Source organism: Schistocerca gregaria, chromosome 3, assembly GCF_023897955.1.
Source record: "Schistocerca gregaria isolate iqSchGreg1 chromosome 3, iqSchGreg1.2, whole genome shotgun sequence".
In the NCBI taxonomy this organism is placed as follows: Eukaryota; Metazoa; Arthropoda; class Insecta; order Orthoptera; family Acrididae; genus Schistocerca; species Schistocerca gregaria.
Genome location: NC_064922.1, coordinates 411,018,397 through 412,047,626, shown reverse-complemented (window position 1 = coordinate 412,047,626; position 1,029,230 = coordinate 411,018,397). Strand labels below are relative to the sequence as shown.

Genomic DNA, 1,029,230 nt, shown 5'->3' with positions numbered 1-1,029,230 from the left:
ATTGTGTGTCAGTTTAAGCACAGTAGTGTACAATTGTTCTAAGGGGACGTTTCAACAGTATGGTTTGAGAGTAAATGGAGAAAGACGAAGGTAATGAGAAGTAGTAGAAATGAGAACAGCGAGAAACTTAACATCAGGACTGATGGTCATGAAGTCAATGAAGTTAAGGAATTCTGCTACCTAGGCAGTAAAATAACCAATGACGGACGGAGCAAGGAGGACATCAAAAGCAGACTCGCTATGGCAAAAAAGGCATTACTGGCCAAGAGAAGTCTACTAATATCAAGTACCGGCCTTAATTTGAGGAAGAAATTTCTGAGGATGTACGTCTGGAGTACAGCATTGTATGGTAGTGAAACATGGACTGTGGGAATACCGGAACAGAAGAGAATCGAAGAATTTGAGATGTGGTGCTATAGACGAATGTTGAAAATTAGGTGGACTGATAAGGTAAGGAATGAGGAGGTTCTACACAGAATCGGAGAGGAAAGGAATATGTGGAAAACACTGATAAGGAGAAGGGACAGGATGATAGGACATCTGCTAAGACATGAGGGAATGACTTCCATGGTACTAGAGGGAGCTGTAGAGGGCAAAAACTGTAGAGGAAGACAGAGATTGGAATACGTCAAGCAAATAATTGAGGAGGTAGGTTGCAAGTGCTAGTCTGAGATGAAGAGGTTAGCACAGGAAAGGAATTCGTGGCGGGCCGCATCAAACCATCAATTTTAAAATCGATTTATGTGGAAACTACATCGTGTTCCCGCTCAAACACAGCATGTAGGATAATGTGCAACACAAAGCTGTACAGTTTGTTTCATAATCTGAATCATTTCGATTCTATGAGAAATACAAGTGGCTTTTGAGAGCCATTTTCAAAATGTTACCGAGATGTATCGTCAGGGCCTCAACTCTAAACTGCAATAAACCACGAAAAATAGCATTCGAATTTATTTTTCTCTTAAAAGCAAATCATGTAATGCACGACAAAGGGCAAAAAAAATCATTTTTTTCTCAACTTATTTAGCGCGATTTGTTTGTACTAATTTCATAAGGTTTATACTGATGAGCTCTTCTACACCCTTAGTTTTGTTTGTCATTAAGAAAATTACCTAACTTTTCAACTGCGCCCTTACTACATTGAGGATTTATATCTATTTTTGCAAATTCGTGAAACTTTTTGAAATTGGCGAAAAGACTGCGTATGAATGCACCATGAATGCTATGTGTCATATGAGGCCGGAAAAGTACACACAACTTACAAAATGCTCCTGCAACTGCTATAGAATAAACCAGGCATGGATATAACGATACCTAGTTCAATAGAAATGTTCTCCTTATGCCATCTATGTCAGTCTTGAAATAATAATTTCTGAAAATGCGTAAGTGTGTGAAATCTTATGGGACTTAACTGCTAAGGTGATCAGTCGCTAAGCTTACACACTACTTAACCTAAATTATCCTAAGGATAAACACAGACACCCATGCCCGAGGGAGGACTCGAACTTCTGCTGGGACCAGCCGCACAGTTCATGACTGCAGTCCCTGAGGCCGATCGGCTAATCCCGAGGGGTGATAATTTTTGACATGTTGACATGTATTCAACGTCTTACACTTACTGAAATCGGCTATCTCCTGGTTCCCAATGTAATTTCCGAAATCTTAAATGCTGACCGGCACGCTACTATTTTTTTTTTTCATCAAAGCACATGGAGTCAGCTGAGGTTGGCTAGGTCTATTTTTCTCCATCCGCACAATTACAAGGATTTTTAATAGAGATGTTTGACTCTCCTTTTTCTTGTAATATTGCCTCTCTTACATTCCGAATTTAATTCGTTTGTGAGGTACAAAAAATTTTCGAATGTCGTCGTTCACAACACTTTTACACCTCACATAGCACAAAATCCTAAGCAAATGGTATCCATGCACCACTGCCCACTTCCGGCGTCACTGCTGACTGTGGAAAACCGAAAGATAACTTAATTCATTGCCAACGACACTCACAAGCTGCACCCATCAATTGAGTTTCGTGACAGTGCATTACAGAGACGTTCATGCTCAAATGTGATGCTTATTTGCAGTAGTCATTATGAAATTGATTAAATGAATGCTGTTGTACAATAGTTACTCGTTGAGTGCCACCCACTTTTACATCGCATAGATGGGCAATACTTCCGGTGGCAACGACTTCCTATTTCTACCGGCAAGTACCCATACAAGGCTACACAGTACAAATGAACACTCCTACAGCAAATGAAAAGAAACATAACACAATATGCTACTACAAATTAGTGTCTGATTTCTGAGGGTACAAGAACTGATCAACAATATCTGGAGATCACTATCTAATGCGGAACTGACCACTAGATGTCACGATGGGCGGACCACCAATAAAAAAGCAGGGAGGGAGTATTGTGTTCAGTGTTACCAGATCAACTTTTTAAGAGCTAGCTCTGGCTCATTTTTAATACCACTTAGCTGGCAAATGAGAGATTAACTCAGTCCGGAAGTATGGCTTTTTTCATAATCATTTGGCTTCTTTTCTACCTTTTTGTTATTTTAACTACAAGTTAAAGGAAACAAAAGACAAATTCGGAGTAGGTATTAAAATCCATGGAGAAGAAATAAAAACTTCGAGGTTCGCCGATGACATTGGAAGCGCAGTTGAACGGAATGGACAGTGTCTTGAAAGGAGGATATAATATGAACATAAACAAAAGTAAAACGAGGATAATGGAATTTAGTAAAAATTAAGTCGGGTGATGCTGAGGGAATTAGATTAGGAAATGAGACATTTAAAGTGGTAAAGGAGTTTTGCTATTTGGGGAGCTAAATAACTGATGATGGTCGATGTAGAGAAGATATAAAATGAAGACTGGCAATGGCAAGGAAAGCGTTTCTGAAGAAGAGAAATTTGTTAACATCGAGTATGGATTTAAGTGTCAGGAAGTCGTTTATGAAAGTATTTGTATGGAGTGTAGCCATGTATGGAAGTGCAACCTGGACGATAAATAGTTTGGACAAGAAGAGAATAGAAGCTTTTGAAATGTGGTGCTACAGAAGGATGCTGAAGATTAGATGGGTAGATCACATAACTAATGATGTAGTATTGAATAGAATTGGGATGAAGAGGAGTTTGTGGGACAACTTGACAAAAAGAAGGGATCGGTTGGTAGGACATGTTCTGAGACATCGAGGGATCACCAATTTAGTATTGGAGGGCAGCGTGGATGGTATAAAATCGTAGAGGGAGACCAAGAGATGAATACACTAAGCAGATTCAGAAGGATGTAGGCTGAAGTAGGTACTGGGAGATGAAGAAGCTTGCACAGGATAGAGTAGCATGGAGAGCTGCATCAAACCAGTCTCAGGACTGAAGACCACAACAACAACAACAACAACAACTACAAGTATGCATTAAAATCCATGTTGATTGAAGGAAAATTATTTTTAAGATTTTAAATCACATTTTAATATTCCATGAAAATGTACTATTAGATTGAATTTAAAAGCACAACAAAGCAGACTAAAACTGTGTTGCGTACGTGTGTCCTGACGAGACTGGAACACAAGCCAAGACCAAAAAACTATGAAATATAAATAGTTGAGATTGTTACCGTTAACGTTACGGAATAGCTGACACCACCGAATTATCGTGGTTTTACAACAATGAAGAAATTGTTACAAGCAAAGCAGACTTTGATTTATGCAGGATAAATCAGAAGCCATAAGCTTCACAGTTGCAACAAATGATGTGCCAGCGACTAAATCGACGAGAGGAACAGCGAACTGCTATTCAGTGTAAGAAATAATGTAATATTTTTATTGTGAGAAAAAGAAAGATGTGAAGAAACTGACTTATGAAGTTTATTTAAATGCAGTTTTGCGTCAAAATATCGAGATGTTAATTATGGGCTGACTGTGGCGTACCAATTATTTCTTTAGAGAGGGGTGGAGGGGGGGGGGAAGCAAACCCATTTACTGTGATTCTTCAGTTTCTCCCGGCGTATTTCTTGCCCGAACAATTCACGGGTGTACTGCCGGTCCATAGTGTCCACCGTGCACAATATTTCGGCCATCAGACATGTCGCCGTCGTCAGGTGCGCTGACGAACTGAGCTCCTAAGGTGGCCGGCCGTCTTAAATCCCCACCCTTCTCTCCGAGGTCGTGCTGATCAGGTTGTGCCAAAGGTCACGCATCACATCGCTTCTGCAGCAGCTAAGAGAATTATGAAGCGTGCTAGCCTCGCCTTGGTTCGTGAGAGGCTACACTTTACCAGACGGAGCCTTGGGTGCAATTCTCAGGAACTGCTTAAACTACATCTACAACTAGCCAATCATTTTAATTCCGGGACTTGGGACTGGGTTGATGGTGTTACCTGGGTAACCGCCGATTCTGCGGCTAAGAAGACCTCGGGACATTAGATATCTAAATTCTTTCGTCTCTCTGACAAACCATCGCTGGAGGCTCCACGAAAGACGGTCATCAATCTCACGGACATTGAGCTGACTGGGGATGCAGTTTCTGTTCTGGAGAAGGGACTTAATTTTGCTCCCAAAACTAGGTTCACGTCGGTACAGACATTGTCAGTGCAGTTGAACAGGTTGCTGCGCGGCTACCACCTGAAGCAGCTGAACAAGTACGCTGGGGAACCTGCCGTGCTCTGACGAGAACTAAACCGATCAAGTCGAATATTACCAGCAGGGAGAGGGCAGCCATTCGAGACGTGAGACAGAGCCCTTCGAGATTGTTGTCTTACCGGCTGACAAAGGCAATGCTACGCTTGTTCTTTCCCATAAGGACTACACTTGAGAACATGCAGAGCCTGCTAAGTGACGAATTTTACAGGAAGATCAACGCTGACCCCACAAAGAAGATGGAGAACAAGACTAGAGCTCTTCCCAATGACGCAGATCTAGCAAAGGGTCGCCAAGAAATTGACACCTCAAGGACCTGTACCGTCAAGACTTTATGGACTCCCTTAAGTCCAGAAAGAGGGGGTGCCGTTACGCCCAATTGTCAGCAACGTTAGGGCACCTACACATTTGCTTGCCAAATACCTGGCAGAATTACTAATGGACCGCAGAGACAACGCCTCGCGAAGAGAGGGGGTTTAAGGCTGCCTCCCAGTCTCAGGAGATCAGTTCGTAAGCGCACCTGATGATGCGACATGTCTGATGGCTGAAATATTGTGCCCGTTGGACATTATGGACCGGCAGTACACCCATGGACTGTTCGAGCAAACCTATTTACTGATTTCGTCCTGCAGCAGAACCGTACATACCGATAGTGTGGGAAGGTGTGTCATCCCTACGTTGTTCTACAGGGAGAAACAATCATTAATACTAGTATGAAGCCAATTTTGTAGGTCATGCTCTTGAAAACAATTTCATTGCTTTCATTTTTAAGGAGACATCATTTATCTGGGAAGACATTGGTCCTACTTTATTTTGAGAGCATTTACGAAAAGGAGTTTATATTTACTGTTCACTGCAATATCAATCGGCTAAAAAGAAACCTTTTGTTATTATTTTAAACACTGCACATCACGTCTTAACGAAAAGAAGAGAAACATAATTTGTTTGAAAAAGAGGAAAGCATTTATATTTTTTATTTAGATTAAATAATTTTACGTACAATTTCCAAATGTTGTTTTCCTTTCGACAGTTCGGTAGCAAATTCTTTCATGACATCCATAAGGCTATTTTCTCCAGCCCTGTCTTGATGAACATGAGGAGGAGTAAACGGGTGAGCCTCGACTGAGTCATTGTTGTTCTGAGGCAAGTTTTAAATCATCTCAAGGCGCAGAATGACCTCTCAGAGGATGCTGACTATACTGGTACTGTCAGAATTGGAATGATGAGGCGAATAAGTTCCCGAAACGGTTCTTTAACCCAACTAGGTTCAGCAATACGCTTTTTCCTGTAGAGGATACATTACATGATTATATATCAGTTGTAATGGTTCGCAGTATTTCGTGCTGTGCATGAAACCTGTGCAGATTAAGGGGCGTATGCACGTCCTGTGCCTACAGTGTTAAATCTGCAGAACCTTTGAGAGACAGATATCTGAAGTTCTTAGGAAGTATAGTTTCACTTATTTTCTGATTGCTGAACCAGGATCAGAATATACAGACAAATAGTGATGATTTTTCAAAAATTATGTTCAGATGTTCATTCTCTAAGTAAAAACCGTTACAAGTAGAGATGTTCTGGTGGTACAGCATCTGCAGTACACTATGGGGTAACATAGTGTAAAATAAGACATATGTATCTGTAGTAGTTCCTGAGATAATGGGTCAAATATTTTGAAAAATGTCTTTTCCGGGAAATCAAGTTTAAACATTTTATGTGATATCGACTCACATGTGGAGCCATGCCAGCTCCTAGAAACAGCCAGGCCCATAATCAGAATTATCGGGATCGTGTACTTGATCATGCTGCAAAACTAAAAGCTTCCTTCTTTTCCTGACTCTTGCTTCTTTAGTCATTTCCTCTGCTGTACGCTGCACTTTCATGATCCTGAGTCGATCCATTCGCTGGAAGGCTTGCAGTGTGTTGGCTCCTCGAGTGATTCCAAGTTGCTCTAGTACCCTAATTCTTCCCTTATTGCCATCATTAAACGTTGTCACAGCATCAAAAACACCCAAGCATAGAGTTTTCATGCCTACAAAGACACTTTCTGGTATGCGGATCCGAATGACATTATTGAAAGACTCATTCGGGTTTTGCGTTCGACCATGGAGATATTTGGAAAGAAGACCACAATGAGCTAACTCTCTATATATTTGCTTAATTATCTGCACCACTGCAGATGGTATGCTGTTTTCGTGCCTAAATTGTTCCTCTTTAACCGCTGCCGGAGCTTGGCGGTAGTTGCACCATGAATCAGCACCACGTGGGCAAAGTGGATGATTTGTGGAAGAATGTTGCCCACACTGCTCTTTTCATTCCTTGTAGGTCGTGTGTGTTGTTCCTTATTGCCATTGCATAATACTGCTGGAGTTCATCAATGTTTTTGTCTGTAAGTCTTTCTTTACCGTTTAGAGTCTTTCCATGTGATAACTTCTCTTTTCCTTTTGTCTGCTTCAATTTTAGAAGGCGTGTTTCCACCCGTTTTTGAATGTGGCCCACACATTCAATCGTCAAAATATGCTTTTCGCCATAATGTTGGCTTTCCACGACTGATTTGAAGGCCTTCGAATCACCATACCCCAAGCACCCCTTGAAGTATACACCTCTTTCCTGCTATGAGCGTCTGAACAACTGCACCAGCCTCCATACTTCCACTAGTTCACTTATTATTCTTGGCAAAATTAGTTTTATGACTTTCACTTGTTTCACTGTCAACTGATTTACACTGACGACAGTATTTTGTTGGCACTTAGAAGTCTAAAATTTTACCTGTGTCTACACTAGTGACAGTTGTAACTGCATTTTTAGATGTGTGGCCTCTCTTCTGCCATGTACCATCAACTGCCACAAATAAGTTCGTCGTGTTATTTAATTCTGCTGATACTTTAGCAGTGGCTTTCATAGAAGCAACAGCAACAGATGTGACACATTCACCAATTACTTCTGTGTACTTACTTGATCTGTTTGGTGGGCATGACAAGTTCAGCGTCACACATAATACTTGGGCTGCAGTCACTCCTTTACCTAGGCACCTCATTCCACAGAAGAATTTAACATTGCTCTCAAACAAGTTATCCATGCACTTTTGAGAAGTCCACAATGACGTAGAGAGCCTGAAAACTTTGCACTGAACAACAAGTCCCTGCAGACGTATCCTAAAAATGCTAATTTGCCCACCACAAACCGTACATGATACAGCTTCTTGTAAAGAAATGTCCTAACACACTGATATCTAATAAAACATAACGTGAACTGTTTACGTGATCTCCTTTGTCAGTAAATAAATCCTCATGGTTTCCAAGTTTCCTCCTCGAAGCACTAGTAGACGTGTCCTTTTCGTGTGCCTATGATCAGCACTGGATTCACAACCAGTCGTATACTGATTTCCGTTAAAACGTCGCTTCTTAAAAGAACTTTTTTTGTCGCGTTGAAAAGCGGTAGAAGAACGTTTAATAATACACCAAACCACTATGTTTACAGTTCAACGCCTATAAAACACTCTACCCACAAAGTGAATCCACAAGTTGCATGTGCAAGACTGCCATTTCTGCTTACACAGTACATCTGACTTCTTAACATGAATTCAAGGAACAAATAGCTGAAAACAACAGCCTTGTAGACTGAATAGTTCCAGAGATAGCAAGTCAATGCTGAAAGACCGGAGTTTTTTTTACACTTGCACTATTAACTTTGAAATGATAAAAAGTACACTTCCAATTGGAATTAATAGGCATATGACGCATCAAATTATTCAGGAGAGATCAAATATTATTAAGAGATAATAATCAGGAAATGTCACTTTTTGACCAATTTCACCTTACGTACTCCCCTTAAAGCCTATTATTACATGTACTCTAAGCATTCTTTCAAACGTCGTGTAGAAGGACAACGTGTTTGGGAAGACGTAATAAATATCTTTTCAAGATGGGATACTCGCTTTAGATCCCCTTGGTTGAACCTTCGATCAGAAGGAGATCAAGAATTTCAAACGAATCTTTCCTGAATTTTTGTTCTTGAGACAATTCTTTGGGAATAATCTTTAGATTTCTCTAACAGTATATCAAATGCTTCCGTAGCTCTAAGATTTGCAAGCGCTACTTTCAGAACCTCTACAGATGTTTAGATCCGTCTGCATTAAAATTTGTTTTCTATAGGGATCTGAACAGTACCTCACAGAGTCAAAACGCTTCAGCTGCTACTATAATATAAAAAAATAGTTTCAAATTTTTCGAGCTCCGTCGAATAGACCTGCAGCACTGACCTTCTTTCGTCTCTATCTGCGTTCGGTACATTCAATATTTCGGTCACTGTTTTCTGGATTCGCTCATAGTTTCCCATTAATCGTGTCAAAGATTTTACTCTTACGGCCTATCGGGTGGGACACACTGGAATCAGTTGTTGAGCTTTTGGGTTTGGATTCGTCTCATCGACACCAGTGGTAGCATAACATCTGCATACACGTTTTCCCTTTTTGCGGATTCTATAATTATATTTGCGACGTCTTTCACAGTTACCAGTACATCGCACATTGGATCACAGCTTCTTGAAACTTCCTGTGGCGCCAGATCCAAACAATGATCGTTGCAGCGGGTGTAACAACTCTGTGGCTGGTTTTGAAGAAGGATTTCCTTCACGTCTTTGTTCCGCTCAGATATATTAGCTGCACCTTGTAAACAGTGGGCGCATAGAAACTCAGTTTCTAGTGACAGTCTTAGAAGGATGTCTTTAATGGTAGTTGCCAGCGTTTGCGTCTTGGATATAAACCCAGAAAAAGTTATTTTATTTCGAGTGTCTCAGGGTCAACACAACGTACACTAAGAGAGAACTACTACTGGCCAGCAACGTCCGTCGTTGAATCTACCATAATTCCGTAAGACGGGGAATTTTTTATTTGGTGCACAATTTCTCGCTCGATCATGTGAGCCATAATTTCCAGTACTTCGTTTTATATTGCTGGAGCCAGCCAAGTGTCACGGCGTTTCAGCCATATCTTCAGTTCTGGCACATCATTCCGAAAAGTGTCACAAGGTTGTTAGAGACCGTTTCATGACCTCTCAATGGGTTTCCTGTTCGACCCTGGAACCTGAGAGAACTGATACTGCTAGTAAATCAGTTCTAGCTTTCTCCTGAAGGGCCAGCAGATGTTGCGCGACTTGAGTAATCACAGATGTGCTGTTTTCATGTTGCTGAATAATTGCGAGAGACTCTCGGTGAAAAAGACTCTTCTCGTGTATCTTGAAATTTTCCGTAGCTTTTTCAGTTACAGAAAGCTTCTTTAAGAAAAGCCGTCTCTTTCTGTGGTCTTTATCACTAAGTGGATGGACCGAGTGAAGTCATAGCAGGAAACACTGCCACTCTTTTCTTCGTAATGTAGCCACGGATAAACCACAAACCATTCCTATTTACAAGAGCTTCCATTCCTTCGAGGTAACTTATGCTTCTGTGATGGGTTGAAAGTTTGTTTCAAAAACATGTGTCTGCACGCATTGACAGTCATATGCCACAACTTTTAATGTCCATCACCTCTACCTGAAATTGTTACCGATAAAAACGTGCAACATGATGTACCTACCATACATCACACTAACATAAAAATAGTTTTCAGAAAGCAAAGTATGTTAATGGTGAGCACATAATAGCACAAGCGTAGAAAGAAACACTCATAGCTGACCACAAAATAATTAGCTTGCTAGTATCAATACTTGCGTTTTTCTTGTAAGTATCTTCGACTAGCATTACTGCTATCAGATTGAGATTGGTCACTGTCATGGGTAACGCTAATAGAAACGATCTGAGATTTTTTAAGTAACGAAAAGATAGCCACTTTACTGCCAAGCACGAATGTTCGGCCACAATATATCAATTTTTTAATGAAATCTCATGAGAAATCACAGCGAAAAGAAAAACCCCAAGCAAATCCAAAAACGCATTTTCTTAATTTTTGTGTGCAAATAGGAAAATGTTTTCCGAACAAACTAATTTCAGAAAGGGGTGTAGCGTTGCCTCACTTATATAAAACACTGATCCATATGACTTGAAATTCGGTTTCCGCTTCTGTTCTTTCTGTTGCAGGACGAGAAAGTGTTTTCCATAAACAATCCGCCAACAATAATACCGTGTCTAAAACGAATTGCGATTGTCAGTCTAGATAATAAATCAGTGCGTACTAGACTTAAGGATAAAACTATCTATAAGGCCTTAGTAAACCGAGGGCTGTTTTTAATATGAAAGACATTATCTAAGCAATAATTGCCACGACTGATTAAGTGCATTGCTTAACTACTATCGCATTGTTGACTATGTGAAATGTGGCTCCTAAACAAAGCAACGTGTGTGAAATCATTAATGTATTATGTATTCCTATGAGAAATAAATGGAGGATATTTGTAACTAGTCAAATTAATTAAAATGTAGAACTATGAATGTAGAACTATGAACTTCATAACAACTTGCTATATAGTAATGCTTCGGAACATATGTCTCACTTTTCTGATCCTCCAATAGCAGTGGACTTCCTCTTGCCGTGGAATAAAAGTATGATTTAAGTATACAGTCATGATGCCTAATTTCAGGATAAGCTGCAATGGGTTATAGGGGGATTATCTTGCAATACTACACCTAGGTCAAACACATGCGTCCAAATACTGGTTTTCTTGCAACTTGCAAGAATTATTCCATCTTAGTTCCCGATACGTTGTTATATTACGTAGTTGCTCCTTTCTGAGTGTAACTTATATTGTTATATAGTGCTGTCGACATCTTTGTTGATTGAACGTCTACTTACTTCGTTGTAGCGGTAAGGAATGCTTAGTCACCGACCATTGTTCATTTCCGGAACATTTCGCTTTTTCTGCTTGAATCCATGGCGCTCACAATCAAGTGAGTTCTGAGTATTCCAGTGTAGATCCAGGCACTGTTCTGTCGCTTTGGCATTGAGATTTGGTGCCCCCTTTAACTCAAGAGCATTCCCTCTGTGTTGGAAATAACTAACGCCTTTTCACAAATACTTTCGGGTACGCCATAGCTCCCCCCTTCCCATAAAAGTCTCACTGAGAAGTGTGGGAATATAATTACATTTACGTTTTGCAGTGAACTACTGAGGACAGTCAATAATGAGCTACGAGATTTATGACAAATAAATGACGCAAAATAATTACATACCTTTCACCAGAAAGGCTCACTCATATCACCTCGAATTGCAGATTAAATGTGTCTTTTGTCTCTCTATAGAAAACTGGAGAAAAATCACTAGCTATACTGTACTTGTTTCACGTTCGTCATTAGGGTAGCAATGCATAGCTATGCAACTACGACATGGAGGCACGGCGGTCGTGAAGGGAGGGAAAAGGAGAAAGTGTTACAATACTGCCTCTCCTCACATTTAGCTCATCACGTTGTTTGTATTTTCTTAAATATTGTATTTCTCTTAGAGTGCGGCCAACATTGGGTATCGACGAGCCAGGTTAGGCGTACAGACTGCTGTTTGGGCATTGTTGGCCGGTGTTCGTCATTTTCTATAGGCTCGCACGTGGCTTGCGCCTGCGTGACCGCGAGACTAAATTGAACAAAAAAAGTTTTACACCACCTGCAGATCTGCAAACGTGTATGGACTTGAACTGATTGGGAATCGGACAAGAAGTAATGGGAGGATAATAGTTAACAACATAAAGAGGCAGCAAAAACAGTATTTTACAGTCAAGGTTTCTGACTTAAGTCTGGCGCTCCTCCCCCAAATTCGGTGCACTGGCCACTCTGTAGCTCGACTGTACGACATAGCCTGCCTGATCACCCTCAACTACTGTTAGAAAGTGCTATGCAGAATTTGTTGCATATGCATAAATGCATACAGAGGCTGTCCTCCATTTGGAGTCATTGTCTGAAAAACATGGGACGAAGGGAGAGGGTAGAATATATTAGGTGTTGTGCCGCAAGACGACGAAGCATGGAGTTGACTAATGTCTGAGGTAGTGTTGGAAGGAATTGACACAATGAATCCTGCAGGATGGAGATCTCTTCGGAACGGCATGTTGCAAGGGGTCCCAGATATGCTCAAAAACATTCATGTCCTGCTGAAATTGCTCAAAATGGCTCTGAGCACTATGGGACTTAACATCTGATGTCATCAGTCCCCTAGAACTTAGAACTACTTAAACCTAACTGACCTAAGGACATCACACACATCCATGCCCGAGGCAGGATTCGAACCTGCGACCGTAGCGGTCACGCGGTTCCAGACTGAAGCGCCTAGAACCGCTCGGTCATAGCGGCCGGCACCAGAGGTCCGCAATCAGCCCTGTCGACTATGCTGCAAATGGTCAGCTCTGCTTTCATCTCGCAAGCAAGACTGGCAGCCTTTACCACTTCTGTTAGCCGCTCGAAACCAAAGAGAATCTCTTCTGATCCAAAGTGACGCACATCATTGATACCGACGTGAGCAACCACCTGCAGTTGGCTGCATACTGTGCTCTTCATGGCATCCAGGAGGACCCTTTCCACATCTGGAATGACTCCATCCAGTATGCACACGGGGTGCACATTGGTTTCTTTCCCTTCCGGCGACTGAAATTGCTCAAATCCGTCGGAATGGACAATGAACATGAATGGATGCAGGTGACCAGACAGGATACTTATGTATGTGTCACCTGTCAGTATCGTATCTAGACGTATCAGGGGTCACTCTCAACTGCACCCGCCCCACACCATTACAGAGTATGCACCAACTTGAACAGTCCCTTGGCGACATTCAGGGTCCATGGATCGTGAGGTTGTCCCTATGCCCGTACACGTCCATCTGCTCCATACAACTGAAACTGGACTCGACCGACCAGGCAACATGTTTCCAGTCATCAACAATCCATTGTCTGTGTTGACAGGCCCATTCGAGGCGAAAAGGTTTCTGTCGTGCAGTCATCAAGGGTACACGAGTGGACTTTCGGCTCCGAAAGCCCATATCGACGATGCTTCGTTGAATGGTTCGTACGCCGACACTTGTTGATGGCCCAGCATTGAAATCTGCAGAAATTTGCTGAAGGGTTGCACTTTTGTCACGCTGAACGATCCTCTTCTGTCGTCGTTGGTCCCGTTCTTGCAGGATATTTTTTCGGACGCATTGATGTCAGAGATTTGATGTTTTGCCGGATTCATGATATTCACGGTACACTCGTGAAATTATCGTACCGGAAAATCCCCACTTCATCGCGACCTCGGAAATGCTGTGTCCCATTGTTCGCGCGCCGACTATAACACCAAACTGCCTTCAGTCTTGATAACGTGCCAAAGTAGCAGCAGTAACCGATCTAACAATTGCGCCAGACACTTGTCTTACATAGGCGTTGCCGACCCTAGCGCCGTATTCTGTCTGTTTACATATCTCTGTATTTGAATACGGTTGCCTATACCAGTTTCTATGGGGCTTTAGTGTAATACGCTTCAGTCAAAAGCAAAAATCCTTGCCAACAAAAATACTGGTTCCATATTTCTTGACGTCAGCGTAATTTACTCACTGGCTCTGTCTATAGATCAAATAAAACACCAAGCAATGTGGGGGGGGGGCGACTTCCCCTCTTGACCCCCCCCCCCCCCCCCCCCCGTACCTGTTGATACGCCGTTGTGGGCTGATATTTGATATTTTATATGCACATCGTAGAAACAATGAATTCCAAGCACAAGCGCATCGAGAAATCAATTCTCTAACGAAGTGCACGAGATACGTCTCTAAACTTTTAGTCTTTTGTACTTTCCGGAAGCTTTACATATTCGAATATTTATACATTTTCTAAATGAAAAGTCGTACACAAATTTAAGATATGAAGCAAAATTCTGTGGAACAATTATTTCTTTAAGCTTTTTTAAACTGAATTGCATACCCAATATGAGTCAAAGCTGAGTAAATTATTTGTCAAGAACTTGGTTCTATTTTAATCCCATTAAAAGAATATCAGCATTGAGTCCATTTTGGCTTGTTTGCCCCCCACCCCCTCCCCGTTAAATACCTTACACGGTATAATTATTGCAAATCCAAAACTGCACAACAATACGCCTTGCTTTATTCCAGCTTTTTTTGTTGACGTATTTAGCTTATTTCGTTTTGTAGAATTGGAAACACTGATTGTGTTGTGCGTTGCCACTTGCCAGCAGCGAAGCAGAAACAGCACAACTGGTTGATCAGGAGAGCTCGATGACTTCGATCGCAGACTAGTCATTCGATGTCTCCTGAGTGACAAAATCTATCAGGGATACATCAACCCTAATTAAGATGCCCAGGTCGACTGTTGTTGATGTGATTGTGAAGTGGAAACCCAAAATCAAGACCTGGCAGACCTCATGTACTGAAGGACATGGACCGTCGATCGTTGTGGAGGGTGTTTGTAAAACGTCGCACGAAATTAGGGTGAAGAGTTCCAGAGTGATACTAGCAGACCAATTAGCACAATGACTGTACTTGGGGAGTCAAAAAAAGAATGTGGTATGTGGTACATTGGTCGAGCACCTCCTCATGAGCGACATTCAATACTTAGCGACGCTTTAGGCGGTGTAAAGAGCGACGCCACGGGACAGCAGAGTGATTTGGAATGATGACCCACGCTATACCGTATGGCAATCCGATGGAATGGTTTGGGTTTGTCAAATGACTGGAGCATGGTACCTGCCATTATGTGAAATGCCAACAGCGCAGTTCGGAGCTGGTCGTGTTACGGCATGGCAATGTTTCCCTAGATTAGGGGGCGTTCCCGTTATTGCGCTTATAAAAAAGCTAAACGCAGAAGGATATGAACACATTTTACAACATTGTGTGCTGCGTACAGTTGGGGAACAGTTGGGAGATGATGATTGTTTGTGTCACCATGACGATGTAGCCTGTCATAATGCAACATCTGTGAGGCAATTGTTTGTGGACAATAACATTCCTGAAATGGACTGGCCTGCCCAGAGTTCCGAGCTGAACCCAATGGAACACGTTTGGAGTGAGTCAGAACGTCGACTTCTTTCCAGACTCCAGCATCCAACTTTTACTGCTTTCGGCTTTCGAGGAAAAATGGGGTTCACTAACCTTCAAACACCCTTTGAAGGTGTCCCCAGCAATGTTTAAGCCGTCAGACAGACGAAGGGTGCACGCACCCCATATTAATTTCCACTGATAAGCTGAGGGGCCAAGGAAACTGGCACTCGTGCCTAATATTGCGTAGGGTCCCCGCGAGCACGCAGGAGTGGCGCAACACGAAGTGGCATACACTCGACTAATGTCTGACACCATGAATCCTGCAGTGCTTTCAATAAATCCATAAGAATGCGAGAGGGTAGAGATCTCTTTGGAACATCACGTTGCAAGGCATCTCTGCTATGCTCAATAATGTTCATGTCTGGGGAGTTTGGTGGGCAGCGGAAATGTTTAAGCTCAGAACAGCGTTCCCGGAGCCACTCTGTAGCAATTTTGGATGTGTGAGGTGTCACATTGTCCTTCTGGAATTGTACGTCGGAATGCACAATTGACATGAAGGGATGCCGCTGATCAGAAAGGATACTTACGCACGTGTCACCTGTCAGAGTCGTATCTGTCTGTATCAGGGGTCCCATATCACTCCAACTGCACATGTCCCACACCATTACAGTGTCTCCACCAACTTGAACAGTCCCCTGCTGACATGCAGGATCCATGGATTCATGTGGTTGTCTCCATACCAGTACACGCCCATCCGCTCGATACAGTTTCAAACGTGACTCGCCCGACCAGGCAACATGCTTCCAGTCATGAACAGTCCAATGACGGTGTTAACGGGCCCAGGCGAGGTGTAAAGCTTTGTGTTGTGCAGTCATCAAGGTTACACGAGTGAGCCTTCGGCTCCGAAAGTCCATGTTTCGTTAAATGGTTGGTACACTGACACTTGTTTATGGCCCAGGATTGTAATCTGCAGCAATTTGCGGAAGGGTTGCACTTCTGTCACGCTGAACGATTCCCTTCAATCGTCGTTGGTCCCGTTCTTTCGAGATCTTTTTCCGGCCGCGGCGATGTCAGAGATTTGATCTTTTACCGGATTACTGATATTCACGGAACACTCGTGAAATGGGCGTAAGCGGAAATCCCCTCTTCATCGCTACCTCGGAGATGCTGTGTCCCATCGCCGACCGCAGTGCCGTATTCTACCTGTTTACATATATCCGTATTTGAATACGGATTTCAGTTTATTCACTGCAGATGTCCCAATACTTTTGATCAGACAGTGTATAAGCTCCTGTCGAACGTGTATTGTGATGCAACTTCTTTGTTGCACGGACTGCCATTTGAGGTACACGAGGACGTGCACGCCTTGTGCCTACTGACGCGAGAACGTGGGCATCACGTTTTCGTTCTCTGGAAGGCAACATTTCCGAGACACAACTCTCACCATACATATTCTTCTTAATGTCTGTCAGCAGCTTCATTACCACCTCTTATAGCTTATTAGTAACGCCCAGTTAACACGCCCGGGTAGCCGTGCGGTCTAACACACGGCTTTCCGTGCGGGAAGGAGCGCCTGGTCGCCGGCACGAATCCGCCCGGAGTACTTGTGTCGAGCTCCGGAGAGCCGGCCAGTCTGTGGATGGTTCTTAGGTGGTTTTCAATCTGCCTCAGTGTATGTGGGCTGGTTCCCCTTATTCCGCCTCATCTACGCTATGTCGGCGATTGCTGCGCAAACAAGTTCTCCACGTGCGCGTACACCACCATTACTCTACCACGCAAACATAGGGGTTACACTCGTCTGGTGTGAGATGTTCCCTTGGGGGTCCACCGGGGTCCGAACCGCACAATAACCTTGAAACAGTGATTCGGTGTGGGGCGGCGGAGGGATGAAGTGGACTGCGGTAGCCGTCGTGGGATTGTGGCTACAGCGGGGACGGAGCCTCTCCGTCGTTTCTAGTCCCCCGGTTACCATACAATACAATGCCCAGTTTGTCGTCATGTAATCTTTCTTTCCTTATGAGCTACGCATTGTTCACAAAACTAACATGCCAAACATTCTGCCCATAGAAATGTAAAATTCATTTTGCATATTTCGTTATGTAGGCACTGTACATGATAATTCGAGAACGACATCATTTTTAAGATTTTAATTCATTTTTTACATGTTGCTCTTAACGTCCACTTACGATACAATTCATTATTTTAATTCTTTAGGTGAGAAAAACACACATTTTCTTGTAACAACGGAACAAAAATACCTTTAGAAATCCAAAAGAACGGGTTTCCCAAGCTGTGTTCTGCGGAACACTGTAGTTTCGTAGGAAGTGTGTATGTGCTCCTAGAAAAACGATTAACAACATGGCGTTTTCTTCAAAAATTTGACGATAGTAGACAGTTTTTTAAAATTTTATTGTGATTGTGTTATTGTTGAAGTTACTGAAGACATAAAGCCCGCAGACTTACATATTTCTGTTATTAGTTATGATATAAAACTGAAGCAATCGCTGAATAAAAGAAACTTTTCTCATTTTTAAAATTTTTATTAAGCTCCAGATAAACAACATGTACCATTGAAGTACCAGAGAAAAAGTTTGGCAACCTCTGTTCTAGGATTCGCAACAATGTTGCTCAAGAATTTAATCGTAAACGTTGAAAATAAATACGTGGTTCAGCTGCTGACGGTCACTGTCACATCAGTGATTGTTGTTAACGTGTACCAGGTGTGTCCATCGAAACAAAAATATCGCTATTTTGTATCAGTATTGTACCAATATGTCGATATGGTAGTTTCGTCCTTGAAACTAAAGGAAAATACCGGATTACTACTCATGTCAGCTTTTTTCAGCAAATGTTGATAGATTTTGTAATTACAAGCATGTACCTTTAGAGAACCTGTACATGCTGACTGTTAATATACTGAAAGTTGCTAAAACAACAATTTTCGTACATCTTCAAAAACCGAGATTTCGTGAAGAAAGATTTTGTGATATTAAATTAGTTATCCTATTTGTTATTTGAGTTATTTGAGTCCCAACCTCCTGCAAATGTTTTCATTACTGTAGTTCATTTTGTAGCTCTTTAAATATGTTTTACATCCTTTTTACGTCAGTTCATCGATATGTTCTGGCTATTCTAGTGACAATTTTGTAGGTATTTTAGATAATAAAAATCTATTTAACATCCGGGTCAGAAGCAGTTGCTCCAGCAGTACTCCCGAAGTCAAGAGGAAAATTTTTAAGAATTTCAAAGTCTTGAGTGTCAATGTGATAACATAATTTCTCAACGAATCAAACGCTGAGCAGGTACCGACCAGTAACCAAGACAAGAGGTCATCATTCGACTGTTGCGCAGTGGACCAGTTCAAATGTGTGTGAAATCCTAAAGCACCAAACTGATTAGGACATCGGTCCCTAGACTGACACACTGCTTAAACCAACTTATGCTAAGAACAACAAACACACACACACACACATGCCCGAGGGAGGACTCGAACCTCCGGCGAGAGGGAGCGCGCAGTCCGCGACATGACGCCCTGAACGGCGCGGTCACTTCGAGCGGCGGACCTGTACAATTCTTAATGATAATTAGAAAATAACAGAGCCCAACACCGCAATTTTTCCGTGGTGGGACAGGCTTGGGATGATTGAATAAAGCCATTAAAGACCAATGATCTGTAATCAAACAGAACTTCTCACTGTACAATTATTGGCTGAACTTGGTAATACCGTACATAACGTCGAGAGCCTCTTTTTCAAGTTGACTGCCATTGCACTGCACTTTGTTACGAGTTTTTGACCGAAAACCAATACGTCAATCAGACGAACCAACTCTATGACAGAGCAAACTCCAAGAGCATAAAAAAATGCGACTTGCGTTGCTTCTGCATAATCTTTCATTCATTGTATCAATATCCGTTTGTATTGTGATAAATTGCGAAATTTCGAACATTCGCGAGTGCCGCGATGAACTAGTACTGCAACCGTCAATTGTAGGCTTAAACTTGTTCGTGTAAGTTTAAAATTTTTGAGAACAGTAGGCCTATCCTCGTTCAAAATAATCGTACTCTTGCTTCCCTGTATAATTACGTGAGAAATGGGTTATTTTTAGGAATTTTTGTACGCTTACAAACTATATTTCCCGGATTCGCCGGTATGACTGTTTTGGGTACATAACCGACTTCGTAGTAAATCAGCGTTTGTGGTTCACAGTTACTGCCAAAGGGTAGATTACTCATGAATTTCATTGTAAATCCACGCAAATAAACGTGCAGTTTTGAGAATTTTCGGAAGCTATCACTCTCCTTTGCATAATCTAAGGGAAATCTGCAGCAAATGGGCGTCAGTGATTAGGTACTTCCGCAGCTATTCCAACTAACTTGTTGTGTTACAGCTAGTTTTTATTTAAATTGTAGTATATATTATATACATTTATCGTAAATTAACTCTGTTTTCGAGTTTGCTAACAACAATAACTAACCTCAATAATTTTGGGAAACTAGTAATATTTCCACAGCTATTTCTGTTGCCTTAATAGAAATCTGGTTTTATGTATTTGCTTTAATTCACATAGGGAATTAGCAGCTTTGTAGCTCGAAAGTTTAAAAGATAATCAGCACGCTTCATTTAAAGTTCTCTGTTCACTGTCGTGTAATACATTGCACCAGCTAAAATGCAGCTCCACTGAGGATCTGTTCACGAACGCAGAATGAGTTAGTTGACATTCGTAAGCCTGCCGTCAGACGACTGGCAGCTGCTGCGAGCTGGGAGAGTATGTGTGGGGCGGGACGTCAGCATAACCCTGGGACAATGAAATTCCTACCAAAATTCGAAATTCCCGCCAAAATTCAAAATTCCCGCCAATATGGAGGGTGGGGGAGGGGAGGGTAAAGAGAGGATTGGGAGTCACGTGCAGGCTGAGAAAAATACATGACGTCATTCGGGGGTAGGGTGGGCGTGGTCGGGTATAGGGGTAGTCGTGGTAGGGGGAAGTGATTAATTGATCAGTTTAATTAATTTGCATATCAATTTGATATCAAAAGTGCCCTGTTGATGCCACTACCCTATTACTTGAGTGTCCATACGTTCCAACACTGCCGGCCTGCTCGCCGGAGATTGGACAGGTTTGCGCGTCTCTTTCACCAATGATGACAAATGCCTCGCCCAACGACTCACCGTGCTTTTATTCCTTGCTGGGTCCCCGTAGACATTCCGCAAGCGCCTATGAATATCTGGTTTTCCGCCAAAAGAACTCAATGCCAGTTCTCTGCCTGAAACGTACCTCCGGTACAGACGGCATTTTGAAGGCTCCGATAGTGCCGTCATCTATCGGAACTTCATGAAACTATAGGGGCAGAAGCGGGAATATTCCACGGTGTCCCACAATAAATTCCTTATTTTTTCAACCGAAGGCCGAGGAACAATGTGTTACATTACTTATTGAACGCCCGTCGTACGACCATCCGACAGTCTTCGTTATTTTTCTGCTTATTTTTTGGTTACAGATGAAAGAATTTGTACATCCCTCATCTTTACTTTCAGTAACATCTCTTTCAACCAGGCTAGCCTGAGTTGAGATATTTACTACAGTCCCCTTAAGAAACTGTAATTGTTCGTAACATACATAAGGTCCTTTACGCATAGTACCTGATCCAGTTTGTTTAAGAATTTCTTGCTGGCGTGGAAGTGGACAATGATTGGCCATGGAAGATGTTGTGGACAGACGAAGCCCACTTCCATCTGACAGGGTATGTCAGTACACAGAATTGTCGAATATGGGTAACGGAAAATCCACATGCAAATCAACCAGTACCACTTCATCCTGAAAAGGTCACTGTGTGGTGCGGGTTTACGTCATCATTTATCGTAGGGCCATATTTTTTCGAAGAGACAGGTGCTTCCGGTCCTGTTACTTGTACCGTCACTGGTAAAAGCTAGGACTATCTTTTGCGCAACCACGGCATTCCAGGTCTCCAATGGCGTGGATGGGATCATTTTTAGGCAAGATGTCGCATCTACGCACCATTGCAGATCCAGTAAAGCAGCTGCTGAAGCTCCATTTCGGAAATACTAGAATTATCAGCCACTATTTCTCTACAGCCTGGTCGTCCCAATCACCTGATTTTAATCCGTGTGACTTCTGGCAGTGGGGCTCTCTGAAAGATGTTGTGTTGTGTTCCGATTGCAAACTTAGCTGCATTGAAGGCACGCATTGCACAACACATTCTGAACGTGACCCCGGAAACACTTAGATCAGTTGTGGAACATGCTGTTTCTCGATTTCTACTTGTTGTAGGAAACGGTGGACTGCATATTTAACATGTTTTGCGCCAGTCACACGGGTGTTAATAAACCGATTTGATTTTGATTGATGCTTTTTATGAGGTTGTAAGTTGTATTATTGTAACAGAGCTATGAAACCGTCCGATTGTCGCACCACTTACTCACACACTCATTGTCAGAACAGTGTAGTAGTTAATGTTTTGTCAGACAAACTGCAATAGCTTTTCTCATATTAGTGGTATTATTGCTGCAGTACTGTGAAACGCAATGCCGAAAAGTGCCTGCAAGTTCAGTGACTGTTATTCCAAGGAATGGAATTTAATTAAGAAAGGTCGTTTTGATTACGAAGCAGAGTGTTCCGTATGTAACTGTTTTATTAGTATAAGTCATGGTGGACGTTCCGACATAGTTGATCACATCAGGTCAAAGAAACACATTAACAGATACGGGGCACCGAGCTGCAGTAAAACTCTACAAAATTATTTTGTGAATCATCAGTCAAGTGAAGAGACGAAAGTTCGAGCAGCCGAGCTTACACTAGCCTACCACACGGTAAAACATCGCCAAACTTATAGATCTAGTGATTGTACTAATAAGCTCAACAGCATTATGTTTGATGATTCTTCCATTGCAAAAAAAAAGTTTAGTTCAGCAAGAACTAAAGTGTCAGCCTTAGTGAAAGGGCCGGCCGCGGTGGCCGTGCGGTTCTGGCGCTGCAGTCCGGAACCACGGGGCTGCTACGGTCGCAGGTTCGAATCCTGCGGCGGGCATGGGTGTGTGTGATGTCCTTAGGTTAGTTACGTTTAAGTAGTTCTAAGTTCTAGGGGACTTACGACCTAAGATGTTGAGTCCCATAGTACTCAGGGCCATTAGAACCTTAGTGAAAGGAGTTATTGCTCCCCAGAGTGTAAAGGAAAGCCTTGAATACATCAAAAAGTCATCTTTCTGCGGGATTCCACTTATGCCAGTAATCATAAGGCCACTAAAATATTTCCGTTTGTTGTTCAGTTTTTCGATATTAATCAGGGAATTCAGACCAAACTTTTGAAGGTGAGTTCCCTACCTAATGAAACATCTGACGAACTTTCAAGATTTTGTATGAATACTATCGAAATATTTGACCTTGAGAAAATTAAATGTGTGGCATTTTGTGGCGACAACACCAACACAAACTCTGGTGGTTTAAAAAGACAAGGCAAATGCAACGTATTTACCAAATTAAAGGCAACATTGCATGAAAACATTGAAGGCACAGAGTGCCCTGCACATGTTTTACACAATAGCGTGTAGGCATCTGCTGACAGTTTCAGCTGTGATGTTGAAACTATGGTCATGAAGGTATACTCACACTTTTACATATATACTGTTAGAACAGAGAGGCTTAAGGAGTTCTGTGATTATATAGGAACTGAATATATGAATGTAATGTGTCACTTGAGAACTCGCTGGTTATCACTGTTTCCAGCAGTTGAAAGAGTAATCCGCCTGTTTGAACTGTTAAAACATTTTTTCCTAAATGAAGACAAAGCCCCAAAAATATTGGTTCAGTTTTTCAGTAACCCCTTAAGTGAAGCCTACTTACGGTTCATTCACAGTCAGCTTAGCACTTTGCAGCATGGGATAAAGGAAATTGAGGGAAGCACGAAAAGTGTAATAGAGGTAAATGATGTTTTGGAAAATACTCTGGAAACTGTTACTAAAAGGAGAGAACAGCAGTTCATTTCTTTTAATGTTAAATCTGTCCTTAAAAGACCAGAAGTACCAGAAGCAGCGGAAAGGAGTTTTAGAGAAGAAGTTAACAAGTTTTATGACACTTGTGTAGAATATCTCAGCAAGTGGAGCGCCTCATATTTACCCTCATCGCCGGTGTTTGATTGGATGTTACTGAAGAGAGTGCAAAAAGGGAAAGTGTTGAAGAGACAGTTTCTTATTTGAAGAGTAAAGAGATTGAAATCGATGATTCCATTCTCTTTGATCAGCTCGGCATACTGACAAATTTTGTTGAAGAAAGTCTTCACAAGTGGTATGATGAAAAAAAAACCACCATTGGAATGTCATGAGAAGTGGGTGAGTTTTTTTAAAAGCTGTGGCTGTCTTCAGCATTACTCTGAGTTGGTAATAAATGCAAGGTATTTATTTGCAAATCCCAGCCCATAATACCAATCTGCAAAGAATATTTTCGTTCGTGAATATCCAGTGGGCTGATAAAAGAAACAGAATGGAGGTGGACTCTCTTGAAGCAAGCCTGCAGATCCTGTACAACTACAAAATGGATGTGCCAAATTTTATCACTGTGTCTCAAAGAACAAAGACATGATAAAGAAGGCTGGAGGCAGTGAAGAATACCCTTTTCTCGAAGGACAGTCAATTCCATCTTCAAGTGCTCAGTAATACTAAAGGTCATGTTAATATTAATTGATTAAAAGTTGAATGGCTGTAAAATTTTGTAAAATCGTAACACATTTCTTTATTACTGTATACGTTTATTAAATGTCATTAATTATACAGATAACCTAGATTATATCAATCTTTTGTATCGTCTTATTAGTTATAATAATCGGGATAAGAAAATGTATCAAAAAACATTAATATTTAAAATTAAGAAACCTGGGTACATGTGGAATGAGGTGTCCATTGGCACCCTGCTGAATGTGTCCTGGTTTTCACCGAAAATAATTTGGGTACCCTATGTTAGGGCCTTTTCGCACGGGAGGATGTGCATCTGGATGCAGTGATCCGCTTTCGGCCGCCGATCCCGTTTGTGGAGCCAGTCTTGGGCTCTCAAAGCCCAAACCCCGTTCACTGCAGATGTCAGGTGGTATCCAAAAAGAATTGCTGTCTGTTAGCGTGTTGTTTCTAGAGCCAGTTAGTAACAAAATGTTTGCTGTAGAGGAAGCAGTTGTTGTTACTGTAATTATTATTAAGAAACGCAAAGTACAGAAAAGAAGCTACCGGTGCCACTCAATAACTAGTACTCGACTAAGCTTAGGAGCTTTTCATTGCCTAAAAATTGGGTTCTTTTGAAACTCCGCCTTATGCAAACACAATTAGTTTATTTATTTTTTAATATTTACATATACATGTTTCGACACCTATGCGTCATTTTCTGTGGGTCAATTTTTTTTATTTCTTAAAATTACATCATTAAATGAACAGCATTATTGCACCCCAGTTTTTTGTGTTCTTTTTCGTCGTTTTTTGCAAAAAATGACGAAAAAGAGCACAAAAAGGCGCACCCCTTAAAAGAGATTGAGCCCCTTCACGCCCCCACCGGGATGATGGCCAACACAAAAAGTCTACTGCCATATCTGCAAAAGGTTTAGTTTTCACTAGAGTGAGGTCTCGCAGGATGTGGGTACTGCGATGTTTTGCGTACGTCTGGTTAAGGTTAACCATTAACACGCGCTCATCTGGAGATAGATTGGCTCGAAAGTTGAATGAAGGGTAGTGGTTTGAAGGGCAAAGAGGGAGGGAGGGAGGGGGGGAAGGGAGTGCCAAGGCAAGAGCCAAGGTAAAGAAAAAAACCTCTGCGATAGTTGGGTCGGGTTGTAATAGAAGTAGAGTTTTCTTGCTGCCTGCGACAGGTCATGCAAGGGTAGGCTTTGTTAACAGTGGGTATTATGCAGGTCGATACCTTTGACGTGCGGTGCTCTTAACCGGCGGCTGCCACTGGGAGGAGGTGTTGATCTCTCGGCCAGCGTCATCATGCCTGTAACAGTTAGGTTCATCATCGTTTTGCTGTAGCCTTTGGTCGGCTTTAATAGCAGCTGGCATATCCAGCCAACGTTACTGATATGGAGGGGCTTGCCGACGTTTGTCACTTGCCGGTGTTTGTTAGCTTGCCGTAGATGGTTGTGCCCTAGCTAGTAGAGTCTTTGGCCACTTATGTTTCCACCTATGATTGTGATCATAGTTTCCCAGTGTAATGATTATTTATTTTATTTAATCGTGTCCAAGCGATAGACAACTCACATATTACATATATACACAAATACAAATACAATACACATATGTATAAATAAAACAAACCCAAAATGGCCAACCGGAGTGGCCAAGCGGTTAAAGGCGCTACAGTCTGGAACCGCGCGACCGCTACGGTCGCAGGTTCGAATCCTGCCTCGGGCATGGATGTGTGTGATGTCCTTAGGTTAGTTAGGTTTAAGTAGTTCTAAGTTCTAGGGGATTTATGACCTTAGAAGTTAAGTCCCATAGAAGTCCCATAGTGCTCAGAGCCAAACCAAAAATGGGGAGTCACATTACAGTATAAAGACAAACATAGTATATAACGTCCCTCCAAAATTCAGTGCATTTAACTGCCATTGCCGTAGTGTTTGCCAGATCTTCTTTCCTGCACGCGTCCCCCATGTTGCTGCATTCCAGGAGGTGGTCCATTGTTTGGTTCTGTCCGAAGTCTCACGTGTCCGTCCCGTCTCGGTATCCCCATTTAAACATGTTGACGTTGCATCTGCCCACCCCAGTTCGTAGGCGGTTGAGGTTTCTCCATAATGGCCATTTTAGTTCATTTCCAGAGCCCAATTACTCGTTGGGTGAGATTAGAGGTGCCTGATCTCCCGTAGGCAGTGCTGCTTGCCATTTTGACAGTCTGGCCTTTTGTTTTGAGGTTTCGAGCGGTTGAACTGAGGCGAGGAAGCTCCGTCTTGATTTTAGACGTGTGTGTGGAGGGTTTTGTCCGAAGAGAGGATGGCGCTGGTAGGGCAGCTGCTTGAGGCGCTCTGCTTCGATTGCTATAGCTCGTCTGATGTTCGGTGGAGCTATGCCACTAAGCAAATAACGGATGAAAGGATCGTTCGAATGACTCGAGTTCCTGTATAGTCGTGTGGCGTGTTTTTTGGATACTTCCTTGAGGGTTTCGAGGCGGTATTTATTCTGAAGATCCACGGTGCGTGTGTAGCGTGGAGCGTTGCTAATGATTCGTAGCACTTTGTTCTGTATGATCTGCAGACGGCACAGGCGTGTAGGAGCTGCGTATCCTCAGACGGGAGCTGCGTGCGTCATCAGAGGTCTAATCAGTGTAATGAATATGGACTTCGACACCCTTCCATTCAGTGTACTTTCTCTGTTGACAAAATACCGCTGTATAATAATGCACGAAGAATCTCCACATTTGGTACCGGGATTGCGTAGACAAGAGCTTTCAAATGCCCCCATAAATGAAAGTCAAGAGGGTTGAGGTCAGGAGAGCGTGGAGGCCATGGAATTGGTCTGCCTCTACCAATCCATGGGTCACCGAATCTGTTGTTGAGAAGCGTACGAACACTTCGACTGAAATGTGCAGGAGCTCCATCACCCATGAACCACATGTTGTGTCGTACTTGTAAGGGCACATGTTCTAGCAGCACAGTTAGAGTATCCCGTATGAAATCATGATAACGTGCTCCATTGAGCGTAGGTGGACGAAAATTAAATGAGCTCTAACATGGAAATTAAGCGTTTCCGGACACATGTCCACATAACATATTTTCTTTCTTTGTGTGTGAGGAATGTTTACTGGAAGTTTGGCAGTACCTTTTTGTAACACCCTGTATAAACTAAAGGTCATAAGTCCATAAAACATGATTTTTGAGATATTCAAAGAAAACTGTTTTATGCTTCAATTGTAGAAGATATGAAGTTCTTGGAATTTTATACTCTGGTCTACCTGGAAACCATTAAATCTCCATCTTCAAATCATCAATTTTTATTTTCATATTTTTCAAATTAAATTTTTTGACTTTGTCTCATGACCTTTTTGAACCAAATTAAGATAAATGGTAGTAAAACTAGAATTTTGAGAAAATTTATTAATTAACATAATCGTCATTACAGATAAGCATAGTTGCAACATTTCTGTAGGTTTCATACATTTTCATCTTCTTCAGCTGTTGCAGGCCAAGTGAATAAATCAATATAAATGTTTTTGTGCTCCTCTGGAATGTACTGTTCCAGGTTTTGACGTCGTTTATCTTAACGTTGTTTATAGGACATTTCCTTCCATGTGCCAAGGCGGTTGGGAGTCTGATATTTGCTAGGTCAGTCCATCAGTGAATGATCGGGCTACTAATAACTTTGGGTTGTGGCTGTCCTACTCATACATATTTTACTGTGAAACACTTAAGTTGACTTTCATTGAATAGTCTTTTCCTATTGTTTCTAAACACTGGGAACTGCGTTTAAAAAGATCTGGACACCAGTCTTTAGAGTTTTTAACAACGTTGTTATCCTCAAGGCAGTTGACAATGAATGCGTTATTTTTATTGGCAGATTGAAGAATAAGTTCAATATATTCTTTCACAGTATAAACTCTATCAGTAAATCGTAACTTTCTTCTTATACCCCCAAACATCCTATCACAAAGGCAGGAAAGAGTGCCCCAGATAGGAAAGTAAAGAATTTTGTTCAAGTATCCCAGGCCCTATTAACGCCACTAGGAATCGGACTGCTGTATTGTTACGGTTTTGTCCAGGGCAACCATCAGAGAAAATGTGCATCTCCTTAATATTTTTACCAAAGTAATGTTCTTCGAAGAAAGCAAGCAAGAAACTACAAATCTCATTCTCCCTTTTTGGCTATTCCTTCATGGAATAAAAAAAATATGAGGGGTCGTAAATACAAAAAGTAAAGACCCAGAGCTGACATAGATAAAACATTTCCTGCACTGGAATGCAGGAATGTGGTACGTTCTACATAAAATCCGTACATATGCCTTCGACATCGTCGTTTTGCTTGCACTTTTCGAGTCCAGCTTTTCACTTTTCATAAAACTTTTTGGACCTTCGAGTATACCATTTCCTCAGAAACAATCAGTCGTTTAGCTGAAACCTGTAATTATAATTTTGGTGGAAAAACTTTAAATAAAATCCACATTTTACATCCAAATCAGGGAAGGCCTTCAAATACTTAATATCTCTGTTTGCATAGTGAGTAACTTTTACCTTGAACGATTCAATGTGTTCCCTTATTTTATCAATAACATTATCTTGTATAGCTCTGATTCTGCTTCCCATGCTCTTACCCCTGTTATCTACAGGAGATTTTCCTAAAACCGGCAGGCCTCCTAATCGTCGTATCCTCCTGTCACTCTTCAGGCCATGAATACTAATAAGTGCAGTTTTACGTATCAGTATTCTCTTTCCCTGAACTTGAACATGATATTTGAAGTTCTTCTCCCTACTTTTTAGATTATCCTTCCTTGGGCGTCTGCGGGTAATTTCCGTAACTTCCATAAGACCTTGCATATATCCATCTTGTGCATCCTTGCTCCAGAATTCCTTGAACATTTCCAGGATCTGGGCTATGTCGATATCATCAATAGCATCAAAACAGCGAAGCTTACAGCTGCAGTAGAAGAGAGCAATGCTTAGAATAAACAAGGGAAACAGAGGCGTCATGTTTTACTATATATATAAAAAACATGTATTCAACATTTAGTTTTTAAATTCATACTTACTTGCAATTTTTCCCCGCTGCAGTTGCAGGAATGTTTTGTTCTTTGTAGTTAATGTACGCTTCTCCTCGTAATCTATCCTTCGTTATTATGATGTGTTAGTATTTATCATATTGCCGTATGCCTTTCCTCTTGTTATGGCTATTACCTTCTTCGTTTGAGTCCATGCTCTCTTTCTGATTAAATTGCCACTACTAATGAAAGATTAGACAACAACCACACAAGATTTGTATCACAATGTGGTGCCAACAATATATCATGAAATCGGTACTGATAAAATATGATTGTTGCTCATGTAGGGGCATAAACCGTAGGCTAGTTCCAGTGATTTAAAACATGTATCATAAAACTATTGAGAAGATGTAGTATGAAAACGTCACGAGTCCTGGACGCATGACATTTTCGTACCAACTAAATATTATGGAAACGATTTTCTTGGCTTTAAAGGCAGAAACTCATCACGTTCTGAACAGATGCATGCGTTTACAGATGGAGATTGCAAAAATACTGAAATCTGAATTTGTGAAAAATTGGACTCATGACCTTTTCATAATAACTGATTCAATTGTGTTTTCATAAGGCGGATTTGTAAAACAATCCAATTTTTAAATCGCAAACATGGAATAACATCAAGAGGAGCTTCAAACCTTAGCAAAATGAGTATTCTCTTTGCTTACACGACTCACGGGGCACTGCGAACAGACCCTGAGAAATTTTTCAGTTTCTATTTATGTCATTAACTTCACTGGATGAACTGCGTTCAATACTGAAACCATTTTTCGGTTGGTGAATATCAAAATGGGGAAGCATATAACAGTCGAAGCGAGGGTGGCTATGACTCTAAGGTGGGTGCAAAAGAAACTTATTTGTTGCAAAAACATGGAACATTTTACAATGAAATGAATACCTTTAGCTGCATACAGGCGTTGATATAAGTCAATGGGGACAGTTAAAAACGTATGCCCTGACTGGGACTCGAACCCGGGATCTCCTGCTTACATGGCAGACGCTCTATCCATCTTTCTTTCTTTTTTTTGCCTTTTGATCGTTGTTGATCATTATGTTTGGTCGTTGCGGACGTCACATGACATCCGATCAAGTTCGTTGTTGATCCTTTCACTCAGTATTTTTTTTTTTATTACAGAGACCAACCAGCTCTCTCACCGGACACGCTGAGCTACCGTGCCTGCTCCATCTGAGCCACCGAAGACACAGAGGATAGTGCGACTGCAAGGACTTATCTCTGGCACGCCTCCCGTGAGACCCACATTCGCAACTTATTGTCCCGCACTATACTCATAGTGCCCCTGCCCATCATTACTCGCAGCTTTACTGCCGATTCCCGTAAGAGTTCGGCCACCGTTTGTGTATCCGCACAGAATAAGATAGCCAAATGGCCGGCGAGCCTTAACCATATATATATGAAGATGGTCTCTGTTCTTTCGGACATGTCAAATTGTAAGGCAACGGAAGTACTGAATGTATTAACGAAGAAAGAAGTTTTTTCAAAGGGTCAGAACTGACGAATTATGAGACAGATTTTCGATTCTGGATTCTGGAGTGGGCTAAGAGTAACGTTGCGTGTAAGCGCTATTTACCATGACTGACGATGGATGGTTGGGAGAGGGGTAGGGGGAGAGGGAGCTTGGCGATTAATCGTGGGAAACTGCTGGGGTGGGTTAAAAGCAGCTGGACGAACATCACCAACTATTTGAATTATTTCACATTTTGCCTCAATCTTGCTGTGTTCTGGAATGGCTGCTAAGTGTTTCAGCAAAGATAGTAAAGTTTATCTTCATCAAATGATGCTGTCCTGCACTCTTCTCTATTTACGATTCTCTTGTTTAACACGTTACACAATTTTTCTTTGTCTGATTCTGGACCTTGCTCTGTAAATCGTCTTGTTTTTGAACCGATCTGTTCTGTGTCACTAATAATAACTTGCAATTCATCGCCATCCCCTTCTGTTCCATCGTTTCTAATCGTGTCATCTTCTTCACATAAGTTAAGAGTATGTTCTGGGAAGGATCGTGCATGTGACAGCAATAAAACGGGAAGGAATTTGAATGCGTCATTTATACAGAATAAGATAATACACCAGTAACGTATATTTTGCTTATAATTGCTTCTCTAGATCTTTTAACATCCCTCACGTTTGATAAAGTCACCTTTCCACACCTTTTTATACACCGGAGAGCCAAAGAAACTGGTACACCTGCCTAATATCGTGAGAACGCAGAAGTGCGGCAACACGACATGACATGGACTCGACAAAGTCTGTAGTAGTGCTGGACCGAATTGGCACCACGAATCCTGTAGGGCCGTCCATAAATACGTAAGATTACGAGGCGGTGGAGACCTCTTATGAACAGCACTTTGCAAGGCATCCCAGATTTGTTCAGTAATGTTCATGTCTGGGGAGTTTCGTGGCTAGCGGAAGTTTTTAAACTCAGAAGAGTGTTCGTGGAGGCAATCTGTAGGAATACTGGACGTCACATTGTCCTGCTGGAATTGCTCAAGTCCCTCGGAATGCACAATGGACATGAATGGTTGCAAGTGATCTGACTGGGTGCTTACGGACGTGTCACCTGTCAGAGTCGTATGTAAGCGTATCAGAGGTCCAGCTGCACACGTCCCACACCATTACAGAGCCTCCACCAGCTTGAACAGTGCCCTGCTGATATGCAGGGTCCACGGATTCATGATGTTGTCTCCATACCCGTACACGTCTACCCGCTCGATAAAATTTGAAACGAGACTCGTCCGACCAGGCAACATGTTTACAGTCGTCAACAGTCCAGCGTCGGTGTTGACGGTCCCAGGCGAGGCGTAAAGCTTTGGGTTGTGGAAAAATGGTGCAAATGGCTCTGAGCACTATGGGACTTAACGTCTGAGGTCATCAGTCCCCTAAAACTTAGAACTATTTAAACCTAACTAGCCTAAGGATATCACACACATCCATGCGCGAGGTAGGATTCGAACCTGCGACCGTAGTGGTCGCGCGGTTCCAGACTGCAGCCCCTAGAACCGCTCGGCTACACCGGCCGGATTTTGTGCCATGGAGTCATCAATGGTACACGAGTGGGCCTTCGGCTCCGAAAGCCCATATCGATGATTTTTCGTTGATTAGTTCGAACGCTGACACCTGTTGATGGCCCAGCATTGGAATCTGCAGCAATTTGCGGAAGAGTTGCACTCCTGTGAGGTTGAATTATTCTGTTCAGTTGTCGTTGGTCCCGTTCTTGCATGATCTTTTCCTGGCCGCAGCGATGTGGAGATTTGATATTTTACCGAATTCCTAATATTCACAGTACACTCGTGAAATGATCGCACGCGAAAATTCCCTCTTCATCGCTATCTCTGAGATGCGTGTCCCATCGCTCGTGGTCCGACTATAACACCACGTCCAAATTCACTTAGATCTTGATAACCTGCCATTGTAGCAGCATTAACCGATCTAACAACTGCGCCAGACACTTGTTGTCTTATGTAAGCGTTGGCGATCGCAGCTCCGTATTCAGCCTATGTCCATACCTCGCATGACTAAACCAGTTTCTTTTTCTGTTGAGTATATTACGCGCTAAAAACATGATAGCTGTCATTAATATATTTGTGGCAGCCGTGCCGAAAAAATGCGTTAACGGACCAGAGCCGCTCATGGCCGGTCCAAGTTAGCTGCGCCAGATATCCGTCGGCGTGCGTTCCTGCCGATAGGCAAAATTGTGGCAAAGTGTGGCGTTCACGGACGCGGGTCAGTAATAAAGCAGCGGAGTGCGAACTGACCCTCCGTACAGTACAGACGCTTATTTCGACAGTCTGTAACCCCAATCCGCGGGCCACGTTGGAAGCTTAACGCTTACCGAAGTTTGTTAGGCGCTCTCCGCTCGTTTCCGCCTTTGCTTCGTCGCGTCCGCGAAATCCACTAGGCTACGCGATGGCGAGAAAAAGTTTCGTTACGTTCCGGACTCGCGTTCATTTGTCTGCGTCGTTCACGCGATGGGGCGACGTGTTCGTCACCGAGGATTGTACACTCTCCGTGATCGGTGTTTGGGTGCAGCCGTTATGCAAAGACAGTTATCGTGATCGCCGGTTAATGGACATCATCATTTCGTCTCCATCGACGCGCAAGTCGCCGAAGTGGCGTCAAATCGAGAGACTTGCACCAGGTGAGCGGTCTACCGGTCGGGAGGCCCTCGTCACACGCCATCATCATCAATGGACACTGTGATCTGATTTCATTTTTGTCACTTATTCATATACTCATTTAGCAGAATAAATACATTTTCTGCAATTTCCGTTGCCACACCGTCACGATAGCCTATATCCTGAACAAAGTGGGTAGGTGCTGTTGTAAAGTCGGCTCACTGCACGACTGACATGTAAGCGGCGATATCCACACTTTCCCGCTTCATATTTATGCAAAACTATTATTCTTACCCTAAAGCTCTGAGTAAAGCGACTAGCAAGCGATTCACTTGACAAACTACATGGCCGCTCATTGAGCTGAAATCGAAGCTGTGAGACTCTCGTGTGAAAGGGCACACTAGGTCCAACGTAACGCGAATCACTTCAGCCCTCTGCAGCTGAATGCGCGGCCTCCCTTGTGGAATGGCCCTTAATTTACGCGAGCGATGTTAGAAGCGTCTGCCGTCAGATATAGCGGGAAATCCAGAAACCTTGCCCACAATTAATTTTATGTGACCAACGACTCAACTACGCCGGACGACGCGTTTTCTAGCCCCGAGTTCACACTCACGTCCTAACCTAACCACAACCTCGTAATGTGCAGTGTATCCGAGAAAACAGCTGTCAACAACCTGAGCTAGAACTAGTAATCACGCTTGCTTTTACTCACGGCAATTGCTGTTTCACCGCTAGAAGAAAAATGTAACTTTTCCGTTTTGTCGGTTACCAGAAACTAACCACAGACTGGCTATAGGTCGATATAAACCGATGAGCAATCCTTGTTCGTACTTTGCTATAGGTTATACGCGGCGCTGGCAGACTCCAAACGAAAATAGAATGATAGGAAGAAAGAAAAAAAACATAAAATAAAGAAATCAATCCATTATGAAAATGGTTCGACAAAAGATTAAAAATAAAAATTACGTTCAAACGAACTGATTGAAAATAATAATAGAGTCTGTGTGATAAAGAGTTTACAAATAAAAAAAAATTACCAGACTAGATTCAAGCCCACGACGTTCTGCATGTTTGTAACTGATCCATTACGCTACGGCACCAGTATCAGTTAATGCCTTCTACCAATTCCCATACAAAATCAGTTGTAACGATATGAAGCTTATGTACTGTGCTTGCAATAATTATTCTAATCCTATCCTCAAGATCCCAATGTGAGCAATATGTACTGGATTGTAGTACATTCCTAATGTCATCATTTAAAGCCGATTCTTCTCAGTGACACTCTGACCTGTGACCATTCGTGCTGCCCTTCTCTGTATACGTTCAATATCCTCTGTTAGTCCTGTTCGGTACTTGTCTCACACGTCTGAGCAATACTGTAGAATCGGTCGCACTAGTGATTTGTAAGCAACCTCCTTTGTAGACTGATTGTACTTCCTCGGTATTCTACCAATAAACCGCTTTACCCACGACCGAACCTATGTGATCATTCCATTTCATGTCCCTACAAAGTGTTACCACACACTGTAGTGACATATTGACATTATAGTCATAGGATCCAGTAGTGTTTGGCTAAATCTGTGTACGAAAGGTGCGTATTTCGTTTTGTGTGTCTTGTTTTTTGGGTGGTAATCATGTCTGATGAACCGCGACATAAAAGAGCCAAACACAGGACTCGGGAGCTAAACATATCTGGTACAAAGTCCAAACAAGTTAATGGAAGTAAACTGAGTGTTTGTTGTGGTAGTTTGGCAATGGTGAACAGTTCGGGCATGACGTTGCTCACTCTGTTTGGGGAAAGACAGCCCCAACGAGTGAAGTGTCAACTGTGGAGTAATTTTAATCAGACTGTAAGGCGTTGCAGCGCTATATGGTGAGTAGCAACCTATCCTTTTCATAATATTAAAGTTCTTCCTATGTCGATTAATAATATTGTCAATAACACTGTGGCCTGGAACGTTGGACGATGTGATGTGATAATTGTTCTAGTTTCTTGGAAGCAAAAAGAAAAAAAAAGCGGGTGAAAAATTGGTTCAAGGAGCGTCAAAGATCAGTCACGAGAACCTGTTGAGAAAATTAAGCTTGACCAAAAAAAACAATGTCGTAACTTTTTGTATATTGGTGATGTAAAATTTGATACATTACTGGAAACAGTTGTTCCCACACATAGGCATCTCCATATACAGGCATTTGCCCCCTCCAACGTCTTGGTATCTGGAGTACGGAGTGTTTATCCATTACAAAATTATTGTACACCTCTAGAAGTGATTTCGCTAAATCTCTCGTTTTGCCAAATATAGCACTATGTAGCTGTTCGCAGTGAGACAATGCTGTATAATTGTTGGTTGTTTTTAAAAGTCAAAGTAATGTATGTATAATAAATACTGAGTGGGTCACTGTCAATTCTCTGTGTTATGAGTCATTTGCGTCACACACACACACACACACACACACACACACACACACACACACACACTGTCTATATACAGAGTGATGAAAAAGTCAGTATAAATTTGAAAACTTAATAAAACACGGAATAGTGTAGATAGAGAGGTAAAAATTGACACACATGCTTGGAATGACATGGGGTTTTATTAGAACAAAAAAAAGGAACAAAGTTCACAAAATGTCCGACAGATGACTCTGGACAGCAAAACGTCAGCGACTGCACATGAGAGTTGTGTATAAAAGGAGCTGTAATGAGAGAGAGAATTCTTGACCAGTTCACCGCTTGGTGCAACCAATGGTTGCTCAAGGTCAATCCCTCCAAAACCCAGGTGATCATTGTACGCAAAACCACCTTTTCCTTCCGCCTCCTCGATTTATATCTAACCATCTATGGCCGCCCTATAGCCGTCACCCCCACCCTTAAGTACCTTGGCGTCACCCTCGACCGTCACCTCTCCTGGACCCCCCATCTCCGAACAATCGAAGACAAGGCACGCTCCCGACTCCGTCTCCTCAAGCTCCTTTACGGCCGTACGTGGGGTCTGGACCCCTCCACCGTACTCCACACCTATAAATCCCTCATCCGCCGTATCCTTTGTTACGCCCATCCGGCTTGGTTCTCCGCTCCTCATTACCTTTTATAAATCCTTTCAGGTCCTTGAACGCCATGCTCTCCGCCTCGCCTATCGCATCCGTCTCCCCTCCCCCATGCGGATCCTGTACGACCTCATTCCGTTCCCCCTTCTCGTCCTTTTCCTTGAAAGGATATGGATCCTGTACACCTCCTGTAAACTCGATCCTCCTCACCCGCTTGTCTCACCCATCCCCTCCCACCCCCGCCCACTGCCGCGCCTGTATTCCCACGTCCCACCAGTCTCATTCTCTCCACCCTTCTTACCCTCTCCCAAGGTGACTTCCCCCAGCTCCCCCTCCCTGATCATGTCCTCCTCCCCTCCATCTACCCCTCCTATCAACTTTGATCCTCCCTTCCCCCTTCCTGTGTCTTTTCCTTTAGGCACCCTCCCTCCCTTCTCTCTTCTTTTCCCCCACCACCCCTTCTTCCACCCCTCTTCCCCCGGGCTTCCCCTCCCCCTCCCTCCCTTCCTCCCTCCCCCCTATCTCCCCTGCCCAAGGCATCTCTGCTCTCTCCTCTCCCTCCCACCCTCCCTCCTCCTCTCTTGGCAGGTCCCCGGACTCGTACACGATCAGTGGACATTCGCGCCAGAGATCATTGCCATCAGTGTCTCATGTGTGTGCCTTCGTTTTGTGTTTACTGTACTTTCGCCGTCACGCCACCACTGTTCACCTGTACCGTCGCAGTCGTTTGTGTTTTGAGCGCCGTGTCAACGGGTTTTCGTGTTTTTTCTCGTCCAGCGTCAACGGCTTCATGTTTATTGTTTTTCGTGTCTACAGTTTTTGCCCGCCATTTTTATTGTATTATCTGTACCATCTTTATGTCATATTTCTTGTACCACTAGCGGCTGCAGAGCAGCGTAATATGCTGCTGCGACAGTTCAGGAAGAAATGGAGACTGTAGCGGGTTCGTCTATGCACGGGGAAGTCGGCGCTCGTGCAGTCGCACGTCGCACCGGCATTTCATACAATACTGTTTGGTTGGCACTGAGGCGTACCCTCCGATGCTATCCGTACAAAATACATCAGCATAATTAACTGTTACCTGGGGATTTAGTGAAGCCGAGGGCATCTGCGGTGTGGGCGTTTCAAAAGATGGCGGAAGATGACGGTTGGTTGAATAACGTGTTGCGGACCGACGAAGCTCATTTCACGCTACGAGGGTCTACAACTGCAAAATTTGGGCTACCTAAAATCCTATAACTGTCGTGGAAACTCCATTGCACGTCGAGAAAGTCACGGTATGGGTTGGATTTTCCACATCTTCCGTTCTCGGGCCTTTTTTCTTCGAGGAAATGCGTGATTCTGGTTTTGTAACTGCTACCGTGACGGGTGAGAGGTACGCCGATATGTTACAGAATAGCATCATCCCCAGCCTGGCTGATAAACACCTGCTGGAACGTACGATGTTTATGCACGATGGCGCTCCACCCCATATTGCTAGACGCGTGAAAGATCTCTTGCGCGCGTCGTTTGGTGATGATCGTGTGCTCAGCCGCCACTTTCGTCATGCTTGGCCTCCCAGGACCGCAGACCTCAGTCCGTGCGATTATTGGCTTTGGGGTTACCTGAAGTCGCAAGTGTATCGTGATCGACCGACAGCTCTAGGGATGCTGAAAGACAACATCGACTCCAATGCCCCACCATAACTCCGGACACGCTTTACAGTGCTGTTCACAACATTATTCCTCGACTAAAGCTATTGTTGAGGAATGATAGTAGACATATTGAGCATTTCCTGTAAAGAACATCATCTTTGCTTTGTATTACTTTGTCATGCTAATTATTGCTATTCTGATCAGATGAAGCACCATCTGTCGGACATTGTTTGAACTTTTGAATTTTTTTAATTCTAATAAAACCCCATGTCATTCCAAGCATGTGTGTCAATTTGTACCTCTCTATCTACATTATTCCGTGATTTATTCAGTTTTCAAATTTATACTGATTTTCTGATCACCCGGTACTATATATGTATCCATAATCTTTGTTTAATTAATTTTTTAAAGTTCATCCTCCGTGGCCGTTCCTTGTATTTTCTGAGCAACAAATAGTACGATTCATTCTTAACATTGCTGTCTTTGGACTCATTTGCCCTAATGTCCCACAATGCTAGTAACTTATACATTTCGATGCACTCTAATGATAACGTTTTGAACTTATTTTGAACACAACAACAATGAATAACGAACACATAGTTACCCAAAGTTTGTAGCATGCGAGAGACTGGCGAGGGTTTTGTCGATACTGCCCACAGACGACGCAATGTTACTAAACAATGGAATATATTTGAAAACTTTTTGATGTGCTCAGTATTAGTGTGCAACCTCTCAGTCTCACCCCTACACATTAAATATTGTTGCACATTCAGAAATACTGCGGAATAATGTTGACCGTGTAGTATGACGGAGACGGTCAGTCAACAAAATACTCTTCTGCTGGCATCCTCAAGACATAGAAACGACGATTCGTCTGAATTGATGGCATTATCCAGTTATTGCTACCAGTTTGTACACTGTACTAACTTATCTCCCGCTGCTCCGCTCGCTTAGATTTTACGGTCTCCACAGATTTTTTTGTTTTTCTTTAATAGAATTTTTATATTGTTCGGAAATTGCAATACCTTCTAAACTTTCCACGATTATTAAGGCCATAGAAACATGATCTTTTCTAAACGCACTATTAGCCAAAACGCGATTCTGATAGCTGGAGTCCAATGTTTTTGTTAATCATGCTATCTGCGTTCCTGCGGTGATTTTTCCATAAAGCTTTCATCTCTTAAGACACATTTCTTTATATGTAACAGAAAAGTGGGATGCCAATTTTCATAGATTTAGCTTCAAAAATTTAACATAACGAAATATTTTTTGAAATATTTTCATATTCTCTTTCATTCCCTTAGGAGGTTGAATTTCCAAAAACACTGAAATCGAATATTTTTATGCTTAAGCGATTAACCCACTGCCAACAACCTCTGTAAGTTTCGAGTTTATATCCTTAGAGGTTTGGGCTGGGCGATAATGTGTCAGTGAGGCAGTGAGTAAGCCTGGAAGTCAGTCGCGACTTTGGCTTTTGTATACTACACTGGGAAAGTAGACTTCCTCGACGACTATCGCTGATGAAAGATTTCACCAATTTGTGTACTGGTGAAACCAGTGTCGTCACTCAGACCCATTCTCCATTGTAGTGATGGTTTTGAAAAAGTTATTCTACGATGAATGTTTGCCATCGCAGGATAGTTTTAAGTAGTAGGTTACAGATCATCGTAGATGTGTGTTCATCTCAGATGTTCCCTGGGATTCTGTTTTCTTATGATTTCCGCCTACAAGTACATTCAAAGCTTTTCTGTCTCTACCAATCAACTTTGGGCCCCTTCACACGAGCCGACTGAGAAGCGCTTCTCTGCAGCGCATCGAGCCTTCACAAGGCGCTACTGGAAAGAGAAGTGACTCCTTTGTATTCGAGCGGCGGCGCTTTGATCTGCCCCGCCGCCGTGTTTCTGTTCCGTCATGGAGTCTGATGAGCAGTGTGCCTCTCTTTCGCTTCTCTTAAATAATATCAGAAAGAGATAATTTAAAAGTGAATCCTGGATGCCTCCATTTCACTAAAGAAGAATAGTTAAACGTTTACTAAAAAGTCTGCCAATTTATCCAAATGCGTGGTTGCTGCAAATGGTAAAACGTATACGTGTCTTCAATCCAGCTGACTGCGGGTCGCTTTTTTACAGCTACTGGTACTGTTGTTGCTAGCTATGCGTGATTCCCACAACAGATTCACGTTCATTGACATTGGTGCATAAGGAAGATAGATTCAAGAATATTCAAGAATTCATTGCTTTATAAGAAGTTAACGGAGGATGACACTAAATTCTCTCAAAAGCAGGCAGTGGTATGAAGACTTCTTTCATTTCCTTATGTAATCGTTGGCGATGAAGATTTCGGGCCGGCCAGAGTGGCCGTGCGGTTCTAGGCGCTACAGTCTAGAACTGCGTGAGCGCTACGGTCGCAGGTTCGAATCCTGCCTCGGGCATGGATGTGTGTGATGTTCTTAGGTTAGTTAGGCTTAAGTAGTTCTAAGTTCTATGGGACTGATGAACTCAAATGTTGTAACCTCCCCACAAAATATAAAATAATAAGAATATGAATAATACTCTCATTTAGCATAACTACCCAACAGTGAAAATATAATACAATGTGACAAACCTATAACCTTTCAATAATTGACAGTCAAGTTAACCTGGTAAATTTTGGACGTCAGCAATGCTGCGTCATGGCCCTGATACATCATTCTGAATAAGCTGAAAAATCTTACCTTAATTAGGTCGCCGGGTAACGCGTATATATCTGCTCCTATAAGATATTTTTGCTGGCGCAGCTAAGTGTAATGCTGGCCGATAGATTTGTCTTATATAAAAGGGAAGAACTGATTTTTCTTTTCAATAATCGGGATGGCCAAGGATTGGAGAAATTATTGAATTGTTTAAATTGGGATTAATGTCAAAAGTTACTTTTTGTGAGAAAGATTATTATTAACAGATTTTTTTAAACATTTACATGGGACCTGATTAACAATACTACATATGCGCGAGGCTGCTTTTACCTTATCCTACCATGCTCAGGCTCTGCCATCGCTGCACACGACCGGCCCAGCCAACACGATACACCAGACACGACTGCTCGCTAGCAACAACTAACTCCTACTGCTACACAGTATCTACTGCAGTCAATACTACTCTTTGGTCTCAGATTCTCTTCTAGCTTACATATCGCAGGCAGCGCGTGAGCAATACATCGAAATTACATCAGCTCGAGTACGCTAGCAACAAATTCTTTAATTATGGACCTCTTACATAACCCTCCACTGGGGGGCAAAAATTTAGTAGCGATGGTGAGTCAATTGGACTTGCCATGAGCAACAAATTTGTCTATAATCTATTTAGTTTACTAAGGCTACAATCACAGAGTATATACATCATTGATAAGTGGAGAACATATTAAGAAATTAGACAAAGTGCACATGCACTGAGTACAAAACATATTCAGAAATGACAAAGTATATACGCAATGAGTACAAAATATATTAACAAAAGAGTGCACACGTATTGAGTACAAAACATCATTTTGCAAGAATTTAAATGCACTGTATAAGCCTTTACTATTTTACAGTAACTAGGAAAGGAATAGGAAGGATTGCATCATGGTTGTAGCACAGTAGGTTGCACGTAGCTGCACTGAAAGTCCATATCTTTCTACAGAAGCACAACACCAAGTGAGACAATCTGAAGTTCTCTTCCCTGAAGTATTTATTAGTGTAGCCAAGACACTGAAATGTTGTATTAATATTCAATGTTATTATTTTGGTAGCACATTAGGTACACCAAACAGTAGGACCATAATAACATCTCCATCGTTCAAAGTGGTGGACAGCTTGATATGTCAACATCATATTCTTGTAGAATCCATACTCTTACAGCAACGTAGAATTAGTGCAGAAACCAATATAGTGCTCCATGATCATGAGGATGGACAGGATAAATGGATATTGCAGTAATTAGGTCAGAAGGTGAAGGACACATTAAGTCTTATGCTAGTCATCATAGAATTACACTAGTGTATTAACCGATATGAACAATATTGAGTATTACGAAACACTATTCATAACTCATCTGACTGAATCAGTGGCATTCATTGGCCAGTTACAAAGTATTCATATAGTGTTACAAAACATTATTCAGTGTTATTCACAAGTCATCATTTAAAACAGGAGCTATTAGGTTACTGATATTCATTGGCTAGTTACAAAACATTATTCAGTGTTATTCACAAGTCATCGTTTAAAACAGGAGCTATTGAGTTACTGACATTCATTGGCTAGTTACAAAGTATTCATATAGTGTTACAAAACATTGTTCAGTGTTATTCACAAGTCAATCAGTGGCATTCATTGGCCAGTTACAAAGTATTCATATAGTGTTACAAAACATTATTCAGTGTTATTCACAAGTCATCATTTAAAACAGGAGTTATTGAGTGTAGCATCAAGTTAGTGGTGTTCATATACGATATCATGTAAGTGACATAAGACATATTTAAAATGTAAGACATTGGAACTATTACTCAAGGTCGGTAGTCCAATAATACATAGACATAATGGAATCAATACACAGAAAATTTGCATTATCTTTAGGACTAAAAATATATCTTAACCTGGTAGAATTATGTAGTTGTATACTGGTAATAGTTGGGACTCATAATATTTTTTTTAAGCAATGCATTGTACTGGGATCGATAATTAATTGCTGGGGCATGAAAATATTTGCTTTTGACTTATTGCTGGAAATAAGGATTATTAACGTCATTCGTCATGAGTCAGCTGTAGCAAGGTTATGAAACAAGTACAGTATATGTGATCACATTCATAAATGATAGACACAACTGGGTAAAAAAATGCAAGTACTAGAACAGGTTTAATAACTAACAGCTTATAGCATATTAATATCCTGAAAAGCTTCTCCTGGAAAAATTACAAAATGGGTTATTGACCTGAAAGAAAAAATGTGTATGATTCTGAAAAGTAGTGAACTTCGAATTAACAGGTAATGAAACGTGTACTTAATATGTATGTACTCTAGCTGTCTTTCCCAAAACATTCAGTCATTATACTGTGCGACATAAGGCATACTGTCAAAAGGAACTGCAACAAATACTTAAATAACTATATAGCATTTCTTAACTAACAGTAAATATTATCATCATCTGCAAAGAAAAACTTCATTATTCATGTTATCATAACTTCATCACTATAACCACCTGCAAAGAAAAACTTCATTATTCATATTACCATATTCTTTGTATAACTATTCATCATCATTTATTATCATCTGCAAAAAATAGTGTTTCATTATGCATATTCACATTACCATTTACTTCATACAACTATTCATTACCATTCATTACTTCATATAGTATAGAGTTTCTTACTTCTAGCATATTTCATCACTAAAATTAACATCTGTAGTTCTGTCTGGCAGTCTGCATCAATCGCCTTGTATTCTGAAAGATAAATAATTAGTAAAGACTGCTATCATACGATGTGTACAGTATAATCTGGTTAATGCTTGTTAATTCTGATCCATTTACTCTTCATGACAAGATATTGCATTTTCTTTACTTCATTCTGATCGTAAAATTTCCATTTCATAATAAACCACTGTGGTTGTTTGATTCATTTCTTTTACACGGTATTGCTTTCTGAAAAATGATGAATATGGATTAATATCTTGCATTTAATTCATGTACCCATTAAATAAAAACTTGTTTCTAGTAATATAATTAAGCATACAGCATAGCATGACAGAAAACATATTAGGTCAAAAACATAGACAATTTTCAAGTGCAAAAAATGTATACACAGTATCATAATGTAGTGCCAAAATCTAGAATAGGCAAAATATCATGACAGAAAACGTATTAGGTTAAAAACATAGACAGTTTTCAAGTGCAAAAAATGTACACACAGTATCATAATGTAGTAGCAAAAAATGTAAAATAGTCAAGATGTTGAGATATCATAAGGAAAAATGTCAAAGTCAACTGTTGTTTGTTACATCTTAAAGATTTCATAGTGCATACAGACAAAAATTCTACTTTCGACAGGAAAACAATCATACATACATAAAATCGAACATTTGCACGGTCTGATATATAACGACAAGAAAAGCGACCTGCTAACCTTACCTTGCTGGGCACTTGCCAGGAAAAAATATGATAATCATCAGTAAATAGTCACATAAATATAATGGCGTGAGTGGTCATACAAATATCAGGAAATGGCGATACAGTGTGATAGATCGTTAAGTATGTTCATTAAATAAAGGGTTTAATATTGGAAATATGGTGATTGCCTTTGCTTTTTCTGGCTCTCAATGTTTCAACATGTACCACATTGGAATGAGGAATGCTGCGAATTCTCTATGGACCTGCGTATAGAAGTTCAAATTTACTGCATCTACTCTTTCCTCTGTTGGATAAATAGTGTGTGCGTACTAATATCTTCTGTCCAATGTGAAAGTTACGGCGTGTACAAACCTGTTTTTGCTGTCTTCTCCGTCGCCCTGCGGCACGTTTGATGTTGTTGAGCGCAATCTCAATTACACTCCTGGAAATTGAAATAAGAACACCGTGAATTCATTGTCCCAGGAAGGGGAAACTTTATTGACACATTCCTGGGGTCAGATACATCACATGATCACACTGACAGAACCACAGGCACATAGACACAGGCAACAGAGCATGCACAATGTCGGCACTAGTACAGTGTATATCCACCTTTCGCAGCAATGCAGGCTGCTATTCTCCCATGGAGACGATCGTAGAGATGCTGGATGTAGTCCTGTGGAACGGCTTGCCATGCCATTTCCACCTGGCGCCTCAGTTGGACCAGCGTTCGTGCTGGACGTGCAGACCGCGTGAGACGACGCTTCATCCAGTCACAAACATGCTCAATGGGGGACAGATCCGGAGAGCTTACTGGCCAGGGTAGTTGACTTACACCTTCTAGAGCACGTTGGGTGGCACGGGATACATGCGGACGTGCATTGTCCTGTTGGAACAGCAAGTTCCCTTGCCGGTCTAGGAATGGTAGAACGATGGGTTCGATGACGGTTTGGATGTACCGTGCACTATTCAGTGTCCCCTCGACGATCACCAGAGATGTACGGCCAGTGTAGGAGATCGCTCCCCACACCATGATGCCGGGTGTTGGCCCTGTGTGCCTAGGTCGTATGCAGTCCTGATTGTGGCGCTCACCTGCACGGCGCCAAACACGCATACGACCATCATTGGCACCAAGGCAGAAGCGACTCTCATCGCTGAAGACGACACGTCTCCATTCGTCCCTCCATTCACGCCTGTCGCGACACCACTGGAGGCGGGCTGCACGATGTTGGGGCGTGAGCGGAAGACGGCCTAACGGTGTACGGGACCGTAGCCTAGCTTCATGGAGACGGTTGCGAATGGTCCTCGCCGATACCCCAGGAGCAACAGTGTCCCTAATTTGCTGGGAAGTGGCGGTGCGGTCCCCTACGGCACTGCGTAGGATCCTACGGTCTTGGCGTGCATCCGTGAGTCGCTGCTGTCCGGTCCCAGGTCGACGGGCACGTGCACCTTCCGCCGACCACTGGCGACAACATCGATGTACTGTGGAGACCTCACGCCCCACGTGTTGAGCAATTCGGCGGTACGCCCACCCGGCCTTCCGCATGCCCACTATACGCCCTCGCTCAAAGTCCGTCAACTGCTCATACGGTTCAAGTCCACGCTGTCGCGGCATGCTACCAGTGTTAAAGACTGCGATGGAGCTCCGTATGCCACGGCAAACTGGCTGACACTGACGGCGGCGGTGCACAAATGCTGCGCAGCTAGCGCCATTCGACGGCCAACACCGCGGTTCCTGGTGTGTCCGCTGTGCCGTGCGTGTGATCATTGCTTGTACAGCCCTCTCGCAGTGTCCGGAGCAAGTATGGTGGATCTGACACACCGGTGTCAATGTGTTCTTTTTTCCATTTCCAGGAGTGTATTTCATGGTGACGTAGTCGGCGAGATGTAGGAATGGATACTAATTCTTTGATTTTGCTAGGTGGTTCAACATTTTTCAATATAACAGTCGGAGATAGCATAGTAGATTCATTTGGTATGGAGTTAATTACATCCTGGAATGAGAGTATGTGTGTATCCCAATCAATATGTCTTTTATGGCAGTACATTCTACACAGTTTACCAATTTCTTTCATCAGTCGTTCACAAGAGTTCGAAGAAACGTGATACTTTGATATATAGATCGGAGAAATGTTTCTAGCTCGTAACATACGTGTCCATATTGCAGATCGAAATTGTAGTCCATTGTCGGAAATTACTTTCAATACATGCCCTACATGAAATAAAAAATGTTTTACAAATGCATTCGAAATAGATTTAGCAGTAGCTTTGCACAACGGAGTGAAGGTAACAAATTTCGAAGTGAGTTCAACAGCGACAAAGATGGAGCAAAAACCTCTATTAGTTCTGGGAATCGGACCAAAAATGTCTACAGCGGCCATGTGTCTCAATTTAACAGGTACAATGGGATGTAACGGAGGAATATGTGAAGTCGTGTCTGATTTAGCTTTCTGGCAGATTTTACATGACGCTAAAACTCGTCGAATACGTTTCTCCATGTTGGCAAAATAACAGTTCTGTCTCAGTATAAGAAAACATTTTCTGGCTCCATAATGTGCGTAACTTAAATGAGTATACCAAATTAATTTGTTAACAAGCTCGTCAGGAATACATAATAACCAGTTGTTGCCGTCAGGGTGAGAGCGGCGGAACAGAATGTTCTTGCGTACAGTATAATGGTTTCTAATGGTAACGTTATTCTTATCTTGCCAAAGGTGTTTAATTTCTTTCCATACGATGTCTTTACTCTGCTCTTGTGCTATGTCTCGTAATGACGATGAAATGAAGTTTTCAAATGCGACTTGTTGAATATACATGACGCTAGAATTTGCTTGGCAGAAGTTGGTTGCGATGTCTTGCTGATTGTTGCAGAGAGAACGGGATAGTGCGTCTGCTACATTATTTTGGGTACCGGGAATGTGAACAATTGTTAAATTAAATTCCTGTAAATACAGTTTCCATCTGCTTATTCTGTCATGTGTAAATTTAGCGGAAAGTAAAAACTGGATAGTTCTGTGGTCTGTGTAAACGGTAGTATGTCTTCCATAAAGAAAATGCCTAAATCGGGTAAATGCCCATACAACACATAGTGTTTCAAGTTCTGTAACAGAATAATTGAGTTCAGCAGGTGACAGAACGTGACTTGCAAAAGCGATGTTTTTAATTACTGTATTAACGTCTTCTTCAATTTCCTGAAAAATGTGTACGCCTTAAGCTGTGTTAGAACTGTCGGTTACAATGGAAAAATTTCTAGTGAGATCTGGGTGTTATTAAAGTGCTGCATTCAACAAAGCTTGTTTTAGATTGACAAATTCAGACTGCTCTTGGCTATCCCAGGACCAAATAGTGTTTTTACCCGTCAGTTGGCATAATCTAGGGGTGTCTAAAGCAGAGTAATGAATACATTTACGGAAAAAGTTAATTAAACATAGAAAGCTGCATAATTGTTTCTTCGTCGTTGGAACAGTGATGTCACGTAAGGCTTGAAGTTTCTCCGGGTCAGGCGCAATGCCTTCTGCTGAAATTACATGTCCAAGAAATTTTATGGAAGTTCTGCCAAAGTGCGATTTGTTAAGATTAACTGTGAGTCCTTGTGCACGAAAAGTTTGCAACAGTTGTTCCAGAATCAAATTGTGTTCAGACCAGTTAGCTTCTGCAATAAGAATGTCGTCTACATACGTTGTGATTCTGTCTTTAAGTTCTGTCGGAAGTTTACTATTCAAACCGCGAATAAAAGCTGCTGAAGAAATTGTTAAACCGAACGGTAATTTGTAAAATTGATAACAGTCACCAAAACAGAGAAATGCCGTGTACTTTCTGCAGTTCGGATGGAGCTGAATTTGCCAAAATCCCGATCTCAAATCTAATGTGGAATAAATAGCAGTGCCATGAAATTTCTGTAGAAGTTCTTCTAGTGTTTGTGGGCGATCTGTTTCATTAATAATAATGTCATTGATGTGACGCGAATCAAGTACGAGACGAAGTGAGCCATCCTTTTTCGTAACAACATAGAGCGGGTTTATGTACGGACTAACTGCTGGTTCAATAATACCTTGGTCAAGCATAGCTTGCAATTCTTTCTTAACCTGTTCTCTGTGAATATACGGTATGGGATAATGTTTGGCTTTAAACGTGTCGTGCTGTTTAACTTGAAATTCATACATGAAACCGGGCATAGTACCAGGGACATTGCCAAAAACTGGAGCTTGCTGTAAAAGAATTTTGCGTAGTTGCGTACGTTCGTCGTCTGTATTTGCGCTGCTCTGTTTAACTTTATCAGAAATCATTTGCATAACGTCATAGTCGGCTTCGTCTGGTATATTATAGTTGTGTACGAACGTATCTGTGAACAATGTGGAATGACAGTCTATGTTACGTGATGCAGAAATGACCTCTGTCTGATTGTTTGTTCTTCTGCAGATAAAGAGTGCTGAAAATCTAATGCCAGTTGTACATTTTCATCCTTTAACATTAAATAGGAATTTAGAAAGTCAATAATTGCGTCGTGTTGTACCAAAAAATTCGTACCTAAAATAACGTCTGTTGTCAATAAGGGGACAATCCAAAAATTTGAGTGGAACGTATGACCTGCAATACAAAATGATAAGTGTGTCTGTAATTTTACATCTACTCCTTTACCAGATACTGCTCCTTTTACTTTAGTTTTGCCTAATGGTAACGTATGATAAGTATTCTCTTTGTTACATTCGTTGAAAGTTTCCTCATTTATACCTGACATAGGTGATCCAGAGTCGATTACTGCTGAAAATGTGGATGATCCAATCTTTACTTCAATGACAGGGTGGGAAATGCTTTTTTTTGAATAACTGATTTTTCCTGCAAAAGAGTGTCTCGGATGTCGTCAGAAGTAATAACATTTTCGTGAACAAGAGTCTGTGTATCAAAAGTATTGCTTACATCGCTGGAAGGATCAATTTGTGCTCCATCTAGTCAAATTCTGTCTGACGTGCCGTTATTTGCGGGAGGATGCTGTGGTATTTCGACTATTTGTACTGTTCTGTTATTTCTCCCTGACGTATTACGTTCGGGATGATATCTACTGTCTGGTTCATTCATGATAATCTGTTGTTGCCGATGATTCTGCTGCTGGTAAGACCGATTGTTACGCTGAAAACTGTGCTCATTGCTTTTACGTCTGTCATAATAATCGTTGCTATACGGCGCATTGCGATATGAGTTGAAATGGTGTGTTCTCTGTACGTAGTGATTTTCTTGTTGCTGTGCGTTACTATTTGGTGGAGCCGACGGTATACGTGTAGGTGGCGAAACATTAAAGCTTGGTTGACCTTGCAGACTACATTGTTGGTTAGGTATGCTAACCGACTGCTTTTGATGCTGTTGTTGTGGGGAAAACCTCTATTGTTACCAAAATGTGTTTCCTGTTGCTGATAATTATGACGATACTGATGATTAAAATTTTACCACTTATTAGAATTATGCTGGTAGTTTTGCCATTTCGGAAGTGTCTAATGAAAACTGTCACTTTGTAAAAACTTGTCATATCGGGTTTTCTTTATTTATTCTTAATCCTAGATAGATCGATAGTTGAAGAGCTGTTTTGATAGATATAAAGGATAGTAAAAGAGAAGGCAGCAGTGCAGAAAACTAAAGAGGAAACAGCACTACTACGGCTCGGGGCCCTGTGCACGGTACGGCACATATTCATCGAAGTGTAATGAATCCCCTGAGGTCGCTTACGCTCTGCAAATAAATTTTAGTTTCTGTATTACAGGCAATGTCGGTGAAAATTCAAAAGCAAATTGTTGTATCCAGTCCAATTCTAGTTTCTGCATTACAGGCCAAGCTGATGAAAATACAAAAGCCAATTGTCGTATCCAGTCCAAAGGATGTATTTGTGTTCTGTCATTTTTAAATACCTTAGATTTTTTACGGATAAAAATTGCTTATAATCAACGTTATCGTCTCTGAGTGTGTGAACTGGTTCAGGATTGTATGATAATCCGTTTGTCTGCGGCTGCCCGGAATCAAAGTCACGTACTTTCTGTAAATTACCTAAATTGTACTGGCTGTGTGAGTGTGAGAAATGTTCGGAAAGTGGCGCATGCTGTGATGTGTTAAAGGCTGAAATATTTTTCATCTCTGTCAATTCATGCTGTAAAGATGACAATTTTCTACGTAATGTATTATTGGACGAACCTATCTCACAAATCGTCTGCTGCAAATTTTGGAATTCGGATGTTTGATTAAACGAAACTGGTGACGTATCGTCCGATTTGGTGTCATTGTTATTTTCTATAGCGTCATTACGACTGGCCAATTCATCAAATTTTTCAGTCAATGCTTTAACCTGATCATCATTTTTAGTGTCACAAGCATTAATTTGTTTTTGTATTTTACGGGTAGTTTTGTTCAATTTCTTAACGTCTGCTTTAATGGCATCGGGATCCTGTACTAATTGTAATTGTTCAAGTCTGTTGGTCACTGTCTGAAAGTCTACTGTGTGTGTGTCTGTTTTTGTTTTAAGATCGGAAATTTCATCATGCAATTCGGTGTTAAATGTTTAATAGTATTGATTTCGTCTGATACTGTAGCAATGTTATTGTCTACGTATGTTTTTACTTTCGTAAATAATTTACGCGTATCTTCCTGTCTCTGTGCAGTAATTGTTTCCATGACTTGTTTCTTTACTTTGTTCTGTTCCTGTATGAATTTACGGTAACGCGTTTCACTGTTTTGTAGGTGGTGATTAAAACGTTCGTCAATTAGGCTGTTTTGTTGTTCAAATTTCTTGTCGACTTTCGCGTCCAGCGTGTGTGAAAGTTCTGCTGACATTAATTTAAACTCGTCGCGTAACTGTGTTGCGTTATCAGAACATTGTTTAGCGACTGCACTAATTTCATCTCTAAGTAATTTAGTTGTGGCTGCATGTGTATTACTTAATTATTGTGCCACATATCTAATTTCTTCACTACTATTCCTAGCAGAAGCCTTAATTTCCTCACGTAATTGTTTTTTGGTTTCATTACACTGCTCGGCAACGGCTGTAATCCGTTCAGTAAGCTGTTCAGTAGAGGTGTCAAGTTTTTCATTAATCTGTTTAAAGTTCTCGTCGTGTTTTTCATTCGACTGTTTCAAACTTTCATTAAGTTGTTTGATATTGTCGTCTTGTTCTTTCTTCGACTGTTTGGAATTGTTGTCTAGTTTTTCATTAAGTTGTAGCAATAATGCCATAACTCGATCCATGCCAAAATTAGCTGCTGTATTCTGTGTGCTGTGTGATGGTGTATCTGCATATGTCACGTTTTGTATAACCATTTGGTCATTGTCTGATTCACAAAAAGGTTTGCTAACTGGACGTGCTGTGTTGGTCACTACAGCGGAATCAAATAAATCTGACGTGCTTTGTGTATATTGGTCACCTTCGTTAGAAACAATTATCTGTTCACTACGTAAATTTTGAAAATCAGGTGTTTCAAACTGGACAGCGTTCGTTGTAACGGAACGTGCCGCGTCATCAATTGTCGTTAAATTAACAGAGGACAATTGAATTTGTTTGCTCATCATTAGCATCAAAATCATTACTAGTGATCGGCACACACTGATTATCTGTAATTAGAGGATTATCACTATTACACTGAGTGTCGCTAGTACAATCGGTCAAATTATTCGAGTCAGCTTTTTCACTCCTTGCACATCGCGATGCACTGTTAGCAGTTTTGCGAGGCATTTTCACAACTCAAAGTTAAGCACAAAATCAAACAAGACAAAGCAAAAATGGAACAAGTACAGTTACAACAAAGAACAATAAATTGCCGATGATCTGTGAAAGAAAAAGTGACAAATTAGTAAATGCGTTGCGCCAGATGCAAACTACTTTTAATATTAAGTAAATAAGAGCAGATATATAGCTGACCACTTCTCAGAAATTCACAAAAATTCGATCCTGGCCGGTTGTCGCCAAGTGTAACCTCCCCACAAAATATGAAATAATAAGAATATGAATAATACTCTCATTTAGCGTAACTACCCAACAGTGAAAATATAATACAATGTGACAAACCTATAACCTTTCAATAATTGACAGTCAAGTTAACCTGTTAAATTTTGGACGTCAGCAATGCTGCGTCGTGGCCCTGATACATCATTCTGAATAAGCTGAAAAATCTTACCTTAATTAGGTCGCCGGATAACGCGTATATATCTGCTCCTATAAGATATTTTTCCTGGCGCAGCTAAGTGCAATGCTGGCCGATAGATTTGTCTTATATAAAAGGGAAGAACTGATTTTTCTTTTCAATAATCGGAATGGCCAAGGATTGGAGAAATTATTGAATTGTTTAAATTGAGATTAATGTCAAAAGTTACTTTTTATGAGAAAGATTATTATTAACAGATTTTTTTAAACATTTACATGGGACCTGATTAACAATACTACATATGCGCGAGGCTGCTTTTACCTTATCCTACAACGCTCAGGCTCTGCCATCGCTGCACACGACCGGCCCAGCCAACACGATACACCAGACACGACTGCTCGCTAGCAACAACTAACTCTTACTGCTACACAGTTTCTACTGCAGTCAATACTACTCTTTGGTCTCAGATTCTCTTCTAGCTTACATATCGCAGGCAGCGCGTGAGCAATACATCGAAATTACATCAGCTCGAGTACGCTAGCAACAAATTCTTTAATTATGGACCTCTTACAATGTTAAGTCCCATAGTGCTCAGAGCTATTTGAACCATTTGAAGGTTTCGGCAGGACATCGTTCTTACTGCGTCCTAATAGAGGCAATTTTTTATCAGTTAAAACAGAGGTTTCAACAACCCTCTCTGTAGGGATAGAAGCTGTATTGACTGTAGAGTCCGCGCAGGGTACGGTGGCCAATGGGCAGCGATCAGTTTTCGTCAGAAATGCTGGGCTCATTTTTTGTTAGCTTTCGGCCGGTTGGTGAAGACTGAATCGAGGAGTACGCCTCACATTTCTCAAACGATTTTACAGAAATTATTCAGTAAAAAAATTCATTTTTGCGTTACGTATAACTTTGTGTCAGCTTCATGATGACATACTCATCATTTCGTTAATGGTCGTATTTATTGTGATGTTGTTGTGGTCTTCAGTACTGAGACTGGTTTGATGCAGCCCTCCATGCTACTCTATCCTGTGCAAGCTTCTTCATCTCCCAGTACCTACTGCAGCTTACATCCTTCTGAATTTGCTTAGTGTATCGATCTCTTGGCCTCCCTCTACGATTTTTACCCTCCACGCTGCCCTCCAGTACTAAATTGGTGATCCCTTGATGCTTCAGAACATGTCCTACAAACCGGTCCCTTCTTCTAGTCAAGTTGTGCCACAAACTCCTCTTCTCCCCAATTCTATTCAATACCTCCTTATTAGTTATGTGATCTGCCCATCTAATCTTCAGAATTCTTCTGTAGCACCACATTTCGAAAGCTTCTATTCTCTTCTTGTCTAAAATATTTGTCGTCCATGTTTCACTTCCATACATGGCTACACTCCATACAAATACTTCCAGAAACAACTTACTGACATTTAAATCTATACTCGATGTTAACAATTTTCTCTTCTTCCAAAACGCTTTCCTTGCCATTGCCAGTCTACATTTTATATCCTCTCTACTTCGACCATCATCAGTTATTTAGCTCCCCAAATAGTAAAACTCCATCACTACTTTAAGTGTCTCATTTCCTAATCTAATTCCCTCAGCATCACCCGACTTAATTCGACTACATTCCATTATCCTCGTTTTACTGTTGTTGATGTTCATCTTAAACCCTCCTTTCAAGACTCTGTCGATTCCGTTCAACTGCCCTTCCAAGTCCTTTGCTGTCTCTGACAGAATTACAATGTCATCGGCGAACCTCAAAGTTTTTATTTCTTCTCCGTGGATTTTAATACCTGCTCCGAACTTTTCTTTTGTTTCCTTTACTGCTTGCTCAATATACAGGTTGAATAGCATCTGGGAGAGGCTTCAAACCTGTCTCATTCCCTTCCCATCCACTGCTTCCCTTTCATGTCCCTCGACTCTTGTAACTGTCATCTGCTTTCTGCACAAATTGTAAACAGCCTTTCGCTCCCTGTGTTTTACCCCTGCCACCTTCAGAATTTGAAAGAGAGTATTCCAGTCAAGATTATCAAAAGCTTTCTCTAAGTCTACAAATGCTAGAAACGTAGGTTTGCCTTTCCTTAATCTTTCTTCTAAGATAAGTCGTAGGGTCAGTGTTGCCTCACGTGTTCCAGCGTTTCTACGGAACCCAAACTGATCTTCCCCGAGGTCGGCTTCTACCAGTTTTTCCATTCGTCTGTAAAGAATTCGTGTTAGTATATTGCAGCAGTTACTTATTAAACTGATAGTTCGGCAATTTTCACATTTGTCAACACCTGCTTTCCTTGGGATTGGAATTATTGTATTCTGTCTGAGGGTATTTCACGCGTCTCATACATCTTGCTCACCAGATGGTAGAGTTTTGTTAGGACTGGCTCTCCCAAGGCTGTCAGTAGTTCTAATGGAATGTTGTCTACTGCCGGGGCCTTGTTTCGACTTAGGTCTTTCAGTGGTCTGTCACACTCTTTACCCAGTATCATATCTCCCATTTCATCTTCATCTACATTCTCTTCCATTTCCATAATATTGTCCTCGAGAACATCGCCCTTGTGTAGACCCTATATATACTCCTTCCACCTTTCTGCTTTCCCTTCTTTTCTTAGAATTGGGTTTCCGTCTGAGCTCTTGATATTCATGCAAGTGGTTCTCTTTTCTCCAAATGTCTCTTTAATTTTCCTGTAGGCAGTATCTATCTTACCCTCGTGAAATAAGCCTCTACATCCTTACATTTGTCCTCTAGCCATCGCTGCTTAGCCATTTTGCACTTCCTGTTGATCTCATTTTTGAGATGTTTGTATTCCTTTTTGCCTGTTTCATTTACTGCATTTTTATATTTTCTCCTTTCATCAATTAAATTCATTATTTCGTCTGTTAAACAAGGATTTCCACTAGCCCTCGTCTTTTTACCTACTTGATCCTCTGCTGCCTTCACTATTTCATCCCTCAGAGCTACCCATTCTTCTTCTACTATTTCTTTCCCCCATTCCAGTCAATTCTTCCCTTATGCTCTCCCTGAAACTCTGTACAACCTCTGGTTCTTCCAGTTTATCCAGGTCGCATCTCCTTAAAATCCCAACTTTTTGCAGTTTGTTCAGTTTTAATCTACAGGTCATAACCAATAGATTGTGGTCAGAGTCCACTTCTGCTCCTGGAAATGTCTTACAATTTAAAACCTGGTTCCTAAATCTCTGTCTTACCACTATATAATCTATCTGAAACCTTCTAGTATCTCCAGGGTTCTTCCGTGTATACAACCTTCTTTCATGATTCTTGAACCAAGTGTTAGCCATGATTAAGTTGTGCTCTGTGCAAAATTCTACCAGGCGGCTTCCTCTTTCATTTCTTAGCCCGAATCCATATTCACCTACTACGTTTCCTTCTCTCCCTTTTCCTACTGTCGAATTCCAGTCACCCATGACTATAAAACTTTCGTCTCCCTTCACTACCTGAATAATTTCTTTTACATCATCATACATTTCATCAATTTCTTCATCATCTGCAGAGCTAATTGGCATATAAACTTGTACTTCTGTAGTAGGCGTGGGCTTCGTGTCTATTTTGGCCACAATAATGCGTTCACTATGCTATTTGTTGTAGCTTACCCGCATTCTTATTTTTTTATTCATTATTAAACCTACTCCTGCATTACCCCTATTTGATTTTGTATTTATAACCCTGTATTCACCTGACCAAAAGTCTTGTTCCTCCTGCCACCGAACTTCACTAATTCCCACTATATCTAACTTTAACGTATCCATTTCCCTTTTTAAATTTTCTAACCTGCCTGACCGATTAAGAGATCTGACATTCCACGCTGCGATCCGTAGAACGTCAGTTTTCTTTCTCCTGATAACGATGTCCTCTTGAGTAGTGCCCGCCCGGAGATCCGAATGGGGGACAATTTTACCTCCGGAATATTTTACCCAAGAGGACGCCATCATCATTAACCAGACAGTAAAGCTGCATGCCCTCGGGAAAAATTACGGCTGTAGTTTCCCATTGCTTTCAACCGTTCGCAGTACCAGCACAGCAAGGCCGTTTTGGTTAGTGTTACAGAGCCAGATCAGTCAATCATCCAGTGTTGCCCCTGCAACTACTGAAAAGGCTGCTGCCCCTCTTCAGGAACCACACGTTTGTCTGGCCTCTCAACAGATACCCCTTCGTTGTGGTTGTACCTACGGTACGGCTATTTGTATCGTTGAAGCACGCAGCCTGCCCACCAACGGCAAGGTCCACGGTTCATTTATTGTGATATTTACATTTAAATAAGACCATGCGAAATTCGAATAAGTTTGCAGTGAAAAATAGGTGTCTTTATGTTTTTGAATTTGGTGCTTAGATAATATGATCCTGCATATGAAATTTAGCTAATATACTGACTTTTTCTTTAGACTTATAGAGGTCTCTAGGTGTCACCAATCTCGAGAAGGTTGGTCTTATGTAGCACAGTCATTTGCGATCGTACGCGCCAGCTATAAAGCCAGAGTGAAGTATCCACCCGTGTTATAGCACTTAACGTCAGACTTTATTGATGGAAGAATGTAATTAAGACGTGGGACTTACGGAAAGCAGGGAAGGTGTGGACGGGGCCTAACTAGTTACCGTTGGTTGCACAGACAACACATACGCATTCTTTTTAAAAAGCAAACTCTCAAAATCATTTTTAAAAGATTTTACTACACTGGTGGCTGAAATCCTTATTAGAAGAATTGCAAGTTATTGTCGACTGATGGCCACAAGCAATGTTACACACAATCAACGGCTGAAGACCTGATTAAGAAGGTTCAAAATTATTCGTCGGCTGAAGGCCAGAAGCAATTTCAAAAATACACAACGGCTGAAGGTCTGAATTACCAATAAGGTGGACATTTACGCTTTAAAAATACTAAAACCCTTCCTAATAATTTCTAACAAGCTATAGTGACGGCGGAAGACCTCACTAAAACAGGATTAAAAATTATTTGTCGGCTGAAGACCACAAGCAATGTTACAAACCATTAATGGCTGAAGGCCTGATCAAGAAAGGATTCAAAATTATCGGGGGTTGAAGCCCACAAGTAGTTTTCAGAATACTCAATGGCTGAAGGCTTGAATTACAGGTAAGGAAGGCTGTTGCATGTTCAAATACTAAAACCTTTTTGAAGCAATCTTAACGAACTGTAACAGGCTATAGTGACGACTGCAGATCTTATTACGAGAAAATTGAAAATAATTTGTCGGCTGAAGGCCACAAGCAGTGTTACAAACAACAAGCAGTGTTACAAACAATTAACGACTGAAGGCCGGAATTACAAGTGGGTAAGGCAATGTTAAAACATTAGGGTAAATTTTAAACAATTATGGCAACCTGTCCAAATAAGACGGAGTGATCCATAGACAGTGCTCCCTGGATCGAACTGAGGAAAGTGACTACAGCTGTGTGAACGGTGAGACAGGCAGCCAAGAGTTGTACTCATGTAACAGGATGGCAACTCACACTAGGGGTAGCTTAAGCGCCGACCGACCGACTAACCAATCCGCCAAACGTCCGATCACCGTTACAACGATGGAATATTTTTAGGCAAGGGCGAAGAGACGGACAGCACCACGTCTTCAGAAACACACCCCAGGCCGAAGGAAACACTAGAACCAAGGTAGACCTCCCAAAAACACATGCACAGTACAATTCAAGAGGCTGTCGAACTACACGCCGTGTCGGACAGCGTCAACACGATTAGGAAAGGTACACTGCTGGAAAAGTACACTAACCTCCAAGGCAGGTAACTGGTGCGTTAGCGGCCACAAGGCAGAAAATACGGCTGGTTGCACTTCACTAATAAGAATAATACTAAATGCAAACTAACATCAAGAAGTAGAAGGTGGCTAACACTTCTGCCAACCTGACAGACCCCACTTTTTGCGGCTGGTCTCACTGACCCTGGGAGCAGCAACACGCAAACGACAGCGAGATCTCAAACAGTGGAGGTTTCAGCACTGGACACGGCTCACTCAACTTCAAATGTCCTGGGTTCGGTCATCGGCTACAGCCCCTCAGTCTGACGCTGCCTGCACGCCGCCAGCAGTCCCGGCCTGCCCTCACGCTGCAGACCTCCTCGCTGCTGCGTCCGAAGTCGAACAGCCTGACACACACGACGACCCGGAATATCAGTCATGGCACCAAATATAGTACCACAGTACTGGCTATCGATAACCGCTACTGCTGCCACTCGCGGACAAACAATACTAGCAACTCAATGGCACCATTAACACAAGAAGGAATCGAGACGCCACTACCGCTATTACACAACGTCAAGTTATGAACTGAAAGAACCCGAGCCGCACGTGGCTCAGTAATTTTTAAGGGCCATCGATATCTAGTGAAAGAAGAAATGCTGCGAGTTTTGGAACAACATAAATGAAGAGATTACACTTTTATTTTTGTAACGGAGACGTGCGTTTAGATAAACTATTGCTCTTGTTTGTAGTAGTTCTTCACTTAATAAACATGTGTTTCTAAATGCTCTCACAGTTGCATCTGCACGACATGTTAGTGAGGTGGCATTGTTTAAACTACGCCATGTTTTGGCAAAATAAGCAAATTTTTAGATGGCAACAAGAGAAACGCGCGCTTCACTCAAAAATCGCCACTCATAATGCGTCTCTGAAAGTTGCAAATCGTTAACAGGCCGGGAGAAAATAAATCGTTGTTTTTGTTTCATTTTCAGCAGAAGTGCTTTTACACTACTGGCCATTAAAATTGCTACACCACGAAGATGACGTGCTACAGAAGCGAAACTGAACCGACAGGAAGAAGATGCTGTGATATGCAAATTATTAGCTTTTCAGAGCATTCACACAAGGTTGGCGCCGGTGGCGACGCCTACAACGTGCTGACATGAGGAAAGTTTCCAACCGATTTCTCGTACACAAACTGCAGTTAACCGGCGTTGCCTGGTGAAACGTTGTTGTGATGCCTCGTGTAAGGAGGAGAAATGCGTACCATCACGTTACCGACTTTGATAAAGGTCGGATTGTAACCTATCGCGATTGCGGTTTATCGTATCGCGACAGTGCTGCTCGCGTTATTCGAGATCCAATGACTGTTAGCAAAATGTGGAATCGGTGGATTCAGGAGGGTAAGACGAAACGCCGTGCTGGATCGTATCACTAGCAGTCGAGATGACAGGCATCTTATCCGCTTGGCTGTAACGGATCGTGCAGCCACGTCTCGATCCCTGAGTCAGCAGATGGGGACGTTTGCAAGGCAACAACCATCTGCACGAACAGTTCGACAACGTTTGCAGCAGCATGGACTATCAGCTCGGAGACCATGGCAGAGGTTACCCTCGACGCTGCATCACAGACAGGAGCGCCTGCGATGGTGTACTCGCCGACGAACCTGGGTGCACAAATCGCAAAATGTTATTTTTTCGGATGAATTCAGGTTCTATTTACAGCATCATGATGGTCGCATCCGTGTTTGGCGACATCGCGGTGAACGCACATTGGAAGCGTGTATTCATCACCATACTGGCGTATCACCCGGCGTGATGGTATGGGGTGTCATCGGTTACACGTCTCTGTCACCTCTTGTTCGCATTGACGGCCCTTTGAACACTGGACGTTACATTTCAAATGTGTTACGACCCGTGACTCTACCCTTCATTCGATCCCTGCGAAACCCTACATATCAGCAGGGTAATGCACGACCGCATGTCGCAGGTCCTGTACGGGCCATTCTGGATACAGAAAATGTTCGACTGCTGCCCTGGCCAGCACATTCTCCAGATCTCTCACCAATTGAAAACGTCTGGTCAATGGTGGCTGAGCAACTGGCTCGTCACAATATGCCAGTCACTACTCTTGATGAACTATGGTATCATATTGAAGCTGGATGGGCAGCTGTACCTGTACACACCATCCACGCTCTGACTCAATACCCAGGCGTATCAAGGCCGTTATTAGGGCCAGAGGTGGTTGTTCTGGGTACTGATTTCGCAGGATCTATGCACTGAAATTGCGTGAAAATTTAATCACATGCTAGTTCTAGTATAGTATATCTGTCCAATGAATACCCGTTTATCATCTGCATTTCTTCTAGGTGTAGCAATTTTGGTGGCCAGTAGTATAGATACTAACCAAAACAGAGGTGACAGAAGATCTTTTTGAATACCCATCATGCAAATGTGGGCATCGAGGGGCTCCACTTAATACACAGTTACAAACAATGCTAGCGTAGTCGTCAGCTTAGAACGACACCTCCCCTCCAGCGCTCGATATTTCCCCTGCAGACCCTGTCCACAATCCCCACCACTACCGCTCTCCTTAAGCATACCCTGCCGACTGCGCATCTAACGGCCACGTTGTTCTATGCGCACTTTTCTTTTGTCATTCTTGCTACCAAGTGGAGAATTTTTGATAGACGTCTGAACGCATTTCCAGTACTTGCTGAAGATGTTATAGAAGCAAGCTGTGTGTTACACAGTTTTGTACGTGATCGAGATGGGTACACAATTATTAGTCCAGAGGCAATTTGCAAAAAATATGTCACCTTGCTCAAAATATAATTTTTTCAAGAACATTTTGTATGCTTAATAGCTTAATAAAAATTAAAATGTGGAATATCAAAGTTGTTAATTATTTTGTTCTTATGACACTAATTGTCATCTTATTTGCAGCCCTTTTGCTTCCAAGGTCCGGTGAAAACCTGGAAATGCCTTCCTTCCTTGCTTTAATCTTCTCCAGGTCATTTGAATAGTCTCCAGACTCCACGTTACATATCGATGGATGCATTTCAACTTACGTGAAATCCTCTGTATTCACTTTCATCTCTATCCAACAGTATGACCCACACGACTGTGTTACCAAATAACGGCCATCAGCAACCCACCACGTCATGAGCCGACACTTAAACATGCTGCGTCATCCTCTTCTTCGCCGGTTAGCAGCGCCACAGAGCATGTGAAGGACGCTACTTCCGATCTCTGTGCTTAGGAGATGATTTTTCTACTGTTTGATCTAGGCTGCTATTACGGCTGACACAGCACTTACGCTCACACATATGTGGGTAGCAGCTCTCGTTAAAGCCGCGACCACGCCGCGCAAAACCAAGGAAAGACGTTCGTTCGGCGCTGCGCGCCGCGTCCAATGTGGACACAAAAACCGCCTCGCCCTTCGCTACAGCGGACAAGTTCCGCGCAGTGGCGGTACATCAAAGGAAATGGTTCAGTTCTTTCTTGTTTTCCATTTTTGTTGACACGCGCCTGCACACGCTAGAACACGAATACTCTTCTCCATCGCAGCGGCGCGGTGCGTCCGTTGTGGACACGGCAAGATGGTGACAAAGAATCACACCTCTTTAGAAAACTGAGAGATAAGCGATGATACAGCTTGAACACCGAAACATATTTTTCATGCGACCAGCTAGGTGGCATGCATCAATACTAGAGGCGGGTGTATTCGACAGTTTTTTTTAGCACAATTATTACACAGAAATTCATATTATTACATCCCACTTTTGTAGGTAAGTGTTATTAACCGTAGGGTCAAGGTCAATCAGTCACTAATTATATTTAGAGTCTGAAGAGCTACACTCCTCGACCCTCGCCCTTTCTTGCGCCTTTTTTTCTTTTCTTATTGGCATTTGAAGCAGGAACGAAGCACGATTAGGACGTAACATACTGCCAACGATGAGGTCCTTGGAAATTGAGCTCTCAGGAAGCATTCCGGCATTCACCAGAAGTGTTTTTCAGTGAGCGCTGAAAACTAACGTCTCCATGGCCAGATGGGGTTTTGAACTAGCATCCTCCGGAATTCGAGTCCACGATCGTTTGCCACCGTGCCCCCTTGCTTTATACGCTGGCATTCGAAGAGATCTCATACAGCCAGCTTTGTTCTGTTGATAACACATGGTAGAACGACTATTTAATCATTTAACAGCTTGTTATTAGTTTTACACCACCCATCTGAAAAGTTTCTAGACATATTTTATTAGCTACGTCAGGGCAGTAACTATAATGGCAGCTTGAACTAACAACTGTAAATAACATTTGTGCATTTGACCTACCAGTTATGAGCAGCGTTAACTGAAGGACACGCGTGCGTACTGCGTCAACGTTGTTGTGTCACAAATTGCACTGGAGCACATCTCCAAATCAGCTATTCAACACATTCTCCAGCATGTTTTCAATAAGAGAAAAGTGTGAGCAAAGTTTGTCACCCACATCTCGACTCCCAAACGAAAACAGCGACGCGTGGACACCTGTCACGACTTGACTGAAATGCTAAACGGGAACAATTCTTTTACGGAAAAAATCATAGCATAATGGGAACAATTCTTTTACGGAAAAAATCATCACGGGTGATGAGACTTGGTGTCATCGAGACGGACCTTCCACAAAGTGCAGTAATTCACATGTAGGGCCAATGCTTGGGTGACATAACAGACATTCAAGAGAAAGTGACGCGTGAATTGTACTACACCCCACTGAAGGACTTTTCTGACAGAATGAGATGTTCACTCTACTGCGGAATGTGCGCTGATATGAATCTTCCTGGCAGATTAAAACTGTGTGCCGTACCGAGATTCGAACTCGGGACCTTGGCCTTTCGCGGGCAAGTGCTCTACTGACTGAGCTACCCAAGCACGATTCCCCCCCCCCCCCCCCCCCCCCCGTCACACCATCAAATCCGCAAGTACCTTGTCTCCTACCTTCCAAACCTTCTTCTGCGAAACTTCCAGAACTACCACTCCTGAAAGAAAGGATATTGCGCGGACATGGCTTAGCCACAGGCTGGGGGAAGTTTCCAGAATGAGATTTTTACTCTGCAGAGGAGAGTGCAAGGTTCGCAGAAGACCTTCAGTGAAGTTTGGAAGGTAGGAGACGAGGTAATGGCAGATTTGAAACTGTCTGGACGGGGCGCCAGTTGCGCTTGGGTAGCTCAGTCGGTGCCGGCAACCCTCGGAGGGTTGGCCACCCTCTGTAACTCTGTAACAAAAAAAAAAAAAAAAAAAAAAAAAAACACCTGAGTTATGGATCAACGACGAAGTGAAACGGGTGTCTTGCGGCGTCCGCCCCGTGCTGATGCAACGAACAAAATGAGATATTAAAAAGGTCGTTAGAGCACTTGCCCGGGAGAGGCATGGTCCTGAGTTCGAGTCTCGGTGCAGCACACAGTGTTTTAATCGGCCAGGAAGTTTCATATTAGCGCACACTCCGCAGCAGAGTGAAAATCTCATTCTTGAAACATCCCCCAGGTTGTGGCTAAGCCATGTCTCTTGAATATCTTTTCTTCCAGGAGTGTTAGTTCTGCAAGGTTCGCAGAAGAGCTTCTGTGAAGTTTGGAAGGTAGGAGATGAGGTACTGGCAGATCTGAAGCTGTGAGGAGGGTAGCTCAGTCGGTAGAGCACTTGCCCGCGAAAGGCAAAGGTCCCGAGTTCGAGTTTCGGTCCGTCACACAGTTTTAATCTGCCAGAAAGTTTCACTTTTCTGACAGTTTCGCGTGGTTGTATGAACGTTATGAGCGTTATAGTCAAGTGAGGGGAAACTATTTAGCACACCTGAAGCATAAAAATAGACATTTTAAGTTTTATCTCCTCTTTATTAATTTAGTTTCGGAACTTTATAGACTGATGGGGGACGCACAACACTGTTCGCTTCACTATTGAAGCCGGATTTCGAAGTTGACCAGAAATATGTATGACAGCGTTATCTTCTCCGATAAGAAGTACGTTACTGAAACAGATGCCAATCAATGTGAGCAAAGAAGATTTGATCGGAATGCTCCTCTTCGTAATATCATTAACCGTGGATGATGTAAGACCGATGCGGTACAGAAGTTCCATGAAGCAGTAGTGATTGAAGGTCAGAGTTGCAACGATCGTTCTGAAGCTCTCTGAAGTTCGGCAGTTGTCAGAAAGCCTTGCTTAGGGGGTCGCGGTCACAGGAGAAAGCAATTGCAGCATTGCTGGCAACGTATGTTTCATGACGATCGTCTCCTATGGTATAACTGTCTCACGGAAGTGGCAAGGTCTTGTGAAAGCACCTTGCAAATTCGCTCACGTTCAGATCTGGTACTTCATAATAATGAATACGAATTTAAATTAAACCTATTGAAGAGATCAAATACACAAACACTTGCAGCAGTGAGAAACAGCACGATATCTATCGATCTCTTACCACTTCTGCGGAATGGAACTAGGGTTGCGTGAGTCACTAAGTATTGTACAGATAGTATTTACCTTTTAGAGGTTTGTAGGCAGAGGCGAAGGACTGCGGCAAAGAATATAATTACATCTCTGTCCGCAGAGCAATGCTTCCTCTTTTCACATTGCTCCTGGTTTCTCGATCACTATAGTATCAATAGAAAGAAAGTTGAATACGTTGCCTTTGAAATCGCTGACATACTTTTATTGTGGTTCTGAGGTTCGCCGGAATATTTTTACTTGGAATGGAGTTGCTTATTCAAAAACGTTGTAAAACACTGTGGTAGACTGACAAAGAACACTATATAGGAATTGGAACGGGAAGCACTCCGCTACCACCTTATTCACCTTTCCTGTTACGTGTATCTGTTGCGTTTATTAAACTTTTTTAAAAACGCTAAGAGCTTACACACCAACCAAATAGATGCTGCACACATGCAGCACGACAGTACAACTTATCATACGCCCAGAACGTCTCGACCTCCAAAACAGTAGGAGTGGCATGAATACTATCGTCTTGTGTGTAGGACATTGGGACCAGAAGACACTGAAATATTACTGTTTCTGGTTTGATCCTCTCTGCATGTTATGAGCATTGAAGCCCCATTTATTCATGTTGTCCTTGGATCTTTCCACTCTGGATCGTAAGGCTGCTGTTATCCATCTGTGTAGTCGAGGCGTTCTCTCTTTCAGCAGCATCGCCTTCTCCGGAGGCATGGTAAGCTTGTTAGACGGTTGCAGGAAGCTCTTCTTGGACCACAGCTGCTGAAGAGGAGGAGTATGTATCTACGCGTTGTTCTGTTCCACTTCAAACCTCACCTTATCAGCAGCCACTTCTCTCTCCAGACGGCGGCGCTTTTGCAGCTACACTACCGGTCAAAAGTTTTCGATCAACTCTCTATCATCTGGTGAGCAAGATGTATGAGACAGGCGAAATACCCTCAGAGTTCAAGAAGAATATAATAATTCCAATCCCAAAGAAAGTAGGTGTTGACAGATGTGAAAATTACCGAACTATCACTTTAATAAGTCACAGCTGCAAAATACTAACGCGAATTCTTTACAGACGAATGGAAAAAGTGTTAGAAGCCGACCTTGGGGGAGATCAGTTTGGATTCCGCAGAAATGTTGGAACACGTGAGGCAATACTGACCCTGCGAGCTATCTTAGAAGAAAGATTAAGGAAAGGCAAACCTACGTTTCTAGCATTTGTAGACTTAGAGAAAGCTTTTGACTATGTTAACTCTCTTTCAAATTCTGAAGGTGGCAGGGGTAAAATACAAGGAGCGAAAATCTATTTACAGTTTGTACAGAAACCAGATGGCAGTTATGAGTCGAGGGGCATGAAAGGGAAGCAGCGGTTGGGAAGGGAGTGAGACAGGGTTATAGCCTCTCCCCGATGTTATTCAATCTGCACATTGAGCAAGCAGTAAAGGAAACAAAAGAAAAATTCGGAGTAGGTATTAAAATCCATGGAGAAGAAATAAAAACTTTAAGGTTCACCGATGACATTGTAATTTTGTCAGAGACAGCAAAGGACTTGGAAGAGCAGCTGAACGGAATGGATAGGGTCTTGAAAGGAAGATATACGATGAACATCAACAAAAGCAAAACGAGGATAATGGAATGTAGTCGAATTAAGTCGGGTGATGCTGAGGGAATTAGATTAGGAAATGAGACACTTAAAGTAGTAAAGGAGTTTTGCTATTTAGGGAGTAAAATAACTGATGGTGGTCGAAGTAGAGAGGATATAAAATGTAGACTGGCAATGAGAGGAAAGAGTCTCTGAAGAAGAGAAATTTGTTAACATCGAGTATAGATTTAAGTGTCAGGAAGTCGTTTCTGAAAGTATTTGAATGGAGTGTAGCCATGTATGGAAGTGAAACATGGACGATAAATAGTTTGAACAAGAAGAGAATAGAATTTCGAAATGTGGTGCTATAGAAGAATGCTGAAGAGTAGATGGGTAGATTACATAACTAATGAGGAGGTATTGAACAGAATTGGGAAGAAGAGGAGTTTGTGGCACAACTTGACAAAAAGAAGGGACCGGTTGGTAGGACATGTTCTGAGACATCAGGGGATCACAAATTTAGCATTGGAGGGCAGCGTGGAGGGTAAAAATCGTAGAGGGAGACCAAGAGATGAATACACTAAGCAGATTCAGAAGGATGTAGGATGCAGTAAGTAATGGAAAATGAAGCAGCTTGCACAGGGTAGAGTAGCATGGAGAGCTGCATCAAACCAGTCTCAGGACTGAACACCACCACAACAACAAAAACAACAATCACAACATTGTGTTTGTGCTTAAAACAGGGATTTCATTTTAAATATTCTATCATATCTCCATTCTGATAATAAAACAAGCATTAACTTTTAAAGACTAAGAGCGCCTGTTATGTGTTTGACTGGTTGTTCGCCTAGAGTGCGCTGACGACTATCCACAACACCGAAGCGCCTTTACCTAAGACGGTTCCATTCGAGTAGGCTTCACCCCTTCTGCTATCTATGTAGAAATCAGTTCCCATTAGTTTACAGTACATTATGTGCAGGGGCGGGTCGACAGTACATGCTGTATTTATAATTTAACAGTTAATACAAAAACAGAGAGAGTATAATAGGGAAACTCATTTAGCAGTCATTGATTTTATTAAGGCATTCGATAAAGGTGATAGAGAGAAACTGTGGAAAATTATGAGAAAAGAGGACACCCACAACATCCAATAAACGTTTTAAAGTGTTTGAGCACACACACAACTGTAATTCTAGATATAAATGGTACTCTAACATGCTCTATAACCACAAATGAGTTAGACAAGACTGCAGCATTTCACCCACACTTTGTAACATTTATTTACACTATGCAATCCGGAAATAGTAGGAGAATTTTAACGCGGGAATTAAGATTAACCGAAATTAGCGCTTGAATGCATTTTATATGCAGACAATGGACCACTGATGGCGAAAAATAAGGATGACCTACAAAGGCGGCTACATTTTTTAGGGAAGATTTGTGAAGAGTACCATTTGACGATTTCAGAAAGAAAGACAAAATCAGGGGCTTTTAGAACAAAATATCTTGCAAGGACAAAAATGTGATTAACAATAGAATAATAGAACAGATCAAACATTTTAACTATTTTGGTTGCGACGTCACATATGAATATCATTCAGACGCAATCCGTGGAATTCGAAAATATACGTCTGACAATAATCAGATTTCAAAAAAAAGAGGAAAGAAACAAGATTCAAATTTTATACGACAATGGCGGTTCTGATACTTATTTATAGAAGTGAGTCGTTGATTCAACATAAACGCCAAGAAAATAGCGTACAAGCAACAGAGATGAGAGCCCTAAGAGAAGTAAAGGGCTGGACAAGAGCTGACAGATTTCGAAATTCGGATATTAGGCAAGAACTGAATATATTTAATCTCCTCAATAAAATACAAGAAAATAGGAGAAACCGGGCCGAACGCCTCGAAAGAATGAGTGGAGAAAGATTACCTTTTCGGATAACAAGACTTAAGCCAATGGGGAAGAAGTCAAGGAAGATCGAAGAAGCAATGGGTATCGTAACGGGCAAAACAAAAAAGGCTTAATGCTTGAAGTGAAGAAGAAGAAGATGATGATGATTATGATGGTGATGATGATGATGATGATGATGTGCGCATCTAGCAGAGTGTTAGTTTATCTTATCAGGTTCATTCCACGTTACCTCCTAACGGGCCGCAACCGGGATGTAATTGTAACTCTGGATCGCTACTCTTGTAAGACAATAGCAACAAAAGTTGGCGCAGCCCGATCTACAGTGGTGTATGCAGGAGGTTCAAGCATATTGGTGGCAAAGCAAGTGTTTCGCTATGTGGGAGACACCGAACAACATCATACAGGGATGAACAGGTCATGCGTGTGTAAACGTTAGAGGACTGGTGTGCACCTGAAATTCGCGAGGAAGAAAATAGTATGCCCCAACACAATAATGCAACGGCGTCTTCGTGAACAAGGTTTAAAGGGTTGCGTAGCAGCCAAAAATCGTTTATTACTCGAAGAAAATAAGGAGAATTGATTGCAGTGGACATAGAAACATAAAAACTGGAGCGTACAGCAATGGTCCAAGATGTTATTCACGGAAGAATCTAAATGTGAAGTTTATGGAAGCCACTGTCGAATGTTTATGGAGAATGTATGAAGAGGCAGTGTGTGACGCCATCGGTGAAGCATGGTGAAGTGTTGGTCACGATGTGGGGATGTTTTGCGGGTGGTAAAGTCGGTGTTAGTGATAATTAATAGAATATTAAAGCAGGAAGGGGATCAAAGGATATCGATCGAATATGCAGTTCTATCTGGTAAGAGACATTAGTCGTGGGTTTGTTCTGAAGCAGGACAATGACCCCAAACATACTTATAAATTACGCAGAGGATATATGTCGGTAGAGAAGAAAAAATGTGGGAACGGAAGAATATGATTTGCCAAAGTCAGTCGCCTGATGTTAATCCGATTGAATTCTTATGGGATGAACGTGACAAAGAAGTCAAAAACTGAGGTCATCTAATGCTGAAGATCCTTGGAATAATTTGCAGACATGTTAGACTGCAATGTTTGCAAAAACACTACAAAATCGTATCTCTAGAATGCCAAGAGTCTGAGCAGCTATTTTGAGGGCAAAGGTTGGATACTTTATAGAGGATAAAATCTTGACTTTATTATATTTTACTTAATGACAGAGAGATAAAAAAATTAATTTGTTGGTCTATTTAGATCGTACGATGTGTTTGTAAATTGAAATAAAGTATATAGATTTTTTCATGGCTGACTGAAAAGTTTTGACCGGTAGTATACGTAATAAAATTTATGTGTCGGAGAAGTCATGAGGCAACTTGTAATGAGATACATGTTTCATTGAGCGCTGAGTCTATATGGTTGGTATACGATGAGGCATATTTCACAGCAGAAAAACACTGTACCATCCGCAACGCACGAATTATTGGAAGATGTGAGTCCCATTTTGACCTTGCTGGTTTGTGAATCAGACTTTTTGCTGTGGAGATCTTCATTTTGTTGTTCTTGCAATAGATGAATGTGAAAGTTCTGCCAAGCGCTTCTCACAGGTATTTTGCTGCGTAAGAAAAGTATAATCAGGTTCCTGACCACACTATATGTAGCTCCTCTATTCCACAGATGAGACGCTCAGAATTGTATCTCAGAAGGGCCTGGCTGTAGCTAACTCAATTTATAGCACTTCCACAGATGAAAGGCACAGAATTGTATCTCAGAAGGGCCTGGCTGTAGCTACCTCAGTTTATAGCACCCTGGCAGGCTTCTGAGAACAGTAACGCACTAATAGAGAAAATTCTTCTTCTACTGCGTTTTTTGGTTCCACAATACTCTGGCTGAAGCTCTGTCTTTTCGTAGAAATATCGGTTGCTGTGATTCTACAATGACTGATAAGGATTCTTAGCAAACGCGTGTAATACCTAGTTACGATGAATGCCGCAACGTGTCTTTATGCAACAGATGCTCATTGTTTATGGTTGTTGGATGATGTTAGCAGTTCTTGTACGTCGTAGGCAGCGGGGTGATTGCTTTTCCCTGTACAAATAACTCTGCAGAGTAAGCACTGACCGGATCCAATAACACGGGAAACGATTTTTCAGCTTGATGGAAAGCATATTAGAAAACTGTAGCATAGCTGTCAACTTCACTGTTACAACTATTGTATCCGATGGAAGCATACAGCCCCCTTACGTTTGGCAATAGGATCCCGGTAAGCAATTCCGCATTCTTCGTCACTGAGTGACCCTCCTCCATTTGCAGAACAGTCTAATAGGAGAGCGTGTTTAAAAGTAATGCCTCCGAAGTTTTTATTCTGTTGTCAACATCCGGTGAAGTATTACAGGTGATGAATATTACTCGGAAGATTTCCCCGATTCGCTAACGCATGTTGCAACTTTCTGCCGCAAGAAGGCTCAGAATTGTAGCATGTAATATGGCGATGTCTAAAGTAACTATATCGGTGCGCGAGAAACTGAAAGCACCAATTTGAAGAGTTTATCAGCACACGGAGCACCCTTTCCTTCAGCATGGCAGTGCCAGGCCGCACATGAGCACTGCAGGTGCAACAATTCGATTATGTGGGGTCCCTGTCATTGATTATCTTCCTTACAGTCCCAGACGTGGCCCCAACGGATTTTCATCTGTTCCCAAAACAAAAGAACACCTTCGAGTCAAACATTCTGCAGTGACGCTGTCAACAAACTGGTCTCTTGTTGGGAGAAATGTGTTCGTCGCCAGAGTGAGTTATGTTGAGAAACAAATACCTAGCCATGAAGAAGACAGATGCAGAATGTTAATAAAGTTTGTTTTATTTAAAAAGCTCTTAACAGTTTTCACATAAAAATTCGGAATCACTACTTTTCAGCATGGCCTCGTAGGATAATGCGAGTGCCCCTGACCATAAAAACGAGGCTTGGTGAAGTTTCCATTTGAAAGACGGTGCTTCAGTAGCTAGCATTAAATCAGTCTAGTCTCTGGTAAGATCTGATTCTGGTGACAAAGTTGCAAACCGTGTCACTAATGATGGAGGGGTGGGGAAGGGGTGTGGTGTTGGAGGGGGCAGAGGAGAGAGCGCTACCTCGTTCCTACTTGCCACATAATACTCAGTAAATAATAAAAGGCTCCGCTCACCGGCTCAAATTCATGTTGCCTAGAAACTGATGTTATGTCGTGTAGTTTGCCACATCGCAGTGCTCGTTCTATATCTAAATGTACTTGGATAATGTGGATACTCTGAAAATCACACCTAAGTGTCTGACAGAGCGTTTATTGAACCACCTTCACAATGATTCTCTATTATTTGAATCTCGAAAAGGAAGCAGAAAAAAGGAACATCTGCATCTTTCCGTGCGATCTCTGATGTCCCTTATTTTATTGCTATGATCGTTTCTTTCTATACAAGTCGGTGTCAACAAACCGTTTTCGTATTCAGAGGAGAAAGTAGGTGATTTAAATTTCGTGAGAAGATTCCACCGAAACGAAAAACGCCTTTGTTTTAATGACGTCCACCCCAAATCCTGTATCATGTCAGTAACACTCTCTCCCGTATTTCGCGATAATACAGTATGTGCTGGTGTTCTTTGTAATTTATCGATGTACTACGTTAATCCTATATGGTAAGGACCTCACACCGCACAGCAGTACTCCAAAAGAGGACGGACACGGGTAGTGTAAGCGGTCTCTTTAGTAGATCTCATGCATCTTCCAAGTGTTCACCGGCCGAGGTGGCCGAGCGGTTCTAGGCGCTACAGTCTGGAACCGCGCGACCGCTACGGTCGCAGGTTCGAATCCTGCCTCGGGCATGGGTGTGTGTGATGTCCTTAGGTTAGTTAGGTTTAAGTAGTTCTAAGTTCTAGGGGACTGATGACCTCAGAAGTTAAGTCCCATAGTGCTCAGAGCCATTTGAACCATTTTTCTAAGTGTTCTGCCAATAAAACGCAATCTTTGGTTCGCCTACCTCACAATATTTTCTGTGTGTTTTTTCCGATTTAAATTGTTCATAATTGTGATTCCTAGGTATTTAGTTGAATTTTCTTCCTTCAGTTTTGACTGATTTATCGTGTAACCGAAGTTTAAAGTATTCCTTTCAGCACTTATGTGAATCACATCACACTTTTCATTATTTAAAGTGAATTGCCAACTTTCGCACCATACAGATATCTTTTCTAAATCATTCTTCAATTTGTTTTGATCTTCTGATAACTTTACTTAACGATAAGGGAGAGCAGCATCTGTAAACAAACTGAGATGGCTGCTCGATAAGTTCATGCTTCTCAAAGTCTGTGCAGGTAGTTAGGCAAAAAAAATCATAGTTCAAACAGCTGCTTCTCTTAATTACCATCATGACTGTATCCTAGAACTGCTCTCAGCAGAAATACCACAAGCAGCATGTGCCAGGTCCTCTCTAAAACAGAGCTAATTGGACAACAGTTGCAATACAGGAACTGAAGTGGCCCCAAGACTATTTTGCGATACTAACCGTCGAATTGAATTAGTCACGTAATGATAATGGATACTATAACCTCGCTTCTCGTTGCACAGTTTGGATTGCATTCCTATACAACTCCGTTTGTCACATCTCTGGTTCCCTTCGACGGAAATTATGTTTTTAATCTCTGCTGTCCCCCTGTCGGAGATTCGAGTCCACCCTCGGGCATGGGTGTGTGTGTTGTCCTTAGAGTAAGTTAGTTTAAGTTAGATTAAGTAGTGTGTTAGCTTAGGGGCCGATGAACTTAGTAGTTTGGTCCCATAAGACCTTACCACAAATTTTTCCAGTCTCTGCTGTGTACGAGAAGCAAAATAGTGTCTCTTCTGTTTCGGAGGAAAATATAATATATAGCCGATTTATTAGCATTTTTTCTCTTTATGATAACTACGTATTTTTTATTCATGTTGTTTACCATGGTCCTCACTATAGGTGTACCGGTAGTGTTCATATATATGCGTAGCTACGTATTGCAGCGTCCATTTGAGGTATGTAGCTGAAGAGTGTTTTTTGATTCCAGCTTCGACTTCTTTGTGATTAATTTCATTTTAGTTCGCGATATGAATCGTACTCCCCACTACAGCTGTAGGACATTTTTAAAGATACTCGATTACTGGTTTTTACGGCGAATGGTTCAAGCTCTTCCCGTGCGATAACCGTTTCGATTTACTTCAGATACATATAAATAATCGTATGTGTGTATTGCAGCATTCACTTGAGTATTATCGCTAAAGCAATTTTTTTCTTCGATTTGTTTACGATACATGTTTTAATGTAGTTCATATTGTGTATCAAGGTCTCCACTACAGCTGTGGAGCGTTCTTCATTATACAAGAGCGGTTTTATTTTCGATAAATAATTAAAGTTTTCTGTTGATGAAAATCTCGGTTTACTGGTGATAAATACATATATGCAAAACTACATATCGCAGTCTCCTCTTAAATTATTTAGCCGAAGTGTATTTTCCTGTACTGGCTACGATTTATATGTGATAAATATTTTAGTGCACATACTGCATCGTGATTTCCTTTGCAGCTATAGAACTTTTTACGATACACAGCTCAATTTCTTTCTAGTTTTTATAGCCTTAGTAAATTTTTGTAGTTAAAACTGTCTGTGATTCTTATGTTTCAAAATATCGCCAATGATATGACTTTATAGTCCACGTCTTGTTTACAGCTTTGTCGCATTTTGTTACATTGCTGATCAAACTCCACGCCTTAATAACACAATTTCCTCTTTATTAGAGAAAGTAATCCCGTCAAAATTACCATAAATATTCTGATTTAGATATTCCGGCATTCTACGATTAATAGTAATATTTTTAAATGCTAATAATAATTCTGCTAAATGAAATACAGTTATTATATTGTACTCATATCGGAAAATTTCCACAGTATGTGGTGCATAGGTGCGATGCGTTCACAATGCGTAAGGGCTAGGAACTTCCGTTGAAGACAACTGACATGTGCAAGTAACAACTTTGACATGTCTACGAATCTCTAGCAGTGCCCTCTGTTATGATTCAAAGATGTTACTGTATTGTGATGTTATAACTGCAATTCAGCCATTGTTTTGAGGTAAAAAAAAGGGTCCACTAATTTCTCGAGTAAGGTACTCGCCAAAGACCTATCTTCCTTAACTTGCACCTACTTTAATAAGAATTCGTGCTCATATATCGACTGCAGTCATATATGAAGCAGACGTTCGTTGGTAACACGGCGTTTGTCGGCATGGCTACCATGACGACGCAAACCCCGAGTGTTTTGAATGGGAACTTCTTAACACAGCGTAATATTGAATGAGAGCTAGAACCCAAGCGTCAGGTCATTATGAAAATGAGCTTGCACTTCTCAATGCTTCCAGACGATAGTTAGCCACTACAGTGTTTAAGCTGTAAGTCATTCAGTATACTCGTAATGAAAACTCGCTTCCTTGTATCACTTTCAATGGCATCAACAACTGCATGCAAGGCCAACAACTACTTCCCATTAATTCCAATACGACAACTGAAACCGCATTTTCATCTAAAAAACTTGTTCAATCATAACAGCAAATATGTACATACTAGTAAAGTGCCTGTAGACGGTGTGCGTGAAATGGTGCACTCAGCATACAGTATTCCGACGTTAAAGAAACGATGTCGTCATCATGTCAGTTGTTTGACATCCACTGCTGGCTTAGGACACATCTGAACCACCTACGCCTGATGGCACCGCACTGCTTTAAAAAAAAAATACTGCAAGTGTACAAATACAACAAAACCAAATGGAACAACAATAGGAAGTTTGAAATTATTCCTCAAAATCAATTAAAATGAAACACCATAATGAGCACATCGAAAACCATATAGTTCCAATTAACAATGAAATGACAGAACTAATTGATGAGTTCCTATATTTCGAGTTGCTGAAGACAACAACTAGATGCACAGAAGAAGAAATAAAGCGAGAGTACAAATTGTCTGAACTGCTTATGCTAAATTAAACAGGACTTTCAAAACCAAGCTACTGATATTTTTGAAGCAGAAAGTTTTCAGTAAGTGTGTGTTGGATTAGCCTAGCGGTATAAAGCGCTGCAGTCATGTACTGTGCGGCTGGTCCCGGCGGAAGTTCGAGTCCTCCCTCGGGCATGGGTGTGTGTGTGTTTGTCCTCTAGGATAATTTAGGTTAAGTAGTGTGTAAGCTTAGGGACTGATGACCTTAGCAGTTAAGTCCCATAAGATTTCACACATATTTGAACATGTTTGTGTTACCAAACTGTCTTAGTCAGTGAGACATGGTCTTTAAAGCGAAAACCATACAAAAAGTGAGGGTTGCTCAACGTATGATGGAGATGTGCATGTTGGGAATCATTAGGAGAGACCGGAAAACTTACAAATCAATCAGGGACAAACTGAAATAGCGTATGTAATCCATGCATATTGCAAAAATGGATGTATGGATGGCTTTATGTACGTACTTATGTAGGTACCACATCTCTTCCTAAACCACTGGACCGATTTCAGCCAAACTTGGTACACATAACCCTTACTGTCAGGCAACAGGCTGTGTGTGTGTGTGGGGGGGGGGGGGGGGGGACCACCTACCTATCATAGTTCAGGATATATGACGTGATACAAAGTGAGATGCGTGAAAAACTGCCACAACATGTATGATGTTTAAATTTATTATTTATTTACTAACTATTCGCAACATATTTCGCATACAATATCCATACATTATGTGGAATACTTTATACTGCTGCGATCTTTTTACTAATATTTTATTAGCACAATGCATATGGGCAGCATGCTGACGACCGAAATTATCCTGTGATTTTCTCAGTAACGCTTGAGAAGTACGCGCTACTACTCACACGTTTTGTTGTCCTCATGGAGCACAACGAGTGTGCGAAGTTTGCAGTAAATCCGCGTTCCAATCGTCGTGGCCTCCCCATGTTAGAGTATAGTGAATTTCATGGTAGCAACTTGGTCTTCTGGAGGTGACGATTACAACTTTTTGAGTGCCCGTTGTACAGAATGGAGAATAAGTAAAAACTGGCACTTCTGTACGTGGTAAGAGGTAACGAGTGCCCGGGCCATAGACACGGGTTCCCAAGTAGATGCCGTGTTTCTTGACTTCCGCAAGGCGTTCGATACAGTTCCCCAGAGTCGTTTAATGAACAAAGTAAGAGCATATGGACTATCAGACCAATTGCGCGATTGGATTGAAGAGTTTCTAGCTAACAGAACGCAGCATGTCATTCTCAATGGAGAGAAGTCTTCCGAAGTAAGAGTGTTTCAGGTGTTCCGCAGGGGAGTGTCGTGGGACCATTGCTATTCACAATATACATAAATGACCTTCTGGATAACATCAGAAGTTCACTGAGGCTTTTTGCAGATGATGCTGTGATATATCGAGATGTTGTAACAATGGTAAATTGTACTGAAATGCAGGAGGATCTGCAGCGAATTGACGCATGGTGCAGGGAATGGCAATTGAATCTCAATGTAGACAAGTGTAATGTGCTGCGAATACGTAGAAAGAAAGATCCCTTATCATTTAGCTACAATATAGCAGGTCAGCAACTGGAAGCAGTTAATTCCATAAATTATCCGGGAGTACGATTTAGGAGTGAATTAAAATGGAATGATCATATAAAGTTGATCGTCGGTAAAGCACATGCCAGGCTGAGATTCATTGGAAGAATCCTAAGGAAATGTAATCCGAAAACAAAGGAAGTAGGTTACAGTAGGCTTGTTCGCCCATTGCTCGAATACTGCTCAGCAGTGTGGGATCCGTAAAAGGTAGGGTTGATAGAAGAGATAGAGAAGATCCAACGGAGAGCAGCGCGCTTCGTTACAGGATCATTTAGTAATCGCGAAAGCGTTACGGAGATGATAGATAAACTCCAGGGGAAGACTCTGCAGGGGAGACGGTCAGTAGCTCGGTATGGGCTTTTGTTGAAGTTTCGAGAACATACCTTCACCGAAGAGTCAAGCAGTAGGCCTATATTGCTCCCTCCTACGTATATCTCGCGAAGAGACCATGAGGATAAAATCAGAGAGATTAGAGCCCACACAGAGGCATACCGACAATCCTTCATTCCACGAAGAATACGAGACTGGAATAGAAGGGAGAACCGATAGAGGTACTCAAGGTACAGACAGACTCTTGTTATGATCCTGAAGAACAGAGGACTTGATGGAACTACACAAGAACTCATAAAAGAAATTCTGACAGACACAAAAACAAGGGTGAGATTCAGAGGAGCACTGTCAGAAGAATTTGAGATCAAGACTGGTGTTAAACAGGGAGATGGATTGTCACGATTGTTGATCAATATAGCACTGGACGAAGTGATCAGGCAGTGGAGAGCAATAAACAAAGAATTGGGAATACCAAAAACCCATGTGAGGGACAAAAAGGACAACAGGGCTCAAGTGGACTGCCTAGCTTTTGCAGATGACATAGAAATAGTAAGTGAGACGGAAGAAGACGCAAGGACAGAACTCGACCACTTAAGTAAGGTAGCCAGAAAGGTGGGACTGAGGATCGCCTATAACAAGACAAAGACATTAAACACCACTGCAGACTGGGAAACACAGGAAGGCAGTGTGCAAATAGTGGACAAATTTAATTCCTGCGAGAATTTATAACAGGAAGGAACAGGAGTAAGGAGGGAATAACAGAGAGGATAAAGAAGATGAGGTCAGCCTTCTGCATGACGAGAGAGGTATACAATAAAAAGAATATATCCACAGAGGCAAAGATAAGCCACTACAAGGCAACAGTGAGGAATGCAGTATTATTATATGCTGCTGAGACGATGACACTAGGAAGAAATGGGGCAGAGCAACTAGAGAAAGAAGAGAGGAAAATACTGAGAAAAATACTAGGTCCCAAAAGAGGTGGAGAGAGGTGGATTCGAAGACCTAGGGAAGAATTGTACCGGAACATGAGAACAATATCCAAGGAAATCAGACTCAAAAGGGCCAGGTTTGCTGGGCATGTAGTTCGGATGAGTATGGACAGAATGACGAAGAGAGTGTGGGAAACAACAGGGAGGACGAGGGGAAAGACAGGAACCAAGTGGATTGTTGAACTTTGGAAGGACTTGTTGGAATTGGGGATAAAGGTGGAAGGAAAGGAAAATTGGAGGAACGAATACAGAGTGTTACAAAAAGGTACGGCCAAACTTTCAGGAAACATTCCTCACACAAAAAGAAGGAAAATATGTTATGTAGACATGTGTCCGGAAACGCTTACTTTCCATGTTAGAGCTCATTTTATTACTTCTCTTCAAATCACATTAATCATGGAATGGAAACACACAGCAACACAACGTACCAGCGTGACTTCAAACACTGTTACAGGAAATGTTCAAAATGTCCTCCGTTAGCGAGGATACATGCATCCACCCTCCGTCGCATGGAATCCCTGATGTGCTGACGCAGCCCTGGTGAATGGCGTATTGTATCACTGCCGTCCACAATACGAGCACGAAGAGTCTCTACATTTGGTACCGGGGTTGCGTAGCAAGTGCTTTCAAATGTCCCCATAAATGAAACTCAAGAGGGTTGAGGTCAGGAGAGCGTGGAGGCCATGGAATTGGTCCGCCTCTACCAACCCATCGGTCACCGAATCTGTTGTACGAACACTTCGACTGAAATGTGCAGGAGCTCCATCGTGCATGAACCACATGTTGTGTCGTACTTGTAAAGGCACATGTTCTAACAGCACAGGTAGAGTATCCCGTATGAAATCGTGATAACGTTCTCCATTGAGCGTCGGTGGGCGAAACTATAATGAGCTCTAACATGGAAATTAAGCGTTTCCGGAAAAATGTCCACATAACATCTGTTCTTTATTTGTGTGTGAGGAATGTCTCGTAAAAGTAGATCAATGTCGATGTAGAGTGTGTCTGCGGCTCCGGACAGGGCAGACCGAGGTCCCGGCTGCGACACTCGGGAGCCGTCATTCAGCAGGGCGCACTGCACAGTGGTCGGTGGGAGCGGCGCTGTAAACAGTGAGTGGGGGCGGCCCGCTATTCCTGGCGTGTCGGAGTGGAGTGGAGCCGCAGCAGCCGAAGGCGGCCGGCCCGGCGCCGCTGCGGCCCCCGCGTGCAGTGCCGCGGCAGCGCCCGCCGTCTGCTGCACGCCGCGGTTCGCTTCGCCTCGCCTCCGACGCCACAGATCCCGGCTGGCGCGCCGTCCGCGCCGCCAACTCTCCTACCACAGGCGGCAGCGTGCTCGGCTGCTAGACTCGCTCTCCGCGCCCGTCCACAGGTGGGTAGCGCGCTCGCCACGCCGAACCGAGTCGCACCGTCGCAGCCACCCCCTCGCCCGTCTCGACGTGCGGTACACGCGGTTCACACGTGCAACTTACCCAGCTTTCTAAAGTGGCATAGTGAGATACAGTTCACACAGGACGCCACAAATTCTGCGTAGCTGCACAGCTTTCAGTATGGTGTTAATTGAAATTTTTGTGTTACGAGTGGAGGCCAAAATGCACGCGTTTTAGCTCACGCAGGCTGGCGTGAGGAGGGAACTATACTGACGTGAGGCCTGGAACATGACAAGGAATGAGAATTCAGAAAGCGGACGTAGTTAGTTTGATACTCAACTTAAATCCATTACATCTACATCTACATGACTACTCTGCAATTCACATTTAAGTGCTTGGCAGAGGTTTAATCCACCCACTATCATACTATCTCTCTACCATTCCACTCCCGAACAGCGAGCGGGAAAAACGAACACCTAAACCTTTCTGTTCGAGCTCTGATTTCTCTTATTTTATTTTGCTGATCATTCCTACCTATGTAGGTTGGGCTCAACAAAATATTTTCGCATTCGGAAGAGAAAGTTGGTGACTGAAATTTCGTAAATAGATCTCGCCGCGACGAAAAACGTCTTTGCTTTAATGACTTCCATCCCAACTTGCGTATCAGACCTGCCACACTCTCTCCCCTATTACGTGATAACACAAAACCCTTTCGATGTCCTCCGTCAATCCCACACCGCGCAGCAATATTCTAACAGAGGACGAACGGTGTAGTGTAAGCTGTCTCTTTAGTGGACTTGTTGCATCTTCTAAGTGTCCTGCCAATGAAACGCAACCTTTGGCTCGCCTTCCTCACAATATTATCTATGTGGTCTTTCCAACTGAAGTTGTTCGTAATTTTAACACCCAGGTACTTAGTTGAATTGACAGCCTTGAGAATTGTACTATTTATCGAGTAATCGAATTCCAACGGATTTCTTTTGGAACTCATGTGGATCACCTCACACTTTTCGTTATTTAGCGTCAATTGTCACTTCCCACACCATACAGCAATCTTTTCTAAAACGCTTTGCAACTGATACTGGTCTTCGGATGACCTTACTAGACGGTAAATTACAGCATCATCTGCGAACGTCACTCTTGACGCTACATGATTCACCATATTATCTGTTCAGAATACATTCTTGAAGTAATTGTAGTAACTGAATATGGCGCCATGCTAGGTCGTAGCAAACGACGTAGCTGAAGGCTATACTAAACTGTCGTCTCTTCATATGACAGCGTATGTAGACATTGAACCATCGCTAGCAAAGTCGGCTGCTCAACTGGGGCGAGTGCTAGCAACACCGAATCAAAGGAAATCCTCGGGGCTTGTTCGTGACGTCACGTCAGCTAGGCACGGTGTAAGTAGGCTGTTTAGGTTTTTTATATTGGTGACGCCAAGACTAACCCGTGGTCTAGGGGTAGAGTCTTTGATTCATAATCAAAACGTCTTCGATCCCCGCCACTGCCTAAATTTTGATAAATAATCAGCATTGGCGGCCGAAGACTTCCGGCATAAGAAGTCAGCCTCATTCTGCCAACGGCCTTGTCAAAGACGGCTGAGGAGCGGATAGAGGTTCAGGGCACTCTCTAGTCCTAGGGATGAGAAATTGCCCCTAAAGGCGGAAGAATCAGCAATGATCAACGACATGAGGATGCAGAAGACAATGGAAACCACTGCATTAAAGACACGTAACGTGTATCCACAGGACATGTGGCCTGTAGTTGAAGTGTCATGATGATCTCTCCATTGGCAAAAGATTCCGGAATAGTCCCCCATTCGGATCTCCGGGAGGGGACTGCCAAGGGGGAGGTTACCATGAGAAAAAGATTGAATAATCAACGAAAGGATAATGTTTTACGAGTCGGGGCGTGGAATGTCAGAAGCTTGAACGTGGTAGGGAAACTAGAAAATCTGAAAAGGGAAATGCATATGCTCAATCTAGATATAGTAGGGGTCAGTGAAGTGAAGTGGAAGGAAGACAAGGATTCCTGGTCAGATGAGTATCGTGTAATATCAACAGCAGCAGAAAATGGTATAACAGGTGTGGGATTCGTTATGAATAGGAAGGTAGGGCAGAGGGTCTGTTACTGTGAACAGTTCAGTGACCGGGTTGTTCTAATCAGAATCGACAGCAGACCAACACCAACAACGATAGTTCAGGTATACATGCCAACGTCGCAAGCCGAAGATGAACGGATAGAGAAAGTGTATGAGGATATTGAAAGGGTAATGCAGTATGTAAATGGGGACGAAAATCTAATAGTCATGGCCGACTGGAATGCAGTCGTAGGGGAAGGAGTAGAAGAAAAGGTTACAGGAGAATATGGGCTTGGGTCAAGGAATGAAAGAGGAGAAAGACTAATTGAGTTATGTAACAAGTTTCAGCTAGTAATAGCGAATACCCTGTTCAAGAATCACAAGAGGAGGTATAATTGGAAAAGGCCGGGAGATACGGGAAGATTTCAGTTAGATTACATCATGGTCAGACAGAGATTCCGAAATCAGATACTGGATTGTAAGGCGTACCTAGGAGCAGACATAGACTCAGATCACAATATAGTAGTGATGAAGAGTAGGCTGAAGTTCAAGACGTTAGTCAGGAAGAATCAATACGCTAAGAAGTGGGATACGGAAGTTAAAAGGAATGACGAGATACGTTTGAAGTTCTCTAACGCTATAGATACAGCAATAAGGAATAGCGCAGTAGGCAACACAGTTGAAGAGGAATGGACGTCACAGAAGTTGGGCCATCACAGAAGTTGGGAAGGAAAACATAGGTACAAAGAAGGTAGCTGCGAAGAAACCATGGGTAACAGAAGAAATACTTCAGTTGGTTGATGAAAGGAGGAAGTACAAACATGTTCCGGGAAAATCAGGAATACAGAAATACAAGTCGCTGAGGAATGAAATAAATAGGAAGTGCAGGGAAGCTAAGACGAAATGGCTCCAGGAAAAATGTGAAGACATCGAAAAAGATATGATTGTCGGAAGGACAGACTCAGCATACAGGAAAGTCAAAACAACCTTTGGTGACATTAAAAGCAACGGTGGTAACATTAAGAGTGCAACGGGAATTCCACTGTTAAATGCAGAGGAGAGAGCAGATAGGTGGAAAGAATACATTGAAAGCCTCTATGAGGGTGAAGATTTGTCTGATGTGATAGAAGAAGAAACAGGAGTCGATTTAGGAGAGATGGGGGATCCAGTATTAGAATCGGAATTTAAAAGAGCTTTGGAGGACTTACGGTCAAATAAGGCAGAAGGGATAGATAACATTCCATCAGAATTTCTAAAATCATTAGGGGAAGTGGCAACAAAACGACTATTCACGTTGGTGTGTAGAATATATGAGTCTGGCGACATACCATCTGACTTTCGGAAAAGCATCATCCACCCAATTCCGAAGACGGCAAGAGCTGACAAGTGCGAGAATTATCGCACAAGCAGCGTAACAGCTCATGCATCGAAGCTGCTTACAAGAATAATATACAGAAGAATGGGTAAGAAAATTGAGAATGCGGTAGGTGACGATCAGTTTGGCTTTAGGAAAAATAAAGGCACGAGAGAGGCAATTCTGACGTTACGGCTAATAATAGAAGCAAGGCTAAAGAAAAATCAAGACACGTTCATAGGATTTGTCGACCTGGAAAAAGCGTTCGACAATATAAAATGGTGCAAGCTGTTCAAGATTCTGAAAAAAGTAGGGGTAAGCTATAGAGAGAGACGGGTCATATGCAATATGTACAACAACCAAGAGGGAATAATAAGAGTGGACGATCAAGAACGAAGTGCTCGTATTAAGAAGGGAGTAAGACAAGGCTGTAGCCTTTCGCCCCTACTCTTCAATCTGTACATCGAGGAAGCAATGATGGAAATAAAAGAAAGGTTCAGGAGTGGAATTAAAATACAAGGTGAAAGGATATCAATGATACGATTCGCTGATGACATTGCTATCCTGAGTGAAAGTGAAGAACAATTAAATGATCTGCTGAACGGAATGAACAGTCTAATGAGTACACAGTATGGTTTGAGAGTAAATCGGATAAAGACGAAGGTAATGAGAAGTAGTAGAAATGAGAACAGCGAGAAACTTAACATCAGGATTGATGGTCACGAAGTCAATGAAGTTAATGAATTCTGCTACCTAGGCAGTAAAATAACCAATGACGGACGGAGCGAGGAGGACATCAAAAGCAGACTCGCTATGGCAAAAAAGGCATTTCTGGCCAAGAGAAGTCTACTAATATCAAATACCGGCCTTAATTTGAGGAAGAAATTTCTGAGGATGTACGTCTGGAGTACAGCATTGTATGGTAGTGAAACATGGACTGTGGGAATACCGGAAGAGAAGAGAATCGAAGCATTTGAGATGTGGTGCTATAGACGAATGTTGAAAATTAGGTGGACTGATAAGGTAAGGAATGAGGAGGTTCTACACAGAACCGGAGAGGAAACGAATATGTGGAAAACACTGATAAGGAGAAGGGACAGGATGATAGGACATCTGCTAAGACATGAGGAATGACTTCCATGGTACTTGAGGGAGCTGTAGAGGGCAAAAACTGTAGAGGAAGGCAGAGACTGGAATACGTCAAGCAAACAATTGAGGACGTAGGTTGCAAGTGCAAAAAAAGAAACAAAAAAAACCGCCACGTAGCGCTCTGAAAATCACTGGCTGTGCTGTGCGCAGTCTGTGGCTAGTTTGCATTGTTGTCTGCCATTGTAGTGTTGGGCAGTTGGCTGTTAACAGCGAGTAGCGTTGCGCAGTTGGTGAGCCGCCAGCAGTGGTGGATGTGGGGAGAGAGATGGCGGAGTTTTGAAATCTGTAAGACTGGATGTCATGAACTGCTATATACATTATGACTTTTGATCACTATTGAGGTAAATACATTGTTTGTTCTCTATCAAAATCTTTCATTTGCTAACTATGCCTATCAGTAGTTATTACCTTCCGTAGTTTGAATCTTTTAGTTAGCTGGCAGTAGTGGCGCTCGCTGTATTGCAGTAGTTCGAGTAACGAAGATTTTTGTGAGGTAAGTGATTTGTGAAACGTATAGGTTAATGTTAGTCAGGGCCATTCTCTTGTAGGGATTACTGAAAGTCATATTGCGTTGCGCTAAAAAAATATTGTGTGTCAGTTTAAGCACAGTCTTGCATAATTTTTCTAAGGGGACGTTTCAACGACGAACGCCAGGTCTGTTGCAGGCATACTCATAATGGTGGTGTCTCCCTCTCTGGCACAGGAAAATGTGAAACTATTGGCGGTAGTTGACCATCACACATTGTTCTAAGAGATTTCTGCAGTCAATTAATTTTGCAATTCATTACACTTCTTAACAAATAGTGTACTCCTAAACTTAAATTTCCACCTGTTTTAGGGACTGACATACAAAAACAAGTTCATGCTGCAGTAGCAACAGAATTCGTGCTTCTTTACCTTATTTGTAAATCTGAGGAAGTTACGTTTGTACTGGGTTGCTTTTACAAGAAACTGTGAACATATTGGTGTTCTTCTTTAGGTATCTTGGATGACTATGGTGTGAGGTACACTGAATGTTAATGAAATATCTTTCGATTGTACACGTTTGGGGATGGGGTGGGGGACAGAAGAAGAGGCAAAAGAGAGATACTTGTTTTATTAAATAATTTTTTTTATCTTATAAGGTATCTCCTTTCAGTTGCAAGAGGGGAATATATATCTTTCCTAATGTGCATGTTTAATAAAGTTTAAGCTCAGCAGTACTTTCGATGTATGAAGCTATTTTGTTTCCTGTTTACAATTCCTTTCGTTGAAAATGACTGTAATCTAATGACTGGCAACAGTTGGACATTTACACGTGTAAATTAGTTGACGTTTCCAGTGACGATGTCAAACGAAAACAAATGAATAAATAAAAGAAACGAGTGCATTGTAAGGGGGTTGGAATAGGTTTCGACAACAAAATGGTCAAGTAATTATAGTTACTTCAATGTAAAATTTCCGAAGCTTACAATGGGGCAAAGCATCTTCTCATATTGATCTACGTTTGTTTCGACAGGATTCAGTAATACAGACCTATGATCTTCATTTGCAGCTTTACGATACTAAGAAAATCTTTCATCTAAATAAAACTGCAGAATCCAAAGCAATACCAAACATTTTGTCCAAAAATAAGAGATTTATAGTGATAAGCACGCCCAGGCGTTTCTGCCTGCAACAGACCTGGCGTTCGCTGTGCCTAGCTGACGTGACGTCACCAACAAGCGCCGAGGCCTTCCTCTGAGTCGGTGTTGGTGCTAGGGAGTCTTTCTAGACTAGACCCGCCGTGTGGCGGCGCTCGGTATGCGATCACTGATAGTGGCGACTCGCGGGTCCGACGTACACTAACGGACCGCGGCCGATTTAAAGGCTACCACCTAGCAAGTGTGGTGTCTGGCGGTGGCACCACAGAAATCACACGCCCAGGAATGAATGTTATAGTGCAATTATGGCTTAGAACGGTGAAAGGAGTTAAATACGAGGCGTGTTTTTTTAAGTAAGCACCGTTTTGAAATTAAAAAAAATACGTGCTAATATATCTCAATAATTTTATTATTACATGAAAGCCAGTACCTTAATCTACTTTTCTACGTAATTTCCGTCAATATTGAGGCACTTGTCATAACGCTGTACCATATTTCGAATACCCTTCTCATAGAAGTCTGCCGCCTGACTTGTTAACCACTGTATCACCACTGTTTTGACTTCGTCATCATCTTGAGCACGCTGACCGCCCAGGTGTTTCTTTAAGTGCAGGAACAGATAGTAGTCACTGGGCGCAAGATCGGGGTTGTATGGAGGATGATCTAAGAGTTTCTCATCGAAAAGATACGGTGAGATCTTTGGTATGATTCGCCACATGCGGACAGGCATTGTCCTGCAGCAAAACGATGCCCTTGCTCAACTTCCATGGACTGTTGCTTTGATTCTGGTGTGACGTAGGCCTCCCATGTTTCATCGCCCGTAACAATTTGGCTTAAGAAATCATCTCCGTCGTTGTGGTATCGTTCAAGGGAAGTCAATGCACTGTCGAAAAGTTTGGTTTTGTGCACATCCGTCAACATTTTCGGTACCCAACGTACGCACAATTTTCGGCAATTCAAGTGCTCGGTCACAATGCCATACACAACACTACGAGAAACATTAGGAAAGTCACCCCGCAAGGAGGAAATCGTAAAGCGTCTGTTTTCTCTCACCTTATGGTCCACTTTCTGCACAAAACTTTCGTTAACGACCGAAGACGCCCACTCCGTTGTTCATCATGTACATTTAAGCGGCCATCTTTAAATGCTCTTACCCGCTTTCTTACCATTCCATCACTCACAATGTTTTCTCCGTAAACTGCGCAGATCTGAAGATGAATATCACCGCTTTTAGGCCTTTAGCCCTAAGAAATATTATAACAGCCCGTACTTCACAGTCGGCGGGACTCACGATTATCGGAGGCATCTTAAACACTCAGTACAGAACGTAAACAAGGAAGAATCAGACTATAGTGGCGTCAGTGCGTTGATTAAGGTACTTACTTAAAAAACACGCCTCGTACAAGAAAGCCGAAAACCAAATGTTCGATCACATAACAAATATCGCACACGGATAAATGAGGAGCCACCAACACATTTATAAAATAAATCACACTCAGAGACGAAAATACTATCCGCAATGACAAAGTAATCAACAGCTGGCATGTAAATATGATCTACAGACATGTCACTCCTCCGTGATTTTAGAATCTTGTATTCGGTGATATAGGCATTTCGGATAATCAATTTTTTGTTTAACAACTGCCACATCAGATTCGGGAGCTATTTCCTGCATATAATGACAATTTATACAATGCTTCGTCTGACAAAACACAATGTTTATATGACTCTCTTTTTAGTTACAGCCAGCTGGAGTGACCGAGTGGTTCTAGGCGTTACAGTCTGGAATCGCGAGACCACTACGGTCGCAGGTTCGAATCCTGCCTCGGGCATGGATGTGTGTGATGTCCTTAGGTTAGTTAGGCTTAAGTAGTTCTAAGTTCTAAGGGACTGATGACCTCAGAAGTTGAATCCCGTAGTGTTCAGAGCCATTTGGACCATTTATTTTCTTTGGTTACTAATATTAAATTTATGTATTCATCCAAAAATGTTTTAAGATTGTGGGATACATCATTGGTTTGCAGACATTGCACACGCGTTCACACACACACACACACACACACACACACACACACACACACACACACACACACACACACACAAACACACACACCCGGCCTGAGTGGCCGAGCGGTTCTAGGCGCTTCAGTCTGGAACCGCGCGACCGCTACGGTCGGTCGCAGGTACGAATCCTGCCTCGGGTATGGATGTGTGTGATGTCCTTAGGTTAGTTAGGTTTAAGTAGTTCTAAGTTCTAGGGGGCTGATGACCTCAGATGTTAAGTCCCATAGTGCTCAGAGCCATTTGAACCATTTTTGAACCTGCCTCAAAACAACCCAACTCTTTTTCCAATAAAACAATACACACTGAAAATCGAATGCATTACAGTCTCAATTACTCCACGATAACTGCGACAGATTTTTCGTGTTTCGAAATACTGCCACCAGGGAGCAGCGGTGAAAGGTAAGTGGCGCAACAAAGTACATCCAAGTTGAACTTTTTGTAGCATGATAAAAGTTGCGTCTCGTAAGTCGTGCCACTAAAAACTGGAAGTTCACACATGCAGCTCCATTGCACACACACACACACACACACACACACACACACACACACACACACAGCTACAGAAAATAAAAGCTTGTTGTCTTCTAGTCCCAGAAGCTGCGGAAGTCTACCTTCTGACCACTGTTTTGACTTTTTTCAGTAATAAAACAAAGCACATTGAAATCGAATGGAGTTCAGCAGCAATTACTTCACGATGACTGTGACAGAATGCTCTTGTTTCTAAAAATTTCCACCAGGAAGCAGTGGTGAAAGGAAAGTGGCGCAACGAACTGCAACCAAATTGAACTTTTTGTGGCGTGACGTAAGTTGCATCTCTTTAGTTGTGCAACTAAACACTCAGAGTTCACACATACAACTGTAGTTCGCCACTAGCTGGGGCGACACTTTTGTTGCGTGTGTGAACGCAGCTTTAGACCGGCTTTACGCGGGACCAGTTTACTGCGCTGCTCGGTCGTTCGGAAGCAGCTGACGTTAGTGGCGGTGCTACCGAACGCTAGTGACGCTCCAAACGCGCGTTAGTGGCGCTGCAAAGACACGTTAACAGAGCTGCCAGCTTTGCTCACCTTGTGTAAAATACTGAGCGACCGGTGGAGGATGCTTCATTAAAAGTTCAACACATTTGGCAGAAATGAGAATCTCAATACTTTCAGCATTTCGCGGCCCTGTCAGCAACTGTATAAATATTAAATTCAAAATTAACAGCCTCAGTTGCGGAGTTACCTAGATTTACCTAGGTTTCAATTGGGATAACCCAACCTTCTTCAGAATTACACTTACTAATGTTTGTTCATAATGGACATTGTCAAACTAAAAATACAAATACACCAAGTATCGTCATATTTTAAAAACTTAACTGAAGCTGCCTCAGCCCCACTTCCCGACCGCGATGCGGCAGCCACGAGTGTTGTACTGGAGTTCCAGTTGATGTATTCTGTCACTCGTATTTGGTAAGTATTCCACACCGCGCAGCTGTATTCGAAAAGACGACCGACAAGCGTAGTGTAGGCAGTCTCCTTAGTAGACCTGTTACATTTTCTAAGTGTCCTGCAAATAAAAAGGGGTCTTTGGTTATCCTTCCCCACAACATTTTCTATGTGCTGCTTCCAAAGTTGTTCGTAATTGGAATTCCTTGCATTTAGTTGAATTTACGGCTTTAGATTTGACTGATTTATCCTCAAGTGTAACGGATTTCTTCTAGGGCTCATGTGGATGATCTCACACTTTTTGTTGTTTAGGGTCAATTACCAATTTTCACACCATACAGATTTATTTTCTAAATCGTTTTGCAATTTGTTTTGATCCACTGATGACTTTTCTAGTCGATGAACGACAGCGTTATCAGCAAACAACCCAAGAGGGCTGCTCAGATTGTCTCCCAAATCGTTTATATAGATAAGGAACAGTAAAGGACCTGCAACCCTACCTTGGGGAACGCTAGAAATAACTTCTGTTTTACTCGATGACTTTCCGTAAATCACCACGAATTGTGACCTGTCTGACAAAAATCACGAATCCAGTCACATAACTGAGACAATATTCCACAAGCACGCAATTTCACTACAAACCGCTTGTGTGATACAGTGTCAAAAGTTCACCGGAAATCAAGAAATAAGCAGTTAATTTGAGATCCCTTGTCGATAGCAATCAACGCTTCATGCGAGTAAGGAGATAGTTGTGTTTCACAAGAATGATGTTTTCTTGTTTTCTAAATCCGTTTTGATTGTGTGTCAATAGACCATTTTCCTCGAGGTAATTCATAACGTTCGAACACAATATATGTTCCAAAACCCTGCTGCTTATCGACGTTAATGATGATGAAGTCTCATACTCCGTGACGGAGCGTAGGGGAACGAAGCGGGAGACCCGCACCGCCGCACTAGGCAAGGTCCTAGTGGAGGTGTGGAGTTGGTTTGCCTTCCTCCGACCGTAACGGGGATGAATACTGATGATGAGGACGACACAACAACACCCAGTCATCTCGAGGCAGGAAAAATCCCTGACCTTGCCGGGAATCGAACCCGGGACCCCGTGCTCGGGAAGCGAGAACGCTACCGCGAGACCACGAGCAGCGGATGACGTTAATGATGCGGGCCTGTAATTTAGTGGCTTAGACCTACTAGTTTTCTTGAATACTGGTGTGACCTGTGCAACTTTTCAGTCAACTTTATATTTAGTACTGCAGTATACTTTTCTTTAATGTCCTCAACTGCGTCGTAACAGTGTCATTTCATTGCCAACTTCAATTTGGGGAACACCAGAAGTTGGGTGGGGCTAAGTCCGATGATTACTGTGGGTGATCCAGGACTGTGATCCCTTAGCTGTCCAAAAACTTGCACACTAACTTCGCTTTTTGCCGTAGAGGAGTGACCAGGAACCTGCCTATCGGTATTCTGGCCGAACTCGACAAATTCTCGTCCACAGACGATAGAGGACTCAAAAAACTTGATGTTGCCTTCCTACTCCACCTTCATTTTGCGAAACGTGTCAGGTGCATACTATTACATTCACGCTGCAGCTGTGCTAAAACTTTAAGACCTTTTACACAGATGTTTTAGAAACTTCAAGGAACGTAACACAGCAACTTGCCACGAGATAGCGTTGCAGTTTCGAATTTCACATAAGGCGTCCTAGCGGAACTGGGACACGTTGTGTACAATCGTCGTGCTTCAGATACCATATGACAGGACACTTTTCAAACCAAGACTCGAACTCGGGACCTTTGCCTTTCGCGGGCAAGTTCTCTACCTCCTAAGGTATCTAAACACGACTCACGCTTTACTTCTGCCAGCACCTCGTCTCCTACCTTCCAAACTTTACAGAAGCTCTCCTGCGAACCTTGCATAACTAGCACTCCTGAAAAAAAGTATATTGCGGAGACATGGCTTAGCCACAGCCTGGGGGGTGTTTCTGGAATGAGATTTTCAAAGTTTGGAAGGTAGGAGACGAGGTACTAGCAGAAGTAAAGCTGTGAGGATGGGACGTGAGTCGTGCTTGGGTAGCTCATTTGGTAGAGCACTTGCCCGCGAAAGGCAAAGGTCCAGAGTTCGAGTCTCGGTCCGGCACACAGTTTTAATCTGCCAGGAAGTTTCATAGCAGCGCACACTCCGCTGCAGAGTGAAAATCTCCTTCCGGGGACTTTTCAAATGGTTCAAATGGCTATAAGCACTATAGGACTTAACATCTGATGTCATGTCTAGACTTAGAACTACTTAAACCTAACTAACCTAAAGAAATCACACACATCCATGCCCGAGGCAGGATTCGAACCTGCGACCGCAGGAGCAGCGCGGTCGCGGACTGAAGTGCTTAGAACCGCTCGGCCACATTGGCCGGCCGGACACTTTTCAGTGTCAGTGGGACAATTTCTGGTTTGAAGTTTCCTACGTGTGTTCCCGTATCCAACGCTATTGCCTAAGACAGTGGAAACCAACCTCTAGTGCTTCGCCGCAGCTACCTGGGCTAGGGACGCAGAGGACCACGATTCGTGCGTTAGCAGCGTTTCGCTCGCTCGTTTGACATAATGGTACGGCTGTGGCACAGTCACGAGTGGAGCCTTTTTTTTTGTGTTCTCCACTCGCGTCGAAGCTGACAACCGAAACGGCCAGCAGCGCCACCGTTCTCTGGCTATGGTTGCGTGTGGAACCGCTCCGATACCTGCAGCATTAACTATCGTCACAGTTGCCAAGAATCGCTACTAGATGGCTACGTCTGAAGGGCTCCTTATTACTTTCTTTCTTTGTTAACTGACTCCCTGTTTTTGGCGGTCCCTGAACTCTATTGTGTGATATAGTGACTATTGAGGCTAGACAGCCAAATGGTATTGAGCAAACGTCATGTCAAACCTCTGAGGTGCAAACATGCCGGATATGGACTTGGCGCTCGGGCAGGCTTTGCGCTTGCGGAAAGAAAAGAAATACAGATGGATGAAGGAATGGTATAACAGTGGAAGACTGACACATGAAACTTGAAAACTTACGGTAAGTGAATTGCCGATAGGCACACCAAACGACTACTGGAACTTTCTAACGATGGCCACTCTGTCATTTGATGTGTTCTTGCAAATGGTTACACCCATAATTAAGACAAAAGGACACTCATATGAGAGACGTTATTTTTGCAGCTTAGCGCTTGTCGGCTAACTTAGGTTATTCCGATACAGGAAATACATTTGGAGATCTACAATTTGAAAGTGTAATATCGCGACAGTCAGAAAGAATAGTCGTGATGGAAATGGGCACAGGTAATGTGAAAAGCTTGAGATATTACTAAATGGTAAGATATGGATACGTACTTAAAGCTGAAGTTTTGATAACATTTGAATTAGAATGGACTTCTAGCCATTGCTAAAAATCATGTAAACCTAATTTCCTATTATCCGATTGCGGATTATGCCGCGTGCCGATTATCAGTGAACCGTCCGGAGATTTTTCAAAAAAGAGATACGTGCCATGTGAGGACGAGCATTGTCCTGCTAAAAAATGCCTTGACAGGTATGGAGGATATCTGCGATGTATCGCTGTGCCATCAGTTTCCTCAACCATTACCTCTGAAGTCATGGATCCGCACAACATGAGGCCAGGAGTAATAAATGAGGATGCAGGATATCCGCGATGTATCGTTGTGCCATCGAAGTTTCCTCAACCATTACCTCTGAAGTCATGGCTCCCCAGAACATGACACCAGTAGTAATACATGAGGTTGCAGGATAACTGCGATGTATCGTTGTGCCCTCGGAGTTTCGTCAACCATTACCTCTCAAGTCATGGCTCCCCGCAACATGACGCTAGGAGTAATACATGAGGATGCAGGATATCTGTAATGTATCGTTGCGCCATCGGAGTTTCCTCAACCACTACCTCTGAAGTCATGGGTCCTCACAACATGACGCCAGAGGTAATACATGAGGACACAGGATATCTGCGATGTATCATTGTGCCATCAGTTTCCTTAACCATTACCTCTGAAGTCATGGATCCCTACAACATGACGCCAGGAGTAATACATGAGGACGCGGGATATTCACGATTTATCATTGTGCCATCCGTTTCCTCAACCATTACCTCTGAAGTCATGGATTCCCAAACATGACCCGGGAGTAATACATGAGGACGCAGGATATCCACAACGTATCGTTGTGCTATCAGAGTTTCCTCAACCATTACCTCTGAAGTCATGGAGCCCCTCAACATGACGCAAGGAGTAATACATGAGGACGCAGGATATCCGCGATGTATCGTTGTGCCATCAGATTTTCCTCACCCATTACCTCTCAAGTCATGGATCCCCACAACATGACGCCAGGAGTAATACATGAGGATGCAGGATATCCGCGATGTATCGTTGTGCCATCAGTTTCCTCAACCATTACCTCTGAAGTCATGTATCCCCATTCATGACGCCAGGACTAACAATACTGCGTCCCTCCCAAACCATGCAAGAATGGAACTTCTTCCCAGGTCGCCACCATACTCGCTGACGAGGGCAGCTGGGTAGCGCAATACAGCGATTCGTCACTGAACGCCGTTCATCAGCAGTCGACGCTTCCTAGTTGCAGCATCGCTCGGAACGCAACAGTTCGTGTTGTGGCGTTAACGGCAACCTACGCACTGGAGTTCGATTGTACTTCCCTAGTCCGGCTGCTGCTGGTCTCTAACCAACGCTGGGGCTGACCTAGCCTGCAGAAGGGTGTCCATTACTTGTTCTCGAATGGAAGGTGCAAATGTGAGAGCGTTACGACGTGCAACAATACGTCGGTCCTGCCATGTGGCGGCCGGACGTGGTAGGATGGAAGTATGCTTGCCCTCACGTTCCCATGCAGGCCAGCATCGAGCCACTGTCACAGGCGAATGCCCCAAATATCTGGATACTGCACAATTCATCCAGCCGGCCAAACGCAGAACCACAACGAGGCCCATTTCAAACTACCCTAGGCGCTGATAACACTTTCTCACACGGTTACGCGGCATCTCTGTGTCCTTCACATTGATCGATACACATCTGACGCTGTTCACTCCTCTTACATACCCTACCAGGCCTGCTAACGACACTAAACACAAACAACACTAATGCTCTTCCGTGGCCGTTCTACCTGTGACAGAGACAAGCAGCTCATTTACATGCCTGCCGATGTGTGTACATGTACGAAGTAAAATTGAAATCCGACCACATTTTCCAGGTGCTTCACTTTTTGTCAGGCACTATGTACAATGAAGAGCCAAAGATACTGATCACCTGCTTAATATTGTGTCGGGCACCCGCGAGCCTGCGTAATGAAGTGCCGCAACACGACATGGCTTGGACTCGACTAATGTCTGAAGTACTCAGGGAGGGAATTGACACAATGAATCCTGCAGGGCTGTCCATAACCCATAAGCGTACGAGGGGGTGGAGATCTCTTCTGAATGGCAGGTTGAAGGGCATCCCCCACATGCTCAATAATGTTCATGTCTGGGGAATTCGGTGGCCAGTGGAAGTGTTTAAATTCAAAAGAGTGTTCCTGAAGCCACTCTGTAGCAACTCTGGACGTGTGTGGTGTCGTAGTGTTCTGGTGGAATTGCGCAAGTGCGTCGCAATGCACAATGGACATGAGTGGATGCAGGTGATCAGAAACATGCTTACGTACGTGTCGCCTGTCAGAGTCGTATCTAGACGTATCAGGGGGTCCCATATCGTTCCAGCTGCACACGTCCCACACCATTACAGAGCTTCCACCAGACTGAACAGTCCCCTTCTGAGATGCAGGGTCCATGGAAAGAGAGGTTGTCGGCGTATCCGTACACGTCCATCTGCCTGATACAACTGAAACGAGTCTCGTCCGACCAGGCAACATGGTTCCAGTATTCAACAGACCAGTGTCGGTACTGACGGGCGTAAAGCCTTGTGTCGTGCGATCATCAAGGGTACACGAGTGGGCCTTCGGCTCTGAAAGCCCATATCGATGATGCTTCGTTGAGTGGCCCGCACGCTGACACTTGTTGATGGTCCACTATTGAAATCTGCTGCAGTCTTCGGAAGGGTTGCATTTCTGTCACGTTGAACGATTCTCTTCGGTCGTCGTTGGTCCCGTTCTTCTGGATTTATTTCCGGCCCCAGCGATGTCGGAGATTTAATGTTTTACCTGATTCCTGATAATCATAGTACGCTCCAGAAATGGTCGTACGGGAAAATCCCCACTTCATCGCTACCTCGGACATCTGATGTCCCATCGCACGTGCACCGACTATAACACCACGTTCAAACTCACTTAAATCTTGATGACCTGCCATTGTAGCAGCAGTAACCGATCTAACAACTGCAGCAGACAATTGTTGTCTTATATAGGCCGGAACCGCGTGACTGCTAAGGTCGCAGGTACGACTCCTGCCTCGGGCATGGATGTGTGTGATGTCCTTAGGTTAGTTAGGTTTAAGTAGTTCTAAGTTCTAGGGGACTGCTGACCACAGATGTTAAGTCCCATAGTACTCAGAGCCATTTTTTTCTTATATAGGCGTTGCCGACCGCAGCGCCGTCTTCTGCCTGTTTACATCTCTCTGTATTTGAATATGCATGCCTTTACCAGTTTCGTTGGCGGTTCAGTGTACATAGACATACGATATACAGTGCTGGATAAAGTTTTCTTCAGTATTGTGTAGTATTTTGTCCGATTAGTCGTGTGCGTAGAGTTTTGTGTCAACATACACACTTCCGAGAGTTCGATTTTGGATGTATGTGTAAAATTTTATATTATGATTAAGGCCTGCCCAACAATTCTGTAGCATATATTGATCCTTAAGCGATACGTATCCTACATCAGGTTCCTTAAAATAACAACTGGTCAGACATGTCATAAATATTCATGAAATATTATAATCAATTAAAAAGTAACTATAAGGGTCAGTGAAATGAAAACGATGTAGATGCAAACAAGTAACTAAACTACTGATTATTTCAAAGAAAACGCCATATCTGTTAACACATTTGTCCCATAGTTAGAAAAGACGATAAATGACTCCACGGAAAAATGTTTTTTACCCAGGCGCGCACCTCTTCATCCGAAGCAAATCGGCGACTACTAATATCGTTCTTCTGGATGCTAAAAATATGGAAATCGCATGGGGAGAGATCGGAAGAGTGTTGCCAACTTAGTTGATTTTCCACTAAAACTGGTGGTTTCAACTGTCCTTTTAGTGGCGAAATATTGCTTCTAGTGGCTGGTGGATTTTATAATAGTTTAGTAGAATTCAGTTTCAGTTACTGAAAATGCGATCTCTCACACTAAGCTATTTATATGATTCGAAATACGTTATTTCCACTTTATTTGATTTCAGGAGCATTTAAGTTTTACTGCAAAGATAACACTGATGCATTAGAATGTGACGTCAAACGAATGAACGAAAAGGAGCTACACAAAACCATCAACGAAGGACAGAAACCGTTAAAAATAGTTCAAACGTGTCAGAGAAGGTGGTTATCAATATAATCCGCTGCATCAAGACTATGCACGCAATGGTCAAAGCTAAAAACACATTTTTCCGTACCTAAAGTGCGCAAAAGTTTTGGCTCTGAGCACTATGGGACTTAACAGCTATGGTCATCAGTCCCCTAGAACTTAGAGCTACTTAAACCTAACTAACCTAAGGACATCACACACATCCATGCCCGAGGAAGGATTCGAACCTGCGACCGTAGCAGTCGGACGGTTCCCGACTGCGCGCCTAGAACCGCGAGACCACCGTGACCGGCGCGCTAAAGTTTTCACATGGCAGAGTTATTGCACGCTTTGTATGCGAACGAGATTAATTGTGCATACATTTCATTTTTATATTCGATATCAAATGACATAAGCAGTCAATGAAATGTTCGAGTTGAAAGATGCAGGTCACACCAAACTCTTTGATGAGTTGATCAACCTGTTAGAAATGGTTGTCAGCAAAGTTACGTTACGTGCAAATAAAGTTAAAATTTTTACTCAAAATATTTGTGATTTTTTCGATCGAAAATGTTATCTCGGATTCCGCTTTGAAAAGCAGTTGCTTGATATGAGGTAGAAAGGATCACCATTGGAAGACGAAGAAATGTCGAGTAATCAGTGCATAACATTTATAGTAAATCTGACTGAAGAAATAAAGAAAAGGTTAGCAGAAAAGAAAATCTAAGTCATATAATGGCTCAGTTCAGTAAAAGTGTAGAGTGGATGACCAGTGGCAACAAATTCGTTTGTTGACCTGGAACGAGACCGAAGACATAAAAAATTTTTGGAACGAAGTACTGCATTTCAAAGTAGCTCACGGGGAATCCGCATTTGCGATTACTCTCCTAATACTGCCTCATTCCAATGCCAATGTTGAGAGACTATTTAACAGTATGAATGTAATAAAAAACAAGAATAGGAATAGAATGAAGTTAAATCTTTGAATGATTCCTCTGAAGAAGACGAATTCATTTAAGTAATTAGCCGTTGTTATAGAAATTTTTGTATGTGTCTGACCCTGACTTGCTACTTTATTTACTTTATGTTCATTTAATAATTATGAATAGTTTGTTACTTAATAATAAAGGAAAGTAATTACTAATATACTTATTGTTTTCTTTCACAATAATTAAAAAAATTGTGGAAATTTTAGCGATTATGAGAGTAGGGGAATTTTTGTTAGTGGTTTTCTGGTGGTTTCTGGACTTGAAACTAGTAGAGAGCTTACTTTGACTGTCGGCTACAGTGATCGGGACTCTATGGAGGATATGCCAGGGCTTTACAACGAAACTTCGGCGACGTAGTCGAAACAACCTTGGCAACATGTAGGCCGACTCTTGAGATAACATCGCCAGTCTTGTCGAGGTGTTAACCTTGCGGAATGTTCGGCCCTTTTTTGAAGGATTACCGTCGCGAATTTCTGTCGCCAGGCCTCGGAGGTTGCTGCAACGTCTCATGTCGTAAAGAGCGGGAGACATTATGTTTGGTTAGTGTCTAAAAATGGGTGTCAGGGCGCCTTCTTTCCAATGAACGAAGCGGGGATTTGCTCGCATTGGTCTTTGCTCGGCAATTTTTCGAGAGTGGGAGTCTTCACCAAACTGCAAACATCTTAATTTAACTTGCAAAATTCAGCGGTTGGCTAGCGGATAAATAAACTTGAAGAATTTCATGTTACTGCCTGAGCTGCCGATAAAATTCTTTATTTAGACAACCAGTTTTGTTCGACTGACCATCATCAGTTTGCTGAATACCATTTAAAATAATACGTAAGTGCCACTACAGGCTGAAACTGTCAAGAATCTGTTATCTCGGGTAAATGTTAGCGACGACACATACGGAATAAATATCACGTACTTACGTAAAAGTGTTCACAGCAACATTTTAGGCCTAACACGATGCTGCGAAAACTTTCAAGTGATTACGTGATATTTTATTATGTGTGTGTTACTATTTACTGCCAATAAGCAGATTCGCGATAGTTTAAAACTGTGTGCCAGACCGAGACTCGAACCTGGGACCTTTGCCTTTTGTGGGCAAGTGCTCTACCACTCCGCTGCAGAGTGAAAATCTCATTCTGGAAACACCCCCGACACTGTGGCTAAGCCATGTGTCCGCAATATCCTTTCTTTCAGGAGTGCTAGTTCTGCAAGAAAGTTTGGAAGGTAGGAGACGAGGTACTGGCGGAACTGAAGCTGTGAGGAGGGGGCGTGAGTAGTGCTTGGGTAGCTCTGTTGGTAGAGCACTTTCCCGCGAAAGGCAAAGCTCCCGAGTTCGAGTCTCAGTCCAGCACACAGTTTTAATCTGCCAGGAAGTTTCATATCAGCGCGCACTCCGCTGCAGAATGAAAATCTCATTCTAGATTCGTGACAGTTTAAACCTGTGGTGTTACGTATTATTTTATTTGGTATACGGAAACCTGATGATGGTCAGTTGATGAAAATTGATTGCGTAAATAAAGATTTTATCTGCTGCCCAAGGCGGTAACACGACATTTTCAAATATTTGCAAACTATGGGGAACCACCTCCTGAAAATACACTCCTGGAAATGGAAAAAAGAACACATTGACACCGGTGTGTCAGACCCACCATACTTGCTCCGGACACTGCGAGATGGCTGTACAAGCAATGATCACACGCACGGCACAGCGGACACACCAGGAACCGCGGTGTTGGCCGTCGAATGGCGCTAGCTGCACAGCATTTGTGCACCGCAGCCGTCAGTGTCAGCCAGTTTGCCGCGGCATACGGAGCTCCATCGCAGTCTTTAACACTGGTAGCATGCCGCGACAGCGTGGACGTGAACCGTATGTGCAGTTGACGGACTTTGAGCGAGGGCGTATAGTGGGCATGCGGGAGGCCGGGTGGACGTACCGCCGAATTGCTCAACACGTGGGGCGTGAGGTCTCCACAGTACATCGATGTTGTCGCCAGTGGTCGGCGGAAGGTGCACGTGCCCGTCGACCTGGGACCGGACCGCAGCGACGCACGGATGCACGCCAAGACCGTAGGATCCTACGCAGTGCCGTAGGGGACCGCACCGCCACTTCCCAGCAAATTAGGGACACTGTTGCTTCTGGGGTATCGGCGAGGACCATTCGCAACCGTCTCCATGAAGCTGGGCTTCGGTCCCGCACACCGTTAGGCCGTCTTCCGCTCACGCCCCAACATCGTGCAGCCCGCCTCCAGTGGTTTCGCGACAGGCGTGAATGGAGGGACGAATGGAGACGTGTCATCTTCAGCGATGAGAGTCGCTTCTGCCTTGGTGCCAATGATGGTCGTATGCGTGTTTGGCGCCGTGCAGGTGAGCGCCACAATCAGGACTGCATACGACCGAGGCACACAGGGCCAACACCCGGCATCATGATGTGGGGAGCGATCTCCTACACTGGCCGTACACCTCTGGTGATCGTCGAGGGGACACTGAATAGTGCACGGTACATCCAAACCGTCATCGAACCCATCGTTGTACCATTCCTAGACCGGCAAGGGAACTTGCTGTTCCAACAGGACAATGCACGTCCGCATGTATCCCGTGCCACGCAACGTGCCCTAGAAGGTGTAAGTCAACTACCCTGGCCAGCAAGATCTCCGGATCTGTCCCCCATTGAGCATGTTTGGGACTGGATGAAGCGTCGTCTCACGCGGTCTGCACGTCCAGCACGAACGCTGGTCCAACTGAGGCGCCAGGCGGAAATGGCATGGCAAGCCGTTCCACAGGACTACATCCAGCATCTCTACGATCGTCTCCATGGGGGAATAGCAGCCTGCATTGCTACGGAAGGTGGATATACGCTGTACTAGTGCCGACATTGTGCATGCTCTGTTGCCTGTGTCTATGTGCCTGTGGTTCTGTCAGTGTGATCATGTGATGTATCTGACCCCAGGAATGTGTCAATAAAGTTTCTCCTTCCTGGGACAATGAATTCACGGTGTTCTTATTTCAATTTCCAGGAGTGTATATTGGTAAAGAAACGTTTTGGAGGAGAAAGGGTATGGTTTGTTAAGCAACAGCCCGTCGGGAGCTCTTGTAAGAACTTTGCAGATTGGGAAATAGTTTTTGGCGGCTTCTCCATGTCGAGCTCTGAGGAACGCCATTCTTATTTATTAGAGCTTGGTCAGGCTCTCCTCAGAGATTGCTCGACTGGCCGTTCTGGCAGCACTGCTATTGTGAGCCACTTCGACTGCAGATGACTTCAAATTGGAAGAAAATTTTTATAGTCAGGATCGCGTTCAAAATTGTTTTTATTGGCCACTTTCGACAGATCTTTAAAAACCCTTTTGGCTGTACGTCATATAGCATCATGCTTCCAGTACTCATGCCACGTTAACATTCCAGTGGAGAGCCTATTGCACATTACACACATTCTCCACTAAAATGTTAACATGGTATGAGTAACGAACACACAATGCAACATGACGTACAACCAAAAAAGTTTTTAAAGTTATGCAGATGACAGTCTTACCTACAGAAACCGGTCAATAAGAAGCAGTTTTGAACGCGATGCTGGCGACAAAATTTTAATCATAAAAAACATCAATCGACTTTGACTTCGTCCTCTGCAGGCTGCAGTGTCGCTTCTTGTACCACACCATCAGTGTAAGCTCCACTGTCAGAACCGGCCTCTGTGGCCGAGCGGCTCTAGGCGTTTCAGTCTGAAACCGCGCTGCTGCTACTGTCGCAGGTTCGAATCCTGCCTCGGACATGGATGTGTGTGATGTTCTTAGGTTAGATAGATTTGAGTAGTTCTAAGTATAGGGGACTGGTGACCTCAGATGTTAAGTCCCATAGTGGTTAGAGCCATTTGAACCATTTCCCCTGCCAGTGTGAACGCGGGCTGGTACTGTTGTCTCAGTGTTGGGCGTGTTTTTCTTAATTTGAGGAGATCTTGTTTCGAATTACGTTATGTACGATGGCTCGCTCATGACTCAATTAGTTGGGTTCCTGCAGTGTTGCAATCACCAAGCCCGATTCGGAATCGTGTGTTTGATTCCGGTGGAGCGCGGGTTTGTTACCTGATGCTTACTCCTTCCATTTTCCAAGGACTTTGGTGCTCAGTGCTGCCTTATGTTAACTGAATGTATTGTACGGTTTGGAGAAGTTATTCTTTCGTTCATGAACAATGTTTTTTGTTTCCTCTTTCATTTTGTAGTTATAAATGTCAGTCAAGGTGGACCCATCCTTGAATTCAGTTGTTAGATGAACCCCACAATCCATTAATTTTTATTAATTTTGGCAAGAACTACACCCACGACTCATTTGTCAGGGCACGGGTGCATCTGAAGATGGGAATGAAATCTGTGAAATCAATGGTGTAATAAAAAAGTTACATAACCATACTCTAGCTTCTAGCCAGAGGCTATTTCAGTTAAGGTTAGCTAATCATATACGGTTGCGTTCGCACCATCCACTTCGATAGATAATCAGGAAGTCCGAGCACCTTTGTGTGAAAATTTCACTGGACAATGGACTCTTTCATGCTAGCATTGATCCATTGATCACAACTAACAATTAAAATTTTATCTGTTTCTATAATACAAGAACTGTTGCAAACGAAATAAAACATTTGTGCTGACTGAAAGCATAGTAGTCTTATGTTTGTGCTATGACAACCGTTGCAAGAAAAATAAACATGAATACTTATTGGACAGCTGAGCTTATCCTACTTGCCAATTCTAACATCAACTACAAGCAAAATATACATTTATGTTTACTGTCATGATACAATGATCTTCAGTTTCCTCTGCTAGCGCTGACAACGAAGTATTTGGCATTTCCTGGTCAGTCACGAAATTCATTTCTTCAAAGTACCACATGGTGCTTTCATATACCTCTTCCAGCCCATTTCCTGGCGTTTTGTCATAACGTTTTCATTTCTTTGCGGAAATTCGTTCGAAGCGAGTTTAATTTCTCTCGGTCTCGTCAGGAAGAGACTTGTATTGCGAAAAACCCCCCTTACACGGCGCGAAATATTACACAGTATGTTGAACGAGCATGTATATCTTTAGTTGCCTTCAATACACTGCGCAAACCGTCAATGACGACCGCAGACAGTGTTACTGCGCAACACTGGACGTGTGAGGAGACGTTTAATTATCATGTTTGGTTGCTCTAATAACGAGTGTAAATAGGTGATTACAATTAACGTGCGCTTCTAATTTCTTAAGGGTATATTTTCGTTTCGACGTTTTTTTTTTTGAAAGGGTGCGAAACCACAACATAATGACATTTGTGCTATTTAGTGAATTAAAATATTCGTATCACTTAAATAAGAACAGCCGATACTTAAACGAACACGAAATACGTTAGTTTACAGAAGCTTAACTACAACTGGCGACTGATTTTTTAACGTAAAATGTAGAGAAAGCAATATTAACAATTGATAATAATGTATGAAGCGGTATCAGAATTAGCTGAGTTGGGGGCGGACAATACGATCCAGAGCGACAGAATAGTCAGTTATCACCCACAGATACTGGGAACTGTGTAACATCTGAAATCTATGTGGTATCAACTGTAATTAGATGCTGCGATTTTGATTTTCTGTATTAGTATCAGTTTTTGGCTTTCTGTTTTGATATCGGGCTTTTCGGTTGAGTTACATTGGTTAATTGGCGAGATTTTTGTGTATCTGTATTGGTATTGCTTTTGTACCTTATATACTGGTTTCGGTTTATGGATTCTTTGTATTGGTAGTAGTTTTTCGCATTCCGTGTTGGTTGTTCCAAGGCCAAAGCTGTAGTCTTCCCTAAAAGAAGAATCCAAGCAGTCTTGTCAGTAAAACAACGTAAGACTGAAGAAGTATCCTCCTCAAATTAGTTGGATATTGTGATGAATGAGCAGTGTGACTGCAAGAAAGAGATCAGATCTAGAATAGAACAGGCTAGGAGAAAATTTATTTGCGTGAAAAACTTTTTTATAGGGTTTTACAAGATCTCAGTATGCAACTGTGAATGTGAATGATTCGTTGCTACGTGTCCTCCATTTCTCGCCGTGAATGCGATGATCCCGGCGGAGGTTCAAGTCCTCCCTCGAGCATGGGTGTGTGTGTTTGTCCTTAGGATAATTTTGGTGAAGTAGTGTGTAAGGGACTGATGACCTTAGCAGTTAAGTCCCATAAGATTTCACACACATTTGAACATATTTTTGTGAATGCGAAAGGAGGACCATTGATCAGTATCTAGAGAAAAGAATTGAGGCTTTTGAACTGTATCTGTATCACCATCTTCTATGCACCCCTTGGGTGCTGAAAATTACAAACGGGAAAATCCTTAATGGGATCAAAGAGCTAAAAGAACTATTGTTCGCTATAAAACAAAGGAAGACTCAATATCTAAGACATATTATAGGAGATGAAAGACGGTATTTATTATAATTTATCATTGAAAGTAAAATACAAAGGAAAAGGCCTGTTGCAAGACGAAGTAAATCGTGGCTGCAGGACGTCGGACATGGTACAACTGCGTCCGCACTGCAACGTCACGCCCAGAGCGGGCTGGCTACGTGGACCGCCAACCTCGGTGCCTGAAGAAGATAGGTCCAGTCGAGCTTTAAGATCAAGTGAAGTTTTGATGCCATCTGTTGGTCAGCGCAACTTTTAACTTTTGCGCTTTTCGCGTCTTTGATGTCATCCCTTGGACTGCGTTTTTTTAGTTGTTGTGCTTTGTAGATTTCAGATTTTTGTGATTTAGTGCTTGTTATTTAAGATTTTAGTTTATCCCTGCCCAAAACCCCAAATTTCACGTGTTAGTTCCTCTAGATAAAATATTTATTCCTACGAATTTGAACGATTCTATAGTTGATGTTTATATTTTTGCGCATAGGGACCAGGGACGAATGATTCTTATGTCACGGTCGCCATTTTGAAATCATGTTTTCGTCGTATTTCGGGTCCTGTTATGACGTCATAGGCCAAAGTCGACGTATGTTATCGAAGGCTCTACTTTATCTCTGTACTCTAAACTGTACAAAAAATGGCTATAAGCACTATGGGACTTAATATCTGATGTCATAAGTCCCCTAGACTTAGAACTACATAAACCTAATAAACGTAAAACTGACGCTCGCCGCGTTGTTTTAATATATTCTTTTCACCTAAATAAAAAAATGGGTTTTGACATTATGGGATTTAACTTCTGAGGTCATCAGTCCCCTAGAACTTAGAACTACTTAAACCTAACTAACCTAAGGACATCACCCACACCCAGACCCGAGGCAGGATTCGAACCTGCGACCGTAGCAGCAGCGCGGTTCCCGACTGAAGCGCCTAGAACCGCTTGGCCACGGCGGCCGGCCTCTCAACTGTATTTAGGTGAGGCCGAGCGGCTCTAGGCGATACAGTCTGGAACCGCGCGACAACTACGGAAAGCTACGGAACAGAGTGAAACAATGCATTCGCAATGCCAAAATCAGGCACGCTCGCTCCCTTGTATGCAGCGATCTGACACCCACGACTCTTTCGAAGAATCTCCGTAGCTTGGGGGTCGGAAAGGCAAAATCGGAAACTACTTTTCATGTGTCAGCTAACGAATTAAATGAATTCTTCTCTGCACCTCTGAATACCAGCACGGCTGATAATTACCGTCCACAAGAATCCCCAAACAGGATAACTAACAACGATACGTTCCATCTAAAACATGTAACAACAAATACGGCAAGAAAAACAATAATGAGAATCTCTTCTGATGCAATAGGCAACGACAGTATCGGTATAACCATGATTAAGAATGTTGCCGATACCGTAGTACCTGTCTTAACTGACATATTTAATTTTTCCCTCGTGAACGGAATATACCCCACTGCATGGAAAAGAAGCATAATTTGACCCATCCCTAAGATCGAAAACCCGCAACTGCCTACTGATTACCGATCAATTAGCATACTGCCTGCTGTTTCCAAAGCACTTGAATATATTGTTCATGACCAAATCACTGAACACTTGCATGAATTCAGTCTATAAGACAAATTTCAATCCGGTTTCCGTAAACATTACAGCACAAACACTGCTCTAATTAAAGTAACTGATGACCTGAAATATGCCATCGACAATCGAAAGGCAACAATATTGACGCCTTTTGGACTTCAGCAAAGCTTTTGACACTGTTACTCTGATAGTGCAATGAGATGGTTTGAAAGCTACTTAAAAGACAGACAGCAATGTGTTGTCTGCGTAAATGAAAAGTCTTTCTGGAAACATGTTTCTTCGGGAGTGCCACAAGGATCAGTCTTAGGACCACTTTTCTTTTCTTTATATCTCAACGATATTTCGTCTGTTTTGTCCTCCTGTAAATACCATTTCTATGCCGACGACCTCCAGCTGTACCTAAGCGTCAGACCTGAAGATGTAAACACTGCAATCGATCTGATGAATGATGATCTCTCTTCAGTAGTGACATGGGCGAAAAACCTGGGGCTTAAATTAAATGCAAAAAAGAAGCAAGTAATCTTAGTAGCCCATCAGAAATTAATAAGTTCAGATTTCCTCGAACGGCTACCTCCTATTCTGCTCGACGGTACTCCAATACCACATCAGAAAACAGTAAAGAACTTGGGTGTAACTTTGGACGAGCATCTCAACTGGGCGGAGAATACAGTCGCAGTGTGCCGAAAGACGTCTGCTTGTCTCTATGCTCTCAAAAAGTTTCGGAACATATTTCCACACGACTTGAAACGCCAGCTCGTGCAAGCACTCGTTCTACCGAACCTCCACTATTGTGATGTGATTCAACAAGGCATGGGTAGTGAGAACAAAAGACGGCTAGAGCTAACCATGAATGCCTGAGTGCGTTACACCTGCAACATTCGCCGATATGATAATGTTAGTGCTTCATACTCCGAGCTAGGGTGGCTGCGGCCGGACAAACTGCGTGACAACCACACTCTATGTCTACTTCACCGGCTCCTCGTCGCGCAAGCACCCCAGTACCTTGCTTCAGAGATTAAAAACCTGTCAAGCCATCATATCGAAACACGAGATCACTATTATCTGGTATCCTAACTGTGCCCACTCACAAAACAAAAACTTTTGCAAACTCCTTCTCAGTTGCCGCTGTCCGCCTCTGGAACAAACTGCCCCTTACCTTGAGGAAAATTCAATCTCCTGTTGCTTTTAAGAAGAAGTTGAAGCATTTCCTACTATCATCCTCATAAAGTTCTCCACAAAATTAATGTACAAGGCCAATCCTCTCATTTGTCAAATAGCAAAGCTAGCGTCTCCTATCTTGCTCCTGAGATGCCTTCTTCTTCATCTATCTCTATTAGCCACGCAATCTTCTTTTCCTTTATATTTCCTTAATTATGTTTGATCATGTCTCTCTATTCTTCTCCTCCCTTCACCATGAGTCTCCCTCATACTCCCTGCTGCCAGCACTCCTATCTAAAATCTTTCTCTTCAATAATGTATTTTTCCAGGTGTACCTTTCTAATTGTTTGTTTCACTTTTTGTATTAGATGTAGTTTAACATACCTACTGAAACAAATGAATGTAAAATAAGTAGAATGCCTGGTTAGATGTAAGAGAGGGCCTGATGGCCCTAATCTTGCCAGGTTAAATAAATAAATAAATAAAAACTACGGTCGCAGGTTCGAATCCTGCCTCGGGTCTGGATGTGGGTGATGTCCTTAGGTTAGTTAGGTTTACGTAGTTCTAAGTTCTAGGAGACTGATGTCCTCAGAAGTTAAGTCCCATAATGCTCAGAGCCATTTTTTTGTATTTAGGTGATAAGAATATATTAAAACAACGCGGCGATCGTCAGTTTTACGTGTCACCTGAACCCTTCATTCCATATACACTGTCTCAGTCATAAATAAACGAAACAGAAATACAGCTGAGTGGGGGGCACACGCTTGGTAAACAGATGAATCTTGGAGATCATAGCGTTGTTTGTCGTAGGTTCTTCACACTCCAGTTTCATCGCTCACGGTCTCGTTATTTATTTCTGTTTTGCAGCTATCTTCCATCAGTGCTCACTTTCTGTCTGATCCATGATGGAGACGTTGCCAGCACTTGTTCCTGGAAAGCTATTTCGCGCGCAGCGCATCAACGGCACGGGTACGGGGGCTCTGCTGTGGCAGAATGCGGAGGCCTGCTCCGCAGCGAGCAGACACCGTCATTAGGCGGGCCGGCCCATGGGAAATAAACAGCGGCACAAGAGCCCTTGGTGCGGTCGTGATCTGCCGCGTAAAACTGCAGCCCGCCGACGTGCCAGGCACGCGCAGCGCGCACTGCAAGCTCTGGCTTGGCGGGCGCCGACAGCAACAGAGCTCAGTCGTGGCCTAGCAACCGCTGTAAACTGTTACGTGTCTCGCGCAACACTAGTCTTAATACTGGAGTAAATCAAATAAAAATGGGGTTTCACTTTTAAAATTTCGTTTATTGAAAAACAAAAGGCAGTTTCAATTTATTTTTCCACTTAGTTTCCCGCTTTAGAAATACATTTTTCCAACGAGAAGGAAGGTTTCTTATCGCATGATCGCAGAATGAAAATGGTTGCGTCAGGAGGCAGTTGCGCACGAATTACTCCATGCCCTTGTCACCTTCAAATCGGTGCCCTGCTAGAGCTTCTTTAAGCTGCCCATACAAATGGAAATATCAACTGGAGCTCCAAAACCACTAACCAGTAATGCAGTTGCCCGTATTACGAAAACTTGGTGCTGTAGCCATAAAACTTGGACCATGGAGCAATGAAAAAAATTAATTTGGTTGGGTGAGTCATGTTTCACACTGTTTCCAACTTCTCACCGGGTTTACATCCCAATAGTGAAACATGGCGTTGGTTCGGTGACAATTTGGGCGTTCATATCGCGTTATTCCATGGGCCCCATGGCTACTCTGCAAGAGCGCCTTACTGCCAAGGATTATGCAAGTACTTAAGCTGGTCAGGTCCACCTCGTGGTATCGTCTTTGTTCGTCAATAGTGATGCTGTGTTTCAGGCCAACAGGGCGCCTGTTCACATATCTCGCATCGCGTGTGACTGGTTTTGTGAGCACGAGGATGAATTGTCGCATCTTTTCTGACCACCACAATCACCAGAGATCAATATTATTGTGCCTTTGGAGGGATGGGTGCGTGATCGCTATTTACCTCTATTATCGTTGTATATGAAGATAGCAACTGTTCTCAAAAGAGCAGCTACCATTGATGACCGTGCAGCTTCTGTAGAATAAATGATAATTAATTGAAACTCTCAGCTGCCGACAAGTGTTGTTGAGATACCTCGATGGGGACAGCTGAAAATGTGTACCCCGACCGAGACTCGAACCCGGGATCTCCTGCTTACATGCCAGACGCTCTATCCATCTGAGCCACCGAGGACGCAGGTGAAGAGCGCAACTGCATGGATTATCCCTTGCACGCTTCCCGCGAGACCCTCATTCCCAACTGTCCACAATCTACATACGTCATGTTCTTAATAGATATTTGCCCATCCACTCATTACTCGCGTACACTAAGGCGACTATTCCCTTAAGAGTTCGGGCAACCTGTGCGCATTCGCACAGACGAAGGTCAATGGCTGGGTAGCCTATAACTGTGTATATGAAGATAGTCGGCAGCTGAGGGTTTCAATTAATTATCATATACTCTAGAGAAGCAGCACGATCATCAGTGGCATCTGTTCTTTCGAGAACAGTTACTATCTTCATATACCAGGTGATCAAAAAGTCAGTATAAATTTGAAAACTTATTAAACCACGGAATAATGTAGACAGAGAGGTAAAAATTGACATACATGCTTGGAATGACAAGGGTTTTTTATTAGAACAAAAAAAAAAAAAACAAAGACGCGTGAAAGATATCTTGCGCGCGTCGTTTGGTGATAGCCGTGTGCTCAGCCGCCACTTTTGTCATGCTTGGCCTCTCAGGACCCCAGACCTCAGTCCGTGCGATTATTGGCTTTGGCGTTATCTAAAGTCGCAAGTGTAGCGTGATCGAGCGACATCTCTAGGGATGCTGAAAGACAACATCCGACGCCAATGCCTCACCATAACTCTGGACAGGCTTTACAGTGCTGTTCACAACATTATTCCTCGACTACAGCTATTGTTGTGGAATGATGGTGGACATATTGAGCATTTCCTGTAAAGAACATCATCTTTGCTATGTCTTGCTTTGTTATGCTAATTATTGCTATTCTAATCAGATGAAGCGCCATCTGTCGGACATTTTTTGAACTTTTTTATTTTTTTGATTCTAATAAAACCCCATGTCATTCCAAGCATGTGTGTCAATTTGTACCTCTCTATCTACAATATTCCGTGATTTATTCAGTTTTCAAATTTGTACTGCATGTCTTGCTTTGTTATGCTAATTATTGCTATTCTAATCAGATGAAGCGCCATCTGTCGGACATTTTTTGAACTTTTTTATTTTTTTGATTCTAATAAAACCCCATGTCATTCCAAGCATGTGTGTCAATTTGTACCTCTCTATCTACAATATTCCGTGATTTATTCAGTTTTCAAATTTGTACTGACTTTTTGATCACCCAGAATATAGTTAAAGGCTACCCAGCCACTGACCTTCGTCTGTGCGAATGCGCACAGGTTGCCCGAACTCTTACGGGAATTTGTCGCCTTAGTGTGCGAGAGTAATGAGTGGATGGGCAAATATCTATTAAGTACATGACGTATGTAGATTGTTGACAGTTGGGAATGTGGGTTCCACTGGAAGCGTGCAAAGGATAAGTCCCTGCAGTAGCGCTATTCATCTGTGTCCTCGGTGGCTCAGATAGAGCGTCTGCCATGTAAGCAGGAGATCCCTGGTTCGCGTCCCAGTCGGGGCATACATTTTAAGCTGTCCGCATCGAGGTATATCAGCAACACCTGTCAGCAGCTGAGGGTTTCAATTAATTATCTATCATCGTTCCCTGAAGCTGCCACTCTTTTCCAGAAAAAATGGTATAAGGTTCTCTTGAAAAGCATACAGGAACTATATTTATCAGTTTAGAGACGACTGGAAGCTGTTTCGAATGCGAACGGTTTTCCTACACCATATTAGGCATGGCAGTGTGTTGTGTTTTTGATGTTTCTACACTTTAGTCCATCCCCTGTGCGAAGATCGCAGTCTGAAAAAGAACTGCTGACTGCTGCCGATGAGCACAGAAGGTCGAAGTCTTCGATCTATGCAGAATGATTACGCTCTTTGTATACGTTTCTGTCTACATCTCATAAATTTGGTAGTAGATGTATCAGATTTATAGAATTCATAGTCCTCCCCCGCACCAGAATATGACAGTAAAGTAGTCAAACAAACCTTTGATTCTTATTTCAAACTTTTCTTAATGATTTTCTTGTGTCCTTCACCAAAACTTGAAATTCTCGTACCAAGAAAAATATGGATGAGAAGAACATTATGAAAGGTACTGTATATCAGACATCCGTATGAATCACCAGTGATCAAGAATCTGAGTGTATCTGATGTAGAATCTCTCATCTTGGTATTGCTCTTATTAAGTCTCGAAGCAATTGCTTTTATGAAATATTCAAAATCGTCTTTAGACGTCACAGTGAAATTGTCCAGGATCACTTCACAAGTTAAAGTTTCGGAAGCAGTTCGCTTACTTAACAAAGAAGACGTTCACAAGGCCTCATTTATCTTTTTCTTGCTAACTTTTTCGCTTCTAGAATGTAAGAGTAGGAAAATCACACTTAAGTCGACTAGTTCGCTTCCGTCCATTTCACAGTAATACTGCGGCCCATGTAAACACTTGTAAAATGTAATCTGGAGCTGGTTATATGGTGCCCGAGCGGTTCTAGGCGCTTCAGTCCGGAACCGCGCGACTGCTACGGTCGCAGGTCCGAATCCTGCCTCGGGCATGGATGTGTGTGATGTCGTTAGGTTAGTTAGGTTTAAGTATTTCTAAGTTCTAGAGGACTGATGACCTCAGATGTTAAGTCCCACAGTGCTCAGAGCATTTGACCAATTTTTCTGGTTATAAGGCTAAAATATACTGACAAGCCACATTAATGTGAGAACCTGTTGGAAATCTGAATAACCACCTTTTGCAGTATGGATCTGCAGGAAGTGAGTCAATGAGATTCTGGAAGGTACCAGGTGGGATGTGCTGACTCCAGTGTCATGAGTAGTGGGACAAAGTTCGTACCACCCCACATTGCATTGTTTCCAAATTTATTCAAAATGGCGGATCCAAGATTTGGGCGATAGATGTGGCAACATCGCACTGACGTCATGGAAGGAAGTTCAAATTTTGGTGGGAAACTAGGTCAATTGCGCTATCTCCACTAACCTAAGTCGTCCAACCGCTACCACTTCCTTGGAATTGGCGGGAAACGGACTCAGCCTGTGCTGGGTTGCTGGATAGGACTTCCGATTTATGAAGCCAGTACGGCTTTTAACATGGATATTTGTATGCACCTGTAGAACCAAGACCGATTGTGGTAGTAATATGGTCATTGCGATCGTGTTTTTTAACATCTGGCGGTTTGTAAGACGATTACACCTCTCTTTCTAAGACACAGTGGTACCAATAACAAGAAAAACTTACGAGATATGTCTACCCATCGCTGATTTTCGGTCAGTATTACTCTGTATAGTCACAATCAGTTACTGGCAGAGTATTATACTTAGTAATAGGGGATGTATGGTGTCACCGCCAGACACCACACGTGCTAGGTGGTAGCCTTTAAATCGGCCGCAGTCCGATAGTATACGTCGGACCCGCGTGTCGCCACTATCAGTGATTGCAGACCGAGCGCCGCCACACGGCAGGTCTAGAGAGACTTCCTAGCACTCGCCCCAGTCGTACAGCCGACTTTGCTAGCGATGGTTCACTGACAAATTACGCTCTCATTTGCCAAGACGATAGTTAGCATAGCCTTCAGCTACGTTATTTGCTACGACCTAGCAAGGCGCCAGTATCCGTACTATTGATATTGTGAATCACTTGCCATAAAGAGCGACGTTCTCCATTAATGGATTAAAGTTAAGTATTCTATCAGCTACGACCGTTTTTCTCAATTCTAATTCCCTTGTCATGTTCCAGACCTCACGCCAGCCTGCGTGAGCTAAAACGCGTGCATTTAGGCCTCCTTTAACCATACGGTTGGCTCTCCTGCCAACCACAACAGGATGTATGATATATTCGCCTTGAAATCAAGTTTATAAAGTATGTGTGTATGTTCTAACATGTGCAAAGGGAATGACTATGTCCAGTCATAAAGAAAATATGCATTTGATGTGGAAAGTATATCAAGTCCTAAGAATGGTACAGGTATTTCTATTTCTGCAGGATGTATTTCCAATATTATGCTCATTTTCGAATGTTGTGCAGTTGAGACTGCAATCATAATATTTAATCGTAAGTACAGTGATAAAGTATATATGTTGCCAGTTTCCTAGAATGACTTTGTCAGCGCCGGAGGCCAGTGGCGGGGAATGAGTCACGTTCCCGGCTAACGGTAGAAACTGTGTGAATGAAGAGGTCTGTTGTGTGCAGGAATGTAGCTGACTTAATCGTGTTATCCTCTGGATGGCCGAATAGCGAACTAATACTTAGTATGTGTTGGATAACTTTCGTGATCATGTGGAAATTTGAGAAGATTCAATATGGATGTGTGTTTGCACTGGACCATTATTCTCTCCCGTGTAAACTGTCTGGTTGACTGCTTCTGTACTTTTCCCGTCTTTATTTAGGTGAGAGGACATCGAATGTGGTGTGTGCATCTAGTAGGTGAAAGACAGGAGGAAGACACGTTTGCTGGTTCTCTAGACATGAGCAACACGTTAGTTGACTTCGTAAATTATAAGGGTGATTTGCAGCCCGTTACAAAATCGACATCCGTATTTGTGAGTGAAAATATCAGTTTCCTTTTTTTCGAGTTCTCACATAAAAGTCTCCCCAGAAGGGATAAGGTCATTGTAACTCAGTGGTTTACAGCACACTCCACCTCACTAAAGATTCGGGTTTCCAGAGAAATAATTTCCAGACTATATCTTCGGAATTATATTGTGTGGGCGAAACTACTGCTATACAGGCAATATTGCTATGTGCTTAATATCGAGAATCATCGCATAAATGGTATAATATTCTGGCAATATTTACCCATTTGCGAAAATACATGTGTTCTTGTAATCCCAGAGTCTGGAGAGGGGTATAGTAAGCAAGCAAGCATGTAAGCAGCTCAGGGTCAGAAACAGTAACGCCTTTGTGCCAAGGGGAAAGGAGCCCGACTTCGTACAACAGTTCTGAGACTGACTTTGGCCCGCTGTGTGCACTATGGTCATGCATTGGGAGCAGACGACTTGCGAGTGTCGGCTGCAGTGGATGACCGCCCGACCTCACAGGAGATACCTAGTGCTGTGAGGAGTATACCTATGGTGCATGTGCTTATGCTGTCTGTCTTCGCGGTGTATGTGCGAGTGTCTGGCGGTCGATAGCTATACGAATGATGCAAAAGGGGCGATTTTGTATGGCACGGGATACGAATTGTATGTTTACTACATCGACACAGTATACAGTGATATACATTTGTTGGAATTTAAATAGTGGCAACTATTTATTCACAACTGATACAAAAGAGTTACATGTTTGCTCCTGTTACTGTCACCAGCGTTGTGTACAACCCATTGCCAGTGATGTGGAAGGCATAGTATACCGTTATCAGAGCCCTGTTCTGTTGATCGTGCAAATGGAGTGGTCTACTGCCTGTCAATTCTCTGGAACAGTTCTGAAACCAAAATCACAAGGACTTAAGTCCAGAGAGTATGGTGGATGGTACAGTACTTCCCAGTCCCATCGACCGAACAGAGCAGCCACAGCTTGTGCTGTATGCACCCACGCATTGTTGTGCAAAAGATGGGTGGTTTGTGCAAAAAGTGTCGCTGCTTCTTTCGCTAAACTGGTCGTTTTTGGAGCATCACCTGCCACCAGCTTTCCAGTAGAAGCGGCGACACATTCTGCGCATTCCACCCATCATTTTACACGACAATTGCGGGCGCATACAGCTAAAATTGTGGCTGCTCTGATCGGTCGTTGGGACTGGGAAGTAGTGTACCATCCACCATACTGTCTGGACTTAAGTCCTTGTGACTTTGATTTGATTCCAAAGATGAAGGAACCACTTCAGGGCCTTCGCTTCAGAACTGTTCCAGAGATTCGACAGGCAGTAGACCGCTGCATTCGCACCATCAACAGAACAGGCTCTGCTAACGGCATACTATGACCTCCGCATCGCTGGCAATGGGTTCTGCACAACGCTGGTTACTGCTTTGAAGGACAGAAACAGGTGCAAACATTTAACTCTTTTCTAACAGTTGTGAATAAATAGTTGCCACTATTTAAGTTCCAACCCTCGTATTGCCGGACTGAAGATCAGTTTCACATTCTAATATTCTAGCTTTCGTTCTCAGAGCCAGAGCAGTGTAATTGAGCAAGAGTCTTTCTTTGTTTGACGATATGTAGGCCACTTTTGCAGGGTTTAACGGTCAGTTTAATATGGCGATCTGTACAAAACAGTTTTGCCGCTGACAGTCTCGTTTGCAGAAAGAAAAACGCTGACAATGCTTCCACACTGGTGGCACCAGTAATTTGGCAGGTAAATTCAGTAAGAGCCAATCACAATGCTCCATTCATTCAAAAGACATCCTTTGTGCCAGGAAATAGGAGCCTCTACATAGCGGTGAGAACGTTTATGTTTCAGGTACATTTGTTGTAAGCAGGACTTAATGATTGCCACGTTAGGACCATCAGGAGGAATACATTCGGCATTATTCTGTGCTATTTTTGTAAACAGGTTCTGTCAGGACAAGAATATCCATACAGACAAGCTGGATGTCATGAAAGCTTCTACGAAAGCTACTGTTAACTATTTCTGTGACACTTTACAATTTCCGAGAAGAAGACTTGGCTCTTATTTACATAGCCATGTGATGTCAGTACAACATTGAAAACCTTTTAGATGTGCCTACGATGGTGAGTCACTCTGTGAACATTTTGTGGCGATGTGTCAGGCACGCTGGGCAAGAAAACACATGTACATCTAGACGCTGCTTGCATGTTCCATTAAGATCGCTAGGAGCAATGCACTCTGTACTATTCTGGGAAGCATTGGAACAGATTTCTATAGTGCAAGCTGTGATGTCAGTATGATATTAAGGATCTTTGAGCTGGATCTCCAAGGGTGAGCTGCTACGCAAACATCTCTCTCAGCTCAGGATGAGCAGGTACAGCTCAGCCATGTTGGTTACGTGAACACATGCGCATGTGGAGGGTGTCTTGGATCTTATTTACTTGAACATGTGATGTTAGTATTGCACTCAAAGAATTCTAACTGTATACCCGAAAATAAAGACGTCTTTCACTGTCTGGCTGTAGGCAGCAGCAGCCTGAGAACAGTGGCTCATGCCCGTGTGTTCGTCTCTCTGGCAGTGTCAGCGCATATGCGCATTGAAACCTGTGTTTGAGACAGTTTGCTGATATGTCACGGTTGACGATAGTTCGGAAGCAGTTTTTTAAGTGCAATAGTGTTTGTGCATTGCATTATTTTCGGCTGTTTAAGCGTTGTGAGTGAGTTGGCAGAGCATTGTACAGCATTTTTTCGGTAATTTACTAGTAGTTTGCAGGTCTGTATGTTGTGTTCTGCATTATCTGGACAATATAGAATTAGTGAGTGTGTCTGCAGAGCGTTTTACATGCATTATTTTTGACAATTTACGAGTTGTTTTTGTGTGTCTGCACATTAGTGTACTGCATTATTTCGGTGATATACGAGTAGCTGTGTACTGCGTTATTTCGTTGATTTAAGCGTAGTTTGCAGGTCTGTAGGCTGTGTATTGGAACACCAAGGATGTCATAGCGAGTGTTTTGTATCAGTGTAATAAATAAAGTACGTATAACCCGTCCCTAAATAAATTGTTCTGAAAACATAAAGTACACTCCTTCCTTTTCGGCAGCCTAGCGCAGGCTCAGTCATTTTCCCGCCATTTCCCCCCCCCCAGACCGCCATAGGATGAAAGCGCCCTCTGGTGGCAGTACTGTGTGCTAGGTCATTTGAACTCTGGACCTCATGGTGAACACACTGGATGGACCTACTGCCTGAAACTGTTTAAATGAACACTGCATGCAAAATAAAGACTTACGTCCATCCTGTCCAGCAGTCCAACACAGGTTGAGTCCATTTCCTGCCAATTCCATGGAAGAGGTAGCGGTCGGACGACTTAGGTTAGTGGAGGCAGCCCAAGTGACCTATTTTCTCGCCATTCTCTTTGGTTAGTGGGGGTAGACCAAGTGACCTATTTTCCCGCTAAAATTTGAACTTCCCACCATGACGTTATTGTGATGTTGGCATTTCTATCGCCGCTATCTTGGAATCGCCATCTTGAATAAATTTGTCAACTATGCAATGTGGGGTTGTATGAACTTTGTTCCAATACTGCCGTGGGCAGCTGTGCTGGATTTCTCAGTTGAGAATTCATGGCACGAATATCCCGATCGAGGTGGTCCCACAGATCTGTGACTGGTTTAAATCTGGGGATTATGGTGGGCAGGCGAGAACGGAAAATTCATGTTGGCACTCTTTGAACCACACGCGTATACTGCAAGGTGTGTGACATGTTGGATTGTCCTTCTGGTAGATGCCATCATGCCGAGAAAAAACAATCGGCTCGCAGGTGTGGGCATGGTGCCCAAGAACAGATGTCTACTTGCACTGATTAATTGTGGCTTGCAGGATGACGACATCAAAATGGTTCAAATGGCTCTAAGCACTATGGGACTTAAGATCTGAGATCATCAGTCCCCTGCACTTAGAACTACTTAAACGTAACTAACCTGCCCGAGGCAGGATTCGAACCTGCGACCGTAGCAGCAGTGCGGTTCCAGACTGAAGCGCCTAGAACCGCTCGGCCACCGTGGCCGGCTGATGAAGACATCACCCAGAGAATTCCCCCTAGGATAATGCTGCCTCCTTGTTTGCAGGGTGTTTGCTTTTACAAGTTTCGTGACATATGCGTCAACGACGATGTCTCCGATGGAGCATAGAACGTGATGCAGGTGAAAAGGCCACCTGTCGCCACTGACTGGAAGTCCACTTCCGGTCCTGACGTCCAAATTCCAGTCTTCGTCGCTGATGGAAAGGTCAGCATGGGTGCATCAACCAGACATTTGCTGCAGAGGCCCATTCACAGCCATGTTTGCTGAACAATCGATAAGGAGACACTGTTGGTATCCCCTTGAATCATATAGGTGATGAGTTGCGAACAGTTCATCGTCTGTTCGCCAGTATATATCTCCGCAAACGCCATTTACGCCTGTCATCTGTGCCCAATGGTGCACCACTGTTTCCTTGGCGCCGGTTTCGGATAGCGACAGTTTGCCTTCCGCGGTTTACTCTAACCACGGTGGCACGTGAACGGTTTAAAAACTTAGCCGCTTTGAAAATGCTTTCACCCTTGCACGAAAAATAATGATTGTGCCCTTTTAGACGTCAGATAAATAGCTCTGTTTCAGCGTTACAATTGTAGTGTTTCCCACGTCTCCACTACACGCTTTATGTGTTGTGCTGCCGCCTGCCGTCTGTGAGTAGTTATTGGACCTTGACGTCGAACGTACTCGGTGATCACATTAACGTGGCTGGACTGTTTATGATTATTGTGAGTTAGTTCATAAGTTTTGTAATTCGTTGTATATTAAATGGTATATATATGAGTCTGCCCACCCAAGAGGAGCTCTCAAAACACCATTGGACTGTTCTAGCTCATCCGCGCTACAGCCCGGATATAACACCTTCCGACTTCCATGTGTTTGGCCTAATGAAGGATACACTCTGCGGTAGGCAGTACGTGTGTGATGCGATAGTTATTGATGCAGCAGGACGTTGGATTCAGCTCCAATGTCGATTAGTAGAGTAGTACAATACGGGGAACACCCTCCCCCCCTCTCCTCACGCACTAAGGTGGCCTAAGGCTCTGTCATGTTGAACGGAGGTTATGTCACAAAATATGGCGTATTGGGAATAAAATCAACCTGCTTTCATAACAAAAATCTGTTACACTACTTATTGAACGCCTCGTAACACCCTTGGCGCTCGGCAGGCTGCTGAGACTCTCTCTCTCTCTCTCTCTCTCTCTCTCTCTCTCTCTCTCTATATATATATATATATATATATATATATATATATATATATATTGGAAATTGAAATAAATTGTCCCAGGAAGGGGAAACTTTATTGACACATTCCTGGGGTCAGATACATCACATGATCACACTGACAGAACCACAGGCACATAGACACAGGCAACAGAGCATGCACAATGTCGGCACTAGTACAGTGTATATCCACCTTTCGCAGCAATGCAGGCTGCTATTCTCCCATGGAGACGATCGTAGATATGCTGGATGTAGTCCTGTGGAACGGCTTGCCATGCCATTTCCACCTGGCGCCTCAGTTGGACCAGCGTTCGTGCTGGACGTGCAGACCGCGTGAGACGACGCTTCATCCAGTCCCAAACATGCTCAATGGGGGACAGATCCGGAGATCTTGCTGGCCAGGGTAGTTGACTTACACCTTCTAGGGCACGTTGGGTGGCACGGGATACATGCGGACGTGCATTGTCCTGTTGGAACAGCAAGTTCCCTTGCCGGTCTAGGAATGGTACAACGATGGGTTCGATGACGGTTTGGATGTACCGTGCACTATTCAGTGTCCCCTCGACGATCACCAGAGGTGTACGGCCAGTGTAGGAGATCGCTCCCCACATCATGATGCCGGGTGTTGGCCCTGTGTGCCTCGGTCGTATGCAGTCCTGATTGTGGCGCTCACCTGCACGGCGCCAAACACGCATACGACCATCATTGGCACCAAGGCAGAAGCGACTCTCATCGCTGAAGATGACACGTCTCCATTCGTCCCTCCATTCACGCCTGTCGCGAAACCACTGGAGGCGGGCTGCACGATGTTGGGGCGTGAGCGGAAGACGGCCTAACGGTGTGCGGGACCGTAGCCCAGCTTCATGGAGACGGTTGCGAATGGTCCTCGCCGATACCCCAGGAGCAACAGTGACCCTAATTTGCTGGGAAGTGGCGGTGCGGTCCCCTACGGCACTGCGTAGGATTCTACGGTCTTGGCGTGCATCCGTGCGTCGCTGCAGTCCGGTCCCAGGTCGACGGGCAAGTGCACCTTCCGCCGACCACTGGCGACAACATCGATGTACTGTGGAGACCTCACGCCCCACGTGTTGAGCAATTCGGCGGTACGCCCACCCGGCCTCCCGCATGCCCACTATACGCCCTCGCTCAAAGTCCGTCAACTGCACATACGGTTCATGTCCACGCTGTCGCGGCATGCTACCAGTGTTAAAGACTGCGATGGAGCTCCGTATGCCACGGCAAACTGGCTGACACTGACGGCGGCGGTGCACAAATGCTGCGCAGCTAGCGCCATTCGACAGCCAACACCGCGGTTCCTGGTGTGTCCGCTGTGCCGTGCGTGTGATCATTGCTTGTTGTACAGCCCTCTCGCAGTGTCCGGAGCAAGTATGGTGGGTCTGACACACCGGTGTCAATGTGTTCTTTTTTCCATTTCCAGGAATATATATATATATATATATATATATATATATATATATATATATATATATATATATATATAACGAGGCGTTCAGTAAGTAATGCAGCAGATTTTTGTTATGAAAGCAGGTTGATTTTATTCCCAATACGCCATATTTTTCGACATAACCTCCGTTCAACGTGACAGAGCCTTAGCCCACCTTAGTGTGTGGGGAAGGGGGGGGGGGGTAGCCCGGCATTTTACTACTCTACTAATCTACATTGGAGCCGGATCCAACGTCTTGCTGCATCAATAACTGTCGCAACACACACGTACTGCCTACCGCAGAGTGTATCCTTCATTAGGCCAAACACATGGAAGTCGAAAGGTGTTAGATCAGGGCTGTAGCGTGGATGAGCAAGAACAATCCAACGGAGTTTTGTGAGCTCCTCTCGGGTGGGCAGACTCGTGTGATGCCTTGTGTTGTCATGGGAAGGTGAAGTTCGTTTCCATTTTTGTCTCGACAGACTCTCTGAAGTCATTTCTTCAGTTTCCTGAGGGTGGCGCAGAACACTTCAGAGTTGATCGTTGCATCATGAGGGAGGAGATCAAACAGAATAACGTCCTCCAAGCACCAGAAGGCCGTCGCCATGACTTTAACGGCTGAGGGTGTGGCTTTGAATTACACTGCAGGAATTACAGCTGTGTGCGACCGGCCTGCTCGCGGGTGATCTGACATGTTTGTGAGATCTTGCTGCAAAGATGACGACTCACCGTGCTTTTGTTCACTGCCAGGTTCCCATAGTGAATCTGCAAACGGCTATGCATGTCTGCGATGCTCTAGTATTTCGACAAAAAAAAAACCTCAATTGACCGCTCTCTGCTTTTAACGCACCTACATTACAGACGCTATTTGGAAGGATACGCATGCCACCAACGGGAACTTCATGAAAATACAGTAGCTGATGTGGGAATACTCCAGGATACCCCACAACAAATTCTTCAATTTTCGAAACAAAACTGGCCGAAAAAAATGCGGTGGCTTATTTACATCGCGCAGCAACTGGCCGCCTAACAGCATCCTCACGGCAGTTGAATATAATGAAACAATTGTTAAAGTAATGTTAGCACGCTTCGTTTGCTCATTGTAGTGGCTCCGAAATGTGGCCCTGTACATTTTAGTGGGTGGGCAGAGTAGAGAATGGTTATATGACGGCGAGTCTTCATCATTCGAGACGTTCTCGGGCTCGATGGTACGAGGTTGGGTAAGTGAACGTTAATGTTTCACTCCAAGTGAACATGGTGGTTCAGCCATTGGCATTAGCGTTTTTCGGAATCAGTTCAAGTTCCATGGGATATTTTATGAGTTGGTGATCAATTACGATAAATTATCGAACATAATTTGGGATCTTGTTCAGTTCTGGGCCGTAAAAGGCTGTTATATCCCGTAAGGATTGGCTGTGATTTTTCGGATCTATTGTTGGTCGAGGATAGTTGGGGTGTATGTTATTCGGAAACATTAGTGGCTGAGATTTTGTATCAGTTAGTGGTTCTAGTGGTCCTGTACAGAACGCTTTTGTGAAGAAGAGTTGTTTCTGGTTATGCTCGTCGGTTGTATGGTTTAATATTGAGTTCATGGATCAACTCAAGTGCGGATATTCTTTTGCAGGCACTAGATGATTATTTGCTTAACTCACAATTTAGAGTAGAGCAGTAGTAGCCCTTAAGCTGACAAGATAAACAAACGATTTGTCCGTTTATTGTGTACATGATGGAACCATTGCTTTGAATCACGTTCAGTGTTATTTCGCACCGAAGGTTAATCTGTGGCGAGTCACCAGTTGTTCTGCAACACATTTGAGAAAAGTGCTAGCTTGGACGCCAACCCTTGAAGAGGAAGAGCTTTTGTTGTCTCCGTTAAAGATATGGCCAAAGCGGCAGTGGCAATAGTTTTGTTGTTGTCGGACGGATCTCTGTTAGCATCATGTGCACAATGGCTCTCCTACACAGTGGCGTACCACTGTATTCACATGCGATAATTAAAAAGAGAATGGTTGTTTAAAAGGTAAATTTAGTATCTGAACCTGCCATTTTTTGCCCATGTTGATATAGTCCCAATATTTTCTATCAGTTAAAAAGTAAAAATGATTGTAAGTAAATTTTCAGAAGCATTGTTAAGGAGAAATTATTGGAACAAAAGACAATATTATTCTACTTAAAGAGTGGCTTTCGTAAGAAACTAATTTCAGTGATAACTTTTAAGACAAATAACGTTATCTTGCGTAGTGGTAGAGAAATAGTAATCAAAACAGAAACTTATCATTAGGATTGGGTGGAACATATCCTATTAAAAGAGAAGTATAGAAAAATTGTTCTACTTATAAGTGGAGGAAAAAAAGAAATATATATTTATCTGTTATGATACGCGCTCTGAATCAAATGCGAATGCTACATCATTTAATTTATGATACGTAGATCTTTCTCGAAGAATGATGAAGATCAGATATCACATAACTAATGAGGAGGTATTGAACAGAAGTGGGAAGAAGAGAAATTTGTGGCACAACTTGACTACAAAAAGGGATCAGTTGGTAGGACATATTCTGAGGCATCAAAGGATCACCAATTTAGTATTGGAGGGCAGCGTGGAGGGTAAAAATCGTAGAGGGAGACAAAGGGGTGAACACACTAAGCATTTTCAGAAGGATATAGACTGCAGTAGGTACTGGGAGATGATGAAGCTTGCACAGGATAGAGTAGCATGGAGAGCTGCATAAAACCTGTCTCTGGACTGAAGACCACAACAATAACAACAACAACAGATCTTTCTACTGTGATGAAAATTTCGCAGAACAAAAGACATAAATACCTGTAATCAGAGATAAGTAAGCAGATTTATATGACATTAATTTTGTACTGGGAGATTATAAGTGGTTTTGACAGTTTTGTTATCAGTTTATAAGAGGTATCTTTGGCGGAAAAGAAGGGGAGTTAATTTGCTGGGGTAAAGTCAGTGATACGCCGTTTACGAGAAAACGTAGATCTAAAGGCTAATGCGCGACACTTTGGAAAATCCATTATCCTTAAGTTATTCAATTCTATACGTGGAATTGGTATTTGGTTGGTTTTAGCGTACAAATGAAAAGTAAAACTATCGATATTAGGTAAAACCGTACAAATAAACTATAAGAGAGCACTCAAGTTTCTGGCGTAGCAAGGGCGTGGTAGTTAGGCTTAAGGTGATATTACAAGACGTTATTAACGATACGGAAACAGCTAGTCTGCATAGACGAGCGTAAATTTATTGAGAAAGTCGTAGACGCATCAATTCTAATTTTGAAGTTTGTGTTTATATGGTGCACTGCCGTTAAGTGGAGTTGCAGATAAAATATGTCACAGGATTATATACAATGAAGAGCCAAATAAATTGGTACACCTGCTTAATATCGTGTAGGGCCCCCACGAAAACGCAGAAGTGACGCAACACGACGTGGCGTGGACTCGACTAATATCTGAAGTAGTGTTGGAGGGAACTGACACCATGATTCCTGCAGGGCTGTCCGTAGATCCGTAAGAGTACGGGAGAGTGGAGATCTCGACTGAACAGCACGTTGCAAGGCATCAATACCTCCTCATTAGTTATGTGATCTACCCATCTGATCTTCATCATTCTTCGAGAAAGATCTACGTATTATGTTCATGTCTCGGGAGTTCGGTGGACAGCGGAAGTGTTTAAACTCAGAAGAGTGTTTCTGGAGCCACTCTGTAGTAATTATGGACGTGTCGGGTGTTGCACTGTCCTGCTAGAATTGTCCAAGTCTGTCGGAATGAACAATGGATGTGAATGTATGCTGATGATCACACAGGATGCTTACGTACGAGTCCCCTGTCAAATTCGTACTAGACGTATCCGGGGTCCCATATCACTCCACCTGCACACGCCCCACATCATTACAGAGCCTCCAACAGCTTGAACAGTCCTTGCTGATATGCAGGATCCATGGATTCATGAGGCTGTCTCCATACCCGTAAACGTCCATCCCTTCAATATAATTTGAAACGAGACTCGTCTAACCAGGCAACGTGGTTCCACTCATCAACAGTCCAGTGTCACTGCTGAGGGGCCAGGCAATGCGTAAAGCTTTGTGTCGTGCGGTCATCGAGGGTACACTAGTGGGCCTTCGGCTCCAAAAGCCCAAATCGATGACGTTTCGTTGAATAGTTCGCAAGTTGACACTTGTTGATCGCCCAGCATTGAAATCTGCAGCAATTTGGGGAAGGGCTGCAGCCCTGTCACGTTGGACGGTTCTCTTCAGTCGTAGTAGGTCCCGTTCTTGCAGGATGTTTATTCGGCGGCAGAAATGTCGGAAATTTGCTGTTTTACCGGATTCCTGATATTCACGGTATATTCGTTAAATGGTCGAACAGGAAATCCCCACTTCGGAGATGCTGTGTCCCATCGCTCATGCGCCGACTATAACAGCATGTTCAAACTCATTCACATCTTGATAACCTGCCATTGCAGCAGCAGTAACCGATCTAACAAGTGCGGCAGATACTTGTTGCTTTATATAGGTGTTGCCGATTACAACGACGTATTCTGCATGTTTACATATCTCTGAATTTGATTACGCATGCCTTTACCACTTCCTTGGCACTACAATGTACCGGGTGCTCAAAAAGTCAGTATAAATTTGAAACCTGAATAAATCACGGAATAATGTAGATAGAGAGGTACAAATTGACACACTTGCATGAAATGAGATGGGGTTTTATTAGATTCAAAAAAATAAAGTTCAAAAAGTGTCCGACAGTCGGCGCTTCATCTGATTAGAATAGTAATAGTTAGCATAACAAAGCAAGACAAAGCAAAGATGATGTTCTTTACAGTAAATGCTCAATATGTCCACTATCATTCCTCAACAGTAGCTGTAGTCGAGGTATAATGTTGTGAACAGCACTGTAAAGCAAGTCCGGAGTTATGGTGAGGCATTGGCGTCGGATGTTGTCTTTCAGCGTCCCTAGAGACGTCGGTCGATCACGATACACTTGCGACTTCAGGTAACCCCCAAGCCAATAATCTCACGGACTGAGGTCTGGGGACCTGTGAGGCCAAACATGACGAAAGTGGCGGCTGAGCACACGATCATCACCAAAGTTTTCAAATTTATACTGACTTTTTGATCACCCAGTATATAAACCGTGCATCTATCCCCAACGTAGTAATTACAGCTTAGTAGGAATAAGTAAAACAGTAAAACTTACTAGCAGTCTCATAAGAAACAACGTAATGGAATCTTTCATTGATTTTTCAGTGGCCAGATATCGTAGAAAACTAGATTGATGGCGCCTGTTGTCATTAAGTTCTGTGTTGAGAAGAAGGGGATAGTTGTTGCTTTAGTGGTGGTGCTTGTACTGCCAAAACCCTCCTTCGTCCCTGTGCAAAGTCCAACTGCAGGATGGCTGATTCGTATTTGCAGATAAAATACTGGACTGAGCCAGTGCGCAGCATCCTTTTGTCAGAGATTATTCGGTGACTGAGCGTTACTGTAGTACCGACTTCGCTGCAGTAAATTAAAAATCAACAATGCACTGGATAACAGATTTTCAGTTATTTCCAGACATTTGGCATATTTGCGTTTTAGGTTAATATCTAACACTGTTTCCACCCCGTCGCAGAAATCCACTTCCTTTTTTCCCCTTTACAACGCTTACATTATGGAGTCGCTGTAAGTCGTGGAAACGCTCCACTCGTCCGCAACCTGTTGAAGAGAACATGCGTAGGAAGTGCGATACTGTGCGGCAGCAGAGACACTCTCCGCCTCGACCTCTGTGGCACTTTTCCAGAGAAGGATGGATTTATGGACCAGGCGTGAGAATAAATCACTTCACTTTATGGCGCTCCGTTCTGTTTGGTTCGTAATCTATTATCTTCAGTCTCCCATCTAATTTTAATCTGAGTGCACCTGAGAAACCTCCTTCTTGTCCGTCGTGTCGGAGCTTCCGTAGCGTTTCATGATCATGAATCTCCACTAGCGGCAGCGGCCAGAGTCCAGCAACTATTTGAGAGATGCTGTGCGTGAGACAAATCACTCGAAGCACTGCTTTCTGAACTTCCTTCAAAACGTGGATAATGCCTATGTACTGCTACGCATAACGTGAGCGCACTAAAGTCGTGGGATAGCGATATGAACTTATACAGATGGCGGCAGTATCGTTGTAAACAAGATATTACAGGGCAGTGCATTGGCGAAGTTATTATTGGTACTCGGGTGATTCATGTGGAAAGGTTTCAGACGTGAGTATGGTCGCACGAAGGGAATTAACAGACTCTGGACCCGGAACGGTAATTGGAACTAGACGCACGGGATACTCCGTTTCGGAAATCATTAGGGAATGCAATAATTCGACATCCACAGTGTCAAGAGTTTGCCGATATTACCAATTTCAACCATTACTTCTTACTACCTCTTACTACATCCACCATACGGTGCGTCGCGGAGGGTATCTCGTACCACAACTAGCATCTTCTCTGCCTGTTTCACTCCCAAACAGAACGAGGGAAAAATGACTGCCTGTATGGCTCTGTACTAGCCCTAATCTCTCTTATCTTATCTTTGTGATCTTTTCGCGAAATGTAAGTTGGCGGCAGTAAAATTGTACTGCAGTCATCCTCAAATGCTATTTCTCTAAATTTCCTCAGTAGCGATTCACGAAAAGAACGCCTCCTTTGCTCTAGAGACTCCTACCCGAATTCCTGAAACATTTCCGTAACACTCGCGGGATGATCAAACCTACCAGTAACAAATCTAGCAGCCCGCCTCTGAATTGCTTGTATGTCCTCCCTCAATCCGACCTGATAGGGACCCCAAACGCTCGAGCTGTACTCAAGAATAGGTCGTATTAGTGTTTTATAAGCGATCTCCTTTACAGATGAACCACATCTTCCCAAAATTCTACCAATGAACTGAAGACGACTATCCGCCTTCCCCACAACTGCCATTACATGCTTGTCCCACTTCATATCGTTCTGCAATGTTGCGCCCAAATATTTAATCGTCGTGACTGTGTCAAGCGCTACACTACTAATGGAGTATTCAAACATTACAGCATTCTTTTTCCTATTCATCTGCATTAATTTACATTTATCTATATTTAGAGTTAGCTGCCATTCTTTACACCAATCACAAATCCTATCCAAGTCATCTTGTATCCTTCTACAGTCACTGAACGACGACACCTTCCCGTACACCTCAGCATCATCAGCAAACAGCCGCACATTGCTATTCACCCTATCCAAAAGATCATTTATGTAGATAGAAAACAACAGCGGACCTGCCACACTTCCCTGGGGCACTCCAGATGATACCCTCACCTCCGATGAACACTCACCATCGAGGACAACGTACTGGATTCTATTACTTAAGAAGTCTTCGAGCCACTCACATACTTGGGAACCAATCCCATATGCTCGTACCTTAGTTAGGAGTCTGCAGTGGGGCACCGAGTCAAACACTTTCCGGAAGTCAAGGAATATGGCATCCGTTTGATACCCTTCATCCATGGTTCGCAAGATATCATGTGAAAAAAGGACGAGTTGCGTTTCGCTGGAGCGATGCTTTCTAAAGCCGTGCTGATGCATGGACAGCAACTCCTTTGTCCCAAGGAAATTCATTATATTCGAACTGAGAATATGTTCGAGAATCTTACTATGGACGACACGACTTCACCACCTTCACTTAATGACCGAGAGCAGTGGCGTTTGCGTAGAGTTGTCAGCTCTAACAGACAAGCAACATTGCGTGAAATAGCCGCAGAAATCAATGTGGGGCTTACGACGAACGTATCCGTTAGGACAATGAGCCAAAATCTGGCATTAATGGGCTATGGCAACAGACGAGCTTCGCCAGTGCCTGTGTTAACAGCACGACGCCGCCTGCAGCGCTCTCCTGGGCTCGTGACCATGTCGTTTCTACCCTAGGCGATCGGAAAATCGTGGCCTGTGAGATAAGTACATATTTCAGTTAGTAAGAGCTGATGGCAGCTTTCGTGTGTGGCATAGACCCAAAGAAACCATGCACCCAAAACATCAAAAGGCACTGTGCAAGATGGTGATAGTTCCGCAATGGTGTATACCGTCACATGAAGCAACAAGTTTACTGTAACCAGTCACTGTTTATTTTTTTCCACGACACGTTTCAAAGATTTAAACCCCCATCATCAGGTGAATTTACATTTGTTAGTATGACATATGTGTGTATTGTGTTACGATTTTTGGTGAAACTTATGGTACTATCTATAGCGCTCCTTACTATTATCTATTGCAAGCGCCCCAGTGTTTCGTTTTAAATTTTATAGTATTGTCATAGCCATTAAAAAAATCACAAGGACAAATTTTTAGGGCTATCTGCATGGGGTCAGGAATCTGTATGGAGCTAGGTGAAATTATTTTATTCTTTTTAGTCCCTTTCAAAAGTGTGTTCTATTAAAACGTTTATTATTTACATACTTCTCTTCTATTCTTTAGTCTTTTATGCGTGAAACTTTTCAAGCGATTTGAAAGGTTGTGATAAGGTTAGAACAAAAGCACGTGGTAAATGTCACGTTTATTTCAGTATCACCTGAATCACACAATACTTTGCTTCCTACTTCAAAAATGGTTCAAATGGCTTTGAGTTCAAATGGCTCTAAGCACTATGGGACTTAACACTATGGTCATCAGTCCCCTAGAACTTAGAACTACTTAAACCTAACTAACCTAAGAACATCACACACATCCACGCCCGAGGCAGGATTTGAACCTGCGACCGTAGCAGTCGCGCGGTTCCAGACTGTAACGCCTAGAACCGATCGGCCACTGCAGCCGGCTTGCTTCCTACTTCGTGTACCTTGCGAAAAGACCGAGGAGGTAAAAATGAGAGAAAATCGAACTTACATAGAGGCTTACCAGCAATCGTTCTATGCGCGAAACATTTACAACTGGAGCCAGAATAGGAGGAAATGGAAGTGATACAAAAAGTACCCTCCACCACACACCAGACAAGAAAGTGAGGTAATATTGCATTGTCATCCAGTTCTGATATATGTTGAAAATTTCAGTTCTCTAGCTCATCGAGAAGTCAGTTTGAAATCAATTGCAAAATACGGACCGAACTGAAAGACAAAAAAACTAAGTACCATGCAGCACACAACAGAGAGGGAAGCGAGTTAACATTGCGTTATCATCCAGTTATGAGCCGTGTTGAAAGTTTCAAGTCTTCAGCTCATCAGAAAGCTAGTTTATCATCAATTGCAAAATTTGTACACTCAGACAGAGAGAGAGAGAAACAAAGTACACCCTGCCACACACACACACACACCAGACAAGGAAGCGAGATGTTATTGTGCTGTTATACAGTTACATGTCGAAAGTTTCAGGTCTCTAGGTCATCAAGAAGTCAGTTTGAAATCAACTGCGTAATCTGTACCGAACAGACAAACAGACATGAAAGCGATCTAATAAAAAAATGTTAAAAACGGCAGCATATAACACGTCTCACGCAGTGTATACACATGCTGTGTTACTACAATCTAGCGGTAGCGTTTTTATAAAAGACAACACAGAAGCAAAGCAGAGGCATTAGTCACATGCGGATGCTGTTATTGTAGTAGCATTGTATTCAAAGACTGCTTTGATACAGATCTCCACGCTACTGTCCCGTGAGTCTTTTCATATCTGCGTAACTACTGCACCTTACAGCAGTTTGAATCTGTTTACTGTTTTCAAGCCTTGGTCTCCTTCTGAATTTGTTACCACCCACTCTTCCTTCAATTACCCAAATAACTACTCCTTGATGCAGAGCTTGATATGTTCATGAACCTGTTTCTTCGTGTAGTCACGTTTTGCCGTAAAACTATTTCCTCCCCAGTTTCGTTCATGTCTCTTCATTAGTGCCAGCCGTTGTGGTCGAGCGGTTCTAGGCGCTTCAGTCCGGAACCACGAGGCTGCTACGGTCGCAGCTTCGAATCCTGCCTCAGGCATGGATGTGTGTGATGTCGTTAGGTCAGTTATGTTTACGTAGCCCTAAGTCTACGGGAATGATGACCTCAGATGTTAAGTCCCATAGCGCTTAGAGCCATTTTAACCATTTTTGAATCTTCATTAGTCAATCCACTCATCTAATCTTCAGCATTTTTCTGTAGCAGTACGCCTACCACCGTAGCTGAGTGAAAAAAAGAAAGTGATCAGTGCGCCCGAATGCTATGCGAGGGGCCCGGGATCAATTCCCGGCCGGGTCGCAAATTTTCCCCGCTTAGGGACTTGTTGTGTTGTCTTCATCATCTTATCACCCTCATCGACATGCAAGACACCTGAGTGACGTCAACTAAAAAGACTTGCACCAGGCGACATGTCTACCAGACAGGAGGCCCTGGCGACACGCAAATTTAAATTTTATCTGTAGCACCACGGGATAGCTTATATCCTCTTCTTGTCTGTGCTGTTCATTGTCAGCATTTCATTTGCATATAAGGCTGCAGTCCAAGCTAATATTATCAGAAAATATTTTTCTGGCATTTAAGCTTATATATGATGTTAGTACAAATGGCTCTGAGCACTGTGGGACTTAACTTCTGAGGTCATCAGTCCCCTAGAACTTTGAACTACTTAAACTTAACTAACCCAAGGACATCACACACACCCATGCCCGAGGCAGGATTCGAACCTGCGACCGTAGCGGTCAAGCGGTTCCAGACTGTAGTGCCTAGAACCGCTCGGTCACCCCGTCCGGCATGTTAGTACACTGAAGCGCCAAAGAAACTGGTATAGGCATGCGTATTAAAATACAGAGTCATGTAAACAGGCAGAATACGGCGCTGTGGTCTGCAACGCCCATATAAAACAACAAGTGTCTGGTGTAGTTGTTAGATCGGTTACTGCTGCTACAAGGTTATAAAGTTTTAAGGGAGTTTGAACGTGGTCTTATAGTCGACATAATAACGTTGTCATTGGCTTGCCTTCCCCTAAATTGTGTTTCCAAGTAGGTCTTTACTTCCAATTAGTGGTTGCTCAATGGACAGGTGGAATAACATGGGAGAAAGTCTTCACTCTGTCTTACGAACTTCACAGCTACCGTCTTCCTTTCATGTTCTTTGATTCTTAGAATGGAGAGTTCCCTTTCTATATGACTTGTACAGAATATTTTCTCCCCAGCATTTTTTGTTAGTAGCTCCAGAGGGATACTGGAAGAATGTTATCTCTGGCTACACTAGACCGAGCGAGGTGGCGCAGTGGTTAGCACACTGGACTCGTATTCGGGAGGACGACGGTTCAATCCCGTCTCCAGCCATCCTGATTTAGGTTTTCCGTGATTTCCCTAAATCGTTTCAGGCAAATGCCTGGATGGTTCCTTTGAAAAGGAATGAAAGCATGAGCTCCGTCTGTAATGACCTCGTTGTCGACGGGACGTTAAACACTATCCACCACCACATAGCTACACTATCTGTTTGAAAGAATCTGGCCACCCCTACGTTATGCGAAACTGATCACAAGACAGAACGGGGTGGACCAGCCAATATAAAAGGAGGCCGGAAGTATTGTATCGTCAGCAGAGAAGTAGTAAAAGCAGAATGGGTCGGCTCAGAATGCTCAGCGACTTCAGACATGGACTAGCAGTTGGATGTCACCTGAGTAACGAATCCGTTAGATACATTTCCACCCCTCTAAAGCTGTCAGAGTCGACTGTTGTGATAGTGACGTGAAAAGTAACGACCACGGCTAAATCAAGACCTGGCAGCCTCATGTGTCCACCACTGGCGGGCACAAGTCAACAGCCCACGTATAGGGAACAAACAAAACTTTCTTTAACACAATTTCTACAAAAATATTCTCCTCAATGAAACAAAAGAAAGGGCGGTTTTCCAGTAAGTGGAACAAAATAGATGCTATTACTTAAGCAAGTGAAACAAAATAAATTATGCTTCGTAAATAACGGAGACACTAAGGTTCCAGAATCACCAAGTAAATACGAGTAAATAAGTTCTGTGGTAACTGAAAAAGTTACACACTGTTAAGTGAACGCAGTATTGTAGTCTTAAGAGACTTAAAAAATAGAGAAGTATTTTTCTGCAGTCAGCACTCTTTAATGAGAAGAATCTTGAAGTCTTAACAACTTTTAGTTAAAACAGAGTGTGTCAGCCGGCCGTTGTGACCAAGCGGTTCTAGACGCTTCATTCCGGAACCGCGCCACTGATAAGCTCGCAGTTTCGAATCCTGCCTCGGGCGTGGATGTGTGTGATGTCCATAGGTTAGTTAGGTTTAAGTAGTTCTAAGTTCTAGGGGACTGATGACCTCAGATGTTAAGGCCCATAGTGCTCAGAGCCATTTTTGAAGAGTGTGTCACTTCAGGTTTAAAACGAAAGTCCAGATCTAATCTTCAGTCAAGAAGAATAAACACTTAACAACTCTTACGGTGTGCTTCGCTGAAGAAGTATTGAGAGGCAACAGTAATGAAAAATATAAGTCCGACAAGGACAGAAACCTTCAGTCTTACACTGTCTTGTCAGCTAGAACAACAGGAGTACAACTACACCAAGTCTCACTGAGCATTTTGCTAATCACTCAGAGTGCCAATTGAGGAATTTGTATACTGTCCAGAAATCGATGGCCCAGCCTTTGGTGTGGTGCAGCGAAGATTTTCATTATATTCTGTGATGGAACTGCTGTCCACATCTCACGCACTAGCCTAAAAAGCCACCTCGTGGATGGATAATTGTGGGCCTTTTTTCGGCACGTGACATGGCCCATGTATAGAGAAATGAGATTTGTCAACTACCACTATCGTCGCTGTGTGATGACCTGGCCGCAGTGCTGTTGACGCCCTCTCCTGGTCTCGCCACACAGTTCCGGGGTTGCGAAGTTCTGTGTCGTCTGCACTGTAGGGGCTGAGCAACTTGCACGATGAATAAGGAATGTGTGATGCCGTTGGCGCCTGACTTCTAGTACGCCATGGCACAGACCTCGTGTATTGATGGACAAGAACCGTCGAGCACTCCAGAGGCTGAAACTTCCTGGCAGATTAAACCTGTGTGCCGGACCGAGACTCGAACTCGGGACCTTTGCCTTTCGCGGGAAGTGCTCTACCATCTGAGCTACCCAAGCACGACTCACGCCCCGTCAGCACAGCTTTACTTCTGCCAGTACCTCGTCTCCTACCTTCCAAACTTTACAGGAGCTCTACTGCTATCCTTGCAGAACTAGCACTCCTGAAAGAGTGGATATTGCGGAGACATGACTTAGCCACAGCCTGGGGGATATTTCCAGAATGAGATTTTCACTCTGAAGCGGAGTGTGCGCTGATATGCTATACTGCAGAGGGCGGTTGTAAAAAATCTGCTCAGGAAAAGCAGTGACTCGTGATATTCAAAGTACTAGCAGCAATCCAGCTAGCACAGTGACTGCGTGTTACAAGTTAAAAAGAATGGGATATGGTGGTTGGTCAACTACTCATATGGTTCATATTTCTGTAGTTTTAAGCCACGTTTGAGGTGGTGTGAAGAGCGACGTCAGTGGACAGTGTGTGGCGGTTTTTGTGTATCATCAACATGGATAACTGCAATGAATATGGATGGTATTCTGTGTTTGGATTCACTTTTTTTATGAATATGGATGGTATTCTGTGTTTGGATTTACTTTTTTTTTGCTGTTGCGTTGATTTGATTTTGTAAATGACACTGACAATATTATACACTTGTATAATTCATTATTCTTACTACAACTTCTCCCGGATAAATTTTTGTCTTCGATGGATTTAATTATTCTTAGCAAATTGATCATGAAAAGGAACCACAGAATACCACCCGCACACAACACTGACGTATGCTATCAAAAATATTTTTCTCCGTGATTGGTGCGTAGTTTAATTTTGGCCACATGCATCAGCAATGAAATCCTGTTCAACAATAAATACCATCAGCACTGTTCATAGAAAATGCAGTCTGATTAGAATAATTTTTTCTTTTATAAATAGAGTTCAGTACCTCATGTGCACATTCATTTCTTACACATCGGAATATTGTTTGCAGTTTCAAGCAATTTAAATTTGCCGCTGTGATAAAAAGTTAAGATGGCGGCCAACAAAAGATATAAGTTTCAACGCATTTGGCTCTATTTATTTTTACAAGCAAATGAACATAAAAGTAGAATAATTTTACATTAAATGTTTTCATTCAACAGATCTCAAATCGATTCGTATCTTGCTTCGGCGACGTACATCAGAAGAAGACGACAAAAGGGTACAAAACAAAAGAAAAGAATGACATACATTAACAAAGAATGTGAAACAAATATTGTCTCTTTTTTACGTAATTATCATCTTTTTAAGAAATAATTACATAATTGAATGAATATTATCCATTCGTTCATATATGTGGATGACTGCAATCCAATGATCTGGAATGATGAATCACATCATATACTGTGGCAATCCGATGCAAGAGTTTGAGACTGGCGAAAGGCTGGAGAACATTACCTGCCACAATGTATGATGCCAATAGTGAAGTGCGGAGGAATTGGTGTTACAGTATGGTGGTGTTTGGGTATAGTCCCCTTATTGCGCTTAAGGAAACGGTGAATGCGGAGGGATATGAATACATTTTACAGCACTGTGAAGTGTGTACAGTAGAGGAACAGTTTTGAGACGGTGATTGTATTGGCATGACAGTGCACCCAGTCATAAAGCAGCATCTGTGAGGCAATGCTTTGCGGACGGTAACGTTTCTGAAATGCTCTGGCTAGTCCAGAGTCCTGCTTTGAACACAACAGGACATCTTTGGCATGAGTGAGAACGTCTGTTTTCGTCCAGACCCTAGCGTCCAATAACGATACTCTGGTTTCAGCTCTTGAGGAAGAATGGGCTGCCATTCCTCGATAACATTCAGCGTCCACAGCAGAGCTCATGCCATCATAAACAAGAAGGATGGTCACTCCTCATATTAATGTCCACTTTGAGGGATGAAGTAGTGAAGGTAGCTGAGGATCAAGTATGTAAAAAGACGAGGGCTAGTAGAAATCCTTAGGTAACAGAAGAAATATTGAATTTAATTGATGAAATGAGAAAATATAAAAATACAGTAAATGAAGCAGGCAAAAAGGAGTACAAACGTCTCAAAAATGATATCGACAGGAAGTGCAAAATGGCTAAGCAGAGATGGCTAGAGGACAAATGTAAGGATGTAGAGGATTATCTCACTACGGCCAAGATAGATACTGCCTATAGGAAAATTAAAGAGACCTTTGGAAATAAGAGAACCACTTGTATGAATATCAAGAGCTCAGATGGAAACCCAGTTCTAAGCAAAGAAGGGAAAGCAGAAAGATGGAAGAAGTATATAGAGGGTCTATACAAGGGCGATGTACTTGAGGACAATATTATGGGAATGGAAGAGGATGTAGATGAGGATGAAATGGGAGATACGATACTGCGTGAAGAGTTTGACAGAGCACTGAAAGACCTGAGTCGAAACAAGACCCTTAGAGTAGACAACATTCCATTAGAACTACTGACAGCCTTGGGAAAGCCAGTCCTGACAAAACTCTACCAGCTGGTGAGCAAGATGTATCAGACGCGTGAAATACCCTCAGACTTCAAGAAGAATACAAGAATTCCAATCCCAAGGAAAGCTTGTGTTGACAAATGTGAAAATTGCCGAACTATCAGTTTAATAAGTAACTGCTGCAATATACTAACGCGAATTCCTTACAGACGAATGGAAAAAACTAGTAGAAGCCGACCTCGGGGAAGATCAGTTTGGATTCCGAAGAAATGTTGGAACACGTGAGGCAATACTGACCCTAAGACTTATCTTAGAAGAAAGATTAAGGAAAGACAAACCTACGTTTCTTGCATTTGTAGACTTAGAGAAAGCTTTTGACAATGTTGAGTGGAATAGAGAAAGCTTTTGATAATGTTGAGTGGAATACTCTCTTTCAAATTCTAAAGGTGGCAAGGGTAAAATACAGGGAGCGAAAAGCTATTTACAATTTGTACAGAAACCAGATGGCAGTTATAAGAGTCGAGGGGCACGAAAGGGAAGCAGTGGTTGGGAAGGGAGTGAGACAGGGTTGTAGCCTATCGCCGATTTTATTCAATCTGTATGTTGAGCAAGCAATAAAGGAAACAAAAGAAAAATTCGGAGTAGGTATTAAAATCCATGGAGAAGAAATAAAAACTTTGAGGTTCGCCGATGACATTGTAATTCTGTCAGAGACAACAAAGGAATTGTAACGGAATTGAATAGAATTGGGGAGAAGAGGAGTTTGTGGCCCAACTTGACAAAAAGAAGGGACCGGTTGGTAGGACATGTTTTGAGGCATCAAGGGATCACAAATTTAGCACTGGAGGACAGCGTGGAGGGTAAAAATCGTAGAGGGAGACCAAGAGATGAATACACTAAGCAGATTCAGAAGGATGTAGGTTGCAGTAGGTACTGGGAGATGAAGAAGCTTGCACAGGATAGAGTAGCATGGAGAGCTGCATCAAACCAGTCTCAGGACTAAAGACGACAACAACAACAACAACAGGTGCTCGGATACTTTTGGTGAGATAGTGTATACGACATACGTGGCGGCCCCCGACGCCGTGCTGGAGAGGCTGCAGCTGTACTGTGCGTTCGCCGGCAGCGCAGCGCATTCCAGCGTGTCGGCTACCGCCCCAGCCGTAAAACAGGCCGGAGACGCAGCGGCGCGGCACGGCTAGGGACCGGGCCGCCCAGAATAGCGGCCCTGGCCCTGCGTTCCGCCGCGGGCTTTGTCACTCCTCTGCTCCGCTGTCGTATCCTCTGCACTACGCTACACACCATCACACTGCCCCGCGATCCGGCCGCGCCACATGCTCACGGCTTGGCCCGATCTCGTCGCTCCCACGGCGCTGGCTATAAATTAAGCAGCCCGGACAGCAGTACCATTAAGTTAGAACAAGTGCTCTTCCAGGAGGGTAGCAGAGGTTCTCTACTTCGTCATCGTCTAACGCCGACTGATAGCTCACCATTCCATTGCGAGAGTTCCGGAACCTGTACAGAAAATTGGTATAGAGATCAACATAAACATCATTTCCGCCCTTTTTATTGCTCATGAAAACCACACAATGCATGTAGTACCAACATAAAGCGAGACATTCAGAGGTGGTGGTCCAGATTGCTGTACACAGCAGTACTTCTGATATCCAGTAGCACGTACTCTTGCATTGATGCATGCCTGTATTCGTCGTGGCCTACTATCCACTAGTTCATCAAAGCACTGTTGATCCAGATTGTCCCACTCCTCAATAGCGATTCGGCGTAGATCCCTCACAGTGGTTGGAGGATCAAGTCGTCCGTAAACAGCCCTGTTCAATCTATCCCAGGCGTGTTCGATAGGGTTCATGTCCGAAGAACATGCTAGCCACTCTACTCGAACATGTCGTTATCCTGAAGGAAGTCATTTGCAAGATGTGCACGAGGGGGGCGTGAATTATCGTCCATGAAGACGAATGCCTTGCCAATATGCTGCCGATATGATTGCACTATCGTTCGGAGGATAGCATCCACGTATCGTACAGCCGTTACAGAGCCTTCCATGACCGCCAGCGGCGTACGTCGGCTCCACATAATGCCACCCCAAAATAGCAGGGAACCTCGACTTTGCAGGCCGCGGTGGCCGAGTGGTTCTAGGCGCTTCAGTTCGGAACCGCGCGACTGCTACGGTCGCAGGTTCGAATCTTGCCTCGGGAATGGATGTGTGTGATGTCTTTAGGTTAGTTAGGTTTAAGTGGTTCTAAGTTATAGGGGATTGATGATCTCAGATGTTAAGTCCCATAGTGCTCAGAGCCATTTGAACCATTTTTTGAACCTCCACTTTGCTGCACTCCATGGACAGTGTTTCTAAGGCTTTTAGCCTGACCAGGTTGCATGTCGAAGGCATATGCGACACTCATCGGTGAAGAGAACGTGATGCCAATCTTGAGCGGTCCATTAGGCATGTTGCTGGGCCCATCTGTACCGTGCTGCACGGATGTCGAGAGTGAATTTGCGCATCATGCAGCCTATTGCGCACAATTTGAGTCGTAACACGAAGTCCTGTGGCTGCACAAAAAAACATTATTCAACATGGTGGCGTTGCTGTCAAGGTTCCTCCGAGCCATAATGCGTAGGTAGCGGTCATCCACTGCAGTAGTAGCCCGTGGGCGACCTGAGCGAGGCATGTCATCGACAGTTCCTGTCTCTCTGTATCTCCTCCATGTCCGAACAACATAGCTTTGGTTCACACCGAGACGCCTGGGCACTTCCCTCCTTGAGACCCCTTCCTGGTACAAAGTAACAATGCGGACGCGATCGAACCGCGGCATTGACCGTCTAGTCATGGTTGAACTACAAACAACACGAGCCGTGTACCTCGTTCCTGGTGGAATGACTGGAACCGATCGGCTGTCGGACCCCCTCCGCCTAATTGGCGCTGCTCATGCGTGGTTGTTTACGTCTTTGGGCGGGTTTAGTGACATCTCTTAACAGTCAAAGGAACTGTCTCTGTGATGCAATATCTACAGTCAACGTTTGTCTTCAGGAGTTGTGGGAATCTGGGTGATGCAAAAGTTTTTTTGATGTGTGTATGATATGGTACCAGACAACTTAATAAGTACCGCAACTCATGTTGTCATGCTTTTAGTCTGCATACGGGTTTGATGCACCGCTCTATACTAGTCTATCCTGCACAGGCCTCTTCATCGCCGAAAACTGATGCAGCTTACATCCATTTGACCCAGCTTCTGTGATCTTCACTTAGTCTCCGCCTACAATTATACTCTATACACTTCCTTAGCTTGCCAAACTGACGTTTCCTCGATGCATCAGGGTGTGTTCTATTAACCTGTGTCTTTTTTTAGTCAAGCTTTACCACAAACTTCTTTTTTCTCCAGTTAGATTCAGTACGTCTTCATTAGTTATCGATGTATCCATCTAATCTTCAGTATTATCCTGTAGCACCACTTTTCAAAATATTCTGTTCTTCCTTCTGTCAACTGTTGATCGTATTCGTTTCAGATCCGCACAAGGCTACACTCCGGGCAAATATCTTCAGAAAATACTTCCTAATATTTAAATTTATACTAGGTATTAACAAATTCCTCTACTTCAAAATGCTTACCTCCCTGTAGTCACTCTGCATTTTACAATGTCCAGCCACATTAATGTAGCCACCAGTCAAAAGGCTGAAAAAAACCATTTTGCGGACCGCTGCGGGACGTGCAGGAAGAAAGGCAGTGATGTTCTGGAAGCCAGTGACAGGGCTGTGGAGCCATGCTGACTTCAGTGCTGTCGACAGCTGCACTAGGTTTCTCGGTTCAGAAGCCATTCGAGCAAGATGATCCCATAGATTCACGGTTGAGTTTAAATCTAGGGTGTTTGGTGGCCTGAGGAGTATGGTAAACTCAGTCTTCGATCCACGCATGTAAACTGCGAGCTGTGTGAAACGTTGCATTGTGCTGCCAGTAAATGCCATCGTGCCGAGGAAAAACCAAACACATGTGGGTGGACACGGTCCCCAAAGATAGATGTATACTTGTGTTGATCCAATGTGCCTTCCGAAGAGACGAGATCACCCAGGAAATGCCCTCTGGTCTGGACCCTACTGACAATTGTTGCAAGGTGTTTGCTTTCAGAAGGTTCATGCTGTACACGCCAACGGTCATCTGTGTGTTGGAGCATAAGACGTGATTCATCTGAAAAGGCCACCCATCGCCACTCGTGAGCAGCAGTCAGCATGGGTGTGCGAACCACACACCTGCTGCGGAGGCCCTTACGCACCAACGTCCACTGAACAGTCGTGGAGGAGACTCTGTTGGTAGCCCTTGGTTATCTGGGTAGTCAGTTGCTCAACAGCTGCACGTCTGTTCACCTATGCACAGCCCAGCAACCTTGTTCACCCCTGTCATCTATAGTCCATGGTGCACCACGGCTGCGTCGACACTGATTTTCGATATCGTTATGTTTCAATGCCGGTGTACGTTAACCATGCGAACGGTTTACACTTAGTCGTTTTCGAAATGTCTCCACCCTTGGCCCCAATGCCATGTCATGCAATGGTCCACCAGTTATGCGAATCGTGGCAGTAAAGTGGTGTGTATGTGCCAGTCGGTTGTGTGGGATCAGCGCAGTAAGATACGTCGACGTAGAGACGTGACACAATGGCAGGAAGGAAACACTGTGTTCAGACATGGTGATGACCACAACACTATCTACGTTGCCCAGTCTGTTAGTGTATCAAAGCAGACTGTAGACAATGTCTGCAAGAAATAGTATACCGCTCCAAACGACGTAACACGGTGTACGAACAGTGGTCGTAAAAAGATCTTAACCAACCGGGACGGGAGACGAATTTCACGTGTAGTCAATGACAATCGGTTTGAAGCCGACAGGAATTGCTGCTGTCAATGAGAGCAGGAACTGCATGCCATGAAGATTTGGAATCGGGTGCCTTGAAAAAAGCCATTGCTCACAGTATCACATAAAGCTGCACGTCTTGACTTGGGCAAGCTCCACAGTACCTGATTGGAGGCGTCCAATGCGGTCCGCCGGGTTGTGATTTTACCTCTTTTCAAACGATGTAAGGCCTCGAGTGCACAACGGTTCGTTGGGACGCTTAACTGGCAGTGTGTGGACGGTGTAGACTGAGGCTGAAGGTGGATCCGTGAAGCTTTGGAGTTGTTCTTCGCACCACAAACTGGACTCACTCATTCAGCTCACTGTGAACATTAACCAGTATTGATCTGATGGAGTTGCAATTTCCTGGAAACATGCTGATTATTAACTTTGTCTTCAATAAAGATAGAAGCTGACGTAGTGAGTTAAAATTTATGCCAAGGCTGGGATGATTTAAGAAGGGGAAAATCACAATGGGCTGAGGTATGAATTGAAGTTTGTGTTAGGGAGGGCACTGGACTAGAGTGGTCCACACATCTGTGTTAGCGACAGTGCCAGGATGATGCAGAGGTTAGAACATCTGCCTAATTCATTACTTCAGCTTCTAACCTTATTGAAGATTAGCCAGTATGTTACTTCAACATTCTCGGTGACCAAGTGCGTTGTGTCTTCTGCATTCTCATGATGTCTCAAGACAACAGCTGCGTTGACAGGGCTGCACAAATACGTTCTAGTATTGAGAAACCGCTAGACACCACATCACAACTCCACTGGCGATATGAACCACCTGATCTTAATTCAAGAGAAACTGCCTGGATGTATTTGCAACAGCTGTGAAACGTAACAGTCATCATATCCGGGCCAAATGAACCACCCGACTTTAATCCAAGAGATACTGCCTGGGTGTGTTTGCAACAGCTGTGAGACGTGACAGTCATCATATCCGCACTTTCGTAGTTTACAGGTTCTAATCATCAACTAGACGCTTCGGCTGGATATGGCATATATGAAGAAACCTGAGGAGTCTCTTCCTCGCTAGACATGGTAGAGAGAGTGTGACATGGTATTAGCGTGATTACTCCTGAGAGTGACCAATTTTGTGCCTGGTGCGCTTATTATTAAAATATAAGAGTGGAAGACCTACAACGAAGTGCACGAAAAAAAAATGGTGTAAGACATGAATGTAGTCTTTCTTCCCAACTTTTCAATGTACAGTGTGTTACAAAAAGGTACGGCCAAACTTTCAGGAAACAGTCCTCACACACAAAGAAAGAAAATATGTGTTGTGGACATGTGTCCGGAAACGCTTACTTTCCATGTTAGAGCTCATTTTATTACTTCTCTTCAAATCACATTAATCATGGAATGCAAACACACAGCAACAGAACGTACCAGCGTAACTTCAAACACATTGTTACAGGAAATGTTCAAAATGTCCTCCGTTAGCGAGGATACATGCATCCACCGTCTGTCGCATGGAATCCCTGATGCGCTGATGCAGCCCTGGAGAATGGCGTATTGTATCAATGCCGTCCACAATACGAGCACGAAGAGTCTCTACATTTGGTACCGGGATTGCGTAGACAAGAGCTTTCAAATTTCCCCATAAATGAAAGCCAAGAGGGTTGAGGTCAGGAGAGCGTGGAGGCCATGGAATTGGTCCGCCTCTACCAATCCATGGGTCACCGAATCTGTTGTTGAGAAGCTTACGAACACTTCGACTAAAATGTGCAGGAGTTCCATCGTGCATGAACCACATGTTGTGTCGTACTTATAAAGGCTCATGTTCTAGCAGCACAGGTAGAGTATCCGGTATGAAATCATGGCGGTGAATCGAGGAAGTACAGTACATACTGACGAAACTATAATGAGCTCTAACATGGAAATTAAGCGTTTCCGGACACATGTCCACATAACATCTTTTCTTTATTTGTGTGTGAGGAATGTTTCTTGAAAGTTTGGCCGTACCTTTTTTTGTAACAACCTGTATACGTCGAGGAGGCGACGAAGGTAATAAATTAAAGGTTCAAGAAATGGATTAAAATTCGAGCTGAAAGGCTATTAGTGATAAGATTCGCTGATGATGTTGTTATTCATTATTGAAAGCGAAGAACAATTACAGGGTGAGTTGAATGGAACGAACAGTCTAATGAGTACAGATTTTGGATTGAGAGTAAATCGAAGACAGACGAAAGTAACGAGAAGTAGCAAAATGGGAAGAGCAAGAAACTTAAAATCACAAATGTTGATTTCAAAATAGATACAGTTAGGCAATTCTGCTACTTAGAAAACAAAATAACCCGGGATGGATGGAGCAAGGAGGACATAAAAAGTAGATTAGCACTGGAAGAAAGGGCTTACTGGCCAAGAGGGTACTACTATAATCAGATATAGCTCTTAATATGAGGAAAAAATTTCCGAGCCTCTACGTTTGGTCTACAGCGTTGTATGGTAGTGAAACATGGAATGTGGGAAAATCGGAACTGAAGAGACTAGAAACATCTGAGATGTGGTGCTACAGAAAGATGTTAAAAATTGGGTGGTTGTTACGGTAAGAAATGAAGAGGTTTCCGCCAAAGAAATGAGTATATGGAAAACACTGACAAGAAGAAGAGGCAGTATGATACGACATTTGTAAAGCCATCAGGGAATAACTTCCTTGATACTCCAGGGAGCTGTAGAGCGTAAAAACTGTAGAGAAAAGAGATTGGGGTGCACGCAGAAAATAACTGAGGGCATAGATTGCAACTGCTGTCTGAGATGAAAGGTTGGCAAAGGAGAGGAGTTCGTGGATTTGTGGCGGGACGCATCAAACCAGCCAGAAGACTGATAAAAAAAAGGTGGGAAGGAGAGAGAGGGAGAGAGACAGAAGAGTAGAAGAAGGAAATGGAAAGAATGATGATGTTCACACAAACCGCTCTGGAAGTGTTTCTACTTGCACGGGGCAGTCTCTGAGCTTCCGCTGGAGCCATCACCAGTCTCCATGAACCATGCCTTCGAGCTGGCGGGATAGCGGAAAGGTTTGCCGCCAGCCAGCTGCAGCTGGTTTACCTTCGAGACGGCTCGGACAGTTCCTCCCGGCGCTCGCCAACCCAAACTCCGCCTGTTCCAAGACGTCATTAGGCGGCAGCGCGCCCGATGCGTGACGTAACTGGAGTGTACTCACGCTAGCGGCTGCGACGTCAGGCACAGCACGCGTGGCAGGTCGCCAACAGGTGGAGTGGCCTTTGGATTCCTGAAGCTGTGCAGTATGGAGAGGTAACGACTCAAGACTGGATTTTAATGTGCAGCACCTGTCCAACAAAATAGCTATTTTCATGGACACATATCAGTATATGCATTCTGGGACTTGAAATTAAGCAAAATAAACACAGTTTGATGCATCTTTTTGTGGGATTGTTACATTTTGCACCTTTTCTCTTCTATTCCATCCTTAACCACCTTTACCCCCATTTTTATCTGTTTTTTTAGTAAATTAGACGGGAAATTTGTTCGCTTCTTGAACAAGATTTTAAGATTTTGTTTAATCAGAAGTCGACAACGGTCAATAAATTTTAAAATATAATTTATGGAAAGCACCAGTAATTATTCATTTCCCCAGCAACAATAGCCAACCTCAGCAGCAATAATCAACCTCAGTAACAATGTTCAACCTGCACCTGTGAATTCAAATAAAATTCAAACAATGATACTGCAGCAGTTGAAACTCAATTCAGTAAGTGCTGGCATGAATTTAACGGTTACTATCTATCGACTATGTAATTGTCTTGTTGGCCGTGTTAGTGGTTTACAAGAATGAATTTATCACAACAAAATCATGCCGAAGGTTAAGAAAGAGAAGTTATGCCCATTTTCAGAAGAATTCATCACTCAGTTTATCGAAACTGACGGCATAACTCTGCGATGTGTAATCTGCAATGACAAGCATAAAAGAAACAGAATAATTGAGCACATCCAGAACAACAATCATTTAAAGAACATTGAACTTCGAAAGTCGAAACCTTAGCAAACGTACTCTGATGCATGGCTTCGCTTCAGGATCTGAAAAGCAGCGGTCACTGAATGAGTTTAGAGCGGATCTAGCCATGGTATTAATCCAGTTTGGAATTCCAGTCCACATAGTAAACAATCGTGCATTCGGATCATTTTTTGAGAAGTACGTGCAAAGATCAGTACTGGATGAGAGCGCTCTGAGAAAAAGTTACATACAGACTATTTATGACAATGCTTTGGAGAAAAAAAAAGACCGGCAAACATGAAGTGGGATTCGTTTTACATGCAACTACTGATGAGCTGCAAAGATATATTTTGAATGTGGTGGTTCGTCCATTACTTGGTGAACGGGTAAAACCAATGATTTTTTTAAAATACACGAACTCGAGAAGACGACAATGAAATCAACGATAATGAAATCATTCAACGATTCATGTATGAACTTGGGGCCAGACGGCATACAATACGAATAAATCAGGCGTATGGAGACTGATCAAGCAACCTACATGCTTTATGCTGCTCTGAAGAAGATTCTGGTAAAGGCTCCCAGTCGTCAAGTTTTTGTATCAAGAAATGACAGGGGTACTTGGATGAGTCGCGCAGTTTTCTTTTAACTTTGATAAACTCACTGGACGTAACATCTATCAAGCAGGCTAAAAAATTAGTCATTATCAAAGACCTAATAATGGAACTTTTTGTAGCGTACGACTACAAGTATTTCCCTGAGATGGTTCAGATTTTGGAAGATGAAAGTGTGGAGAAGGATGAACACTGGAAGAAGCTGATGAGTGTTAGGGACATCCTTGACGGATTTACTAAAGACAGATTTCAATTAAGTATCATAACAATTCAGATAGAGAAACCTTTGCAACTCTGACCAAACTTCCTTTTGCGTGCTGACAAGATATACTCCAATGGTTTCAGTAGATGTCGAGCGGAATTTCTGCATGTGTAAATAAGGAGCTATTGAGCTCAAAGTGTCAGCGACCTAGTATCAAAAACATGTAAATGATGTGTGTAATTCAGTATAACAGAACGCAGTAAATGGGACAAAGGAAGTTAATGTAACTGATTTAAACCCTAAACCAAGTGAATTAATTTCATCAGCACATCTTTTACACCTTTTTGTCTGTCTTTTCAGAACCTCCCCCCCCCCCCCCCCCAACTGTTCTGAGCATAATTTTCACCTTAAAATCCTTCCAGTAGTAATGACACTACTTGTAAAGCGTAGCGATAGCTATTCGAGAAGATTACAAAGATTTAGTAAGCAAAGTCTTACGTTGCGAATGTCAAGAACACTAAAATATTTTGGTCTACCTACGTTCTGTCCAAAGACCAAACTTGCACTTCTAGTTGCTCGTTGCTCACGATGAAATCGTAAGGGAGGCTAAAATATGGCCAAAATATTAAATTCTGTTCTCTGAAATTACTTCACGGAAGATCACAATGCTGCTCCGACTTTCGATTGTTGTACAGGTGAAGAAATGACATGAAATGAAGTCAACTCATGTCGGTCGGTAGAAGAAAGGACATCGGATTTGACGGGTTGCCCGTTAAGATTCTATGCCGTCCGTCTAAAAAGTCTGATTTTATTCCTGGCGTATAAGCGGCGTCAACGCAGTAATTACGATGGCAACTTGAACTAGCAACTGTAAACAAGTGTCGGCCGCTGTGGCCGAGCGGTTCTAGGCGATTCAGTCCGGAACCGCGCTGCTGTTTCGGTCCCAGGTTCGAATTCTGCCTCGGGCATGGATGTGTGTGATGTCCTTAGGTTAGTTAGGTTTAAATAGTTCTACGTTTAGGGGACTGATGACCTCAGATGTTACGTCCCATAGTGTTTAGAGCCATTTGAATCATTTTTGTAAACCAGTCAGTTGTGAGCAGGCACTGTTAAAATAGTGAACGTTAGGCCGTAGAATGTCCTGGTATTGTGTTACAAATCGCAATGGAGAATTACCTTTTAATAATGAGGCCAAGTCATATTCTATCGTTTCACATGGATGTACGAATTTCTGTGCGTTGTACTCAAGTAGGGGGAGACAATGTAGAACACATGAAGTGTTGAAAGCACCGGCTTTACTTCACCCTACTTTTTATTAATCCAGTCTCGAAACATATTGGATTGACGGGCTATATGTAGACTATTGGACCTTAAAATTGCTACACCACGAAGATGATGTGCTACACACGCGAAATTTAACCGACAGGAAGAAGATGCTGTGATATGCAAAATATTAGCTTTTCAGAGCATTCACACAAGGTTGGCGCCGGTGGCGACACCTACAACGTGCTGACATGAGGAAAGTTTCCAACCGATTTCTCATACACATACAACAATTAACCGGCGTTGCCTGGTGAAACGTTGTGGCGATGCCTCGTGTAAGGAGGAAAAAAGGGTACCATCACGTTTCCGACTTTGATAAAGGTCGGATTGTAGCCTATGGCGATTGCGGTTTATCGTATCGCGACACTGCTGCTCGCGTTGGTCGAGATCCAATGACTGTTAGCAGAATATGGAATCAGTGGGTTCAGGAGGGTAATACGGAACGCCGTGCTGGATCCCAACGGCCTTGTATCACTAGCAATCGAGATGACAGTCATCTTATCCACATGGCTGTAACGGATCGTACAGCCACGTCTCGATCCCTGAGTCATAGATGGGGACATTTGCAAGACAACAACCATCTGTACGAACAGTTCGACAACGTTTGCAGCAGTATGGGCTATCAGCTCGGAGACCATGACTGCGGTTACCCTTGACGCTGCATCACAGACAGGAGCGCCTACTATGGTGTACTCAACGACGAACCTGGGTGCACGAATGCCAAAACGTTATTTTTTCGGATGAATCCAGGTTCTGTTTACAGCATCATGATGGTCGCATCCGTGTTTGGCGACATCGCGGTGAACGCACATTGGAAGCGTGTATTCGTCGTCGCCATACTGGCGTATCACCCGGCGTGATGGATGAGGTGCCATTGGTTACACGTCTCGGTCACCTCTTGTTCGCAGTGACGGCACTTTGAACAGTGAACGTTACATTTCAGATGTGTTACGATCCGTGGCTCTGCCCTTCGTTCGATCCCTGCGGAACCCTACATTCCAGCAGGATAATGCACGACCGCATGTTGCAGGTTCTGTACAGGCCTTTCTGGATACAGAAAATGTTCGACTGCTGCCCTGGCCAACACATTCTGCAGATCTCTCACCAATTGAAAACGTCTGATCAATGGTGGGCGAGCAACTGGCTGGTCACAATATGCCAGTCACTACTCTTGATGAACTGTGGTATCGTGTTGAAGCTGCATGGGCAGCTGTACCTGTACACGCCATCCAAGCTCTGTTTGACTCAATGCCCAGGCGGATCAAGGACGTTATTACGAGCAGAGGTGGTTGTTCTGGGTTCTGATTGCTCAGGCTCTATGCACCCAAATTGCGTGAAAATGTTATCATATGTGAGTTCTAGTATAATATATTTGTCCAATGAATATCCATTTATCATCTGCATTCCTGCTTCGTGTAGCAATTTTAATGGCCAGGAGTGTATATAGTCGTTTCACCTTAAATCATTATGGACAGGCAGACGTAAATACTTGACTGTTGTGACTGTTTCCAGCGGCTCATTGCCAATCATATTTTAATGGTGTAGGGTCTTTTAGTGTACATACATCACAACTATTTTGGAAATTTGTGGTAAAGTCTTAGGGGACCAAACTGCTGATGTCATCGGTCCCTAAGCTTAAGATGTGTGATCAAGCGGCTGCCCCAGTGCACCGAGACAAGGCATACCGTGCTGCTTGTTAGATATCTTCGGGAACTTATTGGGGGACAGCAATCGCTCTGCTGTGTTTCCATATATGGTTGACCTTGTGATGTACGAGGGGCGTTTCTTTTTTTGTTTTTGTTTTTCTAGAACGCTAGTTTTATTCAGGATTGCAATACAACATATTAGTCCCCTCTCATTTGATTTTTCAACACAGTTTCCGTTCACTGCTACGACCTTACTCACCCTTACTCGGAGGACCTGTATGTCAGCATTGTACCACTAAATTACGGGCTCACATCGTTAACGTCGATATGCAGCAGGATTTTAGAACATATATTGAGTTCAAACATAATGAATTACCTCGAAGAAAACTGTGTATTGACACACAATCAACATGCGTTTAGAAAACATCGTTCCTCTGAAACACAACGATCTCTTTATTAACATGAAGTGTTGAGTGCTATTAACAAGGGATTTCTGATCGATTCCTTAATTCTGGATTTCCGGAAGGCTTTTGACACTGTACCACACAAGCCGCTTGTAGTGAAATCGCGTGCTTGTGGAATATCGTATCAGTTATGTGACTGGATTTGTGATTTCCTGTCAGAGAGGTCACAGTTCGTAGTAATTGACGGAAAGTCATAAAGTAAAACAGAAGTGATTTCTGACGTTCCCCAAGGAAGTGTTATAGTCCCTTTGCTGTTCCTTATCTATATAAACGATGTGGGAGAGAATCTGAGCAGCCGTCTTACGTTATTTGCAGATGACGCTGTCGTTTATCGGCTGATAAAGTCAACAAATTGCGAAACGATTTAGAAAAGATATCTGAATGGTGCGAAAATTGGCAGTTGATACAAAATAACGAAAAGTGTGAAGTCATCCACATGAGTGCTAAAAGGAATTCGTTGAAATGCGGTTGCACGATAAGCCAGTCTAATCTAAAAGCCGTAAATTCAACTAATTACCTAGGTATTACAATTATGATCAACTCAAATTGGAAGGAACACATAGAAAATGTTGTGGGGAAGGCTAACCAAAGACTGCGTTTTATTGGCAGGACACTTAGAAAATGTAACAGATATACTCAGGAGACTGCCTACACTACGGTTGTCCGTCCACTTTCAGAATACTGCTGCGCGGTGTGGGATCCTTACCAGAGAGGACTGTAGCATAACATCGAAAAAGTTCAAAGAAGGGCAGCACGTTTTGTATTATCGCGAAATATGGGAGAGAGTGTTACAGAAATGATACAGGACTTGGGCTGGACATCATTAAAAGAAAGGCGTTTTTCGTTGCGACTGAACCTTCTCACGGAATTCCAATCACCAACTTTCTCCTCAGAATGCGAAAATATTTTGTTGACAGCGACCTACATAGTGAGAAACGATCACCACGATAAAATAAGGGAAATCAGAGCTCGTACAGAAAGATACAGGTGTTCGGTCTTTCCGCACGCTATACGAGATTGGAATAATACAGAACTGTGAAGGTAGTTCGATGAACCCTCTGCTAGGCACTTAAACGTGATTTGCAGAGTATCCATGTACATGTAGATGTAGATTTCCATTAAATTGATTTCCTTGCTTTTCAAGATCCTCTTCAAATGAGACAGGCAGAAGTTTCACTGTAACATTCACAACGTGTTATAGGGTACTGAAAGTCTCTTCTTGCGGCAGTGTGGGTGGTATTTGTGTTAACATCCACCTGGCAGCTTCCATTTTCGTTGCCTATCGGCCATTGAATTAAGCACTAACTGGAAATATTTATAAAAACGTTCTATGTATATATGTATGTACGTACGTTCAATATATCCTTCTAAACCGATGGATCGATCTCAACCAAAATTGGTCTCATGTAACTTATTACCTGTAAAGAACCACTATGGGGGTAAGATCCACGTACCTCGCATAGTACAGGGGCAAAAGTTGGGGTACATAGAAGCGTAACTCAGGAACGTCTAGAGCAGTTTGTATACGTGATCATCATTTCCGTAAAACTACTGTAGGGATAATGTAACCCTACCACACATAGAGTTGGAGGGAGGAGGTCAACAGCATTGATGTATAAAAATATTAGATTTTAGTATCGAATACGTAGTTTCCGGGATCGTTAGGCTCATTGGTGGCAGTCCCGATGACGTTTCACTCCTAGAGAGGTGAGGGGCGGGGGGGGGGGGGGGGGGTAGGGAGCGCAAAGACAGTCACATATCAGCATACTGTATATCTGTATCGCCTGAAGCAATTTCTGCCAAATTTAAGCTTGACTTACGTAGGGAGGAACGATCACCACGATAAAGTAAAGGAATTCAGAACTCGTACGGAAAGATATAGGTGTTCGTTCTTTCCGTGAGCTATACGAGATTGGAATAATAGAGAGTTGTGAAGTTGGTTCCATGTAGAAGTAGCTGTAGACCGTACTGGTCGACGTAGGAGCCAACGTATTTCTGCATGCATAGCCTCGCCACTGCTGCCCGCGGAGCGCACCCGTACAGATGGTCCTTCGTTGCTCTTTATTGTAGTCTGAAGGCGGCCAGGAGTACCCCATCTGGTCGACGAGTGTCAGCTCCACCCTCCGCGACATCTAGTTGAGCAGCGTGTTGCTCGACTGCGATCCGTTATTCACCTACGGTGAATGTGTCCACACGTTCTAACATTGCAGGAGTCACAGCCGTATGCAACCGGTCTGCAAGCGGTTGATGTATCGGTTTGGTCAGTGGTTTTGCGATGTTGACAGACACCTCGCCCAATGACTCACTGTGCTTTTGTTCACTGCCAGGTCTCCGTAGATATTCTGCAAGCGCCTACTGACATCTACGATGCTGTGTTTTGCCGCCTAAAGAAATCCAATGACAACTCTCTGCTTGGAGTGCACTTCCGTTGCAGACGCCATTTTGAAGGCTACGTATAGCGCCACCATCAATCGGAACATCGTAAAACTACAGGAGCTGAAGGAGGAATATTCCAAGACGTCTCGCAATTTTTCAATCGAAACTGGCCCAGAAAAAAATGTGTTGCATTACTTATTGAACTTCTTCGTAATTGCATGGCTAGCTGTCGATTGATCTATATATCGATCTGTAGTGTTTTGATTGCAGGAGGTCCATTGTCAGGCTCGACTGGGGCATGCGTTCTTCCTACTTGCAGCTGTTGTCCACATTAGTCTTTTATGAAGATGTGAAATGAGCGATTAGTATAATAAACTTTCTAGTTTACTTATCTTTTCTCGTAGAGTTGGCTCCAGTTCTTGCCTAGGTATGTGATTCTTGAAACTGAAATTCTCACATTTTAGGTCCACAGGGTATAACTGGTCTAAATAAATTTGAAGATAGTTGTTGCAGAATTTTTGTTGTTTGTCACATTTTAGTATATCATACAGTCTTTTGGTATTTTCACATTAACAAAGCCGAAATTACATTGTTCGCACAGAATACAAAAATACGTCCGATCACAAAAGAGGCATGCTTACTACTGTCTCACTCTGCGGAAATAACAATATTGCAAAGGGTTTACAAGTTTTCTTGACAAATGAATATCTATTAGTTTCGTTTATTATTTCATAAATGAATCCAGAAATAAACATAGTAAACAGTACTAGAATGCATAATTAATAATAGAAATTTTAAGTGTGCCAAATAATTCGTAATTTCAAATACTTCTAAAAAATAATTTTAACTGTACAACAGAGCTAATACTTATAGATTAAAACATCCAAAATAAAGTAACTAATTTTCATAAATTTTAGCTTGAAATATAAGATACTGTGTTTGAAATTATATGAAAGTTTTCAGAAAAGCAGCTGAGATAATATTGTTCTGTCCAAAATTCGAAAAATAATACTGGCATCTACAACTACCGTTGAGGAAAAGTAATGTTAGAGGAGGATGTCCCGATACAGGTAGCACTAACTTTAAGTACTTTGAAGGTTTCACAGGAATTTGACAGTTCATTTGCACAAATATCAATTGTGTTTAAAGAAGACTACTGACACACAAAATATGTCACATTGAGAAATCCAGGTCTGCACAAAATTCGATACGTGTTCTCTTGGGTGACGTAAACTGGAACCAATAAATGTAAATATTCATTATTTACGAGTGATGACACTTAAATGAAGTGTACCACAACAGGTGCTGCGTATACTGTTTATGGACTATGATGTGTGTGTGAAATCTTATGGACTTAACTGGTCATCACTCCCTACTTAACCTAAATTATCCTAAGGACAAACACACACACCCATGCCCGAGGGAGGACTCGAACCTCCGCCAGCGCCAGCCGCACATGAACTATGACGAATAAACAGGAATGCGGTGTGAACGGTACCTCGCTTGCGTTGCCGTAGGATGTTCTCTTCCTCCTGCAATCTTCTCTACAGCTACAGAGTAACTCTATGGACGACATTCATTTCCTGGTCCACATGGCAATGGCTAAGACCAGCACCGCCAGAGGTGGTGCACTGCTAAAACACTGGATTGTACGACAGGACTGCGGTCCAAATCTATATTTAGAATTACCGTCGCCGGGGTAAATCACGTAAGACAAACGCTAGGATGGGTCCCATGAAAAAAGCACATGGTCGATTCCTCCACCCCTACCTTTCCCGTCGTCGACGGCGGGACGTTAAGTCCCAGTCTTCCCTCCTCTTGCGAGCGAGCTCTCATCTGCCAAGCCAGCCGGGGTGGCCGAGCGGTTCAAGGCGCTACAGTCTGGAACCGCGCGACTGCTACGGTCGCAGGTTCGAATCCTGCCTCGGACATGGATGTGTGTGATGTCCTTAGGTTAGTTAGGTTTAAGTAGTTCTAAGTTCTAGGAGACTGATGACCTCAGAAGTTAAGTCCCATAGTGCTCAGAGCCATTTTTTCATCTGCCAATATGCCGTCTGTGGCGCTTGGTTTAAGATAGGGCCATCAGTGTCGAGTGGTCATGCCGGAATTGATTAATAAAATGCTGTAGAAGGAATTCTCATTATTTCTAGAGTTAAGTGCTCAGTTACATTTTTGTTTTGTGCAGTTTGATCTGTCTAACAAAACCGAGAATAACTCATTACTGCTCACTTAGTTCTTAGTACATCTACAGTGCATCTACATGGATACTCTGAAAATCACATTTAAGTGCCTGGCAAAGGGTTCATCGAACCACCTTCACAATAATTCTCAATTATTCCAACCTCGTACAGCGCGCGTAAGAAAACGAACACCTGTATCTTTCCGTGCGAGCCCTGTTTTCCCTTATTTTATTATGATGATCGTTTCTCCGTACGTAGGTCGGCATTAACAAAATATTATCGTATTCGGAGGAGAAAATTGGTTATGGTAACCTCGCGAGAAGATTCTCACGCAACGAAAAACGCCTATGTTTTAATGATGCCCACCCTAAATCCTATATCATTTCAGTGACAATCTGTCCCCTATTTCGCGTTAATACTAAATGTGCTGCCTTCTTTGAACTTTGTTGAAGTACTCCGGCAATGCTGTCTGGTAAGGACCCCACACCGCGGAGCATTATTCTAAAGAGGATGGACAAGTGTAGCTTAGGCAGTCTCTTTAGTAGATCTATTACATTTTCGAAGTATCCTGCCAATAAAACGCAGTCTTTGGTTAGCCTTTCTCACAACATTTTCTGTGTGTTCCTTAATTTTAAGTTGTTCCTAATTTGTAGTTCCTAGATATTCAGTTGAATTTACGGCCATTATATTTGACTGATTTATCGTGTAACCGAAATTTAACGGATTCCTTTTAGTACTCATGTGAATGACCTCACACTTTTCGTGTAAAGGATAGAGATTCATAGTTTGACAGAGACGGTGACACGTAATTTGATCGAAACGGAGGAATGTAACTCTGGCTGCTGCTGGTGGCCATTAGCTTCACTTTGTTTTGGTGCAAAATGCGTGATTTCGATTGATTTTTGATGTAATCGGAGAAGACAGACACGAGATACTTACCTAGATAACAAAATTTAGTGACGAACCTAAAATCAGAAGCTCTGTCGTGACGCTTTACCCCATGACGTCAAGGGAGTTTTATTGCGACGCTACGTTAAAATTGGGTTTCATTGCAGTAAATCAAAAGCCGCTGACACACTAAAAGCAAACGTATTCGCGTATCTAGCCGGGGCGCGGTATGACTCATCGGTAGTAGCGCCTGCTCAACCGACTGCCGCAACGTGTGACACTGTAGAGTGTAGACGGACTTTGTCGTCCTTCCCTTCCTTAAATAAGAGGTTGTTTGCAAGTGAAAAAAAAACAACCAGAAAAACAGCAAAAAAAACTTGTAGATATTATTCTGAAAGCTATCTAACAAGGAAACATTCCCAAGTGTCAAGAAACTACGCTGAAGCGCCAAAGAAACTGGTATAGACATGAGTATTCGAATACAGAGATATGTAAATAGGCAGAATTCGGCGCTGGGGTCGGCAATGCCTGTATAAGACAATAAGTATCTGGCGCAGTTGTTAGATCGGTTACTGCTGCTACAATGGCAGGTTATCAACATTCAATTCAGTCTGAAAGTGGTGCTATAGTCGACGCACGAACGATGGGACATTGCATCTCCGAGGTAGCGATGAAGTGGGTGTTTTCCTGTACGAGCATTTCACGACCGTGAATAGCAGGAATCCGGTAAAACAGGAAATTTCCGACAACGCTGCGGTCGGAAAAAGGTCTTGCAATGACGACTGAAGAGAATCGTTCAACGTGGCAGAAGTGCAAACCTTATACAGATTGCTGTAGATTTCAATGCTGGGCCATAAACAAGTGTCAGCGTGCGAACCATTCAATGAAACATCATCGATATGGGCTTTTGGAGCCTATGGCCCACTCGTGTACCCTTGATGACTGCACGACATGAAGTTTTACGCCTCGCCTAGGCCCCGACATTGGACTGTTGATGACTAGGAACATGTTGCTTGGTCAGACGAGTGTCGTTTCAAATTGTACCGAGCGGTGGACATGTACGAGTATGGAGACAACCTCATGAATCCATGGACGCTGCGTGTTAGCAGGGGACTGTTCAAGCTTGTGGAGGCTGTATAATGATATGGTGCGTGTGCAGTTGGATTGATAAAGGAACCCATGATATGTGTAGATACCACTCTGACGGTTGACACTTACGTACGCATCCTGTCGATAACCTGGACCCAGTCATCTCCATTGTGCGTTCCGACGGACTTGGGCAATTTCAGAAGGACAATACGACACCCTTGGGGTGTGCGGCTGGTCCCGGCGGAGGTTCGAGACGTCCCTCGGGCATGGGTATGTGTGTTTGTCCTTAGGATAATTTAGATTAAGTAGTGATTAAGCTTAGGGGCTGATGACCTTAGCAGTTAAGTCCCGTCAGATTTCACAAACATTTGAACATTTTTGAATGCGACACCCTACACGTTCAGAGTTTCTACAGAGTGGCTTCAGGAACACTCTTCTGAGTTTAAAGATTTCCGTTGGCCACCAAACTCCCAAGACATGATCATTATTCAACTTATCTGGCATGCCTTGCAACGTGCTGTTCCGAAAAGATCTCAACCTCTTCGTACTCTTACGCGTTCATGGACAGCCCTGCAGGATTTATTGTGTCAATTCCATCCAGCACTACTTCACACCTTAGTCGACTCCATGCCATATGGTGTTGCAATATTTCTGCGTGCTGACGGGGGGCCTACACGATATTACCAGTTTCTTTGCGTTTTCAGTGTATCTTGATTAAACTTGGCGGGTGCGTAGAGAGAGCAAAATAGGACAATATTTATTCTTCTGTTTCTGCCTGATTCGCTTTTAAGAGGTGAAGTGCACCCAGAAAATTAAATTGAAATCTTACGTTAAGAAAATGGTTCAAATGGCTATGATCACTATGCGACTTAACTTCTGAGGTCATCAGTCGCCTAGAACGTGGAACTAATTAAACCTAACTAACCTAGGGACACCACACACATCCATGCCCGAGGCAGGATTCGAACCTGCGACCGTAGCGGTCGCTCGGTTACAGACTGTAGCGCCTAGAGCCGCCGGCCACTCCGGAACGTCTCAACCAGACGAGTGTAATACCAAATGTTTGTGGTAGAGTAATGATGATGTACGTGTACGTGGAGACAGTGTTTGCGCAGATATCGCCGACATAGTGTAACTGAAGCGGAATAAGGGGAACCAGCCTGCCTTCGCCGAGGTAGATGGAAAACAGCCTTAAAAACCATCCACGGGCTGGCCGGCACACCGGACATTGACACTAATCCGCCGGGCGGATTCGTGCTGCGAACGGCACGCCTTCCCGCTCGGGAAGCAGCGCGTTAGACTGCGCGGCTAGCCAGACGAGCCATTATTTATTATACTTACAGTTGTTTTATGTTTTAAACTGTTATTTTAAATTTACGTTCATGGATTTTTTTGGTTTTTAGTTTACCATTCCACGTATATGTATTTTGTTAATTGAAAATAATAAGGAACTCGTTATTATGGCAGAAAATAGTTATAATAATGATAATCTGTAAGTAAGTACTTAAGACATAAGATTATTTTTACACCACGCCCATAAAATGAACGAAATTTCTTCATGTAATATACAACGACGGAGAAACTACACTACTGGCCATTAAAATTGCTACACCAAAACGAAATGTAAATGATAAACGGGTATTCATTGGACAAGTATATTATACTAGAAGTCACATGTGATTACAATTTCACGCAATTTGGGTGCATAGGTCCTGATAAATCCACGTCTGGCCATAATAACGGCCTTGATACGCCTGGGCGTTGAGTCGAACAGAGCTTGGATGGCGTCTACAGGTACAACTGCCCATGTAGCTTCAACACGATACCACAGTTCATGAAGAGTAGTGACTGGCGTATTGTGACGAGCCAGTTGCTCGGCCACCATTGACCAGACGTTTTCAAATGCTGAGAGATTTCGAGAATGTGCTGGGCAGGGCAACAGTCGAACATTTTCTGTATCCAGAAAGGCCCGTACAGGACCTGCAACATGCGGTAGTGCATTATCCTGCTGAAATGTAGGGTTTCGCAGGGATCGAATGAAGGGTAGAGCCACGGATTTAACACACCTGACATGTAATGTCCACTGTTCAAAGTGCCGTCAATGCGAATAAGTGGTGACCGAGACGTGTAACCAATGGCACCCCATACCATCATGCCGGTTGATACGCCAGTATGGCGATGACGGATACATGCTTCCAATGTGAGTTCATCGCGATGATGCCAAACACGGATGCGACCATCATGATGCTGTAAACAGAATCTGGATTCATCCGAAAAAATGACGTTTTGCCATTCGTGCACCCAGGTTCGTCGTTGAGTACACGATTGCAGGCGCTCCTGTCTGTGATGCAGATCAAGGGTAACCGCGCCCATGGTCTCCGAGCTGATAGTCCATGCTGCTGCAAACGTCGTCGAACTGTCCGTGCAGATGGTTGTTGTCATGAAAACGTCCCCATCTGTTGAGTCAGGGATCGAGACATGGCTGTACGATCCGTTATAGCCATGCGGACAAGATGCCTGTCATCTCGACTGCTAGTGACACGATGCCTTTGCGATCCAGCACGGCGTTCCGTATTACTCTACTCAGCCCACCGATTCCATATTCTGGTAACAGTCATAGGATCTCTACCAACGCGAGCAGCAATGTCGCGATACGATAAACCGCAACCGCGGTAGGCTACAATCCGACCTTTATCAAAGTCGGAAACGTGATGGTACGCATTTCTCCTTGTTACACGAGGCATCACAACAGCGTTTCACCAGGCAACGCCGGTCAACTGCTTTTTGTGTATGAGAAATCGGTTGGAAACTTTCCTCATGTCAGCACGTTGTAGGTGTCGCCACCGGCGCCAACCTTGTGTGAATGCTCTGAAAAGCTAATATTTTGCATATCGCAGCATCTTCTTCCTGTCGGTTAAATTTCGCGTGTGTAGGACGTCGTCTTCGTGGTGTTGCAATTTTAATGGCCCGTAGTGTAGTATAAAGCAATATTCAGCAGGATTACGAATTGTCACAGGGGACTGTCTAAATATGCTAATTTGTATGAAGTATGTTTCAGTACGCTGGTAAGCATCGGCGAAGACAACTGATTATGAAGTAGTGACTGCAGACTGAGTCTATCGTTTCCCAGGTGGAGACTGACATCATAAAATTCAGTAGAATGAGATCTGCAAGTCTTCTCAAAATGTTCTTTTGACACACAAAGCTGTATACGTTCTACGGTTGTACCTGTGTCAACGATCGCTTTCGAATCATCAGATGAAAAAGTTCCCTGTCCTCGGATACGATGCTCTAAAAGATTCTTTCACACCGACCATGCAACAATCTAAAAATAATACAGGTACTTCTCCCACAATGGGAAAGGAAACACCTTTCAAATATCTTTCGACCTGTCCAGACGTTTGTTTATCATATTTCGTTGCTGTCACAAGAACATTTGGAGCTTCAAAAAGAGATTCTCGAATTCTCGGGCCAGACTCACCATTTGTGTGGCCATGGTCAATGTGAAAAAAACCGTTTTGGGCGTCGTACACGAGGATAAGAAACATCTAATTTTAATGTCTCGTTTTCTAATCTACTTCCTTCAGAATTACCCGATTTAATTCGACAACATTTCATTATCCTTGTTTTGCCTTTGTTGATGTTCATCTTATAACTTCCTTTGAGGTCACTATCCATTCCATTTAGTTGATTTTCTGTGAACTTTGCTGTCTTTTGAGAGAATTACATTGTCATCAGCAAACCTCAAAATCTTTATTACTTCTCCTTGATCTTTAAACCTATTTCGAAATCATACATTGGCTTGCTGCTAAAACCTTTCAGTGTCTCTAGATTCTCCCATCTTGTTAAATGATTCCGAAAAAATTAAATTATGCTCTGTGCAAAATTCTACCAGATGATTTCAACCGTTTCTCACAGTCCGTGTGTCCGTACTATTGTTCCTTCTCTTCCATTTCTTACTATCGGATTCTAGTGCCTCATCGCATAGTCACAATTAAATTTTCTTTTCTTTCAACTCTCTGAAAATATGCTTATATTTTACCACACATTCTTTTGATATCTTCATTACGTGCGGAGCTACACTATGTGATCAAAAGTATCCGGACACCTGGCTGAAAATGACTTACACGTTAGTGGCGCCAGCCATCGGTAATGCTGGATTTCAATATGGTGTTGGCCCACCCTTAGCTTTGATGGCAGCTTCCACTCTCGCAAGCATACGTTCAATCAGGTGCTGGAAGGTTTCTTGGGGAATGGCAACCCATTCTTTACGGACTGCTGCACTGAGGAGAGATATTGATATCGGTCGGTGAGGCCTGGCACGATGTCGACGTTCCAAAACATCCCAAAGTGTTCTATATGTTTCAGGTCAGGGCTATGTGCAGGACAATCCATTACAAGGATGTTACTGTCGTGTAAGTACTCCGCCACAGGCTGTGCATTATTAACAGGTGCTCGATCATGTTGAAAGATGCAATCGGCATTCCTGAATTCAACAGTGGGAAGCAAGAAGGTGCTTAAAACATCAATGTAGACCTGTGCTGTGATAGTGCCATGCAAAACAACAAGGGGTGCAAGCCCACTCCATGAAAAACACGACCGCACTATAACACCACCTCCTCCGAATTTTACTGTTGGCACTACACACGCTGGCAGATAGCGTTCACCAGGCATTCGCCATACCCACACCCTGCCATCGGATCGCCACATTGTGTACCGTGATTTGTCACTCCACACAACGTTTTTCCACTGTTCAATAGTCCAGTGTTTAAGTTCCTTACACCAAGCGAGACGTTGTTTGGCATTTGCCGGCGTGATGTGTGGCTTATGAGCAGCCGCTCGACCATTAAATCCAGTTTTTCTGACCTCCCGCCCAACTGTCATAGTAGCTGTAGCTGATCCTGATGCAGTTCGGAATTCCTGTGTGATGGTCTGGATAGATGTCTGCCTATTGCATATTACGACCCTCTTCAAGTGTCGGTGGTCTCTGTCACTCAACAGACGAGGTCGGCCTGTGCGCTTTTGTGCTGTACGTATCTCTTCACGTTTCCACTTCACTATCACATCGGAAACAGTGGAACGTGGAAATCTTGCCTACAGGCATATGACGCAAGTGACACCCATTCACCTGACCACGTTCAAAGTCCGTGAGTTCCGCGGAGCACCATTCTGCTCTCTCACGATGTCTGATGATTGTTGAACTAGATGATATGGAGTATCTGGCAGTAGGTGGCAGGACAATGCACCTAACATGAAAAATGTATGTTTTTGGGGGTGTTCGGATACTTTTGATAACATAGTGTTGCCAGATTATAAATTGGTACTAATGCAGTAGGTGTTGGCTTTATATCTTTTGATTTTGTTTCCATTATGCTGTTCATAGTAGCTTACCCAAATTCTTAATTTCTTATTTGTTATTCGACCTACTCCTGCCTTCCTCTCTTTTATTTTGTATTTGTAACTCTCTACTCAACTAACTTGAAGTCCTATGCTCCTGCCATTGCACTTTAGTAACTCTGATTATTTCTAATTTCAAACTATCTTTCCGTTTTTTGACGTCTAGAACGCCAGTTTGTTTCCTAGCGATGCCAATATACTTCTGAAATGTCATCGTCCCATGATCCGAAATGGGAACTAGTTTACCTTCGGAATATTTAGTAATTAAAGGAAATCAACCATCTTTATACGAAATGGACGGCGGCTTATTTTACTGGTAATAATATTCCATTCACATTGAACGGGGCGTACAGTCTCAAGGTCCAGTTATTAAGATAATATGCACAAACGAAGCGGCTAATAAGCTAAACTCACAGTTTTTAATCCTTTTCTGGAGTTTTAAAGTTTGCTGCTTTGCATCTGATTCAACACATCAAAAGGCACAACTCCATTTGAGCAACAGATAGAGTTGTAAAGTCTATGGCGAACCTTTTTATGATTTACGATTCCCTATTTCCCTTTTTTTTTAAACTGTTACTACAACGAAAATGATGAAGGGTACGTTTATGTTGGACTTGTGATAAATTGGAGTTGTGATAAACGTAAAGAGCGTCGAAGAGTGCAGCGAGCAAATCAAAACATGGCTCTTAGCGTTTGTGAGGCGTTCATGACAGAGCTTTTATGGCAGGTTGGAGCCGGGTGACAGCAGCGCATTAATTGTGATCTTTAAATGGAAGGCAATGTAGTCTTAAATTTATGGAGTTTCTATTTTTTTTCCCAATGGCAGTTGCCAGTAAACTGAAAGATTTGTATTAACAAAACTTTGCTCTTGATAACCACACTGCGTAACCATAAATACCCAACAAATTAAAAAGAATCATTTGTTTCCCTGTATTCCATTTTTCCCCGACATTTGGCTACTGGTGAATCTTTTATCAACACTACTTTTCTTTGCGTGTTGGAGTTGGAGCTGTTGCGGAAACCTTAACAGAAGCAGTCATCGGGAAGAGTCTGTAAAGTGGGATTTGCATACCTTCATAATGTCATGAAAATAGTGGAAGAGTACTACAGCTCATGGGTTTTGTCGTTGCTTAGGAAGAGTAGACGAAAAACGCATCGAATTATTTGCCCGGCTAATTATGGACCTATAGTGAAAAACTGCAGACATAATGTACCATTGTGTTACAAGGACTAGATGATTCTAATTTTAAGAGCATGAATATTAATGTAGTTAACAGAAGGTGTCCGTTAGATGCTGACCAGTACTCCAATATTAAGTTAATTCTATCATGAAGAGCTGTTGAATTCGCCTTATACAGGGTCATTATAACTAAACTTAAACTTTCAAACCGCTGTATAAGTAACAGCACTGGTCGGAATGACTTCAAATTGCAACAGAATATAATCGGAGAAGGGGGAAAACGTGTGGCAGAAGATAAATAAATAGTTACAAAATGTAGCAATTGATGACGCTGTAAGCATCATAATTTAACAGTGGTCGATTACAAATGACGAATGAATCATACAACAATGCCTCACGTGTACGTTTAACGTTAAACAAACTGTACTACACAGTATGAATGAGTGTACAGGCGTGATACTGTTAGTTACGTAAGCCCATCCACCACGGCAAGCTCATATCACATCCTATGAGAAAAATCGCTTTTTAATTGTCCTCAGGTCAAAACCGCATAAAGAGCATCAATCACATCGATTTTTAATTGTCCTGAGGCTAAAGCCGTATAAAAAGCATCAGTCAAAATCAAATCAGATTATTAATTTACGGGTGAAGAAGTACTCCGTCCGCAGGCCACAAGTGGCCCATAGGGACCATCCGACCGCCGTGTCATCCTCATTGAGGATGAGGATAGGAGGGTCAGCACACCGCTCTCCCGGTCGTTGTGATGGTTTTCTGTCACTGGAGCCGCAACTATTCGGTCGAGTAGCTCCTCAATTGGCGTCACGAGGCTGAGTGCATCCCGACAAATGGCGACAGCGAATGGAGGCCTGTATGGTCACCCATCCAAGTGCCGGTCACACCCGACAGCGCTTAACTTCAGTGATCTCACGGGAACTGATGTATCCACTGTGGCAAGGCCGTTGCCGAATTTCCGGGTGACTGGCGCAAAACATGTTCAATATGCCCTCCACCGTTTTCTGCAGCAAGTTGAAATCGAGGAATAGCATGTTCCACAACTGATCAAAGTGTTTCCGCGGTCACGTTCAGAATGTGATACGCAATGCGTTCCTTCAGTGCAGGTAAGTTTTCAATCGGAACACTGAACACCACATCTTTCAGAGAGCCCCACAGCCAGAAGTCGCACGGATTGAAATCAGGTGATCGGGACGACCAGGCTGTAGGGAAATGGTGACTGATAATTCTAGTATTTCCGAAATGGAGCTTCAGCAGCTGCTTTACTGGATTTGCAATGGTGCGGAGATGCGACATCTTGCCTAAAAATGATCCCATCCACACATCCACGCTGTTGGAGAGCTGGAATGACGTGGTTGCGCAAAAGATACTTATAATGTTTACCAGTGACGGTACAGGTAACAGGACCGGAAGTACCTGTGTCTTTGAAAAAATATGGCCCTATGATAAATGATGCCGTAAACCCGCACCACACAGTGATCTTTTCAGGATGATTTGTGTGTGGATTTTCCGTTACCCATATTCGACACTTCTGTGTATTGACATACCTTGTCATATGGAAGTGGGCTTCGTCTGTTCACAAAATCTTCCACGCCAATCATTGTCCACTTCCACGAGAGCAAGAAATTCTAAAGCAAAGGTCTCTCTTGCTGGCGCCGGCCGGGGTGGCCGAGCGGTTCTAGGCGCTACCGTCTGGAAACACGCGACCGCTACGGTCGCAGGTTCGAATCCTGCCTCGGGCATGGATGTGTGTGATGTCCTTAGGCTAATTAGGTCTAACTAGTTCTAAGTTTTAGGGGACTGATGACCTCAGAAGTTAAGTCCCGTAGTGCTCAGAGCCATTTGAACCATTTTTTTCTCTTACTGGCAGGTCAACAGGAAGCAACTCGTGCACATGGGTAATTCTGAATGGATAGCAAAGAATGATGTTTCGTAAGATTTTACGCACCGTGCTCAAACGTATATCCATTCTTCGGGCAATTCTCCGTGCACTACACGTTTGCACACCGGCACTCGTCGTTTCCTGCATTGCTGTGGCTACTGCTTCCACTGACGTCGAATCAATTCGTTTTCTCCCCAGGTTGCACACCAAAAGAACCCGTCTTTTCGAATTTTCAAATCATTTTCTCCAGACCCATGGGAGTCATCGGACCAACGCCATTTCTCAAATCCAAGCTGTGTACCCGGCGTGTTTATGCCAGCTTCAATGGGTCGTGCGCATGACAGGTGTTTTCATTTACGTATTGTTACACATTCAGCGCCATTTATTGATCAATTTTCACACTATTTTTTTCTTCTGCCATACGTTTTCTCCCTTCTCCGATAATATTTCGTTGCAATTTGACGTCATTCTGACCAGTGGTGTTATTTCTACAGCGTTTTGAAAGTTTAACTGTAATTGTAATCAGCCTGCATACAGGGAGGTCAGAAACAGTCTGAAATGCTTGTAAGATTGCCGCAGGGTAGGGTGTGCTGAGAAATAACTGTTAAGAAAAAAAATTGATACATTGCACCGTTTCCGAGTTAATTAGCATTGAAGTCTGTCGATCAGGCCGTTGCACTCACAAAATCAAGCGGCCCACCAGATACGAGTAGTGTCGGCTGTTCTTGTAGCGATAAGGATAGCGCACGAGACTGCTCAGCCCTTGGCTCGGGTTCTGTTGTTTCTACTTTCCCACGTACAATATTCGTATCGCTTTTTCGTTCGGGTATAGCAATCCAAACGAAGGACACGTTTGGTGACATCGTCTCCGGCAGGCCGCTTGAGCTTCCATGCGCAGCGGCCCAATCGACTAGCCTCAGTGCTAATTAACTCGGAAACGGAGCAACGTATCGACTTTTTTTCTTAACAGTTCTCAGTACATCCTACCGTGTAAGAATCTTGCAAATGTTTGAGACTGTTTCTGACCACGTTGTATAATGTATTCTAAATGGAGAATACTAGACGCATAGGTTCAAAATGCTATAGATTTGCCCAACAATATTGTTGACTGCACTTGCTTACATAAAGTGAGAACGATTTCACAATCAAAAATTGTGTCATCTTAAGTAACTTTATGCGGAAAACCAAAGTCATAGGGCGCACAATTTCTGATCTTTTCAAAAAAACTTATCTTTGTCAGACTCCAGAGTTAGTTATTACACTCATCAATGGTGGTCTAGCGGTTCTAGGCGCTCAGTCCGGAACCGCGCGACTGCTACGGTTGCAGGTTCGAATCCTGCCTCGGGCATGGATGTGTGTAATGTCCTTAGGTTAGTTAGGTTTAAGTAGTTCTAAGTTCTAGGGGACTTATGACCGCAGCAGTTGAGTCCCATAGTGCTCAGAGCCATTTGAACCATTTTTTGACACTCATCAATGCTACCACTGAGTTATAACCGCTTGTATATTGCTAAACGGCTAAAACGGTCACCTGATCCCTGTTGCAGGTTGCCTATCTAACGGGTTCCAGAAGCAACACAAATTTGATTTTCAACATTTTACATAGTTATTATCCTAATTTAAAAATTTAAATTTCTGCCACAATCCTCTCATTTAAGAGGTATCTTGCGTGCAAGGTGTAATACAAAAAGAGAAGTATTAAAGTTAGAAACTGTGTATACGAGATCTTTGGGCAGTGTACTCATGATGCACAAATTACTCAAACTGTATTCATCCAGTATTTGATTACGAGGGCACTTACAGACTCCCAACGAACTCTACTCATGATTTCAAACCCTCTCTAATTTTTTTCTCGCTGACACCATCCACAAAAAAATGAATGGAATAAACATTATCGCTTACTATATTTTCGCTGTTGATTTAACAAAACTTCAGCATTAGGCGTGACTTTCAATTTATTACTTCTGTAATACTAACTCTATTCGTAACACGTTTATGGACAGTGTCCACATATACTACTTAATGTACCTACAAAATAATGTCATTATAGCACACATAATCCAGGAGGTATCGCGTCATAAAAATTAAGATGCATGAAAACGTACTTTTCCTAAAATGGAGAGCAAATAAAAGTACAAAACGACAATAATTAGGGTTTTACATGTTCAATCATATAGGTTTTATAGCCGCGCGGGATTAGCCGAGCGGTCTTGTGCGCTGCAGTCATGGACTGTGCGGCGGGTCCCGGCGGAGGTTCGAGTCCTCCCTCGAGCATGTGTGTGTGTGTGTGTGTGTGTGTGTGTGTGTGTGTGTGTGTGTGTGTGTGTGTGTGTTTGTCCTTAGGATAATTTAGGTTAAGTAGTGTGTAAGCTTAGGGACTAATGACCTTGCCACTTAAGTCCCATAAGATTTCACACACATTTGAACATTTGAATATAAGTTTTATACGCTTAAGCAGAAACATTCGACGTGTTACCGGCTCCACGCGAGAGTATCTTTGTGTGTCTGTACAGTCCTGTGTGTGAATGTGTATAGTTTTGCGAGAAAAAAAGAAAGAGCTGGTGCTCCAGAGCTAGCTGAATGCTGTTTTCTGTTACGTGTTTCTGTGGTCTACGCATCTGTCCGCTATAGGCGAGTGGTTGCCTTTTCCTTATTTTATGTAGTGCTCCACCCAGGAATTTCAAACAATAACGAACATATTAACTGGCTTGCAAAGTAGTCAGGGGCGTTTGATTCTTTAAAAAATCGCCGTTGGGGAGATGGCTGGTCACTGCAAAATAAAATTTGTTTCGAGTTTAACTGATGATTCCTAATTATGATGATTATTGTCTGTCTGGCCCAGCAGTGAAGATATGGCCAACAACACAGCGATAAAACTTTCGACATCCATCCTTGATGACACCGAACGAATCTGAAGCAGGCATAAACGACGCTCTGATCGCTGTTCACACCCAAACCTCCAGATGTCAGTCATATCAATACCAAAAGTCGTATATCGGTAGAGTATCAATCAAAATACCAGGAGAACTGGCGTAAACAGTAAGTTATAAGTACCATATGACCTACTACTGAGCACAGGAAAAACTGTAACTCTGAGCGTCTCTCGTTAGGAGCTCCCGTGAGGGAAACCAGTAGAGCGTTAGTTCGTAGTAACAAGAATCCCGGTTCGAGCAATGGTTATGGCAGTTTTTGTATTGCTGGACATATGAAACGGTGATGCGGGACAACATGTTCCTGACATGTAAAGGGACAGGGGATGCAGCCATGTACTGGTCAATTATTATTGTTATTGTTACTGATATTATTACTACTATTAATATTTCTGCACCGGTGATGCGCTTGTTTCTTTGTTCTTGTGTTCCTGTCGTTTGCATTTATTCTGTGAAACTATAAATGTTCTCCATAAGTTTGCTACTTTCAAATGAACGAAGCGAAAGCAGATTGTCGACAGAACATTGCTATAAACTGTTAACAGTACTTTTACCTGTCAGGAACATGTCCCGTATCACAGTTCCATACGTACTACAGGACAAGAACAGTTAGCACGAGGGCTCGAAACTGGCACCCGTTGTACGACAAACTAACGCCGTACCAACTTCTCCACGGGCGCTCTACGCGACAGATGCTCACAGATATGATTTTCTTGTGCTCCGCAGGTCAGGTGTTACGTATTACTTACTGCTTACGCACGTACTCCCGGACGACAGCAAACAGCACAAACTATGTCGGAGTTCTGGTTGATACTCTGTGCTTAAAAATGTTCGATATGACTGACATCTGGAGATTTGGTGTTATTTTCTAAAAGTGGCTCAGAGCATTGCTCCAGTATAAACACTACTATGCTACTCTAATATCACCGCTTTCGGTCGTTTCTCACAAGTCCATCACAAGCGTACTCCTTGGTCGTGTGTGCATACGACTTCAAATAAAATCACACAGTAAATGGCAAAGAGTACCACGATATTACACTCAAAACACTCAACAGTAAAGATAAAAAAATTGTATATAGAGACTGAAGATACACTATGTGATCAAAAGTATCCGGACACCTGGCTGAAAATGACTTACAAGTTCGTGGCGCCCTCCATCGGTAATGCTGGAATTCAATGTGGTGTTGGCGAACCATTAGCCTTGATGACAGCTTCCATTCTCGTAGGCATACGTTCGATCAGCTGCTGGAAGGTTTCTTGGGGAATGGCAACCCAGTCTTCACGGAGTGCTGTACTGAGGAGAGAAAGCGGGCGTTCTAAAACATCCCAAAGGTGTTCAGTAGGATTCAGGCCAGGACTCTGTGTAGGCCAGGCCATTAAAGGGATGTTACTGTCGTGTAAACACTCCGCCACAAGCCGTGCATTATGAACAGGTGCTCGATTGTGTTGAAAGATGCAATCGCTATCCTCGAACTTCTTCTCAACAGTGGGAAGCAAGAATGTGCTTAAACATCAATGTAGATCTGTGCTGTGATAATTCCAAGCAAAACAACAAGGGATGTAATCCTTCTCCATGAAAAACATGAACGCACCAGAACACCACCGCCTCCGAATTGTACTGTTGGCAATACACACTCTGCCAGATGACGTTTACCGGGCATTCGCCATACCCACACCCTGCTATAGGATCGTCACATTCTGTACCATGATTCGTACTCCACACAACGTTTTCCACTGTTCAGTTGTCCAGTGTTTACGCCCCTTACACCCAGCGAGACGTCTTTTGGCATTCACCGGTGTGATGTGTGGCTTATGAGCAGCCGCTCGTCTATCAAATCCAAGTTTTCTCACCTCCCGCCTAACTGTCATAGTACTTGCAGCGGATCCTGATGCAGTTTGGAATTCCTGTGTGATGGTCTGGATATATGTCTGCCTATTACACATCACGACCCTCTTCAACTGTCGGCTGTACGCTTTCGTGCTGTGCGTATCCCTTCACGTTTCCACTTGACTATCACACCGGAAACTGTGGACCTAGGGAGGTTTAGGAGTGTGGAAGTCTCTCGTGCAGACGTGTGACACAAGTGACATCCAGTCACCTGACTACGCTCGAAGTCCGTGAGTTCCGGGGACGCCCCATTCTGCTCTCTCACGTTGTCTAATGACTACTAAGCTCGCTGATATGATGTATATGGCAGTAGGTGGCAGCATAATGCACCGAATATGAAAAAAAGTTTGTTTTTGAGGATGTCCGGATACTTTTGATCACATAGTGTAGTAGAGTAAAATTGAAACTGTAGAACTACATTTTCTTTCCATCCAACCACAGTTAAACAACAGTGGAAAATTGTGGGACAATTAGTTTCTATAAATTAAGTGTTTTTCTTTTAAGCATACCTTCACCTATACAGTCAAGATGTATTAAGGGAGGATTTGGATGCAGTATACTCTCGAGTTCCACCACAGCATTTCCCTTCCTCCGGCTGCTTTGTCTACTTTGCTTCTGAATCTCTTCTTGTATGTTTCTTATACTGGGTGATCAAAAAGTCAGTATAAATTTGAAAACTTAATAAACCATTGAATAATGTAGACATAGAGGTAAAAATTGACACACATGCTTGGAATGACATGGGATCTTATTACAACGGAAAAAAAACCAAGTTCAAAAAATGTCCGACAGATGGCGCTGGACAGCAAAACGTTATTGACAGCTCATTACAACCGTGTATAAGAGGAGCTGTAATGAGAGGGAGAATCAGATGCGCCAGCACTCGCAGCATATTGACGTTACCTGAAAAGGCGCTTTTAGTGTAGCTGTATTATCAGAATGGGAAATGTGTTAGTTCAGCGTTACGATCCTATCGCCATAGAAAGGGGATTCGAACGGGTAAAGGTCCGTTGACAAATGCAGCTGTGGCGAGAATGAGTTCGAAGTTCGAAGCCACTGGTTGTTTAGACGATAGACCCCGTAGTGGCCGACCGATCACAAGACGTAATGCTGCTGAGACAGTTCAGGAAGAAATGGAGACTGTAGCGGGTTCGTCTATGCACGGGGGGAAGTCAGCGCTCGTGCAGTCGCACGTCGCACTGGCATTCCATACAATACTGTTTGGTTGGCACTGAGGCGTACCCTCCGATGCTATCCGTACAAAATCCATCGCCATCGTGAACTGTTACCTGGCGATTTAGTGAAGCGGAGGGCGTTTGCGCTGTGGGCGTTTCAAAAGATGGCGGAAGATGACGGTTGGTTGAATAACGTGTTACGGACCGACGAAGCTCATTTCACGCTACGAGGGTCTGTCAACGCCCACAACTGCAAAATTTGGGCTACCGAAAATCCTATAACTGTCGTGGAAACTCCATTGCAGGTCAAGAAAGTCACGGTATGGGTTGGATTTTCCACATCTTCCATTCTCGGGCCTTTTTTCTTCGAGGAAATGTGTGATTCTGGTTTTGTAACTGCTACCGTGACGGGTGAGAGGTACGCCGATATGTTACAGAATAGCATCATCCCCAGCCTGGCTGATAAACACCTGCTGGAACGTACGATGTTTATGCACGATGGCGCTCCACCCCATATTGCTAGACGCGTGAAAGATCTCTTGCGCGCGTCGTTTGGTGATGATCGTGTGCTCAGCCGCCACTTTCGTCATGCTTGGCCTCCCAGGTCCCCAGACCTCAGTCCGTGCGATTATTGGCTTTGGGGTTACCTGAAGTCGCAAGTGTATCGTGATCGACCGACATCCCTGGGATGCTGAAAGACAACATCCGACTCCAATGCCTCACCATAACTCCGGACAGGCTTTACAGTGCTGTTCACAACATTATTCCTCGACTACAGCTATTGTTGAGGAATGATGGTGGACATATTGACCATTTCCTGTAAAGAGCATCATATTTGCTTTGTCTTACTTTGTTATGCTAATTATTGCTATTCTGATCAGATGAAGCGCCATCTGTCGGACATTTTTTGAACTTTTGTATTTTTTTGGTTCTAATAAAACCCCATGTCATTCCAAGCATGTGTATCAATTTGTACCTCTCTATCTACATTATTCCGTGAATTATACAGTTTTCAAATTTATGCTGACTTTTTGATCACCCGGATGTTGCCTGACATAGCACTGTCACCTTAGGAAGTTACTGTTACGAAAATCTATAAAGAAAATATAGCGACGTATTTGCGAATTGCGACTGTTCGTAACACGGACTCCACGTGGCACTAATCAGACATCTCACCACCATTATTATTTTGTGTGATCTGTTTCTGTTTGAGGAATGGAAGTTCTTGAGTAAGCCAACGCTAACGAGGAGCAAACAGGGAGTGAAAGCTTGTTTCTGCGCCATCCGAAACGCCCCAGCTGCCGCCAGTAATCGCTGCTCGAGTTTACCACTGCGGCAGCCTTTCGAACCACGGACTACGTGCGCAGTGGCCGAGAATTCCTCTTTGAGCGGGCAGCAAATGAGTTACGACGAGCGATCCTGTCCGCGCAAATACACAACCCGAGCGCCGCGCTGACAGGAACATCGCATACCTAGACAGCGAGCCTCGCTCCCAGACGCGCAGCGCTTGACCTAGTTGCCGGCCTCACCCGATTCTACTTCGCTTCTGCTTCCACTCACATGGCTGCACGTAAGGGTCTCCTGTGACCTAATGTTCCGTGTCCCATCACACAGCATTTAGTTGTTGTTGTGGTCTTCAGTCCTCAGACTGGTTTGATGCAGCTCTCCGTGCTACCCTATCCTGTGCAAGTTTCTTCATCTCCCAGTACCTACTGCAACCTACATGCTTCTGAATCTGCTTAGTGTATTCATCTCTTGGTCTCCCTCTACGATTTTTACCCTCCACGTTGCCCTCCAATGGTAAATTTGTGATCCCTTGATGCCTCAGAACATGTCCTACCAACCGGTCCCTTCTTCTCGTCAAGGTTGTGCCACAAACTCCTCTTCTCCCCAATTCTATTCAATACCTCATCATTAGTATTGTGATCTACCCATCTAATCTTCAGCATTCTTCTGTAGCACCACATTTCGAAAGCTTCTATTCTGCTCCTGTCCGAACTATTTTTCGTCCATGTTTCACTTCCATACATGGCTACACTCCATACAAATACTCTCAGAAACGACTTCCTGACACTTAAATGTATACTCGATGTTAACAAATTTCTCTTCTTCAGAAACGCTTTCCTTGCCATTGCCAGTCTACATTTTACATCTTCTCTGCTTGGACCATCATCAGTTATTTTGCTCCCCAAATAGCAAAAGTCCTTTACTACTTTAAGTGTCTCATTTCCTAATCTAATTCCCTCAGCATCACCCGACTTAATGCGACTACATTCCATTATCTTCGTTTTGCTTTTGTTGATGTTCATCATATATCCTCCATTCAAAAATGGTTCAAATGGCTCAGAGCACTATGCGACTTAACATCTGTGGTCATCAGTCGCCTAGAACTTAGAACTAATTAAACCTAACTAACCTAAGGACATCACACACATCCATGCCCGAGGCAGGATTCGAACCTGCGACCGTAGCAGTCTCGCGGTTTCGGACTGAGCGCCTAGAACCGCGAGACCACCGCGGCCGGCTATCCTCCATTCAAGACTGTGTCCATTCCTTTCAACTGCTTTTCCAAGTCCTTTGCTGTCTCTGACAAAGTTTTTATTTCTTTTCCATGGATTTTAATACCTATTCCGAATTTTTCTTTTGTTTCCTTTACTGCTTGCTCAACATACAGATTGAATAACATTGGGGGGAGGCTATAACCCTGTCTCACTCCCTTCCCAACCACTGCTTCCCTTTCATGTCCCTCGACTCTAATAACTGCCATCTGGTTTCTGTACAAATTGTAAATAGCCTTTCGCTCCCTGTATTTTACCCTTGCCACCTTTAGAATTTGAAAGAGAGTATTCCAGTCAACATTGTGAAAAGCTTTCTCTAAGTCTACAAATGCAAGAAACGTAGGCTTGCCTTTCCTTAATCTTTCTTCTAATATAAGTCGTAAGGTCAGTATTGCCTCACGTGTTCCCATATTTCTACGGAATCCAAACTGATCTGCCCCGATGTCGGCTTCTACCAGTTTTTCCATTCGTCTGTACATAGTACCAAATGCGAAATATTTACAACTACACTGATCAGCTAAAACATTATGATCGTTCGCTAAGTAGTGAGCTGGTCCACCTCTGGAACATAAAATAGCAGCTACTCCGAGTGGCACTGATTCAGCAAGTTCTTGGAATGTAGTATAGTAGATACCGGCTGGTTATAATTAAACTTTCCCCATTTAACACGTTATAACACAGAAACGAATTACTGTGCGAGTAACAACACTGATAGCATTAATGTCCAGGGTGTGCTATCGATAGCTACGATCCCACAACGTAGGTCCGCTCTGCTAGGTTGGCACTACGAGAGACACCGACGACAGCGCCCTCTAGCCGGTGCTGTCGAGGTCTACTAGCTCCGCGACTGCTTCAGCCCGTTTCATCAGGTGCAGACAGCCAGGACACTTCGCTTCAGCTTCGCACCACCTTGCAAGTTATGTAATATTGTAAGTAGGTTGTTTAGGTTTTTTTTATTGGTAATGCCACCGCCACATAGCGCTCTGTATAAAAATCACTGGCTGTGCCGTGTGCAGTCTGTGGCTGGTTTGCATTGTTGTCTGCCATTGTAGTGGGCAGCGGCAGCTGGGTGCTAACAGCGCGTAGCGTTGCGCAGTTGGAGGTGAGCCGCCAGCAGTGGTGGACGTGGGGAGAGAGATATGCGGAGTTTTGAAATTTGTAAGAATTGGTGTCATGAACTGATATATATATTATGACTATAAAGGTAAATACATTGTTTGTTCTCTATTAAAATCTTTCATTTGCTAACTGTGCCTATCAGTAGTTAGTGACTTCCGTAGTTTGAATCTTTTAGTTAGCTGGCAGTAGTGGCGCTCGCTGTATTGCAGTAGTTCGAGTAACGAAGATTTTTGTGAGGTAAGTGATTTGTGTAACATATAGGTTAATGTTAATCAGGGCCATTCTCTTGTAGGGATTTTTGGAAGTCAGATTGCGTTGCGCTAAAAATATTGTGTGTCAGTTTAAGCACATTCGTGTATAATTGTTCAAAGAGGACGTTTCACATAGACCAGTCGTGTATAAATTGTTCAAAGGGGACGTTTCAATATGTTTGCATATGTTATCCGCTAGTAAAGGTGCCTTAACTGTATTTGCAGCACCGAGAGGTTAGTACCTTTTCCTGTTCCTGTTCCTTACCCACGCGCCGCCTCCCAGGCGGGATACAAAACTGGGTGTGGGGTGCATGGTTTCCATGCGTCTCACTGCCGCCGTCCAGTTCCAACTATGGCCAACGGGTGCCGTGATCAGTCATCGTGATTCACAGCCCCACACACTTGACCAATCGCAGTCTATTTGTTGACGTATCAACATGAGCTATGCTGTAGCTGCTCTTCGAGAGTATTGCCGGCTGAAAGGATTACGGAAGAGTTCTCTTTCTTCACCTTTTGTATGGAGTATGATGAAGAAGTTACAATCAACTGGAGAACTGGGCGTCGCTCTGGGGAAAGGCCGACGTTGCACCACAAGTGGTTTATGAAATCGCTGTTGCTATGGCAGAGAACGTTGCGAGCAATTCGCAATCGTCAGGCAGTGCGAGTGCTGTGTCACGACAGTTGAACATCCCGTGGTCGACTGTACGGAAGATGCTTCGAACCATTCTCAAATGGTATTTGTACAAGATCCATATCGGTACAGCAGCTTGCACCAGAGGACACACAACGACGTGTTGACTTTGTTCTCCACTTTCTCGCAAGGACTGAAGTTGACGAGGACTGGCCCTGGACTATCCTATGGACAGACGAAGCTCATTTGTCTCTGACAGGTGAGGTAAACACAGCATTGCCGAGTGTGGGGATCTTCACCTCCAGTCACTGTGCATGAAGTTCCTCTGTATGGTGAACGTGTCACCGTATGGTGTGGCTTCAAGGCTACGTTCAGCATTAACCCATTCATTTTTGAACAGGTTGGCGCTTATGGACCAAGGACATGCAGTGTGAATGGCCAGCGTTACTGCGATATGCTTCGCCACCATCTCATACCCGCCCTACAGGAGAGGAACGCATTGAACTCAACAGTTTTCATGGAAGATAGGGCCCCACCGCACATCGCTCGTCACAATTTCCCACCATTGTATACTTCGGATAGGATTTAAAATGTGTGAAGTGTGGCAACACATTTGGAAACGATCGAATTATCAGCTGATCGTTTCCAAATGCTTGGCCGGCGCGATCACCTAATCTCACTCCCTGTGGTTTCTGGTTGTGGGGCTACCTGAATGGACAGGGTTTACCAAGGGAATATTCACACATGCGCTGATCTGAAGCACAGCATATCAAGAGACGTAGCCAGCATGTCTACAGACATGCTTTGTATATAACGGTATTACGTGCCGTGGCGGCACATTAAAAGTGTTTCAACTGAGTTGATTCTGCGTTTTTCTCTTCCTCATGTCTGTGGCACTAATGCTACCATTTTGATCCTCATACTGTAATTAGTTTCCGTGTTATAACGCGTTAAATAGGGAAAGTTTAATTATAACCACCCGATGTTTCAGGAGATGGTACTGTACTGTAATCTGAATAAAACGTTCCATATAATATGCGTCCAATTTTTAGTGTTTACAGACACAGAATCTTATAATGTAATCCTAAAGAATACTCACAGAGGACGTTGAGAAATGTCACATGGTTAAGTTCAAAATTGATTTTTGTAAAGCCCGCCTCGGACTTTTACCTACTTCCAGCTGTCTTTGGAACACCACGTGAATAGTGTAGCTATACTGGTACTGGTGCAGAATGCGTTGTTGCAAGATTTCCGATTATGTCATCGATGACACCATTGTGCAACATTGCCAGTATTTCGTTTCTCCCCTCCCCTCATCCTTATGATGTAATACGTCAAATGCATCATGTACAGGGTGAATCAGAAAGAAAGACCGGATTTCAGTATTTATTACAGACAAACTATGAGAGATAGAAACATATCGGGCATGTTACTGGATAGAGGAAGGTTCAAAGTTTCATGTCCATACAGACACTGTACCATACACTCAACTTTAGCACCATTCATTGCTCCAGAAACATCGAATTGGTAGCCCATTTCATTCCACACATGAATCAACAGCCATAGACTGTCTTTTACGTACCCACACAGGAAAATTGCAAGATATGAGGTCTGGTGACACGGGAGGCCGAAAACAATGAGCAAGGTCTTGTTGTTCATCTCTTCCAATCTAACGTTGTCAGATACTGTTGTTCAGATCACGCCACATCTCAACGTGAATGTGAGGTGGAGTGTCATCATGCATAAAATAAAATCACTGGAATCTTTGTGAAGTTGAGAAAAAACCAGTTTTGCTGCATGTCCAGCTGCGGAACTCCTGTCACAGTTTCCTCCACAAAAAAGAAAAGCCCATAAACTTTGCGAATAGAAACGGCACAGAACAAATTCAGTTTCAATGAGTCTCTTTCTTATTTGACGACAACCCCAGGATTCGTCTGAAAAGATTAGTTGTTCAGAATAGGCGTCCTTTTCAATATCCCGCAGAACTGAAATGCAAAATTCGTACCTTCTGTTATGGTCGCCAGGAAGCAACTGCTGCAGTAGCAGTAACTTGTAAGGCTTTATGTGCATGTGTGGTTTCGAAACAAGTCACACCATTGTTTGAGGAAGATGGAAGTTCAAGCTTGCCCACCTTGAGGACTTCCTAGGGCCCCATGTGAACTTAACTCGGTTATGCTCGACATTTTTATCAGACAGTGGAGCTAACGAGTTCTCTGTCCTTTTGAATACACAACCAACCCCCAAGAATTTTGTATATCAGTCATAAAAGTCTGCTTGTGCAGAGGAGGCTTCTTGCTGAATCATTGCCGGAATGCACGTTGCGCTTGAACAATGGATTGACTTCATGAAATTTCCAGCAAACAAAATGATCTTTCTTGTGGTGTAATCCCATTTTACTGCAAACAAACAACATCGCAGAGGTGTCAAAACTTTGGACCTCCCTGTATTCAGTGACATGCGCAATGTGTTTCTGTCTTTTATAATCTGTCAGTTACAAACAACTGAAATCTGTTTTACCTTTATGAAGACTTGTGGTGTATTGCGCTTTTATGGCGTCCTTGTGTAGCACTATGGACATGGTTGTGTAATTAGGCCCAATCTTTGTGATTAATTACGTAATTAGGATCAATGTTTGCGTCAGTTTCCCGACCAAAATAAATAAAGTACACAAATCTAACCTTCCTCTCCCGCATCTGGACAGTTTCCATGTATTGGAGGTGCGCTTGGGCTTTCCATCCGGGAACACCAGGGTTCGAGTCCCAGAAAGGGCACCGTCATTTTTTTAATTCCCCGTCGATTGGAAGAGCCTGTGCTGCTTTAATTGTGTTAGGGGGTACACTTGGGCTTCCCGCCCAGAAGGACCAGTGTTCCAGTCCCGGAAAGGATATCGCCAATTTTAATTTCCGTCAGTTGCTGGGTGGGATGTCAGCACAGCCCTGGTACCAAGAAATACCTACGAAAATTCGAAATTGCCATCAAAATTCGAAATTTCTACCAAAATTCGAAATTCCCGCCAAAATTCGAAATTCCAGCCAATAGTGTAGGTTGGGGGGGACGGGGGTTGGGGTAGGGGGGAGGTGGAGGATGGGGTGTGGCACACATGCAAATGAGAAAACACGTGATATCATGTGGGGGTGGGGATGGGTGCGGTCAGGGGGGGGGGGGAGGGAGTGGGCGGGGGCGTGGGCGGTTAATTTATCAATTTAATTAATTTGCATATAAATTTGAGATCAAAATTGTAGTCGTAACCCCACTACCCTACTACTATCCCCAACTGCACCAGACAATATGTATCGTCGAATCACCAGTGCATGCTATACTGTATCATGCACTGTACTTACATTGGTTCATCGTGCTTTCGAACGGTGGCTGCGAATGTGCCATTCAGTCCATGGTCAACACATGCTTAAGTAAAGGATAAAGTTATTTTTTCGGAAGACGATATCTGTGTTACGTGATTTCGGTGGTTACCAAATCATTGTTACTGAATTGTTGAATTCAATTACCTGTCTACGAAATTGCATTCCAGTGCCAAATAAGTCAACAATGTGTCTTGCACGTAGCTGGTAACACTATCATTACGCCCTTAAGTTCATCACGAAACGACGTTTCGTGAAAAATAATATTTATTTTGCGGTGTAAGGGTGGTCACCAAAGTATTTTTAATAAAGTGTTGAGTTCAACGAACGTATCCCGTGGGATATAATTTAGTGCAGTGTAGGCAGAGACAGTTGTCCAATAACATGTATTTTACCTCAAGAAGCATACAGTCACGTACAGGAAAAGGGAGGACAAATCATCCTTCTAACATTTAAATATTTAATTCAATAGCTGCAGTTTTGCAGCGTATAAGACCTCTCTATTCCCGAAGAAAGAACTGTTGATTCCTGTGTTTCAGCTCACGTAAATCTCGGACCATACACATATGTGATATAATTTTGCTTAGCCCTTTGTGATACGCTAGATTCTAGCCTATGTCGTACTTCCACATACAACATTCGTAGGTGAACCTGTATCTAGGTCGTAAGTTGGTTCAAGGGGAAATAAAGCTTTATTCTCGTAGCAGCGGCTTACCTTATGATATGCAACTACTCAGTTTAGTCCGAGACGCCTGCTTTGCAGTGTTTGCACCGCAAACGCCATTTCCGCCCACCGTGTTCTCACATTCTAGGACATTTCTCGCATTTTTTACGACAGGTGTCAACGTCAACATTAACAAACGTTATCTACTGTAATTATATTCTCAAAAGTTATCGAATGCATTTATAAAACGTATACGGTTCAATTTAAAAAAAAAAGACCTGCTTACTTAAGTATCTCAGTTGATACCAGCGCTAAAAGTATTAACGAAACTAAAACCTATGTGCCCTTCGACGCTCTAACATTTGCCGAAAACAGTGTTTCGATGTGTGTAACCGTTCACGAAATAAAAGGGGTGTTACGACTTACGTGACTCACTCTGTGTGTGAGCACTGTGATAAGCAAGCCATACTATTGCAAATGAACACACACACATAAACACATGCATCCACTCTCATCACTCAAGTGAATAGTTTGCTTAAAGGAAGGTTCTAAGCTTGTCAGCACAAATGACCTGGTAATCGTCATTACATGACAGGCTGATTTGCAGCTGTGGTGCAGTATGCACCACATGTTTTCTTGACTGAATATTCACCTGGTGCACCATGTGTGCAGGATGGGATGGAGAGCTGCCGACACCACCACGCAAGCACTTAAAGTAACTGTCAACCTCGAGAGTCATTGAGACTGTGTGCGCACACCTGTAGCTTGTGTCTCTGTATAATATGTGTACATTTTTGAGCAGAGACCTACAAACTCCACAATCTGCAACCCATTGCCCTTATATTGCATGAAGCTGATAAACTTATTGTTAGCCGGCTCCAGTTTGTAATGACTGTCGGCTGTGTGTACAAATATATCGAATACATCAGGGTGACATCTTATTACTTCATGTGGATCGCAACCCCTAATTCAACAGATTAAGCTGCCCACGTCCATATAAAGTAACTCTGGGTTAGCGGAACGTGTTTTGCAAACTCATAATAAAACTGGTACATATGGAGTCTAAATAGGTGTAATGTACACATACATACTAAACAGGTTCTCTTAACTCTATCGAAACTTTCGCCATTTCCGGAACGACGAATTCTTTACTTAAGATTGTGACATGTTTAATTTTTTTCCTGGAAATATACCCTGTCAAGTCGTAACGTCGCCCCAACGGGTGATCAAGTCAGTTTCGCGGCAGTCTCCAACATTGTTCATAGTTTTGCGCAAAACTGCATTATTAATTAATTTATAAATATCTTTCCCAAGACCACACATTGCAGAGGTCCTCTTATCGATATTTACTTATTTAACTTGGTCTGATTACATGAGTCTAGAGTTTCAAATATACAGTACATTTTTACATCATAGTTACCTAAGAAATAACCATTTTAATCTGACAGCTAGTACTAAAATCATCTAAGTGTCCTGAACTGTTGGCTGGAGAAAATTTTACTGGCAGTACTATTGCTACTGGATCTGTTCCCACTAAAAGTTATAATAATAATAATAATAATAATAATAATAATACCAATAATGTTGTTGTGGTCTTCAGTCCAGAGCCTGGTTTGATGCAGCTCTCCATGCTACTCTATCCTGTGCAAGCTTCTTCATCTCCCAGTACCTACTGCAACCTACATCCTTCTGAATCTGCTTAGTGCATTCATCTCTTGGTCTCCCTCTACGATTTGTACCCTCCACGCTGCCCTCCCATACTAAATTGGTGATCCCTTGGTGCCTCAGAATATGCCCTACCAACCGGTCCCTTCTTCTAGTCAAGTTGTGCCACAAATTTCTCTTCTCTCAATACCTCCTTATTAGTTATGTGATCTACTCATCTAATCTTCAGTATTCTTCTGTAGCACCACATTTCGAAAGCTTCTATTCTCTTCTTTTGAAAACTATTTATCGTACATACATGGCTCCAGTCCATACAAATACTTTCAGAAATGACTTCCTGACACGTATATCTATACTCGATGTTAACAAATTTCTCTTCTTCAGAAACGCTTTTCTTGACATTGCCAGTCTACATTTTATATCCTCTCTACTGCAACCATCATCAGTTATTTTGCTCACCAAATAGCAAAACTCCTTTACTACTTTAAGTGTCTCATTTCCTAATCTGATTCCCGCAGCATCACCCGATTTAATTCAACTACATTCCTTTATCCTCGTCCTGCTTTTGTTGATGTTCATCTTATATCTTCCTTTCAAGACACTGTCCATTCTGTTCAACTGCTCTTCCAGGTCCTTTGCTGTCTCTGACAGAATTACAATGTCATCGGCGAACCTCAGAGTTTTTATTTCTTCTCCATGTGTTTTAATTTCAACCCCTTATCAATAATAATAGTGGCAAATATAAGAAGAATCATAGATTTACAAAATAGATGTTTTCTGATATAGCGAGTTTTGCGGAGGGACGGAGGAGAGTATTGAAGGATAATGTTCATTGATAAGACAGTAGAGAAGACAGGGGACACGGAAATCACTGCAGAAGCCAGGATAGCTGTACGTATGATGGTGAAAGGCAATCAAAGAATCGAACTCACAGATACGACGAACACAAGCATTTATAACCAGTTCCAGGCATCGTGAGCTTTCCTGAGAAAGGCCTTGCAGGATAACATCGCTGCAATCGATAACTGGAAGTGTAAGTGTTCGCACAAGTTTCTTTTCCAGGTCAAGAGGGAAGAGCTTTTTATATTTTTGTAAAACATGAAGAGATGCTGATGCCTTGCACACTGCAGTTACGTGCTTAGTCAAATTTAGATTTTCATCTATTATTACTCCTTAACTCTTGCTGAAGGAGAGATGTTGATATTTGTCCCATTTAAGGTCAAAGATGCTAGGGACTCCCGATACTTCGAGCCTATAATGACCAATCAGTACCGCTGTATGGGCTGACCTTCAACCCTACTTCCTGTACCTATTTTGATAGTGCACGCAGGTCGGTATTTAGATTATCGATAGCTGTCTGAGATTTATTTGTTTTTCACTTAGATACAACTGGAGTCATCAGCGTGCATGTGGTATTTTCAGTGGAACAAAACTGATGACACATATTCTACATACAATGAAAAGAGTATAGGACGTAAAACTGGAGCCTGGGGGACGCCTTGTATTACCTGCCTTCAGTGTGACTTTATGGTGCCAGACATGACGCACTGCTGGCGAGATGTCAAGTGTGAGCGAAACTATTGCGATGCACTTGGCGAGAAATTTTGGCTACTAAGTTTGACAAGTAAAATGACGAAGTCGACATTGTCAAAGGCTTTTCTGAAGGGTAGGAAGCTCATGATAGTCTCCTTTTGTGCATCCATGGCAAGCTACAGGTTATCTGTTACTTTCATTACGGCAGATGTTGCGCTGCGAACACAGAAACCTGATTGGTATTTGTCTAGTAGATTGTTTGTAGTTAGGTGCTTCGTTAACCGGTCATGCATTATATATTCTAAGGACTTGGACAGTGCAGAAATAATATAAATAAGTCGGTAATCAGAAGGTATTGTGGCAACGTCCTCTTTAGTTAGTGGTTTTAACTAGTCCCTGTTTCCGCGTCTCAGGGGCAACACTTGTGACTATGTAGTGTTTGAAGATATCAGTGGACACTAGTGGATCAACAATAAGCTTCAGCTTTGAATGTGATGCCAAAGTGTCCAATAGATGCTGATCTGATACGCATGATGGCCTTTTTGACGGTATTGCAAAGTAAAATGCTTTAGACAGAGTTTTTCGTCACTACAGTCGTTTTTCCCAATGAAGTAATCAATGAGTGAATTTCGTTTGTGGTTGTAGGTACGTGAAGTATTGCTTCAATTTATTGTTTGGGACAGTGGGAAAAACTACAGCCTGTATCAAGACCACGTAGACAGCTGGTCTATTTCTGTTGTCAGTTAGTGTATGAGTATGCCTTAGTTTTTTAATTTCTCGCAGCCTCTGCTTGTAAGTACTAAGGCGTGGCCCATACTTCGTACTCCGATGCGATTCATGAGCTGTTTAAGTTCTTCGCCGGCCGCTGTGGCGGAGTGGTTCTATGCGCTTAAGTCCGGAACCGGGCTGCTGCTACGGTCGCAGGTTCGAATCCTGCCTCGGGCATGGCTGTGTGTGATGTCCTTAGGTTAGTTAGGTTTAAGTAGTTCTAAGTCTAGGGGACTGATGACCTCAGATGTTAAGTCCGAAAGTGCTTAGAGCCATTAAGTTCTTCCTTCTTACTTTTCCGATCTTTAAGGGCGCGTATTTGTCATACAGTTGAGTAAGTTCTTAGTAAAGCTGTGAAGTTTTTCGTTTATGTACGAGACTGGAACAGACGACGTCCCACAAACTATTTCTTGCGCCTCCGTTGCAAGTTCAAGTGAATTAATGCGTTAGAAGTCACGGCATACCGTCAGTTGCAGTTTCTCTCTGAGACATTCTAGCTAGAATGTCATAAAAATTATGTCTTCAGTTTATCCGAACTTGTGGGAATACTTGGTTTGGCTCAGTGAAATGAAAATGGTGTATTGTCTAGGACTTCAAAAGAGAATGTTCAAACATGCTAAACTGGACAAATATACAGCATCACAAACAATAAAAAAAAAGAAATGTAGCACCCAGAAGACATGGTACGATGAAAACTAAGGAATTGTAGAACTTTTGCAAATGTGTCCGTAATATCATAATAAGATTGTCGACTATCAGTCATAAGCTACGACCCAAAGCATAATTGAATTATTTTTGGCAAAACGCAATGCTGATTTCCTCTATAGAAGACACTCAGCAGAGACCCTACATCCAGCAGCCGCCCGGTGGCTTGACGAATAGTATGGCCAAGTCACATGTTCGAATCCTGGAAGGGTCATATTATTAAAAGGTTTTACACGAAATAGGAAAATAGTATTAGCAGGAACGGGTTGTAGCAACTGTCTCGACTGTGGGATGTATTGTATATACTGTAGCTTCACATCATTCTTAGTCTGAGAAATGGACAACAGAGGATAAATGCATTTACTTTGCGAACAAACAATTAACTTATTTTTGGAAAGAATTGCTAGTAGTGAAGATATCGCCATACGCCCACAGTAAAACGAGGTGTAGAATGATGAGGTTATAAGAAAAAATATAAAGCATGTAAAACATCTAGGTGACACAAATGTAAGGGCTGTGATGTTGGTGAGTGTAAACTAACGTTAACGTCTGAGGCAGACTTACTTCGCCTTTATGTAAGATGATGAAACTCCAAAGTTTTAGCAACAAGGATCCTAGCTGGACAGTATGAAGATAAAAAAAACATTGTTTCCAATAACATAAGAAGTATGTGGTCACATTAACTAGGAAATATCTTTTTGAATGTGACGCGTGTGAACAGCGATTGCAAATGTAAGCGCATGTAAACAGCTAGGAAAACACAATAGTTTCTGATTGGTGTGCCGAAGTTTTGTAGTTGTAATATGGTTCTCAAATGAGAGGACTGTCATGTCGCTTTACAGATAAGTTAAAATGTTATTTCGGATTAGATTCGAACCAGTGATCTATGGACATCATATTATAGAATTCGACGATCTACCGCTGTAACAACTGAGCAACGAATAATTGAGATGTGGTTTGGTAAAGCGACAGTTTTCACTAGGAGTTTAATTTCGTTGAATGATGCTATCCTTCGTTGTAACAGTGGGATAGCGTATATCGGAGGTAAGTTAACATTAACTTCACAGTGCAATACACTTTTCATTCAGTTAGTATACTTGTGCGTCGACGTGATGGTAATTTGCTGATACAGTGCAGCCACATTTTACGCATCTTCTCATTCCGGGGACACTCAAAAGCAACTTTTCAGGAGTTTTTATAGATGCATTTGTAGTGCGTTACTACACTCCATTTGTAACCTAGTTTCCGAAACCAGGTCATCACTGTAAATCAGCACTATAACAGAAGGAGCAGCGAGCTAGCCAATGACGTCACCACATGACTCGAATGGAGGGTTTTACCGGGCTTTCAAATAATTTTAATTTCGTTTCCGTTTTTATAAAAGGCATATGACCGGGTTCCTAGGAGGAAGTTATTGTCTGTTCTACGATATTATGGAATAGGAGGCAAACTTTTGCAAGCATTTAAAGGTCTTTACATAGATAGTCAGGCAGCAGTTAGAGTTGACGGTAAATTGAGTTCATAGTTCAGAGTAGTTTCAGTTGCAACCTGTCTCCACTGTTATTCATATTATTTATGGATCATACGTTGAAAACAATAGACTGGCTGGGTGAGATTAAGATATGTGAACACAAAATAAGCAGTCTCGCATATGCGGATAACTTAGTTGTGATGGTAGATTCGATTGAAAGTTTGCAAGGTAATATTTCAGAGCTAGATCAGAAATGTAAGGACTATGGTATGAAGATTAGCATCTCCAAAACGAAAGTAATGTCCGTGGGAAAGAGATATAAATGGATTGAGTGCCAAATAGGAGGAACAAAGCTAGAACAGGTGGACGATTTCAAGTATTTAGGATGCATATTCTCACAGGATCGCAACATAGTGAAAGAACTGGAAGAGAGGTGTAGCAAAGCTAATGCAGTGAGCGCTCAGCTACGATCTACTCTCTTCTGCAAGAAGGAAGTCAGTACCAAGACTATGTTATCTGTACACCGTTCAATCTTTCGACCAACTTTGTTGTATGGAAGCGAAAGCTGGGTGGATTCAGGTTACCTTACGACAAGGTTGAGGTTACGGATATGAAAGTAGCTAGGATGATTGCAGGTACTAGTAGATGGGAGCAATGGCAGGAGGGTGTCCACAATGAGGAAATCAAAGAAAACTGGGAATGAACTCTATAGATGTAGCAGTCAGGGCGAACAGGCTTAGATGGTGGGGTCATGTTACACGAATGGGAGAAGCAAGGTTACCCAAGACACTCATGGGTTCAGCAGTAGAGAGTAGGAGAAGTCGGGGTAGACCTAGGAGAAGGTACCTGGATTCGGTTAAGAATGATTTTGAAGTAATAGGTTTAACATCAGAAGAGGCACCGATGTTAGCACTGAATAGGGGATCATGGAAGAATTTTATAAGGGAGACTATGCTCCAGACTGAACGCTGAAAGGCATAATCAGTCTTAAATGATGATGATGATGAGTTTATAAAAGAATACTGAAATTCAAAAGGAAAAAAAAGATTGTAGGAGCATAAAATCACATAATTAATCATTTAAGACTTTTCTAGAAAGCTGTCAAATACTCATTCGTGTTTATTGTTGTTACCAGTCATGGTAAGACATATAAGTGACGTGAACAGCCTAAGAAGTTGAGTGATCATTGAGAAGGAAACAGAATGCAGTATACTCGTGTGAGGTAGAGTTATCAGCACTTGACAAAGTTTGAAAGGGGTCTCACTGTATGTTTCCATGTGGCCGGCTGGTCGGATCGCGCAGTGTCCAGATTTGTGAGGCATTCGGACGTGACAGTGGATCCAGGTGCGAATGCAGGGAAACGTGAGGGCAAGCATACTCGTCTTCATAGTTCCGGTCCACCACAACGGAGGATAGCTGTGTTGTGCACCAAGCACATCGTTACTCCTTCGCACAAGTGTCTGTCGTCCAGGGAAAAAGCAGTGTACTCCTTACAACACTCTGTGTCAGACTGCACCATTGGTTGGACGATGATGATGGTGATGATGATGATGATGATGATGATGATGATGATGATGATGTTTCAGATTGTGGGGCGCTCAACTGCGCGGTTATCAGCGCCCGTACAAATTCCCAACCTCCACACAGTCCAATTTGGCGACTTTCATGAATAATGATGAAACGATGATGACAACACAAACACCCAACCGTCTCGAGGCAGGAGAAGACCCTGACCCCACCGGGAATCGGACCCGGGACCCCGTGGCCGGAAAACGAGAACGCGATCGCGAGACCACGCGCTCCGAACTACCATTGGTTGGAGACCAGCAACGGCTGGACTAGAGGATTACCATCGCATCCGTAGACTGCCGTTAACGCCAAACCGAAACGACTGCGTATGGAGTAGCGCCGTGACTGTAGATCAATGGTGTCGCAGTCTCCACCGATGACTCTTGGTTCTGCACTACCGCGGGTGGCCGTCATCGGCGAGTGTGGCGGTGATTAGGAGAGGGGTTCCATTCTTGCAGTGTTTTGGAGAGGTACAGCGATGTTTCTCCTGGTGTCGCCGTGTCGGGACCCATCAGGTATGAGCTCTAGTCACGGCTGTTAGTGACTGAACGAACTGTGACAGCGCAACGGTACATATCAGACATCCTGTGTCATCAAATGTAACCTCTCATGCGACAGTATCGTGATGTCATTTTTCAACAGGACACAGTGCTCGTCCAGACAGAGCACGTGTGTGTATGAACTGTCTACGTGATGTTGAGGTACTCCCGTGTGAGGTACTCCCGTGTGCAGCAAGATCCATAGACCTGTCCCCGACACAAGTGTGGGACCAGCTCTGACTTCACTTCCATTCCAGAGCCGAAATCCACGATAGCAAAGGCCAGCCACAACAGCTGTGGGTCTGCTTGCCTCAGGAAAGAGTACAACGGCCTTGTGGCACCCTTCCCGCCGGAATCAACGCTCGCATTAATTTCAGTGGGGTCGCAGCGCCATACTATCAAGAGGGCTCATAATTCCAAGCTCTTCATAAATCTCAGTTTTGCAATCACTGAAATATCGTCAAATACCCTCTCAAACTGTGACGTTGAATTTCATTTCCTCTTTCCTTTCTGCGTACTTCACAATTTTTGTGAAGCATTGTACACCAGGAAAATGTTTGTGAATAGTAATGGAACAATAAGGGTGCAACTCGTAAAGGGAGTCCATAATGGTCTAAACATTACGATTCCAAATTTGCGCAGACTTTGAAGCAATAGACAGTGGAGTTTAAGTACAGAACTTTGTAAAGTTTATGTCTAAAGTAAGGTGTTATGTCTGACTGCGTATCTGATTACGTGTATCTGTATATTTACCTGACCCTGTTTTAAACAATTTGTCTACGAGCAAGAAAGCAAAACTAATTAAAACCTGTGCGTGATAATGACAAATTAGAGGTAAGTACATTCAGATGTACTCGATCTTACTACGGCCTTGAAAATCTGAATTAGTATAAACGTGATCCCTGTGCGAAAATCCAGAAACTCGGTGAAATAAATTTTTTGCCTTGTGTTGGTGTCGCCTTGGACAACGCGTTGTTCTGCTCTCAGCACTACTTAACTAACTACAGTTACAAAAACCAAAATGTGAGATATTTGACTGAGACACATTTAGAATTTGCTTAAATAAAAACGGCTTGGAATTGGGAGACGGATCATGAACAATAAAAAACTTGGCGTTACATTCAAATTCGTTCTAAGGAAAAAGCGCATAAATACATCAGTATTGATTGCCTTATTTTTGATCGATGTAACAATATGTAAAAAGTTCTACATATTTGTAGCATTTTCTTAATTAATTTTACTTCCGATCTTACACTACTGGTTATTAAAATTGCTACAGCACGAAGATGACTTGCTACAGACGCGAAATTTAACCGACGGGAAGCAGATGCTGTGATATGAAAATGATTAGCTTTTCAGAACATTCACACAAGGTTGGCGCCGGTGGCGACACCTACAACGAGCTGACATGAGGAGAGTTTCCAACCGATTTCTCATACACAAACAGCAGTTGACCGGCGTTGCCTGGTGAAACTTTGTTGTGATGCCTCGTGTAAGGAGGAGAATCGCGTTTCCGACTTTGATAAAGGTTGGATTGTAGCCTATCGCGATTGCGGTTTATCGTATCACGACACTGCTGCTCGCGTTGGTCGAGATCCAATGACTGTTAGCAGAATATGGAATCTGTGGGTTCAGGAGCGTAATACGGAACGCCGTACTGGATCTCAACGGCCACGTATCAATGGCAGTCGGGATGACAGGCATCTTATCCGCATAGCTGTAACGGATCGTGCAGCCACGTCTGGATCCCTGAGTCAACAGATGGGGACGTTTTCAAGACAACAACCATCTGCACGGACAGTTCGACAATGTTTGCAGCAGCTTGGGCTATCAGCTCGATGGCCATGGCTGTTACCCTTGACGCTGCATCACAGACAGGAGCGCCTGCGATGGTATACTCAACGACGAATCGGGGTGCACGAATGGCAAAACGTCCTTTATTCGGATGAATCCAGGTTCTGTTTACAGCATCACGATGGTCGCATCCATGTTTGGCGACATCGCGGTGAACGCACATTGGAAGCGTGTATTCGTTATCACCATACTGGCGTATCACCCGGCGTGATGGTATGGTTACACGTCTCGATCACCTCTTGTTCGCATTGATGGCACTTTTAACAGTGGACGTTACATTTCAGATGCGTTACGACCCGTGGCTCTACCCTCCATTCGATCCCTGCGAAACCCTACATTTCAGCAGGATAATGCACGACCGCATGTTGCAGGTCCTGTACGGGCCTTTCTGGATACAGAAAATTTTCGACTGCTGCCCTGGCCAGCACATTCTCCAGACATCTCGCCAATTGAAAACGTCTAGTCAATGGTAACTGAGCAACTGGCTTGTCACAATACGCCAGTCACTACTCTTGATGAACTGTGGTATCGTGTTGAGGCTGCATGGGCAGCTGTACCTGTACACGCCATCCAAGCTCTGTTTGAGTCAAAGCCCAGGGGTCTCAAGGCTGTTATTATGGCCAGAGGTGGTTGTTATGGGTACTGATTTCTCAGGATCTATGCGCCCAAATTGCTTGAAAATGTAATCACATGTCAGTTTTAGTATAATATATTTGTCCAATGAATACCCGTTTATCATCTGCATTTCTTCTTGGTGTAGCAATTTTAATGGCCAGTAGCGTATTTCTTCCATAAATTATTAATGCAAAACACTGAAATTATTGCAATAATTATTTGATACTAAGCGACTGCCCATTCCGGAGCATCGCAACAGACACTGCCAGGCTCTGGCGCGCTGCTTCTGTCGCTCCTGTGCAACAACTGCCTACTACTGCGCGATGTAACAGAAGTTCTTTGTCACACATACTCTGCCTCAGCTATAGCTGCTCAAAGCGTTCTCTTATACGTACATCTTTGTACCCGATGTATCGCTGATGCTCTTGGATAATATGTTAAAATCTACAATTGTCATTATATGTACCTGTTTCAACTTTCAACCAGTCTAGGTGTCACGAGTGACTCTTGATTGTACCACACACGATTGTCTATCATAATGTAAGGATGCATATGCTGGAGATCCCTACCTGCAGTGAACGGCGAGGGGTAGGAAAGGAACAATTATAGTAAACAAATATCCATTATCTAACATCCCTCTCAGTAAAAACGTTTGTAAATAAATTTTCATAGGATCTTGGTGTGTTTGTAAATGTATGTTTTTGTGGATGAGTAAAAAAGTTTTGTTAATCCTCTACTTTTTAACGAATAGAACTCCCACAAGCTGGATTGCAAGAGCTATGTAATATCGCGACACATGACTATGAAACGAGCACGAGCGATTTAGGTGGGTTTATCCGTCGAGCATAATGCCTATAAAATATTTAGAGGAGACCTTTATCTAGCAGTGGAAGTCAGATGACTAAGTATGGTGATGAATGATGATCTGCTTGTACATTTTCTGTGCAGTCTTTTCAACCTCGTTCAACATGGGAAAGCAGAGTGGCAAGTTTCAGTACTTTAAATCGGTACTTTTTCTTAGATTGTTTGTGTTTTGAAAAAGTTCAAAGGGACTTGACGAAGGAAAGAATGTGGGGTTGGACTGAAACTTCTCTTCAAGGGATGAGTTCTGACACTGCGCTGTTACACAGCTTCGTTTCCCAGGCTTAATTAGCTGTCATGGTGTCCAGACTGTTGGGAAATAATGAGCGCTGAGTCCGAGGTCCTCATTAAGCGGAGATTCGCGGTGAGCACGTGTCTTGGAGACGGGATTCAGCCACCTCTTGCAGAGTTTGTAAACATCTCTTACAATGATTCATTAGCTTTATTACACTTAATTTAAGAGTTAAAACTTTCCGAAAGGCAACCCTTTTGCATTAATGACGCCTTACGTTCACGTTAAAAAGAAACGGATGAACGGCGCCTCTTCTCTACAGTTTCACAGCGAGGTACTACGTAATCACGTTACAAGGCGTGTTGCTAATAATAACCAACCTAAGAAGTGCTCTTTGACTGCATGGTAACGAGAAGCAGAAGGTTAGTCTCAAACAGCGGAGTACGCCTTACTTAACATTGTCGTGGGGAACGATATAGTTGCCTCACCAACCGAACTTTCAGTGACAGTACTGAAGTCACTGAGGACTATGGTTTGATTAGTCACATTGTACATGAAATGTATTCGAATACGAACAACCATCAGTTGTGTAAGGAAATGACGACAGCAAAAATTTGTGGCCGATCAGGACTCGAAACAAGATTTTCTCTTTACGCAAGGTGTCGCCTTAACCACTTTGGCTATCCGTGAGAGACTCACGGCCAGATCCAAACTTCCATATGTTGTCGTTTCTGCGCCACAACCTGTGCTCGTACAGACATTATGTAATTCCCGTACAGCGGACGACGTCTTAATAGAAAGACGCAGCCTGGTATCGGCGGATAAATACGATACATACATTTCTGAAGGAACACTGCATAGTTGTTCTTAAAAACACAAGCGCTGCAGAATCGTAATCACATTGTAATAGATGTCGACTGGAAAACGTTAGTTACCATAAGACTAAACATTATGTACGCAATAAATGTGTGAAAGCGCCCTTGGAGTCTTTTTGAAACGATGTAATAGGGCTATCAGATATAGTAGGGAGCAATTTCAGGAGACCGAAACAAATATGAGAAATGGAGTGGTTGCATAACGCAATGTCATTCGCTACAGTTATCGACGACGAGGAGTAAACGTTCATGACCTTGTCACAAAGACTCTCCCCTTTCCTCCTCCGTAAGTACTGTTGAACACCGATTACTTGTTCGGAGGGGCTTCTCGGAACGATATACGAATATGGAGTGTGTATCTGTGTCCGTGTCTCTGTGTTCTGCAGATGAATCAACAACATAGCGTGTTGGTGTTGACCGATCCCCCTGCCAGCACACGCACTCGTCGAATAACACTGATGAGATCACATAGTTAAATTTCCCCGTCCTACGCACGCATTCCCATCAACAGTTCCACATATCCATACCCGACGAGACTTCGCTGTTTAGGGCTACCCCCTGAGAACATCGGTGCACTTTACGCACCGACCTCTTTTGCAGCGTCAATTGAAATGGCTTCCGTACTAAAGTTCGCATCATGTTGGGAGGCGACCCAGTTTTCAGCAGTTCTGCGCATCCCCCTCCACTAGCCACTGGAAACCCATAATATTCATTCTCTTTCCGAGCGGCTAGCAGCGAGTTACAGCTAGACACCGTGAATCTCGCTCCTACAAGCTGCATTGTTCCCGTACTTCGCGACAACCGAATTATTCATTCAACTGTCAGTTGTTTTGTATTTTTTTCCCCCTGTAGCAATATAGGTGATAATGTGGATCTGTAAATGTTTAAGCACGATTTAAAAAAAAAAGGGCAGGTGACGGCTTCACAAGCAATCGAGGGTGATTATTTACCGCATTTATAACTTTTTCAAACGTGAATTTGGAAGCAGGTCTCCTACTGTTGACATCTGAAGGCACAAGAACGGACACCAGAACCCTTTAGTGTCGGCAAGAGAACTGTAAAGAGAATTGTAAACGGAAATGTCAGAGCTGTAGGAACATTAGAAAAAGTTGGTCTCGTGTCGCCTGGAAAGCATCGAAATCGGGAGGAACCCGTAATACAAATGGATAGTTTTAACAATGATGTTTTAAAACGCTCCACGTGAATGATGTATGCCAGACATCACAAAAACGTGTTTACAGTTATGCAGGAGACAATTAGCTTCAATGGTAAGCGTTTCGTCAAAAAAATTCAAATGTGTGTGAAATCTTATGGGACTTAACTGCTAAGGCCATCAGTGCCTAAGCTTACACACTACTTAACCTAAATTATCCTAAGGACAAACACACACATCCATGCCCGAGGGAGGACTCGAACCTCCGCCAATCACTACTCTTGATGACTTGTGGTATCGTGTTGAAGCTGCATGGGCTGCTGTACCTGTACCCGCCATCCAAGCTCTGTTTGACTCAATGTCAGGATCTATGCACCGAAATTGCGTGAAAATGTAATTACATGTCAGTTCTAGTATAATATATTTGTCCAATGAATACCCGTTTATTATCTGCATTTGTTCTTGGCAAAGCAAATTTTAGTGGCCAGTAGTGTATGTAACTTACTGCAGGTGGCAAGATTATTAGATGCGAAAAGGCGGCTCATATTTAGACACACATCGCCGCTTGGTCTTTGTCGTAGGCACTTCCACAATAAAATTTGTCGTGTGAATGAAGGTGAAAGAGTTATTGCCTAATGGCACGCGCTTGTAGCACGCCACCTGTGAGTGAGGCTGATATTACTGCAACATCAAACAGCGGCAGCTGCCAAGAAAGTCTCCCGCTGCGCAATCTTCCTCGGTATGAGCCCGAAGTCCGGGCAGAGACAGCGACGCCTGAAGCACGTCCGCAGCTAGTGCGTCACTAAGACGCTTCAGAGCTGAACGACACGTTCCATGTGCTGAAAGACACGGCATCGCGCGCAGAAAATTAGTAAGTTGCGGGATTGCTGAACACCACAGGTTCTACATCTAGATATATAATCTGCAACCAATGTCAAGTGCATGGCATAGTGTACTTTCCACTGTATCATGTATACTCTCTCATCAAAGAAATCAGGCCATCTGTTAGTGGACAAGGAGCGTGACCACCCTACGGCTTTATGACAGCTTGAACTCTGCTGCGGACGATTTCTATGAGGTGTGTGAATGTGCATGGTGGAATTCTCCCTCAAGAACCGGAAACAGAGAAGGGAGTGCTGTTGGGCGCTGAGGTCTGGAAGGAAGTCCGCGTTCTAACGTATCCTTAAGATGTTCCACTGGTTTTATGTCAGAACTGCCGGCATGGCAGGTCAGTCCAATTAAGGAATGTCAGTGTCCACAAACCACTGCCTCACAGGTGTTGCTTTGTGACAGGGTTCATTATCATGCTGACATTATGATTGTCCCCATATAACAGTTCCTGTACTATACACAGTAAACATTATGTGAAATATGTTAATGTGCAACCAAACTTCGTACTTTTTTAAAAAAAAAGAACAATAGGGGAGCTACATCCTAATCATAAAAAATACCTCCTTACCGTAAGACAACCTCCCCTGTATTTCACTCTTGGATTTTCACATGGTGGCAGACTGTAGCGTTCTTCAGGAGTTGGATTGCCAGGGAGTGTAGAGTAATTCGTCATTCCAAATCACTCGTGTCGAGTCATCCACTGAATAGTGGCGTCGCTCTTTTACGACCTCATGCGTCGCTTAGTATTAACTACAGAAATGTATGGCTTATAAGAAGCTGCTCGACCATTGCACCCCATTGCTTTTAACTACCTACGTGCAGCCATTGTGCCAGCTGGACTGCTAGTAGTAATTTGGAATTCGATTGGTTCCTTCCATGGAATTTATGCGACATGTTTAAGTCACCATCTGCAGTGCTTGTTCAAATGTGTGTGAATTCCTAACGGACAAAACTGCTGAGGTTATCGGTCCCTAGACCGGTCACTCCAGGCGCGGGGCTGCTCACCACACAACGCGAAGTTTTCTAAGTCCTTTCACTTGCTGGCTGCCTAAACAGCGGCCGTCCGCCGCCGCGTCTCCAGCCGACCTGTCCCCTTTGGTGTCTGCAGCTGAACTGCCCGTTTTCGTGTCTCCACCAGAAGAGTCCTCTGCCCGTGCCCGGCCGCTTTTCCCGCGCGCCGAATATCCTCGCTCATCTGACTAGGGCAGTTCCCTTTCCTAAGGCCATCCATCTGATTGGCTACAGCTTATTTTACATATTTAAATAATCAAAGCTTGACCACTTCCACGTACGAAATAAAGTAACAATAATATCCGTTACATAATTAACGTTAAATTCTTTTACATAAAACCAATACAATTTCCATCTTAACTTTGAATGTCACGGCGAATTGCCTTGCACCAATGTGCTTCCTGATAAATAAATACTGAACAAAGGCGACTATTATGCACTAAACCTTACAACAAATATTCTATTACCTAATGATTCAATAAGGTGTCATGCTGCCATCGTTCAAAGTGTTTTGTGTGGATGAAATGATGATCTGATGCTTAACTGAAAATACTCATAATTTAAATTTACTATATCTTTTAAACAAATATAGTCAGAGTTGATATTTACAACGTTTGTCATTTTAATGATGAGCTCCTATATGAAATGTTGATCGTTAAGATTGACCAAAGCGTTCAGATTTCAGATGTTCGTTACAAAACTTGTTAATTTCACTTGAACAACAAATCCTAAACTATTATAGATATGATCAATATTCAAGTTTTATTCTGATCACCATGAAAATTTATGGAGTATGGCAGATTAAAATTACTGTGTCTTGATTCCCTGCACTACTACAGAATTAAATAGTTGTCATCAGTTGGGTGTACGTATTAAGGTTTCTTCTCGCGTGTGGTGCGCAGGAAGAATATTTGCTTAAATGCATCTGTACGTATTACAGTTAGTCTAATGGTGTCTCCGCGATCCCTACAGGGGCCGTACGTAAAGGGTTGTAGTGTATTCCTCACTTATTACTGATTTCAAAGTTCATAAGTAGTCTTTGTCGGAATGGCTGACATCTGTCTTCTAGCTTCTACAAGTTCAGGTATTTCAACTTTTCCGTAACGCTTTCCCGTTAGTCGAATCTGTGAGCGTACGTGGTGCCATTCTCCGTGTATGTTTATTACCGCTTGTTAGTCTTCTTTGCTAAATGTCCTTAAAAAAACTGTCCGAACAGGCCGTGAAGACCGAAAGGTACTGTGAATTAACGAGCACTGTGCTCTCATTTAAATGTATCGCCGAAAGAGTCAGCCTTCAGGAATTGTGAAACGAACCCTGTCGTCCAGGACTGTGTGCCACAAAGGGCGCAGATTCACTACGAGATGGGGAAACTCATGGGCGTCAATTGTGTATTGAGGCCTAAGCGCTGTAGTGTGCGAGTGAGACAGACGAGAACCTTCATCACAGGGAAACTCAGTAGAAGGCATTTGTGACCAAGGAGACGCAGCAGTGTTAAATATGGCGGACCTAAGATTCTGCAGTAGTGCAGAGAATCAAGCCATAGTAATTTTAATCTACCATCCTCCTTAAATTTTCATTGTGATCCCAATAAAACTTGAATATTGATCAGGTCTATAAGAGTTTAGGATTTACTGTTAAAGTGAAATTAACAAGTTTTGTAACAAAGACTTGAATGCTAAAATCTGGACGCTTTGGTCGATTTTAACGATCGACATTTCGTATAGAAGCGTGTCATTAAATTGACAAACGTTGTAAATATCAACTCTGTAACTTTATTTTTTTTTAAGTGTAGTAAATTTAAAATATTTGTATTTTGACTTAAGCATCAGATCATCATTTCCTTAACACAAAGCGCGTTGAACGATGATAGCATGACACCTTATTGAATCATAAGGAACAGAATATTTGTTGTAAAGTTTAGTGCATAACAGTTACTTTTTTATTTATCAGAAACATTCAAAGTTATGAAGGAAATCATATCGGTTTTATGTAAAAGAATTTAAAGTTTATTATGTAATGGATATTATTGTTACTTTATTTCGAACTTGAAAGTGATCAGGCTTTGATTGTTTAAATAAGTTAAAATTTAAAATAATGTAGAATAAGCTGTAGCCAATCAGATGGACGGCTTCAGGAGAGGGAACTGCCCTAGTCAGTTGAGCGAGGATATTCGGCGCGCGGGAAACGTGGCCGGGGACGGGCAGAGGGACAGTTCGGATAGAGACACCAAAGGGGACAAATCGCATTGAGACGCGGAAGCAGTCGGTCGCTCTTTAGGCAGCCAGGAATAGGAAGTGAAACGACTTAGACAATTTAGCGTTGTGTGGTATCGCGGGACTTGGTCTCTGAGCGGTGAGCAGCCGCGCGCCTGCTGTGAACACAAACTTTTCGCGTAGTTAACGAGGTATCTCGCGATGACATTGTGAATAATCGAACTGTGTCAAATGGACATGTGCTCGAGTGTATCAGTAACTCTAAATACGACCACCTTCGCTATTAGTTTGCTTTCTGAATAAACATTATTCAAATGAAATCGCAACTGTGTGGCCTACGTCATTTATGGGTCGTTAATTTAGTTCCAGATTTTATTATTACTGTCATGATGTGTTATATTAACTTTGCAATTCGCAAACTTGCCATCAGCCAAACAAGTTAACCAAAGGGTCACAAGTGTCTAAATTATGGCGTGTAACGTGACACATGCAGTTCAGCCGCTAGACGAGTCTGAGCCAAGCTATTTCGATGAAGGGGAACCGCGTGTGGGCCCAAACATCTTTGGGATGTTAGCTCGCAGTACCGGCCAACCACCGTGTTATGCTCAGCCCATAGGCGTCACTGTGTGCTGATGTGCACCACGCCGATCTCTCGGCCGTCGTCAGCTTTGATGGCTACTGCCGATGCTTCCTCAATCAAGTAGCCTCAAGAGCCGGTTGCAGTCGGCTTGCCAACAACGCTGGGCGAACCCGATCATCCATATAAGTGTCAGCCAAGCCCAACAGCGCTTCATTTCACTGATCTAATGGATATCTTCACCACTACGGCAAGGCCGTTGACAAATGTCGTACGAACTTGAGCACTATATTAGGATACACCGCACGACTGTTTTGTAGGCTCATTGTGTGTTCCCAGTGTGCCAACAGTGAACTGAAGTCCATCACCTGCTTTGCGTACGACGAAGACTATGTTATCATTCCAATTTGGATCGATGCACATTGTTACGCCCAGGTATTTGTATCGGTTGACTGATTTCTATCGTCACTCACTGATACTGATTTCACAGGATACGAAATTTTGGATTTTCTTAAGCGCAAAATTTGACATTTCTGAATGTGAGCAAGATGACAATCTTTGCGAGCTTTGAAATGTTTTCTACATCTGGGTGCAGAGTGTACACATTTTTAGACAGTTATTTGATTACAGATAAATAAAATTCTTGGTTACAGCTGATATTGTCGCTCAGGTCATCATTTTCCAACAAATTTTTCTGGATCACACCTGAAGTTAATTTTGCGTCTATTGATGACTCTCCATCCAATTTTCCGTTCTGCATTCTCTCTGTCAAGAAGTTCTCAATCTGGTAATTTATTACCCCATATGCTTGTGCTTTTGTTAAGCGTTGGTTTGATCCTGAGTTAAATGCTTTTCAGAAGTCAAGAAATGCTGAGTCTGTCTCCTTTTATCTGCGGATATGTGCTCAACAATCAAACATGGATACGCACACACATTGCATACCGGATAGTAGAGGCGTTGGAGTGATGAGCTGCCGTTACAAATATTCCTGAAGATGAAGAAAATTGCAGTAGAATGCACTATATTGAGACACGTCAATAAAGTATGGCAGTAAGTATTTAATTTACGAGAGAGTTTGTAAGAGTCCAAACCAACATGGCTTACTTCTTCTTTTTCTCTGGAAGCGAATTCTTGGGACTGATTGTATTCAGCTGAACAAGTCAACCATTCATGGAAGATATGCTGAACCTTTTTGTAACGTAACCGTATTTTCGGGAAACTTCGATTGCTCCTCGCATTTTGTTAGTTGAAAAGCAATTGAATATTGTGTATAAGTAAATGAATTGTTAAACTGATCTCAAACTTAGACTCAAATATCTCTAGAAGTCTGGTAAGAAGAAGCACCAGTAAGGAAAGAAAATTGTTTGGAAGAATATTATACCTGTTGGCATATCATGGGAAGTCATGTGGTACTTTTGGTAAGAAAAAACACCAGAAAATAATGGAAATTGTTTGTAAGAATGTTATACCTATCTGTAAACCGTGTGTAGTGACGTGGTGCAAGCAGTAAAAAGTGTACCGTGCGATGTAGGCTGTTGAACAGAGGCAAGGGACGCCAAAGTAGCGACGCAACAAAAAGGAGAACCACTTAGGTTGTCGAGAGGACGTAAGACCGAATGACGGCGAATGATATTAGAGTCTTGTAGAAATATTGATATAATTAACCGTTTTAGACAGAATGCTGAATGCATAAGATCGATGTGACTATCGAAGTAGAAAATTATCAAGCGAGTTTTCATCAGTAAAGTGATGTATACAGTGAAATAATATGGTGGAATCAATGGTAATGTTGCATGATAACAGTTGGTGTAGAGCAACATACAAGAAACGATAAATTATAACTCAGAAGGAATAATTCTAGATATGTTTTTTTTTCATTTCACTGTTGACGAACGAATTAACGGAAACAAAAAATCGACACACTGAAGCGGAGCTCACCATCATCTTGAGGGAACGCAGAGCACATTATACACATGTATAGCAGAACACTTCTTCAAACTAGAAGATACATCAGAACACCGTTTCAAGACAGAGATGGAAATGAGCTTTAGGCGTCATTGGCCGGGAGGCCCCTTACGTGGCAGGTCCGGCCGCCTTGGTGCACGTCTTATTACATTCGACGCCACATTGGGCGACCTGCGCGCCGCATGAGATGATGAAGACAACACAACACCCAGTCCCTGAGTGGTGAAAATTCCCGACCCAGCCGGGAATCGAACCCGAGTCCCTTAGTACGGCAATCCGTCACGCTGACGATTTTTGGCTCTCATTTTGTTCTATATTGTTCGCTGAATTTGTTCGGGGCGGACGTCCGAGGACACCCATTTAGGTTCTCCATTGATCTGTTCACTCAGTTTTTTGTTACAGAGGGTAGCTAACCCACTGACCGAACACGCTGAGCTACCGTGCCGGCGACCATTCAGCTATCAGGGTAGACAAGACAAAGATTAGGGAATTTTAGTGAGATTAAAGTTTGCATTTCGTAGATTCTCTCACTAACATGCAATCAAATTACATCATATTAACAGATGTAACAATCCTTTGCGCAAAAATCATTTAAAAATTAACACTTGAAAGTTCATAAAACAGTAGAAACACAAGGACAATCACGCTATGCTTGGCTAACTATACAAGGATTTTTACAGACAAAATAGAAACGACACGTTGTACTTGGCTTTCTGTGCCAGGATAGAACTCATTACACTTTCTTCAGACGTTGTTTCGTCACTGCTTACTTCTACTTCGGAGCAGCCTTTGACGATCTGAAGAGCTCACTTACAGAATGTGATCAAAGGTATCCGGACAGCTGGCTGAATATGACTTACAAGTTCGTGGCACCCTTCATCGGTAATGCTGGAATTCAATATGGTGTTGGCCCACCCTTAGCCTGATGACAGCTTCCGCTCTCACAGGCAGACGTTAAATCCGTTGCTGCAAGGTTTCTTGGGGAATGGCTGCGCATTCTTTACGGAGTGCTGCACTGAGGAGAGGTACTGATGTCGGTCGACCAGGCCTGGTACTAAGCTAGCGTTCCAAAACAGCCCAAAAGTGTTCTATAGGATTCAGGTCAGGACTCTGCGCAGGCCAGTCCATTACAGGGATGTTATTGTCGCGTAACCATTCCGCCACAGACCGTACATTTTGAACAGGTGCTCCATCGTGTTGAAAGATGCTATCGCCATCCCCGAATTGCTCTTCAATAGTGGGAAGCAAGAAGGTGCTTAAAACATCAATGTAGGCCTATGCTGTGATAATGCCACGCAAAACAACAAGGGGTGCAAGCCCCCTCCATGAAAAACACGACCACACCATAACACCACGGCCTGCGAATTTTACTGTTGGCACTGCACACGTTGACAGATGAGTTCACCGGGCATTCGCCATACTCACACGCTGCCATCGGATCGCCACATTCTGTATAGTGATTCGCCACTCCATACAACGTTTTTCCACTCTTTAACCGCCCAATGTTTATGCTCCTTATACCAAGCGAGGCGTCGTTTGGCATTTACCGGCGTGATGTGTGGCTTATGATCAGCCGCTCGACCATGAAATCCAAGTTTTCTCAGCTCCCACCTAACTGTCATAGTACTTGCAGTGGATCCTGATGCAGTCCAAACTGTGTGATGGTCTGGATTGGTCTGCCTATTACACATTACGAGCCTCTTCTATTGTCGGCCATCTCTGTCAGTCAACAGACGAGGTGGGCCTGTACACTTTTGTGCTGTACGTGTCCCTTCATGTTTCCACTTCACTATCACATTGGAAACAGTCGACATAGGGAAGTTTAGGAGTGTGGAAATCTCGCGTGAAGACGTATGACACAAGTGACACCCAATCACTTGACCACGTTCGAAGTCCGTGAGTTTCGCAGAGCTTCTGCTCTCTGACGATAATCACTATCGAGGGTAGCTGATATGGAGTATCTGGCAGGAGGTGCCAGAACAATGCATCTAATAGGAAAAACGTAAGACAATGGCTCTTAGCACTATGGGACTTAGAACTACTTAAACCTAACTAACCTAAGGACATCACACACATCTATGCCCGAGGCAGAATTCGAACCTGCGACCGTAGCAACAGCGCGGTACCGGACTAAAGCGTCTAGAACCGCTCATTCACAGCAGCCGGCAATACTTTTGATCACATAGTCTATGAGCACGACCCAAACGCCGAGAAAGATGAATTGACAGACGAAACACGAGGTTTGCATTACAATGGAGAAGCCACCGAGCAGATGGGTCTCTTCAGAAATGTTTTGCCAGATATTTGAACCAGTTTACGAAAGACAGTTACGTGATGGGCTTCAGCAGTCGCGTTCGCGATCGTTTCGTAGGAGGAAATCACAGTAATGACCTCTGCAGTATGGATGACAGAGAAACGAGTGTTTCACGGATTGTGCTCAAATATTTGTTTTCAGTCACATTCCTGGGTGTTGTGTGGGAAGAGTTTCTGTCGATACGCCTTTGCATAAGCCATAATTTCTATTACTTGTCGTTATCAGTCATAAAGCGAGTTGTATGACTTAAGACTATGTTTTTAACTAATTTTGGAAACAGCCATAATGAAAAATTTCAAATTATGCCGTTACATGATGCATGTGGTCTTTGTACGTTCTTCTGCATTAAGCGATCATGTAGAATCAACTCGCAGCTCTTTATTTTTTTTTTAAAGTTTTTTCATCTTTTGCGTTCATTCAACCGTTTAACGGTTGCTTACTGTAAAGGGTGTTCACAGATGAGATTTGTTAGTAGAAGTCCCAATGCGGGAGAATCGTAAGCAAGTATAGGAAGACTCTTAGAGAATTGATACTTGATGCAGGCTGTGGTAGTTGGCTCTCAAGGCAAATGCAACGTATTATGCATAAATAGGAATAAAGACTGACTATTGTCTGGTACAGGGTGACAATTATTGAAATATATGAAAAAATCGTAAATTCGTTACATATTGCGGCGTGCACATGCTTAATTCAACATGCAGACGTCACTGCAGATATTCGGATGTAGGTTATGACATGTTCGACGTGCCTGCCATCATTGGCGATGATGTGGCGCAGACGAATAGCGAAATTCTGCATGACCCGCTGAAGTGTCGCAACATCGATGCTGTCGATGACCTCTTGAACTGCTGTTTTGAGCTCAGGGTTATTGGTGTGCACGTTATATTTAATACAGCCCCGCAAAAAGTAGTCCCACGTGTTCAGATCCGGGGAATATGGCGGCCAATGAAGACCCTTGCCAGAGGCCTTTGAGTACGTCAGAGCCAGAATGCGGTCCCCAAAGTGCTCCTCCAAGACATCTAACACTCTTGCTTCGATGAAATCGAGCTCCTTCTTGAATGAACCCATCGTGCCGAAATCAGGGTCACTTTGGATAATAGGGATGAAAGCATCTTCCAAACCGTTCGGTAGACACTGTACCATCAAGGAATATCGCACCAATTATTGCTCGACTGGACATTGTACGCCATTCAGTCACCCATTGAGGGTGAAGAGACTTGTCGATCACGAAATACGGATTCTCAGACCCCCAAATGAGCCAATTTTGCTTACTGACGAGCCGATCCAAATAAAAGTGGGCTTCGTCGCTAAACCAAACCATACTAATTCTCATCACGCCCCACAGCCAACGATACATTGTGAACGTCTTTGCACGAACCGTTCTGAAGTTAATGACGATTTTATTTCATGTAGTTCAATAATTGTCACCCTGGAACACGTTTGACAGTCAATCATTGGAAACAGTTGCGATCGTAAAATATGTGGGAGTAGCCATATGGAGTGACTTTAAGATGGTGCAACCGCGTATAAAGCGACTGCCGAAAAGTCACGAGAAGGGTTGTCCCACATGAAGATGGTGGAATGTTGCGGCTAGGTATTGCCTGTGACACGACTGTCAGCAGCTCGTGGCCTTGTGGTAGGCGTTGCTCACTCCCGATCACGGGGCCCCTGGTTCGATTCCTGGATGGGCGAGGGACTCTTTTACAGGTCGGTGCTCTGTCTGAGCGTTGTCACCAACATCGACGCGTACGTCGCCGAAATGGAATCATATAAAAGAAAGATTAGCAGCAGACGGTCGATAATCCCAGGATTTTTTATGACACGAGTGTAGAGACTATGTCTGAGTGGTCTGTTAGATGCACGTCTCTTGAAAGCATGGCAATAAGTTGCAAGTTAACCGAACTGGAATGAGGAATCATAGTCGGTGCATGATGCATGAGCCAGGTATTTAAAATTAGATAATCTTGTGAACTGTGTAGTTGAGTACGCAAACCGGAGTGTCCATATGGAGCTACATATCAGATTCTGATATGTTGTTCCAAATGAATAGGACGGTTTGCCTATGCAAGGACGTACATATGAAGAGCATCAACTTTGATCGAGTACCACAAAAATAAAGGTGCAGTGAGACGGTAGAAATAACAATAAATTATAAATATCAAAACAACTGCTGTATCTCGCATGACGAATAACTAGGTATTATACAAGAACTCGAATGACGGTCGCCAAGCCGGTCGGGGTGGCCGAGCGGCTCTAGGCGCTACAGTTTGGAACCGCGCGACCGCTATGGTCTCAGGTTCGAATCCTGCCTTGGACATGGATGTGTGTGATGTCCTTAGGTTAGTTAAGTTTAAGTAGTTCTAAGTTCTAGGGACCTTAGAAGTTAAGTCCCATAGTACTCAGAGCCATTTGAACCATTTGACCGTCGCCAACAGTGTCTATAGTGTATACTCATTGTTACAGATACAAAGATTCCACGTACGTAAACCGCCGCACAGTGTTACCTTTGTATACGAGAGGGTGCTGAAAAGTAGTGCCTCGGAATTTTTATGCGAAAACTAGTAAAACATTTTGGATAACAGAAATTTTATTAACATTCTACATCTTTATTTCTCAACATAGTCACCCTGGCGATGAACACAATGCTTCTAATGAGAGACTCGTTTGGTGATTCCGTCACAGCAGTATGTTTGACATTGTTGACGGAGCTACTACCTCATCTCTGCTTGCACCACTTTACCACTACCAAACTGAAGTCCTTGTAGGAGTTCTGTAAGTTTTGGGAGCGGATGAAAATCGGATGGGGCCAAGTTGGGACTGTATGGACGATGACCGATAACAGCGAAGGAAAGGCCTAGGATTGTTGCAGATGCCTCAGCGCTCGAGTGTGACATGGCATTGTCAAGTTGTAGGAGAGGGTGCTCCATGTGTGGACGAATTTTTAAGAATTCCAAACTCTCTTACATATGCTGTTTCTCACCCAGCGACATAGGTTACAAACCGCCATGTTACACGTGACACAGCGTAGTCCTCAGCGGCAGAGAGCTGCAAATATGTAGACATCAAGAATAAATATGTAGAATGTTAATAACGCTTGTTTTATTTAAATACCTTCACGAGAACTATCGTAAAAATTTTGGAGGCATTACGTTTCAGGATATCCTCGTACTTGAATAATATTGATGACCCACGACTGTGAAGCCCTAGAGGGAATTACTTGAGACGACCAAAGTCTCGGGATGGCGATACGCACATGGGGCTATTATCGAGTACACAACGTATAAAAGGATAGAGCATCGGCGGAGCTGTCATTTGTACTCAGGACATTCACATGAAAAGGTTTCGGTTGTGATTATGGCCGCATGACGGGAATTGACAGACTCTGAACGCAGAACGGTAGTTGCAGTTAGATACAGGGGACATTCCATTTCGGAAATCGTTAGGAAATTCAATATCCCGAGATCCAGAGTGTCAAGAGTGTGCCATGAATACCAAATTTCTGGCATTACTTCTCGCTATGGACAACGCAGTGGTCGGCAGCCATCACTTAACGACGGAGAGTAGCAGTTTTAGCGTAGAGTTGTCACTGCTAACAGACATTTACATCTACATCTACATCTATACTCCACAAGCCGCGCAACGGTGTGTGGCGAAGGGTACATTACGTGCCATTGTCATTACCTCCCTTTCCTGTTCGCGGGAAGAACGACTGCCGGAAAGCCTCCGTGAGCGCTCGAATCTCTCTAATTTTACATTCGTGATCTCCTCTAAAGGTATAAATAGGGGGAAGCAATATATTCGATGCCTCATCCAGAAACGCACCCTCTCGAAACCTAGCGAGGAAGCTACACCACGATGCAGAGCGCCTCTCTTGCAGAGTCTGCCGCTAGAGTTTGCTAAACATTTCCGTAACGCTATCACGCTTACCAAATAACCTTGTGACGAAACGCACTGCTCTTATTTGGATCTTCTCTATCTCCTCTGTCAACCCGATCTGGTACGGATCCCACACTGATGAGCAATACTCAAGTATAGATCGAACGAGTATTTTGTAAGCCACCTCCTTTGTTGATGGACTACATTTCTCTCCCAATGAATCTCAACTTGACACTCGCCTTACGAACAATTAATTTTATATGATCATTCCACTTCAAATCGTTCCGCACGCATACTCTCAGATATTTTACAGAAGTTACTGCTACCAGTGTTTGTTCCGCTATCATATAATCATACAATAAAGGATCCTTCTTTCTATGTATTCACATTACATTACATTTGTCTATGTTAAGGATCAGTTGCCACTCCCTGCACCAAGTGTCTATCCGCTGCAGATCTTCCTGCATTTCGCTACAATTTTTTAATGCTGCAACTTCTCTGTATACTACAGCATCATCCGCGAATAGCCGCGTGGAACTTCAGGCACTATCTACTAGGTCATTTATATATATAGTGAAAAGCAATCGTCCCATAACACTCCCCTGTGGCAAGCCAGAGGTTACTTAAACGTTTGTAGACGTCTCTCCATTGAGAACAACATGCTGTATTCCGTTTGCTAAAAACTCTTCAATCCAGCCACACAGTTGGTCTGATATGCCGTAGGCTCTTACTTTGTTTATCAGGTGACAGTGCGGAACTGTATCGAACGCCTTCTGGAAGTCAAGTAAAATGGCATCTACCTGGGAGCCTGTATCTAATATTTTCTGGGTCTCATGAACAAATAAAGCGAGTTGGGTCTCACACGATCGCTATTTACGGAATCCATGTTGATTCCTACAGAGTAGATTCTGGGTTTCCAGGAATGACATGATACGCGAGCAAAAACATGTTCTAAAATTCTACAACAGAACAATGTCAGAGATATAGGCCTATAGTTTCGCGCATCTGCTCGACGACCCTTCTTGAAAACTGTAACTACCTGTGCTCTTTTTCAATCATTTGGAACCTTCCGTTCCTCTGGAGACTTGCGGTACAGGGCTGTTAGAAGGGGGGGGGGGGGGGGGGCAAGTTCTTTCGCGTACTCTGTGTAGAATCGAATTGGTATCCCGTCAGGTCCAGTGGACCTTCCTCTGTTGAGTGATTTCAGTTGCTTTTCTATTCCTTGGACACTTATTTCGATACCAGCCATTTTTTCGTTCGTGCGAGGATTTAGAGAAGGAACTGCAGTGCGGTCTTCCTCTGTGAAACAGCTTTCGAAAAAGGTGTTTAGTATTTCAGCTTTACGTGTGTCATCCTCTGTTTCAATGCCATTATCATCCCGGAGTATCTGGATATGCTGTTTCGATCCACTTTCTGATTTAACGTAAGCAACACTGCTTGATATAACAGCAGAAATCAATGTGGGACGTACAACGAACGTATTTGTTAGGTCGGTGCAGCGAAATTTGGCGTTAATGGGCTGTGTCAGCAGAGGGCCGAGTGCCTTTGCTAACTGCACTACATCGCTTGCCGCGCCTCTCCTGGGTTCGTGACCATTTCAGTTGGACGCTAGAAGGCTGGAAGACCGTGGTCTGCTCAGATGAGTTCCGATTTGAGCCAGTGAGAGCTGATGGTGGGGTTAGAGCGTGGTGCATACCCCACGAAGCCATCGACCCAAGCTGTCAACAAGGCATCATGGAAGCTGGTGGTGGATTGTGTGTACATGGAATGGACTGGGACCTCCGGTCCAACTGAACCAATCATTGACTGGAAATGGTTATGTTTGGCTACTCGGAGGCCATTTGCAGTCATTCAGGGACTTCATGATTCCAAACAACGATGGAATTTTTGTGGATGACAATGCGCCATGTCACCGGGCCATTTCTTCCGATTGGTTCGAAGAACAGTCAGGACAATTCGAACTAATGATTTGATCTCCCAGATCGCCCGACATGAATCCCATCGAACACTTGTGGGACGTAATCGAGAGGTTAGTTCGTGCACAGAATCTTGGTCCGGCAATATTTCAGAAATTGTGGACTGCTCTAGAGGAAGCATGACTGATACGAGGTGCATTCAAGTTCTAAGGCCTCCGATTTTTTTTCTCCGGACTGGAAAGAGATAGAAACATGCGCATTGTTTTAAAATGAAGCCGCGTTCATTGTCAATACGTCCCGGAGATGGCAGCACCGTACGGCAGATGGAATTTTACCGCTAGCGGCGAGAATGAGAACTGTTTTAAATACTTAAAATGGTGACGTTTTCCTTACTTGAACAGCGTGCAATCATTCGTTTTCTGAATTTGCGTGGTGTGAAACCAATTGAAATTCATCGACAGTTGAAGGAGACATGTGGTAATGGAGTTATGGATGTGTCGAAAGTGCGTTCGTGGGTGCGACAGTTTAATGGAGGCAGAACATCGTGTGACAACAAACCGAAACAACCTCGGGCTCGCACAAGCCGGTCTGACGACATGATCGAGAAAGTGGAGAGAATTGTTTTGGGGGATCGCCGAATGACTGTTGAACAGATCGCCTCCAGAGTTGGCATTTCTGTTGGTTCTGTGCACACAATCCTGCATGAAGACCTGAAAATGCGAAAAGTGTCATCCAGGTGGGTGCCACGAATGCTGACGGACGACGACACGGCTGCTCGTGTGGCATGTTGCCAAGCAATGTTGACGCGCAACAACAGCATGAATGGGACTTCCTTTTCGTCGTTTGTGACAATGGATGAGACGTGGATGCCATTTTTCAATCCAGAAACAAAGCACCAGTCAGCTCAATGGAAGCACACAGATTCACCGCCAGCAAAAAAATTTCGGGTAACCGCCAGTGCTGAAAAAATGATGGTGTCCATGTTCTGGGACAGCGAGGGCGTAATCCTTACCCATTGCATTCCAAAGGGCACTACGGTAACAGGTGCATCCTACGAAAATGTTTTGAAGGACAAATTCCTTCCTGCACTGCAACAAAAACGTCCGGGAAGGGCTGCGCGTGTGCTGTTTCACCAAGACAACGCACCCGCACATCGAGCTAACGTTACGCAACAGTTTCTTCGTGATAACAACTTTGAAGTGATTCCTCATGCTCCCTACTCACCTGACCTGGCTCCTAGTGACTTTTGGCTTTTTCCAACAATGAAAGACACTCTCTGTGGCCGCACATTCACCAGCCGTGCTGCTATTGCCTCAGCGATTTTCCAGTGGTCAAAACAGACTCCTAAAGAAGCCTTCGCCGCTGCCCTGGTATCATGGCGTCAGCGTTGTGAAAAATGTGTACGTCTGCAGGGTGATTACGTCGAGAAGTAACGCCAGTTTCATCGATTTCGGGTGGGTAGTTAATTAGAAAAAAAATCGGAGGCCTTAGAACTTGAATGCACCTCGCATTTCGGCAGGGGTCTTCCAACGACTCGTTGAGTCCACGCCACGTCGAGTTGCAGCACTACGCCGGGCAAAAGGAGGTCCGACACGACATTAGGAGGTGTCCCGTGGCTTTTTTCATCTCACTGTATATCGATGATTTGTCACCACTCCTGCCGAGATTGGTGAAACGAAAAGGAATGATTCCATCGGTTGCAGACGTACTTTATCTCTTTCAAACCTTCGTGCTATTTTACAGGTAAATTAGGGCTCACCTCCAAAGCTGCCTGTCTCCTTGACAGCTCAACAGCGGAGCTCACAACCGAAAAGAGGTATTTCAGCTGTGGCGTGTTTGATTTCTTTAGGGACAGGGGAAGCGCTTCAGACTAGTAACAGAGATGCTACAAAAGAATCAAAATCAGTAGACTGTTCCTAGAGACGGGGGAAAGCAAGTCAGCCTTCAGAATGTCGGACAAACCTTGGTTCCATAATTCTGGGATACTTCTGGCACAAGCAAGCTGTTCAGGCAAGAAGAAGACATGAATTACGCAAGAATATAATGGCGAAAGTTCCTTTCAGCGTATGGGAACATTACTCGATGTATCATGATAGAAGCAACCAGAAGGAAATACTCTACTGGCCATTAAAATTGCTACACCAAGAATAAATGCACCTGATAAGCGGATATTCATTGGACATATATATTATACTAGAACTGGTATGTGATTACGTTTTTTAGGCGCTTCAGTCTGGAACCGCGGGACTGCTACGGTCGCAGGTTTGAATTGTGCCTCGGGCATGGATGTGTGTGATGTCCTTAGGTTAGTTAGGTTTAAGGGGACCGATGACCTCCGATGTTAAGTCCCACAGTGCTCAGAGCCATTTGATTACACATTCACGCAATTTGGGTGCATAGATCCTGAAAAATCAGTACCCAGAACAACCACTTCTGGCCGTAATAAGGGCCTTGATACTCCTGGGCATTGAGTCAAACAGAGCTTGGATGGCGTGTACAGGTACAGCTGCCCATGTAGCTTTAACACGATACCACAGTTCATCAAGAGTAGTGACTGGCGTATTGTGGCGAGCCAGTTGCTCATCCACCATTGACCAGACGTTTTCAAATGCTGAGAGATTTCGAGAATGTGCTGGGCAGGGCAACAGTCGAACATTTTCTGTATCCAGAAAGGCCCGTACAGGACCTGTAACATGCGGTAGTGCATTATCCTGCTGAAATGTAGGGTTTCGCAGGGATCGAATGAAGGGTAGAGCCACGGATCTAACACACCTGAAATGTAATGTCCACTGTTCAAAGTGCCGTCAATGCGAACAATAGGTGACCGAGACGTGTAACCAATGGCACCCCATACCATCTTGCCGGTTGATACGCCAGTATGGCGATGACGAATACATGCTTCCAATGTGCGTTCACCGCGATGTCGCCAAACACGGATGCGACCATCATGATGCTGTAAACAGAATCTGGACTCATCCGAAAAAAATGATTTTTTGCCATTCGTGCACCCAGGTTCGTCGTTGAGTACACCGCCGCAGGCTCTCCTGTCTGTGATGCAGGATCAAGGGTAACCGCAGCCATGGTCTCCGAGTTGATAGCCCATGCTGCTGCAAACGTCGACGAACTGTTCGTGCAGATGGTTGCTGCCTTGCAAACGTCGCCATGTGTTGACTCAGGGATCGAGATGTGGCTGCACGATCCGTTACAGCCATGCAGATAAGATGCCTGTCATCTCGACTGCTAGTGATACGAGGCCGTTGGGATCCAGCACGGCGTTCCGTATTACGCTCCTGAACCCACCGATTCCATATTCTGCTAACAGTCATTGGATTTCGACCAACGCGAGCAGCAATGTCGCAATACGATTAACCGCAATCGCGATAGGCGTCGCCACCGGCGCCAACCTTGTGTGAATGCTCTGAAAAGCTAATCATTTGCATATCACAGCATCTTTTTCCTGTCCTGTTAAATTTCGCGTCTGTAACACGTCATCTTTTTGGTGTAGCATTTTTAATGGCCAGTAGTGTAGACAAGCATTTAATGCACCATAGGCGCAATAGAGATGAGAAACGGGGATGCCGTCGCGTGAGCGAAATTGCTTACCACAGATGTACTGACGACTAGTCGGCGGACGATTTGTAGAACCGGATGCGAGTGCATGTTGTTATCGCAATTCGCGACCACAGAGTGTATCTTCTTAAGATGTGGCCGGACTCCTATCGTGAGTTTACTATGAACATCTGGCTTCAAAGTAACGACGTGAACGTGTTGCAACTAACAAGTAACATAGCGGCTCACACCCACGCTGCTCTTCCCGATGTACAGAAATCAAGTGACCACGACCAGATGCTACTTCGGAGTGGGCTCAGAAGAGCAGGCCCTCCGTTTTACTATCTCTGCAGTGGCTCACTAGAGTGGTTACTCTGGAAAAAAGTAGCTCCACACTGCCGACATGACCAGGGAGACCTGTAAGACACTCCTGTGACATTTCAGGTGGTGTGGCGGGCCAGATCCTTAGCGTTAATGTTGGACATTCTGCACTGGCGCCAGGCCTAGCGAAAAATTACGGCTCTTTCCAAGGACGCGCGTCTGCAAAGCGAGTTAGAACGCAACGGCTCATGTGCTCCTTTTCAATAGACAGGGTAGCGTAGACGCACGTTTTTGTTTAGTGGTATGAGGGAGTGTCAGAAACAACATACTAAAAATCATGACGGATGCTCTGTGATCATGGGGGTTTGGGGCCTTAAAGGTCACTTTTTCGTGTATTTATTGAATAACTCGAAAACAAGTACAAAATTGAACTACTTTAATTTTTCTACACCAAAAGTCCTTGATTTTTTCCTCTATAACTAAGAGTTTCCACTTTGAAAGGAATTGGAAAAATCACAGATTATGAAAAATAGTGTTTTCTTGGTATAAAAGTTCTTGTTAAACGAAGTGGGTCAAGAAAACATATAAAGTGTGTACTATATCTGAGTAGAGTCGTATTAAGGGATAAATTTGTTCTGGTCGTGCAACAGCGTGAGGGAAGGCAGCCCGTCAGATTGTGATCATCTAGTTCCCTCCTTCAGTATACAGACATGCCTTTGGGGGAGGGGAGGAATATTTTCCACAAAGTGCGTTAACACTACACACAGATACGATTTATTCATAATGCTAACATAAGAACTGGATATGGACAGATTCTACGTAAATCTGTGCACACTGTTCAATACTATTGACGAAATGTGTGGACATGCAGGTTTAAAAAAGTCAACGTGCCGAAATATTGAAGGGGTAACTATTTGCATAGAAGTCGTGGATTTATCGATCTACTTATGCACATTCACAGAGACTCGAAATACGAGGGTCATTCTTTAATTAAGGGGGTAGGACGTCAAACGGGCCAACTTGGAGCAGGAGAGGCACCAGAGAACATTTCATTTTCTACTGTCTATAGTTTTACAAACAAATTCATATAACTTTGTTAGCATGACCAGGAAGGATTCAGGATTCATACTCATAGCAGTGGAAGTGCAAAAACATAGCAAAATAATTTTTTTTTTGATATGAAATTTCATCATTTTTTTCACTTACTGTTGGCTGCATTTGTTGCTATAGGTACATTTTTCTTCACAAGTAAGACAGATTCTTTGATGAATTTCGCACAGCATACAAACCATACTTACAAGTATATGACACTCTAGAATTTTCCAAATCTATTAAAACTGTGGTAAAAATTGAGATAATTAACTACAAAATTTGATTTTTTTTCTGATCATAAAGTTTAAAACGTAACAGCTCATTCATTTTTTCATAAATTAAATAGATTCTAGAGTTTCAGACGCCTGTAAGTATGTTTTGTATGCTGTGCAAAATTTATCGAACAATCTCTCTTACTTATGAAGAAAGGTGTACCTATAGCAACAAATGCAGCCAATAGTAAGTGAAAAAATGATGAAATTTCACATGTAAAAAAATAATTTGTTTTGTTTTTGAACTTCCGCTGCTACGAGTGTGAATCCTGAATCCTTCCTGCTCATGCTGACAAAATTTTATGAATTCACATATAAAAGTATAGACAGTGGAAATTAAAATGTCCTGTGGTGCCTCTCCTGCTCCAGGTCGGCCCGTTTGACGTCCTACCCTCCTTAAAGAGACAAATTGGCTTGGAGAAAAAACCGTTTGTTTTACAAAACAATACTTTTTCTGCTTTGCAACATAATTCCCTTGAACATTTATGTACTTGTTCCAACGGGCTACAAGCGTTTCTATTCCGGCTCAAAGAACTCTTTATCTTGATGTTTGAACCAATTTCCCAGAAACTTTTTCACGTCCTCGTCGTCCTGGAACCTCTTCCCATGTAATGCCTCCTTCAGTGCGCCAAACAAATGGAAATTACTGGGTGCTGAATCAGGACTGTAAGAGGGATGAAGCACCACTTCCTAGCCCATTTTGTTGATTGTTTCACGGGTTAGTTGAGCAATATGAGGACGTGCGTTGTCTTGCTGGGGAATCACACCTCTCCTCTGAGATCCACGACGTCTCTCTCTCACGGCTGGCTTCACCTTGTTTAACAGCAAATCCGAGTAATATTGCGTGTTCATTGTACGCTGCTCTTCGAGATTAATTAAAAAAACTGGACTCCAGCATCCCAAAACACCGTCAACATGATTTTTCCTGATGATGCTTGGGTTCGGATTCTTTCCTTGATATGTGAGTTGGTGTGCTTCCACACCATGCTTTGTCTTTTTGATTCTGGCTCATAACAGTGAATCCAAATTTCATCACAAGTTAAACTTTTGTTGAGGAAGTGCTCACCTTCTCCTCCATAAAGTTACTTTAGCTCTGTGCACACTCTCAACCTCGTTTCCCTGTGTAGCCGCGTCAATTCCTTGGGGACCCATCTTGCACATGTCTTGCGGTACTTCAGCTTGTTACAGATAATGTTATGAACTGTACCAGTACTAACTTGAACCTTATCAACTATCATTTCCACAGTCACATGGCGGTCGGCACGAATAATGTCATCAATTCGACTTTCAAGTGAGGGAGTTGAAACTGCAATTTGTCGCCAGAGCGGTGTTCGTCAGTCACTGAGTCCGACCATTTTTGAACAGCTATGCTCACTTATAAAAATTTAAACGATTCATACGACCTTCACCATAAACTTTAGACATTCTACAGTATATATTCACTGGTTTCTCGCCGCCAAGTAAAAAAACGAGTAACGGAACGTTATTCAACTGATGTGGGCCTTTCAAGCGGAGTCGCCATCTTGAAATGTATTTTTGAGATTATAAACAAAACATCAGCTGATCAGGGATCAGCCCAGTGGTGCAAACTTAAAGTCGTGAAAGTATCAAACTTGTCCTAGTGACAGTTTTTTCCCCATACCAATTTCTCTCTTTAATTATTGAATGACTCAGGTAATTACTAGTAAATTCACAGAACGATATAATTTTCACCCTGTTGTATGGTTAAAAAAGTACTTCATTTGACACTAGTAGTAGCATCATTTTAAAGCACACATATGCAGAAATGTGGTAGGCTGTAAAGCATTTGTGTGTGCGTGGTTCCTGGCTCGTTGATGGCCAGTTGTGCTATACGATGTACTTGTTTGAATATTTGGAGGCGCTGGTGTCCACCAAGTGTCATTTGCCAATAAACATTATATATATCGCAGGTGGAGGGAGACTTAGTCTGTGTCTGTAGTTGAGAGAAGAATGCATACTCACAACCATTTATGTAGTACTAACAGTAGTTTTATTCATCTGTAATCCCTTTTATAAGAGTATTGGAGATGATGTTGTAATAAAATTTAAGATCAATAGAAATAAAAAAAATTCATGTATACAGACATCTAAAAGGCCTACTTTGACAAGGATGGGACAAATATTCGGCCGTGGCCTTATAGCAGGAACCATCGCAGCATTCCCTGAAGTAATTTATGGAAACTACGGAAAATATAAATCAGATTGGAGCTACCATACAAGGCGAGACTGTTTAAAACAGTGCTATCTCATTAGGTTTATCCTTAGTGTAGAATATTGTTTTACAAAGAAGTAGTTCTATATAGCAAAAGGCTAGTGCTTTACTGTTCATTCATTTCTCACTTCGTCATTGAACACACTTCACATCCTGTACGCAAGTCTCTTCATTACGGAACAGTACACACGCTATCAGCAGGACCATAGGTTACCCATACGTCTAACCGAGGACGCCTGCATCTACGGCAGGCTCTTGAATAAGAGCGGAGGTGGCGTCCTGTTTTGTAATAGCAGTTTCCGATGAGTCTCGCCTCATTTACCTCTACAGTGATATCCAATTACGCCTGAGACTACGGATGTGCACGCCAGGTTTCGGAGACCCTATCCAGCATTGTTCCGAACGAATGTCGAACTTGATAACCTGTGGTGTCAACGTTGATAATTCGCTGCTGACTCAAATTAAATGTATTCACTTCAGCGACCGATTCATCAACGGTCGCTGGAGTCTTGTCAACGCATTAGTGGAGCAGTTTTCTAGTATAGTTTAACCATCACAGCTTCTTCAATGCACAGGGTGTAAAATGTAAAAGTGCAGATACTTTTATATATGGTATCTTAACATGTATACAGACAGGTATGCCACAGGTACTAACCAACATAAAAACATACACTACAGGCAATTAAAATTGCTACACCAGGAAGAAATGCAGATGATAAACAGGTATTCATTGGACAAATACGTTATACTAGAACTGACATGCGATTACATTTTCACGCAATTTGGGTGCATATATCCTGAGAAATCAGTACCCAGAACAACCACCTCTGGCCTTAATAACGGCCTTGATACGCCTGGGTATTGGGTCAAACAGAGCTTGGGTGGCGTGTGTAGGTACAGCTGCCCATGCGGCTTCAACACGATACCACAGTTCATCAAGAGTAGTGACTGGCGTATTGTGACGAGCCGGTTGCTCGGCCGCCATTGACCAGACGTTTTCATTGCTGAGAGATTTCGAGAATGTGCTGGGCAGGGCAACAGTCGAACATTTTCTGTATCCAGAAAGGCCCGTACAGGACCTGCAACATGCGGTCGTGCATTATCCTGCTGAAATGTAGGGTTTCGCAAGGATCGAATGAAGGGTAGAGCCGCTGGTCGTAACACATCTGAAGTGTAACGTCCACTGTTCAAAGTGCCGTCAATTCTAACGAATACACGCTTCCAATGTGCGTTCACCGCGATGTCGCCAAACACGGGTGTGACCATCATGATACTGTAAACATAACCAGGATTCATCCGAAAAAATGACGTTTTGCCATTCGTGCACGCAGGTTCGTCGTTGAGTACACCATTGCAGGCGCTTCCGTCTGTGATGCAGCGTTAAGAGTAACCGCAGCCATGGTCTCCGAGTTGATAGTCCATGCTGCTGCAAACGTCGTCGAACTGTTCGTGCAGGTGGTTGTTGTCTTGCAAATGTCCCCATCTGATGACTCAGGGATCGAGACGTTGCTCCACGATCCATTACAGCAATGCGGATAAGATGCCTGTCATCTCGACTGCTAGTGATACGAGGCCGTTGGGATTCAGCACGGCTTTCCGTATTACCCTCCTGAACCCACCGATTCAATATTCTGCTAACAGTCATTGGATCTCGCCCCAGCGCGAGCAGCAATGTCGCGATACGATAAACCGCAATCGCGATAGGCTACAACCCGACCAATATCAAAGTCGGAAACATGATGGTACGCATTTCTCCTCCTTACACGAGGCATCACAACGTTTTACCAGGCAACGACGGTCAAGTGCTGTTTGTGTATGAGAAATCGGTTGGAAACTTTCCTCAAGCCAGCACGTTGTAGGTGCCGCCACCGGCGCCAACCTTGTGTGACTGCTCTGAAAAGCTGATCATTTGCATATCACAGCATCTTCTTCCTATCGGTTAAATTTCGCGTCTGTAGCACGTCATCTTCGTGGTGTAGCAATTTTAATGGCCAGTAGTGTACTGTTCCTAATACAGTTTAATTATTAGCACGCAAAACTACGTAAATACTGATGTAATGTCGTTCAGTACACGATCCTCAGACACAACTAGAAATGTGTCATACATCCTGTATGGTAGGTGTGACCTGTCTGTTTTAATGTGTCATCGTCGCCCAGCCCAAAACGTTAGAGACAGAAACTTGAAAATTGGAGAGGATGTGATCTTATACAGTAGGCATCACTTAAGAATGGGTTTTTCAAATTCCACCCCAAGGAGGCGACATAGTGAATTAAAGGTTTCTTGAAAATATGTCACTATTAAGGATAAAACTACGAAAGTTGATATTTGGTTTCTCGGTCATAAATTTAAAAAACTTGTTTCAGCGTTTTTGGAAATTTGATCCCTAAGGGGGTGAAATAGTAGGTGAAATCTTTTGAAAATAAATCATAATTAAGGAGCTACTGAAGCTTCTTTAAAGCTACATCTCTGAAAATTGGTGTCTGACTGCTCGATCCGAAATATAAAATACATTTTTCAATGTTTGTGGATATTAAATCCCAAATGGACGGAAAGAGGGGATGAAAAGTTTTATGAAGCTAAATCTATGACACTTTGCCTTTCGCTTCTGGGTCAGAAACACACACACACACACACACACAAAAAACGCGTGTTTAGTATTTTTAGGAAATTCTTCCCATAAGGAAGTGAAATAGGGGATGAAAATTATTATTTAAATGTTTGGTTATTCTGGAACCTTTTAAAGCTAAATATTCTCGGTGAGAAATATGTGTTGGAAGATGAAAGCTTCTATGAAAACATCTCTTCAATCACTCAAAGGGCAGGATTAACAAAAATCTCCTACTCCAGCTACCAGAATCTTTCTATGGATCTGTCATGTTTCTATAGCCTCAATTAGCTTGAAAAGTTCAGAAGGTGTTGCAATTTGTGACCTAAATCAAAGAAACCTATTGTGACAATGACAAACTGGCTTTGTCAGAAAGGCGTGCAAAAAAAACGGATTTTTTAATACGTACATTAATTTTTCAGCAGGCTTGATACACTGACGGAAAAAAATCTTAACACCAAGAAGAAGTTGTGCGACATAAAAGAAAGTTGGTAAGCATGCTTCTATGTCTGAAAGACGATGTCTGCTCAAATTTCGCACCAGTCGCGTAAGAGTGACGATAGTAGCACCATTGAGGATGCAGATCAGCTTTTGTTTTAAGTATACACTGTAATGGTCGCGGCCGTTAGGTGCCTTTGAGACTGGAGTGGTGAGTTGATACTACTCAACAATGTCTTATCAAGAAAGTTCAAAAGTGTGTGAAATCTTATGGGACTTAACTGCTAAGGTCATCAGTCCCTAAGCTTACACACTACTTAACTCAAATTATCCTAAGGACAAACACACACACACCCATCCCCGAGGGAGGACTCGAACCTCCGCCGGGACCAGCCGCACAGTCCATGACTGCAGCGCCTAAGACCGCTCGGCTAATCCCGCGCGGCTCGTATCAAGCCCTCACTGTGCAATAGGGCTACGAGAATCTGGATATCCCTTCTGCAATATTGCAGAAAGACTTGGCAGGAATGTGGCCTCTATACATGACTGCAGGCAGCATCAGTCAGGAGAATGTACGGTTGCAAGACGACCGGACTCCGGACGGCCGCGTCGCACCACCGAGAGGGAAGACTATCGTGTTCGGCGTACGGCTGCGGCGCACATTACTGCATCTGCAGCAGCGATTTGAGCAGCAGTTGGCACCACAGTGACACAACGAACTGTTGCAAACCGGTTACTTCCAGGACAGCTCCGAGCCAGACGCCCTGTACCGTGCATTCCACTCGCCCGTAACCACCGCCAGTTGCCATCTGAGTGGTGTCAAGCGATAGCTCATAGGAGGGCAGGCTGGAGGTCTGTTGCGTTTTCTGATGAAAGCTGTCTGTGTCTCGGTGCCACTGATGGCCATTTGTTGGTTACAAGGAAGGCAGTTGAGCTCCTGCAAACAATCTGTCTGCATTCTAGGCTCACTGGACCTACACCTGGAGTTATGGTCTGGGATGCGATTTCGTATGAGAGCAGGAGCACTCTCGTGGCTATCCCACGCACCTACTCTGCAAATCTGTACCTCAATCTGTTGTGCTGGCACTCATGAACAGCATTCCAGGGGGCGTTTTTCGATAGGATAACGCTCACTCACATTCAAACAGCGTTAAACGTCCCTGCATTGACTAACCAGTTGCAATAAACATGGAACTCCCTTCCACAGACTGACATCAGGCACCTGTACAACACAATGCATGCACGTTTACGTGCCTGCGAACACTTACGTTTGTTACCCAGAGAAATCGTATTCCCAAAATTTGTTTAGTCCACATTAATTATGTTACGGTGTTGCTACGTTTTCTCCGTTAGTGCATATGTTTATAAAATTAATTTTGTTGTAACTACTATCCAAAGGCGAGTGAAGGAACGGGCTCTAAACTACTCGTATGTAATATCCATATTATTATAAAGAGTGGTAAGTGCGAGAAGTATCACACAGTCAGCTTAACAGCTCATCAAAGTTTCTGACAAGAATTGTATACATGGTAACGGAAAAGAAAACAAGATATGAAGACTGTTAAATTAAAACTTCACACCACAAATTTAATGAGGATGTATATATATATATATATATATATATATATATATATATATATATATATATATATATCAATCCTGCAGGGCTATCCATAAATCTGTAAGAGTACGAGGGGGTGGAGATATCTTCTGAACAGCACGTTGCAAGGTATCCCAGATATGCTCAATAATGTTCATGTCTGGGGACTTTGGTGTCCATCAGAAGTGTTTAAACTCTGGAGAGTGTTCCTGAAGCCACTCTGTAGCAATTCTGGTCGTGTGGGGTGTGGCATTGTCCTGCTGGAATTGTCCAAGTCCGTCGGAATGCGCATGGACATGAATGGAAGCAGGTGACCAGACAAAATGCTTACGTACGTGTCACCTGTCGTTGTACACTCCTGGAAATGGAAAAAAGAACACATTAACACCGGTGTGTCAGACCCACCATACTTGCTCCGGACACTGCGAGAGGGCTGTACAAGCAATGATTACACGCACGGCACAGCGGACACACCAGGAACTGCGGTGTTGGCCGTCGAATGGCGCAAGCTGCGCAGCATTTGTGCACCGCCGCCGTCAGTGTCAGCCAGTTTGCCGTGGCATACGGAGCTCCACCGCAGTCTTTAAAACTGGTAGCATGCCGCGACAGCGTGGACGTGAACCGTATGTGCAGCTGACGGACTTTGAGCGAGGGCGTATAGTGGGCATGCGGGAGGCCGGGTGGACGTACCGCCGAATTGCTCAACACGTGGGGCGTGAGGTCTCCACAGTACATCGATGTTGTCGCCAGTGGTCGGCGGAAGGTGCACGTGCCCGTCGACCTGGGACCGGACCGCAGCGACGCACGGATGCACGCCAAGACCGTAGGATCCTACGCAGTGCCGTAAGGGACCGCACCGCCACTTCCCAGCAAATTAGGGACACTGTTGCTCCTGGGGTATCGGCGAGGACCATTCGCAACCGTCTCCATGAAGCTGGGCTACGGTCCCGCACACCGTTAGGCCGTCTTCCGCTCACGCCCCAACATCGTGCAGCCCGCCTCCAGTGGTGTCGCGACAGGCGTGAATGGAGGGACGAACGGAGACGTGTCGTCTTCAGCGATGAGAGTCGCTTCTGCCTTGGTGCCAATGATGGTCGTATGCGTGTATGGCGCCGTGCAGGTGAACGCCACAATCAGGACTGCATACGATCGAGGCACACAGGGCCAACACCCGGCGTCATGGTGTGGGGAGCGATCTCCTACACTGGCCGTACACCTCTGGTGATCGTCGAGGGGACACTGAATAGTGCACGGTACATCCAAACCGTCATCGAACCCATCGTTCTACCATTCCTAGACCGGAAAGGGAACTTGCTGTTCCAACAGGACAATGCACGTCCGCATGTATCCCGTGCCACCCAACGTGCTCTAGAAGGTGTAAGTCAACTACCCTGGCCAGCAAGATCTCCGGATCTGTCCCCCATTGAGCATGTTTGGGACTGGATGAAGCGTCGTCTCACGCGGTCTGCACGTCCAGCACGAACGCTGGTCCAACTGAGGCGCCAGGTGGAAATGGCATGGCAAGCCGTTCCACAGAACTACATTCAGCATCTCTACGATCGTCTCCATGGGAGAATAGCAGCCTGCATTGCTGCGAAAGGTGGATATACACAGTACTAGTGCCGACATTGTGCATGCTCTGTTTCCTGTGTCTATGTGCCTGTGGTTCTGTCAGTGTGATCATGTGATGTATCTGACCCCAGGAATGTGTCAATAAAGTTTCCCCTTCCAGGGACAATGAATTCACGGTGTTCTTATTTCAATTTCCAGGAGTCTATGTAGACGTATCACGGGTCCCGTATCACTCCAACTGTACACGCCCCATACCATTACAGAGCTTCCACAAGTTTGAACAGTATCCTGCTGACATGCAGAGTCCATAGATTCATGAACTGTCTCCACACCCATACACGTCCATCCGCTCGGTGGAATTGGAAACGAGACTCGTCCGACCAGGTAACATGTATCCAGTCATCGACAGTCCAATGTCAGTGTTGACGGGCCTGAGCGGGGCGTAAAGCTTTGTGTCGTGCAGTCATCAAGGGTACACGAGTGGGCCTTCGGCTCTGAAAGCCCATATCGATGATGTTTCGTTGAATGGTTCGCATGCTGCCACATGTTGATGACCCAGCATTGAAATCTACAGCAATTTGTGGAAGGGTTGCACTTCTGTCACGTTGAATGATTCAGTCGTCGTTAGTCCCGTTCTCCGGCCACAGCGATACCGGAGATTTGATGTTTTGCCGGTTTCGCGGTATTCGCGGTATACATGTGAAATGGTCGTACGGGAAAGTCCCTACTTCATCGTTACCTCGGAGATGCTGTGTTCTGTGGCTCATGCGCCGACTGTAACACCACGTTCAGACGAACATAAATTTTGATAACCTGCCGGTGTAGCAGCAGTAATAGATCTAACAACTGCGCCAAACACCTGTTGTCTTATATATAGGCGTTGCCGACCACAGCCCAGTATTCTGCCTGTTTACACATATCTATATTTGAATACGCGTGCCTTTACCAGTTCCTTTGGCGCTTCAGTATATATATATATATATATATATATATATATATATATATATATATATATATATATATATATATATATATATATGTGTGTGTGTGTGTGTATATATATTTGTACTTAATTGTAAAACTGTAACAATAATAACGGCAAAAAGAGGGGATTGCATACAAAAGAATTGTCATAGATAGATGCTTAAAATATCATTTGTCATAAATTGTTCGAGATGAGCACCGTCGACTGCAAACACACTTGCAGTCGTTGGTGTAATGATTACTGGACGGGCTGATATCATTCCAAACGCTGCAACAGTGGATGTTTGAAATCTTCTTGGGTCGCCGAAACTTGTGTACAGACTCCATCTTTGAGCTTACCACAACAAAAAAGTCCAGTGCCGTCAAATCAGGCGAACGAGCAGGCCAAATGACAAAGCCTGCATACTTTATCCTGCCGCCATAAAAGAGCTGGGTGAGCACTTTGGTAGCCATAAGCTAGAACTAAGCCGGGCAACCATCGAGCCGACACCACGCATACACATGGATGTACTTCTAGTTGTACTTCCTCTAGGGGAGCCGGCATCACTTTTTTAGAAGTTGTGATATTTTTTACCTGTTAAGATTTCTTCAGTGAAGCTAGGACCAATCACGTATTCTCCCATAATCCCACACTAACTGTTCACACTCTTCCGTCTCTGATGTTCATCAGCGCGGAAAAAAATGGCTCTGGGCACTACGGTACTTAACATCTGAGGTCATCAGACCCCTACAACTACTTACACCTAACTAGCCTAAGGACGTCACACAGTTCCATGCACGAGGCAGAATTCGAACCTGCGACAGTAGCGGTCGCGCGGTTCCAGACTGTAGCGCCTAAAACCGCTCGGCCACCTCGGCCGGCATCAGCGCGGATTCTGAGCTTTCCGTGATTTGTGAAAGTAGATTCATCGATAAAGAGAATGCTATGAAGAAAAAATCCTATTGTCCTGATATTGCACATTGTGCGACAAAACTCCGTGCGCTGTCTGTAATCCCTCTGGTTAGTCTGCTGGTGAAGTGACATGTGACGAGGGCAGAAGCTGTTTCCCGCAAAACTAGAACCACGCCGGGCTTACTTATTCCAGAGGCACCCGAAATTTCTCTGGCGGTAACATGTGGATTATGAGCAGCAGCTCCCAGATCTATTTCGTTCGCCCTGCTATTTGTAGGCTCACTCCTTCCCATGTGCGAAGTGTTCCAGTACCGTTCCAACAACAATTTTTCACGCTTTCGTTGAATAGCCAACCTCGTCGGATGCTGTCTGTCGGAATACCTTTGTGCATATAATTCGCCAGTTGCTTTTGCATTTTTCTTAAAGAAGTAACACATTTGGTTTCTCTAGGTCTGAAAAAGACATTAATTTTTTGGAACTAATACCCGAAAGAACAGACACCATTTGATCCTGCAGCCATTCTCAATCAAGACACAAAGGAATTACAACATGTAGCTGCTAGTGGGCATTGATTTACACCGATGTGGGATGCTGAAAATTTGTGCCGGACTGATATTCGAACCAGTGTCTCCTGCTTAATAGGCTGTGGTCGAAGCATCTGCCTGGTAAGTAGGAAACCCTGGTTCGAATCCTGCTCCGACACAAATTTTCAGAATCCCAACAAGCCGTTGTGTTCACTTCTGAGGCAATCTGACCAACAACTGTTGTAGTTGATCCTTGATATCCTCTTTTCGGCACTGGGATGAAGTTTACGTCGGAGCTGTTCCCACACATACTGCATCCATATTTGGGACTGTTCTAGAGACCTTGCAGAACACTGGATTTCATAGATACACATCTCCTGGAAATTGGAAATTTATTTGTATGGGATCAAACTGCTGAGGTCATCTGTCCGTAGGCTTACACACTACTTAACCTAAATTAAACTAAATGATGCTAAGGACAACATACACACTCATGCCCGATGGAGAACTCGAACGGGGGGAGCCACGTGAACCTTGACAAGGCGCCCAAGACCGCACAGCTACTCTGCGCGCCATACAAGTGTCCTGTTGGAGAAAAATGGCACCATGACACTGTCGCATGAGAGGTAACAAATGAGGATGTCTGTAATATACCGTTATTCAATCACTTTTCTAGCGTGATGGAGTCATGCTCGATGGCTGACCGCAGCATGACGTCAGGAATAACACTGTTGTGCCTGCCCGAAACATTGAAGGAATGGGACCTCCTCCCAGGCCGCCGGCATACTCGCTAATGTTGGTCATCCTTAGGAGTTCAGAATCGCAGTTCGACGCTGAACGCAGTGCGATGCCATTCATCAGCAGCCCATGCTTCCTGGTTCAAAATGGTTCAGGTGGCTCTGAGCACTATGGGACTTAACATCTGAGGTCATCAGTCCCCTAGACTTAGAACTACTTAACCCTAACTAACCTAAGGACATCACACACATCCTTGCCTGAAGCAGGATACTAACCTGCAACTGTAGCAGCAGCGCGGTCCTGGTCTGAAGCGCCTAGAACCGCTCGGCTTCAACGACTGGCTATGCTTCCTGGTCATGACACCAATACAAACACAGTCATTTGCCCTATGCTGCTTACGGCAGTTTACGCATGGGATGGTAATTCCTTAGTCTGGCTGCGGCTAGTGTCCGACCAGTTGCGAGGGAGGACACAGAAGGTTGCAGGGAGCCCATTGCTTGTTTTCAGATGGCTGGTGCAGATGTGAGGGGATTACGGTGTGTACTTGGTGTAGAGTACGGCGATCCTGTCTTGTTGTGGTCAAACGCGATCATCCAGAACATTGACGGTGAGTATGCCTGCCTATGCCTGCCCTCACGTTCCCGTGCAGTCCATCAGTGGGCCAGTGGCACATCCGAATGCTTCACAAATGTATATACTGCACGATGCGACCAGCTGCCCAAATGGAGGCCCACACTGAGCCCTCTTTCAAACTCTGCCAGATACTGTCGTTCCTGGCTGGATGAGGAGAGGGTATTATGATAGGCAGGCGGCCGGTTTCCTCTCACTACAACACAAAATGCACATGTGGTTAAAATACACTTTATTTACAGGAAACAATTGAATACTTAATTTCAGTGATGTCCAATCTTAAGTTCTGTGATTAATAGCAATCAAATAACATGTACTAATCCTTGAAGCTTGTTCGTGTACACATCACAAATATGTATACAGTGACTTAACATTCGGTCACAGCTACCTAAAGTGCGAGGCTACGATTACCACTGTGAAAGACTAGAGCACAGTGCGATGTATTCAGGTGCAATGCGAACTGTGTCCCAATGTGATATACTGAGGTACTGAGATTGAGGCGGCACATGTCTGCAGCTCATACTCTAATGGCTATCGCTGCTGCATCTCGATCACAGGGTCTTGGTTTCGTATCCCGGCTGGGTTGCGGTTTTTCTCTGCCCGCAGACTGGGTGTTTATGTTGTCCTCATTATTTCATCATCATCATTCATAACAGCGGCTAGATTGGATTGTATCAAAATTGGACTGTGTAAAAATTGGGACTTTGTGCAGGTGCTGATGACCGCGCAGTTTAGCGCCCCACAAACCAAAAATCATCAGCATCACGCCAGCACATGCAAAAAGATCACATAACATCTGATGCTATTCACGCCTCTTATGTACCATACCAGGCCTGGTAGCCACACGGGTTAGCCGCGTTCTCTGGTTCGCGCGGCTAAGGTTCGAATCCTCCCTCGGGCATGGGTGTGTCTCTTTTCCTTAGCATAAGTTAGTTTAAGTAAGATTAAGTAGTGTGTTAGCCTAGGGACCGATGCCCTCAACAGTTTGGTCCCATCAGAACTCACCACAAATTTCCAATTTCCAGACGTGGTTACAACACTAAACACGAAAACCACTAATGCACCCTTCTGGCCATTCTACCTGCCACATGTAATAGCAGCTCTGATCATTTTCATACCTGCTGACGGTGTGTCCGTCTACGAAACAACACTGACATCTATGTCTTCTGAGTGCCTCATTTTTATTTCAGGCACTATATACCACAGTGTGCTAAAAAGTAATGCTTTCCAACATTTTATGTGAAAACACTTAAAGACGTTGTTAACATTCTACACCTTTATTCTTCATGCCTACATATACCTAGTCAACCTGCTGACGAACACATTTCTCCCAAAGAGAGACTGGTCTGTTAATACCGTTACTGCAGAATGTTTGTCTTTTTTGACAGAGCCACAACCTCACTTCTGCTTGCACCACTTCATCACTACCAAAGTAAAATCCTCGAAGATATTCTTTAAGTTTTGGAAATGGATGAAGATCGGCCGGGGCCAAGTCAGTACTGTATGAATGATGATCAATGACAGTGAACCCAAGTCATTGGACTGTTACAGATGTCGCAGTGTTCTTGCGTGGTCTGGCATTGTTATTTGGAGAGCGTGCTCCATGTGTGGACGAACTCGTCCAATTCGAAGCCCAATTACAGCACGCTGTTTCTCAAGCACTGACATAGTTAGGTTGCACATCGCCATCTTATACGTAAAATTCGGAGCCCTCATGCGGAAGAAGACTGAAAAAAGATCGAAATGAAGAATAAAGTGTAAAATGTTAATAATGTTAGTTTTATTTGAATAGCATAAAAAATTAGGATGCGCTACTTTTTAGCACAGCCTCGTACAAGGGGCAGTCAAATGAAAACGAGACGCACGGAAGAGAAGTAAATAAATCGTTTATTATTTCAACAATAACTGCCATAGCTGTTAATATATTTAAGTCACTTTGAGACAAAGCAGTAAACGCCTTCAACGTTTGTGGTTGCCTAGAGAAAGATAATTCTACTCTGACTTGCATCTCCTCAACTGAAGCAAACTGACGGCCACAAATGTCTTTCTTCGTGAATCCAGAAATACAGAAAGCGCATGGAATGGAGGGAGATACTGAAAGGATCCCTGTTTGGGGGCTATATAAATGTTTGGGGATGAAGCAAAATTTACTAGAGTTCTAATAACATCTATTTTTCAGAATTAAAAAAAAACAGACATAAATTACTCTAAAAAAGATATTGATTGAATATCGTAAACAACTAACAGGTTGTTTAAGACAACAATGGAAAAGGATTCGGGGTGGTAGAAATGAGTCAGGTATTCTGGCCCTAAAAATGTGGATAACGCAGTCAGCATTGATCGGACGCTGAGCAGGTTTTGATTGTTCAAATCTACACCTAAGTTTCTCTATATAGGTGCAGCCGAGAGCAAGTGGCGATTGAGATCTGTACAGTCTGACAAGGCCGGAACGGCTGTACATTACCCTGTTTGCTTTGTGCGGCGATCTAACCTGCAGCTGGCGAGATGGGTGCGGCGGAGGTGAGACATTAGGCGGCACCCGTGAATCGATCGTGGCCACGAAATAGATGCAAAAATCTCACGGCCTAGCGATCAGACCGATGGATCGCAATTTAATCTCCATCAGAGCTCTGAAATCATGGTAGATTTCAGTGTGTGACACACCCGTTCGCTGGTCGAACCAAAGACCAATTTGGCTTACTTACACGACAGAGCACACAAGCATACCAAACGCCAAGACTAGTAAACCAAAAACGAATAAATGTGCCCTTGGCAAATGAGTAGTCAGAGACATTTGAAATCACACTGTCGATACAGTAAGAACATCACCACAGACTTTCCAGTCTAACTACTCGCAAGTGATTTCAGTCCCAGGACAGGCCCCAAGCACCAACTACAAATGTCAGAGCTTCAACCAGAAGTCCCCTATCAGACCAAAGTCCAGCACCTGAGTGCTTTGCACCTCTCCATAAAAAAACCCATTGTCCCACAAAGTGCACGAATGACACCGCCTTCACGCTGTCTTGAGGCAATCACAGAGCTCCAGAGGCGCTAAATCTCTCCTCCCACACGACAACACAAACTCTTGTCAAACCAGGGCAAGAGTTAAGAAACCTGCTTCTCTGGAAAAAAAGGAAACCGCCGATTACTGGCGTTGTTAAATTTTCACGGAGGGTGATGATTATTTTCTCCAATGTCGTGTTGCTTCTCATGGCAACAATTGAACAGATGCAGTCTTAAAGATCTTTATCTAAATCGGCAGCCCCTTGGAGCTTGTTAGTCCTAGCCATGAGGTGTAATAAAGATTCTATCTCTAAACGTTTCTCAGAAGCTGGAGTTTCTTCTACAACTGAGGCGGAACTGGGTCACAGGAGTATTTGCAGTATCGGCAAACACGAAAACTTGTGAATTTTTATTGCCCGTGGCTCTGCACACAGTGCCCGGTTTATGACTCCACTGTGTAGATGTGTTCCTTCAGTCCGTTGCCCCCAGCCAGGCTTCAGATGGCTCCAATGCAGCTATTGTGGCATTGTTCTGCTGCAGACTTGTCTCGACCAGGGGCTGCTCTGTCTGCTCTGTCTGCCCTGTATGGCTGTGGACCTATCCGCCATGATTTACTGAGGGATGGGCTCGCCACCAATTGCTTTCAACTCCCAACATGCTGCTTCTACAAGCTAAGAACCATAAAAGTACCTCATGCTTTTAGCGCCCTACATGGTTCCAACAACGTTTACTCAGGCCATTAACTTTCTAGTCTCACTCAAGGTGCATCAGGTTGTAACAGAATCTTTAATAATTTTCTGTATACGAAAAATAGGTGAGAGAATAACTTGTCCTCTCTCAGTACATAGGGGCTTTTCAGCAAAGCTTCAGCTGTCTCTATTCTCCCCCTCCTCGCCTCTCCCCCATGTGATTTTCATATTTTTGAAGCCCTGAAGAAAGACATTCATAGCCGCTGATTTCCTTTGAACAAAGGGGTGGACGACTGGGAACAATCACGTTTCCATAAGCAATCGCAAACGTTTCTCCAGGAAGGCACTGACCATCTTATCTCACTGTGGGATGAATGTATCAACAGTTATGGCGATTAATTTCAAAATAGTTATCAGTTTACTTTTTTTTCTATCTGTGTCGTTTCATTTGACTGCCCTTTACTTACACTGCCAGAAAAAAATTAATGCACCCTTTTAGTGGTTTCCTATTCACTCAAGATTTATTGTTGCAACATTTCATGTGGAGTACATGAAATGATTACATTTGCAGATCAATAGCACAATCGGTCCTGAGGTACCAGTTATCGACCCATGCAGAAACACCCATATTTATACATGGTGTGGCCTCCATGGGAGGCAGTGTAGACGCTGTCTCTGGCATCCAGTCGATCGTACTTTTGACAATGCTGTCGTGGGTTACGTTATGCCACACCTGCTCGACCATTCGCATAGTTCTGTAAGAGTTTTTGGTTGACGAGTCACTTCTAATCCGATCGTATCCCACTTGTTCTCGACAGGAGACAAGTCTGGAGATGATGCTGGCCAGGGAAGTTACTGCACGTCTTCCACCGCACGTTGAGTTTGACAGGCAGTGTGTGAGCGAGCATTATTCTATTGGAACAACACATCACCTTCCTTTTACAATAACGGCAAACGAACGGGTCTAACAACATTCTGCACATACCGAGCGCTAGTTAGTATCGCCTACAGAGACTCCAAAGGTGTACGAGACACCCTAGACCATAAGGCCTGGGGCGGGGCGAGTGTCCATTGGACGAGTGCACTCTATGAGGCAGCGCTTACCAGCTCTACGTCGTACACGCGAACGATCATCATCTGCAAGCATGCAGAATATGTTTCCATCGTTGAAGACAACAGTGCGGCTTTCCATCTTCCAAGTGATTCTCTGACGGCACCAATCGAGCCATGCACGTCGATCCTTTGGCATGAGGGGAAGAAGGCGGGCTAGAGGTGTGTATGCCCGTCGTACCACTCTAATAACCGGCTCGTGTTGACACATCTGGGCTCACAATCCTCTTATCTGTCATGTGGTGACTGTACAATCTACCACTGCTGCACTTACAATACGACGATCCTTGGTGGCGTCTCTGCTGCGTGGACGTCCAGAACGTCGTCCACGTGTGCGAGATTGTTCACGCGACCACTGACACCAGTATCATTACCCAACTCACGCAGCAGGTCCAGGTGGCAATTCTCCGAAAGGATCATCTCGTCACTCGGAAGACCACAATGTGACCCCTTTCAAACTCACTTAGTTGGCTGTATTAAGCAGGAGTGCATCTCTGTGGCATGGGTACCTGCTGCTTTCACATGTCTGTACCACAGTGAACTTTCCGGCTGCAAGCATTCCCTATTAATGGGTAGACACAGACGGTGTTCTGGTAGTTGTGCCACTGCGCTATCTGCAAGCGGATGACGTTGTAACCATCATCAGTACTTATAGAGTATAGCAATCAGTCGTCCTTTTTTAGATTTTATTTCGCAAATCCAGATTTCGGACAGTGGCTAGCCATTTTTGTGTGTGAAATCTTTGGGAATTAACTGCTAAGGTCATCAGTCCCTAAGCTTACATACTACTTAACCTAAATTATCCTGGCTCTCTCAAATGGCTCTGAGCACTATGGGACTTAACATCTATGGTCATCAGTCCCCTAGAACTTAGAACTACTTAAACCTAACTAACCTAAGGACATCACACGCATCCATGCCCGAGGCAGGATTCGAACCTGCGACCGTAGCAGTCGCGCGGTCCCGGACTGCACGCCTAGAACCACGAGATCACCGCGGCCGGCTAAATTATCCTGAGGGGATACACACACCCATGCCCGAGGGAGGACTCGAACCTCCGTCGGGACCAGCCGCACAGTCCATGACTGCATCGCCTTAGACCGCTCGGAGCTAGCCATTCTTAATGCACTATGCATGTAAGTCCCTGTTGTTCGGGCACCAGTACATCCGCATGTGCCACTATCGGATCAAAATCGACGTCGTCTTTCCAGATCTACTAAATTTTTTTCAAAAAATGGCTCTGAGGACTTTGCGACTTAACTTCTGAGGTCATCAGTTGCCTAGAACTTAGAACTAATTAAACCTAACTAACTTAAGGACATCACACACATCCATGCCCGAGGCAGGATTCGAACCTGCGACCGTAGCGGTCTCGCGGTTCCAAACTGTAGCGCCTAGAACCGTATGGCCACTCCGGCCGGCCTAATTTTTTTTCTTTTTCCTGCTGTGTATACCTGTGCGTGTCAAAAAAAGACGGTGCTAGTTTTATCGGTGTTATTTATCGCCCACGGCTTTGACACACTTCCGGCGCGCGTGCTGTGTAGGGAGGTGACTCAGCTGTCGCAGTGGGCAGTGCAAGTAGGGAGCGGATAGGCGAGCAGCCGCGCCTCGCACCTCGGGACGGACGCCTGAGCTGGCAGCTGGCAGCGGGCCGCGGCATCCCCCCCTCAAATGTCGGCCCGGCCAGCCGTCGCACTGCTCATCGGTGCTCCTGTCTGAATGCACGGCTCGCCAGGGGGCCCTCCGCCGCCACCCTGCAGCTTCCCGATGCCAGCTCCAGAAACGGACCGGCTGCCGACTCTCTTACAACGCTGCGCGCACTGTTAAAGTCCTGTGTTGTCTCTCCTAGGAAACGACAATGACATGCGGCACCTTGAAATTTACCAAGGAAGTCTTCTATTGTTTATGGAGATCAACGAACAAACAAAAAATTTGCCACCTCTAGAGAAATCATTACAAGCATCATTTAATACCGGGACTGGGGTATAATAATTAGCTGCTGAGAACATCCAGAACAGAAGAAATCAGCGTGGATGCCGGTGCTCCTCCGGATGAACTAGCAGCTGTTGGATGTGTGCAGGCTGTCTCCTATCAGTCATGTGCGCATACACTAAGCAGCAGATTTGTATACAAGGATTCTTAACATTGAGCAGCCCTGTCAACAACTGTGATAAAGAACATGTAACACGTCAGCCTCAGTTGCAAATAGAAACCAGTCTCTACCCCCCCCCCCCCCCCCAAAAAAAAAAGAAAATAATTTGGCCTTCTTCAGAAGCCAGTGACACAAAACTATTGCAAGCTAAAGTTCAGCCATGTCAGGTATACAACTGTAGCACCGTAGTACCCAGTCATAAATCTACATTACTTGGGCTGAAGAGAAACAGCAGGCCCTACTGCGCGGACGAGGTCGGTAGGCTGCGAGGGCTGCGCCGGGACTAAACGCGGCGAACAGCTGTCTACCGAGCATCACTGATGGCCAAGCGCATGCGCGCGTGGAAATATAGATACATAACAGTAGCTACCTTTACATTAGGAATTGGATTAATATAACCATTAAAACCTTTAATGGCGTAATATGTAAAAGAACTTCCTTCTGAGGAGAACGATACCCCTATCGGAGCCCGTAAGAAAGACTAGCTATTATTTGACAAATTTATTTCTCAGTTTTCAATACATTGCTCAAACTTTATCTGGTTAATTAATAAACGTATGTGTGGCTATTTACAGGAATGATCTTTAATATCGTGGAGAGTGCATCAATATGACTAAGCATTAATAAAGGAAACAGTTCATAAAAACTTAAAAGTAGCTGAATTTGAATTAACATAGCATTAGTAGCAGTAATGAAGACAGCATTAACAAAAATTGCGTAGGGTGCTTTAGAAACTGGGTAAGCCTGCCAGAACATACAAGTAGTAATTTAACATAATGTAACACGTTAATCGTGGTACTAACAACTATAAAGCTAAGTGTTAGGTTTCCGAGGACCTTTTTACAAATTTGGCGTATAACGCCATAAATCCAATGGAACAATGTACATGCATGTATATTGTGTCAAATTTCATATTCTTAGGAAAACATAATGGTTTGAGAATCGACATTGTCTAAACACTGATTAATGAGAGAACAGAACTTAACCCTCAGTATCAGTAAGACTGGGCGTGCAACGCCACAGTCCTCAATTATGTAAAAAAATTGTGACTTACATTAGAACAAATTTGCATTTAGGCATTTAAACATGAGTTTCTGCTTACGAATAACATTTAATGTCAGTGTGATTGGGGGCGTAACACCACAGTTACAACAAAAAGTCAAGGTTACATTTGCAAACTTGAATATACATTTCTGCCTATGAACAGATGAAGAATATTGTCTGATTAGGATTACTTAAAGGCTAATGGCATGGTGAATGGGTATGTATCCCACAGTCATATTCCAGATTGGATACAAGTATCCAGACTGGCTACAAGTGACAGATAATTATAATCTGACTAGTCGCATAAAAGAAATCGTCATCTTCGTGGTGTAGTAATTTTAATGGCCAGTAGTGTACAAAAGTACTTTTCTGTCTGAGACAACACTTTAATCCCATTTGACGATGCTGACTGCTTTAGCTGAGTTCCCGAACTGGAGGAGAGCGCTTCTATCTGGCTGTATATTTACCTCCGTGCGAGCGCGCTCCTGCGCTGAGGGAGAGGGTATATCTTTAGGTGCGCCTCCCATTGGTCGTTGTGGACTGCAATGAGACGTCGTTGATGTCTGTGGTATCGATAAGCGTTCCGTACTGTAATGTGGCGCCGCGATTTCTGCACGATACCGCACCAAAGAAGAACAAAATCGGCGATCTGTGGGTGGCGGCGGTGCGACTAGCGCGCTGCGTTGCGTGTGTGGCTGTGCTGCAGGTGTGTGGCCGTGCTGCAGGTGTGTGGCCGTGCTGCAGGTGGGGCCGCCATGGGCGACCGGCGCATGTCGACGTGGGACCAGCTGGCCGTGGAGGCGGCGCTGCTGCACATGGCCGGCCACGACTCCAGGACCAGCCGCCGCAGCAGGCGCCCCTCCGCGGTGCGTATCCACACCACTCCTATGCCTGCTCGCCGCTGCGCCTCTAGACTTGCCATTATGCGCTGCTGAGGTGCATAGATTAACAGTGATGGGAAGGAGAACTCGGAACGTGGTACTGGCGTGCAGCCTACTGATATTGACGAAATCCGCAGAGCGTAACATATCCGTGCAATGGGTAGATCACCTTACGTCTGACGACTCCACTCCTCAAGGCTTGTGAAGCCTCATTTCTTTTAAAAACGCGGGCAACGGAGTGGGAATGACAAACAACAATTGTAAAGAGTGGCTCTTCCCTGTTCTTGTGGCCATGGTGGTCTAGCAGGCAGACCACTATCTTTTGTCTCTGGAGCTCCTAGGCTAAATCCGGGAAGGGATGGGGTTCTTTCTTCGATTCATTTCCTCCAGGAAGGCCCCAGATCCGCTCAGCCTTCTGTCCCTTGAGTACCGGCTGTCTCTCTTGGGGGCTAAAAGGGGACCAGGGCGATGGCCCACCACTCTGCCTTCCTAGTGCCCCAATCTGCCTGCAGTCAGGCACTACAGACTTTACTTTACCTTACGCTCTCTGTTCCCTTTCGCTTTCTAGGCAGCTGAGGTGGTCTCTGTTGTTAGCTCTTTAACACAGAATAATAGCAACTGCAGTCCGTCCGCCGACTTGCCAAGTGTCACCACTCGTACTCATACGACTGCACTAGGCCAGAGATACAATTAGTGATTAATAATCCGTCCGTCCTACGTATTTGGGACACTTTCTCAATGGCCAAACCATGAATGAATTCATTTCGTAGCTAGTAATTTTATTTAGAGATTTCTGACATTTTAGTTGCAGATTAACCCTGTAAATGAAACTTCTAAGAGAAAGGAGACTGAAACAAACACATTTCTCCTACATCAGTTGCGGTCATTCGGAGGAAAGTAGATAACTTGCTGAAAATGGTGGCAGCCACAAGGAAGTGTCTTCTTCCTCAGCCGGCCGCGGTGGTCTCGCGGTTCTAGGCGCGCAGTCCGGGACCGTGCGACTGCTACGGTCGCAGGTTCGAATCCTGCCTCGGGCATGGATGTGTGTGATGTCCTTAGGTTAGTTAGATTTAAGTAGTTCTAAGTTCTAGGGGACTGATGACCACAGCAGTTGAGTTCCATAGTGCTCAGAGCCATTTGAACCATCTTCTTCCTCATGGAAGCGTAGGGATACAGTGGGACGCTGCGGAAGCCCATGGTCAGTTGCTTATGGAACAATAGGTGGTTTTTGACCACTGATTCTCCTTGTGGTTGCTAAGAGCCCTATAGCTTAGGGCAGCGTCTCCAAGGACATAAAAGTCCATAACGCAGCCGCAAAAACATTGTCATTCGCTAGCATGCAAACAGATCGTCTGACGTGAGACAGCGCCGACGTGAACCTATCTTGCTCTTGGTACGTGCCTCCTTGCAGCTAGTCACTGTTTGCCTGCCTATTACTTTGAGCCTAACGTCTCACTGTCATTCACACTCAGACGTCACTGCTTTTACTAGGCGTGCACGAGCACATCGCATCTCGGCCCAGTATTAACTGCGTCAGCCACGCCGTAATAAACCACTGCAACTGCCCCTTTTTTCACCTCGATTATTATATCATATGGCCGTTGACTTAAATAATCACTTAAAGTACATCTAATACTTAAATGAAGGTAGTCATTATCAGAGATGACTGGATGAGGAAGTAGCTAACTCACGTCACATTCATACTCTGTGTAACTGTCGAGGATTAAATCTGTGGCACATTTGCATATCTGTATTCTATAAATTTAAATGTAGCAGGTTTTGAAATAAAGCCTGTTGTCGTGTTCGCTGACGTCGTCAGTTTTCATTTAACAATTCACATGATGTGATCGCTCCACTGGTTTAATTTTTGTCAATTTCTATTGTCCAGCATAATATTCATAATTATCACTTTTAAACTTCTTAATACTTGCTGCTGACCACTGTGGCCGAGTGGTTCTAGGCGCTTCAGTCCGGAACAGCGCTGCTGCCACGGTCGCAGGTTCGAATTCTGTCTCAGAATGTGTGTGATGTCCTTAGGTTAGTTAGTTTTAAGTAATTCTATGTATAGGAGACTGATAACCTCAGATGTTATGTCCCATAGTGCTTAGAGCCATTTGAACCAATACTTGCTGTATAATCATGCTTAAGGTTGTAATGCGTTATGTAGCAGCTGGGAAGGTGTTATATTACAGTTTTGATTAACTGTTTGATGAACAATTCTTATAACCTGATAGGGTAACTTCATGGTAAATTGAAAGGATTACAATCAGATCAGTCATTTAATTACGATCCTGAGGAACGTCAGAATGATTTTCCTGATTTCTGAATATTTATCATTCCACATTCAATTATTTAAGAAATTACCTAAGATGGTGGACAAATGACTTCAAAATCTTTGTCCTCTTCGACACGTCAGGGCATTTCTGAAAGATCTGACTTGGAGGCACGTCCAGGTGGTTTTTACTGAAACAAAGTTGCCCAAGGCCCCCCTAACAAATGCGGCCCTCCTGCCGCTTGGGCAATTTTATTAAAAAGTTTTATTTATTTTAATTTTTTTCTGCGTCCACCCGTTTCTAAAACCAGACCCACTCCCGCTGTCCATGTAGAAACAAACAAAGCGTACCATCGCTTGTGACTCGGCACTTCCATTGGCACTGGCAGAGGGGATGACATCACTCTTCCAGAGCCAAATAATCAAAGGCTGAATCTGATCTAACTCTCCCTCCCTTTGCTCATTTGGATCATCTCTCACGGTACTGATCACCTACGTCCTCCAGATGTGATTTCATGTCACCACAGTATCAGACACTAGCCTGTCGTGTTCCGATATAGTAGCAATAGCTATAACCGATTATCGAGATTATATCGGAGTGGTTTCCTGTTTACCACGCGCCCCGCCACGCCAGAAATTGCACGTGAGGGTGCACACCAGGCTGCGGCCTCCACTCTACCGATGAAATCTTCGTGAGGCTATACTGCCGCCGGTTACTAGCCCCCTTTCTCTCGTAACACTGTCTAGACAGTTTTCATACAATGAGGATTCCGTTCCCTAGTCGCTAGTCGTTTGCTTTTCCGACGCTTCTTTAACTTGCTCATCTACGCTATGTGGTCAAAATATCCGGACACCTGGCTGAAAATGACTTACAAGTTCGTGGCGCCCTCCATTGGTAATGCTGGAATTCAATATGGTGTTGGCCCACCCTTAGCCTTGATGATAGCTTCCACTCACGTAGGCATACGTTCAATCAGGTGCTGGAAGGTTTCTTGCGGAATGACAGTCTATTCTTCACGGTGTGCTGCACTGAGGAGAGGTATCAACGTCGGTCGGTGAGGCTTGGCACGAAGTCGGCGTTCCAAAACATACCAAAGGTGTTCTATAGGATTCAGGTGAGGACTCTGTGCAGGCCAGTCCATTACAGGGATGTTATTGTCGTGTAACCACTCCGGCGCAGGCCGTGCAGTATGAACAGGTGCTCGATCGTGTTGAAAGATGCAATCGCCATTCCAGACTTGCTCTTCAACAGTGGGAAGCAAGAAGGTGCTTAAAACATCAATGTAGCCAGCCCTGTCCTGTGATAGTGCCACGAAAAACAACAAGGTGCGCAAACCCCCTCCATGAAAAACACGACCACACCATAACACCACCGACTCCGAATTTTACTGTTGGCACTATACACGCTGGCAGATGACGTTAACCGTGCATTCGTCATAACCACACCCTTCCATCGGAGCGCCACGTTGTGTACCGTGATTAGTCACTCCACACAACGTTTTTCCACTGCTCAATCGTCCAAATTTTATGCTCCTTACACCAAGCGAAGCGTCGTTTGGCATTTACCGGCGTGATGTGTGGCTTATGAGCAGCCACTCGACCATGAAATCCAAGTTTTCTCACCTCCCGCCTAACTGTCAATGTTCTTGCAGTGAATTCTGATGCAGTTTGTAATTCCTGTGTGATGGTCTGGATAGATGTCTGCCTATTAAACATTACGACTCTTTTCAACTGTCGGCAGTCTCTGTTAGTCAACAGACGAGGTCGGCCTGTATGTTTTGTGCTGTTCGTGTCCCTTCACGTTTCCACTTCACTATCACATTGGAAACAGTGGACTTAGGGATGTTTGGGAATGTGGAAATCTCACGAACAGACGTATGACACAAGTGGCACCCAATCACCTGACCATGTTCGAAGACCTTGTGTTCCGCGGAGCGTCCCATTATGCTCTCACGATGTCTAATGAGTACTGAGGTCGCTGATATGGACTATCTGACAGTAGGTGGCAGCACAATGCACCCAATATGAAAAACGTATTTTTTGGGGGTGTCCGGATACTTTTGATCACATAGTGTATGTAATTACCATAAAATATACCTCCAATTCAGTAATAATGTGTACTGGAATACAGTAGTATAACTATTAAAGATGGTTCTTATTTCCTAAATTCCCGCTGTAGTTTCAATTAGCGGTAGTAACTGACTGAGCTGTGGTTTCTATCCCTTGTATCCTAGGCAGTTATAAAACAACGTATTCTATAACCAAACTCGTCATCTGATTTTCGAGATGTGATTCCCCCTATTCCTCCTCCCCTGCCCAGATCCAAGTTCCTCCCATTTGTTGTAATTGTATCGTTTCGTATGCTCGGTTCAGCGGAAGTAAATAATTAATTAGACGCCAACTGCTTGGTCCCCTGCTATTTTGGGTACGAATTCTAGGTTACCATTGTATCAATTTCCACACTGACTGATAAGATTAATCTGATAACCCTCTTTCTTCCTGGCATTAAGATAGTGAAATATCCATTCTGATGTCCCTGCTTCATCAAGGTGCCGCCGATATCAGTGTTACTGGGGCGCTAGTCCCAACTAAACATCGCCGGCCGCAGTGACCGAGCGGTTCTAGGCGCTTCAGTCTGGAACCGCGCGACCGCTATGGTCGCAGTTTCGAATCCTGCCTCGGGCATGGATGTGCGTGATGTCCTTAGGTTAGTTAGGTTTAAGTAGTTCTAAGTTCTAGGGGACTGATGACCTCAGAAGTTAAGTCCCATAGTGCTCAGAGCCATTTGAACCGTTTGAACCCAACTGCACATTACACGGGCATTCTAAAAACATAACTACTGAAATGGTAATAGTACAAATACTCCAGAGACATAATTTAGTGAAGAACACAGACAATCGTTGCAAATATGGTGTACAAAAAATGGCTCTGAGCACTATGGGTCTTTACTTCTGAGGTCATCAGTCCCTAGCACTTAGAACTACTTAATCCTAACTAACCAAAGGACACCACACACACCCATGCCTGATGCAGGATTCGAACCTGCGACCGTAGTGGTCGCGCGGTTCCAGACTGTAGCGCCTAGAACCGCTCGGCCACTCCGGCTGGCAATGGTGTACAATGAAAGTCCATAAAAGTCCTGTCCACGACTAAATCCAGTTTCACAATGTATTCTCTACCCTGTTTTAAACGCCACTTTGGTCTCATGCTTGGTGCGGCTGGCGTTGTCGCAGTCGTCTGTGGTTCGACTCGAAGACTGCGCAGGAATACATCTCGGCGAACTCTCGACTTTTGGCTCCAGAACTGTATTTGGTAAGTGCCCTTCAGAACTGACGGTCAGCTAAGTCGCAGAATGATACAATGGTTCCACATTATTGTTAGCTGGTGCAGAGTGATACCATGTGTCCGTACTATCAGCTGCTACCTCGGAGCGATACCAGATTTTTGTACGATTGGCTGCACGTGACAAATGACGTTCAACGTAGTCCCTGGCAGTTGGCAAACTCGGTGCAGGCCAGCAGAATACTGTCGTCCTAAAGGCGTCGATGAGTTACTACAGCCAGTCGCCTTTTGCTTTAGTCTGCAATTTTTATTTTCCATTACTGTTTGCGAGTCGCCAAGTGGTCCATCATCAGATAGTACATATTTATCGCATGTGTTCAGCATTGTGGGGGTCGTGTAGCGGTAGAAAATGTGTGGACGAAACATATAAGCACTGAATGTGGTGAGAATTATTCACAATATGGGATCGATGTAGTTGCATTACTTAATGTCATTAGCATCTGTTAGTTTGTTTTCGGTGTACATGTTGTTCTAAAAAACATATGGCATGTTTCACAGTGACGTTAATTTCACAGCACTTCACAACTTCAGCCAGAGGCAACAACTTCCATGTGCTTTACAAAATGTAAATAAACCAAAGAGCATGATAAAAGTTGTGTTCTAAGAGTTTGTGTAGGAACTGGGAGTTTTTTGTTGAATGTTTGGATTGCACATTGTCGACAGTGACTCTGTATGTATTTAATCCTACATACATTATTGCAAAAACAACATGTAATTGGACTACACTCTGGACTTGTGATATTTACAAAATCTGTTAAACAATCATTTTGGAAGATATTTCAACTACAGGTTTAGTGCTGAAATGACGTTTGACATTTATCTTTGTATTCAATAAAAATTGATCGTTCCTCATGAAATAAACATAAGAGTTTAGCAAGGTTTTTTGATCTCTCTCTCTCTCTCTCTCTCTGTCTCTCTCTCTCTCTCTCTCTCTCTCTCTCTCTCTCTCTCTCTCTCTCTCTCTCTCTCTCTCTCTGTGTCTGTGTGTGTGTGTGTGTGTGTGTGTGTGTGTGAGTAGGTGTGCCAATGTGGGAAGGTGTGAATTTATTTTTGTCAGCTAGTAGGCCAGCTAAGCTACTGCCCTCTTGCTAAACCATAATCCTCAATATAGATTTTGTTACTGAAGGGAAACTTATTGTGAGGTAGCACCTATAACAATAAAAAAGCCTACATCACATTAAATGAGCAAACTGACTTAACAAACAACCCATTTTTTCAAAATTTCAAAGAATATTTGAATTTGAAAAATTAAAGAACCCAGGACAAAAGAAAACTCACACCTTTCCACATTGGCAAACCTGTTCATTTCTTTCTCTATTCTTCTAGTGTGTGTGCGCACACACACACACATACACACACACACACACACACACACACACACACACACGAAGAAAACCTTCATACAGAGTTCCAATGTTTATTTCATAGGTAATGATCAATCTTCATTAAATATAAAGATGAATGTCAAACATAATTTCAGCACTAACACTGTGGTTGAGATATCATACAAAATCATTGTTTAATAGATTTTGTAAATAACACAAGTCAGGTTTGTAGTGCAAATACATGTTTTTTGCAATAATTTATGTAGTATAAATACATACATAGTCACTGTCGCCAATGCACAGTCCAAGCGTTGAACAAAAAACTCTCTGTTCCTACACAGACTCTCAGAACATAGCTTTGATCATGCTCTTTGGTTCATTTACATTTTGTAAAGAACATGGAAGTTGTTGCCTGTGGCTAAATTTGTGAAGTGCGGTGAAATTAATGTGACTGTGAAACATACCTTATGTTTTCCAAAACAATGTGTACAGCGAGAACAAAGGAACAGATACTAATAACTGTAAGTAATGCAACTAACTCGATCCCTTAATGTGAATAACTCTCGTTTCATTCAGTGCTTATATTTTGGAGCCATACATTTGCCACAGCTACACGAGCCCCACAATCCTGAACACATGCGATAAATATGTACCAACTGACGATGAACCGCTAGGCGATACGAATCCGGCAATGGAAAATAAAAACTGAATAATAAAACAAAGGCTACTGGTTGCAGTAATTTGTTGACTACTGGTTGCAGTAATTTGTCGAAACCTTTATTCATCACAGTCGCTGTGATCCACATTTGAAACGGATAAAAGTTTTACTGTCGTCCTAGTGACGCCTGGTGCATATGCAGCCCTGTTTATTATTTCCGGATGGCAGGTAGACTATGCAATAGGGGCTATGACTTGGGTCACAAGATACAGCAGCCCTCCCTACCCCCCACCCCTCCGCCAACAAACCAAGGAAGAGAGGAGCAGCTTCTTCTACAGCTACTGCTAAGGGCGGACGAGGCCCACTGCATGTAGACCGCCATGCTTACCCAGTTGAATTATGGTAAGACGTCAGTATCAAATCTCTTTCGTCTGCCATATGTCTGCCTCTTTCGTTTTTATTGGGACTCGTTAAAACGATTGACTGAAGTTCCTCAGCAGTGGCATACATTGATGCGTACTGCGTATGATGAAATACAAAGGTGAGGTTCATGATTACAATGTTGTGAAAAAGCACTGCATAAAAAGGAATAAGTTACTTAGCTTTTCTTTTCAGGGTAGTCCTCTCGAAGTTTCTTTTAACTGGCTGCACAGTGTCTAAATGGTTATTTCCTACTTAATGTGGAAAAATACAGGTTTGTTTAAACAATGCATTAAGGTTAGAAATCTTACTTTGTGGAGCTTTTTTAATCTTCGTTACTTATTGCCTCAGAATAACACAACACATCAGAGAAAAAAAGACTTGCAAACTACGCCGCATAAACGACTGCTTTCCCACACTTGGGCGGTCAACAGCCCTCTCAATTTAAGAACACAACTTCTACTAGAACACAACGCTATTAATATGTAGCAAACAGTTATACAAAGATGACCTGCGATGCAAAGCTCGCAGGACGAAGAAATTACAATGTGTCGATCACAGAATGTCCCAGGAGTAATCATCAATATTCAGGGATGTGACAGGAACGATCATTCGAAGCAAAGAAGTCTAGTAAAGATGGGCATAAAATGCATACCTTAAGAGCCACAAGCACTTGTTCAGTAGAAGAGATGTGTTTCACGGTTGCCAAGCTGAACAAGTGCTTATAGCTCTTAAGACATGCACTTTAGACCCCATGTTTACCGGCCATTTTTCCGGTTTTTGATCCACACTACCACCCCTCAGACTATGGAAAGCAAAGATATAGCACTAGAAGAGATTTGTTTCACAGTATCGAAGATGAGGAATTGCTCATAGCAGGTATGAATTTAGAGTCCATGTTTACTAGGCTTATTTGCTTCGAATAATCATTCCTGTTTTAATATTGACCATTCGTCCTGGGATGCCCTATATACATCCAAAGAAAGTCGTATGTGATTCGTGCAGTTCATATTTACTTTAGAAAGATTTTCGAAAATGGCTCTGAGCGCTATGGGACTTAACATCTATGGGCATCAGTCCCCTAGAACTTAGAACTACTTAAACGTAACTAACCTAAGGACATCACACAACACCCAGCCATCACGAGGCAGAGAAAATCCCTGACCCCGCCGAGAATCGAACCCGGGAACCCGGGCGTGGGAAGCGAGAACGCTACCGCACGACCACGAGATGCGGGCTAAGATTTTCGAAAAGTCGTCCAAGAAAGCTACGGGAATAACAACAATAATAATTTAAGAAAATATTATCAACATTTGAATAAATATGTTTATCACAACTTTTCAGTGTTATTCATTTTTAGTTTGACATAACTACTTGTTGCACGTTTTTATTATTGAGCATAAGTAAAACAGTTCTTTATTTTTAGTTTAATTATAAATGGAAAAGCAAAGCTTTGCGATCCTTATCATAGTCACTGGGTTGGTTATCGAGAAATAAATTAAAGAAAAAAAACACGTGTCGCTCACCAGTTTCATTACTGGCACTGGGAGACTGCTACAGCTCTGTGGTTCGCTGTTCCCCTTCCAAGGTAGAAGCGAGTCTTCTCCTGAGACTGATAATGGCTTGTAGTTTCTTAAATGAGGAAAGGCACCACACTGTGGCTGGATCTGGCCCATTTGTTGATGAGGCATATCCGCTCTGCACTCAGTATTTCCCAATCTGCAAATCAGAGTCGCAGGATACCATTCTTTCTTCCCTTGATGCACCTATCAATATGATATTTTGCATCAACGTCAAAATATTGCTTCCTGCTATGAAACGAAATGGCACCCTTGATCATTGGAGCGCAGTTCGAAGCGAGACTAATCACTGAAGACAATTATACTCCAGTCAATGAGATTCCAGGCCGTAGATGTGTCTGGAGACGACCGAGACAATGGTGGGATACCAAACTGTCGTTGGTCATTCAGCCCAACAACCAGGAGTTATAGTCAGGGGTGGCATTTCAGTTCATTGCAGGGTATCTTTGGTGGTCATCCGCGGTACTTTTACAACACAGCGGTACATCGACGATGTTCTACGCGCCGTTTTGTTGACCTTCATGGAAAGGTACTTTGGACATACGTCTCATCAAGATAATGCCCGCCCACACATGGCGAGAGTTTCTGCTGCTTGTCTTCGAGCTTCGTCAAACCCTACCCTGTCCAGGAAGATCGCCGAATCTTTCCTCAATTGAGAACGTTTGGAACATTATGAGCAGAGCCCTACAACTAGCTATCTAACTCGCCAGTTGCACAGAATTCGGCACGTTATTCCTCAGAACGGCACCCAACAACTCTGTCAATCAGTGCCAAGTCGAATAACAGCTTGCATAAGGGCTAGAGGTGGACCACCATGTTACTGCCTTGCTTAATTTGTGAAGCTATTTCCCTTAAATAAGTGATTCAGTTTTTCTGAATTTCTAGTCATTTATTTGTCTGTACACGTATATCTCATCTGTTACTGTTGTTCAGATAACTGCCTCGTGGTGGATATTTCTTTTGTTTTTTTCTTGTTTTGTCTTAGGGTGTACTAGGAGTGAAAGACTGCATCCCATTCTTACAACCTTTCTAAACCGAGCACTTTGTTTTAGGTTTCCCAGTATTATGTTCCCACGCGATTGTTGTGGGCCTATATGTTGTACTGTATATTGGGTGCTTGATCTATTACGCTCACTGTGAGATACTTTTCGCATTTTCTGCTCTTGCTATTTTCAGAATAGTGTGGATGCTACTTTTCCGAAAGACTGATGGTACATCATTAGTCTCATAGATTCTACAAACCAACTTGAAGTCGGCCGCTGTGGCTAATCGGTTCTAGGCGCTTCAGTTTGGAACCGCGCTGCTGCTACGGTCGCAGGTCCGAATCCTGCTTCGGACATGGATGTGTGTGATGTCCTTAGATTAGTTAGGTTTAAGTAGTTCTAAGTCTAGCGGATTGATGAAGAGCCATTTGAACTATTTCTGAACCAACTTGAATAGCCGTTTGGTTGCCACTTTCCACAATGACTTTAGAAATTCCATTGGAATGTTATCTATCCATTATGACCTCAAGTCGTCCATATCTACTCCAATTTCTTGTTCTGTCACGCCGTCCTCCCCCACATAGAGGCCTTCAATGTACTCTTTCCACCTATCTGCTCTGTCTTCTTCGTTTAACTGTGGAATTACCATTGCACTCTTAACGCTACCGCTACCGCCCTTGCTTTTAATTTCAACGAAGATTATTGTGAGTTTTCTATGTTCTGAGTATGTTCTTCTGATAATCATTTCTGTTTCGATTTCTTCACATGTTTCCTGCAGCCTTGGCTGCCTGACACACGCTGTCTATTTCATTCCTAAGCGATTTACATTGTTGTATTCCTGTCTTTCCCTGAACATTTTTGTACTCCCTTTTTTCATCTTTTACGCAACGTATCTTCGCAGTTTATCTCTCCAAGTTCTGTGATTGCCCTTTTTAGAGATGTGCACCCCTCATCAACTGAACTACCTATTCTGGTGTCCCTTATCGCAGTATCCACATCCTTGGCGAACTATAAACACGTCTCGTCAATCCTCCGTATTTCAATATCCTACTTCCTTCCACACTGATTCTTTTGGACGATTTCCTTAAACTCAACCCACTCTCCATCATTTCTAAATTGTGATCTGAGTCTACACCTTCAGCTGGGTACGCCTTACAATCTCATATCGGAGTCTCTGTCTGACAATGATGCAATCCAGCGGGAACCTTCCCGTGGCTCTGCGTCTTTTCGAAGCATACCTCCCCCACCGAGTGAGGTGGTGCATTGGTTAGCACTCTGGACTCGCAGTTGGGAAGATCAGGCCACCGTCTGGCCAAGTTCGGTGATTCCCCTATGTCGCTGCTGCCAAATGCCGGGATGGAACCTTTGAAAGGGCATGGCCGATTTCCTTCCCCATTCTTGACACAATACGATCTCGTGCTCCCTCTCTAGTGACCTCGAAGTCGAAGGAACGTTAAACCAAATCTTCCTTCCATTAGTATACCTCCTTGCCTTTGAATTTGGAATTGAGTATTTGTTATTACCTCCCGAACTTTATTGCAGAACTCAGTTAGTCCTTCTCCTCTTTCATTCCTGCTGCCAAACCCATATTCTCCTGTAACCTATTTTTTCCATTGCTTCGCCTACATGCGCATTGTAATCCTCCTTGATCGATACATTTTCATCTCCCTTTACATACTGAATTACCCGTTCTGCTTCCTCATATACCTTCTCTATCTATCTGCCGCTTGCGACGCTGGCATGGCTTCGTACGCCGGAAGTCTTCGGCTGACATTGCTCATCAGATTTATTCAAAATGTAAGCAGTGATTGGATTCGAAACCGAGACGCAAGATGTTTTGACGCTATCCCTCTTTTTTTCTTGCTGCGCAGGGTAGCCGAGCGGTGTGAGGCGTCTTGTCACGGCCCTCGCGGCTTCCCCCGTCGGAGGGTTGAGTCCTCCCTCGGGCATGTGTGTGTGTGTGTGTGTGTGTGTGTGTGTGTTTCGTCCTTATCGCAAGTTAGTTTAAGTAAGATTAAGACCGTACCACAATTTTTTCCCTTCTTTCTTCATGTTATTCGTTGTTGTTCGCGGCATTTGATGTATGCAGACGTCATTTCACGCCCCTTTAAGCAGAATGCTTCATTCAGTTTTTTTACGCTGAAGTCAAAGAAGCCGGTACACCTGCCTAATATCGTGTAGATCCCCGCGAGCTCGCAGAAATGCCGCAACACGACGTGGTGTGGCTTCGACTAATGTCTGGAGTAGTGCTGGAGGGAACCGACACCATGAATCCTGCAGGGCTGTCCATAAATCCGTAGGAGTACGAGGGGATTGAGATCTCTTCCGAACAGCAGGTTGCAAGGCATCCCACATATGCTCAATAACGTTCATGTCTGGGGAGTTTGGTGGCCAGCGGAAGCTTTTAAACCTAGACGAGTGTTCCTGGAGCGACTCTGTAGCAATTCTGGACGTGTGGGGTGCCGCATTTTCCTGCTGGAATCACCCGGGTCAGTCAGAATACACAACGGACATGAATGGATTCAGGTGGACAGGGTTGATTACGCAAGTGTCATCTGTCAGAATCGTGTCTAGAAGTATCAGGGATCCCATATCACTGTTGCTGCATACGCTCCACATAATTACCGAGCCTCCATCAGCTTCAAGACATGCCCATCCGCTCGATATAATTTCAAACGAGACTCGTCCGACCAGGCAACATGTTTCCAGTCATCAACAGTCCAATGTCAGAGTTGACGGGCCCAGGCGAGGCGTAAGGCTGTGTGTCGTGCAGTCATCAAGGTTTCACGAGTGGGCCTTTGGCTCCTAAAGCCCATATAACGATGATGGCCTAGTTTTGAAATCAGCAGCAGTTTGCGGAACGATTACACTTCTGTCACGGTGAACGATTCTCTTCAGTCGTCGTTGGTCCCGTTCTTGTATGATCTTTTTCCGGCCTCAGCGATGTCGAAGATCTGATCTTTTACTGGATTCCTGATATTCACGGTACACTCGTGAAATGGTCGTACGGGAATATCCCCACTTCATCGCTACCTCGGAGATGCTGCGTCCCCCTCTCGTACGCCGACTGTATCAAAAATGGCTCTGAGCACTATGGGACTTAACATCTATGGTCATCAGTCCCCTAGAACTTAGAACTACTTAACCCTAAATAACCTAAGGACATCACACAACACCCAGCCATCACGAGGCAGAGAAAATCCCTGACCCCGCCGGAAATCGAACCCGAGAAGCCGACTGTATCACCACGTTCAAACTCACTTAAATCTTGACAATCTGCCATTGTAGCAGCAGTAACCCATCTAACAACTGCGCCAGGCCTTATTGTCTTCTACACATGTTGCCGACCGCAGCGCGACATTCTGCCTCTTTACTTATCTCTGTTTTTGAATACGCATGCCTTAGTTTCTTTGGCGCTTCAGGGTATTACAGAAGGTAGCCAGCCCTTTGACCGAACGCGCTGAGCTGTTGTGTTGTCTACTGATGCCATATTACTGCTGATGATGCATAGCAGTTACGAATGGGATGAGAGTTTAATCTAATATCCGTTTCGTGTTGAACATCACAAAGTTTGACAAATATCGAACTTATGCTTGACGGCCTAACGCTTTTTATTTCCCTAAGTGTACGAATCAACAACGCGCCCCGTCAGTCAAACGTTTCCAAATAAGTGAGAAGCTTAGAAACGTGTACCAGCAAGTGAACGGAAGTGTGTGAGACGCGAGGCGCTGTTACAGGCGGCGCAGTAGATATGAGGCTCTCTTCTGACGGAGAGGAAACACGTGGCAGCATGTCGCCGCAAGGAGCTCTCTGACGTTGGAGAACAGTAGCTCACTCAGCAGATGCCGGGTTCCCTGCTCTAGCGCGCACTGTTTGGTAAACACCGCGACCTGAGGCCGCTGATTGGCGCGTCACAACCTCCTCTGCCAAAATAACCTCCGCTAACGTGACGGACGAACACGTTGATCGTGCTACGCGACGTATTCACACTGATTGCTCGCAGAATTATTATTATTTATCCAGAACGATCTAGTTAGGTTTCGCTACTGATTTTCTCTTACAGGATGGGATCAACATCACTGCAGAGTCGTAACTCTTACTATACAATGAATGTCCGTTTTGGCTCCAATGTCGGGCGATGTCAAACTATATTCGTTCTTCTTTTAGCCTTGTGTGCAATAGCAGACTGTTGTACCGTCCTTCCCATCAGACAGCGCAAGCTATCTTTATTACTAGCCGACTATCCCGTAACTCGGAAAACAATGCCAATTGCAGTTTGCCTATCTGACGGTTTCCAGAGACAGAAACTGATTTTAAATATTTCGTCTAATTAATGAGCGAATTTAAAGATTTAAAATGCCGTCACAATATGCTCATTAAGACTCATATTCTTAAGTTAATAGGCTATCGCAATGAGACAGTGTGTTTATCTCCGGGCAGCATTACTGACTTTAGCCGGCCAGAGTGGCCGAGCGGTTCTAGGCGCTTCAGTCTGGAGCCGCGCGACCGCTACTGTCGCAGGTTCGAAACTTGCCTCGGACATGGATGTGTGTGACGTCCGTAGCTTAGTTAGGTTTAAGTATTTCTAAGTTCTAGAGGGACTGATGACCTCAGAAGTTAAGTCCCATAGTGCTCAGAGCCATTTCAACCATTATTGACTTTATTTATTCAATATTTGGGAATGAGAGAACTTAGTGACTAACAAAAAACTACGCACAATCTCAAAGCTTTAAATCCCCAACAAAACAATGAAAGGAAAATAAGTTTATGCCTTACTACATTTTTTCAGTTCCAGCCCTAAAATAACCGGATCGAGCATGACGTTTCAGATTGTTACTTCTTCACTAATATGCCTATTCGGTACACATTTTCTGAGGCAGTATTCACGTATATCACTGAATGTACCTGCAAAATTATATCGTTGTATGAAACATAGTTTAGGCAATACGACGACACACACATTTAGTTACGTGAAAAGCTGGCTTCTGTTTAAACTGGAGCGCAGTAAAACATCAACATCGGGCATTAAGTTTCAGTTTACTATTTCTTTATTACTAATTACATTTGCAACACACCTTGCACGGTCTATCTCCTAAAACTCGTCACCCTCATTTTGTATGGTGCTTCGGCAGATATTCGTAATTTCGTTTTTTCAGTTGGCAGATGGAATCAGCCCAAGCAAACATTGCTCATCTCAAGTTTCATGCGACGCATAATGGCAACGCAAGCCGTCAGTTTGTTTCCAGTTACAAAGAAAATGAATTTCAAACCGGGGTATTAAGCGCTCAATCGATAGAACTGTGAGACATGGATAACTCTTGCTAAACATGAACCCCGACTGAACTGCTTCCATCTCCGTTGTCTCCGGAGGATTTTCAGACCTCTTGGAAAGATAGAATACCCAACACCGAAGTATTACGGCTCGCAAACACAACCAGCATCCATGCACTCCTGAGCCACCGACGTCTAAGGTGGCTAGGGCATGCCAGGGGCACGGATCCTGAGCGAATACCGAAGAAAGTGCTACACGGAAAACTTCTGGAGGGTGTGACGCCAGTAGCAAGACCGTACCTTCGCTTCAAGGGCGCCTGCAAGAGAGATCTGACCAAGGCCAGCATCAATCCAAGTCAGTGGGAAAATACAACTGGTGACCGTGTCAAGTGGCGATAAGCTGTGCGCAAAGGGGTTAAACATGCAGAAAACGAACGCATGCAAGAATGCATCAGGAAGAGAGCAAGACGGAAGGAGAGAGCGGCCTCTGGTGAAGTCCTTCACATTTCAAGTGCCCAAACTGCAGTAGAGACTGCCACTCTTGACTGGGACTTTTCAGCCATAGCAGATGTTGCAGAGTCTGAAACAACTGTGCTACACCATCATCCTTCTAGGATGGACGGATGCTGGTGAATGAGATCTGTAAACGCCTTTAATAATGTTATCTGGAAAGAAATGTTCAACGTGCTAAAGAAGGCAGGTCTAAAATACGAAGACACCGGGTGTTGCTCAACTTCTAAACTACTGGCCATTAAAATTGCTACACCAAGAAGAAATGCGGATGATAAACGGATATTCAGTGGACAAATATACACTCCTGGAAATGGAAAAAAGAACACATTGACACCGGTGTGTCAGACCCACCATACTTGCTCCGGAAACTGCGAGAGGGCTGTACAAGCAATGATCACACGCACGGCACAGCGGACACACCAGGAACCGCGGTGTTGGCCGTCGAATGGCGCTAGCTGCGCAGCATTTGTGCACCGCCGCCGTCAGTGAAAGCCAGTTTGCCGTGGCATACGGAGCTCCATCGCAGTCCTTAACACTGGTAGCATGCCGCGACAGCGTGGACGTGAACCGTATGTGCAGTTGACGGACTTTGAGCGAGGGCGTATAGTGGGCATGCGGGAGGCCGGGTGGACGTACCGCCGAATTGCTCAACACGTGGGGCGTGAGGTCTCCACAGTACATCGATGTTGTCGCCAGTGGTCGGCGGAAGGTACACGTGCCCGTCGACCTGGGACCAGACCACAGCGACGCACGGATGCACGCCAAGACCGTAGGATCCTACGCAGTGCCGTAGGGGACCACACCGTCACTTCCCAGCAAATTAGGGACACTGTTGCTCCTGGGGTATCGGCGAGGACCATTCGCAACTGTCTCCATGAAGCTGGGCTACGGTCCCGCACACCGTTAGGCCGTCTTCCGCTCACGCCCCAACATCGTGAAGCCCGCCTCCAGTGGTGTCGCGACAGGCGTGAATGGAGGGACGAATGGAGACGTGTCGTCTTCAGCGATGAGAGTCGCTTCTGCCTTGGTGCCAATGATGGTCGTATGCGTGTTTGGCGCCGTGCAGGTGAGCGCCACAATCAGGACTGCATACGACCGAGGCACACAGGGCCAACACCCGGCATCATGGTGTGGGGAGCGATCTCCTACACTGGCCGTACACCTCTGGTGATCGTCGAGGGGACACTGAATAGTGCACGGTACATCCAAACCGTCATCGAACCCATCGTTCTACCATTCCTAGACCGTCAAGGGAACTTGCTGTTCCAACAGGACAATGCACGTCCTCATGTATTCCGTGCCACCCAACGTGCTCTAGAAGGTGTAAGTCAACTACCCTGGCCAGCAAGATCTCCGGATCTGTCCCCCATTGAGCATGTTTGGGACTGGATGAAGCGTCATCTCACGCGGTCTGCACGAACGCTGGTCCAACTGAGGCGCCAGGTGGAAATGGCATGGCAAGCCGTTCCACAGGACTACATCCAGCATCTCTACGATCGTGTCCATGGGAGAACAGCAGCCTGCATTGCTGCTAAAGGAGGATATACACTGTACTAGTGCCGACATTGTGCATGCTCTGTTGCCTGTGTCTATGTGCCTTTGGTTCTGTCAGTGTGATCATGTGATGTATCTGACCCCAGGAATGTGTCAATAAAGTTTCCCCTTCCTGGGACAATGAATTCACGGTGTTCTTATTTCAATTTCCAGGAGTGTATTATACTAAAACTGATATGTGATTACATTTCCATGCAGTTTGGGTGCATAGATCCTGAGAAATCAGTACCCAGAACAACCATCTCTGGCCGTAATAATGGCCTTGGTACGCCTGGGCATTGAGTCAAACAGATCTTACATGTCGTGTACAGGTACAGCTGCCCATGCAGCTTCAACACGATACCACAGTACATCAAGAGTAGTGACTAGCGTATTGTGACGAGCCAGTTGCTCGGCCCCCATTGACCAGACGTTTTCAATTGGTGAGAGATCTAGAGAATGTGCTGGCCAGGGCAGCAGTCGAACATTTTCTGTATTCAGAAAGGCCCATACAGGACCTGCAACATGCGGTCGTACTTTATCCTGCTGAAATGTAGGGTTTCGCAGGGATCGAATGAAGGGTAGAGCCACGGGTAGTAACACATATGAAATGTAACACCACTGTTCAAAGTGCCGTCAATGCGAACAAGAGGTGACCGAGACGTGTAACCAATGGCACCCCATACCATCACTCCGGGTGATAGGCCAGTATGGCGATGACGAATACACGCTTCCAATGTGCGTTCACCGCGATGTCGCCAAACACGGATGCGACCATAATGATGCTGTAAACAGAACCTGGATTCATCCGAAAAAATGACGTTTTGCCATTCGTGCACCCAGGTTCGCCGTGGAGTACACCATCGTAGGCGCTCCTGTCTGTGATGCAGCGTCAAGGGTAACCGCAGCCATGGTCTCCGAGCTGATAGCCCATGCTGCTACAAACGTCGTCTAACTGTTCGTGCAGATGGTTGTTGCCTTGCAAACGTCGCCATGTGTTGACTCAGGGACCGAGACGTGGCTGCACGATCCGTTACAGCCATGCGGATAAGATCCTGAACCCACCGATTCCATATTCTGCTAACAGTCATTGTATCTCGACCAACTCGAGCAGCAATGTCGCGATACGATAAACCGCAATCGCCATAGGCTACAATCCGACCTTTATCAAAGTCGGAAACGTAATGGTACGCATTCCTCCCCCTTACACGATGCATCACAACAACGTTTCACCAGGCAATACCGGCGAAATGCTGTTAGTGTATGATAAATCGGTTGGAAACTTCCCTCATGTCAGCACGTTGTAGGTGTCGCCACCGGCGCCAACGTTGTGTGAATGCTTTGAAGAGCTAATGTTTCACATATCACAGCATCTTCTTCCTGTCGGTTAAATTTCGCGTCTGTAGCACGTCATTTTCGTGGTGTAGCAATTTTAATGGCCAGTAGTGTATAAGAACGAAGTGACTCTCATTAAGAATTTCCTTAAGGAACAAGAAGTAAAAATTTGAAAATACTTGAGAAAAAGATGTATTCTCTCTCCATTTATATTCGATCCAAGAAGCTGTCTACCACGTTCGCGAATCAGCTCAGGTAGGTATCAAAATTATTGGGCGGACGACAGACATGTTGTTTTACGCAGATGATATTGCTGCGGTCTCGGAAACTAAAGAAGTTCTTGAGAAGGTCCACAGTACGATGGAAAGGATTTTCTGTAATTAGTATGGTATGAAAATAAACAAGAGAACGACTGAAGTGATGGTGTGCAGTGTCTGGATAATAGGAAAACAGGAGAGGAGACGGGAAGAAGCCATGGAGATTTTGAGCTATAGAAGGATGATGAAGGTCAGCTGTAGAAGCTTAGTGTGAATGAAGGGGTGCTGAGAAGAGTACAGAAAACCAGATCTCTCTCGAGGCACATCTAAACAAGAAGAGACGAAGTCGTAGGACGCAATGTAAGACATGATAAAACCATTGGAGCAATGACAGAAAAAGCTGTTGAGAGAAGGATTCGCCGGGGATGTCGCACATGCAGCAGAAGTCGGAAATGAAAAGGAGGGAATGAAATGATCCCCCTTCCGCGGTAGTTCGGCCGCAGAGGTGCGAGTCTTATTGAAGGTGACGCCACGTTGGGCGACGTACGTGTCGGTGATGATGATTAGATGATGAGGACAGCACAGCACCCAGCCCAGCAGCGCAGAAAATCTTCAATCCAGCCGGGAATCGAACCGGCCCCTCTGCATGGAATGAAAAGGAAACCAGACAGAAGAGTGGAATGGCGTACTGCTAGAAACAAACCTCAGGGGTGAACACTAAAGAAGAACAAGAACAAGAAGGGCGAGAGAGATACAATATTTTTGTGTTTTGTGAAATATTTAGATTTACATTTTTGAACATTTAAGTTGAGTTGTCAGTCTCTGTACCACTTTGAAATTCCCTCAACATCTGGACATTTCTGTAAAGCTTTTCATATTATACTTCATTGTAGATAATTGTATCATTTTCGAAACAAAATTTGAGATTCCTATTTACGTTGTTTTCTAGATCACTACTGTACAATAGGAACAGTAAGGGTCCTAACACAGTGGCCTGTGACACTCCTGATGTTACTTCTTTATCTCCTAATTACTCTGCATCCAGAATTAAAACGCTGCGTCCACCCTGCCAAGAAATTCGTCAGTCCAGCTACACATTTCATTTGATATCCCATAGGACTGTATTTTCGTTGGTAAGTATTAGTGTGACATTTCGTTGAAAACTTTCTAAAACTTCAGAAATACTGCTTACACATGTTTTTCTTCATCCGTGGCATTCACTATGTCTTTTGAGAAGAACGCTGGTTAAATGATGCATAACTAGTGTTTCCGGAACCCATGACGGTTGACACGAAGGAGATTATTTTGTTCTAGTTGCATTATTTTGTTTGATCTCGGATTATGTTATATGAATCTACGACAGATAGATTTTAATGGTCGTTCTTTTGGAGCCATTTGTGCTACCCTTTGCGCTTGTGACCAGTGCTTTCTTCTATCTACTGTATACAGCGTTCTGTTCGAGGGTCGTACAGTATGTTGTTGTCGCGGTATATCGTCGTTAGGACAGGGGATAACTCAGCTGCACGTCATGTACAGTATTTGACAGGAATTCCATCAGGGCCTGGGGTATTTTTCACTTTTAGTACCAACGCACTCAGATTTCTAAGAGCGTTGGATTTAACTGTAGATTACTCACAAAGAAATTAGAGGCCTATATAAGGCTGTGTCTTTGCAGCTTCTGTCCACATTTTAATGAACTGCAGATGGCAAAAGCAGCCCATCAGAGACACAGTAACAACTGCCGTGTCATATTATTATGGCCACATGCTAGTATCCTGAGTTACCTATGTGTTCAGCTGGAAAAGTCGGCCAAATGTGTCATTAAGGACCGGATACATTTTCATTTGTACCTGAAGTCTTGCTGTCTGAAGCATTTTCCGCAACTAGAGGAGGGGTACACACAGCGGTTGAGGTGACTCTACAAATATACGACTCATTAACAATGAGAGAAATGGGATATATTTTGAAATGCTGGTTGTTTTAATGCAGCTATTTACGTACTCTTGTAACCGAGTCAAAAAACCATTTTTTTATGATGGCTTTCATCTTCCCTGGGAAAGGCTATCTTCATGCTTTAGTGATGAGATATGGACGACTGATAGGTGATCAAAGGTGAAGTTTGTTTCCCAAGATCGTCGAGTTATCGATGGTTATGCCGACATATTACATAGCTGGAAAATTACCCATCTGTACATATACAGTTTTGTTGCATGTCATTCATGACTGCATTTACTTCAGTTACTTAGTGGCAGTGACATCTATTTTCAGCCTTATGGAAAGATGATTGTATTTTAAATACCTTTAGTGAGGATAACACAATAAAGTAGGGCTTTGGCAGAAACTGAAAGAATTTCCTCTCACAGGACATGGAATCTGCACGGTACGGCACACATAGTTACTTACCCACCGATCCACGCACACACACATTTTATATATGTATATGAAGCGTATGTGTGTCTGTCTGTGGATATATATTATAGGGTGTCCCAGTGATGTCAAAAATCCTTTAAGTTGTTAAGCGGCGTCATATTCCCCTCTTCAAACTTCAACAAACTTCGACTTTTCGACACATCTTTTGGGATCTTCTTCATTAGTTTCTGGTATCCCCAGGTGGATGAACTGACTGAGTGCATGTTGCTGAGGTACTTCATTGTCCATCAAGATCTCCAGTTCTTTCCCCTAGAGAACATTTGTTGGACTACGCCCTACTCCAACACTATCCCTGAATCAATATCGATGATATTCGGTGCCAGTTATTAGCTCAAGATAGGAGGGTCACTCCAAAAGAAATGCACACAATTTTTTTAAAACCCATCTTTTATTCTACATGTTTGAAAGTTTTACAGTGTGTAGATACATCCTTTAGGAACAATATTTTTATTTCTCCACATAATTTTCATCTCTCTCAACTGCATTACGCCATCTTGGAACCAGCGCCTATATACCTGCACGGTAAAATTTTGGACCAACTTGTTGGAGCCACTGTTCGGCAGCGTGCATCATCTTCAAACCTTGTTCCACTAAGAGAGTCTTTCAGATTTCCAAAGAGATGATAGTCACATGGAGCCAGGTCAAGACTGTAAGGCGGGTGTTTCAGTGTGGTCCATCCGAGTTTTGTGATCGCTTCCATGGTTTTTTGACTGACATGTGGTCGTGCATTGTCGTGCAACAGCAAAACATCCTGCTTTTAGCGATATGGTCGAACACGACTCAGTCGAGCTTGAAGCTTCTTCAGTGTCGTTACATATGCATCAGAATTTATGGTGGTTCCACTTGGCAACCCCCTCCCCCCCCCCCCCCCCCCATGAACCATGGAACTTGCCGTTGGTGGGGAGGCTTGCGTGCCTCAGCAATACAGATAGCTGTACCGTAGGTGCAACCACAACGGAGGGGTATCTGTTGAGAGGCCAGACAAAGGTGTGGTTCCTGAAGAGGGGCAGCAGCCTTTTCAGTAGTTGCAGGGGCAACAGTCTGGATGATTGACTGATCTGGCCTTGTAACAATAACCAAAACGACCTTGCGGTGCTGGTAATGCGAACGGCTGAAAGCAAGGGGAAACTACAGCCGTAATTTTTCCCGAGGGCATTCAGCTTTACTGTATGATTAAATTATGATGGCATCCTCTTGGGTAAAATATTCCGGAGGTAAAATAGTCCCCCATTCGGATCTCCGGGCGGGGACTACTCAAGAGGATGTCGTTATCAGGAGAAAGGAAACTGGCGTTATACGGATCGGAGCGTGGAATGTCAGATCACTTAATCGGGCAGGTAGGTTAGAAAATTTAAAAAGGGAAATGGATAGGTTAAAGATAGATATAGTGGGAATCAGTGAAGTTCGTTGGCAGGAGGAACAAGACTTCTGGTCAGGTGAATACAGGGTTATAAACACAAAATCAAATAGGGGTAATGCAGGAGTAGGTTTAATAATGAGTAGAAAAATAGGAATGCTGGTAAGCTACTACAAACAGCATAGTGAACGCATTATTGTGGCCAATATAGATACGAAGCTCACACCTACTACAGTAGTACAAGTTTATATGCCAAGTAGCTCTGCAGATTACGAAGAAATTGAAGAAATCTATGATGCAATAAAAGAAATTATTCAGATAGTGAAGGGTGATGATAATTTAATAGTCATGGGTGACTGGAATTCGGTAGTAGGAAAAGGCAGAGAAGGAAACGTAGTAGGTGAATATGGATTGGGGAAAAGAAATGAAAGAGGAAGCCGCCTGGTAGAATTTTGCACAGAGCACAAGTTAATCATAGCTAACACTTGGCTCAGGAATCATAAAAGAAGGCTGTATACATGGAAGAAGCCTGGAGATTCTGACAGGTTTCAGATAGATTATATAATGGTAAGACAGAGATTTAGGAACCAGGTTTTAAATTGTAAGACATTTCCAGGGGCAGATGTGGACTTTGACCACAATCTATTGGTTATGACCTGTAGATTAAAACTGAAGAAACTGCAAAAAGGTGGGAATTTAAGGAGATGGGACCTGGATAAACTGAAAGAACCAGAGGTTGTACAGAGTTTCAGGGAGAGCATAACGGAACAATGACAGGAATGGGGGAGAGAAATACAGTAGAAGAAGAATGGGTAGCTATTCTGCAAACACTTCCTTCTCCTACCCCAACGTAGCGTGACAACTCGTTCATTGTGATGCGTCTGTTAGCAGTCATCAGTTCGTTAACTCTCTGCACATTGTCTGGAGTGTACTCAGTACGAGGCCTGCCGCTGCGAGGACAACACTCAATATTGCCGTGCCCGCTTTCGTCACGTAACCTGCTTGCCCACCGACTAACTGTACTGCGATCGACAGCAGCATCTCAATACAGCTTTTTCAAGCTCTTGTGGATGTTTCCGACCGTCCCGTTTTCACAGCACAGGAATTCTATGACAGCACGTTGCTTCTGACGAACGTCAAGTGTAGCAGCTGTCTCGAAGACTCACGGGAAAAGGTGGAACAAAGTTTGAAAACAAGCGGGAAGGATGCATCTACACACTGTAAAACTTTCACACATGCAGAATGAAAACTGTATTTTTACAAAAATAGTGGGCATTGCTTTTGGAGTGACCTTCGTACTTAAGCTTTTTTCAGTAGGTTTGATCTTTCAATTTATTTCTGTTTTGTGTTACTTAAATGAAGAAGAAGCTTTTCAAGTATTTAATCTTAAAAAAAGCGTCCCCTGTACTAAATGGAGAGAGTATCTTACTCTCTTTTCGTATCAGCTAGCAGCTGTGTGTTTATCATCTTATCGGTTGCACTCTCCATAGAAGCCGGTGGTTTTCCAGTCTATAGCCATATTGCACCACGTGTATAACCTTCTTCCCAACTTAATCCCAAGTAGTTCATTTCTGGTGCTATAAATGCTACAATGGCTAAAGGAAAAACAATATTAGGATTTAACGATAATGTTGGTTCAGATAGACACGTCATATTCTGCCAACCATATGGGAAAGCGATAGAAGCTGAACGACGATCTCAAGTTACACACCTAGAAGGCAAGGAACATACTGCTGCAGTTTCGTGCCTGATCAAAAAACATCCTCTAAGTAGTGATGCAGTTCCAAGTACCTCTGTAGTACCTAATACATCTTCAACTTATTCTGAGAACGTGTGTAGAGCGTTTGATTCAGTAAGTGTAAGGAAATTTTCTCTCTAAAGATTCAAATCTTGACACTCCTGAAGAATCAACGTTAAGAAAAAATTTACCAACAAAATCTACAACAAATTCGTTCCGTGTGTAGGAAGTTGGATATGTTATTGTTGATGTATTAAAAAACGATGAAGTTGTTTCGAAGAAGTTTTCTGCTAACAAGGCAAGAAATGATCACTAGGAACCATGTGAGGGTTGCAACATTATATAACGAAGCAATGCAAATTTTGTGGATAGATGGTGTGAAGTGTCACAATGTTTTACTGTTAACAACAGGTGCTGCAACATATATGAAGATGGCAGCAGCTGGTCTTGTTAGTTATCTAAAAATGATCCATGTTACATGCAATGCGCATTGTTTGCACAGGCTAAATGAAGAAATTTAGAGCAGTATATCACAATGAGGATAAACTGATTTCTAATGGGAAAGTGGGTACTTTTAAGTCAGCGAGAACAAATCGCGTATTCAAGACAAAAAATCACTACGTCCCAATTGCCACCCACCCCAGTAATAATGTCGTGGGGAACTCGGCCTGCTGCAGTCGAGTATTACGCCGGAAACTTCGATTGTTTTGTCTCAGTAGTTAAGTTAGATGATGCAGCTTCAATTGGGAAACTTCAGGAGATGTTAAGCGACAGTGTTAAAAAATGATTTGGCGTAAGAGGACCATTCCATTAGTCATGGAAACTATGGTATATCGTGCGACCATGTGCCGTCACCATAATCGCAATAAATTCATTCGAAAGCCCACGGTAAACAGTAGCGAAGTCAGCCGACAGATTGCGACCGCATGCGAGGATGGCTCGATACCAGCGGTTGAAACATACAGTGTAAAGGTTGGCCGTGCTACAAGATGGATCATCCCCCACCAAGCCTGCTCACCAGACTTCAGTCCATTCGATTTCGACTCCATTCCACATGAAACCATTTCGTTGGAGGCGCTTTGCAAACAGGACGGATGTCCTCACGGCATTTCGGCGATAAGTGGCACGCGTTGATGGCGTTGCTGACGGCATTAATTGCCATCCCCATCGTTGGCAATGGTGCGTGTATGCACTGGGGGACTATTTTGAAGCACATTAGTTGATTTTGATTCATTTTTGTTCCATTTGTAATTGTGTGCAATAAATTTACGCAGCGTATCAACGCGTGTGTTTCATTTCTGCCTTTGCCATGATCTCCTGTACTGTAACCCTGTTTTATGTTGGCATTCATGTATATACACTGCTGTACCGGTTCAATGCACATCGTGGAATTCTCATGTTGCCGCATTAGAATTCCAGATGGCAACATACACCGTAGTTGTCTTGACTTATGGAATGACCCTCGTATATAATTGTTAAATTGTGTTTCCTTAGCAGCAGAATTGACAAACATGAAAAGATAGGAATCCTTCTGTCAGAAACAGTTCAGCACATTCCTGACGTCGAAAGAAAAGTTAACAGTCCCCGTGGATCTATAGAACAAATATTAGAAAATAAATTAAGACATGTGTTTGAGAACAATGGTAAATTTCAACTATGTGCAAAATATAAGTGTCAGATTTGCCATCAAGAAGAGACTATCGATGTGCATTTCAACGACGTGTCCTGCTATCAGTTTGCCAGACTGGCATCTCGTGACACGGAGCGCTCCTCATCTCAGTGGAAGACAATGTGTCGGCGTAATCGTCAGCCATCTGTTATGGACCACTTGAGGATGAATGTCATTGTGTGTTGTAATTCTTCAGCAATTAGTGGGGCATTGAATAAACTGCTTTCGTTAATACTACTTAGTATTCATATTCACATAAATAAAATGAATTACAGCTAAATATTTTTACTTTTTTGTCAGACATTTTGCGTATTTTCAATAAATAATTTTCTGATCTATAGCACCTTAAAATCCGAGCACTAGATGTTATACACGGTAGCATTTGCTTACGTGAAGATTTTACAACAATAAACATTCAGCAAATTTGAAGCGGCATTCATCTGTCAAGAGCACAATCCTCCATTCATTCCAGGCCAAATATCAGTTTTGCTGGCTGCGTAACTCTGGAGCTCGTCATTACACATGCACGAGTTGGTCACAGACTGCCGGACATCTTAGCCAAAGGAGACTGGCTGCTCCGGATTATAACGTAACACATCATGTTACGAACTCACCCAAGAACGTCATGGGCAGTGACGAGCGCGTGGGTGGCCGAGCAAGATTGAAAACAAAATTTTAAACATGGCTGAAACAGCAACTGTTGAAAATCTTCACGGTAAATAACAGCCAAACAGTTGCAGGATAAATTGTTTTTATGTATCTCCAGTGCAGGATGTGAGTTTAGTGTATTTTACTTCTGATGAAGGTATATTTAGATATACCGAAACCGTGATCAAAAATTTTAATAAATCTTTACCCTACAACTATTTGGCTGTTATCATTTACCGTGTTGGAAACGAAGATGAATCGAAAGTAATCAATGAATTTGAAATCGGGTGACAGGTTCCGGACTTTTTGACGAGAAACAAACCGCTGCTCTATTGATAAACAACATATGAATTTTATCTCGAAGATCTAAAGATTCAACCACGAATTAAAGCATCTAAATCATTACAGAAACGAAAGAAACCTTGTAATAATAATACATGGCGTATAGAGGAATCGAAATCTGTAAAGGGATCTCGGCTAGCGTCATGTTGAGAGGAGTTAATAAACTGTTCAAAAATGGCAGCGCCCGTTAAAAAGATTCAGCTTTAAACGGAGCGTCTTCTTGGACTTGAGGCGCTTGCGAACACGGAACATCCCGCCGTCGCAGCGGCCGAGGCTGCGCCAGGTTAGGAAACTTCCGAGGCAAAGAGGAAGTGGCTGGTCTATGGCCCAACAAACGACAGCTAGCCGCTTAATCACCCAGCAAGTTGGCACCGGAATTACTGTTTTCAGCCGTACACAAACTAGAGTGAAGTGTGGACCAGCAGACAAAAGCCGTGAACATCGCTGCTCCATCCCATTCCGGAACGTCTTCTAGGAAGGTCCACCAACTGCTCTCTCGCCAGCGACAGCCTATTGTCCACATGTACGTCCCGCCATACGACGGTAAAACTTAACGATTCGTGATTTCGGGTACAGTCTAATAACGATGCTCGCACTCGATCGCCGTTTCTTTCGTTTGGCGATCGCGAGTATTTCCGCAGTACTACGGGAGAGCAGCAGCGCTACCCATGCGGGTAAGGTTCACCGAATTCTGTCCCCCCCCCCCTCTCCCCCTCCATACCCTTGCTTTTGTTGTCGAAACCTACTGTCTCCGAAAGGTTCTCGGTTACATTTGTGTAGCTATAGGTGAAAGCTATTTCTATATGTCCTGCTGCGAATATGTCTATGTCAGTGGAGGCTGCCCTTGGTTAAGATTATGTAGTTCTGTGCTAATTCCAGAATATATCTCTCTGTGATAGCTCTATATCTTTTTTTGTGTTACGTTTTCTACCATCTTCTCCCAATATCCATTCAAATCAATCGGTCCCTGCTCGTAGAGTGTAGTCCGTGCCTTCCCATGGCGTGGTAGTGGGTAGAATAATAAACCGCGATGGCCTATCAGTATTTATCTCGCCCACTAACTGGGGCAAGCTCTTTTCATTCAGACCGCCTGGGATACGAAAAATGCGATAGTCAGTTTAGGGGTGGAAGCGCAGTATGTCTAGTTTAACTCCTGAGGAAGGTGTAAAGTATGTGGACGGTTGCCTTGCAGATATCCATTTCTTCGTCGTGCAGTTTAGGTCAGCATCAGTGCGGAAAGATGGCACCGAGATTGTCGAGGATGCTGGGTGTAACAGTAACTCACAGACGAAAAGATTAGCTCTAGGTATGAAAAGGCAGAATATAGAATCAAACCAGTCGAACGATGAGTTAAAGCAAGGTGAATGCCACGTACGAGTGATATTGCGCCAGACTACACACTTATATCCACTGCTGGCGTTCCTGACCGCAAAGAGATAAAAGGCACTCTGGAGCAGCTGGGTTGAGAGGGTCTAACAGCTTTAACAGAAAAAAAAGTCACACGGTACGCTGTCTGATAGACGCACCCAGTAATCCAAAGGCGCACTGGAATCTTTAGGTTCATTCGCTTTCGGTTTAATGTTCCACGTGCAACAGGGGAACTATAAAGGACTATGCTGTATGTTACGCAGAAGATGTTTAGCTTCTTTCGCAAAAAAAACTATTCCTCTCTACACTCGGACAGAAAACACAAAATTCTGTAAACCACCATGTTACCAGCCAACATTATTCATTAATACTAGGTTCATCTCCAGAAACAACGTTTTTGGTATAGTGACGTAAGCGATACAGTAACGACGAATCCTTGTGGAACTCTGATAATCGAAATACAAACTCAAGTTTGTAAGTAGGAAAATTCTAGAACTAAACACAATAAAGCAATAAAGACTGTAGAAATTCGTACAGGTCTTCGGCATTACAGAGTTAGTTTTTGTACAGTGTCTGATAGTAAGTTTAAGTTCCGACCTGCAGTTTTAGTATTTGTGCTAAAATGAGAGGGGACAGAGAGAAGTATCTGGCAGAATTATTTACAATTATAGTGTGTGATCCATGTCATATTTTAATGGATGGCATATCGAGCATTACGAACACTTTCCGTCCCCTCTTCGCCGGCCGGAGTGGCCGAGCGGTTCTAGGCGCAACGGTGTGGAACCGTGCGACCGCTACGGTCCCAGGTTCGAATCCTGCCTCGGGCATGGATGTGTGTGATGGCCTTAGGTTGGTTAGGTTTAAGTAGTTCTAGGGGGCTGATGACCTTAGAAGTTAACTCCCATAGTGCTCAGAGCCATTTGAACCATTTGAACCCTCTCTTCTTCCGTTATGGCAGTTGCATTCTTGAAATTATAACGCACTTTATAAAAAAATCGACGCACTACGAAGGAGCTATCCGAATGGGAAGTAAATCGGAAGATGTGATGTATATGTACAGTGAAATAAATGATTACAATTTTACATAAATTGGAGGATCTGTTCAAGTGAAAGTTCTCCACAAACTGTGAAAGTCAATAACGCGATGGTTCACTACTGACCCTTATGCAAGCTGTTATTCCGATTGGGATTGATTGATATAGTTGTTGGATGCTCCTCTGAGGGATATCGTGCCAAATACTGTCCAATTGCCCCCCTTAAATCGTCAAAACCCCGAACGGGTTGGAGGGCCCTGTCCATAATGTTCGCCGGCCGCTGCGGCCGACCGGTTCTAGGCGCTTCAGTCCGGGTCGCGCTGCTGCTACGGACGCAGGTTCGAATCTTGCCTCGGGCATGGATGTGTGTGATGTCTTTAGGTTAGTTAGGCTTAAGTAGTTCTAAGTCTGGGCGACTGATGACCTCAGATATTAAGTCCCATAGTGCTTAGAGCCATTAGAACCAATTGAACCATAATGCTCCAAACGTTGTCGATTGGAGAGAGGTCCTGGCGACCTAGCTGGCCAAGGTAGCGTTTGGCAATCACGAATACAGGCTTCAGAAACTCCCTCCATGTGCGGACAGACATTATCTTGCTGAACTGTAGGCCAAGGATCGCTTGCCATATTGGGCAATATCGTCGACGTCCCACTTTGATATAAGGCTACTGCGGATGACAACCAAAGGGGTCCTGCTATGAAAAGAAACGGCAGCCCAGATCATCGCTCCTGGTTGTCAGGCTGTATGCCGGGCGACAGTCAGGTTGGTATACCACCGTTGTCTGGGGCATCTAGAGACATCTGGTGCCTCTTTGACTGGTATAAAATTGTCTTCAGTGATGAGTCCCACTACGAACTGAGCTCCGATGGTCAGCATGGACATGCTTGGAGCCTCAGACAGTGGTGGGATACCAAACTGTTTGTCGCTCACCATAAGGCGTCACAGCCTGAAGTGATGGCCTGGGGTGCCATTTCTTTTCATAGCAGAACACCTTCGATTGTCATCCGTGGCAACGTTACATCACAGCAGTACGTCGACGATATTCTAAGCCCCGTTTTGTTGCCCTTCGTGTCAAGCCATCCTGAACTTATCTTTCAGCAAGACAATGCCCATTCGCGAAAGGCGAAACTTTCTACTGCTTGTTTTCGTATCTGTCAAACCCTACCTTGACCAGCTACGTCCCTGGCTCTCTCCCCAATTGACAATGTTTGGAGCATTACGGACAGGACCGTCCAGTTGGACAGAATTAGGGACCATATCTCTCATGAGGACATTCAACAACTCTGTCAATCAATGCCAAGCCGAATAACTGCTTGCATAAGGGTCAGAGATGGTCCAACGCGATACTGACTTGCTCAATTTATGAACCCCTGCCTTTTGAATAAATCATCCATTTTTCTGAAACTGTAATCTTTTTTTGTCAGTACATGTACATCATATCTACCGATTTTCGTCCTATTCATGTAATTCTCTCATAGTCGGCTTTTTCTTAGTGTATCTGTCTGCGCTATGTAAATTATAGTCTGCGACCTACGTTACATTTTAGTGGATGGTATATCGAGTGTTACGATCATTTCCCCCCTTATCTTCCTACATGTAACTTTCATTCATGGAATTACAGTCCTAAACATTCCCATGATGCTCAACGATTCTCTTGTATCTTCTTTCCTCATGCTGCTTAAACGCACGTGTGATGTAACACTCAGGTCAACGTTTAATCTTCTCTTTTAATGCTGTCTCGTAATAGTTCCTGATGTATGCACAGTGCTCCTGTTTTTAATTGACGAATTACGAGGGCTATCCGGAAAGAAATCCCCGATCGGTCGCTAAAAGGAAACTACAGTAAGAATCTGATGAAGCTTTGAGCAGATGTGTTGGGAAGTATCTCTAGTATGCCCTTCGATTGCGCCCGTCGCTCTTTTCAATTCTGAGCGCACGGCGCACAGCGAGCACACCTATAAAATAATGTCTCCTGCCAAGTGTGAGGGCCTGGTGAGAGATTTCGCCTGATGTCACGCAGACCCCATGACGTAAATGTCATGTCATGCATTTCCTTTTTCACTACCATTCTCGGTAGTGCTCTGCAGGGGCAACGAAGATGCTCCTGCAACGTTTTCTATGGGAAGTGTTTGATCACACACCATACACCCAGTAACTGCTTCCTCCTAAGTTTCATCTCTGCTCATATGAACTGCTGGCTATGAAGATAACATTTAGGCGCAGACAACGAGCTCTAAACTAGCTTAGAGATTGTCAGACGGCGGCCATCAATGCTGACGGTATTGGAAGCTTGGTACAGTCTAAGTCGGAGCGGCTACTAAATAGAGAAGTAGCTGAAAGGTGTAGCTTTCTATTGAAAATAAAACATTTTTGATTTTCGGATCTTACTTTTCGAACAGCCCTTGCACATTTGTTTAGAATACTTACGTTGCCTCTGTCCGTCACCATCCTCTAACAGAACGCTTTTTATGTGGCTGATCCACCTCAATGTACAGCTCCGTAGGAACATTACGGTAAAAATGTATATTAATGACTTTCTGGACAGTATTAGCTGCAGTCGCACACTCTCACAAATGATGTGTTTAACTATGAGGAATTTTATCCATTAGATATTGTTATATTTTGTCAGATCTGTAAATCTGCGTTATCTTTATTTCGCACTGTTTTTTGTTTTTTTGTTTTTTTAGGTTTCTGTGCCTAAATCGGTAAAAACGGAACCGTCATAGGATTCCTTCGTTGTCCGCCCACCTGTGTGTCTGTCCGATTGTTAAGACCCCTTTTTTCCCTGAAACTGTTAACGTATTAAGTTGAAATTTAAGTTACTTACTAAGGTCTGCGGTTTCATGGTGGTGTAAAAAATTGAAGCTTGTAAATCAATGCAGTCAAAAGTTACCGCCATTTATATTACATATTTCGATACTCGCAAACTCGCTCATCAAAACTGTAGGGTACTTCCCGTTGGCCTAGAATCGTGAAATTTGGCAAGATGCGTGGTTGCACTGTGAAAGTAAAGGAAAAATTAGAAAATTGTGAATTACTACTTATATCACACGAAAAAAAATTGTCGTTTGTTATCTGCCTGTCCATCCGTCTGTTACGATCCATTTTTTTCTGGACCGGGTGGACGCATCAAGTTGAAATTTATGTCATCCAATTAAGTCTATGGTCCATCGCTCTGTACAAAATTAGAGTTTCAAAAGCAATGGAATCAAAAGACACGGCTATTTATGCCACCTGATTTGATACTTGCAAACTCAGTCATCAAAAGCTATCTGCATCTACTATTACATGGTAACTCTACAATTCAGTGCCTGGCAGACGGTTCTTGGTACTTCACGTTCACCAGAATCATGAAGCTTGGCAAGAAGCAAGGTTTCAAAGTACAAGTAATTGAAAAACTCCGAAAGTTGTTAGCGTATAATTATATTACACGACAAAAAATTTCTTTCTTCATTTGTTAGACTTAAAGCATTCTCGAAAGTTTTGAAATTGTCGAAATCCTCGATTCCCTGAATGTATAAACTGTCTATATATGGTAATTAAGTTCGTCTGGCACCCTTTGTGCGGGAGTCCTGCTCGCATCTGGCCAATATCTTTTTGTAGCTGTACAACATTGTTAGCCAAATTTTAGTCTTTGGTTAAACTAAAATCCAGATCACAAAAACATTTCTTTTGGCTTATGTTGAAGTCATCGTCAGATTTTTTGGGCGCCCTCTAGCTGGCGGATCCTCGGTTTTTCACGTTATACCGTGGAGTCACCAGCACCGGCCACAGAGGCCCAAAAATCTGCAGATGGCTTCAACATAAGCCAAAATCGCTCACAATAAACAAATGTTACTGCTACCACGAATGCTGTTCAAAAATGGCTCTGAGCACTATGCGACTTAACTTCTGAGGTCATCAGTCGCCTGGAACTTAGAACCAATTAAACCTAACTAACCTAAGGACATCACACACATCCATGCCCGAGGCAGGACTCGAACCTGCGACCGTAGCGGTCGCTCGGCTCCAAACTGTAGCGCACAGAACCGCACGACCACTGCGGCCGCCCACGATTGCTGTTTTAACCAATCTATAACACTATGTCGTTGCACTCAATGGACAAAGTTGTATAAATTTATGAAATTTTGTCTTGTTTCAGTTTTGCCTGACCTTCCCATACATTATGGTTGCTCTTATTTATTCCCTAATTCATGTCCTCAATGTTTCTTATATTTATTTGCAGCTTCATTAGTGTTAAGCGAAGAAAAGTAAAGTGTGGTAGTAGTTAGTTAACAATTACGTAATTTTTCCTGTTGGAATCAGGCTACCGAAAGTTTTTATGGGTCTTTCAATACGGTAAAATATGCTTTACCTTGAGTTTCACACATTCCTGATTTGATACGAGTTTCACTAGTGCTTTAGAATCCGTGAAATGTGATTTGTCTTTAAACAGCTACGATTTTTCAACCAGTTACGTGAATTCTATTTAGTTACTGAAAAGTTGTCATTTGTCCGTTAGGGGTACACTTTTATTTAGTTTTTAAACCATTACTACATGTAACAAAGTTTTATTTAAATAACTTTACGTATCTTCTCCCTTTGTGTCAAGCGTTCGGAATTCGCAATTCCACTTGCTGTGGCAATTCTCTGGAAATCTCGTAATTTTATAGATAAAAGTTATCTGCCTACTTCAGACGCCATTTCAAGATTCTTTCCACACTTTAAAGAAGGCAAACAAGTGCGAAAGTGTCTGACATCGACCCTTCCTCGATGGACTTAGAACTGTTCTGAAGGTCTCGTTGCCTCTCGGTTCTGAAGCAGAAAGGAGCACCCACTTACGTGCCGGGACCTTACCTTCAGTTGTAGATCGCTCATACGGTTTTCATGTTTGCTTTATAATCTGCTCCTATAAAAATAAGGACTGTCTAGGACTGATCGCATTGCATACAAACAAACCGCGACTTGACTCAAAGATGCGGAATGTCAGTCTTGGTTTGTCGATTACATTTTGAAATATCGTTCCAGATCTCATTTTTCATACTGACAAGTAATATACGTATTTCGGATGAAATGGGTGATGCGATTACACGTATAGTTTTTTGTAGTTTAGAACTCGAACGGGACTCATGTTTCCCATGACAGTGTTTAAAGAGTAAATTCTGCATTTTAAGGATAAAATGTAAACCTACAAATTGTGAAAGGAGATTCGATATGACTATTCGGCGCACGATGCTTCGCTGTCAGCAGAAATATTTACTATACTTTTCCGTATCATGCACCTAAGAGGTGTACGTGAAACAGGCGTAAGAGAATAATTTATGAACCTGTAAACATTGTACAGGAAGCAGAGGTGAAACGTACAAGAAACGTTAACAGAGAATCACTGATATATAGGGCAGGCGTCAAATATAAAACTAACTTGAGTATTGGAATATATCTGACATTAACGACGTAAGAGGATGCCACTTTCCCCTTAGAATGGCCCTAGCACGTCGTTCAGCTGTTTGTGGTATTCATTATTCATCATTTAGAGCAATATTTTGAATATGTCCCATAACAATACTTGTTACGGCGCTGTGAAGTATAAGGAATAATGACTGTTGACGATGATGAGGGAAGGTTGGTTAGGGTTTAACGTCCCGTCGACGACAGATCATTAGAGATGGAGGGCGAGGTCGGATTGAGGGAGGAAGGGCAAGAAAATTTGTCGTAGGCTTTCAAAGAAACCATCCCGGCATCCTCGTTAAACAATTTACCATAATCGTGGGAAACTTAAATTTGAATGATACACTCCTGGAAATTGAAATAAGAATTCATTGTCCCAGGAAGGGGAAACTTTATTGACATTCCTGGGGTCAGATACACCACATGATCACACTGACAGAACCACAGGCACATAGACACAGGCAACAGAGCATGCACAATGTCGGCACTAGTACAGTGTATATCCACCTTTCGGAGCAATGCAGGCTGCTATTCTCCCATGGAGACGATCGTAGAGATGCTGGATGTAGTCCCGTGGAACGGCTTGCCATGCCATTTCCACCTGGCGCCTCAGTTAGACCAGCGTTCGTGCTGGACGTGCAGACCGCGTGAGACGACGCTTCATCCAATCCCAAACATGCTCAATGGGGGACAGATCCGGAGATCTTGCTGGCCAGGGTAGTTGACTTACACCTTCTAGAGCACGTTGGGTGGCACGGGATACATGCGGACGTGCATTGTCCTGTTGGAACAGCAAGTTCCCTTGCCGGTCTAGAAATGGTAGAACGATGGGTTCGATGACGGTTTGGATGTACCGTGCACTATTCAGTGTCCCCTCGACCAGAGGTGTACGGCCAGTGTAGGAGATCGCTCCCCACACCATGATGTTGGGTGTTGGCCCTGTGTGCCTCGGTCGTATGCAGTCCTGATTGTGGTGCTCACCTGCACGGCGCCAAACACGCATACAACTATCATTGGCACCAAGGCAGAAGCGACTCTCATCGCTGAAGACGACACGTCTCCATTCGTCCCTCCATTCACGCCTGTCGCGACACCACTGGAGGCGGGCTGCACGATGTTGGGGCGTGAGCGGAAGACGGCCTAACGGTGTGCGGGACCGTAGCCCAGCTTCATGGAGACGGCTGCAAATGGTCCTCGCCGATACCCCAGGAGCAACAGTGTCCCTAATTTGGTGGGAAGTGGGGGTGCGGTCCCCTACGGCACTGCGTAGGATCCTACGGTCTTGGCGTGCATCCGTGCGTCGCTGCGGTCCGGTCCCAGGTCGACGGGCACGTGCACCTTCCGCCGACCACTGGCGACAACATCGATGTACTGTGGAGACCTCACGCCCCACGTGTTGAGCAATTCGGCGGTACGTCCACCCGGCCTCCCGCATGCCCACTATACGCCGTCGCTCAAAGTCCGTCAACTGCACATACGGTTCACGTCCACGCTGTCGCGGCATGCCACCAGTGTTAAAGACTGCGATGGAGCTCCGTATGCCACGGCAAACTGGCTGACACTGACGGCGGCGGTGCACAAATGCTGCGCAGCTAGCGCCATTCGACGGCCAACACCGCGGTTCCTGGTGTGTCCGCTGTGCCGTGCGTGTGATCATTGCTTTTACAGCCCTCTCGCAGTGTCCGGAGCAAGTATGGTGGGTCTGACAGACCGGTGTCAATGTGTTCTTTTTTCCATTTCCAGGAGTGTAGATTGAACCGCCTCGATCTGTCTGTAAAGACGAAACTGATTTGTTTCAAATCCAGTAGTTGTATTTCACCTACGCATCTGCGCAAAATTTTTCTTCAGGAGCTCTACGTGGGTTGTGTAAATATTGACCACGCATTATTCAGCAATGTCCTACAGGCAACAGCATTTTTATAAAAAAAAAACGTTATCACATCTATGACAGAAACGAATATCATGTTTCAGGTGCAAATTGGCGCCTAGCACATCAAATTCCACGACCCTGGTTATCTAAACAATTACGATGTATGCAGTGCACAGCGTAAATTTAGTGTGAGGTGACCGGGAGAAGAACGAAATATATCATTTTCTTTCAAGTATAGTGTAACGGGATCTGACAGAACAACTGTCGGTTTTCATTTAAAAGTTATCGACTGGGATTCCTCTGGAAGAAACGTAAGTAAAATCACTATTGCTAATTCAAGTTTTAGTTTTAAATTCGTCGTTTTCAGTGGTTCGTCGTTTGTCTCAGGCAGTGGTTTCCAACCTGGGAGTAATTACCCCGTGAGACAAAAAAAGAATTTTTTTGAGGGGTAGAAGTAGAAAGTCTGATTTCGTTTTGGTCACGAAATAAATTATTTTTAAAATATCACTATTTCAAAATACTGCAATACTGTTTAAATAAGTTACCAACAATACATTTATTTTTCAAATGCTAGCAGTAATTTGCGATACAATGTAGTGGAGGTTATAGCTTGCGAAACGAAAGCATGAGCAACATCTTCCTCATATTTGCTAGTCGCTACACTCATATTTTGTACTTTGTACACGCTTATATGATAGTAAATGTGAGACATATATGTAACAAATACCTAAATGTCTCTTGAAAATGCCCTCTCGGAGTTGTAGGTAATTCTTCCAATAAATCAGGAATTGAACCATTGCTTTCATTCCAACACATAAACAAACAAATTAACACCACAACACAACACTAACAACATAATAGATACTATAATGATGCATACGTTATTATTATTATTATCAGTTGGTTAACCTTTTACTTTAACAACACAGCGTTGAGAATGGTTGTGATGTGGGGTGTGTGTGGGGGGGGGCACGGTTAAATGAGGGTGAGGGGGAGGGACGGAGTCCCAGGAATCAATGCCGAGTACCACTCCTGTTCCTTATTTACATAAATGACACACCATCTAGTAGCACAGGTGATTCTAAAATGCTTCTGTTTGCTAGAAGCACTAACTTGGTAGTGAGGGATGTTGTGTGCAACGTTGGCACTGTTTCAAATAGCGTAGTTCAAGTCGTAAGTTCATGGCTTGTAGAAAATAAACTAACGCTGAATCACAGTAAGAGTCCATTTTCTCAGTTTCAAACATACAGTTCAACAAAACCCGACATTTTAATTTCACAGAAGGGGCATATGATTAGTAAAACTGAACAGTTAAAGCTTGTAGGTGTTCAGGTAGGTGGGAAACTGTCGCGGAAAGCTCACGTTCAGTATCTCGTTCGAAGATTTAATGCTCCCATTTTTAGTAATCGATTCGACACGAAAAGTAGTCTATTTTAATCATTTGGATTTGCAGCTCCTTGTGTTTTTCGTGTCTGCGGTTAAAATTGTTGCATGTAAGGTCCGCCAGTTGTGCAAAAAACGGTGACCTTACATCCAATAATTATAGTCTACTTTGCTTACTTTGATTCCAAATATCTCACGAAATAAGCATCAAACGAAAAAACTACAAAGAACGAAACTCGTCTAGCTTGAAGGGGGAAACCAGATGGCGCTATGGTTGGCCCGCTAGATCGCGCTGCCATAGGTCAAACGGATATCAACTGCGTTATTTAAAGTAGGAATTAGCAGCTTTCACTCAGTTAATACTAGGCAGAAATCCAATCTGCATTTGAATCGCACTTCCTTGACTCTTGTGCAGAAAGGCTGCATCCATTTTCAGTATGCTACCTCAAGAATTCAAAAGTCTTTGCAGTAATCCACGCGCTTTCAAATTGACACTGAAGAGTTTCCTCATGGCTCACTCGTTGCAGTCTGTTGAAGAGTCCCTTGAAAAATTAAGCAGATTCCTTTGTTATACTATTGATTTCGATTACATAAACTTATGGGTTATCTTTTTGGGCTCACAAACATTTTATTTTATCTGATATAACTTTTAAGTTGTAATTTCATGTACTGACACGTTGCATGACCTTAGACATTTGCTCCTCAGCTTGGTCCAGCGGGACTAGACGTGTAAAATAAAAAATAAATAAAATTAAATACCGACAGTGGTCAGACACAAAGCATTGGCAGCATGATGTCTTCCAAGTTCTGTCTGTTCAGAGGTAAGGAGTCGGGCAATCAACTGATTTAGTCTCAGAAGGTCTAAGTATAGTACACACATTTTAATTTGGTTGATTTTAAAATGTGGGTGTAGGGTGTTAGTGAAGCAAGCGTCGCTAAGAAGAGTATCGGTGCAGAGGAAACACATTTTGTATTAAGTGTCTAGCCTCTATGCGGATTGTTACCTTCCTTTTCTGATAAGGACTTGTAGGTAGCACTCATGATGCACTAAGAATTACTTCATCATCCTATAAAAAAGATTTTTGGAAGTAAGCAATACCAACCGTCTTATTGACTCACTAACTCGTGGTTAAATAAAACGCCTGCGAAAATTAAATATTTATCTTTCGTCGTTTTAAAAATAAAAGTGTTCAAGGAAAAATCTTTTTCATTCCAAGGTTTAGTTAGGCAAATACGTTTCTGGTAGCGATGTGTTGGGTGGTACAAGGGGTAGGGGGTAGAGGATATCTAGCTGATATCTAATTACGCTCAGGGGTAATGGTCTCAGAAAGGTTAGGAACCATTGGGCTAAGGTGAGAGATTAGTTGAGTAATCTAAACGATGATAATATTAAAATAATAATGAAAAAATTAGTATTGTTTGAATTTCTGTCACTCTATGGTCATGTTATAGTAGTATTCAATTGCTCCTGCACGAATTTAGCAATGAGTGCATGAATGATTCATCAACCTGTGAATTTTGTTGGCGTGTGCCATCATTTTCATAACGCTCATTCACGTTTATTGTATAGCTAGTGGTTGTCTTAACACTGGTTACGTTTCCCGCTCACTTAAAAGACATTGGTGAATTTTCTGGAATCACTCAATATTAAAAAAAATTACGAAAGAACGAGGCAGAATTCACTGAGTCTCGTGACGAATATTGTGTAGTAATTGGTTAAATAACAACGCGTTGTCGTTGACATTACTTGTTTCGTCCGAATTAATACTACCTTCCATTTCGTCTTCTACAGCACTAATCACTTCGTATCTCCGCACCTCATAGGTATAACGTCCTCAGTATTGTATGCTATAGGCAAAGCTCCATTTCGTGTAATCCTTAAAAGAAGTTACATTTTCATTTCCCTTCTACGATGCATATCACTAATCATTTATCATCTAATTTTTGACAGTCTTACCGTTTCATGTTTTTCGTCTTTTACTGGCTAGGTTTCACTTCGATACAGTGCTGTGCTTCAGAAATCATGTATCAGAATGTACAGAAACTCTAGATCAAGTTTTGACTCAAAACATTTCTTTTATTGACGAATAATTTCTTGGACTGTTATAATGTGGTGCTTGTGCATTTCTTGTTTTGCCCAACTTGTTACTAATTACTTGAACTGCTCCACTGTTCTTGTTTTGCAACACAACGTCTTATCCTGTCGGTTTGTGCATGCTACTTGCCAATTCTCTAACATCTCGTTGTGTTTAGGCAATATTATACATAAACTGTAACACTACTATTCGCTTCCTTAGGATTTTATAATATTTTTTATTTTATACATATTTGATTCTTTCTTAAGCATAAAATGTACATGTCACGAGCAATAAATTCCAGTGTTTTATTAAATCACTTCCAAGTGTTTGGAGTTGGTATTCCTCTCTTGGTTTCTGCAGCTCTTTTTAAATTTCTTGTCACAATTCTATTTTGCAACTTTTATTTTTATAATTCCAAACATGTTCTTGCAACTGATATAGTTTACGTCTTTTTTGTGTGACCATAAATTGTATAGAATATGTTGCGTTGCTTCCATATTATCGTTTCCATTACAAAGCCCCATCCACGTTGGCTCACTGGCGTAGCAAAGAGAACAGTTGTTTGGGCGAGGAGCAGCGAAATTTTTTCTTTCTTGCAGAGATAATTAGCATCAGCTGTAACTGAATTTACAGCTAATCGGATAGGCTGTAATGGGAAAGGCAATATTGCATTCAAAATAAAGTTATAGAGCCATAGTTAAACTCTATAAAGAACAACATATATCTACTAATACCAAGTACAATTACTCAGAAAGCCTACAGTCTGGCATGAAAACAACAGAAAATTTGTCCACAAGATGACCATGATTAAAGTAAAATATGAATAAAAGGTGCGACAACATAACTTCCTGATTTTGAAACGTCATAAAACCAGTTTTATGACAGGTTTTTTTTTAGTAATGTAGGTACGTATCCAAAACTTATTTTTTACACAGCTTTGAAAATCATATCAATTTGCCGACCACCTCCCTTCCCTTCCAGCCATTGTGCATACAATGAATAAACTGATTTCTGGTGTTTCTCATGACTCTTACCAGCATCGTAGCGGGTATGTTGGCAATTTCTACTCGGCTGTTGGCCTTCAGTTCTTAGAGGGTCCTTGGACGGTTGATACAAACGCAGGATTTCAAAAAATCTCCACAAAAAACATAGCAAGCGGTCAAGACGCGGGAGCAGGCCGGCCACTCCAAAGCGTCCCTTATTGAGATGAGGCGCCACGGGAAGTGTTTCCTCAGAACGACCATTGATGCCGTTATAGTGAGATCCGTTACTCCGTCCTGTTGGAATCAAATGCTCCGTAAGTCCAATTCACCAAGTAGTGAAAAAAAATTCACCAACATATTCACATACCGATCTAAATTCACTGTGGCTGTGGCCCTATGTTATTCAAGAAATCAAGGACCAACACTTCCACTGAAACTTCAGATGACTGCAGAGGCCTTTGACGCAATTCTCGGGGACTGATGTCGGCCCAGTAGCTCACGCTCTGAGTGTTGACGCAACCAGTCAAGTGAAAATGGGCTTTATCACTGAAAAAAAAAAGCAACTGCTTACTCAGGAACGTTTACGACAAGTGCCTCACATGCGTTCCTCCGAGAATTGAAGCTGCGTTCGGAGTGGCCAGCCCGCTCCCTCCGATATTGCCTCTGGCGATGTTCTTTTATTAGATTTTTCGAAATTTTGCGTTTATGTCAATTGTGCAAGGACCCTAGAAGAGCCGAAGGCCAGCACCCGGGCAGAAATTGTCAACGTGCCGGCTGCTTTGCGTATAAGGATCATGGGAATCGCCAGAAACCGATTTAGTCGGTGTATGGGCAACGGGAGGGGGCATTTGCTGGATATGATTTTCAAAACTGTGTAAAACAAAACCTTATATATATACTTACATTATTAAAAATGTCATAAAATGGGTTTTACTGCATTTTGAAATCAGGAAGTTATATTGTCACACTCTCTATAAGTAACAGCTTGCTTAATACTCTTCAGCTTTACCAATGAGAAGAGCAAAATCTAGGCGATGATCAAAAGGTAGGCCGTCACACACTGGAAGAATACGTGGAACTTGCAATGAAATGAGAGCAAGCGACAAATTTAACCAAATTTGAAATGACAGAGGTGAGAAACGCGTTGGAAAGGTTATCTCGTCGTACAACGAACGCAGCACGCGACTTACGCAGTCACCGGGCAGCAGTTGCTTATAGAGAGTGTGGAAACATAACTTCCTGATTTCAAAATGCAGTAAAACCCATTTTATGTCCGGTGAAGATGTGAACACATGAGTACGTGTGGGCCTTGCTGGCCTCTTAAATAAGGCCGCGTCGAATCCTGGCGAAACACCAGAGAGGAACGATGCGACTTTTTACCATCGCCGATTAACTGCCAACCAGAAAAAATTGGTTTCTAGGCCCGCAGTCACTCTGCAGAAATAGTAAAGCACGCTCAATTTGTTGCTCTGTGACTCTCCCACTGGCCAAAAGTTTTATTGGCTGTTTTATCCTTACACAGACGAGAAGACAGTTTACAAAGAGAGTTCATTGTAATGTTCGTCCGACGTCTTAAGAAAAATTACTAATTTCCGTGTATAGAGTGATACCTCAAACGCAGTTGTACTGTAAAGTAGGGAAGAACTCTATGATTTCAGTGGCAGACATCTCGCTTCACTACGCAGCGGCCAGAAAACAAATCGAAAGACATACAAAGTATTAAAGTTATCTGTAACTTACGTACCATACTTTGCTTCTCATGATAGTGTCTCTCCGAAACTACCATTTTCGCCCTTGATAACAGTGTGTCCAAAGTACACTTCTTCACCGGTTTTATGGCCATTGAAATGGTTGCTTTCATGCCACTCATTTAATTTCCGAGACAATATTTTTAAAAGGATACATCTAGGATCCACTTCAACAGCGGTGGAACAAAAATACTTTAATTACCACATCTTATTAATTATTATGATTCTGATTTTCTTTTAAATTTGCCTTGTAAATTATTTGTAGACTCTTCTATCACGTAAAAGATCAAAGTTACAGGCCTGAAGTGAATGTTAATTGTCGGCATGTTTGGTGACGTATGACCGTTTAAGTAAATTAATATTTTTTGAAAAAAGATTGTCGGAATTCGTATTAAAATTAGAGGCTCTACTTTCAGTAATAAAATCGCTAACGATAGAGCGCTGACGTCGGTCTGGCGTTGCCACACCAAACGAACCGCCTCTAACTGTTAAAACGGATCAAAAAATATTTTCATGAGTCAATTAAAGCAAATGGAATGATAGGTTAATTAGTTTGCTGAAATAAGGCAGTTTTGAAGTAAACATATTATTACTATTCATAACAATCATACATAGCGGTGAACTTATATTTGTATCATTCAGCGCACAAAAAGGGAAGAAGGAATAAATAAAACAATCTAACGACGTTTGTTTGTGCAGACAGTTATTACTTGAAAAGAAAGTTGTCATAAATTGCTATATTTTGCATACTTTCCTTTATTGCTACTGAGTAAAAGAAGTAGCTTCACATCACTTTCAATAAAAGGACATCACATTATGAATACTTTGAATAATAATCACTATACGGTAGCTTATAAATAGGAATTTATTTAATACTCGTGGTACGGTTCGTAGGTATAAAGGTCTGGCGGGGAGGGAGATTTGATGAAAGATACGTTATTCTGTCCATCATTTCTTTCTTTTTCTTTTCACTCTCTTATATATTGTTTCAGTAAATTACTTAGTAATGTAAAACATAAAACTAATGTCTCTGTCTTTCTCCCTCTAGTGTCCACTTGTTTACTTTGGCAGTGATAGAATAAGGTTCTTGCTCATGACTTCTCCCTCTGACATCTAGAACACCAGAGTCTCTAACGCTGAGTGTCATATTGATTTCAGTAAAGGCGAAGGCATTTCACCAACACCAGTTACATTATTTTAGTTTAAATGTTTTTCTGTCAACCTCCTTCCGCATCGGCCTTTCTCTCCTTGCTTAACACTAATGCAGAGTTCTTCCCTTCCGAACCGGCGTTAGATGCACTCTTTCTGTCTATGTATAGTATCTTCTCTACTTAACGATGGTCCTCCACTGACACATCCTGCATTACCAGTATTACATCTCTGCGTCCAGACATTTCTTGTTTCTTCCTCTGTGTTGTGGCTGCGTTTCCTAAAACACTCTTAAAGTTAAAGTTTTATAACGCTAGTCTCAGAACTACTTTTGTTTTGGTTCTTTGAGATGTTTTGACGTCTTTTCCAAATAATCGACAATCCTGAATGCTCTTCTCACGCTTCACATCCTTGAATTTTGTTCTTTTGCTGGGAATTAACAGTTGTTTTTATTTTTCTCTTCGCTTTGTTTGTAGTGAACCGTTCGCCCTTAATTATTTCCTTTGATATTATACACTGAAGTTCTTTCACTGAGTTATTCTTATTATATAAGGGGCAATCAAAAAGCTTCCACCTGGGGGCGTTTCTGCAACATATATGCAACGTTGCGCGATTCCTAACCCGTGTACAACCACTGACATGTACGCTAGGGATTAGTGTGGCATTCGTGTCTTTCCGACATGCATGCAGCAAATGCGGAAACGTGAACTACGGCGACGTTACTACAAAATGCATCCATATAGGACCAATGTGCTGTTATTCTTTTCTTGGCTGCCGAAAGACAAACGCATACATCAGAGAATGAAGAATGTATGTGGAAAGATGATCTTGAAGAATCGACGATTGCTGTCGGGCGAGGATATGTAGCAGGCAGTTACAGACTTCTTCACGCAGCAGGAGACAACGTTGAACCAAACGGATATCTTCAGCCTGGTACGTCGGTGGGATTATTGCCACAATCCTCACGACGATTTTGTCTGATTGGCAGACCGATTCAGGACTGTAAGCCCTCCGAACGGAAAATTTTTGGTCGGTCCTTGTAAGTTTTTTTCAGAACATGGAGAATAATTTGTTATAAAAAGTGAAATTTTGTTTGAAAGTGAAGAGAAATAATTCTTTCTTTCGTCTCGTGTTTAGCATCCAGGCAATATATTATTAAAATAACTCTTTTACACTGTGTCCGTTATTTATTAAATAAATCTTGTGTGTGTGTGTGTGTGTGTGTGTTGTGTGAAAATAACGTAATCCTTCTGTCTAAGGGCGCTGTGGGCGTCACCGCTGATCGCCATAAAACACTAACCACGTCACATCACCCTCTCTGTAATATTTCCAACAATTTTTATGGAGTCTAAGCACTTATTCTCCTAAGCAAATCTACCGACAAAACGACACACAAGAATTTCGCTTTTCAGTTGCCGCCTCTGCAGTATAAAGAAAACATACGTTTCAAGCCAAAGTTTCAAGTATTTCCCATTCCAGGATTACGAAAAATATTTCCAATGCAACTTGCTTTTCAGAGTTACAAAAATGGTTCAAATGGCTCTGAGCACTATGGGATTAACTTCTGAGGTCATCAGTCCCCTAGAACTTAGAACTACTTAAACCTAACTAACCTAAGGACATCACACACATCCATGCCCGAGGCAGGATTCGAGCCTGCGACCGTGGCGATCGCGCGGTTCCAAAATGTAGCGCCTAGAACCGCTCTGCCACACTGGCCAGCTTGAGTTGCAAATCCTATTACTACTCATTATTCGCTAAACGATTGCCATATAGCAACAGCAAAGTATAACATATGAAGTAAAGAAAATTGTAAAATAACTTTGAAAATTTCTCGGGTATTCTGCCGGGTGCCGTCGTCCAACAGGCTCGATATTTTGGCAAGCCGACTTCTTGCCATCTTCAGGCGTTCCTGGACTTTGATTGATCTCTAGTGGATGCCACCTTTATGCAATCTTTAACCCTCCTATCCCCCCCCCCCCCCTCCCACAGCCTCCGTCTTGGCACTTCCGTGCGGTAAAATATTTGCCATACTGGAATGAAATGTACGCTCGGTGACCACTTTGCCTATGTGGACAACTGAGGAGTCACTAAAGAAACGTAACTCCAAAAACATTTTTTCGCTCCTACATTTTTATTCGTTACTCAAATAGTGTAGTGCCTACAGTTTATATGTGGCGATTCAGACTAAAGTCACAGTTTCTTCGACGTGACTCGAGAGTGGCTGCTAGTCTAGTAGGGTTACCTTGAGTGACGTTCTACCTGCTGCAGATACACAGTTATACCAGTGAGGCATCCGACGCTACCGTCCAAAGGCTGCCGAGTTATTACACGTCCACTAACGCAGAACTGGTGTTCACTTCTTCTTAGCGCCACTTGAGTGGAACACTTGACGGCTCACCGCTCTCGTTTATGGTTCCTTTGAAACTGATCTTTCCAATTACGTAACCGCATTTGAAGTACGAGGTATGAGCAGCGGCAGCGGCAAACTTTGCACTGATTGTGGTTTCACTGAGCGGCTTAAGTGCTCACACTCCACGATGTTGGGAAACTGAGGCCGTACTCTGTCTCAGATGTCCTACAAGTCGATATGACGCTGCACTACTCTTCCTTCCTAACGCTTGTGCAAGCAGCGCGTTACCATTCTGGCAGAATCTACGGTCCAGATGCAAAAATACAGGGTGACAATTATTGAACGATATGAAATTAAATCGTCATAACTTCTGAACGGTTTGCGTTAGGGCGTTGAAACTGAACGGTTGGCCGCGTTGCATGATGGGAACTATTATGAGCATGCACATTTGGTTCAGCGACAAAGCCTACTTTCATTTGCATGAATTCATTAATAAGCAAAACATGCGCATTTGGGGGACTGAGAATCCGCATTTCGCGATCGAGAAGTTGCTTCATCCTCAACGGGTGACTGTATGGTGTGCAATGTCCAGTCACGGAATAATCGGTGCGATATTCCATAGGCCTCGACTGGCCACCATAGTTTCCAGATCTGAACAGACGCGACTCCTTTTAGTAGGCCATATTAAAGACAGTGCGTACAACAATAACCCCAAAACCTTTGCGGAGCTGAAAACAGCCATTCACGAGATCATCGACAGCATCCATGTTCCGATACTAGCGAGTTATGCAGAATTTCGCTATCCTTCTGCGCCACATCATCTCCGATAACGGCAGGCACATCGAACATGTTGTAACATAAATCCGAATATCTGTAGCGACGTTTACATGTTGAATATAGCGTGTGCAAGCTGTAGTTTGTTACTGTTTCTGTTTTTTCATATAGTTCAATAATTGTCACCTTGCACCAGACAATAGTCAATTTTTATTCCTGTTTATGCATAATACGTTCCATTTGCCTTGAGAGCCAACTACCACAGCCTGCATCAAGTATCAATTCTCTACGAGTCTTCCTGTGCTTGCATACGATTCTCCCCCATTGAGACTTCCCTACTAACAAATCTCATCTGTGAGCACCCTTTACAGTGAGCAACCGTTAAACGGTTTTTCGTCTTTTGAGATTAAAAAATTTAAAAAAAGGAGCTGCTCGATAATCCTACATGATTGCTTAATGTAGAAGAACTTATAAAGACCGCATGCATCATGGAATGGCGTTTTTTTCATATAGTTCAACAACTGTCACCCTGTAGAAAGCCGTGTGTAGCTTCTGGGTGACAAAACTATACACAACAGGTAAACAGTTGTATCCTGAAATACGAGACAGCAAAAGATTATAGTTCTGTCTACTGAAACCCATTTGGGAATAGAGCATCAGCAAAATTGATGTAATTGGGATGAAAAGTAATTTAATTTTTAATGTCAACCGACGTTTTACTGTATTACAATCTTAGAAACATCTCTTTACATAGGAATAAGAAACTGCTTTGAAAAAAAGAAAGAGTGACTCACAATGAAGTGAAGGTGAGTAAGAAACGGTATGAAACTTATCGAACTCAAAGAGGATGTGATGCTATTGTGGTAATTACAGAAACGAGTCAAATTCATAAAGAACTTGGCAGTATTAGTCCGCTTAACAGTATGACGTTGCAGCCCAACTGGCCGGGTTGGTTGGTTGATTCGGGTAAGGGGACCAAACAGCGAGGTCATAGGTACCGTCGGATTAGGGAATGATGGCGCCGGAAGTCGGCCTTTCGTGGGAACCGCCCCGCCATTTACACGCAGCTATTCAGGGAAATCACGGAAAACCTAAATCAGGATGGCCGAACTCGGGTTTGAACCGTCGCCCTCCCGAATGCGAGTCCAGAGTGCTAACTTCTGCGCCACCTTGCTCTGTCCCTGGCCTGCACTTATTCACTGATTCGGTTGGGAAAGCCGTCATAATGCAGCTGTATCCCCTCCTGAGGCAAGGTGGACTGTTGTAACAGATTCTTGATATCCAGGATACTTGCACTGGGAAGGAGATTACGCCCGAGCTGGTCGCACACATGCTCAATCGGGGGTAGCTCTGGGGAACTTGCTTGTCATGGGAGTACCTCAACATCAAGCAGCCAGTTCATAAAGACAAGTGCCATATGTGGACGACCATTGTCCTGTCTAAAAATGGCATCACGATACTTTCTTATGACAGTTAACCCACGAATGTCCAGTGTTCCCTCAGTCCTTACTGGTTTTGACCTGAAGTCATACTCGATGGCTCCACATACTATGACGCCAGTGTAACACTGCTATTCCTCGTCAAAACGTTGGAAGAAGGAGACCTTTCTCACGGTCGTCGCCATACGCGCTGATAATGGTCATCCGACGTAGTGCAGAACCGCAATTCATGGCTGTCAGAATGCGTCGTCATTCATCAACAGTCCATGTTTCTCGGTCAGGGTACCAATACTTTGTGTTATGGTATTACAGGGAGCCTACGCATTGGGCTGTAAATACCCAAGTCCGGCTGCTGGCGTTCTCCGACCAACGGTGCGGGATGACACAGGATATTGTAGGGAGCCCATTACTTTCTCTCGGATGGCAGACGTGTAAGGACTACAGTTTGCTTAGCGTACAATACAGCGATTCTCCCTAGTGGTGCTCAGGCGAGGCCGACGAGAATATTGACGATCTCTGCCCTCACGTTCCCATGCAATCTACCATCGTGTCACGGTCTCTTTAGAATGCTCATCAAATCTGGAGATAGGACGATTCGACCAGCCGGCCAAATGGAGGAAAACAATGAACTCTGTCAGGCGCTGATAGCGCTGTCTCACTCGAGTGCACATCACCTCCATGTCCTTCGCAGTGATCGCTCAACGTCTGATGCTGTTTACGCTCCTTACGTACCGAGCCAGGACCGGTAACGACCCTAAATACGAGCAACACTAATGCATTCTGTTAGTCGCTTTACCTGCCATAGATGGTTCAAGTGACTCTAAGCACTCTGGAACTTATCATCTGAGGTCATCAGTCCCCTAGACTTAGAACTACTTGCCAGCCGGAGTGGCCATGCCTTTCTAGGCGCAACAGTCTGGAACCGAGCGACCGCTACGATCGCAGGTTCGAATCCTGCCTCGGGCATGGATGTGTGTGATGTCCTTAGGTTAGTTAAGTTTAATTAGTTCTAAGTTCTAGGCGACTGATGACCTCAGAACTAAAGTCGCATAGTGCTCAGAGCCATTTTTTTTAGAGCTACTTAAACGTAACTAACCTAAGGACATCACACACAACCGTGTCCTAGGCAGGATTCGAACCTGCGACCGTAGCATCCGCGTGGTTCCGGACTGAAGCGCCTAAAACCGATCGGCCACAGCGGCCGGCCCTGCCATAGAGAGTTCCAGCTCTAATATGCGGGCTATTCTGAAATTAAGGTCCGATCGGTCGCAAAATGAAAACCAATGTCAAAATAAAAAACAAATCTTTAACATAATGCAGCGCGTCAGGAACCGTGAAATGTAAAGAAAATAAACAATTTTTTCAGCCTTCAGTTGCAAGGTAAAAAAAAATTACCTTGCAACTGAAAACTGAAAATAAAAAAAACTTTATTAAAAGACATCATAGTTGCCGTTGACTGTATGGAATATTTATTATTACGATTGCAATATTTTTGATATTTAACAACATTTTACGACGTAATAAGTGTCCTACTCGTCCGATCTTGAGGGACTCTCGCATTCAAAAGGCTGCATTTTGACGACGACTTTTACTCATGTCAGATAGTCTTATATTCTGACAGAATGTAGCTTTTGCAGTGTTACTTGAAAATGGCAATAAGGCCGAAATTGAAATCGTAATAATAAGTATTTCATACAGTCAACGGCGACTATGATGTCTTTTAAAAATATTATATGACTGTAAACCCCAAACATGAGAAGTTAATCAAAATAAAAACGTTTTATTTGGAACAGTTAGCTACACCTTCCAGCTACTTCTCTGCATAATCGCCGCTCCGATTTAGACATTTGTCGTAGCGTTGTGCCAACCTTTCAATACCCTCGGCATAGAAGGCCGCCGCCTGTGCTTTCTGCCAATCTCTATGCTGGTCTACAGTTCGTTGTCTGTGCTAAAACGTTGTCTTCGTTGCCAGCGGTTCATGTGAGCAGAGTTGAAACTCAGTAGGAGACAATTACTGGGTGTATGGCGCGTGATCAAACACTTAGCATCGAAAACGCTGCAGGAGCCTCTTCGTTTACTCTACAGTGCTGCCGAGAGCTGTCATGAAGAAGGAAACGCTTGGCAGTTACGATATGGGGGTTGCATGACATCAGGCGAAATCTTTCAACAGGCCCTCATATTTGGCGGAGACACTGTTTTATAGGCATCTTTACGTGTTCACTGTGTGATCAGAACTGAAAAGAGCGACATTACGCGATCTACGGCCGTAATAAGGACACTATCCATCACAACTGCCCATTACATCTGTGCAATGGTTTATCGGATTTTTCACTGTGGTTTCCATTTCACACTCGATCGGACCTTACTTTCCAAATAACCCTCGTAATTTACGTACCTGTCGATGGTGTATACGAGTACAAAGTTGCACTGACATGCGGCAGTATCTACTCGGTGCTTCACCTTTTTGGTCAGGCAGTGTACTTATGTTGTCTAATACTTCCTTTATCTTGGGAACTCATGCAGTACATTACGACAGGTGCTATTTTACAAAATGTGACACTTGTCAGGTGGAAATGAACTCTTGTCGCGAACTGTTAGGGACTGAATACATGTGTGGATAGGAACTCTGCAACTCGTAAAAGGTCGAGGAAGGGTCCACTAATCCATATACTTGAATTCCGACAGTTGCTCCTAGGTAGAAGACTGCGTTCTCCGGCAAGCAGATGAGTCCAGGAACGTCACGTCTGACGGAAAACTTTGAGAATCCTCATACTCTGACAGAAATGGTTCAAATGGTTCAAATGGCTGCAAGCACCTTGGGACTTAACATCGCAGGTCATCAGTCCCCTAGAACTTAGAACTACTTAAACCTAACTAAACCTAAGGACATCACACACATCCATGCCCGAGGCAGGATTCGAACCTGCGACCGAAGCAGCAGCGCGGTTCCGGACTGATGCGCCTAGAACCGCTCGGCCACAGAGGTAGGCACTCTGATAGAACATCTTGTTTATTTTGAAAGTCAATAAAGTTTTAAAAATGAAGAAAAAATTTGTTTCATCCCTTGCTTACTTCAATTTTAAATCGTAACTGGTAAACAGAAACTGGAGTAAACATTTTAAAAAGATAGTTAATATTATCAAAATATCGGAAAAACGCCCTCATATTACCAATTGCTTAAGGAGCTGTTATTCACTTTCCACGGAACAGCAGTGTTCCGCCGAACACGGTTTGGGAAACGCTGCCCTAGGGCCAGGTAGCTTGTAGCTGTCGGCAGTGGAAGGCATAGTAGTGTTGAATCTAATAAGCTACTACGACTTTATAAAAACCACATATTCAGGCATTACAGGGAAGTGAAATCTGCTCGTGAACAGGGTCGCAGACGCTCGAACAGGAAGAATTATAAGGCCATCATTTTTACAATAGAAAGTGATCGCGTTCTAGCATATCGGTAATAAGTGCAACACAAAAGAAAGAAAACGGACTGTTGAAAAGGGAAGTGGCTTCATCACTGTTTCTCTCTAACTTACTTCAAACTGTGAAGCAGTAGGAGACGTCTTTTGTTACTCAATGAGCACCATACCAGAAGATCCATTACTCGCACAGTCCGCTGATTATGTAAAACAAATTTATATGTATGAGGGAAAAAAAACATCTTTCTGACCTTGTATTTGAGCAGGCGGAGGATTCCATATAAACTTAATTATGTATGTATATAGGCATTTCATCCATCCGGGGAATGTAGGATCCGCACAATTTTTTCCTGTTATCTACAGTGTTACTGGAAATTCGTCGGTCGTAGAAATTCCAAGACTTTCGAGAAAGTTTTCATTTCAGGTCTGAAATCGGTTAACGAACGACAAAAGAACAATTTTTTCGTGTGATATGATTGTTGTTGTTGTTGTCTTCAGTCCAAAGGCTGGTCTGATGCAGCTCTTCATACTACTCTATCCTGTGCAAGCTTCTTCATCTCCGAATAACTACTGCTACCTACATCCCTCTGAATCTGCTTACTGTACTCATCTTTTGGTCTCCCTCTATGATTTTCACCCTCCCACATTTCACTCCAGTACAAAATTGGTTATCCTTCGATGCCTCACAATATGTCATACCAACCGATCCCTTCTTTTAGCCGGGTTGTACCACAAATTTCTCTTCTCCTCAATTCTATTCAGTACATCATTAGTTACATGATCTACCATCTAATCTTCAGCATTATTCTGTAGCATCACATTTCTAAAGCTTCTGTTCTCTTTTTGTCTAAACTGTTTATTGTCCATGTTTCACGATATAACTACAAATTTAAAAATTTCGTTTACTTGTTTTGCGAAACCTTGCTTCTTGCCAAATTTCATGATTGAAGGTCAACAGGAACGACCCTACAGTTTTCGATCAGTGAGTTTGCGAGTATCAAAATACGTGACATAAGTGCCTGTACCTTTGATTGGATTGACTTAAAAGCTTCAAGGGACCGTAGATATTAGTATGTGACACAGATGTCAACATGATCGTCTACCCGTTCTTGAAGAAAAGGGTTTTTAACAGTAGGACAGACAGGTGGACAACAAAGTGATCGTATAATGGTTCCGTTTTTACTGATTGGGGTGTGGAACCCTAAAAACTATCTATTTGGTTTTAAGAACTTTGCTCACATGAAATGCTGTGCAGTACCCAAGATTATTTTTCATTAAATACTTTTTAATTAAAAACGTAACTGAACTGCTGTTCCTTATGAGAATTTTTATTTAACTGGTAAGACAATTTTTATGTTAAGAATAAAAGTTAAAAAATAATTAGTTAGACCATCGATTAAAGTTAAAAAAGTGAAATAACATTTAATACTGTACAACCAGATGAAACAAGAACGAATGGATAGTTTCGGTGATGTATATAATTCTGAATATTCATGTCCAATGCAAACCGCTAGTGAAATATATGTGTTTAATGATCAAAATTCCGGTTTTACTTAAACGTTTATACAATCTAGGCTTCCACGACCGATAATTGCGTCCTTGTTGATCTTCGTTTTATTGTCATTACGCCGCCGTGAGAAGCATATTTCTGTGCATGACGCTGGAAGCATCATAAAAGGCTAAAAAGACTTTAAAAAAATAAACAAGCTGAACGGACCGAAGTGTTTAAGTTCTCCTCGTACCGACACGTACTACGCAGTTTGTAGAGGAGACGAGTTAGAGCTGTTTGTTTTATTTAGTGCTAAAGTCCACAACTTGTCTCATTTCAATCCTTATTTTCTGTTAAAATCCTTTTTGCAGTTATAATTAGTGTAATTTGATTTTGCAAATCAGCCATGCACACTGTTCTAACATTCTACGTGGTGTCTGTTTGTTCTGTATCGTGTCTCCCTACCATTTTCCGCAACGACGCTCTGAGCCTGTGTTTTTTTAGGGAATTGACTAATTTGAACCTGGCACCTGTTGCTGGTAAGGAGACGTCAGACCACACATGACATGTAGAATTCAGAAGAGTTCAGTGAGACTAGCGATGATATAACCAAATACTTAATTATTTCAGCGTCAGCTCCACTGCACTCCCTGTAAAAGAATCTTAATACTAACTAAATTTAGTGGAAGGGGTTCAGGGCTTTCCTATTTTTAGTTAGCTGGTAAAATAACGTCGAAAAAGCAGTTAAGTTTATCATTGGAAATTTTATTCTACTCACAAAACATTTTTTATAAATTGCACTATTGATAAAAGGAAATGTTTTAATACAGGATGGTAAAGACCAACTGTGTTCAACAAAAATATGAACGAATATTCCCTGAATGGGTTTCCAAGTTCTACAATGGATCGAAGGATGACCTATGCCATATCACATCTATAATCTAGGTTTAAATTAAGTTTCACAAGAGAGAAAACTATCAAAATGGTCTACAGTGACCCTCAATTATCTTTAATTACTTGCCTAACTTGTCGTAAAGTACAGTGGCTGATGTGGCTTCTCAGTAACTATATAACAGAAAAATCATTGCGTTTCAGATTTTTACTTCAAGTGGCAAATGTGAACACCATGAGCTTTAATTGACGATCAACACTAGTATTACGCAAAAAGGGGTTGTAACAGATGAGACTTCTGCAGTTCTGAGTGAAGCTTTATGCGCTGTTATGCGGCATCGCGTGAGTCCATTACCTTGTCGGCGGGCAGCACAGCTCCGCTCACCTCGCCGTCTCAGAACCAATTCTCTCCTAACTTCTCCTTACTACAATTTACAGAAGTTGGTTTAAAAAAAACTATCTGGCTGTGTTTTCATCTGACAAATCAGTGTCTCAATGTTAACCTTAAGCTCCGCCTACAAAAATTCTGTCTATCCAATGAGAAACGTTATACTTTTTTTCGTGATGGGGCAATGTTTTTAAAGTTTGCAACGTAACAGAGACGCGAAAAAGTCTCACGCTAAAACTTGCAGTTGGTATGGTTCTTTTAGCGTTATCGTAAGATATATTCTGTTCTTCTGGAGGGCTCTATCTTTTAACATGGGCCGGGGGGGTTGTCCTGACGTAACAGAGACGCGAAAAAGTCTCACGCTAAAAACTTGCGGGTGGTGTGGTCCTAGCGATTAGCTGGAGACGTGGGTGTCCGTCCCTTATCGTAGGGCCTTCTCGCTTAACACGGTTCTGCTCTCGGCTTCTGCTCTCGTTTTTCACCTCGGAACTGCATCTGTCTCACGGTGGGAAGATATGACATGCATTTAGGCATTCTTGTTTTAGTCTGTGGTATTCCATTTGCTCACGTGTTACTCGTATTACTTTGGTTAATTTAATGTCACGATTTATTCGGAGCTATGTGACATACTACTGGATTTGCTTATCATGTCAGGGTTTTCATGGAAGGTGTTGGATTTGCCTGACACCTTACACTGTTTAGCAAAGTTTGTCTCAAGCGCTTTGTGTTGGTATGCCCAGGAGATGACTGTAATCACTTAGATTAGATTAGATTTACTTTCATTCCAATTGATCCGTAGTGAGGAGGTCCTCCAGGATGTAGAACACGTGAGAAAAACAACAATACATGACAAATATTTACAACACAAACAAATAAGCCAATGTACATTTCCACAGGTCCCAAGTGGCATGGTCGTCATTTTTTAATGAACGCTATATGAAAGAATCATTTTTCAAATACTAATGCATTGAATTTTAAATAAAAACGTTTTTTATTTATTTAATGGGTAAAAACGTGTAATACAACTACTAAATACTTATTTACAATGAACACATTACTGCACTGAACTGTTGCAGAAGTTAGATTACACTTACACACACACACACACACTGAGAAATTCATCAATGGAGTGTTATACTGAATTTCATTGGTTGTCAAGCTTTTTATGGCTGCTGGCAAGTTATTGAAAATGTGTGTTCCTGACTAATGCACAACTTTTTATACAAGACTAAGTGACTTTAAAGTCTTGTGAAGATTATTCTTATTTCTAGTATTGGTTCTATGGATTGAGCTGTTGGTTTGAAAACGTGACATATTTTAATGACAAATTTCATTAAGGAATAAATAAATTGGGAAGCAGTAGTTAGTATCCCTAGTTCCCTAAACAGGCTTCTACAAGATGTTCTTGAGTTCACACCACATATAACTCTTACTACATGTTTTTGTGCCTGGAAAACTTTAGCTTGGCTTGATGATTTGCCCCAAAAAATAATCTCATATGACATTATGAAGTGAAAGTAAGCATAGTATGCCAGCTTTTTCATTTTTATATCCCCTATGTCTGACACAATTCGCATTGCAAATAGAGATTTGTTAAGAAGCTTCAGCAGTTCTGTGGTGTGCTCCTCCAAGTTGAATTTGTAATCAAGCTGTAATCCCAAGAATTTAACACTGTCCACTTCTTCCATTTGATTGTCATCGTATGTTAGGCATATACTAGTGGGACACCCTTTACAACTTCTGAACTGCATATAGTGTGTTTTTTCAAAGTTTAGTGACAATTCAACCATTGGCTAGGAACCAATGATTAATGTCCACAAATATTTTATTAGCTGACCTTTCTAAGACTAAACTTGATTTGCTATTTATTGAAATGTTTGTATCATAAGCAAACAAAACGAACTTGGCTTCTGTTAATGTTACTGATGAATGGTTATTGATATACACAAGAAAAAGTAAGGGCCCTATAATGGAACCTTGTGGGACCCCACATGTAATTAGTTCCTAGTTGGATGATGCCTGATAGCTTGATACATGTCTCTTTCCTAATAACACCCTTTGTTTCCTGCCAGAGATATAAGATTTGAACCATTTTGCAGCATTTCCTGTTACACTATAATATTCCAATTTACTTAAAAGGATATTGTGAATTACACAGTCAAATGCCTTTGACAGATCACAAAATATACCAGTTGCTTACAATTTTTTGACTAATGAATTAAGCACATTTTCACTGTAAGTGTAGATAGCTTTCTCAATATCAGAACCCTTTAGAAATCCGAACTGCCACTTTGACAGTATGTTATTTGAGAGAAGATGGTTATAAAGCCGCCTGTACGTTACGTTTTCTAAATTTTTTGAGAATGCTTTCAAAAGTAAAATTGGACAGAAATTTGATGCTATTTCTTTATCTCCCGTCTTAAACAGTGGCTTAACTTAAGCATATTTCAACCATTCAGGAAATATTCCACTGATAAATGACTGGTTACACAGGTAGTTTAATACGTTACTTAACTCTGAATCACATTTTTTAATTAACTTCTTTGATATTTCATCATACCCACTAGATGTTTTTGATCGTATGGACATTGTTCGACAAGTCGAGTGTGTCACCGTGGTATCTTGAAACAACGATTACCATGCGCATTTGGTACGGACTTAAATATTTTTATAAGATTTCTGACGAGTGTAGAACAAATTTCAAACACTAAGCTGTATTTTTATCAGGAAACTTATTTACCTTTTCAATCATAGGTGTCGCCCAACAGGTCGGAACTATCGGAGTGTCTTGCGTGCGACTTTGCCTCCCTCGCTGGCAGAAGTGCCACTGATGATTCGAAGGGTTATGTGTCTGCTACATGATGGTGCTCCAGCCCACTTCGCCGTCAACGTCCAGGCGCTTCTCAGTCGTGTCTTCCCTGGTAGATGGATCGGACCTGGGGGTCCAGTTGCACGGCCTGCTCGTTCACCGGACCTCAACCCGTGCGATTTCTGGTTGTGAGGCCATCTCAAAAGTAGTGTGTATTCTGGACCCATTCCAGATGTGGAGATACCAGAGCAGCGTATTCATGCTGCCGTTGACACTGTTCGGATGCAGCCTGGCCGATGCGAACGTGCGAGACGTCGTGTACACGCATACGTCGAGGCACAAGGAAACCATTTTCAACACAAACTGTAACTATGGCTGCATGGTACAGGGCGTATTAGACCGCAGTCTCTGTAACAAGTATGATTGAATAAATGGTCTCTAGCACGGAAATCATGGATTTCCGTACATAAGTTCATTAGACTTTTATTGTTCGTATCCTCTCCTCGATCAACCTTTAGAGTTTGTACACGGTGGGAAAAATCACTCTGTATGTCAGGCATTTAATCTCTCGACTGCATGTGGAAACCATTGACACGCAGTAAGAGCCGAAGAGGTACTCAGTTTCCCCAGGACCACATCTTTATGACGTATCGTGAGGGGGCTTCACTGCGGCCGGAACACCATGCCATGGGAGTTCTCACAAAACGTCACCATCTTGCTGGTGGTCTGCCGTAACTTCTACGTCAGTTCCAGCTTCCAAACCAACAAACTAGCTTCCGCTATGTGGGTACCTCGGTTTCTGCCGCAGCAGTTCCATTCTTCTTCCATTTCTTCTTTTTGCTGCTACACTGTAGTGTATCACCTCGTATAAAGGCAAACCTTTGTGCGCTTCCTGTGGCTATTGCGTACTTCGAAAACGGTTTCCAGTATCTGAGGAACGAAGCTTTTTCCTTCGTCTAATTGGGTGGTGGTCTGCGGTGACTACCCATTTCAAGGGCTAGTGTTTTCTCCAGGACGGCCGTGTTTTCTAACACCTATTATAAATTTTTAAAAGCCCTAGCATGAACAGCTCTTTACTGAAGAGTGCTACAGAGTCTCAAAAGTAACGACTCATTTTCATTTAGCATATGTTTAACACTGGAAATACGTATATCTGTGCTACAACGGCACATAGTAGTCATCAGAGATAATTAAAGGTTAACGTGGCACCCTAAATGTCAACACGAAAAGACCAGCTTTGCACTCAGCCCGAACACATTCCATAGTTGATCAGGTGTGACGCTGTTAACGACCTCCACAATCCGATCTCGAAGCTGACTTAGAATACATATTTTAACACTGTACACATAACATTTTGTATAGCCCCAAGTGAAGAAGTGAAATGGGGACAAGTTCTGGTGGTCCACTGTCCATCACAGAGCGATGTGACGCAATGATTGGAACACTGGATTCGCATTCGATACGACAGCGGTTCAAACCCGGCCATCCTGATATAGATTTTCCGTGATTTCCCTAAATCGATTGAGGCAAATGACGGGATGCTCTCTTTAAGAAGGATACGGCCGATTTCCTTACTTATCCTTCCCGTGTGCGAATTTCTATTCTGACGCTAATGACCTCATCGTCAACGGAACGTTACATCCTAATATTCCATATTTTTTTCTGAAAGCGCTTTTCTTAAGCAGTCATATGCAGCTGCAAGTACATACTTTCAAATTAGTGCCTTTCCTAAGCAGTCATAGGCAGCTGCAAGTAAATACACTACTGGCCATTAAAATTGCTGCACCAAAAAGATGACGTGCTACAGAAGCGAAATTTAACCGTCAGGAAGAAGATGCTGTGATATGCAAATGATTAATTTTTCAGAGCATTCACACAAGGTTGGCGTCGGTGGCGACACCTACAACGTGCTGACATGAAGAAAGTTTCCAACCGATTTCTCTTACACAAACAGCAGTTGACCGGCGTTGGTCGAGATCCAATGACTGTTAGCAGAATATGGAACGCCGCGCTGGATCCCAACGTCCTCGTATCACTAGCAGTCGAGATGGCAGGCATCTTATCCGCATGGCTGTAACGGATCGTCCAGCCACGTCTCGATCCCTGAGTCAACAGATGGGGACATTTGCAAGACAGCAACCATCTGCACGAATAGTTCGACGTTTGCAGCAGCATGGACTATCAGCTCGGAGACCATGGCTGCGGTTACCCTTGATACTGCATCACAGACAGGAGCGCCTGCGATGGTGTACTCAACGACGAACCTGGGTGCACAAATGGCTAAACGTCTTTTTTTTTCGGATGAATCCACGTTCTGTTTACAGCATCATGATGGTCGCATCCGTGTTTGGCGACATCGCACATTGGAAGCGTGTATTCGTCATCGCCGTACTGGCGTATCACGCAGCGTGATGGTATGTGGTGCCATTGGTTACATGTCTCGGTCACCTCTTGTTCGCATTGACGGCACTTTGAACAGTGGACGTTACATTTCAGATGCGTTACGACCCGTATTTTAGGAAAACATTTAAATAATATTTTATGTTCTGAAGAAGACGTTATTAGTAACGTTGAAACCTAGGTAAACGATAAAGTTAACCTGCAACTGTAGGCTGTATATTCTTATGTCAGCAATATCAGTTGCTGTCGCTGCATAAAAATGTTAAAAATTACTTTGAATTTAGCACCATTCCGAAGAAGTCATATGCAGCTGCAAGTACATACTTTCAAACGAGCACCATTCCGAAGAGGTTATATGCAGCTGTAACGTACGTACTTTCAGACTGAAAGGCATGAGGTGCAGTATTAATTATTTCTAGCAGTTTATATTGAATCCGAGAAGAATAAGATTATGTTTTTTTTAAAGACGTATTGCTAGTTTTGTTCATTACATTTCTTATTCTTGCTATATGTTTAGCCAGAGCGCAAGGAACGTCAGTGCGTATCTCTTTAAGCGTACAAATCGTTTCTTATCTGCCAGCCCACGACGTTGAATTTGGTATACTCAGCGTTAAAGGGTAAGTACTCACGGAATAAGTTGGGCATTGCCCCAGTCGTCTCATCCTCGTTACGCCTTTGCTATTATTTGTTAGATAATTTCCTAAACTTTGTTGTAATTATTTTCGGCATATCCTCAACACACGTCGCGACATGATGCAGTTCTCAACAGTACAGAGATCTCTGTAGCGCCCAGCACCGTTGCTTAGCATCAGTCTGAGATGAGGCGACTGGTGAGCAACATGAGTAGCTTTTTCTCGAGTCAGCATAATTTTAAGAAACCAGTGAGTGAAGTGCAGGAACAGTGTGCAACAACGGTAGCAGCTAGAAGGTAAGCCATTAACGAACATCTGAGTTCCGCCAATCCGAGACGCACAAAACACAGCCAGTAAGCTAATTGCATCTTTCTGCGAACGCATAACATAAAATCTCGCTGGCATTTATAGTTAAAGAGTTTGGACATCTTCGACGCAGCAGTTGTAATCAGTGTAATTTGATTTTGCAAATCAGCCATCTACACTGTTTATCAAAGTTTGTCTGAGGCAGTTTGTGCTGGTAGGCCCCGGAGATGACTGTAATCGCTCGTATAGACATTATTCGACAAGTCGAGTGTGTCACCGTGATATCTTGAAACACGGTTACCATGCGCATTTGATTCTTATTTATATATTTTTATAATACTTCTGACGATTGTAGACAAATTTCAGACACTAAGCTGTATTTTTGTCAGGAAACTTATTTACCTTTATAAACAGAAAGAAATACCATTTAAAAATTTAGATCAAGTGTACGATCCGATTCCAGCCATCGGCTTTGAACCATGACGCATTATGTGACGTTACGGCGTGTTATTAAACGTTCTCCGCAGTTGTCTTAGTTACTAATGCAATTTATGACATTTGTAAACAATTCTGTGCATTCCAAATATGTCGTGATGTATGATGGTGCAGTTTGAGTGGAACTTAAAGAGCAAAGCTTATATTGTTGATAGAGAAACGAGTAGCGATTACACTTTTATTTTTTCTTCGCACAAATATTTGAATGTTTCGTTCTGTATTTGGCACGGTTTTCGGGGGTAACATTAGGCACAGGTTAAACTGTTCCGAATGAAACGATTAGTGATTATAATTATCAAGTTGTTTCTTACAGTTAATTTTCATTTTATAAAGTGGCAAGTTTGTTTAGGGTGAGATCAGGAAGGAATATTAAGTGCATAGCTGAAACGGTGGTGAGTGAAACGAATAGCTTGTTCCTATAATTTTGGCTTTTACAAATATTTGACTGTTTTTATTTTGGGTATGTGACGTCGTGGAGACGCTGCATATATGAAATAGACTGTTTTTATAGGGGTCGTTTTGTTATTGCCTTTGGCCCACTCTTGTGGTGGATGGTTGTATTTAGAAAGGGTTCAGTTGAATGGAATCGAGTCTTTGTTGTTCATTGGTTCTTTATTGTATTTGGTTTCTGAATATTAATTTTCGTTTGTAGTGCGATCCTAGCTTTTTTTATATTTTCTTCCTTTTCCTGGCGGAATTTATGTGTGTTATTTTAAGATACGCCGTCGTTTTGTGAGAGTGTGTGTGGTATCCCTGTTTTTAGTCATATAGGTCAGGCGAAATAGTCAGTTGCAGTTGTGTGCTTCTGGATTTTTTGTCTTTATCTTAGGTTTATTTTAGAGGAATTAGTCTGTGTCTCGATTACGGGGCAGATTTTTGGGTGGGTCTCTGAGCTGCATAGATTTAGCGTACGCTGCGATCCCACTTGTGTATTCTGTTATATTTTCTTTCTCTTTATTCTGGAGGGATTTTTGCGTGCTATTTTTCGATTATGTCATTGTTTTGTGATGGTGTGTGGTATCGGTACCTCCGTTTCATCTTCACAAGTCAAACTAAATATTCAATTCCAATTCTGGGTTTCTTGCATTTTTTGTTCGTTATTATGGAGGAATTCGCGTGCTTCATTTTTCCGTAATGTGGTTGGTGTGTGTGTGTGTGTGTGTGTGTGTGTGTGTGTGTGTGTGTGTGTGTGTATGTGTGTTTGTGGGAAGGGGTGGCGGGTGATTTGTTATTGTTGTCTTCGTTTGAGCTATATAGGTCCAGCGTACACTGCTATTCCACTTGTGTGTATGTTTTCAACATTTTTCTTGCATTTATTATGGAGGAATTTCTCTCTGCGTTATTTTTCGATTATGTCGTTGTTTCGTTGGTGTGTATTTGTTATCGTTATTTTCATTTGAGCTGTGTACATCAAGCGAAAAATTCAGTTCTAATTGTGCGATTTTTCATTTTTTTCGTTATTTTGGAGAAATCCGTTTGTGTCATTTTTCGATTAACTTATTTTGGTGGGAGTTGTCTGATATCGCTATCTTTGTTTGACCTATATAGGTGAATCGAATTATTCTATTCCAGTTTTGTGTTCTCTGTATTTTTTCGTCCGGTTTCTTCTAGAGGAATTCGCGTGCGTGATATTTTGATTTTTTGTTGGTTTTGAATGATCTTTTTTGTTAGTTTGTTCCCACCCAAAACCTCTCCATACTCGCGGCTGTCCCGTTAATTTCATTTTATTAGCTGACTGAAATATTCCGTGTGTTTTTTATGCTTTCGACCGTAATGGTGCATCTTGTGGTCGCCATCTTGAAGAATATAATCACCTTGTTATTAAATCTGCTATTGTTCCGTGTAAACTATGCTCTTTTCTCGAAATGTGACGTCATGTGTCAAAGTAGACTGGTGGAATGGGATCATGCTCTATACCCGAAATTTTTGTTTCGGCTTACGTATAATTAAATGAGGTGGACCAGCTTTCGTTTTTGTGCAAGTTCAATTGGTACACTCAAGCACAGTGCAGTGCAGCCACATTTTCTTGGCTTCTCCCCCTAGTAGTGAACAGGAATTCGAATCCAAGCTGTTAATATGTTGATTCTTCTCGCTGCCATTTTTGGCGATCAAATTATACTCTGCGCAATAGGCTTAACGCTAAAGTCACCACTGATGAATGCCGTGTCTCATTTTGGCGATAAGTAGTTTGTAGCTGTGAGTACCATTTGTACATGATCTCCTGCGCAGTTGTGTACCCCCTGATCTGGCATAACATGTATTAATCATTCACTCTGCCAATCTTATGTCTTAATACTGTGTGCGAAGAGCATCTTCGATGAAAGAATCGATAATTTAAACCATTTAAAATTCAATTACATGTAACATTTTCGTGATGTGTAACACCATGTGTTTCATACGCTCTCGTTTGCGTATACAGAGATGCACTGAACACATTGTCGGCTGTTAGTTAATTTTGAATTAATGATTAATGAATAACTTCTTTATGTTAGAATGCTTTCCAAAACCAACTTAGATATTTTAATATAGGGAAAATGTTTACATAACTGATCAGTTTAACTGACTTTTTCGTTTTTTATTTTCATTTTAATTTTTCCTTTTTTTTAGTTTCTTTTTTTCTGCTCCAGAGGCTACCAAACCTTGTGGCCCCGGGGCAATACTACGGTTGCTCAGCCTAGTTACACCCTTGGCGTCCCTTGCGTTTTGAAAAACGACAAATGCGTGCGAAGAGAGTTAATTCGCGTTGTCACTCTTTGTTTGAATGGGATTACTCTACAACTTACATTATTCTGAGTAACTTGAGAATAGTACAAACAGAACGAGCTAAATAATGTGGGCTTTGGTGTTGTGTCAAAAACTGGCGAGAAAACCAAAATAGCCAAGAAGTGTGCATTTAAAACAAAATTGTGCGAAGTCCCATCGTTGGTTATGAATTGTGTTTCGTACGAGGCGCAAATGTTGTCGGTATTTTAAAATCCTCCTCTGAATAAAGGTATGTATGTATGTTAACCGCGGACCTAGAAACGGCAGAGAGGCTCCGCCCCCGCTGCAGCCGCAGTGGTCCACAACCCCACGACGACTACCGCAGTCCACTTCACCCCTCCGACGCCCCAGGGTTATTGTGCGCTTCGGCCCCAGGTGGTTCCCCCCCCCCCCTCCTTCCCCCCCAGGGAACGTCTCACACCAGAGACGAGTGTAACCCCTATGTTTGCGTGATGTACGCGTACGTAGAGAACTTGTTTGTGCAGCAATCGCCTACTTAGTGTAGCTGCGGCGGAATGAGGGGAACCAGCCCGCATTCGCCGAGGCAGACGGAAAACCGCCTGAAAACCATCCACAGACTGGCCGGCTCACCAGACCTCGGCACAAGTCCGCCGGGCGGATTCGTGCCGGGGACCAGGCGCTCCTTCCCACTCCGGAAAGCCGTGCATTAGACCGCCTGGCTAGCCGGGCGGGCTGAATAAAGGTACTTGCACTGAAGCTAGTTATATAATTTTTTGCCTTTAAATACACTCAATGATAAAAAAAGGGACCATGTACCCGAAGGAACTATCCGACTGGTAAAGAAATCGGTAGATGTGATGAACAATTACAGACAAACATATGATAAAAAATTTAGAAAAAATTGGATCATTTGTTCAAGAGAAAGAGCTTGACAGATTGACCAAGTCAGTGACGCGCTGGTCCATCTCTGGCCCTTATGTAAACAGTTATCCGGCTTGGCATTGATTGGTAGGGCTGTTGGATGTCCTCCTGAGGGATATCGTAACACATTGTGTCCAATTGGTCCGTTAGATCGTCAAAATCCCTAGCTTGTTGGACGGTCCTGCCCACAATGCCAAAAATATTCTCAACTTGGGCTGGCCAAGGAAGTGTTTGACGAGCACGAAAACAAGCAGTAGAAACTCTCGCCGTATGCTGGCAGGCATTATCTTGCTGAAATGTAATCCAAAGATGGTTTCCCATTAAGGACAACAAAATGGGGTGTAGAATATCGTCGACGTACTGCTGTACTATAAGGGTGCAGCGGACTACAACCAAAGGACTTCTTGATGCAATAATTTACCAACAACTGTATGTATTGTAGAAATTTATTTTATTTTATGAACTTCGATGTACTACCAGTTTCGGCATTACATTTATGCCATCATCAGGCCCCACTCGTCATAGTCGTAAAATCGCCATACACGGAAGGAGCCATATAACTGGAGCCGTGAATCAATCGTCCTGCAACAGACTCTGTATCGTCTGGCCACCAAGAGCTGTTGCAGGACGATTGATTCACGGATCCAGTTATATGGCTCCTAACGTGTATAGCGATTTTACGACTATGACGAGTGGGGCCTGAAGATGCCATCAATGTAATGCCGAAACTGGTAGCACATAGAAGTTCATAAAATAAAATTTATTTCTACGATACATACGGCTATTGGTAAATTATTGCAACGGGAAGTTCATGCCAGCCGTCGTCCCACGATCCGTAATGGATCAACGAAGATGCAACCAAAGGTGTCCTGCTATGAAGAGAAATGGCACCCCAGATCATCACTCATGGTTGGCGGGCTGTATGGCGGGCGGCAGTGAGGTTGGTGTGCCACCACTGTCCGAGGCCTCTTCAGATCCTCTTCGTCGGTCATTGCGGCTCAATTGGAAGCGGAACTCGTCACTGAAGACAATTCCAGGCCGAAGAAGTGTCTGGAGACGCCCCGGACAGCGGTGGAATATCGACTTGACTGTCGCTTGCCATACGGCTCGACAGCCAGGAGTAAAGGTCTGGGGTGCCCTTTCTTTACATAGCAGGACCCCTTTGGCTGTCATCTGTAGCAACCTTACAGCACAACGCTATGTCGACGATGTTTTATTCCCCGCTTTGTTGCACTTAAAGCCATCCTGGGCAAGTTAATGCTCACCCACACAGGACGAGAGTTTGTTCTGCGTGTTCGTGCTTTCCGAACCCTTCCTTGGCCAACAAGGTCGCCGGGTCTCTCCCCAGTTGAGAACGTTTGGAGCACTACGAGCATCTCGGGATTTTGACGATCTAGCTCGCCAATTGGACAGAATTTGACACGATGTTCCTCACGACATTCAACAGCACTATCAATCAGTGCCAAAACGAATAACTACTTGTATAAGGGCCAGAGGTGGGTCAACGCTTTAGTGACTTGCTCAATTTGAGAAGTTCAGTCTCTTGAATGAAATGGTAATCATTTGTCTGGTTGCACATCCATTTTTATCAATTTTACAGTGAAAACTTCATAGTACGCCTGAGCTTACCATCCCTGCACTCCTTGTGAGGTGCCCCTTACGTGAGGAAGACATTTTTACCAGTTTTAATAAATTATTGTCTCTTATTGATGTATTCACGATAATTAGGAAGTGCTGTAGTCCGTAACCGGCCATGAGTCGGAGAGCATTTCCCAAGCTGGCTGGCTAGGTGACGAAGCGACCATACAGTATGTCGCGCGTAGTGGGGTGGGGCTCGGCGCTGGACCGTAGCAACAAGCGTCAGCCTGGGAAATATACACGACAGGAAGTACCGCCATCTTGAAGCCAAAGTCACCGATTTTGTTTATTTATATTTAATAATTAAAGTCATTAATGACAACATGAATACTAGGAGGAGCCACTGGCTGTTTAAAACTATTTATCATAATTTTGCCTCGTTAAAAGTCACACCCGTCCATTAACAAATGCATATCTTAGTAAGTACGAACTTGATCGGAAATCCACGAACTGTGACGAAACTAGTAAGAGATACGGACTGCGCGCCAAAGTCGGCAGTCTTCGTTAAGAGCTCTTCCTGTCTTGTTCGATGGTAGCCATGCTCTCGGTTACGAGTAGTTTGTGACAGGAGTGTTTCACTATTGATCTAATAGGAGTAAAAGTGATATTGCAGCATTCTGAATGTTAATTTCGAGTAAATAGATACCCCAAAGTTGATCGACAGCAATTTCAGGTAATTAGCTTCCACCGACAGAGACATCCAATGCGCCAATGAAGAATCTGCACGGGCCGACATTTACGAGAGCTGCACCGCGCACAGGTAGGAGGAAACCCGGCGACACGACCCACCAAAGCGGATCAAGGAAGCTCCGACTTGCACTCGCAGATTGCGGGTGGAAATGCTGACCAGTGATACCGTACGTCACATATACCGCCTTCTACGGACTCGCGGCTAAGCTGAGTAATACCAGCATCAGTTTAGAAGCGAGGGACCATGCATCCTTCAGTATGGCATACTGGTGCGTTGCGGAGATTGATCCAGAGAAATAGTTAAGGCTGCCGCTAGTTGCGGAGTTCGGGTACTGCCGGTCAGTGCAGCTTTCGAAAAGTTGCGAAATTCGGTGTTCAGCTGGTGAAAGTTGCGGAAGTCGTGTGAGCTGCGATATGTCGTGAGCAATGCCAGACTGAAAGACGAACTTGGGTCTCCTGCTTTTCGCGAACAGTCTGCTTAACCATCAGGCTGTCTTGCCACGCCTTCGGGATTCTGTTGATCGAGATAACTGTGTACGGAGTGAATGACATATTCATTACATTGAAATTCAATATTTTTGAGCATTACTTCAGTGATATCATTTCATATCACTGCAGATTTATTGATTTCGTCCCCATTACCTCCAAACAAGCAAAATCCGTCACATGTTGCCTGCTGAGTGTTATGATCTGAGAAACCAACAGTGTGCGATGGTTCTTTAACGAGTAGTAGTTCCCGGAAGACTAAAGCCAAACTCATGTACTGGTATGTCTTAAAGGCTATGGCACCTAATAGAATTGTTATCAGTCTACGTCAACGTATACATTGTGACCAGACAGTCTGAAAGCTTGTGACGCAGGGTAGGTATTCTGAGAAATGATTGCTAAGAATAAAATTCGATGCGTTGCACCGTTTCTAAATTCATTAACATTAAAGTTACGCGTAGAAATTCAAGCAGCCCGTCAGAGACGATGAAGCCAAACGTGTCCTTCGTTTTGTTTCCTATAATCGAACAAGAGAGCGATACGAAAATTGGACATGGAACTGTAGAAAGGACCTAACCGGAGCCAAAGGCTGAGGACTCTCGTGCGCTGTCATCTATGCTGTGAGAACAAATGACATGATTTGCATCTGGCGGGGCGCTTGATTTTGCGTTGCGAAACGCTGTGATTAGCTAACTTCAATGCTAATTATTGTAATTCGGAAACGGCGCAACGTATCGAATTTTTTTGTTAACAATTATTTCTCAGCGCAGCCTACCCTGCAACACCCTTACAGGCATCCCAGTCTTTTTCTGACCACTCTGTATATCGCGCAAACCTTGATACGGTGCATGGCGGTGGGTTCCTTGTATCATTGCTGGTCATTCCCGTTCCCATTCCACCCGCAAATGAAGCGAGGGAAGAACGATCGTGCGTACGAGCTCTGATTTCTCTTATCCTGTCTTCGTGGTGGTCGTTACGCGAGATGCATTTTTGTGGCAGCAGGACCGTTCTACAGGCTGTCGCAAATGTTGGCTCCCTAAACTTTCTCAATAGGGTTTCATGAGAAGAACTTCTCTCCATGGATTTCCCTTTGAGCCCACGGAGCTTTCGAGTAATATTCGCTTGTTATCAAACCTACCGGTGACAAATTTAGCAGCACATCTCTGAATTGTTTTGATGTCTTCCTTAAATCCTCGAGCAGTGCTAGAATGAGGCATACAAGTTATTTGTGCGTGCATCTCCGTGACAGATGAGTTGCACCTTCCTAAATTCTTCCAGTAATAGAAGTCGCCTTCCCTGTAACTGACATTATGTGCTCGTTCTACTTCATGTCGCTTTAACCATGCGACGTGACGCGGTGGTTAGCACACTGGCCTCGCTTTCGTAAGGACAATGGCTCAAACCTCCGTCCGTCCATCCAGATTTGTGTTTTCTGTGATTTCCCTTAAATCGCTTAATGGAAATGCCGGTATGGTTCCTTTGAAAGGCCACGGCGGATTTCCTTATTCGTCCTTTCCTAATCCGAGCTTGTGCTCCATCTCTAATGAAATCATTGTCGACGGGACGGCAAACACTAAGTTCTTCCTCATGTCGCTTTACAACGTTATGCCTAGACATTTAATCGACAAGTCTTCGTCAAGCAGCCCACCACTAATATTTCGTGTGAATATTACAGAACTATTTTTCCTGCTCGTCTGTACTGATGTTAATTTCTTTCAAATTTAGAGCAAGGTGTCATTCATCACACCAAATATAAATTCTGCTCAAGTTATCATGTATCTTCCTGCAGTCACTTAACGCTCATACGTTTCTCTACACTACAGGATCATGAGAAAACACTGTCATCGTGGGTATTAAGCTATCCTACAGCCTTTGCAGATAATAATAATTAAGAAGGAGACCCCTTCATGCAAAAGCATAATTCTTTGTTAGTTTTTACGCTAACATATTTCACTACATTTATGCTATCTTTCGTAGTTTTTTCTTTGTTAGAATTTGTGTATCCTAAGTCGAACCATTCCTACCACAGGTCTGTACTACACTGCTTGACAACTGTTAAGAAGCGTAGAGTTTCTTGGACACGAATAATCGCATCCAATGATGGACGACATGAAACACAATGGAGTCCTAGATTTATAACGAAAGATGGTACGAATTTCACCACGCGGGAAATCAGTATAGCAAACATTATCAGCTTTCATGTTTGACGTAGGTCAGATTCTCAGCCCTTCTCGGGCTCTAACGCACATTTTGCACCATTTATTCATACTGGCTACCAAACTATCGTGGACATTGTCCGACTCCTATCTCAGGCCGGTCGCGGTTGCCCAGCCGTTATAGGCGCTTCAGTCTGGAACCGCGCGACTGCTACGGTCGCAGGTTCGAATCCTGCCTCGGGCATGGATGTGTGTGATGCCCTTAGGTTAGTTAGGTTTAATTAGTTTTACGTTCTGGGGACTGATGACCTCAGATGTTAAGTCCCATAGTGCTCAGAGCCATTTGAACCATTTTCCTATCTCAGAGTTGTTTTCAACTCCTGCATGGTACGGGGAAGGGGTGTTCGTTAGGAAACACATCTGCCAAGAGCATCTTGGGCATATTCCACGGACTTTAGGTCCGGGGAGCACGTAGGCCATTGCGTACGTTCAATACCTTCACTTTCCAGTGAGTTATATGCCTCAGCGGTTCTATGTTGTCTGGGACTGTCGTCCATAAACAGAAAGTAGGGACCTACCACACCCTTAAACAGACGGACATGATCCAGAGCAATCTCCCTGCTACGTCACTGTGCTGTAACGGAACCTTGCGCAAAGATCTGCAGCGGTGTTGGACCATTCTGCGTAGTACGTCCTCCCTCATAACGCCTAGGCCATACCGACGACGTTCATGAAATTCTTTAGTGTGTAACATGTTCCCCTCTCTCTCCACAGTAACTGGTGGCCAGTATCACTTGCCACACTGAATCGGAATTCGTCGGAGAACATGACTCTGGACCATTGTATCTGACCCCAATAACATACTCCCAAGATCCACCAACTCTTTGACGACGATGGCAAGCTTAAAGTGGGATGTCGTATGGTATTATATTTTGAGGTAACTCGTCCCATTCTAGAACGATATTTTTTACTCAGAAACGGGCGGTTCGGCCAATAAGTGGTATAAGTTCACGAACCTCTTGTCGACCCCTGTTCACTAGTCTGGGTAATTTTCCATTGATTTCTCAATATATATATATATATATATATATATATATATATATATATATATATATATATATATATATATATATATATATATATATTGCTTACTGTCATTTCTTGTTAACAGTATTAGCTTATTCCCAAGAATTTGCAGCTTTCACTCAGTTAATACTCGGCAGAAATCAAGCGTGCATTTGGATCGGACTTCCTTAACTTTTGTGCAGTATACTGCTGCATCCATTTTCAATAAACTACCACAAGAACTCAAAAATCTCAGCAGTAATCCACTCGCTTTGAAATCTAAACTGAAGAGTTTTCTCATGTGTCACTCCTTCTATTCTGTGGAGAGGTTCCTTGAAAAATTAAGCTGATTCTTGTTGTATTGTTGATTGCGTTTACTTAAACTTATGGCTTGACTTTTTTGGGTCCATAAACATTTTATTTTTATCTGTTATTATTTTTATTTTCATGTGCTAACACGTTCCATGACCTTGGAGATTTGCTCCTCAGTTTGGTCCTACGGAACTTGACGTGTAAGTAAATAAATAAAGCTTTCGATCACACAAATCAGCCTGATTCAATCGCCGCGAAATGGTTCCGTCAGAGACACGTGTATTGGTAGTGGCTGCAAGGACTGCAGCGATTGCCTAAGAGTGAGATGGCTGTTCGTTTTCGCCAGTAGGGTTACGCGTCGATCCTCTTGCGGTGTGATGGCCAGTCTATGCTTTCGCATATGATTTTCTCCTTCAGCCGAATTTCTTAATGGCGACTTGACATTTTTGCACAGACATTACTGTGTTTACAGTTGCGGCATGATGACCTGCTCTGAGGCGTGCATCTGATCATTCGCAGTCGCTGAAATGATGTCTTGCAGACATGTTGCCGTACCACATGGAATATCGGACTAATCAGTTCCACAACAACCTTCGCCACACACCGTATTACCTGAACTGTTGGAAGGATACAGACCCTTTGTGCACAGACGCCGCTGCAGTTAGTACGTCCAGCACTGTACATTTCCGTTTACTATCATTCGTCGGGTGTTCCGCAGCAGTTGTCGGTTGTTCTGTAGCAATCGACAGTTGTTCCTTAGCAACAGTCAGTTGTTTCATACCAGTTGTCAAGCAGTGTAAATGCAGTATCCGTTGTCATTGTCGTGAACTTACTTTGAACCATGATAGATGAGTTGTTAGGTGTTTATAGTTATATTTTTGGTGAAGTTTTCTCGAACTCATTCGCGGTTCACCCTGTTACGAATTTCTGGCTTGCTTAACTGCTGATATGACATCTTCGTTCTTGCTACCTTAAAAAGAACGGTCCAATGACAATGTTTCTGAATAGGTCGTAATAAATACACTACTGGCCATTAAAATTGCTACACAAAGAAGAAATGCCGATGATAAACGGGTATTCATTGGACAAATACGTTGTACTATAACTGAAATGTGATTACATTTTCATGCAATTTGGGTGCATAGATCCTGAGAAATCAGTACCCAGAACAACCACCTCTCGCCGTAATAACGGCCTTGATACGCCGGGGCATTGAGTCAAACAGAGCTTGGATGGCGTGTGCAGGTACAGCTGCCCATGCAGCTTCAATGCGATACCACAGTTCATCAAGAGTAATGACTGGCGTACTGTGCCGAGCCAGTTGCTCGGCCACCATTGACCAGACGTTTTCAATTAGTGAGACATCTGGAGAATGTGCTGGCCAGGGCAGGCATTTTCTGTATCCAGATAGGCCCGTACAGGACTTGCAACATGCGGTCGTGCATTATCCTGCTGAAATGTAGGGTTTCACAGGGATCGAATGAAAGGCAGAGCGACGGGTCGTAACACATCTGAAATGTAACGTCCACTGTTCAAAGTACCGTCAATGCGAACAAGAGGTGACCGAGACGTGTAACCTATGGCACCCCATACCATCATGCCGGGTGATACGCCAGTATGGCGATCATGAATACACGCTTCCAATGTGCGTTCACCGCGATGTCGCCAAACACGGATGCGACCATCATATGCTGTAAACACAACCAGGATTCATCCGAAAAAATGACGTTTTGCCATTCGTGCAGATGGTTGTTGTCTTGCAAACGTCCGCATCTGTTGACTCATGGATCGAGACGTGGTTGCATGATCCGTTACGGCCATGCGGATAAGATACCTGTCATCTCGACTTCTAGTGATACGAGGCCGTTGGGATCCAGCACGGCGTTCCGTATTGCCCTCCTGAACCCACCGATTCCATATTCTGCTAACAGTCATTATATCTCGACCAACGCGAGTAGCAATGTCGCGATACGATAAACCGCAATCGCGATAGGCTACAATCCGACCTTTATCAAAGACGGAAACGTGATGGTACGCATTTCCCCTCCTTACACGAGGCATCACAACAACGTTTCACCATGGAACGCCGGTCAACTGCTGTTTGTGTATGAGAAATCGGTTGGAAACTTTCCTCATGTCAGCTCGTTGTAGGTGTCGCCACTGGCACCAACCTTGTGTGAATGCTCTGAAAAGCTAATCATTTTCATGTCACAGCATCTTCTTCGTGTCAGTTAAATTTCGCGTCTGTAGTACGTCATCTTCGTGGTGTAGCAACTTTAATGGCCAGTAGTGTAACTGCTTAATGCTGGATTTAGTCGGCGAAATAATCTCCAGAGTGTTTAACAGCGTTTTACACCACTTCCGACAATCTCCATCCAAATAATAATTCGTTCTTTTTACCATTGCAATGTAACATCAGTAAGTTCGATGGAAATATACTCGAGATTGGTTTTTAAAACGTCAAATGGGATCTAACGATAGATATTTATTATTTCTTCTTCAGAGGCAAGATGCCGTAGTGATATGTGTAAACAGCTACAGGATACGGCAGCGGCTAACTGTTTCTCCGAGGGAAGATGTTTACCGTTTGGAGCAATGCTCCAGACTGCTTATTACCTTAAGATATTTCTGCTGCCTCACAACTTGCTTGCCTTCGTTTTCTTGGAAGTGTAACAACTACCGGAAATTGAGCAGGGAATCGGCTGTAGTTCTTATTGATGTCTCTTATTTGCTCACTCACCGTTTATGATTTGTAAACAGGCGCAGATAAGCGTAAACACCAGGGTCTTTGCAGACACGATCTGCTTAGCCAGTTATTAATGAACAAGGCAGACGAAGCACAGAAGCAACACTCCAGAGCTATTTCTGACGGCGCAGGAGTATTTCTAAAAACATGAACACAACATTTTGATGGACGAACCAGACACTTCGGAAGCAATGTGGAGCAGGTAAAGTCATCGATTGCTATCAAATGTTTCGGGGAAGTTTTTCAAATTGCATTGGAAGTACCACATTCGATGGAGATGAAAATACGATCGTGGTAAATTCCGAAATGAAGTAACTAAACATTTTAAATGTTGAGCAACAGAGAGATGAAAAGAATTAAATGGACGGTTAACGTACGAAATGAAGAGAAACTAGAAGCAATAGCAGCGGAAGGAAGTCTGCAGAAAGCCCTTGTTAGAATAAGTTTCCATTTAGAGAATGATTTAATAAAAACATTTGAAAATAATTAATTTTCCAATGAAAGCAACGGTAGAGGTATATAAATGTTGATGGGAGAGTTATGAGAGCTTATAGCCATAGATGTACCATAGGGGGACTGTTCTACTTCGCCGGCCGGGGTGGCCGAATGGTTCTAGGTGCTACAGTCTGGAACCGCACGACCGCTACGGTCGCAGGTTCGAATCCTGCCTTGGGCATGAATGTGTGTGATGTCCTTAGGTTAGTTAGGTTTAAGTAGTTCTCAGTTCTAGGGGACTGATGACCTCAGAATTTAAGTCCCATACTACTCAGAGCCATTTGAAACATTTTTTGGTACTGCTTCCAGAGAGCGTTTGTCTGTCTGTAGTTTTCTAGAAACTGTTCCTCTAAGCGCCGAGTTTTTAGGTCTGTACACGTTCCAAGTAACTGTCGAGGTTTTCGCATCCCAGATACAGTGACACACTAAGAGTTAGTAGTCATTCAGTTTTGAAAAGTGAGGTGAATCGCTACTTTTAGATTTTAGTTCTGGGAACTTGTGTTACCGAATTAACACTGCGTATTTTTTTTAATTTACTGCAAATAATGAAATAATCTGTACATTTAACGCAAGTTCAAGCGAGACATTGCAACTAAATGTAAGACAGCATGTCAAGCATAGCCTACATTTGTTCCATTCTGGGAGGCGTGTGCTTTCAACCGCATTTTCTACCGACATATCGATCTACTACTCCAAAAACTGTTTTATCGAGTATTTAAGTTTGCAAACCATGGGTATTGCTATAAGCTGATTTGGATACCTCGTTGACTCTTAGAGTACGGGATGCAAAATATTACGTCCTCAAACTTGGAAGTTTGATGAACCACACGAGAACTAACTGCTTTAGGTCATAAATTATGTGTCGATCACTGGTTTTCTTCTGGGTATCTACACATAAAGTTGGGAGAAGAGACTAAAATAATAAGTCTAGGTAATACACTTCGAGTATTTTTCATTGCTGACGCATTGTTAAAGTAGTAATGACTCAGTATTTCGAAACTCAGTAGTAATGCATAAAATAATAATTGTGGTAAGAGACAGTCGGTGTAATGGCTTGGTACGGTGATGAGAAGCGATGTAAAGCCTGCGGCCAGAGCACAGTCACTTTCTGTCCATGTGGCTCCGAATCGCACATTTCGCAGTAGTCTATACTTTTCCGCACGATAATGATAGCTATATGGAAATTATATATTGTTATTTTAAATGAAATAAATTTTATTGTGAACAGGGGGGGGGGGGGAGCCTTCGTGTCTGTAACAGTTTGTTTTCTGCAGTGCCCTTCATCTTTGCATTTTGGTCGTTGATGCGGGTTCCTCTTTGCAGCGGTTCTGCATGTAGAAACCATTGACACGCAGTACGAGCCGACGAGGTTACTCAGTTTCCCTAGGACCACATCTTTATGGCGTATCGTGAGGGCGCTTCACTTCGTCCAGAAACACCATGCTATGGGAGTCCTCACGAAACGTCGCCATCTTGCTGGTGGTCTGCCGTGAGTTCTACGTCAGTTCCAAACAGCTTCCAAACCAACAAACTAGCTTCCGCTAGGTGGGTACCTCGGTTTCTGCCGCAGCAGTTCCATTCTTCTTCCATTTCTTCTTTTTGCTGCTACACTGTAGTGTATCACCTCGTATGAAGGCAAACCTTTGTGCGCTTCCTGCGGCTATTGCGTACTTTGGAACCAGTTTCCAGTATTTGGGGAACGGAGCTTTTTTCTATCTGGGGAGAATAGGCCATTCGTTACGTAATTCGTCTAGTTTGGTGGTGGTCTGGACTGACTACCGATTTTAAGGGCTAACCTTCTGAATCTGCTTATTGTATTCATCTCTTGGTCTCCCTCTACGATGTTTACCCTCCACGCTGCCCTCCAATACTAAACTGGTGATCCCTTGATGCCTCAGACTATGCCCCACCAATCGATTTCTTCTTCTAGTCAAGTTGTGCCACAAATTTCTCTTCTCTCCAATTCTATTCAATACCTCCTCATTAGTTATGTGACCTACCCATCTAATCTTCAGCATTCTTCTGTAGCATCACATTTCGAAAGCTTCTATTCTATTACTGTCCAAACTATTTATCGTCCACGTTTCACTTCCATACATGGCTACACTCCATACAAATACTTTCAGAAACGACTTCCTCACTATTAAATCTATACTCGATATTAACAAATTTCTCTTCTTCAGAAACGCTTTCCTTGCCATTGCCAGTCTACATTTTATATCCTCTCTACTTCGACCATTGTCAGTTATTTTGCTCCCCAAATAGAAAAACTCATTTACTACTTCAAGCCACTTATATCCCCCTTTCAAGACACTGTCCATTCTGTTCAACTGCGTTTCCAGGTCCTTTGCTGTCTCTGACAGAATTACAATGTCATCGGTGAACCTCAAAGTTTTTATTTCTTCTCCATGGATTTTAATACCTAATCCGAGTTTTTCTTTTGTTTCCTTCACTGCTTGCTCAATATACAGATTGAATAACATCGGGGAGAGGCTACAACCCTGTCTCACTCCCTTCCCAACCACTGCTTTCCTTTCATGTCCCTCTACTCTTATAACTGCCATCTGGTTACTGTACAAATTGTAAATAGCCTTTCGATCCCTGTATTTTACCCCTGCCACCTTCAGAATTTGAAAGACAGTATTCCAGTCAACATTGTCAAAAGCTTTCTCTAAGTCTACAAATGCTAGAAACGTAGGTTTGCCTTTCCTTAATCTTTCTTCTAAGGTAAGTCGTAAGGTCAGTATTGCCTCACGCGTTCCAAAATTTCTACGGAATCCAAACTGATCTTCCCCGAGGTTGGCTTCTAACAGTTTTTCCATTCGTCTGTAAAGAATTCGCGTTAGTAGTTTGCAGCCGTGACTTATTAAACTGATAGTTCGGTAATTTTCACATCTGTCAACACCTGCTTTCTTCTTTCTTGATGTCTGAGGGAATTTCGCCTGTCTCATATCTCTTCCTCACCGGATGGTAGAGTTTTGTCAGGACTGGCTCTCCCAAGGCTGTCATTAGTTCTAATGGAATGTTGCGTACTCCCTGGGCCTTGTTTCGGCTTAGGTCTTTCAGTGCTCTCTCAAACTCTGCACGCAGTATCATATCTCCCATTTCATCTTCATCTACATCCTCTTCCATTTCCATAATATTGTCCTCAAGAACATCACCCCTGTATTGACCCTCTATGTACTCCTTCCACCTTTCTGCTTTCCCTTCATTGCTTAGAACTGGGTTTCCATTTGAGCTCTTGATATTCATACAAGTGGTTCTCTTTTCTCCAAAGGTCTCATTAATTTTCCTGTAGGCAGTATCTATCTTACCCGTAGTGAGATAAGCCTCTATATCCTTACATTTGTCCTCTAGCTATCCCTGCTTAGCCATTTTGCACTTCCTGTCGATCTCATTTTTGAGACCTTTGTATCCCTTTTTTCCTGCTTCACTTACTAAATTTTTGTATTTTCTCCTTTCATCGATTAAATTCAGTATATCTTCTGTTACCCAAGGATTTCTACTAGCCCTCGTATTTTGCCTACTTGATCCTCTGCTGCCTTCACTACTTCATCCCTCAGAGCTACCCATTCTTCTTCTACTGTATTTCTTTCCCCCATTCCTGTCAATTGTTCCCTTATGCTCTCGCTGAAACTCTGTACAACCTCTGGTTCTTTCAGTTCATCCAGGTCCCATCTCTTTAAATTCCCACCTTTTTGCTGTTTCTTCAGTTTTAATCTACAGTTCATAAGATTGTGGTCAGAGTCCACATCTGCTCCTGGAAATGTCTTACAATTTAAAACCTGGTTCCTAAATCTCTGTCTTACCATTATATAATCTATCTGAGACCTTCCAGTATCTCCAGGCTTCTTCGACGTATACAACCTTCTTTTATAATTCTTGAACCAAGTGTTAGCTATGATTAAGTTATGCTCTGTGCAAAATTCTACCTGGCGGCTTCCTCTTTCATTCCTTAATCCCATTCCATATTCTCCTACTACGTTTCCTTCTCTTCCTTTTCCTGCTTTCGAGTTCCAGTCACCCATCTTCGAAACTACGATACGTAAAAAATATTCCTCACATAAATATTAAAATGTAATGAACGTTCTTGGATGTTGTATAATTATCCTTTGTAATAATTTGAAGTCTGCCGCTCGTGGTCTCGCGGTGCTGCTCTCGCTTCCCGAGTACAGGGTCATGCGTTCAATTTCCGACGGGGTCAGGGTTTTTCACTTGCTCCGAGATGACTGGGTGTTGTGTCGTCATCATCAGCATTCATCACCATTCATGTCGGAGGAAGGCAACGGCAAACCACCTCCATTAGAGCCTTGTCTAGTACGGAGGTGGGGGTCTCCCGCATCGATCCTCTACTCTCCGTCAAGAATCAAGGGACTTCATTTCTATTTTCCAATAATTTGAAATTCTGCAAAATATCCCACCACCATTAATTAATTTTGAAAAATGAAAACTTTTGTCACAACATAAATTAAAGAAACTTCCAAGCCACATACATATGTAATAAAGCTATTCTCTGGAATAGCACATTTTGGAAAATAAGTTGTACATAGTGTACGGTCGGAATATCTTCAACATACCTAGTTAAAATATCTAAACGTAATATTCTAATTATTTATTTCATTTATTTTCTTTGTGTTTTAAACTGTTTTTAACGTTATACATTTTTTTTAGTTTACTGTTTCACATACATGTGTTTTGTTGATCAAAAATAGTAGCTCGTTATTATGATACAAAGTCATTACAGTAACGATAATCTGCAAGGAATCGCTTAACACATATAGTTTTTTTACATCATGCAAGTAAAAATGAACGAAGTTTCTTCACATAATACACAAGACGGAGAAGACAATATAAAACAAAATTCAGCAGTACTTCAAAGCGTTGCTGATTATCGTATAATATCCTGGTTTGCAACAGGCGTATTTTAATACAATGGTAAGCTTTCGAGAAGAAAATTGATTATGTACTATTGGCTGCAAATTGATTATATTGGTTTTCTAGTGGAGGTTAATAGCATAATCATTCAATAGAACTAGATCCGAAAGTCTTTCAAAAACTTCCTCCAATATCGGAAGCCGTAAGCGTTCTACGAATTTACCGGTGCCGTCGAGCCCTTCGGCATCACCACGTGACGAACTTCCTTATACTCAGCTACAGTTCTTTCATACTGGTCACCTCAAGAATCTAACAATAATACAGATTTTTCTCCCTGACTGGAAAAAAACTTTGAAACTTCTTTCGACGTGGTCAGACGTTTCTTTACCAGATTTAGACATTGCCACGAGTATATTTGGGGCATCAGAAAGAGGTACTCGAATTCTCGGTTCAAACTCACCATTAGTTTCTTTTAAAACTATCGAAAGGCACGTGGTCAGTATGAAGAAACAGTATTGATCGTCGTACTCGAGGACAAGGAAATTTTTCAACTAGTGATCTCAGAGGGCTGAAAGGTACGGGTACAGCCACGGGATGTATGTGGCTTTCTATGTTGGAAGGACTTTCTGAGAAAATTTTCCAATATAATTCTGTTGAATGATTATCCTGTCAGTCTCCACTTGAGATACAATATAATCAAGTTGCTGTCAGTAGTATACATTCAATTCTGTTTGCCAAGGCTTACAGATGCACTGAAATATACCGGGCACATATCATGATATTTAGAGGATCACCAGCGACAGATTCAAATCCTGCTGAATTTTGCTCTCCGTTGTGCGTTAAACGTAAAATAACAGTTTAAAACATATAACAAATATAAGGAAAATAAATAATTAGATTAATAATGAATGTTTAGATATTTAAACAGGTTTGTTAAAAAAAAACTCCGAGAAAACCTTGTGTATAGCTTATTTCCGAAAATTGGTATTTAAGAAAGCAGCTTTATTACACATGAATGTATGTGGCCGGGATGTTTCTTTGAACGTAACGTGCCAAATTACGTTTTGCGTTGTGTTTTACCCCTTAATAGTGAAATTGGGCGCAAACAAAAATACGTATTGCATTACTTTGACCTCCCTACACACTCTCGAAATTTCATCAAGATCGATTATTTACTCTTGGTAAATGTTTCCTTGTAAGTGCGACGGGTGAAATGAGTGATTCATGACTTACAATTATTTCAAGCAAATATTTTTTTTTTATTTGGTTACATTAGCCTTCGTTTTCTCTAAAGTAACGGATTTATTGATTCTGTATGAAATGCTTAAACATTACCTGTCACTACTGACTCTGTTACACTACCATACCATATGATCTGTGATTTATTCATAGCTGCACTCGCATGTATTGTTCGGTCTTTGGTTTATTTATTTTTTTCAGATAAGGGGAGTATGGCCGATGATTCGTGTATCGATATAATACGAAAAAACTTTGTGCCAGAATAAGATTTTTACTTTGCAGCGGAGTGTGCGCTGATACGAAACTTCCTGGCAGATTAAAACTGTGAGCCCGACCGAGACTCGAACTCGGGACCTTTGTCTTTCGCGGGCAAGTGTTCTACCATCTTTTTTTGGGTTATTGGCGCAGAGCTGTCTGTCAGAGTTTTTATTATCCATCTTTTTTTTTTCTCTTGTGCATGAAAATAAAAGTCGACGTTCTTCATAAAATAACACAATATCCTTTGAAAATGGAAAACATAAAAGGTAGCTATATTTCCGCAAACGTCTTCTATTTTTATTCTTTTTATTTTTTTGTTAACATAAAGGAGTATACAGTCTCACCATCTGCAGCAAATTCTTTTTTTTTCTTTTTTTGTTTTTGTTTTGGGGGAGCTCAGGAGAAAGAAAAACAAATAGGCTGCAGATAGAGAGCTATGTGTGAAAGGGATAAACATGTATAAGGAGAAAAAAACTTAGAAGAGGAGGACAAAAGAGAAGTGAAATAAAATAGGAATACTTTCCGCGCCATGCTCCACTTTGGCGCGCCATCAGAACAAAATGCATTCTATCATTGACCTTTGAAGGGGAACGTGGGATCGTCCAGTCTTGGCTGGCACTGTTCGTAGAGATTCCAGCTTTGAGGCGGGTTGGTGAAAATACTCTGTAAATAGTTCGCGAAAGTGGCCCGATAGTGTCGATGTCGGCGAAGGGTGTGGTGATGTACTTGGAGGCGTGTCTAAAAGTCCGCCGGATCGAAGATGTCGTCCCAGAGAAGAGGTAGTTGACAGCCATGCCACTGATCCATGTGATGGCGTGCCACTTAGCCGATGGAAAGTAGGTCGAGTCGGGATGTATCAGCATGGTAGGAGAAACGTGATATGGTGGTACTCGGAGGTAGAAAGCCACAATCTTCTGTGCGAGGGTCCAGACAGCTGCTGCTGGCCCACACTCAAAACGATGTAAATCTGTATCTTAGACATTGCATTTGAGGCACAGGGGTGAGTCCACCAGTGCGATACGATGCAGTTCTGTCTTGTAGTATACTTGCCGTTGACGAGAAGGTACCACATAGAAGTGGTGTCAGTGGTGTGATATGGTTGGTGGATCGTTTTCCAAACTGTAAGCCATGAAATCTGTGGGTGACGTGTTTCGACGGGGTTACGTGGTGGAGACTTTCGGAGAAGGTGGTAGATGTCGCGGGTGGTCGTCTTCCTGGTCCTGGGGTGCTCGGTGCATATGTAGCTGTACTCCAAAAAGAAACGGCCGATATGTGACATCGGAGGTGGGATGTGCGCCAAAGACATCGGTGGGCGTCTCGAAACAGGTGCGAGCTCGGTGGTCAACATTCCAGTAAAACTAGCATTTTGGCTTTTCCATAACCGGAGCATAGTATTGGTGTAAAGTGCCGTAGTGCTGGCTCTCACATTAACCAGGTCGAGGCCACCATCCCGCTTCGGTAAGGTGAGAGCTTCATACTGGACTTTGAATATGTGTCCAGAACAAATGAAATAGCCGAAAGCCGCCTGTAAACTGGCCGCCATTATCGCAGTGATGGGCAGAATCTGCGCTATATGGGGTATCCGGGCTGCCAGATGGGTATTGACGAAGGTGACTCTCTGGCACATATTCAGCGGGCGTAGAATGTGATTTTGTATGTTATCCCGGATGCGTTGCAGCAGCGCCCGATAATTGATCGCCGAGGTGCGGCGAATGTCTCGCGTGAACACCAACCCGAGACAGCGAAGAGTGTCCACCAGTTGAAATGGGACAACGCTGTCTGCGGGAAGGCCGAGGCCGATCTTCATGGCGCATGATTTTGCCACGTCCATAGCGCTCCCTGCCCCTTCACTGTAACGGGTAATCCACTGCATCGCAGCTTGTACGTAGGCCGCTGAACGTACGACGAGGGCCAATTCGTCCGCGTAAGCTCGGCAGCGGAACATATGATCCCGGAGTGGAATACCTGTCAAACGTCGCCGTAATCCGCAAATGAGTGGTTCCATCGCAATGGCACAAAGCACCGTCGACAAGGGGCAACCCTGCCGTACTGAGCGTTCAATCTGTATAGGTTCTGTAAGTCTGCCGTTGACGAGAAGTCTGGACGTTGCTCCACGAAAGAGCCGCATAACCACTTGCGTGAACGTCGGGGGAATTGCCATTCGGTTCATCACTGCGTTCAGGAATGCATGATTGACGCGGTCAAACGCTTGTTTGAAGTCGATGGAGATTAAAGCGCCTGGCAGTCTCGAGTGTGTTGCCACAGCGATCACATGTCGATGTTCACTGAGGGCTGTCTGTATATTACGATCGCCGCCTAAAGATGTTTGTTCGTGGGAAACAATGTCTCGTAAGACATGTTTGAGTCGCATTGCCAGAAGGCGTGTGAAAATCTTGAAGTCAGAATTGAGTAACGTGATCGGCCGATAACTGTCGAGTCGTGTTCCTCCTGCGGGTTTCGGGACTGGTACAAGTAAGCCTTCCATGAACATTGGTGGCGGGTTCACCGCGCCGGACAGAAGTTCCCAGTACATGTCCCTCCATCGTGACATCATCAAATCTTGGAAGGTTCTGTAAAATTCGAGAGGTAAACCATCCGGGCCGGGAGATCGATTCAGAGACCCTTTAGCCACAGCGCCTTGGACGTCGTCGTTGGTCACTTCAGAAGTCAGGAGGGTTGCAGCTGCTGCGTTTAGAGTACCAAGTGTCTCCTGGGCAACCTCAGCAATGGCCTCTGCACCGGCAGGTACCTCTTGATATAAAAGTCTATAGTGGTTGTGAATGCATCCGCAATGGTAGCTTGCGAAGTCAGCCGGCGTCCATCAGGTAAGTCTAAAGTTGTCATTAAAGCCTGTCGGCGTCGACGAACATTTGGAATAATATGATGCATAGAAGGTTTTTCACCGTTAATCCTATCTTGGCTGCGTGCTCGTACAATAGCTCCCTCTAGACGGCATCTGGTCAAGGTTAAAATCTTTGCCTTAATGCGTTGAGCTTCTTTTAGACGATCCGGGGATGGAGGTTGATCCATGAGTCCACGTAGAGCGCTATAGTATAAATCAGCTGTATGGTGATTCCACCTGGCTTTGGCTCTGCCATAGTGTGTCAATGTGCGTCGGATTGCCGGTTTGGCGCACAGCAACCACCACTGCAGTGTGGTCTCGTAACGCGTAATTCGTTGAACACAGGTGTGCCACGTGTCGGTGACCTGTTGTCGACATTCAGGGTCCCGCAGTAGTGCTACATTGAGTTTCCAAGGTCCTGCACTGCACCATATAGATTGTCGACGTAGGTTCATGGTACAGATGTAGATGTACGGCCAACGTTCCGCGTCGAGGAGAACTGATTTTTGAGCGTTAGAGATGTATATTCTGTCAAGTCGGCTGGCGGAGTGGCTCGTAACGTGTGTATACCCCGGGCGGTCGCCGTGTACCACTCGCCAAGTGTCGAGGAGTCGAAGGCGGCGGACGAGGAAGCGAAGTTCCGGACATGTGGTGAAATGGGGGTATTGGTCTGTGCGCTCGAGAACACAGTTGAAATCTCCACCTACGATGAGATGATCGTATCGGCCGAGGAATAAAGGTGTGATATCTTCTGCGTAGAACTGGGAGCGAACCCTCCGTTTATCAGTGCCCGATGGGGCGTAGAGATTAATGATTTTGAGTCCGTCAACTGTTATGGCCACCCCTCGCGCTGTTGGGAGGTATGCGACATCGGAAACTGCAATCCCTTCTCGGAGGAGGATGGCTGCGCCTGTGTGTTCCATAGCTGCAGGGGCGGCGTACGTCTCATATCCACAACACCCAGCCCAAGTTGCTGTCCTCAGTTCTTGTAACAGGGCGATGTCGATGTCCGCTGCTCTTAGCGTGTCACGGAGCAGTTGAAGTTTAGCGTGGGAGCCGATATTATTAGTATTGATAGTAGCTATTCGGTACGCCTGATGGGAGATTCGTGCTGCCGATAGAGTCGTAGCTGGTGAAGATTGTTGTAGTGGATGCTGGAAGTCCATAGAAGTCGCAGGAGTCGCCGTAGAAACTTCCCCCATTTTAGTGTTGGTCTAACGTAGGAACAGATCTCATTTCCGCATCAGATGGAGGTGGGAAATCCGTGTCATCCGCCCATGAAAAATGTCCGACAGGTTTGACATCGGCGAGATGTGGCAGCGCCGGCCGAGTCAGCTCAGTTGCGTCGGTGACAAGAGGCGTGCTATGTTCCATGGCTTCAGGACGCGGGGCTTGCGCACGCTCTCTGTTGGACGGTTCACCGTCTTGTGGATGACGCGTCTCCGTGGCAGAGGAGAAAGTGTTATCGTGTTCTCCGTCAGAGTGATGTGCCATCTCTTCGTCCTGCGGAGGGGACTCAATGGTCGATTCTGATGTCTTGGGGCGTTTTTTTCGTCGTTTGGGCGACTTCTGCTTTCGGCAATGAGTTTCGGTGTCTGAGGAAGGAAGAGATTCACGTCGTTCAGGTACAAAAGCCGCGGGTGCTATGATGCGGTCGTCATTCTCCAGAACACTCTCACTGGCATCCTTGTGATCTTCTAGCGTGGGTGTGTCCGGCTGTTGGACATGTTCACGGGCGGCATCGTCGGTGTCAAGGTGCTGGGACGCCTCCGGGTGTATCGGACCAGAGAGACGCTCATGAACGGCGTCTTGTGTGGGCTGGACGTGCAGCGTCGCCGCATAAGTGACTGGAAGGGTGGTCGTGGTTCTGTCGGTGTTCGTATCGTCGGGCCTTAGTTGTGTGATGCGGCGTTGCTGGCATTCATTACGGACGTGGCCTTCTTTGCCACAACCGGAACATGTTCGAGGTTGTCCGTTGTAAATGACCACCACACGGCAGCCGCCGATAGAAATGTACGATGGAACGTGCCGTTTGAGATCGATTCGGACTTGTCTCACACCATTAAGCACCGGATACGTCGTAAACTGTGCCCATGTCTCGGCTACGTGGCTCTGGACTTTTCCGAACGGGCTTAGCGCCGCGATGACTTCATCTTCATTCACCTCGAAAGGCAGTTCGAATACACGGATCGTCCGAAGGCCAAGTCCTGCATTGTCGACATCCACAGACCCGACGTTTCCGTCAGAGTGCCGAAATTTTAGTCCATGTCGGGTCCTTTGAATAATCTCATTGCAGGCAGCGTCGGAAGTCATCTTAACATAAACGACGCTGCTAATGATCGATAGGTGTATGCCGATGAGTTCGTCACGGGGGATCTTCACGTCTTCTCGTAGGAAGCGTTCGACGGCCAGTGCTTTGGGTCGTGCGTATTCATTTAAGAAGGTGAACTTACGAGTGTTCTTCCTGTAAGAGTTGGCCATTAGAGCGTGTTCGACTGAGAAGCGCTGTGACGACGATGTAAACAAAACACTCGGCGCGCGCTGCGGAGTGGACGGCCGAGCGCGGTGCGCACTGCTGCCCTGCCATCTGCCAGCAAGTTTCATATCAGCGCACACTCCGCTGCAGAGTGAAAATCCCCCAGGCTGTGGCTAAGCCATGTCTCCGCAGTATCCTTTCTTTCAGGAGTGCTACTTCTGCAAGGTTCGCAGGACAGCTTCTGTAAAGTTTGGAAGGTACGAGACGAGATACTGGCAGAAGTAAAGCTGTGAGTACCGGGCGTGAGTCGTGCTTCGGTAACTCAGATGGTAGAGCACTTTCCCGCGAAAGGCAAAGGTCCCGAGTTCGAGTCTCGGTCGGACTCACAGTTTTAATCTGCCAGGAAGTTTCTTAACAACTTTGCGGTTTTTTTGTAGTGAATATCAGTAAAGCGCTGTTTTAATGACAAAGTAGACATTTTGGTTCTTGACTGATGACCTGCCACGTTTACCATCTGTGGCGCGGATCTAGAGGTCAGTTTTTTTGTGTGTGTGGGGGGGGGGGGGGGGAGGATAAGGGAGTTTCGTAGTTTTTTATGTCCACCTCCTCCCGCCCACTGCCCATTCAAAAATAACTAGACTTCACGGTCACTTTTAATGTCCACGGATGATTGTTGTTGTTGTGGTCTTCAGTACTGAGACTCGTTTGATGCAGCTCTCCATGCTACTCTATCCTGTGCAGGCATCTTCATTTCCCAGTATCTTCTGCAACCTACATCGTTCTGAACTTGCTTAGTGTACCTCCAATACTAAACTGGTGATCCCTTGATGCCTCACAACATGTCCTACCAACCGATTCCTTCTTCTAGTCAAGCTGAGCCAATTCTAAGGAGTCTTACTATTTGGGGAGCAAAGTAACTGATTATGGTCGAAGTAGAGAGGATATAAAATGTAGACTAGCAATGGCAAGGAAAGCGTTTCTGAAGAAGAGAAATTTGTTAACATCGAGTATAGATTTAAGTGTCAGGAAGTCGTTTCTGAAAGTATTTGTATGGAAGGTAGCGATAAATAGTTGGGACAAGAAGAGAATAGAAGCTTTCGAAATTTGGTGCTACAGAATAATGCTGAAGATTATATGGGTAGGTCACATAACTAATGAGGAGGTATTGAATACTATTGGGGAGAGAGCCGGAAATCAATAATGTTGTTTGGGAGGGAGGTCAAGACCCTTATAACATCCCCTTCAACACCACCCCAACCTCTCCTTAGATGCGCAACTGTACCACCTTCAGCTGATGATCTGCACTTACTGTGTTAGCTTCGTGAGCGGATCTTGAATGGTATTTTTTTCGCACGAGATGACAGAATCAACGGCGAGGAAGCCTGTGGCTGCCAGGCAGTTGTACCAATCAGCACACAAAAGCGCGCCACTGAGCCACTGTGTGCTACGTCTGTCGCAGCCTTGGCAGCGCCCGACCTACGTGACCGGGCAGTTGTGTCAGCACTTCCGGTGAGACGTTGAGCACCCACAGCAAGTAAATTCGACAGCAGCGAAGTGCTCCACGAGTTCTAGGGATTGCTGCCAGATGTTCGTGATTCGATGTTTCGGATGACTGACAGCTATTTTCAAGTGACTTCAGCGATTGGAGGTTACTATAGTTGGAGTCACGAACGATGTTGATCGAATTCAGGCTTGTTCTGCGCACCCACAACACGTATTCTCCGACAACAATGAGCGTCCAGTAGTGTTCTGAACGCTCTGCTCTGAATGCCGTAGCTAATGTGAGCATTAAAAGTGATCGTAACTAATTGTTTAGTAAATTTTTATTCCATTTGTGGCGAATTGTCATCACTATGGTGGTAGTTAAGTGATACAATCCGCATAAGCAATGGAGAGACATATTCGCAGGACACAGGCTTTCTTCAAGCGGTAACGCGCGCATGCGCGTACCATAACTGTCGCTTGCAATTGTCAACAATGCAATCCTCGCCCGTGCCTAGACATGCGCGGAACGCCATCGTTCCTGGATCGGACTTTAAGCCTAGTAGGCATCGCTAGATTTACAGCAAAAATCTACGCGGTGGTGCATGCGCTTAGGTTTTTGCTGCATGACTGCCCTCTTTCTAAATTTGGTACCCTCTGACGAATTTTACGTCATCTGAGGTGAGGCGTGGGGCTGAAGGGCTAAAATTCGACAGAAAAATAGATAAAACTAAGAGTCACTAGACGAGGAGTTCAGTAAATAATGCAACACATTTTTTTCTCGGCTAATTTCGGTTGAAAAATGAGGAATTTGTGGTAGGACATCGTGGAATACTCCCGCATCAGTACCTATAGCTTATCTGCCCTCGGTAGCTGAGTGGTCAGAAGGCTGCGTGGTCTCTGTAATAAAAAAACTGAGTCAAAGAATCAACGATCAACTTGAACGGATGTCTTGTGACGTCCGCTCAGACCGAACATAACGAATAATATGGACCAAAATGAATATAAAAGAAAGTGGTCAGCGCAACAGAATGTCAATCCTAAGGGCCCGGGTTCGATTCCCGGCTGGGTCGGAGATTTTCTCTACTCAGGGACTGGGTGTTATGTTGTCTTAATCATCATCATTTCTTCCCAATCGCCGCGCAAGTCGTCAAACTTGTGTCAAATCGAAAGACTTGCACCTGGCCAACGTTCTACCCGACGCGAGGCCCTAGTCACACGACGTTTACATTTACCTATGGTTTCATGAAGTTCTGTTACGGGTACGTGCCATATGTAGTCTTCAAAATGGCGTCTGTAATGGAAGTGCGTACCAAGCAGAGAGATATCACTGTTTTTTTTTTTTGTCGGAATACCAGATCGTCTGAAATATTCATAGCGCTTTGAGAGTGTCTACGGAGACACCTGGCAGTGAAGAAAAGCACGGCGACTCGTTGGGCGAGGAGTCTGGCGTCATCGCAACACGGTGTTGCAAATCTGACCGATCTCCCGCGTCATGGTTGGCCTCACACAGGTGTGACTCCTGCAACGTTGGAAAATGAAGTAACGATTTCAACGTGTTCGTCGCCACAAAAATGCAAACGAACGTCCCCTTCTCCATGTCAGCACTGGGCCTCATATGAGTCTGCACACCCGAGAGTAGCTCACAGATCTTCACTAGTCTTTCCTTCCTCATTCACATCGGATCTCGTATCTTACGACTTCCATCTGTTTGGCCCAATTAAGGATGCTCTCTGTGGGAAGCAGTACGTGGATTATGGGAACGTTATTGATGCAGCAAGACGTTGGGTGCGATGTCGACCAATAGAGTGGTCCAAGCCGGCATGTAAACCCTCCCAGTGAGGTAGCGTATGGCCGTCGCATTGAACGGGGATTATGTTGAAAAGTAGGAATTTGTAGCGAAGAAAGTCGGGAATAATATGGTGCATTGAAATCCTGAAGAAGAAAAGGGTGTTGTTTTAACCTATGGCACGCCCCTGTATAGACAAAGCATTTCATCCATAAAAACGTGTACTTCTGTTGCTAACTGTTTTTATAATTGGCACTTTCAATGACACGAAACAATTTCGTACAAAGTCTAAAGATTTTCTCATTCTTGCACTTAACTCGACTTTCCGATTCACTAATATTTGTTTAATGTAATCACTTCTTCAAGAGACAGCTATGTTGAAAAATTTTGACGTTTCTGACTATGATGTAGCAACAGTTGTAGAATTGGTTTCTTTTGAGTCGGGGAATAGTTTTATTGTTTTTTGCCGCTCAGTTATCAGTCCCGTGTAGTAGCTCTTCTTTAGCTGCAGATACGGTGCCTCCTCAAACACGTTACATAGTGTAGGTACTGCAGCACATATTAGTCTACTTTTTTTTACACGTTCATAACCTGGCTCATTTAAAAGTGTGGTGAACATAACTTCAAGTTATTGCGTAAATGTACGAATCTTTCAGCTAATGATCACATCTTCTATCTATTCTCTGCCCTTAAAAAGAAAAGTTATTCTTCAGTAAATGGCTATAAATTACAAAAAAGAAATCGTAACTAAACAGTCCTGTAATGTTCTGTTTCGCACCTCTTGTGTTACTTAGAAACTTATAGAATAAGAAATTCAATGCCTTCTTCTTGTTATTACTACAATATACTGCGCTAAGCACGCTCTCTTTTGTACAAACTAGGTTACAAATTGAAACAAACAATGCTATTATTACTCATCGGATATGATATAGCAAAAGTGTAGCTTGCTGTCCACTTTATGAGATGCTGTCGCTGTGTATAACAAAAATGAGCACTGTAGAAGAAGAATCAGCACAAAGAAACAAAGCTTCTGATGAAAACGAATGGCGACAGTAACGTTACTGAAATGTTAATTAAATCATGACCCTACGCTGTCGACAGGCGGTGATATACATCAACGGGGACAGTTGAAAATGTGTGCCCCGACCGAGACTCGAATCCAGGTTTTCCTGCTTACATGGCAGACGCTCTATCCATCTTTTTTTGTTGACCTCATTTTGTTCTGTATTGTTCGTTGACTTTGTTCGGGGCGGACGTCCGATGACACCCAGTCAGGTTCTTCGTTGATCTGTTCACTCAGTTTTTTATTGCGGAGTGTAACTAACCCTCTGACCGATCACGCTGAGCTTGCCATCTGAGCCACCGAGGGCACAGATGATAGTGCGACTGCAGGGATTCATCCCTTGCACGCTCCCCGTGAGACCCACGTTCCCAACTTTAGTCCACACACTGCATTCGTAGTGCTCCTGCCCATTACACTCATTACTCGCGGCAGACAATCTTACCGAGACCCGTAAGAGTTCGGGCAATACGTGTGCATCCGCACAGAAGAAGAAGGTCAATGGCCGGTTAGCCTTAACTGTAATACCATCTTCATATAGTAACGTTACTGGCCGTAACGGAAGTCCGCAGAGCAATACCCTTTATGGCAACGGAGAACGAAACAAAGAGAACGACCAATCTCGTTCTCTAGTTTGTTGTAGTTGTGGTAGATATATTATAAACACTTCATTATTAGGATGCGGGTGTAGATGGGGTTCAGCCGGTTGTGTGACCCTCAACCACTGAAGTAAGTCATGGCAATGGTGTGTAAATGTCAGTCGGTTCTATGGAATAGCGCAGTAAGATAGGTCAACGTTAAGACATAATGCAATGGGAGGCAGGAGGTGTCACGTGTTGGCCTGCCCATGAACACACCCCGAATCAAGCTGCCGGCCGCGATGGCCGAGTGGTTCTAGGCACTCAGTCCGGAACCGCGCGACTGCTACGGTCGCAGGTTCGAATCCTGCCTCGGGCATGGATGTATGTGATGTCCTTAGGTTAGCTAGGTTTAAGTAGTTCTAAATTCTAGAGGACTGATAAGCACAGATGTTACGTCCCATAGTGCTCAGAGCCATTTGAACCATTTTTCGAATCAAGCTGCCCTATTTTTTGATCTACACAAAATATCCAACGTGTCTACAAGGAATGGGGTACCATAGGCTCCATGTAACACACCATAGGCTCCATGTAACACGTCCTAAGAACAGTGGTCGTAAGAAGATTCTAACAGCCGCAGAATGGAGACGAGTGTCACACCGTGTCAGTGACAATCGAATTCAAACACAGTAGGAGTTATTAACTTCAATTAATATGAAAATCAAGTTCCGCATACAAGATGTTGTTACAAGCATTGTGTGTATGTATCGACGTTGCACGTATTAATCTAGTTCATCTAACTTTTTGTTCTCGATTGTCCTATCCTTTGGTTCTTCTCGACTCGTGCACATATGTACTTCTGTTGCTGTTAACAAAAGCTATACGACATGTTTAAATTCCAACCAAATACCGTAAGAAGTCCAATATGAATTAACAACACATACACAGAAGTGATAGCGGTATGCACATATGCCGGCCGGAGTGGCCGAGAGGCTCTAGGCGCTACAGTCTGGAACCCCGAGACCGCTGCGGTCGCAGGTTCGAATCCTGTCTCGGACATGGATGTGTGTGATGTCCTTAGGTTAGTTAGGTTTAAGTAGTTCTAAGTTCTAGGGGACTGATGACCTCCGAAGTTGAGCCCCATAGTGCTCAGAGTCATTTGATATGCACATATGCAGACAGCGGCGGTGCCACGTTACACAAGGTATAAAAGGAGAGTGCACTGGCGGAGCTGTAATTTGTACTCAAGTTTCCGACGTGGACTGCACGACGGGCATTATCAGAACTTGAACGTGGCGTTCGAGATGGAGCAAGTCGCATGGGACATTCCATTTCTGAAATTTCTGGGGAATTCAGTGTTCCGAGATTTACAGTCTCAGGAGTGTGGCGAAAATACCAAGCTTCAGGCTTTACTTCTCACCACAGGCATCGCAGTGGCTGGCGGTCTTCACTTAACGATTGAGACCAGCAGCGTTTGTGTAGAGTTGTCAGTGTTAACAGACAAGCAACGCTGAGTGAAATAAACGCAGAAATCAAAGTGGGATATACGACGAACATATCCGATAGGACAGTGTTACGAAATCTGGCGTTAATGAGCTATAGCAGCAGACGACATGCCCTGCATCGAGTCTCCTGGGCTCGATACCATATCGGCTGGACCCTAGAAAAATTGAAAAACCGTGGCCTGGCCAGATGAGTCCCGATTTCAGTTGGTAAGAACTGATGTTAGGGTTCGGGTGTGGTGCAGGCCAGTCGAAGACATGGACCCAAGTTGTCAACGAGGCACTATGGAACCTGATGGTGGCTCCATAACTGTGTGGGCTGTGTTTACATGGAATAGACTGGGTCCTCCGGTCCAACTGAACCGATCATTGACTGAGGGACTGCATGTTCCCAAACAACGATGGAATTTTTAATGACAATGCTCCATGTTACTGGGCCACATTTGTTCGCGATTGACTTGAAGAGCGTTCTGGGCAGTTCAAGCGAATGATTTGGCCACTGAGATCGCCCGACAAGGATCCCATCGAACATTTGCGGGACATAATGGAAAGTCAGTTCTCTCACAAAATTTTGCACCATCAACACTTTCGCAGTTATGGGCGGCTATAGAGGCAGTATGGCTCAATATTTCTGCAGGGGACTTCAAACAATTTGTTGAGTACGTGACACGTCGAGTTGCTGCATTACGCTGGGCAGGAGGAGGTCCTACACGTTATTAGGAAGTAACCCATGACTTACATTATCTGAGCGTATATATAATGTTAGGAATTCCGCGTATCTTGAAAGCAGGCTGGCGAGCCCTAGAACTTCTATTTTCGCTTCAGAGAAGTTATTTCATCTCGTGAAGTTGCAGCGATGGCCGTCTCATGTTGAAGGCTAGCGTCGTCCCTTGACGAGACTCTTCACATGCAAATAAAAATAACTACGCCACACAATATCTGTGCTTTTACCTAAGACAGCTTGTTTTCTAGTTTTTCATTCGGGAGTATAATTCGGCGAGAAGAAGACATATGAATGCACATCGCTCCTTTGAAGAGGTATGGACCGTCACAACACCTTGAATGTATACATCTCTCAGTAGACTTAGATTCTTAAGATATTAGCTGTTCGGTCTGTGGTTACTACCAAGGCCACACCTGAGCTTTTTGAATAACAGAATTTATTGTCATCGACAAATCTTCCGGAGATAGGTGGGTCTTTCTACCTAGGCGTCAACCATTGAACAGCTTAGCGACCTTAAACCACAATCACTATCTTCAAAATCTTTCTGCGTCATGTCTGTAGAACTGTCCATTGTGTTCTTTAAATTAGCGTTAATGTTTCAGAGATGCATAAAGATAGTAAAGCCTCAGGAGTATGTACTAGCATGTTGGGCAAATTCTTTGAATCGACTACAGTACTACTAGCCAGTTTAACTTTTACAATATCTGATCGAAGTATCTTCCAAACCTACTGAGTGGGCTTTGGAAGATGTCACGTCTAGATCAAGACCTTCTGTGGCGTCGGATACCAGTTGGGAAGTCGAAAAGTCTAGAAATGCGCTTGTAAACTGCCATTGCTCAGAAAAAGCTGCCAGCCTGCCGTCGTAGTTATCGTTAGGTAGGAAGAGTGACGTCACACTGCTATCGGCTGTGAGGCCACTCCATGATTATCTTATTAATAAAACGCAAACACTTTAGGATTTCAGGGACTCGGTGTAAGTACTTACCAGGTCAACCCCAAGATATTTTAACAGTTCTCAGAAGTAACGCTGTTCTGCGTCTTTATTAACCTCGTATAGCAAATTTGTGCAGCATTTCCTTTTAGATCTTTCATAACTTCACCAGAGTTGCATAAATCCAGAAATGAAGACTTGGAGCGGATTTAATTTTTTTAAATTTAAGTAATTTTGTTATTCTTTCTTTGTAATATACTTTCTGGCATTGTGTTACATTAATTAACTGATACGTGAATTTATTTCATATTATCAAATAGATATTTACTTTCTAAAATGCTGTGAATTTCCGCTTCTTTTCCAACCATACCATAATTAAAGTATTTTTGAAAGGACCCCTTTAACGCAAATGTTAAGTTTGCTACCTAAGATGAAAATTTGTAGCTATCGTCTTAGAAGCTGAAGGAAAGGAGCCCGGTAGACGGTTTATATTTTGTTGCTTCAGCCAGCATTGTGTTGCGTTTTTCTATAGTTCCTACTAATGCTACGCTCCATAAATCTTATTGTGACAAGCGGGCAACAGTTTCTTGTAAGAATAGGAGAAAACGTAACCATTTGTGCCGTAGTCACAGCCTCAAAAATTCTAATGGAATAGTTTGTTTCAGGACGCTTCGGAGTTCCCTTGGTTGGCGTATTCAGATACATCACACACTGGTTGACAATTGCTAAGGAACAACTGACTCTCCCTAAGGAACAACTGCCAATTGCTGCGGAACAACCGTCAATTGCTACGAAACATCCGACCTGTGATAGTAAAAGGAAGTGTAGAGAATGAGACATGGTAGCTGCAACGAAGCCTGCGCACGAATGCTCCGTATGTTTTCGACAGTTCACAGAGCACGGTGTGGGACGATGGTTGTTGTGGAACCGACTAGTGCGACAATCCATGTGGTACGGCAGCATGTCTACAAGACCTCATTTAAGTGCTTACGATTGTGATTGAGCAGTTGGACAGCTCAGGCCCGGTCAGAGTGTCACTACTGTAGCCACAGTAATGGTGTGTCCAAAAGTATCATCTCGCGATTACAAAAGGCCGCTGAAGGTGTAAACGCTATGTGAAAGCATTCCAATGATCGTAGACGCTCACCGTTAGAGTATCGACGCGTAGCCCTAGTGCCGAATAGGAACAGATATCTCACTCACAGGCAGGTCGCTGCAGGCCTTGCAACGGTTACCAGTGTACGTGTCTTTGCCAGAACCATTTCGCGGCAATTAAATCGGGATGGTTTGTATGTTCAAAAGCCTGTTAAATACATCCAACTTCAACCATGCCGTCGTCAAGAAAGAGTTCATTGGCGTCGGGAGCATGTTGATGTTCTCCGACGAATCCCGTTTCACTATGGCGAGTGATTCTGGCCACCAGTTAGTGTGAAGCGACGAGGTAACACATTACACAACACATAATGTTCGCGAACATCGTCGGTATGGCTGAGGGGTTATGGCGTGGGCAGGCATTATGCACAATGGCCGAACACCGCTGCATATACAGGCTGGCGCACGAAATGTGTTACCATTTTGTTTTTTAATATAAACTTTATTGTCAGTACAATCTGAAAGGAACATATACTACAATGAAAGGCCGTCCATGGAGATTTGTTCTAACTCAGCACATGCTCAATATGTCCACCATTTCGTTTCCTAACTTCCTTCAAACGAACACTGATGTTAGTGGTTACCCTACGGCACATGTCTTCCGTAATTTCACTGCAAGCTTGAAGAATAAGTCTTCTGAGATCCATTAAATCACTTGGACGTTTCTGGAAAAATTTTTCCTTTAGGTACCCCAAAGCAAAAAGTCACATGGATTGAGGTCTGGACTATTGGTGGGCCAATTTTGCCTGTCATTGAAGCGACCTGGTAACCTGAGTAAAATGATCCGCATGTCAACACAGTGATTGCAGTATGCGGCCTTGCTCCATCTTGAATGAACACTCGTGTTGAAGGGCAAGGCAGTAGCAAGAAGCTGTGGAATGAAGCTGTTGCGAAGCATATTCAAATAACGCTCGCTGTTCAGTTTCTTCAAATAAAAAGGGTCCAATAAGTCCGTGACTGGAAATTGCTACCCACGCTGTAATCCTCGGAGCATAATGTTGTTGTTCATGAAGCACTTGTGAGTTTTCAATGTTGTTAATCACACCCTCTAAATGAAAATGCGCTTCGTCTGAAAACCAAACGTTGAGAGTTTCTTCCCTGTCCTCCGCCCACTGAGCAAACAGTAGTCTCTGCTGCTTGTGTTCTTCAGTGAGCTTCTGTGCACAATTCATCTTGTATGGGTACATATCGAGGTCACTTTTAAGAATGCGTTGAACGGAGCGTCTGAATATTCCCAGTTGCACTGCTGCCTTTCTACACGATTTCCCGGCACTTTGTACAGCAAATCGTACCGCTTCAATATTCTCCGGCGAACAAACAGGCTTAGGCCGAGGTCGCTTCGCTTCCAATATCGTTCCTTCCTGTACAAATTTATCGTACAACCTGTGGATGGTCTTCTTGCAAGGGACCCATCGTGTGTCTGTTGTGGAAAACACCTATGAGTCACAATTGGCTTCTCGTTTCATGAAAAAGTAACACAACTGTCGATCGTTGCTGTGTCGTCAGCCTTCCATTGTCAGCCATTGCTGCTTACTAGTCTCCTAGCGGCAGTATCGTGAATTACACGTCATTTCGTAACTCATTTGTTTTCCCAAGCTCTGCTGGTACTGCTGCAGAGATCCCAGCGGGATATCTAATGTGCGTCGTAAATTGTGAAAGAAACAATTGGTAACACATTTCGTGCGCCACCCTGTATTTGCACGTGGTACCGTTACAGCGGTGTTTCAGGGAGATTATTCTGGATCATGTTCTTCTGTTTAGGGGTGTGGTAAGTTGCGACTTTCTTTCTATGGATGACAATGCTCGCCGATACAGGACCGCTGGGATGTCGGATACTTGGTTAGTGACGATATTGAACGGGCTGCGTACTCCACGGACCTAAAACCTGTAGAGCACGCCTGGTTGTTCTTGGCAGACCTGTTTCTCAACAAACACAGCCTCCCCGAAACATACAAGAACTGAAAACCGCTTTGGTGTGACAAAATCCCCTAAGGACTCCTTGACAGTTTGGTAAGCAGCAAGAATGACAGGTGCAAAATGGATATTAGTGCCTGAAGACAACATATTACTTATATGTGTGTATGTGTATTGAACCAGGGACCTAGAAACGATGGAGGGTCTTCGTCCCTGCCGTAGCCCACAACAGACTACAGCAGTCCTCTCACCCCACCGCCTCCCCACACCGTACTCAGGGTTATTGTGCTATTCGGCCCCCAGTGGACCCCACCGCGAACGCCTTATACCAGACAAGTATAACCCCAAATGTTTGCGTGGTAGAGTAATTATGGTGTACGCGTACTTGAAGACAGTGTTTGCGCAGCAATCGCCGACATAGTGTAACTGAGGGGGAATAAGGGGAAACAGCCCGCATTCGCCGAGGCAGATGGAAAACCGCCTCGAAAACCATCCACAGACTGGTCGGCACACAGGACCTCGACACTAATCCGCCGGGCGGATTCATGCCAGGGACCGGCACGCCTTCCAGCTCGGGAAGCAGCGCGTTAGAACGTGTGGCTAGCCGGGTGGGCACATATTACATACTGAGAATCCGGTATAGCCCTTTCCTTTGGGAGTCTGACCTGTGTCAAATATGAACGTTATTTTGTCTCTTATCCTGCTTTCCCATGTGTGAAATCTCTACTATTTTTCGTTATAAATATAGCACTCCACCTCTATTACTTACGTACAGTGTTTCATGTTGTCCATCATTGCCTTTGATTATTCCTGTCCAACCGTTACTCTGTCCGTTGTCAGTTGTCAAGGAGTATAGTTTCAAATTCGATTCCACTTCATACTATCTCATAGGAGTCGATTAAACTGCGAGGCAAAGATTTTGCAAGAGTATGCCAAATGACAAGTTATATACTCGTATTGCTTGGAGCGTTGTGACCCCTGTTAACGTACGTGGCTTGACCATTCCATAAACCTATCAACGTTACTTCTCCGCCACTTGAGATTGTTTTCTTGAGTGATACTGCATTTCTTATCTCCATAACACTGTTGCTGCGCACAACATACAGGTACTCGAATTATTCCCTTCCTGACCTTCACAAGTCCTCACGCCAGTTTCTAATTTAATTCCACCTCACAGTGCTTGCCGCGGCTTACTGTTGCGTAGCGTTGTTCAGTTACGTCCAAATAGCGTGTGACAGGAGACTGGTTACACTAGACACTAGTTTTGTGCATCATTTCTACAAGTCTACAAGTGAATTACTTTTGTAATATAGTTCTTAGCAGAAGCAGAAGCTGAACGAAACCAAAATGGACGTAAGGAGACTAATGCGAGATTTTACGAGAAAAAATAACAAGCCTCGTTTTACATCTACTGAATTATCACTACCTGTTTTGGTTAATAACTATCATGTCAATCTAAATGTTGATAGATTATTTACGTATCATGTGATGTCATATCAGTATGAAATATTGTTAATACAACGCTATTAGTACCGCTGAGCATCAGGAGAAGAAACAAGTACACGTAACTCGTACGAGTAAACGCTGCTCACCGTGTCTGTTCAGGAAAACCAGAGCCAATCGACAAACTCGCCCAATTTGATTGGGATTTTCTTGACTTCCAAGCGCTACAGTTCCACACCGTCGTTTAGTGAAGAAATGCGAGTATACTGAGAACCTAACAGGATTTGTAACTTATTTGAGGTCTTCCTAGCATATAGACTTGTACACATTTTTCTTATCAGGGCGAAATCGACAGATGCAAAGGTAATTTCGGTAACATCCAGAGGAGGTGTCATAGGACGATTACTTTTTATAATATGTTTGTGTCCATAACTAAGGCTCCATTTTCCAAACGCTGTAATAAGAGAATCACTACTCAGAATGACATCAAAGATGAACAGGATATTATTGACGCTGGGTAAAACGTCACGGAGAAAAAGAAAAACTACAAATATTTGACAAATAGATGGCGCTGTAAGCGTCGGAATATTCACATCAATACAAGCGCGGACGCGGATGTCCCTCAGTTTGCTTCCGAGAAGCCCATTATGACTGTATTCACGAAGGATCGCGTGCTGCTAGCAAAGCCATTTTAAAGGACGGTAAATGTGAGCTAGTAGCGCAGCATAAGTTCCGAGAGGTCAGGGATTTGAAAACAGGCATTGTCCCAATGTCTGCTAAGCGTCTGGAGGAAATGATTACACTATTCGAAAAGACAGGTTCTTTTTAAGTGAAGTATGTCCGAGGGAGAAAAGCATTTGATCCGACGTCTATCGAGGGTGTGGCCAGAGCACTGCAGGACGTTCGAGTGGTGGTGTGCAAACATGCAGTGCACGAGGGATTACCCGGAAGTTGAACATGCTTGCGAGCACGATGCATAAAATCCTACGAAACCCACTGCAGTGCTATCCTTACAAAATCACCAGTGTTCACCTGTCACTTCCTGCAGACCTGCTAGTAAGATTTCTTGCTCGCGTGGAAGTAGACAGCGAAAGACCATGAAACGTTCTGTGGACAGATGGAGCCCATTTATATCTCAAAGGGCACGTCAATACGCGGAACTGTAGAATATGGGCAACGGAAAATCAAACGGGACCACTTCATTCTGCAAGGGCGACTGTGTGCTGCGGGTTGACGGCATCATCTACCGTAGGCGCGTGTTTTTTCGACGACCTGAGTGCTGCAGGTCCTGTTACCTTTGCCGCTAGTAAACGCTGTAGGAGTGTTTTGCGCACCAACACCGTTCCAACCCTTCAACAGCATGGATGTGCGGGTAAGACCATTTCCCTACAGCCTGGCCGACCACATCATCTGATCTTACTCCGTGTGACTTATGGCTGTGCGGTTATCTGAAAGACGCTGTGTTAAGTGTTCGTATCACGAATGTAGCTGAATTGCAGGTACGCATTGATCAAGATATCCTGAAAGTGACCCCCCCAGACACTCTGATCTGTTGTGGGTCTTACTGTTACTCGATTTCAACTTGTAGCAGAAAATCGTGGACAGCGAACTGAACGTGTCTTGCACCAGTCTCACGACAGTTACAAATCGATGTTGTTTTTCTTTTTACGCGTTTTCCCCCCAGGACAGTTAAAAACCGATTTCATTTTGCTTTTTATGCAATGTATGCCCCCAGGACAGTTAAAAACCTATTTTTCTCATCCGATGTGGTCTTTGTGTATGGGCTTACCTGTCTAACAGTGCCACAAGTGTTGACTCCCAAACTAGTGCAGTCATGCACATTGAACGGTACGGTCAATTCAGACCATAGCCGTCGTATTACGATTCGTCACTTGTAGCCTACCCCTTTTACGTTAAGACCCTTTCAGTGCCATCAATTGGTAAAATTTTTGTTAGTTCTTTCTTTTTTATTGAAAGACGTTTTCCCTGCCTTAATAACATGCTGTTCAAATTTGACGTCATTTGGAACAGTGGTTCTCTTTCTACAGCGTTCTGAAAGTGAAACTTTCGTTAAGGACACCCCGTAGATAAATGAGATAGTACATAACGTCAGTATATCCATTCGACTGCCCACAGAGGATGCTGGGCCCTACAGGAAAGCTGTGACGTCAGAAGAATGCAGCGAAATGCAAGAAGACTTACGGAGGATACAAGATGCGCATGGGGACCATCATTCAACGGTAAATAAGAATAAATGTGAGTGTTGCCCGTAAATGACGGAGAGGAGGGTAACTTGTATCGTATCCCAGAAAATTGTAAATGAGACTAGAGATTTCCCGACTCAGGACTGAGAATCCCCAATTTAGAGCATCTCCAGTCCAGAGGGAAGGAAGGAAGATTAGAGGTTAACGTTCCGTCGACAACGAGACCATTAGAGACGGAGCACAAGCTCGTATTGGGGAGGGAAATCGTCCACGTTCTTTCATGGCATTTGCCTTGGGCGATTTCGAGAAATCATAGAAGACATAGATTTGGATGACCGAATGGGGATTTCAACCGTCACCTTTAAAACGCGAGTCCAGATGCTAACCACTCGTTCGGCTCCAGTACCGAAATTTGTCTTACAGTCAAGGGAAACGTCCTGAAAATCTCGATCGGAACCTAAGCACTGCTTTACTGAGAAGTTAAAGTACGTAGGCCAGATGTGTTCGTGTCTTTCAGTATGTCCGCAAGAGTGCAGTGGATGATTTATTCGGCAGATGTTGGAGTGTACATGACACAGACCACAGATAACCGCCGTCGTCATTGCAATACATGATTATCGTGTAATATGACACACGTGTATCAAGGCAGTGGAGGAGGCCTTCTAGGATTTCCTCCTAGGAAAATCCTAGAGGGATCGGGAGAGGTGGTGCAGTGGTGAAGGCATACTAGTCTCATGGTTACGAATCGTCCCACAGTTGCTACACGCATCATCTCTAGTAAAGTCTGTAAATAGTGAATGTGTAAAGCTTAAATGCAATGCTCGCGATAAACGTACACAACTAAGATGCGCGGGACTGCAGATGTTTCTACATCGTTGATTTCCCGGTGTAGCCCAAACACAGTATGTCAACTGTTACGTACGGTATTGCGTAACTAAACTTATTATCCGCATGTGTCTAATAATACGCCTAAGTTTTTCATATACACTCCTGGAAATGGAAAAAAGAACACATTGACACCGCTGTGTCAGACCCACCACACTTGCTCCGGACACTGCGAGAGGGCTGTACAAGCAATGATCACACGCACGGCACAGCGGACACACCAGGAACCGCGGTGTTGGCCGTCGAATGGCGCTGGCTGCGCAGCATTTGTGCACCGCCGCCGTCAGTGTCAGCCAGTTTGCTGTAGCATACGGAGCTCCATCGCAGTCTTTAACACTGGTAGCATGCCGCGACAGCGTGGACGTGAAACGTATGTGCAGTTGACGGACTTTGAGCGAGGGCGTATAGTGGGCATGCGGGAGGCCGGGTGGACGTACCGCGGAATTGCTCAACACGTGGGGCGTGAGGTCTCCACAGTACATCGATGTTGTCGCCAGTGGTCGGCGGAAGGTGCACGTGCCCGTCGACCTGGGACCGGACCGCAGCGAAGCACGGATGCACGCCAAGACCGTAGGATCCTACGCACCGCCACTTCCCAGCAAATTAGGGACACTGTTGCTCCTGGGGTATCGGCGAGGACCATTCGCAACCGTCTCCATGAAGCTGGGCTACGGTCCCGCACACCGTTAGGCCGTCTTCCGCTCACGCCCCAACATCGTGCAGCCCGCCTCCAGTGGTGTCGCGACAGGCGTGAATGGAGGGACGAATGGAGACGTGTCGTCTTCAGCGATGAGGTCGCTTCTGCCTTGGTGCCAATGATGGTCGTATGCGTGTTTGGCGCCGTGAAGATGAGCGCCACAATCAGGACTGCATACGACCGAGGCACACAGGGCCAACACCCGGCATCATGGTGTGGGGAGCGATCTCCTACACTGGCCGTACACCTCTGGTCGAGGGGACACTGAATAGTGCACGGTACATCCAAACCGTCATCGAACCCATCGTTCTAACATTCCTAGACCGGCAAGGGAACTTGCTGTTCCAACAGGACAATGCACGTCCGCATGTATCCCGTGCCACGCAACGTGCTCTAGAAGGTGTAAGTCAACTACCCTGGCCAGAAAGATCTCCGGATCTGTCCCCCATTGAACATGTTTGGGACTGGATGAAGCGTCGTCTCACGCGGTCTGCACGTCCAGCACGAACGCTGGTCCAACTGAGGCGCCAGGTGGAAATGGCATGGCAAGCCGTTCCACAGGACTACATCCAGCATCTCTACGATCGTCTCCATGGGAGAATAACAGCCTGCATTGCTGCGAAAGGTGGATATACACTGTACTAGTGCCGACATTGTGCATGCTCTGTTGCCTGTGTCTATGTGCCTGTGGTTCTGTCAGTGTGATCATGTGATGTATCTGACCCCAGGAATGTGTCAATAAAGTTTCCCCTTCCTGGGACAATGAATACACGGTTTTCTTATTTCAATTTCCAGGAGTGTATTTATATTTCTACATTTGTTTATTTATAATGACTTGATTGTAAATAGGTACCGCTAGAAAATGGGATCTGCTCAAAACTAGTAGCGGAAAAATAAAACAACACATGCGAGAATGAATTGCACCTCTCTGCAGAAACAAATCTACAACAAACGAAGCTGTGGAACAGCATACTTGAAAATTCGTATTTGATTACGCTACGTCACTGAACCACATAAATGGGTTCGAGTGTGACAGTGCCACTTGTATGAAGGCTATCGTTCATGAGGCGATTTACAAGACAGGAATGGGGGTAGTGAACTCAACAAATGTGAATTCAAAGCAAAGGTTGTGGTTAGAGATTTGTGTGTGGCGTAGTGTGAAGTCTACACTGATATTGCGTTTAAGACGAACGGGAGAGACATCCTGCTCCACGCTAGTGCCTGAGGGCCGCTTGCCAAACCAGAGGTCTGTCGAAAGTGTTGCGTATCCGGCTGGCAGTTAGGGAGTGGTAGATATAGGGTGACTGTTATTGAATTATATGAAGTAAAGTCGTCATAACTTCTGAGCAGCTTGCGTTAAGACGTTCAAACGGCACGGTTGGCCGCGGGGCATGATAGGACTTACACTCCTGGAAATGGAAAAAAGAACACATTGACACCGGTGTGTCAGACCCACCATACTTGCTCCGGACACTGCGAGAGGGCTGTACAAGCAATGATCACACGCACGGCACAGCGGACACACCAGGAACCGCGGTGTTGGCCGTCGAATGGCGCTAGCTGCGCAGCATTTGTGCACCGCCGCCGTCAGTGTCAGCCAGTTTGCCGTGGCATACGGAGCTCCATCGCAGTCTTTAACACTGGTAGCATGCCGCGACAGCGTGGACGAGAACCGTATGTGCAGTTGACGGACTTTGAGCGAGGGCGTATAGTGGGGATGCGGGAGGCCGGGTGGACGTACCGCCGAATTGCTCAACACGTGGGGCGTGAGGTCTCCACAGTACATCGATGTTGTTGCCAGTGGTCGGCGGAAGGTGCACGTGCCCGTCGACCTGGGACCGGACCGCAGCGACGCACGGATGCACGCCAAGACCGTAGGATCCTACGCAGTGCCGTAGGGGTCCGCACCGCCACTTCCCAGCAAATTAGGGACACTGTTGCTCCTGGGGTATCGGCGAGAACCATTCGCAACCGTCTCCATGAAGCTGCGCTACGGTCCCGCACACCGTTAGGCCGCCTTCCGCTCACGCCCCAACATCGTGTAGCCCGCCTCCAGTGGTGTCGCGACAGGCGTGAATGGAGGGACGAATGGAGACGTGTCATCTTCAGGGATGAGAGTCGCTTCTGCCTTGGTGCCAATGATGGTCGTATGCGTGTTTGGCGCCGTGCAGGTGAGCGCCAGAATCAGGACTGCATACGACCGAGGCACACAGGGCCAACACCCGGCATCATGGTGTGGGGAGCGATCTCCTACACTGGCCGTACACCTGTGGTGATCGTCGAGGGGACACTGAATAGTGCACGGTACATCCAAACCGTCATCGAACCCATCGTTCTACCATTCCTAGACCGACAAGGGAACTTGCTGTTCCAACAGGACAATGCACGTCCGCATGTATCCCGTGCCACCCGTACGTGCTCTAGAAGGTGTAAGTCAACTACCCTGGCCAGCAAGATCTCCGGATCTGTCCCCCATTGAGCATGTTTGGGACTGGATGAAGCGTCGTCTCACGCGGTCTGCACGTCCAGCACGAACGCTGGTCCAACTGAGGCGCCAGGTGGAAATGGCATGGCAAGCCGTTCCACAGGACTACATCCAGCATCTCTACGATCGTCTCCATGGGAGAATAGCAGCCTGCATTGCTCCGAAAGGTGGATATACCCTGTACTAGTGCCGACATTGTGCATGCTCTGTTGCTTGTGTCCATGTGCCTGTGGGTCTGTCAGTGTGATCATGTGATGTATCTGACCCCAGGAATGTGTCAATAAAGTTTTCCCTTCCTGGGACAATGAATTCACGGTGTTCTTATTTCAATTTCCAGGAGTGTAGTATGCGTTGTATGGTTTGGTTTCGTGACGAAGTCCACTTTCATGTGGATGGGTTCGTCAATGAGCAAAACTGGCGCATCCGGGAGGCTGAGTATCCCGACTTCGTGATCGAGAAGTCTCTTTACCCTCAATGGGTGACTGTGCAATGTCCAGTCACCGAATAATCGTTGCGATATGCCTTGATGGCACGGTGACTACCAAAAGGCACGTGAATGTTTAGGAAGATGATTTTATCCCCATTATCCAAAGTGACCATGATTTCGACAAGATGTGGTTGACGCAAGACGGAGCTCGACCCCACTGAAGCAGGAGAGTGTTTGCTGTCTTGGAGAAGCGCTTTGGGGACCGCATTCTGGCTCTGGTGTATCCAGAGGTCACTGGCATGGTCCTCGAATGGTCACCATATTCTCCGGATCTGAACATTCAGCAATAACCCCAAAACCATTGCTGAGCTAAAACAGCCATTCAGGTGATCATTGACAGCTTCGATGTCCCTTCACTTCAGCGGCTCATGCAGAATTTCGCTATTCGTCTGCACCAATGATAGCAGGCATATCGGATGTGTCATAACCTAAATCCGAATATCTGCAGCGACGTTTACATGTTGAATAAAGAGTGTGGACACCGTAGTTTGCAACTAATTTACGTCTTTTTTCATGTAGTTCAATATCGTCACCGCGTAGTTATCGCTGTACAGAGGCATTTCTAAAGTGCCCTCCAAAGGTGCGCAGGTAGCACCTGTGGTGTCGCTGAACTGGGAGTTTTAGACACACCCTTTGCCGTTATACTCACGTGGGTTTCGAGGTCGCATCCCTCTGTGCACACACAACAGGAGATCACAAAAAAGGAAGCCTGAAGACGCATAAACACATTTTTCTGCTTTGGTTAACGTCCAGATTTCGTCGAATGGTTTAGAACCATCTCTAGTGGTATACCAGGGCAAAAATTGCGGTCACGCTACACTCCAAAGGTATGAGATCGCATTCAATCGGGCTGCAGCCCATGATGTTCGTAGTAAAGGGCTGAATTGTCCGAGGATTGTCAGCAGTGTCCTATTGCTCGCTGCAACTCAAACTTCCGTTTTCGACCCCGAAGTGCGTGGGAATCGACACCGCAAGTGAATGGGTGGTTTCATTGATTCCCTTTATGGCACCTCCTAGGGCCATTTCGAGTCGATGAGTCGATTCTAAGATGCGGTGTGTCTGACATGTTTTCCTCGGCCATTCATATGGAACCAGCGTGTGTTCAGCGCTGACCGTCGCGCTTCTGACCTCCATCGCAGAGGCGTCGTGTGAAGAGGCGACATGTAAGAGCATGTGTGATCACCTCCCGTCGTGAGACACGTCCACGGTGGAATTGGGCACAGTTGTGAAATATGCTGCCAATGTGACATCATAATCCACCTTAGACCTCAGACGAACTTCTGAGCTCTGGTCTTTTTTTCGCATGTGTCGACACATTTCTGTTTGGAGAGTACCTAAGCCCGAGGGTGAAGTCCCAGGTCACCATACTTTTGCACCATTACAGAGAAAGGTTGTAGGCAGCTTTGAGTCAAATTTGAATCTTCTGTACCGCAACTGCAGACAATTACAGGGTTCCAAAAGCGAGATCCTATAATTGTGTTGCACAGTGTATATTCTTGAATTTATAGACAGATATTGCGAAACAATATATTACAAATTGTGAATTTCTTGGTCCATGTGTAGGAACCGTTAAGCAGAATTGTTAAAATAGGTAGGGAAAAGACGGGGGGCAGTCCCTCCGTAGTACCTAGGCAGAAGAGTAAGAAAGGAAAATGGGGAACGCGCTTGTCAGGAGTGTGCACCCACCAAGTACCTTCGAGGAGTCACAGAGCAACCGACAAGCTGCAGGTACCTCTTAGTAGAGCGAGATGTCATAGCTGTGGAATGGGACTCACGAAATCATCCTTTTCCTGAAAGAAGGAAAACGCAACGTATGTTCCGTGACATACAGTAAGTACACAGAAGAGGCGTGTGTAAGTCGTTTAGGTCTTGCATATACGTGCGAGATATGACGATCCAACACTTCCATTCATCGCCTCCAGCCAAGGTACTGATTTAGTACAGTGGAGTATGGGCCTGTCTTAAAATGCTTTTCTAGGTCTACATCTGCATGGTTACTCTGAAAATAACATTTAAGTGCCTGGCAGAGGTTTCATCGAACCATCTTCACAATCCTCTATTTTTCCAGTCTCGTATAGCTCGCGGAAAGAACGAACAACTATGTCTTTCCGTACGAGCTCTGATTTCCCTTTTATTATCGTGGTGATCGTTTCTCCATATGTAGGTCGGTGTCAACAAAATATTTTCACATTCGGAGGAGAAAGTTGGTGATTGGAATTTCGTGAGAAGATTCCGTCGCAGCGAAAAACGCCTTTCTTTTAATGATGTCCAGCCAAAATCCTGTATCATTTCTGTGACACTCTCTCTCATATTTCGTGATAATACAAAACGTTCTGCCTGTCTTTTCGATGTACTCCGTCAGTCATATCTGGTAAGGATCCCACACCGCGCAGCAGCATTCTAAAAGAGGACGGACAACCGTAGTGTAGGCAGTCTCCTTAGTCGATCTGTTACTTTTTCCAAGTGTCCTACGAATAAAACTCAGTCTTTGGTTAGCCTTCCCCACAACATTTTCTATGTTTTCCTTCCAATGTGAGTTGTTCGTAATTGTAATACCTGTGTATTTAGTTGAATTTACGGCTTTTAGATTAGACTGATTTATCGTGTAACCGAAGTTTAACGAATTCCTTTAACCACTCATGTGGATGACCTCACACTTTTCGTTATTTAGGGTCAACTGCCAATTTTCTCACCATTCCGATATCTTTTCTAAATCGTTTTGCAATTTGTTTTGGTCTTCTGATGACTTTATTAGTCGATTAACAACAGCGTCATCTGCAAACAACCTAAGTTGGCTGCTCAGATTGTCTCCCAAACCATTTATGTAGGTAAGAAACAGCAAAGGGCCTATAACAGTACCTGGGGGAACACCAGAAATCACTTCTGTTTTACTCGATAGCTTTCCGTCAATACTACGAACTGTGACCTCTCTGACAGGAAATCACAAATGCAGTCACATAACTGAGACGATATTCCATAAGCACGAAATTTCATTACAAGCCGCTTGTGTGGCACAGTGTCAACATCATTCCGGAAATCCAGGAATATGGAATCGATCTGAAATCCCTTGTCAACAGCAGTCAACACTTCATGTGAATGAAGAAAAATGGTTCACATGGCTCTGAGCATCTATGGTCATCAGTTCCCCTAGAACGTAGAACTACTTAAACCTAGCTAACCTAAGGACATCACACAACAACCAGTCATCACGAGGCAGAGAAAATCCCTGACCCTGCCGGGAATCGAACTCGGGCGTGGGAAGCGAGAACGCTACCGCACGACCACGAGCTGCGGACTATGAATGAAGAGCTAGTTGTGTTTCACAGGAACGATGTTAATGGTTTGTGAATAGTGAATCGTCTAGTGCATAGTAGGTGGGATAGTTTTTTCCCCAAATCCCTTAATTTTTTACTTAGTTCTTCATATTTGCTTAGCTGCAGAATGTACAGGATATTTCAAAGTTTTGGCATCAACCGTCTAGGTGTGATTTATCACGTAATGGTGGACAACTTTTGTTAGAGACAAAATATTCGCTGACGCTTCCCGGCGACGCGAGATATCTCTCTCTGTTGTTTATGCCCCTAAGACGAGACACTCTGCGACGTGCGTATGCCGTGTGTGTTGCCCCTAGTCAGTCATCTAGTCCACTTGAAAGGGGCCGGGGAAAATGACAGTTCCTGATTCGCTTCCAAAATATCTTTCTTCGCTTACAGACATTCACTCTTAAGGTTTTCTTCTTGAAATTCATTCTATTTACTGGAGCAGTTCTATTTACTGGAGCAGGTAGTATGCAGAGGCCTCGCACCTGGGTAGCAGATCACGGTAATTCCATTAAACTCATCGTCACGGGGCGTCCTAAGGCTCCTTCGCTCAGGAGCCCCAGCAAAGATAGTGTGTCTAATGGAAGTTGTTCCTCATTACGTGATCTGTAATCCCTAGACGTTTGATGTGAAAACTTTGAAACACATTGGATATAAAGACTTATAGATCTGGGTTACATTGGGAGCAAAGCATATGATCTAAATATCTAATTTGCCTCCTGATGATGGAACAACCCTTGTGAAACGCATCGTAAAAAATTTAAAGTTTAGTTTTTTCTTTATATTTACGCGGTCACAGAAACAGCCTACCAAATACACTGAAGGGCCAAAGAAAATGGTACACCTGCCCAATATCGTCTAGGGCCTCCTTGAGCACGCAGAAGTGCCGCAAAACGACGTGGCATGGACTCGACTAATGTCTGAAGTAGTGCTGGAGGGAATTGATACCATGCATCCTGCAGGGCTATCCATAAATCCGTAACAGGACGAGGGTGTGGAGGTCTCTAGTGAACAGCACATTGCAAGGCATCCCAGATACGCTCAATAATGTTCATGTCTTGGGAGCTTGGTGGCCAGCGAAAGTGTTTAAACTCAGAAAAGTGTTCCTGGAGACACTCTGTAGCAATACTGAACGTGTGGGGTTTCGCATTGTCCTGCTGGAATTGCACAAGTCCGTCGGAACCACAATGGACATGAATGGATGCAGGTGATCAGACAGAATGCTTACCTTCGTGTTACCTCTCAGAATCGTATCTAGACGTATCAGGAGTCCCATATCACTCCAACTGCACATTAACCACAACATTACAGAGCCTCCGCCGGTCTGAACAGACCCCTACTGACATGGAGGGTCCGTGGATTCATGAGGTTGTCTCCATACCCGTACACGTCCATCCATTCGATACATATTGAAACGAGACTCGTCACATCAGGCAACATGTTTCCAGCCATCAACAGTCCAGTGTCGGTGTTGACGGGCCCAGGCGAGGCGTAAAGCTTTGTATCGTGCTGTCATCAAGGGTGTGATACGAGTACGCCTTCGGCTCCGAAAGGTCCAACGATGACGTTTCGTTGAATTGCTCGCACGCTGACACTTATTGATCGCCCAGAATTGAAATCTGCAACAATATGCGGAAGGGTTGCACTCCTGTCACGTTGAACGATTCTCTTCAGTCGTCGTTGGTCCCGTTCTTGCAGGATCTTTCTCCGGCCTCAGCGACGCCGGAGATTTGATGTTTTACCGGTTATCGGATATTCACGGTGCTCTCGTGGATCAGTCGTACGGGAAAATCCGCACTTCACCTCCACCTCGGAGATGCTGTGTCCCAACGCTAGTGCGTCGGGCTATAACACCATGTTCAAACTCACTTGAATCCTGATAAGCTGCCATTGTAGCAGCAGTAACTGATCTAACAACTGCGTCAGGCACTTCTTTTTTTAAGCACTTTTTCTACCCGAAACTCTGTCCTCTCCATAGCCTCTCCGCAGATGGTCCAACGAACTTTTTTTTAAGAAAAAAGAGAAAAAAGAAAAAAGAAGTGTAATATGGGTGCATTTAGGTCGGCACTACAACAACCCAGCCGGCCAGTCTGCCTTTCTGTTTGTCCACTCACTGCTTCACGCTACCGTGACGTTTAGCATAAAAAATTGGATACTCATTCCGCACCATTGTTTAGGTTTTCTTGTTTATGTTGATGTTTACGCTCCTTTCAGAAGAGCTCATCAGTGCTCGTCATATAACTTCCTCATGGCCGGGAGCCAACCCACCGGTAAGCCGGAGTCGTAGCTTGGATTAAAAATATTGATACGTTTCGTCATCTCTACAGTTTTTCATACCTCTCTGTATAACACACGAGCCTGTCCAGCAAGACCACGAACATTTTTTAAATCACCCATATGAACAAGAAAACTGTAAAGAAGAAAATAAATAGTCGAAGAAATGTAGAGAGCCACATACACAAGCAGACAGTTCGCCTCTTTCTCAAGCAAACACAGCGCTTCTGCCTGCCATTTAAGATGCTGGGTGACATCGTAAGTGTAACATTTTTTGAGTGGTAATTCAGAGTCCTGCCGCTCTATCGACTGAATCTAGTGTACCATAGCCAAATGAAAGAATCAAGAATCAACACCTTCAGCAAGTGTTACTCATATCGCGCCGAAACAGTGCCCAAGTGTCTTCGACTTCAAACCACTGTCGAAAACAAATCATTTTCGGAAAAACTAAAAATCACTGTATGCAAAGTGCAAGTGTCTTTACAAGCTCACATATGAATGAGACATTGATTGTAACAATGCACACATTTTCGGACAAGAACGTATAAAGTAACAGAGGAAAGACTCCGAAGAAAATAGAATGTGGTGTTCTGCACGTGATGTGACTTTCGTTGACACTCCGATAGCGTGTTGCAAATGTCACACGTAGAAGCGTGAGAATTGACCGAACACTGGAGTAGGAAAATTTGTTTGTGATGTTTGAGAATGGAACTCTCTCATATTTAGTAATATTAATTTTCAGCAGAATAATCCTTTCACTATATACTATTAAAGGAGAGTATAGAACAACGTTTCATTAGTCAAAATTGTCTAACACTTTCTAAGAATAGGACTGTATTCCCCAGTACTGCGACAAGAGGACGCTGTTGTTTTATTTTGTAAAACTGGAAATGTAGTGGTGAGTATATCAAAACAATTCTATAACTAGGTGGAATAAAAAAATCTTTTCTATTAATACACTCAAAGAAAATACAACTATTTCAAAAGTGAGTTAGATAAAAATAGTTAACAGTAACATCGTCAGCTTGCTCCGGTTTCACTACATATTTGAGGCCCATCACACATTACTATGAATCGACATAGTAACTGCTCTTTCTACCATTCGTTATGGCTGTCTCGAAATATCAAGAAAGATACGTAGTCCATAGGATGGTATATGTAAGCATAATTTTCTTGATGTCTCATGACAGGATAACAGCGTATGTGTTAATGACCAATCTTTGTAGGTCTTCAGTTAAGTACGGCGAACTATACATGATAAATTATGATTACTGTATGATGTATTGTATGATGCTACCAATGGTCGGTATATAAATGATTCCTAATAACGATAATAACAACATATCTGGGAAGGGAAGAAATATACGAACATGATTGCTAGTGATAGTAAAAACATATCCCAGAAAAAAGGTGCTTACTGCCCAATGCTAATTGTACATTTTGACAGACAGAACGCTCCCCATTACTCGTATACGTGAATTACGATTTTCGCAATCCCTGTATATGAGAGACGGATGATGGCCCTAGTAGAATCACTATTCATACAGTAGAATAGGTTATCTGTCTGCGGAAGTAATAGCAAAAGGAGGTTCAGTCACTGCACTGTTTATTTTACGGTAATATCTATCCACTTGTGAAAACCAACACATAGGAAAACTTACATTCAAAAACTATCAACACGCACTGGAAGCATTAAACTATACAAGTCACGATTAATGTACACATTTCTGGCCCGCATGGTACTCGAGAACATGACAATTGTTACCTCCAAAGATTGCGCCCGTGAACATATTATCATCGGTGTAGCAGAAATAATCACGTTACCCTTGTGCTACTACGACTTGCAGAGGATTTAATACATGCACTAGGCATGGCAATGAGCAGAAACATCGAAGGACAAGAGTCACTGTAACAATAATCCATTCAAGAATCGTGAGAAAATGAAATAACTAAATAAGAAATCATGAAAAACGGTGCTAAGAAAAACCAAACATTACCAAGACGTTCCTAGAAATCAAACGGTGCCTGATGGACTAGATATTCTCCAGTCGTAGCTAAAGTCAAACACCTGAGCTGGGCCAGGAGACGAGTCTGTAGGACGGCAGGGTCAGATTCAAAGTGACGAAAAACTTTGATTCTCAAGGTTCCTGGCGTCTTCGTGGGAAAATCACGGTTAAACTACAATCGTCCGATCAAAAGCTGGAGATCTGTTGTAAGCCTCTGAGGTTAGTAGACAGATGCAACAATTAATTCCCTTCCCTATGAGGGAATTCGAAGTGGCCGACACACTAGGCGCAGCCCAGTCGCTGCTGGCCTATGTTCAAACAATTCCAAAACTTTAACCGATAACTCGCCCACGCAAACACGAAGAATCATGTCTTAGAGTGTCAGCTGCCAGACTTGCCCTCGTTACCGCCAACCAGGACGAAACACAGAATTGTCCTCAGTCACATCTCACCAGACAGAATTTGAAAATATAACTAACAAGTCTGTTTTTTTAAAAATAACCAAAGAAACAGCTGCGGGGCGGGAAAGGTGCCGATGCTGTGAGGGAAGGTGTGATCATCTCCAGGCCATTTGAGTCGTTGGTTACATGGCGGAATTCCTGTTACTTGAGTGAAAATCCAAATTGCTCCTACCTCGATATATTAAGAGGTGCATCAAACAACTCGCCGAGCGAGGTGGCGTAGTGATTAGCATACTGGCCTCGCATTCGGGAGGACGACGGTTCAAAACCCGCATCCGGCCATCCTGATTTACGTTTTCATTGACTTCCGTAAATCGTTTCAGGCACATGCTAGGATGGTTCCTTTAAAAGGACACGACCGATTTCCTTCCCTATCCTTCCGTAAGCCGATAAGACCGATGACCTCGCTGTTTGTTCCCCTCTCCCAAGTCAACCAACCAACCCACACAGAAAAGTATGAATCAGGGTACTACCTCCTTGTTAGATCATAATTATTTCTGCTACAACTAATATATTTTTGTTCTTTCATTGAAACAGTTAGCGGAGAGACGGGTGCAGTGATTGATCTACATGAAGCGAATCAGCCAAAAATTCATGTTTCAATTATACACAAAGACTTTACAATTTATTCAGGTTTAGTTACGTATTTCTAATTAACTTACAGTTCGTAATTCATCTGAGATACTACATTCTCGGAACATCACTTTATAGACTACTGATGTTCGTTATCTTTCTTACCTCTTTCTTCTGTACACGGGGACCCAGTGGTTGTAATTTTGGGGAGCTCCCTTAAGAAGAAGTGTTCAAATCTCTATACTTTAATCTTTCTTTGGTTTATTCTCAATCTGTATTCTGTGCTGCCCAAGTATATCAGATGCATAGCACATTCCAGTCTCGGATCTGGACGAGAGGGGCAGGGGGGAGCAGCAGTTTTTTGCTGATGCCTCCTAATAATATTAAGAATGTAATATTAAAATGTTTTAACATAATAACATCAGTTAAAGACATGGGCGGAAAAACGGGCTACCACACAGTATTTAGAAATGGAGAAAAATGGAGTTGTGTTAAAGGGGCTGGAAAAAATATATGAAAATATTTAGTTCTTACTTTTTTAACGGAAATCCATACACTAAGGACACGATATTGTTTCTGATCTGTCATGTTCTTTACATTGGAAAGTAATATGAAAAACAGTAATTAATAAAGAGGAACAATAATATGTGAAGGTTTGTTTTGTACATTATCATACATCCACAACCACAAATTACCATCAGTTATAGTGAAAAGACACGCAAAAGGGAAAATTGGTGAAAACACATCTCGTATGGCTCAAGCATATCGAGCCAATGACCACTATCATAGTCTAATGTCGCAAAAAAAGGCTTCCGTCGATGAAAGCAATGACCATAACGGAATTACAAGTTTCTGGATATCCTGAGCCCGTTTCCAGATTTTAATAGGCAGTACTAGCCTGTTCGACACGGAAGTTCAGTTTTTTTCTAGTTTTTTCTTTTTCTGGCCGTATTTTTCACATGGAATCTGCATCTTAAAGTGATAAATAGCTTGACAGGTGATACTAGGTGGTTTTGCAATGCCAATATTGATAAACTGATTAATTAATTTACAACACATGCCAACTCTAAGAAGTACATTGTTGCTGTCTTTGCACTTATCTTAAAAAAGACTGTACATTTTGTTATTGTTTCGATATGCACACAGATACGCCATGTGGGGATTCTTTTTCATGGAGTAGTGAATTGACTGCATAGGAGAACTACTTATTCGTACATGATCCGATGCAAATAACTGGTCCTCCTTGCTGCATTTATTTGGGTGATTGTTACGTCTCCCCGCTTATCCATGTTAAATAAAATATTTAGTTTTTAATGTCACGTTACACATAAATCTATCGTTGTCAATGTACGTATAGTGTTTTGTTGCCTAATGAAAGATAGAAACTAACTTCATGCGTTTCAGATGTTTTCGTTTGTTGAATGACATGGGATAGGCGTCCGTTGCTTATACCGAAGATTGCTAAACACACTTTGATACAAACATGAACGTCTACTTCACCTGCAGTAACCTTACAGATGTTGGTTTTCTGCCGACTACTCCTGTCTGGATCATCAGTTACCTCCTCTTGACAGGATTCACAATCACACATCTAAATATATAAGAATTTTGAAGATCATCGTAACTTAGTTTTCGGAAATCACGAAACAACTGCTCCCGTGTACCTGCAGGTACAATATCGAAGCATTTTCTTGCATAGACTCAATCTGAACCTTGCGATTTTGCCTTTTCCATTACACCCTTATAATCACTATCCTCTTTACCACTGTTCGCTTCTCCTTCTCAACTTCGATGGGTCTTTTCTGTGGATTACGCTTCCTCTTTCGATAATTTCCACTGATTTTTCACACTTTCATTAAAGTTTCTCATTTCTACATCCGCCATGTTCACTACCGCAATTTGTATTCTGTACTGAATGGGCCAACTGAACACTTCAAACACTCTAAACTAGGTTCATAAAATTATTAATATTACACATTACACAAGCATTATATTTCCTGTTTATACTTTTATTAATTACAATACCTCAGCCCTCAGATGTTTTCAAATTACAGTTAATATTTGTTGTCTGATTATCATATGGCACAGTATTGGCTATCCAGCTACTCAGTGTTCAGCTTCTTTCCACTGGGGGGAAGGTGGAGTGTAGCGGAAGGTTAGCCCGTGTTTGACGTTACAGAAACCATATCTAACGAAACGTAAGACATTTTCTGCGTTGTATTACACCCTAATGTTATATTTAGGGGTGCGATGAATGTCAATTCTGATAGTTCCTGTACCCAGCAACAGATGGCAGAACTTGCATCTACGTTTTTACATTTAAGCGTTAGCCCTTTTGTCCACGCGTGTCTTCAGTTATTGATTTACATAAGTAATTATGTTCACGCATCGCTTCATTATAACATCTAGGAAGCAGCAGTTGAATGAAATATAGCAGTTGCCCGAAACTTTATGAAGAAGATGAGCGATTCAATTAATTTAAAAACTGTAATAGTGATAGACACTCATAAATTTTACGTCCAAATTTACACAATAATAAATCGAAGTGTGTACTCATTATCAGCGTTTCACTTAGCACTGTGGTTAAGCGAGCGTCTACATGAAGAGTCATCCTGTTTGTTTTTTGTTTGTTTATTTACGTTTACTGGAGACTATTTCGCTTTCTGCCCTGTGTTACTCAACTTTCTATGGTTTGCCGATTCTACCTGTAGACCTACGAAGCGTGTCGGATATGTTGTTGGCAGCAGGTACGTCCAGCCTAGGAACGTTCGTCTTTAACCAGCTAGTATGTTACTGCTCAGGTCATAAGTTCGTCCAAGTGCGTAGTGTCTAAAACAAGCACCTGAAGACTTTCCAATGTTGCATGTAGCTCGCCATGTGTAATACTCCTTGCCACTCACGAGACTCTTATTTTTCGTGTTACATTATCCTCCGAAAGTTCTCTGTGAAATTTGGAAACTGATCAGAAAAATACAAGGTAAGTCAAATGGACTTTACAACTATGGAATAATACAGAAATTTTTTGAGTTAATTTAGAAAATTGGTAGACGTGTCATTTTGTAGCAAACATCCTCGAAGTTTGGTTCACGTAGTGCATCAGTACCCCATTCCGCCACCAGGAGCGCCACCGTGGTCCACAGTTAAATTGGGTACTTTCACTGTGCGAAGCGTGCTCGTTGAAGAGTTGGTTTCATGAAACGAGATCTGCAACATCTGTTCCACGTAAATTTTGCATCGAACACTCTAAATAACCTTCAAGCAGGCCTGAAATTACTTTTGGCACAAGAGCTTTGTTGAGATGGGTTGTTCACTGTGACATGTTAGATCACCAGGTCGCCTACATGTTGATAATATGTCGAACAGGTTAGGGAGAACTTTTCCATCAATCCACAAAAATCAATGTGACGTGCACTGCGCAAGACTGGTATTCCAAAAAAGACTGTTTGGCGAATACTGCGTAGGCGGTAACACTGGAAACCATGAAGATTCGCAATGGCACAGTACATCAGTGATACAGACAAGGTTGTTCGTGGGAAATTCTGCGCGGAAATGTTGCGTTGGATAGAGGACGATAGAGGACATTCTTGAACACTATAATCTTCAGCGATGGGTCAATATTTCATATCAGCGGCGTGGTTAACACCCACAACTGCACAGTATGGGGCAGCGAAAATCCACATGCAGCACTAGAACACGCTCGTGACAGCGCGATAGTTAATGTGCTTTGCGCCCTTAGCAAATTGAAAGTGTACGTCCCCACCTTCTTCATGGAGAAAACTGTCACTGGTATTGTGTATCTGGATATGATCGAAAACTTTCTAACTCCACAGATCGATGAAGACGACCGAGATGGGGTGATTTAGTGCCAACAACATGGTGCATCCCTCATTTGCTCGCGTTATCTTGAGGTTCCCTCGATAATCGTTTGCCAGTTCGGTGGATCGGCCGTGAAGGGCCAATCTCATGGCCACTTCGCTCCCCAGACATGACACAAATGTATTTTTTTCTCTGAGGTTTCTTTAAGGCCCGCGTGTGTCTTCCTCTTCAAAAATTGGTTCAAATGGCTCTGAGTACTATGGGACTTAACTTCTGAGGTCATCAGTCCCCTAGAATTTAGAAGTACTTAAACCTAAGTAACCTAAGGACATCACACAGATCCATGCCCGAGGCAGGATTCGAACCTGCGACCGTAGCGGTTGCGCGGTTCCAGACTGTAGCGCCTAGATCCGGCTGTTCCTCTTCAACCAAACAATTTAGCAGACCTGAAAAATCGAATCTGCGCTGCACACGTTACTCCCGATTTGCTGCAATGAGTGCGGGAAGAAACTTGTTACCGATGCATGTCTGCCCACATCACAAATGGTAGTCACATCGAATCAAAATGACATTTGACAGTTTTGTGTGAAACTCGATACTGTCTGCTACAAAACGACACACCTACCTATTCTGTAACTTATGTCAATAAATTTCTGTAGCATTCCAAAGACATAAATTCCTTTTTGACGCACGCTGTATAGGCCCTTCTTCTGAAACGTGTATTTTTGGGGGGAGTGTGTGGGACGTTTGGGGGTGGGGAATCTGCGCCTGGCGGTTGACAAACAGGACCATGCCTGCTTCAGACTGGGTAGCAAGAACTTGAAGGATTCACATCTTTCTCGATGTTCAAGTAACCACAAGTGCTGCAGTGTGGCTGACTGTCGCACTTGAATTGGAGTACCGCCAGGAGTGACCTGTGCAGGGCGGCAGAGCATCGTCAAAGCCAGTGGATGCGGCTGGCGCCATGGAGGCTCCAGTCCGTGGCGCCCGCTGCTAAAAATACGGCCGGCGGCGCCTCACATCAAGGCCCCCAAATACCGGCCGGTCAAGTGGCTCTCGAGGGCCTCCTGGTGCCAGCCACCCCACCATCGTACGCAGGCATGCGGGATTCTCTGCGTGCGTACATTACAAGCAGCCTACTTCTGCAAGCTTTGCGGGCGGATCTTTCGTTCTTAAACCAAGAGACAATCCATCGGTACACGCTTACGTACGATTTATTCACTCAGGAACTTCTATTCACTCGTCGGTCCAAGTTTCTTGTGTGACGAAGTACGTTCAGAAGTTGAACCGCTGATACACTACTGGCCATTAAAATTGCTACACCAAGAAGAAATGCAGATGATAAACGGGTACTCATTAGACAAATATAATGCACTAGAACTGACATGTGATTACATTTTCGCGCAATTTGAGTGCATGCCTTGATACGCCTGGGCATTGAGTCAAACAGAGCTTGGATGGCGTCTACAGGTACAGCTGTCCATGCAGCTTCAACACGATACCACAGTTCATCAAGAGTAGTGACTGGCGTATTGTGACGAGCCAGTTGCTCGGCCACCATTGACCAGACGATTTCAATTGGTGAGAGATCTGGAGAATGTGCTGGCCAGGGCAGCAGTCGAACATTTTCTGTATCCAGAAAGGCCCGTACAGGACCTGCAACATGCGGTAGTGCATTATCCTGCTGAAATGTAGGGTTTCGCAGGGATCGAATGAAGGGTAGAGGTACGGGTCGTAACACATCTGAAATGTAACGCCCACTGTTCAAAGTGCCGTCATTGCGAACAAGAGGTGACCGAGACGTGTAACCAATGGCACCCCATACCATCACGCCGGGTGATACGCCAGTATGGCGATGGCGAATACACGCTTCCAATGTGCGTTCTCCGCGATGCCGCCAAACACGGATGCGACCATCATGATGCTGTAAACAGAACCTGGATTCATCCGAAAAAATGACGTTTTGCCATTCGTGCACCCTGGGTAGTCGTTGAGTACACCATCGCAGGTGCTCCTGTCTGTGATGCAGCGTCAAGGATAACCGCAGCCATGGTCTCCGAGCTGATAGTCCATGCTGCTGCAAACGTTGTTGTCTTGCAAACGTCCCCATCTGTTGACTCAGAAATCGAGACGTGGCTGCACGATCCGTTACAGCCATGCGGATAAGATGCCTGTCATCTTGACTGCTAGTGATACGAGGCCGTTGGGATCCAGCACGGAGTTCCGTATTAGGCTCCTTAACCCAGCGAATCCATATTCTGCTTTCACTCATTGCATCTCGAATAACGCGAACAGCAATGTTGCGATATGATAAACCGCAATCGTGATAGGCTACAATCCGGCCTTTATCAAAGTCGGAAACGTGTGTACGCATTTCTTCTCCTTACACGAGGCATCACAACAACGCCGGTAACTACTGTGTGTGTATGAGAAATCGGTTGGAACCTTTCCTCAAATCGGCACGTTGTAGGTGTCGCCACCGGCGCAAACCTTGTATGAATGTTCTGAAATGCTAATCATCTGCATATCACAGCATCTTCTTCCTGTCTGTTAAATTTTGCGTCTGTAGCACGTCATCTCTGTGGTGTAGCAACTTTAGTGGCCAGTAGTGTACCTATGAGACCAATTATACTTGAGGAATGGTTCAGTTCACAATGGCTAGATCATGTCTGTACGTGCTTGTCCCGCAGTATCTGTTTTGCCTTTCGCTTCATCGTACCAGTATAGGCGCATGCTAATTATTGTTGCGAGTTGCCTATGTCTACAGTCATAAATCGGTGTAGCGTGGAAACTCGCGTTGAAAGGAATCCAAAAAGCGTATAATGTCGAGTGTCTAGTGAATGTGAGGGCTATGGCAGCATCGAGAAGCAAATGGAACACACGGCGCAAAGCGATTACGTAGCTGGCCCGTTATGCATATCACTGCACATTAATACACTGAAGAACCAAAGAAACTGGCACACTTGCCTAATATCGTGCAGGACCCCCGCGAGGGCGCAGAAGTGCCGCAACACGATATGGCATGGACTCTACTAATGTCTGAAGTAGTGCTGGAGGGAATTGACACCACGAATCCTGTGGGCTGTCTATAAATCCGTAAGAGTACGAGGCGGAGGAGATCTTTTTTTGAACAACACGTTGCAAGGCATCCCAGATATGTTCAAAGTTGTTCATGTCAGGAGAGTTTGGTGGCCAGCGGAAGTGTTTAAACTCAGGAGAGTGTTTCTGAAGCCACCCTGTAGCAACTCCTGTTGGAATTGCCCCCGTCCGTCGAAATGGGCAATGCACATGAATGGATGAGGCTTATCAGACTTACGTTCGTGCTACCTGCCAGATTCGTATCTAGACGTATCAGGGGTCCCGTATCACTCCAACTGCACAAGCCCCACGCCACTGTAAAGCCGCCACCAGCTTGAACAGTCTTCTTCGTTGATCCATTATCGATCGTGGGACGACGGCTGGCGTGATCTTCTTGATGCAATAATTTACCAACAGCCGCATGTATTGTAGAAATTTATTTTATTTATATTATTGCACATAGAGTTAATAAAATAAAATAAATTTCTACAATACACACGGCTGTTGGTAAATTATTGCATCAAGAAGCTTGAACAGTCTCCTGCTGACCTGCGGTGTCCAAGGATTCATCAAGTTGTCTCCATACTCATACCCGTCCATCCGCTCGACATAATTTGAAACGAGACTCGTCCGGCCAGGCAACGTGTTTCTTGTCGTCAACAGTCCAATGTCGGTGTTGACAGGCACAGGCGAGGCGTAAAAAATGGTTCAAATGGCTCTGAGCACTATGGGACTCAACTGCTGTGGTCATTAGTCCCCTAGAACTTAGAACTACTTAAACCTAACAAACCTAAGGACATCACACACATCCATGCCTGAGGCAGGATTCGAACCTGCGACCGTAGCAGTCGCACGGTTCTGGACTGCGCGCCTAGAACCGCGAGACCACCGCGGCCGGCGCGAGGCGTTAAGCTTTGTGTTGTGCAGCCATTAAGGGTACACGATTGGGCTTTCGGCTCCGAAAGCCAATATTCATTATGTTTCTTTGAATGTTTCGCACGCTGATAGTTGTTGATGGACCATCACTGAACTCTGCAGCAAGTTGTTGAAGGGTTGCACGTCTGTCACGATGAACAATTCTCTTCAGTCGTCGTTGGTCGCGTTCCTGCAGGATCTTTTTCCGGCCACAGCGGTGTCAGAGATTTGATGTTTTACCGAATTCCTGATAGTCACAGTACACTCGTGAAATGGTCGTACGGGAAAATCCTGACTTCATTGCTACTTCCGAGATGTTGTGTTCTATCGCTCATGCGCTGACTATAACACCATGTTCAGACTCCCTAGTGACTTGTATTTCTGTATTCCCGAATTTACCTGAACATTTTTGTGCTTCCTTCTTTCGTCGATCAGCTGAAGTATTTCTTCTGGTACCCATGGTTTCTTAGCAGTTATCTTCCTTGTACCTATCTTCTTCTCTTCGGGTTCTGTGACTGCCCTCTTCAGAGACATCCATTCCTCTTCCACTGAGCTGCCTACCGAGTTATCCATTAACACAGAATCTATAACCTCAGAGAAATTCAAGAGCATCTCTTCATACCTTGGTACTTTCGTATCTCACTTCCTTGGTCATTGATTCTTCCTGTCTAGTCTCTTAAACTGCACCCTACTCTTCTTCATTACTATATTATGATCTGAGTCTATATCTGCCACTGGCTACACCTTACAGTCTAATGTCTGATTTCGGAATCTCTGCCTGACCGTGATGTAATCTCAGTTAAATCTTCCTGTACCTTCCGGTCTTTTCCAAGTATATCTCCTCCTCTTGTGATTTTTGAAGAGAGTACTCGCTGTTACGGTCTGAAAATTACAACAGAACTTATTATTTCTCCTCCCTCAATCCCAGTGCCTTGCGCATATTCTCCCGTAACCATTTTTTCTACTCTTTCCCTACAACTGCTTTCCAATCCCCCATGATTAAAAAGAGTTTCATGTCCCTTTACGTAATGAATTACTCGTTCAGTATCCTTATATACTTTCTCTATCTCTTCATCTTTTGCTTGCGACGTCGGCATATGTACCTGAACTATTGTTGTCGGTGTTGGCTTACCACCAGATCTGGCGAGAACAACCCTATCACTGAACTATCCACAGTATCTGACTCTGTCCTACCTTCCTATTCATAACGAATCCTACTCCAGGTTACTGCTGCTGCTGATATTACCATGTACTCATCTGACAAGAAATCCATGTCTTCTTTCTATTTGAATCCACTGACACCCACATATGTAGATTGAGCCTTAGCATTTCCCTTTTCAAGTTTTATAGCTCCGCTACCATGTTCAAACTATTGCCATTCCACGCCTTGAATTGTAGAACTTTATTCTTTCGTTCGTTTTTCAATCTACACTTTGGCACTCCACTCCCGGAGATCCGGATAGGGGGACTAATCCGAAACCTTTCGCCAATGGAGATATCATCATGATGCTTTCTCAATTACAGGCCATTTATGCTGTGGATACACGTTATTTGTCTTAATGTAGTGGTTTCTATTGCCTTCCGGATCCCCATGCCGTTGATCCTTGCTGATTCTTTCGCTTTTTAAGGGCCGTTTCCAACACCAAGGGCAAGAGAGTGCCCTGAACCTCTGTCCGCTCCTCCACCAAATTAAAGTTCAGGGAGTAGAAATAACAACTTTGAGGTCTGCCAATTACATTGTAATTCTGTCAGATGACAGATTAGATGAACGGAATGGATAATGTCTTGAAAAGAGGCTACAGGAGAAACATCAGCTAAAATAAGCAAGGGTAATGAAACGGAGCCCTTGTGAAGCAAACTGATGAGCTACTTGATTGAGAAGTAGCGGCTCCGGTCTCGGAAACTGACATTCGGCCAGGAGAGCGGTGTGCTGATCACATGCCCCTCCATATCCGCATCCGATGCGCCTGTGGGGAGGATGACACGGCAGCCGGTCGGTACCCTGGGACCTTTATGGTCTGTTCGGGAGGAGTTTAGTTTAGATTTGTAATGAAACGGAGTCAAATGAAATCACATGATGGCGACCGAATTAGGTTAGAAAATTAGGCACTATAGTTAACGACTATTTTTGCTACTTGGGCTCCAGAATAATTGACGATGGGCAGAATAGAGGGGGTAATAAATTGAGAATAGCGCTACAGGCTCTGGGGCAGATCTTCCGCTCCAGAACAAGGAGAAAAGCCACGCTTATGAACCTACGTCTGAATTCGTTCTTTAGTTATAAGCTAAATTCTGTAGGTCACCCGGTTACTTTTTATTTGAATTTCGTATTGTGAAATAGAACTAATGTATAGTATAGTGTAAACACAAAGCCAGAATATATACTGGGTGATCAAAAAGTCAGTATAAATTTGACAACTTAATAAATCACGGAATTATGTAGATAGAGAGGTAAAAATTGACACACATGCTTGGAATGACATGGGGTTTTATTGGAATCACCCCATATTGCTAGACGCGTGAATGATCTCTTGCGCGCGTCGTTTGGTGATGATCGTGTGCTCAGCCGCCACTTTCGTCATGCTTGGCCTCCCAGGTTCCCAGACCTCAGCCCGTGCGATTATTGGCTTTGGGGTTACCTGAAGTTGCAAGTGTATCGTGATCGACCGACATCTCTAGGGATGCTGAAAGACAACATCCGACGCCAATGCCTCACCATAATTCCGGACATGCTTTACAGTGCTGTTCACAACATTATTCCTCGACTACAGCTATTGTTGAGGAATGATGGTTGACATATTGAGCATTTCCCGTAAAGAACATAATCTTTGATTTGTCTTACTTTGTTATGCTAGTTATTGCTATTCTGATCAGATGAAGCGTCATCTGTCGGGCATTTTTTGAACTTTTGTATTTTTTTTGGTTCTAATAAAACCCCATCTCATTCCAAGCATGTGTGTCAATTTGTACATCTCTATCTAAATTACTCCGTGATTTATTCAATTTTCAAATTTATGCTGACTTTTTGATCACCCGGTACTTGGTTTTAAAGCGCTAAATACAATATACAAATTATAGAATAAGAACTGTTACATACTCATTGTAATGTAAACTGAAGACAAAACATGATTATATACAATAATTGTCACACCGTTTATACTGGTTACCTCTCCAGGGTGGCCTGACATCGGGGCTGTCAGCAATCTACGAAACTATTAATTCAATGCTAATATCGGTCGTGTCCGACTAGTTTTACATGCGACCTCCTCTCCTGCCCCTCTCACTATTATCCCATTCCGTAGAGTGCGCTATCGCCACAATCGAGTTTGTTGCAAATTGCTCTAAGCGTTTAAGAGTTCTCCTTACATGCCATGCTCTCCTGCTGACAGCTACAGATCTTAAATTCCATCATTCACAGTCATTCATCAACAAACAACTTTCGTAGAGATTCTACCACCCCTGATAAAAGCGGAAACAGTATCATCTTTAGATAATTTAAAAATACGACGAGTACGCTCACACGCAGGTTTACAAACTGAAAAAAAAATTCTGAAATATCTGTTCTTGTAGAAACTTCAGCTTTCATAAACATAAATGTTCGATATGCAATTAAATCACGAGGAGGGATATTTTTTAAACTAGTACCCAACAAACGCAATGCAGAGTCAACACGAGCAGTAGCAACACTAAGCCAAGCTTCAGCAGTTTCAAATTAAACATCAGTCAACGCAAATGATTACAGCTACCACGAAAAACTGATGAACTATGTAGCACATAAATAATCTTAGCAGTATCAACATTCATATCATAGTCAGTCTCTGCATCTAACACAGTCTTGCTATTAAACGTCAATTAGTCAGCAACCCCGAATAATTATGGATTCGACACTAACCCTGATCGTTTTTGGTTATTTTTACGAGTCAACCCTTCACATACCACACTTAAAGGTGTCAGGTGTGCCTTACCCGAGAAGTCCTTCCTTCCAGAAAATAATGTACGAATCAAGTTTGGGTGAAATTTCTGCATGTATCCTAGAGTTTTGTTTTCATGTCACTGTTTTCCACCTCTGCCCTCACCTCTACCCTATAGGAGTGCAGGTATCTTCTCAGGTATGAAGTCGTAACTGGAACTGTTTAATTCGTTCTAGATTTATGTCACCTGCTACCACTTTAATACCCGTTCACAACACTTCAGTGTCGTTGGGACTCTCACTAACCGTCTCAGAAATCCCAAAACCTGTGGGTTCGACACGGCTAGTTCGCTTTCGACTACGTTTGTATATAACAAGTTTACACCCTCACACCACCCCAAAGGATGCTGTCTGTCCCATCACAGCAGCATACATTCCCAGATAGTAAATCGAGTTTTTACCACTTGAACGCAAATATGACATCTGCAACCAGTCACTTCTAGATATTTGTTTATTTTGATAAATTAGTTATTGAAACTTCTCAGACTCATCTTCAGATGGGGCCTGCAGAAGTTACATATTTGTTTTCGAAGTGTGATGTGCTGGCATGTGACAGTATGAATGATATTGGTGTTAATATCCACCTGAAAGCTTCCATTACCATTATCCATTGGCCATACAATTAATACGTTTTCACTGTAAACACTAATTAACAAAACTAATTCCCCACGACCCAGCGTAATATGTACAACCGGTGTATAATAAAGAGAAGGAAATAAACAAATTCTTCAGAAGTGAGTGGTCACTGTTATTTGTATTTATATCCATTTAATATATACACTTATGTTCTAAAAAACCTAAAATGGATAAGCTTATAATTGTACTATGTTTGGTTGAAATGTCCCAATCCTTATAGCATAATACTAACATGTAACTGCTTTACCCACACCTTCCGCCACAAACTACTATGCTGGCGACATGGAACCCATTTGTTAATTGTCTCCTATTTCTATACAACAGCAATATTTCCATCAAGTTTAGTTCAAATTGCTGATGGTTTTATATATGTATACATATACGCAATAAACTCATATTTAACGAAATTCTCCGGACGGAAGCTCGTAACAATATTAAAAGTGCCATCCACTCGCTTGGACACCACATTTGTCTCGTCGGATTATGGACATCGAACACGTTCAAACCTCCCCCCCCCCCCCCGGACACTTTAGAACAATTTCGCAGTTACCGTAACACTAGATGAAGCGTCTGTGCTATAGGAAAACGTTCTGCGTCTTGTTTTGCGTGACCTCAGAAAATAATCCAAAGATTTGAATCCGTTAGGAGCGACATCATCCAGTGTATGTAGAACAATGCGACCGAAATGTGATAGTGCCTCTTACGTCGTCATGCATAAACAATATTCTTGCCGTGAGACATTCTGTAGTGAATCAGGAGCAGTGTTCTAAATAAAATCCTTGTAGACAAAACGTACGGTACGTGCTGCGAGCCCTTGTATTAGCCACGTCATATTCGTCTTCAAACGTCTTCTATGCTGCTTCAAGTGATGTGTGATTGTAGCAAAGTATATATCGAGGAAACTGGATGGACAAAAGGAATAGTCAAAGAGCACGAACATCATACACGTTGAAGATAAAATGTAAAAACGATGTCAACGAAGACCTACAAGAATGTGACAAGATTATGGATTTTAAGAACATACGAGTGCTAACGAGATAATGTGATATTTATAGAAGAAATGTCCATGGAGCAGTTGCAGTATTAAGAACAGGTAAAGTTTTTATAGGGGCGGTGGCTATGTAACACCAATATCGATTTAAGTAATTTATACAGTAAATAAATGTCGTGTGTCTAGGGCCTCCCATCAGGTAGACCGTTCGCCGGGTGCAAGTCTTTCGCTTTGACGCCACTTCGGCGACTTGCGCGTCGGTGGGGATGAAATGATGATGATTAGGACATCACAACACCCAGTCCCAGAGCGGAGAAAATCTCCGACCCAGCCGGGAACCGAACCCGGGCCCTTAGGTTTGACATTCTGTCGCGCTGACCTCTTTCTTTTTAAATCTCATTTTGTTCGTTTTAGTTCGTTGCATCTGCTCGGAAAAGACGTCGCAAGACACCCGTTTCAGTTCGTCGTTTATCCATTGACTCAGTGTTTTTTATTACAGAGGGCACCTAACCCTTGCTTGGATCAAGGAACAGTCGGAATTATAGTTGTAAACTGTTGTAGTTGCGCTGGAAAAGTCCCTGAGCTTCAAGCGCTAATAGAAAGCACAGAAGCTGATATCGTTATAGGTACAGAAAGCTGGCTAAAGCCTGAAATAAGTTCTGCAGAAATTTTTACGAAGTCTCAGACGGTGTTCAGGAAAGATAGATTAGGCAGAATTGGTGGTGGAGTGTTGGTGTCTGTCAGTAGTGGTTTATCTTGTAGTGAAGTCGAAGTAGATACTCCGTGCGAATTGGTGTGGGTGGAGGTTATACTTAACAGCCGAATTAAGTTAATAATTGGCTCCTTCTACCGACCCCCAGACTCCGATGATACAGTTGCGGAACAGTTCAGAGAAAGTTTGAGTCTCGTAACAAATAAATACCCCACTCATACGGTTATAGTTGGTGGGGACTTCAACCTACCCTCGGTATGTTGGCAAAAATACTTGTTCAAAACCGGTGGTAGGCAGAAAACGTCTTCCGAGATTGTCCTAAATGCATTCTCCGAAAATTATTTCGAGCAGTTAGTCCACGAACCCACGCGAATTGTAAATGGTTGCGAAAACACACTTGACCTCTTGGCCACAAACAATCCAGAGCTGATAGAGAGCATCATGACTGATACAGGGATTAGTGATCACAAGGTCATTGTAGCTAGGCTCAATACCATTTCTTCCAAATCCATCAGAAACAAACGCAAAATAATTTTATTTAAAAAAGCGGATAAAGTGCCACTAGAAGCCTTCCTAAAAGACAATTTCCATTCCTTCCGAACTGACTATGCGAATGTAGACGAGATGTGGCTCAAATTCAAAGATATAGTAGCAACAGCAATTGAGATATTCATACCTCATAAATTGGTAAGAGATGGAACGGATCCCCCGTGGTACACAAAAAAGGTCCGAACGCTGTTGCAGAGGCAACGGAAAAAGCATGCGAAGTTCAGAAGAACGCGAAATCCTGAAGATGGGCTAAAATTTACAGACGCGCGAAATTTGGCACGTACTTCGATGCGAGATGCCTTTAATAGGTTCCACAACGAAACATTGTCTCGAAATTTGGAAGAAAATCCGAAGAAATTCTGGTCGTATGTAAAGTACACAAGCGGCAAGACGCACTCAATACCTTCGCTGCGCAGTGCCGATGGTACTGTTATCGACGACTGTGCCGCTAAAGCGGAGTTATTGAACGCAGTTTTCCGAAATTCCTTCACCAGGGAAGACGAATGGAATATTCCAGAATTTGAAACACGAACATCTGCTAGCATGAGTTTCTTAGAAGTAGATACCTTAGGGGTTGCGAAGCAACTCAAATCGCTTGATACGGGCAAGTCTTCAGGTCCAGATTGTATACCGATTAGGTTCCTTTCAGATTACGCTGATACTATAGCTCCCTATTTAGCACTCATATACAACCGCTCGCTCACCGATAGATCTGTACCTACAGATTGGAAAATTGCGCAGGTCGCACCAGTGTTCAAGAAGGGTAGTAGGAGTAATCCATTTAACTACAGACCTATATCATTGACGTCGGTTTGCAGTAGGGTTTTGGAGCATATACTGTATTCAAACATTATGAATCACCTCGAAGAGAACGATCTATTGACACGTAATCAGCATGGCTTCAGAAAACATCGCTCTTGTGCAACGCAGCTAGCTCTTTATTCGCACGAAGTAATGGCCGCTATCGACAGGGGATCTCAAGTTGATTCCGTATTTCTAGATTTCCGGATAGCTTTTGACACCGTTCCTCACAAGCGACTTCTAATCAAGCTGCGGAGCTATGGGGTATCGTCTCAGTTGTGCGACTGGATTCGTGATTTCCTGTCAGGAAGGTCGCAGTTCGTAGTAATAGACGGCAAATCATCGAGTAAAACTGAAGTGATATCAGGTGTTCCCCAGGGAAGCGTCCTGGGACCTCTACTGTTCCTGATCTATATAAATGACCTGGGTGACAATCTGAGCAGTTCTCTTAGACTGTTCGCAGATGATGCTGTAATTTACCGTCTAGTAAGGTCATCCGAAGACCAGTATCAGCTGCAAAGCGATTTAGAAAAGATTGCTGTATGGTGTGTCAGGTGGCAGTTGACGCTAAATAACGAAAAGTGTGAGATGATCCACATGAGTTCCAAAAGAACTCCGTTGGAATTCGATAACTCGATAAATAGTACAATTCTCAAGGCTGTCAATTCAACTAAGTACCTGGGTGTTAAAATTACGAACAACTTCAGTTGGAAGGACCACATAGATAATATTGTCGGGAAGGCGAGCCAAAGGTTGCGTTTCATTGGCAGGACACTTAGAAGATGCAACAAGTCCACTAAAGAGACAGCTTACACTACACTCGTTCGTCCTCTGTTAGAATATTGCTGCGCGGTGTGGGATCCTTACCAGGTGGGATTGACGGAGGACATCGAGAGGGTGCAAAGAAGGGCAGCTCGTTTTGTATTATCGCGTTATAGAGGAGAGAGTGTGGCAGATATGATACACGAGTTGGGATGGAAGTCATTACAGCATAGACGTTTTTCGTCGCGGCGAGAGCTTTTTACGAAATTTCAGTCACCAACTTTCTCTTCCGAATGCGAAAATATTTTGTTGAGCCCAACCTACATAGGTAGGAATGATCATCAAAATAAAATAAGAGAAATCAGAGCTCGAACAGAAAGGTTTAGGTGTTCGTTTTTCCCGCTCGCTGTTCGGGAGTGGAATAGTAGAGAGATAGTATGATTGTGGTTCGATGAACCCTCTGCCAAGCACTTAAATGTGAATTGCAGAGTAGTCATGTAGATGTAGATGTAGACCCTCTGACCGAACACGCTAAGCTAACGTACCGGCACCACTCAGTTAGCGGGGGCGGACGTTTATACGATGTATTTATGTGTATGTGGGCCGGCCGCTGTGCCGAGCGGTTCTAGGCACTTCAGCTCGGAACCACACGGCTGCTACGGTCGCAGGTTCGAATCCTGCCTCGGGCATGGATGTGTGTGATGTCCTTAGATTAGTTAGGTTTAAGTAGTTCAAAGTCTAAGGGACTGATGTCCTCATATGTTAAGTCCCATAGTGTTTAGAGCCATATGTTTATGTGACTATGAAGTGCTTGTTCTTTACTAGTTAAGAGCTTTGAATACTCAGAGGGAATTTGAAGTTTGTTCAAAATGTTCAAATTTGTGTGAAATCTTATGGGACTTACTGCTAAGGTCATCAGTCCCTAAGCCTACACACTACTTAACCTAAGTTATCCTAAGGACAAACACACACAACCATGCCCGGGAGAGGACTCGAACCTCCGCCGTGACCATCCGCACAATCCATGACTGCAGCGCCCCTGACCGCTCGGCTAATCCCGCGCGGCTTGAAGTTTGTATTGTACTTATTGTAATAAGCTTAATAATGTTTAAAAGTAATGAAACTTCACGAAATAGAAATGTGTACGTAAAAAACTGGATCTTGTATTGTAAAGTAAAAAAGGTGTAGGGAACTCCCTCCGCTACGGAAGTGGTCTGGCGCACGCCAGAAGGTGGATTTGGTGGGCGATCTGGACGGCTACATGGGGAACACACTACGCACTCAGTGGATAGCCGTTGTACGGTTAACATCGAGGGTGCCAAGTGAGGCATTTGAAAGCTAATTTATATTGAAATTGTCTCGGATGTGGTTTCAGCTGTCGTATGGTGCTCTTGTTATTATGGAATGGCTCTAAAGCAAGGATAATAGTCCCAAGAAGAATGTATAAAGAGCATTCAACAGCAAAGTGTGAGACCAGACAGCCGGCACGTGCTTGCCACCACTATTACGCCACTGCTCCGGCTGCTTCAGGAACTCAGATATGTATCAGTCTGGACCAGTATGTTTGTGTGTGGGGTTTTCAATAATAATTCCAGTGATATAAACATGTGTGTGAACCTTAAAATTGTCCTGATCATGAAACCAATGTAGGGTCCCATCCTAAACGTGCAGAAGACCGACTATCCTGTTTCGGAATAAGTATTCATTTGTGTCCACATTAAATGTGCCAGAGTGCAGTGCCAAAGTGTATAAATGTCCTGGGAGCAATCCACGACACATGCACATACACAGACACACAGAAAACAGAGCAGACGCTCTGCAGATGTAGGATATGTGGGGTGGAGGCGACTGTATACAATCGAGTACAGTACTGTGCTATGCCTCCCGATCAGTGTATTTACGCTAGGTGTTGGCAGCTGTACTACATTTACAAGCGATTTTAGAACATGGAACGAGAGGTTATGTCATGATCGCATGGGTAGAACTGACTTAAACAAATCGATAGAATTGCGGAAAATACGTATAAATTGAGGGAATATACACCGAAATGCGGGTAAATTCAGGAAGTATTTGCGTGTCTTCTGGTTGGCGCAGAACAGTTTGTACATGGGAACTACACTCCTGGAAATTGAAATAAGAACACCGTGAATTCATTGTCCCAGGAAGGGGAAACTTTATTGACACGTTCCTGGGGTCAGATACATCACATGATCACACTGAAGCACATAGACACAGGCAACATAGCATGCACGATGTCGGCATTAGTACAGTGTATATCCACCTTTCGCAGCAATGCAGGCTGCTATTCTCCCATGGAGACGATCGTAGAGGTGCTGGATGTAGTCCTGTGGAACGGCTTGCCATGCCATTTCCACCTGGCGCCTCAGTTGGACCAGCGTTCGTGTTGGACGTGCAGACCGCGTGAGACGACGCTTCATCCAGTCCCAAGCATGCTCAATGGGGGACAGATCCGGAGATCTTTCTGGCCAGGGTAGTTGACTTACACCTTCTAGAGCACGTTGGGTGGCACGGGATACATGCGGACGTGCATTGTCCTGTTGGAACAGCAAGTTCCCTTTCCGGTCTACGAATGGTAGAACGATGGGTTCGATGACGGTTTGGATGTACCGTGCACTATTCAGTGTCCCCTCAACGATCACCAGAGGTGTACGGCCAGTGTAGGAGATCGCTCCCCACACCATGATGCCGGGTGTTGGCCCTGTGTGCCTCAGTCGTATGCAGTCCTGATTGTGACGCTCACCTGCACGGCGCCAAACACGCATACGACCATCATTGGCACCAAGGCAGAAGCGACTCTCATCGCTGAAGACGACACGTCTCCATTCGTCCCTCCATTCACGCCTGTCGCGACACCACTGGAGGCGGGCTGCACGATGTTGGGGCGTGAGCGGAAGACGGCCTAACGGTGTGCGGGACCGTAGCCCAGCTTCATGGAGACGGTTGCGAATGGTCCTCGCTGATACCCCAGAAGCAACAGTGTCCCTAATTTGGTGGGAAGTGGCGGTGCGGTCCCCTACGGCACTGCGTAGGATCCTACGGTCTTGGCGTGCATCCGTGCTTCGCTGCGGTCCGGTCCCAGGTCGACGGGCACGTGCACCTTCCGCCGACCACTGGCGACAACATCGATGTACTGTGGACACCTCACGCCCCACTTGTTGAGCAATTCGGCGGTACGTCCACCCGGCCTCCCGCATGCCCACTATACGCCGTCGCTCAAAGTCCGTCAACTGCACATACGGTTCACGTCCACGCTGTCGCGGCATGCTACCAGTGTTAAAGACTGCGATGGAGCTCCGTATGCCGCGGCAAACTGGCTGACACTGACGGCGGCGGTGCACAAATGGTGCGCAGCTAGCGCCATTCGACGGCCAACACCGCGGTTCCTGGTGTGTCCGGTGTGCTGTGCGTGTGATCATTGCTTGTACAGCCCTCTCGCAGTGTCCGGAGCAAGTATGGTGGGTCTGACACACCGGTGTCAATGTGTTCTTTTTTCCATTTCCAGGAGTGTAGTATGCGACAGCAAGAGGAATTCGAGAAAACGTCGACATGGAAGCGAAGGGAACCAGGAAACAGTCACATTTTGTCCGTCAAGGTAGCATTCTACTGTATGTCTATTGAGATAACAGTGATACATGCGAGTTGACTATTGTAGTTGACGCTTTTCAGGAAGACAAGAGAGCGATCTGCCTCTAAACTTACTTGCATCTGCGTTAAAGGATGACATAGAGTGGATGGAGTGGTCAGTTGAGATGGAGTTGTAACGAGGTACGATTTAATGGTAGGCTGATGTGCATTCTAGAGAGAGAGAGAGAGAGAGAGAGAGAGAGGGGGGGGGGGGGGGAGAAGTTGCTGCAGGTCATTTGACTATTTTTTCCTTTTTTCCTGATGTTCTGTCAGGATGCATCAGTTGTGTGGCATAGATCGTGAGCCCACTCGTGCAACTGCGCCAATAATAAATTGTCAATCACTAAGTCACTGTTTATTGGGCCTCCAAAATGTGTGGTTGGAATTTTAGATGATGGGTGCACTACAGTCTAGGGATAAACTAACGTATTAATCCTAAAAAAAGTTATTCACAAGTTCAAATAAGTGTAGGCTGGAAGTGCAGGCAGAAATGAAAATGATGTTCATTACTCACAGCGTTTTAAACCTTAAGATAAATGAGTTTATTTCTATTAAAGTAAGACTTTTCATTGTTAATAATCGTTTATCACTGAAACAATCACTATCCGAGCGAAGGCTTAAAAGGAACGAAACAGTATCTCGCATGTGCGAGATACTGTTCAGACTTCAAAGTTCAAAGTTAACGTTCCACAACTGCAAACTAATATGAAATTCCGACTGCAGAACTCTTAAATATAACTAAATTCTGACTGTAGATTATTCTTAAAAATAACTGCGGTAAAGTTTTAAAGTTCAGGCTACACAGCATAATGCGAAATATTATAAGTCCGCAAGCTGTGAAAATATTTCAGTGTGCCCAGTATGGACACATGCGAAAATCACAAGTCAACGACTCAATACCTAGAAATATGAGGACTCATTCGGGGCGCGACCTACTGCTGCTCGAACGTACTGTCTGTTCCAGATGTCAAACGAGAATGCTCCCCGAGACAAAAAGCCTTGCGCAAACGTGGCCACCGCTAGTTCAATCCTTGCGTTGACGTGAGTCAAATGACTACATGCGACTTTTGAAACATACACAAAAACTACATATTTCATGTTCTGTACATGTATCGTACATGCATTTGCATATAACTTTTCTCAGTTTTTTGATGCTGTTCATAGCTTTTCTCTAACTTAAGTAGTTTTTTCATAAATAATGATTTTGTCCAGATAAACACTACTTTGTACTGTTCTGACGCTAACAGAAATGAGCAATTAAAAGCAAGTACACTCAAACATCCATAACTACACCTGCCTAGTAATGCTGCCGTATTTCCAGAGTTTTGTATCCTATTTATGTGAAAATTCAGGTTTTTATGAGCGGAATGTACATTCCGCTGTGTAATTCCAAATAGTAATGTTTATAACAAATGTTGCATGATGATTCTATAGTGCACACTGAGACCTATTCGTAGACACTTCGTTTGTAAAAATGTCTTAAGGCGTCATCGAAGTATTCATTTTCAAAGTACGTTACATAATAAAACATTTAAAATAAAATAAAAACTACGCTTCGTATCGAGGGCGCGTTTTCATCCTTGCACTCGTCTGAATTTTGTGTTGCTAGCTTCTCTGTCACTAGTTGAGTTTAGTTTTTATTGGATTGTGTCTTATTTCATGTTTGTTCTGGACACTGAAACTGGACATGGAGGCTACCTGATCTGAAATCTAAAAATCACTTATCGTTACGGACGGCTGGCTCTGACCACTATGAGACTTAACATCTTAGGTCATCAGTCCCCTACAACTTAGAACTACTTACACCTAACTAACCTAAGGACATCACACACATCCATGCCCGAGGCAGGATTCGAACCTGCGACTGTAGCAGTCGCGCGGTTCCGGACTGCGCGGCTAGAACCGCTAGACCACCGCGGCCGGCGCGGACTGCAGAGTCAGAAACGAGAATAACTAATAGCTGAAGTCGGAAAGAGGTCACGTGACGTCCCTCCTTTTGGATGAAATCGGAAATTGGTCACGTGATGCCCCTCGCTCGTTGTGATACGCGAGCTTTGTCTTGGCCTACAGATTTACGAAAGCGTTGTTAAGCATTCGACGGCTGCTAAATATTTGTGACAAGCAAGATTATAAATCTGACTGCTGCTCCTTTCATTCGCAGCAATAGCTGTTCCCTTCATTCGCAGCAATAGCTGTTCCCTTAAGTTTAAAACACACACACACACACACACACACACACACACCACACACATATATATATATATATATATATATATATATATATATATATATATATATATATATATATTGGTTCTTTCATTCGCAGCAATGTTATCTTTCGTTTTTTAATCAGATTGAAGTCACGAAATGAGAGAAATTCTTTACTGAGAAAGCACGCTCTTGTATACAAGGTGAAAATGAATAAAACTGACAAACTGCAGGGACAGACTCCTGACTGAAAATGGAGGAAAAAAGGTCCAATGAACACTTGCCCGGAACAGAACGGTGTGTGCGAAAAGACAAGAAGTCGTCCCCGGAACACAGTACAGAGTAGCATTGCACCCACGTCACAACAGATGTTCAAAGTGGCCTCTATGGGATTGCAGGTGATAGGTAGGGATGGCAGCGCTTGTCACTCATGATATACATAACTGTACTTTGGCTTACGTAATGTTGGTGGGCCGCTTGCCTGGAGCTCCTAGCAGGGTTCGCCTGTAGAACCGGGTTCTCCGAATCTGGTGAACGCACAGTCCGTCGTCTCCCTGCACGTTCGTCTATGATCACACAAATGGTCAAAAAGGGCTTCAAATATTGTGTGATATGTTTGGTGTCTGTTACTATACTTGTTTTGGTATAGCCGTGCTGCCTCTCAACTATTTGCATGTGCTTGGCCGTACACAAACACCATCTCGGCTTGTTCCCGACATGAATAACGAACCAATAGCGGAAAGGTCGGGGAAGAAGGCCAGTGTTCACTCTGTCTGCTTGCCGGGGGGTCTCATCCGAGATGTGGAGGAGGCCCTACCGGCGGCGATAGAGAGCACTGGGTGCACCCGACTGCAAATTGTTGCTCATGTCGGCACCAATGACTCCTGCCGTCTGGGTTCAGAGGTCATCCTCAGTTCGTACAGGCGGCTGGCGGAGTTGGTGAAGGCGGAAAGCCTCGCTCGCGGGGTGGAATCAGAGCTAACTATTTGTAGTATCGTTCCCAGAACCGATCGCGGTCCTCTGGTTTGGAGCCGAGTGGAAGGCTTAAACCAGAGGCTCAGACGATTCTGCGGAGAGCTGGGGTGCAAATTTCTCGACCTCCGCTATCGGGTGGAGAAATGTAGGGTCCCCCTGAATAGGTCAGGCGTGCACTACACGCCGGAAGCGGCTACGAGGGTAGCGGAGTACGTGTGGAGTGCACATGGGGTTTTTTTAGGTTAGAGAATTCCCTCCCTAGGCCCGACAAGACGCCTCCTGAGACGCGGCAAGGCAGTAGGCAAAATGCAACAAGGAATAACAATATTAATGTGCTTATAGTAAACTGCAGGAGCGTCTATAGAAAGGTCCCAGAACTGCTCTCATTAATAAACGGTCACAACGCCCATATAGTACTAGGAACAGAAAGTTGGCTGAAACCAGACGTAAACAGTAATGAAATGCTAAACTCGGATTGGAATGTATACCGCAGAGATAGGCTGGACAGTGAAGGGGGAGGCGTGTTTATAGCGATAAGAACTGCAATAGTATCGAAGGAAATTGACGGAGATTCGAATTGTGAAATGATTTGGGTGAAGGTCACGGTTAAAGCAGGCTCAGACATGCTAATTGGATGTCTCTATAGGCCCCCGGGCTCAGCAGCTGTTGTGACTCAGCACCTGAAGAATAATTTGGAAAATATTTCGAGTAGATTTCCCCACCATGTTATAGTTATGGGTGGAGATTTTAATTTGCCGGATATGGACTGGGAGACTCAGACGTTCATAACGGGTGGCAGGGACAAAGAATCTAGTGAAATATTTTTAAGTGCTTTATCTGAAAACTACCTTGAGCAGTTAAACAGAAAACCGACTCGTGGCGATAACATATTAGACCTTCTTGTGACAAACAGACCCGAACTATTTGAATCAGTTAATGCAGAACAGGGAATCAGCGATCATAAAGCGGTTACTGCATCGATGATTTCAGCCGTAAATAGAAATATTAAAAAAGGTAGGAAGATTTTTCTGTTTAGCAAAAGTGACAAAAAGCAGATTTCAGAGTACTTGGTGGCTCAACACAAAAGTTTTGTCTCAAGTACAGACAGTGTTGAGGATCAGTGGACAAAGTTCAAAACCATGGTACAATATGCGTTAGATGAGTATGTGCCAAGCAGGATCGTAAGAGATGGGAAAGAGCCACCGTGGTACAACAACCGAGTTAGAAAACTGCTGCGGAAGCAAAGGGAACTTCACAGCAAACATAAACATAGCCAAAGCCTTGCAGACAAACAAAAATTACGCGAAGCGAAATGCAGTGTGAGGAGGGCTATGCGAGAGGCTTTCAATGAATTCGAAAGTAAAGTTCTATGTACTGACTTGGCAGAAAATCCTAAGAAATTTTGGTCCTATGTCAAAGCGGTAGGTGGATCAAAACAAAATGTCCAGACACTCTGTGACCAAAAGGGTACTGAAACAGAGGATGACAGACTAAAGGCCGAATTACTAAATGTCTTCTTCCAAAGCTGTTTCACAGAGGAAGACTGCACTGTAGTTCCTTCTCTAGATTGTCGCACAGTTGACAAAATGGTAGATATCGAAATAGACGACAGAGGGATAGAGAAACAATTAAAATCGCTCAAAAGAGGAAAGGCCGCTGGTCCTGATGGAATACTAGTTCGATTTTACACAGAGTACGCGAAGGAACTTGCCCCCCTTCTTGCAGCGGTGTACCGTAGGTCTCTAGAAGAGCGAAGCGTTCCAAAGGATTGGAAAAGGGCACAGGTCATCCCCGTTTTCAAGAAGGGACGTCAAACAGATGTGCAGAACTATAGACCTATATCTCTAACGTCGATCAGTTGTAGAATTTTGGAACACGTATTATGTTCGAGTATAATGTCTTTTCTGGAGACTAGAAATCTACTCTGTAGGAATCAGCATGGGTTTCGAAAAAGACGGTCGTGTGAAACCCAGCTCTCGCTATTCGTCCACGAGACTCAGAGGGCCATAGACACGGGTTCACAGGTAGATGCCGTGTTTCTTGACTTCCGCAAGGCGTTTGACACAGTTCCCCACAGTCGTTTAATGAACAAAGTAAGAGCATACGGACTATCAGATCAATTGTGTGATTGGATTGAGGAGTTCCTAGATAACAGAACGCAGCATGTCATTCTCAATGGAGAGAAGTCTTCCGAAGTAAGAGTGATTTCAGGTGTGCCGCAGGGGAGTGTCATAGGACCGTTGCTATTCACAATATACATAAATGACCTGGTGGATGACATCGGAAGTTCACTGAGGCTTTTTGCAGACGATGCTGTGGTGTATCGAGAGGTTGCAACAATGGAAAATTGTACTGAAATGCAGGAGGATCTGCAGCGAATTGACGCATGGTGCACGGAATGGCAATTGAATCTCAATGTAGACAAGTGTAATGTGATGCGAATACATAGAAAGATAGGTCCCTTATCATTTAGCTACAAAATAGCAGGTCAGCAACTGGAAGTAGTTAATTCCATAAATTATCTGGGAGTACTCATTAGGAGTGATTTAAAATGGAATGATCATATAAAGTTGATCGTCGGTAAAGCAGATGCCAGACTGAGATTCATTGGAAGAATCTTAAGGAAATGCAATCCGACAACAAAGGAAGTAGGTTACAGTACGCTTGTTCGCCCAATGCTTGAATACTGCTCAGCAGTGTGGGATCCGCACCAGGTAGGGTTGATAGAAGAGATAGAGAAGATCCAACGGAGAGCAGCGCGCTTCGTTACAGGATCATTTAGTAATTGCGAAAGCGTTACGGAGATGATAGATAAACTCCAGTGGAAGACTCTGCAGGGGAGACGCTCAGTAGCTCGGTACGAGCTTTTGTTAAAGTTTCGAGAACATACCTTCACCGATGAGTCAAGCAGTATATTGCTCCCTCCTACGTATATCTCGCGAAGAGACCATGAGGATAAAATCAGAGAGATTAGAGCCCACACAGAAGCATACCGACAATCCTTCTTTCCACGTACAATACGAGAGTGGAATAGAAGGGAGAACCGATAGAGGTACTCAGGGTACCCTCCGCCACACACTGTCAGGTGGCTTGCGGAGTATGGATGTAGATGTAGATGTAGATGCTTAAAGTATGCTGCGTCAGTCTCACAACCTGAAACACACAACGAACACACGGCGCGTGGTCAGCGCCATCCACCGTGGCAACTATATGTTTCCGAACGCATCTTCATAGCACCTGTTTTCCTCCATTTCTAGCCGGTATCCGTCCCTGAGGTTTGTCGATTTCCTTGATGGTTATCTTGCATAAATAACATCGAATTTTCAGAATATACCTCTGTTACATTGATAAGAAGGTCCCAGAGTGTGTTACAAACGCGAGGTTGAAAACAGTAAATAAAATAAATTAGCATGTTGTAGGACGCGAATCTGCATCCCTCAGTTGTAAAACTGCACCTGTCTAAGCGCATGACCACAGCGATAGTCCATAGGACATTTACAACGAAATGACGTCAAATGAAATTTAATTGTAGAAAACCGACGTAGAGTGAAACGTTTGTGCGAAATCTTCACTGCGCCGCTGCCTTGAAGCGACATATTGTCGCAGCACGAAATTATACCCCCCCCCCCCCAAAAAAAAAAAAAAATCTTTGGACCTTACATTTCGTCTCATTGACCCGAATGCCAGACGCACGCCGTGATACTTCCAAATCAGTTCTATTGGCTCTCGCTACCCTGAAATGCTACTGGTTTTTCTAGTTTGCCGGCCGCTGTGGCAGAGCGGTTCTAGGCGCATCAGTCTGGAACCGCACGACCGCTACGGTCGCAGGTTCGAATCCTGCCTCGGGCATGGATGTGTGTGTTGTCCTTAGGTTAGTTACGTTTAAGTAGTTCTAAGTTTACGGGACTGATGTCCTCAGATGTTAAGTCCCATAGTGCTTAGAGCCACTTGACACACTTTTCTTGTTTCGGACCGCGTTGTCCCTAACGTTAAGTTAAAATTCTCATAATCAGGGCGTCTACTCAATCTGCGCTTCAAAGGATGCCGCCATCCATCGATGACAGCGTGAAACTTGTGCTACACATCCCGGGCTCCATGCCCTCTAGGCTGTCAAAAACAGTCGCCTGAATCGGCCGCGCTAGCTACTAATACCAGAACACCATGCGCGCTCACGGCCGCGTCTGTTTTTAAAGTTTCTCGTAAGTATTTCCAGGATGTACTGACTGAGAAGGAACGCCTGCCTCATTTGACCGCAAGATTAACAAAGTTCTGTCGGACTCCCATTCTGATACTCGATCCCCTGTTGTTGTTGTGATTTTCAGTCCTGAGACTGGTTTGATGCAGCTCTCCATGCTACTCTATCCTGTGCAAGCTTCTTCATCTCCCAGTACCTACTGCAACCTACATCCTTCTGAATCTGCTTAGTGTATTCATCCCTTGGTCTCTCTCTACGATTTTTACCCTCCACGCTGTCCTCCAATGCTAAATTTGTGATCACCTGTTGCCTCAGAACATGTCCTACCAACCGATCCCTTCTTCAAATCAAGTTGTGCCACAAACTCCTCTTCTCCCCAATTCTATTCAATACCTCCTCATTAGGTATGTGATCTACCCATCTAATCTTCAGCATTCTTCTGTAGACCCACATTTCGAAAGCTTCTAATCTTTTCTTGTCCACACTATTTATCGTCCATGTTTCACTTCCATACATGGCTACACTCCATACAAATACTTTCAGAAACGACTTCCTGACACTTAAATCAATACTCGATGTTAACAAATTTCTCTTCTTGACAAACGCTTTCCTTGCCATTGCCAGTCTACATTTTATATCCTCTCTACTTCGTCCATCATCAGTTATTTTGCTCCCCAAATAGCAAAACGCATTTACTACTTTAAGTGTCTCATTTCCTAATCTAATTCCCGCAGCATCACCCGACTTAATTTTTACTAAATTCCATTATCTTCGTTTTGCTTTTGTTGATGTTCATCTTATACCCTTCTTTCAAGACGCTGTCCATTCCGTTCAACTGCTCTTCCAAATCCTTTGCTGTCTCTGACAGAATTACAATGTCATCGGCGGACCTCAAAGTTTTTATTTCTTCTCCATGGATTTTAATACCTACTCCGAATTTTTCTTTTGTTTCCTTTACTGCTTGCTCAATATACAGATTGAATAACATCGGGAAGAGGCTGCAACCCTGTCTTACTCCCTTCCCAACCACTGCTTTCCTTTCATGTCCCTCGACTCTTATAAATGCCATCTGGTTTCTGTACAAATTGTAAATAGCCTATTGCTCACTGTATTTTACCCCTGCCACCTTTAGAATTTTAAAAACAGTATTCCAGTCAACATTGTCAAAGGCTTTCTCTTTAGAATTTGAAAGAGCGTATTCCAGTCAACATTGTCAAAAGCTTTCTCTAAGTATACAAATGCTAGAAACGTAGGTTTGCCTTTCCTTAATCTTTCTTCTAAGTTAAGTCGTAAGGTCAGTATTGCCTCACGGGTTCCAACATTTCTACGGAATCCAAACAGATCTTTCCCGAGGTCGGCTTCTACCAGTTTATCCATTCGTCTGTAAAAAATTTGGGTTACTTATTAAATTGATAGTTTGGTAATTTTCGCATGGGTCCATACCTGCTTTCTTTGGGTTTGGAATTATTATATTCTTTTTGAAGTCTGAAGGTATTTCGACTGTCTCATACATCTTGCTCACCAGATGGTAGAATTTTATCAGGACTGGCTCCCCCAAGACCGTCAATAATTCTAATGGAATGTTGTCTGCCTTCCTTTTTTTGCTTAGAACTAGGATTCCATCTGAGCTCTTGATATTCATACAAGTGGCTCTCTTTTCTCCAAAGGTCTCTTTAATTTTCCTGTAGGCAGTATCTATCTTGCCCCTAGTGAAATGAGCCTCTACATCCTTACATTTGTCCTCTAGCCATCTCTACTTAGCCGTTTTGCACTTTCTGTCGATCTCATTTTTGAGACGTTTGTATTCCTTTTTGCTTGCGTCATTTCCTTAATTTTTATATTTCCTCCTTTCATCAATTAAATTCAATATTTCTTCTGTTACCCAAGGATTTCTACTAGCCCTTGTCTTGTTACCTACTTCATCCTCTGCTGCATTCACTACTTCATCCCTCAGAGCTAATCATTCTTCTTCTAATGTATTTCTTTCCCCCATTCCTTCAATTGTTCCCTTATGCTCTCCCTGGAACTCTGTACAACCTCTGGATTAGTCAGTTTATCCAGATCCCATCTCCTTAAATTCCCACCTTTTTGCAGTTTCTTCAGTTTTAATCTACAGTTCATAAACAACAGATTGTGGTCAGAGTCCACATCTGCCCCTGGAAATGTCTTACAATTTAAAACCCGGTTCCTGAATCTCTGTCTTACCATTATATAATCTGTCTGATACCTTCTAGTATCTCTAGGATTCTTCCATGTATACAACCTTCTTTTATGATTCTTGAACCAAGTGTTAGCTATGATTAAGTTATGCTCTGTGCAAGATTCTACCAGACGGCTACCTCTTTCATTTCTTACCCCCAATCCATATTCACCTACTATGTTTTCTTCTCTCCCTTTTCCTACTTTCGAATTCAAGTCACCTATGACTATTAAATTTTCGTCTCCCTTCACTATCTGAATAATTTCTTTTATCTCATCATACATTTCACCAATTTCTTCATCATCTGCAGAGCTAGTTGGCATATAAGCTTGTACTACTGTAGGAGGCATGGGCTTCGTGTCTATCTTGGCCACAATAATGCTTTCACTATGCTGTTTGTAGTAGATTACCCGCACTCCTATTTTTTTAATTCATTATCAAACCTACTCCTGCATTGCCCCTATTTGATTTTGTATTTATAACCATGTATTCACCTGACCAAAAGCCTTGTTCCACCTGCTACTGAACTTAACTAATTCCCACTATATCTAACTTTAACTTATCCATTTCCCTTTTTAAATTTTCTAACCTACCTGCCCGATTAAGGGATCTGACATACCACTCTCCGATCCGTAGAACGCCAGTTTTCTTTCTCCTGATAACGACATTCTCCTCAGTAGTCCCCGCCCGGAGATACGAATGGGGGACTATTTTACCTCCGGAATATTTTACCCAAGAGGACGCCATCATCATTTAACCATACAGTAAAGCTGCATGCCCTCGGGAAAAATTACAGCTGTAGTTTGCCCCTTTCTTTCAGCCATTCGCAGTACCAGCACAGCAAGGCCGTTTTGGTTAGTGTTACAAGGCCAGATCAGTCAATCATCCAGACTGTTGCCCTTGCAACTACTGAAAAGGCTGCTACCCCTCTTCAGGAACCACACGTTTGTCTGGTCTCTCAACAGATACCCCTTCGTTGTGGTTGCACCTATGGTACGGCCATCTGTATTGCTAAGGGATGCAAGCCTCCCCACCAACGGCAAGGTCCATGGTTCCCCTATGTCCGCCAAATCTGCACCCGTTTTATCTTTTCTGGTTTATCACTCTGATTCCTTTTCGTAGAGGTGCCCCATATTCTCTTTCCACCGACCCGTTCCCTCCTTTGCGGTTAGCAGGTGAATTACTTAGCATTCTTAATGGTGATGTGTATGCTTCTAAATACTCCGAAAGTTATTTGACTCGTCTGTGTTCTGAATCTGTCCTTCCGTCAGTTTTTTCTTTCTCTATTTCTTCACATTTTCCATGTGGCGGTTTCACTTTAGATTCCCTGCACATCCTACTGATTTTGTTTCCATGTGACATGTGGAGCATTCCTATCCTTCTCTGAACATTTTTGTGCCACTTAAAAATTATTCGTAGTTAATTTTCTTATACCAATATTTGTTTTTCTACCTTTTGTGATTACTCTTTTTAGAAATGTCAATTCGTTCTCAACTGAACTACCTCCTGTGGTGCTGAATCTCGCAATACCTACAGTCTCAGTGAACTTCGAATGAACGATGTCATTCTTGACAATGTCTGTGTCACACTTCCTCGTAAGTTTAGTTTTCCTCTCAGTTCTTATCAGACTTCTTTTCATTGTTGTTAAAATTTGATCTGAGTCTACCTCTGCTCTTGCATGTTCCTTAGCTAACATTAACCGTCACAATCTCGAACATTCGGCCGATGACTTGGTAGACTGTCATGTAATGTTATATGATAGAAATACCCAGTAAAGGCGACACGATAGTCCCTTCAATTCCACAAACCAACCACCAGTGGCCATCTGGATTGAGGTGTTGCAAATGCCGAATAATGTTGTAACTGATAAAAAGTGACTCCTGTGAATGTTTATTTCCAAAAATGGGAATACATCAGTGCCTAGAGAATGGGAGACGCAACCCAAATAAAAAGTATTTAAGTTCCTTCTGTGAAAGGCGAAGGCATGATGCAGGAGGGCAGGAGAGGCGTGTGTTAGCAGGATGAGCATTGGATGGTATGAGAGTGATGTGCTCCTATATGGTCCCTTGGGTACCCATGATGCATGTGGCAATGTGTAATCCCTCTCGTGTGATTGCACTGGTGTAAGAAGTTGAACAAAGTCTACTGAAGGTGTACCCTGTTTGGCATACCTCACTGTCAGAATTTTGATTCAACAGCATTCCACAATGAAAGCGTGCAGCTGGGGCTGCTATCCAGTGTCCAAGAGGGTATCATGTCTCTGTACTCATAAACGGGGTCTATGCTCTCACATGTGATGAGTGCTCATGCTCCGCCTGTGTGCATTGATCGCATCTAGTTGCAGTCTTCCTCGATCTGCAAAAGGTGTATGACACAATGTGGGGAAGACATGTCTTGGCTATGCACAAATGATGTTTCCAATGTAGTAAGTCCATTTTTCTTAGGAATTTTTATCCTGTCAACAATGCTATGTTAGCATAACCCCCATAATCATCATGTACAAGAAAATGTGATACCATAGAGTATGTTTTGCACCACCATCTTCACATTCAGAATAACTGTTGTTGTATCCATTTCTGGACTTGGTGTATCATTGGCATTGTGTGACGATGAATTTTGTTTGAATTTTAGCTCTGCATCACTATGTTTCTTGCTTTTTCATTTCCAACTGCCATATAGAATGTGCAGACATTGGTCCAAAACCATGTATGTTGTTTTCTCAATTGCAAAATCCATTCATACACTCTATTAGAATTAGGTATGTCCACCTCCATAGTGAAAGCACTAAAGTCCTAGAAGTAGTAGACAACTTTTGTTATCAGGGCTACTCTTCATTGATAAACTGGCATGGTTATTACGTAGAAAGCAGCTTAAGGCAATGTGCATTTAGAAATTACAGTGATTTAGTGATTAAATGACAGTGATTGGACTATGTTTGCATTATGGGTGGATCAGAATTCAAGGAACTTTGGAAACAACAGCTGACACAACAGAATCAACTGATCCAGTTGTAGCAGCAACAACAAACAACAGAATCAGTTGCTCCATTTACTGCACTGGTAACTTTAGAGTCTGGTGGCAACACTGTCAGTTGCTCCTGTTGGCTGGCTTCGAAGAATCTGACGAGTAATGGACAAATTATCTGCAACATATCCTGTTTCACTGTAAAGTGATATCATGTATCCAATCCATCAGAATGCTTTATTCTTCCTACCAGTAACAAGTTATATGAACTAGTCCAGAATGAATGCCCATTTGTAGAACTTAGTGGCTTCTCATATTCTGTAATCTGTTATTTACTAAATGATCATCATAACAACCAGCAAACTCGCATAATACCCACTCTCCGCCACACACCGTCAGGTGGCTTGCGGAGTATGGATGTAGATGTAGATGTAGAAACCTCTGACTGGTTTGATGCTGCTTGCCACGACTTGCTCTACTGTGCCAAACTCTTAATCTCAGTGTAGCACTTGCACTCTATGCCTTCAATTATTTGTTGGACACATTCATTCCCTGTCTTCCCAGATAGTTTCTACAATCTGCACTTCCCTCTAGTAACATGGAAGCCATCCCTTGATGTCTTAATGTGTGTCCCATAATCTTGTCCCTTCTTCGTGTGCACAATTTCCACACGTTTCCTACCCTAACGATTCTGTGGAGAACCTCATTCTCATCTTATCAGTCCACCTGATTTTCAACATTTTTCTACAGCACCGCAACCCAAATACTTCTATTCTCTTCTTTTCTGGTTTCTCCAAAGTCCGTGATTCACTACCATACAATGCTGTGCTCCAGATGTATATTCTAAAAAATTACTTCCTCAACATAAAGCCTACATTCGATACTGGCAGACTTCTTTTCACCACCAATGCCTTCTTTGCCTGTGCTAGTCTGCTTTCTTTGTTCTCTTTGCTTTGTCCATTCCCGCCGGAGGTTCGAGTCATCCCTAGGCATGGGTGTGTGCGTGTTATTCTTAGCATAAGTTAGTTTAAGTAGTGTGTAAGTCTCTGGACTGATGACATCAGAGCCGGCCGCGGTGGTCTCGCGGTTCTAGGCGCGCAGTCCGGAACCGTGCGACTGCTACGATCGCAGGTTCGAATCCTGCCTCGGGCATGGATGTGTGTCATGTCCTTAGGTTAGTTAGGTTTAAGTAGTTCTAAGTTCTAGGGGACTAATGACCACAGCAGTTGAGTCCCATAGTGCTCAGAGCCATTTGAACCATTTTTTTTTGATGACATCAGCAGTTTGGTCCCTTAGGAATTCACACACATTTGAACGTTTTTGCTTTGTCCAATAATGTGTTATTCTGCTTACAAGGGAACAGAATTTGTTCACTTCGCCTATTTTGTGACCCTCAGTTTTAATTTTAAGTTCATTGTTAATCTCATTTCTGTTACTCCTTATTAGATCTGTCTTTCTTCAGTTTAGTCTCAGTCCAAGTTTCGTACTAAATATGCTGTTCACTCTATTCGACAGGTCCTGTAATCATTCATCACTGTCATCGAGGACAGTAATACAATCAGCGAATCTTATCATTGATATCCTACTCCCTGAATTTTAATCCCACTCCTGACCTGCTTTTTATTTCAATATACTTTTCCTATAGTTTTCACTAGTTTTTCGGAAAATTTCCAATATGTTGCGCTATTTTGCGTTGTCGAACACTTTATCTAGGTAAATAAATTCAATTCTATTTCGGTGCCTTGATTTCGTTTTGCTTCCATTATAAAGCGCAACGTCCGTAGTGGCTCTCTTGTGACTTTACCTTTCCTAAAGCCAAACTGGTCTTCGATTAACAGGTTCTCTATTTTCTTTTCCATTTTTCTGTATACTGTTCTTGCCGGTAACTAGGATACATTAGCTGTTAAGCTGGTAGTGCGATAATTCTCACATTTAGGAGGCCTTGCTATTTATGGAACTGCGTGGTTGATATTATTCCAAAAGTCTGATCGGACATCGCTAGTTTCATAGATTCTACTCACCATCTTGAATAATCATTTGGTTGCCGTTTCCCCCGGTGATCTTAGAAACTGCAAAGGAATGACATGTATCCCTTTTGCCTTATTTGACCTCACTTCTTCCAAATCTCTATCAAACTGACTCTAATACTGGATCCCTTGTGCCTTCCATTTCTTGTTCTATCACGTAACAGACAGTTACATCCACATATCCGCACTCTACATTTAACAGCGAAGTTGAGTTCTGCGCCGTATATGTTGAAATCTTCATTTTTAATTTCACCAAAGGTTGTTTTGACTTTTCTATACGTATGATGAACCTGTACTACGATTTCTCCTTATTTCTCCTGCAACCGTTTCGCGTCAGCTTCACTATTTATTACATTCTGGCCTCAGTTTCCCTGCTTATTAGACTTTTAAATGACATACATTGCTGTACTCTTTTGTAATTCTTAACGTATTTGTGCTTACTTCTTACGTTGATAAATTGAGTATTTCTTCTGTTGCCCCAGATTTCCTCTCAGTCACGCTTCTCGCACCTATATTTGTCTGTTCAACTTTTATTATTGCATTTTTAGGGGTGTCTGTTCCTCTTCAACTAAATTTTCTGCTGTAGTATGCTTCAATGCTGCCTCACACAACTTTAATTGAACATCATGACTCCTCAGTACACCAGAACCCCACATCCTTCCACTATTTCCGCATTGATTATTCCTGCCGATTCTCTTAAACCTCAGCATATTTGTCATCATTAGTTAACTGTTGTCTGAGACTGTATCTGCTCCTGGATACACCTTACAAGGTTGTTGTTCTTGTTGTCTTCAGACCCCTCCACTTTGCCCTCCAATACTAAATTGGTGATCCCTTGATGCCTCAGAATATGCCCTACCAAGCGATCCCTTCTACTACTCGAGTTGTGCCACAAATCCTATTCAATACCTCCTCAATAGTTATGTGATCTACCCATCTAATCTTCAGTATTCTTCTGTGGCACCACATTTCGAAAGCTTCTATTCTCTTCTTGTCTAAACTATTTATCGTCCACGTTTCACTTCCATACATGGCTACACTCCAAACAAATACTTTCAGAAAAGACTTCCTGACCCTTAAATCTATACTCGATGTTAACAAATTTCTCTTCTACAGTAACGCTCTCTTTGCCATCGTCAGTCTACATTTTATATCTTCTCTACTTCGACCATCATCAGTTATTTTGCTCCCCAAAATAGCAAAACTCATTTACTACTCCAAGCGTCTTTATCTCCTAATCTAATTCCCGTAGCATCATCTGATTTAATTCGACTACATTCCATGATCCTCGTTTTGGTTTTGTTGATGTTCATCTTATATCCTCCTTTCAAGACATTGTCCATTCCGTTCAGCTGCTCTTCCAGGTCCTTTGCTGTCTCTGACAGAATTACGATGTCAATGGCGAACCTCAAAGTTTTTGTTTCTTCTCCATGGATTTTAATACCTACACCGAATTTTTCTTCTGTTTCCTTTACTGTTGCTCAATGTACAGATTGAATAACATCGCGGATGGGCTACAGCCCTGTCTCACTCCCTTCCCAACCACTGCTTTCCCTTTCATGCCCCTCGACTCTTATAACTGCCATCTGGTTTCTGTACAAATTGTAAATAGCCTTCGCTCCCTGTATTTTACCCCTGCCACCTTCAGAACTTGAAAGAGAGTATTCCAGTCAACATTGTCGTAAGCTTTCTCTAAGGCTACAAATGCTAGAAACGTAGGTTTGCCTTTCCTTAATCTATTTTCTAAGATAAGTCGTAGGATCAGTATTGCCTCACGTGCTCGAACATTTCTACGGAATCCAAACTGATCTTCCCCGAGGTCAGCTTCTACCAGTTTTTCACCTTACAATATAGTATCTGATTTCGGAATCTCTGCGCATGATGCAATCCCCTTGGAATGTTTCTGTGATTCCAAGCCTTTTCCAAGTATACCTTCCCCTCATGAGAATTCTGAACGCTGTATTCGCTACTCTCAACTGAAGTTTACTGCAGAATTCTATTAGCCATTTTCCTCTCTCATTCCTGCTACCAAGCCCATGTTATCCCACAACTATGTCCTCTACTCCTCCTCCTACAACAGCGTTCCAGTAACCTCTTAACTGTAACCTTAGCATTTCCATTTACATACCCCTTTACCCGTCCAGTGCCTTCATATAATCCACCTCGTCGTCTTCTGCTTGTGACGTCTGTGAACTACCGTTGTTAGTGCAGGTTTGCTATAGATTGTAATGAAAATAGCGTTATCAACGAACTGTTGAAAGTAACTCTGTCTCTGACTTTCCTTGCTATTTATAACGTGTTCAACTCTTGCTATGCCATCCTCTACTGCTATTGATATTACCGAATATTCCTCTGTCCATGAAGCTCGATTCTGGAAGATATGGAAAAAAACTTATCAACCCCTGCAGTAACCAGTCCATCGAGCTCAGTCGTTTTCTGCCTCAAATTAATTAAATCTGGGAATAGACGGAAGGCAGAATGTGCTGAACGTGGTATATAAGGTGAATATTCCAACTGCTCTTACTTCACATATCTCAATTGTCTATTACCGAAGCACCATTGAAAGCGACAAGCGACCACAGAATTTCCCCCGCAATCTATTTCTTGTTCTTCTCTTTATAATTCTGAATATATTACAGAATACACCAGAAAGATTCGGTTCAGACTTTCCTATGCCGCAGTACTTGCAGATACGTGGAAAGCGCTTACACACACACACACACACACACACACACACACTCTTCCCAAGTACCTAAACTTCGAGGAAACGCGAAGTGACGTTTCTTCACCGCATCCTACGTCTTACGGCGCGGCATCTGGTGACTGCGGCAGCAACGAGAACTAGGAGCATCGATAAAGTTAAATCCGTTACTCCCAGGCTGCAGCACACGTCTGATCTCGCGCGCGCTCTGCCGCTCCGACGAACAACTGAAATAGATTTCACTACCCAGGTTTTGGCTCCGCTCTGCTGTTGTCTCGCACACAGCGCGCTCTTCATGGGTCCTAGCAACACTACTACCATTTACCAAGTGTGGAGAACATTGCGCAACACTATAATTATAGCAAAAAAAATCTATATAGCTCTCATAAACCCGAAGATAGGTTTGAACACCACGGTGCTATGCTAGCTAGCTACGGTCCTGTTGGAGGTGGTACGCCGCTATCTTTTTGAACTGAGTTTAACGAGCCATTTATAGGGACCTATAGCTAAGAGTGGACTGCAACCACGGTCCAACTTAGGATTTTTTCCATTCGACGGTCATATTCTCATCGCAGCCTTACGACAAGCGATAAAATAATTTTTCTATATCCCAGTTGCAATGAAAAACTCATTTCAAGAGTACGTTTGACCTACTATTGTTGTAGGTTCAGCAAAATGGAAAGTACAAGGAAGGGTACTGGTCACACCCGTTTAGGGTTGTCACGTCCAAATGCAGAAAAAAAAGAAAAAAAAAGAAAAAAAAACTTAATCATTAGTGTCATGCAATATTTTGTGTAATGTAATTTCTTGTACAGACATCTTTTATTAACCTGACACGTTCCACATCATTACGAAGTGTCGTATTCATGATCTATGGAACAAGTATTAATCTAATCTAATCTAATCTAATCTAATCTAATCTAATCTAATCTACTTCATTGTCCTGAAAGCCGGACTGTCTGAAGTAGAATTGATTGGGTATTTTCAATAATTTATTAATAATCAATAACAGTCCTCTTTTGCGAGATCAGTCTTAAATGAGTTTAAATAAAAAATATCAATAAACAGCCAATATAATTTGGCAGTTAGGATAACAACTAAGTGCTCAGTCTTCTTAATTTTTGTCGTATTCTCAAGATAATTTTGTGTCATAGTAAAGAAGAAGTTCACCGTTAAACAAAATAAACATTTATGTTTTCTTCTGGGACGAATTCGGAAACATATTCAATGACTTCCATCATTTCAATTATACTTATAAAGAATGAACAATAATTTGTAGTTAAATGTTAATATTTCTCATATGAACCCACTTTATCGAGGGCGTTAATCATTTCGTGGAACTCTTGACAGGATAATTTCAAATTACAGGACATTATCATCTTTGTGATTGAGTCAGTTTGTAGTTTATTGCGTTCCTTTATCCACTCTGCGTTTATGGAAGATAACACCCTCTGGATGTTGGCATTATGGCCGGGAATTGCCAAGTAATATTCTCCCAGTTGCAGTAACTCCAAATAAAATACTTTATTATGCTATGATTTGAAATAAACACCCCACTTTTCGAGTGCTAAGATCTTTTTAAATATAGAGTCGTATTTTTTGTAGCATAAAGTTCGTGAAATTTTGCCACTGATCGAAGAATTCGTTGTCATCCAACTTTACGTTTTTTCTGTCGGAAATATCTACAGTTTCTACTGCTTCTTCACAGGTTGGAACATCAGCGAAAGTCATCAACTGAAAGCGCTTTAATTGGATGCTTGATTAACACTTTCAGGATTATAAGCACATTCGTGTACATATATTCATAACTGCTTTAAATTCGACCACTGAATTCCTATGAGTCTCTTGGTAATCACCTTCAAATTCCGAGCACTTTGATGGGAAACTTACGTCATTAGCTAGGAACAAGTCTAGTTGTGCGTTCTCAGGGCCATCGCTAGAAAGCTAACAAAGCTGGACAACACAGACTTGTAGAGTACGCATTTGACTAGACATGAACTGGCGATATTGCATCCTTTACATATTATGAGTACCAAAAGTAGTTCGGAGTGTGACTTCTCGTGAACTGTCTCCACGAACACGAGTTCCATAAATTTGAAAATGGTTCAAATGGCTTTGAGCACTATGGGACTCAACTGCTGTGGTCATCAGTCCCCTAGAACTTAGAACTACTTAAACCTAACTAACCTAAGGACATCACACACAGCCATGCCCGAGGCAGGATTCGAACCTGCGACCGTAGCAGTCGCACGGTTCCGGACTGCGCGCCTAGAACCGCGAGAGCAGCGCAGCCGGCATAAATTTGACCGTGCGAGTCCACAATGTTATAATTTCATGTAACAAATTGTATCTTTAACTGTGACGAAACAGAACAACTTTTCGCCTTGTAGTTTCTCCCAGTCAGCAGTTCAACAGTAGGTTAACGTAAATGGATCCAAGGTGAAACAAAAGGAGATCCATAGAAGTTCAGTTTAAATTTTCTGTAAGACACCTTAGGAAGTGCCCTTTATTCAAAATAAGATATAATAAGCAGACGTTCAAAAATCTAGAGCACTTTATAATTACACTGTTCACGAAATATCGGTATATAACGCTGATGATGTGCTTCAATTACACAGACAGACGCTTTTCCCCGAAACCTGAATGTAAACCACATCTTAGAAATGCGCGAACGGCATAATTAGCACACAATCTGTCGGATTTAAACATGGTGCGTCGTACTATAATCTCAATGGGAGGTTCACCTAACGCTGTATTGTGGCGCCTTCGTACGATGATGTTACTGTGAGGAAAGACCGGCGGTGTTGCTCAGAAGGTTCTGCATCGACTGTACATATGCGCTCGTACACTGCAGATTTCTTTCCTGGTTAAACACCAGTTATCTAGTGTCCTACCAACTAACTGTCTACAAGTTGCTTTACACTACACATGAAGTTCATGTATACGCCTGCATGTTGTTGGTTTGAATATTTGTTTGAGTTAACAGATCGTGCTTATGAATCATAAATACTATAGTCAAAGTCTACCACGCGTCACGTGAAGCTATGCTTTACATTACGCTACACATCTTCCTAGTATCACAGTGATAATCTCCTATAAATAACAAAACCACTGTCACTGCTTTTGGTGTACATTCGATAAGCATTTTGAAACACGTTTGTAGTACAGATGAAAAGCGCTTGCCCGTTAGTCGTACTCATAGAAAAATTCCACTTTCCCAGTGTTCTAACAACTAGTTATTGCGTTAAACGACGATAAGCTTGTTGACGTACAGGATATCTAATAACAAATCAATAGTTAATCCCACGGCTTTAAAACCGGTAGTATATTTGCAATGTGCATCCGATATTTTTATAGGCCGGTACGTCGATATTTTCTCCATCGACATATCGACGTATCGATACTTTTTCTCGATATTTCAGGAGCCAGTAATGTCATCCTTTTTAAATATCGATGTATCTTGTTGCGAAGCGGTCTTAGAGCGGAATGACATACGTGTGTAATACACTCACACTGAGAGTCCTGTCGTCAGTGAGTGAAAGTCAGTGTCTTTTTAGCTACACGCTATTCTTACATACATTCAGTTCTTAGCTATGGAATTCCTTTCTGGGATCAAATACACAGAACACAGTTTTGAAACTGCAGAAAAAGGCTGAAAGAATATTAATCAAAAATAGTACAAGAGCTCTTTGCAAAGATCTGTTAAAAACGCCGGGGATTTTAACTGCGCTGTGTGAATACAGTTATCAGCTCTAGATGCAAAATACAGCGTTGGTAACTACAGCATAAACAGCTCTGGGTACGACCATCGAACAAGATCTAGACTTAACTTACATTTACCAAGTAAGAATAAACATAAAAGAATGTTTTCTATCAAGGAATAAAACTGTACAATGAATTAGCAAAGAAAATTGAAGAAATTTTTGAAATGTTGTTAAAAATTACCAGTTAACTCATACATTCTATGCATTAAAATATTTCTTGGATAACACAGAGTAGGAGTTTCATAAAAAAATAAAGATATATAACCCAAATAATAATAATAATAATGAAACATGTAACATTCCACATAGCACTCTCAAACTGTATTTTCCCCTCCTCTTTAGTTTTCTGGAAAGAGTTAAAAGACTTACTCCCATTTCTACGTAATGTATAATACTAACAAGTTATCCTCTCTCTCTCTTTTTTTTTAAGCCTTTCACTCGTTACAGAAGGTTGCTGAACTCCCATTTCTATGTAATGTATAATACTAACAAGTTATCCTCTCTCTCTCTCTTTTTTTTTTTTTTTTTTTTTTTTTTAAGCATCTCACTCGTTACAGAGGGTTGCTGACTCTGTTCTTCAGGCTATTAAATAGGAAGTTGCGGTGCACGAAATAGTCCTGGCATTAGCTGATAGTGTGTGTAGTGTTATGAAAGAATGTATGTAGCGTGTTTAGTGACAAAGTGAGAAATGAACGAACAATGTAGCAAGCCTTTTATGATTATTAAGTAACTTGTTTGTAAAACGCTGTTGTACACTAAGGGTAAACCGAAAGAGGTAGCGCTGTTTTTACACGGGGTAGCATTTTTATTCGGGAGGGACGAGGCTCCAATCGTCATACAGCAATCCTCATTTAAGTCTTCCGTGATTTCCCTAAATTATTTCATACAAATGCAAGGATGGTTGTTGTTACAAGGCTACGGCCGACTACCTGCTCCATCCTTGACACACTGGACCTCTAGGTCTGTAAACGTGAATAAGTTTATTTTTGTTGTTCTCAAATTGTACAAAACCAAGACATGTCCAATATTCTCGTAAAAGAGATCGACGCATAAAAGAAACTACTAATAGTAGCGTAGGTAGAGGTGGAGCACTTCATAGGGTAAAAACGCACACCGAATTTTTGAACTGACTGCCATCGATTCAGGAGTTGGCTACCATTTGGCAGGTTTGTCTTACTGTAACTTGTTGTTCTGTAAACGTTGATCCTGGCAGGTCGCTCCAGAAGTGAGAAAAATGAGGAAGTTCGTTTTTTACTACTTTCATGTAACTTTTCTGATGTTTTACTTGAGCGTTACATAATGTACGGTTTGAAAAGAACAAGCAGTGCATTACCGGCTGTAACTAGAGCATTGAAGCTTCACTTTCGCATGGAAATAATTGTCCCAAAGTCAACAATGGCGCTTCTGCCAGAAAATGGCGAAAAGGGCGAAATTCCTTTAGGTGTTTTGGGACGAATCCCCGCAGCTCTATCAATGTGACAACAATTCTGTAATGATAACCCCAGTAAAAATGACATTCAGCACATTCTATGTGAAATTATCTCACATGAAGATATAATCCCACTGTCTAAAACGAAGACTTAGGAGGAAGTTCTTGCAAAGGATTGAAATCCTTGCTTCTAAGGTCGACACCCAATAAAGAACAAATGGAAGAATAATGAACATGAGGGGAAAGCTTGCTACTGAGAAGGAAAGATGTGCTAAAGAAAGACAAGATCGTGTTATAGAAACAAAACGACAAATGGTAGATTTCAATATGTAGATACCAAAAAAAAGGAAGAAAACAGATCAAACAGCCAATTGATTATTCATCAGAGTCAGATTCAGACTTTTTACATCATGACAGCTGCTGACATATAGATATTCGCACAAATACAGTAGTAGGTTCATAAGTATCTCGGAAGAAGGCGAACGACAGCCTGAGACTTCACAGAAGAATCACTACTAGGTAACTGGATAGCTTAGCCTCAGTAACTCAACTCTGCAGGTTACCTTAGTAATCCTCGTTTCGTGGAGAAGGAAATATTATTTTTTACAAGTATTTTTACCATTATGTTCTAACCTACGAGACATTTCATTTCAGTATTAAGTTGGGTAACTAGTCTACAGCACAACGATGTTACAAAGGTTTGTTTCAAATGTTTTAATAGTGCAGTCATCCTTTTTATCCATGTTTATCACAAATGGGTCAAAGAGCACTGCAATGCGGAACTGTACACCATTCTGTGGGGTAAAATTCCTCAAGCTTTGTTTCAGCTAAATTGTATATCTCTGTGCATTCAATAATCAAACAAAGCTGGAATTTGGTTGAGTTATAGGTAACAACCCAGCCTATCACTTCGATTTGAAAAAGGGAAATACACTCCTAACTGACCAAACTATAATAAAAACTCAAAATTGGGTCGTTTTACCCCCACCTACTCCATTACTACTTTCTGAAGTCCGTACGCTTGCTAGCAACAAATTATCACATTTGACGACGTCATAATTTAACGATATGAAATCGAAGTGTGCACCCACCAATATCAGTGTCTCACCAAGCATTACGATTGTGAAAACGTATCTGCAGACTGTGACTACGTGAACTTTGTAAATGAATGGAATGCTGTATCTTTCAGTTCGGCAAATCAGTCTTTCTGTAATATTTGTTTCTTACTGGACTGTCTTTCCCTTTTTGCCTTAATCGCCGTCATGTGGCTTGCCAGTTCTGTCTGTGGAGTTACGAACCTCGTCGCTTTTGTTGTTGACAGCATGTGAATGAGCGCCTTTATCTCCCTGGAGTGTTACCGATTAGGCTGTTAGCGCATCCACGTCGATTTGCCCTCACGTAAGCAACTATTCTGCGTTAAACGTAGCTTGTGTGAGGGCGTGCTGAAAAGTGATTCTTCTGAATTTTTTATGTGAAAACTCTTAAAGATTTCTAAGTAAAATAAACGTTATTAACAGTCTATATCTTTATTCTTCGTGTCTATGTATTTCCTCGTGTTTCTCAGCATACTCGGCCTGTTAACGAGCACATTTCTCCCAACGAGAGACCGGTTTGTTGATACCGTCACTGTAGTCGGATGGTGCCAGGTCGGAAGTGTATGGAAGGTGATCGATGACAGTCAACCCATGCGGTCCGATTGTTGCAGATATCGCAGCTTTCGTGTATGGACTGGCATTGTCATGCTGAAGGACAGGGTGGTCCATGTGCGGACGAAGTCTTCGAACTCGAAACTCGATTACAGCACGCTGTTTCTCACGCACGGACATAGTTAGGTTACGCACCTACAATTTGGAGCCCATTAGCAGCAGAGGGCTGCAGATATGTAGACATGAAAAATAAAGACGGAGAATGTTAATAAAGTCAGTTTTATTTTAAAAGTTTTAAGAGTTTTGACATAAAAAATTCGGATGCATTACTTTTCACCATGCCCTCGTAAATTCTAGAATTCCTTCCATTTTCGCGACTCAGTTTTCATGGTACTTTATTCTACGAAAGTTAGCTGTGGAATCTGGAAACTGATATACGTAAAAATACAACGGCTCGACTGAAATACTTTTCCGGGCCCTTCACCCCATTTCGTTAGTCCGTCCCTGGCGTGATGCTGAACGGTCGCTGTCATCTTCTACCAAAGGCGTCATAAGGATCCACCATGGGTTGAAAAGGTGGGGCGTTGTTTCAGCATACCGTTCTACCAGCCTTTGTTGGCTTTCCAAACCTGAGGGGCACCTACTCCTCACTCAAGCCTTTCACTGTTGGCTTCCAGAGTTTGTTACCCAGTTCAAATCATCCCGCCAAGGGAATATCTCTGGCAGTACTGTGAATGGAATCCGATTCCTCGACACTTGTCAGACACGATGTTCGCTCAGTTACGTAGACACAAAATGGTTCAAATGACTCTGAGCACTATGGGACTTAACTTCTGAGGTCATCAGTCCCCTAGAACTTAGAACTACTTAAGCCTAACTAACCTAAGGACATCACAGACATCCATGCCCGACTCAGGATTAGAACCTGCGACCGTAGTGGTCGCGCGGTTACAGGCTGTAGCGCCTAGAACCGCTCGGCCACCTCGGCCGGCTACGTAGACAGACTGCAAATCTCTGGGATTAAGATAAAATCTTATAAGAATCTGAAAATAGAGACGGGCAGGCCAAAGTTATACTTGTTGTGGATTAGTGAAGTGATCAGACGGCTGTTGTGTAATCACAATGGCAAAAATGAATGGCGTAGCGGGCGCTGGCACCATTATGAACGGAAAAACGGGTAACAGGACGACTCACTATGAGCAGCTCTGAGAACGATTTACTCCTCTATGAGTTGAACACAAGGTGACATCACCCACCACTGTGCAGGTTTACGTACTCACAACAAAAGCTGCGATGAAGAAACCTGAGGAATATTATCCGAAACAATGAGAGACGAGGTTGTTCGGTGCTGCTTTTTCAAATAACCAGATTTTTACGAAAATATATTGTATCAGTTTTAACGGGAATAAAAAAGCAAATAAACATTGAACTAAACACACAACTATCAATATATGTTTTGCATCAATCGCTATACAAATAAGTTAGAGAAGTGAGTACATAACCTACCATGAAAAGTTTAAAATGTTGATTAGCGTAGGCATACAGTTTTGAAGCGCATAAAGTAGCTGGTTATATAGCTTTAAAACCAGTTTTCCCCCCTGTTTCTCATTAATTTCAAAAGGTTTCTCAAAAAGCATGGGGCCATTTATTGATTGTCCTTGGCCACCTACCTGCATGAACCAGGAGTTAACTTGCAGTGCCAAAACACAAGTTTTTTTTTCCATTTTCTACGTTTTCTCACGCAATGTTCCATATTCACTGTCAAATACAGTCTCAGATTTTGTAATGTCATCACTGTTCTTTTTAGTGTCTGATATTTTTACATTCCCAAATTCTATATTTCCTAACTAAGCTTCATACACAGACACCATTCTTCATGTTTATCGGAGATACTAAGAACATCGCGGTTACATGTAATCGCCACTGCGAATGGCACTACCGTCCAGCCTGCCACAAGTCAAGGTTCACGCGTCAGCGCAGAACAGCATCAATAATAGTTGGCGCCTGTACTGGTTGCTTAGGAGTAAAATTAAGAGACAGTGCAAACAGCCTTAGTGAATATGGACGAGAGAAATATACAATAATAAAGGGAAATATACGATTGATAAAATTGACACTGTGTTCTGGAAGATTAAAAATAACTTCCGAGACGAAAAACGTTAAAATTTTAGACTATTGGATGTCGATAGAAAAACCTTGATTATGGGCAGAAGAATAGGCAAATAATTTGCTATGGAGAGGAAGCGTCTTGGAGTGCGACAAAAGGGGATGAGGAAATCGATGCAGAAGAAATAGGCGATCCAGTAATACAGTCAAAGTTCAACAGAGACCTGGATGATCTGAGCTCAATTAGTAAGCAGGAGCTAGTAATCTACCTTCGTCATTACTGAAATTTGTGAGACGTGTAGGGACTAGAAGGTTATTTGAGTTGACGTTAAAAATCTATAAAATGGGTGACTTGCCAGCAGATTTTCCGGAAAGTGTCATATCACCAAATAAGACACTTGTGGATATATGTGAGAACTATCGGACAATTTTTCGGACAAAATTTGTAAACGCCCAGTCAGATATCAATACAAAGAAAAATGGAACATGCACCGGACGGAAAGTAGATGAAAAGCGACTCTTACAATGCGTTTAGTAACGGAAAACCGACTGAAGAAGAGTCAGGATACATTCCTCGTATTTCTGGACCCAAAGAAGGTCATTGTCAGGTAGAATAAGATTTTCACAGTCCTTAGAAGATTAGGGCTAAAGTACAGAGTAAGACGAATAATGTAAAAAAACTACAAAAGTGGAAAGGGTAACAAAAGTGAAAGGCCAATTCAGGCAAGGCCAATACACGCAAGTTCGTGTCAAGAAGGAAGTAAAGCAGGATTCCAACTTACAGCACTATTGTTCAACTTGTTCGTCGAAGAACCAATGAAGAAAGTGAAGAAAATTTAGAACAGGATTAAAAGTGCAGGGGGAAGAGAGCAGTACCGAGGTTCACAGCCCTTCTAGCCAGATTTTATGAAGACTTTGACGACTTAAAGAATGGAAGGTAACACATACATATCAGAAAATATACTCGTCGCTTAAGAACAAACAGAGTGCAGACTGAGAGCAGAAGGAGAATAACGACTTGGTTAATATCCAACCTGGCAATGAACAATAATGGAAGAAGCGAAAAAATAGTCCTATCTAGGAAGTAAGATGACATTGTGGGGTGCATAGAAGGAAGCTGTCAGAAGCACATTAACACAGGTGAGAGGTAATCTAGGAGAGAACGAGAACAAAATGTGTCATTGATAAGTCATGAGATTTCATCTCACCTGCGACCACCACACTACACTCCACCCCACCCTGCCCCACCCCTTCCCCCCTCCCTCATCCATTCGACAAAGGCTAATTGCCATTTGTATAAAATGGCGGGAAATTCAAAATTTGACGGGACATTCAAAATTGAAGAGGAAATTAAAAAAAAGAGCGAACTGCACTAGTCTGTTTCATATAGAAGCAGGTTTGTTGCCCAAGTACAAATTGATAGGAAATCAAACAAATTGTAAGTAGGCTGTTCAGGGTTTTATGTTGGTAACGCCACGTAGTGCTCTGTATGAAAATCGCTGACTGCGTTGTGTACAGTACGGGGATGGTTGGACTCATTGTTGGTATATTCGCTTGTGTAGTGCTGGGCAGTTGGATGTTAACAGCGCGTAGCGTTGGGCAGTTGGTGGTGAGCCCCCAGCAGTGGTGGATGTGGGAAGAGAGATGCCAGAGTTTTGAGAGGTTACTGCCGGCCGGAGTGGCCGAGCGGTTCTAGGCGCTACAGTCTGGAACCGCGCGACCGCTTCGGTCGCAGGTTCGAATCCTGCCTCGGGCATGGGTGTTTGTGATGTCCTTAGCTTAGTTAGGTTTAAGTAGTTCTAAGTTCTAGAGGACTGACGAGCACAACAGTTAAGTCCCATAGTGCTCAGAGCCATTTGAACCATTTTTTGAGAGGTTACTATGAGCGGATGAATTGGACTGTCCGCCAGAAAAAGGAAATTTGTAAGACTGGATGTCATGAACTTATATATAATGATTTTTGAACACTATTAAGGTAAATACATTGTTCTCTGTCAAAATCTTTCATTTCCTAACTATGCCTATCAGTAGTTAATGCCTTCAGCAATTAGAATCTTTTATGTAGCTGGCAGTATTGGCGCTCGCTGTTATGCAGTAGTTCGAATAACAAAGATTTTTGTGAGGTAAGTGATTCATGAAAGATATAGGTTATTGTTAGTCAGGGCCATTCTTTTGTACGGATTACTGAAAGTCAGATTGCGCTGCGCTAAAAATATTGTGTGTCAGTTTAGTGATGATCAGAATAAGTAAAGAGAGAACTGCCTGAGTAGGTTCAGTTTTCCTCAGCTGTTTGAAAATCAAATAACGTAAGAGTTTTTCCAGCACTGTCAATCTTTACAAACAAAGAGGAAGTTTCAAAATGTAAGGTGGTAGCTGGTGCTCAACCCAGCAGAACAAGCATACATGACGAATCACATTCGTGTATAAATGGATTTACATGTATCGAACAGATCGGAATTACAGCATGAACAGTTGAACCACACAAGGTGTTTGTGGCAAGGAGGGGGGGGGGGGGGGGGATAAAGATGAACTTGAAACATTTACCTATGAACAGAAGCATGTAGAAGACTATAGCTCAAGATTAAGTGACTAGTTGTCCATACAAATTGAGTGTGGAATGTGGTTGCTCAGCAACTAACGTGTATACAGGAGGTCCATGCAGGACTGCTGTGGGAAGCAGGCCGCCTCTCTCGAGTGCCACCCTGCTTCGCGCTTCGCCCAGTTTCGTGAGCCGGTTACACTTTGCGCTTTGTACAGTTCGCTCGTTCCGCCACAGAGCATAGAAGTAAATAGAGCGGCCTTGGGGCCTCGCGAGGTGTGTAATGTTTTCCCCTCCATCTGGGTAGCCACAACCACTGAGGTGCTGGCCGCCCCCCGCAAGACGTATTGCAAGTACACGAAAGTGATATTTTATGTCACCAGACTTCCCTTTAAAAATTTGTTTTACCTAGATGAAGCAAAGCTACATCCGTTTCTGCAGTTAGTTCGTCAGTAAAACTTTTAGTTTTCGACTCAAAAAATAAAAACCACTGTTTTGGTATTCGTGCATGTACGAGGTGCATTCAAGTTCTAAGGCCTCCGATTTTTTTTCTCTGGACTGGAAAGAGATAGAAACACGTGCATTGTTTTAAAATGAGGCCGCGTTCATTGTCAATATGTCCCGGAGATGGCAGCACCGTACGGCAGATGGAATTTTACCGCCAGCGCCGAGAATGAGAACTGTTTTAAATACTTAAAATGGTGACGTTTTCCTTACTTGAACAGCGTGCAATCATTCGTTTTCTGAATTTGCGTGGTGTGAAACCAATTGAAATTCATCGACAGTTGAAGGAGACATGTGGTGATGAAGTTATGGATGTGTGGAAAGTGCGTTCGTGGGTGCGACAGTTTAATGAAGGCAGAACATCGTGTGACAACACACCGAAACAACCTCGGGCTCACAAAAGCCAATCTGACGACATGATCGAGAAAGTGGAGAGAACTGTTTTGGGGGATCGCCGAATGACTGTTGAACAGATCGCCTCCAGAGTTGGCATTTCTGTGGGTTCTGTGCACACAATCCTGCATGACAACCTGAAAATGCGAAAAGTGTCATCCAGGTGGGTGCCACGAATGCTGACGGACGACCACATGGCTGCCAGTGTGGCATGTTGCCAAGCAATGTTGACGCGCAACGAGAGCATGAATGGGACTTTCTTTTCGTCGGTTGTGACAATGGATGAGATGTGGATGCCATTTTTCAGTCCAGAAACAAAGCGCCAGTCAGCTCAATGGAAGCACACAGATTCACCGCCACCAAAAAAATTTCGGGTAACCGCCAGTGCTGAAAAAATGATGGTGTCCATGTTCTGGGACAGCGAGGGCGTAATCCTTACCCATTGCGTTCCAAAGGGCACTACGGTAACAGGTGCAGCCTACGAAAATGTTTTGAAGAACAAATTCCTTCCTGCACTGCAACAGAAACGTCCGGGAAGGGCTGCGCGTGTGCTGTTTCACCAAGACAACGCACCCACACATCGAGTTAACGTTACGCAACAGTTTCTTCGTGATAACAACTTTGAAGTGATTCCTCATGCTTCCTACTCACCTGACCCGGCTCCTAGTGACTTTTGGCTTTTTCCAACAATGAAAGACACTCTCCTTGGCCGCACATTCGCCAGCCGTGCTGCTATTGCCTCAGCGATTTTCCAGAGGTCAAAACAGACTCCTAAAGAAGCCTTCGCCGCTGCCATGGAATCATGGCGTCAGCGTTGTGAAAAATGTGTACGTCTGCATGGCGATTACGTCGAGAAGTAACGCCAGTTTCATCGATTTCATGTGAGTAGTTAATTAGAAAAAAAAATCTGAGGCCTTAGAACTTGAATGCACCTCGTACTCCGTTATGCGGGCTTTCTGATTCGATTTTGAGGAAACTATTAGTTAAAACAGTATTATTTTTCCGCATCTTACAGCTACACATTGCAGCTTGATAATGAATTTGTTTTCTTTTCGCGATGGACCATAGGTAGTGGAATACTTCGAAGTAAAGCACAGCACCGAGCGTATTTTGAAAAGTTTGCAGTGAAAAATGTAATCGCTGGCCAGTTTACGTTTTGCGGTTTTTACGACACTGGTTATTGCGTACGAAATTTAGTTAACATATCGAAATTGTTTTTAACGGTGGAAGGTGGGTCATGTCTGTTTCCATTCTCGAGAATATACGTGAGATACGCTGGTGTCCAGAATTACAGTAACAACCCGCTGTTTCCGCGTCCTGTGTCTAATTCACGATATTAGCATACAAACTTTCAACTAGAGGTCCGTACGATTGTGTTGTGCACGGAAGATGGCATTCCGGTCAACGGATAACCATGCCAAGGGTGACGTAACGGCACATATAAAACGAGGTAGTGTTTGTCGGGTAGCCCCACATCCACATTCGCTGTGTACACAGTCACAGACGGTGCAGTATGGCACGGAGAAGATACTTACCAGGCTCTCTGCGGTGGAGGACTATAGAAAGAAAGGAAGGAGGGCAGTCGCAAACTCATGTGGCCCGAAGGCTCAGTGTGAACCTTTCTGTTGTTTCTCAGATGTGGCGACAGTTTATAAAGATCGAGAGTGTATCCTGAAGGCCAGGGCAGGACCAGTCGAGTGTGACTTCAGAAGAGAGGACCGTTATTTGGCTGTAAGGGCACGACAGAACCGCCTTAGTACTGCACGGCAGCTGGCACCGCAGCGTCCACTGCACATGTTGTATCGAAGCAATCGATGCGCAGAAGGCTCCGGCAGACTGGCCTTTATTCTCGAAGACATGCAGTACGTCTACCTCTGACGCGTCTTCACAGAAGGGAGCGCGTAGAGTGGAGTCATCAACAAGCCACCTGGATCGTCGAACAGTGAAAAAATGGTTCAAATGGCTCTAAGCACTATGGGACTTAACATATACGGTCATCAGTCCCCTAGAACTTAGAACTACTTAAACCTAACTAACCTAATGACACCACACAACACCCAGTCGTCACGAGGCAGAGAAAATCTCTGACCCCGCGGGGAATCGAACCCGGGAACCCTGGCGTGGGAAGCGAGAATGCTACCGCACGACCACGAGCTGCGGACCGAATAGTGAACCAATGTTGTTTTCGCAAATGATTTAGCCTGGAGAGCGATTATCGACGGATTCGAATCTGGATGGAACGTGAAACACGATTTCACCTTCCAAACATTGTGGAAAGAGACCGTGATCTAGGAGGACCCTTGATGGTGTGGGCAGGAATTACGTTTACCTCTAGAACCCCTATTCACGAAATCGACAAAGTTTAACTGCTGTCGAGTATCGTGGCAAGATCTTTGGATCTCATTTGCTGTTGCCGCGAGGTGCTGTGGGCCCAGACGTCTTACTGATGGACCACAGTGCTCGACCTCGTACAGCACGGGTTGTTGATGTTTTCTTGGAAACGGAAAGTACTGCACGCATGGCTTGGCCTGCTCGCTCTCTCTATTTGAATCCCATAGAGCATGTCTGGGATGCACTAGGGAGACGGCTTGCGTCACGTCAGCATCTACCGACCACTCTCCAAGACTGCGGCGAGCTCTGCAGGAAGAATGGGCGTTACTGCCTCAATATGAGACTCATTCAGAGCATGCCCCGACGTTGTCAGGCGTGCATTGCTGCCAGAGGTCCTCACACCCCATAGTGAGCACATTAACCATTTGTCGGAATGTGTGTGCAAATCCGTTAAGTTGGAAAAAACGAAGAACATTTTTGTCTATCGATATGCGTTTTGCATCTGTTTGCGTTATGTATTCTTTACATTGTTTGTATTTTACTGCCGGCCGGGGTGGCCGAGCGGTTCTAGGCGCTACAGTCTGGAACCGCGCGACCGCTACGGTCTCAGGTTCGAATCCTGCCTCGGGCATGGATGTGTGTGATGTCCTTAGGTTACTTAGGTATAAGGAGTTCTAAGTTCTAGGGGACTGATGACCTCAGAAGTTAAGCCCCATAGTGCTCAGAGCCATTTGTATTTTACTGTTACCTGTTTATACTGTTTTGTGGCAAAATAAAATAGTCGCAACCTTGCAAAATTTCTTTTTGTTGCTTTAATTTTCGACACCAATGTATGCGGAGATTTTCCGCGACGAGGTTGGCAGCTATGCGCCACATGCGCGGCTATTGCAGCCCGCTATGTGGAGTGCGATGCTGCCTCGTGTTACTCTTCCTCGTATGCTGCCGATACAAAGTGGAGCTGGAGTTGAAAGAAAAACTTAATGACATGAAAAGACACTGGAAGTCATTAGCTCCTGGCGCTAACTGTATGTTTTTTAAGTGTATGCTGCCTGGTTTCAGGAAAACATGTTACCTATATTATTGAATTTATTCGCTCATTATAAACAGTTCATCTTACAATTGCCGTTTAAGCTCAGCGCTCTGCGAACTTTGACATGTTCTGTTATTGATTGTTTCGAATGATGGATGAGCGATGTACCTGCGCTCAGTCGAAATGTTAACACGGTTCCTGAACTGTATGTTCTATAAGGACGGCAAATAAAACAAAAATACATCTCTGGTTGAGAGGGAGGACATTGTAGCGTGGCATGCAGACTTTCTGATAACTATGAGAGAAAACGAGAAAGATGCGAAAAAGCCTAGAACTTTGATTTAAAGCCCAACTTCAGTTGTGTTGTTATTGTCTTCAGTCCAGAGACTGGTTTGATGCAACTGTCCATGCTAATCTATCCCGTGCAAGCTTCTCCATCTCCCAGTACCTACTGCAACCTACATCCCTTTGAATCTATTTAGTGTATTCATCTCTCGGTCTCCCTCTACGATTTTTATCCTCCGCACTGCCCTCCAATACTAAATTGGTGATCCCTTGATGCCTCAAAATATGTCCTACCAAGCGATCCCTTCTTCTTGCCAAGTTGTGGCACAAACTCCTCTTCACCCTAATTCTATTCAATACCGCCTCATTAGTCATGTGATCTACCCACCTAATCTTCAGCATTCTTCTGTAGCACCACATTTCGAAAGAAGCTATTCTCTCTTTGTCTAAACTATTTATCGTCACGTTTCACTTCCATACATGGCTACACTCTATTCAAGTACTTTCAGAAAAAGCCTTCCTGACCCTTAAATCTATACTCGATGTTAATAAATTTCTCTTGTTCAGAAACGCTTTCCTTGCCATTGCCAGCCTACATTTTATGTCCTCTCTACTTCGACCATCATCATTTAATTTGCTCCCCAAATATCAAAACTCATTTGTTACTTTAAGTGTCTCATTTCCCAATCTAATATCCTCAGCATCACCCGATTTAATTCGACTACATTCCATTATCCTAGTTTTGGTTTTGTTGATGTTGATCTTATATCCTCCTTTCAAGATACTGTCCATTCCGTTCAGCGGTTCTTCCAGGTCCTTTGCTGTCTTTGAAAGAATTACAATGTCATCGGCGAACCGCAAAGTCTTTGTTTCTTCTCCACGGATTTTAATTCCTATTCCGAATTTTTCTTTTGTTTCCTGTACTGCTGCTCAATATACAGATTGAATAACATAGGGAATAGGCTACAACCCTGTCTCACTCCCTTCCCAACTACTGCTTACTTTTCATGCCCCTCGACTCTTATAACTGCCATGTGGTTTCTGTACAAATTGTAAATAGCCTTTCGCTCCCTGTATTTTACACATGCCACCTTAATTTGAAAGAGTGTATTCCAGTCAACACTGTCAAAAGCTTCCTCTAAATCTACAAAAGCTAGAAACGTAGGTTTGCCTTTCCTTAATCTATTTTCTAAGATAAGTCGTAGGGTCAGTATTGCCTCACGTGTCCCAACATTTCTACGTAATCCAAACTGATCTTCCCCGAGGTCGGCTTCATAAAACAACAGTTTCATTTCAATTTCGTACTCTTCTCTCTAGAAGAATATATTAATATCACATTACACGTTCTCTTCAGTTATTAGTCAGTAACACAAGTTGCAATCTTGTTTTTCATTTCTTGTTTTTTCCCCTCTAGAACATATTGAAACTGAAACTACCTTCTCTGCTACACGCACAGCTACATTGTCCCCGTAAAATGAATTTTTACGTTTTTTGAAACGAAGCAAACCTTTCCGTCTTTCTTCTGGGCAGGGCTGAACTACAATATTTATCAGCACTTTTCCATATGATAATACGCCACGATAATGTATACTTGCGTGATGACTAAATATTTTAGCAGATGCTAAGAATACGTAGAAGTAGTAACGCACTGTGACTGTAACGTGACTGTAAAATGCCCAGGCACGTTTGTCAGTGGTGTACTGTCGAATGTTATCGGACGCCTTTGGTTCCGTCTGAAGGTAACTAAAGTATAGTTCGCGCTCTGCCGTCGGCAGTAATTTGAAAAGTAATAAATCCAAGCAAACCCGATAGAAAGGCGAGATGAGATAGTGAGTGAACAAGCAGACACAAGGAGAACAGCACCGCGATTGGTGCTGCGCTAGGCGCGGTAGGTACCCAAGGGGTTGGGGTTCCGGGCACACGCCCTCCGGTCCTTCACCAAGGGAAAGGCCGCCCTTACTTCTATGCTCTGTGGGTTGCGCGTTGCATAGTACAGGTAATCCGAGCCGTGCCGTACTGCGAGGCGCTCGTTGGCGCATTCGGGTATTGTATGCAGCTTTTCGCTCCGCACGCTATACAGTCCTCGTATTGCTCCCGCAGACCTGCACCGCACTTCTCATAATCCGTGTGTAGTGCATCGTACTATGACGGGCATTGCGTCCATCTACAGCGCCGCGTCATATAGTGTACCTCGTACGTAAGGTGGCGTGGTTTAATTTTTGAACAGCCGTATTCCACACACATTTTACATGGACGACTATTCGCTTAAACTCGAGCTACAGTTCTCCCACATACCCTTGCCCATAGGTAAACGTTTCAAGTTTATCCTAGTCTCACCCCCTCCCCCCTCCTCCCCGCCACAAAAACATTGTGTGTCTCAGCTGTTTACTCTATGATTACGATCTGTTCGGTACATGTAGTTCCAGTTATTCATGAATGTGGTTCGCCATGACGGATAGCGTCAAGGTCGCAAACCATTTCTCCTACATGGGGAGGGTGTGTGTGTGAGAATGTAACAGGGGGAGGAACACTGACTAAAACTAGCAAGAAAGTATTTAAAAGATCTGCTATCATACCATATAAATTACAGTTGACTGACGTTAAAATTGGTCTTCTCGTAGAACAACTGTCGGGAATATCGCAGCAGTTCTCAGTTGTTCTACGATGTACATGCCAACTGTCGGGAATATCGCATCAGTTCTCAGTTGTTCTACGATGTACATGAGTAACTGTAGGTTAGTAGAACTTACTCCTTACTCCTTATCAATCTAACCATCTCGCTCTTGTACTTATGTTCCAAATAGGTTTTTCTAGATTTTGTACAATTCTTTCCTTATAACCTAGACGTTTATTTTTCTTAGGATTTGTAACAACTTTTCACTGCTTCGTCGGAAATCTACCTTCACGACAGTCGAATGTATTGCAGACTCTTCCCATCACTGCAGAAACATGGTCGGGAGATACCTAGTAATTGTCGTATGTTGGAAGAAACTGCGAGAACTGTAACAGAAAATTTATTTCTTAGAACTTTCGTTTCTTGACAATGCATGTACTGTGACGGTTTCGGGTATTACTTATCAAAATACTTAAAGATTTATTTTACAGCATACAGGGCACACATGGGAGTACTACTGATCTAACTTAGAAGACGAAGTGCTCTTGTCGACGATTCACTTATGCTGTCATTATAGTGGGAATCACAAGACACTTCTATAAGACAGGTCCGTTGCAGGTTAGCATGTGTAGAGTGACGTCATAGAAATACCACTACCTTGTTCCGTGGTTTAGAGCGTTACATTCCAGATGGGTGAGAAACGTGTTCGCAGAATTAAATGGAATTGAGAGGGGAGTAGGGCAGCTATAAACAGTTGATGCTATGTGCTTCTGGTTTAGACATGCCCATGCCGATCGCTACTTATAGGGTAACGATATAAGGGCATGTAGACTGGAAATAACAAGCTTTCTCGAAGCAAACCCTTGAACCAAGCCTGTGTGTACTGCTCCAGTGTGTCATAGAGCTTGTCTGGAACCAGTTCTGCGTCCTCCTCCAATATATCTGGCGCTGCATTTGCCGTGTTGATTTCAAAGCTGTAGTTATAGTATTTCTATATTACGAGCCTCAGCAACTACGTACGTTGCCGTAACATTAATACTGTACCTCTATATGGTTCTAGTAGATTTGTGACATTTGGCTCCCTTTTCTTCCTGCTGATCAAATGTGCTTCTTTTCGACTCCACGGTGCTGGGAGCGGCAGCAGGGATTGTGTCTGCTTGCTGGCTTCGTATCTACTGCTCCTGCTCATATGTATCAGGCATTGCATCGTCTGCGCAACTGAGCTGTTGAATTGGGAAAGTAATAAAAGAAAACGATGAAAAACATAAATACTGAGAGAGACAGAGAGGGCGAGAGGAAGAGAGGAATGAATTAATACTTACCATACAGTGCCTGTGTCAGTTTCTTTTGGTTGGAGGTGGTAGATCTCTGATGACGCTTCGTGATGATGGACCTTTTACTATGGTGTACAGGGCGCAAGTGGTGGGTCCCTTTGATGGCTTCTAATCATGAGTGGTGGGTGGTAGACGACCGCAGCGCCACGGGAAATGGAACAACTATTTTGTACTGCATTTATATACACAGGTCAGCAGCCATCTTGGTTTCTAACACCATCAAAGATGTCATGGATTCTGAACTTAGAACTATGGACGTCGTACCTATAGGGCGACGTTACAGAAATACCATTAGCCTGCTCACTGGTTTACTTTGTTGAAATGTCATGTGTGAAGAATATGTTAGAAATATGTAGCAGAGGTTGCTTCTGAAGCCACGACGCATACACCGATATCAACAGGTAAACATTCCGTACCCACAGTCGTCCCATCCAGAACTCGTCACTAAAACTGACAATAGGCCAGGTACCAGCGAGTTTCACGCTGAAACTAAAAGTACTCAGGTAACTCTTCCAGATAATGATGACTTGTAGGTCGAAATCATCGGAGAACCGCAAAATCAAGTATATACCTCTTCCTTTTTGCTCAGCAGATGTGACCCCAAATTTCTAAACCCAAAAACGCTCCTCAGTCACATTCAGCGATACATACCACCAATGCAAACTCAGCATCTCATCCCTAGGAGAGATTCCATCATCATTAAAACTAATGATGTTCATGCACATTCATCTTCCCTCCGAATTATCCTCTCTTTTGGAGGAAATGCCTTACAAACCCCCCACCTAAACAACCTCAGCGTCCTCGCCGACCCTCAACGTTCATGGCAGGGACCAAAACTGGTTAACTGAGAATAAACAGACGAAGAGATTGAAAGTTGACTCAACTCGCAACCAAGGATCAATGTGTGCAAAGCACACCACATTCAAAGTGATAATGGATCTAAGTACTCTCAGAATAACCTGACACCATTGACACACTTTTCAAACATGGGGCCTTGATTTACCACAAGAAGCATCTTGTAAAAGCATCTCGATCCACTACCTAGCGTAGAGACGTCAGTGATGCTTGCAAGATAATGATCATCTGATAGGAAATTGCAGGAACTCACCTGTCCTCTCTGCAGGCAAAACTACCTACACAAACAATGCACGAACCCAAACTCCCTACCTACCTGCAACAGTTGCGACCAAACTCACCCCAGCTACTCCCAAAAATGCAAATCCAAACTCTCCGCCAAGAGCCTGAACTCACCGTCCCATACACGCATAATTGATACACCATTCCACACAAACTACTCCCTCCATCCTCCGAACATCTCTGAAGATATAGTCCATTTCATTACCATAATCCTGCAAAAGATACATCCTTTTGAAAAATCTTACATCGTTCAGCAAATAACCCTCGCCACCTGTACCACCTTCCATCTTAATACCAACGTCACATATTACCAAAATCAAGCTCATTTTATTTTTGACAGTCTCGAAACAGTAGTTTAAATCTACCCCTCAAACACCTTCTTATTTTACTGCCAACAACACGAAATCCATGACCTCTTCCTCAACAAAATCTTTCTCCAACCTCACCATTCCATACACGTGTCTCCTTACCTCCTACCTTGCACTAACAATCCCCATCCCATTGCCTGCAGAGGAGTAGCTACGGCCCATCTCTGAAATATATAGTCTACTCCCCAACCGCAGCCCATCCTCATCATCCTTCTCCCATAGCTCACATTAACCATTGCCCCTATGTACATCTGTCCTAACTGTCCTATCCCTTACTATTTCTTAACCCACGTAGACCAATCCTGTACCACTTACATAATCACAGCTGAGCTTAATCTTCCATCCTGACATAAACACCACCGCCAGTGCCATTACTGTCTCCCCCAAACTCTTGAGGCGCCCCACAGTTGAAGTCCTAGATCCAACTGGGAGTGATCAACTACGTGTTCTTCTCCAGATCTCATACCATGTACCAAATCCAATCGCCCCACTCCTAACTGTCCACCCTGACAAACCCAGGATTATTGCAGTGCTGACTGGAATGCATACCATGCCCATATCCGTACCCTAATAGAAAGCCATGATTCCGGTCTTCATTACGTGACGGCATTCAAAGTGAGGTTGACTTCCTACAACACACCATCTCGGATGCAATTTCCGACTATACTGTGTCTGTCCTACCCTCCACCCACGTGCTCTTGCCCTCCTCCAAGAATTGCGTCGTATGTATAGAGAAATCCTTCGTACTGTTGACCAGGACGCGCTCACACGCCACCGACAGCTGCAGCAACACTTTTTCAGCTGATTACAACGCACACGACGTCGGGACTGGCACATGACATGCAGTAAACTAAACGAAACACCTATAAATTCTCTGAAGTATTGGAAAGCATTCCATTAGACTCCACTCCGAAATTCCCCATCTTACATAAGAACAGACCGTTTCCAGACAACCTCACAAAACCCAACCACTTCGCATCCTACCTAGAAAGCACATTCACCTTTCGACATGATCTTAACTTTGATTACTCGATGGACCCTTTAGGCATGAATATATGAACACAACTATCCCATGTTTCGCACCAGACTTCTTGTGCTTACACAGCACTCCATGAACAGGACTAAACACGCCGTTAACAGCTGACAACATTACAAAAACTTGCGCTAAAAAGCGAAACACTTCATTTGTTCACGATACCGTTACCTGTCGCTGCCGCAAAGAATATCCTATAGCCGATCACGAAACCCTTGCCATCCTTTACAATACTATGTTCATTATTACCCATGGCAGTGGGAAAGTCCGAAGTCCTCCTTTTCCTGAAGTCTGGTAAACCAACATCTCAGACCTCATCCCCTCGACCTATCAGCCACACATCAGTTTTCAGTAAAATCTTTGAAATTATTGTAACCGACGAATCCATTAGCATCTCGCAACCCACCTACCCACTCTCAGTGCCCAATGTGGCTTTCATACCAACCATTCCATTGACGACCAACTTCCTTATCTTCCCCACCTAGTCTCCCATCATCTGAGTAAATGGAAGTCCACCTTATTTGCCTCTTTTGATATCCAAAAGCCTTTGGCATTCTGGACTACCCTTCAAACTATAAACGTATGCACTCCGAATCAAGCTACAAATCTATGCAGTCCTAATCAAGCTACAAACCTATGAATTCCGAATCATCTACGTACGACTTACAGCATCCTTCGTTCACCACTGTCCTACGTATTTCACAGTCAAGCACGCCTGCTCACGCATGTTTCACCCTGCTGCAGGTGTGGCTCAACTCTGTCATTTCACCCCTCCTTCACAACCTGTACACTGCAGACATTCCTAAATGACCACTCCACACCGACCTTCTGCAATATGCAGACGACAATGTCTACCTAGTTATTCACCACGTCCTTCAATTCTCCCATGCGTCCTGGCAACACCACTTGAAACAGCTGGTCGAGTGGGGTAATACGTGAAAACTCAAGTAAAGCCACAGATTAACCAAGCCACCAGCCTTGGTCGCACCACTCAACGTTTCTGTCGACCTCTCCATCTACAACCAGCTCATTCCTCAGACTAACACAGTTAGGTATTTAGGACTAACTCTCGACAGAAATGTAACAACAAACGCACATCTCCTTACTATCCAGCATTTAGTCTGAAACCAACTGCAACTACTAAAAGTACCAATGCGCCGCATCTGGGGTGTACATCCTTCTACCAATATCCTCAGCTACAAATCCTTACTCCGCTCCATGCTCACCTATGCCTGCGTTGCCTGGATCTCTGTCGGCTCTAAATTCTATACGTCACTTGAAATCCTGAAAAGATATGAAGTTGTCCTCGCCCTCCACATCCATCTACTCTCCCCAACTCGCATCTCCCCAACGCATCCGTCTCCGATGCCTTCTTCTCTTCCTAGTGAACCTTAGGATCCGATACATTAATTTCTAAACCCACGCCCAACATCTAGTTTTCCACCCACTAATCATCAGTGTAGCCATCATGCTGCCCCAGTACACCCATAGTCCACCTTCCATGCACCTTCATGCCTTATCCAATTCCCACCCTCAACAATGAAATCCGGCCATCAATACACCCCTCTTTCCAACCATAATCACAACGCTACACCTCAAAATATCCTTCCATTTTCTCCTTCATCTTTAATCGAATTTGCTGACTTTTAGTGGCTTCCTGCGGTTGCCCAAGGCTCCACCTCATACTCGTCATTGTTTCTTCATAATAACTATTTTCATCTCTAACCAGCCTCACCATCACACCATAGTGTCATTCATATTAATTTTAACTGTAATATAATATCGTCAAACAAGTCTTAAAAAACCACCAACATTTTCCATTATTAATTACGAAAACCTCGTTTATTGTAATTAGTTTGTTTGTGAAAATCGCAAATATCGGTCACCAATGCGTTTTAGAAAGTCGCCTGTTACTGTCATTTTTATGTATTTAACCATCTTTTAAATATATGTATTTCAACCATCTTTTTAATACTGTATGTGTAACCTTTGGCTGAGAGCAGTTTTTATCTGCTGCCAGCCCGCCCCCTTTGTGGGGTATTGAAATAACAATAAAAAAAACTGTGTTGTAAGCAGAGAAGCAGTAACAGGAGAATGGATCGCTCAGGAATGCTCCGTGATTTCACACGTGGACTAGTCACTTCATGTCACCCGAGTAAGAGTAACATTTAAACCCTTCCAAAATTGCCGAAGGCGGCTACTGGTGATGCTACTACGAAGTGGGAAAGGAAAGCAACAACCATAACTAAATCAAGACCAGGGACCGGCCGGTTAGCCGTGCGGTCTAACGCACTGCTTTCCGAGGGGAAGGCGTGCCGGTCCCTGACACAAATCTGCCAGGCGGATTAGTGTCGGGGTCCGGTGTGCCAGTCAACCTGTGGATGGTTTTTAAGGCGATTTTCCATCTGCCACGGCGGATGCGGGCTGTTTCCTCTTCTCCCGTATCAGTTATACCATGTCAGCGAGTGTTGCGCAAACACTGTCTCCACGTACACGTACACCATAATTACTCTACCACGTACCATGCAGACATTTGGGGTTACACTCGTCTGGTGAGAGACGTTCCCGGGGGAGGAGGGGGCGTGGGTCCACTGGGGGCCGAACCACACAATAACCCTGAGTTCGGTGTGGGGCGGTGGTGGAGTGAGCGGACTGCTGTAGCCTTTCGTGGAGATGTGAACCTCTGAGAGCTACGGCGAGGACGAAGCCTCTCCGTCGTTTCTAGGTCCCCAGTTCAGTACAATGCAAATAGGCAGATCCCATGTTCTGACGGACAGGGACCATCGAGCACTGCAGGGGATAGTCGTAAAAAAGTAGTATGAAATGAACGGAAGGAATCACTCGTGATTTTCAGATCAGCAATCCACCTAGCACTATGATTGTGCATTGGGAGTTAAGAAATAATGGGGTACAATGGTGGAGCAGCTCTTCATCAGACACACAGTTCTGTAGTCAATGCTAAGCAGTGCTCAAGGTGATGTCAAGAGAAACCCCACTGCACAGTGGATGACTGGATACGATTGATCTGGACTGACGAACCACGGTATAGCCTAAGGCAGTCTCATAGAAGGATTTGGGTTTTAACGAATGCATGGAGAACATTACCTGCTATTATCCGTAGGGCCAACAGTAAATTACAGAGAAGGTGATATTAGCGTGTGAGAGGTACACTTACGCTCATAAATTAAGGATAATTTCAGAATGTGGTGCCGCACAATTTGGCACTACACAAAACTGATGCTAAAGGCATAGGCACATAGGGAACACACAAGACACAGATCTATTCGTCCACGGTATTGGTGATAAGTTGAGAAAACTGTCACGAAACACATGTGCTACAAAACGCGCTGTTTCCTGCGCGTATACCAATACATCAATATGGGATATGGTCACCATGCACACGTACACATGTCGCACAATGGGTTACCATACTCTGGATCAGGTGGTCAAGCAGCTGCTGGGTATAGCCTCCCGCTCTTACACCAGAGCCTGTCGGAGCTCCTGAAGTGTCATAGGGGCTTGAAGACGTGCAGAGATAAGTCGACTGAGAGCATCCCAGACATGCTCGATGGGGTTTAGGTCTGGAGAACAGGCACGCCACTACATTCGCCTGATATCTTCTGTTTGAAGGCACTCCTCCACGATTGCAGTTCGGTGGGGCCGTGCGTTATCATCCATCAGGAGGAAGGTGGGACCCACTGCACCCTGAAAAGGCAAACATACTGGAGCAAAGTGACGCCCCTATACACCTGACCTGTCTGTCAAAGACATGCAGGGGTGTTGTTGTTGTTGTTGTCTTCAGTCCTGAGACTGGTTTGATGCAGCTCTCCATGCTACTCTATCCTGTGCAAGCTGCTTCATCTCCCAGTACCTACTGCAACCTACATCCTTCTGAATCTGATTAGTGTACTCATCTCTTGGTCTCCCTCTACGATTTTTACCCTCCACGCTGCCCTCCAATGCTAAATTTGTGATCCCTTGATGCCTCAAAACATGTCCTACCAACCGATCCCTTCTTCTAGTCAAGTTGTGCCACAAACTTCTCTTCTTCCCAATCCTGTTCAATACCTCCTCATTAGTTACGTGCTCTATCCACCTTATCTTCAGTATTCTTCTGTAGCAACACATTTCGAAAGCTTCTATTCTCTTCTTGTCCAAACTAGTTATCGTCCATGTTTCACTTCCATACATGGCTACACTCCAAACAAATACTTTCAGAAACGACTTCCTGATACATAAATCTATATTCGATGTTAACAAATTTCTCTTCTTCAGAAACGCTTTCCTTGCCATTGCCAGTCTACATTTTATATCCTCTCTACTTCGACCATCATCAGTTATTTTACTTCCTAAATAGCAAAACTCCTTTACTACTTTAAGTGTCTCATTTCCTAATCTAATTCCCTCAGCATCACCCGATTTAATTTGACTACATTCCATTATCCTCGTTTTGCTTTTGTTAATGTTCATCTTATATCCTTCTTTCAAGACACTGTCCATTCCGTTCATCTGCTCTTCCAACTCCTTTGCCGTCTCTGACAGAATTACAATGTCATCGGCGAACCTCAAAGTTTTTACTTCGTCTCCATGAATTTTAATACCTACTCCAAATTTTTCTTTTGTTTCCTTTACTGCTTGCTCAATATACAGATTGAATAACATCGGGGAGAGGCTACAACCCTGTCTCACTCCTTTCCCAACCACTGCTTCCCTTTCATGCCCCTCGACTCTTATGACTGCCATCTGGTTTCTGTACAAATTATAAATAGCCTTTCGCTCCCTGTATTTTACCCCTGCCACCTTTAGAATTTGAAAAAGAGTATTCCAGTCAGCATTGTCAAAAGCTTTCTCTAAGTCTACAAATGCTAGAAACGTAGGTTTGCCTTTTCTTAATCTTTCTTCTAAGATAAGTCGTAAGGTCAGTATTGCCTCACGTGTTCCAACATTTCGACGGAATCCAAACTGATCCTCCCCGAGGTCTGCATCTACCAGTTTTTCCATTCGTCTGTAAAGAATTCGCGTTAGTATTTTGCAGCCGTGGCTTATTAAACTGATAGTTCGGTAATTTTCACATCTGTCAGCACCTGCTTTCTTTGGGATTGGAATTATTATATTCTTCTTGAAGTCTGAGGGTATTTCGCCTGTCTTATACATCTTGCTCACCAGCTGGTAGAGTTTTGTCAGGACTGGTTGTCCCAAGGCCGTCATTAATTCTAATGGAATGTTGTCTACTCCGGGGGCCTTGTTTCGACTCAGGTCTTTCAGTGCTCTGTCAAACTCTTCACGCAGTATCGTATCTCCCATTTCGTCTTCATCTACATCTCTACATCGCCCTTGTATAAACCTTCTATATACTCCTTCCACCTTTCTGCCTTCCCTTCTTTGCTTAGAACTGGGCTGCCATCTGAGCTCTTGATATTCATACACGTGGTTCTCTTCTCTCCAAAGGTCTCTTTAATTTTCCTGTAGGCAGTATCTATCTTACCCCTAGTGAGATAAGCTTCTACATCCTTACATTTGTCCTCTAGCCATCCCTGTTTAGCCATTTTGCACTTCCTGTCGATCTCATTTTTGAGACGTTTGTATTCCTTTTTGCCTGCTTCATTTACTGCATTTTTATATTTTCTCCTTTCATCAATTAAATTCAATATTTCTTCTGTTACCCAAGGATTTCTAGCAGCCCTCGTCTTTGTACCTACTTTATCCTCTGCTGCCTTCACTACTACATCCCTCAGAGCTACCCATTCTTCTTCTACTGTATTTTTTTCCCCTATTCCTGTCAGTTGTTCCCTTATGCTCTCCCTGAACCTCTGTACAACCTCTGGTTCTTTCAGTTTATCCAGGTCCCATCTCCTTAATTTCCCACATTTTTGCAGTTTCTTCAGTTTTAATCTACAGGTCATAACCAATAGATTGTGGTCAGAGTCCACATCTGCCCCTGGAAATGTCTTACAACTTAAAACCTGGTTCCTAAATCTCTGTCTTACCATTATATAATCTATCTGATACCTTTTAGTATCTCCAGGGTTCTTCCACGTATACAACCTTCTTTCATGATTCTTAAACCAAGTGTTAGCTATGATTAAGTTGTGCTCTGTGCAAAATTCTACTAAGCGGCTTCCTCTTTCATTTCTTAGCCCCAATCCATATTCACCTACTATGTTTCCTTCTCTCCCTTTTCCTACACTCGAATTCCAGTCACCCATTACTATTAAATTTTCGTCTCCCTTCACTATCTGAATAATTTCTTTTATTTCATCGTACATTTCTTCAATTTCTTCATCATCTGCAGAGCTAGTTGGCATATAAACTTGTACTACTGTAGTAGGTGTGGGCTTCGTATCTATCTTGGTCACAATAATGCGTTCACTATGCTGTTTGTAGTAGCTTACCCGCATTCCTATTTTCCTATTCATTATTAAACCTACTCCTGCATTACCCCTATTTGATTTTGTGTTTATAGCCCTGTAGTCACCTGACCAGAAGTCTTGTTCCTCCTGCCACCGAACTTCACTAATTCCCACTATATCTAACTTTAACTTATCCATTTTCCTTTTTAAATTTTCTAACCTACCTGCCCGATTAAGGGATCTGACATTCCACGCTCCGATCCGTAGAACGCCAGTTTTCTTTCTCCTGATAACGACATCCTCCTGAGTAGTCCCCGCCCGGAGATCCGAATGGGGGACTATTTTACCTCCGGAATATTTTACCCAAGAGGATGCCATCATCATTTAATCATACGGTAAAGCTGCATGTCCTCGGGAAAAATTACGGCTGTAGTTTCCCCTTGCTTTCAGCCGTTCGCAGTACCAGCACAGCAAGGCCGTTTTGGTTAATGTTGCAAGGCCAGATGAGTCAATCATCCAGACTGTTGCCCCTGCAACTACTGAAAAGGCTGCTGCCCCTCTTCAGGAACCACACGTTTGTCTGGCCTCTCAACAGATACCCCTCCGTTGTGGTTGCACCTACGGTACGGCCATCTGTATCGCTGAGGCACGCAAGCCTCCCCACCAACGGCAAGGTCCATGGTTCATAGGGGGGGGGGGGGGGGGGGTGCAGGGGTGTATGTGCACCAATTATAATCCCACCCCATACCATCAAACCCCGACCTCCATACAGCTCCCTTCCAAGGACAATAAGGGGTTGGTGTCTGGTTCCTGGTTCACGCAAGATGAAAACCCGGCGAGAATCACTGTTCAGACTATACGTGGACTCGTCCGTGAACATAACTTGGGACCACTGTTCCAATGATTATGTACTGTGTTCTTGACACCAGGCTTTACGGGCTCTCCTGTGACCAGGGGTCAGTGGAATGCATCTTGCAGGTCCCCAGGCGAATAAACCAAGTCTGTTCAGTCGTCTGTAGACTGTGTGTCTGGAGACAACTGTTGCAGTGGCTGCGGTAAGGTCCCAAGCAAGGCTACCTGCAGTACTCCGTGGCCATCTGCGGACACTGATGGTGAGATATCGGTCTTCTTGTGGTATTGTACATTGTTTACGTCCCGTGCTGTAGCGCCTGGACACGCTTCCTGTCTGCTCGAATCGTTGCCATAATCTTGAGATCACACTTTGTGGCACACAGAGGGCCCGTGCTACGACCTGCTGTGTTTGACCAGCGTCCAGTTGCCCTAGTATTCTACCCCTCAAAACGTCATCAATATGTGTTCTTTGAGCCATTTTCAACATACAGTCACCATTAGCACGTTTGAAAACGTCTACACACTTATTCGCTGCGCAGAACTCTGACATGCACCATCACACCTCTGCGTATGTGGACTGCTGCCAGCTCCACCGTGCGACGACTGCAGGTAAAATGCACCACAGGTGATTTAAACTCGCAAACCGCCCACCGGAGTGTTGTTTCACCATGTATCAGTATTATCATTAATTTATGAGCATAACTGCATTTTTTGTGGTTCCCTTACTGCTCTTCAGAAAACGTGAAATGTGGAAGGAAATGAACACATTTTACAACACTGTCTACGGCGTACAGTACAGGAGCAGTCGGAGACGATGGTTGTATCAGCATGAAAATGTAACTTGTCATAAATCAGCTTCTTTGAGGCAATCGTTTGTGGGTAATAACGTTCCTGATTTGGACTGGCTTGCCCAGAATTACTACCTATAATCTACAGGACATGTATGGGAGGAGTGAGAACGTCGACGTGGCTCCTGACCTCAGTATCCAACATCACTACCTTCGCTGGTATTGGTCCCTGAGGGAGAATGAGCTGACATTCCGCCAAAAACAGACACACACCTCGCTGAAAGTGTTTGTTTCCAGCAGAGTTCAAGGAGTCATAAGGCCGGAAGCTGGACACGCCACATGCTGATATCCACTTATAAGTGTACGGATACTTTTAATCAGGAAGTGTATAGTGCAATTTCATCCTGTTCATTGAGTGAGTTTATTAGAAACATCATTGTCCCTACATCCGACTAGATGGAAAGAGGAGGGAGGCGATGACAAGAATACTTTTTTCGATAGAAGTTTTTATTTTAATTCCTGTTGGCTGCTACGACATCTACACCCACATTACTGCATTGCAATTCACGCACAACTGGCTAGCAGAGGCTTCATCGAACCACTTTTAGGCTATTTCTCTACCGTTCCGCTCTCCAACAGCCCATGGGAAAAATACTCACTTAAATTTCCACGCGAGCTTTGATTTCTCTTATTTTATTATGATGATCATATTTTCCTGTGTATGTCGGCGTCAATAAAATGTTTTCGCGTTCAGAGGAAAAAGTGAATGAAATTTCTTGAAAAGATCTCGCCGGAACGAAAAACGCATTTGTTTTAACGATTGCCACTCCAACTCGCTTATCATAACCTTTACACTCTCTATTCTATTTCGCGTTAATACAAAACGATCTGTCCTTCTTTGGAATTTTTCGATGTCCTCCGTTAATCCTATCTGGTAACGATTGCATAACCCACAGTAGACTCTAGCGGAGGACGGATACACGTATAGTGGTGGTCTCTTTAGTAGACATGATGCATCACCCAAGTGTTCTACCAATAGAACGCAGTCTTTGGTTTGCCTTTCTACAACATTATCTATGTGATCATTCCAGTTTAACTTGTTCGTAATTGCGACACCTAGGATTTAGATGAATTGTCGGCTTTTGGATTTGTGTGAGTATCATTTAACCGAAAATTAACGGATTTCTTTTAGTACTCATGTGGATGACAACATACTTTTGTTTGCTTAAAGTCAACTGCCATATTTCGTATCATACAAATATCGTGACTAAGTCATTTTGCAATTGGTTTTGATCTTCTAATGACTTTGCTAGACGGTAAATACAACATCATCTGTAAACAATCTAAGAGGGCTGCTCAGATAATCTCCTTAATCGTTTGTGTAGAGTAGGACAGCAGAAGGCCTGTAACACTGCCAAGGGGAACGTCAGATATCTCCTCTCTTTTCCTCGATGGCTTTCCGTCAACTAATATGAACTGAAACCTCTCTGTCAGAAAATCACGAATCCAGTGGCACAACTGAGACTATACTCCACAGACACGCAATTTGATTAAAAGTCTCTTTGAGGATCGATGCCAAATCCTTCTGGAAATCTAGAAATATAGAATACAGAATCTCCTGCCAGCAGCAGTCATTACTTCGTGCGAATAAAGCACTACTTATCTTTTAAAAGCACAATTTTTTATGAATCCGTACTGACTACGTGTCAATAGACGGTTTTTTCGAGGTAATTCATAATGTTCGAACACAGTATACGTTCGAAAAACCTACTGGAAATCGATGTTAGCTATATGGGTCTATAAATAATCAGACTACTACTATTTCCTTTTTTGGGTTCAGATGGTTCAAATGACTCTGAGCACTATGGGACTTAACAGCTGAGGTCATCAGTCCCCTAAAACGTAGAACTACTTAAACCTAACTGACATAAGGACATCACACACATCCATGCCCGAGGCAGGACTCGAACCTGCAACCGTAGTGGTCACGCGGTTCCAGACTGAAGCGCCTAGAACCGCTCGGCCACACCGGCCGGCGCTTTTTGGGTGCTGGTGTGACTTGTGCTAGCTTTCAGTCTTTAGGTAGGCATCTGTGGTCGAGGGGAGGGGCCTGTACATGATTGCTAAGTATGGAGCTACTGATCAGTATATTATGAAAGAAACTTAAATGCCATACAATTCCTTTATTAAGTGATGTGAACTGCTTCGCTACACCTAGGATATCTACTTGTAAGTTACTCGTCTCGGCAGCTGTTCCTTATTGGAGTTCTGGAACATTTACTTCGTCGTCTTTGGTAAAAGAATTGCGGAAAATAGTGTTTAGTAACTCTACATCTCCATCTACATCTACATGACTACTCTGCAATTCACATTTAAGTGCTTGGCAGAGGGTTCATCGAACCACAATCATACTATCTCTCTACTATTCCACTCCCGAACAGCGAGCGGGAAAAACGAACACCTAAACCTTTCTGTTCGAGCTCTGATTTCTCTTATTTTATTTTGATGATCATTCCTACCTATGTAGGTTGGGCTCAACAAAATATTTTCGCATTCGGAAGAGAAAGTTGGTGACTGAAATTTCGTAAGAAGGTCTCGCCGCGACGAAAAACGTCTATGCTGTAATGACTTCCATCCCAACTCGCTTACCATATCTGCCACACTCTCTCCCCTATAACGCGATAATACAAAACGAGCTGCCCTTTTTTGCACCCTTTCGATGTCCTCCGTCAATCCCACCTGGTAAGGATCCCACACCGCGCAGCAATATTCTAACAGAGGACGAACGAGTGTAGTGTAAGCTGTCTCTTTAGTGGACTTGTTGCATCTGCAAAGTGTCCTGCCAATGAAACGCAACCTTTGGCTCGCCTTCCCGACAATATTATCTATGTGGTCCTTCCAACTGAAGTTGTTCGTAATTTTAACACCCAGGTACTTAGTTGAATTGACAGCCTTGAGAATTGTACTATTTATCGAGTAATCGAATTCCAACGGATTTCTTTTGGAACTCATGTGGATCATCTCACACTTTTCGTTATTTAGCGTCAACTGCCACCTGACACACCATACAGCAATCTTTTCTAAATCGCTTTGCAGCTGATACTGGTCTTCGGATGACCTTACTAGACGGTAAATTACAGCATCATCTGCGAACAGTCTAAGAGAACTGCTCAGATTGTCACCCAGGTCATTTATATAGATCAGGAACAGTAGAGGTCCCAGGACGCTTCCCTGGGGAACACCTGATATCACTTCAGTTTTACTCGATGATTTGCCGTCTATTACTACGAACTGCGACCTTCCTGACAGGAAATCACGAATCCAGTCGCACAACTGAGACGATACCCCATAGCTCCGCAGCTTGATTAGAAGTCGCTTGTGAGGAACGGTGTCAAAAGCTATCCGGAAATCTAGAAATACGGAATCAACTTGAGATCCCTTTCGATAGCGGCCATTACTTCGTGCGAATAAAGAGCTAGCTGCGTTGCACAAGAGCGATGTTTTCTGAAGCCATGCTGATTACGTGTCAATAGATCGTTCCCTTCAAGGTGGTTCATAATGTTTGAATACAGTATATGCTCCAAAACCCTACTGCAAACCGACGTCAATGATATAGGTCTGTAGTTAAATGGATTACTCCTACTACCCTTCTTAAACACTGGTGCGACCTGCGCAATTTTCCAATCTGTAGGTACAGATCTATCGGTGAGCGAGCGGTTGTATATGAGTGCTAAGTAGGGAGCTATAGTATCAGCGTAATCTGAAAGGAACCTAATCGGTATACAATCTGGACCTGAAGACTTGCCCGTATTAAGCGATTTGAGTTGCTTCGCAACCCATAAGGTATCTACTTCTAAGAAACTCATGCTAGCAGATGTTCGTGTTTCAAATTCTGGAATATTCCATTCGTCTTCCTTGGTGAAGGAATTTCGGAAAACTGCGTTCAATAACTCCGCTTTAGCGGCACAGTCGTCGATAACAGTACCATCGGCACTGCGCAGCGAAGGTATTGACTGCGTCTTGCCGCTTGTGTATTTTACATACGACCAGAATTTCTTCGGATTTTCTACCAAATTTCGAGACAATGTTTCGTTGTGGAACCTATTAAAGGCATCTCGCATCGAAGTACGTGCCAAATTTTGCGCGTCTGTAAATTTTAGCCCATCTTCGGGATTTCGCGTTCTTCTGAACTTCGCATGCTTTTTCCGTTGCCTCTGCAACAGCGTTCGGACCTTTTTTGTGTACTAAGGGGGATCCGTTCCATCTCTTACCAATTTATGAGGTATGAATATCTCAATTGCTGTTGCTACTATATCTTTGAATTTGAGCCACATCTCGTCTACATTCGCATAGTCAGTTCGGAAGGAATGGAAATTGTCTTTTAGGAAGGCTTCTAGTGGCACTTTATCCGCTTTTTTAAATAAAATTATTTTGCGTTTGTTTCTGATGGGTTTGGAAGAAATGGTATTGAGCCTAGCTACAATGACCTTGTGATCACTAATCCCTGTATCAGTCATGATGCTCTCTATCAGCTCTGGATTGTTTGTGGCCAAGAGGTCAAGTGTGTTTTCGCAACCATTTACAATTCGCGTGGGTTCGTGGACTAACTGCTCGAAATAATTTTCGGAGAATGCATTTAGGACAATCTCGGAAGACGTTTTCTGCCTACCACCGGTTTTGAACAAGTATTTTTGCCAACATACCGAGGGTAGGTTGAAGTCCCCACCAACTATAACCGTATGAGTGGGGTATTTATTTGTTACGAGACTCAAACTTTCTCTGAACTGTTCTGCAACTGTATCATCGGAGTCTGGGGGTCGGTAGAAGGAGCCAATTATTAACTTAATTCGGCTGTTAAGTATAACCTCCACCCACACCAATTCGCACGGAGTATCTACTTCGACTTCACTACAAGATAAACCACTACTGACAGACACAAACACTCCACCACCAATTTTGCCTAATCTATCTTTCCTGAACACCGTCTGAGACTTCGTAAAAATTTCTGCAGAACTTATTTCAGGCTTTAGCCAGCTTTCTGTACCTATAACGATATCAGCTTCTGTGCTTTCTATTAGCGCTTGAAGCTCAGGGACTTTTCCAGAGCAACTACAGCAATTTACAACTATAATTCCGACTGTTCCTTGATCCAAGCACGTCCTGTAATTGCCAAGCACCCTTTGACATTGCAGCCCATCCCGCACTTTCCCGAGGCCTTCTAACCTAAAAAACCGCCCAGTCCACGCCACACAGCCTCCGCTACCCGTGTAGCCGCCAGCTGAGTGTAGTGAACTCCTGACCTATTCAGCGGAACCCGAAACCCCACCACCCTATGGCGCAAGTCAAGGAATCTGCAGCCAATACGGTCGCAAAACCGTCTGAGCCTCTGATTCAGACCCTCCACCCGGCTCTGCACCAAAGGTCCGCAGTCGGTTCTGTCAACGATGCTGCAGATGGTGAGCTCTGCCTTCATCTCGTAAGCAAGACCGGCAGCCTTCACCACATCAGATAGCCGCTGGAATCCAGAGAGAATTTCCTCAGATCCAAAGCGACACACGTCATTAGTGCCGACATGTGCCACCACCTGCAGCTGGCTGCACCCTGTGCTCTTCATGGCATCCGGAAGGACCCTTTCCACATCAGGAATGACTCCTCCCGGAATGCACACGGAGTGCACACTGGATTTCTTCCCCTCCTTAGCCGCCGTATCCCTAAGGGGCCCCATTACGCGCCTAACATTGGGCTCCCAACTACCAGTAATCCCACCCTCTGCGATTGCCCGGACCTTGAAGGCTGAGAATGATCCTCTGAAACAGGGCAGGCAGCTGCATCTGGCTCAGCCAGAGACAGTGCCTGAAACCTGTTTGTCAGACGCGCCGGGGAGGCTTTCTGATCAGCCTCCGGGGACGCCTTTCGCTGCCTGCCACGCCTTGGAACGACCTCCCAATCAACCACAGGCGAGGGCTCAGCCCCACTGCGGGCAGCAACCGGGGCAACCACAGCGGCAGACCGATCTGGGGACAGACGGGACGAGGTTGACATCCCCGTGATACCCGAGTCCGGCTCCCCACAGTGGTGCCCATTGACAACAGCCTGAAGCTGCGCGACCGAAGTCAGCGCCGTTTGCGGCTGTGAGCGAAGGAATGCCAAGTCAGCCCTCATCCGAACACAGCAATCGCAGTCCCTGTCCATTCTAATCGATGTTTAACAACAGGTACCGAAACACGAGTCCGTGCCTAGATAACGCAAGCGGAACACGCAAAGAATGTATCAACTAACCTGTACAAATGCCTAACGACTGCGCTACAATCTGCTGAATTTACGATTACAGTAACTAAAACTCGAAATTGCACCTCCTATACGAAACTCGCACGCAATTTAAATAAGAATCTACGAAGTAAACACTATAGCGCGATGCTACAACTGTCAAATACTATAATACGCCCGAAATATATGAATTAAACAATGCAAGTACCCAAAAACACGCAAAGAAATTAATTAAACTATCTAACAAACAAGTAGGCTAGGGTTATACGACTTGCTGCTGCAGCTGCTTATCCAACGGCGGCAGGGAGCACACTCTGCGTTAGTGGCACTGTCCTCGGTAATATTAGCATTCTATCACGAAGTGAAGATACTGATTGTGTCTACCACTGGTGTATTTTACGTATGACGAGCATCTCTTTGTATTGTCTGCTATTGTTCGAGGTATGGTTTCGCTGCAGAAGCAGCTAAGATAATCTAAAACATCGCCCATCCCAGAGATTTTGCATTCTTTTGAATTTGGCATGCTTTTTTTGTTGCCTCTGCAACAGTAATCCGATCTGTTTTGTGTACCACGGAGTGAGCAGTGCCATATTTCATTAATTAATTTAGTTTAAATCTCTCAATTAGCGCTGATACTATTTTTTAGAATGCAAGCCACATCTGGTCTACACGTATATAATGTGGAAGGAGTGGACACTGTCTCTTAGGAAAGCGTCAACGGAATTTTTATGTGCTTTCTTAAATAGTTGTATTGTGCTATAGGCGAATAAGGAGCAATTGGGGACAGTAAGGAGCAAAATCACCAGTAGGAGCTGCAACAAGATACTTTGTTACGCGCCTTTCGCCACTATCTATAGAGACGTGGGCGATAAGGCAGCTTTGTGCTGTTGGACCATAAGATGGCTTCTACTGGGGAAGTTCCCTAACGAGTGGGGGTCAACCTAATATAATAAAGCAACGAACTGTGTTAGGGTTTACGTAGGTTTGCAATCAACAAACTACACACATTCAAAACCTATGAAGTTAGCTACGAGTGCAGAACACTATAGACTTGTGAGATGGACATTTGTATTGCCAACGTCTAACGGAATCTCAAAAAGGAAAAATGTTTGGACAATACATCACACAGCAGTACTGGAAGATCAGAATGAGTTGGGAAAAACTATACAGTTCCATGAGGTTCGTGTAATGACACGGTTACCTTCATTTACTTTCAAGAGAAAGTTACGTAATTTCAGAAGAAGTCTGGAATAGTGGATTGAAATTGTGATATAGCCTGTAAAAATAAATTGTATCTACGGATACAGGTTCCCTTTCTCTTGGCTACCAGAGCGACATACAGAACGACAACGCTTTCTAAGCTGCCCACCACATACGTGCAGTAAAAAATAGATAAGTGCTACTCGTACACAGAGTTGTCTAGGCCGGTAGAGCACTGTATCTCCGTAGCGAGGTCGCATGAGGAGTCCTGATCTGTCATTACAAAATTTTCGGCTTCCACTTGAGTGGCGGCTCTTTCACGCGCCGTCAGGGGGGCGAACCCTCGGCAGGAGCAACCCTCAGGCGCGATAGGCACCTCAAAACGCTGCGCGAGGTGTTGCTGTGGCTATTGCGTTGTTTTGTATTGTGTGTTAACCAGGGGCCTAGAAACGACGGAGAGGCTCCGTCCCCGCCGCAGCCGCAGTGGTCCACAACCCCACGACGACTACCACAGTCCACTTCACCCCTCCGCCGCCCCACACCGAACCCAGGGTCAGTGTGCGCTTCGACCCCCGGTGGTCCCCCCAGGGAACGTCTCACACCAGACGAGTGTAGCCCCTATGTTTGCGTGGTAGAGTAATGGTGGTGTACGCGTACGTGGAGAAGTTTGCGCAGCTATCGCCGACATAGTGTAGCTGAGGCTGAATAAGGGGAACCAGCCCGCGTTCGCCGAGGCAGATGGGAAACCACCTAAAAACCATCCACAGACTGGCCGGCTCACCGGACTTCGACACAAGTCCGCCGGGTGGATTCGTGCTGGGGACCAGGCGCTCCTTCCCAGTCCGGAAAGCCGTGCGTTAGACCGCACGGCTAACCGGGCGGGCGTAGCAGTGGCTAAAGAAAGCGTTTTGCGCCTCTACGGACTGAATCCCATACAAAAGCAGGCACAAATGTTTGAAATCTGTGTAGCCATACATGCCGAGAGCATGACTGCGAAACTTATTCACTCTCCCTCTCGCACCACAGAAGAGTGAAGACCACACGGATCAACCACGTTCATGCTGCGCTCTATTGGCTACCACAAGCCACTGTAGAAGAAAAATACTAGGTTCCTGTATTGGCTTGCCCCTCATTAGGCGATACCATGGCTGGAATCACCTAGTGAGGAATAAGCCAGTACATAATAAAAATTATTGTTTTCAAATAAATTAAAACCACTGTCGTGAAGTCACTGGATAGACAGAAAATCAGTTTAGTTGCAATGAGAAAATATCAGTGCAACCGCCCAGCTGTGCTGAACCTGCGACATAATGAATATATCAGGCGAGATCTTCTAGTAGTAGAGTTCAGAAATCAAAGGGTGAAAACATGCGTGACAGTGCGTTTCAATCAGGTCAGGAAGCATGCACATGTAGCGTAATGGTTATGATAGACATCTCACTACAAGCAGAAAAATTACTAGCCGACGCCCTGGTATCATACAATATTCATCTGTCACGACATATTTCAAAGCTACTGTCAATGAAACATTACAATGAGGTGACAAAGTCATGGGATAGCTATATGCACATATAGATAGCGGCAGCATCTACTACACAAGGTGTAAAAGGGCAGTGCATTGGCGGAGCTGTCATTTGTTCTCAGGTGATACATGTGACAAGGTATCAGACGTGATTATGGCCGCAAGACGGGGACTAACATAGTTTGACCGCGGAATGGTAATTGGAACTAGACGAATGGAATATTCCATTTTGGAAGAGCGTGCTGAGAATACCAAATTTCAAATGTTACCTCTCACCACGGACAACGTAGTGGCCAACGGCGGCTACTTAGAGTCGGCGATGGTAATAGAGGAGCAACACTGCGTGTATTAGCCACAGAAGTCTATGTGGGGCACAGACTTGACGTTAAAGGCTATCGCAGCAGAACACCGACGCGAGTACCGTTGCTAAGACCGCGGTATCGCCTGCAGCGCCGCTCCTGAGTTGGTGATATCAGTTGGACTCTAGACGACTGGAAAACCGTCCCCCTTTCACTTGTAATAGCTGATGATAGGATTCGAGTGTGGCGCACATCCCACGAGAGCCATGGACCCAAGCTGTCAACAAGGCACTGTGCAAGGTGGTGGTGCCTGTGCAGTGGTATGGACTGTGTTTACATGGAGTGTTATGTTTGGCACCTTGGAGAGCATTTGTAGTCATTCATGGACTTTATGTTCCCTAACAACGATGGAATTTTTAAGGATTTCAGTGTACCACGTCACTAGGCCACAATTGTTCGCGATTCGTTTGAAGGACATTCTGGACAATTCGAGTGAATGTCACCCAGATCACCCGACGTGAGTGCCATCAAGCAAATATGGGACATAATCTACAGCTCAGTTCGTGCACGGAATCCTGCACCGGCATCACTTTCGCAATTATGGGCGGCTATAGAGGGAGTGTGGCTGAATATAGTATTTCTATAGGGAACTTCCAACCACTTCGTGTGTCCATGTCTCTTCGGGTTGCTGCACTACGCTCAGCTACACGATATTAGGAGGTATACCATGACTTTAGTCACTCAGTGTATAGTACCTGCTTCTAAAATCCTGCCATTCGTCTAAGTAAACCAAGCTCACATGTCTGGCTGTCATGGGCACAGATGAGCATGGGTGGGCAAACGGGATGACGGGCGGGAAGTGTTGCATCCGGGCCATAGCATATGCAACCGTACTCCACTGGCCGAGTACATGTGGGCTGGGAGAACCAAGCAATTGGCACTTGGACAAAATGCGGGCCATCAGCACAGCCTGGCAGTTACCCTGCACTACCTGTGCTTGCCCACAAGTGCGATGAGGGGCAGGCAGGGGCGTTCTTGCCCCATTGGGTAGCGTTGGATAAGCCTGAAGTAAGGAATTCACTGACGTTTGTAGCCGTTCGCCTACTTTATTTCTTCATTGATTATCTTCGGTGTCAACATCCTGTGTTGCTACGCTGACTGAAAAATGAGATTTGTAATTCCGACACTGACTACTGTAAATAATGTAGCCGACAGGTGCACAGTTGCGTTTCACAGTACTTTAATTTCACAGTTCGCAACCCTCCAATAATACACAGCTATTTGGCCAGTGCACTATTATTTATCTTTCGATAAGCCTCATTAATAGGTTGCAGGCAAACCTCCAGATTCTGCTACAATAGTTTACAATTGAACATCTACGAGCAGTAAAAACCTAACCACAAAGTTCACATTATTTGTTTAAATCATGAAATTAACATATATGATTACATAAACAATACTTTTGACAAAACTGTTAATTACTTTGGAATTAACTAAGGGTTGGCTTTGCTAACACGTTTTCAAATAGAGCTAAATGGACCCTTTAAGAATACGATTAGTTGTTCCTCCAAATGTTTATAATTAGTACAGTATTTATATTTGTTTATACATCAACAATAGAATTTAAGCTACGAAGCAATTACTGATTTCGGCCTATAATGAAAGATACTGACTAGGAATAGTCAAAATAAATTAGAAAATCAATTACATACCTAAAACTAAGCACAAAATTAGATCTGGCGTCATATTCTTTACAACTGAGGCCAACCTTTCTCTTTTATGGAAATGCAGATTATATTCACGTATGTTAATGATAATTAGTTCAAAATGAAAATACTTGAATTTAAGGAGGCAGATGGTAAAACAAGAGGGAAAGTAAAATTATCCCAGCTTGCTTCGTCACACGCTCTGCAGAAACTGACACTGGATTGTGCAAGACTGACCCAGTAGAAAATATACCATTCTGGTGGAGACCACTGGCAACAGCAGTCAAACCGTTGCTGTTGAAACAAAATAAGGACGTGGTCAGAAACATGGAAAAGTTTTAAGCTCCCAATGGACACATAAGTCTAAAAGTGTTCGGTAAGGTTTTCGTATTTACTCTATAGGTGTAGACCTCCATCTGAAGATTGCTTTGATGCAGCTCTCGACAACTTTCTATTATGTGAAGTTTTCTTCATCTCTGCATCACAGATGTAACTTGCATTCATTTGAACCTGCTTCTGCAAGCCTTGATCTCCCTCAGCAGTTTTACTTGCTGCACTCTCCACCCAAATTGACTAACCCTTGATAACTCAGGAGGCGTCCAATCAATCGATCCCTTCCCTTATTCAAGTTGTATAATAAATTTCTTTTATCACTAATTGGACTGTACCTCCTCATTAGTTATCCGATGTACTCATCTACTCTTCAGCATTCTTCTGTAGCAGCACATTTCAAAAGATACTGTTCTCTTCTTGCCTAGACTGTTTATCGTACACGTTGCACTTCCGTGCAAGGCTGTACCCATGACAAATATTTTCAGAAAAGACTTGCTAACACTTAAATTTGCACTACGTATTAACAAATTTCTATTTTTCAGAAACGCTTTTCTTGCTGTTGGCGATCTCCATTTTATATCCTCTCTACTTCGATCATCATCAGATACTTTGCTGCGTAAACAGCTCCAGTTTTAGTGTCTTACGAAAATCTTTGAACGTGACCTGAGTCAATTATACTACAGTATATTACCCCTGCTTGGTCGATGTTCCTCTTATAACATCTTAACAAGACACTTTCTATTTGAACTGCTGTTCCAAGTCCTTTACCATATCAAAAGGAATTGCAATTTCACCGGCAGTCCTTAGAATTTTTATTTCTTCTCCCTGAATTTTAATCCTCTTTCCAGATTTCTGTATGGTTTCCTTTAGTTCTTGTCGAATGTGCCAATCGAATACCTTGGGGTGTTCACTTCAACTCTATATCACTCGTTGTTCAAGTACTGCTTCGACTTCATGTCCTTCGAATCTTAGGGTATCGCATTGAGAGAATAGAGCCACATTTACATCGCTGGTCATGAAAATTGTATCACCATAATGCGGAATGCAACAGAAGTCAAATTGGTAGAGTATATTAAATACGTGGATATGAAAATGCATGATACTTCAGCTCAATACCATAAAAAGTAACGCCATCTATATACCATGCATAGGAAAAGATAATACAGCAGGTTTCGCATTCTGAAATAGAATCTGAATTTTTGTTGTTTGTAAGAAGGTCATTTTACAGAGAGCCTACTGCGAAGACGTGTGTAAATACGACGGCTGCAGGACCATGGTCTATCAAGACTGTTGCATCGTTACGAGACATTGTTGCTCTTGTAAGTGGAGACCCTACTACTGTCATGCAAATATTGAATCGAAGGGTTAAGGAAGGCCATACAGAACGCCATACAAAATGGAACGGCCTCGCAGCACTAGCGCTCTGGGGGACAGACATATTGTTTGCTGGTGAATACAAAACTTTATACGCTCGTCACGTACATAGAGTCAGGAATTGGGCTTGTTCTTGCAGCAAGACAAATGTCCATATTCGCAGTGCTGCGATGTCTGGATCACTACGGACTGTCAGGACGGTGACCGTTGTTATGGCATCCCTCGACCCATCAGTAGAGAGAGGCGCACCTGCTTTGGTGGATCCCACGACATCAGGACAACACTGGGCACATGAGTGAGACTACGTTGCCTTTTCAAACGAGTCCCGGCTTTGCATATACACTCATGCTCATAAATTAAGGATAATTGGAGAATGTGATGTCACACAACGCGACACTAAACAAAACTGACGCTAATAGCATAGGCACAAAGGGAACACACAAGACACAGATCTGTAAGTCCACGGTATTGGTGATAAGTTGAGAAAACCGTCCCGAAACACATGTGCTACAAAACGCCGCTGGTCCCTGCGCATTAATCCCGATATCAATAAGGGATAGGATCACCATGCACACGTACACAGGCCGCACAACGGATTGCCATACTCTGGATCAGATGGTCGAGCAGCTGCTGGGGTGTAGCCGCCCATTCTTGCACCAGTGCCTGTCGGAGCTCCTAGGGGTTTGAAGACGTGCAGCGATACGTCGACCGAGAGCATCCCAGACGTGCTCGATGGGGTTTAGATCTGGAGAACAGGCAGGCCACTACATACGCCTGATATCTTCTGTTTCAAGGTACTCCGCCACGATGGCAGCTCGATGGGGCCGTGCGTTATCATCCATCAGGAGGAAGGTGGGACCCACTGCACCCTGAAAAGGCAAACATACTGGAGCAAAGTGACGTCCCGATACACCTGACCTCTTACGGTTCCTCTGTCACAGACATGCAGGGGTGTACGTTCACCAATCATAATCCTACCCCACACCATCAAACCACGACCTCCATACAGGTCCCTACCAAGGACAATAAGGGGTTGGTATCTGGTTCCTGGTTCACACCAGATGAAAACCCGGCAAGAATCACTGTTCAGACTATACCTGGACTCGTCCTTGAACATAACTTGGGACCACTCCTCCAATGATTATGTACTGTGTTCCTGACACCAGGCTTTACGGGCTCTCCTGTGACATGCACCTTGCAGGTCTCCAGGCGAATAAATCATGTCTGTTCAGTCGTCTGTAGACTGTGTGTCTGGAGACAACTGTTGCAGTGGCTGCGGTAAGGTCCCAAGCAAGGCTACTTGCAGTACTCCATGGCCGTCTGCCGGCACTGATGGAGAGATATCGGTCTTCTTGTGGTGTTGTACACTGTGGACGTCCCCTACTGTAGCGCCTGGACACTTTTCCTGTCTGCTGGAATCGTGTCCATAATCTTGAGATCACACTTTGTGGCACACGGAGGGCCCGTGCTACGACCTGCTGTGTTTGACGAGTCTTCAGTCGTCCTGGTATTCTACCCCTCATAATGTCATCAATATGTGTTCTTTTAGCCATTTTCTACGCACAGTCACTATTAGCATGTCTGAAAACGTCTGCACACTTACTCGCTGCACCGTACTCTGATATGCACCATCACACCTCTGCGTATGTGGACTGCTGCCAGCTCCACCGTGTGACGACCGCAGGTCAAATATATCGTATTGTCATATCCCGAGGTGATTTAAACCCGCAAACCGCCCACCAGAACGTTGTTTCACCATGTATCAGCATTATCCTTATTTTATGAGCATGAGTGTAGAATCAAGATGGACGTACCCGTTTCTGGAGCCTCCGAGGAGAACGTACTTTGCCAGATTCAATTGGTCATCGTCATGTGGGTCCAGCGCTTCGAAGAGTACAATTGCATATGTAGCACGATCACGTCTGGTTCGCATGCCCGATAATTTAGACTGCAGCTGTTATATTTCTGAAATGTTAAGGCTGGTGACTGCGTTTATCTTCGAGATGTCCGTGACGCTGCCTTTCAACACAACGACGGTAGACCGCTTGTTGCCGGTGCTGTCCTGACCAACCTTGATGAAGAGGGTGTTCGAATGTTGGCCTGGCCAGCACGTTCTCCTGATCTTTCACTTACTGAAAATATCTGATCGTGGGTTACTGAGAGGCAGGCACGCCATCATTCTCCAGACACTATAATTGATGAGTTCTGCACCTACATCTTCATTCAGATTCATTACTCCGGGTCTCTCACCTGACGGTGTGTGGCAGAGGGTAGTTTGTGCCACTTCCCCCTTTCTTCTTCTAATAGTGAATGGTCCGGGGGAAGAACGATTGCTGGTAAACCTCCGCTTGTGCTCAAATCTCTCTCATTTCACGTTGATGATCTTTTCGCGGGACATAGACAAGGGAAGCAATACATTGGTTGTCTCTTCTAGTAGTTTAGACTCATGAAATTCTAAGAGTAAACCACACAGTAACCCAGAACACCTCCCTTGTAGGGTTTGCCATTGGAATGCGCAGAGCTTCTCCGTGACACTTACGCGCTTACTAAATGAATCGATAAAGAATCGTGCTGCTCTTCTGTGGGCCTTATTTTCTGTGCCAGTCTTAACTGGGACGTGGCAGTCGCAAGAGCTGCTGAAGCGACTGCAGGAGTTGAAATCGGATAAACAGCGTATCTGGATTAGTCAGTGAAGCTCAGTTCGACTTAGTGCTGAACCGAGCAGAGCCACTGCTCCTTCCAGAGGTGGCTCCTGAGTGTACTTAATATCACATCCTGTACACCCGTCAATGAACTACAAATTTAATCCTGTATTCTTCCTACTATACTGCTTGTGCCCAAACTGTATTTATCAACTGCTAACTCAGGCAACAGTACCAGTTGCAGGTAGCCTATCTAACGCCTTCCAGTGGGAAAAAATTGATATTCAATATTTCATTAAGTTTTTGACTCCATATAGGAATTTAAAATGTTGTTGCAGTCTAGTGATTAAGAGGTATAAACTGAGGGGACGAAATTCATGGAACGGCGATATGCACGTATACAGATGGCGGCAGTATCGCGTACACAAGGATAAAATGCCAGTCCATCGGTGGAGCTGTCATTTGTACTCAGGTGATTCACGTGAAAAGGTTTTGGCCGCAACACTGGAATTAACAGACTTTCAACCCGGGATGGCAGTTGAAGCTAGACTTCAGGAACATTCCATTTCGGAAATCGTTAGGGAGTTGAATATTCCGAGACGCACAATGTTAGGAGTGTGCCGAGACTACCAAATTTCAGGTCTACCTCTCACCACGGGCAACGCAGTGGCCGGCGGCCTTCACTTCAACATCCGATGGCAGCAGCGTTTGCATTGTCATTGCTAACAGACTTGCAACACTGTATGAAATAACCGCAGAAAACAATGCGCCTACCCTCGTCGGAGGTTAGAGTCCTCCCTCAGGCATGGGTGCGCCTGTTGGCCTTAGCGTAATGAGTTAGATTAAGCAGTGTGTAACCTTAGGGTTCGATGACTTCAGCAGTTTGGTCCGATAGGAACTTACCACAAATTGCCAATTTCCAAATCACTGCGGGAGGTACGAGGAACGTATCCGTTAAGACAAGGCAGCGATATTTCGTTTAATGGGCTATGACAACAGACAACCGACGCGAATATCTCTGCTAACAGCACGACATCGCCTGAAGCGTCTGTCCTGGACTCGTGACTATATCGATTGGACGTTAGTCTATCGGGAAGCCGAGGCCTGGTCATATGAGTCCCTATTTGAGTTGGAAAGAGATGAGGGTAATGCTCAAGTGCGGTGCGGACCTCACGAAGCCATGGACCCAAGTCGTCAACAAGGCACTACAATAAACGTCGTGTGACTAGGACCTCCCGTCGCGTAGACCGTTCGCCGGGTGCACGTCTTTCGATGTGACACCACTTCGGCGACTTGCGCGTCGATGGGGATGAAATGATTAGGACTACACAACACCCAGTCCCTGAGCGGAGAAAATCTCCAACCCAGCCGGGAATCGAACCCGGGCCCTTAGGGTTGACATTCTGTCGCGCTGACCATTCAGCTAGCGAGGGCGGACAACAAGGCACTGAGCAAGTACATGGAATGGACTCGGCTCTCTGGTCCGACTGAACCAATCATTAACTGGAAGTGGTTATGGTCGGCTACTTGAAGACTATTTGCAGCCATTGATGGACTTCGTCAAGCGACGATGGAGTTTTTGTGGATGACAGTGCCCCATGTCATCAGGCCAGAATTGTTTGTGATTTGGTTGAAGAGCATTCTGGACAATTCGAGCGAATAATTTGGTCACCTAGATGGCTCGATATGGATCCCATCGAATATTTATTGGGCCTAATCGGGAGCTTCCAGTGAAAACATGTTCGCAATTATGGGCGGCTATCTATGGAGCATGGCTCAGTGTTTGTGCAGGTGACTTCCAACGGCTTGTTGAGTCCATGCCACGTCGTGTTGCTGCACCACGCCGGGCAAAAGGAGGTCCGATGCGGTATAAGGAAGTCTCTCATGACTTTTGTCACCTCAGTTTAATCTTACTTTACAGGTTAAACACAATGTCAAGTAATAAAGTGAGAAACCTTGTATATGTCTTGAGATAGCGTAGGCCGGCCGCGGTGGCCGAGCAGTTCTATGAGCTTCAGTCCGGAACCGGGCGACTACTACAGTCGTCGCGACGACTGGGTGTTATGTGATGTCCTTAGGTTAGTCCGGTTTAAGTAGTTCTGAGTTCTAGGAGACTGATGTCCATAGATGTTAAGTCCCATAGTGCTCAGAGCCATTTGAACCATTTTTGAGACAGCATAACTGACGGCGCGCAAATTATCTATTACCACATTTTCACTGTTCATACAGTAAACCTGCAGCATCGTGCAGTAGATTTTAATACACTACTGGCCATTAAAATTGTTACACCACGAAGATGACGTACTACAGATGCGAAATTTAACGGACAGGGAGAAGATGCTGTGATATGCAAATGATTAGCTTTTCATAGGATTCACACAACATTGGCGCCGGTGGCGACACCTAGAACGGGCTGACATGAGGAAAGTTTCCAACCGATTTCTCATACACAAACAGCAGTTGACCGGCGTTGCCTGGTGAAACGTTGTGTGATGCCTCGTGTAAGGAGGAGGAATGCGTACCATCATCTTTCCGACTTTGATAAAGGTCGGATTGTAGCCTATCGCGATTGCTGTTTGTCGAATCGCGACATTGCTGCTCTGGTTGGTCGAGATCCAATGACTGTTAGCAGAACATGGAATCGATAGATTCAGGAGGGTAATACGGAACGCCGTGCTAGATCCTAACGGCCACGTATCACAAGCAATCGAGATGACAGCCATGTTAACCGCATGGCTGTAACGGATCGTGCAGCCACGTCTCCATCCCTGAGTCAACAGATGGGGACGTTTGGAAGACAACAACCATCTGCACGAACAGTTCGACGACGTTTGCAGCAGCATGGACTATCAGCTCGGGGACTATGGCTGCGGTTACCCTTGACGCTGCATCACAGACAGGAGCGCCTGCGATGGTGTACTCAACGACGAACCTGGGTACACGAATGGCAAAACGTCATTTTTTTTCGGATGAATCCAGGTTCTGTTTACAGCGTCATGATGGTCGCATCCGTGATTGGCGACATCGCGGGGAACGCACACTGGTAGCGTGAATTCGTCATCGCCATACTGGCGCATCACCCGGCGTGATGATATGGAGTGTCATCGGTTACACGTGTCTGTCACCTCTTGTTGGCATTGACGGCACTTTGAACAGTGGACGTTACATTTCAGATGTGTTACGACCCGTGGCTCTACCCTTCATTCGATCCCTGCGAAACCCTACATTTCAGCAGGATAATGCACGACCGCCTGTTGCAGGGATTTTCTGGATACAGAAAATGTTCGACTGCTGCCCTGGCCAGCACATTCTCCAGTTCTCTCACCAACTGAAAACGTCTGGTCAATGGTGGCCGAGCAACTGGTTCGTCAGAAAACGCCAGTCGCTACTCTTGATGAACTGTGGTGTCGTGTTGAAGCTGCATGGGCAGCTCTACCTGTTCACCCCATCCACGTTCTGTCTTACTGAATGCCCAGGCGTATCAAGGCCGTTATTATGGGCAGAGGTGGTTGTTCTGGGTTTCTCAGGATCTATTCACCCAAATTGCGTGAAAATGTAATCAAGTGTCAGTTCTAGTATACTATATTTGTCCAATGAATACCCGTTTATCAAACTTCCTGGCAGATTAAAACTGTGTGCCGAACCGAGACTCGAACTCGGCACCTTTGCCTTTCGCGGGCAAGTGCTCTACCAACTGAGCTAACCAAGCACGACTCACGCCCCGTCCTCACAGCTTTACTTCTGCCAGTCCCTCGTCACCTACCTTCCATACGTTACAGTAGCTCTCCTGCGAACATTGCAGAACTTTCTTTCTTCTTTAGTGTTCAACTCTGAGGTTGGTTTGCAGCAGAGCGCCATTCCTCTCTTCTGTCTGCTTTCCTCTTCATTTCCACATATGTGTTACATCCAACGTCATTCATGATCTGTTGCATGTATGATATCCTTGGTCGCCCCCGCCGATTCCTTCCCTCAATAACTCCTTCTGTTATTGTTCCAATGATATTGTTGTGTCGTAGGATGTGCCCTACAAGTTTGTCTCTTCTTGTTTGGATGTGCCTCCACAGAGATCTGGTTTCCTGTACTCTTCTAAGCACCTCTTCATTTGTTACTTTGTCTGTCCAGCTGATCTTCATCATACTTCTATAGCACCACATCTCCAGGGCCTCTAGCCGTCTTCTCTCTGCTCTTCCAACTGTCCAAGTTTCACATCCATATAGGGCCACACTCCAAACGAAACCTTTCATGATGCGTTTCCTTATTTTCAGACTGATGTTGTTGCTGGTGAGTAAGTTCCTTCTCCGATTAAATGCAATTTTGGCCTTTTGTATTCTGGTCGCAATTTCTTTCCGGCTTCTACCATCCCTTGTGATTTTGCTTCCCAGGTAAGTAAATTCCTGTATCACTTCCAGCTCCTCTCTTCCAATTCTAATTCTCGGAGGTTCATATTCTGCTGCTGTACTGCATACCATCACTTTAGTCTTTTTCTTGTTTATTCTCATTCCATACTGATTGTATAGAATTTTTTCCGTTGTTCTGAGGACTTCCTCTAGATCTTCTTCTGTCTCCGTGACTATAGCAATATCATCTGCATAACGTACCATGTCTATCTTCATGACATGGTTTACTGCTGATGCTTGGGATAACCGTAGTTCTTTAATGTGGTGGTTTCCCGTTGCCTTCCACATCCTATGCCGTTGACCATCAGCTGGTTCTTCCGCCTTTGGAAATGATTTCTCATTTCCAGGGCAAGAGGGTGCCCTGTCCAGCAGATGCTGGGGTGATGACTTATCCCGGTCATCCTTCGGTCCCTGTCTACATTAGCCATCATATGAAGTGATGCAGAACTAGAACTCCTTAAAGAAGGATATTGCGGAGACGTGGGTTAACCACAGCCTGGGGTATGTTTCCAGAATGAGATTTTCACTCTGCAGCGGAGTGTGCGCTGATATGAAACTTCCTGGCAGATTAAAACTGTGTGCCGGACCGAACGGCAAAGGTCCCGAGTTCGAGTCTCGTCCCGCACACTGTTTTAATCTGCCAGGAAGTTTCATGTCAGCGCACACACCGCTGCAAAGTGAAAGTGTCATTCTGGAATCTACCCATTTATCATCTGCATTTCTTCTTCGTGTAGCTATTTTAATGGCCAGTAGCGGTTTTTTTTTTTTTTACTGAGTCTAATCGTGACACGTTTTTGCAGACAATAACTGCGTCTATCACTGAATGTACCTGTAAAAATATATCACTTAATGGGGCATAGATTGTGAGATATGATGCTTTACACGTAGCAGTTCGATTCTCTAAAAAATAGGGGATGCGGTTTAATGGTAAGTAATTTTCCGTTATTTGATGCCCTTCCTCCCATGGCCCCCATTGTAGGATGACTGACACGTCGCTGCTTACATGGGGAGGGGGAGGTAGGGGTCTGGCCATTGGGGGACACAACATAATGGCGTCGCGGCGGCGTCGGGCAGGCGTCGCAGCGCGTGGCGGCCAGGGAGGGGACTCGAGCCGGGCGGAGCGAGGCGAACCCTCCGACAATAGCCGCAGCCGCAGCCGCAGCCGGCGGCCAGTAGCCCGCGCGCCGCCCGCCTGCCAGCATGGACTCGTGGGGGACGCTCTCCGTCAACATCGGCGCCACCGCCGACAGCCTGGCGCGCGACGACGGCGGCAGCGTGCGCCGGGCCGCCAAGACGGTACGGCTCGCCGCTGCCCCTGCTGCACCCCACACCTCACCTCACCTCGGCCCCGCATGACCCCGGGAAAGGCCTCCCTCCCTCAACGGCGCATTGGACGCGCCGCGGCGGAAGCCACGCACACCCCGTACTGGGGCCATTACTCACGACCTGACGCCAGCTGGAGCCTCTGTGGCTGACTGCGGCCACCACTTCCATCGAGACTGGATCACTCGAGTCAAACGCTCAAGTTGCTGTATATCACGAAGTTGTGCTTAATACCATCTGAGTAATATCAAGTGACATTTCTGGAACAACATCTACATCTACATGACTACTCTACAATTCACACTCGAGGGACTAATCAGAGGGTTCCTCGAACCACCTTCAGATTATTTCCCAACCGTTCCACTCTCTAACAGAGCGTGGCAAAAAGGGACTCTTAAATCTTTCTGTACGAACTTTTTCTTATTATATCGTGATAATAACTTCTCCACATGTTAATTGGCGACGACAGCAGGCCGGAGTGGCCATGCGGTTCTGGGCGCCACAGTCTGGAACCGAGCGACCGCTACGGTCGCATGTTCGAATCCTGCCTGGGTCATGGATGTGTATGATGTCCTTACGTTAGTTAGGTTTAATTCGTACTAAGTCCTAGGCGACAGATGAACTCAGAAGTTAAGTCGCATAGTGCTCAGAGCCATTTGAACCATTTGGCGACGGTAAAATATTTTCGTATTCAGAGGAGACAGTTAGTGATTGAAATTTCGCGAAAAGATCTCGCCGCAACGAAAAACGCCTTTGTCCTAATCATTGCCATCTGAAGTCCCTCATCATATCCGTGACACTCTCTCCCCTATTTCGCGATAATACAAAACCAGCTGCCCTGCATTGAACTTTTTCAATATTTTCTGTCAGTCCTACCTGGTAAGGATCCTATAGAGAACGCCATAACTCTAGCAGATGATAGATAAACACAGTGTAGGCAGTCTCTTTAGTGAATTTGTTACATCTTCTAACTGTTCTGGCTATAAAACACACTCTTTGTCTCACCTTCCCCGCAACATTAGCTATGTGATTGTTCCAACTTAAGTTGCTCACAGTTGTTATTCCTAGCTATTTAGTCGAATTCACAGCCTTTAAATTTGTGCGCTTTGCCGTGTAATCGAAATTTAACCGATTTCTTCTCGTTCTCATCTGGATGACCTCACATTCTTCCTTACTGAGACACAATTGCCACTTTTCGCAGATTCAGATATCGAGTCTAAGTCATTTTCCTATTGGTTTTGATCTTCTGATGACTTTACTACGCGGTAAATGACAGCATCATCTGCAAACGATCTAAGGGCGCTAGTGAGATTATCTCCTAAATCGTTCATGTAATGTAGAAAGAGCAGAGGGAATGCCGGATGTCACTTCTGTTTCTCTCGATGATTGTCCGTCAGTTACTACGTACTGTGGCCTTTCTGAGAGGAAATCTCGGATCCAGGCACACAATTAAAGCAGTACGGTGTCAAAAGCCTTCTGGAAATCTAGATGTATGGAATCAATCCCGCTGTCGATAGCACTCATTAATTCGAACGGATAAAGAGCTACTTGTTTGACAAGAATGATATTTTCTGAAGCCATGCTGACTGTGTGTCAATAGATTGTTACCTCCGAGATAATGTATATTGTTCGTTCACAGTGTATGTTTCAAAATGCTACTTCAAATCTACATTAGTGATATGGGTCTATAATTCAGCAGATTACTCCTATTTCCTTTTTGGGTATCGGTGTGACCTTTGCAGCTGCCCAGCCTTTAGGTACGGATCTTTCAAGTGAGCGGTTGTATATGATTGCAAGTATGGGCCTATCGTATCAGCATAACCTGACAGGATTAAGAGAAAGACGGTATTTCGTTGCGTCGAGATCTTTTCACTAAATCTCAATCACTAAGTTTCTCTCTGAAGGTGAAAATATTTTATCGTCGCCGACCTACTTGCCTTTATTAAGTGCTTTAATCTGCTGCGCTACACCGAGGATATATACTGCGAAGACACTCCTGTTGGTAGTTGTTCTCGATTCTAATTCCGGAATACCTACATCGACTACTTTGGTGAAACAATTTCACAAAACTGTTTAACAACTCCTCTTTAGTGGTGCTGTTATCGGTCGTCCGTCTGTCATCCATCACGCAGGAGCGACAAAGATACTTGAATCCGTCTGTTGTCTGCAGTCTGACTTCATCCAACTCTTACATCAAACCAAAGATACTATCGACCTCTGGAGCACATTTCTTTTAGGGGCCTAAAGCCTTAGTGAGCCTTGACGGAGATATTTTTTCATAGACACCATACGTATTACTGCTATTGTCTCAAAGATAGTTGTGTGGCGACTATCGCGAGATATCGATAGTCGTCTGCTGCTGAGTAAAAAAGTGATGAACACATGTCTTAGAAACAACCAGTAATTTTGTCGTTTCTGTAAAAATGGGTCCGCCAGCCCTTTACAAGCTAATTGCGCATCTATGTGAACCACCACGGTTTCAAGTTTGAAATATTATCCTAGTTAGAAGACATTTATTTGAAAAATACAGTTTTCGATAAAGTCCCCTTCTAAATGAGTTCAAATTTCACTCGCACCCTTCGTTAACAAGATAGTAGGGGAGCACAATAGAACTTAACACTTTTAAAAAATTCAGATAATTGGAACAGTGCCCTATTTAGCATACACGTTCAGTAGGAGCCACACAGCAGAGTCTCCCTTTATGGCTCGTACGTTATAGCAGCATCCCAGTAAAGCCCACAAAATCAATAAGCTGATCAAGTCGTGAGCATCAGGCACAACGAGCACCCTTTTCCGAAATCCTGAAGGACACACCAGTGCTTCTGTCGTGGTGTACTTGCCACTTTCTGCGCTAGCACTCTCTGGCGGCGGCAACTTCCTACAAACGAACTGTGCCCATACATAAAAAAATAAGTTCCAGAGATATTCTATTAACAGCTCAACGTTTGAAGCGAATAAGTTGTACCGTTTCGTTTCTTAAAATTTCTGAAAGTGAAAATTTCTTTTGCACTCAACCTGTATACTTCTTTAGCACGCTACACGTCAGAATTTGCCGTTTACATGTAGCTGCTGAGCCACGTGTTTGGCATATCGTCCTCAGACTTGGATAGTTTATTATTACGGCTAGCTTTTCTTAAGTATAATAAAATCGATTTTAGTCCTTTACTTTCTTGGAATAGCCCTTTTCATGTTTAAGCAAACTATTGTAGCCTTTTTGGAGTCTTTTAATGAAAAATACAATAAATACTGATATTAACGTAGAAAATTTTATTATATTTTTGACATGGTTATTCTAGTTCTTTGTTGAAAACAAACGGTTAAATATTCCTTCCATCGGCACTCGAAAAAATGGATAAACAATTGAGATATTTACCTCTACAACAATTATGTTCTCGTTTATAATATTTTAATGAAAAATATTTTACTGAAAAATCCTTTTCATGTATCACAAACTTGAGTTAAGTACCTATCCATAACCAGAATAAGTATCCTAAAGCTATAACTAAAATGAAATTTTATAGCTTTTTCTCAGACAATTTTCTGCAATTGATATATATTTCAAAAAACTCATGTCACTGTACTGCATTAACTGGTTTTTATTAGTCTACGGATTTCGGTTGTAAGATATCATCTGGTACGAGAATCACTTAAAACACTTCATTTGACACGAATATTGAAACACAAAGCATTGAATACTTTCATCCACATTAAACACGCAATAAAAACATATCGGTAGCAATTATAAGTGCACAATCGTCCTATTCATCTGAAATGGCAACAACAAATACATTTGTATTTGTTATTGTCTACCCATGTGCCACTGTACATGGCTGATTTACGTCCAAAAAATGGAAGAATGTATTCTGATGCCGTTTACTGCAACACCGGAAAAAAATGATTTGGCAAATTAGGAAATAAATAGTTTATGAGGAAATTCGAAGTACCACAGCAAGGAATCTACCTGGTTCTAAGTAACAAGAAGAAAGTTTCTACAAGCTGATTCTTGTAGGGAAGAAAACGACAATCAGCCACTGTTAAAATGCTGTTTACTTGCACAAATGCCGTCGTTAGCGGTTTTGAACCGATACGTTCATCTTCAGCGGCTATTCATGTTTACATTATATTTGTTGTTGTATACGTTAGTTGCACGTGTTTTTTTTTAAGAAATGATGTAGACAACAACACCGTCGTGAAGCACCAGTGTGTTGGCTTCTCTTTCCAAGAATTGGCTGATTTCACGCCATAAAATAATTGTCTTTACTGTTTCCACAGCTCTGACTTCTATTGGGAAGGCTCTCAAGGACTTCGTAAATTATGCTTTTCTTTAGGACAGTTTCTTCAAAAATGTCATCTCTCGCCGCAGGTTAATCCCATTTCAACCGATATGCCGTCTCCTATAACTTTCATGGCGACGGGAAGCTTTTGATTATGAGTAGCATTAGAATAACCAGATGGCTCTCTCAACGTAGATATCATGAGATTTAATTGGACTCAAAGTCCTTTAAGAGAAATGCAACCACTGTCACAGTAACTATGGAATAGATTTCAAAAATGCTCCAAGGTTGCTCATGAATATTCACTTGTTTTTCCGTATTGATTCGTGTCAATACGCTTTTCGGGTAATGCCAATCCAACAAGTTTAAGGCTAGGTTTGCACTATTTCAACTAGTGGCCTATTTTGCCCAGCTAGGCGCAATGAAATCTAGCGTTAGGCCAGTTAGGTTTCTTGTCGGTATTATGTTTTTAACTGATGAAGCTTAAGCTTCAGTTGACGATACACGCCTGGTATGTCAAAGTCGTGTTCTAAAAATGTAGTCTATTGTCATTAAATGATGGGATAATCCCGAAACACGTCATGACAAGAGACAATAAGGAACTTTAGAAATGAAAAAAAGTGAATGTCCGTAAGCAACCTTACAGTAGCTGCTGGTAAACCTTTTGGGATGTGAGGTCGTGGTCCAAGAAACTCTTCTGTTCCTGACGTTTCGTCCAGTGCACTGGACATCCTCAGAGGCGCTCCTCCACTGAGTCTTGCCGACTGACCGGTCGGACCTCCGAAAGCGATATATATATATATATATATATATATATATATATATATATATATATATATATACACTGTAGGAAAGGGGGCGTGGTCGAAGGAACACGTGATGAGCAGGGATAATCCTTGTGAAAGATAAAAATTAACTATCGATTGTCGTCTTGTCAAAGATAAAATTGTCTAGCGATTCTGCAGAGCTACTGTACATATGTCGCTAAGTTTCATTGCCTCCTCTTTCCTATTAAAATTATCCTGATGCTTACACCCCAAAAATATTACCAGCAACTATGTCATCCGGTCATGAAGGTCTTCATTCTACAACCTTACAGTATTTTAAAATCTGTTTCATGACATCTTGGGAGTTACAATTAATTTATTAATTACCTACAACTTGACAATATGGGAAACAACGCATTACTTGACTTAGTAGAAGAAAGAACATCGTTTTTAATTTTGAAATTAATATAGAGTAGTGTACATTCCTACATGTAAACATGTAGGAAAATACTGGGTGAACTGGACATCCAACGACAAAATTTCAGAGGTTGGTCAGGTATATTTTCAGACGAAAGTGTTTTGGTATGAGAGCTCCACGGTATTCAATCGTTCGTTTCAGAGAAGTAATGTGATGATGGTTTATTCGATTTGTTACCTCAGTTACCTTTCTTTATGTGAAGCAGCTTGTAATAAATTATGCAATCAGGCAATCGTGCAGCACTAAACAATGAATAGATGCATATGGACATATGCAAAGGCACTGCGATGCTGTTGTCGTCCCCGTAGGAACAAATCAACATAGAGTTGTTATGCTGGTATTCAGTTGCATTCAAAAATGGTTCAAATGGCTCTGAGCACTATGGGACTCAACGTCTGAGGTCATCAGTCCCCTAGAACTTAAAACTACTTAAACCTAACTAACCTAAGGACAACACACACATCCATGCCCGAGGCAGGATTCAAACCTGCGACCGTAGCAACAACGTGGTTCCGAACTGAAGCGCCTAGAGCTGCTCGGCCACACAGGCCGGCTCCGTTTCATTCACTGAACTGGTACACGAGACACGAATCGGTCAACTCAATGTCATTAAACCGTTCCATAAGACTTATGTATCAATGGTATCGTGAAACTAACACTGCCGGGGAAGAACCGAGCAACCCTCACTGCATGTTTGAGGGAGAAGAGTAAACTGGGCCTTTCTGTTGTCAGCAGCTTCTTTCTTACTGCCAGCCTTCACGGTGTCGACATATTAATCTGCTGTTAGTCATAGAGGGTAGACATTCCTGTCACCACCCCTCTGCCTCCAAGGACAGAATCTGTGTACTGCATCTGTCTTCGTCTAGTGTTATCCGTGTGAATGAAATTTTTGCGAATCGTGTAACTAAAACGGGACGTGGATATCAGCGCAGTATTCACTTAGTCGGATGTGGGGAACTGCCTAAAACCCTATGTAGGCTCACTGGCACTCCGGCACATCGACCCTCGTCTTTGATCCGTTGGATCAGAGTAACGCTCTACCCAAACTACGGTTCTGTAGTTTCGGTATGCTGCATAAATGTTGTAGAAATTTTAGGATTATAGGAAGTATTGATAGCATTGGTATGCAAAGAAATAAATGAATGTGTGAGAGCAACTGGGAGCCTACGAATCAATTTGTTTTTTTCGTTTTCTTGTTTGTTTTGGACGTAATTATAACCACACGTCGTTCAGTGTTAGTCTATTACGTACTATATATCCGTACAGAATATTTATTGCAGCTTATGAGTAATAAAAATTAGTTGCTCTGGTAAACTCTGTGCTTTTATGTAACCGAAGCAATTGCTTTCGTTTCAAGTACAGTTTGCATGCGCAGACATAAAAAATGTATATAATTATTATTGTAATTTTGTGCTTAGTAGAGCACTCTTCATCATAATCAAAGGCAAGAGTTTCCTGTTATTACTGATAAGAACAAAAGTTGCTCCATAGAGTACAGAAGCGATTTTTGATGTGATGTGCTTCTGTTTTGTGGTGTTCTCTCAGTTTCATCTTTTTTTTAGTTGAGGAAATTGCGTTTCCTAGCGCTGTATAATAAATCTATTATTTTTTTCTCATTTCTACTAAAACATCGCTTTATTTCTCATAAAAAATCAACACTTTCCGAATAAAACGTCATTTTAACATTAACAATTTCAGTTTTGCTGTTAATAATAAACAAACACCATCCGAACAGACCTTGAAGGCTCAATGGTACCGACCGGCCGCCGTGACATCCTCAGTCCTTAGGCATCACCAAACGTTGACACGGATGGACACGTGGATAGTACACCGTTCTCTCAGCCGTTATCAGTTTTCGCCAACGGTGCCTCTACTTCTGAATCAAGTAGGTTCTCCACTGACCTCACAAGGGCTGCAGGCCTGGGCAGTGATCCAACCAAGTGCTAGCCAAGCCTGAGAGCGCTTAACTTCGGTGATCTGTCGGGAACCGGAGTTACTACTACGGCAAGCCCGCTGGCTTTCCTATTAATAGTGTTTATTTTTAAGTATGAGACAGGAAGACAACAACGTAGAACAAAAATTTTCCACGGTTTTGCAGTCCTCTATTTATCCTCCCTCAGTTTCTAGACGGGCCACCGCATCTGGTAGCAAGGGGAATCTAGTAAGACACTGATTGCACATGCAAACTAAGAGATCGAAATGAGGTAACGCCCGATAGGTATGCAACACACCTTATGTACGAGTAACGCAGTTCCTAACGTAATTGACCAAGGCTACTAGAAAAACTACCGTAATCTACTGTTACGTTCAATATCCCTCCCAGTTCCATTTGATGCGGATGCCACAGGCTTGACTAATATTTAGGGTGAGTCTCACGAGTGAAATGTAACCAATCTCCGTTGCAGGCCGATTGCATAGTCTACGGTAGCCTCCGGTAGTTTTACAACACTCTACTGGACAGATTCAGTTGGCGACTGACGCGCCTCTCCGAATCCCGGGTCGATGTGCCAATGCTTGCGGATATCTGGATGGTTCAGCTAATAGCGTAGCGAATGGGAAAAGTTTGTTTCCAAATAAGAGATACGCCGCATACCGTCGATATTTTACTGTCGTGAAAAAAAGAAAAAGGTTCAAATGGCTCTGAGCACTATGGGACTCAACATCTGAGGTCATCAGTCCCCTAGAACTTAGAACTACTTTAACCTAACTAACCTAAGGACATCACACACATCCATGCCCGAGGCAGGATTCGAACCTGCGACCGTAGCGGTAGTACGGTTCCAAACTGAAGCGCCTAGAACCGCTCGGCCTCACTGGCCGGCCTTCCAGACTGTAGCGTCTAGAATCGCTCGGTCACTATGGTCAGCTAACAAAGAACAACTTCCTAAATTTTGTCACTCGAATTCATGTTGTACATTAATGTTTAATAAAAAATTTAATTCATTATGTTTATCCAGATGGCGTTTATGCCTCGCTGTAGCACTCGAGTGTGATGGAGAGTGTTAATTACTCGACAGTATTTGGAAAGGCCGGACAGATGATCATCGGAGTACAGTATGCGAGTCGAGTGCAAAGCACGTGCACATTCCTTAAGATATGTGATGTTGAAGAGCGCGAGCAGTGTATTGGCGGCGCAGGTGGCGCTGTTGGTTGCCAGGCGGGAAGGAGGGACACAGTTGGCACACAGACATAGCCGCGGCATCCGCGGCGCTTTTATTCGCGAACAAAGATGGGTAAATTAAGAGCGGCTGCCGCACTCGGCCTTGATTCCTGCCGCGGTTTATGGAAGGCGGCAAAAACCAACCAATAACACAAAGCGCAGCAGCAGTTGCAGAAACACTCGGAATTTACGAATTATTCAGGGCTGCAACAGAGGCGTAACTAGGGTGACTGAGGCCCAGGACAAATTTTGACTTTGTCACCTTCCACTCATGTCATACTTCCAACAATTCACTTCCTGTTTCTGATAAATCCTCAGAACCATTTAAACCGACTGTTCGTTTATTGAAATCAACGCGACTTTACAAGGAAGTCAGAGGTACAAATTTGAATAACTGTATTTTGTATCTACATCTGGATCTACATCTATACTCTGCGAACCACCGTGAAGTGCATGGCGGAGGGTACGTCCTGCTGTATGGGCTATTGGAGCTTTTCCCCTTTCCGTTTGCGTACGAGGCGCGGGAAAAATGATTGTTTAAATGGCTCTTTGCATGCTGTAATTAATCTAGTCTTATCCTCATGATCCCTATACGTAGGCGGTTGAAGTATATTCCTAGAGTCACCATGTAAAGGCGGTTCTTGAAACTGTTTTCGTGGACTTTCTCGGGGTACTTTCTGTCTATCTTCGAGAGTGCGCAAATTCAGTTCGTTCAACGTCTCAGTGACATTTTCCTGCTAGTCTAACAAAACTGTGACCATTCGAGCTGCCCTTCTCTGTATACGTTCAATATCCCTCCCAGTTCCATTTGATATGGGTGCCACAGACTTGAGCAGTATTCTACGATGGGTCTTACGAGTGTTATGTAATGAGTCTCTTTTGTACACTGATTGCATTTCCCTAACATTCTACCTAAAAACGGAAGTCTGCTCCCTGCTTTACCAACGACAGAGCCTGAGTGATCGTTCCACATTATGTACCTACTAAGTATTTATAGGATACAGATTCCAACTGTCATGTAGTGATAATATCTTAATAGCGTAGTACGTCTTTTTGTGTAGTGCACAACTTTACATTTTTGGATATTTAAAGCAACCCTACAATCATTAAACCACTTTAAAACCTTATCAAGATCTGACTGAATATTTGTGTAACGTCGTTATAGTAGATAACTTCATCATGTGCGAAAAGTCTGAGGTTACTATTAATATTGTTCGCAAGATACTGCAAGAGACCTGTCACGTTTTCCTGGAGTACACCCGAAGTTACTTCTACATCTATGGATAACTCTCCATCCAAGATAACATGCTACTTCCTCCTACAAAGGATACTCAAGCCAGTCACATATTTCGTCTGTATGACAGTGCAAAATAGGTGTAGCACAAAGTCAAAATTCGCATTGTTTGCAACAATATCGGCATACTTTTTTCGTTGATGACCTGTTCTAAGCCATAACAAACAAAAGAACAACAGAAAATAAGGTCTTTATACTTTCGTTGCGTTGGAGCTCATAGCATAATGAGAATGGCTCCATCTAGTTACTGAGAACGAGAAATAAGTGTGTCCATATCAGTGAAAAGACGTTCTTGGCGGGACTATTGTTCTCTTCTTGATTCCCTTCATAATCTGTCTTCCCTTCCCACGTTATAGTCTTCCACTTGTGATGACCTCAACCCACAGGAAAAATAATTATCAAAATCTGAACTCTGAAGTCATCCAAAATTCTAGTTGGAAAACGACACTCTTTGTTATACTTCTCAATTGGTCACGATCCCACTTTGTTTATGAACTGAAAACTAATATTCATGAGAAACTGCTCTGAAATTAACCTGAACCGACAAAATTGTATATATATTTTCTGAAACTTCAAAGGAATTAGAAAAAGTGACAAAATTTCGTGAATCACACACAGTACTGTCAACAATCGCAAGAACACTGGGGGTTTTCACCATAAATCTACCCACTTTTGAATATAACCAGTGTCTCTTAATACTACGACTCGTAGCAATACAATATCAAAAAACTTTTATTACTATGTAAAGAGTCACTACGTGATTTGACAGCTGACATTTATAATTCCCGCTCACGTCAGAAAAAGCACCAATACGGGAATAGCAGCTTTTACATTATTTGTCAGAACGCAAGCAATTATGGCAGTCGCCGTAATTTTCGCGCGAAGCCATATTTCGCGACAAAATACTCTTATCAGTTACTGCCATATATCTAGTCTCATAACAATACATAAAACTACATAAAATAACTACAATAATTTTGACATGCAACTGGAATTAGTCCTGATGAGAGGAAGAAGTTTATATTTACTGGTGTTTCAACAATGACTACTAGGCAACTTTTAATTCACTGATTGTAATTTTATTTTCGTTAGCAGAAAGCAAACAAACTAAACAAAGAATTTAATTAAACAGAGTCTGTAATTCTTACACTTTTAATAGAAAAAGAAAGTTTCTAGGTCAGGGGATAGCGTTCAGCGAAATTCCTTAACTTTTTGTTGCATACGAAGCGTTGCGTTAGGCAGCACGATGTCGGCGGGTTACGATGATCAGAGCAGGATACAGGCAGTTCCGCTGGTTAATCTTCTCCGGCGAAACGCAAATAAAGTTCCGGCACAGCTGTATCATTAACCCTGTGGTGATTAACAAACCACAAGACGCCAGTACACGAAAGTTGTTGACATGTCCTCTCTTTCAAAGTACATGACGTAGACATCGCTCGTTTTTACGCTTTTTTGCATTGTCCGTGACTCTATCGTCCATAATTACACGGTTCGTCACATTCATATAGTCTTAGCCACAAATACACAGTTTATAGAATTGTTCATGTATGTGAAGCACACCGTAAACAATGTCCACTCTGTTATCGCATTTCAAACTTCGACAACTTCCCTGAAAGCCATTTATATTGCACAGTTAATTAGTCTTCACTTTCATGGCTTGATAGAATGTGATATACAACAGCTCCACCACCCAAAACCAATACCAGCAAAGTTCGTTCGAATAAAGGCACAGTTCGTGTCGGTCACAACAAAGTAATGTTAGCGGCACTTTCACAGTCCGTTTTATTTGCTCTTAAAGTTCGCGGGCGATGGCATTACATACCGAAGTGGTAAAGAGTATTAACAATCTGATAGTTCGGTATCACTGCTTTTCATGGAACACAGTACTATTTTTCCCGCGCACGCTTCACAGACACACCATCCACCATCCCCTCTACTGCGCAACAACCTTTCAACTCTCGATATCGCTATCGCTGTCCCCTGTCTATAGATGTTATATCGTTATCGTAAATTACATAAGCCTTTATAAATGTTATTGACTGCATTATTCACAATAAATAGTATTCCAAAAGAGAACTTTAGAAACTTAACCACAGGTACAAAGCAAGAAACATATTTACCCATTGGCAGACGAAATAATCACAATTACATCTTTACATTTAAAAACCACAGTAGAATTTTACATAATCACAATTAGAAATGCCCATATTAACAAAAGAAAAAGAATAGAAGTCCAAAGAAAATCACGAAAAAAAATTTTATATGCATAATTAGCAATGCCTTCACAAACTTCGTCTCCCTCTTCTTCTTACTCTACCACTGCTACTGCTACTGCTATCATCATTTCTTGTTCTTCCTTCTCTTACTTCGCCTTTCCACTTCTCATTTTGCTTTATCCTTCATTGTTTTTGCTCATCACAGAACTACGCCCTCACGGGATCGATGCCCAGAGCACGTGGCCCAGCTACCATAGACCAGTCTCACTCCCGGGCCTGTATAAAGCAGGAAATTAATTTACAGATCTTTGTCTCTCAAAAATTCCCAGAACCATCTTTCATTACTTTAACATAGCTAAAGATTTCACTTGGCGGATGATTTTCCTATTTTCCTGTTTCTTTGGTTTTTCCTTTCTTTTCTTCGTGCACCGTGGCCCTCTTGTCCTCAGGGACCCTGCGGTATTGTTCCACCTGCCGTACTGTTACCGCTACATAGTTTCCTTAATTATAGGCTGATCATTTTCCTCACATCCTCTAAGATAAGAGTACACAAATCGCGACAGGACGGATTTCTCAACAATGTGTTGACCCCTGCAGCAGCCGACGCCGTTACTTAGCGACAGTCTGACAGGAGACGATCAGCGAGCAACACGAATGTCCGACCCCAGTCACAAAACTCTTAAGAAAACAGTGAAATGCAGCAACAGCACGCAGCAGCGATAGCTGTTAGAAGGTAAGTCTCAACAGACGTGTACATTCTGCCAGTTCGTAGCACCCGAAACGTAGGCGTTAGACCGATTGCATCTTTCCGCGAAAGCAGAAAGTACATTCACAGAGACATACTTGTGTAATAAATACGGCGATCTTCGACATGGCAGTCAGTTGTATGCAAAATAATTCTATTTTGTGAAACCAGTTATGCAGACTGTTTATTACAGCTTATCTGAAGCAGTTTGTGCTGGAGAAGCCGTAATTGTTTAAATCTTTAACTACACGGGAACTGGTAATGCTACAAAATATTCATACATCTACGAAATTTCCGTGCCAAGTACGCTTCTGTAATCGCTCGTACACACAGTGCCCAAGTCGAGGGTATCATCATTGTTGTTGTTGTTGTTGTCTTCAGTCCTGAGACTGGTTTGATGCAGCTCTCCATGCTACTCTATCCTGTGCAAGCTGCTTCATCTCCCAGTACCTACTGCAACCTACATCCTTCTGAATCTGCTTAGTGTACTCATCTCTCGGTCTCCCTCTACGATTTTTACCCTCCACGCTGCCCTCCAATGCTAAATTTGTGATCCCTTGATGCCTCAAAACATGTCCTACCAACCGATCCCTTCTTCTAGTCAAGTTGTGCCACAAACTTCTCTTCTCCCCAATCCTATTCAATACCTCCTCATTAGTTACGTGATCTATCCACCTTATCTTCAGTATTCTTCTGTAGCACCACATTTCGAAAGCTTCTATTCTCTTCTTGTCCAAACTAGTTATCGTCCATGTTTCACTTCCATACATGGCTACACTCCAAACAAATACTTTCAGAAACGACTTCCTGATACATAAATCTATATTCGATGTTAACAAATTTCTCTTCTTCAGAAACGCCTTCCTTGCCATTGCCAGTCTACATTTTATATCCTCTCTACTTCGACCATCATCAGTTATTTTACTTCCTAAATAGCAAAACTCCTTTACTACTTTAAGTGTCTCATTTCCTAATCTAATTCCCTCAGCATCACCCGATTTAATTTGACTACATTCCATTATCCTCGTTTTGCTTTTGTTAATGTTCATCTTATATCCTCCTTTCAAGACACTGTCCATTCCGTTCAACTGCTCTTCCAAGTCCTTTGCCGTCTCTGACAGAATTACAATGTCATCGGCGAACCTCAAAGTTTTTACTTCGTCTCCATCATGGCGTCTTGAAATACATGTTTCATTCCCTATTTGACTCCCTTAGGGTCTGAATTTCCAAAAGCAGTGAAACACATTTTTTTTTTATTTCTAAGAGAGAAACCAAATACGAATTTTCATAGATTTGTCTTTGAAAGTGCTTTGATAACGAAGTAATTTCGTAAAAAAATTTCATCCTTACTTCACACCATTAATGGTTGAATTTCCAAAAACCTTTAAACACATATTTTTATATTTTTAATCGTGAAGTCAAATACCAGTTTTTACTGATGTAACATTTAAAAAATTTAATTGTTTCTTTAATAATGATTTATCTTCAAGAAAAACCGTCACCCATTATTTTACTCCATTAGGGAATTTTCAAAAGTGCTAAAACACGATTTTTTGTATTTCTCACTACGAAACCAAATACCAGTTGTTCTAGCTTCAAAATTGCCTTAATAGCAACATATTTAAAAAAAAAGTTTCATCGCCTATTTCATCCTCTTAATAGTGGAATTTCGAAATATACCTTACGAAACGACGCCTACAATATAAGATAAACACGCTTTCCAAGTTTCAAGTTTCTGTCCTTACCGATTTGGAATGGGTAGTGATGATTTAGTGAGTCAGTCATTCGGGACATTGGCTTTTGTGAAACAGAGATAATGCGTTTTATAATATTTCTTCGTGTATTAAGCACTGCCTGTCAGGAAGGAAAATTAGCCTTTATATCATAGAAGTCTTAAAAAATTTGAGAGTTAACGGAATAAAGGAATCAAAAGCTGTTTGAAACTATTGTTTCTTCTGATGTAGGCCTACATTAAAAAAAGTGGACAATCTTTATCGTCTTCGTGCCAGTGCAGTTCGTATTCTCAATCCTAGTACCGTGCTGTCATATTTACACGCGTTCTTGTCTCCTTTAGATCTGAATTAATGGAGGTATTTGCGTTTTGTGCCGTTTGCATTATATTGAAAGTACTCATGGAAGTTTTTAGATCCGATCATCGTAACATAAGGTAGACAAAAATTTTGTGGGTGTAGTCCGCTGTTTAGAAATACGGAAACGTTCTTTGATTAGCCTCTACAGCGCTTTTAACGACTAAATTTGGTGACTTGCTTTTTTTCCTCCACTCACGACGGATTTTCCGCCACAGCATAAGTCGCAATCCTTGCTCGCATCTAGGCCCTTTCGTTTTATACATTCAATTAATTTATGTTCTAATCCTGGGTCAGATTTATCTTTGACTGGGGTAAATGATTCGCATATTAGGATTTCCCGAACTGAGAATGAAACTTCACAGACTGAGGGAGTATATCGTGATATGTCAGTGATTAAAATATCGAGTCCGGTTTACGACGAACTTGGCAATATGAGCCCACGTATCTGTATGACGTTGTGTCCTCTCTGGCTTGAATCCTTGCACTACTTAGGTCGGCAAGGGGATCAAAACGCCGTTGCCGCGCGGATTGATCGCGCGGTTTGAGGCGATATGTGACAGATTGCGCGGCTACTCCCACGGAGGTTCGAGCCCTCCCTCGGGCATGGGTTTGTGTGTTGTTCTTAGCATAAGTTAATTTAAATAGTGCGTAAGTCTAAGAGAGCGATGACCTGAGCAATTTGGTCCCATAGAAATTAACACACGTTTGAACGTTTTGAAAAAGGCGTTGTATCCTCTGTCGAGGCAAGCCGACCAGCAACGCTGGTAAGAAGTCCTCGATGTTGTGGATACTGGTGCTGGGACAGAGATGATGTCCGAACTGGTCCCACAAACGCTCCCTGACCGCAGGAGTACCTCAGTAGCAGGCAGATCATTCACACAGACACGTGCCAAGTGTGGGCGACATTTCCCTGTTGAAACATGGCAACGTTATACGATCACATGAGACGTAACACATGAGGACACAAGCTGTCTGTGTTGTAACGTTCCGGCGTCTTGAGTTCCATTGAAGGAAGATTACTGTTAATGAAGTAAAAGCTACTCCTTATGTTTCTGATCTAGACTGCCATAAAAATGCGAAGGAACTGTTAATCAGAACTCAGGGAGAAGTTGTAGTCTTATTGATCTTAAACAGGACAAGACAACAAAATTATTAAACAATCATCACACAAAAAAAATTATTTAACAAAAGCCTTACTAAAATGGGATCTATGGTGGACAAAGTGTTCTGCTGGGGATCGACACACGACACTAACCATAACACTACTCGCTCAATCTCACTTCAAACATGTGAATCCAGGTTATGGCACCAAACTACGCCACCACCAAGCATCTATATTCTACCATACAAAAAAAAGTAAAAATATGGTTCGAAGGAACAGGGTGCTGAGAAATAGATATTATAGCCCTACGTCTCAGCAGTGAATACATTACCCTCCTACTGGTAAAGGCGGCACGCTAAGATGCGTTCAGCGACTGAAGTCATGGATGGCGGAAATCTGTTATTAAATGCGCGTTCCCGAAAAATGCAAGTACACGGTCTCGCGTTCGGTTAATTCAGAATGCAGGTACTTCCCTAAGAGCCTCTGAAACCCCCACCTATTTCAGTGCGCAGGTGGACCCGTTTGCTGGTCTGGCAAACCAATTTGACTCTGTGCCACGACTGTGTGTGTCGGAATATGTCAAATGTGAAGTGCCAGTACAAGAGACTTGTACAAGAGTGCCAATCACCCTTTCTCCCCGTTTCCTCGTCAGCTCGGTTCCAAAAGCACATTTCTCTTTTTTGACTTCCCCCATTTTCACACAAGCCTATCACAAGCTGGAGCCCGGCATTCTAAGCTCAATGAATGGTCTTTGCACTGCAAACCGATTTGACCAATCAGAGACTTTAAAGTTAATTGGCAGAAAATGGAAAAAAATCCAGCTTCACCGTCTCTTTCCAACACGTTTGCCATGTCTTTTGCTAACACAGTACAGGGTGGAAGCACAGTCTTCCATAAACAGCTTGTTATCTCCTCTGTTGTGTCCATTTCAAAGTTTGCAAAGAACGGCCATAAACTCGCATTGACAAAATATGTTTTGAAACAGAGTCTGCACGCCAGTTTTCCTGTCCCCCGGATATTTGGAGAACGTTTACATTTCTTTTGGCGGCTTGCTCGCTAACAAGGACCGAGCGAGGTGGCGCAGTGGTTGGACACTGGACTCGCATTCGGAAGGACGACGGTTCAATCCCGCGTCCGGCCATCCTGATTTAGGTTTTCTGTGATTTCCCTAAATTACTCCAGGCAAATGCCGGTATAGTTCCTCTGAAAGGGCACGGCCGACTTCCTTCCCCATCCTTCCCTAATCCGATGAGACCGATGACCACGCTGTCTGGTCTCCTTCCCCAAACCAACCAACCAACCACTAACAAGGCCTACAATGTCCAGTTGGCGACTTTTCGGCGCTAGGCCGTATACCTGGACGTCTGGCGCCAAAGCTTAATGTGTTTCTGCACAATGCGACCGTGGCACGGCCCGTCTGGAAATGTCTCCTCACCATGCTCCAGAAAAAACGCCCTTTGTCGTCCAACCAACGCCATGCTTTTACTGCAGTCGTTTAAGGTGGCACCCTGTTCCTTTGAACGCAGGTAAAGCTTACCGTATTTCATTCCCTAGAGCATGCAAACAAGACCATAAACTGCTGCCCACCATTTCATCACAGTGTATGAAGTCAAATCGCCGTAGACCGCATTCCCTACACCAAATCAGAAGTGAGAGTGCCCTGCAATCTTTCACCATCACTGGCTACCAGTCGCCACCTACAAGCCATACCCGACGGCTCCTCACATGATGCTGGGAGTGAAACTGCTGTACCTCTTTAAGACACTTGAAGAGTGGCACCTGTCTACAGGTCGCTGCCATACACACTCATGATGGTCATCCATGGTAATGCAGAACCACAATTCATTGCTGAATACAATTTGGCACCATTCATTCAGTAGTTCAAGTTTCCCAGTCACAATACAACTCCAGACACAGCCACTTGTGTATATGTGGTGTCTGGTCTTTCAGAGGAGTTCGAAAGAACGGTCACCATTTTGATCCTGCACCCAGTATGAATTAAGGCACAAAGTCACAGAAGACATTAACTGCCAGTGGGCATTGATTTATATCAATGGGGCAAGTGAAAATTTGTGCTGGACCGTGATTTAAACAAGAGTCTCCTGTTTACTAGGCAGCTGCGTTTACCACTATGCTATCCGGACACAGTGGTCACCACAACCACATGCACTACCCCAGCGCGCCTCCTGTCAGACCCCAGTTGTCAACTTATACCACACACACTGCTAATGTAGAGCCCCTGTCCATTCGCCACACCAGACATAGCCAAAAGAACAGATACCACACACACACACACACACACACACACACACACATGTATCAACTCTTATGGGAATTGGAGAGAAGCCATGAGTGTTAAGGCTAATGAGCAGGGGCGCTGAGTACGGATGGCCAAGAGGGGAGCTCAGATTCCTGGCAAGCAGAAGACCCGACTTCGAATTCCGATCTGGCACAAATTTTCAACTTTCCCCAATGACAGCCACTTGTGTTGTGTTAAAGCAATCCGTAGATGGTCAATGAAACTGCCAATATTACCTGTATGTCCAAAAATACACTGAAGCGATGAAGAAATTGGTATAAGCATGTGTATTAAAAAAAATGGTTCAAATGGCTCTAATCGCTATGGGACTTAACATCTGAAGTCATCAGTCCCCTGGACTTAGAACTACGTAAAGCTAACTAACCTAAGGACATCACACACATCCATGCCCTAGGCAGGATTCGAACCTGTGACCGCAGCAGCAGCGCGGTTCCAAACTAAAGCGCCTAGAATGGCTCGGCCACAGCGGCCGGCATGCCTATTCAAACACAGAGAGATGCCAGTAGTGCTAGTGTTTGTTTTCAATACAAGTCAGAGACAGGTAGTGCTATTTTCATTGTTTTCTACAAGAAGTGGCCAGTAATCACAGTTTAGTCAATAATCAGCCGCCTTTAGTGAATTAGCAGTCTAGTTAAAAGTTGATTAACTCTCTTCAGTAAATTGATTTCTTAGGATGGATAGCATGTGTGACTGCTGTGTACGGACGCAGGAGGAGCTGGCCACTCTTCGCGAACAGCTGAGCGTGTTGATGGCCGCGGTCAGCCGTCTTCTGGCTGCTGCCTCGGAGTGTAGCGGCAGTGGGGAGTCTGGTGCGTCGCAAGGTACACCCCAGATGTTACATGCTTCACCCACTGTCCCTGATGTCGAGACATCATCGCGGGTAGCGGGCGCGGTTGGGCCTCCCTCTCCCCAAGGGGAGTGGCGGGTTCAGCGGCGTTCGCGGCGCACGAGGCGGAGGGTAAATGTGGAGGCTGGCCGTGTGGCGTCGCCCGCTCTGCCTGTGAGTGGACATGTGGCTGCTCCTTCAGCAAGGTCCGAGCAGGCACACGGGAGGAGGGGTTTATTAGTTATTGGGAGCTCCAACGTTAGGCGGGTGATGGAGCCCCTTAGGGAAATAGCGGAAAGGTCGGGAAAGAAGGCCAGTGTTCACTCTGTCTGCTTGCGGAGGGTCTCTTCCGAGATGTGGAGGAGGCCCTACCGGCGGCGATAGAGAGCACTGGGTGCACCCGAATGCAAATTGTTGCTCATGTCGACACCAATGACTCCTGCCGTCTGGGTTCAGAGGTCATCCTCAGTTCGTACAGGCGGTTGGCGGAGTTGGTGAAGGTGGAAAGCCTCGCTCGCGGGGTGGAATCAGAGCTAACTATTTGTAGTATCGTTCCGAGAACCGATCGCGGTCCTCTGGTTTGGAGCCGAGTGGAAGGCTTAAACCAGAGGCTCAGACGATTCTGCGGAGAGCTGGGGTGCAAATTTCTCGACCTCCGCTATCGGGTGGAGAAATGTAGGGTCCCCCTGAATAGGTTAGGCGTGCACTACACGCCAGAAGCGGCTACAAGGGTAGCGGAGTAGGTGTGGAGTGCACATGGGGGTTTTTTAGGTTAGAGGATTCCCTCCCTAGGCCCGACAAGACGTCTCCTGAGGCGCGGCAAGGTAGGAGTAGGCAAAATGCAACAGGGAATAACAATATTAATGTGCTAATAGTAAACTGCAGGAGCGTCAATAGAAAGGTTCCAGAACTGCTCTCATTAATAAACGGTCACAACGCCCATATACTACTAGGGACAGAAAGTTGGCTGAAACCAGACGTAAACAGTAATGAAATCCTAAACTCAGATTGGAATGTATACCTCAGAGACAGGCTGGACAGTGAAGGGGGAGGCGTGTTTATAGCGATAAGAAGTGCAATAGTATCGAAGGAAATTGACGGAGATCCGAAATGTGAAATGATTTGGGTGAAGGTCACGGTTAAAGCAGGCTCAGACATGGTAATTGGATGTCTTTATAGGCCCCTGGGCTCAGCAGCTGATGTGGCTGAGCACCTGAAGAATAATTTGGAAAATATTTCGAGTAGGTTTCCCCACCATGTTATAGTTCCGGTTGGAGACTTTAATTTGCCGGATATAGACTGGGAGACTCAAACGTTCATAACGGGTGGGAGGGACAAAGAATCCAGTGAAATTTTTTAAGTGCTTTATCTGAAAACTACCTTGAGCAGTTAAACAGAGAACCGACACGTGGCGATAACATATTAGACCTTCTGGTGACAAACAGACCCGAACTATTTGAAACAGTTAATGCAGAACAGGGAATCAGCGATCATAAAGCGGTTACTGCATCAATGATTTCAGCCGTAAATTGAAATATTAAAAAAGGTAGGAAGATTTTTCTGTTTAGCAAAAGTGACAAAAAGCAGATTACAGAGTATCTGACGGCTCAACACAAAAGTTTTGTCTCAAGTACAAATAGTGTTGAGGATCAGTGGACAAAGTTCAAAACCATCGTACAATATGCATTAGATGAGTATGTGCCAAGCAGGATCGTAAGAGATGGAAAAGAGCCACCGTGGAACAACAACCGAGTTAGAAAACTGCTGCGGAAGCAAAGGGAACTTCATAGCAAACATAAACATAGCCAAAGTTTTGCAGACAAACAAAAATTACGAGAAGCGAAATGTAGTGTGAGGAGGGCTATGCGAGAGGCGTTCAATGAATCCGAAAGTAAAAGTTATATGTACTGAATTGGCAGAAAATCCTACGAAATTTTGGTCTTATGTCAAAGCGGTAGGTGGATCAAAACAAAATGTCCAGACACTCTGTGACCAAAATGGTATTGAAACAGAGGATGAGAAATTAAAGGCCGAAATACTAAATGTCTTTTTCCAAAGCTGTTTCACAGAGGAAGACTACTCTGTAGTTCCTTCTCTAGATTGTCGCACAGATGACAAAATGGTAGAACTCGAAACAGACGACAGAGGGATAGAGAAACAATTAAAATCGCTCAAAAGAGGAAAGGCTGCTGGACCTGATGGGATACCAGTTCGATTTTACACAGAGTACGCGGAGAAACTTGCCCCCCTTCTTGCAGCGGTGTACAGTAGGTCTCTAGAAGAGCGTAGCGTTCCAAAGGATTGGAAAAGGGCACAGGTCATTCCCGTTTTCAAGAAGGGACTTCGAACAGATGTGCAGAACTATAGACCTATATCTCTAACGTCGATCAGTTGTAGAATTTTGGAACACGTATTATGTTCGAGTATAATGACTTTTCTGGAGAGTAGAAATCTACTCTGTAGGAATCAGCATGGGTTTCGAAAAAGACGGTCGTGTGAAACCCAGCTCTCGCTATTCGTCCACGAGACTCAGAGGGCCATAGACACGGGTTCACAGGTAGATGCCGTGTTTCTTTACTTCCGCAAGGCGTTCGATACAGTTCCCCACAGTCGTTTAATGAACAAAGTAAGAGCATATGGACTATCAGACCAATTGTGTGATTGGATTGAAGAGTTCCTAGATAACAGAACGCAGCATGTCATTCTCAATGGAGAGAAGTCTTCCGAAGTAAGAGTGATTTCAGGTGTGCCGTAGGGGAGTGTCATAGGACCGTTGCTATTCACAATATACATAAATGACCTGGTGGATGTCATCGGAAGTTCACTGAGGCTTTTTGCAGATGATGCTGTGGTGTATCGAGAGGTTGTAACAATGGAAAATTGTACTGAAATGCAGGAGGATCTGCAGCGAATTGACGCATGGTGCAGGGAATGGCAATTAAATCTCAATGTAGACATGTGTAATGTGCTGCGAATACATAGAAAGATAGATCCCTTATCATTTAGCTACAAAATAGCAGGTCAGCAACTGGAAGCAGTTAATTCCATAAATTTTCAGGGAGTACGTATTAGGAGTGATTTAAAATGGAATGATCATATAAAGTTGATCGTCGGTAAAGCAGATGCCAGACTGAGATTTATTGGAAGAATCCTAAGGAAATGCAATCCGAAAACAAAGGAAGTAGGTTACAGTACACTTGTTCGCCCACTGCTTGAATACTGCTCACCAGTGTGGGATCCGTACCAGATAGGATTGATAGAAGAGATAGAGAAGATCCAATGGAGAGCAGCGCGCTTCGTTACAGGATCATTTAGTAATCGCGAAAGCGTTACGGAGGTGATAGATGAACTCCAGTGGAAGACTCTGCAGGAGAGACGCTCAGTAGCTCGGTAAGGGCTTTTGTTAAAGTTTCGAGAACATACCTTCACCGAAGAGTCAAGCAGTATATTGCTCCCTCCTACGTATATCTCGTGAAGAGACCATGAGGATAAAATCAGAGAGATTAGAGCCCACACAGAAGCATACCGACAATCCTTCTTTCCACGAACAATACGAGACTGGAATAGAAGGGAGAACCGATAGAGGTACTCGGGGTACCCTCCGCCACACACCGTCAGGTGGCTTGCGGAGTGTGGATGTAGATGTAGATGTAGAAACAGGCAGAATACGGCGCTGCGGCCGGCAACGCCTATATAAGGCGACAAGAGTCTGGTGCAGTAGTTAGATCGGTTACTGCTGGTACAATGGCAGGTTACCAAGATGTAAGTGAGTTTGAACTTGGTGTTACGGTCGGCGCATGAGCGATGGGACACAGTATTTCCGAGGTAGCGATGAAGTGGGGATTTTACCGTACGACCGTTTCACGAATGTACCGCGAATATCAGGAATCCGGTAAAACATCATATCTCAGATATCACTGCGGCTGGAAAAAGGTCCTTTAAGAATAGGACCAACGACGACTGAAGAGAATCGCTCAACGTGACAAAAATGCAACCCTTTCGCAAATTGCTGCAGATTTAAATGCTGGGTCATTAACAAATGTCAGCGTGCGAACCATTCAACGAAACATCATCGATATGGGCTTTCGGAGCCGAGTGGCCACTCGTGTATCCTTGATGGCTGCACGACAAAGTTTTACGCCTCGCCTTGGCCCGTCAACACAGACACTAGTCTCTTGATGAGTGCTAACATGCTGCATGGTCGGACGAGTCTCTTTTCAGATTGTATTGAGCGGATGGATGTGTACGTGTATGGAGACAGCCTCATGAATCCATGGACCCTGCACGTCGGCAGGGGACCCTTCAAGCTGATGGACGCTCTGTAATGGTGTGGGGCGTGTGCAGTCTGAGTGATACGGGATCCCTGATACGTTTAGATACGCAGGTACTTTAAACCGCACTCCCCATCCCAAACTTCCCTGACCTTGGTGGTACTAGAGCAGTATACTGCTGTGGGCATGCTTCCACCACCACTACCCCAGCTGTGTTTCGTAGGATCTTCTGAACATTACTTTCGTGAAATTTGACTTTCTCTGAACGTATAAAATGTTCAGATAACATACAGGAATGCAGGCCAGTGACCTGCAGTATATCGACTGGTGCACGCCCTGTCATTTTCCAGGCAAAATGCAACGAGAGAGGGCTGGCAAGTAAATCCCAAGTCTCGGTATGTGGGGAATATGCCGTAAGACAACACACCGTCAACACAACGGAAAATGACTAATGCCAGAATTTACCGATAGCGAATATTAATTATCAACAGGTAACATAGCATTAACTTCGATTCCTCTGTTGTGTGACCAGGGAGAGAGCAGTTCAGACAACAGAGGGGTAGAGTTAACGCTACGTCACCTGTTGGTAATAAGTATTCACTGTCGATAACTCCTGGCATTTGTCATCTTTGGTTGTGTGGTGGCGGTAGTGTGAACGACATGTTGTATTTCGGCATATGCCCCACATACCGAGGCTGCATTCCTGTAAGTTATCTGAACATTTTATACAAACTTGAGTTTCACAAAACTAATATGTCGTCCCATTATCGACTGCTTGTTAAGGGCTGCTACTGTTTAGATACAAACAATTGTTGGTGCACTGGTTCAGTGGCTTATTTTTATTCTAATACCAGTACGCGTTTCGGTGGTTATGCCATACTCTCCAGGTGGATTACAGTATTTTACACAGTAGAATTTGTTTGTGTTATACACATGTGTTGTCTAGTTTGCAGACACTGTAGCAGGGGGGGTTATGTGTTGCCTTCCACTGGTGGAGAAACATTAGCGTTATTTAAAGCACAAAATAAATGTATACACTTTTCTGTACTTACTGCGTATCTGGGCGAATGCATTTGCTGTATGCCGACGTAGAGAACTCGACGCGCTTGTCACTACACACTTCTCGATGCTGCAATATTTACAGGTCTCACTACTGCTTCAAGTTTGCTTCCACAAGGAGTCCGGTAATATGGCAAAAGTTGCATCAAAGACAGCAAGATAAATTAATGCTACGAAATCTTACTTCTACATAATAGTACAGTATTGTGAAGATAATTATTCTAATTTAGAGAACGAAAAAGTTCTGAAAAACTGTAAGATGGATTTGCTGACTTTGGTAAAATTACCTGCTTCATCAAGTACTTAATCCTCTATTATTTCTTGAAAATTGCAAGTACAGGTGGGCTACATAACTGCTGTTTGCACTTTATCATACATATATGAAAAACTTTTAGAAAATTGATCGAACTGGGATCAGGTTTTTCATTTTATATTTGTTGTCCTATGTGCTTGTTGTGTATGAAACTGTCATGTCAAGTCCATCTTATGGCCTTTCTGCAATTTATGCAGTATTTTTAGGCATAAATTAAATATACTGAGTTCCGTATGCAGTAAATTCAGCTTCCACGTACTTAGAGAAAATATTATAACTCCTTTTAGTGCTTTAAATAACGCTAACGTTTCTCCACCAGTGCAAAAATGTCCTTCCTGCCACAGTGCTGCCTGCAAATACCCAACACATATGTGTGTCACAAACAAATTCTACACTGTAAAAGTGCCCTGTAACAACTGAAGGTTATGACATATTAATCGAAACGCATAGTAGTTTTAGAATAAAAGCAAAAGTGACTGAAGCAGTTTACCAATAACTGTTTGGTTTTAAGATCGAAAATGTTCTCACTCGTATAACTTCCTTGCATGCTGTGTGGTTCTTTAGTGGATTCAGGAACGAGGAACAGATGCTGTTGAAGAACAGAGAATTCAGACATTGATTTATTCTGCATCTAGTATCAAATAGTAAAAATAATACATACCTTTGTTTCTGTAGTTGCAGCATCAGTTCCTAACAGTAGCTTTGAATGTTGAAACATTTACAGATACTCAGATTTACAAATCAGCCAATGTTCAATACAGTAACTATTTCAGCAGACCATGAGCCCAGGCCACGATGAAAGTCTGCAGTGCTAAATGTTATCTGTACGGAAAGAAATGTATTATCTTCTCAATAACTTTGAAATTGTGAGTCACACTCTTAATTTTTATTTATGAATTAGTGATCGTACATGAGTACACCAGCAATTCAAGGTTCAGTCTTTTTAAGTAATTAATTTGATTATTAGTTTGAATTCTGAAAGTGACCATAGGCATGGGCAACAGAAGGTCACAAACCACACGTGTCAAATATAGTACCGGTAAACACCGACATCCTGACCTAAATTATGAATATTAATCTGATTGACAGCGTTGTTGAAGTGAGAGAGTGGGATACCGCCTCTCAGCTTGTGCGTGTATTCCGCACTGAGATGTGGCGAAAAGGTAATTTACATGTGTCCACTATTAATTCCAGACTCTTACAGCACTTCTATCAGTAAACATTGTCCCGCTACGTCTTCCTTGTCACCTTGCCCTGTCTACAGTAGCGCTGCTGGGGTATTGGTTATTCTTCGCATTTCACTGCCCCTGTTAATACATATCGATAACCCGATTATCTCACTAGACTAACAAGGTCTTCTCTGTCGAATGGGCTCGTTAAATACCACTTTAAAAATAATATTATTTACTACGAGAAACAAACAGACATTTTCCGTTGACATTAGACGTCGCAGCAAAATGATAATGGGCAGCATTTGTTTTGGCTGATTCTAGCTACACATTGCAAAGACGAACCTGCAAACATCTGCCTAAAAAACAGCGGAAATGCACCTGACTACTATTAAGAGAGAGCCGGCCGCTGTGGCCGAGCGGTTCTAGGCGCTTCAGTCTGGAACCACGTTACCGCTACGGTCGCAGGTTCGAATCCTGCCTCGGGCATGGATGTGTGTAATGTCCTTAGGTTAGTTAGGTTTAATGTGGGTACGAGTGCAGATATTTCTGTTGATGACTGAGGACAGTGTTCTGAACAACATTACATCAGTATTTACTTCATTTGCATACTAATATTTATGCTATTACGTGTAGTATTTTTTTAGGTTGGTTAGTACCCGCAAGATGCGTGTGGCACAAGCAAGTCACTAATGTTTCTTTTCCCCTGGGCAGCAGGTCAGTCATTGAAGTGTGGGCACAAAACGAATAGTTTATCCTGACGGGTGTAGTCCAGTTGTTGGAGTAGTTACGGCTGTGCAGTAAACATCAGTTAGTAAATTATGCGATGTGTTTGCGGGGAGAATGTAAGACGCAGAGAAAAACCAACTAACACACTGAAGCAGATATATATTAAGGTACCAATCACCACAATATTTGTAGCTAGTAGCTACGCTAGGAGATCAAAAGTATCCGGACACTCCCAAAAACATACGGCTTTCATATTAGATGCTTTGTGCTGCCACCTTCTGCCAGTTACTCCATATCAGCACCTCAGTAGTCATTAGACATCATGAGAGAGCAGAATGGGGAGCTCCGCGAAACCCGCGGACTTCGAAAATGGTCCAGTGATTGGACGTCACTTGTGTCATATGACTGTGTGCGAGATTCCCACACTCCTAAACATCCCTAGGTCCACTGTTTCCGATGTGTCAATGAAGTGGAAACGGAAAGGGACACGGACAGCACAAAAGCGTACAGGTCGACCTCGCCTGTTGACTGACAGTGACCGCCGACGGCTAAAGAGGGTCGTGATGTGTAATAGGCAGACATCCATCCAGACCATCACACAGGAATTCCAAACTACAAGTACTATGACAGTTTGGCAGGAGGTGAAGAAACTTGGATTTTATGGTCGAGCGGCTGGTCTTAAGCAACACATCACGCCAGTAAATGCCAAACGACGCCTCGCATGTGTAAGGAGCGTAAACATTGGACGATTGAACAGTGGGAAACGTTGTGTGGAGTGACGAATCACGGTGCACAATGTGCCCATCAGATGGTAGGGTGTCGGTATGGCGAATGCCCAGTAAACGTCATCTGCCAGACTGTGTAGTGCCAATAGTAAAATTCGGAGGCGATGGTGTTACGGCGTGGTCGGGTTTTCCATGGAGGAAGTTTGCATCTCTATTTATTTTGCGTGGCACTATCACAGAACATGGGTGCACTGATTTTTTAAGCGCCTTCTTGCTTCCCACTGCTGAAGAGCAATTCGGGGATGTCGAATGCATCTTTCAACACGATCGTGCACCTGTCCATAATGCACGGCCTGTGGCGGAGTGGTTACACGATAGTAACATCCCTGTAATGGGCTGGCCTTCAGCTAGTCCTGACCTGAATTCTATATAACACCGTTGTGATGTTTTGGAACGCCGACTTCGTTCCAGGCCTCCCCGACCGACATCGATACCTCTCCTCAGTGCAGCACTCCGTGAAGAATCGGTTGCCATGCCCCTGAAATCTTCCAGCACCTTATTGGACGTATGCCTGCGAGAGAAGCTGTAATCAAGGCCAAGGGTGGGCCAAGACCATACTGAATTCCAGAATTACCTATGGAGGGCACCAAGAACTTGTATGTCATTTTCAGCCAGGTGTCCGGATACTTTTGAGCACATAGTGTATGTCCGTAATATCCTGTACACGCAAACAAATGTGTCTTCTCTAGTTATAGTTAACACCTGACACAGTTTCGAATAACCCAAGCGAGTTGGTCCATCATGAAACCTATTTTCCTCTTACGGTCTTTAATTGGTATAGATCCTCAATTCATAGCAGCAAATACAGAGTGATAAATTTAATTGGTTTAACTTCCGAAATGTGGATTTCTTACAGGAGTCATCAAATACAACTTGAGAAGGACTGCGTGGTATTTGTGGATCAGCAAGCAATCAACAACGTTGTTCTGTTGTTATAAACATGCCTTGAAGTACAAAAAATAGAATTTACGTAATATCCACTTAGGTAGTTTCAAAGAGTCTGCTGCTAGATGTCACAATCGACTTTTCTTCAGTTTTCTATAATCAATTGTGAAATTATATGACAAGCTGGATGAGAGCTTTACCTCTGTCTACCTTAATTACAATTTAATAACTGCCCCTTGCAGTGTTAAGTGTTTGTACGGCCTTGACGCGCCGTGCCGGGATTCCGCCCGCAGTGTGTACCGTGAGCGGCGGTCACCTGCGTTGTTGTGTACAGCCAGCGCCCCTGGCGGCGGCGTCGCGGCCTGGCAGGCGCCGTGGCGTGGCGCGCCGCTACCCTGTACGCTTATTTCGGGACGAGACGACACGCGTAATAAAGGGGCCGGCCACCGGCTCCTCACCTCGCAACGTGCCCACCTGAACCTGCGGCGCGCGCCAGCACGCACCTTCAAAGTGACCGTTTAAAATTTTATTGCGCTTCTGCATCTACACTACTGGCCATTAAAATTGCTACACCACTAAGATGACGTGCTACAGACGTGAAATTTAACCGACAGGAAGAAGATGCTGTGATAAGCAAATGATTAGCTTTTCAGAGCATTCACACAAGGTTGACGTCGGTGGCGACGCCTACAACGTGCTGACACGAGGAGAGTTTCCAACCGATTTCTCATACACAAACAGCAGTTGACCGGCGTTGGTCGGATTGTAGCCTATCGCGATTGCAGTTTATCGTATCGCGACATTACTGCTCGCGTTGGTCGGGATCCAATGACTGTTAGCAGAATATGGAATCGGTGGGTTCAGGAGGGTAATACGGAACGCCGTGCTGGATCCCAACGGCCTCGTATCACTAACAGTCGAGATGACAGGCATTTTAACCGCATGGCTGTAACAGATCGTGCAGCCACGCCTCGATCCCTGAGTCAACAGATGGGGATGTTTGCAAGACAGCAATCATCTGCACGAACAGTTCGACGACGTTTCCGGCAGCATGGACAATCAGCTCGGAGACCATGGCTGCGGTTACCCTTGACGCTGCATCACAGACAGGAGCGTCTGCGATGGTGTGCTCAACGACGAACCTGGGCGTACGAATGGCAAAACGTTATTTTTTCGGATGAATCCTGGTTTTGTTTACAGCATCATGATGGTCGCATCCGTGCTTGTCGACATCGCGGTGAACACACATTGGATGCGTGTATTCGCCATCGCCATACTGGCGTATAACCCGGCGTAATGGTATGGGGTGCCATTGGTTACACGTCTTGGTCACCTCTTGTTCGCATTGACGGCACTTAGAAACAGAGGAAGTTACATTTCAGATACGTTACGGCCTGTTGCTCTACCATTCATTCGATCCCTGCGAAACCGTACATTTCAGCAGGATAATGCACGACCGCATGTTGCAGGTCCTGTACAGGTCTTTCTGGATACAGAAAATGTTCGACTGCTGCCCTGTCCAGCACATTCTACAGATCTCTCACCAACTGAAAACGTCTGGTTAATGGTGGGCGAGCAAATGGCTCGTCACAATACTCCAGTCACTACTCTTGATGAACTGTGGTATCGTGTTGAAGCTGCATGGGCAGCTGTACCTGTATACGCAATCCAACCTCTGTTCGACTCAATGTCCAGGCGTATCAAGGCCGTTATTACAGCCAGAGGTGTTTGTTCTGGGTAGTGATTTCTCAGGTTCTATGCACCCAAATTGCATGAAAATGTAATCACATATCAGTTCTAGTATAATATGTTTTTCCAATGAATACCTGTTTATCATCCCCATTTGTTTTTCGTGTAGCAATTTTAATGGCCAGTAGTGTACATGCTACAAGCTTTGTGACAGAGGAAAGTTCTATTTTGCTTGTAGTCCTAGTCTATACTAGGGATTTCACATATGAAACGTGGGATGAAGGATGGTTTGCACTCCGCCGTTCCCGTTATTATTAGTCCTTTTATGGCAATCGGCAATGGAGCGATTTCTGCTTGGATGAAATCCTTGAAAATTTATCTTTGTGCTTTAAGTACAACTTTTCAGAAATACACGCTTGCACGAAAGACAGCTCACTTTGTTCCAATACGAAATTCCGTCTTCCTAGACTTCCCAAGCGCATTTGACACTTTCGACAATATTGCCAACCAATAACCAGTAACCCATCGTATGGAGTACCTTGACTGATACGTGTCTGGTTCAACAAGTACACTACTGGCCATTAAATTGCTACACCAAAAAGAAATGCAGATAATAAACGAGTATTCATTGGACAAATTTATTATACTAGAACTGACATGTGATTACATTTTGGCGCAATTTGTACCATGTACCATGCAGCTTCAACACGATACCATAGTTAATCAAAAGTAGTGACTGGCGTATTGTGATGAGCCAGTTGCTCGGCCACCATTGACCAGACCTATTTAACTGGTGAGAGATCTGGAGAATTTGCTGGCCAGGGCAGCAGTATAACATTTTCTGTATCCAGAAAGGACCGTACAGGACCTGCAACTTGCGGTCGTGCATTATCCTGCTGAAATGTAGAGTTTCGCAGGGATCGAATGAAGGGTAGAGCAACAGGCCGTAACGTATATGAAATGTAACGTCCTCTGTTTCTAAGTGCCGTCAATGCGAACAAGACGTGTAACCAATGGCACCCCATACCATTACGCCGGGTTGTACGCCAGCATGGCGATGGCGAATACACGCTTCCAATGTGAGTTCACCGCGATGTCGACAAACACTGATGCGACCATCATGATGCTGTAAACAGAAACTGGATTCATCCGAAAAAATAACGTTTTGCCATTCGTACGCCCAGGTTCGTCGTTGAGCACACCATCGCAGACGCTCCTGTCTGTGATGCAGCGTCAAGGGTAACCGCAGCCATAGTCTCCGAGCTGATAGTCCATGCTGCCGGAAACGTCGTCGAACTGTTCGTGCAGATGATTGCTGTCTTGTAAACGTCCCCATCTGTTGACTCAGGGATCGAGACGTGGCTGCACGATCCGTTACAGCCATGCAGATAAGATGCCTGTCATCTCGACTGCTAGTGATACGAGACCGTTGGGATCCAGCACGGCGTTCCGTATTAACCTCTTGAACCCACCGATTCCATATTCTGCTAACAGTCATTGGATCCCGACCAACACGAGCAGCAATGTCGCGATACAATAAACCGCAATCGCTATAGACTACAATCCGACCTTTATCAAAGACGGAAACGCATTTTTCCTCCTTCGAGGATGCATCACAACAACGTTTCACGGTCAACTGCTGTTTGTGTATGAGAAATCGGTTGGAAACTTTCCTCATGTTAGAGCGTTGTAGATGTCGCCACCGGCGCGAACCTTGTGTGAATGCTCTGAGAACTTATCGTTTGCATATCACAGCATCTTCTACCTGTCGGTTAAATTTCGCGTCTGTAGCATGTCATCTTCGTGGTGTAGCAAATTTATTGACCGGTAGTGTATTTGACTAATAGGAAGGGAACTAATATCGCATGCGCCTCAGGAAGCGTCATAAAAAGTTAATGTCTCTGATGCAAGTCTTTGTCTAGGTTATTGATATGGCTGCCAGTAACTGCAGCCTTTCTATTCAGTTAAGCACTAGAAGGGCCCATGCCTCCTGGCGGCCTTTTAATCGCAGGAAAGAACCCCGCCATTCGTTCTGCAGCACAGTGACTGGACCTCTGCTTGTCCTGGAGGGACTAGAACTAGTAAATGCCTTCGCCCATATCCGGGACTGAACCTTGGACACCAAGGTCGTAATCTACTGCTCTACCCCGTTTTATAAAAATCTCATTTTCTTCGTTATTGTTCATTGCATTTGTTCGGGGCGGATGTCCCATGACATGTCTTCAAGTTCATCGTTGATCCATTCACTCAGGTTTCAGTTTTATTATTATTATTATTATTATTAAAGAGGGTACATAACCCTCTGACCGAACACGCTGAACTGCCTTGCTGGCAATCAAGAACTTCAATACAATGTTGTCTGCTAGACAACCATGGCGCTTAAGAAGCGCAATAGGAACATTAATGTTGTCAATGTATAAGGGACGGTCAAATGAGAACGAGACAGATTGGAAAAAATAAAGTAAACTGTTTATTTCAAAAGTATTCGCCATGCACGTTAATAGATTTATCTTACTATGAAAAAAGACAGTCAATTCTTTCACAGAAAAAGGTTACGGTTGCCTACGGTACCATAATCGTACCCAGGTCTGTATCTCTTCATCTGAAGCAAATCGACGGCCACGAATGTCTTTCTTCAGGGTACAAAAATATGGAACTCGCATGGGGAGAGAACAGGACCGTATGGAAGGGTGTGCAAGGGCTTCCCAATGATACTTCTGCACCTGCTCGAAACAGCTTTTGCAGAGTTCTCAAAAAAACGTCTTCAAAAACAAGCTACCAACAAAATGCAGCCGGTCTGAGTGGCCGTGCGGTTCTAAGCGCTACAGTCTGGATCCGAGCGACCGCTACGGTCGCAGGTTCGAATCCTGCCTCGGGCATGGATGTATGTGATGTCCTTAGGTTAGTTAGGTTTAATTAGTTCTAAGTTCTAGGCGAATGATGACCTCAGATGTTAAGTCGCATAGTGTTAAGAGCCATTTAAGCCAGCCAACAAAATGCCCACCCACGTGTTGTCAAGGTTATTTTGAGTACGGAGCGGAAGTTTCGCTGGGAAGCTCTTACACATCCTCCATACAGTCTCGATTTCACCCAGTGTGACTTCCAAATTTTTGGAGCCCTGAAGAAAGGTATTCATGTCCATTCATTTTCTCTGGAACAACAAGTGCACACCTGGATACAATCACATTTCCGTGGGCAACCGCGAACAGTTTTACATGAAGGCATTCACCGTCTTTTCATAAACGTATTAAGGGTTACAGTGATTACTTTTGAAGTAATAAACAGTTTTCTTACTTTTTACCATATGTTTTTATTTGATGGCTAATACTAACCAAAGATGAGATGACAGATCTTTTAGAATGGTCACTGTGCAAAAGTGGGCGTGAAGAGGCCCCGCTTAGTAGTCATAACAAATGTGAGTGTAACTTCAGTTTAGAATGGCAATTCCCCTCCAGCACTCGGTATTTCCCCTACAACGCCTGCCCGCAGCCACCACCACTACCGCTCTCCCCAAGTGTGTCCTGCTCTCTGTGCATCTACTGGCCACAGTATTCTACGTGCAGTATTCAAGAACTCCTTCAAAACATTTCTGTGGTCTATCACACATTTTATTTCCATGTGCATTTTGTCAACTACTCTATTTCACACCTTTTTCTGCTTTCATTAGATCCACCACACGGAGGTACAGACCTGTTTCCTTCTAAGGTCCACGTCACATTGGAAGGTGGTCCAGTTTTCAGCCGTTCTGCGCATCCTCCTCCACTAGCCACTGGCAGCCAATAATATTCATTCTTTTTCCGAGCGGCTACCAGCAAGGTACAGCTAGACACCGAGAATCTCGCTCCTACATGCTGCACTTATAGCAGTCGAGGTGTGAATGCGTATCTGTAAATGTTTAAGAGCAATTTTTTAAAAAAGGTAGGCGATGGCAATAAATGTGAAGTGCTTCACAAGGAGGCGAGGGGGATTATTTAACGCATTTGTTATTTTTCCAAACGTGAATTTGAAAGCAGATCTCCTACTGTTGACATCTGAAGACACAAGAACCGACTCCAGAACCATGCGGTGTAGGCAAGAGAACTATAAAAAGAATTGTAAACGAAAGCGCCAGAGCTGTAGGGACAGTAGAAAAAAGTTGGTTTTGTGTCGCCTTGGAAGCATCGAAATCGCGAGGAACTGTAGCAAAAATTGATGGTTTTAACAACGATGTTTTAAAGTGCTCCATGTGAATGATGAATGCCCGGCATCACAAAAACGTGTTACAGTTATGAACGACCAAATTAGCTTCAACGGTAAGCGCTTCATCAATGTAAAGAATTTTAAAAGATGTTGCTTCCTGATATGTTAGGAAGAGAACTTTTAGTTCAAAGAAGTGACACAGATGCAGCACGAACTACATCTCATATAAAGATTCATGATACAAGAGATGGAGGTAGTTCAACACTTTATTACGATGATGAGACATGGGTTTATTAGAATCATTCCAGGAAGATCTGCTGGAAAATGAGTGATGGTACTGGCGGTTTTAGTATTCATAGAAATACGTTCTCGGATAATTATTGTGCATGCTGACTGGATTTCTTAGGGTGAACTTGTGGTTATATGTAAGAAAAACAGCAGTGACTACCATTTGGAAATGAACACCGTCAGTTTTGTGACATGATTCACATTTCTTGTCATACATTTCTTCGAAGTTGCTCACGGCCAGTTATAATTAAACTGTTACAGAGAAAACACCAAGTATAAACATCAGAAAAGGGGATATTTTTCCCTGGCTTAAAAATAAAAATATTAAGCACAGTATAAACCAGACTCGTGAAGATCTCCTGCAGTTCGTTAATTTATACAAGTAACATGACAGATCGTACAATCTTCACGTCCTTGCACATGAATGGGGTCGCACAGTTTTGCGTTTCCCCACGTGTCACTGTAACTTTAGCCCTATTCAATTAATTTGGGCATAGGATAAGGCTATGTGTGAGAAAAAAAAATCAAGATAACATTCACTGAATCGCTTGAGCATGGGGCAACAGGCAATATCTCACCTGTAACGTGGACACAGTCTGAATGGCATGCTGAAAAGCTTCAGAAGGAATAATTTGACAGGGGAGTTATGATGGATGTAAGCCTTGAACCTATCATCGTAAATTTACAGACAGATTACTTGGAAACATGTTCAAATAGAAGTGACGGTGGTATTGCGATGTAGACTTTGGAACAAAGTAATAATATTTCTTAGTTTTAAAGATCTGTGGTTTAAAAAACATGTTTGTCAACGTATCAGTTGCGTACATAATATTGAGAGCTTCTTAGCCTTTTTGATTAGGACTTTGTACCCGTTGAATTATGCAGACTATAATGTTCAACATATTGCCAAAGGAGAAGTTAAGCTTCTCCCACCATGTTGTATACCCTAATAACGCGCGAGAATGCAGCTGGATAAATTTGTCAAAAGTCAGATATTTCCACATGTAAACCCCTGTCATTTTCAAGGAATGAACTGGGTAAGGCCCTAAAAGGAGAGTAATTTTTACTTCTCGAGAAATCGGTGTTTTTCGATATTATCAGTCATCATTCCTTGAGGTTATTTGCAGATGATGGTTAATTACCTGCTTGTTCAATGGATTATAAATGCGGTCTCCACTGTAATGGCGAACTAGTTAGTTTACAGTCATAATACTCTTTAACAGCGAAAAATATGACAACTTACTGACCATTTTTACGAGTCTTTCATTAGTCTTTTCTACCACTAATTCTTTTTTATCCACAGTGATTACACTTAACTACAGCCAAACACATCAACACACACATCTTATACACATTTATAAAAATCCTATTGAGTAGAAGCAGTTGTCAAGCAAATATAATGATTTCGCTTTGTGCTTGAAGTTAATTTTGTTGTGTATTAAATTTTTACTTATAATACAGTTCAAATCGCAATAAATGATAATTATTGCAAGCAGTTTCTATGATCTTGTCGTTAGACAGCTGTCATTTTGAGAAAAATTGTACTTCATGTCTGCACAAAGCTGCTTCAGCTATTCTCGCCTCCCATCTTCACACAGAGTAAATCTTTGTAACAGTGGGTCGTCAAGACCTGAATTAATATTTCTCTCATGACGACTAATCGAAATTAGTTGTAATATCTAATATTCCCCTCATAGATTTGAGCGTATAATATGATGTTCCGTAGGCAAATGAGCCTGATTGTTATCCACAGCAACACAGTTCGGCAATGTGGACTTTGTTTGCCCACTTTTTGCTGCCGCGCATGCGCAGTTCTAATCTCTTCACTGCTCCGCCTCTATGCGCGGAAGCGACGTCTTACATGACGCGAGCTATAGTATTGTAGTTGTGAATACGCTAACTGCATTGGATTTTTGAGAATAAATATATTGTGAGGCTTTTATTAATACTACTCATTGCTTGTGTAGATGCCTGCAAGTAAACGTGTGTGACATTTGAACAGAGCCATTGTTCACAGAATATCTCATTAGGCTCGCACTTGGGTAGTCAATTTTGAACTGCCCAACTTCTTTCTACACTCAGCGTTGTTTAATTACGAATGCGATCTTCGCTTTGTGTGTACGTTAGTTTAAAGGCATTACATACATCACACTATGTTGAGCAGAACCACGATATACAACTATTTAATTTTACAGTAATTGTTGGTCTAATTACTGTATTTCATGATCTGTCGTGCTTGAAAGGGCGCGATAAACCAATGATCTGACTCTGTACTTGTCTAATCGAACAAATATTATTTTAAAAATATCCACTTTAATGGCAACTACACCCAAAAATTGTATAGCTGTAGTGATTGGGCAACTTTATGTGTCACGATTAACATAATGCCCGTCAACTAACTTAAAAGAAGAAACTGCTCACAAAAGTATCTTGTATGACGGGCAGCTGCAGCCGTAAGTAGACTTCTTGAATGATAACCGCTTAGTTGTTCTTGTAAGCAGTTTATTTAACGACTGGTTTCGTAGCCTAGAAGCCACATCATCAGGTTAGATACGTTTAATTAAAAACGCTTAAACTACAACTTTTGTATCTTGTAGTTAAAAATAAATGGTGAGAAATGTAGCAAATTACTTACTTGGCGGATCATGACATTAAAGTTGCAACATGGATGGGGCCGAACATTCCTTGTCTACGAATAAATGCGATCTGCTGTATTTATGGTACGTCATTTTCCCATACATTTCCCCACCGATTAGCATTTTTATACTGTTCTTATTACTAAGTGGGTTCTTGTTGATACTTCTCACATTTTCATTAATTTTTAGGTATTATGGATGGATTGTGCCCTTATGCCTAATGGTTAACCGGTTATGTTCGGCCTGGTGCCATCCGTTTGGATTCATGTTTGGTGTTTCTAATTGTTAATTTTTGACTGATGTTCCTGCCCATTATTGGTCTTTCATCACTTTATGTTGGGAGGATATTTCTTGACAGTTTTTCTAGTTTTCAAAATTTTTTAGGCACGCTTGAGGAACCAGGGACACACGCTTCCCGCTTAATTGTGTCATTTATTCATGGACAAGGAATGTTCGGCCCCGTCCATGTTGCCACTTTAATGTCATGACTCACCATGTAAGTAATTTATTTTAATTCTCTCTATTGACTAACTATAATTCAACCACAATAACAGAGAGCGGTTTTTGTCATTTCAAGGATTTATCTTGATGATATGGCTTGTAGGCGACGAAACTCGTTGCCAAATAAATTACTTACGAGCGCACGGAAGCGGCTATTGTCCAAGATGCCTACTCACAAAACTTAGTGCACAAACTGCATATCTGCGAATTTGTGCAGACTAGATTGAAAGGCAGTAGGGAATGGAAGCATAAAGCCTATGAAACTCAGAAAATAACAGTGAAATATGAAAATGATAACCAAAGTAACGGCAGTCTGTTGGATAGCGCGTATCTTTGAAATCACGGCGTACATTGTAACGTGCCTGGATTCTCCTGGGGCTTCTATCCACAATGTAGCCGAGATATGGCAGCTCAAACATGTCCCACTCCTCAACGGCGGACGTTGTGAGATGATTCAGCGTCTGGGGAGGGTTGCAGCGACTGGTGCCAGGATGCTCAGTATGGTTCACGTTATCAGATAGCGCCGGGCATTCTGTTCGGTTATTTCCTGCCTTTTAGAGGAAGGTGGGTGTACTGTGTTCGTGCATTATCGATTGGAAAGACGAACCCATCGTCGATATGCTGACTGTGGGGCTGCAAAACAGATTTGAGGATCATGTCCTGACAATGAGCAGTCCTCAAATTACTTTCGGTAGCGCTGAGGGGCGTCCGAAGAATAAGGGTGATACTATTCCATAATATGACTGACCACGTACCTGTGGAATCCATGCGGCTGCGTGCCTGAGTCATGGATTGGTACCTGGACGCCTCCACACTCTTCCATGGCGATAATCTGACGTCAGATAAATCCTGTGCTCGTCAAGAAGAAAGCACGACGCCATTGATCCAGATTCCGTTCCAAGTGTCCCCTTGCCATTAGTCTGGAGCACCATCGAGCTGGAGAGTAAATGCTGTCGTTGTGAAGGGTCCCCTAGACGTGTAATCGATAGTGAGTATAACTTGTGTACTGTCGACACAGCCCTCCCAGTTGCCTCCAAAAACGTATTGCACATTCCTGTTCTTTTGCATCTTTCTCTAGATACCTAAAAGAATAACTCGTAGGTAGAAGTAGCCAGCTGATGTCATTGATCGCTTGTCACACGTTCGAGAAAAATCTTCAATGTTTTGTGAGTCATGATAGCTGTTGGATATTCGAATTATTTGGTTGTCAAATCGGAGGCAGTTTCTGATTTGACAACAATTCTTGCTGTAATGTGAAATTGCACAAACAGTCTCAGCCGGAAACGGCCATACGGGGTATGTTGACTGAACAGATGTAAGGGGGCTAATGTTTTCGTGATTGGGCTACGAATGCAAGAAAGCCCTGAAAAAAAAACGAACTTTTGACCCTATAGTCAATTTTATAGAGCTATCTGAATTCGAAAACGCACTTACCCTCCCAGTTTAAAATTTGCACGCAAAAATGGGGTATTTATTACTAAAAATAATGGGAAACTATCTGAGAACTGAATCACTTCGTATCTTTACCAAGCACCACAGTTAAGTAGACAAAAGGGGGCAGGGGTGTGAGATGACTATGAATGGCGCCAGACCTAGCACACACCAGAAATACTCATAATGCTAAAAGACAAAGACTTACGAAGATCCAAATGATAACCACCAAGTGGAATATAGCGATATATTGACTTCAAATCAACAAAACAGAGAACACAAGTCACTTGGTATTCAAGATACACGTGTAACCTAAGTCGAAAATTCTTCTAATCATAAAGTTTTAAATATGTGTGCACGATTCTAATAAAAAATAGCAGTGTGACGAAATTGATGCATGATGTTTCTAACTGCACCACTAGAACACCATCCCGAAGAGAGGTTCAAGCTAACCGAAAGCACAGGACTCCTAAAATTTGTAATAGACACTCGAATCTCAGCTTTGCTGTGAATCGTATCTTAAAGAGACAAATTTACTGAAAATAAGCCGTGGGATACAAAAACCATGCGAATGAATTGTTTATGAGCAATCACTTCGAATGAATGAAACGTCCAAATTGTGTTGTTGTTGTGGTCTTCAGTCCTGAGACTGGCTTGATGCAGCTCTCCATGCTACTCTATCCTGTGCAAGCTGCTTCATCTCCCAGTACGTACTGCAGCCTACATCCTTCTGAATCTGCTTAGTGTATTCATCTCTTTGTCTCCCTCTACGATTTTTACCCTCCACGCTGCCTTCCAATACTAAATTGGTGATCCCTTGATGCCTCAGAACATGTCCTACCAACCGATCCCTTCTTCTAGTCAAGTTGTGCCACAAACTCCTCTTCTCCCCATTTCTATTCAATACCTCCTCGTTAGTTATGTGATCTACCCATCTAATCTTCAGCATTCTTCTGTAGCACCACATTTCGAAAGCTTCTGTTCTCTTCTTGTCCAAACTATTTATCGTCCGCGTTTCACTTCCATACAAATACTTTCAGAAACGACTTCCTGACACTTAAATTTATACTGGATGTTAACAAATTTATCTTGTTCAGAAACGCTTTCCTTGCCATTGCCAGTCTACATTTTACATACTCTCTACTTCGACCATCATCAGTTATTTTGCTCTCCAAATAGAAAACTCCTTTACTACTTTAAGTGTCTCATTTCCTAATCTAATTCCCTCAGCATCACCCTATTTAATTCGACTACATTCCATTACTCTCGTTTTGCTTTTGCTTTTGTTGATGTTCATTTTATACCCTCCTTTCAAGACATTGTCCATTCCGTTCAACTGCTCTTCCAAGTCCTTTGCTGTCTCTGACAGAATTACAATGTCATCGGCCAACCTCAAAGTTTTTATTTCTTCTCCATGGATTTTAATACCTACTCCGAATTTTTCTTTTGTTTCCTTTATTGCTTGCTCAATATACAGATTGAATAAAATTGGGGAGAAGCTACAACCCTGTCTCACTCCATTCCCAACCACTGCTTCCCTCTCGTGCCCCTCGACTCTTATAACTGCCGTCTGGTTTCTGTACAAATTGTAAATAGTGTTTCGCTCCCTGTATTTTACCCCTGCCACCTTCAGAATTTGAAAGAGAGTATTCCAGTCAACATTGTCAAAAGCTTTCTCTAAGTCCAAATTAATAACTTCAAATACGACGCAGAGTATAGCAAGCCACCCGGAACATGGGTGCTTTCAAAGTTATCAGTAAGCGTGCTGCCATTGATTTGTGAATGCGCACGGAAGTACCGGAGGTCACCATTCTTCCACCACAACACCTCAGGGTGAGAGAACTCGGAGGATCTACCAAGAATATCGTTACATCACGGAAGCGCTGTAGAAAATATGTACGTAAAGGCCGCACTTAGAATCGCAGTTTGTGAAGAGGGGGGGGGGGGGGGGGGGGAGGGGGGAGGGGGGAGGGGAAGGGGAAGGGGGTCTTGGTACTCGGTTCCGTTTGAGCTAGAAACATGGAGTAATCAGTTTTTTGATTAATGTTCAGCTAATGACACCACTTCCATTTGTATGTGCCCAACGGGAGATACTCCACATGGCCTTAAGTAGCGCTGGATAACGTAGACCACAAAACAAGAGAACTCACGAAAATTTATCATGCGCAACACCTTCGCATTGACGTCTACATGCCATACGTGCCAAGAAACGTGGTCAGTGCAGGTCTCTTCCAAGTGAGTCGGATAGTGAAAGAAGAGAAGCAAGCTTTGGCAGACTATTTGGAAGATAATGCAGCGGCGCCAAAACTATAGATTTTATACTAATATTTTTATATGTCATGTCTTCTCCCACCATCCCCCTCCTTAGAGGTGACTGGTAGTATCATCCCTGTCAATTTTTTATGCAAACACTGAGTCAAGATAAGAGGCAGTCAAATGAAAACCAGACATGGAGAAAAGGATGTAAACCGTTTATTATTTCAAACGTAATCGTCGTAACTGTTAACACATTTATCCCACTGTGAGAAAGGAACGTCAACGCCTTCATGTAAAAATGTTTGCGGTTGTCTACGGAACCGTGATTGTAATCAGGCGTGAATCTCTTCCTCGAAAGCAAATCGACGGGCGCAAACCTCTTTCTTCATGACTACAAAAATATGGAAATCGCATGGAGAGCGGTCGGAACTGTATGGAGAATGTGTAAGACGTTCCCAGCGAAAGTTCTGCAACGTAGTCGAAACAACCTTGGCAAAATGTGGGGCGAGCATTGTCCCTAAACAAAATGATGCTGTATGTTAACATTGGACATGGCGCACTTTAATTTTTGCAGGTTGTCCATGCAGAACTGTGCGTTAACTGTGGGGCCGTGTTCCAGAAAGGCAATGAGCAGCGAGCCTCTGCAGTCAAAGAAAATGGTCATCATGACTTTCCGGGGCTATGGTGCGCAGCTCTGGATTTTTCCGGTGAGGGTGAATCGATATGCTTGCACTGATGTCACAGACGCTTGCTCTCCGGCTAAAAAAGATGGCACCATGTTTTATCTTCCGCAATAATACCCGACAGGAAACGAAAACCTTCATCGCGATATCGTTCCGGGTGCTGCAGTGACGCCGATATTCTGTTCAACTTCTGCTCTTCCGCCAGGCTATGGAGAACCCACTATGCAAAGATCTTCCGCACCCTCACATGCTCTGTGATGATAAGATGAGCAGTACTGTGGCATGCCCACAACGAGCCGAACGTCTTCCACCGTCCTCCGTCGGTCATTTCTGATGGCAGCATCCACCACAGCAATCAAAAATGTCTCTGAGCACTATGGGACTTAACTTCTAAGGTCATCAGTCCCCTAGAACTTACAACTACTTAAACCTAACTAACCTAAGGACATCACACACATCCACGCCCGAGGCAGGATTCGAACCTGCGACCGTAGCGGTCGCGCGGTTGCAGACTGAAGCGCCTAGAACCGCTCGGCCACTCCGGCCGGCCCACAGCAATCACTGAAGTAATGATACAATTACCTTGTACTGTCATCTGCTATCTTTCATTGACACTCGTCCTCGAGATCGTTTATTCCACGCAAACACACGCACACATAACATACTGCATTCGCCATACAAGACGCACACTCGGGCACGAATTTCATTTCCTAACACTCCTTCCACAGTCACAAACATCAGTTCACCTCGCTGTTCCTCTTTTCCGGCGTCCGTAATAAAGTCAGACCCACAAACCACTCGCCGACCTTACGCAGAGCAGCCGCGAGGGATTAGTCGAGCGGTCTGCGGCGCTGCAGTCATGGACTGTGCGGCTGGTCCCGGCGGAGGTTCGAGTGCTCCCTCGGCCATGGGTGTGTGTGTTTGTCCTTAGGATAATTTAGGTTAAGTGGTGTGTAAGCTTAGGGACTGATAACCTTAGCGGTTACGTCCCATAAGATTTCACACACATTTGAACATTTTTATTACGCCGAGCACGCCTAACAAACGGCACAGCGGTGAACGTCCACGCTACTCCTTCCTGATTCCCACTACACTAACCTACCTGCATTACCAACGTCCTCGCCAATTTCGTTACACAGTCAGCCATTTTTTTTCATTTGAATCTTTCTTATATGGACAAAAATTGAACGAGATTGCTCCATATGTTCCTGAGTTAAGCTTTCATGCCACCACCCGTATGGGTATTCCACAGAATACTCCATGGGCGTGCATACAATTACTCACTAAATGAATGGTATAGGAATGAGTAGACGATCAACAAACCAGTATTTTTATATACTGCTTTAGATAAATACCGAAAAAGCTGCAGTGTCTACTAGCAGCCTGAGAACTTCAAAGAACAATTTTTGTAAACTTGGTTATTGTTTGGATCGATCTTTTTTCTTTTGGCAAGTACATTGAGGCGACAAAAGTCATGGGACAATGATATGCACTTATACCGATGGCGGCAGTATCGTGTGAACAAATTATAAAAGGGCACTGCATTGGCGAAGCTATCATTTCTACTCAGGTGATACATGTGAAAAGTTTCCCAGGTGATTGTCGTCGCATGAAGGGAATTAACAGATTTTGAAAGTGGAATGTTAGTTTGAGCTAGACGCATGGGGACATTCCATTTCGGAAAACGTTAGAGAACTCCATAGTCTGCAGCTCGTGGTCGTGCGGTAGCGTTCTCGATTTCCACGCCCAGGTTCCCGGGGTCGATTCCCGGCGGGGTCAGGGATTTTCTCTGCCTCGTGATGACTGGGTGTTGTGTGATGTCCTTAGGTTAGTTATGTTTAAGTAGTTCTAAGTTCTTGGGGACTAATGACCTCAGAAGTTAAGTCCCATAGCGCTCAGAGCCATTTGAACCAGAACTCCATATTACGAGCTCCGCAGTGTCAACAGAGTGCAGAGAACACCATATTACAGGCATCACCTTTCACCACGGACAACGCAGTGGCCAACGGCCTTGACTTAAGTACCGCGAGAAGCGGCGTTTCCGTGGAGTTGTCAGTGCTAAGAGGCACGCAATACTGCCTGAAATAACCGCGGAGATCCATGTGGGACGTACGACGAACGTATCATTTAGGACAGTGCGGCGAAATTTAGCGTTAATGGGCTATTGCAGCATACAACTGATGCGAGTGCCTTTGCTACCAGCATGACATCGTCTAAAGCGTCTCTCTCGGCCTCGTGATCATATCGGTTGGATCCTAGAAGACTGGAAAACTGTGAACTGGTCGGATGAGTCTCGATTTCAGTTGGTAAGAGCTGATGGAGGATTCGAGTGTAGCGCAGACACCACGAAGCCATGGGACCAAATTGTCAACAATGCACTTTGCATGGTTGGGGCTCAATATTGGTGAGGACTGTGTTTACATGGATTGGACTGGGTACTCTGGTCCAATTGAACCGATCATTGACTCGAAAAGGTTACGTTCGGCTAGTTGGAGACTATTTGCAGCCATTCATGGACATCATGTTCCCAAATAGCGATGGAAATTTTTTGGATAACAATGCGCCATGCCACCAAGCCATGGTTTGGAAAACATTCTCGATAATTCGAGCGAATGATTTAGCTCTGCAGATCGCCCGACATGAGTTCAATCGAACAATTATGGAACTTTATCGAGACGTCAGTTGTACACAAAATCCTGCACCGGCAACATCCCCACAACAGGGGCAGCACGGCTCAATATTTCTGCAGGGAACTTCCAACAACTTCTTTAGTCTATGAAAAGTCGAGTTGCTGCACTAAGCCGGGAAAAACGATATTAGGAGGTATTATATGATTTTTGTTACCTCAGTGTATATAACCATACATTAGAATCTCGTCCCAGTCCACTCACCAGGGAAAATCCCTGGCAGTATCTAGAATGAACCCGGGTCCTACACATGGCAGTCAGGTGCGCTGACCGCTCGCCAGCGGAGGTAGATGTCTTTATTATTCAATGTATTATTTTATTTGACGTTTTCATGTATTGACTTGCGTGAGCTGACATGAAGGTGGTGCGTGAGTTCTTGCTTATCACTAAGATGTGCAATATTGATCTGCTTTGCATAAACTGCTCGAGTGAATGTTCTGTTGTTTCGACACGTGTAGGGGTTATTTCAAATCACTACGTACAACCATGTGCGTATCGAAAGTAAAGATAATTCTGCTTTATCAGCGCAGTTCAGTAGAGCGCACTGTGGTTCCTATCGCGAACGGTAGGATGCGACTTGTGTGCACTGCCTTTGTTGCCTATTAAACGGGGCTTTCAGTTTTGCAATAAATGTGCTTCCATTAATTCGGGTAACCGTCTTTGCTAATAGTTTGCAAACATTTTCTGTAAGTAATGCGGATGAAAAATCTTCCTATCACAGCACAAAAAGGTGAATATGCACTGGACAGAGTTGGGGATGTAAAAGAAGGTAACTAGCAGGGCGACTTCAAAGACGTTTAGATCAAAACATCTTGACATACTGGCGCTTTTTTCCTTGTTAGTAATAGTACCGATGTCATGTAATATAATGAATCGTGTTATCTAAAGTGATATGAGACACGATGTCATGTTGTATAACATACCTGCCACCATGCCATCTAACATGGCATTTGTCATGTCGTGCAGTGTGACACAACGTGTCATTACCTGTAACAGGGAGTGGGTTTGGGAGAAAAATGGTTCCCTCGTTGGGAAAAAATCCGCCCCCTCCCCGAAAAAGTTTTTTAGCTATTACTCTTTTGCTCTTCTGCCATATGATATTATTATATTGTTTACTGTGGCTGACGAATCTTCTGGATATTGGGCACGGGATCAAGAACTTTAACCTATAAATTGCAAGAAGCAGGTGTGCCAACACCTTGCAGCTAAGAGAGCTCACTGCGCTGGGAAAGTAGGGGAATTCGTAAAAATGCGCGAATATGTCAAGAATTTTTATTTAAATGCCTTTGAAACTGCCATGTAAATCTAAAAGCTAGTTCCCTTCTTTTACATCCCTAACTACCCACGAGATAGACGCCTTGTTTTGTGCTACGATAGGAGCGTTCTTCATTCTGGTTCCCAGGTACCATCCCATAGCTTGGAAAGAGATGTAGATTTAGTTGCCTCGGACGTGACTGCTCCGGTATGCTTTCTTCTATTGTCCTTCGAACCATGCTGTTTCAGTTGGGCTTCGCTCGTCTTGCTCTTCTACGGTTACCGGCGTGGTATGGTTGCACCTGTCCCGTACAGCCCCCTTCGTCTCCACACGTGTCAGAGCACACTCACCATCCTTCAAGGTCACATGCCCGCGGGAGGGTTTTTGTTTTATATTTAAAAATTTTCAAATCTTTTATTTTTATTATTTTGTTCTATATTCTTAAAATTTTGTTTGATTCTTCTTAGTTTATTATTTTACATTTACACACATTTTATTCGTATACACTTGAGACTCTATACACAAACATTATGAAAAATATTCATAATTACTTAATACAGTGCATAAACTAATAGCAAACATAAGTACGATACCGAGGGAAGTATTAACTACTGTGCGAATTTTAAGATAATCTATGTAGATAGTTCATATTACGTAGGTAAACATACGAGACGACCATCGTACATAAATAATCTTACTTAATAGCTTCTTATATCGCAAGCTGAATCATTCGTGCAAGAAATAATATACTCTGAAAAGTATATATCTTGTTATTACTTCTTATCGTAAAATATTACCTCTTATCGTAAAATGATTGTCATTGCTTATATAATGTACGCAATAATAAAAATTGAAAATTAAGAAACCGCTGATAGAAAAACTCACGGGAGCGATTTTGCTGGGAAATGTTGCAACAGCTAATTCGAATGAAGTACGAATGTGATTGGCTGAAATAAGCAGAAGAATTCCGAAACAGTGCATACACGACATACTATCAACTTTTCAGTCCCGTACGAAAACTGACGAATTCGAAAATGTTTTGTCGGAAAATAAATTTTCACAAACTACCATAGTAGTTGTTGAAGCAAACGCAGTAAAACATTTTCTGTTGGTTAGAAGTACGGTGATTTTTTTCTCTGACTTATTCTTACAGCAAAATTTCGGGTTAGTTATAAAGCGTAGTCTGCGATAAAACTTTAAATGCTCGATCAAAATTGTATAATTTTGTACACGGCTGAGCATGATTCTTGTTTGTTACATGTTTTGTTCTGCACGTTCAATGATTATTCGATGTTTTTAAGCCACTTATGAATAAAATCTTTAATCTATAAAAAAACAAAACAATAATCAATTGCAATAACCAATTTTTTAATTATATACAAATGCAGCACTTAAACTGCAACGAATTTCTACGAAACACAGTTTCATGTACAAACGCGTGATTTTTCGTACGTAAAACCCGAATGATTAAAGACCTTTGCAAACACTTCTTATAATTACCGTAGGCATGTATTCTTTTATTATTATCAGTACGTAGGTTAGCTAGTAATGTCTAGGGAACTTAGGTTAGAAAATTTAAAAAGGTAAATGGATAGGTTAAAATAGGATATGGTGGAAATTGGTGAAGTTTGGTGGCAGGCGTAAAGCATTTCTGCTCAGGTGAATACAGTGTTAAGCATACAAAAGCAAATAGGAATAATGCAGGAGTAGGTCTAAAAATGAATAAGAAAACAAGAATGCTGATCGCTACGAACAGCGCAGTGAACGCATTTTGTAGCCAAGATAGACACCAAGCCCACACCCACTACAATATTATATGTTCATATGCCAACTAGCTCCGCAGGGAGCATTAGGGAACGATTGACAAGAACAGGGGAAAGGAATACATAAGAAGAAGACTCGGCAGAATCGAATTTTCACTCTGCAGAATTTTCACTGGCAGAACAAAACTGTGTGCCGGACCGAGACTCGAACTCGGTACCATGGCCTTTCTAGGGCAAGTGGTCCACTATCTGAGCTACACAAGCACGACCCACGATCCGTCCCCACAACTTTAATTCCGCCAGTACCTCGTCTCCTACATTACAAACTTCGCAGAAGCTTCCCTGCATAATCGGTAGCTTTCAGAGGTGAAATAGTAAAGGCAGCCTAGGATCATGCACGTAAAAAGCGGAGAGCTAGTAGAAATTCTTGGGTAACACAAGAGCTATTGAATTTAATTGATAAAAGGAGTAAACAGATCAGGCGAAAGGGAATATAAACGTCTAACAAATGAGTGACAGAAAGTGAAAAATGGCTAAGCAGGGGTGGCTAGAAGACAAATGCAGGGATTCCCAAAATGGTCGTTATCGACCCCTTGGGGTCGATATCGGTTTCCTAGGGGTCGACATAAACGGAAACTGATTTTGGGGGTCGACGACTAAAGATAGGCCCCCTTATTCATAATAGTCTGCTAACTTAAAGCATTGCTAATTCTCACTCTGTCTTCTTCTATTGACCTAAGTCAGAATGAAAAATAACACTGTGTAGCAGCTGTTTTAAGTTAGCGGACCATTATGAATGAGGGGGTTGATCTTAAAAGTAGGTAATTTGGCCATGGGGTTCTGAGGTAACAGTTCATTTTGGAAAAGGGATCACTTGTCCAAAATAGTTTGGGGATCCCTGACCTAGAGCATCTATCACTAGGGGAAAGATAGACAACGCCTACAGGATAATTAAGAAGACCTTTGTAGAAAAGAGAACCACCTGTATGAATATCAGGCGCTCAGATGGAACACCAGTCCTAAGCAAAGAAGGGAAAGCTGAAAGGTGGAAGGAGCATGTAGAGGGTCTATAGAAGAGAGATGTACTTGAGAGCAGTATTGCAGAAATAGAACATATTTGAAGATATGGGAGGTACGATACTGCTTTAAAAATTTCATAGAGTGCTGAAAAACCTAAGCCAAACAAGGCCCTGGGAGAAGACGACATTCCATTAAAAGTACTGACAGTCTTGGGAGAGCCAGCCTTGACAAATCTCTTCCAACTGGTGAGCAATATGTATGACACAGGCGAAATACCCTCTGACTTCAAGAAGACCACAATAATTCCAATTTCAAAGGACTCAGGTGCAGACAGGTGTGAAAAGTACCGAAATATCAGTTTAATAAGTCATGATTGCAAAATACTAACACGAATTCGTTACAAAAAATGGAAAAACTGGTAGAAGCAGCCATCTGGGAAGATCAGTTTGGATTCAGGAAAAATGTAGGAAGATGTGAGGCAATACTGATGCTACGACTTTTCTTAGAAGATAGATTAAGGGAAAGCAAACCTACGTTTACAGTATTTGCAGATTTAGAGAAAGCTTTTGACAGTATTAAGTGGAATACTCTTGGAAATTCTGAGGATGGCAGGGGTAAAAAACAAAGAGCGGAAGGCTATTTACAGCTTGTACAGAAACTAGGTGGCAGTTATAAGGGAGCATAAAGAGGAAGCAGCGGTTGAGAAGGGATTAAGGCTGTTGTAGCCTATCCTCGATATAATTCAATTTGTAAATTGAGCAAGCAGTAAAGGAAACTAAAGAAAAACTTGGAGCAGGAATTAAAATCCAGGGAGAAGAAATAAAAACTTCAAGGTTTGCCGATGACACTGTAATTCTGTCTGAGACAGCAAAGGAAGTGGAGGAGCAGTTGAAAAGAGGATATAAGATGAACGTCGACAAAATCAAAACAAAACTAATATAGTGTAGTCCAATTAAATCAGGTGACTCTAAGGGAATCAGATTAGGAAACAAGAAACTTAAGGGAATATTGTTTATGAAATTCGTTGAAATTTGACATTTTCTGTTTTCTACTCCATAATGTACTTTGAACTTTCCTGAACGTTTTGGTGTATACTACATTAAAATCAGACAATTGTGAGACCTTCAAAAAATATTTTGTTTGTTGACGTGTGACTGTCAAATTTCGTGGCTACGCATATACTGCCACAGTTGAGCAGTCATATCTTGGGAAACACACTGTCCAGAAGACTGTGAATTGCATTGTTTTGTTACTACTGCTACGTCTCAGAAGTTGGCATTAAGAATAAACAAATCAGTCCATTGTTTCTGATACTAGTTTTCGTTGAAAGTAGTGCAGTAAGCTATCTACTATTGCTTTTTATTCATAAATAAAATGACTTCAAGTTACGCAAATTTGCGGGTAACAGATATATGAGACCTTAATTTTCTTCTGAAGTGCTTGAAAACACTTGTGCTACCAGTGAAGGAAACCACGATAATGTTTCTGAAGCGTCCACCGCCACAAAACACTTAGTGTAAATATAGCCAAGCTGAATTTTCTGGCACCCTGCATGAAGTTACAGATTCTCTTCCTTTGGCAGTAATGGCGGCAATCAAACCTATTTACAGAGATTTGGCAAATCCTGAGCCTACTAAAGAAGTGTTACCATGGGAAGGCCCAGAATGTGAATGAGTCCTTCAATAGTGTTGTGTGGTGCTGTATGCCTAAAAATGTGTTTGTTGAACTTTTATGACTCTAAAGTTAGCAGTGTCTGATGCTGTAATATCTTTTAATGGTGGGAACTATGAAAGACTCAAGGTTCTGGAGAAGTTAGGGGTCAGATTTGAACAGAACACTGCTAAAAGACTGCGGGAACTGGATGAGCTTTGTGTACATAAGCAGATTTAGCTGCTCAGCAAATGACAAAAGAAGCAAGAAAGAAAAGGAGGCAAGAACTGGGCTGTTGTGACACTGGAGAAAACACAGACTATGGGCCAGGGCAAGTCTAGTGCATAAAAGACGCAGAAATGTAAGTCTGTACAAGAATTTGTAATAACAAAATGTTTTAAACCTCAATATCTCTGAACTACATTTTGCAATAAATGACCCGTTTTCTAAAAAAGTACTGATGGTACAGGCATGAAAATTTTACAACATTCCAAGTATTAGATTCAACATATGGAACTAGAATAATTAAAATAGCCTGAGTTGTTTTGTTTTTATGTTATTTTATTTACAAAATTCTGTCAAAAATTGAGTGTTTGAAAAAAAAAAGATAACATGCCACAGAATACAATTTTAGTAATAATTCTAGTTCAGTGTATCTAGAAAGGTGCATTCAATAATTCTGGAAAATTGTAAGTTGGTGTCTTAAAAAGTTTCCAAGATAATGGGTCACAAAATTCGATAATTTAACATCGGCCGCATAGGAAATACAATGTCCCCTTAAAGTAGTAGATGACTTTTGCTATTTGGGCAGTAAAATAACTGATGATGGTGGAAGTAGAGTGGATTAAAATGTCGACTGGCAACGGTAAGAAAATCGTTTCTGAAGAAGAGAAATTTGTTAACATCAAGTGTAAATTTAAGTGTAATTAAGTCTTCTTTGAAAGTTTTTGTTTGGAGTGTAGCTTTGTATCGAAGTGAAACATGGTCGATCAACCGTTTAGACAAGAAGCGAATAGAAGCCTGGAGATAGGATGCAACAAAAGAGTGGTGAAGATTTGTTGCGTAGAACACGTAAGTAATGAGGAGGTACTGAATAGAATTGGGGACACCATAGATTTATGGCACAACTTGAACAAGAGAAGGGTTCAGTTGATAGCACACGTTCTGAGACATAAAGGGATTACCATTTCAGTAGTGGAGGTAAGCGTGGGGGGTAAAAATCGTAGAGGGAGACTAAGAGATGAATACACTAAGTAGATTCAGAAAGATTTAGGTTGCAGTAGTTATTCGGAGATGAAGTGGGTCGCCCAGATGGAGCAGTGTGGAGAGCTGTATCAAACCGGTCTTCAGACTGAGGACCACAACAATACAACAGCATTATCACCAGTACCACTATAAACCGCCAGAGTGGCATTCTACCTATCGTGAGGTGGTCATACTGTAATTTGCAACTTTTCAATGCACATGCCAGTAGTAGGATGATGGTGCTCTGACGACGTTTTTGATATCAAATAGATATGCAAATTAATTAAATTGATAGATTCATTAACCTCACACCCTCATGAGAATTTAAAAAACGACGGTAATTTCCTTGTCGCAAGGCTTTGCTGACATCCTCCCCCCCCCCCCCCTCCTCCCCGCTCACCTGAGAATTAACTGGAAACTGAAAATGGCAGTGTACTTTTCTGGACTCGAACCCTCGTCCTTCTGAATAGAAAGCCCAAGTGCACCTTCCAAACACATGGAAACTGTCCAGATGCAGGAGAGGAAGTTGTGGTTAGAGTACTTTTTTATTTTGGATGGGAAACTGAAGTCAAGATCGGCCCTAATTACGCAGTTAATCATAAAGTTCAGTCCTAATGACAGATCTATATGTGTAGCCTACACAAGGTTCGCCAGATGTCGCAAACTGACGATGTCATACAACTGGTGTTATCCCGCTGGGGAAAAAATTTCACAATACTGCTCGGATTTAGTAGCAGATGCACTCAAACTGCATATAGAATGATTCCTTCACCTACGAGCTGTCGGGAAAAAGGCTGTATTGGAAGGTACAAAGGTACAATCTTTATTTTTGGCGGGAATTTTGTTCAGTTGACGAGATGCTGGTGCTGGACAGAAAGGCGGTTTTTTTTAGGTTAGATGACCTGGGGCAAGTACAGATGGGGCAGCAGCCTCAAAGGGTGCGGGGCAAAGTCACGACATGCGGGGATGAAGCAGCAGTCGGTATTGTAATTGTAAACTGTCGAAGCTGTGTGGGTAAAGTACCGGAACATGAAGCGCTGATAGAAACCACCGTAGCTGAAATCGTTATAGGTACGGAAAGCTGGCTGAAGCCAGAGATAAATTCTGCCCAAATTTTTACAAAGGTACAGACGGTGTTTAGAAAGGATAGATTGCATGCAACCGGTGGTGGCGTGTTTGTCGCTGTTAGTAGCAGTTTATCCTGTATTGAAGTAGAAGTGGATAGCTCCTGTGAATTATTATGGGTGGAGGTTACACTCAACAACCGAGCTAGGTTAATAATTTGCTCCTTTTACCGACCTTCCAACTCAGCAGCATTAGTGGCAGAACAAATGAGAAAAAATCTGGAATACATTTCACATTAATTTTCTCAGCATGTTATAGTCTTAAGTGGAGATTTCAATTTTCCAGATATAGACTGGGACACTCAGATGTTTAGGATGGGTGGTAGGGACAGAGCATCGAGTGACATTATACTGAGTGCACTATCTGAAAATTACCTCGAGCAATTAAACAAAGAACCTACTGGTGGAGATAACGTCTTGGAACTACTGATAACAAACAGACCCGAACGTTTCGACTCTGTAAGCGCAGAACAGGGAAACAGTGATCATAAGACCGTTGCAGCATCCCTGAATATGGGAGTAAATAGGAATATAAAATAAGGGAGGAAGGTTTATCTGTTTAGCAAGAGTAATAGGAGGCAGATTTCAGGATACCTAACAGGTCAAAACTAAAATTTCTGTTCCGACACTGAAAATGTTGAGTATTTATGGAAAAAGTTCAAGGCAATCGTAAAATGCGTTTTAGACAGGTACGTGCCGAGTAAAACTGTGAGGGATGGGAAAAACCCACCGTGGTTCAACAACAAAGTTAGGAAACTACTGCGAAAGCAAAGAGAGCTTCACTGCAAATTTAAACGCAGCCAAAACCTCTCAGACAAACAGAAGCTAAACGATGTCAGTTAGCGTAAGGAGGGCTGTGCGTGAAGAGTTCAGTGAATTCGAAAGTAAAATTCTATGTACCGACTTGACAGAAAATCCTAGGAAGTTCTGGTCTTACGTTCAATCAGTAAGTGGCTCGAAACAGCATATCCAGACACTCTTGGATGATGATGGCATTGAAACAGAGGATGACAGGGGTAAAGCTGAAATACTAAACACCTTTTTCCAAAGCTGTTTCACAGAGGAAGACCGTACTGCAGTTCCTCCTCTAAATCCTCGCACAAACAAAAAAATGGCTGACATCGAAATAAGTGTCCAAGGAATAGAAAACCAACTGAAATAACTCAACAGAGGAAAGTCCACTGGACCTGACGGGATAACAATTCGATACTACACAGAGTACGCGAAAGAACTTGCCCCCTTCTAACAGCCGTGTACCGCAAGTCTCTTAGAGGAACGGAAGGTTCCAAATGATTGGAAAAGAGCACAGGTAGTTCCAGTTTTCAAGAAGGGTCGTCGAGCAGATGCGCAAAACTATAGGCCTATATCTCTGACATCGATCTGTTGTAGAATTTTAGAACATGTTTTTTGCTCGCGTATCATGTCATTTCTGGAAACCCAGAATCACCTCTGTAGGAATCAACATGGATTCCGGAAACAGCGATCGTGTGAGACCCAACTCGCATTATTTGTTCATGAGACCCAGAAAATATTAGATACAGGCTCCCAGGTGGATGCCATTTTCCTTGACTTCCGGAAGGCGTTCGATACTGTTCCGCACTGTCAACTGATAAACAAAGTAAGAGCCTGCGAAATATCAGACCAGCTGTGTGGCTCGATTGAAGAGTTTTTAGCAAACAGAACACAGCATATTGTTATCAATGGAGAGACGTCTACAGACGTTAAAGTAACCTCTGGCGTGCCACAGGGGAGTGTTGTGGGACCATTGATTTTCACAATATATATAAACGACCTAGTATATAGTGTCGGATGTTCCATGCGACTTTTCGCGTATGATGCTGTAGCATACAGAGAAGTTGCAGCATTAGAAAATTGCAGTGAAATGCAGGAAGCTCTGCAGCGGATATGCACTTGGTGCAGGGAGTGGCTACTGACCCTTAACATAGAAAAAAGTATTGCGAATACATAGAAAGAAGGATGCTGTATTGTGTTATTATATGATAGCGGAACAGACACTGGTAGCAGTTACTTCTGTAAAATATCTTGGAGTATGCGTGCGAAACGATTTGAAGTGGAATGATCATATAAAATTAATTGTTGGTAAGGCGGGTGCCAGGTTGAGATTAATTGGGAGAGTCCTTAGAAAATGTAGTCCGTCAACAAAGGAGGTGGCTTACAAAACGCTCGTTCGACCTATACTTGAGTATTGTTCATCAGTGTGGGATCCGTACCAGCGTACCAGGTCGGGTTGACAGAGGAGATAGAGAAGATCCAAAGAGGAGCGGCGCGTTTCGTCACAGGGTTATTTGGTAAGCGTGATAGCGTTACGGAGATGTTTAGCAAACTCAAGTGGCAGACTCTGCAAGAGAGGCGCGTTGCATCGCGGTGTAGCTTGCTGTCCAGGTTTCGAGAGGGTGTGTTTCTGGATGAGGTATCGAATATATTGCTTCCCCCTACATATACCTCCCGAGGATATCACGAATGTAAAATTAGAGAAATTCGAGCACGCACGGAGACTTTCAGGCAGTCGTTCTTCCCGCGAACCATACGCGACTGGAAAAGGAAAGGGAGGTAATGACAGTGGCACGTAAAGTGCCCTCCGCCACACACCGTTGGGTGGCTTGCGGAGTATAAATGTAGATGTAGCGGAGAATAATAAATATATTCTCTGTAAGCATACAGCTGAGGACTGTGTCTATCGCTGTTTGACATGCAAGTTGCTATAGACACCTCCCGCTGCATTTCTCAACAATCACCCTGCAGCCCAGGTGACCGAAATGCAGGAATGACAATACACGCTACCAGAACTGATGGAAATTACTTCACTGCTATAATTGCACGCCGAAATTGTCATGAAAACATCAGCAATTATAAACAACAGGTCATAATGCAACACGTTTACTGGAGATTGAAAATAATCGTTGTAATAACACAACCACAACAAAACCGACCCCAAAAGACTGCCCCAGGAGAGAGGGGGCAGCTGCATGTGTGTTCTCCTCGATGTGCGGTCACGATCCAACCAACTTGGAGCCAGTCTCACCACCCCCTACCACCCCTCCTCTATTCCTCTCCACATTGTAGTTGGGTATACAGGCCTGTTCTGTCTTGTCACTAATGGTCCACAAAGACATACATCGGTGATAGTAATATACTGTCTTTGGTCTGTGAAAATCAGTTACAGATGGGCGCTTCCTGCATGCCATTAAACATATTTATCAGAAAGACTGCCCTCCCCCCCCCCCCCCTCTTACTCCACTGGAACAAGAAAATCCCGGAGAACTCTCCAGATAACTTTTTCAAATGTCCACTGGTTGGGAAGCAGGCCGCTGCTAGCACCTATGCGGCTGCAGCCCCCGCCATAGCTAAGTGCATAGACACCAGCAGGCATGTCTGACCACAGCCGGAGGTCCAGACAGCTAGTCAGCACTAGTAATGTTGACAAACACAACAGGATGCAACGCAGGAGGGCCATGGAACAAAGCGAGGTAGATGACAGCTACAATAACTATAATTTATTTGTCTAAAACTGCAGCTGCCGTAGCACCTCCCCCCCCCCCCCCCTCCCCCACGCCACCACCATATCACCCCAGCAAGCTCCCGCCATTCTGCGAGGGAAAACACTTCACTGAAACAATTGTATTTAATGTTAGCATACCTCTTATAAGCGAGCATGTGTCAAAAAAGAAAATCACGACGATAATAAATGTCCTGTTTCCACTAATATAGGTGCAGTCCACTAGCTTTTGGTTTTGTAAGCAAAATCGGTATCATTGGAGGGTGTTTCTCCTGTTAAAATTAGAAATTGTCATGGACAATGGCATTACACTCATTTCAGACAATTGAATTATCAATACAGAACGGCGTCTATCCAGTTATTCTTTTACGTTCAACTGCAGGATACAACTCGCATCTCTCTCCAACCACCTCCCATTATTTTGCGACTTCCAACGGCGTGAAAACAAAGAACTTACCCAACAGCGTGAAAATAAAGAACTTGCATCAATCAGCGCCTTATAGGTGACCAAACTGCAGAGGTCAGTGCTTCTTTCGATGCTTCTTTCCCTGTGTAAAATCGAAAAAAAAACTTTCACTATTTTGCTGCAAAAACTATCTATCACTGCTCGTCGTTACTTGGAAACTTTCATCAGAGTAAAGAAAAGGCGAGAATTTAAACTATTGACTTCTTTCAGTTTGATGGACAAAACTAGTTGGTTTGAGAGGGTTCCCAGCTTTCAAATCAGTGCCTGTAAATACATTGCCATGTATCTGTGTATCATAAACATTTTAGGCACATGAAATAATATTAAGGAATACAGCCTTTCACTCCATTTGATGACATGTCGGAAAATTCAAGCTATAATTCAAGAGGATGTTATTGTTTTGTACACTATAGCAGGTTCCGTTTTATCAGTGTGATGCTATATCACACTCTATATAAGATTCCACCGATACATGAAAACAAATACTGCATGTGTGCTGACATCTGACTTTCGGCTCCATAACGTGCCTCTAGCGATGTGTGTGTAAAGTTTCTGTTTCCCAGCAGACCATCATTCACAATAGCAACAGATTCCTGTGTTGTAGTTTCGTAGGTAGCTTGGTCATCACAGAACAGCCTGTTTCATTCAATGTACTCACATGTCGGGAAAAATACTATCATTTCTAGGTTCCGAAAAATGCTATATTTCAAGTGGTTGCTACTTTACAATTAGAGGTAATGAAGTACGAAATAACACAGGACATGTGGTAATATATATTTTTAAACACACAGTCGTTATGATGATAGTAAAAACAGTGACGATTCCATGAGAATAGATACAGTCGATTTCTATTAGTTTTATGAACAAATTTGGTGTAGTTTGTGAGGATTCCATGTGTTCAAATTACAAATTCTCATGCATTACATTCATTTCAGACATATGTAATAACGATACAGATCAGCATGTCTACAGTAATTTATTACATTCAAGAGCACTCCTCATCGTTATTCTCTACCATCCAGAGTAGGTAAAAAAAAACTATGAGCTACATGCATCCAAACTTTAACCAGTCGTAACTCTCCTTGTAACAAAACTTCCTAACATCACCATGTCTCTCCCTTCTGATATTAAAAAAACCAAATAGTATCTGTGTGTTGACATTAAGCATATTACATATACACGTATGACCCCAGTGGAGCAGGTGGCCATTGATTGAAGACTCCTGGACAGACCTGTGCACAGTTTTGTCGCCTCAACAGGAGGAAGGCCATGTCCCACAGACTGACAATCACAGGAGAGGTTTCCATAAGTAATCTGATACAATGTTTTTCAGCTGTAACACATCCAAGCAGTGTATGACTACTCTGTACGCAGCCATACATTTTTCTACCAAGACATCGAGGTGTATGTGAGGTCCTAAACTGAGATTAACACGTGTTGAGCCATTTGCTCTCACAAAAAGCTGGACATTGCATGGTGTAAACTGAGCAGCTCCCACACACAGGATGGTAGAAATGAAACACAGAGCCGATGTTTCTTACTGAAAAAGTTTGAAACATTGTGGAGCACTGCCAAGCAGCTGTCCGAAGGTGATGACCTATACATTTAATCTTCTACAGAGATGGGTTAGCAGATGTCTTGTTGTTCTGTTTCAAAGAGACCAAGAGCACTGTTTCTTCATTTTGCAGTCATGTACATGGTCACTATTCCAGTTTTGACCATCCCTGGAAAGTGTTGTTCAAAACACGTGTGGGGTAGAAGAAATTAAAATAATTATTGTTGTCTTATTGGTGAGAAAAAAATGTGGAAGTCATCGCAACATATGGAAACTGGATGGGTCTGGAGCATTGAGGAAAGTCGCCAAACAACTATCTGAAGATGATGACCTCTACATTTAATCCCAGGTTCCACAGCGACAAATAGTTGATGTGCAGGGTTCTGTCAAGGTTCTCTCCATCTCAGACAAGTGGTGTCAGTCAGTAATTATGTGGTAATCAATGGATGGATGGAAAAGACACCATTGATATGCAACGATGTACTGTAATAAGGACCACAGTTGGTAGTGTGATCACTTTTAGCAATTTTATCAGCTCTTCCATAATTTCAGCACCAGGTAATTACACAGCAGAATGCTTCCTAATTTCTGTATCATTGCTAAAACACCACTCCACTCATTTGAGACTTCCTTATACTAGACTGCAAATGTAGATAGATGACTGTGCAGTATGTCCATTGGGTCGTGCATACCAAAATATACCAGGCAGTGTCCTATATTGATGCAGTTAGGTTATCTACATATTTCTGGCACCTTGATCATAGTGTGGAATTTATGATTTTGATTGACCATCTTTGTCTAAGTGAATGGGAGTCATAGAGTAATCTCCAATTCATAGGGTAAAGTTGGAAACTGAAAGATCCCCCTGCATTTCCTTAACCTACACTCCATGCAACACAATTTCCGATTTAATCGGTAACTGACCAGAAGTAAGAGGGTACTATACTCACTACATTCCACGTTTCGTGATGATACAGAGCGGGCTGTGTTCATAATTGCTGTTATGTGGAGATTGTTCCAGACCAGTATCACTCATGGCACACTTCCAATTGCACAAGATCTCTCCAGATGCGAGCATGTCAAGGATGTTAGCACCGCTTACCCATGTATGGTAAACATGAGAGTGTTGTGGTTATATTACAGATGGTTAAGAAGAAATGTGTGGTTTATGCAAGATGGAGCTCCAGATGGATGGAGGTTGAAACATTTTATTTAAATCAACAGTTCATCAACTCTGCAGTATTATTCCAGTGTCTGGAGTCAGTACTGAGGAGGTACTGACGCGAGAGAAATGATCGTTGAGCGTAAACACACACACTCTTTAAGGACACATTGTTCTACACTTAAAATAGCTATATTGTTAAAGCCATATGGTTTATGATGTATTAGTCATGCAGAATGCAACGCTTTTAATACTCTAATGCAGGACATATGTGTCCAACATATAACATACACCAATCACTATGGCGACAAACTTCAAGATGGTAAAACTAAGTCATTCCACAATATTCTGGTGTCCTACGAATTGACTGAGCTGTTCCTCACTACAAAGGTATCGTCAGTGTATATCAACCACACAAGCTGCTTATAAATCAACTATAATGAAGTTATGTTCTGTCTCTTAAGACATTGACGGATTTTATATGTCTTTAAGTCAGAAACGTATGTACCCTCAATCACGTTTTGCATGTCAGTCATTCTTATCAGTAGTGATAGCAGTTTTTATGGATGTGGCTATGCCTCGCTAGGGATAAGAACGAGGAGAGAGCGACATGAATGTTTTCGATAGCTGATACCTTGAGTTACCACCCACAGCTTGCTGCATGAAAATGCACACGAAGAAATACTGACTCCGTACAAGGGAGTAAGCGCCACGACCAGTAGCCAAAAGAGATGTAACAGTCTTATTGCTTTTTACAGTAACATCACCACAGCCCTTGTAGCATTCCTCTTGGACACACAAGTCATGGTCTGAAGTTAGACAGTTTTGCTCATGTGTAGGATAATTTAGCAATTTCGTCCTAACACCACATCCCTAGAGTACATCCTCCTCACACTATTAATGCTGATATATTTGGCATCACTCCACTCTCCTAAAGAGCATGCTAAGGAATGGCTTAAGTTCACTCTCTTATAGAACACACTAGGGAATGACTTAAAACTGATTAACACATTTATTCTTCTCCTTAAAACTTATGAAATATTGTTTGTGAGAAGGAACCGTAAATCTGTAATATCTACATTCCACCGCATCTGTGAGAATACAGTCCTGGATTGGGATAAATAGGTTGCGCCTTTTTTAATATAGTGCTTCTGTGTAATACTGATATCGACTTTGTTGAAGTATGTGTTACGAAAATACAAGTAGTTTTCAGGGGGAAAGGGAGGGTTAAAACTATGGAGACAGAGCATAATTATTAAGCTTTTCTCAGTCTTGAGTGTTTGGATACCCCCAACTCACCTCATTTCCCCGCACTACATCGTACTTTTTCTCTGATTTTATCATTCTTGGTCAATTTACGTAATTTTTCGATTTTACATATTTCGTTATATTTCCCTCAATTTTACGAATTTTACATCAATTTGTTGTAATTATACTAGGTTTTTCTCGATTTTTACTGAATTATGTTATTTTTCATATTTTTTTGATAGTTTTCCGTATGTATGTGACACCCGCGCTATGCTTGATTTTGTACTAGGGTGCCTTATGCATATTAAAAAATCCTAAGAATTTCCCTCTTCCCATCGATCTATATGTATGCATTTTGGATAGGACAATCATGACAAGCTTCGATTCGTAGCTAGATGAGGCCCAATGAATGGTGCAGATTGGAAATTCGAAGTACAGAAACAGTTCCGTGTACTGCTACGACACATCTGCGATTCACTTGATAGAAACTTGAAGTCTGGCACAGTTCTACAAGTTCATTTGACTTCCACTCTACCATGTATGGATCTGCAATAGAGAGTTGACATGTGTACAGACTTTATTTCTGCTGCTGCTCTGATATTTTTCCCAAAAGTATATGCTCTTATTTCTTAGCAAATGAGCTTTGTACCTTCGAATTCTGATACGTTCCCACAACCCTGTCAGGACATCTACAAACTGTAGATTTCGGGTATTTTTTTTATCCTCGTAATAAGTTATTCGTTACTTGACAGTGTCAACTACACTTACCGTCTTTGGCCGTAAGAGCTCGCCTTCTCCCTATCCCCAGAGGGCACCTTCACAGCGGCGCACTTTACAGACGAACAGTTAGCAAGTTATGCATGTGAACCGCAACCATCCGCCACTGACAGCTCTACACACCTACATATAGAGACTATGCATGTATTTTGCCAGTCACGAAGTCTCAATTTCAATCACTTTTACGTTATTTTCGACAGGGCTACAGCCCTGCAATCAGCGGAATAGTCTTTGCAAAAGGGTTCTGTAGGGGATGTAAGCACATTTAAATTCCACCTGCTAAAGAGCATAACATCTTCGATGTAAGTTTTGTTACCAATATTTTGTAGCAAGTTTGTCCCGATTTTCCAGTAATAACAACAAACCAAGGCATCCTGCTGTGCGTATCACTCTTCCTTTTACAGTCTGCTACATTCCGCTGTTTTGTGTGCTAGATGTCCATTGGATGGAGGGAGACAGTCCTCCATAAGTATTATTCTTATGTACAAGATAGAACAGCTGATTAGTTGGACAGTAGAGTATAGCACAGTCACTTACAACCACACATTCCACAGATGCAGTGCATTGGACCTATTTTCTGTACACGTTTAACAGCGTGCAAGAAACGTCCATTTGAAACTGATTTCCACGGACTGAGATGGATCTCTTTGTGGACCATCAGCAACATGGCAGAACAGGCCTGTATCCTTACCTTTGGTGGCGAGAGGGATGGATGAGGGGTGGTAGGGGGTAAGTAAGAGTGGCTCTAAGTTGGTTAGCTTGTGACCACACATCGAGAAAAACACACTTGCAACTGTCGCCCCCTCTCTCCTGGTGCAGTCCTTTGGGGGTCAGCTTTTGTAGATATTGTGTTACTATGGCGAGTTTTTCCAATCCCGAATAAACATGTTGCATTATTACCTGTTGTTTACAAGTTCTGGTGTTTTCAAGACAATTTCGGCGTGTAATTAGAACAGTGAAGCAATTTCAATCAGTTCTGGTAGCGTGTATTGCCATTCCTGAATTTCGATCACCTGGGCTGCAGGATGATTGTTGAGCAAATCAGCGGGAGGCGTCTATAGCGAACTTCGATGTCAAGATACATTCCTTAGCTATATGCTTACAGGTAATACACTAATTAAACTCCTCTGTGTCCAACACCAGCTTCTCGTCAGTTGAACACAATTCCCAACAAAAATTAAGATCGTACGTTCCACTCCAGGCTTTTTCCCGCTAGCTTGTAGGTGAATGGATCATTCTATGTAGAGTTTGAGTATGTCTGCTACCTATTTTTGAGTGGTATTGTGAATTGTTTTCCATCTGGATAATACTAGTTGTTTGACATAGTCAATTTTTGAGCTATATTGCGATTTCAGACGATCCTTGTGTAGCGCTATACATATAGATGTGACATTAGGACCGATCTTTATAATTAATTACATAATTAGTACCGATATTTACTTCAGTTTCACAACCAAAATAAATGAAGTACAATAACCTAACCTTCCTCTCCTTCATCTGGACAGGTTGTGTTCGTTTGGGAGGCGCGCTTGGGCTTTCCATCCAGAAGGACCAAGGCTCAAGTCCCAGAAAGGGCATCACCATTTTGAATTTCCAGCTAATTCCTGGTGGGTGGTGAGGGTGATGGAGTCAGACATCAGCAAAGCCGTGTGACAAAGAAATTTCCACCATTTTTCAAATTCCCACCATTTTTAATTTCCCATCAAAATCTGAAATTCTAGCTAAAATTCGAAATTCCCACCAATACGGCAGGTGGGAGGAGGGTGAGTGGGCGGGGTGGGAAGGAGGAGGAGGAGGTGGGGACCCACGTGGTGGTTGGAAAGAACACATGATTTCATCCCAGAGTGGAGGTAATTAATTGGTCAGTTTAATTAATTTGCATATAAAAATGGCTCTGAGCACTATGGGACTTAACATCAATGGTCATCAGTCCCCTAGAACTTAGAACTACTGAAACCTAACTAACCTAAGGACATCACACAACACCCAGTCATCACGAGGCAGAGAAAATCCCTGACCCCGCCGGGAATCGAACCCGGGAACTCGGGCGTGGAAAGCGAGAACGCTACCGCACGACCACGAGATGCGGGCTAATTTGCATATAAATTTGATATCAAAAGTGTCCTCGGAGCACCATCACCCTACTACTCATGCTCACCCAATCCTAGATGCTGTAAGACTATCAAATTCTGGTCTAGGTGAAATGTCTTACAATATGGTCCTAATATTAAAATTCTCTTAAAAGTGCAGTGGTTTATTAGATTGACGGCCTTAAGCAAAATGATCTAACTCCATTGGTCAAATTTCTTCCCTGCATACTAAAACTAAAGTTCCAAAACTCTCAGAAATTCTAGAGTTTCCAAGGTACATTACTTGCAGCTACAAATCAGAACGAAGACAAACGCTGTAACGTATTTTCTTGTACATTTTGCAGTTCAATAAATTACGACGGAATATGACTGAAGCCGGTGGCCTGTGTGCCGTCGTGCTGTCATCTGGGCCTGATCACGGAGTTAGTTTTATTATGATTATTATCGTCGGTGTGGGACAACGAACACAAAAAAAATGCTAAACGCGATTGTGCGTTGTACGTTTGGGTTGAGTGGTGCAGTGGTTAAGGAGCGGAACTCGGGTACAGCAGTGACCTTCATTCCACCTCCGGACATCAAATTTAAGCTTTCCGTTGTTTCCAGAGTAAATCAGGAGCCGATCCAAATAAAGCCACACCGTCTGAATAGAAAGTCGGTTCAGGTGTCGCTAATATCTAACCGAAATTGGAAACATCTTATTGAAAGTTTCGTTTTTCACTATTGTACACAGTTTCTAAATTTACTGCTTGATAAGAACTACTCCCAGAATTTCATTCGGAAATGAGGAAAGATTAACAGTGTACTAGAGCAGGGTGGTCAAAAACCGATATAACAAGAAATATCAGGAATTGCTAGGGAAATATCGCGGAAACATCATGGAATTTCATAAAGCATCGCATCAGGCAATTTATTTGCGACCTCCCAATATATTTTTTATATTACCGTGGAGAGGGGTTACTTTGTGCCAACACGATCTTTACAACGTATCATGCCATCTATGAACTGCAGCTGGAAGTTCATTGTGCATTATTGTTTGGGTTAATATTGTAGTTTTTTTGTGTGGTATAAATTGTGCAAACTTTCAGCCGTGTGGCGTATTGGTAGGGTTCTCCAACTAATACCGATTCTGTACTTTTTTTTTATTTATCTACGATGCATTGGTTCAGTCTTCGAAAGCTTAATATACGCTGTACACTTACGAATTGCCATGCGGCATCTTTACTGTATAGACCCACTACTTTAATTTCATACTTTGTGTTACAAATAAGTACAGTTTCTGTGAAGAACCGTCTCTATAATGCGCTCTCGAAAAATCCCTTGTTACTTTCGTGTGTCATTTATACCATCGGTTAAAGCCCGTAACAGTAAAAATGTTAAATCATTAATTTTTTAATTTTTTGCTACTGCATTCAGCATTAAAGTACACTTTCAAAGCTATTGGTTGACAGACCCAGATTTGAAGTTTTGGGTGGAAGAAGTTAAAAATGATTCTAAGACCGCAAAATACGAGCTTTGTGATGTTACAGTTTCTTTAAGCAATACCGGTATAACAGCTGTTAAAAGCCACGCTAAATGATTAGAACATATTAGCAGAGTTAAAATCTAAAAAAAAATACACTCCTTTTCAAATATTAATTTGCGTAGAACATACTTGTACTGAGACAGTTAAACATGATTCGTTAGAAAAATTAACCATTTCTCATCTAGTCATAAATCAACAAAATGAACCACATATTGAGGAATCACGGAATACTGCCAGCTCCTTCTCAAAGCAAAAATTAACCGTGCAGAAATACTTTGGTGTACTCATATACTGATAACTCGCAAGCCAATTCGCTCAGGGATACCTATTACTTCTTGTAATCATTTCGTTACAGGATTTGGTGAGTCTCTCAATAAAGTTTGTCAAGAAACTTAAATGGATATAAAATATCATATTTTGGACCAATGAAAAAAGCGATGATTTTACACGAGATTTAACATCTATTTTTCTTCGTCGTAGAAGAGCTTCCGATCTTCTTTTGTTGTTCAAGGAAACGCTTCTGCCTCTTCGACTCCTTAATAAAGTTTTACAAATCTGGATGGATGTCCCAACTGCTAATCACGAATTTTTCAGAGATGTGCAATCTGAGCTGCAATCTATTAAAGAAAGCAATGATACAGTGATACTTGGTATCGGTAGTTGCAATCTTGATATTACGCATAGCGCATTTAAATATTGAATCGAAGCCACTAATTGGAATATTGTACAATTTTAAGGCAAATTTGGTATCTGTTTAAAGACTACCATCTCATCGTGCTCAGATAACAGAGGATTCGCGATCAAATATGTAGCCTAAAACATATTGTGCACTCAGATGAAGGTACTCTTCCTAGTGCTATCGAAATTATTCGGAATCTTCAAAAAATAGTGGAGAGTTTGCAGCGTGACAAAAAAGAACCGACTACAACTTGATACAGAATTGTAAATGGGGCTCTTTTAGCTCATTTTCTGCCAGTGAAGTGGGAATTCTTTCGGTGATTAGCAGCTGAGTCACATTTTACGATTTTACAATTCAGGAAAGATGTTGCAATTGCTTTCATAGCTTTTACAGAAAAACTGTTGACGCGATCACCGTCATTACAGAAGCTTACTGAAGGAGTCTCTTGCTTTTAAACAAGTCTTTTACATTTTCCTAAACTTGGAAGTGGGAGATTCAAAACTATACGCACTATTTTGATTGTAAGTAATTGGATCAATCGTACTGATAATGATGAATTACTCGAGATTCTATACACGGGCTAACCAACGCCTGGATCATTTTTGGAACGAATTAATTCTTACACACACCGATCCACAATCATTAGTAAAATTGTTAAAGATAGTTATGATTTTATCTCATGGCAATGCTAATATTCAAAGCGGTTTCTCAGTCAGTTCTAAATGCTCAGTAGAGAATATGAAAATTGAAGCATTAATCACTAAAGGATTAATATATCACTTTGTCTTAAATGAAACAAATGAAGAGGTTGCAAACCTTGATGTTTCAAAATGTTTAATTCATAGTTACCGGAACTCGCGTTCAAACTTTTCAGAAGAAACTGAATGTCGTAAAAAAGAGCTAAAACAAATAAATGAGAAGGTTTGGAAAACAAAAAAACATGTAGCAAATGAAAAAAGGATATGGCGTCAAAAAAAGCTAAACTTTTAGCTGAGATTTAAGCTATTGATGAGCTATGTAAAAACCCTCAATAATTTTGAACTATCAACTATTAGAATACAACTTTGTGATAGTACGTATTACAAGTCATTAGCTTATTTTTATGTTGGTCATTTTAGGCTCTACACATTTTATAAGATTGTTTAATTACTTATGAAATAACAACCACGGCAATATATTACAAACGAATAAAATAAAAATAAATTATTTATGTTTAAAAGTGTCTTCTTAATTTTTGCGTGTTTTTACCTGATTTAATTATTGACAGAAAGCAATTAATACTTTAATTGTCTTTTTAATACGAATAAATTTCAAAATTGAGGAAAAATTTACAAACTTCACTGGAAAACCCGGAAATATCACGGAATTTTTGAATCATTTCTTTCTGGTCATTCAATAGAGGCAACGAAGAAGGCAGTTCGAGCGCACATCGCGCGTCTTGTGTTCTCAGGTGCAGCGAGTGGTTGGTTGGTTATTGGCTCTCTGGCTGCACCCGCCCAACAAACAGCCACACCGCTCTGCACGCAATTAATTTTTCGTCTCGACGTGCAGCTGGCACGACCTTCTGCGTTCTTGGCGACCACCGCCGCTGTCCGTCGTTCGACGTTTTTAGAACAGTAGCCGGAGCCTTAATTTTAATTTCCTGTAGCCAAGAACTTCTAATTTTCTTTCCTTTAAGTTTCTTCATCATTTATGGACAAGCAAAACGGGTCATATAGGTTGCATACCTAAAATAGGGTATGTCTTTCTCAATACAGTTTCTCAGGGGTGATGGAGAAACTCAGATATATAAATGTGAGATAAAACAACTTAAGTAAGTCTGCATTCCCCCTCTCTTGCTCTGTTCTTTTCGAATCTAGCCACTGATGACGACCAACCAATAGCGGTAGCAGGCATTTCAACCCAAACCCTTCTCCGGCATAAGTGTGAAATAGTGCCTTTCTATCCAATGACGATGGATCGCCAATGGCATCCGCAGGAGATGAGCTACCAACGCCCCTTCTTCTGCATCAGAGCGGGAATATTAGCATATGACTGTGGCCCACCAATGGTAGCCATATGAATTCTAACCAATACTATCACTTCTCCAGCACGAACACCAGAAAACTCCCCCTTTATAAGTGGACGCGACACTCGTCTCTGACAGTGTTCTAGCAGTAGTGGACACCAAAAGATCCTTAGGAGGATCCCAGGAGAGGGGTCGAAAAGTCGAATATTTTAGAAGAAACATAATAATCCAGGAGATTTTAACTTCACTAAAACAACTTGATCCGGAAACAGTTGAGAAGAAAGTTACTAACTCATTTGGGAATGATTTTTTCACATGAATACGAGAAGCGGCGATTCGTTCTTTGTACGAGGTAAAAGTTTGTTTTATTACACATGTAAGGGTTTTAATAACTGACTCGATACAGTCGCCTTTCATGATGATCTGCTAGCGCGTTCACCTGACATGATATCATTTAATTCCTTCCTTAGGGGTGTTGTCAAAAATTGCACGAGACGACTGACAATACTGAAAAGAAACTCCTGGCCGCCTGAGACTTTGGTCGCACATCACTGGTATTATTTGAACGAGCACGACGTAAGTTTGTGTCACGATGACATTCGTGGCTGTAAATTGGGCAACACTGTTTTGACTAGCCTGGAAAGTACTTGGGCTCGAACAAACATCTCTGTACGAACGTTTGGTTACAGGACCATTATGCACCTCTGAATGTGCTGGTGGGTGTCGTTTTTCTGCAAAACTCTGCAGTCATTCTCATATCACTGTAGATATGATTGTAGACGCCATACGCAATGGAGCAATCTTAACTATAAATGTAAGTGCGGAATGTCAATAAAATGCTCCGAGCAATACGAATGACTGCAAAACGCACAGTGAAGAAATGCAAGTTGATAGCATGGCGTATTTGCACATTCTATACTATCAGTGTTGAAAGCCACGTCAGTCACACTTTTGAAGTTGTTCATTGGTTCACCAATACCGTAGCCAGCCTCTGCCACGCGTAACGAAGCATTGGTCTGTATACTCCCGCAGATAACTGAGTGTAAATGACAGTATGCATATTCATGATAAAGAATCTGTCGTGCAATTTCGGCTGCATATTACTGAAACGTAGGTTAATGAAGTCTGTTATTCTCTTGGCATATATTTTATATTGCCTGAAGAAATACACATCCAGAGGTTGTGCATATTTTGTAGTTTTAGGCGGAATGATTTTTAAATCCACATGTTTTCCGCCAGATGCTTCCAGTAGTATTCGTTCACCCTTATGTCCAGACCAGGAGTCACAAAGTACTAATTACTTTCTAGACAAATGTGAATTCAAAACTGACAGAATAAACGTCTTCAGATGTTGTTTCGTAATCTTTCTACTCACACTTGCATCGACGACGACATTTGGAGAGCACTGCGTTTCTATTTCCCTTGACACGCGGAGTCCAAAATTTCTACTGGATTCTTGGAAGCAAATATAGAGTTTGTCTGCCAATCGTCCGTCCATTGATATAGCAACATCGATCGTGTAACTATGTGTTGCACAGTTAACTGATTGCAGCATCGCGACAATGTTTCTCTCCCCTTTCATGGATACTGTTCTGTCACAAAAGAGTTGATACTTGAACTGACTCTGATCACAGTGACATACAGAACTAAGATCGATGTTTTCTATCGTGATATGCTCTTTGACGTCAGCAACAAACGTTTGAGCTCTTTGAATCAGCTCTTCTTCGTCATCCTTATCTTTTAGTGCTTGGGGAATAGTGACACGGCGTGATGTTATCCTAAACTCCCTTTTCAAATTAGTAATAAATCCTAGTGAAGCTGTAAAGTTTGTACACCCGAGATGTCTGGCTACGTCCAATCCCCAATGTTGTAAATGCCAATAATGAACGGCGGAACCGCATTCTCGCGCTTCATCGAATTTCGCCATTACACGCTCCTTGATGGTCTTGAAGAGCAGTGTACGATTTCCTTTGAAAACTGTATTTCCTTCTCTTTTCTTTGCCACGTAATCCAGTATGTTTTTAATATTGCTCTTAGACTTCAGTTTAGGGTATCTTTTCAGAAGCTTGTCGTATGTGTCGAAACCTCTTACATAATAATCATCGTACATGTTTTCCAGTGTGTTGTCATCAAATGCCGTGATGATACTTGAAACTTTAACCTTCTTCTTGGGAGACGGTTGGTATTCTCTGTCGCTGCTTCCATCTCCCCTTCCCGCATTCGTCATTATCATCCCTATCATCATCGTTATGTGTTAGTGTTACAACAATATCTGTTTCTAACTTATGCTCATATTTCTGCACTATAATAGATACCAGAAAACATGCGAATGATTCGTCTTCTACACCAATACCATCTTCACGAAGAAGGGTTCTTCGTAACTTCATCTCAACCAATCGCAATACATTAACAGGATTGATTACCAATCGCCGAGCCATCTGACGCTTCAATACACAAATAATGTCACAAAACGCAACTTCAGAGGCACACTGCACCGTCCCTACTGGTCGCGACTGACGTATCGGCAGGTGTGTGTGCAATGCGGCATGGCATACGCAGAGGCCTCTAATGGACGACTGCAGAGTTTCGCACTTGCGGGAGTATCACTAGTGCAATAAGAGACCTTTACATTATTTCTCACACGATTTTGGTGTATTTGTGTTTCTTCGAGCCCAAGTACACTCCTGGAAATGGAAAAAAGAACACATTGACACCGGTGTGTCAGACCCACCATACTTGCTCCGGACACTGCGATAGGGCTGTACAAGCAATGATCACACGCACGGCACAGCGGACACACCAGGAACCGCGATGTTGGCCGTCGAATGGCGCTAGCTGCGCAGCATTTGTGCACCGCCGCCGTCAGTGTCAGCCAGTTCGCCGTGGCATACGGAGCTCCATCGCAGTCTTTAACACTGGTAGCATGCCGCGACAGCGTGGACGTGAACCGTATGTGCAGTTCACGGACTTTGAGCGAGGGCGTATAGTGGGCATGCGGGAGGCCGGGTGGACGTACCGCCGAATTGCTCAACACGTGGGGCGTGAGGTCTCCACAGTACATCGATGTTGTCGCCAGTGGTCGGCGGAAGGTGCACGTGCCCGTCGACCTGGGACCGGACCGCAGCGACGCACGGATGCACGCCGAGACCGTAGGATCCTACGCAGTGCCGTAGGGGACCGCACCGCCACTTCCCAGCAAATTAGGGACACTGTTGCTCCTGGGGTATCGGCGAGGACCATTCGCAACCGTCTCCATGAAGCTGGGCTACGGTCCCGCACACCGTTAGGCCGTCTTCCGCTCACGCCCCAACATCGTGCAGCCCGCCTCCAGTGGTGTCGCGACAGGCGTGAATGGAGGGACGAATGGAGACGTGTCGTCTTCAGCGATGAGAGTCGCTTCTGCCTTGGTGCCAATGATGGTCGTATGCGTGTTTGGCGCCGTACAGGTGAGCGCCACAATCAGGACTGCATACGACCGAGGCACACAGGGCCAACACTCGGCATCATGGTGTGGGGAGCGATCTCCTACACTGGCCGTACACCTCTGGTGATCGTCGAGGGGACACTGAATAGTGCACGGTACATCCAAACCGTCATCGAACCCATCGTTCTACCATTCCTAGACCGGCAAGGGAACTTGCTGTTCCAACAGGACAATGCACGTCCGCATTTATCCCGTGCCACCCAACGTGCTCTATAAGGTGTAAGTCAACTACCCTGGCCAGCAAGATCTCCGGATCTGTCTCCCATTGAGCATGTTTGGGACTGTATGAAGCGTCGTCTCACGCGGTCTGCACGTCCAGCACGAACGCTGGTCCAACTGAGGCGCCAGGTGGAAATGGCATGGCAAGCCGTTCCACAGGACTACATTCAGCATCTCTACGAACGTCTCCATGGGAGAATAGCAGCCTGCATTGCTGCGAAAGGTGGATATACACTGTACTAGTGGCGACATTGTGCATGCTCTGTTGCCTGTGTGTATGTGCCTGTGGTTCTGTCAGTGTGATCATGTGATGTATCTGACCCCAGGAATGTGTCAATAAAGTTTCCCCTTCCTGGGACAATGAATTCACGGTTTTCTTATTTCAATTTCCAGGAGTGTACTTTCCTGGTAAGTGTTATGAATGTACCACTTGGAGCAAGTTGTGCAGGTCAAAAAAAATTGTAATGAAAATGCGTCTATTTAGGTTGACATCATTGTCAGAAGAACAACAATCAATTTTAAATTTGATTTTCACTAATATCGGTTGTTTCCAGTAAAGGGCCCCTACCCCAAACTGATACATTTGCCGTTCCATCAACCACTGTTCTCAATGCGGAACGATCCTGTGCAACTGGAAAGTGTGCTGCGCTCGGTTTCGCAATGATGAAATCGAATACTACTTTTCATTAATACATAAGCTGGCCTAACACAGTTTTTCGCGTTTGTCCGCGTCATTCAATAGTGTACCAGTGTTACATCCCTGTCAGTCTCAAACAAGGAAAACACAGATATGTAAAGTCGATGAAGAGAAGCGTTCTTCAAGGTAAACCCCAACTCCACTTAAGAAATTCCGGAAGTTCTTCGAGGATATTTTGTGTTTTAGTACGAGGGACCCATGTTTTTCGATGGCTCGTTACAGAGTAGTTGCTTTTTTTATTTCTTAACGACATTTATCTTTGCGCCTGTATCACACTGATAATACACTGAGGTGCAATAGTCATGGGATGGCGATATGCACATATACAGATGGCGGTAGTATCGCGTACACAAGGTAGAAAAGGGCAGTGAACTGGCGGGGCTTTCAATTTTACTCAGTTGATTCAAGTGAAGAGGTTTGCGTGCTGATTGTGGCCACAAGACGGGAATTAACAAGACTTTGAACGCGAAATGGTAGTTGGAGCTAGACGCATGGCACATTCCATTTCGAAAAACGCTAGGGAATTACGTATTCCGAGACCCACAGTGTCAACAGCATACCGATAATACCAGATTTCACCCATTAGCTATCACCATGGACATCGAAGTGGCCGATTGCCGTCACTTAACGTTTGCGAGGAGTTTCCAATGCTAGCAGACAAGCAATACTGCGTGAAATAATAGCAAAAATCTACGTGGAACGTCCAAGCAATACTGCATGAAATAACAGCAAAGATCAACGTGGAACGTACGACGAACGCATCTGCTAGGACAGTGCGGCGAAGTCTGGTTTTAATGGGCTGTAGCAGCAGACGACCAGTGCGAGTGCCTTTGCTAACAGCACGACATCGGTTCCAGCGTCTCTCCTGACCTTGTGACCACATCGGTTTGACCCCCAGACGACTCGAAAACCGTGGTCTGGTCGAATGGTTCAAATGGCTCTGAGCACTATGGCACTTAACATCTGAGGTCATCAGCCCGCTAGAACTTAGAACTACTTAAACGCAACTAACCTAAGGACATCACACACATCCATGCCCGAGGCAGGATTCGAACCTGCGACCGTAGCAGTCGCGCGTGGTCTGGCCAGATGAGTCCCCATTTCAGTTGGTAAGAGCTGGTGGTAGGATTCGAGTGGAGCATAGAACATTGAATGTAAATGGTTATGTTCGACTATTTGGAGACCATATGCAGCCATTCGTTGACTTTATGTTCACAAACAACGATGGAATCGTTATGGACGACAATGCGACATTTTACCAGGACAATTGTTCGCGATTGGTTTGAAGAACATTGTGGACAGATCACCCGACGTGAATCCCATGGAACATTTATGGGATATAATCAAGAGGTCACATCGTGTATAAAATCCTGTACTAGCAACACTTTCGCAACTATGGGCGGCCATAGAGGCAACATGGCACAGTATGTCATCAGGGAATTTCCAACGTCTTGTTGAATCCATGCACTGTGCCGGGCAAAAGGAGGTTCGACACGATATTAGGAGGTATCCCATGAGTTTTGCCACCTCAGTGTATCTGCACAACAGTGCAAATGTCGACGTATGTGGTGTGTACCTTGTTTGTAAACAAACATGTTCTATTCAGTCACGGCACCTGCTGTCGACAACGATAATGCCCACTCTATCTCCGCCCTCAAGCTTCTACCCAGCAATGCTCGATTTTGTATTGCATATGTAATTCGGGCAGTACTAGCTGTACGTTAACAGTTATACACAGCGGCATGGATAGATTTACTGATAAAGAGGTGGCCGATATGCACCATGTGAAAGGTTCACAGATCGCGGTGAAAGATTGACACAGCGACGGTATGCCGGGGTGATGTATCCTGCAGTGACGGCAGCCGCATCGCAATACTTCTGCACCTTCAGTAAACCTATTCGTACTGCAGAGTGCCACTGTTAACGTATAGTTCAGGGGAAAATGGGACGGTGCCGTATCCACTGAAACAAGTCAATCAGTTAGTGTCTTGTCAGTTAAGTGACCGACTGGTTACATATTGCCAACGGCCTTGACGCAGTGGTAACACTGGTTCCCGTCAGATAACCGAAGTTAAGCGATGTCGGGCTGGGCTAGCACTTGGAAGGGTGACTATCCGCTCTGCTGAGCGCTGTTGGCAAGCGGGGTTCGCTCAGCCCTTGTCAGGCAAACTGAGGAACTACTTGATGGAGACGTAGCGGCTCTGGCCTCGGAAACTGACATGCGGCCGGGAGAGCGGTGTGTTGACCACATGCCCCTCCGTATCCCCATCCGGTGGCGCCTTTGAGCTGAGGATGACACGGTGGCCGGTCAGTACTGTTGGGTCTTCATTGCCTGTTCAGGAGGAGTTTTGGTTTTACTGGTTTCATATTATGTCTCGTACACCAATCGGGTAGAGAAAGGGCGATAACAGTCAGCAGAAATAACAAACAATTGCACGAAGTCGATGAATATCCTCTTACAAGAGCCCATTTTACGTGTAATTTAGATACATCTCCGTGAAGCAATCTGAGTAATTGTAATCGTTCATGAAGTAAATAGTTTCTCGCCGTCTTCTTAGAGTTTCGTATGGACACGTCCCGACTGCATGAAGTCGCTTTTTTTCTTTTCATTCCAGCCGAAAACAGTCGGAGGCCCCTTTTGTCGCCTGTTCCAAAAAGTTGGTTACTCCTGGAATGCTGGAAATATAGCGACTTTCACGACGTGTCGGGCAAGTCGGTGCCACGACAGCATGAGAAGCTATGACGATACAGGAACCCTCATTCATCTCTCGCCGGTGGAATCACTTACGAATAGGGGGGCATTTTGTGCGGGGCTTAGGTGGCTGACAGACTGGTGCTGGTGCAATAATTCACCCATGAGGCATCTCGCCTTTTGTAGACGCGCTGCCTGCAGACGCTCTCACAAGCAGAGTGAGAACGAGACTCTTGTTACTGTGGCTGTTCTTCACGAACAGATCTTCAAAGTGTTTCCTGGGGCCGACCAGAAAGTAGCTATACCTACCCACGCAACGACCATGTGGCAAGACGACATTAGTGCTCACTATGCTGTGCTGACAAAATACACTTACGTGAAAAAAAACTTAAATTGAAAAAAAAGTGATGTACAGTAATGGAACTTCCGGAGTACATTTGTCTAGGAAACATATTTAAGTGATTAACATTGCAAGTTCACAGGTCACTGAAAGCGCGGGATACGTCATTGCAAATATGAAATGCTGGTACAGTAATAACAGGTGTAACCGCCAGATTGTTGAATGCAAGCATGCAAACGCACATGCATTGTATTGTACAGCTGCTAGACGTCATTTTGTGGAATGGAGTTCCATGCCTGTTGCGCTTGGTTGTTCAATGCAGGGCCGATTAATACTGTTTGTAGATGACGCTAGAGCTGTTGAAACGTCCCCTTAGAACAATTATACATGACTATGCTTAAACTGACACACAATATTTTTAGCGCAACGCAATCTGACTTTTAATAATCCCTACAAAAGAATGGCGCTGACTAACATTAATCTGTATCTTTCACAAATCACTTACGTCACAAAATCTTGGTTATTCGAACTACTCCAATACAGCGAGCGCCACTACTGCCAGCTAAATAAAAGATTGTAACTACCGAAGGCACTAACTACTGATAGGCATAGTTAGCAAATGAAAGATTTTGATAGAGAACAAACAATGTATTTACCTTAATAGTGTTCAAAAGTCATAATATATATAGCAGTTCATGACATCCAGTCTTATAAATTTCAAAACTCCACCATATCTCTCCCCACATCCACCACTGCTGGCGGCTCATCTCCAACTGCCCAACGCTACGCGCTGTTAACATCCAGCTGCAAAACACTACAATGGCGAGTATTACAACAATGCCAACGAGCCACTGACTGCACACAGCACAGCCAGTGATTTTTTATACAGAGCGCTACGTGGCGTTACCAATAAAAAAACCTAAACAGCCTACTTACACTGTCTTCCGATGATTTCTCATATGTGCTTGATTGGAGACAGACCTCGTGATCGAGCAGGCCTAGGCAACATGTCAACGCTCCGTAGAGCATGTTGGGTTACAACAGCGGTATGTGGGAGAGCGTTACGCTACTGGAAAACACCCCCTGGAATGCTATTCATGAAGGCAGCCCAACGGGTTGAATCACCAAGCTGACGTATAAATTTGCAGCCAGGGCGAGTAGGATAACCACGAGAGAACTCCTACTATCGCCCGATATCGCACCCTAGATCATAACTCCAGTGTATGTCCAGCGTGTCTAGCACGAAGACAGGTTGGTTGCAGGCGCTCACCTGGTCTCCTCCTTACCAACACACGGCCATCACTGGCACAGAGACGGAACTAGCTTTCATCAGAAGTCACAACAGACCTCCACCTTACCTTCCAATGAGCTCTCGCTTGATGACCCTGAAATACCAAATGGCGGTGGTTTGGATCAGTGGAGTGCACGGTAGAGAGCGCCTGACTTGGAGCTGTCCTGGAAGTAAACGATTTTGCAACAGTTCGTTTTGTATTGTGGTGCCAACTGCTCCTCAAATTGCTGCTGTAGATGCAGTACGACGCGCCAGAGCCATACGCCGAACGGGATGGTCGCCCTTAAGGTAGTGCCACGTGGCCGTCCGGTGACCGTTCTTTTTACGACCGTGCATTCTTGTGACCACCGCTATTAGCAAACATGAACATTGGCTACGTTCCTGCCAAGTCTTTGTGCAATATCGCTGAAGGAGCATCCAGCTTCTCGTAACCCTCGTAGCCCTATTACACGACCTCGGTCAAACTCAGTGAGGTGTTCATAATGCTGTTTTCGTCGTCTTGAAGACATTCTTGACTAGAATCAGCTAACCACGTCTAATCTCAAAGGTAACTAATGCTTACGACTGTTAAAGCGTGTATCTAAAGCAAACATGATTTGCACCCTCATATTGGCGTTACAAGCGCCACTCTTATGCGACCAATGCGAAAATTCAATAGACATCATCTTTCCTATGCAGAAACACGGCTGCCAACTTTCGCTTATGTAGCACAACTCTTTAGGCTGTAGCGATTTTTTACCAGCAGTGTATTATTGTTACGACAACTGGCGCCACACATTTTGGTAAACACTGATCATTTCCACTTGAGAGTGGTGGAATGTGATTGGCCAATCAATAAACTTAATGTGGGACGGATCCTACATTTCGTTTCCCTCGCCTCTCTGGCGGACCAGTGGTTGGAAGATTTTGACTGGACGAAGCAAGCTATGCGAGAGGGCAAGTGGAACTGAGGTGGAAAGTATGAAAAACATTGTGATGCGAAACTCTGACTGGAACAGGAGATTCTTCAGTAATGGGGCACGACTTTGGGCCCCTGAGAACAGAGTCAGACGGGTGCTGGCACTGTCTCCACTCTACGATTTCGGGCGTTTAATCTGATAAGGGCAGCGTTGCTAACTACCGTGCTAGACCCGAGCCGTGTTTCTCATGGAACTCGTGAAAGCGCGGGTTTTACACTCCTGGAAATGGAAAAAAAACACATTGACACCGGTGTGCCAGACCCACCATACTTGCTCCGGACACTGCGAGAGGGCTGTACAAGCAATGATCACACGCACGGCACAGCGGACACACCAGGAACCGCGGTGTTGGCCGTCGAATGGCGCTAGCTGCGCAGCATTTCTGCACCGCCGCCGTCAGTGCCAGCCAGTTTGCCGTGGCATACGGAGCTCCATCGCAGTCTTTAACACTGGTAGCATGCCGCGACAGCGTGGACGTGAACCGTATGTGCAGTTGACGGACTTTAGGCGAGGGCGTATAGTGGGCATGCGGGAGGCCGGGTGGACGTACCGCCGAATTGCTCAACCCGTGGGGCGTGAGGTCTCCACAGTACATCGATGTTGTCGCCAGTGGTCGGCGGAAGGTGCACGTGCCCGTCGACCTGGGACCGGACCGCAGCGACGCACGGATGCACGCCAAGACCGTAGGATCCTACGCAGTGCCGTAGGGGACCGCACCGCCACTTCCCAGCAAATTAGGGACACTGTTGCTCCTGGGGTATCGGCGAGGACCATTCGCAACCGTCTCCATGAAGCTGGGCTACGGTCCCGCACACCGTTAGGCCGTCTTCCGCTCACGCCCCAACATCGTGCAGCCCGCCTCCAGTGGTGTCGCGACAGGCGTGAATGGAGGGACGAATGGAGACGTGTCGTCTTCAGCGATGAGAGTCGCTTCTGCCTTGGTGCCAATGATGGTCGTATCAGCGATGAGAGTCGCTTCTGCCTTGGTGCCAATGATGGTCGTATGCGTGTTTGGCGCCGTGCAGGTGAGCGCCACAATCAGGACTGCATGCGACCGAGGCACACAGGGCCAACACCCGGCATCATGGTGTGGGGAGCGATCTCCTACACTGGCCGTACACCTCTGGTGATCGTCGAGGGGACACTGAATAGTGCACGGTACATCCAAACCGTCATCGAACCCATCGTTCTACCATTCCTAGACCGGCAAGGGAACTTGCTGTTCCAACAGGACAATGCACGTCCGCATGTATCCCGTGCCACCCAACGTGCTCTAGAAGGTGTAAGTCAACTACCCTGGCAAGCAAGATCTCCGGATCTGTCCCCCATTGAGCATGTTTGGGACTGGATGAAGCGTAGTCTCACGCGGTCTGCACGTCCAGCACGAACGCTGGTCCAATTGAGGCGCCAGGTGGAAATGGCATGGCAAGCCGTTCCGCAGGACTACATCCAGCATCTCTACGAACGTCTCCACGGGAGAATAGCAGCCTGCATTACTGCGAAAGGTGGATATACACTGTACTAGTGCCGACATTGTGCATGCTCTGTTGCCTGTGTCTATGTGCCTGTGGTTCTGTCAGTGTGATCATGTGATGTATCTGACCCCAGGAATGTGTCAATAAAGTTTCCCCTTCCTGGGACAATGAATTCACGGTGTCCTTATTTCAATTTCCAGGAGTGTACTTAGCTTGATTCCATTAATGCAGTTCCCCGTTTCTCTTTAGTGTAGACGACAGACTAATGATTGCTTTCCATTTTTGAGCAAATGTAATTTCATGCATGCTTAAATAACACTGTGTAGGACAATATGATCAAAGGAGTCGTTTTTGTCCCTTCAGGTAGCATAGTTTTGGCCGCACTCATTTCAGGTGATATTTTTCTTTCAATTTTGCTAGTTTGCCTTGCGGCCCACCCAACAATGTTACATGTGCATCTACTATGTTCTTTTGCACATGTTCATTCATATTCAGATGTCCCTTTGAGATATAAATAATTTGTAGAACCTTTACTACTATTATGGTACTTATGAGAAATATTGAATAAAGTAATGTGTAATCGTCTTATACAGTGAAGAGCCAAAGAAATTGGTACACTTGTCTAGTATCGTGTAGGGCCCCCACGAGCACGCAGAAGCGCCGCAGCACGATATGGCATGAACTCGACTGATGTCTGAAGTAGTACTGGATGGAACTGACACCACCAGTCCTGCAGGGCCGTGCATAAATCCGTAAGTGTACTGAACAGAACGTTGAAAGGCATCCCAGATATGCTCAATAATGTTCATGTCTGGGATGGCCAGCGGAAGGGTTTAAACGCGAAGAGTGTTCCTGGGAGCACTCTGTAGCAGTTCTGGACGTGTCCTGCTGGAATTGCACAAGTCGATCGGGGTGTACAATGGACATGAATGGATGCAGGTGATTAAACAGGATGCTTACGTACGTGTGGCGTGTCAGAGTCGTTTGTGGGCGTATCAAGGGTCCCATATCAATCCAACTGCACACGCCCCACACCATTAAAGAGCCTCCATCAACCTTAAGGGGGGTAGGACGTCAAACGGGCCGACTTAGAGCAGGAGAGGCATCTCAGGACATTTTAATTTCCACTGTCTATACTTTTACAAATAAATTCATAAAACTTTGTCAGCATCACCAGGACGGATTCAGGATTCAAAATCATTGCAGTGGCAGTTCGGAAACACAACAAAATAATTTTTTTTACGTGCGTCATTTCATCTTTTTTTCACTTACTAACGGCTGCATTTGTTGCTATAGGTACACTTTTCTTCATTAGTTAGAGAGATTCTTCGATGAATTTTGCACAGCATACATACCATAGTCACAGGTGTAGGAAACTCTAGAATTTATTTAATTTACCAAAAAAAGAAACGAATGAACTGTTATATTTTAAACTTCATGTTTAGAAAAAACACAAATTTTATAGATAAATACCTCAATTTTTACCAAAGTTTTTAATAGATTTGGACAATTCTAGAGTTTCATACACCTTTAAGTATGGTTTGTATGCTGTACAATATTCATCGAAGAATCACTCATACTTATGACGAAATGTGTACCTATAGCAACAAATGCTGCCATTAGTAAGTGAAAAAAATGATGTAATTTCACACGTAAATAAAATTACTTCGTTATGTTTTAGAACTTCCACTGCTATGAGTGTAAATTCTGAATCCTTCCTGGTCATGCTGACAAAGTTTTATGAATTTATTTGTAAATTTATAGACAGTGGGAATTGAAATGTCCTGCTCCTGATCGGCCCGTTTGACGTCCTACCCCCCTTAACAGTATCCTGCTGACATGTAGGGTCCATCGATTCATGAAGTTGTCTCCATATCAGTGCACGTTCATACGCTCGATGCAATTTGAAACGAGTCTCGTCCGACCAGGCAACATGTTTCCAATTATCAAGAGTCCAATGTTGGTGTTGACGGGCCCAAGCGAGGCGTAAAGGTCTGTGCCTTGCAGTCATGAAGGGTACACGAGTGGGCCTTTGGCTCCGAAGCCCAAATCGATGATGTTTCATTGAGTGGTTCACACGAAGACACTTGTTGATAGCCCGGCGCTGAAATCTGCAGTAATTTGTGGAAGGGTTGCACTTCTATCACGTTGAACGATTCTCTTCAGTCGACGTTGGTCTCGTTCTTGCAGCATCTTTCTCCAGCCTCAGCGATGTCTGAGATTTGATGTTTTACCGATTACCTGATGCTCACGGTACGATCGTGAAATGCTCGTACGGGAAAATCCCCAGTTCACCGATACCTCGGTGATGCTGTGACCCATCGCTCGTGCACCGAGTATAACAGCACGTTAAACTCACTTAAATCTTGATAACCAGCCATTGTAGCAGCAGTAACTGATCTAGCAACTGCACCAGACACTTATATAGGCGCTGGCGACCGTAGCGCCATATTCTGCCTGTTTAAATATCTCTGTATTTGAATACGCATGCCTATACCAGATTCTTTGATGCATCAGTGTAGCTTTGTTTAAGTAGTTAGAATCAGCACATAGACTCATTTCGGTATTTACGATCAGTCAAAACTGTAGGAAGTGTCAAACACGCCAACGTCTTTTACTGCTTGGTCAATTTGATACGTCAGCATAGACATGACAGGACTCGACAACCCCACTTAAAGTCAGCAGGCTGTCGTTGCATACTGTAGAAGCGTGCTGGCCGGCCGCTGTGGCCGAGCGGTTCTAGGCGCTTCAGTCCGGAACGGCGCTGCTGCTTTGGTCGCAGGCTCGAATCCCCCCTCGGGCATGGATGTATGTGATGTCCTTAGGTTAGTTAGGTTTACGTAGTTCTAAGTCTAGGGCAGTGATGACCTCAGATGTTAAGTCCCATAGTGCTTATAGCCATTTGAAGCGTGCTGACTAGGAGAAAACATAGCACTGAACTTGCTGCAAGGGCACAGCATTAGCAATACACGGCCGGCACTCACCATCTCACCGCGCTGTATTCTCGTATCCACATATTTTTGCAATCTGAATCAAGTTTTGAAAATCAAACATGTTCTACTATGGCGTTGCAGGATACACGAAAAATAATGCAGCGCTGAGTGGAAAGAATGAGTGCTGATTATGAAAAGTGTAACAACGTAATTGTGATATTCCACGTTTTCAAGACATTAGTGCATGCAAGAAATATGTCTGTCTTTCTTCCGCGCTGTTTATCCCGTCCTATGGAGTCCGTCAGCTTCACTGTCTGGCAGTTTGCAATTTATTTTATATTCATGTTTGGCTGGATGCTCTTTCTAACGCCACAGCCGTCTGTTAACTTAAGGGTGGCAAATCATATGCGCAACCTATCTGTGAATCGCGTGAACCTTGTTCGTTGAACTATCGTATATTACATTACTGGCCGTTAAAATTGCTACACCAAGAAGAAATGCAGATGATAAACGAGTATTCATTGGACAAATATATTATACTACAACTGACATGTGATTACATTTTCACGCAATTTGCGTGCATAGATCCTGAGAAATCAGTACCCAGAAGAACCACCTCTGGCCGTAATAACGGCCTTGATACGCCTGGGCTTTGAGTCAGCTTCAACAAGATACCACAGTTCATCAAGAGTAGTGACTGGCGTATTGTGACGAACCAGTTGCTCGGCCACCATTGACAAGACGTTTTCAATTGGTGAGAGGTGTGGAGAATGTGGTGCTAGCCAGGGCAGCAGTCGAACATTTTCTGTATCCAGAATGGCCCGTACAGGACCTGCAACATGCGGTCGTGCATTATCCTCCTGAAATGTTGGGTTTTGCAGGGATCGAATGAAGGATAGAGCCACTGGTCGTAACACGTCTGAAATGTAACGTCCACTGTTCAAAGTGCCGTCAATGCGAACAAGAGGTGACCGAGACGTGTAACCAATTGCACCTCATTCCATCACGCCGGGTGATACGCCAGTATGGTAATGACGAATACACGCTTCCAGTGTGCCTTCACCGCGATGTCGCCAAACACGGATGTGACCATGATGATGCTGTAAACAGAACCTGGATTCATCCGAAAAAATGACGTTTTGCCCTTCGTGTACCCAGGTTCGTCTTTGAGTACACCATTGCAGGCGTTCCTGTCTGTGATGCAGCGTCAATGGTAACCGCAGCCATGGTCTTCGAGCTGATAGTCCATGCTGCTGCAAACGTCGTCGAACTGTTCGTGCAGATGGTTATTGTCTTGCAAGTGTTCCCATCTGTTGACTCAGGGATCGAGACATGGCTGTATGATCCTTTACTGCCATGCGGATAAGATGCCTGTCATCTCGACTGCTAGTGATTCAAGGCCGTTGGGATCCAGCACGGCGTTCCGTATTACCCTCCTGAACCCACCGATTTCATATTCTGCTAACAGTCATTGGAATCCGACCCATGCGAGCAGCAATGTCACGATACGATAAACCGCAATCGCGGTAGGCTATACAATCCCAGCTTTATCAAAGTCGGAAACGTGATGGTACGCATTTGCCCTCCTTACACGAAGCATCACAACAACGTTTCACCAGGCAAGGCCGGTCAACTACTGTTTGTGTATAAGAAATCGGTTGGAAACTTTCCTTATGTCAGCACGTTATAGGTGTCGCCACCGGCGCCAACCTTGTGTGAATTCTCTGAAAAGCTAATCAGTTGTATATCACAACATCTTCTTCCTGTCGGTTAAGTTTCGCGTTTGTAGCACGTCATCTTCGTGGTGTAGCAATTGTAATGGCCAGTAGTGTAACTGTTAAGCTATACAAGCTGGTTCTCAGCGTTACTAGTGTTCCATGAGAAAACGGATGACGCCTACTTATTACTTCGGTATTTCGGGTGACAACTAGGCAGCCATGTTCAAGTGAATTGGACCTTGGGTTGTTGGCCGAAATATCGAGGTAAGAAGCAGACACCATTCGGCTGGAATCCTACCGTTTGCGCTCTTTGTACGTCGTTGTTTTACTAATCCATTTTGGGATTCATCGCTAGCAGGGAGTCGAACCCATGTGCTGCCGGTGGGCGGCGGCGATGCCCTCCTCGGCTATTCTCGTCGTCCAGACTGGGCCCTGCTGACGCAAGTTCCCTCCCCATTGTGTACACCTGCAGCAGCCGTGGCCGGGTGAGGGGGGGGGAGACTTCCGCATGCAGCCTAGGCTTCTTTCTCACAGAGAGCACTGATTGTGTCGACCACTCCTGTGTGGCAGTCTTATCACCTGCAAGTAATATTAAGCGAACCACCTGTCTGATTTTCTGCATCATGTTATTTATTTGATTATTATTCCGCTTTAGGACTCTCTGGCCGTCGTCAGGTGAAGACAGTATCGCAACTGCAGCTAAAGTGACATATGACTGTGTGATGAATGCGGACGAAATCGTGACAAAATCTGACGCATCACACTGCACTGACAACACTGGGCATCAAATTTTCACTTTCAGAGCATTACACAATCTCTGAGATGTGCCTTAACATATTTCAGGTATTCTGATTTCGAATATGATCTGCAAACGGTTTCCTTCCATCACGTCAGGATTTTTTTCCAAACTGGAGATTAGTGTAACAGTACACAAATGCAGTGGTTTTAAGACAAATTTATTTTATGATTTTCAAGTAAAATAATAATGCATTCACTGTTATAAATTACTAAATATTGCAGTATTATGAATTTTAGGTATTTCTTACTAGCCACATGTTTATACACAAAAACTGACATGTAGCAAATTAGAAAATTGTGGACTAAACCATCATAAGATAACTCATCACAGTATGTAAACTGAGGTTCAAAAAATTGCTCAAATGGCTCTGAGCACTACGGGACTTAACTGCTAAGGTCATCAGTCCCCTAGAACTTAGAACTACTTAAACCTAACTAACCTAAGGACATCACACACATCCATGCCCGAGGCAGGATTCGAACCTGCGACCGTAGCGGTCACGCGGTCCCAGACTGTAGCGCCTAGAACCGCTCGGCCACAACGGCCGGCTAAAACTGAGGTTTTAGAAACAATTTTTTTGTCTTAAAACAAACAGATTAGATAAGCAAAGACGTAACATGTTGGTGCTTCACGTGATGCTGTTTTTCTTCTTCTTCTTCTTCTATTTGGACTTCTTTTATAAACATTTCTAGGTGTGTCCCTTTTCTCATCATCCAACAATACTCGGCGAGTACTGTGGTGCTCCAGCTGACTTGGTATCTTCTAATTCCTGGAGACCCTGGTGGAACCTCTCCCCATGTTCTTGACTGTAGTCCCGAAAATACTCGGCGAGTACTGTGGTGCTCCAGCTGCCTTGGTATCTTCTAATTCCTGGAGATCCTGGTGGAACCTCTCCCCACGTTCTTCACTGTAGTCCCGAAAATACTCGGGAAAGTCGTCCCAGTGAGGATGTAGCATACGGACCTTGAGACTCACCTTACATCCAAGTTCCTTCAATATATTCAACATTTCGTTTACCAAGTTTTCGCACTCTGGGTCCTTTGTATTACCTGGAAACATTGTTACTAAGACTCGGAATGATTGCCATATTATCAACTCTTTCGAATTCATTTTACTTTAAAAAGTATCATCACGAAACAGCTTCCTGATATCTGAACCTTCTTTCACTTTAGCATTGCTTAAACCTGAGAACTTCTCACTAATAGGAGAAAAGGCAAAGCCTGGACGTATTGTTTGATGAGCCCTAACCTAATATGTCTAACGTTCACTGGACGATATCAAGAGACAGTGTGGGATTGGGCTGCAAGGCACACACGACTCTCAATTCAGTTAACTTGCACGTTGTGTGTAGCCGGTCCTCTTCTCTGGTTAATCTGCTACGTCGATTTGCCGAAAGCTTCTTCTCCGAAGATATGGTGCTGGTCAAAGGAATTTACTAACTACTTTTCCATTCTTGAAATAATTTGTGTACTCGTAGAATACTTTTCAGTTCAATCACAATATATTTTCAACGTTCATAAACAATAACTTCCGCAAGCTAACTCATTCTTGGAACATTAGAATCATTTACAGTTGTTCAAAATAGCTTAAATTTGTCTCACTTGGTTCATAATCAAGACATATGAGTAATTCGAGAATATCTAGTCTCAAACGAGTCCAATTCATGAGAGTCCTTAGGAAACTACTTTGAACTGTCTACTAAGCTTTTTACTGTCATCACAGACATTAAAGAGCACAGAATACTACAGAAACTTTTCTTGTTCTTCTTTGCCCGTACACGAAACTCTGTGGACTTTACAGCAAGTACTTGTCTGTAGCCCTTCGGCCACCGTGTCCTTCTTTTTCCTCGTGGCTGTTCTTTTTGACCTGCACGGCTATAAACTATGCGCAGTTGGCTGATTCGTTTCTCCTACGCATATCTAAAATAGTGGGTGTTCGAAACGGTGGAAGGCCGAGTGATTCAAGAATTTCTTCCGAAATTCTCGAAGCACTACTAATGAAGAAGTAAGAAAACATCAGATGTCTCAATAAGACTTTTCTTCTTAATGTTTTTGAACCAACATTCCATTGTCTTCGGGGCCACTTCTTCTTAACCCAATGCTGTGCCTATTCCCGACTGTCCCATTCGCAAATGAAACACATATTTTGTATAACCTAATTGTTGACTCAACAAGAATGAGGTGACTTTGAAATCTCTACACACTTGCTGTTTGTGTTCTTCATATTTATCCTTAGTCAATGGCAGATTTTCACAAGACTCTTTGTGAATCACTGTAACTCCCACAGAAAGTGAAGCATATAAATTCACATTATGTGAGAAGTCACTCATCAAACTGCGGTTTGAATCATCAATAAAAAATCTCCATTCAGTAAGGTCATCATTAGGTAGTCCCATCCTAAGCATCACCTACTGGATGTTGATACAAAATATTGTTTTTTCTTCTTCTGAATCATATGGGGAACTTCTCCTTTTCTGTGCCAACTCTATGAAGTCTCGGTACTGACCTAGTTTTCTCCATTAAGCCTGGAACCCAGTATTCGTGCAGTCTTTTTTGAGTGCCCAAGATCACTAACTAATTTATTAAACTTCGTTTGAGTCAAATATCTGGAGATGCTTGAAGCATCGTCTGGTTCGTAGTCACTGCCTATTTCACTACTGCAGATTTCTAATTGAGATGTAGATGCGGAAAAATTGTCTGCTCTTTTTGAGAGAGGGGCATCTAGACCGTGGAGCGCGGGTAAAATAGCAGACGGGATGCTATATTGTGCCTGTTTCTTGCATTATACCCTGTGAGATTGCAGGAGAAAAATAAGCCTGTTTCATGGTTAGTTTGTTCGCGCCATATTATGGGCAACCCCGTAAGGCAATGCTTTTCTTGTTCCGTTGATTCATTTCGAAGCTGTTCAGTACACGTTCTGTGTATTTCATGTGAGACCCATCATTTGTCGCGGTCAATATGCTGTACGCCAAAATAAGCACAATATGATTTCTTCAGAAATATAGTTGTGTTCCGTCACTGTTTCCTAGGAATAACTGTCTGCATACATATCAGGACTCTTTTTGCACCCTCTATGCGACATTTTGAATTACTCACTGGAACTCACTACTTGAAAGTCGTAAGTGTTGTCAAACCTAAGGCAGCAGAACACACAATATTAGACTTAAACATAAATTTGCAAGTATTGTAATATAAGGGATTTCAGAAAACTGCACATAATGGAAATTCGTAACCTGTAAATTTTGAGGAAACCTGATGTGATATGATTTTTCTGAGTTCACATCTCGGTTCTGTGGGTAACTGTCTCCCTAGAAACTTTCAGAAGTTCTATACAATGTGACGCAAATATAAATTTCCGAAGCGCTGGTCTACGATAAACTACAAACTGCTGAACCGACCTCCTCTTCTTCAAAAACGGGTTATACGTCTCTGGACCCAGTCCAAGCAAACACCACGTACAAAGGCGCGGCGTTCTGGTCTACGGCTGGCGGAAAAGAAGTGGAGCCACACCATGTTCCCACTTGCGCTCTGACCATCACAAAAGGTTTTGCTGTCACCTCTGTGAAAGCGCTAGGTCGCTATCGTGGAATTCACAAGGTGCGACTCTGCCATGATGTCCATACGTGTGGATGTGACCACGCACTAATGTGGCCCCATCTGGGTTACGGTACACAGAAACGTTTTGAAGGGTGGAACTCTCTGCATCCGCGTAGGCGAGTGATAGGACTGCTTGCGGAGTATGCTGCCAACGGCGACATCCTTGCAAAAGGTGCAAGGGTTGTTAGATGTGGGAATGTAGCAAGGACCGACGGTGCCTCGTGGATCAGTCGCAGCGGTCACAGTCCATTAGATTGTACACCAATTTCATAAGGCACTTCTGTTTTTAATCCATTAATACCAAAATGAAGATCATATTCTTTATCCATTTTTCCAGAATGACCACATTGAATACTTGATCAATAAAAGCAAAATGTGTCTCGTGAAAAATACTCTTTTTAATTTAGGCGTTGACATAGGAAAGACAGTAAGTCATTAAATTTTACAGGCGAAGTAGAAAACAGTTTTGGCACTACGAAATAAGAAGTTGTGTTTACAAAATGGCTACGCAATCTCCACATTAACTTTGAAAAATGTATTTAAAGCATGTTCTCACACCTGTATGAGAAATATAATTATGATGTACAAAGGTTGTGATAAAATCCATGATATTTGTTATCCATTTATTCCAACTTCGCCAGGTCTTTTATCTTAGCATCGCTAATGATGGGACTTTTTCCAAGTGGTGTTAGAGAATATACTGCTGTTATGTTCTTGACAAATTTACTCTTCTTCAAAATATTGCGCTTCTTCCATCGTTCCATTCCTTTCAATGTATCTTTTATTTCAATGATGGGCAGCTTGTCCCTCATAAATCTAATCCAAGAAGCAGAACTGATCTTTATTGGTGATATATTCAACAATGTATCGCACACCGTGGTGAAATCGTAGACATCTTCCTCTGCCGTCTTTACAGCACTGAATACTTGTATGTAGGTTCTTTGCTTTTCTAATCTTCTCAGCTATTTCTTCAGGAGTCACTGGTTTTGAAACTTTTTTCCCTTCTGTACAACGCCGATATCTCGCTCATATGGAATGTACTAGTGCTCTCACACTAGAAATTTCAAATTGACTTTATCAGTCGAATTGTTTACCACTGCATAGATTAAAGCCATTAAAACCATCCGATTTTTATTTTCGCTGGCGCTGTTGTCACACTATATAGTCGAAGCTTTCCTTTGATTTATATCAGATGTGAACACCATTACAAGATAAGAGGCCATCTCATTTTCCAGTCTTTGTTTTATTTGAAGAGTAATGATTAAAACCAAAAGAATATTACGTTGACTTATCCGATTTTAGCTCGAAATATCCGAGTGCAGTTTCCGTACTTCTTTTGGATTTACAAGCAGCGTTTACAAAGAAAACGTAAAACAGGTTATATCATAAAAACAGACGTTACCACGGAATGTAATCAAGTAAATTTCATTGAAGACTAGAAAATATGACTTACCAGTTCATATGTAGCAGGTTTGAAGACGACGCCTATTAACGTTACGAAAGAGCCAGAATGTAAACACAATAAAGAACGGTTTGTAGCAGAGTAAATAAAAACTGGTAACTCAGAGGCTTTTAGACATAATCCCATCTCTACGCCAACTCACGTTTAGTTATTACCAGTGCAATCCTGTGCCCTTTGTAGGAACTCACCCACACACAGCTTTGACGTAGCGCTATTTCTATGCCATTGGCGACATATCTTACTACCTTTTCGGTGTAAGATCTGAAAAACGATATTTTTTGTCGTACTACATTTCAACGCTGGCGCCTCAATTATTTTCAGTAAGCCTGAGACACAAAAACCAATAGTAACCGATTCTGTCATTTATTTCTATTACTCGTGAGTTCTGACAAAAATTCATTCTTTTCCTGTGCTGTTCACATTAAGTCCAGTTACTCTTGAATATGTGGTGGCGTGTTCTCCTGTAGGTCATGTCTGTAAAAAACAATCATGAACCCCAATATTACTGGCACTTTATGTCAGGTTGCTTTTCCTTTGGAGGATGGTACCTGACTTTTCAACTATCTACCTTCCTTTTTATGGCTACCTTCTGATTTTATGTGAGTGCTGATCATCACGAAGCTAAGTAGAGATCTGTACTACGAAACTCTTTGGCCTTGCCACCAGTAACCTGTTTTTTCATTGCGAAAGTAGTGTTTGGTCGTACTGGCAAAGTGCAGCCATTTAGCGTTTCACTGTTATAACATGTACACACGACGATCTCTCTGCCGTAGAAATCAACATCATTTTCAGGCACAGACAAAGATTTCATACTTGACAGACAGGTCTTTTGATGTGAAAGTGTGCACTATATGCCTGATTACAAATTTGACAGCTCATGATGTACAATAAGATGTCCTTGTTACAATTCATACATGCTGCAGAACACACAACTTGCAAGATTTTCAGATCATCGAAACAGTGAGTAATGGGGCTGAGTGCACATGAGCACAGTTTGCATTATTGGCAGACCACCTCCCCCTCCCACCCCCCTTCTCCAAATCCCCTTCCGTTCTAGGCTAAGTGTGGTGTGCATACTGTAAGACCTTCAGTACACACACCATCAGATTATTTGACTTGCCGCTCTAACGAAGTAGGCGAGTGTCAGCAATATGTCTCGTGGTCTTATCGTGGCCTGTTTATCTTCTGCCGTTAGATCAGACGATAGAAATGCCACTTGCACGCTTAGAGTAGGAGATTGACGGTGACCAACTTTAAACAGAACTTGATTAATTTTCACACACATTTATTAAAATAATAAAAAGCATAAACATTACGTAACTTGATTCTGGATGCTATTTGCAATTGACAATCTGAAGTTCCTTTGCTCTTGGTATCTTAATCTTATTCTTACGTATCTCTGATCCTTGACAAAGTGTCTATACATAATCTTCATGGCTATGTACAGGAATATGGTAATCTTCTTAGGCGCAGACTGATACTTGACTATAGACTGGTACAGACTATTGCAGACTGGTGCGGACTGGTGCAGACAAATGCAGACTGACTAATCGGAGGTCTGTACACTCCTTATAATACCTCGTGTGTTCAGGTATCACTGCGAGAGTGTGATCCGCGAGGAGAAAAGGTTCTACGTTAGCAGCAATCTCATTGGCTGCGTTACGTATTAATACGCTGATCTGCGGAAGCAGAATTTGGTCCGTCTCTAAGACAGCGCCATCTCGTAGTGCGGAGACGGACGAGCGCTGGGCCTGCACTGTTGTGCTTAGCGGGGCGCGCTCTAGTGGGAAAGTTGTGTACGTGCTGACTACGCGGAACTATGTACACAACACTAAGTGAGTAAAACTGTAAAAATTGGAGGATATTTTTTTTAAATTGTGTTCCTGTTGGTTGAGGATATAAGGACTCCCAGCATGGTTGCCAGATTTATCCTCAATTAGTATATGTCACTATCACTATCATCTATAATTTACTACCCAATTATACAGCATGCACCTCTGTAATTCATTACCTAGTTATGACACTTCCAGCGACGATCCTTCTTTAATCGAACACCCAAAAATGCCTTCAAAAGTTTTTCTGTCCTACCGGTGGGAAAGTAAAAAAATTGTGCTGAGGAAAGCTGGTGCAGCACCCATTGGTGACAAATTTATCTTATAAAGCTGGCGTAGAATGCATGGTTCCCAGATTTATCCCCTCGTGATATAAATGACTTTCACCTGCCCCTCTATCATTTATTACTCGAAGATGGCTGTCTTATGATCAAAATGTCCTACACACACACACACACACACACGAGATAGCATGCATTTCCGTAGTGACTGCAATACCTGGGAGACACTTTGTCAGTCAAACAATGATTCTTTTAGTGGGGAGACACATTTTGTGATACTTAGTAAAATCGTTAGAAACATAATAATCGTAAAATATGTGGAAGTAAACATCTGAAGTGATCTAAAGTGGAATGACTGTACTGAAACGCAACGTATGGAATAGCGTATGCTCGTCTAGAGGACCCTTCTAACGGTTTCGGCGACAGGAGAAGCGGCGCACTGGACTGCGAACTTCGCACCTCTCTCACTTCAGTTGACTGACTTGAAGCGTTTGACTGATCCTCTTCTCTGGATATGCGGCTGCGTCGATCTCCACAACTTCTTCTTCGAAGAAATAATGCTGATTAGAGGAATTAAAAAATCTCTCTCTCTCTCTCTCTCTCTGCTCTTTAAATAATTTGGTACCCGCATAGAACTTTGGGTTCAGTTCTGGCATATTTTCATTTCCACGAGTTACACACAAACATTAAAACTTTTGCAAGTCAACTGCGTCGTTAACCATTAGATTCTATTAAATATAATCACAACTGCCTGGTTTTAACAACCAAATAATTTATAGACGTCACATGCGTCTCGCCTCGTTCACAGCTAAGACATGAAGTAAGTTAAAACTCTATAGTCAATTGTTCGCTTCTCTTTTTATACAATAATCACTTCCACTAATAAATCAAAGAACACTGCATAATTATTCCTTGTGCTTTTCATCGCGGCTTCTGTGGCGCTAGCGGCAAACACTTGTCGGCGTTATTGAACCGTCACGCTTACAGTCTTCTCATAACAAACTTCCGACGTACTATCCACAAGTTCCATTCCTCAACGGCGATTCGGCGTACATCCCTCAGAGTGGTTGGTGGGTCACGTCGTCCATAAACAGCCCTTTTATCAAACTATCCCAGGCATGTTCGATAGGGTTCATGTCTGGAGAACATGGTGGCCACTCTAGTCGAGGGATGTCATTCACAAGATGTGCATGATAGGGGCGCGAATTGTCGTCCATGAAGACGGATGTCTCGCCAATATGCTGCCGATATGTTTGCACTGTCGGATGGAGGATGGCATTCATGTATCGTACAGCCGTTAGGGCGCCTTGCATGACTACCAGCGGCGAACGTCAGCCCCACATAACGCTACCCCAAAACAGCAGCGAACCTCCACCTTGCTGCACTCGCTGAACAGTGTGTCTAAGGCGTTCTGTCTGACAGGGTTGCCTCCAAACACGTCTCCGACGATTATCTGGTTGAAGGACATGCGACAGTCGTCGGTGAAAAGAACGTGTTGCCAACCCTGAGCGGTCCATTCGGCATGTTGTTGGGCCCATCTGTACCGCGCTTCATGGTGTCGTGGTTGCAAAGATGGACCTCGCCATGGATGTCAGGAGTGAAGTTGCGCATCATACAGTCTATTGCGCACAGTTTGAGTCGTAACACGATGCCCTATGGCTGCACGAATAGCATTATTCAACAAAGTGGCGAGCTGTCAGGGTTCCTCCGAGGCGTAATCTGTGGGTTGGTGTCATCCACCATGTCACCGACAGTTGCTGTCTCTCTGTATCTCCTCCATGTTCGAACAACATCGCTTTGCTTCTCTCCGAGACGCCTGGACACTTCCCTTATTGAGAGCCCTTCCAAGCACAAATAACAATGGGGACCTGATCGAACCGCAGTGTGGTGGAACTGATCGGCTGTCGAACCACGTCCGTCTAATATGCGCTGCTCATGCATAGTTTTTTTTACATCTTTGGGTGTGATTAGTGACATCTCCGGACAGTCAAAGGGACTCTGTCTGTGATACAATATCCACAGTCAACGTCTATCTTTAGGAGTTCTGGGAACTGGGGTGATGCAAAACTTTTTTTGATCTGTGAATGTATTCATGGGATATCACTGTAAATTTGTTTAAGCATCTCCACAGTGTAATTTAATCATGTATTGTGTGTGATCTATAGCACGTTTTTAACGTAATACTGGTATGTACATGTCTTACATAAACGGTCTATGTCAGTTGCATCAGCGGGCTTCTCCTCACTTTAAACTTACAGTAAGTGGATTTCCCGCCGTTTTTTACATATCAGCTTTAATGTCATAGTTTTCGGAGTATCTTGGGCAGCGATGTTTGATAATTAGTCATAAATTATTCTAATTAAGATAAGGGTATTGAAAAAACAATTGACAGCCATATTGTGTCATAAATGACTACTATTTAGGTAATGGTGTCATGTTTGTATATAGACATGAGTGCAAAGAAAAGAAATGAGACTCAGTTCACAAAATAAAATGCAACAACTATTTTGGGGTAAAGGGATCCAATTCGGGAAATTAACAATGGATGGGTACTGCTGAAAGTGACTTATATTAACTGGAGGTGAAGCTGACAACCATGCTTGTTGCACCAGCTTTGCAGGAATAAATCTGACAATTATGTAGGCTGCATCTGTTTTCTTGACCAATAGGATAAAGCTCCAACTCCAGTTTTTTAATTTCCGACTGGTGGTGGTCGAATAATCCTTGGCACTCATTTGTGAGTCATAAATCATAGAGGGGGTATAGCTGGATGTGACATGTAATAATTGGGTAATAAATTGCAGTGGGAACATGATGCATAGTAACTGGGTAATAAATTACAGAGGCGATATAGCTGAAGTAACAAACATTAATTGGGGACAAATCTGGAAATCATGCAGGCTGTCCTCATATCCTGAACCAACAGGAATCTCCATTTTTCAAATTCTCACCATTTTTATCTCACACAATTAGCCTGAAACAGAGTTGGAGAGGGAATGCGGGAGAGGGTGAGGGAGAAGGGGGAGGAGATCTGGAGCCAGTGTAGGCTGTCGTCGTTTGTACACATCCCCAGAACTAATGTGTATAGGAAATATAATTATTTCTTACTGCAGGCATAAGAACTCTAAATGTAGTGGACGGCAGATAAGGCAAATGCTACACTGAAGAGCCAAAGAAACTGGTACACCTGCCTAATACGATCTAGCGCCCCCGCGAGCAGGCTGAAGTGCCGCAACACGACGTGGCATTGGCTCTACTAATATCTGACGTGGTGCTGTAGGCAAGTGACACCATGAATCCTGCAGGGCTGTCCATAATCCCTAAGAGCAATTGTGGAAGTGAGGGGTGTCACATTGTCCTGCTGGAATTGCTCAAGTCCGTCGGAATGCACAATGGACATGAATGGATGCAGGTGATCAGACAGGATGCTTATATACGTGCCGCGTATCATGAGGCCCATGTCACTCTAACTGCACACATCCCACGCCATTACAGAGCCTCCACCATCTTGAACAGTCACCTGTTGACACGCTGGGACCATGGATTCATGAGGTTGTCTCCATACTCGTACACGTCTGTCAGCTCGATACAATTTGATACGAGACTCGTCCGACCAGGCAACATGTTTCTATCATAACAGTCCAATGCCGGTGTTGACGAGCACAGGCGAGGCGTAAAGTTTTGGAACGTGCAATTATCAAGCGTACATCAGTTGGCCTTCGGCTCCGAAAGCCCATATCGTTGAATGACACTTCTTGATGGCCCACGATTGAAATCTGCAGTAATTTCCCGAAGAGTTGCACTTCTGTCACGTTGAACGATTCTCTTCAGTCGTCGTTGGTTCCGTTCTTGCAGGATCTTTTTCCGGGTGCAGCGATGTCGAAGATTTGATGTTTTACCGAATTCCTGATATTCACGGTACTCTCGCGAAATGGTCGTACGGGAAAATCCCCACTTCATCGCTACCTCGGAGATGCTGTGTCCCATCCCTCGTGCGCTGACTATAACGCCACGTTCACACTCACTTAAATTTGATAACCTGCCATTGTAGCAACAGTAACCGATCTAACAACTGCACCAGACACTTGTTGTTTTAAATATGTGTTGTCCACTGCAGTGCTGTATTCTGCCTAATTACATACACTTTGTGATCAAAAGTATCCAGACACCTGGCTGAAAATGACTTAGAAAAGTTACTGGCGCCCTCCACCAGTAATCCTGGTTTTCAATATGGTGTTAGCCCACCCTTAGCCTTGATGACACCTTCCACTCTCGTACGCATACGTTCAATCATGTCCTGGAAGGTTTCATGGGAAATGCAACCCATTCTTCACAGAGTGCTGCACTGAGGAGTGGTATCGATGTCGGTCGGCGAGGCCTGGCACGAATTCGCCGTTCCAAAACATCGCAAAGGTGTTCTATAGGATTCAGGTCAGGACTCTGTGCAGGCCAGACCATTACAGTTATGTTACAGACGCGTAATCGCTCCGCCAGAGGCCGTGCATTATGAACAGGTGCTCGATTGTGTTGAAAGATGCAGTCGCCATCCCCGAATTGTTCTTCAACAGTGGGATGCAAGAAGGCGCTAAAAACATCAATGTAGACCTGTGCTGTTTTAGTGGGACGTAAAACAACAAGGGTTGCAAGCCCCCTCTGTGAAAAACACGACCACATCATAACATCACCGTCTCCGGAATTTATTGTTGGCACTACACACCCTGGTAGATGAGGTTCACCGGGCATTCGCCATACCCACACCCTGCCATTGGATCGCCACATGTGTACTGTGATTCGTCACTCCACACAACGTTTTTCCACTGTTCAATCGTCCAATGTTTACGTTCCTTACACCAAGCGAGGCATCGTTTGGCATTTACCGGCGTGATGTGTGGCTTATGAGCAGCCGCTTGACCATGAAATTCAGGTTTTCTCACCTCCCGCCTAACTGTCATAGTACTTGCAGTGGATCCTGATGCACTTTGGAATTCATGTGTGATGGTCTGGATAGATGTCTGCCTATTACACATTACGACCCTATTCAACTGTCGGCGGTCTCTGTCAGTCAACAGACGAGGTTGACCTGTACGCTTTTGTGCTGTACGTGTCAACTGGTTCAAATGGCTCCGAGCACTATGATACTTAACATCTGAGGTCATCAGTCCCCTAGAGCCTAGAACTACGTAAACCTAACTGACCTAAGGACATCACACACATTCATGCCTGAGGTAGGATTCGAACCTTCGGCCGTAGCAGTCGCGCAGTTCCGGACTGAAGCGCCTAGAACAAGCTTGGCAATCTCGGCTGGCGCTGTACGTGTTCCACCGGCCGTTGTGGCCATTAGGTTCTAGGCGCTTCAGTCTGGAACCGCGTGACCGCTGCGGTCGCAGGTTCGAATCCTGCCTCGGGCATGGATGTGTGCGATGTCGTTAGGTTAGTTAGGTTTAATTAGTTCTAAGTTCTAGGCATCTGATGACCTCAGAAGTTAAGTCACATAGTGCTCAGAACAATTGAGCATTTGTACGCGTCCCTTCACGTTTCCACTTCACTGTCACATCGGGAACAGTGGACCTAGGGATGTTTAGGAGTGTGGAAATCTCGCATACAGACGTGTGACACAAGTGACACCCAGTCACCTGACCACGTTCGAAGTCCGTGAGTTCCGCGGACGCCCCATTTGGTCTCTCATGATGTCTAATGATTACTGAGACCGCTGATATGGAGTACCTGGCAGTAGGTGGCAGCACAATGCACCTAATATGAAAAACGTATGTTTTGAGAGGTGTTCGGATACTTTTGATCACATAGTGTACGTCTGTATTTGAATGAGCATGCCTATACCAGTTTCTTTGGCGCCGGCCGCTGTGGCCAAGCGGTTCTAGGTGCTTCAGTCTGGAACCGCGCCGCTGCTACGGTCTCAGGTTCGAATCCTGCCTCGGGCATGGATGTTTGTGATATCCTTAGGTTAGTTAGGTTTAAGTAGTTCTAAGTCTAGGGGACTGATGACCTCAGATGTTAAGTCTCATAGTGCTTAGGGCCGTTTGAACCATTTCTTCTTTGGCGCTTCACCGTATTACATTTGTACCTTATATTCATTTTCATACAACGTGTTTCGAGGAACTCGTTGCTAATAAAGCCGCACTCTAGTAGCATTTGGAAGAACTATTTGATGTCTAGTGATGCCAAATGTCAGACTATATAACTAGAGAGACAAATGCTGCACATTTAACAATAACACTCGAAATGAAAGGCAGACAATTAATACACTAAATCACTTTACTCGGTGATAAAAATTATTGTAAGATATTAAATTATTTCTATTGAAAATAATGTTTAACAGTCTACATTTTTTATAACTGCCCCCTCCTTCAGAGTGAGTTGGTGTACAGCTAGCGCGTAATTTATATTTTCGTTTTGTTTTTCTTAACGGCTAGCTGAGCTGGGGTAAGCTGTTCGTTTGCATTTCGGTAAGCAAATAACTTATTTACATGTTACATATAAGAAGCAGAAATAGATAACGTTGAATTGTTATGTATATTTCTTGTGACCCATCGGTAAGCTAAGAGTATCTGAATTTTGCGGTTGGAACTGAGTTCATAGTTTACGGACATATTACTTTTTAGAAATAATAAATGTATTTTTCAATAATATTTGACTGTCGCAAGAAACTATTTAAATCAGCGGTCGTCAAACGTTTTTGCTCGAGGGTGGAAATTTCCATTGTGGGGCGGCGGCTTAAGCCACATATTACCCGATTTAATTATTAATTGGTAACCTAAATAAATGAATGTGTTATGAGCCCCAGTAGACTAACTGTACTAAGGACACGATAAGTGTGCTGTCAGCTCCTTAGTAATCGTTGGAAGTCGATAGCATTCGGAAAATTTCGTGACGACTATTCTTTGTTTTAGACAGCTGGCGATCAGAAAGTTGTGAAACTGTAATTGTCTTACGAGGTAGTGTTGAGCTGTCTGGGTGAGCGAATGATTAATTGATTAATAACGGTACTTGTACTTATATTTAAATGTTTTATGCCATATGAAACACGGTCATAGATGTTTACTAAATGTGGTGAATGTCATTTTTCTTCTACTCATTGGACTGTATTGCAAGAGTCTTAATTTAATTTCATATTGGTTACTAGAAATATGTGCCGCATTTGAAGATGATCGTTACTTAGAAATGTTTTCTATAGCAGCTTATCGGTACGAGACGCGCACGGCCGTGAGTTCTCAATAATGGAAGACAAACAATGGAACATTCCCCTCTCTCACATCCTCTAACCGTGCAGTAGCTGTGCCACTTACATCTCTGCCCCCGAGGCATGTGGTTAAGTTTATTTAACTAACTGCGGAATTTACTAACGTCAATAAAAATTAAACAGTGACCCGCTATTATTTCCGGGTTCGTATTTCAGAACGTCCAGGGAGAAAAAAATTGATTTTCAGTATTTCGTATAATTATTGACGAAATTTAAAAATCTAAACTGCTATTACAATTTACACAGTAAGATGCATAATATTATGTTAAGGTTTAGTAAAATAAGACAAGTATTAAAATTAGAAACTGTGTATATGTTATTAGGCAGTGTAACTCACGGCGCGGAAATTACCCAGACTGTATTCATCTAGCATTTGAGAATGAAGGCACATAGCGACTTGCACAAACTTCACGTACGCTTTCAAACCTCTACGAAACTTTTTCTCGCTGACACCTCCACAAAATGACGGAAGGAAAAAAGTTTATCGATTACTACATTTTCGTTATTCATATAGTAAAATCTGTCACACGTGACGTTTTAATTTATTACTTCTTTACAGCTAACTATCCAAAACACACTTTATAGACAGTATCCAAATATACCACTGGATATATATCTGCAAGATTATATCATTGCACGACACATGGTTCAGGGGATATAAAGTCATAAACATTGAGATGCGTGGAAAACTAGCTTTTGCTCGAAATGGAGTGCAAACTGGACATACTATACTCATCCAATGTTTGTGAATGAAAGCACTTAGCGACTTCAACAAGTTTCATTGATAATTTCTAAATATTTTCTAATCTTTTTGTCTCTTACATGCTTAACGTCAAATACTTAAGAGATAAACTCGTTTATAAAGTAATGAAACGTTTGGTGCTGCTTTTCACGTTTGAGTTCCATTGCTCACAGAATATGTGGTGTACTGGTTCTTATACCGCTAAGAACCGCGGGCCGCACCAACAGCTGATTCCGGCCGCATGCAGTATGTGGAGAACAGTCTGACAACCAATGATTTAAATAGTTCGGTCAGCTTCTTTTTTTTTTTTTATAAAGAAACCTTTTCTTGGCGATCTGGCACGTACGGGCCAATTGCGACCGACCGACCGGCATGAACTTCTCTTAGAGTGGCGTTATATAGATGCTGTATGGAGGGGCATGGGATCAACACACCGCTCTCCCGAGCCTTGACGGCTCTCTAGACCGTGGAGCCGCTACTTTTCACTTAGGCAGCTCAATTTGCGTCACGCGGCTGAATTCACTCGGTTGCAGGCCTCCCACCGAGGAAAAATCTCTGGCAGTATAGGGAATCGAACGCGGGTCCTCCTCATAATAACCAGACAGTCCGATCACTGAGCTATGTTTTCTCTTAAACATATTGACTGGATCGTTACTGTTATGTTAACAAAGACGAAATATTGTTTATTGACGAAATATGGTTTATTGACGAAAAACGTTTAACAACTAGTATTTTAGTGTATTTACTTGTGTTAGGATGGAAGGTGGCAATTATCCAATTATCTGTGATCTAAAAAAAATTCGTTATAGAAAAACTAGTATTCGATTTTTACCTCTTCACTTTAAAAAATTACAGGGCAAGGTGGGCAGAAATTATTTTGGGATTAGGGAAAACGTTTCAGATTGTTACAACAATTTGAAACCACCGACGTGACTTAACCAGACGATTAAAATTTTATCTCAGGACGTACTCAAAGACGCAAAACTATTTTAACGATATATTCAACTGCTGATGGAAGCAAAATAAATTATTGTGACAGTTGCTGAGACAACTGAAGCCTGTTTTACTACCTTCTTGGTTAACTTTTTTTGGTTGCACAAACTTCATCGTTTTCGCAGAGATGTTGATTTTTTTAAAAATCTGTCCATTAGGGTGGGCGGTTGAGGGGGGGGGGGTGACGTACGCTCCGTTGGGTTCAATGTTTGGTTAAACTAAATTCATTAAAATTTTGGTTCCTAGCAATATTCATAAACAACCTTACAAGTCTACCTCTCTTCATACTTCAAATGGTTAACGGACAGCTAACCACTCACCTAACACTGTCTGCGCTGAAAGTTCCATTTCAATGTCTTGTTATTAAAACTTGATGGAAATGGCTACCCATCGATAGGTTCAGCTAATTTTTGCACGTCTTCCATTTTCTCTTAAAGAGCAGCTATTTTAATTTCAGTAGACTGTGACGACTTCAGTTTAAAGCTGCTTACTATCTTTAACAGCGGAGAGGGACAGAGGGAAGTGTTGGCTGAGTGCCCACACAAAGTTTCGTTTCGTTCTATTAAACAGTCTCCCTGAAACACCGCTAGATGGCTGTACATGTTTCATTTCGACTACACACTAGCTACCAGGCACGTTAGGTGGGGTTATGGAACTAGCGCGATGTTATCGTACCAGTAAAGCAAGCGGACAAGCATCTTTACGGGAGGAAGGTGGACAAAGTCGTGAGCTGCCGTTGTCTGTACAGTGTGTTCTTCACGGTTATGGCGCTCTGGAAGAAATTTATGCAAAATTCATACAGTTCGACAGAAGGGAGAACTGCCTGACTGCCGAAGAGGCTAGATCGAAATCCGCAAAAAAGTTTCCAGGTCCATCTACTTAGTTCGACGAAAGGCATGGCTGGCCCTTATTTAATGTAATTCTGCTATTATGGTGACTGCCATAGTCTTCGTAGTAATAGTAGTACCTCTCGACACCCCTCTTATCCCAGATGCCTGCTAGCGGGTACGTGGGACTACTTCACAGTTTGTCTTAGTACAGGCACATTTTTAAAGTTCTCAGTAAAGGTGGGCGGGTGCCACAGAGGATGCTGTTGAACTGGGGGTCTTAGAGGGACTCTTTGCCGTTTCATTCACGGTTATGTCAATGTCACAATGTCGCTACCCCCATGTTTAGACCATAGGAGGCCGCGGAAGAGGAGGGCTGAAAATGCATAGGCACCCTTTGCTGCTTCGGATCACGTTCAGATTTCGCCAAATGGTTGTGAACGCTGCGTATTGGTTCTAACCTCTACACGATACCAAAAATTGTGGTCACACGGTGCTTCAAAAGGATACGATCATGTTTAGTGGGGATGGCGCCCTATCATGTTTTTAGCAAAGGACTGAGACGTGCAGGAGAGTGACCAGTGTCAGGGGTTATCAATAACGTCGTACTGTTGATTGCCACACTGCGAACTGTCCTTTTCGACCGCGGAATGTGTGGGAATTAACGTCTCCAAGGGAAGAGGTGCTTTCACTTGGGCTATTTATGCCACTCCTATGACCTATTCGAAAATGGCTCTGAGCACTATGGGACTTAACTTCTGAGGTCATCAGTCCCCTAGAACTTAGAACTACTTAAACCTAACTAACCTAAGGACATCACACACATCCATGTCCGAGGCAGGATTCGAACCTGCGACCGTAGCGGTAACGCGGTTCGAAACTGAAGCGCTTAGAACCGCACGGCCACACCGGCCGGCATGGCCTATTCGAGTCGCAGCGGTTTTTAACATAGAGATGGGGCCCCTCCACGCCCGCACCAACGTGGTGACCAGACCAAAAGTTCTACTGTCACCTCCGTAAACATGTTAGTTATCTAGTAAGTGGATCACAGGATGCTGGGCTGTGATGTTATCCGTGCGTCTGGGTAAGACTACGAATTAACGCGGTCCATCAGGTGATAGATGGTGGACGAAACGCGAGTGAGGGTAGCGAATCGAAGAGCAGAGGGAAAAAAAGTGCCAAGGCTCGTGCCGTGGGAGAAAAACCTCTGCGACAGTGGGATGGGTAGTAAGAGCAGTAGTGGCTTACTAGCTGTGATAGTTCATGCAAGGTTGGATTTGTTAGTATGGGTGTATCAGAAATGTTTTCTATGGCCGCTCATAAGAAATACCGCGTGACTTCAACGCTGGGCATCGTGGTTCCGATCTCCATCGCAGAGTTATCGATAGACGGGGTGAAATGTGGGTACGAGTGGTCTGACGATCCACCCATCATGTGACAAGTCCACTGTGGCGTTGGGCAGAACTGTGGTGAAATCTAGCGCCAATGTGACACTATTAATCCACCTTACAGCTTACGTCAACTTCTGAGGTCTGGCCTTTTCTTCGCATGTGTCGACACCTCGCTGTTGGCAGCGTCATCGAGCCTGAGGGAGACGTCGCAAGGCACCACACTTCTGCACCGTTACAGCGAATTTTGCAGCAATCTTTGAGTCAAATTTCGAACTCCTGCGTGTCAGTGGGAGACAAGGACGAGGTTTCGAAAAAGTTGTCATTTAATTGTGTTGCGCAGTGTATTATGTCTTCCTGTAGGGCTTTTACACGGCAGTTTATCGTCTCAGTTTTACCCCTAAGGCCTGTTTTGGTACTTCATTAGTTTGGGTTTAGATTTTTTGTGGTGGCCGTGAGATGATTCTGCGGCCTCTGACTGTGCGTCATGCTGGCACATCACGCCACAACTACCCACGACAAACCACTGGCAGTAACTCTCCAGGCTACCTGCTGCCATTCTGTTAGTCAGCTTACATCGTGGACTCTTATTCCGTCAATTCCAGGAGCTGAAGTGTTATAGTGGACTGCACCATGGGCTACGTCCACGCCGTCAACCGTTCGCGTGTCTCGGGACGCGCCAGCTCAGCGCCGTCGGTCAAACCAGTGCGCGTTTATCCCATAGCCTTACTACACTGCAGCGCCAAAGAAATTGGCATGGGCATGCGTATTCAAACACAGAGATATGTAACAGGCAGAATACGGCGCTGAGGTCGGCAACACCTATATAAGACAAGTGTCTGGCGCCGTTGTTAGGTCGGTTACTGCTGCTACAACCAAGATTTAAATGAGTTTGAACGTGGTGTTATAGTCAGCGCCCGAGCAATGGGACACAGCATCTCCGAGGTAGCGATGAAGTGAGGATTATCCCGTACGACCATTTCACGAGTATACCGTGAATACCAGGAATCTGGTAAACAGCAAATCTCCGACATCGCTGCGGTCGGAAACAATTCCTGCAATAACGGGACCGACGACGACTGAAGAGAATCGTTCCACGTGACCGAAGTGCAACCCTTCCTCAAATTGCTGCAGCTTTAAGTGCTGGGCCATCAACAAGTGTCAGCGTGCGAACCATTGAACGGAACATCAACAATATGGACTTTCGGAGCCGAAGGCCCACTCGTGTACGCTTGATGATTGCACGACACAAAGCTTTACGGCTGGCTTGGGCCCGTCAACACCGACTGGACTGTTGATGATTGGGAACATGTTTCCTGGTCGGACGAGTCTCGTTTCAGGACATCCAGGACATCCATGAACATCCATGGATCGTGCATATCAATAGGGGACTGTTCAAGCTGGCGCAGGCTCCGTAATGGTGTGGGGTGTGTGCAGATTAGTGATATGGGTCCTCTGGTACGTCTAGATACGACTGACGGGTGACACGTACGTAAATATCCATTCATGTCCGTTGTGCATGGTGACGCACTTGGGCAATTCCAGCAGGACAATGCGACACCCCACACGTCCAGAATTGCTACAGAGTGGCTCCAGGAACACTCTTCTGAGTTTAAACCCTTCCGCTGGCCACGAAGCTTCCCAAATATGAACATTACTAAGCACATTTGTGATGCCTCGCAACGTGCTGTTGAAAAGAGATCTCCGCCCTCTCGTACTCTTACGGATTTGTGGACGTCCCAGAAGGATTCATGATGTCAATTCCCTCCAGCACTACTTCAGACATTAGTTGAGTCCATGCCACGTCGTGTTGCGGCACTTCTGTGTGCTCACGGGGGCCCTACCCAGTATTACCCAGAAGTACGAGTTTCTTTGTCTCTTCAGTGCAAAAAAATGTAGACCGCTATGTTGCACTAGTGTAGCGTTCTCGTATCAGGTCTCCCATTTGCAGGGCAACACTGTATTTGTACTTAGTAAATGATGTGAAATATCTGATAAAAGGTTGCACGAACAGTGACCGAAGAGACGCAGATAACGGTCATAAGGGCTCTGTAGCCCTGTTAGAAACAACTGCGAAAAATAAATGGCTAATTCAAATTGTCCTGGAGATTAAAATTATTCAAATTCAAGTTAGATGAAGGAAGAGTTAGCAGGGTAAAAAATAAACACAAAGATATGCTGATAAAGTGCCAGGAAATATTAAACAAGATTCGAAACTGAAAATCTTAGTTAATAGTAAAATAATCTCATTATTTGTTGCTTCATAATTTTAATGCAACTATCTTGAGTCAATAGCTTGCCGCAGTTTCACTACTACTTATAAGAAAAGCAAACTCCTTTCTTGAATAGACCCGTATAACTTCCCGCCTTTTGATGTAGGCCTAATACAGAAAATCTGGAAACTATATTCATTTAAAACAGACTCGATTACTCTTTGGGAGTTGCGAAGTAAGCATCCTTTTATTTAGTACTTGGATTTCCTTTCCCTTGACTCTCATATCTTGCACATGACGACTTCAATTCGGGAACAGTTGCCTCACTTCTCCATTACGGCGTTGTAGGAGATGGGTTTAAGCATGCCTGTCTGTCGTTCCTCATAGCCTTTATCTTACCTTAATGAGCAAGAATCTCATGAAGAGATGCTAGAATTGAAGAGATTCATGAAGAGTAACTTTTAGTGAACAGTAAGCATACTTTATTACAATTTCTGATGTATATAATACGTGATGGATCTATGTGCTCTCAACATAGTGTAGGCAGGGTGGAAAAAAGCTGTAAACTGGTTATAAAAAAGGAGAGCTTTCAAAAGAGCTTGTCCAAATTACGAAAATAGCTGTACATTACAAGAACCGAGCACGGTTTAATCTGTATTACTAACCATGAAAACAATCTCTCAATAACTACCTTTAAATTTTAGCCAAAACGGTTCTGGATAACAAAGATTTTAGGCCCAGTGTCGATGAGATAGTAAGCATATTCTGACTCCCTGTTAGGAGACCACGTGTTGGTTCGATCATCGCTTATTTAGGATGTCGTTGTTGTGGTTATCGCGTACGCTAGGTATTTTTATCGTTGCAATACACTGCATTGGCGGAGCTGTCGTTTATACTCAGGTGACTCACATGAAAAGGTTTCTGATGTGATTATGGCCGCACGACGGAAGTTCACAGACTTTGAACGCGAAATGATGGTTAGAGCTAGACGCATGAGACATTCCATTTCTGAAATCGTTAGGAAATTCAATATTCGGACATCTACCGTCTCGAGAGTGTCCCGAGAATACCAACTTTCAGGCATTACCTATCACCACGGATAACGCAGTGGTCGGCGGCCTTTACTTACCGACCGAGAGTAGCGGCGTTTGCGTAGAGTTGTCAGTGCGAACAAATCAACATTGCATGAAATAGCTACAGAAATCATCGTAATGGTTTGACGCAGCTCTCCATGCTAGTCTATCCCCTGCAAGTCGCTTCATCTTTGCGTAACTACAGCTGCCTATATGAGTTTGAACCTGCTTGCCATAGGTGAGTCTTGGTCTGCCCCTGCAATTTTACCCCTCCACACTCCCTCACATTCCAAAATTAGCTCTTCGTGAGGCTCAGGCTTTGCTCTATCAACCAATCCCTTATTTTAGTTCAATTGTGCCATAAGTTTCATTTTTCCGCAGTTTGATTCACTACTTCCACATTAGGTACTACACTCCTGGAAATTGAAATAAGAACACCGTGAATTCATTGTCCCAGGAAGGGGAAACTTTATTGACACATTCCTGGGGTCAGATACATCACATGATCACACTGACAGAACCACTGGCACATACTCACAGGCAACAGAGCATGCACAATGTCGGCACTAGTACAGTGTATATCCACCTTTCGCAGCAATGCAGGCTGCTATTCTCCCATGGAGACGATCGTAGAGATGCTGGATGTAGTCCTGTGGAACGGCTTGCCATGCCATTTCCACCTGGCGCCTCAGTTGGACCAGCGTTCGTGCTGGACGTGCAGACCGCGTGAGACTACGCTTCATCCATTCCCAAACATGCTCAATGGGGGACAGATCCGGAGATCTTGCTGGCCAGGGTAGTTAACTTACACCTTCTAGAGCACGTTGGGTGGCACGGGATACATGCGGACGTGCATTGTCCTGTTGGAACAGCAAGTTCCCTTGCCGGTCTAGGAATGGTAGAATGATGGGTTCGATGACGGTTTGGATGTACCGTGCACTATTCAGTGTCCCCTCGACGATCACCAGAGGTGTACGGCCAGTGTTGGAGATCGCTCCCCACACCATGATGCCGGGTGTTGGCCATGTGTGCCTCGGTCGTATGCAGTCCTGATTGTGGCGCTCACCTGCACGGTGGCAAACACGCATACGACCATCATTGGCACCGAGGCAGAAGCGACTCTCATCGCTGAAGACGACACATCTCCATTCGTCCTTCCATTCACGCCTGTCGCGACACCACTGGAGGCGGGCTGCACGGTGTTGGGGCGTGAGCGGAAGACGGCCTAACGGTGTGCGGGACCCTAGCCCAGCTTCATGGAGACGGTTGCGAATGGTCCTCGCCGATACCCCAGGAGCAACAGTGTCCCTAATTTGCTGGGAAGTGGCGGTGCGGTCCCCTACGGCACTGCGTGGGATCCTACGGTCTTGGCGTACATCCGTGCGTCGCTGCGGTCCGGTCCCAGGTCGACGGGCACGTGCACCTTCCGCCGACCACTGGCGACAACATCGATGTACTGTGGAGACCTCACGCCCCACGTGTTGAGCAATTCGGCGGTACGTCCACCCGGCCTCCCGCATGCCCACTATACGCCCTCGCTCAAAGTCCGTGAACTGCACATACGGTGCACGTCCACGCTGTCGCGGCATGCTACCAGTGTTAAAGACTGCGATGGAGCTCCGTATGCCATGGCAAACTGGCTGACACTGACGGCGGCGGTGCACAAATGCTGCGCAGCTAGCGCCATTGGACGGCCAACACCGCGGTTCCTGGTGTGTCCGATGTGCCGTGCGTGTGAACATAGCTTGTACAGCCCTCTCGCAGTGTCCGGAGCAAGTATGGTGGGTCTGACACACCGGTGTCAATGTGTTCTTTTTTCCATTTCCAGGAGTGTATATCTGCCTGCATAATCTTCAGCAATCTTCTGTAGCACCACGTTTCGAAATCTTCTATTGTCCTCTTTTCAGAATTGCTTATCGTTCACTTTTCACTTCCGTACAAGGCTACACACCAGGCAAATATCTTCAGAAAAGATTTCGTAATTCTCAAGTTCTTACTAGATGTTAACGAATTCCCCTTTTTCTTACGTCCTCCGCACTTCGAACAAATTCATTTATTTGGTGCCCTTACTGAAAACTCCCCGAATACTTTTACTTTCTCATTGCCTAATCTACACTGAGTTGACAAAAGGCATGGGATGCCTCCTAATATCATGTCGGACCTCCTTTTGCCCGGCGAAGTGCCCCAGCTCGACGTGGCATGGAATCAACAAGTCGTTGGAAGTTCCTGCAGAGATACTGAACCATACTGCCTCTATAGTCGTCCAAAATACGGAAGTATTACCGGTGCAAGATTTTGTGCACGGACTGAGCTGTCGATTATGTCTCATGCATGTTCGATGGGATTCATATCGGGTGTTGTGAGTGGCCAAATCATTCGCCCAAACTGTCCAAAATGTTTTTCCAACCAATCGCTAACAGTTGTGACCAAGTGAAATGGCCCATCGTCAGCCATAAAAACTCCATTGTTGTTTGGGAACATAAAGTCCATTGATAGATGCAAATGGTCTCCAAGTAGTAGAACATAACCATTTACAGTCAATGATCGGTTCAGTTGGACCAGAGGACCCAATCCATTCCACGTAAACACAGCCGACACCATTATGAAGCCACCACCAGCTTGCACATTGCCTTGTATCAAAGTGGGTTCCATGGCTTCGTGGAGTCTGCGACACACTCGAACCCTACGAGCAGCTCTTATCGACTAAAATCTGGACTCATCTGACCAGACTACGGTTTTCCAGTCGTCTAGAGTCCAACTGATATGGTCACGAACCCTAGAGAGGCGCTGCAGGAGATGCTGTGCTGTATGCAAAGTCTTTCACGTCGGTCTTCTGCTGCCACAGAACATTAACGCCAAATATAGCCGCAATATCGTAAAGGATACGTTCGTCATACGTCACACATTGATTTCTGCGGTTATTTTACGCAGTGTTGTTTGGCTGTTTTCACTGGCGACTCTACGCAAACACCACCGCTCTGGGTCTTTAAGTGGAGGCCGTCGGCCACTGCGTTGTCCGTGGTGAGAGGCAATGCCTGAAATGTGGTATTCTCGGCACACTCTTGACACTGTGGATGTCAGAATATTGAATTTCGTAGTGTTTTCCGAAATGAAATGTCTACTGGTTCTAACTCCAAATGCTATTTTGCGTTCAAAATTTGTTAATTTCCTTCGTGCGGCCATAATCAGATGGGAAACGTTTCACGTGAATCGCCTGAGTACAAACGACAGCTCCAATGCAGTACACTGCTATGGACTGCAACGTATAAAAATACGTTGTGTACGCGATGCTACCGTACGTGTGTACATCGCTGTCCCGTAACTTTTGTCACATCAGTGTTGCAACGTACGGCGATATAATGAATATGAAACATCCAGAATGAGATTTTCACTCTGCAGATGAGTGTGCGCTGATATGAAACTTCCTGGCAGATTAAAACTGTGTGCCGGACCGTGACTCGAACTCGGTATCTTTGCCATTTGCGGGAAAGTGCTCTGCCATCTGAGGTCCCGAGTTCGAGTCTCGGCCCGGCACACAGCTTTAATCTGCCAGGAAGTTTCATATCAGCGCACACTCCGCTACAGAGTGAAAATCTCATTCTGGAAACATCCCCCAGGCTGTGGCTAAGCCATGTTTCCACAATATCCTTTTTTTCAGGAGTGCTAGTTCTGCAAGGTTCGCAGGAGAGTTTCTGTAAAGTTCGGAAGGTAGGAGACAAGGTACTGGCAGAAGTGAAGTTGTGAGGACGGGGCGTGAGTCGTGCTTGGGTAGCTCAGTTGGTAGAGCACTTGCCCGCGAAAGGCAAAGGTCCCGAGTTCGAGTCTCGGCCCGGCACACAGTTTTAATCTGCCAGGAAGTTTAATACGAAACTTCTTGTTTCATTACTGCTACCTGACCTCGGCTCTGTTTCAATGCGCGAATGTACCCCCAGTATCGCTTACATCGAATTAATAAAAGTGATTCAAATGGCTCTGAGCACTATGCGACTTAACTTCTGAGGTCATCAGTCGCCTAGAACTTAGAACTACTTAAACCCAACTAACCTAAGGACATCACACACATCTATGCCCGGGGCAGGACTCGAACCTGTGACCGTAGCGGTCGCCCGGTTCCAGACTGTAGCGCCTAGAACCGCACGAACACTCCGGCCGGCTCGAATTAATATGATAATATATTTTATTAATAAAACTCTTATTCTATCAGTAGTTTTCTACCTACAGAAATGATAATGCTTTGATTATGGTCTGGTATTAAATTTTACATTTATTCATTAAAAACAGAATGAGCAATATTCCTGACATAAAACATTACTATCAAATTAATTCCCTAAACCAACTATCCTACCATTGGCACAATGGAGATTCTATCCCTAATCGTCCCTTTCCCTAACTTACGTAGGTTAATACTGGGCACGCAAGTGGTTTTACTGAAGTTCCACCTAGACGGACACAAAATCAGAGAACTCAAGCAAAGAGCTAGTGGAACGCGTACGCAATTTCTGTTCGAGTGCCCTACTTTGCCAGCTGCTTGCTCTTATATCACCATCATTCAGCACGTGGATTAGGACAGTCGTCCCAGGCACCTGCCTCATTTTTCCTTTCCCCTGTGAGGACTCTTGTGGAGCAGATCCTCAACGTCCGCCTAGCACCACCGCCAAACCAGAGTCCCGATCTTGTTGCCGCCAAACTGTGCCGTTCCTCGCACATGCATCCATACGCGTTTTCTGACCAATGAGGACTTTGAATTTTCGAGCGGATCTCACACCTTTCATGGGCGCGCATTATTTGCATCCCGTTAGCCGCAACGGCGGGAACCAGTCTCTCCATCACACGTATGCCCTCTCTCTCTTTTTCCACCTGTGAGGTCTCAGGCTCCCCCAATTCCCCCTGTGGTCACAAGAGCCACTCAACCGCCAAAGCAGTCGTTGTGTGAAGCACCGGCCAACTGACAACCACCTCGATTGTTCGACGTCGCAAACAACTTTTTCCTGTATCCGTCCAAACCACCTTCGCAATGATGATATGCACGGTTCTAAAATCTTGCATACCATTGTTAACCTTGATATGTCGATACTAGTATCGTTCTGTCAAATGGCTAACGGTATCTCTATCCGCGTGGTACATCTCATATATTATTTTCTGAATAAGTATCATGCAAGGTGCTAAAATCTGCCACCTTAAAGTGTAATTCCCTCGGTATCCCCTGATTTAATTCAATTACATTCCATTACTCAAGTTTTACTTTTGTTAGCGTTTCTCTTGTATCCTCTTTTAATGTCACTGTCCTGCTCAAGTGCTCTTCCAAGCCCTTTACCATTGCTGCAGCTTGCCAGTGACTTTGTAATTCTGTCAATGTTTTTATTTCCATATCTTTCCTTGATTTCCTTCACTGCTTCTTCAATGTACGGATCGAATAACATCGTGGGTAGGCTACAACACTACCTCATTCCCTTCTCGACTGTGCCTTCTCTTGCAACCTATTTCCGTACAAGCAGTTATGAAACGTCCCCTTTGAAAAATTATACAAGACTGTGCTTAAACTGACTTTCAGTAATCGCTACAAAGAATGGCCCTGACTAACATTAACCTATATATTTCACAAATCACTTACCTCACAAAAATCTTGGTTATTCGAACTACTCCAATACAGCGAGCGCCACTACTGCCAGCTAAATAAAAGATTCAAACTACGGAACGCACTAACCACTGATAGGGATAGATAGCAAATGAAAGATTTTAATAGAGAACAAACAATGTATTTACCTTAATATCATCAAAAGTCATAATATATATAGCAGTTCATGACATCCAGTCTTACAAATTTCAAAACTTCGCCATATCTCTCCCCACATCCACTACTGCTGGCGGCTCACCTCCAACTGCGCAACACTACGCGCTGTTAACATCCAGCTGCCCAACACTACAATGGCGAGTATTACAACAATGCCAACCAGTCACTGACTGCACACAGCACAGCCAGTGATTTTTTATACAGGTATTCAAACATTATGAATCACCTCGAAGGGAACGATCTATTGACACGTAATCAGCATGGCTTCAGAAAACATCGCTCTTGTGCAACGCAGCTAGCTCTTTATTCGCACGAAGTAATGGCCGCTATCGACAGAGGATCTCAAGTTGATTCCGTATTTCTAGATTTCCGGAAAGCTTTTGACACCGTTCCTCACAAGCGACTTCTAATCAAGCTGCGGAGCTATGGGGTATCGTCTCTGTTGTGCGACTGGATTCGTGATTTCCTGTCAGGAAGGTCGCAGTTCGTAGTAATAGACGGCAAATCATCGAGTAAAACTGAAGTGATATCAGGTGTTCCCCAGGGAAGCGTCCTGGGACCTCTACTGTTCCTGATCTATATAAATGACCTGGGTGACAATCTGAGCAGTTCTCTTAAGTTGTTCGCAGATGATGCTGTAATTTACCGTCTAGTAAGGTCATCCGAAGACCAGTATCAGCTGCAAAGCGATTTAGAAAAGATTGCTGTATGGTGTGTCAGGTGGCAGTTGACGCTAAATAACGAAAAGTGTGAGATGATCCACATGAGTTCCAAAAGAAATCCGTTGGAATTCGATTACTCGATAAATAGTACAATTCTCATGGCTGTCAATTCAACTAAGTACCTGGGTGTTAAAATTACAAACAACTTCAGTTGGAAGGACCACATAGATAATATTGTCGGGAAGGCGAGCCAAAGGTTGCGTTTCATTGGCAGGACACTTAGAAGATGCAACAAGTCCACTAAAGAGACAGCTTACACTACACTCGTTCGTCCTCTGTTAGAATATTGCTGCGCGGTGTGGGATCCTTACCAGGTGGGATTGACGGAGGACATCGAGAGGGTGCAAAGAAGGGCAGCTCGTTTTGTATTATCGCGTTATAGGGGAGAGAGTGTGGCAGATATGATACACGAGTTGGGATGGAAGTCATTACAGCATAGACGTTTTTCGTCGCGGCGAGACCTTTTTACGAAATTTCAGTCACCAACTTTCTCTTCCGAATGCGAAAATATTTTGTTGAGCCCAACCTACATAGGTAGGAATGATCATCAAAATAAAATAAGAGAAATCAGAGCTCGAACAGAAAGGTTTAGGTGTTCGTTTTTCCCGCTCGCTGTTCGGGAGTGGAATAGTAGAGAGATAGTATGATTGTGGTTCGATGAACCCTCTGCCAAGCACTTAAATGTGAATTGCAGAGTAGTCATGTAGATGTAGATGTAGATGTAGCGCTATGTGGCGTTACCAATAAAAAGACCTAAACAGCCTACTTACACAGTAAATAACTTTTCGCTCCCCAGGATATGGAAAAACAAAATCAACATGTGAGAGAGCAACATTATCTGCCAACCACATCCATATTGACCAGAGGTAAATTGAAAAGTAATGTAGGGGGGTTCAATGATCGCTACGGGGGGGGGGGGGGGGTGTTGAAGAGCCGTTCTTCTGGTGCCAGGCCAGGACGGCGATGACTTTGCCACCTGGGCACTGCGGGTTTGTAGAGGGCTTCGGAGGCGGGAGTGACATTGTGGACAGCTCTAGAGAAACAAGGAGTGAAGATAAACAGTTCTTTATTTCTCCATTATAGTTTAAGAGTCATTAAGACAAGCCCTCGTCTCTGGTGCTGTTTAACATCGGCCCATAATGTACCCACTTGTAGCAGCAGATAAGTTAGTGCCCTTAATATGTGCTACTCAGGTGGCATCGCACTGACCCTCTTTAGTTGGCACGCCGTGAGCTGAGTTGACAGCAGTGGTCAAGGTAGGATGTGATCTTACTACGGACGCGACGCAAGACAGCGACGACTTAATAAATGGCTAGCTTACATCTTTCTTTCATAATTCATATTAATACTTGCAAAATGCATATGTAATTTCACATACTGCCTACGGTTAGTTAGAAACTGAATTAGCTGTACACTTCGGTCTGTGAGAAGCTGTATTAATGCGTTTATTCGGAACAGCAGCCTAGCAGAGAAAGACAGCGGAGGGACCCAAGCATTCTACCTTCAAGTGGTCTTCATGGCCGATACAGCCACCACCCTCGCTGGTTTTCCCGACTCGTGGCTGGTCATGTTAATGCGGTGGAAGGCAACGAGCTGAGTAGCTAGAAAACGTTCGTGCGAAGGCGTGAACTGTCCATGGAGGAATGTACACGGAGGAATGACAGTGCCACTAAAACAGAGTTATTAAACACGATTTTCCGAAACTACTTCCAAAAGAAGACGAAGTAAATATTCCTGAATTCCAATCAAGAACAACTGCCAAGATAGGAAACGTAGAAATAGATATCCTCGGTGTCGCAAAGCACCTTAAATCACTTAATAAAAGCAAGGCTTCCGGTCCAGATTGTATATCAGTCAGGTTCCTCTCAGAATATGCTGATACAATAGCTCCATATTTAGCAGTTATATACAGCCCCTCGCTCACAGAAATATCAGTACCTAAAGACTGGAAAATTGCTCAAGTCACACCAATACCCAAAAAGGGAAGTAGGAGTAATCCGTTGAATTACAGGCCCGTATGACTAACGTCGATTTGCAGAGGGTCTTGGAACATACTGTATTCGAACATCATGAAGTACCTCGAAGAAAACGATTTATTGACACGTAGTCATAACGGATTCAGAAAATATCGTTCTTGCGAAACACAACTAGCTCTTTATTCTCATGAAGTAATGTGTGCTATTGACGGAGGATGTCAAATTGATTCCATATTTTTAAATTTCCAGAAGGCTTTCGACACCGTTCCTAACAAGCGTCTTCTAAGCTGCGTTCCTACGGAGTATCGCCTCAATTGTGAGACTGGATTCGTTATTTCCTGTCAGTAAAGGTCACAGTTCGTAGTAACAGACGGAAAGTCATCGAGTAAAACAGAAATAATATCCGGCGGTCCCCAAGGAAGTGTTATAGGCCCTCTTTTGTTCCTGATCTGTATTAATCCATTCATTCCTGAATTTTTTTCTGGAGGGAGAAAAATTTTTCACTTTGTGGTAATGCACTTAGGTGATTTTTTAATGAATTTAATTGGAAGATTTATACAAAAATATGTACTCATTTTCGAAACATATCTTGTTCATTTGGATTCATTTTACGAATTAAAATAACGAATTACAAAATATTCTCTATTGTAATAGGTAGTAAAATGACCATTCAGTAATTCCGATCCGAAATGACAATAACAGATCTCAGTTATACAGTGAAATACAGTGAACGGATCACATCCATGTATTCTGGTGGTCACGAGGTGCAGCTCACTGCTACATTGACTTGGTGATATATTTATTGTGATGCCCAGCAGTTTGCAGCACTTGCGCTGACAAAAATGTTGAACATTCACAAATGTGTACCTGAGGTTAACACTGGGAAAAAATATTTCTGTTGCAACGAGGACACAGAAAAGTTAATGTACACAATCGTAGCCTGAGGGTCTGAAAGGTTTAACGACATAGGAGACAATCTCAGTAGCCATCATAGATTGTTTGCAGATGATGCTGTCATTTACCGGCTTGTAAAGTCATCAGATGACTAAAACGAATTTGCAAAATGATTTAGATAAGATATCTGTATGGTGCAAAAAGTGGCAATCGACGCTGAACAAAGAAAAGTGTGAAGCCATTGACATGAGTGTTAAAAGAAATCCGCTAAATTTTGATTACGCGATAAGTCACACAAATCTGAAGGCTGTAAATTAAACGAAACACTTAGGGATTACAATTGCAAATACCCTAAGTTGGAACGACCACACAGATAATGTTGTGGGTTGCGAGCTTTCAAAATAATAATGAAATGATGGTGTGGTGGCCCTCAACTACGTACTCTCCGACTCAGAGTTGAAATATTAAAAGTTTTGGATGGTTTCGTTGTCTAGGGGCTGTTATACGTAGTTGCCGAATTACAAGCCAAATACTGCTGAGTCTACAGTATACAATTTGAATAGACACATGAATCGAATGGTCGAAGGTTCCTATCATTCGCAATTGCGAATTTTGAACGTACATAGACATTAATAAATGAAAGATTTCAATTAAATAAATTCTGCAGGTACTATTTTAACGACTTTAAATGATGAGTACGATAGCAGAAGTCCCTTTAAGAATGCCCTTTATTACTGTAAAACACGTATTGGTGTCGATGGTCCAGCAATTAAATAAAATGTATGTTGAATAATAGGGTAACAGTAGATTCCTACTTCACGTAATTAGTTATGAGCAACAGCATAGCTCACGAGATATTCACTTCTAAACGCATACTACGTCTTCACTGCAGAAGCCACACAAATCTCACACGTGCACAAATCAGCATTATGACATACTGGGTGATCAAAAAATCAGTATAAATTTGAAAACTCAAGAAATGACGGAATAATGTAGATAGAGAAGTACAAATTGACACACATGCTTGGAATGACATGGGGTTTTATTAGAACAAAAAAAAAGTTCAAAAAATGTCCGGCAGATGGCGCTTCATCTGACCAGAATAGCAATAATTAGCATGACAAAGTAAGACAAAGCAAAGATGATGTTCTTTACAGGAAATGCTCAATATGTCCACTGTCATTCCTCAACAATAGCTGTAGTCAAGGAATAATGTTGTGAACAGCACTGTAAAGCCTGTCCAGAGTTATGGTGAGGCATTGGCGTCGGATGTTGTCTTTCAGCATCCCTAGATATGACGGTCGATCACGATACACTTGCGACTTCAGGTAACCCCAAAGCCAATAATCTCACGGACTGAGGTCTGGGGACGTGGGAGGCCAAGCATGACTAAAGTGGCGGCTGAGCACACGATCATCACCAAACGACGCGCGCAAGAGATCTTTCACACGTCTAGCAATATGGAGTGGAGCGTCATTCTGCATAAACATCGTACGTTCCAGCAGGGGTTTGTCAGCTAGGCCTGGGATGATGCGATTCTGTAACATATCGGCGTACCTCTCACACGTCACGGTAGCAGTTACAAAACCAGAATCACGCATTTCCTCGAAGAAAAAAGGCCCGATAACGGTAGATGTGGTAAACCCAACCCATACTGTGACTTTCTCGTCGTGAAATTAAGTTTCCACGACAGTTCTAGGATTTTCGGTAGCCCAAATTCTGCAGTTGTGGGCATTGACAGACCCTCGTAGCGTGAAATGAGCTTCGTCGGTCCAAAACACGTTACTCAAACAGTCGCCATCTTCCGCCATCTTTTGAAACGCCCACACGGCAAATTCCCTCCGCTTCACTAAATCGTCAGGTAACAGTTCATTATGCCGATGGATTTTGTACAGATAGCATCGGAGGGTACGCCTAAGTGACAACCAAACAGTAGTGGATGGAATGCCGGTGCGACGTGCGACTGCACGAGCGCTGAGTTACCCGTGCATAGACGAACCCGCTACAGTCTCCATTTCTTCCTGAGCTGCACCCGCCGCATTACGCCTTGTGCTCGGTCGGCCACTACGGGGTCTATCGTCTAAACAACTTCGAAATCATTCTCGCCACAGCTGCATTTGTCAACGGACCTTTACCCGTTCGAATCCCCTTTCTATGGTGATAGAATCGTAACGATGAACTAGCACATTCCCCATTCTGATAATACAGCTTCACTAAAAGCACCTTTTCAGGTAACGTCAACATGCTGCGACTGGTCGTGCATCTGATTCTCTCTCTCTCTCTCTTTTTTGCCCCGAAGGGGGCAGGCTGGCAGCAGCTTAGTATGCCGCTCTTCAGCCTACAGACTTTGTTAAAAATATGAAGAGAATAAATAATAAAAACAGGCGATAAAATCGGAGACTTAAAGAGTAACATGGCGAAAAAAAATCGTGGAACTGAAAAGAAAGAACAGAGCAGATAGGTAAAACAATAGACAGACAATTAAAAAAACACGGCAACAGTCTGGTTTCTATTCGCAAAAGATATAAAATTCACACCTAGCAACAGCATGGTTTCTGTTCGCAACATGAGAAAGACGAACAACACTAAACAGTCCCTGAAACACTGCACTAAAAAGTTGGCAAATGTGACATACCACAGCCGAGAGCAGGTGGGGGAGGGGGGGAGGTAACTGGACAGACGATGGAAAAATAAAAAAGGGGGGAAGGAGAGGAAAAGCGAAGAGGGGGGAGGCGGGAAAGGAGCCGATGGAGGATAAGAGGGGTGGGGGGTGCTGGGCAGACGCGACAGGGAGTGGGGAAGGCAGAGGAGGGGAATACAAAAGGACTTGTGGGGGGGAGAAGGGAGGTAGGGAGAGGTTTGGTGGGGAGAAAACAGGATGGAAGGGGGGGGGAAGAGGAAGCCCAGGGAAGGGACAGAGGAAAAGAGGGGGGTGGGGATCAGACTTGATAGGAGGGTTAGATGGAGGGAGAGAGGGCATTATCTGGGAGGGGGAGTTGATGGAAGCCACCTTGGGGAAGGGGATGAAGAGTGTTGAGATGGAGGGTAGGTGGGACAAAACAGTGAAGAATTGGCAGGGGGCGGGCATGAGAGAGGAGAGGAGCAACCAGGTGGTGAGGGGATCAAGGCGGCGGGAGGTGTAGAGTATGCGGATATGTTCGAGGAACAGGAGCAGATGGGGGAAAGGAATGATGTCATAGAGAGTCCGCGTGGGGAACGGGAGGCGTACACGGAAGGTGAGGTGGAGTGCATGACGCTCACGGATCTGGAGGGACTTATAGAATTTGTGGGGGGGGGGGGGGGGGCACATATCCAGGCGGGACTGGCATAACAGAGGATGGGACAGATTAAGGATTTGTAGGTGTGGTGGATGCTAGAGGGGTGCAACCCCCATGTCCGGCCAGAGAGGATATTGAGGAGTCGGAGGCGGTTGTGGGCTTTGGATTGGATGGAGCGGAGATTAGGGATCCGGGTGAGGTGACGGTCAATGGTGAGGCCGAGGTAGGTGAGGGTGGGGGTGAGGTGGACAGGACGGGCGCAGACAGTAAGGGAGAAATCCAGGAGCCGGAAGGAGCGAGTGGTACGACCTACGATGATTGCCTGATTTCTCTCTCTCATTACAGCTCCTTTTATACACGATTGTTGTGCGCAGTCACTGAGGTTTTGCTGTGGAGCGCCATCTGCCGGACATTTTGCAAACTTTGTTTTTTTTGTTCTAGTAAAACCCCGTGTCATTCCAAGAAAGTGTGTCAATTTTTTCCTCTCTATCTACGTTTTTCCGTAGTTTATTAAGTTTTCAACTTTATACTGACTTATATCTCCCACGAAAGCCTCGATAGACGCTAGTAGCTGAAGCGTTTTGATTTGAGGAGATCCGAAATCCGTGGCCGTCGTTACAACGGCCGTGAATCGGACGCCCGATCGAGCACGTGGCTGCCAGGGGAGATCCTGCAGAGGACGGGCCGGGCCACCTGGTGGAGGCGGGGGCAGCAGTTGCGGCGGCGGCGGCGGCCTGTCAGCGGGCTTGCCGCGGCGCGGCGTCAGCGTGGGAGTGGCCCTATTTCTGTGCAGCGGCTCGCGGGCGGCCAGTGCAGCCGCAGGAGAGCCGCGAGCCAGACATGGAGGCCAGCGACGTCAGTATGCGCTGCCGCCACGCACAGCACGCCGCCGCAGCCCGCCGTCTCCTCGTCTCGCCTCGCCTCCAGCCTAGGCAGTGCCTCGGGCAGCCAGACACTCCCACACACCGCGGAGTGCCACCTGCCGCCGCCATCTCGCTCCTCCTCCTCCTTAGTGTCGAGCACAGTCTCACTCCTTAGTACTACTAGCCAATGGAGAAATTAGGAACGACGAGCTCCGCTAAGCCACTGCACCGAAACCAAAGAGGTGACCTCTGTTATTGTTTGGTTTACTAACAGGTAGAATATAGCTTGCCCGATCAGCGTTACTGCAGTAGGGGAAGGGGAGACGCCCGACACATTGCAGATGATTTGGAGCCCTTTACATCTAGCAGCTTCTCAGTGCTAATGCTGTGTGCTACACGGTTTACTCGACAGAAATTATTGTTTAAACGTCATTCACTCTTTCAACCGATACACATACTAAACGGTACATAGGGCGAGCCACAACAGCACCGACAAGCCGGCTGAAGTGGCCGTGCGCTTCTAGGCGCTGCAGTCTGGAACCGCGGGACTGCTACGGTCGCAGGTTAGAATCCTGTCTCGGGCATGGATGTGTTTGATGCCCTTAGGTTAATTAGGTTTAATTAGTTCTAAGTTCTAGGGGACTCATGAGCTCAGAAGTTGAGTCCCATAGTGCTCAGAGCCATTTGAACCACAACCGACAAAATTTCAGATTTTGTCCAGGGGTATTTACAAGTATTTTGCTATAAAATGCCCTTTAGTCACCGTTGGATCGTTACAAAGTAACAGTATTTTTTTTGTTCCTTACCTTCATTTATCTTTCCATTTGCGTTGCACTGAAGAGATCTGCAGAACAGTGCAAATGTCGACGGTTTGCACTGCGTGTTTTGTTTGGAAACAAACTAGTTCAATTCACTCACGATACTTTCTGTTGACAACGGTAGTGGTCACTTTATTCTTAGAACTCAAGCTTGTAATCAGTACTGTTCTGTTCGGTCTCAGAGTTTGTTTTTTTCCAGCGCTAATACACTCCTGGAAATTAAAATAAGAACACCGTGAATTCATTGTCCCAGGAAGGGGAAACTTTATTGACACATTCCTGGGGTCAGATACATCACATGATCACACTGACAGAACAACAGGCACATAGACACAGGCAACAGAGCATGCACAATGTCGGCACTAGTACAGTGTATATCCACCTTTCGCAGCAATGCAGGCTGCTATTCTCCCATGGAGACGATCGTAGAGATGCTGGATGTAGTCCTATGGAACGGCTTGCCATGCCATTTCCACCTGGCGCCTCAGTTGGACCAGCGTTCGTGCTGGACGTGCAGACCGCGTGAGACGACTCTTCATCCAGTCCCAATCATGCTCAATGGGGGACAGATCCGGAGATCTTGCTGGCCAGTGTAGTTGACTTACACCTTCTAGAGCACGTTGGGTGGCACGGGATACATGCGGACGTGCATTGTCCTGTTGGAACAGCAAGTTCCCTTGCCGGTCTAGGAATGGTAGAACGATGGGTTCGATTACGGTTTGGATGTACCGTGCACTATTCAGTGTCCCCTCGACGATCACCAGAGGTGTACGGCCAGTGTAGGAGATCGCTCCCCACACCATGATGCCGGGTGTTGGCCCTGTGTGCCTCGGTCGTATGCAGTCCTGATTGTGGCGCTTACCTGCACGGCGCCAAACACGCATACGACCATCGTTGGCACCAAGGCAGAAGCGACTCTCATCCCTGAAGACGACACGTCTCCATTCGTCCCTCCATTCACGCCTGTCGCGACACCACTGAAGGCAGGCTGCACGATGCTGGGGCGTGAGCGGAAGACGGCCTAACGGTGTGCGGGACCGTAGCCCAGCTTCATTGAGACGGTTGCGAATGGTCCTCGCCGATACCCCAGGAGCAACAGTGTCCCTAATTTGCTGGGAAGTGGCGGTGCGGTCCCCTACGGCACTGCGTAGGATCCTACGGTCTTGGCGTGCATCCGTGCGTCGCTGCGGTCCGGTCCCAGGTCGACGGGCACGTGCACCTTCCGCCGACCACTGGCGACAACACCGATGTACTGTGGAGACCTCACGCCCCACGTGTTGAGCAATTCGGAGGTACGTCCACCCGGCCTCCCGCATGCCCACTATACGCCCTCGCTCAAAGTCCGTCAACTGCACATACGGTTCACGTCCACGCTGTCGCGGCATGCTACCAGTGTTATAGACTGCGATGGAGTTCCGTATGCCACGGCAAACTGGCTGACACTGATGGCGGCGGTGCACAAATGCTGCGCAGCTAGCGCCATTCGACGGCCAACACCGCGGTTCCTGGTGTGTCCGCTGTGGCGTGCGTGTGATCATTGCTTGTACAGCCCTCTCGCAGTGTCCGGAGCAAGTATTGTGGGTCTGACACACCGGTGTCAATGTGTTCTTTTTTCCATTTCCAGGAGTGTAGTTGTACTTTAACACTGACACACAGCACTAAGGATAGGTTTACTGACTGGGGTGGAAGAGAAGTACAAAAATTGTGTCCTGAGCTGTGGTAAAAATGCACTTATTTCGTCTGAGGTTGTTCCATTACTTTGTCTTGTACGTTTCACTGAGTGCACATTACAAAATTTTTCGGAGTTGTGAAGGTATATTTATAGAAATAAAGGTAACTACGGTAAAGGGGCAATAAATCATAATAACTTGTACATTAATGCTAACAAGCCACCAGCAACTGTCGGTTCCTTACGCCAAAATACTCAGAAAATATCCCAGAAAAACCTCATAAATCTTGTCTGTGCAGTTTGGGATCGTCCTGTATAAATGACTCGAGTCTCCTAGTTTTAAATGGTAAACGAAACGACTATTCTGCCGAGGACGCACTATTGTCCGTATTCAATAACACAAAGTGAGAATGGAGCTACTAACCAGTGGCTGTTGAAAACGTCATGGTATCATACTGACACTATGGAGTTCAAAGATAACCTTCGTTTGAGGAACGGTTATCTTTAAAATGAGAGTCACACATCTAGAAAAAAGAAAGTAATCAACACGAAAGTTACGTTCACTCTCATAGCCCTTTACTAGATTTGATAGTATTGGATTTGACATACTCGACTGCTCCCATGAAAGCAGTGAAGCTAATGTGGAATCTGAATCACATTAAAGATTAGAATGTTTCACTCATGGAAAAGAATGTTAGAGGTGAATATCACGCAAACATGCAGAAAGAGAAAAATCTAGTGAAAATGCATATCGAATACTAAATCTCAAACGTACAACTCTGGTATTTGCTGTCAAATCATTCAAATATGAACATTCATGAAAGAAAATTTTTGTATTAATCCGTAATATATGCAAGTTTATGCAGGTAAACCTTTTTTCAGAAATCTTATTAATAGATAAAAAGGACATTGAGAAAATGTGCTTTTACAGAGCTCGTCAAATTTTACTATACGCTTTTACAGTCTGTATACCTTCAATTACTATTGCACTGTAATATGTAATACAAACAGGTATCTACAACTTTTGTATTCACCTCAACGCCATAGTCACTCCTGTCAGTAACATACAACCCTTTTTTTTTATACGTAAGTTGGCGGATGTAACACAGAAACTACTGTTTGATAAATAACTACGAAAAAGCACTATTTCTGACTTCTGGTTATAAACGTATCTGTTTACTTCTACACAGTTCCTTGATCAAAAATGTTCACTTCCGCTTTTCGAAACTTATATGTAGTAGCGGAAAATAACTCTGAGGAGTGGTATGAGAACTTCTGTCAATTTTTACTTCTGATTTGTAACAAAATGGATCAGTACTTTTTGTTGATATACACATGCTAATCTTACGTAGAACAGAATGAAGTACTCACTGAGACCATACAACAAACTTTCTGTAAAAACGGGAGTAATAGAAAGCATGTTTCGTAAAAGGGAGAATTTGCTTGTAGTCTATCATTTTTAGTGTATTTGAAAATGAAAGATACGCATCAAATTTCAGAAAGTTGGGGTGGGGGTGGGGAGTTGGGGGTGGGGGTGTGGGGAATGACGTAAGAAATGTAACACAAATCCACCAAACACAATTTGTAAAAACCACTGCTCTTAATTATAGGTATGGTAAGGTCCATGATGCACTCAACATCGAAGTGAAATGAAATAAACGAAAAATCCTCTGAACAGAGTTTATCCTTACAACTACGCAAAGAAATTCACTTCAGAAATTCAGGCAATTAACGGAAAAGTTCCCTAAAAAAAGACAAAATTGCCTTATTGGAAGAATAATCGAAAAATTTATGAGTTCGTTCACACTATGCTCGGTCCTGTGGACGCCTAATTCTAAATTTAAGGTTATAGCAGCGAGCATAGGATAGCGGATGAGGCATTAGGCCTCACAGTAGGGTTTCCTTAGTACTGTGCATGTTTTGCAGGATTAAGTCATAGTTTTCGGCCATCATCAGACTTTAACTGACTATAGTCATCAAAGAAGTTACAATATTTGAAAACAACATGGGGAGAGATGTTACGTAGACTAAAGCACAGACACAGGAAATGTCATCTTTGGCAGTGTGATGGTAATGTAATTAAGAAGATAAAAGAATGAACAATAAACAAATACATAGGGATCAAACTAGGAGAAACATTAACTTTAAACTCGAATAACAGTGCCTGTGTAACAATTTGCTGCAGTCTGTTGTGGCTGAGCGATTCTAGGCGCTTCATTCTGAAACCGCACGACCGCTACGGTCGCAGGTTCGAATCCTGCCTCGGGCATGGATGTGTGTGATGTTCTTAGGTTAGTTAGGTTTAAGTAGTTTTAAGTTCTAGGGGACTGATGGCCTCAGATTAAGTCCCATAGTGCTCAGAGCCATTTTTAACAATTTTCTATTCAGCAAAGCGGAGTGATAATCTCACAACGGTGGTAGCAGCGTCATGTTTACGCCCGAGAAACAGGGAGGAGGAAGTAATACTGTGGACTGTGGTACACTCCAGCTATCTTGCCAGTGGAGCGATGTCACACTCCCTCACCTATCACCATGTTTACAAGCGGAAGACGAAATTCTACTTCTGAAATCCGATTTCTATGTTCGCTGTCACGTTTACATTTTAGGCCTGTATCTATTTTGCTAATCCGATCAAATATCGGAGTCCGAGCGTCATTTGTCTAGCACGAATGGATTATGTAAATGTGCTGTTCGGATTAAGTCAACTCTCTGATGTGACATTACCAGCGCCTATGTAGTTTTTTTTATTTAACAGACAGAGGAGGTTTTTTTAAAAAGAAAATCTTAAAAATCTTATCCGTACGAGACCGTTTTATTACTCCCATTAAATCACGCGCTTTATGAAAAATCATTTCGAAGTGATCACTGATTAAACATAATCGTAATCAAACATTTATTATGCCTACAAAGGGGTAAAGACATTGCGAGGAATCAACAAAAAGAATTTGCATGCAGCTCTAGACTCTTGAACATTTAAACCAATGGTACAGGTTTGGGTAGTCGCGTAGCGTGTGGGTAAGAAACATATACCCGACAGTCAATAGATTGTGAGTTCGAATCCCTCCGGGTGCTTTGAAATATTTGAATATTTATTGAAATGATTTTAATAATTATTTTTATTCAGTAAATTCTATTTATTTTATTCCTGTTTTTTGCCGCGTCATTTTAATCGTTATATTAATTTTTCTAATTGTCCACCATCTTATAGACTGTTTCAAAAACTCGATCCCACCCATCCTACTGTGAGTTACCGAACATTTTGTCACCAGCAAATGATTGCGGACGAGAGCGTTTGCCAGTAAGAGAAGGTGGGTACAATAATTTACAAATTAGCCTGCTACGAAGGGCAGTACGGTTGTAACCAATTGAGTTTGTTTTTTTAATTTAGAAAATATTCAGCCGACCGCTGTGGCCAAGCGGTTCTAGGCGCTTCAGTCCGGAACCGCGCTGCAGCTGCGGTTGCAGGCTTGAATTCCGCCTCGGGCATGTATGTGTGTGATGTCCTTAGATTAGTTAGGTTTAAGTAGTTCTAAGTTCTAGGGGACTGATGACTCAGATGTTAACTCCCATTAGTGCTTAGAGCCATTTTTTAGAAAATATTTCGTCATCTGTACACCTTGTTTCGTCAAAGGAAGAGAAACTGTGATTCTCCTCAGATAAATAAAGAAAAGATTTAATGGTCAATTTGTGAGTGACAGACCGACGGTTTGGTTTTTGGTTCTTATATGAGAAACCACCACCTGCGTGGTAGACAGATAAGCGCTGACCGGCCCTTTTATTAGACAATACTCCTCGAACAGTCACTTTGCCAACATTTATTTACAGTGTAATGTGTGCGGGTCCATGTTTCATCTAGGTAAACCACCGGCCGTTTTTATGATGCTTTATTCTTATGTAAAATGTAATGGCACCTTCTAAAACTAAATCTCATACACTGAAAAATATCTCTAGGATTTTCCTTGCTAGACTGTAAGTTCTGCTCCGTAAAAAAAAAAAAAAAAAAAAAAAAAAAAAAAAAAAAAAAAAAAAAAAAAAGTTTCTTTTATATTGTTCGTAATAGCGTTGAAACTGCTTGCTAATAATACGTTTATCTATATCCTCACTGGAAATCTTATTGTGAGCATCTTGTTTGTCCTTTGGCGTAGAAACGTGAATTCTTCTCTGTTCGGCTCCATGTCCCTTTCCCCGTAATTTGTAATCCATCCAGAAAAAAAAAATCATTCTGGCTGCACGTTCCGTCGCCTTCTCCGATGGCACGGTAAATCCCTTCTCTTTCTCATTGTTAATAAATAAATTGAATCACGTCAACCGCAAACCGTCACCCTTGCCCGCGAAGACAATTTCCGCGCTCAACTTTCATGCTTGCACTGCGACGTAGCTCTACTTTAATCGGAGAGTGACTGTAACTAGTCACGTGACCAAGTTAGTTCCTGCTCTTGCCGCATTACCACTTCGCCTTGTCCGGTAATACATTACATTAACAATCCCAATAAACTAAAATTAATACTTGACAAGACTACTAAAGAATAGCTTGAAGAGGTATTATATATGGAAAGTGATAAACTGAGTAGGCCGGCCAGGGTGGCCGAGCGGTTCTAGGCGCTTCAGTCTGGAACCGCGCGACCGCTACGGTCGCAGGTTCGAATCCTGCCTCGGGCATGGATGTTTGTGATGTCGTTAGGTTAGTTAGGTTTAAGTAGTTCTAAGTTCTAGGGGACTGATGACCTCAGATGTTAAGTACCATAGTGCTCAGAGCCATTTGAACCATTTGATAAACTGAGTAAAACATGGAATAGAAAATTTTAAGTACAGAATATGTGGGAAACACAGGCAATCACAATAAAACGAATTAAATAAGTACAGAAAAATGGAGCAATAGGAAGAAAAGGTGTGGGAAGTAATGAGAAACAGGGGATTAAGTGAAGTCTAGAAGAGAAGTATTGAGCTGCGTTCGGTCGTTTAACCTTAAATACGATCTGTGGATCAGATGTTTGTTCATTTCCAGGTGTTTCCAACAGACTGAGGTTTTTTCGTTTCCTAAATGGCCCTCACTCAGTATGTGCTCAGCATATGTTAAGTCATTATTCTGCAACCTCCGCCTGTGCTCATGTTTAGCCAGCCTACTTTCTTTCTCTCTCTCTCTCTGTCTCCCTGTTTGACACTATATAACTTCTCACAATCAAGTAATTTTGTATACTCTACTGTTTGCTAGTTGTTTTGCTGTTGTAAGTACACCGAGCTGTGGTACTTTTCTCGTGACAGTAAATCCTGTCGTTGCAAGATTTCAGTGTTTAGGTTGGACTGTGTGATACCTGACCCAGGTATGGTGCTGTTCACCACTTACTGCTGACAGTGGTTGGGGTAGCAGGAGTAGGATAAAGGAGGAGTATAATTTTCAGTTCTGAGTCCTCCGGCAGATATGTTCAATCAGGACAGGATTTTAGCCATTGGTTGAGGCAATGAATTTTATTGTATCTAACTCGCTTTGAAATCATCTTAGGACGTGGAAACAAATATGAGACGGTGCACCGCTGATTGGAAAGCTGCATGTATGTCTGTTACAGACTGTTGTGAGCAAGAACGTGCTACTGTACCGGCGGTTGTAGTTTTTCTGTACATTTTAAAATAACGTGTTTCTGCTCTGATGTCAATGCGTAGTTCTAGGAAGTTTATGGATTTATTGCCAGTCTCATCTGTAAACTGAATATTTTCATGCTGACTCTTTTAAGCAATGAAAAAATGTGTTGAGTTGTCTTGTAGTGAATGTCCAGTTCTTTATTAAAAATATTTTGCTCGGAATGGTGCATGAATAATAAGCCAAGAGCGGACTAAGAGGCTGTAGCTAAGCCATCTGTTTGTACAAAAATCCCTTGGAGGTGTATATCGTTTTATGCGAAGCGTGTCTTTGTGGCCAGTCTCAAGTAATTCCAGTCCACAAGGCTCTCACTAGACCTATACATCAACTCTGTAGGGATATCAACACAATCGCGTAATGGTATGTTGTTCCAACTGTCAGTTCGATCTTTTACTCATTTGCTGTATCACTTTCCACATGTAATATCTCTTCAAGCTTTTCCTGAGTAGTCTTGTCAAATACTAATTTTGTTTTATTGGGATTAATAATTTAGTGTAAACTATATGTGCGCACTGTTTTTAGAGCTATTTTTCCTGGTTTATTCTCTTTATATTTATTTATTGTTCAGTTATTTTACCTTTTCAATTGAATTACCACTGCATTATCAAAGATGATGTTAATGTGTTTGTGCCTCAGTCTAGATGAGTAACAACATTTTCAAGATTGTTTAGAAATGTTGTAACTTCTTTGATGACGATGTCAGTTAAAGTCTGATGACGGCCTCGTAGGCCGAAAACCGTCAAACTAAATAAACTAATTTTGTAGAACATACGCAGTACTGTGCTTCTCACGTACTATTACGTTGTTCTACCATGGAGCGAAGGAAGAAGTTAATGTCTGCAGCAATTCCTCCTTAGCTACTACTTCAACGTCGTCTATCTTGTAACTAGGAGTAAATGACTCGGCTTTAACAATTACTCGCCTCTAACAACTATTTTTCAATTTTTATTTTTTAATCAAACGCGTTACACCTCATTGTTTTAGGTTGATTGGTTGATTTGGGGAAGGAGACCAGACATCGAGGTCATCGGTGTCATCGGATTAGGGAAGAATGGGGAAGGAAGTCGGCCGTGCCCTTTCAAAGGAACCATCCCGGCATTTGCCTGGTGCGATTTAGGGAAATCACGGAAAACCTAAATCAGGATGGCCGGACGCGGGATTGAACCGTCGTCCTCCCGCATCATTGTTTTAGGCATCTTTAGTGAAATACGAAGAACTAAAAGATAAAATTGTTAGCTTTACTGCGAGAAACAGAGTGCTTCATAGCAGAATTTTTACGTCAATTTAATATTCACAGGGCTTAAGTTGATCTTCACATCCTTCTGTTGTAAATAATGCAAACATTGAGTTCCGTAACTGCTGTGAAACATTAAATACCTCAGGAGAAAATATTCGTAGTTACAATCATTTTATTTCTTTGCAGACCTCTGTGGGTACCTAAAAAGTAAGGTGAAACACCACTGATTAAAAAGAGTAACACAAATTCAATTCCACAACGCAGGTAACAGTTACTATTATCTAGATGATAAAAAAATCAGTAATACTTCTGACATGATTCCGATACATACAATCCTGACCATTAAAATTGCGACACCAAGGAGGATAGCAATAACTAAGCTGTCTGTCTACAGCGTAGTAGAAATACATAATTAAATTTCTAGGTGATTTGAGCTACACATGGTACTAAATTTAGTGTGCACAGCTGCTACCTATGGCAGCAACAATGTTTCTAACATGGCTGGGTTTCGAGTGCAGCTGAGCTTGGATGACAGACACGGGTTTATCATTCCTTGATGCTTCAGCTCTATGCTACAACACATCAATCGTAGACGCCAGCGAGTGACAATTTGGCAGCCTCTCTGGAGCCCATAGCCAGATGTTTTAAATGAGCGAGAGACCTGGAGAATGTGCTGGACAGGGCGACAGTTGAACACCCTCTGTATCGAGGTAGGCCAGTGCAACACGGGCAACATACGGTCTTGTGTCAACTTATTGCAGTAGGATGTCACGTAGACTTCGAAGACAGGACACAGCTACCGCATTAACTCGTCAGAAATTTAGCGGCTGCTGTCCAAATTACCGGCAACGCGAACCGAAGGTGATCGCGTTGGTACCCACTTGCACACCATGCTGTCATGTCAGTTGCCGAGCCCTTATGGCAATGGCAAATGTAGTCTGGCAACATTGGTTCTCCTAGGGTGTCCACAAGCGTGTAAGTCCATCTCGATACTGTACGCAGAACGGGCACTTGTCAGAAAAAATTAAATACTCCCACTAGTGCGTCCAGGGCTGTTAGGCACACCACTGTGACCGCCCCACTCTCTGCTGCCGGAAGTGCTGTTTACAGTTCGTCGTGCTGCAGACGTCGCTCTTTCCGTGTGAGTTCTTGCCTTGCTATAAACGTGTCCATTTCATGACGTAAACGACTTTACATTTCTGCATAGCTGAGCAAACAATATGTGTCCTCTCGGGCGGTAGTCGCGTGGGACCGTTGAGATTCTGCATGACGCTTACATCGGGACCGCACATACTCGTCATCACCGATTTCGTCCAGATTTATATTTTATCAGGGCTTCGCAAGAAATGAAGTGACAGAAGTGAATCCTCCATATGGCGAAGCGTTTGGAAAGAAATAACGTTTTAGGCGTGGGTCGGACGAGGCATGAGTCGTTTATGTTAGCGTAGATATAAGACAGCGGTAGGCGCATCGAAAGCGTCCAGAACAGTAATCCGTCGATTGTGGGTTCGAATCTCTAAGCTGCCACTCCTTTATATTCAGTTTTTACGTTTTTTTCACTGCAGATTTACCGAAATAATGCTCAAGATTAAAATTCTGTATTTGTGGGGATCCACAGGCTCCAGATACTTAACAAACGCTAACATGGTCCGTAGTAGGCTATAACATGATTTTTCTTTAATTGTGCGATTAGCTAATTTCGACTACTTGTCATTGTCAAGCACCTGTAAAACCAACATGGAAAAGCACTACATTGTCTGCATGCATAGCGTATATAACTAAGTTAGTTGTAATTTAGTTAGTTATACATGCGATGCATGCAGACAGTGTAGTGATATTCCATGTTGGTTTTACAAGTGCTTGAGAATGACAAGCAGTCGAAGTTAGCTAATCGCATGATTAACTAAAAATCACGTTACAGTCTACTAGGACCATATTTACGTTTATTAATGCTCAAGATATCGTATTAATTAATATTTTCATTCTAGGAAAGGCAAAGGATAATCCATGATTGCAAATAAATTTCCAGGAAAAGATTCTATGGTGTACACAAGAACTTCATATATAGAAGTAGATATCTTTATTATTTTACGGTTCATGATTTGCAGATGCTGGGGTTATATTTATCTTAAAAACAGCAGAAGCACTAATTTCCTCGGAATCTTGCACACGTTAGAAACGCCACATTTTTACAATTACATAGTCGTTTTAAATTTTCTGTGCAAAAGTCAACTTGTTTTACGTTCATAAAAGGTTCTCTCTCATCGCACAGTTTCTCAGCTAACCACACGTAACGCATCATTGCGACAAATATTGGCAATAATAGCTGGTGATGCCGGCCGCTGTGGCCGAGCGGTTCTAGACGCTTCAGTCCGGAACCGCGCTGCTGCTACGGTCGCAAGTTCGAATCCTCCCTCGGGCTTGGATGTATGTGATGTTCTTAGGTTAGTTAGGTTTAAGTAGTTATAAGTCTAGCGGACTGATAACCTCCGATGTTGAGTCCCATAGTGCTTAGAAGCATTTTTTGAACCTTTCTGTCTCCCGGAATTGTTTCGGAGTGTAAATGGTTCAAATGGCTCTGAGCACTATGGGACTTAACATCTATGGTCATCAGTCCCCTAGAACTTAGAACTACTTAAACTTAACTAACCTAAGGACATCACACACATCCATACCCGAGGCAGGATTCGAACCTGCGACCGTAGCAGTCGCGCGGTTCCGGACTGAGCGCCTTAACCGCGAGGCCACCGCGGCCGGCTTTCGGAGTGTAATTGGACTTGCTAAACCGTAGTTAAGGAAACCAGAATTACGTACATATTACGTGTGCTTTCCATTACTTTTCACTCGTCTCAGCACTCACCTATTCCTTGGCACCCACCCCTGGGCCGACCAAACAATTTGAAGAAATTCTTTAGCCGACGATACAACTGCACATTGCAGGGCTGCACAAGTGGTGTGTAACTGTGGGGGGAGTGAGAATCACTTTAATACTGTACTATAACAGTCCTTCTTCATCTTCAAAAAAATTCTCGTCGTACAGTTGACGATTTGTTTGTCCTCCTCAGGAATCAAATAACAGAATACATTTATTCTCTTGCACATTCGGTTTCGTTAGCTAAAATACGATATATTGAGCATTATTTTTTGTGTTTATTTAAAATGTAAATAATGTAAAAATTGAAAATAAAAAGTTTTAGAAGTAATTGAAAAGCCAAGATCGCTTAAATACTGTTTACTGGATAACTGGTTTCAACACACTAAAGGTGCCATCCTCGGATCTGAATGTACTCGTAGATTAACATTTATAAACCATTTGGATATAAATGTAATCTACATTCAGATCCGATGATGACACCTTTATTGTGTTGAAACCGGTTATCCGGTAAACAGTATTTAAGCGATCTTGACTTTTGAATTATTTCTACAACAGAGTGATCGCCTCACTACCCGCTATGTGCTTATTCCAATAAAAAGTTTCCTGACAGATACTCGATACAACGATCTTCGGATTATCGTTCTGCACTGTTTGTGCTGCAACAACCACTGCCTGTCTACAACAAAAACGGCTCTTGCAACACTCGACCCGCGCGAAGAACACTATTTTCCCTAAAAGCTTGACCATCTGGAGCACACATTCTGTCAGTTTCATTTGTGGCCAAGCCATGCACGTAGCATAAATATGGACAAAATCGGTAGTGACGAGTAGCTGCGGTCCCCTTGTTAGTACGGCCCTCCAGAACCCATGGATTTCATATCAACATGACATTTGTGATGTTCCTCTGACACGTGCTGGTAAAAATTCCTTCTTTTAGATGAGATCTAACACGGGCTTCTCACAACCAATCAACATTAAGGTGCGATTTTAGAATGAGAAACGCGCTGCGTGATTTTTCCTTATACAGAGAATGTAGATGGCATTACTCGTGCATATGTTGTACGGTTCCACTGAAATGATGAATATTTGAATAGTCAAGCATTTAGTGAACTTCATGTCAGCTTAACGTTAGTTGCAAATCGCCTTCAATACATTTTAATCTCAGCGAACAGCGGTATATACACTCCTGGAAATTGAAATAAGGACACCGTGAATTCATTGCCCCAGGAAGAGGAAACTTTATTGACACATTCCTGGGGTCAGATACATCACATGATCACACTGACAGAACCACAGGCACATAGACACAGGCAACAGAGCATGCACAATGTCGGCACTAGTACAGTGTATATCCACCTTTCGCAGCAATGCAGGCTGCTATTCTCCCATGGAGACGATCGTAGAGATGCTGGATGTAGTCCTGTGGAACGGCTTGCCATGCCATTTCCACCTGGCGCCTCAATTGGACCAGCGTTCGTGCTGGACGTGCAGACCGCGTGAGACGACGCTTCATCCAGTCCCAAACATGCTCAGTGGGGGACAGATCCGGAGGTCTTGCTGACCAGGGTAGTTGACTTACACCTTCTAGAGCACGTTTGGTGGCACGGGATACATGCGGATGTGCATTGTCCTGTTGGAACAGCGAGTTCCCTTGCCGGTCTAGGAATGGTAGAACGGTGTGTTCGATGACGGTTTGGATGAACCGTGCACTATTCAGTGTCCCCTCGACGATCACCAGAGGTGTACGGCCAGTGTAGGAGATCGCTCCCCACACCATGATGCCGGGTGTTGGCCCTGTGTGCCTCGGTCGTATGCAGTCCTGATTGTGGCGCTCACCTGCACGGCGCCAAACACGCATACGACCATCATTGGCACCAAGGCAGAAGCGACTCTCATCGCTGAAGACGACACGTCTCCATTCGTCCCTCCATTCACGCCTATCGCGACACCACTGGAGGCGGGCTGCACGATGTTGGGGCGTGAGCGGAAGACGCCCTAACGGTGTGCGGGACCGTAGCCCAGCTTCATGGAGACGGTTGCGAATGGTCCTCGCCGATACCCCAGGAGCAACAGTGTCCCTAATTTGCTGGGAAGTGGCGGTGCGGTCCCCTACGGCACTGCGTAGGATACTACGGTCTTGGCGTGCATCCGTGCGTCGCTGCGGTCCGGTCCCAGGTCGACGGGTACGTGCACCTTCCGCCGACCACTGGCGACAACATCGATGTACTGTGGAGACCTCACGCCCCACGTGTTGAGCAATTCGGCGGTACGTCCACCCGGCCTCCCGCATGCCCACTATACGCCCTTGCTCAAAGTCCGTGAACTGCACATACGGTTCACGTCCACGCTGTCGCGGCATGCTACCAGTGTTAAAGACTGCGATGGAGCTCCGTATGCCACGGCAAACTGGCTGACACTGACGGCGGCGGTGCACAAATGCTGCGCAGCTAGCGCCATTCGACGGCCAACACCGCGGTTCCTGGTGTGTCCGCTGTGCCGTGCGTGTGATCATTGCTTGTACAGCCCTCTCGCAGTGTCCGGAGCAAGTATGGTGGGTCTGACACACCGGTGTCAATGTGTTCTTTTTTCCATTTCCAGGAGTGTATCTAAGATCAATCGACGGGCTGTCAAAATCTCAATACATAATAGTTGTTTGATTTGCTGCTGAAAAAGATACGTTAAGGTAAAACAAGCTCTTGGAATCCATCCTTACCCAGCGCATCCACCACCACCTCCACCGAAACCACCTCGTCCCCAATACCCAATGTGGCTTTCGACCTTCCTTCTCTGCCGATGACCAACTCCTACTCCTCACTCATCTCCTCTCCCTCCAGCTTAGCTCCCGTCGCTCCGCCATTTTTGTCTCTGTCGACCACGAAAAGGCCTACGACCGTGTATGGCATCCTAGTCTCCTGTTTAAGCTCCAAGCTTGTCAACTACATCTGCCGATGGCCTCCTTCCTCTCCCGCCGCCCCTCCTACGTTACCATCCATAATGCGATTCCCACACCTTCTACCCTTCTGCAGGTGTGCCACAGGGCTCTGTCCTCTCCCTTCTCCTCTACCTCCTATACATTGCAGATATGCCCCAACCTCCCCCCCCCCCCCCCCCCCCCCAGTACATCTCCAGCAGTATGCTGATGACACCGCATTCCTTGCTCTTGCTCCTACCCTCCAATGATCCGAACGCCTTCTCCAGAATCACCTTGACCTTTTTGCTGCATGGTGTAACCAGTGGCTCCTGAAAATCAATCCTTTCAAGACCCAGGCAATCATAGGTCATACCACTCGCTCCTTCCGGCTCCTGGATTTCTCCCTTACCATCTGCGTCCGTCCTGTCCACCAATCCCCCACACTCACCTACCTTGGCCTCACCATTGACCGTCACCTCACCTGGATTCCTCATCTCCACTCCATCCAATCCAAAGCCCACAACTGCTGGACATGGGGGTTGCACCCCTCTACCATCCTCCACACCTACAAATCCTCTGTTATGCCAGTCTGACCTGGATATCCGCCACCTCCCCCCCCCCCCCAAATTCTATAAGTCCCTCCAGATCCTTGAGCGCCATGCACTCTGCCTCGCCTTCCATTTACGCCTCTCGTCCCCCACGCGGATTCTCTAAGACCTGATTCCTTTGCCCCTTCTGCTCTTATTCCTCGAACATATCCGCACACTCTACACCTCCCGCCGCGTTTATTCCCCTCATCCCCTGATTGCTCCTCTCCTCTTCAACCCCTGCCCTCTGCCCGCATTCACTGTTGTGTCCCCCCTACCCTCCATCTCCACACCCTTCATCTCCTTTTCCAAGGTGGCTCCCATCAACTCCCCCTCCCAGATGATACTCTCTCTCCCTCCATTTATCCCTATCAACTTTGATCCTCACCACCTCTCCTTTTCTTTGTTTTTTTCCCTTGGCTCCGATCTTCCCTTCCCCTTTCTATCCTGTTTTTTTCCCGCCTACCCTCTCTCTCTGCCTCCCTTCTCTCCCCTGAGTCCTTTTGCGTTTCCTTTCTCTGCCTTCTGCCTTTCCTCAACCCCTCTTGTGTCTGCCCTGTTCCCCCTTCTGAGTGACTTCGTCAGCCCCCCCACCTCCCTCTTGTTCTTCCTCTCCTCCCCCCATTTTCCCCCTCATCCGTCCAGATCCCCCTACCCCCCCAATCAGTCCTTGCCTGCGGTGTGTCATCTTCGTGCCAACTTTTTAGTGCAGTGTTTCCAGTGATTGTTAAGTGTTGTGTGTCTTTTCCGAAGTACCGAGCGAGATTGCGCAGTGGTTAGCACACTGGACTCGCATTCGGGAGGACGACGGTTCAATCCCGTCTCCGGCCATCCTGATTTAGGTTTTCCCTGATTTCCCTAAATCGTTTCAGGCAAATGCCGGAATGGTCCCTTTGAAAGGGCATGGCCGATTTCCTTCCCAATCCTTTCCTAACCCGAGCTTGCGCTCCGTCTCTAATGACCTCGTTGTCGACGGGACGTTAAACACTAACCACCACCACCACTATTTTCCGAAGTGTTGCGAACGGACATCATACTGTCGCAGGGTGTGATTTTATTATCTATTGCGAACAGAATCCAGACTGTCGCCGTGTTTTTTAATTGTCTGTGTACTATTTTCCCTGTTTGCTTCCTGTGTATCTTATTATCATCGCCCACCATTTGTTTACATAGTTTAACTTTTCACAATTTCTCGCCGTTTTACATTTTACGTCACCATTTTATCACCTGCTTTTATTGATTATTATCTTCTCATGTTTTAGAAAGTCTGTAGGCTGAAGAGCGGCATACTAAGCTGCTGCCAGCCCGCCCCCTTCGGGGGGAAGCGAAATCCAATAAAGGAAAAGAAAAGCAAGGTAGAGCATATTGTAATAAAATATATGGTGATTCAGATCAAGCATGCTCATTACAGAACTAGATTTCTTTCCGTTGTGCTTTCTGTCAACACTGGTCGTTAGTAACTATGTTGTCAAAACAGCTATTACACCGATTCGTAATTCCAATATTTTCCTCGATATCATTTAGAAATACGGGTGCGATACCAAGGCTGCCTGTAGTTCATTTTGCTTCGTCGTGTGGTGCGATATGATGCTGTTAGCTGCTGAAGCAGCGTGCGGAGAGTGAGAGCCGTGTGTGCTTGGCACGGCGTTCTCCGCTGCCCCGGCGTCCGCCTGTATCTGCGGATTTGTTTTGGAGCGCCGCCCGCTCGCCGCTGGCCCGGGCTGAACGCGACTCGAGATCCAGCAACACGGCCTCTCAATGGCGCCCACCGATCTGCACTGAGCTGCTTACACAGCAGTATACACTTACTAACGGGAACATACTACAAAACGATGAAAAACTGCAAAACCTTAAATATCTCTGTTGCTTTGTTATTACGACTGCTATACATGTCCACCACTAGCTGGCCAAGTAACTCGTACTGAAAACTGCCCTACCCTTCGAAGTGACACAGATACCTGACACTTTTCTCAACGTAGCCACCAAGTCTCTCCGAGCAACGGTCGGAACCTTCTAGCAGTTGTTCAGTTCCTTGATGGTACTTTGTTCACAGAGCCAATGGATAACTGCTGTGTAATCCTCCTCGTTGTCGGGAAATCTCTTTGTCAACCGCGCCCCCTGCCCCCCCCCCCCCCCCTCCCGGATGTACTTTCAGCTTACCGGAAAAATACAAATTATTCGGTGTAAAGTCTGGACTATATCGTTGATCACAATCACCCACATCTGTGCGGCCTTGATCAAACTTAGATACCATCCCACTACGCCTGGACTGGACATTGCATTTGGTTCACAAATCGGCAGAATTTCACGATCAGTTTAGATGTTTCTCTCACAGGAATCGTACTACCCCTTGTTCTTTAATTTTCGAGTATGTTTGCAGTTGCCGCGCCATGTCTTCGGCGCACTGTGATGGACTTGTTATCCTTACCGCAGCAGAATTGTGGCTGCACGCAAACGGGACACGTGCTGTTTCCTGACAATGCGTCACTCTTCTTGCGCAATGATCTTAGCATGAAACTACATTTGTAGCTTACTTTCTGAAGTCCGTATGTAAAATCCACGTGTGTTATTAGTTAACATTTTAAAGTAAAAGGCTCAGGAAAAGAAAGGTTAAAATAACAGATACGTAAAAGATTAAGAGTAATGCATATTAGCCATTGTACGAAAACTTTAAAAGTTAAATACGTACAAGCTTACAGACGACCAAATGAAGCCAGTCGAAAGAGGGCACCAGTTGCAACAATGTTGAACGTCGAGCACGGCAGTCGCCAACAATATATTGAGCAGGCAGGTAGAACCTTTAGCCTTTCACTTAGCGGACACAGAAGTATACACAGGAAAAATAATTTCGCTAATTGTTTTCATCGTATATAGTCACATGAACAATGTTATGTGGCTTTTTCCTAATTTTTATTTTTGTTTTTATGTTCCGAAAATAGAAACTATTTCTTGTAAGGAACATAGACAATTTGAGGTACATTTTCTAACCACACGGCCACAGGAACACAAAGTAGTATTCCAGTCTTCTTTCTCATCGAAATACACAAATACTGATGCTGTACTCCATTTCTAATCATATTAGCAGTCGATGTTATCTTCTAAACGGAAGAGAGATTTGCCTCCCTTAGTATTGCGTCCATTATTGTAGAGTCAAAGAACGACTTGAAGTATTGCAGTAGTGCGTCGCTAAGAGTCTAACATGGAAATCTATTGTTGTGTCTGAAGAAACGTCTTCTTGTATACTCTTGTATATATATATGAATGTTTTTTTCCCCTGGCTCTAAATCTTGTCATCTTTCGATTCTTCAGAATCAAGACTGTTAATTTTTTGATCCCGTATTTGATTTTCCTATCACCATAGCGGATTTCCTAGAAGGAATAGGCTCTCTAAAGTCACGATTATTGTTTCTGTCATACGACGGGATTTCAGTCTCAGAATCTCCTTTTGGATCACCGTGTGACAGACACGAAGTTTCAAAAAAATGTTAAAACATACAGCTGTTTCTTTCTGAAAGATAAGGACGGGGAATCCACTTATTTCCGTAAAATTGAGCATAGATTGTCAATTTTGTCCACAAGCAACATGCTTAATATGACCAAAACCAATAAAAATTGACCATGGATTTGCAATGTTGCCTAAAAGAAATGGTATTTTTGTAACAAATTTTTTTGTACTCCAGACTTTAGTGCGAGATATATTTAGCATTACAGCTCAGCTTTACAAATTCTACTTTTAAATAAATATTTATTATTGTGAATCAGAAGACGCACAGATTAAAAAAATTACTTCACAAACATGTGGTACTACTTACACAGACAACCATGCAAAAACTCTGAAGTTAGCTACTGACAATGTTTGCAACTATGAGTACCAAATCTCTCCTATCATAGAGAGCAACTGATGCTTGTATAACCGTACTGGATGCACATATGTCAACATACACTCATACAATCTCAGACATGTTCATAAACATGGAGATCCTCCACTAAGCCAATAAGAGGTGGTATCTAGACCTGTTGGAAGAGGTTGAAATACATTTCGCAAAAAGAAAAAATCCATACGAGATTTTCAATTCGGAGAACGAGTTCTCCCTGAATGGATATTTTAGTAAATACGATGACGTTATGTACTAAATCCAGAATTACTGGTGCCTCCATGATTCGTAAACGTGACTATGCCTGCCTGTTGTGTGGTCTGCGTTACCTGCTGACTGCGACATGCTGACTAAACAGACACCATTGTCACTCTGGACATCCTTCCTGCTGACTGCCTTCGTCTGATTGTCTGCAAGCTGCACGTCTTAAATTCTTTACTGTCATGTATAATAATTATTATCTATAGATTTTAATCTTTTAATTGTGTGTAATTTAAACTTAACTTTGTTGATTTTTTACTTTAAAATGGTAACTCTTTATGAAGGTGGATTTTATTATATACACACAAAAAAGTTTTGCATCACCCCGGTTCCCAGAACGCCTGAAGATAGACGTTGACTGTGTATATTGTGTCACAGAGACATCCCTTTGACTGTTGCCGGCCGCGGTGGTCTCGCGGTTCTAGGCGCGCAGTCCGGAACCGTGCGACTGCTACGGTCGCAGGTTCGAATCCTGCCTCGGGCATGGATGTGTGTGGTGTCCTTAGGTTAGTTAGGTTTAAGTAGTTCTAAGTTCTAGGGGACTAATGACCACAGCAGTTGAGTCCCATAGTGCTCAGAGCCATTTTTTTTGACTGTTCAGAGATGTGAACAAACCCGCCCAAAGATGTAAACAACCATGCATGAGCAACGGCTATTAGACGGAGGGGGTCCGAGAGTCGATCAGTTCCAGTCATTCCACCAGGAAGGAGGTGCACGCCTAGTGTTGTCTGTAGTTCAACCATGCCTAGACGGCTAATACCACAGTTAGATCGCGTCCGCATTGTTACTTTGTGCCAGGAAGGGCTCTCAAGAGAGGAAGTATCCAGACGTCTAGGGGTGAACCAAAGCGATGTTATTGGGACATGGAGGAGATACAGAGAAACAGCAACTGCCTATGACATGCCTCGCTCAGGCCGCTACCTACGGATTATGGCTCGGAGGGACCCTGATAGCTCGCCACCATGTTGAATAATGCTCTCCGTGCAGCGTGTTACGACTCAAACTGTGTGCAATAGGCTGCATGAGGCGCAACTTCACTGCCGACATCCATGGCGAAGTCCATCTTTGCAACCACGACACCGTGCAGAGCGGTGCAGATGGGCCAAACAACATGCCGAATGGACCGCTCAGGATTGGCGTCAAGTTCTCTTCACCGATGAGTATCGCATATGCCTTCAATCGGACAATCGTCGTAGACGTGTTTGGAGGCAACCCGATCAGGCTGAACGCCTTAGACACACCGTCTAGCGAGTGCATCAAGTTGGAGCTTCCCTGCTGTCTTGGAGTAGCACTATGTGGGGCCGACTTACGCTGGTGGTTACGGAAGGCAACGTAACGGCTGTACGATACATTAATGCCATCCTCCGACCAATAGTGCAACCATATCTGGAGCATATTTGCGAGGCATTCGTCTTCATGGACGACAATTCGCGTGCCCATTGTGCACATCTTGTGAATGACTTCCTTCCCTATCTATCAAGCCTGAGATAGATTGAAAAGGGCTGTTTAGGGACGACGCGACCAACCGACCACTCTGAGGGATCTACGCCGAATCGCCGTTGAGGAGTGGGTCAATCTGGACCAACAGTGCCTTGATGAACTTGTGGATAGTACGCCACGACGAATACAGGCACGCATCAATGCAAGTGGACGTACTATTGCGTATTAGAGGTACCGCAATCTGGACCACCACCTCTTAAGGTCTCTCTGGTGGTACAACATGCTATGTGTGGTTTTCATGAGCGATGTATAGAGTGGAAATGATGTTTATGTTGATCTCTATTCCAATACTCTGTACAGGTTCACGAACTCTCTGAACCGAGGTAAAATAAATCTGTTTTTAATGTGTATGAAGGCTTCGAAGTAGGATGTTAGCCATACGACAGTTTGTGTGTAACTTCCTTTGTAGTTCAACTGCCATATCCTTAGAACTTATCCTAACTGAATTTCTGCCGACTGACCAGTTGTGCTTCGCAGTAATCCGGTATTATCTGCTTCATGTTTATTTTTATTTTGGGTACTACCATGTATGAATTATCGTGTCACTTGACGGCTATCTTTACGCTATTGCATCCCCTTTTCTTTACTTTTTAGTGATTAATGGATCTGAGGATAACCTAAAAAGAATCCGATTATCCAAGAAAATACAAAAGTTATCCAGGAAGTGTTTGTCTTTCTATACATTGGCCTTCCTACCACAAGGCGGTGTCCAATCCGAGTCGTCTTATTTGCTTTCGTTTGCACAGGAAACAGCGTTACAGCGTTAGTGTGTGTCACGCATGTAAGCCAAGTGGATCTGATTTACAAGTGGAAAACTGTCTTTTTTTTTAACTATGTGTGGTACACTACACGGCCTTGTGACATGTGCCCTGAAATTCCACCTTGTGGCAGTAAGGTTAAGGACATGTAACTCATTCAACGATACAAGTGTTCTACTAAACACGAGTTCGACCGATTCTTGAGTGTTGCTCGTCAGTTTGGGCGCCTTACCAGGTTGGATTAACAGAAAGAGGAGACCCAACCAAGAGCTGCGCGTTTCGTCCCGGGATCATTTAATAAGATCGAAAGCGCTACGGTGATGATCAACCAATTTCAGTGGTAGACGCTACAAGAAAGGCATTTATGTATCAAGGGGTTCAAAATTCAAGAGCGTACGTTCGAAGAAAATTCAGGAAAACATAGGACTCCATCTACACTAAAAAATCGGAGCTTGTATCGAGGTTCATCGACAGTCGTTCTAATCCTGCACCATCCGCGAATGGAACAGGGAAAAGGAGAGGGGGAATGTAGTGATACAATAAGAAGTACTGACCAACACGCGCCGTAATAGTGCGTCTACACGGCTAATGTTTTACTGTGATGTTGGGCGCTATAGAGTTGCCGTCAACATTGCTGCAATGTGGCTGCAACACACGGCAGTTTTGTGGTATGGCCATGCAATATTGCTGGTGTTTCAGGACTAATTGTCGACATGCCCTCGTATTGCCGAGAGGTTGCCGGTGCTGTCTAACAAGAGTGGAGAATGAAACTTCCTGGCAGGTTAAAACTGTGTGCCGGATCGAGACTTGAACTCGGGACCTTCGCCTTTCGCAGGCAAGTGCTCTACCAGCTGAGCTACTCATGCGCGACTCACGACCCGTCCTCACACCTTCAGTTCTGTCAGTATCTCGTCTCCTCACAAAAGCTCTTCTGCGAACCTTGCAGAACTAACACTTCCTGAAGAAAAGATTTAGTTTCTATAGGATTCACCGGTAGCTAAAAATCGAAGGGTAGTCGCCAATAGAGCTGAAACTGGCATATGCTCTCTCATAATAGGATTGGATGAAGAGTAATGGCAATGCTGCGGTAACATGAAGATATACATCCACTTTCAGACACGATGTCGGTAGATCACGGCAGAAAGTCAATTTAAGTGCATTGAGCAAATGCGTTTGAGTCGTTGCAGTGTCTAGCGTCTGAAAGTGCGGGAGGTCAGTTCAGGTGCCCTAACGTTATGTATAGGAAACACGAGCAAAATGCATGGATCAAGACTGGATTGGCACGTGGTCGGAGCGCTAACGATGATTTCAGGAACTCCGTGAAGCATGTGGTGATGCAACATTGCCATTTCGTACGATGGCGAGATGGGTTAAATGTTTCGGGATGGTAGTGATGTCGTTCAACATAGGCCCTGTTCGCGACGTCCCCCCATGGACAATATGCCAACTGAGCCTCTTGCCTCCCTGCTGTATTTGGATCGACGATGTAGTGCATCCCATCATACTTCATGACAATGCAGGGTGCCACACAGCAAACCCCCTGTAGGAGTTCCTGCATATGTGGGGTGGGATATACTGGAGCATCTAGCCTATACACCCGATACGAATGCGTGCGCTTACGACCTATTCACCAAAACAAAGGAAACTCTTCCTAGCAAGCGCTACAATGCAAGAGATATCATCCGTGCCACAGGACGGCCCTAGCGAAACATCGATAGAGCTGGACGCGCGGACGGTGTACGGCGCCTTCCGTCTATGTGGGGGAAGGTGATCGAGATGCACTGCTGTTATATTGAGGGCATGTAATACAGTACACGCGTTTCAGTAGCTGTGGCATGAATTATAGCAGTGATGTCATGATTCTTTATTCAAACCATGTGTATATATCGGTTGTAGAAATTATCGGATCAGTTGTTTGTACGAGACATTCGAAATCGTATTTCGACATTCTGGTAAAATTCTGGAGAAAAGTATACATCCAGCATCATTTACACCAGTAAAATTTTCGCAAGCATTCCACAAAGCTCTATTTCTCTTGTTCTCTCTAACTTTATTCCTTGTGCGGTGTAAAACCCGTAGAACCGAACTCACTTCGACAAGCTGTCGTTCGTCCATTTTGTAGCAACAGTGTGGCCGTGTGTAAGTATTTCTGGCCCGAAAATGTTGCTCGAAACATTGCTGGTTGATACTGACCAGTAATGTTGTAGTACAAGGGGCACTAATTCGTGTGAGCGTAATGTACCCGAACAACATTGTCCGGATATATTTTGTCAACGTGCGGTTTTTGTGGCCACTATAAACATACCTGAGGGAACGTTCATTTATTACGTGAGCTCAAAATAGGGGAGGAAAAATTTGACCAAACCTCAGTTAAAGGGGTGGAGGCGTGGTGGGAGTAGGGCGGGGGGAGGGGGATAAAAATATCGCATTAACTTAATTCAGAGAAAATACATAACATTTTGTCTTCTAAAATTACACCCAAGCATAGAATATTAAAATACCCTCTAGTCTTTATGCCCTTACTGAACCGAATGCTTTACATGCGTGCGTTCCCGAGGCTCCCCGATTTGAAAATAACATGCTGAAAATTTGACAGATTTCATTCGGATAGTTCCCTGCCACGACGATCAAAATCACTGCATGTCAGTCAGTGAGTCAATAGTGAAAAGTCGATGTTAGTGCGTTCAGCATGAGTTTGGATAAACTTTTACTGTGCGTAAGTCAAGCGACATGCTGACAAGTTGGAATAAACGCGCCAGCATCAAATTAACCGATTGTGGAAGTAAGTTAAGCTGAAGTTCACAGTCAAGAATTCTCTTAGTAATCATATAAATCAAGACATAGAAAACAACTTAATCATACGGTTCAAAGGAAGGTACAAACAATGCTGTCCTTCATCTGCAACTTATGTAAAGATTGAATGACGTATAATGTTGTTGCTGTTGTGGTTTTCAGTCCAGAGACTGGTTTGATTCAGCTCTCCATGCTACTCTATCTTGTACAAGCTTCTTCATCTCTAAGTACCTACTGCAACCTACATCCTTCTCAGTCCGTTTAGTGTATTCATCTCTTGGTCTCCCTCTACAATTTTTACCCTCATACCACCGATCCCTTCTTCTAGTCACGTTGTGCCACAAATTCCTCTTCTCCCCAATTCTATTCAGTACCTCCTCATTAGTTACCTGATCTACCAATTTAATCTTCAGCATTCTTCTGTAGCACCACATTTTGAAAGCTTCTATTCTCTTCTTGTCTAAAGTATTTATCGTCCATGTTTCGCTTCCATACATGGCCACACTCCACAAAAATACTTTCAGAAACGTCTTCCTGACACCGAAATCTATACTCGATGTTAACAAATTTCTCTTCTTCAGAAACGCTTTCCTTGCTATTGTCAGTCTACATTTTATATCCTCTCTACTTCGATCATCATCAGTTATTTTGCTCCTAGAAAAACTCCTTTACCACTTTAAGTGCCTCATTTTCTAATCTAATTTCCGCAGCATCATCTGATTTAATTTAACTACATTCCATTATCCTCGTTCTGATTTTGCTGATGTTCATCTTATATCCTTCTTTCAAGACAATGTCCATTCCGTTCAATTGCTCTTCCAGGTCCTTTGCTGTCTCTGACAGAATTACAACGTCATCGGCAAACATCAATGTTTTTGTTTCTTCTCCATGGATTTTAATTCCTACTCCAAATTTTTCTTTTCTTTCCTTTACTGCTTGCTCAATATACAGACTGAATAGCATCTGGGATAGGCTACAACCCTGTCTCATTTCCTTCCCACCAACTACTTCCCTTTCATGCCCCCGACTCTTATAACAGCCATCTGGTTTCTGCACAAATTGTAAATACACATTCGCTCCCTGTATTTTACCCTTGCCACCTTCAGAATTTGAAAGAGTGTATTCCAGTCAACATTGTCAAAAGCTTTCTCTAAGTATACAAGTGCTAGAAACGTAGGTTTGCCTTTCCTTACTCTATTCTCTAAGATAAGTCGTAGGGTCAGTATTGCCTCACGTGTTCCAACATTTCTACGAAATCCAAACTGACCCTCCCCATGGTTAGCTTATACCGGTTTTTCCATTAGTTTGTAAAGAATTTGTGTTAGTGTTTTGCAGCCGTGACTTATTAAGCTGATATTTCGGTAATTTTCGCACCTGCAACACCTGATTTCTTTGGGATTGGAATTATTATATTCTTCTTGAAGTTTGAGGGAATTTCGCGTCTGATACATCTTACTCACCAGATGGCGTTTTGTCAGGGCTGGCTCTTCCAAGGATATCAGTAGTTTTAATGGAATGTTATCTACTGCCGGGGCCTTGTTTCGACTTAGGTCTTTCAGTGCTCTGTTAAACTCTTCACTCAGTGTCATATCTCCGATTTCATCTTCATGTTCGTCCTCTTCATTTCCATAATTTTGCTCTCAAATACATCGCCCTTGTATAGACCCTCTATATACTCCTTCCACCTTTCTGCTTTCCCTTCTTCGCTTAGAACTAGTTTTCCATCTGAGCTCTTGATATTCATACAAGTGATTCTCTTTTCTCCAAAGGTCTCTTTAATTTTCCTGTAGGCATTGTCTGTCTTACCCCTAGTAATATATGCCTCTACATCCTTATATTTGTCCTCTAGTCATTCCTGCTTATCCACTTTGCACTTACTATCGATCTCATTTTTGAGACGTTTCTATTGGTTTTTGCTTGCTTCATTTACTGCATCTTTATATTTTTTCCTTTAATTAATTAAAGTCAATATATCTTCTATTACCCAAGGGTTTCTACTTACCCTCGTCTTTTTATCTACTTAATCCTCTGTTGCCTTCACTATTTCATCTCTCAAAGCTACCCATTCTTCTTCTGCTGTATTTCTTTCCCTCATTCTTGTCAGTCGTTCCCTAATACTCTCTCTGAAAGTCTCTAGAAGCACTGGTTTTTTCAGTTTATCCAGGCTCCATCTCCTTAAATTTCCACCTTTTTGTAGTTTCTTCAGTTTTAATCTACAGTTCATAACTAATAGATTGCTGTCAGAATCCACATCTGCCCCTGGAAATGTCTTGCAATTGAAAACCTGGTTACTAAATCTCTGTCTTACCAGTATATAATCTATCTGAAACCTTCCAATGTCTCCAGGCATCTTCCACGTATTCAGCCTTCTTTTATGATTCTTAAACCAAGTGTTAGCTATGATTAAGTTATGCTCTGTGCAAAACTCTACCAGGCAGCTTCCTCTTTCATTCCTTACCCCCATTATTCCATAATTTCCTTCTCCTCGATTACCTACTATCGAATTCCAGTGCACCATGACCATTAAATTTTCGTCTCCCTTCATTATCTGAATAATCTCTTTTATCTCGTCATACATTTCTTCAAGCTCTTCGTAATCTGCGGAGCTAGTGGGCATATAAACTTGTACTACGGTGATAGTCATAGGCTTCGTGTCTATCGTGGATGCAATAATGCTTTCACTATGCTGTTCGCAGTAGCTTACCCGCGCTCCTATTTTTTTTACTCATTATTAAACCTTCTCCTGCATTGCCCCTATTTGATTTTGTATTTATAACCCTGTATACACCTGACCAGAAGTCTTTTCCTCCTGCCACCGAACTTCAGTAATTCCCACTATATCTAAATTTAACCTATCCATTTTCTTTTTATATTTTCTAACCTACCTGTCCGATTAAGGGATCTGAAATTCCACGCTCCGACCAGTAGAACACCAATTTTGTTTCTCCTGATAATGACATCCTCCTGAGTATTCCCGCCGAGATCCTAATGGGGGATTATTTTACCTCCGGAATATTTTAGCCAAGAGGACGCCACCATCATTAACCATACAGTAAAGCTGCATGTCCTCGGGAAAAATTACGAATGTAGTTTCCCCTTGCTTTCAGCCGTTCGCAGTACCATAACAGCAAGGCCGTTTTGGTTAGTGTTACAAGGCCAGGTCAGTCAATCATCCAGATTGTTGCCCCTCCAACTACTGAAAAGGCTGCTATCCCTCTGCATGAACCACACGTTTGTCTGGCCTCTTAACAAATACCCCTTCGTTGTGGTTGACCTGCTGTACGGCTATCTGTATCGTTGAGGCGCGCAAGCCTCCCGACCAATGGCAAGGTCCATGGTTGATGGGGGTGGGGGGGGACATATAATGTATATATCAATAAATGCTCAGATTTTTAGGGTCAGGTCAAAGTGGTTATTTTATTTTTGTGGAGCGTTTGTATCATTTGTCTCTGTCTGTGTGTCCATCCGAACACTACTCAAAGTTGGCATGCTCAAAATAAAGTTTTTTTTAAAAAAAAATACGTTTTATAAAAAATGTTTCAAACACTTTCAGATTCTACACTGAAGCGCCAAAGAAATCGCTCTGAGCACTATGGGACTCAACTTCTAAGGTCATCAGTCCCCTAGAACTTAGAACTACTTAAACCTAACTAACCGAAGGACATCACACACATCGATTCCCGAAGCAGGATTCGGACCTGTGACCGTAGCAGTCGCGCAGTTCCAGACTGTAGCGCCGAGATCCGCTGAGCCACCCTGAAGCACGAAAGAAACTGATGTAGGCATGCGTATTGAAATACAGAAATACAATATGTGAGCAAAGTATCCGGACACCTGGGTGAAAATGGAACTCAGTGTGGTGTTAGCCCACCCTTAGCCTTGAGGACAGCTTCCAGTCTCACAGGCATACCTTCAATCAGGGTTTCAATCAATGTGTAACGTTTCTTGGGGAATGGCAGCCCAATCTTCACGGAGTGCTGCACTGGGGAGAGGTATCGATGTCGGTCGCCACAAGGTCGGCGTTCCAAAATATCGCACAGGTGTTCTATAGGATTAAGGTCAGGACCCTGTACAGGCCAGTCCATTTTACGGATGTTACTGTCCTGTAACCACTCCGCCACAGGACGTGCATTGTGAACAGGTGCTCGAGTGTGTTGAAAGATGCAGTCGCCATCCCCGAATTGCTCCTCAACAGTGGGTAGCAAGAATGCGCTTAAAACATCAATGTAGGCCTGTGCTGTGACATTGCCATACAAAACCATAAGGGGTTCAGGCCCCCACCATGAAAAACACGACCACACTGTAACACCACCACCGCCTCTGAATTCTACTGTTGGCACCATACACGCTGGCAGATGACGTTCACCGGGCATTCGCCAGACCCACAACCTGTTATCGGATCGCCACATTGTGTTCCGCAATTCGTCACTCCACACAACGTTTTCCTCTGTCCAATCGTCCAATGTTTACGCTCCTACACCAAGCGAGGCGTCGTTTGGCATTTACCGGCGTGATGTGTGGCTTATAAGCAGCCGCTCAACCATGTAATTCAAGTTTTCTCACCTCCCGCCCAATTGTCATAGTACTTGCAGTGGGTCCTGATGCAGTTTGGAATTCCTATGTGATGGTCTGGATAGATGTCTGCCTATTACACGTTACGGCTCTTTGCAGCTGTCGGCAGTCTGTGTCAGTCAACAGACGAGGTCGGCCTGTACATTTTTGTGCTGTACGTGTCCCTTCACCTTTCCACTTCATTATAACATCAGAAACAGTGAACCTAGGGATGTTTAGGAGTGTGGAAATCTCGCGTACAGACGTGTGACACAAGTGAAACGCAATCACCTGACCACGTTCGAAGTCCGTGAGTTCCGTGGAGCGCCCCATTCTGCTCTGTCACGATGTCTAATGACTACTTAGGTCGCTGATATGGGGTATCTGGCAGTGGGTGGCAGCACCATACACCTAATAGGAAAAACCTTTGTTTTTTGGGGTGTGCGGATATTTTTTATCACACAGTGTGTGTAAATAGGCAGAATACGACGCTGCGGTCGACGACGCCTATATAAGACAAGTTTCTGGCGCAGTTGTTGTTCGGTTACTGCTGCTAGAATGGCAGGTCATCAAGATTTAAGTCGGCGCTCGAGCGATGAGACACATTTCCGAGGCAGCGACGAAACTGGAATTTTCCCGTACGACCATTTCACAAGTGTACCGTGAATATTGGGAATCCAGTAGAATGGGTGTATCAGATCTCCGACATCGCTGCGGCCGGAAAAATATCCTACAAGAACGGGACCAACGACGACTGAAGAGAATCGTTCAACGTGACAGAAGTGCAACCCTTCCGCAAATCGCTGCAGATTTCAGTGCTGGGCCATCAGCAAGTGTCAGCGTGCGAACCATTCAACGAAACATCATCAGCTTGAGGACTGCACGACACAAAGCTTTACTCCTCGCCTGTGCCCGTCAACACATTGGACTGTTGATGACTGGAAACATGTTAAAAAATTGTTAGGGCTTTCGTGCCCACTTGTTGACAAACTGCCTGTTGCCTTGTGTATCGGGTTCTTCGGCCGACGTTCATCTAATGATTTAACTGATGTTTCGGCAGCACGAGTGGCTGGCATTGTCAAAGCTCCACCCTCCATTGCCGGTGGTGAACTGGAGCCGAGCTCGCGGCTGCAGACTATATGTACCTGGCGCGCCAACGTCCGAGGGCTTCTCCTCGATCATATCTCGTGCGGTTCTCCTCTTACTATCTGCGACGGACGTTCGCTGCAGTACGGGAAGCCAGGATCCGTTTACCTTAAGGCTTTCCTCTTACTTGTTTAAACTGTTCGCGTGTTTTTGTATTTCTACAGCTTCTCTGAACAAGCGCGTGTGATAGTGCTCCTCTACAGCCAGAACTTTCGTGTCGGCGAATTTTATTACGTGGTCGGTCTCACTCAGTGCTTGCTCTGCCACGGCCGATTTCTCCACCTGCCCCAACCTACAATGTCGCTTATGTTTTTTGATCCTGGTGTTGACTGATCGTCCAGTCATTCCGACGTAAACTTTTCCGCATGTGCATGGTGTACGGTATATTCCCGACATTGAAAGTGGTTCCCTTTTCTCCTTTACCGATCTAAGACACTCTTTGATCTTCCTTGTCGGTTTGAAAGTCGTCTTTACGTCGTGTTTGCGCAACATACGGCCGATTCTGTTCGTCACTCTGGGAACGTATGGCAGAAAATCCTGGTCAGACGAGTGTCGTTTCAAATCGTATTGAGCGGATGGACGTGCACGGGTATGGAGACAACCTCATGAATCCATGGACTGTGAATGTCAGCAGATCACCTGCATGCATTCATGTCCATTGTGCATTCTGACGGAATTGGGCAATTCCTGTAGGACAATGTGACACCCGAAACATGCTGAATTGCTACAGAGTGGCTCCATGGACGCTCTTCTGAGTTTAAACACTTCCGCTGGCCCCCACACTTCGCAGACATGAACATTAGTGAGCATATATGGGACGCTCTGTATCATTCTGTTTAGAAGAGATCTCCACCCCCTCGTACTCTTACGGATTTATGGACAGCCTTGCACGATAATGGAGTCATTTCCCTGCAGCACTACTTCAGACATTAGTCGAGTCCATGCCACGCCGTTTTGCGACACTTCTGCGTGCTCGTGCAGGCCCTAAACTATATTATGCAGGTGTACCAGTTTCTGTGACTCTTCAGTGTATGTACTACATCCTCTTGTTGAATTAGAGGTGAAAACGATAACTGCGTTTAAGCTGCACTGTAACTAGTTTAATTAAATTATTTGGCTTGAAAACTGTCAAATGGCAGGGAATATACAATGTTACAACAGATGGCACTTTGTTTTACAAAATTAACTCCAAGCAGCGTAATAGCTTTACTTCGTGGCATGAAGCAAAATCACGAACAAATCAAATAAATTTAATTATTTAACAGTTATAAGGTAAACCTCAATTGAGTTGGAGGGGGAAGGGTTTCCACCATATCTCATCAAATCTCACAAAGGGGGGAGGGGGCCAAATTTAAAAAAATGCTTCATGTAATTAATGGTGTCCCCCCCCCCCCCCCTCCGTGCTATCCCTGCTACCCTTGCAGGGTACCGGTGTAGCTGTAGATGCAGAGGCGTGTGCCAGCTGGTGATGGCCTGACGCACGGCGGACACCTGTCGCTTGCCGCCGGCTGGCTGGCTGAGATGCCGACCGCCGCCGTGGTGACCCCCGCGGGACGCGAACTGCCAGCCGCCGCTAAATATACCACACTCATTAACTGGCCGCTAATCCTGGACGCCCGGCCCACACTCTGTCGCCTCCTCTGACACACTGCCGCTCTTTGCATCCTCACATAGACTTCATGACTACGCTAGTGACTGGTCCTCTTGTGTGTGAGAAAGAGATAAACGTGTCATCAGTCTTAAGATTGGTTTTCATACCACAGTCCTCTACTATGCATACATGAAAGGTATTCGCAATAGCGACTATGGACAACCACTAACTTTATATTGGGATTGAGAGAGTGAAAATTTGTGTGGGAGTGGGACCCGACGTCAGAGTCGTCGTACCATTAAGCCATCTGTGCACGACTCTCAGCCAAATCCAAACTTCCATATATCGTAAGCCATGTGTCTACCACCTGGGCCGCAGTGCCTGTTACTTCGGACACGCATGGTTTTTCCTGAGGAATATTGAATAGTGTTTCGGAATAACACAGGCACAGCTGTATCGTATTTATCCGACGACACCGGGCAAGTGACTTTCAAGTAAAATGTTTCGGCTGTACAGGAAACTCCTGGAAATGGAAAAAAGAACACATTGACATCGGTGTGTCAGACCCACCATACTTGCTCCGGACACTGCGAGAGGGCTGTACAAGCAATGATCACACGCAAGGCACAGCGGACACACCAGGAACTGCGGTGTTGGCCGTCGAATGGCGCTAGCTGCGCAGCATTTGTGCACCGCCGCCGTCAGTGTCAGCCGTGGCATACGGAGCTCCATCGCAGTCTTTAAAACTGGTAGCATGTCGCGAGAGCGTGGACGTGAACCGTATGTGTAGTTGACGGACTTTGAGCGAGGGCGTATAGTGGGCATGCGGGAGGCCGGGTAGACGTACCGCCGAATTGCTCAACACGTGGGGCGTGAGGTCTCCATAGTACATCGATGTTGTCGCCAGTGGTCGGCGGAAGGTGCACGTACCCGTCGACCTGGGACCGGACCGCAGCGACGCACGGATGCACGCCAAGACCGTAGGATCCTACGCAGTGCCGTAGGGGACCGCACCGCCACTTCCCAGCAAATTAGGGACACTGTTGCTCCTGGGGTATCGGCGAGGACCATTCGCAACCGTCTCCATGAAGCTGGGCTACAGTCCCGCACACCGTTAGGCCGTCTTCCGCTCACGCCCCAACATCGTGCAGCCCGCCTCCAGTGGTGTCGCGACAGGCGTGAATGCAGGGACGAATGGAGACGTGTCGTCTTCAGCGATGAGAGTCGCTTCTGCTTTGGTGCCAATGATGGTGGTATGCGTGTTTGGCGCCGTGCAGGTGAGCGCCACAATCAGGACTGCATACGACCGAGGCACACAGGGCCAACACCCGGCATCATGGTGTGGGGAGCGATCTCCTACACTGGCCGTACACCTCTGGTGATCGTCGAGGGGACACTGAATAGTGCACGGTACATTCAAACCGTCATCGAACACATCGTTCTACCATTCCTAGACCGGCAAGGGAACTTGCTGTTCCAACAGGACAATGTACGTCCGCATGTCTCCCGTGCCACCCAACGTGCTCTAGAAGGTGTAAGTCAACTACCCTGGCCAGCAAGATCTCCGGATCTGTCCCTCATTGAGCATGTTTGGGACTGGATGAAGCGTTGTCTCACGCGGTCTGCACGTCCAGCACGAACGCTGGTCCAACTGAGGCGCCAGGTGGAAATGGCATGGCAAGCCGTTCCACAGGACTACATCCAGCATCTCTACGATCGTCTCCATGGGAGAATAGCAGCCTGCATTGCTGCGAATGGTGGATATACACTGTACTAGTGCCGACATTGTGCATGCTCTGTTGCCTGTGTCTATGTGCCTGTGGTTCTGTCAGTGTGATCATGTGATGTATCTGGCCCCAGGAATGTGTCAATAAAGTTTCCCCTTCCTGGGACAATGAATTCACGGTGTTCTTATTTCAATTTCCAGGAGTGTACATAGTGGATGTAAGGTTGGTTGGTTGATTTTGGGGAGGGAACCAAGCAGTGAGGTCATCGGTCCCATCGTATTAGGGAAGGAAGTCGACCACTCCCTTTCAAAGGAACCATCCTAGCATTTGCCTGAAGCGATTTAGGTAAATCACGGGAAATTTAAATCAGGATGGCTGGACACAGGCTTGAACCGTCGTCCCCACCGAGTGTGCTAACCATTGCGCCACTGTAATGGATGTAAGAATAAAGAGCGTAGACATATGATTGCGGTAGGTTGTGGTCAGATAGCCTAATGGTAAGCGGGAAATCCGGGTTCGAGTCCTGACCCGGCACAAAATTTCACTATCGTCATTCCATTATACAACTGATGGTTGTCCATCGCAATTGCGAATACATTTGATGTACTTCACAACGGCTGTAGTCGTCTCAGAGCCTGCGAACATGTCCACAGAAGCATTGCGTCGTAATTCCGATAACGTATTTAGTACGCACGGTCCTGTTCAATAATGTACACCGTTGCCTTCCTCAGACGTTTGAAATTACTTACCCGGACAGTTGTATGCTAATCTACAGCGTAATTATGGATCCCAAACCGCACAGCAGGTCGGCATGTGTGTGTGTACGTGTGTGTGTGTGTGTGTGTGTGTGTGTGTGTGTGTGTGTGTGTGTGTCACATCTCCTCTGAAGCCACTGGATCGATTTCAGCCAAATTTGATACACATTTACCTTACTGTCAGACGGCAATCGCTGTGGGGGCAAAAATCACCTACCTATCAGATGGACGGGGGTGGGGGCGAAAAAGAAGCGTAGATCGCAACGAGTGAATCCCCAGACTTTATTTATCCAGTATTTGAAAACGAGAGCACATAGCGACAATCAACAAGTTTTCCACACAATTTAAATCGCCTATGAAATTTTTCTCATTTACAACCCCTACAAAAAAGATGAAAACAAACATGTTTATCGCTTAGAACTTTCCCGCTATTCATGCAGTAAAAGTACCGCATGAGGCATAACGTTACAGTGTATAACTTCTTTACCATTAATTTATTCACGACACATTTCGAGGCAGTATGCACATATATCACAAAATGTAAGCGCACAAGTATATCGTCGTACGACACATTGTTCAGGAGATATGACGTCGTAAACAATGACATGTGTGAAAAACTGCTCCATCGTGTCAGGTGTTTAAATTTATTACTTCGTTGCTGATAACTCTAGTCACAAAACATTTCACAGACAGCATCGACATATACCCTCTGAACTTACCTACAAAATTATATCATTTGACAACTCGCAGCTCAGGCGATATGACGTCATCAACATCAAGCGTGAGGCAAGACGCTGCGTGGTACGGGCGTGGACGCACAGCTGTAAATAAATACCTGGGCAACGCTCGGTTTCTCCGCTAGTTTTTCTACATAAATTCACATTGTCAGAGGTGACAGAATTATAAATCGCAGATTGAAACACGTACGATAGAACTTGAGACGTTTGAATGCATAGTCAGGTACTGAGGGACAGAGCCACACTTTCTTGTGTGTAATGCTGTGCAAAGCTGCGGAGTATAATTTACTACCGTTGTAGCATAATACCAAGTTCACTGCGAGTAAGAAGCTTCTCTATGTAAAAACAATTTTAAGCACCTCCCCTGTGAAGCACGCTCAGTACTTTTCACAAGCGGAAGGCAGTAAACCCTGTAACGTTGGAGAAAGCTGCAACACTCACAAGTAACTTTATATTAAGCTTATTCATTAAGGTTATTTAAGAACCCTTGACTGTTTATTCAGTAGAAATAGTTTTGTGACTGGGTCCAGTATTCTGTATTTATATTTAATAATTTATGGTTTTTTAAATCTAATTTTTAATGGATTTGGAAAGCTCTTGAAAAGATGAGGAGAGTAATATAACCTCCGTGTTTGGGTTGAAATTTTTCGGAGAAGTGTGCAAGAAATGTGCTGAAGTTGAAACGTAAGGTGGCCGTGATCAGGCTCCGAAGTTATATGCAGAAAGAACATAGGCCTACGATACTGAGATAAATCTTCGCTACTTTAGGTCCTATCTGATACGACATAGTTAGAGGATCAGTGCTGTAAATGGATTACATGCTAAACGTTAGCACATCAGCGCGGACCTCTTCTCCTGGGCTAATCCCGTATTTTCGCAGTCTCTACATCTACATCTGCATGGTTACTCTGCAATTCACACATAAGTGCCTGGCAGAGAGTTCATCGAACTATTTTCATACTACTTCTCTACAATTCCACTCTCCAGTGGCGCGTGGGAAAAAGGAATACCTAAATCTTTCCGTTCGAACTCTGATTTCTCTTATTTTACTATGATGATAATTTCTCCCTACGTAGGTGTGTATCAACAAAATATTTTCACATTCGGAAGAGAAAGTCTGTGATTGAAATTTCGTAAATAGATCTCACCGCAAAGAAAACCGCCTTTGTTTCAGTGACTGCCACCCCAACTCGCGTATCATATCAGTGACACACTCACGCCTATTGAGCGATAACACGACGCGAGCTGCCCTTCTTTGCACTTTTTCGATGTCCTCCGTCAATCCTACCTGGTAAGGATGCCACACCGCGCTGCAATATTCCAGCAGAGGACGGATAAGTGTAATGTAGGCTACCTCTTTAGTGGGTTTGTCGCATCTTCGAAGTGTTCTGCCAACAAAGCACAGTCTTTGTTTCGCCTTCCCCACAACATTATCTACGTGGTCTTTCCAATTTAAGTTGCTCGTAATTGCAGTTCCTAGGTATTTAGTCGAATTGAGAGCCCTGAGATTTGTGCGATTTATCGTATACTCAAAATTTATCGGATTTGTTTTAGTATCCATGTGGATGGCCTTGCACTTTGCTTTGTTTAGTGCGAATTGCCACATTTCGCAACATACAGAAATTCTCACTAGATCATTTTGTAATTGGAATTGATCGTCTGATAATTTTACTAGACGTTAAATTACAGCGTCATCTGCAAACAATCTAAGGGGGCTGGTCAGATTATCACCTAGATCATTTATGTAAAACAGGAACAGCAGAGGGCCTACGAGACTACCTTGCGGAATGCCGGATATCACTTCTGTTCTACTCGATGATTTACCGTCTATCACTACGAACTGTGACCTCTCTGAGAGAAAATCACGAATCCAGCCACACAACTGAGACGATACTTCATATTCACGCAATTTGATTGATAGTCGCTTGTGAGGAACGGTATCAAAAGCCTTCTGGAACTCTAGGTAAATGGAATCGATCTGAGATCCCTTGTCGACAGCACTCATTACTTCATGGTAATAAAGGGCTAGCTGTGTTGCACAAGAACGATATTTTCTGAATCCGTGTTGGTTATTTATCAATAAGTCATTTTCTTCAAGGTGATTCATAATGTTGGAATACAGTATATGCTCCAGCGTGTCAGCACCTTAAGCCGTATTTGCCGATGTTAGAGGCAGACGGTGGTCGTAGTCCGTTCCTGCCTTTTTCCTAACCCGCATGGACGGATTTTGTGTATCACATCTGTGTCTAGTGTTATGTAAAAGTGCGAGAACATTCTCGAGATATTTGCTATTCGTGTAACTCATCTTTCTGGTGCAGCCGGAAGAATATAGTTGGTGTCATTTTCGGAGTCGCAGTCACAGTAGAGAGATGGGAGAATAATAAGTCCATATAGGTCTTATCGTAACCTCGTCTGATTAAATTAAGGCTCGACTTTGTCACTGGGAAGTTTCTGTCAACGCGTTTCGAGAGACAATGCTGTCATCACCAAGCTGTCAAACTCAGTTCATGAGCTTAAAACACTAAAACGTCTAAGAACACATCAGCTACGTTCATAAAATAAATAAAACAGCGTAAAAATAAATTGGGCTCTGAGTCCTGGTGCTACATTAAGATGGTCGACTTCTGACCGTAGTCGTCCCGTCTCACACAGCACCACGCACCGAACTGCGCTCTCCTGATCAGCTGTGAGTTCCAGGAGTGTAAGGTTGACGCTTGTCCAGGTGTACGAGAGTAGTTGTGAACCGACATGTTCCAGGCATTGCCGTATAGGCGCAATGATATCCCTATTCCATTGGTCACCTAGTTTTCCTCATTTCCAAAGATTCTGCGTGCGTGTTGTCGTCAGCCTCAGTCTTTTTCCTCAAAGAACTATTCCAAATTTATAATTTTCCTTCTGTCTTATAATTATTCTACGAGGGTAATGCCAAAAGTAAGGCCTCCTATTGTTTTATAAGTACACAGACCTGCTTATTTGTACAGTGGTTTACATCAGCTTACAGCTTGAACATTTAGCTATTTCTGTCGATTCATTTTTGTAGACGCTGTGGAAGTTTTTGTATGCCCATGTCATACCAACTCGCCGCCATGCTGTTCAGAAAGTTATGAACCTCTTCTTTCACCTCGTCCTCGGAGCTGAATCGCTTCCCGGCCAAACCTAGGGAACAGGTGATAGTCACTGGGCGCCAAGTCAGGACTATAGGGTGGGTGGGTGATTATGTTCCACTGAAACTGTTGCAGGAGAGCAACGGTTTGCCGAGCAATGTGTGGACGAGCATTGTCATGGAGAAAGTGTACGCCCTTGCTCAACACTCCTGTTCTCCGGTTCTGAATTGCCCGTTTGAGTTTTTCAGAGTCTCACAGTACCTGTCAGCGTTAATTGTGGTCCCAGTGGGCATAAAGCCGACCAACAGTACCCCTTTCCGATCCCAAAAAAACGGTTGCCATGACTTTATCGGCAGATTGTGTTTGTTTGATTTTCCGCGGCTTTGACGAAGAAGGATGCCGCCACTGTTGTGATTGTTGCTTGGTCTGAGGTGTAAAGTGGTATGCCCAGGTTTCGTCACGAGTCCAGAAGGTAGTCCTGTTCAGCTGCAAGGCGGTGAAGAAATGAGCGGGTAGCATCAACTCGTCGCCGCATGTGGTCCTCAGTCAGCATGCGTGGCACCCATCTTGAACACACCTTCCGGTAGTTCAATGTTTCCCCTAAAATTCTGTGAGCGGTGCTTCGGGGAACGTCAGGAACCAACGCGCAGAGATCACCAAGGATGATCCCCCAATCTTCACGCATGCTTTGCTCAACCTTCAACATTGTCTCCTCAGAAATTGACGATCTCCCGCTCCTTTGTTCGTCGTGAATCTCGGTCCGACAAACTGCAAACTCTATACACCACTTACGAACATTTTTGACGTCGATGCACGACTCACCATACACTTCAGTCAATTAGCGATGGATTTCAATGGGCGCAGTGCCCTTCGCTTTCAAAAACCGAATAACTGCGCGCAATGCGCACTTGGCGGTGACATCCAACGGGAGCTCCATTCTCAACGGCTGCCAAACCAAGACTGAGCGCCTCAGCGCGGCGTGGGCATATTTACACACAGCGCGTGACCAACTGCCACACAGAGTTCTGTACTTATGAACAAATTGGAGACCTTACTTTTGGGATTACCCTCGTAAAAAGCCGTTAAAGTTCTCGTTCCGTTATCGTTCATTTGTGCTTTAAGAATATTGTCATATTTCTTTTCAGGAACGGCGATCTCCAGTTCTTATAGCAAATCAAGTTTACATCCTTTCTTTTCTACGCGCATGTTATCCACGTCTTCTATTCCCTTAAGGGGACAGCCTGTTCTGTGCATATAATTCCCAGCAGCTTCTTTTGTCGTAGCTGCTTAGTCCGAATGCATACTTGTGTTTCTTGCACCTGATCGAAAAAGTTCTCTTTGACGGTCCATTTTATAAGAGGCGGCGAAGACTTTTCGTTAGAAGACCGCACAGCTCAGAATAAGTATGCGTTTCAGGCACAATCGCCGTGAGCATTAAGGCAATCATCCCACCGACGCATTGGGTTGAAGATACCCGTTTGGTGAAACGCCGTGTCCTGCTGCGACAAGAAGTCCGTAACTGCCTGATGCGCATCCTCGTCCGACAGGTATCGTCGCTTTTTTGAAGGACCAATGACGTGATTATCGCATGGGAAGAGATCAGGATTATAGCTGTCTTAGCTATTGCGTTGTCCCATTTGCAATATGGGGCCCTCTTGTGACAAATCGCGACCAGCAAGGAACTTGGAGCACCATTACACAACAGTGGACTTTGACAGACATTTTTGAGACATTTTCGGCAGCCAAGAAAAGAGTTGTAGTACATTGGTCCTGTTTGGACGTATTTGGTAATAACGTCGCCATACTTCACGTTTCCGCTTTTACAGCACACACATCGGAAAGCCACGAATTGTTTCTATTTTTACCGACATCGTGTTTCAGGTTATACCTCAGTGGATTATTTGCCTGGAAGGCTATTTTGAAATCGTATGGTTTACAAATGTTCGCGATCTTTTGCGAGACTGTTCCACAGTACGGCATAGCGATCGCTTCGATTTGTTCTTCCTTTATTTTCTTCTTTCTACTATTATTACTTTTGCGCAGCAATTTATGACCAATTCTTAATTATGTTTAATTCTGTATCTGTATTCTTCTTGCTCTTTGGCACGTTGACTTCACTGTAAGCTACGAAACACAGCAGGAGTGTTAAAGAATCCATTACTGTTCACATTCTACACAGAGTAATTCTGCGACGTATATGCAAAGTCAAACTAGATACAGATAATGCTGCAAGGAATCGATGTACCATTCAGTGTTTACGGAGTTATTGCTACTTTTCTTTAGTTCACAAAGAATAAATCATAGGAAAAATAATACTAATTTATACGTAAAATAATCACATTAGTAACTAATTGATGTGTGGAGTACCATTGGCCTTGTCACAGTGGTAATACCGCTTCACCTCAGATCACCGAAGTTAAGCGTTCTCGGGCTTGACTAGCACTTGGATGGGTGACCATCTGGGTCTGCTGAGCGCTGTTGGCAAGCGGCGTCCACTCAGCCCTTATAAGGCCAATTGAGGAGCTACTTGATAGAGAAGTAGCTGCTCCGGTCACGAAAACTGACGACGGCCGGGAGAGCGATGTGTTGACTGTGTTGTTTGTTGTGATCTTGAATCCATAGACTGGTTTGCTGCAGCTCTCCATGCTACTCTATCCTGTGCGAGCTTCTTCATTTCCAAATAGCTACTCCAACCTACATCCTTCGGAATTTGCTTACTGTATCCATCCCTTGGCCTCTCTCTCTCTCTCTCTCTCTCTCTCTCTCTCTCTCTCTCTCTCTTGGCTGACTGTACGCCCCTCCATATCCTCATCCTGCGACGGCTATCGGCTGAGGAATGCACGGCGGTCGATCGGTCGATCGGTCGATCGGTACCGGTGGTCGTCCGAGGCCAGTTCGGATGGATTTTTTAAATATGTGAAATACCACGTTACTAAACGAAGCACGTTGGTTGTAAAATACGCGAAATATTTCATCGGAACCAAGCGAAAGACGGTCTTAACATTGGCAATATTGTACTTTACCTGGGCTCGTCTAGCAGTTCAGATGAAATAGAGCAGAAAATATTCAGTAATGAAAGATACAGGTGAACATCATGAAATGAGTGTAACGGAACAGAGTTTCAAATTTCGCATTTAAGAAATCGTTCACGCAAGAGGATCTTGCAAACATAAGCGTTTGTACGTCGCACAGTCTCCTGTATGGAGAAAATAGTAATAAGCATTCCTGGTGTAGAGTAGCAACTGAAAGAGAGGAAAACAAGTTTATCGCATTCGGTTTTACAAATAGCACCTTATAGCGTTGGCCCCTTGCTTAACTTGCATCGATAGGGAATCTGTCGCCCAGCTCAAAGTCCCAGGCTACAATAAAAAGCAGACGTGCCTGCTATTTATAAGAAGGATAAAAGTGATGATCTGCAAAATTACATCGATTTTCTATAGAATTCTTGAACTCATATAATTAAGTTCCGTGGAACGGAAAAGCTTCGGTCCACAAATTAGAATGGTTTTAGAAAGCACCGTCAGTGCGAAGCTCAGCTTGCCCTTTTTTTCACATGATATCCTGCGAACTATGGATAAAGGGCAATTGGAAGATTCCATATTCCTAGATTTCCGAAAACTCTTTGACACAGTCCTCCGTGGCAGACTATTAACGAAGGTACTAGCATACGGAATAGGTTCCTACATATGTGAGTGGTTCGAAGATTTCTTAAGTAATAGAATCCTGCACTTTCTCCTGGACAGCGAGAGTTCATCAAGGAGTAGAATATCGTCAGAGTGCTCCAGGGAAGTGTGGCAGGACCGCTCTTATTATTTCTATACATAAATGTTCTCACAGACGGTGCGAGTAGCAGTCTTCGCCTGTTTGCTGATGGTGCTGTGGTGTACGGAAAATGCCGAAGTTGAGTGATTGTAGGAGAATTCAGAATGACTTAAACAAAATTTCTAATTGGTGCGAAGAATGGCAGCTAGCTGTAAATGTAAAAAAAAATGTAAGTTAATGAGTATGAGTAAGAAAAAAAATCCCGTAATGCTCAAACACAGCATTAGTAGCGTGCTACTTGAACAGTCAGGTCAATTAAATATCTAGGCGTAACGTTGCAAAGCGATATTAATTGGAACGAAGCGACATTTGAAATAGATTGTACAGCGATGCTACTGCCACCACCGTACAATTCGCTTAAAGACCACGAAAGTAAAATAAACGAAATTAGGGCTGGTACGGAGATCTATATGTAGTCGTTTTTCCTGCGCTCTGTTTGCGAGTGAACACGAAGGGAAATTACTAGCAGTGGATAATTTAGTTGTCCCAGATTTTTCTCCACTTCAACAGTTTGCATATCGTTGATACATTTATTTAGGTTCCGTTACAACTACCAGTCCTCACACAAATCGCTGATCCTGTGCAGGTCTTCCTGCACTGCGCTGCATGCAGTCTTTCGGCGTGCCACGCTCTCTATAGGCACAGCTGTGTCAACCAACAGCCTCACGCAGCTCCCCATGTTACTCACTCGGTCATTTATACCGGGTGACATTTCCACGTGTACGCTTATCTGCAGAATGTAAATTTGCAGATGAAATTTCGTTTTCAGTTCTTTTTTTTTCAACGTTTTCCTCCATAAATAATGTCAACATTCAATAACCAACGGCCGCGCAGGGTGGCCGTGCGGTCTCAGCCGTCTTGTCACGGTTCGCGCGGCTTTCCCCGTCAGAGGTTCGAGTCCTCTCTCGGGCATGGGTGTGTGTGTTGTCCTTACCGTAAGTTACTTCAAGTTAGATTAAGTAGTGCGTAAGCCTAGGGACCGATGACCTCAGCAGTTTGGTCTCATAGTCATTAACACAAATTTCCAAAATAACATTTTTAGTTTGTAGTAACGACTTATGGAGCAGGTAGCGACACACAGATGACAGATCTATCAACAGTGCGAACATTTTTGTATGTGCTTATTTCACTTATGAATTTGTTCGTATTACGTTCTTCTGATTTATCGTTTGTAAACCAGAAAATACTGGCGACAGCTTATAAATAATGACTTGCGTCAATATTAGTACTGAATTTTTCGATTCTTTTGAGTATTATCTGCACGTCGTTTGATTTTCCGCACCCATCGGGAAGTTACCTTGAATAGAATGTGAACAGTAATGCTCCTCTTAACAGTCCCATGAGGTGCTCCTTATTTGCTTTTACGTCTTACGATTTCTTCCCATTAAGAACGGCGTGTTGAGTTCTATCTACGTGGTCGCTAATGAGTCTGCGTGGTAACCATATCTCCGCAAACTTTAAAGTTATTCAGACTAGGTACAAGGTCAGTTTCGGTAGCAATATTATCTGTCTTTTCCATTGCAGATCTAGATTTCAGCTATCAACATTGCTTTGTCGGTTCTCGTGTAGGCCCAACGTAATTGCTGCAACTCATATTTTAATACAAGTTACGCATGTGCAAGCATTAATCCAGCTAACTTTCCTTTCGACAGCACTATAAGCTGATCAAAGAATTTGTCTTTAGGAAAAGACATAAGTGCAAAGACAACTTGAGACACTCGCTTGACACATGGACCCTTCAGATAGATGTATCTTGATTCTTTGATCCCTGTGGGATTCTGCCTCGAGTCACCATTTTGTTCTGAAGTAACTCTTGTACTTGCCTAAGTTATATTGGAATATGTGTTAGTACAATTACGTTGGGTATACATGGCTACCTATAACGCATTGACTACACTGTTAGCTGAAATCTAAATCTGCGATAAAACAGACAGACGATATTGCAACCAATGCAGAACTTCTTTCTAACCTTGTTTACATCACAGTCGTGGGGAACAGTCATTGCCTTGGAATCGAGTATAACAAACGTATTGCTGGTACCACAGAGTCGATTTTAATAGAATGCATTAAACGAAGGTATAGTAAATAAACATAAGTTATTACGTACGAATAGGAAGAGAGATGCATTACTGCTAGATTACGCTATCTATATAGTCAATAACAATAAACTAGACTCGAGATCAGAAAGAGGGGGAATAGGAGATGGATAGAGTGGTGGGAAGAAATGGATAGAAAGCGGAAAGGTGGAGATAGTAGGGAATGGAGAGAGAGAGAGAGAGAGAGAGAGAGAGAGAGAGAGAGAGAGAGAGACTAGACGGACAAATAGAGGGGAGACGAGACGGACAGAGGCAGGGGAGGCTGGGATATATATACATTTCCCTCTCATATTAGCAAGTGTGCTTTCTCTTTTCTTTCTTTTCCATCATTTAACCAGAGTGAGCCACAGCGACGCGTGGCCGGGAAGAGCTAGTTGGCAATAAATCTCTGGAAACAATATTGGTGAAACGCCTAGGAGACTTTTCGATGACGTATATAACACGTGCAGTAGTCCCAGCAGCTGTGCAGTCGAGTCCCCGTCAAGGAAAGTGAGCTGATTAAAATTATAATCCAACTACAGATTCGTACTGTTTATGTAGGCTAATCATGAGTTTCGCGGTAGTAGACAAGGGCCTATAAGTCGGTTAATTACTCAGTCAAATAATCTGCCAGTTTACGCATTAAAACCAATTTTCCCTGGCCAAGTGAAACCACCACTACAGGAATGTCAGCGTTTAGGAACACTGCTCCCGCCCGCATTTGGAGATGTGGCGCCACTGCAGGCCTCCTAACCTGACCTCTGGGAGCCTGAGTGGCGCTCTTCTATCGAAAGCAGTAGGAACGTTTTCCGTTGCCAGTCTCAGTCACGTTCGTTGCGGGGTCATCTTTCTACCGTAGAAGGCACACCGTCGTGCTACAGCGGGGGTTATAAAACTATTGAGAGGCGCCCTCTCAGCCCCATTTCTTTGTAGTTCTTAGTTTGCTTCACTTTGCGACTAACACTAATGGGGAGTTCCCTCTATTATGCGGTAAAAGTGCTCGATTCCATGATCTTGGGAGTAACAATGTATAGATTCACTCAGTTTTTGCGAAGACGTTTCGCTGTAGACTGCCCGTGACAACTTCGTCTGTTAAGGAAGATTTGCAAGGCAAACAACCAACTTTACGGCTCTACCAATGTTAGACCGCTAAGCTAGGTCGGGCTGGCACTGCCTGTGTGCTCTTCTTACTTGACTCTTCATGGCTAACTGCATTCGTTCGTGATTCTCAATTCCCGAGATTAACATTTTTTTTCTCATTATTACTCTCTCGAGGGACTCGACGAGTTGTCGTCGCGTCTCGTATGATTCTGTATCTGTGTTATGTACAGCAGCTCGACTTATAGCAAGCCGCTGGCCCGCATCATTTATTTATTTGAGTTATCAGTCTGCTGACTGGTTTGATGCCGCCTTCCACGAGTTCCTGTCCCAACTATTTCATTTCAGACTAGCAGCTGCAACACCCGTCCTCAATTATTTGCTGGACGTAATCAAACCTCTGTCTTTATCTTGAATTTTTACCTTTTACAGCTTCCTCTAGTACAATGCAAGTTATTTCCTGCTGTCTAAATAAATGTCCTGTGCCTTCTCCTTGTCAGTGTTTCCCGTATATTCCTTTCCTCGCCAATTCTGCGGGTGATTTTCAATCTGCATCTTAAAAACTTATTTTGTCTCAACAAATGTCGAAACGTTTTCCTTTTTTTGGTGGATATGAAATTTTTCTGCTCACACAATTCTTTTAGAAAATCCTCATTGATTTTTCTTTCCGTGCGGCTATACCAAATTACCTCTTTCCAAAGCCACGTTTACCTTGCTGTTAAGCGCTTTGCGTCTGTCTCCAACAATGTCCATCTTTTATGGAAACTCAGGAGCTTACTCCTTATAAACGTCTTGGCTTGTCAACTAATAGTTGTCTACTTTCCTTGAGAGCACAATTTGCTATTTGCTTCCATTTGAATACTATAAAAAAAAATTTGTGTGAAATGTTATGGGACATAACTGCTAAGGTCATCAGTCCCTAAGCTTACACACTACTTAACCTAAATTATCCTAAGGACAAACACACACACCCATGCCCGAGGGAGGACTCGAACCTCCGCCGGGACCAGCCGCACAGTCCATGACTGCAGCGCCCCAGACCGCTCGACTAATCCCTCGCGGCTGTACTATCACAGTTTTGGTATCTTTTACCATTAATTTTAAACTGCACGGATTTTATTCATTTACGAAAACGATACGCGGAACGTGTCCATGACCTGACGAGGCGTATGTAACTTGGCACTATAGTGTTGAAACCTAAGAATTTTGCAACGCATACTTTCGAGAAAGAAGCTCTGAGGTGATGAGATGCTGCAGAATTTCTGTGTACTGCACTGAAAGGGGTTGACGATAGTAGCTTTGAAAACATTGTGTCCGATCGTTCACTCCGTATAACGAGTTTCTCCCAATGCACTGCCTTCGATGCATATGTTAACGATTGTTTGCAGCTGAGAATAGGCAGTTTAGTTTGTCACCATAGCATATTCAAGGAACGCTTGGTCCCATCGTTCTTGAGGAGAAGTTAGCAGAGTCAGGATTACTGTGAAGCGTTTAAAGTGACCCTTCAAAAGACTGTAAAGTGATCTCTTAGTCCCTTAAGTTTGAATGCTTGTACGAATGGAAGTTTTAAGTCGCCGTGTAAGGTTTGCACGAGGATACTATGACCGAGGCGATCTCTGCTGTCCTACAAAGTGCGTAAACTCAACATTCTCAGGCGTTCTCACGTTTTAGTGTCTCAGACTGTTGTTCAGTTAATCAGCTACATCGGTATAGCTCTACTTTTCAGATTACTGCTTTGAGAGAGTAAGTGCGTCCTCGCATTTGTTCACCACCAAAGCTGGTTCTGAACGAACTTTGGAAAGCAACGCCAGATCACCGTTCGAAAGTCCCATCTATGCAAAACATTCGTTGTAGCACTGGCTACGTCTTCACCTTTACCAAATATACACGCCTGGAAATTGAAATAAGATCACCGTGAATTCATTGTCCCAGGAAGGGGAAACTTTATTGACACATTCCTGGGGTCAGATACATCACATGAACACACAGACAGAACCACAGGCACATAGACACAGGCAACAGAGCATGCACAATGTCGGCACTAGTACAGTGTATATCCACCTTTCGCAGCAATTCAGGCTGCTGTTCTCCCATCTAGACGATCGTAGAGATGCTGGATGTAGTCCTGTGGAACGGCTTGCCATGCTATTTCCACCTGGTGCCTCAGTTGGACCAGCGTTCGTGCAGGATGTGCAGACCGCGTGAGACGACGCTTCATCCAGTCCCAAACATGCTCAATGGGGGACAGATCTGGAGATCTTGCTGGCCAGGGTTGTTGACTTACACCTTCTAGAGCACGTTGGGTGACACGGGATACATGCGGACGTGCATTGTCCTGTTGGAACAGCAAGTTCCCTTGCCGGTCTAGGAATGGTAGACCGATGGGTTCGATGACGGTTTGGATGTACCGTGCACTATTCAGTGTCCCCTCGATGATCACCAGAGGTGTACGGCCAGTGTAGGAGATCGCTCCCCACACCATGATGCCGGGTGTTGGCCCTGTGTGCCTCGGTCGTATGCAGTCCTGATTGTGGCGCTCACCTGCACGGCGCCAAACACGCATACGACCATCATTGGCACCAAGGCAGAAGCGACTCTCATCGCTGAAGACGACACGTCTCCATTCGTCCCTCCAGTCACGCCTGTCGCGACACCACTGGAGGCGGGCTGCACGATGTTGGGGCGTGAGCGGAAGACGGCCTAACGGTGTGCGGGACCGAAGCCCAGCTTCATGGAGACGGTTGCGAATGGTCCTCGCCGATACCCCAGGAGCAACAGTGTCCCTAATTTGCTGGGAAGTGGCTGTGCGGTCCCCTACGGCACTGCGTAGGATCCTACGGTCTTGGCGTGCATCCGTGCGTCGCTGCGGTCCGGTCCCAGGTCGACGGGCACGTGCACCTTCCGCCGACCACTGGCGACAACATCGATGTACTGTGGAGACCTCACGCCCCACGTGTTGAGCAATTCGGCGGTACGTCCACCCGGCCTCCCGCATGCCCACTATACGCCCTCGCTCAAAGTCCGTCAAATGCTCATACGGTTCAAGTCCACGCAGTCGCGGCATGCTACCAGTGTTAAAGACTGCGATGAAGCTCCGTATGCCACGGCAAACTGGCTGACACTGACGGCGGCGGTGCACAAATGCTGCGCAGCTAGCGCCATTCGACGGCCAACACCGCGGTTCCTGGTGTGTCCGCTGTGCCGTGCGTGTGATCATTGCTTGTACAGCCCTCTCGCAGTGTCCGGAGCAAGTATGGTGGGTCTGACACGCCGGTGTCAATGTGTTCTTTTTTCCATTTCCAGGAGTGTACATCTACATCTACACTCCTCCCTAGCCGAGGGTGCTTGCAAATGGTGGGCGTGGAGAACGAATTTCTCTAATTTTATCTTCAGGGCCATTTCGCAAGATATACGTAGGAGCAAAGCAATCTACTGGATGACTTCCACGAATGAATCTTCTCGATATTTTAACAATAATCTTTACCGTGATGCGCAACGCTTCATGCAGCGTCTGCACTGGATTGGATAAGCATCTTTTATCGAGTTCTATGTCGTAAGGGCCCAGGCTCACAAAAGAACAAGGGTATTGTAAGCTACCTCCTTTCAGGTGGACTGTATTTCTTGAGGATTCTTCGAATCGCACCTGAGTTTCCTAAAGTCAGTTTTATGCGCTCGTTTCAATTTAAAACCCTACGTGCGCATCCTCACCGATTTTTAAACACTGTGACTGTTCTGGGCTTGTGTAATCATATTCCAAAATTACAGTGTTTACGTACAAGCACTACAATTTCTGGTAGCTCAAGACGTAGATTAGTGACTGTAACATCGAAAATGGTGTTTGTGGCGATAGGCAGTTGGTATTTTGAATTTTTTATCGTCACAAGATTTAGATGGAAGTCTGAAACAAATCAATATTTCGGTCGTGAAAATATTAAAAGAATAGTAAGCGCAAAATAGGCTACTTCGCATTTGCAAATGTAGTTAAAACTGGGAAAGATTATCTTTAATATACGATATGTAAACATCTTATGTCACTGAATCACATATAATCTGAATAACACATACCCTACGTGGAAAAGAGAATTCGCAACTCGTGTTCTGACTGTTTGTGTTGCAAGACAATGCGTTCTTAGTTTTATGTTTTGTAAATGGGTTATAAGCATTACGTTTATGTGCAATTATTTTTGCCAGAGGTGAGGGTTTTGTATACTTCCAAACCACCCACAAATTCAGTCATTTAGTCTTCAACCTATACCGTATATGTACAATAAGGAAAGTTATTTTTGCTAACTGTGACTTACATGGCAGAGGATACTATTCATGGTATAACATTTAGGGGTTTCCTACCATTTCAGCCACGTACTGAGCAGGCCAAGAATGACTGTTTAAATACTTCTGTGCGTCTGCAGTCATTCCAGTTTGTCTTCACGGTCCCTACCTGTGCCATACGTATGGGGACGAAGAATATGTCACTTCTTCTGTTAATCTTCCGTACTCTGCCAACTGATATTTTTCAACATTTTCCGTGTCCCTCTCTGGTGATCAAACAAATCTGTGGTCATTCGTGACGCTCTTCTTTTCATAGATTCTAAAAGGTACAGTCAAACGAGAACGAGACACATGGAAAAAGTAAGTAAACTGTGTGTTATTTAAAAAATAAACACCATAACTGTTGAAAAACATTTATCCCACTGAGAGGCGAAGCGGCCACTGTCTTCAAGAGGAAATGTTTGGGGTTCGTCTACATCAACATACACTGCTGGCCATTACAATTGCTACACCACGAAGATGGCGTGCTACGGACGCGAAATTTAAGCGACAGGAAGAAGATGCTGTGATATGTAAATGAATAGCTTTTCAAAGCTTTCACACAAGGTTGGCGCCGGTTGCGACACCTGCAACGTGCTGACATGAGGAAAGTTTCCAAACGATTTCTCATACACAAACAGCAGTTGACCGGCGTTGCCTGGTGAAACGTTGTTGTGATGCCTCGTGTAAGGAGGAGAAATGCGTACCATCACTTTTCCGACTTTGATAAAGGTCGGATTGTAGCCTATCGCGATTGCTGTTTATCGTATGGCGACACTTCCGCTCGCGTTCGTCGAGATCCAATGACTGTTAGCAGACTATGGAATCGGTGGGTTCAGGAGGGTAATAGGGAATGCCGTGCTGGATCCCAACGGCCTCGTATCACTAGCAGTCGAGATGACAGGCATCTTATTCGCATGGCTGTAACGGATCGTGCAGCCACGTCTCCATCCCTTAGTCAACAGACTGGGACGTTTGCAAGACAACAACCATCTGCACGAACAGTTCGACGACGTTTGCAGCAGCGTGGACTATCAGCTCGGAGACCGTGGCTGCGGTTACCCTTGACGCTGAGTCACAGACAGGAGCGCCAGCGATGGTGTACTCAACGACGAACCTGGGTGCACGAATAGCAAAACGTTATTTTTTGGATGACTACAGTTTCTGGTTACAGCATCATGATGGTCGCATCCATGTTTGGCGACATCGCGGTGAACGAACATTGGAAGCGTGCATTCGTCACTCCTATACTGGCGTATCACCCGGTGTGATGGTATGGGGTGTCATTGGTTACTCGTCTTGTCCACATTGACGGCACTTTGAACAGTGGGCGTTACATTTCACATGTGTTACGACTCCTGGCTCTACCCTTCATTCGATCCCTGCGAAACCCTACATTTCAGCAGGATAATGCACGACCGCATGTTGCAGGTGCTGTACGGGCCTTTCTGGATACAGAAAATGTTCTACTGCTGCCCTGGTCAGCACATTCTCCAGATCTCTCAACAATTGAAAACGTCTGGTCAATGGTGGCCGAGCAACTGGCTCGTCACAATACGCCAGTCACTACTCTTGATGAACTGTGGTATCGTGTTGAATCTGCATGGGCAGCTGTACCTGTACACGCCATCCAAGCTCCGTTTGACTCAATGCCCAGGCGTATCAAGGCCGTTATTACGGCCAAAGGTGGTTGTTCTGGGTACTGATTTCTCAGGCTCTATGCATTAAAATTGCGTGAAAATGTAATCACATGTCAGTTCTGGTATAATATATTTGTCCAATGAATACCCATTTATCATCTGCATTTCTTCTTGGTATAGCAATTTTAATGGCCAATAGTATAGATACCCTTCAAGCCAGCATACGGTGCGTGTCTGTTGTCTAAGGAACGGTCGTTGTAGTCAGGCGTGCACCTCTTCGTCCGAAGCAAATCGACGACCACGAATTTCTTTGATTGTGGATCCAAAAATACGGAAATCGCATGGGGAAAGGCCGCTACTGTATGGAGGATGTGTAAGGGCTTTCCAGTGAAACTTCTCAGCGACTGGTAATCGAAACAGGGACTCCACTGTCTATAGACAGCGACGCTAACTACAACAGGACGAACTACAGAGTGTGTTGTTCCACATTCGAAATGCTTGCGAATCGAGCGTGTAACTGAGGAAGGAAATGGATACCAGTCCGGTAGTCATGTAGTCTAATGTGGAAAAAAAGAAAAGAACGCATCCAGGTCATTAAACCGCCGCGTGAATTCAATCCGCTGCCGAAGAGTGCCCCCCTCCCCTTTCCCCCTACTTTCCACCCCTCAGTAAGGAAGCAGTGTGGTAACGCGCTTGGCTATGCGAGCGAGTTTGTTCCTAACACACATCACTCGAATAATTCGGCAATGAGAGAAAAAAAGAACGGTAGTAACACATCTAAGAAGTAAATTTTTTTCTGGAAAATGAGAGAATGCTATAAAAGTTATAAAAGGATAAAGACGCGATAGCGACGTGTCTCTGCAACTGGAAACAGCACGTCCGAATGTAAGTTGCGTTGTGGCTCATCTCCTGCGCTGCTGCTTGCGCCTGTGTGCTCATAGTTTTGTCCGCTTCGCTCGCATTCGCGGGGCGAGGCGAGGCGAGGAGACAAGGGCGGCGCTGCGCCCCCACAGCCACGCACTGACCGCCGCGCTGTGCAGGTGTGGGGTCAGATCGCCCTGGAGGGCGCGCAGGTCTACATCACCGAGGGGTCCGGGGCCACAGTGCGCAGCCACTTCCATAACACGGTGAGTAAACTACTAAGCCACGGCTTCCCGGACTGAAAAGGAGCGCCTGGTTCCCGCCACGAATCCGCCCGGCGGACTTGTGTCGAGGTCCGGTGAGCAGGCCAGTCTGTGGATGGTTTTTAGGCGGTTTTCCATCTGCCTCGGCGAATGCGGGCTGGTTTCCCTTATTCTGCCTCAGCTACACTACGTCGACGATTGCTGCGCAAACAAGTTCTCCACAAACGCGTTCACCACCATTAATCTACCACGCCAACACAGGGGTTTATACCCGTCTGTTGTGAGACGTTGACGTTCCCTGGAGGGGGGGGGGGGGGGTCCACCGGGGACCGAACAGCACAACAACCCTGAAACAGTGATAGGGTGTGGGGCGGCGGAGGGGTGAGTTGCACTGCGGTAGTCGTCGTGGGGTTGTGGACCACTGCGGCTGCGGTGGGGACGAAGCCTCTCCGTTGTTTCTCGGCTCCCGGTTAACATTCAATACAATACAAACAACTACCCCACTAGGCAGCCGGGGCTCCACCGCCAGGCTCAGGTTTTGGTCGTCTACCTCATATTTGAATAAATATGAATTTGGCAAGAACGTTACCACAACATTCTTGCCCGTGGAAGGCGCTGATGTTGAAAAGTGGCCACCAGCATCACCTCCTCTGTCGATACACACTACACTCAGAAACTTCGCTACGTCCTGCCCTCCACCGCCAGGCTCAGGTTTTGGTCGTCTACCTCATATTTGAATAAATATGAATTTGGCAAGAACGTTACCACAACGTTCTTGCCCGTGGAAGGCGCTGATGTTGAAAAGTGGCCACCAGCATCACCTCCTCTGTCGATACACACTACACTCAGAAACTTCGCTACGTCCTGCCCCCACCACTAAAGATATAATCCATGGGGTCACAACCGTCATCCAAAACATCCAACCCTTTCGATTTACCTGGTAACTTACAACAAATTACAGTGCCTGCCCACTCCATAGTTCACCTCAACACCATCGGCACATACTGCTACGACCAGTCCGTTCACTTTCTCCTTCCTGGACAGCCTTGTTTAATCCGATTCCCACACTGCCCTGTTAGCATCTCCAGACTTACTGCATTCTTGTTAAACGTATCAGAACGGAACCTGTTGGGCTGGATACAGTCACGGAAGCGCGAGTGTTAGTTGACAGTGTCTCGAGAAACAACAGAATGCATTGGTGTACATGTCATTATGTACGAGGGGCGTTTAAAAAGTAATGCAACACATTTTTCCGAAAACGGGTTTGTTTTATTCAGTTTACACTACATCATATTATTCCCCACTCTTTTGGCTACAAAACGCTATTTTTCAACATAGTCTCAGACAGCCTTATGTTACCATGTATTGTACTGTATTGTATGTTAACCGGGGGCCTAGAAACGACGGAGAGGCTTCGACCCCGCCGCAGCCGCAGTGGTCCACAGCACCACGAAGACAGCCGCAGTCCACTTCACTCCTCCGCCGCCCCACACCGAACCACTCTTTCAGTGTTATTGTGCGGTTCGGCCCCCGGTTGACCCTTACCCTCCCCCTCCCCCCCCCCCCCCCACACACACACACAGGGAACGTCTCACACCAGATCAGTGTAACCCCTCCCTATGCTTGCGTGGTAGAATAATAGTGGTGCACGCGTACGTGGAGAACTTGTTTCCGGAGAAATCTCCGACATAAAGTGGCTGAGGCGCAACAAGGAGAACCAGCCTGCATTCGCCGAGGCAGATGGAAAATCGCCTAAAAACCATGCAGAGACTGACCGGCTCACCGGACCTCGACACGAGTCCGCCTGTCGGATTCGTGCCGGGGACCAGGCGCTCCTTCCCAATCCGGAAAGCCGTGTTTTGTTACCTTACTAGGAGGAGCTGTATGCCCGCATGGTAACGCTCTACTGGTCGGCGTCGGAGCCAACGTCTTACTGAATCAAACTCACCATGACCCACGTGCTGCTTCCCGCGGACTCCATCCTTCATTGGGCCAAACACATTGCAGTCGGAAGGTGCGAGAACAAGGCTGTAGTGTGGATGAGGATAACAATCCAATGAAGTTTCGTAAGCTCCTCTCATGTGCGCAGACTTGTGTGAGGGCTTGCGTTGTCATGGGTAAGTTCGTTTGAATTTCTGTGGCGACGAACACGCCGAAGAATTTTCTTCATTTTACTTAGGAGACCACAGTAATCTTCAGAGTGGATCATTGCACCATAAGAGAGGACCTCAAACAGAATAACCCCTTCAGAGTCACAAAAGACCCTCCCCATGATCTGACTGGCAGATGGTGCACCTTTGAATTTTTTCTTCATAGCAGAGGTAAAAATGGAAATGAGCGTTTGGCATCATTGGCCGGGAGACCCCTTACGAGGCAAGTCCGGCCGCCTTGGTGCAGGTCTTATTACATTCGACGCCACATTGGGCGACCTGCGCGCCGGATGGGGATAAAATGATGAAGAACACAACACAGCACCCAGTGCCTGAGTGGAGAAAATCCCCAACCCAGCCGGGAATCGAACCCGGGCGCGTAGGACGGCAATCCATCACGCTGGCCAGTTTTTTTTTCATTTTGTTCGGTATTTTTTGTTGCGTTTGGACTGGACGGACGTCACAAGACATCCGTTCAAGTTGATCGTTGATTCCTTTACTCAGATTTTTATTACAGAGGGCGAGCAGCCCACCGACCGCTACTCAGCTATCGGGGCGGACATAGGAGGGTGGTCCGGCGCCACTCCATGGACTGCGGTTTTGATTCCGGTTGGAAATGCTGAATGCATGGTTCATCGCCTCTGACGATCTTCAACAAAAATTGTCTGGATCAGCCTCGTAAAGCGCACGCAATTCCGCATTGCTCCTTCATTGCTCTTTATGATCTTCTGTTAGGTGGCGAGGAACCCATTGAGCACACGCCTCTCAGTACCCCAGCTGGTGGACGAATGAGTCAGCACTACCGACGGAGACGTCCGGTTGTGGATTGAGTGTTTGATTGTGATCCGCCAATCATCTCGAATGAGAGTGTCCGCACGTTCCAACAGTGTAGGAATCACAGCTGTGTGCGGCCGACCGGGACGCGAGAGGTCGGACAACTTTGCGCGACCCCGGGTCGATGATGACAGACGCCTCACCCAGCGACTCATGGTTGTGTTATTCACTGCCAGTTCCCTGTACACATTCTGCAAGCACCTACGAATGTCTGCGATGCTCTGGTGTCTGGTTTCCCGCCAATAGAACCTTAATGACAGCTCTATGTTTGGAACGAATCTAAGTTGCAGATGCCATTGTGAAGGCTACATGTAGCGCCTCCATTTATCGGCACTTCATGAAACTACAGTGTTTTCGCATTTTTTCAACCGAAACTGGCCAAGAAAAAAATGTGTTGCGTTACTTACTGAACGCCCCTCGTATGTCTATAACATAAGAACTGTTATGAACTGTACCATTCATTAATGGAGTTAGGAAAGTGTTCTTTGCACTTTCACTGTGACAAACGAAAATATGATGTTATTAAATTTCAGACAGCCTAAATTGATGTGGCGTACCATGTGTCTTGTGACATTTGTGTACAATGGACGGATGTAAACAGAATGAAAATTGTACTAGCGCGCTTAAAACCAATAACACTAAGACCTGTCCTTGCTCAAATAGCAGTTGATTGTTTGTTGTTACGGTCTTCATTCCCAAGATCTCCACGCTAGGCTCTCCTGTGCACGTCTCTTCATGTCTCCGTAACTACTGCAACCTACATCCATTTGTATATGAAGATGGTATCTGTTCTTTCGGCCATGTCCGAAAGAACATATATCATCGGTGACCATGCAGCTCTCTTAGAATGAAATGATAATTAAATCAAGACCCTAAGCTGTTGACAGGCGTTGATATACATCAACGGGGACAGTTGAAAATGTGTTCTCCGACCGGGACTCAAACCAGGGATCTCCTGCTTACATGGCAGACGCTCTATTTATCGGAGCCACCGAAAGAACAGATACCTTCCTCATATATAGTTAAGGCTAACCAGCCATTGACCTCCTTCTTCTGTGATGGATCCACACGCATTGCCCAAACTCTTACGGGTCTCGGTAAGATTGTCTGCCGCGAGTAATGAGTGTAATGGGCAGGAGCACTACGAATGCAGTGTGTGGACTTAAGATGGGAATGTGGGTCTCACTGGGAGCGTGCAAGGGATGAATCCCTGCAGTCGCACTATCATCTGTGCCCTTGGTGGCTCAGATGGGTAGAGCGTCTGCCATGTAAGCAGGAGATCCCGGGCTCGAGTCCCGGTCGGGCCACACATTTTCAACTGTCCCCGTTGATGTATATCAACGCCTGTCGACCGCTTCGGGTCTTGATTTAATTATCATTACATCGATTTGAGTCTGGGCAAAGCTTTAATCTCCTACTACGACTTTCGCACTCTCACCCAGCCGCACACTTCCTTCCATTAATAAACTAGTGGTTCCTTGATGCCTCGGGTTGTGTACTGTCAAACAATTTATTATTTTAATCAAATTATACCATAAATTTCCTCTTTCCCCGATTCGTTTCATTACCTCTTCATTAGCAATCCGATCTACCCATCTAATTTCCAGCATTCTTCTGCAGCACCGCATTACAATAACTTCTGTTCTCTTCTTGTCTGCACTGCCTACAGTACAAGTTTCGCTTCTATACGAGACTTCACTGCAGACAACTAGCTTCAGGAAAGACCTCGTATTACTTAAATTTATATTCGATATTAACAAATTTTACATCATTTCTTCATCGACCACGGTCGTTTATTATTCTCCTAAGATAGCGAAACCCATGTATTAATTTTAGTGTTCATTTCCTTATATAATTCCCTCGTCATCACCTGGTTCAATTAGACTGCGTTAAATTTCCAATGACTTACCTCTCTGGATATTCAACTTACAACCTTCCTTCAAAACACAATGTGTTCGGTTCATCTGCCCTCCCCAGTCCTTCGCTGTCTCTGAAAAAACAAAAACATGATCGACAGATCTGTAAGTTTTTATATCTTCTCTTTGAACGTTAATTTCTTTTCCAAATTTCTCCTTTGTTTCCTTTACCGCTTGTTCTGTGTAAAGACTGAACATCATGGTGGATAGGCTGCCATTTGGTCTCAGCCCTTTCTCAGTTCCTCGCTCTTTTTCACACCATAGAACTCTTAATACTATACTGTGGTTTCTGTGTAAGTTGTAGATAACGTACCATCCTTGTATCTTATCCCTGACAACTCAGAAGTTTGGCGGAGTATATTCCAGTCAATACCTTCGAACGACTTTTGTAAACCTACAAATTTTATAAAAGTAGCTTTGTCCTCCTAAAGTTCTCTTAGGACATTCGTAGAGAGCGTACTGCCTCGCGTGGTCGTCATTCTCCGGAGCCCAAACTGATCTTCCTTCAGGTCGGCTCCTATCACTCGTTCCAGTCTACTGTTGACGGAAGGCTAACACGGTTAAATATTACATATACATTTAGGTTAAACTTGCGCGTAAATTCAGAAACGTGAGTATTTGGTGCGTCCGAAGTTTTTGTCCGATTCTTGCAGGCCAACTGCTTTTACACCGTCCATTTCGAGATAGTTCTACCTCATTGCGGTTTCAATGTTCGTTGTCACATTTTCGTGCAGTGTTCCCACATGTATTGTGGTGTTAAGTATGTTTACTATATCTCTATATGACATCGTTCAGTCCTCCGTCGTCATCTGGATTTTGACCGCACTTACGTGATTCTTTCACTGCAGTACACCAGAAGTCCGTCGGGTATCATGCGTGACCAAACCTTGATCGATTAATGATGTAATGCGACTCCTACGAGGATCCTTCTGGCTTTAGCATGATTTTTTCGAATGGATCGCTGCAGTGAGGGTACTTACTCCCTTTTCCTGCTGCGGTGTTTGCTGGAATGTTTCTTTTCTTGAAATGTGTAGTAAGTCAGACTACGGACGCTGTGTAAGTAATGATTTTCCTCCCTCAGTGCTTCCTCTTATGTGTCCATTTATTACATAGCTGTCCCGAATATCTGAGTGTCCATTAAACTGCATTAGATGAACGACTATATTTCTTCTTATTTTTCATTATTATTTCCACTGCGTCATAAATGTACATAGCTAGTGGTATGAGATTTCTACTGCCACTAAAAAATCTCTAGAGCTGAGAGTTTTAGAGCACACTAGACTCGGTGAACGATTAATATACGAGGGTTGGAACTTTAATACTGGAAACTATTTATTTACAGCTCGTACAAAATAGAGACGTGTTTCAAAGTTTTCAAATTCAAATGGTTCAAATGGCTCTGAGCACTATGGGACTTAACATCTATGGTCATCAGTCCCCTAGAACTTAGAACCACTTCGAAGTTTTCCTGATCTTCAAAGTAGTCACTAGCATTGTGTATAACCCATTGCTAGCGATGTGGAAGTCGAAGGATTCTCTTAGCAGTGCCAATTGTGTTGACAGTTCTAGCGGCGCGGTCTATTGCCCGACAAATTTGTAGCAATTCTGAAGCGAATGCCATGAAGTGATTCCTTCAGCTTAGAAAGCACGTACAGTGCAAGATCTTACTGATTTGTTTGCTGATGAGGCTGCCAAGTGCTATACCAGCTACTGCACTCCCCTGACTTAAGCCTCGTGAGTTCAACTCGATTTCTGAACTGAAGGAAACACTTCATGCCATTCGCTTCAGAACTGCTACAAGTTTGTCGGGCAATAGACCGCGCCGCTCGAACTGTCAACATAACCTAAGACTGCCACATCGCTGGCAACGGGTTATACACAATGCTGGTGACTGCTCTTAAGGTCAATAAACCTGTGAAACATGTATGTATTTTGTACGACCTGTAACTAAATAGTTGCCACTATTAAAGTTCCTACCCTCGTATAAAAATGAAGTTGGCCAAATCAGCCATGTTGATTGTTTCAAGTGGGTCCCATCCCCAAGGGAGTATCTTTGTTTAGCTTTCGTCTTGATCGGTACAATCACTGTTAGTTCTAAATAGCATACCATTTATTCGATATCATTATTTTTGAAATTGGGAGATCCCGACACCGATTTTATTCCTTTAAGCTTCATTTGTATTCTCATGGCAGTAGAGCAGTTCTTGAGAAGGAAGTATACATAAAAAGAAGCTCAGACATAATTTAAAAAATGAACAGTGATAATGATGTTTTAGCACTTGTGAGCTGTCTGTGTAATAGGTTGCATTTAAAATTACCTGAAAGTCGGCGCTGGTCGCACAGAAATAGCACACCTAGCTGGCACTGCACTTCAGTTGTATGTGGTTGGAGCCGAATTTCGACAACCCTCATTTGTCAGTCAAAATTTGCAACTATTTTGAGAGACTCTATCAACAACGCAGACGTATTTACAGACAGTTGATGAAGTCTAACTACTGGGGACTGTACTTATTTCTTCTAAGTGATTGCGAGTTGTGCTGATCTGTTGTATTTAAAGACTGTTGTGCTAATCTAGACCTATATTCCCAGTCACCAGATACAAAATCCGGGATAAATTTCAGAACTTTCCGCATTCATTTACGGAGCAAAAGAATGTCGCAGTGTTGACACTGATTTGTCCACCGAATCGAGACATAGTCTGAATCACGATGTTTCACCACACTACCTGCCACTGGAAACAGATTAACAGTTGCTTATATCATCCAAATCAGGAAAATAGATGCTAATACTGCATAATTCAAGCTGTGAAGCCGTACTTGGGCTAGAGTCTGCGAATTCACCACACGTGGCTTAAACGTAAGAGGTCGGCCATGCTGCCAGATTTAATTAAAAGGATGACAACAAGGTTATCCTAGAACACTAGTAATCTAGCGTACCACTTAGGATTGTTTTCAGGTGTCAGAGTCCAGTTTTAGTTGTGAAATCCGGTAGTGTGGACAACCCCCCTTGCTTACAACATAATGTGGTTTGATGAGCTCTTGGGTTCAAGTATGTTCATTCGATGGGCTGTTCTTGTGCAAACACTTCAAAATAGTTACACAACTGAAACATCGCTGGAATGGAAAGGAAATAAAATGCTGTTGTAATCCTTCCAGTGGCAGCCAGTGTGATAAAACGTTATCTTCCAGGTAGTTTGTGGTGGAGGTGGACGCTGTTCTTACCAAAAAACTGGACAACGTTAAGCGCTGTAAAAACATTGGTGCTAACAGAGAGAAAAAGGCTGTGTGTCGTCTCCCTTGTCTCACGCACTCTACAGAAACAACAAAAATATGGCTTTAAAATGTCGCACACGCTTACTACAACCACTGAAGAAAATTTGCAGTGGCATTGGCCGTACAGCAATTCTTAAAAAGGAAGTACGCATAATAGGAAACTCAGATACAATTTTAAAAAAATAAACAATGATAATGATGTTTTATGACTTGAGAGCTGTCTTTGTAATAGGTTGCATTTCAAATTACCCGAAAGACGGCAGTAGTCGTACAGAAATAGCACGCCCAGCTGGCACTGCAGTTCATCCATTGGTGCCATTTCACCAAAACTGCTAATAATTTATTGGCTGACTAGTTGCAGACTTGGCACGTTTTCACAAACCACCCGTTACAGAGAACAAAATTTTATGTGTCAATACATTGATTGTGATGGAACACCTGAGGAAACCAAGATAAAGGCTGGAGAAAAATGGTGTCACGAAATTTTGACCCTGGGTAGCTGATGCCACAAGGAATCAATGTTACTGATGTTGTGTAGGTCGACAACGCACCATTTTTAAACTACGGAAACTTGGCGCCACGCCCTCCAGTTGGCCGTGGGATTGCCCTTTGACTGATGACCTTAGCAGGTAAGTCCCATTAGATTTCACACACATTTGAACATTTTTTTGATTACCTTGTTGCCGGATGCTCTGGACAACGCAGGACCGCGAATGCTTTGCCTGCCGGAGATCGGTGGCACGCACGCTCGGTGTAGCCTTCCACTCTGGAAGGGCCTGCGGGCGAATCCGCTCCGATCTGGTAGCTCTGAGCATTATGGGACTTAACTTCAGGGGTCATCAGTCCCTCTGGGATCCCGACACGTCCATTGTAGTTTCACGATGAGACGTAGCGGGAACAAACACGTCAACAGCTGTTGGTTCGCGTACAGAAAGTCTTTTACAATTGTGTTGGCCTTTAAATGGGCCTTTTTTGAAGCTAGAACATTGTTTCCTTAAAGCAGGTGCTTCAACTGGCGACCCTTTGACGCGACACAAGGTTGGTTACGTCGAACGGTGTTTTGCCGAAATCTTTCAAAGATTCCTGGTATTGCCCTGATGTTACGAAACAGGCTTGAGTTTTATATCACATGGAAACAAATACGGAATCATTTACTCCACCCAAGATTACGGATGCCAGCAAAAATCAAGCACAGTACTAGAAAGATATCTACAAAGTAATTCAAAGAGTGCACTACATACAAAAGACGTAATCACAAACACAATCTGATGTAAACAACTTCTGTCTGCTATGAATCGAAAACAAATATGGAAGAAAGGGGATGAAGGACTGATAAACTTGCAGCGCTCGAAGCGGCGTGGTAGCGAGCCCAGGTCGTGTTACCGGTAGTTCCTATATGAGCTCATGCCCGTGTGGAGCACTGTGTCTCCTACTGAACAAGCTCAGTGATATTAATACAATCGCAGGGTGAACCGAATATTTCAGAGATTATTTAAGACCATACAATAAAATTCTTTACATCAACATCAGTCAAATTTCCGATAACCCCTGCAAAAATGGGCCAGCGTGACACAGTAAACTGCAATACTTTATGCTTATTCATTGAAATACTACATAAGATATAACTACAATTTTAACATGTTATGACGCAGATTTGAGCTACATCTGAAGTGTGTTGACATAAACGTAACAAATATATCCCAGAAATAAAATTCGTAAGTACTTACTATCCGGGCCATATTATTACGTACGCCTTTATTACCCACATTCGATGAAACCACTCATAAAAATTTATTCATTCTAATAATTGTCTTGTGGAATGGCAAAGCCTGGATCTAGTCACCCGATAAATAACTAGCAGGTATGGTTCAAACAATTAAGAATGCCTTTTCTTCGGTATTGGAGACCTACAAGACAGTCTGATCTGAAAATCTTTGTCACTGTTACTTACACTAAAGAGATACAGTTAGTCACTGTAATTTCTTACCAGTCAGGGTATCTCTGTACTGCTTACCACTTTCGTTTCAAATGGCCGCTGCTCCACCTACTTGCATTATATTGTACTAAAAGTAACTGTTTTAATACCACTGTGATTCCTGGTCAATATTACAATTGTGTTTCGAACTTCCTACAAGCTCTTAGTCTTGTACTTATCCTTTAATTGCCTTGGCTGGAAAAAGATCTTATGGTGACAGTGATTTAAGATAAAGAATGTCAGGTCGATACAAATACCGTTATATACCTAAGTAAACATGCATTACTGAATTAACACTTTTTGTTTTTACTTCTTATTAACACCTGATTTCCTTCCGGCAACATCTAAATATACCCAGAGCATTACGTATAGGAAGAATTCCTTGTTTTTTAAGACTGGTCGAAAATATCCTGAATGACAGTGTAACTTTGTGCCAGCATTAAAACAGAAATTTTGCACTAATAGGGTGTAGTTAGTATAGATATAAACTTTGCGACGCACTAAATAACTACAGATGCAAAAAGTCACAATGTATGTTGTGATGTGTAATTTATACTACTGGCCATTAAAATTGCTACACCAGGAAGAAATGCAGATGATAAACAGGTATTCATTGGACAAATATATTATACTACCACTGACGTGTGATTGCATTTTCACGCAATTTGGGTACATAGATCCTGAGAAATCAGTACCCAGAAAAACCACCACTGGCCGTAATAACGGCCTTGATACGCATGGGCATTGAGTCAAACAGAGCTTGGATGGCGTGTACAGGTACACCTGCCCACGTAGCTTTAACACGATACCACAGTTCGTCAAGAGTAGTGACTATGGTATTGTGACGAGCCAGTTGCTCGCCCACCATTGGCCAGAAGTTTTCAGTTGGTGAGAGATTTGGAGAATGTGCTGGCCAGGGCAGCAATCGAACATTTTCTGTATTCAGAAAGCCACGTACAGGACCTGCAACATGAGGTCGTGCCTTATCCTGCTGAAATGTAGGGTTTCGCAGGGATCGAATGAAGGGTAGAGCCACGGGACGTAACACATCTGAAATGTAACGTCCACTGTTTAAAGTGCCGTCAGTGCGAAGAAGAGGTGACCGAGACGTGTAACCATCGGCACCCCATACCATCACGCCGGGTGATACGCCAGTATGGCGATGACGAATGCACGCTTACAATGTGCGTTCACCGCGATGTCGCCAAACACGGATGCGACCATCATGATGCTGTAACCAGAACCTCTATTCATCCAAAAAATAACGTTTGGCTTTCGTGCACCCAGTCAGGTTCGTCGTTGAGTACACCATCGCAGGCGCTCCTGTCTGTGACTCAGCGTCAAGGGTAACCGCAGCCACGGTCTCCGAGCTGATAGTCCACGCTGCTGCAAACGTCGTCGAACTGTTCGTGCAGATGGTTGTTGTCTTGCAAACGTCCCCGTCTGTTGACTCAGGGATGGAGACGTGGCTGCACGATCCGTTACAGCCATGCGGATAAGATGCCTGTCATCTCGACTGCTAGTGCTACGAGGCCGTTGGGATCCACCACGGCATTCCCTATTACCCTCCTGAACCTACCGATTCCATATTCTGCTAACAGTCATTGGATCTCGACGAACGCGAGCAGCAGTGTCGCCATACGATAAACAGCAATCGCGATAGGCTACAATCCGACCTTTATCAAAGTCGGAAACGTGATGGTACGCATTTCTCCTCCTTACACGAGGCATCACAGCAACGTTTCACCAGGCAACGGCGGTCAACTGCTGTTTGTGTATGAGAAATCGTTTGGAAACTATCCTCATGTCAGTACGTTGTAGGCGTCGCCACCGGCGCTAACCTTGTGTGAATGCTCTGAAAAGCTAATCATTTGCATATCACAGCATCTTCTTCCTGTCTGTTAAATTTCGAGTCTGTAGCACGTCATCTTCGTGGTGTAGCAATTTTAATGGCCAGTAGTGTATATCTAAGTAAACCTGCAGTACTGAATTAACAGTGTTTGTTTTTACACGTGATTTCCTTTCGGTAAAGATCTGAATCTCTCCAGAGCATTAGATACAAGAAACATTCTTCGTTTTTCAAAACTGGTCGAAAGTTACACTGTATGTCAGTGTAACTTTGTACCAGCATTACAACTGAAATTTTGCGCTAATAGGGCGTAGTTAGTATAGATTTTCACTTTTCCACGCACTCGACAACTACATAATTGATAAGTTACAACTTCTGTTGTGATGTGTAATTTATTTTCTTGCAGTATTTTTTTTAAAAATGGTAAAAGTGGAATAAAGTTACTCCAAATGACTGTACACTTAATACACTCACGAAGGGAAGTTGTAATTGTGCCCAGAAGAAGACAACCTTCCTGCCAGGAGTGTTAGACCAGACAGACGTGCAGGAGACCTTCAGAGGTGTTTGAAAAGTAGGAGAGTGTGCTGAAGCTGTGAGGACGGGTCATGAGTCGTGGCCGGGTCGTTAAGACTATTGACTGGGAGGGGAATCGGAGTCTACACCTACATTTATACTCCGGAAGCCACCCAACGGTGTGTGGCGGAGGGCATTTTACGTGCCACTGTCATTACCTCCCTTTCCTATTCCAGTTGCGTATGGTTCGCGGGAAGAACGACTGCCGGAAAGCCTCCGTGCGTGCTCGAACCTCTCTAATTTTACATTTGTTATCTCCTCGGGAGGTATAAGTAGGGGGAAGCAATATATTCGATACCTCATCCAGAAACGCACCCTCTCGAAACCTGGACAGCAAGCAACACCGCGATGCAGAGCGCCTCTCTTGCAGAGTCTGCCACTTGAGTTTGCTAAACATCTCTGTAAAGCTATCACGCTTACCAAATAACGCTGTGAACAAACGCGCCGCTCTTCTTTGGATTTTCTCTATCTCCTCTGTCAACACGACCTGGTACGGATCCCACACTAATGAGCAATACTCAAGTATAGGTCGAATGAGTGTTTTGTAAGCCACCTCCTTTGTTGATGGACTACATTTTCTAAGGACTCTCCGAACAATTAATTTTATATGATCATTCCACTTCAAATAGTTCCGCATGCATACTCCCAGATATTTTACAGAAGTAAGTGCTACAAGTGGTTGCTCCGCTATCATATAATCATACAATAAAGGATCCTTCTTTCTATGTATTCGCAATACATCTGGCACACAATTTTAACTTTTGGGACGTTTCAAAACAATGGACGTTTCGCTGTGAAGTGAAAGATTCATTAAAGGGCGTTTAAAATGAAGATTAAATAGCCCGCCTGAGAAAAGTCCTCGCTGTTGCTGACCTTACTTCAGCTAGGTAGTGCGGTTAGGAAAGTGTTAGCTGGCGCTGTCGCGCTTGCAGTGTGCTGGGCATGTGGCCTCACAGGCTGCAGGTGATCGCGTGGTGCGCGAGGGCGGCTGTGCTCGCCTCCCGGCGGATTCCGCACGTGCGGAGCTGGCCAAAGCCTCTAAAAGCGGCCGCCCTGGAACACGGCCAGGTCCCGCGCCGCCTGCTGTTGACGCTGCCGGGAGAGAGCTAGCTGGCCGGCATCTCACTGTGTGTGTGTGGGGGGGGGGGGGGGCGGAAAGAAGGAGGGCAGAGGGGCTGGGGGCCAAGAGGCAGGAAGAAACAGAGACTTTGAGCAATATCTGCATTTACAATTTGTACAGAAAGTAGATGGCAGTTATAAGAGTCGAGGGACATGAAACGGAAGCAGTGGTTGGCAAGGGAGTGAGACAGGGTTGTAGCCTGTCCCCGATGCTGTTCAATCTCTATATTGAGCAAGCAGTAAAGGACGCAAAAGAAAAATTCGGAGTAGGTATTAAAATCCATGGAGAAGAAATAAAAACTTTAAGGTTCGCCGATGACATTGTAATTCTGTCAGAGACAGCAAAGGACTTGGAAGAGCAGTTGAACGGAATGGACAGTGTCTTGAAAGGAGGATACAAGATGAACATCAACAAAAGCAAAACGACGATAATGGAATGTAGTCGAATTAAGTCGGGTGATGCTGAGGGAATTAGATTAGGACATGAGGCACTTAAAGTAGTAAAGGAGTTTTGCTATTTGGGAAGCAAAATAACTGATGATGGTCGAAGTAGAGAGGATATAAAATGTAAACTGGCAGTGGCAAGGAAAGCGTTTCTGAAGAAGAGAAATTTGTTAACATCGAATATAGATTTAAGTGTCAGGAAGTCGTTTCTGAAAGTTTTTGTATGGAGTGTAGCCATGTATGGAAGTGAAACATGGACGATAAAAAGTATAGAGAAGAAGGGAATAGAGGCTTTCGAAATGTGGTGCTACAGAAGAATGCTGAAGATTAGATGGGTACATCACATAACTAATGAGGGGGTATTGAATAGAATTGGGGAGAAGAGGAGTCTGTGGCACAACTTGACTAGAAGGAGGGATCGGTTGGTAGGACATGTTCTGAGGCATCAAGGGACCACCAATTTAGTACTGGAGGGCAGCGTGGAGGGTAAAAATCGTAGAGGGAGACCAAGTGATGAATAAACTAAGCAGATTCAGAAGGATGTAGGCTGCAGTAGGTACTGGGAGATGAAGAAGCTTGCGCAGGATAGAGTAGCATGGAGAGCTGCATCAAACCATCTCAGGACTGAAGAACACAATAACAACAACTGCAGAAACGAATTTTCCCGCTTTGCAGTAATGAATTTTCCCGCTTCATTTCGTCCACTTTTTTTTAATTCTATTGCTATGTGCTGATACAGAACTGCCATTTACGAGATGCGACAATAAAGTAATGAGACTCATGGGAACAAAAAATTTGCTTATCGTTTTAGTCGAGTTTAGTGTTGTCTCCTTCAAAGTAGTTCCCTTTTGTTTACACACACTTTTTCCAGCGGTTCTGCCACTGATGGTACCATTTCTGGTACTCATCTTCAATAATATCGTCCAAAGCCCTCTTCACAGCTTGTTGGGCATCTTGACCGCCGTTTTGACTCTTGGAAATAGAAAAAAACTGCACGGAGCGATATCTGGTGGATAAGGTGGCTGTGGTAGTACTGAAATTTGTTTTGAGGTTAAAAATTGCTGTACTGAGAGAGCAGTATGGGATAGTGCATTATCGTGACGCAGGTTTTAATCATCAGCAATTTGGCACGGACACGAATCACTCTTTTATGAAGTCTTTCTAAAATTTCTTTGCAGTAATATTGGTTAACTGTTTGTCCAGGAGGCACCCACTCTTTACAAACAATTCCCTCGGAATCAAATCCGTCCGTAAGGTTGATGGACGACCACTGCGGTCTTCATCTTCAACATTCTTTCTGCCTTCACTAAACATTTTATGCCAACGAAAAACTTGAGCTCTTGACATAACCTCCTCTGAAAAAGCCTTCTGAAGCTTACCGTAAGTGGTCGTGGCGTTTTCACACTATTTAATTCAAAAAGAAATGACACACCCTTGCGCAATATTATGTGGTTCCATCTCTGTGACGAGAGACACAAATACGTGTTATTATTATTATAGCTCAACTCTCGACTGAGTAGTTGCATCGATGGGCTGCTTGGACTAGAAGCAGCTTATAGACCAAAGTCAAAAATATTGTGCCTACACAAGCCTGCAGGGTTGCCACATCTTGCAAAGAAAATCAGTCTCATTAGTTTATTGTCACACGTCGTACATGTGTTTCTAAGCATACTTGTTGTTAAGCTCTTCAGTCCGAAGACTGACTTGAGGCTGGTCTCCCACGCTAGTCTACCCTGTATATATCTGATCAGGTCTACAGAAATTGTTTAAACCAGCTTAAGCAATCACAAGATTGCAACAGGGTGCCACTGAGGACAACAGAGACCTACTCTATATCGACAAATGCATGATCTGAACTCTGTCCACAGGCCCTGGTCGGCCAATCGGCACCGACCGACCGCCATGTCACCTTTCGCCAGTAGCGACATTGGATGGGGCATGCAGAGGCGTGAGGTCAGCAGACCGCTCTCGCGTCCGTTGTCAGTTTTCGTGACCTGAAGCCGCTACTACTCGGTCAAATAGATCCTCAGCTGGCATCACGAGGCTGAATGCACCCCGTTCCACACCTCCCACCAAGGAATAATTCGTAGCAGTACCGAGAATCGAAACCAGGTCCTCCGCTTGGCAGTCACCCGTGTTGACGATTCAGCTTTGGAGGCGGATATTCTGCTAGTATAGCTCTTCGAAACAAAAAAAAAGATAAGTCCTACGTACATAAAGAGAGGTAATCAACAGTAAGGACTTGAGAAAAACGAAACTGAGGCCAGAACGAAGAAAGGAACACAATATCGCAATATACACCTAGGGTTAGGTCCAAGACAGTCAGAAGAAAGACTGAATTACTCTCTAATACCAGGGAGAGCAGTGTGTATAGGCCCTGTGACAACCGCGAAAATTGGGAAAAACCAGGGAATTTTTTAGAATTTCGGAAACTTTTCATTGTTTTGGTTTTCATTTAAATTTTTGTAATTTTGACTGGTAAGAACTGATATTCTGACACAGAATGTTACTATATCCTGCCACACTACAGAAAAATACTGTGGCCATAAAACATAAAAGAGACAAGAAAACCAAAATAAAACTTAAACGAGAGAAAAAACCTAAATAAAGCTTAAGTTGCAAAAGAAATCCGCCTTTTGCAGCAACGAAACACAGTGCACACACAAGTGTCTCCCAACAGCAAAAAGAGTTAAAGGCTGAAGGACGAAGACTAAGTAATTCTTCATAACTACAAACTGCTTCCTATGAGCCTGACGTCACTACTGTTTACATTAGGTTCGCTTCAACAACTGCCAACGGGCTCTTGCACATGCACAGTTGAGTCATGTATGAGCAGTGTCTTCTCCCGTTTCTGGCTACTTGTAATGTGTCTGTTAGCTGTATCAGCAGTAGCAACAAGCAGCCAGATGCTACCGGGTAAAGTTTTTCTGCCGCGCCCAAGCTGCCTGGTTCGCACATGCGCAGAGCAGTCTTGAGTTGTAGTGCGGAGGGAGAGTAGTTTCCAAGTCCACCAATTTTTACTTTTAGTGATTTTGCTGTTTCCTCTTCGTTTAAGACTCTAACGTCAAATGAAAACAAAATAGAATTCTATGGCCGAGAGCTGTCAAGTGAATTAAAACACATTCACATAACTACAGAATTACTAAAATCTGTTATTAGTTTCAGTTTTCTGATTTTATTTTATTTTAATGTTTTGGCAGTCAAGCATTAATCGCCTTATAGAACAATGAAGTTATTTCTGTCGGCTTGCTGAAGAAACTTGCCTTTTGTTAGTCTTTTCCTCAGAGGCAGTTAATTTACTTGAAACGAAGTGTTTCATTCCACACTATTGTCTAGTTTCAACTGTTTGTTGAATGTTAAATGCATGTTTTCATCTTCCGGCACTTGTGGCATCATGCCATAACATGAGATAATACAGTACTTGTAGGCCAAGAAAATTTACATCCAGAAAACGACACTGAAAAACTTAATATCAGGTTTGGGCCTACATCTTTGTGAATCTGGACATACAGATGTGCACTTTGAGCCGAATTATGTGTTTTAGTATGATTGACGAAATTCCGATGTTCTCGGAATATCATCTGATGTCCTGTTTCAATTATGACGTAATGTGAGATTTCTTAATGCTATGTAAGATCTCCTAATGCTGTAAACGTACAAACATACGGGCTTCCTGTGTCATCGCAGTTGTGTTCGTGCAGTACCGCCTGTTTTCTGGTACTCTCTGACAGTTGATGAAATGAATTCTAACATGTCGCGGGAAAATATTGCGAATGTGGTGTGAAAAGCGTTACTTCCAAATCAAATTTCACTTTACGCAAGATGAATTATGTTACGTGCGGCAATGTCCTTTGAATTTCTTAAAACACAGAGCGTTTGACTCCTATTATAGCTTAACGCTTTGAAGGCCAGCCACTCAGAAGAGTCTCGAGCCCAGAAGACCAGACATTTCCGTCATTATTTAAAATTTCACTGGCACATTTTCGTGATATATCTTAAAGTGTAACGCACACAAAAAAGACCAATATTATATGTGAAAGCTTACCTTTGCTTGCAGCTACACTATGCATATTAATTTAAACCGTTACCTCTTTCTATTTGTGTGTCCGCGCTTCTCAACAGTGATGTTGCTATTGGCTGACTACATCACGTGTCCTACGCTCTGAAGATATGCCATCATCAACTGGCGAGATCACGTGGCATGAGCTGTGACTGGCTTATAAAGGCGCATCGGCATCGCGACTTCAGTGTTTCGGAAACCAACGTGTTGTGTTTGATACGAAAATACGCAGTGTATATGTTGCTGCACATCGAAGATCTTTCCAAAACGCGTTTTTTTTCGGAGTAGGGGGTGTTCGCTGCCTCGTGATGACTGGGTATTGTGTGATGTCCTTAGGTTATTTAGGTTTAAGTAGTTCTAAGTTCTAGGGGACTGATGACCATAGATGTTATGTCCCATAGTGCTCAGAGCCATTTTAGGGGGTGTTCGGTTTATAAGGTGCCTGGAAGTTTTACGCCGGTGTATAAAACATTAATCATCAAAGGATTGATAAGTTTTACAGTTGCGAGGGAAAATTTTAACTTAACCACGGAAAAAGTGTGTTTTCACAGGGAAAAAGTGTATAATGACCGATTTCATTCCTCATAAAACCCTCGTCTGAGTTTGTCCTCCGTCCTCGCGACGTTAAACCCTAATGTTCCTTCCTTATTCCTTTTTTGATCCTCAATCTCTCTACTGTCTGATTGAGTGCCTCACAGTTTGTGGCCAGCATGCCACCTACAGGGAGAGCATAAAAATATGGAAACACAAAAAGAAAAACACAACACATTACCGTGCCGAACACGGTGAAGAAAATCGATCGGCATTCACAACAGCTCCAGTCGTTTCGGAAGGCGCCGCGCGGGATTAGCCGACTGTGCCGCTGGTCCCGGCGGAGGTTCGAGTCCTCCCTCGGGCATGGGTGTGTGTGTGTGTTTGTCCTTAGGATAATTTAGGTAAAGTAGCGTGTAAGCTTAGGGACTGATGAACTTAGCGGTTAAGTCCCATAAGACTTCACACACATTTGAACATTTTTCGTCTCGGAAGGGAGAAATACAGATCCAATTTGATTTTCAAGGGATTCTGATACCAAACTCCCTTTAGAACAGTGGCAACATAAAGTAACGATGATAGAGATGGATAGCGGCAACGCACCCTTCTCTGCAAAGCAGACTAAAAAGGCACAAGAATATTAAGATCTGATGATTGTGGTGACCAGGGGAGATGCAACAACTCCTCGTGGCCACAAAGCCATTCCTGGACAATGCGAGATGTGTGAGTAGGGGCCTTGTCGTTTTCGATTACTGCATTACCATTGGGTAAGAAACAATGTACAAGGGGAAAGATCTGATCAGTCAAAGCGGTCACGTAATCCTTGACAGTGACGCGACCTCGTAAAGTAACCATGGGGCCCATGAAATACCACGATGTGGCTGACCAAGTTATCATCGTACCCTATCCATGTTTCGTTCTTGGGACGTAATCTAGGCCAGAAGTTGGAAACAGTGTGAAACGAAACTTCATCTTCCCATTCTTGCGCCTTCGTACCGCATCGTCGCAAGGTCTGCGTGATTATAATAGAATTCCACAAGGTCAATTTAAGTTTAAGGGGTGGCTGCATGCCTTTTAGTCACCACTCCGTTATCCCCTGCGATGAATATGTGTGTCCCAACAGTCTACGTGTAGTTTTATCCACTTGAAAGTGAGCAGAAGATTTATAAATGTTTCCGAATTGTGAAATTGAGGCGGGTGCCAGACCGGTATTCACCTAGTGGGATGTGGAAAATCGCCCAAAAACGACGTCCAGGTTGGCCAGGAAACCGACCCTCGTCGTTAATCCGTCGAGCGGATTCAAATCGGAGTTCTCGCATCTCCCCGTCCCGGAAGTGGAGCTTTAACATGCGCAATTTTCCAGGTGGGTGGTGTGAAACAAGACTAACCAGACCAAATAACCGTCTTCCATTTCGCTATAGTTCGCCGGCCTCTCTGACCGAGCGGTTCTAGGCGCTTCAGTCCAGAACCGCGAACCTGCTACGGTCGCAGGTTCGAATCCTGCCTCGGACATGGATGTGTGTGATGTCCTTCAGTTTGTTAGGTTTAAGTAGTTCTAAGTCTAGGGACCTCATGACCTCAAATGTTAAGTCCCTTAGTGCTTAGAGCCATTTTTGAGCCCTATAATCCACGGTTCACCACCATGGTTTCCTGTTACGCGCATTTCTGTCACTGATGAGTGGTTTTGGAATTCCAGCTCGCTCTGGAATTTTCTGCTTATGGAGCTCCCCACGTACTGTTTGGCACTGGCAGGGTCTGTGAGTGCGACGTTCAGTTCTGCAGTGAGATTTGCAGCTGCCGTCCCCTTACTATTCGTCAAAATCTTCTTAAATGGCCGTCCTTTACGACCACCACTGAAAACACACTTTTGTCCGCGTTGTGATGTCTTTTGAAACAGCGAACACTTCAGCTACGTTGATAAGGGGTCAACCACCGTAGGAGCACGAAGAATTTTCCCATTTTAAGATTTACTTAGTTTCGACATAACGTACACAGAACTACACGGAACACTGTCCTGACTTGCAACTTACTGAGGACATTGCACCGGTGCCGTTCGTGGTTAAATATGGTAGCGTAACCTGCAGGCTTGGATAGCATCCGCCTTTATGTTTAAGCTTACGTGTGACCTGGTCTTTCCATATGTTTGTCCAATCCTTGTACGACATAAAATCAAAAGGCAGACGAACAATACTTGCGCTTTTATCAGTTTAGATACTCTGCAAGACATGTCCTGGAATTGTACACTGAAACGGGGACGCAGTGGGTGAAGGGCCACAGACACTGAAGGTGGTGGACCCCTAAGCAGCTGTGTGTTTGAAATATTCCTTCCGTCGCTTTCTAGGAGCCTCTGTGGATTACCGCGAAGTCCTGTTCGCGCCCGCGGTCTGATATACGCGCTCTTAGCGATGAGCGGCACACTATTCCGCTGACTCACTTGTACACAATTATAGGCCGACCCAGATTAACCACTGCAGTGCGACAGGTTTTGTAAGGACCGTCAGCGTCGCTTTGCCCCGAAAGACAGAGTTAAAGTAGCCACTACACGTAGATCAGTAATAAATGCTCTATAACAAACCCACCACTTTAAAAAGGCTCTCAGATTCGACGAATAGACCGGGTAACGAGCACAGAAAACAGGCCGTCCGGTGTGGCCGTGCGGTTCAAGGCGCTTCAGTCTGGAACCATGCGACTGCTACGGTCGCAGGTCGAATCCTGCCTCGGGCATAGATGTGTGTGATGTCCTTCAGTTTGTTAGGTTTAAGTAGTTCTAAGTTCTAGGGGACTGATGACCACAGATGTTAAGTCCCATAGTGCTGAGAGCCATTTGAACAATGTTTGAGCAGAAAACAATAACTACACCGTCTCCAACTCGTTTCTAGCCACTTACGACAATAGCCTTCTCCATAAACATAACCGGATAATAGTCTAAAGAAAGAGGAGACACACAAAAACGTCACAGCCAAACTTGCCACTTGTTTCTTTTCTTATATTAGCCCCCCCCCCCCCCACCCCTTCCAAGTCAGAGTCGTTCTTTAACATCACCAGCGAGCTACATGGTCCACGCTCTCCTATGCAGCCTCTTCCTACCAGGTCTCTAATGACCTCGTTGTCGACGGGCCGCTAAACACCAATCTTCCTCCCTATCGATCTGGGTGAAGTAAGTTTCCTATGGTGGCTGTCATTCGTTTCCATTTTATTTTTATTTTCTGTACTACGAAGTTTCAGATGGATAGCCATTTTGAAGCAACTGCGAGCACATTAGGAAAAAAAGTCATTAGAATACAAGGTACAAAGCAACCATCGGTTACTGTCATTAGAATGGAAAGAGCATTTGCAGTTGTTTAAACCGTTCACTACATATGGTTCGAGTTAAATCATATAATTATGTCCGCAATCTGTGGTTGGCCTGATATGCAGTAACGTAAATTAAAATTAAATACTATATAAGTATAACTAAAAATAGTAAGTAGGCAACAGTTAAAAACGTCATAAAATAAAATGAGTCACTACGTTACCGGGCTTTTAGATCTGTAGCCATATTATATGTTTCAGTACAAATGGCAACACACGGCCAAGCCGTTTACTAGTGTGAGAGAGCACTTATCTGTAAGCAGCGACATCTGCTGGCAAACAAGTCAAAGATTTCTGTACAGGTACGATCTATGTGTGATTTGTGCTATCTAATATACTGAAGTGAATTTGGGAAGGGAGGGAAGGAAGTATTATTTTCTCTTTGCTCCACGTGCGAGGATCGTAACTAATACTATACAGATACAAGTTGTTCTAATAATACAGTTGTTATATAGAGTTGTCTATAACAAAAATGAAGTAGGACCATGTACATACTTCCACCCTCCTTCTCAGAAACAGAGACATTAGAAACATTGAGATAAAATGATAAACAATATAAGCACACGTGACACTACTGTCGTGACATTAGTCTAACAACGTATGTAACAATAAATACATGTCACGTTTACGCTCATGCTCCTTCACATTTCTTTGACACGGCAGTCAGGAGAGAACCTCTGGGTAAAAGTATCACAACTATGAAGATAAAAATACGAGATACAAAAAATAAAAATAATAAAACTGGGAGTTTTTTCCGGTAAGAAGAAGAAAGAAGAACAAAGGAGGAAGCATTGAAATTGACGCTCCTTAGATGACCCAATGTCGTTGTTGTTGTGGTCTTTAGTCCTGAGACTGGTTTGATGCAGCTCTCCATGCTACTCTATCCTGTGCAAGCTTCTTCATCTCCCAGTACCTACTGCAACCTACATCCTTGTGAATCTGCTTAGTGCATTCATCTCTTGGTCTCCCTCTACAATTTTTATCTTCCACACTGCCCTCCAAAACTAAATTGGTGATACCTTGATGCCTCAGAGTATGTCCTACCAACAGATCCCTTCTTCTAGTCAATTTGTGCCACAAATTGCTTTTCTCTCCAATTCTATTCCATACCTCCTCATTAGTTTTGTGATCTACCCATCAATTCTTGAGCATTCTTCTGTAGCACGACATTTCGAAAGCTTCTATTCTCTTCTTGTCCAGACTATTTATCGTCCATGTTTCACTTCCATATATGGCTACACTCCATACAAATACTTTCAGTAACGTCTTCCTGACACTTTAATCTATACTCGATGTTAACAAATTTCTCTTCTTCAGAAACGCTTTCCTCGCCATTGCCATTGCCAGTCTACTTCGACCATCATCAGTTATTTTGCTCCTCAAATAGAAAAACTCATCTTCTACTTAAAGTGTCTCATTTCCTAATCTAATTCCCTCAGCATCACCCGACTTAATTCGACTACATCCCATTATCCTTTTTTTCCTGGTAACGACGTCCTCCAGTGTAGTCCCCGCCCGGAGATCCGAATGGGGGACTATTTTACCTCCGGAATATTTTACCCAAGAGGACGCCATCATCATGTAACCATACAGTAAAGCTGCATGCCCTCGGGAAAAATTACGGCTGTAGTTTCCCCTTGCTTTCAGCCGTTCGCAGTACCAGCACAGCAAGGTCGTTTTGGTTAGTGTTACAAGACTAGATCAGTGAATCTTCCAGACTATTGCCGCTGCAACCACTTGAAAGGCTGCTGCCGCTCTGCAGGAACCACACGTTTGTCTGGTCTCTTAACAGATACCCCTCCGTTGTGGTTGCACCTACGGTACGGCTATCTGTATCGCTGAGACACACATGCCTCCCCACCAACATAAAGGTCCATGGTTCATGGATGACCCAAACAGAGAAGAAAACTGGGGGCTTATGCTCTCATACATGTTGGGTATCTTGTTCGCACATACTGAACCAACATACATGTCCACATCGATTTCTCTCATCTCTTAATAATTATAGCACTGGAACCACTGCAGAAAGCTAAAAGACGGAGAGCGCATGTGCGAACTCTTTCGGAACTTTACCAACAATAGAACAACTTTACTGACTGCGCTCACTGCCGATTCGATACACACAGCAGTCTGGAGACATAACCTCCTCCTCCTCCTGCCACCCCCCCCCCCCCCCCGCACATGCCCCCGCCACCGACCCTACCCCGGGTCCCACAACTCTCTTCCCAGAACCCCGAGGCCTTGCGATCAACTTCTTGATTACATATCGAAACAGTACTTCCGCTCTAGAGAGAAAGAGAAACTTGTCTTCGACACTTCCCGAAAGCTACCAACTGACTTCTCAACGCGAACTCCAAGCAGCTCCACAAAATTGCTTCGATATGATGCCTTACATCCTGTCAACATCAGGACAAGGTTGCAGACATTTTCGGTGGCAATTTCGTGCTCACGCTAATAACACCTGTCTCTCTGCCAGTGCTTTTTGTATGTTTCTCCAACGGATGATGGAAAACACCTGCCGTCATGGAAAGACACGCCCTCAAGCCAGCCTGGTAGGTCCACACCAAAACCCATTTACAACGGATTACGGTAAGCTCGATCCACCGTCCGGAAGATGGACAAGGTCAGCTGCCCCTATAGCATCCACAATAGCTGAAGGATGAGCACATCGACGCGACCAGGAAACGATGCATTCCAGCTGGGAATGCACGCATTCGCGGTGAATTTCATTGATGAAACGTTCTGGAGTTATCAGCCGAGTAATGGCGTCGAGTTGTCTCGTTTCGACAATTTGCTACACCAACGACGTTTTACACTACTGGCCACTAAAATTGCTACACCAAGAAGACATTCAAATGATAAAGGGGTATTCATTGGACAAATATATTTTACTGGAACTGACATGTGATTACATTTTCACTTAATTCCGGTGCATAGATACTGAGAAATCAGTACCCAGAACAACAATCTTTGACCGTAATAACGGCCTTGATACGCAGGCACATTGAGTCAAACAGAGCTTGGATGGTGTATACAGGTACAGCTGCCCACGCAGCTTCAACACGATACCACAGTTCATCAAGAGTAGTGACTGGTGTATTGTGACGAGCCAGTTGCTCGGCCACTATTGACCAGACGTTTTCAATTGGTGAGAGATCTGGAGAATGTGCTGGCCAGGGCAGCAGTCAAACATTTTCTGTATCCAGGAAGGCCCGTACAGGACCTGCAACATGCGGTCGTGCATTATCCTGCTGAAGTGTAGGGTTTCGCAGGGATCGAATGAAACGTAACGTCCACTGTTCAAAGTGCCGTCAGTGCGAACAAGAGGTGAACGACACGTGTAACCAATGGCACCCCATACCATCACGTCGGGTGATAGGTCAGCATGGCGATGACGGATACACACTTCCAATGTGCGTTCTCCGCGATGTCGCCAAACACGGATGTGACCACCATGATGCTCTAAACAGAACCTGGATTCATCCGAAAAAATGACGTTTTGCCATTCGTGCACCCAGGTTTGCAGTTGAGTACACCATCGCAGGCGCTCCTGTCTGTGATGCAGCGTCAAGGGTAATCGCAGCCATGGTCTCCGAGCTGATAGTCCATGCTGCTGCAAACGTCGTCGAACTGTTCGTGCAGATGGTTGTTGTCTTGCAAACTTCCCCAACTGTTGACTCAGCGATCGAGACGTGGCTGCACGATCCGTTACAGCCATGCGGATAAGAGGCCTGTCATCTCGACTGCTAGTAATACGAGGTAGTTGAGATCCAGCACGGCGTTCCGTATTACCCTTCTGAACACACCGATTCCATATTCTGCTAACAGTCATTGGATCTCGACCAACGCGAGCAGCAATATCGCGATACGATTAACCGCAATCGCGATAGGCTACAATCCGACCTTTATCAAAGTCGGAAACGTGACGGTGCGCATTTCTCCTCCTTACACGAGGCATCACAACAACGTTTCACCAGGCAACGCCGGTCAACTGCTGTTTGTGTATGATAAATCGATTGGAAACTTTCCTCATGTGAGCGCCACCGGCGCCAACCTTGTGTGAATGCTCTGAAAAGCTAATCATTTGCATATCACAGCATCTTCTTCCTGTCGGTTAAATTTCGCGTCTGTAGCACGTCATCTTCGTGGTGTAGCTATTTTAATGGCCAGTAGTGTACATGTTTAGGGAGCGTCCTGTGTTCTAGACTATGTTTCATTACAATCGTTTCACTTTTTACTTGTCCTACATTGATGAAAATCAGTGCTTTGCTGTGTACACAACTTAACTTTCTCTCAAAATATATGTGGCTCCAAGTAACCTGGTCCTAGAGTAGAGGCGTTCGGGCAATAAATGTTTACGTAGGTACAAAATTGGTAATAGGTTGGGAATGCCGCCTTATAGTGGGCATATGTGTGTGTGTGTTCCAGACGATCGAGAAGCTGCCGGACAAGGTGCTGCTCCACATTTTCTCGTACCTGTCGCACCGCGAGATATGCCGCATGGCGCGCGTGTGCCGCAAGTGGCGCGTCATCGCCTACGACACGCGGCTCTGGAAGAGCGTCTCGCTCCGGCCGGAGATCTCCGGCCTGCACGTCAGCTCACTGGAGTCCCTGCTGGCTCTCATCAGGTCAGTCCCCCACTGCTGCCGCAGGCCCACGGTCCGCTGCTGATGACGGCGCGCGCCACAACAACGCAGCAGCCGGTCAACTGTGCACTGTCTAGGGCTTCACTCTAAAAACATTATCGTTAAATCAGGTGCATCAACACTGTTTAACTGAACAGTGTACCGTACATGCAAGCGACGTACATACTTCAAACCATCAATCTTTTTAACGTACTGATACAATGATACTTCTGGGTTGTTAATAGTTAGATTCTGAACTTTCGGCGCCAAGAATCAGTGGCAGCTGAATAAACTGTTCGTTAATTATGGAACTGTGTATACACTGAAGTTTCTAGCATTTGTAGACTTAGAGGAAGCTATTGACAATGTTGACTGGAATACCCTCTTTCAAATTCTGAAGGTGGCAGGGGTAAAATACAGGGAGCGAAAAGCTATTTACAATTTGCACAGAAAGCAGATGGCAGTTATAAGAGTCGAGGGACATGAAAAGGAAGCAGTTGTTGGGAAGGGGGTGAGACAGGGTTGTAGCCTCTCCCCGATGCTATTCAATCTGTATATTGACCAAGCAGTAAAGGAAACAAAAGAAAAGTTCAGAGTAGGTATTAAAATCCATGGAGAAGAAATAAAAACTTTAAGGTTCGCCGATGACATTGTTATTCTGTCAGAGATAGCAAAGAACTGTGAAGAGCAGTTGAACGGAATGGACAGTGTCTTGAAAGGATGGTATAAGATGAACATCAACAGAAGCAAAACAAGGATAATGGAATGTAGTCGAATTAAGTCTGGTGATGCTGAGGGAATTAGATTGGGAAATGAGACACTTAAAGTAGTAAAGGAGTTTTGCTATTTGGGGAGCAAAAGAACTGATGATGGTCGAAGTAGAGAGGATATGGAATGTAGACTGGCAAAGACGAGGAAAGCGTTTCTGAAGAGGAGAAATTTGTTAACATCGAATATAGATTTAAGTATCACGAAGTCGTTTCTGAAAGTATTTGTATGGAGTGCAGCCATGTATGGAAGGGAAAAATTGACGATTAAAAGTTTAGGCAAGAAGAGAATAGAGGCTTTCGAAATGTGGTGCTACAGAAGAATGCTGAAGATTATATGGGTAGATCACATAACTAATGAGGGGGTATTGAATAGAATTGGGGAGAAGAGGAGTCTGTGGCACAACTTGACTAGAAGAAGGGATCGGTTGGTAGGACATGTTCTGAGGCATCAAGGGATCACCAATTTAGTACTGGAGGGCAGTGTGGAGGAGAAAAATCGTAGAGGGAGACCAAGTGATGAATAAACTAAGCAGATTCAGAAGGATGTAGGCTGCAGTAGGTACTGGGAGATGAAGAAGCTTGCGCAGGATAGAGTAGCATGGAGAGCTCCATCAAACCAGTCTCAGGACTGAAGAACACAACAACAACAACATATACACTGAAGTGACAACAGTCATGGGTTACCTCCTAATATTGTGTCGGACACCTTTTGCTTGGTGTAGTGGCATGGACGGAAGTCCTTGGAACTCGCTTACCGTTCATAACTTGGAAAGAGTTGCCGGTGCAGGATGTTGTGCACGAACTAATATCTCGATTATGTCCCGTACATGTTCGATGGGATACATGTGGGGCTATCTGGGTAGCCAAATCATTCGTTCGAACTCTCCAGAGCATTCTTCAAATTAGTCGCCAACAGCTGTGGCCCAGTGACATGGCACATTGTTAGCCATAATAATTCTATATTTGTTTGGGAACATCAAGTTCATGAATGGCTGGAAATGGTCTCCAAGTAGCCGAACATAACCACCTCGAGCCAATGATCGGTTCGCTTGGACCAGAGCACCTAGTCCATGCTATATAAACGCAGACCATCACCCTTATGGAGTCACCATCAGCTTGCACAGTGCCTTGTTGACAAGTGTGGTCCATGGCTTCGTGGGGTCTGCGCCAGGACACGGTTTTCCAGTCGTCTGTGGTTCAACGGATTTGGTCACGACCCCAAGAGAGGCAATGGAGGAGATGTCGTGCTGTTAATAAAAGCATTCGCGTCAGTCGTCTGCTGCCATAGACCTTAACGCCAAATGTCGCCGCACTTTCCTAACATATACGTTCGTCGTACGTCCCATATTGATTTCTGCGGTTATTCACGCAGTGTTGCTTGTCTTTTGGCACTGACAACTCTGCACAAACGCAGCTGCTCTCGGTCGTCAAGTGAAGGCCGCCGGCCACTGCGTTCTCCATGGTGAGAGGTAATGCCTGAAATGTGGCATTCTCCACACACACTTGACTTTGTGGATCTCGGAATATTGAATTCCCTAACGATTTCCGAAATGGAATGTCACATGTGTCTAGCTCCAACTAACATTCCGCATTCAGTCTTAATTCCCGTCGAGCGGCCATAATAACGTCGGATACCTTTTCACACGAATCAGTACAAATGACAGCTCCACCAATGCATTGCCCTTTCATCCCATGTGCATGCGATACTACTGCTATATGTGTATGTACATATCGCTATCCCATGACTTGTCATCTCAGTGTACAACTGTTGAACTTTCTTTCATCATGATGCCCGTTTTGTTTTATTGCACAAAGGAAACGAAGGTGAAAATTGGAAAAGCAGTACAAGTTCGGAGGGAAGAAAAAAACGGAGGTTACCCAACGACATTGTAATACTGTAGGAGACAGCAACGGTTTGGAAGTGCAGTTGAAAAGAGTGGATAGTGTCTTCCAAAGAGGTTAAATGATGAGGATCAACAAAAGCAAAACAAGCATAACGGAATCTAATGAAATTAAATCGGGCGGTTATTATATTATGAAACGAGACACTGAGAGTAGATGAGTTTTGCTATTTGGGTAGCAAAATAACCGATGGTGGCCGAAGTAGAGAGGTTATAATATGCAGACTGACCATAGCAACGAAAGAATATCTGTAAAAGAGCAATTTGCTAACTTCGGATATAAATTTAGGAGTTACAAAGTCTTTTTGTAGGTATTTGTCTAGAGTGTAGGTTTGTACGGAATCGCAACGTGGACGTTAAAATGTGGTGGTCCAGAACAAAGCTCAAGATTAGATGGATGACCGCATAACTAATGACGAGGTACTGAATAGAATTCGGGAGAGAAGAAATTCTTGGTCCAACTTCACTAAAAGAAGGGATCGGATCATAGGACATGACACATTCTGAAGCATCAACTTATTGTCAATTTGGTGTTGGAGGGAAGTATGGGGAGAAAAAACTGTAGAGGTAAATCAAGGGGTGAATACAGTAAGCAGGTTCAAATGGTTGTAGGGCGCAGATATTATTCGGATATGAAGAGGCTTGCACAGGATAGTCAAATGTGGAGAGATGCGTCAAATCTGGCTTGGCACTGAAGACCACAGCAAAAGCAATAAAAGTTAACAGATCGTTTGGACTGATCTGGTTAATCGATCGTGACGGTGGGAAGTGCAAGAGGCAATAGCGAGATCCCTTGTCTTTCCTGCTTACAGTGAGTATTTGATGCCCCCATGCACTTTTCACAATAATTTTATCTCTGGTACTGATTCCACAAGTAGAAGAAGAAGGAAAAAAGAAACAAAACCAAAGCCAAAGGACATAAGTCGTATGAAATGTGCAAGAATGCAGCACATCCCCTCGTAAACGAGTAACATAAAATATAGTGCCTACACTGATAAGTTTAATCTGTATGAGGTACGATATGTACGGTGACAAAAATATGCATTTAAAATACGCATTTTTAGTTGTTGCTTACACACTTATTAATAATATTCATATCAGTCCGTGTGCACTTTGCTCTACTCATTTATTCATATAACAACAGATTGCAAACGAACCCCGACACAGCGAGTTTGACGACGAAGTCTACTAGCAGGACTTCTTCATTTTCGGACGGCCAGTACCACTAACTATAGACAGCTGCAGGGCGTAAGGGAGCGATGTTTCAGCGCACCCCGCCAAAGCACTATCTGTACCTGACTGACATGGAATGACGACAGCTCTGTCAACTAGTAAACGATCCCCTTTCATCTCGTCTTCATCACAAACAAGCAGAAGTGGCTCAAGTGGTGTCAAATACAAAGAGTGCCACCAGGAGGCCGAATAGCGCCAATAAGGCCTTACGATGATCTCATTTTTCAGCAGTGTTTTTCCTCTACCGTTAATCGGAATATCTAAGGAAAAATGCCGGAATTAAAAGAAAGATTCAGAAGCGCGATTAAAATTCGGGGTTAAAAGGTATGAAACAATTACTAACAAAGAGATAGAGGGGCTGGCCAGTACTTACCTCAGCTCAGGACAGCCGATAGAAACAAAAAAAACAACCGAAAATTTAAGTTCCTAGCTTTCGGAATAAATGTTCCTTCATCAGGTAGGAGAGAGGGGAAAGAAAGGGAAGAAGGGAAAGTGGATTTAGTTACTCACAACCCAGGTTATGAAGCAACAGGGAAAGGAAAACAGGGAAGGTAGCAAGGATGGAGGCATGGTTGTCAGAGGGAAGCCAAAGATATTCTACTGTATCAATGAAAGGTATCAATGATAAGATTTATTGATGGCATTGGTGTGCTAAGTGAAGGGGGGAACTATTACAGTACTTTTGTAACGGAGTGACCAGTCTACTTAGTACACACTGTCAGTAAAGAGCAAACAAAAGCAACACGAAAGTACTGAGGAGTCGCAGAAATCAAATCAGCGATAAACTTATATAAAAATTGCGGGCCATAAAGTAGACGAAAGAAGAAATTCTCCAACGTTTCGAACAAAATGACACTTGACGGAAGGACCAAGTAGGCCAGCAAAGGCAAAGATGGCATTCCTCGCTAAAAGACTGCTACTAGTATCAAACATACGCTTTAATTTTAGGAAGAAATTTCTGTGAATGTACTTACGGAATACAGCACTGTAAAGAAGTGCTCATGGACTCCAGAAATCCGACAAAGAAAAGAATTGAAGTGTTGGGATTTAGTATGATACAAGATGGCTTACAGAAAATTTCTAGATGGTGTGAGAAATGGAACTTAGCTCTAAGTAATCGCATACAGAAATGTAATATAATATAGGTGTGTAGGAAAACAAGCTCGTAATGTTGCAAAAAAAGTGGTTTAAATGGCTCTTAGCACTATCGGACTTTAATATCCGAGGTCATCAACCACGTAGAACTTAGAAATACTTAAACCTAACTAACCTAAGGACTTCACACATATCCATGTCCGCGGCAGGATTCGAACCTGCGACCGTAGCAGTCACGAGGTTCCGGACTGAAGCGCCTAGAACCACTCGGCCACCATGGCCAGCTTGTAATGTTTGCAATATATCATTATTATTATCATACAGTCACGTCAAATAACTATCTGGGAGTAAAGCTGCAAAGCGAAATGAAACGGAACGAACATGTAATGATCGTCCACTTCAACTTATTCGTAGAATTTTAGAAAAATGTGGTTCATCTGTAAAGTAGACGGGGCATAGAGCACTAGTGCGATTCATTATTGAGAACTGGTTGTGTGTTTGGGATCTCTGCCAGCTCGGATTAAAGGAAGACATCAAAGCAATTCAAAGGCGGGCTGGTAGATATGTTACCGGTAGGTTCCATCAACACGCAAATATTGCGGAGATGCTTCGGAACCTCAAATGGGAATCCCTCGAGGGTAGGCTACGTTCTTATCAAGGAAAGCTGTTGAGAAAATATACAGAACCTGCATTTCAAGCTGATTACAGAACAATCCTTCTACAGCCAACGTATATTTTGGTAAAGTACCTCGAAGGTACTACGCACCGTACAATGGCTTGCGGAGTACGTTTGTAGATGTAGTGTAAGAGAAGGATGTAGAAAATTAAGTGGACTGATAACATTACAAATAAGGATGTTCTCCACAGATTCGGGGAAGAAAGAAATATGTGGAAAACGCTAACTAGGCCCACAATGACAGGACGACAAAGAATAATTTTCGATGTATTAGACACAGCACTGCAGGGAAAAAATGTAAAGAAAACACAGAATCGAATACCTACAACAGATAACAGTGGTAAGTGATACTCAGCGATGAAGAGATTAGCGCAGGCGAGGAAGACATGGCGAGCGCACCAAACCTGTCATAAGATTAACATCCTGCACCCCCAGTAAAAAGGCAGTCGCACTTAAATATGTATAAAGAGCCTCCATTGCTCCACTACGCAGCTGGTGATCAGTCAGTGGAGAAGAGTAAAAACCACTAAACATCTGAAAATATTCGCTTCATGCGAGCTGATGTCGAACGATCACATGGTGCTAGTTGTAGAAAATGCAGTTGTTACGTTGGGAGTCGTTAGAAGTATCCTAATGAGGGAGTTAGCTTTCAAAACAGAAGTTTGATTCTTGAGTACTGCTCAGGCCTAGGCTCTTTGTCAGGTAGGATTAATGCTAGAGATAGAGATGATGCTAGCAAGAGCTGCGCATTAAATCACAGCGTAGTTTTGCTAGCGCGAAATTGTCAAGGACATGTTCAAGAAACTCCAGTAGCAGAAACCCCAATAGAGGCATTGTGCATCACGAAGAGATTTACTGTAAATATCATATGTTCCACGAAGACAAAGACAACTCGTTTCAATCCTCCCAAGCACATCTCGCGAAATGACCACTAAGGGCTAGTCGGCTTAATTCGAGCGCTTACGGAGTCTTACCGACAGCTTTTCTCCCGCTCACCATTTGCAAATGTAACAGGGCAAGGTGGAAAACGATAATGATATCAGAAGTATCTTCTGCCACACTTCTTAACGTAATTTACGGAGTACAGGTGTCGAAGTAGATCTAGATTTAACAGATGTTAGATGACGGATGTAGGCCACAAGCTGTAGCAAGAGGAATGAATTTAGAATAAGCGTTAGGTATGCACTGCCTCTGTGTAATCTACATCTATTAGCTACTCAGTTTTCTGTAATCATTCACCTTATAATACTCCATATGCATAATCCTAGATGCTTTAGATTGCCAGACGTTACGTCAGATAGTGCTGTGGGAACACCAGCAGTTATTAATTTGTAACAGTCCCAAAAAAACATGCTTTACGATTGTTTGCAGTGTCTCTTCCTCAATTACTTTTTTTCCGTCAGCCTTCTGACTGGTTTCAACTGCTCACCATAAATTCCTCTCCAGCTCTCAGTCACAAGTATAATTTGGGTGGAAGAGCTCTTCTGGAAAGCCATGGTTCTGCGACGTTGTCACAAACGCTTCATGCACTAACTATTAGACTGCAGATTTTGTCAATCTCTTTACATTTTTTGCGAGCCGTTTTCATTCATATACATCTACCAGCGAGAAATCATCGAAGGACCTCGAAGTCTTGTCAAACTTACGACAGAAACTTCTGTCCACAAATCGACACAGATTTAGAAAGCAATGCGAAGGTCCGAGCATACGGCATAGGTTCTCGGGTATGTGAGCGGCTCGAAGACCCAATACGCTCTCCTAGACGGCGCGTATTCAGGGACAAGTTGTGAAGTCTCCTTTTAGCACGATTCGGCCTACCACGGATGTTACGGAATACATGCGGACCACCATTTACTTTAAAATTGTTCATAGCGCCTAGTGCATCATCGTTAAGATTCAACGGCAGCCTATTCAGATTCTCAAGATGGGCCGACTCATTAATTCCGTTCGTGCGGGTTTCTCCAGCACCTCCATTTTGTAAATATAAACCATTATTTCTTAACCTAGCCTCCTCCAATAGAAGATCTATAGAATCAAGAGCAGACAAAACGTTTATAAATTCACTTCAGACACTCGGAGCAGTTTTTCTTGTATGTCAAGTGGCAATTTTGCGTTAAGGATTATAATAATATCCACATGTGCCATCGGAGCATCCCATTATTTTGCCTTGTTGAGATATTCCTCGAAGTGTCTTCGTAGCGTCCCAGTACGGAATGAAGAGGACACCGCTCTGGATGTATCCGACCCTGTATTTCGGAATCCTCTTACTCGTATAAAGACAGTGGGGTTCATACTTTATATTTCTGGGATAAAGGGCTGATATTATCTATATCTTAATAACGTGCTGTCGCAATCTGATCTGGTGCTCGAGGTTAGTTGTCTGCTTACTGGCACAGTCGCAGAAATTTCATCTGCACCTCCCCTCCTATTTTTTACGACCTCCGTGGACACATTTTCGACTCTCTTTTCCTGATTCTCCTTCCAATTACAAAAATTCGGACCAATTTTCTGTTTCATCTGCTCTATATCTTGTTTACATCATTATCAGAGGATGAGCTAATTCTAGGAAGTTTTTGAACAATAGATTTTCTGTTTTGCGGAATATGAGGAGAAACCTGTTTTGTTTTGGCCTCAACCCATTCATGAACTTGAAGGAGGCAATTCTCGTATGCTGTTCGAGCTTTCCCTTCATTAATCCTTCATGGCCAAAGTCTATTTGAGCTATGTTATATGATAATTCTTCTACAGTTCGATCAGTCTCTCCCTGATGCGTTTCTATATTTGATATATCCTCGGAACGTTTTGAAAATTTTGAGGAAAGTACCTCTTGGGACTCCTGAATCTCTTTTACCTCATCTTTTATCTTATTTGAGTCTCGTGCGGTTGCTAAGTCTTCGATTTGTTCTAATATTTCAGTTTGCTGGGTAGTTGGGGCATCTATTTTACTGATTTGTGCAGACTTACTGGCTTGCTGAGTAGCTATGCAATGAATTTTACCAAGTTTGGTAGTTACATTTGTCAGTATGCCCACCAATTGGTACGTCCTATTATGATCTAATTCATCATCGCTTGTGCTTGGAATTTCCTGCATATCATCCCTCGGTGGCTTCGTCAAAGACTCAGTTCTTTCTAAATGACTATCAGTCATCATGGAATTGGATTTTATTTTCAGACATAGCACTGGCCTCCATATTATCTAACGATTGCACGTTTGACATTTCCTGGGTATTCATTTTGAATTGCTGTCGAGTTGGTACCATGAAGTTTCCGCTCTGCACTAATAAACTATTTCACGAATCTCAGAAGAAAATTTCCATAAATTAATACAAAAATGGACACACAGTATGTTGTAGCATTGAAGAAGAGTGTAATTCTACCTACAAATCAGGGAGAGATTACTGAAAATAGGATAGATCTACTTACACTAACATAAATTATTCAGTCGGATCTGTGCCTATGAACTTAGCCACGACATAGAATTAATTTTGATAAAGCATTCACAAACTGACACAGTTGAAAGTGGTAATAGCAAATTCAAGCCTTGCCTTTAATCAACTTTAAGGCTGTAAGAAGCAGGCTGCGACACGTCTGCACGTTTCCGGGCTGCTTCAGCAGTCATTGTCACCAACAGTTTCAACAGCATGCACCAAAAAACATTTACAAGATCAGCTTTATACGCCAAGTATCGTTTACAATGAACAACAATCAACGGAATAACAATAGTTTATTAAAAAATGTCTTAATTTTTTACACACATTCAATCACCACGTTCGTCTTGTTCTGTGTCGCCACCTACATTATATCTCTCTCTCTCTCTCTTTACCGAAATTCGTATGGATGAATGTGTCTATTTTTTGGTTCGTTATTTGGCAACTGAACTGTAAGTATCTATAACAAAGTACATGTGATGCATAAGGCCAAGCAATTGCTGTAATCTATGAGTTCGGACTAGACAGCACACACTTACACCGACAATACCATTTAACGCTGATAAAATTAAAGTTTGATATAGCTGAATATTTCAGCTCTTAAACCAATAGTTCACTATGTGGTACTGCCAATTACTAGAGCTGACCTTTTGTTTATGAACTTGACTTTTAAGCGATAGCAGTCATTGCCATGAATCACGAATAATTACAGTGAATGTCCAAAGACAAAATTCTGAACTGATATGAAAATGCAATTATCGATCTTTGATTCTGAGTTAAATAATTATTTAATTGCACAATCCGTCTATATAGCTTTAACTCTTGATCACTCACACCACACACGCAGTTTTAGTCTACTTGATGAAGTTCAGTCACCTTTTACGGTGATCTCAGGAAGTTGCTACGCCCCCAGAAATTCTTTAGTACGGCACACACAGTTATAATTTTTCCGCCGAGCAGATACAGCACTGGCTCACCTGGATGCATTGGCGAATTATCACATATTAATTCATATTTCACAGAGCGGAGTGAATGTGATTTGCAAGTTAAATTATCCAGTGATCACTATAGGAATATAAAAACAGTGGTAGAAATTGAAGCTTCTTCCACGCAATCGAATTATGTGCAACCCCAGTCTGTGACGTAGAAGTAACTCAAGGAAAGCGGTTCTTGGGAAGTCACAAATCAATTTTGAGTACGCAGCTTAATTTCATACATGTGTTGAGTAATATTCTCGAAGCACTCTCTACATCTACATATACATCTACATGACTACTCTGCAATTCACATTTAAGTGCTTGGCAGAGGGTTCATCGAACCACAATCATACTATCTCTCTACTATTCCACTCCCGAACAGCGAGCGGGAAAAACGAACACCTAAACCTTTCTGTTCGAGCTCTGATTTCTCTTATTTTATTTTGATGATCATTCCTACCTATGTAGGTTGGGCTCAACAAAATATTTTTGCATTCGGAAGAGAAAGTTGGTGACTGAAATTTCGTAAAAAGGTCTCGCCGCGACGAAAAACGTCTATGCTGTAATGACTTCCATCCCAACTCGTGTATCATATCTGCCACACTCTCTCCCCTATAACGCGATAATACAAAACGAGCTGCCCTTTTTTGCACCCTTTCGATGTCCTCCGTCAATCCCACCTGGTAAGGATCCCACACCGCGCAGAAATATTCTAACAGAGGACGAACGAGTGTAGTGTAAGCTGTCTCTTTAGTGGACTTGTTGCATCTTCTAAGTGTCCTGCCAATGAAACGCAACCTTTGGCTCGCCTTCCCGACAATATTATCTATGTGGTCCTTCCAACTGAAGTTGTTCGTAATTTTAACACCCAGGTACTTAGTTGAATTGACAGCCTTGAGAATTGTACTATTTATCGAGTAATCGAATTCTAACGGATTTCTTTTGGAACTCATGTGGATCATCTCACACTTTTCGTTATTTAGCGTCAACTGCCACCTGCCACACTATACAGCAATCTTTTCTAAATCGGTTTGCAGCTGATACTGGTCTTCGGATGACCTTATTAGACGGTAAATTACAGCATCATCTGCGAACAGTCTAAGAGAACTGCTCAGATTGTCACCCAGGTCATTTATATAGATCAGGAACAGTAGAGGTCCCAGGACGCTTCCCTGGGGAACACCTGATATCACTTCAGTTTTACTCGATGATTTGCCGTCTATTACTACGAACTGCGACCTTCCTGACAGGAAATCACGAATCCAGTCGCACAACAGAGACGATACCCCATAGCTCCGCAGCTTGATTAGAAGTCGCTTGTGAGGAACGGTGTCAAAAGCTTTCCGGAAATCTAGAAATACGGAATCAACTTGAGATCCCCTGTCGATAGCGGCCATTACTTCGTGCGAATAAAGAGCTAGCTGCGTTGCACAAGAGCGATGTTTTCTGAAGCCATGCTGATTACGTGTCAATAGATCGTTCCCTTCGAGGTGATTCATAATGTTTGAATACAGTATTTGCTCCAAAACCCTACTGCAAACCGACGTCAATGATATAGGTCTGTAGTTAAATGTATTACTCCTACTACCCTTGTTGAACACTGGTGCGACCTGCGCAATTTTCCAATCTGTAGGTACAGATATATCGGTGAGCGAGCGGTTGTATATGAGTGCTAAGTAGGGAGCTATAGTATCAGCGTAATCTGAAAGGAACCTCCACACATTTGACACTATACTTTCATTTCCATTTAACATGAAATTTCTCTTATGCACCTAAGATAGCATACGAGAATTAACAAGAAATGTTCTAGTGTAGAACACGTCTACCTTCACTTACGATTAAAGCCAGACTCGCTCATTCTAAGTCTTATTACACTTAGCAGTTACATAGAAACAATAATCCGTTCATCATAAGAGTAAACCTGATGTAAACATTGCACTATGCATCTGCCACGTTTGCTGGAACCTCATTGGATTTCAGTCTCGCGTGGGACGTCAGCCATGCTGTCTCGAGTACTGTCAAGTACGACAATATGGGTACGTTCTGTGACGTGCGTTACGCGTTCATCGACTTGGCGACAATACAGGACAACAGCTTTACCGGCACATTCAACTTGGACAGCACTGGCCCGTCAGCTGGTACAGCTAGCGTGCAGTGACTTGGCCAGCTGCAACTCACACGTAGAAAGAGATGAGCAGAGGAGCAATACAGCTTCGAATGTCATTTATTTTTTAAGCAGAATGAAATAATACACTGCAAATCTCCCATAATACGCTCTTTAGAGGACTAGACGAAAACCGCACACGCTATCGTTTTTAACTAAAGTACTATTGTAATTAAAAACAAGAATGATGAAAATTCCTGACTTAACCGCAGGTTAATTTTTCTGCATAAGCTGTGTGTAGCGTAAGAGAGTATTGAAAGATTTCACCATATAATTAAATATTGAAGCCACTGAAGGTGTTACATTTCAGTTCTGGAAGTGTCACCTGCTACGTTGATAACGGGCCTATCAACAACAGAATCCACGAAGCCAACCAGGCGCAGCATTTTCTCTTTTTCTTTTATGATGAGCCGTTCCATAGCCCGCCAGCGTTTGGCTGTGACGTGCGAAAAAACTGCGTGCGTTAGTTCCAGTACGTCCGGCAGCTTAACAGTCTTGTTACTTCTCGGGTCAAATCCCGCAGCTTGGCTCCAGATTAGTTCTGTTGCAATCATATTGTAATGGTACAGTAGCAAATGTAAAAATGCAGCATTTGTATGATGTGCTCGATACTGTGAAAACGATTGTTTTTCATGTTACTACGATACCTATCTACCTCTGTGGCACAAAACAATGGACATAGTCCAAATAAAGAGGATTTGGCTTTCATTTTTGCCTTAAAAAATTATATTATATTTTCTTAAAGTAAACCACTTTTATGAACAATCTTTCATACAACATCCATAATTAAGAATTAGTATTTGAAATGGAGACCATAATTCGCGTCCAATATGTAATTAGAAACAAGAAGACTTGCATTATTAATAAAAAATGAGTTTTATTATTACGAGATGTAGGTATTTCAAATTGAAAGAGAAAAAGAAATGACACTGGGGAGTTACACGTTCAGTGTGAATTTGTTTATCAACTGCAATATATACAACGCTGGGAGAACTTCAAAGCCCATTATCTCAGTAAATTTATGAAAAACTTTAAGAACAGCTTATTTCTCTGCACTTTTTAATCGTGTTTCACTATGGAACAGAAAACAGCCTCAGCCATTTTCATACTGCATACTGCAATCAGAGCACACCGCTGCAGATGCTGTGACTGTACACGATTTTTGAAATAAAATCTATGTTGTTAAAGCGTGGTTAAGAAAAACGTTGATGGCTGTTAATACATTTGAATGTCTTAAAGTTTCATTTAACGTAACTTAGTAATAAGACATCTCGTACATAAGGAGGAACTACTTCCTATAGCGCAACAACGACTGTATACGTGTGCTACGGCTTTGGCCAATCATTGCATTTATGTTAGCGTACATCAGGTTTATTCTTACGCTGAATGGATTATAAGAATACTGAAGAAGTCAGCGACAGTATTGCACCAAACGGCGTCTGCGTAAGTATGTAGTCTCTGGCGCTTGCGGCTACGCCGTTCAACTGTTAAGGCGCGCTCTGGACAAGACCACGAAATACACTACTCTGCGCCGACAGATCGCTCCTCAGTAGAGTGTTAATTGCACTTGTTATAAGTTTACACACGAAATAAAACGAGATTTCACAAAGGACATAGTGAGGAGTGTCTCGGGGAAACGTGATAGGACCGTTCTTGTTATATGCATACATAGCCTATCTGGCAGATAGGGCGAGTAGCAATCTGTGACTATTTACTGATGCTGGAGCTTAAGGGAAAGTGTCGTTATTGAGTGATCGTAGGAGGATACTCAGTGACTTGAACAGGATCTCTGTTTTGCGTGATGAATATCCGCTAACTCTGAAAGTAGAAAAACGTAAGCTAATGAAGATGAATAAGGAAAACAATCCTGTAAGGTTCGATTACACTACTAATTGTGTGCTGATTGACACAGCTGCGTCAATTAGATATCTAGGTGTAACGTTGGAAAGCGATTCGAAATGGAACGGACATGTAAAGTTGGTAATAAGAAGTCATCGTTTTATAGAGAGAATCATAGGAAAGTGTTGCTCACTATAAAGGAGACCGAGTAAAGAATACTAGTGCGACCTATTCTTGAGTACTGCTCGAATGCTTGGGCTCCAACCAAGTCGGATTAAAGGAAAACGTCGAAGCAAATCAGAGGCGTACCGCTAGATTTGTTAGCAGGAGGTTCGATCACCACGCGACTATTACGGAAATGTTCCGTGAACTCGAATGGAAATCCCTGGACGGAAGACGACATTCTTTCCGCGAAACACTGTTGAGAAAATTTAGAGCTTTTCCAGCTGACTGCAGAATGGTTTAAGGCATCATATAACGGACTGCACAGCCGGCCCCTCCCGCCGGAGGTTCGAGTACTCCCTCGGGCATGGGTGTGTGTGTGTGTGAGTAGTATGTACATCTAGGGACCGATGACCTAAGAAGTCTGGTCCCTTAGAGATTCACACCCATTTTGACTGCGGAAAAGAGGTCAGAGGTATTAGGGCTCGGTACAGACAGTCAGTTGCTGATAAAATTGTTGCTCTTTGTAATACATTTCTCGAAACTCACAACACTAGATATAAAAGCAATAGAGTTATGCTGTCTTAACATTGTGCTACGTTAAATACTACGGTAAATAAGATACATAATTCGTTGCGAGTGATGAATGCAAGTTATTTAGCATAGATTTTTATTGTTTGTTTTTGGTTAGTTTAAAAATATAGTACCGCTTGCATGATACAACGCCTGATTCAATCTCTTTTTTTCATTGCCCTTTCTTTGTAATAATGTTATTAATTAATATTTTCTGGTGAAACTCAAAGTTCAACGAAAAATAAACCCAACTGAAATTAATTTAGATCTATATTATATAAATAACAAAATAAAAAATAAATATGAGGAAAATTGTATCTGATCGCGATACCCCATTTCAATCGAGATGGCTTTGTCACAAATACTACATGGAATTTAAAGAAAGCATATTACACCGTCCCATTAAAAAATTACCGCTATATGTCAACGAAAGCACAACAAACAACATATATGTTGATGTAGTTAAAATGTACAAAGACAAGAATTAAGATAGAAAACAAGTCTCTAAAGTAGTGCAACAAAACACTGGCCTTACATAATGGTGTTGTATAGCATCTACTCTGTTTAAATTTTATAACAAATTCTTAAAGAATGGCTGAGAAAGAGTGAAGAAAAGGGCTTAGACATGGGTTGGTATTACCTGTTGATTTTACTATTCACTGAATGTCAAATTATATTGGCTGCTGATAACTGTGGTATAGATTACATGAAGAAGAAAGTTGTAGAAACATACAATAAATGCAGATTAATAATAAATGCTTCTAAAATAAAATAGGATGTTAACATCGATACATCATCATAGCTGCAAATACTACTGAGGCATGTCAAAAGTATAAATACCTTGCAGTTATATTCAGGTTTCTAGTAAACAAATAATAAGGCAGAGGAAAACAGGAGTCAAGCAAGCAATGAATAAGTTGAACTTCATCTTTTGCTGAGACAAAATTTAGAAAAAGACAAAAAGGCTATATGAATCAATAATACAGCGTGTTTGTTTATATGGTGCAGAATTCCGGAAACTGGCAGATCACGATAGAAGGGAGTTGAAGCTGTGCAAGTAGATTTCCTGAGAAGAAGTTATAGAATTTCAACACGAAACAAGATTTCAAGTAAGGAAACTAGGAAGCGAATGGAAAGCTCCATGACTACCACCGAAGAAATGGGAAAACGGCATCTGAAATGGGAATGGCATGCGAAGAGGTTAGGGGAAGAACGACTGACGAAAGAAGTAAGTCATACTAAACTCCAGGTAACAATGAGTTTAACAGAAGGGAAACCAAAATGACATGTTTCGGTAAAGAATGGAACAATTCTTATGAAGACAATAAAGAGTTGTTTTTAATTTATATTTGCCAACAGTATACGAGCCAAGATGTTTTACTGAGCATTACTGTTCATTTGTCTTGGATTCTATACATTCACGCCCTTAGGCCTAGCTGCGACGAAATTCCAAACAAAAATGAAATAAACATCTCGAGGACGACTTCTCACTACAACCAACTACATTTCATCTGCTCCAAAAAGAAATAAACCCCACTTTTGGCACTTTCCCTGGCTAACCTACGTACCCACTAATTACGCAACAGTGTACAACACTTCTTCCCTCAGCAAGCATTGATTGTTTTCTTGGTTTAAGGAAAGATTTTGCAGTTCACTAAAAGCAGAATAGAAAGAAAAATGTGTAAGTAATACACTTACTACCTTTGAACATTAGCAGATCAACTATAAGCGAGAACGGAGACTAATAGTAGTGTTCAGACCGTAACAAAATTATCAATAAGAAGCCACCGGACACCGGAGTGAGTTTTGGTATTCACTGGAAACCGGCGCGGATCTCCTGTGTATTTGCTGATCTATAAATCGACCGTTGCTGGTGGTGCGCTCTCCAGCAGTGCCCGCGTTACACGCAATGAATGTCCGAACACATTAAAGGTGGTGCTATGAATCTCCTGCGAGGCACTTCATTGTGATTTGGAGAGTAATCATGTAGATGTGGATGTAGATCCCTTAAACTGGTGGGAAGAGGCATGTCTTTTAATACGTTTTGGATAGATACCGAGCGTGACTGGACATGTGTTAATGTTACGGTAGGTCACTTAGACTTGGGAAACTTTAATTTTTGCAAATGGGAGACAATTGTAGGTTAAAGGCAATATGGCATAATCATATCCGATTCAGTCGTGAGTGACTTCTCTGAGCTGTTACGAAATAAATACTGTTATATGAAGACCTGTTTTGATTTTTCGGGATTTATACTTCATATAATTACAAAAACGTTAAGGAGGAAGATGAGATGGGAGATATTAAACTGTGAGAAGAATCTGGCAGACCTCCAACAGATGTAAGCGGAAACAAGGCCCCTGCAATAAAAAGACACCGCCTATCGGAAACCAATGAGTCCTCTATTCTTTAAAGAACGGAGCTCCGATATGTAAAACAGCTTCATAAGTCTGATTACTTTACAAATGAGTTTTTATGTTCAGCATTTGATGTTAGCGTACAAGGGAGAAAAAGTTTACGAAAAGTTTGAAACTAAGTTTAAAGTTTGTTATGAGTCGCTAAGTGTTATCATTATCAAACACTGAATGAGTATAAAACTTCCTGGCAGATTAAAACTGTTTGCTGGACCGAGACTTGAACTCGGGACCTTTGTCTTTCGCGGGCAAATGCTCTGCCAACTGAGCTACCCAAGCACGACTATAGGCCTGTCCTCACAGCTTTGATTCCGCCAGTACCTCGTCTCCTACCTTCCAAACTTCACAGTAGCCCTCCTGCGAACCTTGCAGAACTAGCACTCCTGAAAGAAAGGATACTGCGAAGACATGGCTTAACCACAGCCTGGGGGATGTTTCCAGAATGATATTTTCACTGTGCAGCAGAGTGTGCGCTGATATGAAACTTCCTGGCAGATTAAAACTGTGTGCCGGACCGAAACTCGAACTCGGGATTTGCCTTTCACGGCCAAATGCTCTACCACTGAATGACTGGGCAAATGTTCTACCACTGGATGAGTATAGTTAGGATAATTTGCGCGCCGCGAGTTATTTCGCCTCGAGACATACATAGTTTCACTTATCTTACTATGTTACATCTTTCATATAACATTATGCGTCTTAGGGAGTATATTACGATTTTTAAATTTTTCAATTCAGACAATAATTATATGAAATATTGAAAATCCTCCTGGAAGCTATCAGATAGTCAACCTGGGAGCTGTCCGATAGGCAACCCGCAATTAGAAATATGTGCCATAAACTATGAACCGCGTTAGCCGTTTATAATATAACATAGGTCGTCCTTAATATAAGTGAGGAAAGAAGAAAATATAAACTTACAGAAAATGAAGCAGGTAACCGCAAATAAAAAGATCTAAAAAAATCTGATTGACACGAAACGTGAAATATCTAAACAAGAATGTTTAAGAGTAAACATGCTAAGCTGTAAGAACATGTACGACTAGGGAAAATAGTTTTCGCCTATACTAAAACCAAAAACAGCTTTGGAGAAAAGAGTAACGGAGATATGGATATCAAGAGCCTATACATTATCTTTTGGATAGGTTTCGGTTTGAGAAAACCTATTTTTTACTCAGACATGTTTCGCTGAAGTTACAGCATCGTCAATGGCTCTTCTTTTACTTTCTTTTTAGTATGAGGATACTTTTTTTAACCATTTGTACATATGAAATTTCAGTTTTTGAGAAAATTTTCACGAATTTGAAAATGGACAAAAATTCTTTATACGGCTTTTGTATTTTGCTTCAGGGCAGTTTTTCTTTCTCAGTCTGTCATCTGCAATCACAGAAAAGTTTATGTAGGAAAATTATTTACATCGATAACTTACGATCGACCACGTTAGACTGTGGTGGTTAACAGTATTTCATTTCATGTGAAAATGTTTGTGTGTGTGTGAAAGGTGGGGGAGGGGGGGTTGTACGTATATCAGAGTGTGTGACAGTGACTGTGTGGAGATTTCTTATTTAATTTGTGTGTACGTTTTTATAGGTTTGCGTCGTCTGTCAGTACTTTGAGGGCTGATAATAGAGTTCCAGTTCAGAGAGCTGTTTATTCGTTTATTATTTCTTTTTCTTCTGCTATAGCTTTCAGTATTTGGTAGCTTTCTTCAATTATTAAATTCTGTAGGGGACTGTTGCAGAATTTGACAATTTTTAAGTAGGTGTTGACGTCTGTTGGTCTGTGGCCCTTATCTATAACGTATTCTTCGAATGTAGAATGTTACTTCTTAGTGCTCTACCGTGTTACTCTTCAGCCTCAAAGTACTATCACACCCACCCACACACACACACACACACACACACACACACACACACACACACATACACACACAGAGATCCAACTCTCAAGCCTAAGACCAAAACGAGATTGAAAACCCCTGTCCAGAACACATTCAACAGTTCGCCATCTTGTTTTTCTATTTTGTACACAGTGACACAGTGAAAGTTTAAGAGTTTCACACTGAAGATAATGGGGAAACTCGAAAAAGTAAAACACGCACACACACACACACACACACACACACACACACACACACACACACAGACACACAATTTTCCACACAGGACAAAATAATGTTGACCACAACAGTCTGACATTCCCAGTCGCAAATTTTCGATGTAAATGATTTTTCTATGTAATGTGATCTACAGTTGCAGATAAAAGAGTGTGAACATAAACAAACTATAACGCAAAATACCGAAAGCCACAAAAACAACAGCCTATGTTAGCAAGGTACACACAATAAAAAATTTTCTCTGTTTTCACATTTGCGAACACTTTCATTAAAAACTGAAATATCACAGGTACAGAGAGTAAAGAACGATTTTGCTGTTATTTAAAAGATAGCAGATGAAAATAGCCATTGATGATGCCGTAACTTCAGCGGAGCATTTACAGATAGAAAAGAAGACAAAACTATGTTTTCTCACGCAGAAACTACACAAAATCAAACTTATTTACAAGCAAAGACGGTCAGAAGAGCAAGCTTCAATCTGAAGATGAATATTTCAAGAGCTCAAGTGGCAACCAGTACCAAGTAGAGAAGGGGAAAACGGAAGTGGTATACAAGGGAAATGAAGACAATATTATAGAAAGGTGAGAGGAATTACGAGGGCGTATTGAGAAGTAATAACCTCCGAATTTTTAATGTGGTTAAAACTTTTTTACGAAACAAAGTTTATTAACATTCTAAAACCTTCTTCTTCATGTCCGCACACTTATTTCTCAGTAAATTCATCCTGACTATGAGCACATTTGTGCCAATGAAAGACTAGTTTATAGACACGTTTACTATAGAATGTCTGACTTTGTTGACGGAGCCACCAGTGGTGGCCAGTGATCATGTGCTAATGTGCTACAGCACACTGTAAATGTCGCACTTAAATTGTGCCATTTATTTTCGAATTCAAGCCGGAAATCGCATTAAAAGTAAACCATTTTTCTTCTAATGGATGCTGGTATACAAATAAAACGGACAGAAACATGTTTTGTAGGGCCGTCTCCGTGATAACTAGAAACCACAGTCTCGAATGCTGAAACGATCGTCAGCCGTGCTATGACCAGTCCAGAGAAAGAACCCAGCTAGATTCGCATGAGTGCTACGTTGTTCACAACATCAGGTAATTTTTTTCTTTTAAAGTACGTATGAAGTATTGTGCAAGCGTAGGATATGAGAGATCTTTGACAAGCAGTTCATTAACGGTGCTGTGGCCCAGTGGTCAAGTGGATTGACAAGCAGTTTCTCGGCTTGGATGCGATTCCTGCATCTACCATCATATTTTCCCCATTTTGTTTTCTTAATCGCAATGTTGAATATAAATTACAAAATTTAAAAATATTTAAACAGTTCAGCTTGTATACGTAATATTAGTGTATTCAGTTTAGTTACAATTATTACATTTGTAAGTACAAGGCTGTAGATGGTGGTAAAAAAAGGGAGTATATGCGAAAATTTTGTAATAAAGTGTCTGAAAAGAGTTGGATCTGCGGGTATGATGTTTGCTATACACATTTTTTTGCCTTCCATGTGTGTTATACGGGAACAGTCATTTATGAGACACAAGGGGAGTGAAAGATCTAGGATATATTAATACATTAATAAAAAAACATAGCGGAAATCATAAAAATATCAACAACTTACTTGAACTTAAGACATTAGATAACCGCAACAGTATTCAGTCGCGCCTGTCAGACGACATATAATTACAATAATACTTGTCCCATAGATCATGAGTACGACATTTTGTAATGATGTGGAACGCTTCAATTTAATATAACTTTCCATTACACAATTGTCATTTGACAAATAGTATTAGAAGTCTGACATATAGCCAACTATCATTTAAAAACAAAGAAAGAATTTCTAAATCGCAACTCCTTCTATTCAGTAGACTAATTTTTATGTATGAGGTAGTATTTATATTACTACTTCAAATCTAAAAATTCATCTATTGAGTAGAAAGAGTTGTGATTTAGAAATTCTTTTATTTTGTTTTTAAATGTTGGTTGGCTATCTGTCAGACTTTTAATGCTATTTGGAAATTTCCAAAGATTTTTATGATAGCATAATTCATCCCTTCCTGTGCCAAAGTCAGATTTAACCCAGAATAGTGATGACCATCCTTTCTTCTAGTGTTGTAGCTCTGCACTTCGCTATTATTTGTAAAACATAGTGAAACATAATCTGTTTACTTTTATAATATTGCAACACGATGGTGAAATTTTGCACGAGGTCGCCACTAGGGGCGACAACCCCGCCTCTGCTTGCACCGCTTCGTCGCTATCAGAGTGTTCTTTAGCTTTTGGAACCAGATGAAAATCGGGTGGGGCCGAGTCAGGACTGTGTGGAGGATGGTCGATGACAGTGAACCCGAGGCGTCGGATTCTTGCAGATGTTGGAGGGCTCGTACGAGATTTGCTGTCGTCTTATTGAAGGAGAGGGTGCTGCGTGTGTGGACGAACTTTCCAATTCGAAACTCGATTCTAGCACGCTGTTTCTCACACATCGACATAGTTACTTTACACACCGCCATGTTACACGCAACAATTCGGATCCCTCTAGCGGCAGGGCGCTGAAAACATTTAACATGAAGAACAAAGATTTAATATGTTAATAATGTTTGTTTTATCTAACGGCTTTTAAGAGTTTTCATATAAAAAATTTGAAGGCATTACTTGTCAGCTTGGCCTCATAGATCACATTCGCCCGGAATTATTGAGATCCTTGAGAGGACAAGTCTTGCCAAAAATATTCCGTTTGGCGTGTGAAGTGTGATACCGAAATACGAGCAGACTTCAGCAGGAATGCAATAATTCCAGTTCTGGACAACGTTGATCCGACAGGTGTGAATCACTGCCGAACCGTCTGTTTACTGGCTCCTAGTTGTGAAATATTGACACGAATTATTTACAGAGAAATGGAAAAGTGGTAGCAGTCAATCTCAAGAAAGGTCAGATAGGTTTCCGGGAAATCTGGAACACACAAGGCAATACTGGCCCTACGACTTACCTTAGATTACAGACTGAATAAATACATGATATATATTAGCAGTTGCAAATATTGACAACCATCAGCCGTAGAATGAATCGACGACAGTGAAAATTTGTGCAGGACCAAGATTTGAATCCGGATTTCCCGGATATCGCGAGCGGTCACCTTACCACTTTGCAATCCGAGCACGACCCACGATCCGACTCCAACTTCCATATGTTGTCAACCTCATGTTTACAACCTGCGCTCGTACAGCCATTAAGTATATTCCCGTACAGGGGAAAACTTATGAATTTCATCACTTTATTGAGATGAATTTGTCGACTGTGTCAAAACGTTGCTAGCAAAACCACTTTGTGTCAAGTCCGAAGACTGGTTTAATGCACCTCTTTCTGCTATTCTATCCTGTGGAAGCCTCTTCATCTTTAAATAACTATTCCAACCTATGTCTTTCTGAATCTGCTTGCTGAATTCATCTCTTAGGCTCCTTCTACGACCCCCCCCCCCCCCCCCGAACTTCCTTTCACTACTAAACAGATGATCCCTAGATGTCTGAGAATGTGTCCCGTCAACCGATCCCTTCTTCTAGTCACGTTGTGCCACAAATTTCTGTTCTCCACAGTTCTGTTCAGTACCTCCTCATTAGTTACATGGTCTATCCATCTAGTCTTCAACATTCTTCTGTTGCACCATATTTCAAAAGCCTCTATTCTCTTCTTCTCCAAACTGTTTATTGTCAATGCTTCACTTCCATACATGGCTACATTCCGTACAAATACTCTTAGAAAGAAATTCCTAACATTTAAATCTATATTCGATGTAAACAAGTTTCCCTGCTAGAGAAACGTTTTCTTGCCATTGCCAATCCATATTTTATATCCTCTCTATTTCAGCTCTCAACAGTTATTTTGCTGCCCAAATAGCAAAAATCATCTACTACTTTAAGTATCTCGTTGTCCGCCCCAACAGTTGAACGGTCAGCGCGTTATAATGCCACGCGCGGGTTCCCGGCGTCGATTCCTGGCTGGGGTGGGAGATTCTCTCTCCTCAGGGACTGGGTGTTGTGCTGCTCTCATCATCATTTCATCCCCATTGTCGACTCACAAGTCGCCCAACGTGGCGTTGCACCCCGTAAGATTTGCACTTCGTGACCGAACTTCCCGTCTGGGAATCTGTCAGGAAGTTTCATATCAGCGCACACTCCGCTGCAGAGTGAAAATCTCATTCTGGAAATTCTCGTCTGGGAATTCCCGGCCACTGACGCCATATGATCATTTCCATTTTTCCAGTATCTCGTTTACTAATCTAATTCCATCAGCGTTGCCTAATTTAATTCGACTACATTCCATTATCCTTGCTTTGCCTTTGTTTATGTTCATTTTATACACAACTGAAAGTGTTTATTTCTTCTTCTTGGACTTTAACTCCCACTTCAAATTTTTCTTTTGTTTCCTTTACTGCTTGCTCATTATACAGATTGAATAACATCGGGGATAGGCTACAACCCATTTTCACACCCTTTTCAACGACCGCTTCCCTTTCATGCTCCTTGGCCGTCATAACTACCATCCTGTTTCTCTACAAGTTGTAAATAGCCTTTCGCACCCTGTAGTTCACTCCTCCTACCATCAGAATTTCGAAGAAAATGTTCCAGTCAACATTGTCAAAATCTTTCTCGAAGTCTACAAATGCTATAAACTCAGGTTTACCTTTTCTTAACCTATTTTCTAGCAGACGTCGTAGGGTCAGTATGACCACACGTTTTCTTACATTTCTCCGGAATCCAAACTAATCTTTCCCGAGGTCTGCTTCTACCAGTTTTTACACTCTTCTGTAACGAATTCGTGTTAGCATTTACCAACCATGCTCTATTAAAGTGACTGTTCCGTAATATTCACATCTGTTAGTACCTGTTTTCTTTGAAATTGCAATTACTATATTCCTCTTGAAGAGTGAGGGTATTTCGCCTGGCCATCAAGTACATGTCCCTTGTATAGACCCTCTATGTACTACTTCCATCCTTCAGCTTTCTCTTCTTTGCTTAGAACTGGTTCTCCCTGTGACCTCTTGATATTCATAAAGCTGCTTCTCTTTTCTCCAAAGACTTCTTTAATCTTCCTGTTGGCGGTATCTGTCTTTTCAGTACTGATGTATACTCTAAACACTTACTTGTTCTCTATCTATTCCTGCTTAGCCATTTTGCACTTCCTGTCACTCTCATTTCTTAGACTTTTGTATTCACTTTCGCTTGTTTCGTTTAATGGACTTTTATATCTTCTCATATCATCATTTAAGTTGAACATCTTCTGTATATCCAAGTATATCTACCAGGCCTTGCCCTTTTGACTATTTGATCCTGTGCTGCCATCACTATTTCATCTCTCAAATCTACCCAATTCGACTTCTACTGCATTCCTTCCCCTTGTCCTTGACAATCGTTCCCGAATGCTCCCTCTGAAACTCTCAACAACCTCTGGTTCTTTCAATTTATTCAGTTCCCCATCTCCTTTTTTGCAATTTCTCCTGTTTCAATCTACAGTTCATTACCAATAAATTGGGGCAGAGTCCACGACTGCACCTGGAAATATCTTAAATTTAAAACCTGGTTCGGAAATCTCTGTTTTACCATTATACAATCAATCTGAAACCTTCCGATGTCTCTAGATCTTTTCTACGTACACAACCTTCAGTCATAATTTTTATACTAAGTGTTTGCGATGATTAAACTATGCTCTGTGCAAAATTCTACCAGGCGGCTTCCTTTTTCATTTCTTTCGCCCTTCAATATTCTTCTAGTACTTTCTCTTCTCTCTTCTTCTCCCATCACTATTAAATTTTCTTCTCCCTTAACTATCTGAATAATTATATACTAAGATGGTATCTGTTCTTTCGGACATGTCCGAAAGAACAGATACCATCGGTGACAATGCAGCTCGTTAGAATGAGACTACAATGAAATGAACACCCTTAGCTGCTTATAGGGGTTGACATACGTTAACGGGGACAGATGAAAATGTGTGCCCCAAAAAACAGATACCATCTTAGTAAATATATAGTTAAGGCTCACCGGCCACTTGACCATCTTCTTCTTCTGTGCGAATGCACAAACAGTGCCCGAACTCTTACGGGAATCGGCAACGCGCCGCAAGTAATGTGTATAATGGGCGGGGGCACTACGAATGTAGTGCGGGACAATACTTTGAGAATGTGGGTTTCGCGGGACGCGTTCGAGAGATAAATCCCTGCAGTCGCCCTATCCTACGTGCCCTCGGTGGCTCAGATGGGTAGAGCGTCTGCCATGTAAGCAGGAGATCCCGGGTTCGAGTCCCGGTCGGGGCACACATTTTCATCTGTCCCCGTTGACGTATGTCAACGCCTATAAGCAGCTAAGGGTGTTCATTTCATTGTAATCTCATCTGAATAATTTCCTGTATCTCACCATACATTTCCTCGATAACTTCTTCATCAGCGGAGCTAGTTGACAATAAACTTGTACTACTGTGGTGGATATATGCTTCGTGTGTATGTTGGCTACCATAATGCGTTCACTATGGAGTTCATAGTAGCGTATCCACATTCCCAGCTACTTGCTCGTTATTAAACCTACTCCTGCATTAGCCCTATTTGATTCAGTATTTAGAAAACTACATTCACCCGACCGGAAGACCTGATCTTCCCGAAACCGAACTTCAGTAATTCTTGCTACACCTAACTTTAACCTATTAGTTTTTCTTTCTAAAGTTTCTAACATGCCTCCGCGATTAAGGGTATCTAACATTCCACGTTCCAATCCGTGGAACACCAGTTTTGTTTCCCTGATGACGACATGCTCCTGGGTAGTCCCCGTCCGGAGAGGACAGTTTTATCTAAGAGGACGCCAACATCATCCGACCGCTCGGGAGAAATTACGGCTGCAGTTGTCCTTTGCTTTCAGCCGTTTGCAGTACCAGCATGTGGCTGAAGAGACGGCAGTCACATGGGGTCAGGCCCGGGCTGAAGGGTGGATACTGAAAACGAAACTACAGGCAAGCACACTTACATTGAGTTTTGTGGTTATAAAAGAGGAATTTCGGAAACAGACGTGCGCAGAATTGTCACACCCTAATAATTTAGTTGTACTCTCATGCAAAACACCGCAAAAAATCAGCAGTAAACAGTCCGACAGTTGAGCCACCATGAAACGCCGCCCCAGTTTCCACGAGTTTCTTCGTCAGTTTCTGCATTAGCTGGCACTTGACTGCAGAAAGATAGCTACTTCTGTAATCATCATAAAAATTCATCCTTCCATTTTTTTTTAAAGTCGTCACCGAAGCGCAATACCTTGACGCATCACATTTTGTTCGTATGCAGCACAAATTTCGCGACGAATGTCAACACATTAAAGAGTTTTTGCCACTAAAACCCGAATTACAATATGTGTCCAAGCATTGGAGGGTTTTTCAAACGCAACGCTCATTTTGAGCGACTACTGTAGGCGAATGACAGAAAAGTGGCGTTCTCGCTGTCGCAGATCTTGTAACGGTGCCACCTGTACTCTTGGTGGGATTCCGTCTGTAGATTCACATGGCTTCCAGTACAGCCCATGACAACAAAGCACCAGATTCTCTTTCTACTCAGTCTGATTTGACAAGATTAAAGCTACGTATAAACTATGGGACAGGAGCCTCATAAACACTAAGCAAAGGGAGGTGGCAGTCGAATTTACATGAATAGAGCAGATATGTTGCGGTCCTGGAAAATAGAGTATCTGACAGTCCCGGATTCATTAATATTAACTGCACTGGAAACGTGCAACACTTCTTAAATTAACAAAGAAGAATATAAGAATGTATCTGGAAGACATTACTCAGGTAATTGGATTAAAAGACGTAATTCACAAGAAGTAGAAGAATTAGATACTGCGGCGAGCGAGAGAGATGAAGATGAGTAATGATACGAAGACAATCGAGCGTATTCACGATACATGAGTGGTAGCATGATTACTCTCGAGGCTCTATTGCGACGGTGTCTCGCATTACCCTCGGTTAATTAACCAATCAGGGCATCGCGACTCGTGCGCAACAAAACAGCCGAAACGACTGCTTGTTGTAGTATTTGCTTTCCGTTTGTTTCTGAGGCGACACCACTCACAAGGGAAACTCCCCACAGACTTAATGATAAGAGGGCTCTATGGACAGCCCGTCAAAAATTGAACGCTGATCAAGCATGAAGGTAGGAAGATGGTGTGAAAAGAAAAAAAGTAAAATAGAAACAGTGAACGGTCCAAGCTTATCGAGTGCAATATCGAGTGTAGTAGAACACCAGCGGCGTTGTTATCAGCCCGCACGGTAACTCAGCGTGTTCGGTCAGAGAGTTAGCTGCCCTCCGTAATATAAAAACTGAGTTAATGGATCAACTATGAATTGAACAAGTGTCATACGACAACCGCCCCGAACAAATAGAACAAAATGAGATTAACAGAAAAAAGTGGTCACGTTGTTCGACCGCCAAGCGGCCGAGCTGTGTTCAAAGCAACCTCTAGCCCCCCCCCCCCCTCCCCAACCCATCTTGTTACGCTGTTCGCTGTATTCAAATTTGTGTCTGCGTCGTGATGTAACGTCCGTTTGCAACAGCGAAGACTAACGAAGGGACTATAATGAAACTTGATTCTGCATAGGCCGAGCGGTTCTAGGCGCTACAGTCTGGAGCCGCGTGACGGCTACGGTCGCTGGTTCGAATCCTGCCTGGGGCATGGATGTGTGTGATGTCCTTAGGTTAGTTAGGTTTAAGTAGTTCTAAGTTCTAGGGGACTGATGACCTAAGATGTTAAGTCCCACAGAGCTCAGAGCCATTTTTTTCTAATTAGCAGCTGAAAGAAAGTGGCTTTCGAATGGGAGCAGCAAACCTTTTATGACAAGGCGACAAGTCAACCCAGTCCTCCAACGGAAAACACACCTGGTGTGTCATACACAGCATTAGTGACAGAGCGTGTGTCATATGATAAGAATCACTTATCGACACACCTGCACTACTGACCATTAAAACTGCTACACCACTAAGATGCCGTGCTACAGACGCGAAATTTAACCGACAGGAAGAAGATGCTGTGATATGCAAATTATTAGCTTTTCAGTGCATTCACACCATGCTGGCTCTGGTGGCGACACCTACAACGTGCTGGTATGAGGAAAGTTTCCAACCGATTTCTCATACACAAACAGCAGCTGACCGGCGTTGCCTGGTGAAACGTTGTTGTGATGCCTCGTGTAAAGAAGAGAAATGCGTACCATCACGTTCACGACTTTGATAAAGGTCGGATTGTAGCCTATCGCGATTGCGGTTTATCGTATCGCGACGTTGCTGCTCGCGTTGGTCGAGATCCAATAACTTTTAGCAGAATATCGAATCGCTCGGTTCAGGAGGGTAATACGGAACGCCGCGCTGGATCCCAACGGCCTCGTTTCACTAGCAGTCGAGATGACAGGCATCTTTCCGCATGGCTGTAACGGATCGTGCAGCCACGTCTCGATCCCTGAGTCAACTGATGGGGACGTTTGCAAGACAACAACCATCTGCACGAACAGTTCGACGACGTTTGCAGCAGCATGGACTATCACCTTGGAGACCATGGCTGCGGTTACCCTTGACGCTGCATCACAGACAGGAGCGCCTGCGATGGTGTACTCAACGACGAACCTTGGTGCACGAATGGCAAAACGTTATTTTTTCGGATGAATCCAGGTTCTGGTTACAGCATCATGATGGTCGCATCCGTGTTTGGCGACATTGCGGTGAAAGCACATTGGAAGCGTGCATTCGTCATCGCCATACTGACGTATCACCCGCCGTGATGGTATGGGGTGCCGATGGTTACACGCCTCGGTCACCTCTTCTTTGCACTGACGGCACTCTGAACAGTGGACGTTATATTTCAGATGTGTTATGTCCTATGGCTCTACCCTTCATTCGATCCCTGCGAAACCCTACATTTCAGCAGGATAAGGCACGACCGCATGTTGCAGGCCCTGTACCAGCCTTCCTGGATACAGAAAATGTTCGACTGCTGCCCTCGCCAGCACATTCTCCAGATCTCTCACCAATTGAAAACCTCTGGTCAATGGCGACCAAGCAACTGGCTCGTTACAATAAGCCAGTCACTACTCGTGATGAACTGTGGTATCGTGTTGAAGCTGCATGGGGAGCTGTACCTGTACACGCTATGCAAGCTCTGTTTGACTGAATGCCCAGGCGTATCAAGGCCGTCATTAGGGCGAGAGGTGGGTGTTCTGGGTACTGATTTCTCAGGATCTTTACACCCAAATTGCGTGAAAATGTAATTTCATGTCAGTTCTAGTATAATATATTTGTCCAATGAATACCCGTTTATCACCCGCATTTCTTCTTGGTGTTGCAATTTTAATGGCCAGTAGTGTATTTTGTAAGCCTGGTGAGTGTGTGAGATATGCCTCCTTGCCCGATTTAGGTGTTCGTATGAATGTGAATGAGACCACTACCAAGGAAATGATGAAAACATAATAGTTTGCCACATAATCTGCAACAAATGGACGCAAAAGTTTCGTAAACACACAGTTTCTCTGTGCTCTCATGTGGCATGAATGCAAACGTATCGATTGCTGAAGCAAATGTTGTCCCAAAGTCCAACCGAAAAGTGAGGAAGGATGTTCTCCTTGGGTCCTATTTAAAGATTCGGGTCAAGGTTCACTTGAATAGACTCTTTGAAATTCTGAAAGTGGTTGATGTAATGTTCAGTGCGAAGACTGATTTGATGAAACTCTCCACCTGCTTATTCTAGTCATGTCTTGGTCTCCTTCTTCAATTTTTCACCCCCACCCTCTCCACACTTTCCTCAGTTATTAAAATGACGACTCTAAATGCCTCAAGATGTGCCCCTCAAACGATACTTCTTTCAATCAAATTGTACCATAAATTACATTTTTCCCAATTCGATCCCGTCCTCCTCTTTAGTTACCTAACCCACCCATCTAATATTAAGGATTGTTTTTTACCACAATTTTTCTAGAGCTTATATTCTCTCCTTGTCTGAACTGCTTATCGTACGCGTTTCACCTCCGTACCATGCTGCTCTCTAGAGAAATACTTATCTATATCTATAGAAGAGACTTCCTAGTAAGTAAGCTGTTGTACACGCAATAATGGCAGTTACAGTCACGTGTCTGCCTGTTCGGGTAAGTGTTTCCCCGGCGACTGCCCCAGCGCAAAACAACGCGGCAAGCGCAGTGTCGCTGGGGCCTGCTGTGTGCGAAGGGGTGTGGCCAGGAGCGCACATCTATGCTGCGTGCTTTTGAAGTAACTATACATTCAAAAAATAGTTCAGATGACTCTGAACACTATGGGACTTAACATCAGTGGTCATCAGTCTCCTAGAACTTAGAACTACTTAAACCTAACTAACCTAAGGACATCACACACATCCATGCCCGGGGCAGGATTCGAACCTGCAACCGTAGCGGTCGCGCGGTTCCAGACTGAAGCGCCTAACTATACATTATACAGCGTCTACATTATGCAAGAAATTTAATAATTTTTAACGTGATTTATATTCACTGAAATAAAGAAATGTTTTCCACTCTCTACATCACCCTTCTAGGAGCCGATGTTCTTTTTTCGCCGGCAAGAGTGGCCGAGCGGTTCTAGGCGCTACAGTCTGGAATCGCACTACCGCTACTGTCGCAGCTTCAATCCTGCCTCGGGCATGGATGTGTGTGATGTCAGTATGTTAGTTACGTTTATGCAGTTCTAAGTTATAGGGGACTGATGACCTCAGATGTTAAGTCCCATAGTGCTCAGAGCCATTTTTTGTTCTTTTTTTCCCCCTCATATAGTAGCCTATGTTCTTATGTTCTTCCTCGGCGTTCGAGCTATCTCTGTACCATATATAATCGAAATCGGTTAAGGGATTTAGTCGTGAAAGAAACACATTTACTATGATATTCATAATATTAGTATGCATTAGTAAATGCCTCTACTAGTTCTAGAGTCTCATTTTTCAAATAACACTTTATCACCCGTGCTATACTTTTGTTTATGTTTACCTTATCTTATTACCTTTTTTTGCAATATATTATCTATATCGTTCAACTGATCTTCAAAGTCGTTTGCTGCCCCTGAAAGAACTGCAATGTCGTCAGCAAACCCCCAAACTTTTTTATTTCTTCTCCCTGAACCTTTAATTCCCTTTCCAAATTCCTCTTTCGTTTCCTTCACAGCCTTAATACCATATGCTAAAACCCTCTCCATTTAATGTGCCTTGACTCTTTCAACTCCAGTCTGGTTACTGTACAAGTTGTAAATAACTCTCCGGTCCCTGTATTTTATTTATTCCTCCTTACAAAATTTCAAAACGTGTAATCCAGTCGACATTGTCAAAATTTTCTTTAAATATACTAACACCATAAACATAGGTTTAACTTTTCTTCAGTCTGTTTTCTAAGGTAAGTCGTAGGGTCAGTATTGCCTTGTATGTTCCTGAATTTCCCCGAAACCCAAACTGATCTTTCCTGAGATCGGCTTCCACCACATTTTCCATTTCTCTATAAATAATTCGTGTCAATATTTTGCAACGATGACTCGATAAACTGATGTTCTGGCAGCACTTGCGTATTTTGGAACTGGAGTTATTACATTTTTATTGAAGTCAATGATATTTCGTCTGTCTCATATTTCTTTCGCCATTTGGAATAGTTATGTTGTGACTGGCCCTCCCAGTGACCTGAATGTTCCTGGGATAATGTCAACTACTTCCTCTTCCCGTTTTATTATGTGTTCAAGTTCATTTCCCTTGAGCAACTCTTCTATGTGTTCCTTCCACTTTAGCCGGTCGGAGTGGCCGTGCGGTTCTAGGCGCTACAGTCTGGAACCGAGCGACCGCTGCGGTCGCAGGTTCGAATCCTGCCTCGGGCATGGGTGTGTGTGATGTCCTTAGGTTACTTAGGTTTAATTAGTTCTAAGTTCTAAGCGACTGATGACCTCAGAAGTTAAGTCGCACAGTGCTCAGACCGATTTGAACCATTTTTTCCTTCCACTTTTTAGCTTCCTCTTCATCCCTTGGTATTGACTTGTCATATAAGCTGTTGATATTCATATCGCTGTTTCTCTTTTCTCCAAAGCTCTCTTTGATTTTTGTACAGTGAAAACTTTCTTTCCCATAGTAGCACTTGTTTTGTAACCATTCTTTATCTGCCATTTTACATTTTCTGTTAGTCTATCTTTTTAGATTCTGCACTTCCTTTTGACTACTTCATTTTCTGAGTTTTTAGGTTTTCTCCTTTCCTCAGTTACATTCAATATCTCCAAGAATTTCTATTAGGCCTTGTCTTTTACCTACTTGCTCCTCTCGTGTTTCATCTCTCAAAGATATCCATTCGTTTTCTGTTGTATTTCCTTTCCTTGTTTCCGTTGCCTAACGCTCCATCTGAAACTCTTAACATCCTCTGGTTCCTTCAGTATATCCAGGTCCACTCTCCTTAACTTTCTACCTTTTTTCATTTTTTTCATTTTGTACTGCAATTGATAATAAATTAGAGTCAGAGTCCACATCTGTACCTAGAAGTCTCCAACATTTTAAAATCTCATGTCAAAATTTCATGTCTTACCATTATACAAGCACTTTGAAGTCTTCCAATGACTCCAGGACTCTTCCACCTGAACCTTTTCACGTAATTCTTAAACTAAGTGTTAGACATGATGAATTACTGCTCGGTGTAAAATTCTACCAGGTAGCTTCATCTTTCATTCCTCCCCCCCCCCCCCCTTCCCTCCCCCTCTCAGTGAGTGTTCTCCTAATATATATTCTTGCCTTCAGTTTCTACTAACGTATTAAACTTCCTCATCAGAATTAAATTTTCGTCTCCCTTAATTGTCTGAATGGCAACGGTCTTGCCGCAGTGGCTACATCGGTTCCCCTGAGATCCCCAAAGTTAAGCGTTGTCGGGCGTGGTTGGCGCTTGGATGGGCGACCATCCAGGCCGCCATGCGCTGTTGCCATTTTTCGGGGTGCACTCAGCCTCGTGATGCCAGTTGAGGAGCTACTCGACCGAACAGTAGCGGCTTCGGTCAAGAATACCATCATAACGACCGGGAGAGCGGTGTGATGACCCCACGCCCCTCCTATCCGCATCCTCCACTGAGGATGACACGGCGGTCGGATGGTCCCGGTAGGCCACTTGTAGCCAGCCGACGGAATGATTTTTTTTAATTGTCTGAATATTCTTTCCATCTCATCATACATTTCTTCAATCTCTTCATCATCTGCAGGACTAGCAGGTATATGAACTTGGGCTATTGTGGTGGATGTTGGTTGCCACCTTACTTCTAGTTCCCACTACATCTAACTTCTAACCCACCCATTTCCGTCTTTATACTGTCTAACCTACCAACGAGATTAAGGGATCTGACAGTCCACACTTCGACCCGTACAATACCAGTTTTGTTTTTCCTCATGACGACATCCTCTGGAGATATTCTCGCGTGGAAATCCGAACAGTGGACTGTTTTATCTCCGAAATATTTTAGATAAGGAACACGTTAGAGCTGTTTGCCCTCGAGAAAAAAATGGCTAATTTTAGAAGGCCAGATCAATCAAGCATCGCCGGCCGGCGTGGCCGAACGGTTCTAGGTGCTACAGTCCGGAACCGCGCGACCGCTACGGTCGCAGGTTCTCCTGCCTCGGGCATGGATGCGTGTGATGTCCTTAGGTTAGTTAGGTTTAAGTAGATCTCCGTTCTAGGGAACTGATGACCTCAGAAGTTAAGTCCGATAGTGCTCAGAGCCATTTGACCATTTGACCAATCAAGCATCCAGACAGGTTAGTCTGGCCTTTGTACAGATACCCCTCCGTTGTGGTTTCCTGTATGAATAAGGCATGCAACCCACCCGATCTCGCCGAGGTCTTGGGGAGCGGAGAGGGCGCCTCAACTCTATTTTTGTGGGGTTTTCGTGTGATCGCGACTACACTATGGGTTCACAGTGTGTGAGTCAGCGAAGCTTTCTTATTTGAAACTAATTGACGCTGTCCATCTTGAGAGGGCTATGCTGGCCATGGTGATTTCAGGACAATCCCCATACAGGGTCTCTGTGCTGAGGCTGGGGAACCGTCACTCCCCATCCGACGGCAGCTCCTCAAGGTGCGCCAGGCATATAAGTTCCTCGCTGTTCCAAATTCACCTGTATTCACACTGTTGCTCATTCATCTCTGGACCGCCTTTTCTCCCATCATCCAGGAGTAACACGGCTATTTAGGATCTGTGTCCTGCGTGTGATGGAGTCACTTGGTGTTGAACAAGTACGACTTCAAATCCAAGATTTTAACAGCCTGCCACCCTGTTTGCTGCAGAGGCCCAGAGTAATTTCTGATTTAGTGCAGTTCAGGAGAGGTTACACTCTTGCATTTGTTCTTATTACTTTATTTTATGACATTTTAACTGAGCACCATAGCCCTGCAGCTGTATTTACGGATGGCTCTAAACAGGGGGACCCAACTGGTTGGCCGACCGGGGTGGCCGAGTGGTTCTAGGCACTACAGTCGCAGGTTCGAATCCTGCCTCGGGCATGGATGTGTGTGATGTCGTTAGGTTAGTTAGGTTTAAGTAGTTCTAAGTTCTGGGGGACTGATGACCTTAGAAGTTAAGTCCCATAGTGCTTAGAGCCATTTGAACCCAACTGGTTGCTCTGGAGTATTCCCGGATGGTTTCCGCAAGATCAGAATGCCTGAAGATCTTACCATCTTTGATGCGGAAGTATAGGCAACCTAGCGGTCATTGGAGCGGATGAGACCTTTCGAGTGCTAATCTCTTCTACATCTACATCTACATCTACATGACTACTCCGCAATTCACATTTAAGTGCTTGGCAGAGGGTTCATCGAACCACAATCATACTATCTCTCTACTATTCCACTCCCGAACAGCGAGCGGGAAAAACGAACACCTAAACCTTTCTGTTCGAGCTCTGATTTCTCTTATTTTATTTTGATGATCATTCCTACCTATGTAGGTTGGGCTCAACAAAATATTTTCGCATTCGGAAGAGAAAGTTGGTGAGGAAATATCGTAAAAAGGTCTCGCCGCGACGAAAAACGTCTATGCGGTAATGACTTCCATCCCAACTCGTGTATCATATCTGCCACACTCTCTCCCCTATAACGCGATAATACAAAACGAGCTGCCCTTCTTTGCACCCTCTCGATGTCCTCCGTCAATCCCACCTGGTAAGGATCCCACACCGCGCAGCAATATTCTAACAGAGGACGAACGAGTGTAGTGTAAGCTGTCTCTTTAGTGGACTTGTTGCATCTTCTAAGTGTCCTGCCAATGAAACGCAACCTTTGGCTCGCCTTCCCGACAATATTATCTATGTGGTCCTTCCAACTGAAGTTGTTCGTAATTTTAACACCCAGGTACGAATGGAAATTGTCTTTTAGGAAGGCTTCTAGTGGCACTTTATCCGCTTTTTTAAATAAAATTATTTTGCGTTTGTTTCTGATGGATTTGGAAGAAATGGTTTTGAGCCTAGCTACAATGACCTTGTGATCACTAATCCCTGTATCAGTCATGATGCTCTCTATCAGCTCTGGATTGTTTGTGGCCAAGAGGTCAAGTGTGTTTTCGCAACCATTTACAATTCGCGTGGGTTCGTGGACTAACTGCTCGAAATAATTTTCGGAGAATGCATTTAGGACAATCTCGGAAGACGTTTTCTGCCTACCACCGGTTTTGAACAAGTATTTTTGCCAACATACCGAGGGTAGGTTGAAGTCCCCACCAACTATAACCGTATGAGTGGGGCATTTATTTGTTACGAGACTCAAACTTTCTCTGAACTGTTCCGCAGCTGTATCATCGGAGTCTGGGGGTCGGTAGAAGGAGCCAATTATTAACTTAATTCGGCTGTTAAGTATAACCTCCACCCACACCAATTCGCACAGAGTATCTACTTCGACTTCACTACAAGATAAACCACTAGTGACAGACACAAACACTCCACCACCAATTCTGCCTAATCTATCTTTCCTGAACACCGTCTGAGACTTCGTAAAACTTTCTGCAGAACGTATTTCAGGCTTTAGCCAGCTTTCTGTACCTATAACGATATCAGCTTCTGTGCTTTCTATTAGCGCTTGAAGCTCAGGGACTTTTCCAGCGCAACTACAGCAATTTACAACTATAATTCCGACTGTTCCTTGATCCAAGCACGTCCTGTAATTGCCCAGCACCCTTTGACATTGCAGCCCATCCCGCACTTTCCCGAGGTCTTCTAACCTAAAAAACCGCCCAGTCCACGCCACACAGCCTCCGCTACCCGTGTAGCCGCCAGCTGAGTGTAGTGAACTCCTGACCTATTCAGCGGAACCCGAAACCCCACCACCCTATGGCGCAAGTCAAGGAATCTGCAGCCAATACGGTCGCAAAACCGTCTGAGCCTCTGATTCAGACCCTCCACCCGGCTCTGCACCAAAGGTCCGCAGTCGGTTCTGTCAACGATGCTGCAGATGGTGAGCTCTGCCTTCATCTCGTAAACAAGACCGGCAGCCTTCACCAAATCAGATAGCCGCTGGAATCCAGAGAGAATTTCCTCAGATCCAAAGCGACACACGTCATTAGTGCCGACATGTGCCACCACCTGCAGCTGGCTGCACCCTGTGCTCTTCATGGCATCCGGAAGGACCCTTTCCACATCAGGAATGACTCCTCCCGGAATGCACACAGAGTGCACACTGGATTTCTTCCCCTCCTTAGCCGCCGTATCCCTAAGGGGCCCCATTACGCACCTAACATTGGAACTCCCAACTACCAGTAAGCCCACCCTCTGCGATTGCCCGGACCTTGGTGGCAGGGCACACGGGTATTGCGGAGAGCGAAAGGTGGATGAATTGAAACGTCCCCTTAGAAAAATTATACAAGACTGTTCTTAAACTGACACACAATATTTTTTTAGCGCAACGCAATCTGACTTTCAAAAATCCCTATAAAAATGGCCCTGACTAACATTAACCTATACGTTTCACAAATCACTTACCTCACAAAAATCTTGGTTACTCGAACTAGTGCAATAAAGCGAGCGCCACACCTGCCAGCTAAATAAAAGATTCAACCTACGGAAGGCACTAACTACTGATAGGCATAATTAGCAAATAAAAGATTTTAATAGAGAACAAACAATGTATTTACCTTAATGGTCATAATATATAGAGCAGTTCATGACATCCAGTCTTACAAATTTCAAAACTCCGCCATCTCTCTCCCCACGTCCACCACTGCTGGCGGCTCACCTCCAACTGCGCAACGCTACGCGCTGTTAACGTCCAGCTGCCCAGCTGGCGAGTATTACAATGCCAACCAGCCACTGACTGCACACAGCACAGCCAGTGATTTTTCATACAGAGCGCTATGTGGCGTTAGCAATAAAAAAACCTAAACAGCCTACTTGCATAATCAGCCAAGGAAGCACGTCGCAATCTCAGTTAATTCAAGATGCTGTCCTCTGCTTGCAATCGCCTCTCTGTTGAGGCAGAGTCATGCGTCGATGGGACGAAGAGTGGCTGGAAGTGACACACAATAAGCTGCGCTTAGTGAAGTCCATAACGCGGCTGTGTGTATCTCCTTCGCCCACGCAGGTGGGATGAGGTCCTTCATACGAATCTTCGCATAGGCTACAGCCCAATGACGCATGGCTTCCTGCTCCAGTGAGAGGACCCTCCAATGTGTGGTGTTTGTGACGTACAGAGCCACGTTTCAGAAGACTGCGATTTATTTTAGGAACAAAGGGCAGAAGCTCATTTGCCGACAGATTTGCTCTATATTTTAGCTGACAGTCACACAACGTGGTACGACCATTAAAATTTTGTGTCTTGTCCGACTTGTTCCCTAAAATTTTAGGGCGACGTTTCTAATATGTTACCAGGATGGCTACCTAATCCGCGTCTTTGTTTAAATTTAAGGAGGGGGGGGGGGGGGTAGGACGTCAAACGGGCCGACTTGGAGAAGTAGAGGCACCACAGGACATTTTAATTTCCAGTGTCTATACTTTTACAAGTAAACTCATAAAACTTTGTCAGCAAGATCAGGAAGGATTCAGGATTCACACTCATAACAGTGGAAGTTCAAAAACACCACAAAATAATTTTTTTACGTGTGAAATTTCATATTTTTTTCTCTTACTATTGGCTGCATTTGTTGCTATAGATACACTTTTCTTCATAAGTAAGAGAGACTGTTCGATGAATTTTGCACAGCATACAAACAATACTTACAGGTGTCTGAAACTCTATAATCTATTAAATTTATGAAAAAACGAATGAGCTCTTACATTTTAAGCTTTATGTTTAGAAAAAAATTTGTAGTTGATTATCTCAATTTTTTTGGTCTTATGGTGTGGGTTCCTGTAGTCATGTCCTAGTTCATGAACCACGGGCAACGTATGAGTGGCCAAGTAAGTGGTCCCGACAGTCGGGATACCAGTCTCTTTGGAATAAGGCTGGGTATCTCGGACATATTCTGAGTCGTGGTCACCTTTGTGCTCATACGGCAAAGACTACCAAATCCACCGGTTAGTCCCTCAACCGTTAGGGGTAAAACTCAATGGGACTCGGGGCAAGTAAGGCTAGCAACCTGCTTATCCGATACTTCAAATATGATGCTGGCAACAATCAGAGCAAAATGCCTCGGACCTTTGGAGGTGACGGAGTCCCACCTCTAACTGACAAACCAGGGACTCCTAAGACACGACTTGGCAAACAAATGGTAATGAGATGGGGAGCTATTAATATCAATGGGGGCTACCCTGGGAAGAAGGTAGAGCTGGCAGAAGCTGCAAGTAAGATGGGGCTGGACGTTTTAGTTGTTAGTGACATTCGGGTAAGGGGTGAGAAAGAAGAGGAAGTGGGAGAATACAAGGTATACCTGTCAGGAGTCAAAGCAGGAGTAGCACAATGGGGTGTAGGGCTTTACATCAGGAAAGAAATGGAACCCAGCGTAGTTGCAATAAGGTATGTAAACGAACGACTGATGTGTATAGATTTGACAGTGTCTAGCAAGACAATTAGGAGTGTGTCAGTATATTCGCATTGTGAAGGGACAGATCAAGATAAGATGGATAGTTTTTGTGAGGCACTCAGTGATGTAGTTGTTAGAGTAAAGGACAAGGACAGTGTTCTGCCCATGGGTGATTTTAATGCCAGGATTGGAAATCGAACAGAAGGGTATGAGAAGGTTATGGGTAAATTTGGAGAGGATATGTAGGCCAACAGGAACGGGAAACAACTCTTGGATTTCTGTGCCAGTATGGGCTTAGTAATCACAAACTCTTTTTTTTTTAAACATAAGAACATTCACCGGTATACTTGGGAAGGCAGGGGAACCAGATCTGTCATTGACTATATTATAGCAGATCAGGAATTCAGGAAGGCTGTGAGGGACACACGTGTATTCAGGGGATTCTTCGATGACACTGATCATTATTTAATCTGCAGTGAAATTGGGATTGTGAGGCCGAAAGTGCAGGAGGTCAGGTCCATATGTAGGAAGATAAGAGTGGAGAAACTTCAGGATAAGGAAATCAGGCACAAGTACATAACAGCAATCTCAGAAAGGTACAAGTTAGTTGAATGTAGTCAGTTACAGTCATTGGAAAAGGAATGGACAAGGTACAGGGACACAGTACTAGAAGTGGCTAAAGAATGTCTGGGAACAGTAGTGTGTAAAAGTAGGATGAAGCAAACAGCTTGGTGGAATGACACAGTCAAGGCAGGCTGTAAAAGGAAAAAGAAGGCGTATCAAAAATGGCTAAATACTAGAACTCAGGTACACAGAGAAAGTTATGTTGAAGAAAGAAACAAAGCCAAACAGAGATAATTGCAGCATCCAAGAAGAAATCTTGGGAAGACTTTGGAAACAGGTTGGAGACCTTGGGTCAAGCTGCTGGAAAACCATTCTGGAGTGTAATTAGCAGTCTTCGAAAGAGAGGTAAGAAGGAAATGACAAGTATTTTGGATAGGTCAGGAAAACTGCTGGTGAATCCGCTGGATGCCTTGGGCAGATGGAGGGAATATTTTGAAGAGTTGCTCAATGTAGGAGAAAATACGATCAGGAATGTTTCAGATTTCGAGGTAGAATGGGATAGCAATGAAGATGGAAATAGGATCACATTTGAGGAAGTGGAGAAAATGGTCAATAGATTGCAGTGCAATAAAGCAGCTGGGGTGGATGAAATTAAGTCGAAACTCATCAAATACAGTGGAACGTCAGGTCTTAATGGGTTCACAGGATAATTGAAATGGCCTGGGAGTCGGGACAGGTTCCATCAGACTGGACAAAAACAGTAATCACACCAATCTTTAAACATGGAATTAGAAAAGATTGTAACAACTACAAAGGTATCTCTTTAATCAGCGTTGTGTGTAAAATCTTCTCAGGTATTGTTGAAAGGAAAGTGCGAATATTAGTTGAGGACCAATTGGATGAAAATCAGTGTGGGTTTAGGCCTCTTAGAGGTTGTCAGGACCAGATCTTTAGTTTACGGCAAATAATGGAGAAGTGTTATGAGTGGAACAGGGAACTGTATCTATGCTTTATAGATCTAGAAAAGGCATATGACCGGGTCCCTAGGAGGAAGTTATTGTCTGTTATACGCGGTTATGGAATAGGAGGCAAACTTTTGCAAGCAATTAAAGGTCTTTACATGGATAGTCAGGCAGCCGTTAGAGTTGACGGTAAATTGAGTTCATGGTTCAGAGTAGTTTCAGGGGTAAGACAAGGCTGCAATCTGTCTCCACTGTTGTTCATATTATTTAGGGATCATATGTTGAAAACAATAGACTGGCTGGGTGAGATTAAGATATGTGAACACAAAATAAGCAGTCTTGCATATGCGGATGACTTAGTTGTGATGGCATATTCGATTGAAAGTTTGCAAAGTAGTATGTCAGAGCTAGATCAGAAATGTAAGGACTATGGTACGAAGATTAGCATCTCCAAAACGAAAGTAATGTCAGTGGGAAAGAAATATAAACGTATTGAGTGCCAAATATAGGAACAAAGTTAGAAAAGGTGGACAGTTTCAAGTACTTAGAATGCATATTCTCACAGGATGGCAACATAGTGAAAGAACTGGAAGCGAGGTGTAGCAAAGCTAATGCAGTGAGCGCTCAGCTACGATCTACTCTCTTCTGCAAGAAGGAAGTCAGTACCAAGACTGAGTTATCTGTGCACCGTTCAATCTTTCGACCAACTTTGTTGTATGGGAGTGAAAGCTGGGTGGATTCAGGTTACCTTATCGACAAGGTTGAGGTTACTGATATGAAAGTGTCTAGGATGATTGCAGGTACTAGCAGATGGGAACAATGGCAGGAGGGTGTCCACAATGAGGAAATCAAAGAAAAACTGGGAATGAACTCTATAGATGTAGCAGTCAGGGCAAACAGGCTTTGATGGTGGCGTCATGTTACGCGCATGGGAGAAGCAAGTTTACCCAAGAGACTCATGGGTTCAGCAGTAGAGGGTAGGAGGAGTCGGGGCAGACCAAGGAGAAGGTACCTGGATTCGGTTAAGAATGATTTTGAAGTAATAGGTTTAACATCAGAAGAGGCACCAATGTTAGCACTGAATAGGGGATCATGGAGGAATTTTATAAGGGGGCTATGCTCCAGACTGAACGCTGAAAGGCATAATCAGTCTTAAATGATGATGATGATGATGATGATGATATCTCAATTTTTACCATAGTTTCTAATAGTTTTGGAAAATTCTAGGTTTCATACACCTGTAAGTATGGTTTGTGTGCTGTGCAAAATTCATCGAAGAATCTCTCTTATTGTGAAGAGAAACGTACCTACAGCAGCAAATGCAGCCAATAGTGAGTGAAAAAATGATGAAATTTCACATGTAAAAAAATTATTTTGTTATGTTTTTGAACTTCCACTGCTTTGAGTGTGAATCCTGAATCCTTCCTGGTCATTCTGACAAAGTTTTATGAATTTATTTGTAAAAGTTTAGGCACTGGAAATTAAAATCTCCTGTGGTGCCTCTCCTTCTCCAAGTCGGCCCGTTTGACGTCCTACCTCCCTTAAGTGATCAGCCAGCCACATATTTCTGTGAATGTGTTTTAGTTTTCCTATTGTCTTACTTAGTCTTACTTGACAGTTTTACAACTTCTGAACAGTTTTAACGCTATCTTCCATGAGAGCTAGTGTGATTGTGCGGATGATCATGGGTAGATTGGATGAGAGTGAGTCCAATTTTAGCTTAGACTGATTTTTATTTCTGTTCTCGCATTTTCTCCACATTCGTTGCCACTGATATCGTAAGGACGCTGAAAACCTCGTCATTGAGTATCCCTAACCCCCACTCCCCCCCCCCCCTCGCACACGCACACACACACACACACACACACACACACACACACACACACACACCCATACATACAGGCACACACACACGCACAGAACTAGAACAGAAGCTAGGCTGTAGTTAGACGAGAAAGGATATAAAATTCCGACATGCAACAGCAAGAATTTCTAAAAGATGGAGGAATTTGTTAAAATAGAGCATGAATTTAAATGTTTGCACGTCTTTTCTGAATCTATTTGTCTGAAGTGCAAGGTTGCACTGAATTGTGAATTGACCGGCCGGTGTGGCCGTGCGCTTCTAGGCCCTTCAGTCTGGAACCGCGTGACCGCTACGGTCGCAGGTTCGAATCCTGCCTCGGGCATGGATGTGTGTGATGTCCTTAGGTTAGTTAGGTTTATTTCTAAGTTCTAGGGGACTGATGAGTACAGATGTTAAGTCCCATAGTGCTCAGAGCCATTTTTTTTGTACTGTATTGTAACGTCAACATTATAAAGTTCAGATAAGAAGAGAATTGAAGCGTTCCAAATGTGGTGCTACAGAAGAATTTTGAGGATGGAGTAGATCGAATAACGGATGAGGAGGCACTGAATTGAAGTGGGGAGAACAGCAAAACTTCACCAAGTGAAGGCATCCATTGATAAGGCACATCCTGAGACATCACAGAATAGTGAATATGGTAATGTAGAGAATTTGGGGGGATTGAAGAGGTAGACCATGGTTTAAGAATAGTAAACAGGTTCAGACTGATGCCTGTTGCAGTAGTTATTCATAGTGGAGAGATTTACATGGGATGGGCTTCAGCAAATCGGAGTTCGGACTAACAACCAAGGTAACAGAGACACAGACAAAAACAGTTAAATCATCATTTAAAACTGCCTGCAGAACGATTCTAATGCTGCCAACAGACATTTCGCGTAAGGACCACGAATATAAGATATGAGATATTAAGGCTCATACGGAGCAAGTAGACGGTAAGTCTTTCCTTGCTCCTTTTGCGAGTGGAACAGGAAAGGAAATGACTAGTATTTGTACAGGGTACCTTCCGCCACGCACCGCACAGTGGCTTGTGGAATATATATGTAGATGTAGAATACCAACTGAATCCCAAAAATTAGTTAAACATACTTTTACGTCCAAGAAACACTATAATGTTATTGTCACCTCTCGGTCGCCTCGAAAATATAGGTTAAATTCATTTTCAAATTTTTGCAGTTTATAACTGATAAGAATACTGAAATAATGTTTAACTTTGCTCACTTTATTTGCTTAATTCCAAGTGTTTCCCAAATATTAATAATCTCTGACATAATACTAAACGCACTAATCAACTGCGCGAGTCTATGTAGTGATTCGGTCCCCTTCCCACTTCTTCACACCTTCAGTTACTAGAGGTGGAACGCGAAAGCGGAGGCAATTTTCTCGAAGCCATTCGTATTTAGTGAGTGTGTAACATAACATGCTGCATGTGTTCTGTGCCAACCACAATACTAGTACTAAGCCTAAACAGTCTTTTTCAAACTACACTGCTAATATGGTGCATTAATAATGTTTGGAGAGTAGCACGTTGTAAAAAGTTACATTGTGCTTAACTCGTGCGGGAGACGATTTCAGGCCATGACATTTTAGTGCACAAATATAGACGTAAATAAAAACGTTTATTCTTCGCTTCAACCTCTATTACAGAATAATTCGTCAGCGCACTGAATATGGGCTGAGAATGTGGCAATATTAAGTTCACGACAGAAATAAACCATACCTGTGACTGGACAATTGTGAGATTCGATTGAATTACAACTTAGCCAAAACTGTGTCTACGATTATAATGAACGGTGTTGTTGGCGTGGCCCCATCATGTTAACAATTCTTTAACAATGCATTACGTGCTTTGCTAAACTCCTATTTTTCAGTAATATTTATTATCCATAAACAATTTCTCACCAGGTAAAGCATGACAACGGAGTCCCTTGTTGTGTTAAACTGGGTAACAAAAATTATTTTACACAGTTTTTTCTCTCTAAATTAAGCATTTGGATTTTCGTGCAATTGGCTGGCCACCTATCCTTCTTTCACTTTTTTCAAATTTGTCTCTCTGATTATTAGATTACACTCAAGGAATTATCCGAATGCGACGAAATTTGGTAGACGTATCGTACATATACAGACGAACAAATGATTAAAATGTCAGAAAAATTGGATGATTTATTCAAGAGAAAGAGCTTCACAAATTGAGCAAGTCAATAACGCGTTTATCCACCTCTGCCTTTCGCGGGTTACCGAAGCACGACTCACGCCCCGTCCTCACAGCTTTACTTCTGCCAGAACCTCGTCTCCCAACTTCCAAACTTTCAATTTGATATATATATATAAATGACATGCCAGAGCGTCACTCCTGGTTGTCGTTCCGTATGGCGATCGACAGTCAGATTGGTACCTCACTGCTTCCCGTAGCATTTCCAGAAACGTCTTCGCTTGTCATCGCAGTTCAGTTCGAAGTGGGACTCGTTACTGAAGGTGATTCTACTCCAGTCAATGACATTCCACGTCGAATGTTCCCGGCGCTACTCTAAACGGGCTTACTGTTGTACAGAGATCAATGGCAGTCGGTGCAAGGGGCACCATGAGCTCAGCTCCCTTTCTAAAAGCCGCCTATTAATGATCCTTTCGTCACTGAAGCGCAAATTGCATCTCGGATCGATGATAATAATGAATCCGGGGATCTGAGTGCTTCTCTCACTATTGCCCAGTCTTCACGTTCTGTCGTCTCTCTATGTCGACTGCTGTCTTCTTGACGCTCAGTTCCTCCATGGTTCACCCATTTGTGACATCCTATTCAAATGTCCAGTGGTTCACCGATTACTCCAACCGCATTCTTGGGGTCCAAGTAAATGTCCTCCCTCAAATGGTGACATCTACGGAAATTATGAAACTTACTCGCAGATTAAAACTGTGTGCCGGACCGAGACTCGAACTCGGGACCTTTGCCTTTCGCGGCCAAGTGTTCTACCATCTGAGCTACCCAAGCACGACTCACGCCCCATCCTCACAGCTTTACTTCTGCCAGTAACAAGTCTCCTACCTTCCAAACTTTACAGTGCACACTCCGCTGCAGAGTGAAAAACTCATTCTGGATCTACGAAACTTGTGGACCCCAAGAATGCGGTTGGAGTAATCGGTGAACCACTGGACATTTGAATAGGATGTCACAAATGGGTGAACCATGGAGGAACTGAGCGTCAAGAAGACAGCAGTCGACATAGAGAGACGACAGAACGTGAGGACTGGGCAATAGTGAGAGAAGCACTCAGATCCCCGGATTCATTATTATCATCGATCCGAGATGCAATTTGCGCTTCAGTGACGAAAGGATCATTAATAGGCGGCTTTTAGAAAGGGAGCTGAGCTCATGGTGCCCCTTGCACCGACTGCCATTGATCTCTGTACAACAGTAAGCCCGTTTAGAGTAGCGCCGGGAACATTCGACGTGGAATGTCATTGACTGGAGTAGAATCACCTTCAGTAACGAGTCCCACTTCGAACTGAACTGCGATGACAAGCGAAGACGTTTCTGGAAATGCTACGGGAAGCAGTGAGGTACCAATCTGACTGTCTGCGAGGCATAGTTACGCCCAGCTGAGTACATGGAATGAAACTGGCAAAAACTTTATATGCCTTGGTATCGACACGTCCTCTGTTTACTATCCTTGCCAACTGCGCGATCAAATTGCGCTGCAGCTTCCAACATTCATCGATCGACCGCCGATGTCTACAATTTTGCATTTTCCGTCGATACCTGCTCGAATGTCAATTCATGAGCAATTTGCATAACTCCTACGTGGTTCGTTGTTTTTTGTTGTAGAGTTTATTTCACGTATACATATTATTAGTTAGATAAATTATTTTAATTGTGTTTTGTATTACACTCATGATCATAAACTAAGGATGACTGCAGAATGTGGTACCACACAACGTGGCACTACACAAAACTGGCGCTGATATCATAGGCACACAGGGAACACACACGACACAGATCTGTAAGTCCACAGTATTGGTGATAAGCTGAGAAAACCGTCCCGAAACACATGTGCTACAAAATGCCACTGTTTCCTGCGCATATACCCCGACTTCAATATGGCATGTGATCACCATGCATACGTACACATGACGCACAACGGGTTGGGATACTCTGGATCAGATGGTCGAGCCACTGCTGGGGTATAGCCTCCCATTCTTTCCCCAGTGCCTGTCGGAGTTCCTGAAGTGCCCAAGGGGTTTCACGGCGATGGAGTTTAGGTCTGGAGAACAGGCAGGCCACTCCATTCGCCTGATATCTTCTGTTTCAAGGTACTCCTCCACGATGGCAGCTCGGTAGGGCCGTGCGTTATCACTCATCAGGAGGAAGGTGGGACCCACTGCACCCTTGAAAAGGCGGACATACTGGTACAAAATGACGTCCCGAAACACCTGACCTGTTACAGTTCGTCTGTCAAAGACATCGTGCACCAATCATAACGCCACCCGACACCATCAAACCACGACCTCCATATCGGTCCCTTTCAAGGACATTAAGGGGTTGGTGTTTGATTCCTGGTTCACGCCAGATGAAAGCCCGGCGAGAATCACTGTTCAGACTATAGCTGGACTCGTCCGTGAACATAACCTGGGACCACTGTTCCAATGACCATGTAGTCTGTTCTTGACACCAGGGTTTATGGGCTGCCCTGTGACCAGGGGTCAGTGGAATGTACCTTGCAGGTCTCTGGGCGAATAAACCGTGTCTGTTCAGTCGTCTGTAGACTGTGTGTCTGGAGACAAGTGTTCCAGCAGCTGCGGTAAGGTCCCGAGCAAGGCTACGTGCAGTACTCCGTGGCCATCTGCGGGCACCGATGGTTAGATGTTGCTCTTCTTGTGGTTTTGTACACTGTGGACGTCCCGTACACTAGCGCCTGGACGCGTTTCCTGTCTGCTGGAATAATTTGCCATAATCTTGAGATCACACTTTGTGACACATGGAGGGCCCGTGCTACGACCTGCTGTGTTTCACCAGCCTCCAGTCGCCCTAGTATTCTACCCCTCATAACGTCATCAGTATGTGTTCTTTGAGCCATTTTCAACACACAGTCACCATCAGCACGTCTGAAAACGTCTGCATACTTACTCGCTGCACCGTTCTCTGTCATACACACACACACACACACCTCTGTGTATGTGTACTGCTGCCAGCGCCACCGTGCGACGACCGCAGGTCAAATACACCGCATGGTCATACCCCGAGGTGATTTAAACCCGCAAACCGCCCACGGTGTATCAGCATTATCCTTAATTTATGAGCATGAGTGTAATTAATACACGTTTGCATAACAAAAAGAATCTTCACACGATGTAAAACAGTGAAGTACCCCTCACCCATGTATTATTACGATTAATTGTAAATGACACATTAACTGAGGTCTTAAGACTGGACAAGACAAAAATAATGAGATCATTGATAAAAAATGTTACTGCATATACAAAAGCGTAAGCTATTCTCAGATTCGGCAATAACAACTCATAGGTACAAAATATCGATAGCTGCACTAAAAAGTCTAAGCATGCTAGATTACAGTAAATACTTTTGCAAATTGCTGTAGCCTCCATTAAGATGCTAAGCAGTACTTCCACGGACACTGGTGCACTGTGAGTAGCGATGCTACGCTGACACGGAGCGGGGTCTGAGGTGCTGCTGTGTGTTGTTGGCAGCGTGAGGTTCGGGCCGTCGCTGCGCTACATCGAGCTGCCCATCGAGCTGATCACGCACACGGTGCTGCACGAGCTGGCCAACAAGTGCCCCAACCTGACGCACATGCTGCTCGACTTCTCCACCGCCATGCAGCTGCACGACTTCAGCGAGATGCAGGTACGTCGGCCGAGCGCAGCGCACGCACCGCACCGAAGTTTGGAGGCTTTGCTAACAAGAGAGCGACGTGAACTTGTGCCTTCATTCTCAAATAATGCTCTATTCTCATATGGGGTACACACCACTTCCATTTTGTACCATTAGTTTTATGGAAGACGGGTAAGCCACACGAATTATAAAAACGGATTTACTTCCAGTATGTTTTTATGCATATTCCACCTTTCCTGCTAAATCTCTGGACTAATTTCAACCAAACGTGGTACACACATCATTTACTGTATGGAAAGAATCAATGTGGGAGTAATAACCACTCACCTATCAAGGGGGTGGGAGTGGGATGAAAAAACAATGTACCCCACGACGCGAGCCGGCCGCTGTGGCCGAGCAGTTCTCGGCGCTTCGGTCCGGCACCGCGCTGCTGCTACGGTCGCAGGTTCGAATCGTGCTTCGGGCATGGATGTGTGTGATGTCCTTTGGTTAGTTACGTTTAAGTAGTTCTAAGTCTAGGGGACTGATGACCTCAGATGTTAGGTTCCATAGTGCTTAGAGCCAATTGAACCATTTGAACCCACGACGCGAGAATACCCATACTTTATTGATTGGCGACTCCATGGAGTGCTGTGTGCTCAACGACCATATATGTTAAATTAAAAGGAAGGTCAGCGTTGGCCGTAATATTGATGTTTTATTGATGGCAGATTGTGATCGCTTGGTTATTGATAACTTGATACCAGTGTCTGAGTTTAATTTGTACATATCAGCACTGAAGATGATCACTATGTGATCGAAAATCGATTCTGCCATCAATAAAACATCAATATTACGGCCGACGCTGAGCTTCCTTTTAATTTAACCCATACTTTAGCTATCCAGTATTTGAAAATGAAAGCACTTAGACACTTGTAACAAACTTTATGTAATGTCAAACTTTTATGAAACTTTTTCTCGCTGATGACCCCCATAAAAAGGTAAAAAAGTTTGTCGATTACTAAATTTTCGCTGTTATTGCAGCAAAACTGCCACATGAAGCATGACGTTTTAGTTTATTACTTCTTTATTGCCAACTGTACTCGCGACACGTTTTGCAGACAGTTTCCACATATATCACTGAATGTACCGGAGCCGGCCGGAGTGGCCAAGCGGTTTTAGGCGCTACATCGCAGGTTCGAATCCTGCCTCGGGCATGGATGTGTGTGATGTCTTTAGGTTCGTTAGGTTTAAGTAGTTCTTAGTTCTAGGGGACTGATGACCTGAGAAGTTAACTCCCATAGTGCTCAGAGCCATTTTGAATGTACCGGAAAAATTTCATCCTTGTACGATATTAATTCAGGAGATACGACGACATAAACACTGAACGCGTGAGAAAACCCCACATCATGAGGGACTTTTAAATTTATTACTTCGTCGCCACTTACTATGTGCGCAACATCTTTAGCAGACAAAATCCACATTTGCCTTCGAATGTTCAAATGGTTCAAATGGCTCTGAGCACTGTGAAATTAAACATCTAAGGTCATCAGTCCCATAGACTTAGAACTACTTAAACCTAACTAACCTAAGGACATCACACACATCCATGCCCGAGGCAGGACTCGAACCTGCTACCGTAGCAGCAGCACGGAACAGCACGGTTCCGGACTGAAGGGCATAGAACCGCTAGGTCACAACGGCAGGCCGCCGAATGTATGTACAAAAATGTATCACTGCACGACTCTTTGTTCAGAGGATATAACACCAAATAATGAAATGCGAAAAAAAAACTGACGCATTATTCATTACCTTTTAATTTATTAGTTCTTTTCTACTGATTCTATTCGCAAAGTATTTCGCAGACAGTATCCACATATGCCGCTGATTGTTTATACAAAATATATCAATTTGAGACATATAGTTCAGGATATAAAACGTCATGAACACTGACATGCGTGAGAAACTGCCGCATCAAGCATGACGTCTTTTATTTTTAAAATTTATTACTTATTTACTATTTACTCTGTTCGCAATACATTTCGCAGGCAGTATACACATATTCCATTGAATGTACCTAGAAAAATATATCACTGTATGATACATAGTTCAGGAGATATGACGTCATAAACGTTAAGCTGCGTGGAAATCAAACAGCAGGGCGAAATTCACTGGACATAAAGGTAAAATATGTGTGCATGAAACTAGTTGGGCAAATAACTAAAGGTGTACTGAAATATGTGTGTGACATTCTGCCTCTGACAATAAAGGAATTCTGATCATTAAAAAAAATTGGAATAGGAACCAAGAAACTAATTACTCCTCCCACGAATTATAAAGAAATCAGTTCTCAACCATCTGACTGCGAGTGTTAAAATATCCTCTAACACCTCCTAACAGCTGTTCTGCAATGATCCTGTACGCAACAGGCAACTTACCTTGTCTTGCCGTTGCAACTGCGTAATTAGCAACACTCTAAAATATTTCAAAAAACAATACTGCGATCCGTGGAGACTGCAATGGACCGATTAATTTCAACAATTATTGCCCCCACTTTTATACATACAAACTGAATGATCGGGAGGGCTTTGGTCAACGAATCTTAAACGATGTAAAGAAAAATAAAAGAAACCAATAAAGGCTTTTAATTTACTATATTCAGAAAATTGTTGATTTAAATGCTGACAAACGTTGTAAAGACTTTTAATTATTCCAATATGTCTATATTCAAAAAACACTTTTCTGGCCACAACAAAGATACGAATATGACTCTCAGTGCATGCATACATAAATCTGACAAAATCCCTCCAGGGCGCGAGTAGCCAACAAGTACGTGCAGTGAAAACGCAGATTACCAGAAAATCCTCAATTAATACCGAATTCACCTCCGACGCCACTAGCACGAGCACGGCTGGCTGCGGTCTCTCATGTCGCGCGGCTTCTCTCCACCGCAGCCTGCGTCCGACTACTTCCGTCTGCCCTCGACAACTCCTCGCTCGCTACTACTCGCGATAATAAGATCTCTGACTCAGAGTTTGTGTATGCACCCAGCAGAATACGAGTCGAATATGTTAAGCATGCGTGAAATACGTTTAACATGTGCGTATGGGAGCAAAGCCGCGGGTAAAGCCGGCCGTTGTGGAAGAGTGGTTCTAGGCACTTCAGTTCGGAACCGCACTGCTGCTACAGTCGCAGGTTCGAATCCTGCTTCGGGTATGGATGTGTGTGATGTCCTTAGGTTAGTTAGGTTTAAGTATTTCTAAGTTCTAGGGGACTGATGACCTCAGATGTTAAGTCCCATAGTGCTTAGAGCCATTTGGACCGCGGGTAAAAAGTTCATCCTAAACCCTTGGAACTATTTCAAACAAATTTGGTACATATGTTAGTTACAATCTGGAAATAAATACTGTATGGGTAAGAGCCACCAGCCTACTATTGGGGTGAATGTGGGAGGGTGGAGGGAGAGCAGGGGATGATGAGGTTGACACACAGCGAAGGGGAAGGAGAAGATAGAACAGACAGTCGGAGGAAGACGTAGACAGACCTAGGGGAGCAGGAAATGGGCAGAGAGAGGGGAAGGGAGGAGATGGACAGAGGGAGGAGGGGAGACGAGATGGACTAATAGAAGATTCGAATAAATAAATACCCTGGAAACGTCGGTTTTCTCACCTAGTATACAGTACGCAGAAGAACCACGAGGAAGCAATGAGGGTGGAGCACTAACAGTGAAGTGCTGGGAGGGCGAAGGGAAGGGTCGCAGAGTTTCTCCTTCACTGTTGAAGCTCTACATCAAAGAAGCAATGACGGCTGTAAGAAAAAAGAATTAGGAGTGAGATTAAAACTCAGAGTGGAATGATGTCAATAAAAATATTTGTGAAGACATTTCTTCCCCCGGTGAAAGTGAGCAAGAATTATACACTGAAGCGCCGAAGAAGTTGGTATAGGCATACGTATTCAAATACAGAGATATGTAAACAGGCAAAATATGGCACTGCGGTCGGCAACGCCTATATAAGAGAACAAAAAAGTGTCTGTAGCAGTTGTTAGATCGGTTACTTCTGTTACAATGGCAGGTTATCAAGATTTGAGGGAGTTTGAACGTGGTATTGTAGCTGGAGCACGAGTGAGGGGACACAGCATATCCGAGGTAGCGATGAAGTGGGGATTTTCCCATACGACCACTTCGCGAGTGTACCGTCAGTATCGTGAGTCCGGTAAAACATCAAATCTCCGACATCGCTGCGGCCGGAAAAAGATCGTGCAAGAACGGGATCATCGACGACTGAAGAGAATCATTCAGCGTGACAAAAGTGGAACCCTTCCGCAAATTGCTGTAGATTTCAGTTCTGGGCCGTCAAAAAGTGTCATCGTGCGAACCGTTCAACGAAACATCATCGATATGGGCTTTCAGAGCTGAAGGCCCACTCGTGTACCCTTGCTGACTGCATTACAAAACCCTTTATGCCTCACCTTCACCCATCAACACCGACATTGGACTGATGGTGATTGGAAACATATTACCAGGTCGGACGAGTCTCGTTTCCAATTGTTTCGAGCGGATGGACGTATACGGGTATGGAGAATTCATGGACCCTGCATGTCAGCAGGAGACTATTCAAGCTGTAGGAGGCTCTGCGGTGGTGTGAGGAATGTGCAGTTGGAGTGATATGGAACTCCTGATACGTCTAGATACGACTCTGACAGGTGACACATATGTAAGCCTCTTGTCTGATCGCCTGCATACATTCATATCCATTGTGCATTCCGACGCACTTGGACATTTCCAGCAGTCCAGTGCGATACCTCACACGTCCAGCTTTGCTACAAAGTGGCTCCAGGAACACTCTTCTGAATTTAAACACTTCCATCGGTCACCAGACTCCCCAGAAATGAACATTATTGAGCATATATGGGAGGCCATGCAACGTGATGTTCAGAAGATATCTAGACCTCCTCGTACTCTTACGGATTTATGGACAGCCCTGCAAGATTCAAGGTGTCAGTTCCCTCCAGCACTACTTCATACTTTAGTCGAGTCCATGCCACGTAGTGTTGTACGACTCCTGCTGCTCGCTTGGGGCTTTGCACGATATTAGGCAGGTGTGCCAGTTTCTTTGGCTCTTCAGTGTAGGAGCTGTTGAATCGAATGAACAGTCTGTTGAGCGCAGACTGTAAAGTAAAATTAAACCAAATGAAGTTGAAAATAATTAGAGTGGCAAATATGATATTGATTATAAACCTAGCGTCAAAACTGGGAACTACTTATTAAGTGAACTGAAGGAATTCTGATAATTTAGAAGTAAAATAACACATAACGGCCAACGGAGAGAGAAGGTTATCAGTAGCAGACTACTACGGAAAAAGAAGACATTTATCACTAAAAGAAATTTACTAGTGTCCGACACAGGTCTTAATTTGAGGAGGAAGTTTATGTGAATTTACGTCCGTACCATGGAATTGCATAGCAGTGAACCACGGACTGTGGGGGCACCGGAAAAGAAGAGAGTGGAAGCCTTTGAGATGTGGTGTTACAGAAGAATGCTCAAAATGAATGAACTAAAAATGAAGATATTCTCCGCAGAATAAGCGAGGAAAGAAACATGGGGGCTATTCGGAAAGTAATGTCCGATGACTCGCGAATTGTCGTAGCGTTATATCAACTTTCCAGTACCCTCGTCATAGAAGACTGCCCCCTGTGCTTTCCGCTAATTCTCTACACTGGTCTACAGTTAGTTGTCTGTGCCAAAATGTTGTGTTCATAGCCAGCGATTCAAGTAACCAGAGATAACTCTCAGAAGGAGCCAATTACGGACTGTGTTGTGAGCGATCAAACACTTCCCATCGAAAACGCTCTCTCTTCACTGCCCCTGCAGAGTGCGGCCAAGAATTGACATGAAGAAGGAAATGCATGACAGGTATGTTGTGTGGGCTCCATGACATAAGGCTAAACCTCTCACCAGGCCCTAGTACTTGCCAGGAGACGATATTTTCTTGTCACTTTTTCGTGTTCACTGTTTGCTCAGAAGTGAAAAGGGTGACTCGACGCGATCGACGGGCATACTAGGGACACTGCCCAACACATATGTGCAAAACTTAATCGGATTTTCATAGTGGGTTCCAATACCGCTTCCGATTGGATCTTACTTTGCAAATAGCCCTTGTATTTGAAAACCTGGCTAGGAGACGGGACAGAATAAGAGGACTGTGTCTAGACATCATTAAAATACTTCCATAGTATTAAAGGAAGCCGTAGGTATCAAAAACAATAGGGGGAGGCAGAGATTCGAATACATCCAATAAAGAATTGAGGAAATTAGTTAATGCCCTGAGATGAAGAGATTGGCACATGTCCGAAAGAAATCCTGGATCGATACACGAATCCATCAACTGAACCTCCCAAACAGGATTCACAGCTGAAATTACAGCATGAAGTTCAGTTCATCCCCCACGCAGTTCCAAACTCAACAGAGGACCTTTAAATTTACTTGCAAGCTAGGTCTCTTGTAGAAAGGACAATGAACAGAACAGCGCGTATGATTCTGGAGGTTACCTTTCGGACTGAAAGTGTAATTTAGGAAGCATGTAACCCCCCCCCCCTATTGACTGCTAGCAACAGAGTAAAAATACGTTCTTTACTATTTTTGAAAATACCGTTTTATCGAAGACGTGTATATTTTTAAATCAGGGCCCATGCGATATCTGTATGACTCTATACAGATTACGCCAAACATTTCGCTCCCGTTTCAGTAATGGTACACTCCTGGAAATGGAAAAAAGAACACATTGACACCGGTGTGTCAGACCCACCATACTTGCTCCGGACACTGCGAGAGGGCTGTACAAGCAATGATCACACGCACGGCACAGCGCACACACTAGGAACCGCGGTGTTGGCCGTTGAATGGCGCTAGCTGCTCAGCATTTGTGCACCGCCACCGTCAGTGTCAGCCAGTTTGCCGTGGCATGCGGAGCTCCATCGCAGTCTTTAACACTGGTAGCATGCCGCGACAGCGTGGACGTGAACCGTATGTGCAGTTGACGGACTTTGAGCGAGGGCGTATAGTGGGCATGCGGGAGGCCGGGTGGACGTACCGCCGAATTGCTCAACACGTGGGGCGTGAGGTCTCCACAGTACATCGATGTTGTCGCCAGTGGTCGGCGGAAGGTGCACGTGCCCGTCGACCTGGGACCGGACCGCAGCGACGCACGGATGCACGCCAAGACCGTAGGATCCTACGCAGTGCCGTAGGGGACCGCACCGCCACTTCCCAGCATATTAGGGACACTGTTGCTCCTGGGGTATCGGCGAGGACCATTCGCAACCGTCTCCATGAAGCTGGGCTATGGTCCCGCATACCGTTAGGCCGTCTTCCGCTCACGCCCCAAAATCGTGCAGCCCGCTTCCAGTGGTGTCGCGACAGGCGTGAATGGAGGGACGAATGGAGACGTGTCGTCTTCAGCGATGAGAGTCGCTTCTGCCTTGGTGCCAATGATGGTCGTATGCGTGTTTGGCGCCGTGCAGGTGAGCGCCACAACCAGGACTGCATACGACCGAGGCACACAGGGCCAACACCCGGCATCATGGTGTGGGGAGCGAACTCCTACACTGGCCGTACACCTCTAGTGATCGTCGAGGGGACACTAAATAGTGCACGGTACATCCAAACCGTCATCGAACCCATCGTTCTACCATTTCTAGACCGGCAAGGGAACTTGCTGTTCCAACAGGACAATGCACGTCCGCATGTATCCCGTGCCACCCAACGTGCTCTAGAAGGTGTAAGTCAACTACCCTGGCCAGCAAGATCTACGGATCTGTCCCCCATTGAGTATGTTTGGGACTGGATGAAGCGTCGTCTCACGCGGTCTGCACGTCCAGCACGAACGCTGGTCCAACTGAGGCGCCAGGTGGAAATGGCATGGCAAGCCGTTCCACAGGACTACATCCAGCATCTCTACGATCGTCTCCATGGGAGAATAGCAGCCTGCATTGCTGCGAAAGGTGGATATACACTGTAATAGTGCCGACATTGTGCATGCTCTGTTGCCTGTGTCTATGTGCCTGTGGTTCTGTCAGTGTGGTCATGTGATGTATCTGACCCGAGGAATGTGACAATAAAGTTTCCCCTTCTTGGGACAATGAATTCACGGTGTTCTTATTTCAATTTCCAGGAGTGTATTTCGTAGGTCGCTGCAGCAAGTAAGCGCTCCAAGTGGCTGAAAAATGCCACTTCCTGTAAGAAGCCAACGTCGTTGAAACCAAATTGTTCTTTAAAAATTATGGAACACATTTTAAGCTCCCTAATTAGAACGAATTTGGAGACCAAAAGTCTGTCATATACACACATCAAAAAAAGTTGCCTAGAGTTTCTGAACTTGTACAAAAAATTGCAATAGAGATCAACACTACCATCATTTCCGTCCTTTTTATTGCTCATGAAAACCACACATTGCATGTTGTACCACCATACAGCGAAACTTTCAGAGGAGGTTGTCCAGATTGATGTACACACTGGTACCTCTAATACCAAGCAGCACGTCCCCTTCCATTGACGCATGCCTGTATTCGTTCTGGCATTTGTCCACAAGTTCATCAAGGCACTGTTGGTCCAGATTGTCCCACTCCACAACGTCGATTCGGCGTAGATCCCTTAGAGTGGTTAGTGGGTCACGTCGTCCATAAACAGCCCTTTTCAATCTATTCCAGACATGTTCGATAGGGTTCATGTCTGGAGGTCATACTGGCCACTCTAGTCGAGCGATGTCGTTATCCTGAAGAAAATCATTCACAAGATGTGCACGATGGGGAAGCGAATTGTCGTCCATGAAGACGAATGCCTCGCCGATATGATCGGTGAAGAGAACGTGATGCCCATCCTGCGCGGTCCATTCAGCACATTGTTCTGCCCATCTGTGCCACGTTGCATGGTGTCGTGGTTGCAAAGAGGGACCTCGCCATGGACGTTGGGAGTGAAGTTGCGCATCGAGCAGCCTACTGCACACAGTTTGAGCCGTAACACGACGTCCTGAGGCTGCACGAAAAGCATTATTAAACATGTTGGCATTGCTGGTTCCTCCGGGCCATAATCCGTATGTAGAGGTCATCCACTGCAGCAGTAGCCCTTGGGTGGCCTGAGCGAAGCATGTCATCGACAGTTCCCGTCTCTTTGTATCTCCTCCATGTCCGAACAACATCGCTTTGTTTCACTCCGAGACGCCTGGACAGTTCCCTTGTTGAGAGCCCTTCCTGGCACAAAGTAACAATGGGCACGCTATCGAACCGCGGTATTGACCGTCTAGGCATAGTTGAAATACAGACAACACGAGCCATGTACCTCCTCCCTGGTGGAATGAGTGAAACTGATCGGCTGTCGGACCTCCTCCGTCTAATAGGAGCTGATCATGCATGGTTGTTTACATCTTTGAGCGGGTTTAGTGACATATCTGAACAGTCAGAGGGACTGTGTCTGTGATACAATATCCACAGTCAACGTCTATCTTCAGGAGTTCTGGGAACCGGGGCGATGCAAAACTTTTTTTGATGTGTGTAGTAATTAACATAAATTTCGTAAACAGTGAGCCTGTGAATTCTGCTCACTCTGTCTGATTAATCCAGCCACTTGGCTAATGCCAAGACATTAGATGTCCGTGGAATATGGTGGTGGAGGAAAATTAAAACTGATTTCAATTAAATGACATACATCATCCTTGTTGCTACGATAAGTCTACTGCGTATAATTAATATTGTTTTATTTGCCAATATTTTTGTCTAGTGTAGTGCTTCTTTTACTGAGAGCTGTAATGGATGTGGTAATTTCATTTCAGTAATTATTAATACCACTTTGTGAAAAGATATAGCCCTTTTATGTTGCCGTCGTTATAGGGTCTACTTACTATTAAAAAAATATACAAATTCTGAGAAACGCATTCAGATGTTTAAATGATCGGAAGTAATATAGTTGGAAATTCGTCTGAAGCTGGAAACTGTTTTAAAAATTGTTTTCTCTTTTTCAGGCATTTCCTACAAAACTCAGGTACATGTGCATCTGCCTTTCGGAAGTGATCTTCATGGAGGGTTTCATGAGGAAAATATACAACTTCATCAATGGCTTGGAAATCCTACACCTAATAGGTATGTAAACCAAAGAAAATCACAGTTTTTAGCCTGTCTGATGTGCCTCGTGTCACGCAAAAATATATCACAGTCCTGCTTACTCAATTTGCACTTCCTGTCAATTTCATTTTTTATGCGCCTGTATTCCCTTTTGCCCGCTTTATTTACACCATTTTTATATTTTCTCCTTTCGTCAGTAAAATTAAATATCTGGTGAGTCATCCACGGAATCTTTTTGGATCACTTCCTGTTTTTACAAGGACAATGTACGAAGCTAAACGCGTAGCTGCAAATACAGATAGAATTTGTAAGACCCAGACGAAAATAGATTACAATTTAATTAAAGTAGTGCTTGAAAGGAAAATACCTGTCTCTAATTGTCTTTAATGTTGTTTTCAGAAAGTGAGGTCCAAAAAAGGTCGATAACGGGAAAACTTCGAGTAGTAGGAAATTTTTGTGCAGTGGTGGGAGGGAGAGCCACGAACAGCATACTAGAAATGCTGATTGGTGAGAGGATGAGAGTGGGGGTGGATGTAGGTTTGAAGGTCACATTTGTATGTTTTTTCTTGAATAACTGGAAAATCATGGTCTCGATAGGAAACGTACCCCTGTACAGAATGCAGGTACATTAAATTTCCTACAAAAAGATCCTGTTCATTTTTTCTGTATGACTAATAGTTCGCGCGTAGCAAGCGAGAAAATATAAAAATCTCGAACGTTGTTTATGAAGACCAGACATAACTTCGCGAGCTGCGTAAAACGACATTGGTAGGAGTAACTGAATCACCCTGTACAATGTTTCGCAACTGCGACATGAGTTTCGGTAATATTCACACCTGTCAGTACCTGTCTCCTTTGGAACTGGAACTATTACATTCTTCATGTAGTTTGAGGGCATTTCCGCTGCCTAAGATATCTTGCACGCCATGAGCAATAGTTTTGTCATGGCTGACTCTCCGAAGTTCCCATTATATAGATCCTCTATGTATTCCTCCCCCTTTCACCTATCACATTTTGCTTAGTACTGACTAGCCATCTCAGCCCGCCATTTTCAAATGGTTCAAATGGCTCTGAGCACTATGGGACTTAGCATCTGAGGTCATCAGTCCACTAGAACTTAGAACTACTTCAGACTAACTAACCTAAGCACATCACACACATCCATGCCCGAGGCAGGATTCGAACCTGCGACCGTAGCAGTCGCGTTGATTCCAGATTGAAGCGCCTAGAACCGCTCGGCCACAGCGGCCGGCCGTAATTTTCATACAGCAGTTTCTCTTTTCTTCATATGTCCCTTTAATTTTGCTACTGGCTGCATCCATTTCTCCCCTAGTAATGTTAGCTTCTACAGCTTTGCATTTGTCGTCTAGCCATTTCTGCTTGCTCATTTTGCACTTCCTGTCAATCTCATTTTTTATACGTCTGCATTCCATTTCGCCTGCTTCATTTACACCATTTTTATATTTTTTCCTTTCATAAGTTAAATTCAGTTTCTCCTGAGTTATCCCTGTATAATACTACTTATTCTTTGTGGTTTTAAAAGTGTGATCCTCTGCTACCTTCCCTATTTCATCTCGCAAAGCCACCCATTCGTCTTCTGTTGTATTCCTTTCCTCTGTTTCAGTCCAACGTTGTCTAATACTCCCTCTGAAATTCTCAACAACCTCTGTTTCCTTCAATTATTCATGTCCTATCTCCTCAGCTGCCTACTTTCCACGCAGTTTCTTTAATTTTGGTCTACAGTTCATAACCAACTAATTATCTTCAGAGTCGACATCTGCATCTGAGAATGTTTTACAGTTTAAAATATGGTTTCCAAATCTGTGTCTTCCCATTATACTGGGTGTTTCAAAATATACGTATTACAAGGCATTATGTTGTCAAAACTATCGATGTTTGCTCCACAGCCCGGTTATTGGAGCAACAAATACGTTGTGTAGTTTGTGTTCATTGCCTATAGATGAAGATTATCTTCTGTTTGCTTGCTTAGCGTCACTTGTTGCAAAATGGCTACTCCGGTCCGGAAATCATTTTGTGCTCTGTAGTTTTTGAATTGTAATTCCGTGATTACAGTGGAAGGACGTTTCGGGTTGAGGTACCAAACTGATCCGCCATATGGATGGAATATTCGCAGATGGTATCAACAGTTGGTAGACACACGATGTGTATGAAAAGGAAAGAGTCCTGGCCAACATCGTGTTTACGATGAAACTGTCGTACGAATTCAAACCGCCTTCCACCGCAGTACTACAAAATCAACTCGTCGTACAACCGGGAGTTACAAATGTCTACAAAAAGAGTTTGGCGTGTTTTGAGACGTCAGTTGGTTATGAAACCATACAACCTACAGTTGTTACAAGCTCTTCGATATGACGACAAACGCAAACGTGTGGCATTTTCTAACGAGCTTCAGTGTACTATTGACAGTGATAGCACTTTCGCTCAGGTCATCGTGTTCAGTGACGAAGCGACTTTCCACCTTAGCGGGAAAGTAAAGAAACACAGAGTTCGAATTTTGGGGTCTACAGAACCCACATGCACACACTGAAAATGTATGAGATTCACCCAAAGACAATGTCTTTTGAGTATTATCCCAAACATCTGTTCACAGTCCATTTTTCTTTGATGGAAACACTGTTAACTGGTAGCAATATCTTGCAATGTTACAAAACTGGTTGTTTCCGAGGATGCATAAGGTCAATTTCATTTCACAATAAGACGGGCACCCCTCACTGGAGCCGCCAAGTGCGTGAATGGCTGAAGGAAACTCTATCGAACTGGTGGATTGGTCGTCAGACAGTCGGCAGCTTATTAAGCCTTTTTATAATGTAAACGGTGGTCTTCAAGCATATGCTTAGTGCCTGCTAGATACTGCCGAAAATCGGTATCCAAACTTAAGCCTCCAAACATTACACCAGCCGGTACTGAATTTCACCGTTTTGTTTGTACGAAGATAACACGGACGCTATGAAATGAAAGTCCCTAACACTGTTCTGCATTTGCTCCCTGTGTATTCATTGATTCTCTGGAGGTGGTTTAGTTCACTAGTGGTCTTCTATATACACTCCTGGAAATGGAAAAAAGAACACATTGACACCGGTGTGTCAGACCCACCATACCTGCTCCGGACACTGCGAGAGGGCTGTACAAGCAATGATCACACGCACGGCACAGCGGACACACCAGGAACCGCGGTGTTGGCCGTCGAATGGCGCTATCTGCGCAGCATTTGTGCACCGCCGCCGTCAGTGTCAGCCAGTTTGCCGTGGCACACGGAGCTCCAACGCAGTCTTTAACACTGGTAGCATGCCGCGACAGCGTGGACGTGCACCGTATGTGCAGTTGACGGACTTTGAGCGAGGGCGTATAGTGGGCATGCGGGAGGCCGGGTGGACGTACCGCCGAATTGCTCAACACGTGGGGCGTGAGGTCTCCACAATACATCGATGTTGTCGCCAGTGGTCTGCGGAAATGTGCACGTGCCCGTCGACCTGGGACCGGACCGCAGCGACACACGGATGCACGCCAAGACCGTAGGATCCTACGCAGTGCCGTAGGGGACCGCACCGCCACTTCCAAGCAAATTAGGGACACTGTTGCTCCTGGGGTATCGGCGAGGACCATTCGCAACCGTCTCCATGAAGCTGGGCTACGGTCCCGCACACCGTTAGGCCGTGTTCCGCTCACGCCTCAACATCGTGCAGGCCACCTCCAGTGGTGTCGCGACAGGCGTGAATGGAGGGACGAATGGAGACGTGTCGTCTTCAGCGATGAGAGTCACTTCTGCCTTGGTGCCAATGATGGTCGTATACGTGTTTGGCGCCGTGCAGGTGAGCGCCACAATCAGGACTGCATACGACCGAGGCACACAGGGCCAACACCCGGCATCATGGTGTGGGGAGCGATCTCCTACACTGGCCGTACACCTCTGGTGATCGTCGAGGGGACACTGAATAGTGCACGGTACATCCAAACCGTAATCGAACCCATCGTTCTACCATTCCTAGACCGGCAAGGGAACTTGCTGTTCCAACAGGACAATGCACGTCCGCATGTATCCCGTGCCACCCAACGTGCTCTAGAAGGTGTAAGTCAACTACCCTGGCCAGAAAGATCTGTCCCCCATTGAGCATGTTTAGGACTGGATGAAGCGTCGTCTCACGCGGTCTGCACGTCCAGCACGAACGCTGGTCCAATTGAGGCGCCAGGTGGAAATGGCATGGCAAGCCGTTCCACAGGACTACATCCAGCATCTCTACGATCGTCTCCATGGGAGAATAGCAGCCTGCATTGCTGCGAAAGGTGGATATACACTGTACTAGTGCCGACATTGTGCATGCTCTGTTGCCTGTGTCTATGTGCCTGTGGTTCTGTCAGTGTGATCATGTGATGTATCTGACCCCAGGAATGTGACAATAAAGTTTCCCCTTCCTGGGACAATGAATTCACGATGTTCTTATTTCAATTTCCAGGAGTGTATATCTCGTGGATGCCTTTTGTAGATACTGATGTCCCCATTGGATTCTTCTTAGCACGTCGCGAATTCGTTGCCCCTATATTGAATGGTGCAAAGACGAAGAGTGATGCAAAATAAAATTCCAGGTTATGACTCAGCGGAAATAAAGGAACGGACACTGACTTACAATGCCACGAATACCTCTCCAAATTTATTCAAACTTTGCCGTGAACAGCCTGCAGACGCACAGAACCAGTAAAAGAAAATTTTGAAACACCGTGAATAACAGTCTCATTGAATGCAGTATTCTTTAACATTTAGTCTGTATATCTTCCAGAAATATGGCACAGAACAATTCAGTGTCACTCAGTGCCCTATCATTTACAACACACGTCTTACACCGATCGCGACTCCTGCAGACGTTTAACCACAGTTTCGCGCCCCTCTCCTCCTGCTCGCGTCTGACTGGTCTATCTCAGCATCTAACAAAACCGAGCGAGGTATCGCAGGTGGCACACTGGACTCACATTCGGGAGGACGTCCTTTGAAACCGGTGTCCGGCCATCCTGATTTAGGTTTCCCGCGATTTCCCTAAATCGCTTTAGGCGAATGCCGGGGTAGTTCCTTTGAAAGGGCACGGCCGACTTCCTTCCCCGTTATTCTGTAATCCGATGGGATCGAAGTCCTCGTTGTTTGGTCTCCTCTTCTCAAATCAACCAACCAACCGTCTAATAAAAGTACGCATTAATTAAAACATCTAACTTTTCTCATAAAAATGATTAAAGTTCTTGAAAATATTAAATGATTTCTCTCAGTACAAGCAAGACCACCAGTATGGTTGGAAGCTAAAATTTAATAGTAATCTGCAACAGCAAATTGTGTGTGATATGGGGCTTGGCGTCCTGTCCGAAAGCTTACTCCCCAATGCTCCCGTATAGGAAGCCTGTCGAATGTTCGATGTTTCAGCCTAGGTGACCCTCTGGTGTCGCGTGGTGTGAGATCAGCTTGAAACGCCCTGTATGGTTGTGGGCGTGTCCGGCAACATTTACTGGGGGATAGGCTCGCCGCCAATTGCTTTCAACTCCCAACGTGCTGTTTCTACGACATAATAACCATAAAAAGACCTCATGCTTTTAGCATCCTACGAGACTCCATCAACGTCTATCCAGGCCGTTAACTTTCTAGAGTCTCGCTCAAGGTGCGTCAGGTCGTAATATACTACTGGCCATTAAAATTGCTACTCCGCGAAGATGACGTGCTACAGACGCGATATTTACCGACAGGAAGAAGATGGTGTGATATGCAAATGATTAGCTTTTCAGAGCATTCACACAAGGATGGTACCGGTGGCGACGCCTACAACTTGCTGACATGAGGAAAGTTTCCAACCGATTTCTCATACACAAACAGCAGTTGACCAGCGTTCCATGGTGAAACGTTGTGGTGATGCCTCGTGTAAGGAGGAGAAATGCGCACCGTCACGTTTCCGACTGTGGTAAAGGTCGGATTGTAACCTATCGCGATTACGGTTTATCGTATCACGACATTGCTGCTCGCGTTGGTCGAGATCCAATGACTGTTAGCAGAATATGGAATCGGTGGTTTCAGGAGGGTAATACGGAACGCTGTGCTGGATCCCAACGGCCTCGTATCACTAGCTGTCGAGATGACAGGCATCTTATCCGCATGGCTGTAACGGATCGTGCAGCCACGTCTTGATCCCTGAGTCAACAGATGGGGACGTTTGCAAGACAACAACCATCTGCACGAACAATTCGACGACGTTTGCAGCAGCATAGACTATCAGCTCGGAGGCCATGGCTGCGGTTACCCTTGACGCTGCATCACAGACAGGAGCGCCTGCGATGGTGTACTCAACGACGAACCTGAGTGCACGAATGGCAAAACGTCATTTTTTTCGGATGAATCCAGGTTCTGTTTACAGCATCATGGTGGTCGCATCCGTGATTGGCGACATCGCGGTGAAGGCACATTGGACGCGTGTATTCGTCATCGCCATACTGGCGCATCACCCGGCGTGATGATATGGAGTGTCATCGGTTACACGTCTCGGTCACCTCTTGTTGGCATTGACGACACTTTGAACAGTGGACGTTACATTTAAGATGTGTTACGATCCGTGGCTCTACCCTCCATTCGATCCCTGCGAAACCCTATATTTCAGCAGGATAATGCACGACCGCATGTTGCAGGCCCTGTACGGGCCTTACTGGATACAGAAAATGTTCGACTGCTGCCCTGGCCAGCACATTCTCCAGATCTCTCACCAATTGAAAACGTCTGGTCAATGGTGACCGAGCAACTGACTCGTCACAATACGCCAGTCACTACTCTTGATAAACGGTGGTATCGTGTTGAAGCTGCATGGGCAGTTGTACCTGTTAACGCCATCCTAGCTCCGTTTGACTCCATGCCCGGGCGTATCTAGGCCGTTATTACGGCCAGAGGTGGTTGCTCTGTGAACTGATTTATCAGGATCTAAGCATCCAAATTGCGTGAAAATGTAATCACATGTCAGATCTAGTATAATATATTTATCCAATGAATACCCGTTTATCATCTGTATTTCTCCTTGGTGCAGCAATTTTAATGGCGTGTAGAGTAATTTTTTGTGTTCGAAAAATAGATGAGAGGGTAAATTGTCCTCTCTCAATCTATCGACTACCGGCTACTGATGCAGCATCACTTGAGACATTGCAGCCTGTAACGTAATGTAGGAATCAAAGCGGAGCGCAATGTGGTATAAATTCCACAACCCTGTAGAATAAATCTGAAATCTTCCAATTTCCCTAGATCTCTTCATATGTATCATAAACAGATGACAACAGAACGAACATGTAACATGAATATTCTACATTTTAGATCTGCGTACTCGTTGTGTTGTGCTAACATGTTTTGCTTCAAGTTAAAATTCCTCTGCAAACTATAGGTATGTGGATCAACCATTTCAACATTTTTCCTGGAATCATCACTACCAGAGATTATATGTTAGTGTACCTTGCCTTACTCTCCGTCAGAAGATGAATGGACACGCACTAGCTGAGTCTGTTATTACATTTGCTACGTCATTTTATTAGCTAGTGTGCATTTGTAGGGAAAAGACAGAACTCGTCGAATAAATGTGCACTGGCGAACGAAATACTGATGTCAAAGGCTAAAAGCTTCAAATACAAGTTTCACATTGTAATTAACCGCGAGAAAATGATCTTGCAAATGTATGTGATGCAATATTCTGCTAGTTTCGCCTACCGAAATGCGTAGTTACATCACGACAACTGGACTGCAATCGGCCTTTCAGACACTGATGCTAGACTTAAAATCGCCTCTGAAATATTCCCGATATGGAATCTTCATGTCCCACTGCCAGGCTGCTGAGGTTTGGGTGCTCTACTTATAGAAGGGAAAAAAAGCTGATGTAGCTGTCGAACTGACATGCATACTACACTTTCCCCACTCACACACACACACACACACACACACACACACACACACACACACACACACACAGTCAGTTAGATACGTCTTCCATCGATCATGAAAGTTGCGTCTCAGTACGGGATCAGAGTCAAGGTGCATGAGTGCAATGGTCATTATAAAAGAAATCTTTGCTCATAAAAACAAGAGACTGCAGTCCTCGTTCTTTTCTCTGAATTCTTAATTCATGGTGTTCCATGAGGAATGGTTAGTATTTAGGGATATAACAGGACGGTCAATCAAAGCAAAAAATTCTAGTAAACATGGGCTCTAAAATGCATACCGCAAGAGCTATCAGCACTTGTTGCATAATTAGCTGTCTTCCAGTGTAAAGAAGATAAATAAGTGCACGTAACTCTTAAGGTAGGCACTTTAGAGTCCCTGTTTAATGGATTTTTTTTTGTTTTGGTCCATACTACCACTTTAGAAAATATGTACAGCAAAGAGCTTGCAGCAGAACAGATTTGTTTCACAGTATCGAAGATAAAGAAATGCTCATATCTCTTAAGGTATGCTTTTTAGAGACCATACGTACTGGATTTGTTTCTTCGAATGATTGTTCCTGTCATATCGCTCAATATTGACCATTGACTGTTCCTCCTGGGACACTGCATAATTTATCGTTGAGATGGCCACTTTGCGCAGCGCTACAGGACAAGAGTTAAAGCCGGAACCAGCTTATATTTTATTACTAGTGGGTCACCCGACCATGGAAAAGTTGTAGGACAGTGTAAAGGATCTCCGGTTCTATGTCAAGACTGAGATAAAGAGGCATTTATTTGCTGTAATCCCTGACGAAAATCGCCAATAAAAATAGACAGAGAACAAAATGACGCTAACAGTGTGATGAGGTATCAAAAGTGTGGAAAACTGTGTGGGGAAAGTGCAGCAAGATCTGCTTGTCTGGACAACCGCTACAAATTATAACCAAATTTATCAACACAAGTTGCTCACCAAAGTAAGCAAGCGATGAGATGCGCCATATATGGATGGCAGTTCCGCAACTGTGGTACTTAACACTTCCCCAAAATCAGAAAACCGTGCACCCATCAGCAGCAAACCCAACCAGTAGATGGGTAATGCTTATATCAGGTGGAGACAGAATGACCACGAAACGTAGACCTCCCTCCAAAACTCTCAACTTTCAAAAAAATCAACAACTCTATATGCGATGGACTACTCAATGCTGTTGTCAATGTGATAGAAGAGAATATCCTTTATTTTATGAAAAAATGGTGGAACGCTGCATAAACTTCACAGTCTTGGCGTTCAAAACGTATCTTCACAAAAAAGAGGTTGGTACAGGAATGGAGCACCCACCGATAGGTCGGCTACCTCTCGCCAAGCACAGCAGCTGGACGACTTTATTCAAACGGGCACATCAAATTTTGGAGAGAAAGCAATGTATTTTCAGACGCTGGTCGGGCGTCGTCTTTGTGTCTCTCCTTTTGATGTCGGAACACAAAAGGCAAAAAATGTTGCGCTCATTTATTCTCTGGGGATGTCAGTATCGGCACGGTGCCTTCCACTTATGGCTGGAAGAGACGCTAGCTCCACCGATGCACCATGAAGCAGGCTGCAGCGTCACTTCCGTGAAAACTGCTTAACTACTAGGGGACCTTCACCTCTTTTAATGAAGCTCACTGACCGCCTCCTGCTGACAAAAAGGACCCGGAGACCACACCGGGAGAATATCTTTCCACTGAGAATACTCCAAAGCTTTACTCCTAGCAAATGTGTCCAGCACACTCTGAATAAAATTAACTACAAAATAATGGAAATAATGAATCAATATTTGCGCAGGATATTTGACAGAAACGTTACAACTCTTCATTCCCCTTTAAAATGGTTCAAATGGCTCTGACCACTATGGAACTTAACTGCTGAGGTCATCAGTCCCCTAGAACTTAGAACTAATTAAACCTAACTAACCTAAGGACATCACACACATACCCGAGGCAGGATTCCAACCTGCGACCGTAGCGGTAGCGCAGTTCCAGACTGTAGCTCCAAGAAACGCTTGGCCATACCAACCGGCTCCCCTTTAAAAAGAATAAAAACTCTCCGAATAGCAATCCTTGTTCGTCGCCTGATTAAACCATCCTTGAAATTGATTAACTTAAAGAATCGCCGTAGTCAGAAAATATTCCCATCAGGGTTATTGAAAAAAAAGCAAGGCGTGATATTACTTGTTTTATTTGTAACAGCATTAGCATCTGGGAATAAATATGGTACCTCAAGTTTTTATGTAAGTAGAATGTGTTAGCAAAATCTAAATATTACGTCGGAAACTGTATTCCATATAATGTAAATCTGATATTTATGCAATTACCGTTCGCCCTGGGTGCACAACATATTCTTGGTGCTTAACTGACATGATTAATTAAAATTTTTGTGTGTTACATAATGAAAAATCTGTGTTTAACACGCATATTTCGTGGAGCTGTATCCACCAATTTCAACTTATGAGACATGATTTCTATATAAAAAAATAGGACAATTAGATGTCACACAGAAATAGTATCCCAGACTGAGATGCCAAAATAACAGTAATAAAATAATTTGTTTGTACGAATGTGTAACAAGGAAGGCTAATATCTGGCTAGTTTTTTGTCAAAAGGACGCGTTGTGGACATGACGGCTCATAAGAACTCAACAGCCTACAACATTTAACATAACAGCTGACAACCACTATGGTACAGAAAGTCTGCTTATTTGTCTTTACTACTAACCGTGAGCAAAAAGACACAAAACAAATGAAGTGATCTCATAATTAAAAATAGAATCTTGTGGCACCTCAATGGACCAGACGTAATTATTACTTAAAAAGCATGACAGCGAGAGTAGTAAATGTGGGGCTGAGCTGCACAGCTAAATGTCAGCATCTATCACGTGTTTATGCTGAATACTGAGTGGTAACGAAAAATTATTTTTAAAATAAATTGATTGTTTTGGTACACCAACCGGTTCTCCACAAAATGGAGTGCTATCGCATGGCGTTCATTTACAGGGTATTATTCAAAATTTTCTTCTTTTGATATACATCTCAGACTGTGTAAGGTTAATCTCGTTTAAAAGCATGAGCAGCTCTGCGGCTTAGAGCTCCCTGATGGCCAATTTACGTCGGCACCTGTTTTGTGTTGGCCGACGCGGTGTTGACAAGAGGCGCATGCCAGCGGTTCCTTCGTGGGTTAACACACGGGGCGGCCGCTGACCTCCTCTATACTCGCTGCTTGGGATTTTCCTCACGCGTCTCCACAGCTCGTCAGGTCCAGAAACAGTCGTACGACTCAGTTAGCAAGTTTCGCAATTGTTCCAAACACTATCCGGCCCATGATAATCCTGCCTTGATGTATCTCAATGATACATTGATGTCTCGATTCAGTTTGTCTATCACAAATCAAAGCAAATCAAAACATGGTTTCCGCTGCAAAAGTTAAGTGCAAATCTTGACATATTCAGTCTCTTTACTCAAATTTTTCTGCCCACAGAACTCGTAAGTTTAACAAACTACTGGTGCGTTAGCTTTCTCGCTTCCCACGTGCGAGTTCCCGGGTTCGATTCCCGGCGTGGTCAGGGATTTTCTCTGTCTCGTGATGACTGGGTGTTGTGTGATGTCCTTAGGTTAGTTAGGTTTAAGTAGTTTAAAGTTCTATGGGACTGATGACCATAGATGTTAAGTCCCATAGTGCTCAGAGCCATTTGAACCATTTTTGAAACTACTGGTGCTCTACCTTAAATCAGTCTGTGTGATAGAGACCTGTGAGACCTGTGCCATCCATAGTAAGTTCAAAGAGAATGGCGTGATTAAAATTAGACAGGAAGTTCTAGCAATACAGGCTGGTGCGCGCACAAAAATGACACAGAGGAAGACAGACTTTCTAACATAAGTATGGTCTCGATCGCTCAGCAGTCTATTGGCAAAAGCCGGCGTCTGACAAATCGCCAAAACAGCTCGGAAAATACCCCAGGGCGTAATTCGCAACTGGTGGCAAGACAAAAAGGTCTCATAAAGACGTCGGTAATGCGCTCACTGATCATGCAGTACACAAAATTGCTAAATCCTTCTCATGCCACACACAAAAGTGATCTCACATCACTGCATGATTCGCTACACCCTTTACAATATTAAACGACTGGTAGAAACTAATGGTTTCCTGAAAGAAAGATACGTCGCCTGACAACAAAACTTATTACACACAACATGGACAGAAATCAAAAAGAAAATGAAATTAGAATTATATTAATACCTTCAGCTGATAACGGGCGTTGATATGTATCAATGGGGACAGGTGGAAATGTGTGCCCCGTCCGGGACTCGAACCTGGGACCTGTTGCCTACATGGTAGACGCTCCATCCATCTGATCCACCGAGGGCACAGATGGTAGCGCGACTGCAGGGACTATCTCGCGCACGCCTCCCGCGAGACCCACATTCTCACCTTGTATGTCCACACACTAGATTCGTAATGTCCCACCCCAACACACTCATTACTCGTGGAAAACATTCTTACCAAGTCCCGTAAGTGTTGGGGGAATGTGTGTGCATCCGCACAGAAGAAGAAGGTCATGGCCGGTGTTGCCAGAACTATATACATATATGGATATGGTGTCTGTTCTTCCGGACATGTCAAAAAAAAAAAAAAAATACCACACACACATCATATCCATATAAGTATAAAAGAAAATGAGATCACATACTGGCAAGGGGAGGGGGAGGGAAATTAGAGGAACGATACATTACATTTTGTTACATATCCAAAACTTTGGTCACTATTCACCGTCGACTGTTATTGACTGTAGCTGCACTTCATTACCTGGAAATGGAAATGAGCGTACAGCGTTGTGGGCCGGGAGTGCCCCATCCAGGGAAGTTCGGCCGCCGAGGACAAGTACTTATTGCATTCGACGCCACATTGGGCGACTCGCGTCGGAGATGGGGATGCAATGATGATAAGGGCAACGCAACACCCAGTCCCTGAGAGGAGAAAATCTCTTGCCCCAGCCGGGAATCGAACCCGGGCTCTGACCACTCAGCTAATGGGGTGCGGACACTTCATTACCTAAAACATTTGCAAACATCTCATGCAACTTGGGATCATTGGGCCATGGGATTTTGAGATAGGCCAATGTGGACATACTGATGCTCACAATTAACAATAAAAATATTTTGGCAAGAAGCATCTAGTTCCAATGCCCTATGCATCATTTTACCCCTGATTTTTCCTTGCATAAAGAAACTACTTTAGTAACCTCAAGAGTTATGTAAGGATTAAGTAAAAACTTATCGCTAAACACAAACAAGAACATTACCAGTTTTAATGTCTATGACAGGACACACTGGTACATCCGTGTTGCTCACCTCGGCCAACAGGTCATCTGTGTGTCATACTTTAGCACAGAGATAGACTTGGCCCCCGGCTACATTCATTATTTGCGAAATGCAGAGCAGAGGCGGCCAAGATTTTGGGCCGCGAGCCGTGCCTGGACACGAGTGCCATAACGCTCGGCCTCGCTGCACATTTCCCCCACCGCCACGCCACACTGTCTCGGCCTGAGGTGGGGGAAGAGAGGAAACTGCAGATGCGCCGCATTTATCTGGCAGTGGCGCCGCACTGCGTACGTCTTGGTTTTGTGTTTCACAATTCGCAACAATATAGATCACAAACAAAACAAATTTTCAGTATTTTTTGGAGTGATGAGAACATAATATACTTTTGATCTGGTACAGTCTGCTAGCATAGGACAGATACAGACAACTTCATAGATTTTAGCCATGTAATAATGATTTATTTAGTTTCATAATCGGAAATGATCTTTCACGCAAATACGTCTATCAAAATTTTGTAGCACTTTTGCAATCTCATTATGGAGACGTGGAAACTCTACCTGAGGAAAGTAATATAGATCCCCTTGACACGTTTAACGTGAAAAGTATTCGTCATTACAACGAGAATTACCTTGCAGGTCATTCAGTTACAACTGCACATGCACAGGGACGCTTTCAGCTGAAACGGTAAATGGTCTCGAAAACAGCTCGAAAACGGATGTAAGATCGGCAATGACCTCAAAACGTTTAGGAAACTACCCATGTAATTCTTTCAAAGCCACAATGAATTCATCAAACTTTCCGTTTTCATTAACGTCAGTGAGCCTAGAGAAATGGACGGCGTTTTTTTTGTCAGAATGTGTCCCCTTTTCAATGCGGTTTTCTTTTCAAATGCATCCCCATATTCGTTTCTCACTCTGCGGTGTCTTACCGCAACCATTGAGCAGTCAAGCCCACTTAAAATATATGGACTACTATCCTTTCCAGATGTTCTAAATTTTGTTCCCGCACTCATTTTCCCTTTATATATTCGACTGTAGTGCATTTAAAATCAAAAAATCGTTCCAGGCGTGCCCCTTGATTTAATCAAAGTATTTTGCAGCAGTATATAAAGTCTTCACACTCTTCGTTCACTTCCCTCGAATACTGTAGCAGCCGCGCGGGTTAGCTGCGCGGTCTAGGGGCCTTGTCACGGTTCGCGCGGCTCCGCCCGTCGGAGTTTCGAGTCCTCCCTCGGGCACGGGCGTGTGTGTTATCCTTAGCGGAAGTTAGTTTAAGTTAGGTTACGTAGTGTGTAAGCCTAGGGACCGATGACCTCAGCTGTTTGGTTCCACATAAACTTACCACAAATTTCCATACTGTTGCAACTGACAGTGGAATAACACGTGCAACATCAAAAATTTTCTTTTTCGTACCATCACTGTCTTCAGTAGCTGCATGCCTGCAAATTTAGCTCAGAATACCTCTTCATGTACAGAATAAAGAAGCCCGTCTCTCCATCACTGTAATTTTTTGCTCTCTCATTGTCAGCTAAATCCTTTTGCATGGCACCGTAATATCGTTTCATAGCAAATCGGTAGTAGCTGACGCTGCTGCAGCTGAATAATAAATACTGAGAATTCTCATCTCTCTCTTCTGTCATTCTTGATCGTTTTTAAAGGCTTCTAAAGATAGATCCCTAGACTGCCTCTTTCAGTGTAAACAGCCGCTGGACTTGTGAACGTTCTTCATACAACGAACAAATAGCAAAGGGTAAACAGCGCCGGCACCGCGATTCTGCCGAACGCAGAGATTTGTGCTGACCAAAAAATCTCACACCGAAATACTAAGCAAAATCGAGACGAATGGAGACTTGGCCCACAACGCGGCTTGTACACTCGGTCCGCTTGAAGTTTAACATGCTGTGAGCGGCCCAGATTCTGAGTCACACTTGTTGCTTCCATTTCGGAGCCGGAACCCGAATTTCTGCTTCCAAATGGTTCAAATGGCTCTGAGCACTATGGGACTTAACATCTGAGGTCATCAGTCCCCTAGAACTTAGAACTATTTAAACCTAACTAATCTAAGGACAGCACACACATTCATGCCCGAGGCAGGATTCGAGCGTGCGACCGCAGCGGTCGTGCGGTTCCAGACTGAAGCGCCTAGAACCGCTCGCCCACACCGGCCGGCCCGAATTTCTACTGTTTCCACTACTCCATTTTCCTGCTCTCTCGGTTGTCCTACTGTACCATTGGCCGGGGCAGGGTTACCCCTCATAGCGTCTGCGTCACTGGTTTCGCAAACTAGGCCTCTGATTTTGAGGCTGGTTGCTGTTGCTGCTGTCCCCTGTGTTACTGTTCATGCTCTCAATCCCTCAAGAGCCCCTGCACTGGCTTCTTTCTGTTACAACACGCGCTCTCTTAACTTCCTGCAAATACTCGTCGAGATCTGTTAGCGTTAACTTGTATGACTCCACATCATTCTTTTCAACACGAAGCAGGGGTCTCTTATGTTGTGTCCGTATTGTGTCAATAATAACTGATTCAGCTCGTCACTACTGTGTAAGTGGTCAAGGTGTTGATTCTGTTTTAGAATCTCACTGAAGTACACTGAATAGTTTTGAAAACGGGTTGATACCAGTGTCGGAGCTTTTGTCATCTTTAGACATACCCTCTTTTGTTTAGCTTCGGGAGTATAGCTTCATGATTTTGCGCTTAAAATCTCGTGAAGGCTGCAGGGTGCCTTGTGACTGGTAATACTTTCGCAATTACATCTCTGCTCATGTGGCTGTTCACGAACTTCAATTTCCTCCGAATTGCCCAAGAGTTCGGCCGGCTGTCCTTAAACTGCCCAATCCACGCTTTTACACGCAGTCGTCTGTCTGCGTTATAAGCCAGCCAGGAATTTCCTCATCGAAATGTCATCGAAGTCCTGTTTGTTGATGGACGCAGCACCTGATGCTGCACATCATTCTCTCGCACTGGCCGTGTCTTGGATTGAGGCCTGTGTGCCATTAATCTACAAATTTTCACAACTGCTCCACCCATTAGTGCCTCTCTGCTTGCTCTCTGTTAGGGCTATTAATGGCGCTGCAACTCGCGATCGCTCAGTCTCAACATCGAGTTTGAGCGAAGTAAACTCCCCAGATTGTGTGAGTTGAACAAGGTTCTGTAATACAGATTCATGTTGATCCTCAGGAGCCTATGGTCTTTGGGATATTCTGGAGTTCGTTTCCTGTATAGTCTGCATCCTATAAGGAAGTGAGATATTTGTGTCCTTATCTTTCTTCAAATCTGACTCAACCTGGTCACCTTACTTTCCGTTAGTCCAGTTATTCATCCACCAATGTAAAGCGGGAATCGAATTTTCTCTCTAGGTTTCTCATCTTTTCCCAAACACTGTTTCCTATCTGATTCGGCCTTTTTCCTTTCTGCCTCCGCTTTCCTATCACTCTCCCGCACTTCTTTTATAACTACTTCGGATTTCCTATCTCTCTCGCTTCTGCTTTTTTGCCGTCGCTGGAATGATCCCTCGCTCGAATCTAGTCTGCTTATATACTTTCCTTACCACGTCATGGGTTCACAGCACCCGTAGGTGGCATTCAGTCTTTTGGTGGGCAGTGCTCGTAATCATTTGCTCGTCGGTTTTGATTGAGGGCTACAGGACACTGACATCTAAAAAAGTTTGTAGAGCTGGTAACACAAAAGCATCTGCCATGCAATATACATGCTTCGATTGTGACGAAATTGTTGGAGTTGGTCCTCCATGGCCTCCTGTTTTTAATGAAAGTAGGCGATGAACGGTGCGAAATGTGTGACGTGTACAATCACCATCGACAAATATGGGCACTAGATTGTAGCTGGTGGCGACACTAGACACACCAGAGAAGTATACTTTTAACGTCTGGATGACGTGGACTAAACATAGCCCGTCAGTGTGATACAGGTGCCTGTATGCCTAATGAAGGGCGACGGTGCACATTCCGACTTGGAGTTCACGTTGAAGAAATAAGAGAAAAAGCCAGAATGCGCCAACAGCCACCACGATTATGTCGTGAGTTACAGAAAAGCCACGCTCAGACAACTTATAGAAGTAGTGTGCAAGTTAGAAAGCGACTGAGTCTTGCCGTTCAGCGCCAAGAGAGGGGGAGAATATTTTGTGACGTGCATTCTCTGTCTCTGTCCCACAGTACATGCATTAGCTACTGCCCCCTAACAGCGGGCAACGTTGGGTATGCGCCACAGGGATACACTATTTCTCCTTCCAACTCACTTTCGAATTATTTATGTACGGAATAGTATCGTTATTTCTTGTAAATGTAATATACAAAAAAAAAAACTCACCACGAAGGAAATGTCTGAAAGGGACAGAAATCGGAAGAAGCGACGTACATGTACAGACAAGTAAATGATCAAAATTTTTTAAAAAAATGGATGATTTATTCAAGAGAACGAGCTTCCCAGATTGGACATGACGCAACGCCTTGGTCAATCTCTGGACATTAGGCAGGCAGCTATTCGAGTAGACACTAATTGATAGAATTTCTAAATGTCCTCCTTAGAGATACTGTGCCAAATTCGTCAAAATTCCAATCTGGTTCGAGGGCCCTGACCATAATGCTCCAGACTTTCTCAGTTAGGGAGAGATCCGATGACTTTGCCGGTCAAGGATACGGTTTTGCAAACACGAAGACAAGCAGTAGAAACTGTCGTATTTGTGGGCGGGCATTATCTTGCTTAAATGTAAGCCCAGGATAGCTTGTCATGAAGTGGAACAAAACCGGGCGTAGAATATCGTCGACGTACTGCTGTCCTGCTTCGGTGTGGAAACTCACCGACAGGAGTAGAATTGTCTTCAGTGATGAGTCCTGCTTCGAACTGAGCCCCGACGACCAGCAAAGGCGTTTCTAGAGACTCCCCAGATTGCTGTGGCATACCAACCTGAGTCTTGCACACCATACGACCTGACATCCAGGAGTGTAGGTCTGGGGTGCCATTTCTTTTTATAACAGGACCCCTTTGATTATCGTCCACGAAGCTCTTACAGCGCATCGGTACATCGACGATATCCTACGTCCCGTTTTGTTGCCCTTCATGGCAAGCCATACTGGGCTTACTCTTGAGCAAGATAATATGTGCCCGCTCACTGTGAGAGTTTCAACCGCTTGTCTTCGTGCTTGCCAAGCCGTGCCTTGGCCAACAAGGCGGCCAGATCAAGGCGGCCAGATCTCTCCCCAGAAGATAACGTCTGGAGCATTATGTACAGGGCCCTCCAACCATATCGAGATTTTAACTCTGTAACGCACCAATTGGACAGAATCTGTCACTTTATCCTTCAGGAGGACATCCAGCAACTCTGTCAACCAATGCGAAGGCGATCAACTGCTTGCACAAGGGCCAGAGGTGGACCAACGCGTTATTGACTTGCTCAATTTGTGAAGCTCGTTTCGTTGACGAGATCATCCATTTTTTTCTGAAGTTATAATCATTCGTTTGTTTGTACATTCATATCACATCTATCGATTTCCGCTCGCTTCAGATAATTCCTTCGTGGTACGTCGTATTTCATGTCTTGAGTGAATTGCTATTTTTACTTTATTTTAGCTTTAGTAAAAAGTGCAGAGGCGAAACGACGAGCGTCGTAAGTGCGATACCACGGAAATCAATTCCAAATTTTCAGTCTTCATCTCTACGCAAAAGTGCAGCTGAATGGCGGTATTGACTGGAGTGTCACAGGACACATTTCCCCTTGCTACTGCGCATTGTCCCACCACCTGCTTCCTTAAGCACAGTGTAGTTTTGCGCCGGCTTCAGCTACGCTGTTCCAGTCTCACTGAAGATCCGTTGTTACCTTCACGAGATTTTATCTGTGAGCGAGACGCTAAGGCTAACGCTCTGACTGATGTCTTTGTAGGGAATTTAATCCAGATCTCGTGTGTCTGATGGAGGAGTGTTCAGGGCTGTACAGTGCTCCAGAAGAGGTGGACCACCAATTTGGGCAGCTTTGCCAGGTTAATATTTGAAAGGCCCAGGCCCTGAGGCTGAGGCTGCTGTCGACTAGATCCACTACATAGCAGACATCTTCAGTAACATGCTTTCAATTGGGAACTATGCGGAAGACTGTAAACAAGCCATGGTAGTGACCATACCAAAGTTGGGCAAAGGTCTGCTCCTTTCAAAGAGTTACTGACTAATAAGTCGACTTCTGCCGACATCAAACCTTTTTGAAAGGCGTCTGCAGAACGTATATGCTGAACATAGTGACCCCGAGAGAAGTTAAGATTTCAGTCCAGGGACTAGACAATCCTTCAGTTTCGGCAGTTGGTACAAGGGGCAATGAATGCAATGAGAGGTCAGGAATTCTGCGAAGCCGTCTTCTTAAATGTGTGCCATGCGTTCCGCAACCTGTTGTATGACGGCCTCCTCTTCAAACTTTTTAATCAGTGTCCTCTGTGTCTCATGTGCGTCTTCTCCGGACATACTTTCAAGAAAGGACATTCCACGAATAGGTCGAGTGTAGGATCTCTTCGGACAGCAGCATCAGGAGGGTCGGTAATGGAGCTGAACCTCTACACACAGACGACATGCCTATCGCAGGGCACAGCAATCGGCACTGCATGTAGACGGCACGGGGGTCTTCGTACGGAATGTCAATGTCCGCTACATTTTCCGACGCCTGTAAGGCATCATTGATCGCACAGTTACCTGAACCAGTATTTCAGCCTGGCTTTCAACGTAGACAAAAGTTGAGCCGTTATTACCAGCCGTCGGAACTTCCTGGGCAACGTAAAACCCGCGTTTATGGAAACTCAGAGTATTAGAAGAGAATACTATTGTGCTTCACTTCAGTGTCAGACGATGTTAGATTAGACACTCATTGAACAAAGTGCCGAGACGAACAGAAACTGCGAGGGAAAGCCTTGGCTCGTCTCTAGCATCACTTCCCTATATCAGTGTTACAGGAACACTGTCTCTTCCTGTACAAGTCGCTGCGTCGACTGTTGCTGCAGTACGCTGACATAGTGTCCGGGAATGGAGCGGACTCGCACATAAAGCGTGTCCAGGGCCATGCCTTGCGACTGGACACCATTTGCCACAGGTTAACACTCCAAGATCTGTCATATTTATACACTTAAACACAAAATCCATAGTAGTGCCAATAGTAGATAGACATAGCCTGTCTACTGACAAGATAATCAACACCTAAGAATGAAGGAGTTAAAAGGTATCATAGTGATAGACAACCAAATGCAATCCACCAAAAACGAGCTAAAGAAATCGAAAGTTTGAGGACTTCAACACAATCTGGGAACACAGAAGAAGACCCTTCAAGGATTACTCCGTCTGACTAAAATTCTCGATGATCAGACTTAGCGCCAAAGTAATGGCTTAAAGTCCAAACCTCCTCGCAATGTCTCGTGAAGTGACGGCAAGTCACAATGTCGACAGCGATTCGCCAATCGTAGAGGGAAGTTGAACTCAGCGCGCCCCCGTCACCCTCCCTCCCCCCAGTGCTATTAAAGAGTATTAAGCTGTTCCACTGTTGTCACAGATACGACTGAAGGTAAAAACTGAAAGGAAGCTTCTGTAACATCAGCCCTGAGATTTTTATTGATATTGCGTAATACCTAATGAATTATAATTTAATGGGTTTACATACTATGTTCTTCTGTGCCATTAAATATGTAACAACAATTATGATCGGACTATAAACTTAAAATTATAGTTAATAATCTGTGATGGCCCCTTAGCCTAGTAATACGATCGTGTCAAGGGTCCATGTATCGCAAATAAAGTTTAAAAAAGTACTTGTCACATGTCTCATTTGCTTTACTCTTATAGAACAACAGCACAGATCTGACAAAATCGCGTTTTCACAATCCGAGGACACTATCTAAATCTTTATGAACCCACATTTGCACAAGTAGGTCACAGAGTTCACGCTTCTCGATGTGGCTGTCATTTCCAGACTTTCTTTCTTTGATCTGTCAACAGCTAAGCGTGCCAGAGCTATTTCGGTAGTCCAAGCAACGGGGACGGACGAGAATTGGAGCAATGTGTGCAGGCGCTTAATATCAGCGCAAGTCCACAGAAAATCGCGCCTGCTAAATAGATGTTTAACAGAGCTAATTTGTGCTCCGATGAGATCTCTGTTCAACTCGCCGCTACACTGAGTTCTGCGATCTGTGTAAATCTCTTAACAGTGGTGTGAGCAAGGCCTATCGTGTGCGACTCTTTATTCTTGTCCGTATGAGATTAACTCTAATATTTCCGATGTAGAGACACCTTTTAAGGTAAGGATGAAAGATTAGGAGCGTGTAAATTAATTTTAATTAACTGAAATTAATAATAAATAAAAGTCAATTAATCGAAAACGGAGTAACAAGGATTAGGCTAGAGAACAGAAACAACACGAATTCCTTTAAGGAAATCACGATGAATTTAAAAATCAGAAGCTATTAAAAGTGTACACGGGACCAACGCCAACTGTCTACGCGACTTCTCAAAATCTCTGCTCTTTTTGCGAACTCCTTTTTTATATCTTAAAAGTTTTAGATAAGCTATATATTCAATAAACTGTTCAATATCTGTGGCAAACGTTAGAAAAAATTGTAAGCGCAGTTCTAAGGTGTTGTTAGCCCATTTTAATGTCAATTCACGTTCCTAGTCAGTTAAGAAATTCTGTAAGTGCCTAAAATCGCCACAACATAGAATCTCTCAGAATCTGTAACTGATTGCTACAAGTTTGATGATACGTGCTTGGTTTAACAGTGCAATGGAATGTCAACGAGCCAGTAGCCATACCTGTTAACACTTCTAGGCACAAGAAGTTGTTGTTGTTGGCTTTTCTTTGCAGGGTAAAGTAATTAATTCCATTGTTGTCTTTCGATTAATCATATTATATACACTCAAAACCACGAAATTAGCGTCATTTCGTTTCTTCTTAGATGGAGTACGGCGTTAAGGCACTGGGTTTTCGCTAGTAAGTACTTGGTTAGGGTTACGGTCGTTTTATAATAAAGAGACGCGCAGAATTGGCGTTAGCATACATTTAAGACACAGAAACGCTTGTGGAGTCTCTGTTTCCAAATTCAGATGAGCCGAATGGAAGAATAATTAGAAACTAACCCACAGAACTTGTTGCTTAACATTAAATTTTGTCTGATTAAATGATTCTTTTGATATAGAATATGATAAATTTTTAGTTTAATGTTTGAAATTGATGTGAATTTCAATCTATAACATTTTGTTGCGCTAGTTTATTCACTAACTTTATGTGTAAGAGGTCAATATGAGTAAAACAAATTTTCTTCTCTTTAAAATTATAGGCACGTACGAGAAAGTTGAGGAGGAAGAGGAGGAAATCTATGAAGTAATAAATGTGCACAAACTGAAATCAGCAACCCCCAACCTGCGGGTGATCAATTTGTATGGCATTAACTTCGTAGATGACAGTCACATAGAAGCTTTCAGTTCAAACTGCATACAGGTAAGTCAGCGGAACAATGCTTTTTGGTTTCAGTAGAACATGTTAATCGGCAAACTCAGAGATTTTTGGAACAGTTTGTAGGGCGATGCATACCTAAATAATTAAGTAAACGCCGCGCGGTGTAGCCGCGCAGTCCCAGGCGCATTGTCACGGTTCGCGTGGCTACCCCCGTCGGAGGCTCGAGTCCTCCCTCAGGCATGGGCGTGTGTGCTGTTCTTAGCGTAAGTTAGATTAAGTAGTGTGTAAGCTTAGGGACCAATGACCTCAGCAGATTGGTTCCATAGGATCTTAATTCGCAATGAGACAAAGACCACAGTTTCATAGTAATGTCCTCTACAATAATAACGAAAACAACGGCAGGGTACAAGGTGTCTGGGTTAGGGGTATACACAAACAAATGCTTATAACGAAGGAACTCGACATTTTATGTTGTTGGGAAAATACGCTGTCGATAGAGACATTCTCCATGTTGTGATCCTCACCGTTTCATGAGCAGCGCTGAGTCGCATGACTCATGCGCACAAATGTTTACTGTGTAGCAAGCAGACGTAATCCTGACAGTCAACATGCGTACGCCACAAAGTAAGGTGCAGTGTGTGCTAAGGTTCAAATGGCTCTCAGCACTATGGGACTTAACATCTTAGGTCATCAGTCCCCTAGAACTTAGAACTACTTAAACCTAACTAACCTAAGGACATCACACACACCCATGCCCGAGGCAGGATTCGAACCTGCGACCGTAGCAGCCCCGCGGTTCCGGACTGCAGCGCTAGAACCGCACGGCCACCGCGGCCGGCTGTGCTAAGGTTAGTAGAGCTGAAGTCTGTAACACGTGTTCAGCAGCATGCAAGAACAATATGGACCGTGGATTCTCCCACATGTAAATCCGTTTGTCTGTGTGATAGTATTTTTCAAGAAACGGGAGGTTTCATTTCAGATGCCGGGAAACATCATGAACAACATGTAAATGAAGAGACCGTCGGACGTGTGTGTGAAGCACACGTAAACTTTTGCATTACATTGCGCCTGAAGATCACCGCAGACGATGTTCTTTTACTGTTGAAATGTTGCATCCTACAGACAGAAACAACTACTACCTCAATTCAGTGTTGTTCAGTGATGAATCTACCTTCCACGTCTGTGGCAAAGTTAACTGACATAGCTGTCGAATATGGGGAAGTGAGGCTCCAGGAGAAGTGACTGAGTACGAAAGTGATGCACCAAAATTAAAAAGGTGGCTGAGGTTAAGTAAACATGGTGTAAGTGGTTCATTTCTTTTTATGGAGTCTTCAGTGACAGTGCCACCTATCTCGATATGTTGGCGAACTATCGAGTTCTATAGATGCCTTCCGACGTCATTTTACAGTAGGATGGTGCTCCACCCCTCTATCATGGGGATGTTACCACATTTCTCCATGAGAGATTCCCTGAGCGTTGGATTGGAAGGGAAAGTCCCATTCCCTGGCCCCCTCGGCCTCCTGATCCGACTCCGCTGGATTTCAGTGCATGGTGGTTTATCAAAGATATTATTTTCAGGACGAAGGTACGAGATCTGGTAGATTTGAGACAACGGATCTACGCTGCAGTAGAGCCATAACACCTGTCATGCTTACGAACGTGTGGCGAAAAGTGGACTTACCAGAATGAGACTTTCACTCTGCAGCGGAGTGTGGCTGGTATGAAACTTCCTGGCAGATTAAAACTGTGTGCCACGCCGAGACTCGAACTCGGGACCTTTGCCTTGCGAAATCTGCCAGGAAGTTTCAAAAATGGAGTTAGTTTCCGTATCTGCCGAGCTACAAACGTTGCTATATTGAACTGTTCTACTAAGCATACAAATGTTTGCTCTGCTGTGTACAATAGTGGACAAATAAAGTTATTAAACTTAATACCTATTGAAAGACAAAGAAATATTTTTGTATACATCTAGCCTGGACACTTTACATTTTATTTCTTTGTGTCCGTGTCAGCACTCCGCTAATGTCTACTGTCTGAATATTACTCATTTATTCGTCTCCTGTATGCAAAGGCCGGCCGCAGCGACCGAGCGGTTCTAGGCGCTACAGTCTGGAACCGCGCGACCGCTACGGACGCAGGTTCGAATCCTGCCTCGGGCATGGATGTGTGTGATGTCCTTAGGTTAGTTAGGTTTAAGTAGTTCTAAGTTCTAGGGGACTGATGACCTCAGCAGTTAAGGCCCATAGAGCTCAGAGCCATTTGAACCATTTTTTGTATGCAAGGGAAAACAATACGAAACCCTGAGTTCTAGGGGACTGATGACCTCAGCAGTTAAGTCCCATAGTGCTCAGAGCCATTTGAACCATTTTTTGTATGCAAGGGAAAACAACATGAAACGCTAAGTTCTAGGGGACTGATGACCTCAGCAGTTAAGTCCCATAGTGCTCAGAGCCATTTGAACCATTTTTTGTATGCAAGGGAAAACAACACGAAACGATACATATGAGTTATGTAATGTGCTACCATTCGGCACTTTGATGAAATACGCTCACCAGCCAAAGTACTAGTCCTCTCCCCCCAATAGAGCACACAGGTTGCTTTGGAGCCCTCTAGAGTCTAGACGGTGTAGAATCAGTATCAGTCGGTCGTGTGACGCTTGACCACTGACTTAAGTCAGGGCCGTGAAGTTATGTTTGTGCCAGTCGATTATACGGAATCGATGCAGTAAGATGGATCCGTGTGGAGACGAGGCAGAAAGGACGTCCCCATAACAACACCGTGCATTAAGTTGCCGTATTTTTTGGTGTACCAGCACGGACTGTTGAACGTGTCTACAATGAATCGTGTATCAGACGCAGACATTAACCACGGCATAAGAACAGTGTTCTTTATAAGATCCTAACCAACAAGGACCGTAGATGATGTCAATGACAATCGGTTCAAACCCACCTAGAATTGGTGCTGTCAGTGAATGCAGATCCGTCTCAACCAGTTTTTGAGTAAAAACTGCGAAGATAAATGCATGTAATGGACATACGGAGTCAGGTATTCACAAAAAGGCCATTTATCACTGCAGCACGTAAAGCTGCATGTCTTCAATGGACCAAACAGCACAGAAACTGGACAGTATCTGACAAGAGGCGTGTAGCGTCGTCGGACAATCCGTAACATTGCCTTTTTTGGAGAGACTCACCGACAGCGCAATGACTTCCTAATCCACAGTGTCTGGAAGGAGTGTTTCAGGCTAGAGGTGCTCCTTTGACGCTTTAGGTCCACTCTGAAGATTACCATTATCGTGAAGCAGGATGTTTACTTCAGGATTCTCGGTGTCTTGGTGTTGCTCTTTCTTCCACACCATCTTGATGAGTTTGCTGTGCGTTCTTCCATCTTCCAAGGTAACAACAACGTGTTGACAGGGCTGTGCACATACGTTCCTAGTTTGGAAAACACTCGGGCATCCTTTCTCATCTCGCTGGATCACTGGCTTAATCTCGCAGAAAATGACTGGGACTATTTGGTAGTGCTGGTGAATCACAATGATCACCATCCGCCCAAATTTTTCTTTGTCCGCTCTTGAGCTTGATGGTCTGCGGGGCCTCGGCTGTTCACTTATGTAATAGAATGGAACAACTGCGGCCGTCGTTCTGGTGTTATTTCATTATATTGCAACCAGTTTCTGTGTCTCAATAGACTATTTTCAGGCCAGCCAGTTCACAGATGTTGGCCTCTGATTGGATCGTGTATACGACTGGAGTTCAACCCCTGACCGTCAGTTAAGTAAGGCCTGAAGATGGTGTATTAAGTCACCGAAACTGGTTACAATGTAACGAAATAACATCAAAACAACGGTTCAGTTGTTTCATTTTCTTAAATTCCCTGTAACTGGGGGTCAAATCAGCTCGATATGGCGTACCTGTACAAACTCGTGTAGCCTCTTCTTCGCCGAACTGAGGCCATTATCAAGTATAAGGGCAGTGCTACACGACATTAGCGTGATATCTCCTGTAGGGGAATAACTGTTTGTCCCATGTATTTATAAAGCCACCACTCAGAGACGTGAGATATGAAATTTACGAGTGGGGTTCAATAAGTAACGGCTCTGAGCACTATGGGACTTAACTTCTGAGGTCATCAGTCCCCTAGAACTTAGAACTACTTAAACCTAAGCAGCCTAAGGACATCACACACATCAATACCCGAGGCAGGATTCGAACCTGCGACCGTAGTAGTCGCGCGGTTCCAGACTGTAGCGCCAAGAACCGTTCGGCCACTCTGGCCGTCAAAAGTAATGCAACACATTTTTTTGTCAGCCAGTTTCAGTCGAAAAAATGCGGAATTTGTTACGTTAGATCGTAGAATATTCTCGCTTCAGCCCCTATAGTTTCATGAAGTTCCAACAGATGGCGGCGCTACAAGTAACCTTCAAAATGGCGTCTGAAACGGAGATGCGTCCCAAGTAGAAATCTGTCAATGGACGTCTTTTGGCTGAAAACGAGAGCATATTCGCTTGCAAAATGTCTACAGATACCTGGCAGTAAACAAAATCAAGGTGAGTCATTGAGTGAGACGTCTGTCGTGATAGCAATTAGGACGCGCAGACCTGTTCGATCTCCGACGGGCCGGCCGGTCGCACACACCTCTGACTCCTGCAATGTTGAAACGTTCAAAGCGGCATCTCTCGGCTGGTAAAGTCATAGCGACGGTCTTCTAATCATGGCGACGGTCTTCTGGGACTATGAAGGGCCTAGTCCGTTTGGTGTCATCCATCATGGTGTAACGATCTACTCTGAAGTCTATTGTGCTACTCTCACAAAATTGAACAAAGGACCTCACCATGTTCATCGTCACAAAAATTGAAACGAGTTTCTCTTTGTTCATGACAACGCAAGGCCTCACACAAGTCTGCACATTCGAAAGGAGCTCACAAAACTTCGTTGTACCGTTCTTCTTTGCCGGCCGCGGTGGCCTCGCGGTTCTAGGCCCGCAGTCCGGAACCGTGCGACTGCTACGGTCGCAGGTTCGAATCCTGCCTCGGGCATGGATGTGTGTGATGTCCTTAGGTTAGTTAGGTTTAAGTAGTTCTATGTTCTAGGTGACTGATGACCACAGCAGTTGAGTCCCATAGTGCTCAGAGCCATTTTTTGTACCGTTCTTCCTCATTTACCCTACTGCTCGGAACTCGCACCTTCCATCTGTTTGGCCCAATGAAGAATGCACTCACGGGAAGCAGTTCGTAGATGATGAGGAGGTTATTGGTGCAGCAAAACATTGGGAACGAGTCGACCAGTAGAGTGGTACCATGCGGGCATACAGGTCCTCAGACTAAGGTGGTGTAAGGCCATCGCACTGAACGGTGATTATGTTGACAAATTGGGTTTTGTAGACAAAAGAGTAGGAAATAATATGGTGTATTGGAATCCTGAATAAAGTAAACCTCTTTCAGGAAAAAAACGTGTTGCATTACTTATTGAACGGCCCTCGAATAATCGAGCTAGGTGATGCTAAATAGTTGTGTGTGTGTGTGTGTGTGTGTGTGTGTGTGTGTGTGTGTGTGTGTGTGTGTTGGGTGGGAGACTGACATGATGCCTTTCGTAGAACGCGGAAATCGCAATTTTTCAGTGGGAAATTTTAAACAAGGTTGTTGTTGTTGTGGTCTTCAGTCCTGAGACTGGTTTCATGCCGCTCTCCATGCTACCCTATCCTGTGCAAGCTTCTTCATCTCCCAGTACTTACTGCAACCTACATCCTTCTGAATCTGCTTAGTGTATTCATCTTTTGGTCTCCCTCTACGATTTTTACTCTCCAAGCTGCCCTCCAATGCTAAATTGGTGTTCCCTTGATGCCTCAGAACATGACCTACCAATCGGTCCCTTCTTCTTGCCAAGTTGTGCCAATTCTACTCAATGCCTCCTCATTAGTTATGTGATCTACCTATCTAATCTTCAGCATTCTTCTGTAGCACCACATTTCGAAAGCTTCTATTCTCTTCTTGTCCAAAATATTTATCATCCATGTTTCACTTCCATACATGGCTACACTTTATACACATACTTTCAAATACGACTTCCTGACACCTAAATCTATGCTCGATGTTAACGAATTTCTCTTCTTCAGAAACGCTTTCCTTGCCATTGCCAATCTACATTTTATATCTTCTCTACTTCGACCATCGTCAGTTATTTTGCTCCCCAAATAGCAAAACTCCTTTCCTACTTTAAGTGTCTCATTTCCTAATCTAATTCCCTCAGCATCACCCAACTTAATTCGACTACATTCCATTATCCTCGTTTTGATTTTGTTGATGTTCATGTTATATCCTCCTTTCAAGACACTGTCCATTCCGGTCAACTGCTCTTCCAAGTCCTTTGCTGTCGCTAACAGAATTACAATGTCATCGGCGAACATCAAATTTTCTGTTTCTTCTTCATGGATTTTAATTCCTACTCCGACTTTTTTCATTTGTTTCCTTTACTGCTTGCTCAATATACAGATTGAATAACATCAGGGAGAGGATACAACCCTGTCTCACTCCCTTCCCAACCACTGCTTCCCTTTCATGCCCCTCGACTTTTATAACTGCCATCTGGTTGCTGTACAAATTGTAAATAGCCTTTCGTTTCCTGTATTTTACCCCTGCCACCTTTAGAATTTGAAAGAGAGTATTCCAGTCAACATTGTCAAAAGCTTTCTTTAAGTCTACAAATGCTAGATGTGTAGGTTTGCCTTTCCTTAATCTATTTTCTAAGACAAGTCGTAAGGTCAGTATTGCCTCACGTGTTCCAATATTTCTACGGAATCCAAACTGATCTTCCCAGAGGTCGGATTCTACAAGTTTTTCCATTCGTCTGTAAAGAATTCATGTTAGCATATTGCAGCTGTGACTTATTAAACTGATAGTTCGCTAATTTTCACATCTGTCAACACCTGCTTTCTTTGTGATTGGAATTATTATATTCATGTTGAACTCTAAGGGTATTTCGCCTGTCTCATACATCTTGCTCACCAGATGGTAGAGTTTTTTCAGGACTGGCTCTCCCAAGGCCGTCAGTAGTTCTAATGGAATGTTGTCTACTCCCGGGGCCTTGTTTCGACTCAGGTCTTTCAGTGTTCTGTGAAACTCTTCACGCAGTATCGTGTCTCCCATTTCATCATAATCTACATCCTCTTCCATTTCCATAACATTGTCCTCAAGTACATCACCCTTGTATAGACCCTCTATATACTCCTTCCACCTTTCTGCTTTCCCTTCTTTGCTTAGAACTGGGTTTCCATCTGAGCTCTTGATGTTCATACAAGTGGTTCTCCTCTCTCCAAAGGTCTCTTTAACTTTCCTGTAGGCAGTATCTATCTTACCCCTAGTAAGATAAGCCTCTACATCCTTACATTTGTCCTCTAGCCATCCCTGCTTAGCCATTTTGCACTTCCTGTCGATCTCATTTTTGAGACGTTTGTATTCCTTTTTGCCTGCTTCATTTACTGTATATATATTTTTTCTCCTTTCATCAATTAAATTCAATATTTCTTCTGTTACCCAAGGATTTCTACTAGCACTCGTCTTTTTACCTACTTGGTCTTTTGCTGCCTTCACTACTTCATCCCTCAGAGCTACCCATTCTTCTTCTACTGTACTTCTTTCCCCCATTCCAGTCAATTTTTCTGTCATGCTCTCCCTGAAACTCTGTACAACCTCTGGTTAAGTCAGTTTATCCAGGTCCCATCTCCTTAAATTCCCACCTTTTTGCAATTTCTTCAGTTTTAATCTGCAGTTCATAACCAATAGATTGTGGTCAGAGTCCATATCTGTCCCTGGAAATGTCTTACAATTTAAAACCTTGTTCCTAAATCTCTGCCTTACCATTATATAATCTGTCTGATACCTTGTAGTATCTCCAGGATTCTTCCATGTATACAGCCTTCTATTATGATTCTTGAACCAAGTGTTAGCTATGATTAAGTTGTGCTCTGCGCAAAATTCTACCAGACGGCTGCCTCTTTCATTTCTTGCCCCCAATCCATATTCACCTACTACGTTTCCTTCTCTTCCTTTTCCTACTCTCGAATTCCAGTCACCCATGACTATTAAATTTTCATCTCCCTTCACTACCTGAATAATTTCTTTTATCTCATCATACATTTCATCAATTTCTTCATCATCTGCAGAGCTAGTTGGCATATAAACTTGTACTACTGTAGTAGGCGTGGGCTTCGTGTCTATCTTGACCACAATATTGCGTTCACTATGCTGGTTGTAGTAGCTTACCCGCATTTCTATTTTCCTATTCATTATTAAACCTACTCCTGCATTACCCCTATTTGATTTTGTATTTATAACCCTGTATTCACTTGACCAGAGGTCTTGTTCCTTAAGGTATGACAGGCAAATGATCGAAATTAAGGCTTTGTCACAGAGAATTTGCCTTATCGCCGTGGGTTCGAAATGAACACTGCTTACTTGCGAGTGTACAGATGCCAGTAGTATTGTGTACACAAGGTATAAAAGTATAAAAGGGCAGTGCATTTGCGGAGCTGTCATTTGTACTTAAGTGACTCATGTGAAAAGGTATCCGACGTGTTTGTGGTGGCACGACGGATTTAGCAGACTCTGAAGTGGAATGCTAGTTGGAGCTAGAGGCATGCAACATTCCATTTTGGAAATCGATAGGGAATCAATATTCCGAAGTCGACAATGTCAAGAGTCTGCCAAAAATACCAAATTTCGGATATTACCTCTCACCATGGACAACGCAATGACCAACGAAGTTCACTTAACGACCGAGAGCAGCGGCGTGTGCGGAGAGTTGTCAATGTGAACAGACAAGGAACACAGCGTGAAATAACCACAGAATTCAGTTCAATATGACAGGGCGACGAAATTTGGCGTTAATGTGCTATGGCAGCAGACGAGCGACGCGAGTGCTTTTGCTGACAGCACGACATCGCCTGCAGCGCCTCTCCTGCGCCAGACCACATCGATTCGACCCTAGACGACTGGAAAACCGTGGCCTGGTCATATGAGTCCCAATTTCCGCTGGTAAGAGCTGATGGTAGGTTTTGAGTGTGGGCCACATCCCATGAAGACATGGACGCCAGTTGCCGACAAGGCACTGTGCAAACAGGTGATGGTTCCATAATCGTGTGGGCTGTGTTTACGTGGAATGGACTGGGTCCTCTGGTGCCACTGAACCGATCATTGACTGGAAATGGATATTTTCGGATTTTTGGAGACCATCTGCAGCGACCCATGGGTTTCATGTTCCCAAGCAAGGACTGAATTTTTATGGATTATTCGCTACTGGTTTGGATAACATTCTGGACAATTCGAGCGAATGATCTAGCTTGGCAGATAGCCCAACACGAACTCATCGAGTATGTATGGGGCGTATAAAATCCTACACCGGCAGCACTTTCGCAGTCGTGGACGGCTATAGAGGTAGCATGACTGGGTATTTCTGCAACAACTTGTTTTGTCCATACCATGTCGACTTGTTGGACTACTCTGGGCAAAAGGAGATTCTACACTATATTAGGAGGTATCCCATGACTTTCGTCATCTCAGTGTATGTTGCAGTTTGTAGGCTACACAGACAAGAGGGCGCATTTGATGCGGCAGCCAGCGTGTGCTGTATGTACGAGAAATTTACAATGAGAAACACATATAACAGTTTGTTGTATGACATTGGTACGTTTCACACCCATATGCCCGGGCACATACATACACACACACACACACACACACACACACACACACACATATATATATATATATATATATATATATATATATATATATATATATATATATATATATATATATACGTTACTTCAGGTGCAGCACAGTATTAAGTGCTCGAACTAAGTCAATGCGCTTTTTAAAAAAATGAAGGAACAGCAGTGTTATCATTCCGACGACGAGGTCATTGGTGATGGAGCTCTAGCACTGAGAGGACAAAGATGGGGAACGAAAGAGGAAGGATCATTACCTTGGCAATTTTACCGGCATCGGCCGTAATGAATTTAGAAAAAACTGCGGTCAATATAGATCTGGATGGTCGGAAGGGGATTTGAAAACCACTCCTCTCGAATGCGTAACCAGTGTCCAAACCACTGAGTGCCCTCTCGTGGTGCTTACTACAACGTCAACCATGCGTGAGATACGCTGCCGCCGGCCAGAGTGGCCTTGCGGTTCTAGGCGCTACAGTTTGGAACCGAGCGACCGCTACGGTCGCAGGTTCGGATCCTGCCTCGGGCATGGATGTGTGTGATGTCCTTAGGTTAGTTAGGTTTAATTAGTTCTAAGTTCTAGGGGACTGCTGACCTCAGAAGTTAAGTCGCATAGCGCTCAAAGCCATTTAGATACGCTGAATTTGGGAGCAAATGTCGGTTATTGATTTATGTACGCAACAGTGTGATCAGAAGGGAAAGACCCATTACGTAGCTGACCTGCTCAAAAAATGTTCTGCACCATGTGCGTACTTGCGAAAGTGTCTAGTGTCTGGACTTACATTCAAGCGGAGCAGAAAAGCAGTAAAAAAGGCTTTACTGTGAAATAAAATCAAAACATAAAATTCCAAAGTAAAGGCGTTCTGTTAGAAAGTATGAGGACTTGTACAGCTGTGAAATAAACATCTTCTGCTGGGTTGTTGCTCAGCCCTGTCCATAGCGACATTTTTTGGTCCACTTTGGCACGCTGTCGTCAAGGTGGCCGATACATTGCTAATCAAGCCTAAGCCATTCTTTGACGGTGGTCCTCATAAGGTCATCGAGTGTGCATGGGAGGGGGGGGGGGGGGTTCCTGTTACGGCGTACTGCATATTTTAGATTGTGCCAAGCATGCTGAGCGGGTTAATGTGTGCACATACCGTAGGCCGACCGTTCGGTTAATTGTTGCCCCCTGGAGGTAGGTGTTCACAAGGCGAGCTTGCTGTGATCGTGTATTATCGTCTTGAAAGACGTATCCACCTCCGAAGTGTTGGCTATAGGATTGGTCATTAGGTTGGAGGTCGCTGTTGGTATTTCTACTTCATCAAAAATCAGTTCACAAACTTTCATTATTATAATATACCATGTGTCCATAATTAAAGTTACAGTTTCAAAACGCTGTAGAAACAGAGCTACTGCTCAGAATAACGTCAAATTTGAAAAGCGTGTTATTGACGCAAGGGAAACGTGACGGAACAAAAAAATTTAACGAAAGTTTGATCAGTAGATGGTGCTGTAAACGTCTTAACGTAAATAAGGTCGGCTATGAATAAGAGATGAATCGCAATACGACGGCTATTTTGAGTTACACGTTACACCATCCCTACTGTTCGATGTGTACGACTGCACAAGTTTGACAGTCAACAGTTGTAGCACTTTCAGTTATGTAGGTCCATGCACCACGACAAAGTCGTAAGAGAACGGATGTAAAAAATCGGCTTTTAATAGTCCTGAGGCCAAAAACGGCGTAAAAAGCAAAATGACATCGATTTCCGATCGTCTTGAGACTGGCGGATGACATGTTCAATGCGCTGTCCGCCAATGCCCGCCACATGTGGAAATCGAGAAACATCACGTTCCGCAACAGATCGGAGTGTCTCTGGGGTCACGTTCAGAATGTGTTGAGCAATGGTGTCTTCAGTTCAGCTACTTTCGTTATTGTACCACTAAACACAACATCTTTCAGATAATCTCACAGCCAGAAGTCACGTCTGTAGCAGCCGTTTCACTGGCTGTGCACTATGCGGAGGGGTGCCATCTTGCGTAGAAATGACCCTACCGTTACATCCACGCTGTTAAAGAGTTGGAGTGACGTTGGTGCGCAAAAGAGTTTTCCAGTGATGGTGCAGGTAACAGGACCTGCACCACGCACCGCCTCGAAGAAACACGGCCCGGCGGTAAACCCGCACCACGTAGCCACCTTTGCAGAATCAAGTGGCAGCGGTTGATGTGCGTGCGGATTTTCCATTGCCCATATTCGGCAATTCTGCATATTGACATATCCTTAGAGATGGAAACGAAATTCGTCTGTCCACAGAATTTTCAATGGCTATTCACAGTCCACTTCCATGCGAGCAAGAAATCGTCTTGCAGTTAGTTCAGCAGAAAGCAACTCCCGAACATGGGTGATTTTGTATGGATAGCAATGCGGGATGTTTCGTAGGATTTTATGCGCCTTGCTCACAGTCATGTCCAATTTTCGGGCAGTTTCCTGTGCACTGCATGTTTGTACACAGCCCTCCTGCACTGCTGCGGTCACATCTTCGACAAACGTCGGATCAGCTGCTTTCCCCCCTCTGCCACATTGCACTTCATAAGAACATGTCTTTTCCAATTTTGTTATCATTTTCTCCAGCCCCTTAGCGGCCATCGGACCAATGCATTTTTTCATACCCCTGAGTGTCCGGAACTTCTGTAGGGCTACTGGTGCACAGCCACCGTTCTTGTAAAAGATCGTCACCAGCAGCGCGCGATGCTTCGTGGAGACTGATGTTAGATGCCTGGGACGCAAACTGAGGAACAGCCGTCTGCCGCGCGTGTGTTGGTGCGCATTTGCTGACACGTAAAGCGCCAATTTTTTTAATTTTTTTTTTGTCCGTGACGTTTCCCTCTGCGGCAATAAAGTGATGTTCAAATTTCACGTCATTCTGAGCACTGGTTCTTTTTCTACAGTATTTTGCAACTGGAGTTTTAATTATGCACGCCGTCACCCTGTACCTCGCACTTAGTTTCATTACTTTCCAATAATTGTAGCATAATTTATCGAACCGTAGTACATTCGTTTCGATTGTTAATTTCATATTTAATTTTTTTCACGTGTGCAATGAAGTAGCCCATACTTGCGAATTTTTTTACACATTATTAATTTACCCAATAACAGATGTAGCAAAATCCACAAAATAGTGACCGAGAGAACCAGTTACCTAGACAAAATTATATGACAACAACAAAACTGCATTATGACCTGACTGACGCAGTTCATTTCATGTGAAATTGCATGATGTGTATTTATACACTACTTGACAATTGCTGAGGAACAACTAATATGTCCTTGCTAAGAAACATCTGCGATCTGCTACAGAATAACTGACAATTGATGCAGAACAGTTAACTCGCGATATTGAAAGGAAATGTAGAGGGCAAGGCTTATTAAGTGCAGCGAAGCCTGTGCACAAATGCTCTGCATTCATTTGACAGTTCATGCAGTGCAGTGTTTGACAAAAATCGTCGTAGAACCGATTAGTGTGACATATCCTGTCGTGTGGCAACATGTCTGCAAGACATCATTTGAATGTTTACAACTGTGGACAAGCAGTTGGATGGCTTGAAGGCGGTCAAAGTGTCGCTACAATGACCACAGTAATGAACGTATCCAAAAGTGTCGTCTTGCGTTTTAAAAAGGATGACATGCTATGTAAAAGCACAAACAGACTACCATACTGCAAGGGAATCGATATGTATCCCCAGTGGTGACAAGGAACAGATATCTCACTCTAGGCAGACACTCCAGACCTTAAAGCCACTACTGGAACATGTGTCTCTACCAAAACCATTTCACAGGGATTAAATCAGACTGGTTTTTATGCTTTGAATCCTGTTTAATGCATCTCACTTCATCCACGGCATTGTCGAGAAAGAGGTTGTTGGTGTAGGGAGCGTGTTGGTTGGGGTGAGCAACAGCTGTCTAGTGTGATGTTCTCTGACAAATCTTGTTTCACTGTGGTGAGTGATTCTAGCCGCCAGTTACTGTGGAGAGAGAGGGCAACACGTTACAAACCACAGAATTTCACTTATGTCGCTGGTATGGGGCAGGCAGTATGACTGATGGCCAGACACCACTGCATACCTTTGAATGAGATACTGTTATAGCACAGTGGTACTGCAGGGAGATCATTATAGATCATGTCCCTCTGTTTACGGGTGCAGTAGGTCCCACTTTTCTATTTATGGATCACAATGCCTGCCCACACATGACCGCTGTGGTGTCAGACACACTAGAAAGTGAAGATATTTAATGTAGGGAATAGCCTGCTTGCTCCCTAGACCCAATTTCTATTGAGCATGCCTGGGATGCTCTTGGCAGACACATTTCTCAATAAACACCCCTCCACGAACTGTACAAGAACTGGAAACTGCCTCAAGACAGGAGTGGGACAATATCAGTCAAGAACTCAGAACAAGTTTGAAAGCCAACATGAAAATACGATCAAAATGTTCATTAGTGCCTAAGGAGGCATACTCCTTACCGGGAGTCCAATATCCACCTTCATGTTGGGAGTCTGATCTGTGTCAAACATGGACATTATTTATGTTTGTTATCTTGGTGAAATCTGTACAATTTTTCATTATAAGTAAACCATGCCAGCTCTGTTACTTGTGTGCTGTGTTTCATGTTGTTCATAATTGCCTTTGGTTATTTGCATCCAGCAATGAATCTATTCCGTAGTAACTATCAAGCAGTATGGAATATTTTGAGTATCATAATCCCATTATTGAGCTCTCTCTAGAGGCGTTGTACAGTTCAACAGTAATCTGATGAACAATGACTTTGATGCAAACATGTTATCAGCTTCCAAGAAAGGATAATTTGTATCAGATAAGTGGAGGCACAAATTCCAGAAATGCCTTGAAAGTTGGAGTGAATTTGTAGGGTGTGATTAGATTAGATGACATGTACTTTTTGTTCCAATAGACCGATATTGAGGAGATCCTCCAGGAGGTATAACATGTCTGCAAACAGAAGTACAAAATAAATATTTACAAACAAAAACAGATATGTTACTGTACTTTCCATAGGCTGCAAGTGAAATCGTCCTCATAATTGTGGACCAAGTCAAAAAATTGTAAACATATTTTCATGCAAAACACAATAGCAAACTTGTCACTAAACTGGTCAGTGCTCAATACAGTGAGATGTATATGATAACTCTTAGGCTATTGTAGCCATGAATCATCAAATAAAAAAATAGTTTTATCACAATTATTTACAATTATCTCACTGAATTTGTACAGAAGTCAGATTGTCCATAATACAATACTTGACTTTGTAAGCAACAAATACACATCTGTCAGTTCTACTAAGAAGTTCATCAGTGGAGTAGAAGGAATTATCTACCAGTAAATACTTTTGGCTACTTTTAAACTGAACTTTATTAGTAGTTAAACTTTTTATGGCTAAGTTGTTGAAAGGATGTGTGCCTGAATGATAGATACCTTTCTGGATCAAAGTAAGTGACTTTAAATCCATGTGAAGATTATTCTTATTTCTAGTATTCATTCCATGAAATGGACTGTTGGTTTGAAAAAAAGATATTTCATTGAGGAATAAATATACTGGGAAGCTGTAGTTACTATATCTTGTTTCATAAAGAGGCCTCTGCAGCACATTCTCGAGTTAACACCACAGACAATTCTTAACACATTTTTATTGGACTAAGAAAACTTTATCTTGGTTTGATGAATTATCCCAAGAAATAATCCCATGTTACATTATCGGATGAAAGTAAGCTAGGTATTACCTTTTTTTTATATTCCCTACAAATGGTTCAGATGGCTCTGAGCACTATGGGACTTAACATCTGAGGTCATCCATGCCCGAGCCAGGATTCAAACCTGCGACCGTAGCGGTCGCATGAATCCAGACTTAAGTGCCTAGAACCGCTCAGCTACACTGGCCGGCTATTCCCTACATCTGACAATGTTTGAATTGCAAACAGAGTTTTGTTTAGGTGCTTCAGCACTTGTGCCGTATGCTCCTCCCTGCTGAATTTATTATCAAGCTGAAATCCCAAGAATTAAAAACAGTCATATATCCGGTGTATATTGGCAGGCAGCCTCTTACACATTCTGAACTACATCTAGTGACAAGGACTTGGCTAGGAAACATATATTAATGTACTTGATAAGCTATTTATTGCAATGTTTAACTGGAAACAAAACAAACTGTAGCAGAGATTGTATTTGGAGGAGCCACTAACCCTATCCCAGAAGTTCAATTTAAGCTCCAATTGCAACTGGACACTGTAGGCACATCCCAGAACCTCTCTCCCCATCTCTGTCTCCTGCCTCAACCCTGCACACTCACCTTCTCTGTACACCCAGAAAACTAAACCCAACAATCCTGGATGTCCCATTGAATTCAGTTATTGTGCTCCTACTGATGGACATTCTGCCCCTGTTGACAAACACCTCCAACCAGTTGACTGAAACCATACCACTCACATCCCTTTCTTTGCCAACTCTTAACCACCCCCAATCATTTACATCATGGATCCCTTCTTGTCACTATTGATGCGAGCTCCCAATATACCAAATCCCTCATGCTCATGGCTTTGCCGCTATCAAACAGAATCCGTCCCAATTCCTTCAAACTCCAAACTCACTGACTCATTTCTCATATGCCTTATGAACTATATCCTGACACACAACTGTTTCTCCATTGAGGGGAAAATATGTAAACAAAACAGTAGCACAGCCACGAACACTTGCATTGGTCACTCTTTACCAGTAGTTTTATTGGCCATTTAGAAGAAACCTTTCTAGCCTCCACTACCCCAAAGTCCTTGTCTGATTCAGGTCCTTGTCTGATCTGGACTCAGAATCATGACCACTACCCTCGTCTCATCACAAGGATCAAGACACACTATCCTCATTTCTTCACAAGAATCAAAACACACTATCCTAATTCCTTCACAAGAATCAAAAGACACTATCTTCATTCCTTCACAAGTTCAATGCCTTATTTCCCATCCACTTCACTTGGTCTTCCTTAACACAACATGTCACATCCTGGACATTGACCTCCTCCTCTTTCATGGCTCCATTCACATTTCTGTCCACACATTACTCCCACCATTTTGACAATCCCATCCCTTCTAAAAAAAAAAAAAAAAAAAAAAAAAAAAAAGCAAGCCTCCCATATAGCCTGGCCACCTGGGGATGGCATATCTGCAGTGATCAGAACTCCCTTGCCCAGTATACTGATGGTCCCACAAAGGCCCTTACAGACAGGCACTATCCCCAGGATTTACTCTGAAAACATATTTCTCGTGTCATATCCCATCAAATCCCCCAGTCCCCCCCCCCCCCCCCCCTACCAACACCACCACTCCCAAGGACCAGCTACAAATTTGTCAACCAGTTCCACCCTGGTCTGGAACAACTGAATCAGATCTATCATGAGGGCTTTCATTATCTCTCATCTTGCACTGAAATGAGTGAAATCCTATCCAAGATCTGTCTCACTGCTTCCTAAACTGGTGTTCCATTACCTACCACACCTCCACAGCATTTTACTCCATCCCTATGCCACTTCCATTGTCAACTCCTTGCCACAAGGATAATATCACTGTGGAAGACAGTCCAGCACTTACTACTATAATCAGGCTGACCTTACTGCTTTAGAGCTGGGCCACTTGTGACAGCAGCTATGTTATACACTAACTCTGTTGCAATCACTGCACAGTATTTTATGTCAATATGACATCCAAGTAGCTTTCCTCCAGAATGAATGGCCACTATCAAACAGTGGACAAGACCACCCTGTGGCACAAAATGCAATTGAACTCAACATGCTCAATTCCAATGGCTGCTTCACAACTGAGACCATCTGGATCCTCCCATCCACAACCAGCTTTTCTGAGCTATGCGTGTATGATTTACCCTTTCAACGCATCCTTCACTCCTGGAACAATCCTGGCCTCAATCTCCATTATCTGAGTGTCCTCACACTCTCTGCCCAACAGCTTCCCCTCGCTCTGTCCTATCACTCTCTCCCAGCTCCCTTGCCATTGTCATCTTCAATGTGTGCTGCTTCCCCCTGGCTCTGACACCCATGCAAAACAGGCCTAGTCCATTCACCTGCCAACCTTCCCTCTCACATTGAGCCAGCAAACTGACTTCTTTCCTCCGAACCACTAGCTTCCCAATCCCAAGCCCTCCTCCTGCGTCTGGCCTCCTTTTCCCTCTACTCACCCACCCTTGTTCACTTCCTGAAGTGCATTTCTGGTGTTGTGCATCCAACCAGCCAGCCAGCACTATGTGGGGCTCAAGTGTGCATGTGTGTGTGTGTGTGTGTGTGTGTGTGTGTGTGTGTGTGTGTGTGTGTGTACATTTACCTGTTACGTTATAAATCTTTTAGAAGCAATAAGATTTATGTGTCTCACAGCTTTTAACTTCTCACTAACATGTAGCCATTTGTGTATTTATTGTATAGGATTAATGTAGTTTAATAATTATAAATGCACTTTTGTAATACTGAATTGTTGTTATACTTGGAATTTTGTTTCACTTATTTTGTGTGAGCATATTAAGTAGCTGCTCTGCTAATCCTTACAGCTTGAATGTCTGGCAGTGAACTTCTGTGCCAAGGTGACTGGGTCATGTTTGAAAACTTTATTCCAACGCAGCCGCAGGCTTCGATGTTTACTTATGAACCAAACAAGTAAGTTTACCTTATGATATCTGGCCTAATAGTTTGCAAATACCATACTACCATGTGACATGATACTTCAGGATTAAAACTAGTTTGTAAGAGAAACTGTAACTGAATCTAATAATGTTTTGAGAAAAAGCATTTCATTTTCCAGCAGATGAAGCAGGAAACACTGAAAAGTTACACAATACAGATAGAAATTTTAATGTCTTAAATAAGTTTGTATGTCAGGTCATGTCCTTTATTTAGTTTCTTCTGTTTGCATTTCTGATATGTAAGTGCTTCCCATATTGTCCAAAATGTCTTTTAGCTTTCTTGTCTCATGCATACATATCTTATTTTTTGGAATTTGATTAATACAAGAATGAAGTTCTTAAAATATTTAACAAAAAGGTGGAAAAGGAGAGTTTACTTCCAGTTGACATCAAGGTAACTGGAGCTGGAGTACAAGCTCAGATATGGAAAGAATAAGCATGAAAGTTAACCACATCCTTTTTGTAGGAACTACTTTGAGTTATTTGATGAAACACTGCAAACCTAAATATGGATAACCCATTGCCTTACCATTGGACCACCTAGCTTGGATGAAAAAAATTTCCAGTAGTTTCATCTGTTTTCATGTACATAACTCTCGAATTTTGATAGTGACATATCATACTGAAATACTAAAAATTATATTTGATACTGTTTTTATTATTTCAAACTGACTGGTTTTGTGCAGTGTCACCTACCTTCAGATCATTTCCCATAGTAACAGAGTAACCAGGCTTAACCACACAATCAGCTTCACTGTCATATACTCAGATACACCACAGTGAAGCTTATAGTGAAATTAAAACTGGTTTCTCTGCAACTCCAAGAAATGATATAAAGATGGATGGCATTGCCCAAAACTGGTCATCTGAAACAACAAAAACGGCAATCAACAGATGAAAATAAGTCTGAATCTGAAATGTTATCTGTTAAGAAATGAAAAAGTAAGGCTATTGTCATCCTGAAGGTTGATTTGAACAGCACAATGCTGTATTAGGTACATACTAGAGGGATATTACACTGCTTCCTCTGACCTTTGAACAGACTTCTACAGACTGTTATGGTGGGACCTACAGTTTAATATGGACTCCAAACTATAGTGCAACTTATCATTTTTCACATTTAAAAATCATTGCCAGAGGTCGTAAGTGATAAGTGACACAAGAAATCCTAGGATTGATCAAGACATGAACCCTTGTCCTCTGGATTTGTAGGCTGACACTTATCAATAAGCCAACAAACTCTGTGGAGACAAATGTAATTTCCTTACAAATGTCACTTGTGGATTTCCTGATGCATTGTTGTTTCCTGTTTAATGACTGTTATTAATAGTTAAGGCAGTAGACTAATTTTCTGTAGGTTTCCTATTTTAATTCCTATCCAGTCATCAAGATTTAAGTTTCTGTGATTTCCCAAAAATTACATAGCACAAATGCTAGGATGACTTTTGGGAAGCCATTGCACACTTCCGGTTCCATCCTTCCCCAACTGAGCTGTAGTGGTCCATCTTTAATAATCTTGCCATTGTTAAGATTTAAAACTCTAACCTTCCCTTCTTTTTTTCAACAGAACTATGATATTCTGGACACTTCAATGTTAAGGTTTACACAGTCTAATGTTGACCTAAGAGGAGGCAATGGTATAGAGAAAGTAGCCTAAAATGTTGCAGATTAAGAGACAGAAACTTTGTTAACGTATTGTGTCTTAATGACAGTGTCCAATATTGATGGCTCATCTGCCCATTAAAGAACAGATTGTTCAAGATTTATTCTCTAAAAGTTTGGGCTGCAAAATTTCACAGTCAATAAGTGATATTATCAATACCACACACAAAAATAATCTACACTTAGTGCAATTTTCTTGTGTCTGTGATTGTGAAATAAGACTTTGAAAATCATGTTAAAATTACGTGAGTTAGATTCCACATTATTGATGTTTTCAGATTCTTGTTGGTTTCTATTTGATGTGTTAACTTCATTTTACCTAAATCATTAAGTTTAGACTCAGTAAATATCCTATTTGTTACAGATTGATGATAATGGTGTGTTGTACAACAGTAACTTTGTTGTTTTGTTTACTATTGATTATGTTCTGTGCTCTTTTTGAATTGCTGGGAACAGTTGTGTACTCATCTTATCTGTTGTAAAATTTAGTTAAAGAATAGCTGAGTCACTTACAGTCTCTGTGTACAATATGACATAGACTCCATGAACCTTCTGGCTTCATTAAGCTTTAGCAGCTTTTCTACATTACTACTGATAGATGTATCAATTTGCTTTGCAGTGATACAATAACTGAATTGTGCCAACATTTCTTGATTTGAAAATGTGAAGAAACAGTTGAAAAAGGATTTGTCATTGTGGTTTTCATTTGGTCATTATCTATTTTGACCCACTGATATCAACAATGGTTGGAATATTGATATCAACAATGGTTGGAATATTGTTGTTTGTTAGTTTATCATAAAAAAATCTTAGAGCTTTGGTAGATATCTCATAAAAGGATTTTGCTATGGTTTTTGTGATTACTTAGTATATTGCTACCCAAATAGTCATGAGTATTTCAATTAATATCTGCCTATCTGTGGTTCTATGTTTTTCTTCCTCCCTCTTGAATAGCAGGCAGCATTTGTAAAAAAATAAGGTTCCTGGATATTACTTGTACCTCTGTCAGCTGTAACTATTCTGCCTGAGAACTTAGTTTTATCAGTCTAGGCAGCTGTTTGTCTGACTTTAAGCCACAGTTTCTTTGTTCTTTGCTTGGGTTTAATGACTGCAGCACATGTCTAAGAAATGTTATATACTTCTTTTAGTAGGTGTATTCCTTATTTTAATAACTTTTTGTAGTTTGGTGATCATTGTTGCTAATTACTGATATTATTCTCTATGTAGTTACTGTCAAATAGGTCAGATCTGTATTTTGTACTTCCCTAATTAATGGGTTCCTGAACTACCTGTTGCCGATTCTTTTCGAGAGAATTTATAGTATTTTTTCAGGAAGTTTTGAATGGAAGATCCATTCTACTCACAATGTTGCCCACCTGCCCTACAATGGCATTCCACTGCCAACCCTATGTATACGATATTCTGGTGTATCCCTTTGTCACACTCACTCCCGGTCTCTTGCCACATGATTCATATACCTCTTGAACAACCAGGAGCAACGCCTGTCCAATTCACTCACCATGTATGTCCTACTCCAGTCTCTTCACAGGCATATCCTATCCCATTATTGGCACAGCCACCTGTGGAAAAAGCCATCTCATATACCACTTCTGCTCCAGCTTTGATGTGCACAGCATTTTATGTGGGCATGGCCACCAACGAACTCTCCAACCTTATGAATGACCACCACTAAACTGTGTCTAAGAGCAGGTTTGACCAGCCAGTGGTGTAACAAGCAGAACATGGAACATGCTTGATTTCAATGGCTGCTTCACAACACTTGACATTTGGACCCCCCCCCCCCCCCCCCCTCCAAGCTCCAGCTTCTTTGAACTATATACATGGGTGTTTTCCTTGCAACACATCCTCTGTTCCCAGTACCAGCCTGGTCTCAAAATTCTGCTAACCCACTATACCCACAACCTATTCCACACAATCTCTCTTTCCTCTGTTCTGTCATCTCTCCCAATCCACTCTTCCACATCATAATCACATGCTATTCTGACAGCTGTGTGTTGCATTCCTATGCTGTGCTCCTACTGCCTGTCCCTCCTGCGTTGCTGTCTTGTGTACCAGCTGACTTTCTCTGTGCCATCAGTCATCCTTCCACTCTCCACTCCTTTTCTCCCTTCACCAACTCCAGTCAACAACCCCTCACACCAACCCACATGCCACATTGCAGCCCTGACATTGTGCATCAGCCAGTACAAGATAGCTGTACAGTGTATGATGTGCTGTGTGAGTGCAACTGGATATGGATACAGCCTCCTGGGTGGCTGTGGGGTAGCCAAACAAAGATGTGGAGATGTTGTCATGTGGTGCACATCATCCAATTAACAGTCATTTATTTCAGAGAGTTTTGCAATCACTATGTCCTTTACCACTGTGGCCTAACAATGGCCATGCTGTGCTCATACTGCATGGTGGCACAGAGTGGCACATCAGCACATAGCAAGGAATCTACAGGCACAGCTCGTGGTGCAGTCTAGGGTCAGTGCCAAGGTGTGGCAGCCAGTGCATCTCTGTAGTCTGGTGCAGCTGTGAACTTCTGTCAGAGCCTGCGTTTTCTTTTTGAGTGTAGCTGCTCTTGGCCCCAGAAATCTGCATTCCTCTGTTGTCAGTTGTCATGTTGTCATGTGGACAGAAACCCAACAGCAACATGGACGACAGCCTGAGAAGTGGTCTCAGCTTATAGCCAACAAGGCAGTATTTGTAGTGCTCAGGAGTGGTGGCATAGACATCCTGCTCCCAGGCTGAACAATTCACAGATGGGCAGATCGATTCTTCATTCATGTGCTCCAATTTTCCAGGCCTGTCACCATTCACCATTCTTGGGTAGTCTAATGTGTAATTTCAGAGCTTCTGAGCTTTCTTTAATGCAAGTATGCAGTGTGAAAGTCATTCTTGCATTGTCCCTAGGTTTTGTCCCCATTGACAGAATAGTGTTGTGTCTGCCCTGCACAGTTGTCAAGGTGCTGAATCAGCAGTTTCTGATACTCTCTCCCACAGCTTGTTTGTACTTTGGCTCTTCTGAATGCTGACTCTGGTTTCATCATCGTTGGGTACTTGACAGGCATGCTCCATTTACTGTCTGAGTCCCAACTGGTTCCAACAAAATTTTATTTGTCACTTAATTACTATTCTGCTGTGCAACATTGTATATGAATGAGTGTGTATGTGCATTCTTTCCTCTTTCCATAGTTACTAAAATAATACTGGGCTTCTTCAGAATTCATGATTTTTATTGCCTCCTTTTTTACATCCAATCACATCACTGATTTGTATAATGTCATTACATTAACTACGTTTTTTTCTGAATTTTGTATTTATTTATTTTCCTTGTGTTTTAATTGTCATCAGCCATGATATTTCCTTTTCTGAAGTGCAGCTTTGGTGGGGGTATAATGCACTGCTATGTATGCACTTTTGTATGCTCTAAGGCGTGACTTAACAGGTAAGTTCCATTCAGAGCAAAGACAAAATAGTCTGGAAAACAGAACACTGACTACACGGAATAAATCTTCACCTCATGTCAGACTGTGCAGCCAACAGTCAGTAAGTGTGATGTTACATTATCTGCCAGTCCCCAAAATACTTAACCATGTTTCATAAAAGTTGTAAAAAGCAGTAAATATTATGCACAAGTTCAGTGCTGATGTAGTCAGACACATCTGCTCTGCCACTGGACTTTTTTATCACTCTGAATTACCAGTTAATTGTTCCCAGTCAGATCAATTCACAAATTAATAACATGGCCAAGTCAAGTTACTACTATGGTATTCTGTTGTAAAATTTACTGCCATTAAAGTATATTATTTACACACAGCTGTTACAATGAAAAATTAGTGGCTTGACATAGTTTGTTTTATTTTAAACAAGTTAATGATGATATTAGTAACATGAAAAATATTTGTCTGAAAACAGGCTTGCAGAGTGAACATGTGATGCAAGTGGAGTGGGAGAAGGCCAACATTCAAGAACTTGATATAACAGCAACAGACCTGTCAACTGAGTGCCTCATTGATATGCTCACACGTATTCCTGGACTACGTTTTCTGTCTGCTGGCCAGATCAATGGATTCAATGATTCGGTAAATCACTATCAGCTATTTTTATAGCTACTACTGGATAAAATTTTATTCAAGGCTTCAAAACTGCATAATGTGAACTTTACTGAACTCCATTGTAAACTTTTATTCTTCATTGTATTTTTAATTGCAATGACTCTTGCTGGGGGACTTAAACTGCGTAGTTAAAATGAATATAATAATAAAGGAGTGGAGATATGTGTACTGACTTACATCATCAACACTGAGAGCCATTGTTTTCAAGCTATAGGGACTTTCCTCATTTTGTACAAATATTTTATGTAGCTTTAAATGTGTTACAGGCTCTAAATTTAAACTTGATCATTTGTAATAGTTGTTAGGTTGCAGAAATGCTACTGATCAAATTTTTAATATCTTTTGGAACCTACAAACTATTAAATGTGTATACTTTTAAAGAAATTTAAAATAGAAATTTGATTCTTTTCTATAAATAAGAAATATCTGCATATTCTTGTAATTTGAATGTTATGAAATATTTTTAACCACCATAATACATAGTTAATGTGTATGAGAGTCTAGTTCTGGACTTGAAAACTAACAATGGCTGCGAGAGTAGTGTGCTGACCACGTGCTTCTCTGTATCTGCATCCAGTGACATTTATCGGCTGTGGATGGCACAGTGGTTGGTCAGTGCCATTGAAGCATCCATGGCCTGTTTGGACAGACTTTAGTTTTTAGTCAGAGTCTAGTATGATATGAAACAACTGTTATTTTATAAGAGTCAAGTTAATTCAGTAATGGAAACACCAACTGAGCTCTTGAATGAAAATCAATTTCTTTTCTGTCCACAAACCTGTGTATCTTCCCCCAGATGGCACAAATAGTTTTAGTTTTCATTTTTATTTGTCATACAGTTTCAAATTGTTACAACAGTTTTTCTGCAACTTTTGTGACACTGATATTTACTGTCAAAGATTCACTTTAATTGATGACCTCTACCGAAACACTGCATGCAGTGGCAAGGATAGTTGATAAATGACATACAGTATAAAAAAGAAGTACTGTATATTACATCATCTAACAACCAATAACATCATTCTGCTAGTTTCTCCTCTTTTACCATTGCAGAGTGTGAGTAAAACACACAGCAATGGCTTTTGTAATTGTGCATATGTGGTGACAATTTTCTAGTTATGTTTCATGTTTGATGCACAATAAACAGTACCTTCAGTAAGAAATTACTTACGATTAGAGGAAATAAAATTTTGCTGTGATTAGTCAAAATAAGATGTTGCCTATTTCCAGTTAAACATTTTTCTAATGTGGCTAACAAGTTTAGTTATTCATAATAATCAGTATGGTTTGTGCTGTACAAAGAGTTTCTGCTTTATTTATATTTATTTGTTATTGTATTTCATGTTATTACAAACTCCATTGATTCAAATAGGAGAAGAGTTACTTGGATATAAGAAATGGAACCAATCAGCATTTTCTTTTTCTTTTCTTTTTTGTTTATATTTTTGAAATTATTCCTTTTATTTTAGAACAATTATGATGTAGAGTAACTTCAATAATAAAAGCATCATCATTATCTGGGAATCTTTCCAGCAAACCAATTGGGATGCCCCTGAGCAGTTTGCCTTACCTGTTTCTGTCCTGGTAAATTTCCACACTCACCACAGTGTCCACTGCCACTCCTTTCCTTTCAAGGTCTGCTATAATTTGGTCCACCCACCTCTTTTGCCCAATTGGTCTTCATCTTGGCAAATTCCTCCCCTATGGGAAATTCTGTTAGGCTGCATCTATTTCACATGCTGAAACCAGTTCAGCCTTGCTGCATTCAGCCCTTTGTCCATTGTCACTTCCACTGCCAGGTTTCTCCATATGTGCTCATTTCTGATCTGGTCTCCCCTTTTCTTTTATTTAGCAGATCTAAAGATATTTACCTCAAAAACTTGCAGTTGTCTTACTTGTCACTGATTATGACTCGGCTCTCCAAATTGTAGAATGTGATGGATAGAAGAAAAGCTCTGAACATAGTTGCTTTAGCTCCTAGAGGAACAACATTATCCCAGACAAGACTTCATACTAAACTGAAGAATTTGGGCCCTTTGGTTAACCTGTTCAGAACTTCAAGATGATACTCTCATTATCTGCCACAACACAACCATGATATATGAGACTATTCACAATCTTGATCTTGTTCCCTTTCAAAAATACATTACATGACATGGGTATTGTTCTAATTCACATTGCCATTATCTTGCTTTCGTTCACAATTAATTCAAACTCTTTGAGTTGATATTTGGTGGTAAGTTTCTATGGGACCAAACTACTGAGGTCATCAGTCCCTAGGCTTACACACTACTTAATCTAACTTAAACTAACTTATGCTGTGGACAACACACACACCTATGCCTGAGGAATGACTCAAACCTTTGATGGGGCAAACTCTTTGAACTTGGTGTTTACCACACAGATCCAGTTTCCTCTGCACCTCCATGCTGGCTTCATCACAAATGGCATTGCCATCTACAGCTTCACCTAAAGGTCTTCTTTCTCCACTCCCCTGGTGTCCTTCCTATAGTATTCACAAGTGTGATGAAGAGTGTTGGAAAAAGGAAATGACCTGTTGTACATCTCTCTTTGTTCTGAACTACTTTCATCTTCCATTTCTTATTTTTACACTGTTCTCACAATTATCATGCAGTGTCTGAATTTTTGTAGTTAGAGAATTATTATCTTTAAATTTTGTCTTATGTGTTCTCCAAATCTACAAACACGATTATTGGGACTTTTCCTTTCTCTCAGTATTTTTCCATTATTTGTTCAAGTGCAAAAATAAGGTCAATTGTTCTTTGTTAATCCTAAATCCAGGCTGCTGTTATTCAAGTTATAGGATAGCTTTCAACCTCTTTCCCAGATTCTTTTCCAAGATCACTCCATAGTTGGTACACTTCTTTTCATCACCTTCTTTAAATACTGGTGTTGTATTTTCCCTTTTGCACTCAATGGGTACAGTATTTTTTCACCATATGAGTAGTTAAGAGTAAAATGTGTTAGATTCATGTTAGCAGACTTACTAGAATCAACAGCTGATTTAATACAGTAACATGTGAAAGTAGATGTGGTATATTATGCATCAGAATATTAAACTCTATATTTGTGCAAATACTAATGAGAGATTCATGTCATCAGATGTGGTGGGGGGACCAGAGCAAATGCTAATCATCATCTTTTGTGCTAATGCCAATAGTCCAAGGCCTGCACCTGAGTAGCAGGAAGAAATACAGACTAGCTGAACTGCTTGCACAATTTGTAAAGGGCAGTGTGGGGAGGGGGGGGGGGGGTGCTCTAGGACACAAGAGATTCTCTGTAACTACTAGATTCAGAGGACACAGTTTTAAGTTATTGACAGAAGCATTCTTGAGAGAGATCGGAAGAGCACATGGTCAACTATGTAACATATAGCTGTCAGATAAGTAACGTACAGTTGTCAGGCAGGTAATGTTAGTTTGTTCCATTAGAACTGTGTGGGACTGGGTGCCATTTATACAGAGGTGAAGAAAAACTTAAGGATGAAAGTGACTTTCACGTGATGTGTCACTGCCAATTAACATAGCACAATGAAACTTCGACTGTACATAGGAAGAATTGCTACAATATAGTGCAGAAGGTAAATGAGAGAAATACTCAATGAGATAAACACAAATGACACTTTCATTCAAAGAAAATCATCACACTAAAGTCTCAATTGTTGATGATTGTTCTTTGGGCATTACAGAAGGTGGGAGATTGTTCTTAATGGGGCATATGTTGAGCATGTACAGCAATGCACGCTGTGCGACTTGATCCCATGCTGGCAGCAAGGTTGGCAAGGAGTTATTGTGGTACGGTATTCCATTCCTCCATCAGCATGGTTGACAACTGCTGAATGGTCATTGGTGCATGCCAATTTACTGCAGAGTGTCTTGCCAATGCATCCCACATGTGATCAAAGGGATTTTAAGTTAGGGAAAGGGGCAGACAAGTGCATTCACTGAATATCCTCTCATTTCAAGAGCTCCTCCAGCTGCACTGTCTGATGCGGTCGATCCTTGTAAACTACCTTATGTTGCGGGTCCAGCTCCATTTGGCATTATAGTCATACTGACATGCCATGTGATGTCCAGCTTTCTGTGCACAATTGAGAAGTGTCTGGCAACATGCTCCTGCACTTTCATTCATTTCCACTGAGTAGTTAATATGTTACATTACTTTATCTAGCTTGTCTTTAAGTTTTGCAGAGCAGTGCACTCCCACAAGACTGAGAATTTTCTGTCAATATCCTTTGCTTCCTCTATGGACTTTCTTCAATTACCAGTAGCTGTCTGCAGAAGTAAATTTCCTGTTGTCAGTGTGAAGAATATCTGCAGTATATAAACTCAAGAGAATTGGAGTGAGTAGAGTGGTGAAAGTAGAGAGCCCTTTAGCAGTCCATTCTTCAGAATTATTGCTTACTAATGCCTTGTGTAGAATAACTTGGAGATATCTGTCACAGAGAATATTATTGAATAGTTGAGCTTGAATTCTGCAGGGGATTGTTGTTAGAAACTTCAAAAGGAGTATCTTTCCCCACACAATATCAGAAGCTGCTATTAAATCAACAAATACTATGAACAATAGAAGAATGATTGCTGGTAATGTATGTAGGAGTTACCTTCAAATTGCCCTTTGTGTGTCCTCTAAGTGGTGCGAAATAAGCATTAATAAACTGACAACCATACAGCATTTGTTGATCTTCAGGCCTTGTTATTTGGCTTTTACACTTTGATTTGATTAGTAAATTTTTCAGATGTGTAGCAATTGTTACATATTTTTTAGTTATTACTAGCAAAGTGAATGCCTGGGTGTAATCATGTTTCTAGAGACAACCACAAACATTTTTCCATAAAGTCACTGACCATCTTGTCTGACAGTGGCATAAATGTATTACCGATTAGGGTGACTGCTTTTGAAATAATAAATAGTTTACTTACTTTTTTTCGTCTGTCTCATTTTCATTTTAATGCTCCTAATAGTTGATAAACTACAACTAAGTAATGTGAGATGAAGAACAGGTTAAAGACTAAACGGAGTGAAACAAATGCCCTTATGTAGTATTTCTTAAGCAGATTGTCATCAATGATAGGTAAAATTTAGTGCACCATACTGAAGAAATGCTTTTCTAGAGTAATGTTTTCCTTCATGCATTCAACAACCCAAAACAGTTTTACTTGTACTGTGAGATTAGATTAGATTAGATTAGGTTAATACTTGTTCCATAGATCATGAATACGACACTTCGTAATGATGTGGAACATGTCAGGTTAATGAAAGATGTCTGTACAAGATATTACATTACACAAAATATTGCATGACACTAATGCTTAAGTTAGTTATTTTCCCTCCCTTAATTTATATCTAAAAATTCAGCCAATGAGTAGAAGGAGTTGTCATCTAGAAATTCTTTTAATTTATTTTTAAATGTTGGTTGACTATCTGTCAGGCTTTTGATGCTGTTTGGTAGGTGACCAAAGACTTTTGTGGCAGCATAATTTACCCCCTTCTGTGCCAAAGTCATATTTAACCCTGCATAGTGAAGACCATCCTTTCTCCTGGTGTTATAGCTATGCACACTGCTATTACTCTTGAACTGGGCTGGATTATTAACAACAAATTTCATAAGTGAATATATATACTGTGAGGTTACTGTGAGGATCCCTAGATCCTTAAATAGATGTCTGCAGGATGACTGTGGGTGGACTCCAGCAATTATTCTGATTACACGTTTTTGAGCAATGAATACTTTTCTACTCAACAATGAATTACCCCAGAATATGATACCATACAAAAGCAGTGAATGAAAGTAGGCATAGTAAGCTAATTTACTGAGATTCTTATCACCAAAATTTTCAACAACCCTAAGAGCATACGTAGCTGAACTCAGACATTTCAGCGGACCATCAATGTGTTGCTTCCAGTTTAACCTCTCATCAATGGACACACCTAAAAATTTTGAAAATTCTACCTTAGCCGGAGGCTTCTGTTCAAAGTCTTTATTTATTACTGGAGCTGTGCCATGTACTGTACGGAAATGTATATACTGTGTTTTATCAAAATTTAAAGAGAGTCCGTTAGCTGAGAACCACTTAATAATTTTGTAAAAAACATCATTTAAAATTACATCACTTAGTTCTTGGTTTTTGGATGTTATTACTATACTTGTATCATCAGCAAAAAGAACTAACTTTGCATCTTCATCAATATGGAATGGTAAGTCATTAATGTATATAATGTATATCAAGAACAGTAAAGGACCTAAGACCGAACCCTGTGGGAACCCGTACTTGATAGCCCCCCAGTTTGAGGAATCAGCTGTTGTATTAACATTACATGAACCACTTATTTCAACTTTCTGCATTCTTCCAGTTAAGTATGAATTAAACCATTTGTGCACTGCCCCCCTCAAACCATAATGATTTAGCTTATCTAAAAGAATTCCATGATTTACACAATCAAAGGCCTTTGAGAGATCACAAAAAATACCAATGGGTGATGTTCGGTTATTCAGAGCATTTAATATTTGATCAGTGAAAGCGTATATAGCATTTTCTGTTGAAAAGCCTTTCTGAAAACCAAACTGACATTTTGTTAGTAGTTTATTTTTACAAATATGGGAGGCTACTCTTGAATACATTACTTTCTCAAAAATTTTTGATAGAGCTGTCAGAAGAGAGATTGGGCGATAGTTGTTGACATCCGACATATCCCCCTTTTTATGCAATGGTTTTACAATGGCATATTTCAGTCTATCGGGGAAAACACCCTGCTCCAAAGAGCTATTACATACGTGGCTGAGAATCCTACTTATCTGTGGGGAACAAGCTTTAAGTATCTTGCTGGAAATGCCATCAATTCTGTAAGAGCTTTTACTTTTCAGTGAGTTTATTATTTTACTGATTTCAGAGGGAGAGGTTCGTGGAAATACAGTTGTTTCAAACTGCACAGGTATGGCCTCTTCTATTAGAAGCCTTGCCTCTTCTAGTGAAGATCTAGATACTATTTTCTCCACAACATTTAAAAAATGATTATTGAAAATATTTCCAATTTCAGATTGTTTGTTAGTACACTTGTCATTCAGTTTTATGGCACTAAAGTCTTCCTGTGCTCTTGGTTGCCCTGTTTCCCTTTCAATAATATTCCAAATTGCTTTAATTTTTTTATCAGCGTTACTGATCTCAGACATGATACACATGCTTCTGGACTTTTTAAAGTTTTTTTTAGTACCACACAATAGTTTTTATAATATTGAACAATTTCGGGGTCAGTACTCCCTCTTGCTGTTGGGTACAGTTCTCTTTTATGGTTGCAAGATATTCTTATTCCTTTAGTTAGCCAAGGTTTTTTATATGTTTTCTTGGAATTATGTTTCACTATTTTCTTGGGAAAACAATTTTCAAATACCCTTAAATATGTATCGTGAAATAAGTTATATTTCAAGTTTGCATTGGGTTCCATATACACTTCATCCCAGTCTAGCTCCTTTAGGCTTTCCCGAAAGTTTGCAGTATTTATATTGTTAATTGAACGCACTGCTTTGAAATTCTGATTTGATATACTGCATGGAGCTATGTCATGTACTGTAACTAGCTGTGCACCGTGATCTGAAAGACCATTCTCAACAGGATAAGCATTTATGTCCTTAAACTTATCTTGGTCTATAAAAAAGTTATCTATCAATGCCCTGCTGTTCTTTGTTATCTGAGTAGGAAAATCCATGATGGAGCTCAAATTGAAAGAACTGAGTAATACAACAAGATCATTCTTCCTATTACACTCTTTCAGGGAATCAACATTGAAATCCCCACAAATGATAATTTGCTTCCCCCTGTCTGACAGATAGCACAACAAACCATCCAAGTTTTCTAGAAATAGCTGGAAATTCCCTGAGGGGGACCTATACACTGTTACAATTATGAAAGTGCCATCATTTAGTTTTAGTTCAGTGGCACATGCTTCCATATGTTGCTCTACACAAAATTTTTTTAGTTTCTAAATGTTTTGCACTGTGGAAGCTTTTGACATATATGGCAACTCCTCCTCTCATCATATTATCTCTACTTACATGTACAGCTAATTTGTACTCATTGATGCTAACCTTTTGCATATCAGTGACAATGTGATGCTCAGACAGGCATAGTACATCTATTACATTCTCAGTTTCTATATCTTCTAAACAAAGCAGAAGCTCATCAATTTTATTCTTGAATCCCCCAATATTTTGTGAAATATACTAACATTTTTCATTTTACTTTTGTGAGTATCTTGAACTTTTTTAACATCTTTAGTACTTGCCTGGCTGAGTTTCCCACTGGACACTGATCTTACACTAAAAAAGAGTTACCACCATGAGATGTAGTTCCTCCCCCCTTTAAATTTCCTGCTATCAGCCCAGCCAGTTTACCCTTCCCCTTCTTGTTGAGGTGTAGGCCATGTCTAGTATAGTCCCACCTACAGAGTGAATCAACATGAACCACACCAATGTGTGACCCCGCATCAGACCCAAGTAGCCGTTCCAACTCCAAATTAACTCTCCTGACAGAAGAGCTCAAATGAGGCCGGTCGTGGTGCTCCAGAACCGACACAAACCCAACACTGGTATGACTCGATGCCGATGCAATATTTGATCTAGAGAATAATATGAGTAAGTTATTGTGAGAAACATTCTTAAGACTCTGGTCACATTGGGTGACATATTTTATACCCTATGAGTTTTAGACCTGCAGATTTTGCAGGAGAGTCTCTGTGCACTTTGGAGGGATAAAGCTGAGCAAAAATTGGCCAGTGAGATGTAATTGAGTTAAGCATCAGAACACCGATGGCTGCAAAATGAGAAGCCATATCTCCACAATATCCTTTTTTCCAGGAGTACTAGTTTTGCAAGGTATGCAGGAGAGATTCTGTGAAGTTTGGAAGGTAGGAGACGAGGTACTGGCATAATTAAAGCTGTGAGGGTGGGTCGTGAGATGTGCTTGGGTAGCTCAGTTGGTAGAGCACTTGCCCGCGAAAGACAAAGGTCCCGAGTTTGAGTCTTGGTCCGGCACACAGTTTTAATCTGCCAGGAAGTTTCATATCAGCGTACACTCCACTGCAGAGTGAAAATCTCATTCTGGAGATCTAATCATAGTTTTGATATATCTGGAAAATATGTACACTATTCCTAAGTGTTAGGGACCACAACAGCTCATGTCTGTGGTGTTTTGATTTAAAAACTCTCTGTCTTTATCTCTCTCTGTCTGTGTCTTCTCTGTGTCTCTGTCTATCTGCATGTGTGTGTGTGTGTGTGTGTGTGTGTACATACTCATTAACAACAGCTTTTTTTTCCAGGTTCTGAAGGCATACATGGAACTTGGAAATCCACGCTCATTGATTGCCTTGGACTTGGACAGCTCAGATAATTTGACTGATGATGCTCTCCACAAATTCCTTTCTCGCCATGGACATCAGCTGTGGGGAATAGCACTCTCTGGAATGCCACACATCACTGATCAACTGTGGATGTCAGTACTTCCCATTCTCACAAATGCCAAGTAGGTACATTTTCAGTGCTCATCAATATAGTGAAATTACAATGAAATGAACACCCTTAGCTGCTTACAGGCCTTGACATACGTCAACGGGGACAGATGAAAATGTGTGCCCCGAGCGGGACGTGAGCCCAGGACACCCTGCTTACATGGCAGATGCTCTATCCATCTGAGCCACTGAGGACACAGAGGATAGCGCGACTGCAGGGATTTATCTCTGGCACGCCTCCCACGAAACCCACATTCTCAACGTATTGTCAAAAAGAACAGATACCATCTTAGTATATATATAATTAAGGCTCACCGGCCACTTGACCATCTTCTTCTTCTGTGCAAATGCACAAACAGTGCCTGAAATCTTACTGGATTCGGTAACGTGCCGCTAGTTATGAGTATAATGGATGGGGGCACTATGAATGTAGTGCGGGACAATACATAGAGAATGTGAGTTTCGCGGGAGGCGTGCCAGAGATAAATCCCTGCAATCATGCTATCCTACGTGCCCTCGGTGGCTCAGATGGGTAGAGCATCTGCCATGTAAGCAGGAGATCCCGGGTTCGAGTCCCGGTCGGGGCCACACATTTTCATCTGTCCCTGTTGACGTATGTCAAGGCCTGTAAGCAGCTAAGGGCGTTCATTTCATTGTAATTTCATTAGTATACATTAATATAATGCCTGAAAAATAATCTATGTGTCTCTCATATTCATGCATATCTTCCATTTCACTGTTATTTTATTCTTGATTTAGAGGCACAAAAGAAGCTGAATCATGGTTTAAGCCCATATATGGGATACTTTTGTATCAGTACTCATCTAAACTTGAGTGGTTGGGATTCTATCTGGAAGTCATGTCAAAGATGAAGCAGAACAAGGCATTTTTTCTTATAAATAGTATGTTTTTGTTTGTAGGCTAAACATAGCTTTGCCCTGTATTCCTAATAAAGTTGAATACATGACTGATAAAAAGCTTTCTAAAGCCAAGATAATATAAATACTTTTTTTTTTATTTTCAACAACCAATTTCAAAAGACTTTGTTGTCGTCCTCTGCTCTTCAAAATTTTTCTTACAAAATGTGCTCATTGTAAGTTGGAACTTCATGACAAGTTGTCATATTAGTGGGTAAAATTTACACATTATTCATTGAGTTGTACCATATGCACTATCTAAGTCGAATCATCACTGATTGGAACATGTCTAGCTAATGTAAACAGATGTGCTGCTGTGCATTTTCTTATATATTACAATTTTTATGATGTAACAGTCATCTATGAGTGCTACATATACACTCCTGGAAATTGAAATAAGAACACCGTGAATTCATTGTCCCAGGAAGGGGAAACTTTATTGACACATTCCTGGGGTCAGATACATCACATGATCACACTGTCAGAACCACAGGCACATAGACACAGGCAACAGAGCATGCACAATGTCGGCACTAGTACAGTGTATATCCACCTTTCGCAGCAATGCAGGCTGCTATTCTCCCATGGAGACAATCGTAGAGATGCTGGATGTAGTCCTGTGGAATGGCTTGCCATGCCATTTCCACCTGGCGCCTCAGTTGGACCAGCGTTCGTGCTGGACGTGCAGACCGCGTGAGACGACACTTCATCCAGTCCCAAACATGCTCAATGGGGGACAGATCCGGGGATCTTGCTGGCCAGGGTAGTTGACTTACACCTTCTAGAGCACGTTGGGTGGCACGGGATACATGCGGACGTGCATTGTCCTGTTGGAACATCAAGTTCCCTTGCCGGTCTAGGAATGGTAGAACGATGGGTTCGATGACGGTTTGGATGTACCGTGCACTATTCAGTGTCCCCTTGACGATCACCAGAAGTGTATGTCCAGTGTAGGATATCCCTCCCCACACCATGATGCCGGGTGTTGGCCCTGTGTGCCTCGGTCGTATGCAGTCCTGATTGTGGCGCTCACCTGCACGGCGCCAAACACGCATACGACCATCATTGGCACCAAGGCAGAAGCGACTCTCATCGCTGAAGACGACACGTCTCCATTCGTCCTTCCATTCACGCCTGTCATGACACCACTGGTGGCGGGCTGCACGATGTTGGGGCGTGAGCGGAAGACGGCCTAAAGGTGTGCAGGACCGTAGCCCAGCTTCATGGAGATGGTTGCGAATGGTCCTCGTCGATACCACAAGAGCAACAGTGTCCCTAATTTGCTGGGAAGTGGCAGTGCGGTCCCCTATGGCACTGCGTAGGATCCTACGGTCTTGGCGTGCATCCGTGCGTCGCTGCGGTCCGGTCCCAGGTCGATGGGCACGTGCACCTTCCGCCGACCACTGGCGACAACATCGATGTACTGTGGAGACCTCATGCCCCACGTGTTGAGCAATTTGACGGTACGTCCACCCAGTCTCCTGCATGCCCACTATACGCCCTCGCTCAAAGTCCGTCAACTGCACATACGGTTCACGTCCACGCTGTCGCGGCATTCTACCAGTGTTAAAGACTGCGATGGAGCTCCGTATGCCACGGCAAACTGGCTGACACTGACGGCGGCGGTGCACAAATGCTGCGCAGCTAGCGCCATTCGACGGCCAACACCGCGGTTCCTGGTGTGTCCGCTGTGCTGTGCGTGTGATCATTGCTTGTACAGCCCTCTCGCAGTGTCCGGAGCAAGTATGGTGGGTCTGACACACCGGTGTCAATGTGTTCTTGTTTCCATTTCCAGGAGTGTATGAACAGTGTCATGTGCACAAGATGCTTTTGATTGTAAATATTTTATTTCTGACAAACCCTTGTATAAAATGCTACATTTTATTCACTAACATGACAACTTAAGATGGTGTTCAAACTCATGTTTTGTAACACGTTTCAAACACATTTTATAACAAGAATTTTGGAGACTTGGAGAAGACAGCGAAGTCTGCTGAAATTAGTTGTTGGGAACAGAGACATATTTATGCAAACTTGGCTTTAGAAAGTTTTTACCAAGTAAAACCTTCATATTTATGAACATGAGAATATTCAATGATATGTGATTATCTTGTATATCTCATTCCTTGAGAATACTACATTTCTTCATTATAATCAAAATTGTTATTCATCATGTGAATGACCTTTAATTAATTTTTATTTAATCAAACATAGATGTTATTCTGTTGACTTAGTATATTATATTGCCAGATTTATATCTTATTTTGGAAAAATAATGGAAACGATAAACATATAAGAATATAATGGAATTAATAAGTAAAGGTAAAGCATTTAAATTTGAATCACAAATTGATGTTCCAGTTTTTTGAACAAATCTGTGCAAAAAAACAAATATCGAAACTAATTTTAGCATTGTATTTCATTTGCCTCAGGCAAGTTGTGAAGAACTGTCAGGGGAGAGAGTAATTATATGAAAACAACTCCTGAATTTGTTAGTAGTTTCTCAATATGTACATATATGTGTGTTAGCTTTTTAATTTTTTGCAGCCATAAATATTTTGATGTATAGTATTGGCAGCGTCATAAATAATGGAAACATCCTCATCAGCATACTGCTTTTACTAAGGGAAGCCATTTCTTTCTTTCAAATTCACTAATGAAAGTCTATAGTATTCCAGAGATCTACTCTGCTTCTGCTTCCCATACATGCATAAACTTTCTTGTGTTCAAATTTGCTGTTTATTTTAGCAGTCTTACTATTTCAGGATCATTGTTATGGGCACCCCTGAGCGCCTAGGAGTAAACATTCATGTTGATCAGTTAATGGATGGTATAGCTAATAATTGTCCGAACTTGGAACGACTGGAGCTACGCTGGGATCCAGAGAACTTGCGGTTTTCTGACAAGAGCCAAAAAGCCATAGACATCTTGCGTGTCAAATGCCTCAAACTCCGTTGCCTTGTGCTCAGGTGAGATATGTAATACCATACCAGATTATCAGTACTTCCGTATAATAGCATTAGGGATTTAAGTACCTTCATAGTCTATTGTTTCAACTTCTATACTGTAAAAATCAGTTATAAAGGGTTCTTGCAAAAGTTATATTTTTTTGTCACTTAACAGTACTGTTGTGCACCATTTTGTTTTCCAGAAACATTCAAATTATTGCATCAGTGTGAATTTCTCATATTTCTGCATTACGTGCAGCTGTTTATTGTGTGGAGCAGTTTACTGTTTCACAGCATGTGCTAATAGTGCAAACATTTTATCAGAATGGAGACAGTTAAACAATAACTATAAAGTACCTCCATGCAATTCTTGGGCACAATGAAGCACCTAATGAATCCACAGCACACTTATTGTAAAGTTCAATGGAACAGGTTCAACAGTGAATGTTAAGAGTTGTGGGTGGCCTTATCAGAGTTGATATGGGGAGAAAATTGTGGTGGTTCATGACAATTAGTCTAGTGAAGTCAGTTCTTCACATTAGGCACAGGACATACATCAGTACAGCAAATTCTCAGGTGTAATATCAATTGCCAACATTATAGAATTCAGTTACCTCAGCAGCTGAAATAAGACAATCATGAGAAAAAGCAATATTTTATTGAGTGGTTGGTGAAGATGGTGGGAGAAAATGGTTTTATGAGGAACCTCTTCTTTATTCATGAGGTGCACTTTCACTTAAATGCACTTGTGAATAAAGAGAACTGCTGTATCTATGGGTCAGAAAGTGCTTTTACAATTTAAGAGAGATGGATGCATCCACAGATAATGGTGTGATGTGACTTTTGGACAGATGATATCACCGGTCCTTATTTTTTTGAAGTTTAGGTGGTACAAGCTGACAATTAATGATAACTGATACTATGTGATGACAAGAGGTTTTTTGCAGCCCCATTTCAATTGAAGGGATGTTCATGAGTTATGCTTTCAGCAGGATAGTGCCACCTATACACTTCCTACAAAGCAATTGAGTTGCTCAATGAGCAGTTTCTGGTTCACCTGATATCACGTAATAGTGACCAACAATGATCACCAAGCTCATGTGTCTCCTTATGGTTTTTTCTTTGGAATTATCTTAAATGATTGGTGTATATCATTCAACCCTAAAATATTCACCGTGAGTTAAAGGAGGAAATTTGACATGTTGGTGATGAAATGAACCTGGGATCTTGTCTGGGAGTTATAATGAATTTCATTGATAAAGTTCGTGGATACTAGCACAGTAGGGTATGTTATATACTAGACACCATTTTCCATTTGTGAAATGGGGAGGCATATAAGAACATGTTTATCAATTTTGATAAACCCTTTACCTTAAGCTCTCAAATATACGGCATTTGTACGTAAAATTTCAATTGAGTCACCTTTTTACATAGAGTGAATCATGTAAAACTTGCACCATGAATATATAGGAAATGGGAAGTGCTGTTGATGTGCAGTTTCCGTAGAATGGATTGGAAGTCAGGGACTCATATTGTTAGCTAAAAAATAGATTGTAATAATACTTAGAAAGTGTATTTTTTGTGCAAACACACACTTTTTTTAAATGTAACAATCCCTATTGACATTAACAAACTAAAAGTAGGGTAAATTAGAATGTCAGTCGTGTTGGTTGCAGGATTATAGTGTGAGTTGTTTATGAGATAATGCATTTTGAAAAGTTTCCACATCAACACTTGTTTGTGCCATTCAACCTGTGTAGCTGCTAGGTATGTTTGCTTACACTGTGCTTGTGTGTTCCTTGGCTGCACTGCAACTTGCTAGTCAGTTAGTGCATGACAGTTCAAGCAGTAGGTCATGAGTGGACAATGGGTTTTAAAAATGTAGAAAAAGCTAACATTCTCATGATGTATGGAGAGTGCAGAAGGAATGCAGTTCATTCTTGTGCAGTGTATGCAGCAAGATATCCCAACTGATGTCAACCATCTTGGCAGTTATTTATCAACCTCTTCAATCAGTTACATGAAAGTGGTAGGTAACACCTAGACAACATAACAGAAGGAATTGCAGCGGAAGTGGCAGAGTCAGGAAAGGGTCCTATGCATTCTACATTGACATTGGTTCCATCCATATCACATCTCTCTCCATCTAGAGCAGCATGAAAAAAATTATGAGAATTGTGTTAACTTCTGTACATGGGTACTAAAACAGGATACTCCAGATGTACCATGTATCTTGTTTAGTGATGAAGTCACATTTACCAACTGTGGCCAGGTAAACCACTGAAACATGCACTGTTGGTCTGTTGACAATCCCAGCTGGCTTTTTCAGGTGGAACACTGCATCCATGTAGTGTAAATGTGTGGTGTGGGATAGTGAACTATCAGCTCATAGGCCGATATTTCATAAATGGAACACTAAAAGTGCATAAGTATCACAGTCTCCTAACAGACTATGTTCCATAGCTGCTAGAAGACATTCTTCTTTAGACTAGAGGAACCTGTGGCACCAACATGATGACTGTCCAGCCCATAGTGTGTGAAGTACTACAGCACGTCTTCACAAATTGTTTCCATATCATTGGACTTGACACAGGGGACCTGTACCTGGGTTGGCCCATTCCCAAGATTTGATGCCAGTAGACTTTTTTCTGTGGGGGAACCTGAAAAACGCTGTCTGTAAGGACATACCAACTACACTCAATTATATGCAGTGATGTGTTACTACAGCCTGTGCAGACACCTCCAATGAAATCTTAGCACCTGTGCAGCATTTGCCCCGGATGAGACTAGAAGGGTGTATTGCCACTGCTGTGGTTATTTTGAACAAAAGCAGTGATAATCAGGTCAATTGTTTTGTTACTGATCAGAACACAAACACACACACAAAATTTCTAGCTTTCGCAACCAACGGTTGCTTCTTCAGGAAAGAGGGAAGGAGAGGGAAAGATGAAAGGATGTGGGTTTTAAGGGAGAGGGTAAGGAGTCATTCCAATCCCGGGAGCAGAAAGACTTACCTTAGGGGGAAAAAAGGATAGGTATATACTCGCACACACACACACACACACACACACACACACACACACACACACACACACACACACACATATCCATCCATACATATATGTATGGATGGATATGTGTGTGTGTGTGTGTGTGTGTGTGTGTGTGCGAGTATATACCTATCCTTTTTCAATAAGTGACCATGAGATGTAGCATTTGGGCTGAGTGTTTAATTGGACTCTCTTCTTCTGAGATGGTGCCAGAAATGCATTAATAATGGACTGTGAACACTACCACAATATTTTAAGAGAGTTTTTGTGACGTGAACTGGATCATGTGAATAATAATGAGGTTTGGTTTCAACAACACACTGCTACCTTTCACGCATCAATTGTTACAATGGACTTGTTCGGGAGAGGTTCCTGGGCTGGGCCATTTCTTCAGTGTTGGCTGAATTGGCCAATCACATTTAGTGATGAGATACCATGTGGTCTCTTTCTATATGAGTATTTGAAATCTCATATGTATAGCAGCAATTCACAATCACTCTCAGAGCTCAAGGCCAAGTTTTTGCATTTAATTTCAGAACTAGAGATGTAGTTATGCTGGAAAGTCATGAAAATTTCATCAAAAAAGTGACATTGTGGCTGCAGAGTCATACATATCATTTGAGTAATACAATATTTCATGTATAATCACAGATGGCATGCATTGCAATAACATTTAAATTATTTAATTTCATAAATAAATTTGTATGCTTTTAAGCACTATCAAGTTGCATTCTTTATGGGACACCCTTTATATTATCTGTAGCCTGAGAAAACTTTTGGCTTAATGAGATGTCTGAGAGAGAGAGAGAGAGAGAGAGGTGAAAGAAAAAGGCAGTAATTTTTAATTAATTATATTCGTTTGTAGCAGAAATAAATGCATAGCCTTTTCATGATATGAATATATATATATTCTCAGCACATATGAATCTGTCTGCATGTTAATCAACTATTACCTCATTCTTATCTTAATATTCATTGTAGACCAGTGAATGTAATTTAATGGTTTACTCTGTGAGCACCAGACAGACATAATTATTAATAAGCTGTACTGTGGTGTTGGTCCCAGATTATAGGTTTCATAAAACTGTTTGCCTTCTGGTTTCATTATGTTTCATATTGTTTGACACTGCCATCCTTGGCTGAAAATCCTATGTTTTGGAATGATTTTGCTAATGCTGACTGATCTCAGGAATCATAACTGATTGAAACCTCCAACGAAATAAAATATTAAAAATATCATGTAAAACCATAAAAGAAGAAATTTTCAATCTTGTACTTTCATATTTTGGACTTTTACTGATAGATTAGATTCTTAGTTTCACTGTTCCATCGTACCAGGCACCAATATAAGTTCTCTTGTTCATTTGTCAATAATCACTACAAACCCACTTGGGTATTTTAAAATCTGGATTCTTCTTATGTGGGATGTGCCTTTCAAGGATCATATGTTAGTTTCCTTGTAATCTTATAATGTGGCTGTATATGCAAAATATTTTATTCACACATCTGTGGTGTCATTTAATGTTAGGCTAAGGAGGTGGGCCAAATGGACAGAATTGTTGAATTATACCAATCCATTTTTAGTTAGCAATTGGCTGTGGATTAAGCTCATTAAGAAGTATTAGAAAGCATTCGAGCAGAAGATAGGTAAGGTATGCCAGCTTACAGGAATGTCACTTATAGTACCGTGGCTGCGCTAGTTAAGTTATTAAATGGTACAATGAGGATTTTCAGTCAGCAAAGGTGTGTAAAGATGAATTACATTTTTTTGGTGGTACCGTACTAATATTGGCACAAGTACTTTAATTGAGAAAATTTTGTCTCACTGTCAAGATATTTTTATGGCTGACTACAGTGAATTTGGTTTTTGTGGGTACAATAGTAAGTCCCAATTGCATTTCTTTTAATGCACATTAGTGTATCTATAATATAGGTGCAGCATTAAATAGTAGTTTAGATCACTGTCTTATGTGTACTCACGGACAGATTCCCAATGAATTTTGGTTAAATTCTGAAAGTGCACTCAGTTGCTCCATGCTTTTTTGACAATAAGAGATAATTTTTACATAACTGTTAAGACTAGGGTGTCAATTCATCCCATTTTTGCCAGGACAGTTCCATTTTTTTTTTTTTATCTCCCATTGTCCCAAACATTATTTTGTGGATGCTCAGACGTCCCACTTTTTTGTGATTCTGCATGGCTAAAGTACATTACACTAATGTATGTTTGATTTTCAATTTACTGTGCATTATTCAAGTACATGAGCCAGGAAATGCCACTTGTATGACTTGCTGTACAGCTTTATTTTTTTACTGTTTAAATTTTGACTGTTCATAGTACTGAACCGTGTTCACTGTTTCATCATGCCAAAACAAAAGTGAAGTTTTAGCATCAATGTAGAAACTGAGTTTACATTTATCATAGGCAGAGGAGAAACTGTACAATGTGCATTGTGCAGATCAAACTTTGCTATTGAATGATGGAAGATCTGGTACTGTGAATCACATAAAGACAAAGAAACATTGTTTGAGTTTTTAAACATAAATGCACTTGTCATCTTGGCAAATCAGGTTTTCTGCCAGTAATCCACATCACACTTGCATGATATTTCAATCACGTAATCCATGATCTTAATCAGGTGCTCCTTGCAGCCTCAGAGATCACCTAATGAAGACTGTGGGTTACGTGAGCAAAATATGATGCAAGTATGATGTGGATTACCTGCACAAAATCAAATTTTCCAAGATGATAACACCTTGCTAGGAAAACTGAAGGCCTATGCAAATGCACTTCTTGGTAAAAAGCACAAAAGTGAAAAGTATGGTGATAAGGCAGCAGAGCAATTGTAAAAAATCATTTGGGATCATCTTGGTGAATGATGCAAAGGCAAACTCCTATTTTTAGAGAATTCAATTTCAGTAGCTGCTGTGTAATATTTATTTGCTTGTATCCAGATATTTATACACATTAAGCTTGCCCGTTTTGGCTTACAGTGCCATTTTCAAGTGCACCTTTGGATGCTGTTAATTATGAATCTCATTCACGTCTTACTTATGATTAAGACATAGTTTTATAGACATTTCTACGTATATCTAGGTGAAGTTGACAATCATATGGCATCTGTAGGTTGACTATGAGCTTCCTATTGTGAAATATTGTTACTATAATCACATAGTTGTTATAATATGAATTTTTTCATGATAATAATTGTTTGGCAGCAGTTTGACAGTTAGGGTCCTTAGCTGCTAAATGTTTACAGACTTCTTATCTTTGGGAGTCCAGAATGGTATGTTTATTATATGGTCAAAATTTTTTGTGGGTGTATTATCTGTAATTTCACATGTTTGTCCTTCCTCATGGTCAGAAATTATGTTTCAGGTCAGTTTGTTCATTGAGTAAGTCATTCGGTAAATTTTTTATATGAGTGTATTTCTCCAATTCTTGCAAAGTGTTAATAGTATGTCCTTTACATATTTTTTTGTAAATATGTACAGTGTTTTCAACATATTCTGCAGGACCTACTGAGAAGAAAAGAGCAAACTTGTACATACATTAAATTTTGTCAATGAATTTTTTCCCCTTAATTGTCATAGATTTTTTCTGGGCTTTTTAAAAATTCCTGTTCTTTAATAAAACTTAAATGGCCACCCTAGTTAAAACATAACATGTGGTTATAATTAAAGTACAACTACTCATTGAAGTTGTGGACTGAAATTATCAATGCAGTGAAAGTTAGTAGATATGCTAATGTGTTAATGTGGAACCAATTTATGCCAAAAGAAATACAAGAAAGATGTATAGAAATGTTTCCATATGTAATGAATTAGGAAAGGGGTGTTGGTAGGAAAGGTGAAACAAGTGAGAAAGGCATAATGTTGATTTTATTATTAAATGCCACCTACACAGTTTGTTCAGTATGAACACTGGAGACATCAACAAGATGCTGCATCAATAAAGTGATGTGATCAGCAGTTGTTTGCAGCAGTTCCACTATAATCTAAGCAATGTGTTCCTGTATACCAACTGGCTTTCAGAGCGGGTAGAGACTGCATGTGTCCCTGGTCAACACATTTATGTAGATATTCCCATCAAAAGTCAGATGGATTCCAGTCAAGTGATCCTGCAGGACATGCAACTGGAAAACCTCTGAAGATAACAAGTTCATGGAAGGTTGCATTGAGCAGAGCTTTCACTGGGCAAACAATATGAGTTGTTGCCCCATTTTGCACGAAAACAGTGGTTTCCACACAGTTGTGCTCTTCCAAAGTTGAAGTCATGTGCTGTACAAGGAGGTCTCAATAGTATGCATGTGTTATAGTACACCTGACAGGCCCTCTAAGTGTATTTTCTTCAAACATGAATATATTTAGAATAAATGTACTTGTGAATCCACACCACACAGTCACATACACTGAGTGCAATGGCTCTTCATGCACAACATGTGGGTTATCAATATCCAAAATGCAGCAGTTCTGGGTATTCACTGCAGCCTGCATGTAAAATGTGCCTTGAAATTCCACAGAGTATTTCCCAGCCGCATGTCATCAACTTTGATCCATGCCAGAAACCAAAGAGCAAATTCAGAACGTTGTGGTGGATTGTGAGGTTTCATTTGTTGCACTATCTGCATCTTGTACAGGTACTGGTCTAATGTGGACCATGAAACTTTCCATGCTGTTCACCATGGGATAGACAATTCTTGTGATACTGCAGAAGCACTAACACTACCCAGGCCATATTCTGCATGATCAGTGACAACAACAGTGACCTCATCAACAACTACCACCAGGACAGAACAAAGTCCCGCTCCTGGTTCCACACAAAGCTCACCTGTGCTTTCAGTTTCATTATAATCTTCTTTAAACCATTTAACAACATTGGGCCTCTCCTCAGACCTTTGGCAGCAATACTCTCTCAATTCAGCACTGTAATTGCTGTTGTTCACATAAAATGCTTTCATGGTGAGCACACGCTCTCTCTTCATGATAGCCATACTGTTTACTCATGTTATGACTTGTCAAATGACAGTGTGGATGTCATACTGTCATAAAAACAGTATGCAGATGATATTTGCAACTGGTCAACAAAATTAGCACTAGTCTTTTCCAGTATAAATTGGTCCAATATTAATGTTTTAGCATAACTACCAAGTTTCACTGCCATTTGATAATTATTGCCCACAATGGACATCTGTGAGTAGATGCACTTTCATTATAACCACCTGGTACTTGATAAATGTTCAATAGCTGTTACTCATTTATGCTGATTTTTAGATTCCTTGAAACATGACAGCATTTATTCTGCTTAACACTGATATATTTAATCAGTATGTCTCATTTTAAATCACTTTATACCCATTTCCCAAGGAACTTTGTTGCACCTTTACTTGGATTTTGTTGATTGTTAATGTTGTCATCAGCACCACGCTTTTATTTTGTCTACCCAGTGATAAAGGTGTGTAGGAACAGTACCTATGAGCTCAACATAAAAATCTACAATAAATATGACGAAGCATTCAGTTTAACTAAACAAAAGTTGTTTTCTATTTATTTATTTTCCTTTCTCTGTGACCATTCATCATCATTCTCTGCTAAGCAGGGGACAAAAATAGGGTGATGAGAGTAAACACCTACTTGATACTATTAAATGCTCGTTTGCAACCTACCAGTGCCACCTTGTGTTGCAGAAGGTACCTTAAACAGATATTAGGACCCACCAACAGGACTGTAATTCAAGAAAAGAAACCACTCTATTTATGTGATCTCAAAGTGATCATAGATTTGTGTGTAATGTCCAGTAAATAGTTTACAAATACAAATAAAGGTATTTATAGATGAAAGTTAATAACAATGGTATGGAAAGGATAGATTGCTACTCACCACAAAGAAGAGGCATTGAGTCACAGACAGACTCAATGAAAAACAATGCTAGAAATATTTCAACTTATGGATGAAGTCCTTCTTCAGGAGTAGGAAACACACACATTCACACAAGAACAATTCGCACATAAATGACCACTGTGTCTATGCACTAAGGCCCAACCAAGGTTGAAGAAAGAAAACCTATGTTTACATTATTTGTACATTCAAAGAGCTTTTAACAATGATGACTGGAACACTCTCTTTGATATCCTGAAGGTATCAGAGATAAGATACAGGGAGTGAAGAGTTATTTGCAACTTTCATAGAAATTAGACTGTAGAGTGGGGAAGTGAAAGGGAAGCAGTGGTTGAGATGAAAGGGAGACAAAGTATTAGCATATCTTCAGTGTTATTCAATATGTACATTGAGGAGGCAGTAAAGTAATCAAAGGAGATACTTCGAAAAGGGATAAAAGTTAAGGGAAAAGAAATTTTTAAAAAAATGAGATCTGCAAATGACATACTGTAGTCCTGTCAGAGACAGCTCAAGACTTGGAAGATCAATTGAACAGAATGAACGGTGTATTCAAAAGAGATTATGAGATAAACGTCAGCTGAAGTAAAACAAGGACAATGGAATGGAGTCAGATTAAATCATGTGATTCTGAGGGAATTCGTTTAAAACATGAGACATTAAAAGCAGTAGATGAGTTTTGTTATTTGGACTACAAAATAACTGATGATTGTTGAAGTAGAGATGTCATAAAATGACTACTGGCACCAGAAAGAGAATAATTTCTTAAAAAGAGGAATTTTTAATATCAAATATAAATTCAAGTGTTGTAAAGACTGTTCTGAAGGTATTTTCCTGGAGTGTAAGCTTCTGTGGGCGTGGAACATGGATGTTCAGTAGTTTAAACAAGAAGAGAATGGAAGCATTTCAGATATCGTGCTACAGAACAATCCTGAGGATTAGATGCATAGATCGAATGCCTAATGAGGAGGTACTAATCAAATTGGGGGCAAAGAAAATTGTGACATAACTTGACAAGCAGAAGGGTCGATTGCATACATCCTGGCACCACAAGGAGTCATCAATTTGGTATTATAGGAACAGATGGGGGGGGATTGTAAAGTTAGACCAAGGGATGAATACAATTAGCAGGCTCAAATAGATATAAGTTGCAATATTTATTCAGAGATGAAGAAACAATCTGAACACTTTGTAATGAAGTGATCAGTTGATTATTGTTTGCTTGTAGTTGTCCTGAATTATATTCAATAGAGTATTTCTACACAATAGTTACACAAACTACTAATATCACAGAGATAAGTATGTCATGGTTGCCATGTGATCTATATGTCTTAAACTAAATGAAGGTACATTCTAATAATTTCAAGATTCATCACAAATCTAGATGACCTAGTTCTTTTAGATTGAAATATGGAAAAATATTTGCAACTTCATCTTTTTTTTATTACACTGTGACATTTGTGCCTCAAACAATGTATTCAGAGATATCTGTCCAATTTTGTCAATTTGTTTAATAAAAATAAGCTATGATGTAAAATGTGACTTAAATGAAATACATTGATGAAAAATATCACACACAACAAATAAAAATATCACTAAAGTAAATAAATTACAAATCATATAAAATTTATAAAAAAATAAAAGTTAAACAAAATCTTAATCTTATTGTTCATGGCAGCTACTGTACACTAGTGTGCTACTATAGGGAACACAGTGTTTATTGGAGTTTCATTCACACCAGAATAACAACAAAATATCTGATAGGATATTCCAGTGATCTTATGACTGCAGATGCTTGAACAGTGCAGCTGATTACCAATTAGGCAGGACATACACTTGTTTATGTGAGATTTCTACTTAGATGGACAGAGATTAACTGCTTGTGTGTACAATAACGAACAACTCTTGTAATATTATTCATCAATCATAGGAGATTTCTTTTCAATTTACACAGAAATTCATACAAAATGAAACTTGGGAGCAGAAAAAGTACTGGCAGGAGAGACACATAAATTACATATCCTTGCCATCTTTCTTCCTTGCTTTCTCCACTATTGCATCTTGCTCCAGTCTGCAGTCAGCAGAAATCTAAAACTTTTAGTCAAATAGCATATGTGCTTCAGCAACTGGTCACTGATCTTTGAAAGTTTACTGTACAGTAACAAAGCAGCAATTTAGTCAGGAGGTGTGAGAACAAATGACACTGTTGTCACGTAAACTGTATTATGAACACACATATGTTCAGTGATAGTCATTTATTGATGAAGTACATGACAGAGGACACAAACATTTATACCAGTTATTATGATTTTTGCCTGTCTGACCCATGGGTTGAGCACAGGATTTATGACTATTTAAATACCTCTGTGCACGCTTTTATTACATAGTCTTGTCTTTGGCTCCATGTGGGTATAATGTGTAGTGGGGTGTCATGTATTCCTAGAATCATTGTTAAAGTTGGCTCTTGAAGCATTTAAACAGGCTTTCTTGATATAGTTTACATCTGCTTTCAAGAGTTTGCCAGTTCTGTTTTTGCAGTATCTCTGTAACAGTCTCCCATGGATCAAACAAACATATGACCATTTATGTTGCCCTGCTCTGTATACATTCAATATCCTCTGTTTGTCCTAATTGATGGTACCATCCCACACACGTAAGCAATATTCTAGGATGGGGTCCACAAGTCATTTGTAAGTGATCTCCTTTGTAAACTGGCTGTATTTCCCTAATATTCTACCAATAAATTGAAGTCTGCCGTCTGCTTTACCTATGAGTGATCCTCTGTGTGCATCCTATTTCATAGCCATATGAAGTGTTACATCTAGATATTTGTATGAGTTGACTGAGTTAAACTATGACAAATTGACATTATTGTCATAGGATGCTACATTTTTTTCATTTTGTGGAGTACCCAATTTTACATTTCTGAGCATTTAAAGCAAGTTGCCAATCTCTGCATCAATTTGAAATCCTATCAAGAAATGAGTAAATATTTTTGCAGCTTCTTTAGACAGTTATTCATTATAGATTGCTGTATCATATGTGAAAAGTTTGATGTTACTATTATTATTGTCTGTGAGGTCATTAGTATATAAGATGAACACCAAAGACCCCAACACACTTAGCTGCAGCACAGCAGATGTTAATTCTACATCTGTCGATTACTTTCCAACTGAGATAACTTACTGTATCATCACTATCAAAATAGCCTCAGTCCAGTAACAAAGTTTGCTCAGTATCCCATATGACTGTACTTTTGACAGTAAGCATAGATGTGGTACTGAATCAAATGCTTTTTGTAAATTGGGAAGTACTGTTCTATCTGACTGCCTTGACCCAAAGCTTACAGTATGTCATGTGACAAAAGTGCGAGTTGGGTTCCATAAGATGGATGTTGTAAGAATCCATGCTGGTTGGCATGGGTGAGGTCATTCTGTTGGAGATACATCATTATTTTTGAGCTCAGAATATATTCTAAGATTCTGCAACAAATCGTTGTCAAAGATATGACATGTTGGTTTTGAGGCTTACTTCCTCTATCCTTCTTGGAGATGAGTGTTACCCATGCTTTCTTTGAATACCTGTGCACAGATTTCTGTTCAAAGGATCTACAATAGATTACAATTAAATGAGAAGCTAAATCAGCTGCAAACTCGGTATAGAGTTGGATAGGGCTCACCTGGAGCTTTGCTCAGTTTTAATGATTTCTGCTACTTTTCAGTGCCATTGACTCTAAAATTTGTTTCACTCATCTTTTCCATGGTACAATGATTAAACAGGGCAATTCCCCTGGTTTTTCCTTTGTAAAGGAACATTAGCCCATCAAGGTTTTGTTTTGCTGTCCTCAGTTTCAGTTCTTGTCTCATCATTTAGTGACGAAATTTATTTGGCACCACTGACAGCTTTTCCATATGACCAGAATTTTTTTGGGTTTTGTGAAATTTCGTTTGACAATATTCTGTTATGATAATCAATGAAGGCATCACGCATTGTGCTCTTGTCAACCAAGATGCTAAATGAAAAATTCATAATCTTTCTATCTATAGCCCTATGCTTTGTTTTACACCTGTTAGCGTTTCTCTGTTTCCTTAGAAGTTTCTTTAGAGTGAATATATACCATGGAGGTTCCCTCCCATTGTGAACTGTTTTACTGGCCACATACCTATCCAGATAATGGTCAACTATTCTTTTAAACTTGAGCCATAGTACCTCTACATGCTCCTGCCCTGTGCTGAAAGTTTTATTTTCCTCATTGAGGTATGACACTACTGATTTTTTATTTAATTTACTGAATACAAAAATCTTTCTTCTTGCTTTAGTTTTGGTAATCATTGTTGCTACAACTGTATCATGGTCACTAATACCAGTTTTGATGTGGACATCCTCAAAAACATCACATCTGTTTTTTGCCACTGGATCTAATATATTTCCATCAGGAGTAGGCTTCCTGCCTGTCTGTTTTAGATAGTTTTCAGAGAAAGCATTTAGTAATGTTTCATAGGATGTGTTGTCATGCCCACCGATAGCAAAACTGTAACCACTTCAATGGAAGGATACAGGGGAGAAACACAGCAGGATCCAAAAAGCTGAGATTTTTCAGGGGAAATAAAATAAACTTTCAGATGTTTAAATTTATTGTAGCTTTTTCAACAACTTTATTGAACTTTAGTTGATTTTTTGCTTGTTTAACCCTGACATAAAGAATTAAGTTAACATATAATGGCTGGTTTTCGTTGGTTTTTATCCTGCAGGTTTACAATAAGCAAATGAGAACTGCTTATAAAACTGCTTACGAACACATGGTCTTGTGTTGACAATGTATATTATTTAAGTCTATAAAGATTTTGACTTGTTATTATCAAAGTTCAAAAAATAACCCAGATTCAGGAAATGTGTGAAATAAAATGGCATTCCCTTTAAAAATCACTTTCATCATTGGAGGTATCTTGTTGTTCAGGTGGCAGTCCAAGCTGATGGACAGCAAGTTGGTTTCAATACTTCCCACAATCCTCTTCTTCACAGAATTTCATCAGGATCTGCAAGTACTTGCACTTGTCTTTAGGAAGAAGAATAGGTGAATTGTATAGCTGCTCAGGTTCCTGAAGATCTGGTAGCATTGTTGTTGCCCCTGCTTCTTTCACTAATCCTTTATCAGTACTACGAAGACTGGTTCATTATAAGTTTCTCTGTGTTTTATGGTTTTTGATTTTGCTTGAAGGAATCTTAACAGCTTCACTGGCCTAACAGCAAAAGAAACCTTTTTCTTTTATGACTTAGAAGAAAGATATTTACTCCAGCTTTTAAACATCTTCTGTTCAAACAAGACATAATTAAAGGACTTAGGTTGACCTGGGCCTCGGCAATCACTTCTATCTAGCTATCAGGAGTTTCAGCTTTTACATACTTGGGGATCAATACCATACTTTTATCTGGCTCCATGAAAGAATGGCCATATACTCGAGATGCAAAAGTCCCCTTCTCAAATCACATTAATTCAACAGTGACCTTAGTGTAGGAATTGAACGATGGTGTTGTTTTCGTTTTGTTTCCCACATGAGTTGCAAAGACATGAAGCAACTGGTCCTCTCTGTTCAGGTAACAGTAGAAAAAATGATGAAGCATTGATGCAACATCATCTGATCCCCTCATTGTCCTGGTATGGTCACAGGTGTACGTAACTGATGAGCCAGTTGATAAAACTTGGCTATTGAAAATGTAGAAAGAAAATAGTCTTCCGAATACACCTCACTTGAAGCTGTATTCATTGTAGGGAGGTTTTCAACAAAATCTATTCCAATGGTTTCCAGAGTTGGTGATTGCTCAGCCTCTTTTTTTTTGGCAGTTCTCTCTGTAGAACCACTCCACTTTCTTGTGATGCAATAATCTTTCATTTTCTGCTTCCTATTATCCCCCTGGAGCATTTTCCTATCTTCTTCTCTTAGTGCATTACAGATTTTTCTCTTGAGATCAGTTACTTTGACTTTCTGTTCAACAGCATGCATTGGTTTGAGGGCAGTTTAAGGTGATATCGACTTCTATGACAAAAATTTGTCTGAATGTTTCATAAGAAATCTGAATGTCTTGATATTTAGTAAAAAAAATGGAAAGAAGTTTCTTGACATTTAAGTCTTTTGGAAAAATATATTTTGTGAGTTTTTTTATACTGTAATGTCATTTTCTGCCAACGGCCTTGCTGCAGTGGTAACACTGGTTCCTGTGAAATCACTGAAGTTAAGCGCTGTTGGGTTTGGCTAGCACTTGGATGGGTCGCCATCTAGGTCTGCTGAGTGCTATTGGCAAGTGGGTTCCACTCAGCCCTTGTGAGGCCAATTGAGGAACTACTTGATTGAGAAGTAGTGGCTCCAGGCACTAAAATTGAAAATGGCTTGAAGAGTGGTGTGCTGACCACATGCCCCTCTTTATCTGCATCCAGTGATGCCTTAGGGCTGAGGATGACATGGCAGCTGGTTGGTGCTGCTGGGCTTTCAGCATCTGCCTGGACGTTGTTTGCTTTTTGTTTTTTCAATGTGCTTTTCTTCCTTTTAAGGCACCAAGAAACTGTTTCATGAGTCCATTCAACAAACTTATGAGATCAATTATTGTGCTTTCCTCTTTCATCCAATGGTGACTCACCAGTTTTACTTAAAAATGTTTTAATTGTGTGGAGACACAAAGGTTTAATACCAAACAGTGACTGAGATGCTTTAAAACATACTGGTACCTCTACTACTTCACCATCCCTTATCACCCTAGGTTTGTAACTATAGAAGCTGTCATTTAACTTAGCATCTTCTTCAGTCTTCCTCGGTTTTTATTTATTTATTTGTTTTATCTATCTTTCAGCATTAACACACAATCAATGTCAGAAGAATTACAGCTATTTGTACATTACGTTTTACATAACAAAATATTAAATGGTAAAAATATAACAGTGTTGTACCCTATTAGCTTATAGCTGCCTCTACACCCATATCTACACATAGCAGTAAGCCTTAATTTATCAGCATTAAGATGCAATTGATGTCATCAGAAGAATTATAGCTATTTGTACATTACGTTTTACATAACAAAATATTACATAGTAAAAATATAGCAGTGTTGTACTCTATTAACTTATAGCTGCCTCTACACCCATATCTATACATAACAGTAATCCTTAATTTATCAATAAATTAGGTAATCTTTACAACTATTCTGAAATTCTTCTGTACTACAGAAAGTATTTTCCTTCATCCACACATTGGTTTTAGTTTTGAAAATATCCAGTGAAACCAATTGAGCCTGTACATGTAAAGTGTTGAATAATTTGCACTGTGCTACAGGATGCACTGAGATAAGGCCTGATAAATAACTGTTTTGTGCACAGTACCACCATGATAACCAATACTGTTGAATTGTGTTATTAGATAATGCCATTTATTCATAAAAATATTCTTGAAACATTCATATAATCTACATTGGAATTCAGCTCCAGTTTCAAATAAAGAGGCTAATAGGTTTTAATGAACATTACTGAGGTGACCATATGTTATACATTTTTTAATGATTGTTTATCACTAGCACATACATATTTGTTCACTTAAATGCCAGTGAAATTACTGTACAGCATTATTACAACAAAAATTCAAGCTATAATGTAAGGAAACCTATCAACCAAGAAACACAATACGTATAATATGTGAATCATATAAATCAGAAGCTATGATTACAAAATCAGTGACAATAGATCATGAGTCAGCACACATAGCATGCATGCGCCAGTTGTTGCTTAAACAGTTTGTGCTGTTTGTTACCATTATTCTTGTAGATTCTGCTGCTTTTTCCATTGTATACAAATTCTGTAAACATTTGTAACTTGAAAAGTGTTGTGTTTCCCTTTGAACTATTTAACACAATGAAACAGCTGGCTGAGAAACAAACAATGATACCAATATCTCATTTTAAATTTTGTTTGGACAATGTTAGAACACACAATCAGCTACTTGAGTAGCAGTATCTGATGTAAAGTGCACCCTTGACCGATTCAGGTTGACCTTACAGTTCTCAAACCTATGCTGTAAGGCAACAAAATCACATTCTCGCTTGTCACAGAACTTTAACAGCTCTGATTCAAGCATTCCACTTGACTCAGAACCAGGAGGCCATGATTTGTTCTGGGAACAATGCTGCAGTTTATAAGCTTTGTTGAAATTCATTGATCAAGGCTGGTACTCTAAACCTTCTCTATCAGTCACTGGAAGGATCCAATTATGATCTCGGAGCCCAGGCAAGGGGTGTCTCTTGTCCCAACATGTGCTGCAAACTGCAGTTTACCACACCCTGCTTCCTCAATGACTGCTAGACTAGCCTTTTCAATCTATGGAATAAAGTTCTCCATCATATACATTAAGTGCACATGGTGCTTTCTCCATTCCTTGCCTACCATTTCCCTAAGGGGTAGCATTATTCACCATATTTGTGAACTGCTTTCTCCATCCCTTACCTACCATTTCCCTAAGGGGTAGCATTATTCATCGTATTTCTGAACTTCTGATGATTAATAGACCTCTATCCTTTAGGATTAGCCTCTCCTTGACATGGAACACATCACATTTCCGCAAAGGTAAAGTGAATTTCACTGGTTAAGTTTCATTTTCAGTAGAAGGCAGCACCTCAGACTTGTTGGTTGGAGGAATAGGTGTAACATCTGAGTTCTCCCTGGTCCATAACTCTACTTTTGTGCCTACACCCTTGGTGGAGGCCAATCTCACCATCTTCTCAGTATGGCCCTGATGAGTAAATAATTAGTAGTTTGATGACTTGTATGTAATTGTGAACTGGGTAATAGCAGTAGGCTGGTCACTTCAGTAAAATGTTATTGAATTGTATTTAGTGTGTGAGCACAGTAGCTGTGGGTTTTAGATCAATCGCTGGTATGTCAACTACACTCCTGGAAATTGAAATAAGAACACCGTGAATTCATTGTCCCAAGAAGGGGAAACTTTATTGACACATTCCTGGGCTCAGATACATCACATGATCACACTGACAGAACCACAGGCACATAGACACAGGCAACAGAGCATTCACAATGTCGGCAATAGTACAGTGTATATCCACCTTTCGCAGCAATGCAGGCTGCTATTCTCCCATGGAGACGATCGTAGAGATGCTGGATGTAGTCCTGTGGAACAGCTTGCCATGCCATTTCCACCTGGCGCCTCAGTTGGACCAGCGTTCGTGCTGGACGTGCAGACCGCGTGAGACGACGCTTCAACCAGTCCCAAACATGCTCAATGGGGGACAGATCCGGAGATCTTGTTGGCCAGGGTAGTTGACTTACACCTTCTAGAGCACGTTGGGTGGCACGGGATACATGCGGACGTGCATTGTCCTGTTGGAACAGCAAGTTCCCTTGCCGGTCTAGGAATGGTAGAACGATGGGTTCGATGACGGTTTGGATGTACCGTGCACTATTCAGTGTCTCCTCGACGATCACCAGAGGTGTACGGCCAGTGTAGGAGATCGCTCCCCACACCATGATGCCGGGTGTTGGCGCTGTGTGCCTCGGTCGTATGCAGTCCTGATTGTGGCGCTCACCTGCACGGCGCCAAACACGCATACGATCATCATTTGCACCAAGGCAGAAGTGACTCTCATCGCTGAAGACGACACGTCTCCATTCGTCCCTCCATTCACGCCTGACGCGACACCACTGGATGCGGGCTGCACGATGTTGGGGCGTGAGCGGAAGACGGCCTAACGGTGTGCGGGACTGTAGCCCAGCTTCATGGAGACGGTTGCGAATGGTCCTCGCCGATACCCCAGAAGCAACAGTGTCCCTAATTTGCTGGCAAGTGGCCGTGCGGTCCCCTACGGCACTGCGTAGGATCCTACGGTCTTTGCGTGCATCCGTGCATCGCTGCGGTCCGGTCCCAGGTCGACGGGCACGTGCACCTTCCGCCGACCACTGGCGACAACATTGATGTACTGTGGAGACCTCACGCCCCACGTGTTGAGCAATTCGGCAGTACGTCCACCCGGCCTCCCGCATGCCCACTATACGCCCTCGCTCAAAGTCCGTCAACTGCACATACGGTTCACGTCCACGCTGTCGCAGCATGCTACCAGTGTTAAAGACTGCGATGGAGCTCCGTATGCCACGGCAAACTGGCTGACACTGACGGCGGCGGTGCACAAATGCTGCGCAGCTAGCGCCATTCGACGGCCAACACCGCGGTTCCTGGTGTGTCCGCTGTGCCGTGCGTGTGATCATTGCTTGTACAGCCCTCTCGCAGTGTCCGGAGCAAGTATGGTGGGTCTGACACACCGGTGTCAATGTGTTCTTTTTTCCATTTCCAGGAGTGTATATACCTGAATATACAAAGGGTGCTTGAATAAGAGTTTTCCACATTCTTACAGGAAATAATATTGGTCAAAACTAGAAAATGGTTCTACATACATATGCCCAGTAACAAATACTTGTTACTCATACTACAGGAAGTGCCCAATTTGTTTAACTCTCATTCTCATGTGGCCTCCAAGCCCTTGTTCTCAAAGAATCATAAGCTCTTATGAACACATTTGGCTCCCTCCAATTTGGTCACACATCTCTGTCATTTTTGTACATTTTTGGTGGATGAGGAATAAATAAGAGACTCTAAGTGTTCCCATAGCCAGAAATCTAAGGGATTATCATCAGGTGAAGGCAGAGGTATCAACTAGGCCTCCTTGAGTAATACGCTGCTCATTAAACATTTACATTAGGTACTGTCATATCAGGTGTAGATCATTGGGTGGTGCCCCATCATTCAGAAACCATACATAAGGAGTGATCAAAATGTTTCCATTCAAACGCCATACTTATCTCTTGCCTACACATCAGGGCTTATATACCTGCACTGGAGTCACACTGTGTTATATATATTCTGCAGCAATTTCCTCAAACAGAGACTTTTTATCACCCCTTATACATTGTCTTTCTACAAAGGTAACAATTCCAGTAATGTGGATAATTTGTCATGAACAAATTGGTGTCCAGTAAAGTGTATGAGCCTATAATTCTGTCATCAGTGATTTCTTCCCATAAATGCTTGGCAGTTTACATCTGTCTATGTATGGTTACTGTGGTAATCTTTTATCCCACTCCATGTGCATCCCATCTCAACTGCAAAATAAAATGTGATCTGTGAACCTTCAGCATTTTGTCTTAGAATTCACTGAAAGTACTGCATTCTGGCGTGGTAGTGTTATGCTATGTACATTGTAAGTAAGATGGATAAAGTAAGTGCTCAGGCAGAAATTATCAGAGAGGAGCATGATGTATCTTTCAGATGCCATAATTTCTTGCATGCCTTTGTCAGGATTATTGTCTACTTGCTGCAACCCTCACTCTTTCATATCCAGCATGAAAACTGTATAACAGCTATTGCAAACATTTGTCCTTGTTGCAAATGTTACCACGTCTGATAGTTATGTGAACATTCGGCTGGATATTTATCAGATGTGATTTGCCATTGAGGGTGTCATTTACCATACATGAGAACTGCCTCTTGATTAATTCCATTGATTGAACCATGACAGAATGCCATTTCTGCCATTTTCCATGCAGATTCACTTTTTACTTCATTCACACTTCTCAGAATCACTAATCTTGGTCTGATGCCAGTGTAAACTCAAAACAATATGTACGGAATGACTGATGTAGAAAACAATGATAAGCACTGCCTCTGACTACACCATCAGAACTAAATGACTATGTGTAGAAAAAAACCCCAAAACCAACAAGTAATTTGCATTGCATGCAATGTGGGAGACAGCCAACAATACAGAGCACTGACAACAAGTAGCATGTTCCACATCTTAATGAGTATTTATTCCTTGATATCTGTGCATAACACTTTCTTGTAAGAATATGGGACTTCTTCGCATTACTGTCATCGGTGTGTTTGGAATGTGTCCCATAGAAGTTTACATTTTTGTATTTATGGATATGAACTTATGATGGAACACACACTGTACATTAACATATCTGACTTTTTAGAATTGTCTACATAAATACAATCAGTGATGATGTATAAGTTTCAGTAATACTAGTAGTTTTATTTATCCATCAATCTACATCTGCATCTACATACATACTCCGCAGTCCACCATACGGTGCGTGACAGAGGGTACCTCTACCACAACTAACATCTTCTCTCCCTGTTCCACTCTCAAACAGAATGAGGGAAAAATGAGTGCCTATATGCCTCTGTACGAGCCATAATCTCTCTTATCTTATCTTTGTGGTCTTTCCGCAAAATATAAGTTGGTGGCAGTAAAATTATACTGCAGTCAGCCTCAAATGCTGGTTCTCTAAATTTCCTCAGTAGCAATTCATAAAAAGAATGCCTCCTTTCCTCTAGAGACTCCCACCCAAGTTCCTGAAGCATTTCCGTAACACTCGCGTGTTGATCAAACCTACCCGTAACAAATCTAGCAGCCTGCCTCTGAATTGCTTCTATGTGCTCCCTCAATCCGACCTGATAGGGATCCCAAACGCTTGAGCAGTACTCAAGAATAGGTAGTATTAGTTTTTTATAAGCGGTCTCCTATACAGATGAACCACATCTTTTCAAAATTCTACCAATGAACCCAAGAGGACTATCCGCCTTCCCCACAACTGCCATTACATGCTTGTCCCACTTCATATCGCTGTGCAATGTTACGCCCAAATATTTAATCGACATGACTGTGTCAGGCGCTATGCTACTAATGGAGTAATTAAAACATCATGGGATTTTTTTTCTTATTCATCTGCATTAATTTACATTTATCTATATTTAGAGTTAGCTGCCATTCTTTACACCAATCGCAAATCCTGTCCAAGTCATCTTGTATCCTCCAACAGTTGCTTAATGATGACACCTTCCCATACACCACAGAATCACCAGCAAACAGCCACCCTATCCAAATAATCATTTATGTAGATAGAAAGAAACAGCGGACCTACCACACTTCCCTGGGGCACTCCAGATGATACCCTCACCTCCGAAGAACACTCACCGTCGAGGACAACGTACTGGGTTCTATTACTTAAGAAGTCTTTGAGCCACACACATATTTGGGAGCCAATCCCATATGCTCATACCTTAGTTAGGAGTCTGCAGTGGGGCACTGAGTCAAGGAATATGGCATCCATCTGATACCCTTCATCCATGGTTCGCAAGATATCATGTGAAAAAAGGGCGAGATGCATTTTGCAGGAGCGATGCTTTCTAAAGCTGTGCTGATGCATGGACAGCAACTTCTCCATAGATCTCTCTTACAAAGGTATTGGAAATGTCTTGGTATCACAATTTAAGAGCAACAAAATGAAAGTAATTTGCAAGCACAAACATTTACAGACTTACAGGTCTAAAATGACAAGGAAGGTAGTTGGTAATGACATATTTTTCATTGTCCATTTTGCCTTGCCTTTAGGTGAGATATGTATGCGTATCCAGCTCAACCTGACTGAATTTCATTTTTCTAGTAAACTGAAGCTGAAACAAGGGATAAAAAATTTGCTTTACTTGTTTATAACAAACATAGTTATTTGTTAATAATTTACTTAGCTGACTTATAACAGAATGTGTTGTAGAACTCTGATTTACCAACAACATTGTTTTACTAACTAACTAACTACATTTCAGCATAAATCACTGATATAAGAAAATGGAAATACAGTAGTTCTATTACTGACCTTTGAGATGACTGATTCATCTTCTGACAAATATTCTGAGAATATTTATGATTTGTTTTATGCTTACTGTTTCTTTATGGTTGCTCTGAAATGCATGAATTAGTTCATTTGATAACCTCTTAACGATTTGTAATAATATTATTATATTCATTAGTTACGTTTCACCACTGGAATTGTTCCACATTCACTTTTTGGTTGAAGGTTGTGAAGTTTGGTTCTTGTGGTTCAATTTCCATCAATTTTGGTTGTGATTTACTCAACTTGTCTGAAATATCTATAGCCCTTCTATGTTTCAATTGTGATGAAATATGTGTTTTCATTTTGTAAATCTTAATTTTGTCTGTTTTCTCTGCAACTGATATCTTGACTTTAACTGCTTTACTGTATTTCTTGGATCCACTGTTCTCCAATCTTCTTTCTTAAATGTATCATCACTAGTAGTCTTAAGAGCCTGTTTCTCGCTGCTGCAGGATGTGAAAGATATTTGTTCTTCATTGCACTAGTGTCACAATAGACAATTTCAATGGAGAGGACTCTCCACACTGCTTCCACCTGATAATTTATGTTCATTCAAGTTGAGATGGTACTTCTTGCAGTTTTGAGGAGCTGACTAGTACTTCTTTCAGTTTTTATTTGGAACATAGTTTCACAATTAAATCTCTGTTTGTCGATGACTTCCAGATGAGTTGCAGTTTAGATTGTTGGATTTTAGTATCAATTGGCAAGCGTTTCTTAGTATATGTTGACAAGGTCTTAAATTGGGCTTTTTCACTTTGTTGATTCTGTCTATCCATGTCACTTTCTCACTTAGATTGTGAATAATGATTTGTCCTGGGTATGGCAACACTGTGTTAATTTTTAGACAATTTTTGAGACTTTGTTTATAAACATGGATTTCATGAGTATATTCTCAGTTTTCTTAACTGTCACATGTAGTCCAAATTTTTGAATTATTGTCCCCCTTCAGTGGTGATCTAGACATAAACTTCTACTATATCAAGGCCTAATCCTAGGTAGTTTTTCCTTAGTAAAAGATTTTCACCAATTTTGACTTTAGGTAGCTTTTTATATTGCCAAATCTTCATGATATAATGGAGGGTAAGCAGGAAAATAATCAGTCACCTTGTCTGAGCTCAGTCTTTGTTATGAAAGATTTTACACTCCTCCTCTACTCTTTACATTGAAATTTGTGCTGATTAAAGTTAGTGTGAGGTTATTTAGTTATTTTGAATAAAGCCTTCATGCTCTGAAGATTTTTAAAAGTGTCAGTCTGTGGATACTATCATAGTTTCTTTAACCTGTGAATTAGATAAATAATTGTTTACTTCTGTACTTGTAGTTTTCCATTATCAGTTCTGGGTCAAGACATTGACCTGGACAACTTCAGTATGGGCAACATTCTCCTTGGTATTCGACAAGTTGCAGCTCCAGACTGTTTTTTATGCTGTTGTAAATTACACTATGGAGCAAAAGTATCCGATCACCCCCAAAAACTTATGTTCTTCATATTAGGTGTATTGTGCTGCCACTTACTGCCAGGTACTGCATATCAGCAACCTCAGTAGTCATCAGACATTGTGAGAGAGCAGAATGGGGCAATCTGTGGAACTCACGGACGTCAAACGTGATCAGGTGATTGGATGTCACTTGGGTCATATGTTTGTATGTGAGATTTCTACATTCCTAAATATCCCTAGGTCCATTGTTTCCAATGTGATAGTGAAGTGGAAATGTGAAGGTACACATGCAGCACAAAAGCATATAGGCCGACCTTGTCTGTTGACTGGTAGAGAGCACTGACAGTTTAAGAGGGTCGTAATGTGTAATAGGCAGACATCTATCTAGACCACCACACAGGAATTCCAAACCGCATCAGGATCCACTGCAAGTGCTCTGACAGTTAGGTGGGAGGTGAGAAAACTTGGATTTCATGCTCGAGTGGCTGCTCATAAGCCACACTTCATGCCAGTAAATGCCAAACAATGCCTCACTTGGCATAAGGAGCATAAACATTGGATGACTGAACAGTGGAAAAATGTTGTGTGGAGTGATGAATCATGATACGCAATGTGGCGATCTGATGGCAAGGTGTGGGTATGGCGAATGCCTGGTGAACATCATCTACCAGCATGTGTAGAGCCAACAATAAAATTTAGAGGCTTTGGTGTTATGGTGTGGTTGTGTTTGTCATGGAGGGAGCTTGCACCACTTGTTGTTTTGCAAGGCACTGTCAGATCATAGGCCTACATTGTTGTTTTAAACACACTTCTTGCTTCTCACTGTTGAAGAGCAATTCGAGGATGCTGATTGCATCTTTCAACACAATCAGGCACCTATTCATCATACACGGCCTGTGGCGGAGTGGTTGCATGGCAATAACATCTATGTAATGGACTGGTCTGCACAGAGTCCTGACCTGAATCCTATAGAACACCTTCGGGATGTTTCGGAATGCTGTCTTCATGCCAGGCCTCACCGACCTTCATCAATACCTCTCCTCACTGGAGCATTCCATGAAGAATGGGCTGCCATTGCCCAAGAAACATTCCAGCACCTGATTGAACATATGCCTACAAGAGTGGAAGCTGTCATCAAGGCTAAGGGTGGGTCAACACCATACTGAATTCCAACATTACCAATGGAGGGCGCCAAAAACTTTAAAGTCATTTTCAGCCAGGTGTCTAGATACTTTTGATCACATAATGTGTGTGTGGGAAAATTTTGTATGTGCAGTCCAGAAGGGTTATCCTCTTTAATTATCTAGACTGGTTTATATCCGTTTTTAAATATGTACTATTCCTGATGGTCAGTGCTCTGGAACTTTCTCTGTGACCCTCATTTGAATTAGATGCTGGTGGAGCTCCATAATCACAAGATTTCCTTAATTTTTTCTGTGCAGACTAGATCTTCATCTATCCACTCTAAGGCTTCCTTGAAGTGATTTTGGTTTCCTTGTCTTATTATTTTATGAGTTAATTTTATTTGTATTAATTTTGATTCTTCTGACCTCTGGGTGTGATACTCTATTCAAGTTTGATCCCTTCTCTGTAGCACCCAGTCACTTTCTTCACTCCAACATTCAGGTATCTTTGTGGGATTTATTAGAGCTAATTGTTCTGCTGACAATTTTAATTTGGTGCTCAGTGATTTCAGAATTTTAGTGTTGACAGATTCTTCTCCTATTTTTCCATACTACTCTATATTTGTTACCAAAGTTGTTGGGTCAGATTTCCTCCTGTTTTAATTTGAAAATCTTTTCTTCATCATTGGGGTTGTTATGTTCATATGTTCCAGTTTAATAGTTTGATCCAGGATCTACTCCCCATGCGATACTGATATTATGGATTTACCAGTGGTGGAATGTATCAATGGAGATGTGATTCAGATACCATTCACTCTTTCTAACACTGAAATGTTTCCAAGTTTTTAATTTGTGGAGTTTAATTTTAAAGCTTGGTGACTTTGAGAGAAGACTGTGGTTTATGCCAACTACAATCATTCTTTGACTATTTTCCATGGACATTTAAGAGCTACTCACTTTTTAGTGATGTCATGGTATCTTTTTTTATTCCAGTTGTAAATTTAAATTGCCATAGAGAATATTAATGTTTGATGAAAGGACACTTACTGAAGTATAATACAGTAGAGCCCAGAATTTTTCTGTCCTCATGGTGTTATTTTTTTAGCTACTTAGGGCGAGCACTTTAATATGAAGATGAATTAAATATAAGCTAGAATTTTTTAACTCAGTTTATTTAAACTTCAGAAAAATTCATGCACATGAACTAATTTTTCTGTGTAGTCTCCTGAATGGGAAACACATATTTCCCAGTAGATAGGAAGTTTCTTGATCCCATGGCTATGACAGAAGCCAGTTGGGCACTAACTTCAATAGCACCTCTGTTGGCAGATCTTTGTCCTCCAACTGGTTCCTTGAGTGATTCATACAAATGAAAATGCAGGGTGATAAGTCCAGACTATAGGGATGATGTTCTAGTGTGGTCCAGAACAATCTCTGACTTTTTTTGTTGTGTTCAGCCAGATGTGTGGGTTCAAACATTGTCATGAAGCATGATCACATATCAGATTCCCACCTTTTCTGATGAAACGACCACTGTATTTGGTCCAAACATTGGTCTAGACATAGTGTGTGGTATTCACAGCACGATGTTTGTGGAGAAAACTGATTTGAAAAATTACTTTAAAATAAAAAAGACTGTTATATGAGCCTTACCTTAGGAGATACAGTTTTCAGCTTTGGCAGACAGAGATTCATCTTATTTGCACCATTCCACACTGTTTGTTTTCAATTACAGTTTGTAATGATGCACCCATGCTTCAGCTCAGGTCACAATATGGTGCAGAAGATGCTCTCCTTCAGTATGATAGTGGATCAGTAGCCATTTGCACAAATTGATCAAATTTGAATAGAAGCTGAACAATTCCTTTATGCTTTGAAAGCCAAGCACTGTAATAAAAAGGAAGAAGAAGAGTTGACCAAGGAAGGATGATAGGACAGACTCAGAAAAAGCCTGACACAAATACATGAAAACAATGCCAAACTCAATTTTGGACCCTGTGGTGACCATCTGCATACCAAAAAATTTGAATCCCCTGGAGGAGAATTATGGATTTGAAATATAAATTTATGAAGAAAAATTATTTGGTTGACCATGTCAAATGCTTATACTAGATCCAAAAATGTCTCAGCTGTTAACCGTTTCTCATCCATTATTCTTAAAAAATTATTACTTAATGCCATCACAGATAGTCACCTCATTTGTCTTCTACACAATATTGATAGTTGCTTAATAGTCCATATTTTCCATGAATCATTTTAGGGTATCATACAATATAATTTTCAGTACTTTAGTAATTTGTTTATCCTGATATTGAATCAAACATTCTGTGTACTTTAAAACAATGAAAACAATCAGTTTTTGACAAAATTATTTAATTGGATAGATAAAAAAAATCTACTCACCAAGCAGTGGTAGAACACATACACAAAATATGGTCGTAATTGGAAAGCTTTTGGAGCCAGTAGCTTCATCAAGCAGAAGGATTGAAGGGGAAGGAAGAGGGGTGAAAGAAAAGACTGGATAGGTCTAGGAAAAGAGGTAGATTTTGGGAAGGTAACCCAGAACTGTGGGTCAGAGGAAACTTACCATACATGATGTATGTTGTATTACATTAAGTATCACTAACACATTAAAGTTACATCTGATGCATAATCCAGCATTTAGGAAGTAGTATGACATAAACAGTGCAGAAAAAACATAGTTTATATTCATTCCTGACAAGTACAGGAAAAGAAATGGCATGACAGATTGAGGAATAAAAGGAGAAAAAAAGTGTAACTGGAAAGAGACAGAAGCATTTTCTGTACTGTTTGACAGAGGAAAAATTGGGCATATATTATAATATGAGGTTGACAGTTGATAGCATTGGAAAAGCTGTGAGGTTGACAGATGGAAGTGTTTTTGGTTTTTCTTAAATGTGTCTTGCAATTGACGTGCACAGCATCCAGGGTAACTTCTTCCAAAGATGAACAGCAAAATCAGAGAATAAGGTTGCCAACATTTTCTTTTTATAAATGGGTACTACATAAGTGGGACCTTGTGTTTCAAATACAGTGTGTTGAAAGGTACTTAATTCCTGGTACAAGGTACTGGGATGCAAGTGTATTGATAAGCTAATGAGATAGACGTAAGTTTGGCAGTCATCTAATTTTTCTGGCTGCAATCATCCTAACCAGACATAGGAATCAGTGACTTGCTCAGATAGATGTATGTTGCAGATGTAATGGTTACAAAAATTCATGGTTGGTTCTTACTTTAATTTTGTTACTGTCTTTCCTTTTTTATTTTTAAATGATTTCAGCAAGTTTTCCTTAAAGTGGACATTCTTTTTCTTGCAGGGTTAATGCAATACTGTAGTCTCTGTTTATGACATGTAGCTCTAATTCCTCTTGTGATCCAGTCAGTGTATCTTGTATTGTTTCTAACATTTGCGATTTAAGGTGTAACGAAATTGGGCTTAAATAACAGTCTAGACTGCAATAATATTTTATTAATGACTAGTTTCAAGTTCATGTGGAAGTCATCTTTAAAAAAAAGTGAGCACCATCTGGCTGTTGCTGGCAGCTCCTTGGATGGTGAGGTGGCAACATGGTCGCTCTTCAAAATAATTCCCTTGATTTATCTCATCCAGACTGAAATTCCTGCTTTTAACCTTCAGCACATCATTGTTTGAGGAGTCTCCTTTAATATAAAGCATTAGAGCATTAGTTTTTACTGCATTCAATTATGTTATTTATATTCACATTTTTTTCTACATTTCAGCGATGGCAGATACTATGAGGTGGTGAAAGCAAACTTTGAACGTGCTGATCGTACTACTGTAGTTCGCACAACCACAAACTGCCGTATCTCCAATTACTACCTACTTAATAACTACAAAGATCTTATATTCAACTGATATTACAGATAAAATAAGTTAATGTTTCAAGTAATTAGTTAAATTTATTACTCATTTATAATGGCAGAAAAAATATTTTTGAAACATATATTGACTGATTACAATAATCTCTTCCACTCATTCGCCTCATTGACAGATGTGCTGATTACAGCTGCAATATTCATGTAACATAATATCAAGTGTCTGCAAGATTTAGTAGCTGATTCTCATAGTACAAATGCACACAATGCTAAATAAACGTCATCTGGTAGTTGTGAAAAACTTTCAAAAGACGTAGAAACAAGCATTTATTATATGTACCATTTAAGTTAAACTGCTATGGGTGAGTCCCAGAAAAAAATCAGCTGAAAATAGATAGTTTGTGATCCAAAAAACTCCCGAAATGAAAGCCATACATTATAAACTAGGAAACAGAGTACAAACATTTAGATTTGAGCTTTAACAAATGTCTTTTTTACTGAAGTTAATCTGATCTGAAAAGATATGAAAAGTGAAACTGAAAACATTTTTCTGACACCTGAAAATGAGGAAAATTGATGTGGAAAATCCAAGTAGATTCTTCCAAGAAATGTAAACACTCATAGAAGTGATTTTCTGCTTGGTTTCATCATTTTTGATAGAATGCAAACCATAAATTATATTTTGTCATAAAACATACTCATATCTCATAAACTGTTGTTGTGATCACAAATGGAGCAAAATGAGATTTCAGTGTAAAATATGGAATAAACATTGCTCTGGAACTTGTATTATTGCTCAAGATAAGACTTAAATGTCAAATAAATGCACATTGTTGTACAATAATGTCAATCATTTTATAAAAAGTGTGTTTAAGTGGTTGGTAATTGTCAGTGCCTTACTAGTATATTTATATTTTTGGCTGTAAGGTGTAGTCTATACATCAGATGTTCAGCATTGGTACTGATGTTTTTATATTTTGTTACTCTGATATATATAACTTTTACGCTGATCCTCCAGGTGAATGGTTGAAGTTTTGAAATGCAATGAAATTCAAAATACATTTTGTAAGTCAAAGTGATTTTTCTTAAAATACATAATTTTGGAAAAAAATGTTAGTCTTGTAACATTAGCTGAGTTTGTTTTTCCTCCCCAGCATAAAATGTCTCACTTACATAAACAAAATATGAACTATTTAAGTAATAAGTACATAATATTGTGACAGAAAAAATCATATTATCTTGGAAGCAAGGTTACCACACAATAAAGCTGCTGTTTTCTGGAAGATGAGGGTTTCTATTATTTTGATAACATACTGTGTATGAAAATGACTTCAATAATTTTTTTGATTTAGTTAACTAGTTTCATATTCCATACTGTGTATGAAAATGACTTCAATAATTTTTTTGATTTAGTTAACTAGTTTCATATTCCATGGACCATTTGTATGACACATAGTAATATATGGAACAAGCCATTTTATATTCACATCACAAATTATTTTGTAACTATGAATAAGGCTAATCATTTACCAGAAAAAAAGAAAAAGATATAAACATGTGAGTTAGTATTTCCTACCCATCATCTTTTCACAGTACTATAATAGGAATTCTTCTGTGGAATAGGAGTTATCAATGAGAAATTTTTTCAGTTTATTTTCACTTTTACTTTGCTGTCTGTCAGAACTTTTATATCACTGGGTAAGTGATCAAAAATTTTGGTTGAAGTACTGTGCTCCCCTTTTTGTGCTAAAGACAACCTTAATCAGTGTAACGAATGTTACTTTTTCTTCTGATATTGTAGTTGTGCACATCGTTGTTACTTTTGTACTGCTGTGGATTATTTATAACAAATTTCATGAGGGAATAAATGTACTTTGAACCAGTAGTCAGAATGCCCACATTCTACAAGATGATCATGAACGAGCACCACATGTTATACTTACAGCAGATTTTTGAGCAATGAAGAATTTCTTCCTAAAAGATGAGTTGTCCCAGAACATTATTCTATATGACATTACACAAAACATGTCAGTTTACTGATTTGTCTCTCCCCAAGATCTATAATGTTTCTAAATGGAAATGTGGCTCAACAAAGTTGTTTTACGAGTTCCAGAATATGCTTTTTCCAGTTTAAGTTCTCATCGATATGAACACGTAACAATTCTGAAGTTTTCGCCCTGTTTATTACTTCATCATTATGTGTTACAGTTATCATTGGTGTAGCAGAAATGAACACATTGTGTCTTTTTGAAATTGAGAATGAGACCATTCACAGAGAACCAGTCAGTGATACTTTCAAGAATATTGCTTACCATTTCTTCTGTTTCTGTATGTACTTGATTAAAGTACTAACGTCATTTGCAAAAAAATTCTGCTTGTGTATTAGACAGAAAATCATTTATGTATATGAGGAACAATAGTGGATGTAAGATTGAGTCTTGGGGAATTCCATACATGATTCCTCCCCATCCAGAGTAAGGTCCCCAGACTGTATTGGTTAAATTACTAAGTACAACATTCTGTAGTCTTTAGGTTAGACATAACATTATCTGTTTGTTGACTATACCACCAATCCCATAAAACTTCAATTTATGTATGAAAAGACTGTGATTCACACTATCAGATGCCTTAGATACATTGTGGAAAATACTAACCAGCTTTATTTTATTATTTTGTACCTGCAAAATTTGATGAGTAAACATGATAATGGCATTCTCAGTAGAGCAACTCTTCCGAAAGCCAAATTGTGATTTACTAAGGATATTATTGTTTCTTGAGTGAGATACTGTGCTAGAATACATTACCATCTCAAAGGTGATGTCAGAAGTGAAACAGATTGGTAGTTATTGGCATCTTTCTTAAACAAGAGGTGGCAAAGGCATATTTCAGTCATTTTGTACAAATGTGTTGTGTCAGTGATGCACTAAGTATTTTAGATAAGACTGGACTTATGACATGTTTACTAATCTGTAGCACTCTATTGAAAACCCCATCCAAACCAGATGAGCTTTTATTTTTGAGAGAATATGTAATTTTCTTAATTTCAGAAGAAGGCTTTATAGAAACACTGATATTTACCATGCAGTGTGCACAATTTTTTGACACCTGGATCTTAGATAATCAGACACATTTTTGATTTGCTTTTGAGTTGATGGGTATTCACAATTTCTTGCTTTATGTTGAACAAGAGGTGGCTGAAAAGTAAATAAACTCCATTCTGAATGCTAGACCAGGAGGCAAAGTCTACCAGGCTGTGTTTTAAATAATGTTATTTGCAGTGCTAGTGTTTGGCACTGCCAACTCTCAAGTTCATCTACTGTAAAGGTAATAGAATGAAAATCACACGCCATGCATGTTAGCACACACTACTATGTAAATGTTCATATATTTTAATGTTTACTACAATGGATAACTAAAATACAGTAGTTTAAAACAGACTAGAGGAATAAAGTCCTTCTCCAAATGTACTGAGGCTGTTGGGTCCACCAAGAAGAAATTGACTCATGAAATTTATTTTTGTGTGACATAGTGCTTGTTGGTTTTTGTCTTTGGATCTTCAGACTATGTATGTTTAAAAAAATTTCTGATGTTTTTGTGGTTTTTGCAGGAACTGTGCAAATCACAGTTCAGCTGAAACTGATTTTTATTATCGGCATCAAAAACCATTACATTGCAAATGTATTGGAATGTGAGTGAAAGAATTCCAAGATTCTTAAAAAAAACTTCTAAACGATGCAAGGTTATCTGCTTTATACAGTATCCTCACTGCTCGCTTCTCTTGAATAAACAGTTTATTTATTTTATGAGTGCTGCCCCCAGGACATAATTCTATAAGATAGGTGGAAACAAAAACATAAAAAAATAAGCCAATACTCCAGCCTGTAGGTGAACACACTGAGGGATCTTCTAAGGGCATAACATACTGAACTGAATTCCATGCTGGTCCATCTGTGTGTTGACTCCACTTTAACTTGTTATCCAAGAAATTTTACAGACTGTGCTTCATTTAGTGGATGCCCATTAATCTATACATATATCTCTCTGTGTGTGCATGTGTATGTTTTGTGTGTGTGTGTGTGTGTGTGTGTGTGTGTGTGTGTGTGTGTGTGTGTGTGTGTGTGTGTGTGCGTGTGTGTGTGTGTGTGTGTGGCGTCTATTCTTTAGAACATGTCCAGAAGAACAGACACCATTTTGATCCTGTAACCATTATGAATCAAGACACATAGGAATTAACGACATTTAGCTGTTAGTGGCCACTGATGTACATCAGTGGGGAAGTTGAAAATGTGTGCCGGATTGGGATTCAAACCCGGGTATCCTGTTCAGTAGGCAGATGCTCTGACCACTAAGCCAGCTGGAGAAAGTGGTCAGCACAACAGCTCAGACTAACCTAGCATGCCTTCTGTCAGACCCAAATTCTCAACTTATTCACTTACTGCTGACATAGTTCCCCTGCCCATTACCCTCATTATTCATGAATTTCACTAATTCCCATAAGAGTTTGAGTGTGGTGTGCATCTGCACTGAATGGATCATTGGCCAGCCTCACCTTAATTATGGTTGAAAATGTCTGGTAGAAAATGTCTGAAATGCTTGTAAGGGTGTTGCAGGGCAGGTTGTACTGAGACACAAATGTTAAGAAAAAAAATTTGGTACTTTGCACCCTTTCTGAGTTATTTAGCATTGAAATTAACCAATCGGGGCATCACACAATCACATTCATGCGGCCTGCCAGGAGCAGTGCTGCCCAACGAGTGCTTCATTTGGTTAGCTGGAAATTGAATTTGCTCATTTGTCTACTTGATTGGCTAACTTCAGTCCTAATTAAGCTGGAAATGGCGCAACATATCGAATTTTTTTCTTAACATTTATACCGTAGTACAACATCCCCTACAGCATCCCTACAAGCGTTTCAGACATTTTGTGACCACCCTATATATGTGGTGTCTATATTTTCGGATGTATGCAGCTGTGATGACCACTGTGTCCAGATAGCTTAGTGGTCAGAACATCAACCCAGCGAGCAGGAGACCTTGGTCCGAATCCCAGTATAGTGCAAATTTGCAACTTACCCGTTGATGTAGATCAGAGCATGCTGGCAACTAAATGTAATTATTAAGGGAAGTCAGATTAAACCCCTTTGAGCTGTCAGTTTCCAACCTTATTTCATTTGGCAATCAGTGTCAGCATTTTACTACTCCATCTTCAGGCTCCTGACCAATGTGTAGGAAGAATCTACCGCGGTTGTGATCAAAACAGGGGTCAGCAGTACTGGTAATAGTAGATATTTGCTACAGTGGATCACTTCAACTATCACCTGCTAACTAAGGTTGAAAATTGATAGCTGAAATGTTCTTAATTTTACTTCCTCTAACAAACAGGTGAGTTCCACAAACATTTCTAAAAAGATGGACATATGGGAACTAAATGTAATTAATTCCTTTGTGTTTTAATTCATAATGGTTGCAGGATCAGAATGGTGTCTATTCTTTCACACACATCCAAACGAGCAGACACCACATATGTGTAATGAAGGTGGAGTTGGCCAATGATACCTTCAGTGTTGATGCATACCATGCTCAAACTTTTGTGGGTACTGGAAAAATGCTGCAAGTAATGAGGCTAGCGGGCAGGGGAACTATGTCAGTAGTGTGCAGATAAGTTGAGAATTTGGGTTCACAAGAGGCAGTCTGTGCAGGTGTGATGAGCAATGTGTCTGATGGATTGCTTAGAGGTCAAAACATCTGCTCCTGGTCCTGTAAATCAAAGCCTACTAGCAGCTAAATCTCCTTAATTCCTTTGTGTCTTCATTACTGTTTGCTTGAAACTGCATAATGTTTGTCTTTGTGAGGTTAAGACTTCATTTGTTAGTTGTGAACCACCTGTAGACCAGTTCAGCCATCATCTGTGCTGTGTCTGCTAGGATTCAGCTTCAGCCCCTGGTTAGTATGCTTGTGTTATAATTAAACATCACAATTTTCAAACCACCCTTTAAAGTCATTTGAAGATCATCTATGTAGGTTAGAAATAAGAGTGTGTCTAGTACCAATCATTGTAACACAGCGAATGTTTAATACCTCATTCTGTAGTTACTTTTGTGCTTGTGATCAGTCTGTTGATGAGACACTCTACTTTGTTTTATGGAGGTATGATTCCATCCAGAGAAGGGAGATGCAATTAATGCCCTGACATTTCAATTTTCCAAATAGGATTTTGTGATTCATACAGTCAAAGGCTTTGGTCAGATCACAGAATATACTGACAGGCTAACTTTTCTTGACTAACTCTGCTAACAGATCATTTGTGAGGTTTTCTATTGCTTTCTCTATGGAGAACCCTTTACAAAACCTGAAGTGAGATGAGGTGAAGAGCTTCTGATTAGATAAATGAGTCAGTATTCTAACATAGGCCCTTATTTCCAGTATGAGATTTTCACTCTGCAGCGGAGTGTGCGCTGATATGAAACTTCCTGGCAGATTAAAACTGTGTGCCCGTCAGAGATTCGAACTCGGGACCTTCGCCTTTCACGGGCAAGTGCTCTACCATCTCAGCTACCAAAGCACGACTCACGCCTGGTACTCACAGCTTTACTTCTGCCAGTATCTCGGTAGGAGACAAGATACTGGCAGAAGTAAAGCTGTGAGTACCGGGTGTGAGTCGTGCTTCGGTAGCTCAGATGGTAGAGCACTTGCCCGCGAAAGGCAAAGGTCCCGAGTTCGAATATCTGTCGGGCACACAGTTTTAATGTGCCAGGAAGTTTCATAGGCCCTTATGTTCAACAAATTTGAAAAGATTAGAAGGAGTGATGTGGATCTGAAATTAAAGGTGGTTTGCTTATCTCCAGTTTTGTAGCTAGGCGTTAATACAGCATATTTAAGTCTCTCAGAAAATACGCACTTAATCACTGATTGATTGTAGAGGTAGCTTGTGGGTAGTCCTATGAAGTCAGCATAAGGTATTTAATATTCTTCTAGAAACATCATAACAGCATGCAGAATTACTAGTTTCTAATTCTGAAGGTGGCAGGGGTAAAATACAGGGAGCAAAAGGCCATTTACAATTTGTACAGAAACCAGATGGCAGTTATAAGAGTCGAGGGGCATGAAAGGGAAGCAGTGGTTGGGAAGGGAATGAGACAGGGTTGTAGCCTCTCCCTGATGTTATTCAATCTGTATATTGAGCAAGCAGTAAAGGAAACAAAAGAAAAATTCGGAGTAGGAATTAAAATCCATGGAAAGAAATTAAAAATTTGAGGTTCGCTGATGACATTGTAATTCTGTCAGAGACAGTAAAGGGCCTGGAAAAGCAGCTGAATGGAATGGACAGTGTCTTGTAAGGTGGATATAAGATTAACATCAACAAAAGAAAAACAAGGATAATGGACTGTAGTCAAATGGAATCAGGTGATGCTGAGGGTATTAGTTAAGGAAATGAGATGCTTAAAGTAGTAAATGAGTTTTGCTATTTGGGGAGCAAAATAACTGATGATGGTTGAAGTAGAGAGGATATAAAATGTAGACTGGCAATGGCAAGGAAAGCGTTTTTGAAGAAGAGAAATTTCTTAACATCGAGTATAGATTTAAGTATCAGGAAGTCTTTTCTGAATGTATTTGTATGGAGAGTAGCCATGAATGGAAGTGAAACATGGACGATAAATAGTTTGGACAAAAAGAGAATAGAAGCTTTTGAGATGTGGTGCTACAGAAGAATGCTGAAGATTAGATGGGTAGATCACATAACTAATGAGGAGGTATTGAATAGAATTGGGGAGAAGAGGAGCTTGTCGCACAACTTGACTAGAAGAAGGGATCGACATATTCTGAGGCATCAAGGAATCACCAATTTAGTATTGGAGGGCAGCGTGGAGGGTAAAAATCATAGAGGGAGACTAAGAGATGAATGCACTAAGCAGATTCAGGAGGATGTAGGTTGCAGTAGATACTGGGAGATGAAGAAGCTTGCACAGGATAGAGTAGCATGGAGAGCTGCATCAAACCAGTCTCTGGACTGAAGACCAAAACAACAACAACAACAATTACATGACAAAATTTGTAATGTTTTTAGAGCTTGTATTTTTGAAACAAATGTGTGTGGGTGATGTATGTGAGTGTTTGCACAAGTAAATGTAATGTCTCTTTATTCAGTTCTTTATTAAGCATTGTGATGTTTGCTGCCATTTTGAGGAAGTAATTTCTGAGTTTGGTAGCCAGTGATTGAAGAGTGTCACAATTTCTGCTGCAACTATTTTCTGCGATCTTAGTTTCATGTGGGTCAGTTTGCTTGTTTGTTTCATTTTTAGTAATGTTACAAACATTGTTTTCCTTATTTTGAGATTATTTGTCTAACATATTACATGAATTTTGCTTTTTGATGACAAATTGGAGAATTTTACAATCTGACAAATATAGAGTTTCAAATTTTTGACTACCAAAGTAGAGTAAAAGGGATCCCAAATAAAACAACCTTGCCATATTTAATAGAGACTGAATGTGATCCAACAAAATCGTGTGCCTAAGAAAACACATGGCCTTTCTCTGTTTACGACACCAGAAACATTGCACTGTTGAGTATTTGCATCCTGTACACTAATGAGTTGTTGGCAAGAACCGTTTTGGCTTCCATAAGTAAACAAAACAAACTCAGTAGAATTTATTTTATTACATGATATGTGCTTTTCAGTATTGTCATGTCATGGCTACTAACCTAGTCGGATACTTGAAACATCAAAACTGTCATGCACTAGACTCTGTGATACAGGGTGTTTGATTACTGCTCCATCTACTTCACAGCGCTTAGAATCACTGCACATTCTGGACTACAAAATATTGGTTCTAGATGCATGGTGTTTCTACATCATGCCTTTAGAAACAGTGTAGATTTTTCATTTTGTTCTGGTGTATTGCATGTATCTGAATGCCATGTAAATCAGCAGCTTTTTTTCAAGTAGAAGTTGTCTTGATATTCTAGTAAAATGCCAATTTCCATCATTTTTGTATGTAAATGAACAATTAGTACTCTGGATACAAGCTTTGCACTAATTACAATTAGTTGTTAATACAGTCCACAGTAGCAATTTCCTATATCTGTATCTTTTTCACAATATATATAGAAATCATTGGATGGTTTTTAAATGAAATAATGAGAGCCCAGATCCCTGCTTATACAAAAAAAGAATAAAAAAAGCTTAATTTTTTGCTGTATTTGATAATGCACAGGCCATTGGTAAGTGTCATCATACTTCATTACATAAAAAATACTTGTACTACTTTTTTTGTGGTGCTTTGTCCTCTAAGCAGATTTTCTACCAGTAACCATTGTCTTCTTACAGTGTTCTAACAAGTTAATTTTTCTCTTTAAAATTTTCTATAATATATTTATTTTTTTCCCTATTCTTCAAAATACTTCTTCATTCTTAAATATTTTTGTTCAGGTTATCCTTTCCATACTCCTTCATGCCCGCATCTCAAAGGGCACCACTTTTTCATCTTACTTCCCTATTGTTCACACTTCTATGTCATATAAAACCACATTTCATATTTAACCAGTCTTTTTCTCAATTTCCTGTTTTAGTTTACACGTAGTAGGTTCCTATTGAATATGTGTTTAGTCATTGAAATTCTGGTTTTTATTTCTTTAGAACATATCATCTTCTCTTTTATTATGGTCCCTAAGTACTTGAAATTATCCCCTGCCCTGATGTTATGATTTATTTGCCTTTTCTTCAAACTAGTGATAATACTTTTGGTTTTCTCGAAGTTCGATTACATCCCTTACTCTTGGCATACTCCACTCAGAACATCAATCCTTCTGTACATTTTTAGTTCATCTTCACTCAAAAGGATCATTAATTAATTTTAGCTCTTGTAGATCTACACTTGTTCTCTTTTTCTGTTCTATTTCAATGGAAGAATTTTAATAGCTGTTTCAGACACTCGCGTAGGAGATACTTTTGTCATTTGGAGATCTTACACGGCTGCATTAACAGCAGGAGGCAGTGTGGACAGTTGCCCTGAGCAAGGATTCACTGACATTGTTGACAGGGACGATTCTAGAAGTAGGTCAAGGGGGGGGGGGGGGGGACTGTTGTGGGAGGGGGAGGGGGGTTGGGGGAAATGAATATCACTTAACAAAAGGAGAGCTACTGTTTTGGAGTTCAGTTAAAAAAATGTGTATTAATAAATAACAAGATGCCCATTTAAATTAAATGATATTTATTGGTTTAGATAGTAAGCTATCTGCCACTCTTATTCTTCTGTTAAAATGTGTTTGAAATGCAATGTAACCTATATTGCTGTTATTTTATCCAGTGTAATATGGTACTCCATTTGGGAGGATATAGACCCCATAGTTCCCCCTTTGCCACCGCCCCTGGTTATTGGGTTGGTGCATAAGTTTGTTGTGCTTTTTTTCATGTTAGTACTCCAGTTGCTATGGTGTTATTTATCGATTGTAATTTTTTATTTGTAGTTACTGTTTCTATTTGAGTTCACATGTTGTCACTGTGTTATTTGAAGATAGTGAGTGGAGCTGTGGAAGTTAAAAATGGAGTGTCAAATGGAGAAATCAGAACGTTTCTGACATATTCTTCCGTTTGAGTACAATTGAGTGGTGGTAGCAACGGAGGGAGCCAGAAACAATTGCGCTGTGTGTGATGATAATGTCATTTGAGAGAGATCAGGGTAAAAAAATGGTTTTCTCGTTCTAAGGAGCGTCGTTGTGACGTTAGTGATTCTCCACGTTCACGAAAACCTTCGTGGTTTGATGAAGATCGTTCAAACGCATTAATTCACAATTATTCACGTCACGGTACTCGAGAACTGGCAAATGCGATGAGTTGTGATCATTCCAATCGTGCTACATTTGCATGCAATAGGGAAGGTTCTTTCTCGTGGAGAACACCGACCATTCCTAACCTGTGTCGTTACTAGTAACGAGAAATGGTGTCTTTATGCTAATATAAGCAAAGTAAAGGGGTGGTTTAACTCAACAAGGGATAAACTCCCTGTACAAAATCTGCGCCAATCGACAAAAGATAATGTCATGTTCCTGGTGGAACAGCGATGTTGTGGTGAACTACATATTGCTTCTCGGAGGTGTAACCATGACTTCCGACATTTATTGTCAAAGACTGAGACGCCTTGCTACGCAGCCCAAGAATGACCAGGATGACTGCGTGAAGTGATGCCACTCCACGATAACATTGCCGAGCGGTCTGGCCCGTCTTGCCACGGTTCGCGCGGCTCCCTCCGTCGGAGGTTCGAGTTCTCCCTCGGGCATGGGTGTGTGTGTTGTCCTTAGCGTAAGTTAGTTTAAGTTAAATTAAGTAGTGTGTAAGCCTAGGGAGCGATGATATCAGCAGTTTGGTCCCACAGAACTTTCTACCTCCACGATAACACCTGACCGCGTTGTGCAAGACTGACACGAAACGCTGTATAGGAGCCGGGCTGAGAAGTCATTCCTAGCCCACCTTATTCACCTGATCTTGCGCCCTCAATTATCACCTTTTCCGCTCTCTGTCGAACAACCTTCAAGGAACCTCCTTTCCGGATGAAAATGCGTTCCAGACATGGCTTGACGATTTCTTCGCCTCAAAACGATGTGATTTCTGCAGACGTGGAATCAGAAAGTTACACCAGAGCTAGGAGACTGTTGCAAATAGCGAAGGAGAAAATATTGATGACTAAAATCTCTGTAATGTGTATCTGTTGTGTTTATTAAACTCTTGAAGAAAAAGAAAGGAAAAATTCTACGAACTTTTGCACCTATCCAATACGAATATGGAAAAGAACACGTAAACGCAGTACCCAGATTTTTGTGACCGAAAATATCAGAAAAATTAGCACTAAAAGAGCATGAAAATATTGATAAAATTATGTAAATGATATAAAAACATGTAGTGAGTTATAAAATGAGCCAGAGTAATGAAAAACTTTATAGGCAACTGAAACAGCAACTGCAAAAAGGATAATTAATTTGTCGCTATGTTTTTCTTTAAGAAATCTCCGTCCTTTAGTATGTACGAAGATTTTGTATAACCACGACACGATATTGGAGTGCCTGTGTTATTCTGAATTACAATACAAAGTAGACATGTATGCATGTCTAAAGCAACTTTGTATCGTAATTCAGAATAACACATGCACTGCAATATCGGATCGTGCTTATCCGCTGACACCTGCAAGCGACTTTAAGTGAAAGGTCTCATTTGTACGTGAATATACATAATGGGTGCACGAGTACCATTGTTGACGACAGATGGAAGTTTGGCGCGGCCGGCAGTCGTGTACGGATAGTCACCTAATTTATTCCTCATAATTTGTTCTTAAAAAAAAAATTTGATTTTGGCTTTGAGAAACTTTTTTGTTCCAAAAGATTGCTTCTTCGCCATCAAGACGAAGGAGACTAATTTTTGTTTACTGGCAGGAGAAACCAGTATAATTGGAGTATTGGTTAAAAAAAAAGAAAAAAAAGGCAAAGATCTCGAGTTCTAGTCTGGTCTGGCACACAGGTTTAATCTAACAGAAGGTTTCAAGTCGCAATTTTTACCTATTGTATGTAAAATTATATAGAAGTTCAATTTTTCTATTTTCAGGTGTAAAGAAGATTATTTTGAGACGATGGAAACTGGTAGCCTAAAGACATACACATGACTGTTTCTGGTAATAAAAATTATATTAGCCATTCCACTCAGATTTTTACAGGAAACAAAACTGTCGCAGAAACCTAGTTGATTAAGGGCATTTGTGGTAAACGGCAAGCATTTTGGTATCTGGTTCGACTCGTTGTGCAGAAAATTCAGTCATTCAGTTAGTAACATATTCTTACTGCTTCTTTTCAAAGATTTAAGAGTAGAACCCTCCATATACAGTGTACACCTTTTTAAAAACCCTCCAATTGATTTCAATACGATATACATACTATCATAACCTATCTCGAGGTCCCCGATTTCAACAAGCCCGGTACCAACCGATCAACATTTGACTGTCTTTGGTATTCCACTTTTAGTATCAACCACCAATTTACAGAATGTTATGGTGGGTCTTACCCTCACCTTTCCCATCTTCCCGCAGTAGTGAAGACATTAGAGAGAAGACCAATAAAGGGGAAAAAATTGTAAGGTGACCGCTGGCGATAAGTGGGAAATACAGGTTCGAGTCCCGGTCCGACACAAATTTTTATTGTCCTCATTCTATTGTACAGCTGATGGTTGTCGATATTCGCAATTGCGAATACATTTAGTTAATTTCGTATAACCATCTGAAAGCCACTGCAATATGTGAGCCCGCATCTCGTGGTCGTGCAGTAGCCTTCTCGCTTCCCACGCCCGGGTTTCCGGGTTCGATTCCCGGCGGGGTCAGGGATTTTCTCTGCCTCGTGATGGCTGGGTGTTGTGTGATGTCCTTAGGTTAGTTAGGTTTAAGTAGTTCTAAGTTCTAGGGGACTGATGACCATAGATGTTAAGTCCCATAGTGCTCAGAGCCATTTGAACCATTTTGCAATATGTGATAGCTTGCAGAGGTTCTCAAAAATGAGGGGAAACTGCTGTCAGGCAACGTTTGCTTATAATTAGAAAAACCTTTCAACATTTGCTGAAATAACTGGAGAGCACACTTTATACGTTCCTTTAGTTAAAAAAAAAGAGTCTAAAATATCATCACATGAATTTAGATGTTTCACGAATAGACATGTTGTTTGGTACAATAAAGATTCAAAAAATTAATATTTTGGTTTCAATACCCATACTTGACTACCTTCCCTCGTTCAACGACGGACCTAGCCGAGATGGGGAAGTTTCCATGCTTCGACGATACAGATAGTCGTACCGTAGGTGGAACAATGGAAATGGAAATGAGCGTTTGGCGTCATAGGCCGGGAGGCCCCTTACGAGGCAGGTCCGGCCGCCTTGGTGCAGGTCTTATTGCATTCGACGCCACATTGGTCGACCTGCGCACTGGATGGAGATGAAGTAATGATGAAGACATCAAAACGCCCAGTCCCTGAGTGGAGAAAATCCTCGACCTACCCGGGAATCGAACTCGGGCCACTTAGGAAGGCAGTCCGTCACGCTGACCATTCAGCTTTCAGGGCGGGCGGTGGAACACTAATGGAGGGCTTTCTGTGGAGTGGACAAACTAGTCTGTAGCCCCTGAAGAAGAGCAGCGCCTTTTCAGTTGTTGCAGCAGCAATGGCAGATTTGGCCTTGTAACATTAACCAGCGTGACCATGCTGTGCTGGTACTGCGAATGGTTCAAAGCAAAAAGTCTGTAACCGTTAGTTTTTCCTGAGAACATGCAGAACCACTGTATGGCTCAATGACGATGCCATCCTCTTGGGTGAAATATTCCAGAGGTGAAACAGTCCTCGATTTGGATCTCCAGCCGATGAATACCAAGGAGGGTACTGCCATCAACAAAAACAAAAATGGCAGAGCCCGTAAATGGGTTGGTAGATTAGAGAATTTTAGTTGTATATGTTGAAGTTACATATAGCAAGAATTGGGGAAGTGCAGTGGCAAGAAGAACAATGGTTTTGGTCAGGTGAGTGCAGGGTTACCGACACAAAATCTAGTACGGGAAATACAGGACTAGGCATAATAAGGAACAAGAAAATAAGAATGCTGGTAAGCTATTATGAAGAACAGAGGAATGCATTGTTGCAGCCAAGTTAGGCACAGAGCCAACACCCATCTCAGTAGCACAAGATTATATGGTAACTAGCTCCGCAGATGATGAACAGATTGAAAGACTGAATGAGGAGATAAAAGGAATTACATAGGTAGTTAATGGCGGGGAGCGTTTAATTGTAATGGGTAACTGGAATTCAGTAGTAGAAAGAGGAAGAGAAGGAAAACTAGTGGGAGAACAAGGCCTGGGGGAAAGGAATGACAGAGGAAAAGGCCAGGTAGGATTTTGCGCAGAGTATTTAACCATCGCTAAAACTTGATTTAAGAGCCATGAAAGGAGGCTGTATATGCGGAAGACAGAAGGGAAAAGTGGACGCTTTCAGTTTGGTTATATAATGGCAAGGCAGTGATGTCAAAACCAGATTTTGAACTACAACACATTTCCAGCAGCAAATATGGACTCTAAGCGTAATTTATTGAACTGCAATTTGAAACTGAAGAAACTTGAAAAAGTAGGCAGTTTAGGAGATGGGATCTTGGATACATTAAAGGAACCAGTGGTAATAGAGAGTTTCTGAAGGAGCATGAGACAATGTTGGACTGAAATGTGGCAAAGGAATACAACAGAAGACGAATGGGTGGCTTTGAGAGATGAATTAGAGAAGATAGCAGGGGATCACATAGGTATAAAGGAAGGCCTAGTAAAAATCTTTGCGCAACTTAATCTGGTGTGTAGCGTCGTATGCAAATGAAATCTGGATGATAAGCTGATCACACAAGAAGAGAATCGAAGCTTTTGAAATGTACTACTATAGAAGAATTGTGAGGAGTAGTTGGGTATATCGAACAAAAGATAACGAGGTACTAAATCGAACTGGCAAGAAATGAAATTTATGCCACAACTTGACTAAAAAAGGGATCAATTGATAGGACACATCCTGCGGCAACAAGGAATAGTTAGTTGGGTACTGGAAGAATGTGTAGGGTGCAGCAACCGTAAACGGAGACCAAAGCTTGAATACCATAAGCGAGTTCAGATGAATGTAGTTTGCCGGAGGTATGCAGAGATGAAAAGGCTTTCACAGGATAGACTAGCATGGAGAGCTGCATCAAACGAATATTCGTACCGAAGACCAAAACAACAAGAACAACCCATATGTGGTTCAGGTTAATAGCAGTAAGGGACGCGTCAATGATGATAATCAAATGAACCACCAAATTATTTTCAACGTTTACGAATACATTCTTGAGCAACACTGCTACGTCTTTCCTAGAGGCGTGTGCATCATGTGCATCGTTCGATCGGGCCAAGATGAATGAACTGCTGTGTAATAAGCGGACGTTAAACAGAAACATGCAGAAAACGTAGTAATGTCTTAAAAATGACATCTTCCTTGAATTCTAAATTTTAGTTCTTTGAACAATGTCTAGCTCAAAACTTCAGAAGCAAAGAAAGTTTACCTGTCATCGAACTCCGGACATTATTATACTGTGACCAAAGCCATGGAACACCTCCTAATATCTTTTCGGAGCTCCTTTTTCCCGAATTAACGCAAAACTCGACGTGGTATGCAATTAATAAGTCGTTGGAAGTCCCTGCATAAACAATGGTCCATGATGCCTCTATAATCGCCCATAATGGCGAATGTGTTGCCGGTGTAGGAAATTGTGCACGAAGTGACCTCTTGATTATGTTCCACAAACTTTCGATGGGATTCATGTTCGGCAATCAGGGTGTTCAGATCATTCGCTCGAATTGTCCAGAATGTTCTTCAAACCAATTTCAATCAATTGTGGCTCGGTGACAGGGAGCACTGTTATTCACAAAAATTCAGTGGTTATTTGGAAACATGTACTGCGTGAATGGCCTCAAATGTTCTCCAGGTAGCTGAACATAACCATTTCCAGTCAATGAGCGGTTCAGTAGGACCAGAGGACCCAGTCCATTCTATGTAAACAAGCCAATACCATAACGCAGCCACCACCATCTAGCACAGAGCCTTGTTAACAACTTGAGCCCATGGCTTTGTGGGGTCTGCGCCACACTCGACCCCTGCTATCAGGTCTTTCCAACTGAAATCGGAACTCATCCGACCATGCCATAGGTTTCCAGTCATCTAGAATCCAACCGATATGGTCACGAATCCAGGGGAGGCACTGCAGGCGATGTAGTGCTGCTGTTGGCAAAAGCACCGGTGTAGGTCGTCTGCTGCCACAGCCCATTGACGTCAAATTTCTCAGCACTAACCGAACGGATACGCTGGTAGTACGCCCCACTTTGATTTCCGCCCTTATTATTTTCACGTAGTGTTGCTTGTTTGTTAACACTGACAAAACTACGCAAACGCCTCTGGTCTAGGTCATTAAGTGGAAGCCGTCGGCCACTGCAATGTCCGTGATGAGAGGTAACCTTAAAATTTGGTTTTCTCAGTACGCTCCTGACGCTGTGGATCTCGCAATATTGAATTTCTTAACAATTTCCAAAATGGAGTTGTCCCATGCATCTAGCTCCAACTAGCATTCCGCGTTCGGAGTCTTCATTCCCATCGCGCGGCCATAATCAAGTCGGACATCTTTTCATGTGAATCTCGTGAGTGCAAATGACAGCTCCGGCAATGCACTGCCCTTTTATATCTTGTGTACGCGATATACTGTCATATGTATATGTGCGTATCGCTGCTTCACGACTTACGTCACCTCACTGTAATGATCTATAATAAAATGAAAGAAAGCTACCGATCAACTGGATGCAAAACTACCACAAATATCACGGTCCCATTAAGAAGAATAGCCATTGTGAGAGTCCGTCTCGGAAATATTGCCTTCCTAGAGAATGAAAAAGGGATCCTCGTAGTTCCCACATCACTAGCGACGCACTTTTTCATAAAACTCAAAAGACTATTGCCAGTTGGCATTTACTTGAATATCATACTCCAGGGTATGGCGTTTACTACCTAAGCATTGATATGTATGGCACTGCGGTAAATGAACAGTGATGAGTAGCGAGAATGAGGGTTTGGATATGATTGGATGCAATAATATGAGCTTGGAAATGATTGTTCTCAATTCCTCACGAGCCACAAAGACCACCAGGGTTTCCAGGCTTCGTTGCTGTCTTTTGTCCCAATGTTCAGCATTTGCCAGTTTCTAGACATACGACGGAACTGATAAAAGTCGGTTGCCAGCTATTTGTGTCGCTGGCGGAAGGTTGGGATACCACCCACTTCGTTGACAACTCAGCCACCCTAATGAATTTCGGGGTTCCTAGCGCTCGCTGAAGAGCTATGTTCTGTAGCACTTAAGGATTCTGTATCTCGTCTGAAGCAGCACAAGTCGACGTGTGACACCCTTCCTCCAGAATGGGGTGACACCATTCGGAAAAATCATTCCCAGTTACTACACAACGTAACTGTAGAACACTGTTGTTAGGTGCCTTCAACGAAGTTTTCACTGCAATGAAAGTAAATTTGACCAGATTTTTAGAGCTAAATGAAAAGACCAGCTTTTTTCCCAAACTGTTGATTTAAATCCAATTGCGTTCTCAGTATGAGCGGTGAATATTTTGCAAAATAAATATTGAAATTTATTTTTATGTGCTTAAACGATTTTAATGGTAAACGTAATTGTAATATGGCTTACGATGGGAGCAATACAAAATAACGTAAATTGTTTGAAAGGCGTGTGTGTTTTTGTATATACACAACATCAAATGAGCAGACACCAAAATTTCTAAATGACATGTATGGGAAAAATGTCTCCCGCCTACTGACATTGAGTCCTGCGGGAGCCCGTGATTGACAAGTGTTTCAGCAGCGTTTTTAAAATGAACGACTTTGAAGCATGGCACTTGGAACTCTAGAGCGAAGCACTGCTGGCCACAAAGACCAGGCACCCACTAGTAGTGAATGTTTGAAACATTTTCTCCACGATTAGGCAGCTGGAAAAAGTGTACAACCATGCAGAAGTGCTGAGGACACAAAAGCACTGAAAACGGATTTTGTGAAAAAACGGTACTTACAACGTCTTAAACTTCCACTCTTCAAACTTCCCGTCGGCCGTTGTGACAGAGCGGTTCTAGGCGCTTCAGTCCGGAACCGCGTGACTGCTACGGTCGCAAGTTCGAATCCTGCCTCGGGCGTGGATGTGTGTGATGTCCTTAGGTTAGTTAGGTTTAAGTAGTTATCAGTTCTAGGGAACTGATGACGTCAGATATTAAGTCCCATAGTGCTCAGAGCCATTTCAACCATTTTCAAACGTCCAGCGTTAATTCTGCAAACGCTATTGCAATAGCCGCTTGGTGCAGCATACCGCTTACCGCTACATCGCGGGGCGCAGAGAGGGTGGCCTACAATTAGGCGTTCGCCATGTGTGTTCGACTTACACAGGTAGAGTCCTTTAATGTGCTGTTCGGGCATACATAAGTAAGTATTCAGACTTCTAAGTCTGTTAGAATATTTTTGCGAAAGACCCTGCGAAATATCTCTGGCTGTCTTGTTAGGCCGCTTGAGCGTTTTGCGTCCCGAATCTTCTAAGAGAAGACAAATTACTACTGGTGTTCCAGATAACTCAGTATTGGGTATTACATCGTGTTGCTAGACGTAGATGACCTTCAAACGTATATTGAATCATAAATAGTGCTCCTTGCTTATAATAATCAAGTCCGGTGGAAATGCAACGACAGAAAGGCTAACAAATAAGATATTCAGAAAAAATATCGATTCGTTTTTGATAAACGGTGTAGCACTTACATTAGAGAAAGCACAGTGCATTCAGTTCGCTTTAAGGCAGTAAAAATCACAATGATAAACAATAACACACTGGAAATAAAGTACATCACACTATTAAAAACTCCTCTGTGTGCATTAGGGTGGCTGTTAAACGCCACGTTTTAATTTTTTAATTTTTTTCTTTTGGGTTTCTCTCTCACTCCTTGCCCCCTTGCACCACAAGCTAATAGCATTACATGTGAGACTGAGCTGTGTGAAATTTTTGGATTAAAGAATAAAGAAAAATGTTGACTGTGGACGTTCAAATTGGAAATCTCCGAGGAAAAAAGAAAATCTGTTTCGCGAAATGTTATTTCTGCCTGATTAAGTCATTCATTACCTGAAGTAGACCGTTCGTTTACCTCAGTCTGTGAGACTCCTGTAGCTTCAAACGTCATGTTACTGACTATTTTTTGGCATTTTGAAGTGTTTCTTTAGTTTGGCTGCATATTAAATATCGACAGTTATGCTGCAACAGCTGGTTAAGCTGTACCGAGCAGTTAAAGCAAGCCTTGCCTGCTGACAGTATTTGATGAATCATCGTCATTGTTCATGTTGGGCGCGTGCTGGTGGTAAAACTTGAATCGGACCAGTTCCTCGGCTGCACTAAGGAGATGTAGACCTTTTGTGGTGTGTATTTCGATGAAGCTGGGATGAAATTATGTTTACAGCGTACCTGAAGTTTTAGTGTGAAGGAGTTCGTTGTATTTTATGGCATATAGCTTTTTTGAGGAAGGAACAATTCCAAGAAAAAACCATGAATTTGGTGATCTGTCACTAATTGCTGTCAATTTAATTTTTTATTTTCTGTATCGTGGTAACCTACCCGAGGGAACACGTATGACTGTTCTATGGGAGACACGGATGTAGAGAGGAGGAGGAATGTAGCACTGTCACTAGTACTGTAACGGGGTTCTCACAAGACCCATTAACTGAATGGTTTCTCGTTTCACAGGTCACGCTGGTCGGCAGAGAGAGCCAGGCCGTTACTTTCTATGGCCCAACACAAACCGCGCTGGCAGTCTTTCACTTTGGAGCGAAGACAGCAATCGTAACATGAACGATGTTTTCGTTTTCTTTTCGTTCACAGAAGATAAAACTAGAGCAGCTTTCCCGTGACGTAACTGGAAATAAACTTCCATTTGTCAAAGAAACGTTAACAGTTTTCTCATACAGTGTTCGGGTGCGTAAATTAACTGCGCATCAAAGTACCAAGCTAGTTGTGCAGGTGGTGATGACTGCTTGGGGGAAAAAGCTTGAGACAGGAGCTCATAAACTGCATGACAAAATTAAAGAAATTGTATCAGTAATGGATGCAACTACCAAAACATGTTGGAAGACCAGCGAAAAGAACCAGAATAGATGCTTTTTCAAAAACTTGAGGACGTAACACATGTTAATGCTTTGAATATCGTTACTACCACTCAAGAGGAAGCTAGATTTTAATCTATCAACAGTTGAATAGAGGGTCATGGTTGATGCTTGGTACCAATCACCAGGTATTCGAGAAAGAGAATTCCTGAGGGAGCTTGTACAATTACACACTCAGGCTCATAAATTAAGGATAATTGCACAATGTGGTGCGACATAACGTGGCACTACACAAAACTGGCGCTAGTAGCATAGGCACAAAGGGAGCACACGACACAGATCTGTAAGTCCACGGTATTGGTGATAAGTTGAGAAAACCGTCCCGAAACACATTTGCTACAAAACGCCACTGTTTGCTGCTCGTGTTTCCCGACATCAATATGGGATATGATCACCACGCACACGTACACAGGCCGCACAACGGATTGGCATACATTGGGTCAGGTGGTCGAGCAGCTGCTGGGGTATAGCCTCCCATTCTTGCACCAGTGCCTGTCGGAGCTCCTGAAGTGTCGTAGGGGTTTGAAGACGTGCAGCGATACATCGACCGAGATCATCCCAGACGTTCTCGATGGGATTTAGGTCTGTAGAACAGGCAGGCCGCTCTTTTCGCCTGATATCTTCTGTTTCAAGGTACTCCTCCACGATGGCAGCTCCATGGGGTCGTGCGTTATCATCCATCAGGAGGAAGGTGTACCCACTGCAGCCCTGAAAAGGCGGACATACCGGTGCAAAATGACTTTCCGATACACCTGACCTGTTACAGTTCCTCTGTCAAAGACATGCAGGGGTGTACGTGCGAGAATCATAATCTCACACCATCAAACCACGACCTCTATACAGGGTCCTTTCAAGGACATTAAGGGGTTGGTATCTGGTTCCTGGTTCACGCCAGATGAAAACCCGCGAGAATCACTGTTCAGACTGTACCTGGACCCGTCCGTGAACTTAACTTGGGACCACTGTTCCAATGATCATGTACTGTGTTCTTGACACCAGGCTCTACGGGCTCTCCTGTGACGAGGGGTCAGTGGAATGCACCTTGCAGGTCTCCGGGCGAATAATCCACGTCTGTTCAGTCGTCTGTAGACTGTGTGACTGGAGTCAACTGTTCCAGTGGCTGCGGTAAAGTCCCGAGCAAGGCTACCTGCAGTACTCCGTGGCCGTCTGCGGGCACTGATAGTGAGACATCGGTCTTCTTGTGGTATTGTACACTGTGGACCTCCCGTACTGTAGCGCCTGGACACGTTTCCTGTCGGCTGTAATCTTTGCCATAATCGTGAGATCACACTGTGTGGCACACGGAGGGCCCGTGCTAAGACCTACTGTGTTTGACCAGCATCCAGTCCCCTAGTATTCCACCCCTTATAACGTCATCAATATGTGTTCTTTGACCCATTTTCAACACACAGTCACGATTAGCACGTTTGGAAATGTCTGCACACTTTCTCGCTGCACCTTACCCTGTCATGCACCAACACACCTCTGCGTATGTGGACTGCTGCCAGCGCCACCGTGCGACGACCGCAGATCAAATGCATCGCGTGGTCATACGCCGAGGTGATTTAAACCTGCAAACCACCCACAAGAGCGTTGTTTCACCATGTATCAACATTATCCTTAATTTATGAGCATGGTGATGTCAATTGACGCTTGGTAGGTTTGCGAAATTACATATTTAAAGCCGATGGTAGGCATGATACGTTGCCCGAAACCGTGGCGAACGCTTTCTCTGAAAATTATTTTGAACAATTGGTTCAGGAGCCCACTCAAAGTTAAATGGTTGCGAAAGCATACTTGACCTCTTAGCAACAAGTAAGCCTGAGCAGATAGGGAGGGTCATGATGGGTATAGGGATTAGTGACCACATTGTCGGTGTGGCAAGATTGAATACCATAACATCCAAGTCCACTAAAAATAATACAAAATGCTCCCTTGAGGTCTTCCTAAGGGAGGGTTTCCACTCCTTCCCTTTGTAAGCGTCGACCAGATGTGGATTAAATTCAAATAAATAGTATCGACGGCAGTTGAGAGGTATACACTGAGGTGGCGAAACCCATGGGACACCTCCCAAAACCGTGTCGGACCTCCTTTCGCCTGGCATATTGCAGAACTCGACGAGGCATGGACGCAATACGTCGTTGGAAATCCCCTGCAGAAATATTGAGCAGGTTGCCTCTGTAGTCATCCATAACTCGGAAAGTGTCGCCGGTGCAGGATTTTGTGCACCAACTGAACCCTCGATTATGCCCCATAAATTTCGATGGGATTTAATGCTGGACCGTCTGGGTGTTCAAATAATACGCTCGAACCATCCAGGATGTTGTTCAAACCAGATGAGAACAGTTGCGGTCTGGTGGCATGACGCCTTTTCATCCGTAAAATTTCCATCGTTGTTTGCGAATATGAAGTACACGAATGGCTGCAGATGGTCTCTGTTGGACCAGAATGCCCAATCCACTCCATGTAAACACAGCGCATACCATTATGAATCCACCACCATGTTGCACAGTGCCTTGTTGACAACTTGGGGTTATGGCTTCATGGCGTCTGCGCCACACTCGAACCCTATCATCAGATATTTCCAACTGAAATCATGAGTCACCCGACCAGGCCACGGTTTTCAGGTCGTCTAGGATCCAACTGACGTGGTCACGAGTCCAGGAGAGGCGCTGCGGGCGGTACCGTGCTGTTCACATGGGCAGACGCAACGGTGGTCTGCTGCCGTAGCCCATTGACGCCAAATTTCGCCGAACTGTCCTAACAGATACGCTTGTCGTACGTCCCACATCGACTTGTGCGGGTATTTCACGCAGTGTTGCTAGTTTGTTAGCACTGACAACTGTAAGCAAACGCCGCTGCTCTCGGTCGTTAAGTGAAAGCCGTCGGCCATTGTGTTGTCTTTGGTGAGAAGTAATGCCTGCAATTTGGTATTCACGGCACACTCTTGACATTGTGAATCCCTGAATACTAAATTCCCTAACGACTTCCGAAATGGAGTGTCCCACGCTTCTAGCTCCAACTACCATTCCGCGTTCACGGTCTGTTCACTCTCGTTGTTCGGCCATAATCACACTAGAGATCTTTTCACATCAATGATCTGATTACAAACGGCAGCTCACCAATGTGATGCTTTTTTATACATTGTGTACGCGATATTATCACCATCCGTATATGTGCGTATCGCAATGCCTTGAGTATCGTCACCTCAGTGTATACCACATAAATTAATAAGAAATGGTACAAATCCCTCATGGTAAGTAAAAAAGGTCAGAACAATGTTTCAGAAGCAATGACAAAAACATGCCAAATTTAAAAGAACGCAAAAATCCAAGACTGGTGAAGTTTTACAGAGGCTCCAAATATAGCACGATCTTCAACGCGAGATACTTTTAACAGTTGTCAGAACGAAACACTGCCTAGAAATCTGGCGGAACACTCAAAGAGATTCTCGTCGTATGTTAAGTAAACTACGGGCAAGCTGCAATCAATACTTTCACTGCGAAAGATCCGTAATTAAAGAATGGAAAGTTATACAGGTCACATCAATACTCAAAGGAAAAAAAAAGAGTAATCCGTTGAATTACAGAGTATCACTAACACTGATTTGCAGCAGGATTTTGGAAAAATACTGTGTTCGAACATTATCATTTCTCTCGGAAATAACGATTTGTTGGCAAATAGCCAACACGGGTTCAGAAAATATCGTTCTTATGAAACACAGCTAGGTTTTCGTTCTCATGAAGCAATGAGTACTATCAACAAGGGATATCAAATTGATTCCATTAGACTTCCACAAGGCTTCTGACACCTTTCCTCGCAAGAGACTTCTAGTGGAACTGGGTGTCTGCGGAGTATCATCTCAATTTTGTGACTGTATTCGTGGTCTCCTGCCAGAAAGGCAGTTTGAGGTAGTTGACGGGAAGTCATCGAGTGAAACAGAAGTAATATCTGTCATTCTCTAAGCAACTGTTACAAGCCCTCTTCCGTTTGTGGTTTATGTAACGGTTTAGGAGACAATCCGAGCAGCTCTTTTAGATTGTTTGGAGATGATGCCGTCATTTGCCGTTTTGCAAAGTTATCAGATGACGAAAATCAATTGCAAAATGATTTAGACAAGATATATATATGGTGCGAAAAGTGGCAAATGACTCTAAAAAATGACAAATGTGACGTCATCCACATGATTACTGAAACGAATCAGATAAATTTCCGTTGCACGATAAATCACAGTCTGTGGATCCAACTGAATACTTAGGAATAAAAATTACAAATAATTTAAATTGGAACGAGCACATAAACAAAGTTCAGGGAAAAGACAAAGAAAGACTGCAATTTATTGGCAGAACACTTGGAAGAGGCAATAGTTCTATTAAAGAGCCTGCTTACACCACGCTTGTCTGCCCTCTTCTGGGGTATTTCTGTGCAGTGTGGGATCCGCAACAAATAAGATTGACGGAGAACATAGTAAAAGTTCAAAGTTGTTATTGCAAAATAGAGGAGAGACTGTCACGGATATGATAAGCGAGCTGGGATGGTAATCATTAACATAAAGTCGTTTTCCGTTGCGGCAGGATCTCCTCTGAAATTTCAATCACCGACCTTCTGCTGGGAATGCAAAAATATTTTGTTGTTCCCTTCATAGGGAGAAATGATCATCTTAATAAAATAAGAGAAATCAGATGCTGCACGGAAAGATTTAAGCGTTCGTTTTTCCCTCGTGCTGTTCGAGAGTGAAACGATAGAGAAACAGCTTGAAGGTGTTTGAAGAACCCTCTGCAAGGCATTTAACTGTTAATTGCAGAGTAATTATATAGATATAGATGTAGAGAGCAGAAGCTGGCGTGAAGAGGCGAGAGTGAAGCCAATTGGAAATTCAACAATCCAGTTAGCTAATTTAACACGTAAATGTTTTTTTTAATGAAAACTACTTGTTCAGTGCTGGTAACTTTACGCATATTTCGGTCGATTAACTCAGCAGGAGGAAAAAGTAGTCTATGAAACTCTCGATGAATGGGATTTTTCAAGTCTAAGTTAAATTATTAGCTCTTAGCGTAGCAACAACGAAAGCGATCACTTTTAATGGTTCGTGTGCTCTGGTTGAAAACTTCTTGGAAAAAGATCCCTCGTGTTTACTATGCAGGAAACTGGTACATGAAATTATTTCCAGAAGCATTTATTTGTGAAAGATGAGTTACTGAAACATGGATGTCATCATAACAATTATTAAATAGCTTCAAAGCAGTTGGTCTAAAATCGATGTTAATGAATCACAGGCTGGAATCAACACAGGAAAGTCAAGGAATACTTGGAGCAATTTCAGTTATGACCAAAAGAAGCGAATTTTATCAGTGCTATTTGTGTTTTCAGCATCACTGTACGTCGAAGCATGATTCTGTGCTTCTTCTGAAGACAGCGAGTGTTTCGATTGCTATATTCTCTCCAAACTTTGAAAATATTAGGTCGTTCATCACGGTATCTAAAATGGTAAATACACTGAATCGTGAGGCTTAACCATTAGACAAAATATTAAAAGGATTCTCGTTGCAATCGATCAAAACCCCAAAATTATCAGTAAAGAGACTGCACAGTTTGTTTCTAATAAAAGAAAGATCAGGGGCTTAACGTCCCGTCGACATCTAGGTATTTAGAGGCGGAGAACAGGCTCAGAATGTTTCAATTATAGGAGAGGAAATCGATCGTGCCATTTCAAAGGAACCATCCCGCCATTTGCCTGTAGCGATTTAGGGCAATCACGGGAAACATGAATGTGGATCACCGAACACGGATTTGAACCGTCGTCCTTCCGATTGCGAGTCCAATGTGTAAGTAGGCTGTTAAGGTTTTTTTATTGGTAATGCCACATAGTGCTCTGTATGAAAAATCACTGGCTGTGCTGTGTGCAGTCAGTGGCTGGTTGGCATTGTTGTAATACTCGCCATTGTAGCGTTGGGCAGCTGGATGTTAACAGTGCGTAGCACTGCGCAGTTGGAGGTGAGCCGCCAGCAATGGTGGACGTGGGGAGAGAGATGGCGGAGTTTTGAAATTTGTAAGAATTGGTGTCATGAACTGCTATATATATTATGACTAGTGAGGTAAATACATTGTTTGTTCTCTATTAAAATCTTTCATTTGCTAACTATGCCTATCAGTAGTTAGTGCCTTCAGTAGTTTGAATCTTTTATTTAGCTGGCAGTAGTGGCGCTCGCTGTATTGCAGTAGCTTGAGTAACGAAGATTTTTGTGAGGTAAGTGATTTGTGAAACGTATAGGTTAATGTTAGTCAGGGCCATTCTTTCGTAGGGATTTTTGGAAGTCAGATTGCGTTGCGCTTAAAAAACTATTGTGTGTCAGTTTAAGCACAGTCTAGTAATAATTTTTCTAAGGGACGTTTCAAATGTACTAACCACAGGTCCACTCCAATCGGTGTATGAAACACAGCAGTTCGATGTATGGAACATAATAAAAGCATTTTTTATCAGATTTTATTTGAACAGTCAGTTTAACAGAACATCCAACAAAGAGCGATGCGTTTTGTCAGGGGATCATTTAGTTGACGCAAGATGTTAAAGAAGACGCAACAAGAGAGGTGTTGAGCAACGAGAAGCAGTTTGCTGTTCCAGAAATCTGAGTCGTTACGTTGTGGGCAGTCTATCACTTCCTCCCACAACATAAAAGCTCTAGCCCATTTTAGACTTGATGCATACCCACTGTGACGGTAAGGTAACAGGAATTGTTTTAAATTATTGGCGAGGGCATTGAGATCATTACCAGTCTGCCACTGGACGAAAATGGAAACTTGGAGTTTTAGAAGAAAAACGCTTGAAAATCCGAGAGAGTATAATCCAGGCAATATATCACTTTCTCACACATACGTCTGGCGAAGAGGCCATTACGAAAAATGAGAGCTAATACATAAATTAAATGTTAGAGATAAAAAAAGGGGAAGCAAGTTCTCGTAGAGTGGTGGAATTAGATGCTATAGGGTACAGGAAGAGAATTATATTGTAAGGGAATTAAAAGAGTAAGAAGCAGTGGCTCACTTACAGAAGAAAGTAGAGGGATTAAATAGGGCTGTGCAACAGAGTAGATAGATGACAAAATGAATGAAATGAGTCATTTATGTGCGCCCAGTGACTACCATCTGGTCCTGCACTTGAAGAAACACCTGGTCGGTCAGCGTCTTTAAGACGATGACGAAGTCAAAACAGTGGTGATGCAATGGTTAACAAGTCAAGCGGCAGACTTCTATGAGGAGGGTATTCAAAAGCTGGTACAACGTTACGATAAGTGTCTCAATATTGACGGAAATTATGTAGAAAAGTAGATTAAGGTACAAGCTTTCATTTAAAACTAAAATTATTGAGATATATTAGCACGTCTTTTTTTAATTTCAAAACGGTACTTACTTAAAACACACGCCGTATATAGGCGTAGCCGATCGCAACGAAGTTTTCTGTTTGATTACATATCTCTGTATTTGACTACGCATGCCTATACCAGTTTCTTTGGCGCTTCAGTGTATATCTATCTCTATATGACTACTCTACGACTGACACTTAAGTTCCTGGTAGGCGGTTTATCGAACTACCATCATTATTTCTTTACGGTTTCACTCTCGAATAGCTCGTGGTAAAAATGAACTCTTAGGTGTTTCCGTGCGAACACTAACTTCTCATATTTTATTATGATTATCGTTTCTCCCTGTGTATGTAGGCGTCAATAAAATATTTTCACATTCAGAGGAAGAAGTTGGTGACTGAAATTTGTGAAAAGATCTCCCCGCAACGAAAAACTCCTTTGCATTAATGATTGTCACCCCAACTGGCTTATCATATCCATGTTGTTCTCTCACTCATTTCGCGATAATACAGAACGAGCTGCCCTTCTTTTGACTTTTCCGACGTCCTCCGCCAATCCTATCTTGTAAGGATACCATACAGTGCAACAGTACTTCAGAAGAGAACGGACAAGCGTAGTGTAGGCAGTCTCTAAGTAGAGCTGTTGCCTCTTTTAGGTGTTCTGCCAGTAAATCGGTTCCCCCACTACATTATCTATGTGACCTTTGCAATTTAAATTATTCGTAGTTGTAATTCCGAAGTATTTAGCTGACTTCGCAGACTTTAGATTTGTGTGATTTATTGGGTAAGTTTACCGGATTCCTTTTGATACTCAAGTGGATGACTTCAAACTTTTCATGATTTAGAGGCAATTGCCAATTTTCACCCCAAGCAGATAGCTTGTGTAAATAATTTTGCAATTGCTCTTGATCATCTGATAATTATACTAGAGGGTAAATGACAGCATCGTCTGCAAGCCATCTAAGGAGGGTGCTCAGATTGTCTCTAAATCATTTACATAGATTAAGAATAGCAGAGGGCATAAAACTTCGTTGGACGAAGCCAGATGTCACTTCTGATTTACTCGATAACTTCCCATCAGTTAATACGAACTGTGACCCTCCTGCCAGTAAACCACGAATCTATTCGCACAACTTAATCGATACCCAATTGGCAAGCTATTTGATTAGAAGTCCTTTGTGAGTAAAAGTGTCAAAAGCCTGCTGGAAATCTTAAAATAACGAAATGAATTTGAGAGCCCCTGCCGGTAGAACTCATCAATGAGTGCGAAAAAAGAGCTACTTGTGTCTCACAAGAACGATATTTTCTGAATCCTTGCGAAGCGTCTATAGACAGTTTCCTTCGAGATGATTCAGAATGTTTGTACACTGTACATGTTCCAAAATTCTACTGCAGTCGACGTCAGTCTCATGGGTCTGTAATTCAGCCCATTAGTCCTATTTCATTTCTTGAATATTGGTGCGACTTGTGCAACTTTCCAATCTTTAGGTACGGATATTTCATCGAACGAGCAGTTGTGTTTGATTGCTAAGTATGGGGCTGCTGTATCAGCATACTCTAAACGGCACCTAACTATTATACAATTTTGAGTGGAAGTCTTGTCTTCATTAAGTGATTTAATCTACTTCGCTGCATCAAAGGTATCTTCTTGTAAGTTGCTAATGTTGGTAGTTGGTTCAAATTCTCGAATATTTATTTCTTCTTCTTTGGTGAAGGAATTCTGGAAAACTGTGTTTAGTAACTCGTGCGGTGAAGGTATTGATTGTGTGTTCTCTCTGGCGTACTTTACATACAAACAGGATCCCTTTGGTTTTTATGCTAGATTTCGAGATAGTAGCATCTTTCGTAAATTTTTTTCGGCATAAATCTCTCAACTACCACGAATGCTATTTCTCTGAATGTAAACCACATCTGGTGTAGACTTACATAGTTGAATATTGAAGGAGTCGAGACTATATCTTAGGAACGCGCCAAGAGTATTCTCGTTTGCATTTTTAAATTGATCTGTTTCGTGTTTATTTCTGGTTGATTTGGATGTTACGGTATTCAGTCTCGCTACAAAGACTTTTGGTCACTAATCACTGTATCCGCCTGGATGCACCTATTTGCTCAAGATGTTTGCTAACAGAACTAATTGTTCAAAATAATTTACGAAGGGAGCATTTAGTACGATCTTGAACGATATTTTATGCCTACTACCAACTTCAAAGATGTATTTTCGCCAACTTATCGAGGGTCGCTTGAAGTCACCAACAACTATGATTGTGTGAATGGGTTACCTACTTGAAATGACTCTCAAATTTTCTTTGAACTGTTCAGCAACTCAGTCAGTTGAGGCGGGGGATCTGTAAAAGGAATCAATTATTAATTTAATCTGGTTATCAAGTACAAACTCAACGAAATAACTCACGGGAACTATCTTCTTCAACGTCAGTATAAGCTAAAGTACTTCTAGCAGTAACAAATATTCTACCACCAAAGGTATTTAATCTACCCTCCCTGAGCACACCTAGGTCCTTTACAAAAATCTCGACCGAGCTTATCTCCGACTTTAGCCAGCTTTCGGTGCCTGTAAGGATATGAGCGCTTGGAACTCTGATTCTTTCGCATCACAGCTATGACAATTTATAACTACAATACTTATTCTCTCCTTATCGATCGCATTCATTTTCCTCACAAAATATTTCCTTAAATTTGTATCTCGAGTCAAATGTCAGATTCATGTTCCATGTAAATCTATAATGAAATTATAGTTACTAAAGAAATATTACAAACTTTGGCTTGTTCACTTTGCATTCAAGGAACAATTCAACCATTATTACAGCAGTATGAGATATAGAAATAAATTCGATATTGAAAGGATGCCTCTTAGTTTATTTTAGATAATTCTGCGTGCCTGGGATCATTTAACGACTACATGGGTACGTGGCAGACTTTGAATTCCAGGAATTAGGCGATCGTTTACCACTCGGTACTCAACTTTTCCACGGTGTTATCGCTATCTTCATCTCTGGAAACAAGAGTAAACTACTTTATACAATCGTACAACACCAAAATATCTATGCAGAGCCTTATACAAAGCCTTGGTACATGAAAAGCGTCGCGTAACCAACAGACAAAAGTCAGCAAGAAACTATACCCTTCTCAAGCTAGTGGATACCTGTTGGCTAATCCGAGTTACGACACTCAGAATTTCTGCCTGAGTGTTATACAGCAGAATGTATGCTTCCTGGTGGCACTGTAATAAACAAACAGATATTACCTTAAAGAAGGCAGGACACAGGTAATTGTATAACATATCTGGCACTGCAGCCATCATATTCAGGTACAAGAAGGTCTTCTTAGAGCAGTTGAGAAGATAGAAGTGGTGAGGTGATGTAACGTGGTGTGAGGTACCGGTGACAGAAGGTTTCTATGGTACAGGTATCGTGAAAAGACCGCTTAAATTGTGGTCCTTCGCCGCGATTGACTGTTGCATTCGGAAGTTTCGCGCCAAAATGAAAATCTTCTGTTATTAATACTAGACAAACTAAATATCGTATTTACTTGTATTTCAAATTAAAGCATCTCTCAATAATGCGCTATCATTCCATTACTTCACAAGTATTAATAACCAGCAGAATGATAAATATCCGCTAAACGAAAAGCCGACAAAGCACTTCATCGATCTTCGGATCGCGCCTAACTTGGATGGCGGGCGAAGTGGTTCTGCTGTGGATCCAGAGCTGGTTGGGAAGCCTCTGAGGACAGACATGTCTGCCGCGGTCAGTGCTAGTTAAGAATTTATCAACAATGTATCCTTATTTGGAACATGTAGTTGAGAACAGTGAGACAGTAATTACGGAAATAAGCAGTTCATTAATTTTGTTGAAGAACAGAAATTAGTTGTGACCCTAAAGTAATTGTGCAGTTTCTCGTGTTCTGCTAATAAAAAGCGAATGGCACCACGTATAAACAAACTGTATAGAAATTTAGTTATTTCTGAAATAACAGTTCATCACTAAGAGTTTCTAACAGCCTCAAGGTAACGGATTCACCGCCTACGTGCTGTTTTCTGCTCAGGGGACAACAAGAGACTGCAGGTTGGTGGAGTTTTATTACTACTTACGTATTCCACTCAGGGCGGTGCGAGCAAATAGGCACATCGCGTGTACTGCAATCTTAGTGCAAATGAGACCAGTGCACGTCATCGGTGCTAATAGAGAAGGCATGAAGAAGAGAAATATTTTTGAAGCAGGGGTTTCTCATTCGCACATACATATCACCCTATCTCTCACTCCCACTCTCTCTCTTTTTCAACTTGCCATAAGCGCTGCTTCAAAAGTCAACACATTTTGAAATGAGATAGTCACTCGCGATTCTAACTTTATTCAGTCCTTTGCATACAAATTTTTCCTGCTCTTTACATCAAGGTTCAAAATGGCTCTGAGCACTATGGGACTTAACTTCTGAGATCATCAGTCCCCTAGAACGTAGAACTACTTAAACCTAACTAACCTAAGGACATCACACACACCCATGCCCGAGGCAGGATTCGAACCTGCGACCGTAGCTGTCGCGCGGTTCTAGACTGTAGCGCCTAGAACCGCCCGGCCACCCCGACCGGCTTACACCAAGGAACGACGTGAATTACACCAGTACTACTTGCGCACGACAGATCCAACACTACTACCTGAGAATACCGAATGAGACTGGTTGTCCAGCGAACTAAATACTAGTATAGATGTATCCCTGACAGAAGATCAAACAACGTGTCACCTGTAGACTTTTAGTGACCAGACACTGCCCCTGCTAGTGTCAAACACCACCATATTATGCTTGTGTGGTAGACTGTCGGTTGGAGAGAATAAAATATTTTTCTAGTTCAACATTCAATCAGTATCAAAATCGTTCAAGATGGTGGGTTTCTTAAAGTGAAATAGCAACTTTAAAACTTGACCAGAGAGCACACCAGAGCGACATGACACCAGCTGCCCACGAATTCGAAGAACTGGAGCTCAAACACGCCCTGTAACCTAAACTTCGAAAAGCCAAGCCGCGGAAGCGCTGTACAAGGGCGCCTCCCGTGCAAGCATACTTCGGGGCAGCGCGCGACGTAACAAAAGAACAGAGAACTTGTCTCCGAGCCTCAGCTGTATGTAGTTGCTCGAAGATGTTAGACGTATGACTTCGTGAGTAGCCGTGTCGTGAAAACTACTGCCACCTGTCTCTACATCACCTTGGAAGCAGCAACGTTTACGGAGGAGATAGAAATCGAGTACCATGGAAAGCAGTTAGGAACTTGCAGCAACTATGGTAGTTGTTCTTGTGAAATGACACTGAATGCTTTGCTAGCATTTAGCACCGTGAGAGTTCGTCAGAAGTAATGCAATAAGTTTTAATGTGCCGCCTCTGTTACTGGTAATGTATATACACTCCTGTTGCTTGAATTTCTCATTTTCGAGATTCAGCTGTAGCAGTTGGCTCTCACTCTATCTCTAAGTACTGCTTGTCGCTTCCATCGCCTTTATTGAACTTCTTGATATCTTTGTCATGTGTAATCATGTATAATACTTGGGTTACAGCAGAAAGGCTGCTTGAAAATCGTTGGTAATTGTGAGTGGACATGGATATCTCAATTCAGTTTCATAATTTTTTGTACGATATACTTTCAAGTTTAGCTTCACTGAAGGCTTGTTCGGTTACTTCAACTCTGTCTTTAGGATTGAATAACAAGTAACTGTTTTAGTTTTATAGATTTTTGTTTATTTCCAACTAGTTTTCGGTTTATTGAGCCATCTTCAGGAAACAACTTGCGTCTTAAAAGGAATCTAATTTTTAGGTAACCAAACATTATAAGCAAAGATACAGTCCACTATCATAGAGTGTTGTGCGTCGAACTTGTTTCTTAACGTTGAAATTACAATTTTCACAGCTGTTTTCTGAGAAGTGCCCAATAAGCCGAAAACTAGTTTGAAATAAACAAAAACCAGTAGGACAAAACCTGTGGAAAATGATAACTAAATCGACAGCCTAGCTTCAAACAGGCGTTAATATACATAATTGGGGACATGTTGAAAACGTGTGCCACGACCGGGACTCGAAACCGGGATCTCCTTCTTACATGGCAGATGCTCTATCCACCTGAGCCACCGAAGTACAAAGGATAGTGCGCCTGCCCATCATACTCATTTATCGTGGAAGATTAATCTGCTAAGTCCCGTACGAGTTGGGTCATAGCGTGTGCGTTGGCACAAAATCGATCTGCCACAAGTAATGAGTGTGATGGGCAAACAACTATTAGGCCCACTACGAATGTAGTGGATTGGACATGTTGGGAATGTGGGTCTCACGGGTAGCGTGCACTATCCTCTGTACCCTCGGTGGCTCGGATGGATAGAGCTTATGTAAGCTGGAGATCCCGGGTTCGAGTTCCGGTCGGGGCACACATTTTCAACATGTCCCCAGTGATGTATAACAACGCCTGTTTGCAGCTGGGGTGTCGATTTAATTATCTTTTCATTCTAGAGAAGCTGCAAGGTCATCACTGGTATCTGTTCTGTTCATATATAGCTAAAGCCAGTGTATTTGTTATTCAACCTTAAAATTCACTGAAGGGCTTGCACTTACCGTATCTTTCACCTGTACCTTTTTTTATTGTATTGTCGACTTGGCAACAAACCCATGCAAGTACGAGAAAAAGACGAAAGCCTTCACAACCAGGCACAGATCAACAGCAGAGTGACATTTTCCCTGCCTTTTAAGGGAAATGGGTTACTTCATCCTTGTTTGTTTTAATCTGCTATCACTGTAACATACGACAAAGCTATAAAATATCCAGTTACTAGGCTGTCCTATTAATGCGCTGACTGCCACATTTACCAGAAGTCAATTTTGTTGTTGGCCATTATCAACCGAGCCAGTAACGATGATGGCTGTTTTCTGTACTGCAGCTGATGCAAACATATCTACAAACATATAGCCATGTTGGAGAGGCTATAAAGCAGCACACGAAGCTTGGCTGGTGACAGAAGAGATCTTTTGGACAACCCGTGTAGTGTGTTCTCCCAACCTTTTGTCCACACAGAAACGGAGTCTGTTGTAAAGGCTCGTACCGCTTTCTCTGTGCGGAGGAGTAGACAAGCACTGTCAAGGTCCCAGAGCGCCAGGGTACTGCTGCTGTCCATCTCACAGCCAACGGCGACCCAAGTACCGCCGAGCTCGAATCCACAGCTACTGCTGCATCCTACGCTGCCGACAGCGGCGACACAGTCACCAGTGCTGTTGCATGACAGCACGCACACATCAAAAGAAACCGATGCGCGACTGATGCCACCGCTGGTTGCAAAGACACCTACCTACGAGAAAAGTGCTACTTCACAAACAGCTGTGGTCAATAATGACATGCCAACTACATTGGGGCAGTTGCTGCCTATCATGGTAGGACGGAATGCGAAATTAGATTCCTGGAATGCAAAGTTAGAGAAAAAATTAGATGAGAAATCAGAATGGAGGGTTACAGGCAAAATTGGATGACAAACTAACTCACAGAATGCAGATCTACAGGCATCGTTAGAAACACAGAGTAATAAATTAAGTTTGGAACTAAATACAAAGTTCTCTCGCCATTCATAGGTCTTGAAGCTGTATAAAATTCCTCCACTGAAGCATTCAGGTGCACAGCGGGGAATTTAATTGCCACCTAGACAGTGAGAGAACGTGGGCAACGTCCTTGTACAAAATAAAGAAAAATGTGGAAAATTTGGAAACAAAATTAAATCCCTTGGATGAAAAACTTCCGGAAACCGAACAGGTGATCAAAATTGCTAACGAAATAGATGGGGAGAAAACTATACTCGAGTTGCTGAGAGAAAGAATGGGAGAGATGAGCGTTGTCCTTTCTGGGCGCAATGAACTGTTCTCAGCTATACAGATAAGGATGGAATTAACAAAGGGAAAATTAGAGCAATTCGGATATGGGTTTCCTGAAAGGGTACAGTTTGCCGAACTAGAGATAAGACTAGAAGATAAGATTAGTGTTAAGTTACACCACAAAATGACTGACCAGCAGAATTCCATTTATAACACAGTAACGCCTTTGTTGCCAGGTTTTTAGGTTATGACCCCTTCCTGGGCAGTCGCTTCAGGCGACAACGTCAAAGGCAGTTGGTGCACTGGAACTTACAAGTGTGAAGGTCGACTTCGGCTTGCTTCTATATCGGTGCCATTAAATATTTTTTGCTCCTCCATAATCGCTTTAGGAGCGGGAGAAGCAAATCAAGCAGACTCGTTCACTATATTAGGAGGGGGAAAACACTTTCCGCAGGAACTACCTCTCACACCTTAGCCAGGGGAGAGACTTCACCTCTGAACTCGGAACAGTTTAGTGGTCTCAATTTGAAAATTCATCCTGTTGATACCCTTCAGAATTTTTGTGATTGGCTCGAATCTGTGAACATCAATTACTCCTTATTCATACAAGAATTTCGTCTCTGAGCAGTCTCTGGTGGCAGATAACGGGACGCTATTGGGTGGATTTGCAGAATTCCACTGGAATTTTTTGGCCAGGTATTGGAACCAGGCTCATCAGAAAAGGGTTAGCCCCTACGTAATGATAGGCTCGGCACGTAACTCTAGCCGCTGCATTCTCCGTGATATTTTTACTGTGCAAGGTGTCGACAGTGCGTCATCTGGAGCCGGTTTTAGACCCCGAGTAGATGACTCCATGAATTTCCAACATGCCGGGATGGGCGCAGCGACAGCTGTTAATAGTTCTTTTTATTAAAATCGGGCAGTCCCTCGAAATTTTTTCGTAATTGGATGACTTTCAAGAAGGAAGGAATTATCAGAAGGGAGTAAATAGAGTAAATAGTCACTTGCAGACGAGCAATGGTCAAAACCAGAGTTGTTCAGGCCGAAGAAACGAACAGTCAGAACGGAATCAGAATAGCGACGACCGGCAGACGAACAATAATGACAGAAACAACAAGTCAGTACAATTTTCGAGTAATCGATGGTGGATGTACAAAGCTAGTAAGTGGCAGCGTGCACCACTGCAGAACAACAGGAAAGTACACAACCAGTGACTACCTCGGCCATCACAGAGTTTACCCCAAAAAGTAACCAGCGCATACTAGTCACCCTACCACTCGGGTTACTGAGATGAAACAGCAAGGAGTGTATACCATGGAGCAGCAAACCATTTGGAATGTTGCTTTAGAGAAGTTGGGAAGCTGGCCTGAATCCACTGTTCGACCAAACAATCTCTTTGGCTCAAATACATCCATCAGTTCGACGAGATTACAAACAGTATAATTCATGAATTCACTTACTAGAACCTGCCAGAACTTATTTCAGGAGGGTCAGAAGTTGTGTCAGTCAGAGTAATGACGAGACTACGCCCTTCACCAGGCGAACATCTTCAAACCAAACTAGTAATGGCTTTAAGAAATATTAAACAAAAGGAAACTCTGAGCAAGGCAAGACGTAATAGAACAGCCGAGAAAGCTACCATCAAGGAGGGAGGTTCAATGCTGGTGAGAGACCACCACAAATCGAACGGACCTGGTTGAAAAGAAAGCTGCCAAGCTCTATTTATTGTATTACGGTCTCTACAAAGTCAGAAAGGTACTCGGTGACAACTCACACTTGGTCACCAACCTAGACACTAGAGCAATCACACCTACACTGACTACCACAGTTTTCATATCCCAGGCGGGTAGATGGTGAGATAAATACTGATACGCCACCAGGATCTCATGTTATTATTCTACCTAGTTTCAGAACATGGGAAGCCATGGGCTATGACCCTACTCGTAGCAAGTCACTGAAAGATGGATTCTGGAGGAAGGCGGTAGAAATCTCAGCACGTATTAAAGTTTTACAAACTCGCACAAAAAGATATGTTATGAAATTATCACAGAACAACGTACTCTTTAAGTCAGAGCATTCCTCAGTGAGACAGACACAGTCACAGAATGGCAAACGAGAACTAGGTTTAGGCAACGAAAAGGTTGTGGTGGGGGGAGGAGAGGCGTTCGCACAATTCAGAGAACCTTACCGCATGGCTGGCGCTGCTGCTCTCCCGTAGTATCGCGAAAAACTTTCGATCGCCGAACGACGGAAACGGCGATCGAGTGCGAGCATCATTATTAGGCTGTGCCCGATATCACGAACCGTTAAGCTTTACCGCCGCATGGTGGAGCGTACCCACGGACAATGGGCGGTCACGGGCTACACGGCAGCTGGTAGACCTTCCAAGAAGACGTTCCAGAATGGACTGGAGTGGCGATGCTCAGCGCTTTTGTCAGTTGTCGGCACCTCACACTTGTGTATCTACTGCTGAAAAAAGTAGTTCCGGTGCCAACTTGTTGGGTGGCCGAGAGGCTAGCTGTCTCCTGCTGGGCCATAGACCTGACTGGTTCCTTTTTGCCTCAGAAGTTTACTAACCTGGCGCAGCATCGTCCGTTGTGATGGGGCGGTTGTTCTGTGTTCGTACGCGCCTTTAAACGAAGAAGAAGCTCTTTTTACAATTAAATCTTTCTAACGGCCGCCGTCATTTTGAACAATTTAGTAATTCCTCTAAAAATGACGGCAGTCAAGACCTATTTACTGATTTCGGTTCCTCTGTACGAACAGAGATGTTATTTCAAGGTTCCTTTTGTTTCTTTAATTATTTAGATCCTTTAATTTGCGGTTGATTCTTTAGATACCACGAAAAAAATTGACATGTAAGTAATGGATAGAGAAGTGGTCTCTTCCTCGTCAAAAGGGGCCGAATCTGTCACATGATTTCATATTCATAAATTACTTTCGACTCATCCTTTGTTTCCAGCGTTGCACAGCCGTCCACGCTCTGATCACTGCATGTGACGTCCCTGGGAGGGTTCGTAACACAATGTGTTAAGGTACTACAGCAGAGAAAGGCACGCAGACGATTAGTAAAGTTAAACTGTTCATCAGCTAGAACCTCCACCCTACTGGATTTAGCCGGGCTGCGTGGACGAGCGGTTCTAGGCGCTTCAGTCTGGATCTGCGTGACCGCTACGGTCGCAGATTCGAATCCTGCTTGCGGCATGGATGTGTGTAATGTCCTTAGTTAGGTTTAAGTAGTTCTAAGTTTTAGGGGACTCATGACCTCAGCTGTTAAGTCCCATAGTGCTCAGAGTCATTTGAATCTAATTGACCACAAAAATAGTAGACTTTTGACACACACTCTAACCCACACCTCCAGACGCTAATACTCCCCATGGCCAACCAGTGAAATAAGTAAGGTTGACTTCTGTTACTGTTGATAAAATTCACGTTTGTGTATATTTCACCTCAAAATATTATGAATTACAGTAGTGTAAAGCCGCGCGGGATTAACTGAGCGGTCTCAGACTCTGCAGTCATGGACTATGCGGCTGGTCCCGGCGGAGGTTTCAGTCCACCCTCAGGATGGGTGTGTGTGTGTGTGTGTGTGTGTGTGTGTGTGTGTGTTTGTCCTTAGGATAATTTAGGGTAAGTAGTGTGTAAGCTTAGGGACTGATGACCTTAGCAGTTAAGTCCCATAAGATTTCACCCACATTTGAACATTTTGAACCTTTGGTAAGTGATTGAGACATACTCGGAAGCGGGAACAAGGGTGGAGGCGAAACCTGAAATACAAATCATCAGAGGTCATATTAAGAAACAGAAGGTTCATCAATCAGAACCGAAATTCTGAACGTCATGACGGGACTGCAAAGAAGCGCTCTAAAAACTGATAAGTGGAACAGGGAGAAGGGAACATTTAGGAATAAAGAAGGGATTAATCAAAAGAGGTAGTGTGACATTGCTATGACTCAACAGTAGTGAAAGGGTTGAAAATGGGATCTATAACTAATGAACACAGTTTGTGTTCTGGAAGCACAAAACATAGGTTTCAGTTTCAGCTATCTGTTCGGCCAAGGACTCACGAGGATTACAGGGTAAAAACAAGTTAAATGACAACGGAAAACACCCTTACGGTCCTTTAAACACTGTCCGTAGTACTCTTGTTCAAAACTAAGGTGCAGACTCACCATGTGGATAGAAGATCAACAAATCAGCTTAATCATTAGCAATTAGAAAAACTAATGACTTGAATAATAATTAATTAGATGATAGTGAAAGTATCTTTGATAAAATTGTTTCCTTTTATTCTGTAAAAGTATTCATGATAAGATTGTTCTAAATTAATTATTCATCCAACCTGCATCTGACTGCGTCTGTGAACTTGTTTCTTGAACTCCTCCATTTTGCCAGAAATGCAATATGTATTTGACTCAGCAATCAAGTTTAAGTTTACTGATGTTTACTTCATGAAATTATATCTTGACTTGAATAACGCCAGTTCTTAAAGCTGTCTGCACACGTCTGCTTCCTCCGCGCACCTACCTGCGACCTCAAGGTTTTTTACTGCGCGTGCGCGGCTCTCTTAACCATCAAAGCTCCTCCTACTCAAAGATATTATACTCGTTCCACTTTGCGGTTGGCAACTACCGACTATTTTCAATAGTACAAGTTGTAAGAAAAATTGTATTAGATGTTAGCAGATGTTTATCGTGTGAAGAAAAGGCATGATAGTGAACACCGCTTGCTTAAGAATCAGGGCCTAGGAGAGGAAGAAGACAGCCATGGGGGAAAAAGTGTAATTTCTAAGTATGAAACTTCCTGGAAGATTAAAACTGTGTGCCGGATCGAGAGGCGAACTCGGGACCTTTGCCTTTCGGTAGAGCACTGCCCGCGAAAGGCAAAGGTCCCGAGTTCGAGTCTCCGTCCGGCACAGTTTTAATGTGCCAGGAAGTTTCATATTAGCGCACACGCCGCTGCATAGTGAAAATCTCATCCTGTAATTTCTAGCCAGCCGGAGTGGCCGTGCGGTTCTAGGCACTACAGTCTGGAACCGAGAGACCACTGCGGTCGCAGGTTCAAGTCTTGCCTCGGGCATGGATGTGTGTGATGTTCTTACGTTAGTTAGGTTTAATTAATTCTAAGTTCTAGGCGACTGGTGACCTCAGAAGTTAAGTCGCATAGTGCTCAGAGCCATTTTAACCATTTTGTAATTTCTCTAAGTATGTTTACTACACTTACTGTGTCGAATATTCGACAGTACTTTTGCTATGTAAAGAAACCCAGAGCCTGAGCTATGTCGGTCCGCTACTGAGCTATCATAGCTGTTTGGCACAGACCTTTCCTACCGAAAGGCCCATACAATCAAAACCATCTGTAGGACTGAGCAGTGATAAAAGCGACAACAGCTAGGCGCGAGCAGTAGCCTCGCGGCCCCAGGGGATGCGCAAATTGTCCAGTGAGGAGCGGAAGGCTTTGATTCCACTGGCCGCAGTAGTGAGAATAACCTTCTGCGTGATGACAGATAGTCACCGTCTGCAGGAAACACTTACCGCCGTCCCGCCTCATCGGCTGCTGGAAGGTCGGTGGCTGCGGCCTACCTAATGAATGGGCAGGGCACACCTGCTGAAAACCATCCCCGCCTCCGTGAATACCGTACATTGACCCTTCCGCTGCCCCCTGCCTCATGTACCTGTGGCAAGTATAGTGAGTAAACAGCGTCCATTTAGGAAGGGAAAGCTAAAGTTAAGTTTTACTAAACCAGTAATGAAGTGAACCCGCCTGACGCTGTGAGACATTCCGGAGGACGAAAAGTCTCAAGTGTTTGATAGGTTTAAGTGTTCAGTGAATGACGAAATGAACGTACCGTCAGTTCATCAAAGTCACACAAACTCTGTAAAGCATCGCAAAAGATATTTTGTTCAGTTTAAATCTCGCTTGCCAATAAAATTCTACCGTAGGATATGGAATACCAGTGGAACGTGATGCTGACGTTGTAATAGACATAAATGTTTCGTCATGTACATTGCTAATTGTGAAATGGTAGTCCTGAGTAACCGTTGCCTCTAATTGTGTGAACATTATTACATTTTTCTTGTCTTCGTTATTTTTCCTTCGCGAGTGTCCATATTTGATATTTGGTGAATAATGACGTATTCGTTCGTTAACGAGGCGTTCTTACTCCCGAAAAGGGCAATTGTTAGCCCATTCAGCACATTCCCGCGCCCGGGTTCCCGGGTTCGATTCCCGGCGGGGTCAGGGATTTTCTCTGGCTCGTGATGACTGGGTGTTGTGTGATGTCCTTAGGTTAGTTAAGTTTAAGTAGTTCTAAGTTCTAGGGAACTGATGACGATAGCTGTTAAGTCCCATAGTGCTCAGAGCCTTTTGAACCATTTTTTTCAGCACACTGGGGGGAGGGGGGGGGGGGGGGGGTAGCTGTTACCCAAAGACTTTTCGTGAACAGAAACAGTACATAGTGCAGCCGCCCAGACTGTCACTGCTAGTACCAGAAAACAAAGACAGAGAGTGAAAGAAGTAATCCACAGATTCTGATTACAGATTCACGATACCAATGAAATGATGATGAGATTAACCCTACAAATACAAAGGCATATCCCATAACGCTCATCGCCAGGGGGGGGGGGGGGCACTTTATGCCCACTCGGAATAAAATGAAAAAAAATCATTAATTGTTGTTGAATTATATTAACAACATAGTTTTTAAAGAGGTACTGCAGCATAAGTAGGGTATAGAACCTGAAAATACCTTTCCGCACCCTTTCAGGAATATCAACACACTTAGTCTGACTTCATGCCCACCACAAAAAAATTTGAAAATGTAGCTTTCGTCCCCTTTTGTTGAGTTATACTCTCTACAAAGATATTAATGTGTAAGTAAGACACTGTACCTAGAATTTTGGTCTGAGTTTAGAGGAAAAATTTAAAACATATACTGAATCTGGTTGAAGTATTCGTTAAAATTAATATTTTCCCAAAATTTTGAAATTAGAATAACTGATCAGATAATAAATTTTTCGAAAGGTGTACCCCCACCCCTTGGTATTGCGGGGGTTAATGTTACCAAGAACGCACCAACCATCTGCGTTATTATAAAGCTAACTAATTGAGTCAATCAATTTGAATATCAAAATGAATTTTCTCCAGTCAGCAAGGACAACCGTTGTCGTGCCTACATGACAAACTATCGTTTGAACGGTGCTGAACGTTTCTCCAGTTCAACGTTCAATTAGCATGAAATTGTTCAAGATGGCGAATTTTTCTTAAAGTTGGAACCGTCATTTTCAAACTTCGCCAGAGAGCACTTTAGCGTGTGGGAACAACAACTGCCAGAGCATTCGAAGAACTGGCGCCCAAGTAGAGTCTGTAATCTGAACTTCAAACAACCGAGTTGCTCCACTTATCTGAGGCAAGAATTAGCCCCTCCTTCCCCAGTTATTTTGGCTACAGGCGCCTCTTCGCCTCCTGCAGAAGCTTACTGAGGAGAGATGCAGGTGCTAACAAAAGCACGGGGAACCGATCTTCGGGTGTCAGCTGTATGCAACGCTTGAAGACGTCATATATTAAGTAGGCCCAACATGGTAGCTGTCTCTCCATCACCTTGGAAGCAACAACCTGTGCGGAGCAGAAGGCAGTAATGCAGTAAACTTCGTGTGCTGCCCCTGTTACTATTAATGTATCTCGATTCTCGTGGCTTGTATTTCTCACTTACTATGTTAAATTGGCGCGGTTAGCTCTTAATCTACCTCTATATGTGCTGTTATTCGATTATATCTTCTTTTTTGAACTCACTAATGTTTTTGTCACGTGGGATACCTCGCCTATAGCAGGAAGGCTGAATCGTTTGAAATTGTGAGTGAACAAATGTAATTGTGTGACAGGGCTACCTCGGCTTAGGTAGTTTTGAGTTTACAATGTACTTTCATGTTTAAGGTTTACAATATACTGTCTTGTTTAACTTCACTGAAAACCCTTCACTCACTATAGCTTTCAGCCGTCCCATTTTTATTAATTGTGTTACCGACTGGGTAACAAAACCCTACAAGTAGGTGAAGAAAACGGATGCCTTCACTGTCCTGAGTGACACTGTCGCAGTTTGGTGGAGGAATGGTGTTAGGCCATCCTTCTTTCTTTCAATCTCAGGCGCCCCTAATGGAAAGTCCGCCACGAACATTGCACACTCCACTACTATCAAGCGATAAAAACTCCAGGCACTTCAAACTGACATCAAGTTAAAACGACTCACATCAAGTCCTCAGGTTGCTTTTCATGTGTCCTCAGCACATCGTTGAGTTTCGCTCATTATCTGTCACTTTCTTCACTTATCACATAGAAACTAATCTATATTTATTTTGAATTCACGCGCCACTGTACAAGCTGCATATCCTTTTGATAGCATTTATGAGTATAATTAAAATTCTGGAAGTAAATCACTCTTTCAGCCTAAAATTTCTAATCCCTCAACCCCAAAATAATCTTTCTTGTACTTACGTACCACTGCTCACTTTCAACAACAAATATCTGGCATTTTGGAAAACAGCAGGAATATACAAACACTGTTACATTGTTGAACAACTTTATTTGGTGAAATTTCTAGCTAATATATAAATAAAATCAGCACATTTTCGCATTTTATATTTTTCGTCTAAAAATAAAGTATATGCACATGACATAACCAAGGGTATTTTCAATACAAAAATTTGAGAAACAGTTCATTATATATGATAAGATGAAAATACTGAGTTTTGTATAACAACTGATTTCTTTCTAGGGCACACTCTTTAGTTCTTTAGTTATTGAGACATCATTTAAATAATTTCACTTGTTCAGTATTACAATGTGTCAGGAACACCTTGTTCATAATGTATGAGATTTCAAGTCAGTCACATTTTCACACAGGTAAGAAAGATTGTCAAATCGAGAGGGTACAAGCCAATTTAAATAGATTTATTCAGATATGTTTCCTGACATTAAATTTCTTCCCAGTCTTTAATAAACCGAAGGGAAAGATGGAATACATCTTAGAAGTTGTCATCAGTTATTCCTCTCAGCTGTGGGACCAAATCCATAGAAGAATAGCTCCAAATGATTCTCGTTGAACGAACGCAAACAATTCGTTATCTTTGGTGAAGTCTGTGCACTTAATCTATTGTAAACATACCGTAAGATGACATAAAATCAACAGTTTCATGTGCAAAGTAAACAGTAGTCTTACGATCTAATTCCAAAACCTATCCGAAATTAAAATAAACTACGCCAATACCTTTTTTAAAAAATAATTACAATGTGTGTGGCTTAATAATTATAAGTGAAACAAGCTAACCTTAAGTTGTGCTGCACACATAATATCCATAAGAAGGGCAATAATTCAGTTCCATATTGTCTTTCTGTCAAAAATCTGTTGTGCAACGCTTTAAATTCACAATAGAGGTAATATCTTAAGCATATATAACACGTACATTGACAATTTATGAGCTCGGTGCTCAGTTTATGTACATTATTATTTTACTTAATACTATCGTTAAGGTTTTTTCATACTTGTTTATTATCACTTGCATTCAACGATCATATTGACGTTTGTAAATGCGGAGCCTCTTATTCCGTCAAATGCTTGCCGTAGAAATATAATTTTAAATATCAGAAATAATTCTAAAATGACATATCGGTAGCGGGTATATTTCGATATGCAGCTGCTTCAAACGGCACTACAAATACGAATCAGTAATACAATACGTAACACAAACATTGCGAAAAATTTCAGGTAATTCTCAACTCTCTTTGAGAGTGAACTTGTCATCCTGCATTGATAAAATCGGAAAAAAATTGTGTGTTTCAGTTGCTGCTACCCATGGGTTTCATGCAACCTGCAACGGCTTCAAATACCAAGCGCAAAATCTACGTATTCTCTCGATCACTACGCGCAAACTGTTAGTTTTGCAGAAAAAATGAACATGAAACTTTTAAAGGAAATTTAATTTAGTTAACTTTACTTCTTTGCGGGTTCAAAAAGAATGTACAAAAGGTGTCCCAGTACTAATACACATCAGTGTGGGCAGCTGAAATACTCTGTGTGTAAATAATTATGTTTTTCTGCATATTAATCTTCCTTGTAAGTACGATTTACTCATTTGAAGATGATACCCTGAAATCGAATTCGCGTTCGGATGAGTAATAAATCTATTTGGAGAACTGCAGCCATTTGACTGCTTGTCCTCACAATGAGGGATGAAATAATATTTGTTGATTCAGTTAACAGCGGAAGAAGGAACAGTCCTACATTGTTGGAGGGGTTGTTTTCTGTTACACATGGTTTTGGATTGTAGGAAATCAAAGAAGTATGTCTTCGGTCGTGTGGAGAAGACAACTGGTTAAGAAAAGTACGTCAGCTTTCCCTGCACTGTACAGAAAGCCGGCGTATCTGCAGTTTCTGATACAGGAAAACTTCAGAAGAAGCTGCTCTGTAGGCGAGCAATAGCGCGACACGAAGGAATCCGCTGATTTGGGAGAGAAGGGAGGTCGGTGGCAGTTGGTCCGCCTAGTACCAGGAGTAAAAGGCCGGCTGGCGCGGCTGCGGCGCGGCCGTGGCAAAGCCTGCGTGCGGGTGCTGGTGGTGGTGGTGGCCGAAGGCGGTGGCGGCGGGGGCGGCAGAGTGCAGCGACGGAGACATGGAGGAGGCGGCGAGCGCGTGGCTGCCGGCGGCCGGGCTGCCGGCGCGCGGGGGCGGCGGCTGCGGCTGCGGCTGCGGGGGCGACGACACGGGCAGCGGCGCCCACGAGTGCCCGTGACCGTGGGCGTGCCCGTGGCCGTGGGCGTGGCCGTGGGCGTGGCTGGGGGCGGGCGCGGGCGTCGGCGTCGTCGCCACCACGCCCACCGGGGACGACACGCTGCTCACCGGCACCGGCGGCGCCTCGGCGCGCGAAGCCGCGCCCTCTCCTGGAACACACGCGCTCGCGTCAGCACAGGCACTTCACGAATACAGCGCGATACAGGCTGCCTTAACAGGAATGACCAATACTTAGGGATCAGACAGGAACGATCATTCAAAGCAATAAATGTATAGCACAGTGTTTTCCAACATTTTTAGCTGAGTGCACCTGCTGTTTTATTAGAGGCGTGGTAACTAACTATACAAGTAAAAAGCATACAGTCAAACACATGCACACGTTACAAAGAGGTACGCCCAAACTTTCAGGAAACATTCCTCGCACACAAAAAGAGAAAATATGTTATGTGGTCATGTGTCCGGAAACGCTTACTTTCCATGTTAGAGCTCATTTTATTACTTCTGTTCAAATCACATCAATCATGGAATGGAAACACACAGCAAGAGAACGTACCAGAGTGTGTTCAAACACTTTTTTACAGGAAATGTTCAAAATGTCCTCCGTTAGCGAGGATACATGCATCCACCCCCCGTCGCATGGAATCCCTGATGCGCTGATGCAGCTCTGGAGAATGGCGTATTGTATCACAGCCGTCCACAATACGAGCACGAAGAGTCTACATTTGGTACCGGGGTTCCGTAGACAAGAGCTTTCAAATGCCCCCATAAATGAAAATCAAGAGGGTTGAGGTCAGGAGAGCGTGGAGGCCATGGAATTGGTCCGCCTATACCAATCCATCGGTCACCGAATCTGTTGCTGAGAAGCGTACAAACACTTGGACTGAAATGTGCAGGAGCTCCATCGTGCATGAACCACATGTTGTGTCGTACTTATAAAGGCACATGGTCTAGCAGCACAGGTAGTGTATCTCGTATGAAATCATGGTAACGTGCTCCATTGAGCGTAGGTGGACGAACATGGGGCACAATCTAGACATCACCAACAATGCATTGCCCAAACGTTCACAGAAAATCTGTGTTGATGACGTGTCAACATTACCTTCCTCCAATTCGGCCAACTGGTGGTGAATCGAGGAATTACAATACATACTGACGAAACTAAAATGAGCTCTAACATGGAAACATGGAATTTAAGCGTTTCCGGACATATCTCCACATAACATCTTTTCTTTTCTTTTCTTTATTTGTGTGTGAGGAATGTTTCCTGAAAGTTTGGCCGTACCTTTTTTTAACACTATATATACAACGCTATATATGTATATGGGGAAAGGGGTACGGAATTCTAACAGCGTCTGTTAACGGGCAGTTATGCCTTTTCTTTGGCGTTGTGGCGGTTCTGGATTTGTTTTACATTCAAGGTAATGTGGCGATTTACAAATGTTTGCTAAAACACAGTCTGTTAACTACTCTCCCCCGCTCTTTTTCGAGCTCCATAAAGGGGCGCTACCAACACACTGACATACGAATTCCGTCGCCCATACCCAGGATAAAAAAGCGTGGCTGCAATGTACCTGTCCAGCGTCCTCCGCCAGTTCCCACAAGGGAACGCCAGTAATAGTTTGCTGGGATTGCATTCAAAATTTTAACAATCTTATTCGTTTGCAAAACTTCATGTCTGATCATGTTGATGGACTTTACTGTATTATTTTCATGCCCTCTATTTTTTGGGGTTGACATGGGAGCTTCTCAAACGCTCCATGAGGTGCAACACACCATAAGATGTAGTCATACAACTACGAATTCAGCATTCCAGTTGACATGATTGCACAATAATTCGTCAAACCACGGGGTGTGGAGGGGAGACTCATTCTATTTCATTCCAAGGCTGTTAAGAGTCGACTGTACGTGATAATTTGTGATTCTTGGGAGATTTCCCGGCCTGGGTCACACCTTACCTGAACAGATTGGAAAGTGTAGCTTTCAAAATATATTTTATTAATCTTTATTTAAAGCCAGTTACTATAAAAATTGAAAGTATGAACAATGAGATAAAATCGATTGACACGATCAGAAATAAAGCTTTGTAAGCAGACAGTGGCGGCATAAGTTGAATAGGAGTTTTTAATGTTCATTTCGTGTTATTTCACTTTGAGGAGAATTAGTGGCATTTTTGTTGGTTATTTTTGTTAGTAATTAGCAGGAATATCTCGTTGTTTTCTCACATAAAAATGACACTTTTACAATCTTGCCCCCTCTTGCTCATAATGAGTGAGACGTTGAGTTCAGAAAGAGGATAAAGAATACTAATAATGTAGCACATCATGACCTGTGTCCCCAGAATATTCAGCAAAGTCAGACTGCAGGTAGCTTACATATAAACGACATACTTTATTCTGTGTAACAATCATAAAGCGACTAAAATATCTTATTATGCAATTAGTTTCATCAGTGAGTCATCATCAGACAGACTGTCGGCTTTTTTTCGTGCATACTATATGTCCATTGTTTTAAAATACACTACGTACCTACGCTACGCTACGTGAAGGTAGGTAAGCCTCGAGGAAGGCACGATATCGTCTAACTCAACATACAGTACAACTTGTGTTGTGTCTTGGGCACATCTCCTAGTCGTAGAATCAGATAGCGTTCTGAGGAATCTTGTCCTCTTTAGACTACAGAATGTCATAGAAATCTGCATTATTTCGGCACTCTCTTCCCCTGTCAGGTTTGTTCAGTACCTCGCAAATACGTTGTATCGGATATGAATCCAGACTTTGACTAACGAAATAAAAACTTTCGTCCTTTTCTCTCTAAATATACGGTTGGACACACTCTGAATGATGCAAAGATTTTTTTCTGTCAGACGATAGAATATGTTTCTCCAAAATGTCCGTATACTCAGAACATTTAATGATACTTTCTAGGCTATCTGAAGGACCCACAGCTTGTGCTGATAAGCATCCACGTACCATAATGTTTCCTCGTCTATGATACACGGATGTATGCTAATAGCGTGGATTCGATCCTTCATCTGTAGGACACGAATATACTGAATCCTACTGAGAGACATCAAATAAAATTTACTTTTATCCCTCCATAACATCTAGGACTAATCTGTTTCTGTACACTTGCAGTGTTCTTCCTATTTGCTGACCTGATGAAAGGTTCCTTGTAAGGACGGCTGCCTGCCAAACGCTGATCGAAAAGTCAACGTTTTATTGAACTTACATGAACTATTCCATAATACTTGTTCATATCAAGTAGTGTAGTTTTCCTAGGGTTTGCTACAGGCTGTCTTCTACTATTCTGCCAATTTTGATGGCATTTTTTTAGTGCTAGGCCTTATCATTGTTTGTTGCTCATATAACCACTGAGTCTATAAATTTTAATGCAAACAGACACCAGATGTCTAGATACTCCAAATGTAGGATCAGCCACAGCCTTTGGTTTACCTTCTTTCAAAACACTCCTTCAGACCTAGTAGATAGTGTCGAAAGTTCTATGCGGCTTTTCGCGGATGATGCTGTAGTATACAGAGAAGTTGCAGCATTAGAAAATTGTAGCGAAATGCAGGAAGATCTGCAGCGGATAGGCACTTGGTGCAGGGAGTGGCAACTGACCCTTAACATAGACAAATGTAATGAATTGTGAATACATAGAAAGAAGGACCCTTTATTGTATGATTATATGATAGCGGAACAAACACTGGTAGCAGTTACTTCTGTAAAGTATCTGGGAGTATGCGTGCGGAACGATTTGAAGGGGAATGATCATATAAAATTAATTGTTGGTAAGGCGGGTACCAGGTTGAGATTCATTGGAAGAGTCCTTAGAAAATGTAGTCCATCAACAAAGAAGGTGGCTTAAAAACTCTCTTGCGACCTATACTTGAGTATTGCTCATCAGTGTGGGATCCGTACCAGATCGGGCTGACGGATGAGATAGAGAAGATCCAAAGAAGAGCGGCGCGTTTCGTCACAGGGTTATTTGGTAACCGTGATAACGTTACGGAGATGTTTAGCAAACTCAAGTGGCAGTCTCTACAAGAGAGGCGCTTTGCATCGCGGTTTAGCTTGCCCGTCAGGTCCGAGAGGGTGCGTTTCTGGATGAGGTATCGAATATATTGCTTCCCCCTACTTATATCTCCCGAGGAGATCACGAATGTAAAATTAGAGAGATTCGAGCGCGCACGGAGGCTTTCAGACAGTCGTTCTTCCCGCGAACCATACGCGACTGGAACAGGAAAGGGAGGTAATGACAGTGGCACGTAAAGTGCCCTCCCCCAAACACCATTGGGTGGCTTGCGGGGTATAAATGTAGATGTAGATCTCTGTAACAATCTTTATGTGTCGGTATCAGCATAATTCTGTATTAATTACTATGGGTTTCTCTGGAAAAGATTACCATTTACAGTTAAGAAAAGTGACATTATAATGTTATTTCTGCACTGTCTCTGCCAATAAATGCCAACATGAATTTTGGAGAAATTATTGCGTTTCGAATGTTATTTTTAATTAAAAAATTCATGTCTCTCTGCAATAAATGAAAACTAGCAATTGAAAGCTTCCTTTTTCAGACATAAACAGCCGTTAATATTGGAGATACGCATTAAAAAATCATCAGATAACATCAGCAGGACTCGACAGACTGTTCGCTGCCACTGTTATCGCCTACAGGAAAGTACCGTGGAAAGATTTCCATAACAACTTAGACCAAATTTTTGTTGGATGTGCATAAATGCTCTTAACAAAATGAGAAGTCCAGGCGGCATGCGACTGCAAGACCTCATGGGAAACTTCTGCAGCCGACTTTTTTCGTTTAAATACCGGTGGTTAGTTGTAAAAAGTGATATGAAATGAGGCGAACGGATGAAGTCAGTTCTAGGGAAGGCGAAAGGAAGAAGCTGCTAGTTCCAAGATCATCCTTCGGTTCTGTACAATCTTCCGGTGCTGCTAGTTTCCGACATACAACAGCAAAATCTGTGTCCTTCCTCACGAATTTTCTGGCGTTATCCTCTAGTTCGCTCGTATACAGGTGAGCTGTAATACCGGGATACCTTCAGAACTTTGTTTTCGTGGAGAAAATAGTAAAAGCCAAATTCGCATGAATGACAAGCGTCTATACAGTGGCGCCATCTGCATTCTGCTAAATGACGATCTTGTTGGTGAAGCAGAGAGCAACTCGTTTTTAAAAACGAAATCTCTGCTTCTATACATGTATTTATGAACTGTGAGAAAATGAATAAAGTCATCCTGAAATGGTTTCATTTTTACCAAGATTTGGAATAAGGATCCAAAAAGGAGTTACTCCAATATTTTCCCTTTGTAATGGCTTTCAGCCTTAAAACATCTAATGATTCTCCTTGTAAAGGATTCCTGATAATGCAATAATATATCCTCGCAAACGTCTCTACAGTCATTTCTAATACATTCAGTAATATTAACACTAGTTGACACACTTTCTCTTTACGTCTAGAGATGTAATATCTGGCCAGTTTGTCGTAGTCTCTGTTCAGATCCAGCGGACAGTGTAATTACCAGCTAATAGCTCCCATGCTGTCGTGTTTTTCGTAACTAACGTGTTGAATAACCTTTTACTTGGAACCACGTATTTCCTCATTCTCGAAGGCTAAGATCTTGAACCATTAATAGTAATTCATCCCCCAGAATATGTGAATACGTTTTCTTCAATTCTAGATACATCCGGAATAACGAGGACCAGCATATTTGCTACCGATTATTCCATGCTGCGTGTTAACTGACCAAAGTCGAGAATATTCTCTACGCTGACAATACAGGCATACAGGGGTTCCAGTGCTGAATGTGGTGTCAGTAGACTTTACCGTGATTCGAGAAATAATTATCTCACAACGAGAACCGATGAAAAACTGTATTTAGTTCTGTTTTGTCACGAGAATACTGAGAAAACAGAAGACGATTATGATAAACGGTGCTACGAAGTTCTTTATGCATAGAAGTACGATAAGGGTACAAGAAGTGATGCAATTAAATTCTAAGGACACTAGGCTGTTATATTGGGAAGTTACGAACAGTAACAGGTGGAGAACTTATGTACTATTTACAATAATCCCATTTTTCCCTTTCCTTTTCGTGTTTATTTTTCTTCGACAGTACGCTTCCACTGGTGGTGAACTCTTGAAGAGAGTGGTAAAATGAAACATGAGACGATATTCGCACGAAAAATGCGAAAGAATGTGTAATGTTTCTTTTGATTTCGCTTTTAACTACAATCATTTTAATCTGTTCAACAGAATGTTCCTTCCTGCTCCTACATAAACTAGGGGTACCGCTCAAAAATGACTCGTACATGATGAAAATCTGCCATATTATGGCGTTCTACAATATAGGCCGAGTATAAACACGGACCATCGCGCTATACTTATAGATTTTTTCAACAGGAGGCCCTGCAATGGACGTCCATGTCCAAAACTATGCTGTTCCACAGGACAGCGCAAGTACAAAGTCAGTACGCTTAATGCTCAATAACTCTCTCTTTACATTCTCATTTCCACCTCCCCCTTGGTAAAGGTTATGCAGATGTTATAAAAATCCATTTAAACTCTGTGTGTGCACTTGTCTTTATAATTTCAGTTTCGTGCCTCATTTGAAGAAAAAAATGTGCAGTTACGTAGTTATACTTATTTTCGTCTTCTTATAGTCTTCACTATGAAAACTGATTTATTCGTAATGCAACTCTCCACTCTAATCTGTCCCGTGCAGGCTGCTTCATCTCTACATAATTATTGAATCCTACATCCCTTTGAACGTGCTTATTGTAGTCAAGCATTGGTATCCTTTTAAAGTCCCCCCTCCACCGCATTCTTCGATCCATTGCCAAAGTTCCCGATTCCTTGATACCTCAGGGAGTGTTAAACCAACCGATCCCTTCATTTAGTCAAGATGTTTGTTCTATAAATTTCTTTTTCCTCCAGTTCGATTCCATTTCAATCTCTCTTTCTCTCAGGTCGTTTAATCGTCTCCGACTCTCCGTGAGCCTATTTCCTGTCAGAAGCGAGACTGTTCGTAGTAATTGATGGAAATATCACCGAGTGAAACAGCAATGATATCTGGCGTTCCCTAAGGAAATGTTATAGGCTCTGTTAGATTGTTAGCAGATGACGCTGTCGTTTACTGTCCAGTCAAGTCAACAGAAGATCAATACGAATAACAAAAAGGTGTAGACAAGATATCTACATGATGCGTAAAGTGGCATTTATAAAAAGTTTGAAGTCCTCTACATGTTTATTAAAAAGAGGGCATTAAAGTTTGCTTACACGACAAATCACACAAATTTAAAGGCTGTCGATTCATCTAAATACCTAGGGATTGCAGTTATGAAGTTTAAATTAGAATCTTCACGCAGAAAATTCTCTGGGGAAGCGAACAAAAAACGCAACAAATCCTCTACAGAGACTGCCTAACCTAGGCTTGCACGTCCTGTGCTAGAGTATTGCTTTGCGCTTGGAATCGGTGTCAGAAAGGGTTGACGGAGAACATCGAAAAAAATGCAAAGAAGGGCAGCTCGTTTCAAGTCATTGCGAAACAGGTGAGTGACAGCCACGAATACGACACGGGAGCTGGGGTGGTAATAATTAAAACACTGGCGTTTTTCTTTGGGGCGCCTTTCACAAAATTCCAATCATCAACTTTCTCCTACGTATGTGAAAATATTTGTTTGATTTCCACTTACACAGAGGGAAATGTCCATCGTAATAAAATAAAAGAAATCAGAGCTCGCACGGGAAGATTTAGGAGTTTGTTTTTTCCCACGTTTTATTCCAGAGTAGAACGATCGAGAAATATTCTGAAAGAGGCTCTGTGAGCTCTCTGCCAAGCTCTTGGATGTGAACTCAAGAGTAGCGATGTAGATGTAAGACTGAAGCACAACAGTTTTAGCTCATGGGGCCACGGAGAGCCCGAATAAAATAAACGATATGGAGTAAATTTAAATGTTAGGAAGTTTTTTTCTGAAAACGAGAAAGTATATTTTGATAAATACCTATTTTTCATAAAAGCTTGTCTTACTTTTGCCAGTCTGAATCTTATGCCCTATCTACCTAGGTCATCATCAGCTATTTTGCTGCAAAACTGACGGAAATCACCCATTACTTTTAGTATCGTACATCCTAATCTCAGTTCCTAAGCGGCACGTTAATACTCCGCAGCTCGTGGTCTCACGGTCGCGTTCTCGCTTCCCCAACAGTAGGGCGCGGGTTCGATTCCAAGCGGGGTCAGGTATTTTTCACCTGCCAGGAAATGACTGGATATATGTGTCGTTCTCCTCATTTCATCATCATTCACGAAAGTGTCGAGACTGGACTGAGCAAAGGTTCGGAATTTGTGTGGGCGCTGATAACCGAGCTGATGAAAGCCCCACAAGCCAAACATCATTATCACCTGCTTAAGTTCGAGTGCATTCCATAACCAGTGTTTTACTTTTCTTGATGTTCATACTATAATGTATTTTCAAGATGCTATTCACTCCGTTCAACTACTGTTCGAAGTTATTTGCCCCATCTGACAGAATCGCAGACAAAGCTCAATGTTTTTATTTCTCCTCTTTGAGCTTTTATTTTCTTTCCAAATTTCTGCTTTGTTTCCTTTGCAGCTTAAAATACGAATATGCATTTGATAATAAAGGTTTCAAATTAAAAAATAGATGTTCCCTCTTTTTCAGGAAGCGGACAGTGCTGTCTCGTGGGTCCCTGCCACTCAATCGAATTTAGTTTTTACTCTTTCCCCTCTGTGATGTATTTCTCACTATACATTTTGATATCTACACTGCTGGCCATTAAAATTGCTACTTCACAAAGATGACGTGCTACAGACGCGAAATTTAACCGACAGGAAGAAGATGTTGTGATATGCAAATGATTAGCTTTTCGGAGAATTCACACGAGGTTGGCGCCGGTGACGACACCTACAACGTGCGGACATGAAGAACATTTCCAACCGATTTCTCATACAGCAGTTCACCGGTGTTGCCTGGTGAAACGTTAATGTGATGCCTCGTGTAAGGAGGAGAAATGCGTACCATCACGTTTCCGACTTTGATAAAGGTCGGATTGTAGCGTATCGCGATATTGCGGTTTATCGTATCGCGACCACTGCTGCTCGCGTTGGTCGCGATCCAAGGACTGTTAGTAGAATATGGAATCAGTGGGTTCAGGAGGGTAATACGGAACGACGTGCTGGATCCCAACGGCCTCGTATCACTAGCAGTCGGGATGACAGGCATCTTATCCGCATGGCTGTAACGGATCGTGCAGCCACGTCTAGAACCCTGAGTCAACACATGGGGACGTTTGCAAGAAAACAACCATCTGCACGAACAGTTCGACGACGTTTGCAGCAGCATGGACAACCAGCTTGTAGACCATGGCTGCGGTTACCCTTGACGCTGCATCACAGACAGGAGCGCCCGCGATGGTGTACCCAACGACGAACCAGGGTGCATGAATGGCAAAACGTCATTTTTTCAGATGAATCCAGGTTCTGTTTACAGCATCATGATGGTCGCATCCGTGTCTGGCGACATCACGATGAACGCACATTGGAAGCGTGTATTCGTCATCGCCATACTGGCGTATCACCCGGCGTGGTGGTATGGTGTGCCATTGGTTACACGTCTCGGTCACCTCTTGTTTGCACTGACGGCACGTTACATTTCAGATGTGTTACGACCCGTGGCTCTACCCTTCATTCGATCTCTGCGAAACTCTACATTTCAGCAGGATAATGCACGACCGCATGTTGCAGGTCCTGTACGGGCATTTCTGGATACAGAAAATGTTCGACTGCTGCACATTCTCCAGATGTCTCACCAATTGAAAACGTCTGGTCAATGGTGGCCGAGCAACCAGCGCGTCAGAATACGCCAGTCACTACTCTTGATGAACTGTGGTATCGCGTTGAAGCTGCATGCGGAGCTGTACCTGTACACGCCATCCGCGCTCTGTTTAACTCAATGCCCAAGCGTGTCAAGGCCGTTATTACGGCCAGAGGTGGTTGTTCTGGGTACTAATTTCTGAGGATCTATGCACCCAAATTGCGTGAAAATGTAATCACATGTCAGGTGTAAAATAACATGTTTGTCCAATGAATACCCGTTAATCATCTGCATTTCTTCTTGGTGTAGCAATTTTAATGGCCAGTAGTGTATGATGGACAGTCAAAACCTTTGAGAGAGGTCGGAAATTTGTGTGCAGAGATGAGGCGAGAGGTGTGAGGTGGAGAACGGATCTTACCTGCAGCCATGACGGTGGGCGACAGCTGGTGCTGCGGGTAGGTGGCGACGCCGGGAGACGTGGGCTGCGCATGCGCGTGCTGCTGGCCGGGCACCGAGCTCATGCACGACATCTGCAACAAAGAGACAGGCGCTGCACAGGCCGACCGCCACAAGGAGAGAGAGCAGCCTGTCGGCTCTTACATCGCAGTACGATTTAGTTTGTCTGTTTACATGTCCTGTGGATCAAAATTGCGAACTCTCGCTATGGTCAGGAACAAACAAATTTTACAATAAGAAAACACCCTGTAAAAAAATAAAAATAAAAAAGGCTACATGCTGACCGTTTAAATACTTGACTTAAGCCATATATAGTGATTTTTACTTGTGGTCACCCTCTTCCTCTTTTTTCTTCTTCTCTCTCCTTCTGTCTGTATTGTTATGCAAAACTTAAAAAAGTAAGTTTTGCATAATGTGTCACGGGCAAGAAACATCAATGAAACTTGGACCATACACATGGACCATGAAGCCGATCATGTTCGACAATGCCACTGGATGCGTGACTTGCTCCCACCTCTCGTCATATGAAGGTACGTAACACACTAAGGAACGCTGTCGGACACGATCGTTTTGGTGTTCTAAGTGTTATCGTGTGGGGAGGCATAATATTACATGGGCGTGGCCCGCCCACTTACACGTGCCCGCCCACATGTTGCCAAGACTATTTCGAGGACGTTGCAGAAGTTTCGCTGGGCAACTCTTACTCATCTTCCACACACTCCCGATCTCTCACCATGCGATTTCCATACTTTTGGAGCACTGAAAAAAGAAATTCTTGTTCGTCGATTTGCTTCGGACGAGTATACGCAGGCCTGGGTACAATCACATTCCTGTAGACTATCTATCTATCGCTTGCGCCTTTGTCCTGCATTGTGCGCGGGGTTGGCGTGGTTAATCCAGATTTGGCATGTTAATGTGAAGGGGTGGCCGGATGCCCTTCCTGCCGCCACCCCATACCCCCCGGGACGGAATCAGAGTGCCCCATCTGTCTGTGTCAAGTGTAAATCATGGAAAAGTGCGGATGTGTTCCAAATGTCTGCGAGTCATGTAACTGAGGCGGGACGTGGGGATCAGCCCGGTATTCGCCTAGAGGGATGTGGAAAACCGCCTAAAAACCACATCCAGGCTGGCCAGCACACCGGCCGTCGTCGTTAAACCGGCGGGCGGATTCGACCCGGGGCCGGCGCGCCTACCCGAGTCCAGGAAGCAGCGCATTAGCGCTCTCGGCTAACCTGGCGGGTCAATCACGTTCCCGTAGACAACTGCAAACATTTTTCGATAAAGTCTCACAGTGGGATGAATGTATTAACAGTTACTGAGAATTACTTTCGTAGTACTAAACAGTTTATGTACTGTTTTCCATCAGTCTCGTTCTCATTTGACTGCCCCTTACAACATAATCGATCAGTGAAAATGGAGACTCAATAACGCTTTCTCTGCTCTCAAGATCTCGTGATAATGATTGATTAATACAGACATCGAATGATTCGACAAGCTAAGAATGTTGTTCAGACTCACCTTCCTATTCACTGTTTCTTACAACAGCGTACGAAACGAAAAGGCCTTCAGAATTTCTTCGTGACAGACGCCCATTATATGTTTATCCAGCACTTAAGTATTTTTTAATCCCATCGTTGATCTGAGAATGACTATTCTCCATTGTCAATAGCGATTCAAAAATATCTCTGGCCATAATAGCCACAGATTAGGAAAATACAGGTTGTTTAAAAAATGACCGGTATATTTGAAACGGCAATACAAACTAAACGAGCAGCGATAAAAATACACCGATTGTTGCAATATACTTGGGACAACAGTACATTTTCAGGCAGACAAACTTTCGAAATTACAGTAGTTACAATTGTCAATAGCAGATGGCCCTGCAGTCTGGGAAACTCTATAGTACGATATTTTCCATATATCCACCATGCGTAGCAATAATATGGCGTAGTCTCTTAATGAAATTACCCGAAACCTTTGACAACGTGTTTGGCGGAATGGCTTCACATGCAGATGAGATGTCTGGCGAATAGGGAGGCCAATCCGCGCCGCCTCCTGTATGTTTCGGGTGGCCCAAAGCAATCACACGATCATCGAAATATTCATTCAGCAAATTAAAGACGTCGGCCCTGCGATGTGGCCGGGCACCATCTTGCATAAACCACGAGGTGTTCGCAGTGTCGTCTAAGGCAGTTTGTACCGCCACAAATTCACGAAGAATGTCCAGATAGCGTGATGCAGTAATCGTTTCGGATCTGAAAAATGGGCCAATGATTCCTTTGGAAGAAATGGCGGCCCAGACCAGTACTTTTTGAGGATGCAGGGACGATGGGACTGCAACATGGACGTTTCGGTTCCCCGTATGCGCCAGTTCTGTTTATTGACGAAGGCGTCCAGGTAAAAATAAGCTTCGTCAGTAAACCAAATGCTGCCCACATGCATATCGCCGTCATCAATCCTGTGCACTATATCGTTAGCGAATGTCTCTCGTGCAGCAATGGTAGCGGCGCTGAGTGGTTGCCGCGTTTGAATTTTGTATGGATAGAGGTGTAAACTCTGGCGCATGAGACGATACGTGGACGTTGGCGTCATTTGGACCGCAGCTGCATCACGGCGAACGGAAATCCGAGGTCGCTGTTGGATCACCTGCTGCACTAGCTGTGCATTGCCCTCTGTGGTTGCCGTATGCGGTCGCCCTACCTTTCCAGCACGTTCATCCGTCACGTTCCAGGTCCATTGAAATTTTTCAAACAGATTCTTTATTGTATCGCTTTTCGGTCCTTTGGTTACATTAAACCTCCGTTGAAAACTTCGTCTTGTTGCAACAACACTGTGTTCTAGGTGGTGGAATTCCAACACCAGAAAAATCCTCTGTTCTAAGGAATAAACCATGTTGTCGACAGCACACTTGCACGTTGTGAACAGCACACACTTAGAGCAGAAAGACGACGTACAGAATGGCGCACCCACAGACTGCATTGTCTTCTATATCTTTCACATCACTTGCAGCGCCATCTGTTGTTGAAAATTGTAACTACTGTAATTTCGAAAGTTTGTCCGCCTGAAAATGTACTGTTGTCCCAAGCATATTGCAACAAACGGTGTATTTCTATCGCTGCTCGTTTAGTTTTTATTGCCGTTTCAAATATACCGGTCATTTTTGAAACACCCTGTATATGGAATGGGTTTAGCGTACCGTGCACGCAGCTAACACGGAACCGAAATAGTCACGTGACTTTGGTTTGACGCTGTTCACATTTCACCTCTAAGACCAAAACTTTAATAATACACGTATTCGTCCTGTTATTGTTGTTATTAGTAACAACAATGGTGCTGAATTGTTTCCGCTACGGATTCAAATCTAAAATCAATTGGGAAAACTTTTCGTACCTAATTGCAACGGAGGTCAAGTTACAGTTATCACACTAGTAAGACGCGAGTTATGTGTTGATTAATACCGATACTTATGAGATAAGTGCTCGATAATGTTAGTAGTGTGCCACTGAGCTGCCAGTCAATGGGTTGAATGTATACAGACTTCGAAAAAAGTTATCTGCAGATAGGATTTACATATAAAACTCTGAGTCATTTTGTTCGTATCGTTAGGTTTTCCAAACGAATTATCATGAAGTTTCTACAAAATGGCGAATAATTGTGTGCGATTAACATTTTAGAATCCCTAAGAATGAATAAAAATCACAATAAGAATTGTGTCAGAAAGTAAAAGCGGATTAATTTAGATCTTAATTATCTTTCAAAGTGAGATAAATCGCTTATTTACAGCATGTCACAACCCAATATTGGAAGTTTATCGCGACACTTTCACGTTCGTGTGGTAGGGAGCCATCTAGCAATGCCACAGAAATTAATTTATTAAAATAGAGACTCGGTAGTAAGATGAAGTTCAGTACAAATAGCGATAGCTCTCCCTTCTTTTCCTATAGCAAAAACGAAAAAAGAATAGTAATATCTGAGGTGTGACATTTGTCGCAAACGAGCAAAATATCATTGCGTTTCGCTCTTCTACGTTTTAAGCTAAGTCCGAACAAGTTATCGAGAGCAAATGCTTAATGTGCCTATCATGCACATGTGCAAGATCCGTGGTACTACCTTCGAACGGGATACGTGTCGTCTAGCCACTTAATAATAAGTATTCATAATCTGCAGACCGCTTACGGACAAACCTTAGTCCGCAGCTCGTGGTCGTGCAGTAGCGTTCTCGCTTCCCACGCCCGGGTTCCCGGGTTCTATTCCCGGCGGGGTCAGTGATTTTCTCTGCCTCGTGATGACTGGGTGTTGTGTGCTGTCCTTGCGTTAGTTAGGTTTAAGTATTTCTAAGTTCTAGGGAACTGATGACCATAGATGTTAAGTCCCATGGTGCTCAGAGCCATTTGAACCATTTTTGACAAACCTTACGGTTAAATCAAACTTTTGGAGCTGGTTGTGTTGGCGACAAAAATTCTTTTCTGCGCATCCGAATGTCCACTCCATAGACATTCCTACTCTCTGCTTGCAGCCACGATTAGTGTTGTCTTTAGCGTATATTATCTTTGTTAAATTCTTTTGTCGAATTTATTATTCAGTGCTGTTTTTACCATATTGCAATAGCAGCACAATGTAAGCGCGGCCTTAAGCTTTAATACACCAAGCTGATAACGAATCATTATAATTCATCCTACAACAGCTTTGCCATTCCTAAAAGAGTGTTCGTCATTCACTGTCTTTGTTGTTTCACTGAAGGCACAGATCTTGACATGTTCATCGAAAGCTATTATCTTGCACGAAGACATGTTCCGAGTATTACACAAGAACTATTCTTGTAAGTTATACGGCTAACCCGATTAGTGGCACCCATTCCCAGTCTCACGCTGGGAAACTACCGGTTTCCAGGGGCAACAAAAGTGCGATTTTCAGTATTTCATAAAATTATGGAGCTAATTAAAAAATTTAATATTCTGTAATAAACTCTTCATTAAGAGGTAAAATTTTATTTAAAGGTTTAACGCAGTAAGACCCGTATTACACTTAGGATCTGTGTATTCGTCCAGAGGCAGCGTAACTTACCGTGCGCAAATACCCACACCTTACTCATCCACCATTTGAGGACAGGAACATTTAGCAACTTCCAACAAACTCGCACATAATTTCAAACCTTTAAGAAACTTTTTCTCGCAGGCTCCCCTGCTCCACCCCACATAAAGAAGCAAGGAAAATTCTTATCACTTATTGCATTTTCGCCGTTCATGAAGCGAAACTTCAGCATCAGGCATGAATTTTCGTATTTGCAACAATATTGTACTACTGAATATAAGCGCCAAATTGTATCATCATACGACACGTAGATAAGGAGATGACGTCATAAATAGTGAGATGCGTAAAAAACTAGCTTTTGCTTCAAACGTAGCGCAAATTACCCGAATGTTCTTATCCAGTGTTTGGCAACGAGCGTACTTAACGACTTACAACAAACTTTTAACATAACTTGAGAAATTTTCTGAACTTTTTATCGTTTGCGCACTTAGCGCCAAATATTAAAAACATACACTCATTTTTTAAGTAATCAGGAGTTTGAAGTTCTTTTATACATGGGAGTTCGGGGTGAGATGGTATATTACTATTGTTCTTGTATCGAAGTTCTCTTACCTCCAACAATTGTATAGATTGAAGTTACATATCTGTTCTCTCTAGTAGTCCCCGGTGACCCGTAGTGACGGGTTTTCAAAGATCTTGTCGCATCTCTCTTTATTCCATGAAAATTGGTTACACTAGTCAACTATGTATAATTTTTGCTACAACTGTTGTACGCAGCAAAAAAAATGGTACAAATGGCTCTGAGCACTATGGGACTTAACATCTATGGTCATCAGTCCCCTAAAACTTAGAACTACTTAAACCTAACTAACCTAACTAACCTAACGACATCACATAACACCCAGCCATCACGAGGCAGAGAAAATCCCTGACCCCGCCGGGAATCGAACCTGAGAACCCGGGCGTGTAGAGCGAGAACGCTACCGCACGACCACGAGATGCGGGCCGTACGCAGCTCTCTGCCAACTACTTTCATACGATCGACAGGTCCTTTCATTCATGTAAAGTTACCAGTCATCATTTTTCATTGCTAATACTATCTTACCAAGCCTTTATGCACCGATTCAGACGTACAAGATGTTTCATATGTAAAACAATATGGCTATTATTTAAACCTGAAAAATGTCACGTGTGTCAACCGACAGACCTTAATTATTAATACGAATAATACATATATTCAGCTACTGCATAATGTGGACAAATACGTTAATCTAAGCTATTATTCATAGTTAATTTCTCGTAAATGATATCAGTTTAAAATGCATTATTTTAGAAGTAAAACAATAATCTGTGCATTTCTTTGCTCGTAAATGACTTCCGTGACGAGCACAAGAGGCTAATATCCCACTTTATTTGGAGATAAGTTTCATTTTGTTTTTAGCTGCAGCTGGTTTTGAAAATATTGTTTACATCTCATGGTTTGTTTTGCCGGCACGATAGCTGATGGCTGCTTCATATCATCAGAGCGGCACAGCAGGATCACAACACTGCGGATAATTATGTTTCAAAGTTAGCTCTTAAAAAACCCTCTTTAAAAAGTTGTTGTCGAAGCCATTATCAGTTAAAAAGTTATAAAACAGTAAAGAGGAGTAGCAAAAAATACAAAAGAACACATTGAAAATTACAGGTGTTTAGGTCCTCTTCTCACGCTCTCATAGCTACTCTGTACAGTAAAAACAGTTCATTGTCACAAAAATGAGTCACTTCCACCTTCTGCGCGTACATAAGGAAGATGACTATACCGTGTGCCGAAACCCAGGTGTTGGGTGGCGACAAACATCGTGTAGTGATACAAGGCGGTACAAGTCTTGCAGCATGTGTGCGAAATTAAACACGATAACATCGTGTGCTGGGAAGTAGCAACTGTGGAAACTTGTAATACTAAAGCTATTTTGTCTCGCGTAAAAAAAGCTTATGTAATAGCATAATGTCTTCTAACAATGCCACAGACAATGTTTCGCGAGTTCTCGTGTGTTGCCTTTGTCACAAGGCGCTGATGTATGTACTTGAATGATTTTGTTGCTGATTTGACCTGAAATCTAGAGACGTTTTCGACATGGAGTGTGGAACATATGGCTACACGATGACATTTTTCCATCTCTTTTGAAGTATTCGTGATGTTCCTCTTCACTGTTATTAAGGTGTTTCACGTGCGGATCAGAGGGATCACTTGCAGTCATCTAGAACAGCAATCATCACAGATATTTTCCAGGAATTATGTTGCTATTAAGCGTTGTCCTGATTGGTGACATACTGACAACATCTGAATGTCATATCGATTTATATACACATAACAAATCGAACGAGTGGCCATATGAAGCGAACAGAAATCCGTGCCTTATTCTGCCCATTACACTCGAAAGTGAGGAAAAATATGTAGAAGAGCATTAGAACTACAGCGTGAAAAAAAAAGAACTGTTTTCAGAAATGTATCATCTAATCGAATGTGGTACAAGTCCCGCACAGTCATTTAGTGAACAAAACGGGAGATTTCCGAGTATCGGACCAAACTCGTGGCTAGATTCAGGACTTCCTAGCAGAACTCGACACGCTGCTTTTGAAGGAACTATATCTAAAGATGTAAAAGTATTTTCGGGAGTACCCCAAGGGAATCTTAAAGCACTGTTACTATTTACAACATGACGTAGTGGATAACATCGGAGGCTTCGTGAGGCTTTTCTGAGACGAATCTCTTGTGTATAGGAAGGTTACAACGCCAGAGGACTGAAGCAAAATGCAGGATAGACCACTGGAGGATCGTTGATCAGTATAGCGGTAGGCTGTTGAACCCGAACATAAATGAATATAAAGTACTTCTCACAAATAGGTGAATAGATACATCATTATGCGATTACGCTATAGGTGACCATACAGTAACAACCGTAAACTACCTAGGAGCACCCTCTGGACCGACGTAAAGCGGAACGACTGTGGAAATAACAGGTTGTAGGAAGCTATATGCCACGCTGAATTATAGGGAAATGAAATTCATCCACGAAAGAAGTGGCTTCAAAAGACACTTGTACACCCGGTTCTTCAGTTTTACGCATCAGTCTGGGACCCTTACCGGCTTAGATTAATAGATGAGATATGGAAGTTTCAACCAAGAGCGAGACGTTTCGCCACAGGCTCGTTCACAAAGTGCCAGAGCATTATGCAGCGATTTTTACATGGGTACTCATCAAACTCCAGTGGCAGACGCTACAGGAGACACGTTGAGTATCGCAGGAAGGTTTTCTGTTGGAACTGCGAGAGCATACGTTCCAATAAGAGTCGGACAAGTGTTGCTTCATCGAACAGATGCCTCGTGAAGTGATTACGATGAGAAAATCTGAGAAATTAGAGCACATACGGAGGTTAAACGATAGCCGTTCTTACCACGCACCATTTGCGAATGGGTTACGGATTGGGGGGGGGGGGGGGGGGAGAGGGGCGGAGGTTTTACAAATATCCTCCGCCACGCAGCGCATGGTGGTTCGTGGAACAGTGGATGTAAACGTTACATGGAATTCGTGAATGAGCAACTAAACAAGTTACATCGAACATCAGCGCCACCGGAGAAGGTCACCCAGTTAAGCTTTCGATATTGTATCGGAGTACTGCTTTCCTGTCTACATGTCCTGCTATACAAAGCGCGAACAGCGTAACAGACGCGCTCGACCACCCTGTTCACTGTCCAGCATGAAAGTAGATTCGCTTGAGAATACGTGTCGAGCGTAAGGTGACGCATGGTCGGACACTGGACTCAGATTCGGAAAGACGACGGTTCAAATCGCTGTCCGGCCATCCAGATTTGGGTTTTCCGTGTTTTCCAAAAAATCTAGTAAGGCCAGCGCCGGGATGGTTTACTTTAAGGCGACACAGCCCATGTCTTTGGCTCTCTACGTCTACATCTACAGGTAGACTCTCCAGCCCAATGTGCAGTGTAGGCAGAGTACCACATTAGAGGATTTTTTGCCATTTCAGTAGCGCATGGATCCCTGGAAGATTGACCTTAAATGGCTCTCTGCGCACTGTAATTAATCTCATCTTGTCTTCGCGTCGCTACGGGACATAGCGACCCGAAGAATTGCTTGATTTACGACGTAATAGTGCTTGTTGCAATTTTGTAAGCACGCTATTGCTACCACTTCAGATTTTGCAATCGAAACTGGAAACAATTTTGACCAAAATCTTCATGGGCCTTTTTATTTTCTTTTCACTTTGATCTCTCGTCCAAGAGTTACAGTAGCAGACACTTGATCATCTACTTAGCCATGTTTGAACACGCATTCACCCTCTCGGCACTTTTCGTTTAGCACAAACACTATATCACCCGCTACTGAACTAGAGTATCAATCCAATGTGCAGCGCCAATGGATGGACATCTGACTACTGCACCGCTATTCTAGCTATTAATACCAGATGTCGAAATAATAGCTGCTTGTTCTCCCTCAGGCACCTCCTCTGTTACACTTATTAGGCCGCCAGGCATAAGTTCTTCATGCGTAAAATGATAGTGGCACCAGAAGTACTCTTCGCCACACACCGTGAAGTAGCTTAGCGGTATACAGTGTGGTCAGGAACAGTCTGCAAAGCTTGTAAGGGTGTTTCAGGGTAGGCTGTGCTGTGAAATAGTTCTTAAGAAAAAAATTGATACGTTGCGCCGTTTTCAAGTTAACTAGCATTAAAGTTAGCTAACCAGGCCAATTCGCGCACAATTTCAAACTGTCCGCCAGAGACAGTGTCACCAAACTTATTTTTCGTTTGATTTCCTAAAACCGAACAACAGGGCGATACAAAAACTGGAAATGGGACCGTACCGAACAAGAGAGCGACGCAAAAACTGGACGTATGACGGTAGTAAGAATCGAACCCGAGCCAAAAGCTGAGCAGTTTCGTGCGCTATCATCTACTCTACGAGAACAATTGACACTAATTGTATCCGGCAGGTATCTTCAATTTGCGCCTTCAAGGCCTGATTGGTTAACGTCCAATACTAATTATCTCGAAAACGAAGCAACTTATCTATATATATATATTTTTTTTTTTTCAAAACACAGCCTACCTTGCAATACCCTTACAAGATTTTCAGACTGATTCCTACCACCCCGTATATACGCTTCAGAAAGGTGGTTACACATGTCTTCTCACACTTAAGACCGTTACGCAAAAGGAGTGGCACATCTGTCAGAAGAGAGTACATATTCCGAGTTTCCTGCAGACACAATTCTGCAGCAGTGCGTATAACAGGTGCACCAAATTGTGCGAGTGAAATGGCGCGACAAATGAGAAATTATTACAGTACGTCGCTTAAGGCAAAAGTCTTAATCTACACACGGATTCACCTTGAAACTCCGGTGGTATATGGATCAAATGCAACGTCGCTTTCAGCCGTAGCCAAGAATTCAAGCAAAGCCGCACAGAAATGAGTGATGCCGATCCGCTACGGAATCCAGATCTTGTACCACGCGATATCCATATTTTCGGCAAGTTGAAAGAACATCCAGAGGAAAAGAGATTTTTCAACGATGAGCCCGTTCCCACAGCAGCTTTCGAATGGCTCCGTTCCCAAACAGCGGATTTCTGTCTTGAAGAACTTAGCAACCGGTCGAACGTTGCGACCGTTGTCTAGGGACTTCGTGGCTATGTTGAAGACAGCTTCATGCATCCGTGTCACTTGGAATTTATTGCAGTGCAGCATTCAGTAAAAGTTACTTGACCGGCGATGATAACGTATAACTTACTTTTTGAAGTCCCGTTGTGTATGTAGGTAGATTTGATATCAGTTGCCGTCAAGTCTTCGAATGAAGCACTAGTGCAACGATTGAATTCACGACGTCCAGAGATTTATGGCTCTGTATTACATTTTCATTTATTTGGAGAGATTCATATTGGGCCTGAAGATAGCATTATGAAATGCTGAAACTGGTAGCCTTCAAAATAAAATAAAATAACATCTTAAGTTACACGTCAGTTAATGAACTTCATTGACGTTGACAATAACTTAAACAGCCAATGTCCCCTGTCTATGAGTAAACAGATTTGTCCGCCATCTTGCCTTAGTCTGCCTCACGGTTCAGCATGTTACATGTCAAGGAAGCACTTCGATGTATTGTAAAAGCAAAACCTTTTCTCAAGCAAGTAAAATCAACAAACCCAGCATATAATGTAAAATGTTTTTTAGCCGGAAAATCAAAAATATATTTTTATATAACCGGACGGAAACGTGAACATTATACAACAGAGCCCCTCTGCCGTCCAACAATGGGCCCAGGATCAGAAATAGTTACTGTGAAAATGATCATACACTCAGAAGGTTAGATAGTTAGTTTTTTTTCTTTCAGTGATATTTACGGAAACAGCCGCAACGTTCTCGCATAGTCATGGATAAAACTAATGTTGAAGATTCTTTTTGTTGTTCAGCTTACAAAAATAAAATTAAACTGCAACCGGAGAAGAGTTGTCCCTTCACAATTTGCATCGTTATATTAGGTATTAGATCTGCCAATTATATGAAACGTGGATGAAAGTGCTTTCGTGCTGGTGCGAGACACAGAAGTCTGCGCGTGGAATATTGTGCGTGCAGTCACGACCAGCGATAGAAAGAGGGCAGAGAGCGCACTGGTGAAGGGCTAATGAAGCGCTCAGATGCGTGGAGCACGTCCCACGATACAGCGGTTCGGGAGAAAGCTCACCACAATAATTCCACTGCAGTCTCTAATTAAACATCGCTCATTTGGCTTCCGCTTTTCGCGTGCAAGATTACAATTGCGCTTACTGTTTATCTACGGGTTAACAGAATAAATATCGCAGTAATAACGTATCCTGCAAGTGTCAGTTCTCTGTGATGATGAACGGAGACGCGGTTTGTTACGCTATGGTTTTTGCGAATGGACTCTGCAGAATCTCTCGCCGTATACTGAAGCGACTGCATCCAGTTCTTCTGTTTCTGCGAGATTAGCCATCGAAGAACGCCTTCCGGCTTCAACGACCACCGCTCACCACGGCGGTCTACAGTTTCTTTTTTTTAAGGAATCCTTTCCTTCTCTAATTTAGGTCGCACCACACTGGATAGTCTGCTTTCCTCCAATGATTCTCGACTGTCTCTCAGATTGCAGCAGATCTCTTTCTCAGCCTGTCAGATTTGATTGCCTTCCGCTCAAGACAGAACTGTGGCCCCTTCTCCGCCATGATGAAGCAACTTTCTGCAAGTGTTACCATACATCTGGGCCTGCGGCATAATGCTTTCTGAAAGTATTTGCCTTCATTACTCACTACGACTTGCTAACTGCTTTCTGGAAGTAGAGGGACTTTCAAAAAGTAATCCAACACTTTTTTATCTCGGCCAGTTTTGGTTGAAAACTGTCGAATTCGTTTCGGGACATCGTGGAATATGCCCGCCTCAGCCCCTGTAGTTTCATGAAGTTCGGATAGGTGGGACGCTATACGTAGCTTTCTACGTGGCGTCTGCAACAGAGATGCGTCATAGGCTCTTGCAGACTGTCTACGGAGACCTCGTAGTGAAAAAAAAAGCAGGTGAGTCGTTGTAGGAGGCGTCTGTAATCATTGAAACAAGGTCGCGAAAATCTGTCCGATATACCGCCTGCCCTCCGGCCGCACGCAGCTGTGACTCCTGCAGTGTTGGAACGTGCGGACACTCTCATTCGAGGTGATAGGCGGATTACAGTCAAACCTTTCACTGCACACTACTGGACGTCTCTGTTGGCAGTGCTGACACACTCGCCTACCTGTTGCGATACCCGAAAGTGTATGGTCGCAGAGTTCCTCCCCGCCTAGCAGAAGAACATAAAGAGAAACGTACGATCACCTGTGCGGAATGCCTTGCACGTTACGAGTCTGAGCATGACAGTTTTTTGTCAAACATCGTCGCAGGCGAAGAAACATGGGTTGATTACTTCGAATCGGAAACAAAATGGCAACCCACGGAGCGGCGTCACACCACCTCGCCTCTGAAGAAAAAGTTCAAATCCACACTATCAGCCGGTAAAGTCATGGCGACGGTTATCTGGGGCTCTGAAGGGGCTGTTCTGTTTGATGTCCCTGCTCATGATGCAACTATCTATCAGCTTTGGAGTATATTGTGCTGCCTTCAGGAAACTGAAGCGATCCACACTACAGCCCGAATCTCGCACCACCTGACTCCCTTCTGTCTATGCCAATGAAAGATGCACTGTGCGGGAAGCAGTACATGGATGATGGGCAGGTTATTGATGCAGTAAGACTTTGGCTCCTACGCCGACCAATAGATGCACCATGCGAGCATACAGACTCTCCTGTAAGGTGGCGTAAGGCCGTCGTATTGAACAGATATTGTGTTGACAAATATACTATAGAGACTGCCTACACTATGCTTGTCTGTTCTGTTTTGGAGTACTGCTGTGCGGTGTGGGATCCTTAACGGACAGGATTAACTAGTATATAGACAACGTTCAAAGAAGGGCACTACGCCTTGCATTATTAAGAAGTAGGGGAGAGAGTTTGACGGACAAGATACAGAATTTGGGGTGGAAATCTGTAAAGCATTGGCGTTTTTTCGTTGCGGTGGGATCTACCACGAAATTTCAATCACTAACTTTCTCCTCAGAATGTGAAAATATTTTGTTGACGCCGACCTACATAGGGAGTGGACATCCAGCAGTGGCACTGGAGTGCAAATTCCAGCCTTCGTCGTTGGTGAACAGCAACCAGCATGGATGCATAAACCAGGCACCTGCTGCAGAGTTCCATACGCAGCAACTTCCCCTGAACGGTCGTCGAGGAGACACTGTTGGTGGCCCATTGGTTCATTTGGGGGTCAACTGCTCGATAGCTGCACGTCTATTTGCCAGTGTGCATCTCTGCAACCGTCGTTTACCTCTACATCCCTGTCACCTATGGCCCATGATGCACTACAGTTACCTCGGCATCTGTTCTGGGTAGTACCATTTTGCCATACACGGTACACTTTAACCACGACGACACGCGAACATTTTACAGGCTTCGCCTTTTCGGGAAGCTTTCACCCTGGTCCTAAAAGCCAATGATCATGCCCGTTTGGACGTCAGATAAATCGCTTCGATTTCGCTTTATGAGAACGACTGCATTGTCCCCGCGTGCCCCCGACACGCTTTGTATACCCTCCATTGCTATAGTTCAATTCTTTTATCTTGGCGGTTCGCGCATGCCCGCCCAGACGCGGGAGATAGCTGCGCTGTCAGTTGTATGTGCCAAGAGAAGCGGCGCCATAGTATAGTTCGCAGACTTACGTTTAGGGGGGAGCGCGCAGTTTATGAACGGCCGCATTAACCCTTTCACTGCTACAGAGACGTGCTCCCCGCATTCCAAGATGTGCGCAATTTTGTCATCATTGCGTTGCTCGCCTGTGCAGAAACATGGTGTGTCGACTGCTTTGACACTTTATAATTCGATTTCACAAAAAATATGTGGCCCAAAAATTAGATTTTTACACATCTTCTTGACTGATGCCTTCCCCCATAAATGACTTAATTTTGTTTCGATGTTCAACGCAGTTATTGTGCAGCATTAGATGTAGTAAACCATTTCACGAAATTTTGAAGAGTTTGCAGAGGTCGATTTTAGTTGCCACTAGAAATTACAAAAAATTACATTCAAACCAATAAAATTCATGAAGTAAGACACTTCGATATTGTTTTTAAAATAAAGAAAATATTAAGAACTGATCAAGGTTTGAACTCAGAACCTTTCACTTAAGAGCCATACACATTTTTTTTTTTTTTTTTTCATTTCCCTAAGGCAGTTCGTAATTCAATATATCCCCCAGAAGACTTTAAAATATCACGCAAAGTACCGACAAACACTGTTGGTATGATTATTCACGTTTCGTCGAAGTACAATAGGAAATAAACTATTACCACTGTTCTTTGTTGCGAAAAAAACGGTTAGTGAGAATGATACAAACACCTTTCATTGCTATCGCCTGAATTAGGAGGCTTATTGCTTGTTTGGATTAGTTAATTAATAGAATATGAAGCAATTGGTATAAAGAATGTTTTTTCCAAACTTTCTATAAAAGAAAGTCTGCTATCAAGACATTGCTTTTGTTCAGTTACTTTATTTATGACTGAACGTTTCTAAAACTGAAAACACTCGTCCGTGCTCTGCACTGCAGTCGAGCTCTGGCAACGTCGTTCTCTGCTCATTGGCTGACTGTTTTTTGTGACGTCAGATGCGCAGAACGAACGTAAACTCAGCCGTCGTCATAAATGACGCGCACTTTAGCGCATCCAGCCGCATGTTGACATCGAGCATAGACGGCGGTCTTATTAATGTGCCTGTACCGTGTAGGACCCACGTCTGTCATATAGTCACGGGTGTAGAAGCTTACTTAATGCAACCAGTAAAGCACATCGACTTAAGTTTACTTAATCTGTGGACTAATGTTGAGCTAAATGGAGCTGCAGCGTTTGGAGCAATCGATTTGAGGCAGGCTATGGATTTGAATTCGGAAGGATACAAGTTGCGATATATAACGTATTCGGAAAATTTGGTTTTTCAGAGACAATTTTATAAAGAAGTGATCTTGAAATTTGCGGAAAGCCCTTAGAAATATCCGATCCTAAGCCTTATGGTTGTCCTGAAAGGTTCTTCAGCTGCACGTACCAGTTTTTCATTAACCAAATACGGACGGCACTTTATCACGTCCTTCATTGAACTGTCTGACCCATCATCCCTTTGCCACCGAATCACTGATCGCGTTTCTCGTAAATTTCTAAGTTTGTCGATGAATGCCGACTGGTTTAGTTTTCTCTGGATACAGAAAACGAATTACAGATCTAATCCCACAAGTGGCGGGATTTTCGGCCAACTTTCCCATTCTGTTCAAATGGTTCAAATGGCCCTAAGCACTATGGGACTTAACATCTGAGGTCGTCAGTCTCCTATACTTAGAACTAATTAAACCTAACTAACCTAAGGACATCACACACATCCATGCCCGACGCAGGATTCGAACCTGTCACCGTAGCGGTCGCGCGGTTCCAAACTGAAGCGCCTAGAACCGCTCGGCCACACCGGCCGGCGCCATTCTGTGATGAGTGAGAGTTTATAATGCTGTACGGCTATCTAACAGCTTCCAGGGGCAACAAAAATTTGATTTTCAATATCTCATGTAATTAGTGACCGTGTTTAAAAATTTAAAATGCTGACATAATTTATTCTTTAAGAGGTATAATCCTAGGTTAAAGGCTTAACACAACAAGGCAGTTATTAAAATCAGAAACTGAGTATACGCTTTAAGATAGAGAAAATCATGACGCGCAAAATACCCAAACAAAATTCATCTAGCATTTGAGAATGAAAGCGCTTAGGGACCTTCAACAAACTTTACTCACAATTTCAATATTTTTGTCGCTAAGCGCCCGTCTCCCGCAAAATAATGAAACGAAACAATGTTCATGCAGTAAAATTTCAGCGTCAGACCTGACGTTTTAATTTATTACTTCTTGATAACGAACTCTATTCGCAGCAAATTTTACAGGAGGTATCCACATATACCACACAACTTAACTGCAAAATTATATCATTGTGCGACTCACAGTTCAGCAGATACGACGTCATTAAAATTGAAATAGGTGAGAAACTAGCATTTGCTTAAAACGGAGTGCGAATTACACACACAATACTCATCCAGTGGTTCGAACGAGAGCACTTAGTGACTAACAACGACTTTAAAATTAATTTCAAATCTGTTATAAACGTTTTCATTAGTCTGTGGATGAAAAATACAAAGTACAACCACAACGGATGGGTATCTGTCAAGAAGCCAGAGAAACGTGTGCTTCCTAAAGTGACGCCGCAGCCTTTCCACTAGTTGCAGGGTGGCAGAGTGGATGACTGATTGATCTGACCTTGTAAGAGAAGAGGACGTAGATGAAAATGAGTAGGAGAGATGTACTGCGAGAAGAATTTGGCAGCACACTGAAAGACCTACGTCGAAACAAGGCTCCCGGAGAAGACGACATTCCGTTCGAAGTACCGATAGCCTTGGGAGAGCCAGCCATAACAAAACTATTCCGCCTGGTGTGCAAGATGTATGATACAGGTGAAATACCCTCAGACTTCAAGAAGAATGTAATAATTCTAGTTCCATATGAAGCAGGCGCTGAAAGATGTCAATATCGCCGAACTGTCAGTTTAACGAGTCATGGTTTCGAGGTACTAACGCGAATTATTTACAGGAGAATGGAAAAACTGGTAGAAGGCGACCTCGTTGAAGCTCAGTTCCGATTTTGGAGAAATATAGGAACATGCGAGGCAGTGCTGATCCTGCGACTTATCTTAGAAGATAGGTTGAGATAAGACAGACTTGCGTTTATAGCTTTTGCAGATTTGAAGAAAACTTTTGACAATGGCGAATGGACTATTTGAAATTCTGAAGGTAGCAGGAGTAAATTACGGGGAGTGCAAGGTATTTACAACTTACAGAGAAACCAGACGGTAGTTATAAGAGTCAAAAGGCAGCGGTTGAGAATGGAGTGAGACAGGGTTGTAGCCTGTCCAAGATGTTGTTGAATCTGTACGTTGAACAAGCGGAAAAAGAAACCAAACAAAAATTTGCAGAAGGAATTAAATTCAAGGAAAAGAAATAAAAAGTTTGAGGCTTGCCGATGACAGTGCAATTCTGCCAGAGAAGGCAAAGGACTTGGAAGAGCAGTTGAATGGAATGGACAGTGTCTTGAAAGAGCATGTAAGATTAACACTAAGAAAAAAAATACAAGAGTAATGGAATGTAATAGAATGAAGTCGGGTGATGCTGAGGGAATTAAATTAGGAAAGGAGACACTAAAAGTAGTCGACGAGTTTTGCTGTTTTGGGCATTAAAATAAATGATGATGGCCGAATTAGATAGGGTATAAACTAATCTAGACTAGCGATTGACAAGCGTTTCTGAAGAATGGCAATCGGCTGTAGGTTTAAGTGTTAGGATGTCTTTTCTGAAGTTCTTTGTTTGGAGCATAGTGGTTCAAATGGCTCTGAGCACTATGGGACTTAACATCTGTGGTCATCAGTCCCCTGGAACTTAGAACTACGTAAACCTAACTAACCTAAGGACATCACACACATCCATTCCCGAGGCAGGATTCGAACCTGCGACCGTGGCGGTCACGCGGTTCCAGACTGAAGCGCCTAGAACAGCACGGCCACACCGGCCGGCAAGCATAGTCATGTCTGGAGGTGAAACATGGACGATAAACAGTTTAGACTAGAAGAGAATAGAAGCTTTTGAAATGTGGTGCTGCAAAATAATGCTGAAGATTAGACGGGTACACCGTAACTAAAGAGGGGATACTGAGCAGAATTGGGGAGAAGAGAAACTTGCAGCATAGCTTGACTAGAAGACGGGATTGTATGACAGGAAATTTTTTGAGACATCAAAGGATCGCCAATTTAGCACTGGAGGGAGGTGATTGGGGTTAAAAACTGTAGAACGAGACCAGGATGTTGTTGCAGAAGCTATTCGGAGACGAAGAGGTTTGCGCAGGTTAGAGTGGCGTGGAGAGTTGCATGAAACCACCTTCGGACTGAAGACCACAACAAAAACAAAGTAATGAGACGGTTGGAGCTGCTTTATACTTGGGAGTTCGATTCTCGGTAGGTCCACGTTTGGTTCCCGGCAGCCGAAGGTCGCGCCTCCGCGGTTCCGGCACGTCCTGGGGATGCGGCCTCTTTCTGGCGGAGCTGAAAAACGCTTCGAGGGCCATTAATAGCGTGGCTTTTTGCGGCGGCCGGCGCGCCGGGCGAGTGAGTATCCGTTACGAAAGCAGAGCCGCGGCGTTACTCAGGCCGGCGCTGGCCTTGCAGGGTTCCGCCGGCGCTCTAGCGTACATCCAGCCCTCCATTTTGTGGCCTTGCGACATGCCGCTTGCGACACCGCCCCCACATCCCTGTCCCATGCGCGAGCCACCGTGGCCCCGCCCTCACCGGCTTATTCCCAGACCCGCTGTCCCACCGCAAACAATGCTGGGTGAGGGGCCTCCATACGCAGAAACTATTTAAGGGGGGTAGGGCGTCAAACGGGCCTACTTGGAGCAGGAGAGGCATCACAGGACATTTTAATTTCCACTGTCTATACCTTTACTAATAAATTCATAAAACTTTGTCAGCATCACCAGGAAGGATTCAGGTTTCACACTCATCGCAGTGGAAGTTCGAAAACATAACAAAATAAAAAAAATTTACGTGTAAAATTTCATCATTTTTTCACTTATTAATGGCTGCATTTGCTGCTGTAGATACACTTTTCTTCATAAATTAGAGACATTCTTCGATGAATTTTGCACAGCATACATACCATACTTACAGTCGTATGAAACTCTAGAATTTATTTAATTTATGAAAAAACGAATGATATGTTGTATTTTAAACATCATGTTTAGAAAAAACACAAATTTTGTAGTTAATTACCTCAATTTTTACCACAGTTTTTAATAGATTTGGAAAATTCTAGAGTTTTATACACCTTTAAGTATGGTTTTATGTTGTGCAAAATTCATCGAAGAATCTCTCTTACTTATAAAGAAATGGGTACCTGTAGCAACAAATGCTGCCATTAGTAAGTGAAAAAAAATGATGAAATTTAACATGTAAAAAAAATTATTTCGTTATGTTTTCGAACTTCCACTGCTATAAGTGTGAATTGTGAATCCTTCCTGGTCATGCTGACAAAGTTTTATGAATTTATTAGTAAAAGTATAGACAGTGGAAATTAAAATGTCCTGTTGTGCCTCTCCTGCTCCAGGTCGGCCCGTTTGACGTCCTACCCCCCTTAAGCGGTTTTCTTAGAGATCACTTGTATCAGGCTGAGGCTCGACCCCTGATTTCCAGCTTTTAGCAAGCTGCCGTTTTAAAGATTAGGCATCTGAACACGTCTCCAGACCTGACTTTCGTTGTCACTGTTGTTTCCACATTGGAATTCAGACGAGTCATATCAGACATTTCAGTACAGGATCTGCAGGAATAGCCTCACTTGCCAGATAAGTCAGTGGAATACTTTGGCTTACCCTGCCTCAGAGGATGCACCGCATGCAAACATTAACTGTTTATAGCGCTGCACATGATGTAGGAAATCGAGACGAACCATTTGATACGGGACGCTTCTGGTCTGTCAAAGCGGGAAATAACCTCGAATTCCTCTACAGATTAGCCGCACGAGATTTGCAGTATCTATTGGTTTTCTTATGCCGCCGGCTTAGTGGGCAGTTTCGTTAACATTATTGTCTTAAGCTTTCCCGTGAGCAGAATGAAAGAAAAAGAGCTTTTTTAAACGTTATGTGAAAACGAATTATGTTTACAATGCGATTTGAACTTAACCCTTATAAGCACCGTGATTTCTTAGTAAGAAGGTCGGCGAAAAAAGACTTACTCATTTTTTTGCACTACTGTAATTCAAAATATTTTGAGGTGAAAAATACACAAAACGTGAGTTTTACGTTTTTTAAGTACAAGAACAAAGGAACTGTCATATTCGAGGGCGACTTTAAGCAAAAGTCGCGCAGCGCGAAAGCGCTGTAACTTACGTGGCTGATAGGTCAAGCTGAGGCTGTTTCTCGGTTTGTCCCGTACCAATTTGTTTCTCTAGAGTTAACCCTCGTATACCACTGTGGTATGTTGTAACCAGTTCTTGTTTACATCCTGTATACACGGCGTTTCAGGAGGAATGCACCCACCCACCCATCCACCCACACATACATAAATATTTTCATCTAAACTTGGTACATGTACCCCTTGCTGTCACGCAACAATCGTTGCTGGGTAAGAACGATCTACTTATCATAGTTTAGGAGATATGACGTCATAAACAATGCAATACGTGAAAAACTGCCGCATCATGCACGACGTTTATTTTTATTACTTCTTTGCTACTAACTATATTCGCAACATATTTTACAGATAGTATCTACTGTATGTTCCTCTAAAATTATATCGTTGTATGACAGGTGATATGACGTCTAAAAAACTTCGATGGGTAAAAAACTGCTGTACAATGCATGACGTTTAAATTTATTACTTCTCTATTCGCAATATATTTCGCAGGCAGTATCCACATATGACGCTGAATATACCCACACAAATATCTCATTTTACTACATATATTTCAAGTGATATATTCCCATAAACACTGGGATGCCTGAAAAATTTCGCATCATGCGTGAGTTTTAATATATTTGTTCTTTACTAATATGACACTGCTACACTAGAGTGTAGGCGGAAACTATAACGTGTATAGAGCTGTTAAGAGGCGTTCTCACTGAAAAATTTAAGATACGTGAATCAGCTGCGTCTACTGGTCAGAAACACTTCGGGATACTGTACATACAAATTTGTACATTATGCATATTTCTTCATACAACAGTTTCAAAATTTCATCAAAGGTGTCTTCAGGAATACACGGGAATGAAATTTTTTGGTATTACACTACAAACAGTTATTTTTTTGTTTTCGTTTGTAATAAAAAACTGACAAAAAGAATACCCGGTCAATGTCGGCTTTGTCAGCTGATAGTAAATATTTTAGAAGGTAGTAATACAGAATAATTCGAATAAAACATTTCGTCTGACATGTATCCAACGTTTGTTAATTAGATAGATACAATTGATAACAAACGTAATTTTTTTATTCCTCATGTTGGACCTCCAGCTGCTATGGGTTTATTTACTGATTTTCACTTTTTTTTTTTTTTTTTTTTTTTTGAAATCTCAAGTTGTGCAGTTGTGCTTGAGCCTTTAAATTTAATATTTCGACCTTAATGCGATTTCTTGGCCTATTTCACTGTCATTTAAGCACGCCGCATGTATTTACAAATACTGAGCATGCGTAGTTGGGGGTGGATTTTGTAACAGAATAGCTGCTGGTTCTCGTAGAGAATACGATAGACGATTTCCATACCGCTGAGTACCAGATTCCAACGAGTTTCCTCACGTTTTCACTACGCTGCGTGAGACTGGAAAAGTGCCTAGCATTCATATTTCATCTGAATGTACGAACGAACAGAGTGTGAATGAAGGAGAATACATTATTCAGTTGCTACAACGTAGTCCTCGAACAAATACAAGCAGAAATCCTATACGTATCGGTGTTCCATATACAAGAATATGGTGGACATTTCGTCTGCACAGCTTGTGCCCATATCATTTCCAATAGATTCAACAATTTCGAGACGGCGATAAAGTTAGACGAATTCAGTTTTATCGTTGTTGAAGTGCAAGTCGCCGAGCAATCCCGTTAATACTGTTTGCTTATGAAACCGCTTTATCTAGTGATGGTATCAAGAACACTCTTAGTTGTCATCAGTGGTCCTATCAAACCACATATGGCCTTTTGAATGCGAATTTTTCAGAACGATTCTCTATAGATGTACGGTGTGGTACGTTCGTTGATAGGGCCTGTAATTACCACATCTTCTCACATGGCCTCGCTATTTCGCTTTTTTAAAGACGAACTTCCGATATCACTGAAAGAAATCCCCTTGACTACACGGATAGGTGTGTTATGCCAGCATAAGGGACCTCCTGCACATTCTAATAATCAGGTGGTACATCATCTAAACATGATGAACCGGCAAAAATGGCCACGTTTCTTGGGAACCAAGTAGCCCCCGGACATCACTCCTTAAGACTTTAGCAAGTGAGGATGGTTGAAAGACGAAGTCTAAAAAGAAAATGTAAACGCGAGAGACGAATAGATCTTTCGGACTATGAACAGTGCTAGCCTCAGAAAACAACGCCAAGACGACCTCGAAAGGAGTGAAGCGTGTTATGGTGAAGAGAATTCGAAAGAACATGGAAGTCAGACATGAAAGGTATTAAAATCAATTTTTAACTGAAATTATTTTATCTTTGCTGAACAACTTCAGCTTTTTAATAGCTGTATGTCTATAATCAAGAAAATCTGGACACATCTCATATGAAATGCTCTATTTGGATTAATCTCCTCTACCAGCTCCTAAAATATTTCCAAATACACCTTAATCACCCTCTATGTATCAATCGACTTTCACTTATCAAGGCATGTTCATTATATTGCAGGTTCACCATTTCTAAATGGCTTCAGATTATATTTTATAGCATGATATATCTTAGTGGTTCTTAGGTATTACGACGATATGTTTCACTCAAAAATGTCTTCTATGTCTCGTAGCACGTATCTCATTATTGAAGCAATCTCTTTCATTCCACTAGACCGATGTACTTTCTACTGGCAGGAAACATTTTAAAAAATCTACAGTCACATTTTATACCGTGCAGTAGCAAAAATGCCGTTTTTCAAAACTCCTTTTTTGTCATGAATGCGAACAAAAATGTGGGATTGAGACCACGCCCAAACTTCTTCGTTATTTGTTGGCCTAATGAGACTTCGTTAATAAATGTCTTGTTCTCGCTTTACATTCTATTTATTAAAACAATCTATCACGAATACTTTTTATGATCGGTAAGATTACCAAACCTTTAGTACTTAACACAATCACGACCACGAACTTGGAATAGTGTGTCTTTTCCATTTTCGTTCTTTAAGTCGTGCCTTCAGTCATAGGTATTTTCTTATATTTCGTTTTCATTCACTAGGAATCAAAAATTTCAACTTTGTCAGGACGAGAATGCGATTGCTTAGAAGTCATTTCATCCCCATCGGAGAGGTTGTACAAATGGCCAGTACCTGAGCTAAATTGTCTTTTCTTTTTCGAGTCACTCATTATTCTTTCTATAATGTACGTTATTACGCGTATTAGAAAAAAATACAGTATCCAAGATTGAAAAACACTCCAGTGACGCTAACAATGTTCCGTAATATTCCTGTGAACAAAGCACATCAGTCGTCTGACGCAACGAAGACGTAACTCAGGCGCTGCTTTCTTCTTGCGACAAACTAATGAGACGGTCAGCTCTATCTCTTGGGCAACAAGAGAACTAACGGCGAGAAAGCTACAGCTTTCTTGGACAGAAAGATATTACTGCGTGTGTAACTACAAGAGGGCGACACTTAATTGCGAAAGATATGCTACATTATGAACAGATGCCATAAGTAAAATCTCTGGAGCATTTTCGTCGTACACTTAAAGTAACGTTGAGACTGATTCGTCATATGAGTTGTTCTGAAACATCGATTGTTCGTAGTGTTTGCTGTCGTAGCGTTTAATCAATTTGAGGTTATTCTTATTTGTCTTTCTCTCTCCTTCGCTGTCCACATGTGCTGAATACCAAGCTAATTCCAGATATGGCACGACACCGACTGATTATAATTGAAGTGCAGCTACTCACGAAGGTGAAGCGTGGGCTGTAATTATTGTACGGCTCGAAACTTGGTATTCTAATGTGTTAATGCAGAACCGTTTACGTTGGAAAATAAAATTAGTTCCAGTTGTTGCCACCAGGTGCAAATCTGGCGCTGTGCACTGTTTGTACGACGGTATGACATCCACGCTGTCATTTCACAAGCCATAATATGAGTGAACAGTATGGATACCTAGAAGAGTGACCATGCTCTGTTAGTGAAACTGTTTTATGTGAACGGCCGCAGTTTACAGTGCTGTGTTGAGAGAGTATCGCCAACTGAAAGGTCTGAGGCGAGGGCCAACGTCCTTAAATGTTTTAAATAAGATGATGGTGAAATCTGAAAAGACAGGTGAGCTTGTGTGGCACCTGGAAGAGGAAGACATCGTTTCCCGATGGACGTTATTGACGAGGTTGCTGTTGGCTTAAATGACCTTGCAGCACATGCCCCGGATAGTTCTAATGCTAGTACAGTGTCTCGAGAACTCTCCATACCATGGTCAAGAGAACGGGAAATACTGCGGTCTATTTTAGACTGGTATCTGCACAAGATCCAGATGGAGCAGCAAACTGATACCTCATGATCCGCAGCAACGTTCTGAATTTGCTCCTCAGTTTTCGGCAAGGATCAAAGTTAGTGACAAGAAGCCGGGCAATATTCTGTGGAATGATGAGGCACACTTTACACTACAGGGTGCAGTGAACTGCCGAATTTGGGGTACTGTTAAACCGCGTGTTGCGCACGAAGGGCCATTGCACTCGCCGTATGCGACTCTGTGGTGTGGTTTCACAAGCACCTCAATTGTCGGTCCGTTCTTCTTTGAAGACTCGGAGAGTCTGTCAGATGTACCTTTACGTCTGCAAGTTATGAGATCTCCTTGTATAACATGTGATTCTTGATTTGGAACAACGTAACTGTGTGGAAACCACTATTTGCATGTAAGAAGGAGCAACACCTCTTGTCGCTCGTCCAGTGAAAGATCTGCTTAATGTAACCTTCCATGAACGTGTTATCTCTAGAAGTTTCCCAGGTACGTGGCCTTCAAGATCAGCTGATCTGATTTTATGTGACTTTTGGCTCCGGTTGTAAGTAGGCTGTTTAGGTTTTTATGTTGGTAACGTGACGTAGCGCTCTGTATGAATATCACTGACTGTGCTGAGTGCAGTCTGTGGCTGGTTTGCATTGTTGGAATTTGCTATTAAAGTGTTGGGCAGTTGGCTGTTGTTAACAGCGCGTAGCGTTGTGCAGTTGGAGGTGAGCCGCCAGCAGTGGTGGATGTGGGGAGAGAGAGAGGACGGTTTTTTGAGAGCGGATGATCTGTACGTCTGTCCATCAGAGAGAGTAAATTTGTAAGACTGGATGTCATGAACTGATACATATATATGATGACTTTTGAACACTATTAAGCTAAATACATTGTTTGTTCTCTACCAAAATCTTTCATTTGCTAACTATGCCTATCAGTAGTTAGTGACTTCAGTAGTTAGAATCTTTTATTTAGCTGGCAGTATTGGCGCTCGCTGTATTGCAGTAGTTCGAGTAACGAAGATTTTTGTGAGGTAAGTGATTCATGAAAGGTATAGGTTATTGTTAGTCAGGGCCATTCTTTTGTAGGGATTATTGAAAGTCAGATTGCGTTGCGCTAAAAAATATTGTGTGTCAGTTTAGTGATGATCAGAATAAGTAAAGAGAGAAATGTCTGAGTACGTTCAGTTTTGCTCTGCTGTTTGAAAATCAAATAACGTACGGAGTTTACCAGCACAATCATTCATAAATTTTTCTAAGGGGACGTTTCAGGGTCATCTGTAAAACTACGCGTTTAGCACGAAGACGTTGTTTAGATTCCGCCGGAACTGTGATCGTGTCGTTTTACGGGTGCAAATATCGTCGACGTCTCTGGTGCTCATATTCAACAAATTGGGTAAACTGTAGTAACAATAAAATCAAAACATCATGCTTGTCTGACTTGTTTAACCTTTTCTGTCCATGTCCTGTTTCTAATCCATGACGTATGGGAACGTTTATACGCGTCTCTCTTGCATTCACAGCGTCAGATTTGCACGTGGTGGGCAAAAATGTGACAAAACTTTTCCAGTGTAAATCGGTTCCTCATTAACGCTGTGGAATACCCACCAAGTTTCGCTGCCATTTGCTAGTTACAGCCCACGCTGAAACTCTGTGAGTAGATGCGTTTTAATTATAACCACCCGGTATTATTAATACGACCGGATTCATACCAGTCGTCAGATTGTTCAAATGGTTCAAATGGCTGTGAGCACTATGGGACTTAACATCTGAGGTCATCAGTCTCCTAGAACGTAGAACTGCTTAAACCTAACTAACCTAAGGACATCACACACATCCGTTCCCGAGGCAGGATTCGAACCTGCGACCGTACGCGGTTCCAGACTGAAGCGCGTAGAACTGCTCGGCCACACCGGCCGGCCATGAGATTGTCATTTGCTCTAGAATGAGGGAGGGATCGTGTATGTAAACTGAGCGCGAAGCGCGTAAACGTTGCGGTTTCTTTCATGTTTCAATATATAGCACTTTATATTTTTAGGCTGCTAAGGGGAGTCAGACAAACATTTGCCACCTTGGGTGTAGAAAACAGCCTAAAAAACGCATTCAGTCTTCATTGATAGGGTGTTGCGGCTCCGAATCTGATCTGGAATTCGAGGCCATTGCAGATGAGGATCGTGCTATTGAACAGCACTTGTGAACGGAACCCAAGAAGGTGGCCCGCCAGCAGGTGCTGCCGCCGCCGCTACACCGTACTCCGGCAGCTCTCGGCGGAGTGCTGAGGTCGTTTTCTTCGCGTTGCGGCTGAGCGCCTTCTTGTGCAACACGCTGCAATTTCGCATGCCCCGTCACGGCTGCGGTTATTTCCCAGTTTGTAGCTCCTGATGCATGTCCTGTCTGCTGCGGCCGCAAACTGTCTGCACCCTGGCCCCGCGGATCGCGCTCCTGCCGCCGTGTTGGTTTCTGCCTTTGCTTCTTTTTGCGGTTCCCGGTGTCTCTGTATTCGGGCCTCAGATGCTACCTCCATACGCTTATATTTTCACAAGAACCACAATAACATTACCCGTCCGTTTCATTGTAAACCTGTCTTTCTCACGTGCTAGTCAACAGCGCCTCAGCATCGTTAACAAGAAAAAAGGTCACTTCTAGCTGTTTTTGTTGACGTTGGTTTCGAGGTAATCGACGCTGAAGTCGTCAGCGTCCGTGCGTAAAAAAAGTCCCTTGCTGCTTTTCCTGCTACTGTGGCTGTTTACGAGGTGTTTCATGTTGAAGTCATCAGCGTCGGTACTTAAAAAAATAGATTCTAGCTGTACTCGGTGTCGCTGGATTTGAGATGTCCGATATCGAAGTTATCAGCGCCTTTCTTAAATAATTTAGGTAGAGTGCCGCTAAATTTAGTGATGTATAAATTGAAAACCTCCTCTCTACCTTGAACTGAAAAGAGTATATTAAATAAGTGACTTCAGTAACATGCCCTGAAAACGTGCCCCTTTTGTGCAAAATATTAACTCGAGAATAATTACTAACGCCATCCGACCACTGTTTAGTTGAAAAAATTCAAGTTCATTCTGTTTCTGTTTTCACCTTACTACGACTATTGTTTCTCGTTCCTCTGCTCTTGTTGGTGCTGGCTTGTGGACGATTTGTATCTTAGTTGCGGTTACAAATCGATGGCCTTTGCAACCCATTTGTGAGGATGCGGTGAGACCGCAGCATGGTCTACTTGCTTGGTGTAATATTGTGATTGTAACGCTTTCAATTCTGAGATGTACCTTCAGTCGTGTTCAGACTTAACTTCCGTTGCTCAGACATAGATCTCGTCCCATATTCGCGGTACAATATCCATATTTCACTTGTCCCTCTGTGAGGTGAGTGTACTCCCTCTGATTTAATGTTGCTTAAAGTGTTCTGGTATGTATGGAGTTTTCCTTTTTTTTTTTTGATTTTCATATATCGTGGAGTTCTACCTGGTGGTTATAATTAAAGTGCATCTACTCATGGAGGTCCAGCGTGGGTTGTAATTAATGCCTGGCAGCGAAACTTGGTAGACACGCAAATGTGTTAACGCAGAACCCATTTACACTAGAAAAAAATTGGTTCAAATTTTTGCCACCGGGTGTAAATCTAGCGCTGCACAGCATCTCGTCGACGTCTCTGGCGCTCATATCGAACAAATTGCGTAAGCGACGTCTAATAATGAAATTAACATTATACATTTCTCAGTGGTTTGACGTTTTCTGCCTACGACTCGTTCCTAATCCATTCAATATGGAAACATTTCTATACGTCTTTCCTGCATTCACGTCCACAGATCTGTACCTGGTGGCCAAAACTGAGACTAATTTTTTCCCACTGTAAATCGATTCCTCATTAACACGTTAGAACTTCTACCAAGTTCCCCTAACATGTGGTCCATCATGGGACAAGTGTAATTTAATTGTTTGTCATTAATAATTAGGAATTTCACTGAAGCGTCTTCGAATTATTTTCCCCCCACCCGTTTAAGGAATCGGCATAACATCTGGATGGCGCACATGCTCTTAAATTCATTCCTTTGAGTGCGAACTTAACAGTGAGTTCAGACTTCAGCGCAATTATTAGTCAAAGTGAAAGTAACTGCTATCAGCAGGGATATTTCGATTTCTTTGAATGCTTTTATAGCGTGGGAGGTAAGTCACTATTGCCGAGATTACGACAGTTCGTGCTGTTCAAGATTATGCTTGACGGGACTGTTACATTTCATGTTTCTTGTGGATAGACGTTAGGCTTACATTTTGAGACTGCACACCCTCGTACACGTGATATACCTATAAAGAAGGTCAATCTACACTTCTGAATAATGCTAGAACATTAGCATGTGTAATCGTGATCCTAGACTCATTCAAACGTTTCTTTCTCGTTGCGCAACGAAAGTATCTCCTACCCTTGATATTTCAATTAAATCGTGGTCATATAGCATTAGTAATTACTCTTCGGTCAAAATTTTGTGGAAAAATGACACATTTTTCGGGCACTTCACTCATATAACCCATTTCATGTAACTCTTCAGTTCAAGAAAAGGTAGAGGAGGCTTTCAAAGTAATGAAATGTCAGGACACTTCCGTCACTTTACAGTGTGTGGTGGGGTGTACTTAGTGTCAATATTAGCAAACTTTGATCCTAATCTATGCTGAACGAGGGAAAATGATTATACATCAGCCTGTGTATGCACCCTAATTCTCATGTGTTATGCTCATGGTCCCAATGCAAGATATACGATAATAGCAGTAGAATCGTCGTTTACTCTTCCTATAATATTGCTCTCTAAATTTACCTAGCATAATCTCTATAAACAAATTCACATTTCTTCCAAAGATTCCGTACAAGTTTTCGAATAATTTCACTTACAGTTTCGTCTGCCCCATTCCGACTTTATACGACCCTGCAAGCGCGTCGCTGACTTCGATTTCTGTTATCAAGCCTACCAGACAATGACTTTGAACGTTGGAATAGTAACCCAGGCTCAATCGCATTAACGTATTGTATTACAAGTGCACTGTACTTTCGCAGTACCCTTCCAACAAATCTGTATCTTCCAGTCAGTTCCCCTGCTACCGAAATTACGCATTCGTGTCAGTTGACGTTGTTTCTTACTAGTATAGCCTGACTCTACATATTTATACTATGTGACATTCTCAAGAGGTCGACCATTAATATTGATTAATCTTGCAGTCAGTAAGTTACACGTGTCGGTCAACGCTAAGACCATTGCGCAACAAGAGTTAAGCATTGTTAGAAAAGACTGCGTTTTCCTGCCTTCCTGCAAACACAATTCAGCTTGGATACGGATAACAGGTACGTTACAGTGTGGAAATGAAATGGGGTGACAACTGAAAACGTACTCTAAACTTGAAATACGTGGGATAGTACGATTCTTGTGGGCAAAAGTTGTAAATTACCTCCAGTTTCACCGTGAAATTCTGGCGGTATGTAGACCAAATAAAGCTTTGCGTCCAGCCGTACTGAAATGTCGCCGACGATAATATTCAATTCAGGAAATGTATTCGCAGTTGCGAATGTGAACCATCTTCTGATGTATGCATAGCGACAGGGAAAATGCATGCATGAAATTCCGAAGGAACGCTACATCGTACTTCTTACGAACACAGGCAGCTCTGTGTAATATTATATCTGAGAAAGTTCGCACAGACGTGGTTTATGCTGATCAGGAAAGAAGGCCATCGACATAGACCACAGACAACGTCCCGGCAGTCGAGGAACTGATTCGCAGCAACCGCATACTTTCTAATTATGAGAAGGTTCACATAACCGTTCCCGAATGACTCCGACCGAGCGGGGACACACTGGACTCGCATTCGGGAGGTCGGCGGTTCGCAGAGGAGTTGACACAGTAGTAGAACGTTAAAGCGACTTGGAGACTATGTTGAAAAACAGCAATAATAGTGTGTAAACTTAGTTTTTGAAGTCCACTCGTAGTACCACATACCATCTGTTTGTTATTGGCATTTTACTGCATTGGTCATTTAAGTAGAGCTGCTTTCTATTCACGAAGTGGAATTTCTGTCCAAGTCTCTCTGCTTTTACTTATTATCATCCACGACAGTTCTTTCCTGGGGACAACAGCATCGTCGGCGAAGAGCCATAATGCTTTTTAGTATAGTTGATAACCGTTTGTGAGTATGGAGAACATTAGGTTTCCTGATACTCTTCCTCAAGGGACCGCCCGCTGTTAGGTTCGTTTCTGATGGACGTTCATTGTCCAGTATAATGCACTGGAGTCTGTTAGTCAAAAATTCGCCGACCCCCTGAATTATCTGTGAAGAACGTGGAGTCGCATTTTCCGATCATGACCAAACTTTATTTTTTTATTTTGTCTTTTTGTCTCACAATTTTTCATTTCTTAACAATGTGTGGAGGTTTGCCTAGTCGAGCGAAAATTCAGAAATATCCAAAGTTGCAAATAGAATAAATTAATTAATTTACGTTTAACCTCGGCACATAGAGAATAACTTAATAAACATGGCACTGGAAAAAAGGGGGAAAGGTATCTGTGACAACTTGGTACCTCGAAAACAATAATTGTCTGAAAGAAACAGAGATTTGGTAAGAAATAAAAAAGAAAAATTATGCATCTAAGAACAGTGATAGTTCTCAGGATTATAAAGTGTCACATAGCTTAAACAAATGAACGGGGTGTATTTCATATCAAAGTGTACCACAATAGATCAGGATATACCTCCCGCTAGCAGAAAGAAATGTTCACATTGAAGTAGCTGGTAGTACTTCTGTTGCAGGTGCTATCTAAATGAAAGTCACCCTTTTGGATCATAAGCCGAAAGTGGCAAAAGAATTCTTTCGTTGACGTCAAACGTTTCAGTGCCCAGGAATAATCACAACAACAGAGACGTCACATAGCTACGTGTATACCGAACGCTATTAACCTTTGGGCATACCACAGCAGCCGCTGCGGTTCAGGGTCTACTACGGTTTCCCGCTGTGCGGCCCTTGTAGCAAACGCCACGGAACTTGGCACATTTCCTACTTGGCAGTCTGTTCTCACTTGTGACGCCTGTGTCCGAGCTGTCGTCGCATAGCGTCTTGTCGTGCCGCCAGCGAATCCCAGCAGCCGCCGCTGACAAGAGGTCCCCGGCTCATTTAGCAGCTCTCTGCCCCGTCAGCGCTGCCGCCGCCGCCGCTACACTCACGAGACAGCCAGCCACGTCGACATTTTCCTTTTGTGCGACCTTCGCGGATGACCTTCAAGCGTTTGTGCACGTTTTCCCCTTCAGCTCGTGTTGTCTCCTTCTCTGGCTTCTGACTCAGACTAGAGCGCTTACGAGGCTCGTGTTCGGTGGAGTCGCCTGAAATACCTCAGACCAGCCAGGCTTTCAGCGTAATTAGCCGAGGCCTCGAAGGAAGAAGACGGAACTCGTATCCGTTGTAAACCAAGTAAAGTAAGGCAGTTATCAATCTGAAAGTTGTTTAGAACTACACAGTGCTGCACATGATACTTCTGAAGGTGAAATGTCTGACTTCCTCTGACCTGGTAATTGCGTCACCCAGCCAGCTGTGAGGGGAAAATACAGTTTAATGTGGAGTTTGAAGGAGGGCACAACTTACATTTTTCATTACACAACTGCGTTTTGCCTCCTATTCCGTTCAAGTCTTGGGTTCATGTATAATATTAAAATGACAGTTCATTTTCCGCGTAATGAACTTTCATGTGCCAACGGAAATCGCACCTAAATAAGCACAAAACCAGGAATATCTCACAAAACATTTAATTTATCAAAAAATATCGAATTTGACAAGAGTACCGAATTTGCGAAAATAAACACGGTCGAATGTGGCAAAAAATAACACGAAAATTGACAAAACAATGAGCCAAAATTTGGGAAAAATATAGCATCGAATTCGGCAGAAAACTAACGGCGAAACATAAATAAGTAATATTGAATTTGGAAAAACACCAAATGTGCCAAAAAACAGAGAATTTATCAAAAATATCGAATATGACAAAAATGACAGCAAGTATTGCAAAATATAACACCAAATTTGGCAAAAAAACAAGACCGATTTTGACAGAACACAACAGGAAATTTGGAAAAAGAAACTCCGAATATGATAAGAAAAATGAGACAGAACCTGACAAAAAATAGTACCGAATTAAGCGACTTCGAATTTGGCAAAAATAATACCAACTTTGGCAACAAATAATACCAAATTTTGCAAAAAAAACGAATTCGCCAGAAAATTACTCTGTATTTGTCAATAAGTGGTAAAAAAGATACGAATTTAGCAAAAAATATATAGAATTTGGCAAAAATATACCTTATTTGGCATAAATATTAACTAATTTGCAACAATAATCAGGACTCTTCCAAAAGTAACACCAAATGTGGCATAAAATAACACCGAATTAGGCCATAAACAAAGACATTTTTTTCCTGTCCCTAGTGATAAGTAATCAGACGTTTGCAATGCCGTTTCACCACTCATCTATACAGCAATTTAATTTTTAATTTTTATTTTGATGGTGTTGGAGTCGCTGGAATCTTATACTGAGTGTAAATGAGAAATGTTTACAACGTACCACAGCGATGCAGGCGATGTCGAGAGGAACAAATTTATAGGACACTTGGAGCCTATCAGACAACAACCACAAACTGGCCTACAAAAGCCACCTAATCTACAGAGCATGCGTACCCCGCGATATTATTGGTTAAATCACCCTTGATTTTAAATCTCCCTGTTCCTGCACTTGTAGATCATAAAATTGATGTTTGTGTAAATTTTACCTCAAAATATTGTCAGTTTTACAGCATTTAAATAATTTTGTTTGCCTGGTCTTCTTACTGCGAAACTACAGTTCTTGTAAGGGTTAAGCTCTGATACAATTGTAAAAGTAATTAGCTTTTGCATAACGTTTACTGAAGCCTGTTTTCTTTCATTACCCCCGTGCGAAAGTAAAAATTAATATTAACCAAACAGTATAAACATGCCGATGGCATAACAGAGCCTGTGCTCCTCGGGCATGGATGTGTGTGTTTGTCCTTAGGATAATTTAGGTTAAGTAGTGTGTAAGCTTAGGGACTGATGACCTTAGCAGTTAAGTCCCATAAGATTTCACACACATTTTGAACATAACAGAGCCAGAAGAATATTCAAAATCTCGAGAGGCGCGCATGTGTTATAGATTTGGTGGTTTTTCTGGGCCAATTTGAGGTTATTTGCCTGCTCAATAGACCGCAGAGCCCTGCATCAAATTGTTTGTCTTGACTTCCCCTACGCTCCTGTGGTATGGCGTAAACCTTACCATAGTACGATCTCCTTATAAAAGGAGATTAGTTTCGGATCGTGAAAAATATGGGCATAAGTATAGCGTTACTGACCTTACGACTTGTTTTAGAAGATAATACCGAATAAGTGCAAACTCACAAATGTTTACTATTTGCAGATGTTGACAGTATTGACTGAAATACGCTCTTCCGAAATGGAAATTACAAAGGATAAAATACAGAGAGCAAGAAGTTACCGACAACTCGTATATAAAAAAAGGACTGAATTTGTGAGAATCCAAGGGCACGAAAGAGTTATCAATCTGTGTACTCAGCAATAAATAAATAAAAGTAAGGAGAGCTACGAAAAGGGAATTAAAAATGAAGCAGGTGGAACAGAAACTTCAAGGTTTGATACTGAAATTGTGATTCTGCCATAAACGGCATAGTTCATGGAAGAATAGTTGAATGAAACGGATAATGTTCTGAAAGGAGTTTATAACACGAACATAATTAACAGAGGAAGTGGGAGAATGCAGTGAGGTGATGGTGAGGGCAATAGAATAGGTAGTGAGACACTAAAGTAGTAGATAAGTTTTATTATTTGAGCAGAAAAGTAATTGATGACGGCCAAGCAAAGTGAATATAAAATATGGACTGAAAGACAAATATGTTAAGGAAGAATATAACTTTAATAGTTGAATGTCTTTCCTGGAGCGTAGCCCTGATGACGATGATGTGGCCTTGATGAAGGTCTCCACTGTAGTCTATCATATGCAAGCTCCTTCATCTCTAAATAACCACTGCAACCTACAGCCATTTGAAATTGTTTTTTGTATTCATGAATAGATCTCCATCTACAACCCCCGCGCCCCCCACCCACCCACAGACACACACATACACTTCCCTTCATTATTAAACTGACTATTCCATGAAGTCTCAGACCGCATCCTATCACTAATCTCTTCGTATAGTGAGTTTGCGACATTTTTTTTTCCTTAATTCAATTCAGCATCCCCTCATTAGTTACTCTGTCCATTCACATCATATTGAGCCATCTTCTGTAGCACCAGAATTCAAAAGCTTCTAGTCTCTTCTTATCTGAATCGCTCATTGTCGAGGTTTCACTTCCTCACAAGGCTGCACTCCACACAAATACCTCCAAAAAATTTTATTATGTATGTTAACAAACCCCTCTTTTATTAGATTCTTTGGAAATAAAACGTGGTTGATGAACGGTAAAGACAACAGGAGGGTAGCTTTTTAAAAGTCTTATTACAGAAGAAAGGTGAGGCTTACATGCATACTTCGAACAATGAATGAAAAGGTACTAAATCGAATTGGGAAGAAAAGAGCGTGCGGCACATCTTCACTAAAATAAGGTATAGGTAGATAGGGCACATCCTGACGCATCAAGGAATAGTTAATTTGGTAATGGCTGGAACTCTTGGAGGTAAAATACTACAGGGTGATTGCCGCTTTAATACAGTAAGTAGGTCAAAGTGGGTGTGGCGCTGAGTTGCTACGCTCATATGAGAAGAGTTGCACACGACATACCACAGGGCAGAACTAGTCTTCGGGCTGATGAGTTATAACGACACAAATTTTATTGAGATGACGTTCAAGTTCTACGACTTTAAAAAATGTAGCCATCGATGTCGTTCTTGTTTGGTGCTGGTGCGAACGGCAAAGGTGGTAGGCGATACTTTGCTATGAAAGATCAGCACCGGGAAAAGAGGCTTGGGAGAGAAGCTGAATAGTTGCATGAAGGTACGAAGTGTGGGATGCACAAGAGCAAGAGGCTCCCATTTTGTGGACGAATGATGTATGAAAAGATTTGGGGCTTAAATCACGAAAATTATAATATAAGGGAAATGTGCATCGTTCATGGGTAGGAACAAAGGATTTACGAAGGGTTGGAGCGGAAGCACAGGTGGAACTGGTTGAATTGCGTATGGAAATAAGAGTATTTGGTTACCTGGAGTAGGATGTGATTTAAAAATTTTACTGCCAAAGAACTGTGAGGATATGAGGTGCCAAATTGGTGGGATGGGTTGCGTCGATTTTGGAGAAATTCAATATCTACGTCTGCGTCCGTAAGAGGCAGTCAAATGAAAATGAGACAGATGAAAAACAGTACAGCTATCTACATCTACGTGACTCCTTTGCTGTTCAAAGTGAAGTGCCTGGCAGAGGGTTCAATGAACCACCTTCAAGGTGTCTCCCTACCGTTCCACTCTCGAACGGCACGCGGGAAAAACGAGCACTTAAATTTTTCTGTGCGAGCCCTGATTTCTCTTATTTTATCGTGATGATCATTTCACCCTATGTAGGTGGGTGCCAACAGAATGTTTTCGCAATCGAAGGAGAAAACTGTTGATCGAAATTTCATGAGAAGATCCCGTCGCAACGAAAAACGCCCAGATTGCCACTCCAATTCACGTATCATGTCTGTGACACTATCTTCCCTATTTCGCGATAATACAAAACGAGCTGCCCTTCTTTGTACTTTTTAGATGTCATCCGTCAGTCCTACCTGATGCAGACCCCACATCGCACAGCAATACTCCAGAATAGGGCGGACAAGTGTGGTGTATGCACTCTCTTTAGTAGACCTGTTGCACCTTCTAAGTGTTCTGCCAATGAATCGCAGTCTTTCGCTTGCTCTACCCACAATATTATCTATGTAATTGTTCCAATTTAGGTTATTTGTAATTGTAATCCCTAAGTATTTAGTTGAATTTTGTGTGACTTAAGGCGTAATCGAGATGTACCTGATTTCTTTTAGTACTCATGTGAATAACTTCACGCTTTTCTTTATTCAGGTTCAACTGCCACTTTTCGCACCATACAGATATCCAGATATCCTATCCAAATCTTTTTCAGTTCGTTTTGGTCATCTGATGACTTTAAAAGACGGTAAATGACAGCATCCGCCGGCCGTGGTGGTCTCGCGGTTCTAGGCGCTCAGTCCGGAGCCGCGCGACTGCTACGGTAGCAGGTTCGAATCCTGCCTCGGGCATGGATGTGTGTGATGTCCTTATGTTAGTTAGGTTTAAGTAGTTCTACGTTCTAGGGGACTGATGACCACCGCAGTTGAGTCCCATAGTGCTCAGAGCCATTTGAACCATTTTGACAGCATCATCTGCCAACAATCTAAGACGGCTACTCAAATTTTCTCCTATGTCGCTAATATATATCAGGAACAATAAATGAATTGTTTGTTATTTCACAAGTCATCGCCATAACTATCAGTACATTTATCCACTGTGTGACAAGACGATTAATGCCTCCACGGGGAAACGTTTGCAGTTGCCTACGGAACTATGGTTGTACCCAGGCGCGCACCTCTTCGCCCGAAGTAAATAAACAGCCAGGGCTCCAAAAATATGAGAGATCTGGAATTAATGGAGGATGTGTAAGGGATTACCAGCGAAATTTCGGAAGCCTAATCGAAACAACAGGCTAGCCAGCTTCGGAAAAGTCGTGATGACATTTCTCTTTGACAGGAAGGGCCTGCTGCTCAGTCACTTTCTGGAGCACGGCGCTTCAGTTAATACACAGCGAGGCGGTGCCGCTATGCATAAACTGAAGAGCGCTATCGAGTCTATCACCCAGGAACGTCGACGGGCGGCATCCTTCTGTTTAGGGTAATGCCCGGCAACATGTACCTGTAGCCAACGTTGATTCGACTAGGCAGCAGCAGTTTCGCCTGGAAGCCGTTACACAACCTCCACACAGTCCCTCTCTCTCTCCCCGCATGATGAACATATTTTTGAAGTCCTGAAGAATGAAATTCCTGGTTTTCGACGTGCTTCAGGTGAAGAAGTGCACGTCTGAGTACAGTCATGGTTCCTTAAGCAACAGTAAAATTTGTTCCACGAAGGCACTGAGTGTCTTGTCTCACAGTAGAGTAAAGATAAATGTATTAACAGTCGTGGCGATAACTTTTCCAATAATAAAAAGTTTACTTACTTTTTTCCATCTTTCTCGTTTACATTTGGCTGCCCCTTATACATACAACTCTGCAAACCACCCATACTAGTCATTCGCTTTCCTGTTCCACCCGCAAAAGGAACTAGGAAAAGACTGTCTACACGCCTCTGTGTTACCCCTAATTACTCTTATCTTGAGTTCGCCGTCCTTACACGGAATGTACGTTGGTCGCAGCTAGCTGTCAGCTGCTAATACATGTTCTCTAAATTTTCTCAATAGAGTTTCACGAACAGAACGTCGTCTTCCCTCCAGGGGTTCCCATTTGAGTTCACGAAGCATCTCCTTAATACTCGCGTGTTGATCGAGCCTCTCGATAACAAATGTAGCAGCACGCCTCTGATTTTCTTCCATGTTTTCTTCTAATCTGACTTGGCGCAGATTCCAAACACTAGAGCAGTAGTCAAGAAAGCGACGTATTAGTGTTCTACAAGCATTCTCCTTTATAGATGAGCTACATTTTTCTAGAATTCTCCCTACAAAAAGAAATCGACCGTTTGCCTTCACCACAAATGACCTGTCATGCTCATACCATTTCGTGTCGCTTGGCAACGTCATACCGAGATATTTAATCCAGGGAGTGTGTCAAACAGCACGCCACTAATACTCTACTCCAATTTAACAGGGTTGTTTTTCCTACGCATGCGGATTACCTTACATTTTTGTATTTAGAGCAAGCTGTCATTCATTTCATCAAACAGCTGTCTAAGTTATGCTGAACCTCCTACAGTCACTCAACTACGACACTTCGCAGAACATTACAGTATTATCAGCAAACTGTCACTTCGTCAGATCTTTCATGTCTGTAAGGAATAAGAACACTACTATTACGCTTCCCCGGGACATTCCTGACGATGTCCTCGTCCCTGATGAACACCCACCGTCCAGAACAACGAACTGGATGCTTCTACCTAAGAAGTATTCGAGCCACTCACATCTGACAACCTGGCGTTCGCTAACAGTCTGCAGCGTGGTACTGAGTGGAACGCTTTCCGGAGATCCAGGAACATGGAATGTATCTATGGCCCTCCATCCATGATTCGGAGGAGATCGTGTGAGAAAATGGCAAGCTGAGTTTCACATGAGCGCCGCTTCCTCCGAGGGGCGTTAAGTAAGTAATACATCACATTGTTTTCTGAAAGCAGATTGGTTATATTCACGATTCCAGTACACCATATTACTCCTCTCTCTTTTGCCTACAAAAACCCAATTTTTGCACATAATCTCCGTTCAATGCGACGGCCTTGCGCCATCTTACTAGGAAGGCCTGTATGCCCGCAAGGCACCATCCTACTTGTCGGCGTCGGAGCCACCGTCTTGTTGCCATCAACAAGCTCCCCATCGTCTACATACTGTATCCCACGGAGTGCATCGTTCATTGGGTCAAAAGGAAGTCGTTAGGTGCGTGATCCAGGTTGCAAGATGGATGAAGAAGAACGGTCCAACATAGTTTTGTGAGCTCTTCTCAGATATGCAGACTTGTGTGACGCATTGCGTTTTCGTGGAGAAGGAGAAGTTCGTTTGCATCACCTCGAATGAGAGTGTACGCACGTCCTATAATTACAGGAGTCACAGCTTGCGTCACCTTACTACGATGGTGACAGACGCCTCGCCTAACGACTCACCGTGCTTTTGTTCACTGCTAGCACTCCATAGACTTTCTGCAAGGCCTATGAATATCTGCCATTATCTGGTTTTCCATCAAAAGAAACTCAATAATAGCTCTCTGCTTGGAGCGCAACTCCGTTACAGACGCCATTTTGAAAGCTACATTTAGCGCCGCCACCTATCGGATCTTGATGAAAGCTCCCAGGTAGATGCCATTGTCCTTGACTTCCGGAAGGCGTTAGACACAGTTCCGCACTGTCACCTGATAAACAAAGGAAGAGCCTACGGAATATCAGACTAGCTGTGTGGCTGGATTAAATAGTTTTTAGCAAATAGGATGTTGTTCTCAAAGGAGAGATGTCTATAGACGTTAAAGTAATCTCTGGCGTGCCACAGGGGAGTGTTATGGGACCATGGCTTTTCAAAATATATATATAAATGACCTAGTAGATAGTGTCGATAGTTCCATGTGGCTTTTCGCGGATGATGCTGTAGTATACAGAGAAGTTGCAGCATTAGAAAATTGTAGCGAAATGCAGGAAGATCTGCAGCGGATAGGCACTTGGTGCAGGGAGTGGCAACTGACCCTTAACATAGACAAATGTAATGTATTGCGAATACATAGAAAGAAGGATCCTTTATTGTATGATTATATGATTGCGGAACAAACACTGGTAGCAGTTACTTCTGTAAAATATCTTGGAGTATGCGTGCGAAACGATTTGAAGTGGAATGATCGTATAAAATTAATTCTTGGTAAGGCGGGTGCCAGGTTGAGATTCATTGGGAGAGTCCTTAGAAAATGTAGTCCGTCAACAAAGGAGGTGGCTTACAAAACGCTCGTTCGACCTATACTTGAGTATTGCTCATCAGTGTGGGATCCGTACCAGCATACCAGGTCGGGTTGACAGAGGAGATAGAGAAGATCCAAAGAGGAGCGGCGCGTTTCGTCACAGGGTTATTTGGTAAACGTGATAGCGTTACGGAGATGTTTAGCAAACTCAAGTGGCAGACTCTGCAAGAGAGGCGCTCTGCATCGCGGTGTAGCTTGCTGTCCAGGTTTCGAGAGGGCGCGTGTCTGGATGAGGTATCGAATATATTGCTTCCCCCTACTTATACCTCCCGAGGAGATCACGAATGTAAAATCAGAGGGATTCGAGCGCGTACGAGGGCTTTCCCGCAGTCGTTCTTCCCGCGAACCATACGCGACTGGAGCAGGAAAGGGAGGTAATGACAGTGGCACGTAAAGCGCCCTCCGCCACACACCTTTGGGTGGCTTGGAGTATAAATGTAGATGTGGAAACTGTAGAGGGTGAAACAGGAGTAATCCACAATGTCTCACAAAAAAATCCGTACTTTTTTGACCAAAATTGGTCGAGAAAAAAAGTGTAGCATTACTTGTATGTATTGTATTGTATGTTAACCGGGGACCTAGAAACGACGGAGAGGCTTCGTCCCCGCCGCAGCCGCAGTGTTCCACAGCCCCACGACGAGTACCGCAGTCCGCTTCACCCCTCGGCCGCCCCACACCGAACCGAGGGCTATTGTGCGGTTCGGCGCCCGGTGGACCCCCCAGGGAACGTCTGACACCAGACGAGTGTAACCCCTGTTTGCGTGGTAGAGTAATGGTGGTGTACGCGTACGTGGAGAACTTGTTTGCGCAGCAATCGCCGACATAAGTGGAATAAGGGGAACCAGCCCGCATTCGCCGAGGCAGATGGAAAACCACCAAAAAACCACCCACAGACTGGCCGCTTCACTGGACCAGGCGCTCCTTCCCGCCCGGAATGCCGTGCGTTAGACCAACCAGGCGGGCTTAGCATTACTTACTGAACTCCCCTCGTAAATCCATTTTTATGTTAGATAAGGATAGAAAGTGGGCTAATGAATTAAAATTTGTACCACGGCTGGGACTTGAATCCAGGTATATGCTTAAGAAGGAGATTTGCTAATTACGAAATTGCCATGGCGTTGTGCCTCATACAGCTGCACTAGTCAAATGCTCTTCCTTACACAACCGTTAATACACGTCTGCTGCCCATTCCCCTTCTTAGATCGTCAGTATTTAATTAGTAAGGGCATTGGACTACGAATGTCACTGCAGCTGTGTGAGTCACACTGCCACGGTGATGTGGTGGTTAGTACATCTGCATACTATGCAGGAGACCTAGGTTGAAAACCCGGCACAAATTTTAATACATTACTTAAGTTTTGTCCTTATGGAAGATGGAGATGACACTCAGATGTCTCCAGGGAAATCTAATTCAATCAGATAAAGATTTTTTTTGTCTCAAAGAAATTTATAATTTTCGAACTTGGGATGAAGACTTCTGCAGGAAACAAATGTTAAGGGATCAGTGAGACGTGTGATGCTTGGGGTAGAGCTAGGACAAGAGGAACTGCCAGAGTGGAGTGTATCCCGCGAGATACGAACCTCGGCGCGCGGCAGGCCGGAGTCGTCAGACAGCGCGGCAGCGGCTGCAGCTGCGGCGGAGGCGTCGGCTGTGGGAACGGAAAGCAGAGCGGCGGCGGCGGCGGCGGCGGTGGCGGCGCTGACCTGCGAGTATCCGCCGGCGGCGGCGCCCATGGCCGGCAGCATGGCCGCGTGGTGGCCGTGCGCGTGGGCGTGCGCGTGGGCGTGCGCGTGGTGGCCGTGGTGGTGCGGCGAGTACAGCGCCGCCGCGCCGTGGTGCTCCGACACTGCAACACACGACGCTCCCTGCTCAGCCGAAGGTGCACACACTCACAAGTCAGGCGATTGCGATACGCACATGAACAAATGGCGGTGGTATCACATACACAAGGTACAAAACGGCGGGGCGTTGGTGGAGCTGTCATTTGTACACAAGTGGAATCACGACGTCTTTACGGCTACACAACGGAAATTAACAGATATCGAAAGCGGAATAGTAGTCCGAACCGAATGCATGGGACATTCTATTTCGGAAATTGGCAGAGAATTCAATATTCTGAGATCCATAGCGTCCAGAGTGCGTTGAGAATACAAAATTTCAGCGACACATGTTGCAAAAAGCTGGGCGCAAAAATGCTACTTTTTTTGGGTTCATGTCTCAGGTTCTGTTGATCACAGAGATAAGGCGTCTCGTCTGCAGCGACTCTCCTGGGCTCATGATCTTATCGGTTGGACGCAAGCCAACTGAAGAATCGTGGCCTTGTCAGGTGAGTTCCGATTTAGCTGGTAAGAGCTGATGGTAGTGTTGCGCAGACCCCACGAAGCCATGGACTCAGGGTGTGAACATGGCGATGTGCAAGCTAGTGGTGGCTCCATTATGAAGTTGGCTATGTTTACACTGAATCGATTTGGCCCTCTGGTCCATCTGAACCGTTCATTGACTGGAAACGGTTAAGTTCGACCACTTGGAGACCATCTGCAGCCATTCACGGACTTCATGTTCCCAATCAATGATGGTATTTCTTTTAATGACAATGCACCATGTCATCGGACCACAATTGTTCGCGATTGGTTTGAATAACATTCTGGACAGTTCTATCAAATGATTTGACACCCAGATCACACGATAAATTGAATGTAAGAATGCATTTTGTTTCAGACTGCAGTTAAACGATTTTCCGGACTTCTGGCCTTATTTTCGGGTGTACGTGAAACGTATAACTCCAGATCGATGAGTGGTATGTCTATCTTAGGATGCTATCTTGCTATCGTCGACTGTCCTGCAGTGACATACACTGTCAAATCATAGACCCATTGCATACCTAATGAAATGACGACCTCAATGGCTGTAATTTTTTTCTTTTCTAGCTTTCTACTTAGACCAACTTAAAATCAAACATTTTCATTTTTTATTGTGTTTCTTATTTATTTTCGTTGCATGTTTTTGTACATTGTGGCGCACCAAAGACCGCCCCCGAATACAGACTGCTTGCCAGTTATGCACCACTTGTTGCCCGCCGTGAGCAAATACAGCTGTCAGATAAACCTGTAATAATTAGATAATAAAGAAGTAAGAAGTAAGCTAATCCAAAGGTCTGCGTTTACTTAATTGATCTTGTCTTTTACATTACATTATATTAGGGGCTGAAAATGACCACCTTGTCCTTCAGCGTACTTCTGCACGGCCTCAATATGTTACATCACTTTGCGCAGCTTTGCTGTATCAATTCCCAAAATTTCATTACTAATATTGTCCTTCATGTCTTTTAATGTTATTGGTTTTTTTTTCATATAGTTTGCCCTTTAGACTGCTCGACAGGCAAAACTCATAAGTTGTTAGGTCCGGCGAAGGCGCCGGCCAAAGTCCTTTGCTGACAGTCCTTTCTTCTGTGGATCTTTGAATTTTTCAAAGATTCGCATATACATAGCAGTGTTTACTGTTGCTTCAAGAAATGTTCAGATGTGTGTGAATTCCTAAGGGACCAAACTGCTGAGGTCATCGGTCCCTAGACTTACACACTACTTACTAAGGACAACACACACACCCATGCCCAAGGGAGGACTCGTACCTTCGGCGGGAAGGGCCGCACGATTAGTGACATGGCGCCTCTAACCGCGCGGCCACTCCGCGCTGCTGTTGTTTCAAAACATATAGGATCCACGATCCGACTTTCTGACTTGTTTTCCTTGAGTTTTTAGACGTAGCCCATTTTGTAGAGCTTCATCGCTATAAGGTGTAAAAACGTTGACAAGACCAACGCTAAACGTTCACTTGTTGCGACAAATTACGTGTCGACTTCTTTGGACTCTGGACCATTCGTGCTCGAATATCGTCGATCGCCTACACTGTTGCGATTCTTTCTTGAGGAGGATACATCTCGCTTAAATATTTACTTCAAAGGTCTTAACGAAGTCGCAACGGTTTTCTACGGATAATACAAAACGAAGTCGCAATAGCTTCGAAACAACACGCCAGCCGGCGGGAGACAATGAACAGCCTAGTACACGGAGCCACTTTTTCGTGCGGCCCCCAGTGTAATGTCCGCTGAATAGTTGAGCAGGTATTGCATTTATGGGTGATTAAATTTTTTACTCATTTCCAAATGCTGCAAGTAAACCTTTTTTGTTAACCTTTTTAATTCATATTTCATCCTCTGTAGCAGGCCATTGACGGTGTCAGTTCGTGAGTGACGCTTTGGGCCCCTGGTTTCACAGAGAATGTTACTGCACAACACTTGACAACAGCAGTACATTGTCGTAAAAACAACATAACAGGGCTTTTTTCACCCTCCGATCGGGAGCGAAATGGAAAGCACAGAGAAAATAAAAAATTTTATTCGGATCATTTAGCTACACGTCCCGGCTACTTCTCAACATATTCGGCGCTTCGACTTAAACAATTTTTGTAGCGTGGTACCAACTTTCCAACACTCTCGCGATAGGAGGCAGCAGCCCGTGTTTCCCGCCAATGCTCGTTACTGATCTGCAACTTTTTGTCTGTGCTAAAGTGCTGTCCTAATAGCCGAAGGTTCATATGAACGAAGAGATGAAAATCCGAGCGAGCCATATCCTGGCTGTATGGTCAGTGATCAAACACTTCCCTTCGAAAACGTTGCAGGAGCACGTTCGCTACACCTGCAGTGTGGCGCCGAACTGTCATGAAGAAGGGAACGCATGCAGTTACGTTATGTGGATTGCATGAAATCAGGTGAAACCCCTCAGCAGGACTTCACACTTCGCGGGAGATACTATTGTTCTAGGCAATTTCACGTGATGAGATAAACGGAGATACCAGAGACACAGCACAACACATCTGCGCAAAGCTGGACTTTCCACTGCGTTTTTAATTTCGCGCTCTATCGGAAGTTAAGAAAAAAATTGCCTTCGTACCACTCGTCCATCTGACGCATATGTACCAGGTACATCTGAAGAAGAGACTAGATGCCTCAAAATCTATCATGTTAAAACAAAATTAAAGGTCCATTTAATAGCAGTCTGAGGCAAATTCATTCTTAATCTCAGCACGCGGGGATAATAATTTTGGTTTTCAGACTAGACGTTGTGGCAACAGAAAAAAAGCTGAAATTATCGATGGTTCTCTAGGACAATTAAAAATACATACAGATGATTATGTAGTTCATCCATTCCTGACCCTTCCATAGCAGTTATTAATCTGCCACACATTCTGTTATTAAAGGCTACCAGTTTCGGAAAATTGTTCTTCAATTTTCAGCTAACTGACACTGCAATATTAAAGCCCCTTATTGTAGGGAAAGTTAGTAGCTTTCAGTTACATGGACCATGGCACGAGGAAGAGCTACACGAGATCATAACCAGACATATTGCCTTCAAAAACTGTAACTCCAACCTCTCCCGACAACGAAACTACTGACATTATCAGTTAATGTGTATGGTTTCATAACGCTCTTCTGGCTACCACGAACCATAAAACTGCAGGCTGTTACCCTATGCTATGCCGTGTGGCTGTAATTTTAGGAGCTGAAATGCTTGGAGGGCGGAGATTAATCTTACGAAACCGGTAGCCTTTAATAAAGGAAAGTGAGGACGAAGCGAATTTTATTTCTTGGGATTACGCATGTGCTGCTGCGATATGAAGGAAGTGTATGGACGTGATCAAGTTCACAGCACGCGATGAAAATGAAACTATGTTGGCTGTAGTGGGTCCGTGAAGAAGTGCAAGAGTCAGCTGATCGGAAGAAAGGGGAAGAAGTCATTAGCTGACAGCAGAATAAGGGGACTGAGACAAAATTTTATAGCCTAGTAAAGCTGCGTGTCTGACAGCTCCATACAGAATGAACTTGACGTTTCCTGACCCAAAAGCGTCGGCTTGGCCATCTTGCTGCAGTGCTTCATACTGAAAATCCCCTTCGTCCCACATTTCGGAGGTGGGATACTGTATCAAATGAAAACTATACGATTTTAGAGACCTTTTCAAGTTTCAGACATCAGTAATCTATATTTGCAGACTGAAACGACGACTTAAACTTTGTATCAAAGCTGGGATTCGAACCCGGGTCTCCTGCTCATTAGGCGGTCGCGCCAACAACTACGTCAACCTGGCACAGTGGGTTAGCACAACTATACCGTCTATCCTAGCACGCTTGTCTGCGTATATGGGGTGACCATTAATAAAACTGACAAATTGCAGGGACGGATTGCTGACTGGAAATGGGGGAGATAGGGTCCTATGAACATGTGTCCGGAAATGGACGGTGCCAGTGGAACGACAAAAAATCATACCAGAATACAGTACAGAGCTGTATCACATCCACGTCACAAGAGATGTTGCAAGTGGCCTCCATGTGATGCAATGGACGATTTCACATGTCGCATCGTAAATTGCCGCCCTGTTTCGCACGTTCCGGTCTCTCTCAATACGGCGTCAGAGGCGTCGTGAACGCGCTACGAAAGGGTCTGCACATCAGGCAAAGGTTCAGGAGAGACAACGCTTTTGAGATGCCCCCAGAGGTAAAACTCCACGGGTTTAAGGTCGGTGATCTAGCAGCCCATGCTATAGAGTGCAACGTCCGGGGAAGATAATGTTGAGATGTCGACGAACTGTAATGCGGAAGTGGGACGGTGCCACATAACCTGTTGTATTGCCGCAGGCACATTCACAAGTAGCCCAGGCAGAGTATTTCGCAGGAAGTCCAGGTACTTTCGTCCGTCGGGGAGTTGTGGAATAACAACTGGTCGAAGTTTGTGGTCGCCAAGAATCCTTGCCCACACCCTGATGTCCAGCCGATGCTGACCAGGCGCCTCAACCATTCCTCGAGGGTTGATTGTAGCCCACGGATGATGATTATGCAGATTGATGGTGCCAGTTCTGGTAACGATACTTCGTCGGTAATGACCACTGGTGACAAAACTCCCGTAATTTTGATGGTCTGGTGCAAAAACCATCGACAAAATCCTTCCCGTAGAGGGAAATGCGCTGCTGATAATCCTTGTATTTGTTGCGGGTAATAGGGATAGTAGCGATTGTCATGCAGCGTACACAAAATCGTACTTTGGTTTACACCATCTTGGCGGGCCACTTGCTTGTAGCTTGCACTAGGGTTCGTCTCAATATCCTGTAGAATCCGGTCCTCCAAATCTGGTGTGCGCACTGCCCGTCGCCTCCTTGCGCGTTCGTCTGTGTGAAAGGAACCATGATCACACAAGTGCCCAAAAAGGGCTTGAAATGTTGTGTGATGTGGTCTTTAAGGGTACTTGTTTCGATGTAGCTGTGCTGCCTTTCGACCATTTTCATCCGCTTGGCATTACACAAATACCATCTCGACTTGTTCCCGACATGAATACCGGACCACTCTGCTGCTTACAGTACGCTGCGTCAATCACACAGCTTGCAACACCCGAGGAACACACGGTACGTGGTCAGAGGAACTTGCATTGGCCAGCGCCGTCTACCGTAGTAACAAAGCATTTCCCGACACATGTTCACAAGACGTTTTCTCCTCCAATTCCAGTCAGGAACCCGTCTCTGAATTTTGCCGGTTATATTAATGTTGACGTTGTATGTATCACAGTCGCCCAGGTTGGCCGAGCGGTTCTAGGCGCTACAGTCTGGAACCGTGCGACCGCTACGGTCGGAGGTTCGAATCCTGCCTCGGGCATGGATGTGTGTGATGTTCTTAGGTTAGTTAGGTTTAAGTAGTTCTAAGTTCTAGGGGACTGATGACCTCAGAAGTTAAGTACCATAGTGCTCAGAGCGATTTGAAACATTTTTTGTATGTATCACAGACGTTTGAGACTTGAAAAGATATCTGGAGCCAGATAATTTCATTTAATTAAAGCACCTGTGCCTGGGTTTCACGTAGGATCCCCCCAGTACAGATGAGAGCCTCTGCAACGTCTTTTGAGTTTAGTTTGAATACCAGGCGGTATGAGACCTGCGTGGAATTCGGACTGAGGAGGGAGGCATGATAGGGTAGTGCGTGCACTTACATAAAGTCACTGTGACAAGGTGACGTAGTGGTTAACGTACCTGTCTACTGACCAGGAGACCCAGCATCGAATCCCGACCTTGGTGTGACTTTTCATTCGTCGCTGTGTCGGTGTGCCTCTTACGTTCATAATATGTTACCACCACCACACCACATCAGTTCCTCCAGCCTCTTCCCTCCCTCTCCCCCCTCCCCTTCCCACCCACCCACCCAAACACACACACAAATTAAAAATACGTTTAGCATCTCCTTGTCCACTGATATTTGAGTCTTCTTGTTCGACTACGGTGTTTCCATTTCTTGATTTGCTCCTTTGCCTGGGGTCACGTTATACGCCAGCACTCGTCCGTGGCGATAAGGAGGCTAAAGACGTCATCTGACTGGCCTGACACAGCTGCAACATTCCCGGTTCTGTCTCGGTTCGGCGGACTCTTTTAATAGACGTGAACGATAGGAAAACCCAACGGCGGCTACTTTTGTCATGTTCATAATATCGTGCACGATGATGACAACCAATTTGATTGATCTGCACTTTTTTATTCTTCGAGTACGAGCTCTCTTGCGATTCCCCGTTATTCACAGGAGACCCGCCACTGAGCTGAGAATAAAGAGCAGCCTAGAGACGCGGAAAAGGCGCGCTTTCTCGGGCTTGCAGCAGCCGCTGTCCGTAATTAGATGGAATTAATTTGGAAGCTGGAGCTCCTTTCTCCCGTGCCGATTGGTGGGGCAGGCAACCAAAGCTCTCACATCTCTGCGTGTGATCTGAGCTTATGTTGCAGCATGAATATCTCCCGAGTGTTCTGAACATTGGATACACGAAAGAGAGATTATTTTATCTTCTTTTTGGATTGTCGTATATGTTTCCGGGACAGGATCAATTGAATATCACATCAAAGCCAAGATCACGAACGGATGGGACATCCGTTTAGGTGTGACGAGTGTAGGGACGAAAATTGACTCTGGGCACATTTAAGGAACCACATCAGCGTGTGAATCAAGCCATCTAAAGCAACAGCGGGAAGCCGAATTTAGAATAAGGCTCAAGCAAAAGAGAGAACGTCATGCCTACAAATGAATGTACAGTGGAATAGCTTGACGCAGTCTTTGGTTGGATAAAAAAAATTAGCTAGAACTGATGTTACCAGTTTCGCTAATATATGATATCCACAGCGAGAATAACGACTGTCCTTTTTTTCCCTCTATATATTTCTAAATCTCGGTAGATGGAAGGGATTTTCTTGACAAAACTACTATCGCAGTAGTCACATAGAGTGGGTTACAGAAGCCATAGAAATCTTTCAAATTAAACCGATTTCCTCCTACGTTATGAATCCAGCGCAATCCATAGAAGAAAACTCCCAAACTCATTTTACTTAGTATTGATAACATCCTGAAGACGACACAGGCAGGGAAGCATCAGTATGCTTTTCAAACGACAGTGAAAAGAACACTTCTTTGGCACTTATTTCACTAATAAATTATATATGCGACCTAGGACTCTATTATCTAGCATAACTTTCATTGGCCTATACAGTGCGCTTATAAGCGGAAACCTCTATCGAAAAATAATTAATTAATGAAATAAATGGCAAAAAAGTCAGGTTTTTAACCCAATAATGTTTCACGATATACCCACATTGAAATCAACAGGAATTATAAAACCAGATTGTTCATATATGAAATATTTCAAACAGAACCAGATGTACCTTTTCAAGTACTACTGTACTACTCATGAAATGCCAAAATTTTGTACCCGAGACCAGAATTAAAGTGACCGATTAAATGCTAGGACTGGTTAAAATATTTCGGAGCGCAACAGTTTGTTGAGCACGAGGAATTCAGTCCCGTACGCCGGCCTCGTCGTAATTGTTGGAAACACTACTACTGTAGTATTTACACTAACTTAATTTGTCCATACGCCGTGTCACGCTGTATCATTGGTGCGACCAGGCGGAACCGCTGCCCCTCCGTTGTCAACTTGCACTAAATAGTACATTGTTAGTTTTGTGGGTCAGGTATATGATCGGAAAAAAGGCTTCGTTCCGTAGTTCGTAATTAATGCATCGGTTAGAAGCTCAGGCACAGAGCAAGGTCGTCAAATGGTTAAGACTTAGGACTCGCATTCGGGAGGATGTTCGTCCAACCAGATTTCAAATTTCCGTTGTTTCCCTCAATCGCTTACAGCAAACGCCGAGTTGTTTCCTTTGAAAAGAGCACTATGAATATTCTTTCCTTCCCTAATTCCATCTTCTGCTCAGTGTATGCCGAAAAGCCCTAATCTTCCTTTTTTTGGAAGTGGAATGTTTATTGTGCTGTCTACACCAACACATATTATGCAAATTATTTTAAAATTCGAGGCAGAGGACATTTTTGCTGTATCAAGCGCTAAGATTTCCTACTATTTCATTTACGAATTTATGCTACTGCTTGTTTGTCCCTCAGTCCTGCCATGCACGGGGTGCTCACACTTTCACTAACACATGACAAGTAGCGCTATATGGAACACCGCCAGTGTCGTACTTGCACTATGTGGAAATTGGGCTTCTGTTGAAGGTTGTCCAGTCCCCGCAAAAGTCGTTGCCATCGAGTGTTTGTTACATATTTGCCAATGCACAACTTAAACAGACCTCCGGACACCTTAAGTGAGAACACCAATAATATAGTTAAAATTTGTTGCACAATATCAACCTGCAACCACATTTAGGTCGTACTAGGTGAACATGTAGATCGATCAATTGTCTGCTCTCCCTTCATCTGCATACAATAGGTATCACGGTATAATTTTGGATAAGCCGCGCCAGTTAAAGAGGTCAGTTTTCTTTAAGACTTTCATTAACAGATGAATGGATCCTAGTTTCCTTTTATGTACTACACAGACTCAGAAGAAACTAGACCGCTCGCATCACTAAGGCTATTTTCATGGTATATCAGCGCGCAGCTGTTTTTACACTTTGTACTGTGGAGAAGTGGCAGCGAACGATCAGTTTACTACAGGCCTGGTTTGTTATCCGTCGGAAAATGTCATTTAGAAGGCCTGATGCAAAAGGAGCGACATTGGTGTTGAAAATTTGTGTACCTAAGAAGTATATTCAGTACCAGTTTTGTCCCCCACTGCTCAAACTACTTCTACAGCTCGTTTTATTACGGCTGAGCAGTGGAGCGCAAGAACGCGTAACTGATAACCCACTGCCAATTAACTTTTGATTTTGCTGAAAAATATCAGAGCGCAGTTCAAGGACCTTTTGTCCACCACAAAGGCAAAGATGTCGTCGTCATTAATTTGTGTTCTACCTTCAGACCAGTGTTTGATCATTTTACATCCTTTCTTGTGTATGGCGTGATTCAGCTCCCTCTACCGATGCCGTTTTATGCACCCCGCAATACAACATCTGGCCTTCAAAAACCAAGCGCAAGATTTTCTTATTCTATCGCTTGCTACGCGCAAACTATTATTCCTAAAGAAGAAATGAACATGGCTTTTACTGTGGGAAATTTAATGTAGTTCAGTTTTGTAGTAGGATGTATTTTCGCTGGAAACCACGGTTTTCAAGTTACCCAAGGAAAACGCACAAAAGTGACCTTGAAGCGCACATCCACCCCCACACTTATCTCTCACCAGTTAGGATTTCCAGTTTGTTTTTCGAGACACTCCCTCCCACCACTATAAAAAATTTCCGGCTACCCAAAAATTCCCTAATTCGACCCTTTTTTGTCTCCACTGATTGGCCTATTACGTCACCTGCATAGTCAGCTACTTTCTTACTCCGCCCGAACAGGCCATGAAGGCCCAACGGTACCGACCGGCCGCCGTGTCATCCTCAGCCCACAGACGTCACTGGATGTGAATGTGGAGGGCATGTGGTTATCACATTGTTCTCCCGTCCGTATGTCAGTTTACGAGACTGGAGCCGCTAATTCTCAATCAACTAGCTCCTCAGCTTGCCTCAAAAGGGCTGAGTGCCCCGCGTTTGCTAACAGCGCTCGGCAGACCGGATGGTCATCTATGAAATTGCTAGCCCAGCCCAACAGCGCTGATCTGCCGGGAACCGCTTTTACCACTGCGGCAAGGCCGTAGGCCAGCTATTTCATTAACACTGTTAATTAAAAATGCTCATGGGGATAATGGAAAAAAACGAATTGTGTAAACGTTACGTAAAAACTAATTACGTTGGCAGTTCGATTCAGACTTAACCATTACTAACACAGTACTTTCTTAGTCAGAAGGCCTGACGAATACAATTATGTAATTGTTTATTTTACGCTGTTAAAATTCATAGAATTGTTAGGTAAAATTTACAAAGACGTCAGTTTTACAGTTTTTAAGTGCTCTACTAAGCCGGTGGAGTAATAAGACCAAGAAGGGCAAATGTGGGAAATAATTCGGGCATTCACGAATTTTCGTGCAGTGGTAGTAGGGAACGACATACTAGAAATCCTGATGGGTGGGGACTGAGTGTGGAAGTGGGTGTGCGTTTGAAAGTCACTTGTGTGCGTTTTTTTGAGTATCTCAAATTACGGCCTCCAGCGAAAACGTATCCCAGTACAAAATTGAACAACATTAAATTTCTTAGAAAAAGGTCCCGCTGAGTTTTTCCGTAGGACTCATAGTTTGTCCTAAGCGAGCGAGGGAATATGAAAATCTCCCACGTGGTTTCTGAAGGGCAGATATGGAATTGCGGGATGCATAAAACGATATTGTTTGTGGCAGCTAAATCAGTCGGCATACCTCGATCATCATGTGGCTTTTATCGATGTGGATGTGCTCTTTAATGATAGACTATGGGACAAATCTCAGAAATGGTGCTTTTACAGTAACAGTAAAACACAAAGTTAATTGTATTGATAGAAAATTCTGCTGTAATACTGCGAAGCAGGAATGGAAAATAAAGATTTTGGTAAATGCACGGTGATTAATTGCTAGCAGTTCTACATAGATCGTACATTTTCGAAGGCGCTCTGATGCTCTCTAGCCAGTTTAGAGCGTCGCAGACTCACTTTCAGTGTTAATGCAGGCAGTTAGAGTCTATAAGGGACGAGGAACATTTCTTTCGGGAGCTGGTGTGCCGTTATATAGGAGTGGGGAATTGGTGTTATTAGAGTGGGGGTGATGAATTTACTCGGCGTCGCTGACTCATAGCACGGCGGGCTGAGTACAGAGACGCCTCCTCTACAACTACGTCGGCGCCTGTTCAGTGGGACGAGGCAGTCGCACAGCTACTGTGGCTGCGGTCTCGACGCGGAATCGTTTAGCGTCCCGTCCCACGCCGTGCCGGCTGAGGTTTGCGTCACCCATTGGCAAATTACCGGGCGCGGAGTGCTCGCCCGGCATCTGCTGCGTGGTTTTCTGTTCCCCGTAAGCGGCACACTAGGCTGCCAGCCTGTGGTTAAACAGCAGGATACCGTTTCGGCAGATTAGAGTGTGCTCGCCTGTCAGCTTTCACGTGCTGCAAGCAGACTCGACTCATTCCGGCAGGCACGACCTTGTTCACGTAGGACAACCGGGGCTTCTGCCCGAGCGTACTAAACAGGTGCATGCAAATACCTTGCTTTGACGTTACCCATTAGGGATATTTTCATAACCACCATCTTCTGACCAACTTTGCATTCACAAATGGAAATTAAGGGGAGGTTTACTATCTTTTGGTTCAAAAGATCGATTTTTTAAAAATGAAGCATTCGGACGACCACCGGATTCAAGCGGCCGGAAACCGCTTGTCACCGGCCGTACGAGCGGCTCTGGAGCAGCGCAGGATGGCCCAGATCGAGCAGAACGCCCTCTGTGAGGAAGAGGAAGGACCAGTTTATGGACCTGGGATAGCAGATTGAATGTACGTTGCATAATATTGCATTTATATGTAGTCAAAACTCCAAAGGCGTTTTTCTCGAAATGACGTTTTTTTTATCGCGCAGTATGGTGACTTCAAATCTACTGAACCGATTGGCATGATTCTTTGTTTCCGACGAAGCTAACTAAATTGTTTGGGAGTTGTACCATTTTTATTCCGATCCATCAACTATAAATATTTTTACTTGGCCAACGAAGTCGAAAAATCGATGAAAAATAGCTGCCGTTTTGTTTCCTATGGTCCAAATAACTCGAGCGAGGTACAACTCCTAAAGAATCTTATATACTCCGGTAACGTCAACTCAATTTTGACTTCAGACGAGCCGTGACATACTGCGCATGGAGGTCTGCATCGAAATTATGTTTCGTTCCGACGGCACTTCCACCGTTGCTCTTCGACATTTCCGGTAGAAAAAATTCCAGTTTGTAGATGAAATATCAATAAAAATTTGACCAAATCTGACATTGATATCTGTAACACATACCGAGCAAAAAAATTCTCAAAGAACATGCTTTTTTCGAGCCATAGATAGTAAACCTCCCCTTAATATCATCGCACTCATAGCATAAGATTATGATATCGGTGATCTGATCGTAATGGTAATCAGGTTTTTCCTATAGATCTTCAAAGTACGAGGGGCGTTCAATAAATAATGCAACATTTTTTTCTCCGCCACTTTCGACTGAAAATATGCGGAAATTATTGTGCGACATAGTGGAATATCCCGCTTCAGCCGCTATAATCTCAGGAATTGCCGATACGTCGCGGCACTAAACGTAGCCTTCAAAGTGGTGTCTGCAACGGAGGTGCGTTCCCAGCAGAGACCTGTCATTGAATTTGTTTTGGCGGAAAACAAGAGCACTGCAGACATTCATAGGCTCTGCAGATTCTCTTCGGCGACTTCGCAGTGAACAAAAGCATGGTGAGTCGTTGGGCGAGGCGTCTGTCATCATCAGTACAGCTGCGCTTTCCACAGGAAACTGAAAAACGATTTCAGGGTGCTTGTCGCCACAAAAATGCAAGCGAACTTCTCCTTCCACATGACAACGCTAGGCCTCACACAATACTACGTTCCATAGGGGAGCTCACAAAACTTCATTGGACTGTTCTTCGTCGTCAAACCTACAATCTGGATCTCGCACCTACCAACTTGTAACTGCATGGTCCCGTGGAGAATTCACTCCACAGGAAGCACCACGTGCATGATGGAGAGGTTACTGATGCAGCAAGACGTCGATCCGACGTCGACCAGTAGAGGCCTTCCAAGTAAGGTGGCGTTAGGCCGTCGCATTGAACGGAGATTATGTTGAAAAATGGGGTTTTGTAGGTAAATAATGGGGAATAATACGGTATATTGAATCCTGAATAAAATCAATCGGCTTTCAGAAAAAAATGTGTTGCATTTCTGATTAAATCCGCCTTTTACTACTGACTCACCCTCCCTTCACATCTACTGTAAAACGCAAGTAAAATAACAAAAAATGAAGTGTATTTCTCTTAACCTGTTAGCCAGTAGCCGCTGAAATGACTTCGCCTTTAATTCTTTCGAGTCCTATTTTTTCCAACCATGTTTTCCCCAGCTGCTATATATTTTGGGTAGGAAATAGCGTTACAAACACAAGGAAAAATCGAAGATAGGGGAAAACATCCTTGAAGAATGTCGATAGTTCCAGACAATCTTAGGTAAAATAGTAACATAATTCCGCATAAGAATTCAGAGCCATGTCCAACATTACACTAAATAACTCCTTCATTTTCTGTGATAAAAAGTATTTCCACAAATGACGCATTGGTTAGTTTTTCTGTTTCGGCTACTCCCTACGTATTTGTTAAGATCGTAATTTCGTGATTAAGGAAGTCCGTATGAATAAATGTGAATATTCGAATTTCATTGTCGGCTAAGCACTAGAAGGAAGTATAAATTCCTGTTCTTAGACAGAGACCGGAAACTTGGTAAGCTCACCTCACCGTACGTCTTCCATTCACCTGAAGCAGACTGCAAATAATTATCGTCACTTTCTTTTTTGTCGCTGACTTCAGATTCGTTGCGAATAATACCGCTCCTGTGTGGAAAAGATTCTTCTGTCTCACGCATTTGAGCAAATTTTGTTTCATTGTCAGTGTCCTCCGAAATACGTTTAGCTATATCTTTTCCACTTTCAGCGATATTATTCGCAATGAATCTGAAGTCAGCGTCGAAGAAGAAAGGGACGATAATTATTTGCAGTCTGCTCCAGGTGAATGGAATACGTTTGATGACGGTGAGCTTACCAGATTCGCAACGAATCTGAAGTCAGCGACGAAGAAGAAAGTGACGATAATTATTTGCAGTCTGCTTCAGGTGAATGGAAGACGTACGGTGAGGTGAGCTTACCAAGTTTCCGGTCTCTGTCCAACAACAGGAATTTATACTTCCTTCTAGTGCTTAACAGACACTGAAATTTGAATATTCACATTTATTAATAGGGACTTCCTCATTCGCAAAATTACGATCGTAACAAATACAAGAGTTATTCGGAAAGTAAGGAAAATGGAAACAACAGTAAAAATCCAATTAAGTTTTACACAGGTTTCTTGGGCAGTGTCTCTAGTATGCCCGTTGATCGCGTCACGTCAGTCTTTTTAGTTCTGAGCGCACAGGGAGCACATAAAGATATGGCCTGTACGACGGGATTTAACAGAATTGAATGCTGAGTGGTTCAAATGGCTCTGAGTACTATAGGACTTAACATCTATGGTCATCTGTCCCCTAGAACTCAGAACTACTTAAACCTAACTGACCTAAGGACAACACACAACACCTAGCAACAGCGCCTCCCGCCAAGTACGAGGGCCTGGTAAGAAATTTCGCCTGAAGCTATGCAGCCAACATTATATATCTGTCACGCGTTTTCTTCTTCAAGACAATTCTCAGCTGCATCCTGCAGGCGCAATGAAGACACTCCTACATCACTTTCATTTAGAAATCATTGATTACTCACAATACAGCCCGTAATTGTCTCCCTCTGAGTTTCATCTCTGCTCACATGAAACGCTGGCTATGAAGACAACACTTTGGTACAGACAACGAGCTGTAGGCCAGCGTAGAGAATTGGCGGAAAGCACTGTCGGCTGCCTTCTATAACGAGGGTATTGGTGTTGGTACAACGCCACGACAAATGTCTACGTCGGATCGGCACCTAAGTAGCTGGAAGTTTTAGCAAACTCATGCAAATAAAACAGTTTTGATTTTCGCTGTGGTTTCCATTTCGCGACATATCGTTCCTTACTTTCCGAATAGCCCTCGTATATACGGAGTAGGGGAAATAGAAAAACTAACCAATGCGTCATTTGTGGAAAGAATTTTTATAAAATAAAACAGAAGTAATGACCTCCGAGTATGTAGGCCTAGTACATTCCACTGCAGTGTTCGAAGGTAATATTCTTGAGCAACTGTAAGACTTCAAATGTTTATAACGTAATATAACTGTCAGTAGCTATTTCAAAAATGTGGGACAATGCCAAGAAAAGGGAGTAAACGGAGTTTACAGATTTTACTAAATAACTGCGGAAGTTGAAATTCGGAAAAGTTACGAAAAGAGAAACTTCGAGAGTGGAAAGCAGTGAAGTGTGACTTCACACTTTGACTTGTCAAGGAATTTCTAGAAAGGCAACTTAAGAAAGGCATAGGCAGAGAATTAAATATGCAAAACTCAACAATACATCATAGTATCCGATGTGTATTTAAATAATTACGTTTTCAGAATTAGATATTCATTCTGCAGCGGAGTGTGCGCTGATATGAAACTTCCTGGCAGATTAAAACTGTGTGCCAGACCGAGACTCGAACTCGGGACATTTGCCTTTCGCGGGCAAGTGCTCTACGTTTTACAGCAACTTTACCATTCAGAATTAATATCGTTTAAACTTATTAATGTAGCAGTCTGGAGCTGGAAAATATCATCATCTGGCATTCGAGGTGATAAACAAACATTTGTGTTACATATACCATGGTTTTTTGTGATTTCGTTGCTTTGGGGTGAGCTTCCTTTGAAGAAGGTCCGGCCGATTTTCTTCATTATTACCCAACCTGAGCTTGTGCTTGGCCTCTAATGAGATTCTCGTAGATGGGTTGCTAGAAGCCCAGTCTTTCATTGTTACTTCGTCAGTTTCCTTATTTCCCCATACACTCGCAGTACACACCAGGACAACACATCACGAAGAAATCGTTTTGATTTGTTTTATTTTGTTGGTTGATGATGAGAGTTTTAACAAACGCGTTATGTTCACAAAATTCAAAGGCAGTAACCAACAAATTGTGATCGATACGGTTTCTGTGAATCATACGTAATTGTTAATATTCGGTGATGGGTATAGAAACCGTTGGTGGGATGACGTAGACCCTTTGTCAACTAATCGGCTTCCTATGGAAGCTCAGAGTCACCGACATTTCAGCAGAAAAATACCGGTAAGGAAGCGATGGGCAACAGAAAAAGGCGTTCAGAACAACTCTTCGTTGGTGATTATTATGATAGAAGTGATAGGCACTATAAATATTTTTGCACATATCTACAATAATGAATTACGCTTACTTGTTACATTGAGGATGTTAAGTGGTAGTTGGAGCTAGACAAATGAAACATCTGATATCGGTAATCGTAAGGCAGTTCAATATTACCAGATCCAGTGTCAAGAGTATGCCGAGAAACCAAATTTCAGGCGTTACGTCTCACCGCGGACATCGCAGTGGGCGACGTTATTCACTTAACGTCCAAGAGCAGCGGCGTTTGCATAGATTTGTCAGTGATAACAGACAAGCAGCACTGCATGAAATGACAGCAGAAATCAACGTGGGGCGTACGACGAACATATTCGTCATGAGAGCACCGTAAAAATAAGCGTTAATTGTCTATGAAAGCAGATGACCGACAAGAGTACTTTTGCTAACATCACGACATCGCCTGCAGCGCCTCTTGTGGCCTTGTGATCGTATCTATTGGACCCTAGGCTACTGGAAAACCGTGGTCTGATCAGATTAGTCCCGATTTCAGTTGGTAAGAGTTGATGGTAGGATTCGAATGTGGTGCAGACCCCACGAAGCCATGGACCCAAATTGTCAACAAGGTACTTTGCAAGCTGGTAGTGGCTCCATAATTGCGTGGGCTGTGTTTACGCGGAATGTACTGAATCCACTGGTCTCACTGAACGGATCATTGACGGGAAATGGTTATGTTTGGCTACTTGGAGAACATTTGTAGCCATGCATGGACTTCGTGTTTCCAAACAACGCCGAAATTTTTATGGATGACTATAGGCCACGTCACCGGGCCACAGTTGTTCGCGATTGGCTTCAAGAACATTCTGGACAAATCGAGCAAATGGTACGATCACTCAGATCGCCCGATTAGAATTCTGCAGAACATTTATGAGACTAAATCGAGAGGTCAGATCGTGCACAAAATGCTGCACCGCCAACAGGGTCGCAATTATTGATGGCTCTGTGTTTTTGCATGGGACTTGGAACGGCTTGACGAGTCCATGCTACATCGAACTGCTGCACCACGTCGGTCAAAGGATCTCCTACACGGTATTAGGAGGTATCCCACGACTTGTGTCACTTCGGTGTAAGAATTTGTTGTGCCATAGGCATTCAGTCGATTCAGACTATTTTGTAATTTGTCTTAATAAAAATTTTGCATTGCTACCTGCAAAAGCTCTGTAATAAAATAGAAGGGAATGAATTTCCTCGGAGAGTGATTATGGAAATCGAGTGTAGTTTTGTATCACGCTGGCGGTACAGTGCGTACTTCAGTCTGCCATGAAATCCCAGTTAGTGGTACGGCCGTTTTCGCCGGAGTGTGTTTCCTGCGGAGTCATTAGCCGGAGTCGCGAGCTGGCGCTGCCCCAGTTGTGTAAGCACGGCGTGGCTCCTGAGGATGGCGGGCGTAGGCCATCGGACCAGGTGGCGGGCGCCGAGCCAGATGGCCTGCTAGGCGATAAATCACCAGCACTCCCACTGGCGGCGCTTAATTAAATATCGGGGGAACCCGTAGCCACGTCACGCTACATCTACTCGTGTCTGAGAACCGAACTGCAAGCCTGGCTGAGTTTGGTGTTAGTAATAGCTGAACTCCTCCCCCTAAACTGCCCTTCTGAAAACCGTAACTAGCTGCAACTTTCCATATGATCCCTGGCTCTACAGATGATACTAAAACACGTCTGAGAAACAATCAGAATAATCTGACTAGACTTTGAAATTCCGAAAGTAGCTCTTCATAAGAAATACAAATAGTCTTTTTAAACGTATTTTTACAGTGTATGTTCTTGAGTTGTATCCCGTCTGAATTTATTTGGAACCACCTAAGACACTAGAAGAACGTTGAAATAATTCCTTCCACACAACAATCGGACACTTAAAGCAGTAAAGGAGTTTTGCTATTAGGGGAGCAAAATAACTGATGATGGTCGAAGTAGAGAGGATATAAAATGTAGACTGGCAATGGCAAGGAAAGCGTTTCTGAAGAAGAGAAATTTGTTAACTTCGAGTATAGATTTAAGAATCAGGAAGTCGTTTCTGAAAGTATTTGTATGGAGTGTAGCCATGTATGGAAGTGAAACATGGACGATAAGTAGTTTTGACAAGAAGAGAATAGAAGCTTTCGAAGTGTGGTGCTACAGAAGAATGCTGAAGATTAGATGGGTAGATCGCATAACTAATGAGGAGGTATTGAATAGAATTGGGGAGAAGAGGAATTTGTGGCACAACTTGACAAAAAGAAGGAACCGGTTAGTAGGGGATCACAAATTTAGCATTGGAGGGTAGCGAGGAGGGTAAAAATCGTAGAGGGAGACCAAGAGGTGAATATACTAAACAGATTCAGAAGGATGTAGGTTGCAGTAAGTACTGGGAGATGAAGAAGCATGCACAGGATAGAGTAGCGTGGAGAGCTGCATCAAACCAGTCTCAGAACTGAAGACCACAACAACAACAACAACAATTGGATTCCTTTGCGTATGAGTGTCCATCAATGAGCACTATATTCACTGGTTGAAGACTCTCTAGAATAGTTAAAAATATTCCTCTCCAGGACACGAGTGATAACAGCATCATCCTTATAGTTTTAGTACTTCTAAATTTCCTGTACCAAACAGTATTCCGTTCTTTTCCAACTCTTATCTTTTTCTTGCCATAATCGTCACTATGAAAATCCATCCTGTTCTTCCTACTTTGAGGCATGAAAACAAAGTATGTACTCATAGCAACTGGTTGCTATCCAAAAGGTCGCAAGTCTGGCTGTGGGCTACCACATTTCCGCTTCCAGGCCAGTCTTATATTTTCTATCGGGGTTGTCATCCTTAGCGTTTGTTAATTTCCTTATCATACTGCAAGGCAGCAGAACAAGATAGTTCATCACGGTTAGGACGCACAGTCGTCTTCCACCTTCAAAACCCTTGACTATCTTCACCTGTAACCCTCGCACGAGAGCCTTATAAGACACTATAAGCTACTACCAGGCGATTTTTTGAGATGTGTTACTCCTCTATCAATAGATTCTGGTTTCCCAACGTGGAGTCCAGATGCAGAGGTAGGTGAGATGTAGGAAGATCAGTAAAAAGATGGACTGATACCGTAAAAGGATGCTACGCCTGATAGTGAGTAGAAAGAAGAAGAAGGTCTTACAGTTTTAGTCAGAAAAATTGCCTTGATCACCTGGATTAAATCTACCGCTTTAGCTCGAGGGCGCCAACGTACGCTTGTTCGGTGACACTCTACTTGACTATACCCGGTTCGTTATATTGATGCTGGAAAAAGTTTTCGTGGAAAATATTTTGGCCTGCAAGAGCAGCAGTAATGGTTACGTTAATTTCAAACACTCTTCGCAGTTCCTGGAAGACTCCCAAGGGGTTTATTAACAACTTAAATGATAAGGCTTTCCTTCAGCGCGTGCAGTGCCAACTCACCTTCGCGAGGCTTGAGAGGTATATCCTACGTACACCTCTTTAGTGTTCATGACGGCAAGGAGTACGTTTGCAATTTAGTGGTATATTTGTGTTGAACAAACTTCATTGACATGAAAGCCTTTTGGGTGTGGCACCGCGTCATAATGTAAAAAAATAGACTGGGGAAACCAACGTTTCGGTCACGATTACAGTGGCCTTCTTCTGGGTTGCCTACACCTGGAAGAAGGCCACTGTAACCGCGGGCGAAACGATGTTTTCTCCAGTATAATGTTATACGTTATGATGCAGTACAATATCCAGGAAACTTTTACGTCAAGTCACTCTGTCGTGGAAGCCTACGCAGTTACAAATGCACTGATATGAATTGAATAGATCGGTAATACGAAATAACAAGAAATGATGTCAGTGCAAATCGTTCAGGTATGCCGAAGCAGTGCGAGAACCTCTGCTAGCAGTGTTCGGAAATCATAGATGTCAACGTCAGCGAGACTGAATGTTTTAGTCAGTCGCGGAGGAGCGCTCAAATAGTGCTATAGTTAAGGTGACTGCTCACGAAAAGCAGAGAATGCCGGTGCGAGTCTCCTCCTGCATACATTTTCAATGGCCTCTACATATTCATCGTAAGTTTGGTTTGCTGGTGAGTAAGAGATAACGGAAGGATCAAACCTTAGAGAGCAGATGACTCAGATTTTTTGGTAGGATTCTCATAATGTGCATCCAGTAATGAATAAATGTACCATTGTTCATGATAAAGTATTTTCTCAACGTCATTTTTCAAGAACAATGGTACCTTTCTTCCAATGACGACCATTCCAAAGATCGTCTCTGGAAGAAAGGTACCGTTGTTCTTGAAAAATCGTGTTGAGAAAATTGAAAGCACTTGAAGTTAAAAGAACCCAAACGGGTGCTGTTCTTCAGTGGCAGTATCGTGCTAGATTGTTTTAGCTAATAGCTGACTGGAGGAGGTTTTGCACAGCGAAACGAAATTGGCGAGGCTTATTAAACGAAATATAATTCACACTGTTTCAGTCACTGTGTTTACGTGGAGTTCCCAAAACGGATTTCGTAAATGTACACAATATCGTTTCTGGCTGGTTATATAACCACTATAAAATCGATTCCAGAAATCCATTTATAGCTGCCGGTTTTCCATTTCCACATTCGATTTTCGCTCCCATATAAACGTACAACCGATTTTGAAACGTGCTTGGGTTGTCAACTCACATCTTGTTTTCAAAATATTCGCCTAATACAAACGGAGAGAGTTACTGTGCAGTAAAGGAGAAGCAGAAATATTAGACTGAGCATGAAGCTGTCTGCTTCTAATATTTAAGTGAAGTGAACTAGCGTTTGTACTAACTAAATCAGAAACTGGGAGACTTGTTTTCCATACGTCATATTTAACTGGGCTAGGGAATCCGCTTCAGTCCTTAACATATAAAAACGACAGCGTAAAAAGCTTTCCGCGATTCTGTTTTCGTCTTTTGGAAGATGTGTCGCAAGTAAACGTAGCTTGTGTAAACTGAAACTTTCGAATTTCTGTCAGCGTTTCAAACCTTTCAGGTTACGCTTTTAGGTGCCACCGCCACATTACCCAAAGTTATCTTCGTACAAATCGTACAGTATCGAAGTTATATGAAATATCCTTATTGCATCACAAAAAACATTTTCGTAGCACATTAGTTTAAATAGCAGTACTACTAAAGTAGTATTTTTAATTTCATTAAAATTTGATCCATTGTGGTGTCTGACTCGTTTGTTTCTATCGCAGTACACGACTTGTGATGTTATACAAACGTCACTATTTCAAACGCTTGAGTGATGCCAAAACTTAATTCGTGCTGCAAGATTAGTATGAATGAAAAATCATCAGATAGCAGTGTCCTGCAAGGCTGTTTATGCTTTCAGTTACGTGGCATTAGGCAGCAGTCGATATTGCTGGAGGTGTACTTCTTCGCACGAAATCAAACTTCTTGGCTTCGTCCACTCACAAGCAAACCACCACCCATCAGTCCAACTTTGATCTTGGGCTGTCTACTGAGCGGGCTGTCGCAGCTAACAGTGCACATTTTCATTGTTTTATTTTAGCTCCAACGTTTTTATGACGTCATTTTTAAATAGAAGCAAACTTAACAGGTCCACATTGGATATCTTAGTGGTGATGAGGCACATTTTTCGTGGCTTTCGTTTTTTAAAGCTGCAAGCTACGAAGCTATGTAGTTTTGATACAACTTCGCATTAAAGATTTTTCTAAACTCGCCGAGTTTGGAACATGTTACGGACTTGTCGGGGAATTTCACACAGCATGTAAAAATGTTGCATTTTCATCTCAAGATTTTATTTTTCTGAGATTTTAAACAAGTTGCTATGCAGCATCTCTGGTACACACTGCAAGTGACTAGCACGCACCTGATTTGTTGAATTCCTGTATCCAGTTCAAAACAGCGAACCGTTAAACAATGCTCTCAAATATGCGACGCATTTCACAACGAACGTCCTTTGTTGACAGGTCCGTGACCCACAAAATTCGCATATCTGCGTGCTGTTCCAATCGAGTAAACTTTCTGTAGCATCATCTGCCATCTGGAGCTGGTTGCACTGTTGGTGTTAGAATACTGTATATGTTATCTTCTACCTAATACGTTCTGCCACGTTTTAGAAGCACGCGGGTGCGGTATGCGTGTGTACTGTCTGACGTTTCTGACTTATTTATTGACCCGCTTTCGTGCATTGCATAGCGAGCGCGTGGGTATTGCCAGGGGCGTGACTCTGAGAAGAGAGAGTTAAGTCGTTGGAGCCGTTCTTTTGGAGACCCAAAGGATTGGATCAGCCGCATAATTGAAAAGATTCCCTTTCTTTACGGTGATTGAGCCTTACCTTTACAGAAGGTGTACGCCTGCATGTTGAGGGTAGCTGACTATGTGAGTGCTTGTGTAGTTTTAATGCTGTGTTTGTGTTATTAATGAGAGAAGGTCGACAGAGAGCCTACTCTTATCGAACAGTCGCCGAATTTCAACATTCACACAAGCCACTGTACAATGCATGCCAGAGGATACATCATAACCGTTTTGTCGACTCGCAATTCTATTCCATTCATGAATTCAGTGAGTGGAAAACGACAGTCTGTTGCGTCTGTAGGCGCCGTTAACTACCTTACCTTAGCCTTATCATCCGTAAGCGAGGTATACAGCCGCGCGGGTTAGCGCCGCGTGGTCTAGGATTCCTTGTCACGGCTCGCGCAGCTCTCCCCCCCCCCCCCCCCCCCCCCCCCCCCGTCGGAAGATCGAGTTACTCCTCGACCATGTGTGATGTGTGTGTGTGTGTGTGTGTCTGTGTGTGTGTGTGTGTGTGTGTGTGTGTGTGTGTTGTCCTTAGCCTAAGTTAGTTTAATTTAAATATCTTCAAAATTTCGCGGCCCTGTCAGCAACTGTATGTATATTAATTTGAATTTTAATAACGAACAGCCTCAGTTGTGCACTGTTTACCTAAAAATTTACCTAGGTTTCAGTCGGGATAACCAAACCTTCTTCAAAATAAAAGTATCTATTGTTTGTCCATAGTGGACATCGCCAAGCTAAAACTACAAAGCCATAAATTGTCGTCAGAATGTAAAAGTTATCTGGCACTACCTCGGCCCCACTTCGCGACCGCGATGCGGCAACCACGAGTGCTGTACTGGAACTCTGAAGAAGATTGGGTTATCCCGACTGAAACCTAGGAAAATTTCTAGGTAAGCGGTGCAACGGAGGCTGTTCATTATTAAAATTAAAATTAGTTTAATTTAGATTAAGAAGTGTGTAAGCCTAGGGACAGTTGATCTCAGCAGTTTGGCCCCATAGGAACTAACCACAAATTTCCAAACTTTTGGTGATATACAATCGAGGCAGCAGAATGGTCGCACTCTTTCTCTACACTCCTGGAAATGGAAAAAAGAACACATTGACACCGGTGTGTCAGACCCACCATACTTGCTCCGGACACTGCGAGAGGGCTGTACAAGCAATGATCACACGCACGGCACAGCGGACACACCAGGAACCGCGGTGTTGGCCGTCGAATGGCGCTAGCTGCGCAGCATTTGTGCACCGCCGCCGTCACTGTCAGCCAGTTTGCCGTGGCATACGGAGCTCCATCGCAGTCTTTAACACTGGTAGCATGCCGCGACAGCGTGGACGTGAACCGTATGTGCAGTTGACGGACTTTGAGCGAGGGCGTGTAGTGGGCATGCGGGAGGCCGGGTGGACGTACCTCCGAATTGCTCAACACGTGGGGCGTGAGGTCTCCACAGTACATCGATGTTGTCGCCAGTGGTCGGCGGAAGGTGCAGGTGCCCGTCGACCTGGGACTTTCATTTAAGTTGCCCGAGCGCTTCCGTCACACTTTACTGTGGGCAATTTGCTCGATGTGCACCTTATCAGCCCCATTCGAAGGCGAGCCACCAACAAGCGTCACAAGCCCTCTCTCCCCCAAGACGCTTTCAGAACTGAATCCAGGATATCGGCGCAAAACCTGTTGATCAGAAACGTTACACCGCCACCTCTCTTCCGATACTGGCGGCGAAAATTTGTTGTTCTAACAGGATTAGAGGCGGCTACCTATAAGTCGAGAACCACAGGAGAGACGTACGTTAGAGACAAGCAGACGAGAGACGTACCTGGAGGTGGCGCGGTGGTGGAGGCGGCGAAGGAGTCCGGCGGCAGCAGGTACTGCGGCGCGGGGTAGCCGGCTGGCAGCGCGTACCCCGCCGCGCTGCTCGACAGCTGCTTCCGCAGGCGCGCGCGCCGGTTGCTGAACCACACCTGCGACACACACGGCACCGGCATCACTACCTAGCCACTAGCGCTCAAGTCCTTCTGGATATACTGCGGCGTCCGCTACTTGAGGGTGTCTCCACTCTCAGTGCGGGAACAGATGACGTCACATCACTACCTAGCCACCAGCGCTGAAGTCCTTCTGGATGTACTGCAGCATCCGCTACTTGAGGGTGTCTCCACTCTCAGTGCGGGAACAGATGACGTCACATCACTACCTAGCCACTAGCGCTGAAGTCCTTCTGGATGTACTGCAGCGTCCGCTACTTGAGGGTGTCTCCACTCTCAGTGCGGGAACAGATGACGTCACATCACTACCTAGCCACTAGCGCTGAAGTCCTTCTGGATGTACTGCAGCGTCCGCCACTTGCGGGTGTCTCCACTACCAGTGCGGGAACAGATGACGTCACATCAATCATGCGCAGTCGAAAAGACAGCCGAGTCTCGCTGGGTTGAGCTTAGCATGGCTGACCATTTGTTGCAGCACTCAACACTGGTTTCTAGTTATCACGCAGAGAGCACTACAAACATGTTTTCGTTCGTTTTATTTGCATACCAGCACGAAGAGATATGGCGTAATTTTCGGCCGATTTCGGCTCGGATTCAAAGAGAAATAGCATAATTGCAGTGCCGTGTTTACAGTGTGCTGTGGCATATTATTACATGACAACCTGCCGCCACTGCTGTGGACAATTCCATCGTGAAAGATGATAACAGTAGTGAAACTTCCTGCCAGATTAAAACTGTGTGCTGGACCGAGACTCGAACACGGGACCTTTGCCTTTTGCGGATAACTGCTCTACCAACTGAGCTACCCAAGCACGACTCACGCCCCGTCCTCACAGCTTTACTTCTGCCAGTTCCTCGTCTTCTACCTTCCAAACTTAACAGAAGCTCTCCTGCGAACCTTGCAGAACTAGCACTCTTGAAAGAAATGATATTGCGGAGACATGGCTTAGCCACAGCCTGGGGGATGTTCTCAGAATGATATTTTCACTCTGCAGCGGAGTGTGCGCTGATATCAAACTTCCTGGCAGATTAAAAATGTGTGCCGGACCGAGACTCGAACTCGGGACCTTTGCCTTCCGCGGGTAAGTGCTCTACCAACTGAGCTACCCAAGCACGACTCACGCCCCGTCCTCACACCTTCTTTTACGTTTGGAAGGTAGGAGACAAGGTACTGGCAGAAGTAAAGGTGTGAGGACGGGGCGTGAGTCGTGCTTGGGTAGCTCAGATGGTAGAGCACTTGCCCGCGAAATGCAAAGGTCCCGAGTTCTAGTCTCGGTCGGGTACACAGTTTTAATCTGCCAGGAAGTTTCATATCAGCGCACACTCCGCTGCAGAGTGAAAATCTCATTCTGACAACAGTATCGTTCACAGGGCTGCATGCATATGGTCCTGGTTCGACAATTATTCAGGCCCGCGACCGCACCTAGACGGTCCTGCTCAATTACCTGATCTTACTCCCATAGAAAATCGTCGGAGACTGTTTGAAATAGAAGGTGAAATGTAGCAATTAACATACCCGCGGTTAGGTAGCTGTACAGGATCTAATTTTCAAAGCCGCGCGGGATTAGTCGAGTGGTCTAAGGCGCTGTAGTCATGGACTGTGCGGCTGGTCCCGTCGGAGGTTCGAGTCTTCCCTCGGGCATGGGTGTGTGTGTGTGTGTTCGTCCTTAGGATAATTTAGGTTAAGTAGTGCGTAAGCTTAGGGACTGATGATCTTAGCAGTTAAGTCCCATAAGGTTTCATACACATTTGAACATTTTTATAATTTTCAATGAGTGGTTTGAGATGCATATGGCGTGTACAATAACATATCGTTATGTTTGCTTGTTTCGGTGGTTACTGTGTACGTCAGGTAAAGAGGTTTTTCTCCAGCCTGGAATTGATGGGGCAGGTTTTTCACCAACACTCCTAAATGGTTTGCTACCGAAGCATACAAGGCTGGGTTACAGGTAGAGTAATTTCCCCATGATTGCCGTTGCAGACGAAGTTCTTACAGTTCTGCCAGGAGGTAACACCTTACACAAGAGCTGTAAACAGGAGCAGATAATAGCCTATGAGAATACATCCTGCTCCTAATCCCGATCGGCTGACGGGCCTATACAGGGTGTTTCAAATTATTTCAATCGTCTGGGGTTTATAGATCACGTTATGGAGAACAATTTTTGTTACAGATAAAATGTGCGCTCATGATTCCGCGCTACACTAGACGTCTTTTTTTATTGGTTATGCCTTTAAGAAGCGGCAGGGCATAGGCAGTCCGCAGCGTACATATGCCTTTTGTGTTACTTATAACCCAGTCTTCCGCTTCCTATGAAACTGGGTAGGCCGAGCATAATTAAAGTTCGTGATTTGCCTCTAGAATATCTTTCTTTGGTTAGTGACACTCATTCTTAAGGTTGTCTTCTTGTAAAACACTTTATCAATTTACTGGGTTGGGTAGCATGCAACACACATGGTCTATGGACCACACCAGTTCGGTGAAATCTCGTTGTCCCAGGGCCGGCGAATAGTGAAGGACGCCTAGCGACGCTGGAAAACATAATGAACATTCTGTCCCTAGCAGAAGTTCTCCATACAGTGATCTATCACCACTGGATGTCTGATGCAGAGACTATGAAATACTCTGTGTGATAAATAAGTTCGTGCTGCTGTTTGGAGCCCGGGAAAGAGAAGCGTCTGCCAACAATGTTTGTGGCTTGTAGAGGTCGTGTGCCCTGTAAGCCAGAGGTGGTGTTATCACGGTGTAATTCTGAAGTGAGGAGTAAGCGATCCTTCGTGAAGGAAAATTACTACAAGTATGAGTGAGAAAATCGAAACTGTGTTCTCCAGCGCGGTCATCGAATTTTGCTTAGGCACGTTCCTCGTTTTTACGTGAGGGTATTATGGATTAATGAGCGTGGACTTGTTCGTTAAAAAGAGGCCACAGAGCTGTGCGTGGATACGTTAGCTAGTTGGAGGTGATTTTTGGGAGAAGCTGATACGAAATAAATTTTATTAGTTGCCGCGCAAATTGGAGAGTGATATTTTTATGTGAATCTTTCTATTTACTTTTAAGTATATTACTGTTGTGTTGCTGAGGTGATTATCATCGGGAATTACTATCAGGACGAGTCGATAAATAAGTCGTAAACTAGGGTAGAGACATCAAAGCCATGTATACCAGCCTGAAATTTATTTTCTTTTCCATCATGTCCTGCTGTAAACTTAAACACTTATCCCATCATTAAAACTGTGTGCCCGACCGAGACTCGAACTCGGGACCTTTGCCTTTCGCGGGCAAGTGCTCTACTATCTGAGCTACCGAAGCATGACTCACGCCCGGTAGGCGTGAAGGTAGGAGACGATTTACAGGCAGAAGTAAAGCTGTGAGTACCGGGCGTGAGTCGTGCTTCGGTAGGTCAGTTGGTAGAGCACTTGCCCGCGAAAGGCAAAGGTCCCGAGTTCGAGTCTCGGTCGGGCACACAGTTTTAATCTGCCAGGAAGTTTCATATCAGCGCACACTCCGCTGCAGAGTGAAAATCTCATTCTGGACTTATCCCATCGTTCTACAAGGTTCTGAAAACCTTCAGCATATAATTTTGGTGGCAGCATTCGCTTTTAACGAGTGACCTCTCGGGATAGAAGGAATTTATTTCGTTCCTTAAACTGCCGCAACCCACAAGACCGATATGTCGTGGGGGTAGCGAAATACTCCTAGACGGGAAACATTGTGCCATCACTGGATAACCAGTGCGGAAAGGAAGCTTCTTCTTTGTGACTTTTCTTGTCCTTTGCTGAATTCCTGTAGCCCACAGAACACATCTGTCTATGAAATAAAATTCCAAGCGCTTATGGGACTAATTTCGCTACGGAAGTGCTCTGCGGACAGTCCCTCGACTAACAACTAGTTGGCTACACATTCCCAGCACACTTGCCATTTTGGCAGATTATTATTCACTGGCCGAGGAATATTGCGAATCGGCTACCTTAGAAGCTTCGTTTACTGCCACTTTCTGGATTTAACCAGTCATAGCGGAAAGGTAACTGCCTTAGAGCCACTCGCGATCATTCACATCAAGTTTTAAAAGTATGACACGATAAAAGTGTTGAGATGAAATCAGATACTGGATTGTAAGGATTACCCAGGGCCAGATATAAACTCAGATCACAATTTAGTAGTGATGCTGAGTGAGCTGAAGTTAAAGAGATCAGTAAGGAAGAATCAATATGGAAGGAACTAAGGCTACAGATACAGCAATAAGGCTCAATAGGCAGTTAGTTGAAGAGGAATGGACATCTATAACAAGGGCAATCACAGAAGTCGGAAAGAAATACGTAGGTACAAGGAAAGTAGCTGCGAAGAAGACATGGGATACAGAAGAAAGACTTCAGCTGATCGGCAAATGAAGGAAGTATAAAAATGTTCAGGGAATTACGGAATACAGAAAGACAAGTCACTTGGAAATGAAATAAATAGGAAGTGCAGGGAAGCTAAGGCGAAGTGGTAGCATCAAAAATGTGAAGAAAACTAAAAAGAAATGACTGTCAAAGGACCGGTTCAGCATATAGAAAAGTCAAAACAACCTTCGGTGAAATCAGAAGCAATGGAAATAACTTTAAGACTGCAATGGAGATTCCACTGTTAAATGCACAGGAGACAAGAGGATAGGAAGGAAGAGTACACTGAAGGCCATGAGGGGGTAGACTTTTAGACGACGTGATAGAAGAAGAAACAGGAGCCGATATAGAAGAAGCAAAGGATCTAGTATTAGAATCAGCATTTAAAAGAGCTTTGAAAGACTTAAGATCAAATAAGACAGAACGCTTCATCCGAATTTCTAAAAGCTTTGGGGGAAGTGGAAACAAAAAGAATATTCACGTTGGTTTGTAGAATGTATGAGACTGACAGCATACCATCAGACTTTCAGAAACACATCATCCACACAATTCAGAAGACTGGAAGAGCGGACAAGTGTGAGAATTATCGTACAATCAGCCTAACAGGATCTTCTCAACAGGTTAACAGCGTGTGCTGAATGGAATGGACAGCCTACTGAGTATAGAAAATGAACTGAGAGTAAATGGAAGAAAGACAAAAGTAATGAGAAGTAGCAAAACTGAGAACGGCAAGAAATTTCAAATCAAGATTGGCCATCAGGAAGTAGATGAAATTAAGGAATTCTGCTACCTAGGGAGCAAAATAACCCATGACTGCTGGAGCAGGAAAGACATAAAAAGCAGACTAGCTCTGGCAAAAGGGGGCTTCCTGGCCAACAGAAGTCTGATAGTAGAAAACATGGGCCTTAATTTGAGGAAGAAATTTATCAGAATTTAGGTCTGGAGCACAGCATTGTACGGAAGTGAAACACGGACTGTGGGAAAACCGTAAAAGAAGCGAATCAAAGCACTTGAGATATGGTGCTACAGAAGAATGTTGAAACTAAGATGGAACAGATGAATTGGCGAGGAAAGGAATATATTGAAAAATTGACTAGAAGAAGGGACATGATAGAGAAGTCATAGAATAACTTCCATGTACTAGAAGGAGCTGTAGAGAGTAAAAACTGTAGAAGAAAGCAGAGATTGGAATACATCGGACAAATATTTGAGGATGTACGTTGCAAATGCTACTCTCTGAGATGAAGAGGTTGGCACAGGAGTGGAATTCGTGGTGTGCCGCATCAAACCACTCAGAAACTTAGAAAAAAAGAAAAAAGGAAAAAAAAGATGTAATGAAAGAGACAGCAGAATACATGGAAATAAAACCTAGAGAAAAACCAAACCGGTCAAACGAAGCTATAGACTACTAACGCGTCTAGACAATTTCAATGTAGGAACGCAATAAAGGAGAAGAGCCGTACGGAGTCAAGAGCAGGACGATGGTTGAGCGGCAGCAGCCAAAGCAGTACCGACCGCTCTGCGATGCGGAAGATGTTTACAGCTGGCTTCAGTGGCGAAGGAAGCAAAGCCATCGCTATAGAAGGCTGGGGCGCGGCTCTATCTGTGTTAAACTACTTAAAAATTTGTAACACGCAATAAATAAGATTGAGTGACGTTTATAAAAATTGTGGACCGTTAAAATGTAAAATACTCATAAAGCCTGAGTCGGAATACAAATTCCCTCTTTCACAAGTAGAATTTATAAAAATACTGGAAGTGGATAGTTTAAACGTAAAATACCAATAAAGCCCGACTGGTAATACAAATTCTCTCTTTCACAAATACTATAACATATTAATGGACATCCTCAAAAGGCTAACCTAGGAAGTTAAAGAACTGTGATAATAAAATAGCTATAGGAGTAATGGCTATCTGTTTATAAGCAGCTAAAATTTAATAAAACACCCTTGTGTCGAAGATCCGTTTGCGCATTCAAGGTAGAACCAGGCTATCGTATTACAGCACGGTAAATCTCTACTTTTTGTAAAATGTTAAGGGTATTGCCCTTGCTTTGAAATGAAGTACCTGCATTTTCTTTCGGATGTCCGGAATAAGGTGACCAGATTGGTGTAAATGCGCGCTTAGTACCGACCTCAAGCTGGAATCACGCTCAAGATTCAGTACTTCAAGAAAGTTGTGCAAGCTCTTCCTCTCCGAAATGAGGCCCTAACCTTGGTTACTAGGGCCGATGTTACACACTATAAGCTTGACGTCAACCGTGAGTTGACTACTCTGAAATCCCGAGTGCTTAACTGAAATTTCGTCTTACAGTCAGTTCGACAAGTAGGTGTACGCCGTTATCTTAATGAAATAAAAGACACTAGTATAAATATATTTTTTACATGAAAATACATGTTATTACTAATTGCACAGTTATCTAATAGTTAATCCAGTCACCACTATTATCGATTATAGCTTGGTACCTTAGTCCTCTCTCCGGTAAATCATCCACGTTTACAGTCTCTAAAAGCAGGCCGCGGTGGCCGAGCGGTTCTAGGCGCTTCAGTCCGGAACCGCGCAACTGCAACAGTCGCAGGTTCGCATCCTACCTTGGGCATGGATGTGTGTGATGTCCTTAGGTTAGTTATGTTTAAGTAGTTCTAAGTTCTAGGGGACTGTTGAGCTCAGATGTTAAGTCCCATAGTGCTCAGAGCCATTTAAACCATTTGGACAACCTCTAAATATCGTTTGGCCCAGCAGTATCATATGAAAGCTTTTCTTGATGCAATAATTTACTAACAGCCGTATGTATTGTAGAAATTTATTTTATGAACATGTCATGTGCTACCAGTTTCGGCATTACATTGATACCATCTTCAGGCCCCACACGTCATAGTCGTAAAATCGCTATACACGGAAGGAGCCATATAACTGGAACCTTGAATCAAATCCTATGCAACAGCTCTTGGTGGCCAGGCTTGGTGGCTGAGTCTGTGTCGCTTGGCCACCAAGAGCTGTTGCATATGATTTGATTCACGGTTCCTGTTATATGGCTCCTGCCGTGTATAGCGATTTTACGACTATGACGTGTGGGGCCTGAAGATGGTATCAATGTAATGCCGAAACTGGTAGCACATAAGAAGTTCATAAAATGAATTTCTACAGTACATACGGCTGTTGGTAAATTATTGCATCAAGAAGTTCATGCCAGCCGTTGTCCCACGATCCATAATAGATCAACGAAGATTAATGTGAAATCTTTCGTCACTTTGGATGATTTACAAGGAATACTGCCTCGTGACGCTTCAGATATTTTGCCCTTATTTTAAACAGCAGCCGACAAAACAAAACATTCAACTCTCACACTGTTTATCCATACACTGTGCAAAAGCGTATTGATTACAGATTCGAGACCACTACGAGAGATGTCGCAGCGGACGTTAAATTTAAAATTACGGCGTAAACATTTTTGTGGAACTGACTGTATTTGTATTAATCTATTCGTGGTGGTAGTAAAGTGAGAGGGCAGTTACCTGAATTCGGGCCTCTGTGAGCTTGGTGCGCTGCGCCAGCTCCTCCCTGGTGTAGATGTCGGGGTACTGCGTGCGCTCGAACGCCTTCTCCAGCTCGTCCAGCTGCTGCGCCGTGAACGTGGTGCGGCTGCGGCGCTGCTTGCGCTTCAGCGGGATGCCCGGCTCAGACTCGCAGTCGCTGCCGTCGCTCGTCTTGCCTGCAACAAGTCACACCACGATAGCGTCTCGTCCGTCCAGTCCATTACTCTCTGCTTTATCCCGAGCAAGCAATGTTTCTGCCCGGCATACTGGTGACATGGCGTTTTTTTTTTTTTTTTAAATCCTTGTTTCTGTGGTGTAACAATAAAATCCAAGTGTCCGTTTCCTTCAAAGAGCGCATTAGATGAGTCGTCATGTTATGTTCCATCTATTCAAATGGACTACTGAAATATCGTGATATTGTAAGATTCTCTTTGTAAGCAAATGAATCTATATCGCTTCAGAAACCTTTCAAGTCTCATACATCTATCGTGTATACAGGGTGGTCCACTCATAGTCACCGGGCCAAATATCTCACGAAATAAGCATCAAACGAAAAAACCACAAAGAACGGAACTCGTCTAGCTTGAAGGGGGAAACCAGATCGTGCTATGGTTGGCCTGCTAGATAGCGCTGCCATAGGTCAAACGGATATCAACTGCGTTTTATTAAATAGGAACCCCCATTTTTTACTACATATTCGAGTAGTACATAAAGAAATATGAATGTTTTAGTTGACCACTTTTTTCGCTTTTTAATAGATGGCAAACATATAAGTACGTGGTATCACACAACATTCCGCCAGTGCGGACGGTATTTGGTTCGTGATACATTACCCGTGTTAAAATTGACCGTTTACCGTTCGATGTCGTGTTGATGTATGGCTATTGTGATCAGAATGCCCAACGGGCGTGTGCTATGTATGCTGATCGGTATCCTGGACGACATCATCCAAGTGTCAAAACCGTTCGCCGGATATTTATGTTATTTAAGGAAACAAGAAGTGTTCAACCACGTGTGAAACGTCAACCACGACCTGCAACAAATGATGATGCCCAAGTAGGTATTTTAGCTGCTGTCGGAACTAGTCCGCACATCAGTAGCAGGCAAACTGCGCTAGAATCGGGAATCTCAAAAACGTCGGTGTTGAGAATGCTACATGAACATCGATAGCACCCTTACCATATTTCTATGCAACAGGAATAGCATGGCGACGACTTTGGACGTTGTGTAGAGTTCTGCTACTGGGCACAAGAGAAATTACGGGTCGATGACAGATTTTTTGCCCGCGTTCTGTTTAGCGACGAATATTCACCAATAGCGGTAACGTAAACCGACACAATATGCACTATTGGGCAACGGAAAATCCACGACGGCTGCGACAAATGGAACATCAGCGACTTTGGCGGGTTAATGGATGGTGCGGCATTATGGGAGAAAGGATAATTGGCCCCCATTTTATCGATGGCAATCTAAACGGTGCAATGTATGCTGATTTCCTACGTAATGTTCTACCGATGTTACTACAAGATGTTCCACTGCATGACAGAATGGCGATGTACTTCCAACAAGATGGATATCCGGCACATAGCTCGCGTGCGGTTGAAGCGGTATTGAACAGCATATTTCATTGCAGGTGGATTGGTCGTTGAAGCACCATACCATGGCCCGCACGTTCACCGGATCTGACGTCTCCGGATTTCTTTCTATGGGGAAGTTGAAGGATATTTGCTATCGTGATCCACCAACAACGCCTGATAACATGCGTCAGCGCATTGCTAATGCATGTGCGAACATTACGGATGGCAGACTACTCGCTGTTGAGAGTAATGTCGTTACACGTATTGCCAAATCCGTTGACGTTGATTGATACCATTTTGAGCATTTATTGCAGTAATGTGGTATTTACAGGTAATCACGCTGTAACAGCATGCGTTCTCAGAAATGATAAGTTCACAAAGGTACATGTATCACATTCGAACAACCGAAATAAAATGTTCAAACGTACCCACGTTCTGTATTTTAATTTAAAAACCTACCTGTTACCAACTGTTCGTCTAAAATTGTGAGCTATATGTTTGTGAATATTACAGCGCCATCTATCAGAAAGTGAAAAAAGTGGTCCAACTAAAAGATTCATATTTCCTTACTTACTACACGAATAAAAAATGGAGGTTCGTATTTAAAAAACGCAGTTGATATCCGTTTGACCTATGGCAGCGCCATCTAGCGGGCCAACCATAGCGCCATCTGGTTTCCCCCTTCAAGCTAGTTAAGTTTCGTTCTTTGCAGCTATTTCGTTTGACGCTTATTTCGTGAGATATTTGGCCCGGTCACGATCAATGGACCACCCTGTATAGTAAGACTGAAGCGACAAATAAAAGTTTGTACCAAGTTGGGATTTTGGTTTCAGGAGGGATGCATGGTAGGTTCTCCATGAATTTGTGAAAATCGAGTGTGTCACGGTGGCGTGGTGATTAGAGCAACCGCCCAGTGAACAGGAGACCTGCGTTCGAATCCCATCCTTGGTACAAATTTTCCTTTCTCATTTCAGTCTGCATATATACATCATAGGTGTTTGGGACTTGTAAAGGTCTCGAGAACCAGATAGTTTCATATGATTAAAGCACCTTATGCCTGGTTTTAGGAATTATACCCCATTTCTTTCATTGCTGAGGTGCTATTCCCATACAGTTGGAGAGGTTCTGCAATGCTGTTCGAGTTTATGGGGAATACCAAGTGAGCTGGAGCGTGAATGGGAAATTAGACTGAGGGGGCAGGAGTGCTAGGGTACTACATGCAGTTGCGCAAAGCCACAGTGCCAGGGTGGCGTAGTGGCTAGTGCGCCTGCCTGGTTACCGCGAGACCCCGGTTCAAATCCCCGCCTTGGTGCAATTTTCATTCGTCACTTCAGTCTGCGTATGTACATCTATTTGTAACGTTCATACTTCACAGCCAACGAAAATTCTTTAAAAAAAGAAAGAAAAAGAATATCCAGCCCCTTCAGTTACACTGTATAAACTAATAATTAGTTCATCCATGAAGGATATCGTCATGAGTCCTTCGAGTTATGATTTAAAAAAATAGTTTTTCTACATCTGTCGTTTATTTGCTTGGGTTACCTCACGGCTGTTTTCTCACTCCATTGTTATTCAGCCCACACATCAAGTTTGTGGAAATAGAAAGTGCACTAGCGAGGCTTTTGTACTGACAGTTATGTATCTGCGGTGATATTCAGACAATGAGGCACATTGTAAAAGAGCACCTTAACGGACGTTTCTCTGGTGGTATAAGAGTCTACATGAAGCATCCGAGAAGACGCTCTACTGGGCTGTCTTCTGACATTTGTGTGAAATGTGGGCCGTTCACTGTTTATATACTGTAACAGTTGCACATATGTTTTTTGGTTAAATGTGTAAAACAATATTGTTGTTGTAACTTATGCACACGATAATGATAATCATTTATTTGTTGTACCATTACGTATTTCAGCGACTCACATCTTGACTGGCAGGAGGAGGATCATGCAGTCACATGCTTGATGTTAGATATGAGCATAAACACATTTTTATAGCAGTAGTAATGGTTTTGGATAGAAAATATTTTTATCATCAGCAAAAGATGGAACGCAATCTGTTTTTATTATGGACTTCCGCTATAAAAAGGCGTTTGTGCCTCTCGCTAATACCAAGGTTAGTACTACGTAATTTTCCACCTTAAAAAGTTGGTGTAAACTACAGAGACGTCTAGTGCTGTAATAAAAAGATGACTTGCGCAGAAAACTTTTATTTATCATAAAAATTACTGAGATGCGTTTTGTTCGGCCCTCGTAACTTGCTTGGAAATATCTTTCTCGATATGCCGACACTTAATTGAGATGTTTTCATACGTATCAATGGATGAGGTGCTTCGCATTTACTGATATATTGCATTAAGCGCATGCTTTGGCGCATGGAAATCTATTCCGAATCAAACGTGAAACCATAAATTCAGCTTACAGAAATGAAAAGTAAATAGATACTATTTATTTTCCGCCGTGGAAAGCTTAGCAGCTGACGCACCCAACTATTTCACCATTGAGGAAATGATTACAGTTTCGCTTCATTGCTGTGGTCCACCTTTGTAGCTGAATGGTAAGCGTGACTGGCTGCCGTACGGACGCCCTGTCTTCAATTTCCGGTACTGCCGGAATATTTCCTTTGTGGGAGATCTCGAACGGGGTGCACTCAGAGTGAATGAAAAGCTTACTTGAAAGAAAAGTAGCGGCTCCAAGGTTTGGAAAGCCGACAACGTCCTTAAGAGCGGTACGCTGACCCTTTGCCCCTACACACTACATTCGAACGAGGCCGCATGTCAGAGGATGACGCCCCTCTGGGCCTCATCGCGGAGTTATATATCTTACTGTGGGTGAGGTATGGATCCTCCACGCAAGAAACGAAACTGTAGTCACATTAATGGGACGAAAGTGTGCCTTGTTTCAAAAGAGCCAAATAGTCTTGGTCTCAAAGCCAATACTTTATGGTATGCAGAAAGATATTGTTCTTATTAATTACCTTGTTGGAGCATAAAAAAAAACAGATAAATGTTACGTTAAGTGAACGGAAGTACGTGAGAAGAAAACCAGTCAGCCTTCATTAGGATACCGCATCTGCATATAAACATGCTTTGGCAGTCGAGAAGTGGAGGAATGTGAAGTACGAATTGTTGCAACATGGAGCCTGTTTATCAGATTTGGCTCTGTGTGCCTATCGTTTATATTCGCCTCTAAATAAATTTGTGGATAAAGAACGTTTTGCGTTGATTGAGGAGGCTACGGCAGTTGCAGATGAGTGTTCTGCTACCCTTTCAAGGGCGCAGTTTAGGGATGGATGCTGCTCTCTGGAAACTCGTAGCTTTTCAGGCTGTTTTGCACAGAACTCCCACCTGGTATCGGTCCCAAGTTTTAAATGTATGGTGTGGACAGCGACCTGGAGAACTTAAACCGGTGTCAAAACAACGCACGTTGCTGTTCTGTAAAAGAATTGATGTGGTAATGCAATAGCTCCAAGACATCTGCAGACAGGATTTTTTCTAGACGATTGTACAAACTGGTCTACATGTAAGGAAAAAGAGGTAGATCACGACGAAACCAAAGGAAGGAGCTGATTACAGCAGCTTGACGTGGCACACACAGTAAGTCGGAGAAAGCATTTCACAAGCCTCGAAACAACAGACCTCAACAACGGGGAAATAACTCTGCGGGGGACGTTGTGCTACTGGTTGGTCGTTCAGGGCGACGCCTTGTGGAACATAAGAAATTGTAGTATCTGAAAATGTAGATGGACTTTGAGCTAAGCAATCATCTAGATGGCCGGCCACATGTAGAAAAATGAGACTACGGCATTACAACATACAAAATGGTAAGTTCTAGGCGGAAGCTTTCGTTGTGTGATGGAGTCCAGTAGAAGGGTTCAATACGTCAGAGACGAACGTAATCGGAGATGTAAATACACAAAGAATGTGGACACGATCTGGCAGACAGAGCGAGAGAGATGAGTTTATCGAACAGAAAAAAAAAAATGGTCCGGTGCGTATAGGACCCCGTTCTGAGGGTTCTGTACAAACTTGGTTACGTATATAGACATTGCATCCATTCCAATTCCAATTCTTTCGAGAATGTAATTTCAAGTTTGAAGTCATTACAAATGACGAAATAAATATTTTTTTGGTTACATAACCACAAGTTACCAATTTCCAGATCTTTTACCTTTTTTGTACTGTGAAACCTTGCTTCTTAATAAATTTTATGATTGTAGGTCAACGGGAGTTCCACTGTAGGTTTTGATGAGTGAGTTTGCTAGTGTCAAAATATATGACGTAAATGGCCGTATCTTTTGGTTGCATTGACTAAGAAGCTAAATTTTTATTATAACGCCGAAGAACCATAGAGCTTAGTTGGTGACATAAATTTCAGCTTGATACATCTCCCCGTTCCCGTGAAAAAGGGACCTTAACAGACAGACGGACGGACTGTCTGTCTGGTGACAAATGACAAAAATGTTTTTCATGTGATGTAACTACGAACGATCAATTATAGATTTATTTCTTTTAGTTTTTTGTGAAGGCTTGCTTCTTGCCAAATTTGATGATCCTACGTCAACGGAAAGTACCCTGTGGGTTTTGACGGCTCAGTTTGCGAGTATCAAAATATGTGACATAAATAGCCGTATCTTTTGATTTTATTAACTTAAAAGTTAAAGTTCATTACACCGCCAAGGTGCCATAGGCTTTAGTATTTGACCTAAATTTCAGCTAGGCACGTATACTCGTTCCTAAGAAAAAGCAGTTTTAGTAAACTGACGGACAGGCAGTCTGATACAAAACGTTTTTCGTGTGACATAATTACAAATTAGCAGCTTTCTAGTTTTTTCGTTTGGTTGTAGTGTGAACCTTTGCTTCTTGCCAAATTTGATGATTCTAGGTCAACGGAAAGTACCCTGTAGGTATCGATGAGTGAGTTTGCTAGTATCAAAATGTGTGATATAAATGGCTGTATCTGTTGATTGCACTATCTTAGAAGCTTCACTTTCTTACACCGGCAAGGACCCGTAGACCTTGACATAAGACACGATTGTCAACTTGATACTCCTATCCGTCCCTGAGGAAAAGGGTTTTGAACAGTCGGACAGACAGACAGACTGGCAACAAAGTAATCCTATAAAGCGTTTCGTTTTTCCCGATTGAGGTACGGATCCCTTAAAAAACTGAACATTATGCACTAAACTCCCTTCAGTAATACCGAGTGTCCGTAACTGCGTACCGACGTGCTCTGTTAATTGGGAAATGCCTCCATACATAATTGCGAATTAATGTCATTGTAAACCGGCGCTGACGTCTGACTGAAACGCCTTTCGCCTATCTCACACTGTGCAGTCACATGCCTAATTTAAGAAACTAATACTAAGCCTGTTGAAACAAAGCATGAAATGCAAGTCCTGCAGTACCCATCAAACGTGAATGCATTCACAGTCCTAACAGGATTACAATGTTGTAACTTTCTTAATAGTGCAATAAAAATTTTTGTAATCAACGTTCCCCTTGAATTTCGTAATTTAACTCGTACACAGAATTTGTTTATTTTTATTATTTTACTAGGTCTATAACTTGGCTTCCGTCATTTTTTCTCTATGTTCGAGACTTAATTGTGAAAAACTTACAACAAATTTACGATTCAAAGTATTGGCCATCGTTGGCCACTGCTTTCTCCTAGCTTTAGGGCAGTATACGAATCCCGCAATGTATAAATTGAGCATCTTTTGAGGGAAGACATGAATCGATCTAATTTTGCCCTACTTCATATGACCGCAAGTGCTAGTCAGCTAGGTCGTGTGCCATAGATCGAGGAAGGTGGCAGTCAGAAGAAGGAATATCTGGAGAATACAGCGGGTGGGGTAGAACTTCCCATTTCAACGTTTCCAAGTATGTTTTGACGGGATTTTCGACATGGGATCGCTCACTGTCATGCGGCAAAATCGTTTTTTCATCTCCATCGCTGTAGTGTGGCCGTTTGTCTTTCAGTGCTTGGCTCATACACATCAATTGCTTTCGATAACGGTCTCCTGTGATTGTTCCCATCGGTTGCAGTAACATCGAAAGCTTTCTCTCTTTCATAACCATGTCGATATTCAACGTCAAAATCAGGATTCTTGGTGCATGGAAACCATTTTTTGCGAAGTTTTGTCACTAACAAGCGTCTCATCATAGGTCTTACCTAGTTTTTATGAGTCTCAGCCGCAGATTTCTTCATATCGAAGGAGAAAATTAAAATATACCGCAGATGACGAGAATTGGGCTCATAAGTTAACGTATTCAGTGAAGCATAACTTTATGATGCAACCAAAAGTCGACTGATATTTTGATGGCGTTATGTTTTCAAATGCCTTAAGCTTACTGTATGACACTTACGACGAACGACTTGCACCACTACTTTCCACTACTGCCGTCTATTGCAAAACGGAGGAAGCAAAGTTGTAGACCTAATATATTTAAGAAGAACAAAATGAGTTTGACTACTTAGCTAGTAGGTAGACTGTAAACGGTAACTAAACCCAAATCATTACTGATTTCCAAATTTGAAAAGAATATCACTTTGTAAAAGACAGGAAATAGACTAAGTTGCTGTAATACTGATTACTTTTGTCACATTTCTGCACACGAAATATGTACCGCTGTTCAATTTATAGTTTTGGAAAACAGTGTTACCATTTCCTGGTTAATGTCCTTATTATTAATTTGGTTTTATTTCGTCTTACTAATAAATCTATTAATTTCTTGTATGAATTACCAAACTAATTCTATCTTATCTATTTGCCCTTCAAATATCGTTCTGTGCTGGAACGGGCTCATTTTTTTATAAATAATTTTTCTTTTACCTCCAGCAAAAAATTTTATTCGTTTCTGATATCTCCAACTCATCCGCGTTTCCTTTTGTGTGAAACGTTACAATAATATCCTCATATACTAAAATAGTCTGCTTCTGTCTCAGATACGACTAAATATTACTGTTTTGAAATAATAAACGCATCAGATAGAAGTGACACAGTACCCAGTAAGAACTTTCAATCGTGTATGTCACGAACAGACAGCATTGTGATGGTAAGAGAAGAAAGCTTGGAGAACCAACGTAGCAGAATAGTACCGGCGCAACATTTGAGATCGATGAATTTTGTCACATTCGGTACGACTCAGACGGAGACATATTGAAGTGGTTCACTTTTTGCAAGTGAAGTTTTGGCACCTAAAAGTTTCCTTCGGGGACCAGCTGGGGCCACCACGAAGTACACAGTTTGGTTCAAATGGCTCTAAGCAGTATGGGACTTAAAATCTGAAGTCATCAGTCCCTTAGACTTAGAACTACTTAAACCTAACCAACCTAAGGACATCACACACATCCATGCCTGAGGCAGGATTCGAACCTGCGACCGTAGCAGCAGCGCGGTAGTACACGGTTTATCCATAATTATTATTATATACTAGAAAAATAAGGCTGTTACCCGAAAGCAACCTAACGCTACGGGTTTGCCTCGTCGCACCCAGCCAAAGTCTGATATTAGGCGGTGGCAATGTTAGCGATGGACGAACACTACATCGAACTACAGGTGGACGATTGACGACTGTATTTATGAATAAGTTCCAGTTGAACACGAAAGATGGCAGCAGAGGTACTTTGATTTGCTGGGAAATTGTAATAGCCAGAAACTGCCGCTACTATCTCCTGAGTTCTTCGTTATCTTTTACATGTACCTGGCTGGTACTACAGTATTTAAATCACTATTGCTCTTTCTACAGAATTGTCATAGTTTGGTACCGATAAAAGAATTTTAAGCCTGGAATTCCCGAGCTAACTCCGAGTACGCGCCGCTTGGGTGGCGGAGTGCGTGCATGGGAGCCGGCGGCCACTCACTTTCACCCGGGCTACCGTGCGGCGCGCGGGCAGCCTCAAGTGTTCGCCGACTGCATGGGCGGCAGGTATCCATTACGCAGCGAGCAGAAGCTATTAATAAGCGGGCCGCCGGCTTCGGGGAAGGCCGCAGGTGTGCTGCCAGAGGCTCCCATCTGCTAGCGACTAGCCCGCACTCGCGGGAAGTCCGCTCGTCTCGTAATAGTTTCGTTAGAATTGCAGCCAGCACCTCCCGCTATGGAGCACATCCTTGACACTCGTTGATGTACAAGATGGAGAAGACCGGACTGTTCAAATGGCTCTGAGCACTATGGGACTTAACATCTGTGGTCATCAGTCCCCTAGAACTTAGAACTACTTAAACCTAACTAACCTAAGGACATCACACACATCCATGCCCGAGGCAGGATTCGAACCTGCGACCGTAGCAGTCACGCGGTCCCGGACTGAGCGCCTTAACGGCGAGACCACCGCGGCCGGCGACTGGACTGTATCTGTGGTTCGGTGGTTCCCTATAACCACAGAACACATATTCTGGAGGATTACTGACACTACATTACTACAGAAGATAACGACACACACCATAAATGCAATATATCGCAATATTCTTGGTAATAATTATGCAGTGTTAAGTAATCAAGAGGAGTGTCGTTTCCCTAGTGGTATTCAATTTGGTCATTGGAGAAGCAGAGAACAAAACCAAGAAGACTTTAAGACTTTTGGAAAGGCAGTTACAATTCAGGGAGAGGATTTAAAAACTTTTCGGTTTGCCGATGACATTGCAGTTCTGTCTGAGGCGGCAAGGAATTGCAAGCAAAGTTGAAAGGAATGGATAGTGCCTTGAAAGGTCATAAAATGAATATCATGAAAAGTAAAACAATGGCAAATGAGAGTTGTCGAATTAAATTAAGGATGCTGACAGGGTTAGATTAGGAAATGGTACCAAAAGTAATAGCTGAGCTTTCTGTTTGGGCAGCAAAATAAATTACGATCGCCAAAGCAGAGAGGACATTTATATTGAAAGCAGAAAAATATAATGGTTGTTGTTATCGTCTTCATGCTACTCTATCCTGTGCAAGCTTCTTCATCTCCCAGTACCTACTGAAACCTACATCTTTCCGAATCTCTTTAGAGTATTCATCTCTTGGTCTCGCTCTACGATTTTTACCCTCCACTCTTCTAGTCAAGTTATATCACAAATTTATCTTCTTCCGATTCTATTCAATACCTCCTCATTAATTATGTGATCTACCCATCTAGTCTTCAGCATTCTTCTGTAGCACTGTACAATAATTCGACTACATTCCATTATCCTCGTTTTGCTTTTGTTGATGTTCATCTTATATCCTCCTTTCAAGACAATTTAATGGTAATTTGACCAGAAAGGTAACTGAGTTGTTGACGTGGTTTCTGACGATGCATCATGTGACTACATCATTACGTTTCATTCAGTGCTCCTCTACAGTGTTTACTGCAGTGAGGGTGTTCAGCGTGACCCTTCTTACTTTCAGCTGGCCTGCCCACTGGTGTTATTCGACAGGGAACTATCACTGGTGTCACTTTCTTCATTCTCCAGATATCCATACTCGTGCGTATTAACACAAACATCGCGCTACACATCTGACACATCGCACATATCTACATCTACTAGGGGACTTTAAACAGTAATTTACACATTACTATGGCAGGCCAACTAACTTGTATTGGATGCTGCAATATACCTCAAAGTGCCACAAGTGCATGACACTAATTTTCAACATACTCACCAAACAGTGGTCGGAACGTTTTGCCAATCATTCCATTCGTCGATGGTAAAAACCTGCTACTTGCTCACAAAGCCGGTCGAGAACTGCTGTGTGAATGAGCTCATTGTGGGATAATCCCTTTCCTCACAGATGTTGTTTATGTTTGCCGAAAAGATGGAAATAATGGGGGTAAATCAATTAAGGATACGCAAAATGTAATTCTTAGGTGTTTATAATTATTATTCAACGGCCTTGCTGCAGTGGTAACACCGATTCCCGTCAGATCACTGAAGTTAAGCGCTGTCGGGTTTGGCTAGCAGTTGGATTTGTCACCTTCCGGGTGCGGAATGCTGTTGGCAAGCGGGGTGTACTTGGAGCTTGGGAGACCAACTTGATTGACAAGTAGCGGCAGCGGTCACGAAAACTGACAACGGCCGCGAGAGCAGTGAGCTGATCGTATATCCCTATGTATCCGCATCCGGTAACGGGTAAGAGCTGAGACGACACGGCGGCCGGCTGGTAACGTTGCACCTTTCCATCCCACCCAGACGTTTTTACTTTTTTTTTTATTTTGAGAAGATTGCCTAAACATTGTCGCCTGTGGTCGATGTCAATCATTCTCTCTCCCGGTGAGTATCAACGACGTCTGTGAGGCCTTGGTCCAATTGGTGCCACCATTGCACTACAACTGGAATCGACGTTGCATAGGGACCATATTCCGCCAGAATTTCACAGCAACTCAGTATGCATTTAAACATTTTGCCCACAAGAACCATACTGTTCCACGCACTTAAAACGTTGGAGTACGTTACCAGTTTCCGCGCTATTTCACTTTCTCACTGTGACGCTCCTGTTACCGTTTCCACGGCAGACCTACGTCTGCAGGCAACCTGGAATATGTACTCTCTTCTGACAATGTCCCACTGTTGTTACGCAATGTTCTTAACGACGGACGACAAGACTAATTTACTTTCTGGAGTCTCTATGTACATGTACTAGTATACTTCAGAATCTACAATGTACATACCGTTGATGGGAGTTGGTTCAAATGGTTCAAATGGCTCTGAGCACTATGGGACTCAACTGCTGTGGTCAACAGTCCCCTAGAAAAGAACTACTTAAACCTAACTAACCTAAGGACATCACATACATCCATGCCCGAGGCAGGATTCGAACCTGCGACCGTAGCAGTCGCACGGGTCCGGACTGCGCGCCTAGAACCGCGAGACCACCGCGGCCGGCTTGAGGGGAGTACTTGGAATCAATACTAGTCACTCTCCATTCCACTCCATGCACGCGGAGAACAAGGAAAAGTATGGATATTTGCGTCCTTATGCGTTATTATCTTCCATGACTTATTTTAACGAGCCCTACGAGAAATATGCTACAGAGGTAGGAAGTACATCCTACGGCTGTTGTAGGTTCTACAATTTTCCCAACGAGTTTCTTTCTCCCAGCGATTATCATTTAAGAATGCTAGCATGCCCGCCACAGTTCTGCATGGCCTAAAACTGACTTGTTAGCGTACTTGCTGCACGTCTCTAATTTTCTTTGAGGTTTAATGTCGGGGATACTTGATAATGATTCAGAAACTGAAGTGGTAGTTTAAAACAGAGAATTCTAACATCTTCTATGCGGTTCTCTTAACTGCCGTATTACAGTTCCTCCGAAACCTCCCAACAGTAAAATGTGTTCATATTACTCATTTTCAAGTATTTGCTCAATTTCGCACGGCTTTTAACATGTTCCTTGGAACTCAATGTATCTGATTTGTCGATTTTACCTTACACTTTTCAAGAAAGATGCTATTCACTACACCACAGGTCAGAAGAAGACAAGAGCAATGCGTTAATAAAAGAAATTTGTACACAACAGTATGGGATCCACGATGATCGACGGCAGTTCTGGCCTCCCTTCCACTTTCCGACACATCTGAGCAAGAAATGTCTGTAAGCAATCTTGAATTGTCGTGTTTCTGTTTTCGAGCGCCGTCACAAGTAAACGTACAGGTTACATAATTCATAAAAGATTTACGACTGTTCTTACAAAGAGCGAGAGTAATATTTGAATCAGTGTTAACAACTGCTGTGTTTCCAGACTATTAAAAAAAAAAACAATCACTATTTTATCAGCCAGAGAAATACTCTAGGAAAATACGAAGGCAATCTTTCGAGCTGCATTCGAAATATGGTTCTCTGATTTCCATACGCTGTAATGTCTCCAAAAACCGAAGCAGCCAATTAAAAGTTCAATAAACTCGTCTGTACAGTTTATTAAAGTTATTGCACCTTTCTAGAACCAAAGTAAAAATACTTTCTCGGGTACGGATCAACATGACAGGGGAAGTTCCGGAAATACGATGACTCTCCCTTTCCAAACTATAGTGGTAGGAAGCGGGCCACATTTGATTTAGACCTTTGTATTGAATTAATCGTTTATTTCGTATCCAGTAATTATTTTGCAAAGCATTTTGCTTTACATAAGAACACTTTTCCCTGGATTATTTTTAAAGGTTTTGGCACCGAGTTTTCTTACGACCTTCTCTTCTTTGTTAAAACTATAATACCACTTGAGTATTAACTCAAATAATACTTTTTCGCATATCAGCAGTGTTGGTAGAGTTACGCGAGCCGAAGAAACCGTGCCCAACCCCATTTACAATATGTCAGCCGAATGGAAACGGATGAGAGCATGAGCAGGCGATACAGTGGAGCTTTGCAGAAAGAGTGGTGAAGTGTGAGAATGGAAAGTCATCTGTATGCAGTCAGTATCTTTATATAGTACGTGTAGTCTTACCCAACAGTTTTCAGTAATAAGCGGTTGTTGTTGAGCTACGAAACTATAATTTACACCTTAGGTACCTGATGTCGACTTGTCCGAGTAATTGCATCCTTGGCGGCAAAGATACACAAGAAAGTTGCAGTAACGTGCAAAAATTAAAACAAAAACCTGGAAAACATCGCCTTTGAGTTGCAACACGTGCAGTCCTACTGTTTTTAGTTATCATCCCAAACCGCGGCACGGATCATCAACTATGAACAGCTGGCAGACTCGCAACGGATCATTACTTCCGGATTACGAGAACCTAACTTTTAGCCATATCATGACTCATTAGGAGGGTTGAGCACTCGTCTGTGTAGCTGACTTCGTTTAGATATGTCGCTCCATCGACAAATACAATGTGGGGCGGCCTTTACGTATCATAAGGACTTGCGACGACTCCGCACAGAGTCTCGCCTCGACAAATTTAAATCGTTGGACATTTCGCAACGAGCTCAGTATGTCAATGTGTACATGGCTTCTCAACTTAACCATTACGCCCACGTATTACCGATGACAGATACGATGGCTTCCAGGATACAGGCGGTGTTCGGACACGTGGTGATCGCTGGTGCATTTTGTTACTCTTACTTTACCTTTTCACAAAGGAGGTGCTGGATCCACTCACGTCAAGCACAAAGCGCTGGCACTGGCACTGAACCCCCCCCCTCTGGCTTTCACCGACAGACAATCTTCCTGGCATCCTGATAGCAGAGGTGGCCTCTCACATTCTGTGCCCACCGGTACCTGTTGGACATTTATCGCCCTCACTATCACATATTAGGACGTTTTTTCGTGGAGCACTGCTATATGTTGGCAGTTACATCGAAGACAAGGAATCCGACAGCAAAGATTTATTATGGTTTTCTCCGGCGCTGGAATCCGGCTGACTACATTGTACGACTGGACGCGGGTTTGGCGAACCATTCACGCGCCCTTCCTGTCCACTTTAGTGCGGTCGACGTGGTATGTGGTCACTAACGAGAAATTTCCGACCCAATGACGGCTCCATGCTCTTCCTCCAACTGACGATCCCACGTGTCCCCGTTGCGCGACGGTAGATATGGACGAACACAGATTGAACTGCGGCCCCGCACGCCAGTTCTGGAAACTGATCCGCCGTATACTGGCTTTCCTCCTACGCCTCTCTTTTGTTTCCATTGTGTCCCTGGACCTATTTCATCCCGACGCCATCTATACCCCGATGATCCGGATGAATGCGGTCAAATGGATACAAGGAGAAGCAATACACTATATGTACCACGACGGCGAAAAGGAAGTCCTCGATTTGTGGCAATACTAGATCGACGAGTTCCTGGTCTTAACGAACAGAACGCAATACCGGAACCTTCTTGCTAATTATTTGGGATCGTCATTCATGGATCCACCGCACAGCTGGGGTGTGATAAGAAGTTGATTTGCAGACGTGACGTTTCCACGATTCCCCTACGGTAACTGAAACAGTCTCCACTGTGTCCCGCGGCCTCGGACACTCCGACGGTTGACTGCTGGTGAAGCCCACTGCAATGACGGCCACCTCTTACTGGCCGTCCGCTTCGATAAGGTGATCCAGGCGGACAAGGCGACCCTCTTCCGCTCACGTTATCGTCATAATTTTTGGCCTATGATTGTTATATTTAAAAAAAAAATGTGATGGTGCGCTTCGGTGGTGGGAGGAGGGAGACATCGTAGTCAGGCCTCGGAATTCGACCCCTGCCCGCCTTGCCTCCTCCAGACTTTGTATGCAGCCCGGGTTCGATTCCTGGTTGATGCATTTGTTTAATTTACTGTTCCGTGTCCATATATAAGAGGTACAAGAAATGTAGTAATCATTTTTACCACCAATCAAACAAAACTTCCCTCCCACTTTTTCTACCAAAAAAGTAATCAATAAAAAATATAAAATAAAAAAATGAAGTAAATAAAAAAAATAAAAAAAAGAAGTGACTAGAGCAACTGCCTAGTAAAATAAAGGTGACTCTCGACCCAGAGGAGTGGGTGGCGTTTTTATAGGCAGTATTCGTAGGACGGGGAACGGCGGGGGGGGGGGGGGGCGGAGGCGGAGGGGTGGTGGGGTGGGGTGAAGTTCCTCCATCCCACTCAGCAGTGTTTCGGTGATGACACGTGACGCTGTTGATGGTGACCTGATCAGCCGGTGTGGCCGAGCGGTTCTATGCACTTCAGTTGGAACCGCACGACCGCTACGGTCGCAGGTTCGAATCCTGTCTCGGGCATGGATGTGTGTGGATGACCTTAGGTTAGTTAGGTTTAAGTAGTTCTAAGTTTTAGGGGACTGGTGACCTCAGCTGTTAAGTCTCATAGTACTCAGAGCCATTTGAACCATTTGATGGTGACCTGTCCATCAAATGAATGCGTTGAACTCAGTGGTCCGATAGGTGCTATTCGACAGAGGCGGACTATGTGCTGGCACCTAATTTCACCCACGCCCTTGGGTGTCTCCCATCGACATTATCAACACTAACACAACATCAAACACATCAAGTCACATACACCGGGTAGACACGTGCATACTCAAACAAATCACAGATATCTCAATACATTGCACTCGAAAGTTTGTAACAACATTCGATCTTTGGCAATAATTAAAAAAAATGGTTCAAATGGCTCTGAACACTATGGGATTTAACTGCTGAGGTCATCAGTCCACTAGAACGTAGAACTACTTAAACCTAACTAACCTAAGGACATCACACACATCCATGCCCGAGGCAGGATTCGAAGCTGTGACCGTAGCGGTCACGCGGTTCTACACTGTAGCGCCTAGAACCGCTCTGCCACCCCGGCTGGCTAGCAATAAAATTCGACAGTCGGCAACACAACCAAAATATTGCATCAAAGCAAGGGTTTAGTTCGTAGCTATGAAATGTCGAAAACAAAAACCGCAAGTGGCAATTATAAGAAGAGGAACAGCACCAAAAATGGAACAGTAACATAATACGTAGAAAATTGTCCACGCAACCTGTAAATAGAATTTAAAATATTACGTCACAGAAAAAAAGGAACCACCAAAACTGTTTATAACCTGTAGGTACATACCCCCAAAATGTAAAGTAAATAATAAAAATATCTACATATTCCAGGTCCTGAAGATGCCTTACAGAGAATAAACACGAAACGAGTATGGTATGAAAATTTTGTTTCATTCAGTTGTACCCAGACGGTCCAAAAGAAGAAATTATCAATATACTGTAGTATTACACGAAATTGTGGAAGACAGTACTATAAAAGTTCAAAATGTTTGGACAAATACATTTTTCGCTACATAATTTTGAAGTGAGCAGTTCGTATCGAGGACGCCAAAAACCAAGCAATCCTTATTTCAGTCGAAAAAACAAAATAAATATTGAACCTTAAAATGAAATTACTCCATATAGCCTAACGCAGAATAAAAGAGGAAAATACTGATATTACTCATTTTGGCGATAGGCTTATTGGTTCGCTAGTAAGTAAAGTTTAAATTTGAGCCTCTACAATAAGAAATACGATAGCATGTAAGATATATTTCTTGCTGACGACTGCTTTACTGTGGTATTGCTGTCACTCGAACCAACGCGGGAGTGACAGATCTAAAAAAGCTGCGCTGGCTTTTCAGTAGTTGAGCATCATGCGCGTTGGCAAGAACTGCTACAGAGTTATCTCCCGAAACGGCGTCGCGGGTTTAGCCCGTGTGCCATTAGGCGGCGGACGTTCCCCCCCCCCCGCACCGCTTGATGACGTCACGGGTGGGGCGGCAGGCTGGCTGTCAACACGGCGGCGAGCGAAGGGCAGCGCGGCTCCGCGCCCCGGGTCTGTATGTTTTTGCCGTCAGCGCGTCACGGTGCGGCCGTCCAATTGTAAATTATCGCTTAGCGCCGATTAATAGATTAGGCGGGCCTCAGCCTGCGCCGCTAATCCCCGAGTCATTAGACGCGCCTAACCACCGCCCGGCGCTCTGTTGACTCGGCGAAAGACGTATCAATATGCGACGCGGACGTCTAATTAGAAGGGCGAGACGGCTGTTGGGCCGCCGCCGCTACTCTTTTTGCGCGCGTCCGCCTTTCCCTGACCCCTTCTCCCGTTTTTTTTAGACTTTTTCCTTCTTGCTCTTTCCTTCGTACGCGGCCGTTCTTAAAATGGCTCCGAATTACGGGATATTAGGAACGGAATTACCGCGCCGCGGAGCTGCCTTTAATTTGTGGCGGACTGCAGCGAGAGCGCAGCGCACACGGCCCACGGCGGCCCGTCCTTTCTTTCCGACTCCGGGGCGCGCAAAAAGCCAGTAAACTGCTCGCGAGAGCGGATCTGTGCCTGTTACGGCCGAGGAAACCTCGATATTAGAATTATCCACCCGTGGCTCTGCCGTTATGCCACCTGCCTCGAGCCCTCAGGAAATTGTACCGGCTTACGGTGAGCCAAGACGGATGCTTCACAGTTGTAACGGCGGCCCTTAACGCTACGGCTCTTATTCGTGTATTACAGTACAAAAGATCATAGTCAAACTACTTTCATCAAACTACCTCACTGGATATGTTACACTATCGTAAATTTTATTCTTCACAGTTGTTCGACAACAAATGCCGAACAGTTAATCGTCCGCACACTAGGTTTTAATGTCATGTTGGCGTCGAACACCGGTTGAAAAGTAACAGGAACTGACGCGCTTGTCAGTAAGACGAAGCATAACGAGAAGATAAGCTCGAAGTGGTCGTTAGAATTTGCTTCTAAAGTTACAGTGCGAGGACGTAACGAGCTACGAAAATTATTTGTGAGTGGACTAACAAACATTTTCAAGTTTTCCTTACAGAAGAAACCATTCATGTCTGCAAACAAGATACTCATTTAAGATATTCCATTTGTGCTGAAGATCGTCTCGTGGATACGGACGAGAGCTATTCGAGCTTGCAGTGTGTACTCTCATCCCTCACTGTACTATTTCGCATGTTATTCCAGTAACATATGAAGCGATTTAGAATCACAAATAAATACACTTATCTTACGGATGTACTATTTATTAACAATACTTGGGTTTCCACAGGTTTTGTCTTCTACAGCTTCCTGCTGTACCCGTAGCATGCAATTTATTGTTTCAAATGGTTCAAATGGCTCTGAGCACTATGGGACTTAACCTCTGAGGACATCAGTCCACTATAACTTAGAACTACTTAAACCTAACTAACCTAAGGACATCACACACATCCATGCCCGAGGCAGGATTCGAACCTGCGACCGTAGCGGTCGCGCGGTTCCAGGCTGTAGCGCCTAGAAGCGCTCGGCAGTGACATGTATGTTCTGGGTTCGACTTCCGGTAACTACATCAGATTTTTCTGTGATGGGAAAGCTTAGAACTGGGTGCACTAAGCTTTGTGAGGCCAAATGAGGAGCTGCTTGGTGAAATAAGCAGTGAAGCTGACATGCGAGCCGTTGAAGTGGGGTCGAATGGGAAGACTTGCATCAGGCTAGGGTCACAGACATTTAATTTCTAATGTGCTCTTTGTGGCACATCCACAAATGTAGTTCTAAGTTCTAGGGGACTGATGACCTCAGCTGTTAACTCCCATAGTGCACGAGAAAATCGTACGAGTCATGTAGAATATCCAGCAGGTTTATAAAATAGTATGAGGGGCCCAGTGCGAGTGAGACATGAAAAGATTCATTGAGTCAGCCAGTACACCACCAGGTAAACGAGTCCCAACCGAAAAAACGAGCAATGAATCAACGAATAAACACTCATTGCCAGACTAATGTAACCTACAAACCAAATGCTAATAAGGCGACATGTGGCATAGGCTTGAGAAAGTAAAACTAAGGTACAAATTCCGTAAAATGCCAATTTGTGAACCTCAAGAGCAGCTTACCACCGCATGCTGTGGACGCCCAGCAAGACCGGCAAAAAACTATCTACGTCGTTTTTATTTAATGATACTAATAATTACAGCGCTTTTGTAATTCCGTTTATGCTGTCTGACTATTGTCTTCTGACAGAAAGCGTTGTCAACATCAGCATTGGATGAAAGGAGTTGAGACCAATTTTTATGGTCAAATGAAAGAAACCGCTGTAGTTTCGTAGCCATTATTAGGAGCATGGCGCTTAAGTTTCCAGATTCTGTTCAAACACAAGAACGACAACGCGCGAGCTGCAGTAATGTTGGTCCACCACCAAGCTCTGGACGTACAGCGAGCATTCGGTAGCAGACGCGGAATTTCTTTCGAGACGGGACCTCCCTGGCTGGCAAGGATAAAGGACGCTTCCTTCCCAGAAGAGCTCGCGGCGAGATCCTACGGCCGGAGCCCGCATCCTCTCAATGAAGCAATGACGCAGAGATCTGGGCGTTCCCACGAGATAAAATGGACCGACCGAAGGACAGCCCTGCTGTAAGAGTAGCGCCGACACGGAATAACGTGCAGGATTGCAGACAGGGCGGTAAAAACTCAGCCACTGCGGCGTGGGCGGTGATGCCGGCCGCTGTGGGTAAAACCTTTGATATCGCGGGATTGCTGAGACGTGCAGGTTGGAGTTAGCGTCCTGTAGGGTCCTGAGAGCACTAGACCTGGACAACTACCTCGTTTCAAGAGTTTGAATCACTTCATTGAAACTCCACATTTTTCATTTCGACTACGTTCAGATGCCACAGATTTTCGGCGCCACTGAACTCTGTTGAGTTTGTGGTCTTTGTTCGTATTGTATTACTGTACCCACAGTCCGCTTCGGTAGCTGCGGAGACATCGAGGCTGAATGCCAACAGAAGGGGCCCTGGTTTGATTCCCAGCTGAATTAGGAATTTTCTCTGCTCACGGACTGGGTGTTGTGTTTATTTCATTATCACCGACACGCAAAACACACGAGAGGGAGAGAGAGAGAGAGAGAGAGAGAGAGAGACCGTACGCACAGAGAGGTTGGTACCTACTGTTGTACTTGCGGTCTTTGTTCACACTGTACGGCAGTAATCATTCACTGCAGTACAGAATACAAGCTGGAGATTTCTTTATTAGTGTGGTGCTGTTGAGCATGGCGAAGTACACGTTTGGAGAATACGCCGAAATTATATCAGTGTACGTTGAAGCTCGGTGAAATGGGAGGCTACTTGTTAATTATATGTGGAGCGTTTCCCATACGGCCATACATCTTTGCACTACACCTTTGCTATGGTGTACCAGCGCACCTCAGCTAGATTTACCACAGCAGAGCCGACTGTGATGCTCCTTGGCGCCGTCGCCAAGCGAGTTTCAAGAGGCTGTAATCCTTGCATTGCGAGAGGAACCACGATGAGTACAAGAAACGTAATATATAGACTGAATGTGAATCACCAAACTATTTGGCATATTATGCATGAGTAGCAGCTATCCCACTCCCCCCAGAAGGTACAGGCATTACATTCCCAGGATTTTTCGTCACGAACCGACTTCTGCAGGTGGTTCTTGCCTACTCTTTTCACGGATGAAGTCAAGTTCACCAAGGAAGGTGTTCGCAATTCCCACAACAGCCACGTGTGGGCTGATGAAAACCCGTGTGTTGCGCGCCTCCGTGGGTTTCAGGAACCATACGGTCTGAATATTTACATAGCGTTCCTGGATGGACATCTTACTGGGCCGTCCCTTCTTCCACCAAATGTCAGGTGTTACGTACTTGTGGTCCTTGACCCTCTCCTGCGTGAGCTCACGGAAGATATGTCACTGCATGCACGTCAAAACATGTGGTTCCAACACGATGCCGCAGCACCTGATATTCTACGTGCGCTCCGAGATGACCTGGAATAACGATTTGGGAAACGGTGGACAGGTCGTGGTGGCTCGATTTTGGCCTGCATGTTCTACCAATATGAGCTTGCTAGACTACTATATGTGGGGTCATATGAAGTCCTTGATCTACGAGATCCATGTGTGTTACAGGAAGACCGACTGGCAGGCTCGCACGTAGTGGAGGCGCAGGGAACCCGTGCATCCGCCCCCCCCCCCCTCTCGAAATGTTTGGGCTCATACTAGGTACAATGGAAATTTTCTACTGCAAAATGCTTTCTACATTTTATTCATTAATGATTATGACTGAAAGTCAAGTGAAAGGAGTTTCCGGCGTAGAGAAGTTGATTAAAAACAGCAGTGGGAGATTCACGAAAATATATGACGCTTCACCCTCTTATAAATCAGAGTAGATGGTGAACGGTTTCATAATATTACTAAACCTGAAGATATCCGTTTGGTTGAAAACAGATCGCCGAAGGACAGATCTGAGCTAATCAGCTTCCTTTGTCTCCAGTCTCAGTGCCATATTCAAATGATTCAAATGGCTCTGAGCACTATGCAACTAAACATCTGAGGCCATCACTCCTATAGAACTTAGAACTACTTAAACCTACCTAACCTAAGGACATCATACGCATCCATGCCCGAGGCAAGATTCGAACCTGCGATCGGAGCGGTAGCGCGGTTCCAGACTGCAGCGCCTAGAACCACTCGGCCACTACGGCCGGCTCAGTGCCATATTTACCCATACAACGAAAAATGTAGGTGTAACATGCCTGCGTCTGAGTTATTTTGCAACAAAATAGAATAAGCTCAAGTTTAATTATCTTTGTTCGAAAATTGGTGTAAAGTAAACAGATGCCTTTCTCGTAGAAAAAAATAGCGAATTTTAGCAGGAAGGGTCATGCGGAGCGTAATAGCCTATCAAATTGAGAGTTGTCTTCAAGCCTCTGCTCAATCACATCAAAGTATCTCCAGCCACACAAAAAAGTGAAGAAACTAGTTCGGAATCACTTATCTAGGGATTTTTCATCAGTCCTTTCGACGACTTTACTTTGTAACCTTCAGTTGTTTCTTTTAATTTTTTCGAACTATTTAGTTTTGTACTGCGTACTACTTGAGATTGATACTTGAGCAACACTGCTGTAAAATAACAAAATTTATGTAATGGTTTCGTGGAAATTTGAGCTATTAACAAGTTTGTGGATCATTTAAGACGAATGAAAGCAGCAGATCAATTCTTGTCCACCTATCGGATCTATTAAATGGTTTAATCCAACCTGTATTTTATTATAACATAAAAAGTCGCGCTAGGCACAATAGCTTTCTCTAGAGTAATAAGAATACTAATCCCGTGTGCGGGCCTACCAAGTGGCACGGGTTTTGGCTGCGGCGGACGCTGGAGGACTGAAATTGGTGTCCATTGGCGATCATATGTACCACAACATAGTACGCCGATGGTCGTCACATCGAACTCTACTAGTAAGTGGTCCTGGCGACAAGTAACAGGAGTGAGACAGCAACGTATGTTTTGGTACTATTACGGTATATTGATAATTTTTACTTATGGACCGTCTGACAGCAACTGAATAAAACAATTTTAATGCCATGCGCGTTTCGCCTTCATTTTCTGCAAGGCATCATTAGTGGCCTGGAATATGTACATATGTTAGCTATTTAATTTACATTTTTGTTACTGTGCCTATAGGTTATAAACAGTTCTGGTGGTTGGTATTTCCTATTAAGTAGTAATGTTTTGAACTGTACTTATAGGTTGCATGGATAATTTCTTACATATTACGCTCCTGTTGCATTTTTGGTGTTGTTCTTCTTCTTATGAATGCCAGTTTTTGTTTATTTCCCCACATTCCTCACCACTATGAGCTGAACGCTTGTTTCGTTTTGGTTCCTCTTGCCGACTGTCAAATGTTTTTACCAAAGATCGAATGTTATTGCCAAACTTTCGAGTGTAATGTGTCTGTTCGTATTTGCATTTGTGTGTGCATTTGTGTGTGTGTGTGTGTGTGTGCGTGTGTGTTATGGTGGTTTTTTTTTTGGCTCTGCTGTGTGTGTGTGTGGTTCAAATGGTTCAAATGGCTCTGAGCACTATGGGACTTAACATCTATGGTCATCAGTCCCCTAGAACTTAGAAGTACTTAAACCTAACTAACCTAACACAACACCCAGCCATCACGAGGCAGAGAAAATCCCTGACCCCGCCGGGAATCGAACCCGGGAACCCGGGCGTGGGAAGCGAGAACGCTATTGTACGACCACGAGATTGTGTGCATGTATGGGTATTTTCGTGTGGTATAAATTACTTGTTTTTGGGCTCTGTGTGTGTGGGGGAGGGGGGAAGAGGTTTTTTTATTTATGTTATCATTTTCTTTATTGAGTGTAGTAGGGAGCCTGTGCTGATGTGTGTGTGTTCATTTATCACATGTTTGTTTTCTGCTATCGGTTTCTGGATGTGGAACTTTTCTTGCGTTTGTATAATATGTTTGTCATGCTTGCTTATTCTCATTATTTTCATTCCTTGTTCCATGTTTGTAGGATGCTGGTTATGGTGTTTTAAATGCTCTGCAAATGTGGAATGGTTTGTTTCATACTTCCAACATCTGATATGTTCTTTCTATCTTGTTTCAAAATTCCTGCATGTCATGCCTATGTATACTGCATATGTATATGTTTTGGTATTTTGCATGTAGCGGGAAAGTGCTACGTTTCCGGATCAGAGTTACTACGCTAAGCTTAACCGTCTTGGTGTTCACTACAGGTCCTCAAGGTCTGTGAAGAAAATTTTGACTCACCCTGTGTATATAAACTACCCGCCTTTCTACACCTATCCACATGTCTTCACGCAAAAAGGTTTCAATAGTATCTTTTATAGTCCCTATCGGCGTTTTATCTCAGTTTTTGTGTGGAGTAAGTACAAAATTACGACTCGGACGGTGTGATCGGTGTCACGGGGCAGGGAATAAATCGGTCAGTAATGATACGGCAGCGCCCGGGGGCCAGGTTTGTAAACAGAGCCCGGCCGCGTGGCGTGCCGGCGGCCATCGGCAGCAGAGCAATTATGCAAAGCAGCCGCCAGATTAGAGCGCGGCTTTCCCCGCCCCTGGCCTCATCCGGCAGGGCGACTGCCCGCCTCGCAACAGGTGCCAACGCCAGAGTCCACACAGCAGCCCAGCTGGCGGCTGCCCATGTCCGTGCTAAAACATTGCCCTCGGGTACCCACTTTACAAGTGCGTGGAGGCGTAGTACAGCTGCTCGCAGCCCGTGACAACTAATCATCATACTGTAATGCTACCACTAGTTTTCGAGACTTGAAAACTTTCCCATGTATGCGCATAGTGTCACAGAGAAAGAAACAGCCGCCAGCCTGTGTGACCGTGCGGTTCTAGGCGCTTCAGTCTGGAACCGAGTGACCACTACGGTCGCAGGTTCGAATCCGGCCTCGGGCATGGATGTGTGTGATGTCCTTAGGATAGCTGGGTTTAAGTAATTCTAAGTTCTAGGGGACCGATGACCTCAGAAGTTAAGTCCCATAGTGCTCAGAGCCATTCGAACCATTTTGAACCAGAGAAACAACCGGGCAAGTTAGCTGCGTAGAGTAGGTATAGGCAATGAAAGAAAAAAAATCGTAGCACCAAAAAGAGAGATGGCATCTCGGGAATACGTTTGTCTAGGTACCATATTCAGGTGCTTAACAATGCAAGATCACAGGTTGATGGAAGCGCGAAAGAACTCATTGCAAATGCGGTACATTAATAACGGGTGAAGTCGCTAAAATGTTGAATGCAAGCGTGCAAACGAGCAAGCATTCTTCTGTACAGGTGCCGGATGACAGTTTGTGGGATGGAGTTCTATGCCTGTTGCACTTGGTCAGGCTTTTTTAAAAAAAAAAAGTGGATCTGTGCACTATGGGACAACATCTGTGGTCATCAGTCCCCTATAACTTAGAAGTACTTAAACCTAACTAACCTAAGGACATCACACACATCCATGCCCGAGGCAGGATTCGAACCTGCGACCGTAGCGGTCGCTCGGTTCCAGACTGTAGCTCCTAGAACCAAAAAGTGGTTGCAACTGAAAGAAGGAATATTCTACCTGGACCAAACACGTCACCTGAAAACTAAGCTTACAGCTTCTCCTGTGTAAACGGAATCGCGGACAGGATACGGGGCCGCGTGGTGTGTCTTACTAGCTGCAAGAAAGTAAACAACTTGCCTATCGATGGCGCATGCTGTAGGCGCAGTGTTGTAGGCTCACTGGTGTTCCTGATCTACATAAACGACTTAGGAGACTACCTGAGCAGCCCTCTTCGATTGTTTGCAGATTACGCATTTACCGTTTCAGAAAGTCGTCAGATGATCAAAGAAAATTGCAAAACGAATTAGACAAGACATCTATGTGGTGTGAAAAGTGGTACTTGACTCTAAATAGTGAAAAGTGTGAGTCATCCGCATGAGCACTAAAAGAAATCCGCTAAATTTTGGCTACAGTATAAAGCACGGAACTCTAAATACTGTAAATTCAACTAAATCAATTAAATACTTACGGATTATAATTACCAATAACTTAAACTGGGATATCACATAGATAATGTTGTGGGTAAAGCAAACCAAAGACTGCGAGTTATTGGCAGAACTCATAGAAAATGCTGGACGTCTACTAAAGAGACTGTTTACACTACGCTTGTGCACCCTCTTACGGGATACTGGAGGACATCAGAAAAGTTCAGAGAAGGGCAGCTCGTCTTGTATTATCGCGAAATAGCCAAGAGAACGTCATGAATGTGATGAGCGCGAATTTGGCTGGCAGTCATTAAAGCAAAGGCGATTTTCGTTGCGGCAGGATCTTCTCACGAAATTTCAATCACCAACCTTGTGCTCAGAGTGTGAAAATATTATGTTGGCGTCCACTTGTATAGAGGGGAACGTTCATCATAATAAAATAAGAAAAATCAGAGCTCATAAGAAACAATTTAAGTGTTTGTTTTCCCCTCTAGCTGCTGGTTAGCGGAACGTTAGAGAAATAGCTTGAAAGTGGTTCGATGAATCCTCTGCCAGAGTAATTGCAGAGTAATCGAGTGGGTGTAGGCGTAGGTGATTAGAACTCGTCAATACTGGAACTCATAAGAAATTTTCGAAATGTCCTCCTCATGTTTCTAAACACGTGTGTATTCATGGAATCATGGACTGACGCACCCTTCCAAAAACTCTACGACGGTTTCGAATGGTTTTGCAGCCTTCCATGACACGTCGATGAAGAGTTTCTGCATGGTAGGTGCTCCGCAGAGACAAGGTCTGATGTAGGGGGAACGTGCAAGCCACGTAACTGGTTCCCCTGTTCCTATACATCTGTCATTGTAAAGTGACTGGTCGCTGTATCAATGCAAAACATTCGATATTGTAGCCACAGTTACTTGTTCAACGTACATAATGGATAAAATGAAAGGAAGAAACTGCTACTACACTTGCGAGACGTGTGTAAAGAGAAGCTCGCCAAGCAAGATGGAAGAGAGCGGAGTGGTTGGCGTGCAATTAAAACCCGTTGCGCCGCCCCGCTGCCCGCCAGGAACAAAAGCTGAGGCTTTCCGCTGGCCACGCCCTCGGCCGCAGCGATTGGACGCGCTAATTGGCTGACAGCCCTAACGAGGCGCGCCGGCTAGCGCCACGTTGTTCCGTGCGAGGCGCTGCGTCTGTCTCAGCGCGAACGGCCAAGCCGTGCGTCGGGGGCCACGGAACAGGCGTCCACTCGTGGCTGGGATGCAGTTTGCTTTCCTGAGCCTCCCAGACCTTTCCAGCGCGCATCTCGCATCTGTTCTCTGTTCGCTGTACACCAGCACAGTGGTTCTCAACCCAGGCGTCCATTGAAATCTTTTGAGTGGGTGGAAATAAAGGGTGCTCGATTAAGATTTATTCATAATTCTATTTTAGAAACTGAATCATTACTTTGTTAGACAAATTTTTGTTATGTTATTATTATGAGCCATTTCAACAGCTCTTTAAACGAAGACTGTCTCAACAATGTGATCCTTCAAATGCCAGCAGCATAATTCACAACGAAATATGTTGTGTCAAACGGGCAGAATATTTTGGCGAAGTACCGCTTACCATCATAGTTGCGCTGACGAACTGATTGCCTAGGAGCCGGCTGAGGGCTTATATCTGCAACGGACGTTCCGAAAGGAAGTATCGTCATTGTTTTTCATTCGGAATTTTTTTTTTGTAAAATATGGCCTCCATGGCATCATGAACTGTATATAAAACTGTATATAAAGCTTGCACTATTTTTCGACATAGTCGCCACTGACATTGAGACATTTGTCATAACATGTAATCATATTGAAGAAACCACTTAGGTAAAACTCGGTTACACTGCGGTGCAAGGAACTGTTCCACACCATTCTGCATCTCGGCACTGGTTTGGAGGTGACTTACCGAGAGTGCGATTTTCTATGCAAGAAACAGGTGGAGCTAACTATTTGTAGTATCGTTCCGAGAACCGATCGCGGTCCTCTGGTTTGGAGCCGAGTGGAAGGCTTAAACCAGAGGCTCAGACGATTCTGCGGAGAGCTGGGGTGCAAATTTCTCGACCTCCGCTATCGGGTGGAGAAATGTAGGGTCCCCCTGAATAGGTCAGGCGTGCACTACACGCCGGAAGCGGCTACGAGGGTAGCGGAGTACGTGTGGAGTGCACATGGGGTTTTTTTAGGTTAGAGAATTCCCTCCCTAGGCCCGACAAGACGCCTCCTGAGACGCGGCACGGCAGGAGTAGGCAAAATGCAACAAGGAATAACAATATTAATGTGCTAATAGTAAACTGCAGAAGCGTCTATAGAAAGGTCCCAGAACTGCTCTCATTAATAAACGGTCACAACGCCCATATAGTACTAGGAACAGAAAGTTGGCTGAAACCAGACGTAAACAGTAATGAAATCCTAAACTCTGATTGGAATGTATACCGCAGAGATAGGCTGGACAGTGAAGGGGGAGGCGTGTTTATAGCGATAAGAAGTGCAATAGTATCGAAGGAAATTGACGGAGATTCGAATTGTGAAATGATTTGGGTGAAGGTCACGGTTAAAGCAGGCTCAGACATGGTAATTGGATGTCTCTATAGGCCCCCGGGCTCAGCAGCTGTGGTGGCTCAGCACCTGAAGAATAATTTGGAAAATATTTCGAGTAGATTTCCCCACCATGTTATAGTTCTGGGTGGAGATTTTAATTTGCCGGATATAGACTGGGAGACTCAAACGTTCATAACGGGTGGCAGGGACAAAGAATCCAGTGAAATATTTTTAAGTGCTTTATCTGAAAACTACCTTGAGCAGTTAAACAGAAAACCGACTCGTGGCGATAATATATTAGACCTTCTGGTGACAAACAGACCCGAACTATTTGAATCAGTTAATGCAGAACAGGGAATCAGCGATCATAAAGCGGTTACTGCGTCGATGATTTCAGCCGTAAATAGAAATATTAAAAAAGGTAGGAAGATTCTTCTGTTTAGCAAAAGTGACAAAAAGCAGATTACAGAGTACCTGACGGCTCAACACAAAAGTTTTGTCTCAAGTGCAGATAGTGTTGAGGATCAGTGGACAAAGTTCAAAACCATGGTACAATATGCGTTAGATGAGTATGTGCCAAGCAAGATCGTAAGAGATGGAAAAGAGCCACCGTGGTACAACAACCGAGTTAGAAAACTGCTGCGGAAGCAAAGGGAACTTCACAGCAAACATAAACATAGCCAAAGCCTTGCAGACAAACAAAAATTACGCGAAGCGAAATGTAGTGTGAGGAGGGCTATGCGAGAGGCTTTCAATGAATTCGAAAGTAACGTTCTATGTACTGACTTGGCAGAAAATCCTAAGAAATTTTGGTCCTATGTCAAAGCGGTAGGTGGATCAAAACAAAATGTCCAGACACTCTGTGACCAAAATGGTACTGAAACAGAGGATGACAGACTAAAGGCCGAATTACTAAATGTCTTCTTCCAAAGCTGTTTCACAGAGGAAGACTGCACTGTGCTTCCTTCTCTAGATTGTCGCACAGTTGACAAAATGGTAGATATCGAAGTAGACGACAGAGGGATAGAGAAACAATTAAAATCGCTCAAAAGAGGAAAGGCCGCTGGTCCTGATGGGATACCAGTTCGATTTTACACAGAGTACGCGAAGGAACTTGCCCCCCTTCTTGCAGCGGTGTACCGTAGGTCTCTAGAAGAGCGAAGCGTTCCAAAGGATTGGAAAAGGGCACAGGTCATCCCCGTTCTCAAGAAGGGACGTCGAACAGATGTGCAGAACTATAGACCTATATCTCTAACGTCGATCAGTTGTAGAATTTTGGAACACGTATTATGTTCGAGTATAATGTCTTTTCTGGAGACTAGAAATCTACTCTGTAGGAATCAGCATGGGTTTCGAAAAAGACGATCGTGTGAAACCCAGCTCGCGCTATTCGTCCACGAGACTCAGAGGGCCTTAGACACGGGTTCACAGGTAGATGCCGTGTTTCTTGACTTCCGCAAGGCGTTTGACACAGTTCCCCATAGTCGTTTAATGAACAAAGTAAGAGCATACGGACTATCAGATCAATTGTGTGATTGGATTGAGGAGTTCCTAGATAACAGAACGCAGCACGTCATTCTCAATGGAGAGAAGTCTTCCGAAGTAAGAGTGATTTCAGGTGTGCCGCAGGGGAGTGTCATAGGACCGTTGCTATTCACAATATACATAAATGACCTGGTGGATGACATCGGAAGTTCACTGAGGCTTTTTGCAGATGATGCTGTGGTGTATCGAGAGGTTGCAACAATGGAAAATTGTACTGAAATGCAGGAGGATCTGCAGCGAATTGACGCATGGTGCACGGAATGGCAATTGAATCTCAATGTAGCGAAGTGTAATGTGATGCGAATACATAGAAAGATAGGTCCCTTATCATTTAGCTACAAAATAGCAGGTCAGCAACTGGAAGCAGTTAATTCCATAAATTATCTGGGAGTACGCATTAGGAGTGATTTAAAATGGAATGATCATATAAAGTTGATCGTCGGTAAAGCAGATGCCAGACTGAGATTCATTGGAAGAATCCTAAGGAAATGCAATCCGACAACAAAGGAAGTAGGTTACAGTACGCTTGTTCGCCCAATGCTTGAATACTGCTCAGCAGTGTGGGATCCGCACCAGGTAGGGTTGATAGAAGAGATAGAGAAGATCCAACGGAGAGCAGCGCGCTTCGTTACAGGATCATTTAGTAATTGCGAAAGCGTTACGGAGATGATAGATAAACTCCAGTGGAAGACTCTGCAGGAGAGACGCTCAGTAGCTCGGTACGGGCTTTTGTTGAAGTTTCGAGAACATACCTTCACCGAAGAGTCAAGCAGTATATTGCTCCCTCCTACGTATATCTCGCGAAGAGACCATGAGGATAAAATCAGAGAGATTAGAGCCCACACAGAAGCATACCGACAATCCTTCTTTCCACGTACAATACGAGACTGGAATAGAAGGGAGAACCGATAGAGGTACTCAGGGTACCCTCCGCCACACACCGTCAGGTGGCTTGCGGAGTACGGATGTAGATGTAGATGTAGATGTAGATGAAGTCCGATGGGGCAAGCTGTAGGCCGGATGATGCCATCTCTTCCACCCGAAGCGACGAATCTGATCCTGTGTGAATCTTGCTGTGTGTGGTTTTGTGTTGTCCAAGAGGACAGCACCTTCACTCAAGAGCCCTAGTCTCTTCCGCCGAACACGTGATCTGACTTGTCACAGTAGCATGCCACACTGATGATCCCTTGCTGGAGGAAATCGAGGAGAATCACACCTCTTCCGTCCCAGAACACTGTGACCATAGCCTTTCCTGCGGAACGTGATACTTTGAATTTGCTTCCACGGTTGAGATGAACTGAGATGCTTCCACGTCAATGAGACGGCTTTGGATTCTGGAGTAAAGTGGTGCACCAATGTCTCATCTACTGTGATGATCCTACACGGGAACTCATTTCCCTCTCAACGTACCACATCAAGTGATCGAGGCTGACTCCTGTTCATGCACTCTTGTGATTTGTGGTCAGGTTTCTCGGGACCCATCTTGCGGACACATTTCGATAACTAAACACATTGTGCAGGTGGTGGGCCCGAGCATGGCCAATACGCAGTGAGGACACCACGTCTGCGCCGCTAAGCGTCTGTCAGCTAACACCACGTCTTGTACTCTAACGATGTTATTTTCATTCTTCTGTGGCGAGGGACGCCCACTTCGACCTTCATCCTCCACACACTGCCTTCCTCTCCTGATCGTGGAACACCAGTGTCCAAACATTTGACGAGGCATGACCTCTTCACCATACGTGGCCTGTAGGCTTTAAAGGATTACTGACACACTAGTCCCACGTGCCCATTTATACAACATTACAGCACGCCCTTCCATTGGCGACCAGGTTGTCAGTACGCGGCCGTCTGCCATCGTGATGTGTAATCTAATAAACTGCGGCACGCCGGTCTGCTGCTGCTCTCTCTTCTTTAGTGCTCTGCACATGCGTCATTCCTGTTCTGTTGACGCCCCTTCTACCGTTAAAGCAACGGGTTTGGATCCATATGGCCTTAGTTCATGTCACCTGGTATGCCATATTCTCTTCAAAAAAAACAATGATACAACTTACTTTCTGAAAGATTTTCTCTTGAGATGCGTGAGAAAATTTTTCAGAAAGTTCCGACCTGGCTGGGAATTGAACCCAGGACCCTTCGGTTTGCAATCCAGCACCCCGACCGCGCAGCGACCGAGGCGGACAGATGACTACCTGAGGCAAGGGTATGAACACTTGCTCGGTAGAAGATATATGTTTGATAGTGACAAAGATGAGCAAGTGCTCATAGCTCTTAAGGTGTTCACTATTGATCCCACGTTTACGAGACTTTTGCTTCGAATGATCTTTCCTAATATTGATCATTCCTCCTGGAACTCCCTTATAACATTTTCATCTTTTTCCTTCACGTCAGTTTGAAATCGTAAGCTTTGGGAAGCGCTTTTTTATTTTCTTTATTGAGCGACTGGAACAGGTAGCGGATTCTGAAATCCACGGCAGTGCAGTTAATGAGATTTCGGAATCCTCATTTGCTTTTTCGGACAAGAACGTAATGGCACTGCGTATAATCACACGTGGCTGATTGTGAAGAATTTTCCTTGCACCTATGGAGAGCGAAGATTTCGGTTGCATACTATGTAGTACAGAGATAAAACGACAACGCTCGATATGCGACAGCTGAGGCGGTCGATCCTTGAGACCAAACGATGGAATGGGCTACTGCTCACGACGAGAATTCGTCTATGGTACTGTCGCATCGCTTTGTGTGAGCACTACATTTTTTTAGCCATTGGTGAAAGACAAACACTGAAAATACAGCCCAATGAGTTAGTTCTTTTGCCGTCTTACAAGCCAGAAAAGAAGAGAATTACAAACTGATTTTACACCATCGCCATTAATATGTGTGTAAATGTATAAGGTCTAATGACCACCTGTCAAAATCCAGAAAAACCAACTTCTGCAGCGCGGACGTGCAGGAACAGAGTCAGTGAAGTTGTAGAAGGTACCGACAGGGATGTGGAGACAAGCCGAGTCCAGCGCCGCGAGCAGCTGCGCTAAGTTTCACGGCTGAGGATCCATGGCGCGAAGAAATGGTTCAAATGGCTCTGAGCACTATGGGACTTAACTTCTGAGGTCATCGGTCCCCCAGAACTTAGAACTACTTAAACCTAACTAACCAAAGGACAACACACACATCCATGCCCAAGGCAAGATTCGAACCTGCGACAGTAGCGGTCGGACGGTTCCAGACTGTAGCGCCTAGAGCGGCTCGGCCACCCGGCTGGAATGGCGCGAACAGCCTGATCCTTTGGTGGTCCCACATATTCTAGATTGGACGTGAATCCGGGGAATCGCAAGGAGGTTTCGGGGAGTTGGTGGCCAGGGGAGTAGCTGTGTGATACGCTGCATTGTATTGCTAGGTGCTGTCTGTGGAAAAACTAACTGCGTGTAGGGGAGGACCTGGACCCCAAGGTTAGATGCCTACCTGTGTTGATCCATTGTGTCTTCCATATTAACGAGGTCGCCCAGGGAATGCCAGGAAAATATTCCCCAGACTATAACGCTCCCCTTTCCGGCATGGACGACTCCGTCGATTGTTGCAGGACCGTACACGTCAAAGACCATCTGTCCGGTAGAGGATGAAACGTGGTTCGTCTGAAAAGCTACCTGTCGCCACTCAGTGGACGTCCAGTCACTGTGGCTAGCCCCTTGGCTCATCTGGTCAGTTGCTCAACAGTTGCACGTTTATTCGCCCGTACACATCACCGGAGCCGTCGTTCACATGTGTCATCTAAGTCTATAGTGCGCCACAATTGTCCCGGTGCCAGTTTTGGACAGCGCCATTTTGCCATGCGCGGTATACTTCAACCACGGAGGCACGCGAACGGTTTATAAATTTAGCCGTTTCGGAAATGCTTCAACCCTTGGCCCCCCCATGATCATCATTTTTGGACGTCAGATAAATCGTTCAGTTTCCGCATTACGACAATGACTGCACTGTTTTCTACGTCACCCCCCCCCCCCCCCCCTCCCCCGACTGTGAGTGGTTATTACACGCAGACGTCGAACACAGGCGGTGGTCACATCAATGTGACTGACGGTGTATTTTCGGTGGGTGACGCACGAGTGTAACGAGGAGTGCTGTTCGAGCACTGCGCGGAGCCCGACGCCTGGCGTCCCGGCGCCGGCGCCGGCGCCGTCACGGATGCACACGCTGCCAGCCGAGCGCATAGCGCGCTGCCGCGCGCCATTACGGCGAGACCCGCAGCTGTCGTCCACCGACAACTGCTTCACGTCTATGTTTACACACACTTCGTGTAGCCCGACCGCAACCGTAGCACCCGAACAACAGGCACCAGTAAGATACGCGAGGTCGGTTGAAGCAGTAGGTAAGGTAATAAGCCCCCTGCGAAAAAAACGTATCTTTAGGAAATCAAAACCTTACAAAGAAGACGATGTAAATATCCCAGAATGCGAACCAAGAACAACTGCCACACTGAAGCGCCAAAGAAACTGGTTTGGGCACTCGTGTCCAAATACAGAGACATGTAAACGTACAGAATACGGCACTGCGATCGCCAACGCCTATATAAAACAACAAGTGTCTGGCGCAGTTGTTAGAGCGGTTACTGCTGCTACATTGGCAGGTTATCAAGATCTAAGTTGACGTGATGTTATAGTCGGCGCACGAGCAATGGGACACAGCATCTCCCAGGTAGCAATAAAACTGGGCATTTTCCCGTAGGACCATTTCACGAGTGTACCGTGAATATCAGGAATCAGGTAAAGCATCAAATCTCCGACATCACTGCGCCCGGAAAAACATTTTTCAAGAATGGAACCAGCGACGACTGAAGAGAATCGTTCAGCATGACCGAAGTGCAATCCTTCCCCAAATTGCTGCAAATTTCAGTGCTGGTCCATCAGCAAGTGTCAGCTTGCCAATCCTTCAACGAAACATCATCACCTCGAGGACTGCACGACACAAGGCTTTACTCCTCGCCTGTGCCCGTCAATACCGACACTGGACGGTTGATGATTGGAAACATGTTGCCTTGTCGGACGGGTCTCGTTTCAAATTATATACAGCGGATGGACTTGTACGGCTGTGGAGAGAACCTCATGAAACCATGGACCCTGAATGTCAGCAGGAGACTGTTCAAGCTGCTGAAGGCTATGTGGTGGTGTGGTGCGTGCGCCGTTGGAGTGATATGTGAGACCTTATATGTCTAGATACGACCCTGACACGTGACACGTACGTATGCATCCTGTCTGATCACCTGCATCCATTCATATTCATCGTTCATTCCGACAGACTTGAGCTATTCCAGCAAGACAATGCGACACTACACACGTCCAGAATTGCTATAGTATGGCTCCAGGAACACTCTTCTGAGTTTAAACACTTCCACTGACAGCCAAACTCTGCAATAATGAACATTATTGAGCGTATCTGGGATGCCTTGTAACATGCTGTTCAGAAGAGATCTCCACCCCCTCGTACTCTTACGGATTTACGGAAAGTCCTGCAGGATTCACGGTGTCAATTCCCTCTAGCACTACTGCTGACATTAATCAAATCCATGCCACGTTGTGTTGCTGCACTTCTGCTTGCCCGCGAGGGCCGTACAGGATACTAGGAAGATGTACCTGTTCATTTGCTCTTCAACTATAACAGCAACAAATAACTATTCTCGGTGTAGCAAAGCAGCTGAAATCACTGAATAAAGGCAAGGCCTCCGGTCATGACTGGATGCTAGTCATATTCCTCTCAGAGAATGCTGATACAATAGCTCCAAATTTAGCAGTCATATACAGCCAATCGCTCTTTGAAAAATCGATACCTCAACACTGGAAAGTTGCACTGGTCACCAGTACCCAAAAAGAAAATAGGAGTAATCCGTTGAATTATGGACTCATATTGCTACGTCGATTTGCAGTTGGAGTTTGGAACATACGCCGTGTTCGAACATTATGAGTTATCTCAAAGAAACGGTTATTGACAAACAGCCAACACAGATCAAGAAAACATCTTTCCTGTGAATCACAACTAGCCTTTATTCTCATGTGGCAATAAGTGTTGTCCACAAGGGATGTCAAACTGATTCCATATTTTTAGATTTCAAGAAGGGTTTTGGCACCATATCTCACGAACAACTTCTAATCAAATTGTTTGCCTATGGAACATCGTCTCAGTTGTACCATCGGATTCGTGATTTCATGTCACAAAGGTCACAGTTCGTAGTAGCTTTACAGAAAGTCATCGAGTAAAACAGAAGTAATGTCTGGCGTTCCCCAAGGAAGTGTTATAGGCCCTGTGGTATTACTGATCTACATAAACGTTTTAGGAGGCAAACTGAGTAGACATCTTCAATTGTTTGTAGACTATGCTGTCATTTACCGTCTTATAAGGTCAGCAATGATCAAAACAAATTGCAAAACAATTTAGACAAGGTATGCATATGATGCAAAAAGTGGCAAACGACTCTAAATAACGAGTATTAAAGAGAATCCGCTAAATTTAGGTTACAAGATAAATAACACCAATCTAATTGCTTCAAACTCTACTAAATACTTAGGGATTACAATTACGAATATATTAAGTTAATGAGTAGAGCAAACCAAAGACTGCGTTTTATTGACAGAACACTTAAAAAATGTGACAGCTCTATTAAAGAGATTACCTATACTACGCTTGTCCCCTCTTCTAGAGTATTGCTGCACGGTGTCGGATCTGCATCATATAGGATAGATGCAGAACATCGAAAAGATCAAAGAAGAGCAGCTCCTTTGTGCTATTGCGAGTAGGGGAGAGAGCGCCACGGGTAAGATATGAAATCGTTAAATCATTGCGCCAGGACCTTCTTATGAAACTTCTCCTCGGAGTGTGAAAATATTTTGTAGTTTCCCATGTACACAGGATGAATGATCATCATAATAAAATAAAGGAAATCAGAGTTCGCACGGAAATATTTAAGTGATAGTTTTTCACGCGCGATGTTGGAGAATGGAGCGGAAGCGAAATAGCTTGAAGGTGATTCGCTGCGCTATCTCCCCGGCACTTTGAAGTGAATTGCAGAGTAACCATGTAGATGTAGTAATACTACACGTTGACGTACAACACAGGCGGTGGTCACATTAATGTAACTGACCGTGTATTTTCGGTGGTCATGGATCCCGAAAATATCCATTAGGTAATTTTGTAAAATGGAACTCCAGACTTAATTCATTGTCCTACTAAACTCTACAGTATCAGATGGCACTTAAGGCAAGTTCCAGAAGACTCATGGCGTGACATCATTGATAAACTACTGAAGAAATGGAACTGACCGAATGTACAGATTGGAGAGGTATTGATCTTCTCTCGGTGGTACGCAAAGCATCCGCCTCGTTCTTCTAAAGCCGTTACAAGAAGCACCAGAAAAGAACAGGCTGGATTTCGAAGCGGCAGACCCTGCTCTGAACAAATAAAAAGTGGAAATGTATGTACTCCGATTATAATACAGCATACGGTATTGCTGTACACAATACGGGTTCCTGTAATAGATATTTATATTTTTTCACATTTAACGTTTTCTTAAACACAATAAAGGGGCTATGCTCTAACCACGATAAACACCCCCATATCGTAACAACACCATCTTCGTACTTCACTATTGGCACTAAACATGATGGCAGGTAACGTTTCAGGCGTTCGCCAAACCCAAAAGCCTTTCATTGGAACTGCCACATGGACTGCGTGATTCATCAGTCCAAATCACTCTTTTTCAGTCATCCACTACACGTGTCTTAACAGTGACAGCTACAATGTGTGGCTTTTGCGGAGCTGCCCGACTATTGTACCCTATGCTTTTGATCTGGCTATGCATAGTTGTTGAGCTAGATGGACTGCTGGTAGCACTTCGTAACTCACGAGTGATCCCTTACGCGAATCTAATGCGATATTTTAGAACCACCCTCTGCAACAATAGACTTGATGAAGTCTGTCTGAACTTGGTGTAGCTGTTGTTGTTCCTTCGCGTTTCCATTTTACAGTCACATCACAAAAATCGCCTTAGACAGCTTTAGCAGGGTTGCAATGTCCCTGATGGATCTGTTTGCAGAGGTGACATGCAATGACTAATGCATGTTCGAGGTCAGCGAGCTCTCCTGACCAACTCACCCTTCTGTTACTAAATCTACATCTACATCTACATTTATACTCCGCAAGCCACGCAACGGTGTGTGGCGGAGGGCACTTTACGTGCCACTGTCATTGCCTCCCTTTTCTGTTACAGTCGCGTATGGTTCGCGGGAAGAACGACTGTCTGAAAGCATCCGTGCCCGCTCGAATTTCTCTTATTTTATATTCGTGATCTCCTCGGGAGGTATAAGTAGGGGGAAGCAATATATTCGATACCTCATCCAGAAACGCACCCTCTCGAAACATGGCGAGAAACCTACACCGCGATGCAGAGCGCCTCTCTTGCAGAGTATGCCACTTGAGTTTGCTAAACATCTCCGTAACGCTATCACGGTTACCAAATAACCCTGTGACGAAACGCGCCGCTCTTCTTTGGATCCTCTCTATCTCCTCCGTCAACCCGATCTGGTACGGATCCCACACTGATGAGCAATACTCAAGTATAGGTCGAACGAATGTTTTGTAAGCCACCTCCTTCGTTGATGGACTACATTTTCTAAGAACTCTCCCACTGAATCTCAACCTGGTACCCGCCTTGCCAACAATTAATTTTATATGATCATTCCACTTCAAATCGTTCCGCACGCATACTCCCAGATATTTTACAGAAGTAACTGCTACTTCTCTACTGACAAGACAATCGTTTTTCCTTTATTCTTATTTCATTCCCCTTGCTCCGCACAGGCAGGGGAAGGGGGGGGGGGGGACGAGGCTGTCAGCTGTGCAGTGTTCCACTCTTCAGTCAAGAGCATTCTTAAAACCGCGTAAGGACTGTTTCTCGTTTTTGGATTTGAAAAATTAAAGACGAACAGCTAAATAAGTGAATAACATATACAATTTAAAAACACTTGGTGAGATTATTCTATGAAAAACTCAGCAATTTCACTTAAAATCGGTACCTGCCTTGGGTGAGAAGTATTGAAGGGGAAGAGAAAATATTTAGTAGGGTTGAGGGGGGTTAGAAATAAGATAGGAATCTCTTAGGCAGACCGCTTATAAAACACTAAGAAGACCTATTCTTGAGTATTGATCGAACGTTGGGATCCCTATCAGGTCGGATTGAGGGAGGACATGAAGCAAATTCAGAGGCGGGCTGCTAGATTTGTTACTGGTAGGTTTGATCATCACGCGAGTGTTACGGAAATGCTTCAGGAAGTCGGGTGGGAGTCTCTGGAGGAAAGGAGGCGTTCTTTTCGTGAATCACTACTGAGGAAATTTAGAGAACCAGCATTTGAGGCTGACTGCAGTACAATTTTACTGCCGCCAACTTACATTTCGCGGAAAGACCTCAAAGATAAGAGAGATTAGGGCTCGTACAGAGGCACATAGGCAGTCATTTTCCCTCGTTCTGTTTGGGAGTGGAACAGGGAAAGAAGATGCTAGTTGTGGTACGAGATACCCTCCGCCACCACCGTTCGGTGGATTGCGGGGTATGTATGTGGATGTAGATGTAGATGTTATTTGTAGGAGCTGACGTAAACAATGGGAATACAGAGTGTGGGAGAGACAGAGGGTGAGGAGAGGTGTAGTATGTGGGTAGGGTAGTAGTTAAAGAGGAAAGGAGTGGGGATGAAAGGAGAGGGTAAAGAAGAGAGAACCTCTGATGTGGAGTGGGATAGGTGGGGAGGGGGGGGGGGGGGGGGTTAAAGTTGATAGAAGGGATAAATACCGGGGTAGACCTCATTTGTCTGGCAGAGGGAGTTGGTTGAAATAGCTTTGAGATAGGGTATGGAGTGTGTAGGTGTAGGGACTGTCGGATGTGTTCCTAAAGACGTGGCAGGCACGCCAGGGTGGTATAAGAGATGCAGAAGTATACGATGTGGATGAGGTGTAGTGGGAATTTAATGAGATGGTAGAGGACCCATGTGGGGGAAGGTAAACGGATGCTGAATGCGAGATGGAATGCATGGCGTTGGAAGATTTCGAGGGACTTACATAACTGTGGTGCGGCAGAGGCTCATGCAACGTATGTATAGCAGAGGACGTGTCAGACCAGCATGTTGCACGTGTGGAGCATAGTTCGGGGGTGTAATACCCAAGTTCGGAGTGTTAGTGGTTTTAGTATATGGCGGGTTTGTTGGATGGTCATTAGGTGAGGCTTCCATGTTAGTTGCCAGTTGATGGTAAGCCCACAATATTTTAATGTGTTAGTTATTTGAATAGGACGATCGTAAATGGTAACGTAGAAGTGATGGAGGCGCAAGGTGCAGGTTGTTCATTGCCTGGATTTTGGAGGGATTGATCTTGTGGAACCATTGGATACACCAGGAGGTAAAATGATTGAGGTGGATTTGGAGGGATCGTTGGGGTTTCTGGAGCGTAGGCTAGAGGGCGAGAAGAGCGGTGTCATCAGCAAACTGATGGAGGTGAGCGGGACGGGGTGGTTTGACCATATCAGCTATGTAGAGGAGATAAAAGGACAAGACAAGACTTCTCGCCTCCATTTATATTGCCGTCTTCTCGTGACATGCCGTGGTCAATTCTAGATAGGGATTTCCGGATACTTTTGACCAGGTAGTAAAGAAAAAAGTGTATATGGATATAACAGCACGCTTTGCAGCCTGTAGTACGATCCTTGCGGCTTCTCCTGTTCATGAGATGAGCCTTTTTATCTTTAATTGAGGTAATAATTAATACGAAGGTGTTTGATCTTGCAAATTAAAACACAGTAAATGTGATAAGTAAGTAGCCCACAAACTGCAAGTAGCGTTCTAAGAGCGTGTGCTCCGGAATGGCGGATGTGGCGAGACAGGCCAGCCCTGGCTCTCGGCTGCAGTTGAGTGCTGGCAGCACGCACTCACCGTCGGGCAGCTTGCCGTCGTCGTGTCCGTCGCGGCCCCTCAGCAGCCGCGAGATGGCGCTCACCGAGGGCGCCGTGCTGCGGTCGCACAGCCCGTCCTTGATCAGCCTGCAACACACGCCACACTCACCATCCTGCCGCCTACCTCCTCTGTGACAATTCTTCTCTTACAGAAATGTAATCAATGACATAACAACTTCACAGGTAACCGCATTTTTGCCAATCTGATTCATACTTTTAAACTTAAGAGTTGCTGAATACAAGCGTTGGAATAAACGTACTGAAACATTTGTTCCAACGCATGTAATCAGCAAACCAAACAAAGACGTCCACAACCATTTAAAACTTATTCCGAAATAATAATGTTGTTATAATATACATTCTTTGCTCTTCGAGATAATGTTTCTATCTTACTAGACTACTGGCCATTAAAACTGCTACACAACGAAGATGACGTGCTACAGACGCGAAATTTAACAGACTGGAAGAAGATGCTGTGATATGCAAATAATTAGCTTTTCAGAGCATTCACACAAGGTTGGAGCCGATGGCTACTCCTACAACGTGCTGACACGAGGGAAGTTTCCTGCCGATTTCTCATACGCAAACAGCAGTTGACCGGCGTTGCCTAGTGAAATGTTGTTGTGAAGCCTCGTGTAAGGAGGAGAAATGCGTACCATCACGTTTCCGACTTTGATAAAGGTCGGATTGTAGCCTATCGCGATTGGGGTTTATCGTATCGCGACATTGCTGCTCGCGTTGGTCGGGATCCAATGATTGTTAGCAGAATATCGAATTGGTGGGTTCAGGAGGGTAATACGGAACGCCGTGCTGGATCCCAACGGCCTCGTATCACTAGGAGTCGAGATGACAGGCATCCTATCCGCACTGCTGTAACGGATCGTGCAGCCACCTCTCGATCCCTGAGCCAACAGATGTGGACGTTTTCAAGACAACAACCATCTGGACGAACAGTTCGACGACGTTTGCAGCAACATGGACTACCAGCTCGGAGACCATGATGATGGTCGCATCCATGTTTGGCGACATCGCTGTCAACGCACATTGGAAGCGTGTATTCGTCGTCGCCATACTGGCGTATCACCCGTCGTGGTGGTATGGGGTGCCATTGGTTACACGTCTCGGTCACCTCTTGTTCGCACTGACGGCACTTTGAACAGTGGACGTTAGATTTCAGATGTATTACGACTCGTGACTCGACCCTTCATTCGATCCCTGCGAAACCATATATTTCACCAGGATAACACACTACTGCGTGTTGCAGGTTCTGTACGGGCCTTTCTGGATACAGAAAATGTTCGACTTCTGCCCTGGCCAGCACATTTTTCAGATCTCTCCCCAATTGAAAACGTCTTGTCAACGGTGACCGTGCAACTGGCTCGTCACAATACGCCAGTTGCCACTCTTTATGAACTGTGGTATCGTGTTGAAACTGCATGGGCAGCGGTACCTGTACACACCATCCAAGCCCTGTTTGACCCAATGCCCAGTCGTATCAAGACCGTTATTACTGCCAGAGGTGGTTGTTCTGGGCACTGATTTCTCAGGACCTATGCACCCAAATTGCATGAAAATGTAATCACATGTCAGTTATAGTATAATATAATTGTCCAATGAATACCCGTTTATCATCTGCATTTCTACTTGGTGTAGCAATTTTGATGGCCAGTAGTGTACATGTTCTTTGCACCTAGTAATTTGCGGACAGCGTCTTTGTTTTCAACATGTGACAGTTTACATGTGGTGTGCTACGACAGAGACAGGAGCCTGTGACCATGTGACCACTGAAGATATTCTGTTTTAGTTCTTTTATTGTCACGTTTAAAGCTATTTTTACTTTTTAGTCAAAAACCTCCCCACAAACATGTTCTGAAATAATGATTTTGTTTATCCATTAGACAGTGGCACACATTATTGAGTCGTTCTTACACATCTAAATCCATCTGATGATGGAGGTTCCAATCTTCGAAACTCGTTGTGAATATAAATAAACACTGGATAGTAACAGTAAACTTGTTGTTACACCTTAAATAAAGATTTATTTCATCAGCTGCTCATGGTGGTTTTATACAAATTTTTGCAAGGTGTGGGCTACCACCTGCACAAAATACTTGTAAGCATAACTCTGGCAAAATGGAGCATTTGCAACATTTTTTACCACTCTTGTGAAAAAATAATAAGACCGATGGCGGTGTGAAGTGATGACATGGAAAAATAATCTAAAATCAACTGTAGACGTAGCAAACGCAGTCACCAGTCGCCGAGGACACAGCGACTCTTGTGATTAATGCTGAGGTAAAACCGCGACAGATTGCGCACAATTTGATGTATAATTTCCCGATTTCGCTAGTCAGAAGGGAGTATCACCGTATAATCGTTGCTCTAGTGTTCGTTTTTGACTGTGGTACTGTGTGGCACTTTTAACCTCTTAACGTGTTGCCACGATGATGATACTTAATCAAATTTGCTCACTCTGCCGCTGTTCTATCTGAATATTAAACTGTAAACAGATTTCATTCCTTTTCCTACCTAACATAGCATTCTTCGTCTTCGTCGGTGTTTGTCCTGCAGTGTAGCGGTGCTTGCTCACTTGGCTCTCTGTCTCGACTTGGAGAGATCTTGTACTTGGTCGGAGTGGAGGTCCGCCATCTTGAGGTTTTTATGGAGGGTCACTTGGTCATGAAGTGTCAAACTAGATATCCAATGAAACCTTTTGCTTCCACTGCATTAAGTCGTTCCTGGTTTCTTACGCTGTGGGCCAACATTCTGCTTCGTACAAGGCAACTGGGCGGATTGCACAGTGGTATATTTTCGTCTTAAGTCGGTTTGGAATCACAAAGCACACTAGCGAGCCATTTAACGCCATACATAGCTAGGCGCTATTTATGATTTCAGAAACGAGTGACCTTCAGCAGTGATTTTTGAGTTAAAGCATTTGATGATGTTTGTCTTTGGCAAATCTTTACAGTCGACATTGGTCGTGTCCATAATATTTATATTTCTTGACAGGTATTCAAATTTCTTTATACTGGTCGTAGTCCACAACAACCTCTGATTATCTATTTTACGGTGTCTGGGTTAGAAAGTGTCTTATTTGTTCGCGGTTAACTGGTTGAAGAGTTTCTTTTAACACACTCTATGTTATTTCGGCGTCGGTAATAGGTGGAAAATTGATTTTTTTTTTATTTTTTACCGCCTCCGTTTTATCTGCTCTGGGCTTTTTCGTACTTCTTTTTTTCGAGTCGTTATTTTGATGTGCATTCGAACTACGAATGACTGGTGTTCCGGAGACACTGTTTCATATGGGCTGACCTTTTGCATCTTTAAATAGCTAATGTTTACGCTTTCACGGAAGAAGGAAGTCAGTCACCGGGTGTTGCTGCGACTGTGGTAGGTCCAAAGATGCAAGGCTCGCTTCTTGAAAATCTTGTTTATGATAACAGGATCGTGAGATTCCACAGTATTCGTTATTACACCTGCGCCATTTCCGCCGTGGCATTGACAGCCGACTGAATTAGATCCAACAACATGGCCGTTGATTATAGTTTTGAGACAACCAGTTTGCTGAGTATAGCTTCAGACAAACACGCATTTTCTGTGCAACTGTGACGCACTATCACTGAATCGGATTACTTCAGCAACAGAATCCTGAAACTTCTCTCCAATGAAGTTTCCAACATCGTTAGTGTTTTTGGGCTGCTGTCGTATATTATTTTGCAGTTGTCACCGATGTCACGTGATTTGGAGCCACTTAAACTTGTCTCTTCCACCATGAAGATGTCAATTGTCCGTCTTGCTAGAGCATCAGCTAGTCCTTGATGATCCAACATTCAGCTGCAATGCCACACTCGGGAAGAATAGCGGACTATTATTGTCAAGTCTGGATTAAAGTCATCACTTGCCTGAAAAGCTTTTGAGGCTATCAAGGATATTTCTATGTAAAGTGATTAATAATTACTGCAGTATACTTGTGATTTTATGTGAGTTTCCTGGGCGGACGAAAAATAGAAAATAGACAGTTATGATGACACGGTATAGGACTATTGTCCGTAAGCTTTGCGGGTCGTGGTTCCTATAAATTAAAAGTTGGTAGTTTTCCTTAAGATGCCGGTTTTCGTTGTAAGGGGGGCCCACGGTGCCTGGTTTGAATGGTTCTTCACGAAAGGGTACAACAGAGGGATGCCAAAGGAGCGTTCCTGACCGTTAGAGGAAGGCAGGGCTAGCCAACCTAACTTAACTACGTAGTTTGTCCAGAAATGTACAAATGAGCACAGCTGGGTTGGCTATGAAAAGCAGAACCCTCCGCGCAGTCGGAAGTTTACTTATTGAACCCCCCGTGTACAAATATTTTTCCCTGGTGTGGAAAATATGAACAAATACAGACTGAGAGTACATGTTGTTGTTGTTGTGGTCTTCAGTACAGAGACTGGTTTGATGCAGCTCTCCATGCTACTGTATCCTGTGCATGCTTCTTCATCTACCAGTACCTACTGCAGCCAACATCCTTCTGAATCTGTTTAGTGTATTCATCTCTTGGTCTCCCTCTACAATTTTTACCCTCCACACTGCCCTCCAGTATCAAATTGGCGATCCCTTGACGCCTCAGAACGTGTCCTACCAACCGATCCCTTCTTCTAGTCAAGTTGTGCCACAAACTCCTCTTCTCCCCAATTCTATTCTATTCAGTACCTCCTCATTAGTTATGTGATGTACTCATCTAAACTTCAGCATTCTTCTGTAGCACATCATTTCGAAAGCTTCAATTCTCTTCTTGTCTAAACTATTTATCGTCCAGTTTCACTTCCATACATGGCTACACTGTTAACAAATTTCTCTTCTTCAGGAAAGCTTTCCTTGCCATTTCCAGTGTACATTTTGTATCCTCTCTACTTCGACCACCATCAGTTATTTTGCTCCCCAAACAGCAAGAGTCATTTACTATTTTAAGCGTCTCATTTCCTAATCTAATTCCCTCAGCATCATTTAATTCGACTACATTCTATTATCCTCGTTTCGCTTTGGTTGATGTTCATCTTGTATCCTCCTTTCAAGACACTATCCATTCCGTTCAACTGCTCTTCCAAGTCCTTTGCTGTCTCTGAAAGAGTTACAATGTCATCGGCAAACCTCAAAGTTTTTATTTCTTCTCCTTGGATTTTATTACCTTCTCCGAACTTTTCTTTTGTTTCCTTTACTTCTTGCTCAATATACGGATTTAATAGCATCGGGGAAAGGCTACAACCCTGTCTCACTCCGTTCCCAACCACTGCTTCCCTTTCATGTCTCTCGACTCTTATAACTGCCATGTGGTTTCTGTACAAATTGTAAATAGCCTTTCGCTCCCTGTATTTTACCCCTGCCACCTTCAGAATTTTAATCATACAGTAAAGCTGCACGCCCTCGGGAAAAATTAGAGCTGTAGTTTCCCCCTTGCTTTCAACCGTTCGCAGTACCAGCACAGCAAGGCTGTTTTGGTTAGTGTTACAAGGCCAGATCAGTCAATCATCCAGACTGTTGCCCCTGCAACTACTGAAAAGGCTGCTGCCCCTCTTCAGGAACCACACATTTGTCTGGCCTCTCTACAGGTACCCCTCCGTTGGGCTTGCACTAACGGTACGGCTATCTGTATCGTTGAGGCACGCAAGCCTCCCACCAACGGCAAGGTCCATGGTTGATGGGGAGAACATACTCAACCGAATATGATAAAGCAAAACCACAAAGTTATATGAGGGAGGGATTGCTTGACACATTTGAACCATACCAGAGGCGGTACGAGTTGATATGTAATGCAAGTGGACTCACCTGTCTCGGATTTCCCAGCTGAAGATGCCGGGGTTCTCGCGGCGGTAGTGCTCGATGCGCGCCTCCACCTCCGGGGTGGCGACGCGCGGCTTGGAGCCGCCGATGACGCCGGGCCGGATAGAGCCGGTCTCCTGATATCGGTTGAGGATCTTGGAGACGCAGCCGTGCGACACGCGCAGCTGCCGCGAGATGACGCACGGCCGCACGCCCGCCGCCGCCATCTCGACGATCTTCAGCCGGATGTGATTGGGCAGCGGCCGCCCGTTGATGAAGACGCCGCCCAGCTGGTTCACGCGGCCCTGGCCTGTCGACACAGACGACGACAGCAACGTCAAGAATCTGCAGCACAGGTAACTAAAGGCGAAGTAAGGCTATCGTCTGCACGAAGACTGGTACCGAGCGAGGTCTTGCAGTGGTTGGCACACTGGACTCGCATTCGGTAGGACGACGGTTCAATCCCGCGTCTGGCCATCCTGATTTAGGTTTTCCGTGATTTTCCTAAATCACTCCAGGCAAATGCCGGGATGGTTCCTTTGAAAGGGTTCGGCCGACTTCCTTCCTCGTCCTACCCTAATCCGATGAGACCGATGACCTCGCTATTTGGTCTCTTCCCCCCAGACAACCCAACCAACGAAGAATGGTTTATGACTAAGGTTAAGCATTTAATACACCTCTGAGATGTTGACGAGATCTGGACCCGGCGACATGTAAGGTAACAGCCCCCCCCCCCCCCCCGTGAGATAATGTGGAATACGCTCTAAGAAGAGGGGGAAGGAAAGAAACGGATTACCATGAAGGAACTATCCGAATGGGATCGATAGCTTTTCAGAAAAAATGGATGACTTACACAAGAGAAGGAACTTCACAAACTGAGCAATTCAGTAACGCGTTGGTCCACACCTCTGTCCATGATGCAAGCAGTTATTTGGCTTGTCATTGATTGAATGAGTTGTTGGATATGCTCATGAGGGAAACTGTGCCAAATTCTGTCCTCCAACTGGCGCGTTAGATCGTTAACAAATGGCTCTGAGCACTATGGGACTTAATTGCTTGGATCATCAGTCCCCTAGAACTCAGAACTACTTGAACCTAACTAACCTAAGGACATCATACACATCCATGCCCGAGGAAGGATTCGAACCTGCGACAGTAGCGGTCGAGCGGTTCCAGACTGTAGTACCTAGAACCGAGATCGTTAAAATCCGCCGGCCGTGGTGGCCAGGTGGCTCTAGGCTCTTCACTCCGGAACCGCACTGCTGCTACGGTCGCAGGTTCGAATCCTGCCTCGACCATGGATGTGTGTGATGTCCTTAGGTTAGTTAGGTTTAAGTAGTTCTAGGGGACTGATGACCTGAGAAGTTAAGTCCCATAGTGCTCAGAGCCATTTGAACCATTTCGTTAAAATCCCGAGCTGACTAGAGGGTCCTCCTCGCATTGCTCCAGTCGTTCTCAGTTGATTATAGAATCGCCTACCTTGCAGGCCAAGGCAGGGTTTGGCAACCAGTACAAACGTTCGCCGTGTGCGGGCTGGCATTATTTTGCTGAAATGAAATCTCAGGATAGATTGATGTGAAGGGAACATAACGGTGCATAGAATATCGTCACTGTACCCCTCTGCTGTGCTGTAAGGCATCTTGCTATCAAATGAAATGGTACCCCAGACTATCACTCTTAATTGTCCCGCCATGTGGCGAGTGACAGTCCAGGGCTTCTCTAGGTACGTCTTCGGCGTTGAATCTCTTTGAATGCAGTACACTTATCTTCAGTGATACGTTGCAATTCGAACTGAGCCCCGAAGACCAGCAAAGACGTCGCAGACAGCGGTGGGGATATCAACCCTTTGGTTGTTATCCGCGGCGCTCTTATGGTACAGTGGTACGTCGACAAATGCTCGCCCACATGCGGCGAGAATTTGCACTGCGTTTGTTTGTGCTTGCCAAGCAGTACCTCACCAAGCAAGGTCGGCAGATCTCTCCCAAATGAGAATGTCTGGAGCGTTATGGGCAGGGGCATCCAAACAGCTCGGGATTTTAACGATCTGACTCGCCAATTAGACAGAATATCCTACAGGAGGACACCTAACAACTCTGTCAATCAATGCCAAGCCACTCAACTTCTTGCTTGCGGGCCACAGGTGGTCAAACGTGTTTTTGACTTGTTCAGTTTGTGAAAATCCTTCCACTGAATAAATCATTCAATTTTACTGAAACTGTAATCATTTGTTTGCTATGACATGTACGCCACATCTACCGAACTTTTCCCCCGTAGTGCGTTAATATTTTTTTGTTGTCTTCGAGTGTATTAAGGAAAAATCACGCAGCAGAAACTACTGAACATCTCAAATTTAGCTGGGGTGGCACAATTAAACTTGAAATATGTCCACCTTAGCTCACATAAATGTAAAACCAAAGGTTACAATGAAATCCTTTTCATTACTGAGACGCTTTAAACTGATTTCTGTCACTGAACAGGCAAAACAAATAATTATAAAGTGCACAAAGGTTCAATTGAATTATGAAAGATACACGACAATTCTTTAGCACAATTAGTTGGAATTGGAAATGAAATGATACAATTATCTATGTCCACATAAGCCCCTAATGATTCCTGAAGTAGCCAACAAATTAAAGATAAAAACCTAGAGAAGTATATAGAAGTACGAGCTCCCTTGTCTAAGTGCATGTTCGAGTTCAAGTTCAAGTTGCTGACTGTGAATCAATTTAGAAAAACAAAACCCAAAACAAATGACTTTCGGTAGCTTCGTCGTGGCACATGCAAATGCGGATCATGCTTACCATCGTTCTAAAACCCAGTTGCGGAGGACGGCTACAGTAATATTTGAGAGTTGTAAGTTCAGCCCCGGCATCTATGATCACCTCTAGTTTGAAGTCCTCTTCCTCTGCATTCCTAAAGGGAAGGCCTCTCTCCCTGCGTCATCTCAAGACAAAGAATTTCGCACTCAGGAGATATAAGACAAAGTTAATATCTGCTATCCTTCGCGAAGTCTTGCTGGTAGTGCCAGCACCAGATTCTCATTAGCCACTTGCTTTAGAAATTCCGAGTTATAACCAATAGCAACACTCTCCCTTCAGCTACAGAATCTGCTGTGATCGATCTCTACGGATTTCTCTCTTACGGTGACACAGAAAGCAGAAATTCTCTTCCACTGTGAGAATGGTTTCACTTTTCTGCCAATAGTAATGGCTGCAAGTATGCACTCACAAGTCTTCATGGGCACTACAAAAATAATTTTGTTGAACCAATCCGAAACTTGCTTATAAAAACACCAACTGCTGCTGGCCTCCTTTAAGTCCCACAGATACTTCTCATTCTGAGGGCTTCGTGTTTTTCTATCGCTTTGAAGATCTCAGTGTTTTTAGAAAGCAATCTTTACGCTGCTTCCCACAATGGAAATACACAGATCGAGCCTATAACCGATATGAAACTTCCTGACAGATTAAAACTGTGTGCCAGGCCGAGACTCGAGCTCGGGACCTTTGCCCGTCGCGCGCAAGTGCTCTACCAACTGAGCTACCCAAGCACCACTCACGCCCCGTCCTCACAGCTTTAGTTCTGCCAGTATCTCGATTCCTACCTTCCAAACTTTACAGAAGCTCTCCTGCGAACCTTGCAGAACTAGCACTCCACAGAGGAACTGTTACTAGATAATCAGTTTCTTATTAGATGCAGTAAAGGCACTGTAAAGACAGTTCTGACAACACCGCAGTGAGACTTAACAAACCAAAATACTGCCGTGGATTTTGTGTCGTAGAAAAGGAGTTCGTAAAGCACAGTGGTTTAAGATATTTCAAATCGTCCGAAAAAATATGTATACGCATTAGAGAAAGGCATGTAATATTCGTGATGTACAAGGGCCAAGGAGGAACAATAAGACTTGAGACTTCCTGGCAGATTGAAACTGTGTGCCGGACCGAGACTCGAACTTGGGACCTTTGCCTTTCGGAAGAGAGCTTCTGTAAAGTTTGGAAGGTAGGAGACGAGATACTGGCAGAAGTAAAGCTGTGAGTACCGGGCGTGAGTCGTGCTTGAGTAGCTCAGTTGGTAGAGCACTTGCCCGCGAAAGGCAAAGGTCCCGAGTTCGAGTCTCGGCCTGGCACACAGTTTTAATCTGTCAGGAAGTTTCATATCAGCGCACACTCCGCTGCAGAGTGAAAATCTCATTCCGGAAGTCTCTAGCCCTCTGCGAGGCCGCTTTGGGAACTTGGGAGTCTGTCTGTGACAGCGCCTGTCCGTTGAGTGCATACCTGACCGGAACTCTGCCTTTCAGCGAGGAACAGTTTTACGACTCGCTTGTAACTGTACCCCTGCGCTCCTCACTCTCTCACTGTCAGCCAGTGGACTCAGGTTACAGAATAACATCACACGTATCTTTCATCATATAGAAATGAAACTGAGAAGTACTTGTCGTGTTCTCTAACATTGGTATTTGTTTCAGTTACGTTCGCACTTTCATGCATCACTAGTAATTTGAATTGGTTTGGTACTCTGATTGTTTAGTGGGTTATTAATTGGATTATGGAGAAGTTCTGGGTAAGTTTGAACACCACAGTGCTTAACTAGGCGTTGTCCTGTTGTAGGTCGTATGCCCTTGCCTTCCTTCCACCTTTGGTCTGGCTTACAGAGTCAGTTTTAGGGGGACCTACGGTCTAGTGTAAACTATGGACCACAGTAAAAACTAACGTTACTCCCATTAAAAAAAAAGAATAGTGCCATAAGTGAAAGAAGCCATAAATGAAACATGAAAATCCTAGGACTGACTTTGTTTTGAACTCCACACGTTTGGATTGTAATTGTTCAATAAATAAGCAATATACACTATTATATCACAGTGCCAGGAATAAACTGATTTCATAAACTTTATACATCATATTTTGTAAGAAACTTACGTTCTTTTTAAGTGAGCTCTTTGCAAAGCCTTAAATGTAAATGGAATTTCGGCCGCAGTACGTACAACAGAAAGCATCGCTATGCGAAACTCAGCTTGCCCTTTTCTCACATGATATACTGAGAACTGTGGATGGTGCGGAACAGACATATTACAAATGTCTAGATATCCGGAAAGCATTTGACACTGTGCACCATTGCGGGCTGCTAACGAAGGTACGAGCATACGGTATAAGGTTACAGAAATGTGAGTGGCTCGAAGATTTGTTAAATAATAAAAAAAAAAAAAACCAGTGTGAAGTACTTGACGGTGAGTGTTCATCAGAGACAAGGGTATAGTCAGGAGTGCCCCAGGGAAATGTGATAGGACCGCTGTTGTTCTCTGTATACACAAATGATTTGGCGGGCGGCGTTGGCAGCAATCTGCGGCTGTTTCCTGATAATGCCTTGGTGTACAGTAAGGTATCGAAGCTCAGTGATTGTAAGAACATACAAGGCGAATGAGACGAAATTTCCAGTTGGTGTTTTGAATGCCGGCTAGCCTTAAATGTAGCAAAATGTAAGTTAATGCAGATAAGTAGGAAGATTAAACCAGTAACGTTCGGATACAGTATTGCTACTGTCCTGCTTGTCAAAGTCGTTTAAATATGTGGGCATAACGGTGCAAAGCGATATGAGGTGGAACGAGCATGTGAGAAATGTGGTAGGGAAGGCAAATGGTCGATTTCGGTTTATTGGAGAATTTTAGGAAAGAGTGGTTCATCCGCAGAGCAGACCGCATATAGAGCCCTGGTGCGACCTATTCTTGAGTACTGCTTGAGTGTTTGGGATCCGTCCCATGTCGGACTGAAGGAAGACATTGAAGCAATTCAGAGGCGGGCTGCTATATTTGTCACCGGTAGGTTCGAACAACACGTAAGTGTTACGGAGATGCTTCGGGAACTCTAATGGGAATCCCTGGAGGGAAGCTGACGTTCTTTTCAAGGAACACTATCGAGAAAATTTAGAGAACCAGCATTTGAAACTGACTGCAGAAAGATTCTACCGCTGCCATCATTAATTGCACGTAAGAACCACGAAAATTAGATACGAGATATAAGGGCTCATACGGTGGCGTACAGACAGTTGTTTTCCCTCGCTCTATTTGCGAGTGAAACAGGAAAGGAAATGGCAAGTAGTGGTACGGGGTACCCTTTGCCACGCACCGTACGGTGGCTTGCACAGTATCTATGTAGATGTAGATAGGTCGACACGAAAGTACATAATTCAAGCTCAGAACTGAAAATACTTAGTTGTGCAAATGTAGGTCTGTTGCAGTGTTTCAGGCACCTCGCGCACGTAAGGCTCACGTGACAACCCCTTTTTTCCGTAGAGCGTAGTGCAGAAATCGGAGAAAGAAGTTTCTCGTGACGACAGCATTATATAAAACACTGTAGGTTTTTCTTGCCGAGGAAAGGAGATCTATAATTTTTGATAGGTAATGCATTGATTTTCGTGAAATTCGCTTACACGTTACCCCAAAAAAAGTTTCGAGAGTGAATAAACAAAAAATGGAGAAAAGCTGAGATGGTGGTTTTAATGCTTCAGGTCTTCTTCACAATTCTCCCGCCACCCTTCTCCCCTCCCCTTCTTGAATTCAAGGTAAGTTCTTCTTTGGGATTTTATTCATCTCGCACATGACAATGGCTTCAATATCTCCTATCTCATCAAAGCGTCGATCCTTCATAGCGATTTTTGAACTTTGTCGTTTTGTGGTAGGTTCATATTCATAACTCCAAATCTCGTCATCCGTGATGCATTTCAATCAAGTCGCAGCAGGCGTCCACACCCGTTGTTTTTGTTCAGGACTCAAGATGTGAGTGACAAACTTTGCACACTCATTCTTCTTGTGCAATACACTCTGGAGAATATCCTATCCCTTGATTTAGAGATGTTACTCATTGCAATTTGTGACACAACGTTGACGCCCTATGACCGCCCATTTACTACATAAAACTGCCTGGTCACACTGACTCGTCGAACGCACATCTTTTGTTTATAGCTGTTAGTTCACGGTGCCACCGTAGTTACTGCACTTGACCCTTATATGCCACGAATAAAATCAGTCAACAGAAAGTGTGTTTAAAGAACAGGGATTGCACCATGCGAAGTGGTTTTCTGTGAAAATCAATATCTGGCAACGGAGAGAAATATCAATCAAGAGACAAGAAAAAAAATGAATGAAACCCAGTGTTTAGAGCACAGCTAAGCCGCGCGGGGTGTGGCCGCGTGGACTGAGGGTCTTGCCACGGTTACCCTCCCCTCCCCTCCCCTCCCCTCCACCCCCCACCCCCCCGTAGGAAGTTCGAGTCCTCCCTCGGGTATGGGTGCGTGTGTTGTCCCTGGCGTAAGTTAGTTTGAGTTGCATTAATTAGTGTGTAATCCTAGGGACCGATGACATCAGTAGTTTGGTCCCATAGAACCTTACCACAAATTTCAAATTTTCAGCACAGCTTTGTAGTGGGGAAGACAGAAATGAAACGATTAGAAGATTATGAAGGACACTGTTAAGATTATTTGGATTGATCGAGTGAGGGATGAAGGCGTGCTGCAGCTGATCAACGATAAAAAGTAACAAAGAACATAATAAAACGAAATGAAAATCGGTAGCACACATTACAACACGAGTCGTGGCTGATAATGGGGGCGGTATAGCTGCAGTCCCTGTCCATTTCATCCATGTTTGTTTCCTGAGATTCCCACAGGAGGTCGGACGTATGTGTGCATCCGCACGGAAGAAGGTGAATCTAATGCTCAGCTAAGCCAATCACTCAATCAGTTATGTACGAAAGAACAGACACTACGCATTCATTTAACATCAAATCCAGTGGGTGCTGAAATGAAGGCGACAGCTTACCAGCTACAAGAATGGAAAATCATTACAAACGAACCTTAAGATTGGTGACAAATAGCTTCACTACAGTAAACTCACCCTTGCTTAAGGCTGACAAATAAATCTCGCCAGACACTAGGAAAACCACAAATACATAGAATACGGTGTAGTTGTATGCAGATGCATCCGAATATCACTCAGAAAAAATGTAGAAAAGCCGTTAGAGGATCGTAAAGGTAGCTCTCGGAGGGGAGAAACTAATGTTTCAGCTGTCATGGAACATGCTTTGCAGTCTGAAAACTATGGGATTAAATGTGACATGCTGCATAGGCTGTTCGCAGCGCTTATTTTCGATCGGAGAACCGAATTCACGAAGCAAGACCTGATAAAAGTCGCTCCGAGCGAGACGCGGGCATTGCGCGCTCAGGAGCGGAGAGACTTGTTGCGGAGCGACTTGTTGCGGCGGCAGAGGCAGGGAGGTCCGTAACAACAGGTGGCCGCCTTCAGCCCCGGCCTCAAAGACGCCGCCCAGGAAGCCGTGAGTCGCCGCCGCTTCCTCCGATTCACGTATTTTACCAAAACACGCCGCAGCTGGCGCGCTCCCCTGCCGGGACGTACAACTGTGAACGAAAACGATAGCGTGCGTTGCCTTTTCCGATTTTTATGCTTTCTTCCAGTTAATTCCCTAGCTGCAGAAATATAAAGGGCGACACGTTTCTTTTCTCGGACAATTACGGCTGAAGAAATGCGGAATTTGTTGTGGTATATCGTGCAATATTCCTGCTTCATCCCTACAGTCTCATGAAGTTGCGTTAGGTCACGGTATTATACGTAGCTTTCGTGTTTGAAACGGAGGGGCGTCCCAAGCAGAGAGCTGTATTCGAGTTTCTTTTGGAGGAAAATCACAGCATCACAGATACTCACAGGCGCTTGCAGAATGCCTACGCAGACCTGACAGTGAACCAAAACACTGTGAGCCTTTGGTTAAGGCATCCGTCATCATCGCAACAACGTCGCGCAAAACTATCCGCTATTCCGCGAGCCGGCCGACCGCACACAGCTGTGACTCCTGAAATAATGGAACGTGCGGACACTCTCATTCCAGGTGATGCAACCGAACTTCTCCTTTTCCATGAAAACGTTGGGCCTCACACCAGTCTGCGCACCCGAGAGGAGTTCACTAAACTTCATTGGACTGTGGACTGTTCTCCCTCATCCAGGCTGCAGCCCGGATCTCGCAACTTGCAATGAGCGACGTTCCCTGCGGGACGCAGTGCATGGATGATAGGGCGGTTACTGGTGCATCACGACGCGGGCTCTGCCGTCGACCAGTAGAGTGGTACCATGCTGCTATACAAGCCCTCCCAGCGAGGTGGCGTAAGGCATTCGCGTTGAACGGAGATTATGTTGAAAAAAAATAAAGAGTCTGCAGTCGAGAGAGCGAAGAATAACATGGTGTATTGGAACCTTGAATGAAACCAATCCACTTTCAGAGAAAAATGTGTGTTGCTTTGAACGTCGCTCATATTTTTATTTTTCACTGTGGTCATTCGAAGTAAGTAATTTAGCCCTGAAACGAAGCGAGATCTTGAAACCTAGCGCGTTTCTTGCAACATGGTTGTTTCCACGAAACTCTATAAGTGTTTCATCTCACAACTTCGAAAATATGTTGCGACATCTGTGATCTTTAGTAAGAATATCTGTAATTTCTCTCCATCGTTACTTCGATAATGATATATAAGACATCTGTCTAAGGATGTAAGCTGATGTTCGAATAAGTTGAATTCTGCTTCTCCAAAATAAAGGGTAAATGGTAGCATTCGCAACTCCTGCAGTGGGGATCCCGGAACGTAGTGTCAGCAGATTAATCGTTCTTACTTTGCGTGTTGCCGCTAGGCAGTATCCTGTCGACGACGGGGTTGTTAGGGACAGAGCACTAGCGTGCACTGGAAAAGGATAGGGGTGGGAATCGACCATATCGTTTTGGCAAAAAAAGAAACAACAGAACTGGATATTGTTACTCGCCAGAAACTCTTATTTATAGCGGTTACGCCGTCGTGTCATTACTAGTATTAAAAAATCATTCGAACAACCGACATAAACGCCATTCCCGTCGATAACTAATACAGATTAATGAGAATTGTAAGAAGAACCGCATTCCTTAATAGTGTTTAAATTACACTTGCAATGGAGTATGATAATGCCAGTTACTTCGAGTTGGTAATTTCGTACCTAGCATAAATTCTACTGATTGTCATGGTTTCTGATCCTGTTAACTACCGGCTCAAAATAACTGATAGTGTTATGTTAAACAGAAAGATAACAAAAACAGTCTAAAGACAGCCAGAAAGTACTGAAACATATTCTGATAAAACAAAACTATCAAACGGTGTTTTGCATAAGGCGGAATACCTTTCCGGTTTATCAGCCTCTGTATATGAACCTTAATAAAATCTTCATCAGTCACGGAAAGTAAAAAGGATGAACATCTAAATGATAATTACAGACAATAATGCGTGTTGAGTTTGTTTTGCGTTATGTGATGACGACAGACACCCCGAGAAACTATATTTGCCCGAGAAACTATATTTTGCTGGATAGAATGAATGTACTATGAATGTAGTTGTTAGTGATAAAAATTCACTGTGTTAGTAATTATGCGTATGAAAATATGTCTTATTAGTAATATGGAAGGAATTTGGTTAATTTTTGTCTCCCTTCACAGTGCTTGCCAACATCGAAACAGTTGTTCTCATGCTCTGTAATTGAAGATACACTACTGGCCACTAAAATTGCTACACCACGAAGATGACGTGCTACAGACGCGAAATTTAACCTAGAAGATGCTGTGATATGCAAATGATTGGCTTTTCAGAGCATTCACATAAGGTTGGCACCGGCAGCAACACCTACAACGAGCTGACATGAGGAAAGTTTCCAACCGATTTCTCATACACAAACAGCAATTGGCCGGCGTTGCCTGGTGAAACATTGTTGTGATGCCTCGTGTAAGGAGGAGAAATGCGTACCATCACGTTTCCGACTTCGATAAAGGTCGGACTGTAGCCTATCGCGATTGCGGTTTATCGTACCGCGACATTGCAGCTCGCGTTGGTCGAGATCCAATGACTGTTAGCAGAATATTGAATCGGTGGTTTCAGGAGGGTAATACGGAACGCCGTGCTGGATCCCAACGGCCTCGTATCACTAGCAGTCGAGATGACTGTAACGGATCGTGCAGCCACGTCTCGATCCCTGAGTCAACAGATGGGAACGTCTGCAAGACAACAACCATCTGCACGAACAGTTCGACGACGTTTGCAGTCGCATGTACTATCAGCTCGGAGACCACGGCTGCGGTTACCCTTGACGCTGTATCACAGACAGGAGCTCCTTCGATGGTTTTCTCACCGACGAACCTAGGTGCACGAATAGCAAAACGTTATTTTTTCGCATGAATTCATGTTTCTGTTTACAGTATCAGGATAGGCGCATCTGTGTTTGGCGACATGGCGGTGAACACACATCGGAAGTGTGTATTCGTCATCTCCATACTGGCGTATTACCCGGCGTGATGGTATGCGGTGACATTGGTTACACGTCTCGGCCACCTCTTGTCCGCATTGATGGCACTTTGAACAGTGCACGTTACATTTCAGATGTGTTATGACCCGTGGCTCTACCCTTCATTCGATTCCTGCGAAACCCTACATTTCAGCAGGATAATGCACGAAAGCGTGTTGCAGGTCCTGTGTGGGCCTTTCTGGATACAGAAAATGTTCGACTGCTGCCCTGGCCAGCACATTCTCCAGATCTCCCACCAACTGAAAACGTCTGGTCAATGGTGGCCGAGCTACTGACTCGTAACAATACGCCAGTCACTACTCTTGACGAACTGTGGTATCGTGTTGATGCTGCATGGGCAGATGTACCTGTACACGCCATCCAAGCTCTGTTTGACTCAATGCCCAGGCGTGTCCAGGCCATTATTACGGCCAGAGGTGGTTGTTCTGGGTACTGATTTCTCAGGGTCTATGCACCCACATTGCGTGAAAATGTAATCACATTTCTAGTATAATATACGTGTCCAATGAATACCCGTTTATCATCTGCATTTCTTCTTGGTGTAGCAATTTTAATGGCCAGTAGTGTACTTTGACACAAGTCGATTTCACTGTGCTGTGAAGGACGTGTTTAGCTGTACGTGTTTGGATGCAGGTCTCGGCAAGGCCGCCACACGAGCTGACTCAGAGGCGCTATGCAGACCCGGCAGCGGCGGACGGTGGCAGCAGACGGCGCGACCCACCTGCCGCGGCCTTTCTCTCCCCGCGCGCCCTGAATCGCGGCGCCCGCCGCTCCTAGACTCGGTCTGCCCGCTTTTTCTCGGCAGCTCTATCGACAGACACATTGAGCAACCGCCGCATTCAGACCGGCCACTGCGGCAATGGGGACACGCTGACACTGCACATTGTTTTTGCACTTTAGTACGACTCGCTGAGTTTTACGCAAACTGCTGTCGGGGGCTAGCTGGGGAGCAGTTTCTCCTAGGATTCCCTGTCGCTGGCAGAGTGGGTTCGCTTCTATTCTGCACCGCTGCGTGGACTGCGTGTCATGCGACTATCTGGGGCTTTCGGTACCACGTCAGTGCTTAGTACTCCGGGTGTACCCAATAAAGTTTGTTGTTGTTGTGGTCTTCAGTCCTGAGACTGGTTTGATGCCGCTCTCCATGCTACTCTATCCTGTGCAAGCTTCTTCATCTGCCAGTACCTACTGCAGCCTGCATCCTTCTGAATCTGCTTAGTGTATTCATCTCTTGGTCTCCCTCTACGATTTTTACCCTCCACGCTGCCCTCCAATACTAAACTGGTATCCCTTAGTGCCTGAGAACATGTCCTGTCAACCGATCCCTTCTCCTAGTCAGGTTGTGGCACATACTCCTCTTCTCCCCAATTCTATTCAATACTTCATCATTAGTTATGCGACCTACCAATCTAATCTTCAGCATTCTTCTACAGCACCACATTTCGAAAGCTTCTATTCTCTTCTTGTCCAAACCATTTATCGACCATGTTTCACTTCCATACCTGGCTACTCTCCATACAAATACTTTCAGAAACGACTTCCTGACACTTAAATCTCTACTCGATGTTAACAACTCTCTCTTTTTCAGAAACGCTTTCCTTTCCATTGCCCGTCTACATTTTATATCCTATCTACTTCGACCATCATCAGTTATTTTGCTCCCCAAATAGCAAAATTCATTTACTACTTTAAGTGTCTCATTTCCTAATCTAATTCCCTCAGCATCACGCGATTTAATTTGACTACATTCCATTATCCTCCTTTTGCTTTTGTTGATGTTCATCTTATATCCTCCTTTCAAGACGCTGTCCATTCCGTTCAACTGCTCTTCCAAGTCCTTTGCTGTCTCTGACAGAATTACAATGTCATCGGCGAACCTCAAAGTTTTTATTTCTTCTCCATGGATTTTAATACCTACTCGGAAATTTTCTTTTGTTTCCTTCACTGCTTGCTCAATATACAGATTGAATAACATCGGGGAGAGATTACAACCCTGTCTCACTCCCTTCCCAACCACTGCTTCCCTTTCATGTCCCTCTACTCTTATAACTGCCATCTGGTTTCTGTACAAATAGCAAATAGCCTTTCGCTCCCTGTATTTTACCCCTGCCACCTTCAGAATTTGAAAGATACTATTCCAGTCAACATTGTCAAAAGCTTTCTCTAAGTCTACAAATGCTGGAAACGTAGGTTTTCCTTTTCTTAATCTAGCTTCTAAGATAAGTATTAGGGTCAGTATTGCCAAACGTGTTCCAATATTTCTACGGATTCCAAACTGATCTTCATCCAGGTCGGCTTCTTCCAAGTTTCTCCATTCGCCTGTAAAGAATTCGCGTTACTATTTTGCAGCCGTGACTTATTAAACTGATAGTTCGGTAATTTTCACATCTGTCAGCACCTGCTTTCTTTGGGATTGGAATTATTATATTCTTCTTGAAGTCTGAGGGTATTTCGCCTGTCTCATACATTTTGATCACCAGATGGTAGAGTTTTGTCAGGACTGGCTCTCCCAAGGCTGTCAGTAGTTCTAATGGAATGTTATCTACTCCCGGGTCCTAAATATAAGTACAAATCTTAACAGAATTCAAAACCTGGAGAAATAATCAGCACAAAGGGAGCGAGTGGATCGCGAAAAGGGCTAAACGTCAGCGAGCGATTGAGGATGAAATTCCAGGATAGCCAATCTTCATTTCTTAATAGGTGGGGGGGTCATACCCCAAGCATCTGCAGCATGTAATCCTCGGTTAGAAAGCTGACTTTGCTTTTGGAGAAAGAGGGAACCAAAAGACATACTTCTATGATGAGACCGTCGCTCGCATGAGAGATGAAAGACAACTAGCTCACTCACACGACGAAATAACAGAATCACCTACAAACCATATATTGTGGACCGATCTCAGTGACGGAGCAGACAATGTAGAGTATAAAAGATATCAGGTCAATGGCAACGAATGATGCCGCACACAATAGGTTAGGTTAGATTCACTTTTCATTCTATAGAACCAAAAATGAGATGATTCTCATGGGTGTGGAACAAGTCACAAAGTATAACATAAAAAACATAAAACTTTTGCATAGAATACCCACTACCCTGATCATTTGCCAGGAGAACTGCTAATATTTACAGAATTAATGCACTGCCAGAATGAAAGATAGTTCTACAGTTTCAATAAATTTATCATACACAAAATATCTAATCTTGACTGTTGTGACCAAGTGCTGTCAAAAGTGAAATCTAAAAATTTTACTTCAGCTTGTCTAACAGTCCGTGTTAAGATATTGATCTATGGAGTAGAAGGAGTTGCCTATCAGTCTTTCAAACTGTGTTTAAACTATGCTTTATCTGAAAGCAAGTTTTTAATGGTTGCTGGCAATTTATTGGAAATGTGTGTTTCTGAATATTGGACCCCTTGTTGGACAAAGGTAAGTGATTTTAGGTCTTCATGTAGATTTTTCTTATTCCTAGTATTGATACTAATGGTTGGAAATAGAGGTATATTACTTGCAACAAATTTCACTAAGGAACAAGCATACTGAGAAGCAGTGGTTAGAATATAAAGTTCCCTGAATGGATTTCTATATGATCTTCAATTTCCGCCACAAATGAGTTTTACTACGCTCTTTTGCACTCGAAAAACTTTTGCTCAGTTGGATGAGTTACCCAGAATATGATACCCTATGACATAATAGATCATCTAACATCATTATCACTGCAAAGACAGACTTGTTTAAGCGTTTCAGCAATTCTGTGGTACGTCGTTCCGAATTGAATTTACTATCGAGTTGTAATCCCAGAAATTTAATATTCTCAACCTCAACGATCTGCATATCTTCATATGTTATACTGGCAAGACAGATGTTAGTAGGTTAATGGCTCTGAGCACTTAACATCTGAGGTTATCAGTCCCCTAGAACTTAGAACTACTTAAACCTAACTAACCTAAAGACATTACACACATCCATTCCCCAGGCAGGATTCGAACCTGCGATCGTAGCGGTGGCGCGGTTTCAGACTGAAGCGCCTAGAACCGCTCGGCTGCACCGGCCGGCAGATGTCAGTAGTACTCACACCGTATCAGAAACAGTGGCACAGGAGAAGACCGACAAACATAGAATAGAGACTGACAGTATAGTCACAGGAGTGTCACGTAAACAAGTTTTCATCTGGTATTAATAGTAGCTCTCACACGGAGAACCGGGCAGGATGATTCGTTCTGAAGAATGACTGAGCAACTCATGCCGCAGATGTGCTATGCGGGCAGCTTACGCACACGACATTAGGCGAACACCGGTTGGTAGCCGGCGCAGCTACATCAGACTAACAGGAGTCGTCAACCGCAAGCGTTCATTTCACGGCGATCTGACATTTGAAGTAGCAGTGTGATACTGTAGGTGTAATACACTGCTGATCAACTGCTACAGAATATGACGCTGGAAAATGTACGGATAACGACCTTTACATTAGGAAAATTTCTCCTAATTTTCAGTCACAGTATTCTGTTCTTCCCCTTTAGACCAAAGCGTCCGGAACTAATACTGCGTTATCAAGGACGCCGTTGGCCTCTTTCTGGCGTTACATCTGCTTCATTTTATCACCTATGAAGTACGTGGACGATATACAGAGTGAATAACCTAAAATTTGCACCGCAGATGTTGCAGAAATGGCAAGTGCTATTGATGTGCGGTTTCCTCTTAATGAATTGGTGGCCAGGTGCTCGTACTGTTAGCCAATAAACAGGCTGTAGTAATACTCAGAAAGTGTATTCATGAGCAAACTTACATTTATTTAAAGGGAGTGATGCCTGTTAACATTACCAAACTAAAAGTAGGGTAAATCAGAATGTCAGTGGTGTTTGTTGCAGGATTCTAGTGCGTACCATTTGCGAGACATCTTATTTCGGAAAGTTTCCGCGCCGACACTTGTTTGTGTCATTCAATCTGCATAGTTGCTAGGTAAGATGGTGTTATGTTTGCTTACAGCGTGCTTGTGTGTTCTCTGAGTGCACTGCGACTTGCACGTCAGTTAGTGTGTGGCAGTCTAAGCAGTAGGCCGTGAGTGGACGATAGGATTTACTAATGCAGAAAATATGGGGTAGCCGAGCGGTTCTAGGTGCTACAGTCTAGAACCGCGCGACCGCTACGGCCGCAGGTTCGAATCCTGCCTCGGGCATGGATGTGTGTGATGTCCTTAGGTTAGTTAGGTTTACGTAGTTCTACGTTCTAGGGGATTGATGACCTCAGAAGTTAAGTCCCATAGTGCTCAGAGCCATTTGAACCATTTCCCAACAGACCTCAACGATTTCGGCAATTAGCTATCAGCCTCTTCAACCAGTTACATGTATGTAGTAGTGTAACACCTAGGCAGCATAACAGAAGGAAAGAAGTGACGACAGAGGCGGGGGAAATGAATCTTCTTGCTGCTGTTACAGTTGAGTTGATCAGCACGTTAACTCCCGCGCAAGCACACGAGGAAGTGGCGTAGAGTCAGGTAAGTGTCCCACTCATTCACCAACATAGGTTCCATCTCTATCACATCTCTCGTCATCAAGAGCTGCATGGAAACGATTATTAGGATCATGTTAACTTCTGTATATAGAAATTAAGACAGGATACTGCATATGTATCACGTATCATGTTTGATGATGAAGCCACTTTGACCAATCATGGCCAGGTAAACTGCTGAAACACGCACTGTTGGTCTGTTAACAACACCGTTGGCTTGGTCAGGTGGAACGTCAGCATCCATGAAGTGTAAAAATGTGGTGGGGAATAGTGAATCACCAGCACTTAGGCCCGTTTTCCTTACAGGGAACGCGCACCAGTATCGCAGCCTCCTAACAGACCATGCTCCTATGATGCTACACGATGTTCCTCTTCAGACTAGGAGGAACCTGTGGTAACAACACATTGGCCGTCCATGCCCTAGAGCATGAAGTACTACAGCATGTTTTCACGAATTGTTTCCAAACCACTGTATTGGACGCAGGGGACATGTATCTCGGCCAACCTATTCCCTAGATTTGATGCCAGTAGACGTTTTTCTGTGGGGAAATCTGAAATACTCTGTTTACAAGGACATAGCAACTACACCCGATGATGTGCCAAGAAGTATTACTGCAGCCTGCTCGGACATTTCCGCTGAAATGTTAGCGCGTGTGTAGGAGTCGTTCCATACCAGACTGGAAGCGTTTATTGCCGCTGCTGGTGGGCACAGTCTGTGATGGCCTATTGTCTCGTTACTGGTCAGAATGCACATAACTAGTGTATGCACTTGTGTTGTTCTTCAGTGTGTGCCATCACAGGTATTGTACAAGTGTCGGTGTGGGAACTTTTCAAAATACAACATCTCGTAAATTACTCGCACTAGAATCCTGCAACACACACCAGTGACATTCCAATTTACCCAACTTTTAGTTTGTTAATGTGAATAGGCATTGTTCCATTTAAAAATGTGTATCTTTGCACAACAAATACACCTTCTAAGTACTAATACTTTCTACTCATTACCTAACAATATGAGCCCCTGACAACCAATCCATTCTGTGAAAACTGCATCAATAGCACTTTCCATTTCCGTTATATATGCGGTGCGAGTTTTAGACGATTTGTCCTGTAGTTGATATTTTTATGCGAAAAAACGTCTGGGACAAGTCAACTGAAGTAAATAACATATTATTAATCACTACCTTTATTTGGCAATGGTATGGTCATCTTCTACGCAGGTGAAAAACTTTCAACTTTGCGCATCACTCCTCAAATAATGTAATATGTTTATGCCTGCAGTAAATTTTTCAGCTGACATACCTATTTTAATCTGTGGCTGTACGATGTATTACAGCAAAGATCATATTGCTATCGTATACATAACAGACGAAATAAAATAAAATTATTCAGGATACTAGCAGTTAAAGTTTCTTTTCTACATTTTGCATAAACTATACATGATTTGGCTTGTACATTGCCGTACTATGTGACTCAAATTACTAGTCAGAATTTTGCTACTGTCGTTGATAAGTAAGTAACTTATGTATCTGTATATCGTATACAGCACTGCTATCCTGTACCGTTCATAAATTGCTAAGTGATAGACTGAGGCAGACGTAACGTCCAAAAAAGGCTGGTGTAGACCTAACTAAGCCTTTAGAATGGTGTTGAAGCCCTTGACAAAATGTCTGTTAATAACGTGACGAAATGTGTATTATAATACATCAAACACAACATGACTCGACCCTGGATTTCTGGTTTTTTATGACAAACGCCAAGGGAATATCACCACTGAAAGATACAATGGCGAAGGGCTGCCTAATAGCTGAAGGAATATGTCACATATTATTTCAGGACATACTACTGGTCAAAGCAAGGAAAACGTTCAATAACATACTAATGATAGCAATCCGGCGGTTGACACTATCGATAAGGAATGTGCATTCTTCAGCCTTACTGCTCAAAGAATTACGAAAACAGTCTTGTTATACGCATGAGGCGCAGCCTCCCGAATAGTATGTAGTTAGTCGACGACGGCGGAATACACAAATGCCTTTCAGTGTTCTTATGGCCGAAGATAGCCTACAATCCCTTTATAGGGTTACAGTCAGATGAATTGAGATCCCATGCTATAATACCTCGTAGACCAATCCATTAAACATTTTTGCTGGGTACTGTCATACGAGGTGTAGAAAATGGCATGGTACTCGTAGCGCATAAATCACATTCGTTGTCTTTCTGCACTCTTAGTATTATCCAGTAGCGTTGGTAATTTGGCGCATAGAGATTTGTGCTAAACAGGACCTCTTAATTCGCTCAGTAAATAGCGTGGCCGTATGAGTCTCTCGACTACAATTTGTGGCCATGCGTAGATACTAAGACAAACCTGACACCTTGGTGAAAACGATCGTAAAGGATTTTTATCCATACACTCTTGGTCATTGCTTCAATAGGGCCTACACAACATCTGTGTAAATGTATCCGTATGGAGGAGGTGAGGTTACGGTATGGGTTATTTTTCATGATTACGTTGCGGTCCCCCTATTTGGCTTAAGAAAACGCTAAATGCGAAAGGATATGAACACATTTTACAGCGTTGTGTACTGCTTAAAGAAGAGGAACAGTTCGGAGTCGATGACTCTATAGTCGTGAAAATGCACCCTGTCCTGAAGCAGCGTCTGCGAGGCAATGCTTTGAGGACGATAACATTCCTGAAATGAATTAGGCTAGACAGGATCCCAACCTGAACCCAATGGAACACCTTTGGAACGAGTTAGAACGTCGGCTTCGCTTCACACTCCATCGTCCAACATCACTATCCTCTCTGGTTTCAGCTCTTGAAAAAGAAAGGCCTGCAGTTCGTCCACAGATATTCAGGCACCTCATCGTCAGCATCCCTAGCAGAGATCAAGCCGTCATAAGGGCGATGGGTGTACATATTAATGTCCACTAATAGGTATCCCATAGCGATCAAATGGTGTATTTTCTCACTCTGTGTGAAACCCGCCTAAATCCGTTAATAGAATTGAAAACGTGATGAGCGGGTCTTCACCGCTACCTCTTAGAACGCCAACCCTTTGACACAGCTGTAATGCGGTATAGAGGATATGCTGCATGAGAGGTTACACACGTATTACTGGTAGAGATATAGCAACTGCTCATGCTGAACTGACCACACAATAGCGCGTTCTTTGCCTATTGTCTCAGGGTCATATTCTACTCGTCGAAACAACCGCAGTTTTTCATTAACCTTTTGACTGCTATGTTGTAATCCACCACGATCTCCTCTCCAGTGCAAAGCTCTTCATCTCGGAGTAGCATCTACTCGCGATATCCTCAATTGTTTAAAGTCTAGTTCCAATCGCCGTCTTCTCTCATTTTTATCTGATGCTGCTGCTTCTAGTTGCCTGTTAAGTTATTTCCGGTGACTCAAAATGTATTCAATCGTCTTATTTCTTGATCCAATTAGTATTCATCACATATTCCTTCCCTTACAGATTCTGAGTAGAACATCTCTTTGTCTGTGTTCGTGACCTTCAATAGGTCTTCTTGCCTCGTCTGTCGTTTACTGCTTTGCTTCAGAGATAACAGAATTCTTTCACCTTGTCTACTAAGTGGTACCCAGTTCTGATGCAAATACATACAGTATTATTTAAACTGCATCCAAATACTTTTGCGGAGGTAATTATTATACTTTATTTCTGAAGAATCAGTATGCTGTTTGAAAAAGGGAAGTACCAAATGGAAATACAGGGACGATCCTATCTACAGGCTTGTGCATAAAAAAATTGAAGCGTTGAATAAGATTCCTGTATTTGGTAAGACACCTACACAAAGATTTTGCTGATTTGTTGTTTCGAGGTTGCATAACGTAGGTACGGATACGTGAAATGCTCTTGTGAATTAATCAGAGCTTTCGAGAGAATAAAGCTTTACACGAAACCTGCTGCTTTGTGTAATGCCGAACACAGATCACAGATAAAATCTCATGTTCCAAATCCGCAAAAAAATGGAAAACACGTAACTGACGCTATCTGAATTTTCTTTGGAATTTTGTAGAACTTGTCAATAGTAGCAACGAGAGAGACTTTACTGAAGCTCCGCAGCAATTTCTATTCATTCACAAATCCGTTTTCAGGTCTTCAGGCCGTCGACAGCTGTCACCTTATAGTGGCCTAAGAAAAAAAAATCGCTCAGAATATTGAGAACGAGTTTCTAGTTTTATTTTTATGGATTTGATTTTGGGTTCTTGTTTTCTTGTTGGAACCTAGTCATTATTGTCTGTTTCGCAATTTCTCATTTTCGGGTTCCAAGACCATTTCCTAATGTTACTGTCTGAATGAAGTTATTCATGTCTTCTAGGGTACTGTACTAAGAAACAAGGAATCTACAACCAGAAAAGAATCCATCAAAACCTTACAGTGTGAAATAAATAAATTTTATGATGTTACAAGGCATTACTGATATAATATCTAGCTTCCCAATACATAGTTTCTTGCTACATCACATTACCATTCCTGTTTTACTATAGAGAGAAAATATTTTGTTTTGTTATTCGTCCCATCATTTTCAGTGCTATAATTGCTGAAATGTGTATCAACAATTTATTTTGTGATAGTATTGAAGGAAAGATTTAACTCAATTACAGCTTACTGAAACAGCACATCCTTGAAATCCATGATGTATGCTTCATGCATTTTTCTTGTTTTCCCAGATTTTCCCGTTTCGATTTCATTCTGTGCAGGTATATGTTTGTTCCTTACAGAGTCTATCTTAAAATTCCGGATATCCACTCTTAATATTTATTATTAGTATTTCATTACCCTTTTCATTTGTTTCTAAGAGCGATGTATGTACGAGTATTTCCATATATGTGCAGTAACAGATGTTCTTATTAGGGATAGGTATTTTATTACTCAAGAGAAAAATGGAATTACTTGTTACTCAGAGTAATATGTCGGAATAATTCTCGCCAATGGAATCCCCTTAGCGTTGAGTTTCCCGAAAGATTTCTTGGAATTTTATGGCGTAAACTTGACACTTGTAGTATGAATCTTGATGTAGCTCGCCGAAAATAAAAGCAGAGTTTCCGATGGCTCTGAGTCAGATTTTTCAGTGAATTACCCGCAAGGTGCTTGATTAGTACAATCATGGAAGACGAATGTCAGATAGTCATGAATGAGCATGTATTGTACTTCGGTGGTAACCACAGCGGGCTTGACTTATATCAGGACCTGGAAACTTGTCGGACATGTTACACACTACTTCCTAGCAATCTGTGTTCCTTAAACGTGAGGTAAATTAGTAGGAATAAATGTAATGGGCTACGAAACACGTTTCTTTCGCAGTTGATACCATGGATGAATTAATTTTAATTTAAGAGGTTTAAACGTGAATAATCCTCGTCAGAAGACACAATTTTCTGTTGCTGGAATAGGAAAACCGAGGAATATTTGTTCCTGTGGGAATTACTCTTAGATAGTAAGCAAAATGAAAAAGAGGCAATCAACAGCGGGCTGAAGTAAGTTTCACAATCGTACGTCCGAAAATATGTGTAGAAAACGTTGTTAATTTTGCAGTATCAGCTTTTACTAATCGTGCACTAAACAATTTACTTACGTTGGTAGTGTCTGTTTAGTTGATTTTCAGATCATACTCGCTGTTGTCGTCGTGGTTGTGCTAAGAGTGAAGTTAGTAACTTCTTGTACTGAACAGAAAGCAAGTAGTTTAGAATATATAATAGCTGTACCTCAGCCTCGGAAACCAGGTCTGCGGTTTTAAGAAAATGAAATTTTTGTTGTTGCGAAGCTGCTGTTTGACAGTGGAGAAAATTGCACTCGCGATTGCTGATGTAAATTTAATAGACCTCTTCATAACGTCACTCAAAGAGTAATTAATACGTGAAGAACCATAACGCCTTCTTTCAGGTCCTATAGGTAAGAAACTGATCGCATGGGGATCAACATTCGAAACAGAAAGGCGTACTTATCTGACGATTTAAATGTTTGCCTATAGTAGGAATAAGACGATGTATGGTATTGAATGTTTTTGACAATGAAACATTAACTGCTTGCATCACGTAAATCGCGAGACATTCTTGTGTATATGATAAAGATTTAGTCTAGAGTCTGTTGGTGGATAAATGTGAAGCTAAACAGAGAGAGAGAGAGAGAGAGAGAGAGAGAGACAGAGACAGAGAGAGAGAGAGAGAGAGAGAGAGAGAGAGAGAGAGAGAGAGAAAGACGGGCGGGAAGAGGAGAGAGAGAAGTAGATCCAATAGTATTGTACAGTAGCGTATCAAACAATTTATCGAAATTTTCACCGATGTGTAAAATATGGCAAAAGTTTGGATATCTGTGACTATGAGACATTAACAGTTCCTTCCTTGCGTCTTTTATTTCATCTTATAATAAATACGTGAGTGAATAAATTAAAAATTGGGAATGTATGTTGACACCGTCAATGTAACTCATTCCGTTGTCAATAAAGAATGTACGGAAATTAAAAAAATAAATGATGGAAATAGCGTGATTTTATGTTTACTGTTGTTGCGTGGCCAGCAGCCCAAAGACTGGTTTCACGCAGCAGATGTTAGTCTGTCTTGCGTAAAAATCTTTACCTTTGCACACCTATCGTAACCTACGTCCATTTGAAATTACGTAATGTAGTCAAGACTTTTTCTCCCTCCACAATTTTCACCTTTCACTCTTCCCTTCATAATCATATTGACTATTCCTTGATGTCTAAGTATGTGTCCCATCAACCAACCTCCTCTTTTAATAATGTTTATGAAATAAATTTCATTTCTTCCTAATTCGATTACGATCCCCTTCATTAGTCATTCAGTGCCATTTGATCCATCCGTCTACAATTCTGCTTTTTGTATTCTCTGTTTTATTGTCACCGTCAGTTATTTTGCTTCTCGAATAGCAAACTGGTCAGCTGCCCGTCTAATATACCTCTTCTAGTTACATTTGATGTAATTCGACTGCATTCCACCAGTGGTTATTGACCTTGTGAGCACTTTTGAAGATGCTGTTTATTCTGCTCCGTTGATTTTCCAACTCCTTTTCTGTGTCTGACAAATTTACATCATGGCAAACTTCAAAGTTTTTATTTTTTTCTTCTGATCTTCAACTCCCTTTCCAAATGTATCGTTGGTTTCCGTTAGTGCTTGCTCAATGTTCCGATTAATACCAGGGGGATAGTCTACAATGATGTCTCATTCCCTTCTCAACTACTACCTCATTTTCATGTCGTCCGACTATTGTAGCTGCAGTCTGTTCCTCGCTCAAATTGTGTATATAACCTTTCGCCACCCTCAGAATTTCAAAGATAACTATATATATTTTGCATTGGGCCCCATTCGCACTAATTCGAAGTTTGGAATAGTTGCCTCGTTTATATATGTGTGCCTATTTGCATTTGTGGTTGTTATTTGAGAGTGAGGGAAACTCGAAGTTGCGATGACAAGAAACAAATTAAGAAATATGGACAGCCCTGAGCGGAAATTAACGTATTTAATCACATTATTGTGTCGAAGTATCAGTAAAACCACTTTTGTAATTCGGAAACTGCCGTGTTCTGTGACAAAACGGGAAAAAAATTGATTCGTTGTGCCCGACTAAGGAGCGCGTTCGAACTAATACAGCACTTTTTTCTTTTTTCCCTTGACACTCGTCCGTTGTTGTTTCCGTTCGGGCGCTAAAGACTACACTGTTGAGCGCCCATAACGCCATATCCGTCCATCTTTTTTCCCCTCAGTATCTCTTTCTCCGTTCACTTTTTTTTTCGATCTTCTGGTCATTTTTCAGATAGGGCTTTCAGCAAGTTTGTGTTTATCATGAATGCCAGTTATTGCACTTTTTCATTGATAGGGTTACGTTTAGAAATTTTCGTAGTGGATCTGTTGCTGTCCGTTTATATACGTGACTATAAAACTATAATCGTCGTTTCCTCTTGGTATTGTTGATTTATTCTGTACCTAGGTTTCTTGAAATTTATTTTTCATCCAATTTCCTTTATCACATTTTAGTCGTAAGGTTTTTCTGAGAATTTTCTTTTCTTGTTGTCATTTATAAGATTTGTGATAATAATAATAATAATAATAAAAGTGCTACATAATAACGTGAGAAATGCGATATTTAAGAGGAAACTGAATCCCGCACAGGTAAATAATTGCCTGGAAGTCAGCTTTGCACATCCTCGTGATTTGTCACTGTAATACCACGCCGAGCCTCCCCCAGGGCGTGGGTTACAAAGAAAGGATATGGCGTAGCCGCCAACAGCGGGGCATGTTGCGATGTTATCAGGGTAGCTGGCGGTTCTGTCAACATGGGGGCGTATCGGTGTCAGCCGCAACCACCCCCGCCAGATAGCCGGCGCAGATAAGGCTGCAGTCTCCGCCCATTATGTGGCAGCCGTTCCAGAGGATGCGCCTCTGGGAGGGGACCACACTGGACCCTCGTGAGTTGTCACCGTGAAGGCCATCTCTCACTGCAGTGTTTCAAAGAGATGGAAATAATCTGTTCTGGGGCAAACGTTCTGAACTCTTCCTCACAAGTAACCACGTTCAAAGCCTCGCTTGATTTCCACGTTTTCCATTCTCCCGTTGTTGCGTTGAATGACTGAGAGAAGGGTTTGATGACTAGCGTAATTCCTTCATTTTAAAACTCCTACTACTTCGCTATCAAAGTATGAGCGCGCACACACACATACACACACACACACACACACACACACACACATACACACACTCACACACACACATTTTTTGTGCAGAAATCAAAATATTTAGCGGAATAATTATATGCATGAGCGATACATTGGTAACTCAGGAATATAAGACATGCGGAAATTGTAGAAATAAATAAATATGTAACTAAATATAATCAGTGATTTAAGATTATCCTCACGAAATCCAGGACTAAGAGGTTGTCATTTACTTTTTGGGCTTGTCATATGCCTTACATAATCCTAAAGAAGGCACTATGAAGATCACGGTCGTGTATTCAAGTTATTTACCTCTACAGGCTGAATACTGACTTCAGTAACATAATTTCAGAGGCTATGCAGGGCTATTTTCTGAATACATTGCTTCAAGGGACCTGGCGGCCCGTTACAGAATTACTTTCGGTTTGTTACCACTATTGCCTTTCTTTCAGTGACAATAATTTTGCACCAGTGAAAAAAACCTGTAATATGTAGTCAGCAAAATGTACTAGGGCAAACACAAAGTAATGGAACGACCCTCAGATGTCAAAGACCTGCGGAAGTGGTTGCCGACGCTGGGTGTACATCTGATGAATGCATCGCTGTGATACTTTTCCATTGCATTCCGTGAACAATGATGATTAACAGGAACCACATACTTGTGTGAGGAATAACGTTGTTCTATTTGTGATGATGAATCTTTGTCCAGATAACATAATTACATGTGTTGTACGAAACTAATTACAGGAAAGTAGGAGGAAAACGAAAGTAGCAAACATTTCTTCATTTCTAGAATAAGGGAACTGCAGTACACCAGAATGTATTTTAGAAGAATCAACAAGGTTGTGCAAGAATCACGGCAGCTGTTCACTGCCTATTACTAATGTTGCAATCTCATAACAACTGTTTCGTCATTGCGGTAAATTTTTACTTAGAGAAGCTAGTACCCTAAAGTTGTATAAAAGGAAATCTAGATTTATTTCGTCTTCATGACTTTGGCTATTTTGTTGCTGTCCTCCGTATCTTCATATTTAACGTGCTCGGACCTGAAATCGTCCATTGTCCTCAATGATTTATTTCAGACAATTTAACCTTCGTTTGTATAGGTGGTGCAGATTTATTGTGAAATTCCTTTCCTCGCCTATGCGTTCTAGAAGCTACTCATTTTTTATTTTACTTATTCACTTAATTTTCTCCTATAACACTGCATTCTGAATGATCCTTCTATCTACCTGAGGTGTGTAAACTTTCTTCCTAGATAGGACAACTCTTTCACTTTTCCTACAGTACTTTTCTCCATCACGAAGTGAATTAATTCGCAGTTCTGCCTGTCTGATACTCCTTATCACTTTCGTTATTACTTTGTGTATTCTTTGCCCAAACTCTATCGCGAGCAAACTCTTCCTTACTTTAGATGATATCTCTTACATCATTGGTGAATCTTGGGACTGATATCTTTCTTCAGTATATTTTTATTTTTTCAAGTAACATAATTGACAGTTACAGAGCTGAACCAACATAATGAAATATGAAGCAGTGCTCCTATATATGTTCAATAATTTCTACCATTCCTTTTATAATTGCTTCCCCTCATTTTTTAGCATTTGATAACCAATTATCAAGATTATTTCTTCTGTCTAGAGAAGTGATTTAAGTTATTCCAAAATGTTCTTCGGCCCTCTTCCTGCCCTTTTCCTGCTAATAAGTGTGAGGTTACAAATACTTGATACCTGCACCTACACTGATGCATCACTGACTTTCCTTTATTGCTTGACAATTTTTTTTTTTCTTTCTTCTACAGCTACGTTGCTGAAGCTACAGACCCTGACCATGCTCTCCGGATCTACGGTGCCGTCAAATTGGGTTCCATTTCTATGTGTGTAAATGAAAACTATGACCGCAACAATTCTCTAAATCGCGACTGCATAAATATTCTGTGGTCGTACTCAGAATTTGTGTGACAGCAGTACAATAAGAAAGTACAGCTAATTGGTAGAAGCAGTTTCTTTAATACAAAGAAGTTGTCATCTGTATCGGCACCTGCATTCTGTTAATAGTTAAAAGTGTGTCCAGTCGAAAGAAAAATAAAGCCTGCAAAGAATGACCTGTTATTAGTCTACTTTTATCTTCACAATCTCTACGAAAAGACCCACCGACAGACGTAGGAGCTATACCAGGCATGTTCCACGGAACTGTGTTTGGACCTTTGCTGATCCTGTTGTGTATTAATGAACAGGCTGCGCATAATTATGGTAACCTCTAGAATTGTAGGCTACTCTACATTATCGGAAGTACGCGTACACTACGGTACTTTTCCTAACAGCTTTCGCCAGTTAAATATTGTACACACGTTACCTGTACGTTACGTGTGCTACATATCTATAAGGCGTTACCTCATGAGAATAGCTTTCTTCACGTACGCGATCTGTGTCTTACTACATTCCCTTAAAAACCGGAAGCGGTAAACAGCCTAGAAACTGAGTGAGGATACATGAAGGCCTGCATAACGTACAGAGCATTTCTGTTCTACGTAGTTATCCTCCTGTCTCTTACTTAACAATGGACAGTATTTGTAGCAAAATCGAAATTGTCATCTTTTAATTCAGGTTTTATTCGAAAATTGTTGATTTGTAACGTGGAACAGAGGGATGTTGTAGTAAAAATAAAGCAAGCAATACACGTTTATGACACAGCGCTAGAAAACGACATTCTGTCAACAAAAAGGTAAAATAGAAATAGCAAAACAAAAATATACCAAATATCGCTTCAGTACTTCGTCGAATTTATATAAAACATGTTTCTGTTATTCATAAACAACTTTCGCGTTTAGCAATAATAACAGGAAACTATTGCCTTTGATCATGATGGAACTGTACTTGCATCAAAAGTAATTGCTTTGGTTACATACAAGTGCAGAAACTACACAATCAACTTACTTTTTTTACTCATAAAATTTAGTTTGTATTTTGTAAGGATATGAAACACACTGGACTATCACTGAATGATGTGTGGCACTAATTATGTGCAAAACAAACAACCGAACAAACAAGAAACAAAGAGAAATTATCGGCTCCTTGTTTCCTGTTACAGATTCATTTATGTTTCTTTTCCTATGAATGCTACCAATAATACCCGGAATCCTACCATTTACTATGTCATTTATGTAGTATATGAAAGCTACCGAACCGTAGTTTTGGTACAGCGTAACTCCAGTAACCTCAAACTCTCTACAAATGATACTGTTACATATAATGGAATACTTCCTGAAAAAGCTGCACAAATATCCAATCAGATCTTGATACGTCTTCAGAGTGATAAAAAGATAGCCAAGTTGCTTGAAACGTACAAAAATATAAAACTGTGTATTTCTTAAAACGCAGAAAAGTAGTATTCTATGACTACAGTATTAACGATTGATAACTGGAGTCAATCAACTCATGAAGGTATCTATGTGTCACAGTTTGTGAGGGTATGAAATGGAATGATAACTTATAGGGCCTACTCAATAGTAGCTACAAAGGGCGTTTAAAAAGTTTTTCACAGTCGTCTCTAATTTTTTTATTTTTTGCAGGAGGAGAATGAAACTTTTTGTGAACCTACTTGGAACATTTGCTTCGTAAAGCAGACGGATGACGTAGGTTAGTTGACAGGATACTGAGAAAATACAATCATTCTACGAGAGAGACTGCTTACAAAACAGAGAATATTTCTGAAGCATGTGAGACCCATCCCACAAAGAAGTAACAGGACATATTGAAAGTACACTAAAAAGGGCAGGAAAAATGGTCATAGGTTTGTTTGATTCACGGAATTGACAGACGGTTGAAGACAGATGGCAACTATCCCCCGAAAGCCTACTTAGAAAGTTTCGACAACCAGTATCGAATAAAGAATCTACAGATATTTTTCAAGTCCTTACGCATAGGCCCTGTAGGGACTGTGAAGACGTAAACTAATGACAGCAAGCGAAATAGCGTTTGAGGATTGATTTTTCCCTGCGCCATAAACGATTGGAAGAGGAAGACACCATAACATGCGGTACATTGTGAAGGACCCCTGGCACGCACTTCACGTTGGTTTACATGCTATGGATGTAGATATAGAAAAGTCAGATTTTGCAGCTATGTTGTCGGGTAAGTCGTCATGCATAACATGAACTGTGATGGCTCTAATATATCGTGTGCTGTGCAACTGTGTAGTCCCATAATTGAGTGAGTGATAGACACAATGCTTGCTATTCAGGCACTCGCTTCCCAACATAACGCAAAAGTGCGCTATGTTGCAGAGTCGGGACCCTTTTGTTTCCAGATAAGCTTCATGCTGACCTTCCAATCATGTTCTAGAACGTTCTAAAATACAGATATATGACTTGCAGTGAGTGTCTTATCAATAATTAGTTTGCTTTTTGACGTTTATTATTTCTGCTCTGGAAACAACTGGTACTATGGAATTTCATGGCCACGGAGTTCATTTGCAATTTAGATAACATTATCGTCGGAATTATAGCCTTACAAATACCTCAAAAGTAGACGTAAACCATTACTACTCTTCTGCCAATTCTAGGTAGTCGAATTTTGACAATCTGTTGGGACTCCTGTTATTTGTTGTTTTGGCTGCTAGAGATTAGACTCAGTGACACAATTTACTCACGGCGATTGAAAAACCGCATCACGCCTTAAAATGACGAGACATTTTATAACGTGCAGTATGTTAAACTTTCAGCCTAGTACAGGAACGTACATTCCGCGTTGATGTCTACAGATTTGCTATCATACTAGCCAAATGTGTCACCTGTGTGTTCGCACTGTATCACACTGAAAGGGAGAATTCAGAAACTGCAATTTTGTGCACTATTAGAAATTGTGAAGCTACCGGGAATAAAATAAAGTAAGTGGAAGGCTATTTACTACTTGTGCAGAACCAGACTGCAGTTACAAGGGCCGAAGGACAAGAAAGGGAATCAGAGGTTGGGGAGGGAATGAATCAGGTTTGTTGCCTGTGCCTGATGTTATTCAATCTGCACAATGAGCAAGCGGTAAAGAGAACCAAGAAGAATACCGATGACATTTTATTTCTGTCAAGAGTTGCCAAGGGACTGCAATCGATACTGTCTTGAAAAGAGGGTGTAAGATAAATGTCAACACATAGAAGATTCCAAGGGAATTACGTTAAGATATGAGACATTAAAACTAGTAGATGAGATTTTCTACTTGGCCAGAGAAACAACCGACTATGGACCAAGTAGAGAGGATATAAAATGCAGACTGGCAACAGCAAGAAAAGCATTTTCCTAAAAGAGAAATTTGCTAATAGGAATATCAATAAATATTAGGAATCCCATCTTGAAAGTATTTGGCTGGAGTGCAGGTTTGTACGGAAGTAAAACGGGTTCCTTAAGAACTTGTGACACGAAGAGAACAGGTGTTATTGAAATATAGTGATACAGGTGAATGCTGAAGATCATGTTGGTGGAACGGATAACTAATGCAAATGTACTGAATCGAATTGGGGAAAATATACGTTTATGGTACAACTTCACTAAAAGAAGAAATCAGTTAATAAGACACGTCCTGAGTTATCGAAGAATCGTCAGTTTGGTGATACGACTTATTCAGATACTTGAGGACAATATGAAGCAAGTTTCGGAGAGCAGACGCCCGCTAAAAGTCGGTATGCTAACGTTCGTCCAAGAAGAACGATGTTCTGCGAATGGATTGTTGCAGTATATCTGGCGAATCAGTAAACTTGGATTGTTTTCTTTTTCTGTGTGTATGTGGAGGTTTTCCGGTGTATCCCCGAAAGCATTAATTTCAGAAAATGCTTTTAGTTTGAGTCTTGTCTAATTGTTATATCACTAACGAAGCCACCCGGATGCAACATCAGGTTTTCCGTACTGAACTACTACGATAAATATTTTATCGCTCACAGCAAGACGATGACTTCCAAACGTAAGTTAACATTCATCTGAAAGCAAACTACAATTTTTCGTTCAGCCAAATCGCTCCAGCCTGTTTGATACGTCGCTACTGTTTACTGTCAACTTTTGCGACGTCTATTTTACTTTTTAATGTTGTGAACTACGTTTACTGTCTGTGATTTTAAGGTGACCACCGGTAACTAACCACCACTAACTAAAGTATGAGAGGTTAATATAAATGACTGATACTCGTGTGAATCATAATGTGCACTGAGTCGTCACCTGAAGATGTGGATAGGGTCTAAACGTACTACACTCCTGTATTCTCTTCAATACCAGGGTAACTAATTAAATTTCAAGATAATGGCACTGCTAATTTTCGGTTAAACAAAACAAGCGATTTCCGTTTTATCGCACAAGTGCTCGTGCTTGTTCGTTGTGTGAGAAAAGTATTGTACCTGCCTCTGTTTGAGCAACAAGAGACTTCGGATTTATATCCTTTTAGTGGCAGCAGATTAGAAACATTCCGGCGGCTCTATCGTCCAGTGTGTTAACCGGGATGCAGAGGGCTTCATGGAGCGGTTTGCGCCTATAGGCGGTCCGTCACACGGGGAAGAAGGTGAAGTGTTAGTGAACCATCGTGTTGCAAAAGTTCATAAGAAGATACTCAGCAAGTAAGAGAGTGCTAACAGTGCCTCAAGGAATCGGCCGTTTCCTCTGCCGTCTTACATTACTGTCGTTTAAAGGCTTGCTGTACAATCTAGACTGACTGAAGCCAACAAATAAACAAAATACTATTGCTTTATAGAGACGTATTATTCAGCAACGATCATGCTTCGTCAGTGACTGAAAGCGACAGTCTCTTTTTCGGTCTGTAAAGAAGAGTGTTCCATTAGCAGGCAAAGTCTGTTGGTGTCGCCGATATGTTAAATTTTTAAACATCAATATACTCCTCCTGATGGTTGTTGATTATTGTGAGGTATTAGGTTTAACCGCAAACGGCGCCTGTGCCGTAATATTCACGGTGTCGGAGCAGTCTTGTGGTACGTCATACTAATTTGCTGCAAACCGTAAGGTCTCTTGCAGCATAATGAGTTACATGTTGCTTTGCCTCCCCTTCGGACGGATGCTCGCTCGTTCTAAAACAACTGTGTGATACCTAGTGTCCATAGTCTTACGTGCCTCTTTTGCCATATAACGCACAGTTCACGTCTGTACATTAGGTAGTAATGTACGGAATACAACTGCTTTCAATCAATGATGAAACGCAAAATCGAAAGTTTCATAATGAAGCACTTGGGTAAATGGGCAGTTTGTTGCGTCACACCCAGGCATAGATGAGACTTGTTGATGACATCGGAAGTTCACTGAGGCTTTTTTCGGATGATGCTGTAGTATATCGAGAGGTTGTAACAATGGAAAATTGTACTGAAATGCAGGAGGATCTGCAACGAATTGACACATGGTGCTGGGAACGGCAGTTGAATCTCAATGTAGACAAGTGTAATGTGCTACGAGTACACAGAAAGAAAGTTCCTCTATCATTTAGCTACAATATAGCAGGACAGTAACTGGAAGCAGTTAATTCCATAAATTATCTGGAGTGATTTAATATTGAATGACCATATAAAATTAATCGTCGGTAAAGCAGATGCCAGACTGAGACTCATTGGAAGAATCCTAAGGAAATGCAATCCGAAAACAAACGGAGGTAGGTTACAGTACACTTGTTCGCCCACTGCTTGAATACTTCTCACCAGTGTGGGATCCGTACCAGATAGGATTGATAGAAGAGATAGAGAAGATCCAACGGAGAGCAGCGGACTTCGTTACAGGATCATGTAGTAAACGTGAAAGCGTTACGGAAATGATAGGTAAACTCCAGTGGAAGACTCTGCAGGAGAGACGCTCAGTAGCTCGGTACGGGCTTTTGTTGAAGTTTCGAGAACATACCTTCACCGAGAGGTCAAGCAGTATATTGCTCCCTCCTATGTATATCTCGCGAAGAGACCATGAGGATAAAATCAGAGAGATTAGAGCCCACACAGAAGCATACCGACAATCTTTCTTTCTTTCCACGAACAATACGAGACTGGAATAGAAGGGAGGATCGATAGAGGTACTGAAAGTACCCCCCGCCACACACCGTCAGGTGGTTTGCGGTGTATGGATGTAGATGTAGAGTAGGCGGGCTACATCATCCGTCACCTTGGTGAGAGCGCTACGTTGGAGGTAGAAGTTAGGCTGACCAGCTAAACCAGCCCAAATATTCAAAAATCCATTGTAATATTAGGCCCAATTTTATTTCAGGGTTTACGCAAAAACGTTTTGTTTGTATTTAATGTTACACGCCTAACATTCAATCACACAATTAGACAATTTCCATTTGGATGTTCGTGTTATCGTTGTGGCCTTCAGTCTGAAGAAGGGTTTGATACAGCTATCCACGTTATTCCGTCCTGCGCCAGTCCTTTCATTTCTGCATTACTACACCAGCTCGTACCCATTTTACATTGCGTACTGTACCTTCCTTAACAATATGGCTCAGTGGTAAAGTGCCGGACTACAGATTCGATCCATAGTATTTTTATCTGCCACTTTTCTATTCTCTCACCTGTGTTAACGTTTCTTAATGCGAAGAATTCCGATTAGTTCCACGTTAAACAGTGGGTCATCCTGAAACTACCTGGTTAAATGTGTTCAGATTTCCGAGGAAGGCAACGGTGCACCACCTCCAACAGGACCGCGCTTAGTAAAGCAGTGTGCTGTGCAAAGCAACACTCGGTGATGTTAGTACGTATAGGGCGCTTGACGGCAAGCTTCTCAGCATCCTTGCTACATTAATTGGACATGATTCTTTTTTATTTTGGCCAAAATTTAAAAAACTAAATGGTTATGCTCAGCCACCCTATTACACCATCTTTGACTGGCACTCGATTTTGATAAAGAGCGAAAGACTTACATCTCAAATTATTTTATTGTTAAAATACGCGAACCATAATCGGGTTCAAGCCAACACTTGGGTTAATAACAGCTTTACTTATTGATATGGGATTCAGTACTAATCAGATTCAGGCTTGGTAGTCTACTTTGCGACAACGTTAACCTGAGGTAATTTTTTTCTTATTATTTATCAGCAAATTGTATTTTCCTGTGAGTTACCGTGACTGGTAATGTTATGAAAATTGTAAGAGCTATCAGATAAATTAGTAAATACGGAAATTAAATTTTCTGAATATAAGTAATACGGTTATCTAACAGGACTGTACAACTGCAAAGGAAAATTCGTAAATTACCTATTTCACTAAAGAGGTTTTTGAACAGTGTCAGAGTGTAGCCACTGCGCAATAAATTAAGAAAATTTGAACAGACTGCTTCATTTTTTTAGTGGAACTTGTTTACAGTTATGTATGTTTTCTAGAAAGCTGCGTAGTTTTCATTTAAGAGTTCGAAACGTTCGTCAAATTTTGTTGTAGCGGCATACAAGTATTAGTAAAAAATTATTTAGAGATGTGTTTTTGGTCCGCTAACGGCGAATCTATAGCTTCAGAGATATTTTTTTCTGCGTCAGCGCGGGAAATTCTGTATTGGCATTGAGTTCGACTTACTACTAATTAGTCTTCTCTTGAGAATTCATTTTGGTCATGTCTGAAAGAACAGTAATGAATTTTTGTAAAACACTGATGGTGTTAATTTTTGTGCTCAGCATTCCGCTCCCCTGGATTCTGCGCTGCCCCGGGTTTGCTCGCAGTATGTTTGAAGAAATCGATGTTTAAAGGTTAATACGAACATCTTCCACGTCAGCTAATAGTGAAATTGTAACTATTTCAATCCGGAGCATTTTTTATCACTGAACTTTCTGGCATTGCATGGCACGTAGTAGCTTCCAGTAAAAAAGATAAAGAGAAACCAAATATACGTACAAATTTTCAGAAATTGTGAAAACATAGTGCGGGTTTTTCACTACTGATGTTCAGCAAAAACGAAGTGTTTCTATAGCTTAACAGGAATATTGCAATTTACCTTTGTTTTAATTGCCATTGTCCATATAATTTATTGCGCTGATGCCTAAGTTCATAGCGTGTGCATATACTACAGCAGTTCTTCGTTAGGACATTATTTACCGTTTGTCATGGATAATTAGTTATTTAGTGGGTATTAATTGCACAAATACGCTGAATTCCACAAAGTTGAAGATCGGGTCATTTTTGAATGAAGATGATACTGTAAGGTAGAAGGAAACGAATTCTTCGGACACGTTTTCTTTTAGAGCATAAAGCACGAGTCAGGACAGCTAGGTGGCTAGAGATATTTATGTGGCCCACGATGAACATAGAATAGGGGAAAAGACAATAACAAAATGATGGTAATTTCAAAGGGGGGATGTTGTGATATTTGCGGCTCGCTCTTGCACAATAATGACTGCCTTCCGAACAGTTTAACACGAGAGTCAACTGGACGATCAACCAGCGTTCCTCATATAAGGTCAAAGATGAAGCGTGTGGATGCCGGACGCATTACATAATAAGCTATGGAGAAATGCGCTTAATGATAGCTGTAAATCTGTTCACCTGTCGCCCGATAGGTTGAACAATAGTGGCCAAATCTGTAGGCCTATAACTTTTTAGCCGCAACGAAAAAATGTCAGTAGGGAAGAAGGGAAGTGCTGTGCAAGAGCACGAACAAGTGTCCATTTGCAGGCGACGATGTTATACGAATCATTGAGTAAAGAAACAATCGTGTAACGCTAACTGTTTCCCAGAATTATTGCAACTGTGACTCCTTGCTGCTGGAATGAAGAGAAACGGTTGAGCAGGCGATATCGAGAGTGGACGCAATGTTCGAAAGCCGCTAATATGACAGGTGCCGCCGTCCAGCATCTTGACTGCCGCAATAGGTTTACATTGGACGCATTCTCCTGGTCTCAGAATTCCATGTTTTCCTTTCTGCACTCCTTCGGTGTAGGATTCCTGTCATATTCAATTCTATATCAATAGACTGCTATGGACGTGAAATCGAAAAACGATTCCAGAGCAGAGAGAGAGATTCAGCGACAACTGCCCAGAATACTTCCTCCTTTTGCGGTCACCATTCATTCGACTAGTATCATGTGGCCCAGAACGATTTCCTCTTTTGTACCAATCTCCTCACGTCGGAGAAGCTCTAACGCCCAAGGTCATCACTATTTCTTGTGTATTTTTCAATCTTTGTCCAACCGAACAATCTCTGCTCTGTATGGCTTCCTCCAGTATCATGGAAATTATTCCCAGAGTCCTAACACTTGTTCTCTCGTCCTCTTCCCTCCTCCAATTAGCGTTTTTCGCACATTTCTTTCTTCGTCAATTCTGAGGAAAAACCTCCTCACATCTGAACTTATCACACAACTTAAGCCGGCCGCGGTGGTCTAGCGGTTCAGGCGCTCAGTCCGAAACCGCGGGAGTGCTACGGTCGCAGGTTCGAATCCTGCCTCGGGCATGGATGTGTGTGATGTCCTTAGGTTAGTTAGGTTTAAGTAGTTCTAAGTTCTAGGGGACTGATGACCACAGATGTTAAGTCCCATAGTGCTCAGAGCCATTTGAACCATTTGAACACAACTTAATTTTCAACATCCTTTTGTATACCCACATCTCAGACGTCTTTTCCAGTTTTTCCAGAATCATTGACTCATTTTCACACAGCGCTATGCTCCAAATTAACAGTTTCAGGAATCTCTCAACTTGAGGCCTAGGCCTATGTTCTATTCCGAGAACGATCTTTTTATTTGTTCTAATGCGCTTCTAATACCGTTCTTGCTTTGTCCGTCATGGGCTATTTTGCTTCCAAGGTAGCAGAATTTCTTCATCGCGCTCTCTACTACGTGGCCCTCAATTTTAATGTTTAGTACTATAATCTCATTTCTGATCTGCCTCTGAATACGTCTCTCTTTCTTTCTTATATTTAGTCTTTTCCCGGATTCTGTGCTCACTAGCCTGCTCGCTTCATTCGGCAGATCCTGTAACTCCTTCTCTCTTTCACAGTGGAGAGCAGTGTCATCAGAGACTCTTATCATAATATGTTTTCGAGTCTGATATTGATCCCACTTCTGAACAAATTTTTTGAATTCCTTCCTTGCTTGAGACACTGTTGGGAAGAGAAATGGAAGGCTACGCCACTGCCATAAACACTTTTTTATCCGAACATTCTTCTCTTGATCTACAACATACTCCGTCGGACACTTCACGGCGCATGGCGGAGTGCACACTGCCCCATTACAAATTTCCTTTCTTGTTCCACCCGCAAATAGAGAGAGTGAAAAACGACTGTCTACAAGCCCCAATCGACCCCTAATTTCTCTCACATTATCTTCGTGATCCTTATGCAACATGTACGTTACCGGCAGTGGAATATTTCTGCAGTCTATCTCAAACGCCGGTTCTGTACATTTCCTCAATAGTTCCACGAGAAAATAGACGTCGACTTCGCTCCAGGGATTCCCATTTCAGATCACGAACCATCTCCGTAATACCTGCGTGCCTGTCGAATCCAGCGGAACAAATGTAGCAGCACGCCTCTGAATTGCTTTGGTATGTTCCTTTAATTCGACCTGGTTGGTATCCCAAACAGTCGTGCAGTACTCAAGAATGGGTCGTCCTAATGACCCATACGCCGTCTCCTTTGTAGATGAGCCCAAAATCCTCCCAATGAAACGAAGTCGACCATTCGCCTCCCTACTACCAATGTTACCTGTTCGTTCCATTTCATCTCACTTTGAAACTTTACGCCCAGATATTTAATCGATGTGACTCTGTCAAGCAGGACAGTATTAATGCTGTATTCCAGAGTTACGTGACTGTTTTTCCTGCTCATTCGAATCTAATTTTCTTTGATCCACAAGCCTTATTACCAGAATGAGATTTTCACTCTGCAGCGGAGTGTGTCCTGATATGAAACTGTGGCCGGACCGAGACTCGAACTCGGGACCTTTGCCTTTCGAGGGCAAGTGCTCTACCATCTGAGCTAACCAAGCACGACTCAGGCCCCATCCTCACTGCTTTACTTCTGCCAGTACCTCGTCTCCTACCTTCCAAACTTTACAGAAGCTCTCCTCCAAAAGGCAAAGTTCCCAAGTTCGAGTCTCGGTCCGGCACACAGTTTCAATCTGCCAGGAAGTCTCGAGTCTTATTGTTCCTCCTTGACCATTGTACAGCATGAATATTACTTGTCTTTCTCTAAGGCGTATACATATTTTTCGAACGATTTGAAATATCTTAAACCACTGTGCTTTACGAACGCCTTTTCTACGACAAAAAGTCCACGACAGTGTTTTGATTTGTTAAGTATCACTGCGTAGTGTCAGAACTGTGTTTATGGTGCCTTAACTGAATCTAATAAGAAACTGATTATCTTGTAAGAGTTCTGATGTGCTGATGAATTTCTGTATACCCGTAATCCAAATGCATGGACGGAAAGGGCATGATGGTTTCGTTGGGCGTACGTAGCAACACGTTTTTCAATACACTTGCAGCATGTTTTCGACCGGTAGCCACAAATGAGCACCGGAAATTAAAGGAAATGAGAGGGACAGCTGGGCGGTGAGGGATCAGGAACTGTCAAAGCCTCCGCCGACCCGCAGCCCGGCAAACGAAAACACACACACACACACACACACACACACACACACACACACAGCCGTTATTAGTGGTCTTACAACAGACTAATTCCTTTCCTTCTGGGGTCACGGGTCAGCTCTACGAGCAAGCGGAAAGTGGCAAAGTGGCACTCTCCCAGGCTATCCTGAGCAGGTGCGTGGGAAGTTACTATGCGAGTGCAGTTTCCGCGGTAAACACCAGCTACGGAAAAGGATAAGAACTGAGGCTGAATATTCAGTGGGGAACTATGTTGCAAAGGTTACGCTTCTATTACATTAAAGAGCCTCACGTGTTCTGACAATGGTCTCTCTCTGCTGTATTCGTCACACATACAACACACAGTCCATATCACTGACTAAAGAGACTAATCGAAAACTGCGGGAGTGTTTTCGATATTCACGTTGGTGGTGGTGGTAAGCTCCTATGGGGCCAGTCGGCCGTTGTGGCCGAACGGTTCTAGGCGCTACAGTCCGGAGCCGCGCGACCGCTACGGTCGCAGGTTCGAATCCTGCCTCGGGCACGGGTGTGTGTGATGTCCTTAGGTTAGTTAGGTTTAAGTAATTCTAAGTTCTAGGGGACTGATGACCTCAGCTGTTAAGTCCCATAGTGCTCAGAGCCATTTTCCTATGGGACCAAACTGCTGAGATTATCAGCCCCAGGCTTACACACTACTTAATCTAACGTAAACTAACTTGCGCTAAGGACAACGCACACGCCCATGCCCGAGGCAGGACTCGAACCTCCGACAGGGCGAGCCGCGCGAACCGTGGCAACTCGCCTCGGACGGCGCGGCTGATATTCACGTTCTTTAGCACGCACATGAGCAGATTTTAGTGAGCTGCATTTACAACCCCAAGGTGAAATGTTGCCACAGCATGTTCGGCTTCCATACCTTTGAGTATTGGGGTACTTTCTTCTAGACAACAGCTTTCTCATCGAGTAACTTAACAGCTCTCCTGGCTAAAAGTTTGTATTTATCGAGCGACCACATAACTTTTCTTGGACCCTGTTGTCTCCCATTCAAATCTCCATCCAAGTTAACGCACGGCTTACTGGTTGTGCGAGTAAGTACAAATCAAAAATACCTCAGTTTCCTTTTTTGTTGTTGTTGTTGTCAACGTGACGCCATAACGACTCATCGCCTGCATTACTTAAAATTTACAAACTCACAGTGGTGTGCGTGTTTAGAGATATAAAATTAATCGGCAGCATGAACGCATCGTTTTGAATAAACTGTTAAGTAACTGGAGATGATAAATAATTAGTGTTATCATCTGTGAATGGTAACGATCTACCATCTCTTTTATAAAGCGTGGTCTAGTTTTCTCGCGACGTTCATGACGTAGACACATGATGAGTCAGTTCGTGCGATTTTCATTATATAAAGCATACGATGACCAAAACTAATGGCACAGAAGAAAATCAATAAATTATCGCCAGCAGCTAGAAACGGTTTCACAAAAGTAGATAGAACGACACGGTAACTGACATGATAATCTTTAATGATTGAAAGCGCTATGGCCCGAACGATGTTTTTGCCAGACATCCAGTTTAGTCTGCAGATGCTAACGCTCGGGATTTCCACCAAATGAAAAGTGCACTGTTTTTCTTTATCCACAGGACGTTCAGCGATCAGTCACACGATCTTGTATTTGTACCAGTCAGCTGAACTACCCGAATAACGACGACGGCTGCTCTGGGATCGCTAAAGCGCAACCAGTCTGCGAATCTGTAATTACCCTAGCGTGTTTTTTGTTAAAATAACCTCACAATTTTTGCAAGAAACACCTATGAAATGTTCCGTCAAGTGGCTTTTAATGGTTTGTTATTTTCCTCGTATCCTGTTATCGTGCTTAATAATCATTTGGTACAACGAAAATAAGTGCGCACCTGAAGCAAAATAATGGCGTTGTGAACACGCGAGTAAATCGTGGCGGAGGAAACTTTTAAAAGTAAAACCTGAAGCAGATTTACGAGGTTTCATACGTGCGTTTCAACATAACACTCGCTGAAATAATGATACCAATTACAGAAAAATCTCACGAATTTCATTATGTTCATCTTTTGGACCGGAAGCTGTCGTGTTTCTTTTCGTGTCTGCAGTTAAATTTAGGTTATAGGTTCCGCCTTTATGCAGAAACACTGTTTTTCCTTTCTACCCAAACACGTTTCGGCACCTCTGTATCATCGCCACTGTTTTTTTTAAATTGAAAACGTGATTTTAAATTATATGCTTTTGCAGGACCATCTGTTTGTAGAACGAACCAACGCCGACGGGGCTAGGAAACACAACAATATAGTGCTCTCTTTGTTCTGCCAAGTGAAAAGGCGTTTATAAAAAAACGAAATTACAAAAGTTCATTAACGTGTGTGTGCGATGCCTCAGAAAGCAAAATACGATGGATTAATCACAATGAAACATGACAAGCTATCAGTGCGGGACACCATGTAGAGGTCCTGCAAAACCATATGATATAAAATTGCGTTTTCAATCAACAAAATCCACTGATGATGGCACAGAGGTGCCGAAACATGCTTGGATGACAAAAAAAACAGTGTTTTTGCATAAATGCAGAACATAATTTCATTATGATTGTGCCACAAATAATGCGATGGATCTAATAGAAAAAGAAGGAACCGAAACCCAAAAGACGCTCTGTAATGAGTTACGACACTAGAAAGAGAAATTAGGTCTGCCGGGGATTACCTGAAGTATTCAAACTATATGTGGACGGCCCAAGGAAGAACATGTTTCTTGATTCTCGTCATGATTGACTGAACTGAGAGAAACAGACGAACACTGTCTAACTGTATGGAGGTATATTGTTGAATTACACTGTACAAGATTCTACCTTTTAAATAGCTTTAGTTGTACAATAGAGACGCCGTCGGTAAAATATTAGCTAAGCCTCTGATAGATACAGCATGGAAAACGTTGTGAACATAGCATCTAGAAAGTATACGTGGCTTGTAAAATGGTCAGTAGCTAGAAACCGTCTAATGCGCGTCACCCTACGAACGATATACCACCTGAAATGGATTCAGCAGTATACATGTAGTGCAATTTAGGCATTATAAGGTTATTTAACAATGGACATTACGGAACAGAACGGAATGTCAAACTTCGACTCTGCGTTTCATATGGGAGCATTTACTCAGACCGTCAATGCAGCTAGGTCTCACCGCCAAGGATTCTCAGGAAGAAAGTTCTGGCGTAGACGTTCGCAAACACTTGAAGTTACCCCATTCTCACTAGGACTCCTCGCTTTACTGCAGTGACTTACATTTTTGTGCGAGCCTAATCTTTATGTTATTACTTGTTTCATTTTCGGGACACGTTGTGAATGCTGGAAGAGATCCTGACAAATCTACTACAAAGTTCTCAGACAAAATAAAATAAAATAAATCAAATATCAGAAGGCAAAAAAAGACTGACGTTTTAAAATACCCGAATAAATAAAGTCTTCCGTGTGACTGAATAAGAACATAGAGAGATAAAAAGGCTTTCTGATGAAAATAGTTTTAGCACTGAGCAAGTCAGCTCTATTGAGGAATAAAATACAGATGCTTGGCGTTAATTGGCAATTAGCAGGAAGACGTTACGCAAGCTGACATGTTCTTCCTTCTAAGCATTTTTTGAGGGGCGTGAGTGAATATTTTTCTCGAGAAACTAAATGCCAGTATTTACAATGGGTACTATTCCTTCAATTGTACATGACCAGGTATTCGAGGGCGTTAACACACTACTTTCGGGACTGGGGGAGACGAGTCTGCGCCGGATCGTACCACCGTCGTGGATTAACGACCCACCAGCTTGGATGTGACTTTTAGGCTGTTTTTCACATCGAAGTACGTGAATACCGGGCTGGTATACACGTCTAGCGACAGATACATGCTACGCCAGCATTCATAAAACATCCTCACACTCAAACATGAGATGTACTCCAGACGTAGGCAGATGGGGTTCATAGAGTCCCCAGTGGGAGTCGTGACGTGAGGAACGCCATACAGCCATTAAGTACCAACTATCACTAACACTGTCGAAACCCGTACAACGCTGTCGAACCCCTAGAAAAGTGGGATAAATTAAAGTGAAAGAAGATTGTTCGTGCTTTCCTCCAGTTTGAAAAAACTTGCTGTATGATCTACGTCAGAAACGGGAATTTTGCTTTGGTCAAAAGTTACTACACTGCTAGTTCCTTGACGCTTTTACTAGGTACATTTTTTGTTACGTGACTGTCCTCCATAACGATAACGCTACTTTCACCGTACTGTACTCTGGTGAAAGAGGTGATATTACGTTGACTTCCCGCCTACTGTGAACATACGACCATTTGACGGTACTTTTTCGTTACGTGACGAGCCATTGCCATTCAGTGTGAACGAGAGCCTTTCAAAGGACTGCGCACCTATTGAGCAGTTTGGACGCAGGGTATGCTATCCAGAAGTCAGTGTAGACAGCCTTTCAGCGAACGTGCGGGAGCGAATGAGAATTCCTTCTTGTGTAAACGATAGGCGCACGTGAACAAACGACGGTCGCTCGTGTCTGGATCGCATTCGCTTCTGTTCATTCTTGTTCTGCTGCTTCTCCGACTTTTGACGAACCATCAAAGGAAATTCGCATCCTCTCCACCTCGGCGCTGGTGGTACAGAAAGCCTTCGTCTGCTGTCTCGTCTACTTTTGTTGTTATCTATACTTGCTTCTGGTATCAAAGATAATCACAGGACAAATAATGCTGGAAAAGAATATGAGAACTAGAAAATTGTCGAGGCACTAGAAGACACAACAGGGAACGTGAGAAAGACAATAACGGTGAACGGAGTGAATAAGCACAAACTCTGTGATTCTTTTTATTAAAAAGGAAACGCTCAGATAATTTTCTTGGGAGTAAACAAGTGCCAACATCTGTGAATTAAAGTATGCTGATTAAAATTAAAATATACCAAAGAACTGATCATTCTCGTTACGTTCATGGTATCTGTAATTACATGGCTGATTTAGCACCGTTACGTTACAGATCTCTGATGATAAATATTTTTTTTTTTTTATCCGAGATGACTCTATCTGCCCTCTAACAAACTAAGACCTGTTTCGTTCAGTAATCTATGTAATAGGTCGTCTGTACATAAATCATATTTTTTGACATTAACTTCCTTACATGTAGCTATTTAAATAAAATCCTTGAGGTGTTCCGCCCTTGTCACTGCAAAAATTAGAAACTTTCTGATATAAAGTAGCTATTGAAATGCGAAGCAGTCACCGACATAAACACCTCTGGTTGTCAAAAACCGGAAAGTAAATTCTATCCTTTTTCTAGTTATGTTGCCCGTTAGTAATTAGTGTTTTGCTTTTAAATCTCCTTTCCAATTGCAATGAGGTGCCAAGATTTTGGACTGATGCTAAGGAAAGCAGCAGCTGAAATTCAATGTTAAGTGCACTTCCACCTCGCATTCCACGGTTACGTACAAATCCAAACATCTAAGTTCCTCCTTTATCATTTTGCCTACTTCGTAGAAAACAGTGCACGCGCCATGCAAAATAATCCTTTCTGAATATCAAAATTTTATATTGTAGCTCTAACTATACAGTATTGTGCCCTATGTGCCGAGTATTAGCGGCAAAAGGCAATAGCACAACAATTATAGGATACGTTAGTCATCTCTTGCTCTCTTCCGTTTCCTCTAGTGTAAACGGTTGTTCGCAGATACAGGCGAATTGTTTGCGAATGTGCATTCGAGTATGTTCGCTTCCATTCACTCCCTTGTGAAGGGGGCTTTAAAAGTGTTTGCATACATACTCGCTGGTTTAAAAGCCGTGTAGACAACTGTTTATTACGAATTACATTACAAGTACTTTAAGTGGGTCTCCGCGATTATTTCTTGTTAAATCGGAAGATGTACGATTAATATGATTTATAGTATATCTGTGGTACCACACGTTCCTACTACTTTGATGAAACCTTAAATGTCTGAACGAAGGTTGAATCAGTTCTAATTAACCTAAGATTACCAAACCCTCGTAAAATTAACGACTGCACTTGTGACTAATTCGCGGTTCCCGCCAATCTGGTATTGTCAGTATAGGGTTTAAAACAGGACATTTTGTACGTATTTTGCTTGTGACATACCACTGTAGACCTTACAATTGGAATTAACTAGGGAATGAACTATAAAATATGATCTCCTTTGAAGAAATTAGTAAAATGTACGATGGTTTAGTAGCAATGTAAAATTATCCCCCCTTGGTGTTCTAGGGTTAATAAATGTAATGGCAGTTTTGGATGGTATAAGCCCGCGTGTATTCGTGTTCCTACGGTTTAAGTAACTTACACTGTCGTTCAGTGGGAAGCTGTGATGTCGCGAGGCATCTGCTACCCTCGGAACCACACCTTGGATGGGGCGGTTTACTGTTTTCCAACAGGAATACAACGGCCGGCGCTTTAATGGTTTACATACAGTCGGTGTCGAGAAAGGCTGAAACGCACCTCTTTACTCTCATCCAAGCAGAAAACTAGGTGCTATGTTGCCCCAAGCCGAAAACAAGTGTCCGTGTGTACTAACTTCTTCGAGAAAACTAAACCAGTCAAGGCCTACAGCGCTACTCTTCGTATCTCGAAGGATCCTACAACGAATCATTAAATTCAAAGAGCGATTCTTTGTTTATTATTCGTACCACCTCGTTTGATAACGTCGACCACTTTCACACTCGGGTTACATTGTTTCTCTTAACCTGTCACGTATAAAGAGGAATACCGAAACGCACCTATTAGATGTGGTACGGCGTTACTTCTTATGACTTTTGGACTCATTATACAGCCGGTTGTAGGAGAACTTATAATTTGGACCCTGAACTACGGTGCAGTTTAGCTTTTTCATGATTGTCAGGGCTGATGGAAAAATCCTAGAATCTACCTGCGACTGACTCTTGTTTGAAAGCCGCGCCTTGCGATATTTTGTATTAACGTTTAATCACCAATGCCGATCAACACTCACGACAGCAGCACTGTGAAAAACTTAAATCATGGTGCAGGTGTAACGGCAGACACTTACACGCTCCATCAATATCTGATACTGACAAGGGAACGTTTTGCTTGCGATTGGGCACGCTGCCACACCATCGGTGACTACGGACATGTGTCAATATTTTTTCAGCTGCGGATTACGTTTGGATGTTGCATTACGTTTATAACTTGAATTAAAAGAAACGTAAAATATGATGCTGACGACACCATTCACGATCACCACAGAAGCGCACTACCGGGTTCAGGAAGTTGTCGGCAAAGTCACACACGTGCGACACAAAAGTAAGATCAATTTTAAGGAATTATCGCAGACAGTTTTACAATATGTTCATGAAACTGCGCTCCAATAATCGTTTTTTAATGTAGGGCTAAAATGCACCGCAACAAGTAATTTGGAATTTTTCTTACGCCTTGACATAAACTTTATAACTGACACCAAATGCACAAGAGCGTAAACGTAACAAGAAAATTATACTGGAAAACCACATAGCTTTTGAAGTGGATGGAACATGAATGACTCTGCAACGGGCTTTGATGGATATAAATACAAAATATCAAGCAACACCACTGATTTATAAATCATTTGGAAACATAAAACCGGTTAATGCACACACGCACAAAACAAGTAATAGCCCGATGGTGGTGGTATAAGTTAGATAGAAGAGGAAGAAGAAACTGTGCTTAACATCGTAGGGACCTGCCCTTTTCTCTTTGAGCGGCAGCCGAGTGCTGAGCGTCCAAACACTACATTGTTTCCGTTCGGTTTTCAACGGAGTCTGGCTCCGGTTTTAGAACACACGGTCAGTAGGTCTACTGTGCAGATTCAGTTATTCACAGATCGCGAAATCTTAAGTGTACGAAATTCTCTCGGAAGACGCAAACTGTGTTATAGCAATCGTAACGACCTCCTCGTGCTTCAACAGCCTTAGGAGAACACAGTAACCGTAAACGAAATACATATATTACATTTTTCAACTTGGGTTCACACAAACGGTGTCGTAACCAATTCAAAGTGTTCGCCTTGTTACTATATAGCATACTGAAAAGAGATGACGATAAAAAACTTTAAAATGAAAAAATCCTGTGTTTTTCTGGATTTTTTATCGTGCCAATAGACATTTCGCAGTCACACCTTCATCATCACAACTCTTGATATATAAGGACCTTCACTGCGATACCATTCCACAAAAATGTGTATATATGAAATTTGTTGATTTCTTTTGCATCTGACTTCAAAATCAAGCAAATCCCACTTGTTCCACATACACAGCTTTCAAAGATGACTCTACAAGATTTTTTTAAACACATTTGATGGTGACTGGCTTAAATGTCGAAAGCGGTTATACTACCTACCATCTGCGCTATACATCTGCTTGATCCGAGGTTGAAAAATTGATAAAACAATCGTTATGAGAAACTTGTCTGTCAGATATGTTGTGGTTGATAACTGTGCAACCTACATACAAAGATTATACCACTGCCGTCCAGAAACTCTCGTGTTTTCTGTCAGAACGTACACTTAGAAATTTGGACACACATCCTTTGCTGTACAAGAATCTGTGGAGGATTTCACCCCTCCAATTTACTCAACATTTGCAGTCTGAACTGGAAAAAAACTGCCTCATGTTGCAGAAGCATTTTCGCATTACATATTTCAGCTCCTGCAACACGTAGCGAAGATAGGTTCACTCTTTTACATTTTACTGAGTTTAAATTATTAACCCTGAGGACACCGCAATTTTTATGCTTCTGTTGGTACACAGTGCAGTGTTCCCATACGTGGGGATAAACGAGTAAATCTCGTATCCGTACAACGGCCTTTCGTTAACTCAGGCGTAAAACAATAAAAGACAAAACAACGCGTGACAAAGTACGCGTCTTGACAAAACTGAAGTACATGAGCAAGGAAAGCACTGCGTATGCAAATGAATCCTGGAAATAAATTGACGGACGGAAGACTTAAGTTACGAATGTCTTGAGCGACTGCTTATACCCGTCGAGTTATACTGGATACCAGGAAACACGGTGCGGCAATAACGGTTATGTCCAAGACTACCGTTTGTCGTGTGTTGCCCCGCTAGTAGTCTGAAGAATTTTGTCCTAAGATCTAAGTCTCCCCTGCAAACGTTAAGGATGCTCGAAACGGAGGATCCGGTTGTTCTCGGCACACGTTACCCTCGCGCACAAATTCTTGAAGACACACATGGTCGAAAACACTGCCGTGTTGACGCAGAAATCGCCGACACTGCACGCACTCGGTCGCAGAGACTCACCTTGGAACGGGTAACCAGCGAAGCAGGGGCGCATCGTGCCGAAGTTGGTAACAGTCATCTCACAGCCCGCCAACGTCGTCCGCGCTCCCGTGACACACACCGGCGACAGATCGGCTGCTCCCAGGCCAGCACGCTCCAACGTCACGGCCGCACGGCGCGCTACTGACTGACTGCCGCGCGGGACGCCCACGCGTTTTCTACGGCGGGGAGTGGGGCGAGCCACCGCGGTGCCCCGCCGGCGCGCTCCGCGGCTTCCGACCACGCCTACAGTCCCGCCGACACCCGACCAATTGCACTCTAGCTCCGCCCCACTTCCGGCGGCGGCCCAATCGCGGGAGTTTTGGGCGTGGTGACCCCCCACTCCCGGCCGAGTCTCGCGGTGGGGGAGTGGGAGTAACACGCCAGCCGCTTCCTAATTGCGTGTTCGAAAACATCTGAAGAGCTACCGGCCGCAATTAGAGCAGCGAGCTCGTAATGACGGGGGCGCGCGATATGAGATGCGCCTATTTCCACGCTACTCCAGCAGCGCAGGCCGCTATTACGCGAGCACAAAGGGGAGCTACTCCACACCGACTGGTATTAAAAGCGTATTTGCATTTGATGTATGACGTTTCTTTTACGCTCAGAGCGCGTGTTGTGGAGTCAATGGCCGTATATTTTCTGATTCGTTGCGTCTTTAAATAGTGGTTTCATACGGAGATACATAAAATTAGCTGATGAGCGGAAGAAAACTGTGAGAGTTCCGGTCATGTATATTTTGGGGCGCAGACGAACAAGTGGAATGAACTGTTGAACACCACAGGTAGTCTTCAAAGCAAAAGTTCTTCCGTAAAGCCACCATCCCGATTAATCCGTGAAATTTCTTTCAGAGACACCGAAATATGTGGTGAAATGTGGAAGACAAATCACACTGCGCTCAATGTCTATTGTTGTTGCTTAATATTAGTAAGAGGACTACTTTGACTAACGGAAGGGAACGGACGATAGCTCACATACTGAAGCATCACGAAACCATGTATTGGATAATGTAGGAAGGTGTTGGGGAAAAGATATGTAGAGACAGACAAAGGTTTGTCTACAATAAGCACGTTCAAATGGATGTCTGTTGCAGTAGTTACAAGATGTAGAGGCTAGCGTGGAGGCATTCGTCGGACTCATGACGACAACAAGAACAACAGCAACAACAATCATAAAAACCACAAGTTACTGTGTTTCTGTAAATGAAGTACAACTAAGAATTTCAATTGGCTCCAAGCACTATGGGAGTTAACATCTGAGGTCATCAGTCCCCTATATTTAGAACTACTTAAACCTAACTAACCTAAGGACATCTCACACATCCATGCCCGAGGCAGGATTCGAACCTGCGACCGTAGCAGCAGCGCGGTTCCGAACTGAAGCGCCTAGAACAGCTCGGCCACAGTGGCCGGCCTTTCAACTAAGATCTTCGTTTCTTCGTTAAAGGTTAATGGAAACAATTTTTTATTTATTTTACCTGAATACTCAGTCGAACTAGTATCAAAAACGGCCATCTGTTTTTTTTTTCGTAAAATAATGAACAGCCGCCTTCAGTCACAATCCTGACGTTATTTCAGTGCTCGAAGCAATTCGAGTCCTGGGGGCTCATCTTCACGTGCTTTGACGGACTACATCGATTATTTTGCCAGATTTAGTTTAGTTCTCGTCCTGGTAAGATTACAATGCTATATAACAAAGCGGGTAAACTATAAATGTAAGTTTGCAAAACTAATTAAGAAAAAAGGAAAATCACTTTATTTTTTGATTTCTATTAGTTTTGTGAACCTATATTCACGATATGCCGACTTTGTAGTGTTGTTGTAGTGGTATTCAGTCCAGAGACTGGTTTGATGCAGCTCTCCGTGCTACTCTATCCCGTGCAAACTTCATCATCTCCCAGTACCTACTGCAACCTACATCCTTCTGAATCTGTTTAGTGTATTCAACACTTGGTCTCCCTCTACGACTTTTACCCTGCACGCTGTCCTCCAGTACTAAATTAGTGATCCCTTTGTGTCTCAGAATATGTCCTACCAACCGATCCCTTCTTCTAGTCAAGTTGTGCCACAAACTTCTCTTCTCCCGAATTCTATTCAATACCTGCCCATTAGTTATGTGATCTACCCATCTAATCTTCAGCATTCTTCTGTAGCACCACATTTCGAAAACTTCTATTCTCTTCTTGTCGCTACTCTCCATACAAATACTTTCAGAAACGACTTCCTGACACTTAAATCTATACTCGATGTTAACAAATTTCTCTTCCTCAGAAACGTTTTCCTTGCCATTGCCAGTCTACATTTTATAACCTCTCTGCTTTGACCATCATAGGCCTAAGTTATTTTGCTCCACAATTAGCAAAACTCATTTACTACTTTAAGTGCCTCATTTAGTAATGTAATTCGCTCAGCGTCGCCCGATTAGTTTGACTACATTCCATTATCCTCGTTTTGCTTTTGTTAATGTTCATCTTATATCCCCCTTTCAAGACACTGTCCATTCCTTTCAACTGCTCTTCCAGGTCCTTTGCTGTCTCTGACAGAATTACAATGTCATCGGCGAACCTCGAAGTGTTTATTTCTTCTCCATGGATTTTAGTCCTACTCCGTAGTATGCTATTGTAAATATCGTATATACTCCGTAATATACTATTGTAATCTTATCAGAAGCAGAATTCACGATGTTTCCTCTTTTGTAATATACCATAGTAATCTTACCAGGACCAGAATTAACCTCAATATGGCAAAATAATCGATGAAGTCCGTCAAAACACCTGAAGAAGAGCCCCCAGGTCTCGAAATGCATCGTACATCGAAGTAAACTCACGATTGTGACTGAAGGCAGTTGTTCTTTATTTTACTAAAGTAATACAGTCACGGAAGAAACACTGAAAGGCATGCGCGCCGACTACGTGGGTGCGCCGGGGCTCGACAACCCACACACATAATCTTGTGGATGCGCTGCATCCACAAAATTTTTAGTTTGGTAAAAACAGTGAGATGAAAGCTGTTTGTTTCAGATGTCTTCATGCAAAGGCAACCAAGCAACATTCTCCCCAGTTGCTTTCCTTTCTCTGGCCAAGTCAGAGACACTCCCCGGAATAACAGTCGCACTATACTGTGAATGGAATCCCGTCTTTTCGGCTTGCTTACATGCTTCTTTAGAAGTGACACGCTGTAATATGCCCATTCCACTCGTCAACAGTTGTTATTTACAATATCTGCTGGCCAATATTGAGCAATAATAAATAATAATCTTAGATACATGGAACATCAACAGTTATTTACTTATTTATTTTAATATAACAGAGTTAAGCTTTCAATGAAACTGTTTTCACGTAGAATCTGGATTGTTCCTTTTTTGTCAGTCGAGAGAATGCCCTTGAAGGGCACGGGAGCTTCAGCCATTGATGTGCATTCACAGACATTTTGGAAAGTCGGCACCCTTGTAGTGACAGAAACGGACAACACTAAACTGTTGTTTTATTTCTTTTTCCTGTGATTCAGAAACGTAGTTGACGGTATTAGTTACAGTTTCATAGAACTAGTGATTTCCTAAGAGAAAATAGCATTGGAAGAAAATTTATAGCAATAACCATGGGCGTCTGCAGATATTTTTCCAGAGGAGGAAAGATTAGAAACTTGCTAGTTTCGATAATAACTGATTTGATGAGTTTGAAAATGTGTCGTGCACAAAGAACAAAATTTGATAAGAAGCACACGAAACTGGTTGCATGTAAAAGTATTTTTAGATTGCTTTGGACTCAAAGCGGAAGGCATATTTCAATAATACACGCAAAGCCGGCTCTTTATGTTATTAACATGAACATGGATGCCACATGTCTGTTTCGATGATCTGATCCTCATTTGATTAACTTCGGGGTAGCCAACAAGTTAAGGAACCAAAACTAGAAAATATTCACAAAAAATGGTTTATTCACAATCCCATAACGTTAGTTTGAAACTGAGAATTAAAAAAACCTGAAATAGGAAAAAGAAGTCAGAATGACTGAGAAAATCATGTCGGAGATCAACAAGAATGTCACTTTACTACAACTCGCACAGAACACATCGTCCTCAAAATCACTTGTTAATTTAGTTTTATCATCTGATTCAACATTAAATTACAAGACGCTATATCTGGTTTTATTTTTGGGTTTAATGAAGAATTTGGATGGTGTCATGATGATTTACGGTGGTTATGAGTTGTATCACATCTGTTTATGATTTCAAAGTGCAAGTGCTCAACTAGTTGCTTATGTTGTCAGTTACACTTACGGTTTTCATTTGTGATGACGCACTGAGCCTTATTTCCGTTTTCTGTTGTATGGAGACGCCAGATATGGCTATTAACACCTGAAAACGGTTGTGCAATAAAGTTTGGAGTAGTGCAGCTGCGTGCAATCATAACTTTTCAATATTTCCTAAACGCTGAAAATCATCGCATCCTTAAAATAATACCCATTGTAATTGGATATTTGACATCCACTGCTCGATAATGGTTTCTTCCAGATTTCTCCAACGCATGGAAGAAGGACTGTTGTACGGAACAGGAGAATACATTCGCCTTCACGCACTTTGTAAGGTCTCGCAGTATGTAAATAGAGACGTATAGCCCATTTAGAAGCGTGTAACGTAAAAGACGCTTTGCTGACTACGACCGGGATTGCAATTTACATTTCAACACAATCAGTGACGCACTGTTTCTCTCATTTCTTCCGCCACTGGACTCCGAAGCATCTCGAAAACTACTCTAAGAGCAGAACTACACTCGTAGATCATTATTTGCAGAATATGAAATATACTTGAGTGTTTTATCAGGAAACGTTTTGTTTTTATTTTCTCGCCGGTTTCGGTCCATACGATCATCATCAGATACATTTGTCATTATAAACTGGTACAGTAAAACAAAAAGAAAGCTTGTAGCCAGGACAGATCCCATCAAATGATGTAAAAACGTAATAAAACTATAATAAACAAACACAGTTATCCCGTAGCGTAATCGTCAGCATGATGGATTTGCAACAAAGAGATGGAATGACAGACACGTGAGTGGTAAAATGAAAAAAACCGGTTTGAGATCACGCATTGTTTTATATTTTTACAAGTTTCACAAATCAGATCGCTGTGTCGTTCACTGAGGTTATGCCACATTTCATCGTATTTAATTAGGCTGGTAGCCTACAAGCTGAAAGTGAGCTATGTTGAATACAGTTCAGTTACAAAGAAACTCTTTGTATTCTTTCCATTCACACTAGATGTGGAATATTTTATGTATTTTCACTTAGTTCACCACAATTTTAAACATTAGTCTTTCTAATCACCTAGATTCTGTAGTTTTTCCTATTTGACTAACCAAAAGTTTATCCGATTTCTATCGCATGTGTAACACATCTTATCTTTATCCGACCTACAACTAAACGTGGTTTGGGGTCCCATCTCGTGTTCAGTCAGTTGAAGCATTACGTCGCTGATCATACTGAGACAATACTGTATCGTTAGCAGTTACTGTGTGGCTTGAGATTCTATGATAGTTTTTGTCTCTTGCTCTCCTATACTTCCCTCCCCCCCCCCCCCCTCCCCCATCATACGCACCCACCCACAAACATACACACACAAACCTCGCAAAAATTTCTGGGAACGCCCATGGAGCTACAGGTAGTATTATGGGTACTAAAGCACTAGGGTGTTCAAATCAGCCTTCGGTTACGGGAGAGGTTTACAGTACTAAAATACAGCGCGTATTTAAAGGTGATTCAAACAAATATCGTGCTCAACTATTATGTTTCAGCCCACAAGGACTGCAAAGATCAGAGCATTCTACAGCACTACGGAAAAAAGAGAACCAACGATGAAACGTAATATCAGACTGAAATAGGACAGTGACACATGTATTTGATTTATTCACATTTATTGAAGGTGTCAATTTAAATGTGCTGCCTACTGTAGGTAGTACAAATAACTATTGCATAAATTGACAGTGATACAGTATACTTAGAAATTTAAGCTCTTGTTCAGCTTTAGGCAATAAGCTCTAAGAAAGAAATAATTGACACCGGGACAGGTTGGCTTTCAAAAGAACTGTACGGAGAACGTGGCAACAACCTCATCCAGACAACCATCTGCAAGCATCGAACGATTGGTTGACCTGTTTACTTGCATCTATCTTTTGCCGCTGAATGCGCCTATACAAATTACCTTTTTACGACACGTAGTTCAGGAAGCAGGACGTAATAAACACTGAGATGCGTCAAAAAATGCTGTATCATGCATTACATTCATTCTTTGCTACTAACACATTCCTACAATAGAATCAATTTAAGTAAATGCCTGACAACTCTCAGGCTTCTTAACAGTTTTCATTTGCGAAGCGCAAACGGCTTAGGCGAAAACAATAGCCGTCTATAGAGCAGTGGAGCAGCGTTACCATGGAGACGTTTACAAAATCGCATTGTAGACTCGCGAAGCATCTGCGCCCAGGGTACAGAAACTGTTCGGGATCATGTTTCTTAATCTGGATACTGTATTTATTAATTTGTATATTATGCGTATTCCTTTGTACGACTATTTCATAATTTGAAAGGTGTTTTCACGAATAATTGGAAATGAAATTTTTTCGGATCTTTACTACAGAAAAAGTTCATATTCTGTTTTCGTTTCTATTAGAAAATTGGTAATATGAATACCCGGGAAATTCCAGCTTTATCAGCTAATTGGTCTACTGTTATACTCATCCGATCTATTACCCTTTTTGTAAACAAGAGTGGCCTCTGCTGTTTTCCATCACTGGGGACTACTCACTCGATAAATGTGATCTAGGAAAGGAGCTAATTTCGTGGCGTATACAATGTGTAAAATGCAACTGAACTTCGTTCGGCTCCTGATGTCTTTTCCCTTTAGTAGTTTTAACTGTCTTTCGACATCGGTGTGCATAATATCGCTTATGTTTTCATTGTCTTCAACTCACTGAGCCCATAACATTATAAAATGATTCTCGGACAAATAAATAACGGTAATAAATTATTGCAGATAATTCACCGGTAGTGAAAATTCAAATTGACAGAACACATAATTCGTACAGATATTTGTTTCACGTAGACTGAAATGCCGGCTAGACTCGCAGCCTGTGATTTATGTTGGCAGTGTCTTTTGAGATTCATCTTTTCTGTTGATTGCTCACGAAGCTATGACCGATGCTACATCACATCAGTAAAAGGACGACTTATCATTTCTTACTGGAATACAGAAGTGAGCCACCAAAGTACCGCCAAGAGGAGAGGAAACCAGCTGTTTAGTTTGTGCGTAGACACTTGTCTACAGTAAATGAAAGGAAAAAAAAATAACCTTTTGGGATCATAGGTTGTCTTATTTCCATTATCTATGTTTCAGATAGCATGTATTACACACTCACCTATCTCTATGAAGACAAAAAAAAAAAAAAAAAAAAAAAAAATCGTACGCAACATAGCGGAAAACGCCATTCAAAATCCAGGTTCAAGAACTACTTTGCACTTCAAGTCGGAGTTTCCTTTTAAATCCATTCTAATGCTAAATCTTTTTTGTTGGCTGTTATCAGTTTCTTGTCTAAGACGTTATATGTTGTGTAACTATTTTACATATTATCCCACGCAATTCAAGCTAAGACTATGTATTATCCATTGTGATAACATTCTAACAATAACACAATGGTTGATTTAAAAATCTCTGCTTCAGAATCGTTCAGAAATCTTAGCAACGTTAGGAACCATTTGATAATCAACCGACCGTAACAGAAATATAGCCATAAGTCTTTTACTAGTTTTTGTTTCCCTTTTGATCCAATATTTTTGTCTTGGCATGCCGATCACATCCAATACCATCGATTAAATATTTCAGTCCTTATCTGCCCTTACAGTGTTTCCTATGACCCTCCTTCCCGCGTTTACTTAATTGTGTGTGTACGCTCTAGAAAAAGTCTGACAAACTTGTTTCTTCTTTTGACAAGGCTTGTCAGAAAGTTACTTTTCTCTCTTGTAAATGTTAATAGTTATTCTTCGATTTCTACTAGGCCTATATGTAAGCCCTTGAACCATATGACGACTTTTCAAATGTTACTCTCCGATTTTCTATTGCTCCACGTTACACATCCATAGAATGTTGTACTTCAAACAAAAAGCTTCATAGAGTTCAATTGCGGTGTAGCGGCAAAAGAAGATTCCTATAGAGCGCCTCCATTAAAGGAAGTTACGTCTGCCTTCTGTCCTTCAACGTGTTGTATTAGATTGCTTTTCAAGCATCAAAACTCTTTTACTTCTACTACTTCTCCGTCATCCCCAATTTCAAGTTTCAGCATGTCGCATCTCTTTAATGATCTTTGTCACTTTTTCTTTTGTTTTGTTAATCCTTAACTCGTGTTTATATGGGTTTCCTGTAAACAGCGGCCAGCGAATGTTGCACTCAGTGAAGTTTGCGCACAGAAAAGACCGAGGAAGGGTCGAACTTCACAAGAACCGACGCTCTTACACGTTATTTTACATTATCACTGCCAACATTATTATAATTTCTCTTGCCCTCCTCTTGTCCTGCTTCTGTGCGATCGTCATCAGTTTATCTAAGCACCTTACAATCTTTGGTTCTAAGTATTCCTCGGACGTATGTTGATTTCTATTTTGAACTATGCCAACTCACGGTCCTGTCTATTTTCGTTTTATTTATGCCTCCCCCCCCCCCCCCCCCCCTCACAGGCATCGTCCCCCTCGCCCAACACCCACATACATTATCGCCAACTTCAACACCTAACTAAACTGTAGAATGAAAGACTTTTCTTGGAACACTTTTATTTTTAAAATTATGAGAGATGAATGATATTTGGTTTGTGTATGTGTGACTGTGGGAGGGGTGTGATTTTAGAATGTATCAAGAAGTAATTCGTGGTGCATCGCATGTTCAAACCGCAACTCCTCCTCAGATATGAAAGCTAATTATCCATGGTGAGGGTAGACAACTGTTGCGAAAAGTATTTCCCCTGCATTACTCCTCTCCATTCCGGCACTTGCTCGACCTGCACACTGAAACCCCATTCAAAATCAAACATGTTCAGATGTGTTCATTATACTTACTGTTTGTGAATCACTCTTTACTTCTGAAATGGCAGACATTAAACGACTTCAGGGTATTAATGCTTTGTGTCTAACCACTGTAATAATAATAACGCTGTGAACAGCATTATTGTAGCCAATATGTAGTTACTGCTGTGTCCAGCTGTCAATTAATTCATTTATGTGTGTCGAAGCGAGTAATGAAACAATTTCTGTGCTACTGCAGTTACTCTCTACAACTTGGAGAATATATTTTCTTGAAATATTTAGCATTTGTTACCCACATGTCTCACTTTTATCACCAGTGTTGTACGGAACAAAGCACAACATATGTGTGTAGTGAACTATGCGTGGAAACTGTTACCTCCACCGCATCTACGCTACTAATTGAGGAAAAGTAATTATTGATAACTTATATAATCAATATTAGTCTTACAAAATTGTGATAATAGTAATGATCTTTTGAAAAGTATTGTGACTGAAGCATAGGAGGAGGAGGAGGAGATTATTGTTTAACGTCCCGTCGACAACGAGGTCATTAGAGACGGAGCGCAAGCTCGGGTGAGGGAAGGATGGGAAAGGAAATCGGCCGTGCCCTTTCAAAGGAACCATCCCGGCATTTGCCTGAAGCGATTTAGGGAAATCACGGAAAACCTAAATGAGGATGGCCGGAGACGGGATTGAACCGTCGTCCTCCCGAATGCGAGTCCAGTGTGCTAACCACTGCGCCACCTCGCTCGGTGTGACTGAAGCATAATCGAATTGTTTGGTTTTTACCCCTCACAAAATTCCATTTTACCGCTCAGGGGGTAATTACCCCCAGGCTGGGAACCACTGTTATAAACGCACAAGGTGCACTAACTGAACGCTACAAAAGTTAGATGCTTAGTAAAGGTGATTGTGCAGGCGGTCATCCACTTTGGTGAACCAAGACGTTTGAAGCACAGGGTCGTGGCGTACAGAGAGTTTTTTTTCCGATGGACGAGGTGATTGGCTGCCAAACTGTGCAGACAATCTTTTATGAATTTAAACTAAGTCTGTTTTACGACGAAAACCTTAAAACAACCACGTAATTGTAAAAATGCGGCAGACGTTTATGACGTGTGCAACACACCGAGGAAATTACTGCTTTCCCAGATTTTACGGTGACTATCAGGCCAGAACGCTTAAATAATCACACGTATTTGCAAAACAATAAAAGTATCTAATTCTATATACAGAGTTCTCGCGTACACATTATAATTCCCTCCTGGAAATTTATTTGCAATACCAAATTTTTCTTTAGCTTCCCTTTTCATGTATTTATGAAAATATTAATAAGTACAACATACTGAGAATTATTTCAGATTATTTGTAGTGACGTGAAAACTTAAAACAAAAGAGGAAAAATGTTTGCACATGGAGTCTCGATACCATGACCTTCGAGTTACCGATCTGTCCTGTCTCCGCTGCACCAACCGCTTCCTGGAAACTACAGTTACATAAATGGCTGAGGCCCTCCTGTCCCGTCCCAAAAATGATTTTTTTTTCAGATGATTGGCCATTTGGAGCTCCCACTTCCGTCACTTTCATTTCTGGCGAAGCCCTGCGCATACCACAAATTTGGAAGCAATCGGTGATAACGTATAATCGCGGACCTCTTGTTAGTGAGCTGGTAGTTTCCACGAATACTGACCGCAGTTTTCATACCTCTGTTGTTTGTGCGAATACTGAGTGCAGTTTTCGTACCTCCGTTTATGTTTGCTGCTGATTCTGACTGCTATCATATCCTCATCGACGATCCATTTATTTTCTGTGATCACCCTAAAACGGTTAAGACAAATGCTGGTATGGTTCCTATTAAAAGTACATGATTGATTTCCTGGCCTCTCATATATAACAGCGACATCAGCAAACAGTCGCCAACTGGTCCTCACCCAACCCATCAGTTCATTTGCACGTATAGGAAAACTAGAACGGTTCAGCTTTCAACTTTCCTGGAAACTCCTGACAAAATCCTTGCCTCTGATTTTCACCGTCCAGAATAACGTACTGGGTTCTATTACTTCAGAAGCCTTCGAGTCATTCCTCATACCTCAGAACATGTTCGTTAACCGTTTGCAGTAGGGTACCGCGTCCAACCGTTTCCAGAAATTCAGAAATATGGAGTTTGCCTGTCGCACTTCATCCACAGTTCCCAGGACGTCATGTGCGAAAAGGACAAGTTGAAGTTTCACGCTCGATGTTTTCTTTATAAATCAGTACTGATTTGTGGAAGAAAGCTAGTATCTCACGTGGAGATTTATTATATTCGAACTTAGAATATGCTTAAGAATCCAGCAGCAAACCGATGTTGAAGATATTGGTCTGTAATTTTGCGGGTCCGGACTTTTACCCTTCTTATATATAGGAGTCTCCTGATATATATATGGACTTCGCTCTAGGCGAGGGTCGAGATAAATACAAGCCAAATAAGCAGCTAGCGTCAGAGAGAACTCACTGTAAATCCGAAGTGACATCTCATTCCGATCTGGTTGCTTATTTGTTTTCAACTCATTCAGTTGCTTTCCTACGCTCGGGGTGGTTGTTACCATGTCCTCCATAGGGGAGACTTTGCGACGGTCAAAAAGATGTCTGTACGAGCCTCTTGCGTGAATGATTTCTTAAACGCGAAATTAGAAACATCAGCTTTCACTTCTTCTGCTGCCACACCAGACATGCCGACGTATGACTGCATAAAAGCCTTCCGCCAGATTAGAGATTTTACTCAAGACGAGAATTTTTACAGGTTCTGGGCAAGATATTTCGCTAAGGCATGAAATTAAAGTTGTTCCTTGCTTCGCACATCAGGCCTACCTCGACATGGAATGTCCTAGACTATTGCCCTGGCCAGGGCAATCTGCAGACCTCTCAAAAGTTGAAAACATCTGTCCCTGGACTACGTTAGAGACCAGCACTCCACCACTCTTCGGCCACTACGCCTGACGAACTGTGGCGCAAGTCGGAACAGCGTGGAATATCGCAACCGTATCCGTCATCCACGCTCAGTTGGAGCCGATGTTCAGTCGGATTACGAATGTTGTTGCTGCTTAGTAGACCTATATTAGGGGAAAGTGACCTGTTATCATGTATTGTTTTTAGATTTAAAATTACCTATAAATCTGAAGTCTTTAAATTATGGACAATGTCCTACACTATTAGGGAAAGGTTGCTACATTGGACAAATTCTTTATTTTGCTGCTCCAAGCCTTTATTATGTACGTAATTGAAACAAAAGGTACTGCGCAAAAAGTTACATGTTACACATTTTTATCAAGTGGTATTATATTTCGAATAAACACATAGCATACGTAGGTATCATTAAAAATTTATAAATGTCTAAATGGTCAGAATTAGGAAATCGGTTGCCTAATTTGGATCTTCAGTTGCTTAAATTGGACCAGTTGACAAACGAACGAGTAAAAAATAAGAATTAGAATATTTTAAATAGAGCTTCAGCTCAACATATTTATTAAATAAACATATTAAATGGGTACTGAGGCTATAATATACAAAACAAAGAGGTTTGAAATATTCGTCGTCATTAAGATGTTTATATTAGGAAATTACTGAAATAATTTTCGTACTCGTGTCTATAATCGCTTCAAATCAAAACAAAGAATAAACTAGGAAACTTGTTGCATAGAAGAACATAAGAAAACCTGACACATTGAAATATAACCATAATTTATATTAACTGGGATTAATTATGGAAAGTTACATTGAAATCTAATTCCAATCTGAACAGAAATATTTCTCTATGCTGGGCTTTTCATTGGCACATCGTGCATGAACGCATAATTTACACTCCACATACTGTATCATGTCATCTTCTTTAATCTTCTTACACGAAACAGTGAACCAGCTAGAATTTCCAACAGCGACGTTTGTATTCTGCTCTTTGGAAAACAAAACGGTCGCAGGTTCGAATCCTGCCTCGAGCATGGATGTGTGTTAGTTAGGTTTAAGTAGTTCTAAGTTCTAGGGGACTGATGACCTCAGAAGTTAAGTCCCATAGTGCTCAGAGCCATTTGATTTTTTTGCTCGGCAATAGGTTGTATTCAACACTCAAGATACCTGAAACTGCGATATAGTTTTACCTATGTTTTCATGAAACCACTTGCCCCGGCCTTGAATGAAGTAGGTTTGATGAGGTGCAAAAAACGAAACATCAAGTGGTTGCAACTTGTGGGTAATGTGCCCAGATAATTGCAACGTGACAATACCATTATCACAAGCGTACTCAACAGCCTATAGATTTCTGCTATGTGTTGTGTAACCATCAAATAGCAGGAGTACAGGCAAATCCTTCCAACAGTTCTCATCGTTTTTGACGTGTTTCAGCCAAAACACCTGCAACGCAGAATTCATGTAGACAGTGTCTGAGATGTTAACTGAACTTCCTGGTGGGGAGCCGATTTCAAGTTATTGCTGCGTCCTCTTACACTTGAATGCAATCACTGGTGGAATAAAATCCCTAGCAGCACTGACAGAACAAACACCTGTGGTGTTAACTCCTCCCTCCGCGTTTGCGATAGATCCCACTTACTGCTTGCCGTTTTGCGCGGTAAGTTTTTGTCGCCTTTTTTTGAACCGTTGCAAATTCAAATTCGTCGACGTTATTCATACTGATAGCTGTAATTCTGTTCTCATTGACTGTTTTCTCAAGGAGGTTGAAGAATTGATTCACTTTCTCTCTATTAAACCCATTTGCTCTGGCCATTGATATTCATTTTGGTTGACAGATGGAAAGCTGTGGATTTCGTCTCACAAATGAATAAAACCACTTTTTACCCCCCCATTTTCGTTTCTCTGTTGAAAGAATGAGGTAGTTAAAATTTTTCTGTTGTGTCTAATGCTAGTTTATGAATATCTTTGACAGTAAATCCAATAACCTCAGTTCAAATAAATGGAGATGATCTGCGATAACTTTTTTCCTCATATTCATAGAAGTTGATTGTCTTCCTAACAAATTAAATTCATTTGAGAACGTGTTTTTACTACCGGTATGTCTCTGTCTTGTAGCTTTAGGTAGTGCATATACACGAGCACACTCGTCCATGGTCACTATTTCTGTATGCTGCCACGGTGAACTTCAGCTCATCTTCTGTCCATTTCCCGTACATTCATCCTGGAAACCCAATAAGGTTATCCGTACCTATTACTTATTGCAAAGGTTATGCCGTCTAGAAAACCTAAAACCATTACCCGTACCTATTACTTATTGTAAAAATGCACTTAATATTGTTTGTTATGAGTTTCTCCTAAAGTGGACCGGTCGAAATTAGGAAACAGGCATTGGTCTAACTTCAGCAACTGGACGCCATAACGAGTGCGGATAGCGCTACAGAAACACAAAAAAATTGAACTCTTGATTTGGGACGTTTAATTATTAACTAATGAATGGCACTTACGAACTATATTGCAGATAATTTTTTGACCTACTCGTACTGTATAGAACAGCTAGTCATTTGTAGCATAACACCTGCAGCAAGAACGAAGAAAATACAATGATGTCAACTGTTCTCGCTTCGGTGGCTATTGTCGATTGCCCGCTGTGTCACTATACCTCGACATTATTTTTCACCAGTAGAGCCCATTCAAAATTTAAGTTACCAAAACACAGAGGAATACGAAGGTGGCTCAACTTGGGCAACAGTCGAACACCGGCAACCCTCTCCTACTACTTTTGCAGAAAATCTTCCTTATAGTTTTTCACTCTGTAATAGCCGAACACAGATATATAATGTGTAATTTTTACCTACATAAAATATGGTTACTAATTTAGGATTTTCGGGTTTCCTAATTACAGCTTGTAAATAAAAACTGAAATTCAATGAATTAGTATCATTGACTTCATTCGCACCAGATGTATGTTGCAAAGGTAAAGAATGCTGCATAACTGTCGGTTACTCTGCAGACGTTAAAAGAAAACCGCTCAGTCTTTGTGCTTTTTGATACGGAAGTCAAATAAAAAAAAAGAAACCTAGTATCATCGACGACACCTGCACAAAGCTCATAACATCAGTAAAAGCAACCGATGAACTTAATCCCAGTCTCCTTAGAAGTATCAGCTGATCACAGTTGGTCGCAGTAAATGAACTAATCGTCCTCTTCATATTCAAATGGTGGGCTTTTCAGCATGGTTTCATCAGTGCTTGAATCGGAGTTTTACTCAGCATGATCCTGCTCCTTCACAACTTTCTTGTTCTTTCTTACGAAGAACTTCCTTTAGGTAGCACCAGATGTAGAAACTCTCTCAGATGCATAAAATGAGGCTCTTGGGGTAGGTTTCGTTGAAGCTAATGTCTTCCCTGTAGTCTGGGTTCTTGCTTTCTTTCTCCCTTCAGCCACGGGCTCATTTTCAAAAATAGATCACGTCAACACAACTGCTTTATCTGCTGTTGGCGTTGGCTCTGGTGGTGGACCTACAGGAGGTGGGGTACTTTCAAAAGTAGAAAAGAAACCGGTTTTTTCTGCATGTCAAGAACTGCAGTCGACAATGACCCTGCTGTGGTTTCTGAGCCCTTATCCGAATTTGCTGCAGATTGCTGAGAAGGAAAATCCATAGATGTAGAAACAATGGGGTCACAAGGATAGATCCCACATTTTTTTGAAACCATTTGCAGCCACTTCCATTGTTGCCGCTTTTCAGTATGCTCAACCCATTAATTTCCCAGCGTCTTCGGCTCACAAACACTGGAAAGGTAGCATCTGGAAGAAAAATTGGAAACATCTGTTTGTATTAACTGACGCCCAATTTCGTGTGTCCGAAATAGTGGAGCCTATTACTACTCGCTATTAGGGACCATCGATTACTTCAATTTACGGACAACCTAACTCTTAAGTGCCAACGGACTTGCTGCAGTGGTAACACCGGTTCCCGTCAGATCACCGAAGTTAAGCTGTGTCGGGTTGGGCTAGCAGTTGGATGGGTAACCGTCCGGTCTGCCGAGCGCTGTTGGCAAGCCGGGTGCACTCACACCTTGTGAGGCAAATTGAGGAGCTACTTGACTGAGGAGTAGCTGCTCCGGCCACGAAACCTGACAACGACCGGGACAGCGGTGTGCTGACCACATCCGCATCCAGTGACGCCTATGGGCTGAGGATGACACGGCGGACGGTCGGTACCGTTGGGCCTTCATGGCCTGTTTAGACGGAGTTTAGCTCTTAAGTGAACTGTGGATGGTACGTTTTGTCAATTATATAACAAAGAGAACGCTACGAACTACTCTCTCTTGTGAAATACTTTGAAGGTATGTCTTCTTTGGCTTGAGGAAGGACTTCAGCTGAACTCTACAGAAAATGTTTGTCTACATCACAATGCAAAAACGTTATGAACACCGGTGCCAAATTCACAATGATGTACCAGAATGGCCTTCGCTGCCGGTTGCCGAGGCGAGTTACGGAGTGCAGCAACCAGCAAGGGAGATATTCTTCTACCCGGAATAAGCAACTACCCAATGTGCTAAATTTCTCACCGAATATAGCCTCAAGTGACCTACAATTTTAATTACATATTCACTCTCTATTATAATAGATATGCACAGTAAGAAAAGTTCTGTTTTTGGATATCGTTCCTGGAGGCTCAATTTTGATGAGAGCAGTACATTTCGCAACCGACGGCAGTTGCTACTACCGTACTGGCCCAAATATAAGCCAAACTTTTTCCCCAAAATTCAACCAGGATAAATTGCGGTGGAACATTGCCATGTTTTCACCTTATAGGAACTTCAGTTGCAGTGCTCGTCAGTGTTTCTCCATTAGTTGCTACACTGAAGGGAGACGTAGTCGTTGCACGTGGATGACTGACTTGAAAACCGTACCTTCTAGATGTCGTAAACAAGCCATTTAAGTCCAGTTTCCGAAGACACTATTCATTCTGGCATTTACTGCGTAGGTTCATAAGTTCGCAGCGTTTTTCCATTAGTTTCATGAACAAAACAGATACACATAACAAAGACTTTAGTCATCAATAAAATATTCTGCTGCACAATTTACAACGACCTGTCAACGCTTGTTAACTTTTCAATTGCGCGACTGTAGAATCACGTGGTTTTGAGGCGAAGAACTCGCGAGCCATGTTCTGATCGCAGTTTCATCAGGAAAGGAAGTTCGTTGAAGGTTGTTCGATAGAGAGCGAGAAAGTTGAAAATCTGAGGGTGGAAGGTCAGATTAATAAGGTGGGTGCGGAATGACTTCCCAGCCCAGCTCCTGTATCGTGTTTTTTGTCAGCCTGGCAGAATGCTGGCCGACACTATGGTGGAATAGTATCACTTCACAGACTTCCTGATCGTTGTTCGTGGTTTATGCCTGCAGGACGTCTCAGTTGTTGACAATAAATGTTAGCAGT

At 43.1% G+C, this 1,029,230-nt stretch overlaps 2 protein-coding genes and 3 non-coding genes across 10 annotated transcripts; 4 read left to right on the top strand and 1 right to left on the bottom strand.

Annotated features, from left to right (window-relative positions):
* Positions 1–79,115: 79,115 nt before the first annotated feature.
* Positions 79,116–785,271, top strand: LOC126356279 (F-box/LRR-repeat protein 2). 5 transcript variants are annotated; one of them, XM_050007148.1, is made up of 11 exons: positions 79,116–79,336; positions 233,065–233,186; positions 635,715–635,914; positions 684,332–684,488; positions 694,470–694,587; positions 717,160–717,320; positions 735,594–735,699; positions 741,312–741,478; positions 750,845–751,047; positions 754,716–754,919; positions 783,893–785,271. In XM_050007148.1, exons 2-11 carry the CDS (start codon positions 233,076–233,078, stop codon positions 784,026–784,028), a joined length of 1,563 nt encoding a protein of 520 aa, XP_049863105.1. In that variant the 5' UTR covers positions 79,116–79,336; positions 233,065–233,075; the 3' UTR covers positions 784,029–785,271. The 5 variants fall into 5 exon arrangements, with proteins under 5 accessions (XP_049863105.1, XP_049863104.1, XP_049863103.1 ...); XM_050007147.1 differs by having other exon boundaries at positions 79,147–79,336; positions 233,046–233,186; XM_050007146.1 differs by having other exon boundaries at positions 79,147–79,336; positions 233,027–233,186.
* Positions 546,853–546,927, top strand: Trnas-cga (transfer RNA serine (anticodon CGA)). Its single transcript has one exon. It is a non-coding gene; the product is annotated as a tRNA-Ser (tRNA).
* Positions 661,500–661,574, top strand: Trnat-ugu (transfer RNA threonine (anticodon UGU)). Its single transcript has one exon. It is a non-coding gene; the product is annotated as a tRNA-Thr (tRNA).
* Positions 751,546–751,620, top strand: Trnat-ugu (transfer RNA threonine (anticodon UGU)). Its single transcript has one exon. It is a non-coding gene; the product is annotated as a tRNA-Thr (tRNA).
* Positions 785,272–828,933: 43,662 nt separating the features above from the next.
* Positions 828,934–1,011,949, bottom strand: LOC126354223 (protein gooseberry-like). 2 transcript variants are annotated; one of them, XM_050003707.1, is made up of 8 exons: positions 1,011,766–1,011,949; positions 963,371–963,674; positions 957,549–957,655; positions 916,209–916,405; positions 908,151–908,295; positions 883,387–883,529; positions 841,010–841,121; positions 828,934–830,891 (listed from the first exon to the last, which is right to left on the bottom strand). In XM_050003707.1, the coding sequence occupies exons 1-8, from the start codon at positions 1,011,821–1,011,823 to the stop codon at positions 830,494–830,496; spliced, it is 1,464 nt and encodes a 487-aa protein (XP_049859664.1). In that variant the 5' UTR covers positions 1,011,824–1,011,949; the 3' UTR covers positions 828,934–830,493. The 2 variants fall into 2 exon arrangements, with proteins under 2 accessions (XP_049859664.1, XP_049859663.1); XM_050003706.1 differs by having other exon boundaries at positions 883,264–883,529; positions 1,011,766–1,011,927.
* Positions 1,011,950–1,029,230: the final 17,281 nt, after the last annotated feature.

Excerpts from the sequence above, each read along its gene's own strand:
- LOC126356279 (XM_050007148.1), top strand. The coding sequence starts at position 233,076 with ATGGGCGACCGGCGCATGTCGACGTGGGACCAGCTGGCCGTGGAGGCG. Across the intron at positions 694,588-717,159 it reads GGAAATCCTACACCTAATAG|GCACGTACGAGAAAGTTGAG; the intron begins GTATGTAAACCA and ends TTAAAATTATAG. Across the intron at positions 754,920-783,892 it reads CTCCGTTGCCTTGTGCTCAG|CGATGGCAGATACTATGAGG; the intron begins GTGAGATATGTA and ends TCTACATTTCAG.
- LOC126354223 (XM_050003706.1), bottom strand. The coding sequence starts at position 1,011,823 with ATGACTGTTACCAACTTCGGCACGATGCGCCCCTGCTTCGCTGGTTAC. Across the intron at positions 963,675-1,011,765 it reads CGCTGGTTACCCGTTCCAAG|GCCAGGGCCGCGTGAACCAG; the intron begins GTGAGTCTCTGC and ends CTGTGTCGACAG. Across the intron at positions 883,530-908,150 it reads CACCACCGCGCCACCTCCAG|TGTCGGAGCACCACGGCGCG; the intron begins GTACGTCTCTCG and ends CGTGTGTTGCAG.